Raw genomic sequence first — 1,119,076 nt, forward strand, 5'->3', positions numbered from 1 at the left:
ATGTCTTTCCTGCACACCTCACTGTTTCTGCAGCACACAGTCAACTAGTTTTGTGTATTTCTAATGATATTTTTCCTGCTAGATTTGATGAAAACGTGTGAAAATTATCACAATAATGTAACATTTCCCGAGTACCTTCTTCTAGCTCACTATACCTGTTCATTCATAATAGTTTGCTGTGGCTCATGTAACTGGGAATTGTTGGGAATTCTCATATATCGCCGGGTGCCCCAACTCAGTTTATACAAGCACTACAACTTATGCAGAAGGCAAATTATTTAGTACTGGGAAATCTTAATCTCCATTTTGAAAACATCAAATGCTAATTATTTATCTCAAGACTTAGAGACCATTCAGCTCACACAGGGAGTGATGCAACCCACATAAAAATAAGGGCACCTCCTCGATCTTATATTCTCAAACATATCTGAATCAAGGGCAAGCACCCCTCTCCCTCTGTGTTGGTCGCACCATTACTTGATCCATTTTTACCTCAATGAGATTGGAGGCAAACCTACTTCTACCCAGCAACCTAGGTTTTCCCAAAGCTGGTCTAAACTAGACAAAGACAACTAGGACTGTATCCTTTCCAGCTCTGCTCCAACTTTAACAAGAGACATGGCCCAAATACACTCTACATTTGAAGACTGGATAGAAAACTGAGAGCACATAATCCCAAAGAGAATTCAGAAAGACTGTTGCATGCAAGCTCAGGCCCCTTGGTTCACTAATGAGTTACTCATTTAAAAACAATTATGTTAGAGAAAGGTGAGAATTTGGAAAAAATACGACACATTCAGTACAAAAAAAACTGCAAGGGCACAGTAAAAAAAAAAATATATATATATATATATATATACACATATATATATATTATTTCGCTTTTAGGAAAGCCAGAATGGCTTTTCTCAGTACAAAGATTGGAAATTCGTCCAATTCAGCAAAATAAATTTTTAAAATTGTAAATTCATTTATGAAGCATACCACTTCACTAGCAGGTCCAACAGCATCTGAAGTCAGATGCAACATGCTTGCTACTTACTTTCTGGTGAAAGTTAATAAAGTTTGTGCAACTCTTCTAGAAATGGTATCACAAACCCTAATGATACCTCATCACCCCAGTTAGAGAAGGCTAAGGTGCATTTGGCCTCCTTTTCAAATATTAAAACAGAAGATATTGTAAGTTTACTCACATCAATTAGGTCAGGAGCCCCTTTAGGCTCTGCACCTCCCAATATTCTCCTGAAAGGTGGAAAGGTTATTTACCAGTTTTGGCAAATATAGTCAATCAGTCTTTAGAAAGCGTGAAGTTCTGGAAACATGCCATGCTGAAGCCACTTTAAAAAAATAAAAAAATAAACGCTCACTAACCTCCTTAGTCCCTAAATGTTACAGCTATCATTAAAATTGCAGCGAAATGTGCTAACAAAAACCTATACTCATTTCTGGAGGATCAAGTAATTCTACATTTCACCCAAACAGATTTCAAAGCAGGCAACAGCACTTAGAAGGCTGCACTAGCCATTATTGATGAACTTAAAGCAATTTTAGACACAAATGGGTAGCCAGCCGTTGTAGTCCTGAACTTACGTGCCCCATTTGATACAGTGTCTCATTTGACACTCGCCAGGAGACTCAAAAGATGCTGGAATAGCTGGCAATGCCCTTAAATGGTTAACCTCAGTTCATAAATACACCATTTAAATAATGTATTTTTTTTGTTATAAAGACGTTTTCATGTTTGGGAGGAAATGTTTTGCTTGAATACTCTAACCTTGGACGACAGGGTGCCACAAGGCCCACACTTTTTAATATCTATGTTCAACCATTGGCAGACATCATAAAGGGACATGGCTTTTAAGTGGTATCATATGTAGATGATGCTCGGAGAACCATCCCACTAACACCTGACATAACAGCCCTTTCCACCCAGCTTGCCTAAGAGATATCACAGATTGGATGTTCAGCAACAGCTTGAACCTTAATGGAGATAAGACTGAGGGTTTGGTGGTTGGTAACAATTCCTCCCTCTGGACTGAATTACAACGGCCCAGTCATATAGGAGTTATTCTACCCTCCCCTTCCCCCAACCTAAAAAAAAAAAAAGAAAAAACTGGATGAAAAAGTCTGGGGTTCTAGATCGACCACCTTACCGTGGAAGTCCAAGTTAAGAAATTAGCCGCCAGCTACTTTGGACTACTTAGGACCTTAAAGAAGGTATTGAGTTGGCTATCTCAGGCTAATCGAAGAACAATAGTGCTGGACCTAGTGCTTTCCTGACTTGATTATGGCAACTCAGTTTACCGGGAAGCCCCCTGTATGTGATCAAGTACCTTCAAACAGTTCAGGATGCTGCAGTCCACATTCTCCTAAAGATTCCCAAGCATCACTCTGTCTCTTCATCTTTGACAGGGTTACATTGGTTGCCAGTTCTCAAGAGAATTAAATGTAAATGTCTGGTCCACCGAGTGATATACAATGAAAGTTTTCCTTTAATTCAGCGGTTAACCCCCTACAACCCCAAAAGATAATTTCACTCTGCAGATCAAAGAGTCCTCACAGTGCCAAAAATAAAGAAAGATAGGAGTGGAGGACCTCTGTTAGCCTATTTGGCACCAAAGCTCTGGAACTTACAGCCTTTACCACAGAGTGAGGAAGGGAAAGAAATAATTCAGGAAGCTACTTAAAACGAATCTCTTTCAATGATTGGCTTGCTTTTATCACTATGTGACGGACTTGACCTTCAGGGCTGGGAGGCCTGTTAGGTAGCCATTCACTTTACAAAACCCTAGCATAGCATAGCATAATTATTTTGTTCTACCATCTCCGGATGACATTTGCATAGAGTGGGCAGAATCAAAATTCATGTAGTGGGATAGTGCTTCGGTGATAAGGCAATGCTATTTATTAAAATGGTGCTGTGATCTGCTGAAAATGTAACACATTTGATCATACCAGAATGATTTTGCTGGTTTCATTATTTAATCTGCAGCAATAGTGTATATAAACTCTTGATTCTGGGGGTGAGCCAGAATACTTTCCTGAAGCATTAGGGCCAGATGTATAAACATTAGAATTACAATTTCTAAACTGGGATTCTTACTGAATTGCAATGTGGAAATCGCAATAACAAATGTATGACATTTTTATTTTTAAAATAGCAATTTCAAGTCGGTCAAAAATTGACTATTATTAACGTTAATGAGATAGGTCGTAATCTGCGACCCACTAGCAATTGCAGCCATCACAGGGATGGTGGCCTATGATTGCCATAAAAAAAAAAAAATGCTTTATTAAAGAACAACCTTTCTCCCAAAAAGAAAATGTTTAACGTTTGTTTAATTTTTTAAGAATAAGCAGTGGTCCATGTGATCACTGCCTGCTTTAAAAAAATATTTTGTTTAACATTCTCAAAGGGGGGAAGGGTCCCAAAGGGATCCCTTACCATTTGTAAATAGATTATCACCAATTTTGAACTGATGGGAAAGTATTACTATTTTGCAGCCGGAATTCGATCACAACATTAATACATACCTACTGCAATTTAGTATTTGAAAGGGATCCCTAAACACACCCCTTCCAAATACTGAATCAGAATTGGGTAGCAAACTGCGATTATGTAAATCAGGCCATTTGAAACTTCAAAAAATCTTGATACACCTGGCCTTCAAATGCTGCCTGTTTCTCCAGTGGTTTTGCTGTCTACTTGCTAAGAGCCTTCATGACAATGCTTCTGTACCGCATCTCTACTGAATTTTGGTCATCAGTTAAATTTATTCCTCTGATCTAGAAATCAGTTGAGTGGGCCTTTATTGAACTAACTGTAATTTTGATGATTTCGATGTTTCAGGAACTGCCTTACCTCAGGGACACGTTGCCTCATGAAATTGAGGATTAACACTGCCTTAGATTCATCAGTCCTTGGGCGTTTTGTTAAGGTAATATTTTGCGGTGCAAGAATTGCAGGGGAACTCACCCCAACAATGCAGCACAGCAACCTTTGTTGCTGCGCTGCACTGTGGGAACATTTTGTATATTAGGCCACAAATGTTTATTAATTTGGAAAGGCGAGGTAAACAGAAACTTCAAGGCAGTAACTAAAATCTGATAAATAGACTTACTGAAGTCAGCCAAAATCCTAAATTGGCTCCAACAGTCTTATTCTTCATCATTTGAGTTGTTAAAGGAGAAAAAAATATGCTAATGTGCTTCCACTAGCAAAACAAATTTGCATACAGTTGAATGCTTTTTAGTTGAGATTTCACAGTTCTCTATCAATTAAGCAACCACAGTATATTGGGGCTCAATGAGCAGGAAGTTAGGCTGTAACTAACAGCTTCATTGGCTCATTATTTAGGAGGCTAATTTAGCTCAATACATTATGCATAATTTACCCGAGCCGAGCATCGTCCTGAGATTATGGTTAAGTGGGTGTACAATGGACACTACAAGCATGTGACAACACCCCTATGTGGAAATCTGTACAAGGACTGTGTGTTAATTTTAATTCATGAATCCTGAAATATATCTCCATCCTATGCATTATGTGAAATTAAATTATAGTGTTTCTGACTGATTCTCATAGTACTATCTTGCCCCCTGGCTATCTTCCCGATTAAACATACAGCACTATTGTTACTGTCAACAGATACCTGCATCAACCATATATAATAAGTATGTTGTGCCAGCTATTTTGTTGCAATCTTTCAATAATGACTGAACCATTATTGTTGATTGAAAACCCTACTTGGTCATTTTGTTCCTATTGAGAGCCCATTGTTTTCAAGGTTAATTGTTGTTTAAGTCTATCTGTGCTCTAACTGACAACCTATAATTGTTCGGGAGAAAGATAAAAATGTGCTGTATCCTAATAAATATAGAGCAGTTTTCGGCTCTCCCTTTGACGCAAGACAATGCAGCAAAGTTGGTTGTTGTGCCAAGTTGCATGAAATAATAATAAATATGCGCCTAATTTAGATCCACCTACACAAGATGACAAGGGACACAGATCGTACTGCATTAAGTGCCTTCTCATTCATGTCCCTAAAACACACAAGACACAACAAAACAATCTGAGATAAAATCTGTATTTTAGTATCTCCCTCTGGTTTGAACCACTTTCAAGTAATCCAGCAATGGATTGCGTACCAAGGAGATTGTGACTCAAACAGATGCCACTTAGCCACAGTTATAGCCACAGTTCTTGAAAGTGGTAGGTCATATATCTATGACTCACTTGATGGGCGACCATGGAAAATACTACTTTTAAATTCTGCTTTAGTTGTAGTACTAAATAAAGACCTGTGGGCTGACCTTAATTGGTTGTGCAAATTGTTTGCCAAAGAGGATAATTTTAAAACCGTTTGAAGCAAAAACAACATTCATCACTGTTTTGACATATTGTGGCAACATAATGCATTACTTTAAAAACAGTGCTCTACGAAGTCCCTTTAGGGTGCGTTCCAGGAACAATACGAGAGCCACTAAAATGGGGAAGAATTGGGGGATAGTGAACATTTGCTGTTGAAGTGGAAAACAAATGGCCCATATTCAAAGAGTGTCTAAGCTCTAGAGAGTGGGGCTCTGAAGAACCCTTGCACAAATTCACACCCCGAGGACAAAGGCTCCACCTAAAAAGGGTAAGACATGATCCACACTGGTGGACAAAGGCAACCGAACTGACCTCAAGAGGATAGGCACTGACAGTAGTATCAGCACAATCAAAAGGAACAGCCTCCAAAGAAGCACACCCCTATGAAACAATGCCAAAAGAGGATAGACTTCAAGACAAACTATAGCATCATCAACATACCTAAGTGCAAAATAATCTCTACCATAAAAAACGTGTCTTGTGCAGCAACGACATGAAACCCTGAAAGAGAATTTTAACACCAGAAAAATGTAAGGTCTAACCACTTCTTCGACACCGAAAGAAGATAGGCTTTGAATGCAAAAAGACACGTACTGCAGAACATCAACCATTTGATATAAATCCGTGCAAAGTTCACATTTACCCACACACAGGCCACATTGTGGGAAAGTCTTCAGACAGAATGGCTTTAGATCCCTTTGCGCCAAAGACAAACATGACTCTGCTTTTTGAGGAGGTTATACTTTCAGGGATCAGAACCTTTCCCATACTAAAAATAAAGCGGACACCACTAGCAGTACACACACAGCCACCAATGCACTCACCTCAAAGGGACACACACTCAGATTCTAAAGGAGATATAGATTCAGATCAGCCACAACAGAATCCAGTGGAAGGTGGGGAACAAGATGATGAATGGAACAGATACTGCATAGAATCTTTATCCTAAAATGACCTCTACACCACATGAGACAAGATCTTTATAATGCAGTAATCCAGAAGGCAGCATTACATCCATGAAGCTACCTTGCAGGTAAAGGAAGAGGAGGAAGGCTCTCACATGGAATGGGTCACATGAAATAATAACGATATCTTCCTATGTAGAAAACTGTACACAAAGCACACATGAAAATTTCAAAGTCACATCCAAGATCAATGACCACACAAAAGGAAATGGGGGAGTTGAAGCCTGCATTACTAAACTGATGGGTCATAAAGGGACACATATTCACCCGCTTGACTCACTGGTGATATACTGTATATAATAAAAAAATGAAAAAAAAGAGAGGGGGCATTTTAAGCATGGTACTGCCCCTGACAAGAAAATCAAATAGATAATCATAGCACACACAAGGAAACAACAATTACGAGCTCAGAAGATTGCACAAGAAGGAAATCTACTTCCAATGCGCACGCAAGATGTGGATTAGATGCGGTGGTAACAGCCACTAGAAAAGTAAATACTATAATGTTAATATCCAGATGCGCATGTCAGGCTTTGTCCTGAAGTATAGTAGCGTCTAGTTGAACTTGTCTTTGGTTCCCAAGGTCGCCAAAACTCTAGAAAATATATTGTCTTTTTTTAAATAAAGGGGAAAAAAAAGGATAAATGCACAGTGTGGGAGGGAGGTGGGGGTGTGGGTGGTTTTCTGCTACCACAGACCAAATCGCCCAAGTTCAGACCCTAAACAATCCTTCCACTGACAGCAACAATATAAACAAGCATTAGCAATGCAATAGGTCTTGCATTAGCGAGAGTTTGAGCCATTGGCGCTGTAAATGATAATAACAACCTCACATTTGGGATCTTATAAATATTTAGCCATGCAGCACATTAACCTTTATCAGAAATAAACTGTGTTTATGCATTCCTTCATACACTTGGCTTTAGCCTGTAATGGTCTGAACAGCCCCTACCGAGCACCACAGTAAAAAAAAATAGCGTTTGGAAGAAATATGGTCATGCAACCATATATTCAGCCCCTAGATGGCATAATCACATAAAAAAGAATGGTAAAGAACATTGCAGTCTAACCTTATAATCATCCCCTTGAGGGCATAGTGTATTACACATTTTCAGTCCGAGCAGGCATTTTAAATATCATTTATCTGTGAAGTCAGTGGCCCAAGGGTGCAGTTTCGCAGGTCGTTACTAGAAGTTCCTGTTGAGTCAATAGCAGAAGGTGCAGTACCACTGCTCGTGGCTAGATGCCCCTGTAAAGTCAACAGCAGAAGGTACAGTACCACTGGTGGTGGCTAGATGTCCTGGTGGAGCCAAAAGCATTCATAGGGTGTAACAGAACACTGCCAGAACTACTTCTGACATCAGAAGCTCAGGATGTCCCCCAAACCCAGAAACTGCTGGAGAAGTACCAGGTCCTCAGTGAAAAGGCTGGAATATTTAGCCATGCTGTACATTAAACCTTTATCAGAAATAAACTGTGTTTGTGCATTAGCGAAGGGTGCAATACCACTGGTCGTGACTAGAAGTCCCTGTAGAGCCAACTGAGTTAGTAGTGCCTTTGGGCAATTATCATTCTTCAGCACCTGGAGAGCATGGTGCATTACACATTTGCAGGCAGAGCAAGGCTGCCAGAATATTGTTACAAACAAGGCCGTTATAACACAAACTCCTCTCAGCTGTAAAAACAGAAGTTCCAGCTACAAGAGAGTTTAAATATGCACTGAATTGTAGAAGAGGTTATGAATTTTGAGACCCCTCTAACCTAGTGTGAACCACAAGATGGCCTGGACAGAAAGCATATAAGTCTGAATGGTTTGGTGGTGGACCCATTGCCCTAGGACCACCACAGGCTGAGTTATGGGCAAAAATGTGTTGTAAAAGGAATGCCTGTAAAGGATTATGGGGTGAGTTTCCCCGAGTGTAGTGAATATTATAGTATTGGCTCTCCCACTGTGCAGGGAGAGCCGCTATTGAGGATTCATTCCTGGGTTGATTTCATGCTATAAAAAGCCACAAAAAATGTACAAAACACATGCACGACACAACTACTTGTAATTACTGATTATGTAAAGTAAGGAGGTAGTGAAGGGCAAACGAGATAAACGAACTGCGCGCGTGAACACAAGCGCTTACTGACAAACATGAGAGACAGCAAACAAAGAAAACAACTCCATCCACACAGAAAAACATTCCAGGCGTAATTAAACTGTATGTGGCTTGTGCTCCCCAGCCAAGTACAGGAAGTGATGTATCGGCTGTCAAACCAGTTAGGAGGGAGCAAATCAAGAGCGACACTGCCTTCAACCTACGGGTAAGCGGCAGGCGGGAGCAAAGTCCTATACTTCATCCAACAGGTCTTGCAAACGCTGTCTAGGCTCGACCTAAAAAGACCCACAGCAGCAATTATTGTTTGAGAGTTACAAGTTCTAGAGACAGAAAGGGCCTCTTAACAAAGAAGGACTCAGGAGATATTCCCTACCAATCTCGCTACACCCGTAAAGAGCAGACTGAGGTTGTGCCAAGAAAAATGACCTCAAGTAACCTCGGACCAATGGATTCAAACTACTATGATACACACCTACTGCATGGCATTCCAGACTACTGGATAGTAAAGTGGACACACAGCATTTGGGATGCCATCAGTCACGTATGCGATGTCCTGAGAAGGGGAGGAAGCTTTAGTTGTAGAGCCAGCCTAAGGAGATACTTGCAGTGGATTGTTAACATTTTTATCATAAACAACTCACATTTTTGGATGTTATGATTTTGGTTAATAGTAATAAAAACAGACTACGTTGAAGAAAATCATCGTAGGGTGATGAAACAAAAACAACAATAGCAACATATCATCTCCTAATACACTTTCAAACATAGAAACTTAAATGCTTTCAAACACAAAAACGCCTTCCCGTATATAAATGCCAAGTTCATACGGGATAGTATGCGTTTATATCATTCTCAGACATGGTTCTTTTTTCCCCAAAATATTCACTTTATCATTTTTTTATATATATTCCTAGAAAAGGTAACGGTACAGACGAGTGCTTCGGATTTTCAGTTTATGCCAAAGAAAGTATATCACTGTTTGTTTGTAAGAACACCCCATTTTCTCCAGAAGCATGTCCTTCATTGGTTATTTCACAGTACGGGTATTTTATGAATGCGTTACCATAGCGTACATCCTTTTGCCAACACACTTGAGGTGCTTAAAATTCACAATATGATAAATGCAAAGTGCATGTTAAAAATACCAGTAATTTTTTATTGAAAATATTCAAAAATCTGGTGAAAAATCATTGTTTCTACGGAGCATGATCAAAGGGATAAGTGCTAGCTTGGAATCCATAGTTCCAGTGTGACCGCGTGTAATCCACCATGTTGCCTTCATCTGGAAGCAGGCGCACGCCACTGTATTCTCGCGCTACTGTCGCTAATTGGACATTATGCCATTCTTCAAATCTTCACTTCTTTAAAACGTTCACAGTTTCTCGTCCATAATGGTAATAACTGTATGCAGATGCGGCGGTGGTGAACGCAGTGATGCACCTGTTGACATACAATAGGTGTAATTAATCGAGTAGCAGAGCAAAATAGGTGAAATAATTAACAAAATATTTATCTCCATTATTTATTCGGACAGATTGTACTTCTTAAGCTTTGAAGGAATCATACATTAAGATATGTTCAAGGGTTAGTGTAGTAACCACAGAGGAGTCCAGCAGTTCACTGTAGTTTATGTGTGTGGTACAGAGCGGCCACCAAGCGCATACACCTCCGCTTCACATTCCCGCTCCACGACTCACGTTCCTTACAGAACATGCACCAACCTCCATACTCCAGAACCTACTCAAGGCGCCACATAACACAGGACACTTCAATAAAAAGTGCATATAACAGCAATGTCACAAACCAGAAACAATAGCAAGTTATAATAAACAGCTTTCTCAAGGAATTATGTATTGCATAAGTGATCCTGAAAATTCACAGGTGGTTTAATAACCCACATATGGGGTGTAGAAATTCCACTGGCACTGCGTCATCCTATCTTCTGGTGTCATGCTCCTCAGTCTCTCTCTCTCGCAGCATTACTGCCAGCATGACTAATTCCAACTGGCAGATCATCACTAACATGAACTTGACTTCCTGGAAGAGCACTTGCACCAATTTCACCATAGACTCAGCATCCTTGTCTCGTAACTAATCATACTTCCGTCTGGCATTAGCAGCTGTTGCACTACTATTCAACATCTTCACTCCGTCTTGCTATCAGAAAACAATTCAAACGCCAGGCTTTGGCATCACTTACCCTAACATCTTGTATCATACGTGTGACTTCTCTACATTGGTTTTTAATGTTTTCATGATTCCACAAGAATACCCTTGCTCGTTCTAACCATCTAGGGCACACTCTAGTGTTTGGTAAGCACCTTTTTATTACACAACAGCTTATTCACTTTGATCTCTAAAGGCATGATATGATTTGCACACATCGTTTCCAATTCATGTCAAAATTACCACTTGCAAAAGCTAACTGTACAGTACCTTTAACAGCACTATAAAAATGCTCACTGACATTGTTCCCTCTAGGGATTTGGTCCTATGTTGAAAACCATGTGCATTTCAGAATTTGTCATTGGGTCAGGATTCAGTTGAGTACCACTAAATATTAGAATATAAGTGGGAAACACTTTCCTGAGGAAAACCTGGACAGTGTCCATATCAACTGTGGCCGTGATCTGATGCTCAGTCCGCTTTGCGAACCTGCCCACCAAAACTAGGATGAATTTAGTTTTGTGCACTCCTAAACATAGAGGGCTCATGATGTCCAGGCTCACACATTCCCAATGGCATATTAAGATAAACAATTGGTTAAAGAGCGATTGAAGGTTTTGTAGAGCTTATCTGTACTTCCACACTCGCAAGAACTCCTTACGCACCTTTCCACTGAGGTTCTGCATGACTTAACTGCACTACCACGCTCCACACAACTCTTGTGGTACCGCTCTACTTCCATCTCGAGCCAAGTATAATAATAAACACACACTGTTTTCTTGGTTTTCACAATTCTCATACAACCCTCTTGGAACAAATTGATCATCAAGAGTCTCACAGGCAATAGTGGAATGATTTTGCTCTTTTTATTAGGTGCAGTGCCTCATCACTCAATTCACTGCATACTTCTCACAGGGCAATCTCATGAGACTCCAACTGTGATTTATTTGACCAACCAACTCAAATCGATTCTTTCCCACTCTCAAGGACAATATCCTCCCTATCTGCTTGTTTTTTTTCCATTAATTTTCAGTAAAATCAATTTGCTCACATTCCGCGAAATCCAAAACTCTAGCAATGGAACACTCATTCCATTGATAAGTCACACTTCAATCTACTTAATCTGCATAGTGTTTTTGCTACCCAGAACAGATTGTCTGGCAATTCAGGGCAACGTTTTCTGTACCCCTCCGGTGGTTAGGAGTCTTGTATGTTGCTTGTGGCCACTTCTTAAACTATAATCACCACCCAAAATGTTTCCCAAAGTGTTCCAGACCCCACAGACAAGAGTCTCTTTTGTCAATCGTAGAATACTTCTCTGCAAACGAATGTGATCTTTGAGCATACGATTTTATTCTCCATTTCCTTTGTGACAGAACCTCCCCTAAAACTCTCCCACTTGCATCATTGGTAGCAATGTTTGTCGTCATATGGCCACAACTTTCAAAAGAGTAGACCTCACATAACAAGTGTTTAGTTAAAGAAAATGCCTGCACACATTCCATTGTCCACGCAAATCTAGATTTGTTTCTGAGAAGTTATATAAGACATATGTCAACACTAAAAAAACTCTCGTACAAACTTCGTACATAACTGGTAGTGAATACCTGGGTTGATTGAGCGCATAACTGGTCTCTGATAAAAGTCCTCCTGTAATGCATCAAAACGACAGGATTTCTGTCTGGGACATGGTCAATAGTTTCAGTTTTATGCTAGGCACAATGAAAACAACTGTATCGAGGTTTAACGAGACAAACTGGGGGAACATAACAGACATGCTCCAACCTCACATGACTTCTTTAGTGAGCTGACGGTAAATGCGAAGCCCTTCCGAGCCTAAAGAATGTAACAATATTTTCCTTTTCGTATCTGGACCATGTGTGGGTGGTATCCTCATACGTGGAAATGTAGTTTAAAAAAACTGCCTTGCATTCGGCCCGACTCATTACAGATATCAAACTGAGGTAAAAGCATAGTTTTTATGACACATTAACCAATGCAGATGCATAAATGTACATCAGTTGTATAGTAACCTGTTAAGGTAGACAAAACAATGTGAATACGATTGAATACGAGTAGAATAATGGTGCTGGGGCGCTCGTTGCAAACATTCTCGGAGACCGGCAAGTTCAACGTAGCTTATTGGTGTACTACACAGCCCCTGCAACATGAAATTCGGCATCAAGCACTAGCGCATCCACCTCGGACCTCTGCTCCACAACACCTACCCAACTCGTGCTCCTCCTAGAACACACACAAACCTCCACATTTCAGAGCCTACTGAAGAAGTCACTTAATATACATAACAGAGGACTTCAGAATCAGCAATACTCATTCCAAGGTGAGGGAGTGATGATAATGTTCATTTTGACACTCACTAAGTCCTGAAGAGTTATTCAAATCTTTACACCTAATGACACCCAGGGGTCAATCCTCTATGTCAACTTACGCAGCAAAAGGCTTAATGTACGAGCACAAGGTATTCGTAAAAGTTTAACTTGCATTCCTAAACTGATTTAATCATGCATAGCTCCACCTGAACAACGGTGTAAAAGTATGCATGTGTAAATTCTACTCAAGGCATTTGGAGTGGCAACCCTGGAAGGTTTTGTAGCACTTTCGAGGGATTAATACGTGTTTTTCTGCCAGTCCCAGCCTGAAAAATTATTAGAGATTTCCATCTTTCTGTTTCCTTCCAATTCCTACCTTGTGAAGGGTGGGAACGAAAGCACTCAAAAGTAGCCGGGGCTTAGGGCAAGAGGTTTCTTCAAGGAGAAACATACGCCCCATGTAGAGAGAAAAATTGCAGCTGCACACATGGGAAGGCATTTCCCCATGTGCAATTATGTCTATGAAAAGCCATGCTCTTAATTGGAATTTCATGCATCTTTCCTGAAGTGTGCCAGAGAAGCATGAATTCCACAAATTCATAAAACTGCTTTCATGGCGAGAGTCTGAGTGAGTGTGTGCGCGCATAGGAATCATTTTAAGAATCTGCCCAGAATGTTTAACGAAGGTGCAGCACCTGACAGAAGGCTACCATTTCACATCTTGCCTAGTACTCAAGACAGCACTCAATCCAAACATTTGCCAGTGCAACTTCCACATTCCCTTCTTTCATTTCCCATAGTGTTCTAAAGTCTGTGGAAGCTAAACATCTGTTCGGGACTGACAATGTATCCTGTCTGCCAAGAGAGGGGCAAAAGCAAATCATTTTACCTTAACAACAAAATCATACCTCTTCAGAGCCACAGCCTATTTGTTGCTTCCCTCATCCAAGATGCCCCTCCCTGAACATTCTTCACCCACCTTTTTACCATGCCATTCTCCCTTCCTCAGAGCATACCCATGTCTATTTTTAAAGGCCCTCCATATAGGCGCAGTGCTGCTATGGATCACTCCCATTTTTAGTATTTACCCTTAATACTGAAACCTTGACCCTCAATCTCAAAACTACTGCCCTATGTATACATTTTACTAGAAGGGCTAACACAGATGAAAGTTTCTTTGTAATAGTAGTACAAAGTGATAAAGGCCTTGTAATTTGCTTAACATGGACCTATTCACAAGCCCTCATCCTCGATTTTTTTAACAGTAGTCCTTATTTTCTTTTCTTTCACATACCTGGGAGGCCTGGAACCAGAAAACTGGAAGGCAGTCCCACACTTTTTATCCAGCACTTAAAGGGATAATTTGAAAGCACCGGTGCCAATGTTTTGCGGCCACGTTTATCATCATAAATCCCAGACTGGTTCCCAAAACATCTCTCTTCTTTCTCAGTTCAGACCGTTATATACAAAAAGAGGACCTGAAGGGTGGGTAGCTCAGAACAGGGTGTGGTTGTAGGAATAAAGTCAGAACCTAGTATATCAAAGTGTTCCGTCATCCAGAGTAATGGGAATACTAAATCGATATATATATATATATATATATATACACACACACACATATATATATATATATACACACATATATATATATATATATATATATATATATATATATATTTATAAAGGTTGGCTGTAGCAGCTCAAAGGGAACAAGTTCTTCAGCAAGTCCCTAACAAACTAGGAATTTGATCTGCTCTCTGTGACAGTCTTTGTGAAAAGCATGCAAGTAGCCGAAAGCTACAGTGTTTTAACATAACATTCATATTCACCTGAAGGCCTCCGAAGCAGCACCTGAGCCTTTCAACTGGGACATGCCTAACCTTCATTAAAAAAAATACAGCTTTCACACCTACAGTACTCCAGAGTGCTAGGTAACATTACAAAGACCAACGAAAACGTTCATTAACTGCTTGGACATTGATGAGCTGCAATAGGTGACAAAAAGCCTGTCTAACTTTCTCAAGGCTATAACCCTATCCAATAAGTATCCAAGTGTGCTTTCGACGCCGCAACAATATTAACATTTCCTCCTATAGTTTTGCATCCTAAGAGTGCATGCTATCTCAAAAATGTACTGCATGATCCTAAAACCCTGCACGAAAATGGTAACCTTGACTTAAAAGGTTACCAACTGTCGCCTCTCCTTTTTTAGGTCAAGCCTAGGCAGCACGAATGCACTTTCTGCAAGATATGCTGTATTCAGTCTACGGGCTTTAACAATGCCCACTATTGCCATTCGTTCTTTGCTGTGCTTGTCTTAAATGCTTCCATTTTACTGGTGCATTTTTCTAAATGTCCCTCCTTTGTATGCTTAATTCACCCCCGGCGATTTCAATAAGTGAACATTTTTGTTGGTCATTACACCAGCGTTCACTCGTGTTCACGCTGCCTCATGTTAAAGCACAATGGCCCCTCCTCCCCCTGGGCATTGCAGCCTTACTGTTCTTTTGGTTGTCCCCAGCAATGTGTTCACAGCACACCAATAAAAACACCACTGAAAGGCACCAAAGTTTTCAGGTTTCGTTTGTTCTTGTGCCTCTGCTCGCGTATATTTAATTGATGTTTTCCAAGCCACTTTTCCCTCCACTGCAGTTTTTGAAATAATTGGCTCTGTGTGTCCTCTGGCAGACACATACTCATCCACTTTCAGTATTCCTCTGAACATTGCTGCTTCTCCGGTCCCAGTGATAATCCTCATTTTAAGTCCTCTAGACAGTACTGCAGCTGCTTCTCTCATCCTAGTGGTAATTCCTCATTCTAAGTCCTATAGACAGTGCTGCTAGCTGCTTCTCTGGGCTTGTCGGTAATTCCTCATTCCAAGTCCTCTAGGCAGTGCTGTTAGCTGCTTCACTGGTCTAAGTGGTAAATCCTCATTCTTTGTCCTGTAGACAATGCTGCAGCTGCTTCTCTGGTCCCAGTGGCAATTCCTCATTCTTAGTCCTGCAGACAGTCTTGCAGATGCTTCTCTGTTCCCGTCGGTAATTCCTCAGTCTAAGCCCTCTAGACCGGTGAGGGTCCTGGGGATCCAGTAATGATCAAGTTCGGGGTGCCCAGATGTCAAAAGGTTGGGAACCATTGCTCTAAGCAATGCTGCTAGCTGCTTCTCTGGCACCAGTAGTAATTGCTCATGCTTACTCCTGTAGACAATGCTACAGCTGCTTCTATGGTCCTGTTGACAAATTCCTCATTCTAAGTCCTCTAGACAGTGCTACAGCTGCTTCTCTGGTCCCAGTGGTAATTCTTTATTCTTAGTTCTCTAGGAAGGGATGCTAGCTGCTTCTCTGGTCCTGCCAGTAATTCCTCATTCTAAGTCCTCTAGACAGTGCTGCAGCTACTTCTCTGGTCCCATCTGTAATTAATTATTCTTAGTCCTCTAGGAAGTGATGCTAGCTGCTTCTCTGGTCCTGTCAGTAATTCCTCATTCTATGTCCTCTAGGAAATGCTGCTTGCTGCTTCTCTGGTCCCAGTGGTAATTCCTAATTTTAAGTCCTCTAGACCGTGCTGCAGCTGCTTCTCTGGTCCCAGTGGTAATTCGTTATTCTTTGTCCTCTAGGAAGTGATGCTAGCTGCTTCTCTGGTCCTGTCAGTAACTCCCTCATTTTAAGTCCTCTAGGGAGTTCAGCAGCTGTGTCTTTGGTCACAGTGGCAATTCCTCATTCTTATCCCTCTAGCTAGTGCTGCTAGCTGCTCTGTGGTCCCGTCAGGAACTCCTCCATTTTAAATCATTGAGGCAGTGCTGCAGCTGTCTCTCTGTTCCCAGAGCTAATTCCACATTCTTCGCCCTCTAGACAGTGCTGCTAGCTGGTTCTCTGGTTCCATCAGTAACTCCACCATTCTAAATCCTCTAACTAGTACTGCAGCTGGGTCTCTGGTCCCAGTGGTAATTCTTTATTCTTAATCCTCTACTAAGTGCTGCTAGCTGCTTCTCTGGTCCTGTCAGTAATTCCTCATTCTAAGTCCTCTAGACAGTGCTGCAAGCTGTTTCTCTGGTCCCAGTGGTAATTCCTCCTTCTATGTCCTCTAGACAGTGCCTCAGTTGCTTCTCTGGTCCCATTAGTAATTACTCATTCTAAGTCCTCTAGGCAATGCTGCTAGCTGCTTCTCTGATCCCAGTGGTTATTCCTCATTCTACGTTCTCTATACAATGCTGCAGCTGCTTCTCTGGTCCCAGTGGCAATTCCTCATTCTTAGTCCTGCAGACAGTCTTGCAGATGCTTCTCTGTTCCCGTCGGTAATTCCTCAGTCTAAGCCCTCTAGACCGGTGGTTCCCAATATGTGGTCCAGGGAGCCCTAGGGGTCCACGAAACCTCCTCAGGAGGTCTGCGACTTCATAAAAAAATATATATATATTAACAGATTAGGTCCCAGGCCTTCAGTAATGACTCAGTGGGGGGTCCCTGGATTCCAATTATGATTCAGTAGGGGTCCCCGGATTCCAGTAATGATAAAGTAGGGGTCCACAGAAGTCAAAAGGTTGGGAACCACTGCTCTAGACAGTGCTGTTCGCTGTTCTCTGATCCCAGTAGTAATTCCTCAATCTTAGGCCTGTAGACAATGCTGCATCTGATTCCCTGGTCCCAATGGTAATTCCTCACTCAAAATCCTCTAGACAATGCTGCAAGCTGCTTCTCTGGTCCTGTCGGTAATTCCTCATTCTTAGTCACGTAGACAATGCTGCAGCTGCTTCTATGGTCCCAGTGGCAATTCCTCATTCTTAGTCCTGTAGACAAGCTTGCAGCTGCTTTTCTGGTCCTGCCAGTAATTCCTCATTCTAAGTCCTCTAGGGGTCTGTGAAGCCTCCTCAGGGGGTCCACGGCTACTTAGAATATTAAATAATATTAAGTCCCCAGCTTTCAGTTATGACTCAGTAGGGGGGGGGGCCCGGGACGCCAATAATGATTCAGTGAGGGTCCTGGGGATCCAGTAATGATCAAGTTCGGGGTGCCCAGATGTCAAAAGGTTGGGAACCATTGCTCTAAGCAATGATGCTAGCTGCTTCTCTGGCACCAGTAGTAATTGCTCATGCTTACTCCTGTAGACAATGCTACAGCTGCTTCTCTGGTCCTGTTGACAAATCCCTCATTCTAAGTCCTCTAGACAGTGCTACAGCTGCTTCTCTGGTCCCAGTGGTAATTCTTTATTCTTAGTTCTCTAGGAAGGGATGCTAGCTGCTTCTCTGGTCCTGCCAGTAATTCCTCATTCTAAGTCCTCTAGACAGTGCTCCAGCTACTTCTCTGGTCCCATCTGTAATTAATTATTCTTAGTCCTCTAGGAAGTGATGCTAGCTGCTTCTCTGGTCCTGTCAGTAATTCCTCATTCTAAGTCCTCTAGACAGTGCTGCAGTTGCTTCTCTGGTCCCAGTGGTAATACCCCATTTTATGTCCTCTAGGAAATGCTGCTTGCTGCTGCTCTGGTCCCAGTGGTAATTCCTCATTTTAAGTCCTCTAGACCGTGCTGCAGCTGCTTCTCTGGTCCCAGTGGTAATTCGTTATTCTTAGTCCTCTAGGAAGTGATGCTAGCTGCTTCTCTGGTCCCGTCAGTAACTCCCTCATTTTAAGTCCTCTAGGGAGTTCAGCAGCTGTGTCTTTGGTCACAGTGGCAATTCCTCATTCTTATTCCTCTAGCTAGTGCTGCTAGCTGCTTTGTGGTCCCGTCAGGAACTCCTCCATTTTAAATCATCGAGGCAGTGCTGCAGCTGTCTCTCTGTTCCCAGAGCTAATTTCACATTCTTCGCCCTCTAGACAGTGCTGCTAGCTGGTTCTCTGGTTCCATCAGTAACTCCACCATTCTAAATCCTCTAACTAGTACTGCAGCTGGGTCTCTGGTCCCAGTGGTAATTCTTTATTCTTAATCCTCTAGTAAGTGCTGCTAGCTGCTTCTCTGGTCCTGTCAGTAATTCCTCATTCTAAGTCCTCTAGACAGTGCTGCAAGCTGTTTCTCTGGTCCCAGTGGTAATTCCTCCTTCTATGTCCTCTAGACAGTGCCTCAGTTGCTTCTCTGGTCCCATTAGTAATTACTCATTCTAAGTCCTCTAGGCAATGCTGCTAGCTGCTTCTCTGATCCCAGTGGTTATTCCTCATTCTACGTTCTCTATACAGTGCTGCTAGCTGCTTCTCCGATCCCAGTGGTAATTCATCATTCTTGGCCCTGTAGACAGTGCTGCAGCTGCTTCTCTGGTCCCAGTGTTAATTCCTCATCTTCAGTCCTCTAGGCAATGCTGCTTCTCTGATCCCAGTGGTAATTCTTTATTCTTAGACCTCTAGGAAGTGCTGCTAGCTGCTTCTCCGATCCCAGTGGTAATTCATCATTCTTGGCCCTGTAGACAGTGCTACAGCTGCTTCTCTGGTCCCAGTGTTAATTCCTCATCTTCAGTCCTCTAGGCAATGCTGCTTCTCTGATCCCAGTGGTAATTCTTTATTCTTAGACCTCTAGGAAGTGATGCTAGCTGCTTCTCTGGTCCCAGTGGTAATTCCTCCTTCTATGTCCTCTAGACAGTGCTGCAGTTGCTTCTCTGACCCCAGTGGTAATTCCTCATTCTTAGTCCTGTAAACAGTGCTGCAAGCTGCTTCTCTGGTCACAATGGTAATTTCTCATTCAAAGTCCTCTAGACAGTGCTGCCAGCTGCTTCTAGTCAGTGACTACCTCATTCTAAGTCCTCTAGGGAGTTCAGCAGCTCTGTCTTTGGTCACAGTGGTAATTCTTCATTCTTATTCCTCTAGCTAGTGCTGCTAGCTGCTTTGTGGTCCCGTCAGGAACTCCTCCATTTTAAATCCTCTAGGCAGTGCTGCAGCCGTCTCTCTGTTCCCAGAGGTAATTCCACATTCTTCGCCCTCTTGACAGTGCTGCTAGCTGGTGCTCTAGTTCCGTCAGTAACTCCACCATTCTAAATCCTCTAACCAGTGCTGCAGCTGGGTCTCTGGTCACAGTGGAAAATCCTCATTCTAAGTCCTCTAGACAATGCTGCAGCTGTTTCTCGGTTCCGGTCAGTAATGCCCTCATTCTAAGTCCCCTAGGCAGTGCTGCAGCTGTGTCTCTTTTCCCAGTGGTAATCTCTCACTTTCAGTCCCCTAGACAGTTCTGCAGCTGATTCTCTAGTCCAGTTAGTAACTCCACCATTGTAAGTTCTCTAAGCAGTCCTGCAGCTGTGGTGTATCTGGCCACAGTGGAAAATCCTCATTCTAAGTCCTCTAGACAATGCTGCAGCTGCTTCTTTGTTCTTTTCAATAACTCCCCCATTCTAAGACCTATAGGCAGTGTTGCAGCTGTCCCTGTTCCTAGTGGTAATTCCTCATTCTTAGTCCTGTAGACAATGCTGCACCTGCTTTTCTGGTCCCAGTGGTAATACCTCATTCTGCTAGCTGCTTCTCTAGTCCAATCTATAGGCCCTCATTCTAAGTCCTGTAAACAATGCTGCAAGCTGCTTCTATGATCCCAGTGGCAATTCCTCATTCTTAGTCCTGCAGACAAGCTTGCAGGTGCTTCTCTGGTTCTGTCGGTAATTCCTCATTCGAAGTCCTCTAGGCAATGCTGCTAGCTGGTCCTCTGGTCCCGGTAGTAATTCCTCATGCTTGGTCCTGTAGACAATGCTGCTTCTCTGGTCCTGTCTGTAATTCCTCATTCTAAGCCCTATTGACAGTGTTGCTAGCTGGTTCTCTGGTTCCGTCAGTAACTCCACCATTCTAAATCCTCTAACCAGGGCTGCAGCTGGGTCTCTGGTCACAGTGGAAAATCCTCATTCTAAGTCCTCTAGACAATGCTGCAGCTGCTCCTCTGTTACTGACAGTAACTCCCTCATTCTAAGTCCTCTAGGCAGTGCTGCATCTGCTTCTCTGGTCCCAGTGGTAATTCCTCATTATTAGTCCTCTAGACAGTGCTGCAAGCTGTTTCTCTAGTCCCAGTACTAAACCCTCATTCTAAGTCCTCTAGGAAGTGCTGCTAGCTGCTTCTCTGGTACCACCTGTAATTCCTCATTTTAAGTCCTCTAGACAGTGTTGCAAGCTGCTTCTATGGTCCCAGTGGCAATTCCTCATACTTAGTCCTGCAGACACGCAGCTGCTTTTCTGGGCCTGTTAGTAAATACTCATTCCAAGTCCTCTAGGCTACGCTGCTAGCTGCTTCTCTGGTCTCCAGTAGTAATTCCACATTCTTAGTACTGTAGACAATGATGCAGCTGCTTCGTGGTCCCATCAGTAATTACTCATTCTAAGTCCTCTAGGCAGTGCTGCTAGCTGCTTCTCTGGTCTCAGAAGGTAATTCCACATTCTTTGCCCTCTAGACAGTGCTGCTGGCTGTATCTCTGGTCCCGTCAGTAACTCCACCATTCTAAATCCTCTAACCAGTGCTGCAGCTGGGTCTCCGGTCGTTGTGGAAAATCCTCATTCTAAGTCCTCTAGACAATGCTGCAGCTGATTCTCTGTTCCTGTCAATAACACCCCAATTCTAGGTCCTCTAGGCAACGCTGCAGCTGTGTCTCTGTTCCCCATGGTAATTCCTCATTCTTAGTTCTGTAGAACATGCTGCAGCTGCTTCTCCTCTAGTCCCATAGGTTATTTCTCTTTCTAATTCCTCTAGATAGTGCTGCAGCTGTTTCTCTGGTCTCAGTAGTAATTCCTCATTCTTGGCCATGTAGACAATATTGCAGCTGCTTCGCTGGTCCCAATGGTAATTCCTCATTCTTATTCCTCTAGTTAGTGCTGCTAGCTGCTTCTCTGGTCCCGTCAGGAACTCCTCCATTCTAAATCCTCTAGGCAATGCTGCAGCTGTGTGTCTGTTCCCAAAGGGAAGTCGACATTTTTAGCCCTCTAGACAGTGCTGCTAGCTGTTTCTCTGGTCCCGTCAGTAACACCACCATTGTAAATCCTCTAAGCAGTCCTGCAGCTGTGGTGTATCTGGTCACAGTGGAAAATCCTCATTCTATGTCATGGCTCCTTTCCCATTCTAAGTCCTCGAGCCAGTGCTGAAACTGCTTCTATGTTCATACATCCACTACACTCCAAACCAAAACACATAAGTAAAAGACATTGGTGGTCATTACAACCTCCGCTGTCTTTTTACAGGACCGCCGAGGGACCGCCGTGCGGAACACCGCCAGTAGTGGCGGCTTGCCGCTCGGCGTATTATGACTGTTGGCTGCTCTCTGTCCTTTTTCCGACGGAGAGCGCCAACAGCCATTCTGGCAGGGAAGTGGAGGTTGCTCCACCTTCACCGCCACGCCAACAGAACACCGCCCACCGAATCACGTCCTGTGATTCGGCGTGGCAGTGTTCTGTTGGCGGAGCAGCCCCCATGGCTCCCATCCCCTCCCGGAGGATCGACAGAACAGGTAAGTCGATCGTCCGTTAGGGGAGGGGGGTGGGGGAGTGTGGTGTGGGTGCATGGTGGTGTGCGTCTGTGTATGTAGAGGGGGGGGTGGTAAGTCGATCGTCCGTTAGGGGAGGGGGTTGGGGGGGGTGGTGTGGGTGCATGGGGGTGTGCGTCTGTGTATGTAGAGGGGGGGTGTGAGTGCGTGTATGCTTGCGGGGGTGTTGCGTGTATTGGGAATGCATGTGTGTATGTCTGTGGGTATGTCTGTATGGATGTGTGCGTGTATGTTTGTATGTGGGTGTGCGTGTGACTGTGTGTGGATGTAGGCATGTATGTCGGTGTGTGTGTGTGTTGGTGGTGCCTGCGTGCATGTCGTATGTGTGTGAGTTCTGTGATGTTGGGGGTCGGGGTGGGGAGGGGGCCCTGCCACCTTTGGGGGGTGGCAGGGGTGTTGGGGAGGGAGTCGGAGTGGGGGAGACCCCTATCAGTGCCAGGGAAGGAATTCCCTGGCACTGATAGTGCTTACCGCCATGGATTTCATGGCGGTTCCAACTGCAGGAAATCCACGGCGGTAAGCCGGGTCAAAATACCACCAGCGGTATAGTGATGGCTGCCGGGCTGGAGACCCAGGTCTCCAGCCCGGCGGTCGTCTTCGCCCTGGCAGGCGGAACGGAGAACCGGCGGATGACCATGGTGGTAACCACCATGGTCATAATACAAAAAAAAAAAGACCACCAGCCTGTTGGCAGTCTTACCTCCGCCTTCCGCCAGGGTCATAATGACCCCCATTGTCATTTACAACACCAATAGCTGTAACTCTCACAAATTCGAGACCTATTGCATTGCAAATGCTTGTTCTTTGAATGGCTCTCTGCTTACATTCCCTTCTCTGCTTTTTCCACTCTACTTGTGCAACCTGATTCAAGTTATATGCATGTTTGCATTAATCTTCGTTATTGTATTTCGGCAAACTGCCTACACCATCTTAAAAATCACAAACTGTCCTCTGAAAGTCGAACCCTTCAAACTAGAAATACCCAATCTCCTCTAGCTCATCTGCTAATCCCACTAACCAAGTGCATGAACTCACATACCCCACACTAATGGTCACACCTACCTCTTAATGATGTAATTCACCAAAAATACACTGGAATGCAGGAAATGATCTCATTGTGAGTAAAAAACTAATGACCACAACCAACAATCACCAATAACCACTGGATTAACCTTGGGTTCTGGCGCAACGTGCTGCCAACGTAAAGCAGTGCAATGCCTCATCAGTGTAGTAAGGACTAAATCAATGCAACTACAATATTAAATTCTAAACCACCAGGGAGGGTGGGGCCATTGAGTCGAAGGCTTGACCTAAGGAATCTATGGCACCTGGCAACCTCTTTTTTCACTGGAGGGCAAGAACACAGCTTTTCCTAAGTGCTTATCAATTTGTCAATAAGGGCTTTGTTGAAAGGTAACAAAGACTCAAAAGAAGCCTGCCTCTGCTTTAAAACCTCTGAAGACATTAGTCTTTACCTACACAAGACACAGTTTTAAGTCCAAAACATCAGCTGCACATACAATTATCACAACCAGTGAAGCACTATCCTCCGCTGGGGGCATAAGGGGCTAAATTAACCCATAATCAAGGTGAGAATACAGACCACTGTCTCCTGCAAGTCATGTAGAGACTGTCATCATCATAAGAGGAGGGCAGGTCATCGCCTCCATCTCAAATGTAGTCCTCAAAGGCCGTCTCCAACTGATCAGAGTTGGAACCAAAAGGTTGGTGGAGCACTTCAGGGCAGCTCCATGGCAAAAGCTGTGGTCTACCTGAATGTGACTGAACGGGGACAGTGCATGTGAAAGTGGATTCAGGGCATGTCCTTGGTCGAGGCAGAGTCCAATTCAGCTCAGTCTGACATCAGTATAGGGACCTCTTCTGGCATTGGGGCCAGTGTCGAAGTAAAAGGGACTGGCGTATATGTTTTGGCGTCTGAGTGGAAGCTGGCAATGAAGCCAGTGCAGAACCCAAACTGGGGTTTAGAGGCACACATGGCACGGAGGATAGATCTGCATGCAGTAATCAGACTGGAGGACCTTGCAGATGCTTAGAGCCTGAAGCTATACCAGAGGGAACTGGAAGAGTGCCAAAGATGCTCAAAATGGCCTCCCTAAATATATCAATTTATTGTGGTAGAGAAGATGGCCCAGGGAACTTGGGGTGCATTGGGTCAGCTGTGGATCGGCTACTAAATAGATTGGGTGTGAGACCAAGAAGCATGTTGACACCCTTGAAACTTCTCTGGAGACAGAGAGTGACGAGAAGGGGATAAATCCTGCTTCGCTTTATTGCATTTCTTCTTTGACTTCAATTTGAACTTTACCCAAAGACTTTGCAAAAACGACCTCACAAGAGGGTCCTCACTCTCTACTTCCAACAAGAGTGGAACTGCATCCACTAAAAGCTATTCTCCATGTTAGGTGGATGCACAGTGATGGACACTGGAATCATATTTCTACTTTTCATAGGAGGTTGCACTTTATGGGTCTTAGAAAAGTCAGTACAATGCTTTAATTTTTGGCAACATTTCAGAATTTAAAGAGTAAGGCTGGCTAACAACAACTGAGAAGATACAATTCAACAAAACAAGTTGTATATTACTGAAATCTGAGAACAACACAAATGATGAAGTAAGAAGGGCTCCCAGATTTGCAAAGGGCACAAGTGTGCTGGTAACTGCAAAGTATGTAAATGCTCACCAGGTGTAAGGCCAGATATTATGTTATCCAGTGTCAGACCCCGTTAAGGGGGCCACAAGGCAGATGGGCTACTGGGCCTCAACTGCAGCAGGTGAGTTAGTTTGCCATGGGTTTCTTAGGGCCTGTTCTACTATGGTTCTGCAACATGAAGCAAATACAATCCTTTCTTCTGTGGAATCTCAGGGTAACAAGAGTAAGCAGTCACAGGCTTCTTAGAAAGGTAATGTGAGGGGTGTTAGCTTGTGAAATTGCTAATAAAATTGCACGATTAACTGAAAGAAAAACGTTGAGTTTAAAAGTGCAAGGCTGAAATGAAAATGAGGCCTACAATGATAATTGACACAAATATTTCAAAAATGAAAATAAATCACTGCCTAATTAAATGTATTTTATGTTTTACTAACAGAGTAATGGAAAAATAATAATTACACGTTTAGAAATAAATAGTTTGAGTTTTATGAAATGCTGTACTGCACACATTTAACTGTGTTTTTAAACAGGCCTTGTTAAGCTAATTCAGAATGAATTAATGTGATGCTTCGAGAATGATGATGGCAGTGGAAAGTTTCTGCTCTTTTCTGAAACATCCTGTGTCATGACCTAATGTCCGAGAGAAATGTTCTTATGCTGTAACATTTATAACATTTGATAATGTTCCACAGAAAACAAGGTCTTTCAGTAGTTTTATGCAGTTGAAACATTTTATCTGTGCAACAGAAACTAGCGATAACGGTAGAAGAAGCTGAACTAATGAGAAAGAAAAATGAAAACAAGAATGCAACAGATAGAAAGTTTTTAATGTAATTGGTTCTGTCCTAAGCACCACATAGCCTGATAAATGATAGAGTAGCTAGTTTGTTTCTGGGGCTTTAATATAGCAATGTTTAGGTGATGTCAGATTCAGACTTATTTTCTTCTGGCCCAAGTGCAGATTTTATTATTTCTTGCCCAAGGGCAGACTTATACTTTCTTGCTCAAACTCACTTATTTTTAGCTGCAGTTACTGTCTCTGCTCTATTAAAATGTACATTTATTTCTGCTAGAAATAATGTGCTAAGTGCCACTTACAGTTCAGATGCATTAAGGCCAAACTTTACTAACTGTTTCCCCATATGTCAATGTCCACTGAAGATGACTAGAAGATACTCAACTGAAGAAGGCTTCGCTGCCTGCTGAATCCATTAAGGAGAGGTGTAACAAACATATGTGCATTTGTCTTTCTTGCAGGTTTTACACGTTTTTGTCTTCTAGAAACCCAAATGCTATATTTTTGCTAGAGCCAGAGATAGATGTTTTCCAAATTAGTTTTTGTCTTCTTTTTTCTTTTGATGAAGCCCAACATGCTTAATCTGATTAGGGTAATAAAATGTCACATTCTGAATTTGGCTGCGCACAATAACTGATTGCGAATAATACACTTGTGTTAACGCAATGCATTCAATCTCAACTGTGCATCTGATATTGCTGTTATTCTGTATGGTAATTGAGTGCCTAATAATTCATATTCTCACAAAGCTGAGATTCTTTAGAAAGTTTGGCCAACCTTTGTTACCCATATATCTTTATAATTTGGTTTTGCGCTTGATTTACGTGATCTTAGCATTGTTAATCTAAAGGCAATAAATGTTTGAACTTTACTAAACTGATGTGGTGATTCATGGCCAAATAGGCCATGGTGCGTATAAATGACTGGTTTCGTTTGGTTTTATTTATTGCGACGTTGTTTTGTTCAGAGCCAAACACTCACACCCATCGGAGTCCAAAGGTTCATTTGACCTCATGAGGGTAGATGTTTATTTACCCTTACGTGTCCCCTTAAAAATGAATTATCAAAATGAATATAAGGTAGGACATGTTAACAGAATTTGGTTATCACAGAGGATGGTTATATCTCAATAAGGAAAGGTTTGGCTATGTCCCAGTAGGAGGAGATTCATTATATGTCATTTGGACAAATTTAGTTTTGTCAATGTTTGTTTAAATGGCATTTGATTTTGCCGATTCTTGTTTGAAGATGTTCTCAGAAGCCCTACTGTGATCTGTGATTAAGTTAGGGTTTTTTGCGCTTGCACTGCTTAAGCAAATCGCAGGTGAATTGTGATGTTTGTGAGAATTAAGGAGTTGGCATACTCCAATGTAGTTCGTTATGGAGTATGCGTACTCCAAAGGGTGCATGTAGGGAAGTCGAACTTCAATTGTGTGTGGCGCTTTGTGCTCAAAAATTGCCCACGTGGTTGTTGATGTACGGACCGTGCGTGGTCTAAAATTTCAGAGCGTTGATACAAGTATATGCGATACTTTTTTTGTAGTTGTTGTAACTTGTCTGTTTTAGTAGGTCGATCGGGAGTGATTGACAAAATTCCTGGAGTCTGTGTTAAAAGAGAGTGTTAGTTTGACCAGTATTGGTGATTCTTGAGTGCACAGGGAGGATCTAGTATTTGCTCAAGGGTAGAATTTGCTGGTCGAATTTTACTTGAGAGTCAGAGAAAGCCAAAGCTGAATGAGTAGCTGTCAGAGCTAAATGCCGTAATCAAAAACTCCTTGAGGCTTCCGAAGTGTTTGTGTCCTCTACCTGTAGAAATCAGACAAGTTGGTGATGATTTTTTATTTGTGCTCGCAATATTGTGCATTAGTCTTGCGAGATTTGAGTTTCAGGAGGACAAGCCACAATACTTTGTCAGCTCATGTACGGAAGAGTGACGTCACATAGGTCCGCACTGAGATAGTTCGATTGGCGAAAGGGAACTTTTCAACAGACCGGTGGACAACTGTGAAGGGCTATTGGTTGAGAGAGGCAAGCAAAAAAGATTTTGGGATTGAATTACTTCCTGTTTTAACTTTAATTGCAGTTTGGGGTCAAATTTGAGCAAAAAATGAAAAGTTTCACACTGTTAAAGAGTGCGCTAAGGGGAGATGAATATATTCCAGCTAGAGTAGGAGAAATTTGCCCACCAGAAGGTACTGCAGCATTTATCATAATTGAGGAGAAAGTTATAGGAGCATTTCTTTGGTTAAAAAAATGGCGCAAAATACAGAGAAGGAAGGGTGTTTAGCGTTTCTTGTCCATGGAACTTTTAGTATGAGAATTTAAAAAAAATTGAGAAAAGTGCTGTACGATTTAAAACCTCCTCCGAAACCAGCTCAATTTGAATGGGAATTAGTGGCCAGGCAACAAGAGAAATTAAAATTTCAGAGAAGAATGAGAAAAACAGATGACATTAGCAGAAGCTAGATGGGACAATGAGCTAAAATGTTTAGAGAACTGAGACTTTACAGGGAATGAAAATGCTTCCTGCAATTACACAAGAGAAAGAAAGCAGTGTCAAACAAAAAACTAAAAAGAAAAAATAAAGACTCGTCCGAAGAAGATGCGTCGAAGTCATTTAGGGATAGAAAATCATTGAATTATGATGATGAATCAGATGAGGAATTTATAATGCAGTTACTGAGAAGTTGTCCTCCACAACATGCACACAAGAGTAAGTACTAGTACTGATCCAAGTGCTCCAGTTACAGTAACACAGAGTCAAATACAGGTCGCAACCAATGTTTCTGCTATTACTGTTACTCAGACACCTATGATTCAGACTGTCCCGCCTGTAGTCTATCCTACTGTTCCTGTTGTGAGTTCTGCACCGAGTATAACAGGGCCTCTTGTACAGTCATCACAGATATCACAGGCTTACCAGAAACAAGTGATGGTCCAGATGGAGTCTACACCCTGTTTACGGTCTCCGGTACAGGTTCAGAATATTCAGGGGTACACACCTGTTGTAAGTTCACAGACGAGTTCCTCAATTTTGAAAGGTCAGAATTCAGGAGTAATATACTCAAGAAATCAGAATGTTCAGACAGGTCCAGAAGCATACGACAGTACCTGTTAGTATTGGGCCTGTGGTACCATTGTTTACCCAGGGAAATAATGAGAATGATGTACAGAATGTTTTCAATTCCAATGCAGAAATGGAGAGATTAAATGTTCACACGGGAGTCATGTCTCCAAAGAACCAGACCTTTGACAAGACAGGTCCACTAATTGATTTGAGTTGTTCTAGAACTTCACAGATTCCAGAGCCTCCATGTATTACTCCACAGGGCATACCAAACATAAATAATTATGCACCCAATATAAATAATAATAATGTTTCATTACAAGGTTTCACAGCTCGGCAGTTAACAGAATTGCTAGAAAAGAGGAGTGGAAGGAAGACAAAGGTAAATACTGAGAGGGAAAATTCCCTGAACCTGGCAATTCTTAAATTAGAAATAAATGCAAAAATTGAGGGAACAATTGATGTAAGTAGAATGGATTTGTATAATGAGGATGAGTTACTCTTCACATTGTTACACACAGAGCAGAACTGGTACACCAGAAATTGGCAGACCTTACAGAGAAATATCACACAGATCTTGAGAAAACACAGCAACTGAATAGAAGTTACAGATTAGAATTTGATTCAAAAGATTTTGAGAACATGAGAATACCAGGAATGAAGATTCATAATAAAGAATTAATTCAGAATATCCAAATATGGGGAGCATTAGATAAACGGGAAGGCAGAAGGGTGATGAAAAAAGAGATCAGAAGAAAAAGGAGTCTGCAAATTTGAATACTAATGTACAGCAGACTGATAATACAGTAAAAGTATTTCCAATAAGAGAAATTCCAGCTGGGAATTTTGTACATGTCCCTTGGAGCAGAAGTGATATTTTGACATTTACAAATGACTACCCGAGATTGAGAGAGAAACTAGTGGAATGGTACCAGCAAACAGATAGGTTTGTGACGCTTGCAATATGCCTGTGGGAAGACCTGAATACCCTGTTAGAAATAGTGGTTCCAGCTTATTTATGGGTTGAATGCAAGAGGAGTGTAGACTGGCCAACAAGAGAGCCTCCACGAGATCCAGATACTGGTGCACCATCACCTGATGTAATAGAGTACTATTACAAAGTGATTGATTTTTTGAAAACAAGAATTTCACCCAAAAGTATAGATTGGCAGAGAATTGATAGGACAGCACAAGAACCAAAAAAGTAAATACATGCATACTATGAGAGATTGCTACAAGTGTTTAAACATTACAGTGCTGCAGAAACAATTAAGCTGAAAGACATGATTCATGGTGGGTTTAGATTTGTTGAAGGTTTGAGACCTGATATTGGACAAATGCTAAAGAGTCATTTGATTTGTTGGCAAAAAAAACGGTTGATGAAGTTTGCGAAATACGGTAGTGAAGTGATAGAAATAAAGCAGAAGAAATTGAAGGAAAAGGCGATGGTGGTGCAGATTAAAGCGGCACAATCAGGGATGCAGGGAAATTATCCACAGCAAAAGGGAAAATTGTTGTTTCAGAATCAAGCAAGAGGTAGAGGTCGGGGTGGAAATGGAGTTTGGTGATCGCGTCAATTCGAATGTGATGGTCAATTCAGGTGATATGCAAGCAATGAAAAGGATGTTACCTTGTCACAGTTGTGGTTTTTGGGGCACTGGAAGCGTGAGTTTCCAATGTTGGTACAAGACGGCATGGTTACACAGATGAATGAAAACAATCAGTTTCCAAATTTAAGAGGTCTGAGAATGAGGGGTCCAAATTTAATTGTCCAAAATAATCAGATGCAGATTCCTCAGCAAATGCAAAGTTCTCAACAAATGCAGCAAATACAAATGCCACATTTCCAGGTGCCACAGTCGCAGTTAATTCGGCCTCAGGTACAAATGGTACCAAAGCAACTAATGCAAATACCTCAAGCTTCAATAGTGCAGTAGTATATGATGCTTCCTCAGCGGAACACAGGTCAAACGTTAAATCACAGTAATTATACAGTTCAACAGTTATCACTTCACAGTGAGAATGAATTGAATGATGAAGTGATGAGTGATGGAATGATGGGTGAGTGTGAAATGCTCAGATGAAGAAGAATGTGTTAGCAGCTTCATTAGAAGTGGATCAAAAGGGTCCTTATGTAAATGGAAAGGTAATGGGTCATGATGGCTCATTCCTAGTTGATATAGAGCTACACGCTCTACAGTAAGAACAGCAGAAGTTCCTAATGTGCCACTTTCTGGGAAAACAAACCAGATTTTAGGATTTGCAAATTAGTTTCCGACAAACCCGATTACTGAACCAGTCCCTGTTAATATTGGAAACTTTGAAGGACTACATAAATTTATGGTTTGCAAATTGAGTCTAGTTTCCTTGTTAGGAAGAGAACTATTGTGAAAAACAAAATGTTTGATTAACTGTTCAAATGATGGACCTGCTATACAGGCGAATATCGATGATGATGATTCATCTATGCAAACTGAATGTGATTCAGTGAATGAAGAGTTTCCACTGATTAGTTCCTACCCTGCTTTCACAGTAAAAGACCTGCCAACTGATTTACAGGATACAGTTAATTTAAAGGTTTGGGATTTATCTAGAAAAGATATTGGTCTGATCAAAGGAGTTGATCCAGTTATGCAGATACTGCAATATCACATGGCACCAGATGTGATTGAAGGAGTAATTCCTGTAATTGAAGATTTTGTGAAGCAGTGAGTTCTAAAAAAAAAAAAAAAAGTGCTGAGCGGCCCATGTTATTCTCCAATTATGGGTTTGCGAAAACCAAGTGGCAAATTTAGAATTGTCCAAGATTTGAGGAAAATTAATGATATAGTGGTAAAATGTTGTCCAGTGGTACCGACGCCATCAGGGATTTTGTTTCAGATTCCATGTAATGCAGAATGGTTCACAGTGGTAGATCTTTCACAGGCATTTTTCTCTGTGTCTCTTCATGAGGATAGTCAGTTACTTTTCTGTTTAAAAATTCTGTAATAAGGTCTACAGTTGGTGCAGAATTCCACAAGGTTTTTCAGAGTCACCGTCAATAGTTAATCAGGTGTTGAAAAAGAATCTGGAACCACTGGAAATGCCTTTCAAATCAGTTCAGTACACTGATGATCTCTTGGTTGCTTTGATGACAAAAGAAGCATGCATGCAAGATACAATTGCTTTCTTGAATCATTTGGGAGAGAATGGACATAAAGTGTCCCCAGCAAAATTACAGTACTGTCAGAAAAAGTGAAATATTTGGGACACCAAATTGAAAAGGGTGCGAGAAAAGTTTCCAAAGAGAGGGTTACAGCTATTTTGCAGATGAATCCTCCAGTCACACAAAGAGATGTCAGGATGTTTCTGGGAATGGTGAGTTATTGTTGCAAATGGATTCGCAATTTTTCTGTTATTTCAAAGCCATTACAGATATTGACCCACAAGGACATAACAGATCCAGTACCCTTTGATGAAGATTGCATGAAAGCTTTTACCGAGCTGAGAGACAGTTTGTGCAGAGCACCAGCTATGGGAATGCCTGACTACGCAAAAACATTTATATTGTTTTGTCACGAAAAAGATTTATGTGCACTGTCTGTTCTTACACAGGTACATGGTAGAGTAAAACGCCCTGTAGCATATTTTTCTACTACTTTGGATCCAGTCGCAGCAGCTTTACCTGGCTGTTTGCCAGCTGTGGTAGCAGTTGGTACTTCTGTATCACAATGTGAAGCTATTGTGATGGGACATCTTTTAACTGTTTTGTTCCCTCACTCTGTTGAAGTCCTTCTTACCCGTACGAAAACCCAGTACTTAAAAAACGCAAGGCTTGCTAAGTATAAGCTGATAATATTAGGTTCTCCAAAAATTACCTTGAAAAGATGTACAGTGCTTAACCCAGCAACCTTACTGTGGCAGTACAAACGGTATAAAGGCAACAGAGAGGCGTTGATATTGCTCAGGTAAGTGTTTTATTTAAATAAACGGGTTAACTGATCGTTTTCAGGGAGTATGGGGTTTTCCTTTTTAGCTTTAGATAGGGATCTCCGTCTTTGCCTGATGGTTTCTTCTGTCTTTCTTTTCTCTTCCCTTCCAGGTTACTGTTCCGGTGGTCTTCCGGCTGCTTTCAGGCTCGGGGTACCGGAAACATAAAGGACAGAAAACGCTACGGTAAGTGGGGTGGATAACTACCTCTATTTCTCTCTAAATTATGTCAGACTGGGGAAAATTAGGGAACAAACAAAAGGGGGGTTGTGCAAGTGAAGAGTGGAGGGGGACCAAGTGCTCACTGTCTGGGGTTTTAGTGCCAGTAAAGTGTTTCACACGTGGAGTCCCGGTGTCATAAAGCAGTCCTCCCACTCAGCCCTTTTTACCACCCCTCCCCAGTCCTTTTCCCCGTAGTGTCCCGTTTGTGAGCCCACAAGGACCGTACCTCGTGGTCCGCTAGTAGGTCTCCTTCGCCAGGGTTACCCGGTTCCGACACCGCGGTAAACACAGGATCTCTTCTGTCGGATGGTTCCGGACAGTCGTCTCGGGAGATCTCCTCCTCGTCCTCGGGTTTCTCTCTTTCTTGTGCCGCTGCTCTCTCCTCTCGCACCTCCTCCAGCTTCTCCTCCCCTTTCTCCGTGCTCCCGGGGCTCTTCAGCGTCCCGGCCCGGAAACCCTCCAAGGTTACCCTGACAACCTCGGGACGCCTGCCTCTCTCTGGTCGCGTTCCCGTGGAAACGCCGGGACGCGGAAAGGACGTATCGGAGGAGTCCGATACGTCATTTTCAGGACTTTCTGCCTTTGTGAACGGGAACGCCCGGTCACACACCTCTTCCCATGAACGGTCCTGTTCGAGGACCGTGGTAGAGTCCGGAAATCGAGACAGATAATCAGCAGGGGCCTGCTGTGATCCTGGGATGTGGCGTACCTGAAAGGAAAATGGCTGCAGTTCAAGGAACCATCTCAGAATCCGAGAATTAGTATCTTTATGCGCGGCCAACCACGTGAGAGGGGCATGATCCGTAAAAAGAATAAAAGGTCGACCCAACAGATAATACTGTAAAGTGTCCACGGCCCATTTGATGGCCAAACACTCCCTTTCAATGATGGGAAAATGACGTTCCCGTGGAAACAGTTTTCTACTGATATATATTACCGGGTGATCACGACCCTCCCCGTCGGGTTGAGCTAGAACCCCCCCTAGACCTACGTCGGAGGCATCCGTGTATAGATGGAAGGGTTTCGAGAAGTCGGGGCACCGCAATATGGGCTCTTTGGTCAGATAGGTTTTCAGTTGTTCAAAACTAGCCCTCTGGGAAGCTGAAAAGGGTACTAATTGGTTGGGGTGTGCTTTAGACAGTAAATCCGTGAGGGGAGCTGCAAGGGTGGAATACTCAGGTATGAATCTTCGATAGTAGCCGACTAATCCCAAAAACGAGCGTAAGTCTTTTTTAGTTTTTGGGCTAGGGGCGTGGAGAATGGCTTCTACTTTCTTGGTTTGAGGTTGCAGAGTTCCCTGGCAGATTTTGTATCCCAGGTATGAAATGTCTGGTTTTCCGACAACGCATTTTTTTGGGTTAGCAGTTAGCCCTGCTCTTGCGAGAGTGTGGCATATCTGATGTAAATGGTTTAGATGATCTTCCCAGGTTTCGCTAAATATAACTATATCGTCTAGGTAGGCCGCAGTAAAGGTATGAAATGGGTTTAATAGCCTATCCATTAACCTTTGAAACGTGGCAGGTGCTCCGTGTAATCCAAATGGTAGTACTGTGAAATGATACAGACGGGACTGGGTCGCAAAAGCCGTTTTTTCTTTATCTTCTGGGTCTAAAGGGATCTGCCAATACCCTTTGGTTAAGTCTATTGTGGACATATATTTGGCCTTTCCAAGTTTTTCGAGGACGTCGTCTACTCTAGGGATTGGATAGGTGTCAAACCTGGAACTTTCGTTAAGCTTCCGGAAGTCGATACAGAATCTGATCGTACCGTCCGGTTTTGGTACCAGCACGACTGGGGAGCACCAGGGACTATTCGATGGTTCTACTACTCCTAGTTCTAACATTTTCTGTATCTCGTGCTCCATCATCTGTTTCCGTGCCTCGGGAATACGATACGGACGTAACCTAATGATTTTCCCTGGTGTTGTTCTTATCTTATGGTGTATCAAGGTGGTTTTAGCCGGTGTTTCTGAAAAGAAATGTTGGAAGTGTTTCAGTAAACTATACACTTGCCCCTTTTCTAGATTCGTCAAAGCTTCATTTACCAAGGGTAACCCTTTTCCCTCGAGGGATTCGGTGGGACAGAACTCAATATTCAACTCTTTACTGGGACATAGGAACCTATTCACTCTTACGGAACCGTCAGGGTTGTTGGGTTCTTCCCATTTTTTTAAGAGATTTATGTGATAAATCTGGGTTTTCTTAGGATTGGCCGAGATTTCAATTAAATACGTAACAGGAGAAACTGATCGAATTACCCTATAAGGGCCCTGCCATCTTGCTAGGAGTTTGTGTTCTGAGGTGGGACGCATTATTAATACCTGGTCTTCAGGTTGTAAAACCCTCAGCTTACTCCCTCTGTCGTAATACTGTTTTTGGGTTCTTTGGGCCTGTTCCATATTCACTCGGACCTCTTCCCATACAGTTTGTAGGTGGGACCGCAGGTTGTGGGCATATTCTAATAGGGGCCTTCCCCCGCCTTCTGCCTCCTCTTCCCATGTTTCAACTGCCATGTCTATAAGGGAACGGGGTTGTCGGCCGAACACTAACTCAAAGGGACTATAGCCGGTTGAGGCCTGCTCATGGGTTCGGATAGCGTACAAGACCAGTGGCAATTTCTGATCCCAGTCTCTCCCTGAGTCCTGCACTACTTTTCTCAGTAAGGTTTTTATTGTTCGGTTGTATCGTTCTACCAATCCAGCCGTCTGTGGATGGTAAACCGAGGTTCGGATTTGTGTAACACCTAATGTTTTACACACCTGTCTCATTAGATTAGACATAAAGGGGGTCCCCTGGTCGGTAAGTATTTCATGGGGAAACCCAATTCTAGAAAAGACAGTTATCATCGCTTGGGCTACTGTCTTGGTAGTTATGCTTGTCAGCGGAATAGCCTCGGGGTATCGTGTGGCGTAATCAACTATAACTAGGATATATGTGTGGCCTTTGGTTGAGGGTACTAGGGGCCCAATCAGATCCATTCCTATCCTGCTAAAAGGAATGTCTATGATGGGTAGGGGCATCAGCTGTGCTTTTTTTGGTTTACCTGGTTCCGTCAGCTGACACCTGGGACACTGAGAACAATATTTTCTTATGTGTGCAAACACCCCCGGCCAGTAAAATCGTCTGAGGAGGTATTCTTCGGTTTTCTCTCTTCCATAATGACCCCCACCTGGTTGATTATGGGCCAAGGTCAGGACATAGTCTCTAAACTGTGCTGGTACCAATAGTTGTTGTTTACGTTCCCCCGCACGTGTAGTGGTTATTCTGTATAAGAGGTTTTTTTTAATTAGGAAGTAAGCACCCACCTCCTCGGTTTCTTCTGACTTTGCGGATCCCCAAGCCTGAGTGAGGGATGGATCTTCCCTCTGGGTTCGTTGGAAACTGATAGGTGCTTTGTGTATTTCTGCTACAAGTCTTTGGGCTTGTTCTGGCCCCTTCTGATCCCTGAACTGTCCTTTCCCCTCCCTTTTCTCTCGACGTGAAAGTTTCCGACGTGTGACAGGGCACTCAATAGCATCGTCCGAAAAAGGTGCTTCCTTCCACCAGTCCTGCGTCTCCCTGGGGTTTCTAACCTGATCCAGGAGTTCTTGGAAATGTTCATAGTCAGTCCCGATGATACATTAACCTTGTTAAGCCACGACCCTCCAGGGTCGTGGCTGGTGTTCTCGTGGTCCGCTAGTAGGTCTCCTTCGCCAGGGTTACCCGGTTCCGACACCGCGGTAAACACAGGATCTCTTCTGTCGGATGGTTCCGGACAGTCGTCTCGGGAGATCTCCTCCTCGGGTTTCTCTCTTTCTTGTGCCGCTGCTCTCTCCTCTCGCACCTCCTCCAGCTTCTCCTCCCCTTTCTCCGTGCTCCCGGGGCTCTTCAGCGTACCGGCCCGGAAACCCTCCAAGGTTACCCTGACAACCTCGGGACGCCTGCCTCTCTCTGGTCGCGTTCCCGTGGAAACTCCGGGACGCGGAAATGACGTATCGGAGGAGTCCGATACGTCATTTTCAGGACGGTCTGCCTTTGTGAACGGGAACGCCCGGTCACACTTACTCCCGATAGCCAATGCTGAAATTGAGAATCTGAAAGAAGTTGAACATGATTGTCTGGTGGTTACTGAATTGTGAACAAAACCCATACCTGATATTAAAGATACCCGCTAGAAGAGAATGATGAAATCATTTTTGTTGATGGTTCCTATTTAAGAGATAATGTGGGAATATTGAAAGCTGGCTATACTGTGTGCACAATTTCTGGTAACTCAAAGCTTTGTGGCTTCAAAGAGCATTTTTTGCACATGTTGCTGAATTAGTTGCCCTTACAAGAGACTGTTTTATTACTGCACGGCTTAAACTTACAATTTTTACAGATAGCCAGTATGGATTTGGAATTGTCCATGAATGTGGCCAGTTGTGGTCAGAGAGGTTTCATTATCTCTTCTGGTTCACCAATTAGAAATGGTGATAGGATTCATGATTTGGTACAAGCTCTACAATTACCTGAGAAGATTGCTGTGGTCAAATGCAGTAATCAAATGCCAGATACTATGCTTTGAATTCCATTGCAATTAATGAAGAATGTCAGAAATCAGAAAATGATGAAACAAATGCAAATTACTTGTTAACCACTAATGATACGTGGGATGACATTAAATCTCTCCAACAAAATGTGTCTGATGAAGAAAAGAGAGACTGGACCAAATTACAATGTGTTCAAAGATATACAGATAATCTTTGGTCACTAATGAAGGACAGGAAGTCTTACCAAAATGTCTACTGACACAAATGGCAAAACATTATCATGGTCAAGCACATAGTGCCAGAGATGCAATGATTCAAACTTTGATTTTTTTTTTTGTTAAATCCTAAGTTTAGATTGGTTGCCAAAGCAATTCGCCACAAATGTGTCAGCTGAATAACGTGGGAAAAAGAGCAGTTGTCAATTTGAGTCACATTGGAAGAGCAGGAGGGCCATTTAGCAGAATGCAAATGGATCTCAGAGATGACTGCGTGTGGTGGTTTGAGGTACGTGTTGGTGATTGTATTTTTAGTCACTGGATTGAAGCTTACCCTACATGTAGAAATTATAGTCTCACAGTAGCAAAGCTTTTGCTTAGAGAATTGATACCAAAGTTTGGATTTCCAGCCTGTTTAGAATCGGATAGAAGAAGCCACTTCCATAACGAAGTGATAAAATTACTATGTTCAGTCTTAAACATTGAGCAGAAGTTGCACTGTAGCTATCAACGTGAAGCATCTGGATTGGCAGAGAAAATGAATGGCACACTGAAAGCACGTCTTGCAAAGATGTGTGCCTCTACGAATCCGAAATGGCCAGATGTGTTACCTTTGGTTTTGATGAGCATGAGAAACACACCTGATAGGAAGACAGGACTGTTTCCCCATGAAATCCTCATGGGTAGAGCAATGAATTTGCCAGATGTTCCTGCAAATGCTTTTGTGAATATAACAAATGATATGGTGCTGGATTACTGAAGAATCTAGCTGATGTGGTTCGCTCTTTCTCTCATCAGGTGAAAATGATAAGTATGCAGCCATTCCAGAACCAGTGTCACAGTCTGCGGGCTGGTGACTGGGTGGTGGTCAAGAAGCACGTGAGGAAAGCATTCCTGGAACGTAGGTGGAAGGGTCCGTATCAAGTCGTACTTCTAACTACGACAGCTGTGAAGTGTGCTGGGATCCCGAACTGGATTCATGCCAGCCATACTAGGAAAGTGCCCCATCCACTAGAAGAAGAAAATAAGTTGTTGAGAGTACCGACAACTATTGAGCAGTTTCAAGAAGCAAGAAGAGAGACTGTGGAAACAGAAACAGAGACAGTGCAAACTGGTAAAGATCCAGGAACACCTCTGAAAGATGAAATAAAGGTCCATGAAGCTGCTCAAGATTCAACAAATCAAGCAGGAGAGTTAAGTCAGAGGAGAACTCTCCCAGAAACAGACGAGTGGGTAGATCAGTTGAAACAAATTACGTTTCCTGAAGAAGCAACTGATGAGGGAGTTGAGTTGGATCAAAGTCATACAGATTTGACTCATCCTGAATTGGCAAATGGTGCAAGTACATCAAGTAAAAGTGAAAATCCTGCCGAAGCAAGAAGCGCTATAAGTCCAGTTTTGCAAAAGACACTGTCAAAGAAAACTGTGGAAGGAGACAAGGGGTTTGAATTACAGACAAGTGAAAAAGTTCCAGATGTACTGCAGACAATAAATAAGGAGACAGACAAAACAACAAGAGCAAACACAGATGAAGATCTGAGTGAAGGAGACATAAGTGCAAATCAAACATTGAAAAGAAAAAGAGTTGCAAGTCGAGGATACTCTGGTCCTGAATGGGCATACTGTGCAGCAGATGAGTGGCTACAAGAATTTTTTCATTTTGTTTTGATCTTGAATTTCCAGATCAAGATTTTGGAACATGAATTTGTTTTTTAATTGAAATTTGAAACTTAAGTGCCAGCTGAACAAGAAGAATATTACATGCTACAAGGGCAAATGAAAATTGTTGTTTAATAGACTATGATACTGAAAGAGATTTTGAATCTGATTTTTGACAAACTGAACCGATTTTGATAAGCTGCTAAAACCAATTTTTGTCAACAGTGCTGTAAAAGAGTCCGAAATCTGTAAATAACTACAAAGAAAATTATTTCTGTTTTTGATTTTTGGCTGCATAGTTAAATATTTTTCTTCTACTTTCGGATTCTTTACAGGATGGATAATCACAATAGAGTAAAAACTAATAGCTGTTGTAAGTGAATATGTATTGTTTTGGGAGTTGGATGTGTGCTAGTGTGCTTTTTGTTCATAGTAATCATAAGTATTCATCACACACCTGGAAATAGCTATATTAGTTCTTTAGAGGCTACTACACTTTCAAAGTTAGAAATGTTTTTAATAGGAATGAGAAATACTTACATTTAGACCACTCACAAGGAGATCTTTCATCTAACGTTTTCAATAGTTTATTGTATAAGTATGTTGAGACGATGAATGTGAGAGAATGTTTGCACGCAAATTCCTTCATCAGTGCTAAAAGGAATAACTTAGCATAGCTTGCCTATCACGTATGAAATTAGTTGTAGTCTTCTGCTAACAAGGCTTTGTAATCAGGAATGTATTCAGTATTTCTACTCTAACCTAGACATTGTGTTTTCTTTTGTTCTGATTAATCAGCATTTGAGTAACACTGCCAAAAAAAGGAATATTGACATTGTGGGAGGCTTCTTTGAGCCTGCGTTAAGTTTATGGACTGACTATGCACATCGGAATAATCGGCCATGCTTGCTTTCACCAGCAGAACAGTCCTTTTTTGATCAATCTGATGACAGGAGAAAAGCTTTGAAGGAGAAGATAGAGGGTTAGTGAAGAGGACATTTAGAAATGACTACGCATTTAGTGAAACTAAAGCACAAAGGAAGTTAGCTTTAGGTGTGCATCATGTAGGAAAGCTTTGCATTTATAGTCCTCAATTCAGAACTGATACTTATGTTGGAACAAGTGAATGCAGACAAGTATTTCTTTTCAAGAATACATGGGACTTTATGCTAAATGGCCAGGACCCTGTTATTCCAGAAGTTTGTTACATCTGTGGAAAAAATGCTTATTATTGTCTCCCAAGGGGATGGTATGGGACTTGCTATTTGGGAGTTGTATTCCTGAAAATTTACCAAACTGACAACACAGATGACGCACATCATTCGAATGGATTACAACAACCAAGAATAAAAAGAGAAACCTATTCTCAACTAATTGGGGATATATTTGGAGCAATTATTCTTTCTGTAGTAGTTGTTCTGAATACTCTGAAAATTAGAAAGTTGTCTTCTATTGTGGATAACATGCTAACTGATATTTCTGGAGCTGTACTTTTAATGGACACTGGAATGGCTGCGGTCCGTTCAATGGTTCTTCAGAACTTTCTTGCCTTAGATATAATTTTGGCAAAAGAAGGCAGAGTCTGCCAGATGCTGAAATCAAAATATTGCTGTACATATATCCCTGACAATAGTAAGGGGATTAGACATTTTATTAAGAAACTCACAGATTCAAATTCAGACTTAAAAGATCTGAAAGAACCAGGGTTATGGGAAAATGTTGGCAAAAGTGTGAGAAATTGGCTATGTAACATTGGTAAAGGGCTTGTGGGGAAAATTCTGAGACCATTATTGATCGTAATTACTTGTGTCATTTGTACTATCGGATTTCACAAACTGTATTAACTGATTGAGAGAAAACAAATGAAAAATGATCAAAGGAGGAAAGAATTGAGGCTTGAGTAACTGGTAAGCACTTTTGAGATTTAAGACAAACTGAAAATTGCAGAAATACAAGAAAGAATAGATGTATTAGGGAGACTAAGTTTTAGGCTAACAAATTAATGGATAAATTAATTTATATTGTTTTGTGCCGACATATATAGTCATCAGAGGATTGTTAGAATGTGAAATTGCAAATAAAATTGCATGATTAGCTGAAAGAAAAACGTGCGTTTAAAAGTACAAGGCTGAAATGAAAATGAGGCCTACACTGATAATTGACACAAATATTTAGAAAATGAAAATAAATCACTGCCTAATTAAATGTATTTTATGTTTACTGAGAGTAATGGAAAATGAATAATTAAATGTTTAGAAATAATAGTTTTTTGGAATGCTGTACTGCACATTTAACTGTGTTTTTTTAACAGGCCTTGTTAAGCTAATTCAGAATTAAATAATGTGATGCTTAAAGAATGTTGATGGCAGTGGAAAGTTTCTACTCTTTTCTGAAACATCCTGTGTGATGATCTAACAACTCTGAGAGAAATGTTCTTATGCTGTAACATTTATAACATTTTATTTAACCTCCGATAAATAATGTTTCACAGAAAATAATGGCTTTCAGTAGTTTTATGTAGTTGAAACATTTTATCTGTGCAACGGAAACTGGCGATGACGGCAAAAGAAGATGAACCAATCAGAGAGAAAAGTGAAAACAAGAATGCAACAGATCGAAGTATTCTTTTAATGTAATTGGTTTCGTCCTAACCACCTCATAACCTGACCAATGGTACAGTAGCTAGTTATTTTTCTGGGCTTCAATATTGCAATGTTTAGGTGATGTCAGATTCAGACTTATTTTCTTCTTGCCAAAGTGCAGATTTTATTCTTTCTTGCCCAAGAGCAGACTTATCCTTCCTTGCTCAAGCTCAGACTTAGTTTTAGCTGCAGGTACTGTCTCTGCTCTATTAAAATGTACATTTATTTCTGCTAGAACTAATGTGCTATGTGCCACTTACAGTTCAGATGCATTAAGGCCAAACTTTATTGAAATGTTTCCCCATATGTCACTGTCCACTGGAGATGACTATAAGATGTTCAACTGAAGACTTCACTGCCTGCTGTATCCATTAAGTAAAGGTATAGCAAAGATATGTGCATTTGTCTTTCTTGCAGGTTTACATGTTTTCATGTTTTTCTTTTCTAGACACCCAACTGCTATATTTTTGCTAGCGCCAAAGACAGATGTTTTCCTAATAAGTTTGTCTTCTTTTTTCTTTTTCCATGAAGCCCAACATGCTTAATCTGATTAAGGTAATAGTTAGAATGTCACATTGTGAATTTGGCTGCGCACTATAACTGATTTGTTAATGATACATGTATGTTAACTCAATGCATTCAATCTCAACTGTGCATCCGATATTGCTGTTATTCTGTATGGTAATTATTGAGTGCCTAATAATTCATATTCTCACAAAGCTGAGATTCTTTAGAAAGTTTGGTCAACCTGTGTTATTCGTGTATCTTTATAATTTGATTTTGCGCTTGATTTATGTGAGCTTATCATTGTTATTCTAAAGGGCAATAAATGTTTGAACTTTATTAAACTGGTGTGGTGATTCATGCCCAAATAGGTCATGGTGAGTACAAATTACTGACTTTAACCCCTTCTGTGCCGGGGACATAATGGTTACCAAGGTCTTCCCCTTCCACATCCGCCCCGCACCCCTCTTGATGATGTCAGCGTGCGATTGCGCGCTGACATAATTACAGGTTGCCAGTCATACTGGAAGCCATTTGCTTCCAGATTGCGATCAGAGAAACAGGTACGTTTCTCCTCCTGCGGGTTGGGGGTTTGAAAGAAAGAGGCAATGGGGGGGGGAAAGGAAAGGGTTTTCCTTTCCCCCGATGTCTCTTTGACCATTCCTGCTGCCCGATCGCATTGCAATCGGGCAGCACGAATGCTCACTAGACGCAAGGGATTTTCTTATTTTGTTTCACTTTGTTTCTGTGTCGGTGAGCAGCCCCTTTGGGGAAGTGACACTCCCCTTTGGGAGCATGTGTTTTAAGGCCATTTCATTATTGTTAGGCTGATCTGCCCCATGGAGGGCAGAAACCACTGGAATGCCAGGGATGTTTTTTTTATTTGTTTATTTATTGGGGGGCTCCCCCTTGGGCAAAGGGCGCCCCCCCCCCAAGGGGGGCATAGAACTGTTGGACATTTCTGCTCCCCTTGGGGGCAGATCGGCCTATTATTTTTAGGCCCACCTGGCAGAAGCCACTTTGGCACCAGGGCCAGTGTGTGTGCTTAGTGGAAGAGGGGGCGGCCCTTAGGGGGGGGGGCATTATTTATGGCCATTTCTGCCTCCCTTGGGGGCAGAGCAGCCTATTATTTTTGGGGGGCAGAAACCACTGGAACACCGGGGATGTTTTTTTTATTTGTTTATTTATGTGGGGGGGGTATAGAACTTTTGGCCATTTCTGCCCCCCCTTGGGGGCAGATCGGCCTATTTTATTTTAGGCCCAGGGGCAGAAGCCACTTAGGCACCAGGGATAAAGTGTGTGTGTGGTTAGTGGATTGGGGGGTGGCCCCTTGGGCAAGGGTCGCGCCTCCAAGGGGGCATAGAACTGTTGGCCATCGCCCATTGCCCCCAAGGGGGCAGAAGCCACTTAGGCACCAGGGACAGTGTGTGTGTGTTTAGTGGAAGGGGGGCGGCCCTTAGGGGGGACATTATTTATGGCCATTTCTGCCTCCCTTGGGGGCAGAGCGGCCTATTATTTTTAGGCTGATCTGCCCCCAGAGGGGCCAGAAACCACTGGAACACCGGGGATGTTCTTTTTATTTGTTTATTTATGTGCGGGAGGGGTAATAGAACTGTTGGCCATTTCTGCCCCCCCCTGGGGGCAGATCGGCCTATTTTATTTTAGGCCCAGGGGCAGAAGCCACTTAGGCACCAGGGATAAAGTGTGTGTGTGGTTAGTGGAAGGGGGGGTGCCCCTTTGGGCAAGGGTCGCACCTCCAAGGGGGGCATAGAACTGTTGGCCATCGCCCATTGCCCCCAAGGGGGGCAGAAGCCACTTAGGCACCAGGGATAGTGTGTGTGTTTTTTGTTTAGGGGTGGCCCCTTGGGCAAGGGTCGCTTCCCCATGGGGATGCACTACTAAAGGTATTTTCTGCCCCCCCTTGGGGCAGATAGGCCTGTTTTTTAGTAGGCCCATCTGCCCCTATGGGGGGCAGAATCCACTTACGCACCAATTTCTAAATGCTTGATGGTGGGGTGTTTGTCAACTGGTGAAGTATTTGCATTTGTGATAAAAAAAAGTTTCTCCTTTTTGTTCTAGTTCAAAGCTTTTGCTTTCTTTGCTGTGGCTCCTTGCTGTTTTGGCGGTGGTTGACCTGCGGTTTGTACAGTTGCACGTTTTAGGTAAATTAAAACGATTTACTCCAAAGGAGTATTGTTGCCATGCATGAATGACATGTTTGTAGGTGGTGTACTAAATGCAGGATTGTGTGTGAAATTGTCCTTCGATTTGTGCACAATGATATTTGTGTTGTCTTATTTCTAATTTGCTTTTCTTTCTTTCTTTTCAGTGGGATATCATTGGTGATTGCTGTGTCTGTGCACAGTAGTTGCTGGTGAGTCAAGCTTTTTCAGGAAAGTGAGCTGTATAGTTTTTGAGTTTATAACTCAGTGATAAAGCTAGACTTTATTACTTATCTTACACAGTGCTTGTTGTTGGTCGTGCATTTGTCCAGTTATTTTTCGTAGGAAAGATCATGGCTAGCCGCAGGATGACCGCTCAGCAGGTTGTTGGTATGTTTTTGAGTCATTGTTGGATCATGATTATAAGACCGACTCTGCATCTGAGGCAGAGGGGGAAGTGAGAGATTCTGGCAGTGAAGTGTCTGTCGGAGAGGAATCTTCTGATGAGGAAGCCACTCTCAGTGCAGATGAAGGGCCTGTTTTAGAGGAGGACACTGATGTGCCATTAGTGCAGCAACCTGCGGCTGAAAGGTTTCCCGTTAGAAGACCTGAACTCTGGGTTGCCCTAAACATGGAGGATCCAGAGTTGCCTGCCTTTACTGGTCTCCCGGGGTGTAGAGTCAATACAGATAACTTTTTGCCTGTCATATTTGAGTTATTTATGGATGATGTGTTTTTGGAAGAGATTGTTGAGCAGACTAATTTGTATGCAGAGCAGTATTTGAGCGGCAACGCTGCTGGGCTTAGGCCACACTCTAGAGCTACCCAGTATATTCCCACAAATTTGGAGGAGATGAAATGTTTTTTGGGTTTGACTCTTTTGATGGGTTTGATAAGGAAGCCGTCACTGGCTTCTTATTGGTCCACTAGTCCCTTGATGGCAACAGCTATATTTCCTGCAACCATGAGTCGTAATCGGTATTTGCTTCTTCTTGGGAGGCTGCACTTTGTTGACAATGCTTTAGCCTTGCCACGAGATCACCCTGATTCTGACTGTGTTTTTAAGATTAGGCCTGTCCTTGATCATTTTGTAGATCGGTTTTCAGAGGTCTATGTTCCAGACAAAGAAATAGCTATGGACGAGTCTTTGGTCCTCTTCAAGGGTCGTTTGGTTTTTAGGCAGTACATTCCTAGCAAGAGGGCACAATATGGAATTAAATTGTGTATGCTGTCTGAAAGTAGTACAGGATATGTGTATAGTTTCCGTGTCTACACTGGTAAGGATTCCAGTATTGACCCCCTTGGTTGTCCTCCCACTTTTGGAGTTACTTAGAAAATTGTGTGGGAACTTGGTAGATGACTGTTCAACAAAGGTCACCATTTGTATGTAGATAACTTCTACGCTGGAGTGCAGTTGTTCAAGGAATTGTTTAGAGTGGACACTTTTGCTTGTGGCACAATTCGTTGTAACCGGAATCTGCTATTCGTAAGTCTTACGTTTGGTATAAGAAGTTAGCAATTCACCTCTTCCACTTGGCAACTTTTAGTGCTTTTATTGCGTTTAAGGATAGGTCTCCAGAGTCAAAGAGAGTCAGTGATAGAGAGCCTTATTGTGGTGGAACAGGCAAGAGTTCCTAGAAAAGCAGTGGTGGAGTATGTGGCTAGATTTAAAGATCGCCACTTTGCTGAGCACATTCCTCCCACGCCCAAAAAAGACTTTCCAGATAAGAAATGTAAAGTCTGTGCTCAAAGAGGTATCCGGAGGGAGACTCGAATGCAGTGCCCAGATTGTCCTTCAAAGCCTGGGCTGTGTGTGGGTGGTTGTTTCAGGAATTACCACACCCAGAAGAATTACTGGGAACTACCATGACTGTAAACTGCCTGTTTTATATTTTCATGTGTTCAGTTTCATGGTTGGCATTTCTGTCATGTACTTAGTTAGAGCTTTTGAGTTTGTAGTTTTGTAATTATTTCTAATTAGTTAGTGGTTTCTTTGTTTTGAAAACAAAACAAAAAAGGTGATGCCCTTGTGTGTGGAGTGGTGCTTGGCTGACGGTGTAAATATTGACTTGCTGTTGGCTACTGCAACACACTGCCAGTCAAACACCTGTCCACACGCTTCCATCAGCTGGTGTGACTGATGTTTCAGGCATGTGGGCGTAAGTAAGTGATGGTCCCTTGAGTGGCACTCTCTCTCTGTCGATGCGATTGTTGTAATGTGCTGAACCCATGGCTGGCGGCGTGAATGGTCTTCTGCATGCCATGTATGAAAGGTGTGTGAATGGACTGTAAAGCGGTTGGTGCCTTGTTTTGACTTTACAGCTCACGAGTTGTGAGTCATTGGTTCAGTTTTTTGGCCTTTCAGTTATTAAAAGTGCATTTCATTTTTGTGAAATCTCATGTTAATAAAATTTGATCCACTGAACCATCACTCACCCTTGTGCCAAATCCAAACAGTATGTGTGGTAAAAATGACAAACCCTGCTCCACTGTAATTAGGCATCACAGCACACCTGTGACCCGCTAGGTGTCTTGGGTGGGACCTCGATGATGAAGCATGCCACCAACTAATTGGTGGGTGAGGGGTCTTTTTAACATAACCTAAGTGCGTTTCTTTTCACAATTTTAGTGTTTGGAACATCACATAAGTATGTGGACACACCAAAATGATCTATTGCAAAACGACCTGTGTTTGGGGCAGGGGGGTACCTATGTTTTTGGTCCGGGGTGTGGCCTTCATCTAGGGAAACCTACCAAACCCAGACATGCTTTAAAAATAGACGCCCTAAGGAGGCCGAGGTGTGGTTTGACTGCATCACCCAACATTTTCTTACCCAGACTCCTCTGCAAACCTCAAAATTTGCTAAAAAAAGCATATTTTCCTCACTTTTCTTTGTAGGATCACCGCTCCGGCACAAATTTCCTACCACCCAGCGTTCCCCTCAGTCTCCCAACTAAAATGATACCTCACTTGTGTGGGTCCCCAAAGCAGAGTCAGCCTAAAAGATGTATAAAAGAAAAATATGTGCTTATCAAGTCGCTGTGCAATCCCCTCAGTCTCTACAGGTTTCTGGCATTTTTCTGTTGCAGGCACCTGGGCCACCCACACAAGTGAAGTATAATTTTTATCAGGAGACTTGGGGGAACGCTGGGTGGAAGGAAATTTGTGGCTCCTCTCAGATTCCAGAACTTTCTGTCACCGAAATGAGAGGAAAATGTGTTTTTTTGGGCCAAATTTTGAGGTTTGCAAAGGATTCTGGGTAACACAGCCTCGTCAGATCCCCACAAGTCTCCACATCTTGGAGTCCCCTAGGTGTCTAGTTTTCAAAAATGCGCACGTTTGGTAGGTTTCCCTAGGTGTCGGCTAAGCTAGAGGCCAAAATCCACAGCTAGGCACTTTGTAAAAAGCAGCTCTGTTTTCTTTGTGAATATGTGATGTGTCCACGTTGTGTTTTGGGGCATTACCTGTTGCGGGTGCTAGACCTACCCACACAAGTGAGGTACCATTTTTATTGGGAGGCTTGGGGGGGAACGCTGGGTGGAAGGACATTTGTGGCTCCTCTCAGATTCCAGAACTTTCTGTCACCAAAATGAGGAAAAAGTGATTAATTTTTTTTACCTAATTGTGAGGTTTGCAAAGGATTCTGGGTAACAGAACCTGGTCAGAGCCCCACGAGTCACCCCATCTTAGATTTCCCTAGGTGTCTTGTTTTAAAAAATGCGCAGGTTTGGTAGGTTTCCCTACATGCCGGCTCAGCTAAAGGCCAAAATCTACAGCTTGGCACTTTGCAAATAACATGTCAGATTTCAATGTAAAAATGTGATGTGTCCATTTTGCTTCTCCTGTTACAAGCATTAGGCCTAACCATGCAAGTGAGGTACCATTTCTATTGGGAGACTTGGGAGAACACAGAATTGCAAAACAAGTGTTATTGCCCCTTATCTTTTGCTACATTTTTTCCTTCCAAATGTAAGACAGTGTGTTAAAAAGATATCTATTTGAGAAATGCCCTGTAATTCACATGCTAGTATGGGCACCCCGGAATTCAGAGATGTGCAAATAACCACTGCTTCTCAACACCTTAACTTGTGCCCATTTTGGAAATACAAAGGTTTTCTTGATACCTATTTTTCACTTTTTATATTTCAGCAAATTAATTGCTGTATACCTCGTACAGAATGAAAACCCATTGCAAGGTGCGGCTCATATATTGGCTCTGGGTACCTAGGGTTCTTGAGGAACCTACAAGCCCTGTATATCCCCGCAACCAGAAGAGTCCAGCAGACGTAACAGCATATTGCTTTACAAAATCTGACATCGCAGGAAAAAGTTAGAGTAAAACGTGGAGAAAAATGGCTGTTTTTAGCACCTCAACTTCAATGTTATTTTATTTCAGCTGTTATTTTCTGTAGGAAACAATTGTTGGATCTACACAAACGACCCCTTGCTGAATTCAGAATTTGGTCTACTTTTTACAAACGTTTAGCTGTCTGGGACCCATTGGTTTCTCACCCATTTCTGCCACTAACTGGAAGGAGGCTGAAAGCAAAAAAAATAGTAAAAATGGGGTATCTCCCAGTAAAATGTCAAAATTGTGTTGAAAAATTGGGTTGTCTAGTTCAAGTCTGCCTGTTCCTGAAAGTTGGGAAGCTGGTGATTTTACCACTGCAAACCCTTTGTTGATGCCAGTTTCAGGTAAAAAAAAAAAAGCCACAAGCCTTCTTCTGCAGCCCTTTATTTCCCATTTTGTTTTTTAAAAAACAATATTTTTGCTGTATTTTGGCTAATTTCTTGGTCTCCTTCAGGGGAAACCGCAAAGTCTGGGTTCCCTTTAGAATCCCTAGGATGTTGGAGAAAAAGGACGCAAATTTGGCATGGGTAGCTTATGTGGAAATAAAGTTATGGGGCTTAAGCGCGAACTGCCCCAAATAGCCAAAAAAAGGCTCGGCACAGGAGGGGAAAAGGCCTGGCAGCAAAGGGGTTAATTTTGATTAATGATGGTATTGTTTTGTTTTGTTTATTGTTGACGTCGTTTTGTTCAGAGACAAACACTCACACCTATCTGAGTCCAAAGGTTCATTCGACCTCATGAGGGTAGATGGTTATTTATCCTTGTGTGTCCCCTTATAAATGAATTATCAAAACAAATATAAGGTAGGACGCGCTAATAGGGGCAATCACTCAGAACGAAACAATAAACCAACAGAAACAATAGGTAAATCTTCAGCCCAGTGCTTATCTTTATGAAAATGAAAGTACTTTTACTCTCTCAGCAAAACTAAATACTGTACACATAAAGTGATACAACATACAGGGCTGCAGAGTGCTGCATTGTATCAGTGAAGCACTACAACCTCTTCCATTCCTGCTAATTGTCATCCTTCCCACCACAGCCAAGGTACCCGCTATTAACATTCCCCATACTTCTACAGGCTTAGGCAGGATTAGCCTCAGGTGCAGTTAGCTCATTTGTTCTCACTCTAAGTATGCAGCTCAGTTCAACAGTTTATTTTTCCTATAGCATCACAGAACAGTGTCTAGCATACACAGCAAATTCACCTGCATGCTTTAATTTCCCATGACCATACACAGGTAAGCCCTGGAGTTTACCTGCAAGTTGCTATCAGGAGTCCCAAGTGTGCAGCAGATACAGTCACACCCTCCTACCTTTGCAGTGTGAGCTCTTCATTATGGGGCTGCAGTGGAAGACTTTATGAATGGCACAGACAGACTCAGGAAGGTAGAACTTTGAAGTAGAGCCAGACTCGGCAGCAGCAGCACACATGGTCAGCAGAAGGAAGGTGCTCAGCAGAGTCAGTTGAGGCCTACGAGCCCAATTGTCTTGTGGAAATATCTTCGGTGATTCGCAGTCTGTGTGCAGATCAGGCTCTCTACTTAGGGTGATTCACTCTTTTGCTCTGTTTCTGGTGCAACTCACTTTATGACCTGTAAAGAGAGGTTGGGGGCTGGGCCCTTTTTCCTAGCACACTCTATAGATTCATTTGTGTCTCTGGAGTTACCCACAACACATGGGACTCTCATCCTGGACTGCCTCTCATCCTGCAGAGCCAGACACATAGCTGTTTCCTTCTATCAGCAGATATCTAGACTTAAAGCAGTGCATCAGCTCCTCCAGCAAAAAGTGCTGACTTCAAGTAACTCTAACTCAGATCTAGGAAATGGGCTAGCAGCAGAACCTAGCCATGGTTACACATCCACTCAGAGTACACTGTGAAGTATTATCTCTCCACCAAGTGGAACACAGGGCTGGAAAAATGTGTGGGTAGTTTGGATCTCTCGTTTGAAAGTTTCCAGACAGGGGATGTGGATCCAATTTCTCAAGCTTCAGAACTGTTTGTTTTTCTTTTCAAGTGTCCTTCTCAAGCTGCTCCCTAGGGACAGTCTTTGTGTAAAGTGATGCTTCTCACAGCAGGTAGGACTAGGGCTAGCTCAAAGTAAGGGCACCCACAACAAGTACAATGCCATGTGCGTTTTCTGCCCCTGTCATCAGCCTTCCTGAAGCAGTAATGGGAGATGGACAAAAGGGCCGGTCTGGTCTAGAAACTTCCACACTTTGTACAACAGAAACTGCAGGCCACACCTTAACACTATCTTCTACCAAATGGCAATGCTCACGAAGAACTAATTAACAGCTCCTTGCTAACAAAATGCTCATGTAATTTCTAAAGATAGCACTCGCTCAATCCAACTAACTTCAGTGTAGGGGTGTTAACCCTCTAGCCACAGTAATCAAGACACTACACTTCCAATGTCTGGGGAAGCTGTCATCATCTATTATCCTGTGCTGGGGCATTTAAAATGGATCCCATTTGTTTCCTTACTCAGTCTCCTACACATAGACTACTACTACGACCCATTTGTCACAGACTCACTACACAGACAGAGACTCAACATGAAAAGAGGGTGTCCGCACAAGGTTCTGGGTTTTCCATAAATGCTGAACTTTCCATCAGAGGTGTCAGAAGATCAGACACACTGAAACAGATAAAAAGGTCTGGTCACACTACAGAATTACTTAACTAGGCTGCCACCTCCGGTTCATATGCTACACTGAGAGAAAGGTGATTAGTCCACTGTATACTATGAGGGCATGCTTGGCGCAACCTTCCTGTAGGTCACACTACACATCCTGGATCTCGCATTGACTGGGGCAGGCCAATGACATGCAAACGTTGTAACAGGACACTAGGGTCAAAAATAAAAGTTTGGATACCACTTTCATATGAAGCCAGGAATAGGCTACACCCACTTACCCTGCAAGGGACATTCCCATCACAACACCTAGAGAGAACTAAAGTAACAAAAGTGACAGAAAAATCGAATGTAAAAATGTTACAAAACTGTGTGCAGGATGAATACTGTAAGGCAGAAAAGTGGACTTTGAATTTAAATTCATCATGCTGGAAATGTTGCAGTGAATAACATTGAGACCTACTGGCTAAAAGCTTGAACATTTAGGCCCTCATTATGAACATGACGGTAATGACCGCCACTCCGACAGTCATTACCGCAAACGGCATGGCGGGTCAGACCGCCATATGATAAACACAGTAGTGAACTGACTGCAAGGCAAAGCAGCCAGTTCACTACTGCCCACCGCCAGGCCAGAATCGGCCGCCAGGCAGACAGTAGGCACTTTCGACCCGGCGGGAGGCCAGACCGGTGGTGGGATAATGATCCCATTTCCACCAGGTAATCCCTGGAGGAAAGCACACGGGTGACAGGAATTCTCATTCCTGTCACCTGTATGTGACATGCCAGTCCCACCCCTTGCCACAACCCCCATCCACCCCCCCAAGCACCAAGAACCGGCCCCCCAACCCGAACCCTGAAAAATGACTTCCCATCCCTCCTCCCTTCAATCTCCCTGTAGGCCTCCCCAAACCCCTCCTCACTATCCCCCCCACTTCCATACAGGTCCCCCCAGCCCCCCACATCCTCTTGCACTCATATTCTTACATGCACACATGCATTCATACACGCAGACACACATCGCCCACTTCACAAACACACACTCACACCCCCATGCACTCACACACACCCTCCCCTTCCCTCTCGGACAGCACTTACCTGTTTCGAGGTGCTGCTCCAGGAGGGAACGGGCTCCTTGGATGCTGCTCCACCGGCATTGCCGCACCTCCATACACCGCCACGCCTATGACTGCATCATTATAGGCGTGGCGGTGTCTGGACTGACCTGACGGTGAGGGTGGAGCAGCATCCACCCCCGCCAACGACCACCAGCATGGCGCATGGAGGGCCTCACCGCCATCAATAGCGGTGAGGCTCCATGCGTCAGAATATGGTGGGATGCCTGCCGCCGCCACTGGCAGTCTTCCGTCGACCGTCAGCATGGTCGGCGGCAGGCTATCCCACCATGTTCATAATGAGGGCCTTAGACCCTAGACAGGATAATACGAGCAGAAAACACAATCACTTACCATAATGCCTGGAGGTATATACTATCCACATAATTGAAAACTGGAGCTGCTAAGGAAGCTGCTACCAGGATTAACTGAACTCCTGTATTCATCTAAAGAGAAAACAAAGAAAGGTTGCAGAGTATTTGTTGTGATATCCGTCACCCTGAATGCCTATAAAAATATAAAATACAGTTGGAGAAGGTGAATGTATTTTCTTTGAGTAATAGCAGAATATGGATTTCATCAAATCATACATTCCAGTTAATTGGTTATGTGGATAAGGGGTGTAGGAGAGTGGTAAAATTACATCTGCTGAAACAGTCATAAATTTGCCACTTTGAAAAGCTTGAATGTAACTATGTTGCCCACTGATGTAACACAGAGCTGATAGAGAAAAGAGCTCTGTTGTGTTTTGCTTAAATGGCAAAGCACATAGAAAAAGTCTCAAGAAGCCTATTTGATAAAAAATGTATGCTGTCCAGCAATAAAGTCTAATATTCTGACTCTCATTTCGAAGCACCAATTGAATCAATAGTTGTGATGCAAAGTATACAAAAAATATTGATATTCATAGCAAAGCACATCAGAATCCCCAATGAATAGATGTAAGCTTGATTTATCATGTTATAAATATCTCTACAACTGCAACGTCCATTCTCTAATAAAAAGCTCTTTATGTTGAAAACTAACTCGAAAAAAATAGAATTAAAAAGGAATATGTTACTTTTCTGTAAGCATCTGTATGTGGCATGTAGTGCTGTAGATTCACATGCTCTGCATACTTCTGCCATCTAGTGTTGGGTCTGGATGTGTGCAAGCTGTTTTTCTTCAAAGAACTCTTTCAAGTCACAGGGTAAAGGGACATCCTCTCGGTGATAATGCACATGGGCATCAACTCCATGCAGGAGGGTGAGAATGGAGTGTAAGTATCAGTAAAGAGATGATCATGCAGAAGAAGCCTTAGGAAGGAATGGCAATGGCCACAGGCATCCAGGGAGGAGAGCAGTCACATGTGAGAACTACATGCCATGAACAGACGCTTACAGGGTATGTAACATATTCCGATCAATGGCATGTGTGCCAGTAGGTACACATGTTCTGTATAGACTGTAAAGCAGTGCTCTCCAGAAAGCTGTGGCTAACCTGCAGGTGTTGTAGTTATTTGAAAAAGGATACGTAGCACTGCCTGTCCTACTTTTGCTTGCTGGCATGCTAATACATCCACACAATGTTTAGTGAAAATGTGTGGTGTAGATCATGTAGCTGCTTTACAAGTTTTGCTCAGGAAAGGCGTAGAAGCTCCCATCTTATTGGCAGAGTGTGCTCCAAGCCGTTTGGGCAAGGATCTTCTAGCTTTAGCGTAGCATGTCTGAATGCATTTAATAATCTATCTGGAAATGCCTGGTTTAGATAGGGGCTTTCCATTAGGAGGGGATGAAAAAGCAACAAAGAGTTGTTTGGTTTTACAAAACTCTTTAGTTCTCTGAATAGAATCAGATTGCAGAAAGAAAACAGGTAATTCAACAGACTGATTGAAATGGAAAGTGGAAACTACCTTCGGAAGGAATTGTGGGTTAGTTCGAATGACTACCCTGACTCTGTGTTGTTGGAAGAAAGGTTCTTCCAAGGTTAATGCCTGGAACTCAGTAACACGCCTAAGTGAAGTGAAGGCCACCAAAAATGCAACCTTGCAAGCGAGAAATGGGATGGGGCAGTTTTGCAACAGTTCGAATGGTGGACCCATAGGTCTGGTGAGTAGAATGTTGAGATTCCATGCAGGTGCAGGAGGAACTCTAGGTGGAATTTGTTTCTTGATTGCCTTAATTAATTTAAGGCAATTGTCTTAATAACTGATACCTTCAATAAGGATAAGTGTTGCCTTTTTTGTAGTTAGGCAGCCACTGCAGCTAACTGCAAGTTTGCTGAAGTGTAAGCGAGCCCAGAGGTCTTCAAATAAAGAAGATAGCAGACAATGTTTTGAACAGTTGCATTAAATGGATCAATGTTTTTACTGCAGCAGTAGTAAACAAATCTTTTCCACTTAGCAACGTAACACACTCTAGTTGTGGGTTTATGAGCCTCTTTGAGAACAGTCATACATTTAGGTGGGAGATTACGGTAACCAAATTCTATGACCTCAGGAGCCAAATCGCATGGTTGAGTTCCTTTGTATTTGGATGCCTGATTTTTCCATGGTTCTGAGTGAGAAGTTCAGGGTTGAGGGGAATCTACTCGTGTGGAACTACAGAAAGCTCGGGTACTGTGGTGAACCATGGTTGATGAGCGCAAGTGGGAGCTACCAGAATGAGGTTGAGAGATGTTTGCTTGAGCTTCCGAACCACAAACTGAAGAAAAGAGAGAAGTGGAAAAGCAAAGGCAACTATCCCTGACCAGTTTATCCATAAAGATTTGCCCTTGGATAGTGAGTATGGGAACCTGGAGGCGAAGTCTGGGCATTTTGTGTTGTCTGTGGTTGCGATCAGGTCTAGCTGTGGAAACCCCCACGTGGACTTGTTTTCGCATCCTGCTGAGGAGGCTGGCAAAGTTGTTGTCTGTCTATAGGAGGTGTTTCACTAACAGGTGAATGTTGTGATGTATTGCCCAAAACCTAATCTTCTAAGATAGATGTGATAACTGTAGAGTGTGTTCCCACCCTGTTTTTGTAGGTAATACATGCTTGTCATGTTGTCCATCCGGGCCAAGACACCCTTCACTATCAGGTGAGTTAAGAATGCATTCAATGCTAGGTGAACAGCTTGAAGCTCAAGGTAGTTTATAGGGAGACCCTGGTGTTTGGTGTCCCAAAGACTCTGAACTGTGAAATCCTGTAGGTGAGCATCCCATCCTGTAAGGGACACATCCGCTGTGAGAAGGATCTGGGAAACAGGGTCGAGGAACGGCTGTCCCTTGGATTGGTTCAGTGTGCTCCACCACTGCAAAGAATGATGTGTGCATCAGTCTACCAACATTATATCTTGTAGCTGACCCTGTCACGGAATACCCTGGCACGCCAGGCATTCTTGCAGCAGGTGCATATTTAGCCTTGCATGTGGGACTACTGCCATGCAAGATGCCATCATGCCCAAGAGTCGCATATTTTTTTTTACTGCTATGTGTTGGCTGTTATGGTAGCACTTGGATGTTTTGATTCCTGACTACATTTGGATAGGCTAATCCCAGTTGTGTGTTGAGAGTAGCCCCTAAATATGGCTGTGAAGGTTGAAGGTGTGACGTCTGTATGTTGATGGTAAATCCCATTCAATGGAGACGTTGTAGAGTAGTCTGAGTGTGTTGTTGACACAACAGGAGTGTACTGGCTTTGATGAGTCAGTCATCCAGATATGGGAAGACATGGATGTTCTGCCTGCGCAGATGTGGTGCTACTACTGCTAGGCATTTGGTGAAGGCACGTGGTGCGGTATTGACTCTGAATGGGAGAACCTTGAACTGGTAATGCTGTCCTGCTATGACAAACCGGAGATATTTGCAGTGAGCTGGATGGATTGGGATATGAAAGTAAGCGTCCTTTAAGTCTAGTGCTGACAAAGTCGTCTTGTTGGAGCAGCGCGATCACACCCTGAAGTGTGACCATGTTGAAGTGTTCTGACAGAATGCAATGATTTAAGGGCCTGAGGTCCAATATGGGCTGTAGTGATTTATTTTTGGGGGGATTAGAAATTAAACAGAGTATACTTCTGAGCCTTGCAGTTGAAGAAGGGCAGGCTCTATGGATCCTTTGAGCAACAGCGCCTGCACTTCTTGTCTGAGCAGGTTCTGATGTTCGACAGAGAATTTGTGTTTGGAGGTGCAGTGATGAGCTCCAGACAATAACCATGTTGGATAATATAATAACCAACATCTACTGATCTGATGTTATTTTGCCATGTGGGGAAGAAATGTTGTAGTAGTTCCCAGACAAGTGTCAGATGGTCAGTGGGGAATAAGAAGAGAGTCACTGTTTGGAGGTGGAGGGTGCGGTGTGAGAAGAGGAACCCCTTTCTCGACCTTTGGAATTGTTCACTCTGTATGTACCTCTGAAATAACCCCTTGAACGGGAGGTCTGACATGGTTGTCTAAAGGATCAGGTAGAGGCATCGGAGGATGTATTTTTCACTACGAAATGAACCACAAAGAATGGGGTTTGGAGCACCCCCATAGACTTTGCTACATCTGTGTCCTTTTTCATTTTTTCTAATGCTTGTCCACCTGTGGACCAAACAGATGTTGGTTGTCAAATGGCACATTTACCAGTGTTTGCTGCACTTCTGGCTTGAAGCCTGACATGCGTAGCCAAGCGTGTCTACACAGCAGTACACTAGTATTACTGCCCATGCCGGCTGTGTCCGCTGAATCAAGGGCACACACACCTGATGGAGTTATTTTATATTAATTTGCCTTCTTGGGCAATTTCTTGACCCCTCTTTTTAAATTTGTCAGGGAGATGTTGGAGGAGTTCCTCCATTTCATCCCAATGGGCCTTCTCTTATCTTGCCAGCAATCCTTGGGTGTTGGCAATTTGCCAATGATTAGCAGCTTGTGCTGCCACCCTTTTCCCAGATGCATCAATGCTTATCTGGTGGAGGAGCATCTGCTGTGATCTGGGAATTGCCCCCCTTACGAGCATTAGATACCACCAAGTGAGTGTGGGGGGGGGGGGGTTGTTTGTCCTAGATATAAACTGGGTCTGAGGGTGCCACCTAATATAAAAAATTTTATTGACCCTATGTGTAACGATCTGTTCCCACACCGGGTCTTTAAAAATATTATCCGAATGTCGGAGCATTCCCTTCAACATGGAAAGGTACCGACATACCCTACTGGTTCTGGAAAGGGTTTTGAAAAGAAAATCATTTTCGATGGGGTCATCGTGTAAAAGGACCTGGTGATAACCTGCCACCTTAGCAATTAATTCTTGGAAAGAAGTTGCATCATCAGAGGGTGAGGGTTTGGCCGGGTAAGATATGGGTTGGTATCACCCGGGGATCAATGTCATAGTTGTCAGTAGAATCAGTGGGCGGCTGATATGTATCATCTACCCCTTCCATAATCCCCAGTGTACGATTATGGGGAGCCCTGTGGTGTGATGTCCCTTATCTCCCTATTTGAGTGGTGTGGTGAAAGGGGTAGTGGTGGCGGTGGAGAAGGAGGTGGAGGAGATGGTTGAGGTGCAGGAAAAAGAGGCTGCAGAGAACTGGTGACTATGTCCTTCTTCCTCTTGTGAGGCACTGGCAAGTCTATAGCCTCTTCAAAGGACTGCTGGTGCTTTGATGGTTGGGGTGCCGGCTGTACTGCTTAAGCCAGAATTTGACCAATAACAGGCTGTATATGCAATTTCTTCTGTTTTAGACCAAGTTGCTCCTGTATGGTTTGGAGGATCAGTTCTGGAGCCATTTTCAGTGCCAGTGAGGTGGGTTTCGGTGCCGAGGGAGGTTTTGCTATCGGTGTCGAAGTGCTCATAACCGAAGCAGTCGAGGCCGGGGGACTCTAAGCCAATGAGGAGGTTGGTCAGCTCAGCACAAAGGCTGGTCGACTGGGTGCTGTAGAGGTGAGTTTCGGCTTTGCTTCCAGTGCCTAGTCTGAGGATGGGGGGGGGGTCCTTACAGGTTGGTCGGTGCCTACTGTGGCCTGTCTACAGTGGTGGCAGGTGAGCTGTGGTTTCGGTTGGAAACAAGTGCCTCTTGGGTGATGGAAAAGGAGCATGGGTACTCACAGTCCGCTGTCCTGAATGGAGGTCCGAGTCGTGGATGGAAAGGGCCTCCTTGACATCTTGTTGCGAAGATGTCGAGAGCCTGGTCCACATCTTTGCGCTGCATCTCTCTTCGACGCGGCCAACGGTCCTTCAAGGTCTTCTTTGATCGGAAAGACCAACAGGTTTCAAAGTCCTCCTCCTTATGGTCAGGGGGCAGGCAGAGGTTGCAAACCTAGTGGAGGTCAGTCCGCAGGTGTTCATGTGGCAGCTAAGATTGAATCGAAATGGAGTCCGTTCCATTAGTAGCGCATTGTTGATTGAAGCTGATGAGGTGAAGAGAAGGCCCGAAGGCCACGAGTGGGGCACGTTGAATCAACGAGAGACAGTTTTCTGGGTTTTTTCGAAGCATGGCGATGGAACGTGAACAAAAACAATACCGACAAGTGTGGTAGTAAACAACGACCCAAAGTAAGCCCAAAAATGGTCTCGAACCGGAGCGCTCGAAAACACATCCGTACCAGAAAGAGGAAAGAAAACAATCTCACAATGGAGTTGATGCCCATGCACATTATCACCAACGGGAGGCGTCACTTTACCACGTGAATCGAAAGACTTCTTTAAAGAAAAACAACTTGCACACATCCAGACCCAACACTAGATGGCTGAAGTATGCAGAGCATTTCTATTTACACCCACACATGCCATCTAACATTACATTTTGATCATTGCTATTTGTTTTTGTTAGCTACCATCAATCTATCATGTCCTTATATAATTAAATCACTTACTGACATACCTTTCCACACACAGCAGAATAGGTAAAGACAAGTGCAGGGGAGTGCACTCATCAAAGAAAAAAAAAAGAAGGGCACTCCTGTCAAAAAGAAGGAGCAGTTGAGCGACTAAAATGGAAGGATGAAGTCAATATGTCAGTAGAATGGAAGGAAAGCCTGAAAAGTTGCTTTACTTACAATGTATCCATGTCATTCCAACCTTAGTAGAATTATACTGGCTCATCGTCCAGGGTCACAACTTCTTCATGGCCACCAGCATCACTTACAATGCAAAATGACCCTGCAACCCCACAAACTAGACTGAAAACCTAATCACCTCTGTTGTGTCGTGTGTGACTCCAGCACATATCCAGACTGGAAGCAAAAATTGCAAATCATAGAAAACCAGAAGACAGGCCTTCTGTGTTTTTGTCCTGAGAATCTGTAACTAAATCCCCTCAAAAGCTGTCCTGCTACAACCCTCTGCAATTCAGAAAGGAGCTACCGATTCACTTCTTCGGAGAACACTACATGTCCACATGCTAGGACTCCTCATCCACTGCCAAAACACCTGCTTTATTTTAAATGATCTTTTATAGTAATTCTGGGATCCAGTCATGGTTTTGTTGCTCCCTCACTAGTTTTGCTCTCAAAATACTTACATAAAGGAGGACTACTAGAATTATGCAATTTTGCATCTGTAATTCCTACCTAACTGTAGCGTTACCACGCTTGTCTCACAATCCATCATCTGCTGAATAATTTGCAGGATCCAAATACAATTTTAGGTCAACACACTTAACACATAATACATCATATGCTGAATAATTTGCAGGATCCAGCTACAATTCTAGCGCAAACGGATCCAAGGTTAGTATAACAAATGCAGCACGGGCAGTCTAAAAGAGAAGGCACTGTACAAAAGATAAACGATCATCTTTCAGTTGTCCACTGGATTATTCAGGTTTTAAATTGATAATAATGAGTGTCTGTTAATAAAGCAAACTGCTGGACAGGTTAAGGGCTTTTCTTTACAGAATGAAAAAGTCCTCACGTACTTAAATGCAGTTCAAACACTGTAGGATTATGATTACTTTGTGTCATGTATTTTGTTTTGTTACTTGTGCAAATTCATGTAACTCCGCAGACGCTTCTTGAAGCAGCTTTTAACAGGGCACTAAAGTACTGAAAAGTATCATTCTTTTTCTGCTTTAAAGTCTGCTCTCTTGAATCTTACATTGCTCACTAGAGACAAAAATGCATAATTCTGTTCTGCAGTATGATGTTTCCTAATCATAAGGTGTAATTCTAGATGTGCTCACAGTGGACAGATAAACACAAAGCAGACCAAAAACTGAAAACCAGTTCCAAACAGGTAGAATGTAAGAAGCACATGTTTCATGACAAGACGTATCCAAAGGTATGACTGTTTCTTGCTGAGTGTAACATTTTATGCAAACAACTTTAAGGATGGAATTAATAAAATGGTGTTTTAGACATTCATTCATCTCACAATCTTTCTAAGTGTTTAAATAACAATTCCCATAGCATCTGGTGAAGTCGCATCCTTTTAGAACTTGAGACGTTTGTACTTAGCATAGCATTTGGAGTCCATTTCTAGCAAAGTGTACTAAAATGTTACAATAGAAAACAATACTGAAACAGAAAAGGCTGCACGATGCAACTTAATTTACCTTCTTTCTTGCTGCACAAATTTAGTAAAGCCCGCACAATTTGATTCTCAGTTATCCTAGGGGCTGATGCATGTGTACATACATGCACAGATACAAACGGAGGCAATACATTATAAAGGAAGAGATGGGTGTAGCCTGGGACCACGCTGGCCACAATCTCTTGAGGCTCTCACTACCTCTGGTGTCTGGAGGCTGGGAAACTGCCTTCCATGGAGAAAGTTATGTGGGCTAGTTTTCTTCAGCCGTGCAGATTCCTAGAAGGATGCAGACTACTCTTCCCTCCTTTGCGTCATTCAAAAATTGAGTTCAAACAACATGAGATGGAGGATGGGCCAGCAGTGACAAGTCTGGGCTGCATCCAAAGAGCTAGCTGGATCACGGATGAGTAATCACATGAATCAAGGCACAGGAGACCGCCAAAGGTGCAGTATATTCTGCACATGGGAAGGCTCCTTCCAGACGTCACAGAGGGTCTGCGCCTGCTCTGGGTGAATTGAGGTCCCTGCCCTGTTGAAAGTTCCTGGAAGAGCAGAGCTGGATGTGAAGTAGAGTTCAGAGTAGAGTTTCATTCTTTCAGGACACCGCCCATCCAGATGATCACTGCAGAGCCCAATATAATGTGTCATGGCTGAGAAAAGGGAGGTGGAGGATTTTTTGCGACACTCCCTTCTCAGAGCAGAGGCCATAAGATAGGAATAAGTATTCCTCTAAGTCAGTAGCAACCTAGGCAAGGACAGGCCCTACTCCACTCTATGAATGATCGCCACAACAAAATAGAATACAATAGACAGGGAGAACTGAAAAGGCAGTCAAAGTTGTGAAAGAAAAAACCCTATAACGCTGTGGAGCACTAAACAACAAAAACTATCATCTGAATGGGCAGAATCAGGAGACCAAGTCATCTCTAAAACAAGTGATGAAATCAAAGACAGTTCTAATGGAAACCTAGTGAACCATGAACAGAAGTGTGAGATAATGGATGATTCGAGTGCTGGGGGTTACTGTGGAATATACAGACATTGGTGGGGTTGGTGGAGGTCTTTTGAAAGGCACAATGAGGTCCCAAGGGAGAACGAGCCACTTTAGTCATCTAAGAGTCTATAGACTGTCTGCAAGGGGGAAAAGGATGTTAGGAGGACTGAAGATAGCACTTTGATGATTGTCCTGAATTCTGTGGAAAGCAGAGGTTATACTGCATGTGGCACTTGAAGCCAAGATGTGTAATGGTGAATAACCATCTCTTGTTCTTCCTAGGTGTGTGTGTTCGGGTACTCTTTGAAACATGAGCTAATATATATGTCAGAAAAGGCTTGTTGGCCGGGGCAATAAAGTTATAAAGCTACAATTGGTTTCTCAGTGCAAATGAAAGTGATATACAAGGGTAAATGTTACATTTTCTTCACAGGGAAAGGCTGATGGAGTGTTTTGCAATGACTAGTCAAGGGTGAGGAAGGAATTGGTAGCGGTTCGTTTGTGACTGGCTCTTGCTCTGGATGCTAGGTTGGGTGGGCGAGAGGAGAATGGGCAGTAGGGCTCAAATGGCCTCTTAAAGTTCTGTAGTGGTGCCACCTATGAGGGGAGGAGGAGGAGGAGTCACCATTTCGGTTTGGTCAGAACTGTCTGACTTGATAATGTACCTTTCTTCTTGGTCTCCCTCGATCCCTAACTGAGGCTCCTAAGGGGCTTCTGAGCAATACCAATACTGAGGTGTGCTAAAGCTTTATATTTCTGAAAGATTTGTAGACTGCCTTTTGTGAAGGGTAGTCAAAGTCATTGAGAGATAGTTCTTGAGTGATAGTTAAGATGGTCTCTCAAAGTGGGCATGTTGTAATCAAGCTTCTGCTAAAACCCTCAAATTTTGTTGCAAAAAGCACTGAGCAGGATGAGTCTGAGAAGGATTTAGTAGTCATGGAGGTTGTCGTAGTTTGGACTCTTGCTCTAAGCAAGACTGCTGGTTAAAAGATGACAGTACTTTTGTTTGTATGCGACTATGCCTATCCTACAACAAATCGCAACTGTTGTCCCAACCTTACCGGCTCATTAGCAGCACCTCACCAGAAACACAATAGTAAAAGGTGATTTGTGGCAGCCTTTACGCATGGACTCGAGAATAAGACATCTCAGGGAGTGTGGTGGTTAAATGGAGATTACCCCTTTCTCATAGATATATCATGTCTCATACAAACACAGGCAATGGCAAATATGCAGTAAAGTATCAATAGTTTTTATTTAACACAACTGCAATTTGTGATAAGTTGCATTGGCTGAAATGATTAGGATAATGAATAATGCAAGAAACAGGATTGTGAAGACGAAAGTCATTATTAAAAAGACCCCCACCATCTTGCAATGCATGTAAAGGACATACGAGATGTAATATGCCCTAATGTGATAGGCCTAACCTCGTACCTAAAGGAGAGCTGGGTTTGCTAAACCTAATCTGCCAATGCCATGTCCATGAGAGGAGCCCCCAAACCTCGTTACCTTGGATTGAGGTCTCTATCTCAGACTCCACAGGGACACGAAGACTGGGTCAGCATCAAGACGACGTGCAGCATCGGTATCAGCGATGGTGGCGATGCCCTCTGGTCGGAATCCCTCTGATTATCTGTCTGAAGAGCGATGTATTTATACAGATCTACCAGGGCCCCTGACGTAGGTGTGTTCCCAAACAATAGATAACAGACATGCTTGGGCCGGCAATTATTATAAACAATCCCTCAAAAGTATAGAGAGGGAAAATCCCTAAGTGTGAACACCTATTGTTTTTTGTCTTTATTGCTTGATCTTGACGCCTTAGCACGGTGGCACTGATAATGCAAAACATAACAAGTGGCCTAACTATAAACAAGGCAGCCATCTTAGATGAATTAAATAATTAAATGGGCTAAGACAGAATAAGCTAAGTAGGTTAAAAGTCACTAGGTGACAAGGGCACGAGTCTGCAAGCCAAAGGCTAAGCTAACTCCCGTTATCCCATTAAAACAAACAAGGATTCACAACAAGATCTTGCTTCCACTTCAGTAGCTTGACACCTCGCTCTTGTCCCAGGTTTTACCTTCAAGCAGTCACTTTTTTGGTTCTCAAAATCCTCCATCATGGCAAGACACCTTCACTTTGAGGTCATGTGGAATCCTTTTTCTTCATGGAAAAATGCTCAGAGTGTGACAAACCTGGAGGAGCTCCTCAAAAATGAGCTCTGTCACTGGGGTAAACTCAGCACATTATTCTGGTCCTTCAGAGGTAGTAATAATGCCTACGTACCACAAAGTTCTTCTTGATGGGAAATGTATTTTCTTTGCAGTTTTATATAATGTAAACTCTGCCCAAAATATTGGAGGGCTTTGTATGGGTAACAGTTAAATTACTCAACGAAACATTCATTTTTTTAGGCATGGGGAGATTAAGTGATTTGTCCAGAATCACAGGATGTTGAGCAGAGACTTGAATCCGGTTCCTCAGCTCCTACGTCTGCAGCTCTAGCTGTAATGCCACATCTTCTCCATGGCACATTCCTAGTATCTCCTACAGAGAACATATATCGTATTGAGGCAGGTGTTGCTCTCCAAGGACATCCTCACTTTCCAGTGTTGGGTGGGTTTAATCCAGAGAAGGGAGAGCTTCTGGTTTTAGTTTTCGTGTAGCAACAACAGGAGAGCAACCATGTGACCCATGGAAAAACTATTTCTAGTCTGTCACTGTATATATTTTGAAACTCCAGCCCAACCAGGCACCTTCTGGAACTATGAACTTTAGTTCTGTATATTGGGGGTGTAAATGCATACTGCACCCCACATACATTTAATTCCACACCACTGGTGCATTTCCCATGTCAACTTATCATGGCCTTACTGTTAAGTTGAATAAGTTAATTGGGGGTAACTAATTTCACAATACATGCTTTAGAGGAAAAGCACATGTGCTGTGACACTGTTTGGCAGCGTCACTGTGCAGATGCCTAAAGTCCGCAAAACAAAGCAAGGAAAAAATGGGGGCGGGGGAACTTCATAACATTGCTCTTTGATACAGGTATGATTTAAGATAGACTGCACACATCAAATGTTATCCACGCATCTTTTTAAGAACACCAGTGGCCTCCAACATGTAGAGATATAGCTGGTATCACTGCTGTACTGGAAATGTGATGTTTTGGTCAACCAGTAGAAACCTAAAGACTTCACACACAGATTGAAGAGCTGAGAAGCAAATATGTTAACTTGTAAAGACTCCATATTTGACAGTCAAGTTGAGTTGGATACGTACATCTTGATGTATTGTTGACTGGTGGCAAGAAAGGAGTTGGACCAACTGAGGGTATTGAAGCAGGGCTACTGATTAAACATGCTGAAGGTCAAAGAGATAAATTAAGTCTATGAGGCAACAGTCACCCTTCTTGGGGATTTTGATGGTTTCTTTAACACCACATATCACTGCAGTTTCCTCAGAAGCCTCAGACTCAACTACCTCTGCCACCAAATGTCTTCCCCAACTAAACATCTGACACTCCCTGGGGGACTGGCCACTGGTTCTCTAGAATCGCTACTGCACTATATTGCACTGAATATAATTCACAAACCTAGCTAAAAAGGGCAACGTGCACAAAGGAAAGAGGTGTGTGTCAATGAACCAGAGATCAAAAACACAGTCATGCCACCACAGTGGGGTGAGGTGGGGGAAGAGAAGGGATATAATCAAAGATGGCAGAAAGACTGTGAAGATGTTGGTTTAGACAACTTTGTGTATAGGACCACCAAATAAAAGATCCACTTCAAGGTTCTCCAGGACCCCTTCCCTAAATATTCCTTGCAGCAATAGCTAAAAGGAATACATCCATTTCACTATTTGGTCTAAAAAGGTATTTCCTGACAAACCATAAACAGCAGAGTTGCAATATATGCTGGCATATACTGATGAAACGTATGATTACAAAAAAGAACCAAGCAGATCTCACCTTGCTAATGAAAGTTGGCTTCAACTGTGCAGTTGCATAGCAGGGATTGAAGTATCGACTAATGGTTTTCTGAGAAAGAAAAAGAAAATACCTTGAGTATCTCAGAAGCTATCTTACATAATAAACTTTGCACCCAATTTCTAGATATTCATGATATTTTATAAGGTAATTCTTTGTCTCTATAAAATATGGCCCAAGAGCAGATCATTTTCAACAAGTTAAACACCCGTTTCTTATTACAGCAAAAAATTCAAAGTCCATGTTTTTAATTCGGTACACTGTAACAGACCTGAAAAGTCAATGCAAAATTACAAAATCTCACTTATGCAACCGATTTACAGAATGAAGCAACTCGGGCCTTCATTAAAAGGCCTAGTTGTTGTACAAGTGGATTTAACCCGTGATTCTGATTACAGTTACATACCTTATTTATAGTTTCTGCATAAGTAAAAAAATTAGCAAGGCGTAAGCTATACAACCTGGTACACAAAGTGCAATGTACTATTACTACTGTTGAGGGAAAAGAGGATACCATGACTCGCTCAAGGCCTTATCTCTCATGATTCTGCCCCGCCGCCCTCCAAACCACACAATCAACAGTGTGTCTGCCCATCTGCATGGATGCCAGATAGTGCCTTGGAAGCAAAATAAAGTGCTGTTTACAGACAGTGGACTACTAAACTTATATTCATATATTTTCTCATGCCACAGATGCAACTACTTGTGTTCGGGTTCTAGGTAAATAACGTTCCTAATTTCTAGAATTGAAAGAACAATGTGGCATAAACCATGTACGTAGATCCGCCAAGAGTAATAATATATTTACTAGTATAGCTGAGAAAAGGGCAGGGCATCATGATTCCTTCAAGGTTGCATCTTACAAGTGGGTGAGTCTAGGCAGATTAACATTAGGACTGGCTATGACTCAGCTAACCAGCTCAAAGGTTTGCATACATGAGAGGCGAGCCACAGATGAGCCATAGCAGAGTTCTCTCTCCCCTACTTCATGCGCTTTAGTAAAAGAAAAACAAGCTAGATCCTGCAAAATGAAGGCAAGGCACAAATCACATATGTTTTTAAATCACTTTAGACTGCAGGAATAGGTTTTTTATTTGTAAAGATAACCTTGTATAACTGAATTACACTGGCATTAACCCAAACGTTTTTTTACAGAAAAAATCCAGGGAGATGGATTATGAGATCTGGATACTTTGCAAGTCGATTCCATTAAACATACTGACTACTGTGCACAACTATGCTCAAAGCATCTGCCTTTGCTGTAAATCTAGAAACAGAAGATAACTCCTAAGGCTGGATTTCAAACTGTGTGATCAAAAGCTTGGGCTAAAATCACAGCTAAAATCACTTTTGATCATGAGCAAACAACTTCGGAGGACGAGGACAGTTGGCACAGTCCTCCCTGAACCACTATGAAATGCAGGATTTTGGAGGACAACCACCACACCAACCTACATCTGCTATATTCCTGATGGCTAAGGGGCACATTACGACCCCGGCAGTAAACAATGCCTACTGCCATAGCGACAGCCACCAAAAGACCATTGCAACAGCTATTTCCCGTCCGCCCTATTATGACCACAACTGCATTTCCGCCAGAAGGATGGCGGAAATCCGTCTGTGGCCATGCCAGCGGATGGCGGTAAGGTGGAGCTGCTGCCAGCAGACTGCTGCACACCGTATTATGACCCATGATACGGCCTGGCAGTGTTCTGCTGCCGGACGCTGCTATTGGCAGCAGCGCCCGGTCCCGTCTCCTGCCGGAGGGCCCCCTGACAACAGGTAAGTCAGATGCACCGACAGCGGAGGGGGTGGGGTGTGTGTGTGTGTGTGTGTGTGTGTGTGTGTCTGTGTGTGTCTGTGCATGCGTGTATGCGGGTGTGTGTTGCGTGTTGTATGTGTGTGCATGTATGGATGTGTGAGTGCGTGTACGTTGTGTTGGGTGAATGCGTGTGTGACTGTATGTATGTCAGTGTGTGTGAATCGAAGTATGCATGCGTGGATGAATGTGGGAATGAGGGTGTGTATACGTGTGTTCGTGTATGAATGAAGGTGCGTGTATGTACTGGGGGGGTCTGGAGAGGAAGGGGGGTGGGGGAATCTAGGGAGTGGGAGAAGGGTGAGGAAGACCCCTACAAGGGACAGGGAAGGGATTCCCTGTCTCTGATAGTGCCTACCGCCATGGTTTTCGTGGCGGTAAGGTTGCCACTAAAACCATGGCGGTAGGTGGGATGGATAAGTTACTTACCTATAAATCCTAGTTCTCTTCCAGGGGTATCCTCATCAAAGTCATAAACATTGAATATTCCCGCCCTCGTGCGGGGACCCCGGAGCATATATAAAATACACATAGATAAAGTATGAAATATGCACGAAAAATATATATAGCATTTTTAGTAGACAAATTTTCATACTAAACTCATATATACATGTGTAAAACAGCAATGCAGACTATAATCATAAACAGGCTAAAATGCTTTATTTCTATGGAGTTTTTTTTTTTTTTTTAAGTTCTTTTCAAAATTACAACAAGAGCAAAAAATATTTACCAAAGCCCCATAACTGGGCCTAGGGAAATAAGCAGTAGTAACATCAGAGAAAAAGAAGAAAAAACTACATTAAAAAACAATGGAGCATACTTAGCCAATGGGCTGCATGCAGGTTAACACAGGAGAACCATAAACATTCTGGCACCGTGCCTTTAAGACCCTGAGCACCTCCAGTATCCCACAATGCCTCAGGGGTGAAGGAGAGGTGACAGTTGGTTCACAGTTAGGTCAGTACTTTTTTACGGTGACAAGCTGTGCAGCAGATTCGAAAGATAGTCTGTCCTGCACTTCTAGGAGACGTGCATCCGGGGAGGAGGGTGGGTTGTTTATGACTTTGATGAGGATACCCCTGGAAGAGAACTAGGATTTATAGGTAAGTAACTTATCCTTCTCTTCCAGGGGATCCTCATCAATAGTCATAAACATTGAATAGATTAGCAAGCCCATCCCTTAACTCTGCGGACTGTCTAATAGAAGTGCAGGAATAGATATGTATCATGCAAACAAATTTCTCAGAGAAGCTTGCCCAACTTGGGCGTCTGCTCTTGCATCTGAGTCCAAACAGTAATGTCTAGTAAATGTATGTACAGACTTCCATGTAGCGCCTTACAAATTTCAGAGATTGGAACATTATTAAGGAGGGCCACAGTAGCCGCCTTTCCTCTTGTCGAATGCGCCTTAGGTCTAGCAAGTAGTTGTTTGTTAGCTAATTGATATGCATTAACAATACATTAACAATACATGAAACTATCCATCTAGATATGGTTCGTTTTGATGCAGCCTCTCCTGTTCTCAAATGACCATAATTTACAAACAAGTGGTTGGAATGCCTAATTAGCTTGGTTTTATCCAAGTAAAATTTTAGTACTCTTTTCAAATCTAAGGAGTGCAAAGCTTTCTCCGCCGGAGTCTCCGGATTGGGGAAAAAAGTTGGTAGTGAAATAGTCTGATTGATGTGAAATTCTTCGGTAAGAATGATGGATGAGTTCGTAGAACCACTGTATTCTCGTGGAAGACTGTGTATGGTTCTTTGGAGGACAAAGCCTGAATTTCACTGACCCTCCTTGCGGAAGTAATGCCTACCAAACAAGCCGTCTTCCATGTAAGGTGTTGCAAAGAGGCTTTGTGTATAGGTTCGAAAGGAGGGCCCATAAGTTTCGATAGCAATATGTTCAGCTCCCATGGAGAGGAGGGTTTCTGAATGGGTGGAAAAACTTATTTCAAACCTTCTAAGAAATCCTTGACTACTGGTCTTGTAAAAAAGGATTCTTGAGAAGGTGACTTACGATAGGCTGTAATGGCAGATAAATGTACCTTAACAGATGATACCTGCTGACCCGATTTTGCCAAATGGAGTAGGTAAGACTGTATGACCTCCTCCTGAGCCAGTATAGGATTCTGACCTTGCCGACGACACCATATGTAGAACCTCTTCCACTTGAACGCGTAAGAACGCCGCATGGAAGGTCGTCTGGACTCCTTCAAGATGTTCATGCACTCCTGCGAGAGCCCTAGGTGCCCATACTACAGGAATTCAGGAGCCATGCCGTCAAGCTCAGAGAGGGTAGGTTGGGGTGAAGTATCCTGCCTCCCAACCTGCAAAGGAGATCCGGTCTGCACGGCAGCCTCCTGTGAGGTTGTTCCGATAGGTTGAGGAGATCTGTGTACCAGAACTGACGAGGCCATTGCGGAGCTATGAGAATCATTCTGGCGCTGGATCTGTAGAGTTTGTTGATCACCGCAGGTATGAGGGGGATCGGCAGAAAAGCGTAGAGAAATATCCCTGACCAGTCGATCAACAGGGCATTCCCTCGAGATCCCGGACGGTAGAACCTGGACGCGAAGTCTGGGCATTTCCTGTTTACCTCCTCTGCGAAGAGATCCAATTGAGGCCGACCCCATTGAGCGAAGATGTCTTCGACGACTTCGTCGTGAAAGACCCAATCGTGGGCGTCCTCGAGGTGTCTGCTCAGGAAGTCCGCCTCCACATTTTGTTGACCTGGTAGGTGAACTGCTGTAAGCGACATTCCTCTCGCTACGAGCCAATGCCAGATGGTCTGAGACTCCCAAGATAGGGGCAGGGATCTCGTTCCCCCTTGTCTGTTCAAATAATACATTGTGGTCGTATTGTTCGTTTGTACAAGGAGAGATTTCCCCTGAATCGATGGAGCAAAAGACTTGAGAGCCAGATGGACTGCTCTGAGCTCCAGCAGGTTGATGTGGTACTCTCTTTCGTTGTCGGACCACAGGCCCTGAGCTTGAAGGGAGCCTAGATGAGCCCCCATCCCTGAAGAGACGAGTCCATTACCAGAGTGTTGGATGGGATTACCTGGTGAAACGGAGCTCCCACTGACAGGTGAGGTCTGTGCATCCACCATTGCAACGATTGTCGTGCTCTTATCGGAAGCCGCACTCTGTCCTCCCAGCGGCCTGTGCTCTGGTTCCAGTTGTTTTCTAGCGCCTCTTGGAGAGGCCTCATATGTAGCCTGGCATTCGGGACAATGAAAATGCACGAGGCCATGGAGCCCAGTAGAGATGTCACCTGACGGGCCGTAGGTTCGTCGGACTTTAGCAGGTCTTGACACTTTCTCTTTATCGATAATAGTCGTTCCTCCGAAGGATACACTCTTTTGAGCTCTGTATCCAGTATTGCTCCCAGGTAATGTAGATTTTGCGTTGGAGTCAAGGTGGACTCCTGGTAGTTGACTTGTAGACCTAGAGACCTGAAAACACTGAGCACAATGTCCCGATGGCTTCTCGTCTGCTCCGGAGAGAAGGCTTTCAGTAGGCAGTCGTCTAGGTATGGGTAAATGAAGATTTTTTGTTTCCTTAGATGTGCTGCTACTGTTGCTACGCATTTTGAGAAAACGCGAGGGGCAGATTTCAGGCCGAATGGCAGCACCTTGAACTGATAGTGCTGGGAGGCTATCCAGAAGCGTAGGAATTTCCCGATGCTTGGGAATGATCGGGATATGAAAATATGCGTCTTGTAGGTCGATGGAGCACATCCAGTCTCCTCGATGTAGTTGAGGGAAAATCTGGTGGAGAGCCAGCATCCTGAACTTTTGCTTTTTTATGTACTTGTTCAGTAGTCGTAAGTCCAGAATCGGTCTGAAAACTCCCTCTCGACCTTTTTTTGCTACCAGAAAATAACAGGAGTATACCCCCTTCGCTCTGTGCGCGACTGGGACTTTTTCTATTGCTTTTTTCCGCAAAAGGGCGTGAGCCTCTTTGCGTAATAGGCTCATGTGAGACGGATTGCATTTGGTTGGTGGCAAGTGAGGAGGAGGTTGTCGGAAAAGAAGAGAGTACCCATTCTCGACAATGTTGAGCACCCATTTGTCTTTTGTTATACCACGCCACTCGTGAATGAACGCTGTGATATTTCCCCCCACCGGAGTGGTGCACGGTGCTAAGGGAAGCGACTCCTCATTGTTTTGCTGGAGTTTTGGGTGTGGACTGCTGTGGTCTGCTTGACCCTCGGTCCCTCGTGGCCTTACGAGATTGGAGAAGTGGGCGACCTTGTCTCTGCTATGGCCTTTGGGACCAATGAGGGGTTTGAACCCTCCGCTGAAAAGGGCGCCTGTCTTAAGGCCTATACCTTCGCCTGAAGTCCTTTTTCCTCTCCAGGCCTACTGCTCTCATGGTATCCACCTCTGTCTTCATGCGCGCCATCTCCTCGTCTGTATGGGTACCAAAAAGCGAGTTCCCATTGAACGGAAGATTTAGGATACGCTGCTGCCCTTTCTGCTTCAATCCTGTCAGTCTCAACCAGGAAGACCTTCTTGCACAAACCCCATGTGCGTACCCATGTGCAGCTAAGTCTGCCCCATCTGCTGCTGCGCTGATGACCTGATTGGAGACCAGACATCCCTCTTGAAGGATCTCCTGGAAATCCTGCCTGTCCTCCCTAGGCAATTTGTCTGTGAACCTGCTCAGGGAGTCCCAGAGTGAACGGTCATATCTGCCTAGGAGTGCGGAAGCGCTGGAGACCTTCATCATGGAAGCCGCCGTGCCACACATTTTCCTCCCCAGAGAGTCTAGGTGTCTACTCTCCTTGTCAGGTGGAACCGTGGAGGATGATGCCACAGAGTGCGTTTTTCGGGCTGCGGCCAATATGACTGAGTCCGGCGGCGGATCCGTCCTGAGAAACAAAGGATCTTGTTCAGGTGCTTTATATTTCTTCAAGATCCTAGCAGGAGCTGATCTGAGGGTGGCTGGTGCTAAAAAGGTGTCCATGGTTGGTTGTAACAGACCAGGCACTAGCAGCAGCAGCTTTTTTGAAACCGCCCTATGTTGCAGGGTTTCAAAGATGACGGATGAGGAGGTTGAAGGTTCCGGAACCTCTATATTTAGTTTTTGTGCTCCCCTGAGAAGCACCTCGTTAAAGGTTGTGATGTCGTCCACCGGGGAAACTCTAGCTGGTGGAGAATCCGTTAAGGTCGGAGAGTATTGTCTGACAGAGGACCCCGACGATGACCAAGAGGGAGACCTTCTGCGATGGCGTGACCATGACCTAGATCGTCTCTGGGAGCGTGACCTGCTCCGAGATGCTGTAGCAGAGCGCCGAGGCCTCGTGGTCGACTGGTGAGAAGCAGAACGAGCCCGTCCTGCCCGTGCTGTTGGCGATGGTGTTCTCGGGAGAGAGGCAGAAGGAGAGTACATCCTCGAATACTGCGAGTCTAGGGAGGCAGTCGTTCTATTGAGGCTCTCCAACCACCTTGGTGACAAGTTGATGGGCGAGACATGCCCAGACGATGCAGCCCTCGAACGAGATGAAACACTTCTTATGGAGACCACCGGAGATGTTGGAGTGGTCTTATCCGCCGGTGGAAGCCGATGCTCTGCTCCCTGCAAAACAGGTAAAACCTGTGTCGACGTCAACAGCTGCAACAACGTCGAAGGGAGTGCTGTAGGTTGCTCTGGTCTCGACGTCGAGTGCCTCGACGGTGACCGGCGATCCCTTGACCGCGACCTGCTCGACGTCGTGTGCCTCGCCGTCGAGTGGTGGGCCGCCGACGGCGGATGTCCTCGCTCTCTCAGCTGAGGCGATTTCGACGTCGTCTTCCTTGACGTCGAGGGGTGTGAGGACTTCGGCGGCGAATGGGTATACAGGTGATGGCTCGACGTCGATCGGTGGGTTGCCGTCGACGGAGATCTGCCCCTGCGGTGGTCATGTTCTCTCGACGTCGTATACTTCGACGTCGGTTGGGTCGCCGTCAACGGCGATCTATGACGGTGTGATGGTGGCAGCGATGATGTCAACGGGGAACAAACAAGTATCTTCCTACCTGCTGAAGTCGATCTAGCCGGTCTCTCGTGAGAATGGCTTGTTGGCTGCCTGGGAAGCGAAGAGGACGATGTTTTCTGCCTCTCATGAAGACCATAAAGCCTGATCTTCTCCCTGTCCTTCAGAGTTCTTTTTGACATGTTCTTGCAGTGTTTGCAAGTGTCAGGGCAGTGACTCGGAGGCAAGCACACAATGCAGAGTGTGTGTGGATCTGACTGGGCCTTCTTCTTCCCACAGGAAGGGGACTTCACAAAAAGAGAAGGCATTTTCCAGTCAGAAAAAAACTTCTAGACTCAGACAAAGTTGTTAGATGTCGAGTAAAAACAGAAAAACGCTGTTTTGAAGTATTTTTCTGAGAAAAAACTCAGAAAAACTGAGAGCTCAATGCTCCAGAATCCTCTCAGAAGAAGCCGGAAAAAAGAACTGACCTAACTGTGAACCAACTGTCACCTCTCCTTCACCCCTGAGGCATGGTGGGATACTGGAGGTGCTCAGGGTCTTAAAGGCACGGTGCCAGAATTTTTATGGTTCTCCTGTGTTAATCTGCATGCAGCCTATTGGCTAAGAATGCTCCATTGTTTTTCAATGAAGTTTTTTCTTCTTTTTCTCTGATGTTACTACTGCTTATTTCCCTAGGCCCAGTTATGGGGCTTTGGTAAATATTTTTTGCTCTTGTTGTAATTTTGAAAAAGACATTAAAAAAAAAAATACAAAAAAAAATAACTCCATAGAAATAAAGCATTTTAGCCTGTTTATGATTCTAGTCTGCATTGCTGTTTTACACATGTATATATGAGTTTATTATGAAAATTTGTCTACTAAAAATGCTATATATATTTTTTGTGCATATTTCATACTTTATATATGTGTATTTTATATATGCTCCAGGGTCCCCGCACGAGGGCGGGAATATTCAATGTTTATGACTATTGATGAGGATCCCCTGGAAGAGAACATAATACCGCAGGCAGGCAAGTGATGCCCGCAGGGCTGGAGACTGAAGTCTCCAGCCCAGCGGTCGTTACCACCGTGGCAGTCGTTGTGGTACACTGTTGATTTGGCTTTAGCCAAACCGCCAATGTCTTAATATGGAGAAAAGTACTGCCAGCCTGTTAGCAGTACTTTCCTCCAGATTAACGCCATCTGCTGGGGTCATAATGACACCCTAAGTCTTAATAAAGGATCAAATAAAGACTGACGTGGAATTTAATCCTAGGCTGGTTTAAAATAGTTAAAATAAATATTTAAATGTGGATAAAAACAGACCCTGTAAAGTCAATAGGTCTAGCTTTTTTACAGCTGAAACGTCAGATCAAGGATTGCCAGTCTCTTGGTACCTTACCCTGGGGGAGCCAAAGCGAGTAGTCAATTCTGCAGCACAAGCAGATAACCAAAGCCCCAGGGAAGTAGAAAATTACTCAAGAAGGAAGAAAGACTAAATCAACAGGTAAAAGGGTAACTAAAACCACAGGGAACTGGGAAAACAAAAGAAAGAGGAGGAACCGCAAAAGCTAGGAGTGAACTACAGCGCTGCAGAAAGCTGAAACAACTCAGTACATGCCTCAGTCATCTGCTACATGCCATGGTGCTCTTAAAATACTGTTCTACCTAGCTTACCTTGGAAACGGTCAAGCTAGCCCAGATGCAATTGTCTACAGCAACTCTTTAATGCAGAATAGTCCTTTGTAAATCCCTAGTATCCACTGATTAGTCCTCAGGTTTCCGTTACCTTCCTCATTTGCTAATCATTGTATGAAATCTACTAATATTTGTTTTAGCCACAGATTTAACTGGGGTTGTCTGGTTTTCGGACCTGGGTCCTTTTTTAAGTTAAAAATACAAAAATAAAGCAAGCAAACTGAGGAGTGAATCTGAATAAAGCATATTACTTATTCAAGCCTTGTCAAAATGGTATTCAAGAAACACTCAGTACTGCCTTATAACATGCCACTACTATAATGTATTTCTTCCTCAATCTGTACCAGCTCAGTGGCATAAGAAAGGCCCCCAACGGTGTAGGCGAGCCCCCCCCTGAGTTCCACGGGCCCCCTCAGCACAGTACTTTGGCCTCAGAGCTCCTGCAGGTGTCCATAGGGGGGACCCTTCCATGTACTGAGCGGGGGGGAGGGGGGCTCAAGTCTTGTTACACCTCTGACCCTACTGACAGGCACCATTAAAACTATCTGTTCATTAATTTTAGAGACGGTCAGCTGAATCCTTGAGTAAAGTATGCAGGCCATGAGATACCCAGAGCTGCTTGAGGACCATCTCTTTGGATATGGCCTATGATGTTCATGAAAATTAATGACAGATGGAACAGTGGAGACACAGGATGTGTAGAGGCTGGAGAGAGGCAGCACTGACGACACCAGTGAAGCACAGTGAACAGAAAAAGGGCCTATGGGACACAAAAAGAGCATAGAATTACACCAGAGTGGCAATAAGCACAGGGGAGCATCACTGGTAATAACCCAGGAGCATGAAGGACTGGAGAAGATGACTGAATACCAGAAGAGCTCTGGGCAAAGCAAAGATGGTCTACTGGTAAGAGGAAGAAGACCAGAATAGTGGTCATCCTCTACATTTCTACTTACCCAAGCCCCACACACTGGAATAGGACAAAGCCCATTATTTTTGACAGGCCAAGACACGGCATAATGAGCACAGGGTGTCCAAATACCTATATCTATTAACTATTGCTTTCCTTGTCCCGCAATCAGACTGTGTAGGATGAGGCAGATCTCTTTCATGTGTGAGTATATTAATGCACTGTGCATAGTGATCAGCAGAAAAACTATGGGTACCTACAATTTCAGGATGCCACAAGGAGTTACCTATCTACCCCTGAAAAAGTGTGGACAGCTCCATTCTCTGCCTTAGAGCCTGATTTGTATCTTTGAGGGTGGAGGTTAATCTGTCAGGATGAGGAAGTAAATTATTCTTGACAAAGTCCCTGCTCGCCAAATTTAGAAATGACCACCAACCCCACCACCAGTCATTTCTTAAGTATTGGCAGGAATCCTTTCAATACTTTTTTTAATTTGACACACTGCTCTGAAAATATGACAAGCCCATCCGTTACTCATATTTTTGTTTTCAAAAAGAAATTACAGAAGTTGGATTTTTATTTTGGGAAAAAAAAAGCAATGCCACCCTCGCCATCGGAGTTATCAACCATGGCCAGGGGCATTAGATAATTTTCACTGCCCTTTACCACCAAGGATTTCCTGGCAGTGACAGAGAGGGAAAACAGACCTGTATGTCCACCCATCTAAATCAGGTGGCTGGACACAGGGGTCAACCTCTGAAGGCCTTCACTTCGTCAGAGAGATGCAACTATTGCAGAGACAGAGTAGTCTCTGCCATGATTACAGCTGAGGTCCACCAGTATTTAATTCAGGCAGGTGGACCATTATGTTGGTGGTAATGATACTTTGTCACCATTAAGGCACAGTATCCTTACTGCTAACATATAAATCAGCCCATTAGTCATCAGAGGGCACTGTATGCCACTGCACCCACATCATTGAGCAGAAGGGAAACCCGCATGGCCTGTACCACTGGGGACATGACTGTAAGCAGGCTTTGCTACTGCCGTAACAAGGCCTTGAAATAAAAATATTAAAGCTCATTAAAAAAAAGCTGCCAGAAAAAACTCAAGTAATTTGACTTTAGACATTTAAGTACTAATTAAATATTTAGAAATGGGGATTTCTTTAATTTTACCAAATACAGGGACAACTGCCTTGCTTAGTTTTGCCATCAATTCGGGAGTGAATATTCACTCCAAGAAACCAGAAATTAACAGTTCCAAACGAAATATGTGTAACCATCTTAAAAAGTTAAGATAGTTAGACATATTTCCATATCGCTCTTCAAATTTCAGACTATGTGGCTCAAACCCACGTTTTAAATATTTACATATTCTACGTTTATCCAGAGCTCCAAAATATTAGAGAATAAGTGTATAAAACAGACAAATACACATCTTGTACAAATTTCCCAATTCCTGCATTGTTTGTATTTTATATCTTAACATCTTACTGCTATCTCTGTTAGTTTACTTAATCATAACATTTCATAATTGTTTCTCACCTGCATGTTTCCCAATCATATAATTAAAAAACATAACAACACTATCTTAAGGTAGTCTTCTATTAGTGGATGTAGCACAACATGTCAGCATACTTTGCCTGATCTGTCAGTGAGTTTCAAGTGTTTATATTAAGACCTTGATAAACATTCGCAAAACCACACTTTTTATTTTTTATTTATTTTTACTCCTGATGAAAATACTCTGATGAGAGAGATATGTTGGCTCAATTAAAAAAAAAAAAATACAGCCTTAAAAGATTAAGTCTTTTAATAAATGAACTGATAAATCTGCTGATAATACTTACAGGTGGTGGAAGGGTTTGATACCGTACATAAAAAACAGCAGCAATTAAGACAATGTCCCTTAACACGATCATTGCAGTCAGTGGCACTAAGTAATAAAACAAAAAACAAACTCAATGGCACTTTATCGCAGATTGTGTCTTTAAAACAGAAGACAAACATCAAAAACAATCCACTACTCACCTATTTAAATAAATACATTAGAATTACGCAATTAATACACATTTATACAAATTCAGCTAAGTACCACGTTGCAACATACCAAAGGTGAAAGAATGATATGTACATAAATACACTAATGGGAACATTCTGTCTGCTTTAAACAAGAGACCTAATTTAAACTCTTTGTACTACTATCGTTGGCATGTACACAGGAGACCATTTAAAATTTTACCAAGGGTTTTTACAGTTTCTGATATTTATTATCATGGTTGTTAATCATAATGTCTAAAGCGGGGCTGGGGGGAGAAGAGGGAGAGGAAGAGAGCAGCTGCTGTACAACATAGAAGAAAGTTCAAAACTGAGGTAGATGGGAGGGGAAAGAAGCACCACGGACACAGAGGAGGGAGAGGAGGCAAGAAGAAATAGTACCTCTATCACAGAGCGAATAGCATACGGGTACTAATAAAGTAGAATCAATCTGTTTGTTCCGTGCTCCAAAGAAAGGAACTGAAGTGACACTTGGCCTGAACTGGCCAATGAGGATGCACCAAAGAGGAGTGACTATGAAGCCAACAAATGGTAAGCAATGGACGGGCTGCAAGCCCTTTATTGTAAGCAATAGCTTTCGCAAGCAAGAGTGCATACAGTGCATGCACTGTCACAGGCTCGACCTAAAAAATGTTGAAAGCTCAAGTAAAAGCTTAAAGCTACTAGACAAAACTGATATCCATCAGGCTGAAGTCAACATAGCACATAAAGACAATGTGGAGTGTAGCAGAAGAACGAGTTACTTACCTTCGGTAACGACTTTTCTGGTGGATACATTAGCTACCTGTGGATTCCTCACGGTCCCACCCGCCTCCCCGTTGCCTGTCTGGTCTAACCAAGTGATTCTTGAGTGTGCTCCTCTTGGTTTTGAGGACTTGTATATATTCTGTATATATGTTCATATGTTTATATATTGCTCATATATTTATTTATTGCAGATGTCGACCACAGGAACACCTCTAGCCAAGGCCGAGGAGGCCGACTTAGCTCTGGTGGAATGAGCTCTTATACCATCAGGGGGTTCTTTCTTTGCTAAAGAGTAACACATTTTAATGCAAAGAACAACCCACCTGGAGAGTGTTCTCTTGTGGACTGCCTTTCCTCTCCTCTTTCCCACGTATCCGATAAAAAGCTGATCCTCCAGCCTGAAACCCTTTGTCCTGTCTATGTAAAAGCTTAGCGCCCTCTTTGGGTCCAAACGGTGAAGTCTCTCTTCTTCCTTTGAAGGATGAGGCGGAAGATAGAACGTGGATAGAGTAATTGTCTGGGCCAAATGAAAGGGTGAAACAACCTTCGGAAGGAAAGCAGCCTTGGTCCTCAACACCACCTTATCCCCATAAAAAGTTGATTAAGGGGGTTTTACTGATAAAGCCTGCAACTCACTCACTCTCCTTGCAGAAGTTATAGCAACCAGGAAAACTGTTTTAAGAATTAACAATCTTAAGGGGCAAGAATGCATAGACTCAAAAGGGAACCCCATAAGGAAAGTTAGGACCAAGGACAAATCCCATTGAGGCATAAAGAAAGGAGTAGGAGGGAATTTATTCATAAGGCCCTTCAAGAATCTAAGTACTATAGGAGATTTAAATAACGAAGGCTGGTCTGGAAGACAAATGAAGGCTGACAAAGCAGACAAGTAACCCTTAACAGTAGCCACTGCACAACCCCTCTGTGCTAAAGACAAAGCAAAAGATAAAACGTCTGACAAATGAGCACGTAAGGGATCAATCTGTCTCTCTACACACCATACCACAAATTTAGACCACCTATTAGCGTAGATAGATTTAGTGGAGTGTCGCCTGGCCGCTAAGATAACATCCACTACCTCAGGCGGGAGAGAAAAGGAACTCAGGTTGCCCCGTTCAATCTCCAGGCATGAAGGTGCAGGCTCTGGAGGTTGGGGTGTAAAACCTGCCCCTGCGACTGCGAGAGGAGGTCTGCCCTGAGAGGGAGACGGAGCGGAGGGCACAGTGAGAGTTGGAGAAGGTCGGAATACCACACCCTCCTCGGCCAATCCGGAGCAATTAAGATTACTTGGGCCCTGTCTTGGGGTATTTTCCTCAATACTCGAGGAATCAAGGGTATGGGGGAAACGCGTAAAGCAACTGGTCGCACCAGGTCATCTGAAATGCGTCCCCCAACGCTCCCTGTACCGGATACTGGAGGCTGCAGAATAACGGGCAGTGCGAGTTCTCCCGGGTGGCAAACAGATCGATCCGAGGAAACCCCCACATCTGGAAGATTAGACGGACTTGATCTGGATGGAGACGCCACTCGTGGTCGGCCGAGAAATGTCGACTGAGACTGTCCGCACGTACATTCAAGACTCCGGCCAGATGATTTGCTACCAAACAAATCTGATGGTCCTTTGCCCAGGACCATAGCCAAAGAGCTTCTCTGCAGAGAATGTACGACCCCACTCCTCCCTGTTTGTTTATATACCACATCGCGGTAGTATTGTCGGTCAGGACCTGAACCGACTGACTGCGAAGGGATGGGAGGAAGGCCTTGAGAGCCAGACGTACAGCCCGTAACTCCAACAGATTGATATGAAACATCTGTTCCTCTGGAGACCAAAGCACTTTGATCTCCAGGTCCCCCAGATGAGCTCCCCACCATAGAGTGGAAGCATCCGTTATGACCGTGGTCACTGGTGGAGGCTGCGTGAACGGCCTTCCCCGGGAAAGATTGTCGCCCGCAATCCACCACTTCAAATCCGTGGCAGCATCTCTGGAGATCTTTACAGAACCTTCGAGATCTCTTTTGTGTTGAGACCACTGCCCTCGGAGGCACCACTGAAGAGCCCTCATGTGCCAGCGAGCATGCGTGACCAACAGTATGCAGGAGGCAAACAGACCGAGCAGACGTAGGACCTTGAGGACTGGAATGACCGCTCCACTTTGAAACATTGGAACCAACGCCTGAATGTCTTGAATCCGCTGAGGCGGAGGAAAGGCTCGATTCAATGTTGTATCCAGTACTGCCCCTATGAACAGGAGGCGCTGAGAGGGCTCTAGGTGAGATTTGGGCACGTTCACCGAAAAGCCCAGGTCGAACAACAACTGGGTTGTCGACTGCAGATGATGCAACACAAGCTACGGAGACTTGGCTTTGATCAACCAGTCGTCCAGGTACGGGAATACTGCTATCCCCTTCCTTCTGAGCTCTGCCGCAACCACCGACATCACCTTTGTGAAGACTCGAGGTGCTGAAGTAAGACCAAACGGGAGGACCGCACCACAAACCGGAGATACTTCCTGTGCGACTTGAGTATCGGGATATGAAAGTAAGCATCCTGCAAGTCGACCGACACCATCCAGCCTCCCTTGTTCAACGCCAAAAGCACCTGAGCTAGGGTCAGCATCTTGAACTTTTCCTGTTTGAGGAACCAATTCAAAATCCTCAGGTCCAGGATTGGTCTCAACCGACCATCCTTCTTGGGAATCGGGAAGTACCTTGAGTAACAACCTTGACCCTTTTCCTGCTCTGGAACCAATTCCACCGCGCCCTTTGAAAGGAGGACTTGAACCTCCTGTTCTAATAACAGGAGGTGTTCTTCTGAACAATAAGATGAGCGGGGCGGGATGGGGGCGGAAACTCCGGGAAGGGTGTAGCCTTTTCCCACAATGCTGGTAACCCAGGAGTCTGATGTGATGACCTCCCACTTGTGGAGAAAATACAGTAACCTCCCCCCTACAGGAGAATAGTGAGTGGGAATTGGTGGAAGCCTAAGGCTGCTTCCCCTGCTGCACCCCTCCAGAAGAGGCAGAGTGCTGTTGAGAGGCTCCCCTGGTTCGGACCCTACCCCTCCCTCTAAAAGATCTATAGGAGAGAGAGGCGGTAGGCTGCTGGAATTTCCCCCGAAAGGAGGAGGAGGAGGAGCCACGACCAAATCCTCGAAACCTCCTAAAAAATCTGGAGGAGGCAGAAGAAGGGCCTTGTAGTCCTAACGACTTGGCCGTGGCCCTGCTCTCCTTAAACCTCTCCAAAGCCGAATCTGCCTTGGCACCAAAGAGCTTGTCCCCATCAAAAGGGAGGTCCAACAGGGTCGACTGCACATCCGAAGAGAACCCTGAGTTGAGAAGCCAAGCTTGTCTTCTCGCAACCCCAGCCGTGCCCATCGCTCTGGCCACCGAGTCAGTTGTATCCAACCCAGATTGGATAACCTGGTTTGCAGCAGCTTGAGCGTCTGACTCGAGATTCAACAGCCGTTGAGGAACCTCTGTATGTGTAGATGTTATCTCGTCCATCAGAGCATAAATGTACCTCCCCAAAATACACGTAGCATTGGTGGACATTAACGCCATGCTACATGACGAGAACACTTTCTTTGATTGCACATCCATCTTTTTGGAGTCCCTGTCCGCCGGCACTGATGGAAAAGATCCAGGCGCAGATCTTGTCCAACAGGAAGCCTGGACCACCAAGCTTTCAGGCGTAGGGTGTCTGGAAAGAAAGCCAGGGTCAGTTGGTGCAGCCCGATACCTCCTGGCCACAGACCTATTTACAGCCGAGGAAGATACCGGCTTCTTCCAGACCTCCAACACAGGTTCCAGCAGCGCCTTGTTAAATGGCAAAAGAGGTTCTGCTGATGTAGAGGCCGGATGTAAAATCTCAGTCAACAGATTTTGCTTCGCCTCAGATACCGGCAAAGGCAGTTCCAGGAAGTTAGCTGCCTTCTTTATCACAGCATGAAAAGTGGCCGCCTCTTCAGTATACTCCCCTGGAGATGACAAGTCCCACTCAGGGGAAGTATCAAGGCCACTAGCTGTGTCCAGCCCATGAAGACCCTCGCCAGAGACCTCAATTTCTCCTTCCTCCAGGGCCTGCTGATACTCTTGTTCTTCCAAGAGACGGAGAGCACGTCTCCTCGAATGCACCCTCTCCTCAATCCTCGGCGTCGACATGGCGTCAGCAGATGTCGAAGAGCGACGCCGATCACCGGATCCGTCCGACAACGGGTCAACAGGCGCCACAGGTAGCTTCGGCGCCGAACCAGGAGTCGGATGAAGAGAAGACTGCCTTGGAGTCGCAGAAGGCCCAGATGGCGTCACTGGCCGAAACACCGAAGCCAATGGAGCCGAGACCTCCGGAGCCGAAGCCTCTGGAGCCACCGGAGCCGAGCCCACGTTCCCCAAGGGGAGAAAGGGCATGAAGGGTGCTGGTCGCAGCAGAGCCGGAGTACCCAAGCTGAAAGCCAAAGGACCCGAAGGCCCTGCCAGTGCGCCACCTGGAGCCATCTGCTGAAAGATGGAAAACATTGCATTTAAAAATGCGGTATTATCGGCTCCAGGGGCCAGAAAAGCCGGATACTGGGGTGCCTGGATCGAAGGCGATACCGACGCCGGCCTCGACGTCTGCAACGTCGGTGAGAACATTTGAGGCTGTGGCACCTCAAATACTGAAGACGGCTGGCCCGAAGACCCGGGCGAAGTCGGAGAGGCTGGAGAAGGCAACGGCGTCGATGGATGAGGAGTGACTGTGGGACTGACCTCCCAAGTCTTCCGTCGCTGAGTCGATGGCGACCTCGACCGAGACCTCTCCTTACTCGACCGGCGCCGTGATTCCCGACGGTGCCGGGAGTCTCGATGACGTCGATGAGACTTCGGCGAGGAGGATTTTCTATGTTGCCTCTTCTCCTTTCTCTTCGATTTCGCCATAAAAAGTTTGGCCTCTCGCTCCTTCAGGGCTTTCGGATTCATGTGCTGACATGAATCAAACCTGGCCACATCATGGTCGGAACTCAAACACCACAAACAGTCCAAATGTGGGTCAGTAACCGACATTTTGCCCCCACATTCTCGACAGGGCTTAAAACCAGGCTTCCTCTGAGACATAGTAACCTCAGAGAAAAAACACACAGCCAAAAACACACTGTAACTGCCGAACAGCAACAGTAGCTCCCTCGAAGATAACCGTTTCGAATGGCAATAAAAAAAGGGAACTGACGTCGGCGAGGACCTCTTATTGCCTGTATGACGTCAGACGGCGTCGCGTGGGCAAATGTGACGTCCTCGTCGACGTGCAGAAGCTAGGAAGAAGATTTCCGTTGAATGCTGGCGCAATGGGAGTATTCATTAGGTGAGGAATCCACAGGTAGTTGTATCCATCAGAAATTATAATACCAAGGGTGTGAAGGAAAAGGAAACAATTCGGTTCAAAGCAGCTTGTTAAAGTTGCAAGTCAACAATGCAGTTGGTCTCCAAAAGAAAAGAAATGTCCAGCAATTGGAAAGTCTTGCAAATAATGTAGCAAGAAAGGTTACGTGCTCAAAGTGTGTCCAATTATCCCGTAGCAATAAAGTGTATATGGTTAAAACACACCAGAGGGAAATTAATTGCTAGAAAATCTAGTGCTGCTTGTGGCAAAAAACAGACAAGGAAAAAGATGAAATAGAACTCAATGGAAGCAAAGTGAACTTTTAGTGGATTCTGGCTCAAGGATCACTATGACCTCCCAGGGTGCTTAAGATGCATTAAAAACCAAGGAGATCTTGAAATCTACCAGGGCACAGTAACAGAAAATCAAACTTGAAGAGTTGTGCCAAACTCAAGGACAGGAGTGTTGTCACCACACTATTAGTCACTGAATATGAAGTAAATACTTTGGACCAGACAGAAAAACAAAACTTGAAAATGCTAATCAATCCCTGTAAATCACTCTTATGTTTTCAGTATACAGAAAATGGATGTCACCCCTGACTGAAGAGCTCCACAAAGTTTTCAATGCCACTCTGGGGGAAGTGAAAGACTTTAAACATCAGATTATCTTCAAGAATTAGGCTCTGACAGGCAGGTATCAGGCACAAAACAAACCCTTTTCAGCTCATTCTGTATTCAAGGTGATAATGGATGAATGGTGCAAAGAATGTCTTACTGAACCGGTTAACACATCTGAACTGTTGTCACCTACGGGAACAGACAAAAAAATATAATAGCAAAATCAGACTATGCCTGCGAAATCGCTGCATTGAGAAACAATGTCAACTCCTAAACTATATCGATGAGATGGTCATGACATTGGGGAAAGCCAAGGTTTTTACCACGCTGAATTTCAGTACTGCGTATTACCAAACAAGACTCAAGGAAGACTGCAGCATTCCCAACACCCAAAAGTGCATTCCAATTCTGCAGGATGATATTTGGGCACAGTTCAGCTGTCTTCCACAGAGCAATAAATAGATTGTTTGAGGAAACGCACGGTGCGAGGGGTTTTCAAAATGACATGTTAACAAACAGTGAGATAGTGGATGAGCATGTCACAGTTTTTAAGGAAGTGTTACATAGAACACAAGATTGTGTTTTTTCACCTCAAACAGAAAAATGCAGGTTTTCCAGGTCTAATGCTGAGTACATAGGATATGTTATTGGTGAAAATGGTGTGCAACTGAAACCTTGTCTTTTGTCTGCCATTACCAAATCACCCACACTCAGCAATAAGGATGAGCTTGCATCTTTCTTAGGAATGTGTGAATACCATTCAAAGTTTATTAGGAACAATAAGGACAAGCCTGACCCAACACATAGATTAACTAAGGAAGATGCTGAATTTATATGGAAAAATGAAAAATGAATGTGAAATGAGCATTAAAAAAAACTGAAGAAGGAGCTAGAAAAGGCACTGTCACTTAAATCATTTGATGAAAACTGACCTCATGCCTTCACCACCAATGCCAGCCAAACTGGGCTAGGGGCAGTGCTAAGTCAGTTCAATGCTGATGAAGACAATACAACTGTTTTTGCTTCACGTAAACTCGAGGATGCTGAAACTAAATACTCTACACTGGAATGCAAAATATAGGCTTGTGTTTGGGGCATGAATACATTTAAGTCTTCTTTGGGGCAAGGAGTTTTTGATTCACCCCACACTACAAAGCCATTCGTTAGCCTACTAGAAGGAGGAGGCTCAGGTAGGATCTCTCCTAGGTTTGCCAAACTAGTGTGTAAACTACAGGAGTATTAATTTAAATTGCAATATATTACAGGGCAGCAGAATGTTTTAGTTGATTATTTTGTTCCGCGTTTCATGTGATTAAATTCAGAGTGAACAGAAGGAAGAGAAAGTGTGTTGGTGGCCTGGTTAATTGATGACAATGATTGAATTACATCTATTCTGAAGAAAAGATGGTTCCCGTCCGTGGGTACGGATGCTGTGCTCAAAAAAGTCAAAGAATACATTTGTGAAAAGGTGGCCCTGTGAAAGAGTTCAACACTAGTCTTCGGTTCTTCTGGAAGGTCAAAGCAGATGTTTTAGTACCTCCAAGTTTCCCAAGGTAAATAATCACTTTAGCACAAAGGTCCATGGAGGTATGGCAGGTACAAAGGGGAAAGTATGCATGGCTCACTGGCAGTTTGGACCTTGATGTGGCAATACATGTGAGGAGATGTGCTGTGTGTATTGTAGCGGATAAAACCATCAAAGCCAGCAATCGTCCCATTACATTTTGTCTCACGGCTTAACAGATCATGGATTAAACTGGGCATTGATTTCATAGAACCTATGGGTTCGCTACCTCTTAACATCCACTGTGCCATTGTGTTAACTGACTAATTTAGCAAGTGGATAGAGGTAAAGCTTATATCCCAGCCGAACACCAGGGAAGTAGTTTATTTCCTTAAGTACATGATTTCCTCATCAGTTGATTAGGGATAGTTGGGTATAGTTTACTTTCCAAGAATTGATCAAGTTCACTAAGGTTATTGGCATCAAACATGTCAAATATTTTCAGCACTACAGAAAAAGCAATGGAGAGGTGTAAAGGGCCAAATCGCTGATTAGAGAGACCATTCAAATAGTGCTTAGGTCGTGGGATTCTGTACTTGCAGCTCTCAGAATCAGGTTATAGGCTTATCGCAGCACGCTACATAGCACCAAGGGAAGAAAATAATTTTGTTTTCTTCGTGGTAGTTTATCCATAAATAAATTGCAACCATATTGGTCAAAAGTGGGGGAAGGATGGGTAAATAATTCTAGCATGAGAAGCAGTGCTGATATGTGGAAGTCTATGTGAAACAGAGGAAGATGAGGAACATTATATTACTAAGAATGTAGTCCTTTCCAGGAAGGGATCATGTAAGGATTAGGTATGCAAGAAGGAAGACGTTTGATAGCAAATGCAGCAAGACTGTGTATGATGAAAAGGAGATACACTGCCTTCTTACTAGCAAATGGCCAGTCAAATGGTACTTGTATGGTAGTGGTTAAACCCAATCAGCTAGATTATTGTGTGCCTTCCCCACTTGATACTGCTAATTTTCCAACAGAAAACTCCTTTAATATCCTCACTATGAATATGTCTACTCTGGAGGACAATGTTATCAGTAGTGCACAGCATGGTGGTTTTACGACCAACACCCTTGCTTATAAAAAAATGTACCATCCATCTTGTGAAGGTCGTTACAGGCTAATTTCTACACAACCTTTAAAATTTAAAGACAATGTTTTGGACTAACTTGTTTTTATGAGGGAAAGAAGATGTAGTGTTTGATCTTTATGATCATCAATCATGACCTGTCACTATATGAAATAATGTCCAACTTTATATTTACTTTCCTCTTCAAGTTCCTCCTTTTTGTATGTGTGGGTGTTTCCTCTTGTACCGTCATTGAGCTCATGAACATTCTAAAACGATTATTTGGACCATTAAAGTGAACATACCACACGGCCCTCAAGACAGCCATCCGCAACCACCACCAGCTAATCCGGACCACCAAGAGATCCTTCTACAAGGATCGCATCGACAACAACGCGCACGACAGCAAAGAACTTTTCAACATCGTCAAGGAACTCGCCAACCCCAGGTCCTGCTCCATCAAACCCCCTCCCTCGCAAGACCTTTGCGGCTCCCTCTCCACCTTCTTCCACCGCAAGACCATGGACATCTATGACAGCTTCAACACCTCGATCACCACAAACCCCAACACACCCAGCCACACCAACCGTCTGCTCTCCTGGACCCATATCAACGACGAGGACACCATCAAAACCATGAGCACCATCCACTCCGGATCTTCCTCCGACCCCTGCCCCCACCATGTCTTCAACAAAGAAAGCCCCATCATCGCCCCCCAACCCCGTCAACAGTTCCTTCAAGACCGCCACCTTCCCGGAAAGTTGGAAGCACGCCGAAGTCAACACCCGGTAAAGAAACCCAAAGGAGACACCAGAGATCTCAAGAACTACCGGCCCATCTCCCACCTCCCCTTCCTGGCGAAGGTCATCGAGAAGATAGTCAACAGCCAACTGATCCACTTCCTGGAAGACAAAAACACAATTGATACCTCTCAATCCGGATTCCGCAAGAGCCACAGCACTGAGACCGCCCTCATCGTCGCAACCGACGACATCAGGACCATGCTCGACAAAGGCGAAACTGTTGCCCTCATCCTCCTAGACCTCTCGGCTGCCTTCGACACCGTCTGTCAACACACCCTCTGCACACGCCTCAACGACGCAGGAATCCGCCACAACGCCCTGGACTGGATCATATCCTTCCTCTCTGGCAGAAACCAGAGAGTCCGCCTCCCTCCCTTCTTCTCTGAAGCCACCAAGACCATCTGCGGCATTCCCCAAGGATCCTCTCTCAGCCCTTTTGAACATCTACATGGCACCGCTTGCCAACATCGTCCGATCCCACAACCTCAACATCATCTCCTACGCCGACGACACCCAGCTGATCCTCTCACTCACCAAGGACCCCGCCACCGCCAAAACCAACCTCCACAACGGAATAAAGGCCATCGCCAACTGGATGGAGAGGAGCGGCCTAAAACGGAACTCAGACAAGACAGAGATCCTCATCCTCGGCTCCAACCGCTCCGCATGGGAGGACTCCGGGTGGCCAGCCACCATGGAAGCGCACCAACTCCCACCAACCACGCACGCAACTTAGGTTTCATCCTAGACGCAGAGCTCACCATGAGCCAGCAAGTTAACGCCGTCTCATCTTCCTGCTTCAACATCCTCTGCATGCTCCGCAAGATATTCACATGGATCCCCACCGAAACCAGAAGGACGCTCACCCTCGTCAGCGGCAGACTGGACTATGGCAACGCTCTCTGCGTGGGAACCACAGCCAAGCTCCAGACAAAAACTGCAACATATACAGAACGCCTCCGCACGCCTCATCCTCGACATCCCACGCCGCAACCACATCTCAGCCTACCTAAAAGACCTACACTGGCTCCCCGTCAACAAGAGGATCGCCTTCAAACTCCTCATCCATGCTCACAAAGCACTCCACAACATTGGCCATGCCTACCTCAACGAGCGACTCACCTTCCACACTCCCAACCATCAACTTGGCTCCGCCAACCTTGCTTTCGACACCGTCCCTCGAATCCACCGAACTACAGCCATGGGCAGATCTTTCTCCTACCTCGCCGCCAAGACCTGGAACTCCTTCCCCGTCCACCTACGACAGACCTAAGACCTGCTGATCTTCAGGAAATGCCTCAAGACCTGGCTGTTTTAGCAGTATCACTCCCCCCTCCTCTCACCTTCCTGAGACCCTAGTGGGTGAGTAGCGCTCCCTACAAATGATTGATTGATTGATATCTGCCAAGTATCCCAGGTCCACATGTGATGTGCTGTTCTAATCCAGTTTTTTTTCCTTTGAATTTCAGGACTTGTAGTCTTATTTATTCCATTATAAAACTGGACAACAACTCTTAGAATTGAGAGGAAAAATGTGGACTGGAGCAGCACACCAAGCATGGACCTGGGAAATTTGGCAGGGCTGGGTCATTCATTGACTTTACCATTGGATAAGCATAATGAAACTGCCGCCATGCCTATTTACTACAGCTTTGCTTGCAAAAGTCTGCCAAAAGGCAATTCCATAAATTTGGGATTTCCCTGTTAATTCTTTCACTGCAGGATTGCTTGTGTATCTATATGTCAGACCAATGTTTTAAAAAAAAGGCTTTACATTTTATATGTACATCTTTGCCTCTTTGTGCTACCATACAAACTATTTCCTTTGCCACATTCTTGTGCTATGCTAGTGCAAACCCTGCTTCAATCTCTCATTAAGCCTTAAAATACAATGAACAATGTGGAGATATTCTAACACATTTTTTACATTAAAAATCCCATTGGCGTTTGCCTTTTTACTGGGGCAAAGACCTGTGTTTATCAGTGACCTATGAATGACTCAGTAACTGTTTGGAAACAATGAACAGTGTCTGGCTCCTTGCTGGGGCACAGAAACACAATTCTGTGCCCGATCAAGAAGCCAGGCGCTGTTGGAACTTTTTCTTAGGTTAAGAAAAAAAATCCAAACAACATCTGGATCCTTTCTGGGGCATATGTTTGCAGACTTATGTGATCCAGCATACAGCAAGCGGTGCTAGCGAGAACCCCAGTTTCAACTTCATGAAGTTCTACAAATGGTTATTATGCTCTTCCTTCTTGAAACTACTACTTACTAAGAAGCTAAATATTGGTGCCAGATGGACTGCCTGGATACAAGCTTTTAATGATTTTGTCGATGCACTGGAAGCAGATAACAAAAGGATTATAAAACATCTTAGGAATCCTGCAGGTGAAGACGTAAAGGAAGTAATAAAGAAAATACCAAATGTGGATGAAGTCTCATACTGTCAAATCAAAGAAGCGCTAAGTATCAAGTTCAATCCAATGCCACATGTTTATAAAAGATATATTTTCAAATATATTCAGAGAAATGCTGAGAGAAACACTTAGTCTGGAGCAAGTACTCATGGCTGCCAGAGCTGAGGAATGTGCAGCTCGACAAGCTGTTGACATGGAGGCCGGCGGTGCCCAAAGCGAGTCAGTAATGAATATGAAAAGTAAGCAGAAACACAAGGCTGAAGGACACAAAGTGATGTCTCCAAAGAAGAAGGCACTGTGCTTCAGATGCAGACTTTCGTTTTCACATGAAGGTGAATGTCCACCCATTCGACAATTATGCAAGGGCTGCGGGAAAAAGAACACCTTGTGATGGTTTGCAAGGTGAAGGAAAAACTAAGTGCATCACAGCAACAAAACAAAATGGACACCTGAATGTCCCAGAAGAGGCGTTCTACTCACGCCCAGAAGGCCAAGCAGCAACATCAGCTGAGGCAAACCAACACAAAGTTGATTGTCATCTAAATTTTCACCCAAGAGTTCTTCGGTGTCATTGTTAAGCGACAGTGAAAAAGATGGATGAGAGATGTCAATGTTCACCTCAGAGAATGGGTGTGCATTTCGGACTAGCCTCATTCAAGGAAGAAAACAAGTCAAAGAAAAGTCAACAAGTCAAATCACCAAAGTTTTTCACATACTGTTCTAAAATTACACTAAACGTGTACGTTTGCTCCATACCTTTTATTAAAGACAGTGGTGTGTCAATAAACATTGTGGTTGAGGAGAAGTAGCGTGAACTGTTTCCAAAGCCCACTGCCAAAGACTAAAATGTTTACAAGGTCTACATCAATGCCATTAAAAAGTCAAGGTTTATTCATGGCAACCACAAAAACACAAAAAGTCAAAAAGTACAAGCACCCATTCACATTCTTCAAGGTACTGCGTCAAGAGCCTCTTTACTCATTTTCAGTCCTGCTGCTGAAATGGGACTGTTATCTGTAATCTACAACATAAATGCTCATAACAAAATAGTGAGTCAGTTCCCATCTTTGCTTCATGGATTAGGAAAACTTAAGACTGTGAAACTGCAACTGCATATTAATGAGGACGTTCGTTCTACTGCTCAGAGACATCGTCAAATTGCATCTCATTTAGAGGAAGCTGTTGAAAAAGAACTTGAGACCTTACTAAAGCATGATGTTATTGAGCAATCTACTACTCCAACACCATGGGATTCACTCACAGTGGTGATGCCCAAAAAGGACCATGAAAAAGCTATACGCATCTGTGTTGGTATGCGGCAAGCTACCAAGGCAACTGAAAGACGACGACATACAGGTCCACACACTGCTGACATGATCACACACGTAAATGGTGCCATAGTCTTCTCTCAGCTTGACTTGAAGAAAAGGTATCATCAATTGGAACTCAAAGAAAATTGCAGATACATTATTACCTTTACTGCTCACATTGGTTTGTTCAGATAAAAAAAAAGAGTCATCAGTTGCAGAACTTTTTCAAGATGTCATTAGACGTATAAAACAGCCTGTCACAAATGCTTTCAATTACTGTAATAACATACTGGTCCTTGCGGCCACCCGAAGAGAACATGATAAAGTTCTTACACAAGTTTGTCGATTACTTGCTTGTGCAGGTCTAACCTTGAATGCAGAGAACTGTGAGCTCCACAAAACAAAACTCAAATTCTTTCTCTCTGATGGGGAATGACTCCAGATCCATCTAAAGTACAGGTGTTGTCAGCCACCTGTCCCCCTCAGGATGTGATCATGTTTCGTTCTTTTCTTGGCATGGTCAGTTACTGTTCCAGGTGTATATATGACGTTGTCACAGTAAGTGCTCCCTTATGAGAATTAATCAAGTAAAATGCTTCATTTTACTGGTCACATGAGTGTGAACAAAGATTCAAGAAAAACCAAACATGCAATAAAGAACACCACTTAAATGGCCTACTCTGATCTGAAGGTTTATAAAGATGTTCTTGTTGACACACATCTGGCTGATTTGGGTGCAATCCTTGCCTTACACAGTGGACATCCAAAGGCTCAAAGGCATGTTGTGGCATATGCTAGCAGAAGTTTGTCACAAACTGAACATGCCTATTCACAACCTGAAAAGGAAAGTTTAACAGTGGTGTGGGCTTGTGAACATTTCCATGTATTTTTATATGGAAAGCATTTCACACTTGTTACAGACCATCAAGAAATACATACTATCTTTGGCAACCCTTAAGCTATTTTTCACGAGTGTCAGTACAGTGTCCTGGACCACTTTCAAAGTGGCTGAAGCATACATTAACTTCATCACAAAGTCCAGTACACCTACAGATATTTCACTGGAACACATCATTACTGCTACAAGCACAGATAGTGGCACACTGATACTTAAAGACATTATTGCACATCAATCCTGGAAACAGCACACTCGACTGCTAACTTATGACAGTGAAGATAAGAAATTCAAAAATGTGAAAGATGAACTGTCCATTACTCATGAAGGTACTGTCTTACAAGGTTTGAGAACTGCCATACCAGAGAGTCTGCAACAAGTGGCATATGAAGGACATCGAGGAATTGTTGCCACTAAACGAGTTCTCCGAGACACAGTCTGGTTTCCTCATCTTGACGAAAGAGTTGAAAGGGAATTAAAGGCCTGTCATTTTTTGCATCTGCTTAGTTCAACATGTCTGATCTTCAGAAGCATGTGTGGGAGAGAATCGCTGTTGACTTCTTTGGAACCCTTGACAATGGACATCACCTGATGAGTACTTCCGGCTTCCTTTTGTAGAAGACCTCTCATCGATCACTCAGGAAAAAGTTAGAGCGGTTAGATGTCATTTTTTCAACATTGGGTATTCCTTCAATTCCAAAGTCTGAGACTTTCTTAGTCATCTCAATGTTAAACATTAGAAAATGCATCTCTTTGGCCACAAGTAAATGGTGTTGTCGTGCATTTTATGAGCACACTCAAAAAGACCAGTTAACTTGCTGCACTGGAGAAGCTAGATCTCAATTCAGCTCCTCATTCTCCTCTTCATGCCGATCAGACGACTACCCATTCAACGACAGGTTCAAGTGCTGTCACCTGATGTTAAGGAGAGCCATAATGACTGAGTGGCCACAATGGACCAATGAAAGATCAAGAAATGATGGTAAACTTTGTCACACAGATTTGTGTTACAAGCACAAGATGAAAATCTATGCAGATGTGCTGTCAACACTATGTTTACACAAGGAGATTGAGTATTACTAAGACAAAGGAGAAAATACAAGTCTGATGCTCCCTTTGATGCTCAAACCTTTAAAGTTGGGGCTAGTAAAGGACACATGCTAGTAAAGGACACATGGCAACTGCTCACCTTCCTGGAAAATCTATCATGCAAGATTCTTTGCATTTCAAGCAACTGCCTCATCATTCGCCAATTCCAAATGTCAGAAATGAGCCTGTTTCGATTGAGCCATTGGAGAGCCCACTGACTTCACCTGACTCTGTATCTGTGGACACCTCTTCTATTCTTCACAGCCTCATAGGACACATTTTGGGCTTCAAGCTCCACAACGCCATATCAAAGAATTGTGATGTATATATGCAATATTTGTACTTTTTTATTAAACAAGAGGGGAGAGATATAGTGACTTGTGAGTTAGAGATAACGGGAAGCTTTTGGTTCCTGATGGACTACGTAAAACTATGACATAAGCGTACGGGGTGTGGGTCATAGAATTCATGATTTAGGATGTCGAGTTAGTGGTTACACACTGAGGAATGTAATACCAAACTCCGTGTGTGGCGTACACTGAGGCTGGGGAGGACCCTACAATTTATTATGTTGGTATAACAGAAGGGGTTGGTGGAGGGAAGTTGGAAGGTGATGAGATGCTCATGCAGCCTGGTTTTTCACCTCCCTTCGTCCCCACGAAGAAAACAAATTGGATGGAGCTGATGAACATGGCTATGGTAGAAGTAAAAGGAAAAATAGCTGACCTTAGCCCCTCCAGCAGCCCTGGCCTTCGGTCTGATCTTTGAATGGAGCTAGGAGGGCCTAGGGAATCCCTCCCAGGTCCATACATGTGTTTGACGTTGCTGGTGCTGGGCACTGGCAAACTTCCTTCTAGCACTACAGTAAGAGTTTATCCCCTATAGGAGAAAAAAAAAAAAAAAAAGGGCATAAGCTCATGGAGGGATCAAAGAAAAATTGCATACATATACATTATAAGGCATGCTTGAGCTAATTTTTTGGGGAAAAAAAATATATATATTTTTAACCTACTGGCAGTCACCAGTATTTTGTTTTTCCAATAACTTTGGCGCCGTTTGACAAATCCTCACAAAATTTTCAAAACCAGTTTGCCACTCACATCACCTGCTGTCTTAAAAGTTTCAGGGTGATACGTCAAGCGGGAGCTGAGAAAAAAAAGGGGGGGCCCAAAACACATTTTCCCCAATGAATTACCCATAGGGATATTAGACATGACTACAGCCAGAACCACTAAACGGAATTAAACCAAATTTGGCAGGGAGGTAGCGCTTGGTCCAGAAAGTGCCCTGTTTGGTATATAGTGTAAATCCGTTCAGATGTTTCTGAAATATTTCAAGAACAACACATTTTTATAGCTTTAGGTGTAAATTCTTCGCAAATTCTTACGATCTCATGCAGAGATCTGATTGGCTGCCAACACTTAAAACAGGAAATGTTGGCAGCCATTTTGGTACTCAGACTCCGCAGAGTCCCAAACAAAAAGTTAAAATATAACAAAAAGGGGGCAGGGTAAGAATATCTTGAACTCCTAGCTTTGGTGCTGAGGTCCCTGTGGGACCCCACCTGGGCGAAAAAAGGAAAATGTTACTCACCAGTGGACATCTGTTTGTGGCATGCAGTGCTGTAGATTCACATGCTGCTCATTATTCTGCCATCAAGTAGTGGTCTCTGTTTGTTGTAACTTGTTTTTCTTCAAGAAGTGTTTTTGAGTCATGGGATTGAGTGGCTCCTCCTTCTCTGTGATACTGTGCATGGTCATCGAGTTCTTTGTAAGTTTGGTTTCCGCAGGCAGGCAAGAGCTAGAGTATAAAGAAGCATAGAATGGAGTATGTCCATGCGAATATAAGTAACTATACACACCTATATATAAATACAAAGTAACTGTAACGCCTACAGGCTTCCAAGGAGGAGGGAGGACGCATGTGAATCTACAGCACTACATATCACAAACAGATGCCTACTGGTAACATTTTCTGTTCGATGGCATGTGTGGCTGTGGATACACAAGCTTTGCATAGACTGTAACGCAGTCCCTCCCAAAAAATGCCATAGCTAGCCTGTGGGAGCTGCAGTTGCTTGAAAAAGTGTTCTTAGGACAGCCTGACTTACACTGGCTTGCTGACGAGCCTGTACATCTACATAGTAATGTTTTATAAATGTGTATGGCATAGACTAGGTAGCTGCGTTGCAAATGTCAGCGAAGGAAATATTTCATAAAAATGCCTTTTTACCTTGTGGTATATGCTTTAGAAGTAAGGGCTAATTGTCTTTTTGCCCTAGCATAATATATTTGCGTATATTTTACAATACATCTAGCTATTTCCCTTATGTGGTACTGAAAAACCTACAAAACGTGGCTTAGTTTTCCAGAACCCTTTTGTGCTATCAACGTAATACATGAGAGCTTGTTTAACATATAATGTGTGGCATGCTCTTTCAGCCACAAGGGTCTGGTTGTTGGAAAAATAAAAACCCGACAATTTGATTATTGTGGAATTGTGACTCAACCTTTGGTAAAAATGTAGGACAATTTTCTCCTTATATATATATGAAAGCAAGGCTTTTCTAAAGATAAGGCCTGTAGCTCTTAGTGATGTAATAGAAACTAAGAAAGCTATTCTGTAAGAAAGGAATTGTTAAGGAAATGAACGAAGAGGCTTAGATGGAGGGCCCATGAGTCAAGTGAGAACACTATTAAGATTCCAAGTAGGCATTTGGGTTAGCCTAGGTGGGATTACTCTTTTAAGACCTTCCATGAAAGCTTTAATGACCGGTATTTTAAATAATGAAGTATGTTGCCTATTTTGTAATTAGGCTGCAAGTGTAGCTAGGTGCAACCAAACTGATGTATAAGCCAGATTTGCTTTTTGCAGGTGAAGCAAATAACCAAGAATATCTTGCACTGATGGTATTAGTGGATCATTGTGTTTAAATTGAGAGAAACAGGAAAACAATATCCATTTTGCTGCATAACAGGCTGTAGTTGTTGGTCTATGTGCCTGTTTTAGAATGTCCACAGGTAACTGAAGGTAGCCTAATTCTTTGGCTTCAGGAGCTATATCGCAAGGCTGAGTTTTTCGGGATCTGGATGTCTTTTCTGTTGGAGATTTTGTGTGAGAAGATCCGGTCTGTTGGGGGAGTCTCTCATGAGGTACTAGGGAGAGATCCAGTAGAGTTGTAAACTAAGGCTGGTGAACCCATGTGGGTGCTACCAGGACAATTTTGAAAGACGTTTGTTTGAGTTTGCTCACCAGGAATGGAATGACTGGAAGAGGTGGAAAAATGTAAGCAAATATCCCTGACCAGTTGATCTAAAGAGCACTGCCTTTGGACTGGGGTGTGGTTACCTGGATGCAAAGTTTTGGCATTTTGAGTTTTCTGCTGTGGTTAATAGGTCTATGTGAGGTGTTCCCCACTCCTGAAAGTACTTTTGAAGGACTACTGGGTAGAGTTCCCACTCGTGGCCTAGTTGATGCGTCCTGCTTAGCAGGTCTGCAAAGTCGTTGTCTGTCCCTGAGATATATTCTGCCAGAATATAGATGTGGTGATGAACCCACCTCCAGACTGCTTGCGCTAGCTGAGACAACTGGAGAGAGTGTGCCCTCCACCCTGTTTTTGTAGCTAATACATTGCGGTCATGTTTTCTGGGCAAATCACAAACAGATTTGTACATTAAGTGAGGCAGAAAAGCTTTTAGGGCTAGATAGACTGCTTGAAGATCCAAAACACTGAGGTGTATGGCCTGGGGTCAAATGATCCCTGCGATGTTAGGTTGTTGAGATGAGCCGACATACTGTAAGGGAGGCATCCAGGGTCAGAACTATTTGGGGAACCAGGTCTTGAAAAGGCTGTCCTTTGAGTAGATTGGTGGAATTCCACCATAGCAGAAATATGCAAGCTGGACGAGCTAGCAACACTAGATCCTGAAGATGATCCTGAGCTTGTAACCACTGGCGAGAGAGACATTGTTGTAGGGGACGCATATGAAGTCTGGCATGAGGGACGATGTCAATGCACGATGCCATCATGCCTAGGACTCGTATCAATGTTTTGACTATGTACATTTGATGGACCTGTAATCGAGAAATTGTTTCCAGAAAATTGTGGACACGTGTTGGATTGGGGTAAGCGAGCCCCAATAGTGGTGGATCTGGAGAGGCTGAAGGTGTGATTTTAGGGTGTTTATTGTAAACCCTAATTTGTGGTTTACTGTTGTTCGAACGTGAGACTGACATTGGCTTGAAGTGTTGGCTTTGATCAGCCAATCGTCCAAGTAAGGAAATATGTATGTGTTGCCTTCTGAGATGTGCTGCAACTACTGTTAGACACTTGACGAATACCCTACAAGTGGTGTTACTACAAATCTTAGACATTTGTGGTGTGCAGGATGAACTGGAATGTGAAAGTAGGCGTTCTTCAGATCTAGAGCGTTCATGAAGTCACCTTTTAGTAGTAATGGAATTACATCTTGAAGGGTGACCATGTAAAAATGCTCTGAGAAAATATACTGATTTAGCGGTCTGAAATCCATAGTAGGCCTGAGAAAGCTGTCCTTTTTGGGAATGAGAAAGTAGAGAGTGTACACTCCTGTGCCTTGATATTATATGGGAACAGTTTCCATTGCTTTCTTTTAACAGTAGAGATTGTACCTTTTCTCTCAAGAGTGAGATGTTCTGTTTACATTTTGTGTCTGCGAGGTGAAATGTTTCGGGGTGCTGATGTTGGTTCTAGACAATAACCATGTTGGATAATGGATAGGACCCACTGGTCTGACTTATCTCTGTCCGTTGTTGGTGGTAAGCCCCCTCCCCCAACTGGAGGAGAATGAGGGGGAATGTGGAGGTAGTCAATGTTTGGCTATAGAGAGCGAACCATGAGTGTTGGTGGTTTTTCCTCTGCCTTTAGAGCTATTAGGAGGAAGAGGCCGAAGCTGCTGTGAGTTGGAATGATCAGAGTGTGTGTGGTCCCTTTGTAGCCACCCCTATACACTGAGCGGTGAAAAAACCCTATTCGGTTGATTTTGTAAAGCTCCCGTGACTTTAGCCATGTAGGTGTCTTTTTTTTAAATAGTTTTTCAATGGTGGAGTCAACCTGGGACCCAAACAGGTGTTCCCCATCATAGGGTATATTGAGGACAGCTTGTTGGACTTCTGGTCTGAAACCAGAACACCTTAACCAGTTATGTCTCCTAAGGAGGATACTGGTATTGACCGTGTGGCTGTGTCTGCTGCATCTAATTGCATTATTTACAATTGTCTGACCTTCAGAGACAATTTGCTGTGCACGTTTACGGCGTTCCTCTGGGAGGTGTTCACAAAGGTCTTCCATTTCGTCCCACTGTGCCCTTTCATATCTTGCAAGCAGTGCCTGGGAATTAGCAATATGTCTATGACTGGAACCTGCTGAAGCAAACCTTTTTCCTGCTGCATCAATTTATTTTTTTTACTTTGTGGAGGAGGAGAATCTCCACTAGCCTGGCTATTTATTCTGTTCCTGGCTGTCGTAGTGACAATGGAATCTGGAGGGACTTGTGTATGGATATATATGTATATAAGGCAGATGAAGCTGCCTTATATTTTTTAGCTACTAGTGGTGTAATTATACAGGAGCGCACAGGCTCTTTGAAAACATCTTGGGCATGTCAAAGCATCCCTAGCAACATAGGGTGGAATTGTAGGTCCCTGTGTGTTGTGGCGAGGGTATCAAATAAAAAGTCTTCTTCTATTGGATCATTGTGTAATTGCACATTGTGACAGGCAGGAGCCATAGCTATTACTTGCCAATACTCAGTGGTGTCCTCTGGAGGGAGGGGCAGGCAGGATAGAGATCTGGGACTGTATCTATAATAGGATCTGTATCATAAGTATCCAAGGGGTCAGGGCATTGTGGAACATCCCCTAGATCTTCTCTACCATTTACAGGTGAACCCTGTGGTGTGTAATCTCCACCACCTTGAGAGTTAGGTGAGTGAGGTGGAGGAGCAAGAGGAGGAGGAGATGAGGGGGTGGCAGCAGAGCTGGTAGAGGAGCCACTGCTACAGAAGTAGAGGCTTTTCCCTTATGTGGCTTTTTACAAGGAGGTGAGGTGTCAAGATCCTCTTGAAATGAAAGCTTCTTCTTTACAGCAATGGTGGGAGAAGCCACAATTCTGTCTGTGTCTTTTTCAATTTGAATTCTGCGCTGCTTAGCATCCACAGTTTCTAAAATTGGTTCAACTGGAAACAGTGAACCTCAAGAATGGTCAAAGTCAGCTGTTTTCAGCACCACAATTTGTGTCACTGTAAACTTTTCGATTCCCAAGGGATGGATGTTGTACTCCTGCTTGGTGCATAAGTTTTCAGTGCCAAAGATGTGGGCACCAAAGTAGGTAGTCACAAAGTTTTCGGTTCCGAAGCACTGGATGTTTTTGGTCAGACCAAAAGAGTAGAGGTCGATCATGAAGACCCACCCACAGTCTTTTCGGATTTCGGAGCTGAGGGCGGGGCAGCTGAATCAAGCTTCCGTCACCGACCATGGCCCTAGGGCAGTGGTGGTCCAGTGATCTCCTTTGTGAGCTTCTTACTGTCTTCATGGGAGGAGCTTTTTTACTCAGGACTTACGCTGAAGTGATGTCCTGGTTCTCGATGATTGTAGGTCTGTGTCAGAGTCTTCGACCGAGAATGACTTTTCTTGCTCCAGCTCCTCCTGTGCGTGTTCATTCCCAAAAATATCCGGGGTGTTGTTGTGCATCAAGTGTGTCATTTCCAGCCTGAGAGCTCTTCAGTCCCGAAGTGTTTTCTGGGACCGAAACGATCGAAACACGACAAAGGTGGCCTCATTTTGGTCTGGGGAAAGGAAGAGGCTACATATTTGATGGTGGTCTGTGTGTGGAAATTTGGCGTGAAATCGAGGGCATAATCTAAACGGCATCCGTTACATTAGGGTCTCATTTTTCCGTGCCATGTGGAGATAGGCCTAGGGCCGGGGGCGAGGCCGTCCCGAAGGGTACGCGGTCGAGATTCGACCTGACTCGATCAAGATTATGATAAATAAAACACGATTGACTTACAATACCTTTGATGGAAAGTAAAGACGGAAAGAGTCTCGAACTAGTTCGAGTGAATACGGAGCGAGCAGAAACATGTCTGAACCCAACAGCGGAGAAAAAACAATCTAACAAAGAACTCAATGCCCATGCGCAGTGTCAAGAATGAGGAGCCACTCGATCCCAAGACCTGAAAACACTTCACGAAGATAAACAAGTTGCAACACTTCGGGCCCAACACTAGTTGGCAGGATAATGCACAGCAAGTGCATCTACAGGCACACATGCCATCGAACAGCATTTTTCCCTAGTCTTTCCTTTCTTTCATAGGCAACACACATGTTTTCACGCACTTACCATAAAAGCACAAACTTACCTACTGACTTTCTTTCATTGCACTCTCACCCAATATTGCTCTAATTTGCCATAATGCCCTTTATATAAACCCCACTGCTGCCACTCACATCAGACACCCTTTGGGGTATGATCAGTTACTTATTTGTGAGGTCAACCAGGCAGGGTGAGCAACCACCCTTCGCATCTGTAGTGTGTCAATACCAGGAAAAAAAAAATCTTACTCTTCTTTTATTATCATTGGGCAAGTATATCCCCATACCCACCCTGAACACTATGGCACAGCAGTAGCAAGAGGACCTCCTTGAGGACTTTGTTGAGGAACAGACATGGTTCCCTGTTAAAGAGGACATTTTTGAGGTGATAACCTCCTCAGTACAGAGGTGGTTAACGCAGCACTAAAAGCCCCCAAGAACATAACTTGGGCTCTTAGTGGTCTGCCAGAATACACCAAACTCTCAGGTAAGAACCCAGGATCAGTGCATCCCCAGGATCCCAGGGCCTTTTGGAGAACAATGCTCTCTTTAAGGTCAAAAGAAAGAGTGACCGAGCAAGGCATGAGGATGCTTAAGAGTAGTGGTCCTTGATCTGTGGTCTGAGGAACCCTAGGGATCAGTGAAGCCTAATCACAGGGTCCCCAACTGTATACAAAATTAAATATTAACAAAGTACATATCAATAAAGAAGCAAAACTGATAAGATAATTTTTTATATATTCAATTGTTAATTAAACAAAATATTTTAATATTTGGGCATTTGTTCGGTATATACTTGTTTTTGTATTATTGTGCATAGTTTTAGAAATTGATTAGGCTAGGTGCCCTTTGCTTCTAATGATGACTCTGGGGTTCCCTGGGTGCCAGTAATGATTCAGTTGGGGTCCACGGAAGTCAAAATGTTAAGAACTGCTGCTTTATAGAGACCGCAGAAGCCTTCCTGCAAAGAGTGTGAGGTCCTACTCTAAATGTTCCTGAGAACCCACTGCATACCCCACTATATGGACTTGTTCTACATCGAGTGCCTCAATGAGGAAGATATGACAAATGACACAATCAGGGAGAGCACTAAGAGGAGAAGCCCAGGCCTCTATGTGGGTCTCAGTTCACACTGTGGTTCAGTTCATTAAAAGTCAATTAAGGAAATCCTTAGACAATGGGGTCAGGCACCGCCTTTGCAAACAGTGTAGGAGGGCGATCCTGGAGGGTAAGGCTATTACCCTATAAGCAATCAACAGTAAAATGCAAGCATTCCTTATGAAATTATTAAGGCATCTCAAGAAGGGTATGAATGGGTTCAGTTGACTAAAAAACTCAATATGGAAAGCTTTGGCTCAGTGAACAATTTATGTAAATGCTCTTTTCTGATTAAGATGTATCCCAGGCTGAGGGATATAGCAGTTTTAGGACAGGGGCCTGGGGGCCGATGGTGGACTGTTCAGCAAGTCTTTCTTCAAGGAAACTGGCTAATTTATTACTTTTTCTTTGCTTGATAAAGACCAGGGGATTTTTGTGCCGAAGATTTTTCAAGTCAGCCGAGGCAGGGGTCCTCACTAAAACATCACAGATTTTAAGGCTCAGGAGAAGCAGGAATGTGAGAAGTGGTAACCAGTAACAAACCACAAAAGATTTGGAGGGTTCTTCCACACCAGATGTGTAGGTCATGGATGTAGTGACTTAGGGGGGTTCAAATGTGCAACTAATGTCCTGGAGGCTATATAGTTAAGACCTACACTTTCTTCAATTCCATATGTGAGAGGTGCAATGGCTCTGTTAGATCACAGATGGCAAGTTTTGACCAAGGATGTGTGGGCACTCCAGGCGGTCAGGAGTTTCTAGATCAAGTTCTATGCAAGTCCTGCACAACAGGTAACATCCTGTTCATTGTTGTTTTCCCAAGAGGAGAGTCTACTCACAGACAAGGAGGTGTTAGAGATAGAGGGAAAGGGTGCAGTGGACAAGACTGTACGGACTCTCAGACATTTACTGGCAACTCCTTGTGCTGTGAAAAATAAGGACAAAGGTCACTGCTCAGCAAACAATCTTTGCAAATTCATCAAACAGTTTGTGCATCAGCATTTCAAGTAGACTTGTGTCAAATCTGCATTATGCTGGCATAATCTTGTATTACTTTTGTTAAGCGGGATTCCAGAAATGAGGTTATTCCACCGTGACACACTATTACAAGTTGTTCATGATAAAAATGTAGTGCAAATGCAAGGCAGAACAAGGGTGGCTACTGTTTCCGGTGGTAGTGTTTCTGTGCTATTTTCAGCACTAAATGCATACCCCAGCCCAAAATTTACCCGAGTACACATTTTGTGCTAAAACACAATGTCAAATTTCGATTTTGTATTGTGCTTAATTGTGTGTGATTTCACCAAATGTTCCCCAAATCTCACGCAATTACACAAATGCAAAAACTTCATACCCCTCTAATTTCAAGGTGGAGAATATTCACCTCCTCAGGGAGGTCATCCTCCCAGAGACTGGATGGTCGTGTTAGATCTAAATGATGCCTACCTTATAGTCCCTATGAAGAGTTTCTTTCAAATTCACGTGAAAATGGCAGGTGTTAAAACAGAAGGTTCCTCTGTTCGACCTCACACCCACCCCATAGTGTTTCAACAAACTGAGATATGTCATGGTGTACATAACATCAATGGTATTTTAACTCACAGTGCAAGGGACAACATCCCTGTAATGGACCAGCTGACAAAAATGCAACTGGAGATGGTAGTGCAGTCCTCCAAATAAAGCAGACCAAATCAGTTTTGGCTCCAATACAGTCAATGGCCTTCCTACAATTTGTGGTCTATCTGAATTTGGTGACACTCAAATTCCCACAAAAGAAAATCTTAGCTATCAAGGAGATAAGAAAGGTGCTAATCATGGAAATAATTTCCCTAAGACTGTTCCCTAGACTGGTAGGTCTGCTGGCATACACAATGAGGCAATCTTTCCAAGGTCGCCTCATTAAGGAGCACGTCAAAGACCCAAGGTCACCCATCTTCAGAGTGGAGTTACATTTTCATGGAGCACACTGTTAATGAAATGGACAGGTTGGAAATCAAGTTGTGGCTAGACCACATGGAGGTATGAAATGGGAAGGCAGCTTTCAGGCCCATCCTGAATCTGGCTATAGAGTGATATACCAGTTGTCTAGGATTGGGAGCCGGATAAGGAGATATTTCAACAGGGGATCAAATGTTAGACAAAGAAAAGCAACTCAACATCAATTGTCTCAAGCACTTGGCAGGTTTGCTAAGTGCCCTACCAATGACAGATTCAATTGTTGAATTATCTTCGAAGTTAACAATGTCTCTGCTGCAGACCACCACCATGTGGAAGGACCCAGCTCTGAGACTGTTGCAGATCTGGTTAGAGATTTTTGGAACTTGTTCCTTAATAGATGGATTCCGGTAGCAGCAAAGTATCTAATGGACAAGCAGAACCAGGTGGCAGACTGGGATTACAGATACCTCCACTACTCTAGTGCATGGAAGCTACACCCAAGGATTTAGTGGGAAGTAATAGCCAGATGGGGCTCTTGCAAGATAGATCTCTTTGCTTAAAGGGTCAACCACAAACTTCAAAGGCACTTCAGCTGGTAGTCAGGGGCAGAAGCAGTGGATGCCTTTTTTGCGTGATTGGGGGATGGTCTCCAACGCTGTTTACCATCCTTTTCTGATGGTCAGAAGGTTAACAACCCAGGTGTAGTGTGTTGCATGATTTAGAACGAACTTTTCTGGCTCCCTGAGGACTCTGTATCAGTGTGTGACATAATTGCTAGAATGAATGTATGAAAGCTTGGTTTAAAATGCTGGAGATCACAGGTAAACGCAGAGAAATAAAGAAGTATGATTTACAGCTCTGTGTGTGGCCTAGTCATTCAGTGGGTACCAGGTGGGGGAGAACGCTACACCTGGTATGCAGGAAAGTGACATATCTAGTGTAGAGGACACTCTTTTTGGGGTCTCAAGTGTGGTTACACTTTGTTCCTCACTCATGGGGTGTATTTGTATAAGAGGAGGCAGTATCACTACCTTTAAAAATCTGCATCGGTAAGTGTTGTGTCACCAATTTCCATTTAATATCTTGGTTTGTGCCGTTAAGGGGCCAGTATGTTTTAATCCAACTGCCCCTACCCCCACTGGATTCCCTAGAACACAGCCTATTTCTTTCCCCTCTACTGCTTCTTCCACTTTTTCTCTGTCAGGACTCACTGAACTTTACAGAGTGGTTGACATAACATATGCAGACAGTGTGGGCAATTAACTGAAAGAGTAACAGAAACTATGAAACACACTATGGATCCTGCAGTGTGGATTGTAACTGACAGCTACTTACAATTAGTATTTGTGTGCCTCTCCTATCTCCTCCTCCATCTAACTCATAGATGCTGTGCCCCAAGGCACGACAGAAGTGCCTCATCATTCTCACGTATCAAAATGCTTCCCAAATACAATCACTGCAAGTGTAACACCCTGTCAACCATGCACTCCTGCACGCTAAAGCATGCTACCATTCAATAATGCAATTTGGTGCCCCACAATGAGGTGTGTAACCCTATATAAATTCTATAACACAATACAAAATGCAATTTCAGGTAAAAGATAAAGTAGATGCACTGATACAGGCCTGCACCACAGACAGAACATATGTATTATCCTCAGAAGGAAGTGTAATCCGTGAGGTTACAGGCAACATGCCAAGAACCTCAGGAAACACACCTGCTCCCTCAGGTTGCCATCCTTCATGATGGAGAGGTTACACAGGTAGATGATTCTAGCAACAGGAACCTGACTGTACATTGTTATGCAAAAGCGTGGTGTTCAACCTCACACGCTTAAATTATTAGTTTGAGATGGTTTGTTTCATTGATGAATGCAGCCTGCCCTGGCGTTGTGGCATACAACTTATGGTTACCATTAGACCAGGGATAGGAAGTGCCCCTATGAATGAATATATATGACAGATGGAGTACAATTCTTGCCTCCAAAGTAGGATAAGTGCTTGAATATAGTGTCTTTCTACAGCATTCACAAGACATCCTGCCCTGATCAGACTGGCTTGTCCGTAAGTAAACATCAGAGCTACATATAGCTGTATAACAGTTGTTGTGATGCAGTAGCTTAGCTCAGCAAAAGAAAGTCATGTTATTGTTTAACATAACATTCACCCAGAAGCTAGGGTAGTCGGCAGGGGCTATCTTCAAAAGCACATCACACCAACAACAGGACCTCCCAATCAGCACTGGCCCCTTTCACCCTTTCAGTACATTTTAGCAATTACAGGGACAGAACCACCTACAGGCCAGCAGTAAGCATATGATGCCAGGAAATGCAGTCAGTAGTGCTCACATATCATAGGCTGCCATCCTACATCATCACCCTACACTACTAACCATTCATGTGAAAACCTTATCACTGGCTGGGAGTAAAATCATGTTTATGATTAATGTGGGGATCTGTACGAAGCTGGCTATCTATCCAGTGTACAAATATAAGAGGATACTGTGCAGATGGCTGACAGGTGTTAAAATAATAACCCTAAAAGCTCTCTTTTGTGGTAGTGTGGGCGAGCAGTTAGACCTATTAGAGGACAGTGTTAAGCATTTATGCACACACACACAGCCAGTAAGGGAGAGACACACTCAATAAAATCCAACACCATATTATAAAAATAACACTTATTTTTTTATGAATTTAGATACCAAGATCAACGGATTCAGCAAAGTACTTTTCAAGACAGGAACTTTTATACATTTCAAAAGGTGACTGAAATTTCTGCAGTGGTTATGTTATCCTATGAGAAAAAGACATGTACTGCATTCAGGCACTTAACGACTTACAGGACTGTTCTTCTGGACTTGATGGGAGTATGGGGCAAGGTCCAAGGCCACACCAACAGGTCACCTTAGGGGGTCTGGGGCGTCTGAGTGCAGAGGTGTGTTCCGGTGTTGGGTGTCCCATTAATTTCAATGGAGATCGGTGTGATTAGAAAGAGCCTGCAAGCAGGGACTGGGGGCCAGTACAGGGGAATCCACAGGGTGGCTCCACCCTTGAAGTCCTCAAGAACGGAGGGACACCACTCGCTCACTTCTCCTCGGGCTGTGGGGCTCAGGTGCACTAGTGTCTTTTGGCATTGGGTTTCGGTGCAGGGGATACTCACAGCTGGAGGGGACCTGCAGAAAGAGGCTTCAGGCGGCATTGGAAAGTCCACTGTGGGCAAACCAGAGGTGGGATTTGGCTCTGGAGGGCCTGGGGACCATGCTGGCACTGTGGGACTGCTTTAACTCAGGCTAGGGGGCACAGGTGCAATGGTTCTGTCCAATGTCGGGTTTTGGTGGTCTGGAGTCCTTGTGAGTCTTCTTTGGTGCTTGCAGGGTGCAGGGACCACGGGAGACCCTGGTTACTTCTCAAAGTGCTGGCAGGCCTTCCAGGCTTTTGGAGGCAGAACAGATGCAGGACAAGTCATCTTTTGCGTAATTGTCGAGGACTAGAGGCAGGGCAGCAGGGCTGCTCCTCAGTTCTTACTTTTGCCGGCTCTTCAGGTCCTTCTTCTTCTTTAGTCCAGTGAATATGAAGTCCTGGTATCAGGGGGTTCCCTAAATACTCAATTTAGGGGTGTTAAGAAGAGTGAAGGGTAGCAGCCAATGGGCTACTTACCCCTGGGGTCACTACATCCCGAGATGCCCACATCCTTTGATGAGTGGGCATCACCCTGTCCCAGAATTCCTAATTCCACCACACACGATTGTAGAATTCCTAATTTTGTGTTCACATCAGGCTAGTCGCCCTAGAGGTGTGTTCTGCCGGGCAGTGCAACACGACTCCTGCATAGATCATTTTTCCACCTGTCCTGGTGCCAAGTGGGCATACCAAAGGTGGCAGGGACTTTGAACTCCTTGGCATGAAAATTTACTAGCCATCCTGTTGACAGAGGTGTTAACACCTCTTGCCAGAGCGGGCATGGTTTCTGACCTCGGAGAGCACATGCTCTCACCTCCAGGGGGTCAGAAATCTATCTGTGGTGGCGGGCTTTTTGAAACTAGTCAGCCAGCACACTAGAGAACTAGGTTTCAGGGGGCCCCTCTAGATGCATGTCATAATAAATCCAATACTGGTGAGAGAGCGTAGCTTATAAAATCTATATTTACATGAAATGTTTATGAACTAATGCGTGATAATGCTGCATAGAAATCGTATTAATATATTTTGTTAAAACGTGCACTTGAGATGCGACCACGGGGAGTGGCCGTCAATGTATACGGGGACTAATGAAAATGACCTATGTTTATGAAATATTGCATTTAAATAGTTTTGTACTAATTATTAATGATTATGTTATTAAAGTTTGCTAAATAAATCTTGTAGGCCTTAGTTAGCATGAGTCGAGGCCTAGCTGCCTGGCTCTCATATTAAATGTGTTTTTCTAAACGTGCAGGGTGCTGACTCGCAAAAGGACATGACCTCTTGTTTTCTTCAAACTAGAAGCTGAATGTAACTATACTGGATCCATTCTCATGAAATTCATATTGCTTGTAGAAATGATTTAGCCAAAATGCAACAGTGTAGATTAATATAATGTACAAGGTTGTTTAAACCGATGAAGACAATGGAGCTACTGAACAAAAGATGTGCAAAGAATAACAGAAGGATGAAATCATACCAGACGTGCTACCTCTGAAGACGTCAATTATATGGACCAATAAAATGCTTGTGAACTGTTGTGGGGTGACAAATTTGATGAGCTAATTCAAAGTTAATTGGATAAAGATAATGGGGTGCAACCCCTTAGCCAATTAGGTTTTAGGGGAATGTACAATGAAAAAGGGATAAAAACCCATGACACGGGGAGCCTTAGAGAGGTGTTAGGGAATGCTATTGATTTTATCCAGAAACTATGTCACTCTGTTTGGTGACTTATATGGTTTTAATTAAACCATCCTTTCTTAGATTGCCCATTTTTACACTTTGCCTCCTTATGAGGGAAGTGGCCCTTTTTGCCCAGAGCAGAGTTTTGACTGATGGCGAATCAACTGATGTCCTGAAAATGAAGACTGAACCTGAGTGCTGACCCAAACCTTGGAGGGTAACTATGACAATGAAATTGTGATTTGTCTGTTTGCTTTTCCTTTCTAGGTACCAACTGCTTACTTTTGACAGGGACCATAGCTTGATGTTTTCCAAATTGGTGTTCTAAATTGTTTTGCATGAAGCCCAACATGCCAATGCTAATCAGTGGTTAGGACAGGTGTTCACTAAACTGACGCAAATGGACAAATGACTAAATCTATGCTTTGTTGAACCGATGCGTTAATGACACTCTGCTAAAGTTGATCTATGTTCACGCCGTGTTATGTTTTGATGTTTATGATTCTTGCCTTAATGAAATCTTATCAGAGTTGCCATATTGTTACTATGCTGTTTTGTTTCTTGGTTTTGAGATTAACACACTTGCTCTTAGAATTGTAATTAATAGGGAATAAAACTCATAAACTTCTACTAAACTGGTGTGGTTATTCATGACTGCCAGGTAATGGTGGTGACTTGAATTGATTGATGTCTTTGACTAAAGTGAAATGCATTGTTGTAATAAATATTGATGACATTATTGATGGATTGATTGATATATTGATTAGCTATCTCGTCCAAAGGTGTCTCTCAACTGGGTCAAAAGATTCATTGGCCTAAATCGAGTCCTGATGTGTAATAAATTATCATAAAGGGACGCGTTATCACTGGTATCAGTATGGATTTATTAAAACAAGGTGTTTTATACCAAACACCACTATTTTCCATGCAGTCATTATGTAGCTGAGTCCCTCGTGGTGACCAGTGCCCAATACATGCTTTAATATGACTTCCCAGTCACTTGCAATGTCTAGGATTGGAACTAGACATCACAGGGGCATATCTCTTATGCAGATTTGTCCTCACATGTATTATAATGCACCCTGCCTTAGGGCTCGTCAGGCCTGCTATAGGGGTGACACATATAATGCCTGCAGTGACCTGGACACGGCACACAATGTGTGTGCCATGTTGTTTTTTCACTCAGGGTATCCACCCTGACACACAGTCTGCAAGGGCAGGCTGTGTGAGATTTGTGTGTAGGTCCCTTAGGGTGGCATACGTTATGCTGTAGCCCTTAGGGATCCTCTTTAGAACCCATGCTCTAGGTACCAGGGGTACTATTTACTAGAGACCTACAAAGGTACTAAAGTCCCGTACCAATTGTAAACAATTAGACATACCTTGTTTTTAAGGAAAGAGCACTGGCACAAAGATCTGGTTAGCAGGCCTCAGTGCACTTTCAGAGTAGAAAATCCGCACCTAGTCATTCTCAAAGAGAGCAAAAAGTGTGGGGCATCTGTAAAAAAACAAAAAGCCCACTTATGATGGGGAAGGATTATTAGCGTGTGGGCTCACAGAGCATAACAAGCATTTGGAATTAACAAGAACTACTGGCGTTGTAAATTACAATGTCTTTTACCTATATGTTCTGGTTGGGAGTGTAGTGGATTATGTGATGTGGAGTGGAATTTTGTGGGTTGTACTGGAGGTCTATTTACATTTGAATGCACTCAGGATTTCCAACTAAGGCAGTTTTTTCTGTGGAAACTGCTTGGTAACCCTTGCCCTTTTGGGGGCTGGTAAATTGCAAGGTTGGTGTGTTGCCTTAAAATGGGGACAGGTTTTAGAAACTACTGTGCAGTCAAAACACCTGGGGCATGGGGTGACATTTGAAGGTCACTGTTTCAGAAGCTGCTGGGTAATCCCAACACCTGGTAAGTGAGAACGGATCTGAAGACCCGGGCATGCTACCTTTTGCTAACTCCATGAGCACTTTCACCAGCATTGCGATATGTTTTAGCCCATTTTGACAACCCTTAACATTTAGATGGCAACAAATAGCACCCCAGCCCCAAACTCTGAGTGGCTTCTTTCAAATGCACTTCGATTTTCAAATCACACCTGACTCACATTAGTACAATTCACTGGGTAAAGCACTTAATCTCACTTTACAAACAAAAACTGAATGTGACCTTGTTTAATGTGGTGTTTAGGTAAAGCACTGCAATACCTTTGGGTTCAGTTCGCACTATATAATCTGCAAAAAATATGAACTGCTGATTCCTTCTAAATCGCTAACAATCATCACTGGTTCCTCTCTCTGCCCCTCCAGTTTAGAGGTTTACCGACTCACAAAAGAGAACGTATCCCCAGTGTTGCCACCACAAGGTAACACACACTGTTCTAAAACAGAAGCTCTTCCTTGCAACAGAGCAGAAAGACAAAGGTAGTACCCTGAAAAAGAAGCACAAGGTGACCGAGGGGTACCTCTTAAAAATTATAAGTTGTTGCATAAGAAAAGAAACAGAGGTCAAGTACTCCTCGCACCACACTGCACAGAAAAAGGCATAACATAACCGGTACCAAGAGTCAGGAGCCCATCAAAACGTGCTTTTCACAGATAACACCTCCCGGAATCGGAACGCTTGGATCGAAACGTACAGAGCGTGGGTGACGTCAGGTCACATGCGCTCTTAATACTCTACCCGCTCATGCCACCTTGTACACAGACAGCCAACTGTTTCTTTGTAACCAGACCTTTTTCCCCACTTGTCACAGGGTGGGGTTGCGTCCATGATGTTTACTGACCACACACTTCCCTATGACGACTTTGGGTGATGGTGGGATGGTGAGGCATTGATAATTGGTATGCAACCCCAGGTAGCACAGGGCTGAAGCGCATACCGCCCGTGGCTCCTTAAAAAAGTGACGCTATTGTGCATCATCTGGGAGTTGACCTAGAAGATCCCACGCAAGGAAAGGCCAGGGCGGAGTGAATTAGCCCTTACGCTGCCTAGACAATTTGTAGTGAAGCTGCTGACACGTTGTAGATTTATATGAAAAATGTTTATTCAAGTCTTCTCTAGTAACGCCAACACCTGTGTCTTCTTACAATTTGATGGTGATGCTACTAACTCTACACTTCTTCCGTGTTGAAGTACAGATATCCCATCTGCGTTATAGCATCACTCTTGGCCGCACCCACTCCTGGCTCCCATTGGAGTGCAGCAACGTATAAGCCCATCCTTCTCCTAGCTGGCTGGCTCAATGAGCCATCCTTCAGTTATATATGCACAGAGGAAGTCAGCAAGTTAGTCTGTGTCGCTTTGTATGTTGTGTCATAAGGAAGGGTCATAAAAACTCAAAACAGGCCATCGTGCTATGGCATTATGCTGCCAAACATGAAACATGGGTTGGGGCATTATTAAAACAAGCAGCAGACCAGCAACAGCACCTTCCCCGCCGCTGATCCTCCTGCTGCTCCCCAACTGACACCTGCCTGCAGGATTCCTTTGAAGGAAACCCGTGGTCTGAACACACCCTCTGATGGCGCCATGTGGGATTGAAGAGAGGTGGAGCTTAGGCCACGGAGCTAGGTCCGGCTGGCCCACAAAATGAAAAGAAAAACAGGCACTGCATTTAAAACCAAGTTAGGCGCGTGGCTGAAACATGAAGTGCTGAAAAAATATAAGCCACAGGGCCTCTAAAAACACACACACACTACTTCACTTACAGCCCTATTTGCATAAATGAAAGTCAGAGTGACAGAAAAACTCCAGCCCTGCGTGCAGTGTTGTTTGCGAAAGTGGTACTTTTACAGTTACTATGATGGGCTAAGTTGAAGTCTACAAGCCCTGTGGCGGTGCTCCACAAGAGTGAACAACTGATGAAAAGGAGGGACAAAGAGGCCAAATTAACTACTTGGATGGAAGGAGTTTAAAAGAACGCTGAAATAAACAAATGAAGACCAGCGAGATGGGTTTAGGCCATAAAGAAGTATAGAAGTATAAATTAAAGTATATACAAGAGGGCTCAAATTCTCGACCTAAAAAACGTTAAGGGCGCTATGTACTCAAATTTAGGATGAGAGTATAACACAGAAGACATTGAATGAGATACGATAGGGTTGAAGAAAAGGTGATTGCCTTGCTGCAACTCAACTCAGCTTAGTTATGAAGGAGAAGGGAGATGGTTTAGAGGAGCATCCCCAATTCAGCAGAATTTAATTCTCTCATATAGATGTGACACATGTAAATTAAAAAAAACATACCTATGGTGGGTACAGTGGATATTTAGAACTAAGACTAGTGACAAATTCTGTGAAGTGCACATGGCGAAGACAGACTACGACTATTAGTATGGGTTTCAGTTTGCATTCTTACTTGTCATGATGGAATCTGCTTAATGTTTGCGCCTCCACATTCTTTTCTTTTGAAAAATGGAGACCAACACGAAAATGCCATTATGCAATGCAAATGGCAATAAACACTCTGCTTGTTCACGAACAAGACAGTGGTTAGTATAGCACACAATGGTCGTCTTTATTTGCAGCAATGAGATGAAGGACTGAAAGATCACCATTTAGTTTCAACATGTTTACAAGCGACCTCTTTACCTTACACCACAATGTGCAACTTTCAACTAAGCCCACATTACCTCTCCTCATCTCAGGTTGATGAATCACATGATGGAGATCTGATAATTCAAATGTTTTTATTGCCTCTGTAAGGTCCTACACCTAGGCTAACTCAGAAGTAGATTGAGAAACTGATTTCAATATTAATAGTTCGTTTAACTCTGACTATGCATCTGGCTTAACTAGCTGAAAAGGTGCTACTCTAGAGAGTAAGTGTGGTGAATAGGGTGGTGGGATATGGCTAGATGGGACCTTTATGAATAGACAAGTTACTCAACATAGCAAATGTCCTGCCTACAGTCCAAAACGTGTTTTTTTTCACAATGTTGTCAGAGTCCTTCTAGTGAACTGTCAAAGGGGCATATGACATAGCACTGACAAACAAGACAGAATTGCATGCAAGATCCTACACCTTACTCTTACTCTACACCTAACATGCTGGGTCAGTCTCATCAAGTCTGTTATGGAAAAGAGGCATTAGATGGTGGATTCTTGTGAAAGAATCATTCAATTTGAAGCCCAAAGTCGAGCAATATTAACATTATTTCCATATTTATATGTCATGTTTATTGATATCAGGGTTTTCACATGAACCTTTCAAGTGTTAAAAAGCAAATCAATCGAGTGCACCCATGATACTAGGCACTAAGTAAAAAGAACAACACACATAGGACGAGTTTTTAAAGAAACGTTCCTACATTTATGCTCTGTACTTAACACCAGAATTAAATGAAACAACATTGCATCGATGGGCCTTGCCAGACTCACCTGGAATAAGTCCTGTATATGTCAGGGAGACATACAAAATGCTGATGAGGATTTTATCTGCCAGTGGGTCAAGAGCACTCCCCAAAACTGACTTTTGATTTGCCCAGTTCCTTGCAATATAGCCATCCAACTGTGAAAAGAAGAGCATTGCAGATGTGGTTATCAGAGATCTATAAACAAAAGAATCACCACAAAAGCTTTTTTAGAACATAACAGTACTATATTCAACACCATCCACAAATACCAAAAAACATTCTAGCATGTAATACTGAAAACAAACTAGAAATATTACTGACCAAAGGATATCACAGTTGCATTAGAAATAAAACATCTACCTGTTAACACAGTTTACATCAAGACATTTAAATTATGTCCAATATCTTGCTTTGGATGCAAAGGTAGAATTACAAGGAGAACGCAGACTAAACATCAAGATGCGTGCCTTTCATACGAAATACACAAATATCCAAAACATCAGCAGTGAGAGATACAAAATAAACCAGTCTTATTTAACAACCTTAAGAGACAAGCGAACAATCCGAGATACAGCTGGCATAAAAATCTAACTAGGCAGAGTATGTGAGTAAATATCAAGGAAATACAGGGTCTCGAAACAATCATGTGAGGTCACAGAGGGTGTTTAAAAGCAAACCATGGACAAGAAAGTAAAACATATGCAACTAGAGTGAGGACTAATTGTGGCCCAAGCAGGCTTAAGCATTTGATAAAATCAAACACCGTACAGATGCATCTAAGTGCAGTACAAACTTGCTTTCTTAAAAAAGCGTAATGATGCAAAGTAAGAAATACACTCAGCTATTCAAAGAACAAGGAATCTCTGTCTCTCATCTAATGTTCGAAGTCCTACAGATAGAAAATTCTTAAAACATGAAAATAAGCAACCACTGATATCGGGTGTCTCGACCCGCAGAAATTAGAGTGGCTTATCCATAGGATCTAGGCTCAGCTCAATAAAACCCCTATTCCTAACTCTCTAACCTCTTTCCAAAAGAAAAGGGTACTGTAACATTTGGGACACTAACTTCTTAATACTCTAGATCAACAGTAGATAGTTGGGTTGTGGGGGTGACTACCACCGAATGAGAGAGCCGCTTGCTGAAGCGGCTATCCCTGCCCACCAACGTCATCTCCCAATATTCACACCATCATCCGTTAGCTGGGCTCAACAGGTCAGCATCCCGTGTCCTCAAGCCTCAGTGGTGCTAGCAATCCAACAGTTGTGCCTAGAAACAACTTTTTACACGGACTCTGAGGTGACCTTACACACCGAGCCAAGACCGTGGCCTATCGTGATGGGTTGTCCTAGGAAAAGGCCAGGCCCCTCGTCGTGCAGTCTATGAAGTGCTGGGTGCCTTTCGGCAACCTGCTGCAACAGAAGATTGACTGAAGGGAAGGAGCAGCCCTGTCACAAGTAATCAGGTGACTTGCGGTGCATGAACCACACAGTGGTACTCCCCGGCATTGGCAGCAACGGCCACGGGTACTGATGCACCCTCTGGCGAGGCCTATAGCAAAAGCACAGCGTTTTCCCATCGCTGACGGCCCCATTCACATCTGGACCCGTAGGACAGTGCCACCCACCACTCTGAATCCTCCGCTGGACTTGCCAGACACCGTGCCCCAGCCCAGACCACCTGGCCTTCAGCCTCGGAGCTCCGCATTGGCGTGGGCCCCAGGGGATGCAAAATCAACCCAGCCCCTGTGAGCAGCTGGAGGAGAGACAGGGGGCAGATAGAGACAGTGAACAGCCAGCCATGCAGCAGCCCCTCCTGGTGCCCCCAGCGGACTCAGCCTAGGCACTACGACCTTCAGTGTGCAGCTTGAGACGTAGTAAGTGGAGACAGCGAACTTAAAACCAAGCGGTGGTCCCCCGCCAAGCCGGGCTATCTGGAAACCAAGACCAGACTTGCCCCACTGGGATAGTAGCATAAGCGAGTAGGCACCGGGGAGACCACTGCAGGAGGACCGACAAGCCGCGGGAGAGCACTCTCAGCAGTGACCACTGCAGCGCCCCTCTCCTTGGCTATACGACAGACATTGAAAGCACTGGAACCCTGGTCGTGGCCCTCACTGTGATCGGAGGGAAAGGACCCCACGGAGCACACCAGACAAAGCTGGACAACTACGCAAAAACCAAGGGGCCCACCATAATAGTGGTGACCTTGGTGCCACAAAATATGACCAAACAAACCCCTCCCCTCCCTGCCCCCCCCCCCCCCCCCCAAAGGAGCCAAAGGCACCTACCCATGTTGGTATAATGACTGCGATCCAGGGGCTGCAATGCAAAATAGACTCATTCTCCGCCGATGTCGTCTTAGTGAGAGCAGACCTTTGAAATCTGGGGGCACAGGTGAAAGAGGCGGAAGAAACGGTCCTCACCTTAACAAAGGACAACAAAACCTTGCTGACATTCGAGAAAGAACTACAGGTCACTACAGCACTACTGGAAGATAAGCTGGAAGACTTTGAAGGGTGCTCTTGGAGAAATAACATTTGTATAATTGGAGTTCCTGAAAAAACTGAGGGCCCGGCAGCTGACCTGCTCGTAGAGGATCTTGTACACAAGCAACTACAGCCACAAGGCCTCTCGAACTACTTTTCTGTAGAACGTGCTCACTGCATCCCTTGCACTCCACCGAAAGCAGGCACACCTCTGCGTCCAATTATAGAACGCATCATTAACTACTTGGAGCGGGATGTAATTCTTCAAGCAAAGCTCAGTGTCCCGCAGCCAAATGTGCTAATGCCACCAATACATTTCTTCCAGACTTCACACAATGTGTCCAAAAACGAAGTCAGAACTTTTTGGACGACGAAAAAGCCCTAAATGATCACGATATAAAGTACTCCATGATTTTTCAGGACAAGCTACCAGTGGTTTCGGAAGGGAAGACGTGCTTCTTCAATGCTCCAGATGAAGTCTGGGATTTGCTGGAGAAAGGTTGTGGGCACTGGACCACACCCGTGTCCACGGCAACAAGAGGTTAAACCAGACCCCCTGATGGAGCAACAAGAGTCAGGGGACTGAGGATGCCTACGAGAACTGCGGTGATCTAGGGTGTGGAGTACCACCCGAGGATGTGATCAAAACTGATTCCCTATACTTACCACGTCCCATCACATCAGTTCCCAAACAATGCACTGTCGCTTGTTGAGACACACGTCTGCCCACTTGCAGCCTCTGTCGAACTATATACTCTGAGAACTGGGTGAGAAAATCCTTGTATTGGTACAGTCTTTAGTAACACTTTTTTTTTTTCTTTTTTTTTTTAAACAAACATGGAGGGATTTTTGGCTATTTGATAGTTCGGGGAGCCTATGGTCCCTACATTTCACACTATGTTCTGGGGTGACTGGCACTCTGCAGAGTTGGGGGTGTGGGGATAGTTTCAAGTCCATCATGTAGGGAAGCAAGAAGGGAGTTTGGGACGGGAATTTCTGTTATTTTATGTGTTAATTCTTTGGTTTTTGAACCAACTGTGATGTCTCAGCACTGAAGGAGCCAACACACTGCCAACGCACATTCCAAACTGGACCTGTACATAGCCCCACACTAGAGTTGGGGCTCACCCAGATTTTCCCTAAATGCCTATAAGACTCCCACACTAGATTAGCCAACATCTTATCTGCCTTTCCGTCCTGCTTGTTGCCCTGTATGTCACTTATATAGGGGTCCTTACTATTCTCAAACTTTCATAACAGGTATCATACAACCAGCGAGTTTTAAAATCCTTTCCAAGAATGTCAACGGCTTATAAGCAATAAAATTTAACGGGGAGTAGTACTACAATATCTCAAAAGACACACTTCTGATATAGTTCTCCTCCAAGCAACGCACCTACAGGAAAATACCTATCATGCACTGGACATGGGGGGTTATAATATGATTGTACATGCTGGCTGCACTGAGGGTCCAGGGGCAGTCTGTATCCTTGCACATCAGACACTACCTTTTTCATGCAAAGCACCTTGACTGACACCCATGGGAGCTCTCTCTGGACAATGGGCGGGGACCATACTTAACATTATCTCACTATACGCACCTCTAGGTCTTCATGACAGCACATTCACTGACCTTGGTGCACTTCTCTTACAAATTCCTAGTGGGGCCATGCTACTTAGGGGGTATTTTAATGTAGCCCTCAGTGACACTGAAGACTGCATGCCCCCTAGCCAGCCAGTGTCCTCTCGCCATCAGCTGGCAGACGTCCTAACGGGGCATAGACTACCTACTTACCTTAGCCCATCAACTCCCTCACTTTCGGGAAGCTGCCACCTTGCCAGGGGCTTATCCAACTACTTCCCAGTCTGGGCTATGTACGGGCCTCCTACCTGCAATGCCCATCGGAGGATCGGCCTTAACAGTATCTCAAAATCCCCCGTATCAGAGAAGGTTTCCTGGAGGCCACAGACCAATACTTTGACGACAATAAGGGCTCAGTCTCCTCTTCGAAAACCTTATGGGAGGCATAAAAAACAGTCATCAGGGGTCAGGGTCTCGGATTAATGGTAGAGCACAAGAAAAGGAAACACGCTCAGCTTAATACATTTGGGCAAGACATTTTCGAGTTAGACTCTTAAGTCATACTCTCCGATCAAAGGGACTGCCAACACCAGCTGTGGCTGAAGCAAAAGAAATCTGGAGACACTGCCATGGAAGCAGTCAGGGCCAGACACTGCACCACTCAGCAACGTCTCTATGAAGTAAATGATATGCGAAACGTCTGGCCAAGAGGGAGCAGATTGACCGCTCGGTTCCCGAGGCAAAAGAAAATGAGGGAAAAGACATAGATAGGGCGGACATAGCAAATGTTTTTGTAACCTACTATGCTCACCTGTACTTCTAAACACAGGCTGGTGAAGCCCATAAACTGCACTCAGACATTCAGTTACCTAAATTCGCAGATACAGATAAGGAACTCCTAGAAAAGGAGCTGACAGAGGGGAAAAAGTAGCTCTAGCCAACCGGGCTCTAAGCTCTCGCAAGGCGCTAGGTCCTACTGGTTTACCAATCAAGGTTTACAATCTCACAGCTCAGAAGATCACGCCCCATCTCCTGCAAATGTTCTTAGAATGCTGCACTGTAGGGATGTTGCCCCCAGATCAGAGACTGGCCACTATAGTGGTCATCCCAAAGGAAGGTAAGCCACTAGAGGAATGAATCTCCTCCTGGCCAATTTTCCTATTAAATGTGAAAGTCAAAATCCTGGCCAGGTTACTGGCCCCAAGACTAATACGATTAATCCGGACAATGGTCCTTCCCGACCAGTCCAGCTTCATGACAGGAAGGAATAGCTGACCTAACCTAAGACGACTACATGGAGTCCTGGGCCATGGGGCCACAATACGCAAGAATGTCCTTGTACTTTCCATAGATGCCCAAATGGCGTTCAACACAAATGAGTGGTCCTTTATGTTTGAGGTCCTACTTAAATAGGGCTTTGGACCCAGCTTCATATCCTGGGTATGGTTCTTGTTTTCAGATCCTCTGGCCCAGGTGATGGTTAACAGAGTAACATCTCCCACTTTCCAGTTGTGAAGAGGTACTAGGCAGGGATGCCCACTTGATATCAGACATTGGTAGCGTGGATCAGGGAGGACACCCCCCCCTTGTCAGTGGTCTAAGATGGACCGCAGAATGGGAAGACAAGATTTCCTTTTAGGAGGACGAGATCCAGCTTTATGTTGCTGACCCAGTACCAACCTTAGACAGAATCATGCACATACTTGCCCTATCACGACAATATTTGGGCTTCACCATCAATGGGATTATATTTCTTATCTATCTCCTCCACGACCGGTTCTCAAAACTACCCAGGGATTGTATAGCCTGGATTGCTACAGAAGGATTCTGATATCTAGGGATCTATATATCTAGAGACTCACATACCTTCTACACCCACAAACTTGAGCCCCCACTTATACGCCTGCGTTGAGATGTACAACATTGGCAGACCTTACCATTGACTGTTCGGGGAAAGCAGCCCTATATTAAATGATGGCTCTACCCCATTTTTTGTACGTACTCCAAAACACACCTCATCCAGTCCCACAGACTTATTTTCTAAAGATTAACAGCGTAATTTGTTCACTGCTCTGGAACGGGCCACCCCCTGCCTTGCCTTCAAGATATTAACCACGAGCTGGTACAACGGCAGGCTAGCCCTGCCCAACATATAGAAATAATATTGGGTGGCACGGCTTGTCACCCTCAACTATTGGGCGTACCTTCCTTGGGACGAGCCAGCCTTCCAGATGGATAGGCAAAATATGACTCCAGGAAGATATCTTAGGGCCATCTATGGCAATACCCACACAGCGTCCCACTCCATCCCCATCACAGGTACACTTACCCTCTGGCACACCCCACTGAGTTGGAGAGGTAGGCTAACTCAAGCGACTCCCCTGTGGGACTCACTACAACTAGGTATCCTCGCCACATAGCAGGGCTTCAATAAATGGGACTTGATAGGTTTGCCCCGGGTGGAAGATCTATGAACTAAAAGTGGGGTGATCTCCTTTGCTGAACTACAAAAGGAGTATCGGGGAGGAGCCAGGATGGTGCCGTAAGCAGACGCGTCTAGAAGAGCTCTGAGACTGCCTCTGACAATTAAGATCCTGATTGCCCCACCCGCCTAAACCTGATGCCAGGGACCAGGAGTTTCCTCCCGTCTTTGGGCTCCCCCCGATAAACCGTGTTTCTGAAACGGACGGACTGGGGGCGCTACAGCAGCGCCCTCCGCACAGTGCGGAGAATAAGCGGCCTGGTAGATGAGAGGATCGCCGGGGAGGAGGTGCGGCATGATAGAGGGCCCGAAAGAGGGCTGCCGCGGTGGGGCCTGGAGCGTTCGAGACTGCCCGGGCTCGTGGGGATGCTCCCCAGATGAAGCTAGGGCCGGTGTACAGCAGGCCTCCGGAGCGGGATTGACTGAGGCGCCGAGAGAGGGAGGTGTCCTCGCGCCCATCGGAGCGGCCGACTGGAGCTGGAGCCTGCTCTGGACCCCCACAGATGAGAGGAAGGCCCAGTGAGTGGAGGGTTAAAATGGAGGAGGGCCAGCGGTCCCCGGGGCACCTGTTGGGCCTGGGCCCCCCTCCGGAGCAGCAGAGGGCCCGGTGATTATGGGAACCTCGTGCCGGAGCCAGTGAGGCCCCCGCGCCCACCAGGGCGGCCTGTTGGAGCCGGGGCCTGCTTCACGGACGAACGGGGAGTCCGGTGAGTGGAGGGCCGGACCTGTGGGGGCGGGGGGAGGGGGTCGGTGGCTCCCGGCGGCACCTGGCTCCCCCCCCCGGGGCAGTGGAGGGCCCGGTGATCTTAAGAGCCATGCGCTGGGGCCTGTGATGCCGGACTGAGCTCTGCGTGTGTCCCCCTGCAGATGGATGACTCACGGAGGGTGATGGGGGACGCGGCGGATCAAAGGTGAGAAGAAGCAGAAACAACATAAGGGCCGCAAGAGACTTGGCATAGACTAACCAGACACAGCTACTTTGCCAGAATTTAATGAGGGAAAGGAAAACACCCTATACAAACCTTGGAACCCGGCCACGACCCCATAGGATCGAAAGGAGAGGCTAGTCGTGCAGGGGCGGTGCTGGACTGGGGGCAGCTGGGACTGAGCCCTGTGGTGGCCTACCCACAGTGGTGAAAGAAAAGTAATCCTGCTGTGGATTTGGGGTTTTCTTGAAACTTAGTGAAACAGACGGGGCCCTGGGGACCCAAGATGGCATGAGACAAAGACCCCAAGCCGCCCAACAGGGCAAAATGGACAGATACACAAAAGTAGTGACCCCCCCCTCGTTGCCCACGGGGGACCCCGCGCCTGCTCCGGACAACAGCGAGCTCCTCTCGGCCATACAGGCTTCGCGGGGTGCCCTTGAGGAACGGATGGGAGAGGTGCACTCGGAGGTGTCCCTCCTCCGACAGGATCTTCGCAAGGTGGTGGAGAGGGTCACGTCGGCAGAGACTCGCATCTCGGAAATGGAAGATACGGTAAGGGATCTACGAAAAGAGGTAGCAGAAATCAAAGTCATCAACAAAGACGTAATGTGGCGGATGGAAGATTCCGAAAATAGAGGAAGGCGCAACAACCTCCGCTTTATGGGATTTACAGAAGGAGCGGAAGGGGCCGACATGAACAACTTTCTAAGTCAATGGCTCAAACGTGTTATCCCGCTGGAAAAGTTCTCGACATGTTTCATAATAGAACGTGCACATAGGGCTTTGGGGGGGGGGGGGGGTGGCCTCCGCCGGGCGCACCCTCTAGACCAGTAATTGCCGGCTTTCTTAACTATCAGGATAGAGACATGATCCTGTCGGAAGTTCGCAAGATGGGAGAGGCCAGGCACGAGAACACAAAGATCCTTGTTTTCCCGGACTACACAAGGAAGGTGCAGAAACAGCAACGAGCCTTTGATGCACTCAAAGTCCGGCTCCGGGGCCCTCAGCTTGGATATATGCTCCTCTTTCCGGCCAAACTTAAAATTCTGTTTCAGGGGAAATCCTTCTTTTTTCAGTCTCCAGAGGAAGCCTGGATTGAGGAGAGACCCCGACTTGGCAGTGGGAGGTTTGAAAGAACCCGAAAAGATGTCCAAGACAACGGCGGGTGCGAAACCCAAAGAATGGTCCCTACAAGTACGCAGAGGCAGGCGCAGACAGAGAGCTGGAAGAAGCACGCCCTGGCAGATCCCCGGACACACAGATGCGAGGCCAGACACCACGCACTCGGAGGATAGCCGCAGTGTAAAAGCCCGGACACAGAGTGGTCAAGAAGGGTCAAGCCACGGACGTCTGAGAACGGGGCGGGTATGGGCGGGGCACGGTTGAAAGGGTGGGAAGGGGAAAAGGGGATACAGACCTCCAGTCTCCTGTGGACTAAAACTTTGCAGCCACATGCTCACAGGGGCCATCGGGAGGTGGTGAAGGGGGTGGGAGGGATGTTAAGTTACAGTCAGTTATGCATTAAAAGGTTATTTCTAAGTTACATGGCAAACCCACAGACACAGAAGCAAAGGGATGAGCTGGAAGTGCAGATAGAGTAACATCTCTCAGAAATGAAAAAGGTTTTAGTGTACTCTCCTGGAATGTCAACGGTCTTGGAGATAGAGTGAAAAGAGGTCTAGTCTCCCTGTATATAAAAAGGCAAAAGCCAGATATAGTGCTCCTACAGGAGACCCACCTCAAAGGTACAAGATGTGGTTTTTGGAGTAGAGGCCCCTATATAGTTCTTGCGCATGCAGGATACACATCCGGCTCAAGAGGAGTGGCAATTCTGATCCGTAAGGAACCCCCCCCCTTCCAGATTACCCGAAAATGAGAAGATACAGACGGTCGCTTTGTGGGAGTTGAAGGGTCTTGGAGACGGAGGGAAATCCTACTGATGAGTGCATATGCCCCCCCCCCCCCCCGAGACTACAGGGCCCTCTACTAGACAAGATTGCGAGGCTCCTATTAGCATCCTCAGCATCCCTTCACATATTAGGTGGGGACTTCAATGATGTGATGGACATAGGACTGGACAGATCAGGAGTAAGACTGGCAACAGGACAGGCCACCCAACTACAGGGGTTTGGAACCTCCCTGGGATGGACAGATATATGGAGAAGGGTACATCCCACTGAAAGAAAATACTCATACTTCTCAGGGGCACACAGAGCCTTTTCCCGCCTGGACTACGTCTTTGCCCTGGCTGGTGAGGTGGGAAAGGTATCCCGGGGTAGACTACCTAGCAAGGGGACTTTCAGATCACTCCCCCCTACTGGTGACAATGGGTTGGAAATCTGGGGGTCGCAGAGACTGAACTCTTGGGACCTGCAAGACCAAGAAGTGAATAGAGGACTGCGCATAGACACCGAATTGTACTACAAAGAAAATGTAGGGTCAGTGGACTCTGCAGTGATATTATGGGAAGCCTATAAGACAGTGCTTAGAGACAGCGCCCAAAACCTAGTGGCTCAAAAAAGGCGAAGAGATAATAGAAAGCTGAGCGAAATGGAAAGAATGCTCCTTGAGTTAGAGGTGATATCGACGCCTACACCCTCACTTCTCAGACAACTAGAGCTAGCGAAGGTAGAGTATAGAGAGACAGCAGATAAAGAGGCACGCTCCCGCCTACAGGCGACCCAATACAGACTATACGAAACTGGAGATAAAGCAGGGAAACTTCTTGACTGGCTTGGGAAAAAAGAAAGAAGCTAGATGGGTTCCAGAGATTGAAACCCAAGACGGGACCAGGGTAACAGCGGATGAGGACATAGCGGAGGCATTTGCTAGTTATTATGGAAACTTCTATAAAGTTAGACCGTTGGCAAATGCGGATCACACTGCGGAATATTTAAACGAGATAGATGTCCCTACATTAGATGACGAGAGACGAGAGACGAAAAGGACTTGAGAGCAAAATCACGATAGAGGAAATCTTGACTGCCATGACACGGCTTAGAGCAGGCAAGGCACCAGGACCAAATGGCTTCCCGGTAGAGGTCTTTAAAATCCTCAGAGAAATACTGGCTCCCCTTTTACTAAATATGTATCTAGGTGCGCGGAGACAAGAAATTCTTCCCCCAGACTTACAAAGGGCAGAGATCGCGGTTATACATAAAGAGGGAAGGCCTAAATGCAGCTGTGCCTCATACAGGCCGATATCCCTACTGAACGTTGAGGTAAAGGTCCTTGCCACAGTGCTGGCCACCCGAATGTTAGGGGTCATCTCCTCATTGGTCCATCTGGATCAGACCGGCTTTATGCCAGGGAGATCCACAAGACACAGCTTGAGAAGAGCACATGTATGGCTAGCCACAATCATGAAATGCTCGGAGCCGCACTTATTCCTGGCCCTGGACGCAGAGAAGGCCTTTGATGCTGTCGACTGGCCCTTCTTGGAGGCCACGCTAAAGAGATTTGTTTTCGGCCCAAAGTATGTAGAGTGGGTGAGACTGTTATACACAAAACCGGTGGCGAGGGTGAGAGTAAATGGAGTCCTTTCTTCAGAATTTCCCATAGAGAGGGCTACGAGACAGGGTTGCCCGTTGTCCCCCCCTACTATTTGCCCTTACTCTTGAGTCTATGGCGTGCAAGATCAGGAACTCAACAGGCCTATATGGCTTTAGACTAAAAGTGGACGAAAGTGAAGAAGAACGTATCTCCCTATATGCGGATGACATCCTCCTCTACATCACCCGCCCAGAACGGACCCTCCCGCGATTGTTTCTATTAATTGAGGAATACGGGAGTCATTCCAGCTATTGCATTAATTGAAAAAAATAGATCATATACACACCACAGGGGGATGCCCGCATGCCCCCTTTGCCGATCAGGCTACAATGCACGAAAGAAGGATTCACATACCTGGGGATTTATGTTACACACGAGGCTGACAGAAGCCATAGCATTAATCTAGGGAAGGTGGTAAGGGAATGCAGTTCTGATTTTAACAGATGGACAACTTTGCCTCTGACGTTGATGGGCAGGGTCGCCATGGTCAAAATGATCTCTCTACCTAAGTTTCTATACGTTCTGCAAAACACGTACTACCAAATTCCCCCAGGCCAATTTAGAGACATAGAAGGGGACATACAACATTTTCTGTGGGAAGGGAAACACCCACGAATAGCCCTTAAAACCCTCCAGCGCAATCAGTACACTGGGGGTTTGTCCCTACTGGATATAGAGGCATACTATTGGACGGCACACCCTATTAATGTGAATGACTGGGTGCTTGCCACAGATGAACATCCAACATTCCGTCTGGAACTGCTACAATCCGAGGGCAAGACATGTAGACAATTCCTCTACGAGAGGGTTCGAAACAGACACCTCACCCCAGCCACGAAAGCCACTTTAATGGCCTGGAAAAGAGCCAACAAAACGGTGGGATGGTATAGGCGACCCACCAGTATGACCTCTCTCTGGGAGAGTGGATGGTTAAAAGAAATTAAGAAACTCAAGGGCTAGGAGAGTTGGGACAGGATTGGAATTTCTGAGCTTGGGGATTTGATACGAAATGGGGAAATTATGCCCTTCGAATCTCTACAGGTAGAATACGACCTAAGTAAAATTCAATACTTTCACTAGCTACGCATGAGACACGCTTGGGTAGCGGAGGGTTTCCGGGGAGTGGAGATTCCGGATTGCTCCCCCCTGGAGGGCCGGCTGTTGTCGACCAAGATAATAGCGAAAGGGACCTCGGCAGTATACAAGACCATAAACAATAATATGCTTTATTGAAGAATATATATCTGTATTTTTTCAGAGACATTATAATGTGATTGATATGTGTAACTCCCTTGAAATATTGTGTCTCGATACAAAATGAGTATCAAATTGCCTTTTGTGCCTTCTACACATACCTACAAATATGGCATGCCCTACAGAGGGCGTTGCCCAGAGACACAGATCTTCCTTAATTATCCCCACTTGAGGACAGATTGCTAGACGGCCGTCTGTCTAAAAAAGCGATTTCTCTCACCTACCACTGTTAAATAACTTGCCCGATCTTACTACTATTTCAGCCAAAATGGTAAAAGCCACAAACGACCATGTGCCCTAGGCAATTCAGTGGGGAGGGGCCCTTCTTTCATATGATTTGGAGCAGCCTAATGCTTCAGCAATATTGAGACTCTGTGGTGACCTGTCTGAGCAACTTTTGTGGTAGCACTATGGAGGTTTTAGTGAAGTGGTGCCTCCTTAACATCTGAGACACTACTGACCTTGACCATATGGATCTGCTATGGGTGTCGCTAAGGCTAATGGTAACTAAACGCAACATGACACAAATGTGGCAAGCAGAACTGGTATCACTCCTGACAGACTGGTGTATGTTGGCTGAACGGGAGGTTTATGAAAGTATAGGTTGCCCAAACAAATGGTCCAAAATAAAGGGAAAGTTGAATACGTATCGGGGTGATCTATGTGCACCACTTGTAGGCACCAACGAGGCTACCTCGCATCAGACGTGCTCACTCTTTGATGTCATCTCTTGATCAATCGGAAGGGGCGAGGTTTTTTTTTTGGCAATAGAGACAAACGGGGGACTACTTTATTGTATCTTTGTTTTTATGCTGCATTAATTGCCTTTCACAGCCAATGATTGATTGCTGGTGTTACCTGCAATAAAAAGATGTAATTAAAAAATAAAAAAGATCATGCGAAGTGACATGTTGAAGAAAATATAGCTCAGAGACTCCAAGCGAGAGTGTGGTCAATTTCACTGACCAACCATGCCTCCTCAGGACCAGAATACTTTAAACAAAATATCAGGTTGGACAAACTAGTGCAGTAACCAGTTAAGTAGACTACGATCATAAGAAATACAATAAAAAACTGCAGAGGTGCTCAAAGCCACCAGGTTACTAAAAACCATAAATTATAAATCTCTCCCTCACACACTTTCATCCACCACACTGCTAACCACTGAGTCCCATACCAGAAATACCCACAGTGCGTTGGGAATTTTGGAAACACTTCCCATACAGGATCAAGAAATAAGACAACTACACACCCTACATGGTGTAACTTGGTGCCAATGTAGGCAAGCCACACACAGGGTAGTAAGTGCTTTATAAATGCTGTAATTCAATACAAGAAGTAACATGCTAACAGGGAAATGGTAAGAACAGGCTAGCAGGGAGAATTAGATCTACAGGCGCCTGCAGTTAGTGGAAGGACTCTGGCCATAGGCAGGAAGCTGTATGTAGTCCATCCTCCATCACAGGGACACACAATGAAGCCCCAAGAGGAAGTATAATGCGAGCAGGAGGCAGTGACCAATGAGAAGTGAGGAAACAAGAGGGACGTCTAAACCAACAAATGTTAGGTAATGGGAGGGCTCCAAACACCTTCCAAGCTTTGTTTTTTTAATAAAAGATTACGTTGACAGAGCTTGTGATGTCTTGCACAGAGCCTAAAAATGATACAAACATAGCAATTTGTTTTTCTTACTTTTCCAATGGCTGTTTGGAATTTCTCCTCAGTGAGGCAAAGGGAAAAGGTGCAGGAAACTGGAAAAGTAGATTTGGCAAAGAGAAAAAGGGAGAGAAGCACTGTGGGATCCTCACGGACAGGGAGGCAGAAGAGCCCCCGTCTCTGCCTGCAAGGCAATAACAGCTGTTAACACCCTTTTTATGCACCCTCATTTATAACTCAGGTCCATATTTTTATGAAAGGAGATTAACAATAGTCACTGTCCACAGCTGCGGCCAATAACTCTTAATGGTATATTTAGGCCCAGAAACTCCAGCACAGCTAGCACAGGTGTTGTGGGATCCTTTCTTGATTGTTGGAGTAAAATGTATGGTTTTGTAGAAGTAAAGTGTATGGTTTCCATTTACACCATACAAAGTCCTGACGATTCATAGAGGCATAGGACAAACATTATAGGATTGGTCTTGAAAGAGAAACAACTGCAGTGTCCAGTCAGACTAAAGGTGATTAAGTGTCAAGGACTGCAGGGCACAGTTGGTGTTGGTATATGTCTATATATAGTAGCAACTATGCAATAAAGCCAGCAATACACAGAAAGGCAGAGGCCTTAAGACCAAGACAAGTTTCTAAATGTGCGCAAGGCTCCCTTTTGGGATTGTCTTTTAGAGTGGTGTGCAACAAAATGTTCTGTTTACTGCAGGCAAGAATTTCTCGGAGGGAGAAAATAAACGTAGCAGTACTAGTGTTTCTGGCGGGTGCATATAACAGTCCAACAAATGTCTGGTAACAAATAATTTGGGACTGTTAAAAGGTCCAAGAAACTAAAAAACATTGAACTGTTTATTAAAAATGTACTGAAGTGACTTGGGTCATGAAAGTAACCAACCACAAGTAACCTTGATCCTGAGAGTCAGCAGAGAATGGAAGATGTCAACTTTAATTTATTCCTTGGCATAGCAGCATGTTATGTAAAAGTAGTACCAAGCACCTGTGAAAACAAGACTGCAACACAAAATCCCCAAGTGAAAATATTTTCCTAGTTTACAGGCAAGACAAAAAACTGCAATAATCCCATGCAAACAAGAAAGAGATTGGCAGAAACACACTTTACATACCTGTCGACTAAGACCAGTGGAAAACTACTCTGTCCCTGCTTTTGTAGAACAGAGTAGCTTCACTTCGTGGTCTTTTCCGGCTTGCCCTCCTCTTTCCTACCAGAACCTTCTGTCAGTTTTACCAAAGGGATCTGTAGACCTCAGAGGAGGTGGGAGCTGGAGTAAGCGGGTGCAGGCGAGGAGGGGTGGGAAGAGAAGGCTCAATCCAAATCAGCAATATACAGAAAATATATCTACTCTGCCTCTTCTAATTTTCAGATTTAGAGAGTGCATGCAGAGTCAGATGTGACTACGGAATCTGGCTACAAGAAAGTGGCACTTGTTAAGTCAACCTTTCATCCAGTGGCAGCTGCTAATTCAAGCGAGGGAGGGAAGGGTCGGATGGGCCACATATGCACACACACACACACACAAACACTGTACAAAAATACTCCCTCACACCCTTCCATGCCTTCACATATATACCTACCATTTGCAAGCATACACTCACAGATAATGTACACATTCATACATACAGACATGCATGAAATTTTTTAAAACATACCACTTTCTGCAGCGTCTTGGGGAGAGAAGTACTGGTAGTTCGAGAAGGGTTGGGACTGCTGCCTCCTCTCAGTGGCTTACCTTAGGAGCATAGAAGGCAGGAGTCCCTACCGCGTCACAGAGTGGGATGGGGTCAGTGTGATTGCTGACCTCACCTCACTCTGTAACAAGGCGTCAATGACAGACACTAGGCCATGGGTACTTCAAGGCTTCAAACTTAAGCACTCAGATCCGTGGCTATCAGTGAAGCTCTCCCTCGTCATGGACAGAAAGGGCCTCAAGGCGCTTTGCTAGGCTGAAGAGGTCATGTCCACAGGGCTGTGACATCTTCAGTCTTGCAAAGTTCAGCTCAGGCAGCTATGCGCCTGGGCATTTAGGGCAAGCCTAGCTCCTGGGTGTCTGACCTGAAAATAAAGCATGTCCCTCATGCTGACCTTTGCTCAGCCTGGCAAACACTCTTTATGTCAGTGTCGTCCCTCTGCCCTAATGGAGGGTCTGCTGCTGTTCTTTCCTAAGGTAAGTCTCCCGCTGATCCCTAAGTCCTAAAGAAACCTTGCATTAGTTTTTTGTCCCCCGGCCCAGGTACAGCCAGCAATGTGTTTCCCATGCACCAACACTTATTGTCAAGCGCCACTGGAATGGTGATCACAGTGCCAAATAAGAACACATGCAGGTGCAGAAGGTAATACATTACAACCATGCATTCCAGTATTTGGATCCAGACTATCAGGCACTGGAGCCTCTCGCAGTATTTTTTCTTTCTTCGGTGTATACTTTGAGGACGCACTCCTCCATAAAGAAATATAACACAATATGTAGTTGCCACCTTGTGACATCTAACCAAAATAAACTGAGGATCAATTAATACGTTGTTGATTTGTTTTTTTTGTTTTTACAAAATGTTTAATGCTATATAGTCGCACAAATTATAAATTAAAACTTCAATCCAATATTTACCAAATCTGTTACACCAGCCAATGTGAAAACGCCCAGCGCAACATTAAAATCTTCCTGAACGATTAAATAACCTAATACAGGTGATAGTCCAATTCTCGTCATGGAGAGCAGGTTTGGAATTGTCCAGGGATTTTCATACTGTGGGAAATACAACAGATCGTAAATACATCATACAAGAAAATCAAACAATAACTGGCTGAACTTGAAGATCAGTATCCCAACCTTAAATTGTGGGATCCGAATGATCAAGTATGTGATCAAACACTTTATAATTCAGGCTTTGCATGCACTGGCAGTGTAAACAACAAATATAAGATAATTATCCTTTCTTCCCATATCTTTAGTCAAGCCGACATAATATATATATATTTTTTTAAATCATTCAATTGAGTCTAATACATATATGCTATAGAACATGGGTGCTATAACTGTTCCTGATGTAACAGTGAGGGTGAACAATGGTAGGGGTGTGGAATTTAATACAATATCTACTTGTCCGTGGAACAGGTTGCTTCATAAAACTACTAATCCTGTAAAAAGATCCACTTGTCCCTTTGGTGCCATGTAGTGCAGCTATCTCATTATGTAAGAACTCTAGTTCTAGTTCTAGCAATAGTTCCTGGTTTGGAATGTGCTTTTGAGTCTGGCAAACCTTTTAACTTAGGGGTTTTTACCAGCTATTCTCTGGTCCTTTCCCATACTGAGAAAGGTTGGATATTTACTCCTGACATGGGCGGGAGTAAAACTTCTTCCACAGTTGGGGGAAATAAAGTGGTTGGAGTGGACTTGTAAACGATAAGCAAACCTACACATTCATATTTGCTCATGCTAAAATGCAGTTCACAAATATTTTCTAGAAGTACAATGTTCTAGCCTACTGCTTTACATTTTTGTGAATTCAGGAAAGCAGTAAATCTGCACTAATGCAACGGAACATACCATTGGTGTACTTTTGTGACTTTATTTAAGAATTGGGCCCCTAACTAGATCTTGCATCAACTAAGACCTTTTGTTTTTATTAAAATTCTATCTACGGACTTGCTTCATTGTGAGTGACAGCATACTGTTCTTTCAAAAGGAGCATAATGGCACCCAATGTAGTTTTGTTCAGCGACAGGGACTACTGTGGCAAAGTGTGCTTTTTAAGACCAACAAATGTTATTGCTTCTTGTCAATGTTTGTTATAATAGGGAGCGTCTGGCAGCTCCCACATTTATAAATCATGTTCCTCTTGCTCCAACTTCTCGGCTCGCTACAATCTGAAACACTAAGTAAGTAAACACAAACTTTATTCGGTCAACATAATCATCAAAGCTACCATAAAAACACAATTTAAAAAACATAAATAATTAAGAACATAGAGAAGATTTAAAAAACATCCGACAATTACAATAAAAATATAATCACTCCCACTTCATGCACATAGCATACTTATTTACAAAGATTTTGAATTCTTAAGAGAACGACTACATGTATACCAAGCAGCCACAAGGAACTTGCTAACCGCAGAGATTAAAATAGTTGAAGTATCACTTTTAAAAATCCTTAAAGCAGTATGACATTGTCTTATGCCCATATTCTGGCATGTTGTGCAAATCCACTTACGCCAAGGAATGGAGCATGCCGGACAAAATAACATAAAATGTCCAACGGATTCAGTACAATTACAACAGACAGGACATTGGTCAGATGTTAAGGGCAATCCCATCTGCTTGTTAAGGACAACAATGGTAGACATCCAAAACAGAAACAAGCATACAAACTCTTCCCCAGTGTTTCAGGTCTGAGATCTACATATGGTTCAAATTGGGGGTACCACCTGAAAACAAGAAATTGATCAGTCAACCAACTGTGTGATGTACAAGAGAGAAGATTATTTTTTACATAAGACCAATAAGCCGCTTTCAAAATGGATTTATGATTGCTCCCTAAATTCTGTGGATTTTCCCAAAAGCTTCCAAGCCCCAAAATACGAAACCATTTTGACACATGCCTGAACCATGGAATGGATACCATCTTCAGTCTTCTCAAAAGGTCAAGAAGGGAGTCCCTATATACAATAAGCTCAGAGGTGGTCCAAATCCTTACCCAGAAAAGCAAGGGTCTCAGGACTATCAAATCAACAACACGATTGAACCCGAGATCCCAATAAACCAGGATCAAGGATGTGCTACGAAGGCACTCTAGTAAGGCCCTAGCGGATTTATTTTTGCCCACAGACAATCTATTGCCATTGTAAAACCCCCACACCTCAGCACCGTAGGCGGCCGCACCCTGCGCCTCGGCCAAACAGATCTTAATGGCCGGAGACACTTCCCTTGTTGCAGAGCTTTTGTAAAAACACAAGATGGCGCCTGCCCTATGCTGAAGAAGTGCCGCACTTTTACTGATCTGGTCCTCCCATTGCAGATTATTTGAAATCCTCACTCCCAGGTAGTCTATTGAGCTAACCTTACTTAAAGGGGTCCCATCTAGAATAAGAGTGCATTTCCTAGTTGGTCCTGGACTAAACAACATTAGTTTAGTTTTGCTAACATTCAATTCCAGGCCAAAGTCTGCACAATATGATTTGAACCTATCAACAAGAATTTGAAGACCCAATGGGGTCTTAGAGAGAAGTAAGGAGTCATCTGCAAACAGTAAAATAGGAATTTTCTGCGAGTTTAAAGAGGGGGCATCGTTCTGATAAGTAGACAATACTTGTACCACCTCACTTATAAACAAGGTAAATAGGGTTGGAGCCAGAACACATCCTTGACGACCCCCACTCTGGATAGGGATATGTTCTGTTAATTCTACCCGATTGCCCCATCTAACCTGGGCATATGTATTCTCATGTAACAGTTGTAATAGAAGAATTATGCCATTAGGAGTACCCATCCTATAAAACACTCCCCATAGTTTTTCTCTAGGTACCATATCAAAGGTGGATCGAAGGTCCACAAAAACAACATATAAATTTTGCTTAGCAAGAACTATGTATTACCAATACAAAAGCATCAACCTGAAAACCTGGTATATCGTACTAGTTTTTGGGCGAAAACCCACTTGTAGTGGGGATAGCACCTGATGGTCTTGAACCAAACTTAATAGCCTTCCCAAAAGCTGTTTGGCAATTTCTTTTTGAAGATTGGCAATAAGGCTAATAGGTCTGTAATTTGCTGGGGAGCTCACATTGCCCTTTTTATATATCTTAATTTTTTCGGCCCCTTTCCACGTACTTGGAATTGGGTACCCTGCTGCAATTTTGTTCGAAATTATATTTATATACCAGGACCATACTATTGGTTCACATTTATATAAATCCCCCGGAATCTTGTCCGGTCCTGGCACTTTAGCAGATTTTAGGGAATTGATTGCTGCTATAGTTTCATCCATGGTGAAAATAATTGGATCTTCATATGTAAAGCATTCTGGTCCTGGGTTATCCAGAGAAAAATACATTCTGGTCGTCAGCGGAGAGAAGCATTCATGAGTTGGAAAATTAGTAGGTAGGGCATAAAGTTTAGAGAAGTGACTCACCCAGCTCTCAGCTTAAATATAGTTGCTTGTGGTGCTCTTGCCCCCTCTTTGTCTATTATACAGTAACTTCCAGAAAGTCACGTAGTCATTGATTTTAACTGCATTAAACAGGTTATGCCAAACTGAATCTTCCCAGCTTTTCTTGGCTTGCATTACGGTCTTATTATAGGTATGTCTAGCTGATTGAATTGCCCCCTGGCAACGTGTCGCAGTAACTGTTTTTAAAGCTAATTTTGCCCCAGAACAGTCCTTATTGAACCACACATTGGTTTTGAAATTACAGTCAGGATATTTGATACTGGTCTTTTTATTTTAAAAAAAGGCTGGAGTTTCTTCAGTAAATCTCCATGAATGCGAAGAATAGTGATTTCTTGCTTCTCGTATACAGCCATTATATCAACAAACAACTAATAGATCCCTTTTAGCAAGGAGGGATTAAACAGCGTTTTAGGCCAGCAAACCTGAAAGGAACTATTATACAGCAGTGGGGATGGAACCACAGTGTGGTGGTCATTCTGTGATCTACTGAATATATCACTATACATAGTGAGAAGCAATGGATTGTGATCACTCTCATAACATGGGTCCACCTTCCTATTTTTTTAGGAAGGGCCATAACCTGACATCCACTAAGATATAATCAATTACACTGGTGGACAAACCACGTTTAAAAGTCGGTGTGATCCCCAAATCAGAGGGAGTTCGCCGTTGCAAGCCCTAAGACCGTGTTTGAGACAGAGATATCAGCGGGGAAACAGCACAGGAACAAATACACAGTTGTTTATCCATTAATTGTGGAATACCTCAGAGTTCGTCTTCTTCATCCATTAAACCACTATTTAAACAGGAATGTTCGAAGGAACAATTCATTTCTCCAGCAATAACTACATTTGTCAAAGGTGTAAGGTATCCAGAAATTTAGACAACTGCACCAAAGTCAGACTCTATTCCCCGTGGGACAGATCGAGCATAAACATTAATTAGAATAATCTTAAAATCCCATCTTGCACTAATAATATGGAAATGGAAAAGCACCACCACATTCACGTAGTGGCACAATATCTCCAAGGGAAGGCAATAAATCTGCAGACCTGATCAGCAGGATGAAGCAATAAGTCCATGAACCTGAAATCAACCCACAAGTCCTTCACCAGTACTTTCGAAAGTGAGGAACACCTCAATTAGACCTATTTGCCACACCTCAAAACGCAAAATGCTGAAACTTTGCATCCAGGTATTCTCAACCTCAGTCCAAAGGCAATGCTCTATGGATGTGCTGGTCAGGGGTATTGCTTACACTTTTCCCCCCTCTCCCACTCATTCCCTTTCTGGTTTGGAAGCTTAAACAATCCTCCGTCATCATGATGCTGGTAGCTCCTACATGGGCATGTCAACCATGGTTCACAACACTTTTGAATCTCTCAGTAGTTCCACATCAGAAGTTCCCCAAAGACCAGATCTTCTCACACAAAATCAAGGACAAATAAGACATCCAGACCCCAAGCCGCTCAACCTAGCGATATGGCGCCTGAGGTCACAGAATTGCAGTATTTAGAACTACCACAGGAATGAATGGATATTCTTAAAGAAGCTTGTAAGCCCACAACTAACAATGTTACTAAGCAAAATGGAAATGTTTTGTTATTTGTTTTGTTATTGCCAAATAGAAAACAATGACCTTCTTAAGACAACGGATCAAGAGATTGTCTGCTACTAACTGCATTTACAAAATGCTACTCTTGCTTACACATCCATTCGCCTTCATTTAGCAGCCACAGCTGCATATCTTCAGAACAGACAGCATATTTCTTTGTTTAAAATTCCCATTATCAAGGCATTTATAGAAGGACTTAAAAGAAAAAAGAATTATCCTACCAACGGTTCCTCCAGCCCCATCCTGGAATCTTAACACTGTCTTCACAAGGCTTATGGGCCCCCTTTTGAGCAACTTCACTCCTATTCTTTACAATTCCTCTAATGGACAGTAGCCTTTTTAGTCGCTATCACTTCCCTTAGACAGAACAGTGAGCTCCAACCTTTAACCTTGAAAGAACCTTTTTTCCAAATTCATAAGGAAAAAACTGTATTGTGAACTAATCCAAAATTCCTTCCAAAAGTAGATTCACAATTTCATACCAATCAGTCAATACAATTACCAGTTTTCTTTCCCCAATCAGATTCTGTGGCGGAAAGGGCTCTACAAACTCTTGATGTTAAAAGGGCTCTTACGTATTATATAGATAGAACCAAAGACTTTAGAAAAATAAAAATGCATTTTCTGGCTTTTTCCAATGACCCATAAAGGAGAGCCTATATCGAAATCAGGTATAGCTAGATGATAGTCAAGTGTATTCAAAACTGCTATGTTAAAGCCAAACAACATTTACCTCTACCACCTAGAGCACACTCCACTAGAAAGAAAAGGTGCATCTGTGGTTTTTCTACACCACATACCTTTACAAAACATTATTGTGTAGATGCATTTGTACATAAACAAGAAAATGTTGGACAAGCAGTTCTAAAAACACATTTTCAAACAATTGCAACTCCTGCACGCTAGCCACTGCTTGATAAAGGGACTCCTTTACAGTCTATGCATAGCGTGTGTATCTACAGCCACACATGCCTTTGAACGGAAACTGTTACTTACCAGTAGACATCTGTTCGTGGTATGTAGTGCTGTAGATTTACATGTGCTCTCCCTCCTCCCAAGATGCATGTGGCCGTTGCAATTTATTAATATGTAAACACTGTACAGATGTAAATACATTGCATGTACATCTTTTCTATTCTACCCTACTCTTTTTCACCACTTCACTCTCCCGCCTGCAGAGAAACAATCTAACAAAGGACTTGATGCCCATGTGCAGTAATACCAAAAGGAGGAGTCACTCGATCCTGTGACTCGAATAGCTTCTTCAAAGAAAAACAAGTTGTACCACTACGAATCCAATACTAGATGGCAATCTTATGCACAACATGTGAATTTACAGCACTACAGACCACGAACAGATGTCTACTGGTAAGTAAAATTTTCATTCCTAGTTGTATTTTTGTGAACATTTAATTTGAAAGCAAAGACTCCTCAAACTAGCTTTCATGCTTCTACAAATATCTGCATCTAATCAGAGAGCATTATATGTGGCCTCGGATTGTTGAACTTTGCAGAAGTGTGTACACATTTTTATACTGAGACCACGGTCTGTCCGAACTTACCATACTTCCTCAAAATGCTCACCCTAGTAATAAAAGCAAAACACAAACGCTGTGGGATAGCGTAACTGGATGGACGGAATGCGGAACCAATCAAACATTCACCCCCAGTCACAGATCTGGGTTTAATCCATCCATTATTTTGCTCACCATGCCACCCCAGTTTGAACCCAGCCATATGCAAATCAGTCTTGACCCTGTTCCTCAAGGGAACAGTCCAGCCCGAACTGCCAGGCCAGGTTCTCCCTGGACCGGAAACAAGCATCCTGGGACCGGTTTCAGGGTTTCACCCCTCATCAGCCAGGCTAGCTTGACTCCAGTGGCACAGTGAGCCCGGGATCCACGTCTGGGCATACCCAGCGCACTTGGGGCGGCAAAAGCAAAGCAAAACACAAACGCTGTGGGATAGCGTAACTGGATGGACGGAATGCGGAACCAATCAAACATTCACCCCCAGTCACAGATCTGGGTTTAATCCATCCATTATTTTGCTCACCATGCCACCCCAGTTTGAACCCAGCCATATGCAAATCAGTCTTGACCCTGTTCCTCAAGGGAACAGTCCAGCCCAAACTGCCAGGCCAGGTTCTCCCTGGACCGGAAACAAGCATCCTGGGACCGGTTTCAGGGTATCACCCTTCTTCAGCCAGGCTAGCTTGATTCCAGTAGCACAGAGAGCAAGGGACCCACGTCTGGGCATACCCTTCCCACTCAGGCCTGGCCTAGCAGTTCGGGCTGGACTGTTTCCATGGGGAACAGGGTCAAGACTGATTTGCATATGGCTGGGTCCAAACTGGAAAGGCATGGGCAGCAAAAAAACGATGGATTTAGGCCCAGATCACTGTACTGGGGGTGAATGTTTGACAATGTTCAGCATTCCGTCCATCACTTGTTGTTTTTGCTTTGTCGCCCTAAGTGGGAAGGGTATGCCCAGACGTGGGTCCCGTGCTTCCCATGCCACTGGATTCAAGCTAGCCTGGCTGATGAGGGGTGAAACCCCGAAACCGGTCCCAGGATGCTTGTTTCCAGTCCAGGGAAGACCTGGCCTAGCAGTTCGGGCTGGACTGTTTCCATGGGGAACAGGGTCAAGACTGATTTGCATATGGCTGGGTCCAAACTGGAAAGGCATGGGCAGCAAAAAAAAGATGGATTTAGGCCCAGATCACTGTACTGGGGGTGAATGTTTGACAATGTTCAGCATTCCGTCCATCACTTGTTGTTTTTGCTTTGTCGCCCTAAGTGGGAAGGGTATGCCCAGACGTGGGTCCCGTGCTTCCCATGCCACTGGATTCAAGCTAGCCTGGTTGATGAGGGGTGAAACCCCGAAACCGGTCCCAGGATGCTTGTTTCCAGTCCAGGGAAGACCTGGCCTAGCAGTTCGGGCTGGACTGTTTCCATGGGGAACAGGGTCAAGACTGATTTGCATATGGCTGGGTCCAAACTGGAAAGGCATGGGCAGCAAAAAAACGATGGATTTAGGCCCAGATCACTGTACTGGGGGTGAATGTTTGACAATGTTCAGCATTCCGTCCATCACTTGTTGTTTTTGCTTTGTCGCCCTAAGTGGGAAGGGTATGCCCAGACGTGGGTCCCGTGCTTCCCATGCCACTGGATTCAAGCTAGCCTGGCTGATGAGGGGTGAAACCCCGAAACCGGTCCCAGGATGCTTGTTTCCAGTCCAGGGAAGACCTGGCCTAGCAGTTCGGGCTGGACTGTTTCCATGGGGAACAGGGTCAAGACTGATTTGCATATGGCTGGGTCCAAACTGGAAAGGCATGGGCAGCAAAAAAACGATGGATTTAGGCCCAGATCACTGTACTGGGGGTGAATGTTTGACAATGTTCAGCATTCCGTCCATCACTTGTTGTTTTTGCTTTGTCGCCCTAAGTGGGAAGGGTATGCCCAGACGTGGGTCCCGTGCTTCCCATGCCACTGGATTCAAGCTAGCCTGGCTGATGAGGGGTGAAACCCCGAAACCGGTCCCAGGATGCTTGTTTCCAGTCCAGGGAAGACCTGGCCTAGCAGTTCGGGCTGGACTGTTTCCATGGGGAACAGGGTCAAGACTGATTTGCATATGGCTGGGTCCAAACTGGAAAGGCATGGGCAGCAAAAAAACGATGGATTTAGGCCCAGATCACTGTACTGGGGGTGAATGTTTGACAATGTTCAGCATTCCGTCCATCACTTGATGTTTTTGCTTTGTCGCCCTAAGTGGGAAGGGTATGCCCAGACGTGGGTCCCGTGCTTCCCATGCCACTGGATTCAAGCTAGCCTGGCTGATGAGGGGTGAAACCCCGAAACCGGTCCCAGGATGCTTGTTTCCAGTCCAGGGAAGACCTGGCCTAGCAGTTCGGGCTGGACTGTTTCCATGGGGAACAGGGTCAAGACTGATTTGCATATGGCTGGGTCCAAACTGGAAAGGCATGGGCAGCAAAAAAACGATGGATTTAGGCCCAGATCACTGTACTGGGGGTGAATGTTTGACAATGTTCAGCATTCCGTCCATCACTTGTTGTTTTTGCTTTGTCGCCCTAAGTGGGAAGGGTATGCCCAGACGTGGGTCCCGTGCTTCCCATGCCACTGGATTCAAGCTAGCCTGGCTGATGAGGGGTGAAACCCCGAAACCGGTCCCAGGATGCTTGTTTCCAGTCCAGGGAAGACCTGGCCTAGCAGTTCGGGCTGGACTGTTTCCATGGGGAACAGGGTCAAGACTGATTTGCATATGGCTGGGTCCAAACTGGAAAGGCATGGGCAGCAAAAAAACTATGGATTTAGGCCCAGATCACTGTACTGGGGGTGAATGTTTGACAATGTTCAGCATTCCGTCCATCACTTGTTGTTTTTGCTTTGTCACCCTAGTAATAAAGGCTTTAGATTAATGAACCACAAGTTAGAACATCTTTAACAAACGGACACAAATATTACCTTAACTATGGACAAAGCAGTTCTTTAATCCACAATGTGGTACTGTAGACTGGCAACCAAAGTGTTTGGGCAGCAGGGGATGGGGCCTAAATGTTCCAAGGTCAAAATAAATATGAAAACTTGTTTTCCTTGACCCCAAACAAGATGCCCTGGGGAGTCAGGCTATAGAAATTCCACCCCCTTGTAATAGAGAGATTGAGTAGAATATAAAGATGTGTTTGATCTAAAATTATTATTGAACTCAATTTAAAATATAAAGTATATTGTAGGTCTTTAAAGTTTCTGTATCTGCTAACTGTGATTACTAAAGGGACTGAATATTTTAGTTTTAGCATATCAGTCCTACATATTTCTTATATTCTCTCCTCGAAATATGAATATCACAGTAGAGTGAATACTTAGTTGATGTTTTCATTTATTTTGTATTGTATGCAGTTAGCAAATTGCTGGATAAAGTGTTTGTGCATTTAATAGTAGTGATTTCTCTCTTTTTCTTATTGCCCCCCTCTGCATTTATTGTTGTTTCTTTTTTCACTTGCTCTTTAGTTTTCCAACTTCAGCCCTGAGAAACAATACAGATACACCAAAAAACATGTGCTAGCAGCAGAGCTATACGAATTTGCAATCATTATTAAGTGAATTAATTTACAATTTTCATCTCAATGTTAAAAATTAAAGACAAATGAACATGGATTATCATCTGCAATAAGAACAGCTTGAGTTGAACAGATATTGACACTACTGGATCTCTGAACAACATTGATGTGTATAAAAATGTGACAGTAAATCATTCAAGCAGTACTGAAACTCAATAATGCATTTGAATACTATTTCATACAAGTTTAAGACTTGTTTCTGTTTTACGGATCTGCTCATTTACACTCCCCAATCAAATAATGTGAGTTATTATGTATAAAACAAGATGGGTTTCTGGTTCATATGGGTTGAGTAGCGCAGGGACCCGGAGATCTCCATCTAAAACAATTACCTTCGGGAGGTGTATGCTAGCACTTGTATGACAATTTCATCTATAGATATTGCACCCTAACGATTACCATCACTGTACCCTTTTATTCAGAATTCAAACAACCAGAGTATGATTTGCATTTTGTTTGTTGCAGTCTTGTGTGTGGTTAGCGTAAAATAAATGAGTTTAATTTCCAAATGGTTTGTGCAAGTTCGAGTAAAAGTAAAGCAAGTCTGACCAAGGAAGATCTCTGTAGTGTTTTGTGTGTGTGGGTGTACCTAAGGACTTCTCTGAATTTCATCACACTGGGGTAGCTACCCATTTCTTCACTATAGAGTAGTGCTTTCTGGATATGCAGAAGAACCCAGGGTGGAGTTTTGTGATGAGATTTTAAGAATGTGTGGTTTGTGTTAAGTTTATGACAATTTTATCTGTGTATTTGTATTGTATGTGCGAATATGGCATGTCACAATGCAGGTGATTTGGCTGTGTTTCACAAAACCATGTATGCATGATGGGGACAGCAACCTGTCTAGCGAGAACTGTTAGAGAATGGTCATTTCTAGGTGAGATAAACTAAGGCGTGATGATTATTATAGCAGAAGCGGTTCTGGTTTGTATGGCAAGTACGGTCTATAATGTACTGATGGAGATAATGGGAACATAAACTAGCCATTCTCTAAACCAGAGTTGCTGAATCTGTGATATTAAGTACTTCGACATGAGGGATGGTTAGACCACACTATACAGAGAAGCAAATTTAAGCCCCGTAGGCAGACAGAGTGCAACAGTAATTTTTATGCATCATCTCTACATAGCTGCAAGTGTAGCAAATCTATCTGAGCAGGGCCAGATTTACATATCACATCGAAGGAGGTGTGGAATAACAAAGGAAGGCACCCAGTGTTTCAGAAAATCCCAATAAAATCTCTACGAATCCTTTAAATTTGAAATTCCACAATACTGTCATGGTTACAGTGAGTCAGGTTTATCCTGTGTCTCCAGGTGCTGTAATATCCAGCAAGTAGTCAGTGTGGAGTGACGTTTTGGAACCCAGGAGGTGTGCTGACACTTCTTTGGTGGCTGCAGGAGGCAGACTGAGACAGCAGTGGGACACATTGTGAAGCAGGGGCTTCCTAGCCACACTGTGCATTAGTGGCTGCATAGTATTCCTGGTGAGCTGGCCTTGGAAGTGGCAGCAATGAAGGCCACAATTCAAAGACAATGTCACTCTGTAGGCCTGGAGAGAACAGACTTGGTGAGCTGTGTACCTAATGAATATGTCCATCTTCCGGATTGGGCCAAGGCCAAATTCTCCTGTGTAGTTGCAGCAGACATGCGAGTAGCACTGTAAGGATTTTCGAGGCTGGCTCGTTCCTCATGTCCGCAACGGGTTTAAATGACGTTAAGCAGTTACACTTTCTTGCATGTGATCTTTCAAATCACTCAGCTGTAGAAACAGTGCTAGGCATTTGGTGGGAGACCCATGGAAAGGAGTGGCTATTCAGTGCCTTGTGGATGACTTATCCACGGTCCGGGATTACATTGTTGAAGCATGAGTTCACAAGTCAATGAATGAATGAAAGAAAATGTATAAAGTGCAAACAGATACTTCAGGAACAAAGTCTCCTGGTGCCACTATGACAATGCAGGAACAAAGACACACCCATCCACTGTAATACTATCTGTATTTAACCACCCACTCCATCTTGACCACTCACTCCATTTGTGCTGAGCTTAACTTCAGGTGCCTGCTGTCACATCGGTGGTGCAGGGTTTTTCCACACTGAGCTTGTTTTCCATATATAATGTGTTTGCACTTCTTTCCACCAGCACCAGGTTGCACTGCGCAGGAACATAGCATGGGGACAGTAGACGAGATAAGACAGTCTCAGCTTGGGAATGTTTTCAATGTTTTCATTACGGAACAGTACTACTCCTCTGTCTCTGGAATGCACATTGGGGCAGGGCCCGTTCCTTTGCATGTTTTCAACACAGACCGAGTACAGCCAGCACTTGAATTTCATAACTTACTCAAAGGGAGGGGGAGGCTGTCAGAACCTTCCTCTTGGGATTTGTTTAAGGTATATAAGGTGGGGAAGCTTGGCACTGAGGCTGAAGAAACTCAATTTTGGGGGTGGACGTAAAGCCCAAATCAAAACCCATCAGGGAGGTTCTCCTGTCTCAGCTGTCCAGGGTACCTCAGCTCGACGTTGGCATGATTGATGTTGGATTCGATCCGTATGGTGATGCATTTTTTATTCTTAACTATATAGCGTTGCTGTGCACGTATATAAAAATAAAAAAAAAATATATATATATATACACACACACACACACACACACACACACACACATATATATTCACTGCATATATTCATTGTTGATGTATTGCACTTTTTATGCCGGTCATTATTTAACTGCGGTGAGTATTTTAGCATTTACACATGTTTCACTGCATTCAATTTAAATGCTCATGTTCACATTTTCGTGTGCTTTTATATGCTATCTGGGAAGTGCCTTAATAAATTAATTACTCAAACTAGGAGTGCTGCATTCCTTGGCATCAATTTCCTCTTAGTTTGAAGCAAAGCAGAACATCCACTCACACCAGCTGTGACTTAAATGTCACTTAAGAAAGAAATGTTTTAAACTGTTGCTTTTAAGGCTTACGTTTGGAAATGTATAATTTGTTACATCTCTGGCATTCACTGCTGGTAGCATGAGGAAGTGACAACCATGGAAGGGCCTTTGTTACGAATACTCCCCTAAAATACTCTAGAATATAGAACACCACAAAGCAACACCTACATAAATCCTATTAAACGAGGTGAAGATCAAATGGTGTGCACCTCGAAACTGGGTGTACCAATGAGACAACAAAGCGAGCCAACTTCTTACTTAGCTATGCTAAAGATGAGACAAATCTACTCCTATTAATGGTATACAGCACTCACACAGCCATATGGTGACCTGTAGCGGCCATGCTGAATAGGCCTTAGTGGAATACTAATGGCACAAATCTCTAAAAGCACAAACCTGGAGATGATCAATGTGCAAGGATTCATGTGGGACCTGCTGAGGAGGTTGCTTTCTTCATCACAAAAACAGAGTACACTGTTCCAAGGGTGAGAAGCAGGGAAACCTAAATATTTAGGAGCAAGAGCCCTCACACATCCAATCAGATGTCATGCTTCATCATCGGGAATGCTCCTCGTCATACCGGCACTGCAATGTCTGACGAGCTCCCCAAAAGGGGGCCCTTTGCCGGAGATCTTTAGTAGTGACTGCCGTAATAGAATATACTTATGGACAATGCCTACATGCAGACACCAAATAAAAAGGAGAGGGGAAATCTAGAACTGGCTCTAAACCTCAAAATACATCACCAGTTTTATTCAGCTAATATAAGGTGTAGGCCAAGGTTAAAAACAAATCGAAAGTGATGGTTGAGAAATCATGCTCAGTCACTCTCTGAATAAATAAGAGGCAGGAAATTATCACAGAACCTCTAACCGTAGGTCAACATGTTTCGCGTCTGGTGGTCCAGCCGGATCCATTGATGCTTCATCAGGACCAAAAAACAACTTCTCCTATATCAAACAAATCAGACACTAATAAGTCTCACTAGTCAGTATACTAGGGAACAGTCACTTACGTTAAGCAAACTGTACGTCCAGTCAAACTAAAAATTAAGGTCACCCTGTAAAACAAGGAATTGTTTAGTATACATCAAAACAAAGTTACGTACTGTTATTTACACAAAGTGTGGCAAACAGTGCAAAAAAAGTGGAGACAGTGCTCAGTGGTAGTGGGAACTGCTAAAAAGCTTACCATCCCAAATTCTGGAATATGGCTCCTTGGGAAAACAAACGCCTAGGACTGTTGCTGCTATTATCAAGAACAGGAACCATAAACAAAAGATGAAAATCATCTCAAACCTGTATCAGTCTGGACAGCACCTTAAGAACATGCACAAATACACTCAACTACTATAATAGGTCTGTAGGACACACCCAGTGTGATTGTTGCATGATAAATACAGTCTCAACTATAGTTAGTATAAGGGTGACAAAAATAATGCAATAGTCATCAGCCTATCTATAAGGGTAGTAGGCCATGGCAGAAAGCGCCCAAATTTTAACACACTCATAAGTGTGACTCACCGAGAAGCGGAGAGGTTGCTCAACCTAATGAAAATATGTATAGCTGACAAATCGGGGCAATGCATTAATAAGTGCAAAAGTACTGCGCTTGTAATGGCCTCGTATGGTGAGGCTGGCTGAAAGAGAAAAAGTGACCGGCGATCCTCGTTGCTAAATAATTGGTAAGGTACTCACATAATCAACAACAGGTCCGCGCTGTAGGACCTACCCTCCGGCAGTGCTCCCGAATAGTAAACTCGGAGCGCTGTCGGAGCAGCTTATACGCAGCGTAGGCAGAAGTAGGGAAAACTTCCGGCTCGCACGTCTGGAGGGCAAACGACAAAGGAGACGGAGGGAGGAGAAACCTCTCTCCGTCCGATTGCATAAACATCGAAAAAAGACTAGTAGTGCTAGTATATACTGGAAATCACCATGATGACCCACAACTAGTTGTAATGGCACATACATACGGCAAAAGCATCGATAAGGGCAACATTGTACATTAGAAACAGTAGAGTGTAAAGGGACAGTGGTTAAACAGTGACCAAACACATTTTTAATAATAAAAGACTTTCTTCATCAGACAGGGATCTCCTCAAGAAGGATTATAACTAGAAGGAACTGAAGACCATTGAACTGAAGAAACTCCAGCATGGTAAAACGCTTGGAACCAAAGGATTTCGGGCAGAGTTTTTTTTTCTTTAAATATCCTGCCGTGGTTGCAATGCTACCTGTAGTGGAAATGTGGATAGAGGCTAATAACTCCTGTGTCCTCTCCCAATTAATGAATAGCTGACATCGTTTTCATATACAAACCATGCTTGACCACCGACGCTATGCTCCCCGCCTGATTTCACAAATCAACATTAAGCCTAAAATTATTTCCAAGCTATTGGCCACTCGTTTTCTGGGTGTGAGCAGATTACTGGTACACCAAGATCAAAGCAAGTTCATGCCAGGTAGCTCTACACGCTATAATATCTTGTGGCTGAACAATGCTCTGCCATTGTGCAGCCACCTGAAGGATCACCAGGTTCTTTTAGTGGAGCTGGAGAAGGCATCTGACTGATTGGAGAGGAACTACCTTCTTAAGGAGAGGCTCTACATCGGGCCCAGGTTTCTGGGCTTCCAATACCTTTCATTTAACGATTTGGCAGCTAGAGTTTGAATCAGTGGTGTAATCCTGGAGGCCTACTTGATCAGAGGAGGAGCCAAACAGAGATGCCAAATGTCTGCATTGCTATTCACTATAGCGCCTAAGTCTTTGATGGAATGGGTCCACATCAAAAATGTAATACGGGGATTTGAATGGGCATCTGTATTGGTAGACATGGTTTCTTAATATGTGCATAACCTGTTGTTGTCCCTTCATGAAACAAGAAGATTGTGATCCTGAAGATTGCACGCTACTGTAGCTCCAATTAAATGGGAAAGAGCCCAACCATGGGCAATAGTGTGATACATTCGTTGAGACTGGAATCACTGGACCTCAAATGGGCAACCGGCTTGATTTCTTCGGAGGGGTGCCCTTACCTGGGTGTCTACTGCCAGACAGGAAGCCTGCCCATGGGAGCCTAGCTTGACTCCTCTGTGAGTGCAGTTGCTGAGAAAATAGTGTTTCCAAGGTTGCAGTATTAGCTGCAGAACTACCCATTCGATGTTCGTTTTGTTTTGTTTTTTTTAAATGGTATTGACATGGTGGTTTGCTCCTTCCTCTGAATGGTGGAGGGCCCTACCTATTGCCTTAACAAAAGCTACAAGTCTCCCTCTTTGATATACCATTGTGTAACATCTGATCACTACAAATGACTGGGTGCGTGATCTTCAAAATGATCCTGCGTAACCTGGTAAATGGGAGACACCCACACGCTGCATTTTTTGTATAATGGGGTGTGGAGTGACACTTATCTACTACGATCACTATCAATAATTTATGGCAGGGGCAATGATGGACACATGGCGAATTTGCAGCCACACCTGTGAAACACCACTTCTGGTGGAAACAGCTCTTTGAGATGTTAGCTTCCTTATTTCTTTCCATTGCTGGGATGTCATTGGCATATGTACACTGGGGGATATAATGACTGGTGATGTCATGAGCTCCTTCGCACACCTCAATACACATATAACATGCAGAAATGCCAATTCTATAAATACTTGCAAAATGGAGCACATACTGTCTCCAAACATTAAAGACATCACAGATCTCCCAGACTTCAGCCAACTAGTATTGGGTGACATGGATGCTTGCAAGAAATCAAAGTTATATCACTCCTTAGTGATGTACACCCTGGACTCCTTGTATAACCTTCGGCTTGTATGGGCGAGAGACACTGGGGGAAACTCCCAGATGAGGCCTGGCAGGCAGCCAAGATGACACTGCATAAGGGGGTAACTGCAACCCACTATTGGATGGTTCAGCTGAAGTTCTTGCATAGAATTTGTCACCCATCACAGAATGTGGCTCTCCCGACTGCCGCAAGTGTGGGGCTCTACTGGTGCATACAACAGTGGTTTGTCCCAAGATACGGCCATTTTGGGACAGGGTACTGGGTACACTGATGGAGGTAATCGATTGGCAGATAACGAAGGACTCAAAACTGCTGCTTCTTCACATACTCTTAGACCCTGACACAAAATGTTATAAACTTGGGCTGATACACCTTGACCTATTAATCACAAAGCAAGATATTAAGCAGAAATAGAAGGAACAAACTTTATGACTCTGAAAGCTGGGCATAATAGAAGAGACCACTGTAGGATGTTTGAGATTCCAATCTACTGACCACACCACTACCTGAAGAAACATGAGCTGGTCAGGGGAGACTGGATGGACTAACGGGGAATAGCCAGATCACCAGATTACTTAATATTAGCGCAGTGTTTCAAATTTGAAATTTCATGGTGGGCTCGGTTGCTGTGGGAAGATTAACAGAATACTGCAAATGCCATATGGTGTACACCATGGATGGGACATGCAAGTTATACACATAGTGCATTCTGTAGTTCCTGACAGTGTTAAAAGCAATTGTTTTATTAAAAAAACAAAAATAATAATATGTGACAGGAAAACCACACAACCATAACCCATATGAAAATATCAAATGGGTGGAAAAAGTTGTTTTTCCATTCATCTCTTTCTTTTATAGGCAGCGCATGGTAACGGATACTGATCGTTAGACATAATTTGACTGAACCCTCTATAGATGAAATAGGGTTTCCAGATGGCGATGAGGAACGTACATGTACATGTACGTACAATCAGCCAATTTTGGAAATTCTCTTGAAAGGAATCTATATGAATCACCCTCTTAGCCTCTGAAAATATGAGTCCTAAAAGTAGAAAAGCGCCTGCTTCAACATGTATAGTGAAATCATTCATCCAGTGCGTGGAGTGGTACGTACGCACTACTAGATTTGAAGCAGACACGGATTCTTTCAGTTCTTCTACTTAAGTAACCTCCTAGCCATAAGGGCACCAGTAATGCCAGGCTCTGCTTAATACAGTTCAATTTCATGCACAGAATATACCCACAGAGGTCCATAACTGTCAACAGAGTGATGCTACATATTTTCGCCTGACAGGTGAATGCCCATTGAAACATGCATACTATTTACATGGAGCTGACTTATCACACTTTGGTTGGAGTTGCAAAAGAGTCCGCAAATGATCGTTTGGTATGCGTGCAACCATAACCAAAAATAACAACGTGAAAATGTATTCACTTTACGCAATTGCTGGGGGAAAACGACTGGCTATACACTGGCTAAGCCCACAAGATTGACGGAAAAGAGATTTAGGAGAATAAGTGGTTATATAACCGTAATAAGTCTGACGTGTTGTGAAGTTAATATCAAAAGTGTGAATAACTTGTACATGAACCTGGTTTCCCCCAGACATGAAATTTTAGGTTTTGTAACATGCAAACAAATAAACTCAATAAAAATAGGTTTAAAAAGTAAAAAAGATTTTTGTACTTCAAAGTGCTATAAACAGTAAGGGTGCATGAGGCAAGAAGCAAAGTCACAATGTTGGCATCCCAAACGACCTCTAACTAGTCAAATGTGTAAATTGTATTAATCTGCACTAAAATCTATTTCAAAGACAGAACACCTAATAGAAAGCAACATCCAGGATAATATTTAGTTGTAACAGTTGAAGAACAATAACTCAAATAGAACGTACTTAAGTGTGCATTGTCCATTTCTGTGACTATATTTCTTCCTAAAAGGAATTACTCTGTCCCTTCCTAAACCTAACAAGAGCACAGCAGTCAAGGTGGCGGCATTATTGTGGAATGTGTACTGTGACCACAGACTAAATAAAAGTAAGCCTCAAGTCAAGGAAGACAAAAGAACTCGCAGAGGTCAGTCCATATGCAGATATTCTCAACTTCTCTCATACCAAAGAACTCTGGTCAATTTAGCACTGCCCAGGTTCAAAGGGACCTGTCTCTTATTTATCAATAGAGCAGCACTACATGAGAGAAACAAGCATAGACAAAACCAATGGCTCTTGCCTAGGCGAGAGCTATTGCTTTTCCAAGGTCTTTCAGCCATGTTGTAAAACATCACAGAGGCTGTGCAGTATGGCTAAAAGTTAGAAAAAAACACACAGTGTAAAGCGGCCAGCAAGTAAAGCAGCACAGGAACAGTGCGAGCAGCTTATGGACCCTAATCAAGATGAAGCGATCAGTACTTGGTCCATGGCTCCACACAAAAGAAGAGAAAGTGAAGCTGGCATGCACTGGTCAATTAGAAGGCAGCAAATAAGAGAAGCCAACAAATAGTAAGCAACGGGCAGGCTCCAACCTCCTTTTAGAAAACAATTTCTTTTGCAAGCAATAGCACACAAGTGCTGTCTTAGGCAAGAACTAAAAAGGGAAATGGAGCATGGGAAAACATTGAAGCTTAAGGGAACTCTTAGGGTTATGCTTCTTTACTGTCTGTCTGCCCATTTTCACCTCTCAAAGATATACTGGAACTACCTTTCAAGACATCTGAACAAACATGAGATGGGTAGGGGAGACTGGATGGACTATTGGGGAATAGCCAGATCACTTAATATCAGTGCAGTGTTTCAAATTTGACAGTTTCATGGTGGGCTCGGTTGCTGTGGGAAGATAAACAGAATACTGCAAATGCTATATGGTGTACACCACGGATGGGAAATGCAAGTTATACACATAATGCATTCTGTATTTCCCGACAGTGTTAAAAGCAATTGTTTTATTTAAAAAAAAAAAAAAAAAAATAATGATAGTAATAATAATAATAATAATAATAATAATAATAATAATAATAATAATAATAATACGTGACAGGAAAACCACACAACCATAACCCATACGAAAATGCCAAATGCGTGGAAAAAGTTGTTTTTCCATTCATCCCTTTCTTGTATAAGCAGCGGATGGTAACGGATACTGATCTTTAGACGTAATTTGACTGAACCCTCTATAGATGAAATAGGGTTTCCAGATGGCGATGAGGAACGTCGCCCCATGTCAATGGCCTACCTCTTTCTCTTGTTATAATATACCAAAGAAATCTTGCTAAGGTTCCTTCTCTAGCAGGTACACTTTAATCTTTTCTCCCTATCCAGCACCCAAGGTAGGGAGAGCTAACATGCACCTACAGATTACCCATTGCTTCAACACTGTTGTCCACCCAACAAAATGAATTCCTATAGAGCAGAACAAGAATGCAAGATATTTGAACTACGAGGTTGGAACTCTCAAACCCTCCCTGCACTCTGCACAAGGAGGGGAGGATGTACTCCAATAACAGAAACAGGCATACTAGTTTCAACTAAGACCCTATACAAAATAAAGCAAATGGCATCATTCCAACATGGGAGGGTGTACTAACCAATGAAGGAAATGTACAAAATAGTTTTTAGAATTTAGTAGCCCTTCAGCGTGCACAAACACCATCTATGCATCTCAATAAAGATATGACACCCTTTAAGGCCTCTTCAATGAGTGATCCATCACTGATCGTTAGCTTTCGACATCTACTTCTCAGCCACACTGTTTGTCTTTCCTGTCCCACTCATCTACTGTGTCTTTTCTACTCCATTCAACCACCCACTCATGCAGATTCTTTTATCCCACTCCTGTTCCCATGACAAGAAACATATAGCCTAAAGCTTTAAGGCTCGCTCCCAGACATACTTGCCTAACTGGTCTACCAGGTAAATCGGTTTCTCTACCTCAGCTGCCAGTATGATGCATAGCATGCTGAACACTTCCCCTGAAACCAGGACCATTCTGGATGAATTCATCATTGCTTTATTAAACCTCCATGTAAACACTTCCTAGATCAGTGCTTCTTAACCTTTTGACTTCTACAGACCCCTACGTAATCATTACAGGAACTTTGGGGCCTCCCCAGAGTCAATACAGAAAGCCAGGAACCTCAGAATAAGCATTTTCGATGATATGAACTACAACAATACACAAAAATGTAGAAACAAATGACGAAATATTTCATTAAATTCACAAATATTTTATTTTAAAAAATCAAAACTTTAATTTTAATGGGAACGTTGGAGCTTTCCCACAATTCAATTGTATAGTCCATATTATATTCTGCTTGTTGCACTTGCACTGCTCCCAGTAACAAAGTATACAAACTGTAGACCTGATTCAGAGTTTGAAGGAGGGTTACTCCGTCACAATGGTGACGGATAGCCTGTCTGCTGAAATATAAATCTCATACAATATAATGGTATTTATATTTTGGTGGACAGGATATCCGTCACTGTTGTGACTCTAAATAAACTAAACTAGAAATTCTAAATAAGGCCCTTAATTTTAATCCTCCAATTTCAAATTCCTACACATTTACAGAATGTTGTAGTTTTAAAATCTGTAATTTTACATGTTGCTTCTTTATTTATAGACACTTTATTAATCTGTTAATATTATTTCATTATCTAAGCAGTCAAAGACCCCTGAGTAGGCTTTGCGGACTCCTAGAGGTCCCTGGACCAGAGCTTAAGAACCACTGCCATAGACTCTTTAGAAGCAGATAACTGCAGGGCCACATCCAATGGAAACTTCATTGGTAGAATCCTTAAGCAGACTATTTCACTTCAACTCCATACGCCAAGTTAATCTAACAACCTAGTCCTTCTTGTGCAAGAGGGTTTTCATCCAGGTAAAGGTATGAATTACGATTTACTTCAAAATAGGAAGACTTCAGTATGCAGATGGTCTATGATGGCTGGATTTCCGATTCTTCTCAATCTCATCATTATTCTGGATGTTTGATCATTCAGTGCTACTCTACAGATTTTATTGGCTGGCATTTCAAGTCACAATTCTGAAGTCGATCTTCTCTCTGATCATCTCAGAAAAGGTTCTATAGCTCATTTTGCATCTCAATCCTGACAATTTCAAATCATTGCTGCTCAAGGCTCTCCAAAACTGATATTCAAACATATATCTGGCCCTCTAACTATAGCATAAAATAAATCCACACAACAAATCAACACTGAACAGTCCCAACAGCTTTGGCAGATAAATGTACGTTGCTGAAGTTGATCATTTGATGACATTCATCTCACTTCACACTAAGCTCTCTCAAAATTGGGACCTCGACCTGTGGTAACTCTGGGCTCCTATTTGACAGTTTAAGCTGATTCCTGGGTTAGCCCCCGTCACCTAGACAATATATAAACAAGGAAGGCCAATAGGTTTCACTTTGGCGACCTACTGGCTTTTCCAATGCCTTTTAGCCATGCTGCACAGCATTGTGAAGATGGTACCCGCCACAGTGGTGAAAAACTAAAGAACAAAACAAACAAAAAAGAAAATAACAAGCAGGCACAATGACTTGGCAGCATAATTTTACAGGTGCCTACATGCTCTATTACACATGCATGCCTACAAAATGACGCAGGTGCTCTCATCAATTTGCTGCACAATCTTCTGTAAAATAAAATAAGAACATTTTAAAAATGACAAAGGGTGAGGGGAGGGGGCCACAATGGAGCAGGCAGGGGAGGAGAAAGAAGTACTCGACGGAGAAGCATACAAGAGAGAATGCAATGCGGGAGTGAGACAAAATACAGTGTGAACAACACGCAGGGGTTGGGTAGAAGCAGAGGGGCAAGAAGGAGAACAAGAATCATGGGTGGGAGGGGAGTGCATGAGGGAAAGAGCTGAAAAACACATGCACACTCATGGAGTGCCTAGCCAACAAAAATGCAATTCCCAAAAAGTAAGCTGTGGAAGGACATGAGTAAAGATGCTACACTTAGGGTGAGGAACAAAGGCAGAACAAAAAGGAAAGGTTGACCAATCAATGCTAAGCAAAGGGTGCTTTTTAAGTCTACTGTAAATTTCCGATAGATCTTTTGGAATCAAACGGCTTGAGCTGTCTGGAAGGCTTGGCATTAAGATGGACCTTTTCCTGGCACAAATTTGATCCATTCTCACTTAATATATGCAATAGAAAAACATACATTTTCCACCTCAAATATTGAAGTACGTTTATTTTTAGCCTATGCTCTCAAATGCCTTTGCCTCTAAAAGAGCCCACATGAAAATGACAATTGTAGCAAAATACCATGATAGCTCAAGAAATGACTTCTGGCATTTCCACTATGCTAACATCAGTGTGTTTGACCGCAATGTCTCAAATGGGCTTCAGAGACCACATCGTATCAGTGAAATACGTCCTTCATTAGCTACTAATATTCTCCTTGAATCTGATTCAAGGCACTCTGTTTAGTCCTCTCGGTACTGCATGGCACAGGTCCTGAAATCCCACGGACCGGACATATATTTTCGGTCTGTGAACATATGTTTTCAGCCTAGAATCACTCTCAGCTCAAATGATGCATACCTGTTGGCCGTTCCATGGAGATGCACTAGACCGAGAGAATTTCTTTATCCGTAGGAGCAGCTGTTTGAAACAGTACCCTGAAGCACTTTTACAGTCATGAAAAACCATCACACATCGAGTAAAGCCTTGAAACTGTGGCTTTTTGTGTTTACCATCTCTTTGCTGATAGCCGGTCCTTAAGGTTTACCTCTCCACAGTTTTTCCAAACTGTATCAGAAGGCCACCGCCACATAGTCAACGGTACACCGCCTCAATGGGCCTTTTCATCTCTTCATAACAAACAGTCTAAGACTTTCCTCATTCGACTGCATTCTCTTAAAGACCCAGCTATGTGCAGCTACCCACAGTGAATATGATACTCATTGCTTCACCTCTCAACTACACAGGCATTTTGTGCAGTGACACTATAATTAAGCAACATGGTTCATAACTTTTTTGAGGACTACCATATACGACAACAGACACTTCTTACTAAGAAATACTCCATTCAAGGACCTAAACAATCACTTGATTTGTGTGATGGGTGGTTGTACAAGCAACATTTTCAGCAAAAATGTCCTACTATGACATATGGGCAGGCAATATTTGTGGCAGCAAGTTATGCAGACATCACGCACAAAAAACAAATCGTTTTGAACATACGTTGCATCCTATTTCAACACTCTGGTTACCACATATCTAGGCTAGAACAGCCTGCATGTCTACAACAAACTCCCTTTTCCAGTCTACTAGCATACAGTAATTGTAGCGACACAGCAGCAAGCTGGTCAATTTATTGGAGCCCTGTAGAACACTGTACACAGGAGTGGACATGATTCAAGGTTATGTTAGTCCACTCAGCATCATCGCAACTATGCACTCACTACATGGTGAGCATAACAAGTGATGCTACTGAGAAGTAATATTGGCCAACAATGCACTCAAAGCCCATACAGATAGCAGTTGTATTCTCTACAATCACAGAGAAAAAGCACACACTAACACTTATTCTTCCTTATAACAAGGACGCTAAGCACCATTGGCATTCCTCTTGCCTGGCACTACTCTTAGCGAACTGAAGAAAGTGCAGTGCAGTAAAGAGTAGGCAGACAATAGAGGCATGGAACACTGTTAGTCAGGCTAAACCACTCCATAAGGCTGTAGAAGCACAAAAACTCAAGCCTGTGGCATACCAGACCATGGAGACTCCAAAGACCTAAGTACGTGGTTTAATGGTTGTTGTGTACCAGTCACATTCACTTGCTGGTTATGGAGGCAGTAGCAGTGCAAGAAAGCTTCTGGTGTGAATAAAAGTTGATCCTTTGTAGGTTGTAAGATGTAGGTTTGTTCAGCTTAGTTACAAGTTACAGGTACAGTCCACCAGGAGCAGCATCCTTGCTGCTCAACCCACTCCCATCAACGGACTATTCACACCAACGAGGCACTCATCAACATTCTGTGACCTCACACACGCACTGGCTGAGACGCAGAGAACCCCACCCTAGTGTAGCGTTGCAGGGTTGTGTTAGTGTTGCATTGCAGGGTTGTGTACCCTATTGTTGCATCGATGGGTTGTGTACCCTAGTGTTGCGCTGATGGGTCGTGTACCCTAGTGTTGCGCTGATGGGTCGTGTACCCTAGTGTTGCGCTGATGGGTCGTGTACCCTAGTGTTGCGCTGAGGCGTATGTTGCACCTTCCTGTCATTTTGCATTGCAGAACGGGGTGAGTGTGGTGTTGCGTTGATGAGTATGTTGCACCTCCTTGTTCTAGTGTGTTGATGAAGGGGGTGAGTGTAATTGGATTGCATTATGTGTTTATTACTGCATCTGATATTTTAGGACTGTTTATCAATTATTTACATCTTTAGTCCTTTTTATTTACACGGCTCGAAAAATCCACTCAGCCACTCTCATTGGCGAGTCTTATTTGATCAGGTCGAGCTATTTTTAAATCAAAAAGATGGGGGATGGGGAGATTGACTGGTCCAGTGCACATTCTCCCAAAACACAATATAGCAAAAAATATAGGTGCACTGTTCCAAGCTAGAGGACACAAAAATACATCTCACAGGTATACAATAGTACTGAAGCAGATGCTCTCATGTATCATCATCGGGCTATGCGCCACTTCAGACCGGCGCTGCAATGTCTGACGGGGCCCTCCAGAGGGCCACCTAGCTGAAAAACTTGTGTGAATAACAGTACCAAAGGTCTTGGGTTACTGAAAAACAGGTGGAGAGATACATAATAAAACTGGCTCGGACACCTCCTCCGTGAATTTTTTTTTAATACACGAGCGAGGACCCAGTCAAGATTAAAAACACATGTAGAGTGAAAGGGAAATAATGGTCCCACACTTTACATAATTAAGGGAAAAGCATAATAACTCTGACCACGGTAAAAAGTCAACATGTTTCGTGCCTAAAAACGTCCAAAAGGTTCTACTGGCGCTTCATCAGGACTTGAACAAAACTTTCTTCAGAACATCAGGTGTGTGAATACACTCTATTCAAGGAATAAAGACTTACTCACAATAGTTCTGTGTATGCTAGCACAAAACTACGGGGAACCTGTGGAGACATAAAACAGGTGTACCAAATAATTACTTATTACTTTACAAACAAAATATAAAATAAGTGATGGTACATACGAGGCTGGAAGTGCAATACTGTGGCAACACTGTGCTCTTGTTAATGGCACAATAGAAATAATGCTTACCGGCCATGATCAAAGGTAGAGCTCCCAAAGAAGACATGATAAAAATCATTCGGAGAATCTATAATGGTATATTGCAAGAAAAACGTATCGAAGTCAATCAATTCATCAAAATGAACCTGTGGGAGTATGTCATAACAATGTACTCTTAGAAAGAAATATGAAAATTAAGAGTGTTATCAGGGTCATATATCAAGGATATTATAGACATACATGCTGGTTCGATCATTCCATTAATACATAATATTGCAAGAAAAAAGAGGGGAAGGAGGGCTCATAATACTGTAGCAATAGATCAGACAATGTCAAATCAACCAAAAAACTGAGAAACACCGGGGCTGCGCAGTTGTAGTGGGGCTGGAAAATTTCTGAACCATCACCCACCAAAACTGCTGCACCTCCCTACATGCCCAGGCCAAATGGATGAAGGAATCACCTGACTCCCCATACCGAGGGCATCCTGTCTCCTTCGTTGGGTCCATCTTATTAAGACGAATAGGCGTGATGTACACACGATGAACAAAATTAAAGTGCAACAACTTAAACCTATGATTAAAAGAAACCGTACGTTCCAGAGACCGTGACAGACTCCAGTCCCCATCTTCTAAGGGGTTCTCCAACTCTCAATAACAGGCCCTACATGCTACACACTCCACCTCCACACTATCCCCACGCAGCGCCATGTGAAACAGAGTAACCAGGTGGGAATCCTCTCCCCAATTTATTAACCCCTTCAACATCTTTGACGCCACAGGGGCCACTGGAAATCCAGACCAGACCTCCCGCGCCACACTCTCAATCTTGGCATACTGCAAGAACTGGCCAGCCCTCAATCCAAACATATCTTGCGCCTCCCGATAGGAAATAAACTCACCATTGGGATATAAATCACCCATCACCAAACAGCCTCCCATTCTCCAAGCCTCCATTGGCATACAAGTATCTATGTCCCGAAAGGGGGCCAGACTCCTGAGTCTCAGTTCCCTATCAAAGGGGCACGCGTTAGTATCCTCTTAACTGCCTGTTCCCAGATCCCAGCTGTGTTTTTAACCAGGTAGGGGACTGGAGCCACCGACCTCCCACCCCACATCAACACGTGCACCCATGCCTCCACTCCCAACATGCCAGCAATCAGCCGCTTATCCCAATTATCCATCTGCATCATCCATTTAGTAGCATGTTTTAGATGCGCTGCATAATAGTAGAGTCTAATATTAGGGAGTGCCAACTCTCCATCTTCCATATCCCTCTGTAACGCAGACAACGCCACCCTGCTACAACAGCCAGCCCAAACCAAGGAGATCAACAGGCTATCCAGACGATGAAAAAGTCGAGCTGTCAGTGGAAACAAAGACTTCTGAACCAGGTAAAGACAACGTGGCAAGAACACCATCTTGGTCACCACCGCCCTCCCTATCACGGACAGAGGCAGCTTATTCCAGAACCCTACAGAACGCTCCAAGCCCTTTACCACCCGTTCCACATTGTGTTTCAGATGTGCCCCAAATTCTTCGATTAACTGCAATAACAGAGGAACCGATAAACCTGTCTGTCTGAGGTACAGCAGCGCATCATCAACATAAAGGGAGACAACATGTATGGCCCATCCCACTAGAATACCCCAGGGCCCCGATTTCTCCCAGAGCCAGGCCGCCAGCGGCTCGACCGCTAAAGCAAATCGAAGCGGTGACAATGGGCAAACCCATCTAGTACCCCACACCGATCGTCCAAGCATCCGAGAGCTCACCTCTCACCCAAACACATGCAGTGGGAGCAGTATATATTAGGAGCACCAAAGTGCACAATTGAGGGCCAAATCCCATTCCCCGCAGAACTGCCAATAAGTACTCCCACTCCACAGTGTCAAAAGCCTTCGTCCACCACCCCCCGTTTCATGTACAACATGTGCCAAACAGCTTAAATTGTGCTGCGATCCGGGATGAATCCACATTGATCCTCGTGTACCAGGTCCCGGATCACTCCACGCAGTCGGGGTCGCTAAAATTTTACAAAGGATCTTGACATCTGTATTAAGCATTGTAAGCGGACGATACGAAGAGGGGTCATCGGGGTCCGCTCCAGGCTTAAGCATTAGACAGACAACACCCTGTCACATGGTCTCAGGGAGAATACCCCGATCCCGTGCCTCCCCAAACACCGCAAACAACTTCTCCCCGAGCAGAAGAGGAAACGCCAGGTACAGTTCAATCGGGAAACCGTCCCCACCAGTCGAGACCTAGACTTCGACAATGCCTTCAATGCCGCACCCACAGCTTCACCGGTTATCACAGCCTCAAGGCTCTCCATACAATCCGGCTCTAAACGCAGAAGTCTCAACTGGCCAATAAACTCACCTAATCTAGTGTCCGAGACAGGAGGACCGGCCCTGGACACATCCTGCAAATGCTCTAAGACCTGAAAAATGTCCCTGCAGTTAATCATCTGTACCCCCTCCGCATTCCTAATACGCAGGATGGGAGGAGATTCAACCTCCTGTTTAAGGAGCCATGCCAACAGCTTACCAGCCTTGTCACCCTCCCGGTGAAGACGTTAGCTATACGATCTAAGGGTAACCTTATCCAGTGTGTCGAAGCAGTCACTAACCTTCTTAAATAGCAGAAGCTGCTCCTGCTCAACCTCAGGGGTCACCGGCATCTGATGCTGTGCTACCTCAAGATCGCTTTCCCAACGTGTGAGCTCCTGTTCCATTTGTTTGCGCACCCCACATGTTGTGCCAATACACACTCCCCTTAAAACCGCCTTCATGGCAGCCCCTTGAGTTTGTCGTACCCCAATTAAGATCCAAATAATCCTTAAGGGCTGCCGCCATTTTCTCACGACAACTAGCCTCCATAAGAAACAAGGGAGGCATACGCCACCCACGAGACATATTAGCATCAGTTCCCTATAACACATACATCAGAACAGGTGCATGATCAAACAAGAACATCCCTAAATGCTTGACACCCAACACCTGTGAACAAGTCAGTCCGCCCAGGAGGAACCGATCCAACTGGCTATATGTATTATGTGTCTTAGAGTGACAGGTGAATTCCCTCAGCTTCAGATGCAGTTCTCTCCAACCATCCCAGAGGCCTAAATTATGCATAATCTCTGTAAGCGATCTTGTAATCAATGGCTTGGATCCCCACTTAGGAGGAGAACGATCCACCTCACCATTCAATATACAATTATAATCTCCAGCCCATACCACAGGGGAGGCCACCCCTCCCCCAACAGTTCAGGTATGGTGTCATAAAATGAGGGGTCATCTATGTTAAGGAGGTAAGTATTTAGAATGGTAAGCGGCCTTCCATCCAGAGTGCCATGTAAATGTATATATCTCCCTTCCACATCAACTTCACTGTAGATATGCGTAAACGGGACCCCAGGGGCAATCCAGATACACATTCCCGTTGATTAGGAGGAAAAGGTTGCAGAGAACACCTGACCCCGCTACTTTTTGGCCAGCTTATGCGATTCCTCTACTGTCAAATGAGTTTCCTGCAGACATGCAATATGAACCCTAGGTCGCCTTATACAGGAGTGCAGTCTGTAGCAGGCAGTGTAGCTCTTCAGACCCCTAACATTCCATGTCAGTAAATTAATCTGTCGACCCATGTTAAGATTGTATATCCACCCCTCCCACTAGGGCCTCTCCTCCAGCCCCACACTCAAAAGAAAAAAGCAGGACCAATCCCATCCACCCATCTCACATTCACCAACGCACTGCCATAATAAACTTTAAACTGTAGAGAACTTGCGCAAAACCCCGTACACACCCCGGATGAACAGTAAAACATACTTTTCAAAACATAGTGTAAATCCATATATACGTACGCTGCCAGAACAACAGCCCAAGCCCCAACACCCAAAAAGCCTACCACAACTGTGGAAGTTAACTCCCCCGTCCCAACCAGCATACACTATGCCTTCCACCCCATCCAGACATTATCTAGCATAGACATTTCCCCCCCTCAACCAAATAATAGGCAGACATTTAAAGCCCCTTGAAACAACTTTTGAAGGCGGTTCATATCTCCCAGTCAAGCAAGGTGTGGACCGCAGGGTATCCATGCGGACACAGAACCGCACAGGCAGTATCCCGGAAAGGTCCACAGATTCAAGAATCAACAGATAGCAACCCATCCTCCCTGTTCAATGGGCCAGGGAGCACCACCGCCTGCTCAGGATCAACCAACGCCATAGTACCATCCTGCTGTATTTCAATTCTGCTACAAGAGTCAGAGTCAACACATCTCTGCGCAAAGACCCAGGACTGGCCCTCTCCACGCCTCCTCCAGTCCGCACCATTCATTCCAGAAAAAGAGCCGAACCACCTCCGGACCTCCCAGCAGAACCCGGGCCAACCCTGTCCCATATCTCCAGCCATCCTCATGATGCTCAAAGAACTGTGATTTACTTCCAGAGACCACCTTCAGCAGTACCAAGTACAGTAGCATGTATCTGATGTTCATGGCACGAAGCTTGGCCTTCACCTCCAGAAATCCTTTTTGACATGACTGCACCTTGTTCGTACAGTCTGGGAAGATGGAGATCCTGCGATTCTCGAAGACAGCCCTATCGGTCTCATGGGCGGTCCTTAGGATACAGTCTCCGTCTTTATAGTTCAGGAGGCACGCTATGATGGCCCTCGGCGGGGCCCTGGGCCAGGGAGGAGCAGCCAACTCCCTATTAGCACGCTCCACAACAAACACCCTGGACAACCCCTCCAGCTGCAGTACATCTTTGATCCACTGTTCAACAAAGCTTTCCACCGAGGAGCCCTCTGCCCGCTCCGGGAAGCCAAGGAGGCGCACGTTGTTCTGCCAAGATCGGCCCTCCGAATCCTCCAGCCGTGCCTCTAATGTTCCAACAGTGGATGTGATCTGTGCCATTTGCTTGTGCAACGTGCCCACTTCTGTTTGTAAGTCCACAATGGACCCCTCCGCCACCTTGACCTTATCAGATACCTTGCGCAGGTCAGCTCGCAGAAGGTTGACCTCCACAGCCACAGTCTCTATCTTCCCCCCCAGAGCGACGCTGGATCCTTCTATGGCAGCCAACAGCTCCACACATGTGGGCTCCCCCCTGTGGCCAGCTCCTCCAATGCCTCTCCCGGACCTCCCAAGTGAGTCTGCCTCTGTGGAAGCAGAGTAGAGGTAGTTTATTGCTCCATCGTGTTATCCTGAGACGGCGCAGCCTGCCGATGTTGCCCCATCCTACCACCCGGTAGGACAACAGGATGTGGTACCACAAGCAGTATACAGATCAACTGTTCAGCCCAAATGGGCGCCACATGGGCTCTCAGACACCTGCACAGCCCACAGCAGCCTAGCGTGGGTCAAGGGAGCACCCCGCTCATAGAATCCCAAGTCTGAGACCCCTGTTCCTCCACTCACGCCCCAATAGCGGAAAAGCGAGCACCCCACCGCTGCAGGAAGACAATCCATTAGGACCCAAATCAGCCCCCCCATTCACCTCTCGCCAGCCAGCGAAGGGTGAACCCTCAAGTGGCTGGCTTAGTCCAGAAGCCCCTGGTAACACCCAGGGTTGTTCAGTCAGGGCACCACCTCGCGTCTGACAATGGACTGGAGCAAAGCAACACCTGTTCTAATCAATTTGAATGATTCACCAAAGTCATGTGGTGGTGCCTATAGGGCATATAGATTCACCCACCACCGGGGCTCCTTCTGTAGTGGAGTGGTCTTACAGTAGGCAACTCTCAAGTAACAGAGACCCAGTGGGCAGGAATCTGGGCAGGCATATAGTTTGCATGCAGGCAATATAAGTAATACTGCTGAAATGTTGGACGTAGCGTTCACAGCAGCAGTGTGTTCCTTTCATTCATAGAATCCTTGGGCCTCACCTTAGGGTTCTTGGATGATAAAGGTGACGACTGTGAACCCTATGAGGGGATGGTGCTCTAGAAGGAGCAACACAGATAGGAGACAAACCCGGCCACGAGCAGTGGACCCAAAAAGATCACCACTTGCTGTCTGTGGCCCCACTCACAGGAGCAGGGACTCCCCAGTGGGGCGGAGGGAGAAGCAGGGAGCGTGTTACTAGTGCTGCGTCTCTTTCTTTGAAGGGGTTCTCAGCAATACTGGCTGTGTGAGGAGCATGGCAGTGTTTTTGCCCAGGCAATACCGGGGATGACACAGGGCCAGCAGGAAGTCTCTCTTTAGGCGCTCCAACCATAGCGACATGCGCTGATCATACGCACTCCCATACTGTGCTCTGTTTTTATGATTAGCGGTCTAGGAGCTCTATTTTCATGTGGCAGCCAGTAGGGAGCCGCCGATGTTCAGCAGTGTCAAAGGTGAGGGTGAACGCCAATTCAAGTGCTCAGTATTACGCAGCAATGTGAAAACACCATTTCTTCGCACCCGTCCTCCCCCATCCCTGGCGGTGGCCACAGCACAATTCAATTCAGGGGGGGAAACGTGAGTGCGGTGCAGAAAGTCCTCTTTCCCAGGTATAAGCGATCCAATACACCTCCTGTGTACGTCCACTCTCGCCTCGCATTCGTCCCCCTCCTCAACACAATCTGTTGACATCTATGGAACCTTGTCCAGGTGCGACGTCTGTGCAGCGCCGTCTGGAAGGACCTATCCACACTCTTGCTGCTCGAAGGGGAGGAGATTTCTGGCCCGAGCAGGCCCACGCCCCAGGTCTAGGGCGGGGCCCTGTGGGGCACGTCATACGGGTCTCCGCACTCCGATCTGTCGTGCCGCTGTCTACATCTGTGAGATCCTCCAGGTCTCAGTCCAGTGGATTGACCCCAGGACACCCATGGGGCTGAATGTCAACGATTATGCAGGATATTTGTTGGGGCTCAATGCGAAGAGCTCTCAAAACACGTCCGCTACAACCGCCATCTTGGCCACACCCCCCCATGTGCTGCATTTTATTTGCAACTCCTGCGGAGAGAGCTACGAAGGGAGATGTTGTATTGTGTTGTGTTTATAACACTTGCATAGTGCTTACTATTGTAGGGCCCTGAGTCGCTTGCCAATACAGATAGTAAGCTACAGCGTTAGTGTGTGCGGTAGTAGGGTGTTAAATTTCGGATATCCACAGTATCAAGCATTATATAATACCAAAATAAACAACAAGAGTGATACGTGACTTGACATCATGCTTCAAACTGCCACCATCTATATGGTACATGACTGCTTGATCAAGCAAGCAAGTCTGTGAAGAAATGTATTGTGCTCAGCAAAGAAAAAATACAGGATTCCATTATGGATGTCTTCATTGCCCTTAGTCTCTGGGGGAGAAGACCGCAAGGAGACCTAGGAGATAAAGGGTTAACAGAAACTAATAGATAGCGATCTGTGTACTCACCAAACCATCCATCCCTCCGCCCGCCAACCCAAGAACAATATTTATTTTTGGGCGCTCTAAAAGACATAATACTTGCATTGGAACAAATACTCTAACCAAAATATTTATATAGCACTTCATGTATTGCTGTGGATTTCTAAGCACTTCAAATATAACCAGTTTTAATACTCCAAGTAAAAGATATGCAGTTTATCAGCCTATGAAGTATGAAGGGCTAAGGCACCCATTACAAATAACAAAAAGCAAAGTTGAAGAGCATGCACCTAAGAAAATATTCCTAATGGCACTTCCCGCCTTTAAACTCTATTAAAAAAAGAAGAAAAAAAAAGTCCTTTTCTTGGAAGCCCCATTGCGACAGCACACCACAGCATTGCCGACCCAACCCTGAGCATTTAATGTGGAGATGGATTAATAGCGACTACGCCTTACAGCACAGCATGGCAAGAATGCTCAGCAGAAGCATGCTTACGCTTCACTGCACCCCAGTCTGCTGGTGTCATTTGTCTGAAATCTCGTTCCTAGAGCAGGGGCGTAGCTGTCTCTAGGGCAGAGGGACACTGTTTCCGAGGTCCAGGCGCTGGAGGGACACACTGCTCTCCAGACTGTTATATCTCACCAAAGCTCTTGTACTCCTACAGGCAGCTAAAGTAAATGCCATGCTCAATCTTCTTCTATACAGGCCTCAGCTCCCAGCAACCTTGAAGTTTGATTCAGATGCCAGATCTGATTTATTTTTGTTTATTTTATGCATTCTAATTTTTTTTTTTAATTGAAGCTCTGTTATGGTATATAATTATGCTCCAGCCACTTGTGCTCACTAGGTAGGCCCCTCAAAAACACAACTTGCATTAAAATGTCTCTATGTTCGCTTCACCACCCTGTCAGAGCTAGAAGGAGAAATATATGTGCCAGTACGATCCAAAATGCAGGGCCACTGGAATTATGCGATTGTGCATCTGTAGCAATATTTTGGCATAATTAGAGATTTGCCTTTTTTGCCACATAATCCATCATCTGACGCATTCTCTGCAGTTTTTAACAAAAAAAATTGTTTCTAGCTCCAACTGTTCAAAAGTTAATAATGCAGTGACGTGTTTTTGCACAGTGGAAGGCCCTTTGCAAAGCTGGACTGGTCACATTTCTGTTGCTTATTGTTATATTTGGCCATTTTATTGGTACGAATGAGGTGCAACCAAGGTCCAGAAAGTGTTATCAAGTTTTAAAATGACCAAATAATGTAGTACTACTATACCAAAATGTGCAGCATTATGCTGCATAATTTTGTCTTTTCTTGCTGCATACTTCACTCAACTCTGCTGCCTAATTTGGCCCTCTTCTGCTGCATAATTTCAGTGGCCCTGAATATAGGCGACCACCTGCCATCTACGAAACATAACAAATAAACCCCTCTGTAGAGCCATGGTCTCCGGTGGGAAGTACACGGCCTGACATTGTTCACACAACGCTGAGTGACCTGCTGTACTATGTTCTCTGCCAGTCAGCAGAGTACAGTTTGTTAATAATGAATAAGAAAACCAACACATTTGAATTATTAACAATTTTCTACAGATTATTTAAAATATTTTGGAATACCTAATGTTTCAAAAACAAATAAAAAATCAGTTTTCTTTAAAACAGCAATAATTTATTAAATTGCACTTTCACAGTCAAGTACTACTAATGTACTTTATCATTATTCTATACTATTCTATAGTATTATCAGCATCAGTGATATTATAAGTTTTACTATTGTTATTATTGTTGATGTTTGTTGTTTTATTGTAGATCGGGCTAACAACAACAACAACAATAATAATAGCGCTCTGTGATGCTCTCTCTTGCCTGTGTGCTTCTCCCTGCCCTCCTCCATGGTGGGCTTGTTCCGGGGTGCTTTTTTCCCCGTGTTGCTTTCTTCCCTAGCTTCATGTTGCTTTCTCTCTCATCCATTTTCTTTTCCTGGCCCCATCAATGCCCACCCACCATGCCCTTGATGTTTTTTCTCCCCACGCCCAGTGTTGCTTCCGCCCTCTCTCCACAGGTTGCTTCCGCGCACATTGTTGATTCAGCTACTCATGTTACTTCCATCCTGCTTAAAAAAATACTGTAGAGGACGTGGGATGTCCCAGTGGGTTGGAGACATTAATAATCTGATCAGAGTCAGGATATAGTTCAGAACTGATAATGTTTTAAATATTGTTTTTGAGCTGTTTTCAAATTTATAGTTCCAAACATTATTGTTGAGTACTACTGGAGTTTCCTTATTTATATCAGGGTCTCTATTTCTCCCTCTTCTTTTCTTGTTCCTTTTTCTCCTCTGATCCTTTTTTTTCTTCTTTCTTTTCCTTGTCTTAACACGTTTCTTCTCTTCTTTTCTCTCTTTTAGGATCGTCCCTCCCAAGTGTGGTGGAATCAGGGTGGAAGAGCGGTGTCCATCAATCAAAAATAAAATAAGGAAAACCAAAAGAAAATGGTATGTATTTTTACTCCTCGTTTCCTATTTATAACATGGTTAGAGGGTTAGGTGCGGTGTGCTGGGAAAACAGGCAACTCGGCGAGTGCTCCCCCTCGTTAAGCCCTGCGGTTTTGTGCTTGCCGTCTTTTTAACAAAACAAAAGGAACGGCTTTTCTCTATGTTTGGAATCCTGTTATCTTCAAGGGATTCTCCCCAACCAAGAAACCGTAGTGAAGGTTAGTCGAGAGAAAAAAAAAACATAAATAAAGCACAAAAATAAGAAAACGGAGAGACGGACCATCTATTTGTCCTGTCTCTGCCTTCAATGCCTCGCACAGTCTGCGCTCCCCTCTCCCATCCAGTAATGGCCCGGGGTGGGTAATGCAGGCACGTACCTGCGAAAGCCACGTCCCTCCGGGGACGTGGCTGGCGTTGGAACGGGAAGTCCTCACTGTAGACGGTGTGTCCTCCCGTCGAGGTCCCTCTGGTTCCTCTTTGCCGCCGCTGTCCGCTCCAGTCTCTGTAGGCAGTTGTCCGTTTTAGGGTTCTTCCTGCAGGACTCCTCTCTCGTCTTCCCGGCGCCGGTCTTCCTCTTCGAACGCACTTCTCCTCTTTAGTCCGTCCTTTCTTTTTGTTGATGTAACCCGGACGTCCGGGTTGAAAACGGGTGTTCCTTCGCTTATGCTGCCAGCAGTGCCCCTGGGGCACTGGACCGCAGGTCTTGGGGCACCGTCCCAAAACCGGGTCCCCGCGACCCTGTTACAAATACCTTTCCACATTTCTTTTTATTTAACAAAAGAAAGAAAATTAAGAGCCAGTGTCATTTAGTAGGAGCACATATGTGTGGTGCCTATGGCAACAAAATCACATGAGCGGCTGTATCATATACTTTTTTTTATATTCTAACTAAGCAATACTTCACAGTACCTGGGATGCTGAACAGCATTGCGAAAAAACATTGGCAAAGTTAAAACCTCTCAAAAGCGAATTTCAAAGAGAAGGAGCACACTGCCTGCACTCCAGCAACAAAGTATAACCCCAAAGCATCATTGTAAATGCCGTCAATACGTAGTCCGTTCAAAAAATAGAAAGAGTCTTTCACCTTCGTAGGTGCAGCAAGTGCTGTATATCCATGTACACGTGTTTCTGGGTTTAGCCCGTCATCAGCAGGGAGCAGCGTGGACTAGGTGCCTCCCAAAAGCGAGACTAGATTCTGCAACACACTATTTCACAAGACATCTCCAACATATGCCACTCCACTCTAAAACTCTATGCTACTCCACTATATACCATTCCACTCTCCCACACTATGCCACACTATACCACTTCACTCTCACAATCTACTTCACGCTACACCACTCTACTCTACAACATTCTATTCCAATATAAACAACACCGTTTGTGCCACTCAATCCTACACCACTCCACAACACCCTATAGCACTAAACAAAACACGATAATAAACTCTAACACTCTACTCAATTCAAAGCCCATTCACTATATAACACTTTACTCCATAAATTACACGCCACAACACAAGACGCACCATAAAACTCTATTCTACAACACTCTACATCACGCCACTCCATAACATTACACTCTACTCAACTGTACAATACTTCACTGCACGCCCTTTTACACCAATAGCTTAAATCCATACTGAAAAACAGCCATACTAATGTACACCATGGCTAAAACATATTGGAAAAGCCACAGGCGAGACCTATTGGCCATGCCAATACTTGTTTTATATTTGTGGGTGATGAAAAAATATTTTGATAGGATGAAAACAAATCAGAATACTTGACATGTTTTATGAAACCCAATTTTCAAGATTGTTAATACAATATATAGTTTTACCAGTACAGCTGCAAGTTAGTGGAGAGCTTTTTGGACTTTTCTTGGAAAGTTACTGTGTGTAGATGACAATATGTTACCATATCATGGTTTAGTAATATATTTATTAAAATTGAGTGTTCAAACAAACTGATAAACACTCCAGCCCTGAGGGCAATGTTGTTAGTAAACTAAAAGAAGTCCTAGGTTATGTGGGCTAGATTCTTGTGATGCATGCAGCAAACTTGAGTTTACTTAATCAAACAAAAGAGGGTTTTTTGTACTGCAGAAATGCTGAGCTCACATATTTGAAGGAGCAATCATATGTGAGGATTAAGAAAAAGGCAACAGTAAACTAGTTGCCTAGGATCACACAATTTGAGACCCGTTTACGGGTCAAATACATTACAGTTAGGTCGAGTAGATTATTTAAATTACTCGACCTGCATGTCTAATAACATTTTAATGATTTTGCGTGCCCTGATTTACTGTTTTTTCCAGTCTAAATTTGTACTACTATCTATTGGTCCTTATGTTAAATAACAATGTTATTTCCATAAAAAAAATTCTCCGAAGAGAGGAGATGTGTTGTGACGTGAATTGTTGCTATGCGCTCTCTCCTTAGTTACCAGTTCTCAGCTGCTCAGCTAGTATGTGTGTGAGGTCATGGAATGTTGATGAGTGCCTGTTTGATGTGAATGGCCAGTTGGTGAGAGTGGGCTGAGCAGCAATGATGATGCTTTTGGTGAGGCGTTACCTGTAACTAAGCTGAATAAACCTACATCTTATAATCTACGAAAGGATCCATCTTTCTTTACATCAGGTTCACACACTCCTTGTTGTATCTGGCTACTGCTAAGGCGTCCCACTATTTGTACCAGTGTGCACCCTGATCTTTGTACAGACTCCTGCAGCAAACAGTCTTGCAAAAAACACACCCACTTTCATCAAAACACAGGTTGTCAAATAACATTCACATTACTTTGAAATTGAAAACAATTAAACAGAAGTAACAGGCGAATACCTGGTTTAACTTGGAGTTAAAACTAAGGAATTGGAGGAAGTGTTCTATGTTTAGCAAGAAAGTTACTAAAAGGAGCAAGCGTGCAGTTATACTTGAATTCAATGTGACAATCTGTAGCAAAACAAAATAATCTGAGAGTACTTTGTAACTAAAGAATATTGCAATGCTCTCAACATTCCTTTAAAATTTTGATGAGCAAACCCATCACGTTTTTCATCTGTCCTTGGTGTTTGTAAAATAACCTCTCTCTGTTGGCACTCTATTTGCTCAGCTTGCGAGTGAATTCAGCAGACACCACTGTGACACCTACCGATTTCAATAGTGCACAAAAAGTTTTCAGAGCAGGGTACTGTCTAGTGACATGAACTCACTAAAGAGTGAAAAACCCATATGCTATTTAGAAAGCGGACCTAATTAAGGATTGACATTCAGTGCAAGAAGAGTAGTGCAAGGTCCAATTGTGAATTTTGGAGCATGCCATTATAGATATGGCTAAAGTGTGGAGTGTAACTCTGAATATGTAGATAATAACACACCTTGTAAGTACCTCACTGCAGCTGTATTTAACTATTTAACAGCACACATACTGTGAGTCTCATAATGAGACTACTGTGTTTCAACGTTGTTAGTATGTTTTTAAGTACTTGGAAAGTTTATTTTAAAAACCAAGCAGTTGTTTTTATTTACATGTGGGCTCTAAAAAGAGAGTGGCATATTGCTGCTTTGTTCTTTCACACTTTTCTGTACCCCAGCAAGTGTCACTAGAGCCAAGTTATAAAGTGCCTTCAGTTTTGAGTCAAAAAGGGGAATATAAATACAGTGTTGAAAGGTTTTCAGCAGCTAACCACCATATGCATGGTTTCTGTTCAGTTGGTGGGGGCATTAGATTTAGGATCTCAGAATATGAAAAATAAGTGTACATAATCAGTGCGCGTTCCCTCTACTGATGCGTACTGTTACCATCCTGCATGGGCTATGCTTACTCCATGCATGCACTGTATATATTTAGTATATGCACCTTGTGCGCTGCTCATGTACAGGAGGTTGACCCGACCAGTCAGTCATGAGACAAACTGCAATTTGAGCAAGGGAGTGAAGGGGTAGAACTGGCTATAAAGAAACTCCTTAGCAGTTTTAGAAGGTGTGTATTTATGAAGGTAATTTGCAATGTTTCATTAGATACTTAAGGTAAGGTAACCTGCACTGTTGTACACACAAACAGAAAGTAAGTTGCACTGTTTTGACCCAGTAATGGAAAAGCTGTAATCTGTTCTAATCCCTAACAGAAATGAATTGATTCGATTTCATTTAGTAACTGAAATGACTATGCATTGTTGTCTACAGCAATAAAACAAGCATTTGCAATGCAATAGGTCTCGAGTTTGCTCGTGTTAAAGCTATTAGCGTTGTAAACTCCTAACTGGACTTTTCTCGCCACAAACTGAAAACGAGAAGTAAAACAGTTTCACATAACTAACCGGACTTTTCTTGCCGCATAAAGTGAAAATGAAAAGTAAAACAGTTTCACATAAGCGAGCAGACGGCCACCATAAGCGCAAAGCAGACAGACACACACAACATATCAAAAGTTCACTCGCAGTGAAACATATCGGCAAAAGTGCAATTATCCATGTAAACGCCAAAAGTGCAATTATCCATGTAACAGAGTCGATGTCATGCGAAGCGCTCAACTACTGCCCAGCGAGATATCGCTGCCTATGAAATAAAGAGAAAAAGTAGTCTAGAAACCATACAGAAAACATTAAGCCTCGTATGTTTTCAGTAGTTGGATGGTGCACTTGAGGCGGGCTCAACACCGGAAAAGGCATGACTTATGCATGCCTTTCACTAATCAAATCAAGCAAGTTTTAAAAGGCAAGCCCGCGAACCAACCAAACTGATGGGCGTGGTTAAAAGCCCACAGTGAGATTACACCAGGGACAGAGCGCTTTGAGCTGGACCCTAAAAACGAACATGCTCTATCCTATTAACCACTAGAAAGTAATGCACATGATTCATTAAACACTTAAATGAAGCATACAATATCCAATTCAAAAAAGGAGACAATAGATTCACTGTTCTTTAGTAATTGGACAGAATGAACGAACACAATTTTACTCATTATTGAAAAGGAACACAAGTTGCTCTATTCAGCATGTTAAAGAAACATGCACCATGTTATTCAATAACGAAAAGGTAAGCAATTGCCATGGGGCCTTAATAAACAAGCATTTGCAATGCCATACGTCTCGCATTTTTCTGAGTTAGAGCTACTGGCATTGCAAATTCATAACTTGACTTTTCTTGCCACATAAATTGGTTAACCCTGCCTTATAATTTCGTCTTTTTCTGCTATATTATTCAACATGCATTTAACTAAAGCACTTTCATTTACTTTCTTCCTCTATCTGCAGCAAAAAACAAGCATTTGCAATGCAATAGGTCTCTCATTTTTTGAGTTACAGCTATTGATTGGCATTGTAAAGGCATAAGTGGACTTTTCTTGCCACAAACTGGACAACCATGCCTCATAATTTGGGCCTTTCCTGCCACATAATTCCAGTGGTCCTGCAAATAACTAAAGCACCTCAATGACATACATCTGCTCATGTCGCTGGTGTAAATGTGAGACCCCGTGGTCAAGTTTTGATGTTAGCACTTGTAAAGGACAACCAGCATTAATAATTCATTTCTGGAAGGGAGCTCCTTTTTGTCTCACTTTAAATGAAGGTGTGCAATCAGTGGATTTCTGAGGGTGTGGACCTTACCAGCAATAGGATCAAAGTCCAAACTCCAGTATTTAATGGCCAAAAGCATCAAGTGATTTGTGATGGGAGCAGTGACTTGATTATCTTTGAATTGCTTTACTTAGCTATCAAATAAGTGCTGAAAACAAAATATGCTATGAACAATACACATCCTCTGCTATGTCCAATATGTACCTATGAGGCTAAATGCAAGTTCATTCATTCCCTCCTTTTTTAAATGATTCACAATTCATGCACCGACATGGAACGTAGTACACTGAAGAGGAAAGTAAAATAAAATGAATAGCAAGCAACTGATCACTCTCCCGAAAGAATGTGTCTAAAATGCACACGAGAAGAGCATATGTCAAAAGTAATCTTCCACAATGGCACCCAGGAGGATGCACTGGTCAGTAATCAGAAGCACAAACCTGAGACTTTTCCGTGCTAGACATGATGTGCCAAGATAACTCCACTTTTAAACCAAGGATGCCATTCACTTAGCTCTGTCAATTACTGCATTGTCTTAAATGATTTGTTTTTATCCTCTGGACATGTTGGTACCACATGTTCCCTGACATTTTGCTCCAATAACGCACAGTCTTGGATATTCTGCATATAAATCAGCACTGCAAGTAAAAAAGCTTTCTTCTATTACATACTAAGCGCTAGTACGCTCCTGGGTTAGCAGCTGAGCGCTATAACCTTCTAACATAACATTTGGTGAGTTCCAGGTGTCAATTCATCATTAACCCCATTCAAGTACCATTCAAAAATGATTACTACCATTCAATTTGCACCACTTATAAAAATACATTAGAAAATGTGTACTGAAAAACACAAAATGATTAGATGTTTATTATGGGACATATTTTCCTTTATAATAAAGGAATGCTAACAGTCACACTTGAGGCCATAAAGCTACTTGAAGTGTGGCACCTGAAGGTGCCTGGTGGGAATTAAGATGTAAGGGTTTTACCTCTTGGAAAAAAGAAAAAAAAAACTGCAAGGATACTTGACTTGGCATTGGTGTAACTTCATTAGGTTTTATATACTTGTACTGAATGAATTTAGGATGTGCTTTATTACTTTCTCTTTTTTTATTATCTACTCTTTTTATATCCATTTATTTATTACTAAATGTGTTATTACTTGATACTTTTATGGCCAGTTGAAAGCCGAATAAAGTCTGTTTGATAATGATGTAAGGGATTCTTTAAATAAAAACAAATAATAAAAATTAAAAATAAATAAAAAACTTGCATTTAACTATTGCAATCGCTATGGCTGATTTAACTTTTTTTAAATCATATTTGGCTTAGACTATCCTACCTACATCAGTCACATGGTGGCAGAAGGTCAGCAGTGTGACTCCACATTACGTTTAACCTACATCCCCCTAGTACAATGATAATACAGGGACAATCTTCAAGGTTGAGTGGCAAAGAAAATATTTGAGCCATGTACACTATTGTATTGGACAGAGGCGGTACCTGTCTTTCTGTCTCAGGTGCACTCACTACACTTTCTCACATTGTAAACAAACTTCACATGACCATGATTAAAATCCTTTTGAAAAAAACACAATAAGAGACCATACTGAACTGGAATCGAGCAAGAGAAACCTTAAGGAAGACAATGAAAATAAAAATACAATTGTTCACCAAAGACAGGGCTCCAGCTTCATATTGTTGTGCGTGGACTTCAATACACAGGGCCTGGGGGCAACATCTGTCCCCTGCACGAACCATTGATTATTGATGAGAATAATCAGTAGCTCGAGCAGGGAAGGTGTACACTACACTAGGCGTCTATGATAAAACAGAAGCTCAACCTAAAAATAATAATAAAGTAGTGCAGAAACCAAGTGTAAAGCATGGATGCTGGGTATGTTGACATTAATTGGCCCGTGCGTTCGAGGAGGGGTAAACACCGGAAAAGGCATGACGTATGCATGCCTTTGACAAATAAAATCAAGGGAATTTTCAAAGGCAAGCACACAAACAAATGAAAGAGGTGGGCATAGTTAAAGCACACAGTATAGATGACAACAGGTCAGAAGCGCTTGGGCGCTCGAGCTAAAAAGGATTGGTGCATGCCTATGTACTAATGTAAATGAAATTCCAAAGAGAAGCTTGTAACTGTCTTTCTCTCCCTGATGGAAATACTGAAGAAAATGCTGTATGACAATTATTTGAAAATGATCAGAGAAAATAGTCCCTTTTCAAGCTGGTCTTTTAATATTGACATTTAATTAACTTGTAAATACCCATCCTTTAAAAATCCTGGGTTTGCCAGGGAGAGTACATCATCCAAAGCAGTTTTCATGCATTGCCTTGATTAATGACCAACAAAATAAGTTTGAACACAATTCCCCACACCTTCCAACTCGCCCGCCTAGGTTTTCTTGCCATCTCTCACATGTGCTGCATCCCCACTCAAATTTTCTCCCAACCCTCCAGCTCAACCACCGCTTCCCATAGCCTACCCCGACTCGCTCATTTTCATTTTACACCTCTCAACCCCTCAACCCCTAGATATTCTGTGGTTCTCCCCACCAGCTTCCAACACTTGTTGGTGCTTAGGTCATTCTCCATCGCATTCTTTTTTGTATTTGTTTTCTTTTATGGCGAGCCTAACAACTGCAATTTGCTGCTGGGTCACTCTCATTGCTGCACATTATTTTAATTCTTTTAAATGTACCATTCCAAGATGGTCGTCCACTATCACGAATGGTAAATTACAGCAAAAACTCAAAATGGCTTCTGCGTCATAAAGCATAAACATGCACGTGTGGTGACATTAGTGCTGCTGTAGCATCATGACGCATAACTATGTGAGTGGATGACATGCTTTTATTTTTAGCCGATGGCATTCAGCAATGGCAATAACCATTTTTTTTCCTTTTTGCCGAAGCTGAATAGCATAAAATAAGGCTTGTTCAGTGCCCAAGCATTGTGTACAATAACTTGTGTTTAGGTCTATTTTTAACAAAGACTTTTTCATGTTCCTAAAATTCTAATGCATAATTGTTAGTTCTAGCATTAACCAAGACATTTTGGTGTTAGTAAAATTATATATTTTCTTTAATTGGCATTCAGTTCGCCTTCTTCATCAATTGGTCTGCTGTGTCACTCAGATTTTTCTTCTGCCCGTTACAGCATGGGGCAATGGGTCATCGCTCTTTACCCCTTGCAAACTTCTTGTGAGTGAACGCATTCTGACCTTTCACAAGTAGCAGACCTCCATACAAAATAGTTCCAAAAGGCTACCTTGACAATGGGTGCTTTTTGTTTACATATTGGCAGATTCCCGAAAGCTCCCCGCAACGTTTTTTAAAAACCTAGCAAACTAACAAAGCCAAAAGGATGGCAGCCAACACCAGACTGACTGGTTTTGACAATGTTTGCCTGACACAGCACTTCATATAGCACTTACCCTTCAGCAACCTCTAAGCACAGCAAATAATATGTGTTGCTATTACTCACATTGACTTACTCTGAGTATGGACAGAGAATTCAAACTCCTGATCTATAGATCGCCACTGATCACACAGAAGAGGGTTTAACTGGAGTTATCCTGCAGACAGATCTGTTTATACTACATACGAGCTGTGTCCTGCTACTACATTATGTATTATTTGCCTGCCGTTGCCTCTTCGCTAATTACCCTACTAATTGATTTTCACATTGTCTCCAGTGCATGGTAAAGTGGTCAGAAACAATTACAAGGTGGCGCAAGCACAACGCAAAAAAAAAAAAAAAAAAAAGTGTTAATTTAATGTGTACAATGTATTTTATTTTACACCTTGGAAGTTAGTATGGGCTGAGCGCAGAGTAATGGCTATATACTTTACGTATATATGTGCAATCAGCACTATGTAGTGTTACCTGTGCAATTAGTTGTATATGATACAGGCGACCTCTTACCCGGACCCCGCGTACCCTTCTCCGACTCCATCACTGACTGCATCACCGCACAAGCCATCACAGCCACCAACTACACCCTGCTAAGAGACCTCAACTTCCACCTCGACGACCTACAAGACCCCAACACTGCATCTCTCCTAGACAACTTTCCACAATATAGGGCTTCGACAGATCATGACCGAACCAACACACTCAGCAGGACACACCCTTGTCCCCATCTTCACAACAGGAACCTCTGTTACCTTGAGTCACACCTCCAAACTCCCATGGACAGATCACTGATGCATCCATTTCACCTTTCACACACCCACTGTCATCAGACCCCAGCACCAACCATCACATAGGAGCTGGACAAGAATTGCCAACGACCAGCTCACCGTCGCCATTGCCAACTCCGCTCCCACCATCGCACACAACGAAGACCCGAACGCAGCACACATCTTTCACAAATGGATCGCAGACTGCGCCAAAACCATAGCTCCCCCCAAAAAGAACAACAGCACCCACGCCAAGAAAGCCAGCTGGTTCACCCCAGAACTCCGAGAATCCGATGCACTTGTCGCCGCCTCAAGAAAATCTGGATAAACACCAAATCCACAGAAGCCCAAAGCAACTTCAGAGCTGCCACCACCACACACCACCAACTTATCAGAAAGAAATCTATACAATATAAAATCTACTCACATGCACACAGCATCAAGGAACTGTTCAGCATCATATAAGAGTTTGCCTAACCCAACAGTGAGACAACGGACTTACCACCCTCACAGGACCTCTGCGACAGACTCAACACCTACTTCCACCACAAAATCAAGACCATCTATGACAGCTTCAGCAAGGACAACCCACGCGCACAATCCCCTCTACCAAAACCTGACACCAACAAACCAACAATCACCAACTGGACCCCCCTCACCACCAAAGGCACTCTAAAAACAATGAAGTCCATACACTTCGGGGCCCCCACTGACCTATGCCCCCACTACATTTTCAACAGAGCTGCACACACCATTGCCCCTAAGCTCTGCCTCACAATCAACCACTGCCTAGCTGCCCCCTCCTTCCCGACAACTGGAAACACACCGAGATCAACCACCTCCTCAAGAAACCCTCGGCAGACCCCACCGACCTCAAACATATCAGGCCCCATTTCCCTACTACCATTTCCTGCAAAAGTCATCGAAAAAGCTGTCACAAGCCAACTCGCCACTTTTATCGAAGACCACAGCATCCTGGACATCTCCCAATCTGGAGTCAAGAAAACCATAGCACCGAAACGGCCCTCCGGGCTGCAACAGACGGCATCCGCTCCCTGCTGGACAAGGGAGAGACGGCAGCACTCATCCTGCTAGGCCTTTTGGTGGCCTTCGACACAGTCTCCAACCATACCCTGATACAAAGACTTCACGAAGCCGGCATCATAGACAAGGCCCTCGACTGGATCCAATCCTTCCTCTCTGACAGAACTCAACGAGTGAGACTTGCACCCTTCCTCGCAGACCCCACACCTACCACCTGCGGAGTTCCCCAGGGATCCTCCCTCAGCCTCACGCTGTTTAACGTCTACATGGCCCCGCTAGCCGCCATTGTCAGAAGCTATGAAATCAACATTGTCTCCTATGCCGACACCCAACTCATCCTCTCTCTATCCAACGAACCCAACACAGCCAGACACAACTTCCACAAAGGCATGGAAGCAGTCACCAACTGGATGAGAAAAAGCTGCCTTCAACTCAATGCAAACAAGACAGAAGTACTCACCATGGGCCCCCAACCCGACGCATGGAACGACTCCTGGTGGCCACCCACCCTCGGAAACCCGCTAACCCCCACAAGCCAAGCCTCCAGCCTCGGGATCATCCTGGACTCCAAGCTCAACATGAAACATCAAATCATCTCAGTCACCTACACCTGCTTCCGCACCCTCTGCCTCCTACGCAAGACTCTCATATGGATCCCCCTCAAACATAGAAAGACCGTCACACACACCCTCATCACCAGCAGACCGGACTACGGCAAGGCACTCTATCCCGGAATCAACAAGAAACTAATCTGCAAACTACAAAACATCCAGAACGCCGATGCCAGACTGGTCCTCAACACTGCCACTTCTCGCAACACCTGCGCACACTACACTGGCATCCCATAGAGAAATAAATCACCTTCAAGATCCTCACCCATGCACACAAATCCCTACCCAACACCGGACCAGCCGACATGAACCTGCGACCAAACTTCCACGTACCCCACAGGGTTCTACGCTTACCCCAGCTCTCTCTCGCTGATGTACCCTGCATCAGGAAAATCAGAACAGGGACGCTCCTTTTCCTACCTCACAGCCACCGCCTGAAACGGCCTTCCACTCCACATTAGACAGACCACCCCCCTCCTCAACTTCACAAAAGGAGCTGAAGACTTGGCTTTTTTAAGAACCACCTCACAGGTGAACACCACACTTAACCCCCCAGCACCTTGAGACCTTTGCGGGTGAGTAGTTGTGCTTTACAAACAGTGATTGATTGACTGATTGAGTGCAACATTTAATTTCCCTAATACAAGTACAAAAAGTGCTATTATGTGGAATGCCTATTAACCTGCCGCCCTTATGCCTTGTCCTTCAATGACATATTGTGGGTGATCCGGTTGTGATACCTATATATTCTGTGACATGTAGGGTGCCTGTGTGCACAGTGTGATCTTCGTATGCTCTTGACACACATCGGGAGTGTACTAGGACTTCGTACCAGTTCGGAGAATCCGCGGGAGTCGCTCCCGGAGGGAGGCGCTGTGCTTTCAGCTGCTCCTTCAGCGTGGGAAGCCCTGTTCTTTGCTGTACTTCTGACACGGTTCTGGCTTTCTGGAGAAGGGTCACTTGAGCAGAGGCGCCACTGTAGGCTGCGGTGCCGTGGGACTGTAGGGCAGAGGGCACAGCACAGCAAAGGCGACCCTGCTGCCAAGGGTGAGCGCCACGTTCCCTCCACCCCCAATGCAGCGCTTCGCTGCCGCCGAGGTCCACTCGCTGCTATCTTAACGCACTGCAGTGCTGCCCGCCAGCCCCTGCCCGCAGCCAGCATGGTGTCCACGCCTGGCAGGCCGACCAGGTGACCGCTACTACCAAATGTAGCTCAGAGTCTCCATGACCATGATGGGTCTGGCACGCCCCTTCAGGGCTCTGAGATCTTGCACGCTTAGGGCGGGTACTTCACCGCGCCCGGTACACAGTACTCTTGCTTGCAACGACGACAGCATTGTGTGCACGTCCTGTGGTGTTTATGGTTAATCCGGCGGCCATCTTTGAATGTGTCTTATCACCTCTTCCCAGCATTTACACTGAGACTCTCCAGATACAGACCCGGAGATGACAGCGTTGACGCTTCTCAATGTCTACTGCTTTTCACTACATCCCTATTCCAGTGCAAGTCAATGAGCAAGATCTTTGTTTTTGAGGATACAGTGTCCACAAGTTTACTGTTATGCAGTGCTTGAAATTGAAAAATTAAAGTGCAGGCACTCTGTGCCAGAGTACCTGCTTGTTTCTGAGAAGTGCCGGTACTCTGCAATTAAAAGTATTATGTTTTTCTTGAGATATGCCGGTACTCTTCCTCTCAAAATAAAAAAGTGCCGGTACTCAGTACTGGACAGTACCGGGCCATTTAAAGCACTGCTGTTATGTAGTATATTTACTACTTGTGGACGGGGTCTACAAGAATGTCCATTCAATCTGCAAGATATTCCCACCGTGTTGATATGTGTCATCCAAGTAACATGCTAAATGTTTTGCCTCGGTGTGCAGAATCACATTTGTTAATTTTCCGAGGTCGAAATGCTTAGGAACGTGTGAAAACTATCACCCTGAGTACAACAGGAGCAGGGTCACTGAAAGAGGACCACTGTTGTCTAATATTTGGTAGCCCCCCAAGTCAAAAAGGAAGATCTTCCTGGATCCTGCAATTAACTGGTGAAGTCATCCCAAACCATCCTGAAGTATGTGTATAGACCGAAAAATGTAAATGAGATGACTCTAGAATCATCACAAAAACTACTCTAGGATGGTGTTCTGATGACTCCCACTGGCAGGGAGTAATGACCTTCTACAACTCCACGAATACTAATTGACAACTTCAGGATGAGTGTGAATTACTCCAGGATGGTCTCTAGACAATTTACTGATTCTTGTGGATTACTATAGGATGATTCTACAACAGTTTCAGGATGACTGTGGATGGTTTCCCGATGATCTCATTACCACTTCAGGATGGCTGTTGATTACTCTGTAATGACCACACTACAATTTCAGGATGACTGTGGGTTATTCCTTGATGATCCTATTACTGCTTCAGGATGGCTGTTGATTATTTTGGAATGATCCCATGACAATTTCAGGATGAGTGTGGATTACTCTAGGATGATTTAAAGACTACTCAGGAATGAGCATGGATTACTCAGGATTATTTTAGGACAACTTCAGAATGAGTGTGGATTTCTAAACCATGACTACATGTGGACTTTCAGATGATTGTGCAATACTCTTGGCTGATTTTCTGCCAACTGCAGGCCAACTGTGCATAGCTCCTAGATGATTTAATAAATTATTTAGAATGGCTGTGGATCACTGTTAAATCCTTAAGGGTTGGATTACACCTTGACAGTTCCATGTTACAAACACATTAGCCAACTGCCAATATTTCATTGCAAGGTCTCACTAGTAGTTTAGGAATATGGATTTGTTGATAGTGAAATATTTAGATGACCACTTCCTCAAGCTTCCTTCCAATTGAAAAAAGGTCACTTGGATGTAACATGCTTTCTTTACACAATATCATGAATTATTTGCAATGCCATGTGTTCCAAATAACTAAGTGCCAGAATTACAAAACTGTCACTGAACGCAGCACAGCACGCAAAATTGCTGTGTTGCATGATGGGAGAGAATATGAAAGTACTGTTTCTCCCCCTCTCCCTTGCACCAGTGGACCATCAGGCAGCCGGGCACCATGCACACACCTCTGCATCATAGTGAAAAGGTGTCTACCATAGTCTAGCTTAGGCTAGACTTAGCCTAGGCAAACTTAAAAACTTTTTCCCACTTTGGACAGGTATCGTACCAAATACCAATTTGTTTCAGTTTTTAAATCCAGAAAAGGAGTTTACATTAGTTCCGAGTTATAAAACATAAGCAAACTAAACACAAAACTTCCATAAATCTGGTCCCAATAATCAGATCATTATTCTTCTGCTTTGGAAAGATTACTTTTTAATCTCTACCAAGAGGGGGGCACTGGTATGAAATAATTCTGAGAATCATGCTTTTTGGCTAGATTGGTGCTGTAAAAATACCATATATACAAAAGTAATTGCCTGCAACAAAGTTAAACATTCCATTCAGAAAAGCTTAACTTGTGGTGCTTCACTTCCCATGCTCCTGACTCACTGGGGCTTGCCTTACTTTGAGGTACAGCACATTATTAGTTGTTTTACATAGTGACTAGTGGCAAAAGACTGAACAAAACAATGGTTCAAGTAAAAAGGATTAACAGGGGTATGTCATCCTGTCATTTTATTGATCTAAAGCACATCATTAGCCCCATGGGGGCCAGGATACTGAACAAGAGAACAAAAGAAAGCCCATGACACTGTATGAGAACAAAAAGAAAAGCCAGAAGGCTACAAAAGAGAACAAATAGATTCAACGAAAACCAGCAACTTCGTTGTTTGTTTCTAGATGTGGAGTTTTCTTTAGTCCTCTTCTTGCATTGCAGATCTTTATAGTCAGCTTCCTTCTCATAGTTCTGTTGTCCAGTGATGGCCAGCCATTTACCCTGCACACAAGACTTCATAAACTCTGAAAAATTAAATGAACATACATTAGTATCATATTACAACCACTATTTTAGTTTTTTCATAGGGCTGGGTTGCCTTTAAAATGTTCCAATCTAATATCTCATGTTGTGTGCCTGATGAGATATGGTTTTGGTTGCAAGGGTTCATAAGTTTAACATTAATAGCACTTGGTCAAAAAGGCAGAGGTGAGAGCAAGGCATTGATGAAGAGGATGTAGAAGGTAAAGAAATAAAATGCTCCTTTATGAACTTATAAGTGAAGCAGCATGTTGTGGACTTAGGAAATATGTTTGCGTTTCAGGAAGAGGTAAGAACAGTTCCATCTACATCAAAGGCCCTTAAACCTTTTTTGGATTGAGCCCCTATAAGTAAAAGTTGAAGTTTAGTTCCCTCCGAAACTTCATACATGACTTGGGGAAGCATGAGTGGCAGGGACCAGAGTGGGAGGTTACTTTTCTGGAGCTCAAAATGTGCACTAAGTGTGGGAAATATAAAAGAGTAAATATGAGCAACAGAAAACAGATAATGAACACAAACCACCACTCCACAAACGGTGGTGTTTAGCTCCTCCACCTATTGGTCCCTAATGCACCAGCTACACTAATGATAGTTCCTGCCCCAAGCAGTAGGCTGTCTTATCTGCCTCGCCATTTGCCCAGTTCTGAAATAGTCTGCCTTTTCGGGGGGATGGGAACAACAACAAAAAAATAATTCTTGTGATTTGTTATAACTACACAACATCAAATTACGCAAATTACACCCTCCCATAATTAGGACAGCCTGGAAAAGCACTAATTAAACAAATTCATGCATCGTGGCCATCTTCATTTACAAGGTATTTGTGCCCCACTGGAATATACCCATAAACCCATGGGGCTGCACATACCCCAGTTTGAAAACCTCAGATCTACAAGCTTGCTGTTTCATCACATTATAAATTATTTTTCCAAAACACAAGGGCATATTGGAGGGTCAATATCTGGCCAATGTGGACCTGGATGTTGCACACAAGTGGGTGTTTAAAAATCCCCAAGCTTTTAAAATGCTGGCGTATTTGAAAGAATGATTGATTCAAGTACAGATGTAGGTGTTGAAACAAACCTATGTGTCCTCTGCAAACAAAGTAATCAATACCAGATTTCATTTACATAACCACCTTAAAACGCAGCTATGTCGAGCCTGAACTCTACTTCAATATTCATATTTGGAAAACAGTCTATGAAACTACCATTCTGACCAGAAATCCAAATAGAAGCTTACAACCAAGTGCTAGGAAGAGGGTGGCTGATCTAATTAATGGAACAGTTGATCAGGTCTAAATACAATCTGTGAGCGCGGTGTTTTTAGCAGTGCAGTCTGCCAGTGCACATTCATCCACTTTGACCCCCCCACACATACCTAGACCTACATATTTGGAAATTAAATCCCAGCACACGGCCTTGCACCAGATTTTCATGTCATTTGTAGCACAAACCCAGGGCAAACAGTTACAAAATTACACCTCCCAGCTGTTAGTTAAGCGTGATGGAGCCCTTGTGCAATAATTTAATACAGGACCACATATGCAAACATTGGAGGTATAATGTATTTTCATAATCCTATATTGACTGAAAGTTAATTTGAACATTTATAATATGTTACCAAATAATGCATCAACCTTCTCCTCATCTAGGGCAGCTTCTCCAGCACGAGCTTTAGTTATACCTTTTGCAGATGCAAGTTCTTTCGGTGAAAAAAGGATTTCACTGACACCATTCAGAAGGAAACCTGCACTATCTTCATTGTCCTGAGGGGAAAAAAAGGGGAAAAAAAAAGAAATCAATCTTCAAGCCATCTTTTACAGTGTACAGCTCAAGCACTTTCCCATTTGTTTATTCACATTTTAAAGGTATAAATATGTGTCTTACTGTTGACGTTGACAAAATTAAGGCACTATATTAATTCTATGCTGTAATAAGGATTGAGGCTATTGATACTGCTGACAGGTAGAAATTAAGTAGTTATTAAAAATATGTCTAAGCAGCAAAAGGTATGTTATGGTCATCAAGAAAAAAGACTGGCATGCCGGCTTAACAATATGCAATTGTGTATTATGGCAGCACTCATTTAGCTCTACTTACGTCAAGGCCACCTCTTTCGTTGCTTGGAAATGGGTCAGCATGGCAAGGCGTATGGTTCACATTCACATCTGTGAATGTTGCTGTAGACGAAAATTCACTGTAGGCCAGACTGTGAACTGTGAGCCAAAAAACCTTGTGGTGTCAACAAATTTGGTGCCATTTTATGATCATGTTTGCAGGGTCTAGTAGGTGTTACTTAATTGGGTGAAGCAGTCATTTCTTGTGTAGGAAATAGTTTTTTGGGTATCAGCTGGTGACGTGGTGAAGGGAAGGCAAGTTTTTATCTTTGATCCTTGAATTTGAGAGGGGACTCCAAGAAAGTTTCATTTTCACCACCTACTGCTTCATATTTGTTTATAGATTTCAGATGAAGGACACTAGCCATCCCCGCTAAAAGGGCCAGGTTTTCCAGTTTCTGCAAGTTAATCTGTTAACTTGCTTCTCCAGGCTGAGAAGATGTCCTTTCAACATGAGCTTGGATAGCAACTCTTATATTATCCTGGCCACTCTGCTTGGCTTTATTTTTTTCCTTGCATCTTTTCTCTGCAATCTCTTCCTCTTGGAGCTCACGCAATACCCTTTTAAGTCTTCCAGCACTTCCTCGACTGCCACAGTCCATTAACAACTGCTTTTCCTCCTGTGCCCTTTGAAGTAACACCTGTTTTAGACCCTCCGTTGTGCCAGAATAGCTTGCAATTAAGTCTTAAAAAATATTTTGAATCATAAGACATTGTTTTTTCACTGAAAAAAAAAGAAAATGATAATTTCAAAACTGTGACAAGACCACAGTGAGGATTTGAAATATCTTCCCTTGATTACCCGAAATATGTACATAAACATGTATTGATATCAAAGGACACAAACTTACTATCAATCCATAACAAGTAAGTTTTTCTTAATGGGCAGTACACATTTTAATTTTTGAAATTGAACTTCCTGAATAAAGGCACCTAACTAAAATAGTTCTTTATCCACAAATGGCATGTGTTAAACAAACGTTTTTAATTATTTTACTTACCAAATGATTGGAAAAGAACCACAACCTTGAAGTCTCTCTCTTCAGTGATTGGCCGACCACTTTCATCAATATTTTCAACCAGCCATTTACATAGAACTTCACCAGTATTGTCAAAAAGCAGAAATTCTCCATCTTTTCTAACACAAACTGAACGATCTCAAGCGAAAAATAGGACGTTGAATGAAGCCATGATTATATCCTGGTAGATACAAAAATCATGAATTAGTTTGCGACTCGTTAAAGATTTAGGGGTAGTGATGCTATTAATTGTGTTTGACCAATGACTGTGTTTCACCACTGCGCATATTAGTTGCTCACTGTTCACCAGTAGCACATTACATGTTGTATTCAGGTTAGCTGCCTATTGACTTTAACATGGCATTAGCCATTACATTCTGTATTCAGTTTAGCTGCCTATTGGCTTTGACATGGCATTAGACATTACATTTGATATTTAGGTTAGTAAGCAGATTGCTTTAGATTTGTGTGGGCAGATTGTTTTTTATTGGTGGGGGCAGTTTGGAGTAGGCCAGATTGTTTTATATTTGATTGGGGCTGATTGTTTGTGATTGGAATGGGACAGATGGGGCAGACTGAGTTGGGCTGGGTTGGGAGGACTGAACTATGGTGGATTGGAGTGATTTGGGTGAGTGGGTTGGTTTGGAGTGGGGTGGACTGGGTTGGTCTGGCATCAACTGGATTGAGTGGGGTGGATTGTTGTGGGGTGAGGTGGGGTGGATTGGTATGGATTGGAGTCAGGCAGATTGGAATGTACTGCACAATTATGTGTTAAAGAATACTTTCAGAAATTACACATCAGAAAAAAATCTTTTTCCAGTAGGCTTTGTAGAAAGTGCAGAGGACCTAAACAGTAGTTATGTTGAGATCTTTCAGAGCAGGTTTGATGTTGTTCTGAATATATACATTAAGGCTTATGGTGGCTACTTTTGTAGTCTCTGCAGTCTGACAATGAGTGCTTCGCAGAGGCCTAAGTAAATGGGTCTAGAGTAGTCCAGACTGATCATAACAAGGGATTTGGCCCACCCGGTAGCCAGTTTGGAGTAAAGGGAGTATTTTGCGGAGCAGGAAATAATGAAGTCTGAATCCTTTAACCACTGTGTTGACCTGTGGAATAAACAGCATCTCTGATTCAAAGAGTATTCCCAGGTTTCAAGCTTGGCAGTGACTATGTTTGACCCTTCTATTAGGTGTACAGCTGTCATTATACATAAGAGTGTGTCCCAGTTTTGAATCATACTGATAGGTTTGGTTAGTGCTCTAGCGGTTTTGGAAGGAGTGATGCACACCATGTTCAGAGGCTAGTAAGGAACACGAGCATTCAAAGATGATACATTGGTCTATGGTAAAGGGTAAGCAAATCATAAAAAATGTATATGCTGCATAAGCTGGAGAATTATGCCCAGGGTGACGTGGAATGCTTGGGGCACACGGTGTGTGGTACATATATTAAACAAAAGAAAATTCTTGTTGAAGCTCGCCCAGACCACAAAATAGTGAACAGTTGGTTCCCTTCCTCTACTTTGCCTAGTATTACTCAGAGCGTGTGTGGAATCTTGCTGAAAATGTTATTTGAAAAAGGTGTAGTTTGTGTGGAGTGGTGGCTGTGACCAGGGCTTTAAGCAAATATATGAAGAGATTATTGAAAGCTGCATGTTTACAACCTTTGAACATAGCAACAGGTTTTAGTGATATTCAATGCTAGTAGCTACACGTGTTCCGGAGGTGAGGTATTTTCTTGTGTTCCTGTGGCAGTGAGTTGTTAGTGGGCAATTTCATGTGTTATGTTACTATTGTTTACATATTGGTGCCCCAAGGCCACAATACAGATATATCACTACTGAATAGCTCTTTTTAGGAAATTGTCACTCTCATGGTAGTGTGGTTGAGCATTTAAGAGACGCTCACAAAGATTCATACAGACGCAAACAATAGCACTAAATAACATGAATTGCCAGTTAGTGCTTTGCTATGACAAATAAAAGTACTTTTTAGAGAAGTATATACACGATAGAACAATTCAAACTTAGATACATCAAAAACAAAAGGCAGTACCACCTTCCAGGCAACAGACAAGACCCCAAACATAACAGGTGGAAACTGATCTCCACTGTGGTTGTTACTCGATCAGATAGTACAGATATATCCATGGAGCGAAAGGGTAGGTGTTGATATCTCTTCCCTGGAGGTGAGAGGAGTTTAAAATATATTCATCAATAAAGTTTATTATAGAGGTCTAAGTTAATAAGTTTATTTGATCATTAAAAAAAAATCATAAAAGTACACATTGATAAAAACCTAATAACAATAAACATATAAACCAATTCATCCTGCGTGTGACAAACTGCTAAAACAGGATAACAATCAATGGATACCAGTACTCTCATGTAGAAGTCACATAACACTTTAAAAGGAGCTTGTGGTGATTGACACAGACTTTTCCCTCAGGCTCTAAAGAGCACCGATTTCCTACAGCCTACCTCAGGTTGGAAAAAGGAGGTAACGCTGATATAGACCTCTGGGGAATTACGTAAAATTAAAAAACCTAAATCAGGTCGACATTTACTTCCCCCTAAGCACTGTAATTTAATTAGTAAATTGAGAGTAAAATTTAAAGAAAATCATAAAGCAAAGCAGACTCTGTGAGGACGCCTCATCGCAGGAGCAAACAAGGATGGAACTGGGGTCGTATTGATCCAGAGGAAAACATCAATGTGATCTTATGGGACCCGTCGTCAATCTAGTAAAAAGCTTTCTATCCCATGTATTGCACACCCAACCATAGTAAGGCATCGTTTGGAGATGGGATTTATTTATCTGTTTATTATGTTTTCCTCTGTTATGAGAATATATGGAACTACGAAGCACTGGAAAAGTAGCCCAAACTTTTCTGTTTATAAAAAAAAAGTCTATCGCAACAAGCGCTAATCCAGTGTGTTTTAACTTATGAGGCAGCGAGGAAAAAAGGACGCTGTTTCACCCTGCATCCACAACATAAGCACATATACACCAAAAGGTAGTGCGTACCACAAGATTTGCCGTTTCTCCCACCAGTCCCACAACCTTGATTATTGATATTGTATAGATTATGTACTGGAGCTACGGTAACAACATCTTAGTTGCGAGTCAAAAGGTTCATTCGCGTCCCCTTGTAAGTTTATTTTTTAAGGTCAGACACGCTAACACTTTGACATTCTCTGCGCTCTCCCAGAGTGTCAATTCATCTGCTCAATTTAACAATTTCAAACACTACGCTCTCAAGCTTTGACATCCCCTGTATTTAGCACTGTCAGAGCGATATACGTGCTCCCCTAAGGCAGATAATGCTCATATTTGAATCTGGATTGAAGTCAATGAAAACAGCGTTTAAAAGCCGCGGGGAGTGTTTTAAACATCATTTGGCGTACTTTAGCATACAAGCGAGCAAGTGATATTTGTCTTGGAAATTAATGGTTAATGAGCTAGGAAATGCTTCAGAACAGTAGAAAATGTGCTGTTATCAAATGTTCCACCATTCCTATACTTTGTGGTAGTTTATATGCGTTATCACTTTCTAAGCCTAAATAAGCCTTTTAGAGCGATATACGTGCTCCCCTAAGGCAGATAATGCTCATATTTGAATCTGGATTGAAGTCAATGAAAACAGCGTTTAAATGCCGCGGGGAGTGTTTTAAACATCATTTGGCGTACTTTAGCATACAAGCGAGCAAGTGATATTTATGTTGAAAATTAATGGTTAATGAGCTAGGAAATGCTTCAGAACAGTAGAAAATGTGCTGTTATCAACTTTTCCATCATTGTCGTACTTCATAGTTGTTTATATGCATTATCACTTTCTCAGCTCAAATAAGCCTTTTAGAGCGATAGTCGTGCTCTCCTATTGCAGAAAATGCTCATATTTGAATCTGGATTGAAGTCAATGAAAACAGCGTTTAAAGGCCGCAGGGAGTGTTTTAAACATCATTTGGCGTACTTTAGCATACAAGCGAGCAAGTGATATTTATGTTGAAAATTAATGGTTAATGAGCTAGGAAATGCTTCAGAACAGTAGAAAATGTGCTGTTATCAACTTTTCCATCATTGTCGTACTTCATAGTTGTTTATATGCATTATCACTTTCTCAGCTCAAATAAGCCTTTCAGAGCGATAGTCGTGCTCTCCTATTGCAGAAAATGCTCATATTTGAATCTGGATTGAAGTCAATGAAAACAGCGTTTAAAGGCCGCGGGGAGTGTTTTAAACATCATTTGGCGTACTTTAGCATACAAGCGAGCAAGTGATATTTGTCTTGGAAATTAATGGTTAATGAGCTAGGAAATGCTTCAGAACAGTAGAAAATGTGCTGTTATCGAAAGTTCCACCATTCCTATACTTTGTGGTAGTTTATATGCTTTATCACTTTCTGAGTTTAAATAAGCCTTTTAGAGCGATATACGTGCTCCCCTAAGGCAGATAATGCTCATATTTGAATCTGGATGGATGAGTGAAAGGTAGGGTCGATGGATTGATGAAAGGGCGGATGGATGAATGAGTGAGTGACTGAAAAGATAGATGTGTGAAAGGATGGATGAATGATAGGTGCGTGGATGGATAGGTTTGATGGCTACGTATTGAGATGAATGGAAATGTATGGGTGGACGGACAGAATGGTGAAAGACTGAATGATGGATGAAATAATGAATGAATGACAGAATGAAATGGTGGTTATCAGCAGGCAAATGGAAGGAGGAAAGGGTGAATGGATACAATTAAAACAGGAGCGCTCTTTTGGGAAGGGACGCCAGATCTATCTCCCTGCCCACGCTGCTGTGTCCCAGCTTAGCCAGCAGCAGACGACAAGGTGGACATTTTGTTCTCCTGTACTTGGACTTCCCTCCTTATGAGTCCAAGCAGACCAGGCTTGGGGGGTCCAAAGTGCACACACCTCTACAAACAGTGGTAAATTGCAAGAAGTAGCACCGCAGTGGTTCCGATTCTAGGGCCACCTACAACCTCACTGGTACCCTCAAGCTGTTTCAGTAACCCTACTTGGGATTTCCTCCTCATGGTTCCTGGTGTCTAGGAATCTCCAGGAATAAAAAGGTAACAAGCATTTGCAATGCAATTGGTCTCGCTACTGCTTGAGTTAGAGCTATTGGCGTTGAAAATTAATAACTGGACATTTCTTGCCACATAAATTAGTCAACCCTGCCTCATAATTTGTCCTTTTCCTGCCACATAATTCCAGTGGCCCTGAATATATCTAAAGTACTTCAATATGCCTTCTTCCTCTATCTGCAGCGAAAAATGAAAATGTTGCCATTTTGCATCCTAATTTAAATCTGCCATGCTAATTCCAATAGAATACCACTTTCACCACCCCACCATCAAAGTTGCTGGCTGGCTAACACAATTCCATCCCCCCTTCACACCCCCCCCAAAAAAAGAACCAAAATACCCACTGTGCACTGGATATTTTGAATCAAGCAATGGCACACATTCAAATCATAAATTTGCTTGTGTCACTCAGGCTGCTGCAATATCCGTAACACCTCTTATTTGTGTGTGTGCTTGTTAAGCTCCAAACAAATGCAGTAATGCGTTTTTAAAATGTGTTTCTCTCCTCTTTAACGCACACAGGCTAATTTGTCATGTTTGCTGCTCCTGTAGCTGACCCGTACCAGTCTCGCCTGTTTTTCATTGACGTTTAAGACTTGGGCAAAGTGGGCTCTGGCCCGGGGTCCCAGCCTTTCAGGGGGACCCCTGCTGAACTTGCAAAAGTCTTAAAGGGCTTGTTTTAAATACAGTTTTCCTTTAATCTAATTTTAGGTGGGTAATGTATGAGTACATTATGGACTTGTTGTACTATTCTGTATTTCCCTTAAATCTCCCAATACAAATGGTACCTCACTTGTGTGGGTAGGCCTGGTGCCCATGACAGGAAATGGTCTGTAATGCAACATAAAAAATGTTTCCACGCAAAACTGACCTGTTTTTTTCAAAGTGGGTAGCTGTGTTTTTTTGGCCTAACCTAGGCTTGCTTCTAGGGAAACCTAGCAAACCTATACATTTTTTAAAACTAGACACCCAGGAGACTCTATGATGTGGAGACGTGTGTGGCTCTCACCAGGTTGTTTTACCAAGAATCCCTTGTGAACCTCAAACTCAAAACACATTTCCCTTCAATTTCTGTGATGGAAAGTTCTGGAATCTGAGGGGAACCACAAATTTCGTAGCACTCAGCGTTCCCCTTGGTCTCCCGATAAAAATTATACCTTACTTGTGTGGGTGATCCAAGCTCCTGCGACAGGGAAGGGCCAAAATATGTATAGTTTGAGTGGGAACCCCAAAGAGTGTCCAAAAGGGCAGTTTTTTAAAAATATGTTTTTAGGCTGGCTCTGCTTTGGACACCCACACAAGTGAGGTATCATTTTTATCGGGAGACTGATGGGAACGATTGGTGATAAGAAATGTGTGGTTTATTTCAGTTTCGGAAAGAATATGGCACAGAAATTCAGGGGAAATGTGTGATTTTTTCAAGGCGGGGACGCTGCCATCAAATGGCTGGCGGAAAGGCAGAGACGGGGCCACAGAGGGGCCCCAGCACCGCCCATGTCAATGTCATGGACAGTGCAGAGGCCCCACATCAGCACAGCCACTATATGCAATGGCAACAGTGGGCATTCCGACTGTACTGTTGGCGCAGAGAGTGTGGTGGCATTGGCCTCGGCTCTCTCTTTGAAGTTTAAGCCGTCCCACTGTCTCAGCCATCGGCCCTGTGGAAACATCATAATATGGTGGTCAGGAGGCCGCCGACTTGGCTTCATCCTCCCAACCATCGTCTTGGCGGTCTGACCACCCTACTGCCAAGTTCGTAATCAGCCCCACCGTGAATATCATTATAGAAGCAAAATGTACAATTGTACATTAAAAAATGGTTTGTAAATATGCAGCACTATGAAATTGGAGGCTTTAATTTGGTATCCTAGATTGATTTGGGGGAACAGTGCAAGTGCATCAGATAGAATACAGTATGGCTAATGAGTGTCCCCAATTGAATTTAGACAAGCTTCAACCTTTCATTAAAAGTAAAATGTTGATCTCTTTATTTACATTTAAATGTGAATTAAATGAAATATTCCACCATTTGTGTATTTGTTTGATGAATGCATGTCTGCATAATTTTATGTATTTGTTTGAGGTTCAAATCATCCAATATCACAATGGTTAGATAAAGAATGTGCTGCATAATGTGCCTCTAGTTATTGCATCATATGCAGCATCCCTTTTTTGTTACGTTATTTAGTCAATCCTCTCACATAATTTCAAACTCCATTGTCACTTAATTTTAGTGATCATGGATATAATGGTCAATGTTCATCTTTATTAATGTTAAGCATTGCTCATTTTAACAATGGATGCTTGTTTTATCCATTTTGGAAAAAAAGAAAAAGTGGCAAAAATAAAAAATGTGTTGAAAAATAACCTGTGACTTATACATAGTTCTCTGCTCATTGTGAATAATAAAAAAAAATTAATGTCATTTTGTGTTTATCTGCAATTAAATATGCAATCATCCAACGGTTTGAAGTTTTTCTAGCGAACGTGAAGCTAGAGCTGTGAGCATGCTCTTGAAGTAACCAGCAATTCATGTTAAAATCACCAGAAAAAAAACATTTTATTGAAAACAAAATCGTACTTTTGAAGTAATCAGATACTCATTTTCAAGTCGTTCTTAAATCATCAGGAATAATGGCACCTTCTGAAGTCATCAGATACTCATTTTCAAGTCATCTTTAAATCATCAGGAATAATGACACCTCCTGAAGTCATTGGATACTCATTTTCAAGTCATCCTCAAATCATCAGCAATAATGACACCTACTGAAGTCATCGAATACTCATTTTCTAGTCATCCTTAAATCATCAGGAATAATGACACCTTCTGAAGTCATCAGGTACTCATTTTCAAGTCATCCTCAAATCATCAGGCTGAGCTTTTAAGCTTTCCTGATTACTTCAAGAGCTTGATGATGTCTGATGATGTGAAAATGACTTCTAATGTGGTTGGATGATCATCAAATGACTCTAGGATGGCTTCTAAAGCAATCCTGTTTGACCTGGGCCAGTGGGAAAAAAGTGTTTTCCTACATACTTGGAATATTTTAGGAACCCTCCCTGTAAAGAAATGGCTCCCTGTTGCAGTTACCCCCCACTTTTTGCCTGATACTGATGCTGACTTGACTGAGAAGTGTGCTGGGACCCTGCTAACCAGGCCCCAGCACGAGTGTTCTTTCACCTAAAATGTACTTTTGATTCCACTATTGGCACACCCTGGCATCCAGATAAGTCCCTTGTAAGTGGTACCCCTGGTACCAAGGGCCCTGATGCCAAGGAAGGTCTCTAAGGGCTGCAGCATGTCTTATGCCACCCTGGAGACCCCTCACTCAGCACAGACACACTGCTTGCCAGCTTGTGTGTGCTGGTGAGAACAAAACGAGTAAGTCGACATGGCACTCCCCTCAGGGTGCCATGCCAGCCTCTCACTGCCTATGCAGGTATAGATAAGTTACCCCTCTAGTAGGCCTTACAGCCCTAAGGCAGGGTGCACTATACCCTAGGTGAGGGCACCAGTGCATGAGCACTGTGCCCCTACAGTGTCTAAGCAATACCTTAGACATTGTAAGTGCAGGGTAGCCATAAGAGTATATGGTCTGGGAGTCTGTTTTACACGAAATCCACAGCACCATAATGGCTACACTGAAAACTGGGAAGTTTGGTATCAAACTTCTCAGCACAATAAATGCACACTGATGCCAGTGTACATTTTATTGTAAAATACACCCCAGAGGGCACCTTAGAGGTGCCCCCTGAAACCTTAACCGACTATCTGTGTAGGCTGACTAGTTCCAGCAGCCTGCCACAACTGAGACATGTTGCTGGCCCCATGGGGGGAGTGCCTTTGTCACTCTGAGGCCAGTAACAAAGCCTGCACTGGGAGGAGATGCTAACACCTCCCCCAGGCAGGAGCTGTCACACCTGGCGGTGAGCCTCAAAGGCTCACCCCTTTGTGCCAGCACCGCAGGACACTCCAGCTAGTGGAGTTGCCCGCCCCCTCCGGACCACGGCCCCCACTTTTGGCGGCAAGGCCGGAGAAAATAATGAGAAAAACAAGGAGGAGTCACTGGCCAGTCAGGACAGCCCCTAAGGTGTCCTGAGGTGAAGTGACTCTAACTTTTAGAAATCCTCCATCTTGCAGATGGAGGATTCCCCAATAGGATTAGGGATGTGACCCCCTCCCCTTGGGAGGAGGCACAAAGAGGGTGTACCCACCCTCAGGGCTAGTAGCCATTGGCTACTAACCCCCCAGACCTAAACACGCCCTTAAATTTAGTATTTAAGGGCTCCCCTGAACCTAAGAATTTAGATTCCTGCAACTTACCGAAGAAGAAGACTGCTGAGCTGAAAACCCCTGCCGAAGAAGAAAGAAGACACCAACTGCTTTGGCCCCAGTCCTACCGGCCTGTCTCCTGCCTTCTAAAGAACCCTGCTCCAGCGACGCTTTCTCCAGGACCAGCGACCTCTGAATCCTCAGAGGACTGCCCTACTTCCAAGAGACCAAGAAACTCCCGAGGACAGCGGCACTGCTCCAAAAGACCTGCAACTTTGTTTCAAGGAGCAGCTTTAAAAACCCCTGCAACTCCCCGCAAGAAGCGTGAGACTTGCAACACTGCACCCGGCGACCCCGACTCGACTGGTGGAGAACCAACACCTCAGGGAGGACCCTCCGGCGACTCCGAGACCGTGAGTAACCAAAGTTGTCCCCCCTGAGCCACCACAGCGACGCCTGCAGAGGGAATCCCGAGGCTCCCCCTGACCGCGACTGCCTGAACTCCCTTTCCAGACGGCTGGAAAAGACCCTGCACCCGCAGCCCCCAGCACCTAAAGGAACGGAACTCCTGTGCAGGAGTGACCCCCAGGAGGCCCTCTCCCTTGCCCAGGTGGTGGCTACCCCGAGGAGCCCCCCCCTTGCCTGCCTGCGACGCTGAAGAGATCCCTTGATCTCTCATTGATTTACATTGCAAACCCGACGCTTGTTTCTACACTGCACCCGGCCGCCGCAGTGCCGCTGAGGGTGTACTTTTTGTGTGAACTCGTGTCCCCCCCGGTGCCCTACAAAACCCCCCTGGTCTGCCCTCCGAAGACGCGGGTACTTACCTGCTGGCAGACCGGAACCGGGGCACCCCCTTCTCTCCATTGCAGCCTATGCGTTTTGGGCACCTCTTTGACCTCTGCACCTGACCGGCCCTGAGCTGCTGGTGTGGTAACTTTGGGGTTGCTCTGAACCCCCAACGGTGGGCTACCTTGGACCAAAAACTGAAACCTGTAAGTGACTTACTTACCTGTGAAAACTAACAAAAACTTACCTCCTCAGGAACTGTGAAAATTGCACTGTGTCCACTTTTAAAACAGCTTATTGTGTTTTATGTGAAAAGTATACATGCTAATGAAATGATTCAAAGTTCCTAAAGTACTTACCTGCAATACCTTTCAAATGAGATATTACATGTAAAATCTGAACCTGTGGTTCTTAAAATAAACTAAGAAAATATATTTTTCTATAACAAAACCTATTGGCTGGATTTGTCTCTGAGTGTGTGTTCCTCATTTATTGCCTGTGTGTATGTACAACAAATGCTTAACACTACTCCTTTGATAAGCCTACTGCTCGACCACACTACCACAAAATAGAGCATCAGTATTATCTCTTTTTGCCACTATCTTACCTCTAAGGGGAACCCTTGGACTCTGTGCATACTATTCCTTACTTTGAAATAGTGCATACAGAGCCAACTTCCTACATTGGTGGATCAGCGGTGGGGTACAAGACTTTGCATTTGCTGGACTACTCAGCCAATACCTGATCACACGACAAATTCCAAAAATTGTCATTAGAACTTGATTTTTTGCAATTTGAATTTTTTCTAAATTCTTAAAAGTCCTGCTAGGGCCTTGTGTTAGTCCCTGTTAGCATTTCCTTTTAGAGTTTAAAAGTTTGGTAAAAGTTTGAATTAGATTCTAGAACTAGTTTTTAGATTCTTAAAAAGTATTCCAACTTTTAGAAGCATAATGTCTAATACAGATGTGAATGTGGTGGAACTCGACACCACACCTTACCTCCATCTACAGATGAGAGAGCTAAGGTCACTCTGTAAACTAAAGAAAATAGCAATGGGCTCCAGACCTTCCAAACTACAGCTCCAGGAGCTGTTGGCAGAGTTTGAAAGAGCCAACCCCTCTGAGGATGGCAACACAGAGGATGAGTATAGTGACTTGGAGGGTGATTCCCCCCCATCAGTCCTATCTAGGGAGGACAGGGCCTCTCAAGCCCTGACTCCACAAATCATAGTCAGAGATGCTGGTTCCCTCACAGGAGGGACCAACCTCTCTGAAATCACTGAGGATAACTCCAGTGAAGAGGACATCCAGTTAGCCAGGATGGCCAAAAGATTGGCTTTGGAAAGACAGATCCTAGCCATAGAAAGGGAAAGACAAGAGATGGGCCTAGGACCCATCAATGGTGGCAGCAACATAAATAGGGTCAGAGATTCTCCTGACATGTTGAAAATCCCTAAAGGGATTGTAACTAAATATGAAGATGGTGATGACATCACCAAATGGTTCACAGCTTTTGAGAGGGCTTGTGTAACCAGAAAAGTGAACAAATCGCACTGGGGTGCTCTCCTTTGGGAAATGTTCACTGGAAAGTGTAGGGATAGACTCCTCACACTCTCTGGAAAAGATGCAGAATCTTATGACCTCATGAAGGGTACCCTGATTGAGGGCTTTGGATTCTCCACTGAGGAGTATAGAATTAGATTCAGGGGGGCTCAAAAATCGTCGAGCCAGACCTGGGTTGATTTTGTAGACTACTCAGTGAAAACACTGGATGGTTGGGTAACTGGAAATGAAGTGCATGACTATGTTGGGCTTTATAATTTGTTTATGAAAGAACACATTTTAAGTAACTGCTTCAATGAAAAGTTGCATCAGTATCTGGTAGACCTAGGTCCAATTTCTCCCCAAGAATTGGGAAAGAAGGCAGACCACTGGGTCAAGACTAGGGTAACCAAAACTTCCACTGGGGGTGACCAAAAGAAAGGGGTTACAAAACCTCCTCAGGAGAAAGTGGGTGACTCTAGAAACAAAGAAAAAGAGTCCTCTGTAGGCCCCCAAAAACCAGACCAAGTGGGTGGGCCCGGAGACACAACCCAAAACAAAGGTGGGTACCAGGGTAAGAACTGGGATGCCACTAAGGCATGGTGCCATAACTGTAGACAGACAGGGCACCACACCAAGGACACTTCTTGTCCCAAAAACAAACCCCCTAGCAAAATCCCAGGGGTGACCAGTGTAGCCATTGGGGATGACTCCTCAGATGAGGAGGTCTTCATAGCCTTCAACTGGAAAAAGGGCCCAACAGGTGAGTTGGAGATTCCAGAGGGAAGTAGACACTTCCACCACCTACTGGTGAATGAAATCCCAGCCACTGCCCTGAGAGACACTTGTGCCAGTCACACTATTGTGCATGACAGGCTGGTGTTCTCAAACCAGTACATCCCAGGTGAGATGGCCAGAGTAAGAGTTAGCCCAGACAGGGTCACTGATAGGCCTGTGGCTTTTGTGCCCATAGAAGTGGGTGGGACTTTTAGCTGGAGAAGGGTGGTAGTCAGTACAGACCTCCCCCTTGATTGTCTCCTTGGAAACGACTACCCAGAGGTTAGTCAGAGCCCAAGAGAGGAACTGGTCCAGTGCCAGTCCTCTCCCAAGGATTCTGGAGTGCCTGCCTCTGCAGTAAATGCAAGTAGGCCCCAGAAGAAAAAGAAAAGGAAACAGAGTAGGAAAGGTGGACAACCTTTAGCCAAGGTTCCAGCAAGCCAAGGAGATTCTGCTCCAGTAGGGGAGAACTCCAAAAGTGGCTCTGATAAAGTCCAACCTGACCCACAAGAAGTCCTGGCTAGTCAGGCAACTGTTAAGTCTGAGTGGGTGGCCCCTCAGCTAACAGAAGAAAGAGTGGAAGAAGGGTGTTTACTACAAGATGTGGTAACCCCCCACTCTAATACAGCAGACAGGCACCCTGAACCCAAAGAAGCCTGTAACTTAGCCCCTTCCCTTGTAGGTGAAGAGCTAAAGGTGTGGTTCTGGGCACTGACAGCTGTCAGTGGCCTCTGCTGGGTGTTAGCCTTTATGGCTGCCCTATCCTTGGCATGGTGGTCAGACCCCATGCCAAATAGCAAGTTAGGCCCCCTGACCCTGTTGGTCATGGTGGGGTTACTCCAGCTCTGGGTAACCTCTTTGGGTAAGCTAGGGGTGACCCTGGCTAAGATAAGATTAGCAGAGGTGGATACCTCTAACCCCAAAATAGAGAGAATGGGTGAAGACATTAAAAGCACAGACAAGAGGCAGTTCAGATTAGGTCCTATCACTGTGGAAGTGGGTCAGTTCCCCAGAGGGAATGACCTGGACAGGAGGATGTAAGGCAGAGTAGGCCCTGCAACAAACCAGCCTATTTCCTCTACTCTTCCTCGCCTGACAGACTAGGAAGACTCTTCCAGCTTTGGCTGAGTCTCCTGGCCTGTGGGCTGGGGGGGGGGGGCTTGTGTAAAGAAATGGCTCCCTGTTGCAGTTACCCCCCACTTTTTGCCTGATACTGATGCTGACTTGACTGAGAAGTGTGCTGGGACCCTGCTAACCAGGCCCCAGCACCAGTGTTCTTTCACCTAAAATGTACTTTTGATTCCACTATTGGCACACCCTGGCATCCAGATAAGTCCCTTGTAAGTGGTACCCCTGGTACCAAGGGCCCTGATGCCAAGGAAGGTCTCTAAGGGCTGCAGCATGTCTTATGCCACCCTGGAGACCCCTCACTCAGCACAGACACACTGCTTGCCAGCTTGTGTGTGCTGGTGAGAACAAAACGAGTAAGTCGACATGGCACTCCCCTCAGGGTGCCATGCCAGCCTCTCACTGCCTATGCAGGTATAGATAAGTCACCCCTCTAGTAGGCCTTACAGCCCTAAGGCAGGGTGCACTATACCCTAGGTGAGGGCACCAGTGCATGAGCACTGTGCCCCTACAGTGTCTAAGCAATACCTTAGACATTGTAAGTGCAGGGTAGCCACCCTGATACAACGCCTCAGCAACGCCGGCATCAGAGGCAAGGCCCTCGAATGGATCATCTCCTTCCTCTCCGGAAGGACTCAGAGAGTCCGCCTGCCCCCCTTCAGATCCACAGCCACGGAGATCATCTGCGGCGTACCTCAAGGATCCTCCCTCAGCCCCACTCTCTTCAACATCTACATGACCCCCCTGGCGAACATCGCACGCAAACACGGACTCGACCTAATATCATACGCCGACGACACCCAGCTCATCTTATCCCTCACAAACAACCCCACCTCAGCTAGGACCAGATTTCATGAAGGAATGAAGGAAGTGGCGAACTGGATGACAGACAGCCGCCTGAAACTGAACGCCGACAAGACGGAGGTCCTCATCCTCGGCCCCACCCCCACCGCATGGGACGACTCCTGGTGGCCCCCCGCCCTAGGCATCACTCCCCAACCCACCGACCACGCACGCAACCTCGGCTTCATCCTGGACTCATCCCTCACCATGACCAGACAGGTGAACTCGGTGACCTCAGCATGCTTCAACACCCTACGCATGCTCCGCAAGATCTTCCGCTGGATCCCCACCGACACCAGGAAGACTGTCACCCACGCCCTCGTCACCAGTCGCTTGGACTACGGGAACACCCTGTACGCGGGCATCACCACCAAGCTGCTGAGGAAACTCCAACGGATCCAGAACGCTGCCACAAGACTCATCCTGGACATCCCTCGCCACCACCACATCTCAGGACACTTGAAAAAACTCCATTGGCTCCCCGTCAACAAGAGGATCACCTTCCGACTCCTCACCCAGGCACACAAAGCCCTTCACAACCTCGGACCCAAACTCATCAACAACCGCGTCTCCTTCTACACTCCTCCGCGCACTCTACGATCCGCCGGACAGGCCCTGGCAGCCGTACCCCGCATCCGCAAAGCCACCGCCGGAGGAAGATCCTTCTCTTTCCTGGCAGCGAAGACCTGGAACTCTCTGCCCAGCCACCTTCGCGCCATACCTGAACACCTCTCCTTCAGAAGGCAGCTCAAGACCTGGCTCTTCAAGCACTGACCCCCTCCCCTCCCCCCCCCAGCGCCTTGAGACCCTTTATGGGTGAGTAGCGCGCTTTATAAATGCGAATGATTGATTGATTGATTGATAAGAGTATATGGTCTGGGAGTCTGTTTTACACGAACTCCACAGCACCATAATGGCTACACTGAAAACTGGGAAGTTTGGTATCAAACTTCTCACCACAATAAATGCACAGTGATGCCAGTGTACATTGTATTGTAAAATACACCCCAGAGGGCACCTTAGAGGTGCCCCCTGAAACCTTAACCGACTATCTGTGTAGGCTGACTAGTTCCAGCAGCCTGCCACAACCGAGACATGTTGCTGGCCCCATGGGGGGAGTGCCTTTGTCACTCTGAGGCCAGTAACAAAGCCTGCACTGGGAGGAGATGCTAACACCTCCCCCAGGCAGGAGCTGTCACACCTGGCGGTGAGCCTCAAAGGCTCACCCCTTTGTGCCAGCACCGCAGGACACTCCAGCTAGTGGAGTTGCCCGCCCCCTCCGGCCACGGCCCCCACTTTTGGCGGCAAGGCCGGAGAAAATAATGAGAAAAACAAGGAGGAGTCACTGGCCAGTCAGGACAGCCCCTAAGGTGTCCTGAGCTGAAGTGACTCTAACTTTTAGAAATCCTCCATCTTGCAGATGGAGGATTCCCCAATAGGATTAGGGATGTGACCCCCTCCCCTTGGGAGGAGGCACAAAGAGGGTGTACCCACCCTCAGGGCTAGTAGCCATTGGCTACTAACCCCCCAGACCTAAACACGCCCTTAAATTTAGTATTTAAGGGCTCCCATGAACCTAAGAATTTAGATTCCTGCAACTTACCGAAGAAGAAGACTGCTGAGCTGAAAACCCCTGCAGAAGAAGAAAGAAGACACCAACTGCTTTGGCCCCAGTCCTACCGGCCTGTCTCCTGCCTTCTAAAGAACCCTGCTCCAGCGACGCTTTCTCCAGGACCAGCGACCTCTGAATCCTCAGAAGACTGCCTTACTTCCAAGAGACCAAGAAACTCCCGAGGACAGCGGCACTGCTCCAAAAGAACTGCAACTTTGTTTCAAGGAGCAGCTTTAAAAACCCCTGCAACTCCCCGCAAGAAGCGTGAGACTTGCAACACTGCACCCGGTGACCCCGACTCGACTGGTGGAGAACCAACACCTCAGGGAGGACCCTCCGGTGACTCCGAGACCGTGAGTAACCAAAGTTGTCCCCCCTGAGCCCCCACAGCGACGCCCGCAGAGGGAATCCCGAGGCTCCCCCTGACCGCGACTGCCTGAACTCCCTTTCCCGACGGCTGGAAAAGACCCTGCACCCGCAGCCCCCAGCACCTAAAGGAACGGAACTCCTGTGCAGGAGTGACCCCCAGGAGGCCCTCTCCCTTGCCCAGGTGGTGGCTACCCCGAGGAGCCCCCCCCCTTGCCTGCCTGCGACGCTGAAGAGATCCCTTGATCTCTCATTGATTTACATTGCAAACCCGACGCTTGTTTCTACACTGCACCCGGCCGCCCCAGTGCCGCTGAGGTTGTACTTTTTGTGTGAACTCGTGTCCCCCCCGGTGCCCTACAAAACCCCCCTGGTCTGCCCTCCGAAGACGCGGGTACTTACCTGCTGGCAGACCGGAACCGGGGCACCCCCTTCTCTCCATTGCAGCCTATGCGTTTTGGGCACCTCTTTGACCTCTGCACCTGACCGGCCCTGAGCTGCTGGTGTGGTAACTTTGGGGTTGCTCTGAACCCCCAACGGTGGGCTACCTTGGACCAAAAACTGAAACCTGTAAGTGACTTACTTACCTGTGAAAACTAACAAAAACTTACCTCCCCCAGGAACTGTGAAAATTGCACTGTGTCCACTTTTAAAACAGCTTATTGTGTTTTATGTGAAAAGTATACATGCTAATGAAATGATTCAAAGTTCCTAAAGTACTTACCTGCAATACCTTTCAAATGAGATATTACATGTAAAATCTGAACCTGTGGTTCTTAAAATAAACTAAGAAAAGATATTTTTCTATAACAAAACCTATTGGCTGGATTTGTCTCTGAGTGTGTGTTCCTCATTTATTGCCTGTGTGTATGTACAACAAATGCTTAACACTACTCATTTGATAAGCCTACTGCTCGACCACACTACCACAAAATAGAGCATTAGTATTATCTCTTTTTGCCACTATCTTACCTCTAAGGGGAACCCTTGGACTCTGTGCATACTATTCCTTACTTTGAAATAGTGCATACAGAGCCAACTTCCTACACTCCCCTATTGGACAACCACTGTGGCCTTTCTGTAGCCCCGCCCACTGAAGGAGACTATCGGTTCTCCAATTAACAGCAAAATAGAATCTTGATTTCATTAAAGGCAAGGAGAGGCTAACCTTATGCAATAACCTTTTATTGCTGCCCCAAAATTTAGCCCATAAAAGAACTTAACAAATACATCATAAAGCACAAATTCTATTTTAGAATGTTCAAACAGTATATAGGGGGTCATTCTGACCCCGGCGGGCGGCGGTTGCCGCCCGCCTGGAGGGAACCGCCATTTGGCCGCCCCGCGGTCAAAAGACCGCTGGGGCCATTCCAACTTTCCAGCTGGGCCGGCGGGCGCTACCTAAGGTAGCACCAGCCGGCCCAGCGGGAAAGGGGCCTGCAACACTGAAGCCGGCTCCAAATGGAGCCGGCGGTGTTGCAGGTGTGCGACGGGTGCAGTTGCACCCGTCGCGCTTTTCACTGTCTGCTAGGCAGACAGTGAAAAGCAGGCTGGGGCCCCCAGGGGCCCCAGGACACCCGTTCCTGCCATCCTGTTCCTGGCGGTAAAAACCGCCAGAAACAGGCTGGCGGGAAGGGGGTCAGAATCCCCATAGCGCCGCCATGGCGGATTCGCCCAGCCGGGGGAAATCCGGCGGGAAACCGCCTGACCCGGTTTTCTGACCGCGGCTTTACCGCCGCGGTCAGAATGGGCAAGGAAGCACTGCCAGCCTGTTGGCGGTGCTTCCGTCACCCGCGCCATAGTTTGGATTGCAATTCCATAATTTGTGCATGTAATCTAACATCTTTTACACACAAAATCTCTTCCCAAAAGCCTTACTGGACTTGAGTCACAGACTACGAATCTGTGCATGCCTTCAAAATTACCAATTTTAACAGGAACCAGTTAAGTAATCGGATTTGTTAGGGGCTGATTTATTACTTCTACAACCTGTACTGTTTTATCAGAAAGTGACACATTAGGAACCTCTGCAATTCTGACAGTAGAGCGTGTAGCTCCTGTATCAACCAGAAATTAAACATCATGACCCATTACTGTTCCATTAACATAAGGACCACTCTGATCCACTTCTAACAAAGCTTCTAGCACACATTCTTTTTATCAGAACTCTCACTCACAATTTCATCACTTGAAAAATTCTCACTGTGTAATGCTACTGTGAAATACACGATTGACTACTTTGACTTAACTTTTGACCTGTGTTCTGCTGAGGAACCACTTTTTGTTTCTGTGCCATTGGAGCTTGAGGTATTTGCATTTGTTGCCGTGGCATCATTTGCTTCTGTGGTTGCATATGTCTTTGCTGTGGTACCTGAAAACACAGCACCTACATCTGCTGTTGGGGAATTTGCATTTGCTGAGGAATCGGCATCTGATTGTTCATATTCTGGACATTTAAATTAATATTCCAAATTCTTGGTCTTCTCAAATTTAGAAATGTATTTTGTTCATTCATCTGCACAACACCTTCCTGTACCACCATTGGATACTCCCTCTTCCTCAGCCACCGCAAGCATGACAAGGTAACATCATCTTCATTGTCTGCATATCTCCTGAATTAACATTAGTGTTAGACTTGACAGCCTTAGGGTAGTCATCCCCCAACCTTTTTGCCTGCCTGCCTCCCTCCACTTTTCTGACACTGTTTTTACTGGTTTTAGAACTCTGCACACTTAACCACTGTTAATCAGTGCTAAAGTGCATATGCGTTCTCCCTTAAACATGATAACATTGGTTCATTCCCATTTGGCTTATTTGGTTTACTTGTAAGTCCCTAGTAAAGTGCACCTCATGTGTCCAGGGTCTGTAAATCAAATGGTACTAGTGGGCCTGCAGCACTGATTGTGCCACCCACATAAGTAGCCCCTTAAACATGTCTCAGCCCTGCCATTGCAAGGCCTGTGTGTACAGTTTCCCTGCCACTTTTGACTTGGCATTTAAAAATACTTGCCAAGCCTTAAACTCCCCTTTTTCTACATATAAGTCACCCCTAAGGTAAGCACTAGGTAACCCATAGGGCAGGGTGCTATGAGGGTAAAATGCAGGACATATGCTTGTGTGTTTTATATGTCCTGGTAGTGAAAAACTCCTAAATTCGTTTTCCACTGCTGTGAGGCCTGCTCCTTTCATGGGTTAGCTTTAGGGCTACCCTCATATATTATTTGAGTGGTAGATTCTGTTAACGCGTCCCTTTATGTCAATTTATACACATTAGGACTCGTTTTAGGCCGATTAATCTTTTGACCCAGTGGTGAGACACTGTAGAACGAGATAACTGATCAATATGTCAAGCAATATATCAGTGATATTATCAACATATATCACCACAATATACTTTACTTTGGACATTGATTAAACTGTCGGCGCAACCATGACCTTTCAGTCATGAATAACCACACCTTTATTGAAGTTTTGTGAATTTTATTCCCTATTGATTACAATCTAATAATACGAGTATCAATCTCAAGACCAAGAGGCAAAAGAACATAGTCACGATATGGCAATTGAAGTAAGATTTTGACAATGCAAAGATCATGAACAAAAGAGCACCAATGCAGGATATACACAGGTCAAAGTACATAGAACATCATATACGTCTCAGTTCAGCATAGCATAATGTCAGTCTCGTCTATTTGCGTCAGTCAAGGTGAACACCTAATCTAACCACTAATTAGCATCAGCATGTTGGACTTCATGCAAAACAATTTATAACCCCAATTTAGAAAACATCTAACTAAGGTCTCTATCCAAAAATACAGCAGTTGGTACCTAGAAAGAAAAAGCAGATAGACAAATTACAATAGCAATTGTCATAATTACCCTCCTCGGATTGAGTCAGCATACAGGATCAGTCTTCGTCTTCAGGACATAAGTTAGATCGCCGTCAGTCTGCTTCGTCTAAGGGACAGGGGACACTTCCCTCATAAGGAGGAGAAGCGTAAAGGGCAGTCTATGGATGAGGATTTTGTCACCAAACAGAGTGACAGAGTTTCTGGATGCAATCGTTATCATTCCCTACCTAGTTCTCTCGAGCCCTCTGTGTCATGAGTTTTTATCCCTTTTCGTAATACCTTCCCCCAAAATTCTATTGGATAGTCTCTATACCCCACTATCTTTAACCTATCAAATTATACATTAGGTCATTCGTAATGTCACCCCACGATAATTTATAACACTTTGATTGGTCTTCATTATTGACGTCTTCGTAGGTGGCACATCTGGGGTTACTTCATTCTCTGGCACGTTCTTCAGGTCAAAAGTTATCTTGTCCATGGTCGATTGGCCTTAGATGTTTCGAATATTGTTGCAAAAATGTATAAAACTTATACTAAAGCGGCTAACATGCGGGTGAGAAGAAACCTAAGTTTGCAACATAAAACAAAGAAAAGAACACATGCTGGGTCATGGCTTTTTGCGAATCAGCACACTGGAGAAACAGAAAAATATGCTTTAATATGAGAGCTACACAGCTAAGTTTTCGGCTCACGCTAACTTAAGGCTCATGGATTCTAATAAATGCAATCTTCGTAGGTGTTAACATATTCAATTAATCATAAGCAATTATTTCTTATAGTCGACATTAGTATATGTGTACAATAATAACTTCACTCTTATAAGTATGTTTCGAATACATTCAAACAAATAATATTTCATGATTATTAATGCAGCATTAAGTATAAGCATTTCACATCTAATGTATATAATATTTAGACTACGCTCTCTCAGTCCCTCATCTGATGACGCTCGTCATCACACAAATCTTTCTTTGATCTTTTATTTCTAATTTTTCACCTTGCGCATAATACGCATTTCAACATCTTGCCCTTTATGTGAGCTTTCCCATATCTCATTGAACATTTTCTCTCTTTCACTTTCTTCATTTCTTCTGGCTCTTTTGGTCCAATTTCTTTTTATTTTGTCATTAATTTTACATGCCCCCCATAGTCCTAATAGACAAACCAGAATAATTAATAGACCCATTAATATTTTTGCAACTACCCCATTCCAAATGTTGGTAAACCAGCTTCCGACTCGGGCAATTCCCTTTCCAAATTTCTCCCAAACACCAAGTTCTTTCAAATCCTTCAAATTTGTACTATCGCTAGTAAGGTTAGTAAGCATGCTTCTGATTTTCTTACTGTTATCAGGTATAAATGAGCAACAATGACGCTCATTGAGCATTTTGCAGACCCCTCCACTCTTTGCTAAAAGAATGTCTAAAGCAAGCCGATTTTGAAGAGTCATAGCTCTTTCTGCAGCAAGTTCAGTATCCATCAGGAGTATAGCCCCTGTAAAATTAGTTAACATGTTATCCACTATAGTAGACAACTTTTGAATTTTCATAGAATTCAAGATAACCCCTACTGATGGGATTATGGCTCCAAATATATCACCAATGACAGCCGCCACTGACTCTCATTTTTGTCTAGGATGTTGTAATTCAGACGTTTTAGGTATTTGTTTTAAGTCATCAATCTAATATATCTTTGGGAATACTATCCCCAAATAACATGTCCCATACCATCCCTTAGGGAGACGGTAATAAGCATTTAGCCCACAGATGTAATAGATTCCAGGAATTGCTGGATCTTGTCCATTCAGCATAAAGGTCCATTTACTCTGAAACAAAAACACATGCCTGCACTCACTCGTACCCACAAACAAATTGTCTTGGTCAGATTTTGGCCTATATACACAGAGCCTACCTACGTGTAATGCATCTATAGCTAACTTGCCTTGTGTCTTGATTGCAGTGTAAGCATAATCATTTGCATGTGTACGTTTCTCTAATCCTTTTTCTAATCTTTCTTTCAATGCTTTGCGTCTATCATCTGTGTGATCCAAAAAGCTTTTTTCTACAGGCGACAGTAAGCAAGTCAAATTATTGCGATGTGCATAAGCAGTCCCAAATGTAAGTGTTGGCTCAAAGAATCCTCTAACTATTTTTATATCATGCTCCTTAGCTAATTTATTTAAGAATTCAATCACAGGCACAAAAGAAAACACAACATCCAAATTCGAATAAAAGTATTGCACATGCTCTTGATGATAGAATCTGGTTAATAGTAAGCTGCAACTAATTCCATGAGTAAGAGGGAGGCTATGATAAGTAACTCCCTCCTGCACAGATGAAGGAATTTTAGTACATAGATAACAATCTTTCGCATCCATGGTTTCCACATACTCGTTTAGTAAGCGATAGAAGACATTAGTAGAAAGTTCCCCCTTTGCATTACTTCCCTCATGCATATGTCTTGCATCCTGCTCAAATCTCTCCCATGGTGTTAGTGTAGTAGTTTCAGGTTTTGAAGTTGCGTTAATAATCTCTTTCTCTCTCCATGGCATTCCCACAATTACTCCCACAATTATCATTGCACACACAGCACCTATTATAAGACCTAACCAACCACACACCTTACTTCCCTTGCTACTATTTCTATTGTAAGCCATGATTGTATAGAATCAGAATAGCAGATCAACAATCAACTTGAGGATAAACCTCCTCTTTTTTTTTTTTTTTTCAGCGTATATTACAGCGTCTTCACTCACTCCAGGACCTCTTTTGTCAAATCAGGTTAGCAGCTTGTCTTAATCAGGTTTCTCAAAAGTCAAATCCGGTTTTAGTGTCACTTCCAGTAGTTTTAGAGTCTCTCTCTCTTTTCAGTTTTCAAAATTTAATTTTAGCCAAGTTTTCCTTTGAATTTGTTCAGGTAACGTAATATTGGCCTGGTACTTCTCGATCAAAACAGAATGCTAGGAATACTTGTTGCCATTCAGAGGTTGTAGCATACGCCCATTCAGGACCTGTATATCTTCTGTTTGCGAGTCTCTTTCTTTTTAATCTTCGTTCACCTTGTTGTTCTCCCTCACTCAGATCATCTGCTTGTGAGGTATCACTCTCTTCTATTATTGTGCCATTTGATACCTCCCTTATCTTAGGGTGCGACTTGTCTGGCCAATTGTCACCTCTATGTGTCTTTACTCGATGTTTTCCTTCAGGACGTTGGACAGCACCCTCCTCTTGTGATATGGTGTTTTCTCTTGACGGACCTGCAACTGGTTCAGGAGACTCTGAGACGTTTTGATTTTTCTCTACAGTTTCTCCTTCTCTTTCTTCCTCCGGTTCTATGTTGGGTTCAGACTCTAACCCGTATCCGTCTACTTCTGGGAGAACCTATCCTTGAATTAGTTCTCCTCCTGCCTCTACTGAGATAGGCACTCTGTCACCTCTCTCGAACTCATTAACTGTTTGAGGGACAAGGCTGTTCTCAGTGGGCTCTCCGATAATCTCAGTTCCTTCTTGACTGTTCTCTGGCCCTGAGACTTCTCTTTCTAAAGTTGCTGTGCCAGAAGCTTCAAGTTCCTCTTCAACAGGACACGTTACCTTTTTCGTATGACTGGCATGTATCCAGTTGGGAACCCCAGCACACTTCACAGCAGTAGTAGTCGTTAATATTACTTGATACGGCCCTTTCCAACGTGGTTCTAGACACGATTTTCTCACGTGCTTCTTGACAACCACCCAATCACCGGCTTGTAGAGAGTGGCCTGGATCGCCAATCGGTGGCAACGTGTTAGCTTCCACCTGGTGAGAAAAAGAGCGAATCACGTCAGCCAAACCTTTGCAGTAATCCAACACCATATCATCTGTAATATTCACTAGTGCATTTGCAGGTACTGCTGGTAATCTCATAGCTCTGCCCATGAGGATTTCATGGGGGGACAATCCCGTTTTCTTGTCTGGGGTGTTTCTCATTGACATCAGCACTAGAGGCAAGGCATCTGGCCACTTCATATTAGTTGCTGCCACATTTTTGCCATCCTTGATTTCAAAGTACCATTCATCTGTCCTACTAATCCTGATGCTTCAGGGCGATAGCTACAATGCAGCTTCTGTTCAATGTTAGTGCGGCACACAAGAGTTTAATCACCTCATTGTCGAAGTGTCTCCCCCTATCTGATTCTATAGAAACCAGAAACCCGAATCTTGGTATCAGTTCCCTAAGTAGTAGTTTTGCAACGGTAAGACTGTCATTCCTACGTGTGGGATATGCCTCAATCCAATGACTGAAAACACACACAATCACCAACATGTACTTCAATCCTCCACAAACAGGCATTTCGATAAAATCCATTTGCATTTTGTTGAATGGACCTCCAGCTCTCCCAATGTGGCTCAAAGTTACCACAGTTCCTTTTCCAGCATTCATCTGTTGACAGATGACGCACCTGTGGCAGGTGATTTCTGCGGTATGTCTGAATTTTGGATTGAACCAATCAATCTTAAAGGACCTGATCATGGCATCTCTTTCCAGATGTGCCTGCCCATGATAGAGCCGGGCAAACTGTGACAAAGGGCTATTTGGCAAGACCAATTTTCCCTCCTCTGAAACCCATAGATCATCAGCTCTTTGTACACATTGCATTCTTTGCCAAGAGCGTTTTTCTTCCTTGCTCGCACGACCTTGTAATGTTTTTAGTTCATCTAAGGTGTCAACCACCCGTAATGCTAGATTTAAACACGTATCATTTTCAGATTGTGGTAACAATTCCCATTGCTCCTTAAACGATATACAGTTTAATGCACAAAATCTTGCGACTTGATCTGCATAGCCGTTTCCCATAGACACAAAATCTTGTGATCTGATGTGAGCACTGCACTTCACTGCGGCAATTTCAAGAGGTAACTGAATTGCGTGTAACAAATCTCTTATTTGTTCACCATTTTTCACAGGAGAACCAGAGGAGGCCATAAAACCCCTCTGTGACCAAAGTTGGCCAAAATCATGCACAATTCCAAATCCGTATCTGCTGTCAGTATAGATAGTGACTTTCAAATTTACAGCTGCGTGGCATGCCTTAGTAAGGGCTATTAATTCTGCCACTTGTGCAGAAAACACTCTCTGAAGCCAGGAGGCTTCGACAATGCCAGTTATGGTACATACCGCATAACCAGCTCTCAGTGTTCCTCCAGAATCTCTTAGACAGGACCCATCGACAAACATAATGCAATAATTTTCTTTTAACTGGGTATCCTGTATGTCTGGGCGAGGTTTGGTACACAGATCAGTCACCTCAAGAAAATAATGTTCAAATTCTTCCCCATCTTTGATTTCAGTATTTTCATTAGGAAGTAAAGTTGCCGGGTTCAGTACAGTGCATCTCTTAAGAGTGACATTTGGCGACCCCAGTATGATCGTCTCATACCTAGTGAGACGTGCATTGGTCATGTGTTGAGTCTTAGTTCGTGTCAACAGAATTTCAACTGAATGTGGAACCATTACTGTCAGAGGGTATCCCATGACTATGCCTTCACATTGTAAAAGGCTCTGACCAGCTGCTGCAACTGCACGCAAACAACCCGGTAAGGCTGCTGCGACAGGGTCCAAGGTAGCTGAAAAATATGCTACAGGGCGATTTGCATCTCCGTGGACCTGTGTTAAGACAGACAAAGAACAAGCATCACGTTCATGACAAAACAACAGAAAAGGTTTCTCGTAGTCTGGCATTCCCAATGCTGGTGCCCTGCACATGCATTCTTTCAATTCTACGAATGATTCAAGCTCCTCTTTTGACAAAGTTATAGTATATGGCTCATCTTTGACTTCCTTTCCTGTCAGTTTGAGATGATTGAGAAGTTGTGTATCCACTGGCGACAGTAGCCCACCATTCCCAAAAACATCCTGACATCTCTTTTTGTTGTTGGGGGATTCATTTGCAAAACTGCTGTTATCCTTTCTTTTGATATTCTTCTGGATCCTTTCTCAATCAAATGTCCCAAGTATTTTACTTCTTTCTGACAATATTGTAACTTTCTGGGTGACACTTTGTGTCCATTCTTTCCCAGATGATTTAGTAATGCAATGGTATCATATTTACAACTGTCTCTTGTTTTGGACGCAATTAGCAAATCATCAATGTACTGCACAAGAGTTGAATTGAAAGGCAGCACAAGAGGTTCCAAATCCTTTTTCAATATCTGATTGAAGATGGATGGTGACTCTGAGAACCCTTGAGTAATTCTGCACCAACTGTACACCTTATCCAGGAATTTGAAACTGAACAAAAATTGGCTGTCCTCATGAAGAGGTATCGAAAAGAAGGCTTGTGATAGGTCTACTACGGTAAACCATTCAGCATCACAGGGAACCTGGAACATTATTACTGCTGGGTTAGGTACCACAGGGCAGCATTTTATCACAATTTCATTTATTTTTCGCAAATCCTGCACAATTCGGACTTTTCCACAGGGCTTCTTTAAACCCATTATGGGAGAGTTACATGGACTGCTCAAGACCTCTTTCAGGATTCCCTGTCTAAGAAAGTCTGCAATTATTTGTGACACTTCGATAAGGACGTCTTGAGTCATGTGATATTGTGGCACCTGTGGGAACACTGAATTCGGTTTTATCTGAACTTTGACTGGTTCTACTCCTTTTATCAATCCTACTTCTTTCCCGGTCAAATCCCACACTTTCTCTGTTACTGTTCCTTGCTGTTCGACAGGTAGATCAATCAAAGTATGCATTGGGAATAAAGTAATCGTCGCTATTTGTCTGTACTTCAATTCCGTCGTTGGAACAGGTAATTGAACATTTTGTTTTACAGAGTAAGTCCCTTCCCAATAGGGATACTGGACTTGAATCACATACTACAAATCTATGTAGCCCTTGGAAGTTGCCAATTTCCACTTGCACTGGATCTGTAATCGGGTTAGTCAGGTACTGATTTGCTACTCCAACCACTCGTATAGTACGCCCTGAGAGAGGCAATCTTGGAACTTCTGCACTTCGAACTGTGGAGCGTGTGGCTCCTGTGTCAACCAGGAATTAAACCTTATAGCCCATCACCTTTCCTTCTGCATATGGCCCTCTCCGATCCACCTCTAGGGACGCTGCAAGTCTGCACTCTTCACTGTCTGAACTATCATCTGACCAATCCTCATTCATGCCATTTTCTCCTCGTAGTGGGAACTGTTGTACAGTGTTGTTTTGATTTGTTACCTTACCTGTGACCTGCTGAGGAAGCATCACCTGTTGCTGTCCCATCGGAGCCATTGGTAATTGCATTTGCTGTCTAGGCACCATAGGAATCTGCTGTTGCACTGGTTGCATTTGTATTGACTGAAAACGCGGCATTTGCATCTGTTGCATGGGCTGTACCCCTTGCATTTGTACCAAATTATTCTGAAAATTCGGGTTTTGATGTCTTATTTTTGGACCTCGTGAATTTTGTAATGTACTAACATTAGTGCTCTGCTGAACTGCAACAACCTGCACCATATTCGGGCACTCCAGTTTCCAGTGCCCCACGCCCCCGCACGCGTGACATGGTGACATCTTTTTCGCCCCTTGAACATCATTTTGGATAACAACATTATTCATGTCTGAACCACGGTTCACAAACCCTCGACCTCGGCCCCTCGGTTGGGACTGAAACGCACCATTCATTTGCGGTTGGAGCTGTATCATCTGTTGAACTCCGTTTCCCTGTATTCCAGCCTGTGCAGCCCTTATCTGCATCACCATCACCTTTTCCTTTAACTTTTTCTGCTTCAACTCAATCTCAGCACTACAGTACTTTGCATACTGCAACACCTCATCAATCGGTTTAGCTTGCCAACAAATCAAATGATTCTTAATCATTTGACTGACCTCCGGTCTCAATCCTTCAACGAACCTAAACACACGGTGGTTCATGTCCTTTGGTTCAATAGTCTCAGTACCACTATAATGCTCGAACGCTTTTAACAGTCTCTCATAATTAGCATGTATTGACTCCTTAACTTCTTGAGAAGTCCGGTCGATTTTCTGCCAGTCAGTCACCTTCGGCGACACCTTTTGTTTCAAAAACTCAATCACTTTATGATAATATTTCATCACCTCTTCTGAAGGTGCTCCGGTCACCTTATCTCTCGCCGGCTCCTTTGTCGGCCAATCTACCCCTCTCTTGCACTCGAGCCACAAATCAGGCGGAACAATGATCTCAAACAAGGTATTCAAGTCTTCCCAGAGACACTTTGCAAGTTTCACAAACCTGTCCATTTGTTGATACCACTCGATCGGTTTCTCTCTCAGTCTGGGATAATCATTTGTAAAAGATAGAATGTCTCCTCTAGTCCATGGCACATGTACTAAAACACCACCAGCTGTCTCTCTCATAGGTAATATTTTTACCGATTCCAAATCAGGTGAGGTCCTAGCTTGATTAGACCCTGGGCTATCAGTCTTTTCCTTATCCCTTTTCTTTGCCCATCGGCCTTCCCACTTCTCCAATGCACCCCAAATCTGTGCACTTTGCAACAGTTCTCTCAAATGTGCCTTCATGCCTGCAGATCTCATATGTTCAAAATCTTTTGAGTCAAAATCTAATCTGTAACTCCTTTTCAAATGCTTAGTGTTTCCGATATCGATATTGTATTTGTCTGCTAAGTTCCCTAATCTCTGATGTACTTTGCCTACTTCCTTGGTAATCTTGGGACACAAGTATCTTAGTTCTGCCTCCGTGTATGATTCCAATCTATTTACTCCCATTGTCCCTTCCACTAACTCGGCAGCTTCCGCCGCTAGTCCTACAAAGTTCAGGTATTCATCTTGTTTTTCTTTCTCAGGTTCAACTGTAGCCACTGCAGTCTTTTGTGAAGTATACATTTTCTCTAACCATTCATTTAACTGCTGAACTGTAAAACCCTGCAGTGAAATGTTCCCTGCATGTATCATTGGAGAATGTGAGGTATTCGTACTCATGGTTTGCGGAGTTAGAACTCCCAACCCTGCTTGGCGCATTGCTTCGAGAGGTGCCCCTACTGGACTAAGGTCCATTACGGGTCTCAGTGGTTCATTCACTTGTTCTCCAGGGGCCATTTTCTGTGGAGTTCCCATAGACCCTCCTCTTATCGCTTCCTGAGTCATCACCCCCTGGTCATGCACCCCTGCTTTATCTTGTGCATACAATGGCACTGGGGGACCAACAGTAATGGGTAACGATATAGCGGCAGGTGTCTGACCTGGACCCAAACTTCTTGGAGCCCCAACACCATAGGTCTGTTCCAATGTACCCGGAACAGGTACTAATGGTGGTCCCGCTACAGGGTTATACCCTGGTATAAACTGTGGTGGTGGTTGAGACATTAATTTCGGAGTCGATTCGATCTGTATTAGCTTTGGCTTTATGAATATCGGGTCCGGCGGCACTATCAAATTCGTAGTAGTCTCAAGCACTGGGACATCAGGGTAGATTCTCTTTATCTGTGGTGGAGGATGCAACTGTATCGGCGTGTCTGGTGCAGTGGGTACACTGACACCATTCTGTATCAAAGCTGTATCACTAGTCTGTACCGTATCAGTAACTCCCTTTTCCTGCGTCTGGTTCCCAGGATCCAGGTTAGTACTTGGAGCGCTGTCGCTCACCGCATATGGTGGCGGACGATCACGTAACAATCTATCCATAAATTCCTCATCGTCTGAATCATCTTCCTCTTCCCAAGATCTTTTATTTTCTTTAGATTTGCCTGAGTCTTTGTCGGTTTTACAAGAGGCTTTCTTTCCCTGTGTTTCTTCTCCCTGAGTTATTGCTGGTAATAACTTCAACCCGTCTACAATTCCCTGTCTCCACATTTTGTTCTCATTATCCCATCTAGCCTCTGCATAGGATTTTTCTGCCCTTCTCAGTCTTCTCTGAAACCTTTCTTGTCTATGTTTAAGAGCCATCAAGTCCCAAATCGCTAAAGCCTCATATTGTGCCGGTCTCGGAGGTGGTTTCTGCGTACTTAATATCCACCTCAGATTTTCTAGTACCTTTGGATTAAACGTCCCATGTTCTGGGAACGCTACACACCCTTCTTTCTCTGTTAATTTGCGCCACTGTTTCATCCATAAACAAGGCCAACACCTTTTTCTTCCATAACCGTATAAGCTGGCGTGCCCTCAGGTGGTGTAGGTTCCCCATCAGTTGCAACAATATATACATCTCCCTTTAGAGCGCTCTTGAATGCTTTGACAAAATTCATTTTACGATTCCCTTATTTCGTATTTAATCAGAAATGGCTTAGTTCCCAGGACACTCTTCACCCGCCTCTCTCAACCTATTGCCTCTCACGGACGGCAGCCAATCCGTGCGCGACCCCTCTCGACATCTGACCTATCTCAGCGCGGCACCACTGACGTCACACTCACACACACTGCAGCTGACAAAGTCTTGCGGCTTGTCCGCTCCTCACTGAGCCCATACGATCTTACACAAACTAATGCAAATTGTTGCAAGCACCTTAAAATGACAACACAAATCTGTCGGTTTACTACAGGAAGGGTAACACATTGGCTTCAGAACTTTACAGAGATTTCACTTGAAGCCTCAGCCGCTACTCTCTCCTTATCAGTCCCCGCATACACAAGCAGAATTCGACCCGCAAATTCTACTCTCGACTTGTCAATGACTCCTTCTAGTGCACTTTAGAATTTGTCAAATCTCCATCGAAGGTTTCATACACACATTATAAGTCAAACTCGACTTGTCAACCACGCCCGATTGACCTATTAAACCGCACAGATGACAAAATAAACCACATTTATCTTCATACTCCGGAGTCTTAGACCTCAACAGGTCCGTACACGACAACCAACCACGTGGATAATTTTTGAGCAACAAGCGCTTACATTCACATGAAGTACGCCGACTTCCCTACTCTCATACTGTGGAGTACGCCCACTCCTGCTAAACAACACTTAATTTGGCCTAAATACATACAGATTTTCACAATCACCTCCAAAATGCATAAGCTTAGGCAAGCGCAAGAACCCTAACCACATACATTATGGCGCCGAGAACATTCCCAACTCATTTAGGCAGGCTCCGAGATCCCGGGAAAGCCATGGTGAGCTTAGAAACCCATCATACCTCTGAATTGCATTATCACAGAAAAACAAATTAAACGATGAATCTCCGTCCTAGGGCCCACAAGGGCCAAACCGTCGCTCTGCTACCAGAACTGTTAACGCGTCCCTTTATGTCAATTTATACACATTAGGACTCATTTTAGGCCGATTAATCTTTTGACCCAGTGGTTATTAAGTATAAGCATTTCACATCTAATGTATATAATATTTAGACTACGCTCTCTCAATTCTAATCAGAAAAGGGATAAACAGGTCATGTTTAGTATGGCCAAAACTGTAATAGAAAATCCTGCTTAGTGGTGAGGTTGGATTTTATATCACTATTTTAGAAATGCCACTTTTAGAAAGTGAGCATTCCTCTGCACTTAAAATCCATCTGTGCCTTACAGCCTGTCTCCAATCAACATCTGGGCTGGGTTGGTTGACATCTTCCTTGTGCCTTTCACCCAGACAACCAACAACACAGGATACTCAGTCACACCTGCACTCATCTGTATGCTGAATGGGGCTTCCTGGGCTCAAGCCAAACCGCCAATGTACCACTCCGTCCACCAGGGTGGTAATGGCCGCTGGGCTGGAGACTTCGGTCTCCAGCCAGGCAGCCATCACAATCCCACCCTCAGGATTATGACCCTGCCTATCGCCATGGTTTTCGTGGCAATCGTACCCCCATGAAAAACATGGCGATAGGCACTATCAGTACCAGGGAATTTCTTTCCTGGCACTGATAGGGGTCCCCCCACTCATTTCTCCCTCCCCAGGTCCCCCCCTGCTCTCCCCCTCTGTCTCCTGCCACCCGCACATTTACACACCCACACGCGCACACATACACACTCATACACACATGCATACCCACATCCACCCACGCATGCACACATACATACATACCCACACACCGCAACTCATACCAACAGACACCCCACTCACTCGCTCACATACACACTCTCATACAATCCCATTCGCACACATACACGCACTCATACACCCCCATTCACACACATACACGCACACACCACACACATACACCCAACACTCTCCACCCCCCACCTTTCAGACGATCACCTTACCTTTTCCGGCAAGCTGGTCATCCGGGAGGGAATGGGTCCTGGAGGTTTTGCACTGCCAGCGCCACCCCGCCGGCAACACTCTGCTAAGCTGTATTACGGGTGGTAATACGGCGGGCGGAGTCTTGCTGGTGTGGCGGTGCTGGCAATGCAACCTCCTCTGCGGAGTCGGCTTTCCGCCCATAAATCAATCAATCAATCCATTAAACTTATAAAGCGCACTACGTACCCGTGAGGGTTTCAAGGCGCTGGGGGAAAAAAAGGGGGGTGCTGTTTACTGATCGAAGAGCCAGGATTTGAGGAGTCTTCTGAATGCGAGGAGGTTTTGGGTCTGGCGAAGGTTGGTCTGGAGGGAGTTCCAGGTCTTGGCGGCGAGGTAGGAGAAGGATCTGCCGCCGGGGGTTTTTCGCTGGATGCGGGGACCGTGGCCAGGGTGAGGTTCGTGGAGCGGAGCTGGTGGGCGGGGGTGTAGAAGTTCAGTTTGCTGTTAAGGTAGGCAGGTCCGGTGTTGTGGAGGGCCTTGTGTGCGTGGGTGAGTAGTTTAAAAGTGATCCTCTTGTCTACAGGGAGCCAGTGGAGGTCTCTCAGATGGTTGGAGATGTGGTTGTGGTGGGGTACGTTGAGGATCAGTCGGGCGGAGGCATTTTGGATGCGCTGAAGGCGTCGTAGGTGTTTGGCAGGGATGCCTGTGTAGAGGGCGTTGCCGTAGTCTAGCTTGCTGCTGACGAGGGCTTGCGTCATGGTTCTTCTTGTTTCAGTCAGGATCCACTTGTAGATCCCGCGGAGCATGCAGAGGGTGTTGTAGCAGGAGGAGGAGACTGCGTTGACCTGTTTGGCCATGAAGAGTGAGGAGTCGAGGATGAATCCTAGATTTCGTGCATGGTTGGTGGGAGTTGGAGGGGTTCCCAGGGTGGTCGGCCACCATGAGTTGTCCCAGGCTGAGGGGGTGGGTCCGAGGATGAGGACCTCCGTCTTGTTCGAGTTCAGCTTCAGCCGGCTGTTCCTCATCCATTCGGCGATGGCCTTCAAGCCCTCGTGGAGGTTGGTTTTGGCGGTGTGCGGGTCTTTGGTGAGGGAGAGGATGAGCTGTGTGTCATCGGCGTAGGAGATGATGTTGAGGTCGTATTGGTGGGCCGTTTGTGCGAGGGGAGCCATGTAGATATTGAACAGTGTAGGGTTGAGGGAGGAACCCTGGGGAACGCCGCAGATGATGTCAGTGGCTGTGGATCGGAAGGGTGGGAGGCGTACACTTTGGGTTCGGCCGTGGAGGAAGGAGGCGATCCAGTCAACGGCTTTGTCTTGTATTCCGGCTTTGAAGAGGCGGGCTATCAGGGTGCGGTGGCAGACTGTGTCGAATGCGGCAGAAAGGTCCAGGAGGATGAGAGCTGATGTTTCTCCGTTGTCCAGTTGGCGTCTGATGTCGTCTGTGGCGGCTACAAGGGCGGTCTCGGTGCTGTGGTTCCGTCTGAACCCTGACTGGGATGGGGTCCAGGATGTTGTTGTCTTCGAGGTGCTAGTCAGTTGCGTGTTGGCGATTTTTTCGATGACCTTTGCCGGGAAGGGAAGCAGGGAGATGGGGCGGAAGTTCTTGAGATCTAGGGTGTCAGCTTTGGGCTTCTTCAGGAGGGCGTGGATTTCGGCATGCTTCCAACTTTCCGGGAAAATTGCTGTTTCAAAGGAGATATTGATGCCCTTCCGTAGTTGGGGGGGCGATGGTTGCGTCAGCTTTGTTATACACGTGGTGTGGGCATGGGGCTGACGGTGATCCTGAGTGGATGGATTTCATGATCTTGAGTGTCTCTGTGTCGTTGACGTTTGTCCAGGAGGTCAGGAGGTTGGTGTGGGTGGAGGTTGGCGTGGTTGTGATAGAGAAGCTGTTGTGGATGTCGGTGATTTTCTGGAGGAAGTAGGTGGATAGAGAGTCGCAGAGTTCTTGGGATGGTGGGATGTCGTTGATGTTGGTGCTGGGATTGGAGAGTTCTTTCACGATGTTGAAGAGCTCTTTGCTGTCGTGTGCGTTGTTATCCAAGCAGTCTTTGAAGGAGGATCTCTTGGCTGTTCTGATGAGTTGGTGGTGTATGCGGGAGGGGTCCTTGAGGGCTGTGTGGTTGCCGGGGGTGCGCTTGTGGAGCCATTTATTTTTTCATTTCCGGCAGTCGCGTTTGGAGGCTTGGAGTTCGTTGGTGAACCAGGTGGTTTTTTTGCGGGCTTGGTTGTTGGGTGGGTTCTTGAGAGGTGCTAGTGAGTTGGCACAGTTGGTGATCCACAGTTTGAGATTGAGGGTGGCGGTGTCTGGGTCGGTGGGGTCGGTGGGTGGGGTCTGATTGAGGGTGTTGGTTAGTTGCTCTTTGGTGACTTTGCTCCAACAGCAGCGAGGTGGTTGTTGGGGGCGGTGGTGCTTGGTTTGTTTCTTGAAGGTGAAGTGGATGCACTGGTGGTCGGTCCAGTAGAGTTCGGTGGTGTGGTTGAAGGTAACGTGGGCGCTTGTGGTGAAGATGGGATCAAGCGTGTGTCCTGCGATGTGGTTGGGTGTGGTGACGAGTTGTCGGAGTCCGAGGTTGGCAAGGTTGTCTATCAGCGTGGTGGAGTTGAGGTCGTTGTTGTTCTCTAGATGGTAGTTGAGGTCTCCAAGGAGGATGTAGTCCGTGGAGAGGAGTGCGTGGGTGCTGGCGAGTTCGGCGATGGTGTAGTTGAAGGGTGCTCGTGGGCCCGGTAGACTGTATATGAGCGATCCTCTGAGGGTGGAGTCAGGGTCGGTGTGGACCTGGAAGTGTAGGTGCTCGGCGATCTTGAGGGTGTTGTCCGTGTAGGTGGAGACTTTGAGGGTGGATTTTTGGGCGATGGCTATTCCTCCTCCGATGCCGTTGGTGCGATCTCTTCGGGTGATCTTGTAGCCGTCCGAGATGGCTATGGCGATGTCGGGTGCTGAGGAGTCGTTCCACCAGGTTTCGGTCAGGAAGGCTATATCAGGGGTGGTAGTGTCGAGCAGGTCCCAGAGTGCAATGGCGTGCTTGCGAGCAGAGCGGGTGTTGAGGAGTATGCAGTGGAGGTTGTTGGTTCCGGCTCTGAATTTACAGGTGAGGCAGGAGAAGGGACCAAAGGTATCCCCTGGGGCGGATTGGAAGCAGTCAGTGTTGCGGCCAGGGTTGAGGGCGTTGAATTCGCTGGTCGTATAGCAGCGGTGTCTGGGGGTGCGGTGGTCCCGAGGAACAGGGGGGTGGCGCTGGGCACGGTCCAGGCACGGATGGGCGCAGACAGGCTTGCCTCTGGCGTGCCCACTGCGCGGTCGCGCAGCGACCGCCATTAAGAAGGGAGGAGCAGCTGGGAGGTGGGAGGGAGAGGCGAATGGGGGCACGAGGGGGGCGGGGCGCGGGGACCCAGCAGCAGGGGAGCGGTGAGCGGCTCAGAGGGAGCCGGAGCGGGGGAGCGCACAAGGGGCAAGATACGGGCACAGAGAGTGGAAAAACAGAGGAAATGGCACAATAAACAAGGGGCAAAGTACACGCACAGAGAGAGGAACAGAAACGTAGGACAAAGGCACAAATAAACAAGGGGCAAAGTACACGCACAGAGAGAGAAACAAAAACGGAGGAAAAAGGCACAAATAAACAAGGGGCAGAGTACAGGCACAGAGAGTGGGACAGAAACGGAGGAATGAGGCACAGATAAACAAGGGGCAAAGTACGGGGCAAAAAACTGAGGAAATGGCACTAATCAGTACAAGGGGCAAAATACAAGCACAACGAGCGGAGCGAAACAGGTGGACACGGTGCAAAAAACAGAGCACGAAAAGCAAAAATAGACAAAGCAAAAGTCTAGCGAAGCTTACCTGGAGCCCACTAGACACCAGGGATGAGGCGCAGGCGGGTGCCTGCTTGTGGAGGAGGGCCTCGAACATGCGAACAGCAACGTGGGCGGGGGTCAGGGACACGGAGGCAGCAAGGTGGTGCTGCGATCGTGGGGGAGCAAGCTCCTGGCCAAAGGTAGGTCAGAGGTCGCTCCAAATGGGCAGAAGTCCTCCAATGACTCCATATATGCCGGTCTTTGAAAAAGACCGTCAAAGGCATAATGAGGGCCTTAGTTTGTTTAAAATATCTATTGTTTCTCGGTTTTCTCCTGTTTTCAGTTTTTCCCAAATCATTAAAGTATCTGCTTCTACATTTTTCCATTTTAATTTCTTCCCTTCTCTGTTCATTTTTCATTCTTTGTCTTTCTATCAATATAAATAACTTGGAAAATCCAATTATACAGATGACACATACAACCACAATTAATAATGGTTTCAATATTCTTCCCACATTACCCTGGCCAAGATTACCCAGACAATTTTTCACTTCAGTAAAACCTTTGCCAATATTTTCCCATATCCCTGCTTCTTTCAGATCTTTTAAGTCAGGATTCATATCTGTCAGGTTGTTAATAAAATTTCTTATTCCTTTACTATTGTCAGGTATATGCGTGCAATAATGTTTCGCTTTCAGCATCCGGTAGACTCTGCCTTCCTTTGCTAAAAGGATGACTAACGCAAGACAGTTCTGAAGAACCATCTAATGGACGGCAGCCATTTCAGTATCCATTAAAATTATGGCTCCAGAAAAATCAGTCAGCATGTTATCCACAATAATAGACAATTTTCTAATTTTTATGGCATTCAGAAAAACTCTTACAGAAGGAATAATTGCTCCAAATATGTTCCCAATTATTTCAGAATATGTTTTTCTTTTTGATTTTGGTCTTTGCAATTCATTTGTGTCATGTGTGTCATCTATATTGTCAATCTAGTATATCTTTGGGAAGACCACTCCCAAATAACAAGTCTCATACCATCCCCTTGGGAGATGATAATAAGCACTTTTTTCACAAATTTTAAAACTCCAGGAATCACAAGATCTTGTTCATTTAACATAAAATCCCATGTATTCTTAAAAAGAAATACATGTCTGCACTCACTCGTTCCCACAAACTTAGTATCAGTTCTGGATTGAGGTCTGTAAATGCAAAGCTTTCCTACACATTGAAAATCTAATGCACGCTTCCCTCGTGTTTTAGTCTCACTATATGCATAGTCATTTCTAAATGTTTGCTTCACTAACCCTTTCTCTATTTTCTCCTTCAATGCCTTTCTCCTGTCATCAGTTTGATCTAGAAAATATTTCTCTACTGACGAAAGCAAGCATGTAAGGTTATTGCAGTGAACATAAGCAGTACCAAATGTTAGTGTAAGCTCAAAGAAGCCTCCCACAATGTCCATATTTCTCTCTTTAGCTATACTACTCCAGTGTTGGTTAATTGGAACAGAAGAAAACACTATGCCAAAGTTAGAGTTGAAATACTGTATATATTCTTGGTTATAAAGCCTTGTTAGTAAAATACTGCAACTAATTCCATACTTTAATGGCAAGCTGTGGTAAGTAATTCCTTCCTGCACTGATGAAGGAATCTGCATGCAAACATAACATTCTCTTACATCCATCATCTAAACATATCCATACAGCAAGCAATAGAAAACATTAGAAGAAAGATCTCCTTGTGAGTTGTCTAAGTGCAAATATTTCTCGTTCCTGTTAAACTTTTCTAACATAGAAAATGTAGTAGTCTCTGAAGAAGGTGTATAATTGGCTTCAGCTTTGCTAGAAACACTCATACTCACAATTAATAACAAACTTATAAACATGCATACATTTGCTAATCCAACACACTTATACTTGAAATACCTACTGTTTTTAATGTACTCTGATTGTTATCCATGACCTATCAAGAATCAGAAAGTAGAAGAAAAAGAAAAATATTAAACTATGCAGCCAAAAATCAAAAACAAAAAAAATCTTCAGTCTTCTTTGCAGTTATTTACCGCAGCTTTCAGACTTTTCTCTAGAACTTTGCCAAAAATCGGTTTAGCAGTTTGTCAAAAATCAGTTTTTCAAAAGTTGTTTCAGTAGATCATAGTCTATTGTTCACTATTTATAACATGTAGCATGTAATGTCTCTCCTGGTCTGTTAGCGATGTAGTTTCAGATTTTAGTTCAAAAGCAATTTGAAGTTCCAAAATATTGAGCTGGATTTTCACGATCAAAACAAAAGGACAAAAATTCACGTTGCCACTCATCTGTTGTAAAATACACCCATTTAGGACTCGAGTATCTTCAACTAACTACTCTTTTTGATCTACGATTTACACTTATTTCTCCTTCACTCAGATCTTCATTTGTATCTGCTCTTGTTGTTGTATCTGGGCCCTCATTTATAGTTGACAGCACAGCTTTAACTTTTTCATTTTTCTGCAGTTTGGGCCACTTATCTCCTTTCACAACTTTTCTTGACAGTGTTGTTTGCAAAACTGGACTTACAACTCTTCTTGGTTCAGCAGGATTTTTACTTTGACTTGATGTACCTGCAACTTTAGCTAATTCAGGAGGAGTCAAACCTGCAAGACTTTGATTTAACTCAGCTCCCTCCTCAGCTGGTTCAGAAGACGTGATTTGTTTCAACTGATCTTACCAATCGTCTGCTTCTGGGAGAGTCCTCCTCTGACTTGACTCTTCTGCTATGTCTACTGATGCTTGAGCAGCTTCAGGAACCTCTATTTCATTCCTTAGAGGTATACCTGGATCTTCGCCAGGTTGCACTGTCTCTGTCTCTGTCTCCAGTCTCTCTTCTTGCCCCTTGAGACTGTACAGTAGTTGTTGGTGCTCTCAACAACTCTTCTTCATCATCCAAAGGATATGGCACTTTTTCCTTCACAGCAGTCATCGTTACAAGTAGAACTTTAAATTGCCCCTTCCACCTAGGTTCCAGACAAGTCCTCCGCACATGCTTCTTGACGACCACTCAATCACCAGCTCGCTGACTGTGACACTGGTCTTGGGATGGCGGCACCGCTGTAGCTTCCACCTGGTGACAGAAAGAGCAAACCACACTAGACTCTTGCAGTAACCCAGCACCATATCATCTATGTTTACAAGAGTATTTACAGGAACAGCTGGCAATCTCATTGCTCTGCCCATGAGAATCTCATGGGGAGAGAGACCAGTCTTTCTGTCAGGTGTGTTTTGCATGCTCATCACAACCAAAGGTAAAGCATCTGGCCATTTCAGATTTGTGGATGCACACACTGTTGCAAGTCGTGCCTACAGAGTACCATTCATTTGCTCCATTAATCCAGAAGCTGCAAGGCTATAGCTACCGTGCAACTTCTGCTCAATGTTTAAGGCTGAACATAGTAATTTTAGCACCTTGTTATTAAGGTGACTTCCTCTGTCTGATTCTAAACAGGCTGGAAAACCAAAACGCAGAATAAACTCCCTAAGTAAAAAATTTGATACTGTGAGACTATCATTTCTACGTGTAGGGTAGGCTTCAATCCAGTGACTAAAAATACAAACAGTCACCAACATGTATCTCAAACCACCACACACAGGCATCTCAATAAAATCCATTTGCATTCTGTTGACTGGACCTCTTGCTCTTCCAATATGACTCAAATTGACAATTGATCTTTTTCCTAAATTCATTTGTTGGCATGTAACACATCTGTGACAAATTGCTTCAGCAACCTGTCTAAACTTTGGATTGAACCAGGATTGCTTAAATGTGCAAATCTTTGCATCGCTGCCAATGTGTGCTTTACCATGATAGTATCTTACCATTTGCGTCACTGGGCAGTTTGTCAAAACCACTTGCTCCTCATTTGAAACCCATAGGTCTTCAGCATCCCTTTGTAAACATCCCAGTTTTATCCAGCTTTTCTTTTTATCATTAGGAGCATCCTCCTGTACTTTCTTAACCTCTTCCCAGGTATCAATTACTGTTCACATGTAGCTTTGGTTTACTTCATCAACTTTTATTTATTTCCTTTCTTTATTAAAAGAGATGCAGTTCAACATGCAAAACCTTGCGACTTGATCCACATAAGCATTTCCCATTGAAACAAAATTATTTGATTTCTGGTGTGCATTGCTCTTGACTACTGGAATCTTCTCAGGTAATTGTAGAGCGTGTAACAAATCATGAATTCTATCACCATTTCTAATTGGTGAGCCAGAAGAGGTCATAAAACCTCTCTGCGACCACAACGGCCCAAAGGTGTGTACTATACCAAATCCATGTTGACAGTCTGTAAAAATTGTAACTTTAAGCTGTGCAAAAATAGAGCATGCTCTAGTAAGAGCCATCAATTTAGCCACTTGAACAGAAAATACTCTTTAAAGCCATGAAGCTTCAGGTATGCCAGAAATTGTGCATACAGCATATCCAGATTTCAATGTTTGCACATTATCTCTTAGACATGGACCATCAACAAAAATGAGTTGATCATTTTCCTCTAACGGAGTATCCTGTATATCAGGTCTGGGTTCCGTGTACAATTCACTAACTTCCAGACCGTCATGTTCAACTTCTTTGAATTTCTCAAATTCAACATTGTCTATTGTGAGCAAGGTTGCTGGGCTAAGCACAGTCTACCTCTTTAAAGACACATTTGCAGAGCTCAGAATCAGAAGCTCATGAGCTTGGCATTTGTCAAATATTGCGTCTTTGATCGACATCCAGGCAAGACTGCTGTGACTGGGTCCAAAGTAGGAGAAAAATATGCTACAGGGTGATTCACACCACCATGTACCTGTGTAAAGACAAGAAGTGCACAGCAATCATGTTCATTGACAAAACAACAAAAATGGTTTTGAGTAATCAGGCATTCCCAACGCTGGCGCTCTGCACAAACACTCTCTCACATCAGTAAAAGCTTTCATACAAGCTTCATTAAAAGGCAGTGGGTCAGTTATGTCTTTGTGGATCAGTCTCTGCAATGGCTTTAAAATAACAGAAACATTGAGAATCCATTGGGAACAGTAGCTCACCATTCCCCAAAACATCCTCATATCTCTTTGTATAACTGCAGGATTAATTTGCAAATAGCTGCAACTCTTTCTCTAGACACTTTCCTTGCACCTTTTTCTGTTTGATGTCCCAAGTATTTCACTTCTTTTTGACAGTACTGTAATTTCGCTGGGTACACTTTGAGCCTCATTGCAACCTTGCCGTCATTTGGCAAGACCGCCGTGGTTGCAGCTGCCAAAAGACCACCATGTTGGCGGTAATCCAACCGCCTTATTAAGAGTCACACTGTGAAGTCTCCGAAAAACAACCAAATTCCAGAAACGCCAGGACCTGGAGGACAAAAAAGAGGCAGTTCCACCTCCAGCACCACAGCTAGACAAAAATCCGCCCATCGGATTACGATCCACAAACCACAACAGTGGTTCTTACATGGCAGAAAACCATTGGCGGTGCGAACCGCAGTGGTTTCAATTAACTTCTGTCAGAACAGCACACCACATTTGATAGTTTGAATACCCCACACCTGATACACATCCACAAACCTGACACTCCTACTCACTGCACTACATAACATACCCCAACACAACCCACAATCCTTTGCAATCGAAACACCACATACCACCACAGACAACCAACACCCTAGAGAGTTCAAAGTAGCAATAATAGGCACCCATTGACACTTCACTACACACACATCACGCATTTGCACAACATACCTAACCTACTCATCAGTACCACACACAATCCACAACACCTACACCTCACAGTTTTCCAAACTGCACCCATTCACTTAGCACATAACCACACTGTAGGAAGTTGGCTCTGTATGTACTATTTCAAAGTAAGAAATAGCATGCACAGAGTCCAAGCGTTCCCCTTAGAGGTAAGATAGTGGCAAAACGAGATAATTCTAATGCTCTGTTTTGTGGTAGTGTGGTCGAGCAGTAGGCTTATCAGAGGGTAGTGTTAAGCATTTGTTGTACACACACAGGCAATAAATGAGGAACACACACTCAAAGACAATTCCAGACCAATAGGTTTTTATATAGAAAAATATATTTTCTTAGTTTATTTTACGAACCACAGGTTCAAGATTTACAAACAATACTTTAAATGAAAGGTATTTCACCCAGGTATCTTAGGAACTTTGAATCATCACAATAGCATGTACAGTTTTGGCAAAAATGGCAATGAGCTATTTTAAAATTGGACACTGCAAAATTCAACAGTTCCTAGGGGAGGTTAGTAAAGGTTAAGTTCACAGGTAAGTACAAGGTAGCCCACCGGTGGGGGTTCAGGGCAACCCCAAAGTTACCACACCAGCAGCTCAGGGCTGGTCAGGTGAAGAGGTCAAAGTGGTGCCCAAAACGCATAGGCTTCAATGGAGAAGGGGGTGCCCCGGTTCCAGTCTGCCAGCAGGTAAGTACCCGTGACTTCGGAGGGCAGGCCAGGTTGGTTTTGTAGGGCACCAGGGGGGACACAAGTCAGCACAAAAAGTACACCCTCAGCGGCACAGGGGCGGCCGGGTGCAGAGTGCAATCAGGCGTCGGGTTTGCAATAGGTTTCAATGGGAGACCCAGGGGTCTCTTCAGCGATGCAGGCAGGCAAGGGAGTGGCTCCTCGGGGTAGTCACCACCTGGGCAAGGGAGAGGGCCACCCAGGGGACGCTCCTGTACTGGAGGTCGGATCCTTCAGGTCCTGGGGGCTGCGGGTGCAGTGTGTTTCCCCGGCGTCGGGTTCTTTGCAGCAGGCAGTCGTGGTCAGGGCGAGCCTCTGGATTCCCTCTGCAGGCGTCGCTAGAGGGGCTCACGGGGGTCAACTCTGGCTACTCACAGGGTCGCAGTCGCCAGGGAGTCCTCCCTGTAGTGTTGGTTCTCCGCAGGTCGAGCCGGGGGCGTCGGGTGCAGAGTGGAAAGTTTCACGCTTCCAGCGGGAAACGTGTGGTCTTTTAAAAGTTGTTTCTTTGTTGCAAGTTTCAGTCTTTGTGGAACAGGGCTGCTGTCCTCGGGAGTTTCTTGGTCCTTTTAGATGCAGGGTAGTCCTCGGAGGCTTCAGAGGTCGCTGGACCCTGGGGGACGCGTCGCTGTTGCAGTTTTTCTTGAAGTGGGGAGACAGGCCGGTAGAGCTGGGGCCAAAGCAGTTGGTGTCTCCGTCTTCTCTGCAGGGCTTCAGGTCACCAGTCCTTCTTGGTCTTCAGGTTGCAGGAATCTGATTTCCTAGGTTCTGGGGAGCCCCTAAATTCTGAATTTAGGGGTGTGTTTAGGTCTGGGGGGTTAGTAGCCAATGGCTACTAGCCCTGAGGGTGGCTACACCCTTTTTGTGCCTCCTCCCTGAGGGGAGGGGGGCACATCCCTAATCCTATTGGGAGAGTCCTCCATCTGCAAGATAGAGGATTTCTAAAAGTCAGAGTCACCTCAGCTCAGGGCACCTTAGGGGTTGTCCTGACTGGCCAGTGACTCCTCCTTGTTTTTCTCATTATCTCCTCTGGCCTTCCCGCCAAAAGTGGGGCCGTGGCTGGAGGGGGCGGGCATCTCCACTAGCTGGGATGCCCTGTGGCAGGGGGAGGTGAGAAGCACCTCCACCCAGTACAAGCTTTGTTACTAGCCACAGAGTGACAAAGGCACTCTCCCCATGTGGCCAGCAACATGTCTGGTGTGTGGCAGGCTGGAAAAAATAGTCAGCCCACACTGGAAGTCGAGTTTGTTTTCAGGGGGCATATCTAAGATGCCCTCTGGGTGTATTTTACAATAAAATGTACACTGGCATCAAATATTACTCGTCATGCATGTCAAACCAATATCCGATCTAACCCATCTTGATTGTGCTAGTGTGGATTAGTACATGGCAAGGACAGCAGTGCAATGGCTCATACACACTAACATCCCAAGCAAAACACAGCTATAGCTGAGTGCCCATATATAATGGCCACAGATCAAAGATCCCAAGCTCAAGCTACAAATATACTCACCTGGTTTGGAAAGTCAGATGGCTGAGTGGAAGCACATGCTGTACAACAAGCTACAGATTAGTGTCCATTTTAAACTCATATCATATACTGTGTCATATACAAGGACACCAATGTGCGTTCTACAGCTCTTATTTGTGCCAGCAGTCATGCCAGTCATGCCAGGTGATTCTCCCCTAATGTCAACGGCACTTGATAACGTTGGGCTGGGTGTTCTGCAGTTGTCAAGGTTGGAGGGAAGGGGGGGAGCTGGTTGTCTCTCTCCTACGAAAGAGATGTTTGTAAAATTGACTGGGGAGATAAAAATAGGTTTTTCGGTGTCTGAGGCAAATCAGGCCAGCATAAAAGAGATGTGTGAGGCATTGGAAAGTAAATTTGACTTGCTGGAAAAAAGAACGCAGCTTTTGGAAAATTCCATGGAAACTTTGCGAGAAGAAGTAGTATTGATTAAACAGGATCTGCGAAAGTCGAAGGACTCGGAGCAGGACTTACGCGATAAATTGGAGCGATTTGAGAATATGGCCAGGAGAAATAATCGGAGAATACTTAACATACTGGAGGGAGAGGAAGGGGACAATATTAAGATGTTTTGTGCCTCACTTATCAAGAAATCCCTGCAGTTGGAAGAATCTGAAAGGGAGATTGCGGCGGATATACAGAGGGCACATAGGGATCCGTTTAGGAGAGATCCTGCCAGGAAGAAACCTCTGACGATTTTGATCAATTTACTGACTTATGCTTTAAAAGAGAAAATCTTGTTGCAGGCTTTAAAACAGAAAACACTAAGAGGAGAAGGTTTTTCTTTTGAAGTTAGGTCGGACCTTGCTAGTGCAACTCTTAGTAGGCAGTGGGAATTGGGTAATCGTATTGAGGATTTTAAGAAGTTAGGTGTGTCAGCACAACTCAAATTTCCAGCTACTTTGCGAGTGATGTATAATAATAAGATGCACAATGTAAGAGATATAAAAGCAGTGGATGATTTGTTAGAGTCAATTAGAAGTGGAAGACCTTGAAAGATGGGGTAGTGTCCCCCTCTCAATGTCCCTCTAGTCGGTTTCCTCTAGATGGCGCTCCTTAGTCAGGGCATTACCAACTAGCCTTCATGAAACAGGGAAGGGTTCCCCATGGGGGGGGGGTGGACAGGTGGGGCAAGGTGGGGGGTGGGTGAGCACAAGGTAGGGAGCATTTGGGAAAAAAGGAAAAACATATATATAAAAAAAACTATAAACTTCGTACTTGTATAGCGCACTACTCACCCGTTAGGGTCTCAAGGCGCTGTACGCATACCGCTGTGGAACCCCTCTTGGCTTTTTCCTGTAAGGTGCCCACTCCTGGGCAGCCTCCAAGGTGAAGCCAGGCATCCCAGCGCTGTTGGGGCCGTTGTGGAGATTAAGCAAGCTATTGCCCAGAGTTACAGAGTGGGACCCATGAATTAGATTAGGCACCGATGCAAGAATTATCAGGTCCGAGGAAATTGAGCCCAAGACCCGCCAAGGTGGGAATTGAACCCTGGTTCCGGGCCAGATTTCTGCATCAGGGTCTGCCGCTCTAACCATTGAGCCACACTTCTCCTAGGGGGAAAACCTCTTTCACCCCAGTTTCACCAGGATATAACAGAGTTGAAATTAGGATTAGGTATAGATAGGTGAGGCTGAAGAGAAACCGGGTGGGGACAGTAGTCTCCTTCACATTATGACATGGAATGTAAATGGGCTAAGATTACACGGTAGGAGAAATAGAATTTTGCAATATTTGAAAGACTATCCAGCACATATTTACATTTTGCAGGAGACGCATCGGACGGGCCTGAATGTTTTAAGTTGTTTAACGCTCAGTGGTGGGTCAAACAGATGTTTTTTATGGAGAATATCACGATTATTAGGGGGGTGCTCATAATCATTAAACAGCAACTTAATGTGGTTGTGTTAAAAGCTGCTGTGGATAGCAAGGGTCGCTGTGTTATAGTTAGACTTCAGATTCAAGATTCAGTATTAATGGTGGTTGGTTTTTATGGTCCAAACTCTGATGATGTAGAACCAATGAAAGGAATGTTCGTGCATCTGCTAGATTTTCCTGACCCGATAGTTATTGGGGGGGATTTTAATGTTTTGTTGAATAATGACTTAGACAGGTCACAAAGTGCTAGGTCTACTGTCATGTTAAAATCTCAGAACTTTTTGAAATCCAGGATGAGAGAATTGAGCTTGCTGGATATCTGGAGAGTAAGACCTGGCACACAACGGGTCTTCTCTTTCAAAAACAAGAAGTATGGACATGCATTTAGAATAGATTATTTTTTGTCAAATCAGGGATTGGAAGATATGGTGGATAATCTAGAATATAAAGCCTCACATTTGTCAGATCATTCTGCTGTTGTTATAACACTCAATCTTAATACCAAAAGAGAGATGAGAAGATGGACATTAGATCAAGCATTATTATTGGAGGAGGAGGTGAAGTCGCAATTGTTTATAGAGACGGAGGAATTTTTTAAGTTTAACTTAGGTTCTGCTTCAAAAAGCGTGGTTTGGGATACGTTTAAAGCTTTTCTAAGAGGCAGAATCACGAGTCTCACTGTTCTAAGGGATAAGAAGTATGGACTGGAAATGAAGGTGCTGGAAAAGAAATTGAATGAGTGTGATCGCGTATAGATGGGTGGTTTAGAATCCTTAGAGCAGTTAGAGGTTAGGAGGTCTAGTTTGAAATTGCAATTAGAGGCGTTGTTATAGTCCAGGTTAAAAAAACGATGGGATGTTAGTAAGCTGGCTCATTTTGAATATGGAGAGAATCCCAGCAAATTGTTGGCCTGGAAGGTTAAGACAGATAGGACAAGAAATGAAATCCATGAGATCTCTGATCAAACAGGTCAGAGGCAGTCCAGTGCTCAGGATATTAGGGAGGTTTTTCAATCTTTTTTTATGGATCTGTATAAAGAGGATACTGTGGTAACAGATGAAGAGGTTCAAAATTGGTTGGAGGCGGATACACTCCCTAAAATTTCAGATATAGAGAAGGAAATGATGGATCACAAATTTAGGATGGAAGAGATCAAGTCAGCAATTATGTCATGCAAGGGGGGGAAAGCTGCGGGCCCTGATGGTATTCCAGTTGAATTATATAAAATGTTGGGAGATGCTATCGTCCCGATAATGTTGGTTTTGTTTGAGGAGATATATGATAAGGGGGAGGCATTACCAGAATCATGGAATAGCGCTATTATCACAGTGGTTTTGAAGCCAGGTAAAAGTCCAGTCAGGTGTGAGTCGTATAGACCAATCTCTTTATTGAATACTGATTATAAAGTATTTGTAAAGGTATTGACAGAGCGATTAAACAAAGTGGTGGGTGGACTCATACATAAGGACCAGAAAGGATTTATGAAGGGGAGGCATTTACACGAATTGACAGGGAGTTTAATAAGGACAATTGATATTGCCACCTCAGTTAGTCTCCCTTTAGCGACAATAATGCTAGATGCTGCAAAGGCATTTGACAGGGTGAACTGGGTTTTTCTTTTCAATATTTTAAAAGAATACGGTTTTGGGGAAAAATTCTGCCGGGTGATGCGTTTAATCTATTCAAAACCTGCGGCTAGGGTTCTGGTAAATGGAAGTTTGACTCCTCTGATCCAAATATTAAGGGGCACGAGACAGGGATGCCCACTTTCGCCACTATTGTTTAACTTATATATCGAACCGCTTGCTAGAAGGATTAGATTAGAGCAGAAAATCCCTCCGTTTGTATATGGGGACTGGGTAAAAAAGCCTCCCTCTATGCAGATGATCTGTTAGTTTGTACATCTGATTTACACACGGCTTTACCAGCTCTCTTGGACATAATTAACGATTTTGGTAAGGTATCGGGCTATCAGATAAATGCTGATAAGACAGTAATAATGGCATGGAATCGTATCAAGGGGAATTGGACGATTAATAACGAAATGAGGTATCTTGGTATTAAGATACTTCAAGATATTGAGCAAATAGAGGTGAATCTTACTCTGTTAATGAGGGACTGTTGTAAGCTTATGAAAAATTGGATGGGGGCTTGGTCAAGATGGTGGCCGGAGCGGACGCTTGAGTAAAGAGCTCCGCTCACGGCCCACCTTTTGTTAGTTTATCCTGGTCCCTAGTGGGCACAACAACGTGGAGGCTTCCCCCCCAACCCGGGGGGGGCCCCGAGAGGCTTGGACCCGCGGCAGCTGGTCCCGAGGTGGTCCGACGAGTGAGACGGGGTGAGGCGCGGTCGGCGACGCAACCCGAGCCGGAAAACAGACTGGCCTGGCTGAGGTGGGTGCGGCGCACATGTGACATCGGGGCGGCCCCGTCTGACTCCCCCGTGAAGTCACTGTGAAGTCGGGGTTGAGGCGCCTGGGCGGCGGCGCGGTGGAACTGTGAGCTTTCCAGCTGGGGTGCGGCTGCTGGAGCGCCGCGGTCCCCGACCTGACCGCAGCCCGGCTGGGCGGCCCGTGAGCCGGGGGACGCATGGTGGACGGGCGCGGCCCCCGGCCAGGGTGTGGCGCCCTGGGCGTCTTGCCGGGGCATTTCTCCCCGCGCGGCTGCCGCGCACGGGTTGGGCCCCCCGCGGGACCGAACTTCGGGCGCACCGGCGCCAGGACCGAGCGCTGGCCCGCCTGCGCTGACTGCCCCTAGCCTGGGGCTGGAGAGTACGAGCGCTCACCTGCGGGGGACCCGGACCCCGGGTGGCCCACTGGGGTGCTCCCCCCTACCGCGAGACGACGTGGGATTTCTCCCTGGGACCCTACTGGAGGCGGGCGCCGGATGCGCCGAGGCCAGGCCCGAGAGCGACTACCGGCTGTAGGCGGCCGCCCCTCCCCCGCGCTGATGATCTGAACGGGCCTGCACGCGGCCATCGCGGATGGGACCGGCCTGGCACTTCGAACTGGAGTCGCGGCGGCGGCTAGGAGCTGGGCCTCGGAGAACAAAAATTTTAACTAAACAACAACGAACAATAAAAAAAATAATAATAAATAAATAAGAACAGAGAAAGCAGGGAAACCTAAGAAGGGGATTTAAAATAAGGGGGAAAAAAAAGAGAAAAAGGAAGAGTGCAGAACACTACACAACAGAATAGAAAACAAGACAAAAGTAAATTAAAGACACAAAACGACCATACAAGGCCACCATAATGGCAAGTCACAAACCAACAAACCAATAAAAGAAGAAACTACCGCATTCGGATCAGAGCTGGTGGTAGCCAGCGGTTAATCAGGCGTTGGCAAATAGCAGAGCACATAGCAATAATAGTGCCTCAAGCATCAAGCAACTACGCCAAACTCAGGGCAGCTCTTAGGAGAGCTCAACCACGGTCACACCACCCGGCACTCTCGAACCACCCTTTCATTGCGCGTAAGATCTCCGGCTCGCTGGTGACCTCTCTCAACCCAGCCCCCCTCAGCGGCACGGTAAGCACCATGGTCAAACCAAAACACCCCAAAACGGGGACTTCCACGGACGGGGACCCCCCCCCCTTCTGCAGGTCACTCAGACACGCAATCTGCAACACTGTTCCAACTGAGCAAAACACTACGCACACACTTTCTGCAGTTCGATAAAATCATGCAGGCAATAATGGAAACTAAAACCTCGCTGGAAGGGAAAATTGAGGCTTCGGCACTGGAGGTCTCGCTGCTCCGAGCGACCCACCACAACCTAACAGATAGAGTGCACAACACAGAACTGTCGCTAAAAACTGTCCAACCAGAGATGGCAGACATGAAAACCAAAATCCAACAAATGGAAAATGAACTGGCGCAGCTGCAGCTGCAGCACAGGGCAGAGGAAGCAGAAGGTCGCTCAAGACGCAACAACATCAGATTTATTGGCATCCCGGAACGCTTGGAATTACCCAAAGCCGAGGAATTCATTGAAACTTGGCTGAAAGATACAATGAAAATACAAGATGCCACTAAAACACTAATGATAGAGAGAGCCCACAGAATTCCGGGCAGGCCCCCGCGGCCCGGAGCCCCACATCGACCCCCTGATAGCCCGGTTTCTTAACCACAGAGATAGAGATTCTGTCCTTCAACAATTTAGAACCTCTAACCCAATCAGCTTGGAAAACAGTAATGTATCTGCCTATACGAACTACACGTTGGAAGTGCAACGCAAAAGAGCAACATTCGTCAAAATCAAACACCTCTTGCGACAACATAGCATTACCTACTCTCTATGTTTCCAGCCCGCCTGTGTATAACCATTGACGAGAAAACGCTCATGTTTCCTACCCCGGAGGACGCATGGACATGGATTCACGCTAAAGGTCTGGTCAGCCCGCCAATGGAAAAGATAACAACAGAAGAATGGATAACCCCCAGCGCCAGAAGAAGAAAAACAAAACAAGGCAACATAGCGCCCAACAAAATCACAAATGGAAGCCGACCAAGCACAAATTCTAAGGGAAACCAGCACATTTACTCAATCACAAACTGACACCCGGAGCGAGACGGACATCACTGACAGTGGATCCCCTGGAGGGGAATCCAGTGCATCCTTCTCCCCCCTTCTGGCCGGCCCTGATTTCACCCCACGCTCTGCGGACGAACTCTAGGAACCAAGTGCACACATGAACTGCGCCCTCATCGCGAGCTACGCAGGAGGGTGCGTGGCCCCCCTCCCCCCTGTGGCCGCACAGGGAGGCTTGCAGCTGCCCTGGGACGGGGCCCGACTGTCTGCTGCCTCGTCTGAGCTTCACTGGACCACTAATGCAGACGCAACCACAGCCTAGACCACGCAGGGACAGAACTATCCTGGAGATGGGCCTTTCGACGCCCGGCTCCAATCAATCCACGCTCCCGCCACCCCAACTATACCCGTATGGAACTTAATCTCCCAGATTGCAGTTTAGGCACCGGTTGTGCCAATTTGTTTATTCTCGGGCTTTACCCAAAATATCCTTTTATTCGTTATCTCTCCCCGCTTTACTATCCCTACCCTATTTTTGCATTATTTTCTTTTAAGCCCTGGGGGCTGGCGGGCGGGTGCGGGATGCGGGGGGGGCAAGGGCGAGGGGCGCGAGCCTCAGATTAGCGGCGATTAGCAGACGCATCTGGGGCTGGAATCCCGGGATCACAACGGTGGGCGCTTAATAACTCAACCCAACATGATGAATAAGGAACCAATATACAATATAATGACTTGGAACGTAAAGAGAATGGCGGGAATAAGAAAGCGCAATAGGATACATGCACACTTAAAACGACATCATATCCACATAGCCATTCTCCAAGAAACGCACATCACCTCCGGAGATGTCCCATGGCAAGAAAGGAGATGGGCCGGACAGATCTATGGTTCTGGAAACTCATTATTCGCTAGAGGGGTCCCTTAGGTGGTACAGCGCAGCATCACCGACAGTGATGGCAGGTACATACACTTAATAGGCCGCTTGGACGGGGAAATAATAGTGATTAATGGACTGTATGTCCTGAATGTTGGACAGAGTGAATTCCTACAAAAAAACGATCTCACACTTATCAAACGACCTACCCTCAACATGCATCTGGGGCGGGGACATGAACTGTGTTCCGCAAATAGACATGGACAGATCACACCCCCCCATAGCGGCCTCCCCAATAACTAAAAACTCGCAGATGCTACGCCAATGGATATCAGACCGCTGCCTGACAGACACTTGGAGACACCTACACCCTCGTGATCGGGAATACTCCTATTACTCCCCGGTACATCTCCTCCATACCCGCATAGACCTTATTCTTACCACACAAGACATTACTCATAGGATAACAGGCGCCGAATATACCGCCAGGGTAATCTCGGATCATTCCCCACTTATCGCCCACATCAGATGGGGTAGACCGCGTGCTTGCATCCCAACCTGGCGCCTCCAGACCCAATTATTACAAGACCCCCCATTCAAAGCGGAGATAGCCACACTAATTTCTTCTTACTTCACCCAAAACGAGGGGACAACGAGCTCCAGATCAAACGAATGGAACGCACACAAGGCAGTCATAAGAGGAGCATGCATCTCAGCAACAGTCAGTGTACGCCAAACATTAGTACGTGAGCTTCGCAACCTAGAAAAGGAAGTACACTCCTTTGAGTGTAACTTCGCTAGGGGCACAATCACACAAATAGAGCTCACTAGAAAGCGTTCGCAATGGAACGACGTTGACAAATGACTAGGACTGTTTGATTATCGCCACTACTTGGCTCGAACACACGCGGAAGGTGACAGATCGGGTAAACTACTGTCATGGCTCACACACAACGACCGCCGGAATTCCCCCATAGGAGCCATCCTTCTCGATACAGGATTAATCGTAACCGTCCAAGCTGATATCAACACAGCTTTTAGCGAGTATTATAGCACACTTTATAAAGCTCCCCCCCTCCCAAAACACTATTGCGCGAGTTTTTCAATGATGTTAGGCTGAATTGCCTAACCGCCACACAGGTTGCGGACCTGGATAGGCCGATAGATATCACCGAAATACAACAGGCTCTAAAACAACTTCCACAAGGCAAAGCACCCGGTAGCGACGGACTACCTATTGAATATTACAGCATGTTCCCGACTCAAACACTAACTCCATACCTAGCAATGTTATCCGAGGCCCTAAAACGCGGCCAGCTACCCGATACATGCCGGGAAGCACTGATAGCAGTGCTCCCTAAACCGGGGCGAGACCCACTTGACGTACGTTCATACAGGCCTCTATCGCTATTGAACACAGACTGTAAACTACTCGGTAAACTCTTAGCCAACCGCTTACTCCCATGTATGTCAGACTTGGTACACCGAGATCAGGCCGGCTTTATACCTGGTCGTAGCACCTTCAGCAACATATGGAATTTATTGCGCCTAATGGCAAACTCCCCAGAGGGCGATTATACCCAAGTAGCAGTGTCATTAGACATATAAAAAGCATTCGACACGTTAGGATGGCCCTTCCTGATGGAAACACTACATCGCATGGGCTTCGGACGGATATTCATTAACTGGGTAAAGGTGCTCTATACTAATCCATCAGCGAGGGTCAAAACAGGCGACACGATCTCTCAATCGTTCAATATTGAGAGAGGCACTAGACAGGAAAGTCCATTATCCCCACTCTTATTCGCCCTTGCCATTGAACCACTAGCAGCCCATCTACGGGCGGTGGCCCGGCTGTGGGGCGTCCAAGACGACCACATATACCGCATAGTGTCTCAATACGCTGATGATGCACTGATCTTTCTCCGTGATCACACGGAATCCCTGCCCGACTTACTGAAATTACTATGTAAATTTGGCTCACTGGCTGGACTGAAGGTGAACTGGTCAAACTCGTGTATATTTCCCATGCGCCCAGTCCCTGAAATACACAGATTGCCCTCTAACCCGGGCGACCTGAAGTGGTGCTACACCACCTTCAAATACCTAGGTATAAATATATACCACGACTCACGGGACCTCAGGGACGGCAATCTTGGGCAAGCGATCAGATCCATCAGAGGCTCCTTGCCCGTCTGGTGCTCACTCCCACTCTCACCAATGGGTAGAGTAGCCATAGCAAAGATGATAATACTACCTCGTCTGTTGTATTTCTTCATGGCCCTCCCACTGGCTCTACCAGCCTCCTTCTTTAAACCACTGAATAGCTTATTAACAGATCCCATATGGGGCAATGGAAGGCGACGTGTAGCATTGTCTAAAATATACCAGCCACTAACAATGGGCGGATTGGGAGCACCCAGATTTGAACTGTATTATGCAGCTGCCCACTTACAATGGATATCCACCTGGGTTGGCCGCCCCGATGGCGCCGAATCACAATCGATTCTCTCGTGTCTGGGGAACATGGGATTATTGCATTACCTGATGAATCGTGAGTCCCCCAAACACCCACGAAATATTCTATTGAAAACTGCGCACTGGATATGGGGCCGCCACACGCTAGCTTTTATTTATTTCCTTTCTTTATTAAAAGAGATGCAGTTCAACATGCAAAACCTTGCGACTTGATCCACATTTCCCACATTTCCCACATTTCCCATTGAAACAAAATTATTTGATTTCTGGTGTGCATTGCTCTTGACTACTGGAATCTTCTCAGGTAATTGTAGAGCGTGTAACAAATCATGAATTCTATCACCATTTCTAATTGGTGAGCCAGAAGAGGTCATAAAACCTCTCTGCGACCACAACGGCCCAAAGGTGTGTACTATACCAAATCCATGTTGACAGTCTGTAAAAATTGTAACTTTAAGCTGTGCAAAAATAGAGCATGCTCTAGTAAGAGCCATCAATTTAGCCACTTGAACAGAAAATACTCTTTAAAGCCATGAAGCTTCAGGTATGCCAGAAATTGTGCATACAGCATATCCAGATTTCAATGTTTGCACATTATCTCTTAGACATGGACCATCAACAAAAATGAGTTGATCATTTTCCTCTAACGGAGTATCCTGTATATCAGGTCTGGGTTCCGTGTACAATTCACTAACTTCCAGACCGTCATGTTCAACTTCTTTGAATTTCTCAAATTCAACATTGTCTATTGTGAGCAAGGTTGCTGGGCTAAGCACAGTCTACCTCTTTAAAGACACATTTGCAGAGCTCAGAATCAGAAGCTCATGAGCTTGGCATTTGTCAAATATTGCGTCTTTGATCGACATCCAGGCAAGACTGCTGTGACTGGGTCCAAAGTAGGAGAAAAATATGCTACAGGGTGATTCACACCACCATGTACCTGTGTAAAGACAAGAAGTGCACAGCAATCATGTTCATTGACAAAACAACAAAAATGGTTTTAAGTAATCAGGCATTCCCAACGCTGGCGCTCTGCACAAACACTCTCTCACATCAGTAAAAGCTTTCATACAAGCTTCATTAAAAGGCAGTGGGTCAGTTATGTCTTTGTGGATCAGTCTCTGCAATGGCTTTAAAATAACAGAAACATTGAGAATCCATTGGGAACAGTAGCTCACCATTCCCCAAAACATCCTCATATCTCTTTGTATAACTGCAGGATTAATTTGCAAATAGCTGCAACTCTTTCTCTAGACACTTTCCTTGCACCTTTTTCTGTTTGATGTCCCAAGTATTTCACTTCTTTTTGACAGTACTGTAATTTCGCTGGGTACACTTTGTGCCTCATTGCAACCTTGCCGTCATTTGGCAAGACCGCCGTGGTTGCAGCTGCCAAAAGACCACCATGTTGGCGGTAATCCAACCGCCTTATTAAGAGTCACACTGTGAAGTCTCCGAAAAACAACCAAATTCCAGAAACGCCAGGACACTGGAGGACAAAAAAGAGGCAGTTCCACCTCCAGCACCACAGCTAGACAAAAATCCGCCCATCGGATTACGATCCACAAACCACAACAGTGGTTCTTACATGGCAGAAAACCATTGGCGGTGCGAACCGCGGTGGTTTCAATTAACTTCTGTCAGAACAGCACACCACATTTGATAGTTTGAATACCCCACACCTGATACACATCCACAAACCTGACACTCCTACACACTGCACTACATAACATACCCCAACACAACCCACAATCCTTTGCAATCGAAACACCACATACCACCACAGACAACCAACACCCTAGAGAGTTCAAAGTAGCAATAATAGGCACCCATTGACACTTCACTACACACACATCACGCATTTGCACAACATACCTAACCTACTCATCAGTACCACACACAATCCACAACACCTACACCTCACAGTTTTCCAAACTGCACCCATTCACTTAGCACATAACCACACTGTAGGAAGTTGGCTCTGTATGTACTATTTCAAAGTAAGAAATAGCATGCACAGAGTCCAAGCGTTCCCCTTAGAGGTAAGATAGTGGCAAAACGAGATAATTCTAATGCTCTGTTTTGTGGTAGTGTGGTCGAGCAGTAGGCTTATCAGAGGGTAGTGTTAAGCATTTGTTGTACACACACAGGCAATAAATGAGGAACACACACTCAAAGACAATTCCAGACCAATAGGTTTTTATATAGAAAAATATATTTTCTTAGTTTATTTTACGAACCACAGGTTCAAGATTTACAAACAATACTTTAAATGAAAGGTATTTCACCCAGGTATCTTAGGAACTTTGAATCATCACAATAGCATGTACAGTTTTGGCAAAAATGGCAATGAGCTATTTTAAAATTGGACACTGCAAAATTCAACAGTTCCTAGGGGAGGTTAGTAAAGGTTAAGTTCACAGGTAAGTACAAGGTAGCCCACCGGTGGGGGTTCAGGGCAACCCCAAAGTTACCACACCAGCAGCTCAGGGCTGGTCAGGTGAAGAGGTCAAAGTGGTGCCCAAAACGCATAGGCTTCAATGGAGAAGGGGGTGCCCCGGTTCCAGTCTGCCAGCAGGTAAGTACCTGTGACTTCGGAGGGCAGGGCAGGTTGGTTTTGTAGGGCACCAGGGGGGACACAAGTCAGCACAAAAAGTACACCCTCAGCGGCACAGGGGCGGCCGGGTGCAGAGTGCAATCAGGCGTCGGGTTTGCAATAGGTTTCAATGGGAGACCCAGGGGTCTCTTCAGCGATGCAGGCAGGCAAGGGAGTGGCTCCTCGGGGTAGTCACCACCTGGGCAAGGGAGAGGGCCACCCAGGGGACGCTCCTGTACTGGAGGTCGGATCCTTCAGGTCCTGGGGGCTGCGGGTGCAGTGTGTTTCCCCGGCGTCGGGTTCTTTGCAGCAGGCAGTCGTGGTCAGGGCGAGCCTCTGGATTCCCTCTGCAGGCGTCGCTAGAGGGGCTCACGGGGGTCAACTCTGGCTACTCACAGGGTCGCAGACGCCAGGGAGTCCTCCCTGTAGTGTTGGTTCTCCGCAGGTCGAGCCGGGGGCGTCGGGTGCAGAGTGGAAAGTTTCACGCTTCCAGCGGGAAACGTGTGGTCTTTTAAAAGTTGTTTCTTTGTTGCAAGTTTCAGTCTTTGTGGAACAGGGCTGCTGTCCTCGGGAGTTTCTTGGTCCTTTTAGATGCAGGGTAGTCCTCGGAGGCTTCAGAGGTCGCTGGACCCTGGGGGACGCGTCGCTGTTGCAGTTTTTCTTGAAGTGGGGAGACAGGCCGGTAAAGCTGGGGCCAAAGCAGTTGGTGTCTCCGTCTTCTCTGCAGGGCTTCAGGTCACCAGTCCTTCTTGGTCTTCAGGTTGCAGGAATCTGATTTCCTAGGTTCTGGGGAGCCCCTAAATTCTGAATTTAGGGGTGTGTTTAGGTCTGGGGGGTTAGTAGCCAATGGCTACTAGCCCTGAGGGTGGCTACACCCTTTTTGTGCCTCCTCCCTGAGGGGAGGGGGGCACATCCCTAATCCTATTGGGAGAGTCCTCCATCTGCAAGATAGAGGATTTCTAAAAGTCAGAGTCACCTCAGCTCAGGGCACCTTAGGGGTTGTCCTGACTGGCCAGTGACTCCTCCTTGTTTTTCTCATTATCTCCTCCGGCCTTCCCGCCAAAAGTGGGGCCGTGGCTGGAGGGGGCGGGCATCTCCACTAGCTGGGATGCCCTGTGGCAGGGGGAGGTGAGAAGCACCTCCACCCAGTACAAGCTTTGTTACTAGCCACAGAGTGACAAAGGCACTCTCCCCATGTGGCCAGCAACATGTCTGGTGTGTGGCAGGCTGGAAAAAATAGTCAGCCCACACTGGAAGTCGAGTTTGTTTTCAGGGGGCATATCTAAGATGCCCTCTGGGTGTATTTTACAATAAAATGTACACTGGCATCAGTGTGCATGTATTGTGCTGAGAAGTTTGATACCAAACTTCCCAGTTTTCAGTGTAGTCATTATGGTTCTGTGGAGTTCGTGTATGACAGATTCCCAGACCATATACTCTTATGGCCACCCTGCACTTACAATGTCTAAGGTTTTGCTTAGACACTGTAGGGGCATAGTGCTCATGCACCTATGCCCTCACCTGTGGTATAGTGCACCCTGCCTTAGGGCTGTAAGGCCTGCTAGAGGGGTGACTTACCTATGCCATAGGCAGTGTGAGGTTGGCATGACACTCTGAGGGGAGTGCCATGTCGACTTAGTCATTTTCTCCAGACCAGCACATACAAGCTGGCAAGCAGTGTGTATGTTCTGAGTGAGGGGTCCCCAGGGTGGCATAAGATATGCTGCAGCCCTTAGAGACCTTCCCTGGCATCAGGGCCCTTGGTACCATAGGTACCAGTTACAAGGGACTTACCTGGATGCTAGGGTGGGCCAATTGTGGAGACAAAGGTACAGGTTAGGGAAAGAACACTGGTGCTGGGGCCTGGTTAGCAGGCCTCAGCACACTTTCAACTTGGCATCAGCAAAGGCAAAAAGTCAGGGGGTAACCATGCCAAGGAGGCATTTCCTTATACACACCATCTGTACAACCACTACCATGTCCCCACAAAAACACCCACATTTCACTGATGAGGACTTGAGGGTAATGGTGGATGAAACTGTAAGAGTAGAGCCACACCTGTTCTTAGCACAGGTATAACAAACATCTATTGCCAGGAAAATGGAGTTGGGGCAAAGGATAGTCTACAGAGTCTATTCTGTAGGCAGTTATCCACTCACAAGGGAGGACATCAGGGAGAGGTGGAACGACCTCAGGGTGAAGGTCCATTCCATGGCATCCAGGCACCAGCTCGCAGTACTGAAGACTGGCGGTGGGCCCCCACCTCCTCCCCGACAGTTCACATCTTAGGAGGAGAAGGTCTTGAACATCCTAAATCCTGAGGGTCTGACAGGAATACCTGGGGGATTGGAGTCTGATAAGTACCAACAACATTCATGTCACACAATTGTCTTGTCCTGCATGCTTTATCATCTCCTATACCCAGCCCAATTAACACTCTACCTACCACATCTCTCTCCTGATCACTTAATACCCCTCCTTGGCATGCCATGTGTCCACTAAACACATCTAGCCCCACAACCCTTGGAAATGGCATGTGAAACACTGGCTAATGATTGCACTACAACTCCCAGAATGCAAAATCCCAATATATACAACACCAGTATACTGCACCAAATATTACTCGTCATGCATGTCAAACCAATATCCGATCTAACCCATCTTGATTGTGCTAGTGTGGATTAGTACATGGCAAGGACAGCAGTGCAATGGCTCATACACACTAACATCCCAAGCAAAACACAGCTATAGCTGAGTGCCCATATATAATGGCCACAGATCAAAGATCCCAAGCTCAAGCTACAAATATACTCACCTGGTTTGGAAAGTGAGATGGCTGAGTGGAAGCACATGCTGTACAACAAGCTACAGATCAGTGTCCATTTTAAACTCATATCATATACTGTGTCATATACAAGGACACCAATGTGCGTTCTACAGCTCTTATTTGTGCCAGCAGTCATGCCAGTCATGCCAGGTGATTCTCCCCTAATGTCAACGGCACTTGATAACGTTGGGCTGGGTGTTCTGCAGTTGTCAAGGTTGGAGGGAAGGGGGGGAGCTGGTTGTCTCTCTCCTACGAAAGAGATGTTTGTAAAATTGACTGGGGAGATAAAAATAGGTTTTTCGGTGTCTGAGGCAAATCAGGCCAGCATAAAAGAGATGTGTGAGGCATTGGAAAGTAAATTTGACTTGCTGGAAAAAAGAACGCAGCTTTTGGAAAATTCCATGGAAACTTTGCGAGAAGAAGTAGTATTGATTAAACAGGATCTGCGAAAGTCGAAGGACTCGGAGCAGGACTTACGCGATAAATTGGAGCGATTTGAGAATATGGCCAGGAGAAATAATCTGAGAATACTTAACATACTGGAGGGAGAGGAAGAGGACAATATTAAGATGTTTTGTGCCTCACTTATCAAGAAATCCCTGCAGTTGGAAGAATCTGAAAGGGAGATTGCGGCGGATATACAGAGGGCACATAGGGATCCGTTTAGGAGAGATCCTGCCAGGAAGAAACCTCTGACGATTTTGATCAATTTTCTGACTTATGCTTTAAAAGAGAAAATCTTGTTGCAGGCTTTAAAACAGAAAACACTAAGAGAAGAAGGTTTTTCTTTTGAAGTTAGGTCGGACCTTGCTAGTGCAACTCTTAGTAGGCAGTGGGAATTGGGTAATCGTATTGAGGATTTTAAGAAGTTAGGTGTGTCAGCACAACTCAAATTTCCAGCTACTTTGCGAGTGATGTATAATAATAAGATGCACAATGTAAGAGATATAAAAGCAGTGGATGATTTGTTAGAGTCAATTAGAAGTGGAAGACCTTGAAAGATGGGGTAGTGTCCCCCTCTCAATGTCCCTCTAGTCGGTTTCCTCTAGATGGCGCTCCTTAGTCAGGGCATTACCAACTAGCCTTCATGAAACAGGGAAGGGTTCCCCATGGGGGGGGGGTGGACAGGTGGGGCAAGGTGGGGGGTGGGTGAGCACAAGGTAGGGAGCATTTGGGAAAAAAGGAAAAACATATATATAAAAAAAACTATAAACTTCGTACTTGTATAGCGCACTACTCACCCGTTAGGGTCTCAAGGCGCTGTACGCATACCGCTGTGGAACCCCTCTTGGCTTTTTCCTGTAAGGTGCCCACTCCTGGGCAGCCTCCAAGGTGAAGCCAGGCATCCCAGCGCTGTTGGGGCCGTTGTGGAGATTAAGCAAGCTATTGCCCAGAGTTACAGAGTGGGACCCATGAATTAGATTAGGCACCGATGCAAGAATTATCAGGTCCGAGGAAATTGAGCCCAAGACCCGCCAAGGTGGGAATTGAACCCTGGTTCGGGGCCAGATTTCTGCATCAGGGTCTGCCGCTCTAACCATTAACCATCATAACCAACCTCTTTCACCCCAGTTTCACCAGGATATAACAGATTTGAAATTAGGATTAGGTATAGATAGGTGAGGCTGAAGAGAAACCGGGTGGAGACAGTAGTCTCCTTCACATTATGACATGGAATGTAAATGGGCTAAGATTACACGGTAGGAGAAATAGAATTTTGCAATATTTGAAAGACTATCCAGCACATATTTACATTTTGCAGGAGACGCATCGGACGGGCCTGAATGTGTTAAGTTGTTTAACGCTCAGTGGTGGGTCAAACAGATGTTTTTTATGGAGAATATCACGATTATTAGGGGGGTGCTCATAATCATTAAACAGCAACTTAATGTGGTTGTGTTAAAAGCTGCTGTGGATAGCAAGGGTCGCTGTGTTATAGTTAGACTTCAGATTCAAGATTCAGTATTAATGGTGGTTGGTTTTTATGGTCCAAACTCTGATGATGTAGAACCAATGAAAGGAATGTTCGTGCATCTGCTAGATTTTCCTGACCCGATAGTTATTGGGGGGGATTTTAATGTTTTGTTGAATAATGACTTAGACAGGTCACAAAGTGCTAGGTCTACTGTCATGTTAAAATCTCAGAACTTTTTGAAATCCAGGATGAGAGAATTGAGCTTGCTGGATATCTGGAGAGTAAGACCTGGCACACAACGGGTCTTCTCTTTCAAAAACAAGAAGTATGGACATGCATTTAGAATAGATTATTTGTTGTCAAATCAGGGATTGGAAGATATGGTGGATAATCTAGAATATAAAGCCTCACATTTGTCAGATCATTCTGCTGTTGTTATAACACTCAATCTTAATACCAAAAGAGAGATAAGAAGATGGACATTAGATCGAGCATTATTATTGGAGGAGGAGGTGAAGTCGCAATTGTTTATAGAGACGGAGGAATTTTTTAAGTTTAACTTAGGTTCTGCTTCAAAAAGCGTGGTTTGGGATACGTTTAAAGCTTTTCTAAGAGGCAGAATCACGAGTCTCACTGTTCTAAGGGATAAGAAGTATGGACTGGAAATGAAGGTGCTGGAAAAGAAATTGAATGAGTGTGATCGCGTATAGATGGGTGGTTTAGAATCCTTAGAGCAGTTAGAGGTTAGGAGGTCTAGTTTGAAATTGCAATTAGAGGCGTTGTTATAGTCCAGGTTAAAAAAACGATGGGATGTTAGTAAGCTGGCTCATTTTGAATATGGAGAGAATCCCAGCAAATTGTTGGCCTGGAAGGTTAAGACAGATAGGACAAGAAATGAAATCCATGAGATCTCTGATCAAACAGGTCAGAGGCAATCCAGTGCTCAGGATATTAGGGAGGTTTTTCAATCTTTTTTTATGGATCTGTATAAAGAGGATACTGTGGTAACAGATGAAGAGGTTCAAAATTGGTTGGAGGCGGATACACTCCCTAAAATTTCAGATATAGAGAAGGAAATGATGGATCACAAATTTAGGATGGAAGAGATCAAGTCAGCAATTATGTCATGCAAGGGGGGGAAAGCTGCGGGCCCTGATGGTATTCCAGTTGAATTATATAAAATGTTGGGAGATGCTATCGTCCCGATAATGTTGGTTTTGTTTGAGGAGATATATGATAAGGGGGAGGCATTACCAGAATCATGGAATAGCGCTATTATCACAGTGGTTTTGAAGCCAGGTAAAAGTCCAGTCAGGTGTGAGTCGTATAGACCAATCTCTTTATTGAATACTGATTATAAAGTATTTGTAAAGGTATTGACAGAGCGATTAAACAAAGTGGTGGGTGGACTCATACATAAGGACCAGAAAGGATTTATGAAGGGGAGGCATTTACACGAATTGACAGGGAGTTTAATAAGGACAATTGATACTGCCACCTCAGTTAGTCTCCCTTTAGCGACAATAATGCTAGATGCTGCAAAGGCATTTGACAGGGTGAACTGGGTTTTTCTTTTCAATATTTTAAAAGAATACGGTTTTGGGGAAAAATTCTGCCGGGTGATGCGTTTAATCTATTCAAAACCTGCGGCTAGGGTTCTGGTAAATGGAAGTTTGACTCCTCTGATCCAAATATTAAGGGGCACGAGACAGGGATGCCCACTTTCGCCACTATTGTTTAACTTATATATCGAACCGCTTGCTAGAAGGATTAGATTAGAGCAGAAAATCCCTCCGTTTGTATATGGGGACAGGGTAAAAAAGCCTCCCTCTATGCAGATGATCTGTTAGTTTGTACATCTGATTTACACACGGCTTTACCAGCTCTCTTGGACATAATTAACGATTTTGGTAAGGTATCGGGCTATCAGATAAATGCTGATAAGACAGTAATAATGGCATGGAATCGTATCAAGGGGAATTGGACGATTAATAACGAAATGAGGTATCTTGGTATTAAGATACTTCAAGATATTGAGCAAATAGAGGTGAATCTTACTCTGTTAATGAGGGACTGTTGTAAGCTTATGAAAAATTGGATGGGGGCTTGGTCAAGATGGTGGCCGGAGCGGACGCTTGAGTAAAGAGCTCCGCTCACGGCCCACCTTTTGTTAGTTTATCCTGGTCCCTAGTGGGCACAACAACGTGGAGGCTTCCCCCCCAACCCGGGGGGGGCCCCGAGAGGCTTGGACCCACGGCAGCTGGTCCCGAGGTGGTCCGACGAGTGAGACGGGGTGAGGCGCGGTCGGCGACGCAACCCGAGCCGGAAAACAGACTGGCCTGGCTGAGGTGGGTGCGGCGCACATGTGACATCGGGGCGGCCCCGTCTGACTCCCCCGTGAAGTCACTGTGAAGTCGGGGTTGAGGCGCCTGGGCGGCGGCGCGGTGGAACTGTGAGCTTTCCAGCTGGGGTGCGGCTGCTGGAGCGCCGCGGTCCCCGACCTGACCGCAGCCCGGCTGGGCGGCCCGTGAGCCGGGGGACGCATGGTGGACGGGCGCGGCCCCCGGCCAGGGTGTGGCGCCCTGGGCGTCTTGCCGGGGCATTTCTCCCCGCGTGGCTGCCGCGCACGGGTTGGGCCCCCCGCGGGACCGAACTTTGGGCGCACCGGCGCCAGGACCGAGCGCTGGCCCGCCTGCGCTGACTGCCCCTAGCCTGGGGCTGGAGAGTACGAGCGCTCACCTGCGGGGGACCCGGACCCCGGGTGGCCCACCGGGGTGCTCCCCCCTACCGCGAGACGACGTGGGATTTCTCCCTGGGCCCCTACTGGAGGCGGGCGCCGGATGCGCCGAGGCCAGGCCCGAGAGCGACTACCGGCTGTAGGCGGCCGCCCCTCCCCCGCGCTGATGATCTGAACGGGCCTGCACGCGGCCCTCGCGGATGGGACCGGCCTGGCACTTCGAACTGGAGTCGCGGCGGCGGCTAGGAGCTGGGCCTCGGAGAACAAAATTTTTAACTAAACAACAACGAACAATAAAAAAAAAAAAAAAAAAAAAATAAGAAAAGAGAAAGCAGGGAAACCTAAGAAGGGGATTTAAAATAAGGGGGAAAAAAAAGAGAAAAAGGAAGAGTGCAGAACACTACACAACAGAATAGAAAACAAGACAAAAGTAAATTAAAGACACAAAACGACCATACAAGGCCACCATAATGGCAAGTCACAAACCAACAAACCAATAAAAGAAGAAACTACCGCATTCGGATCAGAGCTGGTGGTAGCCAGCGGTTAATCAGGCGTTGGCAAATAGCAGAGCACATAGCAATAATAGTGCCTCAAGCATCAAGCAACTACGCCAAACTCAGGGCAGCTCTTAGGAGAGCTCAACCACGGTCACACCACCCGGCACTCTCGAACCACCCTTTCATTGCGTGTAAGATCTCCGGCTCGCTGGTGACCTCTCTCAACCCAGCCCCCCTCAGCGGCACGGTAAGCACCATGGTCAAACCAAAACACCCCAAAACGGGGACTTCCACGGACGGGGACCCCCCCCCTTCTGCAGGTCACTCAGACACGCAATCTGCAACACTGTTCCAACTGAGCAAAACACTACGCACACACTTTCTGCAGTTCGATAAAATCATGCAGGCAATAATGGAAACTAAAACCTCGCTGGAAGGGAAAATCGAGGCTTCGGCACTGGAGGTCTCGCTGCTCCGAGCGACCCACCACAACCTAACAGATAGAGTGCACAACACAGAACTGTCGCTAAAAACTGTCCAACCAGAGATGGCAGACATGAAAACCAAAATCCAACAAATGGAAAATGAACTGGCGCAGCTGCAGCTGCAGCACAGGGCAGAGGAAGCAGAAGGTCGCTCAAGACGCAACAACATCAGATTTATTGGCATCCCGGAACGCTTGGAATTACCCAAAGCCGAGGAATTCATTGAAACTTGGCTGAAAGATACAATGAAAATACAAGATGCCACTAAAACACTAATGATAGAGAGAGCCCACAGAATTCCGGGCAGGCCCCCGCGGCCCGGAGCCCCACATCGACCCCCTGATAGCCCGGTTTCTTAACCACAGAGATAGAGATTCTGTCCTTCAACAATTTAGAACCTCTAACCCAATCAGCTTGGAAAACAGTAATGTATCTGCCTATACGAACTACACGTTGGAAGTGCAACGCAAAAGAGCAACATTCGTCAAAATCAAACACCTCTTGCGACAACATAGCATTACCTACTCTCTATGTTTCCAGCCCGCCTGTGTATAACCATTGACGAGAAAACGCTCATGTTTCCTACCCCGGAGGACGCATGGACATGGATTCACGCTAAAGGTCTGGTCAGCCCGCCAACGGAAAAGATAACAACAGAAGAATGGATAACCCCCAGCGCCAGAAGAAGAAAAACAAAACAAGGCAACATAGCGCCCAACAAAATCACAAATGGAAGCCGACCAAGCACAAATTCTAAGGGAAACCAGCACATTTACTCAATCACAAACTGACACCCGGAGCGAGACGGACATCACTGACAGTGGATCCCCTGGAGGGGAATCCAGTGCATCCTTCTCCCCCCTTCTGGCCGGCCCTGATTTCACCCCACGCTCTGCGGACGAACTCTAGGAACCAAGTGCACACATGAACTGCGCCCTCATCGCGAGCTACGCAGGAGGGTGCGTGGCCCCCCTCCCCCCTGTGGCCGCACAGGGAGGCTTGCAGCTGCCCTGGGACGGGGCCCGACTGTCTGCTGCCTCGTCTGAGCTTCACTGGACCACTAATGCAGACGCAACCACAGCCTAGACCACGCAGGGACAGAACTATCCTGGAGATGGGCCTTTCGACGCCCGGCTCCAATCAATCCACGCTCCCGCCACCCCAACTATACCCGTATGGAACTTAATCTCCCAGATTGCAGTTTAGGCACCGGTTGTGCCAATTTGTTTATTCTCGGGCTTTACCCAAAATATCCTTTTATTCGTTATCTCTCCCCGCTTTACTATCCCTACCCTATTTTTGCATTATTTTCTTTTAAGCCCTGGGGGCTGGCGGGCGGGTGCGGGATGCGGGGGGGGCAAGGGCGAGGGGCGCGAGCCTCAGATTAGCGGCGATTAGCAGACGCATCTGGGGCTGGAATCCCGGGATCACAACGGTGGGCGCTTAATAACTCAACCCAACATGATGAATAAGGAACCAATATACAATATAATGACTTGGAACGTAAAGAGAATGGCGGGAATAAGAAAGCGCAATAGGATACATGCACACTTAAAACGACATCATATCCACATAGCCATTCTCCAAGAAACGCACATCACCTCCGGAGATGTCCCATGGCAAGAAAGGAGATGGGCCGGACAGATCTATGGTTCTGGAAACTCATTATTCGCTAGAGGGGTCCCTTAGGTGGTACAGCGCAGCATCACCGACAGTGATGGCAGGTACATACACTTAATAGGCCGCTTGGACGGGGAAATAATAGTGATTAATGGACTGTATGTCCTGAATGTTGGACAGAGTGAATTCCTACAAAAAACGATCTCACACTTATCAAACGACCTACCCTCAACATGCATCTGGGCCGGGGACATGAACTGTGTTCCGCAAATAGACATGGACAGATCACACCCCCCCATAGCGGCCTCCCCAATAACTAAAAACTCGCAGATGCTACGCCAATGGATATCAGACCGCTGCCTGACAGACACTTGGAGACACCTACACCCTCGTGATCGGGAATACTCCTATTACTCCCCGGTACATCTCCTCCATACCCGCATAGACCTTATTCTTACCACACAAGACATTACTCATAGGATAACAGGCGCCGAATATACCGCCAGGGTAATCTCGGATCATTCCCCACTTATCGCCCACATCAGATGGGGTAGACCGCATGCTTGCATCCCAACCTGGCGCCTCAAGACCCAATTATTACAAGACCCCCCATTCAAAGCGGAGATAGCCACACTAATTTCTTCTTACTTCACCCAAAACGAGGGGACAACGAGCTCCAGATCAAACGAATGGGACGCACACAAGGCAGTCATAAGAGGAGCATGCATCTCAGCAACAGTCAGTGTACGCCAAACATTAGTACGTGAGCTTCGCAACCTAGAAAAGGAAGAACACTCCTTTGAGTGTAACTTCGCTAGGGGCACAATCACACAAATAGAGCTCACTAGAAAGCGTTCGCAATGGAACGACGTTGACAAATGACTAGGACTGTTTGATTATCGCCACTACTTGGCTCGAACACACGCGGAAGGTGACAGATCGGGTAAACTACTGTCATGGCTCACACACAACGACCGCCGGAATTCCCCCATAGGAGCCATCCGTCTCGATACAGGATTAATCGTAACCGTCCATGCTGATATCAACACAGCTTTTAGCGAGTATTATAGCACACTTTATAAAGCTCCCCCCCTCCCAAAACACTATTGCGCGAGTTTTTCGATGATGTTAGGCTGAATTGCCTAACCGCCACACAGGTTGCGGACCTGGATAGGCCGATAGATATCACCGAAATACAACAGGCTCTAAAACAACTTCCACAAGGCAAAGCACCCGGTAGCGACGGACTACCTATTGAATATTACAGCATGTTCCCGACTCAAACACTAACTCCATACCTAGCAATGTTATCCGAGGCCCTAAAACGCGGCCAGCTACCCGATACATGCCGGGAAGCACTGATAGCAGTGCTCCCTAAACCGGGGCGAGACCCACTTGACGTACGTTCATACAGGCCTCTATCGCTATTGAACACAGACTGCAAACTACTCGGTAAACTCTTAGCCAACCGCTTACTCCCATGTATGTCAGACTTGGTACACCGAGATCAGGCCGGCTTTATACCTGGTCGTAGCACCTTCAGCAACATTCGGAATTTATTGCGCCTAATGGAAAACTCCCCAGAGGGCGATTATACCCAAGTAGCAGTGTCATTAGACATATAAAAAGCATTCGACACGTTAGGATGGCCCTTCCTGATGGAAACACTACATCGCATGGGCTTCGGACGGATATTCATTAACTGGGTAAAGGTGCTCTATACTAATCCATCAGCGAGGGTCAAAACAGGCGACACGATCTCTCAATCGTTCAATATTGAGAGAGGCACTAGACAGGAAAGTCCATTATCCCCACTCTTATTCGCCCTTGCCATTGAACCACTAGCAGCCCATCTACGGGCGGTGGCCCGGCTGTGGGGCGTCCAAGACGACCACATATACCGCATAGTGTCTCAATACGCTGATGATGCACTGATCTTTCTCCGTGATCACACGGAATCCCTGCCCGACTTACTGAAATTACTATGTAAATTCGGCTCACTGGCTGGACTGAAGGTGAACTGGTCAAACTCGTGTATATTTCCCATGCGCCCAGTCCCTGAAATACACAGATTGCCCTCTAACCCGGGCGACCTGAAGTGGTGCTACACCACCTTCAAATACCTAGGTATAAATATATACCACGACTCACGGGACCTCCGGGACGGCAATCTTGGGCAAGCGATCAGATCCATCAGAGGCTCCTTGCCCGTCTGGTGCTCACTCCCACTCTCACCAATGGGTAGAGTAGCCATAGCAAAGATGATAATACTACCTCGTCTGTTGTATTTCTTCATGGCCCTCCCACTGGCTCTACCAGCCTCCTTCTTTAAACCACTGAATAGCTTATTAACAGATCTCATATGGGGCAATGGAAGGCGACGTGTAGCATTGTCTAAAATATACCAGCCACTAACAATGGGCGGATTGGGAGCACCCAGATTTGAACTGTATTATGCAGCTGCCCACTTACAATGGATATCCACCTGGGTTGGCCGCCCCGATGGCGCCGAATCACAATCGATTCTCTCGTGTCTGGGGAACATGGGATTATTGCATTACCTGATGAATCGTGAGTCCCCCAAACACCCACGAAATATTCTATTGAAAACTGCGCACTGGATATGGGGCCGCCACACGCTAGCTGGCAATAAAACACCACAGTACTCCCCCAGGATACCACTATTAGTCATCCCGAAACTTGCCGATATAGCTGCCAAGGTGGGCCTGAGCAGATGGTACGACAAGGGAATATGCACAATAGGTGACATTTATAATGAAGGATGCCTCCTAACCTTTAATGCTTTATCTGACAAACATAATCTGGGGCAAGGAAGCTTTATAGCATTCGGAGCAGTGCAACAGGCACTATGGTCCCGCTAGAATTGCGGAAGCTCCGAACCAAATGTCTCCCCCAGACTGCATGATTTGCTAGGAAGCATAGAAGACCCAATAAATGTATCAAGAGCATACACAATCCTAACCTCACACCTGGAACATAAACAAGAACAAGCAAAGAACAGATGGGACGTTGTGCTAGCAGAGCCCCTATCCCAGCCTGCATGGAGTCAGGCTATGAAAATGATAAAAGAGGTATCACGCAACCCGTGTTTCCGTTACACCCAGTTTAATTATTTGCACCAAACATACCTATCACCTCACCGTATAAATTGAATGTTCCCTCAATAGATGCAGACATGCCTCAGATGCGCTACTCCCGAGGCCACCATCTACCATATGACCTGGGACTGCCCCCCAATCCGAAAAGTATGGTGCAACATAATAACATTGCTTGCCGAATAGACAGCCGTTGCATTGCCTCCCACCCCGGAATTATGTTTACTGGGAAAAGGCCTGTGTCTCAAAAATCGGAAACAAACACTCAGATGCATAGCCCTAGCGCTGGTGATGTACAGACGCCTCATAGCTATGCACTGGAAAGCCCTGGTCGCTCCGTGCATTGATCAATGGTGCACTGAACTGCTGCGCTGGGCCAAGGCCGAGCGCGGAGGCTGCAGCTTCTCTTAGACAAAGGGATCCCGGTCAAAGGTCTTGACACTTGGAATTCCTTCGTAACAACTATAGAAAGCAAGGACGACGAGCGACCGCCCTAAATATTCTCCCTAAACAACAACGCCCAGGCGATAGTGTAGACTAATACTCCTAAATAATAGAACTTCACCATAAACATTACATAGTCGCTTTCCTACATACTTAAGGCAAAATTATCACACATGGGAGCCTAATCACAACACAAGCTTACAAACATGCAACAAAAAACAAAAAAAGCGGAAAAGGAAGGGAAAAAAAAAGGTGGGGGCACCCAGTGACCGCACTAAGGATGTACTACCTAATCGGGGTCGTACCCCCAATAGTAACACCAACCTCCTAGGGGCCTCCTGCACTCCGCCCTCGCGCCACCCCTCCCCTCACCTCCTCCCTCCCCGTGCACGCCCCTTGGGCCCCCGGACCCCCCCCCCTTTTCTCACTGTAGCTCCCTTCTATTTTCCCTCGTTCGTAGTTCTTTTGTATTACAGGGTATGTTAGATAGATGCTTTGCCCAGGCCCTGCCCCTCCGTCCCGGCTTGCGCCCGCGCGGGAACACTTGCGCTGGTGTGGGCAGGGGTGGGGGGCCCACCAGCTCCGGAATGGTAAATGTAGCCGCCAAGAGCGGTGTGGAGTGTATACCCCTTGTATCGTATTATACTCACCTATATTTTTCTTTTGAGTTCACTTGCTGTGTGATATAATAATAAAAATACATTAAAAAAAAAAATGAACAATTGGATGTATTTACCTTTATCAATTCTGGGCAGAATTAATTTAGTTAAAATTATAATTTTACCTAAAGTTATTTTTCTATACAATACAATTCCTTTGCTATTTGATAAAGTTTTGATTGGCAAATTTCAGCAACAGATAAACTCATTTATCTGGGCACAGAAGGGAGTGAGGATTTCTTGGAAAAAGCTGCGGAGGAAGAGGGAAAAAGGTGGATTAGCACTACCGGATCTGTTAGTATATGGTTGGGTGTTTCAACTTAAGAATGTTTGGATTTTGGGCTCTGTTCTAGGTACGACAGATCCGGGTTGTATGTTTAAGGCTATGTCAGCGCAAGTAAAGGAGGGGTTGAATTATTATTTGTTGAAATTTGAGGATCCTAAGTTCTTCAAAAAAATTAAGTTTAAACTTTTGAGGGATGCTGCCCAATTATGGTTCAGTGTTAGGTCCCTGGTGGGGATTGATTATTATAGCAAATGGTCACCTATTTGGGACTCGTCAAGTACCCCAGAGTGTTTGAAGGATGTTTTGGCCACCCCAATTAAAAAGGCAGGTTTTAAATACTGGAGAGAGTTAGTAAAGGAAGGAGTCTTGCTGTCTTGGGATGAAATGTCGCAGAAGACAGGTGGGGCTTTGTCAAGGTTAAAATATTTCCAATTGAAAGGGTGGATAGCTAAGGATAATAGGAGATGTGGTTGGCAGTCCCATATAGAGGATAAAACTTTGGTAGACCCCCTCCCAAAAAAAGTTGTGGCATCATGGTATTGGGAGTTGCTAGAGGCTTGGGACAGTGAATATAATCTGCCTAAAGGACTCTGGGTGATGTTTTCCCGGAGTTACAGTTGGGGGAGGCTTGGGAGGTGTCTATGCATACGCTATATCAAGTGGTGAGACCTGCTCCGTTTAGACGGAATCATATATTTACATTACATAGAGTTTTTTTTCTCCATACAGATTGTCCAAGATGGCGAAAGGGGAGGTGATCAAATGTGGAAAGGTTGGGTTGGAAAAAGCGTTGGACGTTCATATGTTTTTTGAGTGTTCGGCGATTCAATTTTTTTGGGACGCAGTGAGACATACAATTTCGGAAGTGTTGGAGGTTGAGATCGAGATTACCCCATTATTAGTTATGTTTGGCAGATCGGCGCAGGTAATACATTTAAGGGGAGATATGCAGAAGTGGGTTTTTTATGCAGTTTTATTAGCTAGAAGAGAAATCTGTAGGAAATGGGTGGGTAGTATTATTCCCTCTTATAAAGAATGGTTGGATCAAGTGGAATATGTATTTAAAATGGATCCGGTAATGGGTTTCACAAGGGCAAATACATTTTGGTTACCTTATAAAGGTTTGTTGGATGCACTGGTGGTAAATGCATAGAAGTCTTGTCCGATGATTATTTCCTCCCTGCGGTCTCTCACATAGTGAGGAGGTTTGGTGAGAGAGAAAGAAGGAGGCCTTTGGGTCCTCCCCGGGCGGCCAAGGACCATTGTTTGGTATCAGACCGAAGAAAGACCTGGCGTCTGGGTTGTATGAGGACAAAAAAGAGAAAAAAAAAATAAAGCTGCGGAGAAGTCATCCAGCAGTGGCAGGCACAACATGCCCATTTGGCTTCCATTGCAGGAATTCTGAGAGACTTGAATACCACACTAAGTAGGTCTTTTACCAAACATCTGGCCCCTTCCACTAGCAATGATACATCAGGCCCTCCTACATCATCAGCTGCCAGTAGAATGGAGGCCCTGCCAGGGGAAGGACATGCCTCAGTCATGCCACCCTCTGTAGTGAACACCCCCCTCTGCAAACGTGGACGTCCACCCAGACATTCAGCAGGACCAGATGCCAAGACCAAACCCACTGCCAGGAAGTAAACCTCTCCTGAACTGTTCCCCTTGTGTGCCACAGATACACCCTGCTGACTGTTCTGTAACCAATCTCCATTTTCCTTTGGTGCATGGACACTGGACCTGTGTTCTCAAATGGTGTAGCAGCTACTGTGATGATATCATTCACCATGATTAAACGTATCACTATTTTTTTGTGTGTGTTTAACGATTATGGTCACATATGTTTTTGTATCGCCACAATAAATCACACTTTAGCATAAGTCCTGTTCATGCCTCATTTATCAAATGTGTACAATAGTTAGGCATGCCAACTCTAGACTGATCATGTCCCCAGAAAGTGGTATGGTTGGTGATGTTTGAGAGGTTCATCACATGGTTGGTCCCGAATAACCCGCACTAAGGCCACTGTACCAACATTTCCTGCTGAATCATGTCTCTTTTGTAACCCACAATGAGCATGAATCAGTGCCACAGCATCCCTACCTGACTATGCCCACTGAAACCAGAAGTGAGATGCTCCCCCTATCTACACCCATCTGCGATGACTTTGTAAATGTGCTCAAAAGGTATTGGAATTCCCAAATAGATTGGTGCCTGTTAGACCTGGCAGCTTTTTGGCGTGTCTCCCCTGTCTCTTTGCCTTCTGACCTCCTGGTTTTGGACTCTGTTTTTGCTGGTTTATTGTCTCTGCGCACTTTACCACTGCTAATCAGTGCTAAAGTGCAAGTGCTCCCCACATAAATTGTACTGTGGATTGGTTTATCCATAATTGGCATATTTGATTTACTAATAAGTCCCTAATAACGTGCCCTAGAGGCGCCCAGGGCCTGTGAACCAAATGCTACTAGTTGGCCTGCAGCACTGGTTGTGCCACCCACATAAGTAGCTCTGTAATCATGTCTCAGACCTGCCACTGCAGTGTCTGAGGGTACAGTTTTGACTGTAACTTCGACTTGGCAAGTGCCAGGCCTAAACCTTCCCTTTTCTTACATGTAAGGCACCCCTAAGGTAGGCCCTACGTAGCCCCAAGGGCAGGGTGCAGTGTATGGTTAAGGTAGGACATATAGTAATGTGTTTTATATGTCCTGACAGTGAAATATTGCTAAATTTGTTTTTCACTGTTGCAAGGCCTGTCCCTCTCATAGGTTAACATGGGGGCTACCTTTAAATGTGATTAAAGTGTACATTCCCTTTGGGAGCGGATGGACATGTGGAGTTTGGGGTCTCTGAACTCACAATTTAAAAATACATCTTTTAGTAAAGTTGATTTTAAGATGCGTTTGAAAATGTCTCTTTTAGAAAGTGAGCATTTTCTTGCTTATACCATTTCTGTGACTCTGCCTGTTTGTGGATTCCCTGTCTGGGTCAGTTTGACAGTTGGGCTGGTTGCACCTCACACCAGACAGTGACACAAAAGGAGCTGGGGTGTAGTCTGCATTTTTTCTGATGAGCCATCTGTAGGAGGGAGGGGAAGAATGGTCACTTACACCTGAAAGGGCTGTGCCTGTCCTCACACAATGCAGTCTCCGACCCCCTGGTGAGTGTCTGGGGCCTGGCCTGGACAAGGCAGGATTTCACATTCACAAGAGACTTTACTTTGAAGTAGGCCTACTTCAAAGGAGAAATTGGGTATAAGAAGGGCACCCAAAACCACAGACTTTAGAATCTTTCTGGAATCAAGAGGAACCTCTGCCCAGGAGAAGAGCTAAAGAGCTGAAGGAGGAGTACTGTCCCTTTGCTGTGCTGCTTTGCTGGACTGGCCTGCAGTTGCTGCTTCTGCCTGAAAAGAGTGCAAAAGGTGAACTTTGCTGTGTGTCCTGCTTGAGAAAATTCTCCAAGGGCTTGGAGTAGAGCTTGCTTCCTGTTGGAAGTCTCAGGGACACCAAAGACTTCAGTTTCTTCGACCTGCAGCACTGGGAACTGTGTGTATTGTGTTGTTCAAGAGGAGAAACCTCTGTGATGCCGCCAATGACGCCACTGGCCTGCACCGTGACCTGCCGACACCACACGGAGTCGCATTGTCCCGCTTCACACCGTGACCCTGGTCTCACCGACGACGTCATCGGCCGACTTCACCGAGCCGCTGTTCGCACCACGACCTGTGGGCCCCGCACTCTGGCATCGCCTGCTCACACCGCAGCCTGGGCATCCCAGACAACGACGCTCCTGCTGACACCGGCGCCGCTGCCTGCGCCGTGGACACCAGTCATGAGGTACATGAAGCACCGTCCCATCACGCACTGCATCTCCGGTCCACCGACGCCAGCACCATCGACTTCGGTGTCGTCACCAGGCATCCTGCCTGCACCGTGGCCTGTGGACACCGCTCCTGAGCACCATCCCCTCCCGTATCGCTGGCTTGGGCCTACCGATGACAGCGCTTCAGAAACAACGACGCCGCTGCCTACACCGTGACCTGTGGACACCGTGCGTTGCACCGCCTGCTTCACACCGCAGCCCTGGTCTCACCGACACCGCTGGATGCCGTCACCGAGCCGCTGCCTGCACCGTGACCTGTGGGCACCGCACGTTGCATTGTCCCACTTCACACCGCAGCCCCGACGCCATCCACGCCAGCGCACCTGACTTCATCAGCCTGGAGCTCGATCTGCAACGCGTCTTCTGCACCGACTCCGGACTTGATGCTGCTACGTCAGTGAAGCCGCCTTCCAGAGCTCACCGCGAGGATCACGACGCCCTGCAAATCCAAGGTACTGTTTGCGGGTCTTCCCGACACCGTAGCTGGCCCGCAATGCCGCGACCGGCCTGAACTGTTGATTTTGTTGATCAAGACGCCGTGATAGCCCCAGGTGGAGCTATCGACTTCAAGGAACTGTAGTTTTGAGTAAATCTTGCATAATTCATATTTTTCTTACTGTATGTTGGATTCTTATCGTATTTGGTCTTGTTTTATATAGATAAATATTGGCTATTTTTCTAAAACTGGTGTGGTGTCCTTTTGTAGTGTTTTCACTTATTACTGTGTGTTATGTGCAAATGCTTTACACATTGTTTCTGAGATAAGCCTGACTGCTCGTGCCAAGCTACCGAGGGGGTGAGCAGGGGTTATCTGAGCGGGTATCTCCGTTATCCTAACTAGAGTGAGGGTCCCTACTTGGACAGGGTGCAAACCGACTGCCAACTGGAGACCCCATTTCTAACAGTGCCAATTGCAGCCATCCCACTGACAAAGAGAATGCTGCTCTCTGCTTGATCTGGTGTGTTTAGACTGTGCGCAACCCCTGCCTGCAGTTCTGGCTGCTTCAGAAGGCACATAATGTACTAAGAATGAAGGTCCTCACATGCCCAGTAATAGTGTGCTATACATGACTGATCCTGCTTTTTAAGTACACAACAGACTAGCCTAGATGTTGCGTAAGGGCAAATTTACATGAGAGATGTTATTAAGCATGTGGATATTTTCGTATTACAATTGTTTTTACATGTAAGAGAATGACATTCTTATTTATGCAAATAAAACAATATATCACTTCCTGGACCTTTAAAGTATTGTACAATATGTGTACATTGACAGCAAAAAAAATTCTGCCTTGCAACCAATCTAAAAGAGTAAACACTGAGTGCCTCATTATGACATTGGCGGCAAATGCCACCTACCGCCACGGCGACGGCCACCAACATACCGTGGCCACCAACCATCCATGGAATTATGACCGTAGCCGAAATTCCACCAGAAGGCTGGCAGAATTCTGGCTACAGTCATGGCGGCAGATGGCGGTAAGGTGGCGCTGCTGCCAGTAGCAGCGCCATGGCAGCAAAACACCGCCTACTGTATCATGTTCCATGATACAGCCTGGCGGTGTTTTGCTGGCAGACGCTGTTGTTGGCAGCAGCTGCACCAAGTCCCATCTCCTGCCGGAGGACCCCCTGCAAGCAGGTAAGTTGGGTTCTTCAACAGGAGATGGGGTGGGGGGGGTATTGTGTCCGTGTGTGGGGGGGGTGAATGTGTTTGAATGCATGCATGCTTGTGTAACGCTTGTGTGCATGAGTGGGTTTGTGTGTGTACGTACATGTTGTGTTGTGTGATTTCATGTGTGCCTGGATGTATGCTCCTGAGTGTTGCTGTGAGTGTTTATGAATGTATGCATGCGTTGGTGAATATGTGTATGCATGTGTGTGTGTGTGTGTGTGTGTGTATGTGTGTATGTGTGTATATGTGGGGGGGCGGGAGGGGGAAGGAGGACTCTGGGGAGGGGGGCGGGGGAGACCCCTATCAGTGCCAGGGAATTTATTCCCTGGCACTGATAGTGCCTACAGCCATGGTTTCCGTTGCGGTACAGAAACCACGGAATCCATGGCAGTGGGCGGAGTCAAAATGGCATGGGCTGCCTAGAGACGACCACTGGGCTGGAGACTGTAGTCTCCAGCCCGGCAGTCGTTACTGCCATGGCGGTCGGTGTGTTAACTTGGTGGTTTGGCTTTGGCCAAACCACCAATGTCATAATAGTGGAGGTGTGTACCGCCAGCCTGTTGGCGGTAATACCTCCACTATTACATTGACCACCGGGGTCATAATGACTGAGTGTTCTAACATGCAATTCTACCACAGTCAAAGTCTGAAAATGAGATCTAAGAAAGAACAATGCTTATGCAGTAATCTACGACTCCTAAATTCCAATGGCAATAGCATTACTTGTCATATGGACTGACAAGCTCCCGGAAAACTACAGCATGCCAGGCATTCTGATTCATTTTGTTTCAGATCTCTAGATCAATGCACTCAAGAAACAAAAGAAATTCATTTTGCACTCACACTTGATTCAGATAGTGGCCAATGAAGGACCCCACTAAAAAGTCTAATTCACACTTGGTAAAGTTTTGCACATACATCCATCAAGAACACATAGAACGTCATTTAAAATTACAAATGGAGAACACATACAGAAACATTTTGAAACTGAATATTTGTGTTTATTCAGAGGAACATAAACTTGGAATGAAAAATCACGATACAAAACAAAATTGCAAACAAGCAACACCTGAAATACGAGCGTGTATATACTATTAGATTTGTCAACATCAAGGATCAGAATAGAGTGGCTAAGGATACAGTAGCAGTTCTTATAAATGCCCAGATACCAGCATCAACAACCCTACCTACAAAAGTCGGACAAAGGCATACACCATTAACTTCACCAACCCAAGCATTCTGCAAATAAGTGCTTGAGCTCTTAAACATGCAAATCTATCTCGCACATATAGTCAAGAGGACAGCCTAGAAAAAACGTAGGACTAGGAAAAAGGTAACACTCCAGTCTGGCACAGAAAAAATAATGCACACATAGATACAGACTCTCAAAACAGGTCATGAAAACCCTACTCATCACATCAAAGAAAAGCATGCCTTATGCACTAGCTAGACCAGTCATGCTGTACTCAGGATGCCAGTAACCAGCTGTGCATGCTGACGTGGGAGCATTGGGCTTCAGCAACAGCAGCCAACAACCAAAGTGGTTTGTGCTGCCTTGGTGATGGTAGTCACAAGCGTTGTCAGTTTCACTTTCTTAGGAGCAGCAGTCATAAGATAGAGATTTGATTGCTGTCCTTGGGGCAGAAGTCATCACGCTGCTTTTGGGGCAGTGGTTAACAACAAAACCATGTGTAGCACTGCAACCAGTAGCCAGTGCTGTCATGCTGTTCCGTCAGATCAGGTATTGCTAAGCATTGTGGGTTACCACTTGTACCGGCTAGTGTTGCAGGTGTTGCGAAGGGCCTGGGGTGCTGGCCTGAATCCACACTAAAGATATCCTAGGTTGGTCCTCCTAGTTCTACACCAGTCACCCTAAACATACCCACTCCAAAGGAGGGTCTGGCGGACTGTGTACCTGTACCTACATGGATAGGTAGAGGAGCATCAGCAGAAGCATTGCCAAAGCTAATGAGTACATTTAATGAAAAACATGCATGTAGATTTCATGATTTGTCATGCCATGTGTTGGACGTTAGGTATTTCATGTCTACTTTAGGATTCAATTGTGTTCATTACAGACCTTTCCAATATTATAAACAAATAGCTTCAACGTGTGGAAAACACCATTGACAATCTTTTTGGGGCAGAGGTTGTTCCAGGTATGTCACAAAAAGCAATGGTGAAATTGGATAGCATTTCCTGAAACTATGTAATTTATGCTATCAGGTCCGCAAAGCCTGTTCATGAAATTGCAGTGGATCTCAGCCTAACTCCCAATAGAGCAGAGTTTAATGAAGGAAATCTCAACTAACTCTGTTGAATGATTTCTCTGCATCTACTAAACCAGAGAGCTGCCTGCTTCTTCTTGTAGACAATATCTGTCATATGTAGCACTTTTTTCTTAGTATTATACCTCACCTGGTGAATTAGGACAAATCCCTATTAGTCCAGGTGAATACGTTGCAAGAGTAATGTCACTTGCCATAAAGCTAGGATCTTTGTATAGATTTTACCATCCATTTCATATAACACCAAAATAGGTTGGTTGAAGCTACATTCCACTGGGCTCTTCTATGGCTTTAAAATTAGTACAATTCAATCTTCTGCTGTAGAATGTGATACTCTACCATTTGTAGAATGTGATACTTTACCATTTTCAGTGATTTCATTGTAAAAAATCCGGAGAATGGAAATTAAGGCAAGCCACCATTCCCCCATATAGCCCAAAGAAGAACCCTTCAGGGTCTGGGGAAGATTTGAGTCTAAAATACTTAATTGCCTTGATACCTTCCTCAGGGAAAATCTGTTGTTCCAGCATTTACCTTTGAGTGGAAGATAACAACGAAAGCGCTGTTTGGATCAGGAACTGTTGAATCTCTTCAGGGCCTGCTAGCTCACATGTATATACTTTTTTGATAGAAGCCTCAGGCAAATGTTGACTTGTGCATATCAAGAGATCTTGCCATCCTTGATCTATTTTTAATGTTGTTTTTGTTTATATGTCTGTTTGCATTTCAGTTAAGCTGCAAAAATCCTTCTAGCTTTGTTCCCTCTCTCATATTAGAGTGATGGATTTGAGGTAATTTGTATTTAGCTCCAGGATATACAGTTAGTGTCAGATAGCTAAGACCTTATGCCAAACTTGCTGTGAGAATAGAGATTTATGTTGCTGCTCTAAATCTTTTAGTTGGCCCTGAATTGAGTGTCTCAGAGCTTCCATAATCGTCTTTATCTAGCTTCTTCAACAATCCACATACCTCTTATTACCACTTCTTAGTGTTTTCCATATCATTAGATATCATTAGCACAATCTCCTATGTGGTTGACTTTTATATGATCTTTAATATGGTTGAGGATTTACGTCTTAATCACTGGGCGTTTAAGTAGGCACTGATGGAGCTTCCAGTATGAATTTGCTCAAGGAACTCCAGTTTCAGTTAGTTTATATGTAATTGACCCTTGATATGTTGGGGAAACAAAGCCTTGTTCCACCTCTCATACCATATGTCTCAGGGATAGGTCTCACAATATCATATCAATCAAACCATAAGACATAATAGCTCTTCAATAGTAGTCTTTAAAAAGGCCTACTCTCCCTGGTTAGAGACATAATCCATCCCCAGGGAGAACGGTAAATTGTTCAGGGGTGTGTTTAGAAGCAGCCACCTTCCTCCTTTGTGGGCTAAAGAGGGTGCAAGAGTAAAGTGGACCATTATACTAAAAATAATTGCTATCCCTTGTTTTTATTTTTAATGGGTTCAAAATATTGTTTGAGGAAATGTTTGGAAACCAATCTGCTGTTATCTTTTCATAAGCAATATGTCTCCTGCATAAAATTTAAATCTCCCCTTCCATGCTTCAGTGTGTTAATCATGGTAATCTTTATGCTATTGATGTAAAGGCCCTTTACTTTGAAGGATATGAATGATATTGCCTCATCCATCAAAAGACCCGAAATAAAGAAAGAGTGGCTCACTTTCTTCTGTGACTTCCATGAGTCAAGAAGTGTAGAATGTGGGTTTTTCTAATCTTTGACAAATAGTTACAAAGAAATTCCATAGACTGCTGTAAAGCCCCATAAAAACTCTTTAGTCCAACTAGTCCCTCAATGTGGGAAAACGTGTCCCTTGTAGAGAACTTGAAGTTGTTGAGAAGTTCTCCACAAGGTGAAGAGATGCACTATCCCGTGTTGGTGAAAAAGGGCATATTCATCCCTAATTTCTGCAGAAAAATGTTAAGGTATCTCAGTATAATCATGATATCTGTCTCTACTAGTGATGTAAACACTATAAGTTCAGATTATTTTATTTCCTTCATATTATGGGGGTTATTCTAACTTTGGAGGAGGTGTTAATCCGTCCCAAAAGTGACGGAAAAGTGACGGATTTACCACCAGCCGTATTACGAGTCCATTATATCCTATGGAACTCGTAATACGGCTGGTGGTATATCCGTCACTTTACCGTCACTTTTGGGACGGATTAACACTCCTCCAAAGTTAGAATAACCCCCTATGTGTTTAAAGTCTTCTATTTCTATAGTTTAAACTCTTCAATTTCTTGCTAAGATTGTTTGTTCTAACTATAATATATGAGACAAAGGTGATAATCAAGCAGACACATTGTTTTTCCTCTTGCTAAGTTAATTTTAACATAGATGTTTGTGAGTTTTATTAATATTTCATTATGTGAAATAAACATATAACGAAGAGATGTTTTTTCAACAAATATCTTGATTAGATCCTATAAACTCCTAAGTAGCACACTATGGGTTAAAGATGAGATTCACCAGGAATATCGCAGATGAGGTCACACCAGAATGCAGCGCCCACTGTAGCAAAAAACATCAACTAGCAGAGTAGACTTCACAGTTTGCTTTTTGTATTCCAAAACTGCATACAGGTGACAGGAAATAGCTATTTTGCTGTGTCAGAACAATAACTTTTTGAAAACTGGTATGCTGTGTGTACCATCTCTGAAACTCAGAAATAGGCTCATTATTTACTGATTCAGCTAAAGTTAACAAAGCAGCAAGAAGTAGTAGAATGAGGTTGTTAGAATTACAGGTTTCGATAAACGGGCCAGAATTCTTTCTGTTATTTTTTTTTTTGTTATCCATAACATGCTTTGGTTCTTTACTATGTCTAGTATTTGTGGTTACTATTCACATTTTATGAACTAGGTTAGGATTTTATGTGTTGCCTTTGAACTGGATTACTGATTCGCTTTGGCAAATGAAGTTTTTGGTGCCAGGTTGGGGGTCAGAAAGCCGAAGCCTGTGACTCAAGGGGGCTGTACCTGTAAAGAATGTACCACTTGGGGGTTCCTAATGAGTATTATATATAGTAAAGCACAGCCCACACACTTATTTCCCCACATTATAGCCCAGGAAGCTCTGTTAGCCTCCATACACCTATCTATATTGACCTATTTGCACAGGTGAAGGCTGTTCTCTCATAGCACTTTATCTGTGCCATGCTGTTCTGCTAAGAGGAAACCATCATTTGCAAGCAGTTTCATAGCTGGGTCAACACTATCTTCCTTTCTCTTTTAATGATGGTTGTGTTTGGTTTGCGCACAGGTCACGGGTACTCTCTTACATCTGTTGATGTTACGGTGGGTATGCTGTCTTGGTCAGCACTTTTAGAACTGGTTTGGGACAGTTATTCTTTTGTGTTTCCTTTTCAGGCTGTTTTCCAGACTCAGCCTTGGTCCAGAGTGATGCTCCTCAGAGCTGGGCAGTCTCCAGGTTGAAGCAATGATAACATTCATAAAGAGATGTTAGAACTCTGCACCTAGTTATTAGCAGCCAAACTGACAGTGATCCAAAGAATGGCCTTTTCTAAAGGAAATTCCACCTAAGAATTAACTACTACACATGAACACAAGAACAAACATAGCAATTATCTGTAGTTTTTAGAGCAGAAGCAATATACTTCAGGGGCTGTGTTACAGGCCAAGGGGTGCAGTCTCACCCCATGTTCAGCGAGGAGGAGGTGGCAGCAATAGTTTATTTTGTGCAGCGCCACCTCCCCTCCATGCGGACAGCAGGCCTAGCTCAGGTTACTCCCTTTCGGGAACGTCAACAGCAGTGGGGGAGGGTGAGCTGGCTGGTTTGTCGCCACACTGGGAGCCTGCGCACCCAGCAGCAGTTGATGAACCGTTGGGCAGACATCATCGTCATGAACAGGACCTTCTGGGAGTCGAGGCTTGGTGAGCAATAGGTATTAATTTTTATTTATTGTTGTGTGTGTTGCTATTCCACAACGCAAGTCCCTGCGAAAGGGATGCATGCCACCGGTGTTACTATGAAAAACTCCTCTTGCAATTCATTTTTTTTGCAGGAAGGTGTCCCTTCCTAGACAAAAATAATCATCCCCTCAATGCAGGCACCCTTGCAGCATGGTGTGGGGTGCCTGCATTGGCTCATGGCAGCCCATTTTGCGCCAACGCAGGGGAAAAGGAGGACAGGAATGAATCATATCTATTTTAGATACAGCACATTCCTGCCCTCTCTTTTTGATGCAGGGAAGAGCTGCAAGAAGGCTTCCGGTACTTCCCTGCGTCCAACATTTGTAAATAATAATATGGCTTGTAGTCTAGGAAATTTGACGTAAGGCTTAGGTGTAGGAATAAGGAAAGTAAAAGTGAAAGGTCAAATTGAGTTGAGTCCATCATACTAGGCAAACTGATACAGAAAAGTACAATGTTATTGTATTTGCCCCCCCTTGTCAACAAATATTTTTTGGGAGATTAACTGTACCCACTAATCTTTTATTTTTACCTTCTTTATTTCTTACCTCAGCAGCCAAGAAAAAGAATAGGGCAACAGCGTTCACGGACCCGGAAGGAAAAGGTCCCAGTACTTCCAGTGCCACCACCAGTGTGGATGCTGAGGAATCAGCTGGCCCCAGTAAGTCTTCCTGTTATATTATTTTTTATTTTCCTACTTTTATTTTTCACCTCTTCTCATTTCAAATAATTTTTCTTTTAGTTTTACTGTGCCTTTCTACTTTTTTTGTACTTATTTTCGTTCTGTGTAAGCTTCGCTAAATTCTTGTTATCCTTGCATTCATCTATTTATTTACATGTTTCTTCTGTACCTAACGTCCTCCTGTCTGCAGTCTGTATTAGTTTTTTTCTCCTTTGTTACTATGTACTAAGCTTAGCTTTCCCTTCTCCCCTTATATATCTTGCAGACTGGTACTTAATACTAAGAGAATAGATTTTTTGGACAAGTACCCTACCAACAAGTTTGCATGCTTAAGTCAGCTTTTCTACATGTTTGTGAAGGTTTTCTTTCCTTGCTCATCCCCATTACATTTGACAAGCAAGACCTCATCATAGATTCACCTGGATTGATCAAAGTATTCCACCCCTTTGTTGCACTTCAGTGGCTTAGCTGAGCTCTGCCCCTCCATTATGAAACATTTGCGATTGATGATGATGATGATTTGTCTACCTTGCTTTTCTAACACCCAGCAAAATACCTATAATGAATAACAGAAGAAGATGAAACTGTAATGATCTATTTTGGTTGTATTTATTTTGTTGGAACTAAACTGTGTAACATTTTTTTCCAGCTGCACCGACCACCAGGGCCGGGACCAGTGGCAGCACCAGGGCATCAGACACAGCAGCAGGGACTGGCACTGGTAAGTCATATTGCTCTTGCTCATTGACAATAACTAATATACTCACTGCAAGGTGTTGCTTGTGAAGCACATGGTTGAGCAGCTGCAGTGAGGATTTGGGCCCTCATTACAACCCTGGCGGTAAATGCCGCCTATTGCCGCGCTGACGGCCGCCAACATACCGTGACGGCAGTAATTCGTTACAGGTATTATGACACACACAGAGAAATCCGCCACTATACAGACACACACAAAATGTTGCCACACCAAAGGTCAGTGATAAACTGGCGGTACCAAAACCCACACCGTTATGCCAACAGGAATACGTCCACAGTATCACGACCCACGAATCACCGCATCGGTCTTTCAATCGCGGTAAACCATTGGCGGTACACACAGCCACGCTCAAAATAGACACACACTTACAAAACTACACCACATTGGACAATTCAAACTACACACACCTGACACACATACACCCACCACAACCACACACCCACAACACTATAAAACACACACCCACATGATCCACCCCCCCTTCCACGAAAAAAAAGATTTCGAACAGAGAGAGAAACAAGGCAGGAGCACCCACTCAATCAGAGGCACACAACACCATCACCCATACACCATCCACGCACATCACAGCATACACTCCAACGCATCACCCCACACACTCTCCCATATACCACTCACACCACATCCATGGCACCCCAAAGACCCCCCAGGTTTTCAGAGGAGGAGCTAAGGGTTAAGGTGGAGGAAATCATCCGGGTAGAGCCACAGCTATTCGGATCACAGGTGCAGCAGACGTCCATTGCTAGGAAGATGGAGCTATGGCGTAGAATCGTGGACAGGGTCAACGCCGTGGGACAGCATCCAAGAACAAGGGATGACATCAGGAAGAGGTGGAATGACCTACAGGGGAAGGTGCGTTCCGTGGTTGCTAGAAACCAGATAGCTGTACAGAAGACTGGCGGTGGACCCCCAGCCCCTCCCCCACAACTAACAACATGGGAGGAGCAAGTCTTGGCAATCATGCATCCTGAGGGCCTTGCAGGAGTAGCAGAAGGACTGGACTCTGGTAAGTCAAATCTTTACTACTTTATCCCCCACCCTACCTGCACACCATCACAAACTCCTACCCCACCCTCACCCCCATCACGCCACCAACTCACACATACCCTACTATCACAACCCACCCACCCCAATACCAAGCCCTGCATGTAACACCAATGCATGGACCCCCATCACAGACCTGCATGGACACCCATCACCACAGCATGCCCAGTAGAGAGACTCACCCAGCCCACAAAATCACCACGCACACAAGACATAGCTGACAGGGAAATCACAACCACAGAGGGAAACACACCCATGCACAAGATGGCACACACAGATACACTAACATTGCATTTGCATCCCCACAGGACCCCTACTCAACGTCACCGGAGAGGAGGTGCCAGCTACATCCAGTCCCCCCCCAGAAGAGGCCCACAGAGATGACAGCAGTTCTGCACTCTTGGATCAGGGTGACCATCCTGGCTCATCAGGGACCTCTGGACAGTCGGTTACCCTGCCACAGTCCCATACCACCACAGAGCCTCCCCCCTCAGAAAACACCAGCACAGCACACACCCAGCGGACTCATGCCACTGTCCCCAGGACACGCCAATCAGCAGTGTGTCCACCACTAAAGGGACCCCAGGCAACCCCACAAACACAGGACGATCAGGGACCTGGGGTCAGTGTCAGTGGGCACACAGTTCAGGACAGAGGCACAGGACAACAGGGAAGCTGGGAGGACTGCTGTGCGAAAGGGGGAGGACAGGCCCAGGGAACCCACTCTCCATGAGGCACTCTCCAACATCCTGGGAGCATATCCCCATTCCCAGGAGACCATGGGCCAGATACTGGCTAAGCTGCAGGAGACCCAGCGGCTGCAGGAGGGACAGTACCTGGGGGTCATGGAGGACCTAACAAAAATATACACCATCCTGGTCACCATTGCAGGGGTGCTGGCAGACATGGGCAAGACCATGAGGGAGGCAGTGGTACAGCAACGGGCCCCTGAAACTAGCCACACAGATGCACAGCCTTCCACCTCTGCCGGCGCTAGTGGACAGGAGTCACCGCCACAGGACCAACAGGCCACCAGCATCCCACCCTACCCCCTGCAGAAGGAGAACCACCCTGCAAATGGTCACTGCGATCCAGGCAGATGACAGAGAACATTGCTAAGACCCCCGCCAGGAAATAAGACTCTCCTGAATGTCACCCTTCTGTCCCACTATGTCACCACTATGTCACCCTGTCCACTTTGAAATGTCATTACTCGCCTTCCTATGCCCCCTTGGACAATGCACCTGTGATACCAAGAGACTGGACCCCAACTGGACCTTCCTCCACCATCATCCCTGCCCATTGCACATCCCCCTCTACTTATGAGCACTGAAATAAACACCCTTGGATCAAATACAAGTACTGAGTCTGTCAATTGATTGCAATATGTATTAGGTTAACAAGCTGTAAACATTTCAATCCATATGTCCAGTTATATATACATTGGTATGCACTGTAGTGGGCAGCAGTACACACAGCAGGAGCCAGAGTGGGGCACAGGGATCTGAAAATAGAGATGGCAAAGGGTAAAGTCAGTGGCCAAAGACATAGGATAAGGGGCTGTCGTGTACAATGTCCAACAGTTCACTGAAATGTAAATTGAACGTACAATGTCTTACCTGTGTGTCACTGGAAGTATTGCTGAATAATGTTGCTCCGGTTGTCAACATCTTCTTCCTCTGCCTCCTCTTCCTCACTGTCCACAGGCCCACCGCTGCACACAAGACCTCTAGACACATCCTCCTACAGAAAAGGCACCTGGCATCTCAAGGCCAGGTTGTGCAACACGCAACAGGGATCTGGCACATCTTCTTGGGTGAGTAGTACAGGAATCCACCTGTCAGATGGAGGCACAGGAATCTGGCCTTCAGGAGGCCGAAGGTCCGTACTATAATCCTCCTTGTACGCCCATGTGCCTCATTGTAACGTTCCTCTGCCCTTGTCTTGGCATTCCTCACTGGGGTCAGTAGCCATTAGAGTTGGGGTAACCAGAGTCACCTGTAAATATCCCTGATGCCATGGCCACTATTGTTTGGGAGGAACCACCTGCCAGGAATTGGAGTACTGACAGGACTTACACTAGAGGGGGGGATACCAGTGGGCTGCCGGATAGCTGAGGTCAGGTCTGGCTCCAAGTGGGCACACAGTTCCTGGATTGTGGCACAATCAAGTCTGTAGATAATGATAATGTGTCTGTCCTTCATTGTTGCAAGATCCACCAGGGGTCTGTACACCGGAGGATGCCGCCATCTCATATTCAGCCTCATCGGTTGGAGCCTATGGAAGAGAATCATGAGCAGAGAGTCACATTTTCACACTGATTGCACTAATGCAGATTTTTTTTACTTTACAGAAACAAAATTTGAATCCGAAAATCAGTTGCCGTGCCAATGTCTAATGTTAGGTGCCATGCCCTGTGGCCCCCTGAAATGGCGGATGCCTGACCTGTGAGGAGTGACAAGTGGAAATGAGGTAATTGTGCTGGCGTTGTGTGCCGTCGCGTTAGGCGGTCGCTGACTGCCACGCAACTTTGCATAGTTTATCATTGGGCCCTATCGGTTCCAGGAGCCAATGGTGATGTATGCCGGCGGCAACGGTACGCACCGCCTCGGACATGACCGCCATTTTCAATCTATCCACTCACTTGCTACCTGGCCATCAACAGGAGAGGATCTACACTGCAAGCGATACTGCGACCTGTGTCTGGAAGTGACAATGGCTCAAGTGTCTGGGGAAAGGGCCACTGCCTTCACTGCGGAGGAGTTGGAGAAGCTGGTGGATGGGGTCCTACCCCAGTACACGTTACTCTACGGTCCTCCAGGCAAACAGGTGAGTACACTGTGAGCATGATGCGTGGGCCATGAATGTCTGGAGCGCTGTGTGTGTAAGCCACATGTAGGGAGGGGCTGAGGGCTGAGGGGTCCTGGGCAGAGTACAGCATGTAAGGTGGTCAATGTATGTGCGTCAGGGGATGGGTGTGATCTGGTGGGCAATGAGTGTGACGGTCCGGACGGGTGACCAATTCCCTTTTCTGCTGTCTTTTCCCTGCAGGTCAGCGCCCACCAGAAAAAGGGTATTTGGTGTGCCATCGCCAAGGAGGTGCGGACCCTGGGGGTCTATGAGAGGCGGAGCACCCACTTCCACAAGAGGTGGGAGGACCTGCACCGCCGGGTAAAGAAGACGGCGGAGGCCCAGCTGGGGCTGGCCTCCCAACAAGGAAGGGGTGCCCGTTGCACCATGACCCCCCTGATGTTTCGCATCCTGGCGGTGGCCTATCCGGAGTTGGATGGGCGCTTGAGGGGTGAGTACTGAATCTAACTACTGCTGTGCGTGCGTTAAGAGTTACTTTGGGGGGGTGGGGGCTATGGGTGCCCCTAGGCCAGGGTGAAGATGGCAGGGTAGGTCCCTTGTTGGGCAGGCTCTGAGGCACACCTACACCAATAGTGTCAGTGGGCATCTACTACTGGGCAGGGTCCTTTGGGTTTCTGGGGTGCAGTTAATGGCGTTAGGCATTGTACCCCATGGGCTGGTGACTATCTTAGTAACTGGTTGGGCATGGCCTAGTGCATAGGGCTGCTCCCTGCATGTTGTGTACGCCAACTGTAGTGGTGTTGCTGGCATTGGCCACGTGTATCCTCTATCTCTTCCTCCCCTTTTTTTTTTTTCACCCTGTCCTTATGTGCATTAGCATCATCTATCGGAGGGGCACAGGCACCAGCGACGGAGGAAGCTGCATTCCACATGGGCCTGGAGGCTGAATCCACCAAGGGTGAGGGTCCCAGTGGGATGGAGGACGAGGGGAGCACCACGACGGGAACATGAGGGGAGACCACAGACAGCGGCAACTCTGATGGAAGCTCCCTGGCGGTGGCGGACACCTCTGTGCCCACCCCAACAACAAGTACAGCCGCCATCCCCCCTACCAGCACCGCCCTCCCATTAGCCCCTCAGCGTGTTCCCTGTGCCCGCTGACCCTGGAGGGTGGGCATCTCCTTCGCCCCAGGCACCTCAGGCCCGGCCTCAGTCAGCCCTGCTGCCCTCAGTGAGGAGGTTATTGACCTCCTGAGATCCCTCACTGTTGGGCAGTCAACCATACTGAATGCCATCCAGGGTGTCGAGAGGCATTTGCAACAAACAAATGCATACCTGGAGGGCATTCCCTCTGCCATGGCAACCCAACAGAGAGCATTTCAGGCTCTGGCCTCAGCACTAATGACAGCCATTGTCCCTGTGTCTAGCCTCCCCCTCCAACTTCCTCGACCCAGTCCCAATCCCTCAACCCCAGCCTATCCAAAGCACATCTTCAGACCAGCATGCACACAAGACAACACACAGGAGTGGTTCAGGCAAACACAAGCACCACACACCATCCCACAGGCACTCACACAAGCACCATCGCCATGCAGACACACCAACATACACTGCCTGCACTGTGTCCCCCTCCTCCTCCTCATTCACCTCCCGCCCAGTATCGTCTCCACTCACATCTGCATGCACTACATCCTCATCCACTACCTCCATCACCAGCACGCCCATCACAACACACCCCTCTCAAGCAGTCGCCACCCCCACAACCATACAAACTGTGTCCTGTCCCAGTGTGTCTGTGACCCCTCCTCCCAAAAGTACACAAACGCAAGCACCCATCTACCCAACAGCCATCCACCTCAGAACAGCATCCAGCACATGCACATTCAGCCAAACTCAGCAGACACCTCCTATAACCACTCCCTCTTCCTCCACTCCCAAACCCTCTCCCTCTTCCCGCCCTAGTGTGTCTAAAAAATGTTTCCTAGCTAACATTGACCTGTTCACTCCTCCTCCCCCTGTCATTCCCCTTGGGCCAGGGTGTCCAGAACCCAGTCCAGCACCTCAGCCACCAAGTCGCCATCCAATGTAGAATCTGCAGCTCCCAGAGGCCCAAAGGGGGCACCCGTCAGGAAAGCCAGTGTACCACCAACCCCTGCAAAGGACTAAACCATACTGCCACCTGCCAAGGTGAAGAAGGGGCCAGCATGCAGCAGGGACAAGGATCACGACCCACCCAGCAAGGCCTCCTCCAAACCTCCAGACAGAGCCAAGGGCAAAACAGCATCAGCCAAGGTGAGGAAGGTGCAGAAAACACCAGGCAAGGCACTTCAGCCGACGGGGGATGCAGGTGAAGCCCTGGTGCCCACCAGCAGAACCCCCAGCCCCGCCACCTGCACCGCGTGCAGCACCGCCAGCGCCACCACTACTGTCAGCAGCAGCATTCCCAGTGGCCAGCCGTCCGAGGCTGAAGGAGAAGGGCTGGAGCCTCCCTCCACCACTGGCAGCACCGGCACCTACACCGCTGACAGTAGCACCACTACCAGCAGCCCCAGTGGGCGGCCGTCCGAGGCTGCAGGAGATGGTCTGGACCCCCCCACCACCACTGGCAGCACCCCCACCAGGACCGGCACTACCACCACTTAGCAGCCTTATCCACTGCAGGATGGAGTCTAGCCCTGCCTCCATGAGCTATTATGCTACCTGTTCCCTGCAAATCTCGTGCCTCAGACACCCAGGTGGGCGAATGTTTACTGGCACACCCCAAGTACTGCATCACTGAGCACCATTCCCCCTCCAGAACCAGTGGAGAGATGCATCCACTCACTCTATCCTAGGCAGGATGAAGCACTCTGGGCACAAAGCCCCCTCCAGAACCAGTGGAGGGATGCATTCAATCACTCTATCCTTGGCAGGATGAAACACTCTGGGCACAAAGCCCCCTCCAGAACCAGTGGAGAAAGGCATCCACTATAGAGACTGTGGCTTTGCACTCCCCAGGACCAGATAGTGGGCATACCACCCACTTGAGAGACTTGTGAGACTGTGACTTTGCACTCCCCAGGACCAGGCAGCGGGCAAACCACCCACTTGAGAGATGTGTGGGACTGTGTCTTTGCACTCCACAGGACCAGGCAGTGGGCAAACCACCCACTTGAGAGACCTGTGAGACTGTGGCCTTGCACTCCCCATGACATCGCTGTGGGCATGGAGCCCCCATGAGGAGCAGTGGCATTGTCCCATCTTCCGGCTGAGGTGCCCCCCCTTCCTCATCCCCTTGTGGTGCCTGTGTGTTTACGACCTGATGCCCCTGCAGTGTTCTCTCCGTATTGAGGTAGGAGTCAAGTGTGGGCTTGGCCCACGAATATTGGTCCAGTGGCTCACTGACATTTGTGAATGGACAATGTACGAACTTCTGTACATATTGTATATTAGTGTAAATACTGTTTATCTAAATCTATAGTATATCTGCCTATTTCTAAAATATCACTAATTTGACTCAATTCCTTTTCTCCTTGCGTTCTTCCACAGGGTGACGGGGTTTATCTGTAATGCAGTTGGATCTGTTTGTGTGTATGGTGTTGTGGGTGGGGATGGGGGTGAGGGTGTTGCGTGTGTGTGTCACTCTCTTTTTCCTCCCCCACCCACTGTGTACTAGGTGCTGTACTCACCATCGACGTAGCCGCCGTCTTTGATGTTCCTGGTGGATGAGGAGGTAGACCAGCATCGGCAACACCTGTAGTTCGGGCTCCATGGCGTCCTGGTTCTTCGTTGAGTGTCGAGAGGTGAGTGGCTTCCCTTCCACAGACTGTTTCCGCCGTGCTTTTGATGGTGTTGGTACCGCCCCGGAAAAGCTGGCGGATAGGCGGGTTGTGATGTGGTGGGCGGTACATTGTCTTCCACCTGTCTGTTGGCGGTTACCACTGCAGTGTTTGTTGCTACCGCCGTGGAGGTCAGAGTGTTATAGTGGCTGTATCTGTTGGCGGTTTCCGCCGTGGTCGTAATCCCATTTTTGTTACCGCCAGCCTTTTAGCGGTGTTACTGCCGCTTTAACACCGACCGCCAGGGTTGTAATGAAGGCCTTAGTTCTTAATCTTAATGGTCTCATCTCTCTGCAAATCAGCAGACAAAAGCTCATCATAATGATAGAATGGAAGCTAAAATTTATGGCTTAATGGAAACGCAAAGGATAGACTGCTAAAAGAAAGAATGGGTGAAATGGTATATGAGTGAAAGGATGTGTGGGTGAAAGGATAAGAAAGATGTGTAGCTGAATGATAGAAGACGCATGGTGCATGATGCAGGGTGAAGGTAGATGAAAGGGGTGAAAGGACGCCTCAGTGGGTGAAGGAAGGGTGAATGAGTATGCTCGGGTGAGGAATGGGTGGGTGGTAATGAATGATACATGGGTAAATGCCTGAAGGAAAGGTGAACGCAGGGTGTTTGAAAAGGTGGATACCCAATAGGTGAGTCTATGGATGGACGGGTGGATAAATACGGATGGCTGGATTGGAACAGTGAAAGACTGAATGAGATAGTTTTAGCTTAAATCAAATGGTGGGTATGAAAGGGTAAATAGATTAGATGAGTGTATAATTGCTTGGCTCAAGAAGAAATAAGGGAGCTGTTGTGGAGAGGAGCTTGTCTGCTGTTCACTTAATTAGTTTGCTTGGTTTGCATGGTTATCTAAGTTATGGTTCAAAGTGGGGGTGTTTTTATATTCTGCCTTCTCCCTTAACTTCCTGTAGTTGAAGCAAGGCAGATATGTATCCTCCCACTCAACATGATCATACCTCCCTCCCCATTAGTCACCAATGCTACTATGAGTATGTAACTGCAGTGTGGCAGTGTACAATAGTGTTGTATGTGCAATGTGTGCATCTGCTTCAGCTAATGCAGCATTTACAAAGTTGTCAATGCATTCAAACTTAAAAAGGTGTTTTCCTTCCCCCCCAGTGCCCAATCTGTCACCTCCTAGTATTTCAGGCCTTTATTTTTTCCCAACTTTCTGTTCCAGTCCACCCAAAAAAAAATAAACTGCCTTTTGGCATGCACCACATTTATGAATAAGTTAATAATATGACACGGCTTCCATAATGGATTCATGCCAGTTCAATTTTACCGTTTTGACATTCGGACATCAACTCAACTACAGTAGGGCATGTGTGGGTAAACAATGGCCCAATAACTTGTTGTTAATAATCAGCCACATCAAATTCCAATGGTACTAAGGGACCAGAAATGTACTGCTACTGTGCCGCTGTACGGTTTATAATTTGTCATTTTCCTTTTTCTTTTCTGCTATAGCTACTCCTGGTGGACAGCATCATCCAACTCACATGGAGATAGCAGCATGCTCCAGCAGCAGAGGCTGGAGGGAATCAGAAACAAATATTGGTGGCTGGTAGCCCTCCAGGGGGAGGAGGCTGAGAAGGCAGAGGCAGTACTTACGGCCGCTGACCCTAGCTCATCCAGCCATCCACCAGCACCTCCAGACTCCCAGCGCACCAGCAACACCACTGCAGCAGGTAGCCAACTCGTCTAGTTCCACTGCTGCTGCCCCTCCCCCTCACACCAGGCCCAGGACAGCATATTCCAATGCTGTGTCCTACAACACTTTGCAAGACTGGACCGCCAGGTGGCACGCATTGAGGCGGCCCTCAATGATATATGGACCCTACTTCAATCTGAACTTGGACAAGCCCTCTTCAGACCCTTTTTTAAATTTTTTGTTTTTGTGGGAGGGACACTTGTGGGTGGGGAGGGAGTTGGGACTGGGTTTGAAAGTTACTTGGACTTTTCAATTGACTTTTTGGGGACAGGCATATCTGTATGGGGAGAGGGTTGGGCCTGTTGTGGGTGGAAAGAGTGGGTGTTTTATTTTGTAAAAAATAAAAGGGGATAATTTATTGTACTTTATGCCTCAGTCAGATATTTATTTTGGTGGTTTAGTTTGCACTGACATCTTTTAGTGTAGCCTGTTTTTTTTTTTATCTGCTAAAAAAGTGTATGTCATTTACTTACACGGTTACCCTCTACAACTGAACTATATTTATCACTAGTAGATGATTGCCATTGCCTATTTTGCCCAAAAAACCTAGATACACATAGACAGGTAAGACAGCATCTTCTTCAGTAGGAGTTCCAAATTGGTAACTAAACAAGTGAACTACTTCAATCCATAGTTCGTTTCTTACCTGAATAGATGAAGCAAGGGAGTTGTCTTCTTCTTACTGCAGGGTTTTTCCCAAGATGGCATTGTAACTCTTAAGGGGATGGTAGACGGTAGTGGTAGCAGGCTGGCACGCTAACAGGGAAGACAAATTCACATAAGGTGCCACTCCAACTACAGGATTAATCAAAGGGTTATGCATCACTGTCAACTTGATTGAAAGAAAAGTAAAACAAAGTTAGTGGTGTCATTATATCATACCTTTAGGAAGATTAAGGCAAGACTACCACAATGACAGTATTTGAAACACAGCAAAGCAGAATAAGACCTGATAAAATTAAATCTAGCAATATCAATTTCTTCTGAGCAATGGTGGGGAGCTATAAAAACTAAACATCGAAAATTAAATCATGGAGTCAGGAGGACTGGGCTCAGACTCAAATGGTTGGACCAGGTTAAGCATTTACGGAACACACACACAAGACATGAATGATGATGATTTTATTGGGCCAGTGTGGAATATTGCTCAGGTAGAAGAAGGCAGAAGGTCATGCAGTGAGTTGGTGTCCCCTTCACCACACTGGCTCCAGTAAGTGTGTGATTCATTTATAGGCCCTCATTCTGACCTTGGCGGGCGGCGGAGGCCGCCCGCCAAAGTCCCGCCGTCAGATTACCGTTCCGCGGTCGAAAGACCGCGGCGGTAATTCTGACTTTCCCGCTGGGCTGGCGGGCGGTCGCCTTCAGACCGCCCGCCAGCCCAGCGGGAAAGAGGCTTCTACGATGAAGCCGGCTCGGAATCGAGCCGGCGGAGTGGAAGCTGTGCGACGGGTGCAGTTGCACCCGTCGCGTATTTCACTGTCTGCGCAGCAGACAGTGAAATACATGTAGGGGCCCTCTTACGGGGGCCCCTGCAATGCCCATGCCAGTGGCATGGGCACTGCAGGGGCCCCCAGGGGCCCCGCGACCCCCCCTACCGCCATCCGGATCCCGGCGGTCCGACCGCCGGGATCTGGATGGCGGTAGGGGGGGTCGGAATCCCCGCGGCGGTGCAGCAAGCTGCGCCGCCGCGGAGGATTCAATGGGGCGGCGGTACACTGGCGGGACCCCGCCAGTGGTGCCGGTCCGACCGCGGCTTTACCGCCGCGGTCGGAATCCCCATTGGAGCACCGCCGGCCTGTCGGCGGTGCTCCCGCGGTCCTCCGCCCTGGCGGTCAAAGACCGCCAGGGTCAGAATGACCACCATAGTGTAAGATTGTCACACCTCAATAAATCACACAGCTCAGGAGAAGAGGGTTAGGGGCTCAATGAATGGATGAGAAAGGGTATTTGGGGAAAGGTGCAACAAAGACAAATGCTACACAAAAGAAACCGCAGCAATATTCACTGGTGTGCTGAGCAGCACACCACCATCAATCTGTTGTGGAAGGAAAGTGGAAACAAAGGGATAAGTAGGGCACAGTTTAGTTAAATGCATGCAACAAACTGCCCTTCTGCCCCAGAGAGGCCCCAGATAGTATACACTAAATCTTAAGTCTTCTATTTTTGAAAAATAGAAATTATGGAAGACTGAAAATAACCCACACAGTTCTATAAATTATGATTGTTGAAAGGAAAATGATACTGTATTGCCAAATTGGGCGATGTATCTCTCCATTCTTCTTGGAATGTCAGTCTCTACTGAGTGCGTGTCTGAAGTCTGAACCTGTCCGGTAGGTAAGCTGGAGTCTTGAGCTGTCCCCAAGTTTTGATCATGCAGGCGAGGGCTAGGACACAAACATAATTTTCCACTTTTTTTTTTTGCAAAGAAAGACAAAAAGAAGTTCAACAAGAAATAATTACAAAGCTCTATGGTGGCACTGGCGTACTCAGTCTGGGAAGTAGAGTTCATCCTCAAACTCTGGTGGCTCACCCAGAAGTTGGTCAGCTATCACATTTGATTATGACCAATCATCCTCATCCTCTTCCTCCTCCTGTGGAGTAGTCAGGTAGTATAAAATGCTGGTTGATTTTAATCATGGTTAATCTCTCCACGTTTTGAGGTGAGAGACTGGTCCTTCTGATTGTTACAACTGCACCAGCTGCACTGAACACACATTCAGCAGACACACTGGCTATAGAAAAAGCCAGATACTTTACTGCCAGCCTGCTGAGCTCTGGCCATTGGTGCATTTTCCCATACCAGTACACCAATGGGTTTTGATCCACATACACTTCTTTCTGGTCATTCAGATACTACTGGAACATCCTCAGAATGGTCATTGGTGCTGCCACCTGCTCTGCTGCTTTTTCCTTCGCCTACGTACTGGACTTAAGACCTACCCCTTGAAACGAAGCCAATGGAGAGGTTGTGTCAGATTTTTCTGCTGTCGCAGATTTTCTTGTTGGTGGGGCGCGGAAGTGAGACAAGACTGCCCTCTCTGGAAGTTGAAGGCAGTACCCCAGAACTGCAGAGTGGGACTCTAAATTCCAGCCATTCTTCTTCCATTTCTCCTGCTTGCTCAACAATCTACATCTTGTATTATGAAATAGCCCCTTCAGGAAAATAATTTTTGTTTTGTAGCATGGATTAAGTAGGCTGGCACAGTGGTACTCTTTGGCTGAGATTATGTCATTTTGCATCCTTGCATTGCAAAACAAGCGATAGGCCAAGGCATGCACTTCTGGGTTTTCGTTCGCATCCCCGTATGCAAACCTTTCAGACACCTTCTTTAGCTGCTCCTGTAGAAGATGCAATACAGGATAGCTTAGCCCATTGTACTGTCCTATTTGTTAACTTCCCACGTGAAAACCTCAAAAAGGAACAGCATCTGTGTGAGGCATTTGTCTAGGCCCCATTTGTCTGCATCCATGGTCATAGCTCCCAACTGCATCAGCTCATCTTTTAATGACAGTCATTGATCTGTTTGTACTGCTCAAATAGACGTTACAACATATAATAGGTTGAGTTCCAATGTGTTGACTGCTCCTGTATCAGGGATTTAACTGGTACTCTGTTATGATGCTGAATAATCCGCAACTGCTTCTGGGCTTTAAAAGAATGGCTGAAATGAGTGCCAATGCGTCTGCAGGTGGTCACCATGTTGCTATGTCTTCTTTTTTCAGTAAGTCTTGCACAACCAGCTTGATGCAGTGCACCAAAGACAGGGCCCTGAAAAAGCCACAGTCTGCGATATTCGTGACTATGTTACTGCCATTGTACGTGGCAGCAAATACAACTCGAACACCACAAGGTCACAGCCTTTCAGGCGCCTTGCTATTAAATTCCTCCAGAATGTTTGCAGCTGTGGGTGATTTTCCCTGGCGAACATGGCTACTGTTGCATACCGCCGAATGCTCTTAAAAATTTCTTCAGGGGCAAGACCTGTAGATCGATGATTTTGCTCTACCACCAGATCCAGTGTGCAGTGAAGCACATGTAATCAGTTGCCTGACAACAGGTCCATATGTCTGTTGTCAGGTGGATAGTGTCAACAACACTTTGCTGCAAAGCTTGTCCAACCAAATGCAGCACAACATGATGCAGCACTGGAACAGGAACTCTGGCAAAATAGGTCCGTCTTGGAACTTTCCATTTTAGGCGGAGGGCTGAGTGCTGCCACAAACTCTAAGAATCCCACTCCTTCCACAAAAGAAAAAGGGAGAAGGTCCATCGCCAACACTTTTGCCAGCTTGCTATTGTACAAACTTACCATTGGGTGGTTGGGGTCCTGCATAAACATGGACGTAATTGTAGCCTGGATATTCTTCTTTTGTGGGGCCACAGACACAGGCGACTTTTAAGATGTAGGTGGTGGTAGACTCAATGCGCGTCATGGTGCAGTCATCTTATGCTGTGGTTGTCCCCATCTGACTCAGTCTTCCTGTGCCATTGTGAGGTCGCTGAGGCAGGCGATTCTGGTATACTGCTGGAGACAGGGCTGCTTTAAGTGAGGATGATGTCACCCTGTTCTTCCTCACCTTCCACTGTGATTTGACCAGGTGGAGCTGATGTTTCCTGACTCTCCTCACCTTTACCAAAGCAATCACATTGAGCAGTTTGCTTAGGGTGCTGCTCCCACTGGATTGCATGATGTTTTTTCATGTGGGTCGTCTGGCCTCCAGTACCATGTTGTGAACCAGGCTTACCCTGACGAACACTTGCATGACAAATTGAACATATGGCAAAGTTCTCCTCCTGTTCACTAATCGTAAAAAAGTCCCAAACTGGGAAGGAGTACTTTCTTATTGGGCCAATGTCTGAAGAACTGAATGTAGGTGGTTGTGAGTGTGTCGACTGCCTCTCTGCAGTGCATACTAGTACTGAGGTAGGGGTAGTTGCAGGTCTCTGCTGGGGCCGAACAAATAGGGAGCTGGAGCTGCTACCTGTGCCACATCTGTAAGAGCAGGTTGGTTAGTAATGTCATACTCCTCTGTGCCAGCTTCCACAATAACTGTGTTGTCATCATCCTCATCATTCTCTGCCATGATTCTAAGGTTTTCTGGAACTTTTATTTTCCCTTGCCTCTCCTGGTGTCTCCCGAACTCTGCCGGGGTCCATTCCATGCCCCTATCATCGTCATCAGAAGTGGTGCCTGGAGAAGATGGTGGAGTAGTAACCTTCCTTTTTCTTGCTGGAGATCTGGGAGCCGACTGATTCTAAAACAGGAGGCTCTTGCTCGAAAGATAGCTCAACCTCCTGTTCTGTTCCAACTTCAGGAAGATCTGGTTGCGGCTGCTGTCCATGTCCACTTTGCTCTGTTTCCTGAAAAGATTGGGTACTACTTTGCTAAAGGGACGAATCCAATATCACTGCTCATCAACGTCACCTTGACTACAGTGGCTGTCTCACTGACAGACCTTGTCCTGGGCTTGGGTTGAGTTGGTGCAGTTCATGCAGGAGTGCTCCCAGGTTCCTCGCTCGAGGCCGGTGTGGCAGGAGGCACACATCTACTCTGGCCCCTTAAGTTTGTGGAGGGAACCCCAAGACAGCCACCTCCATTTTGTGAGCCCAGCCTTTTCCCTGCACCCTAATAAAGCCCACTGTATCAAGGATACAGTATCAAGGATTCCTAGGAGACCTAGGTAAAGAGCCCCAGACTTTTCTGGGAAATCTCATTATTTGTTTAAAAGTGTTTTCTACTGCTTCCTGTGTCTGTTTATTGTAGAATCTCTGTGTTTCAGGCAGCTTGGCCTTTTAAAGTGCTGTTTTTAGCCATGACTGTTTGACATTTCCCTCCTAGTTTGTGGCAAGACTGCATGAATCCCCCCTTCTTTTTTAAGTAAAAAGGCTACATACACATCAGTGGCTAACCAGAGTGTGTTTAGGAGACTGCTTAATCTGTTTCTGTGATTTAAATTGTATTTAGAAACTGTCTGCATCACTTGTTTTTGCCTTGCAAAAGTCACATTTCTGAGTGCGCGACAAGCAGTATTTCAGTGTTTTTTTACAATCTCTCCCTTACCTGGAAAGTAGAGTCTGGTAGCTTGGAAGTGTGGATTCAGCTTGTCTGTATCCAAGGAGATTCTGAACAGAGCAGCAGCTCCCTCCTCACGTCCCACAGGGACTGGGCCTTGCTGACTGGCTCTCTGAGTCCCAGGCAACCTGAACCCTCCTCCCACACCTGCCCTAGCCCCTTAAGTTTGTGGAGGGAACCCCAAGACCACCACCTCTATTTTTTGAGCCCAGCTTTTTCCCTGCGCCCTAATACAGCCTAGTGATCAAGGATTCCTAGGCGACCTAGGTAAAGAGCACCGGACGTTTCTGGGAAATCTTATTATTTGTTTAAAGTGTTTTCTACTGCTACCTGTGCCTGTTTACTGTAGGCTCTCTGTGTTTCGGATAGTTTGGCCTTTTAAAGTGCTGTTTATTAGCCATGACTGTTTGAAATTTCCCTCCTAGTTTGTGGCAAAAGACTGCATAAAGCTCCCCATTCTTTTTTAATTAAAAAGGCTACATACACCTCAGTGGCTAACCAGGGTGTTTAGGAGACTGCTTAATCTGTTTCTGTGATTTAACTTGTGTTTAGAAACTGTCTGCTTCACCTGTTTTTGCCTTGAAAAAGCCACATTTCTGAGTGCGCAACAAGCAGTATTTCAGTGTTGTTTTTTTTTTACAACCTCTCCCTTACCTGGAAAGTAGATTCTGGTAGCTTGTAAGTGTGGATTCAGCATGTCTGTATCCAGGAGATTCTGAATAGAGCAGCAGCTCCCTCCTCCCTTCCCACAGGGGCTGGGGCTTCAGTTAACTTTGCCCTTATATAGGTTTCTATTGGTTGTTGCATATGATGTTGTGATAGGTTGCCGGGTTGGTCTTTCTATTGGCATAGGTACTAGAATTGAGATTCCTATTGGCTCCTGGTTTTTAGGGTTGGGGTTGGGATTGGTACTAGGGTTGAGATTCCTATTGGTTCCTGGTTTTTAGGGTTGAGTTGGTGATTGGTACTAGGGTTGAGATTCCCATTGGTTCCAGGTTTTTAGGGTTGGGTTGATGATTGATAGTAGGGTTGAGATTCCTAGTGGTTCCTGGTTTTTAGGGTTGGAGTTGTGATTGGTACTAGGGTTGAGATTCCTATTGATTTCTGGTTTTAGTATTGGGGTTGTGATTGGTTGTCAGGATTAGGGGTATGATTGGTGAATAGGGTTGGGTCTCCCATTGGTTGTGAGATTTAGGGTTACAAATCTGACTGGTTAGGGTTAGGACTAGGTTTCTATTGGCCAGTAGGGCTATTTAAGCCTAGGGCTCAGGGCATCTCAGCCCGGGCATCTCGGCTAAGGGGGGAGAGGACAAGGGCAGTTGCCTGTCCGGGACTGGTAGGGCCTAGGGCCAGAAATGCTGCTCAATTCTCCATTTAGCAGATAGGAACTTACTCTCTACACATTCATCAACATGCAAACACATTATCAGCAAAGACATCCAACTCCTGCATCACAAACTGACCTCATACAGATTGCAATGCCTCATCAACCAACAGAAAACCCAATATAGCACACCTATACACATATCCACTACAACAGTAAAACACCTTCATTCTCACAGCAAACATAACTCTGTTCATTCCCACTAACACAACCTGCCATTGCCCACACAACACAAAACCACATTATACATTACTTTCAGCCATCCAGATACATACTCCATGTTCATACAAACCAACAGCACTATCCTTATTTGCTCCACACAGACCCCCTTTTAGCATGACAATACCTAAACCCAGCCTTGCAGCACACCATCTACAAACACCCTTCCCCTCTCTTCCCCAATTACACACAACCATACAATCCTCACACTCCACTGCACATACTACCTCTTCCAGTCATCACAGCTAACACAAACTCCACTGACATACATCCATTCCCTCTTACACACATCATACACTCATCTCCAAAACACATCAACACCCCCTATAATACTGTAATACCACTCACCAGCACTAACATACAAATCCTTCACAGAAAACCACTACATCAATATCCCCTCCCACTATTACACAAAAACAATACAGACCACACACATCAGCACATCAAAATAACACAAACTTTCATTGAACTTTCTGTCACATCCACTCCTACCCTCATGACTACACAACAAATACAAGCCCTGACCTATCTGTAGCCCTACATTCTCACTCTTCACAAACATCTACCACAAGCACCACAGCACAGTAACATTAATTTACCCGCCTCTCATCCATTGCGCAATTTAGAGCCTTACATTATGATCCACATACTCCTCCACCACCCCTAACCTATGCTCCTTCCACACTAAACAGACACAAACAAAATAAACAACATGCCACTCTTAACAACTTTGCATCCCCTTGTATATTACAAAGTAAGGCTATCCTACAAAAAAAAAGGACACTCTCCATGTCTCTCTCAGCCACAAAGTCCACCACCGACACATACAGACCAAACAAAATGCCTCCTAAGCCTGCTGGAAGAGGAACACTATATTGGAAAAACAGGACTATTGTGGCCCTCACACAGTTATCACAACTAACAACACACCTGCTACAAGCTCAAAATATACTGCTCAAACTTCTGCTAAACAAAACAAGACCGCAGCTAACACACTTTTTCTAAACTGCAAGCTCATAAATGCTCGATCACTTTAAAAAATACAAGCACCACATCTACGACCTGCTCACGGACTTACTATTCATAACAGAATCATGGTTGGGAGATGACATGGCCCCCGTGTTGCATGAAGCGGTTCCTCTGGGCTATCAAACCATCACACAAAACCGTATAGGCAAAAGAAGAGGTGGACTAGCTATTATATTAAAAAAGCAATAAATCTCGGTAAATCAGACATTTCCTTACAAGGTTGTGAATCCCTCTTCACCAAATGCCACCCTACTCCATCTTCCTCCTGTAACTTTATCCTCCTTTACAGATCTCCACCTAACAACTCAGTATTCCCAGATGTTTTTCTAGATAGTCTCAAACCTTAATACATTATACTCAAACATATGCATTCTTGGGGACCTAACTATTTGGTTTGACAAACCCAATATGCCCCATCCAGAAGCAATCACCACTGGCCTAGTCACACTGAACGTACATCAGATTGTAGACATTCCCACACACATCGCTGGAAACATCCTAGATGCCATTTTTGCTAAGCCTGAACTAGTTACCGTTCATAGCATCACGCCAATCACATGGTCAGGTCACCACTTAATAACTTTCCAACATAAAACACCGCAAATCAACACACCCCACAACTACTTAGATACATGCACCCATCGACCATGGCGCAAACTCAATTTTGATGACTTAGAAACACAACTAACAACCAACACAGATCTAGATACAATTAATTCTGTTCCAAAACTTTATGAGTGGCTACAGGAAGCTTTTGATATCCTAATACCACTCAGAAAAACTAAACAGGAGAAAAGAAAAACAACACCTTGGAGAAACACAGAACTTAAAATGATAAAGCAACAAATCAGAAGGTTGCAGCGGACCTGGCTCAAAACAAACAACATTCAAGACAAACTGCAGCTACACAAACTTAACAGAATATACAAATCATCAATTAAAAAAGCTAAAAAAGGTACTACTCAGACAGAATTCAAAATGCTAAATCTGCAACCTAAGAATTTTATAAAATTCTCAATGAATTTCGAAAACCTAAATGCATGGAAGGAACTCATCCCACTACTCAAAATTTCACAAACAAACTGGCACCTCATTACACAACTAAGGCAGACACATTGGACTCCTATTTAAAACAGAAGAAAACCGCCAGCACCAACCCCTTTCCTAAAATCCCCTCTAAGAATAAACCAACCCTCTCAAGGTGAATTTATGGATTTGATCAAAGCAAGCAGGCCTTCCGGTTGCCCTTCTGACCCTTGTCCACCACACATCTTCAAGAACATTCTTTTAATCTACGTCTGCTGCCATACTTGTAAAAAGGATCATCAACAACTCTCACTACAGGAACCTTTCCTGAAGACCTCAAAAAGGCATTCATACGTCCATTTTTAAAGGAAAACAGACCTAGACCCGTAGGACCCCAATAATTATAGACGAATCACAAATGGACCTTTCCTGGGCAAACTGATGGAAAGAGCAGCATTCACCCAGATGTCACAATTCATTTAAGACAATTCCATACTTTCAGATTACCAAACTGGATTCCGCCCAGGAAGAGGCACTGAATCGGCACTCATAGCAATCTGGGATGATCTTAAAAACACAGTTGACTGCAATGAAGTTGCTGTACTACTTCTCTTGGACCTCTCGGCTGCCTTTGATACAGTTGACCATGACACCCTAATTCAAAGACTCCATGAGGCCGGCATAGAAGGGGCTGCTCTCGACTGGATTACATCCTACCTTCAAAACAGAATATTATCTATTCTTCCCCCTTCTCATTCAAACCGCACCTCACAAAAGCAGGGGTCCCCCAAGGATCAATCATCTCACCTCTGCTTTTCAACATCTACATGATATCGTTACCAGAACTGATCAATGATTTTCAACTCACATGCTACAACTATGCAGATGACACACAAATACTACTTAAAGTGGAATGCCCCAAAAGCATTGAAAACTCACAAATCTTCAGTTGCCTCAGAGCCGTTGATCAGTGGATGACTTGGAGCAATCTCAAACTAAATGCCATGGATGCCAAGTTAACAATGAATGCCCAAGTGGAAAAATTAGCACAAACAAGCTTCATCAACTTGAAGACTCTGCGACGCAACTTCCCCCACCTCGGATTTCCAGAACAGGTGCAGGCTACTATCGCTCTTGTACTATCCAAACTGGATTATGCCCATGGCCTCTACCATGGATCATATCTATCTATTATGAAAAAACTACAATGTATTCAGAACTGCACTGCCAGGCTACTATTACATGTAAAGCCACAAGCCCTCATCTCCCCTTCCTTAAGAGCACTACACTGGTTACCCATTGCTAGAAGTTCCACGTTCAAGCTGCTTTGTATCACCCACAAAGCTAAATATGGAACAAGACCGCTTTTTTTCAGAAACAAAATAACCAAATACATTCAACGAAGAAACCTCCGCTCAAGATTGGCACCCCACCTTAGAGCACCACCATACAAAAAAAAGACTATAGGTGGTACATCCTTCTTCGTTCAAGCAGCCAAACTATGGAATTCATTACCCCCAAATATAAGATCCACGGATAACTATCTTGTCTTCAGACGACTACTCAAGAGTTGGCTCTTTCCTTCATAACCACCATATTCAAACAGCAATGGACTGTATATGCCTGTGTTGATAAATACTTTTAATCTGATTATGTGTATATTTTAGATATGTATAGTTCTTTAGGAAATATGTATCACTACTATGTCATAACAATAAATTACACACATACTCTTTAAACCTGTTTAACAAATGTATATTTACTCACAATTAAATATGTATATGGATATATATATATATATATATATATACACACACATATGTATATGTGTGTATGTGTATATATGTATATATGTGTGTGTGCACGTATGTGTGTATGTGTGTGTGTATACATATATATGTGTATGTTATTTAATGCTTAACATGTTCATAGGTCATTCCATAGCTCCTAGATAAGTTGTTATATTAGATACTTATAGATCTCGTTTTTATATTACACTGATCAATGTTTTATCATCATAAGCATTTCACTATTAAAATATTGAGGAAAGAAATAAATGTTAGAAAAGTACAGTCATTAATTAACTTCAAATATTATAAATCTTGAAAGTCTGTTTATACAATACTACTTTTCTTCTGATATTTTTATACCCATTATTATATTCCTTAAACATACATTCCCTTACTATGTATTTACATATTTATTTCTCTAGTCCTACTATACTAGAGAAAATTAAATTAAAAAAAATAATCTATAAATACAATTTAAATTATAACTAAGTAAATTACATAAATAATAATAAATTAAAGAAAAATAAAAACTAATTATTAAGTATATATATGTGTGTATATATATATATATATATATATATATATATATATATATATATATATATATATATATTTAATTATAAATAAATTCAAATAATATAAATGTACTCTCTTGTAAGCTTTACTTTGTCTACCTATCACCATATGTCAGGTCTCTAGCAATCTAGACTCCATCCCCACTCATTCTACTACTTTCTTATCCAAAATAACCCTGCCCAAGCTCTTCCCTCCTCTTCCACATCTAGCTCACCCAAACCTCAGTTTACTACCATGATCTCCCAAACAGCCATACTAAATTATCCCCCATTTATCTCACCTTTGACTCATCCAAAACCCCTCCTGCTACTATAATCTCTCTAACCCTTTCCACAGACTCTTCCCTCCTCCATCTCTCCTTTACTCATTTTAAGCTTCATCCTATTATTATAAACTCCCAATTAACAATTCTGGATTCTTCACTCCTCTATCCCTCCATTACTCTAGCCAATCCAATTAATCAACTCACATATCCTCTGCTCAAATTAACTGATAATAATACTAAAACTGTACTCATATTTCCCTATACTAATCTACCACTAATTCCTCTTGGGTTCCGGAGTAGTGTGCTACTCGCCGAAAAGCACTTCAACGCCTCGTCTGGGGTAGTAAGCGCAATATAAATACTATTGCAATACAATACAATACAATCTACTGAAAAAGGTTGTGGTTGGCACACCACTTGCAGAAAGCTGAATCTTCTCACTGGCCACTTTCTTGGGAGAAACTGTCTTTGGGGCCATCATAACTAGCTCTAGGTTGGCAGTTGCACTAAGATTCACAAGCAGAGGAGTTTGGTGTCTGTGGACCAAAGTAACTTTAAGGCCTTTTCTTTGGCAGTACTGCGGGTTATTTGGGGTCTCTTCTCCTGTAAACCTAAAAACAACCAAGCAAGAAAAAACATGTAGTCATTGAAACATGGCATTGTGCAGCAGGTTGAAAATAGTACAGATAAATACAATTGAGTGTGAATGGTTACTTATGTAATATACCTAGTATTTAATCAAACATTATAAAGGCAAACCACACCACCATACCATAAAACAAATACATTTAAAAAAGATAGCACAACAGGCAGATCTAGGTATCTGCTTTTTTCAATCTGTTGGAGGAGCCACCTGGGGTTGTCACAAAGAGGTGCATGGGTAAATGGAATAATCATTTAAATAAAATGACCTATGGAGGCACAGTGATCCAGGAGAAGTAGAATAATCAGTAACAAAATTAATTTGCTCTTGATTTGTCTGCGGTGCTCCACAACCAGGGTGTCCTGGAAGAAATGGAATTAAACTGAGGCCCTCATTACAACATTGGCGGTAAGTGCGGCTTACCTCCATGCTGACTGCCACCAACATACCGTGACCGTGGCGGTATACCACTACGGGTATTATGACCCACACACAGAAATCCGCCACTATACAGACACCCACACAAGTCCGCCAGCCCAAAGGTCAGTAATAAACTGGCAGTACCAAAACCCACACCGTTACGCCAACAGAAATACACCCACTGCATCATGACCCACGAATCACTGCGGCGGTCTTTCAATCACAGTAAACCATTGGCGGTACACACCGCCGCGCTCAAAATACACACACACTTACAAAACTACACCACAATGGACAATTCAAACTACACACACCTGACACACATACACACACCACACCCACAACACTATAAAACACAAACCCACATTACCCACAACCCCTTCGACGAAAAAAAAGATTGTGAACAGAGAGAGACACAAGGCAGGAGCACCAACTCAATCAGTGGCACAAAACACCATCACCCATACACCATACACGCACATCACAGCATACACTCCAACTCATCCCCCCACACACCCTCACACATCCCACTCACACCACATCCATGGCACCCCAAAGACCATTGGCAGTACAGACCGCTGCGCTCAAAATACACACACACATACAAAACAGCACTACATTGGATGATTCAAACTACACACACCTGACACATACACGCACCACACCCACACCACTATAAAACACCCACCCACAATACCCATAACCCTTTACGACCCAAACATATTGCCATGTGAGAGAGAGAGACAAGCCAGGAGCACCCACTGAATCTGTGCCACAAAACACCATCACCCATACACCTCACAGCACACACCCCAACACATCACCCCACACACCCTCACACATACCACTCACACTACACCCATGGCACCACAAAGACACCCCAGGTTTTCAGGGGAGGAGCTAAGGGTCATGGTGGAGGAAATCATCCGGGTAGAGCCACAGCTATTCGGATCACAGGTGCAGCAGACATCTATTGCAAGGAAGATGGAGCTATGGCGGAGAGTCGTGTACAGGGTCAACGCCGTGGGACAGCACCCAAGAACAGGGGATGACATCAGGAAGAGGTGGAATGACCTACGGGGAAGGTGTGTTCCGTGGTTGCAAGACACCAGGTAGCTGTACAGAGGACTGGCGATGGACCCCCACCTCCTCCCCCACAACTAACAACATAGGAGGAGCAAGTCTTGGCGATCATGCATCCTGAGAGCCTGGCAGGAGTAGCAGGAGGACTGGAATATGGTAAGTCAAATCTTTACTACTTTATCCCCCACCCTACCTGCATGCCAAAACAAACAACAACCCCCACCCTCACCCCCATCACCCCACCACCTCACATATACCCCACCATCACAATCCACCCCTCCCAAACCCAAAACCAAACCCTGCATGCAACAACAATGCATGGACACCCATCACAGACCTTCATGGACACCCATCACCACAGCATGCACAAGCACTTAGCCGAACCAATAACATCTCACACAACCCAAAGGTGCCTTGCTAATAACAACCATAGAGGGAAACATATCCATGCACAAGATGGTACACGCAGATACAATAACACTGCATTTACATCCCCACAGAACCCCCACTCAACGTCAGCGGAGAGAAGGTGCCAGCTACATCCAGTCCCCCCCAGAAGAGGCCCACAGTGATGATAGCAGCTCTGCACGCCTCGATCACGATGACCAACTGGGCCCATCAGGCACCTCTAGACAGTCGGTGACCCAGCGACATTCCCAACCCACCACAGAGCCTCCCCCCTCCGGAAACACCACCACAGCACCCACCCAGCGGGCCCATACCTCTGAACCCAGAGAACCCAGGCAACCCCACAGTCACAGGACAATCAGGGACCTGGGGTCAGTGGCAGTGGGCACACAGTTCAGGGTACAGAGGCACAGGATAACAGGGAAGCTGGGGGACTGCTGTGCGACAGGGGGAGGACAGGCCCAGAGAACCGACTCTCCACAAGGCACTCACCAACATGCTGGGAGCATACCACCATTCCCAGGAGACCATGGGCCAAATACTGGACAAGCTGCGGGAAATCCAGAGGCTGCAGGAGGGACAGTACCTGGGGATCAGGGAGGACCTGAGGGACAGCCACACCACCCTGGTCACCATTGCAGGGGTGCTGGCAGACATGGCCAACACCATGAGGGAGGCAGTGGCACACAAACGGGCCCCTGACACTAGCCAAACCGAAGAACAGCCCTCCACCTCCGCTGGCGCTAGTGGACAGGAGGCCCCGCCACAGGAACAACAGGCCACCAGCACCCCACCCCCTGCAGAAGGAGAACCACCCCACAAACGGTCCCTGCGATCCAGGCAGAAGCCAGAGAGCATTGCCAATACCCCCGCCAGGAAATAAGACTCTCCTGATTGTCACTCTTCTGTCTCACTCTGTCACCCTGTCTACCTTGAACTGCCATTGCTCCCCTTCCTATGCCCCCTTGGACAATGCACCTGTGATACAAATAGACTGGACTCTACCCTGGACTTTCCTACATCAGCAACCCAGCCCATTGCAATACCCCCTCCACTTATTAGCACATAAATAAACATCCTTGGAACAAATTCAAGTATGGAGTCTGTCAATTGTTTGACATGTGTATTAGTTTAATAAACTGTAAACATTGCAATTGAAATGTACTGTAATATTTACATAGGTATGACCTGTAGTGGGCAGCAGTAAACACACCAGGAGCCAGAGCGGGCACATAGATCTGAAAATAGAGATGCCAAAGGGTACAGTAAGTGGCCAGAGAAATAGGGAAATCAGGCTGCCATGTTCAATGTGAGATACAAAACTGCAATGAAAGGTGAAGTTACAGTGTCTTACCTGTGTGTCACTGGGAGTACTGTTGGATTAGTGTACTTCTGTTGTCCACATCTTCGTCCTCTGCCTCCTTTTCATCACTGTCCACAGGCTCCACCGCTGCCACACGACCATCCCCAGGCTCATCCTCCTGCAGAAAAGGCACCTGGCACCTCAAGGCCAGGTTGTGCAACATGCAACATGCAACAATGACCTGGCACACCTTCTTGGGTGAGTAGTACAGGGATCCATCTGTCAGATGGAGGCACCGGAATCAGGCCTTCAGGAGGCCAAAGGTTCTTCCAATGATCCTCCTTGTTCACCCATGTGCCTCATTGTAACGTTCCTCTGCCTTTGTCCTGGCATTCCGCACTGGGGTCAGTAGCCATGAGAGGTTGGGGTAACCAGAGTTACCTGCAAATATTCGAGGGATACCTGTTATCCACACACTCACCCCTAGGGCCAAACACACAACCATAGACCTACATCAACTGGGTGGGGACCATGGGCTCACCTATTAGCCACACCCTGTACCTCTGGAGTTGAGACATCACACATGGAATGCTGCTATTCATCAAGATAAAGGCATCATGCATAGAGCCAGGATACTAGGCATTCACATGGGAGATGTACTGGTCCGCCAAACACACCATCTACACATTCAGAGAGTGAAAGCTTTTTCTATTTCTGAACACTTGGTAATTTTTCCTGGGGGGACAAGTGCAATATGTGTACCATTAAGGGCACCAATGATGTTGGGGATAGGTCCCAATGCATAAAAGTTAGCCTTCACTGTGGCAAAATCCTCCACCTGAGGGTGTTCCCGATGAGGGCACATTACCAGACATGCGCGCTGCGGCTGTGTTTGCTTAGAGAAGCTCAATACGAGATACCCTTCCTGGAGGAAGTTGATGTTAACTCGTTTATAGGCACTGCACGGGATGGTGCCTTGGTGGCTACTGAGGCTTTGGAACACACCTGCTCCATGCTAGTCTTCGGCGTGGATTTTCCAGTTTTGTCATCTGCCGAAGTGGAGAATCTCCTGCTTTCCGTGACCACTCCTTAAATTGGACTTATTCTAAATTGACATTATCCCTTGAATTCGGCATTTGGCCGCATGCTCCTTTTTCAAATTGTGAAATTCTGTGCTTATGCATCCTCTTAACTTGGATAGAGTCTTACTTATATTTTAGCATAAGGACATTTTTTAGCTTTTGCTTAAACCACTTTCTACCGACAAGGGGAGGGTGTAGTGTAGCGTTATGCACATTAGGTTTTCATATTAGGCCTCTGTGCACTTTACCCTAGACACGTTTTTATTTCGCCTCGCACTGTTATTTTATAATAACCAGTTTTACGGTCTTGTTTTATTCTTTCTATCACACTGTTTAGCCTAGTTCAGCTCTGTGTACGCTAACACTGCATTCTTTTCTCACTCTGTGCTTCAGTCAAGGCTACAGTCTGGTACATTGCTGGTACACGTGGTAGAAGTTTAGTCTCTGGTGTTCGTAGACGATGCACATCCTTACTTAGGGACCTCTTCTTAGAACATCTGCGTGTTAGTTATAAAATCACTTTCTGGTCCTAGTACAGGCAGAGGTAGATTCCAACCAGGAACCTACAACTAGATGCTGACTGCCCCGTTGCAGATCCTAATGCAGCTTACAGGCTTTTGCTCAGGTATGAGGGTTGATGTCCTCCCGGGGAAACCTGAAAGGCAGGCTTAGAGCTTCCCATGCTGTGCTCATAATATAACTTAGAGAGAACTTAATATAGTTGCACTATGATAGCCTTATTCTTGTGCTTCACTCTCACCGTTACTATTTTAATCCTACTGGGTTGTTTTGTTCTGGTTATCGGAGCTCATGCCTTACTATATAAAATGCAGTTGTTTTATTAAACCAATCTTTAAAACTTAAACTGCCTTTGTCATTTTTATATGAGACCGTACTATGTATGAGAGCACCGGTTGTGACTTGAGTGACCACGACTTCCCTGGGAAGTAATAAGATGTCATGCGCTCGGCTGCCCAATTGTCCCTTCCCTTCGGGAGAGATAAGGCACTGCTAGTCAGCCGGAGCATAACCAGGATTTGGGGTGACAAGGGTCCTTCACCGTGGGTCAGACTTAGTCCCTCACACTGTGAAACGATCTTGCCGCCCAAAAATCCAGTAGTCTCATAAGGATAATGAGAGCCTACGCGACAATACGATGTAGCTGCGCATGTGTTTCAGCAGGGCAGACAACACTCTGGTCAGCACTTTTGAGAACATTGGCTGAGACATCCCTGATGCCATGGCCACTATCGCTTGGAAGGAACTACTTGCCAGGAAAAGGAGCACTGACAGGACATGCACTAGAGGGGGGATAACTGTGGGGTGGCGGACAGCTGAAATCAGGTCTGGCTCCAATTGGGCACACACTTCTTGGATTGTGGCCCGATCAAGTCTGTAGGTGAGGATAATGTGCCTGTCCTCCATTGTCACCAGGTCCACCAGGGGTCTGTGCACGGGGGATGTCTCCATCTTCGATCCATCCTCAGCGGTTGAACTCTAGGGTGAAAAACGGTGAGCAGAAGGTCATATTCACACATGTCAATATTAATATGCATTTCTTCCTTTACAGAAACTGTATGTGAACTTGTGACTCAGTTGATGTGCCAATGTCTGCTGTGATGCAGTTAGGTGCCATGGCCTGTGCCCCCCTGAAATGGCGGCTGCCTGACCTGTGAGGAGAGACAAGTGGAAATGAGGTAATTCCACTGGCGTTGTGCACTGTTGCTGTCGGAGGTTGAAGACCGCCACGCAAGATCGCATTGGTTATCATTGGGCCCTATAGGTTCCAGGAGCCAATGGCGATGTACGCCGGCGGTGACGGTACGCACCGCCGCAGAAGTGACCGCCATTTTCTATCTGTGCACTCAGTTGCTACCTGACCTTCAACAGGACAGGACCTACACTGCAAGTGCTGCTGTGACCTGTGTCTGGAAGCAACAATGGCTTGCATGTCTGGGGAAAGGGCCCGTGCCTTCACTTCCGAGAAGTTGGAGAGACTAGTGGATGGGGTCCTACCCCAGTACACTTTACTCTATGGTCCTCAGACCATACTCAGACAAACAGGTGAGTACACTGTGTGCATGATGAGTGGGCCATGATTGTATGGAGTGCTGTGTGTGTAAGCCCCGTGTAGGGTGGGGTCTGAGGGGTCCTGGGCAGAGTGCTGCATGTATGGTGGTCAATGAATGTGTGTAAGGGGATGGGAGGGATATGGTGGGCCATGAGTCCGGTAGCCCGGACGGTATGACTAATACCTTTTCTGCTGCATTTCTTCTGCAGGTCAACGCCCATCAGAAAAAGGGTATTTGGCGTGCCATCGCCAAGGTGGTGCAGACCCTGGGGGTCTTTGACAGGTGGAGCACCCACTGCTGCAAATGGTGGGAGGACCTGCGCTGCTGGGCAAGGAAGACGGCGGAGGCCCAGCTGGCTTCCCAGTGAGGAAGGGGTGCCCATCGTACCCTCACCCCTCTGATGTTCCTCATCCTGGCAGTGGCCTATCCGGAGTTGGATGGGCTCTTGAAGGCATCACAGCAGCCACAAGGGGGTGAGTACAGAATGACTTTGCATGCGTTAAGGTTTTAGCTGGGTGGGGGATGTGGGCTGTGGGTGCCCCTAGGCCAGGGCGAACATGGCAAAGTAGGTTCAGTGATGGGCAATCTCAGATGCACTCCAACCCCAATAGTGTTAGTGGGCATCTACTACTGGGCAGGGTCCTGTGGGTTGCAGGTGTGCAGCTAATGGCGTTAGGCATTGTACCCCATGGGCTGGTGACTAGCACTGTAACTGGTAATGCATGGCCTAGTGCATAGGGGTGTTCCCTGTATGTTGTGTATGCCAACGGTAGTGTTGTTGCTGACATTGACCAAGTATATCGTCTGTCTCCCCCCCCCCTTTTTGTTTTGTCACCCTGTCCATGTGTGCATTAGCATCATCTGGCGGAGGAGCAGAGGCACCTGCATCCCACATGGGCCTGGAGGCCGAATCCACAGAGGGTTAGGGCACCAGTGGGAACAGACAGACGAAGACAGGAGGGGACACTACCGACAGCGACTTCTCCTCTGATGGAAGCTCCCTGGCGGTGGCGGACACCTCTGTGCCCACCCCAACAACAGTTACAGCCGCCACCCCCGTACCAGCACTACCCTCCCAGCAGCCCCTCAGCGTGTTTCCCGTGCCTGCTCATCCAGGAGGGTGGGCATCTGCTTCGCCCCAGGCATCTCAGGCCCTGCCCCAGTCAGCCCTGCTGCCCTCAGTAAGGAGACTATTGACCTCCTGAGATCCCTCTCTGTTGGGCAGTCAACCATACTGAATGCCATCCAGGATGTAGCAGGGCATTTGCAACAAACAAATGCATACCTCGAGGGCATTCACTCTAGCATGGCGGCCCAACAGAGAGCATTCCAGGCTCTGGCCTCAGCACTTATGGCAGCCATTGTCTCTGTCTCCAGCCTCCCCCTCCAACTTCCTCTACCCAGTCCCAATCCCCTCAACCCCAGCCTATCCCAAGCACACTTTCAGACCAGCAATCACCCAAATCAACACACAGAAGTGGCTCAGGCAAACACAAGCACCACACTTCTTCCCACAGGCATTCACACAAGCACGATCCCCACACAGACACACCAACATCCACTGCCTCCACTGTGTCCCCCTCTTCGTCGTCGTCCACCTCCCTCTCAGTAGTGTCTCCACTCACACCTGCATGCACTACATCCTCATGCACTACCTCCTTCACCAGCACGCCTATCACTACATGCCCCTCACTGGCAGTCACCACCCCCACATCCATGCACACGTCCCCTGTGTCCTCTCCCACTGTGTCTGTGAGCCCACCTCCCAAAGTACACAAACTCAAGCACGCACTCACCAAACAGCCATCCACCTCACAACATCATCCAGCCCATGCACCTGCACCCAAACACAGCAGACTGACACCTCCTACAACCACTCCCTCGTCCTCCACTCCCAAACCTTCACCCTCTTTCCACCCCAGTGTCCCTAAGAAGCTTTTCCTCACCACCATTGACCTATTCCCTACCTCTCCCCCCCCGTCCTTCACGTCGGGCCAGGGTGGCCAGAACCCAGCCCAGCACCTCAGCCACCCAGTACACGCCACTGTGGTTTCTGCAGGTGTGAGAGGCTCCATGGATGCACCCGTCAGCCCAGCCAGTGTGCCAGCACCACCTGCCAAGGCCAAGAAGGGTCCGCCACCTGGCAAGAAGGGGACACCAGCCAGCAAGGGGAAGGAGGCACAACCAGCCAGCAAGGGCAAGACAAAGACTCCGGCTGGCAGAAGCAAGGAGGCACCACCATCTGCCAATGGCAGGAAGGGGCACAGAACACCAGCCATGGCACTTCAGCCGTCCAAGGCTGCAGGTGAAGGCCTGGAGGCTACCACCACCACTGCCTGAACCGCGGCCAGCACTACCACCTGCCCCGCCTCCAGCAGCAGCAGCCCCAGTAGGCAGCCGTCCGAGGCTGCAGGTGAAGGCCTGGAGGCTACCACCACCACTGCCTGCACCGCCACCTGCAGCGCAACTGGCATCCACTGAGCAGCTGTCAGCGCTGGAGAGCAGTGTGTAGTGGTGACTACATGGGCTGCACTGCATTCTGGACCCTGCAACACCTGTCGGTGTGACACACAGGTGAGAGACTGTGACCTTGTACCATCCTGGATGAAGCACACTGGGCACAAAGCCCCCTCCAGAACCAGTGGAAGAAGCCATCCACTCAGCCCCTCCTTGCCAAGATGAAGCACACTGGGCACAAGGCCCTCTCCAGAACCAGTGGAAGAAGCCATCCACTCAGCCCCTCCTTGCCAGGATGAAGCACACTGGGCACAAAGCCCCCTCCAAAACCAGTGGAAGAAGCCATCCACTCAGCCCCTCCTTGCCATAATGAAGCACACTGGGCACAAGGCCCCCTCAAAAACCAGAAAAAGCCATCCACTCAGACCCTCCTTGCCAGTATGAAGCACACTGGGCACAAGGCCCCCTCCAGAACCAGTGGAAGAAGCCATCCACTCAGCCCCTCCTTGCCAGGATGAAGCACACTGGGTACAAGGCCCCCTCCAGAACCAGTGGAAGAAGCCATCCACTCAGCCCCTCCTTGCCAGGATGAAGAACACTGGGCACAAAGCCCCCTCCAGAACCAGTGAAAAACTGGCACCCACTTGAGAGACTGTGGCCTTGCACTCCCCAGGACCAAGCAGTGGACAAACCACCCACTTGAGAGACTGTGGCCTTGCACTGCCCAGGACCAAACAGTGGGCAAACCACCTACTTGAGAGACTGTGGCTTTGCACTCCCCAAGACCAAGCAGTGGGCATGGAGCCCCCTCCAGGCCAGTGGCGTTATTCCATCTTCTGGCTGAGGTGCCCCCCCCCAATTCCCCGTCCCCCTGAGGTGCCTGTGTGTTTTCTGCCTGATGCCCCGGCAGTGTTCTCTCCGTATTGAGGCAGGAGTCAAGTGTGGCCTTGGCCTATGTGTTTTGGGCCAGTTGGCCACGAACATTTTTGAGTGGGCATTGTCCCTCCTTTTGTATATGTTGTATATATTGTACATACTGTTTATTGATGAACGGATTTCTCACAATTTCTAATATTACACTCATTTGACTCCATTCCTTTTGTCCTTGCGTTATTCCTGAGGGTTACGGGGTGTATATGTAATGTTGTTGCATTTGTTTGTGTGTATGGTGTTAGGGGTGAGGGAGGGGTGGGGGTGTTGCATGTGTGTGTCACTCTCTCCCCCCCCCTCCCCTGTGTGCTAGGTGCAGTACTCACCGTGGTCGTCTTCGCCGGCATTCATCCTCCTGGTGTATGAGAAGATACACCAGCATGGGGAACACCTGCAGTTCGGGCTCCATGGCATCCTGGTTCTTCCTTGTGTGTTGAGAGGTGAGTTGTTTCCCTTCAGAGTACTGTTTCCGCCGTGCTTTTGATGGCATTGGTACCGCCCTAGAAAAGCTGGTGGATGGGCGTGTTGTAATGCAATGGACGGTGCATTGTCTTCTGCCTGGCTGTTGGTGGTTACCGCAGCGGTGTTTGTTGCTACCTCCGTGGCGGTCAAAGTGTTAAAGTGGCTGTATGTGTAGGCAGTTTCTGCCGTGGTCATGATTCCAATTTTTTCTACCGCCGGCCTGTTGGCGATATTACCGCGGCTTTATCACTGTCCGCCAGGGTTGTCATGAGGGCCAGAATACTGTAGTGCAGCTGTGCATCTTTGGTGGATGGAAGAATGGAATGGAATGGATTGGAGGGATGGATCAAGGCAAAATGCTGAATTAAATAAAAATAAAAAATATAAAAATAAAATATATTTAAAAAAAGTAAAATATTAAAAAATAAAGTATAAAAATTAAAAGAAAAAAGAAAGTTAAAAATTGCCAGCCATCCACATGGTCCAACAACAACAACAAGGAGCAAGGAGAACAAAGAACACATGCAAGCCTATGGAAAAGGGACACTGGCAGCATGCACAAAATGGCTGCCAGCCACATAGTCAAACAACATCCTCCTATGCCATCAAATAATATTACCCCACAATATAGACACTTTTTTGCAAAAAAATGAAATCCAAACAATAGCCAACATTCTAAATGTAATCCAATTCCATCCCTGCCCTAAATGAAGTTTTAAAAACATATACCACTGAAACATTTATTTCATAAACTGATGACTAGTAGTACTGGCCTGGGCCAACTGGCTTACTGGCCCTTTGGAAATCTGGGCCACATACTACAACAATATGGCAAATGGAAACATGTTGAAAAGGTTCTGAGCTGTGCAACAATTGTCCTTTACAATAGGTGAAAAATCAATGAAATGCAAACTAAATAATAACTAGGCCCATACTTAAATTCCAGGCCACTCACCACTATACATTTTTAAAATCAAATTAAAGTACAAAGAAATACTGGTGCATGCCCAAGCAAAAAAAAACAACCCACCCTTATTCAATATAGTTTTAGAACTTACTTGTGTTATTTCACAAAAGCAAAGTCCTTAAATCCAAAGTTATATCCACGAGACAAAAAGAGTGATCCTTCCACCTCAAAATTCAAGTGAAAAGTGACCAGGGATGGACAAAGCACTTGGAGGAGCCTTCTGGACAGGAACAGGAAGTTGGAGTATCTGACACTCTTCCTTCCTGGTTGACAAAAGAAAGGCTTCTCAATCTGAAAAACAAACTGCAGGGTCCATTGGAGAAGAAAATCTAGACAAAAAAAGCTCTTTTTGACTAGATTTAGTGGCTCTAGAGTAAAAAAATCTACATCAGAAGTGAGTTTGCACTCACGAGCGGCCCGTTTTGGCCTCCGGTGCACCTAAACCAACACAAGAGAATATGAAGTCTTGTGTGCGCTTGTTAGCAGCCCAGGAGAATCGTCGCGCTTGTCAGAGAGCACCAAAACCCAATCTCACAAGCATGAACAAACTTCGCTCCACGGTGAAGATCAAAATTCGGGGACTCCATGATACTCAGCATAGAGCGGAGTGCCCCGATTCCACAAACTCCGCCGGCGGAGCAGAGTTCTATGCCCAGGCCTACTGGTAGGGTATGTAGAATCATGTGGCAGGCGGTGGAAGCAGCTATTATACATTTTAGACAGCTTTTGTAAATAGGCCCACCCTCTAGAAAAAGTTGGCAGCAGTTGCGATTCTATCTGGCCTTGATGTTGATAATTATACTTCATTTTTCCACTTGAGGGTTTCCCGGGTGCAATTAGGGGTCTGTCTTGAAATAAAATCACAAAGAGAGGACTCAATGCGGTGTGCCTCCTATTTCCTTCATTGCTTCTCTTCACTTACACGATCTGCCCACTGTATTTAAACATCTGCATAACTGCCCCCAAAATTGAAAAATCGTATGTCTTTCTGAATAAATCATAGTGCACTGAATTACAGGGTGCCCACACAGACACCACTAAACCAGGGTGTACTCCTGAAGTGACTGTACAATCTAACATCAAAACTATTTCTCTTGCACCTAAAACTATTCTCATGTCTGAATTTGTACATCAGCTCAACAGCATGAGCCACCCTGTTGTGCTTACACAATGCAGCCTAATTCAAATTAACCTGTGACACTCGCACCGGTGCTTTGAGAAATATTTGATTCCATGCACTTGGTACAGTGAATAAGAGCGCCAAAGGCAACAGGAAGTCTTAATCTTCAGGAATCTCACATGGTGTCCAGTGGTACAGATGAAGCAGAAAAGACTAGCAAATACAGTTCTGTGGCTAGCAAATGCTACACACATAGGTGCCCGTTGCAACTGCACAGATTGATTCCCAATCCCAAAAGTACTACTCCATTGACTGCTGGCTTCTGAAAAACACTTCTCTAATTGCCTTTTAAAATTTTCAGTTTCCCCAGTCATCAAAAAATATATGTAAAACTGTAAACATATGATGTATTTGTAAAATAGCAATAGAAATAGCATACGTTACTAAATCTAAATGTACAATGCCATTTTATTTCATGCAAATAGGCCAATATGGAGATCATGATACAGGAATGAAATAGAGAGAGGGGCTAAAGAGAAAGCAACCCAAATGAAAGTAAATAAACTACAATCAGTCTAATGTTAAGTACATTTTAATCTTTGAAAGAATAGAGAAATTCAAAGCAGATATTAAGAACAAAAACAACAAGCCATGGGATTTATGTGGCTCATAACTGGAAAGAAGACAATTCTATGCAACAGGAAATGCACTTCATATTGAGAATTTAATCTATGTTAATATTTGTCCTACTTTGTCATCTTCGGAAACCTCACTACTCTTCTTATTAACTCTGCACCTGTTTTGCTTATGCTTCTTTGCATAACTATGACTTATCGGATCAGAGCTTTAAATGGGTTTCAAATTTCCTTTTGCTTGCTTGGAAATTCTGTAACTATCTAGTTGTCTACACTGAAAAGAGTACATACAATTATATACTTGTATTACCGTAGCAAAGTCGGCCCAATTGGGAAAACACACATTCAACTTGATATTATCTCACAAAGGTAACAAACTAAGGTGTGGAACCATTTTAGTAATAAGATTTTTAAAAATTATAATCATTGATATGGAGTCAATATGTTCACAGTTAATGTTACAATTACATGTTGCAGCAAGAGAGAGGGCCTATTTTTGACATGGTTATCCCCCCACTTTTTGTCTGATGTTGATGTGTCCTAGAAATTGTAGTGCCCAAGGCCCCTGCTAACCAGGCTCCCTGGGCCAGCACTCTTTCACTAAACCTGCTGTGCTGCATTGGCACACATGGATACATCCTTAACTACATCTATAAATCCATAGTAAGTGGGTACCTATGTACCCAGGGCATGGGGTACTGTGGGTAGGCCCCTGAGATCAGCAGCACTACCTGTGTTCCTGTCCACCATACACTGCATGTACTATGGGTAAGACACCCCTCTGACAGGCCTTACAGCCCTAAGGCAGGGTGCTCCATTTTATATGTGAGGGCATAGCTGCATGAGCCCCAACTGTGTCCTTGCCAAACCTGGGACATAGTGAGTGAACAGAGCAGCCATTTTAATACATGTGCTGGACACTGGTCAACCCTGGTTTCCCAGCTACACGATGGCCACTTTGAACCCTGGGTTCTTTGGTATCAAACAACTCAGAATGGTAAATCTAAACTGGTGCCAGTTGTGGATTTATCCCTAAATGTACCCAGGGGCCACCTTAGAGGTGTACCTTGCAAAATCTACCTATCCTGGCATGGTTGCTGACTGGTCCTAGCCAGCTGCCACCTCCAGGCAGCCAGTATCAAACCTTGGGGGAGAACCCTGCCTCTCTGGTTTGTAAGACAAAGCCCTTCCTGTGTGGAGGAGCTAACACTCCCTCCCTCAGGAGTGTGCACTGTCCTGGGGGAGAGCTTTAAAGGGCTTGTTGTGTAGCCATTTCAGCTAAAGCTCCATGCACGTTATTTTAACACACTAAGCCATGCCGCTGTGCACTCTAACCTAGATATATTTTATTCGGATTAATTTTATAATTGTTACAATAGCCACTTTTACAGTCTTGTTTTATTTTCTGTTGATCTAACTGTTTTTGCCTAGGCCAGCACTCTGTTGGCAAACAAGACATTCTTGCTCACTCTGTGCTTCTTCCAAGGCTATAGCAAGATAGGTTGCCAATGAATGTGGTATAAGTTTAGTCTCCAATATTCGTAGAAATCACGCATCTTTACGCAGGGACATTTTTCTTAGAACATCAGCTGTTTTATTATTAAAAAAAACACTTCCTTGACCTTTACACGTTAGAGGGAGATTACAGCCAGAGAACCACGACTGTTTGCTGATTGCTTCACTACAGATGCTAATGCAGTCTTCAGGCTTTTGCTCCGTTATGGGGGATGATATCTTCCCAAGGGAACCTGAAGGGCATAATTAGAGCTTAAAACGCTGTGCTCTATTATAGCCTAGGTAGGAATTAGTCTATTGACTGTAGTGACAATATGGTAGCGTTATTCTTATGCTTCACTCTCCTTTTCACAATTTTAATACTGTCATGCTGTGTCGTCCTGGTTATTGCAGCTCACGCTTTGCTATCTAACATGCAGTTGCTTCATTAAAATCATTACTGAAACATATACTGCTTCCGTTTGTCATTGTATATATGAGACTAATGTAATTGAGAGAAACGGATGAGACCTGAGTGACCACGGCTTCCCTGAGAAACCAATTATGTCAAGCGCTCTGCTGCCCAGTCATCCCTGCCCTTGGGTAGAGGTGAGTTACTGCTAGTTAGCCGGAGTAAAACCTGGATTGGTGCGACAGGTGTCAACTGCAGTTGGTCAGACGGAGTCCCCACACCTCTGCCGCTCACAATCCAGTGGTCTTATTACAATAATGAGAGCATACACGACATGGCGCCACAAACGTTTGGTCAGGCTCTAATTTTCGGGTCCTCCTGAGTATCTCTGTCCCATTATATACAAAGACACCTCAGTACTATATACAGAGACGTCCGTGGTATTGAGGACTTCCTCCTCAGCTACATAGGGAATCCTATCTGATGCTGGAGCTTGTTCAAGATTGAACTCTAAAAGGAAAATCCCTATTTGGCGTGCCTTCTCTGAACAAATTTACTATCTAAAATGGCAAATCCGCAACAGGTAGCAATAGCAGTCAATATGAGGCAACCTCTGACTGCACATTTATTAGTAAATGGCCTAACGGCCCAGGGGGGTCCAGTCACAGTTGTGGTGGACGCCCATGCAGCTTATAGAACAGAACTTTTCTATTCTTGGGTCACATTTCCAGCGGTTGATGGAAACACATACACATTTCCTCACTATACAATTGCAAACGTACCTGTACAATACAGGGCATATTCATATTTAGAAATACCTTTATCTTATCAGGAACATAATAATTGGCTTGATGGCGCCCTACCCCACACGATTTTACCAGTAAGGTTATGTCCTCTAAGTAATGATGGTCCTACCTGGCCTTTATTGGCCACTTATACACCTCACTCTGCAGTAGCGACTTTAGCAGTAGCGGAGGTTCATCGCTTTTATACTGAACTAACAGCGACATACAGACGATTAGTACAGTTTGTGATGCAAACATTAAATACAAACACAGCACATGCTGCTCCAGCACAACCAAATGCAGTGACACCAGGTATAAATCCTGCAACTGTACATTCAACTATGGGTAAAGTACCCGCCAAGCGAGAGGAAACTCTGTTTTGGCTAGCACAAAAAATAAATGCGCTTGAAACAGTATTTCCCAATACGGGAACTCAGGATAAACATAGAATTCTAACGATGTGCTTGCCATTTGGGATGGTCCCTGCAGCTGATCATTGTAATAAATAGGGCAAGGTGTTTGCCGTGCTCTATACTACCGCACACGGTACACCGACACTTGCCAACTTGCCGGAAGTGTTGAAACAAATTCAAGATGAGTACAGGGCTGCTGCAGCCCTGGACTTGGGGATGCAGTTAATGGGCAATTTTGCCAAGGTATCCTCAATTATTTTAAGTAACCTTAAAGGGTAAGCAGTCGCACTTGCGGTGCGCATGCAGCTCCGGGATGTTCCTTAACAGGATCAAGAACGCGAGCTGCCAAAGATTATCGCAAATACTTATTCCAGTATTGGTCGAGTTAGTCTAAGGGCCAGACCAACTAAACCACAATTTCAGGGCAAATCTAATAAAGATTTTTTCAAGCAAGCTCCTGAGGGTAATAAGAAACGCTGGGATAAAAAAACAACCAACACCTAAAAAAGAAAGGGGAGAATCTCCGCATACGGAGACCTCACAGAATAGATATAATCTCAGAACTAGAGATAATATAAAAACACCTCATAAATACCAACATACTGATAAACGCCAATCTTGTTCCTTTCAGGACTCATCGGAAAAAACGCAGTGAGAGAGGTGGGTGATCAGAGCGAAGAACAGAGTACGTGAAACCGAGACAGGAATCACAACGTTCATCAGAGGTTTCGATTAAATAGGATGAGAAACCTCCTCAACAGAAACCCCAATTTAAAAAGAAAAAAGTGGCAGCAGTCGCAGTAAGACATGCCACTCAAGAAGAGGGTCCTCTTGAAGAAGAGGAAGTGGGCACTAGTACTGTTAGACAGTGCGGCAGAGGTCACAATAGTTCGCCGGAGTCTTCTAGAGCATCTGGAGGTGAAAGCAACTGATGACTTTCTACAAATAGAAACTGCGGACATGCGAGTGTCCACGCCTGATGGGTTGTGTAAAGTAATGCTACAGTTAGAAGGGGACACTGAACGCATAATAGACGCAATCTTTTGGGATCGCGTAGTAAATATATATGATGTTTTGTTGGCCGAACAAAATTGGCCCCCTGTATTTGTCATACCTGGGCATATGGAGAAGATGTTATTAAACATTCTTTCTCGCCCCTTGTTCCGGAGGAACTCACTGAATCCTATGCCATTGATTGGGCTTTGGCACAGGTACCTGCGTTATATCGCAATCATGTAGAGTGGGATAAAGGATCCCCCTACCATGTAATTCCCATTAAAAATGAACCTCAACCACAACCTCAGTACCCAATAAAACATGAAGCAAAAGCACCGTGAGAGAAATATTCACACAAGTAGAGTACCAGGGCGTAATTGAACCCTGTGTCTCCCCAATTAATAATCCTTTATTCCCAGTAGCTAAACCGGACCATTCATACAGAATAGTCTTAGACTACAGACACTTAAACAGTCATACACGCACATATGCGATACAAAATTCACATAGTACAGCACTGATGAACAATATAGTGGGTAAAAAATACAAAACAACACTGGATATTTTAAAAAAAAATTCTGCCAGAATATAGCGCCTGAGAGTAGGGACTTAATAAGTTTCAGTACACTAGGCTCCCAGAAAAAATTCTGTTGATTACCTCAGGGGTACAAGAACAGCCCAGGACTGTTCGCAGCTCGAGTGACTGCAATTTTGCACGACATTGACCCTGAAGCATTGTCCTATGTAGATGCTATCTATCTTATGGATGATGAGTTGCTACAACATTTAAGACGAGTAGCCCACATTGTTGTGGGATTTGCTGAATTTGGCTACAAATTCAACTTAAAAAAAACAAAAATAGCCTTCCTCTTTCTCGCCCCTTGTTCCGGAGGAACTCACTGAATCCTATGCCATTGATTGGGCTTTGGCACAGGTACCTGCGTTATATCGCAATCATGTAGAGTGGGATAAAGGATCCCCCTACCATGTAATTCCCATTAAAAATGAACCTCAACCACAACCTCAGTACCCAATAAAACATGAAGCAAAAGCACCGTGAGAGAAATATTCACACAAGTAGAGTACCAGGGCGTAATTGAACCCTGTGTCTCCCCAATTAATAATCCTTTATTCCCAGTAGCTAAACCGGACCATTCATACAGAATAGTCTTAGACTACAAACACTTAAACAGTCATACACGCACATATGCGATACAAAATTCACATAGTACAGCACTGATGAACAATATAGTGGGTAAAAAATACAAAACAACACTGGATATTTAAAAAAAAAATTCTGCCAGAATATAGCGCCTGAGAGTAGGGACTTAATAAGTTTCAGTACACTAGGCTCCCAGAAAAAATTCTGTTGATTACCTCAGGGGTACAAGAACAGCCCAGGACTGTTCGCAGCTCGAGTGACTGCAATTTTGCACGACATTGACCCTGAAGCATTGTCCTATGTAGATGCTATCTATCTTATGGATGATGAGTTGCTACAACATTTAAGACGAGTAGCCCACATTGTTGTGGGATTTGCTGAATTTGGCTACAAATTCAACTTAAAAAAAACAAAAATAGCCTTCCTCAGCGTCCTGTTTCTGGGATATGAGCTATCGAGTGAAGGAAAGACCCTAGCGCCACAATTCTTTAAAAAATGTGCACAATTACAACCTTCAAACACAATAAAAAAACTCCAATCTCTACTGGGTTTTCTACATTTTGGCAGAACTTACACTCCTGACTATGTAACACGCACAAAACCTTTATATGACTTGGTAAGTCCTGACTTTTAGAGTAAATTATGGACAGTCGAACACACATGAATACTTAGGGAACTGCAGACAGACATGCTTGCAGCACAACACCTACACACAAGGGACAACAAAACACATTTGGTCATCAGAGTAATTGCTGGGGCCATTGGTTTCACTTATGTAACTTTTAATGAGGGTGAGACCGTCCTGATTGCTTACAAATCACATTTGTACACAGCAGCAGAACAACGCTTTGCTCCCACTGAGAAAATTCTTACTGCTGTTCAGATGGCTGTCATTAAAGAAAGACCTCTAGCCCAGGGTAAACGCATTATTGTCGTATCCCCAATCCCAGACCTTGAGGCTGTCACAAAAGCAAGCATCCCTAATGCTAAAGCATTACATCCACGTTGGATATAATGGGCCACGTCGTTGACAGCCACTGATGTAGACTATATTTTTGACCCAAAATTACAAACTCAAGAATTTTTGCAATACGAACTGGAGTACCCAGTTCCAGCAAACACACTGCCTATTGAACAATATCACAGACTCATGTACACCGATGGCTCAGCACAACCTGCAATTGGCACAAAGCATTAATACTTTGCTGCTTACGCAGTCGTAAGCGGCTATATGGAGGACAATAAATTCTGTCCACTCCATACATTAACACAAGCCCTAGGGGATTGCACAGCACAATTAGCAGAGCTGAAAGCTCTGGTGATGGCACTGGAACATACGGATCCTGCACAGTACACACTGATTGTTTGTGATTCGTACTATTGTGTCCAGTCCTTCAATGAATACCTGTATTACCGGTGCCAGATTGCGTACAGAGATTCTAAAGGAAACACCATAAAACACAGACTTCTGTGGGGGAAAGTAGTGAATCTGAAAGAAACACTACCAAATGTCCATGTTGTACACACACTTGGACACCAGCACGTTGGAATACACATTGCTGGGAATACACTGGCTGATGAAGCTGCAAAGTCAGCAGGAGCGATGGCTGCTGTTGCTGCAGTAACTCGTTTAAGTATGAAACCGGATGCAGACATATGGGCTGCCGTGAAAGCTATGGTTGATGGTACGTCCTATCCAAAAGCATTTCCTGACAAATATTCCTACCGAATGGGAGGCTGCCTGAACGCTGAAGTTAAGATACCAGGCGTAGGGGTGTGAGATATTCCGCACAAGGATATAAGACCACAATTGAATAAAGCAGCGCACAAAGGGGTAGCATCTGCCCATGCTGGTGTTGTTGCTACAATATCAATCTTACAAGCCTGCTATTGCTGGCCAGTCCTCTACAAGGAGACCAAGCAGTATGTCCTTTGTTGTGACATCTGCCAACAAATTAAAGTTTCCACTGCCAAACGCCCGCCGCAGACATCCCTCTTGATTTCTAAAAAACCTTTACAATGTTTGTACTTGGACCATTGCGGTCCCCTAACACTGGACAGTGCATACAAGTATATTCTAATTGCTGTTGACTCTTGCTCCAGATTTCTATGGGTGTGGCCACAATGCTCGGCTGACGCTCGGACTGTTATTAAAGATTTGCAAGTCTTTATCAGTACAAATGCAGTTGCGGCTTTCCATTCGGACCAGGGCCCTGCTTTCGCCTCAAGGGCAATCAGGGACGCCATGCTTCGTTGGGGGTCCAACTCCAGTACTCGTCTCCATTTCATCCCAAGGGAAATAGTGTCCTGGAGCGATTAAACCATGATTTAAAGCAAATCTTAACAGCCAGAGTCTTAGGTACGGGTCGCAGTTGGGTTAATCACCTGTATGGAGTTCAGAGAGCAATTAATCTGCCTAGAAGGTCCCTGGGGGGGTCATACTTCATATGATGGCCTTTTTGGAACTCAAATGTATGTTCCAGATCTTGATGGTCCTGGAGTGGAGGCGGCAGAAACACCCTTTGACATAAATGAACGTGTCACTGTCTTACAGGATTTACAACAGTTCCGTGACAACAATTCTTCTATCAGTGCTGCTTCCACAGGAATCAAGGATGTACCTCTAACGCCTACCGGCTGGATTCCTAGAATCGGGGATCTAGTACGTGAAAAGGATGCTGTGAAAAAGGAATTTGGTCTTTCTTATCGAGCACCAGTCCTAGTTCTGGGAATACACTGTACCAGAACTGTAATTCTACCACCGTAGGCAGGTGCCAACGAAAATTGTTTTGGCTCCATCGACAATGTCAAACTACACAATCCTGCAAAGCAGACCAACAGGAACAACCAGTAGTTCCCGAATCCCTCTCACTACTGGTCAAGAAGTTCCTCCACAAGTTGTGAGTAGCACCACTGACACCTCTCCAAGCTTGGGGAGGGTGGAAAATTATCTTGCATTGGTCCCACTAACATCAAATAATACAGAAATAGTTGATCGATTCGATACAGCTTCAACACAAACGGATGGTGCTATTTATTCTGTGCCACCGTGAAAAACACCAACTCCACCAACTAACACAGCTGCAGTTTTTGCACAAACTGCTTCTGGATATTTTGCTGAAATCAATCATGACGCCTCAGACTCATTCGCCTCTTCAACACCTGAACTGCCAAGAACACGTAAGCTAATGAACTGGCTTAAAATAACATACTTTATTGTTCCATGGAACTATCTGTGGCTTTCTTTGACTGTACTAGCTTTCCTGCTTTGGATTGGTTTTGTCATCACTTTCTTTTTGTTAGTACATGGTCATTTTCTTCCTGAAAAATCAACAGTTGAACTGGTGGATGAGGTCCTAAAACCACATTTTTCATCACACAAAGTCCGAAGAGACTTGTCTTTTGTGAACATTTCCACAATACCAATTCCTGATGGGATTGTTTGGGATAAAGTAACTTTTGATATGTATAGGCCTCAGGAGGTCATTCAAATACCATATGTGTTCAAACTTTTTATGAATGATATAACAATACCAGGTATTGTTTCTGATGATTGGGATGTGAAAACAGTTGATTCTATGATGACTGAATTGCTTTATTATGCTGTATTTGAAAACGAAGATGTTTATCAATCTAAAGACAATTAAGGTGATATGTTTTGCTATAATTATTATGGGCACTATTTCATACACAGAGCAAGCAGCCCAAAAACAGTTTTTAATTATACACAATGGGAACATTGTCCGACTCCACCACATGGGAGTTCCAAAACGTATTCTGAAAAGTTGACATCTATTTCTGGGCATGATGTTAAAAATGCTGAGTCATATTATTTTTAATTGCTACCTACGGAAAACATATGCATATTATTGACAAATACGAAATGTATATATTCGGATTCCTTTGTTTCCCGGTTGACTATAGAAGGCTATGAATATTGGCTGAAGTCGATTGACTTAAAAAGTGTGTGGGGAACTAGACATTGGCAAATAAAGGGGAAGGAAGCTTTATTCAGAGCATGCCTGATAGTGTACAAATGATATTCTTAAATGAAACAGTACAACAAACAAGTTGTCTAGGCTTAGCAAAGATCAAAGAATTAAACACGCCCAGTATACCTGCCCCTGCAAAATTTTATAAATGGCAAAAATATACAAATGCAACTAAAGATCAGCTTGACGAATGGGTCCAGAATGGTACATTTAATGTCTCACTGACACTTCCTGGCAGGAGGTTATTGTGGCCAGTAGATACCAATGGGTGTCACAAACGTTTCATTAACTCCTCAGGGGGTTTTAGAGCGAATAGGCCGGATGCTCGCTATACATCATCCGAATATGCGGGTATAGTAACAACATACAGTGTAGGGAACCTATGCCAGCAATGGTTAAGAACTTTCTCACTAGACGCGGTTAGAGAACACCTCAGTCTCCTGTCCAATAATACCGATTTACAGGACTTCCTGTTAGGCCCCAGAAAACATCGTAGAAACGTTTCTTATATGAAGTATATAATTAAATTTGGAAGCGTTCAAATTTGGACGCTTACGCAACAGAAGCAGCTGCCTGGTTAAGGCAAACAGACCTGGAAAATCTAAAAAAGGCATTAGGTGTTGTGGATAATGGGATTAATACCCTGTCCGACCGGATATACACCTTAAATAACATCGTCTCTTCTGCTATAGACATTATACAAACAGATATGTCTTCCTTACACCACGGACAGAGTCAGCTGAGGTCCATTATGCAGTTCGGTTGGACACTTCAAACACTGAAGCCGGGTCGCGTTCCTTGGCAACATGTCAGCGTAAGGGAAATATTTTCTTCCTTTAATTTAACACGACAACAACAACTAATGGCTAAGAAAGAAGCGACTTGTGTCATGTTAAACATCAAGAAATTCGAAAAAAATTGCCTTTTACTGTGGCCGAAATACCATCTGCTGAATGGGTAATACACGGGGTCATCAATCTGCCTATTTCCACACTTCAATTTACCCTTTTGTTTAAAACACATTCCAGTGGGCAGATATGAAAGGCTAGGAGATAGTTACATCCATGACGTGTAGGAGCTTCCCTTCTCGTACAAATGTCTCAGTGGCATGAAAGAAGTCTTTCTTACCGGTAGTGAATGCAAGACTTCAGTCAACCATTCAATGGTTTGTAAACTGCTGTCCTTGCATGGGGCATGTAACGCGTCTGCAGCAAATTTAACTTGTTATCTGGGGGGAGCTCATGTCCCCTTGATTAGACCTGCATTCCAGGTGCTTTCAAACAGCAGCTATGTTCTCCTCAATGGTGAAGACTGTTGTGGGATGCGAGCCGGAATAGTTTATGTTGTTTCGGTCTCTAAGATTGTTACATGCTGCGAGAACATACTGTTTCCACCCACTAAAATAAAAGAGGTAGCAGACATTTGGCCTCACATTGCTAGTTCTAATGTGAATTTTGACAAGTTGAGCAGACTCAAGGCTTTATTGTTTCAAAAGCATGTGGCTCTTACATCTGCATGCGAGACCTACGCACTTCAGGTGGCAAGGTCGTCAGCGGAGATACAGTCCCTTTTAAGTACCAACCTTTCGAAAACCTTTGGTGAACTCGTGGGATGGATATTTAATGCGTCCAGTACTACTGGATTCGCAAATTTTTTAAATGCTGTTGGTTCTGGTTTCATTCACACCTTCTCTTCCATATTCGGTTTAATACCGTCAGCCATTCATTCCATATTCTCCAGTATTTTAGAGGGATTTCTATTAACTTTGGCTATAGTTGTTGGCGTTTTGCTGTTGCTATTTTTTATGTACAATGGCTGTCCCGCCGCAACAAAGAGGAATGAAAGCGCTCCCATCAGCGCAGCTGTGTCATGAATGCATGATGCATTATGAGCAACACTCCTGGAGCAATTGGAGTGTGACTGGTCTCTGTCATTCAGACCGGTTTTGCATTGTGTGCAGCCCATGTTTCGGTCCCTCTGGTGCTCTTTCAAAAACGCTCTGGAAGTCTGTCTTTCTACGCAGAGCTTGCTTTCATTGGACGCTGATCTGTTGATGTTCTTGCTGCTCATTACCGGACATGCGCGTTGAGGTTGCGTTTGCTATGGGAAGCTACTTATGAGTTGCCCTTCCTGGAGGATGTGGCTCTTAACTCATCTTTGGGTACACCACAGAATGCCGCTGAGGCTATGGAACACGACTGCTCCTTGGTCCTTCTTGGCGATAGGTTTCCAACTTTAACACCTGCTGAAGTGGAAGACTCCCTGTCCCCTACTGTCCCGGAATCGATTGGAAATTTTAATAAATAACTTTGACTCATGAAATTTGGTCTTTTTATGCCACATGTTCACATTTTAAATTGTCCTTTTATATGTCCATGTGTCCCTTCGACTTTTCATGATTGACATGAATTTTTTACATGTATATGTTAGGTTGAGCTTTTTAGTAGCAATTTTATATGTAACTAGGCTTTGAACCACCCGACAAGGGGAGGGTGTTGTGTAGCCATTTTAGCTATAGCTCCATGCACGTATTTTAACACACTAGGCCATGCCGCTGTGCACTCCAACCTAGATAAATTTTATTTGGCTTCATTTTATTATTGTTACAATAGCCACTTTTACGGTCGTTTTATTTTCTGTTTATCTAACGGTTTTTGCCTAGGCCAGCACTCTGTTCTCAAATAAGACATTCTTGCTCACTCTGTGCTTCTTCCAAGGCTATAACAAGATAGGTTGCCAATGAATGTGGTATAAGTTTAGTCTCCAATATTCGTAGAAAACACGCATCTTTACGCAGGGACATTTGTCTTAGAACATCAGCTGTTTTATTATAAAAAACACTTCCTTGTCCTTTACACGTTAGAGGGAGATGTAAGCCAGAGAACCACAACTGTATGCTGATTGCTTCACTACAGATGCTAATGCAGACTTCAGGCCTTTGCTCAGGTATGGGGGATGATGTCTTCCCAGGGGAACCTGAAGGGCATAATTAGAGCTTAAAACGCTGTGCTCGATTATAGCCTAGGGAGGAATTAGTCTATTGACTGTAGTGACAATATGGTAGCGTTATTCTTATGCTTCACTCTCCTTGTCACAATTTTAATACTGTCATGCTGTGTCGTCCTGGTTATTGCAGCTCATGCTTTGCTATCTAAGATGCAGTTGCTTCATTTAAATCATTATTGAAACATATACTGCCTCCATTTGTCATTGTATATGAGAGACTAATGTAATTGAGAGAAATGGATGAGACCTAAGTGACCACGGCTTCCATGAGAAAACAATTATGTCATGCGCTCGGCTGCCCAGTCATCCCTGCCCTTGCGTAGAGGTGAGGCACTGCTAGTTAGCCGGAGCAAGTCCCGGATTGGAGAGACAGGGGTCACCTGCAGTGGGTCAGACGTAGACCCCCACACTGCGGGCGATTCTGCCGCTCAAAATCCAGTAGTCTCAGTAGAATAATGAGAGCCTACGCGACAGGTTACCGCCCTTGAAACCCGACCCCCAAGCCTGCTGCTAGCAGCAGCTGGCATCCCCCTTTGCAAACCCTTACTTTTAGCAGGTGCAAAGGTGGGAAACCTAACAAAGTTTAGGAGGAGTGGCCTCACCTGGCATGCACCACCCCTAAGGTGTTGCCTGCGAGGTAGACCCTCTTTTTCATTTTCCTCCATGTTGAATGGAGAGAAAGTAGCCAAATAGGTTTAGGGCAGTGACCATCACCACAGGAATCGGTCACTATAGTGGGGGTAGCCACCCAAAGATAAGTGTCCCATTGGACACTACCAGGTTCCCCCTAAAACGTCCACTAAATTCAGTATTTAGTGGACACCCCAGACCAAGATATCAGATACGAAAGGACAGAGAAGGCCAGCCCAAAGAAGAATCAAGCCACGAGAACTGGGGCCCTGCTGCACAAGAAAAAGGCACCAAACCCTCCCCATTGCACCCAGGACCCGACAATCGTAGCTGCAGAGGAGTTGGACACTGGACTGACCTCAAGAAACCCAGAGGACCTCTAGGTTTCATAAATCGCCCAAGATCTCCTTCCAGAACGGAGGTACCACTCTGCAACCAACAAAGAACCAGCAACCCAGTGAGGGTCACTTCACTGACCGGCCGATATTTCCCGAACTGGAAGTCACAGCTGGACCTGACGACCGCCAGGACAAACCCTGCAAGTGTGCCAAGTTTGGTGGCACTGTGCCCTTCAGTGGCTGAGTCGTGCCAATACCCTGAGTACTGGTCAGCTGACATCAGATAATAAGAAAACCAGCTCCCCCAGACCTGAAACCAGACCAGGAGGAAGCCCGAGTCGAGGGACTTCAGAAACACCCCGGACCACCCGCCAGAGTGCCCCCTTTGTCCTATAAGCAGCCCTCAAAGAGACTCACCTCCAAAGGACTCTGTTCAGCACAACTCCTGGATCACCAACTCACTCTAAACCCGGCCGCCCAGCGTCCTGCAATGAGGAAACAGCTGTGCCCCCAGGGTCCCACACCCCTTGCGATCTCGACACCATAAGTGGACCCCAAAGCACCACCTTTATCTTTGCACTTCAGACTGTATCCAAGTGGTTCCTCGCAGTGGCCCTGCACCAGCTCCAAGAGATTTTCTAATGCTGCTTCTGCCAGGACCGGGAGCCACCCGAATCTCTCCTGCTGACACAACCTGCTCACCAAGGGCCTTGACCAACCTGCGAAAGCTGAACTTGGTAAAGCAAATGTACGATTTTATATGCATTTTTTAAAGTGACTGCCTATTGATTCCTATGATTTGTAATTATGCACAGAAAGAGTGCATTTATTAAATGTTCGGAAAATCATATTTTAAAAAGTACTTAACCAATTTTAACAATCTTGGTCTTAAAATGTATATACAAAGCTGAAGTATTTTTATAAATTGGTCTCAAGTTATTCCTTTGAGTGTGTGATTGATACTGTGAGTACAACAAATGCTTTGCACTTCTCCAAGATTATCCTAGCTACTCCAACAAGCTACCTCAAAAATTCAAGCATTAATTGATCTAGTTTTTACCTCTGAAAACCAATGTGTGGTTGACTGGACCCCCTACACAGTGTGCCTAGTTTGTACACTACACAGGGGGCCGGCCTCCTACAAGCATGCACACACCAATGCTCTTTAAGGTTTTTCACCACTATCAACCAGGGGAAAAGGAAAATAATACTCTTTTTTTGCTGCATTAACACTTTTGTTTCTATAGCTTAAAAATACATGAACTATCAGATGTTTTCCCAGAAGTAAATCTACATTTAAAACTTGCCTCAACTCAGGAGTTAAATTCGTAGATAGCAGATAGCATTAACTTTAATCTTTAATGCAAAAGAAAAAAGGATCAAGCTTGTCACAGTATTCAAATGTTTAAACCTTACAACTTCAGTTGAAAATCTTTGAGAGATTCTAAAACACATATGTGCTGCATTTGTTTATTATGGAGAAAACTGAATATGAGATCTCAATCACACAGTAAAAAGGAAATAGATAGCTCATAAGAGACATTTTGAGATTTTGTACAGTGAACATTGTTTCTAAATATAAATATTTAAAAGGCGGCACACAGAACTATGTACAATTTTTAATATTCACCATCATTAACACTTTACAAAATAAGAAACAACTGAGATTTCTTAATGACTGAATGTCAACCACTAAAATGTCCCAAAATATTTTGTAAAACACATTTCTGAAGTATTTACATTTGATATAGCCATATACCTTCTTATGTTCAACAATATAGAGCTCTCCACAAACAATTCTGATTCAAGCCACACTTAGGTATGTGTCTCAATATAATGGGCAGTAACTCCAGACATTTGGATGGATTAGTTCCTATTGTTTAGCAAAATTGTTTTATGTTCAAATACGTGCTAAAAATCTTTGAGACTGGCACATTATGCATCAACTCAAAGCTTGCAAAAATCACATATATACTATGTGTCCACATTGTGCAGAATAAATACAGTTATCACAACTGTAATGATAAATATCAAACATATAATGGACACTGTTCTGTTTTACTTTAAAAGGCACTATATTTGTACACTCTGTATCACATTTGAGAGGCAATATTCAAAACATGGAATAGCATTCTCCCCTCAAGAGGATATGCCCATGTATGGAGTAAATTTCAAATTCAAAAAGAATTCTAGGAATCTGTTGAACAGTTCTGGAATGGTTTCTGAATAAGGTAACTCAGCTTAACTATTTAGGTATGCTTACAAGTGTACAAAAAGTGGATTTGCCAACTCATTTTCCTTTCTCTATGTGGAAAATATATTCCATTAAAAAAGTTTTAAACATGTTATTTAAAGTTTTGTTCCAGAATATATCATTTATCTCTCCAGTACATACTGCCCTTCTTCTTCTACTATGGATTGGTAGACCAGGCCAGGCCAGGCATTCCACAAATTCATTTCTTATATGTGAAAGATGAGAACAAACCAAGTTGTGGTTCCCTTTGAACCTTGCATTCAATTCATCACATACTGAAGGCTTGCTCTATGAATTCTGAGTAAGCTATATGCTTATTTATGCGTATTTACTTTCTTTTCACCCTGTAAAAATATATGGTCTAATAGGAACATTAATAGAAATAGTGCTCCAACTCCTTTTACATTGTCAAATAACTTCTGGACATCCCACTTATACAACTGCATTTCGTCAGGTGAAACAAATAGAAGAGTTTTCCTCCAGGTTTTCCCATGTCAATTGATAACATTTCTAGCACCATGTATCATGTGTATGTTTATCCTGTTGTCTGGCACTGTCTTCTCAAATTACATTGTCTGAAGTTGGTACACTCTTGGTCCTTTCTTAAGAAGGTATCCCTGGTCATTCAGCGAGCCAATGAAGCTTTCAAAATCAGATACCTGAAGGGTGAAAAAAAGACTGTTTGGAATCAAGATATCAAATACCTTTTCAAATGATGTTCATAGATAGAAAGAAACACCAAGTTTTTAAAAAGGAATGCACTTGTCTGTATGAGCACTTATCAGCGCTGATAATGCTCCCAAATTCATATGCTCAAACAATTCTGCATTACCAGGCTGGGAATGATCTGTGATTCATTCCACTTTAGCTTGCCATTATTCCTATGGCTCTCTTAGCTTCTTTTGAGGTGAGAACTAGATGGGACGCTAAGCCCCACATCTTTTTTAAAATGCATATAAACATCAATAATGACCCTGCAGGTTTTGGGGCACCTAGTAATTGTAGCACATTGAGTGTAAATGTATTAAAGATGTCACTACAGAAGTATCAAAGCTACAGTTATGTAACCTTTAGTTTTAACATTACATATGTTTTAAATTTCAAATGTATCGAGCTGGCAAGCTGTATTTAATCTGAGAGGTGGATCAGTGGCAAGGCTATTTATGAAGACGTTCTTGAGCATCGCTTTTCTAGTTGTATGGTTTACCCGCCATTCAAACAGTAATCTTTCGCACTAGCATGAGCCAACTTCCATGTTGCTCTTTTGCAGATTTCCAGTAGGACAGTTTTTGCAGTAAGTGCTGCTGTTAAGCTGTGAAATAACAACAAAGTGCTCCTTAACAATCAAATTGTGAACCGCCCTTTCTGCTTAAACTGTCAAAGTGGGCAAGAAATCAGACAACAAAAGTAAAAGTTTAGGCTCTCATCGCCGACACCACCTTCCAGAAAATGAGACTTTTCATCGCAACTGTGCCTGGTCTCAAAGGGTGCGTGCAGCTTACCCCGAAGGGCCTGGCAAATTCTTTGATGGAAGCTGAAGGAGGCTTTTCACAACATCCACCATTAATTGATCAGACAATAAAGACAGTGAGTTGTTTTTAAGGTCTGGCGGAAGCATAATATCCTTCCCCCAATGTTGGATGTCTGTCCCACATCAACTGAACTCTATATACTGGCCATAATCTGTATATTTTGTTGTTATTAATACTAAATGAAGAATGTAAAGCTCAGAAAGTGTGCAATCTAACAGAGAAATGTAAACTTAGCATCATCAAATACGTCTGTACAAACTGTCTAAATAACACAGCCAGAAAAAGCACGGCGCTAACAGATAAAGATACTGGACCGTGCCAAGGTATTTAAAATTACAGTATAGCTCGAATATTAACACAAAGCATATTCATGCTATATTGCCACATGACGGCAATAGAGGACCATCAGGTAGTGACACACATGAAAGAAGGGAAAAGAACAAAGGCAAACAGCAAATGGGAAAGCATCACACAGCGTGTTATTTCAGGAAAAGGAGAGCACATAGAGAATTCCCAGGGCCAGAAAAAATAGAGGAATTGTCTAATGAAAGTAGAGCAACAGGCAGGATACATGATGAGTTGCTCACAAAACCACAGGTAGGAATCAGGGGAAATGTAGATGGCCTCCCCATGTTCACTTACACAGAAACATGAAAACAAATTTTACCCACAAAAATAATGAAATAAAGTTATATAGGATCAAAGGACAAGTTACTTACCTTCCGTAACTCCTTATCTGGTAGAGACAATATCTAGTTGCAAATTGCTTACCTTAGAATGTCCCCAAATGTCAGTCTGGATCTGGATTTGTTTCCATGCCAGGAGCGCAGGGCCATGAACACTGACCACTGGTGCGTCAAAACTAGGGCTCTAAAAGGGGAGTCCCAGTCCCAAGAAATCAGTTTGCAGAGCCAGGAGGATGGGTGGGTCAATAAGGAATCCGCAACTAGGTTTTGCCTCTACCAGATGAGGCGTTACCGAAGGTAACTTGTTCATCTGATAGAGACATCTAGTTGCTGATTCCTTCCCTTAGAATAGATACCAAAGCAATACCATTCCTGGAGGTGGGTCTGCGAACTAAGATCATACTGATAAGTCCTGCAGTACCAAACAGGCAAAGTGCCCATCCCTACGGACCTGACTGTCCAGGCAGTAGTTGTAGGAAGCTGTCTCTCTATATACTATACCAAAATGAGGTATAGTATGCACAGAGTCCAGAGGTTCCTCAGAGGCTTAACAGAGGCTGAAGTAGATAATAACTAATGCTCTCTTTGGTGGTAGTGTGGTCAAGCAGTTAGGCTTATCGGAGGGTAGTGCAAAGCATTTGTTGTACACACACAGTCAAGAAATTAGGCTCACACTCAATGACTAACTCCAGGCCAATTGTTTTATATAGCAAAAATATATTTTGTTACTTTATATCTAGAACCAAAAAGTATTTGTTGCAGGTAAGTACACTTGTCAATAGGTATCAAGCATATGTATCAAATGTACTTTGTTTTATTTTAGCAGACAAAGTAGTTTACAAGCAAGTAGCAATTTTCTATTCCAAAAGTTGAGAGTGCAATTTTTCATAGGAGCCAGTAGAGTCCTGGGGGAGGAGGGTGGAGTATTAGCACAGTTAACAGGTAAGTATATGACTTACGATTAAAGTCTTCGGGGTTTAGGATGTTGACAGGTCAAAGTTTAGGCTGACCCCAAAAGTGCACCACCAGCAACACAGAGCAGGCTGTGTGCAGAGGTCAAAATTGGCGTCGAGTTTACAAAGGAATCCTATATGGACTAGGGGTGCTTGGTAGAAAGCAGATTGCAGGTAAGTACCTGCTGTTCTAGGACAGAGGCTTGGAGGATTTAGGTTAGCACCAGAGCACAAACACCCTCAGCGGCACAGGGGCGGCCAGGTGCAGGGTGCGCCCAATGCTTCTCAACAGGGGTCAGGGGGTCACAAAAGATGCTGCAGACTAGGTCCAGGGGGTCACAAAAGATGCTGCAGGCTGGGTCAAGGGGGGTCGGTTCCGGGGAGCCAAAGGCTGGACAGGCAGGTCAGGCACCCGCTGGACGTTGCTGGACTGTCGGTCATATTCCCCAAGGCCAGGGCACTGCGGGTGCAGTGGTCTCCTTGGGCATCGGGTATCTTTGTCAGATCCGGTCGCAGTCAAGGGGGGTCCTCTGGTTTCAGGCTGCAGGCATCATTGATTTGGCAAGGAGGGGTCAACCCAGGGTAGACTCAAGGTGGGAATCACCTGGGGACCTTCTCTGGACCGGTGAGACACCTGGACTCGGGCTGTTGTCATCGGGTGCAGAGTGGACAGGGCTTGCGGATCTGGGGCAGTTCTGGAGTCCTTTTGGAGGGTTTCTTCTGGACAGGACCGCCGTCCTTGGGCGTTCTTGGTCATCTGTTGGGCAAGGAGTACTCTAGGGGTTTGTAGAGGTCGCTGGTCCGGCAGGATGCATAACCTTCATGGAGCAGGGGTCTTTAAAGCTGTAGACAGGCCGGTAGGGCTGAGGCCATGTCAATTTGCATCTGGAGTCTTCTCTGCTGGTGTTGGCTAAGCAGCCCTGCTTTCTTCTTCTTCTGGAGGTCGCCAGGAATCTGGTGAGTGAGGTTCATTGGAGCCCCTAAATACTAAATACTAAGATGCCCTCTGTGCACAATTTACAATAAATCCCACATGGCATCAGTGTGGGTTTATTGTGCTGTGAAGTTTGATACCAGTCTTCAGTGAAGCCACCCTGGAGCTGTGGAGTTCATAATGACAAACTCCCAGCCCACTGCACTTACAATGTCTAAGAATGGACTTAGACAATATAGGGGCATATTGCTCATGCAGCTATGATGTCACCTGTGGTATAGTGCACCCTGACTTGGGGCTGTAAGGCCTGCTAGAGGGGTGACTTACCTATGCCATTGGCAGTGGTTTGTGGGCATGGTACCCTGAGAGGTATGCCATGTCGACTTTACCTTTTTCTCCCCACCAGCACACAATCTGCAATGGCAGTGTGCATGTGTTTGGTGAGGGGTCCCTTAGGATGGCACAATACATACTGCAGCCCTGAGGGTCTCCCCCTGGTTACAGTGCCCTTGGTACCACTGTTACCTTTTACAAGGAACTTAGCTGTGTGCCCGGAGTGTGCCAATTGTGGAAACAATGGTACAGTTTAGGGTGCTGGGGCCTGGTTAGCAGAATCCCAGCACACACGAGTCAATATCAGGCAAAAGGTGTGGGGTAACCATGTCAATAGGGGCACAGTAGTGTTTGGTAACCGTGTGCAGAGATGCCCTTGTTGCCGCCTGACAGATGTCATGGACTGGAACTCTGCGTGCTAACGCAGTGGTCGCAGTTGCAGCTATGGTAGAATGAGCATGCAACCCTTAAGGTGGTTGCTTCTTGGCCAGTGTGTAGCAGATTTTAACACGGAGTACGACCCATCAGGAGATGGTTTGCTTCTGCACTACCCGAACTTTCTACGTGCCCACATAACTGACAGAGAATTGATTAACCTCCCGGAACTCTTTTGTATGATCAAAGTAGAATGACAATGCTCTTTCTGGGTCCAGGCAGTGGAGTCTCTCCTCTTCTTTAGGATGCAGGGGTGCGTAAAAGGTAGGCAAGGTGATGGATAGGGTGTAACCACTTTTGGCAGAAAGGAGTCCCTAGTGCAAAGCACCACTTTGTTAGAATAGAAGGAAAGGTAGAGCGGCTTAGATGATAATGCCTGCAGCTCATTTACTCTGCAGGCAGAGGTAATGGCCACAAGGAAGGCTGTTTTCAAAGTGAGAAGCCTGAGAAGACAATTGTAGGGAAGCTCAAAAGGAGCACACACCAAAAATGGCACAACCAAATTCAAATCCCACTGGGACACAATGAATGGGGATGAAGAAAACATATGAGTAAGGCCTTTAAGGACTCTATGTATTATTGGAAACTTAAACGAGGAAGGTTCATCAGGCAACCGCAAAAAAGCACAAATGGCAGACAGATAACCTTTGAGAGTGAACACAGCCGAGCCCTGCTGGGCCAGAGAAAGGATAAACATTAATGCCTCAGAAAGAAGGGCAGAAAGGGAGTCAACAGACTAGTCTGTGCACCATGCAACACATTTTCTCCAATGACAGATGCATACAGTTTTGGAAGAGGGACACCTGGCTGCCAAGATTACATTACAGACTTCTGGCAGAATTTCAAAGGCTGTAAATTGCCGCCGCTGAAGCTCCACGTAAGAAGGCGGAGACTGGACAGGTTTGGGTGGAGAACCCTTTTCTGCTGCTGTGACAGAAAATTCTCCTGAAGGGGCAGTCTGATCGAAGGATCGATGGCCATGTTCAGTAGCTTGGAATACCTGACTCTTTGTGCCCAGTCCGGAGCCACAAGGATGGTCCTGTTCACAGGAGCCCCTGTGCTGGGTTTGGACCAGGTACCCAGTAGGACATTCATAAGGGCTAAATTAAAGGCAAGCAGGGGTTCAGAGGATGAATCTCCAGGTTGAAGGACCTCTGCCAGGAAGTTAGTCCTGACTGCCACTGAAGGCAGCTCAAGGTCCAGGACATTGGCTGCTTTCCGCGCCATCACTGAATATGAAGTTCCCTCCTCTGTGAGATGAGAAAGCATGGCAGTATCCGGGGAGGTATACAGTCGACTGGCTTCACCTAGGTCTGTACCCGAGTCCCTGGGGTCTTAAGAGCTGTTATACCAAGTGGTCCAGCGACCCCTCCCATTCCTCACTCTAACCTAGTCCATAGGTATACAGCTCAGGGTCCAACATACAGGTCAAGGCCTCTGTCGTACGACATCCATTCGGCTAGGTGTCTGAGTTGGCAATGAGGATGGGGGCGGTGCCACCTGGGGGCACGGGCAGCGCCAATATCTAGACCGATGCAGGGTAAGGTGGAGGTGGTACGTCCAATGCCAGTCCGGATCCAGTAACAGATCCATGGGTGCCCCACGTAGCTAAGGCCAGTCCACAATTGCGGAACCTGAAGGGAACCCTTCTGACGCCATAGGGCCTGAGGAGCACCAGCGATGTCAGACTGGCCAAAAATGAGCCGCATGGCCTCATAATACTCCTTAAGTTGGGCAGGGGCTGCTCCTGCTCCCGGAAACTCAGGGACGTACCAGACGCAGGCTCTACAGAGGGATGCATAGATCAAAGATGCTCCCTCGTCTTGTCGGCTGATGGATGAGATGAAGTCGAAGAACATTTGGCTTTCTTGAACTTCTTTTTATGCCTTGAATTATCTGATCATCCTGAGGACTTGAAGTCAGATAACAAAGAGGTGGGCTCCACGACTGATCCCAAGACCTTCCTCTCGACCGAGACTGGGACTTATCTGGAACTGAGTGCTGGCATCAGCTTTAGGGACTGCTCCCTAAAAAGCCTTCAAATTCATGGCCCAGCACTCGGAGCACAACTTCGAGCCGTGCACAGACACCAAAGACGTACGAGGTGCGGATCCGTCATGGATATCGCCAGACAGCAGGATACGCAGGGCTTGAACCCGGTCTTAAGTAAAGATATCTCTTGTTGCACCAGAAATAGAAATACTCAAAAAAGCTTCAACAAGAGTCCAAAAAGACCAGTCCAAAAACGACTAAGGGGTAGCTCTTTCTTCGGATCAGCAATGGCTTGCGTGGAAAAGAACTGCCATCAACGCGCCGGGATGGTGCCTAAATAGGGGCCACAACGTCATATCTGGTGTGAACAATGCTGACGACGGACCCAATTGACACCACCTAACCGTGTGCAGGAGTACTGCTAGAGAAAAATCTATGGATCTAGACTGACGCCTGGGGAAATCCTAAGGTAAGGAATCTGTAACTAGATGTCTCTGTTAGATTTAAGAGGCAGAATAATTCACATGTTTAAAGGAATGTACACACACATGTATAAATGTGGCAAGAGGGCCCATGTCACCGATTTGCTGTTCTCTGGCATGGACCCCTCCCTCGCTAGCGCAGAAGCAAAAGAGATAGGTCTGAGGGAATGAGCTCTTTTACTTTCTGGTGGGTTCTTGTGTGCTAGGGCATAGCACATTTTAATACACAGAATTATTCAGCTTGACAATGTCCTTTTGTGCAGTGCCTTGCCTTTCATCTTCCCTACCTAGTCTATGAAGAGGTCACTATCCAGTCTGAACTTCCTCATCCTGTCTATGAATAAACTGACTGCTCTCTTGGGCTCAAGTATGTGGATGTTCTCTTTCTCTTTTGTGGGATGTGGGGAAGGAAAGAACACTGGCAGGGTAATAGATTGAGCTAGGTAGAAAGGGGTAACCACTATTAGCAGGAAGAATGCCTGGTTCTTAGTACCAGTTTGTCTGGAAAGAAAGAAGTTAATGAGAGAGTTCACACTAACAGCTTGAATCTTGCTTACTTGTCTAGCTGATGTAATACCTATTAAAAAGACCTTTAAAAGTAAGAAGTTGAAGGGGCAACTCTGCAGTGGTTCAAACCAGGTGGAAACTTGTTTGTAAGGCCTTTCAAGAATTGCACAACAGGTGATTTGAGGAGGGACAGGGAAAAGTAATTCAGGTTACCCCGCTCAATCTACAGCCATGCAGATGAAGCAGGCTGGGGTACAGAGCATGCCCCTGCAACTGCAGGCGGAGGTCTACCCTGAAAGGGAGACAGAGCAAGGGACAAAGAGAGAGGTGTATGAGGTCTGCACATCACATCCTTTGTGGCTAGTCCAGGTCTATCAGGATGTCTTGTGCCCAGTAGATGCGTATTTTCTTCATGTCCTCAGGATATACTGGTATAGGAGGAAACAAGGTAGTGAAGCTCCAAGTTCCACCTGAAGCAAAATGTGTCCTTTATTGGTCTTTGCAGTGGATAATGGAGAGCACAGAAGTTTGGTTCTTGTGAGTGGTAAATAGATCCCAGACATGTATGATGTACTGGACAACCTCCAGGTGAAGGTGCTACTTGGGGAGGTAAGATGACAGCGATTGGGACTGTTGGCTTTTACATTGGAGTACTCCAGCTAGATAGTCTACTACAAGCCAGATAGGATGGCCCTGAGTCCAGGACTAGAGAAGCAGAACTTCTGTGCAGTGAAGAGGTGACCACACCTCCCCACCCCTCTTGATGATGTGCCACATTGCATTCGTATTGTCGGTCAAACCTCGACTGACTGCCTGCAAAGAAAATGGAGGAAGGCTATGAGGGCCAGCCAGATTACCTGCATTTCCAACGGATTAATATGATATATATTTTCTTATGGAGACCAGAAGCATCTGATTTCCAACTCCTCCAGATGAACTCCCTATCTCAGGTTGGAGGCATCTGTGATAACTGATGTCATCAGTTTAGGAGGCTGGAATGGTTTGTCTTTGGACAGGTTGCCTTTCATGCTCCATCACCAGTGATCCGCTACAGTGTCCTTGGAGATTGTGATACAGCTTTGAAGGTCTCCATTGTGTTGGAACCACTTCCTGTGAAGGCCCCACTGTAGGGCCTGCGTGTGTCAGTGTTTGTGAGCGACCAACAATACAGGAAGCTAGAAGGCTTAATACCATCAGGACTGGCATGTGCACTGCATTCTGAAACATCAGAATCATAGTCTGAATGTCCAGAACCCACTCAGAAGGGGAAACATTTTGACCTGATGTTGTGTCCAGTTCTGCCCCATGAATAGGATGGGCTGAGAGGGCATCAGGTGGGAGTTTGGACTGTTGATGGAAAAGCCCAGATCGAAAAGCAGTGTGGCCACCGTCTGCAGGTGGCATGACACTATCTCAGGAGAAATGGCCTCGATGACCCAGCCGTCAATGTAAGGGAATATTGGTATTCCCACACGCCTAATATAGGCCGGTACCACCCCCATCACTCTCATGAGGATCCGGGGTGCAAAGTCAGACTAAGCTTGAGAACCATAAACTGGTAGCATTCGGTTCCGACAGTAAAGTGAAGATACTTCCAGAGGAAGAAACTGTGGATAAGGCTGATCGGGCTAGGGCCTGAGAGTTGGTGCCAGAGGCGGTAACATCTCTGGAATTGGCACTGGGTCCACTGGAACACAGGTGCCAGATCCTCTGTAGTATCTTCCACCGGTTCCAGTTCTGATGTAGATGTATGAGGTGAGGGAAGAGGACATCAAGACTTACTTTTACATGAGCAGTGCCATCCTGATTCACGTTGCCATTTCTTCTTAATTTCTTCCCTGACGACTCCAACAACGGGGGAGACTCTGACGTTCTTGACCCTCTCTTTTACAGCCTTCGGGTGCATCTTTCAACATGAGTCACAGGCCTCGATGACGTGGTCAGACCATAATCACCAAATACTGATTTAATGCGGGTCTGTAATGGACATTTGACTATCACAGTCCCTACATGGTTTGGGCGGTGAGATAGTGAAAAAACAGCACCCAAAAAAAAGCTCTGGATTTGCGTCAATGGCATGGAAAAAGAGAACTGACATCAGTATATTGATGGGGTGCTTTAAGGCTACAGTGATTTCACAGGGACACCTCTTCTGGCCCCCAAGTAGAGCCAGAGGCTCCTACTGGTGTGGAAAGCTATTGAAACATTTCTGGATTCAGTCGCATGCCTGGGATAATCAAAAGGTGAGTGATCTGCAGGTAAAGGAATCCAACAGAAATTACTTGTCACATATGGACTGAAGCACTATATTGTGCCATCCACTCTGTGATCCTGCAAAGATGACAGGCCTCTACTGAGGCCTGGTCCACAGCCGCATGCAAACTCTCATGTCTGCAGAAAGATGAGTATGCAGAAAAAAAGCTGCTTCTAGCACTAAATAAGCCACTGATACAGAACCATTTACTTACCTTCAGTAACAATCTTTCTAGTGGATATTCATTTAGGGGGTGATTCATCACCTTGTGAATACTCTCCAGGTGTCACACAGGATGCAGAAGCTTTACAGCAGTACTCCTGATGTTCTTTAGTATAATCAATGTAACAGCTTACTGCCCTCTTGGGTCTAAGCAATGGAGTAGCTCTTCCTCCTTAGAGGAAGCAAAGAATTTTGGAAGGATGACAACCTACCAGACATGAAACGGAATAACCACTTTTGGTATAACTGGAGCTAGGGTCCCAAACACTAATTTATCTGGCAAAAATGTTGTATAAGCTGGGTTGACAGAAAGAGCAGGCTGTTGCCCTGTATGTCCAGTCTATGTTATGGAGATGAAGTGATGCCTGAAGATGGTGTGAAACAGCTGGTAAAACCTGTGTCCTTCTATCCCTAAAAAGAGAGCTGGCATTTACTGACCTCAGAGCAAAGGCCATACATTACAAAATCTGCTTGCTAAATGTCTCTATCAGTTTCAACTCACAATCAGGCAGAGTGGAAGGAAAGACACTGGAATTTACTTTACTTGTGGAATGCCTGTGCCACCAAACTATCTGGCCTTGGATGTTGTGTAAGAAATACTGAGTCCCCTAGTGCAGGACAATGGTGACTTGCTACCTGCCTTTTAATAGGGGGACTGACAAGTGCCCAAAATGGTGTCTGCTATGGCCTTGTTAAAAGGCAGTAGAGGTTTTGTAGTGGCCTGACCTAGCTCAGTTGAAACATTAGTCTTGTCCTCCATAGTGGGGAGCTGCAGGTCTAAGACTTATGTTGCCCTCTGCATAACGACTGAAGAGGCACTTTCCTCTGCAGCAGGGAGGGAACCTGAAGAAGTATCCAGACAACAGCCATCTTGGAGTTCTTCATACTATTATCCTCATCACATTGTGGGATATAAGCTTCTTCGTAATCACTATTGTCTGAATCACAGAGATTGCTTGTCAGCTGCGTGCTGGTTGGAGCTGGACGTTGCCTTGGTGGAGGTCATGGTGTATCCTAGCCGAAGTCAGGGATACCTCAATGGCTGCAAATCCACCTCTGGCACAGACACAAAGGGAACCGGTACTGGGGGTGCTGCCAGAACCCTAGTGTGCTTCAGAGCCAGTGCTGAACTTGATGCACGTTCAAGGACCATAGACCGCGCAGAGGGTAGACCTGCAGGTGGACATTAGAGAGGAGGTGATTTTGAATCCTTTGGGATCGAAGCTGGGCCAGAGTGAGCCGAAAAAGTGTCTAAAATACAGTGTGGTCTCTCTGAAGGCTTATAGTCGCTTTGATGTCGCTGACAGACCAGGAAACTCAGGGTGCACCGGGACTAGACTCTGAATTGGCTGTGATGAGATTGAGAGCAAGATCGGGAGACCTGCCGACTCCCTTTCTGGATTCCGAGAGTGTCAGGAAGGGGCTGATTCCCACTTAAACTTATGCTTTTTTTTGGGGGGGGGGGGGTGTACCCCAAAGACGTGGACCATGACAATGATCTGGCACAAGAACGACTTTGGGAATGAGACTTTCCTTACGACTTTATCCAGTCATGCCGTGGAGTCTTCTTGTGCTTGGTGACATAATGTTTGTCCTTAACGTCTGCATGGCATTTAATTTCTTCTAGAAGCAGCCATCACAGGACCTGGAGTCGTGCTCTGACCACAGGCACCAAAAACAGACTTTGTCACAGACTTCTGCTTGAAACAATCCCTACACAGTTTGCACCTCATCGTCCTTGGGGGTGCATTTCTCCTTGTGTACTCTGGTACATTTTGACAAGATCTGTTGCCTTGAACACCATGGAGAAGCTCCAGATCTGTTTTTGTAGTCACATATAGAAATAAAACTGACATCAGCGTGCAAGGATGGCGCTTACATGTGGCTCCTCTATTCACTTCTGGAGCGGAACGATGATGGCGCGTAGGTGCACAACACCACCTATGTGCATGCAGCAATACTGCTTTAAAGTTTATGGATCTACTCTGATGCCTGGAGAACATTCACAAGGTGAGGAATCTTTGGTTAGAATTAATAATCTGAAATTACCTTACTGCCCATAAGGACGGGTGCTTAGTACCCAGAAGTGCTACATGCCTAAATTAATGTAAACATGCACCTACAGTGAATTAATCACCAAAAGCTATTTTCACTGTATTGGGTTTAGCTGTTCCCATTAGAAACACTGGTAAAGTAGATTAAATAACTACTTCTGCATTATCCAATAGGAAACAGCTACAGAACGAATTCAAGAACTTTTCCTAACTGTTTTTAAATGTCCGATTCATGAGTAAACTTGGATTCTTTGTTGGGAAATATAACTTTCAGATATGTTATGTTGACTTGTCTGAGACACTATAGGCTAATTAACGTAAAGTGTGAAGTTCCACTGACTAGCCACACAATAGACTACTATGATAGACTGGTTGACCTGGCAGGGATGAACCAACTGAGCTCAGCAGAATATTCAGGGAGGGGGTCTGCTGTCTCTCCTGATAGCACATCAGTGCCATAACCTGCATGAAAGGCCTGTCTGAGGTACATGTAAAACATATGCACTTTTAAAAGGAATCAAAAAGGCCAAAGTCACAATTCTTCTGTATCTCCTTTCTAGTTAGTGAAGGACCCTGCTGCGTCATATTAGACTTCTGATTCATTTTGTGTTGTGGGTCCAGGGTCCAATTTTAACTGGATTTTTGTGTCAGATAAGAAATAGCAATTTCCATAGTGCACTCCCCCACATACCCCCAGGTATCAGAACCCACGTTCAGAGTGGCTGCATACTTTGGCCACTGACACACTGCATTTTGGGCCTGTTTGCAACAATACAAACAAGAACTACTGAAAAAGTAGTCAGTCCTCAGCCTCAGTTTGGGAATTCCATTTATTCCATTGGCCTTGTGAGGGACCAGGTGTTACTGGTGAACTCTACAAAGATGGAACCCCACCCATCCTTCGATCCTTCGTACTGCTGGACTTGTGAAAGGATACCAGGTTGACTGAATCTGTGACCTGTGAGGAAGTTGGACCCCTTCCTTGTAGAATTTAAGGAGAGAAAGATCTTCAAGGATCATAAGGCTGATCCTCTGGGTGACTCCAGGAACATGAAAACGCTTAAGAGAACATTTCTGTTAAGAAATCCAGTGGACCATTGGTAACTGGAGTAGGACTGGACTTTTAGGTTAGCCTGACTGACAATCTAAGAGCCTATATATGCCTACACCTGAGGTCCTGAGGTGTTAGAAGTGCATTCCTGTGGTTATTTTGGTACCAGAAGAAAGTTTAGAAATATTTGAACATGTTTCCTCCAGAGCTCAAGAGGTATTTACCAGACAAAGTATCCAACTGGTTTAGCATCAGATTTGACTCATTCTGAGTTGGGACTTGGAAATATTTCAGCGAGAAACATCAAATGTTCCAGGTAGCCAGGGCGAGCAACCTGCTTCAGGAATCTGTCCTTCTGTTCCACGGCAGGTACTACAGTTCCAGCTGCGCGCGGATCAGATTTCTCCTCTCATTCTACCTTCATAGTTTTCCTTCAAGAAAGTCCCTTTCTGAAGTGGGACATAGAAACCTTTTTGACTTTCAGTCTTTCACCGGAACCAATCCCCTTGGACTATCCAAACTGGGCACCATTGCTTTGGGTCTGAAAGTGCACACTGGTCCCGTTCTACAGCACCTATTGACTTACATTAGGTGCTTCATTTTTTGTTGGAGCTTTTTAACTTTATTTACAGATTCATAGCTTCACTTCTCCTAATTGGATTTTAGTCATTTTGATCTTTTTTTTTTACTCATAAAAAACGTAAGAGAATTTATTTTCTCTTTCCATGTCCACATCCTCAGACATGGACTGTACAGTAATTGTTAGCAACAGTGTGTTGATCTGTGACATAGGAACTTTTCAGATATAAAAGAGGTCACTCCACAGAATGAATGAGGAGGTGGGAGGGCAGTGAGGAATAAGCAGATATATAGGGTATCTGCCAGAAAGAGGGTTACCAAAGGTAAGTAACATGTTCTTCTGATGGATACTTCTAAGTGCAGATTGCTTATCTTTAGAATACTAAAGCAGTACCTTCTAAAGATCGTGACTCTAGTGAGTGGACTCATGCCAAAAGTCCTACAGTAGGAGAGTCAAATTACCTTTTTGCCCCCCTAGCAAAGTGGTGCTTTGTGAACACATGCACAAATGCCCATGTCACAGCCTGGCACCAATGCCCATGTCACAGCCTGGCACTCCTTGAGTCAATGCCACCAGAGCAGCCTTTGCCATGGCAGAAGAGGCTCTCAGGCCCTCAGTGAGATCGTTTTTCTCCATGTCATAGCAAATCTTGATGGAAAGGCCTAAACAGAATGCTCTTCTGCACAGCCTTCCCTTCACTCCCGAAAAACCCCACAAAGAGTTGATGGTCAACTTGATGGGTCCTGGTACAATCAATATCAAAATTCTAAGTGCTTTTGGGGCCCAAAATGAAGCTTTTCCTCCTCTTTCGAGAGGTGAGGGGGGAAGCAAAGAATGCTGGCAGAGTAATCAACTGCAGAACATGGAAAGGAGGCACAACATTGGTGTTGGAAAAAGCCCTTACTGTAGTAGTCTCACCAAACGTTTTGCCTTCCTCCTCTTATTTTTCTGAGCCTCTTTTTGTTGGCTTCAGGACTCTGGGCATGTTACCACTGTTATCCATTGCTAAAGTGCATGTGCTCTCTCCCCTAAAACTTGGTATATTTGGCTTAGACCTGTTTGGCTTACACCTGTTTGGCTTATTTAATTTATATGTAAGTCCCTTGTAAAGTGGTATACCACATACCCAGGGCCTGAAAATGAAATGCTGATAGTGGGCCTGCAGTGAGGATTGTGCCACCCACAGAAGTAGACCTTCAAACCTGTCTCAGGCCTGCCACTGCAGTGCCTGTGTGCACAGTTTACTGCCACACTAACCTGGCAATTCAACCCAATTGACAAGTGTTAGACATGACAGCTTTAGGGTGGTCATCCCCCAACTTTTTGCCTGCCTCCCTCCACTCTTCTGACACTTTTCCACTGCTAACCAGTGCTAAAATGCATATGCTCTCCCCCTTAAACATGGTAACAGTGGTTTACTCACAATTGGCATATTTTATTTACTTGTAAGTCCCTAGTAAAGTGCACTACATGAGCCCAGGGCCTGTAAATTGAATGCAACTAGTGGGCCTGCAGCACTGGTTGTGCCACCCACATAAGTAGCCCCCTTAAGCATTCCTCAGGCCTGCCATTGCAAGGCCTGTGTGCACTTTCACTGCCACTTTCGACTTGGCATGTAAAAGTACTTGCCAAGCCGTATACTCCCCCTTTTTTTTTTTTACATATAAGTCACCCATAAGGTAGGCCCTAGGTAAACCGTAGGGCAGGGTGCTATGCAGGTAAAAGGCAGGACATGTGCATGTGTGTTTTATATGTCCTGGTAGTGGAAAAATCCTGAATTCGTTTTCCACTGCTGTAAGGCCTGCTCCTTTCATAGAATAGCATTAGGGCTACCCTCATATACTATTTGAGTGGTAGATTCTGATAAAAAAGGGGTAACCAGGTCATATTTAGTATGGCCAGAATGGTAATAGAAACTCATGCTTATTGGTGAGGTTGGATTTTATATTACTATTTTAGAAATGCCACTTTTAAAAAGTGAGCATTTTTCTGCACTTAAAATCCACCCAGCTGTACCTTACAACCTGTCTCCAATCAACGTCTTGGCTGGGCTGGTTGACAGCTTCCTTGTGCGTTTCACCCAGACAACCACAAACACAGGATACTCAGTCACTCCTGCACTCATCTGCATACTGAATGGGTCTTCCTGGGATGGAAGGTGGAGGGCCTGACTCTTACATTTCAAAGGCTAGTGGCCTGCCCTCACACAATGGACTGCCAAACCCCCTACCATGACCCTGGCAGACAGACCTGTACTGAAAGGGGAACTTGTGCACTTTAAAACCACTCTTTGAAGTCTTCCCCACTTCAAAAACATTTTTGTGTATATAAACTGGGTCCCTGAACCCAACTCAGACACTTCTGGATCAGAATCTGCAACCTGTCAAGAGGTACTGCCTGGCTGCCTAAAGGCCTCATCTGAACTGCTTTGCTGAGAAGGACTGCTGCCCTCTGACTTTGAAGTGCTCTCCAGGGGCTTGGATTGAGCTTGCCTTCGGTTTTATGAAGTCTCAGTGCCAAAAAGACTTCATCTCTTCAGGAAACTCCTTGTGTGCCGAAAATCAACGCATAGCCTGCCGGATACGACGCACAGCCGTTTTGCGACCGTGAAATCACAGCACAGCTGAGCCGGAATGACACAGCCTGAATCCCCAAGTGAAGAATCGATGTAGCACCAGCCTTGCGGCTGGAAATTTAACGCACAGCCCACCGGATCGACGCACAGCTGAAATGGAATGACGCAGCCCGACTTCCCAAATGAAGAATCGACGCAGCATCTGCTGTGCAACAGAAAATTAGACGCATAGCCTACTGGATCGAAGCCTGTGACTTCTTCCCGCACGCCCAGGATTTTCCCTGCATCGTCCCTGGGCATCAAAAGGATCCTCGCATCGCAGTGAGGAACCAAGAATGCGTGCTGGAAATCAATGCAAAGCCCGTGCAGCATGGAAAGGAACAACGCATCATCTGTACCACGCCAGAAAATCAAACGCACACCCCATTTTCCACACATCTCCTCTGTGGTCTCCGTGCGAGTTATTTTTGACGCAAACCAGGTACTTTGTGCAAGATTTAAGACTCTTTTTAATCTTGCAAATATGATATCTCAACTCGTGCTTATTGAATCTTTATCGTTTTGACCTTAATTTAACCAGATAAATATCTTAGGTTTTTCTAAACCTGGTTGGTGTATTTTTCTGGTGTTTTCACTGTGTTACTTTATGATTTATTGCACAAATACTTTACAAATTGCCTTCTAAGTTAAGCCTGACTGCTCAGTGCCAAGCTACCAGAGGGTGGGCACAGGATAATTTGGATTGTGTGTGACTTACCCTGACTAGGATTGTGGTCCCTATTTGGACAAGGGTGTCCCCATTTCTAACACTGGCGGCAGTAGTGGGATAGGACTTGTGTTTGTGCAGTGACACACAATAGCTATGTGTACACTACCTACCCACAGTTAAAGGTCAATTTGATTAATTCTCTTTTTGCTGCAATTTTTCCTGCTTGACATTTTAATCTAATCCTAAACAACATTTCTCTAGGAGGAGGTGAGAGTTTGACCTAGCTAAGCTTGAGACATACAGTGTCAGCCAGATGAAAGGGTTCTGCAAGGGGATGGGAGTACCTACCCGGGGCTTATCTCCAAGGAGGAGTACCAAAAGGCACTGAGTGCCTGGGCAGAAGCCTGTTCACAAGAGAATGGTGATGAGTGAGAGGATAGCTCTCCAGAGGATTTGACAATAGCAGTGGGGGATGACACCCTTGGATCTGTGCCCCCTCTAGACCAGGGAGCAGTGTCTCAAGTCACGGCCACACCACAGAGGAAAGGAGAGAGGAGAGAGTTTCAACTGCAGTTGGCCAGATTAAATATGGATGAGAAGAGAGCAGACAGTGAGTAAGATGAGAGGAGGGCTGAGGTTGCAGCTGAAAGGGCCTTGGCTGAAAAGAAACTACTTCTGGCTCACAAACTGAGTCTTAAAGAGCTGGACCTCAAGTCTAGACAGTCTGAGTCCAGCAGTGATGGTGTGAGCATACATACATGACCTGCTGGAGGCAAAAAGGTTTGTATACCCAAGAATGTGGTGCCTAGCTATGTGGTGGGAGATGCCATTGATAAGTGGTTTGCTGCATATGAAGTTACACAAAGGGCTCATGGGGTTCCTGAAGAGCAGGGGGCAGGCTTGTGGAAACACATGCCCATACCTGGGATGGACACACTTCTTACACTAGAGGTTGGAGATCTGAACAAGTATGCCCCTATGAAAGCCATTCTGACTGCCAAGTTTGGGCTGACCCCTGAAAACTATCACCAGAAATTCAGGGACAGTACCAAGTTCTCCAACCAAACTTGGGTAGACTTTGATTCTTCTAGCAAGGCACTGAGTAGATGGGTGTGGGGCAGTAAAGTGGATGATTATAAGGGTTTATATGATTTGATCCTGAGAGAACATATGCTCAATATTTGCTTTATAGAGTTGCGCCAGTACCTGATTGACTGTAAGCTGACTGGTCGCAGAAAACTTGCTGAGGAGGCGGACCTTTGGGCTAGCACCAGAGTGTCCAAAAAGGTATCCAGGCGGACACCCACAAAGGTGGTCAGGGATCCCACCAGAAGAAAGAGGAGATAGAAAAACTTAAAAATAAGGAGTTCTCAAAAGGCCCCCAAAATAATTCCCAAGGGAGTAGTCGTAACCAGTCCCAGTCTGATTCTAAAAAGAAAGGGTTTCTTGACCATAAGACAGGGAGGTTTGTACCTCTTTGTGCAGAGTTCTCCAAGTATGGTCACTCTAAGGGTAACTCCAACTGTCCCAAGAGGGCACAGCCACCCACTGGAGGGCTGAAACCTGGGTTGGCTTGTGTAGCGCACAGGGAGGAGGTAATCCCAGTTAGCTTTGGGGAACAGATAGAGGTAACCCTAGTGTCCCTGGGGGATGCAGAGATGGTGCCAAAAGCCCACATGCCTGCAAATATTACCATGTATAGGCAATGGGTCACCTTTAATGGGCAATGGTTGGAGGCTCTGTGTGACACAAGAGCCAGCATGACTACTGTCAGGGGTCAGCTGGTGTCAGCAGAGAAGGTCCTCCCAAACACATTCCACCAAGTCACAGTCACTGACAATCGCGAGAGCCACCTACTGGTAACTCTGGTTCCCTTTGAATGGGGAGGGGGTCTCTGGTACTCCAAATGTAGCTGTAAGTCCTACCATGCCTTTAGATTGTCTGTTAGGCAATGACCTTGAGCGCACTACCTGGAAGGAGGTAGATCTAACATCTCACTTGAAAATGTTGGGATTGCCTGAGTGGGTCTACATGACCACAAGATCCATGGCTACCCGGGAAGGGAGTCAAGGGCGTGTGGAGCCAGGAAGAAAGGCACAGACAGCTGCAAAGGAGAGGGGCAAGGGGCGCAGGAAACCGGTCCTAGAAGTTCCCGCAGTGGTTCATGGGGTCCCGGAGAAGGAGGCCCCCGAGCCAACCGGGCAGGACATTGCTGCCCTAGGTGACCTGCCTGAGTTTGGTGGCTGGTAAGTTGAGTATGGGTCCACCAGGGAAGAATTCTGCAAGGAGCAGAAAGAGTGGCCCACTCTTGAGGGTTTGAGGCAACAGGCCTCGGCTCAAGCAGCAGGGGAAGCCTCTGGTGATCACCTTATATATTCGAAGAATGATCTCCTTTACACCCACTTTTATTGGCCCGAATGCGGACGGCCTCAGATGCATTCTGTAGGTCCTGTCCCACCTGCCAGGCCAGTGGGAAGACATGGAAAAAGCTCTAGGTCCCCCTGATCCCACTCCTCATCATTGGCATCCCCTTTGAAAGGGTGGGCATCGATGTCATTGGTCCATTGGAACCCAAACCTGCCCTAGGCAAAAGGTTTATCCTGGTTTTGGCAGACCATGCCACCTCCTACCCAGAGGCAATTCCTTCTGAGTGACCAGAACTCTGATGGGGATATTTACCCGTCTGGGATTCCCAAAGGAGATTGTGTCTGACAGGGGCACAACCTTCATATTTGCATACATGAAGTCCATGTGGGATGACCTATAAGTTCGGATCGACACACAGCTGAACCCGGAATGACACAGCCAGACTTCCAGAGTGAAGAATCGATGGAGCGCCTGCCGTGCGACAGAAAATTTGATGCATCGCATACCGGATCGATGCAACGCCTGTGACTTCTTCCCACATGCCCAGGATTTCCCCGCATTGTCCCTGGGCATCAAAAAGATCTCTGCATCGCAGCGAGGAACCAAGACTGCATGCCAGAAATCGATGCAAAGCCTCCTGCAGCATGGAAATAAACCACATATCGTCTGTGCCGCGCCGGGGAAAAAGCGGCGCACACCCTATTTTTCCACACATCTCCTCCTCTGAGGTCTCTGTGCATGTTATATTGGATGCAAACCAGGTACTTTGAGCAAACAACAGAAAACTGTTGATTTTTAAGATTCAAGACTCTTTTTAATCTTGCAAAAGTGATTTATCAACTTGTGCTTATTGAAGCTTTATCGATTTGACCTTAATTTAACCCGATAAATATCTTATATTTTTCTAAACCTGTGTGGTGTATTTTTCTGGTGTTTTCACTGTGTTACTGTATGATTTATTGCACAAATACTTTACACATTGCCTTCTAAGTTAAGCCTGACTGCTCAGTGTCAAGCTACCAGAGAGTGGGCACAGGATAATTTGGATTGTGTGCGACTTACCTGACTAAGAATGTGGTCCCTATTTGGACAAGGGTGTATACCTCTGCGAACCAGAGAACCCATTTTTAACACCAAGGCCTAAACTCCCTTTCGCTATATATAATCACCTCTAAGGTAGGTCCTAGATATCCCCATGGGTTGGTTGCTGTGTATGTAAAAGGTAGGACATATACTTTTAACTGTTACATATCCTAGTAGTCACCTTTGTTTTTCACGATTGTGAGTGCTGCTCCTCTCATAGGTTTGCATTGGGAATTCTCTTATATATGTCTAAATTGTAATTTCTGATCTGTGAAGAGTAGCATGGGCATGTTTGAAATGGTAGTGAGAAATACTGTGTACTATTTTAAATGGATTATACATTACTATTTTAGAAATTGCACTTTTAGATAGTGGGCAATTCTCTGAGCTTATATCTCTAGTGCTTTGCAGCTTGACTCCAATCCATGCCTATGGCAGAGTGACAGCTACATTTGGTACATACTTTCCAGACAGCCATAACACAGGAGGGGGTGGATGTGACAGAAGAGGCATCTGCATACTGATAGTCATCCTGTGCTGGGGAGAGGTAGGGTCGTTAACACCTTATATGTCAATAGGGTGTGTCCTATCCTCACACAATGGGCTGATTACCCCCACTGATGTCTGGAGATAGGGCTGGGTTGAAAGAGGGTTGTGTTTCACATGAAAGGGTTCCTTTGAAGTCACCCCCTGAACAAAGACGTTTTTGAGTATATGTATAGGTGCTCCGATCCCTTGATTTTAGAGCACTTTTGGAACTGGGATTGGACATCTTCCAGAAGGACTGCTGAGCTGCTAAATGACTCATCTGAACTCCTCTTCTGTTGTTGCCCTTCTACCTGCTGATGCTGGGTGGCATAGAGACTGGATAGATTTCGGCTTGTTGCCTTGCTGCCCCGTGACTTTGGACTACCTAGGCATTGCTGTACTGCCAGGAGAAACCACCATTAAGTGCCTTACTTTGCTGGCCTCCCTGACCACTGCTGCCTGCTTTGTGTTCCCCTCAGTGTTCTCCCATGGGCCAGCGTGGGATTATTGTTGTTCATTTGCTGCACCTGGCCCTTGAACTATAGCCTCTGGGGAGCACTATATCTTGTACTTGTGACTGAAAGTAGCGCATGGAGAGTGCTTAATCTTGTTATTACCTTATTGGTGCCCCACTAGCACCTGGTGAGCGCTTTATACTTTCACCGTATGTTTTCAAGTCTAGCCCATAGTGAGTGCTTTAGGGTTGTCTTGTTCCAATGCGGGTGGAGTGCCTAATCACTTGTGCAAGATCGTCCCCTACTGCGAGAAGCCCAGACAGAAGCACAGACCACAGAGAGAAGCCCTCTAAGTGTGGTATCGACCTCAGTACATCAAACAAGGATCACCTCTGGCAAGCCGGTGCATGGCAAGAGCATGTGGAGGTTTCCCCTTCCACTCAGGAAGATATTAAATCTCTGTGGCTGCACTGCAAGATCACGGGCAGCCAAGTTTGAAACTGGAGGGCTAGGTCTGCCCAATCATCTGTCCAACCCAGTGGGGAGCTCTGTAGCCGCTCCATTCTGCCTTGGCAAATGGCCTTGTTACTTCTTCCAGGCCCACAGGGATGTTGCCAGGGGGTTGTTTGGCACCTGTAGCAGCTGCGCTGTGTGCTCACTGGCAGCTGCATTTTATTTACCCTGCACACAGGGAGACCCAGCAAGGTCTCCCCGCTCTCATCTACAGTGTTTATACTCCCCCTAACCTTTTGAACACTCTGCGCTGAAGTAGTGGATCACCATGGCAACACCCTCAGGAGAAGCAAAGGGCTGCCTCTGTGACAGCTCACACAAATTACCATATTTATAGCATAATAACAGCACAGGGTCGCTAGGCCTAAGCCTGTATTGTTATTTGGGGGATTCATGCAGTTGTGTCGATTTACGATGCATCATGTGTGTAGCACCTAAAACCAGGTTGCATTACTCCCACAAGCGTAGTGACCTATGTAACTTACATGTCTTTCCACTTGCATTTCTTGAGCAGAGTATGTAATTCGTACGGTATTGAACCCTATGCTCTTTTGTGGATACCTTGTGATTCCTGCCTCTATGGGGACAGGTGGTGATTTGTAGGTTGATATTACCTAGCCTGTTATAACTCATGCTCTACAAATTTACTAATGCCATGATGCCTATACAGTTGATTCTTGGGTCACCAGGGTTACACGTGCTATGTTAGCGAATGCACAATTTATACATCACTTGTGATATGCATTGTTGTTGGTCTATGGGATACATTTACAATATACGAAACATTTTTATATATACTCTGTGTGGAGTCGCTTTTGTGGTGTATTTTAATGTGACACTGGTGTGAGTGTTGCACAAATCCTTCACACATGACCTCTGGAGATAAGCCTGACTGCTCTGTGACAAGCTACCAGGGGATGAGCACAGGTTATCTTTGGCGTGTAACTTACTTGCCCTGACTAGAGTGGTGGGTTCTGCCTGGCTTAGGTGCTGACTCTAGCCAACCAGAAACCCTATTTCTAACACTTGGGTAAAAAAGCTGCCCGAGTCCTTAGTACTAGGTGATTTAGAACAGATGCAATGAAAGTGGCTGCAGATTGTTCATGATACAAGCTGACGTAATCTCAATGAGAAAGACAGTTTCAGAGTCAGGAGACACAGGCTCTCATCGTGACATTGGCGGTAAATGGCACTTACCGCCACGGTGACGGGCGCCAACATACTGCCGCGGTGGCGAATATCCGTTCGCCATATTATGACGCACACATACCAAACCAACAGAATACTGCCACATACACAAATCCGCCAGCCCAAAGGTCAGTGTTAAAGTGTCAGTACAAACACCCATACCGTTAAGCCAACAAAACAATACCCACCACATTATGAATCACCACGGCGGACATTCAATGGCGATAAACCATTGGCGGTACACACAGATGCACTCAGAATGGCCACCCAAATACATAACAACACAACATTGGCCTAACTGAAAATAACACATCTGACACTGATACACACACCACAACCACCCACCCACAGAATTATAAAACACACACCCAAATTACCCACAACCCTTTATGAATACCAATATTTGCCACAAGACTAACACGAAGACCACTGAGACAACTACGCACACACACTACAAACACCCATCCATCCGTCACGCACCCCACATCCCACCACATCACTTAACACCCTCTGCACAACCCACACCACACAACACCCATGTCCCAACTAAGGCACCCCCTTTGACAGATGAGTTGTGGGTCATGGTGGAGGAAATAGTAAGGGTAGAGCCGCAGCTGTTTGGAGCACAGGTACAGCAAAAATCCATTGCCAGGAAGATGGAGCTATGGCGGAGAATAGTGGGCAGGGTGAACGCTGTGGGACAGCATCCAAGAACAAGGGATGACATCAGGAAGAGGTGGAACGACCTGGGGGGAAGGTACGTACCGTGGCAGCAAGGCACCAGCCCGCCATCCAGGGGACTGGCAGTGGACCCCTACTTCCTCCCCCACAGCTCACAGCATAGGAGAAGCAAGTCTAGGCAATACTGCATCCTGAGGGAGTCACTGGAGTAGCTGGAGGACTGGACACTGGTCAGGCAATATTTAATACTCATCAACCCCCCATACCTGCATGCCATCACACCCCCTCACCCTTACTCCCATCACTCTACTCCATCCCACACACTGCACCTACACACCTGACTAACCCCGATGCCAAGCCCTGCTTGCTATACCAATGCATGGACAGCCATCTCAGCCCTGCATGTGCACCCATTACCAAAGCATGCACAGCATGGAGAACTAACGATCCCACAATACATTACCATAAACAAACAGAGGTGGCAGGCCAACATCAAAAATAGAGGGGAAGCTACGGATGTACAATATGTCACAGACATGAAGTATAATACACCACTTACATCCCCACAGGTGCACCAGCCAATGTCAGCGGCGAGGAGGTGCCACGACTATCCAGTCCCCCAACAGAAAATGTCCCCAGTGATGACAGTAACTCTGGACTTCAGGATCTGGATGAACTACCTGGCCCATCAGGGACCATTGGTCAGTTGGTCACCCCAACCCACTCACAGTCCACCAGAGAGCCTCCCCCATCAGTATCCACCCAACATCCCCACACCTCTGTCCACAGGACACATCAATCAGCAGTGTGCCCACCTGTACAGGGACACCAGTCCACACCTCACCCCCAAGACAATCAGTGACCTGGGGTCAGTGGCAGTGGGTACACCATTCAGGGGACAGAGGCACAGGGGAACAGGGACACTGGGAGAACCGCTGTGTGCCAGGGGGAGGACAGGTCCAGGGAACTGACTCTCCTGGAGGCACTCACTAATGTCCTGGGGGCTTACCAACAATCCCAGGACAAGATGGGTCAGATCCTTACTAACATGCAGGAGAACAAGCAACTGCAGGAGGTACACCATCAGGAGATGAGGGAGGATTTGCAGGCCCCCAACACCACCATGGTCTCCATATATGGCAGATATGGCCAACATCATGAGGGAACGGACAGCACACCAGCAGGCCCCTACCACTAGCCAGTCTACTGACCAGCCCACCACTTCCGCTGCAGCTAGTGGGCAGGAGGCTCTGCCACAGGACCCACAGGCCACCAGCACCTCTCCCCCTGCAGAAGGTGAACCACTCGGCAAACGTTCCCTGCGACCCAGACAGAAGCCAGAGACACTTACCAAGACCACTGCCAGGAAATGAGACCCTCCTGAATGTCCCCCCTGTGTCCCACCCTGTCACCTTGTCCACTTTGAACTGCCTTTGCTCCCCTTCCTATGGCCCATTGGACACTGGTCCTGTGCTACAAACAGACTGGAACAGTACCCTGGACTGTCCTCAACCATCACCCCATTCCATGCACTTTTTCGTCAATTATTTGCACTACAATAAACACCCCTGAACACAACTTGAGTGTCTTATGTGATGACAATGTGCATGAAAGGAAACAGTCACATCTAGTGCAAATAATCTGAACACTGTGATAGCATACATTTCATTACCTCTAGCTGTCTGTTGTAATCACATCAGTACACCGGTGTTATATCCCCAACATCTGCAAAATGAGAAGCCATAGGTGACAGTAAGTAGAGATGCAAAGAAAGCGAATGCTATCCTGCTACTGCCACACAGAAAACATCAATAATCAGAGGAATGGTCAGTTCCACTGTCTCACCTGTGTCCCATTGGAAGTATTGACATACAACTGATCATTTGCTGTCCACATCCTCATCCTCTGCATTCTCATCCTCACTGTCCTCAGGGTCCACCGCTGCCACAGGAGCATTTCCAGTCTTCTCCTCCTGCAGATAAGGCACATGTTGTCTGAGGGCCAGGTTGTGCAACATGCAGCATGCCACTACTATCTGGCAGACCTTCTCGGGTGAGTACCACAGGGATCCATCTGTCAGATGGAGGAATCTGAACCTGCTCTTCAGGAGGCCAAAGGTCCTTTCAATAATTCTCCTGCTTTGCCCAAGTGCATCATTATACCGATTCTCAGCCCCTGTCCGGGCATTCCTCACAGGGGTCAGGAGCCACAATAGGTTTGGGTAGCCAGAGTCACCTGCAAGTATTGAGGGACAAACATTAGCCTTACACAATGGTATGGGGTTAACACCAGAAGGTATACACTGATATACATTGGGTGGGGAGTCAGGCTCACCAATTAGCCAGACCCTGTGTCTCTGTAGTTGTGCCATCACATGTGGGATGCTGCTATTCCTCAGGACGAAGGTGTCATGCACCGACCCAGGATACTTCGCAGTGACATGTACTGGTCAGCCAGGCACACCATTTGCACATTGAGAGAGTGGAAATTCTTCTGATTCCTGAACACCTGTTCATTGTGGCAGGTGGGGACAAACGCAACTTGTGTACCGTCAATCGCCCCAATAATATTGGGTATGTGTCCCACTGCATAGAATCTTGCCTTCAGAGGGGCCAAATCTTCCACCTGGGGGGAAGCAATCTAGCTGCACATGTGTTTCACCAGGGCAGACAAAACCCTTGCCAGCATGATTGAGAACATTGGTTGTGACATTCCTGCTGCCAAGCCCACTGTCACTTGAAAAGACCCAGTTGCCAGGAAATAGAGCACTGGTAGAACCTGCACAAGCGGGGGGATCTCAGTGGGATGACGGATAGCTGGTATCAGATCAGGCTCCAATTGAGCACATAGCTCTGTGATAGTGGCCTGGTCCAGTCTGTAGGTGAGTATTATGTGCCTGTCCTCCAGTGTAGCCAAGTCCACAAGGGGTGTGTATACAGGATCTTGTATCCTCCTCCGATTGCTCCGCAGTGGCAGGTATCTAAGGAACACAAGAGTGAGTAGGGTGTCACAACTTGAACAATGGAACCACCACCTCAGTGTACATAGAGCAGTAATGTGATGGGACAATGGGAATGGTAGTGTATATAAAATTATAGAAATGACGCAGTTCTCGTTTACCTGAATGTTGTCCACCACCATAAAATGGCGACCGCCTGTCCTGTATGTAGGGACAGGAGGACGTGAGGTAACTCCGCCGGCGTTGGGCGTCATGGCAGAAGGCGGTCTTGCACCGCCAAGCTATTCCACATTGGCTAATATGTGGCTCTATGGAGTACAGTGGCCAATGGGGATCACCGGCGGCGGTGATGTTGTGCACCGCCGCAGACGTGACCTCCATTTTCTGTCTATAACCTCACTTGATTCCTGACTTTCCACAGGACAACACCTACACTGTGTGTGCTGCTGTGACCTGTGTCAAGATCCTGCCATGGCCCGTGTGATCGGGGAAAGGGCCCCTGCCTTCACTTCGGAGGAGTTGGAGCGCTTGGTGGATGGGGTCCTACTCCAGCATGGACAGCTGTATGGGCCTATAGGCCAACAGGTGAGTACACATTGGGCACGATGCATGTGACAAGGTTGCATTGAGATGTGTGTGCAGGCATTGTGTTATTGGGAGGGTGGTATGTCTGGTGGTAGTATACATGGTGGGCGCTGGGTGATGTGTGTGCCAATGGAGATGGAAATGGGATTTGTGGGCCATATGTGTGACAGGCTGGACTGTATGTGTAATGGTGTCCTCCTGTATGTTTTTCCTCTGCAGGCCAGCGCCCATCAGAAGAAGGGATTGTGGTGTGCCATCGACAAAGACGTGCGGACCTTGGGGGTCTACAGCAGGCAGAGCATCAACTGTAGGAAAAGGTGGGAGGACCTGAGACGCTGGGCCCGAAGAGTGTGGAGGCCCAGCTGGGGGTGGCCTTCCAACGTGGGCAGGGTGCCCGTCAGAAGCTGACCCTCTTGATAGCCCACATACTGGCAGATGCTGGATGGGCACTTGAGCGCATCACAGCAGCCACAAGGGAGTGAGTACAGTGGCCATTACAACTATAATTGGAAGGTAGCATGGGATCTTGGTGGTGGGTGGGTGTCAGTTAGTGGGTGCCCCTTAATGCCAGGTCAGAAATTGCAGTGTGATCCAGCTCAAGGGTAATGGTTGTACTGCTAGATCTGGTAACCTAGCTAGGTTGCATTCCATGTCAGACAGGGCTTAGTGACTCCCAGGAGGGGTGCAGTTTGCGGGTGTTTGCTCTCATCTTCCTGTGGTACCTAACCAATGGAATTCCAGTGCAATGCATGGTGCTCAATCCTAATCCCTGTGTGTGACGGTAATGTGTGTGTGCCATCTGTGGTGTTGGTGCTGCACTTGACCTAGTGCTTCCTTTCCCCCCCCTTTTTTAGGGGCTTTAGGGGCAAGCGCAAAGTGCTCTGTCCCCTGTGGTAATCTCTCTTTGGGCTTCCAACCACACCCATGTCACGTCAGTCACTTTCATTGGTTTGTGGGCTTGCCTTTTAAAATCTGCTTGCTTTCATTTGTGAAAGGCATTCATACGTTATGCCTTTTCCGGTGTTTAGCCCACCTAACACAGCACCGGTAAACTACTGAAAACATACGAGGCTCGATGTTTTCAGCATGATTTCCTGACTACTTTATCTGTTTATTTTCCAAGCAGTGCGATTGCGCTGTTTTTTTGGGGGGTTTTCAATTTCAGAACAATCGCGCTGCATTTTACATAGTGCGATAGTGCTGTTTTTTTTTTCTTTTAATTTGTTTGGCATGAAAAGTCCAGTTAGGAGTTTACAACGCTAATAGCTCTAACTCGAGCAAATGCGAGACCCGTTGCATTGAAAATGCTTGTTTCTTCGGTCATCCTGTCCATGTGTGCATTAGCATCATCTGGCAGAGGAGGAGGGGCACCGGCGACAGAGGGAGCTGCATCCCAAAGGACCCAGGAGGCACAATCCACTGACGCTGAGGAGACCAGTGGGATGGAGGGCGAGGGGAGCACCACGGCAGAGACAGGAGGTGACAACACTGACTCTGGTTCCTCCCCCCATGGAAGCTCCCTGGTGGTGGACACGACTGGGACCACCCCAGCTACAGCCACCACACCCCCGTACCAGCACCGCCCTCCTAGTAGCCCCTCACCGAGTTGCCCGTGCCCACTCACCCAGGAGGGTGGGCATCTTCTTTGCCCCAGGTACTTCAGGCCCTGCCCCAGTGAGCCCTGCTGCCCTCATTGCGAAGGCTATTGACCTCCTCAGATCCATCTCTGTAGGGCAGACAACCATTGTGAATGCCATCCAGGGGCTGGCATCCCAGCTGCAGCAATGCAATGGATTCATGGAGGGCATGCACGGTGGATTGGCGGCCCAACAGAGATCATTCCAGTCTCTGGCCTCCTCTATGATGGCAGCCATTGTCCCTGTTTCTACCGTCCCCCCTCCAACTACCACTTCCCAGTCCCAATCTCCACAACCCCAACCCATCCCATGCACACATACAGACAAGCATGCACACAAAACATCACACAAGAGAGGCACAGACAAACACAGGCAGCACATTTCAGGCCCCAAGCACTCACACAAACAGACAGTTGCACACACAACTCCACTGTCTTCCCCTCCTCCTCCCTCACTCTCACCTCCGCACTCTCACCTGCATGCATTGATTCAACAGCCACCACCACAACAAGCAGCACACACACCTCACTTGCAGACACCTCCACAACATCCATCCACACGTCCCCCGTGCCCTCTCCCACCCTGTCTGCCCCCACCTCCTAAGAGACACAAACGCACACACACAGACACCCATCAGCCATCCACCTCACATCAGCACACTGCCCATGCACCCAAGTCCAGCAGACATACACCTCCAACAACCACTCCCTCAACCTCCACTCGCATCCCTCCTTCCTCATCCCGCCACACCGTCCTTAAGAAGCTTTTCCTTGCCCAACTTGACTACTTCCCTCCTCCTCCACCCCCATGTTCTGCCCATAAGAGCAGGGTCACAACGACCCAGCCCAGCACCTCAGCCAATCAGACCACGGGGACAGTGGAGGCACCTCCTAGTTGTGTTGGCAAGAAAGGAAAGGATCCCACTCCACCTCCCAAGAAAAGGAAGGATCCCACTCCACCACCCAAGAGAGGGAAGGATACCACTACACCACCCAAGAAAGGGAAGGATCCCACTACCAACTAAGAGAGTCAAGAGGCCCCCTCCAACATCAGTAGGCAAGGAGCCCCACCTTCAACTGGGACAAAGTAGCCCTCACCTCCAGCTGGGACACATCAGCCCTCACCTCCAACTGGGACACAGCAGCCCTCACGTCCAACTGCGACACAGTAGCCCTCAATCGGGAAGCAGCAGCCCTCACCTCCAGCTCAGACAAAGTAGATCTCACCTCCAGCTGGGGCACAGCAGCCCTCATCTCCAGCTGGGGCCAGCAGCCCTCACCTCCAACTGGGACACAGCAGCGCTCACCTCCAGCTCAGACACAGTAGCCCTCACCTCCAACTGGGACACAGCAGCCCTCACCTCCAACTGGGACACAGCAGCCCTCACCTCCAACTGGGACACAACAGCCCTCACCTCCAACTGGGACACAGCAGCCCTCACTTCCAACAGTGGGAATGTAGGCCACCCTCCAGGGACTGTTGTACAAGGAGCCCCCTCCAGAACTAGTGGGCAAGCTCCCCACCTCACAGACTGTGACCTTGCACTCCCCAGCAATGTGAAATGGGCATGGAGCCCCCTCCAGAATCAGTGGGAAAGTACCCCACCTCAGAGACTGACCTTGCACTCCCCAGCATTGTGAAATGGGCATGGATCCCCCTCCAGAACCAGAGGGGAAGTACCCCACCTCAGAGACTGTGACCTTGCACTCCCTAGCAATGTGAAATGGGCATGGATCCCCCTCCAGAAACACTGGGCATGTTCCCCACTTCAGCTGAGGTGATCCCCACCCCCCTTCCCCTGAGGTGACAGGCCATTCCCAACATGATGCCCTTGCACAGTGTAGTGCGGATTTCATTTGGGAACAAGTTGGGCCTTGGACTGTGCCCTGTGGCCATGTGGGCCTTTTGTACTTGCCATTGGCCCTTTCTGAACTGTGACTCATATTTCTCTTGTCACATGGACAATATGGTGGCTGTTGCCATCAAATTACACTATCAGTTCTGGCTAATAGTTGTCCTTGCATTATTATGACATGTGTCCTGTGAGACTGGTTTTCATTTGCAGCTGGTTGTTTGTATGGTGTGTGTGTGTGTGTGTATGTTATGTGTAGGCATGTGTGTGTGTCACTCTCTTTTTCTTCCCTCCCTCCCTTGTATGCTAGGCAGCTGTGCTCACCATCGTCGTTGGTGTTCCAGGTGGAGCATGGTGTAGACGAGCATCGGGAAGACTTGAAGATCCAGTTCCATGGCAGCATTGGTCTTTTCTCTGTCTCTGATGGTGAGTCTTCTGTCTTCTCTTTCCGCCAGGGTTTTGATGGCACTGATACAGCCCCCCCGAAACTGTGGCGGTTTGCTATGTCATAATATGGTGGGCGGTACCTTGTCTTTCCCTGGCTGTTGATGGCTACCGGCATGGTCAGTCGTGTTAACGCCCTGGCGGTCTGTGTGGTACATTGGCTGTCTATGGGAGTTATCACCGCCATGGTAATATTTTGGAGGTAATTACCGCCAGCCTGTTGGCGGTATTACCGCCACTTTAACAGTCACCGCCATTGCCATAATGACCACCACAGTAAGTAACTATGCATAGGTTCAAAGGGTGTATGCATAAGAAAGGTAAAGGCCAGGCTAAGGTCCCAGTGGGTCATCACAAATTGTCTTTGTAGGGATCTGGGTTCTGGTTGCAGTGCCCACCACATTTTGCTTGGTTTTTAGATGCAACTTCGACTGAAGTGCACTGGGTTCCTGCTAACCAGGTCCCAAGTGCCAGTGTTCCTTCCCTAAAACAAGACACCTGGTCATTTTATCCCCAAGTGACCAGGCCGTTCAGCTCCCTATAAGTCCCTATTGATTAGTACCCCTGGTACCTAGAGCATGGGTACTGAAAAGATCCCCTCAGAGCTGCAGCACAACTTATGCCACTCTGAGGGACCCAGCACCAACCTTTTGCTGACTGCCATTGCAGGCTGTGTGACAAGATCCTCCCAAAATTGAAAACAATGCATGCTAAATATGTAAGTCACCCCTCTAGCAGGCCTTACAACCCTAAGGCAGAGTTCATTATATTACATGTGAGGGCATATATGCATGAGCAAATACGCTCCTACTATGCCTTTGTCGATTCCTAGACATAGTAAGTGTGTACAGGGAAGCCATTTTAAATGCATGTGCTGGACTGATCACTACCAGTTCTCCAGCTACATGATAGCTTCTTGGAATCCTGGGATGTTTGGTAGCACACGTCTCAGAATAAGAAACCCACAGTGTTGGATTTATAAATAAATGCACACAAAGGACACCTTAGAGATGCCTCCTGGAAACCTCCCATCTACTAGTGTGTTGAATGACTGCTCCTGACCAGTTCAACCAACACATACACGTTTTTTGACCCTGCGGTAAAAGCCAGTGCTCTTCAGGCCCAGAGACAAAAGCCTGCACTGTGCAGAGGTGTTACCCCCTCTCCCAGGCATGATGGAAATTCCAGGGTGGGAAGCTTCAAAGGCCTTGCCACCTTTGTAATGCGACCAAGGTCTCTTCGGATGGTGGAGATGACTAACCTCCCTGTCCTGACCCCACTTTTGGCGGGAGCACAGGCAGGAAAATGTGTTAAATGAGGAGGAGTGCCCACTTTATGCCAGTCCCACCCATAAGGTGGGCAAGCTGAAGTGGACACTACTTTTTAAAATCTTGTTTGGAAGGAATTAGTGACTAGGGTTAGGGTTATGCCCCCTTCACAGCGGAAGAGGTCATAAAAAGGGTACAGTCACCCTAAAGATGAGTAGCCCATTGGCTACCACCTGGCATTCCCTGCAAAGCCCCTAAATTCAGTATTTAGGTGGCACCCCTGAACCCTAGAACTAAGATTCCTGATGACCTAAGAAGAGCCAGACACTACAGAGTCGCATCAGCAGAGAAGACTGCAGAAACCAAATAACTTGGCCCCAGCCCTACCGGCCTGTCTGCAACCCTTAACGATTCTCCACCAAAGATGACCCATCCTGCAGCCCAGCGACCTCCAAAGCTTTAGGAGGACTGCCTGTCTTCGAGACAAGATCTGCTAAGAACAGCGGACCTGTTCAAGAAGAAACCAGCTTTAAAAGAAAAAAAACTCTGCCCTTCTGGGTCCACCTCTGCATCCAACGTCCACAACCCGAGTCCAAGTGGCCCACTTGTCCTGTAAAGGTTCCCCATCGATTCTGATTCTGAGTCCACTGTGGGCTGACCCCTACCGGACTCTCCCTCAAAGCCTGCAGCCTCAAACCGAAGACTCCACCTGACTACAACCTTACCATTAAGCTGTTCACGACACCAAAGGACACCCCTGCACCCGGAGCCCCTGGGCCTTGAGGAGCTGCACTGTCGATGTCCCTACATCCCCTAGCATCAGAAAGTACCTGGTTAGCTGTGGGTTTTCTTCATTCCTGCACCTGGCCCAAGCCTGCAGCCTTTTTCCAAAACTGATACCCCCCTTAACTGATTTGCATTGGTCAGTGTTGGTACTCTGCACCCAGCCGCCCCTGTGCCTCTGAGGATGTAAGTTTGGAGCTGCCTTGTGGCCCCCTTTTTGCTTACTTTAACCACGGGAGATCGACCCCTGACACCGCTTTACTCACCTTTGAGCAGCGCATCATCGCTCAGCCCCACTCTTTATTGGTTAACATTGGGCACCGGACTCCGCATTTGACTTCTCCATCTGGCTGCCACTGTGCTGCTGTGGGTGCACACTTGGTACTGATTTGAATCTTGCCTGGTATTGACCTAAAACCCCAATGACTGGATTTGTAAGTCATGTACTTACCTGCAAAACTGCATTTAGGGTTTCCTCCCATAGGTTAACATTGCTGAACTGAAAAATTGCATTAAGTGCTGATTTTCGAAACTGAAAAGCATTTATGCTTATAAGCCTACCTACCTGATTACAAAGTTTTTGGGTTTTAAACATATATAAAAAGAAATGTTTGTTGTTTTTTTAATTGGTCTTGGATTTATTCTTTGAGTGTGTCTCTCATTTATTTCCTCAGTGAGTACAACAAATGCTTAGCACTACCCTCTGATAAGCCTAACTGCTCGCCCACACTACCACGAAATAGAGCATTAGTCCTGTCTACTTGTGCCTCTGGAATACCAAGTGGGGATCCACTGGACTCTCTGCACAGTGTACTTCATTTTAGCACACTACGTAGAGAGCCAGCTTCCTATCGTGGGCGGGAACACATGCATAAATCTTTGATGAATAGCATCACAGCGGATGATTTAAAAAAGGACAGCTGGTTTTGCAAACATAAAAAGGCTTTGCTGGGTTAAAGACAAAACAAACCAGAGATTATCTGAGAAATTTGCTTGCAAAAGGTCTGCATCTTGGGCACCACACCAGCCTACCAATTTGTCCAGCACTACAAATAATACATTTTGTGGAAGAGTGTTTGCCAATTCAAATGCAGTCAATTGCGGCTGCTCAATCTCCATACATGGAGGTGCAAGTTCTGGATGCTTGCATGAAGGACTCTGCCCTAGTCTACTCAGGCTCAGGAGTTCCCGGTGGCACAATCTACAGGCCCTATCCGGGGCAATTATGTTGACTTGGGCCCTGTCACTATTGATCTTCTTCAGAACCTGGGACAGGAGCGGTAACGGAGAGAAGGCGTATATGAGTCCCTCTTTCCATTTTAATTGGAATGCATATCCTAACCAGTGCTCTGGCTGAAAACCTAATTCATAAAATAATTGATACTGCTTGTTCTCGATATTGGTGAATCGATTTAGCCACAGCACTCCTCTCGGATTGAACAAGACTTATGCCACCTTTCGGGTACCAAGAAGGATGTTTTGCTGCTCCAGCCAGGCACAAAACCTCTTGCCACTGGTCTTAGGACCCGACTCTGCCCTGCTTATTGCAGTACTATATGGCGGTCCATGAGAACCTGCACCAACCTCCCCATAAGAGACGGCAGGTAAGCCTTTATGGCCAAACAAATGTCCTGCAGCTCAAGTAGGTAGCTGGCTCTCTACCAGAGACCCAAGGCCTTTGATCGCCATCTCTCCTAGGAAACTTCCTCAACCCAGTAGCGATGCATCCTTAACAATTTACTTTAAGTGGAGAGAAGACAGTTGCCTGCGCTATTCAAGTTCTGAACTGTCAGCCAGCACTGCAGAACTTGGACTGTCTCGTTCAAGACCCAGATGAGGCTCGGAGAGGCAGCATTAATGCTGAGCTTACTAGGATTTCAGGTTTGATTTCATGGCCAGCATGCACCACCCGATGTAGTTCAGGAGGATGCTGAGGATAGGAGGCAAAGAAGCCTTAGTGGCATTCTCTCTGGGATCCCGGAACAGAACAAAAATATCAGAATAATAACCTGTATGGTCGGTGGCAGTGGAGTAAAGGTATTGAACCTCAACGTATGCAGGACTGCCCCAATGAATGGAACCCTCAGTGAGAAATAAGGTTGGACTTCAGCTCAGTTACAGTGAACAAGGATGTTACGAGTCCTGCCGCCCTCCGCAGGAGGTATATGACTGGCCAGTCATCCAGGTATGAGAATATGGAAACTCTCAACCTCTGAAGATGAGCAGTGACTCCATGATTTCTGTGAACAGCCAGGGTGAAGGTTAGACCAAAGGGGAGCACAGCAAATTGAAAGTGCTCCTGGCCCACCTTGAACCACAGGTAACACCCAGGGGACAGCAGGGTGAGTATTCAATAAATATGTAGCCTGTAAGTCCAAGGGCACCATTTAGTCTCCTGAGTCCTGAGCATAAGGGATCTGAACCAATGTGAGCTTTTTGTTTTTCTGTAAGAAGACAATCGAGGTTCAAAGGTCCAGGTTAAACCTGAGTCCACCTGTCCTTTTTCAGAACGAGTGAGTATAACCAGTCTTTGCTTATCTTTGAGCCCTGCAGCTGTTCTCAGTAGTCCCCATAGAGAGCAAGAGCAGTACCTCCTGTGTCAGGACAGCCTATTTGGGATATCTGCAAAACCCACCTGTAAGACAAAATGGATCGTCAGCCTTGGAGGAGATATAGAATTCTGCCTCTTACTGGCTGGGTATGAGCTGCTGAGAACAAACCAAAGCGGTGTGGTGGAATTTGTAGCACGTGATGAAAAGTTGGAGGACTGGTATGCCTCCTAGCCTGTGTGATGTCCGACGGTGCTTCGTTGGAGAGGTCGAAAGCAGTAGGTTGTTGGCTGCATCACTGACTGGGAATGTTGCTGATGACTACAGACTAACACCCGAAGTAATCTTTACTTATGTAGAATTGAATGAGCAACTGTTTTGCAGAATTCAACATCCCCAAGTCATGTGATGTAGCTGTACTATCTTTAAACCATTCTAGCGTAAAGTCTGCCCTTTCTTTGATGAGTTGCAATCCATCAAAAGGCATATCCATCAGTAATGCCTGCACATCATCACAGAATCCTGTCATCTTCATTCATACATGTCTGGGGAGCAAAAAATTGGTGCAAATTTATCTGGCAATGCAGTCCATGGCGTCTATTTCTGTGTGGATGATGTACTTGGCTGCTGCCTGCTCGTCATGGATTGTTTGACCCAAGAAAGCCCTAAAGTCTTCTGGGACTGATGTCTCACTCTCTGGGCATGTTCCATAAGGCATGAGTACAGTTGCCTAATAGGAAGAGACAGACATATACGATTACGGAATTGATCACAGATGAAGACTAGAAACATTAACGAGGATGACATAGCAGTGAGATATAAGACTTTTCCAACAGGGAGCCACAAAAGGTGTGGGAATAAGCTGAAAATAAATCATTATAAAAAGATTTGATGGGTTTGCCTTGTTCTTGAGGGTTGTTCCAGTTGGAATTAATTTCCCAAGGAAACAGAACCTATTTCCCCCACATACTGGAGTAACATTTTGAATTAACACCATAGCCATCTAAAACAAAAGTATAGAAGCTTCAAACTGTTGTGCTGGTTGACGTGTACTTCAAGATGCTCATCTGATGTACATACCTAAAATCACAGTGGATGTCATGAAAAATTATTGCTTTTTGTCTATGGAAGATATATATTTTAGTCCTGAAGAAGGTGGAACTTATAACTTTCTTTCCAAAATGCGTCAATGTAACATTGAGATATGACCTAGTGACACTGGGCCTTCTTCCATAAAAATATATTAAAATTCACGGATGGTCAGCAGTATATACATTAGAGGTGTATGCGCTTGAAGACAGATTGATTTGCCTTAAATAATCTTCCCCTTTTTTGTGACATGTAATACATGTTTTTATATGTGGAAATGTGAGATTATATGTCTGAATGTGATAACTTTTTAAATAAAGCATTATGGCCCTCATTATGACATTGGCTGTAAATCCCGCTTACCAACGCGGTGCCAGACACCAACATACCGCCGCATTGGCGAACATCCGTTCGCCATATAATGACACACACACACACACCAATCCGCCAGAATACAGCCACATACACAAATCCGCCAGCCCAAAGGTCAGTGATAAAGTGGCGGACCGAACAACCGTGCCGTTACACCAACAAAAAAACACCTACCACATTACGACTCATGACAACGGACATTCAACGGCGGTAAACCATTGGCAGTACATACCGCTGCACTCAGAATGGACACCCACATACAACACAACACTACAATGGCCAATACGAAAAACACACAGCTGACACTCATACACACACCACACCCATAGCACTATATAAAACACACACCCACAGTACCTGCCAACCGTTTACAAACAACAATTACTGCCAGGAGATTGACACAAACAGAACAGAGACAACTAGACACACACACACTACTTACAACCGTACATCCCTCACGCTCCCCAAATCACGCACCCCACCACATTACTCAACAGACTCTCACCAAGCCACACCACACAACACTCAGGTCCCCACAAAGGCACCCCCGTTTCACTGATGAGGGGTTAAGGGTCATGGTGGAGAAAATTCTCAGGGTACAGCCACAGCTGTTTGGAGCACAGGTACAGCAGATATCCATTGGCAGGAAGATGGAGCTATGGCGGAGAACCGTGGACAGGATGAACGCCGTGGGATAGAATCCAAGAACAAGGGACGACATCAGGAAGAGGTGGAATGACCTATGGGGGAGGGTACATTCCATAGCAGCAAGGCACCAGTTCGCCCATACAGAGGACTGGCGGTGGACACCCACCTCCTCCCCCACAGCTCACATCATGGGAGGAGCAAGTCTTGGCACTAATGCATCCTGAGGGACTCGCTGGAGTAGCCGGAGGGCTGGACACTGATAAGTCAACATTTACTACTTATCACCCCCATACCTGCATGCAATCTCACACCCTCACTCCCATCACTCCACTCCATCCCACACACTGCACCTACACATATGACTAACCACAATGAAAAGCCCTGCATATCATACCAATGCATGGACAGCCCTCCCCGACCTGCATGGACACCCATCACCAATATGCACAGCATAGGGGAACTAACAATCACACAATACATCACCATACACAAGCAAAAGGTGGCAGGACAAGAGCAACGATAGAGGGGAAGCCAGGAATGTACAATATGTCACTGACATGAAATGTAATACACCATTTACATCCCCACAGGGGCCCCAGCCAAACCCAGCGGAGAGGAAGTGCCACGACTATCCAGTTCCCCAACAGAAGATGCCCCCATAGATGACAGTAAATCTGGAATTCAGGATCTGGACCACCAACCTGGCTCAACAGGGACCACTGGATAGCCACTCACCCAAGACCACTCACAGCCCACCATAGAGCCTCCCCCATCAGTACCCAACACCACAGCACCCACCCAGCGTACCCACACCTCTGTCCCCAGGACACGTCAATCAGCAGTGTGCCCACCTGTACAGGGACCCCGTGCCACACTGCATACCCAAGAAAATCAGGGATCTGTGGTTCAGGGGACAGAGGCACAGGCCAACAGGGACACTGGGAGGTCTGCTGTGCGCCAGGGGGAGGACAGGACCAGGGAACCGACTCTCCAGGAGGCACTCTCTGAGATCCTGGGAGCCTACCAACATTCCCAGGACACGATGGGCCAGATCCTTGACAATGTGCAGGAGAACAGGCAGCTGAGGAAGGGACAGTATCAGGGGATCAGAGAGGACTTGCAGGCCATTAACACCACCTTGATTTCCATAGCAGGGGTGCTGGCAGACACGGCCAACATCATGAGGGGAGCAACAGCACAGCAGCAGCCCCTATCACTAGCTAGTCCATTGACCAGCCCTCCACCTCCGCTGCAGCTAGTGGGCAGCAGGTCCTGCCACAGGACCCACAGGCAACCAGCACTCCTCCCCCTGCAGAAAGTGAACCACCCCACAAACGTTCCCTGCAAACCAGACAGAAGCCAGAGTCACTTGCCAAGGCCACCACCAGGAAATTAGATTCTCCTGATTGTTCCCCTTGTGTCCCACCCTGTCACCTTGTCCATTTGGAACTGCCTTTGCTCCCCTTCCTATGGCCCCTTGGGCACTGGACCAGTGCTACAAACAGACTGGAACAATACCCTGGACCTTCCTCCATCATCACCCCCATTCCACTGCACTTTTCTCTCTTGTATTGTATTGTATTGTATTGTATTGTATTTTAATCGTATTTATATAGCGCTTATTACCCCTGACGAGGCGTCGAAGCGCTTTTCGATGAGTAGCACGCTACTCTGGAACCCAACAAGAATTAGTGATGGATTAGTATTGTTAAATAATGAGTACAGTTTTAGTATTCTTTTGAGTTAATTTGAGCCGCGGATATGAGAGTTTGTTAGTTAGATTGACTGGAGTAATGGAGGGGTGGAGGAGGAAAGAAATCCAGAAGTGTTAATTGGGAGTATATCCTTCATTTACTCAACCCAAAGGCTTGGGATGAGTAAAGGGGGGCACAGGGGGAAGAGTATGTGGAAGGGTTAGGGAGAGCATAGTAGCAGGGTGAGATAAATGCAGGAGAATTTAGTAGGGTTGTGTGGAAGGTCACAGTAGTAGAGTGAGGTTTGGTGAGTTAGATGTGGAAGCGGAGGGAAGAGCTTAGGCAGAGATATTTAGGAGATGAAAGTAGTAGAAGGGATTTGGGATGAGTCAGAGTGAGAATGGAGGATAGTTTGATGGAGACATGACAGATGATGATGAGTAGATAAGTGTGATAAGATGAGAGCAGGAATTCATAGATATCTAGTATAACAACCCACCCAGGAGCCATGCAATGATCCACGAACATGCCAAGCACAGAAACAACATATACACATACATACATATATATATATATACACACACATATGCACATACACATGAATACACACACATATGCACATACAATACATAATTAGAACCATGGGTAAATAAATACTTAGTCAAACAGATTTAAAGAGTGTGTGTGTATTTTATTGTTATGACATAGTAGCAATACATATTTTTTAAAGAAACTATAAATAAATATATACATATAATCTGAAAAAAATATTTATCAACATAGACATATGCAGTTCATAGTTGTTTGAATAAGGTGGTTATGAAGGAAAGAGACAACTCTTGAGTAGTTTTCTGAAGACAAGAAACTTATCTGTGGCTCATATAGTTGAATTCCATAGTTTGGCTGCTTGGACGGAGAAGGATGTACCACCTATAGTCTTTTTCTTGTATGGTGGTGTTCTAAGGCGGGGTGCCAATCTTGAGCGGAGGGTTCTTTCTTGGATGTTGCATAGCACTACAATAAACACCCTTGAACACAACTTGACTACTAGTATTTTATGTTTTGAAAATGTGCATTTATGGAAACAGTCACAAATAGTGCAAATGATCCGAACACTATGAGAGCATAGAAATAAGGACCTGTAGCTGTCTGTAGTCAGCACATCAGTACACAGTTGTTCTATCACCAACATCTGTAAAATGAAAAGCCATAGGTGATAGTAAGTTGAGATGGAAAGGAAGTTAATGCCATCATGCTACAGCCACATAGAATAAACCAATAGTCAGAGGAATGGTCAGTTACACTGTCTCACCTGTGTGTCATTGAAATTATTGACGGATCACTGATGTTCTGTTGTCTTCATCCTCATCCTCAGCCTCTTCATCCTCAATGTCCTCAGGGTCTACTGCTGCCACAGGGGCATCTCTAGTCTCTTCCTCCTGCAGAAAAGGGTACATGCCGTCTGAGGGCCAGGTTGTACAACATGCAGCATGCCACTACTATCTGGCAGACCTTCCCGGGTGAGTAGCACAGGGATCCACCTGTCAGATGGAGGCACTTGAACCTGACCTTCAGGAGGCCGAAGGTCCTCTCGATGATCCTTCTGGTTCGCCCATGTGCCTCATTATAACGTTCCTCAGCCCCTGTCCCTGCAATCCTTATAGGGGTCAGCAGCCACAATAGGTTTGGGTAGCCAGAGTCACCTGCAAGTATTGAGGGATAACATTTAGCCTCACACAATGCTATAGGGATGACACCTGAAGGCATGCACTAACATACAGTGGATGGGGACCAAGGCTCACCTATTAGCCACATCCTGTGCCTCTGTAGTTGGGCCATCACATTTGGGATGCTGCTATTTCTCAGAACAAAGGCACCATGCACCGACCCAGGATACTTAGCATTGACGTGGGAGAAGTACTGGTCCACCAGGCACACCATTTGCACATTCAGTGAGTAGAAACTCTTATGATTCCTGAACACTTCTTCATTCTGGCGGGGAACAAATGCAATATGTGTCCCATCAATCGCCCCAATAATATTGGGAATAAGTCCCATTTCATAGAATCCTGCCTTCACAGTGGCTAAATCTTCCACCTGGGAGAAAGAAATGTAGCCGCACATGTGTTTTACCAGGACAGACAAGACTCTTGCCAGCATGATTGAGAACACTGGCTGTAACATTCCTGCTGCCAAGCCCACTGTCACTTGGAAAGAACATGTTGCAGGAAATGGAGCACTGATAGCACTTGCACAAGAGGGGGATCTCAGTGGGATGGCGGATAGCAGATATCAGGTCTGGCTCCAATTGGGCTCACAGCTCAGTTATTGTGGCCCTGTCCAGTCTACAGGTGAGGATAATGTGCCTGTCCTCCAGTGTAGCCAAGTCCACAAGCGGTCTGTACACGGGGGTATGTCTCCACCTCCTATTCATCCGTAGCGGAAGGTATCTAAGGGACACAAGGGTGAGTAAGCTGTCATAATCTGAACAATGAAACCACAACTTAAGAGTACATAGTGCATTTATGTTATGAGTAAGTGGGAATGGCGAGGTATGGGTTAATCTTGGCTGTGAAGCAGTTAATGTCGATATGACCGTTGTCATCCCCCATGAAATGGCGCCCGTCTGTCCTGTATGTAGGGACGGGTGGAAGGGAGGTAATTCTGCCGACGTTGGGTGTCGTGGCAGAAGGCGGTCTTGCACCGCCCTGCAATTCCACATTGGATAATATAGGGTTCTATGGAGTACGGTGGCCAAGGGGGATCTGCACGTGACTGCCATTTTCTATGTGATTCCTCACTTGTTTCCTGACCTTCAACAGGAGAACACCTACACTGCGTGTGCTGCTGTGACCTGTGTCTGGAACCTACCATGGTGCATGTGACTGGGGGAAAGGGCCCCTGCCTTCACTTCGGAGGAGTTGGAGTGACTGGTGGATGGGGTCCTACCCCAGTACGGACTGCTGTATGGGCCTCCAGACCAGCAGCTGAGTACACTTTGGGCACGATGCATGTGCGAAGGATGCATGGAGATGTGTGTGCAAGCATCGTGTCATCGGGGGAGAGTAATATCGTGGTGGTGTACATGGCGATGTGTGTGCCAATGGTGATGGAAATGGGATTGGTGAGCCATATGTGTGACAGACTGGATTGTATGGTTAATGGTGTTCTCCTGTCTGTATTACCTCTGCAGGTCAGCTTCCGTCAAAAGAAGGGATTATGGCGTGCCATTGCCATGGTAGTGCGGACCCTATGTGGTCTATGGCAGGCGGAGCACCCACTGTTGGAAACGGTGGGAGGACCTGAGATGCTGGGCATGGAAGACCGAGGAGGCCCAGCTGGGGATGGCCTCCCAACAAAGAAGGGGTTCCCGTCAGAACCTGACCCCCCTGGTGGCCCGCATACTGGCGATGGCCTACCCAGAGCTTGAAGGACGATGGAGGGAATCACAGAAGCCACAAGGGGGTGAGTTCCATGGCCATTATTAAAAAAATGTACAGGTGGGGTGGGATCCGGGTGGTGGAAGTAAGTTGGTGGGTGCCCCCAAGGCCAGGCCAGACATTGCAGCGCAAGTCAACTCTAGGGTAATGGGTATATGGCAAATGCAGGTAACCTAGCTTGTTACCATTCCATTTCAGCTATGTGGGTACCAGGAGGGATGCAGTTGGCAGTGTGTGTCCCTCATCTTGCGGTGGCATCTAGCCAAATCACTGGCAGTGCAATGCATAGTGCTCAAGCCTGATCCCTGTGTGTGACCATGCTATGTATGCCAACTGTGATGCTGGTGCAGTAATTGACCCAGTGTTTCCTTTATCTCTCTCCCCCCCTTTTATTCTTCTATCATCCTGCCCATGTGTGCATTATCATCATCTGGCGGAGGAGCAGGGGCACCGGCGAGAGAGGGAGCTGCATCCCACAGGACCCTGGAGGCAGAGTCCACCGTCACCGAGGGAACCAGTGGGACAGAGGGCGAGGGGAGCACCAAGGCAGAGACAGGAGGTGACAACACAGACTCAGATACCTCCTCCAATGGAAGCTCCCTCGTAGTGGCGGACAGCTCTGTGATCACCCCAGTTGCACGTACAGCTGCCACCCCCGTCCAAGCTCCACCCTCCCAGTAGCCCCTGAGCAAGTTGCCTGTGCCCGATCACCCAGGAGGGTGGGCATCTCCTTCGCCCCAGGCACCTCAGGCCCTGCCCCAGTGCCCTGAGTGAGGAGGCTATTGACCTCCTGAGATCCATTTCTGTAGGGCAGTCAACCATTGTGAATGCCATCCAGGGGCTGGCATCCCAGATGCAGCAATGCAATGCATTCCTGGAGGGCATCCACGGTGGACTGGCGGCCGAATAGGGATCGATACAGTCTCTGGCCTCCTCTCTGATGGCAGCCATTGTACAGTTTCTACTGTCCCCCCTCCAACTACCACTTCCCAGTCCCTGTCTCCTCAACCCCAACCCATTCCATGCACACATACAGACGAGCATTCAAACAAGACAACACCCAAGAGTGGCACAGGCAAACACAGGTACCACACTTCATCCCATACGCACTCACGCAAACACCAGACAGTTGCAGACAAAACCACATCCAGTGCCTCTACTGTCTCCCCCTCCTCCTCCTCCTCCAGCTCCCTCACAGTCACGTCCACACTCACACCTGCATGCACTGCATCAGCATCACCACACCAAGCAGCACATACACCTCACCAGCAGACACCTCCACAACATCCATGCACGCTTCCCCTGTGTCCTCTCCCTCCCTGTCTGTCCCCCCTCCTAAAGGACACAAACGCAAGCACTCACACACCCAACAGCCATCCACCTCACATCAGCATACTGCCCATGCATCTGCACCCAAATTGAGCAGACATACACCTCCTACAACTCCCTCAACCTCCACTCCCATCCCTCCTCCCGCCCCACCATCCGTAAGCTTTTCCTTGCCCAACTTGACCTCTTACCTCCTCTTATCCCCCATCCCGCCCATAGGGGCAGGGTGGCAAAGACCCAGCCCAGCACCTCAGCCAAACAGTCCATGCGGACAGTGGTAGCACCACCTAGTCGTGGTGGCAAGTCAGTGAATGATCCCACTCCACCAGCCAAGAAGGGGAAGGATCCCACACCTCCTGCCATGAAGGGGACGGAGCCTGCACCTCCTGCTTTGAAGGGGAAGAAGCCCTCGACTCCTGCCCAGAAGGCTAAGGAACACGTACAACCTGCCACGAAGGGGAACAAGCCCTCAACCCCAGCCAGGAAGGGCGAGGATTCCACGCCCCATGCCATGAAGGGGCAGAAGTCCTCAACTACAGTGGAGGATGTCAGGGTGACACCTCCACCAGCACCAGTGGTCACGGAGCCCCCACCGCCAGCTGAGGAAGTGCATCCCTCACTACCAGCAAATGCTGCCCAGGACACACCTCCATCTGCCACCACAGTTCAGCCCTCGCCACCAGCAGAGGCTGCCCAAGAGGCACCTCCATCTGCCACCACAGTGCAGCCATCACCACCAGCGAAAGCCATGTAGGCCACCCTCCAGGGGCTGCTGTACAAGGGGACCCCTCCAGAACCTGTGGGAAAGTCACCCACTAGAGAGACTGTGGCCTTGCACTCCCCAGGACAGAGAAATGGGCATGGAGCCCCCTTCAGAACCAGTGGGAAAGTCACTCACTACAGAGACTGTGGCCTTGCACTCCCCAGAACAGAGTAATGGGCATGGAGTCCCCTCCAGAGCCAGTAAGAAAGTCACTCACCAGAGAGACTGTGGTCTTGCACTCCCCAGGAAAGAGAAATGGGCATGGAGCCCCCTCCGGAACCAGTGGGAAAGACACCCACTAGAGAGACTGTGGCCTTGCACTCCCCAGGACTCAGAAATGGGAATGGAGCCCCCTCCAGAACCAGTGGGAAAGTCACCCACTAGAGAGACTGTGCCCTTGCACTCCCCAGGACCGAGAAATGAGCATGGAGCCCCCTCCAGAACCAGTGGGAAAGTCACCCACTAGAGAGACTTTGGCCTTGCACTCCCCAGGACAGAGAAATGGATGTGGAGCCCCCTCCAGAACCAGTGGACTTTTTCACATATTCGGCTGAGGTGCCTCCCATCCCCCATCCCCCATCGGTGCCTGCCCACTTGCAAACTGTTGCCTCCTGCAGAGTTCTATCCGGATGAAGTCAGGATTCGAGTTGGACCTTGGACTGTACCCTGTGGCCATGTGGGCCCTTAGTACATTGGGCCGGGCAGTGGCCCTTTGTGTACATTTGTACATATCCGTTTCACGTACAATTGGATTATTTATTAGCTGTTGATATCAATACATTCTCCTTAGTGCATTCTGGCTGCCCTTGAATTATTCTGCCATGTATTGTATGCCATTGTTTTTCGTGTGCAGCTGGTCATGTGTATGGTGTGTCACTCTCGTTTTCCTCCCTCTCTCCCTTGTGTGCTGGGCGGCTGTACTCACCGTCATTGGCGTTCCAGGTGGAGCATAATGTAGAAGAGCATCGGAAAGGCCTGCAGTTTGGGTTCCATGGCAGCGTAGTTCTTTCCTGTGTCTCAGATGGTGAGTCCTTTCTCTTCTGTGAGGCGTTTCGGCCAGGCTTTTGATGGCGTTGGTAACACCCCAGAAAATGTGGCGGATTGATGTGTCAAAATATGGTGGGCGGTACTTTGTCTTCCGCCTGGCTGTTGACGGCTAATGCCGTGGTGAGTGTTGTTTCCGCCCTGGAGGTTGGTGTGGTACATTGGCTGTCTATGAGAGTTATCACCGCCATGGTCATAATCTGGCGGTAATTACCACCAGTCTGTATTACCTCCACTTTATCACTCACTGCCAGGGTCATAAGGAGGGCCTATATGTATTATTTTTATCGAATTAAAGTCATGTATATTGTTCTAGTACCTTGGTATTCATACTTGCTACCTTTTAAGTTGGAGGGTTTTGTATGCGAGTCGTGTTAATTTGAGTGCATGTGGACCATAAGTGATTGCAGCTTTAAAATACATTGAGGAAGAACATTTATTAGTTTGGTCTTGACAATCCTGCCCCCTTTGGTTTTGAGGAGTTACTCTCCATTTTACTTGAGCCTGCTGATGAGATACCGCATTTTTCCATGTCTAATGGGAGCATTTATTGGTTACGTAAGAAGACACACCATGTCGATTAAGTGATGATAGTCATGGAGAATGACCTGTCAATGTTTAGGCAAGTGGCACAATCGATGATAGTGGGGTAGCTGTCAGATATAGCAAAGTTTGATGGAGCCATGTGGAGTTTCCTCTTTGACGTCAAGAAGTGTGATGAATATCGATGATCTGCTTTTGACGTCAATGTTCAATAGTGAAGCCGATTTACTTATTGATAACGGAAGAAGTTTTATCAGCATTGTTCGGTGGGTTGTCTTCAACATCAACAGACTTTCAAGTGGCAAATGCTTCAGGTGTTTAGTGTGCTCTCCATGACATGAGTAAGAAGTACATGTCAAATCTGGCTTTGAGGGAGCACATGTGGGATCCAATGCTCTTGAAGGTGCTACCTTTCAGACACTGATCTTGAATGACGTTGAAAATGAGGTCATCTGTGTTTTCTTTTCCTGAAGACCTCCTTCCTCTGTATCTCCCACTGTGGGAGTTCTTGTTAAAAGTAGGCTGCCTTTAAAAGGATGTATGAGAGTTTGAGACTTATCTAGTCTTTTCTTCTTCCTTCTCTCTCATGTCCTGCATCTTTCTGAGCCTTACACCCGCTCAGTCTTTTAAATTACTTTCGGACATTGGTAGTTTTGTTTTTGTTTGAAAGATGTCACAGTCTTTGACCAAATGCCAGGTAAGTAGGCATCCAATAAAGACTTTGTGTGGGTCAGAGAAAGCCTTCTTCCACGCACAGGAAGCAAACTTATCTAAAAGAATAGCCATTTCTGAAGAGAAAACCTGTCACAAAACAGCAAAAAAACATGTCACTTAACAAAATGATGTTAAAGACATGAAGTGAAAATAAAAGAGCAAAGTGTTGTGAAACCTCATGTGCTCTGAGATTCTACTCACAGGAGCTGGAAAAATTAACTGACTGTGAGGCGATTGCCAGTAAAATGCATCATGGGTAGGAGAAGCTTCTGGAATCTTAGAGAGACAGGATGCGTTTTCGCACCCTCCAAAATATGCATATCAGTCTGCATTTTTTCCTACATTTTATAAACGTACCCCCCTCTCTTAAAGATCAGGAGCTGCAATGCAGACTGGAAAATGCTCATTAAGGGTTCCTCAGTTTATTTCCAGGAAAAACAGTCTCAGATAGTCTATTACAAGATGTTGCTTATAATAAGGATGGACAGACACTGACACCCTGTGTGACATGGACAATATTCATAGGGAAAGTGCTCCGGGGCCCGTGTATGCAGCAGGAAATTATTCTATCTTTTATGTCTCAAATGAAGATTCCTATGATTTAAAACAATATTGATGACAATAAAATAGTATTTTAAACTTTTACCTGTATTTGCACCTCCTTTGCAATCTGCCGAAGCTGCTGAAACTCAAAGAGGTTGTTGTATGTTCTTTCTGCAATTCCGTTGAGAGCAGAAACAAAACGTTTTGCTTGCGACCTGTTGCTCATTCCAGACCCATGCTGGGAACGTTCAAAGTCCAACTTCCCAAACTCATCAGAATACGTGCCTAGGAGGCTAAGAAACCAAGACAAGATAAATGTGTTTACGATGAGTCAACCATTTCAGATTATGTGTTACGTAAATGTAGAGAAACAGTCCAGTGGTTTCAGTACACATAATGGAACTCTGTATCCCCCCACCCCCCAAGTGTCTGTACAGTACAATCTTTAGAATGGTCTAGCAAACCTTATGAGTGAACCTTTGGAAGATAGCACAGGGCTTGCTTCTAAATCACCTGCAAAAACAGTAGGTGGTTCCAGGGGTGCTCTAATTGAGCATCTTTGAGGCCCATTTCACAATAGTAAACTCAGTAGTCAGTGGAGTGGTACCATGATTGTTCAGTGTTCAGTCTCCTCAGTGTCAGATAACACTAAGGGGGTCATTCTGACTCCCGCCGGCCGCGGTAACTGCAGGGCCGGCGGGAGCCGCCGAATGACCGCACCGCGGTCATATGACCGCGGCGGCCATTCTGAGTTTCCCGCTGGGCTGGCGGGCGACCGCCAGAAGGCCGCCCGCCACCCCAGTGGGAAACCCCCTTCCATGAAGATGCCGGCTCCGAATGGAGCCGGCGGAGTGGAAGGGGTGCGACGGGTGCAGTTGCACCCGTCGCGATTTTCAGTGTCTACTTGGCAGACACTGAAAATCTTGGTGGGGCCCTGTTAGGGGCCCCCTGCTGTGCCCATGCCATTGGCATGGGCACTGCAGGGGCCCCCAGGGGCCCCACGACACCCGTTACCGCCAGCCAGGTTCTGGCGGTCAAAACCGCCAGAGCCAGGCTGGCGGTAAGGGGGTCGGAATCCCCATGCGCCACCATGGAGGATTCCCTTGGGCATCGGGAAACCGGCGGGACACCGCCGGTTTCCCGTTTCTGACCGCGGCTGTACCGCCGCGGTCAGAATGACCATGGGAGCACCGCCAGCCTGTTGGCGGTGCTCCCGCGGTCGCTGGCCCTGGCGGTCCATGACCGCCAGGGTCAGAATGACCCCCTAAGTGCCAGAATGCGGGATACTACTTAGCTACAGTAAAGAGTGAAAGAAGTGGAAAACTTCTCTTGTCACAACCCAAGGACACTTCAGGTGGAGAATGGGAAGATGAGCCTGTAATTGTGTCCAGCTTTGTACATTAGTCATTGCCCCAATGTTAGGACCAATGGGTTCTTCTAAGTAAAATACAGGTATACCTTTGCTCATCAAACTCAAATATGACAAGTGGCCCACCCCAGAAGTGACATCCTCAATGACTGAGAGCCCTCCCCGGAACTGACGTAGGTATAGGTGGGGTCAGGTGGGTTGTGACATGTGAACATGTGTTAGTCACGTGCCAGGGCCCTTGCCATAGTGTCTAGGGTTATGGGATATGTAAAACGGTAGCCTTACCGGTGTGCACACTGTTTGAGTCTAAGAGGGCAAGCCTGGGCATGTTCAGACAGGTAACAGGGTCCGATGTCTGCCTCCTCACAAGGAGAAGCAGTGGTAATACACAGCCAACCTCCCCATTGCTGCCTAACCCAAAGGAGCTGTTCAAATGTGACTTTTGAAAAATAATAATAATCTTCATGCAGCACATTTACAGACTGGATCAAGGAGGGTGTATCTTGCTCAGAGCAAGACAGCTAAAAAAACACAAGTCAAAGATGCCTTAATGAAGAAAACTGTGTGTAAAGGGCAGATAAGAGAGGTCTGCACACCTATTGAGGTGGGGGAAGAAGGGGAGTTCATGCTCATATGCATTTTCTAGAGGAGTTGCTACCCATACACCTGTTATGATATGTGTCCAGCTTGTTACTGTTTACTTCAACTTCAGTTTTAAAAAATGTTTTTTCACAGGGCATAAATGTGATTAGCAGATGTCAAAGTATAAAGAGACAGCTCAGGGTGACACAATCAATGGTTGAAGCATCCCCAAATCACAACACCATTATTTGACATTGGTTGGCGAGATTTCCGCGTGCAGTGCATCGTCTGAATGCAGACAGGAGGCACATTGATTCCATTTTGCACAAGCCATAATGGTTTGCGCCATATGCCCTGTGACTGTGACACCGCAGCACTGGTGCACACACAGCGCATTCCCCTCAATGTGGCCACTACCCCCTGGAGAAACAAGCGCTCCAGTACGCAAGACCACCATAGCAGTGCGTGATGACCTCCCTGTCCAATATTCCTGTCCCTTCTATTCAGACTTACCTTGTAAACAAAAACGTGCTGGTGCCCAAAGCTCTCCTCCGTCACTGATGCAATTACATGTGCAAGCAGGGACTACTGAGGCAGTATAGTCCTGAAGCCATCTCGGTCCTCTTTAATCTATTACAGCCATTCCCTGCCCCTTCAGCTCACTCTTGCATTTTTCTGCTTTCTCCATTTGCGACGCTTTTTCGATTTTCTCTTACTCCATCATGCCCATGTGTCTTTTGCTCGCAGTAAATGCTTGAGGCAGAAAAATAAGTGCAGGCCCTCAAAAATAGGTGCCGGTGCCCTGCACCAGAAACCACTGGCTCAAATTAAGCACTGCTTCCATTACATTTGCACACAGCGTAATGAGTTTGTGTTTTGTGCAATCAGTGCTTAATTTGAGCCTAAGGGCACTTATTTGTGATGGACGGCACATATTGTTCTGCATCAGGCATCTACTGTGAGCAAAAGGCACATATGGGAAAGACAAGGTAAAAGAAAAAAGAGAAAGCATCACAAAAGGAGCATATGAATAGTAATTACATGTTTGCCATGAACGGCACAAACACCAAAACAGCATAAATAGATATGACCGTTAGAAATAATTGAAAATGTACTCATTTTATAATCATAGAGTCTTGATTCATCACCTAATTATTTGAGTAACAGTTTTTACTGCCTTTTTTATATTTTCATAGTCATTTTTAATATGTGTGCTGTGTGTACAAATCTCTTAAACAGAATAGTAAGTATGGCGCAGGGTCTAGCCTGGATCATAATTTAAAAACAGCCAATGAAAGAGGCTTCATGAGGGTCTTGTGTTCATATGCTTAACATTTTATGCAAAATACATGGTAGCTGTTCTAAATAAATAGTGTGAAAAATCTCATGATAATTAGAGCCCTTTATGTTTATATTTCATGTGTTTTACTAAACTGCACAGTCTCTTGGGAGTGGTTGGTTTTCCAGGTTGTTGTATTATGATTTTTATCAGTATATTACTCATGACTAGTACATAATTCAAAATGAATGGTTGTCAGGTGTTTATAAAATGTGGCACAAAACGAATTATGGTCTAAAGCCGCCTGTGAGTTTTAGAGGTGTTTTTTAAAGCCAAATTTGTCTTGTCTGTAAGTAGGATCTCCTGGAGCTAATGTGGGCCCACGAGTAAATGGCTGCCTTTCAGAAAGGTACAGCTATTTATAGCTCTATAGACCATTGTTAACCTACCAGTCTAAACAACACTATCTTATTCGTTAAATTTCTATTTGCTAAAAAAAAAATCCTGTGTATGTGTGCTTTTTTTTCTGATGGCGGTCACGCGCTACAGCAGATCCTAGAGGCTGAAGACGCAGTGCCAATAGTGCAACAGGATACACCTCTTTTCAGGTAAATAAAATGGGCCCTGGAGTAAATGCTATGTAAGCATCACCGCTGACAGTCCAAAAGCCCCTTAAAGGCATTATAGGAGGGGCCCTAAGAGAGCATGCCAAGTCTGTGTAATATATTGTAAACGTGGCTTTTATTTCTTTTTTCTTTATAGATCCCCTGGAGGGGAGGCATACAAGAACAGCATACCACCGCAAAAGGTAGAACCCCGAGAAAAAAGTGGTCCAAAACAGGAAGTCTATAATGCCTAAAGACAGTCTTCCTATAAACAAAGGGACACTACACAGGTACATATTAGGTGTGTTTTTACAAATGCAGAGACAAAAAAATCCTAATGCCATTCTCTCTCAAACAGCCTCTTCCTGTAGCATATAGTAAGAGGGATATAAAAAATAGCCGTCAGAAAAGATCTCTGGAGGAGTCCTGTGTAAGCCTAAGTGGACGTCAATGCCTCTAAAGGACATCACCAAGACCCTTCAAAACACACAGACGTCAACAACAGGTGGGAGCCGCACTGTGCATCAGGACAAACCATGCGCTGGCTCTGCAAAAAACAGTCAGAGACCTGGTACCCATACACCACTTTACAAGTAAAGCCTACAACTAGTACACGGAACACTCCTACAGGAACTCCATTTGTGCTTGGGACTGGAGACCCCAAATGGTGCGCACTTCCAGCTGCAGACAAACAGCAGGGGCTGTGTAAAACCATTGAAGGGGATCTGAAGCCATGCAAAAAAGACAAACCCAAAAACTTTTTTTATCACCTTTCTGTAAAGAATCGGAAGAAGAAGCTGGAGTGTCCCAGAGCTACATATTCTTTAGATCTATCCTTAAAAAACACTGTTACACCTCAGGCAGGTCCCCATAATCTGCAGGTCTCTAAATGTTTATCGTCTGAGGTATCTAAGGTAGCTGGACTCCACAGAGGACCATCCCAAAACCGTCTATAAGTATACTGCACAGTCTTTGGGACTCAAGGCTTGAAAATGATCACCCAATAGAGGACTCTTATTCTGCATGTAAAGGGATTCTCAGGGCACTTACAAGTGTGATGGGGAGTTCTGAAACAACAGCAACTGCTGCGCACAGTGGGCCTTCTAGTGTAGACCTAGAGGGGCTGCAATCACCTCTTTCCAGTCCCTGCGCCTCCTACACCTCTGCGGCCCTGAGCTATTAAGACCAGCATTTAAATTCACCATATCTGATTACATCTCCAGGAGCATAAAAACCCACCAGCCCCACCATCAAGTGTAAATCTACTGTCACTCCCCTCAACATACTCCAAAAGTAGTACAGGATGGAGCGGGTTTCAAAATCACAGTTTTGAAACCGGGTCTAGCAGGGAACAGTCCTCTGGAGTACACAGATGCTCAAATTTGGACCCTACTTTTTTGATCCACCCAAATCCTTACCTTCAGAATGGGGCAATTGACGGTAACCAGAAAACTGTACTAGGTGAGCTTCATGGTAATATACACCCCACCCCAACTGCAGCAGCTAATGCCACAGCATATGATGTTTTGACTAAAAGACTGTACTAGGGACATAAAACATACAACAGGCTGTCAGAAAGCTAAAATCCAAGCTGAACTCCAAGACCTTAAAACTGAAGAAGTTGGGAAGTGAAAACAGTCCCTTGAGCGATGCCCAGAGGGAGATAATTCAGAGGGTGGAAAGATGCAGAAAAGAGGTGTTACAAGCTTGTGAAGCAGCCACTGCAGACATAGGTGTTTTACAAGCATGACTAGGCCTGCGGCATTCCCTTGAGAGTGCTGGTTCCGGATTCATTAATAAAGCTGTCCAGAGGTCAAAATATAAAAAGAAGTTCCAAGATATACTTACTAAAGCCCTTCGGTTCTTATGAGTTCTCAAGAACAAAAAGCTGCTAGAACCCCTCAACCAAGGCCTAAAAGTTTCAAACACATTGACAGAGCCATATAAAGAAGCCCCTGTTAGGCCTCAAAACCTAAATTTAGGCGAGAACATCACAAGCTCCAGACGTTTCAGGTGAGGATAGACTCAAATACACTGAACACCAGGAAGATATTGCACCTGGGTCTGTAATAGGGGAAGCTGCAAGGACACTGCTCGCAAATACAACCACAACCGTTCAGATAGGCTGTGGGAGGTTGCCTAAAAACAGGTGGGCCTGTAATAAACAAAAGTGAACTAATAGCACTAAGCAGCGCAGGCCTTAAATAAGTCAATTAAAAAAAGCTAGACTATGTACTACATGGAGGCTTAAAAATACGCCTACTCAGAACCAAAGTCAGCCATCCCAAAATGATTCACCTGAGAGCTCACCATCCAACGTCAACCCCCAATCTGAGAATTCAGAGCCTGTGTTAGAGTGTTTGAAGGTACTGGAATACTGTAGAGAGACTTAAGGCTACAGAGCATTACAAAGAATTCAAGTTTGTTAACCTAGCGCGAATAAACTCCTCAGATAAAGTCGTTATATCTATCGACCAAACAGCACAAACGCTCACAGAACAGCTGTTTCATACTGGGGCCTAATGGTTTCTTCCAACTACGCTTCCAGGGGCAGGGCATTGACAGTCGCTTGTTCACCAGACGAACGGCCGCAATGTGTTGGGCTCTGTGGAATTTCTAAAAAAAAACTCTCTAATCTTTTACAGAGTAAGGCAGAAGTAGTAGATTATGGGACTTTCAGAGTCATAGCCCTCATTGTTCGGGGTCATGGGGGGGAAGGGGAAGTGTTTCCAGACCTTTAAAGAGTATCTTGTACAGTAAAATCATTGGTAAGAAACAGAGTTGGTTGCTCAACTTTAACAACTGAACGTCCAACACTTGTCTAGCGGTTACTGATGGATCACAGCACCCCCGATGTGGATAATATGTCAACAGCGACTGTAGCCCATGTGGTGCTTGAAATACCGCAGAACAGACTGGTTGGGTTTGAGGACCTAGGGTATTTTTAGAACTATTTTGACATTATGATAAATGTTCTTTGTCATAACAGATCTTGGAATTACTTCACAACCAGGGAGCGTGCAGAAAACAAGACTGTTTATGTTCTCCATCATGAACATCACTTTTATGGCATCCTAAAACTGAAGGGTTTTCTAGGAGCCAAGTATGTGTGCGCCCATTGCAACCACATCTACAACGCTCAGTCAACTCACCATTGTGAAATGCACTGTCAAAGGGACGGCTGCGTCGTAGTCGCCCATCAGAAGGTGAGATGTCGCACATGTAATCAGTTTTGTTGCTCGCAAAACTGTTTTGAGCATACACAACAGGCTTGTTCTGTCCATCCTTAAAGCAGACTGTAGGGGGTGAGGCGCTACCTAGCTGAACATCACAAATGTCCAGGTGTAAGGCGTCTTTTCAGGCGGGAACTGAACATAGGTGTTACATGGTTAAAGGGCGGCCCCAGACCAAAACAGAAGACTACGTAGTGTTCGATATAGAGTGTACACAAGAGACTGGTGTACACCAACCTAAGTATATTTTTGCCCATAATCTAACTTCCGATGACGATTGGAAGTTTGAAGGCCATTCATGTGTGAATGATTTCCTCAACACTTTCATTTAGCCAAAATTCAAAGAGTATACCCTGATGGCTCATAACTCGAAAGCGTATGACTCATTCTTTATTTTGCAAAACATAATTTGTGAAAAGATGCCCGCAGAACTTATCACTCAGGGCTCCAAACTGATATTGTTAACGGCTGTGTCTTTACAACTAAGGTTCATTGAGACCCTGAATTTTCTGCCTATGAAATAGAGCAAGTTGCCAAAAGCCTTTGGTTTTCCAGAGTGTAAAAGTTATTTCCCCCACATTTTTTAACACCTGGGCGAATCAGAATTATGAGGGCCCCATGCCTCCGCCCGACAGCTACGGTGTCGAGTATATGATGCCTGCAGAGAAAGACAACTTTCTACAATGGTATGGTGAAAACCGTAAAAATAAGTTTAATTTTTAAACAGTGTTGAAAGCTTACTGTCAGGCGGATGTAATGATCTTGCAAATAGCATGCAATTTCTTCAGAGACGTTGTGGTGGAGATGACTAAAGAGGAAAAGGTTTTGAAACCCATCACACCCATGATGACAAAATCCATAGAATACTTAGACCCTTTACGCTGACTTCATTGTGTCTGTCTATTTACATGCATATGTGTTTAAAACCTGAAAGCATAGCTCTAGTACCGCCCGACCTCTATAAAGGTAAACAGAAGCCTTATTCAACCCCCTCTATCCAACGGCTCATGTGTGTCTTTTAACAAGGAAAACATATTAATTCAGCACGCCTTACAGGGTGGTGAATACCGTTTGGGGCCTTATTACATAGACCGGTATGCTGTAATTAACGGTGTGGGAAAAGCCTTTGAATACAACTTGTGCTTTTACCATGGTTGTCCTCTTTGTTACAAACCCCACCAGTTTAACAGGCTGATGGGTACCTAGTTTGAAAACTTACACCACCGTACTCTGGTGAAGGTGCAATATGTTGAAAACTGCAGCTTTGTTATGAGATCCCTTTGGGAGCATGAGTGGGTAGCTATGCTAACATCAGATCAAGAGCTCGGCTCACAAGTTACCCGAACCTATGAAGCCCTGCGACGCCTTATTTGAGGGTTGCACAAATGTAATACAGCTATTCAGGGTCATGGGCGAGGGTGAGAAAATCTAGGAGATTTGACCAGTGAGCTAGAAAAGGCCGGGTACATAGTGAAGTTCACCTCATCCCGACCAAGACCTATTCTTACAAAATATTTAACAATGCAGTGTGTATGAAAGTCAAAGGCATCACCTTAAATGTTAAAAATACCAAATCAATATAAAATAAATTTTGACAGTCCAAAGGATCTGGTGAATGAATACGCTATATCGAGCGACCGTGAAAATGATAAAACAATTGTTGTATAACAGCCTCGCATAGTTCGGTCCAAAAAACGGTGGGAAATTATAACCCATCCATTGCATAAAACCTTACACGTAGTCTTTGATAAAAGGGTCCTGACTGAAGACTACAAAACTCTATGTATGGTTATTAAAGGTGCATATGAGTCTGAAATCCCCCTGACTATGGACCCCATATTGCAACATCTGTTCTCCTGCGTTTTAGCAGGTCCCTCAAATTGCAGTAAAGTACAAGTTACTTAACTTTGGTGACAAAATATCTGGAAGAGACATATTCTAGTTGCAGATTCCTTACCTTAGAATTTTACGTCAGGTGTCAGACTGGATCCGGAGATTTTTTCTTCAAGCAATATCCTTGCGCATCAGTAGGTGGTGTCGGTCGACTCCGCGGGCGTTGTTGGCATCGTAGTCGCCGTTATAACGTCGGGAGTAGTACATAGACACTGCCTCGGCACACTCACGTCAGTTTCTTTTAATCACTTTCCACGCTAAAGCTCAGAGCCGCCAAGAACACTGAGATTGGTGCGCCACAGCTAAGGACCGTAATGGGGAATCCCTGTCCCTAGAAATCAATTCGCAAATGCGGAGGATGGGAGGGTCAGTAAGGAATCTGAAACTAGAATATGTCTCTACCAGATATTTCATTACCGAAGGTAAGTAACTTGTACATCTGATAGAGACTTCTAGTAGCAGATTCCTTACATTAGAGTAGATACCCGAGCAATGCCATCCTCGGAGGTGGGCTGCAAACCAAGATCATACTAGGAAGTCCTGCAGGGCCGAACAACCAAAATAGCCATCCCAACGGACCTGACTGTCCAGGCAGCAATGTTTAGCAAACGTGTGCAGGGATGCCTATGTAGCTGCCTGACCGATATCCAGGACAGGAACTCCACGTGCTAACGTAGTGGAAGTAGCAGCTGCTCTGGTGGAATGAGCGCCCAAACCTTTAGGGCTTTGCTTCTTGGCCAAAGATTAGCACATCTTGCTGCAAAGAAGTACCCATCGCAAGATGGTATGTTTTTGCACCGCCTTCCCTTTCTTCACACGACATATCCAACAAAGAGTTGATCGTCCACCCGGAAATCTTTAGTACAATTTAGATAGATTGCCAGCGCTCTTTTTGGGTCCAGGCGGTGGAGTCTCTCCTCCTCATAGGAAGGATGTGGGGGTGCGTAAAAAAGTAGTCAAGGTGATGGACTGGCCTACATGAAAAGGTGTAACAACCATGGGAAGGAAGGAAGCCTTAGTGCGCAACACCACTTTGTCAGGGTGCACAGACAAGAATGGAGGCTTAGAAGAAAAAGCGTGAAGCTCACTCATTCTGCCAGTAGAAGTGATGGCAATAAAAAAGACAGTTTTGAAAGTGAAAAGCTGTAAAGGACAATTGTGCATCAGCTCAAAGGGAGTACACATTAAGTAGGTAAGGACAAGATTCAGGTCCCACTGAGGCATGATAAATGGAGTGGGAGGAAATAAATGGGTGAGACCTTTAATGAATTCTCCTTTGGGAACTGTTCACTGGTAAGTGTAGGGATAGACTCCTCACACTCTCTGGTGAAGATGCAAAATCCTATGACCACATGAGGGCTACCCTGATTGAAGGCTTTGGATTCTCCACTGAGGAGTATAGAATTAGGTTAAGGGGGCTCACAAAACCTCGAGCCAGACCTGGGTTGATTTTGTTGACTACTCAGTGGAAACACTAGATGGTTGGATAACTGGCGTCACAACTGCAAGCAGCATGGACACCAAATAGGAGACATGGCCTGTCCCAAGAAGAATCCCACTAGCACTATTTCAGTTAGCACTGGAATAGCCAGTCTCCAGGGGGGTCAACAGTGTGCCCAGAGCAAATCAGGGTTCACACTGAAGCTACATTAGTCTCTGAGGGTAGGGTGGATATAGCCACACTGGGTGCCTGGCCGCCTAACATGCAACAATACAGGCAGCAGCTTCTACTCAATGGGACAAATGTAGAAGCCCTGAGGGATACAGGTGCCAGTGTCACCATGGTGACAGAGAAACTGATTTCCCCAGGACAGAACCTGTCTGGACAAACATATCCAGTTACTAATGCTGACAATGTAACTAAAATCCATCTCATGGCTATGGTGACTGTAGAATGGGGAGGGGTTACTGGCCTGAAACAGGTAGTGGTCTCTTTTGCAATCCCAGTAGAATGTTTGTTAGGGAATGATCTGGAGTCCTCAGCATGGGCTGAGGTAGAGCTCAAAACCCATGCAGCCATGTTGGGAATCCCTGAACTGGTGTGTGTGAAAACCAGAGCACAGAGCAGAGCACAGGGTGAAAAAGAAGTGTTGGAGCCTGGAATAATGGCCCAACCATCCAACAGAAAAGGTAAGAGGACTGGGGTACCAGCCTCTAAACAGCAAAAGAAACTTGACCTCTCTTACCTGGAAGATGTCCTATCCCCTAAGGGAACTGAGTCCATGGAGCTGGAACTTTATCAGGTGGAGCTCTTAGGCCCAGGGGGCCCCATAAGGGAACAGCTGTTCCAGGAACAAAAGACTTGTCCCACTCTTGAAGGCATGAGACAGCAAGCTGCTGATCAGGAAAGGTGAGATGTCAGCGGCTCCCACAGAGCCTATTGGAAGGATCGACTCCTTTACACTGAGGCAAGAGACCCCAAACCTGGCGTCACTAGGAGAGTGGTAGTGCCTCCGGAGTTTAGAGAGTTTATCCTCACATTGGCCCATGACATCCCACTAGCTGGGTATTTGAGACAACCCTAAACATGGAGCAGACTTGTGAACCATTTTTACTGGCCCAATATGTCCCAGAAATTAAAGAAGTTTTACAGCTCCTGTGTCACCAGTCAAGCCAGTGGCAAGACAGTGGGACACCCAAAGGCCCCCCTCATTCCACTTCCAGCGGTTGGGGTACCATTTGAAAGGGTTAGTGTGGACATTGTGGATCCATTTGGACAACCCACAGCCTCAGGGAAACAATATATACTGGTAGTAGTGGATCATGCTACCAGATACTGTGGGGTGACTTACAAATTCACCAGCCCATACCATCCACAAACTAATGGACTTTTTGTGAGATTCAACAAGACATTTAAGGGCATGATCATGGGGCTTCCTAAAATAATCAAAAGGAGACGGGATGTCCTCCTGCCATGCCTGCTTTTTGCATACAGAGGTGTGCCTCAGAAGGGAGTAGGGTTTTCCCCCTTTGAACTTCTGTTTGGCCATCCTGTACGGGGACCACTGGAACTTGTTAAAGAAGGATGGGAGAGACATCTCCGTGAGCCTAAACAACATATGGTGAACTATGTGCTTGGCCTCTGCTCTAGGATGGCTGAGTACATGGAAAAGGCATCCAACCCCTTGAAGCCAGCCAAAAACTTCAGAACTTGTGGTATGACCAAAATGCTGCAATGTTTGAATTCCAGCCAGGGCAGAACGTCTGGGTTCTGGAGCCTATGGCTCCCAGAGCACTTCAGGACAGATGGAGTGGCCCTTACCCAGTCCAGGAAAAGAAGAGTCAGGTCACTTACTTAGTGGACCTGGGCACTAGCAGGACACCCAAGAGGGTGATCCATGTTAACCGTCTGAAGCACTACAATGACAGGGCAGACATAACCATGCTGATGGGGATCAGGAAGCAGAGAGTGAACCTCTCCCTGACCTCCTCTCAAATGACCCTAAGGATGGGTCACTAGATGGAGTTGTCTATTCAGACACCCTATCTGCCCAACAGCAAGCTGACTGCAGGCAAGTCCTACAGAAGCATGCTGAGCTCTTCTCTTTGACCCCTGGTCAGACACACCTGTGTACCGATGATCTGGACACAGGGGACAGTTAAACTGTGAGAAACAAAATATATAGACAGTCTGACCAAGTCAAAGAGAGCATCAAAGTGGAAGTCCACAAGATGCTGGAGTTATGGGTAAAAGAGCACTCCGACAGTCCCTGGGCTAGCCCAGTGGTCTTGGTCCCCAAACCTCACCCCAAAGATGGCACGAGAGAAATGAGTTTCTGTGTGGACTATAGAGGGCTCAACTCTGTCACCAAGACAGATGTACATCGCATACACAGAGCAGATGAATTGATTGACAAACTGGGTGCAGCCACATTTCTAAGTACCTTTGACTTAACTGCAGGGTACTGGCAAATTAGGATGGCACCTGAAACCACGGAAAAGACATTCTCTACACCTGAAGGGTATTATCAGTTTACTGTTATGCCCTTTGGCTTGAAGAATGCCCCTGCAACCTTCCAAAGGTTAGTGAATCAAGTCCTTGCTGGGTTGGAGACCTTTAGTGCAGCATACCTAGACGATATTGCTGTCTTAACTCCAACTGGCAGGATCACCGGTCCACCTGGGGAAGGTATTGCAGGCCTCACTATTAAAGCACCTACATGCCAAACAAGGCAGGGCACAATTGTATACTTGGGACATCTTGTAGGTGGAGGCCAAGTGCAACCTTTACAACCCAAGACACAGACAATTCTGGACTGGGAGGATCCAAAAACCCAGACTCAAGTCAGGGCATTCTTTGGCTTGACTGGGTACTACAGGAGGTTTGTGAAAGGATATGGGTCCATTGTGACCCCTCTCACTGAACTAACCTCACAGAAGATGCCAAATAAGATAAACTGGACTCTTGACTGTCAAGACAGATGCCTGTGAACATGGGATAGAAGCAGTCCAATCCCTAACCAATGATGATAGCCTTGACTAGCCCGTTGCTTTCGTTAGCAGGAGGTTACTCCCCAGGGAGTGGTGTTGGAGTGCCACTGAGAGGGAGGCCTTTGCTGTGTTTTGGTCCCTCAAAAAGCTGAGACCATACTTGTTTGGTACTCACTTTGTTGTTCAAACTGACCACAGACCTCTCAGATGGCTAATGCAAATGGAAGGTGAGAACCCTAAACTTTTGAGGTGGTCCATATCCCTACAGGGAATGGACTTTTTAGTTGAACACAGACCTGGGACTGCACATGCCAATGCAGATGGCCTTTATAGGTTCTTCCACTTAGACAATGAAGACTCTCTTGGGAAAGGTTAGTGTCATCCTCTTTCGTTTGGGGTGGGGGTGTAGTAATATGCCACTGTTGGCATGGTTACCCCCACGTTTTGCCTACTGTTGATGACAACTTTAATTGAAAGTGTGCTGGGAACCGGATAACCAGGCCCCAGCTCCAGTGTTCTTTCCCACAAACTGTACTTTTGTTCCCACAATTGGCACAACCCTGGCACACAGTTAAGTCCCTTGTAAAAGGTACCCCTGGTACCAAGGGCCCTGTGGCCAAGGAAGTCCTCTAAGGGCTGCAGCATGTTTTATGCCACCCTAGGGGACCCCTCATCCAGCACATTTACAATGCTCTGGAACTTGTATGTGCTGGTGGGGATTAAAAGAACAAAGTCGACATGGCACCGCTCTCAGAGAGCCATGCCAACAAACCACTGCCTGTGACATAGGTAAGTCAACCCTCTAGCAGGCCTTACAACCCTAAGGCAGGGTATACTATACCACAGGTGAGGGCATAGCTGCATGAGCAATATGTTCCACTGAATACTGGGAAGTTTGGTATCAAACCTCTCAAGCCAGTAAGCCCACACTGATGCCAGTGTGGGATTTATTGAAAAATGCACACAGAGGGCATCTATGTTAGCCAAACTGCTAGTGAAGGACTGACTGGTCTGTGCCAGCCTGCCACTTTCAGACAAGTTTCTGACCACATGGGGTGAGTGCCATTGTGCACTCTGTGGTCAGAAACAAAGCCTGACCTGGGTGGAGGTGCTTCACACCTCCCCCCTACAGGAACGTTAACAACTGGCGGTGAGCCTCAAAGGCTCAAGCCTCCGGTTACAGTGCATCAGGGCCCTCCAGCTAGTAGAGCTGCCAGCCCCTGGAAAAAGCCCCACTTTTGACAAGCAGTCTGGTGGGAAAATTAGGGTAAACAGGGAGGAGTGACCACCTCAGCCAGGACCACCCCTAAGGTGTCTAGAGCTGAGGTGACTCCCCTCCCTGCAAAATCCTCCTTCTTGGTTTGGAGGTTAGGGGTCAATTGGATTAGGTGTGTGCCCCCCTCCCCAAAGGGAGTGGGCACAAGGAGGGTGTAGCCACCCTCAGGGTCAGCAGCCATTGGCTACTGCCCTCTGAACCCTAAAACGCCCCTAAATATAGGCTTTAAGGGCCTCCCTGGACCGCTAAGCTGAAACCCCAGCAGAGAAGAAGGAAGATGACAACTGCTTTGGCCCCAGCCCTACCGGCCTGTCAGAGGACTGCCCTGCACTCAAAGAGGACCAAGAACTCCTGAGGACAGCAACTCTGTCGAAAGAAACCAACAACAAAGGACTCTCACCTCACTCCAGAAGTGTGAGTCTTGGCCCCTGTCCACCCGACACCCATGGGCCGTGTTCAGGTGGTCCATCAAGAAAGAGAGGGTCCCCAGACGATTGCTAGCAAGTGTCCTGCCTGGGTTGGCCTCTCACCCCCTCCATGACGACCTCTGAAGAGGGAATCCCAAGGGTCCCCTGACCACGACTGCCTCGGGCGAAGATAACCAACACCTGAAGAACCACTGCACCCGCAGCTCCCTGGCCTAGGAGAAACTGACCCCCCAGTGCAGCACTGTCCAGCAGGTGGCCCTCCTCCCAGTCCAGCTGGTGGTTTGCCCGAGAAGCCCCCTTGGACCTCGCTTGCAGCCTCTGAGTGACCCCGGGGTCTCCTCATAGACCAGCATAGGGAATCCGACACCCTGTTTGGACTCTGGACCAGGCCGCCCCTGGGTGCATGTTTGGTATCTACTTAGGGCCCCTCTCGTGCGCTTCCAAACCCCCAGTTATGCCCTCCAAGCAGCAGGTACTTACCTGCTTGCAGACTGATTTCAAGTGCCCCCTGACTCCATAGCAGCCCACGTTAATTTGGCTCCCATTTGACCTCTGCACCCGACTGCCCCTGTGTTGATGATGGTGGGTGTTTGGGGTTACCTGGAACCCCCAACGGTGGAAAGGAACTGTACGTTTGATACTTACCTGCAAAACTGTGCTACCTTTTCTTCCCCCAGGAACTGCTAAAAAATGCACTGTGTCCACTTTTAAAATAGCTTTTTGCCATTTTAAGAAAAACTGTATACATTGTCGATTCCATTCAAAGTCATAAACATATACATGCAAAGTACCTTTCATTTTATGTACTTACCTGCAAACTGAATCTTGTGATTCTAAAAATAAACTAAGAAAATATATTTTTGATATATAAAAACAATTGGTCTGGAGTTGAGTCCTTGAGTGTGTGCTTTTTCTATTGTCTGTGTGTGTACAACAAATGCTTTGCAATACCCTCTGATAACCCTAACTGCTCGACCACACTACCACAAATTGAGCAGTAGTATTATCTACTTTAGCCTCTGTTAAGCTTCTGGGGAACCCCTGGACTCTGCACACTATATCTCACTTTGATATAGTGTATACAGAGCCAGCTTCCTATAGCAATGTATGAAGGCCATGTTTCAGGTTGTAGCGCTTTAAAAAATATTTACTCTAGTGCCTGTTCTCTTCTTCTTTGAAGCTCTCTTCCAACTTACGGATCTTCTTTTGTGAGCCTTTTTTGGAGAGCACTGTCTTTTGTTATGGGGAGCCGGTGGTGCAGTGTTCATAGCCGCCGCTTTAACGTGGGGATTTGCAATTTCGTAGCCTCTTCTCAAGAAAGGCATGGCTCTTCTAAACAAACTACAGAAGAAACCCCCCCCAAACCGGCCCGTACATAACAGGGGCCCCTTGAACGTATGGTGGTGGTCCTCCTTATGCAGCCTGGTTTCTGTAATAATCCCTGTACAGAGGGGTCACTGTATGTTTTGATAATCACCATGATGACTTCTTAATAGTCGATGTCGCGTTACAGCTTTAAATGAAGCTTAACAATAACTTTCCTGTATTTTTAGGACACCTGCTCAGACTGGTCCTCAAATTCATCATTGAAATAGTGTCAAAATGTTTTTTAGAAACTGTGACATACTCCGTTTGTTGTATTGAATATTAACCTTTGTGTTATTTTCACCCTTCACCTGGACCCATCTTAGCAGCGGTGAATACCTAACCCCGATCCTCTGTGGTACTACAATGTCGCTATACACGTACAATGCATAGAAACTGCCGTTAACTTAATATTAGGGCATGACAGGCCAGGTTCTACTTGGCTTTTTATATGTTGAACTGTTCCTAAAACCCTTCTTAATTCACCTGTAAAGCTAAACACGGTATCTCGATTTGGAGCAATAACAAACATCTTCCTTCTAACGTTGTCTAACACTAGCTGAACATTCATATATGTTTCAATGTTGGCTACGGATTTGTTGATGGCTTCGACTACCGCAGCAACAGATTGGTAATAGCCGTGAAGAAAGCCTGATCACACTTTATAGTAAAATTGGCCTTGAGCATTGAAAATGTATTCCATGTTTTTGGGTATTGGATTTCTGTTAGGGCTACTTCCCAGTCCCCTTTCAGGTTCACAGGTTTAAACAAGTGCACGGTATAATTAGAAATTTGATTGTCGGAGAACATGTCCTTCGAGGTGCTGGACGACAGAGGAATATAAAATGGTGTTGTCTATGTCTTGTCACCTACAGCATGTACTCACAGACCCAGCAGGGAGCAGGCCAGCACCCAACTGGAATCAGTGATACGCAACACCGGTCAGACTCCCTGTCTGAGTCGGCAAAGAGGATGGGGTCAACACAAACGTCAGGAGTGTTGACGTCAGTACCGTCGGCAGGGAAGTTTGAGATTGTAAGACTGACGCCGGTTCAGATCCAGGAAGGGATCCATGGGAGTCACCCAGGAGCCAAGGCAGAAGCTGCAAGTGCAGAACCTGAGGGGGCCCCAGTCGACTTATCGGGTCGGAAGGCGCTCCGGTGGAGTCGCACTGCCCAAATATGAGGTGCATGGCCTCATAAAACTTGTGGAGTTGTGCAGGGGTTGCTCCAGCTCTCAGAAACTCAGGGAGGTATGGAGTCAACCTAGACACACACTCCGAGGACAGAGGCCAGGACTGACAATGTTCTTTGACCCTCATTGCGCTGGCCAACAGACAGGGTGTCTTCAATTTCTGTTTGTGCCTTGGCTTACCCTACCATCCCTAGGACTTGGAGTGGGACGATGAAGAATGGGCATTATGCAACTGATCTTGGGACCTTCCTCTTGACAGAGATCGGGAGCAATGCACAGCTGAATGCCGGGTGGCAATGAGCTTTGGGGACTGCTCCCTCAGAGCTTTCGGATTCATGGCCCAGAACTTGAAGCACGCCTTCAGATCATGGTTGCGCTCCAACCACCACAAGCACACAAGGTGCGGCTTCGCATGGACATCACCTGATGACAGGATCCGTAGGGCTTGAACCCCATCTTGCATGACAACATCCTCGACGCACCAGAAGTGTAGACACTCATAAATGTTCAACAAAAAGTAAAAAACCAAAAAAAAGACTAGTCAAAAAGTGACTGAGGGGTAACTCTTCTTCAGATCAGCACTAGTTGGCAGGGAAAGAAAAGAACTGACGTCAGCACGCTGCCTATAAGGGTCCCGCAACGTCATATCCGGTGCGCACGACACTGACAACGGAGCTGACCAACGTCACCTGACAGTGCTCAAGGGTACTGCTTGAGAAAAATGTCCGGATCCAGACGGACACCTGGGGGAAATTCTAAGGTAAGGAATCCGAAACTAGACATCTCTACCAGATTCTGTAACTATGTGTTTACTTACCAACAAGCTGTTACATCTTCTTACGCATGAGTCTGTAAATGCTCATTGTGGCATTTTGAAGAATCAAAAGAAAGCAATGAGAACAAAATAAAATAAAAAATTCAATTATCAAGTATGGCTCCAGTCATTTACATAAACTTACGCCCCAGTTCCCCTCCGTCCTTGTACAATGTGAATTTGTATGTTCACCACTCTAGTGCTCTGAATATTTTGTACCAGTGATGTTAGACCTGACAGCCTTAGGGTGGTCACCCATGACATTTTGCCTGCCTCCCTCCACTTTTTGGACACTGTTTTTGCTGGTTTTAGGACTCTGCTCACGTTACCACTGCTAACCAGTGCTAAAGTGCAGATGCTCTCGCCCTTAAAACATGGTGACACTGGATCATACCCAATTGGATTTTTTAATTTACTTATAAGTCCCTGGTAAGGTGCACTATATGTGCCCAGGGCCTGTAGATTAAATGCTACTAGTGGGCCTGCAGCATGAAGTTGGATTTAATATTACTATTTTAGAAATGCCACTTTTAGAAAGTGGGCATTTCTCTGCACTTGAATCCTTCTGTGCCGTAGAATCCATGTCTGGTTAGGTTTAGCTGACAGCTCCCTTGTGCATTCACTCAGACAAACCCCAAACACAGGATGCTCAGTCACACTTGCACACATCTGCATATTGAATGGGGTGGGAGGGTGGAGGGCCCGACACTTACATGTCAAAGGACAGTAGCCTGCCCTCACACAAAGGACTGCCACGCCCCCTATTGGGTCCCTAGCAGACAGGATGGAACTGAAAGGGGACCTTGTGCACTTCTAACTCTTTGAATTCTCCCCCACTTCAAAGGCACATTTGGGTATTTAAGCAAGGGTCTCTGACTCTACCAACTCAGACACTTCTTGGAGAAGAAAACCAGAACCTGCAACCTGCCAAGAAGTACTGCCTGGCTGCCCAAAGGACTCACCTGGACTGCTTTTCCAAGAGGTACTGCTGCCTTGCTGTTGCCCTGCTGCCTTGCTGCTGTCTGGCTGTGTTGAGAAGTGTTCTCCAAGGGCTTGGATAGAGCTTGTCTCCGGTTCCTTGAAGTCTCAGGACCAAAAAGACTTCATCCCTGCAAAAGAACTCCTTATGCGGCGAAAATCGACGCACAGCCTGCAAGAAACATCGCACAGCCTGCATTGTGGTGAAGAATTCACCGCACGCCGAACCGGAATGACGCAGCTTGACTTTGCAAGGAGAAAATTGACCCAGCACCAGTGTTGCAACCAAAAATTTGGCGCACGGCCCACTGGATCGACGCAAAGCCGTGCCGGAACAATGCAGCCTGATGTCCTCAGAGGAATCAATGCAGCGCCTGGCGTGCATCAGAAATTTCCTACGCATCGCTCACCAGTTCGCGCAGCCCCTGTGACTTCGTCCTGCAAGCGCCGGATTTCAAAGCACCATCCACAGTGCGTCTAAAAACCCAGCAACCCGAAGAGGATCCCAGTCTACATGCCGGAAATCAACGCAAAGCCTGCCATGTGTGAAAACTCAACAATGCCTCATCTGCATGCGCTGGAAAAATCGACGCACACCTCTTCATTTCCTACGCACCTCCTCCTCTGCGGTCCCTTGCAGAGAATTTGAACGCAAACCAGGTACTTTATGCTTGGAAGAGACATATGATGCTTTTTAAGAACTAAAGACTCTTTATATCATTTTCTAAGTGATATTTCAACGTATACTTATTGAATCTTAATTGTTTTGACCTGCATTTATCCAGATAAATATTATATATTTTTCTAAACACTGTGTTGTGTATTTTTGTGGTCTTCTACTGTGTTATTGCATGATTTATTGCACAAATACTTTACACATTGCCTTCTAAGTTAAGCCTGACTGCTCATTGCCAAGCTACCAGAGGGTGGGCACAGAATCATTTGGATTGTGTGTGACTTACCCTGACTAGAGTGAGGGTCGTTGGTTGGACAGGGGTAACGTGACTGCCAACCAAATACCCCATTTCTAACAAGTGACCACTATCCCCAGTGAAGAGTCCCGTGGAATTATTCTAAGCATCTTCAGATAGCAAGGACATGTGAGCTTCCTAAACTCTTTAGCATGGAGACTAGTTAGTGTTGAATACGTCAAAAGGGTCCTCTATCACAAAAGCTATTTTTTCCATGACTAATAGTCCCTAGAGGTGGTATTGCCATTCATGATCTCTAGCATGCTGGTATTTGCCCATAAAACAGCAATTACTTGTTTACCCATGCACGAGGCTAAGGCCATCTGACCTAAGTGATTTGAGTGACAATGGCAGATTGTTTGGAAAGTCAATATTGTGTGGAGCAGATCTCAGTATTGATGCATCAAGCACATTGCCTATTACATATAAAACCTCTTCCTGATATTTTTGCAATTTCTGTCAGTGAAAGAACAGGTGAAGTGGAATCTCAGTCATCCTGCAACTTTTCTGGCATTCATTTCAACTGTTCATGATGAACTTATGGCTTTTCACTGTGGTGAAGTATCAATGCAGCACTAGTTTCACCATGACTTTAGCCACTGGCACCTTACCTAGCCATGTGGTATGACACTGTCAATAGCTCTTGCAGTACTGATCTGACACTCACCTACTTAATTCTATTTTCCGGTGTGTTTGACTTGGCGTCTCAGGTGCTACAATTAATGGCCTGATAGCATAAATGTTCAGGCATCTGCCATCATGTACAGTGACCAACCATCTCTCAAAATTCCCTGATGAATGTGGATTTATACAAGCGTGGAGAATCCAGTGCCTGATTTAGAAGTATCTATATCCTCACTTTATGGAAAATTGTATCACTTTCTGAGAGTTTCGAACGAATGAAGCTCTTGTGCAATAAACTCTGCTTACTGCCCTACGACAGTCCTAAGTTGATCATACCTGAAACTGAGATTTAGTCAATGCTGATGTAAAGTCAGGATTTCCTATGAGGCAGAACGTAGGGGAAGGGAATGTCGTGAAATTATGAGTGATGGAGACCATGTCACTCACGGTCATCAGAGAGAGTGCATTAGGCAAGGATTATAGGCCCCAGCCATCAGGAGATCCCTGCTGGGCCGGCGGGCGGAAACCTGGTTTCTGCCCGCCGGCCCAGCGGGGATCTTGGCCGCAACACAGGAGCCGGCTCCAAATGGAGCCGGCGGTGTTGCAGCCGTGCAACAGGTGCAGTTGCACCCGTCGTGCTTTTCACTGTCTCCCCGCGACTCCCCTTTCCGCCAGGCTTTTCATGGCGGTGCAAACCGCCATGAAAAGGCTGGCGGGAGGGGGACTCGTAATCCCCTGGGCAGCGCTGCCGCCGGTCCCAGCGGTGCAGTCGTAATCCCCTGTGAAGCACCGCCAGCCTGTTGGCGGTGCTTCCTCCAGAACAGCCCTGGCGGTTGTAAGGACCCCCATAATCCCCAACACCATTATATCCTTTCTGAGCATGGAATCTTCCAGAGATAGGTCCCTACCACCATAAGATCAACAAACCACCATTGTTTCTATAACTCTGACTGGTTACATTTTAGCAAATATCGTAACTGGGCAGCTTGTACGTATTTGTCAATTGAGGCCCAGACCTAATTTTAGAGGAGGCCTTTTTAGAATGTGCTCTGCCACCCAGGGTCATCTCCCTGCCCAGACAAGGTCACTGATTTCCTTTAAAATTCTTCAATTAGGGGACGTAGGAGACTAATAGGATATAACTGAAATAAAAATATTAGTTTAGGGAGTGCAATTACCTCAGAAGTTTCAATCCCCTCTAGCCATCATAGCCCTTCCCATGACACAGATTCAAGTCTTTACATATACGGTATAGGAGCAGTGGATAGCAAGCCCATATTGTATGCTCCACTCTGGGGGGATTCCTGAATGGGAGATCAAATTTTGTAGCCAATGAAAATGGAATTGAGATTGCAATGTTGGAAGCTGATCTCCTGGGAATGTAATGTTTAAGTTGTGTGACTTCATCAGGATAACCCTAAACCTGAAATTCTTTCCATATTCAGATTTATTTTTCCAAAAAGAAAGGGAGGGGGATTGGGTGAGCTGGACAGTAATGCAGACCGAAATGTCAGTGCACATTTAGTCACCTTAATATATTCTCACTCTGTCTGCACACCTTGGATGCTATTGTTCCTTTGAACCTGCTCAGCCATGAATTACAGTCGTAGCAAAGAGCAAGGGGGATGCACAACAGTAGACTCTGGTGCTCCTATGTATGAAAATGGGTTGAAAGTGTCACTTGTTTCTCCTCACTAATGAGAGGGGTACTCCATAGTGCATCATTATCCATTTTTTAAACTTTAGAATAGTTTAAACATTTCCAGTGGTGCATTCAGAAACCGCCAGTCCACGTGATCAAACAATTTATTCAATTTGAGAGAGACTTGTTTGTATAATCTGTGCACATTTTCAATGTGTACAATTTTCTCTGGTTTTTGCTATATTGTTTTAGCAAATAAAGCCAGACTGATCAGAATCAATCATGCAAGGTAGCATGGGACTTAGATCAGATGCCAGTAAATGGTTTTGCCTCCAAGCTGAGAAGGGTCTAGGGATGACCGTAATTAAAGCTTCCCTCATGGACGATGACAGTATGCCTGCTTCTGCAGTAAGTTGAGGGCCTTGGTACGAGTGGCACAATGGACACAAAGATGCATTTATAAAACAGTGTCATGTACCCTTCCAGGCATACAGCCATACAGGATTTTAAGTGGGCTTTGTGGGTGGTCACCTCCAGAGTCATCAGCTTCTCCAACTGCATCACCTGGCCAGCATTAGCTTCTGCAAGGATTCTATAAGTGAATGGATTTTGTGAGGGTGCCCCTTTTCTGCAGAACAGAAACAAGTATAGAAGGTGCTCAATTTGTCAGCAGTCATTATTCCTATGTAGGTCAGGTAGGTAGGGCATCATGTAGGTCAGGCAGGTAGGCATATTCTTTTCTTCTTGAATCTATGGCACCCTCTCTTACGCATACTTTTGCCCCTCAGTTGTCATGCAAGAATCCACCCTTCCTCAATATTCCCAATAAAGTTCATCTTCTTAGGACAGCGTATGCTGTGTGCTACATTTAATGCCTTCACTTATGCTTCCAAAGGTGCTGTGCAGCGTCAAATCATAGGTCAGTTGTAGGAAAGTACCATCTTGCCTGGCATGTTACCCCCATATTTCACTGTATATATGTTGTTTTAGTTGTATGTGTCACTGGGACCCTTCCAGCCAGGGCCCCAGTGCTCATAAGTGTGCCCTGTATGTGTTACCTGTGTTATGACTAACTGTCTCACTAAGGCTCTGCTATCCAGAACCTCAGTGGTTATGCTCTCTCATTTCTTTCCAAATTGTCACTAACAGGCTAGTGACCAATTTCACCAATTTACATTGGCATACTGGAACACCCTTATAATTCCCTAGTATATGGTACTGAGGTACCCAGGGTATTGGGGTTCCAGGAGATCCCTATGGGCTGCAGTATTTCTTGTGCCACCCATAGGGAGATCTGACAATTCTTACACAGGCCACGTTATTTCACAGCCATTTACCACTGCACTTAAGTAACTTATAAGTCACCTATATGTCTAACCTTTACCTGGTAAAGGTTGGGTGCTAAGTTACTTAGTGTCTGGGCACCCTGGCATTACACTCGTGCACTATACATATGTCACGACATATGTATAGTGTCACAATGGTAACTCCGAACATGGCCATGTAACATGTCTAAGATCATGCCATTCTGGCATTGGGGAGACAATTCCATGATCCCCCGAGTCTCTAGCACAGACCCGGGTACTGCCAAACTACCTTTCCCGGGGTTTCACTGCAGCTGCTGCTGCTGCCAACCCCTCAGACAGGTTTCTGCCCTCCTGGGGTCCAGCCAGGCTTGGCCCAGAAAGGCAGAACAAAGGACTTCCTCAGAGAGAGGGTGTTACACCCTCTCCCTTTGGAAAAAGGTGTCAGGGCTGGGAAGGAGTAGCCTCCCCCAGCCTCTGGAAATGCTTTGATGGGCACAGATGGTGCCCATCTCTGCATAAGCCAGTCTACACCGGTTCAGGGATCCCTCAGCCCTGCTCTGGTGCGAAACTGGAGAAAGGAAAGGGGAGTGACCACTCCCCTGACTTGCACCTCCCCTGGGAGGTGCCCAGAGCCCCTCCAGTGTGCTCCAGACCTCTGCCATCTTGGAAACAGAGGTGCTGCTGGCACACTGGACTGCTCTGAGTGGCCAGTGCCAGCAGGTGACGTCAGAGACTCCTTCTGATAGGCTCCTTCAGGTGTTGCTAGCCTATCCTCTCTCCTAAGTAGCCAAACCTCCTTTTCTTGCTATTTAGGGTCTCTGCTTTGGGGAATTCCTTAGATAACGAATGCAAGAGCTCATCAGAGTTCCTCTGCATCTCTCTCTTCACCTTCTGCCAAGGAATCGACCGCTGACTGCTCTGGAAGCCTGCAAAACTGCAACAAAGTAGCAAAGACGACTACTGCGATCTTGTAACGCTGATCCGGCCGCCTTCTCGACTGTTTTCCTGGTGGTGCATGCTGTGGGGGTAGTCTGCCTCCTCTCTGCACTAGAAGCTCTGAAGATATCTCCCGTGGGTCGACGGAATCTTCCCCCTGCAACCGCAGGCACCAAAGAACTGCATCACCGGTCCTCTGGGTCTCCTTTCAGCACGACGAGCGAGGTCCCTTGAACTCAGCAACTCTGTCCAAGTGACTCCCACAGTCCAGTGACTCTTCAGTTTAAGTTTGGTGGAGGTAAGTCCTTGCCTCCCAACGCTAGACTGCATTGCTGGGAACCGCGTGTTTTGAAGCTACTCCGGCTCCTGTGCACTCTTCCAGGATTTCCTTTGTGCACAGCCAAGCCTGGGTCCCCGGCACTCTAACCTGCAGTGCACGACCTCCTGAGTTGTCCTCCGGCGTCGTGGGACCCTCCTTTGTGACTTTGGGTGAGCTCCGGTTCACTCCACTTCGTAGTGCCTGTTCCGGCATTTCTGCGGGTGCTGCTTGCTTCTGAGTGGGCTCTTTGTCTTGCTGGACGCCCCCCTCTGTCTCCTCACGCAATTGGCGACATCCTGGTCCCTGCTGGGCCACAGCAGCATTCAAAAACCCTAACCGTGACCTTTGCAGCTAGCAAGGCTTGTTTGCGGTCTTTCTGCACGGAAACACCTCTGCACGACTCTTCACGACGTGGGACATCCATCCTTCAAAGGGGAAGTTTCTAGCCCTTGCCGTTCTTGCAGAATCCACAGCTTCTACCATCCGGTGGCAGCTTCTTTGCACCCACAGCTGGCATTTCCTGGGCATCTGCCCACTCCAGACTTGATCGTGACTCTTGGACTTGGTCCCCTTGTTCCACAGGTACTCTCGTCAGGAAATCCATCGTTGTTGCATTGCTGGTGTTGGTCTTCCTCGCAGAATTCCCCTATCACGACTTCTGTGCTCTTTGGGGAACTTAGGTGCACTTTGCACCCACTTTTCAGGGTCTTGGGGTGGGCTATTTTTCTAACCCTCACTGTTTTCTTACAGTCCCAGCGACCCTCTACAAGGTCACATAGGTTTGGGGTCCATTCGTGGTTCGCATTCCACTTCTAGAGTATATGGTTTGTGTTGCCCCTATCCCTATGTGCTCCCATTGCATTCTATTGTGACTATACATTGTTTGCACTGTTTTCTATTGCTATTACTGAATATTTTGGTATTGTGTACATATATCTTGGGTATATTTGCTATCCTCATATTGAGGGTAATCACTGAGATACTTTGGCATATTGTCATAAAAATAAAGTACCTTTATTTTTGGTATATCTGTGTATTGTGTTTTCTTATGATATTGTGCAAGTGACTTTAGTGGTACTGTAGGAGCTTCACTCGTCTCCTAGTTCAGCCTAAGCTGCTCTGCTAAGCTACCTTTTCTATCAGCCTAAGCTGCTAGACACCCCTCTACACTAATAAGGGATACCTGGGCCTGGTGCAAGGTGTAGGTACCCCTTGGTACCCACTACAAGCCAGTCCAGCCTCCTACATCAGTCCCATGCCCTTTTTGGGGTTCCATTTCCATTTCTTTCACCTGTAATTTCAATGGACCCCGGGTGTTACCCCCGGTCTGGCTCTGTCCTTATGAACTAGATATGCATGGTCTCTTGATACTGCTTTTAGTGAGTCCTATAGGACCTCTTTGTTAACATCTCCTTTGACATTGTGTGCCAGGACACCTCGGATAACTCCCACCAACATTACTATGATTGCCTCATTATGCAGAAGACAACTTTTAAGGCGCTATGATCTGGGGAGCAGAGCTGGACAGGGAAATGCTATCCTCACAGAATCTAGGGTGTCATCTGAACGTGTAGTATGACCTATATTCATTTCATAAAGTTGACACATTTCCATTACAATTTTCAGATCCATTCTTCGTCAGGAATTGCCATTTTTTGCACATCAGGGTGCGGAGGAAGCTGACCTGCTGCAAATTGGGAGGATATATGTTAACAATGCTGTAAATCCTGGAAACCAGTTTGACCAGCAAAATCAAGAATCTGTCAGTAGTACTAGTGACCACCCTTTGATACCCCACCCCAATCTTGGGACGATAGAACAAAAGTACTACATGAGGAACCACTTACAACAGAGCCTAGGTAGCCGTTTTGCACCAGGCACCTTTCCTGGAGTTTGCAGCTGTTGTCCTGTAGAAAACATAGAGCTGCACAGCATTTCGCTATGACTTCCTGACATTTTCTCTTAAAATTAATCAGCTCCACAGTATCTCGGCCTGGCTTCATTTCATTTTTTAGCAGAACACTGTGATCCATATGAAGAAAGCTAAGGATGTGCTGCTTAGTGAAGAGAAAGACTGAATATGAAGAACGTCGATGGAACCCCCAGTTAACTTTACTAGAACAAAACCTACAACCCCTAAACTAACAATATAGATTCCCCATGGGGCTACACTAAGCTGCTGTGGGCATCAAACCCATAAACTCCCTGTGTGGAAACTTGTAAACAATAGTCAGTGAGGTCCCTTAACTTGATGTCCTGTGTCTTTGCAGCATTGCTAAGTAATGGAAATGTTGCACATTGTGTCCTTTAAGTATGAGCCCATCCTTGCTTCTGGCCTGTGTTATTATCTCCTCCTCAAGTAAATACACCCTGGTGGGGATGTCTGGGGGTAATGCCTAGACAGACTCAATGTGTTCTGTATAGTTGAATAAAACGGCCCTCTGTGCAGCAAATAACACAGCAGGAAGATCCCGAACTGAATGAATTGACCAATTGTTTTTGCCACAACAGCATTTTTGCTTTTTGTTCAAGTTTTTTAATAGCTTGCTTATTTTTGGAGCTACTCCTTGCACTCACACCAGAAGGCACTTTGGCGTTCTATTTTAAAGCTTTGTGGGTATGTTTATTTTAGTGGTGAATCTGAATTTGAAAGTGATTACCTGGCTTATAGGAATAAAGGACTCAATTTAAGAAACCTTCACTGCAATCACCAAAGATAGGCCCTGATTTGGTGTTTGAGACATAGGCTTACCACCCTCAGCAAACAAATGTTTTTTTTTTTCCAGAGTTCTTTGGAGAGGTTTAGTCAAATGAAGAGGGCAGCAACCTTCCTCGGTTTTTTATGGGCCATCTTTACTGAGAGAAGGGTCACAGAAAGGACAGTCTAGTGTTCTGATCATTTCAATCGAGGGGCTGGGAGTTGTGTACGAATATAAGAATATAGGATTTGTGTGTATGCCAAAGGCAAGCTTATCTGCGTCTAGTTCGAGGGGACAAGGGGGATGCAGGGGGATTAGCTATAACTCAGACACACAGCACAAATTAAGGCTTAGCACGCCAACGTTGGCTAAGGATTCAGTTATGAATGATCTTCCAAGACAGTACAGGCAAATTTAACCAACAGCTCAGTGGGGCAGGGAAGTGAGTTAGATAAAAAGTCCTGTCAAGTATTACCTCTTGCCACACCATTGATGTCTGATGAAAGACAATTTGCCTCTGAATTATTAAACATTTGCTTGTGAGGTAAACATAAGTAGAAAGGATATAGTTTGCTATCTGTTAATTGCTGGATTTTTTTAAACTGAAACCTTGTTATAGGAGGGGTTTCGACTGTACTTTTTTAAATGACAATATTGTCCTCTCCTTGAACAGAAAACATGGGATTGGGGAGGGAAAATATGTCCTTTCTTAGATTAGGGGAGGGTTATACGTTACATTGCAACAGCACATACTGCAACATATTTTGTTCTGGTTTGTAGGCTTCTCACTGATATAGCTACATTTTTGGAGATTTTAATCAACCTTGACCGTCTTTGTGTTAAGGGAAGATAACATTGAGGTCTCAGATGATTGTAATGTTCCTGTTGATATGAAACACATCAACTTCTTGAACATATGGAAAATATGAGGAGTTTTCAGGAAGTGGCTTAGCCTACACATGCTGCAGGATGCAATAGTGATTTAATTTTTGCACCTACAGAATTAGTGCAGAAGAAAGAATTTACCTACTGTTACTTTTTCTTTGAATATTGGACAGATAAAAACAGTGCACACAGCCCCCTTTAAAGTAAAATAGACACAGACTTGGAAATACCTTGATATCTAATCTTTTAAACAACAATGGACAGTAGTAGATTTATCATACAACACAGATGATGCATAGAATAGGTTTAGTAGTTAATCAACACATTTTACAGTATCTCCCCTTAATAGCCATGTCAAGATCTCACAATCAAAGAAATAAACCACTGGTTACAAACAAGTTTAGGAAGGTGAGATTAAAAGTGAGACAAGCAGAGCTAACTTGGTGAATATCTTACAGAGAAGTCGTTTGTGCAGTTTACAAAAATTAACTGAAAGAAAAGAAACAGCTGCTAAATAAAGCCAAAACAACTAATTAGGGAAATGTTATCACATCTGCAGCTAATTCTCAAATTAACTGATTTCAATTTGCATCCAATCTCTTAAAACCGGCTCGTCTGATACGTCCAATTCCTAATACTTGCGCATTTTATGACAAGCTTGCCTCTTACTTCACTAAAAAGATAGAGATTGCACATTAAGGCAGAATTAGGAAAATCCAACTGGGGGATTCTGATTCCATGTCCTTTATTCTACAGGGCAAAATAATACAGATTCTTCCTTCCCTGGATGAGTTTAAGGGGGTGAAACGTCTTTTGCCCCGAAATTTAGGTCATTTATCCAAATAAGCCATTTCCACTATTTTGAATTATTTACTTAGTGGCAGGATAGTACCACAAAGTTGGAACGAATCTGCAGCTAAGCTGTAGTTGAAAAAAGCCAATCTTGATCCACTTGCTAAACAACTGACCAATTTATTTACGCCTGACAGTTAGCCAGTTGGGAGAAACATTTTTAGCACAATGACTGGGTAGATATTTAGATGACCGACAGCTCTTGGATGATAGACAATTGGGATTCAGAGTTGAAGTGAGGACTGAAGACTCTCTTGTATCAGTATTAAAGAACCTAAGAATGGATACGGTTGGTTATGAGATCTTTGAGGTGTAGCCTTGAAATGGTTATTTCTACAGGACAGAAAAGCTTCTTTGATGTTACCCTTGTACCAATCTCAAATGGCTACTCCTCAACATAACAAAACACAACATAACCCAACATAACACAAGATAATTTAATAACAGTACAGCAGGGTTCAACTCGCTCGCTGATCTTGTTTAGCATTTACTTTCACCTTTTCAGTTAGGATCATGAAATAATTCGGTGTTCGGATTATTTCTTACACTGATGATACTCAGATTTGGTTCCCCAAATTAATACTATGTTCATGTCTTGCTTTAAAAAAAAAAACTTAAAATGGTAAGGGAAATCCTGCAATTCATTCCTAGCAACCTTAAAGACCTGGTAACTAATTCAGCCATCAACTCACAGCTTGACTATACAAATGCTTGTTATTTAAGGCTCTCATCTAAACGTATACCAAGGTTGCTGCTTATACAAAGTCATTCTGTAAGGCTGATTTTTAACCTCTACATTCTGATCACATTTCAGAAGGCTGTCATACTCTTCAACGGCTTCCAGTAGAAAAGCACATACAATTAGAAACCTTATGTTACTGTTATAAAGCTTACCATAGGTAGGAGCCTACTTTTTTTTTTCCAAAAGCAGCTTTTAAGATACACTTGTGCTTAATTGCTTCTATGAAGCAAGTTTCCCCTATTTTTGAATCCTTTTTGTTTTAATTGGCATTTAGTGATACAAAAACATTACAACCACAGGGATTGCAGTTCCCCGCATACCATGAATATTTGGGCAGTACAGATACAGCTTAAATAACATTCAGGGAGGATACAATACAAGAAAGGCAGCGGCCAGGGGAAGACATGACAACATGTACACACAGCAGTTTACATCTGAATATCCCACACTGGATGTAGTTGTGTAACCTGATCTTGATCTACCATTGCTCACATACATCCTCCTGTCTGGGCTTCAGTACAGCACATTGTTACACTTAAGATGCTGGGGAGGCTGTGGCAGTCCTGTACAGGGTGCATCTCACCAGCCAACCCATCCACCACTGACAGAGTGGAATCCCTCTAGAGGAGAAAGGATAGGAAGGGCCTCCCATATGTTTTTGGGGTGGGAGCATATTACCATTAAGTGCCAGTATTTAGGTAATGGGTGAAAATGGGTGACATTACTCGTCAAGCCTTGAAGGTGGGGGCAGGTTTCTGCCCCAGTGTACGGCTACCCTTTCCTTGGCTAGCAGTAACAGCATGATAGTAGGTCGATGGCAAGAGGCACGCGTGTCAGATACGTATACTAGGAGCACCACCAAGGGGGTACAAGGAGGTAAATGCCCAGTGATAGTGTGTATGGTCGTGAATATTTTCTCCCAGAACTACGCCACTCTTGGACATTGCCATGCAAGGTGTATGTAGGAAGCCTGTAGGGCGCTGTAACTGAGGCGTCGGGAGTCAGGCACCAGCCCTATTTTATAAAGCTGGAGTGCGGTGCAGCAGTATAAGTGGTGAAGAAATTGTATGAGACGCAATTTGTAGTTTTGGGAGAGAGACACCAGCTGACCACAGCAGAACTCCCATTGCTTGTCCGTTAACGGGGGTGGGGGGTCTATGTCCTCATCCCATTACTTGCGTACAGCTGGAGTGGTGATCGGACAGGAGGTCTGCATATTGGTATACAGCTGGGTAATTAGGCTACACTGGGATGGGGAAATGTGGACACGTTCTAGTGCTGGAAGAAGAGGTGGGGGGCTGGAAAGGTACCATGAATTGCACAGCAAGCTGCCCTTAGTTGATGATAGAGGAGTGTATCCAAAGGGGTCGAGATGGGGGAGGACATGGCTTCGGATGGGGGGATGAACTGATCTTCCGGGCACAGGACTGCAAAGGTTGTGAACTGATGCCTGTACCCCGCAGGGTAAGCATTGTTAGCATGGGGTGACCAGACATGCCAAGTCGGCTTTCCTGCGCAATCCCTCCCATGCCCAGCATAAGCATGCTACCATGTCAATTTCGGCCCTTGGATTTTTATGAGGGACACAGAGTACGCAATGGCCAAGGGGCTCTCCAATCTAATTCTATTGATGTGAGGCTGGGATAGAGTGGGGTGAAGTAAGAAGTGTAGAAATTGAGCTTGGGCCCGCGTGGCATAAAGCTGCATGCCTGGCGCTTGCAATCCAACTGTGAAAGTGGCAAAGTTAGGAGGTCCCATGACATACGGGGATGTTTATTTGCCCATGCCAGTGTCATCAGGTTGTATTTAAGATGCCTGAAGAACTCAACTGTCAGTGGGAGTAGAACACTGAGGAATAACTGCAAGAATTATGGGAGTTCTATCATCTTAGCTATAGCAATATATCCCACTAAAGAGAGTGGAATTTTGGACCAAACTAGAATTCTGTTTTCCAGTCAGTCAATAGCTTAACCGTAGTTGGCAAGCCATAGTTCCTCTGGATCTCAGTTAGGCCAGATGTCTAAGTACTAAACCGGCTCAGATGCCCATTTGAGGGGATATTCTGTTGGGAATGACAGCGTCCCATTCGTGAGGAGAAAGAGAATGGATCTGGACCAATTGATGTGTATTCCTAAGTAGCCGCCAAGCGCACCACCTCAGGTGTCAAGGAGGCCAAGTTCTCCCTCGGGTTTATGGCGTACAAAAAGTAATGTCATCCGCATACATCTAGATCACCAGTCCTCTGGTGGAGAAGCTGATACTCCTATTCGAATGAAATTATCTGAGCCTTGCTGCCAGCTGCTCCATCGCTATCACGAAAAGGAGTGGCATCTGTGAGCATCCCTGTTGTGTACCGTAAGTGATCGAGAAGGGATCAGAGAATATTCCATTCAGCCGAATGTGTGCAGATGGCTGAACATAAAGTAGTTTTATTTGCCTAATGAATTGCGGATGAAGCCTAGGCACGCAAGCAGAGGAAAAAGGTACGCCCAACTCCAAGGAATTGAATGTGGCATTGAGGAGGGCAGCAATAGCGGGGATCTGGGGGTCTATGTGGTGCATGGGCACACAGATGGTGTGCAATCTGTGAGGCGTAGAGCGCCCTGGCATCAATCCCAATTGATCGGGCCGAACTGTAAGAGGCAGTACGGCAACAATCGATTGGCGAGAATCTTAGCATAGATTTTGTTACTGACATTAATTAGGCAAAGGGGCTGTAGGAATCACATTGGTTGGTCGCTTTATCCGGTTTAAGGGGTGTTATTATTACCGCCTCTCTCAGCATGGATGGCAAGTTTCCTGCACTCCTTAAACATGGCCATCAAGTGTGTGGCCAGCAGGGATGTGAAAACTGGGGTGGCAGTATATAATGAGGAAAAATATGAGGACATTACTCTTAACAGGTCTCAGGGTCAGGAAACAGGATGAGACTCCTTGTCGAGGAGTTCCACCACACATGTGGACATATGTGGTCTGCGCAGCATGCCTGCGAGAGTCCTGCCTGGGCGGTCGTCCCTCCATGAATCGCTGAGCTTGCAGTACTGGTGTAAGTAATGGATTTCCTGGATTGCTTCTTCATGGAATTCAGCGGTTCCCAAATGTGGGCCAGAATGGTGGGATTTTTGTAGCAAAAATATTCCATCTTGTGCGCCTGAATGTCTTCCACGAGTTGACAGCGGCAGCCCCTATTAGCCTTTAGGACTCCCAATTGTTTAGAAATACATGAACTCCGGATGACCACTTTGAAAGCCTCCCATAGCGCGGGAAGCGATACAACTGAGCCTGCATTATGGGCAAGGAATGTCTCTGCAGACCTCCTCCCGAAATACCATATCACGCAGTGCATCCGGCGGTATGCGCCAGGTGAACGCACAAGGCACCACCTGGAGAAACTGTCATTCCAAAAAGAGCGAGCATGGTCAGATAAGTTGCGGGAGAGGTGGGCTACCCTGGCGGTCCATGTCAGGACATCTTTGGAGGTTAACTAGTAATCTATACTGGACCAGGCATTGAGATGTGCTGATACGCATGTACCCTCCAAAGTGTTCATGCAAGTGTGGCTCTAGATGTCATATAAATAGTTATTGTGTATGATGGTGTCAAGCCTGTTCAGCATTCGGGTGCGGGTGCCTGGAGGTACCAGACCAGTCTAACCGGTCGTCTAGAGCTACATTAAAATCTCCACACCTCCACCCCCAAAAATTACAGCATGGGGACTTAGGCCCAAAATCTTTCTCCAGAGTCTGGATCATCCATATTAGGGCCATAGATAGCAGCAAGGATTATAGGTTGCCTATGCAACAGCCCAGCCAGGATGACATATTGCCCTTTCTTTATCTATAATGGATTGTGACAGCTGCCATGGAAGCCCTTTACGCAACATAATGGCGACGCCTCTGGCATAACTGGAATTTAGGGAAGTGTGCGTTTCCCCCCACCACTGTTTCCTCCAGGTCACCCACTCTGATTCAAAAAGTGTCCCAATCACCCTTCAGCTCCTTAAGGCATGACTGAAATTCCTCCCTTAGTGTCCCAAATTTTGTCGCAGTGCCAGCCAGCAACTGTTGCCTATAGTCAATATGCAGGACCTCAGTCAGTCAGCAAAAAGCAGTCATGCTCACTGGGCCTCCAAGACTGACCTACAATGCAAGACAACAGTCAGAGCTCGTGCCCTAGCACTATAAAAGAGATGTCCTTCCTCTGCTGGACCATCTGCATTCAGGACAGGGTGCTAATTTTCAGCCTCGGCCAGAACACAGCCACGGAACTCCAACTAATTCTTCTGACAACTCCTCCAAGGGTTTTGGAGCTTCCTGCAACAGTCAAGGCGTGTTCCAATGCATTAAATTGGGTAGGATGCAAGGAAACACACCAGCCACACTCCGACTAAAATGTATCTCAGGCCACAACCCCTCTGTCATTTTTAATATTGTTGAGTGAAAACTTTTGTATGCTGCAACCTTGAGGAAGCTAAATGGCTGCTCTAATAAAACTCCCACCTCTATTATAGGACTTCCAACTGTCACAGTAGCAACAAATCAACAATTTATTTTTTGTTTTAAGCAAAAATCACAAAAGAAGGCCAAAGACCCATTTCTACTTGTTCACCAAAATGAGCAGCTTTTAAAGTGAAACCATAACTGAGATACTAACCATAAAAAAGGTCACTTGCTTGAGGTGCAAATACTAAACGTCAGATTTTACAACACAAGTCTTTACTTCACAGGCCTATACCATGTATACCATGAGGGCATTTCAACAAACTGACCTTCACAATGCGCTGTAATACCACACATGGGCTTTACAATGGTTGTCTTTACTTCATGCTGCCAATGTATAGTTCGATTTGGCAGAAAGGTAGCTCTTGGCCCAGAAAACGACCTTTTTGCCATTTGGTGTAAATCAGTTCGGTAGTTTTTAAGTAATTAAAGAAAAAACAAATTTGTATATATAGGGACACGAAAGGCTTCAAGAACCCTCCTGATCTTGTGCTGAGATCCGACTGGCTGCCAACATTTCAACAAGAAAATGTTGGCAGCCATCTTGGGACTTGGCTTCAGTCGAGTCACAGAAGAAACAGTCAAAAAAATGAAAAAGGGCCAGGGTAGGGACACCCTGACCCCTTAACTCTGGTGCTCCAGAGCAAAAAAGTATTTTTTTACATTTTTCAGTGGACGTCGCAGCGGATCTGTGGATCTGCTGAATAAAAAAAACAAAAAAAAAAACAAGCACTGGTTCCCGCGCTTGTTTCTGTGAGGCCTGGGTGGGCCTCACACCGCCCTCCTTCCATGGCTACAATAACCGAGTGAATGGGGTCCGTTTCGGACCCTTGAGCCCCAGGGACTCCCAACTTCCCGGGCCCATGTTTGCTGGAGGGGGTTGAGGGGGGCACACGGCCCCCGAAGGAGTCATTTATGGCCCTGGGGACCGCAGCCTCCCAGGGCTGGCTCCTGCTATGTCCCATGGTGCCCACCCTGGGACATAGCTGTGTGCTGTGACTTGGCCCAGCAAACACTCCGCTCGGATGAAGTGAGAGCTGTCAAACACCTCTCACTTCATGGGAACAGAGGTTTCCCCTGCTTTCATGCCTGTGGAGATGAAGACAGGGAAACAGAGGAAACTGCTCCCCACAGGAGGTGGGCAGCCGCAGAGACTGTGGGGACCTTTAGGCTCCCCCGTCGCCCCCAACATTGTCACTGGGTGCCCTGCGAGGCAGCCAGGTCACATATCCGGGGCTCAGGGGACACAGTCCCTGGGGCAGAGATCATCCTGGGGTCTGCGCACTCCCTCCACCCCCCAAAAAAATAATATTGAGGTTATTTAGGCTAGGCTGGATGGGGTCCCCGGGGCTGAGATCGGCCTGGGTAATGGGGCCACGCACCACCCCTCCTAAATTTATTTATTTAGGCCAGGACCCAGGGTATGGGGGTCCCCAGGGCCAACATCGGCCTGGGGAGGGGGGCCAATTAGAAGGCTGGACTTCAGGAGATGTGGCCCCTGGGGCTTGTAGACCTGCGGCCAACTACTGCTGTGAATGGCCAAAGGCTGTGCGCAGTGAGGGGTTGGGTGGTTAGTGGTGTTGGCTGCAGGGACTGGTGACAGGCCAACCCCCACTGCGCATGGCCCGGAGGTTTTAGGGGTTGGCCACAGTGCCAAATGCAGCGGTGGTGGTTGAATTAATGTACAGTAATGAAAACTACTTTACGTTAATGAAACATAGACATTCTCTGAAATGCATAGGTTACAGGGACATTATAGTTAGGAAATAGAATAAAAAAAACATATTTACTCACTTAAAAAGCCAAAGGTTAGAGGGACGTAATAGTTCACATTTTAAACGTACCAAACCATAGAAATTCACCTTTTATAGTTGGAGTTATCTCAAGTAACTATAACTCATATCCTAAGGTAACTATAACTTGCGCCCTCGCCATGCACTGCTAATTACCCCACAAATTACTGCACTCAGGACACCTTTGATAGTATTACTGATAATATCAATATAATATTTACAGTAAAGTTTTTGGCGAAAAAACTGTGCATGGCGGGGCAGTGAGTTATAGTTAACTTAGGGCACAAGTTATAGTTACTTGAGATAATTCTAACTATAACAGGTGAATATATATATATATGCATACTCCAGCCAAAAAACCTACACTTAATCAGAATCGCCATATGAATGAACCGAATGTGTTTTAGCCCGATTGACCCTTGATCTACAACTCTGGGATAAAACTGCAATATTGTAGTCATTTTGTGCAGCAATTACGTTTATCTTTTGATGATGTTATGCAATTGCTTGTTTCACATTGGCCCAATACTGTTTGCTGTTAAAGCATTGTTTTGTTGCAGGGTATAGTGAGAGACACAGTTTTGTTGTTCTTTTCCAACGCATGATGAATTTCAATTTACTAGGTTGGTGTTTGCCCCCATAATATCAATTTTTTACATTTTTTTAATTTCTTGACTTGCCAGATTGGCTGTTTGGCAATTCTCAGTTGCATGTGCTTTTCCTTGGGGGTTGCAACATTCATACTGTACTTTGAAGGAACGGAACTCTTGTCTCATCTGATATCTTTCTACAGATTGTCTGGATTGGTGTGATGTGGAGTGCATAAAATTAAAAACGCTACTGTCATCATCCCTGAAAAATCAACACTTGTCTAATAACAGCAAACATAATTTCCACTATTTCAGAAATCAGTAAAAACACATGACATGGTATAAAAAAAAGAAAAAAAAAACACTCCCAAAAGCTCCGGCAAGCTCTACATGATGCAATAACTCAAACATCCCAGGAAATTCTGAGAGATCCTAAGACAGGGTTGCAGAGAAACCACTGAACCACTGAAGAACTTAAGAGTTGAACATAAGCCCACAGTCTTGGATAAATCATTTTACAACCCTTTTACAACCATTTACCAGAATGTAGGAGTCAAAGCACCATTTAAAAGAAATGGTTTAGCCTCACAGAATCAGGTTGTGCTAGGATACACCACAGCCTCGGAGGAATCATTACATTCAAAACAGAAATGTAGAAAAATTGACCCAAGCGCAAATAATTATGACTGCAAACTCAAAACAAACAAATACATCAATCTCTCATTCTTCCAAAAACCACGGTAGCTACCCCAAATCTCTGTACCTCCTTAATTGCTCCAACTGGTGCTTCCTTTCAATAATCTGATTTGGGGCTCGTTCATGAACTTACTGAAAAGGAAGTTGTTCAAGCAGTTCAGGCCCAAAAGCCATGCAAAGCTTCTGGACCGGACCGGACAAAATTCCAACAGATAACTACCAAAATCATCGATTTCTATGGTCTACTGCATTAACAAGGTCATTCAGAAACATCTCATGCCATGAGGAGATACCACTCTCTTGGAGAAGATCAATAACTGTTCCTTTACACAAGAAAGGGCCTAGACATGTCCCGGTGAATTATCGACCAATTTCACTGCTTGATAGAGAGTGAAAAAACTTTGGGAAACTATTATTTTCTGACATTATTATTAGTTATATATAAACAATCTTGTAAAATCACGAGCGAACCTCGATGTGCCCAAACTAGATAAAGAACCGATTCCAAAACTACTATGTGTGATGCACCAATGGGTGGCATATTGAGTGGCCACCAATTTTTAGTCGCATCAGTCTTTTTACTTTCTTTGTCAGGTGGCAGGCTTCCCTTACTAACGGTCTGCATAACCAGAGAGTCTATTGGGATCGGCCCTCTAGTATAAGGTGGGTCAGAGAGGGAGGCCTTATATTTGTTGTCAATCCTGGGTATTACTACTCTGGCTTTACCTTAAATATCCTTAGTATTTTCTTTGCTGACATGTGGCACCTTTTCAAAGGGCTGTGTGTTTTTTATGAAGTTTAAAACAAAACTTCTACAAAACATCTCAGACTCAAACCAATTCCCACAAACCCTGAAAAAAATAAACGGAAGAATCCGTCTCAAGCCTTGCAGCTAGGAGAGATACAAAAGTAGGGAAAGGGGCAATGTCCTAGGACCAATGTTCTAAAGCTCTGTACCTTGAAAATCCCCAGTCTTGGTTGGATTTTCATGGCGGCGGGGTTTATATCACTAGAACTGTCAAACTAATTTAGATGCAGTTTGTGGCTTTAAGCTCAGTGGTCTCTCCTCGACCTAACTCTCTGATAATTTCAGGTCATGGAAGAAGCAGAAAAGGCCCGGAAATCTGCCTGGGGGCAACAGAAGGTAACCAACAGGGTGATTCCGCAGAATACTCGGATAAGAAACAAAACAGGCTCACCAACCAACACAGAATGCTATTGGGAATTAGGTGATGCAGATAGATGAATTAATTGGGCTACAGATTACTCACCTTTTGAATACTTCTGGATGTCAGTCTGGATGCGCAAAATGTTTCCAGCAATGCTCCTGTGCACAGATAAGACGGCACTTTGGCTTCACAGCAACTTCTTTTCGCCCCAGTAGTAATAGAACGGAGCCACATATAAGTGCCACTGTGCTGGTGTCAGTTTCACAATCTTTCACCTTCTATGCCCCAGGCTGCAAAGCATTTCAAACAAACTGTCAATGAAAGTGCGCTGATCACATTAAAATGGTAAATAGTCTGCTCCACTTGGTGGGGGGATAAGTCAGTGAAGAATCTGTGGTTAGAAAGAGTATCCATCTAAAAGAGCATTACTGAAAATAAGGAACTTTTTCATCTGATGAATGCTTATAACTGCACATTACTCAGCTTTAGAGTAGATACCACAGCAGCCTTTCTCAAAGGTGGAGGCTGTAGGACCAGTGGACTCAAATTGGGAAGTATTTCAGGACCATGTGGGAAAAATGGCTCTGCCTTCGGACTTAGCCATCAAGGCAGTAATGCTTTGTCAAAGTGTGCTCAGATGCCAGCGTTGCTGCTTGGCAGATGCCCAAAAGTGCCACCCTCTCCTTGCAATGCTTTGAAGCAGCCTTGGCCCCTGGTGGAATGTCTGCAGCCCTCCTTGGTCTTCGAGGTCTTAGATGGAGCCAAAAACACTGTCATAATGGACCGGCCGATGTGAAAAAGAGACCAACTCTCAGTAAGAAGACATCCCTGGTCCCCAGCACTAATATGTATGAGAAAAGGGTGATGTACGCCACTTGCACCAAAATCGCCTGCAGTTCATTCAAGAGGAGCACTGAGGTGACAGTAAATAGGAAGACATGCAAGAGCATCAAGAGTCCCAATGAGCAGTTGTGCACTGACTCAAAAGGCACACATATGAAAATATTAGGACTAGATTTAAGTCCCATTCTGTAACAATGAATCACTTCAAAGGAAACAGAAGTCAGACCTTTTAACAAAAGCATCATGGCGTTGAGTAAAGCGGGTTGGTCAGGTAAACACAAAAAAAAACCCAAAAGGGCCTATAAATAACCTTTTATTGTGGCTACCGAAAGGTTGTGCTGGACCCACGAAGAAACAAATCTGTGTGCAGGGGGTCGATCACTACATCAGGCAACAATTTTTTCCCAGCATAGATGAACTTCATGGAAGCGTGTCTGGCCACAAGGATGGTATCCACAACCTCAGTTGGCAAACAAATACATCAACTTCCGCCCCTCAATCTCTACACGTAAAGGTGCAGGCCCGTACCTCGTTGCGGACAGGAGGGTCCTCCTGAAATGGTAGTCGGATTGTCAAGTAAAGGCTCAGGCGCTAAGGGTACCACACTCTCCTGATCCAGTTCAGGGCGATCAAGATGACTTGGGCTCAATCAGTCCTAATGTTTCTCAGAACTTGGGGCAGGAGTGCTAAGGGTGGAAACGCGGACAAAAACCTTGTATTTCATCTCAGACTAAGACACACAACTTTGGACACACTGTACTCAACAGTGGGGAACAGGGTCCTTTGGTCGAAGACCACCTTGGGATGGAGATGCCACTCGTGGTCCACCAGTCCATGTGTGCAGAAGTCATGTGCCCTAGCATTCAGGGATCCCACAAGATGGCTGATAAACAGAAAAATGTTCTGCTGGTCAAGCCACCTCCAGAAACGTAGAGACTCCTGCCATAGAATGTAGGCCCCCACTCCACACTGCTTGTTACAGTACCACATGGCAGTCTTGTCTTAGTCAGGATTTGCACCAGTCTTCCCTTGATGGATGGGAGAAAGGCTTTCAGGGTCAAATGGATTGCCCGGGGCTGCAGAAGATTTGTGTGAAGTGGGCCCTCCATTGAAGACCAGAGGCCTCTAAGTTTCCACCTCTTCTAGATGATCCTCTCAAGCCAGCAGTGATTCATCTTTCACATCTGTCAGGCCAGGGAGAGTAAGGAAGAGCGGCCGGCTGCAGGGCAGAACGGTGCTAGTGAGCCACCACTGCAGATACTGAGCCGCCGCATAAGAGATCTGAACTGTGTCTGATGAGGGCCTACTGGGTTCTGAGGTTCCTCTGCAAGACTGGCATATGCTATCTGCAGTTCAATATGATTGGGGTGCACGAGGCCATGAGTTCAAACAGCCTCAGAGCCATCCTTACTGAGATCCATGTGTGACATCAGGATCATATTCTGAATGTTTCAGACATGGTGAGATGGCAAAAGCGCCATGAACACCACCAAGACCAGGACAGTCCCAATGAAGGGAATCCTCTTGGTGGGGCTCAGGTAGGACTTAGGCTTGTTGACAGTAAATCCAAAGAAGGCAGCAGGTCGGTTATCATTCAGATGTGGTATATGACTGTGCTTTACAATCCCACTTTGATCAGCTAGTCATCAAGGAAAGGGAGAACAAGTATTCCTGACCTTTGAAAGTGGGCAGCAATCGCTGCCATCACTTTCATGAAAACCTGATGGTCAAAGTCAGATCGAAGGGGAGCACGGCAAATTGGAAATGTTCTGACTCTACACTGAACCTCAGGTAACACATGAGGGACTGCAGGATGAATATATGAAAATATGCGACTTGCAAGTCCAGGTACACCATCCAGTCTCCTGAGTCCAAAACAGAAAGAGTCTGAGACAAAGTAAGCACTTTGAATTTCTCTGTCCTCAAAAAGGTCGAAGTAGGTAAGACTGAAGAGGAACTGGCAGAGCTCCAACTCCACTATGAATCACAAGTAACACCTGTGGAACACCAGGATGAGTGCTGGACTTGACATCCTCAGTGTGGTTTTCCCCCAGTGTTTTGACTTCAATCTTTCTATTTGTGCAGACTTCATTTTTGCTGGCCTTATGACTGCACACGTTATCTCTACTAACCAGTGCTAAAGTGCTTGTGCTCTCTCCCTAGGCTTATACCCAACTGGCACATTTAATTTACTTGTGAGCCCCGTGTAAAGTGGTACCACATGTACCCAGGGCCTATAAACTGAATGCTACTAATAGGCTTGCAGCACTTATTGTGCTTCCCACTGAAGTAGCCTGTTAAACCATGTCCCAGGTCTGCCACTGTGAGTGCAATTTTAAAACTGCTGTGTCGACCTGGCAAATAAACCTTTTGCCAGGCCCAAACCTTCCTTTTTAATATATATAGCTCGCCCTTAAGGTAAACCTTACACAGCCATGAGGGCAGGGTGCAGTGTATTTAAAAATATGGACATGTACTTTAAAGTTTTACAAGTGCTGGTAGTGAAAAACTCTTAAAATTGTTTTTCACTACTGCACAGCCTACCTCTACCGTAGGTTAACATTGGGTTACCTTATTCCACGTAACAAGTGATAACTTGGGAGCAAGTAGGAGTATTGAGTTTGGTGTCTAAAGAACTGTAGTTTAAAACACTCTGTAAAGGTAAAAGCAGACCCATGTCAGAAAACGGCACTTTTAGAAAGTTGCCATTTTCTTGTTCCAACCGTTTGGTGGCTGTATCCTGAGCAGCATGACTAGGTGCGGCTGGTCTTTGTGTACTACCCCAGACAGTGAAACAAAGGGAGAACAGGTGTTGGTAGGATGGGCCATCTCTGACTTGACAGGGAGCGGCGCGGTTACTTACCACACTTGCACATCACAAATGCTCTGCCTGAGCACACTCACAAGGGATTTAACATTAGTCTTTTGTGTCCCCAGGCACGCTGAGGCCAAGATAGGGAGACAGGGAACTCCAAGCGCCTCTGGTGATTGAACACTCTAGAAACTTCCCCTACTTCAAAGCTGGCACCAATGATAAATATGGGATCCTCATACCCAACTCTTATACCTTTACACCTATGGGCACTACAGAAGGACTGCTACTCTGCTGCACTACTAGCTGAGAAGGAAGACTGGCTCTGTACCCTCCATCTCAGGTTGAAGTGACTTCAAGGGTAAGCTGACCGACTTCCTGTTCTGAGCTCAAGGGACAAAACTTGCTCTAGAGGCCTCCCGGCATCTGCCAAGCTCACCTGCTGCTTGACCCTGGAACTTTACCTGCTTGCGCCCTGCAGGCCTGTGCTGGTGTGCGCTCCTGATTTCCAAGAGGTAGCCATCAGTGTCTGGGCCTAGTTGTGGCATCAGCTAAGCTCCCTTCCCGGGAAAAGGAGAGATCCTGAAGGTATGGGCTCTTTGTGACTGCGAAAGGGTGTGTTTGCGCCAAGATCTTGCCGCCCACTAACGGGAAGTTCAGGGGAACCAGACTCTTTGCGCTATGGTGAATGGCAGCAATGACCAGTAACATGAAAGCTGCAATTTGCCCTACAGCACTGACAGCCCACAGTGACCGCCAACGCGAATCTCCTGCAACACCTGTCCGTGATGCCTGACAGGATCTTCGCACCACAGCGACAACCATCCCTGATGCTCCCTTGGCTCCTCGCAGCCCCCCTCCACAAACAGAACTCCTTACACTGGACTTTAGAAGGTAAATCTTTCAGCTGGACTAACCTCGTCCCTGTATTTGGCTTGCGCTCCATTGCAGTCAACCTGAACTTTCATCTGGGCTTGCACAACCAAATAACCACAAGTCTCGCTTTGTGCTTTTAGCATTATTACATTTTCAAAATTGCATTTCTCTGGTTCTATTATTTGGATGCTTGTTGTAGTGGTCTCAAATAATTTATTACATTTTTACACTTTGTTTGCTAAATTGGTGTGGGATTTTTCTTGTGTTGTGTTTTCACTTTATTCACGTTTGAAGTGTGGCATAAATACTTTACACACTGCGTCTGAGTTAATCCTGAGTGCTTTTGTGCCAAGCTAATAGAAGGCTAAGCACAGGTTAATTTGGGTTTGTTTGTGTTTCAACCTGACAGGAACTGTGGTTGCGACTTGGGTAGGGTTTCATCCTCTTCAATCAGTAACTAAATTTTCTACAATTTTATGAAAATATATGTCCTGCAAGTCCAACAACACCATCCAGTCACCTGGTCCAGAGCAGAAAGAGTTGTGAAGTGAGTGAGTATTCTCAATTTATTTTTTCAGTCCTCACAGAGGCATTCAATGATTGGAGGATCTGTAAAGGCCTAAGGCCTCTCTCCTTTTGTCCTGTATGAGATAATACAATGAGCCACAACCTTTCATGTCTCTCAGTCAACTATCTTATCAACAGCATGCTGGGTCAAGAAAAGGTTGACATCTTGCATCAATCTTGCAGCGTCATCCTCAAAATTTACTCTGGTGGGGGAAAATTAGATAGGGAGGAAATGAAAGGCAACTTGTATCTCTCTGAACGACAGACAGGACCCATCTGCCTGATGTGATGGACCTCAAGCTGGAAAGGAAATGCCTAGTCTCCTACTAGATTGGCATGTGTGGGCAAATAAAAGCAGCTTTCAAGCCTCAGCAGTAGGGGAGGAGGAGGAATTGGAGGTTTGTTTCCAGGAGTTCGAACTGGTGCGAATGGCCTTAGCCATCACCACACCCTCTGTCATAAAGGGCTAGGTATGCTACATGTTTGGAGGGCTGGAGTCGTCCATAAGCCAGTCACCTGGAATAGCTCCTGAACATTTGATACTGCTGGTGAAACTGTTTGGTTGGTGACAATAGCCTCCAATATCATCCTGTGAAGTGATATACCTTAAAACATTCTAGCACAGCATCAGCTTTCTTGCCAAACATCCCAGACCCATCAAAGTGAAAATCCATTAAAGACACTCGCAGTCTATGAAAACCTGACTGAGATCATCCAGGTGTGCCTTGAAAGCACTTCACTGGTGCCCATTGCTCTATACAAGTAGTCTGCAGTGTCCAAGCCAGCCTTGACTTTCTTGGACTGTTTGAGCCAACAAGGTCCTGACGCTTTCTGGGATGGTCACAAAATCTTGCTGGCTATGTTCCACAAAGAACAGATCTACCTACTCGAAAGGCATAATGCATTGAAAGATCTAAGAGCTCGGCTGGCAGAAAATAAGTTTTCCTTTTGAAAAGCATAGATTTGTTACACTTCTCCCTACCATTAGGATTGATCATAAAATAATTCAGGTTCACTTTACTTGTTGGACCCTGAATCATCAGGCTCTCAGGTGTAGGGTATTTGGCAAGATAATCTAGGGCACTGGGGCCAGTCTTAGTTACCAATCTACTGGCTGACTAATCAGAGGCACAGCACATATCAGCCTGTGTAGCCAACAATATTTCAATAAGGGCTTATTTGAATAGCAATAGTGGTTCAGAGGAAGCTGGTCCTGGATGAAGAATTTCAGTTAGCAAATTTGCATTAGTTGTGAGAGTGGGCAACTGTAAGTCAAAACCTTCACCTGCCTGCCATATCACTACTGCAAAAGAGGTACTTTCTTCCACAGGTGGAGAGTCTAACTGTCTGGGGGGGTGGGGGGGTTTCTAGCATAACTGCATCTTTTAAGTCTAATCCTAATGAGGAGGGAGTAAATTATCTGTCCCCTCTTCATCATCAATACCAGGAGTATATCAGATACATTGCATCACAATCAGAGGCAAAGAGATCATCTTGCCTGCCTCTGGTAGTAATGGATTGGCGGCAGAGGCCTCGGACTGGTCTCTGGCTGTTTAACAGCTGGTTGCGAGTTTGAGATTTTGTAGACAGACGTAGGCTTGGACTTGGCCGACGATGTTTCAGGGTTGGAGACTGACCTCAGGTGGAGTATCAGTGCAGATATTGAAGGAATTGATGGGGACTGTAGAAGTCTGAATTGGTATTATTGGGGTCCTGAAACTGGTTCTGAGGTTTCTGTAAACTTTGGAGGGGACCAGCTGGCAGAAGTCGGACTGGGGTCCCCTGCAGCTTCAGGGGCCCAAAGGCAAGCCAGAGGGGGCTGGAAGCACCTGAAAGAGCTGCTTAGTTGGCGACAGTCTGGGAGATTTGGGGCCTGCTGGGACCAGATGGAGACAGGGTGAGATTTGGTGACAACCAGAGGGATAAGATCCTTAGCTAGATACCCTTGTGCCTGCTCAACAAACTTTAGGTGGTGGCATAAGGCCAAGTCCCACTTGATGTTCTTACGATTACAGCATATCTTCTTCTTGAACTTATCAAAAGACTTTGACTGGCAACTAGACTTTTCACAGGAACAGCTTAGCGATTTGGGCAAGAGTTGTGCTTCAATATGATTCCGATGTAGAGCTTTACCTCTTGCTGCCGGATCGCTTTTAAGTGCATAAGGGTGCTCTCATCACACCAAAGAGGTTGACAGAAAATTAAAATACACCCACTTGAACCATAATTCTAATCGCAAAAGAGTGAGAAACGGGCAACCCCAACCCTACTCAGGAAAGTTCACTTCCCCATATCATCCTTCTTCGATCCATTCTTTTACTCTTCCGTCTATTCATTTACCCATGTCTTCACCTTTCTATCACCTATCTATCCAGTCACCCATCCATCCATTCTTTCTTCCACCCATCCATTCATTCATCTTTATAAATGTATTCATCTATGCATCATTTCACCCTTCTTTCTATTCATTCTTTCTAACTTTCACCTTACTATCCTACCTTTTACCTTCCCCTCCTTATTTACCTTTATATTTCTTTTCCTTTCTCCCACCCTTCCTTTCCTTTCTCCTCCCATTCTTTTTTCCTCTACCTACCTGTCTCTCATCCTTACTTTTCCTTTTTTATCATTTTCTCTCAGGCTCACAGTTTCAATTTAGTTCTGTTTTCAATTTAGTCCCGTTTTCAACTGCTTTTATCATTTCTCTCTCCCTCTTTCCTTGCCTATGCAGATCAGCCCACCTCTCACACACCAATGATGTAGTATTCCCTAACAGTGTTACAGATGAGCATTGTCTGCAGAGAGAAGAGGCACATAAAAAATGAATGAACGAATGTCTGTGTGGGATCCCATTAACCGTCTCATTGTGCCCAGTCCAAACCCTTCTTAAGCAGTCTAAGGGGGAGATTCATTATGCCACTGTATTGTGTGACCTCAAATCATGACAGGAGTGAAGTACCACAAGTAAATGTAGTATGGGGGTCCTTCACCAACTCCGGCTTCCAACAGTCCTACCATAGTTCAAACCATGGCTTCTTTGTAGGGGGTAAAGGGGCATATTCCATAGCACATTGTTGTAGTAAGTCTTTGAAGTAATCGGAAGTTTGAAGTTCGGAGCGGACCTACTGATCAGCAGCAGAGTGTATGGAAAGAAAGGAACTGATGTCAGTGTGCATGCTAGTGCTAACTAAGAGTCTATATTCTGATGCTCCCCGGGCAGTCACAACAGAAGCAATTGATACTACTTTCTAGTATGTTTGAGCACTGCTGGAAACTTTCTGGAGATCTAATCTGATGTCTGCTAGCGTTTTAAGGGACAGGAATCTGCTGCTCAACGTATTTATTAGAAAGCAGGACACAGCTCTTGGAAATGTAGAGGAGGCGGGAAGAAGAGGAGTAGAGAGGCTTTGAAGGGAGATCTCATTGATTCAACTACCCTAGGGGAACTCTATTTACTGAGGAAAGTGGGAAACCTATCTTTGATCTCTACCACACACTATGCTGAGACAAGTAGGAATGGCAATTGAGGGTCAGAGGGAGTTTAGAGGTAAGCAGAGGCAAGAAAGTGGCAGACGTGAAATGGTGCAAGAGACTGGCATAAACTGGTGGGGTGTTGAGTAAAGCAAACGTTCAATATATTGACTAGAAATTCTTACACAGAATTGACTTCATCCCAGTTGTATTACATAAGATCTATGCCACCAAAGAAGACCCGGGTGCTCTGCAGCAAAATCTATGATTGGGTGGTGTAGCATGATGCAAGGTAACTGGAACAGAGTAGTACAAACCTTGCAACAGACCATTAGTGGGCGATCACTTCAATGATTAAACACTGAGGGGGTAATTCTGACCTCGGCGGTAAAAGGCTCTTACCGCCTGTCAGAAGTCTGCCATTCTACCGCTGCGGCCGCGGTAAACCGCCACGGTCATTCTGACCCACAACTTCCAAACCGCCAAAAACCCGACATGCACGGAAGGCCGCCTCATCAGCGGTCAGCGATAAACTGGAGATGACCAAACCTCCACCGTCACGCCAACACAAACACGCCCATGCCATTACGACCCACGAATCCACGCGGCGGTCTTTCAACCGCGGTATTCCATTGGCGGTACACACCGCCGCGCTCAAAATACACACACCTTTACAAAACACAGCCACATTGGACAATTCGAAATACACACACCTGATACACATACACACACCACACCCACACATCCAATCAACTATAAAACACACACCCACATCACCCACAAACCCCCACTACTAGAAATTCGGAGAGAAGGCGAGAGAGAGAGAGAGAGAGAGAGAGAGAGAGAGAGAGAGAGAGAGAGAGAGCACAGCTATCGCAAACCCCAACACACAGAGGAACACAACATCATCACCCACACTACATCCACGCACAAAACACCACACACCACCACAAACACCACCCCATGGCACCCCAAAGACACCCCAGGTTCTCGGACCAAGAACTCAGGGTCATGGTGGAGGAAATAATCAGGGTAGAGCCCCAGCTATTCGGCACACAGGTGCAGCACACCACAATAGCCAGGAAGGCGGAGCTATGGCAAAGGATCGTCGACAGGGTCAACGCTGTGGGACAGCATCCCAGAAACCGGGAAGACATCCGAAAGCGCTGGAACGACCTATGGGGGAAGGTGCGGTCGATGGTGTCAAGACACAACATCGCTGTGCAGAAGACTGGCGGCGGACCCCCACCCACTCCACCCGAATTCACATCATGGGAGCAAGAGGTCTTGAACATCCTGCATCCTGCGGGCCTCGCTGGAGTAGGCGGAGGAATGGACTCTGGTAAGTCTAATCCCAAATACTTCACCCCCCCCAACCACCAGCATGCCAACCCGCACCCCTACCCTCTCCCCCAACCCCCCAGCACACATCCTCCCTGCCAATGTCTCACCAGCACAACCCACCCAACACAACACCAATCCCTGAATGCCAACACAAACCATGGACACCAATCACCCAAGCATGACCACTGCACATACCCATCCCCCCAATGGGGACCATCGTCCTGGCCCTCAACCAGATAGTCACCACATTGCGGGACCATGTGGCACCCCAAAGGGCCCCTGTCACCAGCCCGGACGACGAACAGCCTACCACCTCCGCCGGCGCAAGTGGACAGGAGGCCCCCACACCACGACAGGCCACCAGAACCCCACCTCCTGCTGAAGATCAACCACCCCGCAAGCGGAACCTGAGATCACACAAGAAGACAGAGTAGGATGCCAAGACCCCCGCCAGCCTAAGATACCCCCTGATGTCATCCCACTGTCCCACATTGTCACCCTGTCCAACCTTGAACTGCCCCTGCTCCATCCTTCCACAGGCATATGGACATTGCACCTGTGCTACTGAGAACTGGACTCTGCCATGGACATTACTCCACCCCCACCCATCACCGTTTTACTATCATGGACCTATACGCAGCACTTAAAATAAATCACCAATTGCACTTCAAATGTCAGGAGTCTGCTTGTATTCTTTACAAATGTATTACACATAACGGTGCAATAATGTTCATTTACATTGTGATGACAACATACCAGTGTCAATAAGCATTAGTCCATGGGCAAACAAAGCAGAAGTCACGCTGTGGGTCATACAGCTCTGAAAAGGGAAGGGAAAGTCACAAATCAGTGAAAAGGAACTGGGGGGAAACACAGAAAGTAGAGATGCAGGAGGCCAGAAGTAAATATAAAATGGCGTGGGTGATTCTTACCTGGGTGCTACTGAAAATACTGTTGTATAACTGTGTCCCTGTTGTCCGTGTCGTCCCCGTCGTCTTCCTCCTCTTCACTCTCCACAGGCTCCACAGCTGCTACAACAACACCATCTGGACCATCCTCCTGCAGGAAAGGCACCTGGCGTCGCAATGCAAGATTGTGAAGCATACAGCAGGCCACGATGATATGACACACCTTCTTTGGTGAGTACATGAGGGATCCCCCTGTCATATGCAGGCACCTAAACCTGGCCTTCAGGACCCCGAAGGTCCGTTCTATAATCCTCCTAGTTCGCCCATGTGCCTCATTGTACCGTTCCTCTGCCCTGGTCCGGGGATTCCTCACTGGGGTCAATAGCCAAGGCAGGTTGGGGTAACCAGAGTCACCTATTAGCCACACACGGTGTCTCTGTAGCTGTTCCATCACATAAGGGATGCTGCTATTTCGCATGACATACGCGTCATGCACTGACCCAGGGAACTTGGCATTTAGATGGGAGATGTACTGGTCAGCCAAACAGACCACCTGGACATTCATCGAATGGTAACTTTTTCTATTTCTGTACACCTGCTCATTGTCTTTTGGGGGTACTAAAGCCACATGGGTCCCATCAATGGCAACAATGATGTTGGGAATATGTCCAAGGGCATAGAAATCACCCTTCACAGTGGCCAAATCACCCTCCTCAGGGAAAACAATGTAGCTCCGCATGTATTTCATCAGGGCAGACAACACCCTTAGAAAACATAGGCTGAGACATCCCTGATGACATGGCCACTGTTGTCTGAAAAGACCCACTTGCCAAAAAATGGAGTACTGACAGCACCTGCACCAGAGGGGGAATCCCTGTGGGTTGGCGGATGGGGACATCAGGTCTGGCTCCAGCTGGGCACACAGTTCATGTATAGTGGCTCGGTCAAGTCGGTATTGAAGTATAATATGTCGTTCTTCCATTGTCGACAGGTCCACCAGCGGTCGGTACAAGGGAGGATTCATCCTTCTCCTCGCAAGTGCCAGCGGACGGTGCCTAGGAAGGACAACATGGAGCACAGAGTCAAGCAACCCTCAGGTTCGTTCCCACAGCTTGCACAGTACACGAATCGCAATGCATTGAAAGGCTTGTATGAGTGGCAATGCAAGGCCTAGGCCTGTGTGACGCAGTAGAAATCAGGCCATGTGGGCCCTTGAAATGGCGGCTGCCTGACCTGTGAAGTGCGACAATGGGATGTGAGGTCACTGCGCTGGCGTGGCTCACCGTGGCGGTAGGCGGTCGAAGACCGCGGCGCAAAGCAGCATTGGTTAACATTGAACCCTATGGGTCTCAGGAGCCAATGACGATGTGCGCCGGCGGTCGCGGTACGCACCGCCGCGGGCGTGACCGCCATTTTCTATCTGCTTAATCACTCGAGACCTGATCATCCACAGGAGAGGACCTATACTGCAAGTGCTGCTGTGACCTCGGTCTGGGAGATACAATGGCTGCTGCGACTGGGGAAAGGGCCCCTGCCTTCACTTCAGAAGAGTTGGAGAAACTTGTGGATGGGGTCCTACCCCAGTATGCGCTCCTCTACGGTCCTCCAGACCAACAGGTAAGTACAGTGGGTGCACGTTGAATGGGCTATGCCTGGGTTGTGTATGGTGGATGTAAGATGGAGGGGTGGGGAGCGAATGAGGAGTGCAAGGCACGACAGATGAGAGCATGTGCCACATGGCAGGGTTGGGGAGGGGGGGCAATCACATCTAACATGCAGAAAAATGTTGATATTTCCTTTCCCACCCTGTACATGTCAAATAGGTCAGCGCCCATCAGAAAGTCGACATTTGGCATGCCATCGCCAAGGAAGTCCGGGCCCTGGGGGTCCACACAAGACGGGGCACCCACTGCCGAAAGAGGTGGGAGGACATCCGCCGCGGGACCAGGAAGACCGCCGAGTCACTGCTGGGGATGGCCTCCCAACGTAGGAGGGGTGCCAGTCGTACCTTGACCCCCCTGATGTCCCGGATCCTGGCGGTGGCCTACCCCGAATTGGATGGGCGCGTGAGGACATCACAGCAGACACAAGGGGGCGAGTACCAGCACATACTGCTATCTCTACGCGCAGTGGAGGTGCCTGGGTGGGGGAGGAGGGCTGTGGGTGACATTAGGCCAGGGCGCTTTCTGTAGTGTAGTCCCCTTCTTTAGGCATGGCCCTGTGCCCCCGCCCCCCACCTCTGTAGGGTGCCAAGTACAGCAATCCATGGTCCAGCATCACCCATGTGCGCATATGTTGTCCATAGACCTGTTGGCCTAGTCACAAGTACTGAGTAGTGTACCCCGATTGCGCGGCGTAGTGCATGAGGCTCCTGTGTCTGTCCTCTCCGCCAACGGTGTTGACAATGCATGCACTCAACCTGTTTTTATTTCTCCCCCCACCCTTTTTCTTTGTCTTCTTGTGCATGTGTGCATTAGCATCATCAGGCGGAGGAGAATTGGCATTGGAGCACGAGGGAGCTGCAACTCACAAGGCCCCGGTGGGCCATGGTACAGACACCGAGGTCACCAGTGATACGGAGGGCGAGGGGAGCAGCACAACGGGGACCCGTGGTGACACCAGCGACACCGACACGTCCTCGGAAGGGAGCTCCCTAGCGCACCAGCTCCGCCCTCCCAGCAGCCCCTCAGCCTTCGCTCCGTGCCCGCTCGCCCAAGAAGGCGGGCATCTCCTTCGCCCCAGGCACCTCAGGCCCTGCCCCTGTTACCCCTGCTGCCCTCAGTGCGGAGGTCATTGACCTCCTACAGACCATCATTGTTGGGCAGTCTACCCTTTTGAATGCCATCCAGGGGGTAGAGAGGGAGGTGCATCGGAGCAATGCATACCTGGAGGGCATTCATTCGGGTCAGGCTGCCCATCAACGATCGTTCAATGCTCTGGCCTCAGCACTGACGGCAGCCATTGTCCCTGTTTTCAGCCTCCCTCTTCTAACTGCCTCCACCCTGTCTCTGTCTCCTGTTCCTCAGCCTATCCCATCCACACCATCAGACCAGCCTGCACACACCTCAACACCCAAGGGCAGCTCATCCAGACATAAGCACCACAGATCACACAAGCATTCACCCAAGCAACACCCATATGCAGACATGCCAACAGTCACTACCACCCCTGTGTCCCCCTCCTCCTCGTCTCCCTCCTCCCTCCCTGTGACGTCTCCACTCACACCTGCATGCACACCACCATCAGCCAGTACTTCCATCACCAGCACACCCTCCAGTACAGTCCGCACACGTGCAGTCACCACCCCCACTGCCATTTACACGTCCCGTGTCCTCTCCCACTGTGTCTGTCACCCCCTCTTCCAAGACACACAAACGCAGACAGCCACCCACCCAACAGCCAACCACCTCACGACAGCCTACGTCACAAGCACCTGCACCCAAAGACAGCACACCTGACTCTCCTACAACCACATCCTCTTCCTCCACTCCCATACCCACTACACCTAACCTTTACATTGGTCCTAAAAAACTTTACCTCTCCAAACTTAACATCTTTGCCCCACCTGACCCACCCCCTCCACCTGCTAAGAGTCCCAAGAGCACCTCAGCCACCACCAGCCCTGCTTCAAGTGTCACCATTGTGCACGGGTTTTGGAGTCCACCCTTTCCCAGCACAGATACATCGGCCAGCAGCAAGGGAACAGCCAGCCCCCCGCCTGGAAAGAGGACCCGTAAAATCAGGGGCCGCCGCGAGAAGACTGACACGGCTGCCCCCAAGGAGCAAAGTCCTGGGCCGTCACCTGCCACAACATCCAGGGGAGGCAAGGGCCAGAGAGCCTCATCGAAGGAGGGCAAGGGCAGCAGGGCGGAGAAGTCAGCCAGCAGGGGCGCGGACCAGGAGGGCCCCACAAGCCCCATCCCGGGTGTGAGGGAGGACACCCACGGGCCCAGGACTCCGTCACAGAAGGGTCCAGCAACTGCACGGTCGGAGGGCGACTAAGCAGGGAGTCCTGGCCAGGTCTGGCTCCCTTGGATGACTGGACAAGCACCGCTGACGAGGGCCCCGCCGTGCAGAAAGGCACCGCTGACGAGGGCCCCGCCGTGCAGAAAGGCACCGCTGACGAGGGCCCCGCCGTGCAGAAAGGCACCGCTGAAGAGGGCCCCGCCGTGCAGAAAGGCACCGCTGAAGAGGGCCCCGCCGTGCAGAAAGACACCGCTGAAGAGGGCCCCGCCGTGCAGAAAGGCACCGCTGAAGAGGGCCCCGCCGTGCAGAAAGGCACCGCTGAAGAGGGCCCCGCCGTGCAGAAAGGCACCGCTGAAGAGGGCCCGCCGTGCAGAAAGGCACCGCTCCGCTGGGCCCCGCCGTCTCAAGCACCGCTCCGCTGGGCCCTTCCTGTCAAGCACCGCTCCGCTGGGCCCTTCCTGTCAAGCACCGCTCCGCTGGGCCCCACCGTCTCAAGCACCGCTCCGCTGGGCCCCGCAGTCTCAAGCACCGCTCCGCTGGGCCCCGCAGTCTCAAGCACCGCTCCGCTGGGCCCCGCAGTCTCAAGCACCGCTCCGCTGGGCCCCGCCGTCTCAAGCACCGCTCCGCTGGGCCCCGCCGTCTCAAGCACCGCTCCGCTGGGCCCCGCCGTCTCAAGCACCGCTCCGCTGGGCCCTTCCTGTCAAGCACCGCTCCGCTGGGCCCTTCCTGTCAAGCACCGCTCCGCTGGGCCCTGCCGTCTCAAGCACCGCTCCGCTGGGCCCCGCCGTCTCAAGCACCGCTCCGCTGGGCCCTTCCTGTCAAGCACCGCTCCGCTGGGCCCCGCCGTCTCAAGCACCGCTCCGCTGGGCCCTTCCTGTCAAGCACCGCTCCGCTGGGCCCCGCCATCTCAAGCACCGCTCCGCTGGGCCCTTCCTGTCAAGCACCGCTCCGCTGGGCCCTTCCTGTCAAGCACCGCTCCGCTGGGCCCCGCTGTCTCAAGCACCGCTCCGCTGGGCCCTTCCTTTCAAGCACCACTCCTCTGGGCCCCGCCGTCTCAAGCACCGCTCCGCTGGGCCCCGCCGTCTCAAGCACCGCTCCGCTGGGCCCTTCCTGTCAAGCACCGCTCCGCTGGGCACCGCCGTCTCAAGCACCGCTCCGCTGGGCTCCGCAGTCTCAAGCACCGCTCCGCTGGGCCCCGCCGTCTCAAGCACGCTTCGCTGGGCCCTTCCTGTCAAGCACCGCTCCGCTGGGCCCCGCCGTCTCAAGCACCGCTCCACTGGGCCCTTCCTGTCAAGCACCGCTCCGCTGGGCCCTTCCTGTCAAGCACCGCTCCGCTGGGCCCCGCCGTCTCAAGCACCGCTCCGCTGGGCCCCGCCGTCTCAAGCACCGCTCCGCTGGGCCCTTCCTGTCAAGCACCGCTCTGCTGGGCCCCGCCGTCTCAAGCACCGGTCCGCTGGGCCCTTCCTGTCAAGCACCGCTCCGCTGGGCCCCGCCGTCTCAAGCACCGCTCCGCTGGGCCCTTCCTGTCAAGCACCGCTCCGCTGGGCCCCGCCGTCTCAAGCACCGCTCCGCTGGGCCCTTCCTGTCAAGCACCGCTCCGCTGGCCCCGCCGTCTCAAGCACCGCTCCGCTGGACCCTTCCTGTCAAGCAACGCTCCGCTGGACATCACCATGTCATGCACCGCTGCGCTGGGTCCCGCCGTCTCAGGCACTGTTTATGGTTCACTGTGCCCACCATGCCTCCTCCATGACCAGTGGTCTCTGTAATCCACCTGATGGACTGTGGCTTTGCACTCCCCAGGATGTAACAGTGGGCAATCCACCCACTGTAGAGACTTGTGAGACTGTGGCTTTGCACTCCCCAGGATGGCACAGTGGGCAACCCACCCACTGTAGAGACTTGTGAGACTGTGGCTTTGCACTCCCCAGCATGGCACAGTGGGCAACCCACCCACTGTAGAGACTTGTGAGACTGTGGCTTTGCACTCCCCAGGATGGCACAGTGGGCAACCCACCCACTGTAGAGACTTGTGAGACTGTGGCTTTGCACTCCCCAGGATGGCACAGTGGGCATGGTGGACCCTTCGTGGATTTGGCGTCATGGACTCATGTGGCTGAGGTGCCCCCCCTTCCCTTCCCCCTGAGGTGCCGGTAGTTTTGTCATCTGATGCCCCAGCAGTGTTCTCTCCAACGGACTCAGGTCTCCTGTGTGGGCTTTGCCCATGTGTTGATACACTTTGGCCCACGGACAGTGGAAATTTAGGTAACTGTGCAGGACTTATTGCCTATGTTTATCGGTTTCGAAATTTTCTTACTTGATTTTTTACAATTCATATTGCTATTTTACCATGACTTCAAAGAACCTCTTATATACACAAATGTTGTTTCTCACTTTAATTATGTCTTTGCATTATTCTGGGGGGTTTGGGTGGTGTCACTGTGACTTGGTGCTCTGCATTGGTGTGTAGATAGTTGGGGGGGGGGGGGGGGTCGCATATGTGTGTGCCCGTAAGCTTTCCTCCTTCCCCCCTCCCCTGTGTCGTAGGTGCAGTACTCACCGTTGTCGTCTGCGCCGGCGTTCGTACTCGTGGTAGATGAGCAGGTAGACAATAGCCGGTAGGATGTGTAATTCGGGCTCCATGCTGTCCTCCTTCCTCGTGGAGTGTGTATAGGTGAGCGTTTTCCCGTTCGTAGTCTGTTTCCGCCGTGTTTTTATCGGCGGGGCTCCCGCCCCGGAAAAGGTGGCGGATTGGTGAGTTGTGATAGGGTGGGCGGTACATTGTCTGCCGCCTGGCTGTTGGCGGTGACCGCCGAGCTGTTTGTTTGTCCCGCCGTGGCGGTCGGAGTGTTAAAGTGGCGAGCTGTGTTGGCGGTTCCCGCCAGGGTCAGAATACCTTTTTTTTGACCGCCTGCCTGTTGGCGGGTTGGCCGCCGCTTTATCACCGGCCGCCAGGGTTGGAATGACCCCCTGAGTGTTGGGATTACACCCATGACTGTACTGTCACTGCTCCTTAAAAAAGGTGTATATGAATGTACTGGCCACACAACACATGCCCTTGCTTTGAGGTATGATGCAATAATCTGATGACTGAATGGGGGAAGCTGAGGAAATGCACATGAATTCATTCTCATGAATGAGAAGATGGTGGAAGGTCTAATGACCGGAGACATGTGAGATTGACATGGTGCTATCAGATGAAAAAGTGATATCGGATGCAGCACAAATGGGGACAGTTCTTGGAAGGGGCAGGGGCACGAGGCACGTTTGAAATGGGAATCACTGGAGACAAGATGTTGTGTTGAATAAGTAACGGAATGTTAACAGCAATATTATGTTGTTGCACTGGGGTGGGCTGCGGGGTACTGCAATTCGTTTCAACGTGCTTGAAAATAGTTTAAAAAAAAAAAAAGGGTTTAAATAATTAATATACTTGCAACTCCTAATGCTAAGCAAATCTCTTTTACATTTTAAGCAAAAAGTTTTGGAAAACTTAATAAAGCAGACACCATTCTGGACTCTAAGTTAATAGCAAAAAGATAGCAAGCTGTGCACAGGGGAATTTCTCAACTTCGCAGAGTCGGCCTTCTTACATGAGAAAAACCTCATTCTCTAGAACGTCCATTGACCAGAGGAATAAAGATTAATGTCCTATTACACACCATAATCTTATGGAAAATGAATGTCCTATCACACACAATAAGCTTATTCAAATAATCAAATCCTTGCAAATGAACAAGGCAATGGGGCTGATGGGTTTGTGGGTCTATATTACAAGAAATACGCCCCAATCCTTCTGAAACCACTGATCAGTTCTGTTATCTGAGAAGGCAACATATTGATCATAGCAAATCGTGGCACATGTAAAAAACATTCTCACAAGCAATTATATAATTTTCTAAATTAAAATTCTTGCAACAAAGCTTTAGTGAAAGCTTTCACCCTTAGGTGTAATAAGATCAAGCAGTTTTTGTTTGAAATTACAAAGCATGTGACAACAATAAAGAGTAGCCTTTATCACATCCAAGATAAAGAGGGAGGAGAACATACTAGAGAAAATATCCAAGGAAGCCGGAAGAGTGTCTGACTGTGTACAATGGTCCTTTCATCAGTCTTGAATAAAGGGATGAGTAAGGGGTAAATATGCGTAAAGTTATATTGCCCAATAAATTAAAACTTAAAAAGAAAATAATAATAGATTGGCAGCTGTGGTGAGGTGAGATCCACCAGAAGGCTAACCACGAGACTTTTACCCAAGAGCTTCTTAAGAACCTGCATTAATTTACTAATGTATCAAGATGTAAAATGAATATGGAGGCTTGAATTTGCCAATGACAAGAAGTGAAAGAAACAATAAGTTATCTACCTATAGCTACAGTTCTCCATTAGTAACTTTCATAGATTCACATGCTTGAATCATTGCCTATTATCCAGCTAGGATCCCACATAACCTTTCAGTAGCATAACAATTAGAATTTTGATTGCGCGCTCACCTTAGCAAAGACACAAACCCCAGCCAATAGGATGAGGATGCACAAAAAGTCCATTCCCCAAGAGATTTCTACACTTCAGATTTCCATCGCACTAGTGTGAAAGGATAATAACTCAAACCTCTGATAGCGAGGAGGGAGGAACACGTGAATACATGAAAACTTCCAACGCTGGAGACTTATAGTTATGTGAAAGTCACTTATTTTTTATGCTCCTGCATTGCATTCTTCATATATTTACCTGCCTGAATAGGAATAGTAAGCAGCATCCACTAAATAATCCAGTCATATAAAATGCACACAATAGTATGTAATATCAACAGAAAAGGCAACCAAGAAAAAGCTCACCTTAATGGAAGAAATAATGAACAACCAACTGGCCAACATGGGCAATTCTTGCAGAATCAGCATTGAAGCAGTAACGTATTGTCAAGCTGTGGTAACTTTTCCAAGTTCCTGTTCTGATGTCCCCCACGGAAAAACCCCTGCATAAGGTGCAGCAGTAGCTGCTATGCCTCCAAGAGGATTGGCATTAACTCTAATCGCAGGAGGAGCGCAGCTGTTGAAAGAAAGTAGACAATGGCTGCAGAAATCCATCACACGTTTCCTTGCTTTCAGAGAGGATACCCTTTCTGGTATCGCCAAAAGCCTAAAAAATTGGATTAGACTGTCTGAATTGTTTAGTCTGATCAATGCAGATTTTAAAACACCTATAAATGTCCCAGCAGTGCAATGTCGTCTCCCAATCACAGTTTGATTTAGTGTAACTGGTTCACGGATGTAGAAACCTTTAGGATAAACTTTGGAATGGTGAGCAAAAGAACACTGACTTTTAGAAAGTGCAAAAAAGGAGTGGCTTGATGGTGAAAGTGTGGATCTTATGGATCCTTCTAGCAGAAGAGAGAGCAAGTAACATGGCAAAAACTAAATGTCTGCCTTATGAAAAGGTTAAAATTGATCCTTCCTTAACTAGCCAAGGACAGTACTTAATTCCCACTGAGGCATAGGAGTTCTCATGAAGGCAAATTCCCTTAACATACCTCTTAGAAATTATTTAATTGTTCTTGTTGACAGGGTGATATTCTAAACCTTGAGACAGTTGCGATGTTAATTTTAATGGATGCATGTCGGAGGCCAGAGGAAACATACTACGTGACGTAGTTATGTTAAAATGGCTGTATAACAGAATCCTGACACTATAGGCAGAAATATCTGCATCTGGCTGGATAAACTTTAATAGTGGAAGAAGCCATGTATTGCCCAAGATATCTTGGAAATCCTCCTGAATATCTAAGTGAACAAACTCCAGGGTTCTGCAGCCACGGGGATAAACTCAAGAATGCTGAATCATGGTGCAGCACTTGTTCACTGCCTCACAAAGAAAGATGGTGAAGATGGCGATGTTTCCCTGTGCATCTGGTTTCTCTTGAAATGTGCATATCCGCAATCTGAGGAAAGGAATTAGCGGAAGACAAGCTGAATCATGCCCAGCAATTATTTAAACAGTAGAATCAATACTGATTTTAGCCTTTGGATGTGTTGAGTGAAGGATTCAAGGCACACAATGTTTTCCTCTAATAGGAAGTCTATGCCTACCTTGATGTTCAGGTTGGTGCTTAGGAACTGGATTGACCTCATAAATCAAGGCTGAGATTTCGATGGAAAGACCCAGGTTGGTGAACAATTTCATACATTTCTTCATAAATGTTTCTGGCTCTCAAAAGTTTAACCTTTTGATTAACCAGCCTGTCAAGAGTTCCTGATGGTGGTGAGTAATCTTTTGCTGTGGCATTTGTGGTGGTTCCTAGACAAACTCAAGGATAGGACTTCATCATATCCAAGCCCCATCTTTTGGGTGTTATATATTGCCATCTGCAGGTCCCGAAAGCGATGCGATGAGGTAGTAACGGCCAACACAAAGTCCTTGACAGGGAGCAGTGCACTATTGCTTACTCTCTGTGGAAGAATCCTCCTGAATTGTAACCTGGAATATGCAAAGTAAGGTGGTCTATTGGGGAAGAGTGGAAAATAAGAATGAACTACTGCAGCTGTGAGGATTACTGTTGAAGAGATCAGTATGGATGAGAGTTGCCTCTATAGGTGGAGACACCTCTATCGCTTCTTGCCATACAAAAAGGTTTTCATCGACACTGAAGCAACCCTCGGGAAAGTGCTGTATATATGTCTAATTTGATTCCCTATAGGGCATCATCCACATGACTTCGAAACAGATGGTCAAAATTATTGTTTCAGTCAACTATTAACAGCTTTACTTTTATGTAACTGCAGCACATGGAACTGAATATCTACAATATGACAAGCATTATGCCAGAACTTGGTACCACTGTATCATGAATGTAAGTGCCAGCACTTCTCTATTGGGTTATACTGTTATGTCAAGGATGCCCGCAATATGCCAGGAATTACTACTGCTACATCTTACCCATCATTACACAGTTGCAGTACCATTATGTAAGTCCACATTATGGAAAGAAGTAAAATCATTATGCCGGGTTAGGCACCATGATTCCACAGATACCCACAATCAGCTAATAACTGCCCCCAGTTTATCAGTCCCAGAATTATGTCAAATGCAGGTACCCTCTTGCTGTGGGTGTACAAGGCAATGTCCAAATCATGCCAAAAACACCATTATAGAACAATCTATCACCATCATACCAGAGATGAGGAGGGGTTGGGGGTTAATTGATTCCATTGACAGCCATATATAGGCTTATCCAGGGGACAGATAGAGTCATGCTAAGGCCCAAAGGCACCTGTCACAGCCTCTCACGGGCACATACACACAGCCCATTCCATGCAGCTATTATTTTTTATTCATCTGTATTTTCTGCATCCAAGTTGAAATGTCAACCTCTGTCCCCACTCTAACATGGCTACTGGTGGTGTTCTTCCATTATGTTAGCTACTGGGCCCCAGATGTAAAGAGAAGTTCTCACCTTTGGAGAAAATGAGAGAAAACTCTTGTAGAAGCTTAAGACCAATGGGTCTGAGACTGCTGGTTGCACTGAAAGAGAAAGGTAAATTGGTCACTGCTGAAGTGGTCAGAGCAGTGGCAGAGTGTGCAGCCCACTCTAAGTATATACTGACCCATGGCTTGAGCCAAACAGTGAATGTCACTCTAACAAAGTAGTGTCTCAAGGAAGCAAACCGATAAGTTGCTAAAATAAAAGAAGGCTGACAATAAAGAGGGCACCTGTCTACACATACATTTACAAAACTATGTGACCAATTAAATGCTGAGGTGCCCTAAAAGGTTTATTGAACAAAGGGACGGAGCTAAAATTCCTCTCTGTATATTTTTTGTTTCTCTTTTGTTTGGCACAACATCATCTCTATAATTAGCCAAAGCGGTCTCATTCAGACATAAAATGACATCTTGGGCAGTCTGTTATCATGACCAGTTGCTAGCAATCACTGGTCTTGACGCTTGCAGTGGGCACAACAGTACACTTTTTTACCGTGTATAGGGAAGAAAAAAAATCACCTGGCAGAATTTAGTTGAAAAACAGGTTATACATTCACAGAATCTATGATTTACCACAATAGTAGCCAATTTGAGACAAAAAATAGTGGCTGAATTATTTTATTACGGTGTTTCGGGAAGAAAAAAATCACCTGGCAGAATTTTGTTCAAAAACAGGTTATACATTCACAGAATCCGTGATTTACTACAATATTAGCCAATTTGAGACACAAAAAATAGTGGAGTATTCAAAAGGTAATCAAAGAACTATGCAAAGATCTGCGTACAACCATTCAGCGTTAAAACAGACACTACACTATGTACTTATGACAAAACATATCACATCGTTCAGTCCCACATCTTATCTAAGCTGTCAGCATAAAGGTCACATACCTAAACTTCATTATTTCAACCACATCTTCAGCGTCTTCTTTTGTAGATATCTCCCTCATTTCTAATTTTGCCCGTGCCTTGAAGGAAGAGAATACATCATGTTCACAAGTTAAACTTTACTTTTAAATGGAGCCTAAATTTAACTAAAACAGGAGCGAAGAAGACACATATATTCCACTTTAACACACACTACACAGTTCATCGACGGATTTAAACAGAAAAACAGAGTAAACAGGTACAAGCTATGGGCAAGGAAAATCACTCCGAGAAACGCGTTTAGCTTCAGAGACTTGAGCAAACACCACAAACAAAAGTTGTAATTTAAAGGCACTGTCGGTGGAAACACAAGGTGGTCAGCAAAAGATAGACAGGTGACAAAGATGTTCATGTATTCCATTCACATTGCCCCCGTTCTGTGGTCATCAGTTTAATGTGACTGATAGGAGAGTATTAAGGCTCAAACATTATAATACCATTCAACCTCAAGGATATGGTGGATAAAACAAGAAACATTGGCAAAGACAACACATCCGGTTTGCCTAAAATACACACAGTAGGGATACTGTGGCGTCATGATTACAAGTATGATAAACTGCTAAGTGAAAACTTACTATAACCACTTCACCTACGAAATGATGTTTTCAGGGCTCAATTCGCGATATGTTGCAGCTCTGTATCTGAAGAATGGATCTCATAAGCAGACTGATAAACATGCAAACAGTATACCTTGCGATGTGAAGCCTGTCTGTGTACCAAATAACGTTGTTAATCTGACATTAATTCCAGGTTTTGCTTGGAGCCTCCGAATTCAAACAAGTGGGGGTAAGTGTGTTAGAAAATGCTTACCAATTATTCCTGCTTGCTTTAAGCCTGAATGTCATCAATATATATGGTTATAAGGCTGTTGTGAGTGATAATTTTCACTGTGAGTGCACGACCACAGAGTTGTCTTACTTTCAAGCATGTCAAGTACAATCACGCTGATGAACCCAAAACAGCATGAAAGAAGTTTGAGAATGTCAAAACGTTTTGACAGATGTCTTTCTTCGGCTGACAAAGTTGCATTTCGAATGGCTGCCTCTACATCATTCGTAATTATTGTTTGGAATCAGAGGGGTGAGCGATGTTTAAAGTTACATTAGGTTGTTGCGTTAGGGGATCAAAAAGGCGTAACCGGCTACCCTCCTCTTTAAAGCAAAGTGTGGATGCCAGTTAAACAAGATCCACGCCATGAACATTGGTACCCTCTACCAAGCCTCATATCCTACAAAAAAAGGTTATTGCAAGCACATACTGATTCCACTTGAAATATGTAAAGAAATAAATAAAGACAAGAAAGGAAAGCAAAGAAAGAAAATAAGGAAAAAAGATTGGGCGTACCTCACAGGAATGAAAATGGAACAGCTGAAAATTTACAGCCTCCAGTTTTTTCTCATCATTGGCATTGACCACTTACGACAAGTAAAGATAATGACAACAACGAAGGTTGTTATCCCTAAAGGAGAATGGATCTAAAGGAGGATGTATGTAATTCCTTCCAACTTTCTCCTACCTCTGACCTTGCTTCAACAGCAACTGTGGTGTTGATTGTAGTAAGGTGTATCGAATCCAAAATATCAACCGGTCACAATATCGTGACCACAGTAATGAGGGTTAAAATATCGAACAGGGGATCGATCCCGCAGAGAAAGGCAGGGGTTTCCTGTTCTTAATTCCACATCTACGTACCTTGAAGACATACTTATTACCGGCGGTGGGGGGGTGTTTATATAATTATATAGTTAGGTAGAGAAAATGTATAGAAACCTACCTTCTAATATTTTGTCCATCGTTATTGTGGTCATGAGATTGTGACCCGTCCATATTTTGCATTCAGTATTCCCAGCCTAGACTGTGATGTTGCTGCTGTGTTTTGTATCCACTCTCCCTAGCTCTGATTAAGGCGGCAGGTTTGAAACTGATACAGCACCCACAGGGCTAAGCCAGGGAAGTAACTAGAGTGGAGTAGAATAGTGGAAATTCAGTTTCAGTCAGGTTCAATTTCAAGGTAGATGTTTTTGTAGTGTAATACTGCGCTAAGCGGTTCAAGATATTTGCTGACTAGATAGAGAATAGGATTGAGGCTTGCAGAACGCTGAGAAGGAGTTAGTGGAATTTAAACTAGTCAATTTACACAAACTGATCCTAACAAGAGGAATGAAGGAAACATTTTAACTTTGTGCCATCAATTTCCGTTATGCGTGACAGCATATGCATTTATGTTGGCTGTTTAATGCTGTCAAATACTGCTGTGAGCTCTGCAAGGTCAAAAGACATACGTCACCTTTATCAAAAACCCTACGGGGACAAATAACCTATCACACGAGTGGGGCAATCCTTATAGACATTTCTTCCCTTGCAAACAGAAGAGGACTTAAAATAAATCACTTACAAAAGGGAGCGAACTCATGGGTATTAGCAGTGATTTAGCTAAGACACGTAAGAGCAGAAAGACTGACATCTAGAGAGAACTGAGCCTGACAGTGCAAACAGCGAGATGCAGAAGGGGAGGTAAACGGTGTAATATGGCCGTGACAGAAGCAACATAAGATGTCTTACAAAGTCTGAAGACAGCAAGTTTAAAGATTTTGTTTAAATGATCCGACTCAATAGTTTAACTTGGTGAAGTCTGTGCTCCATAGAATAGAGATAATAATGTTGCTGAAGGATAACACTAATTTTACAAAACGTGCTTTCAAAAAAGCAACACCTCTATAGGAACAAACTCTTCTCAAGGTAGTTTTCACAATGTTCACAATGTTTTCTATCACACAACCTCTAAGAAATGGCTGTAGTCATCCTGTTCTCCAAGGACTTAACTGGCAAATTCCAGAGAATAGATGCAGATAAAAAAAGAATAGTTCCTTAGATTGGCAGAATAAATTGGCTCCTGTAAGCACATTATTGCAGCATTATACATACAGAATCTTAAATAGAGGATTCCCACATTTATCAGCAAAGCAGAGCTGCACTCAGATTAAAATTGAGCAAATGCTATAAGAACAAGTTATTTACCTTTGTTAACACTCATTCGGGTGGTAAGTCTAACAGCACACTCTCCACCTTGCGAACAGATACCAAAGCAGTATCTTCTAACGTGGACAGTCTGTAAAACAGTTCAAGTCAAAATCTTCTAAAGGACCGAACAGGCAAAGTGTACGTCCTGATGGACTGGACTGTCAAGACAACAGTCCTTTGTCAATATGTGCATTGATGCCCATGTAGTTGCCAGACAGATATTTTTATTTACAAAGACTGGAGGACTGGGCCAACGGAAACTCTTTTATCTGAGGGCTAATACAGCGTTTAGCTGGGCATCGGCACAGTCAAACAGTCTCTTAATTTTTCCTTAATAACAGGAAAGTATGTCAAGGCCAGGTAAGGTTCACTACATAGGTCTTATATGAAGCCCTCTTGTGCCTTTGACAATGTAATCGTTCCAAACTATGGGTTATGTTAGAAATCATGGGAGTGGAAGAGGCCTTCATCATTCTATTGAAGAACTCACATATGGCTATTGTAGTCAGAATTAGATATGGCCCAAATGGAGAATGTACACCCTCACTGTGCTCCAAGCGCTACTTATGGCATCATTGTGTCCTAGCCCTATTTCTCTTTTTATTGTACATTAATGTTATGGAATTCTTTCTTGCTCAACATGGCGCCAATGTGCCCCCAGGCTGGGAAACGTCTGAACCAAACCTTGCTATATGCTTACGATGCAGTACTTTTAGCCAGAACTGCAAATGCCCTTCAGATTTTAATAGATGCTTTTAGGACTTTTATGAGTGATCTTGATTTAAAGGTACATTTTAGCAAATCTTTTACTATGACGAGTGGACCGAAAAACATGACATCTAAGTCCCATTTTATTGGGGGGAGGGGCAGAGGCCAGTGAGGCCTCTATGTTTAATTATTTGGGTCTTATGCTTGAAACCTCGTTGCAGTGAAGGTATCCAAGCCATACCAGAGTGCAGTAATTTGCAAGGAAGACAAAGGCGATTTTTTGCTTTACCAACTAGCTCAGACACAGACCTCCAAGGGTGATGCTAAAGTTGTTTAGCAGCAAGTGTTTTCCAGTAGCTTTATATGGAGTGGGTATATGTGGGCATGTTAATTCTGGTGCTCTTCAAGGAGTGCAAAATGCTTTTCTACACAGACTCCTTTTGGTACCCACCAGCCCTCACATATGTCACACCGAATTAGGGGTAAATAACATACAATTAGCCCCTCTATTATGATGGATTAGAATTTGGCTTTCTCGAGAGGCGACAATTTCCAGACTAATACTAAAAGACTGCGAAGAGCTGAATAATTCACTAAAAATCCCTTGGGTTACTTATATCAAACAGTTTACGTCAGAGTTTAGGGTCCCAGAAGATTTCTTTAATCCTGAGCAGACTGATAAAAATAGCAAATTAAGGATTAGAAGATTGTTTTTAAACCAGTGTTCAAGGAAAGGACAGAACAATGCCGAGTGTAGTCTCGTATGGTTCCCTCATAACTTCCCTTAGTATAGAACCCTACGTGACTACCAAATGTTATTCACAACAAAACTTTAATTTGACTCGCTTTTGTCTTAGCACTTTGCACTTTTTGGAAGCCTTCCCCTGTTAAGGAAGCTGGGTTGAAAGCCTGCCAAAATGTCCTTGTGACAACTCTTCTCAGCAAAATACTACTCATCTTACATTATTTTGCACTTTAACTAGTAGTTTATGGAAAAGGTTTTTAGTCTCAATTCTGCGGGCATCCACCATTAGATGTTATTAAAAAGCAAGACATGATATATTTACTACGTCTTGAGAACCAATAAATGAGCTGTGCAGTATTAAACTTTATATGCACAGTTTTACAACTAAGGAAAAGGTATGAATTAGTGCATGATAAATATTTGTATGCTTTATTTATTTATTTGGATATCTCTGAATTTGATATGTGATTTGACTTGATTTTTTATATTTTGTCTGTGCTATTAGTATTGAACCAATTGTTTTTGTATGTATAAGCTGATTGAATTCTGATCTGAGATTCTGTATTTTAATACAACTTTTATGTTTTTTTTTTAATAAAGTTGATTGACTGATTGATATTCAGAACAGACACACTGTGTGGCAATACAGTGGTAGTAGACTTTGCTCTGGCGGAATGAGGCTGCTTCTTACTTAATGCATAGCAAATCTAAATACATAGGACGATGCTTTGTAATATGATCCACTTCTGCTCCACCTTGCCTTTTTTTTGCTCCAGGGAACCCAACAAAGAACTGATCGTCCACTTGATGGTCCTTGGTACAACATAAGTAAAAGCTCAGCGCTCAGGTGAGGTCCAAGTAGTAGAGTCTCTCCTCCTCTTTCAAGAGATGAAGCAGAGCAAAGAACATCGGAAGAGTGATGGCTGATTCCGACATGAAAAGGTGTCACTTTCTTTGGCTGGAATGCAGCTTAGATTCTCAACACCAGATTGTCTGGAAAAGAGTGGCATAAGGCCGATGGATTGAGTGGGCGTGAAGTTCACTCGCAAGACTGGGTGATGTTATTGCAACCAGAAAGACCTTTCAAGGCCAAGCGGCGTAGTCGACAACTGTGCATGGGCTCAAAAGGAGTACATATTATGAAGTCAAGAACCAAACTTAGGTCACATTGGTGCATAGCAAAGGGTTTTGTCAGAAACATATGTTGCAAACCTTTTTGAAATCTAATTATAACCAGTGATTTGGAAAGAAGATCAAAGTAAATCAACTGCTGCTAGTTAAATCTTCATGAATAGAGGTGCCAAGGGGCTCCCCATTTATTTATTTTTATTTATTTAATGCGTTTTTATATAGCGCGGACTATACCCGAGGGTGTCAGAGCGCTTCACAATAGGCAAAGTAGAGATACAAGAGGAGAAGAATTACAAGTGAGCCTGTTACAAAAACAAACGTTACATTACATGAGGCAATAGTGAAAATTGTGCAAGTATCAAGAGCAAAAAAGTCCACGAGGTAGCAAACGATACGTTACGAAAGGAAAAAGTGACGTGTGCAGGTTACAAGAGCACATAAAGTACGAGTAAAGGTAAAAAAAAATTGCAATAAATGGTAGACACTCAAAACACTCAAACAATAGTTCCGTTACATGAGGCAGTGGTGGCCGTTGTGCATGTATCAAAAGTAAACAAGATATAAGAGGTAGCAAATGATACGTTGTAAAAGGAAAGGTGCCGTGTGCAAGATACAAAAGAGTACAAAATACAGGTAGAGGTATAAAACTGCACTAAATGGCAGACACTCAAAACACAAAAACACCCTGGGAAGGCACTTCTATAGGCGTGGAGAACAGAATTTCCTATAATGGAAGGACTTCCTTCAGGAAACAGAGAACTAGAATTAAATTTGGAAGTGTCTTTGAAGGAGGAGAGCTTTGAGGTCAGTTTTGAAGGCCTGGGAAGAGGTGGTGGTCCGAAGCTGAGGCGGAAGTGAGTTCCAGATTCTCACCGCGTTGCCTGAAAAGGATTGGGCCATCGATCTTTCCTTCTTGAAAATGGGAGGTTCAAGCAGTAACTTTTCTGCATTACGTGATGGTCTGGAGCCCCCAGAGAGTTTCAGTTTATTCACCAGGTAGCGAGGGGAGGAGGAGTGCAAGGCTTTGTGGGTGATACATGCAGTTTTGTAGATAGATCTTGCCTCTATGGGAAGCCAACGGAGGGTGGATAAAATGGGTGTGATGTGGTCGCTTCTTTTGGCCCCATATATGAAACGAGCTGCTGAATGGAGAATAGACTTCAGGGGGGAAAGGTGGGATTTGGGAAGGCCAGTAAGAAGAGAGTTGCAGTAGTCCAATCTGGAGAGAACCAGCGATTGGACCAGGGTTTTAAGGTCATGCTCCGGGAAGAAGCGACGAATCCCCCAAAGAAGGCGCAGTTGGTGTCGAGCAGACTTTGCAATGGAGTCGATGTGGGAGAGTAGATTGAGTTTTTTGTCGAGAGTGACACCAAGGGATTTTGCGCTCTCGACAATGATGGGCTTATTGTTCATTAGATTGATCTGATCCATCCATGTTTGCACTGGGGGATGAGAAAGTGAGGAGGAGAGGAGGAGGAATTCTGTTTTGGAGGGATTCAGGATCAGTTGATGAGTTACCATCCAGTTTTGAATGGAGTCGAGAGTAGAGCTAAGGAAGGAGAGATCGTGAGTGGAGGCCACCTTGAGGTAGATCTGAGTGTCATCCGCATATAGATGATAGTGGATCCCGGATTTACTCAGGAGATTTCCCAACGGTTCTAAATAGAGATTGAACAGTGTGGGTGCAAGTATGGAGCCTTGAGGAACACCTTGACTGACCGCTAAAGGAGCTGAAAGACTGTTCGCTATTTTGATCATTTGGGATCTATCAGAGAGGAAGGAGGCAAACCATTTGAGCACAGTGCCCTCCATGCCCATTCTCTGTTGAAGAGTGTTAAGGAGAGTGTTGTGATTGACAGTGTCAAAGGCTGCAGAAAGGTCGAGAAGAATTAGAAGACACAACTCCCCTGAATCGAGTATCCGCAGCGCGTCATCAATCACTAGCAGCAGGGCTGTTTCAGTGCTGCAGTTTTGAATGAAGCCGGACTGGAAATTGTCAAGAAGATCATTTTCCTTGATATGGCGAGAGAGTTGTTTCGCTACACATTTTTCTGTGATTTTTGCAAGAAAGGGTAGGTTAGTGATGGGACGGTAATTGTTGAGGTCGTTCGCATCAGCAGTGGGTTTTTTAAGCAGAGGGGTGACCTGCCCAGTTTTGAAGGAAACAGGAAGGGAGCCTTGACTGAGGGAGAGGTTGACCAGAGTGGTCCAATAGGAAAGAGAATTAGTATAGAAGTCAATGGCAATGGCACTAGGGATGGGGTCAAGAGAGTGGTTAGAGGGCTTTGTATCGAGGATGCATTTAAGGAGAGCATCGTCAGAGATGGGGTCAAAGTTTTGCCAAATGGTTAAGGATTTGCGCTCCTCTGTAGGGGTAGGATGAATGACCTGATCTACAAGTGATTTTACTTTTTCGTCAAAGAATACAGCGAATTCCGCTGCTTTCTTGGTGGAATCTTCCAATTTGGAGGTTGGGTGAGAGCTGTTTGGGTTCTTGATGAGGTCGAATAGTTTTTTGGGTCTATTTTTGGCTGAGTCAAGGAGGGATTTGTAGTGCGACGCTTTTCCAAGGAAGATGAGCTTGTGGTACTTGGATCTTGCTAAACGAAGAGTGGCCAAATTTTCAGTGGAGGGCGCTTGTCTCCATTGTTTCTCAAGGGCTCTTAGGAACTTCCTTTCTTGATAGAGGGATTTGTTGAACCAAGGTGCCGAGGGAGTGGGCCTTTTCTTTTTGCTTTGGAGCGGAGCGACATTATTGATTTCGACTGCAAGGACTGTGAGGCATTGGGAGGTGAGTTCGTTAACATCTAGGTCCGGGTCTAGCCTTGGAAGTGATAGCAAAGCAGAGTCACAGAGGGTGCTGAGGTCAATATTTTTAGTGTCACGGAACCAGGAAGTAGCCCTCTTGGGCTGGCCAAGAGTTATAGAGTGTGATAGGTGAATAGAGAATGGGATGAGGAGGTGGTCTGACCAGTCTACATGGATAGGGGTAGCGATAGTCAGCAAGCCTGCTTTAGAAATAACAAGGTCCAGGATTGAGCCTTTAGAGTGTGCTGTTTCTGTGCAGTGTTGGCTAAGATCGTTTGCAGAGAGGAAGGTGGCCAGCAGATTCGCATAGGTGTCTTGAGGCGAGCCCCAATGGACATTGAAGTCACCCACGAAGATCTGATTGTCACTTTGCGTGTATTGGTCGCTGATGCAGTCCGTGAGTTCCTCCATAAACGAAGGGCTGCTACCAGGTGGATGGTAAATAACATGGAATCTGAGAGGTGCGCGGTGGTGCAATTGAAGCTCAAGAGATAGGCATTCAAAAGTGTGGAAGGAGCTGTTAGGAAGAGCCTTAAGTTGAAGGGAGTTTCTAAAGATGACTGCAACACCTCCCCCAACTTTGTCAATTCTGTCATTTCTAAGTATAGAATAGCCTGTGGGTACCAGGAGATCAAACATAGAGTGAGAGGTATCGTTGAACCAGGTCTCTGTGAGGAAGAGCATGTCAATATTGTGCAAGTTGATGGTATCGGAGATTTCAAGTTTGTGTTTTATTGCAGATCTGCAGTTGTGGAGCAAACAGCGCAGCTCTGACACAACTGTTTTGGTGATGGGGGCACTTGGGCTATGAGGGGTGATAGGGATATTGTACTTATATGAGGGCGCTCGGGATTTAGGTGGGCGAGTGGTTCTGACAGAGGAGATGGTCGAAATAGAGTAGATAACAGGGTTACTGGGAAGTGAAAGTGAAGGAAGGGTGGCATTCGAGTGCTTGTGTGGATTTGCAGACAGGCTATGCTTAGCTATAATGGGATGTGGGGGTGAGGTGCATCTCGTGGAAGGGTGAGTGGTTGTCAAAGGAATTGAGGTGTGTGGGAAAGTCGAGATCTTGGAGCTTAAAACTAAAATGGTTGCTTCAAGTTGGGAGATGGCGGTGATTAGAGAGCCTAGCTTATTTTCCAGAGAGAGTGAGGGAGAGCACGGCATGTTGGGTGGCTCGAAGGAAACAGGAGGGGGTGCACTAGGCAGTGTACGGCAGGGAGAGGTGGGGGAACGGGAGGGGAGTAGGGGTATAGGGTTCAGAGGTGGGGAAAGGTTTTGGAAGAGAGCAGGAGTTGGTGCATCAGGGGTGAGAGGAGAGTTGTCGTTGTTGGCATTGCAAGAAGGATAGGTCTTAAGGGCAAAATTAGGGGGCGATAGGAGAGGAGTGGGGCGGTGGGGCGGAAGGAGAGGAGTGGGGCGGTGGGGCGGAAGGAGAGGGGAGGAGTCATAGGGATTAGGGAGGTTTGGAAGGAAGGGAGGGGAGGGGGTTGGATAGGTCCTGGTCGCTAAGTGAGGTGGCTGTGAGGGAGCGGGTATCAGGCAGAGTGGGGGGGACTGGGAGAAAGGGAAGTTGAAGAAAGGAGGTGATTCTGCTCGGACCGAGGGAGGGAAGGGGTTACCCGGGGAGGAAAGGGGGTAGTACAGCATTGCTGAAGGAGAGTGGGGAGGGAGAGAGATGGAATGTAGTTGTGGGGAAATCGGGGAACAAAGTGAGGGGAGGAGTGGGTGGAAAAGCAGAGAGGAGGAGGGAACAAGGGGAACGTAGGGAACATAGACAAGGGGAGAGGGCTGGAGGAGAGGTGGTCTATGGAGGGGGGTGGCCGAAAGGGATAGGGGGGAGGAGATGAGAATGGAGTGCCGGGACGGTGCAGAATGGACGAGGAGCGTGTTAGCTAGAGGTAATGCTGAAGTGAAGAGGGGAGGGGCAAACTGTGAGGGGGGAAGAATAGGAGGGGAGGCAAACTGTGAGGGGGGAAGAATAGGAGGGGAGGTCCGAGGGGAGAGAAGAGGGTCGGCCTGTGCCTCCCTAGGGTGCAGCCTGTTGGAGAGTGGGGGGGTCAAGGGAGGAGAAAGGGAGTAATTGGTGGAGCTGGATGGAGAGTCAAGGGATAGCCCGGTCTCAGGGGAGGGGAGTAGGGAAGGGAAGAGGCGGTCAAAGAGAGAGAGATAGGTGTCTTTGGCTTGTATCATAACAGTGCCGTTGTTATAGAGTGAGATAGTCAGGGAGCCGTTAAAGCCCGCAGAGGGGGACATTTTTAGCTGTTTCCCATGAGGGATAGAGGAGGAGGAGGTGACTTTAAAGGAATTGTAAAAGCTGGTAGACCAAGAGGGTATGTCGTGCGTGAAGAAAATTAGATCGTTTTTGAGCCCCCATCCCGACCATTGTAAAACTGATCGACAAAAAGGGAATCAGGGAAACATTCAATGGTGTTATGCTTGAAACGTTTTGCTGCAGTTTTGGTCAGGTTAGGAGGGTAGATGATTTTGTAGCAATTAATTCCAGACTTAATTCGAGCGGTGGCCATGTTGGGAAATTGTGGAGGAGGCGGGTGGTGGGGATGAGGGAAGGGTGTTACTAGGACGGTGGTGGTGAGGAGAAGAATGAGTGCAAGAGGGGGGCACAAAATCCAGGCGTCGGGTGACGGATCCTGAGTTATTGAGGAGACGGGAAAGTGAGGCGATTAGGGATAGATTGATACTTCAGAACAAGGCTGATTCAACAAGATAGGACTGCAGATGGAGTGGTGTAAGAGGTAAATCACTGTACTTATCATCCTGAGATATAAACCATATAAAGCACAGCATCACAATAGGTGTCAAACGCATTATACGCCCAAAATCTCAACAGTCTAATATTAGCCACCCACCTCCTACGTATCACCTGCATTATGGGCAAAAAGCACAGGGTGGAACATAATTTCACTAGCATAACCCCAAGTATGCACGACAACCACAAAATCATCACAGTTTAGAGGTGGCCAGAACAGGGTCTGAAAATCAAACTACAAGAAATACATTTCCTAACACCACAAATACACAATGGGGCCTGGCGCCCTATACACCACCAGGACCCCCTGGTCCAATGGCCAAGTGAAAGGGGCTCAAATGCCCTGTGTCCAGAATGTCAGGGCTGCTGCCAATGCAGCGAAAGACCAGCGCTAGAGGTAGCCATACACTAGCTGCAAGTGTAACTGTCACTTGTAATCCAACAGGCCTAGCCGAGTGAGTCAGTCCTCATTACTGTACAAGGATCTCACCGGGTGGTTCACGTGTAGGGAAATGTCTTGACGACCCAGAAAGATCCAGAGGCGCAGAGTCTCCTGGCACAGGACAATGGATGCCATCAGCCCTCCTTGTTGTAGTACCAAATGGCAGTATTGTTGTTTTGAAGACCTGCACCAGTCTCCCTTTGATGGTTGACGGGTAGGCCTTCAACATCAAGCCAATTGCCCACGACTCCAGCAACCTAATGAAAAGGCATGTCTCCGACGGATACCACGGTCCCCTGATCTCCACCTCTCCCAGATGACCTCCCCAGCTCAGCTGCAACACATCCTACATCACTGTCAACTCTGGGTATGGCACTGGTCCAATTGCGATCAAGCTACCAACGAAGCAGACTTTTTTGCAGTCTCCTGCAAAACCTTGATGGAATCAGAGAGGTTCCCTTGGAGCTGGGCCCACTGAGAGCTATGATCCCACTGCAGCGCTCACATATGCCATCTTACATGGTCCTCAAGCAGGTTGCAGGAAGCCAGTAGACGAAGAAACCGTAAAGCCATCCTCACTGAGACCCAGGACTGACACCGAAAACGTCTGTATCATAGCCCAAATGTTCTACACTGACTGATGCAGAGGGAAGGCCCGAAAACACACCACATCCATGATGGCTCTGATTAGAGGAAGCCTCTTTGAAGTGGTCAGGTATGACTCTTGCAAGTTAGCTGTAAGCTCCAGAGATGTAAAGAGGTTCATTGCCTTCTGGAGGTGGTCCACGACTGACTGTGGTGATTCCGTCTTCAACAGGCAGTCGTCGAGGTAGGGAAAGTCTGATACCCTCGACCTCCTAAGATGGGAAGTGACCATCCCATCACCATTGAGAACACTCAAGACATTAGTGATACTGTATGGGTGCAGGCCATACTTAAAATGCTTGTGGCCCACCTCAAATCGCAGGTAGCGTCGGTGGGCATGCAAGATGAAGATATGGAAAAAGGCATCCTGCAGGTCCAAAGCAGATTGAACCTTGGTCACCGTGAGCATCCTGAAGTTGTCATTTTTCAATAAGACGCTGAGAGGGTGAAGGCCTCCATCTTTCTTCAGTACAAGGATCCAGTCCCAACTTACAAGATTTGCACCCTCAAGGTGGCTCCTTTGGCCAAAAGAGCCTGCACTTCTTGAGACAAAACGGACAGGGATCCTCAGAAAGATGCTCTATAGGGTGTAGGTGCAGCAAGTCAAACTGGAATGGCATGGCATAAGCCCAAAGGACCTATTTGTTTCACGTGATGCCACCTCTGGAGAAGGGTGGTTGTGGGACACTAAGAATGTACTGAAGATGTTTTGAGGTTGTTGTTGGTAGTTCACAGGACTGAGACTTGCGCTGTTCATGATGTCCTGAACGCTGTCAGTTGGAGCGCTGGCCCTGACCTCGAAAGGGCTGTTGTGTAGGCAGTGGAGACTGGCGCTGCCGACACGCCAAGCCTCTGGCATACCACTAAAAACTGAGAAACTGTTAACGAGAATGCAGAACTGGTGGCAAAAGGCCCAAGAAGACCACTATAGCTCAGCTCCTACTAAAATACTCCAGATCCGAGTCCGCTTTTTTGCTGAATAGGCAGGATCTGTCAAAAGACATGTACATTGGGGATGCCTGGAATTGGGTTCTGGGCCTAAGGCGGTGCTGCAGGGGACATAAGGAGGAAGTGGGTGGGGTAAGATGAAAAGAAGTATTTTAATTGTTTATTTCTATTCACCGTCTTGAAATGCACTTTGGTAATTAATTTTCACAGTGCAGATTTCAGCTCTATCCACCACATTTTCCACAATAGTACCTCAAGGAAAGAGACCAAAGATTTAAAAGATGGTAGGGGGAGGGTGATAGTGTGAACAGGCATTATAAGAAATAAAATACCCCTCACCTGATATTACAAATCACTTCACAGTTCTGTGATTTTATTAAACAACCCTTCCATCAGCTCTTTTTTGCCGTTGGTCATGGTACTCTTCGGTCACTTGAAATATTTTTATAATGTACAGTCAGGCACTTCATCCCATGCAGAATAGTTTTCTAGAGTGACGTCTAATTAGGAAAACATTATTGGTCCATTTACATAGAAGTGAGCTTAACTGCCCTATTTACCTGTAGGGAATATTGAAGGAATGGGCATAGGAATGTGACAAATGGGAGTTCCCGATCTATTTCCCACCAGTACATTACATAGGCTTTAGCAAATTAGCTCATGATGTGTTTGTGCACACAATGATCAGCATGACGAAACTCCCTTCACAAAACATTTCTATATATACTTCTGCAACAAACTCTGTTATTTAAGCAGGTTGAGTGTTTCCTCAAACAAATTAGGGTAGCTGGTACAGAAGGCATAGTTGCAAGGTTTGTTGGTTTCATAGTTTTTCACACATCAATTACTGTATTTCAATAAGAAAGGTACCTCTGTCAGACGAATCAACGACTCCAATTGTCTTGTAGTGATAGGCGTGCTGTCCACTCCTTGATTTTGTTTCCGAAGTTGAAGGTAGAAGTTTTGGAGCACTTGTGCAGCCTCCAGGGAAAGCTTTGGGTGCACATACTGGCGAGCATACCCAATGTACTTTCTTAATAACTGATGTGGGATGACGTCAATGTGTTCGCCGGCATTTATCTGAACAAAGAACATGCTTAGTGTAAATGTGTGCACAAGCCTTCTTATACATATATTCAATATGATATAGTTACATCAAAAAAGCATAGTTAAATTATACAATCTCATTCTAAGTGTAAACACCAAATTTAATAGGGCACAGGAGAACAAACATATGTATTTGTATTTTGCTTTCTGTCAGCTATTTCTTCAACTTTCCAGCTGCCACCGTTTTTTCTCTCAACTCTTGTTCTATTTCCAGGCTCCTCCTCTTTATCTTCCTTCTCTATAGAATTTTTTGAACTACAATTTCTCTCTATATTTCCTACAACAGGAAACACCAAGAGATGTCTCCTCACTATAAGTATATGAAAGATGGATTTTAAACATTTTACGCAATCTCCTTCTGCATTTACAGATCTCATTAAGGTTTACATTTAAAAAAAGAAGTTATGGATATCTCTATAGCGCAGAAACAGCCACCTAGTCAGTGTAGTAATTCACACACTAGAGTAGTATACAGTGATCTTGAGGAACAGAAGAATAGGTACATTTTTAGCATTTGGTGGAAGGCATTCAAATTCAAGCTGAGTGAGTTCTTCTGTGAGGCAATTCCCAGAGTCTGGAAGCTGGGCAAGAGAAGGCCCAGTTATGTTTTTGAAATGTTAATCTTTGGTATTTCCAGTATGGTGCTGGATTCGTCCTTAATCTCTCTTCTCTTCCAGTGATATGGAGTTTATTTTTCAGATTACTAGCCAGACCATGTTAAAGTGCTTTCTGTTTGATGCACTCATTTTGAAGTGTGTTCTGGCTTCGAGGACAAACCACTGGAAGTCTCAGAATAGGAGTGATGCTTTACAATTCACTGTATATTTGGCAAGATGTCCTGTAGCATGGAGAAAGACTTTGAGAAGTACTAGAGTTGCTGTGAAGAGGCTGGCTAAAAGAGCACTGCAGCTGTATTAGAACGAGAAAGCCATATTTTGTACCACTGACTTCCCAGAGTGCGAATATCTGGAAGCAGGCAGTTTTAGTCTGTTTGAATATGGGATACCAGTTGTTCTTCGGTCAACAAGAAAGTCAACATATTTAATTAAGAAAAACAATGTGGGAGATAGGTCTAGAAAATATATGATCTGGCCAAAATTGCACAGGTGGAATGTTTCCTTTAGCGCGGCGAAGAAAATCTGTTTCAATAAGTTAAGGTTTAGGGAGAAGGAACACACCCACTGTACTAAGTTCAGTTATGTGAGTTGGGTTGTAGGTGTGCAGTTATAGTTGGGGGTACCCTGCAGTTTCACCTGTCTCGACAACCTTATAGTTTCAAAAAACTATAGAGATATTTACAAAGAGCGGGGCTTTCAGTCGACTCTTTTAATTCACTGATCTGTTCAAGTGTAATTCACATTTTGCCTTCGGCCACCACAACCAATGGCATGGGACAATTGGTCAACCCACTTCAGCCACTGGCTCTCTTCACTGTGAGTGACAGCACTTTGTTTTTGCACATGTGCACACCTACCAAGAAAATAGTCAATTTCAGTGCTAGGTCTGGTAGGCTACTCTCTATTTTCATTTCATTTCTTTTTTGGTTATTTTTGCAAAGGGTAATTTTCTATTTACAGTTTTTGCAGACATATGCAACCCACCTTTAAAAGATTTATTGCCTTTACCCTTTTGATATATTTTACATACGTTTGCCAAAAAAGATATAGATAACAAAATTGCTGGTTTGCCACAGGCAGATCTATTGGCTTTGCCAATGTTACCTACAAATTTAAATGTTGGTGACTGTAAGAACAATAACAATGTCTGTACTTGACCCTCTAGTAATGTTCTGATGGATAGGACGGCAAGAGGTGTATCATAGTTAAAAATGTCAAAAGAAGCTAATAAGTCAAGAAAAACCAGGAGGCATGTATGGCTGTCTTCAATAGTTTGAGAATGTTGGTAAGCATTTGAAGAGCTGCTGTTTCAGTGCTAACTTTGATCAGAAGCCACGCTGAAAAAAGGTCAGCGGTTAATTTTTCAATGTTCTTTGCAATACTTTTGTAGAAGTGTTGTCGGTTAATTTATGATGTTTAGAATTGCTGTCCTTCAAGAGATTTCCAGACAAGGGATATGAGTCTCTGATGCAATAGATCCAGATTTCCTTTGGTTTTGTTTCCACTTGTTTGTAGCGCTTCAAAGATGTTTTGAAGAACGATACAGCCTTGTGGCCTGACAAATCATTGTTCATAGATTCTTCAGAGTTTATAAGGTTTCAAGGATAACGATTCTTTCATTCCTGCCTTATTCCTATACAAAAACACATGGCCAGTCGTCCATCATTGCAAATTAGACCACATAAATTCTATGTTGTTAGGAAAGCCCCACTCAAAGGCTTCAGTTTAATCAACTCGGCCATCAGGATTAGGTTTGACCTCAGCAGAAGGCCTTGCATCATATCTCATTTTCTGACCTTACCTGGGGCTTCCGGTCTGAAAGCCTGTCACCTTCAAGACACTATACATATCCCATCATGTTTATAATCGTAGAGAACCATCCTTCATTCACAAGTGCTTTTAAACATCACACTACATGTAGGAGTTTGAGCTCCACTGCTTGCCTTTTTTCTAGCCTTGCATCCTCAAGATCAAGAAGAAGTCAAACCTCGAGATTTTCCATCAAAAGCAGAAATAAACCTCACAACTGATTTCAGTAATTTAAGGAGGATTATAGAGGGAAAGGTCAGATGGACTGGGTTCAGTTGCACTTCAAGGGAGATTCTGATAGGTTCCAAATGTTGGTGATATACATTTCATATAATAATAAGCATTTTTGGTTTTCTTGATAGTTTTGATGAGCGCTACTGTTTCTCTTGTAGTGGATTTTGGTCTCTTCTGTCTGTGTCTTATGCCTTTGCTGTTTTAAGTTTCAGCTAGTGCTTTTCAGTTCAGAAAGTTTCACAACGAATCATTTGTTCAAGCATTTCAAGCCCACCTTGCGTTTTCTGAGTTTGGTGAGAATTAGTACGCCTAGAACAGAAAATGTGTTCTCTAGCGCTTGCCCACCAGTGTTTATAGAGCTGCTGATGCATATAATTGTATTTGGTAGCATACTGGCTGATCAACAAGCTCTGTGCTAATATTTCCCGGGTGGCTGGTGAAGATCAAGGGTGTAGTTGCAATGGAGTAAAACGTATTTATGTGACAGATTTTAAAAGTTGATGGAGACAAAAGGGCAATCACATCATGCTTGGATTAGCCCTGTTAGTTTAGAGATTTTGAACAGAATGCAAAAACATAAGGCCTAGTTTGTGCCTCCGCTGTGTGCATGGCCCCTTGCAAACTTGTTAAAGAAAAGAGACCCATTATTAATGAGCAGATTGTTAGCGAGTTTAGCACGTAGTTTGTCAATTAACAAATTAAAGTCTCACATGATCGGAATTTGCTTGGTGATGAAAGCTATTGCAGTTAATGGTGAAGAAGGCCACTAGGCACTCAAAAGATCAGAATGTAATGATGACTGTTAGCTTAGAGCGTAAATACTTCTCTGCCTGATTTGTCTTCTCTATTCCTTAATATGATTTTGTGGCAAGGAGAGAGGGGATCACTGAGGATGATGAATGTGCTGTCTTCAAACCGCATTTCGGTGAAGACAGCTAAATGTCATTTAGGTTGAGGCAGAGGGTTGTGAATGCCAGGGTGTGCCTCAAAGGCTGATTTGGTGTTCATTAGCCTATTTTTAAGATAAGGGAGCGGTGGCTTGAACTGCGTCATTTGAAGGTAGAGAGGGGGCAATGCGAGTGTCCAACAAAGGCTGTGAGGTATAGTGAGGACAAACATTTTTGCTAGGTGTTGAGTGGGAGTCTTAAAAAACTCAGGATCACCCGTGTTCAGTTTGGCATGTTTGAGACTCTGGAAGAGATCATTAATAGCTAACTGGTTTCCATCACTGACTTGTGTCAAGATGGAACCCTTACTGTAAACACTGATATTAAGTTTCCTGGGGACGGTGCAAGAGGTTGTGATGTTCCATCTGTGGCCCCCTTGGATTTCTGAGGCTTTGTTAGTGGCAAGTATGGACTGGAAGGGGTTGTGTCATGCTTCGGGCATACTTGGGAAGATAATGTCAGTGTTCTGGCTTTCATATTAAAATGTTATACTTAAGCCATTTTCTCTGAAGCTTGATATTGTTGGATACAGGAGGAATAACCCTCCCTCAGAAGCTTCACATCTTCGTTGGGGTGAATTGCTTTCACTGGTACTATTTGTACATTCAATGTAGGATTAGGAGGGGGTTTCCAGTTCACAGGATGGTGTGTGAATTGTTGGTTAGTTGAAGGCAGGAAGGTTAGGAGGCTGTTTAGAGAACAAAATTCCTCAACGTAGAAGGGCAGTTAAGTGATGCTAAAGCCCTACATAGACATTTTCTAGCATGGGCTCAGAGAGATAGAATGCTGTGACAGTACTGGTCTTCAAATCGTGACACATTCGTCTTCCAGTGTGGAAGATGAAGTACGGCATACAAACAGTAGTGCCTCATAGGAATCCAGGGAATGTAAGCACCACATGTTCAACAATGGAATCCCACTTGGATACTAAATTCCGTGTGAAATCAGCCTCGGAATACAAAAGTGATGGGAGTAATGACTGGATTAAACTAAGCCATTGGTGTCTTGCTGAAGAAAAAAGAGACCTAAGTTAGGTACCCGAGTTCTTTATAGTCAGTGGTAATCCGAAAGCACTCAAACAAGATGACTTCTGTAAGTCTTTTGGGATTTCAAACGAGAACTCAATGTGTTTTGTTTTCATGTTTTATAAGAGGTCTATTTTTCAGGACTGGGTTTGGCTGAAGATGGCCACCACCTATGGGGACACTAGTGAATTACAATTCCCTTTGATGTACTGCGGTCCTGGTCGCGGTGAAAGAGGATGGAGGGGAGAAGAACTTGGGGGTGTAGGGATGTGCACTACTCCTCAAGTACTTTACTCGAAAGGACAGTATGATTGGGGATATGGATGGAGCTTCTGTCATCTCTGGCACTGTTGCCTGATTAAGGCCACTTAGCCTCCCTCCGTGTTATGACAGGTTGTGGTGGCCCAAGGGATGCCCTTTTACTACTATCCCAGTAAATTGTGTGAAGTGGCAGTTAGAAGTAGCTGACTTACCTGCGGAATGGCTGTGTTCTCTGGGCGGCACGGGGATGGCTGATCAAGGCCAGGATACTGTCTCAAAAAGGAGCCTTCTAGTGCCAGTGCATCAGACACACAAAGTTTAAAACACTGATTATAATTTGCTGATCCTGTATGTCTGGAGGGTAGTTTGAAAAGACCCTTCAGTGGGTTTGGCCTCCCTGGGGTGCCCAAGTTTTCCCAGTACTTAGTGCAGACCACTAGAAGGTGGTGCAGCGGGTTCATTGCCAGGCATAGGAACTTGAGTGGTGGTGTTGAAATGGGGAACTTTGGGTGGGGGATCCTACACATATGGCAACTTGGGAGTATCTTGCATCTGTTTGGTGGAATGATGTTAAAGAAAGAGTGTGGCAGTGGTGTGGAACAAGGCTTTTGCTGCCGCAAATTTGTAGAAGGTAGAAGAAAAAATAATATACTGACATAAGTTAGCTTAATTGGCAATGCCATATTAACAATGAAATACTACATTACCATTGAATGGCCTGCTGTTCATGTTGAGCTGTTGTTTTGCACAAAATGTTTTTGTCTTTTGCCGCAGAAGCTGTAACTTTCCAGAAGCCTTCTGTTAGTGAATAGGCACTTGTTTTATATTAGACACTGATAGTGAGGTTCTTACTGAGAGAAGAGGAGACAACAGGAAGGATCATTCATGGGAAGAACTGTCTGAACTGAAAAATGTGGATGAAGTATCTTTTTAAGGACATGTGTCTATGGCCTATTGTGCAGACATAAGAAATTGAGGAGTTGACCTACTCACAAGAGTTTGCTAAAAATCCGATTGGAAGTTGTTGGTGAAGAAAAGAAACATGCTATCATCTAGAATATTGTGTTTATATGAGTGTGTGTGTTTTAGACAAGAGGAGGGACTTCTGTCACTCACATTTGCTTGCTGGAGATCCTTCTTTGAGCTTTTTGAGAGTTTACACCTCTCTACGTGGGAGGTTGCTTAGCATATTTTTTGATGTCTGTTGATTTATAGCTGGAATACTTTTTTTTAAAATGGTTTGCAGAGTCTTTACATCTAGGCATTTATAACTCTCAAACTCTCTACTGGGTATCTGAACTTACACCTCATTCTATTTTCATTCCAATTTAATTTAGATTAGGGAACTTCCTTTATGGCACATGCCTGCTATATTATTACAATATTTACTGTTACTTTGACAACTATTGAATTCTTCCTTATATTGAAATATTGATTATATTCAATTATAATGTGGATGCATAAAAGACTAGTTATTATTGAATAAAATAATAAAAACTTAAGAAATTGAAAAATAAAACCCTTTAATGCACACAACTCTTTTTAATGACTGTACTGAAGGTCTTTAGTTATTTCATTGCTTGTATGTTTTGATGTAGATGAACGCTCCTTTTCACTTCTCCTTATCAACGATCAATGGTTCATTTGACCAATGACAGGGGTTATTTAATGATAACACCTGAAGTTTACGGTATAGAAAGCCCCTCTCCAGCACCTTTTTGATGAAAAGTACATATAAACAGTGACACAGTAAATTGTTGAGTTTTTTTTTATTTAAACAGAATGATGCTCTTGAAGTACTTGTGAAAATCTTTTTTATGTCTCAGAAATACTATGCGACCTATGAAATTATTTTCCTAGTATGACACACTAGCAGGGTAGGCTGATGAAAAGTACAGTAGTGGTGTGACACAGAATTGTTTAGTGTTAATAGGTTCAGAATGGTGTTTATATTTTGTAGGTAGTTTAGCGATGGTTAATGGAGAATCCCAGCTGATGAAGCAGTCAGGGTGCTCCCCAGTTTATATGAAACCAGTGCATGGGAACCCAGCCAATCGCCCGACTATGGAAACATATGGACTCTTGACCTTCCGCAGGAGGCTATCACCACAACATGTACCTTAGCAAAGACATAAACAGTGGTCCCAATACCAAAAGCAGTAACATATTTAAGTGGTGTTGGGGCCCCTACTGTGAAGTACAGTAACTCCGTTGAGCAAGGAGAATCAGCAGATGGAAACAGACACCGTGGAGCTCCAGCTCCGAAAATACCATTAAACAATGTGTGATCATGCCAAGGGCGATCCTGTCTCAGGGACAGAATCCTGAATTTGTCCTGTCGTACCAAGAGTTGAAGAGTTAAAGAGTTTGAAGTTCAGAATGAGCCTGAGGCCCCTGTCATTTAAGAGTACAAAGATGGAATAAAATCCTGTTCCTGGGATAAAATGCAAAAGCCACAGTACTGCTGGGACAATTATTTTTGCTGGGAAGGTCAGTACCGCCTAGTGTGCTGTAGCACGGCTGTACTTGAAGCACTCTAAGATCGAACCTGGAGTCTATCAATATCAAATGGCATATCCATTAAGGCAAACGCGCACCTTCGGAAAATCCAGTTCTGCACATACCTACCCAAGGTAACTGCCATAGCCAGGAAGTGGGCCATGACAGCAGCAGGAGAGAATTTCTTACTCAGTTATTTGTTCAAGGGCTATGGTAGCCAAGTATCCATTTTCTTATATACAACGTACATAAAGTAACAAAAAACAATGATTGATGCAACGTATAGCAATGATTATGGATGAGTGCACTTCTTACTAAATTAACATACATTTTATTACTCATACAGAATAGATACAGTGCGGGTCAAAAACTTACTATCCCACTGTCAACACCAGATCACTCAGGTATTACTTCTCTTAATCTCAGTGGCAATCAAAGACAGATCGGCACCCCCCCCCCCCAACTTATTGTCCACCTAAAATTTATAAAAAAAATCCTTCTCCGAGAGGAAATGCTTGTAAGTACATACATTGTTTGTCAATCTGGTGGCCAATTTGTCGAAGTTTTGGTCTCCAGTCATTTAGCAAGTACATGAGACCATCCTCAGGACCAAGTGCTGAGTTATACAATTCTGTAGACCCTATATGTATTATAGAACAATCAATATGACTGTATTAAAAATCAATGGTAGAGAGTTATTTCAGAGTCAATGAATGAATCAAAGAATTATGGGTGAAAACATCTTAATATTCTATTCAGCTACTGTGAATTAATTCTAGTGTCACAGCCACACAAACTGAGTGCACATATGGCTGGATGCTGACTGACGAAAGTAGCTGAAAGATACACGACTATCATATCCCTTGAACAAATAACTGAGTAAAAAAGTCTCTCCTCCTGGAGACACTTTGTGTTGTTAATGTTCATACCCAGCCACCTGCGGCAATATTGGGTTGCCCTGTTGTGTTGTGCATAATGTCAGCAAAGTTACATTTTAGAACCTGTTTGAAAGCATCAAGACGTTTTTTTAACTAACTTGGAAAATGGAAGGCTAGATGTAGCCAGTTTCGCCATTTACCTCAGAGCATGGAAAAATTGTCTGACGAGGCATATAACATTGGCAGAATGTAGACATACTGTCGAAAGTGACGATATTCGGGCCACAAGGAATCAAGGCATTTAAACTTACGGCAGTGCAGTAGGGAAAGTTCTGGAATTCAGTTTTACAAGGGATGCTTGAACTATGAACCTCTGTGGAAAAGGATGGCCAGCAACAATTTTAGTTCACAAGTTGTGGAACTGTGGCAAAGACATCTGCCGGTGAACTGCTGGACCTGGAAATATTTTTTCAACCACCACAAACGTAGAAGATATTCCATAGCTGCAGAAGAGGGCTGCAGACTTTCAATTAGAATGTTGGATTTGGGTTTTGCAACAGTACAAATCTGCAGTCATTTGCACCATTGTCCTTAAGACCAATAGCTTTCTGAATTAAATGAAGAGGTAGTAGAAAACATTGGTGAAGGTTTATGTTAGAGCCCGGGGATATTACTGAAAGGTGACCTATCTGTTAGCAGAACTAGTTGTACATTGTTTAAGAACCTAATCAGTAGTAGATTCAAGAACAAGTTACTTACCTTCGGTAACGATTTATCTGATAGAGACATATTCTAGTTGCAGATTCCTTACCTTAGAATTTCCCCAGGCGTCAGACTGGAACTGGAGATTTTTTCTTCCAGCAGTACCCTTGTGCGCCGTCTGGTGGCATCGGACGACTCCGGGTCCTTCGTTGGCGGCATGGTCGCCGTGAAGGAGTCAGGGTCGAATATAGGCGCTGCCTCGGTGCGGTGACATCCGTTTCTTTTCACGACTTTCCTCATCAAAGCACAGAGCCATAAACATCACTGAAATGGTGCGCCAGAGCTTAGGCCCTTAAAGGGGAATTCCTGTCCCTAGAAATCAGTTCGCAAGCAGGGAGGATGGGTGGGTCAGTAAGGAATCTACAACTAGAATATGTCTCTACCAGATAAATCGTTACCGAAGGTAAGTAACTTGTTCATCTGATAGAGACTTCTAGTTGCAGATTCCTTACCTTAGAATAGATACCCAAGCAATGCCATTCTCGGAGGTGGCCTGCAACTCAACATCATACTAAAAAGTCCTGCAGGACCAAACAACCAAAGTAGCAATCTCTGCGAACCTGACTGTCAAGGCAGTAATGTTTAGTAAATGTGGGCAATGATGCCCACATTGCTGCCTGGCAGATGTCAAGGACAGGAACTCTGCAGTTGCTCTGGTTGAATGAGCACACAAACCCACTGGAGGTTTCTTCTTCACCAAAGCGTAGCACATTTTGATGCAGAGAAGCACTCACCATGAGATGGTACGCTCCTGCACCGCCTTCCCTTTCTTTGCACCCACATACTCAACAAAGAGTTGATCGTCCACCTGGAAATCTTTAGTGCGTTTAAGATAGAGCACCAACCCTCTTTTTGGATTCAGATGGTCCTCATGAGAAGGGTGTGGGGGGGGGGGGGGGGGGGGGTGTAAAAAGTAGGCAAAGTGATGGATTGGCCTACATAAAAAGGTGCAACAACCCTTGGGAAGAAAGGAGGCCCTTGTGCATAGCACTACCTTGTCACGATGTACAGACAAGAAAGGAGGCTTGGAAGAAAAGCCTGAAGGTCACTCACTCTGCGAGCATAAGTGATAGCCACCAGGAAGACAGTCTTGAGGGTAAGGAGCCGCAAGGGACAATAGTGTAATGGCTCAAAGGGCGCACACATCAAATAAGTGAAGATAAGATTGAGATCCCACTGAGGCATGATAAATGGATTGGGAGGATACAAGTGGGTCAGACCTTTAAGAAATCTACCTACAATAGGGGATTTGAAAAGAGAAGGTTGATCTGGCAATCTAAGAAAAGCAGAGATAGCTGATAAGTAGACTTTAAGAGTGCCCAAAGCAGAACCTTGACGGGCTAATGAAAGAATAGGAGAACCTCAGAAAGAGGGGCAGAGAAAGGATCAACAGACTTGTCTGTGCACCATGCCACAAATATGTGCCAACAACAGACGTATACCATTTTGGTAGAGGGGTGTCTGGCTGCCAAGATACCGTCGCAGACTTCGGTCGCCAGGTCAAAAGCTGTCAACTGCCGCAGCTCAATATCCACGCAAGAAGGCGGAGACTGGACAGGTTCGGGTGAAGAACTCCCCTGCTGCTGCGACAGAAGATCCTCCTAAAGAGGGAGTCTAATTGGAGGATCCGTGGCCATGCTCAGTAGCTTTGGGTACCAAACTCTTTGTGCCCAGTCCGGAGCCACAAGAAGGACTTTGGCCCGGTCGTTCTTGATCTTCTTGAGAACTCTGGGCAGAAGTGGTATTGGCGGAAAGGAATACAGGAGGCCTGAGCTCTACTTGAGACGAAAGGAGTAGCCGAGCGAGAACCGACTTGGAAACTCAAACGTAAAAAACTGCAGATATTGCGAGTTCTCTGCAAGGTTCTAACCAAGGCTCTCCCCACTGTTAAAAGACACCTTGTGCCACCTTCGGATGGAGATGCCATTCGTGATTGACTATGCATCGACAGCTGAGTTTGTCTGCTCTGGCGTAAAGACAGCCTACCAGATGTTGAACCACCAGGTAAATGCCCTGATGTTCCAGCCATATCCAAAGGCAAAGAGCCTCTTGACAAATGGTCCACAACCCCACTCCACCCTGTTTGTTGCAGTACCACATGGCAGTGGTGTTGTTGGTGAACACTTGCACCACTTTCCCTTTGAGAGACACAAGGAATGCTTTCAAAGCAAGTTGAATCGCCCGGAGCTCCAAAAGATTCATATGGAGCTTGGACTCCGCCAGAGACAAGAGGCCTCTGATCTCTGCCTCTCCCATGTGGCCGCCCCATCACAGAAGTGACGCATCTGTCACCACTGTGAGATCTGGTTGGGGAAGGGGGAGAGATATGCTGTTGACCCAATCCTGATTCGAAAGCCACCACTGCACATATTTCACAGTCCCCTCCGAGATCTGGACCATGTCGGCGAGATTCCCCTGGTGCTGCACCCACTGGAACTTCAGGCCCCACTATAAAGCCTACATATGCCATCTGGCATTTGGTACTAATAGGATGCAGAAGGCCATGAGGCCCAGCAGCCTAGAGTCATTCTCACCGAAACCGGGATAGAGGCTGAAACATTTGAATCATAGCCCGAATATCCCAGACTCGCTGATCAGGAGCATAGGCCCAAAACTCTGCTGTATCTAAAATGGCTCCGATGAAAGGGAGCCAGATGTGGCTTTTGCATGTTTATAGCGAACCCCAGAGAATGCAGGAGGTCGGCCGTAGTCTGAAGGTGGGAGATGACTTTCTGGGGCATGTCTGCCTTCAACAGCCTGTCATCGAGGTAGGGAAAGACTGAGATTCCTGGCCTACGCAGACGAGCTGCGAACACCGCAATCACTTTCATGAACACCCGAGGGGTGCTGGTAAGGCCGGATGGGAGCACGGTAAACTGAAAGTGCTTGTGACCTACCATGAATCGCAGGTAACGCCTGTGGGCAGGCAAGACGGGGATAAGAAAATAAGTGTCTTGCAAGTCCAACACCACCATCCAGTCTCCTGGGTCCAAGGCAGAAAGGACCTGAGCCAAGGTGAGCATTTTGAACTTCTCCTTCCAGAGGAAGAGATTGAGGATTCTGAGGTCAAAGATAGGGCGCACACCCTTGTCCTCCTTGGGCACCAGAAAGTAGAAGGAATAGCACTCGCAGCCTACTTCTGCCGCAGGAACCCTTTCTATGGCACCCTTGGCCAAAAGAGACGTAACCTCCTCGCGGAGAAGTGCCAAATGTTGGAGGCATGACCAGAGGGGAAGTTTCCAAGGGGAGGATGTAGCCCTTCGGACAATCTGCAAAACCCACCTGTCCGTCTTGATGGATTCCAAGTGGGGCAGCTGATGGCTTATCCTGCCACCAACTGGTCTGAGGTGGGGGTACAGACTAGGGAGGTTTCGAGGCTGAAGCTGGGGCGGACTGGGCAGACCTCTGGTTCCCTATCCCATGAGCCACACAGGGACTGTACAGCATGCCTGGCATGCTGGCTAGGGAGGGGATGCGACAGGGATATCCTTCAGTGTCCACTAAAGGGGTGAAAGGCGGACTGGTCGGGGTGAGGGGCAGTGGAAAGTCCAAGGCACTAAGCCATAGCTCGGGAGTCCTTGAATCTCTCCAGTGTCGTGTCCGCCATCAAAGGGCATGTCCATGAGGGTCTGCTGGACATCCCCCAAAAAAACAGAAGTTCTTAACCAGGCGTGGCGTCGTAATGCCACTGTTGATGCAACCAATCTGCCCATAGTCAGTCGTGTCCAGCCCACATTTTATGGTGAACTTGGCTGCATCTCTCCCGTATGCAACAGCCTGGGAGACGATTGTACAGACCTCCTCCAGGATCTGTGGCAAAACCTGCACAACTGTGTCACAGAAGGAGTGGGTATAACAGACCAAAAGACATGCAGTGTTCACCAACCACAACGCCAGACTGGAGGAAGAAAACATTTGCTTTCAAAGATTATCCAGCCTTTTTGATTCCATATCCAGGGGAGCGGAAGGGAATGCACCAGATGATGAGGATGCCCGAGTGACCAAGCTCTCAGGCATGGGGTGTTGCGTCAGGAATTTAGCGTCCTATTCACAAGAGCCCCTGTGCTGGGCCTGGACCAGGTACCGAGCAGGACATCAGTGAGGGCTTTGTTAAATGGAAGAAGAGGTTCCGAAGCAGAGGCTCCATGCTGAAGCACCTCCATCAGGAGATTAGTCCTGACCGCAACAGTAGGCAGCTCAAAGCTAAGGACCTCAGCTGCTCTACTGACCACTATGGAATAAGAAGCTCCCTCCGCCTTAGCCACAGTAGGAGGAGAAAACATGCCGGTGTCTGGGGAGGTATCAAGACCGCTGGCGTCGCACAATTCCTGAGCCCAGTCCATGTTCTGCTCATCTTGCTGGTATTCACAAGGGTCCAGCGACCCCTTTATTCCTACCTCATAATCACACCCAAAGTAAAAAGGGTCTGAATCCAACCTGGTGGTGGCTAGGCCCCATTGAAGTCGGGATCGGCGTCCACCGATGGCGTTCAGACTCCGGGTTGTCAGCAATTAGGATCGGGTCGATGTCGATTGTGGGTCCAACCAACGTGAGGAGCGTCAACGACTTCACCGGCAGGTCTCAATAGTACGACCGACACGGATCCGGAGGGACCCTTGGTGGCCGGAGCCAGAGCTGCTGGTGACGAACTCCAAGGGCACCCTTCCAAGCCCCCCATCCTCCAAAGGCATCGCAAAGGGGTCGGACAGCCCAAATATGAGGCACATGGCTTCATAAATTCTTTTAGTTGGGCAGGGGTCGCTCTGGATCCCGGAAATTTGGGAGGTGTGGAGCAGACCGAGAAACAGGCTCCACAGTCAGGGGCCTAGAGCGTCAATGTTTTTCCCACATCGCGTCATCCGAGCAACGGGGTGAAGTTGAAGAATGCCTAGCCTTCTTCGACTTCTTCTTCTTCTTACCCGAATGTCCCGAAGCTTTGGAGGAGGATGAGTGGTGATGACTGTGACCCGTCTTGAGCCCTTCCCCTCGAGCGAGACCGGCAACGATCTGTAGTCGAGCACTGGGCCACCATGAGTTTTAGGGACCACTCCCTCAAAGCCTTCGGGTGCATGGCCTGGCACTCAGTGCACAACTTGGAGTCGTGGTCGTGCTCCAGATACCACAAACAGACCGATGCGGATCCGTCACTGACATCATTTGGGACAATCCTCGCAAGGCTTGAACCCGGTCTTCGGGGAAATCCTAGACACACCAAAAGTCAAGAGAAAATTTGACAAAAGGGTTGAGGCCGGTCAAAAAGTGAACAGGGTAGCTCTTCTTCGAATCAGCACGTGGTGCGGAAAGAAAAGAACTGACGTCACCGTGCTGAGGCGGTGCCTATATTGAATCCAGACGTCAACCCAGAGACCACAACGACTAATGCGGGGTCGACCAACGCCACCTGACGGCGCGCAAGGGTACTCCTTGAAGAAAAAATCTCCAGATCCAGACTGACGCCTGAGTAAATTCTAAGGTAAGGAATCTGCAACTAGAAGTCTTTATCAGATATAAAAATTTGGTAACGAATGGGTCATTTAGGGCCTGATTACAACTTTGGAGAAAGTGTTAATTAGTCCCAAATGTGACGGATATACCACCAGCCGTATTACGAGTTCCATAGGATATAATGGACTCGTAATACGTCTGGTGGTATATCCGTCACTTTTGGGACGGATTAACACCTTCCTCCAAAATTGTAATCAGGCCCTTAGTGTCTTACTATGAGCTTTTTGAATGAGATAATAGACTTTAACAGAGCCAAAGGTCTAATAAACATACTAACAGACTGTGAGTTATATCTGTTCACATGGACACTTAGGACTGCAATGACCGAAGAGGCTTTGTGCCCTTCTCTCGGGCTACTAATACCACACAAGAATGGTTGGAAAAAAATGCAAAAGTTTATTCTTGCTGGACCCTAAAATGTTTGCCTAATATTTTGGACACTAAAAGGAAAGACTGGCACCGGAAGGACACACATTGGCTGTGTAGGACTACTTTGACTTCTGCATTAGAAAAATTAAGACAGTTAGAAACCTGGCACTCAAGACTACCACCATAGCAGGAACATTGCCAGTGGTGTGTAAGCTAGAATTGTTGTCACAGCTGACAAAGGCTGCAAGTTTTCAAACAGTGGTAGGCAAGAATGGATAAGATAAACAGCAACTACTTTATTTCTATTACTTTACTCCCTAAGGCAAGACTGTTCAAGTCTGCTTCCATTTTGCAGGCCCAAAATGTCAAGAGTCAATCTGCAACATCCTCTTGTGTCAGGTCATTGTCCTGTATTTATACTAGATTTGCAGGAAAATCAGGCATTGCAGGAGGAAAAGAATTATTGTAATCTTGTAAGAAATTTATATTGGCAACTCTGAGGGCCAGCTATACAAAGGGTTTTTGAGGTCATAAACAGACCGATATGCAGAATCAGGCTGTTTGGGACCAAAAAAAAACTTATTTCAATGTACAAAAGAAAAGATGTGATTCAGTGTCCTGTTAACTGAATCACAATTTGCATTAGTGATTCAGAATTTGGATGGGGCATGTTTAGGGCATCCCTTCCAAATAACGATTCCCAGTAGTATGTATTATTGTTTTGTGACCAAATTCTATGTCAGGACCAGAGGAGAGGACTATGCTCTTCGTTCAATTCTTTATTCTTCAGCAGCATTCAAAGAAACAACTCCCTTTCTCAAAATGCAAAGGGAAAGTACTACAGAAAAAAACAACCAATGAACAGTCCAGGTAACAATCCAGATAAACAGCCATCTCCCAGTGCACTTCCTCTTTCTTCCTGCTCCAGAAAAGATAAGTGTTCTTCTTGATTAGAATTTCATTGTACCAGTTTGTTTCGCTGTTGTTAGTGAGATCATTTCTCGGCCACAGAAGCACGTTCACCTCTCCAATCGCTGCGTTGGTTCTATCGGGGCGCAGAGTGTGGTGATAATGATTGGCCCGTAGAGGAGAGGGCCCATTTAAAACGTGCATTGCGTGTCTTGTTGCCTCCAAGGGAGAAGCACTCCTCTTGAAACTGTCAAATAGACGTCTTCCCTGCAGAAGCTTCTCCTCACTGCACCGAGTGCCTTGGAAGCCCGTATGCCCCGATCGGCATCTGCCTTTAAAATTTGGGAAGTGGCAATGCCCATAAGTCGGGTCTGTATTTGCCGGTACTTTGCATATGTGGTAACACCTCGAATACAGAGGGCTTGGCAGCTTCAGGGGCATGACTGTCCTTCCTGCATTACCAAAAAGAAGTGGGTCCCAGGGCTTGACCCAAAGTGCAGCAGTGCGCCAGCAAACCCATTAGAACCTGGGCTTTCCCAGTCATATCTTTGTCCGTGAGCCTTAGTGACAGGGATGTTTCTCGCCCCAAGCCATGTGCGCCCTACCTGCCACTGTGCCTGTTTCTGCACACTCTCTACGGTTATCTTAGCACTGACCTGTGAACGCCACTCTACAGGCGTACTTTCCTGTTCAGTGGAGTGATCGTTTGGCCTGGAAGTTATTCTAGAGCCACAATCTGGCACAATGCAGGAAAATTAGGATTAAGTGGAAGAGGAGACCATCTCGGTTCTCCCCATCGACAATGAGTTTTTTGAAGCAAAGAATGTCTCCATCTACCATGTGGTAGCCTCTGCCATTGAGCCGCTTGAGCTGCGCCTCATTCAACTGGCTTACGAATGCCCGGTTCCCTTAAACCTTCCAGGACCTCAGCCCCTATCTAAGGCCACAATATTGGGGTTTGACCAGCAGGTGCAGCGCACCCCCTCCCCAAATGCAGAATAGAGTCTGTGGTGGATCTATCAGCCTTTGACTGGGTTAAGCAGGTGCTTCTAGAACTCCCAAAACCTACACTCCTGGCTACCTCGGCAGATGCCTTATGCACCCCGGTGGAGGTACCAGGTGGTTTGACTTCTGGGGATGCCAATGAAGATGTCTCCCACATGGACTCTAATGATGAGATGGACCCCTCCAGACCGTGGTGGCCATCTCCCATGCCAGCCCTCTCGGAAGCCGACTCTCTTCAGGGAGCAGGGGAGCCTTCAGATATGTTAGATCTGGAGGATCTGCTCCAACCCACTCACATAAAATTGGTTCCTGCATAGTTAACCGCCTCAGGAAGCCTCTTGAGAAAGAAGTCCGTGCAAAGCTTTGGGCAGAATGCCCTTGGCCCTCTATGACAAGCAAAGTAGCCTTGACCCCTGAGATAGATTGCTGCATGGCCATATTTCTCCCCAAAATCATCTGTGACCCCAAGAAAGGGATTGACAGGTCTTGGAAGTCTTGCCAAGACAAACTCCTGACCTGGTGGGTCCCTTCACCCAAATTCTTGAGCTAGCTAAAGAAGCTAAATCGTTGGGTGCCATGCTCTCCTCTGAGGTTGTATCTGGATGGGCCCAGCAAGCAGTCATCTTTTTGGGTAACGCTAACTGCACCCTATCCACCGGAAGGTGCAGTTCGCTACTCATCAATGTGGATCCTAAACTGGGGGCCCTCGCTTTGACAGAAGCTGGTGTGATGGCGCAGAGGGGCCTATTTGGCGACCCTTTTATGAAGGAGATGGCTAAATCTGTAGCTACCTTCATGTCCCTGATCAAAGACATAGGGTCAGTTGTGGCAGACGGCGCTCAGCTGTGAGCTTCTAAATTCAAGGCCCTACAAGACAAAGCTACAGTAAAGGCCTTGACCAGTACCATGCTGGGGAGTTCTTCCCAACCAAAATGGCCAGCGAGGACGAGGCTCAGAAGCTCCACCAGGGGCCACTTCCAAGGATCCCAAGTCGGTAAGTGTTTCTGTTCATTCCCACTTGAAGGGCGGGGCCGTCTGGCTCTGTTTCTTAACAATTCTGAAGTTATTATCTCAAATGCTTGAGTGCTACAAATGGCATGAGGGTTTCAAATAGGGTTTTATGGTTCCTCTGCTCAGAGCTCTCACCCACGCCCCTTGGTTTTCTCACAAGAGCAGCAGAAACTCATAGATCAAGAGGTGAAGCACTAGCTCCTCAAGGAAGCGGTTGCTCGCTCTCAACTGCACCAGAGAGTTCTTGAGCAAAATCTTCCTGGGGGAGAAGCGGGATGGAGGTCTGCACCCGGTTATCAACCTTCGGGAATGCAATGGCTGGGTGGTCTACCACCATTTAAAAATGGAGAGGATTCATCTCCTTTGCGATCGGCTGTGCCCAGGCGATTGATTGGTAGGCTTAGACCTAAAAGATGTATACCTCAGAGTGCCCATGTTTCCTCTACACTGTTGGTTCCTGCAATTCCAATAGTGGGGCTCATCTACAAGTACAAGACCCTCCCCTTCGGTCTTTCTTCCAACCCTTGGTGCTTCACCAAGGTCTTGAAACTGGGGGTCGAGCATTTGAGGTCCCGTGTTATAGTCCCATAATTTACATCAATGACCTCCTCATGATGGATCAGTGCCTTTTTCGGCTTTGGGGTCAACTACTGGAAGAGATTCATCTCTTAGAGGGCCTGGGTTTTATTATAAATGCCAGGAAGCCCTTGTTGATACCTTCCAAGCAGACCACCTTTTTGTGCTTCGTTATGAAACTTGGTGAACAGGACGCTCAGCCTCCCTTCGATGAAGCTATCCAAATTTGGGACCTTGGGAAGACACTGTCCACACCTTCGACCTCCTAACGCCAGGTGACTCAAATAATGGGTCTCCTCTCTTCCGCTATCCATGCCATATTTCTGAGCCCTCTTCATTACAGGGCCCTCCAGCGCCTCAAGGATTTTAATTTACTCAGAGGCCTTCAGTACACAGAGCAAATTCCTCGTATAGATGAAATGAGGACGGAGATGAGACGATGCTGGCTCCCATGGAGGCGTGGAATGGTTGATCCATCTTTAGTTCCGATCTGGATTTCATCATTGAGTCCGACACCAACAAGTCTGGGTGGGGGGCAAATTGTGGTGGGAAATGGTCGGTAGAAGAGCAGGCCCTGCATATCACCTGCCTGGAACTGATGGCAGGTTTGTTTGCGGTGCAGTGCTGGACCAAAGAGAAGGTGAATTTTTCCTGAAGATGGACAACTTCTCTGCAGTCTGTTACATAAATCACCTTGGAGGCACCTGATCGAAGGTCCTCGCGAACTCGGCCAAGGATTTCCGGAATTCTTACTTAATTATTGCTTAAGCTTATTGCTTAACAACAACATTTTAGACCTAGTGGAAAATCTTTCAGGAGCGCCAGCCAGATTGGGGACTGGTGTTCAAGGGAATGGCCTGACACAAGTTTGTGGTAGTTGGATCTGCACGTTTATTTGCTACTGAACTCACAATGTGGTCCATTCTCAGTGGGCCTATTCGTCTCCATGCTCATCATCAACTTTCAAGATATTTCAGTTGGAAGCCTGATCCACAGGCAGGTGTAACGGATGCCTTCCTTCAGGATTGGTCGAAGGAGAAAGGCTATGCTTTTCCTCCCTTTGCATTGATTACGAGGTTATTGGCACAAGACGGAGGCCACAGACAAATGTGGTACTGATCCCACTAGTGTGGAGATCTCAAGTGTAGTTTGCGGTTCTTCTGGAACTTTCTTAGGTTTTTCCAATCCCTCTTCCTTATGCTCCAGATATTTTGCAGAACCCTTTAGTCCTGTGTCACCTGTTAGTCCTCCAAGGTCGTTACCTCTAATGATGTGGAGGATTACCAGGAGAGGTGGAGAGTATCACAGCTTTCACAGGAAGCTGAAATACTGCTTGACATGGGCTGGGACGATGACACCACCAAAAGCTATAAATCTGCATAGTTCAAGTGGGTACGTTAGTGTATTCAACGCAGTGAAGATCTCCTGGGGTGCGACATTGTCCCAATTTGGAATTTCTTAGCCTCCTTGGCTTCCCAGGATATGGCCTATAAGATGGTGAACTCTTATCATTCTGCTATTTTGGCAGACCACCTGCCTGTGCAAGGAGCCCCAGTGGGGGAACACCCATTAATATGTAAACTGCTGAGGGGAATTTGGCTCATTGCCTCCGGAACCTTACTACTCAAATCTTTGGGACGTCAATGTGGTGTTAAATCTCCTTCGCTCTAGGCCGTGGAATGAATATCTTTTATATAAGCAGTTATTGGCCAAACTAGCGATGCATCTGTGTCTGGTATCCTGCTGCAGGGTCTCAAACATCAAAGCTTTGGACATTTCAAGTCCGGTTTTCACCCTGCATGGGGTTACCTTTTAGGAGAACTAAAACTGATTTGCGAACGGTCTCCTACTCTGCCTTTGATAAACACCCCAAATTTTGTGTGGTATGTTGCCTAAAGTTGTATGAACCGCTCACAGAAGACAACCATCCACCAGGAGAATGTCAGCTTCTGATACCCTTAAGAAAGCCTTTCAAAGTGGTGTCCCCCCCCCCCAATTGCTCGCTGGGTCTGTTGGGTGATGCAAAAGGTGGGCATTACTCTGTAAATCTTTGTTGCCCATTCAGTCAGAGGGGCGATGGCCTCAAAAGCCTTTTCTATAGGGGCTAAACTAGAAGATTTTGTGAATGCGGCTGACTGGTCTACATTTGTTGCTGTCGTCAAGTTTGTTTCGTAATATGGAAGGTCTTCTTTAGACTGAGGTAGTTACCCTGTGCTTATATTGGTCTCTTCAGGTAACGAATCAACAAAAGGCGATTAATGTGGGGTAATCGTCCTGTCACGTCAGGAAAGGGGAAGTGCACTGGGAGGCAGCTTTTTATATGGATTGTTACATGGACTGTTGATTGGCTTTTTCTGTAGTCCTTTCCCTTGGCATTTTGGGAAAGGTTTTTGTTTCTCTTAGTGCTGCTAAAGAACAAAGGGCTGAAAGAAGAGCATAATCTTCACCTCCATGTCCTTTATAGAATTTAAACTTTCTGTTACGTCAGCTAGGAAATTTTTCATTCTGGTCCAAAACATTAATACTTTACCACCAATTCAAAAGTGGTGGTAACCTATTCGCAAACGGGAAGGGGTCCCCTTGGGATTACTTCCCCTTTGAGAATGTTAAAGAGTAGGCAGTGGGCTCACAGACCATCAGTCCATTTGTCGTCCACTAGGAATCGCTTAGTAAAAAATAACACTTTCATACATATAGAAAGGAGATATCCTACATGTACATACATCTTCCTCTTGGTCTCTAAACTCTGACAAAGGAACCAGCCCTTTGTAGGCTTCTGTGGTGTTAAAGGAGAACGAGGAGTGGCCGGAAGCCTATTACCTACAAAAATAACAGCTTTTCAAATTAGAGTTGTAGCCTTAGCTGTTAGCGTGCCACAGCATACTGCTTGTATGTGAAGCTCTTACTTGTGTGGTACTGTGCATGCTATAAACAATACTGCTTGAAACTGCTGTCAAAGTCACACTGGGATCGTGCTGTGCAAGTCCAGGAGAAAAAGGTGATTATTCTTTGCCACTGGCTCTGAGGAGTTAGGAAACATAGCCCTCCAAATCTGGGTTACTCAAACTCTTCCGAAAGATACTAGGATTCCAATGGAATCTGATCAAATAGGCTGACAACCAAAGGTAAATACTTGAATGCTCGGTCATACAATAATCCAAATAACAACTCTTAAGAAATTATAAACAGCCCCTGCAAGGTATTTTCTACAGGTGATGAGGCAGTTAGTGGCTACTGGGCAGTATCCATGTTTGGCATTATTACGTAGTATGGGAATTCAGACATTAGGCACCACTGATATTCAACAGGATAAGCAAGTTGCTACCATTGTAACTTGGCTCTCTAAGGATAGTGAGGATGATAAATCAAAGCTTACTTCAGGTGGAGGTAGAGGAGATTGTGTCAGATACTGTATGACACAAATGACTGCACACAATAAGAGAACAAGAATAATTAATGTTTTTCATACACTTCAGATGTTTTTGTTAGCTTTGCATTGCATATGGGAGCACGTTTCACTGGGGAGGGGAGAAGCAAGTACTGAGAAAGAATACCCACCCAGTCTCTGCCGGGCAATGTGAGATTATGTAGCAATCAAGTATTTTTCCAACCACATGGTTTAGCTAGAACAGCAGCAATGAGGTGTGTCTTTCAAAAATTGAGGAGTTGGTGCACGGATAGATTTGCAGCTCTGAACACGGTTTACAATACAACTGTCTTTCTTATGGGAAGCCACTAATGCTATCTTAGATGATGCAAGATGTGAATACATTTCCAAGCATCTGCTACCACCTGTGCCGCAACTCTCAGGATTAGCAAAATACATTGTTACAAATATTCCAGCAGGGCCAGGCTCAGACTGCTGCAAAATTATAGCTTGGGTGCAAATATGGCAAATCCTGATATAACAGATCTTTCAAATACAAAGCAAGAGAGGAATCAAATATTGTCTGAAGGATGTAAGACCAAGGAAGAGTGCCACCATCCTTAAAAGCAAGGTTTAACAAACTCTTTACTGCTGCCGTGACAAGTTCACATTTTCACCTTTTCAGGCATAAACAACAATCTCACTCTCCTTTACAAACATTATATTGGTCCTGTCAGAGTTTAGTTACAAGTAGATGTTTCCCCATACAATAATTCACTTCAAATATGCAGGTACTGAACTGTTTAACAGCTGCTCGCAAGGTTGCCCTGATTAGAACTTGGGCCTCATCCATATACATGAGGAAGTAAAGGCCACGTCTATGTATGAGGGAAGCCAAAGGCTGAAGTGTGGCAGGGCCACTACTTGAAGTCTAGACTGAGTATGAATGACTCTGTCAAGCAACCCAATATTTCACCTTATTAATGACACTGGTAGGCCCATCAAGCAAACCAAAATCCAAAGTTTCCTGAATTGTTGAACCTTTGGTTCTGCTTAAACATTTTACTTCTGTTGAGTGTTCCAACTAATAAAAAGGTGAAAATTCTTTAAACTCCGTATGTGATTTTCGATGATATTAAGTCCAGAAAGCACTAATTGTATATGTAACAATTCCTCCCCTCTTAAAGTACAGTTCTGTTACTGTTTTCTTAATGTGACAATGGAAAAGTAGGTTTGCGCTGTTAAGCTGTGCAAATGAGCAATTACACTGTGTAATTAAAAATGATTATGTTACACTTGACAACGAATTAGGAATATCAAATGATGAATTCTATTCGGTATTTTATGGGACATGAATCAGAAAAAAAGGTGTACTGTCTCTGGATTTATTAACTATATAGGCTTTCAATAAAAAACAATCTGGATACAACAAAATGAAACCTGATCAAAGTATCAAGCACCTCCAATAAACTCTAGAACTATCACATCAACTGGGGGCCATTCACGGTCCAGTCTAGAAAAAGTAAAAACGAGGAGGGTGTCACATTTTTTCTTGATACGTGAGGACGGTCGTCGGTGGTAGCCCCAAAAATAAACTCTTAAAACATTCCTGGAATACCAAAAGGCTATTTGAACAGAATGCAGTGTGGGTAGAAAAAGATGTCCTGTACATGGTTAGAAGTCATAATGTTACTCAAACACTTGAATTATTGTGTAAACTATATTAAAACTATGTAGAAGTGAACAAGTTACTGTAGGAAAATGCCACTGTTGGCATGGTTACCCCCCAACTTTTTGCCTAGTGTTGATGCCAGCTTTGATTGATAGTGTGCTGGGACCCTGCTAACCAGGCCCCAGCACCAGTGTTCTTTCCCCAAAACTGTACATTTGTTTACCCAATTGGCACAGCCCTGGCTCACAGTTAAGTCCCTTGTAAAAGGTACCCCTGTTACCAAGGGCCCTGTGGCCAGGGAAGATCCCTAATGGCTGCAGCATGTATTATGCCACCCCAAGGTACCGCTCACTCAGTACGTGCATACTGCCTTGCAGCTGGTGTGTGCTGGTGGGGAGAAAAGACAAAGTCGACATGGCACTCCCCTCAGACTGCCATGCCCACAAACCACTGCCTGCAAAATAGGTAAGTTACACCTCCAGCAGGCCTTACAACCTTAAGGCAGGGTGCACTATTGTATTGTATTGTATTGTAATCGTATTTATATAGCGTTTACTACCCCTGACGAGGCGTCCAAGCGCTTTTCGGTGAGTAGCACGCTACTCTGGAACCCAACAAGAATTAGTGATGGATTAGTATCGGGAAATAATGAGTACAGTTTTAGTATTATTATGAGTTAATTTGAGCTGCGGATATGAGAGTTTGTTAGTTAGATTGACTGGAGTAATAGAGGGGTGGAGGAGGAAAGAAATCCAGAAGTGTTAATTGGGAGTATATCCTTAATTTACTCAACCCAAAGGCTTGGGATGAGTAAAGGGGGATGGAGGAGGGAAGAGTATGTGGAAGGGTTAGGGAGAGCATAGTAGCAGGGTGAGATAAATGCGGGAGAATTTAGTAGGGTTGTGTGGAAGGTCACAGTAGTAGAGTGAGGTTTGGTGAGTTACATGTGGAAGCGGAGGGAAGAGCTTAGGCAGAGTTATCTAGGAGATTAAAGTAGTAGAAAGGATTTGGGATGAGTCAGAGTGAGAATGGAGGATAGTTTGATAGAGACATGACATATGATGATGGGTAGATAAGTGTGATAAGATGAGAGCAGGAATTCATAGATATCTAGTATAACAACCCACCCAGGAGCCAAGCAATGACCCACGAACATGCCAAGCACAGAAACAACATATACACATACATACATACATACATACATATATATATATATACATACACACATACATACAAACACACATGAATACACACACATATTCACATACAATACATAATTAGAACCATGGGTAAAATATACTTAGTCAAACAGGTTTAAAGAGTGTGTGTATATTTTATTGTTATGACATAGTAGCGATACATATTTTCTAAAGAAACTATACATAACTAGAAATATACACATAATCTGAAAAAAATATTTATCAACATAGGCATATGCAGTCTATAGTTGTTTGAATATGGTGGTTATGAAGGAAAGAGCCAACTCTTGAGTAGTTTTCTGAAGACAAGAAAGTTATCTGTGGCACTTATAGTTGGGGGTAATGAATTCCATAGTTTGGCTGCTTGAACGGAGAAGGATGTACCACCTATAGTCTTTTTCTTGTATGGTGGTGTTCTAAGGCAGGGTGCCAATCTTGAGCGGAGGTTTCTTTGTTGGATGTATTTGGTTATTTTGTGTCTGATAAAAAGCGGTGCTGTTCCATGTATAGCTTTGTGGGTGATACAACGCAGCTTGAAAGTGCATCTTCTGGCAACGGGTAACCAGTGTAGTGCTCTCAAGGCAGGGGAGATGTAGGCTTGCGGCTTTACATGTAATAGTAGCCTGGCTGCGGAATTCTGGACACGTTGTAGTTTTTTCATAATAGATAGAGATGATCCATGGTAGAGGCCATTGGCATAATCCAGTTTGGATAGTACAAGCGAGATAGTAGCCTGCACCTTGTGTGGAAATCCGAGGTGGGGGAAGATGCGTTGTAAAGTCTTCAAGGTGATGAAGCTTGTTCGTGCTAATTTGTCCACTTGGGCATTCATACTTAACTTGGAATCCATGGTAATTCCTAGGTTTTTAACTTCCTTGGATAATTGAGGAGGTGGTCCGAGATCGTCAGGCCAGACGCACAGAGGGTCATCATTTTTCCAGTCACCACATAGGAGTATTTCTGTTTTGGAGGTATTTAGTTTGAGATGGCTCCAGGTCATCCACTGATCAACGGCTCTGAGGCAACTGAAGATTTGTGAGTTTTCAATGTTTTTGGGGCATTCTAATTTAAGTAGTATTTGTTTGTCATCTGCATAGTTGTAGCATGTGAGATGGAAATCATTGATCAGTAGTTCTGGTAAAGATATCATGTAGATGTTGAAAAGCAAAGGTGAGATGATTGATCCTTGGGGGACCCCTGCTTTTGTGAGGTAGTGTTCGGACGAGAAGGGGGGTGAGTGGATGATATTAGATCTTTTTTGAAGATAGGAAGTAATCCAGTCGAGAGCAATCCCTTGTATGCCGGCTTAGTGGAGTCTTTGAATTAGGGTGTCATGGTCAACCGTATCAAAGGCAGCTGAGAGGTCCAAGAGAAGTAGTGCAGCAACTCCATTTCGGTCAACTGTGTTTTTAAGATCATCCCAGATTGCTATGAGTGCCGATTCAGTGCTTCTTCCTGGGCGGAATCCAGTTTGGAAGTCTGAAAGTATAGAATTGTCTTCAATGAATTGTGACATCTGGGCGAATGCTGCTCTTTCTATCAATTTGCCCAGGAAAGGTCCATTTGTGATTGGTCTGTAGTTGTTGGGGTCTTGCGGGTCTAGGTTTGTTTTCTTTAATAAAGGTCGTATGTATGCCTTTTTCAGGTCTACAGGAAAAGTTCCTGAAGTTAAAGAGTTGTTGATGATTCTTCTTATAGGTGTGGCAGCAGAAGTAGATAGAAGAATGTTCTTGAAGATTTGTGGTGGGCAAGGGTCAGAAGGGCAACCAGAAGGTCTGCTTGCTTTGACCATATCCATAAATTCATCCTGGGATATTTGTTTGAAGGACTGTAGAGGCTGGGTTGGTTTATTCTTAGAGGGTATTTTAGGAAAGGGGTTGGTGCTGATGTTTTCCTTCTGTTTTAAATAGGAGTCCAATGTCCGCTGAAACTTTCTGATTTGTTGCTTTATCTTTTTAAGTTCTGTGTTTCTCCAAGGTGTTGGTTTTCTTTTGTTGTGTTTAGTTTTTCTGAGTGGTATTAGGATATCAAAGGCTTCCTGTAGCCACTCAAAGTTTTGGCACAGAATTAATTGTACCTAGATCTGTGTTGGCTGTTAGTTGTGTTTCTAAGTCATCCAAATTGAGTTTGCTCCATGGTCGATGGGTGTATGTATGTAAGTAGTTGTGGGGTGTGTTGATTTGTGGAGTTATATGTCGGAAAGTTATCAAATGGTGGTCTGACCAAGTGATTGGCGTGATGCTATGAATAGTAACTAGTTCAGGCTTAGCAAAAATTACATCTAGGATGTGACCTGTGAAGTGTGTGGGATTGTGTACAATCTGATGTAGGTTCAATGCGACTAGGCCAGTGGTGATAGCTTTTGGATGGGGCATATTGGGTTTGTCAAACCAAACGTTTAGATCCCCAAGAATGCATAGATTGGAGTATAGAGTAATAAGGTATGAGACTGTGCCTAGAAAAGCACCTGGGAATGTGGAGTTGTTAGGTGGAGGTCTGTAAAGGAGGAGAAAGTTACAGGAGGAAGTTGGAGTAGGGTGCCATCTGGTAAGGAGAGCTTCACAACCTTGTATGGAGATGTTGTCTGTTTTACTGAGGTTCAATGCCTGTTTGAATATAATAGCTAGTCCACCTCCTCTCTTGCCTTTACGGTTTTGTGTGATGGTTTGATAGCCTGGAGGAACGGCTTTGTGCAACACTGGGTCCATGTCATCTCCCAACCAGGATTCAGTTATGAATAGTAAGTCAGGTTTTGTGTCTGTGAGCAGGTCGTAGATGTGGTGCTTGTTTTTTTAGAGTGATCGAGCATTTATGAGCTGGCAGTTTAGAAAAGGTGTGTCAGTGGTAGTGTTGTTTTGTTTATGGGAAGGGTAAGTAGTATAATGTGAGCTTGAAGCAGGAGTGTTGCTAGTTGTGATACCTGTTTGAGGCTCACAATAGGTTTGCTTTTCAATATAGTGTTCCTCTTCCAGCAGGTTAAGGAGGCATTTTATTGGGTATGTGTGTGTGGGTGGTGGACTTGGTGGCTGAGAGAGCCATGAGGAGTGTACTGTTTTTTGTAGGGTAGTTTTATTATGTAATAGACAAGGGGATGCGAGGTTGCTATGAGTGGCATGTTTTTTATTTTGTTTGCGTTTGTTTAGTGTGGATGGAGTATGGGTTAGGGGTGGTGGAGGAGCATGTGGATCATGATGTAAGGCTCTAAATTGTGCAATGGAGGAGAGGCGAGTGAAGGAAAGTTGCTGGGTTGGGGTGCTTGTGGTAGGTGTTTGTGAAGAGTGAGAAAGGCAGGGGTGGCGATCGAATGGAATTTGTATTATTTGTGTAGTCCTGAGGGTGGGAGTGGGTATGACAATAAGTGTAATGTAAGTTTGTGTTGATTTGATGTGCTGATGTTTGTGGCCTGTATTGTTTTTGTGGAATAGTGAGAGGAGATATTGCTGTAGTTGTTTTTGGTGAGAGATTTGTATGTGAGTTAGTGCTGGTGAGTCGAATTTGAGTGTTAGATGGGGTGTTGATGTGTTTTGGAGATGGATGTACGAGGTGTGTAAGAGGTGATGGATGTGTGTCAGGGGAGTTAGTGTTAGTTGCAATGACTGGAAGAGGTAATATGAGTGGTGGAGTGAAATGTGGGGATTGTATGGTTGTATGTAATTGGTGAAGAGAGGGGAAGAGTGTTTGCAGATGGTGTGTTTGAAGGCAGGGTTTGGGCATTGTTATGATGACAGATGGTCTGTGTTGAGCAAACAGCGGATAGTGTTGTTGGTTAGTATGAGCAGAGAGTGTGTATCTGGAAGGCTGAGACTGAGAAAAATGTATACTGTAGTTTTGTGTTGTGTGGGTGATGGCAGGTTGTGTTAGTGGGAGTGGACAGAGTAGTGTTTGCTGTGAGAAGGCAGGTGTTTGACTGTTGTAGTTGTGGGGGATATGTGTTGTATAAAGGGTATTGTGTTGGGTGAAGGGACAATGCAATCTGTCTGTGGTCAGTTTGTGATGCATGAGTTGGATACCTTTGTAGAATATGTGTTTGCATGTTGAGGGATGTGTAGGGGCTGGAACCATTCTTGCTCCACTGAGAATTGGGCAGCATTTCTGGCCCTAGTCCCTAACAGGCCCAAACAGGCAGCTGCCCTTGTCCTCTCCGCCCTTTGCCTTGACGCCCGGGCTGAGACGCCCTGAGTCCTAGCCTTTAATAGCCCTACTGGCCAATAAGAAGCTGGTCCTAACCCTAGCCAATCCAATTTCAAGCCCTGATTCAAACAACTAATGGGAGACCCAGCCCTAATCACCAATCATAGCCCTTTTCCTCACCACCAATCACAGCCCAAGCCCCCAAAAACAGCAACCAATCAGAATGCCAGCCCTATCCACCAATCACAGCCCTAGAACCAACAGCCAATCAGAATCTCAGCCCTATCCACCAATCACAGCCCCAGAACCAAAAGCCAATCAGAAACTCAGCCCTCAGAATCCCAGCCCTATCCACCAATCACAGACCTAGAACCAACAGCCAATCAGAATCTCAGCCCTATCCACCAATCACAGCCCCAGAACCAACAGCCAATCAGAATCTCAGCCCTCAGAATCCCAGCCCTATCCACCAATCACAGCCCTAGAACCAACAGGCAATCAGAATCTCAGCCCTCCAAATCCCAGCCCTATCCACCAATCACAGCCCTAGAACCAACAGCCAATCAGAATCTCAGCCCTATCCACCTATCACAGCCCTAGAGCCAACAGTCAATCGGAATCTCAGCCCTATCCACCAATCGCAGCCCTAGAACCAACAGCCAATCAGAATCTCAGCCCTATCCACCAATTACAGCCCTAGAACCAACAGCCAATCAGATTCTCAGCCCTATCCACCAATCATAACCCCAGCCCTGGAGCCAGCAACCAATGGAAAGACCATCTCCCAACAACCTATCACAACAACATATGCAACAACCAATAGGAACGTATATGTGGAGCACATTAACTGAAGTCCAGTCCCTGTGGTCAGGGGGAAAGGCAACTGCTGCTCTATTCAGAATCTCCTTGGATACAGACAGGCTGAATCCACACTTCCAAGCTAGCAGAGTCTACTTTCCAGGTAAGGGAAAGATTGTTTAAGAAACAAACACTGGAATACTGCTGGGCGCACACTCTGAAATCGGGCTTTTTTAAAGGCAAAAATACTGGGGGACAGACAGTTTTTAAGCACAATTTAAATCACAGAAAAAGATTAAAACAGTCTCCTAAAAACACACTCTGCAAGATGCATGTAGCCTTTTTTCTTAGAAGAAAAAAAGGGGGGTATGTGCCACAAAATAGCACCGCAATTCACACAGTCACGGCAAAAACGAATAAAAAAACCAAAAAACTTTAGGCTGCCTGAAACACAGAGTCCACAGTAAAACAGACACAGGTACCTGCACCCTGCCCTCTGGCCTGAGAGGGCCTACCATGGGGTGACTTACAGTGACCAAAGGTGAGGGCATAGCTGCATGAGCAATATGCCCCTACAGTGTCTAAGTCAATTCTTGACATTGTAAGTGCAGGGTAGCCATACTGAGTATGGTCTGGGAGTTCGTCATTACGAACTCCACAGCACCATAATGGCTACACTGAATACTGGGAAGTTTGGTATCAAACTTCTCAGCACAATAAACCCACACTGATGCCAGTGTGGGATTTATTGAAGAATGCACACAGAGGGCATCTTAGAGATGCCCCCTATACATTAGCCAGCCTGGTAGTGTAGGACTGACCGGTCTGTGCCAGCCTGCCACTTCCAGACGAGTTTCTGCCCACATGGGGTGAGTGCCTTTGTGCACTCAGTGGTCGAAACAAAGCCTGTCCTGGGTGGAGGTGCTTCACACCTCCTCCTGCAGGAACTGTAACACCTGGCGGTGAGCCTCGTGTTACAGTGCCCGAGGGCACTCCAGCTAGTGGAAATGCCTGACCCCCAGACAAGCCCCCACTTTTGGCAGCAAGTCCAGAGGGATAATTAGGAAAAACAAGGAGGAGTCACCCCTGCAGCCAGGACAACCCCTAAGGTGTCCAGAGCTGAAGTGACCCCCTCCTTGGGCTATCCTCCATCTTGCTTTGGAGGATTAGGACCAATATGGATATTGATAGGACCCCCTCCCCAAAGGGAGTGGGCACAGGGAGGGTGTAGCCACCCTCAGGGCCAGTAGCCATTGGCTACTGCCCTCTAACCCTAAAACACCCCTAAATCTTTTATTTAAGGGCTCCCTGAAACAACAGATTTAGATTCCTGACGACCTCAAGAAAAGAAAAAGGACTGCTGAAAACCCCGCAGAGAAGAAAAGGAGACAACTGACTCGGCCCCAGCCCTACCGGCCTGTCTCCTGCTTCAAGAAGCTGCAAAAGAAGCAACGTGTTCTACAGGACCAGAGTCCCCTCAAAAGCCTCCAGTGGACTGCCTGCATCAACGAGGACCAAGAAACTCCAGTGAACAGTGGACCTGTCCAAGAAGAAGAAAAAGCAACCATCTTTAAAGGGACTCCCACCTCACTCCAGAAGCGGGAGTCCAAAACTACTCTGCACCCGACACCCCTGGCCCGTGTCCGGAGGAACCAACCAGCCAGAGAGGACCCCCAGGTGATTCCGACCAAGTGTCCACCATGGGCTGAGCTCTCCACCCCTCCACGACGACGCCTGCAGAGGGAATCCGAAGGACCCCTCTGACCGCGACTGCCCGGGACAAAGATTTCCAACGCCTGGAGAAGCACTGCACCCGCAGCCCCCAGACTCGAGAGAGACCGACCACCGGTGCAACAGTGACCAGCAGGCAGCCCTCCTCCCTGTCCAGTTGGTGGCTTGCCTGAGAGGCCCCTCTGTGCCTTTCTTGCAGCACCTTAGTGACCCCTGGGTCTCCACATTGAGTTCAGTTGGGAACCCGATGCCCTGTTTGCACCCTGCACCCAGCCGCCCAAGCCGCTGAGGGTGCGTGTTTGTTGCCTACTTGGGGCCCCCCCAGGGCTCCTCTAAACCCCTCTGGTCTGCCCAACAACGCAGCTATTTACCTGCAAGCAGACCGGAACCGGAGTACCCCAGTCTCCATAGGCGCCCATGTTATTTTGGCTCCTGTTTGACCTCTGCACCTAAGCGGCCCTGTGTTGTTGGTGCTGGGTGTTTGGGGTTATCTTAAACCCCCAATGGTGGGCTACCTATGCCCCGGAGACTGAGTCTGTAAGTCGATTACTTACCTCCAAATCTGTACTGTATTTTCTTCCCCCAGGAACTGTTGAAAATTGCACTGTCTACTATTAAAATAGCTTTTGCCATTTTAAAGAAAACTGTATGTATTGTTGATTTGATTCAAAGTACTGAACTTACCTATTCAAAGAACCTTTCATTTAATGTACTTACCTTCAAACTGAATCTTGTGGTTCTAGAAATAAATTAACAAATGATATTTTCTATATAAAAACCTATTGGTCTGGAGTTAAGTCATTGAGTGTGTGTTTTCACTTATTGCTTGTCTATGTACAACAATTGCTTAACGCTACCCTCTAATAAGCCTAACTGCTCGACCACACTACCACAAATAGAGCATTAGTATTATCTATTATTGCCTCTGTCAAGCCTCTTGCGGAACCCCTGGGCTCTGTGCACACTATATCTCATTTTGATATGGTATATACAGAGCCAGTTTCCTACAATTACCAATTCTAAGTGCTGTCTGTGCATATGTACTCTTATACTTCTAGTAATCTATTACTAAGAGAAAACATAACGGATTTCTAACATTTCAAAATTACGAGAGAGCTAATTCGTCATCTCAATTAAAGTTCGTCAAGAACAAGTATACGTCTTATTCTGCCTGGGGAAAACGCAGGCACATTTATCCCATAACCATTTTCAGTATTTTGAAAAACACTAAAATCATTCTCTGGCAAATGTGAAACACCAGGAGTTCGGCACTAGTCTTTAGCTGTGATCTGTTTGAACACCCTGCAAAAGAAAATTATTAACTCAATATCAAACTGCTCAATGTTATGGGAGTCTACCTTAAGCCTCTCTGATAAGGGCATGTCTGAGACTACTTCAAGAATAGACGTGTTAGAATCCTGGGTGCCACCGACGCGTGGTGCATTGACACTGCTCAGCGACCCCTTTTTACCAGCTCGCATTGCCATCACGTGTTCAGAAAGAAAATGATCATGATCTTCGTTTGGGGTATCGAGCAGGATAAACACCAGGTCAAACCTAGACAGCAGCGCACTTCCCATTCTAGAAAACAGAGAATAATAAATTGAAAAGGACCCCAAAAAGAAGCTTCGTGAAATACTAAAGCAAACACCACAAGCCTTATTTGTTAAGAAACAAAAAATAAAAGGCCCACAATTTCAAGCATTTAGTCGCACACAATCATCCCTTCCATCCTTCAGTCTGCTCCTTAACACATAAAAATTAGGACAAAGGTATCTCTTCTACCCGGCGATGCTGCACCACACAATCAGTTAACTAAAGAAACAACATAAACAGTTTCCTCTTTCTAATACAGTTTTAAGTTGTCTCTCTTTGCTTCTGAAAAGTGTAAAGCCTTGGAACTTCACTCGGACAAACAGCAGTGTCACTCCTCACATTGTCTAGTGAAGTTCTGCTTACTGTCCTTGATTTCTACCTGTGATGAGGAAGGATTGTGCAAAGCTAGAATGGCAGAAACAGGTCTATCAAGAAGTGGCTAAACATAACCCTCAAACTACCTCACCTCAGCAAACAAACCTCCACAGCTCCTTCAACTGCAGCCAAAACAACATCACCCTGAACAAGAAAACATGACTTTACATTTACAACTAGTTCTGAATAATTCTTGGGAGGGCATCCCAGAGTTACTTACTTTAAATTCTCAGAAACCGTTTTGGCTTTGTTATAATGCCCTCCCACCGGGTTGGCGGCTGCAATGATGGACGTCCTTGCAGGCAAACTGCAAACAATGCCTGCTTTGGCAAGACTGATGCTCTGTTGCTCCATGGCTTCTAACAGAGCCTGGTGCTGATTCCCCATCTTATCGAACTCATCAATGCCGCAAATGCCTGTAAGAAGAGGTAATTTCTACGTCAGTAAAGTCACAGAGTTTGCACCAGGCTCGTACTGGGGAGCGGAGGCATAAGGAATCATAAACTTCCAGTATTGGAATATGGCAACTTAGCTGACAAAATACAAAATGTATAGTTGCCTTCTCTGATACCCTAATTTGGAGAAGCACTACTATTGCTTCAAAAGAAAGTCAACAAAATGATCCGCTAATGTTGAAAAGCACAACTAATGTTTCAAACGAAAGTCAACAAAATCGAAAATGAGCAAAAACATATCAATATGTAGACAGAGAGAGTCGATATACTCTAGTACTGACTTTCGAATCGGCTGTAGTAGTTGAGACAAATAATTGTGCCTTTTTGTGTAAATCACTTATCTCCTAGTGTCTGAAATTGTCAATATGTACAATACGTGCAACATAATTATGTAAACACCGACTGTTGATACCACCTTTTACATGCTCTCGTTCCCTTCTCATCACTGTAACCTAACTTCGGTTCGATCCCATCCCCAAACTGTTCTAGACGATGCTTCCTCCAAAACAGCATTTCTCCCTGTAAAAGGGCACTGCTGCTTCTTCGAATTAGATCGACGCCACAACAAGCACCACAGTGGAAAAATCTAGAATCAATAATTCCACAACGAGAGCATCAACACTGCACTCTGCTTTACACGATTTGAGAAAAAAGAAAAAACTCACCTGTTGCCATTTCTGCATTCCTAGTCATTAATACCATTCACTTAGAAGAGTGTACAAGCTGCCACCTGACCGATTCTACTGGAAACTACCAACGTTAAAGTATGGCGGGGACAGAAGATAGTTGACAATCCTCCCATGCACTCCCAGACAGCTTTGCACACAAGCTATGTGTGCACATGAAGTGGACGACACTCTGAGGACGGAGGGGTGGGTCGTTGGGAACAATGGGGATGAAGAATCAAAACATTATTACAAGAGACAAATATTGTTTAATGTATCTTGCTATTTTTGCTACCAAAGTATAAGGAGACTATTTCAAAGGGGTAGATAAACAGCAAGGCAAATGACCACGAAGGACACAGCTGTGAATATTGAAAAAGAACAGTTTACGATGGTCTGCAGAGCCTCAATGAATTAGTTGAATTTGCTCTTTAGGACTAGCAGCAAATCTAAGCATATGAATTGCAACCTGAGTCAAAGGAGTGTTGGCTGCAAAAGAAATTTGGTCATACATGGCATCTTGTGGATAATAGAGGGGAGCACATACATCTGGGCCAGGACAACCTCCTGTTTGAAAAGTGAGCATATGTGTCTCCGGAAAGAAGTAATATTGAAATTGAGCAAAATTTGAAGATATTTATTTGAGGAGAATTATTGGTGATCTTTGCCCAATTATTTGAAAAAAGAAAAGAAAATCAACAGCCCTTCTGCTGTCCTTGGTCAGAAGGTTTGGAAAGACGCATATCCTGAGTAAAAGAGACCTGTAAGAGTATTGTATATGGCTCTGATGAAAGTCTACCTCAAATAATACTTCTTAGGGAATAATATCTGAGAAGGATTGCTGATCAGTTAGAGATGGTGATCTTGTTGCTGCAGGAGATAGGCTTTGACCTCAACGAAGCAAAACGAGTGCTTTCGTTCTGCTAGAGCATGACTTTCCTAGGCTTTGTCATAGACTCAGCCCCAACAACATTCAGCCTTCAATGAAAAATGAAACTCTAATTAAACAGGAACGTATCAGAGTCTTAGACATGCCCAAGAGCTGCTTGTGCCAAGTAGCCTGTCTAGTTGGTCCCCACTTGTTTTTAAATAAAGCAATAATTCTGGTGCTGCTTCACTACAGAACCCATACAGACTTACAATGACTTACCTCCGGAAATATTAAACATACTCAGAATTGATTCCTTTCTCAGAGGATGCTAAAGATAAGTTTCACTGGTGGTTAACCCACATGGAAGTAGGGTACAGGAGACCAAACTCTGGAACAAACCTGGACTTAATTATAGAATCAGTTGCAAGTAGAGTAGGCTGGGGTATCAGATGCGAGGATTTGTAGAAAGGAAGAAAGTGGTCAGAAGACGAATTGCAGTTGTATATCAATAGCCCTTCAGCTTCTTGTGGGTTTGATCATGGTCAATTACTCAACCAAGGAGATTCCGAGGACATCAGGAGACAGCAGGAGGATTTGGTTCTGATCTGGAGATATCAGGTATGGTATCCATTTCTGATGGAACTTTCATGGGCCTTTTCAATTTGCCTGGGAGCTTCTGTTAGAACTGACAGGGACACCCCACCGACTGGGGAAAGAAAGGCTCCCATATCTTGTGGCTTGAAGGTATGCCCAAGACTTTGGAGGATCCCAGGCCTTTCTGCACAGTCTACAACCCTCATCAGGAGAGCTTGGGTCAAGAATACCGTCAAGCGGTACAAGTCAGCTTGGAGGAGATGGAGTGGATGGTGAGTGAAACACTCCTGGATTCAGTGGGTTCCAGTTTGCCCATTTACTGAACTTTTTGTCAAGTCTAGTCACTGAGGGATTGGCATATAGAACTATCAATACTTTTTGCTCTGCTATTACTGCTGGGCATATTTTCATAGATAGGTCCTCTGTGGAGGAACACCAATGTATTTAAAAATGACTAGGAGGCATCCGCCTCTCTCTGCCACCAAAACCTAGATATTCTAAGGTATGAGAAGGTAAACAGTGTGGAACTTGTTTTTGCCTGGGCAACAAAATGGGCATCGGAGCAGGAGGTATCAGGCAGAAGAGTATCTGACATTAGAGTTCTACACTTATCAGGTAAAATGTTTACACCACATGGGAGTACTTTTAATGTGACCAGGCGGATAAAAACTAACACTAGGGTAATATCCTAGAGCAGTGCTTCCCACACTGTGGGTTGTAACTCACTGGTGGGTCGCAAGCCAATTTTTGGTGGGTCATGAATGTCCAAGGGGAAACGTCCTTAAGGACGCGGATGTTTCCCACACAAGCGGAACAGGCTTGCCTGAACAACGAATGGCTTTTCCTGTTCCTTAACCATGCATGTGCTGAACTACGCATATGTGTGGTTAAGGCAGAGAAAAAACCCATGTGAGAGGACGCGGAGGACACAGTGAGGTAAATGGGGCAGGGGATGGATTAAGGGATTACGGGTGTTTTTTTATTTTTTTAAGGGGCGGGGGTTTGTGTATTCTTTTTTTTTAAGGGGTGGGGGTTTTGAGTTTTTTATTTTTATTTAGTGCTTGGGGTGAGGGTAGTTTATTTTTAAAGGGGTAGGGGAAGGTTTAAAGAAGGGCGAGAGGAGGGAGAAAAGAGAAGGAAGGATAAGGAGAAGATGCGATGAAGTAAGTGAGGTTGGGGCAGGTTTGGTGGGTAGCTTATAGCGGTGGGTGTGGATTTAGGGCTTATTAGGGTGGGTGGGGGTATCGGGGTACTTTTGTTTTTAGGGCTCAGGGTGGGAGGGAGGTGGGGTAACAGTTTTTAGGGGCAGGGTTGGGGGTCAGGATACTTTTTTGTTTTAGGGCTTAGGGTGGGTGGGGAGGATCGGGGAAGTTTACTTATTAAGGGGAGCTTTTAGGGCTCAGGGCGGATGTCAGGGTAGTTTAGTTTTTAGGGGTGGGGGTCAGGTAGTTTTATTTTTTTAGGGCTCAGGGCAGGTGAGGGGGACTTGGTAGTTTACTTTTTAGGGTCGGAGTGGGGGCAGTTCTTTTTTTTTAGGATTCAGGGCAAGTGGTTGCTGTCGGGGTACTTTAGTTTATAGGGGTTAGTATTTTTTTTGGGGGGGGGCTAAGGGTGGGTTGGTGTAGTTTAGGTATTTTAGGGGTGGAAGTAGTTTTGGGCCCAGGGCGGGTGTGGGGGTTGCATAAAAGAACCCTGCATGCCGTTCCGCATTCATTTCCACACATGCCTTTACTAGGCAGGCTTTTACAACGAAATTCATTGTAAAGGTATGTGTGGAAAAGGCTTGTGTGGAAACAACCCAGTCGTGGTGCCGACCGCGTTGTTAAGACATGCGTTTTTCCGGCATGCGTGGTTCCATCATACAACCATGTCCAAACAATAAATGAAGATGCTTTTAAATTCTGTACTTATTTTTCCACTTTTGCTGTGTTTCAGTAACAGAGGTCAAATGTCAGACTATTTCTTCTGACAAACTGCTGCTTGTTTTTTTAAAAAGGGGATTTGTGTGTACAAATTCCTTTCACTACACTCACAGAAAGAAAAGTAAAGTGAATGATGTGGCAATCTTGTAGGAGTACAGAGAGTGTAAAAGGAAAGACTGTAGGATTTAATGTTTTGTAAGTCAGAAGAAAATGTAACTAACTGTTAAGGAACTGTACACATTTTTTATCATTTTAAAATGTGATGGGAATAAAGATGTTAATAGGATCAAAACAAATCAAGACACTTTTACTTGGCGATGTGCAAATGATAAATATTCTTTTCACCCAATTTCCACATATTATCATATGTGCATAATATAGTTTTATGAGTAAAACTGCATGTTTATGGAAATTCAGTGGCCATTTTAATGGAAAATGGGCTGTCTGTAAATGACAGGGCGCTACCAATGGATGCTTTATTTACATTTTTTTTAAAAACACCCACTTCATATCCGTTAAAGCTAGATGGGGCGCAAATGTTTTTTATTCTAAAAAGTGGGTTGTGGTTCTTATAAGTATGGGAATCACTGTCCTAAAGATGTTCTCAGTAGTTCAGGGAACAGCCCAACCTACATGTGGTTTAGTGCATTAAAGTTTACAAGACTGTGAAAGAGGAATTCATCCTCTTGATGAGCAACAACTGATCACATCCATCAGGAAGTAGTTTGCAGCTCCTTTGATTAAATGGAGAAAGCAAGAAGCACACATTCAATTGAATTTCAATAGGTATGTTTAGAGTTCATCTAAAGCCTTTTCTTTGGGCTCAACACTTGAGGATATTGTGAATTCAGTGAAACAGTGATCTGACTTTCCCTTATGGAGGCTTTACTTTAAACCTGTAGTGGATATGGCCTTGCTGGTACTAAGCCAGCATAATCCTTGCCTCGGGTCCATACAAAGAATATAAAATATCATTATTGCTTTGAGGAAAAGTTTCAGTTCTATTAAGGTCAGGGAGGTAAGGAATATCCCACCCGTAACTGCCGATTTATTACGAAAGATCATATGTAACCCACCAAAGAAACTTCATACAGAGCTATTCGATTGTCAAAACTGATTATGACTGTGATAGTGCGCACTCAATGGCACTAATATCAATGTTGTCCTGAAGGGTTTGTTTGTGAGATGAAGATTCGCTCAAGGAGTTAGTGATGTCTGTTGTATTTATGTGTGGGGACAGAACACACCAACAAAACAAATGACCCCTTTGGAACACTGCCTGGTGATGCGCGAAGAAACAGGAAGTTTCTAGGACTCTTCAGGAGATAGGACCAGCTTGACTGTTTTTTAGACTGCCTTAGAACCAAGATTTATTGGAAAACACAATTTGTTTGTTGTCAATGCTTTTCTGTCAATGCTGCTGTGAGAATTAAAATTAAGGAGAAGCATAATTCAAGGTAAACTTTCCTTCACGACAGTTACGTAATTTACATTGTTTATTTCCACGGTACTTATGGATACTTCACTGGTAAGAATGATAATTATGAAAGAACAATGGCCAGACAACGACAAAGCTAGTACCTTCTAGATCAGTCGTGGAAAAAGACCTGTTGAGCAGACCTATATATGTTCTGCTGCACAACGTAATAACGAAAACACAGCTAAACGAAATTAGACTGTAGCTTTTAGAATAATTGCAGTCATCTGAATGACTGGCATGTTATTGTCTGATAATTCAATTCTCCAGAATCTGGAGGGTTTAAAAGGCTGTTCTCCGTGTCACAGTGTGCCATCCTAAGCCCAAAGATACAAGTGCTCTGTTTTGGCACATTAAAGGAGTGTGACGAGCACCTTTCTTCACGGAAAGCTTGACTCTAAGAATCCCTTCTTACTGTGTTCCTGCAAAGTGAAGGCGAGTCAACATAGTACACAAAGAAAGTCAAAGTCCATGGGCATCAATAGAAAGATCGAGGACGAATATAGGAAACTGCTGTAATAATACAGAGTACATATGAAATAAACTCATCATCGCCAAGGTGTTTAAAGGAAGACCCGTTCACTGCCTTTGCTGTCCACTATGCATGCAGAGTTTGGCAGGCCTGCAGACAGGGACTCCAAGGACACTCTTTATCTCTGCGGATCCGACTTTCAGCCTTCTGCAGAGGTCAAAGGACAAAGGCGTCACGAGCTGCCAAGTGCAGAGAATCACGACTCATGATATATTGGCCCTCATTATAACATTCGCAGTAAAAACCACCTAACGCCGTGGCGACGGCCGCCAAAAGGCCATCGTCGCGTCTACCAGCCGTCCGCCATATTATGACCACACCCAGATTTCCGCCACAAGAATGGTGGAAATCCGGCTGTGGCCATACCGGCAGATAGCGGTAAGGTGGCGTTGCTGTCACCAGCAGCGCCACATCAGTACACCGCCACCAGCCATATTATGAAAAATAATACGACCTGGCGGTGTTCTGCTGGTGGTTAGCAGCACCCCATCCCGTCTCCTGCCGGAGAACCCCCTGGATCCAGGTAAGTCGGGTCTCCGACAGGGGAGGGGGTGTTGTGTGTGGGTGTGTGTGTGAATGTATGTGTGTGTGTGAATGCAGGTGTGTGTTAAGTGTTGAATGAGTGTGTGCATGTACGAAGGTGTGAGTGCGTGTATGTTGTGAAATGTGAATGCATGCTTGCATGTATGTTTGGATGTGTGTGATTGGATGTATGCTTGTGTGTATGTATGTGTGAATGAGTGTGTAAGCATGTGTGTGTGTAGGGGGCCGTGGATGTAGGGGGGAGGGGTGGGGGTAACTGGAGAGGTAAGGTGGACTTAGGGGGGGAGACCCCTATCAGTGACAAGGAAGGAATTCTCTGTCACTGAAATGGCCTACCGCCATGGTTTTCGTGGTGTTACGAACAAGACGAAAACTATGGCGGTAGGTGGGGTCATAATCCCGCAGGCAGCACAATGGCAGCCGCTGGGCTGGAGATGGTTATTTCCAGCCCGGCAGCTCCTACTGCCATGGCGGTCAGAGTGGTACATTGGGGGGTTGGCTTCAGCCAACCCACCAATTTCATAAGTACTGCCAGCATGTTGGGGGTACTTACTGCCACATTATCGCCGACCAACGGGATCGTAATAACCCCCATTATGTTCTGTGCATAATTAGTCGGTAGAAACAAGTTACAGTCATACGTTTTTTCTTAGTAAAGGGGCTTGATTTATATTGGTTGGAAAAATGCATCAACTTTGCTGAAGATAAAGATCACACGTCTTGCGTTTTTTACAGAAATGTTTCATTAGCAAGTGTGCTGCTTTTTATCTGATGTAACAAAAAGGCACAAAAAGGCGCAAAAATGCTGTTCAATTAGGATACAGTTCGCCTTTGGTTCTTCCATGTTTCATTCAGAAGTAGAGCTTTGCGGAGTAGAGTGAGCGCGTCAATAGAATGTCTGCACTCTGGGTGTGTATTGTTTAGACAAAAGAAACCCAGAACGTACTAGTCCTGAAACGGAAAGGTTTTTCATTAAGCAGATTCACAATGTTAAAACTCAATTACAGGAAGAATGTGGTTTATAATGAACAGACGCATCACTTTGCTTTCACTAGTTTCTCAGTCAGTTTTGTCTACGTTTGACATGGTAAAGAATCACTAAACCACGTGGAGTGCGGCAAAAGCATGCTCGCTTCAGGCCCGGGTACGCCAGCACCTGGCACAGTGTTAAATAAGCGTGCTCTTCATATTACTTCAGTGCAAAGATGGAATACTATAGGCTCCACTTATGTTAGCATCCGCAATGGATTTTGTTCTATTACACAATTCGAAGTTTGCCCTGCTATCTTTTGTCAACCTGGAAACAGTCAGTTACAACCAGATGTATAAACTATTAGACATGTTAGGACGGATTATCCTTTAAACAAACTTTGTTATCCATTGAGTATTCGGAAGCCTAGAGTGCGGGTGAAGTTGCAGGTTATCTCCCACGAGAGGTCGCTGCAAACATTCTATTACAATGAGAGATTCAATTTACATCACAGAGAGATGAGCCCAGAACAAATGTGGTAATATTCACTGAACTATCTGTAGATTCCCAGAAGTATTACAAATATAATTTGGTAATCCGTTTTATATTTATAAATGATAAAGCAGTTCCATATTTTGTTAAATGTCTTTAAAGTTTCACTGCTATTGTTGCGTACGAGGAACACTCATTTATTACCATAATATGATTTCAGGGACACTGCAGAAGGAACAAACGTTGAGAAAGATGGAAAGTTTGGCATTTGTGGTTTAAATAGCGCACAGCTTCCACTGGTGGGGCCTCGCTCACTCTTGCCGTACGAGGGATACGTGCACGAACTTGAATGTGGGATATGAGGCTCTGCTAGACGACTGTGTTATATAAAAGGAGAGTATTATCAGTCTTGGCAACACAACCCTGAGTTCCACTGCAGAGACCGGCAAGGAGACTGGTGATATGAATGTGTACAAATCCTTAGGAGCTCCTTAATTACTCAAGAACTGGCCATCCGATGTGTGGGGGCTGTCTTCTGAAGCATGAAATCACCGAGAGATGACCGGGGGATACCCAAGATAAGCTTTTGCCATGTTCCGAAGATATGAAATTCTCTTTGGATGTCCCACAGATAGCGAATACCAGCCTACTTGCCTTGCACTGAAGCAGAATATCACTTCAGTGTGGATTGATCTATAGTGACTTTCAAGATAAGTCTACAAGCCTTGGAGTGTGGAAGGAGCCTAATGCAGAGTATTGGTTGGTCAATGCAGGACCTCAAATATAAGAATGCAGTTCTCTTCATTTTGAGAAATAGTATGGGGTATTAGTAGATATCCGTGCCACAGAACTGAAAATACTGCCCCTGTGTTCCAAGTTACCTCCTTCTAGTGGAGAGGACTGGCCATTTGGAGTTCCTCGGTGTCGCAAACAGGTCTAGAGCAGGTTTACCTCGCTGACCTCAGACCGGCTGCTTCTTAGACAAGATACAGAGTCCAAGCTTAGGCAGTCTGTACTGTCGACGTCGAAGGCTGGCAGGGGCTCAATGGAATATATGTCATCGTAAAGTTTCCAGTCAAAGAGAACCCGAGTTTCTCTTAACATAATGGAGGGGGAGATCTTCGCTCGTACCCCATTTTGGGGATTGGCATATGCATGCCATAGTGTCAGTGTGGATATTAATTTATAAGCCACAGATGAGAGATATGAAGGCCATGAACAGTACCCCAACGGCTCTTGGCTCGCAACTGTTTGTGTATAACTTGGGCTCCTCCTGCATCCTGGGACCGCTGGTTAAAAGCACTGCAGTGGGTGCCCCATTCTTCAAAATACATGTCAGTAGTCAAATAAATCAAGCATTGCATGTCAGAAAGGGGAGATGCTTAAACAAGTGGTTGTCCCAGTGTCATTCCTGCAGTGCTCACCAAGTTATCTGTAGACATTGTCCCAAACACTGGAGATCTAGGCGCTAAGCTCTGCCTGGCCTGTCCACAGCGGATGCGTTAAGAAATCTATCACACTGCTCAAAGCGAAGATCCCAAACAAAAGAGCCGGTCCAGAGGGGTTTTAACTGTCCCAATCGAGGGCTCACTGCAGGACAAGTGCAGGTAACCTCAACGATAATCTTTAACACAAACTAAGCCCCTGACAAGAATAATTGTCTCTCTTTCGGTTCCACGGAAGTGACGCTAATGATGTTGGCCTTGCCTTCATGCATTAATGATGGGAACCTGCAGACCATAAAGGGGGATGTAACCTTACTCTTTCTGTATCTGACATACCCTAAGAGAGAAAAATGGAATGTGTTTTATTCTGCCTTTTTCCCTTCCTTGTTCCATTCAGTGTCCTTCATACAAACTGCGAGTCCCGAGGAAAACCTCCATCTATTTTTGAGCCCCACCCCTAGAAGTTTAAAACGGGTTGTTGTAAATCATTAGGTTGAGGGTACACAATCATGTTATTGGCAGAAAGCCTATCGAGATAAGGAATTTGGACTGTCAAAACACTGAAACTGTTGTAACCTTGGGCCCCAACCCTGTAGGGCCTATCGATTTTGTGCTTCAAGTAAAAGAGAAGGAATAATTGAAAATAATATGTTTTATATCTCGGACACTTTTTCATGTTTCGTTTATGTGATAAACGTCTGATGCATATAATTGACATTTATGCATATGTGATGTTGTCAAAGTCTATATATGATTTATTTGAAATAACTGTGTTTTCTTTTGTTTTCACATCTTGTGTGAACAAATGCCTATTTTTTGTAAATCTGGAAGCAAAACACAAATATTTGAATATATGGACATATCTGTGTATACAATTCATGTCTTGATATTTATTTCAGTTCACATTTGCAAGTGGGCTTACCTAAATGTGACTGGGAATATAAAAGTAAGTAACTCAGAAACAATATGTTTGTATGATAGTCCTGGGATAAGATACGAGGGATTGGGAAAAAAATCAGATACATCTATGGTTGATGGGGGCAGAGACTGCTATGAGCCCACAATGTGGAGCAGGGAGTGTGCAATACGTATACAAAATGACATGCTAACAGACAGGTCCTTTTACTATAATACAGTTCAAATGTTTTTCCTATGTAAGATGTAGGCCAGTTACTGCAGTTCTGCAGTCCTCTCTTCTGTTGCATATATGTTCTATTCTAGTGTTGATTTTGAAGTAGAGACATACCATGGTTTGAGATAAGATAAGCATAATTCCTACAACATGTTGGGAGCCTTGTGTTGCTTCACTTGGGCTTTGAACTGATCGAGCTTTCAGTAGATGCATAATTATGAATCCATGAGCATCTAAGGTGGGCCGCGTCGGAAACAATGCCCTTGGTAAAAAAATATGTGATTCTGACACCAGCCTGAAGAAAGAAATTCTGGCCTGAAAATGTTGACCAGTCACCACAAAACATTGCTACTGACATTGGTTCGGAGTCGTACAAATAGGCATCATGACTATCAAAGAAGTCCGGAAGTCAACGTAAGATAAGCTTGTTACCTGTCAAGGTTCTTTCTTTTGATTACGTATCTGGAATAAAACACTCCCTCAGGCATTAGTAAATCTACTCAACTGATCCCCTTGGCAACTTGCCTAAAATCTCTTCTACAGAATGTAGGTGTTTGCAGCTTTCCTTTACTGATGGTAAGGAGGAGGCTTTGTGATGAATTCCAATGAGATGCCAAGTTGAATAACGCCCAACACCATCAGGCAGAAGTAATTCCACGTCGAACAGCCAAACGATTCAAAATTCTTGCACATATCAGCATAGTAAATACAGGGGCCTAGAGATGACTGTCTTGAAGGGTTGAATCCCTGACTAGAATAACATTGTTCAACTTCGAGATGTATTCAAGAAAAAAAAGCTACGCTTTGAAATCTAGTATGGGTATTTTTTTCAGCAAGGAATAAAGGGCCTTTGTCGTGTCTCTGTGTAACAATCCTCAGGTACCATTTCTATGAAGAGGGTGGTTTTATGCTGTAGCTGGCATTCCTGTCAGCTCAACATTGCATTACCATTAGTTCCCTTCACTAACCTGGTCACAAAGACATGGACACTCTTCCTCAGTGAGCTTCACGTGCTCCTCCTCTGACAAGGAACTGTGCAGAACCTGAGATGACTAAATCCACTTTAGTTTAGTGGACAAGCAGGCGCCATGTTGAAAAGTTTGTACTTCTCCATACGTGCAACAGTATGTGAGGAAGTGTTAAGATTCTACATTTGTAGAATGCCTTCCTTCCATCTACCACTGTAGCAAGAAACGCTCTTAACTAAGCGTCCTTAACAATGCAGACGTTTCCCACCCAAGCGTAACCACGCTTGCCAGAACACCACAAGGCTTGTTCTGTGCCTTAACCATGCATGTGTTAAACTGCGAATGAGGGGAAGCAGTGAGGTAAGTGGGTCTGGGGCAGGGGTGAGAGGGTGGATTAAGGGACTGGGGTTAGTAGAGGGGGGCAGGCTATTTTTTTTTCAAGGGTTGGGGATTATATATATTTTTTTAAGGCTTAGGGTGTGAGGGGTCGAGCTATTTTTATTTAGGGGAAGGAGTGAGGAGGTTTGGGTATTTTTTTTATCTAGGACTTAGGGTGGGGGCGGGTAGTTTATTTTTACAGGGGTGGGGAAAAGTTTAAGGAACGGTGCAAGGAGGGAGGAGAGAAGCGGAGGAAGGATTGGGAGAGTGCGCGGTGAGATAAGTGGGGTTGGGGCCAGGTTGGTGGGTAGTTTTTAGCGGTGGGGTGGATTTTGGGCTTAGGGTGGGTGGGAGGTGTAGGGGTATTTCAGTTTTTAGGGGCAGGAGTGGGCGAGGCTGGGGTACTTTTTTTTTTTTAGGGCTCAGGGCGGGTGGGGAGGTTGTTTTTTAGGGGTAGGAGGGCCGGGATATATATATTTTTTTAAGAGCTTAGGGTGGGTGGGTCGGGGTAGTTTACTTACTGGGAGGTAGGTTTCAGGGCTCAGAGTAGGTGAGGTGTCGAGGTACTTTAGTTTTTAAGGGCAGAGGTGGATCAGGTAGTTTTTTTTTAGGGCTCAGGGTGGGTGGGGGATCAGGGTAAATTATATTTTAGGGGCAGGGTGGGGGGTCAGGATAGTTTTTTTCTTAAGAGTTGGGGTGGGTGGGGTAGTTTTGTTTTATTGTGCAGGGGTGGGGGTAGGTTTTATTTTAGGGTTCAGGGTGGGTTGGAGTACTTTCCTTTTTAGGGGCAGGGGCGGGGGGTTTGGTATAGTTTTTATTTAGTGCTCAGGGCAGGTGGGGGTTAGGGGTAGTTTAGGTATAAGGAGTGGGGTCGTTTTGGACCTCAGGGCAGGTGGGGAGTTGCATGAAAGAACCACAATGCCGTTTTGCAGGCCGTTTCCACACATGCCTTTACTAGACATGCTTTTACAACAAAATCCGTTGCAAAGGCATGCATGGTAAAGGCTTGCGTGGAAACAACTTGGTTGTGGTTCCGACTGTGTTGTTAAGGCATGCATTGTTCCATTATACAAACACTGTACCTTCTCCTTCAAACTGAACATGACACATTACTTATCAGCTGATATGTAAATGAACATTTGTAGATGTTCTCTAAATGAGGCTGTAAAACCTATCTATGTTGGTGAGTGGCGAAGCTCCTCTTATAGTGTTAGCTGAGCCTTCATCCAGGGTGTTATCTTCTCACTCATCCCAAAACTCTTCAAGTTGAGTTTTCTCTAGAATGGGATGCAGTCAATTTTTCTCTTAGCATACTGCCTCCTAGTTCAACTCTACTGGAGTTATTGAGACTTGAGCTTTAAACAACGACAGTTTCATTGAAAGAACCAGTGCATGAGCATGTATTATGTTTGTATTTATCTGAAGCCAGTGGAATTATAAGGTATATATGCTGTGTTCTGTCGCAGTAAGCCTTGTATAGAAGTCCATATTACATCTCTCAACAAATTAAAGAAAAATGAGTCTGTGCATGTATTCTGGGTCACTGTAATAATTAGTTAATATTTATTTATGTGGTTGGGAAGCACTTTCTGTCTTTCGACACTAAGTGGATGCCAAGGCCTTCAGGTGGGTGTCCGGCCCTTCACCTGCTTTAAAACTACAAAAGCTATCTTGTTCTTGTCCCTTTTTAATGCTTTCTCCACTTATTCCTCTTTAGAAGTAGACATTTCATATTTTGCTGCGTGAACTTAAATGGTGAAACATGTAACCCGATTAGGGTTCTACCTGCTGAATATAAATGATGCAGTGCGTGGGCCTCGTCTATACGGCCTGTGACTTTATGGTTGTTAAGGCCATTTCCAAAGGTGCCATTATTGTTTTGGATGCTTATTGTGTCAACAAGCACAAGGTCAAGGATTTTGTTTGTAGACTATTAATCCGGGTCCCCTGATATACGTCCGTTAAAAAAATGTTGTCCAGAGATTTTTATTTTTGATTTGTGTTTTTGGATCATTAGAGAAGTAATTTAGCCTGAGTAGTCATTGCTGATCCGGGCCAAATTTTTCTGGATGACATTTTTAAAAATGGTGGATGTGTTGCAGTGATGATGTCATATTTAAGGACCTATGAGACCTATATATTTCATTTTGGTGTAAAAACATTATGTTTTGGGGGAAAATAACTTCTGAGAGCAACCCTTTTGTCATTTTCCAAAATGGTGGCTATGATAGAGGAAGAAGAGCCATACATAGAAATGAAACAAATTACAATGGTTTTTAATCCTTTTATGTATATACCAAGCAATGTTTATGATCTAAATATGGAAAAAATAATGTTTATCACTCCTGTTTTAGACACATTTTCATAGTTCACTTTATTTGTTTCAGCAGTCGTATTTACAGAATGCTTAACATTTGAGAACAGCATATTGACAGTGACAATTTTCTGTAGCATAGGTTTTGCACGTACATGTACGTGTGAGTTCTGTGAATAGAGGCTTCAGAAACTTCGTAGGTTTTAGCACCCTATTAATATCTTCCCAACCAAATCCACATAGCTCTTACTCTACAAATGTATGATCCAAAACATTTACTCATCTTCTGATCAAGTAGAATTGGCTTTTAATGTGTCCACGCACAGAGTATGACATTGGTAGAAGGTCACTTAGCAGGACCAATCTCTTGAGCTCACTGTACCCAAGATCGTCAAATGTGTGATCGTCAGAACTTGTTTCCACACAAGCACAAGGTAATTTTTCACATCTTTAAAGTCACTTTCTTTTTATGTCCCAGCAAATCCTTTTAGAAACTTCACAGCTTCAGCAGTTATAGCTTCAAGCTTTGTTCTAATTTTGCTCATGGTGCCATCACCCATAAGAATATGTGCCTTGATAAGAACAATGGGCATCCCTGGGTCAAGTTTCTTGTACAGAATATGAAGAGGGATTAAGTGTGTTTTCTCGCTTGTTCCACAACGTATTCATAACTCTGAAAATCCTTGACTTATGAACAGTGCAACAAATCTCAGAAGTACAATAATAACATGTCATTTGACAGTACAAGGACTCAATTGGAACCATTTTGAACAGCCCACTCACATGTGGCGCAACATGAAGGTCAGCTTCTTCCAATTTGCTGTTACGTTCTTGAAGAATATGGCCTGTAACTTTTAAATATTTCTCTGCATGCACCAACTTCTCATTGATAATCATTCCACTTGCAATAATTGGAAATTTAGTGTTCACTGAAGCATCAGCAATGTTTTGGTGAGTTAACATCTCCAAGTTCATCTTGTTCAATGCTGATGACCAGAATTTATCAAGTTACAGAAGTAAAGATGCTGAATTTGTGATGTAGGTTAGGTCAATTGTTTCACTTCTAGACTGAATTTGTGATGCAGGCTAGGTCAATTGTTTCACTTGTAGACATTTGTCTGATTCTCTTATATTCTTTGACAGATAGTTTAAGATAACTGTCAAAGATAATGTGCAGTTCTTGCAAGGTGCACACTGACTTTGATATCTGTAGAACAGTCTGAACAACCAACAGGACAGATTTATTTAATTGAAATCTTCAGGTGAAAGGTTTTTTTTTGCGCTCTTGTTCGAGTTTGTGCTGGTTTGGATGCAGCATCTCCATTAAAATAATGCATTTGTTGTAAGAAATAATGGGACAGAATCTTCTTGATCAATTAACCCCTTTATTTTGCTACCTCCAACTCTCTACGTGATTGTGAAAGTAGTATTTTTGTAACCTGCTTTGTAGTGGCTGGTGGGGTAAAACTCTTACTAGGGCAATTAAAGCATGGTAGCCTAGCTTTAGTGATTATGTCAAACAGTCTTTTCTCTTTCAATACAAATTTCTCCTGCTTCAGAGTTGCATCTAGTTGATGTGTCTTTATATCGTTGTCCACATATTGTTTGGTCACAAAGTTGTGTAGTCGCACAGGCTCAGTCATTTCAAAGGGGTTTCCTTGCCGCTGCATGAAATGAAGGATGGCAACACGTTTATTGAAATGTTCCCCTCTTTTTCAGACAAGTTTGTGGTTAGGAAAAGTTTCATGATGGTCCATTAATTTTGAATTTGTCATCTATCTGAAAACATTGCAAATAGAAAGGACTTCATGGTAAACTAGCTGCCATTGAGCAGCATATTCACTTTCACGTGTCTGACCAACAATTATCTTGGAGCTTTTCTGTGATCTCTGGATCGTCTGTTCCAGTTTCATAACTGGAACCACAACTTTGAACCTTCCCCTCTCTATCTTTCACCATAAAATGTCTTTGGATGAACTTTCTGTAGAGGTATTGTTTTTCCACCTCTAGCTTCTTCAGCCTTTCCAAATACCAGGACCCGTATCTCAGGTAGCTTATGCAATCAGACTCCAAATTCTTCACACGCAGCTCTCAATCACCTACCTGTTCAGCATGTACCAAGGTTTTTACTAGAGTTATTGTGTGAAATATTTCCCCACTGCTTGCGAAGTTCTGATTTTACTTCACATTCTTTGACAAACTCAACAGACTTGGTTTTCAGGTTTCTGATTTTGAACTGAATGTACTAAACATTGCCTGCCTTTGCATTATGTCTTTAGAATGAAGTGCACCTTGTGCCTTGTTCACTTCTGAGATAAGATATGCAATACCTAATTTGTCATTTTTGTTCCAGAAAGCATTCCAACACAATGTTCCTAGTCTCAGATGTGATGAGCATACCTTGTAATGAATTACCATAATGAGTTTGGCTCAATACTGACTGGACAGATTTCTTACAAAGATTTCAGCCTCAAAAAGTGCACTGTCTATGCCATATCCACTGAGATAACTTTCTGCACACCGCAACACAACTTTCATGATGTGGAGAACTCTCATCATTGGATAAAGATCATCAAATTCTAATGGATTGCTAAAAAACAAATCTGCTACAATACGGAATCACCTTCATCACAGAAAACTGGCAGGATAGGCTGGTCTTCAAGCTGAGCATGCACATTCTGGAAATGTGTTTTAGAGTTGTGTATACTTTTGCTTTGTTTGTTACTGGTAAAAACCCAACCTTTGTCATGGTGACAGTATTATGGTAGATCAGAGCATGAATTCCAGCCCACGGAGGAACTAGCTTTTCTACATCCTTCAGTCTGCACCGAATAAGCGATGTTATAAATTCAGTTAAATCAGCTTTGTAGAACGCAGCATCAAGTAGAACGAAGTTCTATGACCTCTGGAAGTTTGAAACTTACTGGTAGACTGGGATGTGTTGATGGCTGGTATTGGTTTTGCACATGTTGGCAAGGCAGTTAGGTTATATGTTTCCAGATTAGTTTGTTTATGCCTACAGATGACAGCTTGTTTTCCAGCAGATACTTCATTGTACAGTGTTGAAAAACACCGTGGGCAGTATTGTGTGCTGGATGTTTCAGACAAAGAAGTGCTGTCTTCAAAATCAAAATTATCAAGAGCAGCAATTGTAAATCCTGATAAAGTGACTTGGAAGTGGTGCTGTTGGATTCACAAGATTTTACAGCATGAGCTGCTAACAAGTTCCTGCTCCATACTATGCAATTATAACTTGTTGATACACCAATCCCGTTCGTTAAAGTGACCAGCTCTCTACTTTCACACTTGTCATAGATTGTAAAGGCAGTCATCATGTATAGCGGAGTTTTATTTTTGCTGTGATGTAATTATAATACATGATTTTGAAAAGACAGTACATCGGTACAGTTAAAGTCTACTGGTTCATGGGATTGTCTTCCACTTCTTTGCTTATATCTTTAAAGCCATTATCAATGTTGTCAGCTTCTGTTCCGAACTCAAAAACTTTAGTTTGTAACAGTTTTGCTTTACTGATATTAAACAATGATGTAAAAACATGTTAACAATCAGGCATTCTGGTTGATTGCTAAGATTTGCGGAGCTCTGGGGCATCAGAAAATTTGTCATTAAGTCCAAAATCTAAATCTTTCAGAGCGTTTCTTTAAATGGTTCCTGCTGATTTTACCGCATCCTGTGATCTTATTTTGGCAGCAAGAACTCCGGGAGTCAAATCAGCTGATAACACCATAAGTGGCTCTGTCTTTTTACAAGAAAAATCTTAATTTCATTATTATGGATCAATACAGTTTCATCAATTTTGACCATTATTTCTCTGATCTCACTTAGTGTGAAACTGTAGCTCGCACTTAAGAGTGGCTTTGAAACTTCATTTGATTTTTCAAAGAGTGTAAACTTAACTGAAGGCTGGCAGTTACGTTGCTGCTGGGAGCTCATTGTACATTTGTATTTTCAAATGTATGCAAGCATGCAGTTTGGGTGGGCATACAAATATGCTGCAAACACATTCACCTTGCTGTTTAGATCAGCCACTCGGCTGAAAACTTCATCTTGGAATAAACTAGCTGCCGATAAAAACATGTTTGCCCTTTGAGACTCACATAAACTGTACTTTGTTCTTTCGTCAATCCCTTTGGCCCTTGTTCTGGTTAAACCACAGATAACATATTGAAGATCCTCTGCTTTCTGATCAGTTGTTGGATGTGGACAAGGGGTAGCCATCGATCTTCTAGGTGGATGGACACTGGGTTTGGTTGTCATCGCTATCTCAGAAGACTCAGATTCTTGTGATTCACGGGTTTCTGCTATTTTTTAACAAAACATTTTACAGGCTTTTTTTCCATTGTATACGACTTGTAGCACTTGTTGGTACAATTATAAAATATTTGATCCTCTTCACCCATCAGTTTCAATCTTTTGTGAACTTTGTGTTGCCGTATTTCTGCAGTATCTCAAACTCTCTTATGTCCAGTTGCAGTTGATGTCAGCTATTCTTTTGGTTTAACTTGGCATATGACACATTTTTGGAGTCCTCAGATTTTTAAGTTAGCAACACTGTCAGGAGAAAAAGATCCTCTGCTGTCATGTGCATCGCTCATGCTTACAAAGTTGAATCAACAGAAAAGCTGAAACAAAAACAATGTTAAAATACATTACCAATATGATGGCTAAAACACATCATTATAGAGATGCCATTTTGAAAAATGGCAGAAGGGTTGCTCTTGAGAAGTTATTTCCTGGCTTTATAAGACTACTTGACCCCAAAAACCTATGTTTTGACACCAAATTGAAGTATATAGGTTTCATGGTTCCTGAAATATTACATCATCACTGCAACACATTTGCTGTTTTTAAAAGTGTTTTCCACAAACAAATCGGCCCAGATTAGCAATGTCTACCCAAGCTAAATTACCTCTCTAATGATACAAAAACACAAATCAAAAATGAAAATCTCTGGACAACATTTTTTTATGGAGGTATATCAAGGGACCATAACTATATGTCACTGAGTGTGAGTGGGCATCCTTAGTCGATGAGATCACTGATGATGTTTTCTTTGTTGATAAGAATTTGAAGGAGTCTACAATGTGGCAGATGATGATAATTTGGTCAATGAGATGGTTGATTTGGCAAACAAGTGTTCTAAAGCTTAGATGAAGTGGAAATTCAGGGTCTTTCTTCCTTTCATGCTCTTTTTAATCCAACTACAGATACTTTTTCTACATATTTTAGATGGAGTAAAGAGATACGCTCTGCCCATTGACACTTCACCTAAAGAATATGGCCATTCTATGTTCAATGCTTATCTTTCAAATTTGTGGGACCTGGTCTGTGTGCTGGCAGCTAAGCGCAGTAAGTATGAGGGTTGCATCATTCATCTTTTAGCTCTACAAGTCCAGCAGGGCTTAAAAAGGGATTGTGTTTACTTGCTCAGTTAGCTATGTAAGGGAAAAGGCACAAAATATGCTTTAATGTAGCTTTCACCTTGATGTACTAGCCAGAGCCAGAGGCGGAGAGGCTGCCCCTGAACTGGGACTAATTGCGAAGTACATTCCAGAACAAATAGCCTGCAGGATGAAACAATATGTATCTCAAATATCTTATCTGTAGAAGGCATGGAACTAAAATCCAGTTTTAGCAGCATAATAGGATTTAAAGCAGGGGCTAAAATTAATTATCATAAAAAACAGTTTGGGATGCTTCCCCTTTTAATAGATAGGCGGTAGAACATCTAAGTTAAGGAAGCCTTCCATGGTCCCATTGGTGCTCATACTCTCAGTGTCTCCTTGGCTGCTTTCCATGTCTTAGAATGAGGTTGATTAGCTGCACACAGAACTATGTTAAATAAATGCACTCATGAGGAACCTGCCGACATGGAGAAAATCAAGCATGTGAATCTATACTGGAGAAATGCTGTTCTTATTTTCTCTGGAGACTAATTTATTGCAACATTCACATTTCTCCCAGCCCATAGCATGACTGATTTGCTTAAGCCTTACAAGTAAGAACGTTGTGATCTGATTGATAATCAACTATGTGAGCAATATGGGGGAAATGTTTTACTCACAGCTTTGAGGAAGAGTGATGTTTTTCTTAACAATTCCTCCATTAGACGAACATTACTGTAATGAAAATGTCACGGTCGCACTGTGACTAGAAAACGACAATAAAGGTAATGAAAATGCTGCTGTGATTCCAAGTGGAGGAGAAGGGAGGATGGGGCAATGAGTGAGAACGAGTGTAATGGGAGTTTTGGCCTTAACAGGTTTGGATCCCCTTCTCATATCTGGACTGAACTGTACTCCTCAATAATGGTTCAGAAGTTGCTGTAACTTAATCTAAGAAAGCCTTTTATGGCGTTTGAAAGTATGAACGAAATAGAGAACAATTACATCACTTTCTAGGTAGTACTTAATTAATGTGATGTGAACTGCTCCGAGACAGACAATTGTCACTCGTAAACTCAGAGGCTCCAAGAGTGTTTTTTCTGGACTGCATCACTAATACACAGTATAGGTTGGCGGACAGGATTCATTAGACAGAGAAAATGGAATAAAATAAAAGTCAAAGTGCACCATCAAAATTATACAATTCAACTCACTGAAGGACACATATCAAACCATTACATTGGATCAAATAATTTGTGGTTTATTGTCTCCCTAAATTAGAAAAAGTACAGCACTGTACTACCACATACTAGCAATCTCCTAGATGCCAGCCACATCCTTGCCACAGGCTCTACCTACCAGAAAAAAGTGCAAGGCAGGATTGGTGCTGCATTACCCCCTCCTCTCTACCCAGTGTGTAAATTGGAAAAAAATAAGTTCAAATGCCACTGGAGCTGGCACAGCCCATTGCCCTTCAGTGCTTAATTTGTAAATAGAAACGTGCCGGTGCTCAAAGCTCTCCTCTGAAACACGCGGTTGCTGCCATTAAATGTGCGAGCAGGGCATACCGAGGCAGCATAATACTGAAGCCATCTCGTGCCTCTTTCATCTATTTACAGACACTTCCTGCCCCCTCAGCTCACTCTTGCAGCTTTCTGCTTTCTAACTTTGCCACGTTTTTTCGTTTTTCTCTTCCTCCATCTTTCCCAAACATGTCTTTTGCTCACAGCAAATGCTTTAGGCAGAAGAATAAGCCCCGGCCCGCAAAAATAAGTGCCGGTGCTCAGCACTGGAAACAACAAGCACAAATTAAGCACTGCTGCCCTTACAGCGCTGCCAATAACTGTACCAACACAACTACTTACCATTACACTCCTTTAGGTGTGACAATTCAAGGCCCCCAAAGCTATAAGAATATCTTTTGCGGGAGGTATTAGTCATTTCAATGTATACTGAATTAATAAGCAACTGCTGTTGTACTCACCTTTAAATCAGACAGCGACACTTTGTGTCAAACAGTCATATTACCGGTGTGGACAATTAAGTGTCAGTGCTGAGCACGGGAAACCACTGTCTCAAATTAAGTCCTGTCTCAACCTCCCTGAGTGTCCTCTAGGCTCAAGAAGTTCAGGTGAGGAGACTGAAGTATGGGTGCCTCTTTCGACCTTCAGCTGCTTTGCAGCTCCTGAGTCTGTAGAGCTAATGGGAAGCAGGTTATAGGCAGGTGCTTTCTGCAGGTGATCTGTGAGGATGATTCCGGTGTTGCTAATCACTCTTTTGAGCAGGGAGTTGTGAAATCAGTTTAAGACTGCCACGGCCATTTGGAAGGAAATGGGGTAAAGTGTCAAAATGCCTACCTGTATATAAAAAGAAAAAGTGGAGACCTACCCAGAGCAGGTATGATCAGATTACAGCATGCAGAGCATTTCTAAACATATCTAGAGGCAATATGAGTGGTGGGGGAGGCTAGCAAGCAATCTGGTAGCTTTATTATACAAACGGGGAGAAAAAGACACAAGGGAGTGGGCAAGGAAGTTAATGCAGGAGTTTGTTTAAGATTTGTTAGAGCCAATTGGTGTAGAGTTGCAGAAAATTAGGCATTTTTATGGTTGTGGAGCAACACTGTGGTAGAAAGATACTAGGTAATTATTTGGAGGTGGGAGAACTGAGAAAGGCAGGCACTGGTTTGCGGGTTGTGGGGTGGTGATAATGTTTTCTATGGCTACTGTTAAGTCTGCTCTTCATACAGCTGAACTTGACAGTTAAGGGGGGAGGTTCTCAATCATACGCACCACCTTGGGATTCAGAGTGACTTCAATGATCATTCAAACTTATTTTCCTCTCTGTGCTGTCACTAATAAATCCTCCGTGGAAAATAGCCAATTGCTCATACATAAGCATAGACAATTCCACATTTATCAAATTACAAAGAAATTGGAAAATCATGTCTTAAAATACATAAAAGGTGCAGCAATGCCGTAATAATGGAGAGGTCTGGCCTAACTTGTGCATTTCTCACCTTGGTCTCCGAGAACCAGGGCACCAGCTTCCAATCCAAAATCCCCAGTTGAGCTGTCTCTAGAAAGAGTTACTGTTAGACCAGACGAGGTTGTCGTATTGCCACAGACAAACACACCACGAGGGGCAACGTTGCAAACTGCCTACAAAGGAATACAGGCGAAATTAACTTATGAAATCCCCTGTTAAAAGTCGGCATGAAACACTGACATATTAAAATAGATTTTATATTATGTATTAAAAATGTATCGCAAAACCAGCATTCTAAGACATTGCATGCTTTCTGAATGCATCCAGATTTTACATTTTATTTGTTTACGTGCTGTCTGTTTTTCTTTAAACACATTTTTATATAGAGTACTCCCAGGACCAGCAAGGGACCATGAGGAGGCCCTGATCCGCCGACTGAAGGGCAGTGAGACATGTATTCCAGTGAGATCAGCCACGTCAGGGTCAGAAGGGAAAAATCAGACAGGCCTTCGCCAATTCCCCCACAGGCTAAGGGTGATTTTCTGCTCCACTTGGCTGGAATTCCGATGGTAGAAAAGGCCACTCAGAGCACAAACAGCCTCAAATAAAAGTTTCCCTTAGTGCAGACCACACCACAGGACTAACTAGGTGGCAAGGAGGCTCCAAGTATTTATTGGAGCACTACTGCGAGGCGTAGAAATCAGGGTCTGATTTTTTCATGCAGTCCATGGAACACTAGATCGCTTACTCGAGTTGACAGCAAGATGGTGCACAGTAAATTAGCCTAATTCAAGTGTAACGATTATTTGGGACTGGCAATGGACAGTGTAACTTTATACAGAGGTTTGATAAACATGAGGTCCTCATACCTGTTCATAGTGACCCTAGTGTAGTGGCTTCTTAAGTCTTACTGACAAAAGAGGGGTTTGCTCAATAATGAGTACCACACAGTGCAAGATTGGAGGAACAGATAGAACTGTCCCACGGGATGCCTACAGAGCACACTGAATGTTTAATTGCTAAAGAGAAAGGAGATACAGGATTGATATGAAGATTGGGATTCTAAGAGTGCCAGATGAAAGAATTGATCTTACAAAAGTTGTAAGAAAAGTGGTGTTAAAGAGCTGCCTGAGTAGTGTGGCACTCTGCTCTGAATGCGTTACTGTTCAATCTGGTCTAAAATGAATGGTGTTCCCTCCTTGCCACATTTCAGGCAACAGATATACCGAAAAACATTTAAAGAGTACATTAATAACTGAGAAGTCATGTTTTGGTAACATGGAAAAAGGAAAAGTTATTAACTATCAGTAAATTTCCTTCTGGAAGATACTCTACCTAGCCACAGGGTTATCAGCTTTAGCATATCTACAAGTACCAGGCTGTATCAGGATAATTCTTCTGCAATTGTCCAGCTTGCCTGTAGTGGTTCACACAGACTCCACGTTGCCAATGGAAGTGCATATATAATTGCCAACCCTGTGCACCAAGTTTTTTTTTGTATATTTCTCCTTCCGCACCTTCAGACACATACTGCACAACAAAATTCCTCTGTACTAATTAGTAACTTTGGACCTTTTCAGATTGCAAGGAATTCACTGAACAGAACAGGGAGGTGGGAGAAGAATGAGGATTCTTTGGCTGGATAGAGTAGCGACCAGAAAGACAGATAGTGTATGTGACATATATCCTTCACATGGCTAGTTCCAACTGCAGATTCCTTACTTTTAGAATAGATACCAGCAGCAGCCTATCCTTAAGGGCGGAGGGACACAATCCTGCACTTTTTGGACATGAAGACTGTCTGCCAAGCTAAGCAAAGGTCAGTCTGACAGACACTCTTTATTTTCAGGTCACGTAGCCAGGAGCGAAACATGCGCTAAATGAGCAGGCTCCTGGCTCCCTGAACTGAACCTTGCTCGGCTGAGGAGGTCACAACTCCTGTGGAGTGGCCTCCTCAGCTCAGCAAAGGCCCTTGACCCCCTCCCTGACGAGGGAAAGCATCTGTGATAGCCCCGTACCCGGGTGCTTCAGGTTTAAGACCTGAAGTGCCCAGGACTGAGTGTCTATCACTAACACCTCATCACAGAGAAGGTGGGGTCAGCAGTCTCTGACCCAATCCTACTCTGTGTGAGATAGGGACTGCTGGCTCCCCTCATTGGCTGACCTAAGGATAGCCAATGAGGGGAGGCAGCAGTCCCAACCCTCCTGGCACCATCAAGGCTTCTCTTTCCGAGCTGCAGCGCAGATTAGTGTTGTTTTTTTATTGGCTGTTTGGTGCTTGCATGTATGTATGAATGAATGTATGTGTATTTGTGAGTGTTGAGAAGAAGTGCATGTGCGTGTCTTCATGCGAATGCATGGGTGTAAGTGGATGTGCATGTATGTGTGTGCCTCTCCACTCTCACCTCCTCTCATTTGGACTTACTGGCCACCACTGATAGAAGGTGGTGGTCTGGAGAATGGACTCGGACCAAAAAGTCCTGTAAAACCAAGAAGCAAAGACACCTTCCCACTGAACATTACTTTTAAAGTAGCTGTGTTTCATGAACGTATGCACTGACACCCTAGTTGCAGCCAGGAATTTGTCTAGGTTGCTGCCTTGGCCCTGATGGAATAAGTCTGCAGCCCTTCAGGAGATGCTTCTTGGGCAGTGTGTAGAATGTCTTAAAACAGAGGACTATCCACCATGACAGGGATCTCTTCTGCACCACCTTGCCTTTCTTTGCACCAGAAAACCCCACAAAGAGGTAATCATCCACATAATGTGCAGCATTTGTGCAGTCAATGTAAATATTCTGAGCTATCTTAAGGGCAAGACAATTAGGACTCTCCTCCTTATTTGAGGAGTGGGGCAGTGCAAACATGTTTGCAGAGTAAACAAGGGGCCAACGTAGAAGGGAGCCACGATATTCACAAAGAAGCCACTCTAGTCCTCAGCACTCGTTTGTGCAAAAAGGGAGGTGATACAGGACAGATGGACCGAAAGTTCATTAACACCGTATTCTGATGTAATGCCTAGGAGGCAGACCGTCTTTAGTGTTAAGAGCTTTTAAGAACAGCTGTGCATTGGCTCAAAGAGAGTGCACATGAAAAATATGAAGACTAAGGGCCAGATGTAGGAAAAAAGCAATTTGCGACTTGCAAATTGCGAGTCCCTGCGACTCGCAATTTGCAAGTCGCAAATTGCTATGCAGTACGGTGTCTCAGACACCGACTGCAACTCGCAATGGGGTCGCAATGACCCACCTCATGAATATTCATGAGGTGGGTCGCAAATTGCGGCCCCATTGCGAGTATAGGCACTCGCTAACATGGAGGCCTGCTGATGTCAGCAGACCTCCATGTTAGCAACCTGCTTTTAAATAAAGCAGTTTTTTTTTTTTTGAAGTGTAGCCCGTTTTCCCTAAGGGAAAACGAGCTGCACTTAAAAAAAAAAACGAAACCTTTAGTTTCGTTTTTTTTTCAGGGCAGGGAGTGGTCCCTTGGACCACTCCCTGCCCTGAAAAAATATTTTGGGCTCCAGTCACAAACTGGAAGGGGTCCCATGGGGACCCCTTCCAATTTGCGATTGGGTTACCATCCACTTGAAGTGGATGGTAACTGCGATGCCATTTGCGACCGCATATGCGGTCGCAAATGGTATTGCATCCCAATGCGACTCGCAAATAGGAAGGGAACACCCCTTCCTATTTGCGAGTCTGAAATGCATTTTGCGAGTCGGTAACGACTCGCAAAATGCATTTCTGCATTGGGATACGCGTTTTGCGACTCGCAAACGGCAAATTTTGCCGTTTGCGAGTCGCAAAACGTTTGCTACATCTGGCCCTAAGTTCTGATTCTATTGGGGCATATCAAATGGTCTTGGTGGAAACATGTGAGTCAGACCTTTTATAAAGTGGCAACTTAAACAAAGACAGTAGATCACAAATATCCTTTCCTTGTGCCCACTGCAAGGCTGAAAGAACAAAGAAAAGAAAATCAGAAAGTCTGACTTGTAAGTGGTCAGTGTATCAGATACCACATCAGGCAACAAATTGGTCCCACTGCCTACCATAAATCAACTTTGTGGAATGGTATCAGGCAGCGATTAAGACACCCATCATCACGGCTAGCAAATCAAAAGTATTTAGCATCTATCACTCAATCTCCATGCAATGAAGTGCAAGTCAGGAAAACTCAAATGCAAGTACTTGCTCTTTTACTGCGATAGGAGGTCCTCCCAAAGAAGAAGCCTCATTGGAGTGGAAATTCTAAGGAGCTCTGGGTACCACAATCTCCAAGCCCAGTCCAGGGCAATAAGAACCCTTGGGGCTGGTTTGCTTTGATCTTCGTAACAACTAGATGCATGAGAGGTAGCAGCGGAAATGAGCACAGGAGTCCCTCTTTACATTCCAGCAGGAATAGGTCTTGAATTGTTGATGCCACACATTCTTGATGGTGGTGAATAACTCTAGCCAGGACACACCACACGTGTGCCACCTTGAGTGAAGACACCTCACGTGGGCCACCAGATGATGCCTGTTTCGTTAGTTCACCATGGCATTCAGAGACCTTGCTAGATGGTTAGTGACCAGGAAGATCCACCTACCTCCAGAGGCATAGTGCCTTCTGACACAGGATCCACTCCATCCTGCTTCTCGCAGTGCTGTGTTGTCTGCGAGGACCTGCACAGCATCTTTTTGGTAGATGACAGGAAGGCCTTTAGGGCCAGAGAAACCGCCAAAACCACCAAAAGATTGATATGGACCCTCTGATCTCTACCTCTTCCTCCCAAATAGCCTCTTCTAACCAAGCAGTGTGGAAGAAAGATAGTGCAGCAAAGAAATGATAGGTAAAGCATAGCTCCTTTAGATGATCTGTAAGATGCATTTATCTCCCACTGGCCTTTCATGAGCTGCTGAGGAAAAACTAAAGCAGGTTACAACGCATTGCATTAGGAGAAAATGATTTGGAGGACTATTGCCCTCTGCAAGGCCATGGCTGGGTAGGTAAGCGTTGCCTACAGGCTAGACTCCAGCAATAGCATATGATTCCCTAAAATGATGGAGGAAATTGTTTCACTGGCATCAGTAGCCCCAAAGAGCTCAGGTGTGTTTAAATCACTCTTGCACTGAGCCTCCTTTTTCCCTAAAACAGTCTGGACCCATCAAAGGACATATCCATTAGGAATACTTGCCCGTCGTTCCAAAAACGAGTCAACCTCATCCAAGCACGCGTCCAAAGCATGATATTGGTGCCAGCCAACCTGCCTATTCAATCAGTTGTATCCAGACCTACAAGGACTACATACTTTGCCATAGTCTGTCAATCATGTACAGTCTGAACCCGAGAAGCTCGGCAGTCCTCAGAGACAGCTGTTTAGATCTCACTTGCTATATCTCGCAAACAATACATGTACCTGCCTAGTAAACAAACCACATTTATAGACCTAAGACCTAGGCTACAAAAAGAAAACATTCTCTTACTTAAAGCATTATTGCAAAAAGTCAAGGAACATGGACAAATTAAGCTGGATCAAATTAATTATCAGACACCTGACAGTTTTTCCAGGCTTTCACATACTGCAACTGACCTCAGTACCAAGGAGATTTCAAAGTGACCTACATTCATAGTGAGATGTTCTGTCATTGAAAGTTGGGGGGTGGGTTGCAGTAGAAGCTGAACAGGCTTTCTTGACTCGAGACACATTAAACACTTGATTAATCTTTCAGTGACTAGGAAGGCTTAAGTTAACTTCTGTAGTCCCAACTAGCTTTATGTTTGCGGATCCACAGGAGGGTCAGGAATCAAAGGGCAACTTGGTGCTTCTGGCATTCAGGGAACTGAAGATTGAGGAATCATGAGCGCAAGTATTGGTACCCACCCAGTCATAAGGAGACGGAAGTTCCCTTTGTAGGGAAACGGGGTTAGTCCAAAGGAATATGACATATAGGTTTTCTTCTGGGTCAACAGAGGCAGACCAGTATTTGAGGTTTACATTCTTAATCAGTCTTCACCTGGTAACTGTGTGCATTGTTGGGTTATTTGATCCTCATTTCAGTTCACACGCAGCTCTGGTCCCCATTCTACCATTTCTAGCGATCCTGCTGGTGGCTTGACTAGGCAGGAACTGTTGTGCTGTTTCCTACTTACCTCTCGGTCTTCATCCTTTAGCTCCTATTGCCATCCTGGAATATCCAGATGTAGCATGTTGGTAACACTGCCCCATTCCCATCAGGTGTGGGGGGAAGGGGGCGGGGAGAGAGTCTCATCCAAAAAGAACCTTAAGTGTTTCTCCCTTATTTTCCTCCCTCCCCTGTTTACCCAGGAGCTGCCTCCAAGTGCTTGAGGTTGCTTTCATGGGTATGAAGGCTCTTAGGCTTCAGGAAGGCTTCTACCTATTTTCCTGGATAGCAGATATAGACTTGTTACACTCAGATGTTGTAGAACTGTCCCTTTTTCCTTAATTATCTTTTGTATGAAAGCATGTACAGATCGACCTGTTGAAGGAGAAACCCTGGGTGGCCGAATGCGAGGGCGAAATGCAAATGGAACAAAAACAGAATCTCCTAATAATGTATGCAGTGTGTTGTTTTATGAGAACTCAGCATGCACAACTTCAAAACTGATGTGGGACGGTAGCTTTTCCGTGATTCATTGATTAACCATTTTGATCTTTTTTCACATATAACGCAAAATGTCAATATCATGAACATGCAAATTTAAGTACACCAAAAGGTACCTGATTTGTTAGTACTGTACATATGCAGGCACTGTAAGGCATGCACTCTGTCTATCACCCTTGGTGAACTAAGAAACTGTTAAGTATGAGTTCAGCATAGACACAGACCATGATGAGGTAGACAACAATTCTAAGTCCAAAAAGCAACAGAGTATCTTCCTGTGTAACTAACAAGTATGTATTCCTCTCATAGATTACCCTCCTAGAGTAAGGAAACGGCCCTTTGTGGTCATGGTCGATGTAGCTTCACAGTTTTGTAGTAACAGAAGTGGCGGTCCCTTGGCCTTCCCTTTGTCCACGGCTGTGGAAGTCATGGACGAAGGATAGGTCAAGCGACCCTTACAGAAGGAGGGTCACCTATGAGAGGAATACATACGCTAGTGTAAGTTACACTACACTGAGGGATAACATCTCCTTTTTAAACAACATTACTCTCCTCTAGTGAACATTAGGTACATCTTTTTTTGGTCCTGATGAAATGTCACTCAATCCTTTGGATGATACAGGCATAAAACATGTCGACCCTAATCCTGTGGTGTTTTCCATCTAGGAGAATTTAGGAACATTATTTCCAGTAACTTCCCTCTTGTTTTTAACACTGATATTGGCGATCATATTCAGACTGTGCTAGCAATATCTGTAGACATCTTCAGATCATCTTTTTCCAGACTAACACATAAACATAGAGAGATACACTTCATAACCCTGGTATTATTCGCGCATTTGAGAAGATCTCGGGCAAAGAGCCCCACCTGAAGGGCCCACTGGGCAGGGAAGCACCAGCACAACGAGAAGCAGGCCTGATGATGAAGTATGCCACATTTGGGTGGGGGTGAAGGCACTTGCTTCTACTAAGCAAATGCCTTAGGTGACTATACAGTATCAGGAGTCCTAATCGGATATCTGAACCAGAAACCACCATATGGACACAGTCACACCTTGGCAATATACAAACGCATGTCCCCTTAGACATAAAAACACTTTGTCACACATACAGTACCTTACTGCACACATTTTAAATTAATGTGAAGATCAGAAGCAACAGACAATATCCCTTTAAGGATTCACATGTTTGCATTGGAACCCTCATCCATCTTCACTGCACTGGGCAACATGCCCGCCTTCGAACACCTACTGCTTTATTTATACTTGGCCACAAATGCAATCTTTTTCTCCACTTGTCAGTTCACGGGGAGTATCCGATTCCACCGGGGAGGACACTGTTTTTACATCACAGTTACAGAAATCCGCACCTATCCTAAAAGATGTGATTTTTCTGGTGTGTTTGCTGTCCCTATATTAGTGCATTGGATTTTCGGTTATTTCCCGCAGTGGTTTGCTTGCATGCTGATGGCAGGAGTCTGTTTCTTTCCACAGGATTGGGCACAGAAGCAGGAACTGTAGCCTCACCTGCTTGCTTCTCAGCGTGCCTTTTAGTGCCGCCAAGAGAGTGCACTTGTGATTTTAAGGGATTATTAAAGCTCAGATCCGGTAAATCGCAAATACGTTCTTAGGGGACAGAACTAATAAATAATAATAATTCAGTTCCCTTCTCTACCTGTGTCTGACTTTCCCAATCGGATGAACTTTCTTGTGCCCGGCTGGGCAGACAGCAGGGTCCGAGACCCTGCTATGCTGCTCCCCGTGGAGGCATAAACTGGGGGTCTCAGAATCAACAGTAATCTGGTTATTTTACAAAGTGCTCTAATGCCCTCGGGCCGTGAGTCACATGCTTCACAGCTAGATAAATACACATACACGCATTTTATTAAAAGTCTGAATAAACCTTTTTTTTGGAACGAATTTAATAACTTTTTTTTTTTTTTTATTAAAAAAAAAGAATCTTCAGGCCCGTCAAACTCGACTCTGGCAGTGTTACAATGGTTCTTCACACCAAAGTGACACACACAGAGACATCTATAGATGGAGTACTGGAGGACAAAGTTCACTAAGAAAGCCGAATAGCAAACAGCGCAATTTCTACTGCAGTCAAGCACATTTTTAAAACAGATGTTTCCGCTCTTTCTTTTGCTAGTATGGATGTGGTTAAATATGAGAAAAAAGGCTGAAACCCGAAAGCATTTTTTCCTCATGTTTACTTATTTTTACCACATTTCAGTTGAGTATAAATGAGGACGGTGGTGCCTCTGAAGATAAGCCTCTGCAAAATAATTATCCACCAGCACGCAAGCAGTTCAATACACAAAGGTTGCTCGCAAAAAATAATGCAGCTCAAATTGAATTGCTCAGACTTATAGGTTACGGTGCACAAATCATGTGCCCGCCATACGCTCTCCAGGTGCCACTTACCCCTTGATTCAAACTAACCAGCAGGTAAGTGTCACGATTTTCACGATTCTTCGGCGGACGAGGACCGACCTATTCTAGCCGATCTTAGCAGGTAGCGGCCACCGGACACATTCCAGATGTGTCCGAGGGCCCTATTGCTCAATGTATTGGTCCAAATGCAGCAGCATTACCTGTCCCTGCGACATAACTTCGAAAATCAATTCCAGCATCAATTATGTCTGGGCATTCAAAATATTGAAGGACTCATTTCTGCGACTTCTCAGGCCCTATTCCGTACAATTAAATATACCAAATCACACATACACCACTGGATCCCATAACATCACTTCATGGCTAGAGAACTCTATAGCTACTCATAACAATGTGGTCTAATTTTCACGAAGTTAACAAAACAGGAAAACACACCCTAGGAATGGGGAGGCTCTCCCCGAATATTTATAATTTTTAATTTCATTTCTTGAAACCATCTCACAATGTCCTGCTTTCCAGGGTTCTAGCTGTTCAACAGCTCACAAACGAGGCACTATTTTAACCTAAATACGCAAAAATATTAAGGGGGTCATCTTGACCTGGGCCGCCGTGCGGAAGACCGCCAGTGGTGGCGGTTTGCCGCTCGGCCTATTACGACAGTTGGCAGCTCTCCGTCCTTTTACGGACGGAGAGCCGCCAGCAGCCATACTGGCGGGAGGCGGGGAAGTGGAGGTTGCTCCACCTCCACCGCTACGCCAACAGAACACCGCCCAGCGAATCACGTCCTGTGATTCGCCGTGGCGGTGTTCTGTTGGCGCTGTGGTGTCGGCAGAGCTGCCCCCATGGCTCCCGTCCCCTCCTGGAGGATCGTCGGACCAGGTAAGTCGATCGTCCGTGAGGGGAGGGGGGTGGGGGGGTGTTCTGTGGGTGCATGGGTGTGTGTGTGTGTGTGTGTATGTAGAGGGGGTGTGTGAGTGCGTGTATGCTTGCGGGGGTGTTGTGTGTATGGGTATGAGTGCGTGTATGTCTGTGGGTATGTCTGTATGGATGTGTGCGTGTATGTTTGAATGTGGGTGTGCGTGTCTGACTGTGTGTGTGGATGTAGGCATGTATGTCGGCGTGTGTGCGTGTAAGTGTGTAGGTGGTGCCTGCGTGCGTGTCGTGTGGGTATGGGTGATGTGATGTTGGGGTCGGGGTGGGGAGGGGGCCCTGCCACCTTTGGGGGGGTAGGGGAGGGAGTCAGGGTGAGGGTGGGGGAGACCCCTATCAGTGCCAGGGAAGGAATTCCCTGGCACTGATAGTGCTTACCGCCATGGATTTCATGGCGGTTCAAACCGCTGGAAATCCACGGCGGTAAGCCGGGTCAAAATACCACCGGCGGTATAGTGACGGCTGCCGGGCTGGAGACCCAGGTCTCCAGCCCAGCGGTCGTCTCCGCCCTGGCGGGCGGAACGGAGAACCGGCGGATGACCATGGCGGTAACCGCCATGGTCATAATTCCACAAAGTAAGACCGCCAGCCTGTTGGCAGTCTTACCGCCGGTTCTCCGCCTTCCGCCAGGGTCATAATGACCCCCTAAATGTTTTACACGTATACTCAAAACAGTGCAGATTTGATTAACTATTAAAAAATGCATGCCTGAGGTTGGGTATCACCTCTTGTAGTAAAGTTTGAAATATTAGCAACCAACGCCCCTTTAACAATATAGATATGATACTGAAGGTAACGCCCTATGAATTTATTTTGGAAAGGGGGCAAAAAATACATAAAATACACAAACTAGTTCATACCTGCAACATCTGACTCTTTCCAAGGCCTGGGTCTCCAACTACAAGGATATGGGGATCGCCTCGTATTGGAATCCTGTTTTTGTCATCTACATACTTTGGGCAGCCCCCAAAGAGAGCCAGTGATAAACCTGCTTTCACAAGCTGTATTCCGAAGAGAAAACACACGTTATAAAATAGCAATAGAGAAACTGCAAAACTGTTATACAGTACAATCTACTGACATATCACAATAATTCTGCAATAGTTCTATTTCATCTGCTAATTTAACCATCAGCACCAGCCAGTGTAAGAGAAAAAGGTCAGATGGTAAGTTACCTAATTGTAACTATCGTTCTCCATCATGGTTATGTCTAGAAGATATTTTGAACATATAACATTTTAATTGTTCACTACGTTTAATGCCTACAACGGACACTTATTAAATAGCTCACATATAGATCAATCAAAAGCAAAATCATCCTCGATGTTTGACTGAAAAATCCCACTCTAAAGTTACTAAAAAGCAAATAATAAAAACAGGGAATCACACTCCGCTGCAAAATAATTAAAATCTGTGAATGGTGAAGATGCAACTTTTGAATCTGCACTGCCCAGACAGGACTGCAAGGCCAGACAGTTAATTTGTCAAATTATTGGCAAGTGGAGAAATATTACTTAAAAATCTTCTATATGTTCCTGTTTCTTATGATTTCAAAGAACATAGCCAGGAAGAGAGCGAGCACAAGTATAAATGTACAAAAGTTTTCTTTGATATTCTTACAAAATGGTATAGCAATCCCTTAACTTCACTCTAAAACTGAATGAACTAGGAGTATAGTGAGAGAAGACAGGGCTCCAATTAAGTAATAGAGGTGTGGGGTGAGGCTTCATCAACGAAGTTGTCAGGTTTAGGGTCCTCACCAATGCAAACCTATGCAACACTGTTTTGCAAAGGTATAAAACGATATCCAGGTAGTTGCATTAAACTGCAGTTACTGGGACATTAGTCAGGGCACAGTGACTGCTTCCTTGTCGTGGAAAGATTTCTGATTCTACTCAGACAAGGTCTACTGACTATCTTTTAACACACAATGATATCCAATTGACTACAGGTTGCTTTGAGGTTAGTAGCTGTGTGACGTCAATTTCGCCTTGGTCTTTCTGAGATGATAACTAGCTCTTTTAAAAAACAAGTTACTTACCTTTGGTAACAAGTTATCTGGTAGAGATATATTCTAGTTGCAGACTCAGTACCTTAGAATTCCCCACAGGCGTCAGTCTGGATCAGGGATTTTTCTTCGAGTAGTTTCCCTGCGTGCCGTCAGGTGGCGTCGGTCGACTCCACGTCCAACTTTGGCATTGTGAACACCAGATATGATGTAATGGGTCATATATAAGCTCCGCCCTGGCGCGCTGACGTCAGTTTCTTTTCACAACTTTCCATGCCAGAAACGCAGAGTTATGAAGAACACTGCCCCTTATGCGTCAGAACTAGGGCCCTGAAAGGGAAGTCCCTGTCCCTAGAAATCAGTGGGCAGGGAGGATGGGTGGGTGGGTCGTTAAGGAATCTGCAAATAGAATATGTCTCTACCAGATAATTTGTTTCCAAAAGTAAGTAATATGTTCATCTGATAGAGACTTCTAGTTGAAGATTCCTTACATTAGAATAGACACCCAAGCAGTACCATCCCTGGACGTGGGTTTGAGAACCAGGATCATACTAGGAAGTCCTGCAAGACCGAACGGGCAAAGTACCCTTCCCTTCGGACCTGACTATCCAGGCAGTAGTGTTTGCTAAATGTGTGCAAGGACGCCCACGCTGCAGCCTGACATATGTCCAGGACTGGAACTCTGTGTACTAATGCAGTGGTTGCAGCTGTTGCTCTGGTAGAGTCAGCACACAAACCTCTCCGTGGCTGTTTTTTAGCCAATGCGTAGCACATTTTAATGCACAGAACAACCAATCTAAAGATGGTTCTCTTCTGCAGTGCCCCACCTTTCTTCGCATCCACATGACCCACAAAGAGTTGATCATCCACCCGGAACTCTTTGGTATGAATAAGATAGAACGCCAATGCTCTTTTTGGGTCCATGCGGTGGAGTCTCTCCTCTTCCTTAGAAGGATGTTGGGGTGCATAAAAAGTGGGCAAGGTGATGGATTGGCCTACATGAAAGGGCGAGACCACTTTAGGTAGAAAGGAAACCCTAGTACGAAGCACCAATTGTCAGAATGGATGAGGAGGTAAGGTAGTTTCAAGGAAAGAGCCTGCAGCTCACTTACTCTGTCGGCAGAAGTGATGGCTACAAGGAAGGCTGTCTTTAGCATAAAATGCCGAAGTTTGAAATTGTGAAGTAGCTCAAAAGGAGCACATGGGAAAAGTAAGAAGTAAGTTCAAATCCCATTGGAGCATTATAAACGGAGAAGGAGGAAACAAATGAGTAAGACCCTTTAGAAATCTTCCAACAATGGGAGATTTAAACAAGGAGGGTTGGTCAGGCAATCTAAGGAAAGCTGAGATGGCAGACAAATAACCCTTGAGGGTGCCCAGAGCACAGCCCTACTGAGCCAAAGAAAGAACAAACAAAAGAACCGCAGAAAGAGGGGCAGAAAGGGGGTCAACAGACTTGTTGGTACAACATGTCACAAATTTGTTCCTACACCAGGCGTAGACGGGTTTGGTGGAGGGACGACTGGCTGTCAGACTTCAGGTGGAAGGTCAAAAACATGACAACTGCCACTGCTCAATCTCCACGCAAGAAGGCAGAGACAGGACAGGTTTGGGTGCAGTTCCCTGCTGCTGCGACAGAAGATCCCCCGAGGAGGCAGTCTGAGTGGAGGATCGATGGTCCTGTTCAAGAGCTTGTGATACCAGACTCTTCGTGTCCAGTCCAGAACCACAAGAATGACTTAGGCCCGGTCATTTTTGATCTTCTGGAGAACTCTGGGTGGAAGTGGTATTGGCAGAAAGGCACACAGGATGCCTGAGTTTCACTCGAGACGAAAAGCGTCCCCGAGGGAGTGGTGTATTCGAAACTCTAGCGCGCAAAACAGTTGACATTGCACGTTCTCTGCGGAGGCAAACAGATCTAACCAAGGCTCTCCCCACTGCTGAATGAGACCTTGCACCACTTCCGGATGGAGACGCCATTCTTGATCGACCAGAGATTAACAGCTGAGATTGTCTGCTCTGGCGTTCAGAGAGCCTGCCAGATGTTGATCCACCAGGGATATGCCCTGATGTTCCAGCCATGTCCAGAGCTGCAGAGTATCCTGACAAAGGGTCCACGACCCTATCCCCCCTGTTTGTTGCAGTACCACATGTCGGTGGTGTTGTCCGTGAACAACTTCACCACTTTCCTTTTGAGAGAGGGAAGGAATTCTTTCAATGCTAGCCTGATCACCCTGTGCTCCAAAAGATTGATATGGAGCTTGGACTCTAACGGAGACCAGATTCCTCTGATCTCTGCCTCTCCGATGTGGCCGCCCAATCTCAAGAGTGATGCATCTGTTACCACTGTTACATCTGGTTGGGGAAGGGAGAGGGATCTGTCTCTGACCCAACTGCATTTCGAAAGCCACCACTGCATATTTTGCACAGTCTCCTCAAGTTCTGAACCATGTCAGAGAGATTCCTTTGAAGCTGTGCCCACTGGAACTTCAGGTCCCACTGCAGAGCCAGCATATGCCGTCTGGCATGTGTCACCAGCAGGATGCAGGAGGCCATGAGGCCCAACAACCTCAAAGGCATTCTTACCGAAATCCAGGAAAGAGGCTGAAACATCGGTATCATAGCCTGAATATCCTGGACTCTCCACTTGGGAGGATAGGCCTAAAAATGCACTGTGCCCAGCACAGCTATGATGAAAGTCAGGTGTGACTTCGGCATGTTTATAGTGAACCCCAGCAAATGCAGGAGGCCTGCCATAGTCTAGAAGCGGGAGACAACAGTCTGGGGCAAACCCGCCTTCAACAGCCTGTCGTCGAGGTAGAGGAAGATTGAAACCCCTAACCTATGCAGATGAGCTGCGACCACCGCCATCAGTTTGGTGAGGCAAAAGCAGAGCACAGTAAATTGAAAATGCTCGTGACCTACCACAAGCCACAAGTAATTTTTATGGGCAGGCAGGACGGGGATATGGAAATATGCGTCCTGCTAGTCCAACGCTACCATCCAGACTCCTGGGTCCAAGGTAGAAAGGACACGAGCCAGAGTGAGCATTCTGAACTTCTTCTTTCTGAGGTCGAGGGTGAGGGACTGGAGTGCTAGGACCGGGCAGTGGCCCTTGCCCTTCTTGGGCACCAGAAAGTAGCAGGAATAACAACCACAACGTACTTCTAGCACAGGGACCCTGTCTATGGCTCCCTTGGCCAAGAGAGCCGTAATCTCCTCGCGGAGAAGTGCCAGGTGGTCCTCCATCATCCGATTGTAGGATGGCGGCATGGATGGAGGGGTTGTCTCAAAGGTGAGGGAGTAGCCCCTTTGGACGATTTGCAAAACCCACCTATCTGATGCGACGGATTCCCAGCGGGGCTGGTGATGGCGAATCCTGCCTCTGACTAGTCACTGGTGCTGGTTTGTAGGCTGCTGCATGGTTATGGACTGGCTAGACTGCTGGCTCCCTGATCCACACGGACACTGGATCCCACATCCCCAGCCACGCAGAGGCTGGGCATCATACGCGGTACAGTGGCTGGCTGGGAATGGACGTGGCTGGGTGCCCCTTCTGTAGCCATAAAAGAGGCAAAAAGCAGACTGAGAGCCGTGTGGGGCAGCTGCGAGCCCTAGGGACCAGGCCTTAGCCTGGGACTCCTTAAAGCACTCGAGCAGTGAGTCTGCTTTGTCTCCGAAGAGATGGGTGCCATCAAAGGGCATGTCCATCAGAGTGGATTGGACATCCCCTGAAAATCCAGTTGTCCTCAACCAAGCATGGTGCTTCAAGGCCACCATTGAAGCAACCATTCTGCCCAGAGTCAATCGTAGCCAGCCCATGTCGAATTGTGAACTTAGCTCCATCTCTTCCATCAGCAACAGCTTGGGAGAAAATGCCCGGGCCTCCTCCGGGATCTGTGGGAGCACTTGCACAACCATATCCCATAAAGCATGGGTATAATGGCCCAAAAGGCATGCAGTGTTCACAGACCGCAATGACAGACTGGAGGAAGAAAAGAGCTTCTTCTCAAGGTGATCCAGCCTCTTGGTTTCCCTATCTGGGGGTGCAGAAGGGAACAAGCCACTGGATGTTGAGGCTTGGATAACCAAGTTCTCAAGGGTAGGGTGTTTGGTCAGGAACACTGGGTCATTAGGCCCAGGCCTAAGATGGTGAGCTACTGTCCTGTTCACAGGAGCGCCTGTGCTGGGTTTGTACCAAACCCCCAGCAGGACATCCGTGAAGGCTTCATTGAAGGGCAAAAGGCTTTTGACGTGGAAGTCCCCAGCTGAAGCACCTCAGTCAGGAGGTTAGTCGTGACAACCACTGAAGGCAGCTCAAGGCCCAGGACCCGGCTGCTCTTCGCACCACCATGGAATAGGATGGCCCTCCTCCATAGCCATGGTGGGAGAAAAAAACATGTCAGAGTCAAAGGAGGTGTCCAGACCACTGGCATCACCCAGTTCCTGAGCCCAGTCCACAGGGTCTTCAAGCTGGTATTCTAAAGGATCAAGCGACCCCTCCATGCTCTCACCAAACTCATACCCATACGCATAAGGGTCCGGATCCAATCTAGGTGGCAAAGTCCCCATCGAAGTTGGAATCAGCATTGAGCGACGCCGGTCCGGCTCTGTGTCAGAGTCAGCAATAAGTATGGGGGTCGACGCTGCCTGCGGGTCAGGAGTATTGATGCCGGAACCATCACCGAGGAAGGTCCCAATGGCATGGGTGATGGCGGTTCAGATCTGGAAGCAGATACCTGGGTGCCCCCGGAGCCAAGGCCGAAGCCGCCAGCGTGGAACCCGAGGGGGCTCCTGCGTGGCCCAAAGGCACTCCGGAAGGGGCGGTCTGCCCAAAAATGAGGTGCATGGCCTCGTAGGATTCCTTCAATTTTGGCAGGGGTAGCTCCGGCTCCTGGAAACTCGGGGACGCGCAGAGCCATCCCAGAAGTAGGCCCCGAGGAAACAGGCCTAAAGCAGCAAAGCTCCTTCTCCCACATCGCATAATCCGAACAACGGGGTAAAGTCGAAGAACACTTGCGCTTCCGTTACTACCTCTGAAATGAAAAATATTTGCAAGAAATTCATTCAATATTCTTTTCCCCAATATTTTTTTTTTATTTGCTTTGGATCTCAAATAATCAATACAAACAGTGCATATGAACTAAAACAGTACAACACATCAAAAGTCCATAAAATAGTAAAATTCTGAAAAGTGCACAATAGGCCTAGTCATGAATGTGAAAATTGCAGATTACAGTAATCCGATCGAAAGTGCATGAAGCTAAGTAGTAAAAGAGCACAGACAAGACCAAACTTGACCCAGATGTGCAAATTACATTATACAGTAATACGATATAAAATGCAAAAGACAGAATAATAAAATAACAAAACAGACAATGCAAAGACAACTCATATGGAAGATTGCTAAAACAATTTCACCTTTACTGACAAAAAGTTCAATTATAGGAAGTACAAGTAAATTCAGAAGGCTTTAGCAACGATCTGAGACGAATTTTAAAGCACATTCAGAAAACATTTAAAAAATGTAAAGATTTTTGCACAAGCCATTTCAGTGGGAGGAGCAAACAAGTCTAGCATCAGCAACCAAAATTATGTTATAATTCAGAAAAACTGGTCTCAAGAAGCGGCTTTGTGCGAGATGCCAATTTGGGCAAACAAAAATAACGGTTCAGATTTCCAACATAGCCAAAGCAAAGCTCACAATATCTTGCCTCTTTTGGAATACCCTCCTGTGATATCACATAGTAGGTTTAACCTTAATAGCAAGATGACCCTACGTACATCATGTGGAAGATTGCATATGAGATAAGGTTGAGGTTGATTACAAATACTACTACCTATGATTATTTCATTTCTCGCAGACTGACTACAGAGTTGGATGTCTCTACTCCTGCTCATTGTAGACAATAGCTTCTTTATCCAATTTTTTAACATAGCTCTCAGAAGGAGGAGAGCCTCAGACTGAGCAAGTTTAAACATTTCCATGGCGTTCATAAAGGTGGAGTAAAAAGCAATTTTCCCTCTCATGATTTGAAAAAATGTAGACTTCAATGCTGCATGAACTGGGCCTGGTTCGCCGCCCAATATACTATTACCCCACCTCAGAGCAGCTGCCAACGTAAGAACAAAAGTCACCAAAATTCCAACCAAAGAGCTGAGGGGGAGGCCAGAGAATTCAAATTACAAATTTAGTGCCAAATACACCCTTTCATCTTTTCAATGCCAGACCAACACCGATTATCCATCACTTTGCAAGCATAACTCAGAGTAGGTGGAATTTAACCTTATATACTAAGTGTCCACAACATTTGTACAATCTTTGTACAGCCTAGGCCTAAGCCAGCGCTTTACTACTACAGTGATTTACATGATCAACACTAGAACAACTACTAGAGAAAAATTTCTCAAGATAAGGGTAAAACTGCACTATTTCCATCACAAAATTCCCCAGAATCCAAATAACCTTTTTCACCTCCCCTGTTTTAAAAATCATAACTTTGCTCTTGACAATATTTATCTTTAACAAATGCTCCTTAGCATATTTTTCTAAAACACAAAGCCGTCTTTGGAGACCTATTGGCGTTAAGCCTAACAGGATGACATCATCTGCATAAAGGAGACGCCAACTCGCATTATCCCACGTTTAGGTGGATCTCTTTTTGCAGAACCAATTCTACTAGGCAAATCATGTGTCTAAAGAGAAAGAGAAGTGGTGCTACCAAGAACCCCTGCTTTAAGCAATTTTGCGCAGCCACTCTCCTGGACAGACCCCGATTCCTCCCCCCATCAGTGTCCGTGACCAGGTAGAAGAGTGCAATGCAATGATTAACCTAAATAGGTGAGCCAGGATCCCTAGCGCAGATAGTTTTCTCTACAGGTGCATGGTCTACCCTGCCAAACGCTGTGGAGAAATCAATAAAGGCAGAATACATGGCATGGCCCTTCTCTTGGGGTACTTTTCTATCAATGTTTTGAAAAGCAGTAATGCTGTCAAGAGTCCTACTACTCTTTTGGAAGCCCCCCTGTTCTACTGGAATAAGATTATTGCCAAATGCCCAATCTTGGAAATGAGAAAGAAAACTTTTTGCAAATAATTGACCAGATGCCTCAAGAAGTGCAATTTGTCTATAACTGACCAGAGAGAATTTCAGACCTTTTTAGTATAAAGGCACAATGATGCTACCTTTCCAGGAAGTTGGAATATCTCCCGACAAACAGCAATGCTGGAATATAGGACATAGGAAAGAAGCCCATAAAGCTGACTCGTTTTTAACAAGAGCGATCAAAATTTCATCAGGACCCACAGAGCCTGAAGTTCGAGCACCTTTGACAGACCCTCAATCTCCTTTCGATTGGGCGGGCCAAATACCTCCAGATCTTCTTCTTTGATACTATTAACAGGCTGATCACAATCACTATGTTTAATTCTGAAATATACGACATCCAGGTATCATCCGAGAGCTACATGGCCTGGGCCGTGACCTTTGAGTCACAATATCTAGCTATTAAAGCACAATATTTATGAGAGTTACACAACACAGCTACTCCCCTCAAACTAATCCACTCCTTGTTTTCCTACTTCCTACATTCCACTGTCTTCAGTCTCGTTCTCTTCTGCTTAAAACGATTAATCTCTCTTTGTCTGGAGGGTTCTGGAGACTTAAATTGTTCCCTCACAAGGCAACTTATTTCTTCATTTACCCTTTTCACAGCCCAGGTAAATTTAGAAACCGGCTTAGAGTGATTAACACTTACGTTACCCGCCAAAAGTTTAAAGAGGGCCATCTGTTCTTCGAACCATGAATTCGGATCGCAAGGAGACAGGACAGAGGGCCACGAGCATGCAATTTCCAAAAGCTGAACCAGGAGCTTCCTACTAGCATAAGATCAAAAGGTATGTCCATTAATTTTGTTATATTCAGCCGTGATTTGTGTTAAGTTCCAATCATCAAGGGCCATAAAATTTAAATCAATCAACGCAGTGAGAACACCATGTTCACTCAAATCAGTCTGCAGTATCTTCAGCTCAGTACACACATTGAAAATCTGACAGGACACCACCATATAATCGGTTAAGGACTGTCCTCAAGGGTAATAAAATGTATAAGAGGCAGGGGAATCGTCGGGACATAGGCCATTCAAAAATACAAATTAATTAGGTCTCATACTTTGTAGAAAACAAAAACTCCTTCTATCCAATCTAGTTTTTTCAAGCAAAACCTCATCTGGAATAGGCCAAGCCTCATCCATTTCGGAGTCACTAAAGGTAATACAAGTTGAATTTAACACCTTAGCACTGAAATCACCAACAATTATTACCAAGGGACATTCCTCCATATTACTAATATTATGCACAAAAGTAAGCAAGTAAAAAGGATGACAGTCCACCACCCTCGTTAATCACTGCCAACTTTAGACAGTCATAAATTAGAGGGATGCATCAAATACCTTTGGATTCCAAATGGCAATTCCTCCACTGGCAAGACCTTTAATGGAGGAAGTCGCTCCACAGAAGTAAACAAAATAATTGTCGACTGAAAAATCAAAGCAAACTCAAGTTTCCTTCACACATATATTTGACGACATTAAGGGGGTCATTCTGACCCTGGCAGTAAATACCGCCATGGCGGAGGTTGGCGGTAGCACCGCCAACAGGCTGGCGGTGCTCCGCCGGGCATTCTGACCACGGCGGTACAGCCCATGGGAATCCGCCATGGCGGCGCAGCTTGCTGCGCCGCCATGGGGATTCTGACACCCCATACCGCCATCCTGTTCCTGGCGGTTCGCCCGCCAGGAACAGGATGGCGGTATGGAGTGTCGTGGGGCCCCTGGGGGCCCCTGCAGTGCCCATGCCAATGGCATGGGCACTGCAGGGGCCCCCGTAAGAGGGCCCCACAAAGAATTTCAGTGTCTGCTTTGCAGACACTGAAATTCGCGACGGGTGCAACTGCACCCGTCGCACCTTCCCACTCCGCCGGCTCCATTCTGAGCCGGCTTCCTCGTGGGAAGGGTGTTTCCCACTGGGCTGGCGGGCGGACTTTCGGCGGTCGCCCGCCAGCCCAGTGGGAAACCCAGAATGACCACCGCGGTCTTTTGACCGCGGTACGGTCTTCTGGCGGTTCCCGCTTGGCGGGCGGCGCACTACAAAGTTCAATTTTACATTAGATTGTCCTAGGCCAGCCATGTTCCAGGAAACTAATTTTCCATGAGGGTTACCTCCGCAACACAGGAAGATTTGCTGTGCCTCTAGCCCCGTTCAAAGTGCTGCCTACCCAATTCTTAGTGGAGGGCTCATCTTCCCTCCTGTTAGACTTGGCCTTCACCTCCTGTTTTGTTGCTGAATCTTTTTGTTGGCCTTAGTACTCTGAACACTTTACAACTGCTAAACAGTGATAAAGTGCATATGCTTCTCCCCTAAAACATGGCAACAATGGTGTACCAATAACTGGCATATTTAATTTACCTGTATGTCCCTTGTAGAGTGGTATACCATATACCCAGGGCCTGTAAGTTAAATGCTACTAGTGAGCCTGCAGCACTGATTGTGTCACCCACTTAAGTAGCTCTGTAAACATTTCTCAGGCCTGCCACTGCACTGCCTGTGTGTGCAGTCACACTGTCACCCCGACTTGGCCCCTAAAACCTTTTGTCAAGCCCAGAACTCCTCCTTTCTTAAAATAGATGTCACCCCTAGGGTAGGCCCTGGGTAGCCCATAGGGCAGGATGCCATGTAAGCAAAAGGCAGGGCATGTACCTTTAAGTTATTCATGTCCTATTAATGAAACTAAACTCATTTTTCATTACTGTGAGGCCTCCTCCTCTCATAGGTCAGAATTGAGAATTGCTTATAAAATCTTTAAGCTGTAATTCCTGATCTGAAAGGAGTAGCTGCATCATGTTTAGTACCATTGGAATGGTAATAATAAATTATTTTTACTGGTAAAGTCAGATTTATTATTACTATTTTAGAAATGCCACTTTTAGAAAGTAGACGTTTATCTGCACTCTGCCCAGTGTGCCTACAGCCTGTCTCCAATACGTGTCTGGCCTTGACTAGGTGACAGCTATGCTTGTGCAATTCTTTCAGACACCCACAACACAGGATTCTCAGCTACATCTGTGTTCATTGCATACTGATGGGTCTTCCTGGAGAGGATGTTGGGAAGGGCTCACACTTACATTTCAAAGGTTAGTGACTAGAGTCCCACTGGCAGTCTGGAGCCAAGGCTGATCTGAAAGGGGGACCTGTGTACTTCACAATAACTTTTGTAGTCACCTCCACACCAAAGGCACTTGTCAGTATAAATACTGTGTTTCTTGACCCAGCTCAGGTAGTACACTTCTGGACTTAAATGAAATTCTGCTGGAGTAAAGACTGCGGTGCTGCCAGAACTGCCACTCTGCCAAGACTGACTATTCCCAGGAACTGCTGCCCTGCCTTGTTGTGCTGCCATGCTGCCTGCTAATCTGCTAATCTCTGCCCTGCCAAGAACACCCCAGAGTGACTCCAAGGGCATGTAGGCTTTCCTCCTGTTCTCCTCGAGGTCTCAGGGACTTCAAAGACCTGGCTATCTACTTCTGATCGACCTCACGCCTGGAGGAGATTGCCTTGCAAGGTTCAGCACGCCTGCACTTCTGGGACTCCACTGCGTGTAGAGTGCTTCAACACTTTCTACTTCAGCGCTGCCATGCTTTCAACTTCACAGTGAGCACAGAGCTACCACCCTTGCTGTGCCGCTTCTCATCCTTGGTGCGCATGCTCATCATCACCAACCATCCCACTCCCATGAATGAACTTTTCTCTAACTTATTTGAGCCATCATTAATCTCAGAGGGGAGCTCCCTGTTAGTCGGAACAGACACCAGTTCCTCACGGGGAATATTTAGGCCAGGCCAATCCGGGACATTAATGAAAACGGGTGGGGTAGGGATTTTTAACCTACGGTACACAGAGCTCAAATTAGGGAGAGTATAATTTCGCCTATGTTGGTCTCCATGAGTCTCTGAGGGTACAGGCTTGGCGAGAATGATTAGAAATCTTCAATCAATCAATCATGTATTTGTACATTGAAAATTGTTCCGCGAGGGTATCCAGGCGCTGAGAGAGGTCTCATTTGAAAAGCCAGGTTTTGAGCCCTTTCTTGAATTCGGTCAGCGAAAAGGTGGTATGGAAGTGAAGGGGGTCGGTGTTCCCAGGCCTTGGCGGTGAGAAAAGAGCAGGAGCGTCCTCTGGTGCAGCACCAACGAGTGCGCAAGTGCCTGGTGTTCGGTGCTGAGGTTCCTGCTGGGGTGGTGGAATTGCAGTGCTGGTTCAGGTAGGTGGGTCCTTGGTCATGGAGGGAATTGTAGGTGTGGGTGAGGAGCTTGAAGTGGCATCGCTTCTGAACCGGAAGCCAGCGGAGGTCTTTCAGGTATTGAGAGATGTGGGCTCTCTTTGGCAGGTCGAGAGCAAGTCTGACGGCAGCATTCTGTATTGTTTGGAGCCTTTGCATGAGTTTGGTGGAGGTGCCTGCATAGAGTGCGTTGCCGTAGTTGAGCCGGATGGTAATGAGAGAGTGAGTAACTGTAATGTTTGCCAAAGATGAGAATTTCTGCCTTATCTGTGTTCAGGTTTAGGCAGTTGTCCTTCATCCACGCTGCGGTGCTCTTCATGCAGTTGTGGAAATTCTTCTTGGTTGAAGTTGGGTTGGCGGACAGCAATAGGCAAGCTGGGTATCGTCGGCGTAGATGATGTTGAAGCTGTGAGATCTCACGTCGGCGTGGGGCGTCATGTAGATGTTGAAGAGTGTGGGGCAGACGGATGAGCCCTGGGGAACACTGCAGACGTTATGCTTGGTATGTGACCTGAACTGGGGGGGAGTGGAATGGGTGGTAGACTTTCTGGGTGCATCCTGTGATGAAGGATGACATCGTCTGAAGCAGCAATCAGCACTGTCTGGGTGCTGTGGTTGGTTCTTAAACAAGATTGGGAGGAGTCTAGTATGTTGTGTTTCTCCAAGCGTTCATTGAGTTGGAGGTTGCAGTCCTTCCCCAGAACTTTGGCAGGGAACGGGAGCAAGGAGATGAGTCAGTAGTTTTGTAGTTCGTTGGAGTTTGCTGAGGGTTTCTTGAGGAGTGGTCTGACCTCAGCATGTTTCCAGGTGTCGGGAAAGGTGGCCATGGTAAGCGAAGCATTAATAATGGTGGAAAAATGGCAGATGATCTTGACTCTTCTGAGGTTGAAAAGATGGTGGGGGCGGGGGTCGGTGGAAGCTTCGGAGTGGATTGTGCTCATAAGGACAGTTGTGTCTTCTTCGCTGAGTTGTTTCCAGGCGTTGAGTGGGTGGTCAGTAGTAATGGTGATTGATTGGAAGCTGTATGTGTTGGAGGGTTGGGGGTTGAAGTCTTTAATTTCCTAGACTTGCATTTCATAATATGCTGTTTCTTTTTCCTTTATCCCTTTAACAGTTTTACTATGGGTCCCACAGGATCAACCAACGTCCATGGGGGAACCCTAGTAGCAGAAGCTGGAGAAGGGGTGACACTAGCGGGAAGGGGATAGAACTGGACACCACCAGAGGAGGCTACTTATTTTTTGTAAAGATCAGGTAAACAGGTAAAGCTTTACCAAATAGGTGGTCCAATAGTTCTTCCTGATCACATCTCTGAAATATCTATTTTAACATATACACAATATCCTACTCTGTTTTTTATTTGCTACTCCTTTCACTTTTTTTTGAGGAAGCTCTCCCACCTCACAGAGCTTACCTACCTGTGTGCCCATTTTTTTCAGCCCCCCACAAACTGAGCTATTGACTTGAGTAGCCGGCAAGTTCGACCCTTTTAACTTCTGGTCTTGCATATAACCCCAACTCGAGGTAGTAAGGTGATGAACCCCCAAAAGTATAGAGGACAGCACATGATCAGAAATGGAAACTGTTCTTTCCAGCAGAGATGGAATAGAAGACAAAACTTTCTCAATGCAGAACATAATTTCAGATGAAACCTTCCCATCACCCTCCCCACTACTGTCAGGCTGCTATGCAATTTCTTGCAGACCTTTAAACACAATACAATCACAATTGAATGCATTCACAGAGTTCAATGCCAATAAACAATTCAGAAGAACCAAGAAATGCCCTAAAGATGGGGTGCCACAATAAAGGGATGGCAGAGGAGAAGGGCAGCTGGGTGGGCACTGCGAGGCTTGACCCAACTCACCCCCTCCAGAGCGACAGGCAATGTTGAATATAGATCTCTCTGCAGGTTCTTATCACTTATAACACCAACGTCAGGAAGGGTATCGTCCTCAGACATAAAAGGGTCCTCAGCGTGATCCTCATGAGAGTTACCCCACCCCAGTCAGGCGAGTTCAACAAAATTGGATAAGTGTCTTGAATGCGCAGACTGATAAATCAACCTAGATGTCTTCGGAGACTTTTCAGGTATGAGTTCAGGGCAACTATTAGGCAAATGATGGACAAAGTAATAGGTGATATGGTGTCCAACACCACAGGGTCCAACTCTTGCAGCAGCTCCCCCATAGGCTGTGCCAGAATGATTGCACTGTTGGTTGGATTTTGGTGTTGCTGGAAAAGTTTGAGCAGCTTGCATTCCCTCACCCTTGTCAGAACATTGTGAGGGAGTAGGGTCCGAGAGAAGTCTGTCAACTTGGCCCTTTCCCATGGTTTGGACATTCCTTTCCCCTCTTTAGTGCTTGATAATGAAAACTTTGTGATGAGAAGATAAGACTTCAAGTAAGACAGACAGAAGTTCCTGCGACAAATACGTTTTTCCACTCTCAAAGGGTAATTAGAATCACCAATCAAATGTCTAGATCGAAGTTTCCTCACTGACATTTTTTACTCAGGAAAGGTGAACCGGACAACTATTGCCACAATCATCTGTTCATCCTCTGGGACATCTCTTGAGGCTTTTTGACACTTTGCCTCAGAAAATAAGGCAATTTCTTTGGCCGATATTACTGTTTCAACACATATAACCCCATGGCTCCTTTAGCAGCTTCCGATTCAAATACTTTGAAAGAGCAGGCCATTAGGATCCTGGGTGACACACCAGGCAGGTAGGGGCAAGACAGGGCCCAGGACCCAGGTGCAGTGAAGGGTATAAGGGCATAAAGGGCAAGAGACAAGGATGTAGGAGCACACCTAACCCACAAGCTGAACCCAGACCTATCCAGACCACTTCCGTAGGCACGGGGCTCAAACACAATATAGCAGTCACGAGACCACTGCTCCCTTAATTGCTCTACCTCGGTCACTCATTATGCCTCCTTACGCCTCCTTATGCTGCTCTTTATGCTGCCCATCTGCTTCAACCACTTCAGCTGCTCCTACTGCAATGCTGCTTTCCCAGGATTTAAACTGAACAAGATGAGCCAGGAGATAATGTTAACATTATTATTGACAGGGTCCTCACAAAGACCCCTCCTCTCTACTCGGAATCTTTTGAAAATCCTCCAAACCACTAAACCTTCTTGAGGCACTATGTTTTTATTCAAATGGGGACCAGTGGGGGTGGATGGGCTACATGAAGGAGCTTCTGAGTCCTTTAAACCTCCTGTCCTCCTATTCTCCTTAGACCTCCTAACCTCAGTGCCTCAAACTCCAGGTGACAATGAATGTTTACCACCAGGACTAAGATGCCACCAGAATCACCAGACTAACACAGCCGCTAGAACTACGGCTAGAACCATGGCCTGCCACCTGCTGCTCTTACTGATCTTGCAGCCTCTGGTACACATCCAGTAAAAAGAACTCCCAGATGGACTGGGGAGCCAGCAGCTGGGGAGTCAAGCGGTGAGAATGAAAATTGCGGCCAAGAGTTTCTGGAGGCTGAGTCCGGAGCAGTGACATGGCTCCCCTGGCAGTGTGGTGGAGGGATCTCAAACATGCGAAGTGCACAGATCCGGCAGCGGGGTCCTCCTCCCCCTTCTCGCTTTCACAAAAGAAGTTGCCAGAAGCCACCACCCAGCATGAGATCCTCGGGCAGAGGCAAGGCTCTACAGTGTGCCCAGCAGCTTGCTTCCTTCGCTCCGTTCTGCACCTCGATCCATGCTCCTAAGGTGCAGGATCAGGACTTAGGGATCAAGGATCGTGGAGCACAGGACTCACCTGCTCACTTCCCTAACCCATGCTTCCTCGCGGAAACTGGCATCTGACATCACCAACACCAATTGGACAGCTCTCGAATCATAATCAGGAAGAACAGCAGATGTCCGAAAGAAGGAGACCCATCCACGTAGGAACACAGGATGGGTGGCTGGGGTCACACAACTCGGAGCCATCCAAGTTCCTGTTCTCTCAGACTTACCGAAGTGAAGCCCACCTGGGAGCGCATTGCTCTTGACCAAGTGGGGTTGCCGAGAAGTCTAGGTCTTTTCAAGAGCACTGCGGTCAGATGGAGTTTCACCTGCATGTTGCTCTGCAGATTGCCTGTACCAGCGATCCCTTTGGCAACAGAAGGCGTCCTCACACTTTCGTATATGGGAATGGGAAACTACCAGTCCTTAAGCGCCCACCCGCTTAAGGACTGGTAGTTCCTAGTTGCATCTGGAACTGCAAATAAGGGCTCCGGCATCAACAACAAGGTGATGGATGGAATGCTTGGATGACTCTCAGCCATTGGCAATCGCTCTGGGTTGCATCCAAAGCCAGCATTTTTCATCATGCCATCTCAGTTTGAACCCTGCCAATTGCAAATCAGTCTTGAGTATACCCCAAACAGGAAGAGTCCAGCCTGAACTACTAGGCTAGGTCCTCCATGAAACAGAACATAAGCAACCCAGGACCCGTTTCGCCCTTATTCAGGCTCATCAGCTAAGTATAGCTTACTTCCAGTGGAACAGTGAGCACAGGGCCCATGTCAGCGTTAGGGCATCAAAAACAAGGTGATGGATGGAATGCTTGAATGAATCACAGCCACTGGCAGTCGTTCAGAGCCACATCCTAATCAATTGTGTTTTTGCTCACCATGCTACCACAGTTTTGACCTAGCCATATGCAAATGAGTCTTGACCGTGCTTAAAAAGGAACAGTCCAGCTAAACTGCCAGCCCAGGTCCTCCCGAATCAATCTCTGCCATTTGTAATTACTCTGGCTGCATTCCGGTCCATCTTTATTTTGCACACCATGCCACCTCAATTTAGACCCAGACATACGAAAATCAGTCTTGACCCTGCTCCAATTGGAACAGCCCTAACTGCCAGTCCAGGTTCTACAGGAACCTGAATGGAAGCCTGGCTGATGAGCACTAATATCGGTGAAACCGGTGCTGGGTTGCTTATCTTTGTCCCAGTTTGGTTGAGCTATTATTAAAAGAAAGAATTGCTCTTTGGTCTTAATAAAATATAATGATGAATGCTTTACCACTCTATGACATGATGAGAGCAAACATTATCCTTAAGAAAAACACTTGTGGGTTTAATTGTGTGACGCTCTCACTAATTCTCGATCAAACCAAAACACATTACATTTAGATAAAAAAGTATGGGTGAATGCACTAGAATAGACCTCCCAAGCCTCCTGGACATCTGTGAATGATGGTGCAAAATGTAGCAGTGAGCATCCAATCAATCCAATTAAAAATCAAGTACAAACAAAAATGGTTTCCCTACCAAAAAAGAAAGTTTCTTTCACTTTGTTATTAATAGTAGCAATTCAATGCTTCACACTTACCATATGGTACTACTGATTGATATTATTTTCCCTATCTTACGTGACCTTAACTGTAAACAATGCCGGCTAGCACTACTGTGTTTGCATTAGCTGAATTCTTTATCAATTTGCTGTAGTATTTTAAGTTTTTATGGCCAGAGATACGGTTTAAGAAAAATATGCTTGCGCAGTAATGATGTTAATCAATTTAAATGTTTTTACATTTAATGTTTTATGATCATGACAATTGTATTTACTTTTATGGATGTTTTTATGATAATTGAAAGAAGCTGACTGACTTAGTATATATCTATAACACAACTGTCTATCACGTGTTGAAACTCAATAAAATTTGTTGAGAAAAAAACTCTTTGGAGGGATGAAGGAAGGAAGCATATACCTCAATAAAATGTCATACATTTAGAATCTAAATATACAGGTAGAAAATATCCTTACCTCATGTCCATATATGGTTGGGCAAAGAGAGCTGCAATAACAAGAAATAGGTCATTCAAGCAATGTTTTTTTTTTAAATTAAGCTCTTAATTATTAAACAATGGTACAAAGAATTCTCATTATTACTTGAAAAAACTAAATACATTCACAATACAGGACCAACCATCAACTCTTTTAATAAAACATTATTGTCAGTGTTCTAAAGTTGTATGATAAAATCTGCTCTCTAATCTGCCAAATGGTTTGCAATTGCAGCATTTAGTTACTTTCTCTTCTTGCAGCATTGACCAATTTCACAAATCTAATTACAACAAATATATTGCCTTGAAATAAATCCCATTTAATATGAAATGGAGTATATGAAGGCACAGGTACTAATTTATAATCCTAGTTTAGCATTCTAGGAATCTTCACTTAAAATGAATCATAAACAGTGTAGAAATATATGTGGATGCATAGCTACAGTTAGGACAACGTTTCCATAGGAAATCTATTTTTTTTAGTTTGCTAATAACTTTGGAAGGTTTTGTGAAGAATTGTCAAATAGCCCCAAACAAAAGGCTCATCCACCTCAGCTTCTTCCTGGAAATTTGCAATGATCCTTCAAGTGAGGGCCGATAAAGTGGGTCCCAAAACACATTTCTCCATGCAATTCGTAAGAGGAAAATTGAACAGCAGTACAGCAAAAAAACAGAATTACGCCAAATTTGTTAGAAAGCTACACCCTGGTACAGAAAGCCTTTTGTGATTTGGTGTAAATCCGTTCAGCAGATTTTGAGAAATTAATGCTCAGAATTATTGTATGTTTCAAGCCTCGTAGGATCATGGAGTTGACAAATCTCAAAATAACATCTGATATGCTGCCATCACACCAATTAAGATGTGGTGGCAGGCATTTTAGGACTGCGGCCCTCATTATGAGTTTGGTGGTCTTTTGGCAAGACAGCTGGGCTGACGGCCGCCAGAGGACCACCAGTGATGGCAGTAAAGTGAGCACCGGATTAGGAGTCACAAACGGAAGATCGCCCAAATACTGCCACAAATCCTAAACCGCCAGGCCGACCAAGGGTGGGAGAGACCACCACCAGCACCGCCACGGCGACAACATCTTGCCCTCCACATTACGACCCACAAATCAGAACGGCGGTCACTGCACGGCAGAAAACCACTGGTGGTGAGAATCGCCACGGTCTAAAAATCACCTCCGCAAGGAACCCGACACCACATTGGACAGGATGAATACCCCACACCTGACACACATACACACACACCTAGTCACTGCACTATATGACTCACCCTCACAAACCCCCACAATCCTTTGCAACCACAACTACTAATAGAGACATCAAGGAACACACCAACAGAGGACTCTGCACGTCGATACCATAGACACCAACACACTTCCCACGCATCACACACCACACAACTTTACCAAGAACACTATACAAACATCGCCACTGCACACAAACACCAGATAGCACCAGCACACACAACCAAACATCCCCACCCAACCAAGCACCCTACACACACAACACACACTCCACCACAACACAACCACCATGTCTTGTCAGAAGCACCCACGTTTCACAGACGATGAGTTGAGGATCATGGTAGAAGAAATCATCAGGGTAGAGCCACAACTGTTTGGAGCTCAGGTCCAGCAAACCTCGAAAGCCAGGAAAATGGAGCTATGGCAGAACATTGTTGACAGGGTCAACTCAGTGGGCACCCAATCCACGCAGAAGGGAGGACATCAGGAAGAGGTGGAACGACCTACGGGGGAAGGTGCGATCCACGGCATCATGTCACCAGATTGCCATCAACAAGAGTGGCGGTGGGTCCCCACCTCCTCCCCCTGAGTTCACAGCGTGGGAGGAGAAGGTCTTGGACACCATGCAACCTGAGGGCCTGACTGGAATCATCGGAGGGCTTGACTCCGGTAAGTGAACAACACTCCCCAGGCACCAAGCACTCCTGTCCAGCATGCGTCCCCACCACCCACCACTCCCTAATCCACCCCATCTCACACTTCTGCACCCCCCAATCACCTCACTCCCCTCCCCTCAATGACAGCCCACCCCAATGCCACTATCCCCATACAGTCCGTCCCTAATGCACGGATACCAATCACAATGCTAAGCACCACATCTCCTACAATGCATCACTCCCTACACATCAAAAGATCACAGCCGCACTTCACAGTGGAACACCTACCCGGAAAACTATAGCACATGACACACCAACTGGATGCTTCAACTGCGTTCCAACACATGGCAATGACACCAATGCTATCCACTACCCTCAATGGAAAATGGACACAATGGCCCAATTCGTTACCCGCAAGCAATGTCTGTAGCGCTGCATCTGTCATTGCCATCACTGGGAAGCAAGTCAAGCTACTCCATGCATCAGATGATGAAACGAGCAAGTACATCACCACAACGTAACTCTCTCACTTTCCATCCACAGGCCCTGCTGCCACTGCCACCCAGCAGCAGATGCCAGAGACAGACAGCCCTCCTGGCAGCGGATGCCAGAGACAGACAGCCCTTCCCAGTGAAGGCCCCAGTGGATGTCTGGATATTCATGACTTGCCTGGCCCATCTGGGACAACTGGTGAGTCCACCACCACCAGCCCCACCCTGGACACATCGGAGTCTCCCACCCATGTGGCTACTACAGCACAGCCAACCCTTCATCCCCAAATCTGTGTCCCAGGGACAAGTCAATCAGCAGTGTGCCCCACAGTACAGGGACCAGATTCAAGGCCACACACCCACGACGATGAAGGTCCTGTGCAACTGAAGTGGACACACTGTGCCAAGGGAACAGGGGGCCAGGGGCAGTGGGAGGGCACCTGGGGCCCAAGGGATTGGGCACCCACACCTAACAACTGGCCAGGAGGCCATCTCCTAAGTCCTGGGAGCATTCCACCATTCACAGAACACTATGGGCCATATCGCAACTGTGCAGGAGAACCAGAGGCTGCAGAGGGAATACCACCAGGAGGCCACATAGCAGTGGCAGACCCTCAATACCACCATGGCCTCCATTGTAGGGGTGCTCAATGAACTGACCACCATCCTGTGTGCATTCACCACCCACCAGCAGGCCCCTTCCACTAGCCACATTCCAACAGAGCCACCCACTTCTGAGGCTGCTAGCGGAATGGAGGCCCTGCCAGAGGACCCGTAGACCACCAGCACCCCTCCCCCTGTAGCTAAGGAACCACCACACAAGCGAGGACGTCCATCCAGCCATCCTTCAGGACCTGATGCCAAGTTCAAGACTACTGCCAGGAAGTGACCCTCTCCTGAACATTCTCCCTTGTCTGCCACTGACACAACCTGTTGACCATCCACTGTCATGTCTACTTTTTCCCATGGCCCCTTGGATATTGGACCTGGACTACCTATAGCTGGGCCAACTACTCTGATGATTTTACCCACCATGACATCACCCACTGCACTGGTGAATCACATTAAACTCTTTTGAGCACAGCTACTGCCTACGTGTCTTTATTGTAATAAGTACGATTTTCTGTTGTAAAACACGTCATTACAGTCAACCCACTGTCCTGCAAAAGTCAGTGAGATAGACAGAAGGGGGAGCAATATGCAGTAAGAACGATAGTAGAGCAGACATATTCTGGCTATGTGTCAAGGGAGCCAACAGGCAAGATAGGAACCAGAGATGCACCACACGAATGCCCTGCAAATAGACCAAGACAGGGACAACTATCACAATAGGAGTCAATGTTGGCCACTCAACACACATGCAGTACAATGTCAAAATCCCTAGTATGATTTGGCAGGTGGAATCTCAAACCATATGCCCATGTCAGATCCACATTTCCTAGACATCCATACCCAATGGTCCTTCCTTCACAGCTGACACAACTCAACTTAAGGTATGTTCCACAGTCAGTAACAGTTAGGTTACACATTTTCCCATTGTGGACTGTGAGGATAAGTAGCAACACTGATGACACCACTATGTTTGGCACTACAATTGCAGTTGGCATAGCAGTACAGGGAACACAGAACATGGACAATGAATTGCTTAAGTGATGCAACACAACAGCAGAGTGAAAACAACATTGACACTTGAACAGTAACACCTCCTCTGAAGAGCAATATGCCCCCTGCAACAAACCCACCCAGAGGGAGCGCTGCATTCAACACCTCTACTGATGACAGACACCAGGTGGAGCTATGTCACAAGGCAGACAGGAATACAGGTCACAGACAAAAGCTTACACATACCTGTTTCTCATGGGAAGTATTGTTGAATTAACTCTGCTCTAGAGTCAGCTACATCCTCATCATCTTCCTCCTCGTCACTCACTATGTCACTGGTCCAGCTGCCACATCCAGCAATAGGACGTGAGGTCTCGGGGCCAGATTGTGTAGCATGCATTAGGCAAAAACGATCTGGCAGACTTTAAGTGGTTTGCAGAGTAGGGCACCTGCGGAGAAGTGTCAATACTGGAATCTGGCCTTCAGCAGCCCAAAGGTCCTCTTAATGACAAGCCTCGTCCTGCCGTGGGCCTCACTGATACGGTTTTCAGCATCTGTAGTTGGATATCTCACAGGTGTCAGCAGCCAAGGAAGGTTAGGGTAGCCAGAGTCACCTGTGTGCACAAAGGTTGGACCCATCTCAATACCGGTAGAGACACAGGGAAGATTGTGAAGAGAGGTGAGATTACAGGGCAACACATACTACTGAATACATGTAGCCAGGCCGGTCCCTCTGTAGTTCTGCCATCATGTGTGGGACATTGCTGTCTGGCAGAATGAATGAGTCATGCACAGAACCAGGGAACTTGGCCGTAACCTGGGAGATATATTGGTCAGCGAGACACACTACCTGGACATTAAAGGACTTGTTCATTTATCCCGGGTGGAACCAAGGCATTGTGGGTGCCATCTGTGGCACATGAGGCGCATGTGCCAAATCGTAGAAGGCAGCTTTAACAGTGGCCAAATCCGCACATTGGGGGAACCTGATGTAGAAGGGCAGATGTTTGAGCAAAGCACACAGTACATCCTCCAACACATTACTGAACATCAGCTGTGACATCGCTGCTGTCAATCCCACTAGAATCTAAAACAACCCTTAGGCAACGATGTGGAGAACTGACAACACCTGTACTGTGGGAGGGATGGCATAGGGATGACGTTATGGCAGGCAGCAGATCCGGCTCCAACTAATTACACAGCTCCATGATGGTCTGACGGTTCAGACGATATGTCTGTATGACGTGTCTCTCTTCTAGGGTAGCAAGGTCGACTAGGGCTGGTACCCAGGCGCATGTCTCATTATCACCATTCCACCATATCTGGGAATAGGAGAGAGGAGAAGTCAAAAGCCGATGTACTCAATGTGTGGACATAGTAAATTTATGCAGTAGTCAAATATCATCCATGGCTCACCTAAAATTCAACTACTAATCACTAATTATTATATGTAAAATGGCAGCCGCCTGTCTTGTATGCACAGGAGAGATGGAAGTAACCTCATTCCGCAGGAGTTAGTCGTCATGGCGGTAGCTGCTCCTAACCACCGTGCATCTCCCCACTGGATAACATTGTTGCCTATGGGGGACTGGGGTCAATGGTGATCACAGCCGGCGGTGACGGGTATGTATGAGGTGGATGTGACCGCCATTTACTATGGCATACCTCACTTGACTCCTGACACTCGTGCAAGCAAGACCTCCACTGCGTGTGTTACAGTGTTCTGACTCTGGAAGCCAATATGCCACGCCCTGCAGGAGATAGGGTCCCAGCCTTCACCCAGGAGGAGCTGCAGAAGCTTGTGGACTGGGACCTACCCCTCTATGGACAGTTGTATGGGGCACCAGAGCAGCAGGTGAGTCTTATGTCACTGTCCTGTCTGACAGTGATGTGTGTGAGGATGAAAGGCGTTGGGACGAGGCAGACGAAGTGGATGCATGAAGATGGATGAGGAGTCTGAGCGTTAGTGGCGTGACATGAGTGTGGTCATGGAGATGTGTCTGATGTGTGATGTCCACTGCTGTCCCTGTGATGCCACTCTACATGAATTTGTCCTTATGTTTGTGTCACCCATGCAAGTCAGCGCCCATCAGAAAAAGGGGATTTGGTGTGCCATTGCCAAGGAAGTGTGGACCCTGGGGTTCCATAACCGGCGGAGCACCCACTGCAGAAATCGGTGGGAGGACCTGAGACGATCGGCATGTAAGACTGCGGAAGCCCAGCTGGGGACGTCCTCCCAGTGAGGAAGGGGTGCCTGTTGGACGCTGACAAACCCCTAATGGCCCGGATTTTGGCAGTGGCTTACCCTGAGGTGGATGGGCGCTTGAGGGCAGCACAGCAGCCACATGGGGGTAAGTACTCACTCACTCACTCACTCCTTGATAAAGTAATGCTTGCATGCCTTTGGGTTGACTACTGGTGGGAAGATGTAGTGTAGGTCACTGGTAGATGCTCGTCGACTATGGGTATCAGCCACCCTTACAGGATTGGTTTCAAAGATGTGTGCCCATTCCATGCAGACAGTGACTTATGAGGGCATTTACTTCCAATTTGGGATTTGTGTGGTCACCCGCGACAAAGTTTAAGAGCCCAGCTCCTACCATCAGTATCAGTACACTTGAGGTGTCAGGGCATTGCCATCAGTATTAGCCTACCACTGTGACAGAGGTAATTAGTGAGTTCTCAATCCGCTGCAATGTACTGTATGTGTATATAGGCACTGTGGGTCCAGATGTCACTGTGCTATTTGTCAATGGATTAGTGGGCATGCTACCTACCCGTTCAGGATTCTGTTGAGTCAGGAGTGCAGGATATGTCTCCATAAACAACCATGAGAATGTGCCAATCACTGGGCAAGTGTGACTGGTATGACCCTCATCCAGTACATGAGTGCTATTGTTCCACCATCAGCAGTTTACATCAGCACATTACAGGATCGATGACAACATCTTCGGATTCCTCCTCCGATGGATGCTCCGGGTCGGTGGCAGACCCATCTGGGACCATGCCAGTACCATCCTTGTCCGCCACCCCCCTTATCAGTACCGCCTCCCTGTAGCTCCCCACCCAGTTGGCCGTGCCCGCTCACCCAGGAGGGTGGGCATCTCCTTTGACGCTGGCACCTCCGCCCCTGCCGCAGTCAGCCCTGCTGCCCTCAATGAGGAGGCTATTGACCTCCTGAGGTCCATCTCTGTGGGGCAGTCAACCGTTGTGAATGCCATCCAGGGACTGGCATCACAAATGTGGCAGTCCAATGCCTACCTGGAAGGCGTTCATGGTGCCCTGGCTGCCCTGCAGAGATCCTTTCAGGCTCTGGCCTACTCATTGATGGCAGCCAGTGTCCCTTCTTCTCCCGTCCCCCCTCCAACTACCTGTTTCCAATCCCACAGCCCTCTCCCCTCACCCATCCACTGCACACTTTCATATCAACATGCATCCACATCAACAGACACGGTTCACAAGGACAAACACAAGCACCACAAAAGACACTACCACCATTCACACACACAACAGACACATGCACACACAACAACATCCACTCCCTACACAGACTCTCCCACCACCTCCCTCCTCACAGACACTACACCACTCATACCTGCAGTCACCATATCATCACTCCCAGATCCTGCCACAAGTGTCCTCCTTCCCAGTGTCACCACAACAGCAGACCCCCCATCCATGTCCCCCATACACTACTTGGGCACAACTGTCAACACCCCCACGTGCAGCACATCCACCCTACCTGCAGACACCACCACAACATACATTCACACATCCACCCTGCCATCTCCCTGCATCTCCTCCCTCCATCTCCCACTACACCTAAACGCCCACACTCACCCACCCAACAGTCACACAGCACACTCATGGCATCCACGCTCGCACCTGCACCGAAGGTCTACTCCACCGGGTCCACGGCGGTGCGACTGCCACTTCCACCGCTGCAGTCCTCAGACCGCCAGACTCCTAATGAGGGCCTCAGTGCCCAGTCCTGTAAAAACACGTTAAGGGGGTAAGGTAGGAATACATTATCCCCAAAGCCCCGCAGATGGCCAGGTGGAGGGGGGTCCAAAAGAATCCCCTGGGCCAAAAACATATTTATAACAACAACAACAAAAATGCTGGCTCCTGCCCTTTTTTAAATCTGAGGACCCTGGGCTGGGCTACGGTCCGGAGGAGGGAATTCAACATGTTTACTTTTTTTTGGGAGGGGGCACACCTTGTCAAGGCCCCAGAGGTTACAATGGGTCTTCCAGGAGGTTTTATGGGGTCTTTATCACCATGGGAAAAAAGCACAAAGAAGGAACTTTCAGAAATGTGGACAACTGGAAAATTCTGGCATTTTCTTGGATCATTTCTGTCCCCATTATGTTACAGGTTTGTGATCTTTCTGCAATTAACAGCACTGACGTCCTACATAGAAAACATTATATACAGTGCGAAGAGTCTTATATCATGATTATTTTAGATGTATGTTCAATTTATACTTGTACTGAACAAGAAATGGGTGTTTATGCTTGTATCTACTACTTTTGCAGCAGACTAATTTTTTATTTTGATCACACTAACATGATATGAAAAATGACAACGTTTTGTCTTGAACAAAATATGTTTCTATTTGAAGACAACCCTCTACTGTGAAAGTGCCAGTACTGTGATGCGCACCTGCTTCGCAATTTTTTTTTAGATTGGTGGGAGCAGCGGTGATCTGGACAGATGCCAATGAGCAACATACCAAAGGTATTGCTATTTTGATCAGATATATCAATGATCTTTTCTTAATTTGGGATGGGAGTACTAACGTGGCTTTGGAGTTCTTTGACACCTTAAAACATAATGATCTAAATCTGAAATTCACATATAAAATGAGTAATGATCACAGTGAACATTTGGATATAGCAATACACGTAGAGGACAAAGCATTAGTTACCACAACACACAGAAAAGATACAACTGAGAATAGTGTCTTACATGCTTGAAGTTCCCATCCTAAATCGCTTAAATGAAGTATCCCCTAAAAGGAACTCGTTAGGGCACGTCGTAACTGCAGAATCAAAAGGGGTTTCAAAAAGAACAGCATAACATACTTTAACGTTTCACACAACAAGGTTATTCTCAGAGAATTCTGGTACAGACTAAATGTAAAGTGCAAGACAAAAAAAAACAGGAGGATGTCCTGTTTGGAGACAACTCCAAATAATATAAAACCAGAGAAGGAGTAACTAGACTTATCACCATCTACAATAAGAGGTCACATAAAATAAGTATCATGGAACAATACTGGGGCTTACTGACAGTAGATACCATTATAGGCAATGATGTAGGATGCTTTCCTTCAATCACCTATAAAAAGCACAAATCCATCAACGATATGTTAGTACATAGTCATCTTGAGTCTACCAAAACAGAGACTTGGCTAAATGAGCACAAGGGATTCTACAAATGTGGTTCACATAGGCCTGTAAATTTAGTAGACACTGTAGTCAGTACACACGTCCCACAGGCAAGGGTACAACCATTTCCAAATTCATCACCTTTATTTCTGACTTTGTGGTCTATGCCCTAGAATGTGCCTGAAAACGTACGTATATTGGCAGCATACTACTATTTAAAAAGAGAACTCTTGAGCACATATGTGCGATAAAGAATATTGACCACAACTATCTGGTGCCAAGGCATTTCCAGTATAAAAATAACAGCAATAATGAACACCAACACATCTTTGGCTTAGACAGAATCATGAGAAATGTCAGAAGGGGGGTGTCGGGAGAAACAACTGAGAATATAGCAATCACACTGCATCATAGAGATGAACGCAAAACGTCCCAATGGATTGAACAGTAATGAACAACTATCACTTCACTTTGGCATATGATGTTTAGGTGAGGATTACAACAGTTTCTGTTTTCTGACATAATTTTCTTTTCACTGGAACAATAATGTTGTATTTTATACAAGTAGGATATGTTAAAACTGAATGATGGTTCCTGGATAACCAATTCTTTTTTCAAAATAAGCATGCTGACAATATCTCCATAGACAGAGATTTTCTTGTTCTTCTGTTTTTCAAAATTAGTTTTTCTGCTAATTGTTTTTTAGTATCTGATTTATTATTTGGTTTATGTGTGGTAGAGGTATGGTAAGGATTATGGGATAAAGAGCCTCATTGTGGTATTAAGAATATGTTGGAAAACAGCAAGTCTCGTAGACTGGGTAGATCATATATGCACTGACCAGTGAACTGACTTTAGAATCCACCATAGAAACTATTTTACTTTGGTTTATTTCATTTACTTTGCAATCAGACAAGTCCCAGCATTGAGAATCTAATTTTACTGGATGGATGGACTGCTGTGTACTGTCTTACCTATTTGTACTTTCACTTTTATCTCCTCATACAATTGGACTAACCCCCCTAGATACCACGATGTATAATTTGCAATAGAGGTCAAGATTTATGTAGTGTCCCAGAACAAATTGATATTTTGATTGTATGCACATATAGAGATCAGACTGAATTTTTGATTTACATTATATTCTAATTATCTTCCAGTTGCTTCTCAATGATGAGTTAATCATGCAATCATGAAATGCTTATATTTTTAACAATTAATGAGTCTAGTTAGTTTAAATGTGTTATTATGTTACAATAACCACTGATGAATAATGCTGTAGTATACCTACGGTGTCTATGAATTTTGTGTTTATTCCTATGTGTGTTGGAGCATGTTTTCCTCAACTTGACACCAAAACTTGCGGTTGATGAATGAAAAAAAACATTGTGAAGGTAATCACACACATATCTAATCTATTTAAAGCTGTGAAAATATTTGGTGCAAAGCTAACAAGCTACATAACTCCTTCCTCATCCTTTACTTTACTGTTTTAGGTTCAGAATTAGTCTGAATTCTTCTTTGGGACCTTTGTTATGAATCAGGAAGTATTTGGAGTACATTTATTTTGTCGCTGAGCAGGTGGAACAAGTGTTCTAGGTATGTCCCAAAGAAGATTTTGGTTTTCTATTGCTTTCTTTATTCGAACTGACTGAGGTGGAGTTTTGAAGCATAACTCACAGCCATTTACCATACTATCCAAATGCTTTGCCACACTTAGTGAGAATGTGTGACACTTCTCTTCTTACAAGCTCTACCCAGAAGTGGTGCTTACAAGGAGAAGGAGCAAGTAAGCCACTGTCTTGCTTTATCAGGGCACTTCCCTGATGTTTGATGACTTTCTCTGCCTTTAGACTGATTACTTTGCTGGCACAGTTAGTGTTGTGGCTCCCGGTATTGCCACTAAGGGGGTTTAATCCTCTCATGCCGTTGCTGGTGAAAACATTGTAGTCTGGATCCGTAGTGTGGTAAAAAAAAATTATTTTCTTTGCCTCTGCTTTCCTTTTCTGCATCTCCTTATCAACATGATGTTCAAACAACAAAATTACGAGAGATTCATTAAATCTAGTAGAACTTCAAACTTTAGACCAGTTAGTCCAAAGTGAGAGGACCTCCTGATGGCTAGATCTTGGCAGTATTTATGTGGTGCAAGTCAGTAGACTCCATTGCCATATTTATTATTTTTTTTAGCAACCACTCCTTAATCATTTCTTTAAAGTCCTGCTGTCCGTCCTTGGAAGGCCCTCTTCGAATTTCAATAGTATTTTAAATGGTCTCTGATACCGACCAGGCAATGCTGTACCGGCTGTTCGGGACACTTTTCTGCCCAAGGGCTTATTTTACTTGTCTAAAGGAACTGGTGTAAATGGAGCTGAGGAACATCATTTATGCACAAGCAAGATAATCAAAAGAATCCAGATGAGGATCTCCTTTATCAAAAGCTTGTCTTGCTCTGAAGGTTTGCACTTCTTCATTAACTGTGCGGCTACCACATTGTAGAAGCCGTTTCAAAACAGCCACCTACCAGTCACAAGTGTGGTCTTGGAGGTGTCTTATGCCTTTGACTATGAATGAAATAGAAGTCTGAAGCTGTTCTGGTGAAATATTCTGCTTTCCTGCTCCTCTTGCAAACAAATCCTTAAACGTCACAATTTCATTAATGTGAGTGACTCCTATCAGAGATACTGCTTGAGATTTGAGAAGTAGGAGTTTGAGCTTGTGTCTAAATCAGTAGCATATTTTCAGGAAGGAGAAGGGGTAGGTGTAGTCTTCCTTCTGCACTGTCAGGGATGTTCTTCTTTCAGTGACCTGGAGCATGAGAGCAAACAACTGTAGCTTCCTAAGGTTCTGGAGTTACAGCCCTAGATATTTGACGAACAACAAACGAGCTTGGCTAAGGTAAAGTCCCCCATGGTGGACTTTCAAAATTTAGGTGGAGGTAAAACACTTCTTGGCAGAGATTAAAATGGTCCAAGCAAATGTGTGATTGTAGTAGCTATCAATAACCCTTTAAGAGCCTCACCAACATGACTTGGTGACTCATCTAGCATTTCAACCACTGATGAAAGCCTGTTAGATGGTAATTTGGATACGGATTGTGAAGCTCAACCCAGGTTGATGAAAGGTGTTTTGAAAGTGAATGTTTCTTCGACATATGTGTTAACCTCAGATGACACAAAGTTGAGTGCGTTGATGGTGTATGCCTACCAAGCAGATGTGTGTTTTGATGTCTTCCTTACTTCTGAATGCCTTCTTAGCATTATGTCAATCCCTTATGTCCTACATGTATTGTAACGGGAAGAGGTCCCTGTTATCCCTTGCACAGAAGTCTGTCTTGCTTCTACCCATCATCTGCAATTCAGATTCCCTGGGGGGTGCAGTTATGTTACGCCCTCACCTCAGCATCTATCCCCAATTCAGGAAGCCTAGTTTAAGTCCTGAACACTAGGATTCATTTTATCAACCAAAAAGAGACAGTAGGTCAGTGTGACCACAAATAGTAAGACTTACAGTGTTAACACAGGAACTGGCAGCAACCTCGAAATCACGGAGTGGATACTGAGAACGATGTTAATGTTGGTCCTTTTGCTTCAGTCAGATATTCTCCACTATGCAAGGCACAGGCAGTAAAAGGAAAGCAACATTGTCATACACCTAGCTCAGAGCAGAGAACCTATCACAGACTGCAAACCACAAGGTTGGCAGCATCAGAATGGCTGACCTTAGGAGTAACCTGCTGGAAAAGTACAGTAGATTTCTGGTGCCACTGAAAAGTTGGCTTCAGCACCGTACTCCACTGTTAGCATAGGCCACTTCTAGTGAGAGAACAGTAAGTTGCTCATAGCGCTATTTGACAACATAGAGGCTGAGTAAGGGATTTGGCAAACAGTCAGATCAATGTTTTTAAGAACAAGTAGCAAAAATACATACATTTTATGAAATATTCAGTCTTTGTATCTACTAAAATGAAGCATAAAAGCACTATAAAAAAACATACCTGACAATGAGCTTGAAGAGGTTCTCTTCAGCCTGAATCTCTTGGATCGCATACAGGTCTTTGAGTGAAAACTCCAATGAAGTACCTTGGCTTGCACCATCTTTTGTGTTTTTCCCTTTCTGGCCTTTGCTGTTGCTTACAGAGTTTGCCTCAATGTACAGAAGAAACATGCACTTGTCATTCTTATTTCTGTAACCTCCTGCAAGATAACATAGCTATCAGCATACATTTCAAAAGAAAAATATACACTAACTATATAATAGTCTGAACATGTTAAATCCACCAGTGATCCATAGATACTTCTGAACTGTATTTTCACCCTTTTGACCTCGTTTTAGGGATTGGGCTTTGCCTTGACTGTCATGTTGTTTTTTATGCCTTGCATAAAAACAATGCCAATGGTGGAGAGAAATCTCTCTTAGCCCTCCCTGTCCCTTTGCAAGCCACAACAATGCAGTGCTAAATCAGTGTGTAGATTGTTACGTGTCATGATTGCACAAAAAAGGCTAGGACTGCAGTGACCAATAGCAGCTTGTCAGTTAGTGGCTGAATCCCAGTACATACAAAACCAAACCTGACAGAAGGTAATTTTCAAGTGAAGTGCATTCTTACTCAATTACACATGTTACTGTTTATTGTTGCCTAGTCCTCCTATAATATATATATATATATATATATATATATATATATATATATATATATATATATATATATATATATATATATATGATGTAAGATATATATGTATATACAAATACACACACATATATACATTTATACTTCACTGTGGTGCTTAACACCCTGTAGTTATAGTTAGGTCAAAGCCTCCATTGGAAAGGCAGTTTTTTTTTTGCTCATAAATTTGGCACAACTTGATGAGTCTACACTAAATGTTCAAAAAAAAAAGAATTGTGCCGTTCCGCCAAGCTGGCACCAAGAAAAGGTAGAGAATGGAGTCCCAAAAGAGCGATTTTCCACATTAATTCCTTCTGGAATCTGATACAGAAAAAACAGCTTAACATAAGAGAAAAACACCAAAGTTGCCAAGAAGTTAGAACTTTACTCAGAAAGAATGCTTTTTTTTTTTTTCAGGAGTCATGTTGGACACGAATGGGTTTGGTTAACCCTCAGGAAAAAAAGGTTAGGTACATCTGAATGGTTAGTACCGAAAATGTTTATAAAAAAGGTAATTCTGATTGGAGGAGGGAGCTTTTTCTTCGGTCAGTTACACAGTACAGCTGCAACTACAGCAGGTATTGCGGTACCAAATGATCTGAATAGCCGACTGCAAAACTGAAGACAATATTGTGTCTGCCATTACAGCACTCATGTCTCAGCTCTCAAGTCCAGCAAACATTTTGAAATGGTTGTGTAAGTGGGCAAACCTGTTCTTCAGTCAAAGAAATATTCACTTTTTTCAACATAATGACATGTTGTTAGAAATGATTAATATCTGTCTTACCAACAATTTGTTTCTCTTCAACCAACAAGTGTATTTACAAACGAAGGGCACAGCCATGGGTTTTTCTTTTCTCCTAATTTTGCTAACTTAACAATGGGCTGGTTTGAACAGCGGATTGCATGGGCAGAAGAAAATGAGATATATCAGCAAAAAGTAGTCACTTGGCTCAGGTTTATTGATGACTTATTTCTCATCTGGGATGGAACATAGCTAGAATTCCAGGCATATTTTAAAATAATATATACCAACATAGCAAAATTGAACTTTACATGTGAGATCAGTGGCACAAGAGTGACATTTCTAGACACAGAAATCTATATAAAAGACGGATCAATCCACACAACACTACACAGGAAAACAACGGCAACTAATTCAATACTGCATGCAAACAGCTTCCATCCCCCCAAAACAAAGTGGAATATTCCCTATGGTGAATTCCTTCGAATACAGAGAATCTGCTCGGAACCTCTGGAATGTGATAAACATCTTAAGGCCTCGGAGGAAAGATTCGTAGCCAGACAATACCCAAAAAAGTGCCTAACTCAGGCCAAACAACGCTTGAATCAGGTCTCGAGAATGCAACTAATTAAAAAAACAGGGTCTTCCCCTAAACAGGATGCAGATAAACAGCTGCGGTTCATAACAACATATTCTCAAAGTGCCACAGAAGTTCGTAAAATCTTGGAGAACCATTGGGCCCTATTGCTAATGGATCCTATCGTTGGACAGATCATGGGACAACAACCAAAAATTATATTTAGGAGAGCACCGAACTTAAGTGACAAGCTGACACAAAGTCACTTTAGCTATAAAAAGCAGAATTGGTTACAGAAGTCGGGGTTTTGGAAATACAGTGATTGCAAAGCTTGTAAAATTGGGAAAAATATCAAAGAGTACTTGACTGGTAATGGCGATGTGAGATCGATTCAACAGCACTTGACGTGCAAAAGTCGTTTTACAATATATGTCATTGAATGTCCTTGTGGTCTAAAATATGTAGGGAGTACCACATGTGAGACAAAAAAGCTGATTTTAGAACATATCCGAGCAACGACAAATTTGGACAAATGTTATGCTACAGCTAGACACATGGAACAGAAACATAGTAGCAAATGGGAACTTATGATTTTTTTATGTAATTGAACAAGTACCGAAACAGGAACGAGGGGGAGATAGAGAGAAAAAGCTGCGTCAGCTAGAATCTAGACATGTATTAGATATTCGCTCATTAACCCCTCTTGGACTGAACCAGGATGAAGAGTTATTTGTACACTTATAAGGCAAACCAATAGGCTTAAATGTACTGTAAGGCCACAGCAGTAGTGATAAATATTTGTTAGTTTTGCATACCCTTATGGTTAGGTCTGTTTTATTGATAATCTGATTACGGTATCCAAACGATTTTTGTTAAAGCCTGAATATGGGGAGAAACCACACAATTTAGCGTCTTTATACAGCATAGAGGGGAGTGTATGCCTTAGGGGTTATATAAATAAATGAGAAGTATATAACCCAAAATAGCACAGATGGAATGCACTATGGGGGATAGTGAGATTTGAGTAGGTATTAATAAACAGTTAACATCAAAGGACTTTGTAGTCCAATATTTGTTAAGATATAATCTCTTTATGTATTCATGATAGGAGAGAAAGCATACAATCCATAAATTAAACCCATGACAACAAGGGGAATACATACTCTATTAAATTCAATTGTATAAGCAGCAACACAATAGCTATTTAGCTACGTTAGGAGAAAACAACACATAAACAGAGAATTAAACTATAAGAATTAAAATTCATAAATAAACAAAAGCATCGGAATAAGTATATAGTATTGCGTGTAATTGGTAACAATACCCAGAATTCACTTGAATTGTAAAAAAGCACAAGCAGCGAAATACAGTTTAAATTAATTAAATAGAACAGATGCTTCTTTATAGATGAAAGTTCAACATGTATTGATATGTTAATAGAGAGAACTTTGTCAGTTTTAGGTTTTGTTATGTGGTTTGTCTCGCATATTTAAACATCGAAATGGGCTTGACAGGAAGTACCTGTGAACAAGGTCGGACAGACCGAAACACGTCAGGGAGATTTACAACTGTGGATTGATTTGAGCTCTGCATTAAAAGAAAGAAAACGTACAACTTCTGAGTGCGGTTTATCTTTTTGCAAATCAAAAGGAATCAGAGGAATTGAATACGGGTGTCCAACTGTAAAACCGGCACCACCGTGAAGTGCAAGTGCGCCGGAGCACGCCATTTAGGACAGCATTTTTGACACACACATATATATATATATATATATATATATGGAAAATGTCACTTACCCAGTGTACATCTGTTCGTGGCATGTTCTGCTACAGATTCACATGCTGTGCATACGTCTGCCATCTAGTGTTGGGCTCGGAGTGTTACAAGTTGTTTTTCTTCGAAGAAGTGTTTTCGAGTCACGGGATCGAGTGATTCCTCCTCTTCGGCTCCACTGTGCATGGGCATCGACTCCATGTTAGATTGTTTCCTGCAGAGGGTAAGGTAGGAGTGATAGAGTATAAAGAAAAGAGATGTCCATGCTAATGGAATGGTAAATATAAATATATATATGCATATGTACAAATGTGGTTAACTTAAACGACTACAGGCTTCCGGGGAGGTGGGAGGGTGCATGTGAATCTGCAGCAGAACATGCCACGAACAGATGTTTACTGAGTAAGTGACATTTTTCGTTCGATGGCATGTGTAGCTGCAGATACACATGCTGTGCATAGACTACAAAGCAATTTGTCCTCCCATAAAAGCGGTGGTTAGCCTGTAGGAGTTGAAGGTGTCTTAAATAATGTTCTGAGTACAGCTTGACCTACTGTGACTTGCTGTGTTGCTAAAACATCTACACAATAGTGTTTAGTAAATGTATGTGGTGTTGACCAAGCAGCTGCTTTACATATTTCAGCCATTGGTAGCACCTTTCTTCCTTGTGGAATGTGCTTTAAGAGCAACTAAGAGATGTCTTTTAGCTTTAAGGTAACATGTTTGGATACATCCTACTATCCATCTTGCTAAACCTTGTTTTGAAATGGGGTTACCAGTATGAGGTTTTTGAAAAGCTACAAATAACTGTTTAGTTATCCTGAATGGTTTTGTTCTATCTATGTAGTACATTAGAGCTCTTTAAATGTCTAATGTATGTAGAGCTCTTTCTGCTACAGAATCTGGTGGTGGGAAGATGACTGGTAGTTCCACTGTTTGATTGATTTGAAAAGGTGATACTACTTTAGGAAGAAATTTAGGGTTAGTTCGTAGTACAACATTATGTTTGTGTACTTGTATGAATGGTTCTTCAATAGTGAAAGCTTGAATTTGACTAACTCATCGCAAGGATGTCATTGCGACTAGGAAGACAACTTTCCATGTTAAAAATTGCAATTGGCATGAGTGCATAGGTTCAAATGGTGGGCCCATAAGTTGCGTAAGCACTATGTTTAAATTCCAAGAAGGAACTGGAGGTGTTCTGGGTGGAATGATGCGTTTTAAGCCTTCCATGAAGGCTTTGATAATAGGTACTCTAAATAAAGACGTGCACTGTATATTTTGCAAATATGCAGAAATTGCAGTGAGATGTATTTTTATGGAAGAGAATTCTAAATTTGATGTTTGCAAATGAAGCAAATAACATACAATATCTTGTATTGATGCTGAAAGAGGGTCAATTTGTTTAGACTGACAGTAATATAAAATCTTTTCCATTTGTTGGCATAGCACTGTCAGGTAGTGGGTTTTCTTCCTTGCTTAATTACTTCCTTACATTCAGTTGGTAGTTGTAAATACCCAAATTCTATGATCTCAGGAGCCAAATCGCTAGATTGAGTGTGTTGGGATTTGGGTGCCTGATCTGCCCTTTGTTTAGTGTCAACAGATCTGGTCTGTTTGGGAGTTTGTTGTGTGGTACTACTGATAGGTCTAGTAGCGTTGTGTACCACGGCTGACGTGCCCACGTTGGCGCTATGAGTATCAGATTGAGCGTGTTTTGACCCAATTTGTTGACTAGAAATGGAATGAGCGGGAGAGGGGGAAAAGCATAAGCAAATATCCCTGACCAATTAATCCATAGAGCATTGCCCTTGGATAGGGGATGTGGGTATCTGGATGCAAAGTTTTACCATTTTGCGTTTTTGCTGGTGGCGAACAGATCTATGTCTGGTATTCCCCATTGTTGAAATTTCTGCTAAGAACATCCGCTAGCTGGTTGTGAATCCCTGGAATGTATTGTGCTACCAGGTGAATTTGATTGTGTATTGCCCGTTTCCAAATTTTTTGAGTTAGGAGGGAGAGTTGGGACAAATGTGTCCGTCCTTGTTTGTTTAGGTAATACATGGTGGTCATGTTGTCTGTTGTAATAAGGACATTCTTGTGAATAAGGGGAGGCTGAAAAGCTTTGAGTGCTAGGAAGACAGCTAACAGCCCTAAGTGATTTATGTGTAGCTGGTTGTGTTGTGAATCCCATTGTCCTTGAATGTTGTGATTGTTGAGGTGAGCTCCCCAGCCAATCATCAATGCATCTGTTGTAACTATGGTCTGAGGCACAGGGTCTTGAAACAGCCGCCCTTTGTTTAGATTTGTGGAATTCCACCACTGAAGGGACATGTATGTTTGGCGGTCTATCAACACTAGATCTTGAAGTTGACCCTGTGCTTGTGACCATTGTTGTGCAAGGCACTGTTGCAAGGGTCGCATGTTTAGTCTTGCTATCTAGAACAATTGCAATACATGATGCCATCATACATAATAGTCTCATGACAAATTTGACAGTGTATTGTTGACCAGTCTGTATTTGTGCTAATATATTGTGCAATGCTTGTATTCTCTGGGTATTTGGACTTGCAAGCGCTTTTTGAGTATTTAGTATTGCCTCTAAATACTGTTGTATTTGTGCAGGCTGTAGTTGTGACTTTTGGTAGTTTGAGAACCCTAGTGTGTGCAGGGTTTGTATTACATAATGAGCATGGTTTTGACACTGTGTATGACTGTTTGATTTTATTAGCCAATCGTCTAGATATGGAAAGACATGTATGTGTTGTCTTCTTATGTAGGCTGCGACTACTAGGCACTTTGTGAATACCCTTGGAGCTGTTGTTATTCCAAAGGGTAACTCTTTGAACTGATAGTGCTTTCCTTGAATGACAAACCTGAGATATTTTCTGTGCGCAGGATGGATGGGTATGTGGAAATATGCCTCTTTGAGGTCTAATGTTGCCATGAAATCGTGTTGCTGAAGTAGTGGGATAACATCCTGTAGTGTTACCATATGAAAGTGTTCAGACAGAATGTAAAGATTGAGGGTTCTGAGATCTAATATTGGCCTTAAGGTGCCATCCTTTTTGGGAATGAGGAAATACAGTGAGTAAACTCCCGTTCCCACTTTATTTTGTGGCACGCGTTCTATTGCTTGTTTGAGTAACAGAGATTTGACCTCTTTCTGTAACAGAGTGATATGGTCTGTGGACAGCCTGTGTGGTTTTGGTGGAATGTTTGGTGGAGTTTGTATCAATTCTAGGAAATAGCCATTGCGGATAATTGATAATACCCAGTTGTCTGTGGCAATGTTTAGCCAATTGTTGTGAAATTTTTGCAGTCTTACCCCCACAGGGGAGGTGTGAATTGGAAAGGAATGGTACAAGTTACTGTTTACCTTGTGAGGCTTGTTTTGATGTCTGATATTTCCCCCTGCCTCTGGGGTACTGGTCTCTATAACCTCTGAAACTACCTCTTTGATATTGAGGTTGGTAGGGTGATTTTGGCTGTGATGTGGATGGCTCTGCACTCTGGGGCCTAAATCCACCTCTAAACTGGGGTTTCCAAAAGGATCCTCTGTATTGTGTGGTGTATAGCGCACCCATGGCCTTTGCAGTGTCTGAGTCTTTACGCAATTTTTCAATTGCAGTGTCCACCTCTGGGCCGAAAAGTTGTTTTTGATGGAACAGCATATTCAACACCGCTTGTTGAATTTCAGGTTTGAACCCGGAGGACCTAAGCCACGCGTGCCTCCTGATTGTTACAGCAGTGTTGACGCTCCTGGCAGCTGTGTCTGCTGAGTCTAGGGCAGACCTAATTTGGTTATTGGAGATGGCTTGCCCTTCCTCTATCTGCTGTGCCCTCTTTTGATGTTCCTTGGGGTGATGCTGAATTATATCTTTCAGCTCATTCCAATGTGCCCTATCGTATCTAGCCAACAACGCCTGTGAGTTGGCTATTCTCCATTGGTTAGCTGCCTGGGATGCCGCTCTCTTCCCTGCAGCATCAAATTTTCTACTGTCTTTGTCTGGTGGGGGTGCATCACCTGACGAGATTGCCCTCTTCCTAGCAGCGCTTACTACTACTGAGTCTGGAGGGAGTTGCTGAGTTATATACACTGGATCAGAGGGAGGTGGCTTGTATTTCTTCTCTACCCTGGGAGTTATTATTCTCGCTTTGACAGGCTCGCTACAAATTTGATCAGCATGTTTTAGCATGCCTGGGAGCATAGGGAGCGACTGGTATGTTGTGTGTGTGGAGGAGAGTGTATTAAATAAAAAATTGTCTTCCAACTGTTCAGTGTGCATGGTGACACTATGGTATGCTGCAGCCCTAGCTAGTACTTGACTGTACCCTGTACTATCTTCAGGTGGTGAAGGCTTTGAGTGATAGCAGTCTGGGTCGTTATCGGGAATGGGATCTGGATCATAAGGATCCCATGGATCCATACTGTTGTGCTGTGAATCAAATGAATGTGATGGTGACTGCATAGGTGTAGGGCTGGTAGGAGGAGGGATATGTGGAAAGTGAGGAGGAGACTGAGAAGGAGAAAACTGAGGAGGTGGCGGTCTCTCCTTTTTCTTGGCACTTTAGCTGGAGGCTGTGCAGTATCCAATTCCTCCTGAAAGGCTAATTTCCTCTTTGGTTTTGGAGGAGGTTTAGTTAAAATTCTGCCAGTTTGTTTGTGGATATGAATCCTGGCTTGCCTTTCATCCATTTGTTCTATGATAGTCTGCATTTGTGAGTTCTCCTTTTGAAAGTCCATGCTCCTCAGTGTAAGCCAGCTTTTTCGGCTCCGAAACTGGCTTTTTCGGGATCGATAAAGATGGAGTCGAAGATAGTCTTGGTTCCGAAAAAGATTTTCGATATTTCGACTCGGAAGAGCTGTGTTTGCTCGGTTCGGAAACGAAGCTTCGACTCGAGTCTGATGGCTTCGGAGGAGTGGCCTTTTTCGGTGCCGAACTTGTGGGTTGGTCACCGAAGGTCTTTTTACGGGTCGAGCCATGGCCTTCAGGAAGTGGCGTCCCCAAGGCCTTATGTTTCGGCTTGGATGGGACAGGGACAGGCGTACTCACATGCTGTCCTGTCGTGACCGGTCTGTCCTCCTCGGATTCCTGCTCGGAGTCGGATCCTCGAACAGAGACAGCGGTCTGCATGAGCTCTTCCTCTTTGACGGCGAGATGCTCGGTGCTTTTGGATGCCATCTCGAGTCTCCAAGCTCTTCTGTCTCGAAGAGTTTTCTTGGACCGGAAGGATCTACAGGCCTCGGATTTTCTTCCCGATGGTCTGGGGAAAGGCAGAGATTACAGATGAGATGTTGGTCCGTATAAGGGAATTTAGCGTGGCACCGAGGACAGAATCGGAATGGAGTCCGGTTCATGAGGCTTCCACGTGGTCGGCCCGACGAGGCCTGAGTTGGGCGCAGGCGCCCCGAAGGGCGAGTAAAAATGTTTGATTCGACAGTACCGAAGTGTTGATAGAAGGTGTAACATGATTGAAACAATACCGATGAGAAATAAAGAGTTTTAAAGCTTTTCTGAATCGAACTATCGGAGCAAAAGGAACCACGTCCGAACCCGATGGCGGAAAGAAAACAATCTAACATGGAGTCGATCCCCATGCGCAATGGAGCCGAAGAGGAGGAGTCACTCGATCTCATGACTCGAAAACACCTCTTCGAAAAAAAACAACTTGTAACACTCCGAGCCCAACACTAGATGGCGGACGTAGGCACAGCATGTGTATCTGCAGCTACACATGCCATATATATATATATACATATATATATAAATAAATAACACAGCGGCAGTTGCCACTGTGTAACACTATGAAGTTATAGTTAGGTCAGAGTTCTCAATAACCTTGGGCACTGTTTGACGGATCTTTACGAAACTTCCGAAAAAACAAAAAGACATCACCTACCACCGCTTCCTCCTGGAAAGTTTCAGGGTGATCTGTCAAGCAGGGGCTGAGAAAAAGAACGACCCAAAATGCATTTTCCCCATGTAATCGCTGAAAGGCATGTTAGACATTATACAACAAATGGCTGAACAGAATTACAACAAATTTGGAAGCTACATCTTTACTCAAAAGGCGTGATTTTTGTGATTTGTTTAAAATCTGTTCAGTGAAATTAAGGTTAAAAAAATAGATATATATGGTCAATTGGTCTTGCTGGAGTCCAGTGTAACTGCAAACTAAAAAAAACAGAGTGTTCTGATTGGCTAAGAGGCCATCTCGGTACCAGAATGGCCCCACAGTACCAAGGTTTGACTGGCTGGTCGCAACACTGAGAGACATGTTGAGTCCACCATTACAGGACGCAGGGACTCAGTCCCCGTGTCCTGAAAACAAACAAATGGTGTAAGGGGGCAGGGTAGAGGTACCCTCAGCTCCTGGCCTTTTTGGGGGTCACAGAGGGACTTCCACTGGGGTCAAATAACAAAACAAACAAAAATAAAATTCAGCTAGCCAGTCACGTGCTTCTCTCACAGGATCCACCACCAAGGTCGCACGGGAATCAGTGAGGTTCACATGTACCCTCACAGGATTACCACAGGTGTACCTTGGAAGTACTGCAGGACTGAACAAATGTCCCTTTGCGTAAACCAACGGGGTTGGTCCCCTGCCATGCACAACATAAGTGGCAGGGGAAACAGCACAGTTGGCTGGGGGTAGGCCACCTGCAGGAGGTTTGGGCCAAGCCCAGTCTCCTGGCCCTGTGTCCACCTCCCTACTGTGCACAGCCAAAAGCTGTGTTCAGTGACTGAGTTGGGTAAATATGATCAAAAAATCCAATTCAATTTTGCAGTGTTTGGCGTTGGTTCCATCCGTTGTAAACATGGAAATGGAACTTAGATGTGGACTCGACCAGTCCCAAACTTCTAATCAAATGGTTCTTCTAAACGCATCCAACAATGAAATACTACAATCGGAATAAATATAAGATGACGTAATTATGTAATTTTTGCTGTGGTAGATCATCATAAAAGAACTAGAGCAATTTCTTATTCCATCGTAACAGAGAGAACAGGGAGGTTGGATAGTAGGTTATATATTAGAGCGAAAGCTATGCTAGATAGGTGTCAAATCATCTTACTCGATGATCTATGCTGGCCTACAGGAATGGATCACCATCTGTAGATAAATGAGTTGGTACTTGATAGTACAGATATGATCACACAGTGGGAATCATTGCTCTAATATTTAAGTGAGGGCGCCAGAGGGCATACAATTTCTACCAATTTTGTATTGACCCATGTATGTCTGGCTCCTATTTTGTTTCATATCCTCTGGTATAGACAGTTTCACAGCTCCAGTGGCTCTGTTCCTCAATCGTATACAGTCATACTGCTCCAGTGATTCCAAAGGCTGATAACACTGATATAAGGCAAATGGCTAATGTCTTCATTGTTCAATCAGTGAAAAGCGTGTTCTACCTATGTCAATCAGTTACATTGGAAATAATGTCAGGGAGATTAAATGGACCTCAATCCCTGAATTGTTGCCTACTATAAACATAGATGTCTAACCTGGAGCAATAAATGATTCTTAACATTAAGAAACAGTACATTTGTTTTAAATTGACCTTGATATCTTGTGTGGTGTGCTGATATTTGTGGTAGTTCCCTTATAATACATATATCGTACATACCCTACAGGATTAATTATTTGGCAATCATGAAATACACTTATTCTTCAGAGTGCATACATGCAAGACTTAGGACCTAGAGAAACTAATATTCTGAATAAAGAAGACAGCTAATGGGGTGTGTATGGATGGTCAAATTATTATTATTATTTTAGTAGCTGCTGACATTAGTTGCACTAACAAAAATAGAAAAGCAGCAGAGAATCATCTATTTAGTTGTCCTGTAAGCTAAGTGAAAGCATATTTTGGAAGTTGGAAACATTTGCTTGAATCTTTAACACTTCTCTGAGACATTGGTGGTCATTATAACCTTGGTGGTCAAGTTACCGCCAAGCTTAACGTTGCGGTATCACCGCCGACAGGCTGGCGGTAATGACTGCCAAATAAGGACCATGGCAGTGATCCCTCACATAGACAGCCAATGTACCACACCAACTGCCAGCGCAGTACGAACACTGAACACGGCAGCAGCCATCTACAGGCAGGTGGAAGACAAGGATCCGCCAACCATATAGTGACATAGCACACCGCCAGGATTTCCGGGGCAGTAGCAACAACACCAAAAGCCTGGCGAAACACAACATATAAAAGGAGACATTCACCTCCAGGGACACACAGAGTCGGCGGCCGCCATGGAACCCGAACTGCAAGTCTTCCTGATGCTGTACCACGCTATGGCCGTCCTAGATTACCAACGCCGACGAAGACGACGACGGGGAGTACAGCCGCCTAGCACACAAGGAAGGGAGAGAGAGTGGGGCGAGTAACACACACACACACAACACACACCATACACACACACCACACACCCAGAACAAGCTGTAGAGTAAAACAACAGTAACAGAACCCTGGAGCAAAGAAAGCCAGGACACATACACTGTTCCAACCACTGTATTCCTGTTGGATGAATACTCAAAATTAAAAAAACATACAGACCTGCATATATACATACATGCAGGCCCAAAGGCCAGTCCAAAGTCACACATGTCCACATGGTAAAGTCCAAGCCCCAACTTGATTCCTGACAACATCGGGACTCCGCCGTTCAGGGGCATCATGTTGCAAAAGGGCAGGCAACTCAGGGGGGGATGGGGTAGCATAACATGGGAGGGGGCTCCTTGCCCACTGGTTCTGGAGGGGGCTCCTTGCCAACTGGTTCTGGAAGGGGCTCCTTCCCCACTGGTTCTGGATGGGACTCACTGCCCACTGTTTACTGAGGGGGCTCCTTGTCCTCTGGTTCGGGATGAGGCTCCTTGGACACAGTTTTGTGAGGGGCCTCCTTGTCCTTGGTTGTAGGTGGGGCCTACTTGGGCTTAGTTCTGTGGAGTGGGGGTCAGACAGAGTGGGTGAGGACAAACATGATGTGTGGAGGGATGTTGTGGTGGTGCCTGCAAGTGAGGTGGGTGTGCTGCATGATGTGGTAATGGTGGTGGTGGTGGTGGTGACTGTGCATGTAGTGCGTGGGGTGCATGTCTGCGGGTCTGCTGCTCTGGTGACTGTGGGCAAGGCTGTGCATGTGGCAGGTTCAGGGACAGTGCATGCAGGTGTGAGTGAGGATGTGACTGTGAGGGAGGAGGAGGAGGGGGAGACAGTGGAGTTCGTGGAGGATGTTGTGTGTGCATCTGGGTGTTGGCTGTGTGAGTGCTTGTGGACTGAAGTGTGCCGCCTGTGTTTGTCTGTGCGAGCCTTGTGTGTTGTTTTGGGTGCATGCTTGTCAGAATGTGGGAGGGGCTGGGGGTGAGGAGACTGGGAAGTGGTAGTTGGAGGGGGGGACGGATGAAAAAGGGACAATGGCTGCTGTCTGTGAAGAGGCCAGAGCCTGAAACAATGTCCGTAGGGCCGTCAAGCCACCATGACTGCCATCCAGGAAGGCATTGCATTGCAGCATCTGCGATGCCAGCCCCTGGATGGCATTCACTATTGTTGACTGCCCTACAGAGATGGATCTCAGGAGGTCATCAGCCTCCTCACTGAGGGTAGCAGGGCTGACTGGGGCAGGGCCTGAGGTGCCTAGGGAGAAGGAGATGCCCACCCTCCTGGGTGAGTGGGCATGGGCAACTCGGTGGGGGGCTACTGGGGGGGGCGGTGCTGGTACAGGGGGTGGTGGTAGAACCTGTAGCTCGGGTGGTACCAGAGGGGTCCGCCACCATCAGAGAGCTCCCATCGGAGGAGGAATCAGAGTCAGTTGTATCACCTCCTGTCCCCGCCGGGGTGCTCACCTCGCCCTCCGTCCCACTGGTCTCCTCAGCGTCAGTGGCCTCCTGGGTCATGTGGGCTGCAGCTCCCTCACTCGCCAGTGCCCTTGCTCCTTCGCCAGATGATGCTAATGCACACATGGACAGGATGACAGAAGGAGAGGGGGGGAGAAAGGGAGCACAGGGTCAATCACAGCACCAACAGCACAAATGGCATACACATCGCTGTCACACACTGAGACTGAGAATGTGCAGTATGGACCATACTGGCATACCACTGGCCAAGTACCACAGCAGGTAGGAGCCAAACACTGCCAGCTACACACCAAATGGGACCAGTTAAGCCCTGTCTGACATGGGAAGCCAGCTACCTAGCTTTAAAAAACATGCATTTCACCCTATTAATCTAAGATGGACCACGCAGCAATGTCTGAACTTGCATATTGGGGCATCCACTGACTAGTACCCTGCACCCAAAGCCCATGCCAGGCAACAGAGACGGTTGTTAAACACACTTTACTTACCCCCCTTGTGGCTGCTATGATGCTCTCAAGTGTCCATCCAGCTCTGGGTAGGCCACTGCCAGTATGCGGGCCATCAGTGGGTCAGGTTCCGACGGGCACCCTTCTCTCGTTGGGAGGTCATCCGCATCTCGGCCTCCGCAGTCTTCCGGGCCCAGCGTCTCAGGTCCTCCCACCGTTTCCTGCAGTGGGTGCTCTGCCTGCTATAGACCCCCAGTGTCCACACGTCCTTGGCGATGGCATGCCACAACCCCTTCTTCTGATGGGCGCTGACCTGCAGAGGTAACACAAATATTGGGACAACATTAACAATCCAGCCTGTCACACATATAGCCAACAAAATGCATTATCCCCTCATCAGGCACACACATTACCCGTATCCCTGCATTAGCACTGCCACCAGCCATACCCCTCATATGACACATTGCCAGCACACAAACACATCTACATGCAGCCATGTTGCTTGCAATGTACCCATGGTGTACTCACCTCTCGGGCTGGAGGCCCATACTACTGCCCATACAGGGGTAGCACCCATCCACGAGCCACTCCAACTCCTCCGACGTAAAAGCTGGGGCACTTTCCCCACTTGCAGGAGCAATGGCAGGTTCCAGACACAGGTCACAGCAACACACACAGTGAAGATGTCATCTTGTGAAAAGTCAGGAATCAAGTGAAGTGGTAGACATAAAATGGCAGCCACGTCTGCGGCGGTGAACACCATCATCGCTGACGTTGATCATAATTAGTTCCCATACTCCATAGAAGGCCAATGAGAAATTACATGGCGGTGCAGACCGCCTCCCGTCATGACGCGAATGCCAGAGGAGTTGGGTCACTTTCACCTGTTCCTCAATACAGGACAGGCGGGTGCCATTTTCTAATGCTGGTACACATGTGCAGATTGATAAGTGCGTCATTGTAGTTTAATGTTCTCACCTATAGAATTCCAGTGTCCAACATACAAGCATGCTGTGTGTACACTGCTGTAGTGTGTTCATGGTTCCTGTAATCACTCCCTTCTTACTTTTGGGTCCCTTAGGTACCAACCACTGAGGAGGAATAGGAGGAGGAGGCAAGCAACTGTGTACAGACCCCTTGTGGACTTGGCTACACTGGAGGACAGGCACATCATACTCACCTATCATTTGGACTGGGCCACAATCACAGAGCTGGGAGCACAATTGGAGCCTGATCTGCTACTTGCTATCCGTTGCACCACATTAATAGCCCCTCTTGTGTAAGTACTCTTAGTGCTCCATTTCTTGGCAACTGGCTCTTTTCAGGTGACAGTGGGCTTGGTTTCAGAAATATCACAGCCAATGTTCTCTATTGTGCTTGCAAGGGTTTTGGCAACCTTGCTCAAACACATGTGCAGCTACATCGCATTCCCCCAGGCAGATGATTTATCCACTGTGAAGCCTGGATTCTATGCAATGAGACATATACCACATGTAATTGGGGCCATTGACAGGACCCATATTACCTTAATCCCCCCAAGGGTCAATGAACAAGTGTACAGGAATCAGAATAGTTTCCGTTCATTCAATGTCCGGATGGTATGCCTGAAAAGTACATCTCCCACATCACTGCCAAGTATCCTGGGTCAGTGTATAATGCCTTTGTCCTGAAGAATAGCAGTGTCCCACACCTGATGGCACAACTACAGAGGCACAGAGTGTGGCTAATAGGTGAGCCTGAGTCCCCACCCAATGTATGTCAGTGTATGCCTTCAGTAATCATAGCCCATGCCATTGTGCAGGGATAATGTGTGTCCCTTACTTCTTGTCGGTGATTCCGGCTGCCCAAACCTCTCCTGGCTCCTGACCCCTGTTAGGAATCCGAGAACAGGGGCTGAGAATATGTACAATGATGCTCATGGATGTACCCAGAGGATTGTCGAAAGGACCTTCGGGGTCCTGAAGGCTAGGTTCAGGTGCCTCCATCTGACAGGTGAACCCCTGTGCTACTCCTCTGAGGAGGTCTGCAGAATTGTTGTTGTGTGCTGCATGTTGCACAATTTGGCCCTCAGAAGGCATGTGCCCTATCTGCAGGAAGAGGAGGTGACAATGCAGCTGTGGCAGCAGTGGACACTGAGGACAATGAGGAGGAGGAAGAGGAGGAGGATGTGGACAACAGGTAACATATGATCCTGCAGTACTTCAATCACACTCGGGTAAGACTGTTGAACTAAACATTTCTACACTTTAGTGTTGTGCAGTGTGACTGTAGCACGTCATTACCTTTGGATCCCACCTGTCACCTATGCCTTCCCTTATTGCAGGTGTTGGTGTTGTTCCAACAGTGTACTGCTGTGATGCGTACAGACTGCTGGGACACATTTGTAGGATGGGTCAACATGTTATTGGATATTTGCACAGGATCATGCAGTTCATTACAGTTCTATGCATTGTACATTACCTGTAGATAATGCACTATTACTCAAGTTGTGTCCAAGGGTGTTTATTGGAAATTGGTATACAATGGGAAGTTCAATAGAGTGGGGTGATGGTTGGGAAAAGTCCAGTGTGGTGGGCCAGTCTGTTTGTAGCACAGGTCCAGTGTCCAAGGGGCCATAGGAAGGGGAGCAATGGCAGTTCAAAGTAGACAAGATGACACAGTGGAACACAAGGGGGACATTCAGGAGGGCCTCATTTCCTGGCAGTGGTCTTTGTCTTGGCAATTGTCTCTGGTATCTGTCTGGGTCGCAGGGACTGTTTGCGGGGTGGTTCATCTTCTGCAGGGGGAGGGGTGCTAGTGGCCTGTGGGTCCTGTAGCAGGGCCTCCTGTCCACTAGCTGCAGCAGATGTGGAAGGCTGGTCAGTACACTGTCTAGTGGAAGGGGCCCGCTGGTGTGCTGTGTAGTCCCTCATAATGTTCGCCATGTCACCAAGCACCCCTGTAATGGAGACCATGGTGGTGTTCAGGGCCTGCAATTCTTGCTTGATCTCCTGGTGGTGTTCCCCCTGCAGCCACTGGTTCTCCTGCTTGATGATCCCGAGAACATTAGTAAGTGCCTCCTAGGCAGTCGGTTCCCTGAGCCTGTCCTCCCCCTGGCGCACAGCTTTCCTCCGACCGTCCCTGGCCTCCTGTGTCCCCTAAACGGTGTGCCCACTGCCACTGACCCCTGGACCTGTGATGTGTGGCCTGGGGTCCCTGTACAGGTGGGCACACTGCTGATTGACGTGTCCTGGGGGCAGAGGTCTGGGGATGTTGGGTGGCTTCTGTGGTGTTGGATACTGAGTGGGGAGGCTCTGTGGTGGATTGGGTGTGGGCTGGGGTAGCCGACTGACCAGAGGCCCCTGATAGGCCAGGGAGTTCATCCAGATTCTGAACTCCACAGTTGCTGTCATCACTGGGGGCATCTTCTGGCGGGAGACTGGGTAGCCGTGGCACCTCCTCGCCGCTGAGATTGTCTGGGGCACCTGTGTAAGTGGTGTATTTTGCTACATGTCTGTGACATATTCTGCATCTCTAGCTTCCCCTATATTATTGCTGTTGCCCTGCCACCTTTGTTCGTATACGGTGATGGACTGTGGGTTTGTTAGTTCTCCATGCTGTGCATGCATTGGTGGAGGGTGTACATGCAGGGCTGGAAGGGAGGTGTATGCAGTGGGTATGGCATGCAGGGCTTGGCATTTAGGTTTGTTGATTGTGGTGGTGTACTGTGTGGGATGGAGTGGGATGATGGGAATCAGGATGGGGGTCGAGATGGCATGCAGGTATGGTGGGGTGATAGGTAGTAAATGTTGACTCACTAAGGTCCTGTCCTCTAGCAACTCCAGTAAGTCCCTCAGGATGCAGGATTGCCAAGACTTGCTTGTCCCATGCTGTCAGCTGTGGAGGGAAGAGGTGGGGATCCACCGCCAGTCCTGTGGATAGTGAGCTGGTGCTTTGTTGCTATGGAACGCACCTTTCCCCGTAGGACGTTCCACCTCTTGCTTATGTCGTCCCTTGTTCATGGATGCTGTCCCACGGCGTTCACCCTGTCCACGATCCTCTCCCATAGCTTCATCTTCCTGGCAATGGATATCTGCTGTACCTGTGCTCCAAACAGCTGTGGCTCGACCCTATTTCCTCAACCATGACCCGCAACTTCTCATCAGTGAAACGGGGGTACCTTGGTGGGAACATGGGTGTTGTGTGGTGAATGTAGTTGTGCAGGGGTGATGTGTGATGTGGTGGGGTGTGTGGTGCATGTCAGCTGAATTGGTAGTTGTGATATGTGTGCAGTTCTCTTTTGGAGTGTCCTCGCAAAGTGTAGCCGTCTTGTCTTTGCAGAGGTTTGTGGATGATGGGGGTGTGTGTTTTATAGTGCTGTTGGTGGGTGTGTGTATTTGTGTCAGTTGTGGGTTTTTTGTTCTGGCCAATATTGTCTTGTTTTGTTTTGGGTGGTCATATCTGCCGCGGCGGTACCGCCAATGGTTTACCATCGTTGAATGTCCGCTGTGGTGATTCATGGGTCATTATTTGGAGGGCGTTGTTTTGGTGGCATAACGGTATGGGTGGTAGTTCCGCTAGTTTATCACGTTCAGTGGGTCTGCCAGATTTGTGGTTATGGCTGTTTTCTGTTGGTTTTGTGTGTGTGTGTCATGATCTGGCAGACGGATGTTCGCCTCTGCGGAGGTGTGCTGGTGGCAGTCACCGCAGTGGAGTTCGGAATTTACCTCCAATGTCATAATGAGGGCAATTGTTTGCTTCTTCCAAAACAGATATAAAAGAATGAAAGGCAGCTCTCTCTCCCCTCTATAAAGAGAATCATTGTGCAGAAGGGTATAGGGACATGGGGATTTGAGAGGGACAGACAAGAAGAATGACTGCTCAAGGGGATATGCCAGAGCGTCTTTATTCAACTGCAGGCCAGATGGATTTCTGAGGAGTCAGGTTATAGGTATATGGTTTGGGAAAAATTAGAGAGATTAATAATCAGTCCGCTCATATAATATACAAGAGGCTGATGACATATACATCCGTTTTAGGATGAACTAGACAAATTTATGACAAGTAACAGTATTATGTGATGTAATAAGCCGTAGGTTGTCCCACTGTATGTTTTGTTTTATGGAATGATTGCTAAGGATACCTTAATAATTACCATACATAAAATGTGTGTGATGAACTACTCACTGTAAAACTGCCAAAAGCTACTATTTCTAGGGGTCAAGGTGAAAAGTTCATGCATATATAAATAACCCCCTGCAGATAAGTTTCTGTGCTAGGACGGCTTCTATGCCATGCTCTGAAGCATCTGTCTGCACGATTAATTCTTTGGAGTAGTCAGGGGCCTGGAGCACGGATGCTGTGCATATGGTTTCCTTCAGGGAGTCAAAGGCTTTCTGATAAGCCTCTGTCCAATTCACCAACCTAGGTTGCTTCTTGGATATGAGTTGTGTTAAGGGGGCCACTATGGTGCCATAGCCCTTAACAAATCTGCGATAATACCAGATGAGACCCAAGAAGGCCTTCATCTCAGTCTGGGTTCTACGTGTTTGCCAGGCCTTGATTGTCTCAATCTTGGCCTGATCGGCCTAAACCTTGCCACCACCTACTAGGTGTCCCAAGTACACCACGGAACCCTGTCCAATCTGGCACTTACTGGCCTTCATGGTCAGGCCTGCCTGCTGCAGGGCCTGAAGCACCTCCTTGAGGTGGAGCAGATGTTCCTCCCAGCTGCAACTTTAGACGGTAATGTAGTCTAGATAGGCTGTGCAGAACGCATCTTTGCCAGCTAGGACCCCGTTAACCAACCGTTGGAAAGTAGTGGGGCATTTTTCAGTCCAAAGGGCATTATTCCGAACCGTTAAGGACCCTCAGCAGTAGAAAAAGCAGATCTCTCCTTAGCCCCCTCAGTCAAGGCGATCTGCCAGTATCCTGACGTGAGATCAAAGGTACTGAGGAATTTGGCACCCCCTAGCCTGTCTACGAGCTCAAGTGTGTGAGTCCATGGGTGAGGGAGAACAGGGAAGAGAACTGTTACACTAATTGGTAGCAGTTTCCTCTCCGATGATCTAGGGTCAGAGAGATTGACACTCTCCACTGACCCATCGCCTTCATTGGCACAGAGGTGGTCAGGGAGAGGTTCACTCTCCTGTTCCATACCCTCATATGTCACCAGAAGCATGCTGACCTCAGACCTCTCAAAGTGAGGCTTCAGTTGGTTCTGATGGAGCACCCTCAGGGGGTTTCTAGTGGACTTGAGGTCCACTAAGTAAGTGGCTTCCCCCTTCCGTTCCTTGATCTCAAATGGGCCACTCCAACAGTCCCGGAGAGCTCTAGGCTCTACTGGCTCCATTACCCAAACTTTGTCTCCAGGTGAGAATTCTACCAGGGTGGCCTTCTGGTCATACCATTGCTTCATCACCTCTTGACTGGCCATGAGGTTGCTCTTGGCCTGCTTCCAGAAGCGTTGCATATGGTTGCGGAGGGGAGGGTTCCTGGAAGCTCTCTCCCACACCTCTTTCACTATGCTTAGGGGTCCCCTGAGAGGGTACCCATAGAGAGGTTCATAGGGGCTGAACCCCAACCCTTTCTGGGGCACCTCTCTATAAGCAAAGACAAGGCATGGCAAGAGGACGTCCCACTTACGCCTCATGGCCTAGGTAGGCCTGTGATCATGCCTTTCAGGGTTTTGCTGAACCTTTCCACAAGACCACTGGATTGAGGATGGTAAGTGGGGGGGTGAACCGGTAGGTCACCCCACACACATCCTACATGGACTTCATGTACGCGGACAGGAAGTTTGTGCCTCTGTCAGACACAATCTCTTTGGCAGGTTGCAGGGTCTTGTTCAGAGTGTCTGTCCCAGGAAGTGTCAGAGTTGGTGGGGTCAGGGACCCAGTTTATATACCAAAAAGTGCCTTTGAAGTGTAGGAGACTGCAAAGAGTGGTTTTGAAGTGCACAAGGTCCTGTTTCAGTACAGGTCTGTCTGCAAGGGTCCCAGTAGGGCAGTGGTTCCCAACCTTTTGATTTCTATGGACCCCCACTTTAACATTAACGGAACCCAGGGACCCCCACTGAGTCATCATTGGAATCAGGGGACCCCCTGCCTGAGTCATTACTGGAAGCTGGGAACCTAATTTGTCAATATTTGTTAATATTTTTAATTTAATTTTCTAGGCTCTCGCGGACCCCCTGAGAAGGCTTTGCGGACCCCCATGGGTCCCCAGACCGCAGGTTGGGAACCACTGCAGTAGGGGGTTTGGCAGTCTATTGTGTGAGGGCAGGCCACTAGCCTTTGAAATGTAAGTGTCAGGCCCCTCCACCCTTCCATCCCAGGAACACCCATTCAATGTGCAGATGAGTGCAGGTGTGACTGAGTATACTCTGTTTGTGGTTGTCTGGGTGAAATGCACAAGGGAGCTGTCAACCAGCCCAGCCCAAACGCGGATTGGAGACAGGCTGTATGGCACAGATGGATGGTAAGTGCAGAGAAATGCTCACTTTCTAAAAGTGGCATTTCTAAAATAGTAACATAAGATTCAACCTTACCAATAAGCAGGATTTTGTATTAGCATTCTGGCCATACTAAACAAGACCTGTTTACCCCTTTCTGATCAGATTCTAATGTTAGCCTGTGAAAAGAGCAGACCTCACAGCAGTGGAAGACAAATTTAGGGGTTTTCCACTACCAGGACACGTAAAACACACAGATATATGTCTTGCCTTTTACCTCCACAGCACCCTGCCCTATGGGTTACCTAGAGCCTACCTGAGGGGTGACTTATATGTAGAAAAAGGGAAGTATAGGTTTGGCAAGTACTTTTAAAAGCCAAGTCAAAATGGCTGTGTAACTGCACACACAGGCCTTGCAATGGCTGGCCTGAGACATGGTTAAGGGGCTACTTATGTGGGTGGCATAACCAGTGCAGCAAACCCACTAGTAGCATTTGATCTAAAGGCCATGGGCACATGTAGTGCACTTTACTAGGGACTTACAAGTAGATCAAATATGCCAATTGGGTATGAACCAATGTTACCATGTTTTAAGGGAGAGAGCATATGCACTTTAGCACTGGTTAGCAGCGGTAAAGTGTGCAGAGTCCTAAAACCAGCAAAAACAGTGGCAAAAAAGTGGAAGGAGGCAGGCAAAAAGTTGGGGGATGACCACCCTAAGGCTCTCTCAGGTCTAACAATAACTTTGCAGTTTTATATAATCATTGTTTTCACCTCATAGTGACATCACTGCATGGTACGATTTGTCATTTTCAGCTGTTCATTAGCATAATATTGTAGATTTATAGAATGATTGTTTTAATTGTTTTCACCTTACCATAGTGGCATCCATGCATGGTAGGATTTAGGTAATCATCTACAAAACAGAGTTAACAAAACAAGCGCCAACAAAAGTCCCATCCTACGTTCTCGCTTCCTTACCCTCATCTAATATGTGCATGTTTCTTTATGAAAAACCTGCCATAAGCTCTGCTATCTGGAACGTTGACATCGTGGGATAGACATTGAGGGAATGGCGATGGAGGGCCTTACCAATCAGGGCTGCATCCTACCTGCCCAGAGTCTAAATAATTCCGAAATCTCACATGCAACCAGTGATTACTACATGACGCTTTGTTGTTTGCTCAACATCCCTTAATAGCCTAATGAAACTGTACACCTGCATTGACCCAAAAGATGCTTTAGAAATTAGAATGAGCTTTTTTAACTGTTAGAAATGGGGTCTTTGGTTGACAGTCAGGTTACTCCCTGTTCAAGCAAGGACCCTCACTATAGTCAGGGTAAAAGAGAATCACCCTCAGCTAACCCCTGCTTACCCTCTTGGTAGCTTGGCAGAGCAGTAGGCTTAACCTCAGAGTGCTAGGTGTAAAGTATTTGTACCAACACACACAGTAACTCAATGAAAACACTACAAAATGACACAACACCAGTTTAGAAAAATAGGAAATATTTATCTAAACAAAACAAGACCAAAACGACAAAACAATCCAACATACACAAGTCAAGTTATGAATTTGTAAAGATTAAACTCCAAAAATAGCGCTTAGAAACAAAAATGCTTCGATGAGATGTTAACACGGCGTCGTGACGGAGTCATTCCCAACAAGCCGACACCAGCGGCGCCGGACACGGAGTCGTGTAGACCCCCAAGTACAGTACCTTTGGTGAAGAGTGAAAACAAGCCGATGCGCGAAGTCGGGGATCGCGCCGTCTGTGCGAAACGTTGAATCCGTGCACTTTGAGCGGCGTCGGTCACGACGTGGTGCGGCGACTTCCACGGAGTCGCGGACTTCAGCGGGGCAGCAGCGGCGTCAGGCCTGTGAAGAGCGTCGCGTTCCAGCGAAGGTCACGGCGTCGGGTGCAGGCGGCGTTACTGGATTCAGCAGCGGCGTCGGTCCGGAGTCATCCGATTTCCTTGGATTTCCACCAGCTTTCCTTTCAAGGGCCCAGGGACTGGAATGGGCACCACTTGTCAGAGCAGGAGTCTCTCCAGAGACCCCAGGTGCTGGCAGAGAGAAGTCTTTGCTGTCCCTGAGACTTCAAACAACAGGAGGCAAGCTCTAACTCAAGCCCTTGGAGATTTCTTCACAAGATGGAAGGCACACAAAGTCCAGTCTTTGCCCTCTTACTCTGGGCAGAAGCAGCACTGCAGGAAAGATCCACAAAGCACAGTCACAGGCAGGGCAGCACTTCTTCCTCAGCTACCAGCTCTTCTCCAGGCAGAGGTTCCTCTTGGTTCCAGAAGTGTTTCTAAAGTCTGTAGATTTGGGTGCCCTTCTTATACCCATTTTAGTCTTTGAAGTCACCTTTCTTCAAAGGGGACTAACACCTACTTGTGAAATCCTGCCTTGCCCAGGCAAGGCCTCAGACACACAACAGGGGGTTGGAGTCTGCATTGTCAGAGGCAGGCACAGTCCTTTCAGATGAGAGTGACCACTCCACCCCTCCCTTCTAGCAGAGATTAAATCAGGAAATGCAGGTTACACCCCAGCTCCCTTTGTGTCACTGTCTAGTGTGAGGTGAAAAACAACCCAACTGTCAAACTGACCCAGACAGGGAATCCACAAACACGGCAGAGTCACAGAATGGTTTAAGCAAGAAAATGATCACTTTCTAAAAGTGGCATTTTCAAACGCACAATCTTAAAATCAACTTTACTAAAAGATGTATTTTTAAATTGTGAGTTCAGGGACCCCAAACTCCACATGTCCATCTACTCTCTAGGGGAATCTACACTTTAATCATATTTAAAGGTAGCCCCCATATTATCCTATGAGAGAGACAGGCCTTGCAACAGTGAAAAACGAAGTTGGCAGTATTTCACTGTCAGGACATATAAACCACATTACTATATGTCCTACCTTATCCATACACTGCACCCTGCCCTTGGGGCTACCTAGGGCCTACCTTAGGGGTGCCTTACATGTAAGAAAAGGGAAGATTTAGGCCTGGCAAGTGGGTACACTTGCCAAGTCGAATTTATAGTGTAAAAGTACACACACAGACACTGCAGTGGCAGGTCTGAGACATGATTACAGGGTTACTTATGTGGGTGACACAACCAGTGCTGCAGGCCCACTAGTAACATTTGATTTACAGGCCCTGGGCACCTCTAGTGCACTTTACTAGGGACTTAACAGTAAAACAAATATGCCAATCATGGAGAACCAATTACATACACATTTTAAACAAGAGCACTTGCACTTTAGCACTGGTTAGCAGTGGTAAAGTGCCCAGAGTAATAAAAACAGCAAAATCAGAGTCCAGCACACATCGACAACCTGGGGAACAGAGGCAAAAAGTTAAGGGAGACCACACCAAGGATGAAAAGTATAACAGTAACATTTTAATGCTCAATAGGGTTTATTTATCACCAATTACAGCGAGGCACATACATTACTAACCACCAAAAATGCACAACATAAATCACAGTGAGGCATCTCCACCAAATTCAAACTGAATAATTGCTTCGAACCCAGTTGCAATGAGATCCTTCACACAAGAAATTCAAACTTGACTAAACAAGACAGCAAGGGAGATGAAACTAAGAACAATGGGGTAGGTCCTTGAGGCTATGCCAATCTAAAGAAGCTACAGATAGCAGAAAATGCCTGCCTAAGAAAATATATTTTAGTTGCGCAGTTTTTCTACCTATGGCTGTCATAGGGAGTGGGATTTCCTTCCCTTTAGAAGATTTTATTAGGATTCACCCAGTTCTAATATGGCAAAGGATTTGGACACCATTGGAGGCACTTTTGAATAGAAAAATAATCACTGTACATGTTTGGATTATGCCGAGAATATCACTTGGATTTGGTGTATTAAGGTGTTCTGTAATAAATTGGGTACAGCAGAATTTCTTAGTGATCCTGTTTCCTTAAACCGAGTAAGTAAAGTAGAAATTAAATCCATTTCAATGAAATTGTTGGAGGAAGAAAGGTGTTACAAAGAATGTGGGGAAGCCTAGGGTTTAAACGCATGAAATGATTTTAATGATGATATTCAATTTTTTTGGAACATGTGTATAATACATAGCATCAATTAGTATTAATGCAGCTTAGATGCATTATTATCCACCGCCTTGTGTCATTTCCAAGAGAGAATTATTGGTCTACTGTAGTTGATAAGAGTCCTTGTAATAGTGTTTCAGAACAAAACACAGTTTACTTTTTTGTACATTTTATGAGGATCCACGGAAACGGGTTCTAATACCTCTACTGCAAAAGTACACACTGAGTAAATGCAAACCAGAAGTGATTTTCCTGTGTTCAGTTGTGTCTATATTTTTATGGCATACAGTTTTATACAAAACAATTAGGGGGGTACTGACTGATTGATTTATTGATTGATTGATTGATGACATTTTATGCAGCTATCTGTAAATGGGTAATTATGAAATATCTATATATATAAATAAATATATACATAATGTTTTATATGTTTTATTACGTTATTCATTGGGGGGGTGTGCTTCTATGGTTCTGGTAAGAAAATCGAAAAAGCTTTTGAACTAAGAACAATGTTGACGTATTTCAAGATACATACCATCTCCAGTGTTTGACACCTTTACAATTCCAGTAACAGTCACCATATCTCCCGGAACACAGCTGTCTACGAGATCTTGGACCAGCTCACACTCTATTGTACGAGGAATTCTTCCTGCCTCTCTCTGGTCATCTGACATCAGCTCCTGAACCCTGAAAATACACCATTATCAAACATGCAATTATTCTCCGTATGCAATACTCTGCTAGTCAACCCTATTGGCTACAGGTGTCTATTCCAACAATACAAACCACTGTAACTTAGTTTAGAACCTGATCAGATATGAACAGAATGTAACTCAAACCAGAAAGTGCAAGAAAGACGGCAACTTAGCAATCTGTATGCACATTACAAAAAAGAGATGAAAAAAATTCCATACCTGTAAAAGTCAAATGCATTTTTTTATTTTGAAACATTCTGCTTATTAGTGTTGCACACACTAATTAAAGATAGGGAACCGTTCTTTTCTTGCCTTATTTACAACAACAAGCAGTGTTAATCCATGACCAATGTCTCAATATTTTCAATGAAAATACAATTGGTAAAGTCTAGATCCATCATCCATGATTCCAGCATTCATATTCCATCAAACAATGGACCCATTTAATACTAGGATAATGATCTATCATGCCAAGCAAAGTGAACGCTTTCTGAGATTTCTTTAAATTAGAAAAAAATACTGCCTTTCCTAAAGAAAGAATACGCCTACACTATAATGGGGACGCCGCATCATACCACTTTTTTTGTTGATTTAGCCATGCTGCACATGGCTAAACCAATGATCATCAATGATGCTGTGCAGCATGGTTAAAAACCATTGCCAAAGCCGATAAGTCCCAAAGGCAAGGCATATCAGCTTTGCCAATGCCCGTCTATTATGGTGGTTGTAATCATGCACATTACTTTAGATAAAGTTAACTTCTAAGTAACATCTCAAAGAGCGATTTCAATTGTGAAGAGTTTATTCTGTTACATACAGCATTAATACTATAGAAAGGGTGGAGCCTAGCCAGACCAGGAAAGGAGTGTCACTATTAAAAAAATAAATAACTTGCATATAAGGTAACCTGAGTCGTGCTGGAATGTCTGGATTACAATTACAATTAGGGATCAAGCGCAAATCTCACTCCTAGTTTCCAATAAGTGCTAAACACAGAAATTAAAGGAAGATTCTAGCTTGGGGCGTGCAAGAATTTTAATACATTATTCTACCTATTACCATCAAAGGTATTGTGCACCCAACATTAGCTTTCCTTCATGAAAACGGTGTGGTCGACGCTGGAGGGCTTTACTTTTGTAATAGGAGCAGAGACTGCATGTTACACAGGCAAGCTTTACTTGTGTACCCATGAGCTTTAGGAATAAAGATGGGCAACAGTTATAATAAGGAAATCACAGAATAAGCACTAGCAAAGCCAATAGGTCTGGTGTTGGCCGTCAGCCATTTAGTAATTCCTATTTTCTTTTATCACGGTTTTAGCGAAGTTTTATTGTTTGAGAAGCTAAAGGGCCCTCATCAAATCTATTTAAAAAAACTGGATAAAGGCAAACTTGTTTTGGGGCTCCAAAAAGTATGCATTACTATAGTATTCTCTGGCACTGAATGGAACTACCCTTCAGGTTTCCCCCCTGGGAAGACATCATCCCCCGTACCTGAGCAAGGAAGCCTGTTGTCTAAGGAAACACCGTCCCCATGTAGGCCAGGGGTTCGGCAGTCTAAGCAAGCAGCTGTAGCGAAGACATTCAGCAATCAGCATGCAGTTGTGGTCATCCGGCTGGAATCTCCCTCTAACGTTTATAAGACAGAGAAGTGTTTTTATAATAAAACAGCTGATGTTCTGAGAAAACGTCCCCACGTAAAGATGTGTATGTTTCTGTGAAATGTCAGAGACACAGCATACTACTTTTTGCCAGCAATCCTATCTGACTGCAGCCTTGAGGAAAGCACAGAGTGAAATTGATGCAGTAGTAAGAACGTGAGATTTCCTAGGCAAAAGAACAATTGGATAGAGAAAATAAAACAACACCGCAAATGTGGCTATTGCTAGAATAAATAAAGCAATGCTGAATAAAATGTAACTGGGCTACAATGCCCAAAGGCAGGCCTAGTTTGCTAAAATAAAGTGTCTAAAATATGGCTCAAATAGCTATACGGCACCCTCCCCTTGCCAGATCAAAGGTGGTTAAAGCCTAAAACCAATAAAAGCTACTATGATCTATTTAGAAAAACATATAAACATAAATGTTAATAATGACAAGTAAAAAGACACTTGAGAATGGAGGAAAAAAGAACAATTAAAAAACTTCAGTAGTGGCGCCAATAAAACCAAATTCAAAAGTCAGTGTCATTTTTAAAATCGTCAAATATATCTGGGACAACTGAAGCCAGGAAATGTTCCACTTGGGCAGGTGGTAAAATATCCAAATCATTTTCAAAGAAAACCATAGAGCACTAGTGTCCAAAGCCTGAGCTCCAGCTGAGGCAGCAGCATTTCGTGTTGTGCCAATGTTGAGCTAAGAGTTCCATTATCCACAAAGGACAACTCATAGACAGCTTCCCGTAGCAAATGCACCCTCAGCGCATATATCTGGCAATGAGCCCTAAACGAGAACATCAACAGATCAGCGTCCAATGAAAGTAAGCGCTGCATAGAAAGACAAACTTTCAGTGCACATACGAAAAGGCACCAAAGGCATCGAAACACGGGCTGCACACAATCCAAAACCAGTCTGAATGACAGAGACCAGTATCACTCCAGTTCTTTCAGGAGTGGTGCTCTGAAATACTGTATTATGCATTCACGACACAGTTGCGCTGGTGGAAACGCTCTCAGTCCTCCTTATTGTGAAGGGACAGCCATTGCGCAGAAAAAGTAGCAACAGCAAGATGTCACCTATTATAGCCAAAGTAATCGGAAATCCTCCGAAAATACTCAAAAATATTGAGTGTGCGGCTGAAGGTATTAAGCCAAAAATAGAGGAGAAGGTGTGAATGAAACCAGAACCAACAGCCTTAGAGAAATGCGCGATTCCAGTACTGCTGGACACGTTGAATATTCGTCCCACGAGTTCACCAAAGTGTCTCAGAACATTTGTACTTAAAAGGAACCGAATCTCTGCAGATGACCTCGCAACTTGAAGCGCATAGGTCTCGAGCGCAGATGTAAGCGCCCTAAGTTTTTCAAACAATAAAGCCTTGAGCCTGCTCAAAATTCATATCTGAAGTAGCAATATGAGGCCAAATCTCTGCTACCTCTCTTTTTTTGAGTAGGGGAAAAAAGGACATTCCCGCAACAGGTGACAATTTAGGAGACAGAAACGATATAAGTTATTCCGGCTCACATTCCACAATAGCCCTCACCGTTAAGGAGCACATAGCTACCATTTAAAATCACCTGGAACGCAGGTCTAATCAAGGGGACTGGAACTCCATTCAGATAGCAAGCCAAGTTCGCTGCCTAGGTGTTGGATGTCCCGTGCAAGGACAGCGGCTTACAAACCATCAGATGGCTCACAGAAGTCTCACATTCACTACCGCTAAGAAAGACCTCTTTCACACCATTGAAACATTTGTATGAAAATGGAAGCTCCCACACCTTGCGTATATAACTATCTCCCAGCCCTTCATATCTGCTTACTGGAATGTGTTTCAAGCAGGATGTAAATTGAAGTGCTGAAATAGGCAGATTAATAACCCCGTGTATCAACCATTCAGCAGATGGTATTTCAGCTACTGTAAAAGGCAACTTTTCTAATTTCTCGATGTTTAGCATTACATGTCGCTTCCTTCTTAGCAATTATTTGTTGCTGTCGCGTTAAATTAAATGTTGAAAATATATCCCTTGCGCTAACGTGTTGCCAGGGAACGCAACCTGCTTTCAGTATTTCTAGTGTCCAACCTAACTGCATAATGGACCTTAGTTGACTCTGTCCATGGTGTAAAGATGACTGTACTATGTCTATTGCAGAAGACACAATGTTGTCTAAAGTGTATATCGGGTCAAACAAGGTGTTAATATCATTATCTACAACGGCTAATACTTTCTGTAAATTTTCCTGATCTATTCGCCTTAACCAGGCAGCTACTTCTTGTTGGGAAGGTTTCCAAATTTAATTAAATATTGCATATAAAAAGCGTTTTCTGCGTTGTCTTCTGGGGCCTAACAAGAAGTCCTGTAAATCTGTACTGTTAGACAGGAGACTGAGGTGTTCTTTAACAGCATCTAGTGAGGAACTTTTCAACCATCGCTGGCAAAATTTCCCTACACTATCTGCTGTCACTATACCCGCGTGTTCTGATGACACATAGCAAGGTTGTGGCCTACTTGTTCTAAAAACGCCGTGGAGTTTGCAAAACGTCTATGGCACCCATTGGTGTCTATGGGCCACAATAACCACCCACCAGGACGTGAAAATGATGTGCTAAATGTTCCATTTTGGACCTTCAACGGGCTGATCTTCAGATCCATTTAAATACTTTTGCTATTTGTAAAATTTTGCTGGGGCAGGAATACTGGGCACATTCAACTCCTTAATTTTAGCCAAGCCTAAACAACAAGTTTGTTGTACAGTTTCATTTAAAACTTTCATTTTAACATGTAGCAAGCATGCTCTAAATAAAGCTTCCTTTCCCCTTATTTGCCAATTTTTAGTTCCCCACACACTATTCAAGTCTATCGACTTCAACCAATATTCATAGCCTTCTATAACTAACCGGGAAACAAAGGAATCTGAATAAATTAAATTTTGTATCACTCACTAAAACATGTTGACTTTCCATTACTAGCAATTTAAAATAATACAACTCAGCATTTTTAACATTGTGCCCAGAGAAATATGTAAACTTTTCAATGTAAGTTTTGGAACTCCCTACTGGTGGAGTCGGACAGTGTTTCCACTGTGTATAATTAAAAATTGTCTTTGGGGTATTTGCTCTGTGAATAAAATGATGCCCATAATAATTATAACAGAACATATTGCCATCATTTTCTTTGGATTGACAAACATCCTCACATTCACATACAGTAAAATACTGCAGATCAGACATCACAGAATCAACTGTTTTCACATCCCAATCATCAGAAACTACTCAGGGTGTAATTACATCATCCATGGAAAGTTTGAATACATATGGAATTTGAATAACCTCCGTCGGGCTGTATATATCGAACAATCCTATCAAGTATTGGTATAGCAGAAATGTTCACTAAGGACAAGTCTCTACAGAGTTTGTGAGAAGAAAAATGTGGTTTTAGGACATCATCCACCAGTTCAACTGTAGAGAATTCAGGAAGGTAATGCCCATGTATTAGTAAGAAGAAAGCAATGACAAACCCAATCCAAAGGAGGAAGGCAAGTACAGCTAATAAAAACCATAAATAGTTCCATGGAAGAATGAAATAGTATATTTTAAGTTATCAGCTTACGTGCTCTTGACAGTTCTGATGCAGTAAAGGCAGATGAGTCAGTGAAAGTGTCATTGATAGCGGCAAAATATCCAGAAGCAGTCTGTGCAAAAACTGGAGCCGTGTTTGGAGGAGGAGAGCTACATAGTAGACTATGCCATCCGTTTGTGTAGAATTTGAATAGAATTGTTGTTTTTGTAGCACAAGAAGTTAGTGGAACCAATGAAAGATCATTTACCACCCTCCCCAAGCTCAGAAAGGCGTCACCGTTGCTGCTTAAAACCTGTAGAGGAACATCCCGGTCCGTAGTGAGAAGGATTCGGGTACTACCCAGAAGTCCTCTAGGTCTGCTGTGCAGGATTGGCCATATGGTGTAGCTTGACATTGTCAATAGACACAAAGGGATTTTCTTTAGAACCAGGCAACGGTGGTAGTATGACAGTTCTGGTACCGTGTATTCCAAGGACTGGAACCGATGCACGATAGGAAGGACCGAATTCCTTTTTCACTGTGATCTTTGCACGCACTAGATCCCCAACTTTTGGAATCCAGCCGGTAGATGTTATTGGTACATCCCTTATTCCCAAGGAGGTGGCACTGGCAGATGCGTTGTCATCACAGAACTGTTGTAAGTCCTGGAAAACAGTGACCCGTTCATTTATGTCAAGAGGAGTATCTGCTGCCTCCGCACCAGGACTAGCAAGGTCTGGAACATACATTTGTGGTCTGAACAGGCATTCATATGAAGTACACCCGCCCAGAGACCTTCTGGGCAGATTATTAAGTGCTCTCTGGACTCCATACAGGTGTGTAAGCCAGCTATGGCCTGTGCCCAATACTCGGGCTGTTAAGGATTGCTTTAATTCTCGGTTTCGTCACTCCGCGACACTATTTCCCTCGGGATGAAATGGAGACGAGTAATGCAGTTGGACTCCTAACGAAACAATGGTGTCCCTGAAAGCCCTTGAGGCAAAAGCAAAGCCCTAGTCCAAGTGGAAAGCCACAACACAGTATGTGCTGATAAAGACTTGCAAATCTTTAATAACAGTTCGAGCGTCACCTGAGCGTTGTGGCCAAACACATAGAAATCTGGAGCATGAGTCAACTGCGACTAAAATGTATTTGTATGCACTATTAGGTGTCATGGGACCACAATGGCCCAAGTACACACATTGGTATGGTTTGTTAGAAGCTAGGAGGGGTGTCTGTGGTGGACATTTGACAGTGGCGCCTTTTATTAGTTGGCAGGGATGTCGCAACAAGGGACATACTGCTTGGTCTGTTTGTAGAGACCTGGCCACTAGTAATGTGCTTGTAACAATGATATTGTAGCCGCCAGACCAGCATGTGCAGAAGCAAATCCCTCAGGCACCTACTTTGATCAATTCAGTCTTTGATCTTTGTTGTTGGGAATCACACGATTACCCACCCCTGGTATAACTGCTAGGGCTGTATTGAGTCATGATATGCAGTAGGACTATTTAGCAGGATATGCTTTTGGTAAGGGCATGCCGTCAGCTGAAGCTTTCACAGCTGCCAGTGCTTCATCATCCAATTTCATTCTAAAACGAGTTACAGCAGCAACAGAAGCTATAGCTACTGCCGATTTGGCTGCTTCCTCACCCAAGGTGTTGCCTAAAACGTGTATTCCAACAAGCTTATGTCCCAATGTATGTAAAACATGGACACTGGGTAGCGTGTCTCTCAGATCCGCTACTTTTCCCCACAGAAGTCTGTGTTTAATTGTGTTTCCTTTCAAATCTCTGAACCCATTCTGGCGCCAGTAATTCAGATATTCATTGAAGGACTGGACACAATAGTACAAATCACATACAACCAGCGTCAGCTTTTCAGGATCCACATGTTCCAGTGCCATCACCAGAGCCTTGAGCTCTGCTAATTGTGAAGTGCAGTCCCCTAAGGTCTGCATGTAGGTGTGCTGTGGATGGAATTCACCATCCTGCATGTAGCAACTCACGACTGTGCAAGCGGCAGAATACTGGTGTTTAGTGCCTATTTCTGGTTGGGCTGAACCATCAATGTACATAATTGTTTGATATTGTTCAATAGGCAATGTGTTTGCTGGAAATGGGTATTCAAGTTTGTATTGCAAAAATTCTTGAGTTTGTAATTTTGAGTAAAAAATATAGTCAACATCAGAGGCCGTCAGAGACGTTGCCCATTGGATCCAACGTGGATGTAATGCTTTAGCGTTAGGAACGCTAGCTTTGGTAACAGCCTCGATGGCCGGGATAGGAGATACAACAATGATATGTTTCCCCTGGGCCAGAGGTCTCTCTTTAATGACAGCCAATTGAACAGCAGTGGTAATTTTCTCAGAGAAAGCAAAGCGTTGCTCTGTTGTAGAGTACAAATGAGATTTGTATGCAATTGGGACGGTCTCACCCTCACTGAATGTTACATAGGTGAAACCAATGGCACCAGCAATTACTCTGATGACCAGGTGTTTTTTGTTGTCCCTTGTATGAAGCTGTTTTGCTACAAGCATGTCTTGTAATGCTCTGAGGATGCGCATACGTTCGACTGTCAAGTATTTGCTTGAAAAGTCAGGACCCATCAAGTCATATAAGGGTTTAATGTGTTGTGCATAGTCTGGAATATAAATTCTGCCAAAATTAAAAAAGCCAAATAGAGACTGGAGCTTTTTGATTGTGTTTGGAGGTTTTTCTAGAAATTGGAGCGCAAGGCTCTTGCCTTCATCAGATAATTTATATCCCAAGAACAGGACACTAAGGAAGGCTATTTGTGTTTTTTTTTAATTGAATTTGTAGCCTAATTCAGCAAATCCCACAAGAATGGGGGCTACCCGTCTTATATATTGCATGAGGTCATCATCCATAAGGTAGATATCATCCACGTATGACAACGCATCAGGGTCAATGTCGTGTAAAACAGATGTAACACAAGCTGAGAACAGTTCTGGACTGTTCTTGTACCCTTGTGGGAGTCGGCCAAATCTTTGCTGAGAGCCTAACAAGCTGATAATTGTTAAGTCCCTACTTTCAGGCACTATATTTTGGCAGAAAAACACGCTGGAAATATCCAGGTTTTTTGTGTGTATTTTTTGCACACTATGTTGTTAATAAGTGCAGTGCTGTGTTCATTTTTCATAGCAAATGTGTGTGTTTGACTGTTTAAGTGTCTATAATCTAAAACTATTCTGTGTCAATGGTTGGGTTTAGCTACGGGAAACAATGGATTGTTCATTGGTAACACACAGGGTTCAATTACACCCTGATACTCTAACTGTGTGAGGATTTCCCTCACGGGTGCTTTAGCTTCATGCTTTACTGGATAATGGGGTTGAGGCTGAGGTTGGGATTTAATTGGTATTACATGATAGGGGGAATCTTTATCCCACCCTACATGGTTGCGGCATAACACAGGTACCTAAACCACTGCCTAATCAATGGAGTGTATTTCAATGAGCTTTCTGGGAACAAGGGGCGAGAAAGATTTTTCAATAATCTCTTGTCCATAGGGGAGATCATAGGGGAGATCACAAACAAATTCTGGTGGCCAATCTCTTTCGGCCAGTAAAATATCCTAAATGGTGATGACTCGGTCTCAAAAGATAGCGTCAATTGTGCGTTCAATGTCTCCCTCTAGCTGTATGGTTACTTTATACTCCCCTTTTAGATTACTCAATATTATCGAGGACACTGTGGTAAAATTGCCATTAATTGCATCCCTAATTCCAGGGCTGGGGCAGCCCCGTAGTCATCTTGAATTTGTTCTAACACTTCCGGAAGATTGGCAAGTGTTGGTGTACTGTGTCCGGTAGCACAGAGCATGGCAAACACCATGCCCCAAGTGTTGCAGTTATCTACTGTAGGAACCATCCTAAATGACAAGCACATAGTGAGAATTCTATGTTTATCCTGAGGACCCGTATGGGGAAAGACTTCTTCCAGTGCACTTATTTTTTTGAGATAACCAAAATGGAATTTCCTCCCATTTGGCAGGTACTTTACCCATTATCAAATGTAAAGTTGCAGGGTTAATGCCTGGAGCAAATGCATGTGGTTGCGCTGGGGCAGCACACGCTGGGTTTGTATTTAATGTTTGCAGTACATACTGTACTAACAGTCTGTATATTTCCGTGAGCTCTGTATATAAGCAGCGGACCTCAGCTACCACCAAAGTTGCTGGATCAGGGTGTGGTGTATATGTGGCCAATACAAGCCAAGTAGGGCTGTCATTGCTCAGAGGACCTAACCTAACGTGTAGCATTGTATGTGGTAGGGCGCCATCATGCCAATTATTATGGTCTTGGTAAGGTAAAGGTATTTCTAAATATGCATATGCTCGGTATTGTGCAGGTATGTTTGCAGGTGTATAGTTGTTAGAAATGGGGTCTTTGGTTGGCAGTCAGGTTACCCCCTGTCCAAGCAAGGACCTTCATTCTAGTCAGAGTAAGTCACACACAATCCAAATTATCCTGTGCCCACCCTCTGGTTTCTTGGCACTGAGCAGTCAGGCTTAATTTAAAAGGCAATGTGTAAAGTATTTGTGCAATAAATCATAAAATAACACCATATAGCCCCACAAAAATACACCACACAGTGTTTAGAAAAATATATAATATTTATCTGGATAAATGCAGGTAAAACTATTAAAATGCAATAAGTAAATGTTGGGATATCACTGTAAAAGTGATATAAAGTGTCTTAAGTCTTGGCAAAACAAATAAAAAACAATAAAGGTCTCTTGCAAGCACAATGTACCTGCTTCACGTTCAAAATCTCTGCAAGGGACCGCAGAGAAGGCGATGTGTGGAAAACGGGGAGGTGTGCGTCGGTTTGCCCCTTCGCACACTGACTTGCGTCGTTATTTTCCACGCAAGGGAAGGCACTGCGTCGATTTCTGGTGAGCGGACTTGGTTCCTCTTTGTGCTGTGGGGTTTTCTGGCGCCCCGGAGACATGTGCATGGAATCCTGGGTTTGCGGAGCCGAGTCACAAGCGCTGCGTCGATCCAGTGGGCTTGCGTGGAAATTTCTCCCGCACGGCAGGCGCTGCGTCGATTCCTCTCTGGAAGTCAGGCTGCGTCGTCCTGGGTCGGCTATGCGTCGATCCGGTGTGCCGAAGTTCCGTTCGCAACGCAGGCGCTGCGTCGATCTTCTCCTTGCAAAGTCAGGCTGCGTCGTTCCGGTTCAGCATGCTGTGAATTTCTCACCGCGGGGCAGGCTGTGCATTGTTTTTAGCAGGCTGAGCATCAGATTTTCGCTTCACAAGGAGTCCAGTTGCCGGAGTGAAGCCTTTTTGGTCCTGAGACTTCAGGGAACAGGCGGCAAGCTCTATCCAAGCCCTTGGAGAGCACTTCTCAGCACAGCCAGAGAGCAGCAAGGCAGCAGGGCAACAGCAAGGCAGCAGTCCTTGTCAAAAAAGCAGTCCCGGTGAGTCCTTTGGGCAGCCAGGCAGTTCTTCTTGGCAGGTCTGGTTCAGGGATTCTTCACCTGCAGGGTTCTTGTCCAGAAGTGTCTGTGAGGTAGAGTGTCTACCCCAAGATGTGTCTAATGTCTGTGGTTTTGGGTCCTCTTCTTATAAACATTTTGGCCTTTGAAGTAGGGTTACTTCAAAGGAAAAGTCTCACTTTTTTGTAAATCCTGCCTTGCCCAGGGAAGGCTTCAGACACACAACAGGGGATTGGAGTCTGCATTGTGTGAGGGCAGGCACAGCCCTTTCAGGTGCAAGTGACCACTCCTTCCCTCCCTCCTAGCACAGATGGCTCATCAGAATATGCAGGCTACACCCCAGCATCCTTTGTGTCACCGTCTGGAGAGAGGTGCAAAACAGCCCAACTGTCAAACTAACCCAGAAAGGGAATCCACAAACAGACAGTCTCACAAAAATGGTTCAAGCAAGAAAATGCCCACTTTCTAAAAGTGGCATTTTCAAACACACAATCTCAAAACCAACTTTACTAAAAGATGTATTTTTAAATTGTGAGTTCAGAGGTCCCAAACTCAACATGCCTATCTTCTCCCAAAGGGAAGCTACGCTTTAATCATGTTTAAAGGCAGCCCCCAGGTTAACCTATGAGAGAAATAGGCCTTGCAATAGTGAAAAACGAATTTGGCAGTATTTCACTATCAGGACATATAAAAACACAATAGTATATGTCCTACTTTAACCATACACTGCACCCTGCCAATGGAGCTACCTAGGGCCTACCTTAGGGGTGTCTTATATGTAGGAAAAGGGAGGGATTAGGCCTGGCAAGTGGGGACACTTGCCAAGTCGAATTTTACAGTTTAAAACTGCACACACAGACACTGCAGTGGCAGGTCTGAGACATGATTACAGGGCTACTTGTGTGGGTAGCACAACCAGTGCTGCAGGCCAACTAGTGGCATTTGACTTACAGGCCCTGGGGCACCTCAAGTGTACTTTACTAGGGACTTACTAGTAAATCAAATATGCCAATCATGGATAAACCAATTAACAGCTACAATTTACACAGAGAGCAAATGCACTTTAGCATTGGTAATGTGCCCAGAGTTCAAAAGCCAACAAAAACAGGTCAAGAAAAATAGGAGGAGGGAGTAAAAATGTTTGGGGATGACCCTGCAAAAAGGGCCAGGTCCACCAATAGTGATGAAATATTTTTGTGTGCACATTAACTGCTGGAAAAGTGGCCCAAGAATAAAAGGTTTCTGTTCTGTAGGCTGCATGAGCCTCAACAACAAATGTTACTTGACCCCCCTGGCATGTTAGGCCATTTGCTAATAAGTGTGCAGTAAGAGGTGGTCGCACGTTCACTGCAATTCGCCATGGTAATGATAAGGGTGTTTGTTCGGAGATAAGGACACCAAGGGAGGATTAATCCTTTTAATGTTCAAGCTTGAACAACCTACAGCGTTAGTTAGGTACTACCTACTTAGCTGAGGAGGAAATCAATACCACGGATATCTCCGTATGTAGTACTGAGGTGACTTTAGCCTTTAGTGAGACAAAGATACTTAGGAGGATCTGAAAATTAGTGCCTGACCAAACGTTGGCGGTGCCATGTCACGTAGGTTCTCATTATCCTAATGAGGCTACTGGATTTGGTCAGCAGAATCACCGGAATCGTAAGGTACTGAGTACAATCCCACATCATGTGACGCCTGTCAGCCTAATCCTGGTTTTCCGGCTAACTAGCAGCACCTCATCTCTGCCAAAGAGCAGGGATGATTGTGGCAACCGGGTGCAAGACAAGAAAGACTCCTCAGGGAATCCTGGTCTCCAGATCTCACCCCTTTCTCTCATTTACATCAGTCTCACACAGGGAAAGACAAACAGAGGCAGAATATAGTTCAATAAGTGTTTATTGAAGGAACTGCATCTTAGATAAAATGGCATGTATTGCAATAACTAGGTTGATAAAGCACAATAGAAGCAAAATTGTGACAAGGAGAGTGAAACACAAAAACAATCCCGTCATACTGTCACAAGAAATTATATATGCCTTTCCTACCCAAGCTATGCTAGAGCACACCATGATAAGCCTAATCCACCCTTCAGGTTTCCACCTGGGAAAACATCATCCCCCCCCATACCTGAGCAAGGAAGCCTGTTATCTAAGAAGATACAGTCCCCATGTAGGTCAGGGGTTTGGCAGTCAAAGAAAGCAGCTGTAGCGAAAACATTCAGCAATCAGCATGCAGTCGTAGTCATCTGCTTGGAATCTCCCTCTAACGTGTATAGGACAGAGAAGTGTTTTTATAATAAAACAGCTGATGTTCTGGGAAAATGTCCCCACGTAAAGATGTGTATGTTTCTGTGAAAGGTCAGAGACACAGCGTACCACTTTTGCCGGCAATCCTATCTGACTGCAGCCTTGAAGAAAGCACAGAAGGAAATGAATGCAGTACTAAGAACGTGATTCTTTCGTAGGTGAAAGAACAATTAGATAGAGAAAATAAAGCAATGCTGAATAAAATGTAACTGGGCTAAAGTGCAAGGGAGGCCTAGTTTGCTAAAATAATATGTCTGAAATATGGCTAAAACAGATATACAAATGGGGACCAAAGTCTCTCTGCCTCCCTGGAGGCAGATAGGGTATATACCCTCTATCTGCCCCACCAGACGCCAAGGAATTAGAAAAAAATAGAGGGCTGCCCACCATCAAAAGCATGGTTATGCCCCCACCCCAACTGAAGGGGGTAACAGTCTTTCAGCCCAGACACCAACCGCCCTCAACCCCCTCCACTCCCGTTCCCCCCAACATGGACTAAAGCATCTCATCTCAAAGACAAGCACCTTGCTTGACTCTTGATTTTTGATTTTACATATGGGCCAAGAGAGGTTGGCTAACTCCCAATATCATCCCACTTGCAGTGGTGAGCAGCTGCACTTTTTGGACTTGTGTACGCTCCCACGTGGAAAAACCTACATGACCCAGACACTTCTGAAAACTAAACATCTGGGTGAGTTCAGGGTGGTGTGCTTCACATGCAACCCACACCATGTTCTTACCCACAATGCCCTGGAAATCTTCAACTTTCCCTGAAATAACACATTTTCCCTACATTTCTGTGATGGAAACTTCTGAAATCTGCAGGAATCCAATAAATTCTTACCACCCAGCATTGCTCTAGCTGCACTGTCCCATTTGTGTGGGTGCCCAAGCAAAATCAGCCTAAAAAGGTATGAAAAAAAACTGTCCTTTTGGAACAGTTTTGCTCCCCCTTCAATTTCTACACGTTTTTGGCCTTTCCCTGTCACAGGCACTTGTGCCCACCTACACAAGTGAGGGTTGATTTTTATTGGGAGACCAAGCGGAATACTGGGTGGTATGAAATTTGTGCAAACATGATGATCCCAAGCAGAAATGTGATGAAAACTAGCTTTTCTTCAGTTAATTTTGCGGTTTGCAGGGGATTCTGGGTAAGAAAACGTTGGAGATCCATGCAAGCCACACCTCCCTGGACTCCCCCGGGTGTCTAGTTTTCAGAAATGTCTGGGTTTGGTAGGTTTCCCTAGATGGCCACCGAGGCTGGGACCAAAAGCGCAGGAGCCCCCCTTGCAAAAAAACACGTAATTTTGTGACAGATAATTTTGATGTCCATAATTCATTTTGGGCCCTTTCCTGTATTGGCACTTGGCCCACCCACACAAGTGAGGTAGCTTTTTTATCAGGAGACCTGGAGGAATGCTGGGTGGAAGGAAGTTTGTGTCTCCCCTCAGATTCCAGAACTTTCCATCACAGAAATGTGAGGTAAATGTGTTTTTTAGACAGGTGTTGAGGTTTGCAAGAGGTTTTGGGTAACAGAACCTGGCGAGAGTCACACAAGCCACCCCATCCTGAATTCCGATGGGTGTCTAGTTTAAAAAAATGTACAGATTTGCTAGGCTTCCGTGTGTGTTGGCTGAGCTAGAGCCCAAAATCCACAGCCAGGCACACTGCAAAAACAAAACAGTCAGTTTTGGTTGTAAAAATGTGACGTGTCCATGTTGCGTTGCGGGCCGTTTCCTGTTGCGGGCACGAGGTATACTCACACAAGCGAGTTACCAGTTTTATTTGGAAGCTTAGGAGAACACAGAATAGTTGAACAAGTGTTATTACTAATTGTCTTTCTCTGAATTTATGCCTTCCAAATGTAAGACAATGTGTAAGAAATAAGTAATTTTAAGAAATGCCCTTTAATTCACATGCTAGCATGGGCACCCATAAATTCAGAGATGTGCACAATACCAGTGCTTCTAAAATCCATATCTCGTGCCCATTTCGGTAATACATAGGTTTCCTTGATACCTATTTTTCACTCTTTATATTTTACCAAATTAATCTCCATATACCAGGTACGTAATGAAAAACCTTTTAAAGGTGTAGCTCAGTTATTGGCTCTGGGTACCTAGGGTTGTTGGTGAACAAGCACTATACATACCTGCAACCAGAAGGGTTCAACGGACGTAACGGCATACTGCTTTCGAAACTATGCCATAGTTAGAAAAAGTTACAGATTAAAACACAGACACAAATGGCCGTTTTTTCAACTCTATTTCAATAAATTTTTTATTTCAAATGTTACTTTGTATAGGAAAACCTTGAAGGATCTACACAAATGACTGCTTACTGAATTTAGAATTTTTTCTACTTTCCAGAAATATATAGTTTTCGGGGATCCCCCAGTGGTCTTACACTCATTTCTACCACTAACTGTAAGGAGGCTGAAAGCACAAAATAGCAAAAATGAGCTATGACTCAGTAAAATGCCAAAACTGTGTTGAAAAATTTGGTTTTCTGACTCAAGTCTGCCTGTTCCTGAAGGCTGGGAAGATGGTGATTTTAGCACCGCAAACCCTTTGTTGATGCCATTTGCATTCTTCTTTTTAATAGGATAAAAAGAAAGAGTCATCGGGAGATGGTTTTGATGTGGGCTGATCACATGAAAAATGGACAAAATGAAATGATGGCAGCCACTTTGGACCATTCTAAACTAAAGCCGCAAAAACTAATGTGGCAGTGGCAGCAGATCTAGACAGTATGGAAAACAGGGTCTATGTCTTTGGTGCCACATTATATGGCAGCAATATAAGGTGAAGGTATTCGAGGGAAAGGTGGAATGGTTTGAAATGGAAAAATGCTCTCTGAGCTGCCAAATTTCTGGTGCTGGTGTTCCCAGATATTCCTCTGGAAAACTCAGTATTGAAGGTGATGGAAATTTGTTTTTCTAGATAATTATCTCCAGAGGGCTGTGACCCTATATGCGTGCTACAAAGGTCTTAAACATTAATGAGATACTGCATCTCATCTAACACTAGTACCAGTGACAAAATTAAAGTAACCCTCATCAGTCCTGATTTCAGGACCCCTACTAAGACAGAGTTCACTAACTAAGAGGGCGTGGTCTCTACAATGGCAAGATAATTCAGAAAGAGGGGGTCGGCACACACAAGCTAGAATCTGGAAGGAGGACGGACCATAGCTGAAAACTAGAAAAAACTGTGATCTTATCTAGAGTGTAGTCTGCAACTTTATATACCCCTTGGTAAAAGATCAGCCTGGAAAGGAAAATAATCCAACAATAAGACAAGGAGAAGTTGATCTTACGGAGTCTTGAAAGACACCTGGGAGCTTTTGTGGAAAGAGCAGTAAGTGATTCTGTGCAAAAGGATCCAAGCCTTGGAACTCATTGATACTCTCTGGTACCAATACGTCAGATTCTAACATAAACACAAGAGAGGACAAAGGGAATAAGCAAGAGGAAAGGAATCCAAAAAGAAGGCTCAGGGAAAAGCAGAACCAGATACTTGAAAACAAGAACAGGGGTGGATCGGATGCATGCAGAAGAAAGAACGCTGAAATACAGAACAAAGGATGAGTACACAAATACAGGGCTGGAAGAATGTAGACAGACATAAAAACGCTGAAATACTAGACAAGCAATCTGCATACAACAGGAACAAGGACAAAGGGGTTGTAGCAATAAGGAACAGTGACAGAGAGGCTAAAATAGCGATACGGGTAACAGGAAAAACAGGTTATAAACGATGTCCAAAGCATAAGGAACAGTAACGGAGAGGCTACAATAGTGATACAGGGAATAGGAAAAAATTGTAATAAACAATGCCCCAGGCGCACAGAAACTTGTTTGAAGTCACATAGCAAAGCAGCAAGACAGTACCAGTTTGTGCAGCGTTTCAGCACAAAGACAGTTTTGAAAAACCAGAGTACTGAGCTCACCAAGGAAAATTAGCTGGAAGCTCAGGAGAGGAGCACAGGAACAGAGTGGTGGCCAGCTCTTAGTAATTGGCCAGGTGCTGGGAATTAGGCTTCCACCTGGGGAGGGAAGTCTGCACTAGGGTTTGGAAAGGGAAACATTAGAGAAGCCAGAAGGCACTAGATGCCAAGTGGGAAAATCCGAAATGGAGGGTGGATTGGAGCTGAAACAGAGAAAAGTCCAGAAAATGTTTGTGTGGGTCTGAATATACCTAGGAACGAGGAACTATAATATTGAACAGAACTCCACATGCAGAACATGATCTAGGTAAGGTTTGTCAACAGAAAGAACTGCAGGGGCCAAAATGCAACAGGATGGTAGACTGGAAATCAGGATTCATGTGATTTGTGAAGCAAAGTACAATGTGTTGGAGAATGTCCCAACATAAACTGGTCTAATGGCAGGGTCCCACAAGGCATTCGTGAAAGTCACTTGAGACCTGATCTCAATGAGCTTATACTTAAAAAGCTGCAATCTCTTTCCAGACTAGTGCATAGAAACTTGGTCGCACAGGATGGTGCAACATTAGCATAGGCTAATGGAAGCGAGGCTGGGGAAGAGAGAATAGGAAAACAATAGTCAAAAACAGTATATGCGAGTTTTGCTCCTTTGTCAACAATTATCTAGGTCTGCCAGGATATAGTTCCTATTGTTTTCCTATGGTTATACTAGGAATATAGCCTCAGCACCCTGACTCTTGGTACTCCAAACACAAAATACGTCTGTGGATTGCTATCCCAGAATACCTCGGGCAAAAGCTTGCTTAATGGCCCTATCATTTTCTTTATTATTTTCATTGCTTTTATTGTCTTTTTTCTTCATGTATTCCTATATTTTAGAGAGTACGTAAACATTTTTGTTTTATTCATTAAGCCTGAATCATTTGTAACACAGTAACTTTTAACATAGTATAATGTTTCAAGGTAAAAATTCCTTCCATCAATTCTAGTGCATTTCGCACAAAAAAAAATACTTTTCCTGGAAATTAATCTCTATGGAAAATTAGATCACAAATTATACCATACAAAAACACCATTCTAACCTAAAGTTAACGATACACCTTATAAGAAATGGATTTCAAGCGTGTAACCAGTTCCTCGTGAGCCAAAAGAGTTAGAGGAGACTCTTAACTCCCAAGTATGTAAATGACCAAACTAAATAATTCGAATAGAGACCGTATGGTGCCAAATATGATCCACCCGAACAGAACATTTAAGTTTGTGGGATAGGGAACTATATTTAGGTTGCTGTTTAGTTCCTTTTGGATATGGTGTTTTCTCTTAACCCCTACCATGTCCTGCCATAATTCTCCATTTTACTTTCCTGGCCTGTTCCTCTTTTTACCCTTTTATCAAGTATGCAGTTGTTTACTGTGAAGGCATGGTACGGAATAATATTTGACTTTGAAATGTTCTAGTGATTTCTGTTTTCTGTGCTGCTGAATCTATTTGTGGAGCCTGCCATGAGGCGACAGTCATTTTATACCTGTTAGAAAAGAATGTACGACAGGAACAGCTGTACTTGCCATTTTGTGCTCAGTCATTGGATATAATATAAAAGATTTAAACATAATGACAATATAAACCAATTCATTGAGAAATACCAGTAATGAATACAACGATATATAAATAAATGAAGGAATAACAGCACCAAAATAAACTTGGATACAACACCAATCCGTATTAATTCTCACTCAAGTATGGGAAATAAATGGAATAAATACCTCGAATTGCTCAGAGAATACAATATCTTGCAAGAGGAAATGATGCTATTTTAAAAACACGATTTCTGGAAAACACCAACAGAAGCTGACAGTATAGTAGCTTCACACAATCTAAAGAGTCTGAACCACCCTCTTACTCTGTACTCGAGCTCGCACTATACCAGCTTATCACAGTACACCCAACCAAACCCCCAATTTAGGGTCTTATTCCACCCAAACATTAGCCCGTAATTCAGCCCACTAGGGCTATGATCACCCAGGGCCTCAAATCAAGCAAAGACACCGGACAACGCAACCTTTTGCAGAGGGACACAGACTCTGAGGGGACTTAATTCACCTCGAAGGACATAATGACACAATGCCATAGGGCTCTTCCATCAAAATAGAAGCAGATGCCATGTTTACCTTCTACATCATCCACTGATTGACTAATAGGAAATGTTTTGTTTCAGAAGACAGTGAAATAGATAGAGGAAAGAATAGAAGATTGAAATATTTAACATTTATGGCTCCTTGACATGCTTGCAGTTCTGTGAACAAACAAGAACGGATTTGCAAAAGCCCGTTTCCCATCTACACCATTCTCGCTTCCATGAAAAGTAATACAGAGCACAGCCATGCATTTCCTGCACAATAAAGATTCTGGGTGACCATCAATTGCCTAAATTGGAAGATTAAAAGCCATCACTCAGGTAGTCAAAGACCGGTTTGCCCTCAATCAAGTACTCCAAGACTTGTTCATCTTCCCTGCACCAGCAGTCCTTCCAGTGATACATGCCGCAATGAAGGTAATCAATGTATGTGACCTGATCTCTCACAGCGATGAAGGGGTATTGAATTTTGTTAGAAATGGGGTCTCTGGTTGTCAGTCAGCTTGCACTCTGTCCAAGCAGGGACCCTCACTCTAGTCAGGGCAATGGATTTACACACTTAAGATAAACCCTGCTCACCCCCTTGGTAGCTTGGCAGAAGCAGTCAGGCTTATCTCAAAGGCAATGTGTAAAGTATTTGTACTAACACACACAGTAATACAGTGGAAACACTACAAACCGGACACCACACCAGTTTAGAAAAATAGGCAATATTTATCTAAATCAAACAGGAACAAAAAAACAAAAATCAAACATACACAAGACAAGATATGAATTTTAAAAATAAAGGTCCTCATTACAACCCTGGCAGTCGATGATAAAGCGGCGGTAATGCTGCCAACAGGCCGGGGGTAAAAAAAATTGGAATCATAACCACGGCGGAAACCGCCAACACATACAGCCACTTTAACACTCCGACCGCCACGGCGGTAGCAACAAACACTGTGGCGGTAACCGCCAACAGCCAAGTGGAAGACAATGTACAACACGCCCATACACCAGCTTTTCCGGGGCGGTACCAACGGCCTCAAAAGCACGGCGAAAACAGAACACTGAAGGGAAACGACTCACCTCTCGACACACAAGGAAGAACCAGGACGCCATGGAGCTCGAACTGCAGGTGTTACCCATGCTGGTGTATCTTCTCATACACCAGGAGCATGAACGCCGGCGAAGACGACCGCAGTGAGTACAGCACCTAGCAAACAGGGGAGGGGAGGAGGAAAAACAGAGTGACACACACACACGCAACACCCCCCCTCGCCCACAGCACCATACACACAAACATATGCAACAACATTACATATACGCCCCGTACCCCTGAGGAAGAACAAAAGGAATGGAGTCAAATGAGTGTAATATTAGAAATTTTGAGAAATAAGTTAATTAATAAATAAACAGTATGTACAATATATACAAAAGGAGGGACAATGCCCATCAAAAATGTCCGTGCACACTGGCCCAAAACACATAGGCCAAGGCCACACTTTACTCCTGCCTCAATACGGAGAGAACACTGCAGGGGCATCAGGTTGAAAACACACAGATACCTCAGGGGGATAGGGAATGGCGGGGCACCTCAGCAGGAAGATGGAATAACGCCACTGGCCTGGACGGGGCTCCATGCCCACTGCTTGGTCCTGGAGAGTGCAAAGCCACAGTCTCTCGTGTGATTTGCCCACTGCTTGGTCCAGGGGAGTGCAAAGCCACAGTCTCTCAAGTGTGTGGTTTGCCCACTGCTCGGTCCTGGGAGGTGCAAAGCCACAGTCTCTGAAGTGGATGGCTTCTTCCACTAGTTCTGGAGGGGGCTTTGTGCCCAGTGTGCTTAATCCTGGCAAGGAGGGGCTGAGTGGATGGCTTCTTCCACTGGTTCTGGAGGGGGCCTTGTGCCCTGTGTGCTTCATTCTGGCAAGGAGGGGCTAAGTGGATGGCTTCATCCACTGGTTCTGGAGGGGGCTTTGTGCCCAATGTGCTTCATCATGGCAAGGTGGGGCTGAGTGGATGGCTTCTTCCACTGGTTCTGGAGGGGGACTGGTGCCCTGTGTGCTTCATCCTGGCAAGGAGGGGCTGAGTGGATGGCTTCTTCCACTGGTTGTGGAGGGGGCTTTGTGCCCTGTGTGCTTCATGCTGGCAAGGAGAGGCTGAGTGGATGGCTTCTTCCACTGGTTCTGGAGGGGGCCTTGTGCCCTGTGTGCTTCATCCTGGCAATGAGGGACTTTGTGGATGGCTTTTTCCACTGGTTCTGGAGGGGGCCTTGTGCCCTATGTGCTTCATCCTGGCAAGGAGGGACTGAGTGGATGGCGTCTTCCACTGGTTCTGAGGGGGGGACTGGTGCCCTGTGTGCTTCATCCTGGCAAGGAGGGGCTGAGTGGATGGCTTCTTCCACTGGTTGTGGAGGGGGCTTTGTGCCCTGTGTGCTTCATGCTGACAAGGAGAGGCTGAGTGGATGGCTTCTTCCACTGGTTCTGGAGGGGGCCTTGTGCCCTGTGTGCTTCATCCTGGCAATGAGGGACTTTGTGGATGGCTTCTTCCACTGGTTCTGGAGGGGGCCTTGTGCCCAGTGTGCTTAATCCTGGCAAGGAGGGGCTGAGTGGATGGCTTCTTCCACTGGTTCTGGAGGGGGCCTTGTGCCCTGTGTGCTTCATTCTGGCAAGGAGGGGCTAAGTGGATGGCTTCATCCACTGGTTCTGGAGGGGGCTTTGTGCCCAATGTGCTTCATCATGGCAAGGTGGGGCTGAGTGGATGGCTTCTTCCACTGGTTCTGGAGGGGGACTGGTGCCCTGTGTGCTTCATCCTGGCAAGGAGGGGCTGAGTGGATGGCTTCTTCCACTGGTTGTGGAGGGGGCTTTGTGCCCTGTGTGCTTCATGCTGGCAAGGAGAGGCTGAGTGGATGGCTTCTTCCACTGGTTCTGGAGGGGGCCTTGTGCCCTGTGTGCTTCATCCTGGCAATGAGGGACTTTGTGGATGGCTTTTTCCACTGGTTCTGGAGGGGGCCTTGTGCCCTATGTGCTTCATCCTGGCAAGGAGGGACTGAGTGGATGGCGTCTTCCACTGGTTCTGAGGGGGGGACTGGTGCCCTGTGTGCTTCATCCTGGCAAGGAGGGGCTGAGTGGATGGCTTCTTCCACTGGTTGTGGAGGGGGCTTTGTGCCCTGTGTGCTTCATGCTGACAAGGAGAGGCTGAGTGGATGGCTTCTTCCACTGGTTCTGGAGGGGGCCTTGTGCCCTGTGTGCTTCATCCTGGCAATGAGGGACTTTGTGGATGGCTTCTTCCACTGGTTCTGGAGGGGGCTTTGTGCCCAGTGTGCTTCATCCTGGCAAGGAGGGGCTGAGTGGATGGCTTCTTCCACTGGTTCTGGAGGGGGCCTTGTGCCCTGTGTGCTTCATTCTGGCAAGGAGGGGCTAAGTGGATGGCTTCTTCCACTGGTTGTGGAGGGGGCTTTGTGCCCTGTGTGCTTCATGCTGGCAAGGAGAGGCTGAGTGGATGGCTTCTTCCACTGGTTCTGGAGGGGGCCTTGTGCCCTGTGTGCTTCATCCTGGCAATGAGGGACTTTGTGGATGGCTTCTTCCACTGGTTCTGGAGGGGGCTTTGTGCCCAGTGTGCTTCATCCTGGCAAGGAGGGGCTGAGTGGATGGCTTCTTCCACTGGTTCTGGAGGGGGCTTTGTGCCCAGTGTGCTTCATCCTGGATGGTGCAAGGTCACAGTCTCTCACCTGTGTATCACACCAACAGGTGTTGCAGGGTCCAGGACGCACTGCAGCCAATGTAGTCACCACTACACACTGCTCTCCAGCAGGGACAACTGCTCAGTGGATGTCAGTTGCGCTGCAGGTGGTGTTGCAGGCAGTATTGGTAGTAGCCTCCAGGTCATCACCTGCAGCCTCAGATGGCTGCCTACTGGGGCTGCTGCTGCTGGCAGCGGTGCAGGTGGCATTGCTGGCCGCGGTGCAGGTGGCGGTGCAGGCAGTGGTGGTGGTAGCCTCCAGGCCTTCACCTGCAGCCTCGGATGGATGCCCACTGGGGCTGCTGCTGCTGGCAATGGTGCTGCTGGCGGCAGGGCAGGTGCCGGTGCTGGCCTCTGTGCAGGTGGCAGTGCTGGCCACGGTGCAAGTGGCAGTGCTGGCCACGGTGGTGGTAGCCTCCAGGCCTTCACCTGCAGCCTCGGATGGCTGAAGTGCCATGGCTGGTGTTCTGTGCCCCTTCCTGCCCTTGGCAGACGGTGGTGCCTCCTTGCTTCTGCCAGCTGGAGTCTTTGTCTTGCCCTTGCTGGCTGGTTGTGCCTCCTTCCCCTTGCTGGCTGGTGTCCCCTTCTTCCCCTTGCCAGGTGGCGGAACCTTCTTGGCCTTGGCAGGTGGTGCTGGCACACTGGCTGGGCTAACGGGTGCCTCCTTGGAGCCTCTCACAGCTGCAGAAACCAAAGTGGCAGTGGACTGGGTGGCTGAGGTGCTGGGCTGGGTTCTGCCCACCCTGGCCTGAGGTGAAGGATGGGGGAAGGGGGTAGGGAATAGGTCAATGGTGGCAAGGAAAAGCTTCTTAGAGACACTGGGTCGGGAAGAGGGTGAAGGTTTGGGAGTGGAGGAAGAGGGAGTGGTAGTAGGAGGTGTCAGTCTGCTGTGTTTGGGTGCAGGTGCATAGGCTGGATGCTGTAGTGAGGTGGATGGCTGTTGGGTGTGTGTGTGCTTGCGTTTGTGTACTTTGGGACTAGGGGTCACAGACACAGTGGGAGAGGACACAGTGGATGTGTGCATGGATGTGGCGGTGGTGACTGCGAGTGAGAGGCGTGTAGTGATAGGCGTGCTGGTGATGGAGGTAGTAGATGAGGATGTAGTGCATGCAGGTGTGAGTGGAGACGCTACTGGGAGGGAGGTGGACGAGCAGGAGGAGGGGGACACCGTGGATGTAGGTGTCCACGTCTGCATGGGAATATTGCTTGTGTGCGTGCCTGTGAGATGAAGTGTGGTGCTTGTGTTTGCCTGAGCCACTTCTGTGTGTTGATTTGGGTGATTGCTGGTCTGAAGGTGTGCTTGGGATAGGCTGGGGTTGAGGGGATTGGAACTGGGTAAAGGAAGTTGGAGGGGGGAAGCTGGAGACAGGGACAATGGCTGCCATCAATATGGAGGCCAGAGCCTGGAATGCTCTCTGTTGGGCCGCCACGCCAGAGTGAATGCCCTCCAGGTATGCATTTGTTTGTTGCAAATGCCCTGCTACACCCTTCAGTATGGTTGACTGCCCAACATAGAGGGATCTCACTCAGGAGGTCCATAACCTCTTCACTGTGGGCAGCAGGGCTGACTGAGTCAGAGCCTGAGGTGCCTAGGACAAAGGAGATGCCCACACTCGTGGGTGAGCGGGCACCCGAAACACGCTAAGGGGCTGCTGGGAGGGCGGTGCTGGTATGGGGGTGGCAGCTGTACCTATTGTTGGGGTGGGCACAGAGGTCCCCGCAACTGCCAGGGAGCTTCCATCGGAGGAGGAGTCGCTGTCGGTAGTGACCCCTCCTGTCTCCGTCGTGGTGCTCCCCTCGCCCTCCGTCCCACTGGTGCCCTCACCGTCGGTGAATTCGGCCTCCAGGCCCATGTGGGAATGCAGCTCCCTCCGTCGCTGGTGCCTCTGCTCCTCCGCCAGATGATGCTAATGCACACATGGACAGGGTGACAAAACAAAAAGGGTGGGGGAGACAGAGGATACACTTGGTCAATTCCAGCAGCAGCACTACCGTTGGTGATCACAACATACAGGGAACAGCTCTATGCACTAGGCCATACACTACCAGTTACAAAGCTAGTCACCAGCCCATGGGGTACAATGCCTAACGCCATTAGCTGCACACCTGAAACTCACAGGACCCTGCCCAGTAGTAGATGCACACTAACACTTTTGGGGTTGGAAGCATTTGAGCTTGCCCATCATTGAACCTACCCTGCCATGTTCGCCCTGGCCTAGGGGCACCCACAGCCCACATCCCCCACCCAGGTAAAACCTTAACGCGCGCAAAGTAATGATTCTGATTCTGTACTCACCCCCCCTTGTGGCTGCTGTGATGCCTTCAAACGCCCATCCAACTCCAGATAGGCCACCGCCAGGATGCAGAACATCAGTGGGTTCAGGGTACGATGGGCACCCCTTCCTCGTTGGGAGGCCAGCCCCAGCTGGGCCTCCGCCGTCTTCCTTGCCCAGTGACGCAGGTCCTCCCACCGTTTGCGGCAGTGGGTGCTCCACCCGTCAAGGACCCCCAGGGTGCGCACATCCTTGGCGATGGCACGCCAAATACCCTTCTTCTGATGGGTGCTGATCTGCAGATAAAATACAGCAGAAAAGGGATTAGTCATACCATCCGGACTGTCATACTCATGGCCCACCATATCCCTCCCATCCCCTTACACACACACACACACACACACATGGCCCACGCATCATGCACACAGTGTACTCACCTGTTTGTCTGGAGGACTAGAGAGTAAAGTGTACTGGGAAAGGACCCCATCCACTAGTCTCTCCAGCTCCTCTGAAGTGAAGGCATGGGCCCTTTCCCCAGACACTTGAGCCATTGTCGCTTCCAGGCAGAGGTCACAGCTGCACTTGCAGTGAAGGTCCTCTCCTGTTGAAGGTCAGGTAGCAAGTGAGTGCACAGATAGAAAATGTCGGTCACATCCGCGGCAGTGCATACCGTCACCGCCGGCGTACATCACCATTGGCTCCTGGAACCCAAAGGGCCCAATGATAACCAATGCAATCTTGCGCGGTGGTCGTCGACCGGCTCCCGCAAAGGCGCACAACGCCAGCAGAATTACCTAATTTCCACTTGTCCCTCCTCACAGGTCAGGCAGCCGACATTTCAGGGGGGCACAGGCCATGGCACCTAACTGCGTCACAGCAGACATTGGCACATCAACTGGGTCACGAGTTCATATACTGTTTCTGTAAAGGAAGAAATGTATATTAATTTTGACATGTGTGAATATGACCTTCTGCTCACCGTTTTTCACCCTAGAGTTAAACCGCTGAGGATGAATAGGAGACTGAGACATCCCCCGTGTACAGACCCCTGGTGTTCCTGACGACAATGGAGGACAGACACATTATCCTGACCTACAGACTTGATAGGGCCACAATCGAAGAACTCTGCGCCCAATTGGAGCCAGACCTGATTTCAGCTATCCGGCACCCCACAGGTATGCCCCCTCTAGTGCAGGTCCTGTCAGTGCTCCATTTCCTGGCAAGTGGTTCCTCCAAGCGACAGTGGTCATGGCATCAGGGATGTCTCAGCCAATGTTCTCAAACGTGCTGACCAGAGTGTTGTCTGCCCTGCTGAAACACATGCGCAGCTACATCGTATTCCCCCAGGTGGAGAATTTGGTCACAGTGAAGGCTGACTTTTATGCACTGGGACATATCCCCAACATCATTGGGGCCATTGATGGTACACATATTGCATTTGTTCCCCTGAGGAGAAATGAACAAGTGTTCAGGAATAGAAAAAGCTATCACTCTCTGAATGTGCAGATGGTGTGTTCGGCGGACCAGTACATATCCCATTTCAATGCAAAATATCCTGGCTCTGTGCATGATGCCTTTATCTTGAGGAATAGCAGCATTCCATATGTGATGTCTCAACTCCAGAGGAACATGGTGTGGCTAATAGCTGAGCCCATGGTCCCCAACCAGTTGATGTAGGTTTATGGGTGTGGGTTTGGCCTTAAGGGTGAGTGTGTGGCTAACAGGTATCCCTCGAATATTTGCAGGTGACTCTGGTTACCCCAACCTCTCATGGCTACTGACCCCAGTGAGGAATCCCAGGACAAGGGCAGAGGAACGTTACAATGAGGCACATGAGCATACAAGGAGGATTATTGAAAGGACCTTCGGCCTTCTGAAGGCCAGGTTCTGGTGCCTCCATCTGACAGGTGTCTCCCTGTACTACTCACTCAAGAAGGTGTGCCAGATCATCATTGCATGTTGCACAACTTAGGCCTTGAGACACCAGGTGCCTATTCTGTAGGAGGATGAGCCTGGGGATGGTCGTGTGGTAGTGGTGGAGCCTGTGGACAGTGACGAAGAGGAGGCAGAGGACGAAGATGTGGACAACAGAAGTACACTTATTCAACAGTACTTCCAGTGACACACAGGTAAGACACTGTAACTTCACCTTTCATTGCAGTTTTGTGTTTGACATTGAACATGGCAGCCTGATTTCCTTTTTTCTCTGGCCCCTTACTGTACCCTTTGGCATCTATATTTTCAGATCTCTGTGCCCCACTCTGGCTCCTTGTGTGTTTACTGCTGCCCACTACAGGTCATACCTATGTAAATATTATAGTACATTTCAATTGCAATGTTTACAGTTTGTTAAACTAATACATATGTCAAACAATTGACAGACTCCATACTTGATTTTGTTCCAAAGGTGTTTATTTATGTGCTAATAAGTGGAGGGGGTATTGCAATGGGCTGGGTTGCTGATGGAGGAAAGTCCAGGGTAGAGTCCACTCTATTTGTATCACAGCTGCTTTGTCCAAGGGGGCATAGGAAGGGGAGCAAGGGCAGTTCAAGGTGGACAGGGTGACAGAGTGGGACACAAGGGTGACAATAAGGAGAGTCTTATTTCCTGGTGGGGGTCTTGGCAATATTCTCTGGCTTCTGCCTGGATCATAGGCACCATTTGCAGGGTGGTTCTCCTTCTGCAGGGGGTGGGGTGCCGGTGGCAGGTGGAGGGCTGTTCTTCGGTTTGGCTAATGTCAGGGGCCTGTTGGTGTGCCACTGCCTCCCTCATAGCGTTGGCCATGTCTGCCAGCACCCCTGCAATGGGGACAGGGTGGTGTGGATGTCCCTCAGGTCCTCCCTGATCCCCAGGTACTGTCCCTCCTGCAGCCGCTGGATCTCCTGCAGCTTGGCCAGTACCTAGCCCATGGTCACCTGGGAATGGTGGTATTCTCCCAGGATGTTGTTGAGTGCCTCATGAAGAGTCGGTTCCCTGGGCCTGCCTTCCCCTGTTGCACAGCAGTCCTCCCAGCTTTCCTGTTGTCCTGTGCCTCTGTCCCCTGAACCGTGTGCCCACTGCCACTGACCCCAGGTCCTTGATCATCCTGTGTTTGTGGGGTTGCCTGGGGTCCCTGTAGTGGTGGACACACTGCTGATTGACGTGCCCTGGGGACAGAGGTATGGGCCTGCAGGGTGGGTGTTGTGCTGGTGTTTCCTGAGGGGGGGAGGCTCTGTGGTGGGTTGGGACTGTGGCTGGGTCACCAACTGTCCAGATGTCCCTGATGGGCCAGGTTGGTCATCGTAATCCAGGCGTGCAGAGTTGCTGTCATCACTGTGGGCCTCTTCGGGGGGGGGGACTGGATGTGGCTGGCACCTCTTCTCCGGTGGCGTTGAGTGGGGGTCCTGTGGGGATGTAAATGCAGTGTTACTGTATCTGCGTGCCATCTTATGCATGGATATGTTTCCCTCTATGGTTGTTATTAGCAAGGCAACTTTGGGTTGTGTGAGATGTTATTGGCTTGGCTAAGTGATTGTCGCTAGTGTGCGTGCTGTGGTGATGGGTGTCCATGCAGGTCTGTGATGGAGGTCCATGCATAGTTGTTGCATACAGGGCTTGGTTTTGGGATGGGTGGGTCGTGATGGTGGGGTATATGTGAGGTGGTGGAGTGATGGGGTGAGTGTAGGGGTTTTTGTTTGTGATGGCATGCAGGTAGGGTGTGGACAAAGTAGTAAAGATTTGACTTACCAGAATACAGTCTTCCTGCCACTCCTGCGAGGCCCTCAGGATGCACGATCGCCAAGACTTTCTCCTCCCATGTTGTTAGTTGTGGAGGAGGAGGTGGGGGTCCACCGCCAGTCCTCTGTACAGCTACCTGGTGTCTTGCAACCACGGAACGCACCTTCCCCCATAGGTCGTTCCACCTCTTCCTGATGTCATCCCTTGTTCTTGGGTGCTGTCCCACGGCGTTGACCACGTCCACGACTCTCCGCCATAGCTCCATCTTCCTAGCAATGGACGTCTGCTGCACCTGTGATCCGAATAGCTGTGGCTCTAACCGGATGATTTCCACCACCATGATCCTTAGCTCCTCCTCTGAGAACCTGGGGTGTCTTTGTGGTGCCATGGTGTAGTTTGAGTGGTGTGTGTGAGTGTGTTTGGGGTGATGTAATGGAGTGTGTGCTGTGAGGTGCGTGTATGGTGTATGGGTGATGGTGTTTTGTGGCACAGATTCAGTGGGTGCTCCTGGCTTGTCTCTCTCTCTCTCTCACTTGGCAATATGTTTGGGTCGTAAAGGGTTGTGGGTACTGTGGGTGTGTGTTTTATAGTGTTGTGGGTGTGTGGATGTGGTGTGTGTATGTTTGTCAGATGTGTGTAGTTTGAATTGTCCAATGTAGTGCTGCTTTTTAGTGTGTGTGTATTTTGAGCGCGGCGGTATGTACTGCCAATGGTTTACCGTGGTTGGATGTCTGCCGCGATGATTCGTGGGTCATGATGCTGTGGGTGTATTTCTGTTGGCGTAACGGTTTGGGCTTTGGTACCGCCAGTTTATCACTGACCTTTGGGCTGGTGGACTTGTGGGGGTGTCTGTATAGTGGCGGATTTCTATGTGTGGTCATAATACCCGTAGCAGTATACTGCTTGGTCACTGTATGTTGGCGGTAGTCAGCATGGCGGTAAGCAGCACTTACCGCCAATATTGTAATGAGGGCCAAAGTGTCTTACTCCATAGAAAGCAATGGAAGCGTTGTTTTTACACAAGGTACCTGGTTTACGTAAAAAATGAAGCCACACGGGACAGCGTGCGTCGGGAAAGTCAGCGATGCGTTGATTCCATACGCGCAAGTGAGGCCATACGTCATTTCTTCACTGGTCGTGTAGGTGATGCGTTGTTCTTCTCTCCCGCAAGAGAGTGATGCGTCGATTTACTGACGGGGCACCTTGGATGCACACTGGTTCGCATGGATTTTGACGCCCAGCAATGATGCGTGAGAAATCCGGCTGCACGGTGATGGAAACCCACAGTATGTGGGGTTTGAGTCAATTTTACCAGCCACAAGATGGTGTTGCATTGTTTCTCCAGCCGCAATGCAGGTGATGCTTCAAAATCAGCCGCGAAGCTGGTGGCAAGTCGTTTTTACAGCCATGTTGCAGGTAGGGCATCGTAATTTTCCCCGCATGGCTCCTTGTGCGTGGATTTCAGTCCTTGTTCTAACAGCTTCACCTTTCAAGGGCCCTGGGACTAGATAGGCCACAATTTGGCAGGGCAGGAGTCTAAGCAGAGAGTCCAAGTGCTGGCAGGGGAAGTCTTTCATGGCCGGAGACTTCAAAACAGGAGGCAAGCTCAGTCCAAGCCCTTAAAGATTCTTCACAAGTAGAAATATACCACAAATTCCAGTCTTTGTCCTCTTTCAGGCAGAAGCAGCAACTGCAGGCCAACCCAGTCACAGACAAAGGGGCAATACTCCTTCAGCTCTTCTCCTTTGCCGATGTTCCTCTTGTTTCCAGAAGTAATCTGAAAATCTGGGGTTTTGGGTCCACTACTTATACCCCTTTCTGCCTCTGTTGTTCACAAGATCCTGCCTTGCCCAGGCATGGCTCCAGACTCACACCAGGGGGTTGGAGACTGCATTGTGTGAGGGCAGGAACAGACCATTCAGGCGTAAGTGACCACTCCTCCCTCCACTGTAGCCCAGATGGCACATCAGGATATGCAGGCTACACCCCAACTCCCTTTGTGTCAATGTCTAGAGGGGATTCACAAACAGCCTAACTGTCAGTCTGACCCAGACAGTGAATACACAAGTAGGCAGAGTCACAGAATGGTTTAAACAAGAATATGCCCACTTTCTAAAAGCGGCATTTTCAAACAGACAATTTAAAGCCTAACTTTACTAAAAGATGTATTTTTAAACTGTGAGTCCGGAGACCCCAAACTCTATAGCTCTATCTGCTCCCAAAGGTAAACTGCACTTAAAATATATTTACATGCAGCCCCCATGTTAACCTATGAGAGAGATAGGCCTTGCAACAGTGAAAAACTGATTTGGCAGTATTTCACTGTTAGGACATGTAAAACAGAACAGTACATGTCCCACCTTTAACATACACTGCATCCTACACATGGGGCTAACTAGGGCCTACCTTAGAGGTGCCTTACATGTATAAAAAGGGAAGGTTTGGGCCTGGCAAGTGGTTACACTTGCCAGGTTGAATTGTCAGTACAGGACTGCACACACAGACACTGCAGTGGCAGGTCTGAGCCATGTTTACAGGGCAACTCATGTGGATAGCACAATCAGTGCTGCAAGCCCACTAGTAGCATATGATTTACAGGCCCTGGGCACACATAGTGCACTTTACTAGGGACTTAGTAGTAAATCAAATATGCCAAACATTGAGAAACCAATTACCAATTCAATTTGCGCAGGGAGCACTTGCACTTTAGCACTGGTCAGCAGTGGTAAAGAGCACAGAGCCCTAAAACCAGCAAAAACTAGACTCAGCACAGGATCAAAACAGAAGGTCATAAGTCAAAAAGACAGGGGAAACCACGCCAAGAGCTAACAGGTCTAACAAAGACTTTAGGCATCTGCATTTAAAGGATTCAGAATTCACAATGTAACTCTTGGCAGGGGCAAGGGCAAATGAGAATGTGTTTCAAGACTGTGCACTACATCCCAGCCACCAACCTTATAGGTAAACCTTCACAGTTTTCTTAAGTGACAAGTATGCAGTAGAGTGTTTTATAGACCATTACAAATAAAGTCTGAATGAGACAGTCATTAGAAAAGGTAAACTCATAATATTCACTTGTGCTGCTATGAAACCATACCAACCATATTGCACTTTGTGCATCAGTTTGGGGTCGATAGTATGTCATGCATGAAAACTCTTACAGAGTGCTGCTCATCCATCATTATAACCAACAATGGGACTTTTTAGACTGAAATAGAAGTTAATCTCCTGCATGCTGAGGCTAACGAATGCAGTGAATAATATGAACTTTGTCCTCAAGAATATTGAGTCTGAGACAATGATAGTCGGTCGACTTCATAATAGATTTTTTAATATGTGTTCATTAGGGATTACAGGAAAAGTAAACAAAGACGAGCAATCTGCATTAAATATCAGCTGTGCTAAAGAGCCACTATTTGTACCCCCAATTTTCTCTCACGTCTCTGCTACTCTCCAGATAAAGTGAGTAGGTCCTAAATGCCAAATTTATTACCAAAATCAAATATAATGCAACAGTAGCCCGGCTGCTACTCACTGCATGCAATACACTTCGATTACGAGTATGAAAAAGATGTACACAAAAATATCAAAAAGGAGAGCGTCTGCCCTGACAAATTCAAGTGTAAATTAAAAAGTGTCTGATATTAAATAAAACACCTAGCACTGTAAATGTGGATTTTAAAGTAATTCGTCTGTGACCACAATGAACCTCTGCACAACCAATGGAGAAAAGGCCAATAAAATGTAACATCTGGATAGTATACAGATGCAGTTGTTATTTTGCATGAAAAAGAAGAGCATATTGTTCTCGCCAATAACAACCATATGTGCGGATAACATTACCGAGAGCTGCAGTGCACTGTACAGCAGCTGGAAAACCCACCCTCTAAAAAGGGTACAACGCACAACCTTTTGTAATTAATCATGATAATTAATTCACTTTGTTGCAACTCATTATACGACCCCTTTCAATGCAGTAGTTGTTTATCTCATTGCCATAATATTTACAATATGTTTGACAGGAAGCGTCTGGGCTCACCCCGCCAAGATTAAAAGAATTTAAATGAAGCATCTATGGACAAAGGACGTCAAGCTTTCAAAAGCGTACAATCGCCTTCGTTCATATTAAAATCAGTGTCTTTGTAAAGCTTCTTTTGATCTACAGCATTTCCTTTTACAGAAGTGGGGGTATAATAGAATAAACAATAAAACACATTTGATGATGTGGGCCTGTCTCTAATTATTACATTCATATGCTGATTAACTTTGGAAATTCACATGATGCTTACTTGATAGATTGCCAGTCAACAGTAGTGGTGAGGGGTGAACTTCTATTAGGAGTAAATTGTCGTCCACGGCACTCTGGCACAGGGCACTGTAATGTACATAATGTGATTTAGTGTTTTCACATATGAAACATACTCATTTCGATAGAATATTTCAGAGCCAGTCGTGAAGGTCTCCTTATCATTAAATTAAAAAATGAAAGCAGGAATTGAATGCGTTCGGTCACTTGAAATTCAGGTTATAAATGTGGTTAACAATATACAGTAAATATACATATATTCTTACTAGTCATACAACTTAAATGCCAAAATAACTTTGAAGGGAAAGTATTACACAATGTTAAAATCTTACGAAACGAATGAAAATGTTTCCAGCAGTGAACGCCGATCATTGCACTACTATTAATGTGTTGTAGCGACATGACGACTAAATACCCACCAGGAACAGTACGCGTTAATTTGGTAATAATAATGGAAGTAAAATCTATTTTAAGACTGCAATATACAACTCTATTTTAGCAGGTAAATAAATAGAGTTAAAATATCAGTCCTTAACAATCAAGTGTTTGAAGTGCTTTTACATACTTGACTAAGTACAAATTTGTCACTTAAAAATAAGCCTTCTTTCGTTAACAGGTTTTCAGACGCCCTTTCTATTAGGTTTCGCCAAACACAGGATGGAGAGTAATTGTCCTGTTACTCCAAGACCCTCGGGTCAGAGTGTGTTGGCGCTCCTGAAGAGAAAGAGGATGCCTTTCTCTCTCGCTTGAGACAGTGCTTGCGAGACACGTTGTTAGATTATGGGCGGGATAGAGCCTGCACATAGTTTACCATTGCTTGGCTTCATCGTCCCACTCAATCTTTGCTTCTCCTTGGTCAGCACGTGACATTTTCACTTCCGCTTTGTGTTTGTCACTCCCAAAGTACTGCTTCATTGTTCTAGTGTGTCCTTACACTGCTCTCCAGTGCTTGCCCTGTTGTTACTTAGTCGTTGCTGCTTGTCCCTACCCCCTACTACATTGTTACCCCGCCCCTGCTACCCACCTCCTGCGTTGCATATCCTATCTCTCAAAACACACCCTACAACGTGTTGCTTAAATTGTGCCTTCCATTCCCATCACGAGCAGTGCTGCTTGCCCCGTCCCTCCACCCTCTGCCACGTTTTGTTACTTGCCCTGTACCCCTCGTGAGTTGTGTTGCTTCGGTCACCAGAATAAAAAAAGAGCTATTCCGTGTCACAGCACTTTTTCCCCAAATGTTCACTCATGCTGCACAGCAGCTGTGCTGCTATACAACGGGGACTAACGACATTGGCCAAACCTAAAGATCTCTCATAGGTGAGAACTATTGACTTTGCCAACACATGTTTAGTGATGGTGAGACTGAAAATTAACCTTTGTATTATTAGCCCCAAACACACGTTCATAACTCATCTTTAGATTTTAGGGGCAACCATGGGTTACATGATATATTTTTCACATTTCCTTTCATTATGGGTATGGTTTACCATATAGATTCTGTGTTTTAGGGGGCATTTGTCTAATGGGGTGTGCTGTAGGCAATTCGTACTGAATAGATTTGAGAAATGAGGGATATAAGCTCTACTCATACTCCATTAGGTCACCTCAATTGAAGTGTTTTGTGCTAGGTTTCCAAAAAATAGTGTCAATTAAATTTCACATCCTGGAGTTTGCACTAAACACCAGAGAATGAAGCTGAGAAACTCATTCAGTTCCCAATTCACAGAAGTTGTTTGCAAAAAGTCAGAAATCGACTCTTGCAGGCAACACCTAAGATTTGAGCGCATTTCTGACTTCTCTGAAACTGTTAGAGAATTTCAGGATACTACCAGAAAAGTACTGGCAGTCTCTATGCAAAATTGTAACGCTAAGATATATTTACAGTATCAAACTTCTTAATTTGTTACTCTGTGGTGACAATCTACACCCTTTGGGGAATCCCATCCCTGTGCTCACCATACATTATGAAGGTACCCTCACCCATTCCATTCTTGAAAGCTGATGAACTCCTTCATGACTAAGGGCCTGATTTAGAGGTAGGTGAAACTGTAAAGTCCTTTAATTTGTGCAACAACGTGACAAAGTGCTTTATTTAGGGGTAGGTGAAACTGTAAAGTTCTTTAATTTCTGCAAGGAATTCAAACTCTGAGTAGAATCCTACAACTGAATTCTCATCACACTACAACAGTGTAAACATTAAGGTGAGAGAGAACTCACTAGCGGGTACAGACGTCAAATTACAGCTTTCCAGACTTCATATAGAGTGAATCCAGGCCCAGGATGTGGCATGCCTAAGAGTTAGGGAAACTAGTAGTTTCTGGAACATGGTTCCTGAAGAAACACAGCACTGTTAGCTTGGTCTTTGAAGCCTATTTTATTGCTGACTTTTAAATGCTGCATACTGGTGCCCGGCTGTCCAGTGCCCAGTGTATGTGCTTTGACCGCCTAAGATCGGGAGAAAATGGCTAATCCATGACACCTGCATTTAACTTTTCTATTAGGCCACATAATGTGGTGTTGAAATACACCCATGGCATAAAAGGTTAACTGTCACCTGTGGACTGCAACATGTTTTGTGCCATCCACCACCATGTAAAAAGAGAACATATTTTCCGGCCTAGCCTGTTTAGCCTGACTGCTGCCTGACAACCCTTTTTTGGCAGGTAAAACCTTACCTTTTAAATATTAGCAAGCTACACCTGCGTAATCTTTGGAGCACACAAAGAAGAGTGCATAGCATTTAAAAGTGAGATGAGTAGAAAATTACTATTACCATACCCCTACAGTGACAAGGCCTCAAAAGCAAGTTTCACTACTGCAGGCCTAGTTATTCTACGAAGAAAACAAAAGTACAGATTAAAATATTAATACTTTATCTCAGGAATGGGACCAGGTATGAAAATAATTAAACAATGATTTTAATAGTTATTACAATCCAATTCAATTGTGGAGTCAAATTTATAATAAATATTAAGGAAACATAACTATTAGAAAGTTACATTTTCCCTGCCTGAAGTTCATGGAACAAATTTGCATTATCTATTCGGTAGTAGTCAAATCACTGGTTAGCCTTGAATAGGCGTGTAATGGGTGGGAAATGGATCAGAGGAGCAAACAATAGGCTGACCTGAATGGGCAGAGATTACTTTTCTGAACTCCACCGAATATTCAGAATGGGGGCTATAGACATCATGTGATACTACAGTGTCAAATTCTGCTTGACAAGTTTGATAAGTCGAATGTAAAACGTGGGGCACACTTGAAAAGGGAGAGAACACAATGCAGATACAATTCTTGTAGAACCCTTGCCTGCTTGCTGAATAACCCTACTTTTGTCCTACCAGGCTTCATCTTCTGGGTCTGTTTTGGGTAGAGTGCCTGCTCAACTGGATCTTAGTGTTAAATGTGGAAAGACACTAGAATTACCATAGAACACTGCTCACACATACCTTGAGCTGTCAAAGCCCAAATTTAGAGAGGCCAAAGACTTTTGTCAACTTGAAAATGTCCTGACACATGGCACTTTGGGCCTGTTTCTTTATGGCAAGGAACTTTTACCTTGCTGGTTAGGGCTTGCCCAGGAGTCACCCCCACACCCTCACACACTAGTTGTTGACAAGCTTGAATGTGGCACATCCAGGCACCCACTTTAGAATACTTCCTGAACCTGTAGAAGATCAGAAGAGTACTGGCCCTGCTGTCTGTGACCAGAGAAGTACCTTGAAGGACTGTGCTTGCTCTCTCTTGCACCCAGGACCAAGAAGTGGACTCCAACGGTCAGTTGGATGATCTGTTGTGTGGGTACCGGGAGGAAGCACGCTGCAAGAAGCCTTTTCCTGGAAGTACTCAGCTGACCAGTGGCAAATGGACTTGGGCTAAACTATTTTATTACTGATTCTTGACAGAAATATAGCAATGAAACTTACATCTGTCATTATTTACGTCAATATTACATTATATTATATGAATTTCAAATGTCAAAACATCATGTTCAGGTATTAAGTTCAATAACATGCTAAAACATAAGGGTACTCTTTAAATATCCACACATTGCAAATTAAACTAATTAATGCCATTGTAGGAAAAACTCAGGATTTACAAGGCAAATGAAACATTAGATAACCGAGCCTGTTCTTTTTTTGATTGTTTTGATAACTCTAGATCTGGGGACTCCTGAGGGCCGTGAGATCCTGGCAGTCCTGTTACGCAAAACGGAGCTCCTAGAAGCAATGAAGCCTCCTAGAAGCAATGAAGGCACTGAAGCCGGCTAAATCTCCCGGAGCCAATGGCTTCCTGGCAGCATTTTATCGCCATTACCCAGACATGCTGGTAGATAAATGACTGGAAGTCTATATGGAGGCCCTAAACTCGGGTGACCTACCACAGTCCATGAATGAGGCTCTTATTGTGGTGATCCCTAAGCCTGACAAAGATCCCACTCAATCAGGCTCCTACAGACCTATGTGGATGTTGAATGTGGACCTCAAGCTCCTCAGCCATGTATTGGGAGCCAGATGGATGCCCTTTCTCCTTCAATTAATACACGAGGACCAGTCTGGTTTTATACAGCGTAAAAAGACCCTCCACAATATCCGCCAGCTTGCCCATGTGATACATTCAGCGACACTGGTGTTTGACGAATATGCGTTGGCCTTCCTTGACATACAATAGGCGTTTGATAGTGTCCGATGGGACTATATTTGGCTGGTACTTGGCAAGTTGGGATTTGGCCCGCAATACATCAAATGGATAAAACTGCTGTACACAGGCCCACAGGCCAGGGTGCGCACTGGGCATACAGTGTTGACCGCCATAGAGCTCCAAAGTGGTACTCAACAGGGATGTTCCCGGTCACCTTTGATTTTTGGCTTGGCTATGGAGCCCATAGCATGTCATATGTGACAAGTGCTTAAGGGGTGGGAAATACAGGTGGGTGGAACAGAGCATACAATATCTCTTTACGGAGATGATGCATTGCTGTAACTGCAAAGTCCGGTCGCATCGGTGCCATTAGTGCTTTCACAGCTGTTGGAGTTCGTGGCAGTCTCTGGGCTCCAGGTGAATAAATCAAAATCTCTCCTATTCCCGTTGGGAGGGCTGAGTGGGTCCCCCACCAGGGTGACTCCTGCAGGTTGAGCTGCGCTGGACAATAGACAAAGTATGATACCTCAGAATTTATGTTACTCCAGAGGATAACACGTTCTATGACCTGTATATGGGGTGGGTGCTAGGGGGTTGCTTCGATCCATACATTTCTGAAACACACTGAAATTATCTCTGATGGGTAAGAAAGCCCTACTCAAAATGGTGATTTTCCGAGATGCCTTTATGTCATGCAGGGCACATTTTATGAAATACAGAGAAAAACCTTCAGAGAATTAGATTCGCTCCTGTTGGACCTCTTGTGGAATGGCAGGAGGTGCAGGGTTGAGCTTCCCATAATGTGTTGGGTGTGGGAGCAAGGTGGCTTGGGGGTCCCAGATCTAGAATTATATTACCTAGCGTTGCATCTCCAGCATGCAATACACTGGTTATAGACCCCAGCTGGGAATGAACCCCATTGGCAAGCACACACGAAGGACAGTCACTCGGGGCACTTCTGTTGAAAGGGAGGGTCCTTCCTTGCACTTTTCAACACCTAGTTGTAGGAAAGTACCATCTTGCCTGGCATGTTACCCCCATTTTTCACTGTATATATGTTGTTTTAGTTGTATGTGTCACTGGGACCCTGGTAACCCAGGGCCCCAGTGCTCATAAGTGTGCCTGAATGTGTTACCTGTGTAGTGACTAACTGTCTCACTGAGGCTCTGCTAATCAGAACCTCAGTGGTTATGCTCTCTCATTTCTTTCTAAATTGTCACTAACAGGCTAGTGACCATTTTTACCAATTTACATTGGCTTACTGGAACACCCTTATAATTCCCTAGTATATGGTACTGAGGTACCCAGGGTATTGGGGTTCCAGGAGATCCCTATGGGCTGCAGCAATTCTTTTGCCACCCATAGGGAGCTCTGACAATTCTTACACAGGCCTGCCACTGCAGCCTGAGTGAAATAACGTCCACGTTATTTCACAGCCATTTTACACTGCACTTAAGTAACTTATAAGTCACCTATATGTCTAACCTTTACCTGGTAAAGGTTAGGTGCAAAGTTACTTAGTGTGAGGGCACCCTGGCACTAGCCAAGGTGCCCCCACATTGTTCAGAGCCAATTCACTGAACTTTGTGAGTGCGGGGACACCATTACACGCGTGCACTACATATAGGTCACTACCTATATGTAGCTTCGCCATGGTAACTCCGAATATGGCCATGTAACATGTCTATGATCATGGAATTGCCCCCTCTATGCCATCCTGGCATTGTTGGTACAATTCCATGATCCCAGCGGTCTGTAGCACAGACCCTGGTACTGCCAGACTGCCCTTCCTGGGGTTTCTCTGCAGCTGCTGCTGCTGCCAACCCCTCAGACAGGCAGCTGCCCTCCTGGGGTCCAGCCAGGCCTGGCCCAGGATGGCAGAACAAAGAACTTCCTCTGAGAGAGGGTGTGACACCCTCTCCCTTTGGAAAATGGTGTGAAGGCAGGGGAGGAGTAGCCTCCCCCAGCCTCTGGAAATGCTTTGTTGGGCACAGATGTGCCCAATTCTGCATAAGCCAGTCTACACCGGTTCAGGGACCCCTTAGCCCCTGCTCTGGCGCGAAACTGGACAAAGGAAAGGGGAGTGACCACTCCCCTGACCTGCACCTCCCCTGGGAGGTGTCCAGAGCTCCTCCAGTGTGCTCCAGACCTCTGCCATCTTGGAAACAGAGGTGCTGCTGGCACACTGGACTGCTCTGAGTGGCCAGTGCCACCAGGTGACGTCAGAGACTCCTTGTGATAGGCTCCTTCAGGTGTTAGTAGCCTTTCCTCTCTCCTAGGTAGCCAAACCCTCTTTTCTGGCTATTTAGGGTCTCTGTCTCTGGGGAAACTTTAGATAACGAATGCATGAGCTCAGCCGAGTTCCTCTGCATCTCCCTCTTCACCTTCTGATAAGGAATCGACCGCTGACCGCGCTGGAAGCCTGCAAACCTGCAACATAGTAGCAAAGACGACTACTGCAACTCTGTAACGCTGATCCTGCCGCCTTCTCGACTGTTTTCCTGCTTGTGCATGCTGTGGGGGTAGTCTGCCTCCTCTCTGCACCAGAAGCTCCGAAGAAATCTCCCGTGGGTCGACGGAATCTTCCCCCTGCAACCGCAGGCACCAAAAAGCTGCATTACCGGTCCCTTGGGTCTCCTCTCAGCACGACGAGCGAGGTCCCTCGAATCCAGCGACACCGTCCAAGTGACCCCCACAGTCCAGTGAATCTTCAGCCCAAGTTTGGTGGAGGTAAGTCCTTGCCTCACCTCGCTGGGCTGCATTGCTGGGAACCGCGACTTTGCAAGCTTCTCCGGCCCCTGTGCACTTCCGGCGGAAATCCTGTGTGCACAGCCAAGCCTGGGTCCACGGCACTCTAACCTGCATTGCACGACTTTCTAAGTTGGTCTCCGGCGACGTGGGACTCCTTTGTGCAACTTCGGCGAGCACCGTTTCACGCATCCTCGTAGTGCCTGTTTCTGGCACTTCTCCGGGTGCTACCTGCTTCAGTGAGGGCTCTTTGTCTTGCTCGACGTCCCCTCTCTCTGCAGGTCCAATTTGCGACCTCCTGGTCCCTCCTGGGCCCCAGCAGTGTCCAAAAACGCCAAACGCACGATTTGCGTGTAGCAAGGCTTGTTGGCGTCCATCCGGCGGGAAAACACTTCTGCACGACTCTCCAAGGCGTGGGGGATCCATCCTCCAAAGGGGAAGTCTCTAGCCCTTGTCGTTCCTGCAGTATTCACAGTTCTTCAGCCTAGTAAGAGCTTCTTTGCACCAACCGCTGGCATTTCTTGGGCATCTGCCCATCTCCGAGCTGCTTGTGACTTTTGGACTTGGTCCCCTTGTTCCACAGGTACCCTCAGTCAGGAATCCATCGTTGTTGCATTGCTGATTTGTGTTTTCTTTGCATTTTCCCTCTAACACGACTATTTTGTCCTTAGGGGAACTTTGGTGCACTTTGCACTCACTTTTCAGGGTCTTGGGGAGGGTTATTTTGCTAACTCTCACTATTTTCTAATAGTCCCAGCGACCCTCTACAAGGTCACATAGGTTTGGGGTCCATTCGTGGTTCGCATTCCACTTCTGGAGTATATGGTTTGTGTTGCCCCTATCCCTATGTTTCCCCATTGCATCCTATTGTAACTATACATTGTTTGCACTGTTTTCTAAGACTATACTGCATATTTTTGCTATTGTGTATATATATCTTGTGTATATTTCCTATCCTCTCACTGAGGGTACACTCTAAGATACTTTGGCATATTGTCATAAAAATAAAGTACCTTTATTTTTAGTATAACTGTGTATTGTGTTTTCTTATGATATTGTGCATATGACACTAAGTGGTACTGTAGTAGCTTCACACGTCTCCTAGTTCAGCCTGAGCTGCTTTGCTAAGCTACCATTATCTATCAGCCTAAGCTGCTAGACACCCTATACACTAATAAGGGATAACTGGGCCTGGTGCAAGGTGCAAGTACCCCTTGGTACTCACTACAAGCCAGTCCAGCCTCCTACATTGGTTGTGCAGCGGTGGGATAAGTGCTTTGAGACTACTTACCACTCTTGTCATTGTACTTTTCATAAGAGAAAAATATACAAAACAAGGTCAGTGTATATACACATAGCCAAAAAGTTTTGCATTTCCTCTTTTCACTCTTTTCTAAGTGCTGAAAAGTACTTCTAAACTTTCAAAAAGTTCTTAAAAGTTTAAAAAGTTTTTTCTGTCTTTCCAAAAAGTTCTGAAAACTTTTTTCTCTTTGTCTATCACTTTAACTCTCTCTAAAAATGTCTGGCACAGGCCAAAAAGTTGAACTGTCCAAACTTGCATATGATCACCTTAGCTGGAAAGGAGCAAGGAGTCTCTGCATAGAGAGAGGTTTGAGTGTAGGGAAGAATCCTTCCTTAGAACTGTTAATTAATATGCTTAGAGTACAGGATAAGGCCATAAGTGCCCAATCTGTAGAAAAAGTAGCTAATGGTTCTCAATCTGATCCAGGGACTCCCCCAGGAAAAGGTTCAGGAAAGAAACTTCTCAGCCTGCCCATTACTAGACAGTCTAGCATAGTTGGTACAGAGGTTGAATCACATCATACTGATGATGTGCTCTCACATTATGCTGGTAGCCAAGCTGTTAGGGTGCCCTTGGTAAGGGACAGGTCTCCTTCTGTTCATTCCCATCACACCTCTGTATCTAGAAATGTCCCTCCCACCCACCCTGATGACAGATTGTTAGAAAGGGAGCTCAATAGATTGAGAGTGGAGCAAACCAGACTGAAGCTCAAGAAGCAACAGCTGGACTTGGATAGACAGTCTTTAGAAATAGAGAGGGAAAGACAGAAGATGGGTTTAGATACCCATGGTGGCAGCAGCAGTATTCCCCATAGTCATCCTGCAAAAGAGCATGATTCCAGGAATCTGCATAAGATAGTTCCCCCTTACAAGGAGGGGGATGACATTAACAAGTGGTTTGCTGCACTTGAGAGGGCCTGTGTTGTACAGGATGTCCCTCAAAAGCAGTGGGCTGCTATCCTATGGCTATCATTTACTGGAAAAGGTAGGGATAGGCTCCTTACTGTAAAAGAAAATGATGCTAACAATTTCCAAGTTCTTAAGAATGCACTCCTGGATGGTTATGGCTTAACCACTGAACAGTACAGGATAAAGTTCAGAGATACCAAAAAGGAGTCTTCACAAGACTGGGTTGATTTCATTGACCAGGCAGTGAAGGCCTTGGAGGGGTGGTTACATGGCAGTAAAGTTACTGATTATGACAGCCTGTATAACTTGATCCTGAGAGAGCATATTCTTAATAATTGTGTGTCTGATTTGTTGCACCAGTACTTGGTGGACTCTGATCTGACCTCTCCCCAAGAATTGGGAAAGAAGGCAGACAAATGGGTCAGAACAAGAGTGAACAGAAAAGTTCATACAGGGGGTGACAAAGATGGCAACAAAAAGAAGGATGGTAAGTCTTCTGACAAGGGTGGGGACAAATCTAAAAATGAGTCTTCATCAGGCCCACAAAAACACTCTGGTGGGGGTGGTGGGCCCAAATCCTCCTTTAATCAGAACAAGGAAAAGAAACCATGGTGCTATTTATGTAAAATAAAAGGCCATTGGACAACAGATCCCAGTTGTCCAAAGAAAGGCACCACAGCTCCTACCACTACAACCCCTACTGCTACACCTAGTGTCCCTACTAATAGCAGTGGTGGTGGGAGCAAACCTACTAATAGCCAATCCAAGGGAGTAGCTGGGCTCACTTTTGGTAATTTAGTTGGGGTTGGTCTGATTAGGGAGACCACAGAGGCTACTTTAGTCTCTGAAGGGGCTATTGACTTAGCCACTTTGGTTGCTTGCCCCCATAACTTGGAGAAGTACAAGCAACTAACCCTAATAAATGGTGTTGAGGTCCAGGCCTACAGGGACACAGGTGCCAGTGTCACAATGGTGATTGAGAAACTGGTGCACCCTGAACAACACATACTTGGACACCAGTACCAAGTAACCGATGCTCACAACATAACACAAAGCCACCCCATGGCTGTTGTAAATCTCAACTGGGGGGGGGGTATCTGGTCCAAAGAAAGTTGTGGTAGCTTCAGATTTACCTGTAGACTGTCTATTAGGGAACGATTTGGAGACATCAGCTTGGTCAGATGTGGAGTTGGAGGCCCATGCAGCAATGCTGGGCATCCCAGGGCATATTTTTGCTTTGACAAGGGCTCAGGCCAAAAAGCAAAAAGGACAGGGAAGCTTGGATCCTGGAACAATGGACCAAGTGCTCCCTAAAGCTAGGGCTAGTAGAAGCAAACCACTTCCTACTATCCCTCCCTCTACAGTGGATTCTACTTCTGAGGAAGAAGAATTCCCTCCCTGTGCAGAACCTACACCAGAGGAGCTGGAAGCAGACACTGCTGAGCTTTTGGGTGAAGGGGGGCCTGCCAGAGAGGAGCTGAGTGTGGCACAGCAAACCTGTCCCACATTAGAGGGTCTCAGACAGCAAGCTGTCAAACAGGCTAATGGGGATGTCAGTGACTCACACAGAGTTTACTGGGAGGACAACCTCTTGTACACTGAGCATAGGGATCCTAAACCTGGAGCAGCCAGGAGATTAGTGATTCCTCAGGAGTACAGAAAGTTCCTCCTAACACTGGCACATGACATTCCCTTAGCTGGGCACCTGGGTCAAATAAAAACTTGGGACAGATTGGTACCATTGTTTCATTGGCCTAGGATGTCTGAGGACACAAAAGAATTTTGTAAGTCCTGTGAAACCTGTCAAGCCAGTGGCAAGACAGGTGGCACTCCAAAGGCACCCCTTATCCCACTGCCTGTGGTTGGGGTTCCCTTTGAAAGGGTAGGGGTTGACATAGTTGGCCCCCTTGACCCTCCTACTGCTTCAGGCAATAGGTTTATCTTGGTGGTAGTGGACCATGCCACAAGATATCCTGAAGCTATTCCTTTAAGGACCACTACAGCTCCTGCAGTGGCAAAGGCCCTCCTGGGAATATTTTCCAGGGTGGGCTTCCCAAAGGAAGTAGTATCAGACAGAGGAAGCAATTTCATGTCTGCATACTTAAAGGCCATGTGGAAGGAGTGTGGTGTAACTTACAAGTTCACAACACCCTATCATCCACAAACAAATGGACTGGTGGAGAGATTTAATAAAACTCTCAAAGGCATGATTATGGGACTCCCTAAAAAACTCCGCAGGAGATGGGATATCCTTCTACCATGCCTCCTTTTTGCCTACAGGGAGGTACCCCAGAAAGGAGTGGGCTTCAGCCCCTTTGAACTTCTTTTTGGACACCCTGTTAGGGGTCCACTCACACTTGTAAAGGAGGGTTGGGAACAACCTTTAAAAGCTCCTAAGCAGGATATTGTGGATTATGTACTTGGCCTCAGATCAAGGATGGCTGAGTACATGAAAAAGGCCAGTAAAAACCTTCAGGCCAGCCAAGAGCTCCAGAAGCAATGGCATGATCAGAAGGCTGTTTTGGTTCAGTACCAACCAGGGCAGAAAGTGTGGGTCTTGGAGCCTGTGGCCCCAAGAGCACTCCAAGATAAATGGAGTGGACCCCACACAATTGTTGAAAAGAAGGGTGAAGTCACCTACTTGGTTGACTTAGGCACTGCCAGGAGTCCCCTTAGGGTGCTCCATGTCAACCGCCTGAAACCCTACTATGACAGGGCTGATCTCACCCTGCTCATGGCAACAGATGAGGGACAGGAAGAAGACAGTGATCCTCTACCTGATCTCTTCTCTTCCACAGAACAAGATGCTCTTGTGGAAGGTGTAGTTTTGGCTGATTGTCTTACTGCTGAGCAGAAAGATAATTGCATAAATCTCCTAGGACAATTTTCAGAACTCTTCTCCATTGTGCCAGGCACCACTTCTTGGTGTGAGCACACTATAGATACTGGAGACAGTTTACCTGTCAAAAGTAAGATCTATAGGCAGCCTGACCATGTCAGGGACTGCATAAAGCAAGAAGTTCAGAAGATGTTGGAACTAGGAGTGGTTGAGCACTCTGACAGTCCATGGGCTTCTCCTGTGGTACTGGTACCAAAACCCAATTCTAAAGATGGAAAGAAGGAAATGAGGTTTTGTGTAGACTATAGAGGTCTCAACTTGGTAACCAAAACTGATGCTCACCCTATACCCAGGGCAGATGAGCTAATAGATACACTGGCATCTGCCAAGTATCTAAGCACTTTTGATGTGACTGCAGGGTATTGGCAGATCAAATTGTCAGAAGATGCTAAATCTAAGACTGCATTTTCTACCATTGGAGGACATTACCAGTTTACTGTAATGCCTTTTGGGTTGAAAAATGCACCTGCCACTTTTCAGAGGTTGGTGAACACAGTCCTGCAAGGGCTGGAAGCTTTCAGTGCAGCATATTTGGATGATATAGCTGTCTTTAGCTCCAGCTGGGATGATCACCTGGTCCACCTATGGAAAGTTTTGGAGGCCCTGCAAAAGGCAGGCCTCACTATCAAGGCTTCAAAGTGCCAGATAGGGCAGGGTAAGGTGGTTTATCTGGGACACCTTGTTGGTGGGGAACAGATTGCACCACTGCAGGGGAAAATCCAAACTATTATTGATTGGGTTCCCCCTACCACTCAGACTCAGGTGAGAGCCTTCCTAGGCCTCACTGGGTATTACAGGAGGTTCATTAAGAACTATGGCTCCATTGCAGCCCCTCTTAATGACCTCACATCCAAGAAAATGCCTAAAAAGGTATTATGGACAGCAAACTGTCAGAAAGCTTTTGAGGAGCTGAAGCAGGCCATGTGCTCTGCACCTGTCCTGAAAAGCCCTTGTTACTCTAAAAAATTCTATGTCCAAACTGATGCATCTGAATTAGGAGTAGGGGCAGTCCTATCACAACTTAATTCTGAGGGCCAGGATCAACCTGTTGCTTTTATTAGTAGGAGGTTGACCCCTAGAGAAAAGCGTTGGTCTGCCATTGAGAGGGAGGCCTTTGCTGTGGTCTGGGCTCTGAAGAAGTTGAGGCCATACCTGTTTGGCACTCACTTCATTGTTCAGACAGACCACAAACCTCTACTTTGGCTAAAACAAATGAAAGGTGAAAATCCTAAATTGTTGAGGTGATCCATATCCCTACAGGGAATGGACTATACAGTGGAACATAGACCTGGGAGTAGCCACTCCAATGCAGATGGACTCTCCAGATATTTTCACTTAGACAATGAAGACTCATCAGGTAATGGCTAGTCTTATTGTCCTTCGTTTGGGGGGGGGGGGGGGTTGTGTAGGAAAGTACCATCTTGCCTGGCATGTTACCCCCATTTTTCACTGTATATATGTTGTTTTAGTTGTATGTGTCACTGGGACCCTGGTAACCCAGGGCCCCAGTGCTCATAAGTGTGCCTGAATGTGTTACCTGTGTAGTGACTAACTGTCTCACTGAGGCTCTGCTAATCAGAACCTCAGTGGTTATGCTCTCTCATTTCTTTCTAAATTGTCACTAACAGGCTAGTGACCATTTTTACCAATTTACATTGGCTTACTGGAACACCCTTATAATTCCCTAGTATATGGTACTGAGGTACCCAGGGTATTGGGGTTCCAGGAGATCCCTATGGGCTGCAGCAATTCTTTTGCCACCCATAGGGAGCTCTGACAATTCTTACACAGGCCTGCCACTGCAGCCTGAGTGAAATAACGTCCACGTTATTTCACAGCCATTTTACACTGCACTTAAGTAACTTATAAGTCACCTATATGTCTAACCTTTACCTGGTAAAGGTTAGGTGCAAAGTTACTTAGTGTGAGGGCACCCTGGCACTAGCCAAGGTGCCCCCACATTGTTCAGAGCCAATTCACTGAACTTTGTGAGTGCGGGGACACCATTACACGCGTGCACTACATATAGGTCACTACCTATATGTAGCTTCACCATGGTAACTCCGAATATGGCCATGTAACATGTCTATGATCATGGAATTGCCCCCTCTATGCCATCCTGGCATTGTTGGTACAATTCCATGATCCCAGTGGTCTGTAGCACAGACCCTGGTACTGCCAGACTGCCCTTCCTGGGGTTTCTCTGCAGCTGCTGCTGCTGCCAACCCCTCAGACAGGCAGCTGCCCTCCTGGGGTCCAGCCAGGCCTGGCCCAGGATGGCAGAACAAAGAACTTCCTCTGAGAGAGGGTGTGACACCCTCTCCCTTTGGAAAATGGTGTAAAGGCAGGGGAGGAGTAGCCTCCCCCAGCCTCTGGAAATGCTTTGTTGGGCACAGATGTGCCCAATTCTGCATAAGCCAGTCTACACCGGTTCAGGGACCCCTTAGCCCCTGCTCTGGCGCGAAACTGGACAAAGGAAAGGGGAGTGACCACTCCCCTGACCTGCACCTCCCCTGGGAGGTGTCCAGAGCTCCTCCAGTGTGCTCCAGACCTCTGCCATCTTGGAAACAGAGGTGCTGCTGGCACACTGGACTGCTCTGAGTGGCCAGTGCCACCAGGTGACGTCAGAGACTCCTTGTGATAGGCTCCTTCAGGTGTTAGTAGCCTTTCCTCTCTCCTAGGTAGCCAAACCCTCTTTTCTGGCTATTTAGGGTCTCTGTCTCTGGGGAAACTTTAGATAACGAATGCATGAGCTCAGCCGAGTTCCTCTGCATCTCCCTCTTCACCTTCTGATAAGGAATCGACCGCTGACCGCGCTGGAAGCCTGCAAACCTGCAACATAGTAGCAAAGACGACTACTGCAACTCTGTAACGCTGATCCTGCCGCCTTCTCGACTGTTTTCCTGCTTGTGCATGCTGTGGGGTAGTCTGCCTCCTCTCTGCACCAGAAGCTCCGAAGAAATCTCCCGTGGGTCGACGGAATCTTCCCCCTGCAACCGCAGGCACCAAAAAGCTGCATTACCGGTCCCTTGGGTCTCCTCTCAGCACGACGAGCGAGGTCCCTCGAATCCAGCGACACCGTCCAAGTGACCCCCACAGTCCAGTGACTCTTCAGCCCAAGTTTGGTGGAGGTAAGTCCTTGCCTCACCTCGCTGGGCTGCATTGCTGGGAACCGCGACTTTGCAAGCTTCTCCGGCCCCTGTGCACTTCCGGCGGAAATCCTGTGTGCACAGCCAAGCCTGGGTCCACGGCACTCTAACCTGCATTGCACGACTTTCTAAGTTGGTCTCCGGCGACGTGGGACTCCTTTGTGCAACTTCGGCGAGCACCGTTTCACGCATCCTCGTAGTGCCTGTTTCTGGCACTTCTCCGGGTGCTACCTGCTTCAGTGAGGGCTCTTTGTCTTGCTCGACGTCCCCTCTCTCTGCAGGTCCAATTTGCGACCTCCTGGTCCCTCCTGGGCCCCAGCAGCGTCCAAAAACGCCAAACGCACGATTTGCGTGTAGCAAGGCTTGTTGGCGTCCATCCGGCGGGAAAACACTTCTGCACGACTCTCCAAGGCGTGGGGGATCCATCCTCCAAAGGGGAAGTCTCTAGCCCTTGTCGTTCCTGCAGTATTCACAGTTCTTCAGCCTAGTAAGAGCTTCTTTGCACCAACCGCTGGCATTTCTTGGGCATCTGCCCATCTCCGAGCTGCTTGTGACTTTTGGACTTGGTCCCCTTGTTCCACAGGTACCCTCAGTCAGGAATCCATCGTTGTTGCATTGCTGATTTGTGTTTTCCTTGCATTTTCCCTCTAACACGACTATTTTGTCCTTAGGGGAACTTTGGTGCACTTTGCACTCACTTTTCAGGGTCTTGGGGAGGGTTATTTTGCTAACTCTCACTATTTTCTAATAGTCCCAGCGACCCTCTACAAGGTCACATAGGTTTGGGGTCCATTCGTGGTTCGCATTCCACTTCTGGAGTATATGGTTTGTGTTGCCCCTATCCCTATGTTTCCCCATTGCATCCTATTGTAACTATACATTGTTTGCACTGTTTTCTAAGACTATACTGCATATTTTTGCTATTGTGTATATATATCTTGTGTATATTTCCTATCCTCTCACTGAGGGTACACTCTAAGATACTTTGGCATATTGTCATAAAAATAAAGTACCTTTATTTTTAGTATAACTGTGTATTGTGTTTTCTTATGATATTGTGCATATGACACTAAGTGGTACTGTAGTAGCTTCACACGTCTCCTAGTTCAGCCTGAGCTGCTTTGCTAAGCTACCATTATCTATCAGCCTAAGCTGCTAGACACCCTATACACTAATAAGGGATAACTGGGCCTGGTGCAAGGTGCAAGTACCCCTTGGTACTCACTACAAGCCAGTCCAGCCTCCTACACTAGTCCTCATATTGGCTAAATTATGGGAGAAGACGGTGAAAACAGTGATAAAGAAAGAACCCTATTCATTCTACCTGGATTTCTGGATCGTACCTCGCTTTGCACAGATAACGAAAACAATGTCAGTTGAGAAGCGGCAGGATGGAGGTTTCTTAACGTTATTGATCTCTATCCAGGCGCTATAGAAACCTTCGCCCTGGGCACTGGACAATTTCTCCTTTATGCTAAGATTGCTGCCACGGCAAGACAGTTGTGGCTGTTGTTCTCGGAAGCCCTGGATACTACTCACAACCTACTCTGCATTCTATCACTGGAGGGGGATGCAGGCTTGTGACCCAATTGTATCAGGCGGTGTGAGCAGACAGACGAGTCAAGCCACTGAAAGTGGAAGATAAATGGTTAGCCCTTTTTGCCGAACCCCTCTCCCAAGACGATTGGTTCCAAATCCATGCAGAGGTCCTCTGGAGGGTGTTGGTCTGCTCAATATTCAGGCTAATACAATACAATGTCATTCAGAAGGCATACCTATCTCTCAAAAGACTCCATGCAATCTACCCAGCCCGTTATCTCAGGGTACCCAAATGCCCAGCCCTAGAAGGCAATGCCCAATGATTGAGAAGTATTGGGGTGAAGTAGTGGGGCAGCTTAAGAGAGTCACCGGTTGGGATATCCCCTTGACCATTAATAGATGCCTCCTGGGTTTACTGCCCAGTGAAAGCTTAGCAGGCGATTTTCAGTTCTGGGCCTCACGGTGGCTAAGCGAAGAATAGCAATACATTGGAGGAATAGCCGGCCCCCAGTCAGGAAGTGTTGGGAGAGGGACCTAATGGAGTGGGCGAGTGTGGAGGAGGACCACATGAGACGGAGGAGAAAAGATGCTAACTTACCCGAGGTGTTGCTTGCCTGGGGGATGATGCTGCAGGAACTGCTGGGCTCAGATTTCAATCAGGCAATCAGTACCTTTGAGAGCACAAATCCCGGAAGAGGATAACAGGTGGGAAGAGTTTGACCTTGTACTAAGCCCATCGCCCGGGCACAAAAAAAGACTAGCAAATTTAGACTTCATGTGTTTAAATGACAAACTGTTGGTGAAATGTCTCATATGTGACTGGTTCTGGCATGGGGGTTTCCTTGATGGGTGGTAGTGGTGGGGGAAGCAAGGTGGTGGGGAAGTGTTTGTTGTTGTTTTTTTTATGCTATGTAATGCTGCAGCAAACACTAGTCAATGAATAGTGCAGAAAATGCTGTCAACATGTACAAGCGGAAATGTTTTCTGAGTAATGTTTGCTTGTGGATATAAAAGCTTAATAAACAAATGTATTTAAAAACAAAATCTAAATCAAGGGACTTCAAACTGGGGGAGAGAGGTTGGGCCCCCCTAGGAGGGCCTGAAGTGATCCCGGGAGGGGGAGTTCCAGGCTCTGCTCAAAAGAAGCACTATGCTGATAATAGGACTTTATTTTATGCTGAAAAAATTGGGCAGCAGTAAACGGCTTTGTAATTGGTCATCACTGAGATGTTTTGACATTTATAGACAAGTTGGGAGTATGTGTCGAAAGGGAAGAGACTCCAAATACTCTTCAAAACCTCCACCCCACTTCTAATAATCACACTATGAATACTTTTACAAGTCAGTAATGCCTGCCTGATCAGAATTGTATGTTTGGCATCATGTATTAAACTGCACTTTTAAAACAGTAACAGAACTTAACTAAAATGTTTAAACAAGTCTTCACATATTTGAACATTGCCAATTTAACAAAATAATTTTGAAAAATGTGTTCAGGGGGGCCAGATATGTTTTTTTCCACGGGAGGGGAGAAGTGGAGGGGGGTTGGAGCGGCATTGAAAAGTTTGAATACCACTGTTCTAGATGAACACACTTGACTTAACTGGCAAAAGGACCCCACAATAACTCGCATGGTGGGACAGAATAGAAGTTGCCTCAGTGGTTCGCCCACCCACGGTTTATTGTAAACTACAAATGCTCCCTTTACACCTAACTGATCAATTTTGTAAAAAATGCATACCAGTCGATCTCCAATTTTATATGGTGCACTATAAAACTAAGAATCGCCATTAATAAACTCTGCCTAATGAAAAATCTTGGTAGTATCAACCTTCCAAATTTGCAAAAGTACCACACTGCCTTTCTGGCTAGACAAGCAAACCATTGGTTACTCATCACGTATCTGAAACATATAAACAATGTTAGTTTTGTGTGGAAAAAGAACTTTGCATCCCCTACAACAGCATTAAGAACACAATCTCGTAGTCCTCAATTACAGCCAACACTATCAGGGCAATAAGAAGCTAGAACGGAAACGCCCAAACAAACTTCCCAAATCAAAATCATTGTTACAATATACACATTCTAATGACGTTTGCATTGCTTGGCAGTTAACACTGGAACATAAAGCAAAGCAAGCAGATCCCTATAGGGTTGCTGAACCACACGGTGCTGTACTAAACCACTTGAGTAGTGTCATAATCTAAAACTAGGAGTGTACTGTGAAAGTGGAGAAAATGTTTCCAAAACTATTCAAGTATTGTTTTTATGTTACTCAAGCAACCTAACAATCAACTCAATTTCAACCCAATTACTGAACCAATTTGCAATTCGGATCATGCTTATGTAACTAGAAATAGGCAACAATGGACACAATTATGGTGTCTCTATAACAAAGCATCAGAATTAGCAACTAATCTCAAAATAATTCAGGAAGAATTGTGCCACTGTTATGAGATAAATTAACCATGTGTCAGAATAAACACATTTGATAGGATGCAGTAAGAATTACCATTGATGATTACTATGGTGTCTCATTATGACAAAGAACATATACAACAAATAGACAGGTTTGAACAAAAAAGATCAAAGAAGTGGAGATGCAAAATGATGCTAAACACTCTCCTGAAATCACAAACAAAGCTAGATCATTACAGTATGATAATAACAGAATAAGAAGAAAAGGGGCAGGGATAGAAATAGATAAGGGTTCATGCATAAAGTCTGTGAAGTTCATCAAACAGGTAGGATTCTGGCAAAATAAAGAGAAAGTTGTTCAAATATTGCAGCACTAAAATCTAAAAGCGTGAATCTCTTAATTAAAAATCACAACTTCGTTGATTAAATTAAAAGCAAGTTACTTACCTTCAGTAACGCCTTATCTGGTAGAGACAATATCTAGTTGCCGATTCCTTACCTTAGAATTTCCACAGGCATCAGTCGGGACCAGAGATTTTTCTTAAGCAGTATTCCTGCGTGCTGTTATGTGGCGAATATCGGCTCCGCTTCCGTTGTCAGTGTCATCAGTCCTTTATAGGCACCACCCCAGCGCATTGACATCAGTTTCTTTTCACGACTTTCCACACCAGAAGCGCAGAGCCGTGAAGAACACTGACCAAGTGTGCATCAAAACTAGGGCCCTTAAAGGGGAGCCCCTGTCCCTAGAAATCAGTTTGCAGAGCGGGGGGATGGGTCAGTAAGGATATTGTCTCTATCAGATAAGGCATTACTGAAGGTAAGTAACTTGTCGATGTGATGGAGATATTTAGTTGCAGATTCCTTACCTTTTAGAATAGTTACTCAAGCAATACCATCCCCAGCGGCGGGTCTGCAAACTAAGATCATACCAGACATTCCAGCAGGACCGAATGGGAAAAGTGTTTGTCCCTTTGGACCTGACTGTCCAGGCAGTGGTGTTTAGTAAAAGTGCGCAGAGATGCCCATGTTGCCGCCTGACAGATGTCAAGGATTGGAACTCTGTGTTATAATGCAGTGGTCACAGCTTTTGCTCCGGTAGAAGAGCATGCAAACCCTCAGGGGGTTGCTTTTTTGGCCAGCGCGTAGCAAAACTTAATGCAGAGTACGACCCATCTGGAGATGGTCCGCTTCTGCACTGCCCAATATAACCGACAAAGAGTTGATCATCCACCCTGAACTCTTTTGTTTGATCAATGTAGAACGCCAATGCTCTTTTAGCGTTTAGGGAATTGTAGAGAGGTGAAATGCCAAAACAAAATTCAGGTCTCATTGGGGCATAATGAATGGGGATGGAGGAAATATATATGTGTAAGACTTTTAAGGAACCTATGTACAATAGGGGACTTAAATAAAGAAGGTTGAACAGACAGCCTCAAAAAATGCAGAAGTTGCGACAAATAACCTTTGAGAGTGCCCACAGCAGAGCCCTGCTGGGCCAAGGAAAGTATACACAATAGAGCCTCAGAGACAGGGGCAAAAAGGTGGTCAACAGACTTGTCTGTGCACCATGCCACAAATTTCTTCCGACAGGCGTACACCGTTTTGGTGGAGGGATGCCTGGCTGCAAGATAACGTGAAAGACTTCAGGCAAAAGGTCAAAAGCTACAACGGAGAGTGGACAAGTTTGGGTGCAGAACCCCCCCCCCCACTGCTGCTGCAACAGAAGATCCTCCCGAAGGGGAAGTCGGATTGGTGGATCGATGGCCATGCTCAACAGCTTGGGAAATCAAAGTTTCCATGCCCAGTCCAGGGCCACAAGGATTACTTGGGCCCGGTCATTCCCGGTTATTTTTGAGAACTCTGGGCAGAAGTGGTAGGGACCGAAAAGGCATCCAGTAGGCCTAAATTCCACTCAAGACAAAAGCTGTCTCCAAGCGACTGCCGTCTTGGAAACTCCAGCGAGCAATACTGCTGACATTGCGTGTCTGCAAACAGATCTAACCCAGGCTCTCGTCACTGCTGAAAGAGACCTTGCGCTATCTCCAGACGGAGATGTCATTCGTGATCGACTGAGCATTGTGGGCTGAGTTTGTCTGCTCTGATGTTCAGAGAGCCTGCTACATGTTGAACCACCACGAATATGCCCTGCTGTTCCAGCCACGCCCTGAGGTGCAGAGCCTCCTGACAAAAGATCCACAACCCCACCCCGCCCTGCTTGTTGCCCTATCACATGGTGGTGGTGTTGTACGTGAACTATCTTTCACTTGAGACAGGGAAGAAATGCTCTCAATGCCAGCCGGATCGCTTTTAGCTCTGACAAGTTGATGTGGAGTCGGACTCCGCCAATGTCACCTCTCCCAGATGGCTGTCCCATCCCAGGAGTAATGTATATGTCACTGCTGTCAGATCTGGTTGGGGTAAGAGTGAGGAACCTGCCTCTGACCCAACCTCAGTTTGTTAACCAACACTGTAGAACTCGCACAGTTCCCTCTGAGATATGGACCATGTCGGAGAGATTCCCCTGATGCAGCGCCCACTGGAACTGCAGGTCCCACTGCAGAGTCTGCATATGCCATCTAGCATGTATCACCAGCAGGATGCAGGAGGCCATGAGGCCCAGCAGCCTCAGAATCATTGTCACCAAAATCCACTCTGAAACATCAGTATCTTAGCCTGAATAGCCTGGACTCGCTGCTCAGGAGTATAAGTCCAAAACTGCACTGTATTCAGAACAGCTCTGATGAAAGGGAGCATCTGAGAGGGAGCATCTGAGAGGGAGTCAGGTGTGACTTCGGCACGTTTGTAGTGAACTCCATCAAATGCAGGAGGTCCACCGTAGTTCAGAGGTTGGAGACAACAGCGTGGGGCGAGCTCGCATTCCACATCCAGTCGTCGAAATAGGAGAAGACTCAAACCCCTGATCTGCGCAGATGAGCTGCAAACATTGCATCACCTTGGTGAAAACCTGAGGGGAGCTTTGTAAGGCCAAAGGGCAGCGTGAACTGAAAGTGCTTGTGGCCTACCGTGAATGGAAAGTAACATCTGTGGGCAGGCAGGACAGGATTATGGAAATAAGCATCCTGCAAGTCCAATGCTACCATCCAGTCTACTGGGTCCAGGGCAGATAGAACCTGAGTCAGAGTGAGCGTTTTGAACTTCTCCTTCTTGAGGAAGAGATTGAGGGACCAAAGGTCCAGGACTGGGCGAAGGCCCTTGCCCTTTTGGGCACCAGAAAGTAGCGGGAATAGCAACCATAACCTACTTCTGGCACAGTGGTCCTCTCTATGGCTCCCTTGGCCAAGAGAGGCATAACTTCCTTTCGTAGAAGTGCCAAGTGTTCCTCGGTCATCTGATCATAGGGTGGCGGAATGGATGGAAGGGGAGTCACAAGGGGAGAAGTAGCCCCTTGGGACTATCTGCAAAACGCACCTGTCTGACATGATGGGTTGCCAGTAGAGCAGGTGATGATGAGTCCTGCCTCCAACAGATCTCTGGTGGGCAAGAGTCAGACTAGGAAAGTGTGGAGGCGGTTGCAGAGGGGACGGCGGTGGACCGGCCAGACAGCTGCCTCCCTGATCAAGGAGGTCAGTGGATGCAATGTTCTTGGCCATGTAAAGGCTAGGCAGCATGCACAGCATAATGGCTGGTAGGGAATGGATTTGTGTGGGTGCCCCTTCTGTAGGCACAAAAGGGGCGAAAGGCAGACCGAGGAGGGCGAGGGACAGCCGTGAGGCCCAAGGACCTGGCCGTAGCACGAGAATCCTTGAATCGCCTGAACACCTATTCTGCCCTGTCTCTGAAGAGACAAATACCATCAAAAGGCATGTTTATCAGATTGGCTTGGACATCCCCCGAAAAAGCAGATGTCCTCAGCCAGGCATGGCGCCTCAGCGCCACCGTCGAAGAAACCGATCTGCCCAGTGAGTTGGTTGTGTCCAGTCCATGTAGGATTGTGAACTTTGCTGCGTCTCTCCCATCAACAACTACTTTAGAGAGGACAGCCCGGAGCCTTCTCTGGGACCTGTGGTAGCACTTGCACAACCGTATCCCCAGGATGTGGGAATAATGGCCCAAAAGGCATGCAGTGTTCATGGACAGCGATGTAAGGCTGGTGGAAAAAAACATATTTTTCCCAAATGTGTCCAGCCTTTCGGATTCCCTATCCGGGGGTGCGGAAGGGAACGAGCCCTGGGAGGTGGAGGCTTGGATAACCAAGCTCTCAGGGGTAGGGTGTTACGTCAGAAAATTTGGGTAGCCCAGAACAGTTTCTGGTGGTGGGCAATTGTCCTGTTCCAGGATCCCCGGTGCTAGGTTTGGACCAGGTACTCAATAGGACATCTGTAAGGGCTTTGTTAAACAGGAGCAGAGGATGAAGCTCCAGGTTGAAGCACCTCTGCCAGGAGGCTAGTCCTGACTGCCACCAAAGGCAGCTTAAAGGTCCGGGACCTCGGCTGCTCTGCACATCACTATTGAACATAAAGTTCCCTCCTCCGCAGCCACGGTAGGGGGAGAAAGCATGCCAGTATCTGGAGAACTATTCAGTCTGCTGGCCTAAACCAAGTCTGTACGTCAGTCCATAGGGTCTTGGAACTGGCAATTTAAAGGGTGCAGTGGCCCCATCCATTCTTCACCATAACCTAGGCCATAGAAAAGGGGCTCAGGAATCGACAAAGGAGGCAAGGCTCCTGTCGGCACAGTTGGTATTGTACGACACCGATCTGGCTCGGTGTCAGAGTTGCCAATAAGAATGGTGATAGTGCCACTCAGGGGGACGGGCAGTGTCAGGAGTGTCGGAGTCAGGACCGGCGTTGGGGAAGGTTAGCTTGGATCGACCGATGCCAGATCGGATCCGGATATGGATCTACGGGTGGCCTTCAGAGCCGAGGCCAACGCCCATGCGGAATGCGAAGTGGCCCTTTCAGACTTCAAAGGCCCAAACCCTTGCCAGCGGAGTCAGACTGCCTGAAAATGCGGCGCATGCCCTCACAGAACTCTTTCAATTGGGCAGGGGTCGCTCCGGCTCCTGGAAACTCTGGGAAGCGCGGAGTCGACCCAGATGCAGGCTCCGCAGAGGGAGGCCTAAAGCGACAATGCTCCCTCGTCTCGTTGTCTGACAAACGAGAAGTCAAAGAGTGATTGGACTTCTTCAACTTCTTATTATGCCTTGACTTACCGGATTGCCCTGAGGACTTGGAGTGGGACGATGACGAGGGTGGACTCCGTGACAGATCCCGAGACCTTCCTCTCAACCCAGATCTTGACCTGCACGGTGATGAGTGCCAGGCTGCCGTCAGCTTCACAGACCAGGCGTGTGGAATTTTATAAAATATCTTCTTATCCATGGGACAGGTTACTTCATAAATCTACCTGTCCTGTAAAAAAATCCACTTGCCCCTTTGGTGCCTTGTAGTGTGGCGACAAATTATGACAGCTATATATCATTATATAGGAGCTCTGATAACAGACTCTGTGATTGTCAGGACTCATACTATTGTAGGGTTTAAATACTAGCAATTCCTTTATTTTGACACCTTTCAGCAGATCTACACCCTGAGGATGGAGAAAGGAGTAAGCACTAGTTCTAGAACTGGAACGCCCTTTTGACTCTGTGTAAACCTAATAACATGCATTTTAGGGTTTTTTACCAGCAATTCTGTAATCTTTTCTCATAAACAGAAAGGTTAGAAAGTTACTCCGGGCACGGGCAGAAGTAAAACTACTTCCTGGGTTGGGAAAAAGTGGTTTGAGGGAAAAAGAACTTCTAAACGCTCAACAGATTTTCATATGAGCAAATCTACACATGCATATTTTTTCATGCTGAAACGCAGTTCACAAATATTTTCTAGGAGTATGTTTTCTTGGCCTACTTCTGTAAATGTTTGTGAATTAATGAGTGCTGTAAATCTGCACTAATGCGAGAACATAGACAATGCATACCCTTTTGGGATTTTCTTTTAGAACTGGACCCCTAATTAGTTAGTCAGGACTATTTGTTTTTAGTATAATTCGATCACTTTCTATCTACTGGCGGTCTTCACTTCGAAAGACAACATTGTACTCTTTCATAAGCAGCATATTGGCACATAAAGAAGATTTGTTCAATGTCCTGTGGCAAGGTGTGCTTTTTTATACCAAAAATATTTTTGCTTTTTGCCAATGTTTGTTATGATGCTGAGGGCCTAGCAGCTCCCTCAACAATATAGTTTACAAAAACCTACTCAAAACAAGAGATGCACTGACAAAACCAAAAGGCTAATCACCAGTGTCAGACCTATTGGTTTTGCTAATGCTTGCTTATTTCCATGTTTCCCATAATCGTTTGGAACGAGTTATAAAGATCTTTCCATTATGAATGTTTTTTCTGGAAATACTTGCATGCATCAACACACTTTACTAAATGATGCTTCAAAGAAATGGTACAACACATCTTACTAAATGATGCATCAAATAAATGGTACCTAAATGTCAGTTGTTTAGCAAAACGCTAATGCAGTCTGAGCTTACAACATTTTCTTAGAGTGCTCAACCTAATAATAAAGACCTTGCATTAGTGAACCATAAATACAAGTTTGAACATCATTAACATATGGCCACAAATATTACATTAATTGCAGTCAATGCTCTTTCCTGATCCCTGTAAACTGGCAGCCAAAGTCCCTCATTTTGACTTTGGCGCTCAATTTCTCTGACTGCCAAAGCCAAACCCACCATCAGACCACCGTACTATGAGTGCTGGCAGCTGTCCACCATCTTTGTGATGGCGGTCTCCGGTGTAGAGGCGGGTGCATCGCCAGCACCGCCACACCAGCAGGACTCCGTTTGCCGTCTTACAAGCCATAATACGACTTGGCGGAGTCCTGCTGGTGTGGTGGTGCTGGCGATGCAAGACCGCCAGGACCCATCTGCTCCCAGACGTCCTCCACGAAGGAGAAGGTAACTGGGCGTCCCAAAGTGGGAGGAGGGAGGGGAGGGAGAGGGTGCCAGTATGTATGGGTGCGTGTCTGCGGAGGGGGAGGTGAATGCGTGCGTGTATGCGAGTGAATGTAAACGTGTATGTGCACGTGGATGTGAGTGAGTGGGGGTGTCTAAGTGCATGTACGCGTATGCTGAATAGGTGTGTATGTGAATGCATGCTTGCATGAAGGGGTCGGGAGTGTCTGAGTGTGTAGATGGGTGGGGGGAATGTGTGGATGTGTGGGGATATGTGTGTTTGTGTGTGCTGGGGACAGGAATGAAGATTCCTGTTGCCGGGTGCGTGACCGCCAGGGTTTTCATGGTGGGGTGACTGCCACGGAAAGCCTGGCGGTGTGCAACCTCGTAATCCGGATGGCAAGATAAGGCCTGCCGTCGGGTTGGCAAGCTGAGGCTTGCCGTCGGGTTGGTGTACAGTAACCTGTGCGCATCAAATGCCTAAAGGTTAGGTCAATGCGTGTAAACGAATTTTGGAAAACCAAAAGCAATGAGCGCATGAAACAATGAAGCAAAAATAGAACACAAAGTAAATCACTTATCATTACTTAAGTAAGGATAAGTTTTGAAGCTGCGATCGTTGTCTTTGTAGGAAAGATAAGCACTGCAGCAACTATCATTACCTTCGTGGGCAGGAAGGATAAGCATTGCAGCAGCAATCGTAACCTTTGTAAACAGGAAGGATAAACACTATAGCAACAATCATTACCTTTGTAGGAAGGGTAAACTTTCCATCTGGAAGACAATGACTTTGCTCTTCACCACACATGTTGCACATAAAGGCCATTTTGGTGCACAATGGTTTGATGTTACTAACTCGCACAACCGTCCCACGTAGCGAAACATATTTCCCATAGCAATTAGCTCGAACATTCTTGAGCGGTGTTAGGGGGTCGTAGTTGTACACCCTAAGAAAGGGAAAAATAACATCCATTCCTCAAACAAATTGCCATTGGTGAAATAAAAATCAGACAGACTATTAAAGGTTTTCTGGTGTGCACTGAAATTCATATTTGAAGTATGTTAACTGGAACACATTTTGGTATACACAATTAAAAGTCTGGCAAAATATACTTTATTTGCATATGTATAGCCACACAGTCTACCACAGGTATTGCATTACAGCGCTTCCCATGGTTTTGGGGTGACTTTCCAAATGCCTCTGAATTTCCATCAAGGACTGAAATCTGATGAGGCGCGTGAAGATGTGCTATCCCTAAAGGGTGACTGGGACGTTTCTTGGTGTTTGATGGGTGCTACAAATGGGGTATATTGAAATCCATTCACATCTACTGCGTTGGTAGGCATTCCCATTGCCAGGAAAACGAAATAAAGATGCAGCTCAAAAACATAAATCGAAAAAAAATAACATCACCATATTTTCACAGTCGTAAAATGCTCTTTTTCGCCATGGTCAGAAGTGAACTTTCATAAGGACCTAGGATTTACAAAAATACATGACAGTTTAGAAAGGTGTCAGACCACAGACCACAAACCACTGGGCCAGAAGGAGAAGACAAAGGCCTGAGTTTCTCTCCGACCATCTCCTCCTGCCTTGATACACTTTAAACCAGACCAGTGTGCACTGAATGACTAAATAACACACGTGGCAATGACTGGCTATTCTTGGCAACGGCTGCTAAATCCACAAGCTCATTGCAGAGTTCTGCAATTTGATATCTGAGCTTCTCTGTATGTGACTTGATTATTAATCGATACGATCTTTAAAGTTAATAGGCTAACTGTGAAGAGAGGTTATCTCTGTAGCCATTGTAAAGTTAGGAACCTGTTGTGATAATGTTCACTGAAACATAAAAATCAATAAAGAGAACTGGACAAAAGTTTGCCGCTGATTATTTTTCACCAAATGCTTCCCAGTCTACAGTCTATGTGATTTACTAGGTCACAAACTGTCCATTTCCTACCCACTGCGATTTTCTCCATTTTGCATCTTGTTTTGCAAACATGTTGACTAGTAAAAAATGCAAAAGAGAAAGCTACATAATACATTAATATTGTCATCACTGCAAGGAGCACCATGAGTTACAAATTTATGTTCAAAGAGCACAGAGATCTGCTGGTGCTAGGATCCACAAAGTATTCTGAAGTAGTTGATGAGAAAATTCCACTAAATCATGCAACAGGTTACAGACATACAAAGAGATGCGCACCTTCCATGTAGGAGACAATTAAAGCCCCAAAAACCACATTTTTCCTTTATATCACATGCAAACACACATATTCTTAGTCAGACTTCTGCATGATCACCTGTAGAAAGGCTGATTAAACCGCAATACCTCTGTAAAAACATTGTTACGTGCCCAAAGCCCATGAAAGATAATGTATGCTCAACTGAATTTCATGGGTCAGCCTTTATACAGCAATGCTGAATTGAAAACTAGGAAAGTATATGAAGCTTTTCCTCATTTTCTACAATGTGTGGGGGTAGGCCCTATAACCCCGCTGTAGCTGGGCCAAATCTCAATATAACACTATAATAATTATACAGAAGGGATGAATATGTATATCAAAAAGTATATATCCTTATTGAAAAAGTAAATTGATCACTGGAGACAATAATTGTCTTATTTATTCCAAATGTTTATCAGTTTTTTGTCTCTCTTTGTTTCATCAAAAAAGACGTCAGAGTCAAAAGGGTCTGGAGCACCTGAGGGTAGCTCCATGGTAGGGGCAGTGTTTTGCATGAATCTGTATGGTGACAGGGTGCATCGGGGTGAATATCAGAGACAACCTCTGTTGAGCTCAAGACAAGTTTGGCTCACAGTCGGACTCCAGAATCAGTAATGGGTCCTACTCTAGAGCCAGGGTTGAAGAGACCAGTGCATATTGTAGTGCCGGAGCGAAGTCAGCTTTGAAGTTGGTGCGAAACCAAGGCGTGTTTGAGAGGCATAGAAATGACAAGTATTGATCCGCTGGCAGGAACCCAACTGAGACCTCTGCAGATCTTTTGAGCCAGAAGGCCCAGTAAAGGGAACTGGAAGAGTGCCAAAGATGCTCAACATGGCCTCCCTAAAGTTCTCGATTGGCTGCAGAAGTGACGAAGACCTAGGGAGCTCAGGATGCATCAAGGTCATTTGCAGAATCTGCTTCTCAATGGGAGATACATACAAGACTAAGTGGCACCTTGATGTCCTTGCAGATTCTCTGAGGATAGAGAGAAGCATGATGAGGAAAGTTGCCTGGGAAACAGCCTTTACCATGAGGGCCGAACTACGTGCTGCACTTACAATACTGTAATTACATCGGATGTGACCTTAACATGCGTTCCTTTACCACACATGTCATTACAAAAACATGCCTTAGAGAAAGCAGCACTGGACTTTAAAGTCCAATGCTTTTCCTACTGTTGCATAGACTGGAGTTGGAATAGTAAATTATTCCACTCCAAAGTCCAGTGCTTTCCCTAAGGATTGTCGCTGTAATGATATGGGTGGTAAAGGAATCAGTGTTAAAGACGCATTCATTGTAATGAATGCAGAGTAACGGCATGAGTTGTAAAGGCATGCGTTCTTCAGACATACAACTGTTCCACTTAGCTTAGTTGTGCTTCCTGTCTGACTTAAAGTTTGACTTACCAGAAGACTTTGACAGCGAAAATGACCAATTACGGGAGAGTCCTCGAGGGTGTGAATCAGTCAACGCTTTCGACCTTCGGCGGGCTACTTTTGAGTGAGGTTTCTTGTGACGTTCGGAGATATACAGCTTTACTTTTACAATCCTGGCTCACCTTTGGATTCATGAGGGTTCATTCCTCATGAGACTTGGGCTGTGTCTAAATCCAAAACATTAAAGACACACTTGGTGCAGGATGACACCGACATTTGTTTTTAACAGTCATTGTAAGGTTTAACTCCTGTAGTTTTGGGAGGGGACACTGATGCTTTGCACACTGGATTTCAATTGTTTGGAGAAAAACTCATTAATCCGATGAGCAGCAACGGGGAGCTGAGCTCCAGATCTGCATTCAAAGTCACAGAAAGAAAGGAACTGATGTCAATGGACAGGGATGGTGTCTATGTGCGGCTCCACTCCGTCATTTATGGGGCGAAACTGAGTTACTGAGGAGCAGCACAGCGCAACCTGCCATGATGCGGGAGCACTGCTGTGAAAACGTTCTGTATCCAGTTTGGCACCTGGGGATATTGTACAGGTGAGAAATCAGCAGCTAGAAGTAGTCAATGGAAATAAAATATTTTAGAAGTTACTTTTCATGTGTGAGATCTTCTTACTGCATAATATGAGACGGAAACACTGAATCATATTTTTTGCACATCTTTGCTATTTTTACAATTAATTCTTGTTTGGCTTGTCTTTATTAACCAGAACTAGATACAGCTTTTTGTAATACATGTCCCATGTTCAGATGTACGGTTTCATGTATTTTACACTCCTCAATCAAGTCCATCAATCCTCATCAATAAAAACACAGAGTTATTTGATATAAGACTTCAATTCTTGTTCAGCAGGTAACGACCCTGCATTCTGAAGCCGCTCTGCGATTATAATAAATATGTGCAGGAATCTCCCTACCTGTTCCACGTGCTTAGTTATACATTACACTGAACATAGAGGAACACTGGACTATTACAATATGTATTTAACAATACCCGGGGGGGGGGGGGTGGTGTAGAGCTAATGAAAATGAGGAAATAATAAGATGCCTTTAGATCCTGTTCCATGTGCACCACACACATAGTTGAGTAGTGTAATAAAAAGCTGATCCCTCTGATTAACCTGAGGCACCTCAGTGATTCTCTGACAGGATCAGAGACTTCATTATTCTTTTTTCTTTATTTTCTCAGTATATCAAAACACCATTAACAACCACGAAAAGACAGATATGGAGTACATTTACCATGAATCTGAAAAAGCACACCCAATCCTCCATTCATCAGGCAGCCAATTCTATATAAAAACGGACCCAAGAAAACAGCACTTCCTCTTTCTTTGCTGCTCAGCATCCAGATAGGGGTCTCTTCTCTTTGGAACATTTATATTGATTGTTGACCGTTGTATGTAGGGGGGATTTACTCCAATGAGGTGGTTTACTGTGAACTGGTGTTAGTCGTGCTTAATCAGTTGTTTTCCTTGCATCTTTCACTGTGGTCTGAGGGCCTCCCTGCTGGGCCTGGAGGGGTTCAGCTGGATCAGTGTTTTGTTTTCTTACAGGACCTTGTTCATTGTGCCCCGCAAACAGAACAACATGGAAGACAGAGCACAGAGAAGGGGCCACAGTACATTAGATTCTGGTGATGCTACAGAAGCCTCCAAGCACAATAGCAAATTGCCGCTAGCGGGCGGTATGGGCCAGGGAGCGCGCTGCTGCATTAACCCTCTGTATAGGTCCAGGAAGTAGTGAGTCGCGAGAGTGAAACAACAGCTTGTTTATGCCAGCTGGGCTCTGAAAAATGATTCTGTATCCCTTTTATTTTTCAGACTATCATTTGTGTTTTTAGGCACACTAAATGACACCTGTTCGGGCACGGTTAAGTACAGTGCACTAGGAGCAATAGCGGTTTTGAGTGAAGCAGTTCTGTGTATCCAAGGGAGAGCTCAGTTGTCGCCCGACAAGCTGATTTGGCAACCAGTACATTTCGTACATACAACCAATCGCGTTCCCTCATCCTTGTCGAGCCCCTTGGAGAGGTGTATTTCAAGCTAGTGATGGGTGCGGCTACTTTGGTAGTTAGTAAGCTTTGAAATGGCATAATATGAATGCTCAAGTTCCTGTCATAGAATGTAGAATTTCCAGCTATTATGAAGAGAAGTTTCACATTCATTGAGGACACAACGAGGATTATCCCACCTTGGTTTGGGCAAAGTTCTCTATTGCTACCCCAGCCTCTCACTCCTAAGCCGCAGAAAAGCATTTAATCCACAGTCAGTATAAATATTTTTCTTATTGTGACATTTTTCAAAATTGTACTGTTGACAATGTGATCTGTCGTCTCAAATCTTGAATATGAAGTATAATGCAGTATCTGGTTACAGGTCTAAATTTCAGGTTTTGTCACAGGATTGGAAGAGTCAAGATTTTAAATGACAGGACCTGGAGATGCTACAAGCGTAGTGTTTGCACAAAGAAAGAGAAAGTGCTGTGTTCTTGGGGATGCTCATACAGAATTAGCTGCCTGATGATTGGAAGATTGGATGCTCTTTTTCAGACTCACAGGAAACCCAATTTCTACCAATTATTTTGACGTTGTTATGGCGTTTTAGGGTGCTGAGTAAATAAGGAAGACAGAATAATGCATACTTCTCCCCTCAGTGTGCCTAACCGAAGCAAAACCTTCCTTCAGGATAGCTAGGACATTTTACATTGATCAACAGGATCACATTTCACTCAAGCTTGAATTAGTAAAATTCACACTGATCAGGTCAAGAAAAGAAAAGAAAAACAGGTTCCACACTTGAGGAGACTTAACCGTAGCTAAAGCATTCACATTGGGAGTCCTTTCTACTCCAACCCCTCCACTCCGCTCAAACGTTTTACTTAAGGGATACCAGTTGACTAGCAACTCTGGAGGTACACAAAAAAGAGAGAATGCAAAGTCAGTTGGTTATGACGGAAGGATGTGATGGGTTATCTTAGATTTGGGTTTGTTATTTCATCCCTGATTTCCCTTCACTCTTCCATGTTATACAGAGTTAAATTAATATGATTAATGAAACATAAAAACCCTAAAAGGTAAGTAATTAAACAAGAAGTAATTGGCATAGTATTCAACGCAGCCACCAAGAATCTAAGAGGACACTCAGATCATTCTCTGTTTAATACCTTGCATGTATATGTGGAACATATATGATAGGAGCCTCATCTTTTGGGAGTCCTTCTTGCTCCACCAACTGAGATGCCTGGCTTTCAAGGTCCTTCGTAAGTACCTAAAATAGATCAGAGCACACAGAAACATACATTTCAATGATACATGTGGACGGCAGATAGATCCATCAAATGTGCCCCTGCTTGTTAGTCTAGCTAGGCAAGGGTCATCTTTAGTCTTACACTAGGAGCATTGTTAAATCATTTACTGCAGTTGCTCATACCACCTGTGTTGAAAAGTTGAACCATACAGTTGCCATATTTACTGTCTGTCGTTATCGTCAAAAATGATTATAATAAATCATAACTGAAGAGATAATCTCACAACACATCTGGTAGACTATATTTAAGGTCACTAAGATGATGCAGTCACGTAAAACCACAGTAGAGTTTGCTGAATTCAATAGAGGCCGATTACAGAGGATAATATGTGATTAAAGGCACTCTAAGAAGCATGCTCTGCTGCACTATTTAGCTACTGTCACCTTTAATGATTAAGTATCTATGCAAAACAGATCTGAACACTCTGCAAATTAGAGAACGATACATATTAAGCAGATGTCATACTAAAATGGTATTCATCATCATCATATGTAGTAACCTTGCAAAAAATGTTGCAACCCTCTTGACCGCACTAGCTAAGTTCTAAATTCTGTCTTGTGAAGATCAGTGCAGGATATATTTGCGTTCTAATTGTAGGTCTGCTAAGGACCACATTCTAGCTATGCATGAAATTAAGCCAGTTAAATATTTATTATGTGTTGATCTTTAAATCGAACCTTAAATAAGGATTCTGAACGCCACCTTTAAAACGGTTGCTTTGGGAATAACACTCATGGAAATACAATTTCCCTCACCTAATCTAAAAGTCTCCAAATGTACTGTGATATCTTAACAGAATAAAAGATGAGTGGGTGGCAAAGTAAAGAATTCACCCTAGTGATTTTCAAAACCATGAATAGTGGCTGGCCTTCTTCTATATAGAGGCTAAATACGAACAGAGGAACATTCTGTTATCTCACCAAAGTTAATAAAAAGTTTTTTTTGAGTGCTCATGAAAATATATCTTCTGCATATTCACATGTGTTTATCAAACACAGTTAATTAAAACCATTACCATCAAATACATGAAAAACAGTACCATATAACATTCAATCAAATTAAGCAGGGTCTGGCTAAAATTTTATTTCCCCAAAAATGCCCCCAAATGCCTATAAAGTGCTTATCATAATACTCCCTCCAAAATGCCTCGTAAACATTCAAATCATAGATGATTTATTCCTAAAATGAGTACCATTTTAGCCAATGCTAATGAGTTAGCACTTTACCTTATGTCAAAGTATGGAATGCTTAAATTAGTATGCCGAGTTTAGATTCTGAATGACACTGTTTTCACACATATCATGTTTTCCAACTTTTGATGTGTCTGAGCTAACAACTATGCTTATTTGCTGAATGCAGCAGAGACTAATGAAAGATTTTGTGGGAAATGGAAGACATGCTTAAATTATGCAGAATTAGCTGCAGCTGCAAAATAGGATAATTCATGTGGGCTAGACATACCTCAACACCCCTGTGATATTCATACCTCATATAATCATATGTCCCATTTGTGTGTCATGCCTTTGCCTTGTTGAACAAATAAGGAATTGTGTGAGAAGGGCAGGAGAGCAATCCATTACCGGTAAAAAAATGTTCATCATAGGTGTATAGTTGAGTCCCTCCTTGTAACAAAATTATGACAAATTGAGTTAGGCAAAGATAATCAATTTTTTTGTGGCTAGGACAATTCATTATTTCTAAGTATACTCATTTTTAGAGACCATCCATCTACGTTCTATAACATACTGAAGTTGAGGTATGTCCAAGAAGGGGAGTTAGGAAATTGTAAGTCTAACAATGAATTTATTTTGATTTGATTTATTCTTACAGTACGCACATGCAAACATAGGGGTATCTCGGTAATGAGGAACAATCATGTCAAATTCTGTTTTTAAAAACCCTACCTAAAGCAAACTACTAAAACACAAATTCCTAATAAAATAAATAGATTTTATGAACTTTCGTTAATATTAGATTTTCGTTTTTTAAAATTTTTAATTAAGGTGAACATGTTAAAATGGATAGAAATACTGGGTTATCCAAAGCAATATTGTTGATGCTATACTTTGTCTAAACAGAGTCTACTATATTCATATAAGGGTATCCAAATATTCATGTCTGTTTGCCAGGGTCTTCACTACTCAGCAGAATGTACTTTATAAAACATACCTGATCAGATATCTGAAAATATAATGTATTAGGATCAATGATTAAGAATTCAGAAACAATATTCATTTTCAGTTTTAACATGACAAAACATAATGTATAAAATAACAGATGCAATGCATTAAGCGTAACTGTATAAATGCAAATAACGAGAAAAAAGAAGGACTCAAATTCACAAATGTTAATTAGGGAAGCAGCTGCTAGGCCTACGTAACTGGTTGCAACCTAAAACAATGCTAGAGACCTCTGGTTGCCAGCCATTCATAACTGAAAGACTTGGAACTTTTTAATGAGCTAACGTAGTGCCAATGGGAGAAAAGTGAGAGCAGCTCTCACTTGCAGGCCAATGCAGCAAGCTGGTGGTATGCACTTCCAATCAGCACTGGCTTAGGCAGTAAAGAGCGGCACCCAAAGACCAAGCGAGTTAAAGACCAAGAGTGAGATAAATCATCTGCTACAATGTGTTTCCCACTGATAACAGTGCCACAGTCCTTGGCCCATGAGGGATGCTTGATTATTGGCTAAGACTGGTGAAAATGCATTACTCACACCATGGAAGGTGTTGAGTGAATGAAGTTATGGAAATGGGTTTCTTGCATTTCAGCTGTAAAATTAATGGGATTTATTTTGACAGTTTTGCATGTGGTCTGTCAGCTAGTAGTCTCTTTATCAGGTTGTCGATTTTTTTATTTCCCATTATTTGAGCTCTTCTTTGATAGCTGGGCGTGGACCGGGAAGGGGACCAAGAAGGCAGGTAGCTGTGATGCTATTAATTGTGTTTGACCAATGACTTTGTGTTTCACCACTGCGCATATTAGTTGCTCAATGTTCACCAGTAGCACATTACATGTTGTGTTCAGTTTAGCTGCCTATTGGCTTTAACGTGGAATTAGCCATTACATTCTGTATTCAGTTTAGCTGCCTATTGGCTTTGACATGGCATTAGACATTACATTTGGTATTTAGGTTAGCTGCCTATTGGCTTTAACGTGGAGTTAGACAGTGCAGTTGAGACATTGCAGATGAGCTGTGTTTTTCCAAGCTGTGTTTTTTCACATGATAGATCAAGCTGTGTTTTTCACACCAGACCCTAGCTGATAAGAGCGTGTAGATTTTGTGTTTACCTCTCAATCCAGTCTGAGAACGAGAGAGGCTTGGAGAACTGGCCACTCTCCAGGGTTCTTCGGTTCTCACACTGAGTTTGCTTTTAAGGATGGCTCTGGACTACAGCAGAGTTAGTTAGAAACTATCTTGACTTCAGACAGGAACGGGCGTCAGTTGCCTGTCCCCGTTTGGGTAGAAAATCTCTTTCTCGCAGTTGAACCGGAGTCATCAACTTAAAGCCCCAGAAAGATGAAGCTGAGTTATAGGCCCTACAGCCCTACCCTACGGTGATGCAATTTTGACTTTTATGCTTTGCTTTGAAGTTATACTATAATATAATCACATGTATTTGCTGTGTACATTGCAACTGAGAAGTACTTTGATATATTTTGCTTTCATTGCTGCGACTACTTTTGAACGTGTGCTTCCAACCTACTAATTTTGGGCCTGATTCTAACTTTGGAGGACGGTGTTAAACCGTCCCAAAAGTGGCGGATATACCACCTACCGTATTACGAGTCCATTATATCCTATGGAACTCGTAATACGGTAGGTGGTATATCCGCCACTTTTGGGACGGTTTAACACCGTCATCCAAAGTTAGAATCAGGCCCTTTGTCTCTTAGGAACCTCGTGTTGAAGTAATAATAACAATAACTGTCTTCTTTAAACTCAGAAGTGCATTCCAGAGAGGTTCTGAAAGCTTGGTCATGAGATAAGAGAAGGAAAGCAGAACAGTAGCATGAGCTGATCTATCAACTTTACAGAAATGTCCACATTGTGAACCTTTATCAGATCTGTCTTTGGAGCACTGGATTGAGTGTATCCAAGAAATTTGCCAAAAGAGATTAGGAAAGGTTCTGTCCCTTACCTCCCTATATCCACCCCTACGAGACCAACTCTAATCTAATTTCTTGTTTATTTCCCTAAATAAAGGGGAGGAGTATGTTTACCAAGGCATCATAATGTTATTTATCTTACACAACGCAGACAATAACAACCTAATTAATAGGGAAATGGAATGGGTGGCACAGCTAACTGATTTGTGAATATAACAAACAATCTGAGATAAATTCACACTCATACAATGTGTCCAGTTATGCAGGTTCTCTTAATTCTAGTTAGTCTGATCTGATGCTTATTATCCTAAACCATGTGTGATTGCTGCCTGGTTAATGAAAGGAACCAAAAGATGGGTAGACAATTAGAATTTACCCCCTGACATGAGGTATGGTAGCTCCTGTTTTACTATCTAGCATACCGAACAGGGCATAGCATGTGACTTGTAGGCTGTAAGATTTCAAAGTTTTTGCTTGTCTCTTCTTGTTTGAGGTTACCCATTAAACCTAATATCTTCCATTTACTTTAACATCACAACCCGGAAAAGCAAACAAATCAAAGGTAATTGCTTTGTCATCTTCCCCATCTTCTTGTCCCAACCCTTTCAAGGCTGAACTTAATGGGTTTAACATGGAAGTCTTTCCTACATACTGTTGCCTCCAACTCAGATTGGACTGGTCTTAAAACATGTGAGAGTGGCTGTTTTACATTGTCCCCCACAATTCAAAAGTCTTTCATTGGTCATCTTCACCTAGGCTAAACAGTGTGCTACACAAAATGAAAATATTTGAAATGCGTACTTAGACAAGGAGAGTGTGGATCTACTGTGAGCATATACTGCACAAGTGTTCTTTTCCTTTGCAGATAAAAGCAAAATGCACATTTAATTTGTGAAGTGCAACAGCTAAACACTCAACCTGGAATGGCCTGCTTCAACTCAGGCCATGGAAATGTTAGGCGATTATTTTCAGCCATTCTCAAAGTTAGTTTAGTCATTACGCACATTAAGTATTCCATGCATACATACTTTGTAGCATGACACTGTTACATTTGTGCAGAAACTCTTTGTTACAAACGAATATTCACACTACAGGAGAAAATGTGTAATCGAGGCCTAAGCCTAAAGGTGTTACAGGCAGCCTTGAATTACTGCAATACTTAGGCTCTGATGCAGTGTCCAGGGAACTTTATTACTACACACCAGAAACAGTGACTTAATGCACAGAGAGCTACACTTGGGTAAATAGTACCCTTATAACTTGGACTAGGTGCATTATAAACTAGGAAGAACTTCGTAAAAGAGAAGCACGACACAGCTGGCTAACAATAGGGTTTGTATTGTGCAATAAATAAATTTGAGTTATCAGTATAGTTACACAAGTTATACAAGATATATAGAAAGCAACGCATAGACATGTTATTTGCCCTGTCTATTCGAAGTCAAAAATCATCAGAGAAAGAACATAAAAATCTTAAAGTAATTTCTGCTGCACCTCATTGTTACACGAGTTATAATAATAGATCACACATTTTGTACAATTAATACTAATGTCAGTATGTGTATGTTCCTCTCAGATACATTTTGTTTATATAGGAGCATTTTCCTAGGTATTACGAGCTTTTGGCATCATGTGACTAGACTGAAACTAGGAATTAAAATATGCATGCAGAATGTCAATTGTAAGGTGGCCATTGAATGTGTCATATGATTTCCTAAGAGTTCCCAAGGAACCCGTTGCATTGAATATTGAATGAAAATGCTGAATGTGTATTTGATGTACTCATCTTTTGGGTCGTGGCCAGCACAGACATCATTGCCAGAGGAGTCAGCCAAAGGAATACGGGAAAAAGATAAAGGAAAAATTTCAAAAGAGGTGGATGATCTTGAAGCAGTGACTACAAACAAATGCACAGTAACGACTGCTAATATGAAAATACTACAGTCAAATGAAAGGCACTTTATTGAGAAAACTGAGTGGTTCTTGCTAAGTTCTAAACCAGCTCTTGAAGCCTAAAGGGCAAATACTGTTCTATGTTGTGAGAGGGAAGAAACGGAAACATTCATCCTAATAACAAGGTATATCAAGGGAATATTTTTCACCGGGGAAAGGCAGACAAACTTATATCCAACCTATTCTGTGAACAATAATCCAAGAACTATTAGCATGTGTGAAAGTGGTGGGAATTTAAAATAAATTATTTCCTATGATGCCTCAATTCATTGAACCGTGGCCAGTTGTTTTGTTTAAATCCCTAAGGAGTTATGGAGAGGTCTGGAAGGGTGCCGTGGATAAAGGAACATAACGATGTCCAGCAGTATCCTGAGAGGTATTTCCAAGCAGCTGTACTCGACTTGGACCTATTTGTTTAGATTGTTCAAAATCTATGAACATCCGAAATGTAACAAGATCTCCACCAGGAAGGCACTCAGTGCCTGGACCTAGCCTGTGGTGTGGATAGTTGTATCATAGGTCAGTGTTCATACACCATATAACTGAAATCTAGAGCTAGATCGCTTTCAATGAGTATGCTTCTACACATTCAGATCAACAGGTAACAGGATATATCTCTGCCTACGAGCAGCTTGGGGCAATCACTGATGAATTCTCTCAGCTCAATGAATGTATGCTGTTGACCACTACAATGGATACAACTTTAACCCTCTAAAAGAAAGGGTGTCAGCCAATGGCCGACGTCCGCCCACCCTTCCCAGTGCGTTTTTCTGCCATTGGCGGACACTGGGGAAGAATCTAATTAGTCCTCCAGTGGGCGCACTGAAGGATTACATTTTTTACAACAAAAGGGCAGAGGAGACGCAGAATCGCTTCTGCCTCAGCCCCAACCTTCCATACATCTGTGACATCAATGAGCCGCGAGGTGCACGACGTCACAGTTGCCCCACCGGAGCCAGAGGAAGGAGCAGGTAAATGCTCTCTCTTTCCACTGCAGGGGGAAAAAAGGCCTCTCCAAGTTTCAGAGAGGACCTGCTGGAAAGGGAAAGAGTTGTTCCTATCCAATGAGGTCTTCCTAAAACAGTTTCCTGGCAGGCACGCCACAATCCACTGGCAGAAACCCATCGGGGAAAGTCATTGGGGGGGGGTCAGCCATTATGGTACAAGGGATGACCCCCACAAGGGGCCTAGTAGTTAAAAAAAAAAGTCCCTTTTTTCCCCTGTGGGGCGCGATGACACCCCCTGCGGAATTGAAAATTAAATTAAAAAAGTTAAATTGATGATGGGTGTCAAACCTTAAGGTAAATGGGCCAACCCCCCCCTTTGGGGCATAACCTTTTGAGAAAAAATGATCTTTACCCTGGGGTTCGCGATCGCTCCCCGTAGGGAAGCATTTATTTTGTTTGGAAATGTGTTTTCTCCTTGGGGACCGATCAGTAGGAGATACCATACATGAACAGATAGTATTTCCGCTCTTGTCTGAAAACCTAATGCAACCCTGGGATCTGTTCAGTGTCTTGTTCTATGCTGCTGTATATATACTTGTTCTCTTTCTGAGCACTGCATCGTCTCCACTAATTTAGATACATAATGAAATGTATATTGGCTGTAGGAAGTTGGCTCTGTATATACTGTTTCAAAGTAAGAAATAGTGTGCACAGAGTCCAAGGGTTCCCCTTAGAGGTAAGATAGTGGCAAAATTTGATAATTCTAATGCTTTGTTTTGTGGTAGTGTGGTCGAGCAGTAGGCTTATCAGAGGGTAGTGTTAAGCATTTGTTGTACACACACAGGCAATAAATGAAGAAGACACACTCAAAGACTTACTCCAGGCCAATAGGTTTTTATATTGAAAAATATATTTTCTTAGTTTATTTTAAGAACCACAGGTTCAAGATTTACAGTTAATACTTTAAATGTAAAGTACTTCACTTAGATACTTTAGGAACTTTGAATGAAAGCAATATTACATACAGTCTTTATAAAAATGGCAATAAGCTATTTTCAAAGTGGATACAGTGCAAAAATCAACAGTTCCTGGGGGAGGTAAGTAAAGGTTAGATTAGGAGGTAGTAAAACGCTTACAAGTCTCAGTCCTGGGGCATAGGCAGCCCACCGTTGGGGGTTCAAGGCAACCCCAAAGTTACCACACCAGCAGCTCAGGGCTGGTCAGGTGCAGAGGTCAAAGAGGTGCCCAAAACACATAGGCGCCTATGGAGAACAGAGGTGCTCTGGTTCCAGTCTGCCAGCAGATAAGTACCTGTGTCCTCGGGGGGCAGACCAGGGGGATTTTGTAGAGCACTAGGTGGGGGGGACACGAGAAGGCACACAAAGTACACGCTTAGCGGCACAGGCGCAGCTGGGTGCAGTGAACAAAGCAGGCGTCGAGTTTTTTATAGGTTTCAATGGAGGGACCCGGGGGTCACTCTAGCGGTGCAGGCAGGCACAGGGGGGGCTTCTCGGGACAGCCACTACCTGGGCTAGGTAGAGGGTCGCCTGGGGGTCACTCCTGCATTGAAGTTCGGTTTCTTCAGGTCCTAGGGGCTGCAGGTGTAGTGTTGGTTCCAGGCGTCGGGTCTCTTGTTACAGGCAGTCACGGTCAGGGGGAGCCTCTGGATTCTCTCTGCAGGCGTCGCTGTGCGGGCTCAAGGGGGTTATCTCTGGTTACTCAAGGGCTCGCAGTCGCCGGGGGGTCCTCCCTGAGGTGTTGGTTTTCTGCAGATCGAGCCGGCGGCGTTGGGTGCAGAGTGTAGAGTCTCACGCTTCCGGCGGGAAATGTGAAGTCTTTGGAAGTTGCTTCTTTGTTGCAAAGAAGTAGCTGGTTTTGAACAGGGCCGCTGGTCACAGGAGTTTCTTGGTCCTGTAGCCCAGGGCAGTCCTCTGAGGCTTCAGAGGTTGCTGGTCCCTGTCGGATGTGTCACTGGAGCAGGTTTTCGAAGTTGGAGACAGGCAGGTGGGGCCGGGGCCAAATCAGTTGTCGTCTTCCTCCTTCTCTGCAGGCTTGTAGGTCAGCAGTCCTCCTTCTTTCTTCCTCCTCCAACCAGTACAGGCTTTGTTCCTGGCCAGAGTGACAAAGGCACTCTCCCCACGTGGCCAGCAACATGTCTGGTGCGTGGCAGGCTGGCAGGAACTGGTCAGCCTACACTAGAAATCGGGTATGTATTAAGGGGGTATCTCTAAGATGCCCTCTGGCTGTATTTTACAATAAATTGTACACTGGCATCAGTGTGCATTTATTGTGCTGAGAAGTTTGATACCAAACTTCCCAGTTTTCAGTGTAGCCATTTATGGAACTGTGGAGTTCGTGTTTGACAAACTCCCAGACCATATACTCTTATGGCTACCCTGCACTTACAATGTCTAAGGTTTTGCTTAGACACTGTAGGGGCATAGTGCTCATGCACATATGCCCTCACCTGTGGTATAGTGCACCCTGCCTTAGGGCTGTAAGGCCTGCTAGAGGAGTGACTTACCTATGCCACAGGCAGTGTGAGGTTGGCATGGCACTCTGAGGGGAGTGCCATGTCGACGTAGTCATTTTCTCCCCACCAGCACACACAAACTGTGAGGCAGTGTGCATGTGCTGAGTGAGGGGTCCCTAGGGTGGCATAAGACATGCTGCAGCCCTTATATACCTCCCCTGGTATCAGGGCCCTTGGTACCAGGGGTACCAGTTACAAGGGACTTACCTGAGTGCCAGGATTGTGCCAATTGTGGAGATAAAGGTACAGTTTAGGGAAAGAACACTGGTGCTGGGGCCTGGTTAGCAGGGTCCCAGCACACTTTCAAATCATAACTTAGCATCAGAAAAGGCAAACAGTTAGGGGGTAACCATGCCAAGGAGGCATTTCCTTACATTGGCCTTTTACTAAAGATGTGAAAACAATCATCATAGAAGATAAGTTTTCACACTTTTAAAGCAAAAGTAGAAGAGTCGTGATTGAGGACATTTGTTTGGCTTATTACTTTAGGGAACTTAGGCAGTATTCTCCAGCATGTTTGGTTAGTTTCAAAGGCAGATATGCTCACTAAGTTTGAGTAACTTATGCCTTGGAGGCATTCTTAGACACCCACGACTTGCATCCACAAAGTGGAAGGAGTTGGATTTTGTGCAGTGAGTGCGCTGAAAGCACATGAAAGCTGCGGTTTTTTTCCATCTTCAAGTAGTTAGCGACGGAAAGGGTTAGTATTCGGGATAAGTTAGGACTTTAATAAGGAAGATTAATGAACGGGTAGGAAAAGTTTAGTCTTCGTGTGCCTTCACCGGGATACTGTGTAGGTAGAAGGTAGATAGTCAAGGTAGTACAGATGCACATGCCATCACTTCATCTTCACCTACGGGTTCAAACCTACTGGCGCTGCACTCAATCCGCTACAGAATCACTCCCTCGCTCAACTAGGCTGATGACTCCAAACCATCCAGAATGCAGCAGGCAGCATCTTCCCTCTATATCACAACATGCATACACCCTGCACTTTAAACAGCTTCATTGACTCCCCAACCACAGCTCTTTTCAAACTCCTGAAACACACATTCAAAGCCTTACACAGCACTGGTTCGGCATACCTCAATACTGCCTCAGCTTAAGAAACCTTTCAGGCACCTTTGCTCAGCATAGGCAGCACCAGAACATGGAGAATAGACTTCTCCTAATTGGCTCCAAAAGAGTGGAATGACCTACCTCTACACATATGCTCTACCTTTATAATTAGTGCATTCCGCACAGAGCTGAACACGTGGCTCTTCAACTGTCTCGTAGGTTCTCATTATCCTAATGATACTACTGGATTTGGGCGACAGAATCACATAGGTTGTGGGGTAATAATTACAACTAAACACCACGTCTGTTGGACTTACCCGAGTATTACGGCTAACTAGCAGCGCCTCATCTCTGCCCAAGAGCAGGGACGATTGTGGCTACTGGGTGCATGACAAGAAAGACTCCTCAGGGGACCCCTTTCTCTCAGTTACATTAGTCTCTCATAGGCAAAAACAACAAAGGCAGAATATAGTTCAATAGGGATTTACTGAAGTAACTGCATCTTAGATATTATGGCGTGTATTGTAATAACTAGGATGATAAAACACACTAAAAGCAAAAAGGTGACAAGGAGTGTGAAATACAAAAACAGACCCAACATACTGTCGCTAGAAGTGATATATAGAGCTTTCCTTCCTGAGTTATGTTAGAGCACAGCCTAATAAGCCCAATCTGCCCTTTAGGTTTCCCCCCTGGCAAGACATCATCTCCCATACCTCAGCAAGGAAGCCTGTAGTCTAAAGAGACACTGTCCCTCCCATAGGCCAGGGACTCAGTAGTCTAAGCAAGCAGCTATAGCGAAGGCATTCAGCAATCGGCATACAGTCGTGGTCATCTGGCTGGAATCTCCCTCTAATGTATATAGGACAAAGGAGAGTTTTTATAACAAAACAGTTGACATTCTAAGAAAGGGTCCCCACGTGTGCATTTCTGTGAGTGTTAGAGACACAGTGTACCACTTTTGCCAGCAACCTTATCTGACTGCAGCCTTGAGGAAAGCACAAAGTTAAATGAATGTCCTGCTAAGAACAGAATACTTTCCTAGGCGAAAAAACAACTAGATAGAGAAAAATAAAACAACACCACAAATGTGGCCAATGCTAAAAAAGTTAAAGCAATGCTGAATATAATGTAACAGGACTAAAGTGCACAATGGAAAGCCTAGTTTGCTAAAATTACGTGTCTAAAATATGGCTAAAAAAGCTATACAACACAACTAGGTTACTCCATGGATCAGCCCTGACTGCTCGTGACAGCGACAGGATACCCTCTCGAGTGATAGTGTGTCTTACAAAAAAAATCATAACATTTTAGAGAACTCTGCACTTAACGCTACACATATTGGTAAAATGTTTGCCTTGCTTGCCATGTTCATCTTCCGTTAGAGCTTAGTATATGTTCAGTAACAGCACTGCACATAACAACGCAACGTTCTCACTGACTATGGTGTGTCACTACCATTCTTCGTAGTTTATGACGTTCTCTTTGGGCAACTTAGGCAGTAATTCGCAGCATGTTTGCCTTACTTTCAAAGGTAGATATGCTCACTCAGATAGAGAAATGTAGGCCTCGGAAGGCATTCTCGGACACCCCAAAATTGCATCCACAAACTGGAATGAGTTGGATTTACTACAGTGAGTACGCTAAAGATGCATGCAAGACATGTCTTGCTGGGCCTCACATGGCTGTCATTTGAGCAGTTAATAGTTGAGTCTTCTTTATCAGCCAACATGTAAAGATGACTCTCCTTGTTGTTGTTTTTTTCCAGTATGGGTAGTTGTGGATTTTGGGTCCCCCCTCAGTCTGCACCCAGGCAACCCTGCATATCTTTGGAAATTAGACAACCAGGGGAGTCACCAGATAATTTAACCCAGAAGCCCTTGTGAACGTCAAACTTTGGTAAGAAACACATATTTTCATTACATTTCTGTGACAGAAAGACATGGAATCTGCAGGGAACCACAGGTTTTCTACCACCCCGAGTTCCACACATCTCCCAATAAGAACGGTACCCCATTTCTGTGGGTGGCCCAAGAGAAAACAAGATAAAAGGCTTTAATAGCTAAGCTATACTGAGAGATAAGCAAAAGGGGTAGGTGCTGTATTTGGGACTGTGCGGTGGTGCTACCCCTGCACACCTACGAACCACAGACATTGTTGAAAACTAGACAATCAAGGGAATCTGGGTTAGTGTTCCTTGCGTGAATATCGGGAAGGTTTCCTAACCCACAATGCTCTGCAAACCTCAAGCTCTGACAGAAATCACACATTCTCCTTCCATTTCTGTGATGGAAACTTCGGCCATCTGCAGGAATCCACAAAATTCCTACCACTCTGCATTACTCCACTTATGCTGATAAAAACGCTGCCCCACTTGAACGGCTGAGACTAGTGCCCACTACAGGAACGGCTCAAACCAAGGTCAATTGGAGCCCTGGCCAGGGGACTTTGATTGACCTTGGTTTGATCTGCTTCTGTCACGGGCATTAGGCCTAGCCACACAAGTAAGGTACCATTTTTATCAGGAGACTTGGGTGAATGCTGGGTGGAAGAAGGTTTGTGACTCCCTGCAGATTTCACAACATTCCATCACAAAAATCTGAGAAAAATATGCAATGATTTAGTCAAAGTTTGAGGTTTGTGTATTCTGGGTCAGAAAACCTGGTGGAAGCCACGCAAGTCAGCCCACCCTGGATACTCCTAGTTGTCTAGTTTTCACAAATATACAGGTTGGCTAGGTTTACCTAGGTCCTGGCGGCTGAGCTAGGGTCTAAAATCTACAGCTACCCACATTGGAAAAAAAGATTCAGTTTTCAGTGGAATAATGTGAAGCATCCATGTAGTGTTTCGAGCTCTTTCCTGTTGCGGGCAGTAGTCCTACCCACACAAGTGTGGTACTATTTTTATTGGGTGACTTGTGGGAATTCTGGGTGGATGGAAGTTTCTGGCTCACTGCATATTCCAGCACTTTCCATCACAGAAATGTGAGGAAGATGTGTTTTTAAGTCAAAGTTTGAGGTGTGCAAGGGATTCTGGGTCAAAGAGCCTAGTGGAAGCTGTCAAGTCAGCCCACCCTGGATACCCCTAGATGTCTAGTTTAAACAAATGTTGAGTTGATCTAGGGTCCAAAAACTACAGCTACTCGCACTGGAAAAAAGGGACAGTTTTCAGTGGAAAAATGTGATTCATCCATGTTGCGTTGGGCTGTTTCCTGTCGCGGGCACTAGACCTACCACCATAAGTAAGGGACCATTTTGTTTGGGAGTCCTGGCTAAACGACTTCATTTTTAAGGAGTGTGTGTTTATGTGTCTCGCTTGCGCGATTTGCAAAGCGGCCATTGTGGGGATGTGTGCACTGTCCGACACCCCTATTTAGGAATGGCACAGATGTGGACGTATGCAGGTGGGTGCGCCTAAGGCAAGCCCATTTGCGCCCGTCCGGGCCCAGGGGGCAGGAACCCTGCCCGTTGTGGGTCAAATGTACAGACCTTCTCCTCCGAACAACAGAGAGAACTGCATCCCACTTGCCCAGAGACTTGCGAGCATCTCTCCACCCGTCAAAGAGCCATCAAACCTACCTGTTCGGCGACTTTTCATTTAGCTTACATGAAAATCTGGTGCAATACGCTACAGGTAATGTAACCCATGCAGTGACATCAGGGAGCACTGAGGCCACCACAGCAGGCAATAGGCAAGAAAGTAAGTTTCACTTCTATAGTAATAATGTTCGCTCTTCACCCAGACACCAACAGCATTTCTACAATTTCTTGGTGGATCAGGCACCGGGCACAATGTTTTTAACAGAAAGTTGGCTCCACAATGCTTCCATCCCAGACATTACTGTGGTGTCACCACAAAACTATTCCATGGTGAGAAGGGACGGACTTAACCAACCAGGTGGTGGGATTGTGTTTAAAAATAACTAACTATAAATTCAACATATAAGAACTTTCAATACCTGCCTGTGAAGCAGTGTCTTTCTCACTGGAACTCACACATAACTTTACACAATCTTGTGCACTAATTTTCCCCCATACCTATATATGTCGGCAACTGGTGCACATTGTTGGTCTTAGGACTCTGATCACTTTACTACTGCTAATCAGTACTGAAGTGCATGTCCTAAACATGGTAAAATTGGTGTATCCACAATGGGCATACTTAATTTATCTGTAAGTCCCTTGAAAAGTGGTGTACAATATAATCTGGCCTGTAAATTAAATGCGACTAGGAGCCTGCAGAACTGATTGTGCAACCCACACAAGTAGTCCTGTAAACATGTCTCAGGCGTGCCATTGCAAGCCTGTGTGCAGTTTCACTGCCACTTCAACATGGCATCTAACCTCTCTTGCCAAACCTTAAACTCCACTTTTATTACATATAAGTCACCTCTGGAGTAGGCTCTAGGTAGCCCATAGGGCAGGGTACTATATAAGTAAAAGTCAAAACATGTACTTTTAGGATTTACATGTCCTGGTAATGTCAAACTCCAAAAGTCATGTTTCATTACTGTGAGGCCTACTCCTCTCAAAGGCCAGCATTGGGTATTGCCTCAAGGGCGTGTAAAATTTTGCCGCATAGTCCTATGACGCAGAGGTTGCTCAACAACATCGCGGCTTGACGAGGACACTCAGCACAGTTTGATGACGCATTGCATTGACTTTACCAGACCTTGAGGACGATGCGGGACCCCCTTTCCGTGGCTCCACGGTGGCACAGTAGATTCTCGATGCGGACTAAAGCTCCACCCAAGGTATTTTGTTAGCGGGACCTGTCTGGTTCTTGTAGCCGGCCTACCCTCCAAAGCGGTTGGACTGATCTTTGGATCTGCACCAGTCTCTCGTGACCTCAAGTAAGATTTTGACCGCTACTGACTTCTAAGCACTGTTTCTGATTTAATTTTAAAAATATGTGTGTCTCTCTCTACCCCCCCACCCCAAAAGGGGGAGAGCATAGGTTCATTCAGGATGTCTATCTGAATTACCTTGGCTATTGTGTCCCTGCTTGGACATGGTTAATACCTCTGCCAACTAGAGACCTAATTTCTAACACTACTACAAACAATAAAGTCTGGTTCCCCTACAGATCGTTATCCTCCTGCCCAGCTCAGCACTCTAGATGTGGATATCTTGCAGTTATTGGTGGGACTCCTCAATGCCTCCTTATAGGAGGGGCATATCCCACAGTCATGGCAACATGCCATGGTCCTGCTCTTCCTGAAGAAATCCAATTTGGACCCTTTGTTACTGTCTATTTACAGACCAATTTCTTTCATGTCCATAATCATGGAGAAACAAGTTAATAAACAACTCTCCATTTTATTCAGAGGCATAAAATACCTTCACACCTCTCAATCTGAGTTCAGAGAGGGACCCAGCATTGAATCTGCCCTGCTAGGAGTCACGTAACACCTCAGACGGCTCCTGGATTAAGGTGAGACGTAGTACTAAGAGAGCACCCTGAGACATAGTATTGAAGGCCGCGCTGAGATCGAGTAAGATCAGTGCGGCCTGCGATACTATGTCTTATGCTACTCTCTTAAAGAGGTTGGTATTCTAGGTCGCAAAGCTGCATCCCTAGCCTGGATGACATCCTTTTCAAAGGATCACTCTTTTCAGGTTACCTCAGCCTGTGCTTTTTCTAAATGGCATGCCCTTACCTCAAGGGTTCCCCAAGGTTCAGCCCTAGGCCAAGCATTATTTAATATCTATGTAAGACCATTGGCTGACTTGGTTGAAAGATGCAGACTCACCTTATTTTCATATAATGATGACACGCAACTCATCTATCATAATATTTCTGCTACGGGAAGCAGTCAGATTCCCTTGTAGTCATGTTGTTAGTCCATTATTTTATGCCACCTTAACTTTCAATTAGTACCACATTCAGGAGGTTCCCAAAAGGGTATTATCATGTTTACTTTGGCATCAAACATCTAAGGCTTATGGTTATAACAAATAATTAAATACCCTAGTCCCCCATCTTAAGACGGTGGGCTCCCCAAAAGGTTTAAATCTTTTATTTGTAATAGGGATGTTCTACTCTATTTACTAAATCGATATTGTAGGAAAATGACACTGTTGGCATGGTTACCCCCTAACGTTTTGCCTTTTGTTGATGCCAGCTTTGATTGAAAGTGTGCTGGGACCCTGCTAACCAGGCCCCAGCACCAATGTTCTTTCCCTAAAACTGTACCTTTGTCTCCACAACTGGCACAGCCATGGCACACAGTTAAGTCCCTTTAAAAGGTACCCATGGTACCAAGGGCCCTGTGGCCAGGGAAGGTCTCTAAGGGCTGAAGCATGTATTATGCGACCCTGGGTCCCTCTCACTCAGCACATGCACACTGCCTCACTGCTTGTGTGTGCTGGTGGGGAGAAAAAGACTTAAGTCGACATGGCACTCCACAGTTCCATAATGGCTACACTGATTACTGGGAAGTTTGGTATCAAACATCTCAGCACAATAACCCACACTTACTTCTTAGAGATGCCCCCTGCATGCCAGCCCAACTGCTAGTGCTAGGCTGACCGGTCTCTGCCAGCCTGCCACTTCCAGACAAGCTTCTGGCCATATGGGGTGAGTGTCTTTGTGCACTCTGTGACCAGCAACAAAGCCTGTCCGGGGTGGAGGTGCTTCACACCTCCCCCTGCAGGCACTGTAACACCTGGCGGTGAGCCTCAAAGGCTCAAGCCTGGTGTTACAGCGCCCCAGGGCATTCCAGCTAGTAGAGATGCCCAACCCCCGGACACAGCCCCCACTTTTGGCAACAAGTCTGGGGACATAATGAGGAAAACAAGGAGAATTCACCTCCTCAGCCAGGTCCACCCCTAAGGTGGCCAGAGCTGAAGTGACCCCCCTCCTTGGAAAATCCTCCATCTTGTTTGGAGGATTTAGTCCAACAGGAGTAGGGATGTGCCCCCCTACCCAAAGGGAAGAGGTACAAGGAGGGTGTAGCCACCCTTAGGGACTGTAGCCATTGGCTACTGCCCTCCAACCCTAACACACCCCTACATTTAGTATTACAGGAAATTTGATTCCTGACGACCTACAAAGAAGAAGGACTGCCTAGCTGAAAAACCCCGCAGAGAACAAGGAAGACGACAACTGCTTTGGCCTCAGCCCTACTTGCCTTTCTCCAACTTCAGAGAACCTACACCAGCGACACATCCTGCGGGCCCAGTGACCTCTGGCGACTCAGAGGACTGCCCTGCAACTACCAAGGATGAAGAACTCACGTGGACAGCGGACATGTCCAACCAAGAAAGAAGAAACCATCAATAAAGGGGCTCTCACCACACTCCAGAAGGGCAAGTCCCCATCACTCTGCACCCGACGCCCCTGGCCCGTGTCCAGAGAAACCTACGACCCAGAGAGGATCCGCGGGTGACTCCAACGACGTGTCCACCCTGGGCTAACCTCTCTGCACCCCCACAACGACGCCTGCAGAGGGAATCCCAAGGGCCCCCCTGTCTGCGACTGCCGGGGACTAAGATATCAACGCCTGGAGAAGCACTGCACCTGCAGCCCCCAGGCCTGTGAGAAACCGACCACCGGTGCAACAGTGACCAGCAGGCAGCCCTCACCCTTGTCCAGTCAGTGGCTCGCCCGAGAAGTCCCCCTGTGTCATGCCTGCAAAGTCCGAGTGACCCCCCTGGTCCCTCCATTGAATCCTATTACAAACCCAACGCCCTGTTTTCCCACTGCACTCAGCCGCCCCTGTGCTGCTGAGGGTGTGTTTTGTGTGCCTACTTGGGCACCCCCCCAGTGCTCTACAAAACCCCCCTGGTATGCTCCCAGAGGACGCAGGTACTTACCTGCCAGCAGACCAGAGCACCCCGTCTCCATAGGCCTCCATGTTATTTTGGCTGCTCTTTGACCTCTGCACCTGACTGGCCCTGTGCCTGAATTGCTGGTGCTGGGTGTTTGGGGTTAACTTGAACCCCCCAACGGTGTGCTACCTATGCTCCAGGGACTGAACTTGTAAGAGGTTTACTTACCATGATAATTAACCTGTACTTACCTCCCCCAGGAACTGTTGACATTTGCACAGTGTCCACTTTTAAAATAGCTTATTATACATATACCTATGCAAAGTACCTTACATGTAATGTACTTACTTGCAATTTGAATCCCGTGGTTCTAAAATAAATGAAGAAAATAATATTTTTCTATATAAAAACCTATTGGCCTGGATTTAAGTCATTGAGTGTGTGTTCTCATTTATTGTTTGTGTGTGTACAACAAATGCTTAACACTACCCTCTGATAAGCCTAACTGCTCGACCACACTACCACAAATAGAGCATTAGTATTATCTATCATTGCCTCTGTCAAGCCTCTTGGGGAACCCCTGGACTCTGGGCACACTATATCTAACTTTGGGATAGTATATACAGAGCCAGCTTCCTACAGATATATTGTTCTGATAATTTTAATGTAAAACTTTTTATCATGTGTCACAGACACTATTTGAACCCCATTATTGACTTGGGTATGTAAGTTATTAATTTTATAGATGTAGCAAAGGTATCTGCTATGTATTATAGTTCAAGTGGGCTATTCTGAGTGGTGAGCGTTGAATTAATTTGTCATCCTTTACCTGTTTGATTAATTTTTGTGTCGTTCTGCTAGGGGTTACTATTACCCTGTTTCGAATACTAGTCCTATATAGAATGCAAACGTATTAAACAAACTGTTCCAAGAGTATGATAAACTTCACATTTTCGCTGTATACCTATCGTATGACAGTAAATAAAATCTGTCCAGTGAGAACATCTTTTTACAGATAAAACACCTTACTGTCACATTAACCAATTACGTAATTCAGCTTTCTTGTTCAGTCCCTTCTTGACTGTGTCACGTCTTAAAATCAAGTCACTTTCCGGTTGCAAAGCACCAGTGGTGGCTGGTGAAGTTTATGAGTGGTGGGGCTGGACTGGTGGGGTAGGGTCGAGGTGGGCCGTTGAGGGTTCACGTTAAGAGGCACAACATTTTTTGGGAGCTGTCACTATAGTTGATGGCACACAGTTATTAAACATGAAATGATGGCTGATTCAGCTCTGTTGTCATTTGAACCGCTGATGTGCAGGCAGCACATGTGCTTCACCAATGTCCTCATTAATTTGGTCCCGTAGCACTTACCCAAATACTGTCAAAAAGCTGCACCAGACAGCCACACCCTCGCCATTACAGAACACACCACTCTCAGACTAAGCACCATTCTGCCCCTCAGCGCCTTGCAATATCCCTCGCCTGCATGCACATACAAACGTCAGGGCCCATCGCAAACTTTCAGTGCCAAGTTGTCACTGAAGGTTTGTGATGGACCCTGATAGTATCTGGGTGTTATCAATTGGAGATGCTTTTTGGCCCCTTCTTTCTGATTCGCATGCACTTCTTGCTACATCAAAACTCCAGGAAAATACACAACACCGTGCCTGGCAGACCAAGCAGGTTTGTCTCAATGATACTGGCTTAACTATAGGATAGCTGAGGGTGTTAAGGAGACAATGCCCTTTGTCATAGCACCCAGTTGTCAGGTTCGTGCTTTCCCAGAACACTGGAGCACGTGATCTCTTTTGGATGCAGCAGTGATGTAAGCTCCAGACTTGAACGAAACACAGTGTTTTTTAAATAGCAATCCTCTGGAAAACATCGCCAATGAATTCCCTTCCACAAAATAAACTTGGTAATTAAGTGCCAGGACCTTATCACTGATCGCCGCACATACCTTGCTAAAAGACATTAGTTTCAAAAGATTACCTTTTGGTTTTAGTTTTTGCAGTTTTATATAGCGCAAGGTATTTCAGCACTTTACATGAGTACCAGTTACATTTTGGTTTACAGCACAGATGAAATGATTAGGCTAGATCTGCTTCTTACTTAGATCAGGCCCAGTGCAGCTGCTAAGTTTTTTACTTACCTCACACGGTTGGGATCGTGGGGCACCGTCTGGGCTGGGGGAAGCTTATTCAATGAAAAAGTTTAACCAGACGAATGTACTACCTTCTCTGTATGACATGAGTGTGCTGGCTGGCAATTAATCATCGGAGATTAATGGCGTCCTATATTCACTGTAGTGTGGGAAGCATACACCTAGAGTCTGCACAGTGTATCTTCCTGCCTGCAGCCTCCACCCCACCCCTTCCCAAATCGTCACAGGGTGGGACCCTGTCAGGAGTTGAGAAAGGGTGGGGTGAGCATGCTCTCCACTCACTGATTGACATGAAGCCCCGGCGCTACAGGGCTTCAGACTGATACGCCCGGGGCTCATTGTAAACCCATGTCGTCACGGGGTGGAGACTGGCACTCAAAGCTATGTCTTTGCCGAGCTGATGACCTCACGGGCCTCAGGGCTGTGAGAATGTCAGCCCGGCAAATATTCTAGCTTTTGGGGCCGCAGTTTTAGTGAATGCCAGCGTCACAGTGAATGGCACTGTGGAGCAGGCTGCAGCCTCAGCCCCAGCAAGACCAATAAAGTGTGTAAATGTGTTTTTGAATCAGTTGCTAACCTCACAATTACTTTAATTTGTTACATGCCCTTTTGGGGGGGGTTGAAAGTAAAGGGGGCAGAGCCCTGACGCCCTCGATAAGAAACCGCCACTGCAAAGGGCAAACTCCATGTTTCCTACCCTTCAATAGTTTCACAATAATATAAAAGGTAAAAGTTATTTGATTAGAATGGCATTTCTTACAATGTTCAACTAGGGGTTATTTGTTATCCGATTTCTGAAGACTGCATAAGTGTTCCTGTATTCAATGTTTTAGCGGTCGTATGATATTACCAATTTAGTTTTTCCCACAAAGGCAAATAATCAAATAATGGTGTGTACTTCGTACGTGCTTTCAGTTTATCCAATCTCGAATTCGAAATTTGGGGTTATTGATTCTTCCTATAGTAGTTTTGTTCAAGGCTAACTTACAGAGAGGGACATTACACCAAATGTATTACTGCGTTGAGCAAGCTTCATGAAATATACATATGTGGGAGCACCCCTTTCCTCTTCTATATCTCTTCTTTTTATTATTATTATTTTAAAAAATCAAAGCATGCCCTCACGGATTAAGGGTGAATTAATAAAACCCTTTGCTCACTGAATATGTGTAAACATTTGTACACCATATTCTGTCAACCTTGAGAAAGCCCCTGCCCTACTGGCATTATATGGGGGGAAACGCATGTTGGCTAGTGCATAAATGCTCAGAACTTTATTTTGGGGATACAGCACAAATAGAATTTCGAACAATATGATCTACAAAGATGTGATTTGTGGATAATTCAAATATTGAAACCCATGTATATTTAATTGTCACTAAGCACTCTTTGGAAGCAACACTCATCAAAGGCGTGATGTGTGAGCAATTTTTGAATTCCTTGTGAAACTAACAAGAATCATTCAAATAAATTTTCAATAAAGACACACAAGTGGCTTCACATTTTCTGATTTTTGGAAAACAGATACTCAATAAATGTACTGTTTACTGTCACTGACATTAGTCTTATCAACACAAGTGAAGTACCCTTTTTATTGGGCGACTTGAGGGAATGCCAGTGGGTGGAAGTTTGTGGCTGTCCACAGAATCATTCCATCACAGAAATCTGAGGAAAATTTGTTTTTTTGTCAAAGTTTGAGGTTTGCAAGGGATTATGGGTGTAAAAAAACCTGGAAACAGCCAACAGCTAAAGGGTTAAAAAGACGTGTATATACCCATTAAAGTCCTGTATGGGAACATACTGCTGCTTCTAGTCTTTGAAGTACAAAAATAACATTTGCCTTTTTTAAACTAAAGACTCGTTACTGCTCCCTGCTTCTTCTGCAGTGTTATATATTCAGAAACCCTTTGCACTCCTGTGATAGACACAAATCTTATGCACAGCAAATGCAAACACACACACACCCTACCTTAACACCGGACATAACCGATACGCTTAATTTATTGCTTCAAATAGAGAATGCTATAAAATAGAAGTCAATAGATTGTTACCTATCATTTAATAACAAGTTTATTTTCTACTGAGGGATGCATGTTTCAGCATAGAAGAGTCTGTATCTGAACAAGACACCCAACAAACAGTGGCAGCAGCAAGATAACGTGTGCACTTTGAAGACATTAATTACAATTATTAAATAAATGCCAGAAGGAAAGGAAAAGACACATTCAACCCTGCTTTAAGATGCAGGCTAAGCTTTCCTGTGGGCGAGGAAAACAATACCTTGTGTTTTCGCAGTATGCCCCGCAGTGGTAGTGAAGGCACTATCTGGGTACAGTCTTGGCTCACATGAAGCAGGGAGCCCTGAAGATAGCACACCCGTGAAGCACCCAAACTGGCATGAGTATCTCTGCATAAAACACCGGAGGTGATTTATTTATCCGTAAGCCCTTAAACGGATAGCCACTCCCTCACCCATACACGTTACAGGCTCGTCGTTTGTTACTTTTTCTATCAGTAAAAAAGTGTTTTTTTTTTTTTTTTGTCCATGCCTGTGTTTGCATGCATTAGTACATTAAAGCAAGGCCTACTGCTTTTGTCCATGTTTGTTGTAATACCCCAAAAAAGGTTCAGTAACCTGCTTCTAGTCGGCAGTACATTCAAGGGACAGGCAGGCCACGTGTCTGTGTGCTAAGCACCTTTCCCAATTAAAAGATATCCTTGGTGTTGTTTTGTAAACCTTTACTAAGAATGCAGGCAGTAATGTATGAAACTAAAACTGTAACTTCCTACCTACTACAAAAAGCTGAGACTTTTCTTTGCTCATTGGAAAAAAAATAATAATGGCTGCATACCTGATGTATGGCAAGTCCCATGCAGTCCAGTATTTTTTCCGGCATATCTCTCAGCTCGGTGGATACAGGAATCTGTTCCACTAACTCGTTATCTTGAACCAGTTCTTTAAAATCAACAAGGATGCTTCCCTTTCTTTCTATTTCATCCTATGAAAAACATTCATGTTAGAGACATTACAACAAAACATGGTAATTTACTACCAAATTGAGGAGAGGCAATTGACGACCACTGAAACTCACTCCAGTGCAGTACCAGCAGGACAATGGCTATGCTGCCTCTGAACACAGAAATATTTCATGTTTCTCACGTTATCCCTAGTTGCCAAACCCCGTCGACTCTTTAGGTTTGTATCACACCTTTGGAATGTATTACTGCATTATGTTAACCATGCTTCTTGCAAGTTCTTCAAATACCAGAAAACATTTATCAGTTTTAAAGAAGGAAATAGCTTGGATCAGACTGTGACCAACGGTTCTCGGGGAAGTTAATGATGAAAATGTAGTACATTTGTGCTCTGACTATTAGCCTTATGAGTATGATTGTACCATAATAGTGACAATCCCAACTTTTGAACTATTATATACATTTCTACATTATTGCTTCTTTCAATGTACATGTGGACCATAATCCATTTACCATCTGGATAGCCAGTCTGTCACATATATAAAGCACTTCAAACAATATGTAATAGCAGTATCATGATTTTCTGTTTTTTGATGGTAACACCAGTCATGCTATTATTCTCGCTGTGGCCGTGATCATGCTACATTGTTTATCCAAAATTGGGAAAAAAACTCTTTTCTAGAAGTGTTCTCCTTTTGTCCTCTACTCACAGAATGTCTGTGCCTTTAGGCACACTGAATTTGCCACCAGCAAACTCTTTCACATTTTCTCATTCACCTGAATTATCAGTTATGAATGCTGGAAAAGGAACCAGACCAAGGGCCTGATTCCGACCTTGGCGGAGGGGATTACTCTGTCACAAACCTGACGGATATCCCGACCACCGTATTACAAGTTCAATTATATCCTATGGAACTTGTAATACACAGATGGGTTATCTGTCACATTTTAACAGAGTAATTCCCCTCCTTCAAGGTCATAATCAGGCCCTATGTCTCTGTAATGCAATGCTTTTCACAGCCTTTACTGTTGGATTCAATTTTTCAGCAAGCTTCTCACCTACTATTAATTAGCCAGTTCCCTAAATCAGTTCATCAAGCTATCTCGATCAACAGAATATCTACTAGATTTTTCTTTTTTTTTTAATGAGTCGCCTCTGTGAAATGGTAGCAAGGCTTCAGACAACGCTCAATGATGTCACATATTTTCTTTCCTTTTCCCTGTAACATTTTTCAGAAATGGCTGACAACCTGTTTGACTTGTGACACATGCTGCTGTGAATAATTCAATTCAGCTATTTAAATAATAGTCCACTATTCTTTCCTTTTTTTTAAAAGCTGTCAATGTTACTATTTTACGTAAAAAAAGACAGAGTAAAGCCTTTCAACATGGCAACATTTCAACGTTGCAGCCTTGTCCATCCAATATACATAGGCAACGCACACAGGGCCTCATTCTCACCCTGGCGGTAATTACCGCCAGGGCGGAGGTCGGCAGTAGCACCGCCAACAGGCTGGCGGTGCTCCGCCGGGCATTCTGACCGCGGCGGTACAGCCGCGGCCAGAAGCGGAAAGCCGGCGGGCTACCGCCGACTTTCCGCTGCCCGTCTGAATCCTCCATGGCGGCGGAGCGCGCTCTGCCGCCATGGGGATTCAGACACCCCCTACCGCCATCCTGTTCATGGCGGCTCTCCCGCCATGAACAGGATGGCGGTAGGGGGTGCCGCGGGGCCCCTGGGGGCCCCAAAAAGTATTTCAGTGTCTGCCCAGCAGACACTGAAATACGCGACGGGTGCAACTGCACCCGTCGCACCTTCCCACTCCGCCGGCTCAATTCTGAGCCGGCATCCTAGTGGGAAGGTTGATTTGCCCTGGGCTGGCGGGCGGCCTTTTGGCGGCCGCCCGCCAGCCCAGGGCAAATGTCAGAATCACCGCCGCGGTCTTTCGACCGCGGTGCGGTGTTCCGACGGCGGTACCTTGGCGGACGGCCTCCGCCGTCCGCCAAGGTCAGAATGACCGCCACAGTGTCGGAGAGTAATTCAGCCTGGGTTGTACCAGGGGATACAGATCTCCCATTTGCTTTTCATCTAAATAGAACACTCAGCGACAAGGTCTAGACCTCACGGTTGCAGATATGGTATGGGGAGGGCAGCACAGCTGCCCACCAATAACTAATAGCAACAAGCCATTCACGCCTTTCTAAGGTGTCTCATTCACCACAAAAGGGGACACCAAGGGGGTCTCTCTATTATTTCCTTAATGCGTGACTTCCCTAGTATCCACATAAAAGTTAGAACTGGCTGGTCTAGGTTTCCAGGGTATTTCCTGCATCTATATTTGCAGAGTGGAACTGTTTCTGGCACTGTAAAGTCCTTACAAAACCTCTGAAGTCTCCGATACACAATTAAATTATATATTAATGATTCTAATAGCACCATCTCTTCAAGAACCTGATATACTGTGCTTGGGTCGTACTGCAGTCACAATTTTCATGCACTGTCTACAATTCAGCACCTGTCAGTAAGAATAGCAAGGTTAAAAAAAGGCATATTGCACATTGGCTCTGAGGGCGCTTTTGGCTGTAATGAACGGATTATTTTATTTAATTGTATTGTGCAAGTAAGCAGGTTCACCATTTTCAAGCTCTGTTGTTCTTGGAACGTTAGTACCTAGTGTGCAATCCTTTACTAGAGTGCACAACAGGTTCATTCATATTCGCCATATACCTATCGCAAAGCTAAGACTCGTTAGCATGCTGAATAGTAATAATAATGTAAGTTATGCAATGTATATGCTGCCTAGACAACATACGGTCCAAATATTTGTTTGATTATATTTTGTTAAGTTAGCAACCTTTGCTTACCTTATCATAGGATTCTATGCGACTTGTGAAGAACCTCTCAAAAGCTTGAATCTTCTGAACGTATGGTGAGTTTTCACTATATGCTAGATAAAGGAAAATGAAACAGATATAATAAATTCATTTACAGACCTTAAAAAATATATTTCCAGGGTGGTTATTTTATTAAGCTAACATAAGTTGTGACACTTGATCGCGGCAACACATAGGTCCTTTTTTTGGCCTGCTTATGCTACTGACGCAGATTTCTTTTCATAGGGAAGAAAGGTCTAACTACACTTTACAAATTAAGCAGAAAGGTAACGTTAACAAAACAGAATCCGTGGATAATGTAAATACTGAGTATTAGCTGATCTTATCGTTTGTGACTTGAAGCAATTATCTGCAACTAAAAGTGAACAAAATTCCAAATTGTTCCATTTTGAACCAACATGTTACAAATGACAAGCCACTCAGAATTCAGCTGAGGGTCAGCCTGCATTTACCTTGGGACCAAGAGATGGGAAGTGGATAGTCATTCATGCTGCACCATGAAACCCTCAGGTCCACTGATAAACTGCTGTGATAAGGGAAAGAGTTGGGCAGGCTGTCAACAGATCAGGAGAGAGATGGAGGAACTGAACTTTTCTCATCCTTCCCCATTCGCGATCCAGTTATATGACTTCTGTTGGAAACTGGGGAATCACTGAACTACCTAATGCCTCAACCCCAGGCATGCTTCTGACAGAGATAGACTAGCACATGTACAAGAATCCAGGGAAAGGAAGAATGCATAGTAAATAAAACAATTATAGTGGTGTGTATCAATGTCCAACAATCCATTCCCATTGAGCACTACCCATAGTCCAGGGAGGTAGTTATCTTGTTGATGCTTGGACCTACTTGACCTCTGTATTGTTATATTTGTGGATAGGATTAAGCAGAAGAAACTGGGGTTAGAACCCACTTCCTTATAGAACTTATATGTACAGCTGATTTTATTGCTCTCAATAGGGGGTACCTGGATTGTTCCTGCGCCTTATGAGGCTGTATTGTTTTATTTCATTTGTAGATAAGACTAAGAGCCTGATTAGGAGTGTGGCGGTCTATAGATGGCCACAATTGCGATGGCGGTGTGGACCGCCACATTACAACCCTGGGGGTCGGGCCGCCAGGGAAACGCCAGCTCCGCCAGGATCTCCGATCCCGGCAGTCTGGAGGATGGTGGCGGTCCTAATCCGCTAATGTAGTGCTGCAAGCAGCGCTGCCCTGGGGATTACCACCTCTTTCTCCGCCAGCAGTTTCATGGCGGTACCACCTTCATGAGAAAGGCTGGCAGAGAAATGGTGCACGCGGCCCCAGGGGGGGACCTTGCACTGCCCATGCACTTGGCAGGGGATGTGCAGGGGTCCCCTGGCCAGCACCATCGCAACGTTAACTGTCTGCTTTGCAGACAGTCAATGTTGCAAGGGTGCTGGTGAAACCTGCAGGCTACAGCATTGCTGCTGGCTCGATTACAAGCCTGAGACAATGCTGCAGCCTGTTTCCCGATTTGCCAGCGGGTAGAAACTCAGGTTTCCGCCAGCCGACCTCTCAGGAAACTCTTAAATACTCCGGCAGAGAGATCTTCGCGTAGGCGGCGGCCACCCTGTCTGGAGTTTGAGTGACGTTTCCCATCTGACAAACTCATAATAGGGCCCTGAGTGTATCTACTCAAAAATATTAACAGAACAAACAGAACTGAACTGAGGACTTTAACACACCATTTGGTTTGAGAACGTAAAGGAAAATATTGGCTACATAATTTTGGCTGAAAACCTGTACCATATTTAAAGAGGTATTTCGACTGCATGATGTCAGTAAATATGTCACAACTGATTACTGATTTCTCTCACCCTTTAATATTTTTCTCTACTGCATCAATCACACTTCACTTCTACCTTTCTAAAGTTAACCCACCACTAAAACCATTTCAAATATTGCAAGGTTTTATTGCAATACAACCGATACATGCCAGTACTCATATTCTATACTTATATCTAGATAATCCAGTCACATACTTCGACTTTGCATGAACTATTAATATGGACTTTGAAAGCCACTTTTGATTGAGACACGGGTCACCTAAATAATTTTGATAAATCTACAATATTTATTCTCACATAAGCACAAATTCCTTATTTCTCTTCACATCATGCATGGTGGAGCCCAAACCTGCTTTTTGGAAAAAATCCAATATGACTTATCACCACACTATTTGTATCAATGCAGCCTTGAGAAAGCCCCAGACTATTGGGCCATGAATGGGGTGAAACCCATGGTGGCTGCTTATTGAACATCATCTACATACGAGTGAAATTTTATGGATTGACTTATACATAAACCCGAAATTTCTATAAAACAAAAAAGGAATTTGTGTTTTACATTTTGAGGTAGGTACACTTAATCTTATCCACAAAGGAACTAAACCAATACTGCCATAAAGAGCAGGAACAATCCAAGTGCCATTTATTAACAAATGTTTTCACCAATTGATCTGTATACATGTCACTGTAAGAGAATACCTGTATGATTATGCCTATATGCTTTGAGTCGTTTACCCCAAAGCATATCACTTGAACATGCTAATTCATTCACTGGGAGCTCAGCAGTGGAACTTAGAGCTCCCAGTGTTTCCCCCCCTCCCACGTTGGTTGCATTTCCTTCCTTACCAGCTGGGATCCATCAGATTTGATTCCCCGTCCTCAGTCCACAAAACCAATCTGCACTTAAACTATGTGCCTTCTGCCCTACCTTGTCTCTCAGTGTGGAACAAACTGGTGTCTGCCTGTAGTCTTTACCCGACCTCTGCTCTCTCTCATCTGGCCCCCACTTTGCTAATTTGTCTGGATATTCCTTTTCAACTTCTATGGCCCCTGTTGTAAGAGATTTGTTAATTACCGGATTTACAAAGCACATGGCTACCCAAAACCGGGCTTCCCAGCACTGAAGAATACCAGAGGGGAACCAACTTTACCCTGCTTTGGGAAAAAGGTATGTTTTTAATTGCTTGCAGAAGCATAGCCAATTCTTTTTGCTTCACAGGCTCACCAGAAGAGAATGCTGTAACTTAGGGGCTAAGTAGAAGAAGGACCGACCACGGCCCCTGGCTCTCCTTATCCTGGGAATGGCAAGGCGGTCCAGGGAGGACAATCTAAGAGACCTCCTATGTAGAAAAGAGAAAATCAATTGTTGAATAATTTTTTTGCCCTGCTTGTGTCTGGCCCAATTAACCAAATAGAGAGCCTTAAAGTGGATCCTGCTCCAAATTGGAATCCAGAGCAGGGATCTGAGAGCACCAGTTGCTGAACAAAACTTTGGAACCCTCCAAAGAATCCTGGCTGCCACCTTTTGAATAAGTTGACATTTCTGAATAACTATTTTAGGACCCCCTTAGTAGATAACATTTCCGTAGTCCAGCCGTGATAATATTAATCCCTGGATAATAATAATCCTTATGGCTTCAAGTGGAAGCCATTTGAGGATTTTACAGAGAGCTCTCAATAGGCTAAAACAGGTGCCTGTAATTCTATTTGCCTGTGAGACCATGGACAACTTGCGATCTAATTTAAAGCCCAGGCTTTTTACTTCAGTTTTAGGTTGCGGGTGCTCACCCAGCATAGATGGCTAGCTAATTTGTTGCTAAATGGATGAGTTAATGTCAACCACCAGTACCTCAGATTTATCGCCAGTTAATTTAAGACAACTATTTCCCATTAATTTGGCTACCTCCGTCAGACAGTTATTAAGCTTCGTGAAGGTACTCTGAATATCCTGGAATAGTGAGATGACCAATCGAGTATCATCTGAGTACAAAACCATCACAAATCCAAACGCCCCTATAATATCAGATAATGAACGCACATAAATATTAAAGCGAGTTGAACTAAGCGGGGAACACTGTCCAACATCACACCTCAACTTAGAACTAGTAGAGTAACAGGGTCCTTTGAGGACCTCAAAGCTCCTCTTGCTCCAGAACGAGGTTAGCCACTTAACACGGAACCGGAGATATAAAGGTTTTCCACGCATTGTATTAATACATCATGGCAGACTATGTCAAATGCCGAACTCGGATCGAGAAGAACAAGTGCTGCCGAGCCACCAGTGTCAAGAATATGCCTGTGGTCTTCAGTAACCCTTAATAAAGCAGTTTCAGTGCTGTGACCCACCTGGAAACCTGTCTGGGTGGGATGAAGAATATTATTGAACTCCAAGAAAGTTGATAGCTTGTCATTGACAAATTTTTCTAGACTCTTACTAGGTCCTGGTAGGAGGGAGATAGGTCTATAATTCTCCACCACCGGGTTGGTCCGATGATGGTTTCTTTAGCAAAGGACAAATAACGGCATGGTTCCACTCTGTCGGAACCTGACCACTTTGTAAAGAAAGATTTAAAGCTTGGTCAAAGTTGATAATAGAGGTTCTCTAGCCTTCATTAATATGTCTATCCGGGCAGGGTCTAGTGGAGAACCTGAAGCTACTGATCTCACTATATTGACTACTTCTGCTTGATTAATGATAGGAAAACACAAAAGCCCAACACCATAGGCATAGGAGTTTAATGAAACCTCCTGATGCCATAATGAACTTATTACTAAGACATCGTAGATGTTATTTATTTTCTGAAGAAAGTACCAGGCCAGTGCTTCACAGTGCTGTTCTGAAGGAGGACGGCTTCCCTTTGGGGAGGGGGTTACCCTTCTAGAAGGTCTTCACAATCTGATAGGTTTCCTTGCTGGAATTTGGGGCTGAACTGATCCTATTAGCTACATCGTCTATCCGTGCTTTCCAGATTGCTTGATGATATTTTTTCAGCATAACTTTGTACCTGGCTTTTCCGTCTTCTTTGCATTCCCTTCTTCACCACGTTTACTGCACTTTACATCCCTTTTTTTAAAAGTTTCAATTCAGAGGAGAACCAACTTGCCCTATCTGCAGGTTTGGCCCTCTTGCAGGTTTTAAATGGGATTACTTCATCCAGTACCCTGGTATCTTCCTTAGACATGCTATCCTTTAGCTTTGTATGTAGCAGTACAACACATTAGACACAGAGCTCCGCCCTCCCTTTAACTTCTGAAGTGATTTATGAGCATGTGGAGGAGGGGGCACAGCTTTAAATATACAAACCTCAAATATTAGTTTGTTGTTTTCACCCAGAATGATCTAGAGAGGGTGTCTCTTTCCCTGTGACTGTACGCAAGACTACTTCTTGTGTCTTGATTTTCAGGCGTTTTTCCTTGTTGTGCAGCTTAGAGGGCTTTGACCCCTATTGTTGTGTATATCCCGCACTCCTCAGCCTGCCAGAGTGTCAGGCTTCTACCCTCAAGGATGGATGATGCACTTATTAACCAGAATATCAAGGTTTAAACCTCATTGCTCTTTTTGCCAAGAATGAGCTGACCCCTAACCTCTTGCCAAGAAAAACGATCCTTCCCTGTACCGATATTATCTGACCTTATCTATGTGTGTTTTTGTTTTGCATGTCAGCTTGGTCTCTCCCACGTCCTCTAGTATTTCTTGTCAGGCCATTAACACTTCACTTCCCTTTTCACTGATGTTCCTTGTGCCATCTCTTCTCTGGGGCCCTTTCCTCTGCCTCAATCCATTCCTCAGTGACAATATTTTTAATATAGAGCCATTCATACCGCCGTTTCTAAGAGCTCTAAGTAACAGATGTTACTGTTAATCAGTTCTATGGTACTTTATTTACTGAGCTTGAACGATGGAAGGTGGGGAGTGCCTTGTCAGGATTTAAACTATAAATCACATTAGTCATCAGTGGCGAGCCTTAACTTACTGAGTGATCTTGCCAGTGTGCAGATTTTGCTTCTTTCCTTTTCTAAGAGGATCACAGTCAATGCCACGTGTCTCTCCCTCTGTGGCATTGTTCAGTCACCTATTCGCCCACTGTCCCAGGATTCTCTGACGTCCCACACTTTTACATGTTGCACCTATTCTCCATGCGTTTTATTCTATTGTTTCCCCTCCTCTTATTTCTGCCGCCTGCTCTCGATGCTGTGTTTCTCCATTCATCAAGGGTTACCATGTTATCCTTACATCTGGGTCCCAGCCCTATGCCAGACACCGCCTCCCACAATGTAGTCATAGGGTCTCCCCGCAAGTCTCTCAAACTGTCCCTATGCCCCTATCCTATCACCCTTCCCACTGTCCTTCACCCTGTTTGCTGGTCCTCACTTTCACCAATGCATAGGTGGTGCACCCTTTCCACCCTTTATTTTCCTTAACACCTTCATGTCCACTTCATTGTTAGATATTTGTCCTATGGCCATTCCTCACCGATGGAGCTATTAAGCTGGAGTTGCTACTTTTTTTGTGGTGTTTTTTAATTGTCCTCTCCCCTATGCTGCTTTCTTGATCCAGAAAAACCCCCTCGATGCTGCTTTCTTCCCCGGGAAAGAACTGTATAATGCTTTCGCCACCTTCCTTCCACCTGGCCATTTTGCCACAGAAGGCAGTCTTCTACAATGACGCAGGGCCTGTTCCTGCAGATGGCTAACCTCCTACACCAGCATCAAATTACTTGCATTTTCTTTCAATGAGGAACAAACACTTCCAAATAGGACTTTAAGGATGCCAATGTTAATGGGAATAAACCAATATTATAACCTTACATTTGTCATCTCTGCAATTGTCACAATATTAAGTCTCAATTTGTTGCTGCCTTGACCATGCTCATTCAGAGGATGCTGAAAGGACTGTGGTTGCTATTGGGGGGGGGGGAGGGATGACGACAGGGCTGGTGGAGTAGAGGCAGGACAATGGATTGGCAAAGGGAGTAGGGGTGCTGGTAGTCTGTTAGCCAAGCACAACTTGCAAAGGGACTAAAGAAATGCAGGTAGCCTATGGTGAAAGAGTGCTGAGCAAGGAATTTGGAGTTCGTAAGACCACAACAGGGGACAAGCATGAAACCTGTTCTGTGCATAGGTAAGGGGGCATGAAGTCTGTGTAGAGAGAAAGGGGAAACACCAATCAGTCTGAAATGTGAGAAGTGGGTAAGGGGCTAAGCTTATAGTGTAAAAGTACTGAAGCAAAGGACGTTAGAACCTATGATGAGTAAGTGGAAGGATTATGTACTGTAAATAAAAGGAAAGACAACCAGTTTAGTATCTACGGTGAGAGGAACATGGAAGGTAATTGGTTGCAGTAAGAGTGTTTGCATGGTTGCCTACTACTGAAGGGCAGAATCACAGGGAAAATGTACTTAGTAGGCTGCTGCCGACTAGTAAAGCATCTGTGCCGTCCCATCCAAATGATTTAGGTAGTAGCTGGGAGAAGTGGATTTCCTTACAGGACAAGAAGATTTCTTTAGCACTTTGTTCCTTGGTCAAGTACATTTATTAGAACATTTCACACCCTTAGGTTTCACTCCATCCTTATTTAGAACATGGCATAAAAAGGTAACTGGCTTTACAGAAAACTTGCACTTTGTGAATTGTACAGTCAAACCCCTTTCATTCAATATTTCTAAAACCTTCTCTAAAATACTGTCATGTTGTTCCTTGTCTTTCCCATAAATCAAAATCTCATCTTGGAAACACTTTACATTGGGTACCTTGCAGAACAGTTGGTGCATTAAATGTTGAAAGACTGCTGCAACCGGAGCAGCCCATGGCAGTAATAAAGGCCCTTTTAGCAGGGTTATCCTCAAACGTTTTGCCTCTGACCTCCTGTTTTTTATCCTGTGCTGAATTTAGTTTTTGGTGGCTTTAGGACTCTGGGAACTTTACCAACTGGTATTGGTGATTGGTTTATCCATGATTGCCATATCTGATTTACCAATAAGTCCCTAGTACAGTGCACCAAGTGTGCCCACAACTTGTAAATCAAATGCTACCAGTGGGCATGCAGCACCGATTGTGCCACCCACATGAGTAGCCATCCAAATATGTCTCAGACCTGCCATTGCAGTGTCTATGTGTGGGGTTTTAAACTGCCATTTCGACCTGGACAAGTGCACCAACTTGAGTGGCCCAAACAATCCCTTTTGCTACATGCACGTCACCTCTCAGGTAGGCCCAAGACAGCCCCATTGGCAGGGTGCAGTGTATTTAAAAGGTAGGACATGTACTTGTGTGTTTTACATGTCCTGATAGTGAAATACTGCTAAACACGTTTTTCGCTGTTGCAAGGAATATCTCTCCCATTGAATAACATGAGGATTGCCTTGTAATGTCTTTTAAGTCTAATTTCCCATTGGGAGCAGACAGAGATATGGAGTTTGGGATTCTCTGAACTTACAATTTAAAAATAAATCTTTTGGTGAAGTTGGATTTTAAATTGTAAGTTTGAAAATGGCATTTGTAGAAAGTGGGAACTTTCTTGCTTAAATATTCTGTGCATCTTCCTGTCTGTAGAATACACGTCTGGGTCAGGATGACAGTTGGACTGTTTGTGAATTCACTCTAGACAGTCACACAAAGGGAGCGGAGGTGTGCCCTGCATATCCTGATGGGTCTTCCTGAGCTAGAGTGGTGGGAGGAGTTGACACTCGCACCTGAACAGGGCTGTGCCTGTCCTTACACAAAGCAGTTTCCAACCCCCTGGGGTGTGGCTGGGTCCAGGGCAGGAAAGGCAGGGTCTTGTGCACTACAAAGACTTTTCTTTGAAGTATGCCTACTTCAGAGGCAGAAATGGGTATAAGTACTAGACCTCTGACTCTACAAAGTTCGAATCCTTCTGGATTGAGCACATTCTGCAAGGAAGAATAGTTAGATGCTGTAGGAGGGACCGAAACTCTGCCTATTGCTTTGCTGTGCTGGCCTCCTGCTTCTCTCCGGCGAGTGAAAGGACTGGACTTTGCTTTCTACATCCTGCTTCCAAAGGTTCTCTAAGGGCTTGGACTGAGCTTGCCTCATGTTACGAAGTCTCAGGGACATCAAAGACTTCATCTGCCAGCACCTGGGTTCTCCTGATGAGAGTCCTGCCTTGCCAAGTGGTGACAAATCCAGTTCCGGGGCTCTTGGGAGTGAGTTCTAGTGTAACCAAGAAGAAACAAGCACATCGACCCCAGAGCACTTCGGAACAGGCACCGCTGTCTGACTCCGCACCGCTGCCGATCAAGCAGCCGTGGTCTCTGCTGAGTGCAACGACTGATGCCACAGGACCGCCGCCACCGCAGGGCCTCCTAAGTCACACCACAGCGTGAGTCCAGAGCTCCATGTCACTGATGTCCGTGAAACCTAACTCTGCTGCAGCACGTGTGGCCCCGTGCTGTGATCCCGACACCGTGAATTTGACGCCTTGCGTTTTGACCTGCTCGATTTATCCACACTGCCTTGTTGTAAGGAACTCTCGCCACCAAATCACCTACCGTGCAACTATAAGGAACCAACAACTCCCCTCTCCTGCTTAGCAGTAAGGAACCAACGCCTCACCTCCACGGAAGCAGTAAGGAACCCACACCCCACCAGCGACGCCTCACCTCCCCAACTCCGTGCAACGTTTTTATTTCCTCGCTTTCCAAGGTACTGTACCTGGGGTCCGTGTGGCTTTGTGACCAACCTGCACTTCCTCGCAAGTGGCGTTTGACTGTTAGGAACAACTCCATCAAGACGATGGGATAGCCCCATTTGGGGCTATTGTGTTTCTAAGTGCTATACTAAGATTCAATCTTTGAAATTTTGTAGCTTTGCTTGTGTACGTTGGATTTTTGTCATTTTGTTCTTGTTTGATTCAGATAAATATTGGCTATTTTTCTAAGCTGGTGTGGAGTACTTTTGTGAGGTTTTTACTGTGTTACTGTGTGTAAATACTTTACACATTGCCTCAGAGATAAGCCTGACTGCTTACGCCAAGCTACGGAGGGGATGAGCAGGGGTTATCTTAGGTGTGTGACTAGAGTGAGGGTCCCTACTTGGACAGGGTGCAAACCACTGACAACTAGAGACCCCATTTCTAACAGGTCTATTGTGGAAAATATACTAGTGTTCTTTACAAGTGCTAACATTTCTGAAATTCTTGGCAGTGGGAACTGATCAACCAGGATATTATTGCTTTAATGACGTAAGTCAATACATAATCTAATTTTTCAGTTACTGTGTCTGGCCACAACAATGGGAGAAACCCATATTCAACACTTTCAATAATGACACAATCTTTTCGAGTTCTTTCTCAATGTCATCTCTAAGTAAGATAGGGATGTTTTTAGCTTTGTGTATTTTTGGAGTAGCATCTTTTTTAAATATAGTTTCATGTTCATAGTCACATAACTTTCCAATTTTGCCACTAAACACAGAGATCTACTTAACATGACCTTTCCTGTACTGTCCCCATCATCAACAATCATCACTAGTTCAGAATTATTTGGATTCAACATCATGTGGAAATTGCCCCGATTTTACCACCCAAGCACTGAAGGTCCTTTTAAGCAACATATGGTTTACCTGTAGCTTTCCAATTTTTGAACCTGAAAGCGAGCTTCCTGTATCCTAACATCTCCATTTGCTCCCCTCAATACCCTTCTGGACTGATATCAGTTTCTTCCAATTCACTACCTAGTCTGTCAACACATCTTGATTTCCATACACTTTCATGGACAATAGTATATGGAGAACCTGAATCTGCATATATCTGAATGCTCACTCCTCCAATCATCATATGACATAAAGATTTTTTCTTTATCTTTCGGTTATCAATGTTTAAAACATTAGCTTCACCCTTACTAATATTCAAAACAAACTATTCTCCTTCTTTGTGCAACACAACGAAAAATCTTCCGCAATTGAGCTTCCCTCATCCAAGCATTTCGTTTCTCTCATTTTACTTCTTCTGGCAAACCTTTGAGAAATGCCAAACTACACCATAATTAGAACACTTTTGTTTTATCGCCAGACAAGAGTTGCTATTTGCAAGATGATATTTGCTTCCCCAACAATAACATGTAAAATCTTCTCTGCGTTTTTCTGTTTGTTTGCAATCGATTTTTTAATTGCTTGAATTTGTCTGAGACGGTTTACCTATTAACTTACTCACACATTAATTGCTCTACTCTTTCACTTCCGCCCCCTCGATAGCTGTGCTTGCCTGACTATCGCAAGATTATCTTTCAAATTAGCATCCCCATTTACCTCCAGTCTTTCTTGAATTGCAGGGACTTTAATATGCATTATCACTTGATCTCTCCTCCTGCAAGTTTCCAAATTTGCAATCAAGGAAGAAAGGTCTATGGGCATCTACTTAATCATCTGTAGGTTCCATCCATAGGTTTCCCGTTTCCTTTAAAATAACTTTTATCTCACAATACTAATGCATAACTTAGGAGATAAATAGCAGTCAGAATCAGCTATTGAACTTTGAAAATCACCACCACGCACTACTTCTAGTCATCTGTTCAAAAACATTTAAACCTTCTGGCAAAATTGAGTGTAAAAAAACAAACATTGTTTTCTTCGCTGGTGAAATGTTTCCTTCTTCGTCAATAGTTGCTATATAGTTTTGAAAATAAGCTTTCCATTCTGCCCACTTCATACAAAGGGCTCCCTCTAGATGGCCAGAATGGTTGAAGGGGAGCTAAAGAAAGATTTTGCACAATCGTATTGTCAGTGGCACGAGAGGAGACTAGTTCACTGTAAAACGGTTTAACACATCGTCCTTTCTGCACCTCAAGCAGTAATACTGAAAATAACACACTCTTCCTCTACACAAATGGCTAGTAACCTGGGGATTAGTTTGCTGTGCAAATTAAAAACCACTGTACTTTCTTCACCCCAGTGCTTAACGATTGTCCACTCAAAAAGATCCAAGAACAAGATAAACAATTTAAGTGATACCCAAAATCCTTAGGTGCGCTAGAAAACACCCAGATAATCTTAAGGAAGATCCAGACAATTGTAACCATGTGCGTAAAGAGCACATTCGCGCAAAAAAAAAAAAAAAAAAAAAAAAAAAAAAAAAAAAAGAATGCGGTTGCACCTCACTGCCAAAAATACCACGTCGACTCCGTTAATGGCAGCGCTTTACTTGTTGCACACTGCTTTCGAAACTCTGTTCACCCCAACCAACAACACAAGAAGGTATTGCATATCCAGATGCATGCTGCTGATGAAACCCTCTTTTCCCCAAGATGGAGACATATGCACTACGCAGCTCAACCTATTCCAGGGTGCCCAGTGGGGTGGTTAGGACGGCATTGTTCCGTCACACAGCTTAAAAACACTGGAATGCAGGAAGCATGAGGAGACTAGCAGCGCAATCCTTGAGATTCATAGAATGCCCACAGCGGCAAAACTTGTCATACTTGTAAGTTGTAGGAAAATATTGACCTCGCTTACCAATGAAGAATGGTCTTCAAATGTAATAGATGGTTCAGGCAGTCTACTTACCATTGTCCCGCAACTTCTGAGGCCTTGAAGATGAAAATGAAAAATGTGTGTTGTATAGCTAGCACTGCTGAAAACACGCTTCTGTTTGGGATGTGGGGTTCAGTACCACTGGTCCATCGTCACCACTTGTAACATTGAATACAGGTGTTGAAAGAGTGGAAGATAAGATGTATTCCATTGAATGAATACCACCAAGGCTTAAGCTCCTTCCTCGTCACACTCTTCCCTGCAACCGTCAAGGAACTGACCCCTGAATTCCACTCTAGAATTAGGAGCTCAGGCTGTGACAGTACATCTCAAAGTCCTATCACAAGAAAATTGCTCTTCTATACCCCATAATGAATTTCAAACAGTAACTACACCTTTTGTTCATTTCAAATTCCCATCAAAATTTGGTCTTACTTAGCTTAGATACGTACATCTTTAAAAACAAGTACCGTTTATACCTCCTCAAAGATGTTCACAATCTTGGGCATTATAAAAAAGGAGTCTAGTCACAGCACAATACCCTGCGCTGCAACCAGCATCTCCCTTGCAGTGCTAACAGTGTTCTTGGAAAAAGTAACAAACTGTCCTCTTAATTAAAACTGATGGGGCTGAAATTTGCTTGAAACCAATATTAAACAAGCATTTGCAATACAATAGGTCTCGCATTTATGAGAGTTAGAGCTATTTGCGTTGTAAATGACAAGGCATTTTACCTATGTGTTTTGGTTTGGAGTGCAGTGGATGTATGCCAGGTGCCACAGTAACTCTCCCAGGCCTGTCGCTGCAGGAGAGAGGCCATAACAAGGCTGCCATTTTGGGAGTGTTTTTGCTTATTCCTACAGACTGGCGGTGATACCTTAGAGATGCAACCCTTTCTAGGGTGTTTATCTAACATTCTATAGCACCAAACAAGCCGCAAAGAGGCACCTTTGTGGCATTTAACCAGGAGAATGAGGGGGTCAAAAGAGTTAGAAGCAAAGAAAAGGGGGCTGCCTTATATTTATGTGTGTTAAAATTTTAAAGAAATTATTCCTCTACATTTGCAATACCAGCCTGATTTCTAAAAACATTGACTGCATAAAAGGATAATAACAGAAGAGGCAGCTTAACTGAATAGGAGGCTTAAGGGGTGTGCAGATTGGTAAAATAGAGCTCCAGAGGTAGATGGGCTGACAGGATTGGTTCCAGAGGTGCGATATCTATGACCTTGGGCTAGTGTTTTAAATGGAAATGCAGAAGGGCTGCTACTCTGTATTCACTTAAAGCACTGCCTTGGGCTAATAGTCTTATGATAGCCCTCGGCTCAAGATTGGACTACGTAGAATAGATATGTGTACCTGAATCTCCTGGACCTTGAAGACACCTTTTTGGTGCATACATTTGTGCACTGGCTGATGGTTGTGAAGTGAGAACTATCTCTGCTAGGGTGGCTAATAGAAATTGGAAGTTTTGACCTTTCCATCTGGGCCACTCAGGGTAGAGCAGGAAACCTGGGTTTGGATAATACAGTGATTTTTTTGCCTAGACCAGTGGTGCCCAGTGAGGCTCCTACAGTGCTTGTTCATTGGCATTTTTTCAGGCAATGAAAAGGCTTCAAATGTATGTTTTTTGGGGGAATCCAAGGTAGGTACAGAACCATGTCAGAGTTTCTTGATGCCCACATAAGATAAATTACATAAATAAAATGTATATGGAACTTATTTACACAGTGGTTACCCTGCAAGCCTGACATGGATCCTGCCCATTTGTACCAAAAAAGACTTCATTCACAACAACACATTTGGTTTACATAAGTACAACCAGTGGTTGGTCCTGGTGGACAAGTTTGTGAAACAACAGTTCTCCTGTTTAAAACATCCCCTGCTCATGTAGTCTTTACCGTTACTGTCCAGGATTGACTTTGAGATGTAGTCCTTGGGGTGCATACCCATATAAACAAAAACACATATATCCCTATAGACATGGGGAGGCATGGAGAAGCACTGAGAGGAACACCAGTAGAGCAGGAGTGAGAAAAGGGCCCCTTGATAGGGTCAGAAAGATATATTCTTGACATCGATTTTCCATGTACTTGGTAACTGCGGCAGTCAGAAATAATACACAGAGTTTATATCAAACGATGCAAGTGAACTTAGTGGAATGGTTGCATGAAGCTTGGGGTTGGAATAGCGGATAGCATGTTAAACATTACTGGACTGTGACAGACAATGCATGGATCATAATACACAGGAGTCCAGAGGGTAGTGGGGAAGAGCTCTGTGCCTGTGACAGCGACTGGGGTGGGGTGGGGTTGGGGGAAATTGAGGTGGTACCTCTTCAAATATGAATGAGTGTTATTCGAGCACTGTTTTAGACAGCACTTCCAGAAGTGGCATCTGCAAAGTCACAGTAGCTGTGAGGGGACTGACATCAAAGCCATGGCACCAGTGAATTCTGAGAGGAGGAAGTGATGGAGTTTGCTCCACTTTTGTGTCCTATGATACGCTGCCCCTCTCACTGTGGCACCGTTGTGTTAGCTTCTTTATGCTACAGGTTTAGGAAAATGGCTGCCTCTTCTAACTGAACTCTATTTGAAGAGGCGTAATTTACATCCAAAGGCTAGATGTTTTTTGCTATCAAGCTTGAGGCTTTGAAGTGCTTGGGTCTGGAGTCACAAGTCCTTTTCCACTATTTCGAAGACAACACCTTTCGCCATCTTCTTGTCTAGAACTAACCTAGGTGCATGGTTGGTGACCTTTCAGAGGTTATCAAGAGCATGTGCTATTGCCTAGTGTTAAGCTCTACTCAATTCACTTGACTAATGCACCCACTGCAGAGGTCTTGACACAATGAGAATGTCGCAGATTACAATCCTGACATAGCTTTTCACCTCTTCATCTCTACCATGTCGATGCAAATGACTGATAGACATTTTGTTAAGAATGGCACCTGCTTTGCAGCAATATGAAATGGCAGAACCTGTATTACCAAGTGTTATATAAAAACAAATGAGTTATTCCCAGACTACCCCAACACACACCAAAGACCCTAGGGGAGAGGAAGTGGCGTAAGGGCCAGAGCCGCCGACGGTGAAGTTGGGAAACACGGTTTGAGCTTCGGAGGCAGCTCAACATCCTGTGATTCTGGGCAAATCACTTTGCTACCAAAAATGAATGTGTTCATGTGTAATGTAACCGGTGCTCACGTAAAGCACTGCAATACCTTTGTATAGAGCTTGCGCTATAAAAAGCTTTAAAAAATAATAAATAAAGATCTCAAATACCATTGTGTTGACTTTGCACACAAAAAAAACTGCATAAAACTGCAAAAAAAAAAAAAAAAAAAAAAAAGACCCTGCAGACATTGCAAAGAAGCAGCAAGATGCTGAAAACATGGAAGAAACAACATACCACCATGAGCGCAAAGCAGCGACACAAAAGAAAGAAAGAGACAGGGGGGTATAAGGCAAGCGGCCACTGTGGTACTGGAGTTAAAAAGCAACAGTGGGAGGAAGGTCTTTGTGTGGCAGGACAAGCAAGAATACAGCATGGCGGAGTGCAATTTAAGCGGTATGGTGGCAGTAGGATGCGTGTACAGTGCCCCGAGCTTAGCATTGTAAGCACAGTGACTTACAGGAGCAGGAAACCAAGAAGACAAAAAAAGGCCTCCAAAGAACAGATAAACACGACAAAGCTTAATTATACAGTAGTTAATTCCTGCTCCCAAAGTGAAAAAGGATGGACAAGGAGGCATGGCTCACCACTAGCATGCACAGATTTTTAAATGACACTGAAACAAACAAATGAAATGACTTTAAGCTCATAGAAGTGAAGTATACTAAAAGTATACAAGCAGGCGTACACATACGCTCGACCTAAAAAGTACACAAGATGGCGTACGCTTACGCTCAAACTAAAAATAACGAATACTGGGATGGTTGCTTTCATAGGACAGCTAACCTCCACCCTCAGCATTTGTATTCACAATACAGCTGTTACTAAAACAATAGAACAATTGTAAGTTTGCCTGGACCACATTCTGCTCATACTGATGTCCCCCACCCAGAACAAGCACAGTGTTAGCTGTTAAGTATTGACAGCTTATATTTTTAGAGGGGTTGCTGCCTGACCTCTGCTTGCACTAGCGATTCCATGATTTGCAGCCACTAAGATGGTCACATATCATTAGGTATAAGCTTGCTAGATTACAGGGTGGAAAAAAAAAAATCACTTGAATGCTCCCTTTTAACTTTACGAATCACAATGGGTCGCACAGTTATGGTAATAACAAATCGTTAAGCACTTCTGTGTATTCCAAATGTGGGCACTGCATAAGCAAAGACAGTTCACGTGACTATGCCAATTACTTTTGTGTATAAACCCCCTTGTGTTCAAAAGACAATCACAGGTAACATAGAATAAGGGCTTGATTTCTTCACCATGTGCACATTCAGACTTTTTTCCCTTTTTTTTAGGTTCCAGGATGGAGAAACTTACATTGACGTATATGGCTCTATCAAAGCATTGTTTTGCTCCTCGATGAATACAGTAATTTTGGTGGAACAGCCTGGAAGACCCCACTAATTGATAAAAAGAGGCTGCCTGCTGTGTTAATGTCTGACACCACATTATTCCTTCTACTTCAAGGCCTTGCTTGGTAACAAACCAGATTCCATTGCAGCTGCACAAAGGAACTCCTCCCTCATGAGAGACGTCATTCTTTCCAGATTAGACTATGGCAGCTTCTTTAAAGTGCTTTGACATATCACAATGGACAAATTTAAGAGCAGAACAGGTCAGCCAGGGTCACCCTGAACAAGAAAAATAAAGTACACCAAACTCACTTTGAAAAATCAGCTATGGGTATGGATGCTGACCGTATAATCTGTAAATCAGTCCTGTCTACCAAAGAAAGCTTGGCATAGCTACCATCTGCAAGAGACCCACCAGACCTTTTAGATTCAGAAACAAGCCTCAGATATTTATTATTTATATGAGCCTCAGACACCTATTTATTTTTCATAGGAGCACCACTGACTTAACCATTTCTAGGCATAATGGAGAAAAATAGCATGGTGGGCATTTGAGTGGAATGATTAACAATACAGGCAGGTTATAAATGCTGTCCAACAGGATAGGAGAAAGTTCTTTCCGGAGATGAACCAGAAAGGAAGTTCAAAAGCCAATATACCGAAAGACTTGTGTCACTGTGTGACTTGCATCCAGAGCGTGGGAGTTCTTTAAAAATTTATGTCAAAAAAGACTGGTATATTTGGGATCAATGGCTAAAAGAGCAGCATGTCCCACTGCATTATGCTTCACACTCAAACAGGTTTCATGTAGGCACTTTGGGCCAATGATATTTTTAAAGACTATGCAGAGGCAAGGTGATGCAAATTAGAACCACCCCCATGGGAGCTGAGAAATGCAATTCCATCCCTCTGCGGTGCATTCAAGTCAATCCAGTTAGGAAGAACATAGCCAAACCAAAACATGCACAAAATGTGAGGAAAAAACATTAACACTCAGCCTGAGGTCATGCGATGAGCCAATACTGTGTACCTCATTTTTGGATGTGGTATGTGCCTGCTGAAAACCAAATACAAAGATTTAATAAATAAAAAATTTAAAAACAAAACACTTAGCACGAGGTCGAGAAAGGTTTTAAATAAGTCTCTGGTCTAGGAAAACAATATTCTATTAGTGATAACACAGCACAATGAACACACTTCAAGATGGTTCCCTCGCACTAATAATATGCAACTGGAAACCAGGTCAGATCCTTGCTACTTTTCCTTATATAACTGCACAGCTGCTAAACTTTTTTTGGCTCTGGGTCCTATAATTCAGAAATTACTTCAGTAACGGTCTGCCAAAAATGTAAAATATATCTGTTTTTATTGAGCATTAAGAATTAACTGTTTTGTCCAATCCCTTTTACAGTGGTATTATTCCTGGACAGCATACACTGTGCACGTGTTATCACTCACTCCTCTTGCTCTAGGCCACAACTAAACATTTTCGTTGCAAGGCCTCAAAAATAGTGATACAAAGGGGAAATCGTATTAGACTATCAATTATGGACCTTAGATGAGGAAAACAGTACTTCAAAACTGAGAACTCACTGCTGGTAGCAGCCAACATAACTAAGACAAATCAAGAGCACTATGTAAAGGATTGCACTAACATTGAATTATGACCAAACGACCAAGACAGTAGGTCCTTGTACCAACTACGTCTAACTGAACTGTTAGACTACAGCAATAAAATGCATTAAAACGTAGTGCAACGAGGATACTTTCAGCTCCTATTTTTCCATAGTCTGTAGCCACCTTGGCAGGTGCTGTACAGATTTCAGTAAATAGCATGCCTACAAATCCTGAAAAACGAAAAAGCAAAAACATAAAGTTAATTATTTCTTGCTTCTTCTTGAAGATAGGAAATCCAGTTTATGAAATAAACATGTACATCAATGGATCAAAAAAGATGTTCACATTTTTCCTCAATCACAAATCCCACTGGGAGCAGGCATGGGATTCTATGCAAATTAAAGCTGTCCACATGGCAGACAACCCACCGTTTATACATGTATGTGTGTATTTTGGTATGTTTGTCATGAAGTCGAAACCTAGCTGTAAAGCAACAGATTAATTTACAATAAGGGGGAAGCAGAGCAAGAGGCGACAGAGGAGTTTATGTGTAAAAGGAGTGGTTACAGCAAGGAACTGAAGGGAGGGTGGTGGGTGGTGGGCTTTGTGGAGGGTTCAGAGCCAGGATGAGCTGGGAACAAGAGTTGCTTGCAGCTAGGAATCAAGAGGTTCTCTTGAATCTTGTAGTTTGTACTGCGACTAGATGTTGTTTAAAGAGTAGGGTTTTGAGCTGGGGTTGTGTCAGATGATTGAGGCTGGAATGTAGTTCCACACGCACTCTGAGGACAGTAAGTGAGGTCTGGCATCTGGTCTTTTCCTGGGATCCAGGCTCTGGAAATGGTGCTGTGCATCTTGTGAAACCCTTACAAATCCACATCAAGGAAATGTGCAAAAGCATATATATATATATATTTTTTTTTTTTACACTGTTTTATCCACAGAGAAATCCCTTTTGCAACACGTCCATTATATAGCCGTTCATATGTCACCAGGAGAACATCTACACTCGACATTGACAAGGGTAGATTTCTATTTACCTCAGCGGTGGAAATTAACCTACGAACAGCTTGTGAATACACACAAACTTACAAGTTTGTGTTCACAATATTTGCATCCTACAGTGAACAACCCACTATATTCACAGACGTTCCGCCTTTCCACGCCCGTCTAGGAACTGAAATGCCCACTGTTTTTCTATCCTGCAAAAGAAACATAGGACTTTCCAAAGCAGATCAAGTAAAGCAGCACGAGATTTCTAAAACCAAAGAAACAACAATACTGGCATTCCCATAATCAAACTGAATGATTACACATACTTTAAAGCTTCAGTCAAATCAAACTGTAATGCATTGAACTATTTATCAATGAAAACAACATACCCTCAGAAAAATAAAGCTTCCAGCCTTTATATGGTGTGAACAAATCCAATGATGACTGAATTAATCGAGGTTGGGAGGACGGTGAATAAAACCCTGCAATGACAAACGAAAATACTGTTTGAATTAGCTCTGTAGATGCCATCATTTTGCTGTTCCTTGTGTGCAAGAATCCTCGAATCCTAATTCACATCTCATACCAGTCAAAAAAAAAAATTACGTTAGCCACAACACTGATCTTGTCCTTGAATATAAAAACACAACTACCCTTTAATGAGCAGATCACGGTTTGTTTTCAAGCAACCGTTGAAATACTTTGGGAATAACAACAAGCATGCAGACAGTCATGCAGTCATACAACATACTTCCTGGCACATTGAGACAGTGGTAGATGTGGACTGGAGGGATTGATGGCTCGGTGGTGCACATGGATAAACAGCTGGGTGAACGGCTGTGGGTCATACATATTTTGAGGGTACTGCTGAATGCATGCTAGTATGGGTATATATATCGATAATTAGCTGCAGGTTGAAGGATGACTATCTCGGTTTGGCTGTAAAGACATATGCTAAGTTGAGGGTGGGTGATGCAGGCATGGGGTGATGAATACATAGGTTTTCCAAGGGGTAGATGTTTTAAATCACTTTTATAAGGGGCAGACCGCTACTGAAATCGACTTGTCCGGTAAAGAAATCATATTGGGTCACTTACTCGCTGAACCAATTAGATGCCATAACATACACATTAGAGGGCGTTTTTCTAATTTTATAGAATGTTTCTAATGCTGTGTGTTTCTCTGGCTATGCCATTTTCTAAATAAATGGCAATAAAGTTGTTTTGTTAAAAAAAAACGCTCTTTTGGCACAATATTTAAACATGTATAAATGAAAAAGCCCTATGCTCTAGAGCTGTCACGCGTCAGCTGATTTCTATACAACATAAGTCAATTGTTTCTGTTAGTGAAGGAAAGACACTGGGTGAGAATAAATAAAAACAATCAAGCATCAGTAACCCTAATTTTCAGGCTATACTTCCTGCCCACCACTTTCTTTTTCATTTGTGAAAAACAAAATCACAAACCAAGAATAGCCTAGCTAAAGAAATGCAGGAAAGTCATACCTGGTCTTCCGAAAGGAACTATAATGGAAAACTACTGGCACGCTGTTCGGTATACAACTCCTAATTAACAATATCAACAATAAACACTGAATATAAGATCGCTGGAAACCGCTTTTGAAAAAGAAATCCAGACAATGTTAAGTAATGATAGATAGGATAGGATCAGCATTTTATATTTACAAATAAATTGTTTCTTTATAGAGTCACGAAAATAGCCTTACCACTGTCATCCCTTTCACCATTTCTCTTCCAATTTCCTCTCGTCCCTTTGCCCCCGTTGCCTCTTCCCCTCCATGGTCGGCCTCTCCATCCATAGCTACTCCCTTCTCCTCTTCCACCTCCTCTCCAGCCACCTCGCCACGATCCTCTGCAGTCACCGTTCATGTCACCCTGTGCAATAAACGAAGAAAGACAATTAGCGAGCACTAAGTTATCATTAACTGACATTTCAAAAAAGTTTAACACAACAAGTACGAAGACATTATACTCTAAGGGGCAGATGTAAAAAGCCATTTAGCATTTCTTAACGGGCCAACTTGTTATTACGGTGTGTTAAAAAAATGCTAAATTGGCTTTTCAGATGTACAAAGCTCTTTAAGGAAATTGCAAATTGTGATTTTTACCCTGTAGAAATCGCAATTAGTGATCCTCTAAATGGGAAATGACTATTTGCGATTCCAATTCCGATGTACAAAGAATTTCCTAAATGCGAATAGAGCATTTAGGAAATGCAATTGCCATCGACTCCAAGTCAAAGGTTACCATGTGCAATTTAAACAAGCATTTGCAATGCAATGGGTCTCGCATTTCTCCAAGTTAGAGCTATTAGCAGTTGTAAACTCCCAACCTGACTTTTCTTGCCACATTAAATGAAAAAAAAAAGCGCGATTGCGCTGCTACAGTTCACTCGTATTGAAACCTATCGGCAAAAGTGCAATTATCTACGTAACCAGCAAAAGTTCTTAACTATGCAACAGGGTCGATGTCATGCAAATCGCTCGACTGCTGCCAAGCGAGATCGTGCTGCAGAAAATGATAAAAAGTAGTCCACAAAACATACGGAAGCAGCGAGCCTCGTATGTTTTCAGTACTTGGTCGCTGTGCTCGAGGAGGGCTAACCACCAGAAAAGGCATGACATATGCATGCCTTTCATTAATGAAAGCAAGCAGATTTTAAAAGGCAAGCCCACGATCCAATGAAAGACACTGACGTGACATGGACGGAGCTCCGAGCCCTTTTATAACTACTAAAGCGATACACATGCACAAGCGCATGCTAACGCAGGCTCGACCCTAAAAAGCACCCAAAGATTTTTTTTTTTAAGTGCAATAGAGCACACACATGCCACTAGGGCATATGTGTGCTGTAAATGTGCACCACTCTTTGTGGGGTGAATCACAGGAGGCATTTTGAAGCACAGTTGAATCCTCAAACCTCGCAAAGGAAGTCCTCACGGTAGGGCTGACCCGTGCTTCCTCTAAAGCTGTCATCTTTCTCACGGGGCACACTGGCCTTTGCAAGCAGGCAGGCAGTCTTGGCTTCCCAAGGTGAAGTCCCCTCACTCAGAGCAGGCCTTGGCCCCCAGTCCTGGTCATAGGCAAATGTCTTGCAGAGCTTCTCCTTCTCACAAAGTCCGTCTGGCTGCTTGTCAGAGTACATATTTTTGGAGACTCAAACTCCCCTTTTTATAGACCTTTTCCAGAAATCAATGTGATTTAGAGTCTGTGTAGGAAGTTGGCTCTGTATATACTATCTCAAAGTGAGAGATAGTGTGCACAAAGTCCAAGGGTTCCCCTTAGAGGTCGATAGTGGCAAAATTAGATCATTCTAATGCTCTATTTTGTTGTAGAGTGGTCGAGAAGTAAGCTTATCAGAGGGTAGTGTTAAGCATTTGTTGTACACACACAGGCAATAAATGAGGAACACACACTCAAATACTTAACTCCAGGCCAATAGTTTTTATGTAGAAAAATATATTTTCTTAATTTATTTTAGAACCACAAGATTCAAGATTTGAGGTAAGTACATAAAATGCAAGGTACTTCACACAGGTAAGTATACAACTTTGATTTAAAAACAGTAGTACACACAGTTTTAGTAAAAATGGCAATAAGCTATTTTGAAAGTGGACACAGTGCAAAAATCAACACTTCCTGGGGGGAGGTAAGTTTGGTTAGGTTTTGCAGGTAAGTAGAGCACTTACACAATCAGTCTCCTGGACATAGGCAGCCCACTGTTGGGGGTTCAAGGCAACCCCAAAGTCACTGCACCAGCAACACAGGGCCGGTCAGGTGCAAAGGTCAAAGGAGGGCCCAAAACACATAGGTGCCTATGGAGAACAGGGGTGCTCCAGGTCCGGTCTGCTGGCAGGTAAGTACCTGCGTCCTCAGGAAGCAGACCAGGGGGGGTTTGTAGAGCACTGGGGGTGAGGGGGGGACACAAACAGGCACACAAAATACACCCTCAGCAGCACAGGGGCAGCCGGGTGCAGTGTGCAAAGTAGGTGTCGGGTTTGCTACAGGAAGCAATGGAGGGACCCGGGGGTCACTTAGGCGATGCAGGCAGGACACATTGGGGGGCTTCTCAGGCCAGCCACCAACTGGGCTAGGATGAGGGCCGCCTGCTGGTCTCTCCTGCACTGGTACGTGGTTCCTCTCTGTCCTGGGGGCTGCGGGTGCAGTGCTTGGTCCAGGCGTCGGGTTCTTTGTTAACAGGCAGTCGCGGTCAGGGGGAGCATCTGGATCCTCTCTGCAGGCATCGCTGTGGTGGTGCAGGGGAGTCGACTCAGGTTACTCAAGTCGTTGCAGTCACCTGGGAGTCCTCTCTGCGGTGTTAGTTCTCTGGAGCTCGAGTCGGGGGCGTTGGGTGCAAAGTGAGAAGTCTCACGCTTCCGGCGGGAAGGGAGAGTTCTTTCAAAGTTGCTTTAAAGTTGCAAATACAGGCCGGTAGGGCTGGGGCCAAGTCAGTTGATGTCTCTGTCGTCTCTGCGGGGCTTTCAGGTCAGCAGTCCTTCTTCTTTGTGTAGGTTGCAGGAATCTGATTTCCTGGGTTCAGGGTTGCCCCTAAATACTAAATGTAGGGGTTTGTTTAGGTCAGGGGGGCAATAGCCAATGGCTACTGTCCTGCAGGGTGGCTACACCCTCTTTGTGCCTCCTCCCTGAGGGGAGGGGTGCACATCCCTATTCCTATTGGGGGAATCCTCCAATCTCAAGATGGAGGATTTCTAAAGGCAGGAGTCACCTCAGCTCAGGGCACCTTAGGGGCTGTCCTGACTGGTGGGTGGCTCCTCCTTGTTTTTCTCATTATCCTCTCCTGCCTTGCCGCCAAAAGTGGGGGCAGTGGCCGGACGGGAGGGCATCTCCACTAGCTGGGATGCCCTGGGGTGCTGTAACAAAAGGCATGAGCCTTTGAGGCACACTGCCAGATGTTACAGTTCCTGCAAGGGGAGGTGAGAAGCACCTCCACCCAGTACAGGCTTCGTTCCTGGCCACAGAGTGACAAAGGCACTCACCCCATGTGGCCAGAAACTCGTCTGGTTGTGGCAGGCTGGCAGAAACTGGTCAGCCTAGCACTAGAAGTCGGACTGGTATTCAAGGGGCATCTCTAAGATGCCATCTGAGTGTATTTTACAATAAATCCCACACTGGCATCAGTGTGCATTTATTGTGCTGAGACGTTTGATACCAAACTTCCCAGATTTCAGTGTAGCTATTATGGAACTGTGGAGTTCGTGTTTGACAAACTCTCAGACCATATACTCTTTATGGCTACCGTGCACTTACAATGTCTAAGGTTTTGCTTAGACACTGTAGGGGCATAGTGCTCATGCACTTATGCCCTCACCTGTGGTATAGTGCACCCAGCCTTAGGGCTATAAGGCCTGCTAGAGGGGTGACTTACCTATGCCACAGGCAGTGAGAGGTGGGCATGGCACTCTGAGGGGAGTGCTGTGTTGACTTAGTCATTTTCTCCCCACCAGCACACACAAGCTGTGAGGCAGTGTGCTTGTTCTGAGTGAGGGGTCCCCGGGGTGGCATAAGACATGCTGCTGCCCTTAGAGACCTTCCCTGGCAAAAAGGGCCCTTGGTACCAGGGGTACCATTTACAAGGGACTTACCTGTGTGCCAGGGCTGTGCCAATTTTGGAACAAAGGTACAGGTTAGGGAAAGAACACTGGTGCTGGGGCCTGGTTAGAAGGGTCACAGCACACTTTCAATCATAACTGGCATCAACAAAAGGCATAAAGTCAGGGGGTAACCATGCCAAGGAAGGCATTTCCTTACAGTCTGTGACTATGAAGTTTTAAGTTGGGGTTCTGCTTCTTTCGAAGTGGGCACTTCTCCTTTTCATCTTCCTTCATTAAAGAGGTCTGCCGCAGCAGGCACAACTCTAAAGCTGACTGTCCACAACATAACTCATGTGAGTGACCAGATTTTACACCTGGATGTCAACCACAGTGATATCTGCACCAAAGGGTTGATCTCAGACCCCAGCCCTACTCTTTATGATTCTCTTATCAGCCCCATCTCCCTTCCTGGGATGTGTCCAGACTCCTTTCCTGTGAACTATCACTAAAGAGCAGTCTTAGAAATGCAAACAGTCTGTTCCCTTCAGTTTGTCACCTTCTAGATCTCTGGTAAGCAGCACTCTACACATCTGTCTGGGGGATTCCTCTCCTCATCATGTCTTCACCAGGCAGACAAACTGGAAGTCAGAGTCCTCCATGTAATGTACCATTGCAGGCACACTCACTCACTGTACATTCATAGCACACTTTCTGTTCAGCACAAGTAACTCTATGCATTGTACCTATACATGCACACATGCATTCAGTACACACAATTAACCTGCATGCACTGTTCAGCACCAAAGCTTTTCTATCTTTAACCATGGTGTGGTTAATTTAAAACACACACACTACCAGCACACACACACACACTCTACGTGTGCTGCACAACTCTTCACCCGTCATGTATTGTACTTCACGCAAACAAACATAAACCCAGCACATCACATACGGTCCCTGAGTACGCACTGCACAACACTACATCCCTCATGTAATGTATTTCTCTCAGTCATACATACAACCATCACATGTACTAACCACACATGTACTGCACCATTCTTGTACAGTTCACTTCCCAGGCACACTTGCAACTAACGCAGAGTCACTACCCCTGCGCTATGCAGCACACCACACCTACCTGATGTAGGCCAAGGACGAGTTAAGCACACAGCAGAAGAACTTTTAAAAAGGTGAGTGAGCCTGTAGGTCTCACACCAGTCACACAAGGTAAAAAGGTCCTGTTCACTAGTACTGATCACTACATGGTATACTGTCATCACTGCGCTTATGCTGCTTTACTCCTAGTGAAGGCGGTAGTCTTCCACCACTGCGAGGTTAGCGCTTTGGGTGCCCCACCTGGTCCAAGAAAACCACAATTAGTGAGACATGCCTATGGCAAAAAAAAAAAAAAAAAAAAAAACAGCATTAGGGATCTAGACAACAGTACAGTTGGGCACTCAGGAGCCTGTCTCTTACCATGCAGAGGATGTTTCTGTATCAACAATAAGTAAACAGGAACTTGGAATAGAGACTCATATAAAAAAATACTTACCGTGCTATTCAACTTTTAATGGGACTTAAACTGCTATAGTATTTTGTACAATCATAATGCACACTAGACATTTTGATTATTGTGTGTCATTCAAATAACAAGGGTGAGTGCTACACCAGAGCACTCTTGACATTTAAGCTTTCCCAACAATTGCATGAAAACGGCACTAATGGAGGTGGTTGATCACATCAGAGGTGCCCTGGATGTCATGGCAGTGCTGTGCTGATAATGCTTGATGTCTGCAGCCTTCGACATGGTGCCCCATCCCACCCTCCGGGCCGTTGGAATCAGGGGATTAGCCTTGGGCTGGCTGGCCTCTTTCCTGGAGGGTAGGAGTCAAGAGGTGTGGTGCCCTCCTTTTTATTCTTTGGATCATGTAATCCCCAGGTGGGAGTACAGCAAGGTTTGGCTTGGAGCCCCACTCTATTCACCCAGCTACCTTTTACCTGGGGCAGGTAAGAATCGTTCCCTGGTGGGAAAAATCACTTACATATAAGATTGCCTTTTATGCGCTGCCTAGGCACCTGCCTTTTTCTAACCAAAATGCTAGAATTTGGTGTTGCAGTATAGGGGGCAGGTGTTTTTCTTTTTTAGGACCTTCCCTTTGGAACAAACTTCATGTTGAACTTTGGAGCATCTCAGCCAGTTCCGAAACAAATTGAAAACTTGGCTCTTGACGCAGGACTAGTATTTTTCTCCCAGCCTGCCCCTTACTGTTTGTGCAGTGCGCCACGACACTCCTCGGAGTAGCAGTTGCACTTTAGAAATGCACTTTACATTACATGTCACCAAACTTTCCTGGCTGGACCACTCCATCATCCACTTCATCATCATAGCAGCCGCCAGCACCACCACCACCACCAAGCTGCCCAGCACCCCAAACTGCAAGTGGAGTGGAGTCGACCTTGAACAAGCTGTCAAAAGCTTCACCACCTGGATCAATGATTGCGTCTACAGGTGCCCCCATCAAAACCAACAAACTCAAGAGACCACCAAACATGCCAGTTCGAACACCTAGAACAGAGAACAATAAAATGGACCTGCAAGCAACTAGAAAGGAAACAGAGCACCAACAAGGAGCTTGCAGACTGCACCACCTTCAAGACATTGCTCAACCACTACCACCAACTCCTAAAAGACGAAAAAGAACACCCTAGCTGACCAAATCAAAGCCAGCTCCAACCGCAGCAAAGAACTCTTTTTTTGTCAAGGAGTTCTCCAACCCCTCAGCAAACAAAAAGATAATCACCCCTTCACAAGAACGTTGCGACACCCTGGCAGACTTCTTCCATGACAAGATATCCACCATCTACAAAAAACTCTGAACCCCTACCTTCTGCCGCCATCCTCAGCCTCCTTGCCCCCACAGACACAAACTCTGACCACTGGATCACCCTTGGGACCAGCTCACCACACAGAACACAGAACACCACAGCCATCATACACTCTGTCCACTCAGAAGCACCCATGAACCCCTGTCCCCACCACATATTCAGCCTCAGACACAGGACTATCAGCAAAGAGCTCACAGCCCACTCCAACACATGCATCAACTTGCCCACTTTCCCAGAAGAATGGAAACACGCGGAAGTCAACCCCTCCTCAAAAAAAAAACATCTGCCGACCCCAACAAGCTCAAGATCTACCGGCTCATCTCCCTGTTCCCCTTTCTGGCCAAAGTCCTCGAAAAGGCCACCAACCGCCAACTCACGGAATACCTAGAGAACAACAACCTTCTGGACTCATCCCAATCTGGATTCCACACGAACCACAGCACTGAAACTGCCCTGATCATAGCCACTGACGTCATCAGAACCCTCATGGAAGGAAAAGAAACAGCCGTCCTGATCCTTCCGACCTCTTAGCAGCCTTCGACACCATATTGTACTACACCCTGATCAAGAGGCTTCATTAGATCGAAATCTAAGAGGACGCCCTCAAATGGATCGCAACCTTCTTCACCAGAAGAACCCAGAGAATACGTGTATCACCCTTCAACTTGGAACCCAAGAGCATCATCTGCGGCGGCCTTCAAGGTTCACCCCTCAGACCTACTGTGTTCAACACCTACATGACCCCACTAGCCAACATCGTCAGAACATCATCTCCTACGCAGACGCCACAAAGCTCATCCTCTCTCTATCTGAAGACTAATCCACCAGGAGGGCCAATTCCTGCCTGTGCATGAACAGCATCGCCAACTGTCTCAAACTAAACATATACAAAACAGAAGTACTGATTTTTGGAAACACCACCTCAGCGTGGAACTCCTGGTGGCCAACAGAACTAGGACCCTCACCCACTCCTACAGTCAACGCCTGTGCGGCATCATCCTGGACAACAAACGCACCATGAAAGACCAGATCAATGCAGTCTCCTATGCCTGCTTCCTCACCAATCGCATGCTCCGAAAAGTCTTCAAGTAGCTCCCAGTCACCGCCAGACGCAAGGTTACTCAAGCCCTTATCACTAGCCATCTGGACTACAGCAATGCACCATATGCAAATATCACCACACACATCTTGAAGACACTACAGACCTCAGTGGCCAGACTCATCCTTGACCTCCCCAAACGGACCTACATCACCCCTCACCTAAAAGAAGTCGACTGGCTCCCCATCCACAAGAGATGACAATTTAAGATGCTAACCCATGCCTACAAGGCCCTACACAATCAAGGGCCAGCATTCATCAACCACAGCCTCAGATTCCAGTAACCCTCCAGCACTCCACCTCCCTCTCTCACCCATCCGCATCCACCAAAGCAACTGTAGAGGTCACTTCTTCTTCGCTGCAAAGTCCCGGAATGGCCTGTACCTCCAAACCTCACCTTTTCTTCAGGAACTCAGAGATAGACTCAAGATCTGGTTATTCAACTGATTCGACCCAAGCAGCATGGCTCTGAGCACCTGGATACCCTCGCGCATAAACAGCAGAGCTTTACAAATCCTATTGACTGAACAGAAGATATACTGAGTGACATTGTAATAAACAAGCATTGACAAAGCCAACAGGTTGTATGCTGTCTGCCAGCTTTTTGACTTTGTCAATGCTTGCTTTGTCATTTTCCTTTTGTAAAACTTTATTTTTGAGAAGCAGTTGTGCCGCGCCAATTAAACAATAAACACTGCTTAATATCAAAAAATATTTCTGATGTGACAAACTACACTTTGTCATAAGCATTCCCTGGTTCTGAGAAAATAACTACTTTTTGTAGCTGTGTGTTTTTTGAAAAAGGACATTGGCATCATTCATTGCGAAGTTAACCAACAGTTGAAGATAGTCGCTACCCTATGCTGTAGTGCGGTGGAAGATAAATGCAAATTCAAATTAGAACAATAGATGAAAAGGCCTGGCAGAAAGCACCAATAACAAGCATATTTAGGGCCTTAGACGAGGGTAGACATGGGTAGATGGCATCTACCCATTTTCTTTTCACAGGGTGGAGGCTGTCTACCCTGCAAAGAATGTGGGCCCCATAGAAATATGCTAAGCTTGTCTCATGTAATTTTTGTAGACACCGAGACACATTCAGCAGCACCTGAACATTGTCTGCTTTCGTTTGGAGCGGGGACGTGAAGGCGGGGAAGTGGCTTGTCAGATTATAGCTGGGCCGAAAACAAAGGCCGAAGTTAAGGGGCCATCAGGCCTCCTTTTGTTGAAGTATCCTGGCTGAGAGCTATCGGGAGCCCTACACCTAAAAGCAATGGAGGAGAAACAAAGGCACACAGCTTATCTCTTCACAGGTACTTGAGAGGGATGTTTTTGGCTTTGTTCAGCCCTCTATATATAAAACATAAGCATGCACTGTAAGAACGTCAGATTAGTTGGTCTGTCCCAGTATTTACACAAAGAAGGTTTAAATACTAATTTGTTCTATTTCTTTTATAGCACTTTAGCGCTACTCATTGCAATGCAGGGTGAAAGAGCGCTTTACATCGCACATACATATTATGCATCGACAATACATTGTGTGTGTAAATCAATGTACAGGATGTGCTACATAAACAGGGTTATTAGATGTAGGAGTGGTGTCCTTCATAGCTCACTGTAACTTACAATTTATGAACTGCAAGTAACAAAAGGATCTCAGTGTTAAAAGCAGTAACCCACTTACCCATTTACATAAAATAAAAATCTGTTATCTATTGTTACATAATGTGCTTTGCATGAGACATATTAACTCTCTATGCTACTTTGATTCAAACCTGAGACTCCAGCAAATGCATTAACCACCAGAGTTATCTTACCATTGTTAGTCCCTTAGAATAAGTTGGCACACAAAGACCTCTGCAGCAGGTATCTCAATCCCATAAGATATTTTAAAATACACACTTTGCAACCAATTAAGTAGAACAGATTTACAGCCATATTTCTCCTTGTTTCAAATTTCTTTTTGGCAGTTTTAAAAAATAAACGTAAAAGTTGAGGCCCAGATTTTGCATTGTGGTTGCTTTACATTTTTTAGCATAACCACAATGTATATTCTCATTTTTTAAATATTGTAACGTGTGAGGTCTTAAGGTGTGATGTCACTTCTTGTGGTGTCAGTTACTGAGATGTCATGGGTTGTGAGGCTACTCCCTATGATTCCACGTGGGATGTCACACGCCATGATATCACTTGCATACCGCCTAACATGGTTGGTCCCCCACTTCTTTTTTTTTTTTTTTAGGACATGAGTCACTTGAGGACCACCTAACATGGTTAGTCCCCTCACTTTTTTTTTTTAGGGCTTGAGGCATGAGTATATTATACGTACAATTTTAATATAATTAATACCATCAAACGGTTTTAGCTAACGTAACCTAAAGAGTAAGTAAAATGTGAGGCATTGTGGTTTTGTTCATGTGCTTTTACTTCTCTTTATGCACTCTGTTGACTGGGCCATGGAGGAACACCCGTACCAGTTAGAGGCTCGCGTGGAATGCCTCCCGAGGGCAGGAAATCAGGTGCGAGAAGGCGTCCAAGCCCATGAAAAGCAGGCACCACAATTGGCTAGCGGCATTTAAATGGCCCAATTGGAAGGAAGGGCCATTGTCTAGGAGCAGATTAAAGGGGCAAGCGGAAGCATAGAGGTCAATGGACTGTTCCCCCCCCCCAGAAACTTTGGCCCACCCACACCGGAAATGCAGGTGTCGCAGCTGCAGTTTGCCAAAGGAGGCATGAGCGGAGACAGCACAAAAGAACAGCTAGGATTAGCACAATAGCCTTAAGAGATGAGCCGCTCAACTTTGTGTCCTTGGGATGCTTTACTAATAAATTCAAAGGGGTCCACCCTATTGACCCTACTATACCTGGGTAGAATATAGGCAATATATAAACACAATTGGTCAAACAGTAGGGAAAGATCTAATCCTAATTCACATTCAATTAAACTATAAATCAATCATTGGAAATGTAAAACACAATTAATTCATTCATTCTTCTCCAACAAAAAGGACAATTTAAAAACATATATATAAAATAACTATTCAAATGAACAAATAAGTCAAACTTTACAAAAATATTCTACAAACGAACATGTACAAAAGGTCCTTCGGAGCTCTCCATATTCAGAAACGATGTGGTTGTCTTGGGATGCCTTACAGCAGAGACATTGGGGAATGGTCAGTAAAAGGAATCAGCACAGAGTGAACATGGCACTTGCAACTGGGGTCAGGCACAAGGTCCGCCCTCACAAATCTTGGCAGCAAGGTGAGAGCCGGGAGGCCGCATAGGTGCTAGATGCCCACAAGAAAAGGCTATCGCTCAAGTCGATGTCAGAGGGTGCTGTCATGGCAAAGGACTAAAAGAGAAACCTAGTGTTATCAATATCAGGCATGCATTAATTTGATGTAATGATGGATTTTGTTTAATGATACTTGATATGTGAATAAACTGCTGCCGTTTTAACACCAACCCGGTCTACTGTTTTTAAATAATGACAGTAAAGAGCACATGGCAACGTCAGGGAGCTCTGAGGTGCACTTGCCACTCTGGGAGGAGTTGCTAAGTTTTTGTTTTTAAAAACAAAAAACGCAGTGACTATTTAAAAAAGAAAGCAAAAGACTACGTGAAATTGAGTTGTATGTAGCAGAGATATGGAGAGATTTTATTGAACACAAGTCGCACACACTAAAACAACCAAATTGGTGGAAAAATTCAGAACAAGAGACTTACCGCTAAAAACTCATCTGCTTTACTATTGACTCTGACGTACTTGAAAAACTAAGGCGAGGATAGCCAATTGGAAATTTAGTTTATACTGACTGACAAGCGCGGATTGTACTGGATTGGGTCTGATTGGTTGCATCGCCCAACATAGAGTGCAATTGGTTTAAGGAACAAAACAGTACCCGCCTCAGAAAAGCTAGTACAGCCACTTGAAAATATTACCGAGCCGATCCGGAAAAGAGCTCGCGTTGTTCAAATAAACAACTAGAGTGTTAAATTTTTTTTTTTTTTTTTAACTATGGTGGAGGTATGAAGAGGTAACCGCAGACGCCACGCGGCTGGATGTAGCAAAGGTGAATTGACTTCGTTTGCTTAAGGGCAGGCTACAAACCATGAGAAAATCGAAAGTTGTCCTATATAACTATAACAGTCCTCTTTCTATATCTCTGAACTGGCTTCTTCCGGTGCACATGGTTCTCAATTCAGAGTTGAACCTTCTAAGCTGCGACTAGCCCAGAGTTCTCGAGCATGGCAGAGCAGAGCAAAGGAGATCCCATCGAGGATGGCGCTTATGTGGTGCTGAAGCGAGGCGAAGTGTTCAAGGCGGCGCAGGTGCAGACCCGGAAGTGAGTGAGAAGAGTAGGGACAATCTGTTAGTACTTTCAGTTACTCAAAGGTCTTTGGTTTGGGGACATGGTACAACCCTTCCCAGTTTATGTTGGTGTGTATATTGAAAGAGAAGCGATATTATAGTGGATGTTTAATGAGAGCAGGGACATTCAGTGTACAATGTGTGCGACAGCAAAGTCCGTGGTTGCTATACCTCTGCTATCCTGATGCCTCCGTTGCTAGGATGGCGTGTGGCAGGGAAACCCTTGCTACTGGACTCGAATGCCATGTTGTTGGGTCACATATGCACTTCCATTACCTTCACGCCTTGGGTGACCTGCCAGTTGCCTTGCGTCTAATGTTACAATTATCACTAACGGCCCTCAATATTTGGAGCAGTTGTAGCACCAAGACCAAAGTCAGAACTGTGCGCAAGCGTATAGGTTTGTAACTTTATAAATAGGACATTGAAATACAATGAAAACTAAGACGTCACCACAGCATTTTTAGAAGTTATCCTACAACTTTATTTTGCTTTTTTCTAATAGCTGAATATCAACATAAATATCACGTTTCATATTGAAAAGGTTATTGCGTCTATTCAAGTCCCCAAACTTCCATAAGGTTTGCATCACATAAGTCATGAGTAGAGACTTTGATCATCCTTGCTGCATTGTGAAGCGCAGCGTTAGTGTTCACCAATGCAAGTTAAAAAAGTAAAATATCAAAGGGACGTATAAAAGGAGAACATTTTAAATCTAAATGTCTTAGCCAATCAGTGTTGACCCAGAAACGCATTTATTTTGCTGGCTGATGTGCACATGCGATTTCGCAAAATGCTGCCATTCACAGGCTAATGGCTAAAGTTTTCTGACATATTGCCCCATACACGGACTTGTACACCAGTGTTTCTCAAACTCTTAGTCTCGAGCCATTTGTGGGTCGCAAGCCGATTTTTATGGTGGGTTGTGAAAGTCCAAACATAAAAATGTTTTTAAATTCTGTATTTATCTGATCACGTTTGGTGCGCTTCAAAGACAGGTCAAATGTCAGGCTATGACTTTTGGTAAATTGCTTCCAAATTTTTTTAATATGGGTATTGGTGTTTACAAACATCACTTTTTGGTTAGAGAAAGTGAAGTGAATTATGTGACAGTCTTGCTATGGTACAGGGAGACTAAAAGGAAAGGCTGTAGGATATTGTTTATTTGTAAAAACAACAAAATGTAAATACCTGTAAATGAACTGTACACATTCAGCAGTTAGGTAAGCAAAAACGAAGTCCTTTAAAAAAATAATAATAATAATAATTCTGAAATGTGATGTAAAGAAGGATCAGGAGACTTTACGTGGCGATGCACAAATGATAAATATTCACTGAAACCAGATTTCCACACATTATCACTTGTGTGCAGTATAGTTTTATCAGTAAAACTGTATGTCTGTGCAAGCTTGGTGGCTATTCCAGTGAAAAATGTGCTGTCTGTAAAAAAACATGCTACCCCACTGTCCTTTACTTAAATAAAAAAATCGCCCCCTTAAGCTCTGTTTGTCTCAAAATGTTGGTGTTCTAAAAAGTGGGTTGTGGTGCTAAAAAGTTTGGGAAGCGCTGTCCTACATCTTTGGTCAGGTGGGGTAAGCAATACCAGAACTCTTCCTAACTCCAGTAATCTGCTCGCAGACTAATGCAGTAATATGTGAGCTCCTGTGTAACTAACTAGCAACAGGCATTAACATAGTGTAATAACAGCCCACCATTAAAGTATGTTGGCTTTAACAATTTTTTTCCACACAAAAATAAGTGAGGCCTACCTACTACCTTTGTTGTAAGTTTCCATGGTAAAGATATCAAACATTTGGCTGCTGAAATAACATTTTCTAATGAACCAACCATGCCTAGAGCCTAAAAATTAAACTACCCAGTCCACCTCCACACCTAAAAACTAAACTACCCAGACCACCTCCACTCCTGCCCCTAAAAAAATAAACTACCCCAAACCCTCCCTCAACCCCACTTACCTCAGTGCATTCTCCCCGATCCTTCCTCCTTTTCTCTCCTCCCGCCCTTCCCTAAACCTTCCCCACCCCTAAAAAATAAACTACTCGACCCTAAAAAATACACTACCCAGCCCCTAAAAATAATAAACTACCTGACCCCCAGCACAAAATCAAAACCTCTTACCTTCTCCGCCCCTAAAAAATGAACTACCCCGCCCTGATCCTAAGCCCTAAAAAAAAAATACCCCAACCGCCCTCCACACTCTCCCTAAAAAAAAAAAAGTAACTTTCCAGTCCCCCCCACCACTAAAAAAAAAAAAGAAGAAAAAAAATATTTCGCCTCCCACGCACCCTAAGCCCTTAATCCACCCTTACCTCTAAAAACTACACCCAACCCTGCCCAGCCCCACTTACCTCCCCGCATCCTCTACGGAGCTCTATGGCTTTTTCTCTGCCTTAACTGCACATATGCATAGTTTGGCACATGCGTGGTTAAGGCAGAGAAAAAGGCATGCGTTGTTCCGCTTGCATAGGAAATGTCCGTGTTGTTGGCAACGCGTTGTTTAGGTCGTTTCCCGTATTTAGCATAATTTTTGCCTTAATGCAGCGATTAGGCCAGCCATCTTAAAATTGCAACTATGCCAAAAGTTACATTTCCAAAACAATATGAAACTCCTTTTCTCCACTACTGCTCCCCTGGTTATAGGAAACAATCACCACATTGAATATGTTTATGAAAATGGAATGAAAGTCTTTTCTGCAGCCTCTTTAAGGTTGCAATGGGACCCACAACAAAGTCTCCATCTGTTCCTTTCCTCTGCCCTCTTTACCTCTTGGAAAAGCTAATTTGCTGAGGGAGCGGAAACAAAGGGATTGAAGGAATCATTTCCGATCCGAAGCCATCATGCATGGCATGTTTTTTCTCAGCCTGAATGAGGTTGTGGCACACTTTCAGATGCCACCTCAGTTGTACCTCCAGGCCATTAATCTTGTTCTTAAGAGGGGTAGCATGGGCTGCTGGTGCTGCTCTACATCACAAGGTGTAAAGGCATCTTTAATGCTTCTGCAATTTCTTACTGAACAGAATACCTGTTCTTTGTTAACTCACCGGAAGGGGCAAGTAGGTCCTTAAAAAAAAATAATAATAATAATAATTCGACCTGATTAGCTATGACTTGTCATAGCAAGTGGGCGAGTAGAATTTTTGAGGCTTGTGATAAAAAAAGTGGGTGTGTCTTGATTTGTAAGCACCCTACCATGGAACCGGTAAGAATGTGGTGATTGCCAAACTGAGGCGAAGTTGATGACTAGCAAGAGAAGACATGATAGATACGATTGCATCCAAATTGCAGGTATTAACAGAGGACGTTACATTATTATACTAAATAGGTAGATAATTTTTAGAAGCACAAAATGAATGGAGGGGTGTGGGAACGAAGAGGGGAAACTGAATTAAAAGGTTTATTGGGTAACAGTTGTCCCCCTTTTGAATGTATAGTTTGGAATTGCTAAGTGAGCTAACATAGCGGATGCATATATCGTTGCTCCACATCAGCCCACATTATTATCCTGTATAATTACAACAGCTGCGTAGAGTGGCCAGCGGTGATACTGCCTGACGGTCACCCGAGCACCCTGTGGACTGGCAGGTGCTGCTTTGCGCTGTCAGAGGAGGTGTACTAGCGGAGCAGAAGTGTGGGCTGGGGCCTGTGAGGCCCGAGGATGCGGAATCCTGGCAGAGGTGAGGGAGGACTGGCGCGCACTGAGAGGACGTCCTTGGCCTGGCACTGTTTGGTCCGACCGGGGTGGTGAGGAGCAGAGGGTCCGGACGGATGGAAGAGCAGCCTGATGTGAACTGGCATGGCCGCGCTCAGTGGAATTTTCCTAGCACGAGGCGACGCTGAGCGGTGGCTACGGGGGCTTGGTGAGTAGCCCAAACTTGTGCGCTGCAGGTGGCTGCCCACCCCTGTGGTCTGGTATGAGTCCCCCAGCTCGGTGGAACCCGGTGGGAAGGACCCGGGCAGTGATGGTGAGTGCAGTGTGCACACTGCGACGGAGAGAGGGGTCCTCGCTGGGCAGAGTGCAGCGAGCGGGGACAGTGATTGCCATGCTCCCAGGTAGAGTGGGCTGGAGAGCGGAGATCATGCCCCACTGATCCTCTGAGTTGGTGAGGCGGGGAGTAGTAGGAAAGTGGACCCCCACACACAGACAACCGTTGGAAACTGCCCCAGGGGGCCCTAGAGCCTACTATGACCTGAAACCTCCAAGGTTCTATCCCATTGAGGATGGCTGTACGGGGGGATAGATAGAAGTTGGTGGTGATACTATGGACCATGATTGTATCGCTGAGTGGGCCAGTGCACGCTGGACAGTGGTACGTGCTGTACAGCTGATTGTTGAGGAGATGACGCAACCCCCTTGGAGGTCAGGGTGCTGAACAGGACTCGGCTCACGTCCCTGCCCAGTGGACCACTTGGAGATGGACTCCGGCACCATGGACCATATTGGGACCGCCTGACGCTCACAGCATGCCTGTGGCCTTTGTAGAGGAAAGAGACTGAGGAGGTCTTCGCTCACAGACTACTGCCAAGTGGGAAGGCACCTGGTGATTTGGTGGACCCGTGGGCAGTTAATTTTCAGAGGGGCTCGGGTACATCACCGGGCTGTGACTCCTGTGCTTTACTGGGGAGTCGCCGCTCTTCTGCCGGCCTGGATGAGGACCTGGCCTTCCTTGAGGAACCTGTGCACCTGGACTGTTGTGTGGAGGTGAGATCTAGGGGTGATAAATTGTGACCCTCCACCGTGATACCAATAGGAGGTGTACCTTCATCCTCACCCCTGCAGACGTCCTCGACTTTTGTCCCTCGCACCGGGCTGCCACCACAGGACATGGGGAAACTGCAGCCAAAATTGCAAGGGGAACCTGGGCCCACCTTGGATGATATGCGGGCAGCTTCAGCTCCTGGGACGAATGAGGATCCACCATTCAGGGGAATGCACAAAACCCTCAACAAAATACTAGGGGACATTGAGGATTCCAAGCTTACCCTACAACAATACATAGGCAAAGTCTCTGCTGAACTGGGCCTGCTACGCTCTGACCATCAGAAGCTGTCAGAAAAGGTGAAGGTCGTGAAGACCTCAGTGGCCGTTTTGCAACCATCCCATCAAGCATTGAATCTCCAGGTGTCACAGCTCGCGGACCGAGTACACCAATTGGAGCACCGGGCCGAGGATGCAGAGGGTTGTATCAATATCTGAATAGTAGGCCTACCGGAGGGCATGGAAGGAACAAACATGGTGGGATTTCTGGAACCAAGGTTGCGCATCATTATGGACACTGACAGCCTCACGCCCCTTTTCACCCTTGAGCGGGCTCACTGGGTACCAGCATGCCCGCCACCGCCTGGGTGGCCGCCCAGACCGGTTGTAGGTAAACTCCTTCCCTACCGCGACTGGGACTTATTGCTGCAGTGGGCACAGTGGCTGGCCCCTTTGGGGTGGAGGGAGGTCAGGCGACCATGTTTCCGGAATTTACAGCATCTGTGCAGGCCAAACACACCTCTTTTCTGGCATTTGAAAAAAGCTCTTCGGGATGAGGGGATATCTGATGCTCTGCTTTTCCCTTCCAGACTGAAGGTGATGTTAGACAGGAACACGAATTTCTGCCAAACCCCCGAGGAAGCCTGGGCATGGTTGGAACAATATCTATCTGGCATAGATAGGTTGCGAAAGCCCAGCGTCGTAAGAAAGGAACGCGCTCCAGGAGCCGGAACCAATCAGCTCGGCTCTCCAAGCCTACACCGACCCAGTGGGAGGAGGGGAAATTGTGAGCAGTTCAGACAGGGGCCTCGCTGACTGAGATCAACACATCGAACAAGGAGGAGGGGAGCGACCCTGGTCATGACACAGATATTCGGCTGTCTGATTCTGACTCTCAGGTCAGCACTCCGGATGGCGGTCCACACGTGATGCCTCAGTCCTCAGACAAGATCATAAAGACAGCTCCTGCTGTGCCCTGTAGCTTTTAATAAAGGAATATCTCAAGGGGAGGAGCTGAGGGAGTCTTGCAGAGCAACACCACAGTTGACAAACTGCACCACCCGCCTCTTCAACTTAGAGGGGGTGGTTCTGTTCTGTGGAACATTGTGGCTATTAGGGTGGCCGGCCGTTGCCGAGCTGTCCTTGGGAGGGTAGTTGGGATTTTGTTTGTTTTTCTTTGTCCTATGCAGTCCCTGCGAGCAAAATGCCGTTTGTCCTCTGTCAGCAGGTGGGACACAATGGGATGGCAGGAGGTTTAGTCGACAGCAGATTGCGCGTGGTAATTACCCATGCCTGAGACACTGTGTGCGTTCACATGACGGAGATCATGGTTAGATCAGTGTACAGCACAGTTTTAACACCAGTAAGTTGCTGAGTGCAGGTCCCGTGTTACCCTATGATGTACATGTGGTTCCAAATAAGCTTGCGTAAAGGATGGTTCTAAATATATACATTGGTAAATGTACTTTTTGTTGACCATTTGCAGTAATGTAATAAAGCCAGAAGACTGTTACCCCTTGAAAATGGCAAAAATATGTATTAAAAAATGTTGTCAGTTTTGGAATAACTGTGTTGCTTTGAGAAATAAGAAATATTTAAGCTTGGCTACAGAAGAAACTATTGTCATTAGATTGAATTTGATGTGGGCTTAATAGGTAGAACTATGCCAACGACTGTCTATGTACATGAGATTCTATGGATGACAAATTGTTCATGAGGATGACATTACAATTGTTGCCCATACCAGGCCTCAACTTTATACTTACAATGAATCAAATATTAAAAAAGGAATAAGAATGGGAGTGAATTGCTTGAAGCCACATGGGATGACATATTATAGCGTAAACATTGGAGTTTTGCGTGTCTACAGCTCTTATAAGATTTTTTGTTTTTAAATTGTAACATATGGTTTTATGGGAGGGTGGGATGTAATTTTGCGTTATTGCATTTTGTAGTCCTGAAAAAGTCCTTGAATAGGGCGGAATGTGTTGGCTATGGGAAAGGGAAGATTTAATTTATTGTGGAAAAGAATAAAGATAAAAATAACATTTTGTAAAATTGAATGCACTGAGGAGGAGTTACTCCATGTGGCTTTTTTGTGAATTTTGTTGAACTGTGTTTGAATCAATGAAACAGTTTTGAATTGACATTGTTTGAAAACTTAGAAGTGTTGCTGGGGGCATTTTTTGTGTTAATTGATGTAATGGCGTGTTCGTTCTGTAGGTGGGTGAGGAGGACTGGCTCCATGCACTCAGGGTTGGAAAATAATTGGCCTACCAAAATAGGTGTGATAAATTGTTCCCCAGTCGTCCCATAAATCATTTGTTAAACCTTAGCTCAGTCCTGGTAGTGTGGCAAAGAGCTGCCAGGCTACTTAGAGGAACATGTGTCAAGCATTTCACAACAACCAAAAGTATGGTTCTCCACTTCTGTGAAATGAAACCATCAGTCTGCTACCAGATCTGTTGCAGCATTTTCATCCTTTGCAGGAATCATTGCTCACGGAGGTCGACTGACCTTTTGACCCAGCAGTGAAATGTGGCAGAACCATCAAGCAACGTTCAATTATGAGTAAATACATTTAGACTGAATGACGTACATTATCACCAAGGGTTGCCCAAGGCAACGAAAGAAGTTTAATTGAACTAACATTGACAAAACTAAGTATTCAGAAGAATATTTCACAATATTAAAATGAATCTGAAATATAGAAATCAGAAGTTGCTCTGGATTAACAATCACCTGTAATTTCAATTTAGTGAAGTCATTAATTTAGACTTGACAGTGGAAAACCCTACAGCTGACCGAAACAGGAAATGCATGTGTGGGGTGGAACACATGTAGGCAACATACAAAAACACAAAAGGGGCAAAAATAATTTGGAAAAAAATACTAATCTCGGACTGTGCATCTAGAGCTGATTTAGGCAAAAATAATAAAAAGGAAAAGGCGTTAGCATGTCAGAAGCTCGATCAAGAGTCTTCTGAAGGGATATAGAACGATTACTAAATCTAAAAGGACATCTAAAAAGGGACAAGTAGAGAGGGAGATGCCTCTCCAAGAAATGCAGCATTCAAGAATTCATCATCAGCAAAGCATTAGGATGGCATCTAGGAGCTCAGAGAACTGCTCTAAACGTCCAACTGATCTGTTAGAGACAACTAGCCACAGGTTCCTTATCTTAGAATTCTCCCCCAATCGTCAGACTGGATGTGGAAATTTTTCTTCAGCAACACCTCTGCGCGTCGGTAGAGGGTGTCGTGCAACTCTGTAGTGACATCCTCTGAGTCCATATAGTCCCCCCCCCCCCTGACGCGCTGACATCACTTTCTTCTTTTCTACGCAGCAACGTGGATCCAGAGAAGCAGTTCCTCTGCCCATTTTTAGCCTTCATCTTTTTCATTGTATTTTTTAATTGGAACAGTGTTTATGTCTACTGTCTTTAAGCCCTGTGGGTATGTGCTCGACCGATGTCTGTCAAGGACCCCCCACTCCATCTGCATGTGGTATCTTCGCACCCAGCACGACTGCAATGACTGTCAACAACTGAGGCCTAAGATGTTGCATGAGCGGCGGATGAAGCTGTTGCCGGCCCGGGTATTGCAGTCTTCTCAAGACTCTCAAAGGCATCTTAGTCTGTCATCTTCTATTTCACATCCCAGAGACCGTTGTAGGAGTCGATCACGAGTGGCACCCTCAACGTCTCCTGTTTGGACGACGCCTTCAGGTAAGCGTTCACTTCGGGCAAAGTCGTGTCCCCCACCGGCTTAAATGCCCCTGCGATACTCACCCAGATCTTCTGAAGACGAGTCTACACAAGAGTCAACCCCATCCCTTCCACTTACAGTGCGGTCGGGGCGACTCTGGCCCAAATGTGGAACTATTATTCATCCTTACATGCTATTTTTGAGTCTCCTCCTCCCCCCTCTAGAGCGCCATCAGGACCTAAGGAGGGGGTGGGTGCTTCGATGGGGTAATTACTGGTGACTTCATCCTTGGTGCCTGTTTAGCCCCTCGATTTCGACTCCGGAGTTGGATCGGCGCCGATGCACAGCCTCTTGCGGCTCCCATCGAGTGCGCTGTATTCCTCCCTTCTGACGCCATCCTCTGCAGTGGTGGCACATACGACTTGGCTCTACGCCCCTATTGTTGTTTCTCCGTAGGAGGAGTATGCCACCTCCGAGTTCGAGAACACTCCTCAGACCGACGCCAGGAACTGCACTGTTGGAGTTCGATGTTCCTTCATTAACTGAGCCTTAATCTCTTGTTCCTCCATTGGAGGGACCTGAACATCCTCAACCTCCTCATTCAGGCACCATTCCATTTTCACACTCAGACTGGTTGCCGGCATCCAGCCTTCTCTCCTCCCCTGGTTTTGCTGATATGTTTAAGCGGGTTTAGGAGGCGTTGCACTTACAATTTCTTATGGTGCAATTGTCCATGGATCCATTACTCAACATACTACATCCTGACCAGTCTTCTGTAGAGCCGGTCCTTCCTTATTGTGAGGCTCTTTATGATATCTTCTTGGGAGTCTGGTCTCCCTGTGGAGTGTTTTGTCTCTCACAGACACAGGTCCACCCCGGAAGATCCGTCATGCCTTTGCAGGCACCCAACGACTCAAATGTTTTGTGGTGCAAACTGCTCAGTTTTACACAGATTCCTCCTGTTTTCACCAGAGTGAGAAGCCAGGCAGCTGGACGCTTCTGGTAGGAGGATGTTCGCCTCATCTAGTTCAGCCTTACATTCTACCAAACACCTCTTGTGTACTTGCTCACTTCTCCCATGTTTTGTGGAACTCAGTGGAGCGTTATTTGCCTTCTATACCTGACGAGGCTCGGACTGCTCTTATGCCCTTGATACAGGATGGTCAGCAGGCTGCCAAAATTGGTGTTCACTGTGGTATTGATACCACCAATTCTGTTGGGTGGATTATGGCCTCCTCGGTAGCGCTACGGCGAAGGGCTTCGCTACGTTCTTCAAATTTCTCAGAACCCATACGTGATTCGTTGCTTGATTTGCCCTATGATGGCAAATCCCTTTTTAGAGCGCATACCGATTCAGCTTTGCGCTGCTTCAGAGATGCTCATGGTGGGACTTAATGTCCTGTCCTCTTCCTCTTCTAGTGCTTCTTTAAGGAGCATTTACTGTGGCATTCTGCATATGGTCTCACATCTGCCCACTAAGTTGCAAGGGGTGTCTGTAAACTTGCACCACCTTTAACTGTTGTATTGTCATTCTGGAGTGTGTTTTGTTGTCAGTTCACCTCCAGTGTGTACTTCCTGCTCCTTGCAGGTTCACTTGTTAATATCATGTTCTCCTCCATCATGGAGATTTTACTTAGTGGCACGATTGCGTGCAGCTGGTGATGCTGACCACTTCTGTTCAGCGGCTGTTATACCACAAGTGACATTTATAATAATTTTTCTATGTGGTACCACACATGGTGGTTCTTTTGTTATTTTCAACCAGGTCTCAGTCTCATTCTGCCTGTGGCATGAATTCTGTTGTGGTCTACGTATAGGCGGGTCGCCTACAATCTCTTTGATTTCTGTGGAGATTTGTGTTTGGCCATTGCTCTTCTGAGCCATTGGGTAAGTCTTTAGCTACTCTTTAACTGCTTCTTGTTCCCAACGGGGAACTTCCTTGGTACTTCTATTGGAAACGTTTGTATCCTATTGACCTTAGAATTACCACGGTTGCTTTTGCGTGTGTCCTTTTTCCATTCTTATTATGGAAGAGGTTTTTTTTCTGTCCCTTTCCATGGCATTTCCATTGGTCAATCCAGTTAATGCTTTTATTCCAGTTCTTCTTTGTGGCTCTCTTTTCTCCATACTCTGGGCCACCAGCTGTTGCCCCAGGAAGTTCCTACTTTCACCTTTCATATACCTTTTGAGGGTGGTTGTGACAATCATCTCTTATAGGTTTGTCATTTCCCTCCTTCACCTTTTGATCTCAAAACCCCTTTTTCCTTTCAGGCATACCATGCCTTTTCCATAGACATGTCTTGTAATCATTAGTCCACTGTGGCACGGTTATACTTGTTTACCACCATTGGTTTATGCGATGACTCTTGCTGTTCATTCCCTTCCTTCCATAAGGGAGGGAGGGATATTGTGCGCCTATGGGATGTTGTTGATCCCTATTCTTTTGTGACTGGCTTTGTGTTTGTCTTGGAGGGTTGTATCTGTTTCTGTATGTATCTTCTACGTTACCTGTTGTTGCCTACTGCAGGTATCTCACTAAAGGCTTTTACCCCTAGCATTGCTAATTTATTGTTGGCTCATGGGTGTGAAGGTTTTTTCTCTTTCTCTATCACATATTCCTTTCTGACCTTACAGGTTTTGAAGGTCTGGTATCTAGATTCCATTCCAGAAATCGTTCTTTCTATATTCCTTTTAGCAGTATTCTGAGTGATCTACACTTGACTCACTAATCTCTGTGATGGTTCTTCCTTGGGAATTACCCCTCTTGCTTCCGTTCTTATAGGAAAGTACCCTCTTTCGTGGCATGGTTACCCCCATTTTCTGCCTGTTGCCAGTGTGTTTGTGTCTACTGGGATCCTGCTAACCAGGACCCCAGTAGTTTTGCTCTCTCCTCTAAATCATACCTTTTTCTTCCCACAATTGGCATGCTGGTCTATCCCATGTAAGTCCCTAGTATATGGTACCTAGGTACCCAGGGCATTTGAGTTCCAGGGGATCCCTATGGGCTACAGCAGTTATTTTGCCACCTATAAGGAGCCCATAGAAAGGGTTCTGCACGTCTGCCATTGCAGTCTGCGTGAAATGGGTGCATGCACCCGTTTTCACTACAGGTCACTACACCAGGTCACTGTAAGTCATGCTACAGTAGGCCCTCTCAGCCCAGAGGGAAGGATGTAGGAACCTGTGTGTGAGGGCACCCCTGCACTAGCAGAGGTGCCCCACACATACTCCAGACCCATTTTCCTGGACTTTGGGACTGCGGGCACGCCATTTTACATGTGTATTGGACATAGGTCACTACCTATGTCCAGCTACATAATGGTAACTCCAAACTTGGGCATGTTTGGTATCAAACATGTCGGAATCATACCCCAATACTGTTGCAAGTATTGGAAGTATGATTCCATGCACTCTGGGGGCTCCTTAGAGGACCCCCAGCATTGCTACCACCAGTCTTACAGGGTTTTCCGGGCAGCCCAACTGCTGTCATCCCTCAGACAGGTTTTTGCCCTTCTTCTACTACTTGATCTGATCAAGCTCAGGAAGGCAGAACAAAGGATTCCCTTTGGGAGAGGGCGGTAACACCCTGTCCCTTTGGAAATAAGTGTGACTGGCTTGGGAGGGGTAGCCTCCCCAAGCCACTGATTTGCTTTGAAGGGCACATTTGGTGCCCTCCGTGCATAAACCTGTACACACCGGTTCAGGGACCCCCACTCCGTGCTCTGGCGCGAAACTGGACAGGTGGGGGTGGCCGCTCCCCTGTCCATCTCCACCTCAGGGGTGGTGCCCAGAGCTTCTCCAGAGGGTCCCTGGGTTCTGCCATCTTGTTTTCAAGGTTGGCAGGGAACTCTGGGAGCATCTGAGTGGCCATGCCAGGCAGGTGATGTAGGAGCCCCCGCCTAATAGGTACTTAGCTGGTTAGGTAACCAGTCCTCCCTTATAGAGCTATTTAAGGTCTCTCTCTTGGATGGGTCCTCAGATTTGGCTTGCAAGATTCCAGCAGGACTCCTCTGCAACCTCTTCTTCGACTTCTGCCTCTGGAACTGCAACTGGAACCCGACAAGCTGCCTCCAAGGAGAAAGGACTCTTTTGCAACATTGTTTCCAGGGCTCCTGCCAGCTTTGCAACATTTCCCTCGCCGTGCATCTTCAGAAGACTGCAACTCTCCAGTCTCTGCACAAGAAGAAGGAATCTCCCTTGGAGTGAAGGAGTCGGTCCCCTGCAACCCCAAGCACCTACAGCAAGCGATGACCGGCTGCGTGGATCTCCCCTCATCATAAGCATAGCCTCCTGTGTGATTCTCCAGCGGTGTGGGGTCCTCTTTTGTAGTGCTGCGTGGGCTTCTTCTGCAACTCCTGTTTCCCTGTCCTGTGGGACACCTCCCCCTGCGGCTTGCTAGTCCCTGGCAGCACCACATTTCCACTAACCCAAGGCTTGTTGGTGGAATTCCTGCACTAATGCCCATCTGCAATCTTCACTCCAGCGTGGGAGATCTTCTGCATCCATCAGTAACTCTTATCTGGCTCCAGGGTTGCAGTGCTGACCTGTTCTTCATCACGGTCGACCAACTCCTGCAAGTACAGCTGGGTGGGTAGTAGCTCCTACTCCTCCTGGACTCCACTGTGACTCTTGAACTTGGTCCCCTCTCTTTACAGGTGGTCTTTCTTCGGTAATCCACCGCTGGTTTTCTTGCAGTCTTGTCTGGGTGTCTCTTTTTCTTCTTTTACTCCTTTTGGGTGTTTTGCGAAAAAGCCAGTGATTTACTCCTGCATTCCTGGTCGCTGGGGGGGTACTGTTACTTGCCTCTGTGGTTTTCTAGTACTCCCAGCCCCCCTCTACACATTTTACTTACTTAGGTGGGGGCACCTTCTTTGCATTGAATTGTATTTATTTTTTATTTTTTTTAGTGTATGGTTTGTGCCCCCCCCTCCACCCCCACCCCCACCCCCCGGACACTATTGGTTATTGCTATTTGCACTGTTTTCTAACCTTTTCTACGCCTATTTCTGATTGCTAATATATATATTTAGTGTATTAATTACCTCCTATTGGAGTGTTGCCCTCCTAGTATTTTGTGGTATTGTGTTCCAAAAATAAAGTACCTTTATTTTGGAACAACTGAGTGTTTTCTTTAATGTGTGTAAGTGTTGTGTGACTACAGTGGTATTGCATGAGCTTTGCATGTCCCCTAGATAAACCTTGGCTGCTCTTCCACAGCTGCTTCTAGACACTGTCTACACTACACTAATAGGGGATACCTGGACCTGGTATAAGGTGTAGGTACCTTAGGTACCAACCACACACCAGGCCAGCTTCCTACAGTTCTTCTTTGATGGATTTCTTTCGTTTGTTGTTTATACAGTTTTTGTGCTTAGACTTTCCTCAAAGGGTGTCTCTCTGCATTGTTTCTGTTCTTACTGTATCGCACAGTATCTGCCAGTTTATCAGAACAGGAGTTCCCCCACCATCTGCTTCGGTAATGCCTGATCTGGTGGAGACCCACCCATCCTCCCTACTTTGCAAACTGGGTTCTCTTGCTGCAGTCTCGCTTAGGGGCATTCTTTTGTTGTGTTGTTTCATTTTGGTGATTGTTACATCATGATTATGTCCACCCTTTTCGGTGTATACATTGTTCTATTGCCAGTTTCTACGTGGCTCTGCGTTGTTGTGCAATTCTAGTCACAGAAGACACTGACATCACACGCGTCGGGGGAGGGGCTATATGGACTCTGTTGACTTCGTACCCAGGTACGTCATCGCTACAGAGTCACACAACGCACTCTATCATCGCGTAGAGGTGCTGCTGAAGAAAAGTTTCCGGATCTAGTCGGATGCCTGGGGGAGAATTCTAAGATAAGGAATCTGCGACTAGTCTGTGGCTCTACCAGATAAGATAAGGCGTTATTGAAGGTAAGTTACTTGTTTAACAATGCTCTATCAAAAAATCAATATGCAAGAAATTTCACATTAAAAAATGAATCCGCGTTGCTGACACGATCACAAATTACAAGCTTTAAGAGGCTTCCTCATGTTAACACACACAATTATACCAGTACGTTTAATATGTTTTCAATAATACACATGTAATATGCAAACGTATAAATTCAGCATTAGTAGTGCCTCAATAATGTGAATAATACACTTTAAACAACAAACCTTTGTCAACACATTTCACCAAATATAACAGATAACTGCATTTCTCTCATTTTTGCACACACCGCTTAGACTTGTAATAGTCGGTGAAAGTGTAACAGTGGCAAGCCTGTATGCCGCAAACACAAGGCAAAAAAGCTTGTTAAAACAAGCAGTCATGGATGTCCTCCAAAAACCTGACAGCAAGATATTGATTGGAGAGGGACTTTAATATTGTTATGGACAGCTACTGAGACAGATCAGGACAAAGATTTGAACAAGCAGAGCAAGGAAGGGCTGCGATGGGTGGAAGGGGTGAAAATGAGGGAAATTCAGAGAATGCTTTCCTCTATTCACACAGACTACACATTACTTAACATATCATTAAAAGAATATGTACGTCTCAACCACTTTTTGGGCTCCCTAGTTTTGATGGAGGGAAAGATAGATGCAGAAATATACCTGATGATGCTCTTGGACCTATCTGTAGAACTGCACCTCCCTCCGAACCACACAAAGCGCCCAGGCCTTTGAAGACTACAAGACTGTATAATCAGGACCATAAAATAGCCATGTATATTACCATCAAAACTTATTTAAAGTAAAATGCTCAAAGGGAGTTTACCCACATTCTGAGAAACACTTAGTGATCAGAATTCATCTGATCGCCATAGCAGCTGTCAAGAGTAAGACCTGGAAAGAGAAAAGAGCGGAAGCAGAGCTGGCAGTCACAGAGCTAGAACAGGTACATAAATTCACAGGTAGTCCCTAACCCTGACTATCATTAACAGCAGCCAGGGCTAAGGTGCACCTTCTTGATCAAGGTGGGGCAGAATATGCGTTACTTCAATTAAAACGTGTTATATAAGTGGTAACAAACCTGGTAAAATGCTGGCAAAACATTCTGGACAAAAGTGAATAGAAAGATTAAAAACACATTACAGAAAAGGGAGGAGGGAAACTAACGTGAAGAGAACGCATTGTAGCAGAATTTTGAGATTTCTATGAGAAGCTTCACAACGCAGAAGACCTTGCACAGCATTGCTTTGTCACTTAACTTTCCCAGACTGAACTCTCCAAGTGACACCTCAACAACCAGGGGCCCTGGATGAACCCATAAAAATAGAAGTGATATCAGCTATTACACAACTTAAACTTCGTAAGGCCCTCGGACCGGATGGATACTGTTAGACCTGACAGCCTTAGAGGGGTCACCCCTAATTTTTTACCTGCCTCCCTCCACTTTTTTAACCCTGTTTTTTGCTGGTTTTAGGACTCTGCACACTTTACCACTGATATTCAGTGCTAAAGTGCATATGCTCTCTCCCTTAAAACATGGTGACATTGGTTCATACCCAATTGGCTTATTTAATCTACTTGTAAGACCCCAGTAAAGTGCACTACCTCTGCCCAGGGCCTGTAGATTAAATGCTACCAGTAGGCCGGCAGCACTGATTGTGCCACCCACATAAGTAGCCTCTTAACCATGCCTCAGGCCTGCCATTGCAAGGCCTGTGTGTGCAGTTAAACTGCCACTTCGACTTGGCATTTAAAAACCCCTAAGGTAGGCCCTAGGTAACCCATAGGGCAGGGTGCTATGTAGATAAAAGGTGGGGCATGTACCTGTGCAGTTATATGTCGTGGTAGTGTAAAACTTCTAAATACGTTTTTACACTACTGTGAGACTTGCTCCTTTCATAGGCTAACATTATGGCTACCTTCATATACGGTTTGATCTGAAAGGAGTAACAAGGTCATATTTAGTATGGCCAGAATGGTAATACAAACTCCTGCTGACTGGTGAAGTTGGATTTAATATTGCTATTTTAGAAATGCCACTTTTAGAAAGTGAGCATTTCTCTGCACTTAAATCCTTCTGTGCCTTACAATCCACGGCTGGCTGGGTTAGTTGACCGCTCCCTTGTGCATTCCACTCAGACAAACCCCAAACACATGATGCTCAGTCACACTTGCACACATCTGCATATTGAATGGGTCTTCCTGGGCTGGGAGGGTGGAGGGCCTGGCACTTGCATCTCAAAGGACAATAGCCTGCCCTCACACAAAGGACTGCCACACCTCCTACTAGGACCCTGGCATACAGGATGGAACTGAAAGGGGAACTTGTGCACTTCTAAGCCACTCTTTGAAGTCTCCCCCACTTCAAAGGCACATTTGGGTATTTAAACAGGGCCTCTGACCCTACCAACTCGGACACTTCTGGACAAGATACCACTGGAGGAGAAACCCTGAACCAGAACCTGCAACCTGCCAAGAGGAACTGCCTGGTTGCCCAAAGGACTCACCTGACTGCTTTTCTGCAAAGAACTCCTTGTGCGGTGAAACTCGACGCACAGCCTGCATCGCATCGCAGTAAGAAAATCACTGCACGCCGAACCAGATCGACGCATCCAGACGGAGAGAACAATGCAGCACGAGTGTTTCGACTGAAAATTCGACGCACACAGCCCACTGGATTGATGCACAGGTGAGCCGGAACGACGCAGCCTGACTTCCTGAGAAGAATCAACGCAGCACCTGCCGTGCAGCAGAAATTTCCACGCATCGCCTACTGGATTGATGAAGCCCCTGTGACTTCGTCCTGCGCGCCCAGGATTTCCACTCATTGTTCCCGGGGCATCCGAAAACCCCGCAACCCGGAGGGGATCCCAGTCTCTGCGCCGGAAATCGGCGCAAAGCCTGCTCTGTGTGAAAACTCGACGACGCATCGTCTGTGTGCGTCGGAACTATCGACGCACACCTCCCAGTTTTCCACACAACTCCTCCTCTGCGGTCCCTCGCAGAGAATTTGAACACAAACCAGGTACTTTGTGCTTGCAAGAGACATTTGTTGCTTTTTAGAGACTAAGGACACTTTATTTAATTTTTACAGAGATATTTCTATGTATACTTATTGAATATTGATCGGTTTGACCTGCATCTTACCAGATAAATATAATCATATATTTTTCTAAACACTGTGTGGTGTATTTTTGAGGTGTTCTACTGTGTCATTGCATGATTTATTGCACAAATACTTTAAACATTGCCTTCACGTTAAGCCTGACTGCTCAGTGCCAAGCTACCAGAGGGTGGGCACAGGATAATTTGGATTGTGTGTGACTTACCTTGACTAGAGTGAGGGTTTTTGCTTGGACCGGGGGGGGGGTTAACCTGTCTGCTAACCAAAGACCCCATTTCTAACAGATACACTCTATTCTATTGTAAAACCTTCTGTCATTGTCTGGTTCCTCTCGCCACAGTTAGTTATACCCAAACCCGGCTAATAAGCCTCTCTACGTGCATCGTATAGGACCATTTCCCCTATCAATGTGGGAGCGAAGGAATTCACTAGCCTCTTTGGAAACAGACCTAACCGCTACATACAGACATGATTAACCTTGACCAGTTAGGATTTATTTAAGAGCATAAATGATCAGGCAGCACCAGCAGGTTGCTACATCTTCTGGATACAGTAGATCGATCTACTACCCTCCCCTTACTCCCATCTGTCGACTCCAAAAATCCATTATTTTATTGTCATTAACTTCTGGAGATTGTCATAGATTTTAGTCTTGGAGAAAGATTCATGAGATGGGTACAATGTGAGCACTTTTCCGAAGACTCAGATAAGAGTCAACAAATTACTGTATGCGCCATTCCATGTTCAATGTGAGACCTGACAAGGATACCCTCTTGCCCCTCTTTTGTTTGTCTTATACATGGAGCTACTAGCATGAGAATGAGAGCCCATGAACGAATATAATCAGTTGAAATATTGCAAAAAAATGAGCCTGCATGCAGAATATGTTACTGTCTCTGACCGAACCGATTAAATCACTCCAGGCCGCAGTGGACGAGAATTCTGAATTATATTAGGGTCTAAGTTGAACCTACAAAAATCCCATATTCTCAGTCTATCCACACTGCCTCCCATTGTCACATATGTTACATGACTGCTTCCCAATCCATGGGCTCCCAAAAGTATCACATTTCTAGGGTTCCAATTAGCCACTACTTCAGGGGCCAAACCAGTTACCAGAGACTAACCCAGCAGGTCCATTAAACTCTGTTCTCATGGCCTAAACATGACTTTTCTTGGCCAGGCAGTGTGGCAGACCTCCATATAACAGTTCTACCCCTGACTCCTATTTATCTTCCAGACTTTTCCCTTCCAGCCTTCATTGCACACATTGAAAAAGTTGCAGCGAGAAATACACTCCGTGTAGAAACCATGGATGTTCCTTAAACTCTTGTACAGACACCACATTGAGGGAGACCTTGGGATTCCTAAAGGGACACACTACTACCCATCAGCACAGCTGACCCCCCCATAGTTGAATGGTCCAGTGAAAGGACGGAAACACACTGGTCCTTAATGGACCAGCAAGTGGCAGGAATACATGTGTGGAAAGTCTCATGTCTGGCTTCACAACTTTCCCTTCCCACTCACACAGACTATATCAAATTTTGAGTTCTCACCAGCTCTTAAGGGTGATCAGTTTCAAGTGTTGCAGAATGCAGGCTGCAAATACATTGGTGATATGATGGACCTGGGAGGAGTAATCACATTTGAACAGCTTAACCAAGATTGGGGGCTTTCCAGAAATAAAGATACTCCCCGGTGATGCACTGGGTCTCTGACAGAGAGGTGAAACGGGAGGCAAGCACACCTTTACCTTTGAAAAATGGTTAATGTCTACAACCATAACAGGTGCATACTGTCAGAACTATACACCATTGCAGTTGGCCCTGACGCTCAGATGAGATATGAAAATGAACTAGGTCATATTCAATTACACAAAGAGAGGCCTGACACACCATAATACAAGCTCCGATACGATCAGAGAAACCGTGTTGAAATTGATGTTGCACTGGTAGTACACACCAACACAATTGCGCAAATGGTGTCCTTAAAAGTCAAGGCACTGTTGGAGGGTTTTTGGGGTATACAGGGATTAACATGTACCTACTATGGCAGTGCCTTCAATTGACCCTGTATTGGAAAGGAGGGTTAGCCTCAACAAGATCATGGACGGTGAAATCCTGTGATTTGCTACAAGGACTCTGCCAATAGATTTATATAACCTCTACATTTACTCAGGGTTCTACAGATTGCTCTGGCACTGTGCTGAGCAACCCAGGCGGTTCTTCCCAGTGGTGAACAAACAGAATCCTGGATCATGGAGCTTGGCTCTGAAAAATATGGGATTGGGCACGGAGAAGGTTACAATGTCAATTGACTCTTCAGATACAAACTTTCAAGCACTATGGGCACCCTTCCATACATTTCTGTCTGCAAAATTTGGAGAACTAGCATGCCCTCACTGCCTGAAAATATTGTTGAATCTATGTTAAACACCCCCAGAAAAAAATTGTAATTGGGAATCAGTGCTGTGTCCACGAGCCCCCTGCTAAGTAATAACTAAAGTAGCCTTCTTCACATCTCTATGTTCTCAGCGGTGACATAGATGGTTGCATGGATGGTCTCTAACTACAACATAAATATTGCTCAGCTGACATGTTTCTAGTTTTTGGTTTGGATGAGGGATAGACAGAGGTGGGCAAGGGTAAGTTCTTCAGTGGTGTGATAATCCAAGCCGGACCCTGAATTGTAGGCAAGAAGTGTGTATTTATTTTTCTTGGTTTATAAGAAATTATAATGAAGAAAATCTCTGATTTAAGTTTAGTTTTACAGTCAGTCAACAGGTGGTATTGTTCTAAACATGACCATGCCTCTTTTTTTTTTATCCAGGACCAGTCCAAGACAATAGTGGACTGCACGAGAACAATCCTATTAATAATCTATTTTTAATATGTTGTTTCATAGTTCAGTTTTGCGATTTCTTATGGCTTCAAGTATCTGGTTTTGCTTTGACCCAGTTTTATGATACTAAAAATAGCAATTTCCCGAACTATGTAATAAATATCACAGAACTTTGGCTATAGTAAGCCAAAAAATTATAATGTATTGCTCTTTTGATTCCTTTCTGTTGATCATTGGTATTGTAATTCCTAAAACAGGAATTTGCGACTTTTTAATGTACAAATGTTAGCATAAGTATCTTAAACTATTCATGTTTTTATTATGGCTCACTTCTTCTCGTGCACTTTGTTTTCTTGTAGCATTATGTACCTAAAAAGTGATAGTGCACTTTACATATAAGAGAAGTCTACAATGCAGCATATGCTGGGCTATGTTTGATGAATAGTTGAGTAACATACATTAAATGTTAGAAAGGTAAGAGGTTTACAAATGCATTGATTGGGAAATGCATTAGTTTAAGTCAAAATTGTTGCATTTTAAACTGTTTTCGAAAAGAGACGAGGTCTGGTTGAAACTTGATTAAAGGCAGTAAGGTTCACAGGATGAATGCAGCACCAGTAAAATATTGCTTCAGTGCCTGAGATGTTGTAAATTTCGAAGTTCTAAGTTGAAGAATGTCATTGCTCCTTAGTCCTCTCGTCCCTTGTAGATGACCTGAAGCTTGCCAGGAACAGTGGTGGTGCTAGGCATTGTATGTTGGACAACAGATTTTAAACTTGTATGTGACCTGGAGTGCAAGCTATTGTAGTTCATTTTGCTTCAGTGAGATAGGGTCAACCTTTCTCTTTGTAGCTATGAGTGGGGTTGTTTCACCTTTTACCAGAGAGCCATAGGCAAATCTAGCTAACATGGCAAGGCTAAAGACTAACCAAGTAAGGACTTGTGTACGAGCAGCTGATTTTGGCTGGTTGTGTCCGGTGTTTAATTTTCTTCAGTAGATGTACAGTGAAGATTGTGGTAGCTTTTCTCTGTGAGGTGATATTGATGGTGTATACCATGGTGAGGTCCAATAATTTCAGAGGAGTTAAGGGCAGGATGGAAATCACTGAATTTGAGATAGTTGGCTTATCTAGTGAATTTGTTGCTCGACTTCTGGGTGAGAAGGCTACATTTTGAGTTTTGGAGATTACACAGGAGAAAATGATTTTACACCCACTTCTGGATTACTGAGGCACAATTCTATAGTGATAATTTAATTTGTGGATAATGTGTCTTAAGTTACTTCTGTATGATGCTTCCTAAGTCTACTAATGACTCGAAGAAGGGTTCTGAGAATAATGCTGTTGTTTAATTGGAGTACTGAGGGATGTCATTCATTTGTGTCACAGATGAGATGTGATTTTGATTTTTCATTAGTTGGTTGTGTTGGACGATGTAGGTGGAAAACTAGTGCAAGATCTGATTAAGAAAGCCCAGGTCTTGCGCCGTATAATAAATCCCAAATGCTACAAAGGAGACTACAGTATGTACTGGATCTGTTTCATTTATTTTATGTCTCTTTTTTTATAGAAAAGTAATTTTTGGAAAACAATGGATTTTTTTGGACAATGCTGTTGGCCATTGTTATGGAACGGCATTCGAGATCTCTGGTGGTGGCAAACTTCTGCCCCTGATAAAAATGGAGGAGACTGCAACAGGTACGTTTCTGGAAGACTGTTGGAGGGGATGCCTGAGATGAAACAATATCAGGGATAAGAGTATATTAATGTTAAACATGAATAGCCACTTTAAAGAATACAATCAATTTAAAATGTTTTTTCTGTGTCCTGTTTAACTCTGGAACTTAGTTTTTTTCATAAAAGTGCTGTTTTTCTGTGTTTGATTTTGTAGCTATGATGTTCATTAATGTTATCATTGCGGCTTGTTTTTTGTATGACACTTCATATCACACTTCACCTATTGCTAAGTGCTGTAACTAACAGCGTCTACTACTATCTGATTAAACGTCACTCAGTTTATCAACTGTAGCAGAAATGAAAGTGGGGTTCCCCTTGCTGTAATTTAATCACCTGATCTGAAGATCACAGAAAATAACTCTAGTGTATTTGGTAACCCATCCCAGAGATGACTAGGGTAGAAGAACGTAAGTGCTCCACATAGCTGTGATTGGTCGTGCAAGTAGATGTAGAAGACCCAATTTCTAAAACAGCGGTGCTGGAGTGAATATGTTGCCTCTAGGCGAGTAGACCACAATCATAATGTGGAGCTATTGGTGGATATCGATTTGTTTTGCAACAAAATTATAGTAGGTAAGGTTGATGAGTGTTACTGGATGAGCTAACACAAGTGGTCTGTGTACAATATTATTAATAGAAGGAAAGCAAGGTCAACTGTTGACAGTATCAAGATACTGGAGGCTTTCAGAATCCCAGCATCTCCTCAAGTAAATGACTGAAAGAGTTTCTGCATGGGTTGCTGAGTTTGCTTCTTTCAGTGGCTGAAGTAATATCATCCTTATAATTGAATGCATTTCTGTCTAACTAATGGGCATCCATTTAACCAATACATGATTCAGTCAGGTTTGACATGTGGAAGACTGTCTTTTTGCAGCCAGGAGAGTAGGATAAATTTGTCATTTCTGAACAACCTTTCACTAGGTTACAATAGGGTTATACATCACTATATTGACGGTCAGCACATTACAACACCAGTACTTAATTGTGGGGTATTACATTTTCCGTTCACTTGGCGGCACCTCCACCCTCCCATTGACCACCTGTTGAAAGCTGGTTAAAATAGTAGAAAAAAACCCTGGTATCAGAATAACTATGGTGAAAAAGCCCCAGTAATCCAGGTTCCAGATGGTTATTTTCTATGCTGGGGGACTAAAATTTATAATGACTGCAAATGCATAAAGAGATACCAGTCTGAGTCTGTCCCAGGTTTGCTCACAGCCTTTTACCCCCATTTCTATCATTTTTGCTGGAGGCCTGGATTTTCACCACCCCTGTGCTTCAAGAACTGCCTTCCCAGTGATTCAGATTTAGCTTGCTGCCTAGGCATCAGTTTGCTCTGTCACACTGATTTTGACTTTGTCTTCCTTTCTGGAAAGTCCCTGAAAGGTTATTGGAGAGCATAGAGGGAATAGCAATTTTTGCCATGAGAGGCAGTCTATCTTCCCAGGCTAAAATAATGAACAATTGCACAGTTGAAAAATTATCACACAGTGCTACCCCCTTTTGAAGATGCTTTTGCCATCCCAATTTGTCGATTATCTCTTTTAACTGTTGTATTAGAAGGCATTTGCCAGAGAGAGTGGTTTCTATGTAAAACAATATATATTTTTTTTTTTACTTCTTGAGGCTCTAATCTGTCCCAAAATAATCGCTTCCATGTTCTGCTCTTCAAGTCATATTCTCATCAATCATACAGCATTCATTTTCATAAATTGTCCAAATGAGGCAGGTTAATTCATTTAGAACTGTGCTTCCCTGTGCTATTCAAAATCAAGACTCTACAGGAGGGATTATCAGATTCTGCTACCAACATATGCGGAAACCTGTACTGCATGCAGTAGTCAAGTCCACGTTCGGTGTGTTTGTTGCCACTTATGGTTCAGCAATGCATTTATCTGTTGATAATTTTTGTTGATGGGTAAGTATTAAGCTGCACCATCTCAATACCAACACAAACAATATTGTGCCTGCCATGGCAGAGACCTTGAAGAAACTGTAGAAATATCTCAGGCTCATCGGATAGTCACCTTAGATTAATACAGAACAGCATCCCTAATCCACCTGAACCTACATGCAGCCTCCGGTAGGGCGTTCCTCTGTCCTTACTCATTGCCTGAATTACCATATGGGCATCCTGGCAATGAGTAACAATCCATTATTCTATTAATTTAACTTTTCTGTAGCTTTTACTCTGCTGGAATACTTACACAACAGCTGTAGTGAAAGTGCTTCTTTTACCATCAAGGTTCCAGTTGCTATGCTAGGATTATCATGCTAAAGAAAAAATACCACCATCCTTAAACGATTGCAGCAAGTGCTGGAATTTCTTCCTGCACATAGGCATTTTGAACATCTCCCTCAGTGGTGGATTTGATCCTCCCTCTTGGAAACAATCTAGTTAATCAGTTTGTGACATTTCAGATTGGAATAATTGTCAGCGTCCTGCAGAATTCTACGTGAGTCTAACTTTTCACTACATAAGACTGCCCTCCCTGTCAGACCATATAGCTTTATGACCTACAATGTCAGATTTATACAAATTACTACAATTGATCTCACACCCAAGTTTTGAAATGAGCCCCATGTTGGCCTTGGAAACATCAAGGAATGGCTAATACTTATTCAACACTGATTTGGAAAGAAAACTGTAAGCTGCTGGTAAAGGGAACCAGAAACCAAAAATTACTGCCAACCATATCCTTTTCACATTTCCCACCTCTCTGTTTAAACCCCATCCCTCCCCCATATTATACTCTAACCTCAAGGCTAATGATGAATCATGATGAGCTCTTTTTTTCCAGCATTAGAAACTGACTGAAGTCTTACCTACTGCTAAAAAGGTGTTTGAACAGTTCAAGAACTTTTCTGTGCAAAGTATTCACAAGGGCACATACACAGTTCAGGATTTCTGTGCACCACCAGGTAGTCAAATGTGTCATTTTTATTTAAGATAAAAATGTAGACTCCTAATTAGGACTGCATTGTGCTACCTAAAGTATACATACCATAAAGAAGGTATGAAGTTACAATTTTAGCCCTTAATACATTTCCTCTACATAGTTCTCCACAAGGACACATAAAACAACTTCAGCACATAGAAAACAGGGTCGTGTGGAAGATAAATAAAAAAAAATAACATTGCCTGTGATGTGCAAAATGCAGCTGTAAAGTTAAGTTTTGTGACCTCTTGACTCGTGCACCATGCTAAACACTAAGAATATTTGTATTTCCTTTGCTGACCCTGGTATGTTCAAGAGAGCCCTCTTTACATCAATTTACAAGGCTAATGTTAAGTATTGTACTGTTTGCTGTGTCTTGATTAGCTATTAATGATCTGAGAAATGAAAATCTGACTTTTGAAGAATGGACCTTATTCTCGGCTAACTTCCAGTGCAACCAGTAATAGATAAAAAAAAATCCAGCAGAATACCCCAAAATGACCTTCAGTTTGCAATCGGAAAAACATACCATAGTATAAATGTAGATATTTTTGCCTGGTTGCAGGTTGCTTCTAAAGTGAGTTTTCATTTTCAATTTAGAATGTGGACCAAGTGGGGGGGGGAGCAGGAGGCAGGGGTGATCATATGGCTACCCACCGAGAAAGATGGCCACCTAGCCTGTGCGCTCCAGCGCCCAGCCACGAAAACCGCTCTCTATACCATCTAGAGATGCTCTAGAGAACGTACCGGGCAATTTCCAGATCAGCAAATGTGTGGTAACTCTAAGGAAACATTCCTCTCCAAGACTCCTGCGTGAAAACTCAATTGCTCTGTGATCCCAAGTCGACCTCGCTCCATATGGTATTCAGAAGGAAACCCGCCTGACTGCACAATGGTTGTCAGTGCAACACTACTGTAGTGAGTGGATCTCTCAATTTATGAACCACCTCCTGCAGCATCTTTGGTACTACCTTCACATCCGCCATGGGGATTATCAAAAACCTATGCCTGATCCAAAGATGTCAGCTGTTGGGACATATATCTCATTCTAAGATTGTCCTGTCAATTTTGAAGCTAACCGTACCACCCAAACAGTATTAGAGACTCCTAAATTATCTGTGATGTAACTGGACAGACAAACATGCGGACAATTGGCACGACCCATTCCCTCCTCGCCTACCAAAGTCTCATAAACCGAATACTCTTCTATAGATCCACATATAGGAAGCCTTGCACCACTTGACTCAGTTGGACCCTGGAATCATTTGGGTCGTCTCCCATTGCCAGATTCTAGAAGTATTTCTTGTCAGTGTATTTACCCTCCAACCAGCCACCCTCGCACACTGGACCTGAATCTCTATCACTCGGAAATCACCAAAGTGGCAACAAACACCACCACCATGGCTGATCCCATAATGCATGACACTAAGGAAGCAAGGGAGGGAGGGGGTGCAAAGGAATCTAAGCTAGCACAAAAGAGGTCAAACATACCCTCCCCCCACCCACCTCCCCCCCCCCCCGCCCCCACCCACCCATCCTGGATTCCCCAATCAAGACAAAAACAGACAGTGACACAGCCTTAGATCTAATTATGCAAAAACATGACATGCTGCACGCCCTCGCCCAATCTTTGAAGGCTTCCATGGAATCCATGCAGATTGACCTCACATCCATAATCAAGATATTCCTTCACTAGGAGGCAGAGTTACCGATGTGGAATCTCATAAACCTCCTAGAAGACCACAAGCAAAGCTCTTCAAAGACACTGACAACCACCACTTTAAGACTAGCCCAGATGGAAAGGAATCTCCCGGACTAAAAGATAGAAATAGAAGATGCAGTCTGGGGATGTTTCCACTTTAAGAAGAAGTGGAAGAACAAGCGCCATCCTCTGCATGCTTTTGTAGAAAAAGTGTATCCCTTAAGTCCTAGGAATACACTTCATAAAAGACTTTGAAATAACACTAGCTAACAGAGTGCCCACCTAGAAACCCAAAAACAGAAGCGCACCAAGATCTCTTATCTTTGGACCGTTTCGATACTCCCACACCAAAGCAATCCTTACGCAGATAAAAAAAGATTCAAAGGATTAAATGGCAAGGCTCCTCTATTGGAATTTACCTGGACTACTCTAAAGACAAGGAAAGCATTCTTACCCTAGCTTCAGTCTCTTCAAGACTTAGCAATATAATTCTCTTTCATAGGACCAGCGCACCTGAAGACAACCTACAATGGGAAAATAATCATCTTTGAAGATCCCAAGGATGTGGACTCTTACTTTGCCAGAATGAAGGACCTCAAAATGAGCACTTAATGATACGCCAGCATGTTCATTGCCCCTGTAAACTCTGTTAACCACTACTAACTGACACTAAACAGAGTCCTTACCACACTTATCATCTTAACCTCACTAACGAAATCTACTTGAAATGACGACTTGTATCACTGAAACAATGTAATGAGTAATGTTTTACCCTGATCCCAGTTACATACCTGGCCGCACAGGTTTCTTGTTCGCTGTTAATGTCTCTTTGATCACAGTTTACCAGGAACTGAATATGAAACTATACCTGTCGATAGAGGGGTTAGGCAGGGGTGCATTCTGGCACCAACACTGTTCAACCTTTACATTAACGGTGCTGCGGACCAATTGCTACATTGTAACCATGATGCACCAAAGTTAGCTGGAACCCCTGTCCCTATTTTAATGTTCGCCGATGACACTTTATTAATTTCAAGAACACCCATGGGCTTACAAAATGAATTGGACACCTTTTATAATTTTTGCTCTAACAGAGGACTTGAAATTAACCCAACAAAATCTAAGTTCATGGTTTTTAACCCGCATAAACTATTTAGGGGAAAAATGATGATAGCAGGTCAACCAGTGGAGAGAGTCAGTCAATTTGATTATTTGGGGATTAGGGTAAGTGACGACCAACGTTGGTCGGCACAGATCAGGAAGAGTCTGACAGCACTTAGGCAAAGGTCAACAGTGATAGCGAGGAAAATAACCAATACTTGTGAAGGGGAGATAACACCTGCCATTACCGTTTACAAAGCAGTGGCAGTAGCAGCCTCAATTTATGGTGCTGAGCTGTGGGGACATACTAATTCTAGGTGTCTGACCACGGTAGAAAACCGCTTTATACGAAACTTTCTGAAGTTGCTGATGAGCACCCCTCTTACCCCGCTCAGATTTGACTTAGCCCTAAATGAAATACATAATGAAATTGCATTAAGACCACTAATGTATTGGATTCGTCTTTGGACCTCAGAGTATCGGTCCACCCTCCATGTAGCATTAGATGAATTTCTCGTAAGTGACAGCGTACTAAAGATTCCTTGGTTCAGACACATTAGAGATATGTGTAAATTCCTTAAGATGGAGGAGGTGTGGAGTGCTCCTCATAAGTTGACCAAGGAATTAAGGAGCGTGTAAAAAGGTGCTATTGGGAGAACATTTTGGCCCAAATTTGGTTAACAAATCATGGCAGTCTGACTCTACAGTTCTTAGACCATAAATGCAGCCCCAAATTTGAGGCCTATATGGATAACGTAAATCCTCCCTATACTAAAACATTATTCATCAAGTTTAGACTAGGGACCCTCCCGCTTAACACATTTACAGCGCAATGGAGAGTGGAGGACTGTAATTCAATATACTGCCATCATTGTCAAAAGACAAAAGAGTCACTCACGCACTTTGTTTTTCTGCCCTAGATATCTGGTACCTAGGAAAAAGTGGATTGTTCCATTATGTAGGGCAGCTGGGATAAGAGAATGGAATACAGCATTACGATTTTTAACAACTGACACAAATGATAAAATAGTTTTTTCTGTTGCGGGATATTTGCGAAGTGCATGGGCCATAAGAACAAGAGAATTATTATAAACATGTATTTCTAACACATTGGTTTTAGATTATATTTATTTTACATAAGAGGTCTTAACTGGCTGAAGCTAAAGACACAATGGTCTGGATCTTCAGATTTAAAGAATAATGATGATTTGCTTGTTGAACATAGGGGAGATATGAACTAGAGAATTATTATAATTATGTGTTTTTTAATAATTCGGTTTTAGATTATATTTATTTAGTTTGATAAGTTTTAATTGATTGGAGTCAAATTATAATGACCTAATATTTTTATATCTTTTGGGATATCGTAAAAATTTCAAAAATAATGCTATCCTTATATCCTAATAATTAATTGATATGTTCCCTAAGCATGTTATGTTTTGTATTGTCTACTTTTATGGCTTCTAGCCGAAATAAAGTTATTAAAGTTAAAGTAGAATATGAAACTTTAACAATATGCCTGCATGCCTCCATTTATGAATGATACTCAAACCATATGGATAACTAATTACTCACCTCCCCCGTGAAGGATGTCTTTCCCCTCCCTAACCAATAACGCTCTCATACCCTTAAACTGTCATCCTACACAAAGTGTTTGTGTATATTGAACTCGCGTGCACCTAGCTTACTTAGTGTTTACACATTCTTTATACGCCCAGATTGTTTGTTGATATTCCATTTACCACCTATGTACACATACCTTCTTATTAGATGCATACACACATAGATGAGCTACTTATCACCCTCATTCTAATGGTACACTTTTTCCCACTTATTTCATTTACACTGCAGTTATGGGTACAGCCATGTTCCTTTATTGTTTCTCCATGGGCTATCCTAAGGGTGGAACCTTCAATATTTTTGTGTGTAGGCTTGACCTCTTGTGGCCTCCATCGCCCATCCTCTGAATAGGTTTATTTCTGTACTCCTTCCAGGTACTTAGACAAATATTGACATCTTCTATACTATCTTTCCTTCACTCTTCTAGCGCTCTCTCACTCTCCCCCGCCCCTATCCTCTTTCATCTCCTTACCCACCACCCTCTTCTCCTGCCTCCCCCACTCTTCCCCTGCCCCCACGCCACCATACCCCTCCTTCCCCCATCCACACCCTTCCACCCCGTCCCCCCGCTGGCACTGCCTACTTCCTTCTCCAAACCCACTCCAGCAGTCTACTTGGGACACTTATGACATAACCCATAAATCGCAAATATGCATAATGTATAGATATTATCCCTTGATGTTAAGGGACTACACAACCCAAAAAATTCAAGACAACACCCATAAACTCAAGGGTGATCCCATACGCCTACAAGAGACAAAACTCACTCTGAATTAAACTGTCCTTCTAAAGAAAGCTTGGGTTAGTGACCTACTCTGTGCCCCAGCTATCAACAAAAAATAGCCTAGTCACTCTTATCTCCAACTCCTCCGTTCTTGCAATTACTTCTACAGGAGCAGACCCCGGAGTCAGATGGTGCATTAACAAACTCCAGAAAGACAACACTGAAATTATAGTTGTGAACATTTATGCCCCCAATAGAGACATTGTGGTTACACCTCAACAAAAAATGGCTCTCTTGCCCCTTCATAGCAGAATCAATATGGGTGGAGACTTTGACCTCCCTTGGTACGGGATCCTCGATAGAATCTCTGCATGCTCCTTATAAACCTAATGAATCTCACAAACAAATGCTAAATCTTTGCAATGCTTACAATGTGAAATATGTTTGGAGACGTTTCCACCCCGCAGTCAAAGAATACTCATTCTTTTCCCATCCTCAGAATTACTTTTCTGGCATAGACTATATATTAGATAATTCATTGTACGTCCCGGCTACCTCCATTCCTAAAATCGAACCAATCCTAGTTTCCGATCACCTATGCATATTCCTGCTATATGATATTTCATGTACTACTCCTAAACCTAAATCATAGAGAATGAATTACCTCAGTGAGGGCTCTACATTTAAAGACAAAATTAGAAAACCGATTAATCAATTCAAATAAATCAACAGGAACTCCAGCTTTGTGGGATGCTTTCAAATCCACCATCCGGGGTCACGTGATCAAACAAATGTTAGGTAAAAACATACAAGATAATGTGTCCTTGACCACCTAGAGCAACAAATAAAATCTTTATAAAGAAGCCTTAAATGCCCCAGAGACAAATCCCAATCAAACCATTTAACCAATTTAAAATACAAATACAATAAAATATTAAGCAATAAAGCTCACATAATTGTCCAAAGGCACAAAGGTATCAATCTCTGTGGCCGAAACAAAGTGGGAAGATTACAAGCTTCTTATCTAAAACAAAAATATCATAGACCAAGGATAACCTCCATCACAAATGAATATGGCATAGCCTTTAAAAAAAGAAAGATACTTTTATCCACCCTTAAACTTCTATCACACTCTTTACTCAAAAATCAAGAACCATCCCCATGAGACTTGCCTAGAACTACTACCTCAACAAGATTAACATCACTAAGATAGACGCAACCTAATCCTTACTAGAAAATCCTATCACTCATAACAAAATTACAAACATGATTAAACGTCTCAAAGGAAGGAAGGCTCCAGACCCGGACGGCTTCCCTGCCTCCTTCGACCAAACTTGGAGACCTACCCTGATCACCCTCTTAGAAAATCTTGGTTCCCATTTCTTCTCTATAGGCATGATCAAGGGCACCGCTGCAGAAGCCACTACAATAGTCATCCCCAAAGAAGGGAAAGACCCCTCTAACCCCCAAAACTACCACCCATTTTCTCTAATAAATATTGATTGCTAAATCTACTCTAAAATTATTGCATTCAGACTGGAACATATTCCCCCAAAAAGTCATACATCCATTACAATCTGGACTCATCAAAGCCAGGTTCAGCACAGATAACATCAGGCTTTTCAGCCACGCCATTGAGAAAGCCCACCTATGCGATCGCATTAGGCACAGAGAAGACTTTGATAAGATCTTGCGGTCCTTTCTTCATGCCACTTTCACTACAGTCAACCTGGGCCCTCCCTTCATTTCCCCCCCCCCTGCTATTTTAATTAACCCTGGAACCTTTCCTTATAAAGATTTGAGAGAACACCTCCATTCCTCGTATCCCCTTCTCTGCAGTCCTACACAAATTAGCTGCTTATGCAGACGTCATCCTTCTGTTTACAACACAAGCGGATTTAGCTCTGCCTAACATCATGTTTACCATAAATGACTGTTCCCAAGTGTCAGGCTACTGCCTTAACAAAGACAAAACTGAGGTCCCACCTCTGTGTCCACTGTAACAGATCGATGATCATGGTCTTAAATGGGAAGCAGACAAAATAATATATCTGGTTTACTCAAAACCTCAGAGATTCTGTTGAACACATGAAACAATGACATTAAACAAAGTTAAAGACTTCCTAGATACATGGTCCTCCGGATTAATTACATGGTAGGGTAGAATAGAATCAGAAAACTATGATCACCCCCCCTTATTAACTTCTTAATTAGCACGTCTCCAGTGTAGCTCTCAGACACTTTCTTTGCCAAAATAGATATAATACTCACTGTGTTATTATGGAACTTTAAAAAATCAAGAATTGCTCTAAAGAAACTAGGGCTCCCTAAAAGACTTGGAGAGCTAAATCTACCTGACTATAGGCTACACCAAAATGCATTCTTAGCTAGACCAGGAAGTTTCCGTCTCTCCACCTAACACCATCTTCCTTCATGGCTTGCCATTAAAAAGGATCTTGCTAAACTACTCTCCCTTACTTCCCTTATTACCACTAAGAAGATAAACACCGAACACTGCAGTCATTCTGTCCAGCACTGCACAGACCCTTCATTGACAACAGACTCTCAAACAAAATGCTCTTTTCACTTCTGAACTCATAGTGGCACAATGATTACCTGAAATCAGAAGGCAAGACACACATTTGAAAGAAATGGGCACCAAATTAATACTGTTAGTAAAAGAATTGGGATCTTCTTCCAAACTGGTACCCTTCTCCCAACTCCTATCTAAATTTGGACTATAAGACATTGTTTTTTTACCACTTCTTAAATATCAAGGCAATTGTATCGAGACATAAACCTCTGGGAGTTCGACTTACCCAACACATTACACACCATTATCAAAGGAGGACACATAGCCTCCAAACATTCATCTGTTCTGTTCCCCAGAACCTCCACTCTAATTAAATCAATACAAAACAAATGGGAATTACTCTTCAACGACACAAACAGTACTCAGGCTGAGCTACTAAACTGGCCGTCCACCTACGCGCGCCTCACCTTCAACAATATTACATTAACACAATGTAGATACTGGACTGCTTATATGGCCTACTAGACCCCTGCTTAACTGTTTAAACTAGGTCTCCATGACTCTGACGCTTGCTAGAGCTGTGTGAGAGAACTAGGTGACCTGAAACACATGATACTTAACTGCACCTTCTCTAAGAAATTCTGAACAGAACTCATTGAAACCATTTCACAATTTCTACATATGAACTGGATAACTAACCTAATCTCCATTGCCCTAGGATACCTTGCCCCAGATACAAACCCTAGGCTAGTCGAAGCAGACCACTTTTTATGGGATAGCGTTGTTTCAATCTGCCTAAAAGCCAATCTTTCTGAATGGAAAGACCTATCCCAAACGTTATACCCACACTTGGTGGGAATGGGTTCAATTCAGCAGAGGAGCAGATAACTCTCTAAACATGTACCTAAAAACCTCATCAGAGAAAAAAGATAAAATCTGGTCCAAGCCAGACATATTCACTTTAAAATTGTCTCCATTGTAGATGCCACCCCACATCCCCTCTTTTTTAATAAAAACGATTTTGACATTAAAATAAATAATTTGGACCTACTGATTGGAAGCATATGTTAGTGCTGGAGAGTTTGCTGTATTTTCTATAAGGAAACATTATTTTATTTGCAGTCTTTCAAATGAGCATACAGAACTATTCCACAGGAGGTCATGAAGGTGGAACCTGACAATAGTAGCAATTCAGTGCAGTAGCTAAATCCATCAAGGTGTCAGATTGGTATTGAGAAGTCTACGTGTTCTTCCCATGGACCCTCTGTTCTAAATGGCAATATAGTATATTTTCCATCTTTTAATTATACTATTTGCTGTCTTTTAGAAACAATGGAAGCTGGTGCAGACAATCGTAACATCGTTGATGATGGAAAGTCTCAGAAGCTGACTCGAGATGATATTGAGGCTTTGAAGGAGAAGGGAATTAAAGGAGAAGTAATTTAAAGTTTATTTTATATGATTTGTGAAGTGTTGGTATCAATTAGTTTCACACTGGAATAGGTTTCTTAAAATGCTGTGGCCACTTTAAATGGTATTAGGCATAGAGTTATTTTAAGCATTGTGCTATAGTGCTATGCACTTGTATCCAAGGCTAAGCATCAACATGCTACTTAACATACTAGTGCACTTTTACTTGGGACTGTTAAAGGATAAAAAGTTCAGGGTAATCTGGCATGACGTGCCCAATGTAAAAAATCCGGTTTTGTAGCAAATAAAACTGTTGATTGTTAAAGAACGATGCACCCAGACAAAAGATGGATAGTGCCTTATTTTGGGACCAGAGGTGCGGAATGGATGTGCTTGGCAGTCATGAATAACAAGTATGTCTGTAGTCTAGATTGAATTAGACAACAAACGTGTTTTTGAAGAAATGTAATTTGAATATAGCAGTGATCTGATTTAGCACCGTCCATTTTGTATTGCATAAGACACATAAAAAATTTCTTTGACCCTATCTAGGGAATTTAATTCAGTCAGGTCATCTCTGGTGTTGGTTCTAAGCGTAAGTTGAATATTTGATTTACATTTTGAATAACTATGCAAAAACCTAGTGATCAGCCTGGCTTGTTACGATTAAAAGATATTAAACCCTCTAAAAGTGACTGATGTATATAAGTCCAAAAACCACGTTCCCTGACTGTATATGGAATTTCAGCTGTTAGAGCTTTATGAATCTTGTAAGGTCCCTGAGGCACACCTCTATGTGCGTGGCTTTTATAGTCTGTTCAATCAAAGTATTAAATCCAAAATGTGATAAGACAGAGGGCCTCATTACGAGGCTGCTGGACCTAAGACCACCAGCCTCGCAATGGCGGTCGGACCTCCGCAGACAGGGCGGTCTGACTGCCCAGTTATGACCCTTGCTGAGCCACCTCACTCATACCGCCGACCCCGCCAGGCTGCAGTCTGCAGCCAGCCTGCCGGTCCCGGCGGTTGTAATCCGCCATGGCAGCCTGGGGATTATGAGTCGCCTTTCCATGGCGCTAAATACCGCCATGGAAATGCTGATAGAATGGGGGCATAGGAGGAGCCGTGGGGGCCCTTGGCCCACGCACTTGCCATGGGCAGTGCAGGGGCCCCCATGCACAGCAACACTGCTCATTTCACTGCCCAAATTACGGGCAGTGAAATGCACGACAGGCACTGCTGCACCTGACGCACCACAACATGGCCACCAGTTCAATTCCGAGCCGGCGGCAATGTTGTGGTGAGTGTTCTGCTGGGCCAGCGGGAAAAAACTCCATTACTGGCTGTCTTTTGCCTGCAGCGGCTAAGGTGGTCCTGTGAAAGGACCGCCGAAGTCATAATGAGGCCCAGAGCCTTTTTATTTTTAATAAATTGAACAAATCTTGTTTTGTGCCCTGATAAGTAGGGAGTGTTCATGAGGCTAAACTTGCCTCAGACCTTGATCAGGAAAAAATGTATCAGTATCTGATGGTTCACTGGATGTAAGACAATTCATTTTATTCTTGCACCAGGTAAAGGTATGATTTGTTTAATCTGTTGTCAAGCCACACATGGATTTGTGGTTTATGTTCTGGTTGTTCTTCACAGGAACCTTAAAAGGTACATGAAGTATAAAAGGAGCTTATGTTCCAATGTCTGCAATGATACTTGATCTTCCCTATGAAAATGTCTTAGCCTGGTCCTTTGATTATAGTATGCCCTCTGCTGTTTTGGACCTTTTAAGAGATTTAGCTAGTTCTCTAGTGCCTTGTGAGCAATTCTGCAGCCTTATTCTGTCCGGGTAGTTACTTTCTCTCCCTTCTGCTCAAAATATTTTTGTAATGCCTGGTAGGTTAAGAAACAAGAGCTCAAAAAGGCTGAATTCCTGTTCAATATTTTGGTGTGCTGTATAGTATAGAAAAGATCCATACTAATGCCTCTGCTGTGCCCTTTCATTGTTGCCCAGCCGTTTCTCCAAGCATCGGTTTTATTATGAGATTCTACCTCTCAATGAGTATCTTGGACATTGTTCTTGCTCGTTATTTACTTTCAATGCTGTCATCACACTCATCCTAAAGAAACCCTCTGTTCATTATGAAATCAAACCAATAATAGACTGATCTCACGTCTCCTGTTGCAACAGCATTGCAAACAGTGGTCACCCACCAACAGTCCTCTCCTATGGGGACCAATGCTTTCCTAAGTGGCTACCATATCGGTTTCAGCCCCTGTCGCGGCACCTAGACAATGTCATTAAATATCAGGGTAGAGTTACTTTACTCAACACAAACAATCGAGGTTACCCATGGGCCTTGATTCTATTAGACCTCTAAGCTGCTTCCTCTTCAGTTTTGCCAGCATATTGTGTGGAGTACCTCAATCTTGGCCTTGTCTTTAATGTTATTCAACTTACATTTTCTCATTTGCGGGTATCTTGGGCTCTGACAAGACAATTCTTCACACTGTTTCAAGCTTTAAGATGGATCTGCATACCTCCCAGAAGTGCTCACTGCTTTTCATAAGTCCACCATTTGAAGGAACGTGGTGTTTGAATGTTGATAAAATTGAAATCCTTCTCCTGGGGTCTATTAGCGGACCCCTTTTTCAGTCACCAGAGTCAGTTATTTTTCATGTCGTAATGACACACACCCTTTCTCTGTTTAAATATGTTTGCTAAAGATATCTCCACCCATAAGATCATTGCAGATGGCTATTCAGCTACCAATCCATTGTTTGATGGAGAGATCTTGACAGTAGGTCCTAGTAGAGCTGTGCGTGGTAATCTTTGAAGCTGACTTCTCTCACGACGTTGACCTTTTGCACAGTGTCTTACTTAAATGTAAAGCAGAGTCAAGATTTTGTGAGGAAAGTTGTTTTTATGTCTTGCTAAAGGTATAGGCTTTCTGGGTCTCACCTAGGCCGAGGCCCCGCTCGAAACTTCCAAACACAAATATTGTTGCTGTGCAACCTAATTTCTGTAACCTCATGCATTCGAGTAGCAACTTTGGTTACTATTGGAACCATTGAATATGTTTTACTTAGCTTGACCTGAATAGAATTAGACTGCTGAGGCTACATGATTCTGGAAGCTAAGTAAAGCATTAAAAAAAAAAAAAAAGAAAAGTATGCCATTTGCCCTTCTTGCCACAGAAGAAAAGTCTACTGAAAACAATATTGGCATCATTCTGGTCCTTTTTCATGCTGCGTGTTTTCCATTTCTGTGCAATTTACATAATTTTGCATACTTATTCACTAATGGTTTCCTTATTTATTGTTTCAGATCCATCCCAAAAAAGTATATTCATAATCTCTTCTTGGTGTCGACTGTATCTCTTTCACCAGCAATTGTCCTGTAATCATTGTACTAGTATATCTTGTAAACAAACATATCTAGCTTTGTTAAAAAAAAAAAAAAAGTGCATACATTAAGTTAATTCCATTTGTGAAAATACTTTGACTTCCAAACATAAGCTGGTGGTAAATTGGTTTAAATCTTTATCTCCTCTTAGGCGATCGTTCAGCAGTTAATTGAAAACAGCACAACATTTCGGGACAAGACTGGGTTTGCTCAAGAGAAGTACATAAAGAAGAAAAAGAAAAAGTAAGTCAATGGTAATATTTTTGAATAGTGTTTTTCAGTTTTTTTCTTCACTGGCATGTAGCATTTATGTGCTGTTTTTGTTAACAGATATGAGTCGATCATTACAATTCTAAAGCCCTGTACGCGTATTCTTGCCATGATGTACTACGCAAGAGAACCTGGTAAAATATGGTGAGCCAAAACACCTCTTGAAGAAACTTATTTTGAAGACACTAGTCTCTTTTTGTTGAATTTATGTTAATTTGTGAGACTTTTTTTTGTTTTATTTTTGTTTAACAGTATGGATCAGGTTTTAAAGGCCTGTTAAGTTTTTAATGAGTAAGATTACGGCAAATAAAGAATTTCAATCAGTTTGTGATTGTAGGTTGGTTATGCTGGTATGGACGGCTGAACATTGTTGAGGACTTGCGTATTGCAAGGCCTGCCTTACGTGTGCTTTTTTTTAACCACGTTTGAAGAGCTTAAACATTTGTAGTTGGTGTTTACTTATTATCTACAGGACTGTTCAGAAAGAACTTACCACAATTGAAGTTTGGAGTATTGTGATGAATTTACATGTTTCTCTTTTGTTTCCTCAGCAATTTACGATACGATACGTTAGCACAAATGTTAACTCTGGGAAATATCCATGCAGGTAGCAAAGTTATTGTTGTGGAAACATGTGCAGGCTTGGTTCTTGGTGCCGTAATGGAGCGAATGGGAGGTAAGGGTGTGCAACTCTATCTACTTGTAAACTATCTGCTGCTGTCAGGTGAATACTCATTTTATTTCCTGCTCGCTGAATACAAAATAACTCTTCTTTTTTTCTGATTTCAAGTTTGATTCGAAACTGGAGTTTACTTGCCAACTTACTCCTAAATAACTGTTTTTATTTAAATATACATTCTGGAAGTAGAGGATAACCAGTTTTGAACTGTTGATTATTGCAGGATTATGCCCCTTAAGAGGGAGAGGTTTCACTCATTTGTCATTTATAAACGATGCAGAAGTAATGAGTGTACACAAATCCAAGAAAGTGGCAATAAAAGCAAACGTATGAGTACAGTAATATTTACGATTGGTAAAATAGATGATTACAAATCCTTATTTTGCTTGTCTGACAAAACCTAGAAACTGACCAACCATTTGTATTGTTTTTGCTTGGCCTGTGCCAGTGCCACAGAGATTTTTAAAGAAGCATTATTAGTGAGATTTTACAAATGCACCAAAAATACAACTGTAATGGTAACAATTGGCATGATTGTCTCTGGACACCTGAATGATAAGGTTAGTTGGAAAAAACATGAAAGCACTGTCACTGTGTTAATTGTGATTCATGAATTACATACATACTGAAATCGTTTGCTATGTTTTATGTTTATCATTTTTTGTTCATGTAATGTGCTCTTTTGTTCGTTTCACAATAATGTAATACCAAAATAAAATGGGGTGTTGCGAGGCAAACACATACATGCAACAAAAACTTTCACACCAGCCAGTCACCGTAATTGGGGCAGATGTTTGGTCAAATTCTGCAAACTTTTAAAGAGTAGAAAATCTCTGCCAATATACATGGTCTTTCTTGGATAATATGATCTCATTTGTCCTACAGTGTGGGTATTCATATATTTCAAAGAACCTTCTCCATTGGTTTTATCAAACACCAAATGGTGTATCATTGCAGACACTTCAGCAGTTGGGGAAGGGGGTGGTGACTACTGTTTCACCAGAGAATATCTCCCTTTGCAACTGTGTCCCTTCTAGTTATGGGATCTTCAGTCACCTCAGTTCTGATTTTTCACAGTAAGATGCCTTCCTTGGCTGAGGTGAGAAACAATCTAGTACTTGCATTGCTTGCGTTAGCAGTCTAAATTTGGATTCTTTCATTTACTTTGTAACTTTTTCCCACTTTGAGGATTTTTTACTTCTGTAGATGAAATTACTCGCTTTCACAGTGGTGGATTACAATCTAAAGGGTTGGACTAATTTAATATTTCATTTTTTGTTCCTTGACTTTGAGCTACTGTTTAATCCAGGTAACTACTGGACCTGAGTGAAATATTTTGTGGCAAAAAATAATTCTGAGATCCTAAATTGTCAGTTTATCTTGGGTAATTACTGTCTAGTCTATTTCATCATGGCTGGTATAATTTGAACAGAAAAACAAAGGTCTTTCCTTTTTTGTGTACCACCACTTTGACTTCGTATCTTTTGTTCCCTGCGACCCCCCACATCACTGCTAATCCTCTGCACCTTCATTCATATGCATGAGGATGGTTAGGCTTGCAGCCACTGCGACATCTGTGGCTTATTTGGCTTGAGGCTTGCGTTATTAGGCACACAATGGCAACGGGCCTGCAACTGCCTTCGCTGCCATCGGCACATTAAATCTCAGCTCTCTGAGGCAATGGCGGTTGATGGTGTCCTTCAGCTGTTCCGCTGCTTGCAGCAGATCTGCTGTTATGTGCCTTCCAATTTGGTTCCCCTTCTAATCTACCGCTCTTGTTATTCCCTCACACTTCTTCCCTCTGTTCTCTGTTACTCCTGCTCAGTCTGTTATTCTGAATGACTTTTTCCTTCACCAGTTTTGTACAATTATGCCGATATCAATATTATTTTCATGTACTCCGATGTTGATTATTGTAAAAATAACCTTTTTGAATTGACCCATACAGAAGAAAAGCAAGATTTATTCCAAAATGACACAAGCATTTTTATTTGGATTCATTATTGAGATTTGCTGAAAACACATGCATGAAAACTAGCAAACCTTCTTCTTTTTTTTTAAATCTTTCAGGGTTTGGGTCGGTCATTCAAATGTACCAGGGTGGTGAGCCTGGTAGAGCAGCCACAGACTGTTTTGGCTTTCCAGAATCTTTCCTTGGCATGCTTCATGAGTTTCCGTTAGGAAAAGTGCAGTCTCTCCTGTCTGGAAAGTTTTCTTCTGAAATAACACCTGAAAACACACAGGACTGTCTCCAAACAGACAAAAAACTCAATGGATCACCTAATGAAAAAGAAGATGCTTCTAATGAAGTGGAAAATTCTATTTCTGATCGAGTTTTGGAGTGCAGCCAGTCAGAGGAGCAACAGATAATAGAAGTGTCTAGTGGAGAGTTAAAGAACAACAACGAAAATGAAAATAAAGAGAGAAAGCAACAGGTAAGCTTAAAAGATTAACGTAGTCTTCCTTCTTTAATTTCATGCGGATTAATACATTGCTGTGCAGGACCTCTTTTCTAGTATTTTTACTTCTTAGTATGGTCCAGACAGCGGAAGTTGATTGTGTAACTGATTGAAAGAGTTGTCATTGATTCCCCTCTGCTTATCTCTGCTTGTAGTTGCAATAGGAATAGTTTTGACAATGCAACAGGGAAATCAATATAACATTTACAATTTGGTATCTGGAGTGATTCCAAATGGAGACATCCATTTCTTGTCTGCACCATATCATAACTCTTTAGTATGCAGCCCTCATTTTTTGCAAATGAATACTCGGAAAAGAACTAGTTTCCTATTACAACCACACTTCTGAAACGTAAACCAATCCAGTACATCTGAAGAGAAAATTCAAGTTTGGCAATTATTAAAAACTCAAGGACCCTTCTTATAACTATGACGAGTTAAACATCTATGAAACTATCATGTCTAGTTTGGGTACAGACAAGATCATTAATATTGTTAAATTAAGTTATGAACTTTCTACAGCACGGTCTTCCTTTCTGGCAACAACACACTATCAAAGAATCCTATTCTGATTCCTATGTAAGTGTCTTGGTGTTTTACATAACAGGAACTTAGCTCTGAAGCAATGGAGAACTCGCCATACATTGCATGAGGAGTTGGCAGATTGTTTACAAAATAGTGTACATTAAGTGGGGATTAATCAAGTATTTTTGACAAACATATGTCACATTTCCGGCACAAAGAGATTAAATGATTTGCCAAGAACCGCTAGATGTTGAGTCTAGTGCTGAGGTCAGGATTGGAACCTGGGTTCCCTTGTTCCAAAGGGGCTCAAGTCCCTGGGCCACATATTGTGTCCCCCCCGCCCTTCCTAAAGGCCTCAATCAATTTAGCCATTATTTTTCTATATTTTCTTTTAAACCATATAAAATACCTAGTGGGAAGATGCTAAGGAGAGGGTTTTGTGTTTTTTTTTTTTTTTTTTTTCAATTTTAAAAGGCATTTTGAACTTGTATGCTCCATAATTGTGCTTGTAATGCCATCTTCAAGTCATATTGCTAAAGCAGAACTTTTAAATACTGCCTTATCTTTCACACTATTTTATCTTTGCTACGTGGTGTCATTTTATGACATCAGCTACTATTTTCCTGCATTTGATTGTTCTATTTTTTTTTTTATTCCTTTCTCAGATTTGGGACTGAGGGCCAGATGTACAGAGCATTTTCCATACACAAATTGCAACCTACCTTATTAGTATTTATGATGTAGGTCGATTTTCAATCTACTAGGAATTGCTATTTAGAAATAAAAGGTTTTACATTAGGAATACCAATTTCTTATTTGCAATTCGGATATAATCGGAATCAGTAGTCCTAATGTTAGTACCCTTCATAACCCAGAAGTGAACATTGGAAACGCGTATGATCCGCTAACTCCGAAGCAGACGGCTGCTGTCTTCAGTGTGTAGGTGGAGGTAATCGGGCCCCCTTGTAGTGTGGGCCTCTTCAGAGGAGGCTGCGCTGGTCAGTGTTACCTATGATCAGGATAAGCAGAACAAGCTTAACACAGGGCAGTGTCAGCAAGTACGTTTGAGTGCGCCAGTCATAGGCGATTGCCGCCAAACGTGAGCCGAGGCCTCCACAGAAGCGGCTCAGCCAGGTCTGGGTGTAGCTTGTGGGGAATAAATGAGACCCACTCGCCATACTCTGTGTCAAGTTGTAAAGCCACCAAACACCGAATTATCAAGCTGTCAAGTGCTCTAGTAGGCACCAGGCCTAACTGAATCAGCTAGGCCCAGCCCTCAGGGCCCCTCAGATCTACAGCAGGTATACAGCGGATTCTCCAGTGGACCCGGCAAGATTGAGGAGGAGACCAAAGAAGTTTGCGCGTACTCGTGCCCCTCAATTGGTGAGGTGTGGCGGCGCGTGTGCATAGCCAGTGCCAAGGGTTATCTGGAAACTGGTGGAAGCCCTAGCCGGACTCAGTGGAACCTCTTAGCCATTCAAGTACTTAGCGGTCTCAGGAGGATCCTGCAATAGCGGAGGAGGATCACGGGTGCTCGTGCCCCTCAACATCTAGGTGTGGCGATGCGTTATTAAATATAAACAAGGAGAATTTCAGCTACAAACCAAGAAGAATAAGACTTATAATAAACCCTCATCTCCGCCTTCAATACTAAAACAGAAACCAAAAATGAAGCAAGAGAAACAGTCTTTAATCTCTCCAATATCTCCCTTTTTTCAAAGGTTTGAGAAATCGCCAAACATCATCCCATAAATTAGATTTCTTGAAGGATCCCATGGACGCGATTCTCACAATACCTAACAGCTCTGTGGTTTTACCCCATCCAATTTCCCCTATAAAAAGTGAAAGCAATTTGCTATATGAGCAAGGTGACATAAGGGGGCTCAAGGAGGAGGGAGTAACTGAAAAATCTGCCCTTGGTAATATCACAATTCCAACAGACGACGAACCTAAAGAAAATGCCTGGGGTTCAATCAGCAACCTAGATCTACTAACCCTCCGGTCATCATCGCCATCTCCAGTTGCCTTCAACTGTCCAGCTCCGGAAACCCTGAATGAGCATCCACAAATAGGGATCCAACCACCCTTTGAGGTAAATGTAATTCTTAAAAGAGGCATGGACTCCACGCCACAACTGTCAAAAATTGGGCCCACAGGAGGCTGGCCAAGAACTGGGGAGAACTTAATTCTAGAAATCACTCACACTTCAGACAATATTAATAAACTAGGCTCAGTAATTTTAAATCCTAGTTCTCCTTCTTATCTACAATTGGATTTGAGCTCCATGATACACGTCCTTAAAGGACCACTGATGGAAAAATATGGGGGGCAAGCCACAAGAAGAGCAAGCTGCCACCTCAGACACTCAACTGGACACCTCTGCCTTTGAAGACAGATACTCAAATGCCTCTGTCATATCAAAAACACAAACCGATGATTCTGAAAGTCAGAAGGCTGTAAATGAGAACATACTACCTTCACGAAACACCCAAAACCAACTGGATCAAAATGCTGCATGGGATATCTTCTTTAAGACCTCGAAACTAACTCTCAACGCCCTGTCTTGTCAGTCCTCAAAAATGGACGTCCAGGTGGATATATTGAATGCCATGGCAAAATCAGTGGCCGGGATAGATCAGAAGCTGGATAACATAAACAGCCTTATAAAGTGAGCTCAGCATTTTGCAGTGATGACAATAACAGACTGCACCTGTGAGCCCTTAATGAACAAGCTGGCCACACTCCCAGAGGCTTTAAATTCAATGATAACAAACCTTAAGGCAAATCTAAATATGATAAAAGGGGGTGGATTTGTAGCCCAAGAACCTTCCCAACAACAGGAGGAGGCCAGTCTAAATAAAAACATGGGCAACATAGTAACTTGCTGCCCTGAGGAAATTATTGATCAGGAAATAGAACCTTTGGAAGAACCGGGGTGGGGGAAGGAAGGAGCACTCGGTGAAATAGTACGTCTATTAAAATCCCCTGAGAATGGGGAAGGGCGTCGGTCTGAGATTCAAATAAATACACTTCCTCTGCCCTCCTCTAAAGTTGCAGTGCACTTGCTACAATTAGAGAAGCCTCCCACAAAAAGACGAAAGAAAAAACAACGGAAATCAAGAAATAAAAAAGGGGGTGTCTTAATGGGAGGTGAAAGCTGAACCGAGTACTATTCCAGTAATCCACAGGAGGTCAATTGACGACGAGTGTATTACAGTTACCAATTCCGGATATGCTGAACGTCAAGGGGCTCAAACAGGGGCCCAAACGGATCAGCTTCAGGTAAAAAAAAAAAAAAGGGAGAGGGTCCGCCATCAAACATTTGGAAAGGGTGAGTTTAGGGGCAAAGGATATGGTGGAATCTCCCAGACCACTCTCAGAGGCAGAGCCCCCAAATAGATCAGTTGCGATGCCAAATGTATCAAATAAAGGACGTCCAGATGAAGATTCTGTGCCACAGGTACATTTAACAAATCACAATAAGACAGCCCAAAAGGGAGAACAGGATGATTCTATAAGAAATCCCGACTACGGTTCACCCTTCGATTGCAAACAACTAATTTTGGAACCAAAATATCAATCTAGGGGCCCATATGACATTCTAAATCGAGGAAATATACTAAAACAAGTTATTCCAGCCCTTAAAGATATAAAGTCTACTGATATTGTTTCTATAGAATTCCTATCTGGGGATAAAAGTAATGAAGGTAAAGTTAACAAATCAACCCTGGTAACTTGGAGTAAATCACAAGTGGCAAGTAGAGTCGCAAAAGAAAAAAGTTCCTTTTTAAAATGGGGAATTAAATTTAGTATACCCCAACAAATAGGTTACCCCGACCCTCTAGAGGCCCAAAATATTATGCCCAATTTAAATAAATCAAACGACTTAAACCTTTTTCAGTCCTTAGATCTGCAATCGGGAATCAAGGTACCAATGATCAATATACGGGGCACAAAGCATCCAATATTCACACCTCACAGCAGCTAGATCTATGGTGGCTGTCTGGTGTAATTCACCAAGAAAATCGCCAGTGACTTCCGAATAGCCGGGCACACTCTTGGATGTTAACTTCCTACGATAAACCCCTCCAGGTCTGTTCTTGGAATATAAACGGGATTAAATCAAATATTCAACACAAAGGTCTGACTAGTCTATTAAAAAAATTCACATTATCTTCTTGCAGGAGACTTGGGCTACCAACCCATTTACAATTGATGGATTAATAGGCTTTTTCTCCCCAGCAACTGGGGGAAGAAAGGTTTGGCCACCCAAGGGTCTGACTAGCAATCTTTATTTCAGCAGGTCTAAATATATCATGCACACAGGTAAATGAGGAAAATGAAGAGTTTCTGTTAGTGAAGTTAGATGGATGGAACAAAGAGCATTCCAGCTCACTTTTGCTAATTATTGTCTACATCCATCCAGATGTATGCTCCAGAAAACGCATATCCTCCAAACTGATAGACACAATATTAACTGCCTATCAGGATCTAGAATCCCCGAAGTTTCTAGTCGCTGGGGACTTCAATGTGAAAATACTACAGCCCTCATTACAACCCTGGCGATCTGTGTTAAAGCGGCGGTAGGACCGCCAACAGGCCGGTGGAAAAAAAATGGAATTACGACCGTGGCGGTTACCGCCAACTTAGACAGCCACTTTAACACTCCGTCCGCCACAGCGGTACAAACAAACAGCTTGGCGGTCACCGCCAGCAGACAGGCGGAAGACAGTGCACTGCCCACACTATTATGATAGGCCAATCCGCCACCTTTTCCAGGGTGGATTCAACTCGAATAAAAACACGGCGGAAACAGGACTTGAAAGGGGAAACACTCACCTCTACACAACCCACGAGGAACCAGGACGCCATGGAGTCTGAACTCCAAATACTCCCTGCATTAGTATTCCTGCTCCTCTACCAGGAGCACCAAAGATGGCGGCGATGACCACGGTGAGTACTGCACCTACAACACCGGGGGGAGGGAAAAGAGAGTGACACAGACACGCAACACCCCCATCCCCATCCCCACCCTCACCCACAGCAACACACACACCAATACATGCTGCTACATTACATTTACACCCCCCCACCCCCCTGGAAGAACGCAAGGACAAAAGGAAATGAGGTGAACGATTGTAATCATGAAAAAATCCATTAGTCAAAACCTTATATACAGTATAAACAATTATGTACACCAACCAATCAAGTCGGGGTAGTGCACCATTCATAGTCCGTGAACCACTGGGCCCAAAATGAATGGGCGAGGCCCACACTAGATACCAGACTCGAAACGGAGAGAACACTGCTGGGTCATCATATCGAAATGAAACGGGCACCTCAGGGGGAATGGAAGGGGGGCACCTCAGCCAGATGAGTGCACAATGCCAGCTCCACGAGGGGGCTCCATGCCCATGGATGTATCTTGGGGAGTGCAAAGCCAGAGTCTCTCCAGTCTCTCCAGTGGGTGGTTTGCCCACTGCTTTATCCTGGGGAGTGCAAAGCTACAGTCTCTCTAGTGGGTGGTTTGCCCACTGCTTTATCCTGGGGAGTGCAAAGCCACAGTCTCTCGTCTCTCCGGTGAGTGGTTTGCCCACTGCTTTATCCTGGGGAGTGCAAAGCCACAGTCTCTCAAGTCTCTCCGGTGGGTGATTTGCCCACTGCTTTATCCTGGGGAGTGCAAAGCCACAGTCTCTCGTCTCTCCAGTGGGTGGTTTGCCCACTGCTTTATCCTGGGGAGTGCAAAGCCACTGTCTCAAGTCTCTCCAGTGGGTGGTTTGCCCACTGCTATATCTTGGGGAGTGCAAAGCCACCGTCTCTCATGTGGATGCCTTTCTCCACTGGTTCTGGAGGGGGCTTTGTGCCCAGAGTGCTTCATCCTGCCAAGGACTGAGGTAGTGGATGTGATACTCCTCTGGTTCTGGAGGGGGCATTGTTCCCAGAGGGCTTCATCCTGCCAAGGACTGAGGTAGTGGATGCCTTTCTTCACTGGTTCTGGAGGGGGCCTTGTGCCCAGAGTGCTTCATCCTGCCAAGGACTGAGGTAGTGGATGTGACCCACCACTGACGGTGGTGCAACATGCAGGCTGCCCAGGCCCCTGGACCTGACCACCAGCCTCGTACGAATGACCACTGGGGATGGCAGTCATGTCTGCGGTGGTGCCACTGGCTCAGGATGTTGCGGGGCCACTGGCGGTGCTGGCGGGGTCAGTAGCGGCAGTGCTTGCGGCAGGCTCTGTGGCATCGGTGCTGGTGGCAGTCATTGTGATGGCGGTGCTGGTGGCGGGCTCACTGACTGCGGTGATGGTGGCAGGCTCACTGACTTCGGGGCTGGTGAAGGGAACAGTGTCTGCTGTGCTGGTGAAGGGCTCAGTGTCTGGGGTGCTGGCGGCGGTGTCTGTGGTGCCGGTGCAGGTTGCAGGGGCGGTCTTGTCCGCTGTGCAGGTTGGCGTCGACATGAACTTGCCTTTCATTTTCAGGCCCTTCCCCACCTTGGAGATGGTGGCGCAGCTGTCTTGCCACTGTCAACTTTGGTCTTGCCTGAGCCCTTGGTGGCAGGTGTTTTCGCCTTCTCCCACCGGGATGTGGGCAACTTTTTCTGTTTTGGAGGTGGCGGAATGTCCTTGCCCTCGCTCCTTGGGACACTGGCAGCCCTGTTGCTTGGCGCACTCCAAAATCCAGCTGTTGCTGGCACCTGTGCCTGGTGATGTGGTGGCTGAGATGCTGGGTTGGGACCTGGAAAGGCAGGCCCTAGGGGAAGGACAGGGGGAGGTGTAGGGAAGAGGTCAACATTTGATAGGAAAAGCTTTTTAGACACACTGGGAACGGGTAGATGGAGGGGGTTTGGGAGAGGAGGAAGAGGTAGTGGTTGTAGGAGGTGTTCGTTTGGTGACGTTGGGTGCAGGTGCATGGGCTGTAGGCTGTTGTGAGGTGGATGGCTGTTGTGTGGGTGTGTGACTGCATTTGTGTACTTTGGGAGCAGGGCTCACAGACACACTGGGAGAGGAGACTGGATGTATGAATGGTAGTTGGGGTGGTGAGCGCACGTGAGCGGTGTGTGGTGATGGGCGTGCTGGTGATGGAGGTAGTGGCTGAGGATGTAGTGCATGCAGGTGTGAGTGGGGACGTGGAGGAGGGGGACACAGTGGAGGCAGTGGATGTTGGTATGTGTGCATGGGTATGATGCCTGTGTGAGTGCCTGTGGGATGTGTGGTGCTTATGTTTGCCTGAGCCACCCTTGTGTGTTGAGGTGTGTGCATGCTGGTCTGATGGTGTGCTTGGGATAGGCTGAGGTACTGGGGATTGGGTCTGGGTGGAGGAAGTTGGTGGGGGAGGCTGGACACAGGGACAATGGCTGCCATCAGTGCTGAGGCCAGAGCCTGAAACGCACTCTGTTGGGCTTCCTGGCCAGAATGAATGCTCTCCAGGTATGCATTTGTCTGTTGCAACTGCCTCTCTACACCCTGGATGCATTAAGAATGGTAGACTGCCCAACAGTGAGGGATCTCAGGAGGTCAATAGCCTCCTCACTGAGGGCAGCAGGGCTAACTCGGGCAGGGCCTGAGGTGCCTGGGGCGAAAGAGATGCCCTCCCTGCTGGGTGAGCGGGCATGGAACACCCACTGAGGGGCTGCTGGGAGGGCGGTGCTGGTAGGAGGGTGGCGGCTGTACCTGTAGATGCTGTGGGCACAGAGGGGCCCGCCACCGCAAGGGAGCTCCCATCAGAGGAAGAGTCGGTGTCGCTGGTCTCTGCTCCTGTCCCCGCCGTGGAGCTCCCCTTGCCCTCTGTCCCATTGGTGACTTCAGACTCCGTTGTCTCGCCCTCCAGGGCCATGTGGGATGCAGCTCCCTCCTGCTCCGGTGGCACTGCTCCTCCGCTTGATGATGCTAATGCACCCAAGAACAGGGAGACCACAAAAAGGGGGTGGGGGGAAAGACAGAAGAAAGACATGTTCAGTGCATGCAATACCGCTACTGTTGGCGGACACTACAGACACAGCAGCCCTCTGCACTACGTCATGCACTTAGAGTTCCCTAATTAATCACAGGGACATGGGGTACATGGCCTATGCCCGATTGCTGCACACATGGAAGTCACAGGAGCCTGACTAGGTGTAGATGGCTCTAACCACTGGTGGGGTTGGGGTGCCACTTAGCCTGCCTCACAAAGGGTCCTTGCCTACAAAGCTCAACCTAGCCTAGGGGAACCCACTGCCCACCTCCCCCAACAAGAAACCCCGTAATGCGCACAGAGTCAGATGGATGTGAATGTACTCACCCCCTTGTGGCTGCTGTGATGCCCTCAAGCGCCCATCCAACTCCGGATACGCCACCGCCAGGATCCGGAACATCAGGGGGGTCATGGTGTGACGGGCACCCCTCCCACGTTGGGAGCCCATCCCCAGCTGGGCCTCCGCCGACTTCTTGCTCCAGCGGCGAAGGTCCTCCCATCTTTTATGGCAGTGGGTGCTCTGTCTGTGGTGGACCCCCAGGGTCCGTACATCCTTGGCGATGGCATGCCAAATATCCTTCTTCTGGTGGGCGCTGACCTAGAGGAATAGTACAGGGGAAAAGGAAAAACTTTAACCGTCCGGACCGTCACAGTCATTGTCCCACGTTCCCACCCTTGCCCTGACGCACATACACTCAATGTCCGCTCATGCAGGCCTCATCCCTCCCCCCCCCCCCCCTAACTTCCATCCACACCACTCCAAACAGGCATTGCCCATACAGCATGCTCACAGTGTACTCACCTGTTTGTCTGGAGGACTGTAGAGTAGCGTGTACTGGGGGAGGACCCCATCCACTAGTTTCTCCAACTCCTCCGATGTGAAGGCAGGGGCCCTTTCCCCAGACACATGAGCCATCGTTGCTTCCAGACTGAGGTTACAGCAGCACTTGCAGTGTAGGTCCTCTTCTGTCGAAGGTCAGGTATCAAGTGAGTGAACCGAGAGAAAATGGTGGTCACGTCCGCGGCGGTGCGTACCGTCACCGCCGGCATACATCGTCATTGGCTCCTGGGACCCATAGGGTCCAATGTTAACCAATGCAGGATTGCTCTGCAGTCTTCGACCGCCTACCGCGACGGTGTACAACACCAGCGCAGTTAGCTCATATCACCTTGTCCCACCTACAGGTCAGGTGGCCGCATGGCTTTATTTTTAAATGCGTCACACATATCTAGTCCTTGCATACACACAGAGACCGGCACATAGCGGACTGACAAATGTGTGCAATAAGTCCTTTTTTTACTACCTCAGTGTTGGCTGACTCTGTGCTTGCTGTTCTCGTCCATAGGGCACGTCCGCTGGGGCAGGTGAGGAGATGGCGGCATCCTCCGGTGTACAGACCTCTGGTGGACCTGTCGACAATGGAAGAGAGCCATGTAATAGTCACCTACAGACGTGATCGTGCCACAATCCAGGAACTGTGTGCCCATTTGGAGCCACACCTGATTTCAGCTATTCGCCATCCCACAGGAATCCCCCCTCTAGTGCAGGTCCTGTCAGTACTCCATTTCCTGGCAAGTGGGTCTTTTCAAACAACAGTGGCCATTGCATCAGGGATGTCCCAAACAATGTTCTCAAACGTGTTGTCCAGAGTGTTGTCTGCCTTGCTGAAATACATGCGCAGCTACATCGTTTTCCCGTAGGTGGAGGGTTTGCCTACAGTGAAAAGTGACTTCGATGCCCTGGGACATACCCCCAACATCATAGGTGCCATTGATGGGACACATGTGGCCTTGGTACCCCCCCACCCCCGCAGGAGTGAACAGGTGTACAGAAACCGGAAGAGCTACCATTCAATGAATGTGCAGATGGTGTGTTTGGCCGACCAGTACATCTCCCATGTGAACGCCAAGTTTCGTGGCTCAGTCCATGACGCTTACATTCTGAGGAATAGCAGCATTCCTTATGTGATGGGGCAACGCCAGAGGCACCGTGTGTGGCTAATAAGTGAGGACAAGGACCCTATACCATGTGAATAGTTGTTTGGGTCTGGGGTTGTCCCTAAGGGTTAGTGTGTGTCTAACAGTTGTCTCTCGACATTTGCAGGTGACTCTTGGTACCCCAACCTGTCATGGCCAGTGAGAAATCCCAGGACAAGGGCAGAGGAACGCTACAATGAGGCACATGGGCGAACTAGGAGGATTATAGAAAGAACCTTCGGCCTCCTGAAGGCCAGGTTCCGGTGCCTCCATACGACAGGTGGTTCTCTGTACTACTCACCAAAGAAGGTGTGCCAGATCATTGTGGCCTGCTGTATGCTGCACAACTTGGCTTTGTGACAACAGGTGCCTTTTCTGCAGGAGGATGGTCCAGAAGGAGGTCTTGTGGCAGCTGTGTGGAGCCTGTGGACCGTGAAGAAGAGGATGCAGAAGAAGAGGATATCGACAACAGTAACAAAGTGATCCAGCAATACTTCCAGTGAGAGCCAGGTAAGAAGACATCACTGCCTCCTACATCTCATACAATTGTTAGACCTATCATATGTCACTTTCACCCAGTGTATGGACCCTGACCTGTCACTTTGCCTTTCCATTTCACAGATGTGGGTCCCACTGTGTGACCTCTGCTATGTTACCTCATGGACTAGAGCTGTGTGACATAGGTATGTTGACAATACAATGGACATTGGTATTTTCCTCAGTTATTGCAAATATACATTTGTGAAAGCACAGACTGATTCCAGATTGTTTTGTGAGTCAAGGGTGTTTATTTAAGTGCAAAATAGTGGAGGGGGTTGTAAAATGGTCAGGAGTGATGGTGGAGGAATGTCCATGGCAGAATCCAGTTATTTGTCTCACAGGTGCATTGTCCATAGGGGCATAGGAAGTGGAGCTAGGGCAGTTGATGGATGGGCAGGGTGACAAAGTGGGACAGAAGGATGACATTCAGGGTGGTCTCATTTCTTGGCAGGGGTCTTGGCGTTGTTCTCTGTCTTTGACCTGGATCTCAGGGATCGTTTGCGGGGTGGTTCTCCATCTACAGGGGGTGGGGTGCTGGTGTCGTGGTCCTGAGGCGGTGCCTCCTGTCCACTAGCGCGGGCAGAGGTGGTGGGCAGTTCATTGTCCAGGCTAGTGTCAGGAGCCCCTTGTTGTGTCACAGTGTCCCTCCTGGAGTTGAGGACTTCCTTCAGCACCCCTACAATGGTGACCAGGGTGGTGTTGATGGACTTGAGTTCCTCCCTGGTCCCCAAATACTGTTCCTCCTGCAGCTGCTGGGTCTCCTGAAACTTGGCCAGTACCGTTGCCATGGTCTCCTGGGAATGATGGTACGCTCCCATGATGTTGGAGAGGGCCTCGTGGAGAGTGGGTTCCCTGAGCCTGTTCTCCCCCTGTCGCACAGCATTCCTCCCAGTCCCCGGTTTTCCTGTTCCTCTGTCCCCTGAACCATGTGCCCACTGCCACTGCCCCCAGGTTCCTGCTGTTCTTGGGTTGGTTGGTTAGCCTGGGTTCCCTGTAGTGATGGACACACTGCTGCCTGACGTGTCCAGGGGACAGAGGTATGGGCCCGCAGGGTGGGTGCTGTGCAGGTGTTTCCTGAGGGGGGGAGGCTCTGTGGTGGCATGTGCCAGTGTGTGGGGAACCGACTGTCCCGAGGTCCCAGATGGGCCGTGCTGGCCCTCTTGATCCAGTTGGACAGAGCTGCTGTCATCACTGTGGGCCTCTTCTGTGGGGGGGGGTGGACATGTCTGGAACCCCCTGTCCGGTGACGTTGGGTAGGGATCCTGCAGGGGTGTAAAGGCATGATTATTGCATCTGTGTGTGTCATGGTGTGCAATGGGTGTGTGACCCTGTACCCCAGTGTTTACAATCTTGTGTAGGACCTTGTGTGATAATTGTTTTGGGGTCTGTGTGGGTATCTGTAGTGGACATGCTTTGGTGATGGGTGTCCATGCTTTGTTGTTGCATGCAGGGCTTGGTGTTGGGATGGGTGGTGTGTGATAGTGGGACATATGTGAGGTGTTGGAGTGAGGGTGAGGGTGGGGGTATGTAATAGCATGCAGGTAGGGTGTGGGATGTAATAGTTAAGATCTGACTTACCAGAGTCCATTACTCCTGCAAGGCCCTCGGGATGCAGTATAGCCAAGACCTGCTCCTCCCATGTTGTTAGTTGTGGGGGTCTGCCGCCAGTCCTCTGAACTGTAATCTGGTGTCTTGAGACCACGGAACGCACCTTCCCCTGTAGGTCGTTCCACCTCTTCCTGATGTCATCCCGTGTTCTTGGATGCTATCCCACTGCGTTGACCCTGTCGACGATTCTGCGCCATAGCTCCATCTTCCTAGCTATGGAGGTGGGCTGCACCTGTGATCCGAATAGCTGTGGCTCTACCCGGATGATTTCCTCAACCATGACCCTGAGCTCCTCCTCAGAGAACCTGAGGTGTCTTTGCGGTGCCATGGGGTGGTGTGGGTGATGTGTTTGTGTGTGTTGTGTGAGGTGCGTGGATGTTGTGTGAGTGATGGTGTTGGGTGCCTGTGGATGCTAGTTTGTTGATGGTGGTGTCTTTCTCAATTTTTGTCGTAGGGGTTTGTGGGTGTGTGTTTTATATTGTATTGGGTGTGTGGGAGTGGTGTGTGTATGTGTATCGGGTGTGTGTATTTCGATTTGTCCAATGTGGTTTTGTTTTGTATATATGTGTGTATTTTGAGCTTGGCGGTATGTACTGCCAATGGAATACCGCGGTTGAAAGACCGCCGCGTGGATTCGTTGGTCGTGATAGTGTGGGCGTATTCCTATTGGCATGACGGTGGAGGTTTTGTTATCGCCAGTTTATCACTGACCTTTGGTGTGGCGGACTTGTGTGGGTGTCTAGATTTTGGCGGATTCCGAACTGTGGGTCGTAATAGCTGTAGCGGAATTCCGCGGCCACATTGGTGAGTTGGCGGGCTTCTGCACAGCGGTGAGCGGGATTTACCGCCAATGTTGTAATGAGGGCCTATATCCTTTTGAAAGGGATGCTCAAACCATCTTGCAAGATCAGCTGTGGGCAGTCACGCAGCAGTCCCTGCGGTCACTAGAGCAAGGAAAACCTGACACTAAGGCGCTTTCCGTAGTAAAAGATCTTGAGGCCCTCGGGCTCAGACTCCTAAACGGGAGGTTCTCACAGGATACTCCACCGGCGACCACTTGCTATGCCACTGGAACTCAAGCAACAATCAATTACACTGCTGCCTCTTTATCCCTACTTACTGTAATTACTATGTATCAGAGTGTAAAGTCGACTAAAAGTGACCATGGTCAACAATGTCTGGAGATTGGCTGTGGCTTTCCTATATTTAATCTTGCCCCAACCACATCAAGGGATGTCACTACAATGAACCATGAGAAACTTAGATGGAATGAAAAATCAATGGAGTCTATTGGAGAACGGTCAACTGTGGTATTTGACCAATGCCATAATGATATATCCTGTGACCCAATAACCATCTGGTTGATATTCCTGGACAGATTTGCAGTTGCTATCCTCATAGATAGACCACAAAAGAATTATCAAAACCAGGGGCGAGTTAAAACAAAAAAGAATATAAAAATGTCTGCTCATACGATCAAGCTAAGAAGACTACGAAACAGACTCTTAAGGCTGTGTAAGAAAAACCCCAACTGACTGAGGCTGACTTAAAAAACATACATCATATCTATCGGAAACAAATATGGGATGATAAATTACAGAATAGTCATGACTTTTGGGCAAAGGCTTTATTTCGGAGTAAAAAATCAAATGCACAGGGATTATTGAAAATGGTTAATGAACTGAATAAAGCCCCAACGACCTTGACTAGCTCCAATATTGCGGAATCCACATGGTCCGATTACCTAACTCACCATTTTGGTGAAAGACACTAAAAATTCAGATGATATAGCAAATGAGTTAAGCCAAGAAGGAGTTTTATCAGAGTCCCCAACTCTCCAAAAGGACCCACAAATGTAACCTTCTCGATGTCCGAAGTTGTGAATTCAATAAAGAACAGCAGAAGCATGGTGGTTCCAGGTCCAAATGGGATCCCTAACGCATTATTTAAAACAAACTGGGGTGAAAAAGTGGTCTCGATTTACAACCACTCTATAGAATCAGGATGCATTCCAAAATCTTGGAAGGGGGCTATAATCCATTCAATATTTAAAGGAGGTAATAAAGTTCATCCTGAGAATTACCGATTGATTACCTTAATGGATGTAGAGGCTAAATGCTATGCTTGGCTATTACTGGAACATCTCTGCAGCTGGGCAACCGAGAACAATATTATTCCCCCTAATCAGACAGGCTTTGCAATGGGCCCTGGAACGGCTACAAACGTCTTAACTCTTTCCATTGTCATTGACAAATGTAAACAAAAAAGTCAACCTTTCTATTTGTGTTTTGTAGACTTCAAATCAGATTTTGATTTGGTACAGCGAAGTCTTCTATGGGGAAAAACTAGCAGCTTGGGGCATACCAGAGAAATTGTTAAAGGGAATTCAGCAGTTATATGCTGATACATGGATCAGAGTAAAAATAGGGGACGGATCTTTCCTCTCAGGAAAAAGTGAGACAAAACAAGGTCTGAAACAGGGTTGCATGCTGGCACTGTATCTTTTCAATCTCCTATCTATCAGATTTGACCGTTAAGCTTAATAAGGTGAACGCACACTCCCCTAAGGTTGGAGACATGCTTATCTCTAATCTGCTATATGCTGACAATGTAGTACTTCTGAGCCAAACTGAAGTAGAACTACAACAGCTCATCGTCAGTTTAATCGAATACGCCGAACAGAACGGAATGGAAATCAATCGGAAAAAAAACAAAGTGATGGAAATCAGTTAAAAAAAAACCTTAGAGATAAAAAATGGCATACACCAAGGGGAGTCTTAGAACAAGTCAATCATAGAGGGGCATACTATTTGATAACTGGGGTTCCTTTCTCCCTCAGAAGCAGGATTTATATAGGAAAGGAAATGTTCTACTGCTTGCCTTTTGCACTCTGAAAAAGTCGCTAAGCAGCCCTAGCTACCGTCCCCTGCTACAAGTAGTGGCAGCTCAACAAATTTCAAAGATAGGGTACGGTAGCGAAGCCCTGCGTGGTCAAGATGCCGCCATCCTAAATGGTATAATTGGAAAAATATTTAGGTCTCTAGTTCAATCACCAGGGTATACTGCCCAAGCTCAAATCAGACTGGAGTTTGTTTACTTAAACCAAAATATAGCAAGGGAATGTAGCTATATTAAAATCTGGAAACACCTACACAGGGAAATCAACTCTGCCAGGCGATTTGGAAGGAGATTTGTTTGAATCCTACAGCCAAATCCAGACAGTACCTAGATCAGGCATTAGAAGGTTTGAAAGTGCGGGAACTATGGGACTCAAACGTTTCCTATTATGCATTTAAAAAAATCTTAAACCGAACAGCGAATAAGCGATTAGTAATTATGGATAAGAACCTGTTAGCAGCCAGGTTGCGCTCTTGGATGGTAATAAATGAGTATAAACTCCTGAAATATCAGCCATATCTGGAGACCGGGTGGCCAGAAGCTGAGAAGGATCTTTTTATTAAATATCGATTTGGCCTTATTCCTGGTGGTGTCCACCAAGCCCGATAGGAATGTACTGGAACAATTCTCCAGTGTAGGCTCTGTGGATGTGGACTGGAAGACATTACTCATTTGATCTGCATTTGTAATGGCCTACTGAATGAGCGTAAGACTCTATTAAAAGCAGCATTCAATCTGAGGGGAATATGGTCCTGCAGAGAACCGGTGATCAGCCCCTTTAAACCTTCTGACTATATATTGAATACCAAAGTTTTTATGCCTGACATCTAAAAAATAAAAAAAACTATTGCAAGCTCATCAATTAGTACAGACTTAATATATGTTTCCGCTGGCCTACAAGGCCTCCGCACAATATCAGGAAAGTATTTTTAGCTCTGTAGTATTAACTTAATTATAAATAAATTTACTACTAATATTAGAAATCTTTAAGATACCTCTCTAACATGCTTAGAATCACATACATAAGATGAGGAGAGTGGGAAATCAATGCACTTCATAGAAAAACCTATGTGGCTATGACTAAAACATACTCACTCTAATCAGGGGGTATTTTGCCAGCAAAAACAATTAACAGTAATATTTTATGAAATGTATAGTTAGAAGAAAAGCTATGGTTAGTTATACTGATCTTATATTTTATAAATGTGTAAGAAGAACTTTTAGACTAGACTGGAAATTATTTGCTTTTTATTTTGTATGGCGTGAGTAGTCTTAATAAAAACCAATACATCATATTTTTTTTAAACTATGCATTTAAATAAACTTGAGCTAATGTTAGTACCCCTGGCCCTTTGGTTCTCCTTGGAGGGATAAATACTTTGTTCATTGCAAAGGAAATAAGACAAGTAAACATAGGTGCTCTCTCTTTGACACTTAATGCATCTTGTACCAAAATAGAAAGGCCAAGGGCCTCCAGGAATGGAAGGCAATGTATTTTCTAAAAGAGGGTTTGCATGGCATTGTGCTACACCCTCTGTAGACTCTGTGGCTGTCACCAGTCCCACATGTCTTTCCTCTCTTAATGTGAAGGCACAGTTTAACTCTGTCTCGTCGTCCTTTGCTTCAACCAACACACCAACTGAACAGGTCCTTGCTGAGCCCCTGCTCATCCCCCTTTCTCTCTATCTTACAGTGAGTATGGAGAGCGTTGCCTCCTTGGACAAGATTCTTGGCACCATTTCTGGCATCTGGCATGCCCTTAGTTACCAGGGCTCTCAGTGTCCCAATTCTCCTCAGAGGCTTAATCATTGTTTTGGCATTGGGGTATTTAGGGCCCTTTGGCTTTATTGTTTTTTGAGGGTCTCTTAGAGCAGAGGAAGCAAATTCAGTGCATTTTGCTCTGGTGAGGAAGCCTAATTAGATTTTAACAAAATAGACACATAAACATTGTAGTTGCAACCATCTTGGTAAGATACGGAGTCACCAGACATTCTAATTGCACAGTATTGCAGGCTCACACTTGTCCACATCAGTTGCTCCTCTCTTGGACATAAACTGTGTTTCTCAATACCATTAACCACCCCACCCCGTTTCTCAAGATCCTCCTCCACCTTTTCATTATGTCTCAATTTTTGCATGTTGTGTGTCCCTGATTTCCCATTCCAGTAAATCTTCCCTCCACACATTAACCTGAGGGGATTGTGATGCTTCCCAGTGTGTCACTATTCTGCGTTTGCCCTACACCAGACCAAGCGCCACCATTTGCTTTCCCATTTTGTGCTTCCATTCCTTAAGGATGCCCAGTATGCACATCTGTACCATCCTCTCCACTCTAATCACTGTAATACATGCTAGTTCCTTCCTAATAGTCACCCAAAAATGTACCACAGGTGGACATAACCAGGTTATATGAAGAAAATCCACTGCCTGCAGGTCGCACCTCCCAGTGCATCACAGACCTAACTGGGTAAATCTGGGTCAAATTGCTTGGCGTCAGGTAGGTTTGATGTAAGTAGTTTAAGTGAGTCATTTTAAATCTAGCATTGAGCAGTATTGTCTTCACTGACCATTTGCCAGTCCTACTCTGAAAGCGCATCTGTCCCGTCTATCTTTCATCTGTCCCTTCCCCTACCCTTTGTACATCCCTTGTCCTCCAGCAGCACCCTATGCATGTTAGTGATCATGTGCTGTCATCCTGCCTCATTGATCAGCTAGAGCACCACGCTGTGTGTCTACAGTTTGTCTGGAAATGAGGGCTAGATTTGGAAGGCCATATGGGCCAGGCTTGTATATTGTAGAAATTGTCCTGGTCCCACCCTAAACTGCTCCTGTGCCTGTTCAAAGGTAATACATCTGTGATGGGATTCCCCCACAGTCCAGCCTCCCTCCACCGGGCATAGAACATTGAGCTCTGCAGGGCAGAGAAGGGGCACAAATTCCACAGTGGCAGAGAGTCAGTAAAGGGTGCCCTTCATAGGTTTTTACATATCACTCTGCCATGTTACTACCAGCTGCTTTATCAGCTAGGGGGGACCTCGAAGGGCACCCTCACTCATCAGGAAGAGTTCCTATAATAAGTATGAGCCACAGACACTGACCTGTAGATTCCGCTCCCAAATGGGTCCTTCCTTAAACCAGCTAACTGCGTGTTGTAGCTACGTTGCAAAATAATATAGGAACAATTCTGGTTTTCCCAGTTACCCCTGCATTAAGGGAACTGTTCTCGTTCCCACCTCAGTCCCAGACCTTGCAGGGCAGGCTGTTTCCTCTGGTCTGTCCTTCCCAGGTGAAAAAGTAACTTTTGGTTTTCTTCGTATGCAGTTCAAACACCTCTGCAAAACCATCCAGCTCCTTTAGTAACAAAGGCATCGCCCTTACCGGGTCCCTCAGGTAGGCTAGGACATCGTCCCTGTAGAGGTACGCCACATGCTTCTATTCTCCTATGTTAGTGCCCAAGGGTCCCAGGTTTACACACAAACTGCTCATGAGCGGCTCCATAGCCAGTGTGAATAATACCAGGGACAGCAGACACCCTGCCTGGTCCCCCTGCCCAGAGTCCACGCATCTGATATCATTTTGCCCATGCGGACACAAGCCATCCTATCATGTCAACCACCCTTGCAAGGTCGACAGCCACTGTAGCATGGCTAATGGAGTCCACTAGGGAGTGCATCATATGGCCGCCGGGTATAGTACATTTTGCTCATTCCGGAATTATAAACCCAGTATGATCAGAGTGTTTACGAGTATACACCACCTTATGCAGTTTGTTTGCTAGTACTTTGCAAAGCAGTTTAACATCCGTATTAAGCATGGATAGTGGTCTGTAGAAAGCCTGTTCAGCAGCGTCCTGCCTCACCTTTGGGATCAACACCATTACTGGCTCCTGCAAATTTTGGGGCAGCATCCCCATCTCTAGCTCCTTGAGGTAAATCTCCAGTAGGCGTTCAAGGAGTGCAGATAGCATTAAGTAATACATTTCTGCTGGGAAGCCATCTGATCTTGGGGTTTTTCTCCACTGCATGGTCTCAAGTGCTTTCTGCAGTCCTGCCAGTTCCAGCTCTGCATCTAAATGTGGTCGCTGGTCCTCAGTCAGGCCACACAATCTAGCCTCTGTGAGATACTTGTCTAGTGTCTCCTCCACCATTGCTGGTGCCCTCGCAAGCCTGTTTGCAAGGTATTGTGCGTAGGCATTGTTTATTCTGTTTCAGTCTATGATGTCTTCTCCCGTTTCCTCTCTTAGGTGAAGGATGCACGCCTGCATCCTCCTCACCCTGTCCCCCACAAAGAATAACTGTTGCCCGTAGGTCATGTATGCATATTTTTCGAATTTACTCCAAACCTCCCCTACCTGTTACTTAAGGGCTATTAACTGTAGTCTCTCATCTGGCTCCAGGTCAGCATTTATATCTGTCTGCCTACTCCCTCTCTAGGGACCGCAGCTCCTGTTCTAGATCTCGTCACACCCCAAACACATGATACATTCACCGGGCAGCATCACTTTGTAGGCCTCCCACTCTGCTTCTCGTTTTTTCCAGGATAACTGGGAGACTGATGAGATCAGGGCTGCAAAGTCCTTGGGCTGCTGATCCTTGGGCCTGAACCCCGTGAGAAGCACTGTGACCAGCAGCTGGGAATAATCTGAGAGGTATTGATTCAAGTATGCTAAATGTTGGTACATATCCACATTTTCTCTGCTCCCCAGCACATTGTATAGCCTATGTCCCCCATGAACCGGCGAGTGATCAGAGTAAACCCTATCCCTCAGATGGTGGAGTCTCAAGACATCAAGGAGGTGCAAATCTTGTATTCCTCTCTGGAGGTTCGGCACCATGTGTGTTTTGAGGACAGGTCTTGGGTGCCGATCTAGGCTCCAGTCCAGCACACAATTAAAGTCTACCACCCAGATAAATCTTATCTGCAAGTATGGGAACCATAAGTCTTGTCAGTTCCTGGTAAAAAGTCTTGTCCATGTCTTGTGCATACATGTAAACCAAACTGGTCTCCATTCCATCCAGCAGCTCTGCCACGAGCAAGTAGCTCCCACATGGGTCTCTGACCTCCTCCCTCTTCACAAAGGGGACCCCAGCAGCAATCCACATCCGCACACCCCTGGCATAATTTGAACATGTCGCAGCACACAGTGAACCCCTCCATTTTTTTCACACCTTAGTTACTTTCGCATCCAGATCGCTTGGAGATATGGCATCCTTCAAGTGCAGGAAACACAGCAGAGCGATCTTAACATTATAGCACTTGAGATATGAATGTACTCAGTAGCACTTGGGGCAGCCGTTCATGCCCCAAATATTCCAGGTCATAAGTGTATGTTTCAAGTCGGGTATGTTTAAGTTATAGCAGTCACCCACCACACTCTCTGAGGACTCCTTTCTCCCCAATTACACTGACTGAATCAGGTTACAAAGCACTGTGTCTTTTCAACATCCCCTTCACAACCCTCAGAGCAGGACAACCGCTCGTCTCCTGGTGAACACTTCCATTGAGCAAATACATCTCCTCCCCATCTGATGCATAAACATCTCATAAGCTGCCCCATTACACAGGAGAGTTCTATACTGACCCCTCCCCCAGAACTCGACTACAGAATTCAGCTGTGTGCAACTTGATTTTGTTTGAACAAAATTATATCACAGAAATTAGAAATGTGGGCAGTACCTGAATTGCTAGTGGTCCAGTGAAAGCCGGAACTCTACCAAGTCAGGTCTACTGGGTTGCCCAGAGGGACAGGTTATTGTCTGTAGTTTGTCCTCTTCCGGGGGCCCAGATTGTCGCTTATAGCTAAGACGATCCCAGATGTCTATAGCTGGTGGCCCCAACCTTGTACAGTGCATACTGTGTCATCCAGATCATAAAACATCAGGGTAAAATGCATTTTGCCCTCATGGGCACGATCATCACCTGACAATCCACCACCCTGCCCCGCCACTTCGACGGGGGTCCCAGGGCATCCTCTGTCCCCGCTGGGACCACATCCTTGCTCCGAGATGGGCCTGACCCAGTGTGCAGCACCTCTGAGTCAACTGATGAGGTCTCTCCTGCTCTCACCATTGCCCTGTCCTCCCCAACCGTTATCTGGTGGGGTGGTCGGGAAGGGTTCCAACAAGGTCTGCCAGTTCTCTTTCACTTCTTCACCATACTCCAGGCAGTGTCAACGTAGTGCAACCCAGACGATCCTGCCATGCCCATCCCTGCATTGTTGCTCATGTCCAGCCTGATCCACACCTCCTACGGACTATCAAAAAAGTTGGTATTCCTCTTCAGTAGAACCTTAAGGTGTGCAGAAAACAGCAGCAAATATTGCAGCGCCAATGGACAGAGTTTCTGTTTGACTATTATATAAGATTTTTGTTGAACTTGCGCTTTCCGAGTGTAATTAGGGTAGCGTGTAATTGTACTATTCTCAAATATTTTCTGCGTGTGAGGTGTGCTGCCTTGCAAATACTGTCTCTGTGGTATAGATTAAGGGCAGTAAGGGCTCCCTGGGGGTGAGGGGTGGTGTAGGAGGGCTCACCATTAATGCCGGGTGCACCCTCTTCATTGCAAAGATGGGTGACAGGCCCATTGGATTGAGCTCACTTCTTATCCAGTCTTCAAGGAATGCGTCAACAAAAATGTTTTGTCACCCCCAAGAATTTTTCAAGGCTGCAAAGTACATAAAATTGTAATAAGTACCAAATATATGTAAAACAAGAGGACATAACCAGGATAAAAACAATATTTGACACAATCCAAATCAAATATTGTTTTTATCCTGGTTATGTCCTCATGAGGGTGACAAAACACATTTTGACTGTTAAATGTGTTTACATTTCATTGTGCGAAGAATGGATGGGATGCTCTTACTTGTCAATAAAATAATTTGATTTTACATGCTCTTTATGAACTCTCATTCATGAATATTCTGTTACTATTGTGGATCAGTAATTCCATATACACCTAAACATGTCAGCAATCCTTAAAAGTAAGTCATTGAACTTCTTCAAGGCAGTATTAATTTTACTGAGAGTATTTTGACTACATTAAGTTGGTTTTGATTTTATTGTTTTGGTCTTTCTTTTACCTTTTTCCTTTCTCTCTACAGGTGCACATATTCACACTCTGAGTGACTGCACTCTTTGTGGTACTGCTATTTTGAGCACAATTTTCGGTGTTATTTCCCCATATCCTCTTAGTTGACTTCTACCACTGCATGTTGACACAGGTGTGGCCCATGACTTACTTTTGAAAATTGCCGGCATCTTTTGGTGTATATGGCATTATTGATTGGTACACCAGTTGGATTGTGGCAAATATTGTTTTGAGTGCTGTGATATTTTTTTCTTTTAAATTGGGTAAAAACGTGGTTGGAGGGAAAGTGAACTTGTAAACTCTCAACCGATTTTTTTTTTTTTTTTTTTTTTTTTTTTTTTTTTTTTCCCCGTAAACAAATCTACACATGCTTATTTGCTCATGTTAAAATGCAGTAAATATTTTCGAGGAGTATCAATCAAGGATTTGTATATAGCTGCTAATCACCCATAGGGTATCAATGCACTGTATGTGGGTGTGCTGCACAGTCAAAGAGCCAGGTCTTGAGTACTTCCTGAACTGCTTTAGTGATGCGGTCTGCTTGAGAGCTAGTGCATTCCGTGTTCAGGCTGCTAGGATGGAGAAGGATCTTCCTCCTGCTATACTTTTCTGGATCTTTGGGATGGCTGCAAGGGCGAGCTGGGAGGAACTGAGACGTCTGTTGGGTACCTAGAAGGTGAGGCGGTGGTTGAGGTATGCCGGTCCTGTGGTGTGCAGTGCCTTGTAGATTTGGATCAGGACTTTGTATGTGATGCACTTGTTGACTGGGAGCCAGTGTAGGTCTTTGAGATAGGAGGAGATGTAGCTATGTCAGGGGATGTCCAGGATGACTCTGGCTGCTGCATTCTGGACTCTTTGTAGCCTTGTTCGAAGTTTCTTGGTAATGCCGGCATAGAGTGTGTTGCCGTAGACCAGTTTGCTGGTGATGAGTCCGTGGGTGATGGTCTTCCTTGTGTCGGAGGGAATCCATTTGAAAATCTTCCACAGGAGTCGAAGGGTGTGGAAGCATGATGAAGAAACGACGTTGATTTGATGGGTCATCGATAGAGAGGAGTCCAGGACGGTGGCCAGGTTGCGTACATAGTCAGTGGGGGTGGAGGTGTTACCCAGAATGGTGGGCCACAATGAGTTGTTCCAGGCAGAAGGGGTGGAGCTGATCACGAGGAGCTCTGTCATTTCTGAGTTGATCTTCAGGCAGCTAGCCTCCACCTAGGCGGCGATTGCTCTCATCCTGTTGTAGAAATTCCCCATGGCTTGAGCAGAGTCCACAGACTCTTTCTGGCCTACTTCTGTAAATTCTTGTGAATTCATGAAAGGCGTAATTCTACACTAATGCAAGGACGTTTTACCATAAGTGCACGTTTGTGACTTTAAGAATTGGGTCCCTAATTAGTTCTGGCTTTAACCAGGACTTTTGGTTCTACTTGCCACAAGGACAAAATTAACGTGTTGTCCTTGACCCCAAACAATATGCCTTGGGTATCAGGCTATAGGAATGCCACACACCCTACTTTCAACATTTGTATTGGTTTCTGTCGGTTTCATGGACTGGTGACAGAAAAAGCATCATGCACTTTCTGGTGTTTGCTGTTGTTAATGCACATGCTGTTTGTCAAATCCATAAGCGAATCGTATGTAGTTATTTACATATTGTTATAGTATAGTGTGTTAAAGTATTAAACTAACAGAATGAGAACATACTTGATGATCATTTAATTATTTTGGTTGTTAATACTTTTGATTAACAGTAGTGGGAATCCCATAAGCTATATTTTCTTAATTTAAGAAGAAAAAAGATGCAGGGTTGATGGGAAGGATAGGGAGGTAGAACTATTGGAATATCGGTAGGCTTCATTGTATAGAGATTTTAGGGCATTGTAGAGGTGCTAGGGATTTGGCAGGGTTAGATATATGAGGAATATGTAATACCATTAATAGAAGATTTAGCAAGGAGTTGGGGTACTAAGGTATGGGCAGGGATGAAGTACTGTTCTATAGGGAGGGGCAGAGGCAATAGGGCATAGAGAGGTTGGAGGCACTGTTGTAACAGTTTTGTAATGTGCAAAATATGTAAATGTGTGAAAAGTATTTTTGATAATTAGTATTTTTAATGATGCATAGACTCTTAACCGATGAACTATGATGCACTTGGAACAAATTTGGTTTGTTGCTAAGAAGTGTAAATAATGCTATGAATAGTTGTGCCACGTATTTGTGTTAGATGGCATCATTTTTTAAAATGGGTACAGTTTCTGGTCTTCTGCTCAACTTGTTCCTGTTTATTACCCCTCTCCCAATCAGTGACCCACTGCGAGCCATATGTCCCCTTGTTGCCACAGAGCAACAAGTACTCTTTATGAGTTTGACACTTAATTTTTTGTGTGTATATTTTGCCTAACTAAGGATTACTAAGCTTTATGAATGTTCATTTATCTGTACTTCTGTATTTGGGCCTTCATGGCATTTTCTGTATTTTTCTTTGTAACACATTTTAACTATTCTGTGAAAAAAATAAACATTTTGCTATAATTTTGATCTAGAAATCAGTCCTGTATCCTTCCTATATTATATTCTGTTGAACACTGCTAAATTGTGTTTTTCTGATGAGGGGTGTAGTTTTTAACTGCTAGATCAACTGATGACAGTAGAGCCGAATTATTTGGTTAAGAATTAAAGCGACCCAATATTGGGGTTCAGGTGATTTTTGGGGTTCATCTCCCACAACATTTTGGTAGCAGAGGATGGTTAGCATTGAAGTGCCTCCTCATTAGAGGTCCCCAAAAGATGTATGGAAGATTTTTGTCTGTTCTTGCCTGTAATGAAGGAGGAAGGAAGTTTGGAGTTTTGGCAGCTTCCTAGTGCTGGACCCTCCTGTGTGGTGACACTTTGTATTTCTGTTTAGTCCTGAAAGAACTTGGAGTCCAAGTATAAATAAGGAGAACTTGAATGTATGAGCCTGTGATTTGTGATGATTGATTCCTGTTCTTGTGGTGAGCTGTCTGTTTATGTGATGATAATTGTGGCTTTGATTGGTGGCTATTTTGATGTTGTGTTATTTGTATTTGTGAAAATTAAGTTATCTTATTTCGTTAAAAATCCAAGCTTTCAAGAGATTGTTGCATTGACTGTATTGTAATGTGTAGAGGGAAGTGCCCTTTACCCCTCTGTACGACTTATATTAATGGACTTTCCTTATCAGATTAAAGAAACCAATTTAGGTTACGGTGCTTGCTCTGTGTGCATGGGTTGTAGTACATTAACTCAGGGCAAAGATTTGCTGGTTAGACGATGCCTAGTGAGAACTTCGTAGGCTGTTTGTGATTCAAGCTTGTTTTCTGGTACTGTTTTCCTTTCTCTGAATCAAATTTAAACTTTTCTGAGTTTTTTTACCTGTTAAATACAGATTTTTATTGATTTCCTTTCTAGGGTGCACAGACAAGGGGTTTAATGATTCTCAAACATTTATTGTGCTGTTGTAGTTGTTTTCCTGTTCCCAAAGAAACCGCGCTGGCATTGGCTGGTCAGCCAGGAAGCTGTGTTGTGATAGGTTGACCTTTGACAAAGCTGTGGTGCTATTGGCTGTTCGTTGCTAGGCTGATTTTATTTTAGCATGTTTTGAGTTTGAGTAAGTGGATAAGCCTAGAAAGGGTCCTAAGATGCCAAAGGAAGGCACCAGATTTTCAAAATCGGGTATTATAGGTGTGTTTGGATTGCCAAATGAAATAAATGTACAGCACATGATCAGAAACTACAGATTCCTATGGAGGGCATCTTTAGGTTTGAGAAATTAGACTTTTTGTGAAAAAACATGTACAATATGAGCCCAGTGCCTAGAACTACACAGTTTGAAGCACTCAATAAATGAGATTGCATGACATCCTAGAAGGAAAGAGAACAGAACAGAGCAAAGCAGACAAATCAAAAGGGAAAGTAGATGATGATGATGATGATGATGATAATGACAAATTATTTAGTGAGTTACTGATTTCAAGACCTCCTCAAAACACAGACAAACCAGCATAAACGACCCTGACAAATGTCTGGGTCGTTTCTGCCGGAGAGGGAGACAATGCAGCAGTGCAAGCTCGTACCGCATTTGTACTCCGTGCCCCATCAGAAGTTTCAGCCACAATGGCAATAACCAGAAAGTGGGACAGAGCACACTACAGAGACAGTGGTGATAGAATCACCTCCTAAGGAGGTCTGTATTAGGAGTCTTAAGTTAGAATTTGGAGAGATGCTTCAGGATAATTTGGATTTGAATAGACTATTGACACATAATGCTGAGGAGATGAGATACTTATTCAGAAGCAGTTAGGTGTGCCAGTGAAGCGCATGATAAATTAAGAGTTGCCAGATGAATTAGATGTTGATATAAGTAAAATGAAGAATGTCAATTGAAGTTACAAAATGGACCAGACATATGATGAAATCATCACATTAAAAGCCCATATTAAAGATTTGATTGAGAAAACATGAGACTGGAGAGATTTAAAGAAATATTGAGGAAAATGAAAAAAGGTAGTAAATAAGAGATGAAGGACAGTGTGATATAACGCAGAAAAAAACATAGTAAGTGATTCAGAATTGGGAACAAGTACAGAGGCTGAGTTTCCTTTAAAAGAAGTTCACTGAGGGAATTTGGCGTTATGTCTCTTGGACGAGGGTGGATTTGTATGCTCTTACGCTTATTTTCCAAAGTTGAGAGAGGACCCGGCAAAGTGATATGATGGAGTCCATAAATCTTTCACTAATGTTGTGGACAGATTTGAATTTGTTATTTGAAATAGTTGTTCCAGGAGATTAATGTTTGGAGTGTAAGGTGACTGCAGGTTGGCGGGCACAGGAACCACCTTGACGGGTTCCTACAGTGCACCATCAGCATATGTGGCTGACAACTACAAGGCAGCAATTGAGCATTTGAAGAAAGTAATTCCAGAAATTATTGAGGACAACATGGGAGTCTAAAGAGACAGTTAATTTCTGGTATGAGAGGTTAATGCAAATATTCAAAAAGCATAGCAGAGTCGAAATTCCAGAGAAAGATGCTGTTGGTGGTTTTATTTCTGCTTTTGTGAATGGACTGGCATTAGCAATCACATACAGCAAAACAACATGCTGGCTGACAAAAGACATTGAGATTTTGAAATTAACTAATAAAAGTAGTGATTATCTTGAAAAGGAACAGACAAAGCTAATGGAGAAATTGATAGTAGCTCAGACAGAGCAATTTGAAAGGTGTAAGATGGGTTAAAATGCTAATTTTGTCCGAAATGTAACCAATCAGTAGCGCAAGGAGACAAGGCAAGTGGCATGGTTGGGAATGTTGACATTTGAAAAAGACTACAGCCTGTCATTTTTGTTGGTAAATTGGACATTGAAAGAGGAAATACATAAAGAATACAGACAGAGTTCAGGACAATATACAACAGAATCAATAGATGCAGGGAAATATTATAATGTCAAATGTGCAGAACATGGGGCAGAACATAAAAAGTCAGAAAACATTTTGAATGCTAATGCCCTCCACCCCATTAACACAGTAAAAGATAGGAAACAAAATGCCATATAATTCATGTTACCAACAGAATGCCATAATCATCACTGATGCGATGGGAGGCACCTGTTTGCAATGACAGTGCCTGAGAGGGGAGGGGGGGTTGCTTATTTGGAGCAATCCTTGCGGTAGACCAAAGTGGCCCATACATTGACGGAGAAGTCAATAGCCATCCAGTTTCATACAGGGGCTACTGATTCTGCAGTTAATTCTCTGAAAGTCCTGGACCTACCCCTCTCGGGAAGGAAGGTCCAAATTGTAGGGATCAGCAATAAACAAATTGTTAATCATGTTTCAGCAGATGTGCCAGTCGAAATAGGACAGTTGCAGAATAAACGTCCGCTTATTCTGTTATTTAAGCTTAGTGAACTTGCTTGGAAGGAATCTTTTTTTGCAAGATTAATTGTGTTATTTATTGCACACCGGATGGTGTTGCAGTAGGAATGCAAGATGAGGGGTCACTTTTAGACTTAGTGCACAGGACTCCAAAGTTGAGATAGATGTATTGGGTTTTGATTATAGAAGACCTCCATCCAGATTTAAGACTTCCTGTCGGAGAGGAGGACTTTTGATGGGAAGGATATTGGCTGATTAAAACAGCAGAACCAGTGATGAGCAGGGAATCCTTCGCAAGGTTCTTCGCAGTCCAAGCAATTCTCCTATGATGCAAATTAAGAAACAGAATGGCACATTGTTCAGGACCACTGCAAAAATTAACAAAAATTGTGGTTCCTTGTTGACCGGTGATACTGAATCCAGCAGTAATACTATTGTGATTTTATTCGGTTAAATAGCATCAACAATAAATCACATCAGTAATACTATTCTAAATTCCAGCTGAGGCAGAATAATACACAGTTATAACCTTGTGCTAAGAGTTCTTTTCAGTTCTATTACATGAGGATTCACGGTTCTCTTCGCATTCCAATTTATTAATAAAATTCTTGTGTAGTGCACAATTCCACAATGGTATACTGAGTCCTTCAGTGTTCTCCCAAATACTTTAGAAGGATTTAGAAAGGTTGAAATTGCCATGTAATTCTATTCTATTTCACTGTATAGATGATTTCTAGATAACATCCAAAACAAAATTAGTTTGCAAATTTGATACCACTGCATTAATGAATAATTTGTTGGAAAATGGGCACACAGTCCCCCCTCAACCAAAATGCAGTACTGTGAGAAGGAAGTTATTTGTCTTGGACAAAATATTGATAGGGCTGTATGACGGTTCCAAAATATAGTTCCCCTCCCTAACCCCCCCACCCCCCCCCACCCCCCCCTCAGCCACCCAGAGGGAGGTTCAGATGTTTCTGGGAATTGTAGGCTACTATCAGCCGTGGATCCCAAATGTTTCCCAGATAGCAAATATAATGATATTCAGGATCGTTACCATTTGATGACCAGTGCCCTAAATCATTTAAGAAACTCAGAGTTTGTCACATGCCTGCACTCAAGGATGGCTGACTACTATATGATTATTTTTATCTATTTTGCCATTTTAAAAAAATGGATGTGTACACTCAGTACTTGCTCGGAAACACGGAAGGGCCAGGTGTCCAGTAGTTTCTTTCAGGAGTGTTGGATCGAGTTGCTGTACATCTTCCAGGATGTCTGAAGTCGGTTAAAGCAGTTTGTCTGGCAATGTAGCAATGTGAAGGACTTGTAATGTGCCACACTTTTAATTGTCTGTCTCACACGCTGTTGAAATCCTTTAGACAAGAATGAAAACGCAGCACATTACAAATGGCAGATTGACATGTTATGAACAGGTAATATTTGGAGCAGGGAACATTTCAGTTCAAAGGTGCAGTCTCCTGAACCCAGAAACACTTCTTCCGATTTCAGGCAAATGTGAAGACATGGAGAACTTTGCTGATGACAAATTGGAGCATGACCATATTGAGTTAACCGAGTAATGCACAAAATCAAGACCAGACATTAGAAAAGCACCGCAAGAAGACTCAGATTTGACACTTAGTTCATGGTTCCTGCCTGAGGATCCAGTTGGAGGACCTAGAGCTGCTTACACTGTATGTTCTTTTTCAGAGACATTGGAGGCATTCTTCTTACCAAGTATGACTTCAGCACAAATAGTAGAATTAGATGGTCTAACCAGAGGTTGCTTCTTGTCCGAGAATTGTAATGTGGCAATCTATACAGATAGCCAGTATGGTTTTTGACTGTGCATGATTATGTTCAGTTCTGGTCCCAAAGAGGGTTCATGATATCTTCAGATGCTTCAGTTAAAAACAACATGTACATATTGGATTTGTTAGATGCATGTCAGAAATCAAAAGAAGTGGTGGTTATAAAGTTCCAAACCCATAAGGGTGGCAAGGATTTGGTCATACTAGGAAACCTGTATACTGACCAAATTACAAAATAATGTGCCTTAGAGGAAGGGACAGTGGTTCAGTAAAGTGAAGATGAGAATTTCATAAATGGTGATGTTACACAGAGCTCAAACATTACAAACTGTTTCTTTATGGGTTCATTGCAGATTTGTTAAGCGAAGTGAGAGATCTGTAGGAAGATGCTCCTGATGATGAAAAATTAAATTGAAGAAATTGGGCTATAAAAAGTATTATCAGGATTTGTGTGACAATAAAGACCAAAAGTGTGTGTTGCCTGATTTGATGTTGCACCCCATGTGTAAATGTTTGCATAATCAAGCTTATGAAGGGAGAGAGAGCCTCAAATGTACTGGGAGAATACAGGATTTTGACATGTTGCTAAAGATGTATGTATTCACTGTCTAATTTGTGACCTAAACAATCATGCCCAAAAGACTGTTACTGCAATGAACCACATTGGCAAGAGGGCCCATTAACGAGATTGCAGGCAGACGTTATTTACATGCCACCTTGCAGTGACCTGAAGTATAACTTTGTAGTTGCCTGCTTATTTTCTAAATGACTCTAGTATTTTCCCTCTAAGAGAGCAGATAGCCATATGGATGCCACATTGTTGTTGAGGGAGTTGATACCATGATTTGTCCTCCCGACTTCAGTTGAAACTTATTGTGGCAACCACTACAGGAATTAAGTGCTCCATATAATCTGTACAGCTCTCGAGATCAAGGAAAGATTCCATTAAAGTTATTTATCACAAACTTCTGGTGTGGTGGAGAAGACAAATGGTGCCCTAAAAAACAAACCGGCAAAAGTCTGTGCCTCAACAGTTCGGAAATGGCCTGATACACCTCCCTTTATGTTGATGAATATGAGAAGTACTCCTAACAGGAAGACAGGTTTATCTCCCCATGAAATCATTATGGATGGAGTGAGGGCTGCTGCCAAGCAAAAGAGCAAAGCACAGATGGCAACCAGGAGAAGACTGATCAAAACAGCGATAAGCTTGACAAGCTGCTATTTAGAGTTGAAAGCCCCTCTCCCTCCCCCCCCCCCCCCCCCACCCCACCCCCCCCTTGGAAGAAGAAACTTCCTGAGAGAGACCGTGAACCAATGACTGTCATTGAAGAAGTAAGGGCTGAAATTCCTAGGAAGAGAACTTGTAGGCAGAAACATTATGAGCCAGATACAGAGGCAAGAAGGCAGAGTGAAATATCGACAGGTAAAAGATCAGCCTGACGGAGAGTTCTGAATTGAAAATATGCCTTACTAGAGTGGATATATTTGGTTACAATATCAGAGGATGACACAGATGAAAATTATTACTTCCCACTGAACAGGTGCTGTGATTACTACATGAGAGACTTAGATCTAGAGTCTGACACAGGGGAAGAACCACCTTGAGAGTGAAATAGAGACTAAAATATTGTTGTTCGATGAAAATCAAGATAAGACAGGGGAATGCTGTTTTATGTCTGAAGCAATTGTAAAGCGATTACACGCAGAGATATTAGCAGATTTTATGGAACCGAATTAGAATTTTTCATATTAACCAGAACTGAGATTTGAAGCTGAAGAAATCAAGAACTGAACTTATTTTGCTTTTATTTTTCTTGCCCGTGCTAAAATAAGAATATGAAGAAGAACTGGACTTCTGCTACAAGAATTTTGGTTTTTCCTTTGTTTTTCCTCTTTGTTCTTGATCTCTAACATGAAGATGGGATACAACAAGAGCTTTAAAATGTTAGGGATGATGTTATTCAGTTTAATAATAGCAACATAGCTGGCCTAATGGAGTCCTTATGGACTCCCATGGGAAAAGTTTCAAACATATAACTAGTGATGACGCAATTAGAATTCGAGGAACCAGGGCAAGGAATACCAGTACATGACAAACATTTGGTTAGTGGTTTTAGTGGTAATGTATATACAAAAATGATCAAAGATAAGTTGAAATCATGAATGTTGGTAAATCATTTGTATGCACTTTTCATCCTAAATCAGCTGGTGAAGGAGCCAACTATGATCAGCTGGAGCATCCGTATTCATTTTCTTGGTATTGTGTTTGTAGCTATCTTTAATATTAGAGGATTTTCTTTCTCCATATCTGACAAATTTTAATGTGACACTGGAGAATCTATTCATTAGTGAAAATGATAAGGAGATGATATATGTTAAGTTTTTGAGGGAGGTTGTACAGAACAGAGCTGCAACTAATCTAGATGCTGCTCGTGTGCTTATTAAGGAAGAGTGTCATTTCACTATGAAATTGAATGAGAGAAGTAGGAAAGTGGTAAAAACTTTAAAAGAACATGAGACTGCTTTGTAAGAGGTCACGGAACAAGAATAACATAGCTTTCTAGGTTTACATCCCAGATTGAGGATCAATTATGTCTGTTGGAAGACTGCTTGTTTCAATGTGCCAAAGAATTCGGTGGGTTTGTGCTATTTGGCTTTAATTGTTCTTAGAATCTATTATATGGAAGTGTTGGAGGAGGAACACAGTTTGAGGAGAATTTTCATTTAGATTTTGCTTAACAAGGGATTACTATGTTTTATGAATTTGCATTTCTCTGTACTTCTGTACTTGGTCCTTCATGGCATTGCATGCATTATCTGTACCACTTGTATGCTATTATTTATTTACATCACTTTTTGACTCATTTTTGATCTACAACTCTTTCCTTTATGCTTCTAATGTTTTATTCTGTTTAATTCTGCTAAATTGTGTATTTTCTGCTGGGGAGTGTACCCTTTAGCCACTTGACCAACTGAAGACACTGGAGACAAATTATTTACATAAAAATCAAAGTGACCAAATATTGGGGTTTAGGTGTATTGTGGTTCAGCTCCCACAGCCCTATGGTACAATGGTACAGGTAATTGCACATATACTAGGGCCTCTAAAGGGGTAGCAAGGATGATGTCATTTTTTTGGGGGGGGTTTCTGTGCAAAACATATACATGCGATTGTTCAAAAACTGTACCGCATTTGGCAGATGTTAAACATTTGTGTATTCTAGTGAGTGTGAGAAAGATTTCCAGACTTTAAAAGCTGTTTTGACTTTAATGCCAGTAGCACTGAAGGTGACTTGGAGTGGTGGATTTGAGGGTTGGTGGCTTGGGGCGGTTTTATCTTGATTGCACAATAATGTAAAGAGTGTAGAATTGCTTATGCATTTCAGTCATTCTCCCCAACTAAGGAAAAGTATCCAACAATCAAACAGGAACTTTGTAGCATTTGTGTAGGCTCTTGCTCATTTTAGAGCTTTTGTTTGGGGAAAACCTGTTTGCCATCTGATGTGATCACAAACACCTTGTTAAGATATTGAGCAAATCAGAATTAAGATTTTAGAAAATTGGAGTATTATGTGGTGTGGGGTTTAGTCCTCGCCATGTATACTCTCACAATATCCCAAAGATGGTCCTTGGATTCACGCTATTAAATCCTTAGCTCAGTCCTGGTAGTATGACAAAGAGCAGTCAGGGTCTACTAAAGGAACAGGTGTTAAGCATTTCAGAGCACCAACATGGAGGATAACCAATTGGCACAACTCGAAAGAAATCTGACACCTATTTATAAGAATAGAGATTATATTTGTCGTATTTTAGATCCCAAAATGAATGAATCGCACCAGTACAACCGTAGTTATAGATTTTAAAAGCAATAATAAGTGCCAGTAAAAATGCACTTAATGTTGCGGTCAATGGGAAAAAACACTCGTGACAGTCGGTCACTTTGAGTATGAGTTACTGGGAATCCTTGTAAGAGTACATTGGTGCGGGCTCTAGGACCAGGCCATGACAGTCAGTTCAATTTTACGTGGCCCATGGTCCTGGCTGACCTGGGTGCTGAACAGGACCCGTGCCGGTGTTCAACTTAACACTTACGCAGCGCTGCAAGAAACAAGATGCAAAAACACAGCAGGGACTGGGTTGTCTGTCAGATGCAGACTGCACAGTGTGCCCTGCAGTCATTTGTAGCACGCAACACTGTCACCCCTAGGGGTATCTGAGTGATGGGGGTGCAGGGTATCTGTTGAAAAGCCAGGTCTTGAGTTTCTATCTAGAGTCGGACAGGGAGGGTGCTGTTCAAAGGTGGAGGTGCAGGTGCAGGTTGTTCGAGGTCTTAGCAGCGATGAAGGAGAAGCCTCTGCTGTGGGTACGACGGATATGGGGGTTGTGCACAAGGGCTAGCTCTTAGGAGCGCAGGTGTCTTAAGAGTAGATGGAAGTTGAGTTAATGGTTGATGTAGGTTGCTTCTTGAACATGTAGAGCTTTGTAGGTGTACGTGAGGATCTTACACTGGCATTGCTTCTGGATGGGGGAAACCACTGGAGGTTTCTGAAGTCGGGGGTGCTGTGGGTCAGCTTGGGGAGATCCAGGATGAATCTGGCTGCAGCGTTCTGTATGGTCTGGAGTATTCTGAGGACCTGGAATGAGATGCCGGCGTAGAGTGCATTTCTGTAGTCGAGGCATCTGGTCATGATGGCCTGAGTGACGGTCTTCCTGGTGTTGTCTGGTAGCCATCTGAAGATTCTGCAGAGGGTGTGAAAGGATAATGAGGCGACTCCGTTGACATGCTGTTTCATGGTCAGTTCGCTGTTGAGGATTGATGCTTAGGTCGCGTGCATGGTCTGTTGACGCATATGTAGGTCCAAGTTCTGCTGGCCTCCAACTGTGGTCCAATATGGATGTATATTTCCAAAGATCAGTACTTCTGTTGTGTCGGAATTCAGTTTAAGGCAATTGGCTCTCATCTAGTTGGCTACATCGGTCGTGACGTCGAAGACGTTTGTTCTAGTGGTGAAGGGGTCTTCGGTGAGCGAGAGAATAAATTGTGTCGTCTGTGTAGGAAATTTTGTTGAGGCTGTGGGACCTGACGATGTCTGCCAGGGTGAGTCATGTAGTTGTTGAACAAGGGGCGCTGAGCGATGATGTTATGATGTTCATGGGTTCTGGGATGAAGGAGGCAGCCGGATGGTCTGTGTGCGTCCTCTAATGAAGGAGACAACCCACCTGAGGGTGTTTTGCCAATTTTGTTGAGTCTTTTGATGAGGGTGTAGCGGGATACGGTGTTGAACTCTGCAAAGAGGTCGAGGAGGATCGTGGCTACAGTCTCCCTGCGCTCGAAGAGGGTTCTGATATGGTCTGTGGTTTTGTTCCGGGTATACATTGCGCTGTTGGTTGATGGCCTTCTCAAGTACTTTGGCTGGGTAAGCAAGCAAGTAGATCAGTTGATAGTTTTTGAGTATGCTGGGGTCGGAGGAGGGTTTCTTTAGGAAGTGTCATACCTCTGGGTGTTTCCAACTGTTCAGAAAGGCTGCTGTGGTGATGGAGGTGTTGCTGGTGAGTTTGGACTGATTTGATTGGTTCTGAGGGTGAAGAGTGAGAGGGGGCAATGGGTGCCCTGAAGTGGATGATGTTCGTGGTGGTTTGTGTGGTGAGTGGAGACCATGTGGTGATCATTCAGCTTGTATACGCTTGTTGGTCGAGTCGGTTGAGAGCAGTGGGTTAGGGTCAAAGTTGGTGGCAGTCTAGCTGTGGAAGAAGTCTGAGAGGGTGTCCTAGAGTTCTTGGGAGGGGTGGATTGTAATCTCTGTGTCTGCCAGGTTGGAGAATTCCTTTTGAATAGTTCTTTCATGTGGGTGGCTGCTGTATCGGTGCAGGCAGTGATGGCTGCTCTCTTGGCTTCCTTGATGCACAGGTGTTAACTGCTGCTGCTGCTTTGTGAGCGACTCTCTCGGAGGGGGTTCTTGTGGTTTCTCGAGTCAGTAGCAGTTGCACTTGGTGGTTCTGAGCCCTGGGGTGTACCAGCTGGCATGTTTTCAGGTTTTTCTTTGTTTTTGGTAGTTTCATCGGGATGACTCTTTGGGCACATTTGATGATCCAAGCAGAGATGTTCTGGATGGCCTGTTCTAGGTCTGATGAAGCTTCAGGTTAGGTGGTGCTGAGGGTCTGTTCCACTGAATCTCTGTTACCTGCCCCAGCTGTGGTGGGAGGAGCTGTGATGTGTGGCGGTGGTGGTGGCGGTGGTGGTGGCGGTGGTGGGGGTGGTCGTGGTGGCGGTGGCGGTGGCGGTGGTGGTGGTGGTGGTGGTGGTGGTGGTGGTGGTGGTGGTGGTGGTGGTGGTGGTGGTGGTGTGCTGAGCGCCGGAGATGGTCAAGTGGACAATCGCATGGTCTGACCACATGAGTTATGTGACACGGCTAAATTAGACCCTGTTACTGTAGGTGAAAGTGGTGGTGGGTGGTGTGTGGCTTTGTGCATGGGTGCGGTGACCAGTTGGGTGAGGCCGATGTTTTTCAGGTTCTCCAGGAGAGTAGTGGAGTTGGCGTCCTTGGTATTGTCAACGTGGAAATTGAGGTTGCTGAGTAGGATGTAATGGTAGGAGTCACTGGCTTGGGGTGCAATGAGGTTGGAGATGGCATCACCGAAGCTGGTTGAGGTCCCGAAGGTCTGTATATGAGGGTGCCTTTTTATTGTTGTCTTGGCCTCGGTCTGTAGTTGGAAGTTGAGGTGTTCCATGAGTGTTGTCTGGTCGTCATTGGTGGTGATGCAGCCAAGGGTCTCCTTGAAGATGATGGCGAGGCCTCCACTGTGTTGGTTGGTGCCCCCCTTAGTGTATCGTCTTGAAGACAATGGTGTACCATGTTGTTATGGTGGCGATATCTGGGTTGGAGGAGGGGCTGAGCCATATTTCGATGATGAAGTTGAAGTCGGAGGAGAGGGTGGTGATTGTGTCCCAGATTTCTTGACGTTTGCAGAGGGTTCGTTTGTTGAGCAAGATGCATTGGAGTGGTTCCAGGTTGTTCGTGGTCTTCCAGTTGGATGTTGCATGGGATCCTGTATAAACTGGCTGCCCTGTATTGCAGGAAAAGCAGCAGTGGCGGCAGATGAAGGGTCCTTTGTCTGCTCGCGGGGATGAGGTGCAGCAGTTGTTGTTTCGGTGTCCAGGGCCAGGAACTCCTCAGCAGTGTAGCAGAGGGTGGTGGGAGGGCCAGGGTTCCTGGCCCTGGGTGCAGTCCAGGTGCATACAGGCGCAGACTCGATTGCCTTTGGTGCACCCTCAGCCTGCCAGAGGTGCACCTGCTGCACCCCGTGCTGCAGCCTTCGACAAGTAGGTCCTGAAAGGAGTGCTGGGTAGGTGGGAAAAATGGCATGGGAGGAGCGGGAAAACAGCGAGGCACCGGTTCTAGGGCCTAGGACACGGGAACCTTGGAGCTGAGCCTAGGGCACTGGAACCTGGGCAGGCAGGCTGGCAGGAGAGGCTGACCTTCAGGCAGGAGCAGCCTGACAGTCTCTGGAGTAGACTGGCGCCAGGGAAAGCTGTGAGGACCTGACCTGACTGGACTGTCAATCATCCAGCCTTGGCAGCAGTGACATAAAGAAAAGCTTTGGGAACTTCACAGGGTCCAGGGGAGCGACGTAGCAGCCTGAAACTTCAGGCATGTGATACTGCAACTTCCAGAAGACACTAGACCACCTGGATTTGGCCGATCATACAGAGGGCCCAATGACCTGTGAATCTTTGGTTCCTGCGACCATATTTAGCTGAAGTTTGCAGGGGACTAGTGCAACTTGCCCAGGGGTGACTGGAGGTGCTTCTGGCACCCACAGGGGTCCCTCTGGTTCGGAGTGCCAAGTTTGAGCCAAGGACGAGGGTTATTCACTCAGTTCCAAGTGTATTGCCACAGGGATGGAGTATCCCTCTTTTGGTTTGTTGTAGTAGGCAAAGTCCTCTAGGAGGGCAGCTAGCTCCTGTAGTGCATTAGCCCCTTAGGGGGCCACATCCGGTGGAGTCGGTCATTTTTTAACTACCCCGAACCATCTATTCTGCCACTCCTAACATGGCAGAAATCTAAATTTAGTGCACAGACCTGGCTAATCACTGTAGATGTCTGGTCAGCCTTCTGGGGGTGTGCACTGTAATGCATAGCTAATTTCATGCCTGTCCATGAGCAGACATACCAGGGGCTTGGGTGTTCAGCACAGATGCATATCGGAGGCAGTGAAGCCTTTGATGCTCACTGCCTTGAAGTGCTCATTCGCTAGCCTGGCTGGGGGGGTAGAAGGTGTGACCTCCTTCCTGCCTCAGCCTTTGTTTTTGACTCCTGGGAGTGTTCACACTACCTAGCAGGAGGTCTAAATCCTGTTTTGGCGGCAGCAGTTACGGAAAACATGGGCTGACCAGCCAGAACACAAAGAAGTTTGGACTACCAGGAGGGTAACCTCTACGCTGTCGCATGGGTACATGCCAGCCATCCCTTGACACCAGATTTGTGTCAGGGGAGAGAAGGCACATTGATTGACACCAAACTCGAGATATCTAGGTGGTACCTTTAATGGAGCTAGCAATCTGGGGCTGCCCGGTTTCAAGTCCCATGTTATCCATGGACCGGCTTTCACTTATTGTGTACTTTAATAGTAAACACACTATAGAGACATAAAAGTTGAGGCTTACATGCCTACACATTAAATATAATGCACCCTGCCTCCTGGGCTGAAGAGGCCTTCCTTAGGGGTGTCTAACATGTACGAAAGGCAGTGCTTGGGACTGTGCAACACATAGTGAGGGCACAGTTGAGATAGCAAGTCTGCTTCTGCAGGAGCGGTGCAAACTGCTCTATCAGTAGTTTACATGGGTCACCTTTGGTGGCATATAGTCATGCTGCAGTCCTGGGGACCCCTTTACCATCTGTACCCTTGTTACGCCAGGTACCATTTACCAGGGATTTATAAGTTGGTAAATTATTTGCCAATTAGAGAATTACCAGGTCGACAAATCAGTTTTGGGAGAAGAGCACAAGGACTAGGGCTTGGACAGCAAGCTCCAGTGCACGAACAGTCATACCAATCTGCATTGAGGGCAGAAGGTGGGAGTGGCGATATACAAAGGGACCCTTTCTTACAAAGATCATCACACATAATCATTTACCACTAACACATTTCTAAGAAAGTAAAAACTCCATCACCTTCCGCAGCAACAGCATAGTCTGTAGATGGTACAACACAATGATACGTTTTACAAACAAAGTCCCATACTCTAGTGTATGCTAGCGGGTTCGCATTGGGACTTCCAGCAGAAGTGTCCTTAAAATTGATAGTCACTGCATAAAGAAAGTTTAATTTACAATAGATACTCTGTAAGAGAAATAACCAGTTGTGTCTCAGTGTTCTGTGCTCTGTGAAGACTGGGGAGAGAAGACGCAGAGAGGGACATTGGTTGGAAGGAGTAATGAGCAGAGGCAAGATGAACAGAACACCAAAACAGCTCTTGTATTAATAAAATGGTTTATCTGCAAAAATTTGGCACAACTAACCTACATTACTAAACACACTTCTAAACACCAAATACAAATCATTTCAAGTGCAACATTAATATTTCATTTTTTTTTAGAATAGATTCATCATAAAAAGCAGTAGTATTCAAAAATATTTTTTTACTCAAAATTGAAAATTTTGAAAAAGCTGCCACACTATCATCACAGCGTGTCGTCTTCAATCATCACTGCATAATATTTACACAACAACAGGTCTTCAATTTCAATATCTACAACATTACAAGCTCAGACAATAAAGTGGTAGGGAAACCCAGCATACACAGAGTTCTCTCCATTTTCTCTTCTCAGAGAGAAATGTGAGCTGTCTTTGCAAACCTGGCGTTTCTTCATACTAGAGGACATCTGCAGTACCTGCAGTACCAAGATATTGGCCCTTTGTTTGAGAAGTGGAAGCAGGCAGCGACCTTGAGGGTCTTCACACACTAGGACTACTCTTAAGCTTCAAGCACACCAGCAGCTTCCAGACAGATTTGGTTATGTCCCTGCTATTTTCTCATATTAACATGTCATGTTCTGAACGTTATCTCTAAAAACCTGAAAGTAAGAGCAGCCCAGCACAATAAAACTGTTATCTGGAAGAATTGGAAGAGAATAGTGAGGCAATATTGTATTAAGATGGTGAGAAGGAAAAGAAGAAAGTAGGTAATAAACCATATTAGGAGAAGGAAGGAATGGGAACAACTTCGTGGTAAGGAGTTAAGACCAGAACGAGTGGAGCAAAAAAACAGGATAGAATAAAAAGGACCAATGATATAGAAAAGTGTCTGCTTGGTAATTTTTAGACCATGAAAAAATTATTCTGCTGTACCAAATTCAAATGAAATACCTCAAATAGGAAAGCCAAAAAACTAATATTGAAAAACCATAGTATTGAAAAACAAATGATGTTGGGAAAAACATTTAATATTTTACTAAAATGTGACATTTTAAAAACAAATGTCAAAAAATGTAATGATTGCTCTTGAAATGCTGCATTGGGACCAGAATTTATTATTTTAACTTTTGCATTTTGCAGTTTAAATTTGATTCAGCTTCCCTCTGGGGAAACTTAGGCCTGATATCAAATAAAGCACAGCTTAAATGAAAAATAAATGCAGCTCAAGGTAATCAGTGAGAAATGCACTATTGCGTATTATGAAACCGCTAAGTTGATAATACACTGCTGAGGTCTGTGTCTGTAATCAGACAGCCACAGAACGGAATCCTGGTTAGTACAATAGAGAATAATGACTTGTGTATCTTTAGTCGCTGCGTGGTTCAATGTGTGACAGAAAGATCTGTTGCATGTGTCATTCTTTTTGTTGCCATGTTGCACGGTAACACTGCTCTACAACATAACTTAAGAAATTGTCAAAGCCGAATAATGGAGCTATTTGGCTTTGTCATTTGATTTTGCCATCTTGCCCAGCTGTGAAGCATGGGTTCAATGTTTAAAAAAAAAAAAATGAATATAAAGCTATGACACTGCCAGCACTGCTGTATCATATCCCTTGGAAAAAAACAAAAACAAAAAAAAAGAAATCAGCCATGCCATGCCGCACAGCAGCAGTGCTGCTCTACAACATGGCTAAAAAAAATTAACAAATAGATCTTGCATAGGCAAAACCTATTGGCTTTGAAGATGCTTTTTTGGTATTCCGTCATATACTAAATGAGAAAGGCCAAAATGTGTTATTGCATTCCATGGATAAACGAACTGCTGATGTGCAGTGAACAAACTTACATGCACAATAAAATGTCTCCTATTCCAAATGCACTCTGGCATCTGTATTATGTAATATTTAAGCGTTTGATCTGCTGATTTTTCAGACTGCTACCAAGGTCAATAACTCCTTATTGCCAGTGTCTGTTAGAAGATGGCTCGTGGATTTGTTGATATGTTGGGGATTCTTTGATCTGACTGTGTGCCCCAGTGTGTGGTAACTTTTTTTTTTTTTTTAACCATAGTTCTTTATTGAATCTTTGACAAGTAAAACGGATATTATCAATAATCAGAAAACTGTACACATTTATATATATATATATATATATATATATATATAATAACCGTGATACATAGAGTAATAAATAATGCAAAAATAAGAGAAACATTTCTTTTTTTTTCCCCCCAAATACCACAGTTTTGTAACATGAGTAATCACTTGCCTTTACCATGTGTAAATATAAGCAACAAGATCAGAGAGAAATGGAAGGAAAAAAACGAGGAGTTATGGTGACAACCTTGAAATTGAAGATAAATATATACCTGTCAGTAATAAAAATATACTAAAAACAAAAAGAACAAGCTGTCAAGAACCCAGAATGGTACCCCAAACATAGTCAAAGTGATGTAGTTTGTCATTTTATTAAAAAAAATATATATATATTTCACATTTAGCCACTTCAAACATATCTTCAAGCCAAGAATGAATCGTCGGAATAACATTGGTCTTCCAGAAACGTAATATGTTAACCTTAGATAAATGGAGGGCAGTGGAGAGCCATTTAAATACATAAGTGAATATAGAGGGTAGTTATGGAGTACTATGTAAAAATGATAAGCGTTTTGTGAGAGAAAAATTAATGAGTGTTCCTTTAAATAAACTTCAAACAGAAGCCAGAATGTGCAAATGTTTGGACAATCCCACAGTATATGAACTGTCACTGTCACTATATGGTGCTCCACATCTTCAGCAGAGGGCATCAGAACAAAGTTTAGCTGAATGTAATTTAGCTGGGGACCAATGCCAGTGATGGAGAAACTTAAGGTAGTTAAATTTTAGACAGGAATCGAGACGTCCTCTATTGTATTTTTCCAATAATCTATTCCAGTCTTTATCTGTAAATTCTATATTTAAACGCGATGATCACCATAACTGTAAATTGTGGGAGGTCTCGGAGGAAAAGGAAAAGTCTATCCGGATCCCATAAAGACCTGAAATGATACCTTTGGAGCTTTCCACGTATTAATATAATGAGCAATTGGGTATTGAGAAGTGATATTGTGAGTTTTTATCCAGCTTAAAACAGGGGCAGATGAAAGTAATTCTCAATTTCATTTGTGACGAAGGGAGATTAAGTTCTTGCTGTGGACTCCTAAAAGATTTTAAAGATTGTTGATGTGTAAACACATCTGCAATGTGATGTATATTATGAGTAATCCTGGTGTGCCAGTGAATTTCAGCTCATGTGATGTCCGCATTATTCCAGAGTGGTGCTTGAGGGTGTAGATGAATGTGAGATTTCGTGATCATTTGCGCTTTCTGACAAGCTAGCCATGAAGAACAAATGACAGGGTTAGTAGAACTTATCAAGTATGGGCTTTTGGTATAATATATAGCCAGATCCATATTAGAGTAAAGTAAGGACTGTTCAAGTTTAATCCAGAGCGGAGTGTTCCTAGGAGTAGGTAGCATATAAATAGAGTGAGATAATTGTGGTGTAATCCAGTAGTTTTCTAGATGAGAAAGTTATAGCCCACCTTTTGCTGGGAGGAGTGTTATTTCAAACCACTTTAACGAGATTTAACACCACCCCAAATAATTTGGGATATAGTGGAAGTCCTTTATTTGAAAAAGGAACTTTGAACCGGAAATGGAATAATTCCAAAAATATAATTACATTTGGAGATTGTGTTCATCTTTATTATATGTACTGTGCCCCAAAGTGCTAAGTTCAGAAGCGACCAACATTGAAAGTCTCTTGCTCCCCGTGGTGGTTTCAGTTCTCCGAGGACGCTTGCCTACTTCATGCCAGTAGGTGACAATGTATCCATTGTTGTATTGAGTACTATTCTATTTGTATTTATATGGGTTAAATGCCAGTTTAAATCCTTTCATGGAGTATATCTTACAGTTTATGGCACATTACGTTTAATTGTGTTTTTAGTAGCTATTTGAACATAACCTACAACAGTAAAAAGTGCTGTGTGAAACAAAGTACTTTAAGGGAGGGGAGAATACAAAAAAATGACAACTTTTCATTGGAATTGGAACCGGAGGGATAGAAAAGGGTATAGAATGTTTTACTGGCCAAAATTGCTTGAATGATAGATTACTTGGGACACTGGTTTTTTTTCTTCAAAATTTCTAAGGGCTCATATATAACCCTGTATTAAAACATGGCTTTTGAAACCGGGCTAGACGAGAGCGGTCATAACAGAAAGGAAATAGTCTTGTGTCCTGGTGTCTTTGCTCAGTGGCGAAAGACGCCATGATGGCGCATTAAGGGGCTTAAACGCTCTTTGAGAGAGACTGTAAAAAGACAAATGTCAAGGTATGGGAGTAACTATAGTGGGTACTTATCACTAATATTGGTCCGTTATCTCCCTGAGACGAACGAGGAGCCATCCATAACACTCAGTGCTTAGATAGTAGAGAAAATCCCATGTACCTTGTGAATGTCACTGTTACGCTACAATGGACTGTTGTATCCTTACTTCTGTAAGAGTATGCGATACAGAGTACTTGTTGATAAGGACACTACTCAAGCCCAGTTATAAAATTAAACTAAATAAAACAAATTGGTGTTCCTGTACTTTAAACTCTAAAGCTGACGACAACAGTTTAGTTTTTCTGATGTTTTTACTGGTAAACAAGGGTGCCACGAAGTGGGCTCGGAAACATGAAAGCTGGGCTGCTCCCCTTTTCCAACCAGAATGTAGTGCAGACAGTATACTTCAGAGAGACACCAAAAACACTGATCAACTAACTGAGAATTAAAAAAACAAACGAAATCTCCATCTAGTCTGCCTTCAGACAGTATTTGGCAAGTCTTAAACTTAAGCACTTTTAGCGCTCAGAAGCCTACCTCTAACAAGATAGTGACGTTTAATGAGGTTAGTGTGGGATGATGGGCTGAACGGTTGGTTTAGGTTTTGGATTTTTTTAAATGTAAAAACTAAGCTTTACAATAGACGGTATGCAAATTCCATCAGCCTTCTGAAAATAGCCAATGTGTTATCAAATCAATTTGAACATAGATGTGAATAAATTATGCTGGAAAGATTATCAGTTTACATATTCTTTGTTATCTTTAATATATGATTCTTAATTTTCCTTGAAGGCTTTTGAAAAGAAGAAAAGACAAATAGAAAAGAGGAAAAGGGAAATAGAGGCTGCTGATTTACTGAAAGAGAGGAATGCAGATGGGTAAGTTTGATTTCTTGAAACTTTATTTACACTTCTGTAGCACTATTTGATTAAATTGGCTGACATGTTAAAAGTCAATGTTTGAGGTATTGTGACATGCTTAAGACTTTTTAAACAAAAATCTCAACCCAGGGGTAATCGATTCTCCACCCCCCCCCCCCCCCCCCCCCACACCCTCTCCACCCCACACACATGTATTCAATATATTTGTTTAGTCTTTAGCAGTACATCAGGATTGTTGTGGAAATAAGGTTGTTATGTATGCTGATGGCACTCAGATTCTGTTTAAGCATTAAAACAACAAGGACTATTATACATCTTTTCATCAACATATTCTGTTCATCGTGGACTGGAACAAATGTAATCAGTTAAACTGAATGTAATTAAAACAGAACTTCTGGTGGCATCAATTGCAGCAATATTTGGCCAAGCAGCTATTGGCCTCCTGATCAGTCCACCAGCCCAACCAACGCTAAAAAGTTTAGGAGTGATAACAGATGATTCTGTCAGTGATGAAACAAGTGTTTGCCATTGTCAGCTCATGCATTAAAAAACTCTGAAATGTATATAAACTATCAGGTTACTTAGACATGGACAGTAGATGTCTGGTTTCTAATGCATTAATTAGCTCCAAACTTGACTACTCCCACTCAGTTCTGTTCTAATCCCCTGATTATTTTTTAACTAAACTTAAGTTCATACAAAATGCTACAACCCGCATGCGGTGGGTGCATTGAAATAGTCATGTTCAAAATCTGATGGCCCATCTTTATTGGCTACCTATCAAGCAGAGCATTGTGTTCAAGATCCTGTACACAGTTCATAAACTATTACAGAACGCAGACCCTACTTTTTTAGAAAGACCAAAAGCATCTCAAGCTGCAACTCCACCAGGTGCCTGAGATCTTGCAAGGGAAGACTACTGCAGATCCCTCGTTACTGGAAGGCTAGAAGTGGTGGTTGCACTTTTTCAGTCACGGCCCCAAAGCTCAGGAACTGTCTGCTGCAGTATATGAGGAATCAAACAATTTTTTTGCACTTCAGACTGCTGAACACCTCGATCCTAACCAAAGATTTTGCTTAAGCTAAACGCACTCCACAGCAACTAGTTTCAGTTTATATTAGGCCTCACAAATATGTTAAGAAAATGTATTCCAGATGAATGAAAAAAGGAGACTGTGTAATGCAGACCGCATATGTATAGCATAACCACGTAATCTTTGTTTAGGAATTTTTCGCCTTTTGCTGGACCATATATATATATATATATATATATATATATATATATATATATATATATATATATATATATATATATAATTCTTTTTTACTTGTTTCTTTGCTAGGACCTCAGGCTTCTCGATGTTCTCTACAAGAAGAGATTGTTCGTCTAAGTGCCCCCTTTGTATCTTTCACATTACAAGCAAGTATTGCGAGTCATTCTTGAGGTTGCCTCAATCACTTCATCTTTCGCAACCTCCTTCAGGTCAATTCCAGTGGCAGGTACTCGTATTAGGTTGAGGTCGATAGTGGTAGAATCGATCTTGTTTTCTGTATACACCTGGTAAATTCATCTAGGTTGTATTCCTGTTGCTCTCATGTTTCCCTTAATTGTTAGTCTGTAAAGGAGCATTTCAGCAAGTCTGCAGAGGAAGTCCAACAAAGTTAGAAAGTGCTGCACAAGAAAGTGTAATTTAAGTTCCAGTAAAGTACCATAGTATAAGCAAAGGTCTCAAGTATTTCATAGTTCCTGTTGCAGAGGGTGACCCAGCGCAAGTCGGGGTCACAGAGAAGTGAAGAATAATTAGCTATACAGGGAAAGCACCTTGCTACCAAATGGGCAAGAGAATACATTGAACAAAAGACCCACGAGAGGGGCAACAGATGTGTGCATACCGAAATGGAGACAGTTTTATTTGCCTGACAATGCCAGATGGAAATGTGGGCTCAGCCACCATCTGCAGATCGCCACAAGCCCAGTTCTCTGCTGTGGCTTTCAGTCGCCTTGGGTTGCTTTGCAGCCATAGCAACACATTTGGTTCCTTAGTGGCCCCTGGTGGCATGTCGGACTGTCTGAAGAAACGCTTGGCTGTAGCTCGGAAAACACGAGGCCCAAGAGCATGGTAATACCTAGGTCCCACTTTCACTAGACCTCCTTCACAGCATCCTGAATTGGCTACATATGTCTGCCACAGTCAGGGGTGCAGTTCTCTCATCATTGTCCCTTTAGCAATCACAATTATAGCCCAGTGACCTAGGCCTCCTTCCAGTTTCCATATCGAGGAGCGCGGGTCAGCATAGTGTAGAGTAGGGTTACTCCTAGTGCAGGTGGTCAACTGATGTTGTTGCCTTCCAGCCATCCCTTGCAGAACGCCAAAGGCTGTTCTTCAAGCCCTCCATCAGTACAAGGTTCGCTAGAGCAGCCCGAGAACCTGAGTGGGAGGAAGAGCCTGAATCGGGCACCCATGTACAGCCATGCCCACGGTGATTTAGATTGTTCTGTGGCCTCTGCTCAGCTCACATCAAGACAACATCCACAATCTATGCTTCAAATGGCAGTTGCTGTCCCACCTATATTTATAGCATTGTAAATCATAGATTTATTTTACTGGGTAGCGGTGTAGTGTTCTTTAAAAATGTGTACCTTCAAGCTCTTTCTTAAATTGGAGCAGTCTTGTTGCAGTCCTAATGAATACATGAATGCTGCTCCAAAACTTGTGGGCATAGAGGGAAAAGGCTGGTTGTCCAGCTTTTCATTTAATGCACTTCTTTATCTCAAGTTTTATGACGTGCTAAGAGCCACTGGTGATGGTGGGCTTCTAAATAAGGAAGCTGGTTTAGAAGATGGGGGTGGGCCTGCAAAGAGAGCAAGAGAGACATCCTTCAAAATGTGGTGATATGGTCATATTTCTTCAAGCTCTTAATGAAGTGTGCAGAGGCCTGTAGGACACCTTTAAAGGGTGGGGGTGGCAATTTGGAGTTTAGGATACCATGGGGCAGGGCACTGCCATGTCCAGAGGAAGAGAGATCAGGTACTAAGGCATCTTTGATCTCTTGGTGATGTGTTCAACGAGGGTGAGATTGATGTCTAGGGTGAATCTAAGGGCCAGATGTAGCAAAGGGTTCTTCTCATTCTGTGTCAATGGGAAAATGTGTTTGTACATTTGGCCCTTAGTTACTTGGCAGTGAGTTAAAGTTGGGGCTCCAACTGCCTGGCAAAGTTTAGACTACTGTTTGCTTACCATTCTTGACAAATAGATGGAATTCTGTTGTGGCTGGGTGGGTCTTTAAGTAGGTGTTGGAAATCCAAGTCCAGCTGGATGTCTAGAGAAGAGATGACGTTTCAGTAACAGTTGTGTTAAAAGTGCATTGCTAACTGTAACTGCCCACCTCCACTCTCATAACCCCACTGCACCTCCTGTCACTCCTTGTCTAAATGTTATTCATTGACTTGTACAGAAGTCTTTCACCTGAGTAGGCTTTCCATACATTGTATGTCCAATAAAGGACACATATTATCTAGCTAAAGAAAACAGATCTTTGTGTTCTAGGCAACTGTTGGCAACTTATAGCTCACAGTTCTGCATCGTGCTGTGCCTTTGCAGATGTTCTTCTGTATAGCACGTTTTGCTTTTTTTGGTAGCAGACCTCTTTGTCTGACATACTAATGGTCTCTTAGGTCTGCAGAGAGGAAGTCTAATAGAATCTATGCATGAAACACTGTCTGGTTCTCCCCCCCCCCCCCCCTTAAAAATCCCCCCGCTGTTTTCGACATGTTATGCATAACTTAACATAGGACCTTGCTGGGGGTACTATCTCTGGTCTCTTGATGAGTTCTTAGTGTCCTGGGCCGTATGCAAGGTCTATTTCCGGCTGACTATGTAATGGGAGTTTCTTTTCATGCCTAAGGTATCCTTTTTGGATCGAGAACTGTTTTTTTTTTTTTTTTTTTTTGACGTACCAGATAGAGCTTAACATTAGGCATCACCTGCTATGCCTCTCTGCACTATGTACCAAGGTTTCATTAGATCTTTCACACATAATCTAGAGATTGGACTCACGTAAGGTTCCCTCTGGAGACTCATACTTGTCCTTTTCCCATTTGGCCTCGCAGGGTCTCTGCTGTGCCTTATCTGAGAATGGTGTTTTCTCCACAGTACCTCTGGAACAGCCGGTCTGGGTTTTCTCTGAAGGAGAATTGCCAAGCCTTCTATCAGCCATCACGTTAATATCATTCATGGTTGTAAAACAGGGTTTCTAATCTGGTGCTTCTTAACATTCCATACTTGAGACACTCATTTCAGTTCCGTATGGGATTCTCGATCCTAGCGCTGGGGTCTTGTAGCTGGCTAAGAGGCTCTTCGGAAGCACATTGTTGGGTTTCATTGGGTGATTCAGACAACTCCTGTTTGGCTGGGCTTCCATTATGAGCTCCGTACTGGGCTGTGTTCATAGTGCTCAATTAAGAGTTTTTGTTCTGATCTTTGCTTGGGGTTTTTGAAGCCTGTTTAATTTTTTTTTCTTTTTTTTTTTTCTTTTTTCTCCTGGGTATGATCTTCGGTGCGCACGAGCACCTGTGGTTTTCTTCAGGCCTGAAGGGCACTCTTCAAAGCTGCATGAAAAGTTTAGTCTGTGGCCATTTTGGTGGGGCAGACATCTCTCTGAATGGTGGACAAAAATCCTACTAGCACCCTTTATAAAAATCTTGATGTTGAATGTCTGGCCTCCCTCCTGGTGGAACAGCATAATCATTCTTTACAAAAAGGGCCCCAAAATGACCCAAAATCAAATAGGCCACTGAGCCTTACTGATATTGATTGCAAAATCTGTTCCAAAGTGCTCCTAAGGGGCCCACAATGACCGGGTAAAAAAAAAAGAAGAAAACAATCATATATACAATCCAAAGGTGGGTTCAGAGGAGGAGACTCTGAGTTTGTCCAGATATTTGTCTTCCTCCAGGCTAACCACAAGAACAGCTTTTTAAAAAAGATATTGCCTTATGTGGCCTACTTGGACTTTACAGCAGTCGTCAGTCTTGTGGCAAGGCACACACTCTGTAAGAAACTGTCTGGGGGTAGCCCAGACCCAGCACTCTCTCTTATAAAAACGCTGTACACAGACACATCATCCCAAGTAAAGCTCACCCAAAAGGTCCTTTCAGCAAGCAGGTCACCAGTGTAAGACGAGTCAAACAGGGATATTTACAGCCCCCCTCTCCTTCTTAAGGTATTTACCGCACACAGACAACATTCACACAGAGGTTTTTCAAGCCTCTCAGGACGAGCTTGCTGTTGAAGACTGGCAGGTTCCAGCCCTTCTTTATGCTGTTGGGTTTATCCTTATTGCCTGAACCCCGAAGGATATGCGAGCTCAACTAATCGCTATACGTAAGGCGTGCCAAAAAAGTCTGAAGTTAATCAGCCAGTAAACAAAGAATGGTGTTAAGGAAAAACTGTAGAGCTAATAATGTGTTAACCATCAGGGACAAAAGCCTCGAAGAAGTCCACTCCTTTACATATCCGGGTCTGACCACATCCAACACCTTAAAGTGGGGCAAACATATTAAAAATGCAGGAGACATCTGAAGCCTCATTGAACGGCATCCCCAGTAATGAATCATGCGGTCCAAGTGAAGGTTGGCAGCCAAATTCAACAACATACCATAAATAAGCTGCAATGAAAGAAAATTCTAGAGGTGAATATTGATGTTACTACCTGTCTTCCCTACTATAGTGTTGGAATCAGATGTTGGTTACCCCCATCCAAAGCAGATGCCAGATGGCTTCAATAATATATGGTCTGAAAAGACTGAGGTTGTTAGCAGCAAACCTATAGACAAAGCTTAGATGGAGCACTTCTCCCTGTCACAATATGTCATGTCTTGGGGGAAAAGAAGCAAAAAGACTTGGTCCCGTTCTGACTGCAGGCAAGCCCAGTTGGTAAAAAGAAATGACAAAGTTCCTACCTTCACAAGGACACCAAGCTCCGCGCACTAGAAAATGTTCACCTTGCAGGACAGCCTGGCCTTGTTGATGCCTCAAAACATATTCAATCTAATGTAGTGCAGCGGACACACCCAAGGCAGAGGAAACTATCCACCTTGGCTAGAAATGGAGTCATAACAATGAGTAAGCTGGTGAAAAAAAAACTCTGGTTCTGTCAAACAAAATACCTGTGGCCAGATCGTGGACCTGCTTCACTTCCTTCTAATACGTATATTATTTGAATTGATCAGCAGAAAACCAATTACATACTCACTGGAAAACATACAGAGACTGATTAAAATTAATCTATCTTCTACCTGTTCATTGACATTTTCGGAGGTGACAAGAAGATGCATGTGGCAATACCTTGTTCAATTTTTGGACTTAAGACAAAAGGTCCCAATTTACATACCATAAAAAGGTTTTTTCAACCTACAGCAATGTTTTCCTTTTTTGTCGCTGAGGTGATGTCAATTGGCACATTTTTCCTGCCAAGTTTTCCTTGCTTGATCGTTTTTTCATCAATTGGCGTACTTGTACTCTTGTGTGAAAGGCACTTTTGCCCAAAACACCTCTAAATAAACTAAATTTTAATTTGTGGGGCACGTACCATTGTTTGTCGGAATTCTCTCCTAAAGACCACATTACAGATACAGTCAGACACTTTGTTGGTAGGGTGTGCCTTAGTAAGGTACCTAGGCTGGCTTCTGATAGTATTTTTTGGAAATCTTTTGGGGTTATTTCTGCTTGTAGTGCTTCTTGAACTTGTTAGGAGTGGAGTGTAAGCCAGCCCTTAGGGCATCAGCTCCTAGAGGGTTCTGGGTTTGGGAGGCTGTATGTTATTGGTGTGCATGAATGAACGGGCACTTAAATAGTGGGCAGTTACTCTAAAGAGTGTCTGGCTCTCTGCACAACTGCCATCACTGCCTAGTGTAGTCCAAAACAGTTAATACTGATTAAAGAGCCACGTTTGCAGGTTCTTTCTGAACAGAGGGGTAGCTGCAGCAGCCCGTAACCCAAAAGGAAGCATGTCCCATGCTAGTGGCCCTAAGAAGAAGGACCTACCTCAGCCCTAGAAAGACAAATCATAGGGATTATGGCCAGGAAAGCATTGGCTCAGCAAAGGTACCTTGAAGGGGCATAGAAGCTGCTTCTTGCCCTTAGATAGCCTGCACTAGTCTGATGGAGAACCCTGTGAACCAGCACAAGAGTTTTAAATAAAATCCGAGTCTTTATCGGGAGCCAGTGAAGAGTCCGCAGATGCACGGACACGTGACTTCGGAGACAGGCCCAGAAGTGTACGAACTGCTGTGTTTTTTACCACCTGCAATCTATTAATGGGCTAATCAGGAGACTCAAGTACAAGGCATTACTATAATCAAGCCTCGATGTTATCAAAGCCTGTATGACTCGTTTCCTGGCTGTGAAAGAGAGGAAATGTAAGAACATTCTTGGAATACACAACAGTTCAAAACCGGTCCCCACACCCATTTTAATCTGGGGTTGAAAAGAGAAACAGTCTTCAAATTCGACACCCAGGTTCTTTACTGAATTTGCCTGATGCCAGGGGAGGAGGTGTCGTTAGACCTAAAGTACGTTTATCTGTCGTAGGTGTTTTGTGCACCCTTTCTGGTTCTCCATGGCAGTAATGTGCATAAAAATATTTTATTGACCTCAAAGTTTCCTGGGATCTCTTGGTGGTGGAAAATGCCTAGCAAGGGGCATCTAACCTTTTCTGTTATGGACTGTACATACAGTAAATCCACAGTGGAGTGTCCCACATTGCTCTCATTGGCTTGCCTTCAGTTCCTGTAATGTATTTTTGTGTGTGTCGTGCCTTGGGTGCCTGGTTAGTGTCACACACTTGCAAATGGACTTCCTGTGGGTATCTTTGTTCTGGACTTTGTTAGTGCTGAAGTAAACGTAATTTCACAATACGTCCATAGATTCCACCTTTTTTAAGGGTTGAGTAGCTACCACATTTAATCTTTTAGCTCCCTCCTTCCCCTTCAGTGTTTCTTAGCAACCCCCTAATGGTTTAGGATTTCAGATCAAGGAGCTATTCCTAAATATGATGCAGTCTTCGTCGCTAGCATCCAGGATCTGATTCAGTCCTTCTCATACCAAGCTAGACATGGTTCCATGGGAAATGGATGGAGAGGGAAATAGAGATGCTGTTTAAAAAAAATAAAAAAATAACCTACACCTCAATCTTACCGAAAATCAAACAAGAACTTTCAGCGTGATAAACACAACGTAGTGATCATGAGAGAGCGCCTTCCAGTCTGATGGATGTCAGCCTGCCTTACATGTGCTTCCCAGTAGGCAGTAGGAGCAGTTCAGAAATGAGTGGTGAGAGCAAAAGCAGTGGAAGTCAGAATAAATCTACTGCATCTTAAAATTAGTTTTGCGAGTCAGTGAAATCTGACTTATGTTGAATTTGTTAGCCCAGCATATAAGCTTCAGAGCTTTTTATACCCTTTTCATTATAATAAAAGTGGAAAGGTTGACCTTGTTTTTATATCTAAATGTATCGATGCTGCAACTGACGCTGTAGGGAAAGTGCAGCAAATTAACTTTTACCTGATTGCTTAGTTAAACCTTTATTCTTAATTGGAGCTTTCTGCGTGTTCCTCACTCAAATTCATAAATGACCCCAAATACAGTGCTGTCAAAGGACTTGGACATGCTCATTGTTTTGCCCGATTTGGTTATTTAATAGAAACATTTTAAAACGTATTTTTGTTTTTTCAGCCTTTTTCAGTTCTTGGTTTTGTTGCTTGTTTCTACACTTACCACCTGAATCCCAAGCCATACTGTCCTTATCCAGGTATCTCTTAAATTGAAATGGACCTGTTTGATATCGCAGACATTCTGTGAGTGTTTGAATCAGATGGTGGATATTTTACAGTTAATTTGGGGTTCTCTGGCACAGCACTCGTGCCAGAAATGTTTGGCTATGACAAGACGGCTTCCATTTTTGTAAGTCATTTGGATATGAGGAGCTAGAAAGATTTTGTGAGCTCTTTTAGATTTTGGTTCTTCTTTTATTCTAAGACCCAAGCTATTCAATTATTCAAAACCCCATTACATAGAATACTAAGGGCCTCATTCCAACCCTGGCGGTCTATGACCGCCAGGGTGGAGGTCGCCGGAAGCACCGCCAACAGGCTGGCGGTGCTTCACTTGCCATTCCGACCGCGGCTGTAAAGCCGCGGTCGCCCAGCCGGGTCCGGCGGTTTCCCGCCGGATTACCCCCGGCTGGGAGAATCCTCCATGGCGGCGCTGCAAGCAGCGCCGCCATGGGGATTCCGACCCCCTTCCCGCCAGCCTGTTTCTGGCGTTTTTTACCGCCAGAAACAGGATGGCGGGAATGGGTGTCGTGGGGCCCCTGCACTGCCCATGCCACTGGCATTGGGCATTGCAGACAGTGAAAATCGCGACGGGTGCAACTGCACCCATCGCACCCCTGCAACACTGCCGGCTCCATTCGGAGCCGGCTTCAATGTTGCAGGGCCTTTCCCGCTGGGCCGGCGGGCGCCCGTCGGCCCAGCGGGAAAGTCAGATTGGCCTCCGCGGTCTTTTGACCGCGGAGCGGCCAAGTGGCGGTTCCCACTGGGTGGGCGGCGACCGCCGCATGCCAAAGTAGGAATGAGGCCCTAAGCCTTTTATCTGCCTCACTTGGTAATTAGTAATTCAATATTTTATACTTCTTGTTTTTGTAACTTCTGGCACAACAAGTCTTGCATCAGTTACAAAAAAGAAGAATATGTACATGACTTATGAAGATAAAACGCACTGAATACTTTTTGCCCTTCATGAAATTATAAGCTGCCCAACCTTATTTTTCAGATACCCACGGCATGTCTTCGTGTTTAGTACTCTAAAATGTTTATTACTTGAATGATACTTTAAATTGCTTTGGGAAGTAATTGTGATATTTGTGTTGCAGGTTAATAATAGCCTGTAGATTTCATCCTACTCCACTGCTACTTTCGTTATTAGACCTAGTTGCTCCATCTCGACCATTTGTTGTTTACTGCCAGTATAAGGAGGTAAGACATTGATTTGTTTTTCTCACAGAATTTCCTTACAGAATTATTACCTTTTGGGCACCCCCAGTTGTTAAACTTGTTTTATCTGTGCTGCAGGAAACCAGTTTTAGCTTTACACCTCAAATAACTGTATATTCTTCTGCCTTTCTTTCTAATGGTCGATTGACCAGTGCAATAAAGAATAATAAAACAGGTATGACTGTAAGGATAGTGCCCAACCCGGTATCGTAAGATTCCATGGATCTCAGCTTCTCCATAGAAACTAATTGTGTCAGAGGAAGTGACAAAAATTCCTTTTTCTTTGGGGGGGGGGGGGCATAAATCCCTGTAAGAGCATCGCAATACGGAATTCTCATCAGTATGATGTGCCATATATCCTCACTGCTTTGTTTAGTAAACGTTCTGATCAATAAATGACATCATAGTTAATATTCAGTACTTAATTATGTCTGACGGGTATGCTAAAAATAAGTACAATATGAGATGTGGCAAACAGCCTCACTCTAGAGGTTTTCTTTCTTGTGCTTGCATAGACTGGAGAGAAGTACCAAAAGTGATTAGGATTTAGTCTGAAAGAAATAGCAGACAGTGTAACATGCTTCCTGGGATTCAGCTTACAGGATTACTGTGTTTTAGGTGGCTTCTTGGTTGAAGAAGCAGTGAGACACCAGGGTGACCCCTGGGCAGTGCTGTAAATCTATATTGGGTGGAACCATGCCCAAAGGAGGATTGCAGAAGGTTCTGCTGATTAGAGACTGTTCAGCTAAAGGTTTAAAGTAGTGACCACATACAGAGGCAACACCTTCCAACATAGGTTTTGATATCCAGAAGAGAGCAGGATGATAGCTCCCCTTGTGTAGCAACTAACAAGCTCCCCTTGTTCAGCGACTAACAAGCATTGGAGAAATACGGAGGAGGAACAGCTTGCTGCTGGGAGACCCGTGAGATGCCTCCCCCTTGTGTGCCAGCTGAGGAAGCAATAGATGTCAAAGTAAGCAGGTGTGACACCATAGTGTAGAGTATGACCCTTAATGTGGGCATTTATGTGCGCAGTTTATTTTATTACCCCTTGACTAGCTGCAAAATCTGATGTTTGGTGCAATATAAAGAGTGTACTGGCGGTTCCTGTTGCGTAAAGTAGTATTTGTGAGGACCTGGGTAAGAATATGTAGATTTAGACTAGCCTGGGGTGACTGTGGTGTTGAAGGGCGGGAGACTCAAAGGGGTTCAAAGTGGGCATACCTCTCCACCCCTACTAACATCTGGAGGAACCTGTAGCGAAGCACACATCACAGAATGAGGAAACAACTGGAAAGAGGAAAGAACAAGGTTAGTGGCATACTAGAGAAGGCGACTCACCAGGAGGATAAAGACATTTAGTGGCAAATAGAAAAAGGTTTTGTGGTAGTACAATATATGAATACAAGGAGATTTACATAGAGAGCCCAAGCTGTATCTGGCACCTTGTGGCTTTAACATGGAGTAGATCTTTGAGCGCACCTGGCTTACTTGGAAACTCATGGGGAGGACTTGTTTTACGACTACTGATTTGTCACCCTATATCCCTTACTGGACTTAGACTCTTGCTTGGCTTGCTTAGAATATCTGTAATAAATACACCCTGTTGCGTTGTGAGGTATCCTCTAATGTAATTGTGGTTGCATGCTGAACACCCTTGTACAGTTCCCACAGTCATGCTAAATGCCCTTTTCCTCTGCCTCTTTGAAACTGCAACATTTATTGGTACCCGAGATAAGAATTCTGCTTTAGGTGAAAGCTAGCTACTGTTCTTCTCAAAGTGGATATGCAATGTTCTCTGCGCCTCTTGACTTGCTTTATTTCCACTTTCAGCCACTGCTAGAATGTTACACAAAACTGCGAGAAAAAGGAGGTGTGATTAGTCTTAAACTGTCTGAAACATGGTTGAGAAATTATCAGGTAAGCAAATTGTGCTGCTTGCTATACTGACTGAAGCAGACAACATGTTTATGAACAAGTATTTAGATGAGAAATGTAGAAGAAAGTGTTTTTCCACTCACACAATTATCTGATGATTTCTGCTTCATTGTTTGGCTTTGGAGCCAGGTTCACCTAATTATTGGTGGTGTCCAGATTGCATAACGCAATTTAGTATTTACATTTGGAATAATTACAAGTAGGATGGGAGTGTAATGTGCTCATCCACTTATCAAATCAAAACGGTTTTATCCATTTTAAGATTAGGCAATTCACTTAAATTCATTGCCAAATCTCTGCTACTGCCCCCTCTGCACAAACATTGCCTCCTTTGCCTTTGCCAGTGGTAGCTTGTTATCTTTCAAACTAGCGCTGAGTAACCCTAAAATCTAGCAAGTGAAATGAACGGGCCAGATTCCTTTTTAGGAAAGTTATAGGGGTCTCCCTCTGAAAAACATTTTGAAAAAAGTGTCAAAGAGTGAATTTTAAAGCGCAATTTTGACATAAACTTGCTACAAAGTCATAGGATCTGAAAGGGTACTCATGAAATATTCCAGAGCTTTCAAGATGAACAAAGGAAACCGGCCCCTTCAGGGCACCATCTCTGTGTTGCGCCCTTCTGCCAAGAACTCCATACAGTATAACAGTGCCCGCCTTTTGTCATGGGTGTATGTCCTTGGTAATGCCCCTACCCATGTGTGGTGGGCACAAGAAATACTGGTCCATATGAAAAAAACTATTACACACATGGATAGAGCTTTACACATCATTGAATTGGTAATTTTTAAGTTATAGGTTAAATGGAAACATTTGCATAAAGAGGATTATATAAAGATGCATATTTATTGTAGAATTGATAAAACGTCAGGACACAATTAGCAATATGTTTTGTGACGGTTAGCGTAGGAGAACCTTTTGCCAATGGAAGATGTATATTTAGCTTAAACGGCTTTGTGAAACTGGAGAAGCACAAAATAGAAGCAAGAAGTTGTGATGATTATTGTATTTGTTTAGACAATGTACCAAACACAAGGGAAATGCTCCACTTCATAACCAGTTTGCAAATGAATCCAGCCACTAACTTTCTTGAAATAACTCCAGCGAATAAATCAGGCGTACTTTAAGTAGATTATCACAAATATATTTATACAATATAGAAGTTGATTCAATACAATTCCTACAACTACCTCACATATATATTTAAAAAAATCACTGAATAGTCATGAAGGGTCATAAAAGTACAACTATCACCTAATAACCATAGGATATTAATCACAATCCATTGTGTAGCAATCAATGATATCGGGTAAATCCACCCAACCAACACATGTCTCTTATATCCATAATTCCTTCAGAAATGAATGTCTATTCAAATGTTGGTTGTTTGAATGCTGGTCAGAGTGAATGTGTCATCAACGTGTTAGTCTGTTATAACCCTGGCCCCCTGATATACCTCCATTAAAAAAAAAAAAGTTGTCCAGAGATTTTCTTTTTTGATTTGTGTTTTTTAGATCATTAGAGAAGTATTTTAGCTTGGGTAGACCGGTCTGATCTGGGCTGAATTTTTCTGGACAACATTTTTGAAAATGGCGGATGTGATGCAGTGAGGATTTAATATTTCAGGAACCATGAGACCTATGCTTCTGCCATTTTCCAAAATGGCAGCTTTAATAGAGGCAGAAGAAACATATATAGACATTAAACAAATAATAATGGTTTTTAATCCTTTTATGTATACACCAAGCAATGTTTATGATCTGAATATGAAAAACAAATAATTTTCATCACTCCTGTTTTAGACATATTTTCATAATTCACATTTTTTTGTTCGGCATTCGCTCGTGATACATTCGTAGAATGTTGAACATTTGAGAAGAGGATATCGACAGGGACATCTTTTTGTAGCACAGGTTTTTGTAAGTACATGTATGTGTAAGTTCTGTGGGTAGAGGCTTTCGACATTTTGTAGGGTTTAGCATCTCATCAATATCTTCCCAAACAAATTCACATGGATCTTTCTCTACATATGCATGATCCAAAACATTTACACATTGTTTGATCAAATAGAATGCTCTTTTAATGTGTCCACACACAGAATACGACGTCTGTGGATGGTCTCAGCGGGACTGATCTCTTGAACTCACTGTAGCTAAGATCATCATATGCCTGACAGAACTAATTTTCCACACATGCACAAGGTATTTTTCCTACATCTTTTAAGTCACATTCTTCTTCTGTCTCAGCAAATCCTTTAAGAAACTTCACAGGTTCAGCAGTTAAAGCTCAAAGCTTTGTTCCAATTTGGCTCATAGTGTCATCACCTATAAGAATATGTGCTGTGATAAGAACATTGGGCATCTCTGGATCAAGTTTCTTGTACATAATATAAAGCAGGATGAAGTGTCTTTTCTCGCCTGTTCCATAATGTATCCATAACTCTAACAATCCTTATGAACATTGCAACAAATCTAAGTAGCACAATAATAACATCTGTGTCATTTGACAGTATAGTGACTCGATTGAAACCATTTCGAACAGCCCACTCAACATGTGGCACAACACGTAGGTCAGCTTCCTCCAATCTGCTTTAAATTTTTGTACAATACCTTTTGAATATATCTCTGCAGGCACAAACTCCTCATTGACGATTACTCCACTTGCAAAAATTGGAAATTCAGGCTTCAATGAAGCATAATTATTGTTTGAGCGAGTTAAAATCTCCAAGTTGCACTGGTATGGGTGTCGAATTTTTGATGCAGGCAAGGTCAATTGTTCCACCTGTAGACATTCGTCGGATTCTCTCACATTCTTTAACGGATAGTTGAAGATAACTGTCAAAGACGGTGTGCAGTTCTTGCAAGGTGTACACTTACTTTGATATCTGTAGAACAGTCTGAACGACCTCTCTGAAGTTTTCCATATATGAAATCTTGACCTTATGCAATTGTGGCATGTAGTCGACAGCAACAGCAGTTTTCAATGAGGACACCTTTTTGAATTGAAATTCTTCAGGTGAAAGGTTTTTTTCAAGCTCTTGTACTAGTTTGTGCTTCACTGGCTTGGTTGCATCATTTCCATCAAATAATGTGTTTGTTTTAAGAAGATCATACGGCAGAATTCCTTTGATATATTCACCCCTTTCGTTTGCTACATACATCTCTCTATGTGCTTGTAAAAGTAGTTTTTTTGTCTAATGTTTTGTTGTAAATGGTGGGACGAAACTCTTACTATGGCAATTAAAGTGTGGGAATTTAGCTTTAGTGATTGTCATACAGCTTTCTCTCTTTCAATACAAATCTCTCCTGCTTCAGTTGTGCATCTAGTTTCGCTCCATGTTTCAGGACGTCTAGTAGAAATGTCTTTATATCGTTATCCACATATTGTTTGGTCAAGTTCTGCAGTCGCACATGCCCAGTCATTTCAGAGGGGTTTTCTTTGCTGCTGATGCTGCATGAAATGAAGAGGGATCTCAACATGTTTATTAAAATGTTCCCCTCTCTTTCCCCCAAGTTTGTGGTGATGAACAGTTTTCACGATGATCCATTAATTTTGAATTTGTCATCTCTCTAAAAACATTGCAAACAGAAAGGCCTTTATGGTAAACTAGCTGCCATTGAGCAACATTTTCACTTTTACCTGTCTGATCAACTGTTCCCTTGGCGCTTTTCTATGATCTCTTGATTGTCTTTTCCAGTTTCATATCTGGAGGCACAGCATTGAACCTTTCCTCTCTGTCTTTCACCACAAAATGTCTTTGGATGAATTTTCTGTAGAGTTTTGTTTTTTCCACCTCTAGCTTCTACACTGTTTCCAAATACCAGGACCCCTATCTGGGGTAGTTTATACAATAGAATTTCTGAAACACAGTAATTAGTGACTCCACAGTCTTTATGTGCAGCTCCCACTCACCTTCCGGATCAGCATCGTACAAGTTTTTCAATAGAGTTATCATGAGTAAAACATTTCCCCAGTACTTGCAAAGTTCAGATTTGTCTTCACATTCTTTGACAAACTCTACAAATGTGTTTTTCAGGTTTTCTGATTTTGAACAAAGTGTAATGAACATTGCCTGGCTTTGCATTATGTCTTTTGAATGAAGTGCACCCGGTACCGTGTTCACTTCTGAGATAAGATATACAGAACCTAATTTGTCATTCTTGTTCCAGAAAGCATTCCAACGCAATGTTTCTACAGACTCGGATATGATGAACATACCTTGTAACAAACTAACATAATGAGTTCCACTCATTACTGCCTGGACAGTTCTGCTTCCAAACATTTCAACCTCAATAAGTGCATTGTCTATGCCACATCCACTGAGATATCTTCCGCACACCGTAACGCAACTTTCGTCATGTGGAAAATGCTCATCATTGGATGAAGATCATCTAATTCTACTGGGTTGCTCAAAACAAATGTTAGCTACAATACAGAAAACACCTTCATCTCACCTTCACCTTCACTTTCTGGCAGGATTGGCTGGTCTTCAAGTTGAGCATGCACATTTTGGAATTTTTGAGGAGCCGTGTATACTGTTGCTTAGTTTGTGACTTGAGATGGTATTATTGGTAAAAACCCAACCTTCTTCAGTGGGACGGTATTATGGTAGATTAGAGCATGAATTCCAACCCGCGGAGCAACTGGCTTTTTTTCATCCTTCGGTCCGCACTGAATAAGCGAGATGATAAATTAAGTTAAATCAGCTTTGCAGACTACAGCATCAGGTAGAAGAAGATCCATGTCCTCAGCCACTTTTAATCTTTCTGGTAGACGGGGAAATGTTGATGGCTTGTAGTGATTTTGCACACGTTGGCAGGGCTACAGCTTGGTTTGTTTATGCCTACAGCTGACACAGATTATTTTCCAGCAGGTACTTCATTGGTACAGTCTTGAAAAAGCATCATGGCAGTATTGTGTGCTAGATGTTCCATACAAAGAAGAGCTGTCTGCAGAATCAAAATTATCAAGAGCAGCAATTGTAAATCCTTTCCTGATAAAGTGACTTGGAAGTGGTGTGCTATTGGATTCACAAGATTTTACGGAATGAGCTGCTAACAAGTTCCTGCTCCATACTATGTTGTTATAACTTGTTGATACACCAATCCTGTTCATCATGTCTAGTGGAGTTTTCTATTTTCCATGATGTAATTCATAAAACATGATTTGGAAAAGACAATAAATTTGCACAGCATAAGCCTGTTGGTTAGTGAAATTGTTTTCTACTTCTTTGCTTATATCTTCAAAGCCATCATCAATGTGGTCGGCTTCTGTTCTGAACTCAAGAACTTTAGTTTGTAACAGTTTTGCTTTACCAATATGGAACAATGATCTAAAAAAAATTAAGACATTGGGGATTCTTGTTGACCCCCATGATTTGTGGAGCTCTGGGGCATCACAGAATTTGTCACTAAATACCAAATCTAAATATTTCAGGACGTTTCTTAAAATGGTTCCTGCTGATTTTACTGCATCCTGTGATCTTATTGTGGCAGGAATAACTTCTTGAGTCAAATTAGCTGAGAACACGATAAGTGGCTCATTCTTTTTGTTAGACTGACAAAAACGAATTTTGTCATTGTACATTCTCACCAGAAAAATATTAATTTCATTATTATGGGTCAATACAGTTTCATCAATGTTGACCATTATTTCTCTGATCTCCCGGAGTGTAAAGCCATAGCCAACACCCAAGAGTGGCTTTAAAACTTAATTTGCTTTTTTAAAGCGTGCAAACTTAACTGAAGGCTAGCAGTTATGTTGCTGCTGAGAACTCATTGTACTTTCATATTTTCAAATGTATGCAAGCATGCAGTACATGTGGACATACAAATCCGCTCTTGGAAGAAACTAGCTGAGGATCAAAACATATTTGCCCTTTGAGACTCACATACTCTGTGCTTTTGTCAAGCCCGTTGGCCCTTGTTCTAGCTAAACCACAGATAACACATTGAAGATCCTTTGCTTTCTGATCAGTTGCTGGAGTTGAACGCGGGGTAGTCGTCCATCTTCTAAGTGGATGGGCATTGGGGTTGCTTGTCATCGCTTTCTCAGAAGGCTCAGATTCTTGTGATTCACCCGTTTCTGCTATGTTTTGACTTTTTGTTTCCATTGTACATGAGTTGTAGCACTTGTTATAATGATAAAATATTTGATCCTCTTCACCCATTCACCCACCAGTTTACATTTTTTGTGAGCTTCGTCCTGCCTTATTTCTGCAGCATCTCAAACTCTCTTCTCTCCAGACGCAGTTGATCTTGGCCTTCCTTTCTAATTAGTTTGGCATATGACACATTTGTCTTTGTTGAAGGAGTGCTTGGGTTTTGTAGTTAGCAGCACTCTGTTAGAAGGCAAAGATCCTCTGTAACCACCTGCTTCACTCATGTTTAAAAATTTGAATCAACTGAAAACCTGAAATAAAAACAATATTAAAATAAGTTAACAATATGGTGGCTAAAACACATCATTATAATGCCACCATTTTGGAAAATGGCAGAAGGGTTGCTCTGAGGAGTTATTTTCTGTCTCTATAAGACTACTTGACCCCCCAAAATAAAGTATATTTGTCTCATAGTTCCCAACATATTAAATCATCACTGCCACACATCTGCCATTTTGACAAATGTTGTCCAGAAAAAATTGGCCCGGATTAGCAATGTGTATCCGAGCTAAATTACTTCTATAATGATACAAAAACACAAAATGAAAATCTCTGGACAATACTTTTTTTTACAGAGGTATAACAAGGGGCTAGGACTGTTAAGGCTAAAACATCTGCAAGACATTCTTCAGGACAAAGTGTAAGAGTGTCAACAAGGCTTACCCAACAAACCCAGTTCCAGATTCTGGGAATTACTAAAGTAAGCGGAAGAATGCAATTGAACTAGAACTTCTAGCCAATACTCATAGTCTCATACATTCACATCCTAAATGTCTAGAGTTAATCAACAGAACTAGGTCTCAATGGATCATACCATCCTCAGTCACCAGGAATGAATCATACTGTGAGGATTAGTTTGAATTTAATTCCCTGAACTTGGGACTGAGTTGGCATTATTAACACACTTTGACACTTTATTCTGAAGATGGGCTCGCTGACTCTTTACCCTTAAAAGCATGCCCTGGTGGTCTATTGTGATGTATGTGTAGACATAGGATGTGTTGGTGAATGATGTTGGTTAAATGGACATGATGCTGGATTTCTTGGCGTAGGACAATGGCTGTGTTAACTTAAGATGTTGGTTACTTGGACTTATATTGATGGGTGTGCTTTGCTGTAGTCCCTCTGTTATGCCCTGTTTCTGCAACCACTATGTGTGCCTTCCTTCTCCCAAGCATCCCTTTGCTGAGCCCCTGCCACACTGCAACCGGTGTGTGCCACCCTACTTCATCTGTGCTGACTCTGTTCCCGTTCAGCTTCTGTGTGCTTCCAGCCAGTAACGCTGGCAAAGTCCATGGGTCAGGCTTGCAAGTAAAAATGTAAAGTACACTTAGTGGCATTGGCAAGTACTCTCTTTCTTTCTTTCTTTTTATTTTTTTTAAATAAAAAAAAAAACGTGTTTCCTGATGATTATGAACATGAGGAAATAGTTAATGTTTTTAGAACAAAATTATGGCAGGAGAACGGTGAGGTGGTTCTTCATCAACTTTCAGTCTTCAGACTCAAGTATATTAAAATGCAGTTGCTTCCAGTGACTGTGAAAACAAGCTTTTTCTTTTTTTTTATGCAGAGAATTTAATATATCCTTTCTATGGAAGAAGTGACATTACATGCCTCTGCACCTGCTGCTTTGCTCAAGGGAAGTGCAGTGTTTAATAATTTCTCCCCGGGGACAAGGCGTATTGGTACCTGGTATTTGACCCCCTGCTCTGTGGCCTGTACATAGGAGAGAATCAGCTGGCACTTGCTCCTCCATCCCGTTAGGCCTCTGTGCAGTAAAAGTTTGGTCTCCATCCGTTGAGAGGTTCTGGATTTAACACACTGAAAAAAATCAATGTGAAATCTAATTTTTGGCATGTGGAAAAAAAAAAATGATTTGGAAAACCCCTTATAAAACCGCTCAGTTGTTTGACCGATTTGTACAAAATCTGGCAGACTCTTAGAAAACCTACTAAAGTTTATCTGTTGTTTCGCTATTTAAGTGGGCAAAATGTCACACCCTGGCTAATGTTAGATGACCCTCAAAGCCCCCCTCCTATTATACATTTTAAAATAGTAATTTAAAGGGTTATGGGATCTGAAGATCCTTATTCTAAATCAGTGCCTGAGGTATGTGGCATTTACCTCTGTACAGAAGACTGCAGCCATCAATGTCTGGAATCTGCAAATCCAGAAAATGATTCACAATTACAGAGCAAGTTTCTGTCAGAATACTGCAAATCATAGGCAATCTTCACCAACCCATACATTCCCTATTGAGGATTCCCAGAAATATGCTCAGAACAGCAAACCCCCTAAAAGGAGCTGCATGGGTTGGAGAGGCTTGTGCTGGGCTCAGGGTACACCTACTCTACTTGAGGTTCATAAAATGGAGCCTGGTCAAAGGCTAAGTTGTGTGGTTCAAGCCCTATGTACGGGGGGCTGAGTTGGCTGCCCATGGCACTTTGAATGGAGGCCCTGTGGCTAACCCTAGCTGACCTCGGTCTAAGGCCATTCACAGCAGAGGCTGTATGCGTTTTGGCCGTGCCCAGTAGAAGGCTGGACAAGGTCAGGCTCTTCTGAGGTTGCTTCTTAAATCTGCTTGTCCCTTTGGTGCCATGTAGTGCGGTGACAAATTATGGCAGCAATCTCATTATGTAAGAACTCTGATAATACACTCTCTGATTATGCCAGGGTTACTACTATAGTAGGGCTTGTGTAATTGCAATTTCAATCCCTGCTATAGCAATTTCCTTACTTTGCCACCTTTCCGCAGATCTACATACTGGGACTGGAGGAAGCAATAAGCAATAGTTCCATGGTTGGAATGCTTTTGAGTCTGCAAACCTACTAACTTTGATGTTTTAAGGATCTTCTCTAATCTTTTCCCATAATGAGAAAGGTCGGAAATTTTACTCCTGACAATGACAGAAGTAGAAGTTATTCCAGGGCTGGGGAAAAAGTGGTTGGAGGGAAAGTGAACTTGTAAACGCTCAATAGAAATTCACATGAGCATATCTACACATGTATATTTGCTTGTGCTGAAATACAGTTCACAAATATTTTCTAGGAGTACTATTTCCTGGTCTACTTCTGTAAATTCTTGTGAATTCATGAAAGCCACTAATTCAAAATAATAAAGAAAGTCACAAAAGTGCACTCATGGTATAAGAACTGGGTTCCTAATTAGGTCTGGCGTTAACAAAGACTTTTTTTTTTTTTTACTTCTATTTCTCTCGATCTATCTGGTGGTGCTACTGTGAGTTATCACATTCTGCTCTTCCACAAGGAGCATATTAAAACACAAAGTAGTTTTGTTCAGTGCCAGGAACTACTGTGGCAATCAGGGGCATAATGAAACTGGACGGGGGCCCCCTGCAAAGAACATGGAGGGCCCCCCTCCAGTCTCAGTCAAGGCTGGTGCTGTGCTGAGTGGAGCTGCGGGGCCTTTGTTACGCCACTGGTGGGAATGTGTGCTTTTTGAGATCAAAAACTTTTTTTTTTTCTTTTTGCCAGTGTTTGTTAAAATAGTGAGGGCCTGGCAGCTCCCACAACAATGAAGTGTTACAAAAGCCATGTCAAAACAAGACACGCATTGACAAACCAAAAGAATCGCAAAAAATGTTGGAACAGTTGGCTTTGCCAGTGCTGGTTTATTTTCATGCTTCCCATAATCTTGTTGAAAATCGTTAAAATGATTTTCCATGAGGAATATTATTTGGAAATACTAGCATGCATCAACACAATTTACTAAATTACGCTTCAAAGAAATAGCACCTAAAATTTCACAGTAGCAAACGTTTTTTTACTATTTGCATTTTTTTTTTTTCTGAGCATTTTATTTTGAAAACAAATAATCATCACTCTTGCTTACAGGCCAGTGCAAACATTTGCATTTAATCCGACAGCGTTATACTTAGCCTCATATTGTTAAACTTTTCAAACATGTGGATATTTTTTTTTTTTTTTTCAGGAACCACTGTCAGTATTGCAGTGTGACCTTTAAAATGTTTTTTACAGCTCTCACACTAATAATAATAGAGGCTTTTCATTAATGAATTATAAATACAAGTTCCAACACCATTAACATATGGACACACATCACCTCAACTGCAGACAGTTCCCTTCTCTGTAAACTGGCAGTCAAAGTGTTTGTGCTGCAGGGGGTTGGGCTTACATGTCCTAAGAACAAAATAAACATGAAAACTTGTTGCCCTTGACCCCAAACAATATGTCCCGGGCATCTGGCGCTAGGAATTCCACATGCCTGAGATAGACATGCTATGCATAATCCTGCCATCTACTGTTGGGCTCGGATGTGTATGAGTTGTTTTTCTTCGAAGAAACTCATTCAAATCCCAAGGCACTGTGACTCCTCCTTTTTCTGGTAATGCGCATTGTCATCGGCTTCATTATTAGATTGTTTTCTTCTTCAGTCAGGTTTGGATGTGTGGTCCGGTGCTCCAGTTCAGCACTGTTGTGCTGCACTCTTCTTGGTTCATATCCACTTTCTGTCAGTATTGTTATTGATCACTGTTCTCTTCCTTTCGGTTTGACGATTCCAGCTTTGTTGGGGTGACTTTCCGTCAACGGCGTTCCTGAGTGGGCCTACGGCCTTTGGGGCCTTATTCCATTCCATAGGCATTCCCCACTCCATGTCTGTGTTGGAACAAATGCCTTTTTGTTACTGTCCATTGTGTCATGCGAAATACCCTCGCACCGATATCCACCAGGACTGTAAGCAGTGCCTCTAACCTGAACACAACAATTCCAGCTGTGAGGCTTGCTCTTCCTTCAGGTCGAAGAAGACCTGAGGTCTTGAAATCTCTTGAAGGAGCACAGATGGCACACCATACTTATTGAACCCCAAGGACATCCAGGAAGAACATCGTGCACAAGCGTCGTCTGCTGACCGGGGGGGCCTTCTTCCCTAACAGCTCCAGCTACAAACTAGAGATGCAAGATCTCCCCTAGCTCAACCAGCCATGAGTACTCTGCCCCACCACATCGACTCGTGCAGACCACAACAAAGAGTCGACTACCCATTCGTGAACGATCAGAGCAGATTGCTGGGCGACCACTGCCTTTAGGCCACGGTCAGCATCAATTATCGCCTACGGCAATACCCAGCCCTAACTGCACTGAATAGAACTACAAATCTGGCTCCTGCCAACCACTTCCACCTTGGAGTCGAGCTTTAGAGCCGAAAGATTTGGCATCAAAGCACAGGCCATTGTGAGCATTGAAACCTGCCCCATCAAAGTAGAGATCCTCTGAGCCAAAAACATCCGCGTCCGAGCAGAGAACATCAGCATACAGCAAAGCCGCTCATGGAACCCCTGCTTTAAAGACTGCAGGAGGTGATAGACACCTGGCAAAAGCATATAATGATACACCCCGACACACAATGGATAATTACTCAACTTCCACAGACTGGTGCTCAACCTTCCAAAAGGCAGCTGACTTTTGAAGAGGCTTTGTCAGTCTTTCTATGTTTGTGCAGAGGTAGTATATCCAAAGCCACAAGGCCTTTACCACCCTCACCAGCTGCTTTCCCAGTTAACCCTATAACATACTCATGTGGCGGATTAACCCATTCATACATAGGGGGACCAGGCGATGGAATACTTTATATTACACACTCTAATTTTAATATTCCACCACAGGATGACCAACAGGGTACATATGACACAGAAACATCAGCGGATACAGACCCCGATCTGTATCCTGCAAACCCACCTCCCTCCCCGATGCCACTACAACCTATAATGACCTCATTGGCAGGGACGTCACCTTCCACTAGGTACAATTACACAAGGAGCCCCTAGAAGAAGACTTCCTCTTTGAAACACTTTCCTCGACACAGCGTTCCACAGAATGCCTAACATTGCTAAAGAGTATGCTTTGCCACAGCTAGATTTAGAACACCAATGGTAGATAAAAAAAAATACAAAGCTTCCCCTAATGATCTGCTGTACATAAGAGGTCAACTTCCACCAGACTCTTCAGTGATAGCAACTGCACACAAAAGAGCCAATTCTCAAACACCTGGTGAAGCCCCTCTACCAGATAAAGAGAGCAAAATAATAGTTGCCACGGAAGAGAGAGTAGCCACCCAATCCTCCTGTTATTGGTGTCTCACTAATTCCATCGGCCTTCTCTGTGATAAGATAGAGTTCATTGGGACGAAATGGAGGAACTTCTCCAATACTTTCTAGAAGAACACAAAAAAAGAGGCTCCCAAATAGCCTCTGAGGGGGGAAATAAGATCCATCACAACTATAGGTTGTTCCCTCGAGGCAACGTATACTGTGGCTAGGGGAGTAAACTAGAGTGTCTTGCTGCACAAACCTGCCTGGCTTCGGGTCTCTGGTTTTAAACCTGAGGTACAGCAGAATCTACTTGCCTTTCCATTTGATGTGGAACATTTGTTTGGCCCTCATACATTATAAAAAATAAAAAAAAACACGAAAGCCATGGGAGCACTTCAATCACCTTCCCATCGTGGCTCTTTTCCCCTCTCTTCCTGTTGTGCAGGGTCCAAAACCACGTCTCCTGAGACCTCCACTTCATACCAATGCAATAACCACAAAGTCAAAATACATCATCAAACTATCCACCAACACCACTAAACCCTGACTTACTGCTCATTTCCCCCCATTACACATCACCTGACGGGGATCATCTACAAGGGTTTTTTCTCATCTGGCAGAACAATACCTCCAACCAGTGGGTGGTGGGTGTTATCCAAAATAGTTATTGTCTTGAGCTCAGTTCCACACATCCCAGTGTATCACCTTGCAAACACACTCTCTCTCCACAATATCAAACGTTGCTCAGGGAAGACGTACAAGTACTCCTTATAAAAGGAGCTATAGAGTCCGTTCCTCTCCACCAACAAGGCACAGGAGTCTATTCACATACTTCCTTATTACCAAAAAGGATGGGTCCTCAAGACCAATATTGGATCTCGGACCCCTAAACGAGTACATTCTCTCATAGCACTTTCACATGATTGCTTTTCAAGATGTCATCCCAACTTCATGGCTGCACTCTACCTCAGTCAAGGACGTCTACTACTTCCATATTCCTATTCACCCAGCACATTGCTGGTATCTAAGGTTTGTAATAAATGGCCAGCATTATCAGTTCAAAGTGCTCCCCTTCGGAGTGACTACCGCACCAGGGTCTTTACCAAATGTCTTTTGGTAGTAGCCACTCACCTGTGCAGACAAGAGCATGTGTCTTTCCATTCCTAGATGATTGGCTCATCAAAAGTACAACTCGTCAAAAATGTTACTAACAGTCCTACATAAACCTACTAGGGTTAGCCTACCCAAATACTGCCAGGATACAATCAATCAAGGTACAAATTCCCCAATTTCAAGCAGGTCAACAGGTGACAGTCAGAACAGTCAAGCAACTCCTCGGTTCGATGGCTTCATGTATCGCCATAGTCCCTCCAGACTAAACATGTGTCTATTGGAGGAGTGATCAGCACACCAGTAGACTCAAGCGGGGGGTCAGTGGGAAGATTTAGTGTTGCTTAGCCGTCAGGCTTGACACTGTGCAGTGGTGGAACACCAACAACCTGATAAAAGGATGTCCTTTTCTAGACCCAGCTCCACAGAGGACCATAACAATGGACACCACCCTTACAGGATGGGGAGTGCATTCACACAATCTACCTGTCCCGTGCTACCGTACACCAAATCAGCAACATATTCACATTAATCACCTTGAGCTACTAACTGTTCACCTGGTGCTAAAAGCCTTCCTTCCTCACATAATTGACAAGGTAATTCTCATCAACACAGACAGCATGACAGCCACTTATTATCTCCAAAAGCGAGGGGGGACCAGATCCCCTCAGCTTCCTCATTTAGCTCAGACTATTTGGAGGAGGGCTCTCCAACATAACGTTCGCCTGTTATCGGAGAACCTACCTGGAGTGGACAAAAACTTTGCAGATCTGCTCACCTGGATGCAGCAACAAGTCCACGAGTGGGAACTCCACCCACAAGTCCTCCATCAATACCTACAGTGTTGGGGACTACCACAAATAGACTTCTTTGCCACAGCTGAAAATGCCAAATGCCCAAACTTTGTCTCCAGGTTCCCACAGTCCAAGGGCAACGCACTATGGATGAGTTTGTCAGGGATATTTGCTTATGCCTGTCCACCTCCCCCAATGTAGAATCTCTATATTGTGTTAACAAGACTAATAGGGCTTCCATTTGAGCACCTCCGCTCCAGCCTCCCTCACCCCCCCCCCTCCCACCCCCCCACCCGTTCCTATCCTGGAAGTTCATATTCTGTGTCGCTATCACTTTGCTTAGTTGTGTTAGTGAGCTTTAGGCATTAACGTTGGAAGAACCCTTCTTCTAAGTACAGAGACAGGGTTGTACTCCGCTCCAACCCCATATTTATCCCAAAGGTAGACTCACAGTTCAACCTAAATCAATCCATGGAACTTCCTGTGTTTTCCCTCCACCCGACTCAGTTGCAGAACGAGCTCTACATTAGAAGTATACGAGCCTTCATGTATTATATTGACATGACTAAAGCATTCAGGAAAACACAAAAACCTTTTCTTGCTTTCTCTAAACCCCATAAAGGAAGGGCAATTTCTAATTCGGCCATTGCAAGTTGGATTGTTAAATGCATCCAAACATGCTATGCTAAAGCTAAAAGAACTTTACCCATTCCTCCTCTTGCCCATTCCACTTGTAAAAAAACGGCATTAATGGCCTTCCTAGGAAACATCCCTATTGCTGACATATGCAAAGCAGCTACATGGTCCATACCACATACATTTACAAAACATTACTGTGTAGCTCTGCTACTCCGTCATCAACTTAATGTGGGCCAAGCAGTTGTAACTCCCACTGGCTAGCCACCACTTGTGGAGGAGGGCTGCCTTACAGTCAGTGCATCGTCGGGATGCTGAAGATTGACTGATGTGCCAGGCTCAATGTTTTCCACAAATTACTATTCTAGATACAGTGAGGCTGCAAGTGTGGATTGTTTCAGGAGTCCTGAAGAGGCCCGTAGGCAAAAAATAGTTAGCATATAGACTACGATTTAAGCTCACATCTTCCCTTGAATCAAAGCCCAAGGAAAGTGGATATATAGGATGTGATAGCCTTTGCAACCATCATGTTATGTGGAAGAAAGTCTTATTATATTTTGATGACCACGTTTCTCTAATTAGTTTTGGAGACTGATGAAGACTGTGTCTGTACATGTTTGTACATATGTGTTTATAAATAAGTATTATGTAAGTTTTTCTGTACATTAGCTGTATGTTGTATGTGTGTTATTTTGGGTTTTTATGTCCAGAAAAAGCATGAGAATAATTTTGTTGTAATTAAAGTACACTACTAATGATCAATTTATAAGTTCATTGGGAGTAAATTCGTTTCTTAACCCCTTCGCTGCCAGGCCTTTTCCCCCTCCTGTGCCAAGCCTTTTTTTTTGGCTATTTGGGGCAGTTCGCGCTTAGGCCCTCATAACTTTTTGTTCACATAAGCTACCCACGCCAAATTTGCGTCCTTTTTTTCCAACATCCTAGGGATTCTAGAGGTACCCAGACTTTGTGGGTTCCCCAGAAGGAGGCCAAGAAATTAGCCAAAATACAGTGAAAATTTAAACGAAATGGGAAAAAGGGGCTGCAAAGAAGGCTTGTGGTTTTTTCCCTGAAAATGGCATCAACAAAGGGATTGCGGTGCTAAAATCACCAGCTTCCCGGCTTTCAGGAACCGGCAGACTTGAATCAGAAAACCCAATTTTTCAACACAATTTTGGCATTTTACTGGGACATTTTTTTGTGCTTTCAGCCTCCTTCCAGGCAGTGACAGAAATGGGCATGAAACCAATGCTGGATCCCAGAAACCGCAACAATTCTGAAAAGTAGACAAAATTCTGAATTCAGCAAGGGGTAATTTGTGTAGATCCTACAAGGGTTTCCTATAGAAAATAACAACTGAAAAACAAAATATTGAAATTGAGGTGAAAAAATCTGCAATATTTCTCTGCGTTTTACTCTAACTTTTTCCTGCAATGTCAGATTTTTTAAAGCAATATACCGTTACGTCTGCTGGACTCTTCTGGTTGCCAAGTGCAGCAGGGGTTGGACACTTGGTTAGTTGGAGGGGCTGGCCACAAGAGAAGTTGGAAATAAAGTATGTCATGCATACGGCAATAAAATTCCCTGGAAGAAAAAAAAGCTATAAACTGACTCACCGTTTTAGCTTAAATGGCATAACAACTGAAATTAACTAGTTATGGCCCCCCAACATACACTATGATGCCCATCTTTCCCAAACTTCAGTATGCCAATGGTACGGAAATAACACAAGATCCTGTCAGGAGAACAACATGGCAGGTGGTGCATGTTATTGTATTTGTTGTGTACATTGATAACCATAACTGACCTCTTCTTTTTCCCCTCAACTTTTTCCTCATCATTTAGCTCTTCTTCAGTCTTTATTTCCTCCATCCCAGTAAATATCTTTGCAGGAGGAGGCCCCACTGGAAAAATCACAGATGCCCCTTGAGGCATAGTGCTGGTGCAACCATGGGATTTTCAAACAACATAATGATATGGTTACACAGTAAAGAGGCTGTGGATATCATATAGTACATGCATTTTGAAGGTAGATCTGGCTATAGTACAGCTTACCTTACCTGGGGTCCTGAGCTCAACACCTCATTTTTCTTAGCACTGTACATGTTTAAATTAGTATGTATTTTATTAAAGTTCAAAAATATTTTGTGTCCTTTTGATTCCATTATTTGTACAACATAGTTATTTTGAATTATTCTATTTTCGAAGGTGTTACCAGACAGAAGCCACCCAAAACTGACAATGAGTGGAGGTGGAGGATACATTCTCACTGGCATAACTGTGGTCCGAGAAGATGTTCGACCTAATATAAAGAGCTTAGAGTTGCAGAAGACCGATGAGCCATCACCCAAAAAACTTAAACTTGAAGAACTTTGAAGTTCAACGAGGAGCACACTATTCTACATGAATCCTACAAATTTATCAAAGATGCATTGGTTTTACAGATGGTTCTGTCATGCACAGAGGCCTGTTTTCAGAGGAAAAATCTGTCCTTTTGTATTAAAACATGTGACAGAGTGAAAGGGATGCATAGGAGCAGTGCTTGGTATCTTGAGGTCTTCATTTGACAAATCATAATTGTAGCTGTATTTTTCCTTTCCAAATCTAAAAGCATTGAAGTATTTATAATATAGATATATATATATAAACATTTAGTGGAAAGTTCATCTTTGATTTTTAGTCATTTGGCCAACTTCCTGGAAGGACTAAAACTTCACCAACGACTAGGATGTTCAATGATGCCCCAATCCAAATTGTGTAAATTACTGAAAGGAAAACTTTAAGTGGACTTTTTTTAATACCATATGTAAAAATGTTATTGTGTATTTGTAATATTTTACATGAGAACGCATGAAGATATTTATTTTACTGATGCACCGGTCATTTTAAGGCCATGTTACTCTAATGTTGTTTGAACATATGGAGAATTATGCTGATTCAATTGTAGTTTTTTATTTCAAGATTCTTTAAGTTGAGTTTCTGCATAATGATACATTTTGGAAAAAACACGTTTTGTAGTGTAGTTCCAATTTAAATAAATCATTTTGGGATCCAAACTTTAAAATTGCTATGTTTCCTGATGCATCTTAAAATCTTTTACCAAGAAGTATGTTTTAAGGTACTCTCAACTGAACTACAATCTAACAGGACTACAATAGTTTACAAATAGAAATTTGGGAATGTAAACTGAGGAGCGTGTCTCCTGTCTGCATGTCTCTTCTTCCTTTGCCATGTTTATATTGTGTTGCAACAATCAACATCTTTAATACTTGGGTGTTTTCTTTTTGCAATGTTAATTTTTCGGACCATTTTTAAGTATTTCTGAAGCTGGCCACTGCATGATTTGTTTTTCTGAACCCTATTTGTTTCTGGCCTTACTAGGTTCTTAAGTGTATTCTGCACAAAACAAATTCAGTAGTGTATGGATTTCAACATAGAAAAATATCAGGCAATCACTGCACTTATTTGAAGGTTCAACTAAATATCAGTCCCAAAACCTTTTGTGCTCACTTCATCTATTTCAAACCAGACTTGCATACAAGTGATTTATTCAAGTGAAGGGGTATTCCCCTCCCCCAAACATTGTTTTACAATATGGAGGATGTGACCCACAACGTCCTGCACAATGGAATCAGATACTTATGTGAGTGCAGTTGCGGCTGCTGTCTGGGTAAAGTGGTAGTTAAACAAAAACACTAACCTGGATGCCAACCGCATTGCCACTCTTCTAACTCCACTTCAGGCACAGGCTCTCAGACTGCCCTGTGGCCAATCTTGACGCTGCTCTCATGCACATAGCATGAGAACAGCATCATGATTGGCCTGAGCGCCCACGATTGCCTGCTGTCTCCAACTATGCAGTGCAGCTTGGGTTGGAGACAGCTCAGTGCACATGTTGGTTTGGCCATTCTGAAACGGCCAGCCAAACCCACATGCGCACTGACAGCTATGCGCACCACTCTGTCCCCCTCGTGCCTGTCATCCCCATGGCCCGCCCCCCCTCAAGAAAAATAAAAGGATAATAAACATGGTTTATTATCCTTTAATTTTTCAAATTTTGCAGTTGCTGCTAGTTAGGGGGCAATGCTCCTCTGCCATAGGGGAGGAGCTGCCAAAGAGTGAGTGTGCTTACATGTTCAAGCAGAAAATATTACCAATAAAAAAAATAAAAAAAACACAAATTAACTCTATCCTTTTCACGCCACAGTTATTTCAACAAAATGTTAGAGGTGCTATAAGTAACATTTTGCACCCTTTTATCCCCAAAATCATTACAGGAATCCCCTGAATATTTAGACAGCAGTAAATAGAAGAGTGTTTAGCTGACTGAGTGGCAAGGGGAAGGGGAAGGAGTGTAAACTGCACCTACCTTTATAACCCCTCCGGGATAAGAAATGTCTAACTACTTGCAGAATTTACATCTTGTTTTCGGATTGCACTTTTATGCTAACTCGCCTGCTGTTTCGAGCTGTGACCTAAGTCTTTCACAAGGACACAGCAAAATGTATATCGTACATGATATAGCATTCCAGTTGTACCACCATGATATAAACAGACACCATTAAAGATTGGTCACAGCTTATTTAAACAAGTGCTATGGGGATAAATCTGCAAGTTTTTATTTATTTGGTAAACTTTAAAGCCTGAAACAAGTTTTTGCTCAGGAGACTTTTCACTGAATTAAAAACCGTTAGGAATAGTCTCTCCTCCTTCAGGGAACCTCAGAGCAATGTATAAACTAAATATCTCTGCATATACAGGTCATCCATAAATGTATTTGATCCTTTGAAAGCCTTTAGCACTGTTTTAATCTTTCTTTTTTATTTTTCCTGCTGTCATGCCAGCCCTATCTGCTGGAGAGAAAGGCCTGCAACAGACCTTCACCCAGGGGACATGGTCTGTGTCCCAGCTTCTAACACAGACATAGATAATTCATTTTGTTAAAAAATTGTCTAAAAGAACATTAAAAGAGAGCAAAGGAATCAGGCTGCCAACAGAGGCTAGAAGATCTTGGGGAAAAACAAGCATTGAGAATTGACGAGACCGCCAGGAAAGAGTGAACTTCCACTGCAACTGTCTTCCACCTGTAAGGATCCCTGTAGATGGAGATCCGGGGAGAGAAAGTGAAATGAAGCGGGGGGAGAGTTAGAGGGAGCTGGGGTTAGGGGGGGTGGGGGTTGAGCTTGTCACTGTCATTACGGTCATCATGATTCCCACTCTTGTGCTGAAGACTCGAGCATCGAATAAGGGGACGTTGCTGGCTTGTGCTACTTGCGGACATAATCTAGATGTGAAAACAGTACAGTTATTGCTGTTTAGTTTCAGGCAAGCCTTCACCCTCTAGCTATTCCCAACTGACATCAACACTATACTTGCTGCTGTTCCACCTGTCTACTTCTTGTCATTTGGTGTCAGAATACTTTATGATGTTGCATAGCTCTCCTTCCAAATGTTAGTCATTAAGCCATTCACCAGAATAAATGCTGGAGAAAAGGCAGAAATCATTTCCATCAACAGATGTCTTAAGAACCACTAAGGCTCCTCACTTTACAATGCCACCTAAGGATCCTTTACAGCTGCCGATGTGGCCTCTTCTACTTTTACATCCTCCAGTGGTACTACAGCATGTACTCTAATCAAGGCATACATCTGTCTCTCATATAAAGAAAGAACATCCAAATCCCAGTATTCTCCGAACGCAATAATTCCTACAAAATCTTTCCCTTCCCCCTTCAAGTACTTTGGTATAGATCAGCCTTCACCAAAACATAGGTGAAAGATCTCTTTTATGGTCTCTCATGGGAGCCCACCATTCAGTTGATGGTGAATACATCCTCCTGTTATACTCCTACATCCTTAAGATCTCCCTCAAGAGTATTACCAGTGGATGCCATTACAACTTTCTATGGCATCTTGGTCTGAGTTGCACCAAAACTAAACATTCCCTTAACAACTCTGCAACCCTCAGTTTCTGGCTTCACGGAAACTCTTCATCAAAAGCTGCACCTAGACCGATACTTTCTCTATTACCAGGCTTGTTGGAAATAGTTAATGTTGAATTTCTAATGCCAGCCATAGTGAACGATGCCACTCCCTGCTACATAAAGAAATAAAATCCACCCCAGCAAGATCCCGTGTTACTTAGGTAAAATCCAAAACCTAATTCTACTCAGTAATAAGGAGGAGGATTGCTTCAGCTCCAGAAACATCAGCACCTCTTGAGAAGAAGTATAAAAGAATGGATATTGTAGGAAAGGTGATGTGTGGCAATACTGTGCTGTTCAGCCCATATGGAAGATATAGTCTCAATATGAAGGGTACTTGTAAACATTTTTCCCAGCAGCCAAAAAAGTGTTCTATGGTGGTGGAGAGATGCATTTGTGCCAGCAGGTTGAGGGTCGGGGGAGGAGAACGTGTAAAGTGACCATAGGGGAAGTGAAGCATGTATATGGTGTAAACAGTGATTTGTAGTTATTTTTAGGGATAATTAAATTCTGACCTCTAAATCAATTCCCTAGTGCTTAGGAGTGTCATCGATTTTGGAGTGCTTAGAAACAGGCTCTGTTACAGTAGTGAGTGCTATAAAAAATAAAATCCTTGAAAAAGACCCCCAACAAAGTGTGCAGTTCTCTGAGGTGGGCATACACAAACACCGAACCTCCACTTCTAGGCTTGGAAAAGGTTTAGCCATGGCACTTGAAGACTTCATATTTAATCCTGGCTTTACCACTTTTCCAAAATGTGCTGGTAGTGAACTTTGTATTTAAAGTCTGGACATCTAGGCAGGTTACACAATACAGTGGCATTTCTTTAGTGGGAGTAGTTCCTCAGTCTCAGTATAGGAACCACTCAATCCCCAGTTGTTGTTTAATGATTATGATAAACTATAGAACCAAAAAGCATTTTTTATTATTATTATAATCTGAGCCGCTCCATGTGGCAAATTGTGCACTTTTGGGTAATCACTTACTAAACCTGTTCTCTGCTCTTTTTTTAACTGACCGGAAACACTTAAATCAAACTAGACACTTGTAGCATGTTGTAAGAAAACAGAACTGTAACCCAACAATCATGTGATTTTACTCATGGGGGGAGATCACCTAGTTTCACAGTCACTAAAATATGGTGTAGTGAAAAAGTTATGAATCTTGAAACAAGAGGTCCTGCACTGTGATGTTGCTTGATCCCTTTGGCTTTGTACCCTTGATAAAGGTTGGAGATCCACTGAAGGGTCGAGCAAAGCTCAAGCCAGATACCTGGCTCTGATCGAGGGTCTCTTGGATCCTCAAGACCAAAACTAAAAGCCTTCATGAGGGTGTCTGACACCCAGGCCTTAACAGAACACAAAAAATGTAAAGCATTATCTTTTGATGTAAGACAAGAAAAGACCATATATACCCGTCTAGTAGCTGACTTGTGCAATGTAAAACCTAGGATCAGTCCTAACTTACCCACTTGACCAAATTTCATGATCCTGGGCAATTGTTTTATTTAACTTTGCCTTCTTTTTCATCATTTGCACATTTGGGAACTCCTAGAAATACACAAGTTCAGGATGTGTGCTGGACAGAAACCTTCCTTGTGTTTGATTTAGGACTATCAGGGTGTTCCATGAACAATAACCTAGGCCACAAAGATAGTGCACATGACAACTAATCTACCTCTTGGTTCACCAATGGCATTGTGTCTAGGTGGGAAGAAGCATGAATGTTCTTAAGTTTATATTTGAAAACTATCACCTTTTAATCAATGCCTCTCAGTGCAGTGATATAGTCTTGTGTACTAAGTTACAACGCTTTGGAATGTTACTGAAATACACTTTTGTTTTATATTTTGAAATACCTTTACATGTTTGTGGCAATGTGGCTTTAAAATTGAAGGAGTTCCTCAAGATAAGTGGTGCAGGACACCTTGTTTGCTTCTTTTCCTTTACTTCAGTTACCATAAATAAAAGTTTGACTTCTTAAACAACATTATCAAATGTTCCTGCATTAGTCAAGTAAACAGCAGCCAAGGGCTGCTGATAACTTTGGGGAGTGTGAGAGGTGATGTTCTGACAGGACTATCAAGAGGTGGTTTTGACACCTTTCTTCAATCCAACCAGGTCATTTGTGTGGTGATTGATTCAGATGAATTGGAGTCCTCCAGTTGTTGTCATGGCATTATACTGCAACATTTACCATGAGTAAGTCTTACTCTGCTGGAACCAGGCACTCAGCACAAAATCCTCAATCTACTATTCTGAGGCTCGGCTCTCTGGCCAGCATACTGACATTAAAATCTGTCAGCTTGAATGAAAAGAAAAAGTTCCTTAAATTGCAATACAGACTCTACGCTGAGGGTTCAATCCCTCCCTGATGTTATCAGCTGTAGGAACATAATTAATACCAATAAGGCTAGAGTTACTCTCACAAAACAAACTTAGATCCAGAAACCACTCATTGCAGTCCCACATCTTCAGACAGCTCTTGTCAAATAACATGCAATTACCTTTTCTCCAAATAATTTTCATTAAGCACTCCAGTGGAGGGCAAGGAGGGGACTACAAAATGTGGTATTTAAAAGAATGGCAAGACATCACAGGTAACAAGTCAGGGCCAGATGTAGCAAATGTTTTTACCCATTCTGTGTCTATGGGAAAAAGTGTTTGTACATGTGGCCCTAAGTGCTGACTATGGTGCAAGATGGCAGTTCGCTTCCCATATAGTCCTTCAAACCCAACTTCAAAATAAAATCTAATAAAATTTTGTAAGGGGATTGCCTCTATATTGGAAAATAAACAAGTATAGAACCAGTACCTCAGTCTCAAAGATGGAATGTGATTTGCTTAACATACTTCATGGTTTAAAAGTAAAGTCCCAAGAAGGAATTCACGTGTTCAGAATCTACGATTATTGAACAATTTTATCACACCATCAAATCTTTTCTTACCTCAAAGAAGGGGACTGGATGTGCTGTGCACTGTAGGCTTGCAGGATGCCTCACATTCCAAAGAGAGAGAACACAGGTAGTTGCTAGGCAGTAGTGAAAATCACAAAGAAAATGTAATGATAGCATGCTTTAATCTCCAGCACAGGTAATTACAGGGGCTGTATACCGGTCCACTTTTTTGCCTACTATGCAAGCTCAGATTACACCCTGACACGTGCAATTCAGCTCTGTTCCTACAAAAAGGTATTTTCTGAATCCGACCACAAACAACCCAATCCCTGTTTTGTCCCCACTTGGGCCTTTTCAGTCGAGTGCCACTTGATCCAAGTGGCAGAATGCATGGGACCCCCATGTGGGCATTCCTGTTGCACTTTGGGCATTACAGTGACCAATACAAAAAAAAAGTGATGTATGGAATTCCCCCCCCATGCAACTTCAAATGAGACTCGGCCATATGCAAATCATCCTTGGTCCTGCTCCAGTAAGAACAGTCCTTACCAAACTACCAAGCAGTTCAGGGATGGACTGCTTCCATAAGGAACAGGGTCAGTACTGGTTTGCATAAGGCGTGTCTTTGTCTAGAGTTGCAGGTGGGTGAAAATACGTGGTATGAACTCGGTTGAGCACTGACGCTGAATTTCCACAATTGTTAGCACAGAAAAAGCTGAAAACAGTTTCAAATGCATTGTTTTCACATGCAGAATGCATTAATACAAAATCAGGATCTAGACTTAATAAACCTCAACAAAATCCAGTTTAGCCACCACCTAAAAATGATGGATCTCTTATTCTTATGGTTATAAAATCCTGTGCTAACACAGAACTACAGGGATAGGAAGCAGAGTGGTCCTCCTTTATAGAGAATCTGTTTTGAACAGGTTGACAAAATTCCAGTATTTAACATCGTTTCAGTGCCTCACTGTTTAGATAACACTAGCCAAGGATCAATGTAATTTACCACTCGACTGGTAGGCAACACGTTTGTTGTTGAACACACAAATTGTATTACTGACCACATACTTTCATCCGCTGTATTTTTGACAGCTAATTTACTGTTCACTAAGAAAATAACAATTCCCATACTACCAGGCCTTGAAACCAACAGGTTGCTCGAACAGGCTGGAGACTGTCCATTTTTTCACAGAAATGTGAGTTTACTCGTTTTCTATTAATCACAATGACTTTAACTTGGTATGTGTAAAGTTCAATAGGTTGATGGGGGTGATAACCCAGAGTCAAAAGAAAGCACCTAGGAAGAGAGTCATAGGAATTGGGCGCTCACAGTAAGTCCATATAGTAGTATCCACTTTTCAATTTTGGCATGGTGCTCCTGGCAAGAGGATCCTCCTTAATCCTCCAATGTTTCCTTGGAAACTAACAGAGCAAAAGACAACTGTCAGGGCACTCATGAATATAGAATTCGAAGTTAGTAATGTATCGGATCTTCAGTGTGGAAAGGCAATCACACCATCAATAGTTCAGAATAAATTTATTTCTTGAAGCAAATAGTTCATCGTAATAATTGAAAATCATCCTTGTATTTCATATACATCAAGCCACCACAGCCAACACGTGTTTCGTCCTATGAGAGATCCCTCTCACGGACTTCATCAGGGCTGCAAAAAAATGAGAACACAACTGTATCTGAGATACTGTATCCAAAAGAGACTGCTAAGAGCAGACCATCCCATGATATTTGTGCAAGTCAAACCATGCCATATGTGTCTTAGTGTGACACTAGAGCAACAAGCATTTAAAGATATCCCATTGTGATACTGTGTGAGGAAAGTCATAAGATAAGTATGTACGTCACCAAGATGAGAAAAGAAAGAATGGAGGAATAAAAGGGAAAACCGTAGCCCCTTAGCCAAAATCTAAAAATTCTGAAAAAAGTACCCGGGAAACCGAGAAAAATAGATCACATCCAATGACTGATTCATCCCACAAACGAGTGTTAACTAAGAAACCTATAGAGAAAAACAATCAACACTAGAACTCCCATCCAAAGCGGGACATACCTTAAATCAGGTACGTATATATGTAAAAATGCTCTTATCCAAGACTTGTGCTATCTGCGAAAACAAATATAGGTACACCTTTATATACACTAAAATTAATGTGAAGCCCGAAAACATCCCATATCTCAACGTAATAATAATTCATGGTCTTAAAACTGACCTCGTTAGGTGATAAAAATATTTCTCAGACCAAATCAACTAATAAAGAAATTCTTTGACGTTATCTGAAAGTGAAATAAAGAGAAACATGTCACCAATAAACTAAACAAATAAACGCCTGGTAACACTAGAAAAGAGCCCGTAATTTAAATACGCTTCCCGATGCTAACCACGAGTACGAATATGTACTAAAAAAAACCCTCAGGATCACACACCTATATTTAGATGTACCAATATCTATTAGGGAAAACAAACCGTGGTCAGATAATCTCACGGCGTGCTTAGTATCAGAGAACCATTACCGAGAATCAAGCGTCTGATGCAGACGCGTTTATTTGTAATCACGTAATCATTAGAGCCATGGAAAACGGACTCTAAGAGCGAACTGGACCCAGAAAACGGGCGCCATCTTAGAAAGGAGTGTTTCCGAAAATCAAGGCAAAAGAACTAGTAAACATGAACAGCAATCGGAATATTTAAATCCATAACTATCACTCATGAAAGTAAGACGACCAATAGCCATAATCAGCAAAAAATTATTAAAGACATAACCCTACATTACGACGGGTATTGACCGTATGGGAAATAACAATAACTCGACCATACTATATAAATGAACAGAAAACCGGGTTCGCTAGATCTAGACAGAGTTGCTGAAGCCTTCAACAAACTTAATGTCAAAACGTATAAGTACACTGATAAATGCCAGCTACCTAAGTTAAAACGCGGGTAATTCCACAGTCCCTAAGGGTGATTGAAAAGATATATAATTGAAAACAGTGAAAAAGAATTTAAAGTGAGTGCATGTGACGTGCTCCAGTCCTTATGTGTAAAGAACCCAACTTTGACAGGGCTCCAAATGTATAGATCAATGAAGAACAGATCTAAGAATATGCATTCCTAGTCAAACATTCCTATTAATGATCTGCTGTAATAAGTAACAAATCATACATAAAGATAGAGATTTGTATCTTGCCCATAAATCAATAGTGTACCTTATGTACAACATCATACATAAAATAAGCACAACTTAACAGAGTACATAGTGACAACATACAGCTTAGACACAGTACAGAATAGAAAATAGTTTGCAAAGGACTAAGCCTGCAAGTAAATACAAGTGGAGAACCTCATACATATGATAATGAGTATACATATTAAGTAACCTAAATTATAATCCTATTCTCCCAAAAAGTATTCCATTTCGAAATTGGTGTTAAGACCATCTTCTACCGCTCTGAGTTTTAAGATCCAATAGCATTCTCTTCTTCTGAGGGCTAACTCCCTGTTACCACCTCTAGGATCTTTATTTATACGGTCAAAACCAAAAAATTCAAAGCCACAGATGTTATTTTGTTTAGGACAATGCCGAATATGGTTTACTATGGGGTATCTCTCATCTTCCTGTCGCAGGGCTCTGAAGTGCTCACTAGCCCTAGTCCTTAGTGGTCTGATAGTACTGCCAATATAGTAAAGGCCACATCTACAAATAACCATATAGATGACAAAGTTACTTTCACATGTGATATTATAATTAATGTTGTATTGCACACCAGTAGAGCTTGTGAATGTGGTGATACCCGACCTGGCCCATCTACACATCCCACAGTGACCACATTTGAAAAAACCTTTACCACGATTGGTGAGCAAATTTACTTGGTTAGGTTTGCTGCGAAAATTAGAACATAGAAAATTCTTAAGAGTTCTACCCCTTCTATATGTGAAAACCGGGGTATCCGGAATCACTTTTCTAAGAACAGGATCTGCTGTTAAAATGTACCAGAGTCTGTTCATACATTTGCGTAGTAAGATAGCGGTTTTCGTGTAATTGGTGATACAACGAATAACTGTATCTCTTGTCCTAGATTTTTGACCCAAGGTGTCAGATCTTTTCATACGCTTGGCTCTTGTACGGGTTCTGTCTATCACTCGGGTGGAATATCCCCGTGCTTTGAATCTTGTGCCCATGTCCTCTATACATACATCAAAATCTTTTTCAAGACTACAATTACGTTTTGCTCTTACCATTTCACCATATGGTATAGAGTTGATTTGATGGACTGGATGTGCACTCCTTGCATGTAAAATAGAATTACAAGAAGTACTTTTTCTGTATAGTCTACTCTCAATCCTGTTATTGCAAATAAAAAGTTCCACATCCAGAAATGGAATACTGGTCACACTGTGTTCTGAAGTGAACCGAATATTGCAATCATTGTTGTTTAAATAGTTTATAAAGTTGTCAAGTTCTTGTAAGTCACCTGTCCAGATCATCAGGCAGTCATCAATGTATCTACCCCAATAGAGAATATCTGAAACCCGTTTACTCCCCTCTTTACTCCAGATCTTGTTATGTTCAAACAGTCCCATAAATAGATTAGCGTAAGCTGGTGAAAATTTGGAACCCATAGCTACACCTTGTTTTTGACAAAACCAGTCATTTTTAAAGAGAAAGACATTATTATTCAAGATCAAATCCACCATATCTATTAACATTTGAGTCTGGCCATACAAACTCGCAGGTCTTCTGTAAAGAAAATGACGTAACGCTTCTTTTCCTTGTTCATGGTTGATACTGGTATATAGGGAGGTCACATCTAGTGTGACTAGAATCATCCCTGGTTCCCAGGTAATGTCTGTTAATATACTGAGAATATGTTTCGTATCCTTAATATAAGATGGTAAGTTCCCTACAATAGGCTGTAAAAAGATGTCAACATATTCCGACAGTTTTTCAGTAGGGCCCCCAATCCCTGATACAATAGGTCTACCTGGAGGGGAAGTGGGATTCTTATGAATTTTAGGTAGTACGTATATGCAAGGATTCCTGGGTCTATGTACCCGTAAGTACATGTATTCCTCATCTTTTAAGAGTAAACGATCCAAAAAATCATGTAGGAATTTATTTATTCTATTAGCGAGTGCAGGAATAGGGTCAGATGAAATCTTTTCATAGCAGGTAGCATCTTCTAGTTGTCTATATATCTCTCGATCATAGTCTGAGGTGTTCATAATCACAATATTCCCTCCTTTGTCTGCCTCTCTGATGGTAATCTCCTCATTTTTCTGTAAGAGTCTCAAATAGCTCATTTCTACTTGGGTGAGGTTCTGATGCCAAACATGCTGGCGAGAAATATTTTTGAACTCTAATTTATTTAGGTCTTGCCAGACAACTTTAAAAAAAAGTATCTACACAATTGTCCTTCGTTAATGTTGGTATCGAATCCGATTTTCTCCTCAGAAAATCTGCTGGGATATCAAGATCTGAAAGAATACGTGTTATTGTGTTAGGATCCTGTTCACAATCAGCAATTGACAGAAGAGTAGCCGTATCATGGACATCCATAATGGACAGGTGTTGATCATCATTATGACCCACAAATAAGGTACTAATGTCTGTGATATCGGGGTGATTAGCAAAATACTTCCTCAACTTTAAACGTCTAATAAATTTGAAAAAGTCAATTTTTGTTCTCTGGAAGCCCCCAAAATCGCCCGGGCAAAATCATAGTCCTTTACTTAAAAGCGTAAGACCATGAGTAGTAAGTTCCAAATTAGAGAGGTTAATGACATTGATGGAATCGCTACCAGAGAAATCTATTTCCCCCTGTTCCACGATATTGTTCTCATTCCTTTTCTTGAGTCTGTATGTTCTTCCTCTACCCCCCCCGTCTGGTTTTTCTGGTTCTGTCCTGCGTCGGCTTCATTCCCATTGTGATAACCCAGAGTGAAACGTGTTGTGTCTAGTCCCATTTGCTCAACCCTGTCCTCATATTCTGCATACTTGAAAAATTAAATACCTCGTCCCCTTCACATTACCTGAACATTAAATACTCCATGCTATTCCTAACTCATTGTGAAGGTATACAATAAAATTTAAATATTTTCCACTGAGTGAGGGCTATATGTACAACATAATCAAAACACATCAATTCACTAGGTATTGACATTGCCACCAATATTGTTTGTGCGCAGTAAAACTTGTATGTCTGTACACATGTACTGGTCATTTCAATTGAAAATGTGTTGTCTGTAATAGCAGTGAGCTACCACACAATGCATAGCCTACACTGCGCCACTTGACAACACTGTCCCTCCTCTTTTTGCCACTTTATTCTATAACCTGCCATTCTACAACAAGCCTCTCCACTCCAGGACATGCCGCTCTACCCTAGTCCACCCCACTTTGCTCCAATCTACCCCACTCTGCTCCAGTCTTCTCAAGTCCACTCACTGCACCCCAATCTACTCTGCTCCAAGACTGGATAGCTTGGGGTAGGTTGGAGAAGACTCTCCAACCTATCCCACCCCCAATCTACCCCTCTCCAGTGTACTAAAATCCATCCCCCCACTCCACTCCAATATATCCCACTTCAATCTACCCCACTCTAGTCTAATCTACTCCACTCCAAACTACCCCAGTCTACCCCACTATTGTACTCCAATCTACTCATTCCACCATACCCCACTCTATTTCACTCCATCCTCATCCTATCCCATCTTATCCCCCTGACTTTTAGCCATGCTGAACAGCAGCCACACTGGTGTACAACATGGTTAAACACATTGCCAAAGCCAATAGATCTTTCATAGGTGGAACCTTTTGGCTTTATCAGTTCTTATTACTATTTAATCATCACTATTTATTCATGTGTACATTTACCTTGTGACTTTTATCTTTCTGCCAAACTGCTCAAATTTCTTTCACTCCTTGGCCCGTTATACAACTCTAAACCTTCAGGCCTTCACCACCTAATCTTCCTCCCTAAATCCTTTGATCCTTCACTTCTAGCCCTTCACCCCTAAACATGTCTCTCAACCATTCCCCCATCGCACCTTGAACCTTAAAGTTTAACCTAACCATTAACCATTGTTGTCTCCAATATGTTTCCTGTGTGCGGAACTTCAGGGTTTCTGAGCACTGTAGGCAAGGCTATGGGTAACAATATACTGACTATGCAAGTGCAGCACATGGCTAAAAAATTTAGGGGCATTTACTACTCCAAACGTGTTTACAGCAAAGGCAAAAAAAGTGCATATTCTCCCACAGCATTCCAATGTTATGGAATCTTGAGGCACTTCTGTGATGTAGATAAACATTCCAGGAAATCTACTGTTTACTATAATAGCACCTGCACCTTAGACATAGAAAACTACAGGATTCAGAAGATTGTACAGTTAGGATTTTTTAATCCCAATCCTCTTGTTGAAGAGGAAATATATATATATATATATATATATATATACTAAAAAACGAAAGGTTACAGGGTCATTATAGTTAGGTACAGATTTTACATGCACAAAACCATAGAAATTCAGCTGTTAGTTATTTCAAGAAACTATAACTTGCGCCCTCGCCATGCACATTTCTCATCAATAATTTTACTGCAAATGTTATAGTGATATTATCAATTATGTCATAGAAGATGTCATGAATGATGTAATATCTGAGGTTATTGGCAGTGCATGGTGAGGGCGCAAGTTATAGTTACCTCCGAGCACGAATTAGTTACTTGAAATAACTCCAACCATAACAGCTGAATTTCTATGGTTTTGTGTGCATAAAATCTGAACCTAACTATAACGTCCCTGTAACCTTTGGTTTTTAGTGAATTTCAGGTTTTTAAAATGTTTTTTATCGTTAAATAAAATGCCCATCGCAATGCAGGTTGATGTGTGTGTGATGGGGGGGAGGGGGAGGTTTGGACTCAGAACCTAGCCTGGAATTGTGCTGTCCCACCATGTTGCTCCGGCCCCTCTCCTCCTTGCCATCCATTGTCCAAGTCCATGCCCCTGCTCCCTCATTACAGCCGTAGAAACTAAACAACGCATCGCTGTGTGCAACCTGAGAAATCGATGCACACCCCTTTGTTTCCACTCTTCTCCTCCTCTGCGGCCCTTTGCAGAGATTTTTCACGCGACTCGGGTATTTTGTGCTTGAAAGAGACTTTGTTTGCGTTTAAAAGACTTAAGACACTTTATATCACTTTTCAGTGATATCTCTACATTTACTTATTGCATCTTTGATCGTTTTGACCTGCCTTTATCCAGATAAATATTATATATTTTTCTAAACACTGTCCGGTGTATTTTTGTGGTGCTATATGGTGGTATTGCATGATTTATTGCACAAATACTTTACACATTGCCTTCTAAGTTAAGCCTGACTGCTCATTGCCAAGCTACCAGAGGGTGGGCACAGGATAATTTGGATTGTGTGTGACTTACCCTGACGAGTGAGGGTCCTTGCTTGGACAGGGGGGTAATCTGACTGCCAACCAAAGACCCCATTTCTAACATTGGTGATCAGCGGTGAGGATAGGACTTGTATTTGTGCAGTGACATACAGTAGCTAAGTATTTCACTACCTACCCACAGTTGAAGGTCAACTTAATTTTTATCTTTTTCTGCAATTTCGTTTTTCCTATCAATTTCTTTTTTACCAAAATCCTCACTCAACATGTCTCAGGCTGGATTTCAAGCAGGAGATTTTGACCTGGCCCTGTTGGAGACATATACTGTCAAACAGCTGAAAGGGTTCTGCAGGGATATTGGAGTACCCACCCAAGGTGCCTCCAGAAAGGAGGACTTTCAAATGGTGCTGAGGGCCTGGGCAGAAGCCCATTCATAGGAGGATGCTGAGGAGGAGGAGCCAGAAGATAGCTCCCCAGATGATTTTTTGCCATCAGTGGATGATGTTACCACTGTAATTGTGCCCCCTGCCAAACCAGGGAGCACTGTCTGATCAAGGCCTGACCGCAGAGGAAAGGAGCAGGAATTTCAATGGCAAATTGCAAGGCTGAAAATTGAGGCGCAACAGGAGGAAAAGAGAGCAGAGAGAGAAGCAAATGCAGCTGAGAAAGCCTTAGCTGAGAAAAAACTTTTGTTGGCTCATGAACTGAGTCTCAAGGAGCTGGAGATCAAGGTGAGACAGTCGGAGTCCAGCCTTGATGGTGGCAGCATACATGCAGGACCTGTTGGGGAGAAAAAGGTTCATATACCCAAGAATGTGGTGCCATGTTTCGTGGTGGGAGATGACATTAACAAGTGGCTGGCTGCCTATGAAGTTGCACTAAGGGCCCATGGGACCTCTGAGGAGCAATACCAGCAGTGGGGAGGGACACACTTCTTACACTAGCTCCACAAGATAGATACGTCTATGCACCTATGGACGCAGCTTTACTGGCCAAGTTTGGGCTGACCCCTGAGAAATACTGTCAGAGGTTCAGGGACAGCACCAAACTTTCAACACAAACTTGGGTAGTTGTTATGATTTCTCCAATAAGGCACTGGGTGGATGGGTGCGGGACAGCAAAGTAGATGATTACAAAGGGTTATATGACGATTCTGAGAGAGCATATGCTCAGTATTTCTTTTACAGAGTTGTGCCAGCACTTAGTAGATGGCAAGCTGACTGATCCCAAAAAGCTTGCTGAGGAGGCGGACCTCTGGGTTAGTACCAGAGGGTCCAAGAAGGCATCTGGGGGGGGGCAGCCAAAAAAGGTGGTCAGGGTTCCCAACAGAAGAAAGAGGGGGGAGAAAAACTTAAAGATAAGGCGTTCTCAAAAGCCCCCAAAAGTATTCCCAAGGGGGGGAGGGGTGGTAACCATTCCTCTTCTAGATTTGGGAAGAAGCCAGGGTACTTTGATAGAACATTAGGGAAATTCATCCCCAAATGCTTAGAGTGCTACCAACATGGACACTAAGGGCCAATCCCAGTGTTTCAAGAGAGCACAGTCCACCACTGGACAGACACCTGGGTTGGCTAGTGTAGCGCTCGGTGGGGGTGGGGGGGAGACAGTCCCAGTTAGCTTTAGGGGGCAGGCAGAGGTTTCCCTAGTGTCCCTGGGAGAAAGAGAAATGGTGCCTGAAGCCAACATCCCAGAAAATACTTCAAAGTATAGGCAGTGGGTCACCATTGATGGGCAAAGGGTAGAGGCTCTGCGTGACACAGGAGCCAGTATGTCTACTGTCAAGAGTCAGCTGGTGTCAGCGGAGCAGATAGTTCCTAATACATTCCACCAGGTCATAGTCGCTGTCAATCGTGAGAGTCACCTACCGGTGGCTCTGGTTCCCTTTGAAAGGGGGGGGGGAGGGGGGGCAGGCGGGCAGGTCTCAGGTACTCTGAAAGTAGCTATGAGTTCTGCCATGCCTGTAGATTGTCTGTTAGGCAATGATCTTAAGCATACTGCCTGGAACGAGGTAGAGCTCAGATTCCACCTGGAGATGTTAGGTTTGCCTGAGTAGGTGTGCATGACCACAAGGTCCATGGCTGCCCAGGAAGGGAGTCAAGGGCATCTGGAGCACTGGCCCAGACAGCTGCAAAGAGGAAGGGCAAGAGGCGCAGGAAACCTGCCTCAGATGCTCCCACGGTGGTGGACGGGGCCCCTGAGGAGGAGGAGGCCCCTGAGCCAACTGGGGAGGACATAGCTGACCTGGGTAACCTACCTGAACTTGATGGCTGGCAAGTAGAGGGTGGGCCAACCAGGGCAGAATTCTGCAAGGCGCAGAAGGAATGCCCCACCCTTGAGGGTCTGAGGCAACAGGCCACAGCCCAAGCAGCAGGTGATGTCTCTGGCACTCACCATATTTACAGTGAGCCTAAGGTTCTGGGCCCCGAGGCAGCACGTTTGCTGGTGGTCCTCCAGTGTTACCGAGCCTTCCTACTGGGTCTGGCTCATGACATTCTCCTGGCAGGACATCTGGGCCCAAACAAGACCTTTAACAGGCTTGTTACCCACTTCCATTGGCCCAGAATGAGGGTAGCCTCAGATAATTTCTGCAGAGCTTGCCCCACCTGCCAGGCTAGTGGGAAGACAGGGAAAAAGCTTAAGGCTTCCCTGATCCCACTCCCCATCATTGCCACCCCCTTCGAAAGGGTGGGCATCAACATTGTTGGGCCCTTGTGTAGGAAAGTACCATCTTGCCAGGGCATGTTACCCCCATTTTTACTTGTGTGTCAGTTTGTTTTTGCCAGTCTCACTGGGATCCTGCTAGCCAGGACCGCAGTGCTCATAGTTTGTGGCCTGAATGTGTTCCCTGTGTGGTGCCTAACTGTGTCACTGAGGCTCTGCTAACCAGAACCTCAGTGCTTATGCTCTCTCTGCTTTTAAAATTGTCACTGCAGGCTAGTGACCATTTTTACCAATTCTGATTGGCACACTGGAACACCCTTATAATTCCCTAGTATATGGTACCTAGGGTATTGGGGTTCCAGGAGATCCCTATGGGCTGCAGCATTTCTTTTGCCACCTATAGGGAGCTTAGACAATTCTTACACAGGACTGCTACTGCAGCCTGAGTGAAATAACGTCCATGTTATTTCACAGCCATTTTACACTGCACTTAAGTAACTTATAAGTCACCTATATGTCTAACTCTCACCTAGCGCAGGTTAGGTGCAAAGTTACTAAGTGTGAGGGCACCCTGGGCCTAGCCAAGGTACCCCCACATAGTTCAGGGCAATTTCCCTGGACTTTGTGAGTGCGGGGACACCATAACACACACACGTGCACTACATATAGGTCAATACCTAAATGTAGCTTCACAATGGTAACTCCGAATATGGCCATGTAACATGTCTAAGATCATGGAATTGTCTCCCCATGCCAAGTCTGGTATTTGGGTGCCAATCCCATGCATCCCTGGGGCTCCAGCATTGACCCCGGGTACTGCCAAACTACCTCTCTGGGGTTTTCACTGCCGCTACTGCTGCTGCCAACCCACAGACAGGCTTCTGCCCTCCTGGGGTCTGGGCAGCCCAGTCCCAGGAAGGCAGAACAAAGGATTTCCTCTGAGAGAGGGTGTTACACCGTCTCCCTTTGGAAATAGGTGTTAAGGGCCCGAGACGAGAAGCCTATCCTGGCCACTGGGAATGCTTTGAAGGGCACAGACGGTGCCCTCCTTGCATAAACCAGTCTACACCGGTTTAGGGATCCCCCAGCCCCTGCTCTGGCACGAAACTGGACAAAGGAAAGGGGAGTGACCACTCCCCTGTCCATCACCACCCCAGAGGTGGTGCCCAGAGCTTCTCCAGTGTGTCCCAGACCTCTGCCATCTTGAATGCAGAGGTGTGAGGGTACAATGGAGGCCTCTGAGTGGCCAGTGCCAGCAGGTGACGTCAGAGACCCCTCCTGATAGGTGCTTACCTGGTTATGTGGCCAATCCTCCTCTGAGGGCTATTTAGGGTCTCTCATGTGGGTTTCTCGTCAGATAACGAATGCAAGAGCTCATCAGAGTTCCTCTGCATCTCCCTCTTCGACTTCTGCCAAGGATCGACCGCTGACTGCTCAAGGACACCTGCAAAACCACAACAAAGTAGCAAGAAGACTACCAGCAACATTGTGGCGCCTAATCCTGCCGGCTTTCTCTACTGTTTCCTGGTGGTGCATGCTCTGAGGGCTGTCTGCCTTCACCCTGCACTGGAAGCCAAGAAGAAATCTCCAGTGGGTCGACGGAATCTTCCCCCTGCTACAGCAGGCACCAAACTTCTGCTTCACCAGTCCTCTGGGTGCCCTCTCATCTCGACGAGCGTAGTCCCTGGAACACAGGAGCTGGATCCAAGTGACTCTGACAGGCCAGTGGTCCAGCTGTCCAAATTTGGTGGAGGTAAGTCCATGCCTTCCCACGCCAGACTGTAATCCTGTGTACTGCGTGAACTGCAGCTGATAGGGCTTCTGTGCACTTTTGCAAGGAATCCTTTGTGCACAGCATAGCCCAGGTCCCCAGCACTCCGTCCTGCATTGCTCAACTCGCTGAGTTCACCACCAGCTTCGTGGGACCCTCCTTTGTAGTGTTGAGATGACCGCCATGCTCAGTTCTCTTGAACCCGTGTTCAAGTGCTTCTGTGGGTGCTGCCTGCTTCTGCGAGGGCTCTCTGTACTACTGAGCGCCCCCTCTGTCGCCTCCTCCAAGGGGCAATCTCCTGGTCCTTCCTGGGCACGGACCGCACCCATTTTCTTCAACCGTGACCTTTGCAGCTAGCAAGGCTTGTTTGCGGTCTTTCTGCGTGGAACTCTGCATCCTCCAGCACGCCGTGGGACATCTTCTGTGCAAAGGAGAAGTTCCTGGCATCTTCCGTTGTTGCAGAATCTTCAGCTTCTTCAACCCTGAGGCAGCCATTTTGCACCTGCATCCGGGGTTTAATGGGCTCCTGTCGCCCACGCCACCCCCGCCCCACCCCACCCCCGGACACTTTTGTGACTCTTGGACTTGGTCCCCTTCCTTTACAGGTCCTCAGGTCCAGGAATCCATCTTCAGTGCTTTTCAGTTTGTTGTGGTCTTTGCAGAATCTCCTATCACGACTTTAGTGTGTTTCTGGGGAAGTAGGGTAACTTTACTCCTACTTTCCAGGGTCTTGGGGTGGGGTATCCTGGACACCCTTAGTGTTTTCTTACACTCCCAGTGACCCTCTACACACTACACTAGGCCTGGGGTCCCTAAGTGGTTCGCATTCCACTTTCTTAGTATATGGTTGGTGTTGCCCAAAGGCCTATTGCATCCTATTGTATTCTACAGTGTTTGCACTACTTTTCTAACTGTTTACTCATCTGATTTTGGTTTGTGTGTATATTTTGTGTATTTTACTTACCTCCTAAGGGAGTATATCCTCTGAGATATTTTTGGCACATTGTCACTCAATTAAAGTACCTTTATTTTTAGTAACTCTGAGTATTGTGATTCTTATGATATAGTGCTATATGATGTAAGTGGTATAGTAGGAGCTTTGCATGTCTCCTAGTTCAGCCTAATCTGCTCTGCTATAGCTACCTCTATCAGCCTAAGCTGCTAGAACACTACTAATCTACTAATAAGGGATAACTGGACCTGGCACAAGGTGTAAGTACCATCAGGTACCCACTTTAAGCCAGGCCAGCCTCCTACACCTTGGACCCCAAAACTGCCTTGGGCAACAGGTTTATCCTGGTTTTGGTGGACCATACCACCCGCTATCCAGAGGCAATCCTTCTGAGAACAGTGACTGCACCGGTGGTGACCAGAGCCCGGCTGGGTATATTTACATGTGTGGGATTCCCTAAGGAAGTTGTGTCTGACAGAGGCACAAAGTTCATGTCTGCGTACATGAAGTCCATGTGGGATGAGTGTGGGGTGACCTACCGGTTTATCACCCCTTATCATCCTCAATCTAATGGGCTTGTTGAGAGATTCAACAAGACCCTTAAAGGCATGATTAGTGGCCTGACTGAAGCCATGAGACGTAAATGTGGGACATCCTCTTACCATGCCTGCTGTTTGCTTACAGAGAGGTGGCCCAGAAAGGGGTGGGGTTCAGCCCCTTTGAACTTCTCTATGGTCACCCTGTCAGGGGACCGCTGAGCATAGTTAAAGAGGGCTGAGAGAAAGCTCCCAAGACACCTCCCCAGGATGTGGTCAGCTACATGCTGGCCCTCTGCAATCAAAAGGTGATGAAGGAGTGGTATGTCCGGAGGACCACTCTGGTTGAGTTCTCACCTGGAGACAAGGTTTGGATGATGGAGCCAGTAGAGCCTAGGGCTCTCCAGGACCGCTGGACTGGACCATTTGAGAGTAAGGAGCGTAAGGGAGAGGCCACTTAACTAGTGGACCTCGACCCCTATGCACTCCCCCTAAGGGTCCTCCATCACAACAGACTCAAACCTCACTTTGAGAGGTCTGAGGTCAGTATGCTCCTGGTCACGGATGAGGGCATGGAAGAGGAGAGTGAACCTCTTCCCGACCTCCTCTCTGCCAAAGTGGGTGATGGGTCAGTGGGGGGTGTCATTCTCTCTGACTCCCTGACTCTAGACCAGAGAGGAGACTGCTATGAGTTGTTAGAGCAGTTCTCTTCTCTGTTTTCCCTTACTCGTAGGCTTACCCACCTATGTGTCCATGACATTGACAATCCCCCTGTAAAGAACAAAATTTACAGGTTATCGGATAAGGTGAAGGCCAGCATCAAGGAAGAAGTCTCCAAGATGTTGACTTTAGGGGTTATTGGGAAATCCAGTAGTCCCTGGGCCAGCCCTGTGGTGCTGGTTCCTAAGGCTGCTGCCCCCAATGCTAAACCAGACATCCGGTTCTGTGTGGACTACCCGGGTCACAACTCAGTCACACGGACTGACGCTCACCCCATCCCCGAGCTGATGAGCTCGTTGACAGACTAGGCATTGCCAAGTTCCTGAGTACGTTTGATCTTACATCAGGGTACTGGCAGATCGCCCTGACTGAGGGGGGCCAAAGAGAGATCTGCATTTTCCACACCTGATGGCCATTACCATTTCCGGGTGATGCCCTTTGGGTTGAAAAATGCCCCCGCTACCTTCCAACGGTTGGTTAACGGGGCCTAGCCGGCAAGGATGCCTAATGCGCAGCCTACCTAGATAACATAGCCGTCTGTAGTTCCAGCTGGAAGGAAAACCTGCGCCACCTCAAGGAGGTGCTTCAGGCTCTGAAACAGGCAGGCCTGACCATCAAGGATAGTAAGTGCCAGACTGGGCAGGGTTCTGTGGTGTACTTGGGACACCTAATAGGTGATGGCAAAGTGCAGCCACTCCAGGCCAAGATTGAAACTATCAAGGTCTGCAACCACCTAGAACACAGACTGAAGTGAGAGCCTTTTTAGGCCTCACTGGGTCGTACCGCAGATTTGTCAAGGGCTATGGTACCATTGTGTCACCCTTGACAGAACTTGCTTCCAAAAAGCAACCTAGATTGGTGAATTGGACATAGGCTTGTTAGAAAGCCTTAGATTCTCTGAAGGAAGCCCTGTGCACGGCCCGTGCTCAAGGCTCCTGACTACTCCCAGGAATTTATAGTGCAGACAGACGCTTCAGAGCATGGCATAGGGGCTGTTCTAGCACAGCTAAATGAGGAGGGCTCAAAGCAACCAGTAGTCTTTATTAGCAGAAGACTATTACCACAGGAACAGAGGTGGAGTGCTATTAAGAGAGAAGCATTTGCTGTGGTCTGGGCACTGAAGTAGCTGAGAGCATACCTGTGTGGGACACACTTCCAGGTTCAGACAGACCACAGGCCCCTCAGATGGTTCATGCAGATGAGGTGTGAGAATCCTAAACTCTTGAGGTGGTCCATTTTTCTACAGGGGATGGACTTTACGGTGGAGCATCGCCCGGGGATTGACCACACCAACACTGGTGGTCTCTCCAGATACTTCCGCTTTAGCGATGAGAGCTCCCAGGAGGTTGGGTAGCTCTCCCCACTTTCAGCTGGGGGGGCGCACATGTTAGGCCTGACAGACTAAGGGTGGTCACCCCTATCTTTTTGCCTGCCTCCCTCCACTTTTTGGACACTTTTTTTGCTGGTTTTAAGACTCTGCATACTTTACCACTGCTAACCAGTGCTAACGTGCATATGCTCTCTCCCTTTAAACATGGTAACATTGGATCATACCCAATTGGACTATTTAATTTACTTATAATTCCCTAGTAGAGTGCACTATGTGAGCCCAGGGCCTGTAGATTAAATGCTACTAGTGGACCTGCAGCACTGATTGTGCCACCCACTTAAGTAGCCCCTTAACCTTGTCTCAGGCCTGCCATTGCAAGGCCTGTGTGTGCAGTTTCACTGCCAATTCGACTTAGCATTTAAAAGTACTTGCCAAGCCTAAAACTCCCCTTTTTCTATAAATAAGACACCCCTAAGGTATGCCCTACGTAACCCATAGGGCAGGGTGCTGTGTAGGCAAAAGGCAGGACATGTACCTGTGTAGTTTACATGTCCTGGTAGAGTAAAACTCAAAAATTCGTTTTTACACTGCTGTGAGACCTGCCCCCTCAAAGGCTAACATTGGGGCTGCCCTCTAACATTGTTTGAGTGGTAGCTGCTGATCTGAAAGGGGTAGGAAGGTCATTTGTAGAATGGCCAGAATGGTGATGTAAAATCCTTCTGACTGGTGAAGTTGGATTTAATATTACTATTTTAGAAATGCCACCTTTAGAAAGTGAGCATTTCTCTGCACTTAAATCTTTCTGTGCCTTACAATCCACGTCTGGCTGGGTTTAGTTGACAGCTCCTTGTGCATTCACTCAGACACACCCCAAACACAGGATACTCAGCCACACTTACATACATCTGCATTTTGAATGGGCCTTCCTGGGCTGGGAGGGTGGAGGACCTGCTCTCACACAAAGGACTGCCACACCCCCTACTGGGACCCTGGCAGACAGGATTGAACTGAAAGGGGACCTGGTGCACTTCTAAGCCACTTTTTGAAGTCTCCCCCACTTTAAAGGCACATTTGGGTATATAAACAGGGCCTCTGTCCCTAACAACTCAGACACTTCCTGGAGAAGAAACTTGTAACCAGAACCTGCCTTCTGCCAAGAGGAACTGCCTGGCTGCCCAAAGCACTCACCGGACTGCTTTCCGTGAAGGACTGCTGCCTTGCTGTTGCCCTGCTGCCTTGCTGCTCTCTGGCCGAGGTGAATAAATGCTCTCCAAGGGCTTGGATAGAGCTTGCCTCCTGTTCCCTGAAGTCTCAGGACCAAAAAGACTTCATTTCTTCAAGAAGGACTCCTTGTGCGGCAAACTTTGATGTACAGTCTGCCAGAAACGACGCACACCCTGCACCGCAGTGAAAATTTCACTGAATGCCGAACCGGAACAATGCAGCCCAACTTCGCAACGAGAAGATCGATGCAGCGCCAGCATAGCAACTGGAAATTCGACGCGCGGCCCACTTGATCGACTCATAGCTGAGCCAGAACGACGCAGCCCGACTTCCACAAAAGGAATCGACGCAGCATCTGCCCTGCAGTAGAAAATTCAACGCAACGCCCATTGGATCGACGCAGCTCCTGTGACTCGTCCTGCCAGCGCAGGAAATCCATGCACCGTCCCCGGGACGTCTGAAAACCCCGCAAGCCGAAGAGGATCCATGACAGAGCACCGGAAATTGACAGACAGCTGTCCCTACGTAGTAACTAAATGACGCATCGCCGTGTGCGGCCCGAGAAATCAACACACACCCCTTTTTTTCCACGGTTCTCCTTCTCTGCGGCCCTTTGCGGAGATTTTTCACGTGAACCAGGTACTTTGTGCTTAATAGAGACTTTTTTGCTTTTAAAAGACTTGACACTTTATATCACTTTTCAGTGATATCTCTACATTTACTTATTGAATCTTTGATCGTTTTGACCTGCCTTTATCCAGACAAATATTATATATTTTTCTAAACACTTTGTGGTGTATTTTTGTGGTGCTATATGGTGGTATTGTTTGATTTATTGCACAAATACTTTACACATTGTCTTCTAAGTTAAGCCTGACTGCTCAGTGCCAAGCTACCAGAGGGTGGGCACAGGATAATTTGGACTTTATGTGACTTACCCTGACTAGAGTGAGGGTCCTTGCTTGGACAGGTGGTAACCTGACTGCCAACCAAAGACCCCATTTCTAACACCCACCATGAACCATGGACCTACTACTGCCCCTCCCAGCTACTCTGAGTATTTTGTTGAGTTGCCACTGTCTCCCACCTGTTTGTCATGGTCAGATGACTGCTGCCTGTCCTTGCCTCCTCCACTCCAGCTATCTAACTTCATTGCCCCTATCACCCCTCCTTCCTCCGTGGTCCATTTTGCTGCCACTACTTTTTGCCCTCCATGCTCTGTTGTGCTGCAACTGCTCCTTCGCCTACTCCGTGTGGTCTGTTGTAGAGCACCTTCCCCCGCCCTCTATTGTCTGTGGCCAGCCCGTACCCATCCCTTCTCCATAGTCATTTGTGCATGCCCCTGACACCTCCCTCTTGCCACCATGGCTGTTGTGCTGCCACAAACCCTTCTGCTTGCCATGCATGGCCTTATATTCTGCCACAGCCCCTCCCACCTGCCCTGTGTGGTCAGTTTGCTGCCCCGGACCCCCTCCCACCTTCCCTCCATTGTCGCTATGTATGCCATTATAGTCTTACTGTTGTCCTCCATGGTGTGTTGTGCTTTCAGTGCCCATCCCGCCTGCCCTCCATGGTCAGCCTGGTGTTCCAGCTGTGCCCTCCATTTTCCATGTGCTTGCCCCTATCCCCTCCCTCCTGCCTTTTCTGGTCTGTTGTTGTGCCCCTGCCCCTCCCTCCTGCCCTTCCTGGTCCATTATGCTGCAACTGTCCCTCCTGTCTGTTATGATCAGCTGGCTCTTTGCCCTTTGCTGTCCATGTGCATGGCCATGTCCTCTCCCTATTGCTTTCCACGGTGCTGCACTGCTGTCCTGCTTTCCCTGTGTGGTGTATTGGGCTGCTGCAACTCCTGCCCTGTAAGGTCAATTTGGTCCCCCTGCCACTCTCCCCCGGCCCTCTGTTATCCAAGTCCCTACCCGATTCCTCCTGCCCTCAGTGATCCAATATACCATACTCTGCAACATTTTGGACTTGGTAAGAGGGAGGTTTTGGGTGGAAAAAAATCTGGAGAATTGATTATCCCAATTGACATTTCAAAAAAGGATATTTTAGGCAGGAGACAGACAATAAATCCCTATTGGACTTAAAAACATCTGGAGTCTCCTGCCGGAATCAGGTCTGTATGGTTGTTCTGCCACTGCCTCTTCCTTCTGCCCTCAATGGTCTGTTAAACAGCCACAGCCTCTCTTGGTTGTCCTGCATGGTTGGTTTGTTGCCCCTGCCCCCTTTCTCCTGCCATCCATGGTCCTTTGTGCTGCCAGTGCCCCTGCTGTCTGGCTAGCGTCAGCTTGTTGCCTCTGCACCCTCCTCCCTGCCCTCAGTTATCCAAGTCCCTGTCCCTGATATCTGCTTTCCCACAGTATTCTGCTGACATTCTATATTTATTACAAAAGTGTGGCATGTCTCACATCATCTTGATGTAATCAAAACTGTAATACCTAAAGCACTTCCTTTAGAAATTATAAAAATGAGAGGGTTTTATGCTAGTTATGGTTAGTCCAGTAAAAACTAAAATGAGTACATATTTTCTCAGTTCTTAAGTCGCAAAAAAGCACTTTAAAATTATTTGCTATCTTGATTTTCTTTATCCAGTTGATCATTTGATTATATTTTACACTTAGAGGAGAAAATGTGGTGTTACTGCTAGAGCTGCAGACTTTGCTACTGGGAAAACAGGTTCAAGCATCGGCATCAGCTCGACATCCTGTGATTCTGGGCAAATCACTTACTCTCCCCATGCCTAAAGCCCAAAAAGAATGTGTCCTTGTTTAATGTAACTGATGCTCAAGTATAAAGCACTCCAATATTTTTGGGTAAAATCTGTACTACATACTTCTATCATTGGACTATTCTTGGGCTACATTTGGGTTTTTTCTCTGGTGGCCATCTTGTGAGACTTTATTTTGTTATGAAGCTCCCTAATCTCCTAATTTACTGCAGTATTCTCAGTAAAAACATCTTTAATTTTCTACTTTGATTCCATCAAGATGGTGGTTGGATATGCCACACCTTTGGCATATATTTAGAATTTTAGCATTCTAATTGCTCGTTCAAACACTGTAGTAAACTGCTGATCACCAGGGAGTTAACTGGCAGTCTGCTTGCTGCATGTGTTGAAATTTCCTGTTTCAGTCTACATGGCAGACTGTTTTAATGAAATAAAAGAGAAAGGTATTTGAGAACTCACCTAAAATGTGTGCTAATTTTTCTTTTCTTTTTTAAATTTTTACGACCAAATGAAACCCCTCATTTTGTTCCTTTCTAAATGAAGGGACGTATTTGTAAGCCCCTACTGCCACTAAAGCGTCACTTTTTGTGACGCTCTGGTGGTGTTATGCACTGCGCCATACATACACAAGGCAGCGGTAAGCTACTTTTTGTGGCTGAACACCACCTAGTAAATATGGGCCCCTCGGACACAGTTTTCTGCAGCAAAGGAGCTTGCAATGGATGTTGCTGGGAGCATTCCATCACAACACCCACTGCTTTTGACACTTCCCCAGATTTACAAGGAATTGTGAATCTGAGGTAGCGCCAAAAACTAATGCCACCCCAGGGGCTGCGTTAGCATGGCGTAACAAGGAGAAATACTTTTATATCTTCAATGCCATGAATGGTTGTTTATGTGCAGGAAGGCTTTCCTTCCTGCACATAACCAATCATTCCCTTCTACTTTGGTTCAAGGAGGCCTGCGTTGGCAGCTAAATATAGCGCTTGGGCAAACACAGAGGTGCGCTGTATTTGTGTAAATATGACACATCCCTGCATTTCAGAACTGATGCAGAGTGGTGCTACCAATTTTGCCACAGCACTGCACCAGTTCCTTGTAAATCTGCCCCGAAATGTTTTAAGTTTTACAGTTTGATTGAATCAAGATGGCTTCCCGTGTGCCACACTTTTGTCATAATTAAGAATGTTAGCCCTCTAGTTGTTCTTTAAAACACTGGGAGGTTGCAGTAGAACAGAAAGGTATCAACTTGACAGGCTGCTCTTGTTGGAAGTACATGTTTTACTGAGAATGTCAGACTTCATTCTCATATGGCTGAGAAAGATAGTGTGAATTTACAAAAAATATGCTCTCATGTTGGCTTCTGGAGCACCTTCCATAACCTCTATGGAAAAATCATGAGAAAGTAGGAATCATGAAATCCCAGCAGGAGGCATTTCCACAGGGTAAAACCACCTTAGTAACAAATGATTTGTATTGTAACTAAAATCTGTTATCACCCTTTAAACATTCTTCTCTTTGTGACCCTCAAAACCTGTCATTCACTACAATGCTTTTCAGTGGGTGCTATCATGTATATTGGTCCCAAGATGGCTGCCAGCATTTTCTAGTACTGACAGCCAATCAGCTCTCATCATGAGATCTGTGCTTAGGCTCTGCCCAGATATCTATATTTATTTTTTTCCTTTAATATCACAGAAACTACTGAATTAACTCACACTAAATAACAATAAGCATACTTTCTGGACCAAGAGTGAGCTGGTGTAATTCTGTCCAGCGGTACGGGCTATAGTCCCTATGGGGTTTAATATGGGAAACACACTATATGCCCCCTCCTTTTTCTCAGCCCCCGCATGATGAACCACACCGAAACTTAACAATGCACAAGACACAGTAGGACACTTGTTTAAAAAAAGTTTTGTGAAGATACGTCAAACGGAGCCGAAGTTATAGCCAAGTCAAAAAACACTTTTCCTATGGAAACTAGGTCCTAACTACCTACTGGTGACTGCCACTTGGTAATATATACATGGTCCAGGCTAATTGACCGTTGCTATTGGAAATTTTAATCTGAATTCAAAGGAGTTTAATTCAGGGCTTGATGCGGGGCATTGATTTCAGATAGAACTTGCACTTTTTTGGCAGCCATTTTGGGACAATTAGTGGTCTAGTTGGGGGATGTCTCTACACTTTATAAGGAAAGCCGGTGCGCAGACACCAATCCAGACTGATTGACCATCACCTACTGTTAATCTGTCTGTTTGCACCAGTATAATTCTTGCTGCTAACTTTAATAAAAAGCATTGGCTTCTCTGGGAGAAACATTATTTCCTTTAATGCAAGTTGGGAGGCTTTGATTCCAGATAGAACATGCACTTTTTTGGCCACCATTTTGGGATAGTTTGCTGTCTAGTTGGGGGATGTCCCCACCCTTTGCTCGGACGCCGGTCCAGGCTAGTTGACCATCACCTATTGTTACTGTCACTACGGTATGTTATCTTGTATTGTTTTAAAAGTTGTGAATTTTAATTTGAATCCAAAGTGAATTTTATTGAATTTGAATCTGATTGTTTGCACTAGTGTAATTCTAGATGCTAACTTTAATAATGGGTGTTTGCTTCGAATAGCACAACGTTAGTTTCATTTAGTGCATGTTGGGGGGGTGGCTTTGATTTCAAATAGAACTTGCGCTTTTTTGGCTGTCATTTTGTGACAGTTAGCGGTCTTGTTAGGAGATGTTCCCACACTTTTTGTTAAGGAAACCTGTGCGTGGAAGTGTCAAAGGCACATCTAAGACAAGTCCATCTGGCCAATCCTTACTCAGTGCCAGATATGCAGCCGTTTGTCCCACTGTCAGCAGCAGCGTTTAGTCCACTCCTTGTCTGAACTCCGTTCCTTGCATCTTAGCTTGCATTACACGGGCATGTGCACTGTCTTGGCTTATCCCCTTTCCCCTGTGTGCATACATTGTTCTTGTACCCTGCTGGGTCCTGTCCAGCCAGAGAACCATGCTACCTTGGCTCCCTTACCCACCATGAGGTCTGGCAGCATCACTCAATGTCCACTCTCTTAAAAAACTTCACTACATATTTATGATTTATTTAGAGATGATCAGTTGCACATCCTTTTTTCTTACAGAAGCTGGGATGTTGGACAGTTATGCACCAGATTTCACTTTAACAGTTCCCGACGACTACTCACTATAATTCATCGGGGACAGAAGAGATAAAAGAGGTGGGGGGTGTAGTCATAATTTTTAAGCAATCTTTTAAGTGCACATCGTTTGACCTGTTTGAACTTCAGGGGCAGTATCGCTTGGCTTGTGCTTGTGTCATCTGCTAACAAATCACTGGTGGGAGTCTTCATTTATTGCCCTCCTGGTTATGCCAGTAAATTTGACATCATTACACGAATCGTTATCTAGATACCTCCTAAAATACTCTAATTTTACAGTGTTGGGAGATTTGAACTTCCATCTCGACAACATGGCAGCTTGGAATTTGAAGTAGTTTGTCGTTCAACCCATTCTGCAAGACACAATCTCGAGCCAATTATTGTGCATTATTTGGTGGACATTTCTGATGTCATAAGGAATGATTGGTTAGATCATGCAGTGGTTTATTTTCCTTGGAGGCTAGAGCATGCTCTGAAAGGGAGAACGACTACTCCCTCTGTACCACACTGAAGTTAAGCAAAAGCTCCTGCTTCTGTCGCGTAGGCTCATTATTCTAATGAGACTACTGGATATCAAGTGGCAGAATCACCTGCGGTGTGGGAGACTGAGTCTAACCCACTACAGGTGACACCTGTCGCTCCAATCCGGGTTCGGCTCCGGCTAACTAGCAGTGCCTCATCTCTACTCAAGGGCAGGGATGATTGGGCAGCCGATCGCATGACATAACTGGTTTCTCAGGGAAGCCGTGGTCACTCAGGTCTCATCCGTTTCTCTTAGTTACATTAGTCTCATATACACAATGACAAACAGAGGCAGTATATGTTTCAATAATGCTTTAATAAAGCGACTGCATCTTAGATAGCAAAGCGTGGACTGCAATAACCAGGACGATACAGCATGACAAGATTAAAATTGTGACAAGGAGAGTAAAACATAAAAATAATGCTACCGTTTTGTCACTACAGTCAACAGACTAATTCCTACATAGGCTATGATAGAGCACATCGTGTTAAGCTCTAATTCGGAACTTCAGGTTCCCCTGGGAAGACATCATCCCAGATACCTGAGCAAAGGCCTGAAGTCTGCAAAACAGCTGTAGCGAAGCATTCAGCAATCAGCATACAGTAGTGGTCCTCTGGCTAGAATCTCCCTCTAATGTGTAAGGGACAGGAAAGTGTTTCTATAATAAAACAGCTGGTGTTCTAAGAAAATGTTCGGACGTAAGGATGTGTATTTTCCATGAATGTCAGAGACTAAACTTATACCATGTTCACCGGCAACCTATCCTGCTGTAGCCTTGAAAGAAGCACAGAGTGAACAAGAATGTCTTGTTTGAGAACAGAGTGCTGGCCCAGGCAAAAACAGTCAGATAGAGAGAAAATAAAACAAGACCGTAAAAGTGGCTACTGTAACAATGATAAAGCAAAGCTGAATAAAATACATCTAGGTTAAAGTGCACAGCGGCAGGCCTAGTACGTTAAAATAACGTGCATGGCTGTATAACTAAAATGTCTACACAACACTTCGAACATTACTTCTAGTCTCCTGAACAGTAAACGTCTGATTGGTGATATCAAGGCAGATACTAGGGCAGCCTATGCCTGGCTGCAACAGATGTTTGGCAGTATTGCTCCAGTAAAAAAAGAGGTCAGGCTTTTTTAAACACAGCTTCTTGGTCTGATGAGAAGCTCAGGAAACTGCACCAACAGTGTAAAAAAGAAAAAAGTTAGAAATGGTCAGGAAAAAGCATTATTTGCCACCTGACAAGGGACTCTATATAAAAATAAAAAATTTAAAAAGTTGAATATCTATCATCAAGGAACTAAGAGGACACAAGCTAAATATTGTACCCACCAAGATGTGGAATGAACCAATAAACAAGGAGAGATCATCAAGACTGTTAAAAAAAAAAAAAAAGAAAGCTGTGCTACAGCCTCTAGAAGCTTCCCCTGAACTGTGTACACAGGTTTCTGATTTTGTTAAGAATAAAATTAAGGGCATTGTGGAGGCCCTTAATTTCTTTAGATCGTACATCCCCCCCAGATATGAGTAGGTCAGTGGATCAGTCTTTCTCACCTCAAGAACCATGTCCTGTTGTTTAAATGAATTTTCTCCGACCTCGATTGAGGAATTAGAGAGAGCCTTAAAAAATTGTAAATAAGGCTCACATGATGACCTGTGTTCCTCTCATATTTTGGCTGCCAGTTGTGCAGCCATTAATCCAATTCTCAATTGTCTCTTATACAATTCCATTCTCCAGGCATTCAAAGTTGCCCACTCATTCAGTTCATTTTCAGGGAGCTTTCTTTGAAGGCAGCCAGAAAGTGAAACCAAAGAAAAAAATAGACCAATTGTCGAACTCCCTTTATGTACAGTCTCTTTCTTTGCTGCTCCAAAAGTTAGTTTGCATGTTGTACATCTTGGACAGTGGTTGAAGAATTGTTTTGGAAAAAGCTTTCACAAAGGGAAAGGTTCACTTAGGTCTATCAGTGCCACAAGGGAAATATTATAGTTTGTGTTTATCTTTTGTAGCTGTATTTAGTTACTGCATCATTCTCACATTTGAGGTATTTAAGAGCAACCTCATAATTACAAATTAGTGCACTATCTGCAAAAAGCCGTGAAAGTCTCTGCACTTTGGAGTGGCTGAAAGGAGACAGCTTCATATTCAGTGACCTATGCATGTAGTCCAACTTAGACTTCTTTGCAGTAGAACTGGAGAACACAGTGTGAAGTCCTCAATAATGACTTCATAGAAACATCATTGTTCTTGTCCAGCAGTATTGATGTCCTTAACATTACTGGTACTCCGCTTCATTGTTCCCGCCCCACCCAAGTTGCACTGTGATGATGTTACAGGTATAAAGTGAATTGTAGGGTGAGCTTTTCGGTAACTGAAACATCAGTGTTTTCATCAATCATCAGGATGCTATTGTAAGCATTATGAAGTTGTGCTATGGTTTCGGAGCATATCATACTGTTAATGGCTGTAAGAAACTCAAAGGTGTAATTGCTACTTCAGCTGTCTGGTATCTTCGCATACAACACTAGGCGGTCATGGATGTCTTGAATGGACAACATTGAAAAGTTCACCTTGACTGCCCGCCACAAATTGTTGATAAGAATCTTCATTCCTCTGGGCAGGAATCTTTGCTATTTAATCACTTCTAATCTGTTTGCCGGTGACCGTCTCTGTCAGCATGCTGTGCAGCACACTCCAAACTCCAAAACCCAACCTGAAAGCAGCACTGTTTTTGCATAGTACCAGCAAAGCAGGTTTAGGAACTTTGCTAATTAGCTTTTCAAGTAATCTAGTTTCCATCAACTGTTCCACTGCTGCCTAGCAGAAAAGTCTACAACAACTTTTTGCTACAGCACATACTTTGAAAATCAGGTACACATCTGGACTGTATTGAAACAGCACTCTATTAGTGGTCCTTTTTTGTCAAGCACTGATCTATGCAATAGTGACAGCTTTGCACTTGAACACTTTGCTGGTAACTAGTGTTAGCCTCCTCTGCTGCAGGTCTGCAAAAAGAAAAAATGAAAAATTATTTAAGTTTGTTTCTGTGATAAGAATGCAGTTTGTCAGTCAGTACAAAAGTATTGCTAGGTAAATGTAGCATGTAATTACCTGGATGTTCCTGCTTGTTCTTACTCATTCACATCCGTGTATACCGGGGCTGTGAAGCTTGTAATTGAAAAAAAGAAGACTAAAGGAAGTTTTTCTATCACTGTACCAGATGCACCACAAGGGAAATCGGCCAAATAATTTCCTGGTCTTTCAGCTTGCACTTAAATCTACCCACTGTTGACCGTCCACAATGCCACCAACGTTGGGGAACTGTGTGAAGTAAGCCATTATTAAACAGATGCAGTTCTAATAATGATTCTGCTGTGCTCTTACAGTAAACCAGAGATACAGAGTTTAAAAAAAATCACATTCAAGAACGAAGAGGCAAGGAAAGGAGAATCCATAAGGAACAGCTTTTCAGCATAGCTCCAACAGGTATAATTGCTAATTACATGAGCATACTCCTTTGTACTACACACAATGAAGTGCTGTGCAAGGCAATAAAAGTCACACAATCAGGGTAGCCACAAGTAGGAAGCGAAAAAAGAAAAATCTACATGCATTTGCTTTGCCTAGGCCTTTCCATAAAGCATAAGAAATAATTATGGGGGTAATAACAGAACCCATATAGGAACTGTTTAGCATACCATAAACAAAAGACTGTCGGCATAGAACACAAAAGATTTGAGAAAGGTGGCCAACAAAAGTCTGAGTGATAAATCCATGCTGGATTTTCTGGCTAGCCGCGGAAATCAAATGCACACTTACTGAATTTAAGGGGAATTACATACATAGTAATTATTCTAAAGTTCCTATATTCACATGGACCTATTGCGAGCCTATCTGTCATAGTGTGACTTTACAGATTGACTATCTTCATAAATTATTACATACATAAACTGGCATTATAGATGACTGTAGCATAAAGAGCAGTAGATTATTATTGCCCTATTTTATAGCAAGTTATGTAGGCATACGCCTACAAACATCTTCTTTATCGAACTCTACAGGATGCCTGCTAAACAGCTGCATTGAGGCCAAAGAGTCTTTACGCTTACAATAATCCTAGTTCTCTAAACATCAGCTTTATAACTAGGATTTCTGGAATGGGAACAAATGAATGTGCATGAGCAGCCTTTACCACACACAACTTCTGGTTGCAGCCTTGCAGGGATTATTAGCCAAAATGATCTCTCTCTAAATGATGATTGCCATCTAACCAGGATTTTAGAAGTAAGAACAGAATCCTCATGCTACGACAGATGAAAATGTGGAAACCATTAAAATCAAATACTCTTCTGAAAGCAACATATAAAAATGAACAAGTCAATAGAATGTTCATGCAGTATAGGCCTTTCCCAAAACATGAAGTAAAATCATGTGCTTGACAGCAAGCTACTTGACCAGTATTTGGTTCTTCTCTGTATTAATGCATTTAAATGCATCAAAAAGCAACAAACGCCTCAAACAAATTAGATACATCGGGCATATTTACAAGGAACTAGCGCATCGGCTCAGGTGCCAGTTTCCTTGCATCGCCCTACGCCCACCTAACAAAACCACTGTAGCACTGTATTTACAAAACAGCGCGCCCTGGTGCACGTTGGCACAATAGCTTCAAAATTTGTTACGCTATTGTGGTGCTTTGCTGGACTATCAAAATGCTGACGCGAGTCCAGAAAACCTCGGGAAGGCCCATAGGAATTAGGCTAGCATAACTTTAACTCCTGCCCTGGGCAGGTGATCAAAATGATGCTAGAATGTTGCAGTGAAATCTCATAGATTTCACTGCGCCATTTTTTGGGCCTTCCTGCAGGGAAATGCCCTTGCATACATTATACTTGCCACAAGGGTTTATAAAGTGGAGCAATGCTAGCATTGCGCCAATTTGTAAATAAACATGGCACATGGTGAGGGCCTATTTAGCGCTGCTATAGCAAAAACAAAAATAATGAGGCTACGGTGCCACAAGGGGTTTGTAAATATGCTCCATTGGTTCTTCAATCCTTGTTAATTTAGATTTATATTAATTATCCAATAAATAACATGTAAGAAAGTAAGTTCCCAATTCAAACACTGAATATAGTTTAGGCTAGATTCTGTGGTTAAGTTTCAACAACCAAATCTTAGACTCAAAAACAGAATCCTTAATCAACAAAACCCAATTAAATATGTCGTGGTAAACCATAAGGATGCAACCATGTGTCTCTAATTCAATGAGGCTACAATTGTCTAGAAGTACACTGTTAAAGCAGTAGTAGTTTGCTTTTTCCTAAAGGTCTCAAGGGAGCCTCAAGACTAGAGTCCTTGGATGAACAGTATTCCAGGATGTACACTTAAACTCATTTACTCTAAACTGAAATATCTTAGAACAGTGCTGACTTAACAAATGGAACATAGCTTGGCAACACTCCAAACTGCTGTCCCCAAGGTGAAAAAAAGTCTTGGAAAAAAGTGGGAACCAAAATTCTGATCCTCCCCAGTTCTCCAAGAAGAATTAAACTACATCACTGTGAAATAACAAGAGTTATCAGAGTTGACGCACGTGCTACTGAACATTGTGTTATATTCTCAAACTTACGGAAAAACCTCTAAGAGAGCCAGAACACATATCTAATTTATAGACAATTATACTGCAGACACTAACTAGAAGCCATTATGTCACCCTTAAAACAGTTATTATCACATAACTATCATAACACAACAGGAGAGTAAGGGAGAGTTGAGGATATAAAAATAACCGAAAAGAGCAACGCAGTACCAATCTCTGAATACAGAACCAAAAATCACACAAGAAAGTACGGGGTTTACAAGAAAGTACGGAGCTCTAAACAGTGGAAATTTCCCAGTAGCTCCTAGACGTTGTTAAGTAAGTCGATGCTGGTGGGTACTGTGGAGAGTCGAGATTCGGAGGTGGGGGAGGGGGAGGGGAGTGAAAGTTTCCTTTACAGACTAGGTGGTCTCATACATTATATAGTGTCATGCTTCATCATATGACCACCTAGCCCCACCCAGGTAGGACAATGCCACCTGGGCGGACTCAACCTCACTGTTAAAGGAACAGGAGGGATTAAGTAAATTAGCACTGTTCTGGAACAATGTGGGATCCAGTTAACCTAGGGTATTCTTAAAAACTCCTAAGCCGTCACCTGTGTGAAAGTACACTTTTAATAGTGGTGACCCTTGGTGTGGGTTGAAACAAATTTGGGACACCTATGTGAGAGCAAGGACTCACAGGGTCACCTATCTAAGAGTCAATGGCCAACATGTTTCTGCCCTCTCTATTGAGCCACGGGAGGTCTTGGGGCATTCGTCAGGGCCTCAGATCCCTACGCCTCATAAAATATGAGGAAAAAAGGACTACTCCGTGCACTGGGAGAGTACGTGGAAGAGGGTGCAATGAAGGTAAAGGGCCTACCTTAAGAAAGGCAATAACTTGTGGACGCCTGGGGGAAATAAAGCACACATAAGACATGTGAAACACAACACTTCACAGCAAAGCAAACACACACGTGACATAGTAAGCAGAATACATGCACTGCAAACGTACGTGGGACATAATTAAAAACAGATATCCTAGATCCATTTGCAGAGGACTAATAGTGTATTGATGCACTAATTTTTTCGGGAGATTTTTTCTGCTAGAACTATTCCATTCTATTGCAGAGTTCTGCTTAATGGCCACATTGGATTTGAAGACAGTTCAAAAACTAAAAAAAGGTAAATACCCCCGGTTTTTATAGTGATTTGTTGAATTTGTATTGTAGGTAAGCTCATATGAGCACGGTTAATTTACTTGACTTAACAATATTTTCCCATTACTTGCAATTCTAGCACAATGTACTCAGAAGTATTTCGCGGGTGCTAATGGTTTATGTATGGAAATCCAACCTTGTTGGCTAAGGCAAAACAGAGGGTTGTGAGATATGCAGGAAATATAAGAGGAGTAATTAATCCTTCAACTCCAGACACAACATATCCAAAGAAAATCAGCCCAATTCTGGGTCTTAGCTTTCATCTATGCTAAATGGGTACCAAGGAGAGTCAATCAGAAAAAGAAAATCAAAAAGGCTTTATTCAATTATTTAAAAACAATCATAAAAGCATTACATGCATCAATATCACAGTAAAAAAAAATATGGATAAGCTGAACATATAATATGGCGAAGGGGCAAATATCAGACAGTCAATGAATTTAATTTACATGAAGCAGACTTCAAATCAATTCCCTACATAAAAACCAACCAGAGGACTTGACAGCATAAGTAAAAAAGATACCATAAAGCTTAAAAACTGGTTTTAAAAACTTTTGGTTTGAAGTTCATAATATTGCCAGAGGTAGAGACCCTATCATTCTTTTACTATAGAAGTAGTCTAGTGGGGAGGTATCTCCCATTGCCCAGCACTCCGACACATATGCTTGATCTACTCGAGGGCAATACCCCCAGTCATTGATGACTTGTAGGCGGGAGGTAACAGAATAGGAACACACATCTGCAGTTACGATGCCTCCACAGTATGTAGACTGAAAGCACGTTCAGAGGGCATTCCGTGTCGCCACACCCTAGAAGAACCCACCCAGCACCGAGTTAAGCTGTCTGAACCACGACGTGGTAGCAGCGTAGGGATAATTCTGAAGCTGGTGTAATAATCGAGGTAGAGAAACCATTTTAAAAATCACTGATCTGCTGAGCAGGGACAGCGGCAGCAGGGACCACCTCCTCCTTCATGCACAATACTGCTAAGGCTAGATTGTGGGTCCACAACAAAGCCTAGTCTGGAGAGATATATACTCCTAAGTATTAAATCCCCTCAGTCGCTAAGGTCAAACCTGACACCCATTTCAGGGCATCAGCACCACCTCCAACTGGGAACACCACTGATTTAGCTGTGTTGATATATAAACCAGAAGTCCAACTGCACGATTTGCAGGATAAGGGTTCCCAAGGTCACAGGGTCTGTGAGAAAGAAGAGGACATCTTCTGCATACAGAGCTATGCTATCTGACAATGTTGCAGTCCATTCAAAGCCTCATCTGGGCATCTACTCTTACCCATGTGGCTAATGGCTCCACGGCCAGAGCAAACAGCAACGGGGACAGCGGACACCACTCCTGCGTCCCCCTGCAAATCGGGAATGGACCTCAGACCTCACTAGCAACCCAGACCCTGGCTGTCAAATTTGTATATAGCAAGCAAGTATACAAAAGGAATCTCAGGCCAAGTCTTAAGAGTTCAAGGAGGGTGAACAGGTACTTCCAACTGACTGGGTCAAAGCCTTTATCCACATATGCCAAGAGTACCGCCGCTGGCCTCCCCAACCAGTCTGCCAAAGCCAATGCATCTGATATTGTGATGCATGGCTCGTTGAGACAAAAAGCCTGCTTGATCGGGGTGAACCAGATCCTCTATGCATTTCATTAGTCTATTGGCCACGGTTTTGGCGAGTATATTCGCCTTCAGATTTAGAAGAGGGATTGAGCAGTATGAGGTGTGTTCCTCAGGGGGACTTGAGGAAAAACCACAATCTCAACATGTCTCCAATCTGGTGGTAGTATTGATTCCTCTAGCGCAGAGTGGATCACACCCAGGAGATATTTCTTTAGCTGGGATATAAATGCTATGAAAATTCACTGGGGAACCCCCATTAGGGCCTGAAGCGGTTTGCCCCCTTTCCCCAAAAGCTCCACTAGAGCCAGAGAGTTCATTCTCAGTAAAACGGCATCCAGCAGGGTTCTGGCATCAACAGTCACGGACGGTGGGTGTAGAGCCTCGATACAGTCTATGATTGGTCTGTATCCACCCCCTTCCTCTGGGCATACACTACCCTATAGTAAGCAGCAAAACTCTGAGCCACCTAACAGGACCCAGACATCAGCCTGCCCTTGTTACCTCAGATCACTGGCACAGGAATAATGCCATGAGTGGCTTGGCATAACCTATGTAGTATTTTACTTGATTTGTCACCCCACTGATATATGAGACTTTGAGTAGCCTGCCATATCCATTTGTCATCATTTAGAAGCACTTGCTGATACTGTTGCTGAACCTAGCCTAGCTGACGTAGTGCCCCATTATCATATGCCCGGCGGCTATGTTCATCTAGCGCCCGTATTTGTGTCTCGAGGTCGATTAGAGCTCTGGCTCTACACCTGTGCTATCCCGCACAGTAGCTCGGGAAGCCATTTTAAGGTATGTGCTAGACACTCGTCAACACGAGTGACCCACTCACATAACGACTTCACTGAACCCTATGGTTTTGGTACCAAACATCTTATCTTAATAAATCAGAGTCAATACCAGCCTCGGATTTATTCAGACATGCATCCAGTAGGCACCTTAGAGGTGCACCCTGAACTCCACAAGTCTCTTGGTGTGCTGACTGACTAATTTAGTCCAGTCTGCCACCACCAGACACATTTTGAACCCCTGGAGGTGAGAGCCCACACGCTCAGGGGTAGGGAAACAAAGCCTGCTCTACTGAGGGGTGTAACCACCCACTCCAGTAGAATAGCTAGCAGATCTGCATACCAAAGCCGGGGTCTTCAAAGGCCCTGCTGCCTTTGGTATGCCACCCTGCCGCATTTGGTATGCACATCCCCCGGCTTCCCCAGTCCTGGGTGCAGACACCCCCTTTCCTGATGCCCATTTCACCAGGACAGGTAGGAAAATTCATCAGTAGGCGTGTACCACCACTGGGCTAACCACAACCCTAAGGTGGGCTACCCGAGGTGGACACTCGAAGAAGGGGTCCTCCCCTTCTACAGGTCGCCCAAAGAATTGTGTGCACTGTGACGCAGGAGCACCACCTATGAGGATCCACTGCACCATAGCACCCCTAGTCCACAACTAGCGCCCGTGTCCCCCTGCTCTCCGGACGCCCATCGACCAAGCCCCCCCTTTTGGGGCTACCAGACTTGTCCCCAAGTCCCCCCCCCCACCCTTTGCACTTTCTTTCCAGGTGTCCCCCACCCACCCTTGTCGCCAAGTACTTGGTGTGCAGGAATCAGATGCGACCAACAACACTGCACTCAGACACTCCTGGGCAGGTATACCTGTACTGCTGGCATGGTTTGTAACTTTCCAATCCTAGCACCCTCCTACCTACAGGGGATCTCCAAAACTGAGTTTAAAGACTTCTGTGCACACAATACTCTCAAACCCGTGCTGTGTAAAAAAGCATTTATCTACAGAAATGTTACATACTTGCAAACCGTTCCAAGAACTGCGTCTAAACAAACATAGGAACTATTTTTATAACCAACTGGTCTTGAGTTGCTTCTTGAGTGTGTGTCTCATTTATTGGCCCTTTTTGCAGAGTTATCCCCAAACTTTTTGCCTTCCTCCTTTTTTTGTGGTCTGTTTTTGCTGCTCTGAGCACTTTGCCACTGCTATCCAGTGCTAAACTGCAAGTGCTTCCTATGTAAATTGTATTGGTGATTGATGTATCCATGATTGGCATAGTTGATTTACTAGTAGATCCCTAGTAAACTGCACTAGAGGTGCCCAGGGCCTGTAAATCAAATGCTACTAGTGGACCTGCAGCATTGGCTGTGCCACCCACATGAGAATCTTTCTGGACCACGAGGAATCTCTGCCAAGGAGAAGAACTGGAGGAGTACTGCCCCTTTGCTGGGTTGGCCTGCATTTGCTGCTTCTGCCTTAAAAGAGAGCAAAGGGTTAACTGCTTGACAGAGTTCTCCAAGGGCTTGGAGTAGACCTTGCCTCCTGTTGGAAGTGTCAGGAACACCAAAGACTTCAGTTTCATCTGTCTACAGCACTGGGAACTGTGTGTTTTGTGCTGTTCAGGAAGAAAAACCATTGTGATGCCACCTCAACACCCTGCTTCGCATAGCAACCCTGGTCACACCGACTGGTGGACTTTTTTGCTTATGCAGGATCATCCCCAATCTTTTTGCCTCCTGCCTCCTATTTTTTCTGACCTGTTGCTGTTGGCTTTTGAACTCTGAGCACTTTACCACTGCTAACCAGTGCTAAAGTGCATATGCTCTCTGTGTAAATTGTATGTAATTGGCTTATCAATGATTGGCATATTTGGTTTATTAATAAGTCCGTAGTACAGTGCACTAGAGGTGCCCAGGGCCTATAAATCAAATGCTACTAGTGGGCATGCAGCACTGGTTGTACCACCCACATAATTAGCTCTATAATCATGTCTCAGACCTGCCAGAGCAGTGTCTGTGTTTGCAGTTTTAACTGTAAATTCGACTTGGCAAGTATACCCACTTGCCAGGCCTAAACTTTCCCCTTTCTTACATGTCAGACACCCCTAAGGTAGGCGCTAGGTAGCCCCAAGTGCAGGATGCAGTGTATGGTTAAGGTTGGACATATAATAATGTGGTTTATATGTCCTGACAGTGAAATATTGCTACATTTGTTTTTCACTGTTGCAAGGCCTGTCCCTCTCAGGTTACCATGGGGGCTACCTTTAAATCTGATTAAAGTGTAGGTTCCATTTGGGAGCGGGTGGACATTTGGAGTTTGGGGTCTCTGAGCTCACAGTTTAAAAATACATCTTTTAGTAAAGTTGATTTTAAGATTGTGTGTTTGAAAATGTCACTTTTAGAAAGTCAACATTTTCTTGCCTATACCATTTCTGTGACTCTGCCTGTTTGTGGATTCCCTGTCTGGGTCAGTTTGATAGTTGGGCTGGTTGCACCTCACACTAGACAGTGACACAAAGGGAGCTGGGGTGTAGCCTGCATATCCTGATGAGCCATCTGTGCTAGGGGGGAGGAGTGGTCACTCACACCTGAGAGGGCTGTGCCTGCCCTCACACAATGCAGTCTCCAATTCCCTGGTGAGTGTCTGGGGCCTGGCCTGGTCAAGGCAGGATTTCACATTCAAAAGAGACTTTACTTTGAAGTAGGCCTACTTCAAAGGAGAAATTGGGTATAAGAAGGGCACCCAAAACCACAGACTTTAGAACACTTTTGAAAACAAGAGGAACCTCTGCCAGGAGAAGAGCTGAAGAGCTGAGGAAGTCCTGCCCTACCTGTGACTGTGCTTTGTGGAGCTATCCTGCAGTTGCTGCTTCTGCCAGAGTAAGAGGGCAAAGACGGGACTTTGTGTACCTTCCATCTTGTGAAGAAATCTCCAAGGGCTTGATTTAGAGCTTGCCTCCTGTTGATTGAAGACTCAAGGACAGCAAAGACTTCTCTCTGCCAGCACCTGGAGTCCATGGAGAGACTCCTGCTCTGACAAGTGGTGCCCTATTCAGTCCCTGGGCCCTTGAAAGGAAAGCTGGTGGAAATCCAAGGAAATCGATTTCGGACCGACGCCGCTGTTGAATCCTGTGACGCCGACTGCACCAGACACCGTGACCTTCGCTGGAACGCGACGCTCTTCGCAGGCCCGACGCCGCTGCAGCCCCGACGCCGCTGCAGCCCCGCTGAAGTCTGCGACTCCGTGGAAGTCGCCGCACCACGTCACGTCGTGACCGACGCCGCTCGAAGTGCGCGGATTCAACGTTTCACACCGACGCCGCGATCCCAGACTTCGCACATCAACTTGTTTTCACCCTTCACCAAAGGTACTGTATTCGGGGGTCTACGCGACTCCGTGTCCGGCACCACTGGTGTCGGCTTGTTGGGAACTAATCCGTCACGACGCCGTGTTAACACCTCATCGAAGCATTTTTGGTTCTAAGCGCTGTTTTTGAATTTAATCTTTAAAAATTCATAACTTGACTTGTGTATGTCGGATTTTTGTAGTTTTGGTCTTGTTTTGTTTGGATAAATATTTCCTTTTTTTCTAAACCTGTGTTGTGTCATTTTGTAGTGTTTTCATTGAGTTACTGTTTGTGTTGGTACAAATACTTTACACCTAGCACTCTGAGGTTAAGCCTACTGCTCTGCCAAGCTACCAAGGGGGTAAGCATGGGTTAGCTGAGGGTGATTCTCTTTTACTCTGACTAGAGTGAGGGTCCTTGCTTGAAGAGGGGGTAACTTGACTGTCAACCAAAGACCCCATTTCCAACACCGACAGAGCCACCAAGCCGCTGCTTGCACCGTGACCTGTGGGCCCCACACTCCGGCATCGCCCAGCTAACACCGCAGCCTGGGCATCCCCGATGACGAAGCTGCCTGCACCGTGGTCTGTGGACACCGCTTGTGAGGAACACGAAGCACTGTTCCGTTCCACACCACAGCCCCGGCCCACGGACGCCAGCACCATCAACTCCTGTGTCATCAATAGACGTGCCGGTCTGCAACGCGACCCATGGACACCACACAGAGCCCGTCCCGGCCGCCGACTTGGGCCTACCAACGACAGCACTTCAGCAATGATGCAGTTGCTACCTGCACCGTGACCTGGTGATAGCGCACGTTGCACAACCATGCTTCACACCTCAGCCCTGGTCTCATTGACGCCGATGGACACTGTCACCGAGCCACTGCCTGGACCATGACCTGTGGGCACCACACATCGCTTTGTCCCACTTCATACCTCAGCCCTGGTCTCACCGATGCCGATGGACGCGGTCACCGAGCCGCTGCCTGCACCATGTCCTGTGGGCACCACAAGTTGCATCGGCCTGCTTCACACTGCAGCCCCGACGCCATCCATGCCTAGAACTCCTGACTTCATCAGCCAGAAGTTCGGTCCGCAACACGTGTGACTTCAAGGGCCCAATGACCCCCACACCTACCTCCACAACTGACGCCTGTGACGCCGCTCTCCGGATCTCATCGCAAGGATCACGACACACTACACAATTCCATGGTACGGTTGCAGGTCTTCCCGTCACTATAGGTGGCTCATGACGACGTGGCGGGCCTGAATTGTTAGATTTGTTGATCACAATGCTGCGATAGCCCTAGGTGAAGCTATCAACTTCAAAGAACTGCCTTTTTAAGTAATTCTTGCAAAATTAATATCTTATTTACTGTATGTTCGACTTTTATTGTATTTGGTCTTGTTTTATACAGATAAATACTGGCTATTTTTCTAAAACCGATGAGTCCTTATGTAGTGTTTTCACTTATTACTGTGCGTTATGTGCAAATGCTTTACGCATTGCTTCCAAGATAAGCCCGACTGCTCGTGCCAAGATACCAAGGGGGTGAGCAGGGGTGACCTGAGCAGGTACCTCCCTTAGCCTGACTAGAGTGAGGGTCCCTGCTTTGACAGGGTGCAAACCTACTGCCAACTAGAGACCACCTTTCTAACAATTACCCTCTGATAAGCCCACAGTACCACAAAAGACAGCTTTTGGGATTGTCATTTTTCTTTACCCCTGTAAACCAATAAGGGTCGCCCTGGACTATTTGCATGGTGCCCTCCTACATTGGGTCACTGCATATATAGCCAGCTTCCTACAACGATGATATGGAGTAATACCTGTAGCTCCAGTTAATGCACAGGAATGGGTAGTCATCAGGAGGTTAAAGGGAACCTCAGGAGCATTGTGATCATTGAAACGCTAACAGGAATAGCTATTGAATGGGCTAACCTACCCAAAGACTAAAAACAAAGATATAATCAATTGTATTGCTTCAGCCTCTACCAGTAAAAGTGGGAGTGTCAAAATCAATGGCTTTCAGTAATTCCATTGTATTGGCCAACCCCAGTACAAGAATATGCTTATATGGATTTTCTCCCCTGTCATCAAACGTCCAGATACAGCATCCTCCTGATACACTTGAAATGGCTGACGCACAGAGTAATTCGACCCTAATTCAGCATTGAACCTCCCCCCACAATCACAATGTTAAAATTATTGAACAGTAAAAAAAAAAAAAATTCAGCAGGGGGTGGGAGGGGACTAGGCTACCTCCCACAATGGGACTAGAAGAAATAGCAAAAGTAGCTACATTAGAAGATGATATGGCCTCATGGGCCTGTCTGCAAGGGGGACTTGAGACATAGATGACGGTAACATCATCTACCTGGGGTAACAGAGCTACACCATTCTGTGTTGTGTCTGGATTGCCTACGAATATGAGCACAGATACGGTCACCAGGATGCTGGGATGTCATCCCATTTGATTAAAGTGCAAAGCAATTACTACATGGGATGTAAATACCTTCTGGCTGATGAGAAACATGTGCCCCCGTGCGGACGGCAAGCCTGGCCCTTTTGCAAATGTCAAAAAAAACAAAAATCCTGATATGTGAGTGACTGATCAGGAATTTTGGCCTCCCTATCAGAGGTGGCTAGGGAAGAATGACTGCAAAGGGGCCTAGTACAGAATGGTTGAGCAGGGTTGTTAACTGAAGTGGGGCTGTCCATAGGCAAGGAAGACTTGGGATAGGGTGGGAGAACAACTAGTGGCGTGGGGGCAAAGGCTCCTTTAGATGAGGTAAGGCTAAAAGTGACACTGACAAACTTCAGCATCCAGTTTTTCCATTAAGGGTGCGAGACAGACATTAAAAGCAGTTGTATGTCTGGTAAGAAGGACGACCCCTGCAGGGCCATCATGAGCACTCAGGAGGCTTTTGGCCAAGGCATCGGCAATACCAGGGGTATTTTTTACGTATGTCTTGGCAGCTGGGTACATTTGAGGTGACTGCTGAACTAGTGAATCCTGGGGAGGCCAGGGACTATGGTGCTAGACTGTACATCCTCATCACCAAAAAGGATCACAGGTTCCCCCGGTTGAGCTGAGCCAGGATAAGTTGCCATACGAATGTTTGATGAGCCAGCAAGGTCCAGGGAAAACGTCTTTCTGCCAGGTCAATTTCCTTGGTGAGAACACCCATGACTATAGCCAAAAAGGCATCTAAGTTGTGCTGCTGGGGCTCAGGGTAGATTTTCAGTTAGGAATCTTCCTTTTCCCCCAGTCTCTTAAACTCAACACCCCTACAGTGGAAGGACCACACTTCAACTGGAAGTAAGTGTAAAAAAGGAACAAATCAGGAAAAAGATAAGGGAAAATAGACACCTTACTTTCCCTCCACATAACCCCCACTCCCCCTCCACACTCCCCTTAAGAGCACATCAGTGGCACTGTATCCCCTTTTCCTGGGCTCAGTGATAGATTCTGGGAGGTTTCAGTTCCCTACAGAAACAGCAGAAAGTGCATTGCACCCTGCGGGTCTCCCAGTGCTCAAGATTGAGTCAGTGATGTTGGAGCCCCTCCTCCTGGGCTCAGTCACGGATTTTGGAGGTTACAGTCCTCTACAGAAACAGCAGAAAGCAGGTTAACTTTGCTTTCCTTTTCAAACATATGGATATTATAAGTTGGAATACTGGAGTAATGACCTTACTTCCATGCTGTAGCTCTTCCAAGAAACATGATAACATGATAATTTGATAATGAAATGTTTAGCCATATTGTTCAGAAATTATAGCTCCTGGTACTATGAATTAAATTTTTTAGCACGTGCTGCTAATAATAATGAAACATTTGGAAAAAGAATGTCGTGTCTCAACTAGCTTAAGGTTTTACATTTTGTTTTTCTAGAAGTTTATTAGTTTTGTAACACATACAACCCACATTACAGTAGCCCAGCAGGGAAGGTGTGAACAGAAACAAAATCAAATAGCATAAGGCTGGAGAAAGGACCAGTCTGTAATAGTGTATGTCGGGGTTACTCCACAATTTCAATAGAGTGCATATGGCATGTTGACACTAGTACATTAAAAAAAGACCGTGCAATAACAGGTATTACAGTAGACTACCACGCTTCCCAGTCTGATATGAAAGAGCAGAGGGGAGGAAGCAATAGCCCTGTATACTCACATGTATTCTAGTAAGAGTCTTGGGATTCTTGTTGCAACAGGTAGTTTGAGAGTGGCCTCCACATATCTTTTGGTCTGGACGTGGGAGGTAACACTGTGGCATATATTTTGCTATTGGAGTGTCAAAGGATCCAGCTTTTAAGCCAAGCTAGGACAGTTGGAGACCAACAGCTACTCCAATGAAAGGTGATATCACCCTTTGCTAGTAATAACTCCATTGCTGTAAACCTATGGACCCCCCTGCAGCACATCCCACACACACACACACACACCCCAACAGGGCGCTAAAAGGGTCAGGTTCCAAAAGAACATCCTATCATGCAGGAGAGAAGAAAAAAAACATCTCTCCTGAAACCTCTCACATAGGTGCAAGTCCAAGTCGGGTGTGTGCAGTTAGCCTCAGCTACATTGAACTTAGAGCAATGCGATGATCTGGAGGGATAAAGTCTAGCCAAGGTGCAGGGAGTTGTATATGTAGGTCATAAAAATGTTAAATCTATGAGTCTGCGTCTGTGGTTAGGGGATTTGAGCTCAGTTTGCTGGAAACAATAACACCAGATTGTCAGTGAGTGGACGTTGGAACTCTTGTTCCCATGTCTCCCTGAGCTTCCCATCTTGTGTCGGAAGCAGTGTCAAACTGAGATAATATAGCTTGGATACCATACGCCTACCATCAGGATTGGTTAGCAATGTGTCAGTGGTGTGAACTCTTCAGGGCAGGGGATGAGTGGAGATATGCATGCACAGGGAGCGATGATGACGACATAATACAAATCGATCCCTGGCGATGGGATTGGCAAATCGAATATCATGTGTGTGGGCTATGCCATACCCATCAGGGAAAAGATCGCCAAACGTGATCAATGCATGATGGCATAGCGTGCACTTGACCAGTGACTTACTAATAGGAGCTAACCACTGGCTGCCTGGGAGGGGCAGAGGTGGGGGGGGGGGGGGGGGGGAGTACAACACATCTCTACCAAGGAGCCAAAGCGGTTTGTGCCAAGCCCAACTGACAGGGGAGAGGGTCTGGATATTGGCTGGGTCCTGCAACAACTTCGCAGTAGTAAGGCATGCAGGGGCATTGCTCCAACCTGATCACATTTTGGCTTGTCATACGGTAGCTGCAAGCCGCTGTGATACCAGGAATATGCAAATTGACATTGTACCACCAGCTATTAGAGGTGAAAATGTGGCACTCTGAAACCTCCTCGCTCATATGGAAGCACTAACAAGTCCCAGACGATTTCTGGAATCTGTGGCACACCCATATCAGAGAAGGGATCTTAATGTCACACAAAAAAAAAAAAGTTGAGGGGGGTGGGTATATTTAAAAAGAAATATAAAAAACGGGGAAGGACTTCCAACTTGATGATGGCGATCCAGCCAACCATCGAAAGTGGCAGTCAGATCCAGGCTCAACCTGTGCAGTTAGGTTGTCAATGGCAGGGCCACAGTTCATTCAGATGATGTGTTCCTACTCATTGTGGATGTGGACACCCAGATGGTCAACCAAATCAGTGCACCACTTAAGGGGAATTCCCCTACTTGTGTAGTGGTAGCATCCGTAAGAGGGATCAGCTCAGATTTGTCCCAATTGATATTGAGAGCTGAGGACTGGCCGAATCACATAATCTTGCGCACTATTGGAGCCAAGTTGTCTGCAGGGTGACGCACAAACAGCAGAATGTCGTGTGCACAGAGGGAGACTAGTAGAGGACCATGCCTGAATTGTAAGCCACGGTGAAGGTGTTTATCCTGCAGATGGCAGACAAGAGGTCCATGGCTATGATAAAGAGTAACAGTGACAGGGGCAGCCCTGCTTTTTCCCTCTAGCCATATTAAATGAAGCAGTAAAAGAGCCGTAAGAGCATATCTGTGCCACTGGCTGGGAGTATAGTAGCATAATAAGGGAAGTTAACCAATTAGGTACTCCCAGTTTTTCGATCATGGCACATAAGAAAGGCCACTCCAGCAAGTCAAAGGCCTTCTCTGCATCAGTAAGGCTGCCACCACGGGGACCTCTGGGGAGACACTGTGCAGCACCAAAAACAGTGCACAAAAACTGAGGGAAGTGGAGTGATGTGGGACAAACCTAGATTGCAAGGGTGAAAGGCTTTGTAAGTCTAGATCCCTCCAAGGCTTCAGTATAATAATCTGCTGCTTACAGAGGTGTTGAAAAAACGTTTTAAAATACTTATTGTGGGAAATTTTAATCCAAAGATTTCAAATACATTTGTACTGTTACTAAGTGATGCAAAACAGGAATGTGCTTGGAAAATTAAGAGTAAAAAGGTTCATCCAAGAAGGACAATGTTTTTGGGTAAGTTAATTGAGATGTGTATTATTAAATAGTCAAGTTTGCAGGGACATCCCTTGAAAGAATGCACCAACAGATCATAAAACGCACCCCGGTTACAGGACTGCTTCTTAAGAATGGTTCAGTATGACCAAGAGGATGGGACTTTTCCAAACGCTGTAAAGTGACCAACTTTTATTGCAGGCCAGGGTTACTCATTTTACCACTACAGTATCAAGGTGGAACTTGACAGAAGCAAATTCAAATAGATATATATATATATATATATATATATCTACCTTATGAATTACTCTGTCGAATAATTTGAGTGCAGCTTTTGATAACCTCTTGTATTGCTGAAGATGCACAGATTATTTTCGAGCTCCATGTAGGTGAATGGTTCAAGTTATTCATGCAGCCACTTGCAAGTGTAAGAAATCTAAAGTAAAATGCAAATTAAAGTTTTTCAACTAGCCTTTTTTGTATATGCAAATAAGGAATGAGAAATGGTTTACATGTTTGCACAAATGAATAGCTCTATCATATAGCACACTACAACGATATTTTAAAAAGGACATTTTGTTCTCCAAAAAGTGACTACGAAAGGTCAGAAAGGAACAAAGCAAAGAGGAAAAAAATGGTGGTGCACTTTACAGAAATATATGAAATCATCATTAATGTATCACACATAAAAACTCAATTCTGGCTAATTCTGCTGAAGGGGGGATTTCAAAATAAAGTGATTATATTTACCATTATAGTATGAAAAATGACTATAAAGGAGCCACATGATCTGTGGCACATTTATTGACATCTCTCAGGCCTTTGACAAAGTTGTTTACTGTTCTGGAGAAAACTGGTTGTGCTTGGAATTCCAGATGGTCTGACCTATCTGACTGCACTCTACAGAAATACTTGATGCAACGTTTTTGTGGGTGCTGAGCAAGTGAATTATATAACAATATTAGGGACGGTTTATTACTTAGAGTAATACAGAATGTTGCCTCGAAATTGAGTAGCTGAAAAATACAAACCTTACTCCACACTTGTGGCATCATAGTTTGATCAAACCCCTACAGCGAGTGCAGTAACTGAATAATCTAAAAGCCATTTTAAAACATTAACCTGGTTAAAACCAAAATGGCATTAGTCCCAAAAATAAAACCAAACAATTGTGCAATTTTAGTGGGCGATTGGGCTAACAATTTGGGTCAGGAATATATTTGAGTGTACTATTAGCCAAAATATGACTAATTTAGCCCACATGCACCAAATGCTTAGAAATGCGATTGCACACAGGACTGGGGTCCAGCTCAAAACACTATACAATGCATTGGGGGAAAAAAAACTTTTACTAAAATCCCATCTATTATATGGTGTAGAATCTACGCAGTGTGGTAAATATGAATATTTACACAAAACAGAAGAAAATATTTAAAAATATCAATTTTATAAGCATGTCAATCCTTTTTGTGCCAGTCTATTCACACTGAAAGAAGGCTGATCAGTGTATACAATAAAGACTTTAGGGCAAAGATGGATTACTGGTTTTATCATGCAAAACAGAAAAAAATTAGGACTAACAACAGATACCTACAATGCGTAAAAGAATATGATACAAGCATGTGTAAACCTGGTCATCCAGAAACAGGTGTATTATAAAATGCCAACCCCAAGCCAAGTCCATGATCAAAGAACCAAACAAATAAGATACATTTCATGCCTACTAAAATACTCTACATTACAGAAATTGCCATGATTAACCAATTCCAACCATCTCACCACAACTAAACCAAGTGTAGAAGGAAATTATTTTTGTAAAACCCACTTTAAGATCATGTACTGGATGCTGGGAAAGCTTGAGCAGTTAAGAGCATACAAACCTTCTGTCTAATGTAGGAATACATGGACTAGGGCATTTATTAGATCATCCAGCTGAACAGTACTAGGTATCTAAGAAATGTTTACAAGAATTTTGGTAATAAACTCTACCTAGGTTTTCAATTATGTATTGTCTTTGGAATGCAAATATTTTAAATGTTTTATGAAGTTGATTATTTTAAGGATTTTTATATGTTTGTTCAGGTCTTATTTCTAATTTTTACTGCAGTTTGCGTTTGTATCTAAATTGCCATCTGCCTTGCGAAAGCAAAAGCAAACCTAAAAAACTTCTACTAAGCACAGTATATATATATATATATATATATATATATATATATATATATGAAATGAAAGACGGAGAGTTGAATTAAAATGGGGCAGAGTAGGGACCTATTTCACCAAATACCCAAAAGCAATTCTAAGTCAGGACCGCAGGCGAGGATTATGCCTTATCTTTCTTCACTCTTTATTAACAGCAAGTTTAAAGTGCAACATAAAAAACTACAACACCCATGGTACACGTCGCCATGGCAACCAATGTCCAATCATAACACTATCCGACAGCCCGTATATATATCAGTCCATGACGGTGTCCTTCCTCTTTCTTCACTGCTCATTCGTCAGTTAAGTGCTTCCTTTACTGCCTCGGAGTTGAGAGAGTGTCGTTACTGATATTTTTTGGATAACGTTGTGTTTTTCTGTTTAGGAGTGTTTCGCTGTTCTGTTAGTGGCTGCTTAGCAACCACATCACGCGGTAGGCAATTTTTATCTCCCGAGCGCAGATTTCTTTTAATCCACGTTGGGTCCACCAGAGAACGCTCTTTTACAGGAACATGATAATTTCCCCACGCTGTCCCCTGGGGAGGGCACCTCTCAACGGACTCTTGCCCCTGAGGTGGATGTCCTCCTGACGCAGGCCATTTCTATGGCCCTAGCCCCCTTGAAGAAGAGCATGGCCAAACTTTCAGACCACGTATTTAAGGGGACGGGGACCGACCTTAAGGGTACGGCTGCCCCCAAGAGCTTACGCAAGCGTGACGCGGGTACCTGGAGCTTCAGCACCCTTATTGAAGTTTTTGACAAGAGTGCGGGCACACTCAGACGTCCACCCTTCTGGGAGGGTTCTGACCCCGGAGAGACGGGTGAGGTGGCTCACCACGTATCAGACCCTGAGTTCGGGTCACCCAAGCGGGTTGAGGGGGAAATGGAAGGGGACTCTTCCTCCGATGAGGAGCAAGATTCAGGACGTCTGTGGCATCGGAATTCTAATTTTTCCGACCCGCAGGAGGTTGAGAACTCCGATGCGGACCCAAAATGTGCATGTTTTTTCGCAAAGTACGTGAAGGACCCCAAAAAGGGTATTGATCGCTCCTGGCGAGGGTGCCAGGACAAGCTGTTGGATGTCCTGGGACCTCTCACTCAAATCATGCAGCTAGCCGAGCATGCAAAACGCACCAACTCTGCCCTGCCTACGGACATTGTAGCAGGATGGGCCCAGAGGGCGGTATGCCTATTGGGCAACGCTAATTGTGCCCTCTCTGCGGAGAGAAGAAGATCCCTCCTCATTAAGGTTGACCCCAAGCTAGGAGAACTCTCCAACTCGGAAGCAGGGGCTATTGCCCAAAGGAACCTGTTTGGCAACCCCTTTGTAAAGGAGTTAGGCAAGTTTGTTGCCACCTTCTCGGAGCTGGGTAAGGCGCAAACCTCCGTCAAAAAGATTTTTCCCTGGAAGGTTTTTGGTGGGGCCGGAAGAGGCAGGGGTCGCTCCTCCGACCGTTCGTTGCAGCAAGGCCCAAACTCCTACCCCGCGAGGAACAATGGATGGAGGGATGGCAAACAAGGCGCCTTCTTCCCCAATAGGGGTAGAGGGAAAGGCAGAAGAGGTGCCCGAGGTGGAGCGAACACCCCCGGAGGTGCCAACGGTGAGTATTACCCTTTTTCCACTCAGGTGGTCGGGGGAGACTGCGACTATTCGCACACAAGTGGGCCCAATTAACTTCGGATGCCTGGGTTCTCCAGACGGTGTCAGGGTTCCACATAGAGTTCTGGGGGACTCCGGTTCAGGAGGTACTGCCTCAGCAGCTCGTCTTTTCGGAGCCAGACGCCGCACTGATAGACTCAGAAGTGCGGGATCTCCAGCGCAAGGAGGCTATTTGCGTGTCAGTCCATCAACCCAGGGGGTTTGTGAGCAATCTTTTTTTGGTCGAGAAAAAAAGACAAAGGGTTTCGGCCCGTCATCAATCCCAGAGCCTTCAACGAGTGGGTCGTCTACCGCCACTTCAAAATAGAAGGCATCCACGTGCTCAGGGACCTGCTCTTGCACGGGGATTGGCTGATCCGGCTCGACCTCAAGGATGCCTACCTAACGGTCCTGATTTTTTCCCCCTCATCGCCGATTTCTGCAGTTCATCTGGAGGAATCAGGTGTTCGAATTCACGTCCCTGCCCTTCGGCCTGTCATCAGCACCTTGGTGCTTCACAAAACTGCTCAAACCAGTGGTGGAGTACCTTCGGTCACAGGGGATCCGTTTGATCATCTACCTCGACGACATCCTGCTGATGGATCAGTCACACGCGCGCCTAGTGTCCAATGCGAACATAACTATGCAGCTCCTCCAAGATCTGGGGTTTGTCATAAACACCCAGAAGTCAGACCTTCGGCCATCCCAATCCATGACCTTCTTGGGTTTCCTCATCGATTCCCAGGCGGCCACTCTCAGTCTGCCGGGCTCGAAGATAGCCAAAATCAAGAAGGAATTGTCAAAGGTCTTACGGTGCGACAGAATCTCACTCCGGCAATTGGCCAGAGTAGTGGGACTCCTCTCCTCCTCGATACAAGCCATCTTTCCGGGCCCGCTTCATTATAGAGCCCGTCAGCGTCTGAAGGCTCATCACCTACGACGCGGTCTCACGTACTCCGAACTGGTCTCCCTCTCCCAGGAGGCGTGGACAGAGATCCAGTGGTGGCTGGACCATATGGAGGCATGGAACGGCAGGGCGATCTTCTGAGCCTCGCCGGACCTTGTGATAGAGTCGGAAGCCAGCCGCTACGGCTGGGGGGGTGGGGGGGGCACGATGTGGGAGCTGGACGCTGGACCCAGCGGGAGCTCAGCCTTCATATCAACTGCCTGGAGCTCCTAGCGGGCTCCTTTGCCATCAAGTCCCTGACGCGGTACAGAGTTTCCTGCTGCATTCTATTAAGAATGGACAATATATCGGCGGTGCAATATGTGAACCGTTTGGGGGGGGGGGGGGGCGGGCACCCGCTCAAAGGCTCTAGCGGAGATGGCAAAGGACTTCTGACACCTTTGCCTCCAACAACAGATATCGGTGACGGCGGAGTACATTCCAGACTCCCAGAACACCCTGGAATTCCAGATACCTGGAGGATTCCAGCGATTAGCGGTTGGACAGAGCGGGATTCCTCACACTCATGGAGCGCTGGGGTCCCTACGCAGTGGACCTCTTTGCGTCCAGGTGGAATACCCAGCTACCACAGTACTTCAGTTGGCATCCAGACCCCTGGGCGGTGGCCGCTTTCTTTCAGGATTGGGGGCGGGATCAGTGTTATGTGTTTACCCCCTTCCTTTTGATCCCGAGAGTGGCAGCGCAGATACGTCGCCAGGGAGCGACAGTGATCATCACCCCCTTGTGGAGGTCTCAGGTGTGGTTTCCCTCTCTTCTGGAACTCTCTTGCAACCTTCCGATTCTGTTACCGGACTTCCTGTCCATACTACTGAGTCCAGAGGGACAGTTACACCAACTGGTCCTTCAGGGACATCTCTCTCTGGTGGCTTGGAGGATTTCTGGTCTCGTTGGTCGGACCACAGACTTTCGCAGGAGGCTGAAAAGTTTCAGACAAGCCTGGGCCCCGAGCACTTATAAAAGATACAGATCTGCCTGGAATCGCTGGGCCCGTTGGTGTGTGGGAAGACACGTCAATTCCATGGGGGCCCAAATTACCGATGTTGTAAACTTTTTGGCCGAGCTGGCGGAAGCCGGCCAAGCTTACTGCTCTATTAATTTGGCGATTTCGGCAGGGCACTCCCCAGTTGGCAACCGCCCAGTGGGTGAGCACCTGTGGGTGTGCAAGCTGCTGAAATGCATCAGAATGAGCCATCTCCCTGAACCCAGATACTCTGAGCTGTGGGATGTCAACCTGGTGCTGCATCTGCTGTCGGCTTGGAAGGACAACCAGTATCTTTCACGGAAAGAGTTGTCAGCGAAGCTGGCTATTTTGCTATGCCTCATCTTGTGTAAGCGAGTCTCAGATGTGAGGGCTCTGTATATATCGGCTAGACTGTTCTCTCCAGAAGGAGCGACCTTCACAGTGTCCAGGTAGACGAAATGTAATACCAGGTCGGTAACAAACTCTGTGTAGTGAGATGTCTGAAGGCATATGAGGAAATGACGGCCGGCCTCCGGGAGAACGACAATTGCTGATCTCACTAAAGAAACCCTTTAGGGCAGTTTCTTCTCCCTCCATCACTAGGTGGGTCAGAAGGAAGCCGGCATCAATGTACAGGTCTTCGGAGCGCATTCCACTCGGGGGCCATGGCCTCCAAAGCTGTTCAGGTAGGGGGAAGGCTGGAAGACATCATGAACGCGGCCAACTGGTCGTCAGAATCTACGTTCAAGAGATTCTATTTTAAGCCGATTCATGAGGCAGCCTCACTGGTGGTGAGCGAGCTTTAAACAGGCATAATCCTCACCTCCGGTCCTGACATAGAATGAGAAATGTCCTAGCTATCGTGAAGGAAAGTTTCAATTCTATTAAGGACACATAGGCGAGGATTATCACGCCCGACATGGCGGACATGTCACCCACCCAGGAACGGAGTCAACGGGTTTGGAGGTGGTATTCATTCTTTGTTGGTTTGGAATGAGATTATTTTAGACTGCATATGTTCTAACCAGATAATCATGTTGGCAATTAATATTGTTCCCTATCTTGAGGGGAGTGGGCTTCTCCGGTCTGTTGTGATTCACTTCACCCGTTTATGCATTCCAGGACATGGTTCCCTATCTTACTATTCTCTTTCTCCATAGGTACAGTATCTGCACCAACCTAAGAACACCTTAGCTTCCAGTCGCAGTGAAGACGAGGAAGGACAATGACACGGACTGATATATATATATGGGTTGTCAGATAGTGTTATGATTGGACATTGGTTGCCATGGCGACGTGTACCACGGTTATTGTAGTTTTTTATGTTGCACTTTGAACTTGGTGTTAATAAAGAGTGAAGAAAGATAAGGCATAATCCTCGCCTCTGTGTCCTTAATAGAATTGAAACTTTCCTTCACAATAGCTAGGAAATCTCATTATAACAGCACAAATATTGCCAACTTGTTAAAATTGAGATTGCAGTGTACTGACAATACAAAATACTGAAAGGTCTCTGCAAGTTTACCTTTTACATAGCTATTTTATGTGCAGTGGCACTTTAAAGGACAAGGGTATACTTCCATGCAAGTCTTATTTTATGTAGAACATTTTTGTTAGTGATAAACGAAGATACGATCAAAATATTGTCCCTAAAGACAATTTCTATGTAGATATAACAGAGAAAGGTATTTGCACACCCCTACTTAGTATTGCATGTGGGATATGGGTAAGTAGCTGGAAAGACTTGCTGGCCATAGCAACATATCTGTGAGGAGGTGGCAGAAAAGTTACATGAGCAGCAGAACTCCGAGAAAACTAGAAAAAAGCAGCATGTCACACAAGATTGTGTAGAAAGGCAACATATGAAATCATGAACATATCACAATTCAGATGGAAAGCCTTTTTTCCATGCAGCAAACTCTTCCACTGAGCCACAGGTCTTCTAATCGTAAAACCCTTGTTTGATCAGCCTTTGTTCTTTTCAGATATACTTGTCCCAACAAGCAGGATTTGGCACCCTACTCCCAGCCAAAAATGCAAGCTGTAGATCTGGCCAGGTACAGAGAAAATGCTTGAACAGCCAGTGCGGCAACTTAGCATAAAGTTCTATGCTGAAAGCTCACTTCAGACCATATTAGGTTAAGCACACTGGAGCCAAGCTTTTGGAACCAGTCGATACACCCTACTCTAACTCGGGCATCTGTCCTCTCAGAAGCCTGAACACTTAGCGAAACAAGGACTGTCACAGTACGGTCTCACTCCTCTGCCACTCCGCTACGAAAATGAATAAATGTTAGAGAAGATACTTCATGAGAAGTCTACCTGTTGACACTACAAGGGAAAACGCAGCCTCCAGACTCCCAGGGGCTTGCTAAGGCCAGCCCCAATCTCTCCAACAGCGAATCATGATCTTAAACACCCATATCACAATTTCTCCAATTGCTAACTCTCTCCTTCCCTCTGTTCTAGTTTGTCCTATTTCGTTCACCTTCCAAAAGTATTTGCCACTAGGATATGGCACACACAAGCATCACACAGCAGCGTACATATGGAACATAGCCTGCTATATATGGGGGGGGGGGGGGGGCACAACTGCACTCACAATCAGGATATCTCACAAATATCCAACAGAACACAACTCAGACACACCAGAAACCCAGCCTATTAGACATCTGTATCACAAACGCATCAGGATTGCCATACACACAGGACATACTATTGTAATTCATGTGCCGTTTGTGAGTTGTGAAAGTGCTGGTGTGCAAAATGTGAAATGAGAGTGCTGTTAGTGTTCTGAGCTCAGCATTTTTTTTTTGTAGTATCAGAGTATGTCACTTGATGAGCTCAGCAATTCCATCTTGGATCTCCTGTTCAACATTATTATATGATACCAACATAGGAACTAACATTTAAGAATGAAGAAACCTTGTGGTTTTACAGCAATGCAAACTTTTTTTCTTTACAGCGCACAACGGACACATCCCACACAGACACCGCCTCCTTTAGGATACCTTCAACAAGTGTCAATGGGCTAGTTAGCAATTTAAGACAGATTGAAGCACCTGGTAAAGTATGCTGTCCATTTCTCCTTGACACCAAAATCATACACCTACAGTTTACCATATCAGTCATTGCCACTGAACCTAAAAAGATTAGAACAGGACGTCCAAGCATATCACCACAAGACGCCTGAGTGCAGTCTGTGATTGAAGTCGTATAAACAAGTGGAAGGCAAGGTAGCCAGTAAGTACCGCGTGCTGTTTAACTGTTACCATGTAACATATTTCATAATATTTTTGTCTACATTTTAATTTGTATACACGAAAGTCAATGATAAAAAAAAAAAAGAAGAAGAGTTAACCGTGGACAGAATGACTGCCTTTCAAAAGCTACGTGACGGATGGACGTGTACATACTCAAATCTTTAACACCAATTATGGATCATCGAACCGCACGATCATCGAATTTCTTGTCTACCAAAAACGATGCGGTAGAAGGAAATAAAAAAAAAACATTTTCCAAAACGCTGGGTTTATTTTGTAATAGGGGAACTGCTTTGTATCGGATGGGAAATCGTACGGCATATCAAACTCGACTTGTCGTACAACATGCTCATTATATTAAGTTGTAGTAACAGGTAGAAAAAGGTCCAGTGTGGAGGCAGTTAGCTACGTAGCACCCTCCTCTTCATCTTCCTGTTGCATCTTCTCGATAAGCCGCTGCCTCTCGGCCGCCTGTCGCATCCTCATCATCACCAGGCTCTCATAATCTCGCTCGGAGCGGGCAGCGCCCGGTGGAGGGAGTCTATCCTCGGGCCGAGCTTGGTTCGTTGCGGGCTGAGAGGGCGGCGGCGGCCCATCCAGCCAAGACACCGTCAGCGGATTCTCTACTAGTCCCACCTCGTTCTTGACCGCAAGCTCGGCTGCACGCAGCGCTTCGAACTCCACCACGGCACGGCCGCGCTTTTTTGTAGACATAACCAAGGTGAGCACCCTGCCGTACTTTTGGAGCAGGGCTAGCAGCGCCTCGTGGGTGTAGCCTCCCCCGTCCGAGTCCCCCTTACGACACTTCCACTTCAGCTTGAGCCTAGCCGAAGATCCCCCCGATTCCTTGGCAATTCCAGGCTCCTGTCCCGCGGTTCCACCAGAATGCCTCCCTCCAACCCCTTCCCGCAGTATCTGCTCCCGCACTAGCCGCTGCTGCTCCTCTAGCTGCCGGGAGCCCTCTTCCCGTAGCCGCCGCACCTCCTGCTCTAGATCACGAGTGATACGTCGTTCCTCTTCCTCGCTCAACCGGCTCTGGGCCTCTCGCTCCCGGGCCTCAAGGTCGAGTTTCACCCGTTTACGGTGGTCGTCCAGTCGCTGGGTGCGCCGGGCTGCGGCCTCTCGCGCCTTCCGCACCCGGTCGTAGGCTGCGCGTGCAGCTGCATCGGTGAGCACAGCTAGCGCCTGCGAGAGCTGGTGGAAGCGCTCCGCTGCGCGCGGGTTGTCGGGGTTCTTGTCCGGGTGACATGTTAAAGCCTTCTGTCGATAGGCCTTCTTGATGTCCTTATGGCCAGCTTCAGGGCTCAACCCCAGCAGCGCGTATAAATCCGTGTCCGGCACCGGAAGACTGGCCGCCATGGTGAGACCTGGGAGTCCCTTGCAGCTATCCCTTTTCTCAGGGACTACCCCTACTCCATTGATATGATTCGAGTGGCGATGTCAAATGACGTTATTTGACAAGGACGCGCTAAATTCTACGCACGAAGTTTTCTTGCGCATGCGTAGTTTGAGCTTGATGCCATCAAGCTTACCTTCTATTGGTTTGATTGTAAGGGGCGTATACTAGAAAATAACGAGCGTAGAGAAGGGCAACATCATCAGCACGGTTCCCTGAGTTTCAATGAAAAAGGAGCGTTGCATTGACAACGGCTTTGCCAGTGCGCGACTTGTCAAAGTTCAGTTCAGATACCCCTCCCCGCAGTGGGAGAGTGGTGTAACGGGCAGAGCCCACACCTAGGAGTTGGGCAACCAGGCTCGAGTCTCGGCGTCGCCTCAACATCCTGATCCTAGGCAAATCACAATTTCCCTGCGCCTACGACATATGAATGCGTCCTTGTCGTAAATGGTGCTGTGTAAAGTACTCCAATACCTTTGGGTCGAGTTTGCGCTAAATAAAACAATTAAGTTTACAGATTTGACAGGCATTAAAGGGAGACTGTTAGGTGTCCTTTTCAAAAGGTGTGGCCTATGTCATTAAGGGCGTGAAAAGGTGCGGCCTTTGTCATTAAGGGCGTGGCTTAAAACATGTAAACAAAAATAAAGTCGAGGTATTGCAGCAAACATTTTCAGTTCTGTTATGAACATTGAGCCTAGGTTAATGCCTCACTTTACTGCTAAAAACAGGAAGCAATATATACACAAATTACATCTCCCATGAACTTCATTAAAAAAAAAAAAATAGTCCAAGCCAGCAATCATCAGGATTCCATGTAACCAAATAGGAGAGATACCACCTTGCTTGCTGCCTCTTTGTGAATCCCAACTCCTCAAAATCCTAAATTCCTCAGAAAACTTGAATGAATAACTTCGACAAGTTCAAACATACAACCGTGTCATCAAGCATAACCTTCAACTGGGCTCTTGCTCTTGTTTTCTGAAAGAAAAACATCTGAATTAATGTGTCTCCGTTTATCCCACCAAATTCAAAACAGGGTGGACAACAGGTAAAATTTCATTCAAACATAATAAACATTCTCCTGCCATATGCAAGCTGTATACACAATATTGGTGGGATAATCCTCACGTCTGTGTCCTTAATCGATCTGAAAATTGTTGACACATTATCTAGAAAAAATGTTTATCCTGTGTTGAGACCGGAGGCTCAGGTTATGCCTGTTGAAAGCTTTCCCACAACAACAGAGGTAACATCAACACTAGTATTCTAATAACATTTTGTGAGAGTTGAATCTGAAGCCACGAAGAGAGTTCTGCTCTGGTCCACCCTCAGACCCATTTGATCAATGTAATACAAACCCTTGTGAATCTTCAGTCTCTGTAAGGCTCTGTACTACAGAAGGCTGTAATGATGTAAAGAGTTTTTAGTGTGTAAGGCTTAGAAAATTCCAGGCGGGTCAGTTGGCCTCCGACTCTCGGGAAGGATAGACGCTAGGTTGTATGTGTAGTAAAAAAATAAGAGGAATTTTTGCCAGTGTGTAGGAGTCAGCTCAATTGTTCACAATATATTTGGGATGATTTCCAGGAAAAATCTATAGGTTGATCGTTGCACACACCATAGGTGATCCAAAGAATATGGCTACAACGACATGTGTTGTACTTATACTGTCCACATGTATATTTAGTGAGATATGGTAGAAGCAATAAAAGAATAGCATCAAGTTGGAAGACCAAGGAATGTATTTACTTGTATTTGCCTTACCAAATCAGAACAGAACTCACGCTCGCACTCGCATTTGTCAGTTGGTCCTCGAAGATCCGCAAGCTGTGAATCGTAAGCTAAAGTCTGCGTGCGCCCCAGCATCCCCGAACGGTCTACTGCGAGCTGTGCGCCACCAATGCTGGGTGACGTATCACGCTCTAACGTACACAGCCATCTTACATCAGGAAGGTGAAATTCTGTGCAGTGATCTGCATGCTAGTTACGTATAGACGTAGCACCAGACGCATAGCTGCCATCTTGGATCAGTCGAAGCGACACATTTTAGCAGTGATCCGCACACCTGCTGATCTGTATTGCTCACATGTAAGCCATTTTCCATTAAGAGCGGAATCTGTTACTGTTCTCTGCACACCCATTGATATTGGATATCAACCTATTGAGTGCAGCACATTTTACGGTGATTTGCACACCTCAATAAAGTTTAATGAGAATAAATATTTAAAACAAGGACGTTTAAACAACTGTATATATACATATAAAAAAATAATAATATATCGCATCACAAGGCAATATTAGTCCACCACAGTACTTCTTAGCCCAACCAGGAATACCAACAACAATATGGGAATACTGAGAATTACATCATAGCAATGGATGGACACAATTTGTCACCAGCTAGGAAGAAAGCCATACTATTGTACACTCTGGGGAGCAAGGGTCAGAAAATATTGAAATACCTTCCAATTGCAGTAGGGTATGATGGCCAACCTATGGACAAAGTATAGAAAGTGGTGCTTGAAACGTTGGAAACAAGGTTTACAAAATAAGTCAATTTAGTTATGGCATGATACAAATGTTATACTCAACTCCAGTGGGAACACAAGTCTATTGGTGGGTTTGTAGTGAGACTAGGAGAATTATCAGTGAAATATCGCTTTGGTGACATGACTGAGGAGTTCATTCACGATCTACTCATTTTCCAGTTTAGAGAAAAGAAAATACAAGAAAGGTTATGGGCAGCTAAAGACCCATCACTGAAGGATGCAGTTGAAATGGCTAAAGTAATAGAGGAATCCAAAAGGTGTATGAAGGAATTAAACAAAAGAGAAAAACACAATGAGGAACTTGCCAGTATAGAGAATGTCAGTCCATAGAAGGAGGTCAATGGTTGTTTCTAAAAACTACAGTAAAGGGGATGCAGAGAGTGCGTTGAGCAGTATGAAACACGAGCAAAGAATGCATCTGATGTGGTAGTTCTTATCACACTGCTGAATTACATTTTATTTTGCAATTATCAAAGACTGTCGTAAGTGCGGTTCATGAGGTCATTTTGCAAGAATATGCAAGGACAATAGTAGGCCTCACAATAACAATTTCAAAAACAAAGTTACTACTGTAATGAATGAGAATAGTGTATATACAGGCAAGGTTTTGTGATAAGAGAACAAGAAAACAAAAGTGTGGACTATGCGGGGAAGCCCATGACAAGACCCACAGCAGAGTTTGAAGTGTGTGGGAAAAGTGTAGTATTAATGATAGATTCTAGAGCTATGTACACTATTCTACCAGAAAAATGGTTCAGCAGGTATTGGAGAAATACTAAACAAGAGCCTAAAGATATAAGTCCTTGAGGGTATCAAGGGGCAATAATAGACTTATTAGGGTACATGGGAGGTATTATAAAATTCAAAGCACATCAAATTACACGAAAAGTGTATATATCTGCTTATGGTCCATCGATCATAGGATGGATGTATCAGTATGATTTGACTATAATGATCAATCCAAGAACGCCCGCACAAGTCATGGTGATGGAGGACATTGAGTTGCAGATGTTTTGGAAGATGCACATGAAATTTTTAACAAAACTTTGGGACGTTTGAAAGGATATGTGCATCACATCGTGTTGAAGAAGGATGCAGTAGCAGTTCAACACAAGTTAAGGTGTGTACCCTTGGCAGTAAGAGGAGAAGGTAAAGAATTAATAGAGGACATGTTGAAAGGTGGCATCATAGAGGTTGTGGAAACATCTCAGTGGATATCACCTGTGGTTATTACGAAAAATCTAGCTGATGGTCGGTTAAGATTTAGATCTGATTTAAGATCACTTAATCACAATGTTGTTGCTCTCACTTTTCCACTTCCTAATATCAACACACTTCTATTGAGAATAAAAGGTGCCAAGTACTTTTCAAAATTGGATTTGAAAAGTGCTTATCACTAGGTAAGGTTGCATAAGGACTCTAAAAATCTCACTCCATTTATAACGACTCAGGGCACATTTTGATTCACAAGTATGTCATTTGGATTAGTCTCTGGGGCGAGTGTTTTTCAGTATATGATGACCAAACCGTTTGAAAACATGGCAAATACAGTTTTTTTCCTAAGACAATATCCTCATTTTAGGAGATACTGTGGAACAACACTGTGGCCTTCATTACAACCCTGGCGGTAAATGCCGCCTACGGCTGCCAACATACCGTGACCGCAGCAGTATTCTGCTACAGGTATTATGACCCACACTGAGAAATCCTCCACAATACAGACACCCACACAAGTCCGCCAAACCAAAGGTCAGTGATAAACTGATGATAGCAAAACCCACACCGTTATGGCAACAGGAATACACCCACAGTATCACGACCCACGAATCACTGTGGCGGTCTTTCATACGCGGTAAACCTTTGGCGGTACACACCGCCGCGCTCAAAATACACACACATTTACAAAACACCACCACATTGGACAATTCAAACTACTCACACCTGACACACATACACACACCACACCCGCACACTCACACCACTATAAAACACACACCCACATTACCCACAACCCTTTACAGAGAAAAAAACGATAGCATACAGAGAGAGACAAGGCAGGAGCACCCACTCAATCAGAGGCACAGAACACCATCACCGATACACCATCCACGCACATCACAGCATACACCACAACACATCACCCCACACATCCTCACACATTTCATGCACACCACATCCATGGCGCCCCAAAGGCACCCCAGGTTCTTAGAGGAGGAGCTAAGGGTCGTGGTGGAGGAAATCATCTGGGTAGAGCCACAGCTTTTCGGATCACAGGTGCAGCAGACGTCCATAGCTAGGAAGATGGAGCTATGGCAGAGAATAGTGGACAGGGTCAATGTCGTGGGACAGCACCCCAGAACAAAGGATGACATCAGGAAGAGGTGGAATGACCTTAGGGGGATGGTGCGTTCCGTGGTTGCAAGACACCAGGTAGCCGTACAGAGGACTGCTGGAGGACCCCCACCTCACCCCCCAGAAATAGGAACATGGGAGGAGCAAGTCTTGGCGATAATGCATCCTGAGGGCCTCGCAGGCGTAGCAGGAGGACTGGACTCTGGTAAGTCATATCTTTACTATTATATTCCCCACCCTACCTGCATGCCATCACATACCCCCTTACCCTCACTCCCATCTCTCCATCACCTCACATATACCCCACCATCGCAACCCACCCATCCCAATACCAAGCCCTGCATGAAACACCAATGCATGGACCCCCATCACAGACCTGCATGGACACCCATCACCACAGAATGCCCAGTAAATCACCACTCACACAAGGCCAAGCTGACAGGGAAATCACAATCATAGAGGGAAACACACCCATGCACAATATGGCCCACACAGATACACTAACACTGCATTTGCATCCCCACAGGACCCATAGTCAACGTCACGGGAGAGGAGGTGCCAGCTACATCTAGTCTCCCCACAGAAGAGGCCCATCGTGACGACAGCAGCTCTGCGTGCCTGTATCTCGATGACCAACCTGGCCCATCCGGGACCTTTGGACAGTCCGGTACCCAGGCACAGTCCCAACCCACCACAGAGCCTCCCACCCTCAGGAAACACCACCACAGCACCCACCCAGTGGGCCCATGCCACTGTCCCCAGGACACGTCAATCACAAGTGTGTCCACCACTACAGGGGCCCCAGGCAACCCCACAAACTCAGGACGACCATGGACCTGGGGTACGGTTCAGGGGACAGAGGCACAGGACAACAGGGAAGCTGGGAGGACTGCTGTGCGCACAAGGGGACGACAGGCCCAGTGAACCCACTCTCCACGAGGCACTCTCCAACATTCTTGGAGCATTCCACCATTTCCAGGAGACAATGGGCCAGATACTGGGCAAGCTGTAGGAGACCCAGCGGCTGCAGGCGGGACAGTACCTGGGGGTCAGGGATGACCTAACAAAAATATACACCATCCTGGTCACCATTGCAGGGGTGCTAGCAGACATAGGCAAGACCATGAGGGAGGCTGTGGCACAACAACAGGCGCCTGACACTAGCCAAGCTGAGGAACAGCCTTCCACCTCCGCCGGCGCTAGTGGACCAGAGGCCCCGCCACCAGCACCCCACCCCCTGCAGAAGGAGAACCACCCCGCAAAAGGTCCCTGCGATCCAGACAGAAGACAGAGAACATTGCCAAGACCCCGCCAGGAAATAAGACTCTCCTGATTGTCACCCTTCTGTCCTACACTGTCACCCTGTCCACCATGAACTGCCATTACTCCCCTTCCTATGCCCCATTGGACAATGCACCTGTGATACCAAGAGACTGGACTCTACCCTGAACTTCCTTCCACAATCAGCCGAGCCCCTTGCACCACCCCCTCTACTTGAGCACCTAAATAAACACCCTTGGAACAAATACAAATCTGGAGTCTGTCAGATGATTCAAATATGTATTAGTACAACATTATCTGAGCATTGCAAATCAAAAGTACAGTGAAATATACTTTAGGATGGCCTCTGGTGGGTAGCAATACACATAGCAGGAGCCAGAGTGGGGCACAGAGATCTGAAAATGGAGCTGCCAAAGTGTACAGCCAGTGGCCATCGACATAGGGAAACAGGCTGCTTTGTACAATGTCCAACAGATAACTGGAATGTTAAATTAAGTTACAGTGTCTTACCTGTGTGTCACTGAAAGTTCTGCCAAATAATATTGGTTCTGTTGTCAACATCTTCTTCTTTTGCCTCCTCTTCCTCACTGTCTGCAGGCTTCACCGCTGCCACAAGACCATCTCCAGGCTCATCCTCCTGCAGAAAAGGCACTTGGTGTCTCAAGGCCAGGTTGTGCAACATGCAACATGCCACAATGATCTGGCACACCTTCTTGGGTGAGTAGTACAGAGATCCACCTGTCAGATTGAGGCACCGGAATCTGGCCTTCAGAAGGCCAAAGGATCTTTCTATAATACTCCTTTTACACCCATGTGCCTCATTGTAACGTTCCTCTGCCCTTCTCCTGGCATTCCTCACAGGGGTCAGTAGCCATGAGAGGTTGGGGTAACCAGAGCCACCTGCAAATATCGAGGGATAACTGTTAGACACACACTCATCCTTAGGGACAACCCCATACCCAGACACCTACTCATACTGTGTGGGGACCTTTGGCTCCCCTATTAGCCACATCCGGTGCCTCTGGAGTTGGCCCATCACATATGGGATGCTGCTATTCCTCAAGATATAGGCGTCATGCACAGAGCCAGGAAATTTGGCATTCACATGGGAGATGTACTGGTCCGCCAGGCACACTAGCTGCACATTCGTGGAGTGATAGCTTTTTCTATTCCTGTAAACTTGTTCATTTCTCCGGGGGTGGTACAAATGCCACATGTGTACAGTTAATGACACCAACGGTGTTGGGGATATGTGTCAGGGCATAAAAGTCAGCTTTCACTGTGGCCAAATCCTCCACCTGGGTAAACACGATGTAGCTGCGCATGTGTTTCAGCAGGGCAGACAACACTCTGGTCAACATGTTAGAGAACATTGGCTGAGACATTCCTGATGCCATGGCCACTGTTGTTTAGAAGGAACCACTTGCCAGGAAATGGAGCACTGACAGGACTTGCACTAGAGGGAGCTGTGGGTTGGTCTGGCTCCAATTGGGCACACAGTTCTTGGATTGTGGCACGATCAAGTCTGTAGGTGATGATAATGTGTCTGTCCTCCATTGTCGCTAGGTCCACCAGGTGAGTACACTGTGAGCATGATGCGTGGGCCATGAATGTATGGACTGCTGTGTGTAAGCCACATGAATGGGTGGCAGAGGGGTCCTGGCCAGAGTGCAGCATGTAAGGTGGTCAATGTATGTGCGTCAGGGGATGTGTGGGATCTGGTGGGCAATAAGTATGACGGTCCAAACGGGTGAATAATTCCCTTTTCTGCTGTCCTTTCCCTGCAGGTCAGCGCCCACCAGAAAAAGGGTATTTGGCGTCCCATCTCCAAGGAGGTGCGTACCCTTGGGGGTCTTTGACAGGCAGAGCACCCACTGCTGCAAGAGGTGGAAGGACCTGCACTGCTGGGCAAAGAGGACTGGGGCTGGCCTCCCAATGAGGAAGGGGTGCCCTTCGCACCATGACCCCCCTGATGTTCCCCATACGGGCGGTGGCCTATCAGGAGTTGGATAGGCGCTTGAGGGCATCACAGCAGCCACAGGGGGAGTGAGTACAGAATCTGAAACATGACTTTGCACCCGTTAGGAGGTACCTGGGTGGGGGATGTGGGCTTTGGGTGCCCCTAGGCCAGGGTGAACATGACAGAGTAGGTCCCTTGTTGGGCAGGCTCAGTATCACTCCTACCCCAATAGTGTTGGTGGCCATCTACTCCTGGGCAGGGTCCTGTGGGTTTCAGGTGTGCAGCTAATGGCGTTAAGCATTGAACCCCATGGGCTGGTGACTCTTAGGAAATGGTTGGGCATGGCCTAGTGCATAGGACTGCTCCCTGTGTGTTGTGTACGACAACGGTAGTGGTGTTGCTCACATTGACCAAGTGTATCCTCTGTCTCCCTCCCTTTTTGTTATGTTACCCTGTCCTTGTGTGCATTAGCATCATCTGGCGGAGGAGCAGAGGCACCGGCGACGGAGGGAGCTGCATCCCACATGGCCTATGAGGCCGAATCCACCGAGGGTAAGGGCACCAGTGGGACTGAGGGTGAGGGGAGCACCACAACAGGGACAAGAGGAGAGACCAGAGGCAGCGACTCCTCCTCCAATGGAAGCTCCCTGGCGGTGGTGGACACCTCTGTGCCCAACCCAACAACAGGTACAGCCGCCACCCCCCCTACCAGCACCGCCCTCCCAGCAGCCCCTCAGCGTGTTTCCCGTGCCCGCTCACCCAGTAGGGTGGGCATCTCCTTCGCCCCAGGCTCCTCAGGCCCTGGCCCAGTCAGCCCTGCTGCCCTCAGTGAGGAGCCTATTGACCTCCTGAGATCCCTCTCTGTTGGGCAGTCAACCATACTGAATGCCATCCAGGGTGTAGCAGGGCATTTGCAACAAACAAATGCATACCTGGAGGGCATTCACTCTGGCATGGTGGCCCAACATAGAGCATTTCAGGCTCTGGCTTCAGCACTGATGGCAGCCCTTGTCCCTGTGTTTAGCCTCCCCCTCCAACTTCCTCTACCCAGACCCAAACCCCTCAACCCCAACCTTTCCCAGGCACACCTTTAGACCAGCATTCACCCAAATCAACACACAAAGATGGCTTAGGCAAACATAAGCACCACACTTTATCTCACAGGCACTCACACAAGCACCATACCCATACAGACACACCAATATCCATTGCCTCCACTGTGTCCCCCTCCTCCTCTTTGCCCACCTCCCTCCCAGTATCGTCTCCACTCACACCTGCATGCACTACATCCTCATACACTACCTTCATCACCAGCACACCCATCACAACACACCCCTCACTGGCAGTCACCACCCCCACAACTATGCACATGTTCCCTGTGTCCTCTCCCAGTGTGTCTGTGACCCCTCCTCCCAAAGTACACAAATGCAAGCACCCACCCACCCAGCAGCCATCCACCTCACAACAGCATCCAGCCCAGGCACCTTCACCCAATCTCAGCAGAAAGACACCTCCTACAACCACTCTCTCTTCCTCCACTCCCAAACCCTCTCCCTCTTCCCGCCCCAGTGTGTCTAAAAAACTTTTCCTGGCAAACATTGACATGTTCCCTACCCCCCCATCCTTCCCCTCGGGGAAGGGTGTCCAGAACCCAGGCCAGCACCTCTGTCACCAAGTCGGCGTCTACTGTGGTACCTGCAACTCCCAGGGGCTTCAGGGGGGCACCCATCAGGCCAGCCAGTGTGCCACCGATCCCTGCAAAGGACCATACCATACCGCCACCTGCCAAGGTGAAGAAGGGGACAGCATGCACCAAGGACAAGGAGCACGACCCACCCAGCAAGGCCTCCTCCAAAACTGCAGCTGCCAGAGCCAAGGTCCCAACAGCAGCTGCCAAGGTGAAGAAGGGGCAGAAAAGCCAAGGCAAGGCACCTCAGGCATCGGACCCTGCAGGTGGGGGCCTGTTGGCCAACTACAGAACCGACAGCCTCGCCACCTGCACCGCAGGCAGCACCACCAGCATCCCTGCCGCAAGCACCGCCATCTGCACTGGCACCTGCAATGCTACTGCCATCACTACTATCAGCAGCAGCATCCCCAGTGGACAGCCGTCAGAGGCTACAGGAGAAGGGCTGGTGCCTCCCTCCACCACTGGCAGCACCAGCAGCACCGCCACCATCCCCGCCGCTAGCACCACCGCAAGCACTGCCAGCCGCACCACTGACAGTAGCACCACTAACAGCAGGAGCAGCCCCAGTGTGCGTCCGTCAGAGGCTGCAGGAGACGGGCTGGGCCCCCCCACCACCACTGGCAGCACCCCCACCAGCACCGCAACAACCTGCAGTTTGCAGCCTTAGTCGCCGCAGGATGGAGTCTGGCCCTGCCTCCATGGACTTTCCTGCTACCTGTCCCCTGTAAATCTCGTGCCTTAGATACCCAGGTGAGGGAATGTGAACTGCCACACCCCATGTGCTGCATCACTGGGCACCAAGCCCCCTCCAGACCCAGTGGAGGAAGGCATCCACTCACCCAATCCTTCGCAGGATGAAGCAGACTGGGCACAATGCCCCCTCCAGAACATGTGGAGAAAGGCATCCACTCACCCAATCCTTGGCAGGATGAAGCACACTGGGCACCAAGTCCCCTCCAGAACCTGTGAAGACAGGCACCCACTCACCCAATCCTTGGCAGGATGAAGCACACTGGGCACCAAGCCCCCTCCAGAATCTGTGAAGACAGGCATTCACTTGAGAGACTGTACCCTTGCACTCCCCAGGACCAAGCAGTGGGCAAACCACCCACTTGAGAAACTGTGGCTTTGCACTCCCCAGGTCCACGCAGTGGGCATGGAGCCCCCTCAAGGAGCAGTGGCGTTATTCCATCTTCCGGGTGAGGTGCCTCCTCTTCCCCATCCCCCTGAGGTGCCTGTGTGTTTTCGGCCTGATGCCCCTGCAGTGTTCTCTCTGTATTGAAGCAGGAGTCAAGTGTGGGCTTGGCCCATGATTTTTGGCCCAGTGGGCCACGGACCTTTGCAGAGGACAATGTACGACCTTATGTACATCTTGTATATTTTTGTAATTACTGTTTTTTTAATCGTTACGTATATCTGACTTTTTCTAAAATCTCACTGTTTAACTCAATTCCTTTTGTCCTTGCGTTCTTCCAGGGGGTTACGGGGTGTAAATGTAATGTTGATGCATGTGTTTGTGTGTATGGTGTTGTGGGTGGGGTTGTTGCGTGTTGTGTTTGTGTGTGTCACTCTCTTTTTCTTCCCCTGTGTGCTAGGTGCTGTACTCACCGTGGTTGTCGTCGCCGCCGCCTTTGATATTTCCTGGTGTATGAGGAGGTACACCAGCATGGGGAGGACCTGTAACTTGGGCTCCATGGCACCCTGGTTCTTCGTTGGGTGTCGAAAGGTGAGTTGTTTCCTTTCCAAACACTGTTTCTGCCATGCTTTTGATGGCGTTGGTACCGCCCTGGAAAATCTGGCGGATTGGCGGGTCGTAATAGGGTGGGCGGTACATTGTCTTCTGCCTGTCTGTTGGCGGTGACCGCTGCAGTGTTGGTTGCTACCGCCGTGGCGGTCGGAGTGTTAAAGTGGCTGTCTATGATGGCGGTTTCCACCGTGGTCGTGATCCCATTTCTTTTACTGCCGGCCTGTTGGCGGTATTACCACTGCTTTAACACCGACCGCCAGGGTTGTAATGAGGGCCTATGTTGTTCTTAAAAAAGTATTCAAAAGTTTGAAAGAAGGCCCTCATTACAACCCTGGCGGTTGGTGTTAAAGTGGCAGTGTTAGACTTTTTCAACTTTGGCTTGTTTTCCCCTAACTTTTTGCCTCTGTTCCCCAGGTTGTTGATGTGTGCTGGACTCTGATTTTGCTGTTTTTGTTACTCTGGGCACTTTACCACTGCTAACCAGTGCTAAAGTGCAAGTGCTCCTTTACAAAATGTGTATGTAATTGGCTTTTCCATGATTGGCATATTTGTTTTACTAGTAAGTCCCTAGTAAAGTGTACTAGAGGTGTCCAGGGCCTTTAAATCAAATCCTGCTAGTGGGGCTGCAGCACTGGTTGTGCCACCCACATAAGTAGCTCTGTAATCATGTCTCAGACCTGCCACGGCAGTGTCTGTGTGTGCAGTTTTAACTGTAAATTCGACTTGGCAAGTGTACCCACTTGCCAGGCCTAAACCTTCCCTTTTCTTACATCTAAGACACCCCTAAGGTAGGCCCTAGGTAGCCCGAAGGGAGGGTGCAGTGTATGGTTAAGGTAGGACATATAGTAATATGTTTTATTTGTCCTGATAGTGAAATATTGCTAAATTCGTTTTTCACTGTTGCAAGGCCTGCCCCTCTCATAGGTTAACATGGGGATTACCCTTAAATCTGATTAAAGTGTAGATTCCCTTTGGGAGCGGATGGACATGTAGAGTTTTGGGTCTCCGAGCTCACAATTTAAAAATACATCTTTTAATAAAGTTGATTTTAGGATTGTGTGTTTGAAAATGCCACTTTTAGAAAGTGAGCATTTTCTTGCTTAAACCATTTCTGTGACTTTACCTGTTTGTGGATTCCCTGTCTGGGTCAGTTTGACAGTTGGGTTGGTTGCACTTCTCACTAGACAGTGACACAAAGGGAGCTGGGGTGTAGTCTGCATTTCCTGATGAGCCATCTGTGCTAGGAGGGGGGGGGAGGAGTGGTCACTCACACCTGAAAGGGCTGTGCCTGCCCTCACACAATGCAGTCTCCAACTCCCCTAGTGTGTGTCTGGGGCTTGGCCTGGGCAAGACAGGATTTCACAATCAAGAGAGACTTTCCTTTGAAGTAAGCCTACTTCAAAGGGCAAAATGGGTATAAGAAGGGCACCCAAAACCAGACTTTAGAACACTTCTGGAAACCAAGAGGAACCTCTGCCTGGAGAAGAGCTGAGGAAGAAGAGCTGCCTTGCCTGTGACTGTGCTTTGTGGAGCTATCCTGCAGTTGCTGTTTCTGCCTGTGCTAGAGGACAAAGACTGGACTTTGTGTTGCCTCCCTTCTTGTGAAGATCTCCAAGGGCTTAATTTAGAGCTTGCCTACTGTTGTTTTAAGTCTCAGGGACAGCAAAGACTTCTCTCAGCCTGGCCAGGCTGGCCTTAATTACCACGAAATGTTGACAGTGGTGGAAAGATCTCTGATAAACAGCCAATGTACCACACTGACCGCCAGGGCGGAAACAACAGACACCACAGCGGTAGCTGCCTACAGCCAGGCGGAACATATGACCAGACAATCCACACCTTATCTAGGGCAGTACCAATGACATCAAAAGCCTGGCGGAAACTGAGCTCAGAAGGCAAAGGACTCACCATTGGAGCCACAGGGAACAACCACGCTGCCATGGAGCCCGAGCTGCATGTCTTCTCCATGATCTTCTACGTGCTGCTCCACCACGAACACCAACGCCGGCGAAGACTACGACTGTGAGTACAGCTGCCTAGCACACAAGGGAGGGGGGAGGAAAATGAGAGTGACACACACCCCCGCCAATACCATACACATAATCAGCTGCATTACTAAAACATTTTTGCCCCGTAACTCAGATGAAGAATGCAAGAACAAAAACATTTTTGAAAAAGTGAATGTAATGAGAACAACACAACAAGAAAAATAAGTTAGGCAAGATAATAGATATATACATATGCACACAAAAAGGGACACAGCCCAGTCTTCAATGTTCGTAGGCCATATGGCCACAGGCCAAAGTCCAAGGCCACACATGTCACCTGCCTCAACACAGTGAGAACACTACAGGGGCATCAGTTGGTAAATAGGCAGGCACCTCAGGGGGACAGGGGGCACCTCAGCTGGGAGATGGAACAAAACCACTGGTTCTGAAGGGGGCAACATGCCCTGTGCTTGGTCCTGGGGAGTGCAAAGCCACAGTCTCTTGAGTGGGTGACTTGCCCACTTGCTCTGGAGGGGGCAACATGCCCTGTGCTTGGTCCTGGGGAGTGCAAGGCCACAGTCTCTCAAGTGGGTGACTTGTCCACGTGCTCTGGTGGGGGCAACATGCCCTGGGCTCCTGATCCTGGGGAGTTTTGGGTATGTGAGTGTCCTACCCACTTGTTCTGAATAGGGCCTCGTGCCCTGTGCTCTTGATCCTGGGGAGTCTTGGGTATGTGGGTATTCTACCCACTGGTTCTGGAGGGGGCCTCGTGCCCTGTGCTCCTGATCCTGGGGAGTTCTGGGTATGTGGGTGTCTTACCCATTGGTTCTGGAGGGGGTCTTGTGCCCTCTGCACTTGATCCTGGGGAGGTCTGGGTATGTGGGTGTCTTACCCATTGGTTCTGGAGGGGGCCTCGTGCCCTGTGCTCTTGATTCTGGGGAGTGCAAGGTCACAGTCTCTCGAGTGGGTGACTTGTCCACTTGCTCTGGAGGGGGCAACATGCCCTGTGCTTTGTCCCTGGGAGTGCAAGCCCACAGTCTCTCGAGTAGGTGACTTGTCCACTTGCTCTGGAGGGGGCAACATGCCCTGTGCTTGGTCATGGAGAGTGCAAGGCCACAGTCTCTCGAGTGGGTGACTTGATCACTGGTTCTGGAGTGGGCCTCATGCCCTGGGCTCCTGATCCTGGGGAGTCTTGGGTATGTGGGTGTCCTACCCACTGGTTCAGGTGGGGGTCTTGTCCCCTCTGATCTTAAGCCTGGGGAGGTCTGGGTATGTGGGTGTCTTACCCATTGGTTCTGGAGGGGGCCTTGTGCCCTGTGCTCTTGATCCTGGGGAGTGCAAGGTCACAGTCTTTCTGGTGGGTGTCACACCAACTGGATTTGCAGGGGGCAGGCCACACAGCAGCCCATGGAGTTAGGATTACATACCTTCTGCCGGCAGTGACGGCTTCACTGGAGGTGGTGGTGCTGTTGGTGGGGGAGGCTCTTGCCCATCCCCTGGAACTTAAAACGGCTGCGCACTGGAGGTGGTGGTGCTGCTAGTGGGAGGAGGCTCCTGCTCATCCCCTGCAACCTCAGACAGCTGCACAACCATGGTTGGTGGTGGGGGCTCGTTCACAGTTCCTGCCCCAGAACCCTTGCTCTTCCTGCCTGCTGGTTCAGGCTCCTTGCTCTTCCTGGCAGCTGGGGCATGCTCCTTTCCCTTCTTAGCAGCTGCTGCAGGCTCCATTGTCTTCCTGGCAGCTGGGGCAGGCTCCTCTCCTTTCTTGTAAACAACATAAATATGGCAACAATGACCATTATAATGGCCGCATCTTCCTGTAGTTTATCATGGGTATGCTAAAGGTGCTCATACACAAATAAACATATCTGTTGCCAAATATGTACACTGGGGTAGGACCGAACCTACACGAGGAAATACAACTATATAACTGTTTGATATTGACCAGGCATGCTATTGGCTCTTTGTGATACTTTGGAACTCATTATGGTGTGTTTCATGTGAGATACTGGAGGATTATTTGAAGAGTTGAATTTTCCTCACAATTGTGAACTTTGGCATATATATTAAGAATACTTACCATACATAAAAGTCTACCTACGCAGTGACTCCCTGGAATTCTCTGGATTAAAATCATTCTTAAGGAGCCTTGATGAAGTCCGTAACAGGACGAAACACGTGTCGGCTGAATTCCACAATTACAAGCAGGAGTGATCTTGGATGGACTTACCTTGGATCTAATTGTTTGTTTTTGCTTTAAATTTTGTGTGTACATTTGTTACATTAAGTCCAGGGCCCAAATGTTGAGTATTTTGTTCAAATAGGTTGGCCTTTACACCAACATACCTCAACGTTGTTGGAATATTGGTCAATATGGGAGGTATTTTGTAATATAGTTGTTATATGTCAATTAAAGGATTTTTTATGATTACTTGCCACATACCAGCTGTATGATCTATTCATCTTCTGTGTTTACATTTTACAATTGAAGATTTGTTTGCTAAATTTACTATAGATCCTTTGAATCCATCACATTAGACAATCAATCAGTTGTATATTTGTGTGCACCACATAATGTTCTTTATATAGTTCCTTTCCTTTCTTGCCTGCTGGGGCAGGCCCCTTGCTCTTTCTGGCAGCTGGGGCAGGATCCTGTCCCTCGAGGCTCCCTGGTGCAGGCTCCTTCACCTTCAGGACATGTGGCCTGGATCCGTTTCCACTACGAGTGGGTGTGGTGACTACTGGGCCCGTCGACTGGGTGGCTAAGGTGCTTGGCTAGGTTGGCCATATGTGCAGGATGGGGGGGACGGGTAGGGAAGAGGTCAATGGTGGATAGGAACACTTTTTTAGGGACATTGGGGCGGGAAGAGGGAGAAGGAATGGGAGTGGAGGAAGAGGGAGTGGTTGTTGGAGGTGTCTGCTGATTTTGGGTGCAGGTGCATGGGCTGGATGCTGTTGTGAGGTGGATGGCAGTTGGGTGTCTGAGTACTTGCGTTTGTGTACCTTAGGAAGGGGGGGCAGACAGTGGGATAGGACACAGGGAACGTGTGCATGGCTGTTGTGGAGGTGTCTGCCAGTGAGGTGTGTGTTCTGCTTGGTGTGGTGATGATGCTGGTAGTGGACAATGATGTAGTGCATGCAAGTGTGAGTGTAGAGGGAACTGGGAGGGAGGAGGAGGGGGAGACAGTGAAAATTGTGGCTGTTGGTGTGTTTGCATCTGGATGATGTTTGTGTGAGTGCCTGTGTGATGAAGTGTCGTGCTTGTGTTTGCCTGTACCACTCTTGTGTGTTGTCTTGTGTGCATGCTCGTCTGCCTGTGTGCTTGGGATAGGTTGGGGTTGAGGAGAATGGGACTGGATGAGGAAGATGGAGGGGGGGTGGTAACAGGGACAATGGCTGCCATCAGAGAGGAGACCAGAGCCTGGATCGATCTTTGTTGGGCCGCCAATCCAGTGTGAATGCCATCCAGGAATGCATTAGATTGCTGCATCTGGGCTGCCAGCCCCTGGATGGCATTCACAATGGTTGACTGCCCTACAGAGATGGATCTCAGGCGGTCAATAGCTTCCTCACTCAGGGCAGCAGAGCTCACTGGGCAGGGCCTGAGGTGCCTGGGGCAAAGGAGATGCCTACCCTCCTGGGTGAGCAGGCACGGGCAACTCGATGAGGGGCTGCTGGGAGGGCGGTGCGGGTACGGGGGTGGTGGCTGTACCTGTAGCTGGGGTGGTCACAGAGGTGTCCGCCACCACCAGGATGCTTCCATCGGAGGAGGTATCTGTGTCAGAACTGTCCCCTCCAGTCACCGCCGTGGTGCTCCCCTCGCCCTCTGTCCCACTGGTGCCCTCCGTGTCGGTGGACTCTGCCTCCAGGCCCTGAGGGATGCAGCTCCCTCCATCGCTTGTCCCTCTGCTCCTCTGCCAGATTATGCTAATGCACACATGGACAGGATGACTGAAGTAGAAAGGGGTGGAGGGAAGGAAAGGGATCACTGGGTCAATTACAGCACCAACACCACAGTTGGTATACACAGCACCATCTTCACAGGGGTCTGGATTGAGCACTATGCATTGCACTGGCAATTTGGCTAGATGCCACAGCAAGATGAGGGCCAAACACCGCCAACTGCACACCTCATGGGATCCACAAAGCCCTGACTGGCATGAAATGCAAATGAGCTAGGTTACCTGCATTTGCCTTACACCAAATACCCTTGAGCTGATTCACGCTGCAATGTCTGGCCTGGCATTAAGGGGCACCCACTAACTCACATGCACCACCCGGATCCCATGCCACTTACCAATTATTGTACTAATGCCCTCTGTACTCACCCCCTTGTGGCTGCTGTGATGCCCTCAAGCGCCCATCCAGCTTTGGGTAGGCCACTACCAGTATGTGGGCCATCAGGGGGGTCAGGTTCCGACGGGCACCCCTTCCTCGTTGGGAAGCCATCCCCAGCTGGGTCTCCGCAGTTTTCCATGCCAAGCGTCTCAGGTCCTCCCAACGTTTCCTGCAGTGGGTGCTCCGCCTGCTGTAGACCCCCAGGGTCCCACGTCCTTGGCGATGGCATGCCACAATCCCTTCTTTTGATGGGCGCTGACCTGCAGAGGGAATGCAGACAGGAGGACACCATTACACATACAATCCAGCCTGTCATACATATGGCCCACAAATCCTGTTTCCAAATCCATTGGCACACACATCGCTCAGCACCCACCATGTACAGTACCTACAGACATCCCCCCAAATGACACGATGCCTGCACACACATTTCCATCCAACTTTCCCACATGCATCGTGCAGAAGGTGTGCTCACCTCTTGGTCTGGAGGCCCATACAGCTGTCCATACTTGGGTAGGACCCATCCGCCAAGCGCTCCAACTCCTCCGAAGTGAAGGCAGGGGCCCTTTTCTCAGTCACCCTGGCCATGGTAGGTTCCAGACACAGGTCACAGCAGCACACCCAGTGTGGGTGTTCTCCTGTGGAAAGTCAGGAATCAAGTGAGGCTGTAGACAGAAAATCGGGGTCACGTCCGCGGCCCCGTACACCGTCACCGCTGATGCTGATCCCCATTGGCCGCTGTACTCCAGAGAGCCCCATATTAGCCAATGAGGAATTGCACGGCGGTGCAAGACCGCCTTCCACCACGACATCCAACGTCGGCGCAGTTACCTCACTTCCACCTGTCCCTAGGTACAGGAAAGGCCGTCGCCATTTCATGGTGGTGGACTACATAAAGATCTTCCATAACTGCGTCATTGCCGAAAATTGCATATACATTGTGTTAGAAATTGGGTCTTTGGTTGACAGTCAGGTTACCCCCTGTTCAAGCAAGGACCATCACTCTAGTTAGGATAAAAGAGAATCACCCTCAGCTAACCCCTGCTTACCCCCTTGGTAGCTTGGCAGAGCAGTAGGCTTAACCTCAGAGTGCTGGGCGTAAAGTATTTGTACCAACACACACAGTAACTTAATGAAAACACTACAAAATGACACAACACCAGTTTAGAAAAATAGGAAATATTTATCTAGACAAAACAAGACCAAAACGACAAAAATCCAACATACACAAGTCAAGTTATGATTTTTTAAAGGTTTAAAATAAAAAGAGTCTTTAGGTAGTTGTAACACCACACTAGCGCTGCTAGCGTGTAAATGTACCTGGTTTGCGGCAAAAATAACCCCGCACGGGCGGTGTGCGTCGAAAATAACCCTGCACGGGTATATGCGTTGAAAACAGCTCGGCACGGCGAGGCGCGTCGAAAAAGCTAGCCACGCGACGGTCCGAAAGTCCCGCGGTGCTGGTTGCGATCTCTTAGCCTTCGTCAGCGATGCTGCGCGTCGTTTCTCCTGCTCCGGGCGTCGATTCTCCGGTCGCGTTTCCTGCGGCGTCGTTTCTCAGCTGCGGAGCCGGCGTCGCGTCGTTTTCTCAGCCGCGATCGGATTCGCGTCGATCTTTTCTCCGCACGGCGCTCGGTGCGTGTATTTTTGTCCTTAGGCTGCCAGCCTCTCCTTTCAGGGTCCCAGGAACTGGAAGGGCACCACAGAGCAGAGTAGGGGTCTCTCCAGAGACTCCAGGTGCTGGCAGGAAGAAGTCTTTGCTATCCCTGAGACTTCAATAACAGGAGGCAAGCTCTACATCAAGCCCTTGGAGATTTCTTCTTCAAGATGGAAGGCACACAAAGTCCAGTCTTTGCCCTCTTACTCAGGCAGAAGCAGCACTGCCGGAAAGCTCCACAAAGCACAGTCACAGGCAGGGCAGCACTTGTTCCTCAGCGATCAGCTCTTCTCCAGGCAGAGGTTCCTCTTGATTCCAGAAGTGTTTCTAAAGTTTGTAAGTTTGGGTGCCCTTCTTATACCCATTTTAGTCTTTGAAGTCACCTTTCTTCAAAGGGGACTCACACCTTCTTGTGAAATCCTGCCTTGCCCAGGCAAGGCCTCAGACACACACCAGGGGGCTGGAGACAGCATTGTCAGAGGCAGGCACAGTCCTTTCAGATGAGAGTGACCACTCCACCCCTCCCTCCTAGCAGAGATGGCTAATCAGGAAATGCAGATCACACCCCAGCTCCCTTTGTGTCACTGTCTGGTGTGAGGTGAAAAACAACCCAACTGTCAAACTGACCCAGACAGGGAATCCACAAACAAGGCAGAGTCACAGAATGGTTTAAGCAAGAAAATGCTCACTTTCTAAAAGTGGCATTTCCAAACTCACAATCTTAAAATCAACTTTACTAAAAGATGTATTTTTAAATTGTGAGTTCAGGGATCCCAAACTCCACCTGTCCATCTCTTCTCTAGGGGAATCTACACTTTAATCATATTTAAAGGTAGCCCCCATATTATCCTATGAGAGAGAGACAGACCTTGCAACAGTGAAAACGAAATTGGCAGTATTTCACTGTCAGGACATATAAGCCACATTACTATATGTCCTACCTTATCCATACACTGCACCCTGCCCTTGGGGCTACCTAGGGCATACCTTAGGGGTGCCTTACATGTAAGGAAAGGGAAGGTTTAGGCCTGGCAAGTGGGTACACTTGCCAAGTCGACTTTACAGTGTAAAAATACACACACAGACACTGCAGTGGCAGGTCTGAGACATGATTACAGAGCTACTTATGTGGGTGGCACAACCAGTGCTGCAGGCCCACTAGTAGCATTTGATTTACAGGCCCTGGCACCTCTAGTGCACCTTACTAGGGACTTACTAGTAAATCAAATATGCCAATCATGGATAAACCACTTACATACAATTTAGACAGGAGAGCATATGCACTTTAGCACTGGTTAGCAGTGGTAAAGTGCTCAGAGTCGAAAAGCCAACAGCAACATGTCAGAAAACAATAGGAGGCAGGAGGCAAAAAAGTCTGGGGATGACCCTGCATAAGCAAAAGTCCAACACGACCCCCTACCAGCCTAAAGCCAGGGGAGAACAATCAATACCTTGATGTACTTCCCTGATTGGGGCGATAGAACAAGGACCCAGGCCCACAACAGCAGGGGCATGTTCCAGTTCTACGCCTTCCTGACTCCAGTTGGATCCCTCTGTCCATACTCTCAGGGTCCACTAAGCTAACCCATGGGGAACCCTTCTCCACATCTACAGACACCATCTGTGCAACACCTAACTTTACTTTGCTCACAGATGTATTGCAATGGGCAGATAGTACCACCAGGGCCAACACAGTGGTGTTGCCCACTCCACCCCCGGGGTGTGACTCTCGTCCTCCCCCCCCCAGGGGCAACTCTGTCCACCAGGACAGCAAGCCACAGTGGCCCCAGACAACTGTCAGGGATGAGAGCCCGACCTCAGGCCTCTCTAACCACTGTGACTGTGGAGAGTGGGGGGTGGTAGCCCCAGGTGCCTGGCACCCTTTGACCACTCTCTCTTCCACCAGGTCAGGGAGGTTAACCTGACCCTGGTCCTCCCCTCTGGGGCTCTGTACCCTCCCTGCAGAAGCGGCACCCCCAGCGTCAAAAACTGTCAGGGTGCTTGTAGAAGCAGTCCTGCACAATTCTTCCATCAGTGCAGGGATGTTAACCTGCAACTGATCCTCCAACCTGGGGTCTGTACCTTCAGGTTGGACTAGGGCCAGGGGTGAGGCTTCCCTCCCCCTGCCCTCTCTTCTGGGGTCCTGAACCACCCAACTAGGAGTGGCCCCCCCAGAAGACAACATGGTAGGGGCACCGTTAGCAGTAGCCCCTTCCTCCAGGTCAGGGGGGACACCCTTAACCTGGCCTCCCAATCCAGGGCCTGTACCCACAGACTGGATCACTGCCTGGCAAACCAGGACTTCTTGGGGGGCATACCTACCCCCTACCAGGTCAGAGTTTACCCTCTGAACCTGGTCATCCAACCCAGGGTCACCACCCTGCGGTTGAACCACTGCCTGGCACACCAGGACTTCCAGGGGGGCACACTTACCCCCCTCAAGGGACACACTGTCCCGAAGGGCCACACAAGAGTCTGGCTGGCGCAGGTCTCCTGACCTCTGCCCATCTGACAGAGTCTGGATTCCCCCCAACCCAGAAATGGTCTCACCAAGGTCATTCATGGGGGGCTCTGCTCTCAGAGCTGACCCCTGACCCTCCAGGTTCTCCACTGGGGTCCGCAACCCCCTCTCAACCCTCTGTCTGGACTTCTGCAACCCCTCACTAGGAGTGGTACTGCCAGACACCAGAACTGGTGGGACGCTGGCTACAGCCGCCCCCCCAAGTTCTCCTGACACTGTGGGGTCTCCCTCAACAGATGGCCCTATGGTACAGGCTAGGCTCCCCTCCTGGGGTTCCCGCAGGGAACCCTCCAGGACCTGGGACTGGATCTCGGGCACCTTGGGCCTCAACCCATCCCCATTCCCTCTCCTCTGAGACTGGACATGGGGTCCCTCACCCATCCCACTACACTGGGACCTACCTGGGACACTACAATCCTTCCCTACCTCACCTGGTTGGGAACTACCTAGACCACTCCTCTCAGGAGCACCCCCAAATGCCTCTTCAGACTCTCTGGTACTCACCCAGAAGTCTGCCTCCATTGTAAGCTCCCTGGGGTCAGAGAACTCACACTCCACCTGGTGTTGGCATAGCTCTGGAAAATAAGGACTAGACATATGCTCTCCAGCAATTACATCACTCAGCCCCTCACATGAATTAACCAAAGTACCCTTCACCCAACCTTCCAGTGACTCTGCTTTGAAAAAGCACCCCACATCACCCTCCTGAGACTGGTGAGACAGTACCTGACTGTCCCTGACACTCAACCCACACTCTTCTGGGATGTTTTCACACTCCATAACCAGGACTTCTACCTGGGGGGAACCCCTCTCCCTGTCACTCTCACTTAGAGTCAGTAGAGTGTCCCTCCCACCAGTAGGAATATGACTCCCCATGCCAGTTCCCCAATCCACCTCAGGGACCCTGTGCATCACTGGAGCTACCTCATACCCCTGAACCTCCTGGCGTGTGTTAACTCCCTCCTTCAAGTAGGGCACCACATCTCTGGGCATGTGCACTTCTTCAGCAGTACTGGATACAAGATTTTTGCTGCCACCATCTGAACTGGACTCAGCCCTCATGGCCTCCAGCTTCAGCTCTTCACAGCTCAGCTCTTGAGCTGCAATCCTTTCTTTTTCCAGGACTAAGGCTCTCTCCTCCTCAGCCCTCTCAAGCTCTGCATCTAGCTCTTCCAGACTCCGGATTCGAGCTAGGAGCCACTCATCTCTTTCTGTTTCCTCCTCTTCGGAGTAGTCATCCTCCTCAGACTCATTTGGTGGTGTTGCCTGACAACGTTTCTATTCATACTGAAACAGGGCTGACTCAAGATCCTCCCTTCTGGATTTCTTGTTCACAGCCAGTCCCCTTTCCATGCAAAATGCTTTAAGCTGCCACTTTTTATACATAAATAGGTGCCAGAAATTGACTTCCATTCTGCAAAGGCTTCACAACCAAAAAACAAAGTCCAAAAATATTATCAATACTTCCAGGAGGACATCAGAGAACAAAAAGCAGAATCACAAGACAAGTAGTATGTGGTCACGTAGTGGTCTGAGATCAAAACAGTAGTGTACACTTAATTACTGTATGTCAAGTACAAATACAAGTCCAAATCCCGACCGCTGATCACCAATGTTAGAAATGGGGTCTTTGGTTGACAGTCAGGTTACCCCCTGTTCAAGCAAGGACCCTCACTCTAGTTAGGATAAAAGAGAATCACCCTCAGCTAACCCCTGCTTACCCCCTTGGTAGCTTGGCAGAGCAGTAGGCTTAACCTCAGAGTGCTGGGCGTAAAGTATTTGTACCAACACACACAGTAACTTAATGAAAACACTACAAAATGACACAACACCAGTTTAGAAAAATAGGAAATATTTATCTAGACAAAACAAGACCAAAACGACAAAAATCCAACATACACAAGTCAAGTTATGATTTTTTAAAGGTTTAAAATAAAAAGAGTCTTTAGGTAGTTGTAACACCACACTAGCGCTGCTAGCGTGTAAATGTACCTGGTTTGCGGCAAAAATAACCCCGCACGGGCGGTGTGCGTCGAAAATAACCCTGCACGGGTATATGCGTTGAAAACAGCTCGGCACGGCGAGGCGCGTCGAAAAAGCTAGCCACGCGACGGTCCGAAAGTCCCGCGGTGCTGGTTGCGATCTCTTAGCCTTCGTCAGCGATGCTGCGCGTCGTTTCTCCTGCTCCGGGCGTCGATTCTCCGGTCGCGTTTCCTGCGGCGTCGTTTCTCAGCTGCGGAGCCGGCGTCGCGTCGTTTTCTCAGCCGCGATCGGATTCGCGTCGATCTTTTCTCCGCACGGCGCTCGGTGCGTGTATTTTTGTCCTTAGGCTGCCAGCCTCTCCTTTCAGGGTCCCAGGAACTGGAAGGGCACCACAGAGCAGAGTAGGGGTCTCTCCAGAGACTCCAGGTGCTGGCAGGAAGAAGTCTTTGCTATCCCTGAGACTTCAATAACAGGAGGCAAGCTCTACATCAAGCCCTTGGAGATTTCTTCTTCAAGATGGAAGGCACACAAAGTCCAGTCTTTGCCCTCTTACTCAGGCAGAAGCAGCACTGCCGGAAAGCTCCACAAAGCACAGTCACAGGCAGGGCAGCACTTGTTCCTCAGCGATCAGCTCTTCTCCAGGCAGAGGTTCCTCTTGATTCCAGAAGTGTTTCTAAAGTTTGTAAGTTTGGGTGCCCTTCTTATACCCATTTTAGTCTTTGAAGTCACCTTTCTTCAAAGGGGACTCACACCTTCTTGTGAAATCCTGCCTTGCCCAGGCAAGGCCTCAGACACACACCAGGGGGCTGGAGACAGCATTGTCAGAGGCAGGCACAGTCCTTTCAGATGAGAGTGACCACTCCACCCCTCCCTCCTAGCAGAGATGGCTAATCAGGAAATGCAGATCACACCCCAGCTCCCTTTGTGTCACTGTCTGGTGTGAGGTGAAAAACAACCCAACTGTCAAACTGACCCAGACAGGGAATCCACAAACAAGGCAGAGTCACAGAATGGTTTAAGCAAGAAAATGCTCACTTTCTAAAAGTGGCATTTCCAAACTCACAATCTTAAAATCAACTTTACTAAAAGATGTATTTTTAAATTGTGAGTTCAGGGATCCCAAACTCCACCTGTCCATCTCTTCTCTAGGGGAATCTACACTTTAATCATATTTAAAGGTAGCCCCCATATTATCCTATGAGAGAGAGACAGACCTTGCAACAGTGAAAACGAAATTGGCAGTATTTCACTGTCAGGACATATAAGCCACATTACTATATGTCCTACCTTATCCATACACTGCACCCTGCCCTTGGGGCTACCTAGGGCATACCTTAGGGGTGCCTTACATGTAAGGAAAGGGAAGGTTTAGGCCTGGCAAGTGGGTACACTTGCCAAGTCGACTTTACAGTGTAAAAATACACACACAGACACTGCAGTGGCAGGTCTGAGACATGATTACAGAGCTACTTATGTGGGTGGCACAACCAGTGCTGCAGGCCCACTAGTAGCATTTGATTTACAGGCCCTGGCACCTCTAGTGCACCTTACTAGGGACTTACTAGTAAATCAAATATGCCAATCATGGATAAACCACTTACATACAATTTAGACAGGAGAGCATATGCACTTTAGCACTGGTTAGCAGTGGTAAAGTGCTCCGAGTCGAAAAGCCAACAGCAACATGTCAGAAAAAAATAGGAGGCAGGAGGCAAAAAAGTCTGGGGATGACCCTGCATAAGCAAAAGTCCAACACATTGCCATTCCCACTGTCCCATCACATTAATGCTGTACGCACACTGAGCTGGTGGTTACATTGTTCAAATTTTGATGGCCTACTCACTCTTGTGTCCCTTAGATACCTACCACTGTGGATGAATAGGAGGAGGAGACAAACCCCCGTGTACAGACCTCTTGTGGACTTGGCTACACTTGAGGACAGGCACATTATACTCACCTATAGACTGGACAAGGCCACAATCAGAGAGCTGTGTGAACAATTGGAGCCTGACCTGATAGCCATCCGTCATCCCACTGAGACCCCCCCTCTTGTGCAGGTTCTGTCTGTGCTCCATTTCCTGGCAACTGGTTCTTTCCAAGTCACAGTGGGCTTGGTAGCAGGAATGTCACAGCCAATGTTCTCAATCGTGCTGGCAAGGGTATTGTCTCCCTTGGTGAAACACATGTGCAGCTACATTTCTTTCCCCCAGGTGGAAGATTTGGCCACTGTGAAGGCCGGATTCTATGTAAAGGGACATATACCCAATATTATTGGGGCGATTGATGGTACACATATTGCGTTTGTCTCCCCCCACCAGAATGAACAGGTGTACAGGAATCTCAAGAGTTTCCACTCACTGAATGTGCAAATGGTGTGCCTGGTGGACTAGTACATCTCCCACGTCACTGCCAAGTATCCTGGGTTGGTGCATGCCACCTTCGTTCTGTGGAATAGCAGCATCCCAAATGTGATGGCCCAACTACAGAGGCACAGGGTGTGGCTAATAGGTGAGCCAGAGTCCCCACCCAGTGTGTGTCAGTGTATGCCTTCAAGTGTTATCCCCATAGGATTGTATAAGGCTAATTTGTGTCCCTTACTATTTGCAGGTGACTCTGGCTACCCAAACCTATTGTGGCTCCTGACCCCTGTGAGGAATGCCAAGACAGGGGCTGAGAACCGTTATAATGATGCACATGGGCGAACCAGGAGAATAATCGAGAGGACATTCGGCCTCCTGAAGGCCAGGTTCAGATGCCTGCATCTGACAGGTGGATCCCTGTGCTACTCACTGAGAAGGTCTGTCAGATACTAGTGGCATGCTGCATGTTGCACAACCTGGCCCTCAGACGATATGTGCCTTTTCTGCAGGAGCAGGGGACTAGAGATGCCCCTGTGGCAGCAGTGGACCCTGAGGACAGTGAGGATGAGGAGGCAGAGGATGAGGATGTGGACAACAGAACATCAGTTATACTTCAACGCTTCCAATGACACACAGGTGAGACAGTGCAACTGACCATTACTCTGACTATTGAAGTTTTCTGTGTGGCTGTAGCATGAAGGCATTCACATCCTTTGCATCTCAACTTACTGTCACCTATGGTGTGTCTTTCCACAGATGTTGGGGATATGACAACAGTGTACTGGTGTGTTTGCTGCAGACAGCTACAGGTCATTATTTGTATGCTATCACAGTGTTCAGATCATTTGCACTAGATGTGACTGTTCCCATAAATGCAAATTTTCAGCACATAAAACGGTGTCACTCATATTGGGGGTCATTACAACATTGGCGGTAAAAGCCGCTTACCGCCCTGCAGAAGACCGCCAATACACCGCTGCGCCTGCGGAATTCCGCCACAGCTATTATGACCCACATTTCGGAATCCGCCGAAATTCAATCACCCACACAAGTCCGCCACACCAAAGGTCAGTGTTAAAATGGCTAAAACAAAACCTCCACCTCCACGCCAACAGAAACACGCCCATGCTATCACGACCCACAAATCCACGCGGCGGTCTTTCAACCGCGGTATTCCATTGGCGGTACACACCGCCGCGCTCAAAATACACACACATCTCCAAAACACCGCCACATTGGACAATTACAAATACACACACCTGATACACATACAAACACCACTCCCACATACCCAACACAATATAAAACACACACCCACATTACCCACAAACCCCTACGACAAAAATTCTGAAAGAAGGCCAGAGAGACAGCACTGATTAGACAATCCCACCACACAGAGGCACACAACACCATCACCCACACAACAGCCACGAACAAAACACCACACACCACTACACATCACTACACTCACCACCACATACACCACCTCACACATCACACACACCACCCCATGGCACGCCATAGACACCCCCGCTTTTCCGAAGAGGAGCTTAGGATCATGGTGGAGGAAATCGTACGGGTAGAGCCACAGCTATTTGGCTCACAGGTGCAGCACACCTCCATAGCCAGGAAGATGGAGCTATGGTGCAGAATAGTCGACAGGGTCAACGCTGTGGGACAACACCCAAGAAATCAGGAGGACATCAGGAAGAGGTGGAACGACCTACGGGGGAAGGTGCGTTCAGCGGTCTCCAGGCACAACATTGCGGTACAGTGGACTGGTGGCGGACCCCCACCTCCTCCCCCACAACTAACAACATGGGAGGAGCAAGTCTTGACCATCATGCATCCAGAGGGCCTCGGAGGAGTTGGTGGAGGAATGGACACTGGTAAGTCAAATCTTAACTATCATATCCCCCACCCTACCTGCATGCTATCCCACACCCCCACCCTCACCCCCTCACCCATCACTCAAACTCCTCACTAATGTTCTAAGAACACAAACCACACATCCCAACACCAAGCCCTGCATGACACAACTAAGCATGGTCACCACTCACCAAAGCATGCTCACTGCACATACCCAGAACAACCCCCTAACCATCATCACACAAGCCCCCACACAGGAATGCTAGCACTGGGGTACACAAAACCCACCCATTGCACACCATGACACACACAGATGCAATAATCATGCTCTGGATCACGAAGGACCGTCACCACACCGGAGGGTCCAGACATCTCCACTCCACCCACAGAAGAGGCCCACAGTGACGATAGCAGCTCTGCCCCACTGGAGCCTGATTACCAGCCCGGACCATCGTGTGCCTCGGGACAGTCAGTTCCCCTTGCACAGGCACAGCCCAACACTGACCTTCCACCCTCTGGTAACACCAGCACAGCACCCACCCAGTGGGCCCAAACCTCCGTACCCAGGACAGGTCAATCAGCTGTGTGTCCACCACTACAGGGAACCCAGGATAACCCACCACCCCAACAACAACAGGGACCTGGGGGCAGTGGTAGTGGGCACACGGTCCAGGGGATGGAGGCCCAGGAACACAGGGGAACTGGGAGGGCTGCTGTGCGACAGGGGGCGGACAGGCCAAGGGAACCCACTCTCCACGAGGCCCTATCCTCCATCATGGGAGCATACCACCACTCCCAGGAGACGATGGCGACGGTCCTGGTCAAGTTTCAGAAGACCCAGCGCCTGCAGGAGGAACAGTATTTGGGGTTCAGGGAGGAGCTCAGGACCATCAGCTCCGCCTTGGGCACCATCGTAGGGGTGCTGAAGGACATACAGCAGACCTTGAGGGACACCGTGGCACTCCAAGGGGCCCCTAACACTAGCCAGGACGATGAACTGCCCACCACCTCCGCCGGCGCTAGTGGACAGGACGCCCCACCACAGGACCACCACACCAGCACCCCACCCCCTGCAGATGGAGAACCACCACGCAAGCGGTCCCTGAGATCCAGGAACAGGACAGAGCAAGATGGCAAGACCCCCGCCAGGAAATGAGACCACCCTGATTGTCCCCCCACTGTCCCACTTTGTTACCCTGTCCATACTTTAACTGCCCCAGCTCCACTTCCTATGCCCAGATGGGCAGTGCACCTGTGAGACTAATAGAATGGACTCTGCCATGGACATTCCTCCACCATCACCCATCACCATTTATCTACCCCCCTACATTTTTGAGCACTTAAATAAACACCCTTGAACCACAAAACATTCTGGAGTCAGTCTATGATTTTGTAAAATGTATTATCAATGATAGTGTCAAAATGCTTTTTTAGTTGTTAAGGCAACATACCAATGTCACACATCACAAGTCCTTGAAGGATGCATGCAGATGACACACGTTGGTAACCACACCTGTGAAACCGTAATGGAAAGGAACAACTCAGTTACCAAATAATCCCAGTAAATTACACACAGGATAGAGTAAGACGTGTGACAGTGAATGTAATGTTAAAAATGAAAATGTTCTCACCTGTGTGTCACTGGAAATATTGTATGACTGACTCCCTGTTGTCGTTGTCTTCTTCCTCAGCTTCCTCCTCATCACTGTCCACAGGCTCCACAGACTCCACAGCTGCCACAACACCGTCATCTGGACCATCCTCCTGAAGAAAAGGCACCTGGCGTCGCAAAGCAAGATTGTGAAGCATCGAGCAGGCGATGATGATCTGGCACACCTTCTTCGGTGAGTAGAATAGGGAACCACCTGTCATATGGAGGCACCTGAACCTGGCCTTCAGGAGGCCGAAGGTGCGTTCGATCACCCTCCTAGTCCGCCCATGGGCCTCATTGTAGCGTTCCTCTGCCCTGGTCCTGGGATTCCTCACTGGGGTCAATAGCCAGGACAGGTTGGGGTAACCAGAGTCCCCTAATAGCCACACACAGTGCCTCTGGAGTTGACCCATCATATCAGGGATGCTGCTATTCCGCAGGATGTAGGCGTCATGCACTGAGCCAGGGAACATAGCATTTACCTGTGAGATGTACTGGTCTGCCAAACAGACCATCTGTACATTCATGGAATGATAACTCTTACGGTTCCTGTACACCTGTTCACTCCTGTGGAGGGGACCAGAGCTACATGGGTCCCATCAATAGCACCTATGACGTTGGGGATATGTCCAAGGGCATAGAAGTCACCTTTCACTGTAGCCAAATCTTCAACCTCAGGGAAAATGATGTATCTCCTTACGTGTTTCAGCAGGGCACACAACACTCTGGACAGCACTGTGGAAAACATAGGCTGGGACATCCCTGATGCCATGGCTACTGTTGTCTGAAAAGACCCACTAGCAAGGAAATGGAGCACTGACAGCACCTGCACGTCAGGGGGGATTCCAGTGGGATGGCGGATTGGTGACATCAGGTCTGGCTCCAACTGGGTACATAGTTCCTGGATTGTGGTACAGACAAACCTGTAGGTGACGATTAAATGTCGCTCTTCCATTGTCAACAGGTCCACCAGCAGTCGGTACACCGGAGGATTCCGCCATCTTCTCAAATGTCCCAGCTGACGGCGCCTAGGAAGGACAACAGCGAGGATCGAGTCAACTATTTTCCAGGTATGTACCCACAGTTACAGAGAACACGACACCAAACGCAAAACCCTTCCTGTATGTGTGTTGAGTGTAGGCCTAGCTATGTGTGACGCAGAAGTAAATGGAGCCATGTGGGCCCCTAAAATGGCGGCTGCCTGACCTCTAAACTGGGACAATGGGATTGTGGGGTAACTGCGTTGGCGTTGCACACCGTCGCGGTAGGCGGTCGTAGACTGCGGCGCAATGCTGCATTGGTTAACATTGGACCCTATGGGTCCCAGGAGCCAATGAGGAAGTGCGCCGGCGGTGATGATACGCACCGCCGCGGACGTCACCGCCATTTTCTATCTGTTCAATCACTAGATACCTGATCTTCGACAGAAGAGGACCTACACTGCAAGTGCTGCTGTGACCTCGGTCTGGAAGCGACGATGGCTGCTGCGTCTGGGTAAAGGGCCCCTGCCTTCACTGCTCAGGAGTTGGAGAAACTAGTAGACTGGGTCTTCCCCCAGTACACGCTACTCTACGGTCCTCCAGACCAACAGGTTAGTACACAGGGAGCACGTTGTATGGGCTAGGCCTGGGTGGAGAGGGCTGGTTGGAAGAGGGAAGGGGGCAGAGTTCAGGGAACATTAATGCATGTGAATGTTGGTGCCACATGGCTAGGGTAGGGATGGGGGCCACGCACATTGATGGTGCGGTTGTTAATGACTTCTCTTCTTCCCTTGTGCATGTCATGTAGGTCAGCTCCCACCAGAAGAAGGACATTTGGAGTGCCATCGCCAAGGACGTCCGGACCCTGGGGGTCCACCAGAGACGGGGCACCCACTGCCGTAAACGATGGGAGGACATTCTCCGCTGGAGCAAGAAGACGGCGGAGGCTCAGCTGGGGATGGCCTCCCAATGTGGGAGGGGTGCCCGTCGCCCCATGACCCCCCTGATGTTCAGGATCCTGGCGGTGGCCTACCCTGAGTTGGATGGGCGCTTGAAGGCATCACAGCAGACACAAGGGGGTGAGTACAACTTCATTCTGCGGACTTTGCGCGCAGTGGAGGGGTCTGGGTGGGGGAGGAGGCCTGTGGGTGTACCTAGGCCAGGCAGAAATAGGTAGGCTAGGCCCCTCCGTAATGCAGGCCATGTGCCACCCTACCCCACCGCAGTAGAGTGCCAAGTACAGGTATAGATGCCCCTGTGGCATCCATGTGTGCAGATGTCCACCATAGCCATGTAGGCCAGATCCCAGGAATTGCATCTGTAGAGGCCAGGAGCACGGCGTAGTGCAGGGGGTTGCTGTGTCTGTATTGTCCGCCAACGGTCGCGGTATACCATGCACTCAACCTGTCATTCTTCTGTCTCCCCCCCTTTTTGTGCCCTCCCTGTTCTTTTGTTCATCAGCATCATCAGACGGAGGTACAGTGGCACCGGAGCACGAGGGAGCTGCATCCCACATGGCCATGGAGGGCCACACCACGGACTCAGAATGCACCAGTGAGACGGAGGGCGAGGGGAGCTTCACGTCGGCCACCGGATCACCAACCAGCGACACAGACTCGTCCACCGATGGGAGCTCCCTTGTGGTGGCGGCACCATCTGTGCGCCCCACTTCTACAGGAACAGCCGCCACCTCCCCTACCAGCACCGCCCTCCCAGCAGTCCCTCAGCCTTCGCCCCGTGCCCGCTCACCCAGGAGGGTGGGCATCACCTTCGCCCCAGGCACCTCAGGCCCTGCCCCAGTCACCCCTGCTGCCCTCAGTGAGGAGGCCATTGACCTCCTCAGGTCACTCACTGTTGGGCAGTCTACCATTGTGAATGCCATCCAGGGTGTAGAAAGGGAGTTGCAACACGGTAATGCATTCCTGGAGGGCATTCATTCTGGTCAGGCTGTCCTTCAGCGAACCCTGCAATCTCTGGCCTCAGCACTGATGGCAGCCATTGTCCCTGTGTCTAGCCTCCCCCCTCCATCCTCCTCCAGCCAGCCCCAATCCCCTGTACCCCAGCCTATCCCAAGCACACCTACAGACCTGCATGCACACACCTCAACACACAAAAGTAGCTCAGGCAAACATAGGCACCACACAACCCACAGGCACACATGCAAGCATCACCCACGTGCAGACACTGCAACATCCACTGCCTCCACTGTGTCCCCCTCCTCGTTGTCTCCCTCCTCCCTCCCAGTGTCGTCTACACTCTCACCTGCATGCACTACACCTACAGGCACCAGGACTCGCAGCAGTACACCCAGCACCACACCCCGCTCACCTGCACTCACCACCTCCACTCCCATTTACACTTCCCCTGTGTCCTCTCCCAGTGTGTCTGTGACGCCCCCTCCCAAAGTACACAAACGCGGGCACCCACACACCCAACATCCATCCACCTCACGACAGCCTCCAGTACCTGCACCTGCACCCAAAACACCTAAAGTGACACCTCCTACAACCACCTCCTCTTCCTCCACTCCCAGACCCCCTCCAACTACCCACCCCAGTGTTCGTCAGAAACTGTCCCTGTGTAAAGTTGACCTTTTTGCCCCCCCCTCCAATTCATCAGTCCCGTCGTAGTGCCTCAGCCAAAAAGCCTCCAATACCAGTGGTGCCAGTTCCCACCGCCAGCACCGTTGTCACTGGTCAGGAGACCACCGCCAGAGTCAGTGCCCAGGAGGGCCCAAGTATCGTCACTGGTCAGGAGACCACCGCCGGAGTCATTGCCCAGGAGGGCCCAAGTATCGTCACTGGTCAGGAGACCACCGCCGGAGTCATTGCCCAGGAGGGCCCAAGTATCGTCACTGGTCAGGAGAACACAGCCGGAGTCATTGCCCAGGAGGGCCCAAGTATCGCCACTGGTCAGGAGACCACCGCCGGAGTCAGTGCCCAGGAGGGCCCCGGCTGCCACAGCCCCGCTGGGCAATGAGGGAACGTCATGCCACACACCAATGCCCAGTCCAGAGAACGTCATGCCACACACCAATGCCCAGTCTAGAGAACATCATGCCACACACCAATGCCCAGTCCAGAACCACCATGGCAAAGCACCGCTGAACAGTCCAGAACCGCCATGGCAAAGCACCGCTGAACAGTCCAGAACCGCCATGGCAAAGCACCGCTGAACAGTCCAGAGACCGCCATGGCAAAGCACCGCTGAACAGTCCAGAACCGCCATGGCAAAGCACCGCTGAACAGTCCAGAACCGCAAAGGTAAAGCACCGCTGAACAGTCCATAGACTGCCATGGCAAAGCACCGCTGAACAGTCCAGAACCGCCATGGCAAAGCACTGCTGAACAGTCCATAGACCGCCATGGCAAAGCACCGCTGAACAGTCCCGAGACCGCCATGGCAAAGCACCGCTGAACAGTCCAGAACCGCCATGGCAAAGCACGGCTGAACAGTCCAGAGACCACCATGGCAAAGCACCGCTGAACAGTCCAGAACCACCATGGCAAAGCACCGCTGAACAGTCCATAGACCACCATGGCAAAGCACCGCTGAACAGTCCAGAGACCGCCATGGCAAAGCACCGCTGAACAGGGCATGCACCGGGGAAGAATGAAAAGGCCGCCACATCAAGCATCGTTATCCCATGTGCAGGTGGGACAGTGACGGGACAGGAACTTCCACGGGGAGACTAATCCAGTCTGGGCACCAGTCCCCCTCCAGAACCAGTGGAGGCTGTTATCTACTTTGGAAACTGTGGCTTTGCACTCCCCAGGATGGAATAGTGGGCAAGCCACCCACTATAGAGACTTGAGAGACTGTGGCTTTGCACTCCCCAGGATTGAACAGTGGGCAACCCACCCACTGTAGAGGCTTGAGAGACTGTGGCTTTGCACTCCCCAGGATTGAACAGTGGGCAACCCACCCACTATAGAGACTTGAGAGACTGTGGCTTTGCACTCCCCAGGATACATCAATGGGCATGGAGCTCCGTCGTGGATCTGGCTTTGCACTCCTGCGGCTGAGGTGCCCCCCCTTCCCTTCCCCCTGAGGTGCCTGTAGTATTTCTATCTGATGCCCCAGCAGTGTTCTCTCTGTGTGTGGACAGGTATCTATTGTGGGCCTCGCCCATGCATTTTTGGACTAGTGGTGCACGGACATTTCTATGTGCATATCTGAACTACTTCTCGGAATGTATATACTTTTGTATGATTTTCTAATATATCTTTATATTTTTGAGACATGTATATTGATACATTACAATGTTTGGACAGATTTCGTTTTGTCTTTGCATTCTTCCGGGGGGGTTGCGGGTTGTTACTGTGATTTTTGTGAATGCATTGGTGTGTGTGTTGTAATATGCAAGGGTGGGGTGGGGGTGGGGGTGTTGCGTGTGTGTCCCCCTAACTTTTGCCTCCCCCTCCCCTATGTCATAGGTGCAGTACTCACCGTTGTCGTCGCCAGTGCAGGCGTTGGTCTTCGTAAATGAGTAGGAATACTAGGGCCGGTAGGATTTGGAGTTCCGGCTCCATGCTATTCTCCTTCCTCGTGGGATGTGTTCAGGTGAGCGTTTTCCCATTGCAGTAACTGTTTCCGCTGTGTTTTTATCCACGGAGAATCAGCCCCGGAAAAGGTGGCGGATTGGCGGGTTGTGATACTATGGGCGGTACATTGTCCTCCGCCTGTCTGTTGGCGGTGACCGCCTCGCTGCTTGTCTGTACCGCCGTGGCGGGCGGTGTGTTAAAGTGGCTGTCTTTGTTGGCGGTTTCCGCCAGGGTCATAATTCCCTTTTTTTGTCCGCCAGACTGTTTGCGGTATTACCGCACCTTCAACACCGTCCGCCAGGGTTGTAATGACCCCCACTGTGTTCAAGGTTGTTTATTGTAGTGCAAATAATTGACTGAAAAGTGCAATGGAATAGGGTGATGGTAGAGGAAAGTCCAGGGTATTGTTCCAGTCTGTTTGTAGGACAGGTCCAGTGTCCAAGGGGACATGAGAAGGGGAGCAAAGGCAGTTTAAAGTGGGCAAGGTGAGAGAGTGTGACACAAGGGGGACAATCAGGAGAGTCTCATTTCCTGGCGGTGGTCTTCTCTTGGCAAGTGTCTCTGGCATCTGTCTGGGTCACAGGGAACGTTTGTGGGGTGTTTCACCTTCTGCAGGGGGAGGGGTGCTGGTGGCCTGTTGGTCCCGTGGCAGGGCCTCCTGCCCACTAGCTGCAGTGGAAGTGGAGCGCTGGTCAATACATTGGCTAGTGGTAGGGGCCCGCTAGTGTGCTCTCCATTCCCTCATGATGTTGGCCCGTGCCTGCCAGCACCTCTGCTATGGAGATCATGGTGGTGTTGAGAACCTACAAGCCCCCCCTGATCTCCTGATGGTGTTCCTCCTGCAGCCGCTTGTTCTCCTGCATGTTGTTAAGGATCTGGCCCATCGTGTCCTGGGAATTGTTGGTGGGCCCCCAGGACATTGGTGAGTGCCTCCTGGAGAGTTGGTTCCCTAGGCCTGTCCTCCCCCTGGCGCACAGCAGTCCTCCCAGTGTCCCTGTTGCCCTGTGCCTGTGCCCCCTGAAAGGTGTGCACACTGCCACTGACCCCTGGTCCCTGATTGTCGTGGGTGTGAGGTGTAGACTGGGGTCCCTGTACAGGTGGACACACTGCTGATTGACGTGTCCTGGGGTCAGAGGTGTGTGGACGCTGGGTAGGTGCTGTAGTGTTCGATGCTGATACTGGAAGCTCTGTGGTTGGCTTGGAGTGGGCTGGGTTGACCGACTGACCAGTGGTCACTGATGGGCCAGGTAGTTCATCCAGATCCAGAAGCCCAGAGTTACTGTCATCACTGGGGGCATCTTCTATTGGGGGACTGGTTAGTCGTGCATCTCCTCTCCGCTGAGCTTGGCTGGGGCACCTGTGGGGATGTAAGTGATGTATTATGCTTCATGTCTGTGACATATTGTACATCCCTAGCTTCCCCTCTATCGTTGCTGTTGCCCTGCCACCTTTGACTGTGTATAGTGATGTATTGTGGTATTGTTAGTTCTTCATGCTGTGCATGCTTTGGTGAAGGGCAGGGCTGGGAGGGCTGTCCATGCAATGGTATAGCATGCAGGACTTGACATTGGGGTTAGTCATATGTGTAGGTGCAGTGTGTGGGATGGAGTGGAGTGATGGGAGTGTGGGTGAGGGGGCGAGATGGTATGCTGGCACAGGTGTGATAAGTAGTAAATGTTGACTCACCAGTGTCCAGTCCTCCGGCATCTCCAGTGAGTCCCTCAGGATGCAGTAATGCCAAGACTTGCTCCTCATATGCTGTGAGCTGTGGGGGAGAAGGCGGGGGTCCTCCGCCAGTCCTCTGTATGGTGAGCTGGTGCCTTTGATGCCACGGAACGAACCCTCCCCCGTAGGTCATTCCACCTCTTCCTGATGTCGTCCCTTGTACGTGGATGTTGTTCCACGGCGTTCACCCTGTCCACGATTCTCTGCCATAGCTCCATCTTCCTGGCAATGGATATTTGGTGTACCTGTACTCCAAACAGCTGTGGCTTTACCCTGACTATTTCCTCCACCATGACCCGCAACTCCTCATCTGTGAAACAGGGATGCATGTGGGGACATGGGTTTTGTGTGGTGTGTGTAAGTGTGTGGGTGTGTGGGTGTTGGGTACTGTGTTGGGTGTGCGAAGTGGGGTGCGTGAGGGATGCATGGGTGGGTGTGTCTAGTTCTTGCAATGGCAATAATTTGTATTCGTAAAGGGTTGTGGGTGATGTGGGTGTGTGTTTTATAGTGCTGTGGATGGATGGTGTGGTGTGTGTATGAGTGTCTGGTGCGTGTATTTGGTATTGGCCAATGTCGTGTACTTTAGTATGTGGGTGTCCATTCTGAGCGCGCTGGTGTGTACTGCCAATGGTTTACCGCCATTTAATGCCGCTGTGGTGATTCGTGGGTCATGATATGGTGGGCGTTGTTTTGTTGGCGTAACGGTATGGGTGTTGGTACCACTACTTTAGCACTGACCTTTGGGATGGCGGATTTGTGTATGTGGCAGTATTCTGTCAGAATGGTGTGTGTGTGTCATAATATGCCGAACTAATATCTGCCACTGCGGCGATATGTTGGTGGCCGCCACTGCGGCGGTAAGCAGGACTTACTGCCAATATCATGATGAGGGCCATAGTGTTGACAAATATCAAAGAGATGATACTTATGGGAGCGGTTAAAGAGAGTACAGTTTCATTGTCAACATGACATTATGTAAAAGTTCTTGATGAGCTCACTGTTACTGGTAAAAGTATTATCATGAAAGTGGAGTAAAACTCATAATGTTGGCACATGAAGGACATTTGGGCCAAGGACTGACAAAGAAAAGATTGATGGAAGAATTTTGGTGGTCGGGTTGGATGATCAAGTTAATGAGTGGGTTGAGAAATGCCAAGTGTGTAAATAAAGTGAGAAATGATTGAGAGTAGGAAACAAGCACTCTGATGAGCATATTGATGATCCTGGAGTGTCTTGGCACACTGTGTGTCTGGATTTTATATACCCTATGTTTGAACTTTCGAAAGATATAAGATTTGCCTTAATCATGGTGGATGTCAACACCAAGTGGCTGATTGTGAAATTAATAATGAGAGAAGTAACTACAAAGGCTATGATAAAAGAGTTGGAGGAGATTACTGCTCATGAAGGAATACCGGCAGTACTCATTACAGATAATGGAACTCAGTTGTGGGAAAAGAAATTGCGATGGGGACGATTGCGAAAGGAGATTGGGTTAAGATTAAATCGGGGCATTTGAGAGGTGGTCTTTCAAAATTCACAGTTACCTTCAGAGCAGTGAGAGTGAGTAAATTAGAACATGGTCAGAAATGGAATTTGAGGAAAGTTGTGTTATATCAAAGAAAAGATGAATATGTAAGAAGAGAGAGAGAGAGAAATAGAGATGACAGGTGTTCAGAAGCTATGCTAATGAATGATGATGAAATCAAGAGCAGGGAGGAAGTCCATTTGAGTGTTGATGAAGTGAGAGGTGGTGGGGATGCTTCTAGGACAATCAGAAACTAGAGTTGGTAGACCACCTTCATATCTAGCGGATTACGTAAGAACATACACTACTTATGTTCTGTGTGCAAACTATGATTTATTAAGTTCTTTTCTAATATTTATTTATGATTTTGTTAATGTTTTATTTAATAACATTAGTTTAGTTTCCATAATATGATTTGGTGAAGGGAAGGAGATGTGTTATGATGTAAAGAGTTCTAAGTTCTAGTGTGTAACGCTGAGAGAATTCCATGAGGGTCAGTTGGCCTCTGACTCTCAGGAAAGATCGATGCCAGGTTGTGTGCATAAAAAAGAAATAAGAAGAATTTCAGTCCAAGTGTGTCTGAGTCAGCTCAGTTGTTCACAACAAGGGCCAGGAAGATTGCTTAGATTGATGAAGCCAACAGGTCCACAATCTGAACCATATTTCCGAACAAACCCGTTTTTGAAACCCATGCTCTCAGCTCCTTCTTGATATCCTTTACTTCCTGTATCAGTAACTGCAAATGGTCTCTTAAAGAGTCCACTTAAAAATCTGAAAACTCTATACATTTAGCCAGAGTCATCACTGATTTATTTTCATTGATGATAAATCCCAACTCCTACAAAAGGTGTATTGTCCATTACAAATGAGTTATAAGCTGAGCTGTTTCTTTTTTGTGTTATGATGATCAAGTCTTCTAGACGGATGTTCAATCAAACTCCTTTGGCCCCCGGTGCTTCCACCATTGGCTTCATTATCTTGGGAAGACACCAAGTGGCTGATGACAGGTTGAAGAGAAGAGTAGAGAACTCATATTACCAATTCTTCCACTGAAACTGTTGTCATCTTCAATGAGGTTTAAAAATAGGTGCAGTTAAATTAGTATATTGTAGGTCCAAATGGACCATCCAAACTCGATCTTTGAGGAGATCTCTCAAAAGATGGACTTCTTCCATCTCGAATGCCAGTAAAAGATCCAAACATTTAATTCTCAGATTTGCAAGGCCTATCACTGATTAACCTTGCTTTGCACACTTAAACAATTGTATCACTACAACTGGTGCACCAAGCCCGTATTGCTCTTCACTGATTATTCAAGAGAATTGCTGTTAACTGTTGATATTCTATGATTGGATTAATGCAAACAAAGCTATACAAAGAAAATAATCTTCTCTTTTTTTACATTCTTTTACCGTAGGAACCGTCTTCCCAATACTATGGTATTCTTTCTTCGGCTCCAGCAACAGTCTGATCCTGATGGCTGTTGCAGGAACTAAAATGTTCCTACTCCAGGTGTCAGAGAGAGATTACCAGGGCTGGACAAATCCCATCCCTTGCTTAGGGGCCCTGGCACACTGTTATAATCAAATGTAACTCTCTTGTAAGCAGGACGTCTGGTAGCCAGTCACATAGGTAAAAGATGTGGATGTATTAAGAAGTCTTTTAGGTTACAGGTTATAGCTAAATAGGTAAATGCCCCACCAGGAGCAGCACCCTGACTGCTCTGCCCACTCTCTCCAACTGACACTCCAACTGACACTCTTACCAGCACATGCACCCATCAGCATTCCATTATTTGGATCTATGGAGAGGAGGCATTATAGCAACATTAAGTCATAACTTGTAAAATAGTTTCCAACTGTAATTTTAGCTGAGAAATCTTATTCTTCAAATATTCCTTGTCTCCGCCCCTATCATAATGCGTATTATATAGTGCAATTTGTTGTTCTAAACATTTCACTTCTTCTCTATATTTCTTGTTCCTATAGCTCACAAGACTTATGATTTTACCCCTTATTACTGCCTTGAAGGTATCCCATACTACCACTCTTGACGCTGAACCTCGATTTACTCTATAGAATTCCTCAGTCTCCTTCCGAAGTGCACAAATAACCTCATCCTCCATTATGAGGGTCCGGTCGAAAGTCCACCTCATCCCACTGACCTTGGGAAGGCAGCTCAATCTTAATATCTCTGCAGAATGATCAGATAAATGGGCAGGTGAATTAGTTATAGCCTCCACCAGATTGCAGATGGTATAATCAACTAAAAAAATAATTGCTTCTCGATGCATGACCATACTTTTGATTACGGAATGAAAACTCCTGCGTTTGCCCTGCTCTCTGCCTCCACAAGTCACAAAAACAAAAATCCTTCATCATTAATTTTAAATATTGCTGAGACTTTGGAGTGCCCACCGACGTAGAATTTGTTGACCTAACAAGCCTATTATCTAGAATCACATTGAAGTCACCCATCATAATAACTGGATCTGAGAAGCTCAGAAGGTGAGAGAAAACTGTTCTAAGAGGTTCTGGATCATCACAGTTGGGACTATAATATTCTACCAAAGTGAATGCCCTACCACCCAGCTGCAATCTAAGTATGATCCATCTCTCTAACCTATCTGTTAATACCTTGGATAAAGTAACATTCAACTGATGCTTAACTAAGATTACCACTCCCTTGGTATTAAAATTATGCTCGGTGTTAACAACGTCCCCTACCCATTTCTGTGTCCTAAACAGAGTTATGCTTTCATCTTTAGTTAAGTGTGTTTCTTGCAGAACTATAATCTGAACTGGGGAATCCCTAAAATAGAATTGCCAAGCATTGGGATTTAAGGGAACAAATTATTTATGAATATGGAGAAAGCATGGGGAAGTTACTACAGTGGAAGTGTAAAAAGGAACAGGTGCGTAATATGGTCAAGGAATTGGTGGATACTTGGTCAGGGCTTAGTGTAACATCCTCTGAGGTTATAGGGGAGGTCTTCTATAAGTTTTTCTCTGAACTTTATACGGAGGAGAGGGAGGTCAGAGAGGAGGAGATTGGGGAGTGGCTGGAAAATGAGATCCTTCCCCGTTTGTCGCAGAGCAAACATGAGGATTTGTCTAGACCTATCACTGAGGGCGAAATAAGAGCAGTACTAAGAACAAGTAAAAATGGTAAGGCCCCAGGTGCAGATGGTACCCCGGTGGAGTTTTACAAAGTATTGGGGGACTCTATAGTCCCTTCTTTCTTGCAATTGTTCTCAGAGATTTTTTAGGGCGGAAGAGTTCTGCCGGCCTCTTGGTATGAGGCTACTATTTCGCTCATTTTAAAGCCTGGTAAATCTTCATCGAAGTGTGACTCTTATAGACCTATTTCCTTGTTAAATAGTGACTATAAGCTCTTAGCCAAGATAATGGCGAATAGGTTAAGTACTGTGGTGAGCGATCTGGTCCATTCCAATCACAGAGGATTTATTCAGGATAGATTCCTACATGAGCAGACATTTAATTGAATGGGGGCTATTGACATAGCTACTTCTTATCAGGATCCCTTGGCAGTTATAGCAGTAGATGCAAAGAAAGCTTTTGATAGAGTAAACTGGAAATATCTCGATAAGGTTCTCGACCGCTGTAATTTGGGGCATAAGTTTTGTCAATTAATTCATTCTATATACCGGGCACCCGAAGCTAGGTTGTTAGTTAATGGTAGGTTAACAGATGCGTTTAAGATCACTAGTGGCACTAGACAGGGTTGTCCTCTCTCCCCTCTGCTATTTAATTTGTATATTGAACCCTTGGCCAGGAGAATTACGCAGGATTCGAGAATTTCTCCCTTTAGGAGCAAGGGTTGGGTGAAGAAAATAGCTCTGTTTGCAGATGATCTTCTTATTTGTACTTCTGATTTGTTGACAGCAATGCCTGCTTTGTTGAATATTACAGAAGAATTTGGGAGGATTTCAGGCTACTGTATTGATTCGGACAAGACCGAAATAATGGTCTGGAATTTGAATAGTGCAAATTGGCGTACTGCGACTTGTATGAGGTATTTGGGGTTGTCAATTGTTCATGATTTAAAACAAATACCCGTAGTAAACATTAAGGTGGTCATAACAGAGTGTAATAAGTTAATGATCGGCTGATCACATTTGCCGCTCACAATCATTGGGAGGGTGAATCTGATTAAAATGATAATATTGCCTAAATTGAATTACCTCTTTAATTCCATTCCTTTGCGTATGGATAAAAAAACTATTGGTTGCCTGTCAACAGAAAATAATCTCCTTTATATGGGCACATCAGGGTCCCAGGATAGCTTGGAAGAAACAGCGTAGAAGAAGAGAGAAGGGTGGCCTGACGCTCCCGGATGTTCAATATTATGCGTGGACGTTTCATCGCAAGAATATTAATATGTTGTTTGCTTCTCCAGATTTGTCAGTAGTGGGCACAACGTTTAACTCTATGGTTGCTACTGAAAAATGTGGTGCAAAAAGGTTTGAGATGCGTCGAGTGGCAAAAATAGAGTACTGTAGCCTGGGGGCTCTGGTTTGGGATTCCCCAGGCACTCCTGAATGTTTAACAGATGTGTTGGTTTGGCCTCTCAAGAGGGCAGGAATCGAAGTCTGGGGGGATTTGATTAGTGCGGGGCCTTGCTATCTTGGGATGAGCTTATGAAATTAACAAAGGGATCTCTTTCAAGGTTGAAATATGTGCAAATATGGAATTGGTCTGGTGACTCTACAATTATTTTAGGTCGCAAGAATCAATTAGAAGAGACTTTAGTAAGGAACCATGCACAATTACAAAAAGTCTCGAAATGGTATTGGGGAATAACAGATGTCCTAGAGGGTGACTTTAGACTGCCAGGAGACCTTTGGGGGGAAGAGTTCCATCTTGAGCAGGGGCAAATGTGATGGGAATCTTCATTGTGAGAAGTATTCAAATTTGTTAAACCAGCCTCATTGAGGAGGAATCATCTTTATACGTTGCATAGGGCCTTTTTCTCTCCCAATAGGCTCTCCAAGATGAGGGGAGGTGAGGAATTGTTATGTGCAAAATGTGGCATGTCAGGTGCTTCCGATACTCATATGTTTTTCGAGTGCCCAGGGGTGTTTTGTTTTTGGCGGGAAGTGTGTATAACTCTCTCTGCTATTATTCGGCAAAATGTTTGTCCAACTCTATCGTTAGTTATCTTTTTGGTTCAGGAAGGCAAAATAATTAATAAAGATAATAGTACAATATTGTTTTATGCAATACTCTTGGCTAGAAGGGAGATTTGCAGGAAGTGGATGGTATCTTCCTCCCCTTCGTATATTGACTGGTTTAATGCTTTGATGGCTACTTAGATGTGGGAACAAGTAAATTGAATAAGGAAAATAAAATAAAGATCTGGTCATGTTTATGGAACTGGAAGGCCACAGTAGTTTAAGGTATTTTGTATTCATTCATAATGGTGTCCTATGATTATTAACTCAATTACTCTTGTGTCATGGACATCGACTTTGGTCGAGGTCTGAAGGAGAGAGCTCGGTTCTCCCTGGCATCAGATATCTCCATATATAATAGTGTACTGGTAATATGGAGGGGTTTAAAGGCCAGAGGTGTATGAGGACAAAAAAAAAACATTAAGTCAACACATCTCCTCCCCTCAGAGAAATATGTGAAAATACAACCGGATGTAAGATGGAAATTACAACAATCAATATTCTGTATCAAGCAATCAAAATACGCTTGCACTCTCAAATTAACAAGACAGATTAATGCATGGCAGGAGCAGGGACACACTCCCTTTACTGCACTCATGAATCCTTAACCTGTTAGGAAGGAATCATACTACATCAGGGTGCAACACACAACACCCATGTTACACTACCTAACACATGTAGGACCAGTGCAACATTGGGGTGTAACACACATGTCCCTTCAACCTCTCCCTAACCCCTTAGGAAGGAATGTAGCAACATCAGGGTGCAACACACATCACCCACAATAACCTACATATCTTATGCAGGCTAAGGAGTATACATCACTTCTGTGTACCTGATTTCTTGCTTAAAAGAGGACCCGGGGTGCATAGCCACTTCGCTCCACCCTTATCCCAACACACAAAACATCTTGTGAAAGGGGTATACCCCCTTCTGTGTACTTGACTTCCTGCTTACACGAGGACCAGGGGTGCATTACCACTTCACTCCACAGTCATCCCAACACACAGGGCATCTTGTCAAAATAACAATGGGTGTCTTTCAGCCATTACAGTGGTTCTGTTTCAACCCCCACTCATCTCGACACACAGGACATCTTGTGAAATTAACAATGTGTGTCTTTCAACCCTATACTCATGCAAACTCCTGCACTCCCTACAAGAGCACACATGCAAAACTACACACAACGCAACATTTCAACTCATTGCATATCACAAATAAGGAAAGCAACCATAGTTCCTCTCAGAATTGTACAAGCAATAGACCTTAGCAGGGCATTTCACAAAATCTGAACGACATTGTGTATACCTCCCCCATTGCATTGAAATAAAAACAATTCAGCATAGCATAAAAGATTATTAACTGGCAGCGAGTTCTTAATCCTCCTTAATGGTGAGCGACACTGTACCCGAAATCACAGTCTTTCCACTACCTCACTAGTTGCTCAAGTGGTCACAGGTGCTGCCAAAGCCTAATCCCCTTCCATCAGGAATTGCATCTACTTTAGAAGCAACACAGAGTGCCACTGGATGCACCTCCCAGAATTCTGAAAGATGTTCAGAATTGTTCTCAGTCCAGTTAAATAGGTAGTGACTGCATGTTGCCCCTGTACACAGTAACCAATACCTGGTGTTTCAAACAATGTGGAACATGAAGTACGTGCTTAAGCCTTAAGTACATCTCGTGTGCCTGGAATGTTGAACAAAATCTTTATTCCTTTATTGAGGTTCCGACTCATGTTGTGCTCCACTTCCTGTTCCCTTGTTTCCTGCTTCCTGTTGACACAGTTGTGCGCGTTCCAGCCTCTGGGCTGTTAAATTCAGGAGTCGCCAGCAATGCTTACATCTCACATATCTGTATAGTTGAACAGCCTTGAGGGTCCACACTAGCACACGCCCGAAATTCCAAGAACAACGCATGCCAGGCTTGCAGCTCGTACGAACGCCACCAACAGACCACGCTGCAAGATTGTGAGGAGCAGTGCATGTCAGCCTCATGACCAATTCAAATGCTGCATTAGATACTCACACTACAACGGTAAGGGGAGACACACTCCCCAACACCTCAGAGGCTTGCTAATGCCTTAGTTGACAGCGCATCTTGCTGGCCCATTAAAACAAATAGTACTGTGGAACACCAGTCTCGTGCTTACAACGCCTGTCTGGTAAAGTCTCCAAGATGGTCAAACTCACCCACCAGAATTAGTTTACACGCTGCCGGTTTACTCCCCACTGGGGCAAAAGGATTGTTCTGCAAGCCAACTCACACACCATTGGCACAGATTACACAGGTTACATCAGTCATGCTCAATCTGCGTACTTGGGTCAATCACCCTTACTCTTGTTTTGATGGTAGGCTGTTTGGTATAAAAGACAGTGGTGGGTCTTTCAGGACATTTCTCTTCTCTTCATAAGGCTTCAGCCTCTCTTCTCTTTGTTTCTTCAGTTTCCATACATGTTGTTTTGTTTCTAAATCGTCGCTAGTGTTATACACAAAGATAACTCTTTTGTAAGCATAACATCAGGTAGCCAGTCACATAGGATATAAATGTAGATTTTTTAAGAAAAAGTCTCTTAGGTTACAGGTAAGTAAGTACATTTCTCACCAGGAGCACCATCCTTACTGCTCAGCTCACTCTGTCCAACTGACACTCTTACCAGCACAGGCACCCATCAACATTTCATTAATGAGATCTATGAAGAGGATGCATTATAGCGACATCAGGTTATAACACACACCACTGTGCCTCCCCATTTGTGTTTTGCTGAGTATCTCAGCTTAAGTAGATTTCAGCACTGCAAGCTTATGCCCTCCAGTGCCTGTGGCTACACACCAATCAGCATGTCACCCCCACCCTTTCCCAACTCGTCACAGATTTGGGAAAGATTGGGGGTGAAAAAGCTGACACTGAAACTTGGTCCCTACAACTGCACTGGTTTGACATTTCAGTTTCATGGAAGCAAGGGTCCAAACTGGACCTGTGGCAAGGTAAGGAAAAAAAAAAACTTTAGAGCGTTTCAATATTAGTTACTGTGCATAAGGGGTAGAGGTGTGTCGGTGAGAGAGAGCATGTGTATGTGAATGAAAGGGAAAGAGTCAATGGAGCGAGTCAGTGAGCATGAGTGATAGGAAGAGTGAGTATGAGAATGAATTACGTTAAGTGAGTGTTACTGTGAGGGAGAATGACAATTATTATAACTGAATGTTACTGTGAGGGAGAATGACAGTGAGTGCAACTGTGAGGGAGAATGACAGTGACTTTTACTGTCATGATGAATAACAGTGAGTGTAACTGTGAAGGAGAAATACAGTGAGTGTTACTGTGAGGGAAAATGTTAGTGAGTGTTATCGTGAAGGAGAATAACAGTGAGTGTTACTGTATGTAAAACTGATTGGGTCACAGTCTGAGTGAGTCAGAATGAGTTAGACTGACAGAGAATCTGTGACTGATTCTTTCAGAGTGACTCTGAATGAGTGGGATTGAGTAGGAATGATTGAGAATGATTGTTGAGACTAGGTGTGTCAGTGAGACCGAATGAATCAGCATAAGAATTAGTGACTAAGGTGGACATTATGAACTCGGCGGGAAACACCGGTGACCGCCGTGGTGGCGGTGAACAGAAGGCCGCCGTTGGCAGTGAATGGAAACCCGCCGATCGGAAATTCCGACCCTCCCAAGAATCACCAGACCACCACTCCTGCCATGACCCTGTTGGCGGGAATCCAGGACCTCCCCACCCCGTCACCGCCGAGCACACCCACATCCCGCCCTCCAAATAATGATGCACAAATCACCATGGCAGACAGTGGAGGCTGGATGACCATTGGCGGTGCCGACCGCCACGGGCGGCAAGTGGACTGAACAGCAAGAAGTAGAGAAAAGCGTGCAACCCACACACCTGACACACATCCATAACCCCATAAAACACCCCTAGACATACCAGACAATCCTTTGCAACGAAACCAGGCCAAGAAGACGGAGAGCACCAGGGGTGGACACTGAACGCCACCATACACAAGACGCACACCGACCCACAGAAGAGCACCCTCACCGCGTTCCTAGCCCCGACACCATTCACCACACTCACCATGTCATCCCCCAAACATCCACGCTTCACAGAAAGGGAGTTAAGGACCATGGTGGACGATATCCTGAAGGTGGAGCCACAAATATTCGGGCCGAGGTGCATCACACACCCATCGCAAGGAAGATGGAGCTATGGCAGACCATTGTGAACAGGGTCAATGCAGTGGGACACCATCCACGCACCAGGGACGACATCCGGAAGAGATGGAACGACATCCGGAAGAGATGGAACGACCTGCGGGGGAAGGTCAGGGGCATGGCATCAAGGCACCACATTGCAGTCCAGAAGACTGGGGGAGGACCGCCACCAACACCACCAGAATTCACAGACTGGGAGGAAAAGGTACTGGCCATTCTGCACCCTGAGGGACTCACTGGACTCACTGGAAGAATGGGCCTGGGTAAGTTACCCTATATACACCATACCTGTAATGCATGCACCACTCCACCCCACCCACACCCACGAGGACCAACACCCCACCCAGGCAATAGCCACTAAATCCACCCCATGCATGACCACAAACCCACTAACAGGCCCACATCCCTCCCCCTGTGCACAGCCACCTACCCCTGCAAGTACCCACAATGGAACGACACCCCCCACCACAATGCAACCCCACAGTCAAAGCAAAATGCAGTGTAAACCTCACAAAGGCACCCTATAAGGCCACTGAAAGTAACCCCAGCACAAAATAGCCCAGTCCTGTTCACCCCAAACGTTCATGCATCTGTAACAGACATGTCTATGTTCCCCAACAGGCACCACCACCCATGCCCCCCTAACAGACGGGACAAGGAGAGCCCGTGCCCTCTAGGGAGACAGAGGCACCTCACAGGACATTGGTGAAGGATCCCTGGACACTGATGAGCAGGCAGGCCCCTCACACAGTCCTGGACTGTCACCATGCAGCAGCCCCACCCTTGAAACCACTGTCACCCCTACCACCCAGTCAAGACCAGCAGCCCAGGGCAAGCGTCCCCACACCAGTGTATCCAGGCCACAGACTGGTGGAACACAGGTACAGAGGCCACAGTCTCCCACTCCCAGCATGCAAGAAGGCGAGGGCCCCAGTACAAGTGGTACTGCCAGACCTGTGCAGGGGACACAGGCACAGGGGGCTAGTGAAAGCACAAGGGTGTCAGTGGGCCAGGGGGGAGGCCACAGGATGGATGCAGGAGCCCAGCCCGTGATATCTGAAGTATTCGGGGCCTACAAGCATACCCATGACAGGTTGGCACAGATAGTGTCCACCCTGGAGCACAGTCAGAGGATGCAGCAGGAACACCATCAACAGGCCATGGAGCAGTAGAAACAGCACAACGCCACAATGGCCACCATAGCAGGAGCACTGCTGCAGCTGGTACAAACCCAGTCTGAGACCCACACAGGACAGGAGGCCCGCACTACAGCACCGGACACCCACCATGAAATTACACCATCAGCAGAAACATCCCAGGAACTTCCCACACAGGAAACCCAAGTGCCTACCATGTCATCCCCTCACGATCAACAGCAGGCACCCAAAGGGACCCTCAGGCCAAGATATGGCACTGGAACCCCAGCAAAGAACAAGGCCCCCTTCAAGAAGTAACTCAGCAACAATCTGCACAGCAACCATCCCACTCAATCAGCCACCACACATTGCTAAGAGGCAATATGAACTAATGTAAGAAAAGATGGACCCATCAATACTACCAACAAGGCTGCCACCATGTTGGCTTTGAGGACACCCACCCCTTACGACTTCCCATCACTGTAAATAGCACTATTCACTCCCTGCAACCAATAGAACACATATCACACTTGTAACACTGTCCCCTGTGTTAAAATGTGAACAAAGTGAAGTATGGATGCAACTGGCTGATAACCACTTTATTGTCAAATCTTTGCATAAAGGGAGTCCTGTTTGCCTAAATGTGGGCCCTAAGCAAATACAGAAAATATCAATCTGTACCATGTAGAACTGGACCATGTTTCACATATCATTATCAACCCCCTCCATATGACTGAGCACACTGACAGTATGTGTCACAAACCCCAATGTCAGCCCTTAGTCCCACACAGTTACTCGAAGTAGAATTGTATCATTTGGGACCTGGAATTTACATCTTTCCCCTCCGCATCATCACTATCACTCTCCTCCCCTCTCCGAGGCAGCTGGTCAGGACATACAGCACCCTCCACCTCCAAGAGGGGGATAGAATGTCTCACTGTCACGTTGTGCAGCATAGGCCAGAGAACCCCCAGAGATATGTAGACAAAGAAATCTAGCCTTCAGGAGACCTATTATGCGCTCTATCACCCTCCTAGTACGCCCAGGGGCCTCATTGTACTTCCTCTCTGCATCTGTCCTAGGATTCCTCACTGGTGTCTGGAGCCAACGCAAGTTTGGATAGCCAGAATCACCTAGAAAAAGGTGCAATACAGAGTAGTCATTGTTAAGCCCCTTAGTCAGACAGCCTGGCTGTCTGCTATGTGTCAGTTAGTGACAGACACACTTACCTAAGTTCCACCCTCTGTCCTCTTGGAGTTGTTCCATCCTCTGTGGCACACTACTGTTCCTCAACACAAAGGAATCATGGACTGAACCTGGGAACATGGCATTCACATGTGAGATGTACTGGTCTGCAGTACATACCAATTGGATGTTCATGGAGTGAAAGTTCTTTCTGTTTCTGTACACCTGTTTACTGACTCTTGGGGAGATGATCGGTATGTGGGTGCCATCAATGGTACCTATCACATGGGGTATGTTGGCAAAGGCATAGAATTCAGACTTGATGGCAGGGATCCAGTACTTTGGGGAAACCTCACATAGGACTGCAGGTGTCGTACAAATGCATTTAGAAATCTTGTCAGTACCATGCTGAACTTGGCTGTGAAAATCCAGCACCCATGCCCACTGTCACTTGAAATGAGCCCGTGGCCAGGATATGGAGTGCGGGGAGCACCTGTACTTCAGTAGGGATGGCATGCTGATTACGATTTCCCGGAGTTAGTGCAGGATCCAGTAAAGCACAAAGTTCCTGAATTGTTGCACGTGTGAGTCTGTAATTGATTATGATTTCACGCTCCACCATGGTCCTCATATCCACAAGTGGTCTGTACACCGATGGTGCCCTTCCTCGCCACAAGGGTCGGTACCTACGAGGGGTATCAAAAAGGAGTGATGAATACACATACATAGGCACACATTGTCATCAATTGTGCACTGCATATTTCATTGTACATTAACTGCTCCTTGACAGATCTATATCTACTCTTCAATGAGGGAACAGTGTTTTTCATGTGTGGTATATTACGGAATGGTCACATGCATAGGTGCTTCATGTGGCTAGTACTGCCTGCATTGTGCACATTTTTATTTCTAGATGAGTAGTTACTGCCAAAATGTCTGCCCACTGTAATCCAGGCCTTTTGTTGTGGAAGTGACCTCATACCGCTAGCGGTTGATGTCACAGCATAAGGCGGTATTTACCGCTGTTCACACTGTCATTGGTTAACATGGATGCCAATAGGGAATCCTGAGTATAATTTTGGCCGCCGGCGGTGAAGGTGCAAACCGCCGCGGTACGTACGCAATTCAGTCAACTATTATTCACTTGACTCCCTGATCTCGTGCGTACAGGTACTCCACTGTGTGTACTGCTGTGGCCTGCCTCCGGTCATGGATGTGGCCCGTGTTGCAGAGGAAAGGGCCCCGGCCTTCACCCAGGAGTAACTGGAGAGGCTAGTGGACATGGTCCTGCCCCTGTACGCAAAACTCTACGGACGGCCAGAGGTACAGGTGAGTATGGGTTTGGGGGGCACTGTTTGGGTGTAATGGATGGTGTTGAATGGACATATGTGTGCACCTCTGAGCCTTCATGGGCCGTGGTGCATGGCATGCTGCGTGCGTATAGCCTGTAAGTCTGAGAGTACTGTCCGTCCCATAGTGGACAAATAGCCAGCTCTACCTATCTTGCAAGTGCTTGACCTCTGTGTTCCATATCTGAGTCACACTTTTAGGTCAGCGCCCACCAGAGGAGGGCACTTTGGCATGCCATCGCCAAGGAGGTGAAGACCCTGTGGGTCTACAACCGGCCAAGCACCCACTGCAGAAAGAGGTGGAAGGACCTCCGGCGCTGGGCGCGTAAGATCGGTGAAGCCCAGCTGGGGAAGTCATCCCAACGTTGAAGGGGTGACCGTTGGGCACTGAACCCCCTCATGCAACTTATCCTGGCGGTGGTGTACCCAGACCTGGATGGCCGCTTGAAGGCTGCACAGCAGTCACAAGGGGGTGAGTACTCATGTCACAAACTTCAGTCTGGAAGGATGTCTGTGTGTGCATTAGGGTTCATGCTGCTTAGAGGGCAGGGACTCTGACTGGTACCCATGTACATGATGGCCCCAAAGGGTGTAGTGGTGTCTTTGTCAGGTCTAACACACGTCGCATCTTTAGGTAGTCCAGGGGATGGGTGTAGAGAGGTATTCTGGTCAGTCGTCAGGGGCATGGCCATGGGCATAGTGAACGGTGCTGCCTGTTAGGTGTGTCTTCTGGATGGGTGTATGTATGGCCACTATGTATCTCCATTCAGCTATTTACAAGTGTCTCTCCTGTTTTGTCTCCCCATCCCTGTTCTCTTGTGTTGGTTTGGTACGGCAGCAACATTTGGCGAGGGAGCTGAGGCACCAGCAAGTGGGGAAGCAGCAGCCCACGGATCCTCGGAGGCAGAAACATCCGACGCCAAGGGGACAAGTTGGTGGGAGGGGGAGGGGAGTACCACGGGGAGGCAACTACCACTGGAGGTAGTGACTCTGAGACCTCCTCCGACGGGGGCTCCCGGACGGTGGCGGATCCTAGTGTCCACCCCACTACAGTGACATCTTCTGCCACCCCCCATTCCATCACCGCCCTCCCTTCTGCTCCCCACCGAGTTGCCCGTGCCCGCTCACCCTAAAAGGTGGGCGTCTCCTTCGCCCCAGGCACCTCCTCCCCTGCCCCAGTCAGCCCTCTTGCCCTCACAGAGGAGGCTATTGACCTCCTGAGAACCATCTCTGTAGGGCAGACAACCATTGTCAAGGCCATCCAGGGGCTAGCATCAGAGGTGCAGCAGACAAATGCCTATCTGGATGGCATTCATGGTGTCGTGTCTGCCCTACAGAGATCTTTTCAAGCTTTGGCCTCCTCTTGGAAGGCAGCCAGTTTCCTTTGCCATTCCATCCCCCGTCCAACCTCTTCAACCCCTTCTAGCACCCCACTCCCTTCACCCTTCCAAAGCACACATTCAGACATGTAATCAAGCACATCAACACATAAGAAGCACACTTCTAAGCACAAGCACCACACCTCCCACCACAAGCATTCACACAGCCAACAGACACATGCACACACAACAACATCCACATCCCCCAGTGTGCCCACCTCTTCCTCCCTCTGTCTGTCCCCTCTACATTCACACCCTCATGCACTGCACCTTCAGGCACTGTTGCTGCTCCTCTTACTGCACTCACCACAATAGCAGACAGCCATACATGCACCCCATACACCACACCTGGACTCACCACAACTACTGTAGTTGACACATGCAGCACACTCACCAGACTTGCAGACACCCACACAACATACACCCACTAGCTGCCTGTCTTCTCCCACTGTGTCCACCCCCTCCTCCAAAAACACACAAACGCACCAAGACACCCACCCATCACACATCTACCACACCACAGCATACTGTCCAGTCACCTGCACCCACTACACGCACCCCTACACCACATACATCCACTGCCTCTGCCTCCACTCCCACGCCCTCATCCAGGACCACCCCAAGTGCTCCCAAGAAACATTTCCTCTTCCGTGCGGACCTCTTCCAACCCACTGGCCCACCCCGTCTTGTCCCTAAGCATGCTCACCTCTTTGCCCTTTCCACTCCTTCCACTTCACAGCCCACTCCTGTCCGCCCTTCACATTCCCGTGCCCCTTCCCCAGAGAAAAAAAGGCCCGTGCAGAGCCAAGTCCATCTGGCTCCACCTTCTCAAAACACCCCCCCACCATCAAAGGACAAACCCACCCGCCTCCACCTTCCAAACAAAAATCCAAGGCCCACACTGTCGCAAATCCCCACCATCCCCTACCCCCGTTCCGTGAGGTGCCTGGATGCCCCTTTGTTGCCCCATTAGGTGGAGTACCATGCACTTTTGGGAGTCAGGTTGGGTCCGTTGTGGCCCCCATGGCACTTGTAGCGCTACGGACTGGCCATTGGCCCTGTTTGAAGTAGTTGGCTCTGTGAGCTTTAATAACATATTTCTGTGTGGCCTGCGTTTGGGCGGCACACTGTTGAACCCTGGTCTTTCATTTAATTGTTTATGGGTGTGGGGCATTTGTATGTACTATGGTCAAGTTGGATTTGCCTTGTGTCGGGTAAGTACCTCTTGCTGTGGGGTGTATGGGTTGTGCTGCTGTGAAGGGTTGTGGGGGCATTGCAGGGTTGGTGGAGTGGGTAGGTATGTAACTGTGCCCTTTCCTCCCTTGTTTCGTAGGTTGCGGTACTTACCGTCGTCGTCTTTGTTGGCTGTCTCGGTCGTGGAGGTATATGGCAAGGAGCAGGGCTGGCATGATCTGCAGCTCTCTATCCATGTCTGCTTCGGCGCGTTGTCAGGGCCTCCGGTGAATGTTTCATTGGATTTGGTTCATTTCCACCTTGCTTTGCGTGGCGATGGTTCCCGCCCTGGAACTGGCGGCGGACCAGTGGTTCATTATTTGATAGGTGGGTTGGGCCTTTCCGTCGGCCTGTGGGCGGACTCTGCCATCGTCGTCGGGTCTCCTCTACTGGCGGTGGGTGGTTTTCTGGATGCCTGTGTTTTGTTTGGTTAATTATTTGGCGGTCCGGACCGCTCCTCTGTTGGCGTTTTTTACCGCCGGCGGTGCGGTACGGACCGCCGTGTTCATAATAAGGGCCTAAGTGACTAAGTGAGACTGAGAACTAGTGAAATTAAATTAATGAGTGAGTCTGAGACTCACAGTCTAAGTAAGTCAGAAAATGAGTGAGACAGAGTGACTCAGAATGCAGGGGACTAAGTGGCAGTGAATGAGATTAGGAGTCAGAAGGGAAACAGCATTAATAACGACAGCAGAATCACAAAAGCCTTTACAACAAAGGCTTTAAAACAAATCAGTCTTTACAATGACTGTTTTTACGACCAATTCTTTTTACCACAAGTATGCCTTTACCACTGGTGCCTTTCCAACATTTTCTGTTGTAAAGGCATGAAAGGTAAAGGCATATTTGTGGTAAAAAATGTACACATATTTGTAAGTATTTTGCAGGTAAGTATTAAGGCCCTCATTATAACATTGGTGGTAAGTCCCGCTTACTGTCATGCCGACCGCCGCCAACATACCGGCGCCGTGGCGGATTACAGCTACCCATATTATGACAACACATACTAATCCATCATTATACAGACACACACACAAGTTTGCCAGCCCAAAGGTCAGTGATAAATTGGCGGTACCAAAACCCACACCGTTACGCCAACAGAACTATGCCCACAGCAATATGACCCACGAATCACCGCAGCGGACATTCAACCGCGGTAAACCATTGGCAGTACATACCACCACGCTCAAAATACACACAACCTAACAAAACAACACCACATTGGACAATTCAAACTATACACACCTGACACACATACATACACCACACCCACACACCCACAACACTATAAAACACACACACACAATACCCACAACCCCTTACAATGAAAAAATATTGCCAACTGAGAGAGACAGACCAAGAGCACCCACAGAACCAGAGCCACTAAACACCACCACCCATACACCATCCACGCACCTTACAGCACACACCCTAACACATCACCCCACACACCCTCACACACACCACACACACTACACCCATGGCACCACAAAGACACTCCAGGTTCTCAGAGGAGGAACTAAGGGTCATGGTGGAGGAAATTATCCAGGTAGAGCAACAGCTATTCAGATCACAGGTGCAGCAGACATCCATTGCAAGGAAGATGGAGCTATGGTGGAGAATCGTGGACAGGGTCAACGCCGTGGGACAGAACCCAAGAACAAGGGATGACATCAGGAAGAGGTGGAACGACCTAGGGGGGAAGCTGCATTCCGTGCAGTACAGAGGACTGACGGTGGACCCACACCTCCTCCCCCACAACTAACAACATGGGAGGAGCAAGTCTTGGCAATCATGCATCCTGAGGGCCTTGCAGGAGTAGCAGGAGGACTGGACTCTGGTAAGTTAACTCTCTATTACTATCACCCCCCTACCTGCTTGCCATCACATACCCCCACCCCTGCTCTCACCCCCGTCACCCCACCACCTCACATATACCCCACCATCATAACCCACACATCCCAATGCCAAGCTCTACATGTAACACCAATGCACGGGCCCCATCAAAGACCTGCATGGATGCACATCACTAAAGCATGCACACTAGAGACAATCACCTAGCCCACCAAATCAATACTCACACAAGGCTAAGCTGCCAGGGCAATAACAACCATAGAGGGCAACACACCCATGCATAAGATGGCACACACAGAAACAATAACACTGCATTTACATCCCCACCGGTCCCCCATCCAACGTCAATGGAGAGGTGGTGCCAGCAACATCCAGTCCCCCCCAGAAGAGGCCCACAGTGAGGACAGCAGCTCTGGACACCTGGATCTGGATGATCAACCTGGCCCATCTGGGACCTCTGGACAGTCGGTAACCCAGGCACAGTCCTATACCACCACAGATCCTCCCCCCCTCAGGAAACACCACCACACCACCCACCCAGCCGGCCCATACCACTTTCCCCAGGACTTGTTAATCAGCAGTATGTCCACCACTACAAGGACCCCAGGCCACCCCACAAACACAGGACAATCAGGGACCTGAGGCAGTGGCAGTGGGCACACGGTTAGGGGCAGAGGCATAGGACAACAGGGAAGCTGGGAGGACTGCTGTGCGACAAGGGGAGGACAGGCCCAGGGAACCGACTCTCCAGGAGGCACTCACCAACATCCTTGGAGCATACCACCATTCCGAGGAGACTATGGGCCAGATACTGGACAAGTTGCAAGAGATCCAGCGACTGCAGGAGGTCCCTGTGGATCAGGGAGGACTTGAAGGACATCCACACCAACCTAGTCACCATTACAGGGGTGCTGACAGACATGGACAACACCATGAGGGAGGCAGTGGCACACCAACGGGCCCCTGACACCAGCCAAAACGATGAACAGCCTTCCACCTCCGCTGCCAGTGGTGGACAGGAGGCCCCGCCACAGGAACAACAGGCCACCAGCACCCCTCCCCCTGCAGAAGGAGAACCACCCCGCAAACGGTCCCTGCGATCCAGACAGAAGCCAGTGAACATTGTGTAGACCCCACCAGGAAATAAGACTCTCCTGAATGTCACCCTTGTGTCCCACTCAGTCACCCTGTCCACCCTGAGCTGCCATTGCTCCACCTCCTATGCCCCCTTGGACAATGCACCTGTGATACCAATAGACTGGACTCTACCCTCAACTTTCCTCCATCAGTAACCCAGCCCATTGCAATACCCCCTCCACGTATTAGCACCTAAATAAACACCCTTGGAACAAATACAAGTATGGAGTCTGTCAATTGACTGAAACATGTATTCGTTCAACAAGCTGTAAACATTGCAATTCAACTGTACAGTAATGTATACATAGGTATGACCTGTAGTTGGCAGCAGTCAACACACGAGGAGCCTGAGTGGGGCACAGATATCTGAAAATAGAGATGCCAAAGGGTACAGTAAGTGACCATAGTAGTGGGAAAATCAGCCTGCCATGTACAATGTCCAACCTAAACCTGTCATTGGAAGGTGAAGTTACAGGGCCTAATTCAGACTTTGGCGGGCGGCCGAGGCCGCCCGCCGACAAATGACCGCACCGCGGTCAAATGACCGCGGCGGCCATTCTTACATTTCCGCTGGGCCGGCGGGCGCTCTCCAACTGGGAAGTGTCCCTCCATTTGTATATATGTAAATACTGTTTTGATTTTGGAGCACGATTTTCTACACTTTTATGCTATTACACTCACTTTAATCAATTCCTTTTGTCCTTGCATTATTCCTGGGGGGTACGGGGTGAATATGTAATGTTACTGCTTCTGGTTATGTGCATGGTGTAGGGGGTGGGGATGTTGCGTGTGTGTCACTCTCATTTTCCTCCCCCCTCCCCTGTGTGCTAGGTGGCAGTACTCACCATGGTCGTCATCGCAGGCGTTGGTGTCCATAGTGAAGAAGGAGATAAACGAGCATGGGGAACATCTGCAACTCAGGCTCCATGGTGGCGTGGTTCCTCCTTGTGTCTCCAGGGGTGAGTCCTTTGCCTTCTGTGTACTGTTTCTTCTGTGCTTTTGATGTCGTTGGTACGCCCCTGAAAAGGTGGTGGATAGGCCTAGTGGGCAGTGCATTGTCTTCTGCCTGGCTGTTGGCGGTTACCGCCGCAGTGCTTGTTGCTACCGCCATGGCGGTCGGTGTGTTAAAGTGGCTGTCTGTCCGAGCGGTTTCCGCCGTGGTCATAATTCCATTTTTGTTACCGCCGGCCTGTTGGCAGTATTACCGCTGCATTATCACCGACCGCCAGGGTTGTAATGAGGGCCTAAGTGTTTATATGTGTGTGTGTGTGTGTGTATATACATACATGGTGCCATAACCCTTAACAAACTTACGGTAGTACACAATGAGGCCTAAAAAGTCTCTCACTTCTGTTTGGGTTCTAGGTGGTTGCCAGGCCGTGATTGCCTCAGTCTTGGCCAGGAGGAGCTGCACCTTGTCCAACTTAGTATGTGTCCAAAGTATACCACGGAACCCTGATCAATCTGGCACTTACTTGCCTTGATTGTCAGGCTTGCCTGTTGCAGGGCCTGGAGCACCTCTTGGAGGTGGAGCAGGTGTTCCTCCCAGCTGCAATGTCATCTAGGTAGGCAGCGCAGAACGCATCCTTCCCAGATAGGATCCCGTTAACCATCCGTTGGAAGGTAGCGGGGGAATTTTCCAACCCAAAGGGCATCACTCTGAACTGGTAATGCCCCTTAGGAGTGTAAAAGAAGATCTCTCTTTGACTCCCTCAGTCAAGGTGATCTGCCAGTACCATGATGTGAGATCAAAAGTACTGAGGAATTTGGCAGCGACTAGTCTGTCTATGATCTCCTCAGCTCGGGGGATGGAGTGAGTGTCTGCCTTTGTGACAGTGGTCCTCGCAGAACCCAAATTCTAGCTTGGCATTGGTTGCAGCAGCCTTAGGTACCAGCACCACAGGGCTGGACCAGGCACTGCTGGACTTCTCAATCACCCCAAAAGCCAGCATCTTCCCAACTTCCTCCTTGATGCTGGCCTTCACCTTGTCTGACAACCTGTAAATGTTGTTATTTTCAGGGGGACTGCCTCCTGTGTCAATGTCATGGACACACATGTGTGTGAGTCCAGGGGTGAGGTAAACAGGGAGGAGTACTGCTCCAGTAACTGGTAGCCATCCCCTCGCCGGTCCAGGGTCAGGGAGTCAGAGAGATTGACACCCTTCACTGACCCATCGCCTTCTTTGGCAGAGAGGAGGTCAGGGAGGGGTTCACTCTCAACCTCCACACCCTCATCTGTCACCAGAAGCATGTTGACCTCAGTCCTCTCAAAATGAGGCGTCAGTCTGTTCACATGGAGCACCCTTAGGGATTTCCTAGGAGACTAGAGTTCCACTAAGTAAGTGGCCTCCCGCTTATGCTCCTTAATCTCATATGGGCCAGTCCTGGAGAGCTCTGTGCTCTACTGGCTCCAACACCCAAACTTTGGCCCTCATTACGAGCATGGCGGTTTGGCCTGCCATGCCGGCATTGGCGGCTGAAGCCGCCAGCCGGCATGGCGGGCCAAACCGCCATATTCTGAACATGGTGAGGGCCGCCATCGGCAGCCCTCACCCACCACCAGGCTCCTGCCGTCAGGCAGCCTGGCAGTGAGTTGAAACACTATCCGCCAGGGTAGCGGCGCTACCCTGCGGATAATGTTTCATTTCCCGCCAGCCTTTTCCAGGTGGGATATCCCGCTAGGAAAAGGCTGGCGGAGGGGGTGCCCCTGCACTGCCCATGCATTTTGCATGGGCAGTGCAGGGGCCGCAGTGCAGAGCCCTGTCACGCAGGTCACTGCCCGATTTTCGGGCACTGATCTGCGCGACGGGTGCGACTGCACCTGCCGCACAGAGGCATTGACGGCGGCTCCATGTGGAGCTGCAGTCAATGTCCCGTCCGGTCCTTTCTGTGAGTCGGCGGGCGGAAACAATGTTTCTGCCTGCCGGTCCAGAGAAATGTTCATACTGACCAGCAGGGTTCCGGGGTGGCTGGCGGTCAGTGTTTTGACCGCCAGCATGAACACTGCGGTTGTTACCGCCATGTTCATAATGACCACCTTAGTCTCCAGGGTGAAACTCCACCAGAGTGGCCTTCTGGTCATACCAGCATTTCATCACCTCTTGACTGGCCTTGAGGTTGCTCTTGGCCTTTTTCCAGAAGCATTGCATCTGGTTGCGGAGGGTCAGCATGTAGCTGACCACATCCTGAGTGGGTCTTTGGGAGCTTTCCCCCACCCCTCTTTCACAATGCTTAAGGAACCCCTGACAGGATACCCATACAGAAGTTCAAAGGAATTGAACCCTACCCCCTTCTGGGGTATCTCTCTGTAAGCAAAGAGAAAGTATGGCAAGAGGATGGCCCACTTATACCTCATGGCCTCAGGGATGCCTGTGATCATGCCTTTCAAGGTCTTGATAAATCTCTCCTCAAGACCATTGGATTAAGGAGGATAGGGTGTAGTGAACTTCTAGGTCACCCAATACGCATCCCACATGGACTTCATGTATGCAGACATGAAGTTTGTGCCTCTGTGAGACACAATCCCCTTTGGGAATCCCACATGGGTAAAGATCCCTATTAGAATTCTGGTCCCCACCGGTGCAGTCACCGTCCTTAGAGGGATTGTCTCTGGGTAGCTGGTGGCATGGTCCACCAAAACCAGGATAAACCTGTTGCCTAGGGCTGTTTTGGGGTCCAATTAACCAATGACATTGATGCCCACCCTTTCAAGGGGGTGCCAATGAGGGGGAGTGGGATCACGGGGGCCTTGAGCCTTTTCCCTGTCTTCCCACTAGCATGGCAGGTGGGACAGGACCTACAGAATGCATCTGAGGTTGTCTGCATTCAGAGCCAATAAACGTGAGTAACAAGCCTGGCAAGGCCTTGTCTTGTCCTAAATACCCTGCCAGGGGAATGTCGTGAGCTAGGACCACTAAGAAGGCCCGGTAAAATGGGGAGGAACCTCCAGCACACATGCTGCCCCAGGTACCTTAGGCTCACTGTAAAGGAGATCATTCTCCCAATAAATAAAGTGATCACCAGAGGCTTCACCTGCTGTTTGGGCTGAGGCCTGTTGCCTCAAATCCTCAAGAGTGAGGCACTCTTTCTGCACCTTGCAGAATTCTTCTCTGATGGGCCCACCCTCAACTTGCTAGCCAGCAAGCTCATGTAGGTCACCTACGGCAGCAATGTCCTCCCCAGTTGGCTCAGGGGCCTACTCCTCAGGGACCCCATCAACCAAAGCAGGATCTTATGGGACTGGTTTCCTGTGCCCCTTGCCCCACTCCTTGGCAGTTGTCTGGGCCATTCTTCCAGGCTCCAGATGCCCTTGACTGCCCTCCCGGGCAGCCATGGACCTTGTGGTCATGCAGTAGACCTACTCAGGCAATCCCAACATCTTCAAGTGAGACCTTTGCTCTACCTCCCTCCAGGTAGTGTGCTCAAGATCATAGCCTAACAGACAATCTACAGGCATGGCAGGACTCACAGCTACTTTCAGAGTACCAGAGACCCCCGAACACTCAAAGGGAACCAGAGATACCGGTAGTGGCTCCCATGATTGTCAGCAACTATGGCTTGGTGGAATGTGTTTGGTAGGATCTGCTCTGCTGACACCAGCTTTCCCCTGACAGTAGTCATGCTGGCTCCTGTGTCACGCAGAGCCTCCATCTGTTGCCCATTGATGGTGACCCACTGCCTCTACTTGTAAGTATTTCCAGGCATGTGGGCTTTTGGCACCATCTCTGCATCCCTCAGGGACACTATGGTTACCTCCATCTGTTCCCCAAAACTGTGACTAATTCCCCGAGCGCTACACCGGCCAACCCAGGTGTCTGCCCGCTAGTGGTGACCTTACTTAGTTCACTCTAAGCATTGGGATACAGATCTCCCTGTATTACTGTCAAAGAAACTTTTATTTTCAGACTCAGACTGGGACTGGTTACCACTATTCCCTTGGGAATTATTTTGGCGGCCTTTTGAGAACTCCTTATTTTTAAGTTTTTCACCCCCTCTCTTTCTTTTGTTGGGAACCTGACCCCGGGTGTCCACCCAGATACTTTTTTGGATGCCCTGGTGCTAGCCCAGAGGCCCGCCTCCTCAGCAAGCTTCCTGGGATCAGTCACCTTACTGTCAATCAGGTGCTGGCACAGCACTGTAAAGCAAATACTGAGCATATGCTCTCTCAGGATGAAATTACATAAACCCAAATAATCATTTACTTTACTGCCCACACCCATCCATTCTGTGCCTTGCTAGAAGAATCATAAAAGTCTACCCAAGTTTGTTTGAAGAGTTTGGTACTGTCTTTGAATTTCTGGTGATAGTTGTCAGGGGTCAGTCCAAACTTGGCAATTAAAATGGCTTTCATAAGCGTGTATGTGTTCTGGTCCTTAACTTCTAAAGTGAGAAGTGTGTCCCTCCCAAGTATTGGCACGTGTTTCCACATGCCCGCTCCCCATTGCTCTTCAGGAACCCTATGAGCCCTTTGTGCAACTTCATAAGCAGAAAAACACTTGTCAATGTCATCTCTCACCACATAACTTGGCACCACATATTTGAGTATACAAATCTTTTTGTCTCCAGCAGGTCCTGTATGTATGCTGCCACCATCACTGCTGGACTCAGACTGCCTAGACTTGAGGTCCCAACAATCTTGTTGTGCATCGAAAGTTTCAGAGTAATCCGTCTGTAGGAGGCTGGGCTGGTTGTAGTGGGTACTTACACCCTACACCAGGTCCAGGTATCCCTTATTAGTGAAATGTAGTAGTGTTCTAGCAGCTTAGGCTGATAGAGGTAGCTATAGCAGAGCAGCTTAGGCTGAACTAGGAGACATGCAAAGCTCCAGCAATACCACTTATAGTTACACAGCACTTAGGGTTACCAAAAATAAAGGTAGTGTATTTGGGTGACACAAGGCCAAAAATATCTTAGAGCTAATACTCCTTCTGGAGGTAAGTAATATACACAATATATACACTAGACACCAAAACAAGATAAGTAATTAGACATAGGATAGTGCAAACAATAGGAAATGCTATAGAATGCAATGGGAGAAAATAGGTCTAGGGGCAACATAAACCATATACTAAGAAAGTGGAATGCGAGCCACAAATTTCCCCCTAGACAAGTGTAGTATGTAGAGAATCGCTGGGAGAGTAAGAATATAGTAAAGGTAAGTAAATTACCCCACCCCAGAGCCCAGGAAAGTAGGAGTAAAGTACTGTTTCCTTAGGACACACTAAAAGTCATGATTAGAGTTATTGCAAGAACCAAGCAAGACTGCAAACAACAAATGGTGGATTTCTGGACCTGAAGACCTGCAAAGGAAGGAGACCAAGTCCAGAAGTCGGAAGACGTTCCAGGAAGGACAGGAGCTCCTGCCAACCCAGAAGAGGGTGCAAAAGAAGAGTCCCCGGTTGGGGCTACAATTGCACGTTCAGGAATGTAATGACCATTTATAAGTAAGAAAAAAACAGTCACGAAATCAATCCATAGAAATAAGGTAGAAAATATTAGGCAGAACCATAAATAGTTTCAGGAAAATATATCAAATAGTTTGTTTTAAGCCATAGATATAGCTTGCTTGTCTTTGAATCATTTTCAATCGCTTGAGTGGATGAGTCTGAAGAAAAGTCATCAACGTCGATGAAGTAACCAGAGCCAGTCTCTGCAAAAAAAGGAGCAAGTTTAGTACTTGTAGATGTGTTCTCTTCACGCTGAGGCTCATAGTAAATAGTGCCATCAGTCTGTGTTGTATTTGTGTATAATACAGCCAATTCTTGACCAGGTGTTGTCATGGAAGAGGTGACTGGAACTAGCAAGACCTCATTCTCCGCCCATGGTCGAGGAAGAATTTCTAGCATTGTTGGACATTGTAGCATAGTCCATAGTAGTGTTGTTCACTCTGTTCTGAAGAGGAATGTCCTGTTGGGTAGTGAGAGGGGATCGGGAACTACCCAAGGGACCTCTGGGTCTACTGTGCAGGAATGGCCACATGGTGTAGTTTGACATTGTCAATTGAAACAAATCTGTTTCCTCGGGAACCAGGTAATGGTGGTAATATTACAGTTCTGGTACCTTGTATTCCCAAGACTGAGACTGGTGCTCTGTAGGATGGACCGAATTCCTTCTTTACAGCAATCTTTTCATGAACCAGACCCCCACTTTAGGAATCCAGCCAGTGGAAGTTGTTGGAATATCCCTTATTCCTAAGGTGGCAGCACTGGTGGATGATCTTTCATCTCGAAATTTCTGAAGCTCCTGTAAGACAGTGAGACATTCATTTATGTCAAAAGGCGTTTCTGCTGCCATCATACCAGAACATCAAGATCTGGGACATACATAGGTATCCCAAAAGGAACCTCATAGGGAGATCATCCCCCCAAGGACCGATTTGGCAGATTATTCAGTGCTCTCTGGACCCCATATAGGTGATGAAGCCAACTGCGGCCAGAACCTAATACTCTAGCTGCTAAGGACTGCTTTAGATCATGGTTCCGCCTCTCCACGACTGAATTTCCCTCGGGATGGTATGGTTGAGGAAATTCGATTTTTAATACGATCGTATCGACCCGCCATTTTGTGGCCCGCCGCCATTTTATGTTGCCTTCACTCAGGCAGCACAGCAAACGAAGTCCATTCTGCCTTTTCTGCTTATTCTGCAACATGGTGTTCAAAACAGCCTTCTGCCTCTATCTTTACAAGGCTGGTATTAAGGTCTGACCGAGTACACTAATCCCTGTCTGGTTTTCTAATCCTTGTTTCAACTATCTGTAGGCTCACACTATTCTCCGCCGATCTTATCTTATCGTCTGGCCTTCGCTGTCCTTTGCTAGTATTCTCTCATTTCACAACTGTCCTCCAAACGCACACAAACTTATCACACCACATGCAACTTCGTTGTGGATCGGTTAATGAATTAGTTCAAGGGAGGGGTGACAAACACAGCTGGAGGGGAGGCAACCTTAAGTCACTTGATACTTTGTTTTCCAATTCCTTCTATTGGTGCTGTCTTGTTTTCCGACATTTCTATTGGCTCTGTTCTATCTTTACGTTATTCTTACTGGCTCCTTTCTATGTGTTCTGGGAGTGTATGTAGTTAATAAATGGTTTTTATACGGTATATAAGATTGTGCGCCACAAAGTAAAGTGGCAGTCTCCTGAGAACATACCTTGTGTACTTCTTGGACAACTGTACTAGCTGCAGCTAATAAAATCCGATCTTTTACGCCTGACAGAGTGTCCCGTGTCTCTGTTAGTTGAGGCAGGTGAATCCAAGGAGATTTCAGGCGTACCCTGCGCCGCCAGGCCCATAAGGTTCTGGTTCTTCAACTGGCGCCCAACGTGGGGCGGCTTCAGCGGTACCGGTTCTGCCTGAAGGTCGTGAGGAACCCCGCAAGAAAATTCTGGAGGAATCGCGAGCCACGTCAAGCGACCCCTGTATGTCGAAGTGGTCCGAAGGTCTTTTTCAGCGCGGTTACTCCTTCCTGACGGCTACTGACGACTGCTGCCCTGACTGCCGCCCTGCCTTGGCCCTTTCTTTGATGATGTATGGTAAAGCGAGACGATAGACGGGCCTCTGTTGGTGTAAGAAGACATCCTTAGTTAAGTATTTGGTGGGTCGCGCCCACAAATTTTGGTCTTTGTTTTGTCCTTAGGTCCTTAGATTTGGCCATTGCAGTGGCCAAAGCCGAGGGGTAAGTGCATTTGTGCTGTGTAAACTGAAAGTTTTACCCCCTTGATGTTTGTGAACAGCCAGTAAAAATCGTGAGATGTCTGGTCTGACTAAGTTTGGAAAACTTTGTTGCTTTGGTTGTAATAGGGACTCCCAGCTTGAGGACTCCTGTCCGATTCCTTCGGTTGGAACTCCCACATATGAGCTCTATTCTAAACATGGTGTTGGTCCTATTGCCTTTAATAAGACATGGACCCGATATACAAAGAAAGATGGTGTTTTAAAATGGCCAGAAAATGGTAGTTTCGAAACTGATGTGCTAGATAATTTAGAAGCAACGTTATTTAAAAGAAAAGCCCGGCCGGCAATGTTTGACTCTTTTCGCCTTTGGCGTAAGGAAGCCAAACAGAGAGAAATTAAACAAGCGAAACGAGATAGGAAAACACAGGGAATGACGATTATACAGGCTGCTCAGCAATTCAAAGATGATGAAATAGATAATGCAATGGAAATTTCAGACAGACAGCATCGAATGGCAATAGATAAATGCTATCCGACGTTGCCTATCTCTTCCCTTGATAAGAGAAAAGATTTTGAGGAAGATTCCTTAATGTCCCACTTATTGAAATTGCCTCCGCCCTATGTACAAGGTGCTAATGCACCCCCGATGTTACAGCCTGTTCAGCCGCCAGTTGTGCTTCCGCCTGCTCCAGCTTTTCCACATTTGCCTCCTCAAGTATTGCCTATGCCAGCTTTGCCTTTAACTCCTTTGCCTTCTGCTCCTTTGGCAATTCCTAATGCTCCTTTAGTTAATTCACCTAATACCTTGTCCCCTATCCTTATGTCAAATTCTCCATCTATGCGTAAGCGATTTGCAGATACTGTCTCTGGTCTCTTATCACCTTTCTTTGAAGCTTTAAACGTGTCTCCAGCTTTTTCTCGAAGACAGTCTCGTAGTCAATTCCCAGACTCCGAAGAGCGAGAAAAATTGGACTCACTTGCTTGTAGATGGATCAAGAAGGGTCCCCAATATAGTACGTCTGATATTATGTCCACCTTTCTGCAATGGAATGCACCTACGCAGAGATATGTTTTTAAAGTTATGTGCGATACTCTCGCTAAAGAATGGGAGGATATGAATTTGGGTTCGGTCCCACAGGATCTGTTAGATGTTCAGGCTGACTTTGACAAAGGACTTATTATGGGTCCTAAGGTTGAAAACGCTGTCAGAACACTTATTTCTTTCAGATCCCTATTGTTCTCACAGACTTTTCCTGATTCTGATCCTTCAGTTAGGACAGCACTGAAAAACTATCCCATGAGAGAGGTTTCTCCAATATGGAAGGAAGAAGTTGCAGCAGCAGGTGCTAATCCAGCTATTCCTGCGCATTTTCAGCGCATATGGATACATGTCCCCTGGAAAAGGTCTGAAGTTTTAGCACTTAAACAGTCACTACCAGATTCACGCAAAAATCCTGCTGGTTACTATAAAGAGTTGTCGCAAACAGTTGATGCATGTACTATGAATCTAGCAGATATTGACATGTTGATGGGAAATGTAGTTCCACAGACAATATGGGCTAAAATTCGTAGAGAGGATCACACTCAAGAATTAGGCGGCGATTGGAACGCTATTATTGCCGCAGATAGAGGTCAAGTAGGTGGTGCAAAGCCCGACGCTTTGATCTCAGAACTCCCTGGTAGGATTATTACATTAATGAAAACAATGATGCCTGCTTTGAGAGTTAATTGGGATAAGTTAGCAGCATGTAAACAAAAGAAAGATGAAAGTGTTTCCGATTTCTTTACCCGATTCGAGGAGACATTCATTGATCACAGTGGTCAAGATATGGCTACAGAAGGGGGACAGCGATTATTTGTGGATAAGTTCGTATATAACTTGCTTCCTGAACTATCACACAAGCTAAAAGACTCCGAGAGTTCATGGGCAGTTTCTTCTTCCGCCCAGATATTGGCTACTGCACAATATTATGAAAATGGAGACGAAGAAGAAAGGGAAAAACAAGAGAAAAAGACGAAAGAATTAAAAACTAAAGTTCTCTTGCAACAGGCTTATCCTCCTCGTTATGTTCAGCCTCAGTTTCAACAGCCTCCGCAGTTTCAGAGGTTGTATCAAAAGCCTGAACCATTCATTCCAAGACCTTTGCTAGGTCCCAATCAATGTGCTTATTGTAGGGAGGAAGGTCATTTTAAGAACAGTTGTCCGGCATTGTTGCAGCGTAATGGAGCAACATCTGCTTCACGAGGTCGTGGTGGTCCTCAGTCAGCAAATAGAGGTAGAGGTCGAGGTGTGTTAACCCAAGAGCAGCGTTCTTTTGTTCCTCCAAATTCCGGAAATTAGTTTGACCAGCAAAATGTTAGGTCTACACAGTATTACAGTGAGGATCAGTATATTGAAGGAGGGAATGAAAGTCTTCATTTTGAATAGGACAGCCATGGACAAAGTAAGGGGGTTACGTCAATTCCAGTGGATCAGAATGGACCTTATGTTAATGTCACTACAATGGGTGTTTCAGAGCCATTTCTTTTAGATACTGGTGCCATGAGAAGCTCTATCATTCATTCTAAACTCCCTGGCGCACCTTTGTCTGGCTTAACGAATGTATCTGTAGGATTTTCTGGCGCCCCTGTTCGCAATCCAGTTTCTTGCCCTTTGCCTGTTTCAATAGGCCCTTATGATTTAGAAGCTCCGCTTCTTCTGACGAATGGTTGTGGTGAAAATCTGTTGGGTTTAGATCTATTAAAAAGAATGCATGCTACAATATATTGTTCACCTTCTGGTGTATACCTCACTCTAGGACAGAAAATGACTAGTCCAATGTACTTATCAAAAGATCAATTCCCACCTGAATTGCTTTCTCTTCCCGAAACGCTTTGGGCTACGGGTCCGAATGACGTTGGTTGTCTTGAGATCCCACCTTATGTTGTTACTCTTAAGCCCAATGCTGAAATGCCACGTATTCCGCAATACAGAATCTCTACTGAAGGTGAGAAAGCACTTCTGGAAATTGTCCATGATTTGATTCAGAAGGGTGTGGTTGAGGAAACGAGAGGAAATACATGTAACAGTCCTGTTCTTCCGGTTCTTAAACGCACTGATCCTTCTCAGCCTCCTGTTTATCGTTTTGTAATTGATCTTCGGGAGGTAAACAAGATTGTCGTACCGCAGTTTCCTGTAGTCCCAGATATCACTGCTCTGTTGACGATGATACCTTCTACAGCGACTTGGTTTTCAGTTATTGATCTAAAGAATGCTTTCTTTAGTATTCCCATCGCCGAAGAGAGTAGAGATATTTTTGGTTTTTCCCTCGGAGGCCGAAGCTTCCGGTTTAAACGCGCACCTCAAGGTTATTGTGAAAGTCCCTCTATTTACAGTCAAGCTCTAAAATGTCATCTTGATGCCTTTTCCTTACCGTCCGGTGCCGCTCTCATTCAGTACATGGATGACTTATTAGTTGCCGCTGATTCAGAGGAGATTTGCAAAAACGTGACCGTTGCACTGTTGCGTCATTTGTTTGATCTGAATCACAAGGTTTCTCCTTCTAAATTACAATATGTCTGTCGCGAGGTGACTTATTTGGGTCATCTCTTGTCAAAGGAGGGACGACGATTGACCCCCGAACGAATTCAGGCAATTGCACAAATGTCAGTGCCATCCACACAAAGAGAGGTGCGTGCCTTTTTGGGCATTACTTCTTATTGTAGACAGTGGATTCCGAGTTTCTCTTTATTGGCTAAACCGCTGTTGGCGCTAACTTTAAAAGATACGCCTCAGCCTCTTCCGTGGACTGACGAGTGTCAGAAGAGTTTTACTGATTTGCGTATTGCTTTGTGTTCTGCTCCTGTATTGGGTACTCCTGATTACAGTAAGCCCTTTACGCTCTATGTCCACGAAAGAGAGGGTTGTGCATTGTCAGTCTTAACGCAGCGTTTTGGAGATCAACAGCGACCATGCGCATATTTCTCAGCTACGTTAGATCCAGTAGCTAAAGCATTGCCTAGTTGTCTTAAGGCGACAGCGGCAGCAGCAATTTCTATTCGACAGTCTGCTGGAGTAGTGCTAGATAATACTCTCATTGTTATGGTGCCACATGCAGTGGATACTTTACTAAATAGGACAAAAACGCAGCATCTTACGAGTGCTCGGTTGTCCGGATATGAGCTGACGCTTTTGGCTAGTCACATACACATCAAACGATGTAATACCCTGAATCCAACTACTTTGTTGCCTCTTCCAGAAGAGAGAGATGTCACTGAACAGCATGATTGTTTTCTCCGTACTGAAGAAGAGACTAAGGGTAGAATTGACCTAAAAGACACGCCATTAGTGAATCCAGATGGAACACTATGGGTAGATGGTTCTTGTTTCAAGCTCCGGAATGGAGATACAGTTTCCGCCTACGCTATTACTACTTTGCATACGATTGTGGAGACAGCACGCATTAGACATAATTCAGCTCAGGCAGCTGAATTGATAGCCTTAACTAGAGCGTGTGTGTTATCCAAAGGAAAAAGAGTAAACGTGTACACTGATAGCCAATACGCTTTTGGTGTAGCGTTTAACTTTGGGCGCTTATGGAAGGAAAGAGGATTCTTTACTTCCCATGGTACTAAGATACAACATGGTCAATTAGTGACTGAACTTCTTGAGTCACTTACAATGCCTACTTTTGAAAGAATTCTTCCCCAGGTTTGGTTTGCCGCGCATTGTCTGGAGTGACAATGGGAGCGAATTTGTGGGTCAAGTCATGCAAAAAGTTTGTGCAGGTCTTGGCATAAAACAGAAGTTCCACGCGGCGAATCACCCACAGTCGGCTGGTTTAGTAGAATGCTACAATGGAACCTTGAAGCTTAAAATTGCTAAGGTGCAAGCTAGCACAGGACTTAATTGGCCTGATGCTTTACCATTGGCTCTTCTGTCCACCAGAACAGCAGTACACTCTCGTTTGGGGCTTAGCCCTTACGAAGTGATATTTGGTCGCCCAGCTAATGTATGGGGAGTTCCTCGCCCTAAGAAATACTCAGACTTGCCATACCCGATGTTGATTGACTACTTGCATGACCTTACAACTAAATTGCGTGTTCTTCATCAACAGGTTCAGAGTGCTCTACCAGAGGCTTCCACAGACCCAGGTCATTCCATCCGACCAGGTGACTGGGTCTGCACGAAAAATTTCCAACGACAGAGAAATTTGGAACCCAGATGGAGAGAGCCACGCCTGGTTCTTTTGACCACAAGAACAGCAGTTAAAGTCGAAGGAAAGAAAAACTGGGTGCATGCCGTGCACTGCAAGAAAGTGCCTTTGCCCTTGCCTTTCGATCAGTGGGTCCGTAGAGGCATCAGTGACTCTGAAAGTGAGAAAGTTCCGCAATTTGTACCATTCAGTGATGCGCATCTAATTGGAACACTTTCTGAGAAAGAGGACGACGACATCCTTCAAGAAGCAATACCATTGCATTGTTGCTTGAACACGACAAATCCAGGAACATTGTTTCAAAACCAGACTGCCTCTGGACAGGAACGCTATAATTTGAGACCAAGACCAAAGAACTTGTAAATTTCTCTCCTATGTAGTACTCTATCCCGGTTGCAGGGTCACGGTAGGAGTCTTAGTTACGACCTGAGTAAGTGGCAATAGGCCTGCAGGACCTCACAGTGTCATAGGACGGTAGATAATCGTGACTACAGTGATTGAGGAAGATTGCCGTGAGCATCCACTTAGAAAGATGGAGGCTACATTAGATAAAAAAGAAAGTAAAAATGTAAAGAATAATTGTAAAGAAATATATAGTCGTTGTAGTATTGCTCTATGCGTCATTATATTGTCGTGTATTCTTTTGGCATCTGTAAACTGGATCATTATTACTCTGCAGCAAAAAGTTGTCTCTTCTCCTACCTCTACATCTTCTTCTACTATCTCTCCGCACCTATTTCACACTCTTCCCCAGCATGAACTCATCAGAAGAACTGAATACTTTAACAATTCCTTCGTCCAGTTGTTACATCAACATCAGTTAGTGATCAATACAACTGACTGTTGGGTGTGTGGACTCATACCACATACAGTAGAAAAAGGAATGCCATATTTAGTTCTTCCATTCTCCTATGAAGGTTCCGCTTGGGCTTATTTTGTCATTTTCAATAATGCATATCAAAGTAAAATTAAACAACCTGTCAGTTCACATAGTGTTGGTTCAGATTTCAGTCATAGTTTATTGATAAAGGGAATGGTAGCTATGGCTAAAATCATGGAAAAAAGTGAAGCTTCCATAGATGAAAGAAAAGCATATACCAATTGGAACATAACTAATTACATTTCCAGCCTCAATGATAAGGTTAAGCAAGGAAAATCTCCTCCGATACGGGTCATACCCCAACAAGGAAATTTCTGTCTGCAAATAAATGGTAGAACTCCAAACACCAGACAAAGAGAAAGTTTATGTTCCCATACATATGTTTATTCAGCCCTGAATTCACTGCCGTTAGTACCATCTCAAGGTACATACTTCGTTTGCCACAATAGGGCTTATACATGGTTGCCAGCTGATTTCTCTGGTACTTGTTATATAGCCTTTCTTCTTCCCCCTACATACACCGCTCCTGCGAACCATCATAAAAATAGATATGGCAGAGGGATTGTGGATTCGAAAGACACAGCAGGACAAGAGGGAGGAGATTTCCTCAAAGGATTTCTTCCCTTCTGGGGTCCAATGGCCAACAGCAGAAATATAAGGCAATTGGTTCGTGTCGTAGAAACCACCATAGACATCACTGTAGGAGCTTTAAGTAACATTACAGCTGAACTACAGGCTGATCGTCTTATGACCTTGCAGAACCGTGTTGCCTTAGACTTTGTTCTTGCGGACCGTGGTGGAGTATGCAAATTGATCGGATCAAGTTGCTGTATTTTCATACCTAATGACGCTCCGACAGTATACCAAGCTATCTCTAAGTTACACATAATCTCCGAGTCGATTCATCAGGACGAAGGAGATTGGTCCTTTTCGGAGTGGTTTTGGGGAATACTGTCCAAATGGGGTTGGAAGGTATTGACATTCTTTGGAGTAATTTTAGCTTTTATATTCTCTTGTTGTCTTTGTATGCACTGCGGTCCTGCCATCTGTAACCTATGTGCTACTGCATGTATTCCCAAACCCAAGTCACAAAGAGCAGAGAATATCAAAATGATGGTACAGCAACAGCTTGATGACCTCATGGCCATAGACATCGACTCAGATTAACATGAGTTTGTGTATCTTGCCTGAGTTCTGGCAAAAGGAGGGTCTGAGGAAATTCGATTTTTAATACGATCGTATCGACCCGCCATTTTGTGGCCCGCCGCCATTTTATGTTGCCTTCACTCAGGCAGCACAGCGAACGAAGTCCATTCTGCCTTTTCTGCTTATTCTGCAACATGGTGTTCAAAACAGCCTTCTGCCTCTATCTTTACAAGGCTGGTATTAAGGTCTGACCGAGTACACTAATCCCTGTCTGGTTTTCTAATCCTTGTTTCAACTATCTGTAGGCTCACACTATTCTCCGCCGATCTTATCTTATCGTCTGGCCTTCGCTGTCCTTTGCTAGTATTCTCTCATTTCACAACTGTCCTCCAAACGCACACAAACTTATCACACCACATGCAACTTCGTTGTGGATCGGTTAATGAATTAGTTCAAGGGAGGGGTGACAAACACAGCTGGAGGGGAGGCAACCTTAAGTCACTTGATACTTTGTTTTCCAATTCCTTCTATTGGTGCTGTCTTGTTTTCCGACATTTCTATTGGCTCTGTTCTATCTTTACGTTATTCTTACTGGCTCCTTTCTATGTGTTCTGGGAGTGTATGTAGTTAATAAATGGTTTTTATACGGTATATAAGATTGTGCGCCACAAAGTAAAGTGGCAGTCTCCTGAGAACATACCTTGTGTACTTCTTGGACAACTGTACTAGCTGCAGCTAATAAAATCCGATCTTTTACGCCTGACAGAGTGTCCCGTGTCTCTGTTAGTTGAGGCAGGTGAATCCAAGAAGATTTCAGGCGTACCCTGCGCCGCCAGGCCCATAAGGTTCTGGTTCTTCATGGTGAGGAGTAATGGAGTTCAACACCCATCGTCCCCATGGTGTCCCTGAAAGCCTTAGAGGCAAATTCAGGGCCCTGGTCCGAGTGGATTGCTGCAACCGCATATGTATCGATAAAGATCAGCAAATCTTTTATAACAGTTCGAGCGTCAGCCGACCGCTGCTGCCATGCACACAGGAATCTAGAACAAGAATCTACAGCGACTAGGATATATTTGTATGCACCATCCGGTTGGAGTGGACCACAGTGGTCCAGGTACACACATTGTATTGGCTTCCCGGACACTACCAGGGATGTGTGTGGTGGGCGTTTAATATTAGAGCCCTTTATTTGCTGGCATATGTCACAACAAAGGACATATTGCTTTGTCTGTGTGTATAGACCCGGCCACCAGAATCTTTTCTGTAAGAGTGTTACTGTGGCCGAAATACCAGCATGAGCAGAAGCAACACCCTCATGCGTTGCTTTCACTAGATCTAGTCTCTGGTCTTTGTTGGGGATTGCCCGATCTCCAACCCTAGGAAGTGTTGCATAAGCAACATTCTGTGCACTGATGTGGTACGAATATTTTGTAGGGAATCCTTTTGGGAGAGACTTGCCTTCAGCCGAGGCTTTTACAGCAGCCTCTATTTCATTATCCAATCTCGTTTGGGAGCGAGTCACTGCAGCCACTGAAGCTGTAGCTACTGCGGACTTGGCTGCTTCGTCAACCAAAGTATTACCGATAACGTGTACTCCTACACGTTGGTGGCCCAATGTATGCATTACATGGACGCGCAGCAGCTTATCCTTAAGATCAGCCACTCTCCCCCACAATGTCTTGTGTTTTATGGTGTTCCCTTTAGAATCTCTAAGCCTGTTCAGATTCCAATGATTAAGATAATCATTGTAAGACTGAACACAGTAATATGAATCACAGACTATCAAAGTCAGTCTCCCTGTCTCCATTTTTTCTAGCACTAAAATGAGGGCTTTGAGTTTGGCTAACTGAGCTGTGCAGTCCCCTAGGGTCTGCCTGTAGGTATTATGAGGGTGGAAGACTCCATCCTTCATCACTCCACTCACGGCTGCGCAAGCAGCTGAGTATTGATGTTTGGTACCTACAGCTGGTTGGGCTAAACCATCAGTATAAATGACAGTATCATAGTTGTCTAAAGGCAAAAGATGTAGAGGAGCGGGGCACTCTTGTTCATCTTGGAGAAATTCTCCTGTCTGAAGTTTCGGATCAAAGATATAGGGCCTGATTACAACTTTGGAGGAGGTGTTAATCCGTCCCAAAAGTGACGGTAAAGTGACGGATGTACCACCAGCCGTATTACGGGTTCCATAGGATATAATGGGCTCGTAATACGGCTGGTGGTATATCCGTCACTTTACCGTCACTTTTGGGATGGATTAACACCTCCTCCAAAGTTGTAATCAGGCCCCATAATCAACATCAGTAGCTGTCAGATAGGTCGGCCACTGAATCCAGCGTGGGTGTAATGCTTTAGCGTTAGGAACGCTTGCTTTGGTGACGGCCTCTAGTGCTGGCACCGGGGTAACGACAATGATGCGTTTCCCCTGGGCAAAGTGGTCTCTCTTTTATGACAGCCATCTGAACTGCAGTTAGAATTTTTTCTCTGGGTGCAAAACGTTGCTCTGCATTCGAGTATCAATGTGATTTATATGCTATGGGCACCGTGTCATCCTCATTGAAGGTGACATACATAAACCCAAAACCAGCAAATTTTCTGATGACCAAATTTGTTTTATTGTTACGGGTGTGTAAGTGTTTAGCTTCCAGCATGTCCTGTTGCAAATCCCTGAGGATACATGTATGTTCAACTGTCCAGTGTCTGCTATAAAAATCTGGGCGTATCAAGTCGTGTAGTGGCTTGATACTTTGTGCATAGTCTGGAATGTATGTTCTGCCAAAATTGAAGAAACCAAGTAAAGACTGTAGTTTCATTAGCGTATTTGAAGTGTGCAGTTGTGCACACTTCTCTAGGAAGTGCGGGGCCAAGCTTTTTCCTTCGTTTGATAGCTCTTATCCCAGGAGCAATACATTGAGAAAGGCAATCTTGCTTTTCTTAAAGTTGAATTTATAACCGACTTCTGCAAACCCCAAAATTATTTGATCGACCCTCAAAAGATGAATGTTCAGGTCGTCGTCTGTGAGATAAATGTCATCGTCCATATAGGATAACGCCTCTGGATCAATATCATGTAATATTGATGTCACTTGGTCTGAAAACAGCCCTTGACTAGTCTTGTAGCCCTGGGGTAAACGGCAAAAGCGTTTCTGTGAGCCAAACGAGAATGCACTCAGGTCCTGACTTTCTTCCGCTAAATCCTTTGTAGGAAAGTACCATCTTGCCTGGCATGTTACCCCCATATTTCACTGTATGTATGTTGTTTTAGCCCTTGTGCCACTGGGACCCTGCCAGGCAGGACCCCAGTGCTCATAGTATGTGCCCTGTATGTGTTCCCTGTGTGGTGCCTAACTGTATCACTGAGGCTCTGCTAACCAGAACCTCAGTGTTTATGCTCTCTCTGCTTTCTAAATTTGTCACTGCAGGCTAGTGATTAAATTTACCAATTCTCATTGGCACACTGGAACACCCATATAATTCCCTTGTATATGGTACTTAGGTACCCAGGGTATTGGGGTTCCAGGAGATCCCTATGGGCTGCAGCATTTATTTTGCCACCCATAGGGAGCTCAGACAATTCTTACACAGGCCTGCCACTGCAGCCTGTGTGAAATAACGTCCACGTTATTTCACAGCCATTTTACACTACACTACACATAAGTAACTTATAAGTCACCTATATGTCTAACCTTCACTTAGTGAAGGTTGGGTGCCAAGTTACTTAGTGTGTGGGCACCCTGGCACTAGCCAAGGTGCCCCCACATCATTCAGGGCAATTCCCCGGACTTTGTGAGTGTGGGGCCACCATTACACGCGTGCACTATACATAGGTCACTACCTATGTATAGCATCACAATGGTAACTCTGAACATGGCCATGTAACATGTCTAAGATCATGGAATTGTCCCCCCAATACCATTCTGGTATTGGGGGTACAATTCCATGATCCCCCGGGTCTCTAGCACAGAACCCGGGTACTGCCAAACTCCCTTTCCGGGGTTTCCACTGCAGCTGTTGCTGCTGCCAACCCATCAGACAGGTTTCTGCCCTCCTGGGGTCCAGGCAGCCCTGGCCCAGGAAGGCAGAACAAAGGATTTCCTCTGAGAGAGGGTGTTACACCCTCTCCCTTTGGAAATAGGTGTGAAGGGCTGGGGAGGAGTAGCCTCCACCAGCCTCTGGAAATGCTTTGATGGGCACAGATGGTGCCCATCTCTGCATAAGCCAGTCTACCCCGGTTCAGGGATCCCCCAGCCCTGCTCTGGTGCGAAAGTGGACAAAGGAAGGGGGGGTGACCACTCCCCTGACCAGTACCTCCCTGGGGAGGTGCCCAGAGCTCCTCCAGTGTGTCCCAGACCTCTGCCATCTTGGAAACAGAGGATTTGGGGGCACACTGGACTGCTCTGAGTGGCCAGTGCCAGCAGGTGATGTCAGAGACCCCTCTGATAGGCTCTTACCTTTCTTGATAGGCAATCCTCCCTTCTTGGTAGCCAAACCTCCTTTTCTGGCAATTTAGGGTCTCTGCTTTGGGGAATTCTTCAGGTAACGAATGCAAGAGCTCACCAGAGTTCCTCTGCATCTCCCTCTTCACCTTCTACCAAGGATCGACCGCTGACTGCTCCAGGACGCCTTCAAAACTGCAACAAAGTAGCAAGACGACTACCAGCAACATTGTAGCACCTCATACTGACGGCTTTCTCGACTGTTTCCTGGTGGTGCATGCTCTGGGGGTCGCCTGCCTTCACCCTGCACCAGAAGCTCAGAAGAAATCTCCAGTGGGTCGACGGAATCTTCCCCCTGCTAACGCAGGCACCAAAAGACTGCATTACCGGTCCTCTGGGTCCCCTCTCATCCTGACGAGTGTGGTCCCTGGAACACAGGAACTCTACCCAAGTGACTCCCACAGTCCAGTGGCCCTTCAGTCCAAGTTTGGTGAAGGTAAATTCTTGCCTCCCCACGCTAGACTGCAAACCTGTGTACTGCGTGATTTGCAGCTGCTCCGGCTTTTGTGCACTCTTCCAGGATTTCCTTTGTGCACAGCCTAGCCTCGGTCCCCAGCACTCCGTCCTGCAGTGCTCAAACCGCTGAGTTGGCCTCCGACGTCGTGGGACCCTCTTTTGTAACTCTGCATGGACTCCGGTTCACAAATCTTCCAAGTGCCTGTTCAGGTACTTCTGTGGGTGCTGCCGGCTTCTGTGAGGGCTCTCTGAGTTGCTGAGCGCCCCCTCTGTCTCCTCCTCCAAGGGGCGACATCGTGGTCCTTCCTGGTCCTCAGCAGCACCCAAAAACCTCTACAGCGAACCTTGCAGCTAGCAAGGCTTGTTTGCGGTATTTCTGTGTGAGTACACTTCTGCAACCTTCATTGCGACGTGGGACATCTTCCTTCCAAAGGAGAAGTTCCTAGTCCTCTTCGTTCTTGCAGAATTCCAAGCTTCTTCCATCCGGAGGCAGCTTCCTTACACCTTCATCCGAGGTTTCCTGGGCTCCTGCCCCCCCGGACACTGTCGCAACTATTGGACTTGGTCCCCTTCCCTTGCAGGTCATCAGGTTCGGAAATCCGTTGTCAGTGCACTGCTGGTGTTTGTTGTTCTTGCAGAGTCCCCCTGTCACGACTATTGTGCTCTCTTGGGGTAGTAGGTGTACTTTACTCCTACTCTTTTCAGGGTCTTGGGGTGGGGTATCTTGGACACCCTGACTGTTTTCTTACAGTCCCAGCGACCCTCTACAAGCTCCCATAGGTCTGGGGTCCATTCGTGATTCGCATTCCACTTTTGGAGTATATGGTTGTGTTGCCCCTAGACCTATATCTGCCCAGCGGGAAACACCCTTCCATGAGGATGCCGGCTCCGAATGGAGCCGGCGGAGTGGAAGGGGTGCGACGGGTGCAGTTGCCTATTGCAACCTATTGTAATTTTACACTGTTTCCATTATTTTTCTGACTCTTACTTACCTGCTTTTGGTTTGTGTACATATAACTTGTGTATATTACTTACCTTCTTACTGAGGGTACTCAATGAGATACTTGTGGCACATTGTCATAAAAATAAAGTACCTTTATTTTTAGTAACTCTGGGGGTCATTCTGACCCCGGCCGGCGGCGGAAGCCGCCGGCCTGGCTGGAACCGCCAGAATACCGCTGCGCGGTCAAAAGACTGCTGCAGGTATTCTGGGTTTCCCGCTGGGCTGGCGGGCGACCACCAGAAGGCCGCCCGCCAGCCCAGCGGGAAACACCCTTCCATGAGGATGCTCCGAATGGAGCCGGCGGAGTGGAAGGGGTGCGACGGGTGCAGTTGCACCCGTCGCCATTTTCAGTGTCTGCATGGCAGACACTGAAAATCTTGGTGGGGCCCTGTTACGGGGGCCCCTGCAGTGCCCATGCCAATGGCATGGGCACTGCAGGGGCCCCCAGGGGCCCCACGACACCCCATACCGCCATCCTGTGCCTGGCGGCCAAAACCGCCAGGAACAGGATGGCGGTATGGGGGTTGGAATCCTCATGGCGGCGCAGCAGCGGAAAACCGGCGGTACACCGCCGGTTTTCCGTTTCTGACCGCGGCTGTACCGCCGCTGTCAGAATGCCCAAGGGAGCACCGCCAGCCTGTTGGCGGTGCTCCCGCGGTCGTTGGCCCTGGCGGATTTTACCACCAGGGTCAGAATGACCCCCTCTGTGTATTGTGTTTTCTTACGATATTGTGCATATGATATAAGTGGTATAGTAGGACCTTTGCATGTCTCCTAGTTCAGCCTAAGCTGCTTTGCCATAGCTACCGTCTATCAGCCTAAGCTGGTAGAAACACCTCTATTCTACTAATAAGGGATAACTGGACCTGGCACAAGGTGTAAGTACCTCTGGTACCCACTACAAGCCAGGCCAGCCTCCTACATTGGTGGTGCAGCAGTGGGATAAGTACTTGTAACTGCTTTACCACTTTGTCATTTTGTACTTTTCATAAGAGAATCATATACCAAACAGTTCAGTGTATGTACACTTAACCCAAAAAGTTTGCTTTTCTATCCTAATTTTTTTTTCAAAGTTCTTAAAAGTTTCTTAAAACTTCTAAAAGTTTTCTTAAAGTTAGAAAAAGTTTTTTTCTCTCTGCTTTCAAAAGTTCAAAAACTTTTTCTCTCTTCTCCCTATCTCTAAACCTTTTTACTATCATGTCTGTGGTAGATTCCACTCTCACAACTGTCAATGCTACTTATGACATTTTGAACTACAACAGCTTAAAGAGTCTCTGCTTAGATAGAGGTTTAGTTATAGGAAAGAACCCTACAAAAGAGTTTCTGTTTAACATGCTTATGGTGGATGGCCAGAACCAGTCTGGCCCATCAAATGAGAGGTTAGTAGAAGCTTCCCAGTCTGATTCAGAGGATCCCCCTGAGGAAGCTAGGGATGGTTCTGATCAGGGTCTTCCCCCTAGCAGGGCACCTAGTAATGCTGGTAGTGATAGAGGTTCCCATCACAGTAGGGCATCCTTTATTCCTAGAGGCCAGGTTACCAGGGTCCAGACAGTTATGGGCAGGTCCCCCTCTGAAGTTTCCAATTTGTCATCTGTGTCAAAGCATTCCCAACCCACCCACCCTGAGGAAACTTGTTAGAAAGGGAACTCAAAAAGGTGAGGGTTGAAGAGACCAGACTGAAGCTTAAACAGCAACAGCTGGCCTTAGATAGGGAATCCCTAGACATTGAGAAGGAAAGACAGAGGTTGGGGTTAGTACCCCATGGTGGCAGCAGCAGTATTCCTGATAGTAATCCTGTTAGAGAGCAAGATTCCAGGAATCTGCACAAGATAGTCCCCCCTTACAAGGAGGGGGATGACATCAACAAGTGTTTTGCTGCACTTGAGAGGGCCTATGTGGTACAGCTGGTCCCTCAAAGACAGTGGGCTGCTATTTTGTGGCTATCTTTCACTGGAAAGGGTAGGGATAGGCTCCTTACTGTTAGAGAAGGTGAAGCTAACAACTACACAGTATTGAAAGATGCACTCTTGGATGTATTTGGCTTAACCACTGAACAATACAGGATTAAGTTCAGAGACACCAGAAAAGAGTCCTCTTAAGACTGGACAGATTTTGTGGACTGTTCAGTGAAGGCCTTGGAAGGGTGGTTACATGGCAGTAAGGTATCTGACTATGAAAGCCTGTATAATCTTATTCTGAGAGAGCATATTCTGAATAACTGTATGTCTGACTTGTTGCACCACTACCTAGTGGACTCAGATCTGACCTCTCCCCAAGAATTGGGAAAGAAGGCAGACAAGTGGGTCAGAACAAGGGTGAACAGAAAAGTTCATACAGGGGGTGACAAGGATGGCAAGAAGAAGGATGGTAAGTGTTCTGACAAGGGTGGGGACAAAAGTAAACATACTGAGTCTTCATCAGGCCCACAAAAATCCTCTGGGGGTGTGGGTCCAAATCCTCTTCCAATAATCAACCTAAAAAGCCTTGTTGTTATTTGTGTAAAGTCAAAGGTCATCGGGCAACTGATTCCAGTTGTCCAAAGAAAAACACCAAACCTCCCACTACCACAACCCCTGCTGCAAATTCTAGTGCACCTAGTAATAGCAGTGGTGGTGGGAAATCTACTACTAATAGCCAATCCAAGGGTGTAGCTGGGCTCACTATTGGCAATGTAGTTGGGGTTGGTCTTGTTAGGGAGACCACACAGGCTGTGTTAGTCTCTGAAGGTGCCATTGATTTGGCCACCTTAGTTACGTGTCCCCTTAATATGGATAAGTACAAGCAAGTTCCCCTAATAAATGGTGTTGAGGTTCAGGCCTACAGAGACACAGGAGCCAGTGTAACTATGGTGATAGAAAAACTGGTCCACCCTGAACAACACCTACTTGGTCAGCAGTACCAAGTGACAGACGCTCATAACAACACTCTTAGCCACCCCGTGGCTGTTGTGAATCTCAACTGAGGGGGGGGGGTTACTGGTCCAAAGAAAGTTGTGGTTACCTCAGATTTACCTGTAGACTGTCTACTAGGGAATGATTTAGAGACATCAGCTTGGGCAGAAGTGGAGTTGGAGGCTCATGCAGCAAGGCTGGGCATTCCTGGGCATATTTTTGCTTTAACCACGGCTCAGGCAAAAAAGCAAAAAGGACAGGGTAACTTGGATCCTGGAACAATGGACCAAGGGCTCCCTAAAGCTAGGGGTAGCAAGGGTAAATCCCTACCCACTATCCCTCCCTCTATAGATGATTCCCCTTCTGAGGAAGAGGAATTTCCTCCCTGTGCAGAACCTTCACCAGATGAGCTGGCAGCAGACACTGCTGAGCTTTTGGGTGGAGGAGGGCCTGCCAGGGAAGAGCTGAGTATGGCACAGCAAACCTGTCCCACATTAGAGGGTCTCAGACAGCAAGCTGTCAAACAGCAAAATGGGGATGTCAGTGACAGTCATAGAGTATACTGGGAAGATAACCTCTTGTACACAGAGGCAAGGGACACAAAACCTGGAGCAGCCAGGAGATTGGCCATTCCCCTGCAGTACAGAGAGTTTATTCTCACTCTTGCACATGACATTCCTTTGGCTGGGCATTTGGGTCAGATTAAAACTTGGGAAAGACTTGTCCCCTTGTTTCACTGGCCTCATATGTCAGAGGACACCACAGATTTGTGCAAGTCTTGTGTGACCTGCCAAACCAGTGGCAAGACTGGTAGCACTCCAAAGGCCCCTCTAATTCCACTTCCAGTGGTTGGGGTGCCCTTTGAAAGGGTAGGGGTTGACATAGTTGCCCCCCTTGACCCTCCTACTGCTTCAGGCAATAGATTCATCTTGGTGGTTGTGGACTATGCCACAAGATATCCTGAAGCCATTCCTCTAAGGACCACTACAGCTCCTGCAGTGGCAAAGGTCCCGCTGGGAATCTTTTCCAGGGTGGGTTTTCTTAAAGAGGTAGTATCAGACAGGGGTAGCAACTTTATGTCTGCATACTTGAAAGCAATGTGGAAGGAGTGTGGTGTTACCTACACGTTCACCACTCCTTACCGTCCACAGTCTAATGGACTGGTAAAGAGGTTTAATAAAACTCTCAAAGGTATGATAATGGGACTCCCTGAAAAACTCAGGAGGACATGGGATGTCCTGTTACCTTGCCTCCTTTTTGCCTACAGGGAGGTACCCCAGAAAGGAGTGGGCTTCAGCCCCTTTGAACTCCTCTTTGGTCACTCTGTAAGATAGCCACTCACTCTTGTGAAGGAGGGTTGGGAACAACCTTTAAAAACCCCTAAACAGGAAATCGTGGATTATGTACTTGACCTAAGATCCAGAATGGCTGAGTACATGAAAAAGGCCAGTAAAAACCTTCAGGCCAGCCAGGAACTGCAAAAGCAATGGCATGACCAAAAGGCTGTTCTGATACAGTACCAACCAGGCTAGAAGGTGTGGGTATTGGAGTCTGTGGCCCCAAGAGCACTCCCGGACAAATGGAGTGGGCCCCATCTAATTGTTGAGAAAAAGGGTGAGGTTACCTATTTGGTAGACCTAGGCACTGCCAGGAATCCCCTTAGGGTGATTCATGTCAACTGCCTGAAACCCTACTATGACAGGGCTGATCCCACCCTGCCCATGGCAACAGATGAGGGACAGGAAGAAGAGAGTGACCCTCTCCCTGATCTCTTCTCCATCACTGAAGCAGATGCCCTAGTGAAGGGAGGAGTTTTAGCAGATTGTGTGACTGCAGAACAGAAAAACAACTGCATCAATCTCCTAGGACAATTGTCAGACCTCTTTTCAATTGTAGCAGGTACAACATCCTGGTTTGTAAGGAAATGCCTCCTTGGCATGGTTACCCCCTGTTTTGAATTGAAAGTGTGCTGAGGCCTGCTAACCAGGCCCCAGCACCAGTGTTCTTTCCCTAACCTGTACTTTTGTTTTACACAATTGGCACACCCTGGCATCCAGGTAAGTCCCTTGTAACTGGTACCCCTGGTACCAAGGGCCCTGATGCCAGGGAAGGTCTCTAAGGGCGGAAGCATATCTTATGCCACCCTGGGGACCCCTCCCTCAGCACAGACACACTGCTTGCCAGCTTGTGTGTACTGGTGAGGACAAAACGAGTAAGTCGACATGGCACTGCCCTCAGGGTGCCATGCCAACCTCACACTGCCTGTGCAGTATAGATAAGTCACCCCTCTAGCAGGCCATACAGCCCTAAGGCAGGGTGCACTATACCATAGGTGAGGGCACCAGTGCATGAGCACTGTGCCCCTACACTGTCTAAGCCAAACCTTAGACATTGTAAGTGCAGGGTAGCCATAAGAGTATATGGTCTGGGAGTCTGTCAAACACGAACTCCACAGCACCATAATGGCTGCACTGAAAACTGGGAAGTTTGGTATCAAACTTCTCAGCACAATAAATGCACACTGATACCAGTGTACATTTTATTGTAAAATACACCCCAGAGGGCACCTTAGAGGTGCCCCCTGAAACCTTAACCAACTACCCGTGTAGGGTGACTGGTTTTAGCAGCCTGCCACACTCGAGACATGTTGCTGCCCACATGGGGAGAGTGCCTTTGTCACTCTGTGGCCAGTAACAAAGCCTGCACTGGGTGGAGATGCTATCACCTCCCCCAGGCAGGAGCTGTAACACCTGGCGGTGAGCCACAAAGGCTCACCCCCTTTGTTCCAGCACCACAGGGCACTCCAGCTAGTGGAGTTGCCCGCCCCCTCCGGCCACGGCCCCACTTTTGGCGGCAAGGCTGGAGGAAATAATGAGAATAACAAGGAGGAGTCACTGGCCAGTCAGGACATCCCCTAAGGTGTCCTGAGCTGAAGTGACTCTAACTTTTAGAAATCCTCCATCTTGCAGATGGAGGATTCCCCCAATAGGGATAGGAATGTGAACCCCTCCCCTTGGGAGGAGGCACAAAGAGGGTGTACCCACCCTCAGGGCTAGTAGCCATTGGCTACTAACCCCCCAGACCTAAACACGCCCTTGTTAGAAATGGGGTCCTTGGTTGACAGTCAGGTTACCCCCTGTTCAAGCAAAGACCCTCACTCTAGTCAGGGTAAAAGAGAATCACCCTCAGCTAACCCCTGCTTACCCCCTTGGTAGCTTGGCAGAGCAGTAGGCTTAACCTCAGAGTGCTAGGCGTAAAGTATTTGTACCAACACACACAATAACTCAATGAAAACACTACAAAAATGACACAACACAGGTTTAGAAAAATAGGAAATATTTATCTAAACAAAACAAGACCAAAACGACAAAAATCCACCATACACAAGTCAAGTTATTAATTAAAAATCAAAAAGAGTCTTTAATTAGTTTTAAAAACACACTAGCGCTGCTAGAGTGAAAATGTACCTGGTGTGCGTCAAAAATAACCCCGCACGGGCGGGTGTGCGTCGAAAATAACTCCGCACGGCGGTACTCGAGTAAAAAATCCAGCCGCACGATGAGTTGAAGATCCCGCCGCGCAGGTTGCGATCTCCCAGCCTCCGTCAGCGATGCTGCGCGTCGTTTCTCCTGTTCCGTGCGTCGATTCTTCGGTCGCGTTTCCTGCGAGCGTCGTTTCTCAGCTGCGGAGCTGGCGGCGCGTCGTTTTTCAGCCGCAGATCGGATTCGTGTCGATCTTTTCCCCGCACGGCGCTCTGTGCGTGGATTTTCTTGTCTTTAGGCTGCCAGCTTCTCCTTTCAGGGTCCCAGGAACTGGATGGGCACCACAGGGCAGAGTAGGAGTCTCTCCAGAGGCTCCAGGTGCTGGCAGAGAGAAGTCTTTGCTGTCCCTGAGACTTCAAACAACAGGAGGCAAGCTCTAGATCAAGCCCTTGGAGATTTCTTCTCAAGATGGAAGGCACACAAAGTCCAGTCTTTGCCCTCTTACTCTGGCAGAAGCAGCACTGCAGGAAAGCTCCACAAAGCACAGTCACAGGCAGGGCAGCACTTCTTCCTCAGCTAACAGCTCTTCTCCAGGCAGAGGTTCCTCTTGATTCCAGAAGTGTTTCTGAAGTCTGTAGATTTGGGTGCCCTTCTTATACCCATTTTAGCCTTTGAAGTCACCTTTCTTCAAAGGGGACTCACACCTACTTGTGAAATCCTGCCTTGCCCAGGCAAGGCCTCAGACACACACCAGGGGGTTGGAGCCGGCATTGTTAGAGGCAGGCACGGTCCTTTCAGATGAGAGTGACCACTCCACCCCTCCCTCCTAGCAGAGATGGCTAATCAGGAAATGCAGGTTACACCCCAGCTTCCTTTGTGTCACTGTCTGGGGTGAGGTGAAAAACAACCCAACTGTCAAACTGACCCAGACAGGGAATCCACAAACAAGGCAGAGTCACAGAATGGTTTAAGCAAGAAAATGCTCACTTTCTAAAAGTGGCATTTTCAAACGCACAATCTTAAAATCAACTTTACTAAAAGATGTATTTTTAAATTGTGAGTTCAGGGACCCCAAACTCCACATGTCCATCTACTCTCTAGGGGAATCTACGCTTTAATCATATTTAAAGGTAGCCCCCATATTATCCTATGAGAGAGACAGTCCTTGCAACAGTGAAAAACAAATTTAGCAGTATTTCACTGTCAGGACATATAAACCACATTACTATGGGCCTCAATATGACCCTGGCGGGCGGCGGAGGCCGCCCGCCAGGATCCCGCCCTCCAAATTACCGCGCCGCGGTCAAAAGACCGCGGCGGGTATTACGAGTTTTCCCCTGGGCTGGCGGGCGGTTCCAGTTAAACCGCCCGCCAGCCCAGGGGAAAACGACCTTCCCACGAGGATGCCGGCTCGTAATCGAGCCGGCGGAGTGGGAAGGTGCGACGGGTGCTACTGCACCCGTCGCGTATTTCACTGTCTGCAAGGCAGACAGTGAAATACATTTTGGGGCCCTCTTACGGGGGCCCCTGCCGTGCCCATGCCATTGGCATGGGCATGGCAGGGGCCCCCAGGGGCCCCGCGACCCCCCCTACCGCCATCCTGTTCATGGCGGCTTTCCCGCCATGAACTGGATGGCGGTAGGGGGGGTCAGAATCCTCATGGCTGCGGAGCGCGCTCCGCAGCCATGGAGGATTCCAATGAGCAGCGGAAAGTCAGCGGGAGACCGCTGACTTTCCGCTTCTGACCGCGGCTGAACCGCCGCGGTCAGAATGCTCATTGGAGCACCGCCAGCCTGTCGGCGGTGCTCCCGTGGTCGGTGGCCCTGGCGGCCACCGGCCACCAGGGTCAGAATGACCCTCTATATGTCCTACCTTATCCTTACACTGCACCCTGCCCTTGGGGCTACCTAGGGCCTACCTTAGGGGTGCCTTACATGTAAGAAAAGGGAAGGTTTAGGCCTGGCAAGTGGGTACACTTGCCAAGTCGAATTTACAGTGTAAAAATACACACACAGACACTGCAGTGGCAGGTCTGAGACATGATTACAGAGCTACTTATGTGGGTGGCACAACCAGTGCTGCAGGCCCACTAGTAGCATTTGATTTACAGGCCCTGGGCACCTCTAGTGCACTTTACTAGGGACTTAACAGTAAAACAAATATGCCAATCATGGAGAACCAATTACGTACACATTTTAAACAGGAGCACTTGCACTTTAGCACTGGTTAGCAGTGGTAAAGTGCCCAGAGTAACAAACATAATAAAATCAGAGTCCAGCACACATCAACAACCTGGGGAACAGAGGCAAAAAGTTAAGGGAGACCACGCCAAGGATGAAAAGTCTAACACGTGTCCCCCCCAGCTAAAAGTGGGGAGCAACTACCCAACCTCATGGGAGTTCTCATCACTAAGGCGGAAGAACCTGGACAGACCATCAGCATTGGCGTGCTCTGTACCAGGACGATGTTCCACCGTAAAGTCCATCCCCTGTAGGGAAATGGACCACCTCAACAGTTTTGGATTCTCACCCCTCATCTGCATTAACCATCTGAGGGGCCTGTGGTCGGTCTGAACTCGGAAGTGAGTCCCAAACAAGTAGGGTCTTAGCTTCTTCAGTGCCCAGACCACAGCAAATGCTTCGCGTTCTATGGCACTCCACCTACGTTCCCTGGGTAGTAACCTCCTGCTAATGAGGGCTACGGGTTGATCTAGGCCCTCTTCATTAAGCTGTGAGAGTACTGCTCCAATACCATGCTCTGAGGCGTCTGTTTGCACAACAAACTCCTTGGAGTAGTCAGGTGCCTGCAGCACAGGTGCTGTGCACATGGCAGCCTTCAGGGCATCAAAAGCGTTCTGGCAAGCCTCTGTCCAGATCACTTTCTTGGGTTGCTTCTTGGAAGTCAACTCAGTTAAGGGGGTAACAATGGTACCATATCCCTTAACAAACCTCCGGTAATATCCTGTGAGACCTAAAAAGGCTCTCACTTCAGTCTGGGTCTTGGGAGGCTCCCAAGCCAGAATCGTATCAATCTTAGGCTGTAGGGGTGCCACCTGGCCACTCCCCACCTGGTGTCCTAAGTACACCACATAACCCTGCCCTATTTGGCACTTGCTCGCCTTAATAGTGAGGCCTGCTTTCTGCAGGGCCTCTAACACTCTCCAGAGGTGTTGCAGGTGTTCCTCCCATGTGGAACTAAACACAGCAATGTCATCCAGGTAGGCGGCACTGAACTCATCCAGTCCTGCCAACACCTGGTTGACCAACCTCTGAAAGGTGGCAGGGGCGTTCTTCATCCCAAAGGGCATCACATTGAAGTGGAAGTGCCCATCTGGGGTAGAGAATGCTGACCTCTCCTTTGCCCCCTCAGTTAGGGCAATCTGCCAGTACCCAGATGTTAAATTAAACGTACTGAGGTACTTGGCAGCTCCTAACCGATCAATGAGCTCATCAGCTCGGGGGATGGGGTGTGCGTCAGTCTTGCTGACCGCATTGAGACCCCGGTAGTCCACACAGAACCTAAGTTCTGGAGTGGCACCAGGAGCAGCAGCCTTTGGGACCAAGACCACTGGGCTGGCCCAAGGACTGCTGGAGTGCTCAATAACCCCTAGGGTTAACATTTTGGAGACTTCCTCCTTAATGCAAGCCCTGACCCTGTCAGTCACCCTGTAAACCTTATGTTTAACAGGTGTACTGTCCCCAGTGTCCACATCATGTGTGCACAGGTGTGTGACTCCTGGGATCAGGGAAAACAGCGAGGCGAACTGTCCCAGCACGTGGCGACAGTCCCTCTGCTGTTCCTCAGTCAGGGAGGGGGAGAGTATCACTCCCTCCACAGACCCATCTTTCTCTCCTGCAGACAGGAGGTCAGGAAGAGGCTCACTCTCTTCCTCCACCCCGTCATCTGTCGCTAGGAGCATGGATAGCTCAGTTCGCTCAAAGTGTGGTTTGAGGCGGTTGGCATGTAGGACCCTCAAAGGGTTCCTGGGGGATTGTAAGTCTACCAGATAGGTGACCTCGCTCTTTCTTTCCACCACCTCAAAAGGCCCAGTCCACTTATCTTGGAGAGCCCTAGGCTCCACTGGTGCCATGACCCACACTTTTTGTCCAGGCTGAAACTCAACCAGAGTGGCATTCTGGTCGTACCACAGTTTCATATCCTCCTGGCTTGCTTCCAGGTTCTCCTGAGCGAGACTCCTGAAGCGGGCAGTCTGGTTTCTTAGTGCCAGCATGTAGCTAAATACATCCTGGGGTGGTTTACTAGGAGCTTTCTCCAAAGCCTCCTTTACCAGACTGAGCGGTCCCCTCACAGGGTGGCCATAGATGAGCTCAAAGGGGCTAAAGCCAAGTCCCTTTTGAGGCACCTCCCTGTAAGCGAACAGAAGGCATGGCAAGAGGACGTCCCACTTACGCCTCAAGGGCTCTGACAGGCCCTGAATCATGCCTTTCAAGGTGCGGTTGAATCTCTCAACCAGACCATTACTTTGGGGGTGGTAAGGGGTGGTGAACTTGTAGGTTACCCCACACACCTTCCACAGAGACTTCATATAAGTGGATATGAAGTTTGTACCTCTATCAGATACCACCTCCTTGGGGAACCCCATGCGGGTAAAAACCCCCATCAAGGCACGTCCCACCACGGGGGCAGTGACCGTCCTTAGAGGAATGGCTTCTGGGTACCGCGTGGCATGGTCCACCAAGACCAGGATGAACCTGTTGCCCATGGCTGTCTTGGGATCCAGAGGCCCCACAATGTCAATTCCTACCCTTTCAAAGGGAGTACTGACTACAGGTAAAGGTTGGAGGGGAGCTTTGCATTTCCCCCCACTCTTGCCACTTGCCTGACAAGTCTGACAAGACCTACAATAAGCAGCTGACTGCTTGTGCATCAAGGGCCAGTAAAAGTGGGAGACAAGCCTCTTATAGGTCTTGTCCTGCCCTAGATGTCCTGCCAAAGGCACATCATGAGCCAAACCCAGTAGGAAGGCCCTGAAGCACTGGGGTACCACCAGCATACGAGCTGACCCAGGCTCAGGAACCTTAGGCTCACTATTCAGGAGGCCATCCTCCCAGTAAATCAGGTGAGTACCTGGCGCCTCGCCAGCCGCCTGGGCTGCAGCCTGCTGCCGCAGCCCCTCAAGAGTAGGGCACTCCTTCTGCGCTGTGCAGAATGCTTCCCTGGTGGGTCCCCCTTCCTGCTGCCACTGTGACAGCTCAGGGACCTCCCCCAGTTCAGCCACCTGTTCCCCTGTAGGCTCCGGGGCATCACCCTCAGGCTCTGCCTCCTCCCGGACCGTGGGAACTTCTGGGGCCGGTTTCCCGCGCCCCCGGCCCTTCCTCTTCTTGGCGGTCCCCTGGGCCACTGTTTCAGGCTCCAGGGGCCCTTGACTACCCTGATTGGCTGCCATAGACCGGGTGGATACGCATACCCACCCAGGCAGACCCAACATCTCCAAGTGAGACCTGTGTTCCACCTCCTTCCAAGGGGAATCCTCCAGGTCGTTACCTAGCAAACAATCAACAGGCATGGTCTGACTCACAGCTACTTTCCAGGAACCTGAGACCCCCCCCCATTCAAAGGGAACCTGCGCCACTCTGCAGAGGCGCTCAGAGTTGTCTACCGCAACTACTTGGTGAAGTACCCGGTGATCAATCTGCTCTTCAGACACCAGGTGACTCCTCACTGTAGTCACACTGACTCCTGTGTCTCTCAGAGCCTCTACCCTCTGTCCATTGATGGTCACCCATTGCCTGTACTTCTTAGTGTTATCAGGCACTAGGTTTCTCTGGACCATCTCACTGTCCCCTAGTGAGACAAGGGTCATTTCTGCTGGTTCCCACCCACCTGAAACCAACTCCTCCCCAAGCGCTACACTGGCCAAACCCTGGGACGGTGCACCAGTGGGTGCCGGTGTACTTCTGGGGCATTTGGGGTCCCCCCTCACATGACCCACCTCGTCACATGCATAGCACTTACGTGGGGGACCACCTGCCACTGGCTTCCCTTTGGACAACCATGGCTTCTTTTCACTGGGGGGGTTGGGAATCCTTACCCTGGGAATCAGTTTGGGGCCCTTTAGAGAACTCCCCCTGTTTGCCCTGACCCCCCCCCCTTTTTTCTGAGAGGGACCCTGCCCACCCTTGGCGTGGTCTCCCCCATACCTCTTTTGGACCCTGGTGCTCTCCCAGCGGTCCGCTTCCTGTGCAAGCTTCCTGAGGTCAGTCAGCTTGCTGTCAATGAGGTGCTGGTGCAGCTCTGGAAAACATAAACTGTACAAGTGCTCCCAAGCAATTAAATTGTAAAGCCCCTCATACGTGTTTACCTTACTGCCCTTCACCCAACCATCCAGTGACCTGCAAAAAGAATCAACACATTCCAACCATGTTTGGGATTCCTTTCTCTTGTAGGATCTAAACTTCTCCTTGTACTGCTCAGGGATGAGACCATACCTGGTAAGTAAGGCCTCCTTCATGACAGGGTAGGTGAGATCCTGAGCATCCCCTAAGGCTGTCAGTGTGTCCCTCCCCTCTGCCTCAAAATGCTTCCACAGGGCTGCCCCCCAATGAGCTTCAGGGACTAGGTTCATGTGGAGAGCTGACTCATAACCCTTGAACCACAAGCAGATATCATCATCCCTCTTATAATCCCTCACAAGGTCTTTTGGGATGTGTACCCTTCTCTCAGGCTGCACTGTAGGATTGCTGCCACCATCCCTACTGGGCTGACTCCTCTGCTCTATCTCTTTTAAACTGAGATCATGAGCCATTGCTAACTTCCTTTCCTCAATGGCCAGCCTTCTCTGTTCCATCTCTAGACTGAGCTTTTTCAACTCCAATTGGTACTCCCTCTCTGCCTGTCTGTCCTGTAACTCTTCAGGTGTCAGACCCTTGGAGGATACACTGCTACTTGCCCTAGAGACTCTTTCCCTGGGAATAACAGGTCCCCCCACTATACCATTATGTACTGATTGCTATCCCTCCTCATCCTCATCCTCCTCCTCATCCTCAGTGTGCCCTCCAGTGCTTCTGGTTGTCACCCAGGCCCTCAGAGCCTTTTTCAGCTCATCCTTCTTGGAAGAGCTCTTAATGGGACAACCAAAATTTTTACAAAACTGCTTTAGCTGAGCCTTGTTATAACTATCCAATTGCTTCAGGTCAAAAACAGCTTCAACTGGTGCATCTCCAAGTAGAGACATGATAAAAGGTTAAAAGAGTGCAAAGTTCCAAATGCAGAAAAGCAAGTTCTCAAATGAAGTTCCAGAAAAGTCAATCACCGGATCAGCGAAAAAAGAAACTGAATGCAGAGCAAAAACAGTCCAAATAGAAAAAAACTAAAATCACAAGACTAGTAGTATGTGGTCACGTAGTGGTCTGAACTCAAACAGTAGTGTACACTTAATCACTGTATGTCAAGTACAAATACAAGTCCAAATCCCAACCGCTGATCACCAATGTTAGAAATGGGGTCCTTGGTTGACAGTCAGGTTACCCCCTGTTCAAGCAAAGACCCTCACTCTAGTCAGGGTAAAAGAGAATCACCCTCAGCTAACCCCTGCTTACCCCCTTGGTAGCTTGGCAGAGCAGTAGGCTTAACCTCAGAGTGCTAGGCGTAAAGTATTTGTACCAACACACACAATAACTCAATGAAAACACTACAAAAATGACACAACACAGGTTTAGAAAAATAGGAAATATTTATCTAAACAAAACAAGACCAAAACGACAAAAATCCACCATACACAAGTCAAGTTATTAATTAAAAATCAAAAAGAGTCTTTAATTAGTTTTAAAAACACACTAGCGCTGCTAGAGTGAAAATGTACCTGGTGTGCGTAAAAAATAACCCCGCACGGGCGGGTGTGCGTCGAAAATAACTCCGCACGGCGGTACTCGAGTCAAAAATCCAGCCGCACGATGAGTTGAAGATCCCGCCGCGCAGGTTGCGATCTCCCAGCCTCCGTCAGCGATGCTGCGTGTCGTTTCTCCTGTTCCGTGCGTCGATTCTTCGGTCGCGTTTCCTGCGAGCGTCGTTTCTCAGCTGCGGAGCTGGTGGCGTGTCGTTTTTCAGCCGCAGATCGGATTCGCGTCGATCTTTTCCCCGCACGGCGCTCTGTGCGTGGATTTTCTTGTCTTTAGGCTGCCAGCTTCTCCTTTCAGGGTCCCAGGAACTGGATGGGCACCACAGGGCAGAGTAGGAGTCTCTCCAGAGGCTCCAGGTGCTGGCAGAGAGAAGTCTTTGCTGTCCCTGAGACTTCAAACAACAGGAGGCAAGCTCTAGATCAAGCCCTTGGAGATTTCTTCTCAAGATGGAAGGCACACAAAGTCCAGTCTTTGCCCTCTTACTCTGGCAGAAGCAGCACTGCAGGAAAGCTCCACAAAGCACAGTCACAGGCAGGGCAGCACTTCTTCCTCAGCTAACAGCTCTTCTCCAGGCAGAGGTTCCTCTTGATTCCAGAAGTGTTTCTGAAGTCTGTAGATTTGGGTGCCCTTCTTATACCCATTTTAGCCTTTGAAGTCACCTTTCTTCAAAGGGGACTCACACCTACTTGTGAAATCCTGCCTTGCCCAGGCAAGGCCTCAGACACACACCAGGGGGTTGGAGCCGGCATTGTTAGAGGCAGGCACGGTCCTTTCAGATGAGAGTGACCACTCCACCCCTCCCTCCTAGCAGAGATGGCTAATCAGGAAATGCAGGTTACACCCCAGCTCCCTTTGTGTCACTGTCTGGGGTGAGGTGAAAAACAACCCAACTGTCAAACTGACCCAGACAGGGAATCCACAAACAAGGCAGAGTCACAGAATGGTTTAAGCAAGAAAATGCTCACTTTCTAAAAGTGGCATTTTCAAACGCACAATCTTAAAATCAACTTTACTAAAAGATGTATTTTTAAATTGTGAGTTCAGGGACCCCAAACTCCACATGTCCATCTACTCTCTAGGGGAATCTACGCTTTAATCATATTTAAAGGTAGCCCCCATATTATCCTATGAGAGAGACAGTCCTTGCAACAGTGAAAAACGAATTTAGCAGTATTTCACTGTCAGGACATATAAACCACATTACTATATGTCCTACCTTATCCATACACTGCACCCTGCCCTTGGGGCTACCTAGGGCCTACCTTAGGGGTGCCTTACATGTAAGAAAAGGGAAGGTTTAGGCCTGGCAAGTGGGTACACTTGCCAAGTCGAATTTACAGTGTAAAAATACACACACAGACACTGCAGTGGCAGGTCTGAGACATGATTACAGAGCTACTTATGTGGGTGGCACAACCAGTGCTGCAGGCCCACTAGTAGCATTTGATTTACAGGCCCTGGGCACCTCTAGTGCACTTTACTAGGGACTTAACAGTAAAACAAATATGCCAATCATGGAGAACCAATTACGTACACATTTTAAACAGGAGCACTTGCACTTTAGCACTGGTTAGCAGTGGTAAAGTGCCCAGAGTAACAAACATAATAAAATCAGAGTCCAGCACACATCAACAACCTGGGGAACAGAGGCAAAAAGTTAAGGGAGACCACGCCAAGGATGAAAAGTCTAACAGCCCTTAAATTTAGTATTTAAGGGCTTTCCTGAACCTAAGAATTTAGATTCCTGCAACTTACGAAGAAGAGGACTGCTGAGCTGAAAAACCCCTGCAGAGAAGAAGAAGACACCAACTGCTTTGGCCCCAGCCCTAACGGCCTGTCTCCCTCCTTCAGAAGAAAACTGCTCCAGCGACGCTTTCCCCAGGACCAGCGACCTCTGAATCCTCAGAGGACTGCCCTACTTCCAAAAGACCAAGAAACTCCCGAGAACAGCGGCCCTGTTCAACAAAGACTGCAACTTTGTTTCCAGAGGAGCAGATTTAAAGACCCCTGCAATCCCCGCAAGAAGCGTGAGACTTGCAACACTGCACCCGGCGACCCCGACTCGACTGGTGGAGAAACAACGCTACAGGGAGGACCCCCAGGCGACTCCAAGACTGTGAGTAACCAAAGTTGTCCCCCCTGAGCCCCCACAGCGACGCCTGCAGAGGGAATCCCGAGGCTCCCCCTGACCGCGACTGTCTGAATCCAAAATCCCGACGCCTGGAAAAGACCCTGCACCCGCAGCCCCCAGGACCTGAAGGATCGGAACTCCAGTGCAGGAGTGACCCCCAGGAGGCCCTCTCCCATGCCCAGGTGGTGGCTACCCCGAGGAGCCCCCCCCTTGCCTGCCTGCATCGCTGAAGAGACCCCTTGGTCTCTCATTGAAACCTATTGAAAACCCGACGCGTGTTTGCACACTGAACCCGGCCGCCCCCGTGCTGCTGAGGGTGTACTTTCTGTCCAGGCTTGTGTCCCCCCCGGTGCCCTACACAACCCCCCTGGTCTGCCCTCCGAAGACGCGGGTACTTACCTGCTGGCAGACTGGAACCGGGGCACCCCCTTCTCCATTGAAGCCTATGTGTTTTGGGCACCACTTTGAACTCTGCACCTGACCGGCCCTGAGCTGCTGGTGTGGTGACTTTGGGGTTGCTCTGAACCCCCAACGGTGGGCTACCTTGGATCCCAATTTGAACCCCATAGGTGGTTTACTTACCTGCAAGAACTAACAATAATTTACCTCCCCCAGGAACTGTTGAAAATTGCACTGTGTCCACTTTTGAAATAGCTATATGTGTTTTATGTAAAAAGTATATATGCTATTGTGATTATTCAAAGTTCCTAAAGTACTTACCTGCAATACCTTTCAAATGGGATATTACATGTAGAATTTGAAGCTGTGGTTCTTAAAATAAACTAAGAAAAGATATTTTTCTATAACAAAACCTATTGGCCTGGAGTTGTCTCTGAGTGTGTGTTCCTCATTTATTGCCTGCGTGTATGTACAACAAATGCTTAACACTACTCCTTTGATAAGCCTACTGCTCGACCACACTACCACAAAATAGAGCATTAGTATTATCTCTTTTTGCCACTATCTTACCTCTAAGGGGAACCCTTGGACTCTCTGCATACTATTCCTTACTTTGAAATAGTGCATACAGAGCCAACTTCCTACATGGTTTGAACACACAATTGACACTGGAGACAGCCTGCCTGTCAAAAGTAAAATTTATAGGCAGCCTGACCATGTCAGAGACTGCATTAAACAAGAGGTGCAGAAAATGTTGGATCTGGGAGTGATTGAACTTTCTGAAAGCCCATGGGCTAGCCCAGTGGTGCTTGTACCTCACACCAAAGATTGAAAGAGGGAGATGAGGTTTTGTGTAGACTACAGAGGTCTCAATCAGGTAACAAAAACTGATGCTCACCCTATACCCAGGGCAGATGAGCTCATTGATACACTGGCTTCTGCCAAGTATCTTAGAACTTTTGATCTGACTGCAGGGTATTGGCAGATCAGATTGGCAGAAGATGTTAAACCAAAGACTGCATTTTCAACTATAGGAGGGCACTACAAATTCACAGTGGTGCCCTTTGGTTTGAAAAATGCACCTGCCACTTTTCAGAGGTTGGTGAACACAGTCCTGCAAGGGTTGGAAGCTTTCAGTGCAGCATATCTTGATGATATTGCTGTCTTTAGCTCAACCTGGGATGAGCACCTGGTCCACCTTTGGAAAGTTTTGGAGGCCCTGCAAAGGCAGGCCTCACTATCTATGCCTCAAAGTGCCAGATAGGGCAGGGAAAGTGGTTTATCTGGGCCACCTGGTAGGGGGAGAACAGATCGCGCCACTACAGGGGAAAATCCAGACAATCATGGATTGGGTTCCCCCTACAACTCAGACCCAGGTGAGAGCCCTTTTAGGCCTCACAGGGTACTACAGGAGATTCATCAAAAATTATGGCTCCATAGCAGCCCCTCTTAATGATCTCACAAGTAAGAAAATGCCTAAAAAGGTGTTATGGACAGCTAGCTGTCAGAAAGCTTTTGAGGAGCTCAAACAGGCCATGTGCTCTGCACCTGTCCTAAAAAGCCCATGTTACTCCAAGAAATTCATTGTTCAAACTGATGCATCTGAATTAGGGGTAGGGGCAGTCTTATCACACCTGAATTCTGAGGGCCAGGATCAACCAGTTGCTTTTATCAGCAGAAGGTTGACCCCTAGAGAAAAGCGTTGGTCTACCATAGAGAGGGAGGCCTTTGCTATGGTCTGGGCACTGAAAAAGTTGAGGCCATACCTGTTTGGCACTCACTTTATTGTTCAGACAGACCACAAACCTCTACTTTGGCTAAAACAAATGAAAGGTGAAAATCCTAAATTGTTGAGGTGGTCCATATCTCTACAGGGAATGGACTATACAGTGGAACATAGACCTGGGAGTACCCACTCCAATGCAGATGGACTCTCCAGATATTTCCACTTAGACAATGAAGACTCATCAGGTCATGGCTAGTCTTATTGTGCTTCGTTTGGGGGGGGCTGTGTAGGATGGCATGTTACCCCCATATTTCACTGTATGTATGTTGTTTTAGCCCTTGTGTCACTGGGACCCTGCCAGGCAGGACCCCAGTGCTCATAGTATGTGCCCTGTATGTGTTCCCTGTGTGGTGCCTAACTGTATCACTGAGGCTCTGCTAACCAGAACCTCAGTGTTTATGCTCTCTCTGCTTTCTAAATTTGTCACTGCAGGCTAGTGACTAAATTTACCAATTCTCATTGGCACACCTGTACAACCATATAATTCCCTTGTATATGGTACTTAGGTACCCAGGGTATTGGGGTTCCAGGAGATTCCTATGGGCTGCAGCATTTCTTTTGCCACCCATAGGGAGCTCAGACAATTCTTACACAGGCCTGCTACTGCAGCCTGTGTGAAATAACGTCCACTTTATTTCACAGCCATTTTACACTGCACATAAGTAACTTATAAGTCACCTATACGTCTAACCTTCACTTAGTGAAGGTTGGGTGCCAAGTTACTTAGTGTGTGGGCACCCTGGCACTAGCCAAGGTGCTCCCACATCGTTCAGGGCAAATTCCCCAGACTTTGTGAGTGCGGGGACACCATTACACGCGTGCACTATACATAGGTCACTACCTATGTATAGCGTCACAATGGCAACTCCGAACATGGCCATGTAACATGCCTAAGATCATGGAATTGTCACCCCAATACCATTCTGGTATTGGGGGTACAATTCCATGATCCCCCGGGTCTCCAGCACAGAACCCGGGTACTGCCAAACTGCCTTTTCGGGGTTTCCACTGCAGCTGCTGCCAACCCCTCAGACAGGTTTCTGCCCTCCTTGGGTCCAGGCAGCCCTGGCCCAGGAAGGCAGAACAAAGGATTTCCTCTGAGAGAGGGTGTTACACCCTCTCCCTTTGGAAATAGGTGTGAAGGGCTGGGGAGGAGTAGCCTCCCCCATCCTCTGGAAATGCTTTGATGGGCACAGATGGTGCCCATCTCTGCATAAGCCAGTCTACACCGGGTCAGGGATCCCCCAGCCCTGCTCTGGCGTGAAACTGGACAAAGGAAAGGGGAGTGACCACTCCCCTGACCAGTACCTCCCAGGGGAGGTGCCCAGAGCTCCTCCAGTGTGTCCCAGACCTCTGCCATCTTGGAAACGGAGGTGTTGGGGGCACACTGGACTGCTCTGAGTGGCCAGTGCCAGCAGGTGACGTCAGAGACCCCCTCTGATAGGCTCTTACCTTTCTTGGTAGCTAATCCTCCTTTCTTGGTGGCCAAACCTCCTTTTCTCGCAATTTAGGGTCTCTGCTTTGGGGAATTCTTCAGATAACAAATGCAAGAGCTCACCAGAGTTCCTCTGCATCTCCCTGTTCGATTTCTACCAAGGATCGACTGCTGACTGCTCCAGGACGCCTGCAAGACCGCAACAAAGTAGCAAGATGACTACCAGCAACATTGTAGCGCCTCATCCTGATGGCTTTTTCGACTGTTTCCTGATGGTGCATGCTCTGGGGGTCACCTGCCTTCACCCTGCACCAGAAGCTCAGAAGAAATCTCCCGTGGGTCGATGGAATCTTCCCTCTGCTAACGCAGGCACCAAAAGACTGCATCACCAGTCCTCTGGGTCCCCTCTCATCCTGACGAGCGTGGTCCCTGGAACACAGGAACTCTACCCAAGTGACTCCCACAGTCCAGTGGCCCTTCAGTCCAAGTTTGGTGGAGGTAAGTCATTGCCTCCCCATGCTAGACTGCAAACCTGTGTACTGCGTGCTTTGCAGCTGCTCCGGCTTCTGTGCACTCTTCCAGGATTTCCTTTGTGCACAGCCTAGCCTGGGTCCCCAGCACTCTGTCCTGCAGTGCTCAACCCGCTGAATTGGCCTCCAACGTCGTGGGACCCTCTTTTGTAATTCTGCATGGACTCTGGTCCACAAATCTTCCAAGTGCCTGTTCAGGTACTTCTGAGGGTGCTGCCTGCTTCTGTGAGGGCTCTCTGAGTTGCTGAGCGCCCCTATGTCTCGTCCTCCAAGGGGCAACATCCTGGTCCTTCCCGGTCCTCAGCAGCACCCGAAAACCTCTACTGCAACCCTTGCAGCTATCAAGGCTTATCTGCTGTATTTCTGTGTGGGAACACTTCTGCAACCTTCATCGTGACGTGGGACATCTACCATCCAAAGGAGAAGTTCCTAGTCCTCTTCGTTCTTGCCGAATTCCAAGCTTCTTCCATCTGGAGGCAGCTTTCTTGCACCTTCATCTGTGGTTTTCCTGGGCTCCTGCCCCCCTGGACTCTGTTGCGACTATTGGACTTGGTCCCCTTGCCTTGCAGCTCCTCAGGTCCGGAAATCCGTTGTCAGTGCACTGCTGGTGTTTGTTGTTCTGGCAGAGTCCCCCTATCACGACTATTGTGCTCTCTTGGGGTAGTAGGTATACTTTACTCCCACTTTTCAGGGTCTTGGGGTGGGGTATCTTGGACACCCTGACTGTTTTCTTACAGTCCCAGTGACCCTCTACAAGCTCCCATAGGTCTGGGGTCCATTTGTGATTCGCATTCCACTTTTGGAGTATATGGTTTGTGTTGCCCCTTGACCTATGTCTGCCTATTGCAACCTATTGTAATTCTACACTGTTTGCATTACTTTTCTGACTCTTACTTACCATGTCTCCTAGTTCAGCCTAAGCTGCTTTGCCATAGCTACCTTCTATCAACCTAAGCTGCTAGAAACACCTCTATTCTACTAATAAGGGATAACTGGACCTGGCACAAGGTGTAAGTGCCTCTGGTACCCACTACAAGCCAGGCCAGCCTCCTACATCCTTGTTTTATATTTTATGCGCACTATGTTATTTATCAGTGCTGCGCTACGTGAATCTTGTATCGGATATGTACGTGTATGACTGTTTAAGTGTCTGAAATATAAGACTATTCTATAGGAATGGTCTGGCTTCGCAACCGGGAATAATGGTTTATTCATTGCAGAGGCGCAAGGCTCAATTACCCCCTGATACTCTAGCTGATTGAGGATTTACCTCACTGGAGCGTTAGCCTCATGTTTGACTGGATATTGTGTCTGAGGCTGAGGTGTAGACCTGATAGGTATTATATGACATGGAGAGTCCCTGTCCCAACCTGCATGATTGCGATATAATGCAGGTGCCTGCGCTAGAGCCCAACTGACAGTGTAGGCTTCCCTTTTCACCTCTGGAACATGATTAGAGAAAAAGGAAAAATTACATTGTTAGACTTTTCATCCTTGGTGTGGTCTCCCTTAACTTTTTGCCTCTGTTCCCCAGGTTGTTGATCTGTGCTGGACTCTGATTTTACTGTTTTTGTTATTCTGGGCACTTTACCACTGCTAACCAGTGCTGAAGTGCAAGTGCTCCTTTACAAAATGTGTATGTGTTTGGTTTATCCATGATTGGCATAATTAATTTATTAGTAAGTCCCTAGTACAGTGCACTAAAGGTGCCCAGGGCCTGTAAATCAAATGCTACTAGTGGGCTTGCATGGTTACGGTAGGACATATAGTAATGTGTTTTATATGTCCTGACAGTGAAATATTGCTAAATTCGTTTTTCACTGTTGCAAGGCCTGTCCCTCTGATAGGTTAACATGGGGGCTACCTTTAAATCTGATTAAAGTGTAGATTCCCTTTGGGAGCGGATGGACATGTGGAGTTTGGGGTCTGAGCTCACAATTTAAAAATACATCTTTTAGTAAAGTTGATTTTAAGATTGTGGGGGTCATTCCGACCCCGGCGGGCGGCGGGCGCTGCCCGCCGGGCGGAAACCGCCCAAACACCGCACTGCGGTCAAATGACCGCGGCGGTGATTCTAACCTTCCCGCTGGGCCGGCGGGCGATCTCAAGAAGATCGCCCGCCGGCCCAGCGGAAAAGCCCCTGCAAAGAGGAAGCCGGCTCCGAATGGAGCCGGCGGATTTGCAGGGGTGCGACGGGTGCAGTTGCACCCGTCGCAATTTTCAGTGTCTGCAAAGCAGACACTGAAAATCATTATGGGGCCCTGTTAGGGGGCCCCACGACACCCGTTCCCGCCAGCCTCTTCCTGGCGGTGTAAACCGCCAGGAACAGGCTGGCGGGAAGGGGGTCGTAATCCCCATGGCGGCGCTGCAAGCAGCGCTGCCATGGAGGATTCCCTGGGCCAGGGGTAAACCGGCGGGAAACCGCCGGTTGCCCTTTTCTGACCGCGGCTTTACCGCCGCGGTCAGAATTGCCCATGAAGCACCGCCAGCCTGTTGGCGGTGCTTCCGCGGCCCTCTGCCCTGGCGGTTTCAAACCGCCAGGGTCAGAATGAGGGACTGTGTGTTTAAAAATGCCACTTTTAGAAAGTGAGCATTTTCTTGCTTATACCATTTCTGTGACCCTGCCTGTTTGTGGATTCCCTGTCTGGGTCAGTTTGACAGTTGGGCTGGTTGCACCTCACACTAGACAGTGACACAAAGGGAGCTGGGGTGTAGCCTGCTTATCCTGATGAGCCATCTGTGCTAGGAGGGAGGGGAGGAGTGGTCATTCACACCTGAAAGGGCTGTGCTTTCCCTCACACAATGCAGTCTCCAACCCCCTGGTGAGTGTCTGGGGCCTGGCCTGGGCAAGGCAGGATTTCACATTCCAAAGAGACTTTACTTTGAAGTAGGCCTACTTCAAAGGAGAAACTGGGTATAAGAAGGGCACCCAAAACCACAGACTTTAGAAACACTTCTGGAACCAAGAGGAACCTCTGCCTGGAGAAGAGCTGAATAGCTGAGGAAGAAGTGCTGCCCTGCCTGTGACTGTGCTTTGTGGAGCTTTCCTGCAGTGCTGCTTCTGCCAGAGTAAGAGGGCAAAGACTGGACTTTGTGTGCCTTCCATCTTGTGAAGAAATTTGCAAGGGCTTGATTTAGAGCTTGCCTCCTGTTGTTTGAAGTCTCAGGGACAGCAAAGACTTCTCTCTGCCAGCACCTGGAGTCTCTGGAGAGACTCCTGCTCTGACAAGTGGTGCCCTATCCAGTCCCTGGGCCCTTGAAAGGAAAGCTGGTGGAAATCCAAGGAAATCGACTTCGGACGACTTCGGACCGACGCTGCTGAATTCAGTGACACCGCCTGCACCCGACGCGTGACCTTTCTGGAACGCGACGCTCTTGGCAGGCCCGACGCCGCTGCAGCCTCGCTGAAGTCCGCGACCCCGTGGAAGTCGCTGCACCACGTGGTGACCGATGCCGCTCGAAGTGCGCGGATTCAACGTTTCGCACAGACGCCGCGATCCCCGGCTTCGCGCATCGGCTTGTTTTCACTCTTCACCAAAGGTATTGTACTTGGGGGTCTACGTGACTCCGTGTCCGGCGCCGCTGGTGTCAGCTTGTTGGGAACGACTCCGTCACGACGCCGTGTTAACACCTCATCGAAGCATTTTTTGTTTCTAAGCGCTATTTTTGAGTTTAATCTTTAAAAATTCATAACTTGACTTGTGTATGTTGGATTTTTGTCGTTTTGGTCTTGTTTTGTTTAGATAAATATTTCCTATTTTTCTAAGCCTGTGTTGTGTCATTTTGTAGTGTTTTCATTAAGTTACTGTGTGTGTTGGTACAAATACTTTACACCTAGCACTCTGAAGTTAAGCCTACTGCTCTGCCAAGCTACCAAGGGGGTAAGCAGGGGTCAGCTGAGGGTGATTCTCTTTTACCCTGACTGGAGTGAGGGTCCTTGCTTGAACGAGGGGTAACCTGACTGTCAACCAAAGACCCCATTTCTAACATTGGTGATCAGCGGTTGGGATTTGGACTTGTATTTGGACTTGACATACAGTGATTAAGTGTACACTACTGTTTGAGTTCAGATCACTACGTGACCACATACTACTTGTTTGGTGATCTTTTGATTTTTTCACTTTGGGACTATTTTTGTTCTAATTCCATTTTATTTCACTGATTCCTTGATTGACTTTCTTTGGAACTTCATTTGGGAACTTGTTTTTCTGCCTTTGGAACTTTGCACTTGTATTTGAATCTTCATCATGTCCAATGCTGGAGATCCATCAGTTGGAGCTGACTTTGACCTTGAGAAATTGGAGAGTTATACCAAAGCTCAGTTGAAGAAGTTCTGTAAAAGTTTTGACTGTCCCATTAAGAGTTCATCCAGGAAGGAGGAGCTGCAAAAGGTGCTGAGGGCCTGGGTGACAGCCAAGAGCACTGAAGGGCACACAGAGGATGAGGGAGATGAGGAGGAGGAGGAAGAGTGTTCAGTACACAATGGTATTGTGGGTGGACCTGTTATGTCCAGGGAGAAGGTCTCCAGGGCAGGTAGCAGTGTCTCATCCAAGGGTCTGACACCTGAGGAGTTACAGGACAGACAGGCAGAAAGGGAGTACCAATTGGAGCAGAGGAGGCTAACCCTTGAGGAGAGGAAGTTAGCGATGGCTCATGAGCTTAGCTTGAAAGAGATGGATCATAGAAGCCAGTCCAGTAGAGATGGTGGTAGCAACCCTACAGTGCAGCGTGAAAGGAGGGTGCACATTCCTAAAGACCTTGTGAAAGATTACAAGAGGGAGGATGACATATTCTTGTGGTTCAAAGGGTATGAGTCTGCTCTCCACATGAATCTGGTCCCTGAAGCTCATTGGGGGGCGGGTCTGTGGAAGCACTTTGAGGTAGAGGGGAGGGATACACTGACAGCCTTAGGGGATGCTCAGAATCTCACCTACGCTAACATGAAGGATGCCTTGCTTACAAGGTATGGTCTTACCCCTGAGCAGTACAAGGATAAGTTTAGGTCCTACAAGAAGAAGGAATCCCAAACATGGTTGGAATGTGTTGATTCTTATTGCAGGTCACTGGATGGTCGGGTGAAGGGCAGTAAGGTAACTACGTATGAGGGGCTTTACAATCTGATTGCTTGGGAGCACTTGTACAGTTTATGTTTTCCAGAGCTGCGCCAACACCTGATTGACAGCAAGCTGACTGACCCCAGGAAGCTTGCGTAGGAAGCGTCCCGCTGGGAGAGCACCAGGGTCCAAAAGAGGTGTGGGGGAGACCACGCCAAGGTCCCTCTCAGAAGAAAGGGGGGGTAAGGGCAAACAGGGGGAGTTCCCTAAAGGGCCCCAAACTGATTCCCAGGGTAAGGATTCCCAACCCCCCAGTGAAAAGAAGCCATGGTTCTCCAAAGGGAAGCCAGTGGAAGGTGGTCCCCCACGTAAGTGTTATGCATGTGACCAGGTGGGTCATGTGAGGGGGGACCACAAATGCCCCAAAAGTATACCGGCACCCACTGGTGCACCGTCCCAGGGTTTGGCCAGTGTAGCTCTTGGGGAGGAGTTGGTTTCAGGAGAGTGGGAACCAGCTGAGATGACCCTTGTCTCACTAGGGGACAGTGAGATGGTCCAGAGAACCCTAGTGCCTGAAAACACTAAGAAGTACAGGCAGTGGGTGACCATTAATCGACAAAGGGTGGAGGCTCTGAGAGACACAGGAGCCAGTGTGACTACAGTGAGGAGTCAGCTGGTGTCTGAAGAGCAGATTGATCCCGGGTACTTCACCAAGTAGTTGCAGTGGACAACTCAGAGTGCCTGTTCAGAGTGGCGCAGGTTCCCTTTGAATGGGGGGGGGGGGGGGTCTCAGGTTCCTTGAAGGTAGCTGCGAGTCCAACCATGCCTGTTGATTGTTTACTAGGCAATGACCTGGAGGATTCCCCTTGGAAGGAGGTGGAACACAGGCCTCACTTGGAGATGTTGGGTCTGCCTGGGTGGGTATGCGTATCCACCCGGTCAATGGCAGCCAGTCAGGGTAATCAAGAGCCCCTGGAGCCTGAAACAGTGCCCCAGGGGACCGCCAAGAAGAGGAAGGGCAGGGGGCGTGGGAAACCGGCCCCAGAAGTTCCCACGGTCCGGGAGGAGGCGGAGCCTGAGGGTGACGCCCCTTAGCCTACAGGGGAACAGGTGGCTGAACTGGGGGAGGTCCCTGAGCTGTCGCAGTGGCAGCAGGAAGGGGGGCCCACCAGGGAAGCATTCTGTGCAGCACAGAAGACATGCCCTACTTTGGAAGGTTTGCGGCAGCAGGCTGCAGACCAGGCGGCTGGCAAGGAGCCAGGATCACACCTGATTTATTGGGAGGATGACCTCCTGTATAGCGAGCCTAAGGTTCCTGAGCCTGGGTCAGCCCGTGTGCTGGTGGTACCCCAGTGCTTTAGGGCCTTCCTACTGAGGTTGGCTCATGTTTGCCTTTAGCTGGACATTTGGGGCAAGACAAGACCTTTGAGAGGCTTGTCACCCACTTTTACTGGCCCCTAATGCGCAGGCACTCAGATGCACATTGCAGGTCTTGTCAGACTTGTCAGGATAGTGGCAAGAGTAGGAGGAAATGTAAAGCTCCCCTCCAGCCTTTGCCTGTTGTCAGTACTCCTTTTGAGAGTGTAGGCATTGACATTGTGGGGCCTCTGGATCCCAAGACAGCCATGGGCAACAGGTTTATCCTGGTCTTGGTGGACCACGGCACCCGGTACCCAGAAGCCATTCCTTTGAGATCAATCACTTCCCCTGTGGTGGGTCGTGCATTGATGTTTTTTTTTACCCGCATGGGGTTCCCCAAGGAAGTGGTATCTGATAGGGGTACCAACTTCATGTCCAAGTATATGAAATCTCTGTGGAAGGAGTGTGGGGTAACCTACACGTTCTCCACCCCTTACCACCCCCAAAGTAATGGTCTGGTTGAGAGATTCAACCGCACCTTAAAAGGCATGATCATGGGCCTGTCAGAGCCCTTGAGGCGGAAGTGGGACGTCCTCTTACCATGCCTTCTGTTCGCCTACAGGGAGGTGCCTCAAAAGGGACTTGGGTTTTGTCCCTTTGAGCTGATTTATGGCCACCTTGTGAGGGGACCCTTGAGTCTGGTTAAGGAAGCTTTGGAGAAAGCTCCTAGTAAACCCCCCAGGATGTATTCAGTTACATGCTGGCTTTGAGAAACCAGACTGCCCGCTTCAGGAGTCTCGCTCAGGAGAACCTGGAAGCAAGCCAGGAGGATATGAAACGGTGGTATGACCAGAATGCCACTCTGGTCGAGTTTCAACCTGGTCAAAAAGTGTGGGTGATGGCACCAGTAGAGCCTAGGGTGCTCCAGGATAACTGGACTGGGCCATTTGAGGTGGTGGAGCGCAAGAGTGAAGTCACCTACCTGGTGGACTTGCGGTCTCCAAGGAACCCTTTAAGGGTCCTGCATGTCAACCGCCTCAAACCTCACTTTGAGCGTACTGAACTGTCCATGCTCCTTGCGACAGATGATGGGGTAGAGGAGGAGAGTGAGCCTCTTCCTGACCTCCTGTCTGCAGGAGAAAAAGATGGGTCAGAAAAGATGGGTCAGTGGAGGGAGTGATCCTCTCCCCCTCCCTGACTGAGGAGCAGCAAGGTGATTGTTGCCACGTGTTGGGACAGTTTTCCTCACTGTTTTCCCTGATCCCAGGAGTCACACACTTATGCACACATGATGTGGACACTGGGGACAGTACACCTATTAAACAGAAGGTTTACAGGGTGACTGACAGGGTCAGGGCATGCATTAAGGATGAGGTATCCAAAATGCTTATTCTAGGGGTTATTGAGCACTCCAGCAGTCCTTGGGCCAGCCCAGTGGTATTGGTCCCAAAGGCTGCTGCACCTGGTGCCACCCCAGAACTCATGTTCTGTGTGGACTACCGGGGACTCAATGCAGTCAGCAAGACTGACGCACACCCCATCCCCCAAGCTGATGAGCTCATTGACCTGTTGGGAGCTGCCAAGTACCTCAGTACGTTTGATTTAACATCTGGGTACTGGCAGATTGCCGTAACTGAGGGGGCCAAGGAGAGGTCAGCATTCTCTACACCAGATGGACACTTTCAATTTAAAGTGATGCCATTTGGGATGAAGAATGCCCCTGCCACCTTTCAGAGGTTGGTCAACCAGGTATTGGCAGGACTGGATGAGTTCAGTGCCGCCTACCTAGATGACATTGCTGTGTTTAGTTCCACATGGGAGGAACATCTGCAACACCTCTGGAGAGTGTTAGAGGCCCTGCAGAAGGCAGGCCTCACTATTAAGGTGAGCAAGTGCCAAATAGGGCAGGGTTCTGTGGTGTACTTAGGACACCAGGTGGGGAGTGGCCAGGTGGCACCCCTACAGCCTAAGATTGACACGATTCTGGCTTGGGAGCCTCCCAAGACCCAGACTGAAATGAGAGCCTTTTTAGGTCTCACAGAATATTACAGGAGGTTTGTTAAGGGATATGGTACCATTGTTACCCCCTTAACTGAGTTGACTTCTAGGAAGCAACCCAAGAAAGTGATCTGGACAGAGGCTTGCCAGAACGCTTTTGATGCCCTGAAGGCTGCCATGTGCACAGCACCTGTGCTGAAGGCAGCTGACTACTCCAAGAAGTTTGTTGTGCAAACAGACCCCTCAGAGCATGGTATTGGAGCAGTACTCTCACAGCTTAATGAAGAGGGCCTAGATCAACCCGTAGCCTTCATCAGCAGGAGGTTACTACCCAGGGAACGTAGGTGGAGTGCCATAGAACATGAAGCGTTTGCTGTGGTCTGGGCACTGAAGAAGCTAAGACCCTACTTGTTTGGGACTCACTTCCGAGTTCAGACCGACCACAGGCCCCTCAGATGGTTAATGCAGATGAGGGGTGAGAATCCAAAACTGTTGAGGTGGTCCATTTCCCTACAGGGGATGGACTTTACGGTGGAACACCGTCCTGGTACAGAGCACACCAATGCTGATGGTCTGTCCAGGTTCTTCCGCCTTAATGATGAGAACTCCCATGAGGTTGGGTAGTTGCTCCCCACTTTCAGCTGGGGGGGCACGTGTTAGACTTTTCATCCTTGGTGTGGTCTCCCTTAACTTTTTGCCTCTGTTCCCCAGGTTGTTGATGTGTGCTGGACTCTGATTTTACTGTTTTTGTTACTCTGGGCACTTTACCACTGCTAACCAGTGCTAAAGTGCAAGTACTCCTTTACAAAATGTGTATGTGTTTGGTTTATCCATGATTGGCATATGTGATTTATTAGTAAGTCCCTAGTACAGTGCACTAAAGGTGCCCAGGGCCTGTAAATCAAATGCTACTAGTGGGCCTGCAGCACTGGTTGTGCCACCCACATAAGTAGCTCTGTAATCATGTCTCAGACCTGCCACTGCAGTGTCTGTGTGTGCAGTGTTATCTGTAAATTCGACTTGGGAAGTGTACCCACTTGCCAGGCCTAAACCTTCCCTTTTCTTACATGTAAGACACCCCTAAGGTAGGCCCTAGGTAGCCCCAAGTGCAGGGTGCAGTGTATGGTTAAGGTAGGACATATAGGGGGTCATTCTGACCCTGGCGCCGGGGACCGTGGAAGCACCGCCAACAGGCTGGCGGTGCTTCCTGGCCAATTCTGACCGCGGCGGTAAAGCCGCGGTCAGAAAAGGGGAACCGGCGGTTTCCCGCCGGTTTTCCCCTGGCCAAAGGAATCCTCCATGGTGGCGCTGCAAGCAGCGCCACCATGGGGATTCCGACCCCCTTCCCGCCAGCCTGTTCCTGGCGGGTCACACCGCCAGGAAGAGGCTGGCGGGAACGGGTGTCGTGGGGCCCCTGGGGGCCCCATAAAGATTTTCAGTGTCTGCTTGGCAGACACTGAAAATCGCGACGGGTGCCACTGCACCCGTCGCACCGCAGCAAATCCGCCGGCTCCATTCGGAGCCGGCTTCATCTTTGCTGGGGCTTTCCCGCTGGGCCGGCGGGCGATCTTTTGCAGATTGCCCAGCCGGCCCAGCGGGAAAGTCGGAATGTCCCCCGCGGTCATCTGACCGCGGGGGGGTGTTTGGGCGGTTTCCGCCCGGCGGGCGGCGCCCGCCGCCCGCCAGGGTCGGAATGACCCCCATAGTAATGTGTTTTATGTGTCCTGACAGTGAAATATTGCTAAAATCGTTTTTCACTGTTGCAAGGCCTGTCCCTCTCATAGGTTAACATGGGGGCTACCTTTAAATCTGATTAAAGTGTAGATTCCCTTTGGGAGCGGATGGACATGTGGAGTTTGGGGTCTCTGAGCTCACAATTTAAAAATACATCTTTTAATAAAGTTGATTTTAAGATTGTGTGTTTGAAAATGCCACTTTTAGAAAGTGAGAATTTTCTTGCTTATACCATTTCTGTGACTCTGCCTGTTTGTGGATTCCCTGTCTGGGTCAGTTTGACAGTTGGGCTGGTTGCACCTCACACTAGACAGTGACACAAAGGGAGCTGGGGTGTAGCCTGCATATCCTGATGAGCCATCTGTGCTAGGAGGGAGGGGAGGAGTGGTCATTCACACCTGAAAGGGCTGTGCCTGCCCTCACACAATGCAGTCTCCAACCCTCTGGTGAGTGTCTGGGGCCTGGCCTGGGCAAGGCAGGATTTCACATTCCAAAGAGACTTTACTTTGAAGTAGGCCTACTTCAAAGGAGAAACTGGGTATAAGAAGGGCACCCAAAACCACAGACTTTAGAAACACTTCTGGAACCAAGAGGAACCTCTGCCTGGAGAAGAGCTGAATAGCTGAGGAAGAAGTGCTGCCCTGCCTGTGACTGTGCTTTGTGGAGCTTTACTGCAGTGCTACTTCTGCCAGAGTAATAGGGCAACGACTGGACTTTGTGTGCCTTCCATCTTGTGAAGAAATCTCCAAGGGCTTGATTTAGAGCTTGCCTCCTGTTGTTTGAAGTTTCAGGGACAGCAAAGACTTCTCTCTGCCAGCACCTGGAGTCTCTGGAGAGACTCCTGCTCTGACAAGTGGTGCCCTATCCAGTCCCTGGGCCCTTGAAAGGAAAGCTGGTGGAAATCCAAGGAAATCGACTTCGGACCGACGCTGCTGAATTCAGTGACACCGCCTGCACCCGACGCGTGACCTTTCTGGAACGCGACGCTCTTGGCAGGCCCGACACCGCTGCAGCCTCGCTGAAGTCCGCGACCCCGTGGAAGTCGCTGCACCACGTGGTGACCGATGCCGCTCGAAGTGCGCGGATTCAACGTTTCGCACAGACGCCGCGATCCCCGGCTTCGCGCATCGGCTTGTTTTCACTCTTCACCAAAGGTATTGTACTTGCTGGTCTACGTGACTCCGTGTCCGGCGCCGCTGGTGTCAGCTTGTTGGGAATGACTCCGTCACGACGCCGTGTTAACACCTCATCGAAGCATTTTTTGTTTCTAAGCGCTATTTTTTAGTTTAATCTTTACAAATTCATAACTTGACTTGTGTATGTTGGATTTGTGTCGTTTTGGTCTTGTTTTGTTTAGATAAATATTTCCTATTGTTCTGAACCTGTGTTGTGTCATTTTGTAGTGTTTTCATTAAGTTACTGTGTGCGTTGGTACAAATACTTTACACCTAGCACTCTGAAGTTAAGCCTACTGCTCTGCCAAGCTACCAAGGGGGTAAGCAGGGGTTAGCTAAGGGTGATTCTCTTTTACCCTGACTAGAGTGAGGGTCCTTGCTTGAACAGGGGGTAACCTGACTGTCAACCAAAGACCCCATTTCTAACAGACATTCTCCCCATGTGGGAGCTTACGGACATGTTCGGGTAGCCAATTTCTTTCAGCCAATAGGATGTCACGATTAAGTTCGCCCCAAAAGATCACACTGATGGTGCGTTCCACGTCTCCCTTAATTTGGATCTTTAGATCATAAAGTCTATAAGGTGGGAGTACGCGCCCGTTCGCTGTTTCAACTGCAACTAAATCGCTAGTTGCTGTCATATCAGATGATCTTTCAGACGTTGGTGACATATCGTGACCTCTGCTGCGCTGTCTGGCAGTGTCACTGCCCACGTCTTGTTCTTCAGCAATGTTCTCAAGTGTATTGGCATTTTTAAGTGATTGTTCTGCCACTTTTTTCTTTTTAAACTCTGGCTTTTGTTGCAAAGTCTTCTCTTCTTTTTTGACTGTAGACTGTGGCAAGTCTTTCTTTTGTTTCACGTAGTCAGGACATTGGTCAGGACGGCCCCCTGTCTTGCTACGCCTATCCGGAGCGTCCTGAAAGGAACGAGAGGGACGTGAATCAGTATATCTATCAGGAGTTCTAATATTCTCCCTATTTCTGAGAGGATATCTCCTTTCGGAGTTCTCCGGATGCAGAGAGTCTGCTCTCTGCTTCTGTCTTTCTTCAAATTGTTTTGGCTTCTCCCAGCGCTTTTTCGAACCCTCTTGTGTCTGTTTTGTACCTTCCTTAGGGGTGGTACTGTGTACTTCCAATTTCTTTGGCTTGGCTCCCAGACTATCCCGTCCCATACTAGTATAGGTATCGGAAATCATTTTTGGTAGTCGTCTCTCTTGATCCAAATGTGGAGTTTCTCGGAGACGCTGGTGTATAGCCAGTGCTACAGCTTCCCATTTAATGTTACTGAGTATTATCGAGGATACTGCATCAAAATTAAGCATCAATTTCATCCCCAAATCTAGGGCAGGTGCTGCCCCATGCTCATTCTGTATTTCTTTTAACACCTCCGGTAAATTGGCAAGTGTTGGGGTACCATGTGTGCTAGTATATGTTGCAGCGAAGACTGTACCCCATGTGGCACAGTTATCCACAGAGGGAACCATCCCAAAGGGCAAGCACATTGTTCTATGTTTCTCCTGTGGTCTCGTATGAGGAAACCCAGTTTCCAGCTGATTTGTTTTCCGGGCTATGCAATAGGGTATTTTCTCCTGTTCTGTGGGTACTTTACCCATAAAAGTATGTACTGTTTGTGGATTAATCCCAGTACCCAATTGGTATCCAGCAGGTGCTGGTGGTGCTGGACACGCTGGTGTTGTGTTCAAGTTACGCATTACGAACTGAACAAGCCGTCTATAAAATGTTAATACTTCATTATAAGTTTCGCAGATCTGCTGCTTGCAAATTTTGTATACCCTGGTGTGAGAGAACAGGGCTGATTGCAGAGGCCCCCTAACTTTTTGCCCCCATTTTCCACTTTTTGCTGGTGTTTTCCTGACTCTGATGGTGCCCTGGGTACTGCTAACCAGTCCCAGGGCCTGTGCTCTGTGTAAAATCAGTATGCAAATTAGGCTAATTATAATTGGCAAAGTTAACCTACCTATAAGTCCCCAGTATATGGTAGGGCATGGAGGTTTAGGGACCCCAGCATAGGTAGTGCCCCCATAGGTGCACTGCTGAGGTGCCCAGTGTCATTGTAAAGGCAGGCCTGCCTTGCTGGCTGCTTTCAAATTAAAGTTACATGCAAATTCGACTTTGGAATTAAAACTAGTTCCAAAGTCTTAAACTACCTTATTTTTACATATAAGTCACCCCTAAGGTGTGCCCTATGTGCCCGTAGGGCTGGGTGCCATGTAACTATAAGCAGGGACCTTATAAAAATAGTTTCATAAGCCCTGGTGAGGTAAAAACAGCCAAATTCGTTTTTCCCTCATTGTAGTGAATGGCCTCCGTAGGCTAGAATGGGGAGACTTTATTTTAATTTTAAAAGTCCCCTTAAGTAACAGATACCAGAAGTTTGGTATCAAATTAATTGTTATAATAAATCCCACAGCTTCCAGTTGTTGGATTTAATATAACTTGTTCAGGTAAAGAGTAGTTTTAAACTTTACCTGAAAAGTTGCCAACTTTAGCCCTGCAGTGTTTTTGCTGCTGTGCTCTGATTGGCCAGCCTCTGGCATCCTGGCAAGGCTGCCTTGATGAGGTGTGAAGTGGCCTGGCTTCACACAAAGACATGTCCCTGTGGGAGGAGATCTCCCCTCAGCAGATGGTGAGGCAGGAAGGGGGAGGGCTGCCAAACTGGTCTTCAAAGGCAGAGAAGGACATTTGGAGCAACCCAGCAACACCCCCACATCATGCAAACCCAGACAATTAGGTGCCCCCTTAATTAGATTAGGAGAGGGCAGGAGAGGGGTGTGTTTAGGATTTTTAGCCACACCAGTGGGTGGGCTCAGCCAGATGTAACCTCAAAAAATCACTTTCAGCCATAATGGATTTTTGAGGAATGTTGCTCTCTAGGATTGATTTTGCCACACTTCCCAGGAAGTGGTCATCACAGGGGGAAGGACCCTGCACCTGATTGGAGAACCAGGACTCCCCTGTTTTTCACCCAGGAGCAGGGATAAAACTGGCAGACCTGCACCCACACCTCAGTTCCCTACCAGATGCCTACCAGGAAGAACTACAGAAGAAGAAGGACTGCCCTGCTGGACCCCTGGCCTGCACCTGGACCCTGCACTCTGAAGGACTGCACCAGCTGCACACCTGGGCTTCATCACAAGAGTGGACTTTGCCTGGCTTCAACTGGTTCACGGAGGGACTCCCTGTTTGCTACAGGTGAAAAATTGCTAACCAGAGTCCCCTGCACCAACTCCTGAAGAAACCAACCAGCTGACCACTGTCCAATGGCCAAAAAGGTTTGCGCCAGGTGTATTCTGGGAGTTGTAGTCCACACCCCAAAGGATCATCTCAGAGCTTATGGAACCTTAGGGTGAGCTGTAGACCCCAAAAAGAACCTTAAAGGAACATCTGGAAGAAGATCCAGAAGTTTGGAGAAGTTTGGAGAACTTTTGAAAAAAAGCTCCATAGAGAAACCGACCCGCCGCGGCAACACTAGCCGGCTTGCCTCAACCGTGACCCGGCCTGACTTGCTGGTTCGTCTCGGTGAAGAAAATCTCCAAAAAAGAGACTTAGGGGGTCATTCCAACCCTGGCGGTCGGTGATAAAGCGGCGGCCAACCCGCCAACAGGCAGGCGGTCAAAAAAATTGAATTCTGACCCTGGCGGGAACCGCCAACACAGGCCGCCACTTTAACACTCCGACCGCCACGGCGGGACAGACAAACAGCGCGGAGGTCACCGCCAACAGGCAGGCGGCAGACAATGTACCGCCCACCCTATCACAACTCACCAATCCGCCACCTTTTCCGGGGGGCGGGAGCCCCGCCGATAAAAACACGGCGGAAACAGACTACGAACGGGAAAACGCTCACCTCTACACACTCCACGAGGAAGGAGGACAGCATGGAACCCGAATTAAACATCCTACCAGCTATTGTCTACCTGCTCATGTACCAGGAGTACGAACGCCGGCGCAGACGATAACGTTGAGTACTGCACCTACGACACAGGGGAGGGGGGAGGGGGGAGGAGGAAAGCTTACGGGCACACACATACGCCATACACCCACCCCCCCACCCCAAATACCTACAACCCAATGCAGAGCAACAAGTCAGAGTGACACCCCCCAAACCCACCGGAATAATGCAAAGACACAATTAAAATGATCTATAAAATATATGTATAAATAGCTCCATTGAAGTTATGGGAAATATGCAATATGAAAGATACAAAATAAGGAATGAACATAGTTAAAAATATATACATAGGCAATAAGTCTTGCCCATTCTGTCAAAGTTCCATTGTCCGTGGGCCAATGTGCACAAACACATGGGCAAAGCCCACACAGGAGACCAGATACCATTGGAGAGAACACTGCTGGGGCATCAGATGATAAAACTACAGGCACCTCAGGGGGAAGGGAAGGGGGGGCACCTCAGCCACATGAGTCCACGACGCCAGATCCACGAGGGGCCTCCATGCCCACTGTCCCATCCTGGGGAGTGCAAAGCCACAGTCTCACAAGTCTCTACAGTGGGTGGCTTGCCCACTGTGCCATCCTGGGTAGTGCAAAGCCACAGTCTCTCAAGTCTCTACAGTAGGTGGCTTGCCAACTGTTCCATCCTGGGAAGTGCCAAGCCACAGTCCATCAGATGGATTACCGACTCCACTGTTAATGGAGGAGGCATGGTGCCCAGAGTGCTTCGTGAAGCCCTGCTCGACACAGAACCGGCACTGTCAATGGGCCAGCGGTGCTTGAGACGGTGTTGCCCAGCGGAGCGGTGCTTGACAGGAAGGGCCCAGCGGAGCGGTGCTTGACAGGAAGGGCCCAGCGGAGCGGTGCTTGAGATGAAGGGCCCAGCGGAGCGGTGCTTGACAGGAAGGGCCCAGCGGAGTGGTGCTTGACAGGAAGGGCCCAGCGGAGCGGTGCTTGAGATGAAGGGCCCAGCGGAGCGGTGCTTGACAGGAAGGGCCCAGCGGAGCGGTGCTTGAGATGAAGGGCCCATCGGAGCGGTGCTTGACAGGAAGGGCCCAGCGGAGCGGTGCTTGACAGGAAGGGCCCAGCGGAGCGGTGCTTGACAGGAAGGGCCCAGCGGAGCGGTGCTTGAGATGAAGGGCCCAGCGGAGCGGTGCTTGACAGGAAGGGCCCAGCGGAGCGGTGCTTGAGATGAAGGGCCCAGCGGAGCGGTGCTTGACAGGAAGGGCCCAGCGGAGCGGTGCTTGAGATGAAGGGCCCAGCGGAGCGGTGCTTGACAGGAAGGGACCAGCGGAGCGGTGCTTGACAGGAAGGGCCCAGCGGAGCGGTGCTTGAGATGAAGGGCCCAGCGGAGCGGTGCTTGAGATGAAGGGCCCCGCGGAGCGGTGCTTGAGATGAAGCGCCAAGCGGAGCGGTGCTTGAGATGAAGGGCCCAGCGGAGCGGTGCTTGACAGGAAGGGCCCAGCGGAGCGGTGCTTGACAGGAAGGGCACAGCGGAGCGGTTCTTGTCACGGCGGGCCCCTGTTCAGCGGTGCTTCTCACGGCGGGGCCCTGTTCAGCGGTTCTTGTCACGGCGGGGCCCTGTTCAGCGGTTCTTGTCACGGCGGGGCCCTGTTCAGCGGTGCTTCTCACGGCGGGGCCCTGTTCAGCGGTTCTTGTCACGGCGGGGCCCTGTTCAGCGGTGCTTCTCACGGCGGGGCCCTGTTCAGTGGTGCTTCTCACGGCGGGCCCCTGTTCAGCGGTTCTTGTCACGGCGGGGCTGTCACTGCGGGGCCCTGTTCAGCGGTTCTTGTCATGGCGGGGCCCTGTTCAGCGGTGCTTCTCACGGCGGGGCCCTGTTCAGCGGTGCTTCTCATGGCGGGCCCCTGTTCAGCGGTGCTTCTCACAGCGGGGCCCTGTTCAGCGGTTCTTGTCACGGCGGGGCCCTGTTCAGCGGTTCTTGTCACGGCGGGGCCCTGTTCAGCGGTGCTTGTCCTGTGTTTCTAGGGAGCCAGACCTGGCCAAGACTTCCCGCTCAGTCGCCATCCGACCTTGCGGTCGCGGGGCCCTCCTGTGATGGAGTCCTGGGCCCGTGGGTGTCGTCCGTCACAACCGGAATGGGGCTGGTGGGGCCCTCCTGGGCAGCTCGCCTGCTGCCTGACTTCTCCGGCCTGCTGCCCTTGCCCTCCTTCGCTGAAGCTCTGTGGCCCTTGCCTCCCTTTGATGATGTGGCAGGTGACGGGGCAAGGCTACTGTCCTTGGTGGCAGCCGTCTCAGGCTTGTCGCGCCGGCCCTTAGTTTTTTTTGTCCTCTTCCCAGGGGGTGGGCTGGCTGTCCCCTTGCTGCTGGCCGATGTTCCTGCCCTAGGAGCTGGTGGACTCCAATAGTCCTGCACTATGGTCATAGTAGATGCAGGGCTGGTGGTGGCTGAGGTGCTTTTTTGACTCTTACCAGATGGAGGGGGTGGGTCAGTGATTGGAACGAGCTCAAGGTTGGAAAGGAAAAGCACTTTGGAAGGACAGGGACGGGTAGGTGTAGTGGGTATGGGAGTGGAGGAAGAGGATGTGGTTGTAGGAGAGTCAAGTGTGCTGTCTTTGGGTGCATGTGCTTGTGACGGAGGCTGTCGTGAGGTGAATGGCTGTTGGGTGGGTGGCTGCCTGCGTTTGTGTGGTTTGGAAGAGGGGGTGACAGACACACTGGGAGAGGACACAGGGGACGTGTAAATGGCAGTGGGGGTGGTGACTGCACGTGTGCGGACTGTAATGGAGGGTGTGCTGGTGATGGAAGTACTGGCTGATGGTGGTGTGCATGCAGGTGTGAGTGGAGACGTCACAGGTAGGGAGGAGGGAGATGAGGAGGTGGGGGACACAGAGGTGGTAGTGACTGTTGGCATGTCTGCATCTGGATGTTGCTTGGGTGAATGCTTGTGGGATCTGTGGTGCTTATGTCTGGATGAGCTGCCCTTGGGTGTAGAGGTGTGTGCAGGCTGGTCTGATGGTGTGGATGGGATAGGCAGAGGAACAGGAGACTGGGACTGGGTGGAGGGAGTCAGAAGAGGGAGGCTGGAGACAGGGGACAATGGCTGCCGTCAGTGCTGAGGCCATAGCGTTGAACGATCGCTGATGGGCAGCCTGACCCGAATGAATGCCCTCCAGGTATGCATTGCTCCGAAGCACCTCCCTTTCTACACCCTGGATGGCATTCAAAAGGGTAGACTGCCCAACAATGATGATCCTGAGGAGGTCAATGACCTCCTCACTGAGGGCAGCAGGGGTAACTGGGGCAGGGCCTGAGGTGCCTGGGGCGAAGGAGATGCCCGCCTTCCTGGGCGAGCGGGCACGGAGCGAAGGCTGAGGGGCTGCTGGGAGGGCGGGGCTGCTGCGCTGGGTGGCGGCTGTACCTGTGGTGGCGGTGGGCACGGATGTTGCCGCCACCGCAAGGGAGCTCCCTTCTGAGGACGTGTCGGTGTCGCTGACGTCTCCACGGGTCCCCGATGTGGAGCTCCACTCGCCCTCCGTCTCACTGGTGTACTCGGAGTCTGTTGCATGGCCCTCCGGGGCCATGTGAGATGCAGCTCCCTCGTGCGCCGATGCCACTTCTCCTCCGCCTGATGATGCTAATGCACACATGAACAGGAAGACAAAGAAAATGTGGGGGGGAGAAATGAAGACAGGTTGAGTCCATGCATTGGCAACACCGTTGTCGGAGAGGACAGACACAGAAGCCCCCTGCACTAGGCCGCGCAATCAGGGTACACTACTCAGTTATTGTGACTAGGCCTACAGGTCTATGGGCGACAAATGCACACATGTGTGAGGCCGGACCATGGATAGCTGTACTTGGCACCCTACAGAGGTGGGGGGCGGGGGCACAGGGCCATGCCTAACGGAGGGGCCTAGCCTACAGAATGCGCCCTGGCCTAGAGATAGCCACAGCCCTCCTCCCCCACCCAGACATCTTCACTGCGCGCAAAGATAGCAGAATGTGCTGAAATACTCAGCCCCTTGTGTCTGCTGTGATGTCCTCACGCGCCCATCCAAATCGGGGTAGGCCACCGCCAGGATCCAGGACATCAGGGGGGTCAATTGGCGGCTGGCACCCCTCCTACGTTGGGAGGCCATCCCCAGCAGAGACTCGGCGGTCTTTCTGGTCCCGCGGCGGATGTCCTCCCACCTCTTTCGGCAGTGGGTGCCCCGTCTGTTGTGGACCCCCAGGGCCCGGACGTCCTTGGCGATGGCACGCCAAATGTCGATCTTCTGATGGGCGCTGACCTATGTGACATGTACAGGGTGGTAAAGGAAATCTCTTCACTTTTCTGCCTGGTCAATGTGAGTGGCCCCCCCTCCCCAACCTTGCCATGTGGCACATGCTCTCATCTTTCGTGCGTTGCACTCCTCATTCGCTCCCCTCCCCACCATCTTACATACACCCCACTCAACACAGGCATAGCCCATTCAACGTGCACCCTGTGTACTAACCTGTTGGTCTGGAGGACCGTAGAGTAGCGCATACTGGGGGAGGACCCCATCAACAAGTTTTTCCAATTCTTCGGAAGTGAAGGCAGGGGCCCTTTCCCCAGTCGCAGCAGCCATTGTATCTCCCAGACCGAGGTCACAGCAGCACTTGCAGTATCGGTCCTCTCCTGTGGATGATCAGGTCTCGAGTGATTAATCAGATAGAAAATGGCGGTCATGCCCGCGGCCGTGCGTACCGCCGCGGTGCGTACCGCGACCGCAGGGGCCCATCCTCATTCGCTACTGAAACCCATAGGCTGCAATGTTAACCAATGCGGCTTAGCACCGCGGTCTTCGACCGCCTACCGCCACGGTGTGCCACGCCAGCGCATTGACCTCACATCCCACTGTCACACTTCACAGGTCAGGCAGCCGCCATTTCAAGGGACCACATGGCATAATTTCTACTGCGTCACACAGGCCTAGGCCTTGCATTGCCACTCATACAAGCCTTTCAATGCATAGCAATTCGTGTACTGTGCAAGCTGTGTGAACGAACCTGTGGGTTGCTTGGCTCTTGTGTTGTCCTTCCTAGGCACCGTCCGCTGGGGCTTGCGAGGAGAAGGATGAATCCTCCCGTGTACCGACCGCTGGTGGACCTGTCGACAATGGAAGAACGACATATCATAGTTAAATACAGGCTTGACAGAGCAACTATACATGAACTATGTGCCCAGCTGCAGCCAGACCTGATGTCCCCCATCCGCCAACCCACAGGGATTCCCCCTCTGGTGCAGGTTCTGTCAGTACTACATTTTTTGGCAAGTGGGTCTTTTCAGACAACAGTGGCCATATCATCTGGGATGTCTCAGCCTATGTTTTCTAAGGTTTTGTCCAGAGTGTTGTCTGCCCTGATGAAATACATGCGGAGCTACATTATTTTCCCTGAGGTGGGCGATTTGGCTACAGTGAAGGGTGATTTCTATGCCCTTGGACATATCCCCAACATCATTGGTGCCATTGATGGGACCCATGTGGCTTTGGTTCCCCCCAAAGAAAGTGAGCAGGTGTACAGAAACAGAAAAAGTTATCATTCGATGAATGTCCAGGTGGTCTGTTTGGCTGACCAGTACATCTCCCATGTAAATGCCAAGTTCCCTGGGTCAGTGCACCGTGGGTGACTCTGGTTACCCCAACCTGTTGTGGCTACTGACCCCAGTGAGGAATCCCCGGACCAGGGCAGAGGAACGGTACAATGAGGCCCATGGGCGAACTAGGAGGATCATAGAAAGGACCTTCGGGGTCCTGAAGGCCAGGTTTAGGTGACTGCATATGACGGTGGGATCCCTTATGTACTCACCAAAGAAGGTGTGCCATATCATCGTGGCCTGCTGTATGCTTCACAATCTTGCTTTGCGATGCCAGGTGCCTTTTCTGCACGAGGATGGTCCAGATGGTGGTGTTGTAGCAGCTGTGGAGCCTGTGGAGAGTGAAGAGGAGAAAGACGACGGGGACAACACGGACAACAGGGATACAGTCATACAACAATATTTTCAGTAGCACACAGGTAAGAATCACCCACGCCATTTTACATTTACTTAAGGCCTCATGCGTCTCCACTGTCTGTGTTTCCCCCCAGTTCCTGTTAACTGATTTGTGACTTTCCCTTCCCTTTTCAGAGCTGTATGACCCACTGCGTGACTTCTGCTTTGTTTGCCCATGGACTAAAGCTTATTGAAATTGGTATGTTGTCATCACAAAGTAACTGGACATTATTGCACCGTTATGTGTAATACATTTGTTAAGAATACAAGCAGACTCCTGTTATTTTAAGTGCAATAAGAGATTTATTTTAAGTGCTACATATAGGTACATGATTGTAAAACGGTGATGGGTGGGGGTGGAGTAATGTCCATGGCAGAGTCCAGTTCTCAGTCGCACAGGTGCATTGTCCATATGCCTGTGGAAGGATGGAGCAGGGGCAGTTAAAGGTTGGACAGGGTGACAATGTGGGACAGTGGGATGACATCAGGGGGTATCTTAGGCTGGCGGGGGTCTTGCAATCCTACTCTGTCTTCTTGTGAGATCTCAGGTTCCGCTTGCGGGGTGGTTCTTCTTCTGCAGGAGGTGGGGTTCTGGTGGCCTGTTTTTGTGTGGGGGCCTCCTGTCCACTAGCGCCGGCGGAGGTGGTAGGCTGTTCCTGGCCTGGGCTAGTGACAGGTGCCCTTTGGGGTGCCACATGGTCCCGCAATGTGGTGACTATCTGGTTGAGGGCCACAACAATGGTCCCCATTGCGGAACCGATGTTCCTCAGTTCCTCTCTGAACCCCATGTACCGTTCCTCCTGCAGTGCCTGGATCTCCTGGAACCTGGCCAGTACCGTCACCATCGTCTCCTGGGAGTGGTGGTAAGCTCCCATGATGGAGGAGAGGGCCTCTTGGAGAGTCGGTTCCCTGGGCCTGTCCCCCCCCTGTCGCACAGCAGCCCTCCCAGTTCCCCTGTGTTCCTGGGCCTCTGTCCCCTGGACGGTGTGCCCACTACCACTGCCCCCAGGTCCCTGTTGTTGTTGGGGTGGTGGGTCAACCTGGGTGCCCTGTAGTGGTGGACACACCGCTGATTGACGTGTCCTGGAGACAGACGCATGGGCCCGCTGGGTGGGAGCTGTGCTGGTGTTCCCAGAGGGGGTTGGGTCTGGTGTAGCCTGTGGCTGTCTGTGGGGAACCGACTGTCCAGAGGTCCCCGATGGGCCGGGCTGGTCATCTGGGTCCAGGGAGACAGAGCTGCTGTCATCGCTGGGGGCCTCTTCTGGGGGTGGGATGGACATCTCTGTACCCTCCGTGGCGGTGTGGTGGCGTTCGGGTCCTGCAGGGGTATAAAGGTATGGTTATTGCTTCTGTGTGTGGCATTTCGTGTGATGGGTGGGTGTCCGTGTACCCAAGTGCAGGCATTCCCTTGTGGGGGCTTTTGTGAGGGTGGCTTGTGGGGGTGATGTGTGTGTGCAGTTGGCATGCTTTGGTGATGGGTGTCCATGCTTTGTGGTCGCATGCAGGGCTTGGTGTTGGGATGGGTGGGTTGTGATGGTGAGCCATTTGCAAGGAGTTGGTGTGATGGGGGTGGGGGTGGGGGTGAGGGTGGGGGTATGATTTGGCATGCAGGTGGGGTGGGGGTGGGAAGCAGTAGTGAAGATTTGACTTACCAGAGTCCATTCCTCCGCCTACTCCTGCGAGGCCCTCAGGATGCAGGATGTGCAAGACTTCCTCCTTCCATGATGTAAATTCTGGGGGAGTAGGTGGGGGTCCGCCGCCAGTCTTCTGCACGGCAATGTTGTGCCTTGATACCATGGAACGCACCTTCCCCCGTAGGTCGTTCCAGCGCTTCCTTATGTCATCCCGATTGCGTGGATGCTGTCCCACCGTGTTGACCCTGTCCACTATCCTTTGCCATAGCTCCATCTTCCTGGCAATTGTGGTGTGCTGCACCTGTGCCCCGAAGAGCTGGGGCTCTACACGGACTATTTCCTCCACCATGACCCTGAGTTCTGCTTCAGTGAACCTGGGGTGTCTTTGGGGTGCCATGGGGGGGTGTGGATGAGGTGTGGGGTGGCGTTTGTGGTGATGAGTGTGGTGCGTGTGGTGGTGTGTGGTGTTTGGTGCGTGGATTCTGTGTGGGTGATGGTGTTGTGTGCCTCTGTGTTGTGGGATTGTCTATTCTGTGCTCTCTCTCTAGCCTTCGTCAATAATTTCGGGTCGTAGGGGTTTGTGGGTGATATGGGTGTGTGTTTTATATTGTGTTGGGTGTGTGGGAGTAGTGTTAGTATGTGTATCAGGTGTGTGTGTTTCAAACTGACCAATGTGGCTGAGTTTTCTATGTGTGTGTGTATTTGGAGCACGGCGGTGTGTACCGCCAATGGAATACCGCGTTTGAAAGACCGCCGCGTGGATTTGTGGGTCGGAATGGTATGGGCGTATTTCTGTTGGCGTGACGGTGGAGGTTTGGTCATCGCCATTTTTTCGCTGACCTTTGGTGTGGCGGACTTTTGTGGATGTCGGGTTTTTGGCGGTTTGCAAGTTGCGGGTCAGAATGACCGTGGCGGTTTACCGCGGCCACGGCGGTGTTATGGCGGTCTTCTGACCGGCGGTAAGCGCCTTTTACCGCCGAGGTCAGAATGACCCCCTAAGTCCAAACGTCGGAAGTTGACCGGGACTCCCCAGCCAGCGTATCCAAGGAGGACTCGAAGGACGTCAGATCAAGATCCAGGTTTGCCTTGGTCGAAGGATTTTCACCTAAAAAGAAATTACTAAATCTGAAGGTAAAAATCTCCACCGAGGGCTCCCGCAACGCGTATCTGGGGAAGAGTTGCAGGAGGTCGGATTGGATTGGCAGCTTTGTCCCGCTGAAGAAAATCTTCAGAAAAACGACTAAGTCCGAAGGTAAACTTTTGACCGAGGCCTCCCACGGTCAGCCTTAAACTTTGACTTTGCCCCGGTCGAGGTGCGACCAGATGACCAGATTGGAGATTTTTGTTTCTAGGTGCTAGAAAACAATAATTCTTTAAAAATTCATATCTCCGGTTCCCCTTATCCAGTGCTTTAAATGGAAAAATAGAAGTGCAGGTACTCTGTGCCAGAGTACCTGCTTGTTTCTGAGAAGTGCCGGTACTCTCCAATTAAAAGTATTACGTTTTTCTTGAGATGTGCCGGTACTCTCCCTCTCAAAATAAAAAAGTGCCGGTACTCAGTACCGGAGAGTACCGGCCCATTTAAAGCACTGCCCTTATCCGATTTTATTCGTTTCATTTTAAAGATAAAAAATATAATCTATTTTTATAAATTGATTTTAGATTTTTAAACTGTTTCCTGTGTTTTATTTAATTACTGTTTTGTGATATTTGAATGCTTTATACTCTGTCTCCTAAGTTAAGCCTTGTTGCTTGTTGCCAAGCTACCAAGGGTTGAGCTGGGTTTAATTTACTGAGACCTAACTGGTCCTAAGTGGAGGTTAGTGGCCTATTGCTAAGTTTAGGTACTTACCTGCCCTTACCAGTAACCCATTTCCAACACACGGTGAGGTGTGTATGTGGCAAACATAGGCCACATAGGTCTGTAATTACCTAAGGGACCTAATCTAATGAGTTGTATTACATGTGGTAGGGCGCCTTCAAACCAGTTCTGATGCTCCTGATAAGTGAGCGGTATTTCATGATACTGGTATGCTTGGTACTGTTGAGGTACATTAGCAATTCTATGTGTGAAATGTGACTGACCTGCGGTCTTCCTCAGGAAAGGTGACCCAGGAGTAGAATGTTTCTGTTTGGCAAGCCTCATTAGCTTCTACTATGAAAGTTACATCCCTGCCCTCTTCTTTAAAGCCATGCGCTACTAGATGTAATCTTAATGCTTGTCTAGCATTCTCAGGAATTTCTATGTCCATTTTTGTCTGTAGAGATGGAACACCAAGTGGGGAGTATATTCCTTTCATGAGTTCGATCTCGAACAACCTACAGCCTAATTAGGTGTTCCCTGTTTAGCTATGGAGGATTTCCCAAAGACCACGGACGTCTCCTTATAACGGTACTTAGGGTACCTGTTGTCTGTGAGACCTTGATAGTCGGGGTACCCATAAATTAGTGCCTAAAAACCATTGTTGGTGGCGCCATGTCGTAGTTTAGACTCTTGCTCTGGGCAAGACTGCTAGTTCAAGGATGACAGTACTTATGTTTGTAGATGACTATGCCTATCCTACAACAAGTCGCAACTGTAGTCCCAACCCTCCCGGCTCACTAGCAGTACCTCACCAATAACCCAAACAGTTAAAGGTGATTTGTGGCAGCCGTTACGCATGGACTCAGAAGTATGACATCTCAGGAAGTGTTGTGGTTAAACGGAGATTACCCCTTTCTCACAGATATATCATGTCTCAACCAAACACAGGCAACAACGAAGATGCAGTAATGTTTCAGTAGTTTTTATTTAATACAATGTGGTAAATTGCATGGGCTGCAATGATTAGGATAATGAACAATGCAAGAAATAGAATTGTAAAAGACGAGAGTCATGATTATGAAGACCCCCACCATCTTGCGTTAGCATGGAGAGACATAAAGTATGTAATATGTCCTAGTACCCTATTGTGATAGGCCTAACCTTCTACCTAGAAGAAAGCTGGGTACGTTAAACCTAATCTGCCAATGCATTGTCCTTGGAAGAATCCCCCAACCCTGGTTACCTTGAAATGAGGTCTCGAGCTCAGACTTCGGAAGAAAACGAAGTCCGGGTCAGCGTCAAGGCGACGTGCAGGATCGATAGCAGCGATGGTATCTGGTTGGAATCCCTCTGATTATCTGTCTAAAGTGTGATGTATTTATACAGATATACTTGGACCCCTGACGCAGGTTGTTCCAAAACAATAGATAACACCTCATGTTTGGGACGGTAATTTCTAATGTGAGCACCTACAGTTTGTTTATCTTTGTCGCATGATTTGACGCCTTAGCGCTGTGACACTGATAACATAACTCTAAACAAAATGGCCTAACTATAAACAAGGCAGCCATCTTAGAAGAATTAATTAAATAAATGGTCTAAGACAGAACAAGCTAAGTAGGTTAAAAATCACTAGGTGACGGGGGCACTAGTCTGCAAGCCAAAGGCTAAGCTAACTCCTGTTATCCCATGAAAACAAACTAGGATTCACTACACTGTTAGTAATTCAAAGAAAATGATAGCTGTGGTATGACAATGCAGTAATAATATAAAAGTTCTGTTAGCAACATAGCCACGAATGTGAACAGTAAGAAGAATATAAACACTAGCAGTAGTTGTGATAAACGTACAGGTGTGTACTAGCAGTAGTCGCAATAAGGATATCAATCAAAGGAAAAGCAACAACATAACCAACACAACCATGGCTTTGTCTACTAGGCTCAAGGGGAGTCCAGTTACTTATGTGTGTTTGTGTTCTTCCTTGTACAAGTGCCTGAGGGGGGGTGGAAAGTGATGGGAGGATGGTGGAAGTGCTGCAGGGCCGGGCTCACCCTGTGTGTGGCTATAGCACAAGTTCAGGACATCAACCCACTTGCACAGTACAGACACATCTCTCTCTCTCTCTCTCTCTCTCTTTTTTCTCTCTCTCTCTCTCATGCCATAACTACAGGGACATTATAGTTAGGAAATAGAATTTTTTTAAAACATAGAAATTCACCTAAAAAAACCAAAGGTATATGCACGTTATACTTAGCCTCACATTCAAAACATACAAAACCACAGAAATTTAGCTGTTATAGAGTGATTTCAAGTAACTATAACTCATATCCTAAGGTAACTATCGCTCACACTCTCACCATGCACTGCTAAATGTCCCAGATATTGCAGCACTCATGACATCTTTTATAACATTATTGGTAATATCACTGTAACATTTGTTGTAAAATTATTCATAAAAAACTGGCATGGCGGGGGCATGAGCTTTAGTTACCTTATGGCATAAATTATAGTTACTTTAAATAACTCTAACTATCAAAGCTGAATTTCTATGATTTTGAATGTTTGAAATGTGAACCTGACTATAACCTTCCTGTAACCTTTGTTCCTTTATAGATGTATATATATATATATATATATATATATATATATATATATATATATATATATATATATATATATATATATTTTATCCAAATGGTCAGAGTCATTTTCTTAAAGGCTCACTCAGCTGCCGGTGCTGGTAACAAAGGAAACCACACTCAAAAAGTATTATACATCCAAAAAGTAATTTACTGCACTCCAAAGTTCCTTTAGGCAGATTTATTGATAAAATAGCAACCACCAACGCGTTTCAACTCCACTTGAGTCTTGCTCACTGACTTTTTTTTCTTTTGTCTCACCCCTTCTTCTGAATGGCGGTCATGGCGCATATTATTTATGCACTCGCACCCATTTTATACTGCCCTGGGAGGCCTGAAATGCTTTATAGAGGTTCACAAAATAAACAAAAAATAAAGGTGGTCATTACAACCCTGGCGGACGGTGTTAAAGCGGCGGTAAGACCTCCAACAGGCCGGCGGTAAAAAAATTGCAATTACGACCGTGGCAGCAAACCACCAACATAGACAGCCACTTTAACACTCCGACCGCCATGGCGGTACAAACAAACAGCGCGGCGGTCACCGCCAACAGACAGGCGGGAGACAATGTACCGCCCACACTATTATGACAGGCCAATCTGCCACCTTTTCCGGGGCGGATTCACCGCGGATAAAAACACGGCGGAAACAGGAATCCCGAACGAAAAATGCTCACCTCTACACACCCCACGAGGAACGAGGACACCATGGAACCGGAACTCCAAATTCTACCTGCGATAGACTTCCTGCTCCTCTACCAGGAGCACGAATGCCGGCGGCGAAGACCACGGTGAGTACTGCACCTACGACACAGGGGACGGGGGAGGCAAAAAACAGGGACACGCAACACCCCCACCCCCACCCACTACAACACACACACTAATACATGTTGATACATTACAGTTACACCCCCCAAGCCCCCCGGAAGAATGCAAAGACAAAAGGAAATGATTTTAACAAGTGTAGTCTATTAAAATCCAGTACTCCAAAATATATATACACCATAAACAAATATATACACCAATAATACAAGTCCAGGTATTGCACCATTTATAGTCTGTGGACCACTGGGCCTAAAATGCATGGGCGAGGCCCACACTCGATACCCGATCAAAACAGAGAGAACACTGCAGGGGCATCAGATAGAAATACAACAGGCACCTCAGGAGGAAGGGAAGGGGGTGCACCTCAGCCGGATGAGTGTACGACGCCAGATCCACGAGGGGGCTCAATGCCCGCTGTTCAATCCTGGGGAGTACAAAGCCACAGTCTCTCAAGTCTCTACAGTGGGTGGGTTACCCACTGTTCAATCCTGGGGAGTGCAAAGCCACAGTCTCTCAAGTCTCTACAGTGGGTGGTTTGCCCACTGTTCAATCCTGGGGAGTGCAAAGCCACAGTCTCTCAAGTCTCTACAGTGGGTGGTTTGCCCAGTGTTCAATCGTGGGGAGTGCAAAACCACACTCTCTCAAGTCTCTACAGTGGGTGGGTTGCCCACTGTTCAATCCTGGGGAGTGCAAAGCCACAGTCTCTCAAGTCTCTACAGTGGGTGGTTTGCCCACTGCCATATCCTGGGGAGTACAAAGCCACAGCCTCTCAAGTGGATAACAGTCTCCACTGGTTCTGGAGGGGGACCTGTGCCCAGAGTGCTTCATCCTGCCAAGGACTGAGGTAGTGGATGGATGTCTCCACTGGTTCTGGAGGGGGACTGGTGCCCAGAGTGCTTCATCCTGTGAAGGACAGAGGTAGTGGATGGATGTCTCCACTGGTTCTGGAGGGGGACTGGTGCCCAGAGTGCTTCATCCTGTGAAGGACAGAAGTAGTGGATGCATCTCTCCACTGGTTCTGGAGGGGGACTGGTGCCCAGAGTGCTTCATCCTGTGAAGGACAGAGGTAGTGGATGGATCTCTCCACTGGTTCTGGAGGGGGACTGGTGCCCAGAGTGCTTCATCATGTGAAGGACAGAGGTAGAGGATGGATCTCTCCACTGGTTCTGGAGGGGGACTGGTGCTCAGAGTGCATCACTCACCCCGTGACGGACCCAGTTGCGTCAGTGCCCCTGCCGCTCATGGGCTAGCGGTGCTTGAGTTGGCGGTGCCCTGTTCAGTGGTGCTTGTGCTGGCGGTGCCCTGTTCAGCGGTGCTTGAGTTGGCGGTCCTTCATGGCCCAGCGGGGCTTGTGCTGGCGGTCCTTCATGGCCCAGCGGTGCTTGTGCTGGTGGTGCCCTGTTCAGCGGTGCTTGTGCTGGCGGTGACCTGTTCAGCGGTGCTTGAGTTGGCGGTCCTTCATGGCCCAGCGGGGCTTGTGCTGGCGGTCCTTCATGGCCCAGCGGTGCTTGTGCTGGTGGTGCCCTGTTCAGCGGTGCTTGTGCTGGCGGTGACCTGTTCAGCGGTGCTTGAGTTGGCGGTCCTTCATGGCCCAGCGGGGCTTGTGCTGGCGGTCCTTCATGGCCCAGCGGTGCTTGTGCTGGCGGTGCCCTGTTCAGCGGTGCTTGAGTTGGCGGTCCTTCATGGCCCAGCAGGGCTTGTGCTGGCGGTGCCCTGTTCAGCGGTGCTTGTGCTGGCGGTGCCCTGTTCAGCGGTGCTTGTGCTGGTGGTGACCTGTTCAGCGGTGCTTGAGTTGGCGGTCCTTCATGGCCCAGCGGGGCTTGTGCTGGCGGTCCTTCATGGCCCAGCGGTGCTTGTGCTGGTGGTGCCCTGTTCAGCGGTGCTTGAGTTGGCGGTCCTTCATGGCCCAGTGGGGCTTGTGCTGGCGGTGCCCTGTTCAGCGGTGCTTGTGCTGGCGGTGCCCTGTTTAGCGGTGCTTGAGTTGGCGGTCCTTCATGGCCCAGCAGTGCTTGTGCTGGCGGTGCCCTGTTCAGCGGTGCTTGTGCTGGCGGTGCCCTGTTCAGCAGTGCTTGTGCTGGCGGTGCCCTGTTCAGCGGTGCTTGAGTTGGCGGTCCTTCATGGCCCAGCGGTGCTTGTGCTGGCGGTGCCCTGTTCAGAGGTGCTTGAGTTGGCGGTCCTTCATGGCCCAGCGGGGCTTGTGCTGGCGGTCCTTCATGGCCCAGCAGTGCTTGTGCTGGCGGTGCCCTGTTCAGCGGTGCTTGAGTTGGCGGTCCTTCATGGCCCAGCGGGGCTTGTGCTGGTGGTGATCCTTCATGGCCCAGCGGTGCTTGTGCTGGTGGTGCCCTGTTCAGCGGTGCTTGAGTTGGTGGTCCTTCATGGCCCAGAGGGGCTTGTGCAGGCGGTGCCCTGTTCAGCGGTGCTTGAGTTGGCGGTCCTTCACGGATCAGCTGGGCTGGGGCTGGCGGAGGCCTCCTGGGCAGCTGGACTGGGGCTGGTGGTGGCCTCCTGGGCAGCTGGGCTGGGGCTGCTGGGGCCCTCCTGGGCAGCTGGGCTGGGGCTGGTGGTGGCCTCCTGGGCAGCTGGGCTGGGACTGGCGGAGTCCTCCTGGGCAGCTGGGCTGGGGCTGGCGGTGGCCTCCTGGGCAGCTGGGCTGGGGCTGGCAGTGGCCTCCTGGGCAGCTGGGCTGGGGCTGGCGGTGCCCTCCTGGGAAGCTGGGCTGGGGCTGGCGGTGCCCTCCTGGGCAGCTGGGCTGGGGCTGGCAGTGGCCTCCTGGGCAGCTGGGCTGGGGCTGGCGGTGCCCTCCTGGGAAGCTGGGCTGGGGCTGGCGGTGCCCTCCTGGGCAGCTGGGCTGGGGCTGGCGGTGGCCTCCTAGACAGCGGGGATGATGGCGGTCTTCTCCGCCGTGCAGCTCTTCCCAGACTTGCCGGGTTTCTTTTGGCCCTTCCCCACCTTGGGAGGTGTCACAGCTGACTCCACACTCCCACCGGGACCCCTGGGAGCGGCTTTGGTGGCTGGAGTCTTCCCCATCTCCCGCCGGGCAATGGCCAACTTCTGATGCTTCACAGGTGGGGGACTGGCTGTGCTGTGGCTCCGTGCCACACTGGCTGTCCTGGTGGCCGGTGCACTCCCATACCGGTGACTACAGGCACCACTGGTCCCGGAGATGTTGTGGCTGAGGTGCTACTTTGGGACCTATGAGATGGACGGGATGGGGGAGGTGTGGGAAAGAGGTCATGGGTGGACAGGAAAAGTTTCTTGGACACACTGGGACGGGTAGCTGGAGGGGGTTTGGGAGTGGAGGAAGAGGTGGTGGTTGTAGGAGGTGTACGTTTGGTGACTTTGGGTGCAGGTGCATGCGCTGGAGGCTGTCGTGAGGTGGATGGCTGTTGGGTGGGTGTGTGGCTGCGTTTGTGTACTGTGGCCGTATGGTAGTGGATGAAACACTCTGACAGAGTTCTAGTTGTGACAACAAGGAAGTTTTATTTGGAGTAATTTATGTGGAAATGAGCAGGTACGTAATCGTTAGTCTTTGGATGCTGGGTATAGGTTGGTGGGGTGTTCTTTGTGGTTTGTTCTTCACTCTTCTCTTTCTGTTCCCTTCTTTCGTAGGGTGCTCCCCGGGAGGCGCATGTGGAGAGAAGAGAATAATATCGGTAAGTGGACCAGGTAATTGTATCTATTTGTTCATTACCTTAAGTCTTTCTTATGTTTCTTTCCTGTCTCACTGTTCTTCTCAGTACGTTTATCAGTCTGGTTCTTGTCTTGATCTAACTTATGTGCTTTCTGTCTTGTTATTCCTCTTCAGTGCTCATTATCCTGTGCGTGGTGCCTTAGGTGGTCTATTCTGGATATTGTGCTCTACAGTGGTCAGTGGTAAGTTCTATGTCTCTCCCGGTTCGTTTTCTCCCCCCCCCTTATTGTGCATGTGCCCCTTTTATTTTGTCTTCCTTTTTTATACCCCTTTCTGTCACTCTCTCTCTCTCTCCCCCCCCCTCACTCACTCTCTCACTCTGGTTCAGGGACGTGGTCCCACGCACCTGAACTGCCACGCTTCTCCAGAAGCGTGGCGGGATGCAGCGGCTCGTCCTCCCGGTTGCTGGGTATAGGGGCTTCTGTCAAGCGTCTCCACCCGTCTCCTCCAGTGTACGAATGTTCCCGCTGTCTCCGGCTCCTACTTGGGCTCTGCTCTCCGTTTTCGTCTTCCGTCTCTCGTCCTCCGGACTCCTCCTTCGAGGGATGGTTCACGGCTGCTCTCTCGCCTCCAACTCCTTCCTCACAACCTCCAAACGCCGTATGTTCGGACAGTGGCAGTTTTGACCTCCTAACATCCCGCCACACCCGATCTCCCAGCCAATCACGGGATGGAATGCCAGGCTGCCTGTGGTCACCAGTGGCAGCGTCAGCACAAGCGAGGTCCGGGTGCGGGCGAACTGGTTCCAGCCCGTCACATGTACCGTGGGAGGGCGCGTCACAGACACACTGGGAGAGGACACAGGGGACGTGTGAATGGTAGTGGGGGTGGTGACTGCACGTGAGCGGGGTGTGCTGGTGAGGGACGTAGTGGCTGTAGAGGTAGTGCATACAGTTGTGAGTGTAGACGAGACTGGGAGGGAGGAGGGAGACGACGAGAAGGGGGACACAGTGAAGGCAGTGGATGTTGGTGTGTCTGCATGTGTGTGTTGCTTGCGTGAGTGCCTGTGGGATGTGTGGTGCTTATGTTTGCCTGAGCTTCCCTTGTGTGGTGAGGTGTGTGCAGGCTGGTCTGATGGTGTGCTTGGGATTGGCAGAGGTACAGGGGATTTGGTCTGGGTGGAGGAAGTTGGAGGGGGGAGGCTAGAGACGGGGACAATGGCTGCCATCAGTGCTGAGGCCAGAGTTTGAAAAGCTCGGTGAAGGGCCGCCTGACCAGAATGAATGCCCTCCAGCAATGCATTAGTTTGTTGCAACTGTCTTTCTACACTCTGGATGGCATTCAAAATGGTAGACTGCCCAACAGTGAGGGACCTGAGGAGGTCAATGGCCTCCTCACTGAGGGCAGCAGGGGTAACAGTGGCAGGGGCTGAGGTGCCTGGGGCGAAGGTGATGCCCACCCTCCTGGGTGATCGGGCACGGGGTGAAGGCAAAGGGGCTGCTGGGAGGGCGGTGCTGGTAGGGGGGGTGGCGGCTGTACCTTTAGATACGGGGGTACAGATGTTGCCGCCACCACGAGGGAGCTCCCATCAGAGGATGTGTCCGTGTCGCTGTTGTCAGCTCCTGTCCCCGCCGTGAAGCTCCCCTCGCCCTCCGTCCCACTGGTGAATTCCGAGTCCGTAGTCTCGCCCTCCAGGGCCATGTGGGATGCAGCTCCCTCGTGCTCCGGTGCCACTGCTCCTCTGCCTGAGGATGCTAATGCACACAAGAACAGGGAGAACGACAGAAGAAAGACATGTTCAGTGCATGGATTACCGCTACCGTTGGCGGACAGACACAGAAGCCCCCTGCACTATGCAGCGCTCTTGGGCTCCACTGTTCAATTACTGAGAAATGGCCTACAAGCCTATGGACGACATCTGCACACATAGATGACACAGGGGCATGACTAGCTGTACTTGGCACTCTACAGAGGTGGGCTAGGGTGCCACATGGCCTGCCTTACGGAGGGGCCTTGCCTACGGAACTCACCCTGGCCTAGGGAAACCCACAGCCCTCATCCCCCACCGAGACAACTCCACTCTGCGCAAAGTCAGCAGAATGAGAGTGTACTCACCCCCTTGTGTCTGCTGTGATGCCCTCAAGCACCCATCCAACTCCGGGGAGGCCACCGCCAGGATCCTGAACATCAGGGGGGGTCATAGTGCGACGGGCACCCCTCCTGCGTTGGGAGGCCATCCCCAGCTGAGCCTCCACCGTCTTCTTGCTCCAGCGGCAAATGTCCTCCCATCTTTTAAGGCAGTGGGTGCTCTGTCTGTGGTAGACCCCCAGGGTCTGGACGTCCTTGGCGATAGCACGCCAAATATCTTTCTTCTGGTGGGCGCTGACCTACATGAAATGTACAGGGGAAGAAGAGAAGTCATTACCAACTGGACCGTCAAAGTGATTGGCCCCCATCCCTACCCTTGCCATGTGGCACATGCCTTCACCGTCTTTCATGCACGCAGCACTCTGCCCCCTTCCTTCTTACATCCAGCCCTCTCCACACAGTCATAGCCCATACAACATGCTCCCTGTGTACTTACCTGTTTGTCTGGAGGACCGTAGAGTAGCGTGTACTGGGGGAGGACCCCATCCACGAGCTTCTCCAACTCCTCCGATGTGAAGGCAGGGGCCCTTTCCCCAGACACACAAGCCATTGTCTCTTCCAGACCGAGGTCACAGCAGCACTTGCAGTGTAGGTCCTCTCCTGTAGAAGATCAGGTATCGAGTGATTGAACAGATAGAAAATGGCGGTCACGTCTGTGGCGGTCATGTCCGCGGCGGTGCGTACCATCACTGCCAGCGTACATCGTCATTGGCTCCTGGGACCCATAGGGTCCAATGTTAACCGATGCAGCATTGCGCTGCGGTCTCCGACCGCCTACCGCGACAGTGTACAACGCCAGCGCAGTTACCTCACATCCCATTGTCCCACTTTAGAGGTCAGGCAGCCGCCATTTCAGGGGCCCACATGGCCTCATTTTCAACTGCGTCACACATACCTAGGCCTAGTCTCAACACACATACAGGCCACCTTTTGTGTATGATTGGTGTTCTGTGTAAACTGTGGGTACGTACCTCTGAGTTGTTTGACTCTGTGCTCGCTGTTGTCCTTCATAGGCACTGTCCGCTGGGACATGTGAGGAGATGGCGGCATCCTCCGGTGTACCGACCGTTGGTGGACCTGTCGACAATGGAGGAGTGACATTTAATAATCACCTACAGGTTTGACCGTGCCACAATCCAGGAACTGTGTACCCAGTTGGAGCCAGACCTGATGTCAGCAATCCGCCATCCCACAGGAGTCCCCCCTCAAGTGCAGGTGCTGTCAGTGCTCCATTTCCTTGCAAGTGGGTCTTTTCAAACAACTGTGGCCATGGCATCAGGGATGTCCCAGCCTATGTTTTCCAACGTATTGTCCAGAGTGTTGTCTGCCCTTCTGAAACACATGCAGAGCTACATCGTTTTCCCTCAGGTGGAGGATTTGCCTACAGTGAAAGGTGATTTCTATGCCCTGGGACATATCCCCAACATCATAGGTGCCATTGATGGGACCCATGTGGCTTTGGTACCCCCCACAGGAGTGAACAGGTGTACAGAAACCGAAGAGTTATCATTCTATGAATGTACAGATGGTATGTTTGGCTGACCAGTACATCTCCCATGTGAATGCCATGCTCCCTGGCTCAGTGCATGACGCCTACATCCTGCGGAATAGCAGCATCCCTTATGTGATGGGTCAACTCAAGAGGCACCGTGTGTGGCTATTAGGTGAGCACCTGGAAGCAAGACAGTGGGAATGGTTGTCTGGGTATATCCCTACAGGTTAGTGTGTGTCTAACAGTTGTCCCTGGCCATTTGCAGGTGACTCTGGTTACCCCAACCTGTCATGGCTATTGACCCCAGTGAGGAATCCCAGGACCAGGGCAGAGGAACGCTACAATGAGGCCCATGGGCGAAATAGGAGGGTGATCGAGCGGACCTTCGGCCTCCTGAAGGCCAGGTTCAGGTGCCTCCACATGACAGGTGGATCCCTATTCTACTCACCAAAGAAGGTGTGCCAGATCATCGTGGCCTGCTGTATGCTTCACAACTTGGCTTTGCGATGACAGATGCCTTTTCTGCAGGAGGATGGTCCAGATGGCGGTGTTGTGGCAGCTGTGGAGCCTGTGGACAGTGATGAGGATGAAGCAGAGGAAGAAGACATGCAGAACAGGGACTCAGTGATCCAGCATTATTTCCAGTGAAACACAGGTAAGAATACAATCCTGCCTACTACATGTACTTTTACACTACTACCTCTCTCCTGTCTGTCATTTTCACCCAGTGTATGGTCACCGAGTTGTCACTTTCCCTTACGGTTTCACAGATGTGGGTCCCACTGTGTGACATCTGCTTAAATTCCTCATGGACTAGAGCTGTGTGACATAGGTATGTTGACATTACTATTTCAAATACATTTTGTCATTGTAATTGCTAATACACTATTTCGAAATCACAGACAGACTCCAGATCATTTTGTGCTTTAGGTGTGTTTATTTAAATGCAAAATATTGGAGGGGGAAGTTAAATGGTGAGGGGTGATGGCGGAGGAGTGTCCGTGGCAGAGTCCAGTCTATTAGTCTCACAGGTGCATTGCCCATATGGGCATAGGTAATGGAGCTGGGGCAGTTTAATTATGGACAGGGTGACAAAGTGGGACAGTAGGATGACAATCAGGGTGGTCTCATTTCTTGGCGGGGGTCTTGGCATCGTTCTCTTTCTTGTTCCTGGATCTCAGGGACCGTTTCCAGGGTGGATCTCCATCTGCAGGGGGTGGGGTGCTGGTGTGGTGATCCTGTGGCGGAGCGTCCTGTCCACTAGTGCCGGCGGAGGTGGTGGGCAGTTCATCGTCCATGCTAGTTTCAGGGGCCTCTTGTAGTGCCACAGTGTCCCTCTTGGTTTTAAGTAGTTCCTTCAGCACCCCTATGATGGTGCCCAGGGTGGAGCTGATGGTTCTGAGTTCCTCCCTGAAGCCCATATACTGTTCCTCCTGCATGCGCTGGGTCTCCTGAAACTTGGCCAGTACCGTTGCCATCGTCTCCTGGGAGTGGTGGTATGCTCCCATGATGGAGGAGAGGGCCTCTTGGAGAGTGGGTTCCCTTGGCCTGTCCGCCCTCTGTCGCATGGCAGCCCTCCCAGTTCCCCTGTGTTCCTGGGCCTCCGTCCCCTGGAAGGTGTGCCCACTGCCACTGCCCCCAGGTCCCTGTTGTTGTTGGGGTGGTGGGTTATCCTGGGTTCCCTGTAGTGGTGGACACACAGCTGATTGACGTGTCCTGGGGACGGAGGTATGGGCCCGCTGGGCGGGTGCTGTGCTGGTGTTTCCAGAGGGGGGAAGGTCTGTGGTGGCCTGTGCCTGTGTGAGGGGAACCGACTGTCCAGAGGTCCCCGATGGTCCGGGCTGGTCATCTAGATCCAGTTGGACAGAGCTGCTGTCATCACTGTGGGCCTCTTCTGTGGGTGGAGTGGACATGTCTGGACCCTCCTGTCTGGTGATGTTGGGTGGGGGTCCTGCAGGGGTGGAAAGGCATGATTATTGCATCTGTGTGTGGCATGGTGTGCAATGGGTGGGTCACCCTGTACCCAAGTGCTTCCATTCTTGTGTGGGACCTTCTGTGATAATGGTTTAGGGGGGTGTATGGGTATGTGCAGTGGGCATGCTTTGGTGATGGGTGTCCATGCTTTGGTGTTGCATGCAGGGCTTGGTGTTGGGATGGGTGGTTTGTGATATTGGGACATTTGTGAGGAGTTGGAATGATGGGGGTGAGGGTGAGGGTGGGGGTATGTGATAGCATGCAGGTAGGGTGGGGGATGTAATAGTAAAGCTTTGACTTACCAGAGTCCATTCCTCCACCTACTCCTGCGAGGCCCTCAGGATGCAGAATCACCAAGATCTGCTCCTCCCATCTTGTTAGTTGTGGGGGAGACGGTGGGGGTCCGCCGCCAGTGCGCTGAACCGCCAGGTGGTGTCTTGAGACCACGGAACACACCTTCCCCCGTAGGTCGTTCCACCTTTTCCTGATGTCCTCCCGATTTCTTGGGTGTTGTCCCACTGCGTTGACCCTGTTCACTATTCTTCGCCATAGCTCCATCTTCCTTGCAATTGAGGTGTGCTGCACCCGTGCTCCGAATAGCTGTGGCTCTACCCGTACAATTTTCTCCACCATGACCCTGAGCTCCTCCTCCGAGAACCTGGGGTGTCTTTGCCGTGCCATGGGGTGGTGTAGATGATGTGTGGGGTGGAGTGTGTGGTGATATGTAGTGGTGTGTTGTGTGAGGTGCGTGGAAGTTGTGTGGGTGATGGTGTTATGTGCCTGTGGATGCTGTTGTACTTGCTGGTGGTGTCTCTCTCTGGCCTTCTTTCTGAATTTTTTGTCGTGGGGGTTTGTGGGTGATGTGGGTGTGTGTTTCATTTTGTAATGGGTGTGTAGGAGTGGTGTGTGTATGTGTCTCAGGTGTGTGTGTTTTGAATTGTCCAATGTGGGTATGTTTTGTAGAAGTGTGTGTATTTTGAGCATGGCGGTGTGTACCGCCAATGGAATACCGTGGTTGAAAGACCGCCGCGTGGATTCGTGTGTCGTGATAGAGTGGGCATATTTCTGTTGGCGTGAGGGTGGAGGTTTTGTTATCACCAGTTTATCACTGACCTTTGGTGTGGCAGACTTGTGTGGGTGTCTGAAGTTTGGCGGGTTCCGAAATGTGGGTCATAATAGCTGTGGCAGAATTCCACGGCCACGGCGGTGTGTTGGCGGTCTTCTGCACGGCGGTAAGCGGCTTTTACCGCCAATGTTGTAATGACCCCCAAAGTGCCTGCGGCGTGGCTGCCTGTTTTTTTTCTCCATCCTAGCTTGGTGGATTAAGTTTCTAGTCCCTTCAGCTGACACAAAGCATAGCATAACATAACATAACACAATATAACACAACATTGCATAGCATAATATAACAGAACATAGCATAGTGTAACATAACACAACATAGCATAACATAAGATAAGATAACATAGCGTAACATAACACAACAAAATATACCATAACATAACACAACATAGCATACCATAACACAACATAGCATAGCATATCATAAAAAATTAACAACATAGCATAGCATAACATAACACAATATAGCATAACACATAACACAACACAACATAGCATAGGATAACAACACAATATAACACAGCATAGCATAACATAATACTACATAGCATAGCATGGCATAACACAACATAATGTAACACAAAATAGCATAACACAACATAACATAACACAGCGAACATAACATAACACAAAGTAGCAGAACATAAAATAACACAAAATAACACCACATAGCTTAACCTAACATAAAACAGCATTGCATAGCATGACATATAACTACATAGCATAGCATAACATAACACAACATAGCATAACACAACACAACATAACATAACACAACATAACATAACATAACATAACACAACATAGCATAGCATAATATACCACAAAATAATACCACATAGCATGATATAACATATAACAACATTGCATAGCATAACATAACACAACACAGCATAGCATAACATAACATAACATAAAACAATATTGCATAGCATAACATAACACAACATAGCATAACATAACATAAAACAACATAGCATAGCATAGCATAACATAACACAACATAGCATAGCATAACATAACACAATATATCACAACATAGCATAGCATAACACAACACAACATAGCATAGCATAAAATAATACAACATAGCATAACATAACACAAGATAGCATACCATAACACAAGATAACAAAACATAGTATAGCATAACATAGCATAACATAACATAACATAACATAACATAACACAACATAGCATAACACAACATAACCCAACACAGAATAGCATAACATAACACAACATAGCATAACATAGCATAGCATAGCATAACACAACATAACACAACAAGGCAAGGCGGATCCTAGAAGGAGAAGGTGACCACAGACACACCCATTCTGCTGGACATGGTGTCTGTTCTGTTGGGGTGCTCCCAGAATCAAGCATTGACTATACGAATGGTTACTGCAATGTGTCTATTGTAATTGTGACTTGTTTTATTTTCAAGGTGATGGATATATAATGTTTGTGGTGCACATAATTTGCATGAACTCCAGTGATTTATACTATAGTATTTAATATGGTGTAGAATGTAAATGAAAATATTTATTTCAACAGGTTTGCACCCACAAACTGCATGCAAAAATTCTCAACCTGTTGTATCTCTTAAACTACTGCATGAAAAACTGACCTTCCAATCCCTTCTGTTTTTTAAAATTGACCTCTGTTTCTTTCTACCTTTTGTCTCCCTCATCTGTGTACAAGTTGCTCTAAAAATCTCATAACTATCCGCATTAGAGCTCTTTTGAAACCATAACAATATTAATCCCAGCCAGTAATTGTGCCTCATGTAGCCCCTCTAATGATTACATCAAACGAAACAATCCCCACACAGCATGCACACTAACCCCAATAACCAATTGACTGACCACAAACTAGGCTCTGAGTAGTGTGCTAAACACTTCTACGCCTCATCTGGCATAGTAAGCACTATACAAATACCATATGTATATATGGTATATATATATATATATATACATATATATATATATATATATATGTATATATATATATATATATATGTATAAAACAACATAGCGTAAGATAACACAACATACTACATAGCATAACATAACACTATAACAACATAGCATAGCATAACATAACACAACAGAGCATAGCATAACATAACACAGCACAGCATAACATAACACAACATAGCAGAACATAACATAGCATAGCAAGGGTTTTTGGATAGAAATGATATTTTGAAGGTCTAATATACTTAGTCAATTAAAAAAAACAAAGGTTACAGGGACGTTATAGTAATGATTAGAACTTACTTGATTAAAACCATAGAAATTCAGCAGTTATACTTATGGTTAGCTCAAATAACTATAGCTTGTGCCTTAAGGTCACTATAACTCACACCCCCGCAATGCCACGTTTTCTGATAAATAATTTTACTACAAATGTTACACTGATATTATCAATGATGTTATCAAAGATGTCGTGAGTGATGTAATATGTGGAGAATTTGGCAGTGCATGGTGAGGGGGTAAGTTTTAGTTACCTTAGGGCACGAATTATAGTTATTTGAGCTAACCATAACTATAACTGGTAAATTTCTATGGTTTTGTGCTTGTAAATTCAAATCCTGACTATAGCATCCCGGTAACCTTTGTTGTTTTACGTGAATTTCCAAGTTTTTTAAAATTCGATTTCCTATCTATAACGTCCCTGTAACCTTTGTTTTTATCAGTGAATTTCTATGTTTTAAAAAAAATGTAAAGTAATTTTTATTACTACACATTAATGCAACCACAGCCAATCAGGTCTTCGGCCATGTGTGGTGAGGGTTGGTCACATGGCCTGCCTGTGGCCAGGACTTGCGGTCAACCCACTATAACTTCTCAACCCTGTGCCCCACATAGCCTTTGGCCATGCATGGTGGAGGTTGGCCGCAAGGCCTGGCCTGCAGTCAGGCCCTGCGATCAAGCTCCTATAACCCTGCACTAGGCACAGCCTTCGGCCATCCACAGCAGGGGTTAGCCACAGGGCATGTCCTCTGCCCAGGACCTGTGGCCAACCCCCTATAACCACCGAACCCCACATTCATAACTTGGAGTGCATCTGTGTGTGTGTGCATGAGTGCCTCAGTGGTTCTGTCAGTGGGTGCATGACTCTTTGAGCAGGTTCTTGAGTGTCTGAGTGGGTCTGTGAGTGGGTGCATGAGGGTCTGAGTGGTTCTGTGAGTGGGTCTGTGAGTGGATGTGTGGGTGCATGAGTGGGTCTGTGAGTGGGTGCATGAGCCTGAGTGGGTCTGTGAGTGGGTGTGTCAGTGTCTGAGTGGGTTCATGATTGTCTGAGTGGGTCTGTGAGTAGGTGCATCAGTGTATGAGGTGTATGAGTGGGTCTGTGAGTGGGTGCATGAGGGTCTGAGTAGGTCTGTGAGTGGGTGTGTGAGGGTCTGAGTGGGTCTGTGAGTGGGAGCATGAGTGTATGAATGGGTCTGTGAGTGGGTGTGTCAGTGTCTGAGTGGGTGCGTATGAGTGAATGATTTAGTGTGTGTATGAGTCTTTTTTTTAAAATGTTTTTGCAGTTATTCGTAAGTTCGTCGCAATGTTACATGAAGAGCCGCACTGAGCATCAAAATGTGTTTGTGAATATCTCTTGTGTTAAAAAATATAATTTAAAACTCATAATTTGATCCTCAAACACCCCTATCCCTGGGATCAGGGTACTTCCATCCAGACCCCTACTACTAGTTTTTATTTTACTTTTCAGCCCCGGGGGCCGTGTCCCCTAACCTAAAGTGGCAGCTGCAACCTTCAGGTCAGATTGCGGCCAGCCAATCACAGCATTCCTGGTGGCACGCGCATTCGAAAATTCGCTCTGATAATCACAAAATGTTGCAACAGATCTGCAACACTAGATATACAAATGTATTTTCCCTTTATTATTTCAAAAACTAATGAACAGATTTACACCAAATAACAAAAAGCACAACTTGCGGAACAAGATCTAGCTTTCTGCCAAATTTGGTGTAATTGCTTCCAGCGGTTCGGGCTGTAGTTGTGTTCTTTTTGTCAGCCCCTGCTTGACTAATCACCCGACACTTTCTATACGCAACACGAATCATTGGCACACTTTTTTAGCAAATTTCGTGAAGATTCATAAAAACGGCGCTGAAGATACGGGCAATTCAAAAAATGCTTTTTCTATAGAAACTGGGCCCTAACTATAACTACCTACTGGCGACCGTCAGTGGGATAAATATATATATATATATATATATATATATATATTCGCAAACAAATTGGTCCTCTCACAGTGCGCTCAGCAGCTGGTGCCTGCATCAGGAATGGACCAATTCCCTGTGATATCTCCTCAATAAACAAAATGAAGCGTGGCACTCCAGGAAGTCCAGTATTCCTTTTTAGTAAATTTAAAAGCAACAAACAACCATCACTGATGCGTTTCGACTTCCAAGGTCTTGATCACGGTTGGTGAGTGCATTTTCTATTTCCAATGTATATACTATCCCGGCACAGACCTTTATGTACCATTATGGGATAAGTAGTTTAAAAGAAAAAATGAAAAGTGCAATGAAACCAGTCTCCAAGTGCACACCATTTTGCTAATAAACAGCACAGTTCCAATGTATTGAACGGCTGGTTTTAATAGGGATCATGAATTAATATATATATTCTTACATTATGAACAAGTGTAGCAGATCTCATAATTTCAATATACTGATGTTGTTAATCATTTCAGATTAATATTGTTTTCTCCATTTACTATCTTGTCAATTTTGGGACTCTTCCATATTAAACTCATATAGATTACTATCCTCATAAGCAACCGGAGTGGGGGGCTATTAAAAGCATGTTTTGGGTATAGTACCCATATACTGAAGGTTATCTCATATTTAGTTCACAAATCTCATGCCAAATGTACAAAGGAAATATCCAAATACTACCCCACATGTTGACAAATGTAATTTTCAACATAATAGTTTACTCTGGGTCAGTATATTAAGTATTAGACTTCTACGGTTTCACAGATGACACTACAATACTTCACCCCCATAGATCCCATATGGTATCTTTGTTTTGAGTCTTATGATAAATCTCGACTGCAGTCGTCTCAATTGCCGCATCCTATCACCCTCTCTCTCATGTTTCTTCACATATGCTATTCCATAATACCTCATGTGTAGCCAGTCAGCCCTATTGTGGCACTGCAAATGCCTTGCCATAGCATAATTAAGATCTCCATTTTGTACCACCCTTATATGTTGTAGTATCTGTTTTTTTAGGGGGCAGATTGTGCTCCCCACATACCTCAGTCCGTAGAGACATCCAATAATATAGACCACAAATGCCTGTGTCAATTGTTATTCAATCTTTAACCCCTTCGCTACGAGGCCTTTTCCCCCTCAGGTGCCAGGCCTTTTTTTGGCTATTTGGGGCAGTTTGTGCTTAGGCCCTCATAACTTTTTGTCCACATATGCTATCCACGCCAAATTTTCGTCCCCTTTTTTCCAACATGCTAGGGATTCGAGGGGTACCCAGAGTTTGTGGGTTTCCCTGAAGGAGACCAAGAAATTAGCCAATATACAGCAAAAATGTTATTTATAGAAAATTGGAAAAAAGGGCTGCAGGAGAAGGCTTGTGTTTTTTCCCTGAATATGGCATCAACATAGGGTTTGCGGTGCTAAAATCACTGTGTTCCCAGTTTTCAGGAACAGGCTGACTTGAATCAGAAAAAACGCATTATTCAACACAATTTTGGCATTTTACTGGGACATACCCCATTTTTATTATTTTTTTAGCTTTTAGCCTCCTTCCAGTTAGTGAAAGAAATGGGTGTGAAACTAATTCTGGATCCCGGAAAGCTAAACATTTCTGAAAAGTAGGCAAAATTCTAAATTCACCAAGGGGTCATTTGTGCAGATCCTACAAGGTTTTCCTACAAAAAAAAACAGCTGAAATAAAAAAATCTAGAAATTGAGGTGCAAAAACCAGCCATTTTTCTCCACGTTTAACTTTTTCCTGCAATGTCAGATGTTTTAAAGCAATATACTGTTACGTCTGCTGGACTTTTCTGGTTGCGGGGATATTTAGGGCTTGTAGGTTTATCAAGAACTCTAGGTATCCAGAGCCAGTAAATGAGCTGCACCTTGCAATGGGTTTTCATTGTATACCGAATATAGAGCAATTCATTTGGTGAAATATAAAGACTGAAAAATAGGTATCAAAGAAACCTTTGTATTTACACAATGGGCACAAGATAATATGTGGAAAAGCAGTGCTTATTTACACATCTCTGAATTCCAGGGTCCCCATACTAGCATGTGAATTACAGGGCATTTCTCAAATAGACATTTTTTTTACACACTGTCTTACATTTGGAAGAAAAAAGTGCAGAGAAAGACAAGGGGCAATAACACATGTTCTACTATTCTGTGTTCCCCCGAGTTTCCTGATAAAAATGTCACCTCACTTGCGTGGGTAGGCCTAATGCCTGCAAGAGGAAACACAACATGGACACATCACATTTTTACATTGAAAACTGACATGTTGTTTGGAAAGTGCCTAGCTGTGGATTTTGATCTCTAGCCCAGCCGGCACCTAGGAAAACTTCCCACACCTGTGCATTTTTCAAAACTAGATACCTAGGGGAATCCAAGATGGGGTGACTTGTGGGGCTCTCAGCAGGTTGTGTTACCCACAATCCTGCGCAAACCTCAAAATTTGGCAAAAAAAACACTTTTTCCTCACATTTGGGTAACAGAAAGTTCTGGAATATAAGAGGAGGCACACATTTCCTTTCAACCAGCGTTCTGCCAAGGCTCCCGATACAAATGGTACCTCACTTGTGTGGGTAGGCCTAGTGCCTGTGACAGGAAATGCCCCAAAACACAATGTGGACACATCACATTTTCCCAAAGAAAACAGCTGTTTTTTGCAAAGTGCCTAGCTGTGGATTTTGGCCTACAGCTCAGCCGGGACCTAGGGAAACCTACCAAGTGCATTTTTAAAAACTAGACACCTAGAGGAATCCAAGATGGGGTGATTTGTGGGGCTCTCACCAGGTTCTGTTACCCAGAACCCTTTGCAAACCTCAAAATTTGCAAACAAAAAACACATTATTTCCTCACATTTCTGTAACAGAAAAGTCTGGAATCTGAGAGGAGCCCCAAAGTCTCCCGATAAAAATGGTACCTCACTTGTGTGGGTAGGCCTAGTGTCTGCGATAGGAAGTGCTCCAAAACACTATGTGGACACATCACATTTTCCCAAAGAAAACAGAGCTGTTTTTTGCAAAGTGCCTAGCTGTGGATTTTGGCCTCTAGCTCAGCTGTCACCTAAGGAAACCTACTAAACATGTGCATTTTTTTTAAAGTAGACACCTAGTGGAATCCAAGATGGGGTGAATGGTGGGGCTCTCACCAGGTTCTGTTACCCAGAATCCTGTGAAAACCTCAAAATGTGGCAAAAAAAAACACTTTTTCCTCCTTTCGGTGACAGAAAGTTCTGGAATCTGAGAGGAGCCCCAAATTTCACCCAGCGTTTCCCCAAGTCTCCCGATAAAATGGTACCTCACTTGTGTGGGTAGGCCTAGTGCCCGCGACAGGAAATGCCCAAAAACACTATGGCCCTCATTACAACCCTGGCGGTCAAAGACCACCAGGGGTTGAAGTGGCGATCGTACCGCCAACATGCTGGCGGTACAATTCACCATATTTTGACCGCGGCAGTAGCGCTGCGGTCACACCGCCGGGAGCAGCAGTTTTCCGCCATGGTTGTCCCGGCGGTTTGAATCTACCAGGACAATGCTGTTTGCAGCGCTGCCCTGAGGATTTTCACTCCCCTTCCCGTCAGCCAGTCCATGGCGGTAGAGACTGACGGGAAGGGGAGTCGCGGGACCCCAGGGGGCCCATGCACTGCCCATGCACTTAGCATGGGCAATGCAGGGGCCCCCAGGCACAGCCCCGTCACGATTTTCACTGTCTGCCTGGCAGACAGTAAAAAGCGCGACATGTGCTGCTGCACCCACCAAACCGCCACATTGCTGCCGGCTCCTTTAGGAGCCGGCTGCAATGTTACGGCCGACATCTCCGCTGAACCGGCGGACAGAAACTCTGTTTCCACCCAGCGGGGTTGTCCAAATGAGGCTGGCGGATTTCCGGCCACATGGGCGGCCTTCTGGCGGTACAACCTTGGTGGTTGGCCTTGTCTGACCAGCGAGGTTGTAATGAGGGCCTATGTGGACACATCAAAATGATCAAATACAAAACTACCTTTTTTTCCGGGGGAGCACCTGTGTTTTGTCCTGGGCTCAGCAGCCATATAGGAAAACCTACCAAACCCAAAAATTTCTGAAAACTAGACACCCGAGGGAGTCCAGGGAGGTGTGACTGGCGTCGATCCCCCTGTGTTTTCTTACCCAGAATCTACAGCAAACCTCAAAATTTGGCCAAAAAACACTTTTCCTCACATTTGGGTGACAGAAAGTTCTGGAATCTGAGAGGAGCCACAAATTTCCTTCCACTCAGCATTCCCCCAAGTCTCCCGATGAAAATGATACCTCGCTTGTGTGGGTGGCCCAGGTGCCTGCAACAGAAAAAGGCCAAAAACCTGTAGAGATTGAGGGGATAGCACAGCAAGTTGATAAGCACATATTTTATTTCATACATCTTTAGGCTGACACTGCTTTTGGGACCCAAACAAGTGAGGTAACATTTTACTTGGGAGACTGAGGGGAGCGCTGGGTGTTAGAAAATTTGTGCCTGAGCAGTGATCCTACAAAGAAAGGTGAGTAAAATATGCTTTTTTAAGCAAATTCTGAAGTTTGCAGAGGAGTCTGGGTAAGAAAATGTTGGGGGATCCATGCAAGCCACACCTCCCAGAACTCCTTTGGGTGTCTAGTTAAAAAATATGTCTGGGTTTGGTAGGTTTCCCTTTATGTAGGCCGCACCTGGACCAAAAACATCGGTGCCCCTTCCCCAAACACAGGTAGTTTTGTAATAGATCATTTTGATGTGTCCACATACTTCTGTGATGTTCCAAACTCAAAATTTTTGAAAAGAAACACACATAGGTTATGTTAAAAAGACCCCTCACCCACCAACCAAGTTGCTTGGATGCTTCATCATCGGGGTCCCACCCGAGACACCTAGCGTGTCACGGGTGTGTAGCGACACCCGATTACAGCGGAGCAGGTTGTGTCATTTTTACCACACATACTGGTTGGATTTGGCATGAGGGTGAGTGATGGTTCAGTAGATCGAATTTTATTAACAAGAGATTTCACAAAAATGAAATGCACTGTTAATAACTGAAAGGCCAAAAACTGAATCAATGACTCACAACTCACGAGCTGTAAAGCCACGACAAGACACCAACCGCTTTACAGTCCATTCACACAAATTTAATACATGACATGCACAAGACCATTCACACTGCCAGCCACAGGCCTAGCACATTACAACACTCACATCGAGAGACAGCGCCACTCAAGGGCCCATCACTGACATACGCCCACATGCCTGATACACCAATCACACCAGCTGATGGGAGTGTGTGGACTGACGTGCACACCGCCAGCCAAGCGCCACCCCATGCACACTGCCAGCCAAGCACTACCCCACGCACACTGCCAGCCAAGCGCCACTCCACGCACACCGCCAACCAAGCACACTGCCAGCCAAGCGCCACCTATGCACACCGCCAGCCAAGTGCCACTCCACGCACAACGCCAGCCGAGTGCCACTCCACGCACACCTCCAGCACACTTGCCTAAGGGGTCCCTGCCCTTAAACATTATAATAAATATAATCCCCGGTGTCTAGTGGGTTTTGACCCCCTCTGGGGGCAGATCAGCTGAAAAAAACAGCCGATCTGCCCCCAGGGGGGACGAAACACAGATATGCTTATGCCCCCAGGGGAGCGACACTTGCCCAGGGGTTGCTCCCCAAAATAAACCTAAATCAATCCCTGGTGTCTAGTGGGTTGATTCCTGCTCCATGATTGCGGGCCTCGCCCGCAATCGTGGAGCAGGAATCCACTCAAAACAGGCACGGGGAAAGGAAAAACTCTTTCCTTTCCCCCTGCGTCTGTTTTCCCCCCTCCAACCCCCCCAGGAGAATGACTCACCACTGGGATGTCCTCTCTCCTAACGTGCTGAAAGCAAGTGGCTTCCAGCACATCATCGGCAGCATTTGAAGATGTTGGTGCGCTGTGAGTGTGGTGATGTCATCAGATTGCCAGGGGGTTAGGGGTGGAAGGGGAAGTGATTTCCCTTCCATCCCTGTGGGCCCGGTGCAGGACAAGCTGGTCTCTTCCCCAGCACACAGGAACCATGTGCGAGGACTATTCCACCTCGCCCCAGGCACCGTGGGGGTTAATAAGGAACTTTCTTCCATTGAAAGCCACAAACTCTCTCCTATTACAGCCAATTCGATGTCATCAGATTGCCAGGGGGTTAGGGGTGGAAGGGGAAGTGATTTCCCTTCCATCCCTGTGGGCCCGGTGCAGGACAAGCTGGTCTCTTCCCCAGCACACAGGAACCATGTGCGAGGACTATACCACCTCGCCCCAGGCACCGTGGGGGTTAATAAGGAACTTTCTTCCATTGAAAGCCACAAACTCTCTCCTATTACAGCCAATTCGACATGCCTTACATTTATTGCAGCATGTAAAACCTTTGTTTCGTTCCACTAGCCAATTGAACGCTCTTGATAGTTCAAAATGGCTCCTAACCTTTCGAAGAATTACACCAAATTTGGCTGAAAGATAGCTTTTGGTCTAGAGATCACGCCTTAAGTTATTTGGTGTAAATCCGTTCAGTATCTTTGGGATATTAAAGGAAATCCAAACTTGTATATCTGGGCGGAACCTAAGCACAGATTTCTTGGTGAGATCTGATCGGCTGTCAGTACTTGAACCAGAAAGTGATGGCAGCCATCTTGGGACCAATATATATGAGAGCACCCCATTAAAATGCATTGTAGTGAATGGCAGGTCTTGAGGGTCACAAAAATGAGAACGTATAAAGGGTGATAACAAACTGTCTTTACAATATAAATCATTTGTTGATGGTACCCTACTAATTTGGGGAATTGTTGTGTGCTCTAAGGTGAAGTTACCCTGTTAGAATTTCATGAATCATGTTTAAGAGAAAATTGTTCTGTCATGATTTTCCCATAGATGACCCCTGACCTGCTTTTAGGGTCAGAGCTTGATCCACACGTTGCGCAGCTCCACTGGACAATGCCCGTGCCTTCCACCCCGCCCTTGCTGCTGCCCCTAGTTCGAGGCCCTCCACCACCCGCAGGCACCCGCCTGCGCCTCATCCCCAGTGTCTAGTGGGTTCCATAAGTTCTGTGAGTGTGTTTTGTATCTGCTTGTATCTTTTTTTGAATTGTGCCATTTCTGTGCTGTGAGCCCTTTTCTCTGCTTTGCTGCCTTTGCGCTCACTTTTCTACCCATTTTCGGCTTTTCTGAGCCGTTCTTTCCCGCTGCTGCGTCCCTGCGGCCCGCCCCCCTCGCACCCCTATTCGCCCTCTGCTCCTGCCTCCCAGCTGCTCCTCCCTCCCACCTCCCCTTCTTAATGGCAGCCGCTGCGTGGTGCTCGGAGTGACCCCTGACCTGCTTTTAGGGTCAGAACTCGCTCCTCATGAGGTGCAGCTCCACCGGACTGTGCCCGTGCCTTTCACCCCGCCCCCGCTGCAAGTTCGAGGCCATCCACCACCCGCAGGCACCCGCCTGCGCCTCATCCCTGGTGTCTAGTGGGTTCAGTTAGTTCTGTGAGTGTGTTTTGTATCTGCCTGTATCTTTTTTTGAATTGTGCCATTTCTGGGCTTTGAGCCCTTTTCTCTGCATTGCTGCCTTTGCGCTCGCTTTTCTGCCTGTTTTTGGCTCTTCTGAGCCATTCTTTCCCGCCGCTGTGTCCCTGCGGCCGTGCCCCCATTTGCCCTCCGCTCCCGCCTCCCAGCTGCTTTTCCCTCCCACCTCCCCTTCTTAATGGCGGCCGCTGCACCGTGCTCGGAGTGACCCCTGACCTGCTTTTAGGGTTAGTGCTCGCTCTTCATGCCACGCAGCTCACCGAACTGTGCCCAGGCCTTCCACCCCAGCCTTGCTGCTGCCGCGAGTTCGAGGCCCTCCACCACCCGCAGGCACCTGCCTGCGCCTCATCCCTGGTCTCTAGTGGGTTCCGTAAGATCTGTGAGTGTGTGTGTTTTTTATCTGCTTGGATCTTTTTTTGAATTATGCCATTTCTGTGCTTTGAGCCCTTTTCTCTGCTTTGCTTCCTTTGCGCTCGCTTTTCTGCCCATTTTCAGCTCTTTTGAGCCATTCTTCCCTGGACGGGATCACATCCTTCCTCTCCGGTAAAACTCAGAGAGTCCGCCTCCCTCCTTTCCTGTCTGAAGCCACCAAGACCATCTGCGGCGTTCCCCAAGGATCCTCTTTTAGCCCAACTCTTTTTAACATCTACATGGCTCCGCTCTCCAACATCGTCTGATCTGAAGGCCTCAACATCGTCTCCTATGCAGACGACACCCAGCTGATCCTCTCACTCTCCAAGGACCCCGCCACTGCAAAAACCAGTCTCCACAACAGACTGTATGCCATCGCCAACTGTATGGAGAAGAGCCGCCTCAAACTGAACTCGGACAAGACTGAGGTCCTCATCCTCGGCTCCAACTGCTCCACATGGGATGACTCCTGGTGGCCTTCCACCCTAGGAACCGCACCAACTCCCACCACCCACGCACGCATCCTAGGTTTCATCCTAGACTCATCGCTGACCATGACCCAGCAAGTCAACACTGTCTCATCTTCCTGCTACAACACCCTCTGCATGCTTCGCAAGACCTTCAGATGGATCCCTATCGAAACCAGAAGGACAGTCAACCACGCCCTTGTCAGCAGCAGACTGGACTACGGCAACGTGCTCTACGGGGAACAATGGGCAAGTTCCAGAAGAAGCTGCAACGTATACAGAATGCCTCCGCACGCTTCATCCTCAACATCCCACATCAAGACCACATCTCAGCCCACATCAGAGACCTACACTGGCTCCCCATCAAGAAGAGGATTACCTTCAAACTCCTCATCCATGCCCACAAAGCTCTCCACAACGCAGGCCCTGCCTACCTCAACAAGCGACTCACCTTCCATGCACCCAGCTGCCAACTCCGCTCTGCCAACCTCGGCCTCGCCACCGATCCCCGCACCCATCGAACGACAGCCGGCAGCAGATCCTTTTCCCACCTCGCCACCAAAACATGTAACTCCCTCCCCGTCCACCTATGACAGACCCAGGACCTCCTGACCTTCAGGAAACACCTCAAGACCTGGTTATTTGAGCAGCAGCAGCCCTCCTCATCCCCCAGCGCCTTGAGACCCTAACGGATGAGTATAGCGCTTTACAAATGATTAATGGATTGATTGATAGATGTTATGGAAGGTGCTCCAGGAGCTAAAATGAGAGCATATATTAAGTAAATTCACAGTATCTTTCTCTGTCATATGAGAATGAAGTCTGACATTCTCAGTAAAACATTAGCTTCCAACAGGAGCAGTCTGTCAGTTGATTCCCTTGTGTTCTACTGCAGCCTCTAAGTGTTTTAAAGACAACTAGAGCACTAACAGTCTTACTTATGACAAAATTATGACACACCTTAAGCCATTTTGATTAAATCAAACTGGTAAAATCTAAAACATTTTGTTTAGAAAGGAACAAAATAAGGGGGTTCATTTTGTCATAGAAATTATGATCAGTGCTGTGGAAAGAAAAATTAGGACACGTTTTAAGTGAGTGCTCAAATTTGTTCATCTTCTGTTTCATTAAAACATTCTGGCATGCAGACTGAATCATGTACTTTCAACGTCAGCAGCAGACTGCCAGTTAACTTCCCCGTGATCAGCCACGTGACTACAATGTTCTAATGAGCAACTAGAGTGCTAACATTCTGAATTTATGCCAAAAGTGTGACACATCTGAACACCTTCTTGATAGAATTGAAGTGGAAAACTGAAAGCATTTTCTACTGAGGGGACTGTAGTAAATGAGGAGATTATAGAGCTCCATAACAAGTAAGTCTCCTAAGATGACCACCTGAGAAACAAGAGCCCAAATGTAGCACAAATATTACTCAAATGTAGCCCAGGTGTAGCCCAGTGACAGCAGTGTGCAAAACACATAGGTGGTCATTATGACATTGGCGGAGACTGTTAAAGTGGCGGTAATACTGCCAACAGGCTGGCAGTAATTACCGCCAAATTATGACATGGCAGTGATAACTCCCATAGACAGCCAATGTACCACACCATCTGCCAGGGTGTAAACACCATGCACCACGGCGGTAGACATCAACAGCCAGATGGAAGACAAGGTACCACCCACCACATTATGACACAGCACACCGCTACGATTTCCGGGGCGGTACCAACGCAATCAAAAGCCTGGCGGAAACTCATCACAGAAGACCAAAGACTCACCAGCAGAGACACAGAGAAGCTCAACGCCGCCATGGATCTGGAACTTCAAGTCTTCCGGATGCTCTTCTATGCCATATTCCACCTGGAACACCAACGCTGCCAATGAGTACAGCTGCCTAGCACACAAGGAAGAGAGGGAGGGAGGAAAAGGAGAGTGACACAAGCACAACACACACCATCCACACACACACACCATACACACAACCAGCTGCAGATGTAAACCAATGGCACACAACATACTGCATAATAATACAAGTACTAGAGGTTGGAAGTACTGAAAATGTATTTGCAAGGCAAAAGCCACCATATGAACCAATTTTGAACAGATAGACATAAACAATTGTCCAGAAAGGGCCAATGCCTAGTCCAAAGTACATAAGGCCCACATGGCCACAGGGCACAGTCGAAGCCCCAACTTGAACCTGACTAACTACGCACAAAAATGTGCAGGCGCATCATCACGAAAGTGGACAGGCACCTCGGGGGGGGGCACCTCAGCTGAAGTCGGGAATTTGCCCACTGGTTCTGGGGTTCTGTAGGGGGCTCCATGGCCATTTCCCAATGCTGGGGAGTGCAAGGTCATAGTCACAGAGGTGGGGAACATGCCCACTGATCCTAGAGGGGGCTCCATGCCCATTTCCCAATGCCGGGCAGTGCAAGGTTACAGTCACTGAGGAGGGGAACTTGCCCACTGATCCTGAAAGGGGCTCCTTGTACAACAATCCCTGGAGGGTGGCCTACATGCCCTCTGCTGGAGGAGAGGGCTGCTGTGTCTCAGCTGGAGGTGAGGGACGCCTGGTCTCTGCTGGAGGAGGTGTCACCTGTGCACCATCTGCTGGAGGTGAGGGCTGCATTGTCTCTGATGGGGAGGTGTCACCTGGGAAGCCTCTGTTGGAGGTGATGGCTGCTGTTTCCCAGCTAAAGGTGAGGGCTTCTTGCCTGTCATTAGTGGTTGAGTGGGAACCTTTTCTTGCATTGGTGGTTCAGTGGGAACCTTTTTGTGCATTGGTGGTTGAGTGGGAACATTACCCTTCTGGCTGGTGGAGTGGGATCCTTCCCCTTCCTGGCTGGTGGAGTGGGATCCTTCCCTTTCCTGGCTGGTGGAGTGGGATCCTTCACTGTCTTGCCTCCACGACTAGGAAATTCCCCCACTGTCCCCGTGGACTGTTTGGCTGAGTTGCTGGGCTGGGTCGTTGGGACCCTCTCTTATGGGCAGGACGGGGAGGGGGAGTGAAGAGGTCAAGTTGGGTAAGGAAAAGCTTCTTAGGAACGGTGGGGTGGGATGAGGGAGGAGGGATGGGAGTGGAGGTTGAGGGAGTGGTTGTTGGAGGAGTATGTCTGATGGACTTGGGTGCAGGTGCATGGGCAGTGTGCTGATGTGAGGTGGATGGCTGTTGGGTGTCTGAGTGCCTGCATTTGTGTCCTTTAGGAAGGGGGACAGACAGGGTGGAAGAGGACACAGGGGACACGTGGATGGATGTTATGGAGGTGTCTGCTAGTGAGGTGTGTGTGCTGCTTGGTGTGGTGATGCTGGTGAAGCAGTGCATGCAGGTGTGAGTGTGGACGTGACTGTGAGGGAGGTGGAGGAGGAGGAGTTGGAGACAGTGGAGACAGTGGATGAGGATGTGTGTGCAACTGTCTGTTGTTTGTTTGAGTGCTTGTGGACTGAAGTGTGGTGCCGGTGTTTGGCTGTGCCACTCTTGTGTGATGTCTTGTGTGCATGCTCGTCTGTATGTGTGCATGGGATGGGTTGGGGTTGAAGAGACTGGGACTGGGAAGTGGTAGTTGGAGTGGGGCGGTAGGAACAGGGACAATGGCTGCCATCAGAAAGGAGTCCAGAGCCTGAATTGATCTCTGTTGGGACGCCAATCCACTGTGGATGCCCTCCAGGAATACATTGCATTGCTGCATCTGGGATGCCAGCCCCTGGATGGCATTCACAATGGTTGACTGCCCTACAGAGATGGATCTCAGGAGGTCAATAGCCTCCTCACTCAGGGCAGCAGGGCTCACTGGGGCAGGGCCTGAGGTGTCTGGGGCGAAGGAGATGCCCACCCTCCTGGGTGAGCTGTCACGGGCAACTTTGTGAGGCGCTACTGGGTGGGAAGTGCTGGTACGGGTGGTAGCTGTACCTGCAGGTGGGGTGGTTACAGAGGTGTCCACCAACACCAGGGAGCTTCCATCGGAAGGAGGTATCTGAGGCAGTGTTATCACCGCCTGTCTCTGCTGTGGTGGGCAACATCGTCAAAGAGCTCTCCAATCCTAACGCCAACTCCAACTCCATCACGCCCTCACAAGACCTCTGCAACTCCCTCGCTACCTTCTTCCATCGTAAGATCACCGACCTACATGACAGCTTCGGGCACCAGACCCAGCCAACCACCACAGAACCTACGACCCCAGCCATCAACCTCAACGCTTGGACTCACATCAGCACGGAGGAGACCAAAGCTACCATGAACACCATCCACTCCGGTGCCCCCTCGGACCCCTGCCCCCACTTCATCTTCAACAAGGCTGACAACCTCATCGCCCCTCATCTCCAGACCATCATCAACAGCTCGTTTGCTTCTGCCACCTTCCGTGAGAGCTGGAAGCACGCGGAAGTCAACGCCCTCCTGAAGAAACCTACGGCGGACCCCAGCGACCTAAAGAACTTCCGCCCCATCTCGCTCCTCCCCTTCCCTGCCAAAGTTATCGAGAAGACCGTCAACAAGCAACTGACCAATTTCCTTGAAGACAACAACCTACTCGACCCCTCCCAGTCCGGATTTCGACCCAACCACAGCACAGAAACCGCCCTCATCGCAGTCACAGATGACATCAGAACTCTGATGGATAACGGAGAAACAGTTGCCCTCATCCTCCTCGACCTCTCGGCTGCCTTCGACACCTTCTGCCACAGAACCCTAATATCCCGCCTCCGCTCCACCGGTATCCAAGGACAGGCCCTGGACTAGATCACTTCTTTCCTCTCTAACTGCTCCCAAAGAATCTACCTCCCTCCGTTCCGCTCAGACCCCACCGAGATCATCTGCGGCGTCCCACAAGGCTCCTCGGTCAGCCCGACTCTCTTCAATGTCTACATGAGCCCCCTCGCTGACATCGTACGCAAACACAACATCAACATCACCTCCTATGCCGACGACACTCAGCTGATACTTTCCCTCACCAAGAACCCCACCAGCGGCAAGACCAACCTGCAAGATGGAATGAAAGACGTCGCAGAATGGATGAGACTCAGCCGTCTGAAACTGAACTCAGACAAAACGGAAGTCCTCATCCTCGGAAACACCCCGTCTGCCTGGGACAACTCTTGGTGGCCCACGGCCCTTGGCACCGCACCAACCCCCTCAGACCGCGCACGCAACCTCGGATTCATCCTGGACCCACTTCTCACGGGCCCATGACCAAACAAGTCAACGCCGTATCATCTTCCTGCTTCCTCACTCTCTGCATGCTCCGAAAGATCTTCCGCTGGATCCCCGCCGACACCAGAAAAACTGTGACCCACGCCCTCGTCACAAGCCACCTGGACTACGGAAACACCCTATACGCAGGAACCACCGCCAAACTCCAGAAACGTCTTTAGCGAATACAAAACGCCTCCGCCCGCCTCATCCTTGACATACCCCGCAACAGCCACATCTCCACCCACCTGAGACACCTGCACTGGCTTCCCATCAACAAAAGGATCACCTTCCGGCTCCTCACCCACGCACACAAAGCCCTCCACAACAAGGGACCCGAATACCTCAACCGTCGCCTCAGTTTCTACACACCCACTCGTCAACTTCGCTCCGCCAACCTCGCACTCGCCGCCATCCCTCGCATCCGCCGCACTACGGCAGGTGGGAAATCCTTCTCCTACCTGGCGGCTAAGACATGGAACTCCCTCCCCGCCAACCTCAGGACCACCCAGGACCACCCCGCATTCCGGGAGCAGCTCAAAACCTGGCTCTTCGAGCAGCAGTAACCCCCCTGCCCTAGCGCCTTGAGACCCTCATGGGTGAGTTGCGCGCTTTATAAATGTTTTTGATTTGATTTGATTTGGTGCTCCCCTCGCCCTCCATCCCACTGGTTCTCTCAGCATCTGTGGACTCTGCCTCCTTGGTCCTGTGGAATGCAGCTCCCTCTGTTGCCTGTGCCCCTGCTCCTCCACCAGATGATGCTAATGTAGACATGGACAGGATGACAAACAGAGAAAGGGGGGCAGGGAGACAAAGGGAGCACTGGGTCAATTCCAGCACCAACACCACAGTTGGCATACGCAGCACCGTCACACACAGGGATTCGGATTGAGCACTATGCATTGCATTGGCATTGAACTGGCTAGATGCCACAGCAAGATGACAGCCAAAACCGCCAACTGCACACCTCATGGGACCCACAAAGCCCTGACTGACATGGAATGCAAACGAGCTAGGTTTCCTGCATTTGCCATATACCCATTGTCCATGAGCTGGATCACGCTGCAATGTCTGTCCTGGCATTAAGGGGCACCCACTAACTCACACCCATCACCAGGATCCTATGCCACCTACCAAATATTGTAGTAATGGCCACTGTACTTACTCCCTTGTAGCTGCTGTGATGCCCTCAAGTGCCCATCCAGCTCTGCGTAGACCACCGCCAGAATGCGGGCCATCTGGGGGGTCAGGTTCCGATGGGCACCCCTTCCTGATTGGGCCTCTGTGGTCTTCTGTGCCCAGCGTCTTGTGTCCTCCCACCATTTCCTGCAGTGGGTGCTCCGCCTGCTATAGACCCCCAGGGTCGGCATGTCCTTGGTGATGGCATGCCACAATCACTTCTTTTGATGGGCGCTGACCTGCAGAGGGAATGCAGACAGGAGGACACCATTACACATACAATCGAGCCTGTCACACATATGGCCCACAAATCCTGTTTCCAACTCCATTGGCACAAACATCGCCCTGTGCCCGCCATGTACACTACCTACAGACATCCCCCAAATGACACAATGCCTGCACACACATCTCCATGCAACCTCCCCACATGCATCGTGCCCAAGGTTTACTCATCTGTTGGTTTGGAAGCCCATACAGCTGTCCATACTTGGGTAGCACCCCATCCTCCAAGTGCTCCAACTCCCCCAAAGTGAAGGCAGGGGCCCTTTCCCCAGTCACACGGGCCATGGTAGGTTCCATACACAGGTCACAGCAGCACACGCAGTATAGGTGTTCTCCTGTGGAAAGTCAGGAATCAAATGAGGTTATAGGCAGAAAATGGGGGTCACGTCCGTGGTGGTGTACACTGTACTCCATAGAGACCCATATTAGACAATGAGGAATTGCACAACGGTGCAAAACCGCCTTCCGTCACGACGCACTACATCGGTGTAGTTACCTCACTTATACCTGTCCCTAGGTACAGGACTGGCGGTCGCCATTTCACTGTGGTGGACTACATACAGATCTTCCATAACTGCATCATTGCTGAAAATTGCACATACATTGCCATTCCTACTGTCCCATCACATTAATGCTGTATGCACACTGGGGTGGTGGTTCCATTGTTCAAATTTTGACAGTCTACTCACTCTTGTGTCCCTTAGATACCTACCACTGCAAATGAATAGGAGGAGGAGACAAACCCCCGTGCACAGACCTCTTGTGAATTTGGCTACACTGGAGACAGGCACATTATACTCACCTATAGACAGGGCCACAATCACAGGGCTGTGTGCACAATTGGAGCCCGACCTGATATCAGCTATCCGTCATCCCACTGGGATCCCCCCTCTTGTGCAGGTTCTAATCTGTGCTCCATTTCCTGGCAACTGGTTCTTTCCAAGTGACAGTGGGCTTGGCAGCAGGAATGTCACAGCCAATGTTCTCAGTCGTGCTGGCAAGGGTATTGTCTGCCTTGATGAAAGACATGTGCAGCTGCATTTCTTTCCCCAAGGTGGACGATTTGGCGGCTGTGAAGGCCGTTTTCTATGCAATGGGACATGTACTCAATATTATTGGTGCGATTGACGGTACACATATTGCGTTTGGCCCCCCCATCGGAATGAACAGGTGTTCAGGAATTGCAAGAGTTTCCACTCACTGAATGTGCAAATGGTGTGCCTGGTGGACCAGTACATCTCCCACGTCACTGCCAAGTATCCTGGGTTGGTGCATGACGCCTTCGTTCTGAGGAATAAAAGCATCCCAAATGTGATGGCCCAACTACAGAGCCACAGTGTGGCTAATAGGTGAGCCAGAGTCCCCACCCACTGTTTGTCAGTGTATGTCTTTAAGTGTTATCCCCATAGGATTGTGTAAGGCTACATTTTTTCCCTCACTATTTGCAGGTGACTCTGGCTACCCAAACCTATCGTGGCTCCTGACCCCTGTGAGGAATGCAAAGATAGGGGCTGAGAACCATTATAATGATGCACATGGGCGAACCAGGAGAATAAACTAGAGGACCTTCGGCCTCCTGAAGGCCAGGTTCATATGCCTGCACCTGACATGTAGATCCCTGTGCTATTTACCTGAGAAGCTCTGCCAGACAGTAGTGGCATGGCGCATGTTGCACAACCTGGCCCTCAGATGACATGTGCCTTTTCTGCTGGAGGAAGGGACTGGAGATGCCCCTGTTGCAGCAGTGGACCCTGAGGACAGTGAGGATGAGGAGGCAGAGGATGAGTATGTGGACTACAGAACATCAGTTACAGATCAATACTTCCAATGACACACAGGTGACACAGTGCAACTGACCATTACTCTGACTATTGATGTTTTCTGTGTGGTTGTAGCATGAAGGCATTCACGTCCCTTGCATCTCAACTTACTGTCAACTATGGGTGGCCCTTCTACAGATGTTGGTGATATGACAACAGATGGCACATGATGTGTTTACTGCAGACAGTTACATGTCATTATTTGTATGCTATCACAGTGTTCAGATCATTTGCACTAGATGTGACTGTTCCCATAAATTTTCAGCACATAAAATGCTGTCACTCAAATTGTGTTCAAGGGTTTTTCTTGTAGTGCAAATAATTGACTGAAAAGTGCAATGGAATGGGGTGATGGTAGAGGCAAGTCCAGGGTATTGTTCCAGTCTGTTTGTAGCACTGGCCCAGTGTTCAAGAGGCCATAGGAAGGGGAGCAAAGGCAGTTCAAAGTGGACAAGATGACAGGGTGGGACACAAGTAGGGCAATCAGGAGAGCCTCATTTCCTGGCGGTGGTCTTGGTCTTGGCAAGTGTCTCTGGCTTCTGTCTGGGTCACAGGGAACGTTTGCTGGGTGGTTCACCTTCTGCAGGGGAGGGCTGCTGGTGGCCTGTTGGTCCTGTGGTGGGGCCTCCTGCCCACTAGGTACAGCGGAAGTGGAGGGCTGGTCAATAGACTGGCTAGTGGTAGGGGCCCGCTGTCTATTCCCTCATGATGTTGGCCATGTCTGCCAGCACCCCTGCTATGGAGATTATGGTGGTGTTGAGTGCCTGCAAGTCCTCCCTGATCTCCTGATGATGTACCTCCTGCAGCCGCTTGTTCTCCTGCATGTTGGTAAGAATCAGGCCCATTGTGTCCTGGGATTGTTGGTAGGCCCCCAGGACATTGGTGAATGCCTCCTGGAGAGTTGGTTCTCCGGGCCTGTCCTCCCCCTGGTGCACAGCGGTCCTCCCAGTGTCCCTGCTGCCCTGTGTCCCTTGAACAGTGTGCCCACTGCCACTGACCCCAGGTCCCTGATTGTCTTGGGTGTGAGGTATGGACTGGGGTTCCTGTACAGGTGGGCACACTGCTGATTGATGTGTCCTGAGGACAGAGATGTGGGGACACTGGGTGAGTGCTGTTGTATTGAATACTGTTGGGTTGAGGCTCTGTGGTTGACTAGGAGTGGGCTGGGGTGACCAACTGATCTGTGGTCCCTGATGGGCCAGGTAGTTCATCCAGATAGTCCAGAGTTACTGTCATTACAGGGGGCATCTTCTGTTGGGAGACTGGTTAGTCGTGGCACCTCCTCTCCGCTGAGATTGGCTGGGGCTGGGATGTAAGTGATGTATTATCCATCATGTCTGTGACATGTTGTACAACCCTAGCTTCACCTCTATCGTTACTGTTGCCCTGCCAACTTTTTATGTTTATGGTGATGTATTGTGGGATTGTTAGTTCTCCATGGTGTGCATGCTTTGGGGATGGGTGTCCATGCAGGGCTGGGAGGGCTGTCCATGTATTGGTATAGCATGCAGGGCTTGGCATTTGGGTTAGTCAAATGTGTAGGTGCAGTGTGTGGGATGGAATGGAGTGATGGGAGGGAGGGTGAGGGTGTGTGATGGCAAGCAGGTATGGGGGGGTGATAAGTAGTAAATGTTGACTCACCAGTGTCCAGTCCTCCGGCAACTCCAGTGAGTCCCTCAGGATGCAGTAATGCCAAGGCTTGCTCCTCCCATGCTGTGAGCTGTGGGGGAGGAAGTGGGAGTCCACCGCCAGTCCTCTGAATGGCGAGCTGGTGCCTTTCTGCCACGGAATGTACCTTCCCCATAGGTCCTTCCACCTCTTCCTGATGTCGTCCCTTGTGTGTGGATGTTGTCCCACGGCATTCACCCTGTCCACGATTCTCTGCCGTAGCTCCATCTACCTGGCAATGGATATTTGCTGTACCTGTGCTCCAAACAGCTGTGGCTTTACCCTGACTATTCCTCCACCATGACCTGCAACTTCTCATCTGCCTTTGTGGAGACATGGGTGTTGTGTGGTGTGTGTAGGTGTGTGGGTGTTGGGTACTGTGATTGGGTGTGCAAAGTGGGGTGTGTGAGGGATGTATGGGTGTGTGTCTCTAGTTGTCGCAGTGGTGTTGATGTCAGTCTGGTGGCAATAATTTGTATTCGTAAAGGGTTGTGGGTGATGTGGGTGTGTGTTTTATAGTGCTGTTGGTGGGTGTGTGTGGTGTGTGTATGAGTGTCAGGTGTGTGTATTTGGAATAGGCCAATGTTGTGTAGTTTAGTATTTGGGTGTCCATTCTGAACGCGCCGGTGTGTACCGCCAATGGTTTACCGCCATTGAATGTCCGCCGTGGTGATTTTTGGGTCATGATGTGGCTGGCGTTGTTTTGTTGATGTAAAGGTATGGGTGTTGGTACCGCCGCTTTAGCACTGACCTTTCGGCTGGCGGATTTGTGAATGTGGCAGTATTCTGTTGCATTGGTGTGTGTGTCACATAATATGGTGAACGAATATCTGCCACTGTGGCAGTATGTTGGCGGCCGTCACAGTGGCGGTAAGAAGGATTTACCGCCAATGTCATGATGAGGGCCATAATTCCTTAGTTTTTTGCCATTTTATATAGCACAGACCTGACCCCAAGGTGCTTGAGTGCTTTACATGAGCATCAGTTACATTGCACAAGGACACATTCATTTTGGTTTTAGGTATGGGGAGATTAAGGGCCAGATGTAGCAAAGAGATTGCGCCTTGCAAATAGCGAAAATCGCCGTTTGCGAGGCGCAAATGCCTCTTTGCTATGCAGAAATGCATTTTGCGAGTCAGATCCGACTTGCAAAATGCATTTCCGACTTGCAAATAGGAAAGGGTGTTCCCTTCCTATTTGCGACTCGCAATGCGATTCAATTCCATTTGCGACCGCTAAAGTAACCCAGTCGCAAACGGGAAGGGGTCCCCATGGGACCCCTTCCCCTTTGTGACTGGAATAGAAAATATTTTTTCAGAGCAGGCAGTGGTCCAATGGACCACTACCTGCCCTGAAAAAATCCGAAACTAAAGGTTTCGTTTTTTTTTTTCAAAGTGCAGCTCGTTTTCCTTTAAGGAAAACGGGCTGCACTTTGAAAAAAAAAAACTGCTTTATTTAAAAGCAGTCACAGACATGGTGGTCTGCTGTCTCTAGCAGGCCACCATCCCCGTGAGTGCCCCTACTCGCAATGGGGTCGGAAACTGCGACCCACCTCATTAATATTAATGAGGTGGGTCTTTGCAATCCCATTGCGAGTTGCAGAAGGTGTCTGAGACACCTTTCTGCATTCCAAATTGCGACTTTCAATTTGAGAGTCGCAGGGACTTGCAAATTGCAAGTCGCAATTTGCCTTTTTGCTACATCTGACCCTAAATGATTTGCCCAGAATCACAGGAGGTCGAGCTGATGCTGACATTCAAACGTGATTCCCCTGTTGCAAAGTCTGCAGCTCTTGCTGTACCTCCATATCCTCTCCCCTAAGTGAAACATATAATCAAGTGATCAACTGGATTAAAAAAACATTAAGATAGTGAGAGATATCAAATGTTATTAATAAATTAATAGACGTTAGTATATGGTGACAAATTAACCTGCATTTAAAAGCCTAACAAAGAAAATAACATGAGTTGTAAAATGTGGATGTTTGATTCATGGTGAGGCATGTGGCCAGCATTCGTATTATGCACGTCGTTTCAACATTTTGCATTCATATTAAATGAAAATATTAAAATGAGCTATCATTAAAATGTTTTATTAAAGATGTAGATTAATAATTTAAGTGTTAAAATGAATAAGAATTAATTGTACTTACATTTTAATATGAGTTCCATTAATACAAATTACGTGTGTGCAGAAAAATAAATGCATGTTTAAAATTAGCTCTGACATGTTATAAATGATGTTTGTGAATAAATAATTGGCTTTGCATATATGAATTGTAAGGTGTGTAATAGGTTTATTAATGTATTAAACTTATTAATGTGTATTAAGGCTTCCTTGACTTGACTAGGCCTAAAAGAAGTTCATTTTGCTCCAGTAATGTAAAATCACTTCTTTATTCTGTTCCTACTGACCTGAATTCGTTCACTAGGCTGCTAATGTGAATGTTAAATATCATATTGTATTGTAGGCAAGAGACATGTTTTAAATGCAATAATGTAATACTTTTTGTTATAGCTGTCGAACAGGACCGAAAATCTGCAGTTCTCATGTGAAATGAATTAGTTTAGTTTGTTGTGTGCCGTGAGAAAGGATTTCACGTAACAGCTAATTAGAGAATGTAATATTTTGTTAGTCACATGTAAAGTTACCCAATGACAACGCACTTTTACTGAGAAGATTTCTAAAATTAACAGAATTTGGTGGTGCCATCTGCAGTGATTACATGCTGAAATTGACACCCAGAGTGTGCCCAGCTGAAGGACCAACCAAATGGATTTTGGTTATTTTAATTAGTGAAGAACATGGAAACTGAGGGCAGTCCTATACTTGTCTCCAAACTGTCCAGAACTCTGTGCACGTCTGCCTTAAGTCTGCTGTCCCATTGTCTTCTTTGAGTTTCCTGATGAATTTCCTCATCATAGCCTTAACTGCCCTATTCTGTTATGTGGTTCAGTACTAATAAGGCCAACTAATTCTGAACTGCTAGGTCCTTTGTGCAGCTTGTATTCTGGACTGTCCTAATGCTGCTGTCAACTGATGCCGGAAGAAAGTGATCGTCCTGCCTGATGAACTGCTCCCATGAGGAGAGGTATAACTAAATGTTTCTTGTTTTCTTCAGTTTGTGACTTACACCAGCATATTTTAGTAAGTTGCCCTAGTTAGGTGTTTTCCAAATTATTGTTGTGTTTCCTTTATTTATGCTATTGCCCGCATGTGTTAGCCTGTTCCCTCACATTCTAGCCCCAATTCTGGCTAGTGTTATGAATGGCCCAGCTTTGAAGCCTGAAATCTGAAATTGAATGTTAAGTTGTATTTTGATGATTTACCGATGTCACCATCATGTGCTTTGGAGGTTAATAATCATGTGCATATTGAATTGTTATTAATCATTATTATTCTTTTGGAGTGTCTAACAGTATTGATGTTTAGCAGGTTGAATCTTTTCAGACGTTTCATCAGTCTATGGTTTTCATGTATGTTTATAACAGTTTTGTGCACCATTTATGTGACATTGAGTTTGCAATGGTAATAAAGCTTTGAAACTTCACTGGGTTCAAAGTTTTATTTAGTGTTCAATTGTTTATGGTGTCTAGAATTGTTTATGGTATAATGTCATTAATTTGTGATTGAATGATTCTGACTGTAACACTCTTCGCGAAGTCCAAAGATTCAGTAGACCTCAGTAGGTGAGAATGGGGATGGTGTCTTACCAGCGCAGCAGTGGTTGTTGAACCGGAATCAGGGAGTAAATTCTTCCCAGACCGCTGAGCGCCAGCAATAGCAAATAATTTTAAAGTGCTTTGCCACTATTTGGGAACTCAGACAATGGGGGTGATTCTAACCCTGGCGGTCGGTGATAAAGCGGCAGCCAACCCGCCAACAGGCCGGCGGTCGAAAAAATGGAATTCTGACCCTGGCGGGAACCGCCAACACAGCCCGCCACATTAACACTCCGACCGCCGCGGCGGTGCAGACAAACAGCGTGGCGGTCACCGCCAACAGGCAGGCGGCAGACAATGTACCGCCCACACTATCACAACTCACCAATCCGCCACCTTTTCCGGGGCGGGAGCCCCGCCGATAAAAACACGGCGGAAACAGACTACGAACGGGAAAACGCGCACCAAAACACACTCCACGAGGAAGGAGGACAGCATGGAACCCGAATTAAACATCCTACCTGCTCTCGTCTACCTTCTCATCTACCACGAGTACGAACTCCGGCGCAGACGACAACGGTGAGTACTGCACCTACGACACACGGGAGGGGGGAGGAGGGAAGCTTACGGCACACACATATGCGACCCCCCCCCCCCAAACTATGTACACACTAATGCAGAGCAACAATGCACAGTGACACCACCCAAACCCCTCTTAAGAATGCAAAGACAGAAATAAATTGGGACGAAAAATTTATATAAAAAATAGACTCTGATATGGAGCGGTCAACTACGCAAAATATCCATAACAAAATGATACTATATACGCTGCCATGGAGAACCGAGGCAATTAGTCCTGTACATGAAAGTTAAATGGAACAGTCCGTGGGCTACAGTGTAGCGACACAAGGGCAAAGCCCACACAGGAGACCTGAGTCCTTTGGAGAGAACACTGCAGGGGCATCTGATGAAAAATTACAGGCACCTCAGGGGGAAGGGAAGGGGGAGGCACCACAGCCACATGAGTCCACGACGCCAGATCCACGAAGGGGCCACCATGCCCATTGATGTATCCTGGGGAGTGCAAAGCCACAGTCTCTCAAGTCTCTACAGTGGGTGGGTTGCCCACTTCACCATCCTGGGGAGTGCAAAGCCACAGTCTCTCAAGTCTCCACAGTGGGTGGGTTGCCCACTTCACCATCCTGGGGAGTGCAAAGCCACAGTCTCTCAAGTCTCTACAGTGGGTGGGCTGCCCACTTCACCATCCTGGGGAGTGCAAAGCCACAGTCTCTCAAGTCTCCACAGTGGGTGGGTTGCCCACTTCACCATCCTGGGGAGTGCAAAGCCACAGTCTCTCAAGTCTCTACAGTGGGTGGGTTGCCCACTTCACCATCCTGGGGAGTGCAAAGCCACAGTCCATCTGGTGGATGACAGTGTCCACTGCTCAAGGAGGAGGCATGGTGGGCACAGTGAACCATAAACAGTGCTTGACAGGAAGGGCCCAGCGGAGCGGTGCTTGAGACGGCGGGGCCCAGCGGAGCGGTGCTTGACAGGAAGGGCACAGCGGAGCGGTGCTTGAGACGGCGGGGCCCAGCAGAGCGGTGCTTGACAGGAAGGGCCCAGCGGAGCGGTGCTTGAGACGGCGGGGCCCAGCGGAGCGGTGCTTGACAGGAAGGGCCCAGCGGAGCGGTGCTTGAGACGGCGGGGCCCAGCGGAGCGGTTTTTGACAGGAAGGGCCCAGCGGAGCGGTGTTTGAGACGGCGGGGCCCAGCGGAGTGGTGCTTGTCAGGAAGGGCCCAGCGGAGCGGTGCTTGAGACGGCGGGGCCCAGCGGAGCGGTGCTGGACAGGAAGGGCCCAGCGGAGCGGTGTTCGAGATGGCGGGGCCCAGCGGAGCGGTGCTTGAGACGGCGGGGCCCAGCGGAGCGGTGCTCTTCTGCACGGCGGGGCCCTGTTCAGCGGTGCTCTTCTGCACGGCGGGCCCTGTTCAGCGGTGCCTATCTTCACGGCGGGCCCTGTTCAGCGGTGCTCTTCTCCACGGCGGGGCCCTGTTCAGCGGTGCTCTTCTCCACGGCGGGCCCTGTTCAGCGGTGCTCTTCTGCACGGCGGGTCCCTGTTCAGCGGTGCTCTTCTGCACGGCGGGGCCCTGTTCAGCGGTGCCTATCTTCACGGCGGGCCCTGTTCAGCGGTGCTCTTCTCCACGGCGGGGCCCTGTTCAGCGGTGCTCTTCTCCACGGCGGGCCCTGTTCAGCGGTGCTCTTCTCCACGGCGGGGCCCTGTTCAGCGGTGCTCTTCTCCACGGCAGGCCCTGTTCAGCGGTGCCTATCTTCATGGTGGGCCCTGTTCAGCGGTGCTCTTCTCCACGGCGGGCCCTGTTCAGCGGTGCACATCCAGTAGGTCAAGGGAGCCAGACCTGGCCTGGACTCCCTGCTCAGTCGCCCTCCGACCGTGATGCTTCTGGACCCTCTTCGGGGACGGAGTCCTGGGCCCTTTGGTGTCCTCCTTTCCAGCTGGGATGTGGCATGTGGGGCCCACCTGCTCCGCGCTCCTGCTGCCTGACTTCTCCGCCCTGATGCCCTTACGCTCCTTAGATGGGGCTCTCGGGCCCTTGCCTCCCCTAGATGATGTGGCTGGTGAAGTGGGCGAAGTTTGCTCCTTGGGGGCAGCCGTGTCAGTCCTCGCACGGCGGCCCTTGTGTTTCCTGGTCCTCTTGCCGGGGGGGGGCTGGATGTGTCCTTGCTGCTGATTGAGGTGTCACTGCTGGCAAAGGGTGGACTCCAGAACCCATGCACAACAGTGACACCCGAAGCTGGGCTGGTGGTGGCTGTGGTGCTCTTGGGACTCTTTGCAGATGGAGGGGGTAGGTCATCGGAGGGAAAGAGGTCAAGATTAGCCAGGAAAACTTTTTTAGGGCCAAGGTAAAGGGTAGGAGAAGTGGTGATGGGAGTGGAGGAAGAGGATGTGGTTGTAGGAGAGTCAGGTGTGCTGTCATTGGGTGAAGGTGCTGGTGCTGTAGGCTGTCGTGAGGTGGATGGCTGTTGGGTGGGTGGCTGCCTGCGTTTGTGTGTCTTGGAAGAGGGGGTGACAGACACAGTGGGAGAGGACACAGGGGACGTGTAAATGGCAGTGGGGGTGGTGACTGCACGCGTGCGGACTGTACAGGAGGGTGTGGTGGTGATGGAAGCACTGGCTGATGTTGGTGTGCATGCAGGTGTGAGTGTAGACGTCACAGGGAGGGAGGAGGGAGACGAGGAGGAGGGGGACACAGGGGTGGCAGTGACTGTTGGAATGTCTGCATCTGGGTGTTGCTTGGGTGAGTGTTTGTGGGATCTGTGGTGCTTGTGTCTGGATGAGCTGCCCTTGGGTGTTGAGGTGTTTGCAGGCTGGTCAGATGGTGTGGATGGGATAGGCTGAGGAACAGGAGACAGAGACAGGCTGGAGGCAGTCAGAAGAGGGAGGCTGGAAACAGGGACAATGGCTGCCGTCAGTGCTGAGGCCAGAGCAGTGAACGATCGTTGATGGGCAGCCTGACCCGAATGAATGCCCTCCAGGTAGGCATTGCTCTGATGCACCTCCCTTTCTACCCCCTGGATGGCATTCAAAAGGGTAGTCTGCCCAACAATGAGCATCCTCACAAGGTCAATGAGCTCCGCACTGAGGGCAGCAGGGGTGACAGGGGCAGGGGCTGAGGTGCCTGGGGCGAAGGAGACGCCCGCCTTCCTGGGCGAGCGGGCACGGAGCGTAGGCTGAGGGGCTGCAGGGAGGGCGGGGCTGGTGCGCTGGGTGGCGGCTGTACCTGTAGAGGCGGGGGTCCCGGATGTTTCCGCCACCGCTAGGGAGCACCCATCCGAGGACGTGTCTGTGTCGCTGCTCTCACCACCGGTCCCCGTTGTGGTGCTCCCCTCGCTCTCCGGATCACTGGTGCCCTCGGTGTCTGTTCCTGGGCCCACCGGGGCCTTGTGACTTGCAGCTCCCTCGTGCTCCGATGCCAAATCTCCTCCGCCTGATGATGCTAATGCACACATGCACAAGAAGATGAAGAAGAAGGGGGGGGGGGAGAAAAAAGAAGACCAGGTTGAGTGCATGCAATGTCAACACCGTTGGCGGAGAGGACAGACACAGGAGCCTCATGCACTAAGCCGCGCATTCGGGGTACACTACTCAGTACTTCTGACTAAGACAACAGGTCAAGAGAGGACAAACGCGCAGATGTGTGAGGCTGGACCATCAATAGCTGTACTTGTCACCCTACAGAGGTGGGGGCCGGGAGCACAGGGCCATGCCTAAGGGAGAGGACTACACTACAGAAAGCGCCCTGGCCTAATGTCACCCACAACCCTCCTCCCCCACCCAGACGCCTCCACTGCGCAGAAAGATAGCAGAATGTGCTGATACTCACCCCCTTGTGTCTGCTGTGATGCTCTCAAGCGCCCATCCAAATCAGGGTAGGCCACCGCCAGGATCCGGGACATCAGGGGGGTCAGGGTACGACTGGCACCCCTCCTAGGTTGGGAGGCCATCCCCAGCAGTGACTCAGCGGTCTTCCTGGTTCCGCGGCGGATGTCCTCCCACCTCTTGCGGCAGTGGGTGCCCCGTCTGACGTGGACCCCCAGGGCCCGGACTTCCTTGGCGATGGCACGCCAAATCTCGACTTTCTGATGGGCGCTGACCTATGTGACATGTACAGGGTGGGAAGAAAACATTCATCAACTTACTGCATGTTAGATGTGATTGGCCCCCCCTCCCCAACCTTGCCATATGGCACATGCTCTCATCTGTCGTGCGTTGCACTCCTCATTCGCCCCCCACCCCACCAACTTACATCCACCCCACTCCACACAGGCATCGCCCATTCCATGTGCACCCGGTGTACTTACCTGTTGGTCTGGAGGACCGTAGAGTAACGCATACTGGGGGAGGACCCCATCCACGAGCTTCTCCAACTCTTCAGACGTGAAGGCAGGGGCCCTTTCCCCAGTCGCAGCAGCCATTGTCACTTCCAGACCGAGGTCACAGCAGCACTTGCAGTATAGGTCCTCTCCTGTGGATGATCAGGTCTCGAGTGATTAGGCAGATAGAAAATGGCAGTCACGCCCGCGGCGGTGCGTACCGCGGCGGTGCGTACCGCTACCACCGGCGCACATCGTCATTGGCTCCTGAAACCCATAGCATTCAATGTTAACCAATGCGGCTCCGTGTAGCGGTCTTCGACCGCCTACCGCCACGGTGTGCTCCACCAGCGCATTGACCTCACATCCCATTGTCCCACTTCACAGGTCAGGCAGCCGCCATTCCAAGGGCCCACATGGCATAATTTCTACTGCGACACACAGGCCTAGGCCTTGCATTGCCACACATACACGCCTTTCAAAACATAGATAACCGTGTGCTATGCAAGCTGTGGTGAACGTACCAGTGATTGGCTTGACTCTGTGCTCCATGTTGTCATTCCTAGGCACCGTCCGCTGGGACTTGCGAGGAGAAGGATGAATCCTCGCGTGTACCGACCGCTGGTGGACCTGTCGACAATGGAAGAACGCCACATCATACTACGATACCGACTTGACCGTGCCACTATCCATGAACTGTGTGCCCAGCTGGAGCCAGCCCTGATGTCCCCCATCCGCCAACCCACAGGAATTCCCCCTCTGGTGCAGGTTCTGTCAGTCCTCCATTTTCTTGCAAGTGGCTCATTCCAGACAACAGTGGCCATGTCATCTGGAATGTCTCAGCCTATGTTTTCCAAAGTTTTGTCTAGAGTGTTGTCTGCCCTGACGAAACACATGCAGAGTTACATTATATTCCCTGAGGAGGTTGATTTGGCCACTGTGAAGGGTGATTTTTATGCCCTTGGACATATTCCCAACATCATTGGTGCCATTGATGGGACCCATGTAGCCTTAGTCCCCCCAAACGACGATGAGCAGGTGTACAGAAACAGGAAAAGTTACCATTCTATGAACGTCCAGGTGGTCTGTTTGGCTGACCAGTACATCTCCCATGCGAATGCCATGTTCCCTGGGTCAGTGCATGACGCGTATGTGATGCGTAATAGCAGCATCCCTTATGTGATGGAACAGCTACAGAGACAACTTGTGTGGCTAATAGGTGACTCTGGTTACCCCAACCTGCCTTGGCTATTGACCCCAGTGAGGAATCCCCGGACCAGGGCTGAGGAACGGTACAATGAGGCCCATGGGCGAATTAGGAGAATCATAGAAAGGACCTTCGGGGTCCTGAAGGCCAGGTTTAGGTGCCTGCATATGACAGGGGGATCCCTGATGTACTCACCAAAGAAGGTGTGCCAGATCATCGTGGCCTGCTGTATGCTTCACAATCTGGCATTGCGACGTCAGGTGCCTTTCCTGCAGGAGGATGGTCCAGATGGTGGTGTTGAAGCAGCTGTGGAGCCTGCGGAGAGTGAAGAGGAGGAAGACTCAGAGGACGACACAGACAACAGGGACAGAGTTATCCAACAGTATTTTCAGTAGCACACAGGTAAGAATCAACCACGCCATTTTACTTTTCCTGCAAGCCTCCTGCTTCTCAACTTTGTCTATGACCCCCCAGTTCTTTTAAACTGATGTTTGATTTTCCCTTCCCTTTTCAGTGCTGTATGACCCACTCCGTGACTACTGCTTGGTTAGCCCATGGACTAATGCTTATTGATCTCGGTATGTGTTCAGCACAAAGTTAACAGAACATAATTGATCAGTAATGTGTTATACATTTGTAAATAATACAGCCTGACTCCTGTTTGATTTCAGGGCATTGAGTGATTTATTTTTTGTGCTAGATAATGGTACATGATATAAACACGGTGATGGGTGGGGGTGGAGTAATGGCCATGGCAGAGTCCAGTTCTCAGTCTCACAGGTGCATTGTCCATATGCCTGTGGAAGGATGGAGCAGGGGCAGTTCAAGGTTGGACAGGGTGGCAATGTGGGACAGTGGGATGACTTCAGGGGGTGTCTCATGCTGGCGGGGGTCTTGACATCCTACTCTGTCGATTTTTTTGATCTCAGGCTCCTCTTGCGGGGTGGTTGTTCTTCAGCAGGAGGTGGGGTTCTGGTGGCCTGTCGTTGTGGTGGGGCCTCCTGTCCACTAGCGCCGGCGGAGGTGGTAGGCTGTTCCTGGCTAGTGACAGGGGCCCTGTGTTGTGCCACATGGTCCCGCAACGTGTCTTCTATCCGGTTGAGGGCCTGGACTATGCTCCCCATAGCGTTAGAGATGTTGGTGAGTTGATTGGTGAACCCCATGTAGCGTTCAATCAATCAATCATTCGCATTTATAAAGCACGCCACTCACCCATAAAGGGTCTCAAGGCGCTGGGGGGGGCAGTGCTTGAAGAGCCAGGTCTTGAGCTGCCTTCTGAAGGAGAGGTGTTCAGGTATGGCGCGAAGGTGGCTGGGCAGAGAGTTCCAGGTCTTCGCTGCCAGGAAAGAGAAGGATCTTCCTCCGGCGGTGGCTTTGCGGATGCGGGGTACGGCTGCCAGGGCCTCTCCGGCGGATCGTAGAGTGCGCGGAGGAGTGTAGAAGGAGACGCGGTTGTTGATGAGTTTGGGTCCGAGGTTGTGAAGGGCTTTGTGTGCGTGGGTGAGGAGTCGGAAGGTGATCCTCTTGTTGACGGGGAGCCAATGGAGTTTTTTCAAGTGTCCTGAGATGTGGTGGTGGCGAGGGATGTCCAGGATGAGTCTTGCGGCAGCGTTCTGGATCCGTTGGAGTTTCCTCAGCAGCTTGGTGGTGATGCCCGCGTACAGGGTGTTCCCGTAGTCCAAGCGACTGGTGACGAGGGCGTGGGTGACAGTCTTCCTGGTGTCGGTGGGGATCCAGCGGAAGATCTTGCGGAGCATGCGTAGGGTGTTGAAGCATGCTGAGGTCACCGAGTTCACCTGTCTGGTCATGGTGAGGGATGAGTCCAGGATGAAGCCGAGGTTGCGTGCGTGGTCGGTGGGTTGGGGAGTGCTGCCTAGGGCGGGGGGCCACCAGGAGTCGTCCCATGCGGTGGGGGTGGGGCCGAGGATGAGGACCTCCGTCTTGTCGGCGTTCAGTTTCAGGCGGCTGTCTGTCATCCAGTTCGCCACTTCCTTCATTCCTTCATGAAATCTGGTCCTAGCTGAGGTGGGGTTGTTTGTGAGGGATAAGATGAGCTGGGTGTCGTCGGCGTATGATATTAGGTCGAGTCCGTGTTTGCATGCGATGTTCGCCAGGGGGGTCATGTAGATGTTGAAGAGAGTGGGGCTGAGGGAGGATCCTTGAGGTACGCCGCAGATGATCTCCGTGGCTGTGGATCTGAAGGGGGGCAGGCGGACTCTCTGAGTCCTTCCGGAGAGGAAGGAGATGATCCATTCGAGGGCCTTGCCTCTGATGCCGGCGTTGCTGAGGCGTCGTATCAGGGTGCGGTGGCAGACCGTGTCGAAGGCTGCGGAGAGGTCCAGGAGTACGAGGGCCACGGTCTCACCCTTGTCGGTCAGGGCTCTGATGTTGTCTGTGGCTGCGATGAGGGCGGTTTCGGTGCTGTGGTTGGTCCTGAAACCGAACTGTGTGGGGTCGAGGGAGTCGTTGGTTTCCAGGGCGTTGGTGAGTTGAGTGTTGACAATTTTCTCAATCACTTTGGCGGGGAACGGCAGGAGAGAGATGGGCCGGACGTTTTTGAGTTCGGTGGGGTCTGCTGTGGGTTTCTTTAAGAGGGCGTTGAGCTCTGCGTGTTTCCAGCTCTCCGGGAAGGTGGCGGTGGTGAGGGAGGCGTTGATGACATCTCGGAGGTGCAGTGCGATGATGTCGTCGGCTTTGTTGTAGATGTGGTGCGGGCAGGGGTCCGATGGGGATCCGGAGTGGATCGAGTTCATGACGCGGGTGGTCTCCTCGGTGGTGGTTGGGCTCCAGGTGAGGATGGTGGCGATGTCGGTAGCGGGTTCCGGGGGGGGTTCGCGTCGGTGGTCGGGAAGCTGTTGTATATGTCGGTGATCTTGTGGTGGAAGAAGGTCGAGAGGGAGTCGCAGAGGTCCTGTGATGGAGGGATGGAGTTGTTTTCTGCGTCCGGGTTGGAGAGCTCTTTGACGATGCCAAATAGTTCCTTGCTGTTGTGGGCGTTGTTGTCAAGTCTGATCCGGTAGGCTGTTTTTCGCGCGGAGGCGTTGGTGGTGTTGGCGGGTGGCGTCCTTGAGAGCTGACATGTTCTCTTCGGTCTGGTTGAGGCGCCACGTCTTCTCGCGGGCGCGGCATTCTTTCTTGGAGTCCTTGAGGTCGGGGGTGAACCAGGAGTTTTTCTTGTGGTTGTTGGTGCTGGCTTGAGTTTTCAGGGGGGCCAGGAGGTTGGCGCAGTCGGAGATCCAGTTGGTGAGGTTGTTGGCGGCTTCGTTTGGGTCGGTGGTGCTGGTGGGTCGGTTCTGGGAGAGGGTTGATGCGAGCTGATCCGTGGTGATACGATTCCAGTGTCTTCTTGGTGGTTGCTGGGTGTGGTGGTGCACAGTGGTCTTCTTGAAGATGAAGTGGACGCAGCTGTGGTCCGACCAGGTGAGTTCGGTGGTGTGGCTGAAGGTGATGTGTTTGCTGGAGGAGAAGATGGGGTCGAGCGTGTGTCCGGCGTAGTGGGTGGGGGTGTTGACTAGCTGATTCAGTCCCAGGTTGGTGAGATTGTCCAGTAAGGCGGTGGTGTTGTTGTCGGTGAGGTTCTCCAGGTGAAAGTTGAGGTCTCCTAGGAGGATGTTGTCGGTGGACGAGAGTGCGTGAGGGTTGACGAAGTCTGCGATGTCTTCGCTGAACCTGGTGCGGGGTCCTGGTGGTCTGTACATGAGGGTGCCTCTGAGGGTGGTCTTGGGGTCGCTGTGGATCGAGAAGTGGAGATGTTCGGCGTCGGGGAGTGAGTTGTCGGTGTCGGTTGAGATGCGGATGGAGTTTTTGTGTGCGATGGCGATGCCTCCTCCGATGCGGTTGGTGCGGTCTTTCCGGATGATTTTGTAGCCGTCGGGGATGGCTATGGCGATGTCGGGTGCCGAGGAGGGATTCATCCAGGTCTCGGTGAGGAAGGCGATGTCCGGGTTCGTAGAGTTGATGAGGTTCCACAGTTCGATGGCGTGCCTGTGGACGGATCGGGTGTTGACCAGGATGCAGTGGAGATTGCTTCCGGGGGAGTCGTTCTTGACGGGAGCGGTGTTGGTCCGTAGGCAGGTGAAGTGACAGTTGCTGCAGGTGAAGGGTCCGTGGGTCCGTTTGGGGGGGGCGCGGTAGCAGCCCGGAGTGCGGCCGGGGTTGAGGTTGACGAGGGTGGCGGAGTCGTAGGTCAGGCGGGGGGCGCGGGGGCCAGGGGTTCGGGCGCTGTGCGCGGTCCAGGCGCGGACGGGTGCAGACGGGCTTGCCCTAGGCGCGCCTTCGGCGCATCAGCGGCGCGCCCGCTGCGCGGCCTCGCAGCGGCTGCCATTTAAGGGGTAGCCGGGGAGGCGGGGTCAGCTGGGAGGCGGGAGGAGGGCGGGTAGGGCGAAAAAAGCGGCAAAAAAGCGGCGGGAAAAAGGCTCCGAAGGCGAGGAGGCCTAGAAAAATGGCAAAGTGCCGAAAGGCGCAGAAAAACAGGAAAAACAAGGGGGAGACGGCGGGAGGGCAAGGGGGACGGCACTCAGAAGATGCAGGCACTCGGGGATACAGAAGAAAACCAGGGGAGCGCGATCACACAACACAGGCACTCGGGGATACAGAAGGAAAAAAGGGGAGCGCGATCACACAGCACAGGCACTCGGGGATACAGAAGGAAAAAAAGGGGAGCGCAAACGCAGACACACGGCAACACAGACACTCGGGGCACAGGCAGCGATGCAGGCAAAAGAGAAGGCAGAACAGGGGATCTGGATCTGGTGGCGCTGTGAGGACAGGGGAGCGACCTACCCTGGGGTCAAGGGTCGCTACTACTGCCTCGCAGCGGCCGCCATTTAAGGGGTAGCCGGGGAGGCGGGGTCAGCTGGGAGGCGGGAGGAGGGCGGGTAGGGCGAAAAAAGCGGCAAAAAAGCGGTGGGAAAAAGGCTCCGAAGGCGAGGAGGCCTAGAAAAATGGCGAAGTGCCGAAAGGCGCAGAAAAACAGGAAAAACAAGGGGGAGACGGCGGGAGGGCAAGGGGGACGGCACTCAGAAGATGCAGTCACTCGGGGATACAGAAGAAAACCAGGGGAGCGCGATCACACAGCACAGGCACTCGGGGATACAGAAGGAAAAAAGGGGAGCGCGATCACACAGCACAGGCACTCGGGGATACAGAAGGAAATAAAAGGGGAGCGCGAACGCAGACACATGGCAACACAGACACTCGGGGCACAGGCAGCGATGCAGGCAAAAGAGAAGGCAGAACAGGGGATCTGGATCTGGTGGCGCTGTGAGGACAGGGGAGCGACCTACCCTGCGTTCCTCCTGCTGTGCCTGGATCTCCTGGAACCTGGCCAGTACCGTCGCCATCGTCTCTTGGGAGTGGTGGTAGGCTGCCATGATGGTGGTGAGGGCCTCTTGGAGAGTGGGTTCCCTGGGCCTCTCCTCCCCCCCCTGTCGCACAGCAGCCCTCCGAGTTGCCCTGTTTCCCCGGCCTCTGTCCCCTGGACGGTGTGCCCACTACCACTGCCCCCAGGTCCCTGTTGTTGTTGGGGTGGTGGGTTAGCCTGGGTGCCCTGTAGTGGCAGACACACCGCTGATTGACCTGTCCTAGAGACAGAGGCATGGGCCCGCTGGGTGGGAGCTGTGCTGTTGGTCCCAGAGGGGGTTGGGTCTGCTGTGGCCTGTGTGTGGGGAACCGACTGTCCAGAGGTCCCCGATGGTCCGGGCTGGTCATCAGGTTCCAGGTTGACAGAGCTGCTGTCATCACTGGGGGCCTCTTCCGGGGGGGGGATGGACATTTCTGGACCCTCCTGGCCGGTGTGTTGGCGTTCGGGTCCTGCATGGGGTAAGAGAGTATGGTTATTGTTTCTGTGTGTGCTATTGCGTGCCATTGATTGGTGCCCTTGTCCCCCAGTGCTGCCATTCCCTTGGGGGAGGTGTTGTGGGGGTGTTTTGGGGGGGGTATGTGCAGTGGTCATGCTTGGGTGATGGGTGTCCATAGTTTGTGGGGGCATGCAGGGGTTGGTGTTGGGTGGGTTGTGCTGGAGAGACATTCTCAGGGAGGATGTGTGATGGGGGGTTGGGGGTGAGGGTGGGGGTGGGGGTTAGCATGCTGGGGGGGGGGGTGAAGTAGTTGAGATTGTACTTACCAGAGTCCATTCCTCCGTGTACTCCAGCGAGGCCATCAGGATGCAGGATGTTTAGTACCTCTTGCTCCCATGCTGTGAATTCGGGTGGAGTGGGTGGGGGTCCCCCGCCAGTCTTCTGCACTGCGATGTTGTGTCGCGAGACCATCGAGCGCACCTTTCCCCTTAAGTCGTTCCAGCGTTTGCGGATGTCGTCTCGATTTCTGGGATGCTGTCCCACCGCGTTGACCCTGTCCACGATCCGCTGCCATAGCTCCGCCTTCCTGGCTATAGTGGTGTGCTGCACCTGTGAGCCGAAGAGCTGCGGTTCAACTCTTATGATTTCCTCCACCATGACCCGGAGTTCTTGGTCCGAAAAGCGTGGGTGCCTTTGGGGTGCCATGGGGTGGTGTGGATGAGGTGTGGGGTGGTGTATATGGTGATGAGTGTGTTGGTGTGTGGTGCTTTGTGCTTCTATGTGGTGTGTGTGATGGTGTAGTGTGCCTCTGTGTGATGTAGCTCTCTATTCTGTGATGTGTCTCTCTCTCCTTCGTCTCTGATCTTCGGTCGTAGGGGTTTGTGGGTGATGTGGGTGTGTGTTTTATAGTTGTATGGATGTGTGGGAGTGTTGTTGGTATGTGTGTCAGGTGTGTGTATTTCAAATTGCCCAATGTGGCAGTGTTTTGGAGCTGTGTGTGTATTTTGAGCGCGGCGGTGTGTACCGCCAATGGAATACCGCGGTTGAAAGACCGCCGCGTTGATTGGTGGGTCAGAATGGCATTGGCGTGTTGGTGTTGGCGTGGCGGTGGAGGTTTGGTCATCTCCAGTTTTCCGCGGCCCGCTGATGAGGCGGCCTTCCTTGGATGTCGGGTTTTTGGCGGATTCACAGTTGGTGGTCAGAATGACCGTGGCGGTTTACCGCGGCCGCGGCGGTAGTATGGCAGAGTTCTGACAGGCGGTATGGCCCTTTTACCGCCAAGGTCAGAATGACCCCCAATATGTCCTAATTTTAGTTTTTTAGTGCACTAGCCATAATTTCTATGGAAATAAGAGCCTCTCATTTTTATAATTTCTAAAGGAAATGCTTCAGGTATTGCAGTGTTGATTACAATAAGATGACATCAGGCGTGCCACACTTTTGTAATAAATATAGAATGTTTTCAATCGAGCTGTTCATTAGAACACTGTGGGGAGGCAGAGGTCAGGGGCACGGACTCGGATAATTGGGGGCAGGGAGGAGAGTGCAGAGAGAACAAGTTGACCACAATGGGCAGGTGGAAGGGGCAGTGGCGCCACAGTGGACCAAGGAGGGCAGGGGAAAGGGAGCAGAGACAACAAACCATGCAGGATAGGCAAGAGCGGCTGTGGCAATATTACAGACCATTGAGGGCAGAATGAAGAGGCAGTGACAGTACAACCATACATGTCAACAGACCTGATTCAGATTGGAGACTCTCAATGTTTTTCAGCCTCAAAGGGCTTTATTTTATCAGTCTCCTGCCTAAAATGTCCTCTTTCTCAATGTAAGTCCATGGGGAAAATCATTTTTTCAGACTCTCCCTCTTACCAAGTTCTAAATGGCAAGCCTGATACATTGGATCATGGAGGGCAGGAGAAATGGGGTAGGGACATGGATTTAGATAACATAGGACAAGTGGAATGTGGGTAGGGGCACCAAACTGGGCTTACAAGGCAGGTGTCAGGGGTTGCAGCAGCACAGTACACCATGCAGGACAAGCTGGACAGCAGTGCAGCATAACAGGCCATGGAAAGCAATAGGGAGGGGACTGGGCCAAGCACATGGATATCAGAGGGCAGAGGGGAAAGAGGCAAGGGCAGCAAGCTGACCATACCGGGCAGACAGAAGGGACAGTTGCACCATAACAGACCATGAAAGGCAGGAGGCAGGGGACAGGGGCACAACAACGGACCAGACAAGGCAGCAGAGAGGGAATAGGGACCTGCACATTGAAAACAGAGGGCAGGATCAGCCAGCTGACCATGGAGGGCTGGCAGGATGGGCACTGGAAGCACAACACAGACTATAATGGCATAAGTGCATGCACCGGATGGAAGGTGGGAGGGTGTCAGGGGCAGCAAACTGACCACACAGGGATGGTGGGAGGGGCTTTGGCAGCACAGAAGACCATGCATGGCAAGCAGGAGGGTTAGTGGCAGCCTAACAGCCATGATGGGCAAGAGGGAGAGGGCAGGGACATGCACAAAGGACTATGGAGGACAGAAGGGAGGGGTAGGAGCTGGACACAGAGAGGGCAGGGGAGCAGGGCTTTGGACAAGAGAGGGCAGGGGAGGGAGGCTTTAAAACAGACCATGCAAGGAATGTAGGAGGAGCAGTTGCAGCACAACAGAGCATGGAAGGCAGAAGGGAGTGGCAGCAAAATGGGTCATGGAGCACAGGAGGGAGGGGCTAGGGCCATGGAACTTGGACAGGCAGGTAGCGCAGCAGGGTTAGGCAGCAGCCATCTGACACTGCTATGGGAGTGACAGTGGCAGCAAAACACTGAGAGTAGATAGGAGGAACAGTGGCAGGTCTATGGAACATTTTGGACAAAAAGGAGGGAGCAGTGGCATGCACATAGACATCAGAGGGCATGGGAAGGAGGGTAGGGCCAACAAGCGAAGCACAGCAGTTAAGCAGGAGGGCAATGATGGGGCATAGAAATTGGAAATGAAGAGCAGGAGGAGTGGGCAGGGACATCAAGCTAAATGGAAGGCAGCAGCAACAAATCGGACCAGGTAGGGCAGGGGGGAGGGGGCTAGAGCATGAACACAGACAACAGAGCGTGGAGAGGTGGATGGGGCAACAAGCTGACAGGGCAGGTGGAAAAGACAGTGGCAGAGCAACGGCCACACAGGGCTCTAATAAGGGAGCAGGGACATGAACTTGGACAACGGATGGCAAGGAGGAGTGGGGGCAGGCGCAGTAAGCTTGGGTACAGCAGCACAATGCCAAGCCATGCTGTGCATCCACCCCTCCACTGTGCATGTGATGGGCATCTTACTTAATGTTACAAAACCCTAGAAATTCACTGAAAAAACAAAGGTTACAGGGGCATTATAGTTAGGAAATAGAATTAAAAAAACTTGGAACTTCACTAAAAAAGCAAAGGTTACAGGGACGTTATAGTAAGGGTCTTATTTTAAAAGCACAAATCCATAGAAACTCAGCTCTTATAGTTAGAATTATTTCAAGTACATATAACTCACGCCCTATGGTAACTATAGCTTGCGCCTTCACCATTCACTGCTAATTACCCCAGACATTACATCACTCATGACACCTTCTATGCCATTATTGATAATATCATTTTTTCATTTGCAGTACAATTATTGAAGAGAAAACTGTGCATGGCGGGGGAATGAGTTATAGTTACCTTTCACTGCAACATCTGAAATGACATAATTGATGGCAAAACTGTGCATGGTGGGGGCGTAAGGCAAAGGTATGTAGGTAGAGCATGAGTTGTAATTACTAGATATAACTATAACTGGTGAATTTCTGTGTTTTTTTAGTTCAAAATGGTATGTTGTCACTGAAACTTTCACCTAAATATAATGCTAGTTTAAGACCCTCTAACCTAATTTAAAAAAATAGATTGCTCTGAATGGCCCAGGGAGTTTTTTTCCCTTGGGCCATCTCTCTTTCACTGAGGCCAGACTCCAGTGGAAGTGAGTGCTGTGATTGGGTGTTAGCAACATCAGAAAAATGTTGCTGGCAGCTATTACATGACTTGGAGACTTAGGGCCTGATTACGAGTTTGGTGGATGTTTTAGGCCATCTACCGAACTTCCGACAGGGAGGTTGCCGTCATAGTGGCTACCGCCCAGCCGGGCCCAATAAGAGTTTCCCAGTAGGTTGTCAGGCGGAAACCTGAGTTTCCACCCGCTGGCCTAGCGGGAAACACTCTACAGCATTGTCTCCGGCTCGTAATTGAGCTGGCGGCAATGCTTTAGAGCTCAGGGTGTACCAGTGCCCTCACAATGTTCACTGTTTGCAAGGCAGACAGTGACCATTGCAATGGTGCTGGCCAGTGGGGCCCCTGCACTGCCTATGCCAAGTGCATGGGCATTGCAGTGGGCCTCCTGTGCCCCCCTGTACCATTTCTCCACCAGCATTTTCATGGCAGTGGTACCATCATGAAACCACTGGCAGAAAAGGGGCTTGTAATCACCAGGGCAGCACTGCTTGCAGTGCTGCTCTGGGGGATTAGGACCGCTGCAACTGCCAGACTGCCGGATCTCTGATCCTGGCAGTGCTGGTGGTCCGACCGAGGCACAACCGCTGGGGTCATAATGTGGTGCTCGGACCGCTGCATCCAGCTATCACTGTGAGTCTGGCGGTCAAGTGACCGCCAGACTCATCATGAACACCTCAGTGCCTTCTCCTGAAGTAAATAAAAAAATATATAACAGAATAGGGATACCTTGCCCCTCTAGGCCCCATTGTGCCAACCAGAAAAAAATAATTTCAATTTTTGCCCTGATCCTGGGGGACTCCAGTGGGATCAGAAAAAAAAAGTTGGCTGGGGCCACAATCTTCAATTAGAGCACCGTGCGAGCCCCCCTCCCGGACACATTATTTATTTAAGGAGAGGAGGCACATAACCCTCCTCCCGAGCCATTAAAGGCCCCAGGGAACCCACTCCACAGGGTCAAATTCAATAATGGCTGAGGGGTGCATGGCCCCCCGAGCCATTAGAGGCCCTGGGAATCCCACCTGCGTAGCTCAAATTTGCATAAAAGGAGAGGGAGACCATGCATCTCTCCTCCCCGAGCCTCTGGAGGCCCTGGGGACCCCATCCTATGAAGGCCAATTTCATTAATAAAGGGGAGGGGACCACACTTGTAATTCTCAAGTGATTGTAGGCCCTGGGGAGCCTGCACTCCTGGAGCCAAATGTTCTCGCATCTGTGCAGCCCCCCCAGTCTGCCTGAATCTTTAAAAGGTCCTTGGACTCCATTGCCTATGGATGTTACACAATTAAAAAGGGTGGGGGGCTCACTGACCCCCTCTTTGAACCACTCATGGCGTGGAGTCCCCATCGTATGGGACTGGCACACATGCTGTGTCCTGGGCCTCCCCCCCCATTACACTGCACACTGGGACAATAATGCAAATTTGTGTTTGCTCCCACCTGGCAGGAGCATTTTTGAATCTCCCACAAAATCAACACAAAGTCTTCTCCCAGTGGGCGGCAGCTTTACAAATGCTCCCGTCAGCTGTGAGCAGACTTTTGATCTGTTTCACTGATGGCTGGGAGCAGACTTTTGATCTGTTTCCCTGACAGCACTGATGCGGGCAGGGAAACAGATCAAGAGATTGATTCCTCCCAGAGGGAGCAGCTTAAATAGCTGTTCCCTGCAGGTTGGAGCAAGCTCAGTTCCATCAGCATGCAGGGAGCCGGCTGGTGCTGTCGGGATCCTGGGGCTCTCCCTGCAGCCCCCTGCAAGTGTATGGTGGGTGCCATGGGTGGGCACCAACCTACATCAAATACAGGCCCTGGAGGATGGGGTACCCCACTCCTAATAAGTTTGAGGGAGGTTGTCCATGCAGCCCCTTCCCCTTTAAAATAAATATGGCCCTGTGGGATGGGATCTCCTGTGACTTTTAAAGGCTTGAGATGGGGGCTACATGACGGCCTCCACTTAAAAATAAAACAGCCTTAATAAGACTCAGAGAGGGGTGCCACTTGGTCCCCGTCTAGTTTAAAAAATATAAAGGCCTGTGAGATGGGGACTATGCAGCCCTCCTCCCTGAGCCTCTAGAGGTCCTGGGGACCCCATCCCATTAAGTTCAATTTCATTAATAAAGGGAAGGGGGCCACACCTGTCATTCTCAAGTCATTGTAGGCTCTGGGGAGCCTACACCCCTGGAGCCAAATTTTCCCTCATCCGTGCAGCCCCCGCCCAGTCTCCCATAGCCTTTAAAAAGCCCTTGGACTCCATTGCCAATGGATGTTGCACAATTAAAAAGGGCGGGGGGCTCACTGCCCCTCTCTTTGAACCACTTATGGCCTGGGATCCCCATCCTATGAGACTGGCACACATGCTGTGTCCTGGGGACACCCCATTACACCGCACACTGGTGCACTAATCCAAATTTGTGTTTGCTCCCACCTGGCAGGAGCATTTTTAAATCTCCCACCATGTGGAAGCAAACACAAAGTCTGCTCCCAGCGGGATGGCAGCTTTAAAAATGCTCCCATCAGCTGGGAGTAGACTTTTGATATGTTTCCCTGACGGCTGGGAGCAGACTTTTGATCTGTTTCCCTGACGGCACTGATGCGCGCAGGGAAACAGATCAAGAGATCGCTCCCTCCCAGAGGGAGCAGCTTAAATAGCTGTTCCCTGCAGGTTAGAGCAAGCTCAGTTCCATCAGCATGCAGGGAGCTGCCTGGAGCAGTGGGGACCATGGGGCTCTCCCTGCAGCTCCCTGCAAATGTATGGTGGGTGCCATGGGTGGGCACCAACCTATATCAAATACAGACCCTGGAGGATGAGGTACCCCAAGCCTAATAAGTTTGAGGGAGGTTGTCCATGCAGCCCCTTTCCCTTTAAAAGAGATTTGGCCCTGTGGGATGGGGTCTCCTGTGACTTTTAAAGGCTTGAGATGGGGGCTGCATGGCTGACCTCCCCTTAACAATAAAACAGCCTTAATAATACTCAGAGAGGGGGCCCACTTGTCCCCCCTCTAGTTTAAAAAATATAAAGGCCTGGGAGTTGGGGTCCCCAGGGCCTAATAAGGCTTGGAGGAGGTTGCATGACCCCTCTCCCCTTTTTTATAGTAATTGGCCCTGGAGGATGAGGTCCACAGGGCCCAAAGGCCAACCCTGTCCTGCACATGGCAAAGACTGTGCGTGGTGTGGGGTTGGCAGCCTGGGACGGGGGTTGGCCATGGGCCCTGGCACGAGGCCAACCCCTGTGATCAACTACTGATGCGCATGACCAGAGGCTGTGCGCAGCGTGGAGTTGGTTGAATGCAGGGAGTTAGAAACAGGGCCTGGCTGTAACACAGGCCATGCGGTTAACCCCTTGCCAACCACAAGCAGAGGGCATGCATGGCATGGGGTTGACTGCCTCTGGGTGGCTGCCTGGGGGGAGTTGGATACAGGGTTGGGCTGCAAGCCAGGCCCTGCGGTCAACCCCATGCCATATGTGATGAAAGGGCATGAGCAGTGTGAGGTTAGCTGCCTGCAGGGGAATTGGCTGTCTCCAGGTGGGTTGGCCAAATGGCCAGGGCCTTTGGTCAACCCTTTGCAGTACATTCTGCAAGCCAGGCTCTGTGGCCAACCTCCAGCCAGGGGTTGGCTTAACATATGGTGATAAGATATTACTTTACGTTAAACAAAACCCTAGAACTTCACTGAAAAAACAAAGGTTAAAGTAACATTATGGCTAGGTTTGATAAATAGATGTTTTTCTTTTAAACAAAAGTAGAAATTTGCTGAAAAAACCAAAGGTTATAGTTAGGTAAATATGCCACTGACAGCATTAATATTTTGAACTAAACAATCACAGAAATTCACCAATAATATTTGGCAGAGCTAACTATTACTAGTGCCCCCACAATGCACTGTTTATAACCTCTTATATTGCATCACTCATGAGCTGTTCTGTGACATCATTGATGACATCCCTGATGATATCATCCAAGTTTCTTTTGTACACATTGCTCTATTAACAGATATAGCATTAGAGCTATGAAAGTACGTGACAAATAGCTCAGAATTATATGAAGCAGCATTACTGCTATCATACATACAATCCCCACAGGTAAAGCAAGCTTGTGTTATGTGCAACATTGTCCTATACCAGAAACCTCCTGGGTAGCTGAGTTCATGTTAACTATGAACCACAGATAAAAGAGGAACCTGTCCTGCATACTGTGTTCAGTCTGTATACAATTGTTTGGGTAAAACGAAGTTCCTTCAGATACTCAAACCCCGATACATAACTAATGCCCTATTGTGGACAGCCTTTACCTGTTTTGAACCCCTGCCAGTCACTGAGATATATTGAGAAATTAAGTGGATATGAGTAGAAAAGTGGGTAGTGTTAACACTTTACTCTATGGAGAGAGTTTGCTCTGTACCACACTGTTTGCAGACAGTGAAACTCTTGTGAGAAATACACCACAGAGTAGTAAGAAATATTTACTAAGGACAGTATACACTCTCTACAAAACGTGTCCAAAGAGAGACTATTCACTTACAATTACCAAAGTCTGAAGGTGCTAAAGATCATACTACATGCAATCCTCATACTGTGGTGAAAACATTACAGATAACCCATCTTCTGAAGCAAATTGGAAGCCTTGCAAGGGTCACTCCCCCAGAGGGATAATTATAGCTCCATGTTTTTGCCCCTCAGGGGTAGTTAGGCCATTTTCTTTGGGCGGTCTGCACCCTGAGGGGGTCGAACCCCACTAGATGCCAGAGAGTTTAGTATGAGTTTATTGCAGGGAGTGACCCCTTGGACAAGGGTCACTCCCCTTAAGGGACATATTTATTTGTATTCTGTCCCCTACAGAGGGCAGATTGGCTGTTTGTAGGTCAATCTGCTCTCTGGACGGAAGCAGAAGCCCACTAGACACCAGAGAAACATGCATAGAAAGGGACCGACCCCTTAGGCAAGGGTCACTCCTCTCCAGGGATAATTTTGTTTGTATTCCACCCGCTCCAGAGGGAAGATCGGCGTTTTTTATGCTGATCTGCCCTCTGGGGAGGGTGGAAGCCTACTAGACACCAGAGAAACATTCATAGAAGGGGAGTGGCCCCTGGGCAAGGGTCGCTCCTCTTGGGGGATACTTTTTTGTATTTTGCCCCCAACCGGAGAGCAGATAGACTGTTTTTAGGCTGATCTGCTCTCTGAGGGGGCAGAAACCCACTAGACACCAGGGAAACATGTATAGAAGGGGAGTGACCCCTTAGTCAAGTGTCGCTCCCCTTGGGGTGTGTTTACTTTGTATTCTGCCACCTCCACCCCATGACACAAGGGCAGATTGGCCATTTTTAGGTTAATCTGCCCCGTGGTGGAAGTGGAAGCCCATTAAACACCAGAAATGATGTTGTGAAGGGGAGTGACTCGTGGAGGGCACATTTTTCTAGTTTGCCCCTCCCCCAAGGCAGATTGGGCATTGTTAGGCTGGTCTGCCCTCTGGGGGTGATGGGAGCACCTCCTTGGGCAACTGTAACTCTCCTTGGAGGCAATATTATTTTAGCATTACGTCCTTCCTTTTTTTTAATGGATTGGGCCTCAGGGTGGGTGGTATCACTTGAATCACCTGGGAATAAGGTTATGCATGTGGTGGGGGATCTGCTTCTGAGGTAAGGTTTGTGTCCCTCTTGTGGTGAATTTTTTGCCTTTGTCACACCTCCTTTCAGGGAAATATCAGTGTATTTTGATTGATATTTTGTTATAATTTTTACCTGTGTTTTAATTTCCTTTTTTTTATTTTAGAGCCAATTGTATCCTTTGTCATGGTAGTGAATCCTGTTAGTAGGTGCAGCTTTGGCAGATCTGTAGTTGAGGGACTTCTGGCTGTAATCTCTTCATCTAATGTGTATCGTTGGCCTGTTTGTATAATTTTTTTGACTGCTGTATTCTGTGTGATTGCATTTCATAGTAGCATAACGATTTGTGCATGTTCTATACTACCTTGTGATATGTGTAATGTGTTTTTGTTCTTTTCTGAAGCGTGGTCCCAGTGAGCAGGTTCATCCTGCTTTCCCACTGCTGCTAGTCTCATTTGTGCTTGTTCTCTACCTGCAGCCAGCCTTACTGAGCGCTCATTTCTCCAGCTTGTTGCATTGCTGCCAGCCTTCCTGGTGACAGCCTGCTTGGCTGTCCTCCCCTCTCTTCAGCCCTCGCCAGCAAGCTCACCACCAGGGTGCATTCCCCAGGGCTGCTTCCTGCCTCCCTTAGCCCCTTAGCGCTCCCAGGTCTATATCAAGGAGGTCACAGCACGGTTCCAGTGAGCAGGTTCATCCTGCTTTCCCACCGCTGCAAGCCTAATTTGTGCTTGATCTCTACCTGCTGTCAGCCTTACTGAGCGCTCATTTCTCCAGCTTGCAGCCTTGCTGCCAGCCTTTCTGGTGACAACCTATTTGGCTGTCCTCCCCTCGCCAGCGATCTCACCACTAGGGCCCATTCCCCAAGGCTGCTTTCTGCCTCCTATGCTTCCCGTCTCCAGTGTTTTCTGCCTTCATAAGCCCCGCCCCCTCCTAGGCCTATATCACAGAGGCTGCAGCGTGGCCGCGCATCAGGCGCACTGCAGGCGTGCCAAAGGCAAGCTTGTCTGCGCTCATTTGCATCTGGATTGTGCCCAGCGGCGGGACCCTTGGCCCTCTGGACTCTCACAGATACTCTGCCTCTGTGCTCTGATCCCCAGAACATCAGAACTCCCGCACGTACTCCACTGCCGCTCTCCACTCCCTAGACCCCGGTCACAACAACAACTGCTGCCTCGTATCCCCCGCCGCACCATAGGCCCCTTCACCTGTCTCCACTGCCACCTCAGCTTCATGCCAAAACCAATCACCACCACTAGACCTCATAAGACACAACACATGCCAACCAAGCGTCTGGTTCCTGCAACGTCGGAGACCTCACCCAACCAACTCAGATGCTTTCTGATCAACCCCAGATCGCTCTGCAAACACAATGCAGGGCGATTTGGATGCATGGTTCCGGTCCAGGGAGGATCTGGCCTGTTGGTTCAGACTGCACTGTTCCCCTTGGGAACAGGGTCAAGAGTGATTTGCATATGGCTGGTTCCAAACTTTAGTGGCATGCTGAGCAAAAGACCGATGGATTAAACCCAGATCTGTGATTGGGTGTGAGTGTTTGAAAGTTTCATCACTCTGTCCATCATCCTTTTGTGTTGCTAAAGAATAACCCTAAGTTGGAAGGTATGCCAAGACATGGTTCCCGTGCACACTGTGTCACTGGGCTCAAGCTAGCCCGGCTTATAAATGGTGATATCCTGAAACTGGTTTCAGGATGCTTGTTTCCGGTCCAGGGAGGACCTAGTCTGGCAGTTCGGGCTGGACTGTTCAAATGGGGCACATGGTCAAGACTGATTTGCATATGGCTGAGTCTAAACTGGAGTGGCATGATGAGCAAAAGAACAATGGAATAAACCCAGATCTGTGACTGGGGGTGAGTGTTTGAAAAGTTTCATCACTCTGTCCATTATTCTTTTGTGTTGCTAAAGTTGCCCTAGGTGGGAAGGGTATGTGTAGACGTGGGTCTCGTGATCACTGTGCCAGTGGACTCAAGTTAGCCTGGCTGATGAAGGTTGATACCCTGAAACTGGTCCCAGAATGCTTGTTTCAGGTCCATGAAGGACCTGGTCTGGTGGTTCGGGCTGGACTGTTCCCATGGGGAACAGGGTCAAGACTGATTGGCATATGGCTGGGTCCAAACTGGGCTGGCATGGTGAGGAAAAGAATGATGGATTAAACCCAGATCTGTGACAGGGGGTGAGTGTTTGAAAAGTTTCAACACTCCGTCCATCATCCTTTGGTGTTGCTCTGCAAACACGCCATTGAAATCTGGGACACCATCTCCACTATTACACCCGACAGAACCTTCGTCACAGAGACATGCCTCATCCCAGCTATCCCAGCTTTGACCCCACACATCGCCACGGCAACACCCAGCGGCTATAAGATCAAACGTCACAGCCCCACTAACATACACTGAGGCAGAATAGTTATCATACACAAAGGCACAATCACTTGCACCATTATCGAAGACCAAATCACACCAATCGTGGAACACATGAACTTCCAGCTCAGCACTGCTAACAACACTACCTTCAAAGGCACCCTTGCTTACAGGCCGCCAGGACCATGCACAGGACAAAGCAGTGACATCGCCAATTTCATCACTCCACTTGCCATCAAATCTGAACACTACATCTTCCTTGAAGACCTCAATTTCCACTTAGATGACCCCTCCGACACCATCTCCACAGAAAGACTGGGCAACATCAGACTAAAGCAACTAGTCACAAACCCCACGCCCAAAGCAGGACACACACTGGACCCCATCTTCACATCTAGCAACCAAATATGTTACACCTACTGCTCGGAAATTACCTGGTCTGACCACTTCATTGTTCACTTCTCCATCTCCAGACACACACGCACCACCCCAAAACACCCAGCACCTCACAACGCAGCTGATCCAAGCTCACCCAACAACAGTGGTCCTGGCCTTCAAGCACCTCACCGACTGGATCTCCAATGCAGTTGACCAAGTCGCCCCCGTCACATCAGCCAAATCACACAGACATGCCAAACAAACTAACTGGTAAACCCCATAACTCAGCTCATCCAAACAGAAGTGCAAACAGCTTGAGAGAAAATGGCAGCCCAGCAAAAGCCACCATAACAGAGCAGCCTTCAAATCAGTCCTCAAAAAATACCATTGTCATATCAAAGCCGCCAAGAGAGAGGTCCTGACTCATCGCATCGACACCAGCTCCAACCAAACTAAGGAACTCTTCACTATCATCAGAGAGTTCACCCACCCTGTAGTCTCCAAAAATATACCCCACTTGAAAGAACTCTGCAAAGCCCTCACCAACCATTTCCACAAGCAACCAACCATTTACAAGAACTTCGATGCCTAACCACCCAACCCCTGCAGCTTCCAGCCTCCCATTGCCACCAGCATCTCACTTAACTTATGGAAACAGATCACTGCAGAAGAAACAGCCACCTTCATGAACTCCATCCACTCGGGAGCACCCACCAGCTCCTGCCCACACTGTCTCTTCACCTTACCCAAAGACAAGATCAGCCCCTAGCTCACCGCCATCTTCAACGTCTCACTAACCTGCTTCACCTTCTCTGATGCCTGCAACCATGGGTCATGATTGGTATTTGCTTCTGTTTCGGATGCTGGAGTTTGTTGATAATGCTTCAGCATTGCCATGGGATCACCCTGATTGTGACTGTTGTCTGTTCTTAATAATTTATTCCAGGGGAAGAAATAATTATGAATAAGTCTTTGGCCCTCTTCAAGGGCTGTTTGGTTTTAAGGCAGTACATTCATAGCAAGAGGTGACATTATGGAACTAAGATGTATATGCTGTCTGAGAGTAATACCGGATATATCTGTAATTTCAGGGTGTACACTGGTAGGGATTATTCTATACTGTGAATAGAGGGAATGACTGAGAAGTTATTCTTAGTGCATAAATGTAGATATAGAGATGATATCACCAGATGGTGGGATGTATGCCACCACAATAACATGTGGACATAAGTTATAAAATAGATTGTGGTACCCACAAATAAGTGCAAGATCCTAGCACCACCAAACACCAGTACAAATTAAGCATGTGTTGGGATGCCTTCTTGAAAATAAGAGGATAGTGGTTATTTTTATAAAACGTTACAATTATGGGACTACCTACAAGGAGAACAAGTCACCAACTGCCCCAAACTGGAGTCTTCTCCTTTCTTCAGTCTCTTCTTCCAAAACCCTTGAATCAGTGCTTAATTTGGGCCGGTGGTTGCAAGTGAGGCCCACCAGCAGTCGTTTTTGGAGATCAGCATTTATTTTTCCTCAACCTACTTTGATTCAGAAAAAGAGAGAGAAATACATAAAGGGGGAAAGAAAGAGGAAACGAAAGACTGGACAACAGCCACAAGAGAAAAGCAGAGATGAACAATAACCTGAAAGATTGAGATAAAGGGTCAGGGAGTGTCTGGTGGTGGATGAACTAGTCAAGACTATGCAGCCTTGGTATTCGACTCCATGACCCTTGAGAAATGCTGGCCGCAGGTGTCTGAACAAAACTTTGGGCCCAGCACGTATTCTTTTACTAATTAAGCACTGACTAGAATCCAACATTTTATGGCAATAGATTTCACACATTATCTTTTCTAATATCACCGCCAATCCCTGAAAAGGATTAACAAGCCAGTATTCAAATGTCAATAATAACCTGTTTACATTGATATTAGTGTATACAGACAGCAGCATGGCGCCCATTACTAGTAGCCCCAGTTTACAGGATAGCTTCCATCACTGCAATACATAATATTACAGGAGCAGGAATTGAGATAGGCTCCTAAATTTATGTTTCTTAGTGACTAGGAAGGAACCAAACGTATCTGAACCCTAGAAGCATAAAGATGTCTAATAATCCTTCTTCCATGAGGGCATTCTGTTGACTTTCTCCACACTCACTCTGTTTTCCAAACTGCTGTGGCCTCCAACCATACTTCCGTCCTCATATCCAATCCACTGTCAATGACACTGTTCGGAACACAGACAATCTTGTTAACATTCCACACTTTTCAATTTGACAACTCCATTATGGACCTTCTTCTCCTTACCAAATGCAAAGTCCCAGAAAATCTTGATAACTCTTTCTTAAGTTTCTGCCAAAGCCTACTCAGTCACCAGTTCCAAAAGTTAAACCATACTTGTACCCTTAGCAATTTTCCCTATGCTGGAGGAATATCCAATTTTGCTTCCACTTTGAAAGAAAGTCTCTTTTGCATTTAATAATAAAGTGTCTTTTCTGCAGTCTTAATTAGCTTGGTGCCATATGGTTGCACCATTTTAACTAGCAATCAGTTAAAAGATTAAAAAAACAGTAGGTGTTAAGGGCCAGTAGTACAACGCATTGTAAAGGGAATTTCCCTATGTACCAACCATATTTTGTGAGTTGGCAGCTATGACCGACTTGCAAAATAGGATTTGCGAGTTGCGATTAGGAAGGGACTAATAGCAACTCGCACTGGTATGTATAAATGTTGTTTGACCGGGAATGTGGTTGAAAAACGTTCAAACTTTACAGACTCCATGAAGGAGGCAGTAACCCAGTTGCAAGCGGGAAGGCGTCCCCAAGGGAGCCCTTCCCCTTTGTGAATGGGGGCACTAACATTGTTTCAGAGCAGGCAGTGGTCCCATGGACCACTACCCAGTCTAAAAAATGAAAAGAAAACTTTTCATTTTTATTTTTGAAATGCATTCCATTTTCCTTCAAGGAAAACGGGATGCATTTTTAAAAAACTGCTCTATTTAAATAGCAGTCACAGACATGCTTGTCTGCTGACCCCAGCAGGCCACCATCCCTGTGAGTGCCTGTCATCCTCAATGGGCCGCAAATTGTGACCTGCCTCATGGATATTAACAAGGCAGGTCTCTTGCAGCCCATTTGAGAATCTCAAACAGTGTTTCAGACACTGTTGTGCATCAGTGTTTGCCACTCGAAATTTGCGAGTCACAAAAAAAAAGCAAATTGTGAGTCGCAAACACTGAAGGTCATTCATTTGGCCCCTAATGTGCATTGAATCTATAAAACAATCTAAAATGGAATGCTGTGACCAGATTTGGTAAAGTGCGTAGTGCATTTGAAAAAAAAGTAATTGCTGGAAGCCTAGCCTATATACAGGGCAAGAAGACTTTGCTCTAGTATGAGTGCAGTTATTAACAACAGAACACTCACAACAGCAAAAATATAGTACTAGGGAGGCTGCAGAGTAGTTGCTATTTAAGGGGTAGCTTACAACTGTGGAGAGTGTGCTTTTACATATTAGCCGTGCAGCATGCAGGAGTTTAGCTACGCCGATGACAGTCACCACTCTCGTGTCAGAGCTCAAGATTCTAGGGCCAGATGTAGCAAGCATTTTGCATGGTGCAAACTGTGAAAATCGCAGTTTGCGCCATGCAAAATGCCGTTTGCGATGCTCATTCACAATTTGCGAGTCGGTACCGACTCGCAAATTGTGAATGCGACTCGCAAATAGGAAGGAGTGTCCCCTTCCTATTTGTGACTCGCATCGCTATGCTAAATTGCTTTGTGACCGCGAATGCGGTCGCAAAGCAATTCGCAGTTACCACCAGTGTCACACTGGTGGTAACCCATTCGCAAAAGGGAAGGGTTCCCCACGGGACCCCTTCCCCTTTGTGAATGTTGCCAAAAAGGGGTTTTCAGAGCAGGCAGTGTTCCAATGGATCACTGCCTACTCTGAAAAACCGAAACCAAATGGTTTAGTTATTTTTTTATTTTGCAACTCATTTTCCTTTAAGGAAAACGGGCTGCAAAAAAAAAAAAAAAAAACTGCTTTATTTAAAAAGCAGTCACAGACATGGAGGTCTGCTGTCTTCAGCAGGCCACCATCCCTGTGAGTGCAGGGACTCGCTATGGGGTTGCAAAATGCGACCCACCTCATTAATGTTAATGAGGTGGGTCTTGCCGACCCCATAGCGACTCGCAGACGCTGTCTGAGACACCGTACTGCATCCAATTTTGCGAATCAGAAATTGCGAGTCGCCCCGACTCGCAATTTCGGATTCACAAAATCGGAAAATGCTACATCTGGCCCTAAGCGTCATTTCATGCTGTCTACATCCTATCCACTAGCACACTGGTTTTATCAACTTCTTGGGTGGCACTGAATACGTCTTACAGAAGAAAAAAAGTTAGTGCACGCTTTCTAGCTCCAACATGCGTGATGGAAATAAAGTTCATTCACTAGCATTGCTTCCCCACTTAACAGTAAAACTTTGGATTGGTAGGGTCCTATATCTGAATTTTAAATACAGCTGCTTGGTTAAAAGTCTAAAAATAGAATCAAAAATAATACATAAACAGGGAAATTTTTATGATTTAAAAATCTATCGGTCAGCTACCCACCGTTCAACTCACTAATTGCTCTTTCCAAAGGTGCTCCCTTAACCTCTCCTTAATCATATATTTAGGTATTGTGCTGGCATCTTCTGGGGAAACACAGAGGGAATGTGTTAGAAACTAGTTCTCTAGTTAGCAGAGGTATCCATCCTGTCAAATTAGGGACCACATTTCTAACACTGATGATTAGTGGTGAGGATAGGAGTGTTAGTGGAGTGCCTTGCAGTAATTTGGTGCACACTACCACTGCATGCCTAAGACCAATCAGAATCAATTCTTCTTTGTTGGCATTTTTCCTCACCCTTCCTAATCAGCATTTATAATTTGTACATTCTCACTGATTGTCATTTATGCTTTTCCCTAAGATGATGTCTTTGACTGGAGATTCTGCATCTGCACCTGCAAAAATGGACTTTGAGCTTGTCAGACTTGAGAGCTACACTGTGGCCCCACTCAAGGAGTTCTGCAAGGGGTTTGAGCTTTCTACCAAAGGCTTCACCAGGAAAGTGGAGCTGCAAAAAGGGCTGAGGGCTTAGAGAGAAGCGTGATACAGCAACTGTGACCCCAGAGGAGGAGGATGAGTAGCTGGACCGGGACTGCCTGTGAGCCAGGGGGCCAATGTCCTGGCAAGAGTAGTGATTTCCACCAGGGCAGGCAGCAGTATCTCATACAGAGGCTTATCCCAAGAGGAGCTGTAGGACAGGAGGGAAGAGAGAAAGTTAAAATTAGAGCTGGACAAACTCACATTGGAGAAGGAGAAGGCCTTGGAGGAGAAACAGGTGGCTATAGAGACAGAACTGAACATAAAGGCTATGCAAATAGAGTCCAGTGGTGGCAGCAATTCTTCAGTGCCCTTTCAAAGGAGAGTCCACATATCCAAGGGTCTGGTTCATGACTTTGCGGTGGAAGATGACATAGATAGATGGTTTGAATCTTGTGAAATTGCCCTACAAATGCACAAGGTCCCTGAGGGGAATTGTGGGTCTATTCTGTGGAGGCATATCCCTAGTGAGTGGAAGGACACTCTAATGGCCCCAGAAGGGGATGACAGGATGAGGTATCCTCCCATGACGGAAGCCCTACTCGAGAAGTTTGGTTTGACCCCAGAGAAGTACAGACAGAAGTCCAGGGCTATCCCAACAGACCTGAGTGGATTGTATTGATTCCTTTTGCAAGCCTCTGGATGGTTGGGTGAAGGGCAGTGAGGTAAAGGATTATCAGGGGTTGTATAATTCGTTTGCAAAAGAGCACGTGTTCAGTCTTTGTTTTCCAGATCATCGTCATCAACTTGTTGACAGTAAGCTCTCTGACCCCAGGGAGCTTGCTAAGGAGGCAGACCCCTGGGTCAGCACCAGGGTCTACAGGAAGGTATCTAGGCAGATCACCCTGAGGTTGGCAGGGTCCTTACCAAAAGAAGGTGAGTGGGGAAAAAAACAATAGCAATGAGTTCTCAAAAGGTCCCTAAAACAGTTCTTCGGGACAGGGCCCCCACCCCTCTACCGAGAAGAGGAATTGGTTCCCTGACAGTTTGTCTGCAGGGAAGGCACACTTGAAGTTCTTTGACTATCAACAGGAAATGCACGTGAAGGGAGATGTCAAGTGTCCCAAGTGGGCGTAGCCCCCCACCATTGGGCAGTCACTGGGGTTGGCTAGTGTAGTGCTTGGTAAGGAGACTGCCCAAGACAGTTTGGGGGACAGAGTAGAGACCACCTTAATGTCCCTGGGTGATGGACTGATGGTGCAGAGAACATATGCCTGATTATACTAGGAAGTGCAGACATTGGGCCACCATCAGTGTGCAGAGGTTGAAGGCTCTGAGAGACACTGGAGCCAGTATGACAACCACCCGGTGTCACCTGGCATCCTCAGAGCAGGTAGACCCTAATGTGCTCCACCAAGTTGTTGCAGCTGAGAACATGAGACCCACTACCCAGTGGCTCTGGTTCCCTTTGATTAGGGGCAGAGGGGTCTCAGGTTCCTTCAGGGTAGCTGTGAATTCGTCCATGTCTGTGTATTGTCTGCTTTGCAATGACCTGGACATACTGGCTGGAGGAAGGTGAAGCTCAGGTGCCATTTGGAGATGTTGGGGTTGCCTGAGTGGGTGTGGCTGACCACACAGTCCATGGCAGCCCGGAGAGGGTGATCATAAGGACCTGAAGCCTGAAAGAGTGGCACAGATCCAACCAAATAGAGGAAGGGCAAGGAGCACTGGAAACCCACTCCTGGAACTCCCAAGGTCTGGGAGGAGCCTGACCCTGAGGGGAATGTCCCAGACAATACAGGGAAGGATGTGGCCGGAGTGGGGAACCTGCCCAAGCTGTCCAAGGCAATAGGCATGTGGGGTCCGACCAGGTAGGAGTTCTGCAAGGTGCAGAGGGAATGCTCTACTTTTGTGGGTCTGCAGCAGCAGGCTGAAACCCACGTGGCTGGTGATGCCTCTGGCAAGCACTTGATTGACTGGGAGAATGATCTGCTGTATAGTGGTGCAGCCGGTGTGTTGGTTGTTCTCCAGTGCTACAGGGCCTTCCAACTGTGTCTTGCTCATGATGTGCCACTGGCAGGTCATTTGGGACAAGCCAAGATCTTTTGACTGGCTTGTCACCCACTTCTGTTGGGCTCAAATGATGAAGGCCTCAGATGCGTAATGTAGGTCCTGTCCTAAATGCCAGGCAAGTGGCAAGTGAGGGGGGAAGTGCAAGGCACCCCTTTTCCTGTCATTGGCATCCCCTTTGGGAGGGTAGGCATCCCCATCATTGGTTCGCTGTATCACAAGTTTGCCATGGGCAACAGATTTGTTGTGGTCTTGGTGGACAATGCCAGCCAGTATCCGGAAGCTTTCCCTCTAAGGACTGTGACCGCTCCTGCAGTGGTCAGGACACTGATGGGGATCCTTGCCTGTGTAAGTTTCCCCAAGGAGATAGTATCTGACTGAGGTACCAACTTTATGTCAGGGTACATGAAGGCCATGTGGAAGGAGTATGGGTTAACTTACATGTCCTCCACTTCTTACTACCCCCAAACCAACAGGTTGGTTGAAAGATTATGGGTCTCCCAGAACCCAAGAGGCATAGGTGGGTTGTCCTCCTGCCTGTCTTTTGTTCTCCTACAGAAGGGGTTTTGGTGAAGAAGGGCTGGGAGCAAGCTCCCGGGAGAACCCCCCAAGATGTGGTCAACTACATGTTACCCTCCACAACCAAACAGCGGGCTTCTGGAAGCTCACCTAGGAGAATCTGGAAGGCAGCCAGGAGGACTTGAAAAGCTGGTATGACCAGAGTGCCGCTCCAGTTGTGTTTCAGCCTGGCCAAAAAAGTGTGTGCGATGGAGCCCATGGAGCCCCAGGCTCTGCAAGACTCTTGCTCCATGCTCTTGGTTACTGATAATGGGGTGGAAGAGGAGGGTGAAACCTTCCCCAACCTACTATCTTCCAAGTAGCAGGATAGGTCAGTAGAGGGTATCAGCCTCTCCCCCACACTGACCCTAGACCAACAGAGAGACTGCTGCCAGTAGCTGGGGCAGTTTGCCTCTTGATTATCCCTTTCCTCCAGGACTCTCTACATGGTGTACCCACGATATTGATAGTTGGGACAGCACACCTGTAAAGAACAAAAAGTATAGGTTTTCTGATAAGGTGAGAGCGAGCATCAAGAAGAAGGTCTCCGAGATATTGGCATTAGGGGTAATTGAGCCCTCAAACAGCCCTTGGTCCAGCCCAGTGTTGTTGGTCCCCAAGGCTGCCCCTCCAGGTGTCACACCATAACTTAGGTTCTGTGTGGACTACTGTGGGCTCAATGTGGCCACCAAGACTGACGCACACCCCATCCCCCGAGTTGATGATCTCATAGATCGGCTTGGAGCTGCCAAGTTCCTCAACACATTCACCTTAACGTCTGGATACTGGCTGATTCCTTTGACCAGAGGGCCAAAGAGAGGCCTGTGTTCTCTCCCCCGAAGTGCACTTCCAGTTCCAGGTGATGCCCTTCTGGTTTAAGAACACCCCTGCCACCTTCCAGAGATTAGTCAACCAGGTCCTAGCTGTCCTAGAGAACTTCAGTGCTGCCTACCTAGATGACATTGCAGTCTTCAGTTATAACTGGGAAGACAACCTGTGCCATCTTAAGGAAGTGCTTCAAGCTATGCAGAGTGCAGACCTAACTATCAGGGGCAGTAAGTTTAGTGCCTGGTTAAGTGGTCTAATTGGGTCATCAAGTAGGAGATGGCAAGGTGCAGCCCCTCCTGACTAAAATTGATATAATTCTGACTTGGGAACCCGGACATTCACCTGCCCCCCCAGACCCAGACAGAAGTGAGAGGCTTCTAAGTCCTCACTGGCTACCACAGGAGATCTGTCAAGGGGTATCGTGCCAATGATGCCCCCTTGACAGAGCTGACTTCCGGGAAGCAGCCACATCAGGTGATTTGGACAGAGGCATGCCAGGAAAGCTTTTGACACCCTGAAGGAGGCCATGTGAATAGCACCCATGCTGAAGGCCCCTGACTTCTCCCAAAAATTAAGTGTGCAGACAGACACCTCAGAGCATGGCTTAGGGTTCGTGCTCTCACAGCTAAACGAGGAAAGCCTGGACCAGCATTTAGCCTTCATCAGTAGGAGGTTACTTGCCAGGGAACAGAGGTGGAACACAATACAAAGGAAAGCCTTTGCTGTGGTCTGTGCTTGGAAAAACCTGAGACAATACCTGTTTAGTACTTGGTTCCAGGTTCATATAGACCACAGGCCCCTCAGTTGGTTAATGCAGATGAATGATGAGAATCCAAACTGTGGAGGTGGTCCATCTCCCTACAGAAAATGGACTTTATGGTCTGGGAACAAACCACCGCAATGCTGATGATCGCTCCAGGTTCTTCCACCTTAGAGAAGAGAACTCCCAAGGGGTGGTTAGCTCTCCCCACTTTCAGCTAAGTGGGCACATGTTAGATCTTGCATTCTTGGTGTAGTCTCCCCTGACTTTTTTGCCTTATGATCTCCTGTTTGCCGACTTAAATTATGCTGGCTTTAGGACTCTGGTAACTTTATCACTGCTAATCAGTTCTAATGTGCATGTCATCTGTCCAGAAAACATGGTAACTTTGACCTATCTGCAATTAGCACATTTAATTTACATATAAGTCCCTAGTAAAGTGCATTACCCATGCTCAGGACCTGTACTGGTGGGCCTGCAGCACTGAGTGTGTCACTCACTTCAGTAGCCCTTTAAACATGACTGAGCCCTCCCATTTCAGAGCATGTGTGTGCAGTTTTAAAGAGCCATGTCTACCTGGCAATGTAACCCACTTGCAAGGCCCAACCAAAACTTCCATTTTAATACATATAAGTCACCCCTAAAGTAGGCCCTTGACAACCCCAAGGACAGGATGTAGTGTATTTAAAAAGGTGGACATGTATTTTTTATTTTTACGTGTTCAGGTAGTGAAGAACTCTCAAATTAGTTTTTCACTACTGCAAGGCCTATGGGCCAGATGTAGCAACTTCCCAAATTGCGTCTTGCAATTTGCGAGTCCCAGCGACTCGCAAATTGCAAGTCGCAATTTGGGATGCAGAAAGGTGTCTCAGGCACCTTCTGCAAGTCGCTATGGGGTCGCAAAGACTCACCTCATTAATATTAATGAGGTGGGTCGCAATTTGCGACCCCATAGCGACTCAGGGCACTCACGGGGATGGAGGCCTGCTGGGAACAGCAGACCTCCATGTCCTGACTGCTTTTAAATAAAGCAGTTTTTCTTTTTCAAAGTGCAACCTGTTTTCCTTAAAGGAAAATGAGCTGCACTTTGAAAAATAAACCGAAACCTTTTGTTTCTGTATTTTTCAGGGCAGGTAGTGGTCCATTGGACCACTGCCTGCTCTGAAAAATTATTTTTTGGTCCAGTCACAAAGGGGAAGGGGTCCCATGGGGACCCCTTCCCATTTGCGACTGGGTTACCATCCACTTCAAGTGGATGGTAACTGCGAGTCCATTTGCGACCACGAATGGAATTGCATACCATAGCGACTCGCAAATAGGAAGGGAACACCCCTTCCTATTTGCGACTCGGAAATGCATTTTGCGAGTCGGTTCCGACTCGCAAAATGCATTTCTACATACCAGATGGGCTTTAGCGACTCGCAAACAGCGTTTTTCGCCGTTTGCAAGTCGATAAACCTTTCCTACATCTGGCCCTATCTTTCCAATAGGTTAATAATGGGCTTGCTTTATTACATTTCAGAAGCGTAATTTCCCATTAGGGAGTGATGGGACCCCAAGTTTGTTTCTCTGGAATCACATATTAAAAACCCAACTTATTTTGAAGTCGGATATTAAATTGTAATTCTGATAATGCCACCTTTGGAAAGTCTCTGAATACACGTCTGGGTGCGTGATAGCTGTTTTTTTTTGCATCACCTCTAGACAGCCACACACAAAGGGAACTTAGTGGGACTGAGTGTTCCATCTGCATGTTGATGGGCCATCCTGGGCAGGATGGGAGGGAGGAGCTGACATATACACCTGAATGGGTTGTGTTCTGACCTTGCACAAAGGGCTGCATAACCCACTATAATGGGTCTGGAGCCAGGGCAGGAAGGGCTGGGACCTTGTACTTCAAAAGCCTCTCTTTAGAGTCTTCCCCACATTAAAGGCACTACTGGGTACTAGGAGCTGAACTTCTGGTCTGCCAAATCAGAACACTTCTGGATCTGAGGACATTCTACCAGGATAAAGGACTGCTGTGCTCTGAATGGACTGACACTCTCCTGGACTTTGCTGGACGCCTGCTCTGCTGTGCTTGCCCTCCTGCCTGCTGCTCTTCTTGCCTGGGAGTGGGAAGGACTGGACCTGCATCTCTACATCCCCAGAACCAAAGTGACTCCAAGGACTTGCTTGCTTACCTCCTGTTCTGAAGTCTCAGGGACATCAAAGACTTCATGCAACAGCACCTGGACTTTGATCGCTGCAAGTTTTGCCCTGTCACATTGCGCCAATCCACTCCTGAGCCCTTGGAAGTGGGTATAAAGTGCTGCAACTGTAAAATCTAGAATCTGTCAGAACCAACACCCCCCCTCGACACTGTTGCATCATCGCTGCCGCTGAGGACAAAGACATTGCATTGCCGACTGCACGACTGAACAGTGGTGCATCATCTGCATCGCTAATAAACTGCTGTCACCGTATCTCAGATTATGTTGCTTGAAACCAACGCATTGCCTACATTCAGCCAGATTGACGATGACACATCGCATCTCTTGCTTCATGCATCGGGCCCGTCAACGGTACAACAAGTTACTCTTTCAATGGGATAAGGTTGGTCCCTGTATCTGATTTCTCTCCATTGTGGTTGGCCTGACATTTCAGATTTCAACCGGTCTACTACGATCAGATAGCCCTTATTGGTGCTTCATGCTTTTAAGCACTATATTTGCAGCTATTCTTCATAAATTCATATCTCAGCATCCACTTATTGGATTGTTGTCATTATGGCCTTGTTCTGTTCAGTAAATTAAGCTCTATTTTTCTAACCTGGTGTGGTATTCTTTTGTGTAGTGCTTTCAGTATTTTACTGTTTTAAGTGTTGCTTAAATACTTTACACATTGTCTTCTAAGTTAAGCCTTCCTGCTCTGTGCCAAGCCAGAGGGTGAGCACAGATTAATGTATGGTGTGTATCTGTCTTACCCTGACTAGAAATGTGGTTCCTGCTTGGATAGTGTGAATACCTCTGCCAACCAGAAACTCAATTTCCCTGAAAGGTTCTAGTTCCTCAGTGGACCAAAATCTATGCCAACAGAGCCTTGGCCTCAGCTTTATGGTAAAGGAGATGAGTACACTCCATGGTCTAGCAATAAAAATTGGTGAGAGTGCTCGGCAGCAGGTTTAAAAGGAACCTAAATAATTTATTTTCCACTGTATTGAGGTAGTTTTTTTAACGTAGCTCCACAGTTCTGAGCTGTAGAGGGCCAAACTTTTGGCTTTGACATTATACATTTCTACTGGGGGAGACAAGGTTCTAGATTTAATCCTCTTAACTAGTTTGAGAATAGCCCCTGTTTCCTCCTGAAGCTTAGGTACAGACTTACTTATGTGCGGCATCCAGCTGAATTATTGAGACACTCTCAGTCCCAAATAAACAAAACCACTGATTTGTTTGATCTGAGCATTCTGTGCAGTAATAGAGTCTGTACTGCTTTATATGGGCTGAGCACCATAAAGTTTGTTTTAATAACATTGAGCTTGAGCCCTCCATCTGCACAAAATACTAAAAACTGATCTAAAAGGGCCTGTAACCCTATGGGTGTTTGAGAGTTTAATAGAGTATTGTCTGTGAAAAGGAGCGTAGGATTTTTGGTGGCATCTATTTGCCTGGGAAGTCTAGGAACCAAAGTAAATTATTAATGTATAACATTAAAAAGGGAGCCAGGACGCCTCTCTGTTGAACATCCTTCTTGATCCTTTTAGGATCACTTGGCTCTTATTCCAGAAGCTTACACAGGCAATATTATTTTCGTGAAGCCTTATTAGCACTGCTAAGATGTTTTCCAGAACCCCTATTTGACCCAAGACCTCCCATGGCTTATAATGGGGGTTCTAGTCAAATGCTGATTTAAAATCAACAAAAGCCATGTATAAGTGGCCATTTCCCAAAACAACATTTTTCCAGTAAACGACACTCAATCAAAAGATTTGGTCAATAGTACTGCTTTTTTGTCAAAACCCTGCTTGAAGGTCTGATAGAATATGGTTGTCAGTAGCCCAGCTAAAGAGTTTGCTTAAAATTTGCCGGCAGATCAGCTTCTGTAGACCATCAATAAAAATAAGAGGTCTCTAATTACAGGGGTCTTCCCTCCTACCCTTAGGTACGATTTCAGGGCATTGGCAGGATTTAGGATTAGGGCCACCTTCAAAATGGCAAGGGTGATGAGATTGAGATAAGGTCTTCATATATGTGGCTCCACAGGGTATAAATCGCCAATAATGCAGTCCGTACCCGGGGCCTACCCAGGGACCATTGTCCTTAGAGTGACAAATGACTCCTTAATCGGAATCTTAAGAGGTTCACGGTGGGTATTTAAAGATTTGGACCTCTGGTTTTTGTAGCCTCTCTACATGTTGCACCCTTTTCAGTGTACAGCCTTTCAAAATGCTCAAACCACACCTGAGGTTGGATATGGTGATCTACTACTGTTACACCCTGTCTGCTACTGTGCGCTATTATACCCCAGAAGGTCTTTGACTCATCTCATTTGGCCACTGCCACCAGGTCACCCCAGTCCTCATTCTCCCAGTTTAACTTTGCATGAGCAACTCTTCTCTATACTCCTCTTAGCTGGGGGATTCTTCTAGACTTTTATCTTTTATAGTTCCTACTAAAACAGTTTTTGCAAGTCTGCACAGGTCATTATACCAGGGTTGATGAATACCCTTCTTTGAGTTTTTTGGCTCTCTTGATAGAATATCCTGCAGAACAGAGGACAATGCCTTGTGGTGCACAAGTATTAATTTAGAATCTGCTCCTTGGAATAATAAATTACTCATGGTCTCCAATGCATCAGCTACCTCAACATACAACTGCTTCAGTATGTCAGGGTGCCCGAGGACATACTCCCATTTTAATGCTTTCTTGAGGTTGGAGAGCGTGACATTACCCAGGATGCTTGACTTGTGGGGATTTGGGTTAAAAAGCCCTTTTAAGAGCATTGTGGTCGCTTCCCTCCCACTCTATGACCACCATATTCCCGAAACCATTTTCCTAACTGTTAAATCCCCAACCTCACATGATGCAAATTGCAAACTGTCTTTTAGCACTCTTGTCTAATGCTCCACCAGACTATTACTATGGGGATAATACACAGAAACCCTGGACCGTTGCACTCCCAGTTTATTTGGTGTTATGCCTGGCATCATTGGTGTGCCATTCCCCCAACCTTTTTTGCCTTCACTTCATCATTTTTGCTGAACTTGTTTTTTTGGGTATTAGGACTTTGTGCACTTTATCCCTGCTAAACGGAGCTTAAGTGTTTGTAACATAGTACAATTGTACTTAACTAGCACATTTTAGTTACCTGTATGCCCCTAATTAAATTATACTACAAGGCCCCAGGGCCTATAAATTAAATGCTACTAGTGGGCATCCGCACTCCTTGCGCCACCCACTAAAGTAGCTTTTAAAAATATTTCTCAGCCCTGCCATTGCAGCCTGTCATGCAGTTTTAAACTGCCACTTCGACCTGGCAAAACATATCTTTTGCTAGACCTAAACCTTCCTTTTTACTACTTAGAAGTCACACCTAAGGTGGGCCTTAAAGGCTCATAGAGCAGGGTGCATTATTTGTAAAAAAGTAGGACATGTTCACTTAAGTTTTACATGTCCTAGATTTGAAAAACTCTTAAAGTCATTTTTATCTCTTGTATGTCCTATCTCCACCATTGTCTAATTGGGTAACTGTGTTACCCTATTACATCTAGTGCGATCTATCTTCAGATTGGGAACAGGCAGAGATATACTGTTGCACTCAAATAAATTATAATTTAAAATGATTTTTAATAATGAAGTCAGATTTGAATTTACAATTGTAAAAATGCCACTTTTAGAAATTTGCCATTTTCTTGTCCCAACCAACTGTGCCTTTCTGCCAGTGTCCTGGATCACATGACTGTAAATGGCTCTGCTGTTGGGTGTTGTGTATTGTTTCCAGAGACAAAAGGGGCTCGGGTGTTTACATGATGGGTGTTAGACCTGACATCCTTTGTTTGATTCTCTCTTAAGCCTTTTGCTGTAACCCCTCCTGGTTCCTCAAATTGTTTTAGTTAGCATTAGGACTAACCATGCTAAAGTGCGTGTGCTGTCTCTCTAAAACATGGTAAAATTAGTCTACACCTGATTGGCATACTGTTTAACGTATGCATCTCAAGTATATGTGCTACATGTACCCAGGGCCTGTAAATTAAATGCAACTAGTGGGCTTGCATCGCTCATTGTGCCCCCCCCCCACTAAAGTAGTACTTTAAAATAATTCTCAGGCCTGCCAACGGGGCTTGTAATGCAGTTTTAAATTGAAAATTCGATCTGGCAAAATAAACCTTTTGTTAGGCCGAAACCTTCATATTTAATACATAAAAGTTACCCCTCTGTTAAGTCCTAAAAGCCCATAGGGCAGGGTGCATTGCATTTAAAAAGTAGTACATGTGAGTTTAAGTTTTACATGTCCTGGTAGTGCAAAATGCCTACATTTGTTTCTCTCCCATTAGATCACACCTGTTTACCGTATACATTTATAAGTGCTAATGTTTGATCAGGAGCAGGCACAGTTGTCACGTTTAAACTCAACTGAATTATAATTTAAAATCCTCTTAAATGGTAAAGTTGCATTTTAAGTCACAATTCTGAAAATGGCACTTTAGATATTTGCCATTTTCTTGTCCTTCTGCCAGTGTCCTGGGTCACATAATTATGAATGGCGCTGCTTTTGGGCTTTGTGCATTCCTCCCAGAAAGTCAGACCAAAGGTGTTGGCAGGATTGTTCATCCTGCCAGGATGGCTGGGGACAAAGCTGTTCCATTCCCCACTTAAACTTCAAAGATCTTGCCTCCTGCACATACAAAGGAACTAGACACTAGTCTTTTGTCACTTCAGACTTCTTATAGCCTTGACAGGAGAAGGGGAGAACTTTCCAGAACCAGATTTGTGGGTAGCATAGAGAATCCCCCCACTTCAAAGGCTGGCGGCAGGTATAAATATTGGGTCCTCAGAACACCTCTTCAGTACACTCCTGGACCTGCAGACACTACAGAACAAGGGCTGTCTTATTCCCCAGAAGACTGTCCTGCTGCTTGAAGCCTCCCCTGTTCCCCAGAGCACTGCCTTGCTGCTCGAGGCCTGCCCTGCTCTCCGAGATGGAAGACTGGACCTTCTCTTTCTTCCCACATTATCTCAGTGACTCTAGGGTCCATTGACTGATGACCTGTCTGAGCTACAGGGGCACAACAAGCTCTGGAGGCCTCCCTGCAACTGCTCAGCTGACCTGCCTAAGACCTGCTGTCTTCTGCTAAAATGAGTCCCTGATCCGCAAGAGGTGTCTCCCCAGATCCAGAAACCTTGGCTGGCATCAGAGTGCACTCCTCTTCAAGGAAGGAAGACACTCTGAAGTTTTGGACTGTTTGCATCCGCAAACTGACTTGTTTATGCCAAGTCTCTACCAACTGTGATGATCAGCACTGTAAAGCTCCAGTTAACGCAACTCCTCACAAAACATTGACTACCAACAACCGGCAGCACAAGACCTGTACTTCACACTACAGCAATAGCCTGCGGTGGCCACCAACAGGAAGCTCCAGCAACACCCGTCTGCAATGCCTGATCAAGTCTTCACACTACGGTGACAACCATCCATAATGTCAGGCCTGCGCATCACACTACAGTGATGAACATCTGCGATGCCTGTCCTGCACCTTGAGGTCTCCCTCCCCACAAACTGAACTCTTCATGCCATAGCTTTTCAGCTGGTCTAACCTTGTCCCTGTATCCGGCCCATGATCCATCGTGGTTGGCCTGTACTTGTGACTTTCCCCAATGCTAGCATGACCAGATGACTGTCATTGGCACTTTGTGGTTTTCAGCACTAGGCTACTTAAAACCTTAAAATGGTATGTCTCCAGTTCTAATGATTGGATTTAATAAGCTTTGGTGTCATTTTATTTTTAAAATCCGCTCTATTTTTCTAAATTGGTTTGGTATTTTTATTGTGCTGTATTTTCACTTTATTACTGTTTGTGAGCTGCCAGAATACTTTACACTTTGCCTAAAGTGGCTGATTTTTAGCAGAGCTATTAGAGCATTAAGCGCAGGTTCATTTAGTGACTTTTTGTGGTTCACCCTGGCAAGGATTTTAGTTGTTGCCTGAATGAAGCTTCTACCCCTCTTAACCAATAACCGAGTTTTTTACATCTAGGATTTCCTTCATATTTCTTGACACCAACTGTATCCTTTTATCAGTGACTAGCTATGATGAAACTCCTTATGTTACTAACACCTTATCTAATACTCCTTAACCACCCCTGTCTCTACATGCTTTACAAAGCTGTTTTCTGGACAAAGTGAATAACAGCACCCAGACCTTAATTGTTGACTTCCATGACAATGATTGATCAGTATCTTGTATGAAACAGTTTTAAACATGGTGCCACACTCATTTCTGAAAACAGTTGCTTTGTACAGCATACTCTGGTGCATCACCTTGATTAAGCTTAGCTTTGGCTTAGTTTAAAGCTCTCACTATCTATGTAATGATCCTAAAATCTACACTATTTGCGTCAATTTACATTTATCTACTCTAATGGTCAGGCCACTCAAATGTTCAACACCTGTTCTGATGCACCATGATGGTTTTTCCAGTCCCTTCTGTAAATCAAAATATCACCCTGAAAATGATGTGGCAATATTGAGTCCCCTAAACAAACAATGTGTTGCCTTTTGGACCAGCACTGATGTAGATGCTAACAAAACTTAAAGACACCCTTTGGCATGATAATGTTAAAGGTTCGAAGCTCTCCTCTAAAGAAATGATTTGGTATGCCAAGGATCAGCCCAGAGTCGAAAACAAAATCTGTCCTTGCAATGTGCAAAGCATCTGATTGATGTTTGGTAGTGGTTGTCTATCCATCCAAATGACTGACTCAGGTTTTTTCAATCCACAAACACCTTGATCTTTCCTTCTGCCTTATGTGCTAACACAGTTGCAACCGACCATTCCAAGGGTCCAATTGGCTTGCTACTCCCTTCCCTATACAATCTCTCCAATTATGGTTTTAATTCTGTTGGCAAGTTCAACAGTACTCACCTCACCTTGTGCACTTTTGGGTGTTTAGACGAAATATTGAGGTGAACATATTCAGAGACAGAAATTAGCTATCGTGGCACAAATATTGTGATATACAGCACAAATATTGTTGGCAAGAATATTGTTTTTTGAGGTAAGTATTTTCGTTTTATATAATAATGTTGTTTTTAATATCATTTTCACTGATATAGTGGTTAAAATATTGCTTTTATTTATTTTAATGTGTTTTAGTCGGTATATTAGTTGTATGTTACTGTTGTTTATATAAATATTGTTTTGAAATATAGTTAATAATTTTAAGTGATTTAGAATGTTTTATTTAATTGTTAATAGTAATTTATAGTGTTGTAGTGGGTTGTGGGGTTTGTGGGGGATAGGGTGAGAAGTTAGTTAGGTAATTAATTAATAATTATTTCATATATTTTATTTAATTGTATGATTGATATTTATTGTGTAAATCATGTAATACTGAGTTATTTTCGATATATGTTATTTACGGGCTGTTAGGAGTTTAGGAGTATAGAAAGTTACTTAAGTAATAATGACTTTACAATTAATTATCACTTTTAATTAAAAAATTTAATTGATTTTTAGTTATGTAATCTATGGAATACTAATTTATTTTATTTATATTTTAGTTGTGGGCTGCTAGATTTGTAGGAATGTAGGATGCGAAGTTGAGTAATGATGAATTAACCTCTTATTAATTGTTAATTGTTTCAATATTTAATTGATTGTTAAATATATATAAAATGTAGACTTCTGATTTATTTTACTATATTTTAGTTGTTGGATGTTAGGTGTGCAGGGGTATTGAGTAGCAAGTATATTAAGTAATAATTAATAAATGGTTAATTATTTTTTGACATTAATATTTTTATTGAATTTTAAATATGTAAATTGCAGAATACTTATTTATTTTCATTTTATTTTAGTTGGGGGATGTTAGGATTGTAAGGATCTACGATGGGGAGTTAATTAAGTAATAATTAATTAACAATTAATTATTTATTAATTATTTAATTGATTTTAAATATGTAAGTTATGGAATAGTTATGTTTTTAGTTATATTTTAGGTGCAGGCTGCTTGGATTGTAGCGGTACAGGGTGAGAAGTTAATTATTTAATAATTGAATACCAATTATTTATTGAATAGTAATTATGTAAATTGGTTAATTGTTTTTGGATTTGTAATACATATATTTATATTTTCATGGCAATTAATATTTTTTATTTTAAGAGTTAAATATTTTTCTACATAGAAGGTTTTCCTCATTTATGTAACATGTTTGAAGTGGAATGTTTTTCCTACTAATGGTTAAACTGCAGTAGAAATTGTAAGATTAACCTCTTTGCAGTTCAACTTTTTCCCTACTGTTGCGCAGTGTGGATTGAAAATGGAAAATATTACCCCTCCTAAATCCAACTCTTTCCCTACTGTTGCTCAGACTGGAGTGGGAATATAATTTTTATTCCTGCAAAATCCAATGCTTTCTCTACTGTTACCCTGCTTGGAATGAGAATAATAAATTTTACACCTCCAAAATTCAACATTCCTTACTGTTGGGTTGTTTGGGGTAGAAGTGGTAAGTTTCACCCCTTCGAAGTCCAGTGCATTACCTACTGTTGCACAGATTGGAGTGCGAATAGTAAATTTAATCCCTCTGAAGTCTAGCACTTTCCTTACTATTGTTTATACTGAAGTGGGGATCGTGAATTTCACCCCTCCAAAGGCCAAGGCCTTTTCTACTGTTGTTTATTTTCATAGTAATGCATTTAACCCCTTCTGTGCCTAGGACGTAATGGTTACGTCCTGTGGCACAGTGCTCATGTGCCTAGGACGTAACTATAACGTCCTGGGCACAGAGCCCAGAGGGAGCACTAGCGCTCCCTCTGTGGGGTCCCCCCACCCCCCCAATGCAGGGATGGAAGGGGAAGCCCTCCCCCTTCCACCCCGACAGCCCCCTGAAGCCCCCACCCCCCCGTGACATCAGCGCGCAATCACGCACTGACTATCACAGAGGTCTCCTCTTATCACGCTGGAAGCTCAGCTTCCAGCGCGATCGGAAGAGAAATGCTCAGCATTTCTCTTCCGATCACGTGGAGGAGGCCTGAGAGACTTCAAAGGGAAGGAAAGGAATTTCCTTCCCTTTTAAGTCTCTCTGAGCGTTCGCAATCCGGCTGCTAAAATGCCCACTAGACACCAGGGATTTATGTTTTATAGGAAATTGGCATAAGGGGAGCGACCCCTTGGGCAAGGGTCGCTCCCCAGGGGGGCATATTTTTTAAGGCCTTTTCTGCCCCCCCGGGGGGCAGAAACCTCCAGGCACCAGGGATTCTTTTTTTTTTTTTTTTAGAGGTGGGGAGTGACCCCTTAGGCAAGGGTCGCTCCCCTAGGGGGCAAGTTATATTTAGGCCATTTCTGCCCCCCCTGGGGGCAGATTGGCCTATTTTTATGAGGCCAATCTGCCCCCAAGGGGGACAGAAACCACTAAACACCAGGAAGTTTATTTTTTCTGGAATTTCACGCAAGGAGAACGACCCCTTAGGCAAGGGTCGCTCCGCTGGAGGGGCAAATTGTATTTAAGTCATTTCTGCCCCCTGGGGCAGATCAGCCGATTTTAGGACAATCTGCCCTCAAAGAAACCACTAGGCACCGTGGATTTTTTTTGTGCCAATGTCATGCAAGGGGAGCGACCCCGTAGGCAAGGGTCACTCCTCGGTGGGGTTGGGGATGGCGGGGGTCAAATTGTATTTAAGCCATTTCTGCCCCCTGGGGCAGATCAGCCGATTTTAGGACAATCTGCCCTCAAAGAAACCACTAGGCACCGTGGATTTTTTTTTGCGCCAATGTCATGCAAGGGGAGCGACCCCGTAGGCAAGGGTCACTCCCCGGGGGGTTGGGGATTGCAGGGGGCAAATTTATTTTAGGCCATTTCTGCCCCCCCTGGGGGCAGGTCAGCCTATTGTTATCAGGCCGATCTGGCCCTGGGGGGGCAGAAACCTCTAGGTGCCAGGGCTAATTTGTTTTGTGTGTTTTTTTTTGTTTGTTTGTTTTTTTAGAAATGGGGAGCGACCCATTAGGCAAGGGTCGCTCCCCTGGGGGGCAAATTGTATTTAGACCATTTCTGCCCCCCTTGGGGGCAGATCGGCCGATTTGTGTTAGGCCAATCTGCCCCCATGGTGGCAGAAACCACTTAGGCACTAGGGATTGGTGTGTGTGTATGCGTGTGCTTTCTTTAGGGGGGCAGCCCCTTGGGTAAGGGTCGCTCCCCATAGGGGCACATTACTGTTGGCCATATCTGCCCCCCATTGGGGGCAGATGGGCCTATTTTTGGAAGGCTCATCTGCCCCCAGGGGGGGGCAGAAAGCCCACCAGAGGCCAGGGAAGTTTTGTTTAAAAAAATAAGAGGGTGGGGGTATGGCCATACCCCCACCCCAAATAAATGGGTCCAAAGTTGTTCTGCCCACCAGTGGGCAGATGGGGCAATTACCCCTGATCCACACCCTGGGGGGGCAGAAAGTCTGCTAGATGCCAGGGAATTAAAAAACAAACAAAAAATATTGGGGTGGTGGCTACGAACCAGTATGGGCATAGTTACGCCCCCACCTCAACTGAAGGGGATAACAGTCTTTCAGCTCTCCCCCGCACTCTAAAACATCTTATCCCACAGCAAGCAAGAAGACATTTGATTTTTTTGTGTTTTAGTTTTACATTTGGGCCATGAGAGCTTGGCTTACTCTCACAATCGTCCCACGTGGAATGGTGAGGGCTGCACTTTGGGACACTGACATGTAGAAAAATCCACAAGACCTAGACACATCTGAAAACTAAACATCTGGGTGATTCCAGGGTGGGGTGTTTCACATGCACCCCGCACCATTTTTGTACCCACAATCCCCTGCAAACCTCCAACTTTGCTGGAAATCACAAATTTTTCCCACATTTTTGTGATGGAACCTTCCGGAATCTGCAGGAATCCACAACATTTTTACCACCCAGCATTGTCTCATCTATACCGATAAAAATTCTGCTGCACTTGTCAGCCTAAAAATGTTTTTTCGCAAACTGCCCTTTTGGACCCCCTTTGCTCCCCCTCAATATCAACATGTTTTTGGCTCTTCCCTTTCACAAGCACTTGTCCCACCTACACAAATGAGGTATCATTTTTACTGTGAGACTGAGGGGAACATTGGGTGGTAGTCCCAGTCAATGTTCCCTCTAATTTGTTTCCACTGTGTGCGGCAGTGTAAGGTCTCTGTGCGCTGCAGCCAATGATACGTGCGCCAAGAAATTGACCATTCACGCGAGCGCAGTGCATAACTACCAAGATCTTTGCCATTTGTCTCTCCATAGCTTTGTTTTACCACTAAAGCAAAAAAGGGATATTTGTATAAACGTTGCTCCATGTAATAGGGCATTAAGGCAATTTTGTGACCTGGTGGCACACCCCAAGGACATGGCCTGTTGAGTGCCACCTACACCCCAGTTACAGAAAACAGAAATCTGGTGGTTGAACCATTATGAAACTTTAATGAATACTCTCAGTGTGCTACAGAGGGCCATGCACATCAAATAGAGCACGTTGTACAATTAGTTAACATTTACAATTTGATGAACACACTACTGATAAATGTCATGAGGCTCCTGCTAAGGGACAGGCTGAGAAATGTTCTTACCCAAGCCACATATGGACTGTAAGAGGAGCCACATCAGAGTTTAGACAAGTCAGGTGCCGACACTAGATACGTGACATGTTTGCTTCTCTCGCCGGTCCTTACCATTCTTCCAGTGCTGGTAAACTCGATCTAAGTCAACTTTCCCATTTGAGAGGTAGGCCTTTGTCCTCATCAGCATATCTAGGTGACTCTCCTCTAGTCTGTTTCTTAATTTAGACTTGATTGAGTTCATGAGGCTGAATCCTTGTTCACAGTCTGCACTTGAAGCCTGAAAAGTTGCACAGATGTCAACAAGCTGAGATACAACACTATACTGTGCAGCATTCCGCAAAGTGAAATTCAACATGTCTTGAAAGGTCCTAAACAATCCGCCTTTTACATGTTCTGCCACCACAGATTTATAGTCTCTGCATTGCTGAACAACATCAGCAGGTGTGTCACAATCACCCAGGACCAAGACCTTCTTATACTTTTCAAAAAGTCTTTCTACATTCTCAGTCCCAAAATCAAACTGCGATTGTGTTGCTACTGCATGGAAATCAAAGCATGTCCATTCCTTTAGGTCATCTTCTGGGAACCTTCTTTCCATGTGCTCACAAAGAAGTTTAATGAAAGATAACATCAGTTCACTATCATACTCTCGGTCTTCTCTATACAAAGCCATCAGATCTCTTACTGTGTTGCTCCAAATACAGTGTCGCCCAAGTACTGTTCGTTTATCTGGCCAATTTTTGCTCTTGCATACTGTACAGCTTCAACAGTAGTCAAAGAGCTTTTCTGAAACAACTTGCACAAAGATGCAAGTTCACCCAGAATGTCATTCAGTGCTCCAAAGGAAATATGGTAGTTTGAGTCAGATAGTTTTTTGTAGCAATATTTAGCAATTGGGTCATTCTCCTCAACTCTTTCATGACCAAAGTATTTAAGAGCAACCTCATAATTACACAAGAGTGCACCAACAGCAAAATGCCTTTCAAGCCACCGCACTTCATTGAGTGGCAAAAAGAAGACCACTTCACATTCAGTGACCAAAGCAATTTCGTCCAACTTGGACTTCCTTACAGGGGAGCGGGAGAACACAGTGTAGACAGTCCTCAGTAATGTTTCCATTTCCCTGATGATCGGCACTTTTTTCCAGGCATCATCAACTCCCAAATCTTCTCTGTGCACAACACAATGCTGCTCAACTAGATGGGGAATGGATTGTTTGAGGCGGGTAGAAATACCATAGTTCTTTCCCAGCATCCCTGATACACCATCTGATGTAAACATGACCATTTTCATAAGGTCCAGTTTATTGGCAGTGTAGAACTCTTTTACAGCTATAGTGATAGCCTCCGCATTGCATGTACTCAGAGTTACAATTCCCCCAAACACTGTTTTGTGCTCTGTTGATGTTATAGATCGGAACTTGAAGTAGAGGATGAGCATTTTTGTAACTGAAATATCTGTGCTCTCATCAATTATCAATGTGTGATACTGAGCACTGCAAAGTTATGCCATGAAGTCAGAGCGTATCATGCTGTTGATAGCGTCCAAAAACTCAAAGGCGTAGTTCTTGCTCCTCCAGCTGTCGTCACATACAATGCGACGTGGTCATGGATGTCTTGAACAGATAACATTGAAGTGTTCATCTTGACTGTTAGCAGCACATTGTTGATGAGAATCTTTATCTCCTAAGTCAGGGATCTTTGCCGTTCAACCACTTCTAGTCTGTTTGCTCTGTCACTGGCGGTTTCCGTCAGCATGGTGCGCACTCCAAAACCCAGCCTGGCAGCAGTACTTTTATTTATTTTGGTCACCAAAGCAGATTCATGAACTTTGCTACATAGATGGCGTTTAAAGTAGTCCAGCTTCTAGCCATCACTCCATTTCTTCCCAGGAGAAAAGTCCCCTCCGTTCTTGGCTTCTGCACATACTTTGCAAATCAGGCCTACTTCTGGATTGTATAGAAATAGCTCTCCCAGTTGTACGCGAACCTTGCTCCGTGACTTCTGTGTCTCAGTCACCACAATTTCTTTCAGCCATTTTTCTTTGAACACAAGACAGCATTTCTTCCTTTGTGGTGAAGCACTGCTCTCTGCAGAAGTCACAGCTTTGCGCTTGAACATTTTGGTGGCAATCAGTCTAAGCCAACTATGCCTCAAAGGCTGCAAAAAAAAGAGGAACATTATTTAAAGTGAGGAACATTATTAAAGGTTGGTTATTATGCTATGAATGCAATCTACCAGACAAGTCTGAGCTATCTCTTGGAAAATGTAGCAAGTAATTACCTGGGCTTTTCTGTTTGTTCTCACACCTGCCTGTAGATGTAACACTGTCTAAGATGTCTGCAATAGAAGAACAATGGTTACAGCACATTCTTATGTTCCAATGTTTCAGATGTACTACATGAAGCCTGCAAAAGAAAAAAAAAAGGGTTTTTGAATGTTGCTATATTATAATGTACTAGGTGCATCACAAGTGAAATCTATCAAATAATTACCTTGTCTTTCGGCTTCTACTCACATGTGCCTTTTGTAATCTATGAGTATTGCCGTCAGAGATGCCTGCAACAGAAGAAAAGATTAAAGGAGGTTGTCATATTCTACTCTTCTAGGTGCACCAAAATGAAAATCTGCTAAATTATCACCTTGTCTTTCTGCTTCTACTCACATGTGCCTGTTCAAATTCATGTGTAGCAGATGCCTGCAAAAGATGAAAAAATGGTTAACGTACCTGATCTTTCAATGTCTCAGATGCACCACAAGGAAAAATAGCAAATAATAACCTGCTCTTTCAGCTACTACTCCGGTCTGCCCATCCTCATCCATGACCAGTACTGCCTGAGATGCCTGCAACAAAAGAAAATATGGTTAACAGTTGGTTACAGCATGTTGTCATATTATAATGTGCCAGGTGACCCAGATGAAATAATTACCTGGTCCTTATGCTTCTACGCATGCCGGCCCATTCAAATCTATAACTTGCTCGGTCCGACAAACCTGTAATAAAAGCAAAGGTGTGGATCATGAACGTGATTTATCTAGAGACCCTTAATCCCACCTGGAACGTCCACAGAATTACCTGGTCTTTCTTGGTACTCACCCTGCCCATTCAAATCCAAATGTTGACCGTCTGTAATTGGAAAGAAGATATTTAGCGTAGGTTATAGGAGTTACAAAAACATTATGCATGACAGTTCCAGAGCAATTGAATAGTTACCTGGGGTTTCAGTTTAGACGAACTCTGGTTCCATATTATCATCCGTTTAGAAACCTACATCATGTATTAGACCTTTGATGCATTCGTTTGTGGCAACTGTAAGAAAATGCCACTGTTGGCATGGTTACCCCCCACTTTTTGCCTAGTGCTGATGCCAGCTTTGATTGAAAGTGTGCTGGGACCCTGCTAACCAGGCCCCAGCACCAGTGTTCTTTCCCTAAAACTGTACATTTGTTCCAACAATTGGCACAGCCCTGGCACACAGTTAAGTCCCTTGTAAAAGATACCCATGGTACCAAGGGCCCTGTGGCCAGGGAAGGTTTCTAAGGGCTGCAGCATGTATTATGCCACCCTAGGGACCTCTCACTCAGCACATGCACACTGCCTTGCAGCTTGTGTGTGCTGGTGGGGAGAAAAAGGCTATATCAACATGACACCCCTCACAGGGTGCCATGCCTACAAACCACTGCCTGTGGCATAGGTAAGTCACCCCTTTAGCAGGCCTTACAGCCCTAAGGCAGGGTGCACTATACCACAGGTGAGGACATACCTGCATGAGCAATATGTCCCTAGAGTGCCTAAGTCCATTCTTTAGACATTGTAAGTGCAGTGTAGCCATATTGAGTACATGGTCTCGGAGTTTGTCATTACAAACTCCACAGCACCATAATGGTTTCACTGAATACTGGGAAGTTTTGTATCAAACTCCTCAGCACAATAAACCAACACTGATGCAAGTGTGGGATTCATTGAAAAATGCACACAGAGGGCATCTTAGAGATGACCCCTGTATGCTAGTCCATCTGCTAGCGTGAGACTGACCGGTCTGTGCCAGCCTGCCACTTTCAGACGAGTTTCTGACCACATGGGGTGCACTCTGTGGTCAGAAACAAAGCCTGTCATGGGTGAAGGTGCTTCGACCCCCCCCCCCCCCACAGGAAGAGTGACACCTGGCGGTGAGCCTCAAAGGCTCTGGCCTCGCATTACACTGCCCACACTACCCAAATAGAGCATTAGTATTATCTATTATTGCCTCTGGCAAGCATCTGGGGAACCCATAGACTCTATATCTCACTTTGATATAGTATATACAGAGACAGCTTCCTACAGCAACCAATGCAATAAAAAGCCCATCCTTTTTAACCTGTTATTTAAAAAAACATAATTTTCGAGGTGATTCTGTAATTCTCAGCATTAGTAGTTTGGTGCTATAATTGAACACCATGTTTCCACCAACAGCATAGAATGTTATCTAGCTTCCCACGCTGGACTCATCCCAAAAACAGTGAGTCATTAAACACATTATTTATGGACATGTGGTGCAAAATTGTGATCTTTAAGGTGCAGCTCATTCCTGCCTGCATTAGCGTGAAAGACAAGAGTTATTAAAGGCTAGTTTTTAAAACACTAAGAGCTTTTGGGATGGTAAACCTGCTGCATTATGTGGGCCATCTGCCACATCTGATTCTCCAAACGTTTGGCAAACATTTTAGCAGATGCAGCATTTGCCATTTTCCCAAAAGGTTCCTTGTAGTTTTGACACTAATCGCTGTAAGGGCGGGGCAGAGGACAACTGTGCTAAAAGTAAGGCTATGCCATAGTTTGTAATTAAGGTTACTAAAAGTTTTTTTATATAGCTTTTGAATTTAAACACGAAGACCCTCGCTGATTACGTATCAGTAACCACAAATCGTAAAAGTGCAGTTGCTCCGAAAAGGCAAATTAACAGCTCCCATTGTTGTTTAAATGTGCTTGTATTGACTAGAGTAGTTTTGCCATCAGCACTAATGTCAGGAACCGCCCCTTCTTTACACTGTGTGTGCACTCAGGAGTTGTCGGAGTCCACCACATAAAAATACCGTAATCCACCAAAGTTGTACATGTGTAGGTGCAGGCCTGAGTTTTTACTCATCTCGACATAAACATATGCATAACACCTACATGTATGGGTATATAGGTCTGCACCTACATTTGTATACCTGTAAAAAGTATCTAAATCGTATACAAAGCTGTGCATCAGAAAGTGTGTATATGTGAGGCAGAAGTGAGAACACGGATGGATGGATGAACCTGTGTGTGCACGTGAGTGAGAAAGAGCCTCGTATTTAATTTCCATCCATGACAGTATGTCTGTTTTTATAAACGTGTGCTTTTGCACATTTATTTAAATAGTGCTTGCATATAGAAATGTAGCTGTACATAAAGACGCATATACAGATATGTACTATTGTCGAATTAAAGGGGACAAAAAGACAAGGTAAATAAACTGTTATATTAAATCACCATGCAGTGGGAGATAAAATAAAATGACAAAATGTCTGCAAGTAAAGTTTTCACACAAAAATATAATGTAGCAGAGAAGCGTGCGACCCTTCAGACGGTGTTCACACCAGCTTGATCTCTGAACCGAAAACAGTCTTCCATTCACACAGCTGGATTGGAAACATGTCAAGTGTCGGTAGTGAAATGCACTTTTCGCGCACCTGTCTTCTGTGAATCCAGAGGGGCAAACGTGGAGGGCTGTAGGGGAGAGGGGCACCGGGAAGCCTATGTCTGATCCACCGAGCAGGAGTGAAGGCCTTGCCGCTCGTTGAAGCAGTGAGCGCATTCCAGAGCTTTTAGCCTAAATAATTCCAGAACTTTTTTAAGCAAGCATTGCGAAGGTGTGAGAGGAACATGTGTGCATGTATGCTAGGGACAGAGAAGTAGTCGGTGTGTTTGTGTGCCTGTGCTCGCTCACATGTAGTCTGTGCGACACTGTGTGTGAGGTAGCGACATGTGACTGAAATGGCTGTGTGCGACGTGTGTGTTTAAATTATACATGTCTGTGTGAGAGAGTGTAACAGTTTGGTCGTGGCAGTGTCCTTCTACGACAGAATGTTATTTCTGACTATGTCAGAGATGATATATGTGTTTGCAGTCTATTTGAAAGTCTGTGTGGCGTGAGAGAGACTTACGTGCTTATGTGGAAGAGACATGGGGACTTCGGACAAGAGACCGACTGCTTCTACCAATCGGCTCAGCACGCCTAAAAAGACACAATTGCAGCAGTCGCATGTTTAAGTGGAGGGCGTTGGACACCAGCACGTTTACTTTTAAAGATTGAGCAGTGCAGACGGTCACTGCAGAGGAGATGCCTGCTGTGCCACCGTGGCCCTTTAATCTCACGTACCTGATTTATTTCTGTACCGTCGTTGTGCAGTGATTTCTCCTCGGGTGGCTGCACCTCCGTTTGTTGTCCTGCTCTGCCACGAAGAGAGTGACCGTGTTTTCGCGCTGTTTCTTTTTTTAAACATACGGTACTGACATACGGTTTCACTCTCTCGCGTATGCAGGCAGTTACGTGCATGCTTGGCAAAGAGGCCATGTGCAGTGGGGGAAGGAAGGGTGCGTGCACACCCGCGCGCGCACCTTACGGGGAACATTGGTCCCAGTGCAGTGATCCCACACAGAAATGTGTGAAAAATTTGATTTTTTAGCTACATTTTAGGTTTGCTGAGGATTCTGAGGAAACTTTGGGGGATCCACACAAGTCACACCTCACTGGACTCCCTCCGGTGTCTAGTTTTCAGAAATGTCTGGGTTTGGTGGGTTTCCCTAGAAGGCTGCTGAGCCCAGGACCAAAAACGCAGGTGCCCCTCTGCAAAAACAGGCAGTTTTGTATTTGATAATTTTGATGTGTCCAGATTGTGTTTTGGCGCATTTCCTTTCACGGGCAGTAGGCCCCCCACAAAAGTGAGGTACCATTTTTATCGGGAGACTTGGGGGAACACTGAGTGAACGGACATTTGTGGCTCCTCTTAGATTCCAGAACTTTCTGTCACTGAAATGAGAGGAAAAAGTGTTTTTTTTGGCCAAATTTTGAGGTTTGCAAAGGATTCAGGGTAACAGAACCTGGTCAGAGCCCCACAAGTCACCCCATTTTGGATTCCCCTAGGTATCTACTTTTCAAAAATGTGCTGGTTTGCTAGGTTTCCCAGGTGCCGGCTGAGCTAGAGACCAAAATCCACAGGTAGGCACTTTGTAAAAAAACACCTCTGTTTTCTGTGAAAAAATGTGATGTGTCCACGTTGTGTTTTGGGCCATTTCCTTTCGTGGGCGCTAGGCCTACTCACACAAGTGAGGTACCATTTTTATCAGGAGACGTGGGGGAACGCTGGGTGGAAGGAAATTTGTGGCTCCTCTTAGATTCCAGAACCTTCTGTCACCGGAATGAGAAGAAGAAATTTTTTTTGGCCAAATTTTGAGGTTTGCAAGGGATTCTGGGTAACAGAACCTGGTCAGAGACCCACAAGTCACCCCATTTTGAATTCCCCTAGGTGTCTAGTTTTCAAAACTGTGCAGGTTCTCTAGGTTTCTCTAGGTGCCGGCTGAGCTAGAGACCAAAATCCACAGCTAGCCACTTTGCAAAAAACAGCTCTGTTTCAAAACCCAGCCTGGCAGCAGTACTTTCTGCTTCTACTCACATGTGCCTGTTCAAATTCATGTGTAGCAGATGCCTGCAAAAGATGAAAAAATGGTTAACGTACCTGATCTTTCAATGTCTCAGATGCACCACAAGGAAAAATAGCAAATAATAACCTGCTCTTTCAGCTACTACTCCGGTCTGCCCATCCTCATCCATGACCAGTACTGCCTGAGATGCCTGCAACAAAAGAAAATATGGTTAACAGTTGGTTACAGCATGTTGTCATATTATAATTTGCCAGGTGACCCAGATGAAATAATTACCTGGTCCTTATGCTTCTACGCATGCCGGCCCATTCAAATCTATAACTTGCTCGGTCCGACAAACCTGTAATAAAAGCAAAGGTGTGGATCATGAACGTGATTTATCTAGAGACCCTTAATCCCACCTGGAACGTCCACAGAATTACCTGGTCTTTCTTGGTACTCACACCTGCCCATTCAAATCCAAATGTTGACCGTCTGTAATTGGAAAGAAGATATTTAGCGTAGGTTATAGGAGTTACAAAAACATTATGCATGACAGTTCCAGAGCAATTGAATAGTTACCTGGGGTTTCAGTTTAGACGAACTCTGGTTCCATATTATCATCCGTTTAGAAACCTACATCATGTATTAGACCTTTGATGCATTCGTTTTTGGCAACTGTAAGAAAATGCCACTGTTGGCATGGTTACCCCCCACTTTTTGCCTAGTGTTGATGCCAGCTTTGATTGAAAGTGTGCTGGGACCCTGCTAACCAGGCCCCAGCACCAGTGTTCTTTCCCTAAAACTGTACATTTGTTCCAACAATTGGCACAGCCCTGGCACACAGTTAAGTCCCTTGTAAAAGATACCCATGGTACCAAGGGCCCTGTGGCCAGGGAAGGTTTCTAAGGGCTGCAGCATGTATTATGCCACCCTAGGGACCTCTCACTCAGCACATGCACACTGCCTTGCAGCTTGTGTGTGCTGGTGGGGAGAAAAAGGCTATATCAACATGACACCCCTCACAGGGTGCCATGCCTACAAACCACTGCCTGTGGCATAGGTAAGTCACCCCTTTAGCAGGCCTTACAGCCCTAAGGCAGGGTGCACTATACCACAGGTGAGGACATACCTGCATGAGCAATATGTCCCTAGAGTGCCTAAGTCCATTCTTTAGACATTGTAAGTGCAGTGTAGCCATATTGAGTACATGGTCTCGGAGTTTGTCATTACAAACTCCACAGCACCATAATGGTTTCACTGAATACTGGGAAGTTTTGTATCAAACTCCTCAGCACAATAAACCAACACTGATGCAAGTGTGGGATTCATTGAAAAATGCACACAGAGGGCATCTTAGAGATGACCCCTGTATGCTAGTCCATCTGCTAGCGTGAGACTGACCGGTCTGTGCCAGCCTGCCACTTTCAGACGAGTTTCTGACCACATGGGGTGCACTCTGTGGTCAGAAACAAAGCCTGTCATGGGTGAAGGTGCTTCGACCCCCCCCCCCCCACAGGAAGAGTGACACCTGGCGGTGAGCCTCAAAGGCTCTGGCCTCGCATTACACTGCCCACACTACCCAAATAGAGCATTAGTATTATCTATTATTGCCTCTGGCAAGCATCTGGGGAACCCATAGACTCTATATCTCACTTTGATATAGTATATACAGAGACAGCTTCCTACAGCAACCAATGCAATAAAAAGCCCATCCTTTTTAACCTGTTATTTAAAAAAACATAATTTTCGAGGTGATTCTGTAATTCTCAGCATTATTAGTTTGGTGCTATAATTGAACACCATGTTTCCACCAACAGCATAGAATGTTATCTAGCTTCCCACGCTGGACTCATCCCAAAAACAGTGAGTCATTAAACACATTATTTATGGACATGTGGTGCAAAATTGTGATCTTTAAGGTGCAGCTCATTCCTGCCTGCATTAGCGTGAAAGACAAGAGTTATTAAAGGCTAGTTTTTAAAACACTAAGAGCTTTTGGGATGGTAAACCTGCTGCATTATGTGGGCCATCTGCCACATCTGATTCTCCAAACGTTTGGCAAACATTTTAGCAGATGCAGCATTTGCCATTTTCCCAAAAGGTTCCTTGTAGTTTTGACACTAATCGCTGTAAGGGCGGGGTAGAGGACAACTGTGCTAAAAGTAAGGCTATGCCATAGTTTGTAATTAAGGTTACTAAAAGTTTTTTTATATAGCTTTTGAATTTAAACACGAAGACCCTCGCTGATTACGTATCAGTAACCACAAATCGTAAAAGTGCAGTTGCTCCGAAAAGGCAAATTAACAGCTCCCATTGTTGTTTAAATGTGCTTGTATTGACTAGAGTAGTTTTGCCATCAGCACTAATGTCAGGAACCGCCCCTTCTTTACACTGTGTGTGCACTCAGGAGTTGTCGGAGTCCACCACATAAAAATACCGTAATCCACCAAAGTTGTACATGTGTAGGTGCAGGCCTGAGTTTTTACTCGTCTCGACATAAACATATGCATAACACCTACATGTATGGGTATATAGGTCTGCACCTACATTTGTATACCTGTAAAAAGTATCTAAATCGTATACAAAGCTGTGCATCAGAAAGTGTGTATATGTGAGGCAGAAGTGAGAACACGGATGGATGGATGAACCTGTGTGTGCACGTGAGTGAGAAAGAGCCTCGTATTTAATTTCCATCCATGACAGTATGTCTGTTTTTATAAACGTGTGCTTTTGCACATTTATTTAAATAGTGCTTGCATATAGAAATGTAGCTGTACATAAAGACGCATATACAGATATGTACTATTGTCGAATTAAAGGGGACAAAAAGACAAGGTAAATAAACTGTTATATTAAATCACCCTGCAGTGGGAGATAAAATAAAATGACAAAATGTCTGCAAGTAAAGTTTTCACACAAAAATATAATGTAGCAGAGAAGCGTGCGACCCTTCAGACGGTGTTCACACCAGCTTGATCTCTGAACCGAAAACAGTCTTCCATTCACACAGCTGGATTGGAAACATGTCAAGTGTCGGTAGTGAAATGCACTTTTCGCGCACCTGTCTGCTGTGAATCCAGAGGGGCAAACGTGGAGGGCTGTAGGGGAGAGGGGCACCGGGAAGCCTATGTCTGATCCACCGAGCAGGAGTGAAGGCCTTGCCGCTCGTTGAAGCAGTGAGCGCATTCCAGAGCTTTTAGCCTAAATAATTCCAGAACTTTTTTAAGCAAGCATTGCGAAGGTGTGAGAGGAACATGTGTGCATGTATGCTAGGGACAGAGAAGTAGTCGGTGTGTTTGTGTGCCTGTGCTCGCTCACATGTAGTCTGTGCGACACTGTGTGTGAGGTAGCAACATGTGACTGAAATGGCTGTGTGCGACGTGTGTGTTTAAATTATACATGTCTGTGTGAGAGAGTGTAACAGTTTGGTCGTGGCAGTGTCCTTCTACGACAGAATGTTATTTCTGACTATGTCAGAGATGATATATGTGTTTGCAGTCTATTTGAAAGTCTGTGTGGCGTGAGAGAGACTTACGTGCTTATGTGGAAGAGACATGGGGACTTCGGACAAGAGACCGACTGCTTCTACCAATCGGCTCAGCACGCCTAAAAAGACACAATTGCAGCAGTCTCATGTTTAAGTGGAGGGCGTTGGACACCAGCACGTTTACTTTTAAAGATTGAGCAGTGCAGACAACACGGTCACTGCAGAGGAGATGCCTGCTGTGCCACCGTGGCCCTTTAATCTCACGTACCTGATTTATTTCTGTACCGTCGTTGTGCAGTGATTTCTCCTCGGGTGGCTGCACCTCCGTTTGTTGTCCTGCTCTGCCACGAAGAGAGTGACCGTGTTTTCGCGCTGTTTCTTTTTTTAAACGCAGCGCTGACATACGGTTTCACTCTCTCGCGTATGCAGGCAGTTACGTGCATGCTTGGCAAAGAGGCCATGTGCAGTGGGGGAAGGAAGGGTGCGTGCACACCCGCGCGCGCGCCTTACGGGGAACATTGGTCCCAGTGCAGTGATCCCACACAGAAATGTGTGAAAAATTTGATTTTTTAGCTACATTTTAGGTTTGCTGAGGATTCTGAGGAAACTTTGGGGGATCCACACAAGTCACACCTCACTGGACTCCCTCCGGTGTCTAGTTTTCAGAAATGTCTGGGTTTGGTGGGTTTCCCTAGAAGGCTGCTGAGCCCAGGACCAAAAACGCAGGTGCCCCTCTGCAAAAACAGGCAGTTTTGTATTTGATAATTTTGATGTGTCCAGATTGTGTTTTGGCGCATTTCCTTTCACGGGCAGTAGGCCCCCCACAAAAGTGAGGTACCATTTTTATCGGGAGACTTGGGGGAACACTGAGTGAACGGACATTTGTGGCTCCTCTTAGATTCCAGAACTTTCTGTCACTGAAATGAGAGGAAAAAGTGTTTTTTTTGGCCAAATTTTGAGGTTTGCAAAGGATTCAGGGTAACAGAACCTGGTCAGAGCCCCACAAGTCACCCCATTTTGGATTCCCCTAGGTATCTACTTTTCAAAAATGTGCTGGTTTGCTAGGTTTCCCAGGTGCCGGCTGAGCTAGAGACCAAAATCCACAGGTAGGCACTTTGTAAAAAAACACCTCTGTTTTCTGTGAAAAAATGTGATGTGTCCACGTTGTGTTTTGGGCCATTTCCTTTCGTGGGCGCTAGGCCTACTCACACAAGTGAGGTACCATTTTTATCAGGAGACGTGGGGGAACGCTGGGTGGAAGGAAATTTGTGGCTCCTCTTAGATTCCAGAACCTTCTGTCACCGGAATGAGAAGAAGAAATTTTTTTTGGCCAAATTTTGAGGTTTGCAAGGGATTCTGGGTAACAGAACCTGGTCAGAGACCCACAAGTCACCCCATTTTGAATTCCCCTAGGTGTCTAGTTTTCAAAACTGTGCAGGTTCTCTAGGTTTCCCTAGGTGCCGGCTGAGCTAGAGGCCAAAATCCACAGCTAGCCACTTTGCAAAAAACAGCTCTGTTTTCTGTGAAAAAATTTGATGTGTCCACGTTGTGTTTTGGGCCATTTCCTTTCGTGGGCGCTAGGCCTACCCACACAAGTGATGTACCATTTGTATCGGGAGACTTGGGGGAACGCTGGGTGGAAGGAAATTTGTGGCTCCTCTCAGTTTCCAGAACTTTCTGTCACCGAAATGAGAGGAAAAAATGTTTTTTTGGCCACATTTTGAGGTTTGCAAAGGATTCTGGGTAACAGAACCTGGTCAGAGCCCCACAAGTCACCCCATCTTGGATTCCCCTAGGTGTCAGGTTTTTTAAAATGTGCTGGTTTGCTAGGTTTCCCCAGGTGCCGGCTGAGCTAGAGTCCAAAATCCACAGGTAGGCACTTTGTAAAAAAAACACCTCTGTTTTCTCTGAAAAAATGTGATGTGTCCACGTTATGTTTTGAGCCATTTCCTTTCGTGGGCACTAGGCCTACCCACACAAGTTTGCTAGCATTTTTATCGGGACACTTGGGGGCACACAGAGTAGCAAAACAAGTGTTATTGCCCCTTGTCTTTCTCTACATTTTTTCCTTCCAAATGTAAGGCAGTGTGTAAAAAAGACGTCTATTTGAGAAATGCCCTGTAATTCACATGCTAGTATGGGCACCCCGGAATTCAGAGATGTGCAAATAACCATTGCTTCTCAACACCTTATCTTGTGACCATTTTGGAAATACAAAGGTTTTCTTGATACCTATTTTTCACTTTTTATATTTCAGCAAATGAATTGCTATATACCAGGTATAGAATAAAAACCCATTGCAAGGTGCAGCTCATTTATTGGCTCTTGGTACCTAGAGTTCCTGATGAACCTACAAGCCATATATATCCCCGCAACCAGAAGAGTCCAGCTGACGTAACGGTATATTGCTTTTAAAAATCTGACATTGCAGGAAAAAGTTACAGAGTAAAACATGGAGAAAAATGGCTGTTTTTTTTCACCTCAATTTCAATATTTTAGCTGTTATTTTCTGTAGGAAACACTTGTAGGATCTACACAAATGACCCCTTGCTGAATTCAGAATTTTGTCTACTTTTGTTTAGCTTTCTGGGATCCTGCATTGGTTTCTCACCCATTTTGCTCACTAACTGGAAGGAGGCTGAAAGCACAAAAAATAGTAAAAATGGGGTATGTCCCAGTAAAATGTCAAAATTGTATGGAAAAATTGGGTTTTCTAATTCAAGTCTGCCTGTTCCTGAAATCTGGGGAGATCATGATCTTGCCACTACAAACCCTTTGTTGATGCCACTTTCAGGAAAAAAAACACGAGCCACCTTCTGCAGCCCTTTTTTCCAATTTTTTTGAAAAAAACTAAATTTTCACTGTATTTTGGCTAATTTCCTGGTCTCCTTCAGGGGAACCCACAAAGTCTGGGTACCTCTAGAATCCCTAGGATGCTGAAAAAAATTGACGCAAATTTGGTGTGGGTAGCTTATGTGAACAAAAAGTTATGAGGGCCTAAGTGCGAACTGCCCCAAATAGCCAAAAAAAGGCTCGGCACAGGAGGGGAAAAGGCCTGGCAGCGAAGGGGTTAAAATATAAAAAAGATATAATAAAAATAAATATGTGTATTAATATGTTAAACTAAATATATAGTATGTATATACTTATATAAACACAAACACATCTATACATGTTTGTGTGTTTATATAACCATATATAGTATTAGATATAAGTAGAATATATTAAATTTACATTATATTAAATGTGTATAGTAAAATATTTAACATTTACTACTTCCAACTCTCTATGAAAACATTGATATATGTGTTTATTTTTGCATATTAGTATCAACAGTATTTTGTTTCCTACATTTATATACTTAGCATTATAAGTATAGGAGCAAGATGTTGTGGTAAATGATATTTTTGACACAATATTTTTGTCAGTGATATTAAGCTAATCTTTTGTTTAAACTTTTTTAAAATCAAATTTAACTTATCACAAATCACAGTGGGATATTTGTTCCTTCCAGTTCTATTCCACTTCTCTCTGTTTCTCTTCCCAGCACATACAATCTGGTCGAAATGACTGTGATTAAGTGTTATGCACACTTACATTCTTGAGGCCAACCCAGTAAGCTTCCTCCATCAATGGTTAAATACACGTTAGAGCAAGTGTGCCTTCCCTTAAATTAAATCTGTGTTTCAAAGCAACCTACACTTTTTTCACTCTACACTTCTTTTTCCAGAGGCTAATATTTTTACTTCACGTCTTTATTTCCTCATCTTTATGCACGTGAAGCATTTTTTCACCAATTAGTGTGTAACGTGCCCCAGAGTCGGCCATGACCTTCATTGGTTGGCACTTAGCTTTAATCTTACAAAAAGGAGCATCACACCGCCCCAAATCTGAAGAATTAATTCTTCCAGCCCATCCTCTAATACACTTTCCTCACCACCCTCTGTGTCTGTGCTCTTAAATGAACTATAGCCATGACTCCTCCTACATGCAGACATAAGAGCTTAATGGCCTGGCGAGCTATAGCTTCTGCCCACTTAGTTGAATGCTGGGGAAGTTTTATAGACTGCCTTATGTCCCTTGCTTCTGCTCCTGAAGCACACACTCCTTGGACTTTATCTCCCGAATACTACCCTGACTACACACAGTTTTTTTCCAGCTGTCTAATGTATATTATGAGACATGTGATCAATGTTTTGGTAATCTCTATTGCCTTTTCTGAAGGTAGGCTTTTCACCAATGATAGTTCCTCTTGTAAATTTTGTTACTGTTTTTGCATTTACTAATCTTGTAGCATCGTGTCTGAAATGATCAATACCAATATGATACCAATATTGCTTTCAATACTGCTATGAAATCATCGATGAACTCTCTAGCTGGCGTCCTCTTCCAAAAAAACTATACATTTCCACAATCTCATTCCTTTTCATGCAATATTTATCATCTGATTTCCTTATAGTAGTAAACCATTCATTGAAGTCATGATCCTCTATAAAGGTAGAATTAAAATTAATGTTGAACGTTCTGACGCTCGTAGTGTTCTGGCAGTGACCGGTCTATCAGTTGCTGCCAGGACGCTAGGAGAGGAGGACGCTATGAGAACTTGAGGATGTAAATTTAAATGTTTTGGAAACACATCGCTTTATATAATGAAGTAATTACTTCATTTGGTGATGAGTTTCAAATTGGAGCCTCCAGCGTTACATGCCCACCAGAATGAGTCTTCGTTTGAACTTTGGCTACCTTGGCGTTCAAACCATGCAGTGAGTAGAGTGTAACTATTACACTCCGATTCAAGTGTTGTCATTTTGCTTTTGACGCACGCACATGCATGACGACCTGCGATTGGTTTGCCTGCTCTCTTTTTCTCCACATGTCTTTGAACAACGTTATAAGCCGTCATGTTTTGTTTAGCAGCAGCTTCTGGAGGGCAACGCTAGTCGAGGCTGCTTCTTGTTGCTTAGCAACATCGTTAATGGAGGCACCTGCATTGTTTTCAATGCTGGTTATTGGATGTGTTTAAATACTCCTCATTTTATGTATTTTTTCAGCTTTTTTCTTTGGATTACAGATTATTTAAAAAAGAAAAAGAAGAACAGAATGTATTGATAGTAACAGCACTCTAAGGAGACATTTATTCATTGTGTTTCTCCTAACACAAATACCTCAGAGAAACAAGTAATTCACGTTTTGCTTGCATTGTTTATTAAATACACGCCATTTTTAACTTGAAGTTTATTTGTTACACAAAGCTTAACTAAAGCACTGAGAATACAGAAATGGCTTCATTTCAGCCCATGCAAATCAATTTATTCAACCTCCACCTCTTCTGCAATGACCTGGGAAACCACCAATTAAATGGAAACAGTGTTTTAAATTATTTCAGAACTATCTGATTGCAATGGATGCAACTACATTTTCTTCAGCAAGGAAATTAGCTTTATTATACAGCAGGTTGGGACAAGCTGCTCAAGAGGGTTTTGATACTTTACCTGTATTGACTACGATTAGAGGGCAAGCTGGACAGATTTTGATCAATATCAAGAAGCTATTGAAAGGCTTAGTAAACAATATTGTGAAGAACCCATCATTTTACTAGAAAGACATACATTTGTAAAAAGAAATCAGAATGTGGATGAAAGTTTTGAAGAGTACATTTCTGCAGTAAGGTTTTTGTCTGCTACATGTGAATTTGGGGCAAATATCGATGCAGCTATTCATGACCAAAATGTTTTTAATTGTTATTCACACAAAATTCTGGAAAGATTATTAGCATGTAGAAATCCTACACTTGCAGAGGTAATTGAATTAGGTAAAGCTATTGAATGCTCCATGATTACTTCAAAAGCTCTAAATGAAGAGGTTCCTTTAAACTTCTTAAATAATAAGAGAGACATAGAAGAGTCTGCACAAATGTTGTGTGCTGTTAGTATAAATGATAAAACAGGAAAGAAATTTATGAAGAAACATTTTATGCAATGTTTTAGATGTGGATCCAAGAATCATATTGCTAACAATCCTATTTGTCCAGCACTGATGAAGCGTTGTATGTTATGTAAAAAAGTTGGCAATTTTCAAGTAGTGTGTAAAATAAATAAGACTAATGTTAAAGTGAATAATGTAGAGTCAAATGATAATAGTTTTGAAACCAGGGAGAGTGTACTTCTAACTGTGGAATGCAATTCAGTTAGTGAAACTGACAGTATTAAAGGACCAGTGGTGGATGTAAAGATTCATAATGCTACAATACAAGTTATGGCTGATTCAGGCTCTCCTATAACCATTTTACGAGATTCTACATTTTTAGAGATGTAAGGAAATAGAATTCAATTATTGCCTACTGACATAAATCCCAAGACATTTGGTGAGATTGAAATTGAGATGCTTGGGTATTTTTTTGCTGATATAGAATGTTTGGGCCGGAGTACAAATTTGAAAGTCTTTGTTGCTATGAAAGGGAAAAACATTGTTGGATGGAAGGACCTAGCCAAGTTTATATTTAGTCCCTGGTTCTGAAAGCCCAATTAAAGCAGACAATAGTGACAGAAGTAGTGATAATATGAAAGAACAAATGATAACCGTGAACTCAATTTCTCAAGATGTAGAGGTTATTTGTAAAAAAATTGAAACTGTTTTCCAAGAAAAAATATGTCTTCTTAAAGGATTAGAACATAACATTAGACTTAAATCTGATGCACAGCCAGTTAATAAAAAAGTACGTAATGTGTCTCTTAGCAAAAGAGAGGACTTGAAGAAAACATTGAAAGATTTGTGTTCACAAAATATTATTAAACCAACTGAATCTTCTCAATGGGTTTCTCCAATCGTTGTAGCTAAGAAATAGTCAGGCGAACTCAGATTATGTGCTGATTTCCGCATACTAAATAAAAACATTGTTGTGGATTGCCATCCTATACCTAAAATTCGGGAGATGTTGACGGGTGGAAATGTTTTCATTGTTAGATCTGCGTTCTGAATATCACCAAATTGCTTTGACATCTACTTCTAGGGAACTCATGACCTTTATAATACCTTTTGGAGCTTTTGAGTATTGTAGACTTCTATTTGATTTGGCATCAGCTGCTAGCATTTTCCAGAAATTAATGGACAAGTTATTTGGTGACATGCAGGGTGTGCAGGCAAATCAAGATTTTAATTTATGCAAAAAGTGTTCATGAACACAACCACATTTTGGAGAAGGTGCTTAATACTTTGTCTGAAGTTTGAATGATGGTAAGATGAAGTAAATGCAAGTTTGGTGTAAGAGATCCAGAATACTTAGGTCACACAATTTCAGCATAAGGCATAACACCTAAATTGTCCTTGTTAAGAGCCATACAGGAGGCAAAAGCGCCAAAGGACAGAGATAGCCTCAAATAATTTTTAGGTCTTTCTGAGTATTATTCAAGGGTTGTACAAGGGTACTCACGCAAAGACGAACCGTTGAGAACATGGTTAAGAAAAGTGGTAAAGTTTGAATGGACGGAACAATTGGAAGAAACATTTAGAGATGTGAATAAATTGATAATTGAAGCCCCTGCATTGCAACCTTGTATACCTGATTGTAAATGTATAATCACTGTTGATGCCAGTTTAACAGGTTTGGGTGCAGTTTTGAGTCAGTGGGTCAATAACAAAGAACAAACAGTTGCGTTTGCCTCTAGGACACTTAAACCATCAGAAAAAGTGTATAATACTATCGAAAGAGAAGCATTGGTAGCTGTATGGGCAATTCAAAAATTTTGAGCATACATATGGGGACATGAATTTGATCTGTATACAGATCACAAACCCTTGGTGCATATGTTTCATGTTGAAACGTATAGCAATGTATCTTCGAAATTGGTGAGGTTGTTATCCAAGCTTCAGGATTTCAATTTTGATGTAAAACATTTATCTGGCAGTACAAATTTTCCAGGTGAGTGTTTATCTAGGGTGTCAGTGGAAGATAATGATACAGAAGTATTAGATGATACAGAAGGTGTAATTGCAATTGTAGATGCAATTGAAGAATGTGGTGGAATAATCACAGAGGAATAATGGTTAGAAGCATGTAGTTCTGATGCAAATTTGTCTAAAGTAAAACATTATATTTCAGAAGGATATTTTTTTAACCATATTTTATTGTGATTTTAAGTTTTCATTTGCAAACAGACAATCGAAAATGATTCATTATCTCTCACATTTACAATTAACAGGCGAGTCATGTAGCTTTTGTGAATATCAAATCAAATGTTCATACACAATGAAATTCTAACTTAATACTAAGCATTTACTTCCCTCCCTTGTCCCACCCCTATTCCCTCCCTTAGTGAGCTCTGTGGTGTGTTTAAGGTCTCTTTGTAGCGCTGTGCTTAGTATGACGCTTTAAGGACAGAATCCTGAGGTGAAAAGTGAACCACTGGGGGGATGATCAAATCTGGGTTTCGGCTTTAAGGGTCTCAAGTAGGATCTCCCAACCCTCAGCAACTTCCAGGGGTCTGATTCCTTGCTTGGCTTCTCGGTGAAGAATAGTCCCTTCGCTGCTTGCCCACTTAGACAACTCGTTTTTCCACTGGGACTCTCTGGGTCCCCTTGGGTTTTTCCAAGATGCCACGATCTCTCGTCTAGCCAGTGAGAGGGTCAGGTCCTGAAACCTGTCGGAGACTTTATTCTTAGCAGCGTGTGGAAACCAGTGCAAGAGGCAGTGGCCCATAGTGCGGGGTATTTCTCTTTCTATAAGTCACGTCAGGGTTAGGAGTACCTCCGTCCAGTAGTAGTCCAGGCTAGGACAGTCCCAGAACATGTGCTTGAATTCGGCCCCCAACAGGCCGCATCGGGGGCAACACTCGGTCACCTTCCCAAAATATTTGTTAATGCATGATGGTGTCAAGTGTGCTTGGTGGAGCACATAAAAATGTATGAATTTGAATCTGGCATTTCGTGTTGCTTTAGGAAGACCCTTCAGGATACGCTCCCATTCCTCTTCGGGAATATCTTGGTTTAGGTCTTTCGCCCATGTTTGTCTAAGTGGGTTCAGGGGGACCGTTCTGTCTACCCGTAATAGGCCGTAGAGAGTCGAGACTGCCTTGTGTTTGCCAGTTGCGGAAGCCAGGTAAGTGCATGCAGCTTGTGTTGGGGGTTCCGCTCATTTCTCCCCCCAGTGTTTACGGATGCAGGCCACTAATGCCCCACACAATAAAAAGTGCCCCCTGGCAGCCCAAATTCCACCCTAAGGGCCTCAAAGGGCATCAACATCCCGTCTTTAAAATTCACCAATCGTAATAATCCTGGCCTCCATCCAGTATTTAAGGTCATTCCACGAGCCCCGGTGGGGTATGGCCCATAGTGACAAAAGGGACAGTTCTGGAGAGTAGGGGAACTTCACTCCGATTTTTTGCAGAAAAGTCCTCCAGCACTGAGTCAGGACTTTTAATTCAGGAGGGTCTTGTTTACCGTCCCCAGGGATTCTTAATAAGACCTCAAACAATCTGGGTTCTGGGAGCGTAAACGCCTTCACTGTTGATCTTGCTTCCGCTCTACTTGACCTCCATTGCACTAACCATTGAAGTTGAGCCGCCAAGTAATAAGATTCGAAATCCAGAACCGCCAGGCCGCCGTCTGAGGCTTGTCTCTGAAGTTTAGTCAGAGCTACTCTCCTCCTTCCTTCTCCCCATATAAATGATATTACCATTGTTTCTAGGTCTTTAAAGATTGCTCTGGGAATCCAAACACCGTGAAGTGGTACAATAGCCTTGGGAGTACAATCATTTTGAGGACTGCTATTCGTCCTGCCACTGATAATGGTAAGGTCTGCCAAAAGGATATACAGGTCTTTATAGAGCCACCAATGTTGCCCTCCAGGATGTCTTGCAAATCGTGGTAAATTTTTACTCCCAGATAAGGGAGCCCATTCGGATCCATCTGACCAGATCTAAGTCCGGTGAGGGTGCCCGGGGTCCCCCCAGTGGGAACAGACCAGTTTTGTCCCAGTTTACCTTCATACCCGAGCATCCCTCAAACCGAGATAACAGACGTTGTGCCTGGGGCAGATCTCTCTGGACGTCTTCTAGAAATATTAAAAGATTGTCCGCATAAAGAGCAATACGATGTCTCTCGCCTCCTGCCAATATTCCGGGCCCACCCTCCCGCCCCAGCTGCCAAAGGCTCCATTGCCAAGGCAAATAGGAGTGGAGACAAGGGGCAGCCCTGCCTGGTGCCCCGTTCAACCATGTACCTTCTGGATATTGTCTGTCCCGTGCACACTCTGGCCGTGGGCTTAGTATATAAGAGTTCACCCAGGAGATGCAATCGGGCCCTATTTTAAGTCGGGCCATCACTGTATAGAGGAACTCCCAGTCCAAACTATCAAAAGCTTTCTCTATGTCTACTGCCAGGACTCTGGTGGGAGAGGTCCTGGCCGACTGGTCTCTCATGATGGCTAGCAGTCTGCGGATGTTGCTGGCAGTGCTTCACCCCGAGATGAAGCCTGCTTGATCCGGATGTATCAATGTGGTCATATACGGGAGCAGTCTAGTTGCTAAAGTTTTACTGAGAATTTTCTAATCGAGGATTAACATGGACAACGGTCTATAGGCCCCTACCTCAGTAGAGTTTTTACAGGGTTTGAGGAGAGTAATTATAATCGCCTCCCGGGCCGTTGTTGGTTGTTCCCCCCTTTCTTTGGCAGTTTTGTATAGGCTTTCTAGCCGCTGCGAGAGTATGTCTTGGTAAGTGGCGTAAAATTCGATAGGGAGACCATCTGTCCCCGGGGTTTTCCCTCTAGCCAAACTTTTTATGGCCTCTCTATTTTCTGCTTGTGTGATGGGCCCTTCTAGTTGTCCTGGGACATCAGGCATTAGTGACCCATTGTGGTCCCCGAGGAGTGATTGACTCTACTCTTATATAGGTGTTCATAAAAGGATGTGAAACGTGAGTTGATTTGCTCTTGTCCGTATATGTGAACCCCCTGCTCCGTGGTTAAGTCCATTATGACTGGGGATCTGAGGGATTGTGATACTACCCATGCAAGTAGATGACCCGCTTTGTCTCTCTCTCCATGCACATGTGCAAGGTAACTTCTATAATCGGAGCACCGGAGGCGTTCTGTACATCTGCTACTTCCGCTCTAAGTTCCAAAATGGATTTCTGTAGGTGTGGGTTCCCAGGCCTGTTTCTCTTAGCCTCCCGCAATTTGTCCTCAGCACGTTCTGTGTCTCTTAATAGAGTCCTACGCACCCCCACTGCCCCCGCGATACACCTCCCCCTTATCACCACCTTAAAAGCATCCCATTCTTTCAGGGGGTTAACAGCGGTTGCGTCATTATCTTTAAAAAACAGAGTGATATGTTGCCGCAACTCTTCTCGGAAGAGCGGGTCCTCGAGTGTTTTAGGTTTTAGCCTCCAAGTGGGAATGCTGGGGACGGGGGTCCCCCATCTCATTGATAATAAAAAGGGGTTGTGATCAGAAAGTGTGCAGGTTAAGTATTCCGCATTGTGTACCTGAGGGTATACGTCTGAGGTGCAGAGGAATGCATCTAATCTAACATGCAACTCATGTAGCTGAGAGAAGAAAGAGTAATCCCTTTTGTCTGGGTGTAATCTGCGTCAGGCGTCGATCAGCCCCCAGTTCCTTTGCCAGGACGTGAAATGACGGGCTACTCTTAGTAGCAGTGAATCATGCAGTGGTGGGTGCGATCTGTCCAGATTAGGGTCTCCCACACAATTGAAATCCCCCCCCAGTATTACTGAGGATTATAAGTAAGGGGCCAGTAAGCCAGATATGCATGCAAAGAACTCTCCCTGATCTGTGTTGGGCGCATATACATTAATCAACGCCAGGTCCCTACCCTCCAACCTGCCCGAACTGCCACAAATCTGCCCTCTGGGTCTATGAGGCTATCCAACATCTGGAAGGGGACCCCCGCCAGGATCCAAATTAGAGTTCCCCTTGCAAACGCAGAGTAAGAAGTGAAGAATGTCTGCCCTCTCCATCGCTTTTGTAATGCCTTTCCCTCTGCCTGGGTCAAATGCGTTTCCTGGAGCATTGCTATCTGAATTCCCCTTTGTTGTAGGTATGAAAAAATCGTATACCTTTTGGCCATCGAACGCATGCCCCTTATATTCCATGTGAGGTATTTATATGATTTTAACATTATCATTTTGGAGACTTCTCCCCACCTTGTTTAAATATCACTTTGTCTGTATTAACATCCACTCCGCCCATTTTAATAGACTCACATGTCAGCTCCATGTTCTTAACAAATTCTTTCAGAAGCTCAGTTATCCCCCCCCTTTATATCCCTACAACTAACAACCCAACTCCCCATTCTCAGGACAAAAGTAGGAACGTCTCTCGTCCAAACCAAAAAGGTGTAACCAGGGGGTCAAATTAGGGGGGTGCTCTGATCTTGAATCAAAAGTGCACCGTGATGCTGTCTTCTCGTCTCAGGGTAAATGATATACGGGGCTGTCATTGTTCCTGTTCTCCTGCGGACTGAGCCGCTGTTATGTCGCAGGACCAAGAGACGATCCCGATATTTTCCTTTGACTTCACTATAGCTGCAGCATTTTCCTGTTCCTGGTCTTTATTGTTCCCAACGAGCGGGCCCGGAAGGGGTCCCCTCAGATGATACAGTCTGAAGTGCCAAGTGTCACAACAGGGCCGATCTTGTCCGACGAATGCGACAGCTCTGATTCCAGTGAAGCAGCTACCTCCATCGCTTTTTGTCTCTTTTTCAGTATTTACATCTGAGATGGGCTACCCACCCTGTTGGTTCTACTATGACTGCTTTTCTTCTGTCGTTCTTGCCGGGGGGACTCAGGTCCGTGCGGACCCTCCAACTGTGGCTGCATGTCAATCCAATGCCAGGTCTCTTCCGCTGAGTTGAAGAGAATTGTGTGCCAGTGTTGGTCACCACTCTCAGTCTGGCAGGGAACATCATTCCGTACTGGATCCCCATTTTGCGGAGTCTTTGTTTGGTGTCTCTAAAAGAAGGTCTCTGTTTCTGTACTTCCTTGGAGAAGTCTGGGAAGATGCGAACCACGTGGTTATCTAGCGTGCTGTCTTCTCTATTCCTGCTCTGGCTAAGCAAGTAGTCTCGGTCCCTGTAATGAAGTAGTTTAGCTATTATTGGTCTCGGGGGAGCCCCCGGGGGAGGGGGACGAGCCGGGACCCGGTGTGCTCTTTCAATTGCAAAGATGGGAGACAGGCCATCCTCAGCCACTTCCTCCCTCAGCCCGCACTCCAGAAACTCTACCAGATTGGATTTTTCAGTTCGTTCAGGTAGCCCAATCACTCGGATATTGTTTCGTCAAGATCAATTTTCTGTGTCTTCTGCAGGTAGTTCTAGCACCCGGATCCTTTTTTCCATTAGTCATGTCATATTGGTATTGTCTTTAATCTCAGGACGTAGTTCCTCAAGCTGTTTGTCTGTAGTAGTCACTTTCTCGGCCAGGCGGCGGTGATCATCCATGAGCACCATGAGGTCAGAGGCCAGCGCGTCGATTTTTCCCTCCAGTGTCACTCGGGAGGCCGAGATAGCTAAAAGGACATCCTGAAGGGTAGGATCCCCTCTTCCCCCCCCAGGGGGGAGGGTCCATGGGAACTCCCAGGTCAGTCATCTCTCCCCCGGAAGGTCAATTTTTTAGTTTCAGTATCTCTTCTCCGGCCCATTTTTCCCATCATGTGTATCCTTCAGTGCGTTCACCGTGGGTAGTTCTGCCTCTGTTCAGGGGGATCTCTTTCATGCAAAGGATCAGGTTGTACTGCATACGGATCTATCCCTCTTCACTTCAGCAAGTCTTTCCCTTTCGAGTCTCTAGGAAGGTTCCAAACCGGTTCCGTGGCCAACCCACCGCCCAAGGTGTCTGTGTTCCACCCCTAGCGTCAATCCACTCCAATACAGCCTCCTGAGAGCACAGTCCGGCCTCTCCCTCTATCGCCGGGGGGGTAGTTTCATTAGCAGGAAGTCAGAGCGAGGGCAAGTCCCCCCGCTCTCATATGCACAGAACAGAGGGTGTGATCCGTACTGCGAAGAGATCTACTCCGGGGCCCCCCGGGGTCAGTGACCGGCAGGGCCCCCCAACTCGTCGTGAAGGTGTAGTCTCTGCTTAGTGTTCAGTAGGCCTAGGTCTCCATATTGCTCCCCAACTTCAGCTCCCGGCCCTCAACAACTCTAGAGCCCGTCACCTCGTAGATAGAAAGGCGAAGGGCCCCCACGCATCTCCAGGCGGTAATTAGAATGGTCGCAGGGTGGCAACTGTTGTTCTGTTTTTCCCACGGCACACAGCCGCTCAGTCACAGCGTTTCCCACCCAGATGCCAGATCGCGGTATCAGCTGCGGTCCGGTCGCTCTTCCCTGTCTGAGTCACCCCAGGACTTGGCCGAGAGCTCCCCCAATAGTAAGTCCCTCGTTGGACAAGGTTTGACCCGGGCCACAGGTGCTCCACGGCCCCCACGCAGTTCTCCCGGGTCGGCTCCCTACTTCCGGCGGCTCTAGGACTCACCGCCACGGAGTCGGGTCGTCGAGGTGCTCCTGGATGCTTTCAGGAGACGTCCATACATCATTTAAGATGGCGGCCGCCATCTTGGATCTCTCGTTGCTCCGAGCCGCTCGAAATAGACAACCCAGGAGCTGGTCGTCAGGTCCAAAAAAACTCCGACAACGTGGTCGCTGGATCCCACGTATCTTTAGCCCCTCTGTTAGCTGGGTTGTAGGACCTACGCAGGTCAGGATCCCCCGAGACGGGGCGAGAAGGACGGGAGTCGCACGGAGAGGCTACTACCGTCATGGTGTCCAGCCTCGCCCCCCCCTATATTTCAGAAGGATGGCCTGAAATGAAATATTTACCTAATGATTTGAAGGGGTATTTTAAAATAGCTGATGAATTATCAGTAGTTAATGACAAAGTGATGCGTGGACAAGTATTTATTCCATCAGAAGATATAAGACATGAATTGATTGTGATAGCACACCAAAGACATCCAGGAATATCTAAAACATGTAAAAGAATTAAACAATTTTATTGGTGGCCGTCTTCGGAAAATAATCATTGATTGACAATTGTCCTGGTGTAGTAAAGATTTCCAGGAAGGAGATTGGGTTTTGATCAAAAATCCTAAAAAAAGTTCAAAAAGGAGTCTCAAAATTTTCTGTTCCTTTGCGGGTGCTGAAAGATAAAAAAAAAATCTGTTCTACTGGATGGGAAAGGCTGGTGGGACAAAAGGCAAGTGGTTAAAATTTCGGCAACGCAAGCAGGCATTATTAAAGGTAAAAGACAGATGCAAGATGATTGTGATTGGTAAACTTGGTGTCAACCATAAGGAAAAATTGGCAATCAAAATAGCGTGGATGTCAATGTTCAAAAAGAACTCAGTGCACAACAGACTGGCCATTCTAGTATTGTTTTATCTCGACTAAGAGAAATTAGAGCACCAAGAAAGTTTCAAGGCTATGTTATGTATTAGAGGGAAGTTATTTCAGTTTATTGTTGTAAGGGGGAAGAGGATGTGATAGGTAGAATTAAAAGGAATGTAGAACGCTCATAGTGTTCTGGCAGTGACTGGTCTGTCAGTTGTTGCCAGGACGCTAGGGGAGGAGGACGCTACGAGAACTGTGGGAATGTAAATTGAATAAGGAGTAGTTTGGAAACCTACCGCTCTATATAATGAAGTCATTCCTTCATCCTCCTCTTAATGTAATGAGGGGTGCAAATGTTTTAATATTTCCCCACCTTCAGGATCCCAGATAGTGTATGGCAGGACTCATTTACATTTTTTTCAAGTATGTCTCTCACATATGCCTCAAAACCCTCCTTACTTTTACTCTCTTCCAACAAAGGTTGAGCAGAAGTTTTTAGGAACGTGGGAAGAGCACCCATACACTCCATATTTGGCAGTTAAACTTCACACCTGGTTCGACAATTAATTATGAATCAGTATACTTTGGCGTTTAACTCTGAACCACCACAGCAACTGGCTAAAAGAAAAAATAAATTTGAAATAGTGGCTAAAGAAAAAAAATGTTATGTTTGTTATTTGACCACAGATTGTAGTGTGTGTTGATGACCGCTGTGAGAGAACAGGGCTGATTGCAGAAGCCCCCTAACTTTGTGCCCCCATTTTCCCCTTTTTGCTGGTGTTTTCCTGACTCTGATGGTGCTCTGATGGTGCCCTGGGTACTGCTAACCAGTCCCAGGGCCTGTGCTCTGTGTGAAATCAGTATGCAAATTTGGCTAATTATAATTGGCTAAGTCAGCCTACCTATAAGTCCCTAGTATATGGTAGGGCATGTAGGTTTAGGGACCCTAGGATAGGTAGTGCACCCACAGGTGCACTGCTGAGGTGCCCAGTGTCATTTTAAAGGCAGGTCTGCCTTGCTGGCTGCTTTTAAATTAAAGTTACATGCAAATTCGACTTTAGAATTAAAAGTAGTTCCAAAGTCTTAAACTACCTTATTTTTACATATACGTCACCCCTAAGGTGTGCCCTATGTGCCCCTAGGGCTGGGTGCCATGTAACTATAAGCAGGGACCTTATAAAAATAGTTTTATAAGCCCTGGTGAGGTAAAACAGCCAAATTCGTTTTTCCCTCATTGTAGTGAATGGCCTCCGTAGGCTAGAATGGGGAGACTTTATTTTAATTTTAAAAATCCCCTTAAGTAACAGATCCCAGAAGTTTGGTATCAACTGAATTGTTATAATAAATCCCACAACTTCCAGTTGTGGGATTTAATATAACTTATTCAGGTAAAGAGTTGAAACTTTACCTGAAAACTTGCAAACTTCAGCCCTGCAGTGTTTTTGCTGCTGTGCTCTGATTGGCCAGGCTGCCTTGATGAGGTGTGAAGTGGCCTGGCTCAGCACAAAAAGATGTGCCTGGGCGGAGGAGATCTCCCCTCAGCAGATGGGGAAGCAGGAAGGGGGAGGGCTGCCAAACTGGTCTTCAAAGGCAGAGAAGGACATTTGGAGCAACCCAGCAACACCCTCACATCCTGCAAACCCAGACAACTAGGTGCCCCCTTGGTTAGATTAGGAGAGGGCAGGAGAGGGTGTGTTTAGGATTTTTAGCCACACCAGTGGGTGGGCTCAGCCAGATGTAACCTCCAAAAATCACTTTCAGCCATGATGGATTTTTGTGGAATGTTGCTCCCTGGGATTGATTTTTGCCACCCTTCCCAGGAAGTGGTCATCACAGGGGAAAGGACCCTGCCCCTGATTGGAGAACCAGGACCCCCCTGCTTTTCACCCAGGAGCAAGGATACAATTGGAAGACCTGCACCCACACCTCAGATCCTTATCAGATTACAACAAGGAAGTACTACAGGAGAAGAAGGACTGCCCTGCTGGACCCCTGACCTGCACCTGGACACTGCACTCTGGAGGACTGCACCAGCTGCACACTTGGGCTTCACCACTAAAAGGGCTTTACCTATCTTCTACTGCTTCAAGAAGGGACTCTCTGTTTGCTACAGGTAAAAAGGAGCTGCCCAGAGTCCCCTGCATCAAGTCCTGCAAGCAAAGTCCAGCTGACCAGCGTCCAGGGGCCATTTGAGGATTCTGACCAGGTGCATTCTGGGAATTGTAGTCCCAACTCCCAAGGAGCAACTCAGAGCTTCTGGAACCTTAGATCAAGTTGTGGACACTTCAAGGACACAAAAAGGACATATGGAAGAAGATCCAGTAGTTTGGAGACGTTAGGAGTAACTCCATAAGTTGCTGAATCAAACACTTCTGAAAGTAAATGTGACAGTGTTGCCTCGTGGGTGGCCTGAGCTCTGGACTTTGTTCCTTTCTAGTGTGACCTTTTTTAACCCTTTGAGCGCTAGTTGCTTCTATGCGCTAGAAAGCATTAATTATTTTAAAATTCATATCTCCGGTTCCCCTTATCCCATTTTATTAGTTTTGGTGTCATTTTAAAGATACAAATACTAATCTATTTTCATAAACTGATTTTGGATTTTTAAACTGTTTCCTGTGTTTTATTTAATTACTGCTTTGTGATATTTGAATGCTTTATGCTTTGTCTCCTAAGTTAAGCCTTGTCACTCGTTGCCAATCTACCAAGGGTTGAACTAGGTTCAAACTACTGAGACCTAACTGGAGGTTAGTGGCCTATTGCTAAGTGTAGGTACTTACCTGCCCTTACCAATAACCCATTTTCCAACAACCGCTGGGTGTAACACAAGACAACATTATTGCTGGTTGTTCAAGGTGTGCGTATCACTGTAGTGCATGCACTTAATTGTGTGCATTTTACCATTTGCCACCCACACACTATACTGTGACTGATATCAACTGAGTACACTATTCAGTTTTATTGTTGGTTGTTCAAGGGTGTTCAAGGTGCGCCTATCACTGATATTTTAACATGCACTTGCAGAATAAAATGGTGCACTCCATTTCCACCCAGCCTACCATTATTGTAGTGACTTGTTCTTTGTTTTTTTATATCTTCTGCATCACCATCTGGCCTTTGCTTGGGGTCTTTATGTAATCATGCTCCTGAACATACATACCTGCCAACAGACCCAATGCAGGTGGGACACTCATGATTTTCTAAGCGATTAAAGGCTATAATTAATCTGTCTGCTGTTATGTCCTGTTATGTAAAGGGTGTGATCCTTTGTAATGCACCAATATTATTGTGATGGAGTTAGGGTTCCACGCTGCAAACGACTCTCCAACTTCGACAGTTGGAGAGGCGATTTCGATCCTGTGAGTCTCGTCTTGGTGGGCCTTTCCACTCTTCTAATAAAGAAGTATTTAGTTACAGACGACGAGGAAAATTAAAAGCTTGAAGAGCCCACCAAAGAGAAGACACGGATGTGACGGGCGTGCAATCTGTGATGCTGCTGCCTCTGCGAGTACCTGAAATCCTGATGAAACCTTAATCAGGATAGCACTTTGATAAAGTAATTGTTTGTGATGCACCAACTGGTACTGAAATTTGTGATGGGGGGCAGAAAATGTCCAGGCCCAACTCACAGTGTGGTTTCTATGCTAGTGTCTAAACGTCATCATGGCATTGCACAAGTGACCATCTTAAGGGTCATACTTTCTACGAAAGCTATACGTGTTCTAGGCTTCCATGCGGCAGCACGTAGTGTGTCAAGGCGAGCATCTTAATACCTTCATTAGGAAATGATTTACTGTGTTTACCATCATAGCCTCCTCACAACTATCGGAACAGTGTATTACTGTATCACACTGCTGTTTGGCAAGTTTGAAAAGAAAACAAAGAAAAAATCACTTGGTAAAAAAGTATATCATCACACATAATTAATATTAATGAGACTTGGAAATGTCATCATTGTATACACTACTAATATTAAGTCTAGAGTAAAGAAGGCATTTTTTCTACATTGACTATGGCTCCTGAAGGAGCTGTTCAACAACGACATTCTTTGTTAGCCAATCCTAGTAAACCTAAACAAAAATGGTCACACTTGTGCATCATTTTTGAAAATTATTTGGTGGCCATATATACTATTAATTATCCTCCCACAAGAAAAACTGCGTTAGTGTTCAATTTTTTAGGAGCAGAGGGACAAAACGTATTTGACTATCTATCTGTAATGCAAGCTCCTAGTAGTGTTGATTCTGCTGATGCTAATGCATGGACCATTTATATTGAAGCAAAGAAATGCTTAGAGCTTCGTTTCACCAAAGAGCCAAGTATTGTATTGGAGACATTTATTTTGTACTCAAGAAAACAGTCCTCCCTGAAATCAGTTGATGAATATGTTGCTGGCTTAAGAATATAAGCAAGTTCTTGTGCATTTGAAAACAATGTTGATCAATATATAAGGAATAAGATTGTTTAAACTGTGCATCTATAAAGGTTCAGGAACATTGATTATGTTGCACAAATCTGTCTTTAGCAGAAACTATAAAAATTGCAAAAGGTATCAAGAGGTCAATCAAATCCATCAAACTATTGGCAGGAGAAAAAGTAGAACAATGGAATTTGCACAGTGAAAAAAGGCGTAGAAGAAAAACGAAGTCGAGCACATTTATGTAATTTCGCTAATTGTCCTGCAGTAGGAAAAAAGTTAACAAATGCAAAAAATAGGGCATTTTATGTGAGTATGTAAGGCTAATGCATGCACTCCCTTTAAAGTCAGAATGAATAACGATGACCAAATTATAGGAGAAAAGCCTGAGAATCTAGTACTTATGGTGGATGTTGTAAACACAAATGGTGTTATGGCTATCAAAAAAGGACCTTTTTGTGATATTAAAATTGGTAAAGTAGAACTCACCATAATGGTATATAAAGATTCCCCAGTCACTATGATTTCAGTTGAAAACTACTGATATTAGGGTTGTAGCATATGGTGACTCGGAAATTGAAACTTTGGGATTTTTTAGGAGACTCTTGAATTTTCAGGAAGAGATAGTGTAACCAAAGTGTATGTAGCTGTAAAGGGATGTGACATCATGGGTTGGCTAGATCAGGGAAAATTAGGGGTTGTACTGAAACACTGCACATCAACGCCTGTGTTATCCATTAAACAATAATCACAATTTCTTAAGAAGTATTCTGAAGAGTTGTGTCATAAAATAGGTACTGTTCTAGGATTTGAGTACAAAATTATTTTGACAACAGGAGCCACTCCTATAACTCATAAAGCCAGGGCTGTATCATTGAGTGTTAGACCTGATCTCGAAGAGCATTTACGAGAAGTAGTTGATGCACAAGTGATTGAACCAGTAAATGCTTCAGTATGGATCAGCGCTATTGCCATTGCTAAGAAAAAAGGGTGTGGCATAAGGTTATGTGCCAATTTGAGACAACTAAACAAAAATATAGTTGTGGAGTGTCACCCCCTACCAAAAATACAGGAATTGTTGTACACTATGGGAGAGGTAAAGTACTTTAGTAAAATCCATCTCAAGGCTGCATATCATCAAGTCCCATTAGAAAAAAACTCTCAACTACTCACTTCTTTCATAACACCATTTGGAATGTTTAAGTATTTAATGTGACCATTGGGAATAGCTTCAGCAGCTAGTGTATTCTAAAAATGAATGTATCATCTGTTGAAAGATATAGTTGGAGTGGTAGCCTTTCAAGATGAGTTGCTTATTTGTGCACAAACTATTAGTGAGCATAATCAAATTTTAGAGAAAGTATTTGCCATTCTTGGAGCACGACGGATGACAGTTTAATTAGATAAGTGCAAGTTTCTAACTGAAGCTGTTGACCATTTAGGCCACAGAATTTCTTCCAAAGGCATTCAACCTAAAACGGACCTCTTGTAAGCCTTGAGAGATGCTCTGAGTCCAAAAGATAAGGATGAACTAAGATCATTCATCGGTTTGAGTGATTATTAATCTAGGATTATTCTAGATTCATACATGGCTATGCCACTTTAATGGAACCACTCAAAAAATGGTTCTCCAGAAAGAAAAGTTCACATTGGGTGACAAAGAACATGTTCCAAAATATCAAAATTGTATTGTTGAAAGTACCAGCTTTGACATTTTTTGTAATGGGTTGAAATGCTTAGTCACTGTGGATGCTAGTGCAGTATGACTAGGTGCTGTATTATGACAAAAATCTCAAGAACAAGAACATACTGTTGCATTCACTTCTAGAATTTTGAAAGAAGTTGAAATAAATACCATACTATAGAAAGAGAAGCACTAGCCTGTGCGTGGGCAATAGACAAATTTAAATGCTATTTATGGGGCACGCAATTCATTCTTTGTACTGATCATAAGCCTTTGATGCACCTATTAGACAGGAAAGGAAAAGCATATGCATCTTCACGATTATTGAGAATTGTAGCTAGAGTTCAGGAGCATAATTTAGAGGTTCAGTATATTCCACGAAGAATAAATTACAGAGCTGAATGTTTATCAAGATCAGCCGTTAATAATGAGCCTGAAGACGATGAGAAAAATAATGATGAATGTGTAGTTGCTATGATGGATGTAGTCATTGTAGAGGTGCCATCAACGAGGATGAGTGGTTGTCAACCTGTAATCAGGATGTAGTTATGTCTAAGGTCAAAGAGTGTTTGCAAACAAATGGCCAAATTTTAAAGGTGAATTTTTAAATTTTACACAGGAGGTCAATGAGTTATCAGTTGAAAA

The 1,119,076-nt window shown here is 45.7% G+C and overlaps 4 protein-coding genes across 5 annotated transcripts; 1 reads left to right on the forward strand and 3 right to left on the reverse strand.

Moving 5' to 3' along the window:
* Positions 1–9,576: 9,576 nt before the first annotated feature.
* CRLS1 (cardiolipin synthase 1) lies at positions 9,577–180,708 on the reverse strand. Of its 2 annotated transcripts, XM_069234154.1 has the most exons (7): positions 180,253–180,706; positions 131,849–131,986; positions 115,298–115,427; positions 78,583–78,668; positions 66,326–66,394; positions 53,237–53,328; positions 9,577–9,881 (listed from the first exon to the last, which is right to left on the reverse strand). In XM_069234154.1, exons 1-7 carry the CDS (start codon positions 180,580–180,582, stop codon positions 9,797–9,799), a joined length of 930 nt encoding a protein of 309 aa, XP_069090255.1. In that variant the 5' UTR covers positions 180,583–180,706; the 3' UTR covers positions 9,577–9,796. The 2 variants fall into 2 exon arrangements, with proteins under 2 accessions (XP_069090255.1, XP_069090256.1); XM_069234155.1 differs by lacking the exon at positions 53,237–53,328 and having other exon boundaries at positions 180,253–180,708.
* Positions 180,709–321,155: 140,447 nt separating this feature from the next.
* On the reverse strand, positions 321,156–697,860 carry MCM8 (minichromosome maintenance 8 homologous recombination repair factor). The gene is made up of 19 exons (XM_069234156.1): positions 697,752–697,860; positions 686,192–686,360; positions 684,855–684,947; positions 665,002–665,084; positions 662,016–662,162; positions 638,483–638,586; positions 632,393–632,591; positions 605,093–605,178; positions 571,862–572,013; positions 545,745–545,943; positions 532,336–532,366; positions 514,074–514,214; positions 503,314–503,455; positions 480,352–480,547; positions 479,519–479,741; positions 446,619–446,828; positions 432,495–432,571; positions 370,276–370,465; positions 321,156–322,461 (listed from the first exon to the last, which is right to left on the reverse strand). Exons 2-19 carry the CDS (start codon positions 686,352–686,354, stop codon positions 322,369–322,371), a joined length of 2,529 nt encoding a protein of 842 aa, XP_069090257.1. The 5' UTR covers positions 686,355–686,360; positions 697,752–697,860; the 3' UTR covers positions 321,156–322,368.
* A 325-nt stretch (positions 697,861–698,185) lies between these two features.
* On the forward strand, positions 698,186–814,364 carry TRMT6 (tRNA methyltransferase 6 non-catalytic subunit). The gene is made up of 11 exons (XM_069234157.1): positions 698,186–698,371; positions 720,570–720,697; positions 732,683–732,792; positions 736,314–736,405; positions 736,493–736,576; positions 736,984–737,108; positions 739,182–739,546; positions 784,455–784,540; positions 794,477–794,579; positions 796,431–796,517; positions 813,509–814,364. Exons 1-11 carry the CDS (start codon positions 698,274–698,276, stop codon positions 813,674–813,676), a joined length of 1,446 nt encoding a protein of 481 aa, XP_069090258.1. The 5' UTR covers positions 698,186–698,273; the 3' UTR covers positions 813,677–814,364.
* Positions 814,365–872,559: 58,195 nt separating this feature from the next.
* On the reverse strand, positions 872,560–873,767 carry DNAJC17 (DnaJ heat shock protein family (Hsp40) member C17). Its single transcript, XM_069234158.1, has one exon. The coding sequence runs from the start codon at positions 873,665–873,667 to the stop codon at positions 872,714–872,716; it is 954 nt and encodes a 317-aa protein (XP_069090259.1). The 5' UTR covers positions 873,668–873,767; the 3' UTR covers positions 872,560–872,713.
* Positions 873,768–1,119,076: the final 245,309 nt, after the last annotated feature.

Source organism: Pleurodeles waltl, chromosome 5 (assembly GCF_031143425.1).
Source record: "Pleurodeles waltl isolate 20211129_DDA chromosome 5, aPleWal1.hap1.20221129, whole genome shotgun sequence".
Taxonomy (NCBI): domain Eukaryota; kingdom Metazoa; phylum Chordata; class Amphibia; order Caudata; family Salamandridae; genus Pleurodeles; species Pleurodeles waltl.

Coding starts and splice junctions, on each gene's coding strand:
- CRLS1 (XM_069234154.1), bottom strand. CDS start 180,582: ATGCTGGCTGCGGGCAGGGGCTGGCGGGCAGCACTGCAGTGCGTTAAG. Junction 78,669..115,297: donor ATATACAGGACTTATTCCAG/GTGAGTCTGGCA, acceptor TTTATTACTTAG/TGCCACTGACTGCAATGATC. Junction 53,329..66,325: donor AGCCAACTTTCATTAGCAAG/GTGAGATCTGCT, acceptor TTTTCTCTTTAG/ATGAATACAGGAGTTCAGTT.
- MCM8 (XM_069234156.1), bottom strand. CDS start 686,354: ATGAACGGTGACTGCAGAGGATCGTGGCGAGGTGGCTGGAGAGGAGGT. Junction 684,948..686,191: donor TGGTGAAAGGGATGACAGTG/GTAAGGCTATTT, acceptor TTGTCATTGCAG/GGTTTTATTCACCGTCCTCC. Junction 532,367..545,744: donor CTCTTCAAGCTCATTGTCAG/GTATGTTTTTTT, acceptor TTGTTATTGCAG/CTCTCTTTGCCCAACCATAT.
- TRMT6 (XM_069234157.1), top strand. CDS start 698,274: ATGGCAGAGCAGAGCAAAGGAGATCCCATCGAGGATGGCGCTTATGTG. Junction 698,372..720,569: donor GCGCAGGTGCAGACCCGGAA/GTGAGTGAGAAG, acceptor CTTTTTTTATAG/AAAAGTAATTTTTGGAAAAC. Junction 739,547..784,454: donor ATAAAGAGAGAAAGCAACAG/GTAAGCTTAAAA, acceptor TTTTCCTTGAAG/GCTTTTGAAAAGAAGAAAAG.
- DNAJC17 (XM_069234158.1), bottom strand. CDS start 873,667: ATGGCGGCCAGTCTTCCGGTGCCGGACACGGATTTATACGCGCTGCTG.